The 1,018,425-nt window shown below is 43.7% G+C and overlaps 9 protein-coding genes and 7 long non-coding RNA genes across 40 annotated transcripts in view; 10 read left to right on the top strand and 6 right to left on the bottom strand.

Moving 5' to 3' along the window:
- Nucleotides 1-16,673: 16,673 nt before the first annotated feature.
- LOC128328283 (uncharacterized) lies at nt 16,674-17,635 on the bottom strand. The gene is made up of 2 exons (XR_008309111.1): nt 17,254-17,635; nt 16,674-16,892 (listed from the first exon to the last, which is right to left on the bottom strand). It is a non-coding gene; the product is annotated as an uncharacterized LOC128328283 (long non-coding RNA).
- Nucleotides 17,636-31,685: 14,050 nt separating this feature from the next.
- Nucleotides 31,686-46,924, top strand: CREBL2 (cAMP responsive element binding protein like 2). 4 transcript variants are annotated; one of them, XM_053253035.1, is made up of 5 exons: nt 31,787-31,815; nt 34,403-34,503; nt 38,944-39,141; nt 43,424-43,571; nt 44,783-46,924. In XM_053253035.1, the coding sequence occupies exons 2-5, from the start codon at nt 34,453-34,455 to the stop codon at nt 44,785-44,787; spliced, it is 402 nt and encodes a 133-aa protein (XP_053109010.1). In that variant the 5' UTR covers nt 31,787-31,815; nt 34,403-34,452; the 3' UTR covers nt 44,788-46,924. The 4 variants fall into 4 exon arrangements, with proteins under 4 accessions (XP_053109012.1, XP_053109010.1, XP_053109011.1 ...); XM_053253037.1 differs by lacking the exon at nt 34,403-34,503 and having other exon boundaries at nt 31,686-31,815; XM_053253036.1 differs by lacking the exons at nt 31,787-31,815; nt 34,403-34,503 and adding an exon at nt 31,829-31,913.
- An 11,467-nt stretch (nt 46,925-58,391) lies between these two features.
- GPR19 (G protein-coupled receptor 19) lies at nt 58,392-71,205 on the bottom strand. Of its 3 annotated transcripts, none has more exons than XM_053253032.1 (3): nt 71,049-71,205; nt 70,258-70,437; nt 58,392-60,388 (listed from the first exon to the last, which is right to left on the bottom strand). In XM_053253032.1, the coding sequence occupies exons 2-3, from the start codon at nt 70,296-70,298 to the stop codon at nt 59,125-59,127; spliced, it is 1,305 nt and encodes a 434-aa protein (XP_053109007.1). In that variant the 5' UTR covers nt 70,299-70,437; nt 71,049-71,205; the 3' UTR covers nt 58,392-59,124. The 3 variants fall into 3 exon arrangements, with proteins under 3 accessions (XP_053109007.1, XP_053109009.1, XP_053109008.1); XM_053253034.1 differs by having other exon boundaries at nt 58,392-60,308; XM_053253033.1 differs by lacking the exon at nt 71,049-71,205 and adding an exon at nt 70,826-70,946.
- Nucleotides 71,206-94,610: 23,405 nt separating this feature from the next.
- On the bottom strand, nt 94,611-118,260 carry LOC128328365 (cyclin-dependent kinase inhibitor 1-like). Of its 5 annotated transcripts, XR_008309165.1 has the most exons (4): nt 118,009-118,260; nt 110,298-110,740; nt 103,445-103,853; nt 96,537-96,601 (listed from the first exon to the last, which is right to left on the bottom strand). XR_008309165.1 is itself a non-coding variant. In XM_053258276.1 (3 exons), coding segments are annotated over exons 1-3 (534 nt in total). In that variant the 5' UTR covers nt 118,011-118,260; the 3' UTR covers nt 94,611-96,512. The 5 variants fall into 5 exon arrangements, 4 of the variants coding, with proteins under 4 accessions (XP_053114251.1, XP_053114254.1, XP_053114252.1 ...); XM_053258276.1 differs by lacking the exon at nt 103,445-103,853 and having other exon boundaries at nt 94,611-96,601; XM_053258279.1 differs by lacking the exons at nt 103,445-103,853; nt 118,009-118,260 and adding an exon at nt 115,712-115,799 and having other exon boundaries at nt 94,611-96,601.
- An 84,736-nt stretch (nt 118,261-202,996) lies between these two features.
- Nucleotides 202,997-208,755, top strand: CDKN1B (cyclin dependent kinase inhibitor 1B). Of its 2 annotated transcripts, XM_053258569.1 has the most exons (3): nt 202,997-204,117; nt 205,342-205,475; nt 207,458-208,755. In XM_053258569.1, the coding sequence occupies exons 1-2, from the start codon at nt 203,616-203,618 to the stop codon at nt 205,461-205,463; spliced, it is 624 nt and encodes a 207-aa protein (XP_053114544.1). In that variant the 5' UTR covers nt 202,997-203,615; the 3' UTR covers nt 205,464-205,475; nt 207,458-208,755. The 2 variants fall into 2 exon arrangements, with proteins under 2 accessions (XP_053114544.1, XP_053114545.1); XM_053258570.1 differs by lacking the exon at nt 205,342-205,475.
- Nucleotides 208,756-220,383: 11,628 nt separating this feature from the next.
- LOC128325906 (uncharacterized) lies at nt 220,384-222,592 on the top strand. The gene is made up of 2 exons (XR_008307724.1): nt 220,384-221,187; nt 221,809-222,592. It is a non-coding gene; the product is annotated as an uncharacterized LOC128325906 (long non-coding RNA).
- An 86,099-nt stretch (nt 222,593-308,691) lies between these two features.
- On the bottom strand, nt 308,692-311,522 carry LOC128325954 (uncharacterized). Its single transcript, XR_008307762.1, has 2 exons — nt 310,495-311,522; nt 308,692-308,832 (listed from the first exon to the last, which is right to left on the bottom strand). It is a non-coding gene; the product is annotated as an uncharacterized LOC128325954 (long non-coding RNA).
- A 17,235-nt stretch (nt 311,523-328,757) lies between these two features.
- LOC128327708 (52 kDa repressor of the inhibitor of the protein kinase-like) lies at nt 328,758-343,478 on the top strand. Of its 2 annotated transcripts, XM_053256828.1 has the most exons (4): nt 328,758-328,893; nt 331,267-331,387; nt 340,112-340,177; nt 340,594-343,478. In XM_053256828.1, exon 4 carries the CDS (start codon nt 340,610-340,612, stop codon nt 343,244-343,246), a length of 2,637 nt encoding a protein of 878 aa, XP_053112803.1. In that variant the 5' UTR covers nt 328,758-328,893; nt 331,267-331,387; nt 340,112-340,177; nt 340,594-340,609; the 3' UTR covers nt 343,247-343,478. The 2 variants fall into 2 exon arrangements, with proteins under 2 accessions (XP_053112803.1, XP_053112804.1); XM_053256829.1 differs by lacking the exon at nt 328,758-328,893 and having other exon boundaries at nt 330,758-331,387.
- Nucleotides 343,479-355,795: 12,317 nt separating this feature from the next.
- On the bottom strand, nt 355,796-912,791 carry LOC128327309 (potassium voltage-gated channel subfamily KQT member 1-like). Of its 2 annotated transcripts, XM_053255983.1 has the most exons (18): nt 912,385-912,791; nt 866,459-866,549; nt 856,869-856,995; nt 854,927-855,005; nt 851,173-851,269; nt 842,813-842,953; nt 833,834-833,944; nt 833,573-833,668; nt 829,942-830,067; nt 821,390-821,552; nt 796,261-796,320; nt 791,993-792,001; nt 791,634-791,748; nt 609,240-609,315; nt 600,817-600,911; nt 593,826-593,866; nt 590,746-590,807; nt 355,796-359,907 (listed from the first exon to the last, which is right to left on the bottom strand). In XM_053255983.1, exons 1-18 carry the CDS (start codon nt 912,789-912,791, stop codon nt 359,752-359,754), a joined length of 2,052 nt encoding a protein of 683 aa, XP_053111958.1. In that variant the 3' UTR covers nt 355,796-359,751. The 2 variants fall into 2 exon arrangements, 1 of the variants encoding a protein (XP_053111958.1); XR_008308577.1 differs by lacking the exons at nt 590,746-590,807; nt 593,826-593,866; nt 600,817-600,911; ... (12 more) ...; nt 866,459-866,549; nt 912,385-912,791 and adding an exon at nt 523,265-523,331 and having other exon boundaries at nt 359,771-359,907.
- LOC128327310 (uncharacterized) lies at nt 458,473-502,956 on the top strand. The gene is made up of 5 exons (XR_008308578.1): nt 458,473-458,580; nt 462,170-462,273; nt 468,135-468,163; nt 497,535-497,637; nt 502,660-502,956. It is a non-coding gene; the product is annotated as an uncharacterized LOC128327310 (long non-coding RNA).
- LOC128327312 (uncharacterized) lies at nt 514,870-523,262 on the top strand. The gene is made up of 3 exons (XR_008308580.1): nt 514,870-514,956; nt 516,490-516,842; nt 523,127-523,262. It is a non-coding gene; the product is annotated as an uncharacterized LOC128327312 (long non-coding RNA).
- On the top strand, nt 523,269-562,885 carry LOC128327311 (uncharacterized). Its single transcript, XR_008308579.1, has 4 exons — nt 523,269-523,497; nt 555,616-555,834; nt 556,803-556,949; nt 562,710-562,885. It is a non-coding gene; the product is annotated as an uncharacterized LOC128327311 (long non-coding RNA).
- Nucleotides 684,988-730,054, top strand: LOC128327313 (uncharacterized). Its single transcript, XR_008308581.1, has 4 exons — nt 684,988-685,035; nt 724,857-725,268; nt 726,666-726,874; nt 729,205-730,054. It is a non-coding gene; the product is annotated as an uncharacterized LOC128327313 (long non-coding RNA).
- Nucleotides 912,792-937,144: 24,353 nt separating the features above from the next.
- Nucleotides 937,145-980,922, top strand: MRPS35 (mitochondrial ribosomal protein S35). Its single transcript, XM_053254464.1, has 8 exons — nt 937,145-937,364; nt 939,514-939,566; nt 942,830-942,997; nt 946,609-946,669; nt 947,839-947,978; nt 965,467-965,576; nt 968,996-969,065; nt 977,946-980,922. The coding sequence occupies exons 1-8, from the start codon at nt 937,235-937,237 to the stop codon at nt 978,219-978,221; spliced, it is 1,008 nt and encodes a 335-aa protein (XP_053110439.1). The 5' UTR covers nt 937,145-937,234; the 3' UTR covers nt 978,222-980,922.
- Nucleotides 980,923-981,014: 92 nt separating this feature from the next.
- Nucleotides 981,015-1,001,244, bottom strand: MANSC4 (MANSC domain containing 4). Of its 13 annotated transcripts, XM_053254468.1 has the most exons (7): nt 1,000,688-1,001,093; nt 1,000,359-1,000,393; nt 998,361-998,421; nt 997,412-997,549; nt 995,510-995,882; nt 989,052-989,183; nt 981,015-981,908 (listed from the first exon to the last, which is right to left on the bottom strand). In XM_053254468.1, exons 5-7 carry the CDS (start codon nt 995,736-995,738, stop codon nt 981,214-981,216), a joined length of 1,056 nt encoding a protein of 351 aa, XP_053110443.1. In that variant the 5' UTR covers nt 995,739-995,882; nt 997,412-997,549; nt 998,361-998,421; nt 1,000,359-1,000,393; nt 1,000,688-1,001,093; the 3' UTR covers nt 981,015-981,213. The 13 variants fall into 13 exon arrangements, 11 of the variants coding, with proteins under 11 accessions (XP_053110443.1, XP_053110451.1, XP_053110441.1 ...); XM_053254476.1 differs by lacking the exons at nt 1,000,359-1,000,393; nt 1,000,688-1,001,093 and adding an exon at nt 1,001,128-1,001,244; XM_053254466.1 differs by lacking the exon at nt 997,412-997,549.
- A 6,043-nt stretch (nt 1,001,245-1,007,287) lies between these two features.
- KLHL42 (kelch like family member 42) overlaps nt 1,007,288-1,018,425 on the top strand; it is a 17,236-nt gene continuing 6,098 nt past the window's right edge. The window contains exons 1-2 of the mRNA XM_053251340.1: nt 1,007,288-1,008,382; nt 1,015,197-1,015,390. Coding sequence (XP_053107315.1) covers nt 1,007,508-1,008,382; nt 1,015,197-1,015,390 — 1,069 coding nt within the window. The 5' untranslated portion in view covers nt 1,007,288-1,007,507. The remainder of the gene's footprint in view (nt 1,008,383-1,015,196; nt 1,015,391-1,018,425) is intronic.

The following is a 1,018,425-nucleotide window of genomic DNA, read 5'->3' as shown; positions in this document are numbered from 1 at the left end:
AAGAGCATCCAGAGAGCCCTATATCTACTCAAGACTCACGACTTCATAGTAATCTTTCAGAAAAGACACCTCGTCCCTTCTCAGTCACTTCAGCACCCCAGAGCCCTATTCGACACCAGTGAGGGGATAGTCTCACCAGCTCTAGATCTCAGGGACAAGATATCGGCTTTGGTGCTTCCTCTCCTCAGCAGCTCCTCAGCGGACCTCATGTGCTTGGCCCAACTCCTGGGCTTTATTATATCCTGCCTAGAGTGCACACCCTGGGTGCGTTGGCACTCTTGACCCTACAGTGGTTACTCCTTCCCTTCCAAGATCTAATCATATCTAGAACTCACAGGTCAGTCACTCTAACAACAGAAGCCCTCTGCTCTCTTCACTGGTGGGTCTCACCTGCAATACTACAGGGTCTTCCCCTGCCCCTCTGGACAAGATTGTCATCACCACAGATGCAAGCCTGTCAGGATGGGGAGCACATTGCCTCAATCAGTTTGCACAAGGAACCTGGTCACCTCAAGGAACTTCAAAGAGTATCAACTGGCTTGAACTGAAAGCCATCTGCCTCTTCTTGCTACAATTCCTTCCTCTGATACAGGGTCACCACATCCTGGTTCGCATGGACAACATATCTGCAAAGTCTCATGTCTCAAATCAGGGTGGTACCAGGTCCCGCTCCTTGATGAAGGAAACGGCTGTTCTGTTTACTTGGGCAGAGGAACACCTAGCTTCCATCACAGCCAAACATCTCAGCGGGGTGGCCAACCTGGCAGCAGACTGGCTAAACTGGAAGATAATAGATCCAGCAGAATGGGCATTACACACAGAAGTGTTCTATCAAATCACCACTGAATTCAGTCTCCCAAGTGTGGATCTTTTTGCCTCTCCACTAAACCACCAACTCCAGAGATTCTACACCAGGTTCCACTCCCCCATGGTGGAACCAACAAATGCACTGACAGCTCCTTGGCCCCCAGGCCTCATTTATGCCTTTCCACTGATGGCAATCATAGCCAAGGTTCTTCAAAAGCTCATCCTGTGGGGTGCAAGCATCATCCTCATTGCCCCATGTTGGCCCAGAAAGCCGTGGTTCTTCGACCTGATCTGCCTATCAACCAGGGATCCGTGGCCGCTTCCCCATTGTCATGATCTCCTGTCACAAGGACCCATCCTATACCTGGATCCAGATTGGCTCCAACTTTATGCACGGTTGTTGAGCACCCCTCACTAAAGAATAGTGGCTACATGACCTCAGTACAGAACACCACCCTGGCATCGAGGAGGCCGTCTACCAATTGTATTTATCAGGCCACTTGGACCAACTTTTCAAGGTGGACACGTAGAAAGTGCCTTTCTCCTACCACAGCAGGGATCCCTGAAGTTCTCTCCTTCCTCCAAGATGGTGTAGACATCGGACTTCACCTCAACACTCTGCATAGACATATTTCTGCCCTTTCTTAGGTTTCAGACCTGACCATCCAAGGGTCCTCCCTGCTTCACCCTCACATCAAACGTTTTCTTAGAGGAACCAACAACCTGGCTCCTCCTCCTGTACATAGATTCCCCTCTAGGGAACTCCTGAACTTAGGAACTCTTCAAACTCCTACAATCAGTACCCCTGAAGATCCTCTCATTCCTTGTGGCCATAAACCGAGCTCCCAGGGTATCAGAATTGAGGAAGGAACTCTGCACCTTCTAAGCAAGACACTGTCATCCTCTGCTTAGACCCTACATTCATTCCAAAAATCAGCTTCACCTTCCACAGGTCCCAAGAGGTGTTCTCCCATCCTTTTTTCCTTCTCCTGTCCATCCTAAAGAAAAATTGGTGGCATACCTTGGACGTGCACATAACCTGTGGATCTACTTGAGATGCACCAAACAACTCAGTTGTTCAGATTCCCTTTTCGTTTCCTTCCACCCTACATCCTTGAGAATGAAGATATCCAAGGGCATAGCTAGGGGAGAGGGGGCCTGTGTACACCCCTCTCCCTGGCAGCCCCTTGGAGTGAGAGAGATAATGAAGAAAATATGGAGGGAGGGAGCTGGGGGTCCCTCAGGAGCTGGCCCCCTCCGGGTTCTTTGAACCTATCTGCTCAATTATAGCGACACCCCTGAAGATATCCAAGACTACACTTGCCAAGTGGATCAGGGCCATTATCTTCTTGACATACAAGTCTCTCCAACTACCCATCCCAGGGGGCATCATGGCGCACTCTACCTGTAGCGCCAGCACTTCAGCCGCTTTCTCTGCAAACCCCTCTCTTCAGGTTATTCATCAAGTGGCTACATGGTTCTTTACATCACCGTTCATTAAGCATTACAAGATTGCTTCCTTTCACTCAGCACAGGCTGCTCTTGGCTGTTCAGTTTTACAACAGGTGGTCTAACACATCCACGCTGCTCTCCACACTGCTCTTCTCTTTTTCACAGTGTATGGGGTCATCCGGCCCAACCGCGGATGTTCTACTATTTCTCCATGGAACTGGGGGCCAGTTGTGGGAAGAGGCCGACTCTCAGGGTATCAGCTTTTCATCCTCTTTTACTCTCCCCACTCAACTGATCAGATCAGATCTAGGTTGGGCTTTCCCCCCCAGTCGCTCTCTCTAATTGTTGTACCTGTTTTTACCTAGCTTGACAGTACAAAACTGGGGTTTGGGTGCCTCCTGCCAAACTACCGAAGATTACCAGTGGCTTTGAAATTCTACTTTCTGTCTTCCTGGGGCATGATTGGCACACAACCCATTGTTCAGGATGACCTCAGACACCACGAAAAAGAACCCTTCACAGATAAGACCAATGTTTCTTTCCAGTTATATCATACATTTGCTTCCAAAGCATAATTATACATTTACAAAATTAAAATTAAACTTGCGAACACTTTTCTTATTTGTTTAGTTTTCTGAATGCAGTTTGTATTGTCACAGGAAAATTGTCACTGACACTCTAGTATCCCACCCATACTCTGTAGCCATGCAGCCAGAATGCCTTTGGCTGCAGTCTGCCTGGCAACATACCACATTATCCTTACCTGCCACACCCATCTACATCTGCCCCAACACCCACACTCCTGCCTCTTCAAGCCACAGCACAGCATGCTGGACCCTTTTCAATCTGGACCCTTTTCAATCTGGCTTCTGTCCCGGATATGGGACTGAAACTGCATTGGTTGCTCTAATGGATGTCCTACACTGGGAACTAGACAGGGGAGTGCGTCCCTGTTGGTTCTGCTGGACCTCTTGGCGGCATTCGATGCCATTGACCATGATATCCTTCTGGACCGCCTCTTGAGTATGGGAATCAGAGGTACAGCTTTGGAGTGGCTCAGGTCCTTTCTTGGGGGGAAGGTCCAGAAGGTGGTGCTGGGGGACTGTTGCTCAGGTCCATGGCCATTGGCCTGCGGGGTCCCACCGCGTTCAGTTTTGTCCCCCATGCTGTTTAACAGATATTTAGGAAAGTGCAAAGCATGCACACAAAAGCAAAATAAATTCCTGATGCACAGTCTGACTAAACAAACTGTTCCCTATGCTGGGTTCCTGAAGCTAACAACATCCTGGCTCCCCCTTTCCTTTACTCACCAAACCCATGATGAGAATCAAGCCTCCTACAGATCTCTCACTCTGAGAAATTATCCTGCAGCTCCGCCATGAGGCATTCAACCTTATGGTAGTCTATATTCTCTGCACAGATTTCCTTCTTGTTCCTAGAATTTCCCCTGCAGCTATCATGTCCCACACACCTGTTGGACTGATTGGGTGAGCCCTGGAGTTCACCAGCCTGTCAGTCAAGACAAGCGTTCACTTCCTGTTAACTCTTTAGAGGGAGAGGAGAATGGTCACTACAAAAGTCATGACCCAGGTGATCACCCCATGGCAGGGAAGGTGCTACTGCAGGAACTGCCCTCTTCACAACTCTGGGCAGCATGAGCAACTCCGAAATGCTTCAGAGTGCAGCAGAGTGTATTCAGAGCTGTTGCTGATGCCAGTGTGCTCTGGCATTAGGGCCAATGGGTGTGTGGCTTGTGACATGATGAAGGCTTGCCAGTGTGAGGGCAGGGTGTGAGGGCTGCTAAGATTCTGTCTGGGTCCCTGGAGGCTAATGGCTCCTGCATTCAGCTCTTCTGGAGCCACTGACCAGGATCATGTGGGTACTGCACCACAGCAACCCAGCAGTGATAGTGATCATGTGCCAGGCTCACCCACCAATCCTGGCTAACCTCCAGGGCAGGAATACGATTGTGTGAACATGGCTGTTAGCCTACAAGTATTGGTTTGTAAGTCCTTAGTGAGATTTCACACAGGTTTCCGCTTGCTTGCTTACTTGTACCTCAAGGTCCTAAGCCAGCTGTCAAACTGTATAAAGTACATTATGAAAAAATTATAGAGCAATTGCTAGCTTCACAAAATCTAGCTACAATCATCATCACCTACCAAACACCCATTTAAAAAAAGGTTTTGGTAAAATGAATGTTTTATTGTACTCTTATTTAAACAATTTAACAACTGAAACTGTAACATTATATTAGGGAAAAGGCAGTTGAGGAATTCTGTTGGGACAACCTGATTTGGAGATGGAGTTAGGAGGAGGAGGAAGAAGTTTCAAGAAGGCAGTATTTCAGATACCTGAGCTTAAACGTTTCTGAATGTTCGTATTAATGTTTCTGGATAGTTATATGGTTAATGACTTTATTATTGATTGATTGATTGATTTGATTTGATTTATGAAAATCCAAGACAGAAGCATGAATGAAACACAGACAGATTAGGATAGGACATGGGAACTCTAGCACATGGTTTTTTCCACATGCAGTCTCAGACCCTTTAAAAGTCTGCAAAGAGGAAAAAAGCAGGAGCGGGATGATCTGGAGAGTGGTGTTGTAGTGGGGGCAATCTGTACTTCATATACAATGCTCTGTGGCTGAACACAACCCCACCCTCTTCCCTCCCAGAGGGAATGTCTCAGGCAACTTATCTTTGTGGAGAGCCAAGATGTACTGTGAAAATCTTCCTTCTGTGCCAGTAATGAATTTGATATTTACCTGAAAGGTGAATGTCTTGGATGCCGGGCGAGGTAGGGGAAGTTTAGTGTTAAAACAGGGACATGTTCTCCAGCTTGCAGGACATAGAAGCAAAACCAGGGCACGTGAAGTGATATGATAGCTCACTTGGTGCTGTTTGACCTGTGACAATACTTTTGCTATGTTGAGCTTAATATGGGCACCTGCTTGCCCCAGGTGTAACCTGGACATGGGCATAAAATGGGCATCAACATTCATGCAGCATGAATAATTTTGTTGTTTTTATTATTTGTACACAGCCTAGAAATGACTGTTTGAGGCAGTATAAAAATGTAATGACTTTTCCCCCTTGTTTGAAAGATATGTTTTCATGGTAGCAGATGAAAAGCCAGATGACAGCTTGCTTAGAGACTCAGTGAATGCAGCAGGCCTAGTAGAGTTGCACATTGCAGATCATCAGTGACTCTGTGCTTGCAGCCTAACAAGATTAAGCACATTCAGCCAAATGTGACTCCTCTTCGATTATTGCTAGGAAGAGCAATTATATGTGTGTGACTCTGGCCAGTGAGAACTTGGATGTTCAGCAGCAACACTCACAGCCACTCTTAATGCACCCCAATTTTTTTCAGCTGCCCCTTGCAGAAGGACGGTTGTCAGCCAATGCGTAACTTTTATATTATTGAGTTTAAATTGCATTGATTACTTTTAATGGGTCTACCACCACTATCTTTTTGGCCTTCCTGATGGAAGTCTAAAATTTGACAAAAGAGCCTACATGTTCCTTGATGGCTCTAGCATCTGGAACAGGATATGCATTAAAGCTTGTGGGAGAAAGTCGCTTTAAGAACCAGTCTGAATTTAGAAAGAATTGGACAGAGACAGTGAGAGTCTGGAATTGTGAACTGGCTGAAGGTAGACTGCAAAGCTTTTCTTTGGGAATCTTATGCAGGAATAGTTACTTTGCTGTATGCTTAGGATTGCCTGCTTGCCATATGATCTGATTCTATATTTATAAATAAAGCAAGTATAAGTATTACTTATTGCAAGTAATAAAGCAATAAGTCTCCAGTGTTCTTTCACTGAAAGGAAATTAAACCCTGTAGCTTCTCAACACACAGGGAATTGTGGAGCATATTTAGTTTATCTATCTTATTACATTCTATGTAATCTCCTAGATGATTTTTGTTTATCTGTGTGGTGCTGGATCCTGGGTGGGGGTGGAGATGTGGCATAGAATAATAGAAACAAATAATGCTTGTTCTTGTCATAAAACAATGTTTGATAAGGCACTAATCTCTGATGGCTCATTCAGATGTGCAAGTCATCAAGTGCTGGGAATGCATGTAGAATCTGTACTAAGAGCATAGGTAGTGTATCCATAGAGGAATGTGTGATCTGTCTTGTGGAGTACTGAAGCATCAGGGAACCTACCATGCCTGTCTCACTGCAAATTGTGGTATTTTGTCTAATACCACCATAACCATCTAGTTTAGCTTGCAAGGTTGATTCATGGCAGCATTAGTCATACACCCACTTCCTGACATTTTCAAGTACATCTTTATTTTGTTTGTGGGTTAAAGGATATAAATACTATGGCATTTGCCACCAGCTGATTTGCCATCTGGCTGCTAAAAGCATTAATGTGTGTGGGGGTGGTGGGGTGGTGGTGGTGGTATTCCTCCTAAAGAATTTGGAAATTATCTGAATGACATTTCCAAGATTTCTTAGTGTGTATTGTGGGGAACATTCTATAGTCGTATTGTAGAAGGTATAGCAGTCTGACCTTCCCTATCTTTTGCCTCATGGCTATTTGTCAGAAGTTTAAATGACAAGGGATCACAGTTCAATGGCAGAGCACATACTTTGTACCTATAAACTTCCAAAGGCAATCCCTGGCACCAGTAAAATATCTCAGGTAGCAGGACTAGGTAGGGCCTCTGCCCTAGTCCTAGTCCTCAGAAATTTGCTATCGGTCAGTGTAGAACAGTACTTCTCAAATTCCTGATATATATTTATTTTCAAAATTAAAAGTGGAGGCATGTTTCACTCTAAAAAGGTTTCTTTTAGAGTAATGGTAAGAATTACCAACCCTCCGTAGAATCTTCCCACTATATTTCTGCATGCATCGTGGCATGCTTTATCTAGCCCAGCTGAAGCAGAAGTTCACAGGTAAGAAGAGCACTGCTAATTAATATTGTCAGGAGAAATTGAGTTAAAGTTCCAAATAAAGTAGTTTATTTAGGAAATCCATCAGGGAGATAGATTAAGCCTACATGCCTGCCTGGTTGCTATATACAGCAAGTGGGGAAGGGAGAAGAAGGAAGTCTCTCTCTACAGGTGAGAGAATGAAACTTGATCAGAGGACAGGGAAAGCATGGTCAGAGAGGGAATGCCCTTACTGACTGTCTCTATCCCTTATGCCCCTAGTGGTCAGTAGGGTTGCTGGTGCTAAGAGTCAATGCAATCAGGAACTGCATCTCTAACAAATACAGCCTAAGTGGCTACGCAGCCAACAGTAGTGTAAACAGCAGTGATTATATTCCTCCAGGGCTCTGTTTTCATAATTTGTCATCTTTAAGTGTTCCAAAAATTCTTTTAACCCACTAGGACTGTGAATACAGCAATATGTTAATGGTGCAATAGGTAACTTAGGATAGATATTTTTTCCGATCACTTTACATAACCTTCATTACACCTTTTAAGCATCCAACCCTGCTCTCTTAATTCACTATCTTTATATATAATTCTCTAAAACATACCCGTGGCTAATCCCATGTGTGACAGCTCTCACGAGAGTTTGGAGAGCTGCCGGATAGCCACGGGACAGTCCAGAGAATGAATATGACGGCGGTGGTGGCCAGCCGACCGAAGAGAATGGTGGCTGGTGGCTGCAATTGGCAGCTGGCTGGTCGGCCAGCAGCCAGAAAGTGGGGGTGGGTGGTGCAAAAGGAGATGGGAGTGGGCAGCAGGCGGGGAAGGAGGAGAAGGAGGAGGAGGAGGCAGTTGCAGCAGGCGGGGGGGGAGATGGGCAGGGGTGGGCAGGCAAAAAAGTGATGGCAGGGGGTGGGGTGCGGGGAGAAGGTGGCGGTGGCAAACTAGGGGAGCAGATGCTGTGCGCAGGATCAGCTAGTCATAGTGATTTCAGAAGCAACAAATTCTTACTCACTTCTTATTGCAGGCAAACATGCTTCTTTATTGCTTACTGTGTAAAGAACACAACTAAAACTGAAACTGAAAAGCAAAACAAAGTCCAAGGGTGGAGTCTAACTCTAGCCTATAATAAAATGTTCTAATATTTAACTCCTCAAAGGCCATGTTACTACACAGGGTGTTGTTTTTCCAGGATAACTTGAGTAATTTTAGGGCAATTGTGATCATGAAAAACCCACCCTGTGTCAGGGGAAATCTTAAGTGAGTAGACCTTTGGAGTCCTCCTACTGCAATCTTGGAGCACGAGCACCACTTGCCCTTGTAAAAAAATATAATTGTTCCCATCTGTGTTGCTAGAACTAGGAACAAGGGGCACATGTCCCGAATATTGGCCAGGTGCACTGAACCTCTTACCCATCTGCCTGCCCCCGTGTCCCTACCACTGACCTTGTTTGGACAAAGCAGGAGGGGATGGCAAGGGGGTGCTCTACAGGTTGGAATTAAAAAAATCGAGCCCAGCAGGTTCTTCTGATGGCTACAGCCGCTGTCTTTGAGCCACCATCCTTCCCCCACTGTACACTTGTAATGGAAAGGGGAGGGGGGATGGAGCCAAGTGCCTCCCCCCAATTTCCTATTCCACTTTTTGTCCCTTCCTTTTCCATTACAAGTGTACAGCAAAGTGTACAAAGTGTACAGCAAAGGGGAGGGGAAGACAACCACTCTGGGGAATGACTCTTTCATTGTAGGGGTCCCTGGCCTTGTGCCCAGCAGCAATGCAGCTGTTCGGCTCAATGGAGAGGATGGCAGGTGATCCTCATGCCTGGCAGCCACCCCACTGCTGGGCTCAATGGAAGGTGCAGTGGCAATAGCCCAGGAGAAGGAGGTGGGTAACCCACTAAAGTACTGTTTAACCCCTGTTTAACCCCTGTTTAACCTGTTTACTGTTTAACCCCTGTTTAACCCCTGCAAACTCTGTTGACAATAATTGATGCCGCAGCAGCAGCAAAAAAGGATGAGTAGTAATATTTATTTATTTATTTATTTATTTGATTTATATACTGCCCTTCCAAAAATGGCTCAGGGCGGTTTACAATTAAAACAAACTTGTAAAACAATGAAAAGCTAAAACAAATTAAAAGCAATAACACAACAATTTAAAAACATTTTAAAACAAGAATTAAACATTGTCCCCAGACCCCAGCTCAAGCAGACATGTAGAGTTAATATGGATGAAAAGGGCCACAACTTTATTAACTATTACACAGGCATGGCAGACTGGAACACCAGGTGATTAATCACCCGTAGAGAACAGTGCAGGCCAATAGAAGCAGGTCAGAACTCTGAAGTCCTACCTATCACCCTACTGGGCGACACACCCTGGCTTGGGAATGGGCAGGTACGCCCCACTCAATTCCTTCAAAAGCCAACCCCCGCTTCTGTAAGAGAGGATCTGGATACTTTTAGGCATTCGTCCACCCCGGACCGCACAGCCCAAAGGAGAAGTCCTGAAGCAGGTTTCATGGCAATCATTTTCCCCGTGCCGCACAGGCCACAAAGGAGCGATTAACCAATCGCCCTTTTACATATCCAAGGGTGCTCACCGATATTCTAACTCTCAAATTACCACCCCGCCCGCACTGTTACTGCCATTGTGGCCAACCTAACTCTAACTATGCACCCAGAACACAGAACGGAGTAGGCGAAAAAACCCCTAACAGTGGCCAATGCGTTGGGAGCAAAAAATTCCTACTCGGCCCCTTCAGGCGACCAGTCGCTAGACCCGCTCTGTACCGGGGAGGGAGGGAGGGAGGAAAGAGCTCCTACTCCTGTGACTGCCTGGCCCCAACTGTAAAGAGAATGGGGCGGGGATCGGCCAATCCTGGCCGAAACCCCGCCCCTTGACCAAAAGGGCCAATCGGAACCCTTCTTGGGCCTCGTGCAGAGAAGGCTGGGACAAACTCCCTCCCTCCTGCACAAGGCCAAGGGGGGGGGGAGTTAAGTGATTAAAACCCCTAAATCAAGTTAAAATTTAAAAATTTACAGACCCTGAAAAGCCAGGCCAAACAAATACGTTTTAAGGGCCCTCCTGAAAGCCAACAGGGAACTCAAATTACGGATTTCCGCAGGGAGCGCATTCCATATTAATGCATTATCACCCTCCCCCAAATTTCTTGTGGGAGAAAATTTTCAAATATTTATTTGTTTGTTTGTTTGTTTGTTTGTTTGTTTATTATTTCTCTGTGTAAACCGCCCTGAGTCATTTTTGGAAGGGCAGTATAGAAACTGAATAAATACATACATACATACATACATACATAAATGTGGGGGCAGGGCTGCAACAAGAAGAAATTGCAAAGGTCAAGAGGAATTTGAAAAGAAAAGAAGCACTGTGGGCCAGGGTTCTAGTCCTCACAGGACCCTAGCAACATCCCTTGCTGAAAGATGCCAGATATAACAAGGATGCACTGCTGATTAATGGCTTCAAAACCTGGAAGAGAGTACAGTGTTCCTTTAGAAAGCTTGAAAAGGTTTAATGAACAAAAAGTGGGGAAGGCTGTGAGCCTAGGCCCTGGATCTTTTCAGTACCTGGCAATGCCCCGATTGTTCCTGTTCTTAAAACAAACTGACATTATTTCAATGGAGGCTGTCATTATCATGTCACAAACTGAAAAAACACTTAGGTGAAGTGAAACAGTGTTCTAGGTGGGGTGGTGAAGACCCGGACCACACCCTGGCTACAAGCCTGACTGGCATACTGTTGGATCCTGAGAGAGAGAGAGAGAGAGAGAGAGAGAGAGAGAGAGAGAGAGAGAGAGAAGCTCATAAGAAAAACAGAAATGTTGCTGATGTATAAATATATGAGAAAATTGTAGTAGGTATATATGCCAGCTAATATTTTCTGAGCCAGGGAAATAGGCTGTGTGAACGTGTGTATGCGTGTGCTATCGTTTGAATAGGAGCAAGACAAAGGGTGTGCCAAAAATATCTGGCATGCTCATTTTCACCTTGTTCATCTACAGCAAAGACATGGAGGGTGGGGGAAGGGGAAGAAGGTGGAGAAGGAGAACCCAGGGGCCATTCCAGCCTTGCTACACCACTGCACTGGAGTGACTCAATATAAGGCGGCTTATGTTCATCTGAGGACATTCACAAATCGAATTGATTGGTTATTGTTTCTCAGCTGTGTGTGGTAGGTTGGCACACTGAGCAGGTGCTAGTTTTCTATCAGATGGTTCAAGCTGAAAGGTCAGAAGCCAGTGCTGTAGCTCTATTGCTTCTTGGTTAATGTTTATACACTGGATATTGTAGGAACAAGGTCCTTAGTTAATAAGTAGCTTTGCTGTGTAAAGACTGGGCGCAAGGAGAGATATTTTAGAAAAAGGGAGACCTCCTGTATTTCTTAAATGAAAGTGGGGAAAAATTTCTTCCTGCAGTTAATAGTTTGAGTTGGACATTTTGAATGGTTATTTATGGCTGGGTTCTCACAACCATGGACCTCTCCCCATGTGATCTCATGAACTCATGCATGGTGGCAATCCTAGCTAAGTTCTGCTGAGTTCACCAGGATATATGATCTAAGATCAGGTTTGGGTTACTCATACACTCCTCAATATGCTGACCAGGATTCACTGATTATGTGAACCCATGTTTCTCACCTATCCGGGCTACCTGCATGTGCCTCACCCATACCCTCACCATGTGCCACCCATAGATGCCCGTACCTAGAGCAGCCCGTGCCCCATGGATGCTCCAGCCTCCTGCCTGCACTCAGTGTGCACCCAGCCAGAACATCTTTGGCTTAACTCTGCCTGGCAACACACCACGTCATCCACATCTGCCCCAACACCCACAAACCCTCTAACCCTTTTTAGCTACAGCAGAGCATGCCATGGACAGCAATGCATGGCCAGCAGCCCCACACTCCACTGGCAGATGCAGCTGGGAAACATAGCTGTTGATGCAACGGAGGCCAGGTCCACTGCCAGTGGGCCCAGTGCCATGGGATGCTACTTGCACACTTGGGGGGACGGGGGTGTGTGATTGTGTGTGCTTGTTGTGTGACACATGGACAGGGGGAGATGGGGACTGGAAGAGCTGCACAGATGGCCCCTGGATGCCCCTTCACCAATGGTGCTCATGGTCAGAAGGGACTTCCCTTTGTTGTTTCTGACTTTGACCAGTGGGCCAAAGTCCCCTCCAAAAATTGAGCTTCGATAGGAAGGCATGGATGGGGAACAAACAGTTAATGTGGCTGGGGCGGGGGAACACAAATTAATTGCTATGTTGCTTCCTCCCTGCTAACCTGGCCAAAGAGTTAAGGGGCTTCAGCAAAGCCTCTGGCTGCCTCAGGGGGGCTTCCAGTGACACAGTGGCCCGGTGTGGGTAAAATTCCCTCCCTGCCCTTCCTCTCCCAGGATGCACACCTACCTATCTTGGGCACTAGCAGTCCTCCCACTACAGCAGCAGACAACCATAGATGGTGCAGTCCAGGAATGCCCTGGAGTCCATGGATTTGCCTAATCACCCTGGGGTTCAGGCATAGCTGCTTGATTATACAGCCCACCTCCAAATGGAAATTGGCAATTACAAAAAAATTACTATTATATGGATTCTCTCAAGATGATCTTATTAGATTAGGTTTCGACCAGGCTAGAAGAACAATTGTGCAACGTATCCATGACGTGGAGCTGCAGATGGAACATGCAAAGCTATCAAGTAACATTTACATAGGAAGTCAGAGCTTTGAGCTCAAGCCTGCTACATATTTAAGTAGCATCCTAATTCCAAAGTTTAGATGAGCTCTAACACTTGCCCGTGTAAATGCTCTCCCAACAGCTGTGCTCCATGGGAGATTCCAGGGTATACCATATGTATCAAGATTATGCCCTTGTGGATCTGATAACGTTGAAACAACTGCTCATGTTCTTCTGTATTGTGATTATTACAGAGACAGAAGATGCCAACTAATTGCCCCACTTTTGATTAATTTTCCGGGACGTGGAGATGATTTTTATTTAAATTATTTGCTCACTAATCCTAATTTGGATGTTATTCATATTGTGGCCAAATATTGTTATATAATATGCCAAATGCGTATAAATGTAGTCTGATTTTATATTATTATTATTTTCTTATTTGTTTTATATTGTTGTATTGCTGGTCTACAACCGAAATAAAGTTTTACTTACTTACAGTCCACCTGTCAATCTAATCCTGGGCAGCCCCTTTCCTCCCTGCTTAATCCACCCCGTTCTGCTGGGGTGAAGTGCAGGTCACCTGGATTGTGACCCAGCCAAGCTCCTCATGGCAAGGAAGAGGTTACAGTGCCTGCCACTCATTCAGAGCACTTCCCCGCCTCCATGGGCTTGCTGATCATTTCCTGAACTCTCTGATGATTGCAGAGTGTGTGACCAACCATGGCCAGAGCTTCTTCAGCACCTTCTCCAGCACTGGAGCAAAGCAGAGAGTGGCTGTTGACACACTGAAGGTTTTCCAGGGTGAGGGCAATGTGAGGGGTTGTGTGCAAGCAGCTGTGATGGCATGCAGGTCCCTGGAGGCCCAGGGCTGCCACGATCTGCTCACCTGGAGCTGCTGACTGGGATTGTTGTGGGAGAGGGGAGCTAATGGATCATGTGCTGGGCACGCCTGCCAATCCTGGCAAACCTCTGGGGCCAGAAAAGTGGTTATGTGAACCCAGCCTATGACAAGTAAAATGGCCAGCAAATTTTGGGAATGTGCATGCAAATGTGGCCATAAAAAATTGACTGCATGGGTGGTTGAGAACTGGATGTTGTTCACCTCTGCACACCCATATTCATTCTTGATTATTCATGTCTAAGTCTGCAAAGGATGGCAGTCTTTGCTTCTTTCCTTAATGTTCAGAATTTAGGTGGACTGGCATGGCAAATAGCATGACAATTGTACTAAGTGGCTACTGATGTCACAAATCAGTAGCCACTTGGCTCCATAGAGCAAGAGGGCTCCATAGAGCAAGTGCACCCAGGAACATGGCCCTCTGTTGTGCCTAGGGAGAAGGCACACTTGAGATGCTTTTTCCTCAGACAAAAGGTAACTTGGGTGGGTTGACACAATGCGCTGTAATTAAGGATGGTGGGGAATGTTGGGGAAATGCGGTAACCAGCAGTGCACACTCCTAGTGGGCATGTTGTGCAAACCCACCCAAGCCCAGTTCTTGAGTCCTTCATCCAAAATTATTCCAAGATTCTCCACCTGACTTCAAATCTTGTTTAAGGAAGTTGAGCTGGAGAATATTGGGCAAAGAATCTCACAGACTGGACTTGTGCAGGTTCAAATGACATGCCCGCTGGGAGATTGCCAGTTATGTTTCCCCAGTATCCTTACTTGCAGCAGATTGTGTGAACCCACCCAGTATAAATCCAGTTGAGAATAGACAAGATTGACTGTGAAAACATTATCCAATGCATCCAGGTTTACTTATACTGTATCATGGATTTTCTTGTTAACAGATTATAACAATTAGAAATTTAGAGGAATGGAGAACATGTTTGAAACAATGAACTTAGTTCAACTAAGATTAAGAATGTATAACCCACTGGCTTCAGTAGGAGAATATAGCAAGTGTTGAACTCTTTGCCACCAATTTATTTGAATACAATGGCATCAGAATAATTTCTTTTGCAATTCCCTCATGGTATATTCTGTATATTACCCTGTATATTAGTTATACTAATTAAAATATATGTATGAGATACGCATAAAATATAGGTGACATTTTGAACCCGTAGATGTTCAAAACAAAACATTTTAGGGAGCTGTTTCAACTGATGCTTAACACTGACAATTAACTCAAAATATCCCAATTTTTCACCTAGCACAATTTCCTTGAAATTTTTGGGAGGTTTGCCCCAGTTGACTCAATTTGTTTTTCATTCATCCAAGGTTTCAAAGTAGCTGTCAGCCTTTTATCCTATGTAGAATGACCATGGAAATTTATTATTTTGCCAGTGCTAAATAATATTTGATGGCGGGGAATCTACTGGTTTAAGACTATCTCATTTTGGATCTAGCTCCACAAAACCAGGAAATTGGAACCTAAGACTGATATCTTAGTAGAGGGACCACATGATCAGGAATAATGTTGCACAATGTCTGTGAGCCTCAGTCAAAATGAGATAGCCTTAACTCTGGTCTTAAACCAGCAGGTTTTTTGACCATAGAATTTGTACCCATATTAATTGTGCCCCTATTTATTATTTATTATTATTTCTTGTTTACACAGTCAGACAGGTATTATTGACTGGTTTGTTTTATCCAGATATCGAGTCCTTCCCACGGACCTGGGATGGCTGAATTTTATTATAAATGTTGTTGCTGTTATTATAGATATCATCGCAGAATATAGGCTGTTCCCAGTAAAGTTGCTTTTTGTAATTGGCTGGTTGTGATTTCTGTGGCCCATATGGGGTTGAGGTGCTCTTCAAGTTGTTTTGGGATTGCACCTAGGGTGCCAATTACCACTGGGATTATTTGGGTCTTTGGTGTTTAATAGTTTCTCATTATTGACCATTAATTGTTTTTTATTATTATTGTTGTTGTTGTTGTTGTTGAAATGTCCTGGGTATTGCTATTGACTTGTTGTTTTGCTGCTGCCCTCCTTTTCTTTTTGGTTTTAAAATATAGCCATGAACACATTCCAAGCACTCATTCTGAAAGGACCATTCATGGACCAGTGTGTGTTCGTTGGCCATAATAGGTATGCGTACATAGACATATTTCTCTGTGTAGGCCAAAGAAGTGAAAACATATAATGAAATATCTCTAAAACTGAAAGCGGGTGGCGGGTGGGGGACAAAACACCCTAGCTTTGAAATGGTGCACATGTTTGAGCCCTTCTTGAGTACAAAGCAAGTTACACAAAGTGTATACCACTGAAGAAGTGATTAATATTTCAGCAGTGTGTGCTGAAGTGACTAATGCTACAGCAAGTATTTCATGAATTTCACATGACCCACCCACTTTTTTCTCTGTACCTCAGCAATTACCATAAGAGCAGCAATAATTCTCTGTTTGAGTGCCAGGAACACATATCAGCATGGCTGTGGCACCCCTGAATGAAGTACATTGTACTACTTGGTTTTGTTTGCTGTTCAGCAGTAAGGTTGACTTTATCCCTCTTCTTACTTCATGGCATTTTACACTACCCTTCCTTTGTCAGGTTATTTTGTTTCAGCTTTGTGAGGGGTAGCCATACTAGTCGGTTTTAACAAAAACAACAAAGCAACTTGTGGTACCTTAAAAGCTAACTTTATTGCACCATAAACCTTTGTGGACTGCTTAACTAGGTGTACTGAATGTTATCCTCAGTTCACACACACACACACACACACACACACACACACACACACACACACACAGAAAAATATAAACAGTGAAGTCAAATGGCTGTGAAATGCAAGAGGTATAAGCAAGAGGTATTCACACTCTGTTCAACATTCATACAAGTGTTGTACAGAGGCAGAGATCTGTTCACACATACAGTTATTCACATGTTTTATTGAATGCAGGTATAGCACTATATACAGCCTAATATATAAATCTCTAGGCGGTGTAACACAATTAAAACATAATATAATATATAAAACATTTAAAATTCATAAAAAGATAAAAATCATAATAGATAAAGACACATTAAAATTTAAAAGTTTAGTCTCAGTTGAAAGCCTGGGAAAATAGGTACATCTTCAGGGTCCTCCTAAAAACAAACAGAGAAGAAGATGCTCTTATTTCACCAGGGAGTGTGTTCCAATGCCCTGCGGCAGCCACAGAGAAGGCCTGGTCCCGAGTTGCCACCAAATGAGTTGGCGGCAACCATAACCGGACCTCTCCACATGATCTTAATAGGCGACAGGCTTCACAACAGATAAAGCGCTCTCTTAAGTACCCTGGACCTAAGCCATTAGGGGCTTTATAGGTAACTAGCCGGCCCTCACAGAGCATCTGTGCACTCTTTGGGGCTGGCTGTCCCCCCCTCCTGCCCCACTCTCCCTCCCTCCTGCCCCACTCTCTTGCCCCCTCCCCCTGCCCCACTCTCTCTTGCACACTCCCCCCTCTACCCGCACTTAGCATTTTACAGCAGTGAGTGGCGGGCAACCATTTTCGGCTGGACCTCACCACCACCACAGGCCCTTCTTTCCGGGTGGCTGAAAAGGGCCCCGCCACTGTTCCTCCTCCCGGGCAGCGGACAGGGAAGTCCCACCACCTGTTTCCCTCCTGCCCTGGCCTCCAACGGGCACCTCATCTCTGGTCGGGCCTGCTGCTGCCTGGCCTCCGCGACCAATCCTCCTGGGTGCGCTTCAGCCAATCAGGCACCTCCACCGCCCAGCCAATCAGCTGGGTGCCGGGATGCACATTCCAAGGCACACCCAGGAGAATTTTATATATACTAGCCGACCCCAAACAGAGAATCTGTGCGCTCTTTGGGGCCGGCGGTTACCTCCCCCCCCACCTTCTGCCCCAGTCTCCACTTCCTGACCACGGCCAGCCCATGCTGGGCCCAGCCACCTCTCCTCCCCACCACCACTTCTGCCCCCCCTTTCTCCCTCCCGGGCCTCGCCTCCACAGCCGGGCCAGGCCCACCACCTCTGGCCTGCCACGTCGGCAACTGATCCTCCTGGGTGCACCTCAGCCACTCAGGCGTCTCTGCCGCCCAGCCAATCAGCTGAGCGCTGGGACGCACATTCCAAGGCACACCCAGCAGAATTAAATATATAGATAGATAACCAGGGGCCTGTGTTCAGTTTCACTTTTTAAAATGAATGTGGGTACAGTTCACACACACACACACACACACACACGTAAGTGTGTTCAGACATCTGAATGTAGGTACAACATAATGTCTGAATAGGGCTAATGCACGTGACTTTTTAAAAGTTTCTTTTGCGGTAGAATGGTGACCTTTAGATTAGCAGACTGGTAGACTGAAATGGTCTCTCCCTTTCTGAATGTTGCCTACTCTTTACAATCAACTCTTCCCCACTTCTTTGTTTAGCCCTCCCCCATGTCATTTAAGGCCATGCAGCACCAGAGATAGCCTTTTATTATTTTGCATAGGGACTGACTATTTGTCCTGTATAGATAGTAAAAGAGCACTGTTGGCAGGTGATAACATATAACCCTGAAAAATAAGTAGGTGAATGAATCCCTGTGGTATGGCTGATGTTATTAGATCCTGTAATGGTGTTGCCTTAGTGGATTTGGAGAAAGAGTTAGCATTTGGTTTGTTGCAGGAGATCCAGTCTCTGTGTCTGTGTCTCTCTTATGTGGTCCACTGTTACAGGTGAGTGGCTGTTAAAGATGGGGAGACCTTCTGTAAGCAAAGGCAGGCCTGTAAGAGAGAAGAGTCATTGTCCAGGATGGATTAGCTGTTGGCTAAAATCACTCTGCAGCCACCTAATGGCACAGTGGGAAATGACTTGACTAGCAAGCCAGAGGTTGCCAGTTCGAATCCCCACTGGTGTGTTTCCCAGACTATGGGAAACTCCTATATCAGGCAGCAGCGATATAGGAAGATGCTGAAAGGCATTATCTTATACTGCACGGGAGGAGGCAATGGTAAACCCCTCCTGTTTACCACAGGGCTCTGTGGTTGCCAGGAGTCGACATCGACTCGGCGGCACACTTTACCTTTAAAAACACTCTGACATCATCAATGACCTGTAGCCATCCAGCCTACATACAGCTGGAGGCTGGAGCTATGCCTAATTCATCCTCCCCACTGGGCACATATCAAGGCTGGTCTAGTCCCTGGGACAAGACGTAAAGATGACCTTCTGTCCCCTCACCTTCTTTGCTCCCTCCTGTCTTTTCTGCAGAAGAATTATAAAGTCATCTGGAAAACAAAACATGATTGGCATGCCCTTTCTGTCACTCTTATGCAAATAATATCACACTCTCCACACATGCAGACGCACTTACATCTATGTTCCCTCTAACAGGGATTCCCAGATGTTATTGACTACAATCCCCATAGTCCCCAAGCAAAAACCATTGCAGCCATTCCATCTGGGAATCCCTGTTAGAGGGAACACTGTCTTGCACATATGCATTTATTTGGCTCCAAAGCATTTTTAAACATATATACTTACTACAACCACCTAATATATTCATAACATATCAACTATGCTTCTATCTTTCTTATTTGCTGTTCATTCTGATGCACAGATTCTGATGCACCTCTGGTGAGCCACACATTATCTTCCGCCTCCTCTCTGCTCTTTCTCTCATTCCTTTTCTCCCCCGCCCCTTAAATTTGCCCAATTCACTACTTTTTACACTAAAATATACTCAGGGAAAGATTGGTTTTTTTATTTTTAGAAGAAATTCGGAACATACCTGCTAATACCAGCTTTTTGCATGGAAAATCCTATCACTCTTCCTCTCTCCCTTACAAAGGTGTTGCTAGGTACTTAAAAGATCCAGGGGGTGCAAGATGGGTGGGCGGGGAGTCATGTGACATGCCTATGGGGGCCCCTTGAGGCAGTGGGGCCCCAAGACAACTGTCTCCCCTTGCCTAATGGAAGTTACGCCCCTGATACTGAGTCAGACCGTTGGTCTATCTAGCTCAGTATTGTCTTCACAGACTGGCAGCAGCTTCTCCAAGGTTGCAGGCAGGAATCTCTCTCAGTTCCCCTTCTTGTAATCAGGTTAGTAAACCTATATGTCATTTATGCAATGCTCCTGCATAGGAATCGGGAGGGAAGACGCGACCAAGACATTCACGTGGATGAGACAGTAAACCTCTTCTGGAAAAGTTTGTATGGTTATGTGCAAAAAGACAAGCGTATCTCTTCTAAACAGCAATGGGACAAATTATGGAAATGGATGTTGGACGTAAACCCCCCCCCCCCCGATTACCTGATGTGCCTTATAATCCCCCATCCCCGAGTTACAGTACTGCCTGCATATACTTTATAACCCTGTGGGTCTCCAAATCCTTGTGTGTAAATCTTTGTAGATATATGATGTACAAACAACTACTTTGTATATAATTGTGCTTTGGCAACGTACTGTATGCTTTGGTAGTTTGTTGGTTCAATAAAATAATATTGTCCTATTAAAAATAAATAAATCTTGTCCTATCTTGGAGAAGCCAGGGATGGAACATGATTCTAAGAGGGCTTTTATGTTTTATTTAACTGAACATCTTTTCAGCTTTGACTCAGCTTTGGGAGGGAAGTGGAAGAGGGAATGAGTGTCAAACAGCATCTCTCCCCCTCCTTTCCTCATGAATGATGCTCAGGGACATTTCCGTAGCTGTTGAGCCTTCAGTTAAGCTGAGGGAGGGGTGAACTGAACTGGAACACCGGCCTGCCAGTTAGAAGTAGAGAAGGAAGGAGGGATGCTTCCTGACACTCTTTCCCCCTCTCAGCTTGAAGTCATGACAAATCCTCCAATCAGGATCCAGCAACATACTAGTGAGTTTGAAAGGTGAAAGGGGGGTGGGGGATGAAGAGCTAACTGTCATCTCCTCAATCAGGCTCTCCTTGATCAGGGACCAAGGGAAATCTCCCCACTTTGTTCAATAATAGCTATGCTCCTGCTTCCCAGTGGTCAGAAAACCAGTAGGAGATATTATTTATTTATTTATTTACACAGTCAGACAGGTGTTATTGACTGGTTTGTTTTATCCAGACATCGAGTCCTTCCCAAGGACCTGAGATGGGTGAATTTTATTATCAATGTTGTTGCTGTTATTATAGATATCATAGCAGAATAGTAGGCTGTTCCCAATAAAGTTGCTTTTTGTAATTGGCTGGTTGTGATTTCTGTGGCCCCTATGGTGTTGAGGTGCTTTTCAAGTTGTTTTGGGATTGCACCTAGGGTGCCAATTACCACTGGGATTATTTGGGTCTTTTTCTGCCCCAGCCTTTCAATTTCAATTTGTAGATCTTTGTATTTTGTGATTTTTTTCTATTTCTTTTTCTTCTATTCTGCTATCTCCTGGTATTGCTATGTCGATTATTTTAACTTGTTTTTCTTTCTTCTCAACTACAGTTATATCTGGTGTATTGTGTGGCAGATGATTGTCTGTTTGTAGTTGGAAGTCTCCTAATATTTTTGCATCTTCATTTTCTACAACTTTTTCAATTTGATGGTCCCACCAATGTTTGGCTACAGGTAGCTTGTATTTTTTGCAGATGTTCCAGTGTATCATCCCTGCTACCTTGTCATGCCTTTGTTTGTAGTCAGTCTGTGCAATCTTTTTACAACAGCTGATTAGGTGGTCCATGGTTTCATCTGCTTCTTTACAAAGGCGGCACTTGCTGTTTGTTGTTGACTTTTCTACTTTTGCTCTTATTGCATTTGTTCTTAGTGCCTGTTCTTGTGCAGCCAGTATTAAAACCTCTGTTTCTTTCGTCAAGTTGCCATTCTTAAGCCATTGCCAGGTCTTGGTGATGTCTGATTTTCCACTTATATTGTGCAAGTATTAACCATGCAGTGGCTTATTTTTCAGTTTTGTGCAAATATTGACCATGCAGTGGCTTCTTTTTCCATTTTTCTGCTCAGTTCTTGACTTGTTCTTTCTTGTAGGCCTGCTTTGTTTCATTGGTGTTGAATAGTTTCTCGTTATTGACCATTTTCAGTGAATCTTCTTCACTGTCCTTTATATATTCTTCAAGGCCTCTTTTCTCCTCCTCTACTGTTTGATGGACTTGCAGCATTCCTCTTCCACCTGAGCTGCGAGGGAGGTATAGCCTATCGACATCACTGCGGGGGTGCAGAGCATGATTGATGGTCATTATTTTCCTGGTCTTGTGATCTAGCATTTCTAGCTCTGCCTGGGTCCAGTCTATTATTCCTGCAGTGTATCTGATAACAGGTATAGCCCAGATGTTTATGGTTTGTATGGTGTTGTACATCATTGAGTTTGGACTTTAGGATTGTTCTAACTCTTCTGATGTATTCACTTCCAATTTTTCTTTTAACTTCAGTGTGTGCAATGTTATCAGCCTGGAGAATGCCCAAGTATTTGTAATGTTCTTTGTCTTCCAGGTTCTTGATGTTGCTTCCATTGGGCAGTTCTATTCCTTCTGTTTTTGTTATTTTTCCTCTGTTCATTATTAATGCAGCACACTTGTCTAGTCCAAACTCCATTGCTATATCGCTACTGAATACACGGACAGTGTTTAGCAGTGATTCGATTTCTGACTGGGACTTTCCATACAACTTCAGATCGTCCATATACAGCACATGGTTTATTTTACTTGATGTTTTAGATGTTTGTTTATTTATTATTTATTATTATTATTATTTACATTTTATATCCCGCTCTTCCTCCAAGGAGCCCAGAGCAGTGTACTACATACTTTTCTCCTCACAACAACCCTGTGAAGTAGGTTAGGCTGAGAGAGAAGTGACTGGCCCAGAGTCACCCAGCAAGTCTCATGGCTGAATGGGGATTTGAACCTAGGTCTTCCCGGTCCTAGTCCAGCACTCTAACCACTACACCACACTACAGTCCATAGAAATTAGGCAAAAACACTTGAGTGGCGGAACGTGTTCAGCCCCCTCCTACAGCAGCCCATGCACATGTGACCCAACCCACTATCAGCAGCAGACACTCTGCACATGCCCCGCTCACAGCCGCTGTGCACACCCTGCTCACAGCTCCCAGTCACCCACTCCATGTGCCAGCTGCGTGCCCTACTCATACTCACCCCCAACCACCCTCTTGAACACTTCCTGCTTCCTCCGAATACTTCCTGCTTCTGCCCAGGTGCAGGAAGAGCTGGTCAGCAGCAGGCAGCGGAGCTGACCAGCAAGTAGGTGACCGAGGCGGGGGAGGTGGAAGCAACAAGTGGCGGCTGCAGTGGATGGCAGCAAATAGCAAGCAAGGAGAGGGGAGGGGAGGGGAGGGGAGGGAGGCGAAGGGGCCCCCAGGCGACAGCAGGGCCCATGTTCCAGGGACACTCTGGAATATCAGTACCTCCACCCTTGAGCTAAAGGCATGCTCTTTATGAGGCAATGATTGGTTTCTGGTCTAAGAGAGGATGCCCGTAAGGTCTCTTGCTCTGTAACCAACAATACCTGGGCCCACCTCTGCCTCCTCTGCGCCACCTCCTCACAGCAGCCATTGCCAGCCGCTGCCATCACCTCCTCGCCGCCGCTGGGACCGCCGCCTCTGCCTCCCCGCTGCGGCCGGGCCCACTTCCTCCGCCACTCCAATGTGGCCGAGCCCACCGCCGCCTGCCTCTCTTCGCTGCCATTAGTTTTTAGTCCAGCGAACGTCAGCCAACCAGCATCCAGCCAATCAGGTGCCTCCCTCGCCGGCACGCATAGCCTTGCCACATCCCCACTCATGGCTGGTGGCTGGCTAAGAGAATTAAGTATAATGATGATGGTTGGGCATTATGGTGCGTGAGTGGTGTGCCTCTTGTGGGCAGAGTTCAAACTGGCATTTATTGACAGGAGAAATGAAGCTGAAATTCTTGCACAGTAGCAACAAACATGATGGTGTGTATATACCCAGTCCACTGACCACGGGAAGTCTGACTCAAACAGAGGCTTGTAAACAGCCATGTACTGTTATTTATTTTTTTATTTTATGTATTGAATACAGTAGTTGGCTGCTTCTGGTAAGGATCCCCTCCAGATGACTAGGCAAGTAGTTTGGCTGACTGCTTGTTTATTTTAGCCTCAAATTAATAGCATTGGTCTGAGAGGACTAGTACAAGTATTTTTGTGGGCTGGTAATTTTTATGGACCTAATTGCAAGATTGTTCAAACGATTCTTGATCCTTAGCTGGCATCTTTCCACATTTTTAGCATTTCTAAGGCCACACAAGCTTATCCTCCTCAACTTGCAGTGACTTATCTATTTTTTTAATGTCATGCTGGCAAAAGTAATGAAATTTCCAACTGTTCTACCATCATGGGGTGTTATTTAATTACAAGCCACCTAGTTCCCCAATATTCAGCAAAAAGCAGAACACTGTTTTATATTTAATTTATGTAGGCAGGAGACTGCAGGTCTTGATAATACTAATTGCTTTTGAAATGATTTTCATATGAGATTCATGCAAAATTGTTTTCATTGGATAGGAAATATTACAATGAATAGAGAATCCATCACAGTGTTGCATACAACTATCGTGAAGAGACAATATGCAATTATATTAAAATCATTATTAAAGCATTCTCCAACAAATATTGTTAAACTTGGAGCTAAAATTGTTTTAATGTTTAAATGCTTAGCCAGAACCTTTGCCACAGGAGAGACAACACAGTTCAATTTCATGGGTGTTTACTCAGAATTAACTCCATGTTCAACAGCTTATTTCAAAGAAAGCTTGTATTAGAATCTCAGCTTAAGGCTACAGTCCTGTGCACACTTACATAGGAATATATAATACCGAACTTGGTGGGATTTCTGAGCAAATATGTGCCGGATTGGTTTTGCATCCTTAAAGTCCAAGCCAATGCATATTTACTCTGAGATAAGTCCCACTGAGTTCAGTAGAGCTCTCTTCCATATAAGTATGTATAGGATTGCAGCCTTAGACTGAAATTGTACTTCTTTTGCACACTTAGGGAGCAAGTCCAGCTGAATTCAGTTTTATTGCCTAATTTGCTTTTTGTGACAGCTAGTCCAAAAAGACTAGAAAAATAAGGGAAAGGGAGTTGAGAAAAGGGAGCTGAGGAAAAAATGAGAGGAGTAGAGGGATATCAGTTCGAAAATGTCAGCGTGAAGAGGTGAATTTTCAATAAGCATTTAAACTAGAGATATCTGAGGGGCCCCCCCACCCTCCTCAAAGTGACTCTGAAATTTCCAGTTCACCCTCCCCACAAAATGGGGGATCTGATAATTTTCAAGCCAGTTCAAGACTACTACTACTATTATGACTACTATGAATATTTATATACCGCTCTTCAACCAAAGTTCTCAAAGTGGTTTACATATAAAAATAAATAATACATAAATAAGATGGTCCCCCTGCCCCCCAAGAGCTCACAGTCTATATAAAAAAATAAGGTAGACAACAGCAACCACCACTGGACGGATGCAGTGCTGGAGTTGGATAGGGCCAGTTGCTCTCCCCCTGCTAAATATAAGAGAAATAGCAATAGCACTTAAAGTTATATACCGCTCTATAGCCGAAGCTCTCTAAGCAGTTTACAATGATTTAGCATATTGCCCCCAACATTCTGGGTACTCATTTTACCGACCTCGGAAGGATGGAAGGCTGAGTCAACCTTGAGCCCCTGGTCAGGATCGAACTTGTAACCTTCTGGTTACAGGGCGGCAGTTTTACCACTGCGCCACCAGGGGCTCCAGAAAGAGTTGAAATTTACCTCCAAAAATACCCTCCTCATCCTTCAAAGTAACCCCACTAACTTATAGAAGGACCCAGAAGCAGCTGGTTTCCCTCCCCACTAAACTTAGTTTTCTCCTGTGAAGATTCTTGGGACTAGTAGCTTTTTGAAGGATTACAATGCCTGCAGCTCTTGGGAAGACTACTAATCCCAAAAGCTGCCACAGAAGAAAGCTAAGGTTGAGCCGGGGGGGGGGGGGACACCACCAGTTGCATGGTTTATACAAAACAGAGAACACTGATGCTTCTGCTTCCTGCCCACGTCTGTACTTGTGCATGTATGTACTTTGAAGGTGAGGGCTGGGTTTGGTAAGAAATTTTCTGAGCTGAAAAAATGAGGGTGGGGACTTGAAGGGCTTATCTCTCATTTGAGGCAAGCTTTTTCAAGCTTTCCAAATTATCTCATAAGCACAAACCCTTAGAATTTTGGTGGCACTTGTTGATGGAACTGCCTTGAGGGTGTTTGGTCAGCACCCCCAGTTCGGGTGAATGTGGGGAGTTTAGTTCAAAAGGAGAGACAGTTCCAAGCAGTTTTAATTTGTGCAAGCATCTGAACCCAAGAATATCAGATTGGGATATAGGTTTTAATTAACAAAAGTTGTTTATTGAAAGAAAAATAATAAAAGTAGTAAGACAAAGTCACTAGGTGGTCCTAACGTAAAAGCAATACCAATATGTTAAAAAACAGGCTATTTGTAAGGCACATTTAGCTTAAAGTTCCAGATTATGTGTAAATTCCCAGATGGGCAAGAGAGAGATGCTAAGAGAGTGGGAAGGGGAAAGGAAAGTTTGAGTCAAAGTGATAGATTGGTATCCTGAGAGCTGGACAACCACTATACTGTACCTGACTCTAGGCAACAGGGCAGTGCGAACTCATGTCTTTCAGGGACAGCGAGGTAAAACGCAGGAGGGTTGCAGAGGTTAGTGAAAAGCTAGATGCCCACAAGATAGGTGTCTTGGTGGACTCAACTCCCCACGCCTGCTAGGGATGCTGACTGGAAGGGCACATGGACCAATCCAGGTAGTGATTTCAGGCTCTTTTGAGGTGGCAGCATGAAGACTGTCTTGCTGAAGTCCTTGCTGCAATGGAGTCCCAGGTGTAACACACGAGGAAGCACATGATGGAGTCCCCAGTAGGATGGAAAGGGGAACACACTGGGTCATGGAGTCAGGGATACTTATATCCCAAAACGTGCCTTGGAGGCATATTTATTTTGTCACACTTAGCTGAATTGAAGAGCCTGGGAAGGCTGGCATGAAATGCATTGTGTCTGATTGTCCTTTCTGGGTAGGAAGGGGTGTGAATAACCTATTGTATGCAAGGCTGATTGTAATGAAAACTAGAGTATACAGGTGCATCAAAGAATATCCTGTGTTGGAAAGGACTCTCCCAATAATCTTATCAAGTTTCGATAAGCACACTTTTCAAAGTTACGTTACTGACTCATCCCATTTGTGTTGGAGGCAGCAGCAGCACTTGTCTTATCTGCTTTCCCTTCCAAGCCTAATTGCTTCATTAGCAACAGGTGTTATCTCTCTTGCAAGATGATGAGGGAGTTTTTAGAGTTCATTCAAAATGACCTCAGATGCCAGACAACTCACAATAGTTAGTTCTGGAGTCTGCTTAGCTGGGGCCCCCACATGGTGTTGGTGTTGAAGCTAATCCCCTTTGCAATTTGTGTTACTTGCAGCCCAAATCTAGGGGCAACCTTGTCCCCATGTATAATATAGACTGGGAGCTCACATTGCGGTGTAGCTCCTGAGCACAGCAAAAGTGCAATCTCCAAGCCTGGAGATGTAGCTGTAAACAGGGAGGCTTCTGGGAGCTGGGCAGAATAAGCTCAGCTAGTAACACACTCTAATTTAAACACTTCAATGAAAAGAGCCAAATAAAAGGTCTATGTCAGCAGCTGGCATTGTTGGATAGTTACTGAGAGCCCAGGGCCCTCAGCTGGACTCTCTGCTGATTTGTGGGGATAGGACTGTGTTTTGTGGGGATAGGACTGTGACTACTACTTTGGTGTCCACCAAGGTAATTACATTGTAGCTTCTTTTGTTAATGTTATATGACTGAGGTCATATAATACAATGAATACCATTATATTAATACAGCGATCCCATATCTTTCCTGCAATGCTTACAATATGTTGATTTTATGTTGTTCTTTATTTTCTTATGCAAATTGTACAAATGTTTTTCCCCTTTTTAATAAACGTCTTTAAAATGTTTTTATCCAGATCAACAAAAGAGCCCAAGACTCAAGATGTTTGTAACCTTGAATGAGCCCAACACATTTCAGTCAATGGCCTTCCTTAGAGGCAACTATAAAACATATAAACATAAAACACATTTTATAAAAAGGAACAACCCGTGCATAATATACAAACCTTTCAAAAATAAAACCACTTTATGTATAAAACCACTGATGTTGGTTTATTGTAAGTAATGGAAGTGGTTTTATTTTTGAAAGGTATTGTTTGTACAGGGAATTCATGAAAAAACGTTATTGGGGTTGTTCCTATTTATAAAGTGGTTTTATGTTTGTATGTTTTATAGTTGCCCCTGAGGAAGGTGTTGGCTGAAACGCGTTGGGCTTATTAATGGTTACAAGTATCTTGAGACTTGGTGTCTTTTTTGTTGGTGCATAGTGGATGCTTCCTGTTGTTGTTTTCTGTGTTTTTCTTCATCCAGATGAAGCCATTCATGTTGCTACAGTCTCTTTTTTAAAAATGGCCACAACATGATATTGCTTCCTGCCTTGGTGCATTCTAGGATAAGTTAGTTATAAGTTTATTCGGTCATTGACCAGCAAAACATTCTAGGATAATATTTGATACAATGGAGTATTGCATTGAATCAATTATCAATATCAAGGACATTTTCCCTGGGAATTATTTATGGTAAGGAATGCCCTGATAGGGACTGTATTGAATTGGATATGATTATTGTTCCAACTCGATGCACAGTCCTAATAATTAGAAGCTATTCCCTATTCATCATGAATGGGGATTATGACTTCTAATGAATATATCTGATAGGGCTGTGCATGTTGGATCCAATGTCAGAATTCCCAGCCCCCATCACCAGGAGGCATCAGAACATGGGACAAGTGCCCCGGAGCAGCACACTGCTGGTCGGGGCCCTTTAACTATCCACCCAGCACTGGCACAGGGATGGCTGGGTAGCACAGTGATTCTCAGGCGCGTTGGGGTGGGGCACGGAGTGTCACAGGGTAGCCTGGGAAGCCCATGTGGCTGCTGGGAGGACATGCAGGCCTCAGAGGATTGTAGTCCCACTCAGAACTTCTGAGAACAAGAATAAACTTTCTGGCTTATGATATGGTTTCTACAGACCATCCTGTCAGACCATTCAGCAGTATCAAATATACTGTTACTGTAAAAAAGAGTAAGATGCCACCTTTTTTCCAGGTAAGATTTCTTTTCTTTTAATAACTGCATGGCAGGCAGAAATGCAATTGGTGTTGTTTTCCTACCCTTGCAGGGAAATGTTTCCCTACTTAGTTTCTGCCTATTAACTGTTAGGCATAAGAAGCTTGAGTGATACAGTACAAAGGAGGACAAAGTTTCATGCTACTTTTCTTAGTTGTGTAAAAAACAGGGAATGTTGGCCGCAGCTTGTTACACAGCAGGAAACCAAAAAAAAAAAAAAATTGCATTTGCTGAAAAATTCTTTTCCCCATACTTATTCTTCTTTTGTATCTGGCCACTCTAATAAAGCATAGTTTGTGCTTAACAAAATCTGTAAAATGACAAATGACTGATTCAATACTTTTTCAGGAAGAAAACATACACATTTCCTTCATGCAATGTAGGGTGTTGGGTTTGTTTTAAGAAGAATCATGGAGAGAAACACAGGGCAGTTCCTCGAGCTCCTGGGAAATGTGGTTTCCACTTTGAAATGTCCATAAGACTAATGGCTAGGCTGACTTCTGAGGATCTTTGCTGCCCTACAACAGAAGGGTGAGCTGCCCATAGAATCAGTGGAGAAATCTCTCTCTCAGAACTAAGGAGATCAGCAAAGACAGAAATGATGCTCTGTCTAACTCAGGCCTTATTTAGTGTAACAATTAGATCTGGATTAAAAACCGTTTTAAAGGCATAACAAGTATGCAAGTCAATAGAGCAGAAGGATTCTGAGTGCAACTCAGCTATCGATTTGGTCTGAGAGAGGGCAAGTTAGGTTTATCTTATCTTAGCTGCACTGGGGGAGAGAATTTGGTATGGGGGATTTGGGGCTGGGAATCCAGTCTCATTATTGCTGCTTTTATTTTGAGGAGACACACACCGCTGTACACCTATGCCTAAATTCTGGATTTCACCATTGATTTCTACAGGCAATTCTTATTTCCCAGATATTTAGAAATGGCTTTTCCAATCAAAACCTGGATTTTCAGTCCAGTCAATGAAATATGCCACTCTTATCTTTTTCTGTCTTTGTGAGGATACATCTTTCCTAGCCAGAAATCTATATGTCTCTGTGCCCATGCTGGCCCAATCATAGAGACAGGAAAAGTCCAGAGTGCAGTAAATCATTGTCTGCGTAAAGAATTCCCGAATTCACATTAGAGAATCCATTTTAAAAGTTACTCGACTGGGGGGTCTGAGAGCTGCCCATGGAAATCAATGAGAAAATCCAGGATATATATATTTTAAAACATAATTGGGTGTGGGCAGCAGCGTGTCCTCCTTGCACATCCAAATAAAAGGTACTAGCAAAAGGCTGAGTTCCTGCACGTTCGAATTACATTTTACTCTGTTTGAAAGATGTAATTTGTGTCGCTTTTAAACACATAAAAAATAGCCCTGCCATTGCAAATTCCAATGTCAACACAGCCCACTATCCACATATTTACAGGTCAGGGAGGCTGAGGCTGGGAGACAGCGGAGCTTGCAGCAGCTCTGCAATATAAGCCGCTCTTAACAATACAGGCTAGGAATCTGCCATACTTAGAATCAGACGATCATGGGTCCATCTAGCTCAGTACTGTCTAGTGGGGCGTCTGTTCTTTTAGAGCTGCTTCCCTCACAAACACAAAGTAATCTTATATAGATTTAATTAAGAGTTTATTAAGAAACAACTGGGTTTTCTCCTTCTTATTCCCCTCCCTTTCCCTTTCTGAGTTCCCCCTCCCTACACAAGGTCCCCACTGGGACAAACTTCTAAACAACAAAACATAAAAGATACTGGATAGAATGCAACAGGACTCTCCAAGGTTCAGGCAGGAGTGTCTTTACAGTTTTACCAGCAATATCTGGAGATGCCAGGAAAGAGAAACGGGACCTTCAGCCTGCAAGCAGATGCTCTGCCACTGAGCTAGGGCCTATCTCCTAAAGGAAATAATGCAAACCAGGTCAGGCTCTGCTGACAAAGACGATAACGTCTTTGGTAACTGGGCTTGGTAACGCTGGGCTTGGTAACGCAAGACCAGCTCTCCTTCCCATAGCATTACTATACACAACATTCACTTACTTTGCAGTCAAGAAGCAACACTAAAACAAATATACACAAGGGCTACAGTACGGATACTGGTTTGGATTTCTAGCACAAAATCCTCCATACAAAACATCCCTCCGGTTGCAGCAAAACTCGTCTTGTAACATTGACCCACCAAACCCCTTTCGACTCAGAATCCATTGCTCACTTGCATACACAGCTGTCTTGTGCTCAAGCTGACTTGCATGAAGATGCGTTGCACTTTTAAATGTTCAAAGCCACCACAAAGCGAAACAAAAGGGGAAAATACCACCAACCAACACCCACCCCGAGTTAAAAGAGCACGTTGCTGATACTGTAGAGGTTTGGGGGGGGGGCGGGGGCACCTCTTATTCAATTACATTAGATTAAAATCCTGGCTTTTTCCTTTGATTTTTGTGGGCAGCCCTCACTTCCGTTCTGAGCGGGGGTGGAGAGTGTCCATTCTCTATTGAAATCGAAAATTCAGATACGTGTCACTTTGGCCATTATTATATTTTCTATCAGAGGACCCTATAGACGTATAGATTGTCCTTGGGTATGTCGCTTTAGCTATTTCATACGTCTATGGTGCGTCGCTTTAGTTCCCCTTCCCCACTCTGTTGTAGCTATGTAATCGGACTCTGCCCCATTATGGGGATTGTAGTTCTGGCCTATAAAACGCTTCCTTTGCTTGCCATGGATTGTAAAGTGAAAAACTACAATTCCCAGAATGCACCGAGCTAAACGGCTCTGCTGCTTTTGGGGTGTGCGTAGCAGAGTGGAAGAAGTACAGAACAAGGAAGCAGCAAGCAGCATGTAATGGAGGAGGTAGGAAGATGTCTTGACTGCTCATCGTGGGGTGGGAGTAATTTCACTGATGCTTTTGTAAAGATATATTTGTTTTAATGTTTCTTCTTGGCTTCAGAGTAAGTGAATAATGTGTGTAAGTAATGCGATGATCTTTTATAGAGCTGTCAACTGTGTGGAAGTATTGGATTGTCTTTTATACGGATTTTGACTTTTAAGTAGAGAATCGATTTCTTTTTAAATATGAATATGAGTTGGTATAGTGTAGTGACTAAGACTGGAAAGTAGATCATGATCTACTGGTAGATCTCATAACGTTCTGAAGAAGACTGCTGCTTGAAATAAAGAAAGTTTGGCGGGCAAAACCAGAAGTTTTGTCTTGTGGAAAAGCACTGTGAACTCAGTTCTGGTACTGCAAATAAGTTACTGGGCTGTGTGTGTGCTCAGAGGCACCCTGATCTAATTCTAAGTGTATGTCCCCTGAGCCACTATTTTGTACCTGACTCTCATCCGACTCTTTGGTGGAAGTCTTTGTTTTTTACCAGAACCATGGCAAAAATCTGCATTCTACCTATCTAAGAGATATCAATTAGGAAGACCCTGTTTTGATCTTGGTTCTCTAATATATGGTTTTGAGTAAACCACACATTTTACTTATTTTTATACCACCCAAAACTTGTATCTCCGGGTGGTTTACAACAAAACATAGCTTCCTATCTGTAAGATGTGGAGAATACTGACCTATCTTACAAAGTGATTGTAAAGATTACACAAAGATATATTAAATGGAGTGTTTTGGACAACATAAAAATATTAAATAAATGCTTTATTTGTTGTTTAACAAACAAATTGCTTGTTACTATAATTAAGCAGAGAGGTGGACCTCAAAATAAATATTATGAAACTATTCATTATGTGTAGAAGGCCCTTTAGGGAACTTAAGCATTATAATCATACATAGCATTTATATGGCACCTGTTCAAAGCATTTCACATACTCCATTTCAGCTGTCCTTTCAATAGCCTTGTAAGGTGGGCCACTATTCTTATCCTTCTTTATGCAGAGAGCCAGCGTGGTGTAGTGGTTCGAGTACTGGACTAGGACCGGGGAGACCCGAGTTCAAATCCCCATTCAGCCATGATACTAGCTGGGTGACTCTGAGCCAGTCACTTCTCTCTCAGCCTAACCTACTTCACAGGGGTGTTGTGAAAGAGAAACTCAAGTATGTAGTACACCGCTCTGGGCTCCTTGGAGGAAGAGCGGGATATAAATGTAAAAATCATCATCATCATCTAGCAGTGGATCCTGCCTGTCAAGAGTACTATCTGTCTCTGTTATGCAGAATGGATTTTACGATTTTGCTGTTCCATCTTACTTTTTTTGGAAAATTCTGAGATGCTATTTATGTACAAACCCCCACCACCTCCTAAACTTCGGTATGGGTCCCTCCCATTTAGAGGTATTGTAACATGTCACCTAACCCTTTAATATTATTTGTTTGTATAGTACCATCCATGTAATTGACTATTATTTAGATAAATGACTTTATGGGGTGTTAATTTGTGGCTGTATCCATTATATGCATATTTATTTAGTTATTTTTTTTTAAGACACAAATTTTAATATGAATTTTATTATGGCTTTGGGTTGAAATAAATAGGTTTTGAACTGAACTGGCTATACAGTGCCACCAGTGAAACCAAATGTGTATCCTTAGCCCCAAGAAAGGCTTAGACTGAGTCTGTATTTAGAAGGAGAAGATGACAAAGGGAAGGAGAAGGTGGAGGAGCAAGAGGAAAAGAGCACATTATTTTATAAACTGAAGCAAAGAGCTGGGTCTCAAAAGAAGCATAATAAATGGTTTTGTTATGAAGTTCCATGAGGGGTCCTTGCACATCATCATCATAACATTTAGTGCTCAGAGCACTTTGTCTTGGCAATCTTTAAGACAACCCTGATGGATACATTGATAGTATTTCCCACATATACAGTAGACATTCCAGGGGGTGACGTGGGGGTTGCAATAATAGTGGCTTGCCTCACTCCATCTATGGAGTTTGTGGCTGAAGTGAGATTTGAATGAGGGACTGCCCAACTCTGACTGCATTTCTGCAACTTTGTTTTATGTATTTATTATGGTATTTGGCACCTTGCTCTTCAATCCAGAGGGTTTGCAGAACTGCTTGTAATAAAATTAGAGCCCATGAACAGTAAAACCAACAACAGTGAACAATAAAAGGCACAATTGGGAAGCGTACAACTATTAAACAGTTAAAACTGACAGCTCTAAAAGGCCTGGGGAGATTTGAAACACTTTAACCTGTTACCAAAAAGGGTTTTGGAGAAGGCAAACCTAGTTGGGGAGAGAATTCCAGTCAGGACATTGCCAGTGATAAAAACTTGCCTCTGGCTGCCTCTCGTCCTGTTTCTGATGACAGTGGGACCTGGAGGAGGATCTAATACATAATCAGGTTCATATGAGAAAATACCATCTTGTCTCCGATGCTGTTTAACATCTACGTGAAACTGCTGGGAGAGATCATCAGGGGATTTGGTGCAGGGTGTTATCACTATGCTGAGGACACCCAAATCTTTTTCTCCATGTCAGCATCATCAGGAGAAGGCATAACCTCCCTAAACGCCTGCCTGGAGGCAATAATGGCCTGGATGAGGGATAACAAACTGAGGCTGAATCCAGATAAGACACAGGTATTTATTCTGTGGGGTCGAAACACAGGAGATGATTTTGATCTGCCGGTTCTGGATGGGGTCATGCTTCTCCAGAAGGAACAGGTACGCAGTCTGGGGGTGCTTCTGGATCCGAACCTCTCCCTGGTGTCCCAGGCAGTGGCCAGAGGTGCTTTTTATCAGCTTCGGCTGATACGCCAGCTGAGTCCGTTTGTTGAGACTAACGACCTCAGAAGAGTGGTACATCTGGTAACCTCTAGGCTGGATTATTGCAATGTGCTCTATGTGGGGCTGCCTTTGAAACTTCAGTTGGTTCAGAATGTGGCAGCTAGGTTGGTCTCTGGGTCTTCTAGGAGAAACCATATTACTCCTGTGTTGAAGGAATTGCACTGGCTGCTGATACATTTCTGGGCAAAATAGAAGGTGCTGGTCATTACCTATAAAGCCCTAAACAGCATAGGCCCTGGGTATTTAAGAGAACGACTTCTTTGCCATGAGCCCCACCACCTGCTAAGTTCATCTGAAGAACTTCATCTACGACTGCCGCCAACTGATCTGGTGGAAACTTGGGAACGGGCCTTCTCTGTTGCAGCCCCTGGGCTTTGGAATGTGCTCCCTGTTGAAAATAAGAGCCTCCCCATCTCTGGCAACTTTAAAAAAGGCATTGAAGACACATTTATTCACCCAAGCTTTTAATTAGATTTATAGTTTTAAATAATTTTAATACTGGGTTTAAAATGTTTTTAATCATTTAAATGATTTTAATTGTTAATTGATTTGTTTTAAATGTTTTAATTTAATTAAATTAATTAATTTGATTTCTATACCGCCCTTCCAAAAATGGCTCAGGGCGGTTTACACAGAGTAATAATAAATAAATCAGATGGATCCCTGTCCCCAAAGGGCTCACAATCTAAAAAGAAACATAAGATAGACACCAGCAACAGTCACTGGAAGTACTGTGCTGGGGGTGGATAGCACCCAGTAATTTTAATTGTAAACTGCCCAGAGAAGCAAGTTTTGGGTGGTATAGGGATATTTTAAATAAAATAAATAAATATATGGCTCCTCAAGGACATTATAGCGCAGCATTGCACCATAAGTTATGTGTCCCAGCTGTGAGGCATCTGATGGAAGGTGATAATAATGAGACTGAAGTAGGCTTTAAAGTTAGGAATTATCCAGGTAGCAGTAAGTCCACTGATTTAATAGAGCTTATATCCACATAACTCTGTATAAGCGTGCATAGTATTACAGTTTTACAAGAATGTGGTAAGGAGTCAACGTCTGTAGTAAAAAAAACAGTTGGAAGCCATGGTGTTGTAAATGGAATACAGCAGATTCCCCCACCCCCTTCTATCCAGTTTTTAGTGAATGTTTGGGGCTATTCTAAGAGTCCCAGATGAAGGATCTTGAATTCCAAAATCTGGTTTCATCATGAATCCTGAATAAAAAAAATAAAACTCAGCTTTTCTAAATCCTGTGCACAGAGAGTTTTGGTATCCCAGTGTGGAACATTGCATCTGAGAGAGAGAGACTCATCTATGAAACTAATGCCACAAAAAGGTTTTTTCCCCTTCACTTTTGTAATAAAATTCTTTGGATTTTTAGAATTAATATTAGGCATCCTACTGACAAAAACCCAGGTTTTCCACATTATTGGTGTTGCCCACAGTGTTATATAGTATCTAAGCCTTTAACCACATTTTACACAATATATTTGAGGGGGTGAAGGGCATGTGTTGGAATAAAGTAAAGGTAAAGTGGTGCCGTCGAGTCAGTGTCGACTCCTGGTGCCCACAGAGCCCTGTGGTTTTCTTTGGTAGAATACAGGAGGGGTTTACCATTGCCATCTCCCACACAGTATGAGATGATGCCTTTCAGCATCTTCCTATATTGCTGCTGCCCAATATTGGTGTTTTGAAATATACCAAGGGGGATTTGAACCTGCAGCCTCTTGGTCGTTAGGCAAGTTATTTCCCCCTTGCGCCATTAGGTGGCTGTGTGTGTGAGGGTATTGATCAGCCTTAAACATTAGAATGGGAAAATGGTCAGAAACCATAAAATGAATAGCAGATCACTAGTTAATCTAGATAAAGTCTGAGTTATTAATACTTCAGTTAGACTGATGAAATTAATATCTTTGTAAATACTTACAATGTTGCAGTCACGGTAAAACTGGAATTCACAGTTGGCTAGTAGAAAATGTTGGCTACCAAGCCAGCAAGAATTTAGGGACTTCTGAATATGATGCTGAGGAAGAATGATTATACTTGAAATATGTTAGTTTTCTTTATATAGCCTTTTTGTCTTATCTGTTTCTCTTTGCTGCACAAAAGCGCCAGTTTATTTTGTTCCTAGTCTTTCCCTGGGACCTTTGAATAACTCGAGGCCATCATTTTATGTGAAAATGGTTAGTTACCATATTGAGAGTCCTGATGAGTGAGAATAAACAGGCATCACCTTCAATGCGTCAGCTGGTGATTATCCTGAAACTCCAGGCACTCTTGAATTTTGATTAGATACATCCAATTCAGTCTGTGTTGAGATCTGCTTTCAGCACAGAAATTGCCTTGGTTGCCATGATGGTGACCTATGCTGTTGGATGGACAGGGGAAGTATAATCCAGTTTATTCTCTTGGGGTTCTTGGCAGTTTCTAATCCATTCAGTCATGGTATCCTTCCGGATAGATTTTCAGGATTGGGGGCACTTGCCTTCAGTGATTCTTCTCCTACCTGAATGGCTAATTTCAGAAGCTGGTGCTCAGAGACTGCTGTTTGGCTTATGCTATGGTTTGCCAAGAGGTTCCGTTCTGTCTCCCATGCTGTTTAATATCTACATAAAATCATGGAGTGAGGTAATCCAGAGATTTAGAGTGATGTGCCTTCAGTACTTTGATTGTCACTCAGTTCTGTTTCTCCTTTTCATCCGAGTTGAGTTGAGGCAGTGGAAGTGCTGAATTCACGTCTAGAATCGATAATGGATAAAGGTCAATAAATGGAAATTCAATCCAGATGAGATGGAGGTAGTGTTGATAGGTGGTTTGTTTGACAGGGGAGTCGGTTCTCAACCTGCTCTGGGTGGGGTTGCCCTCCAGCTGAAGGATCAGGTTTTCAGTCTGCGTGTATTGTTTGATCCGACTGCCTCTAGATGAGAGGGCCTCCTCTGCCATTGTACCATCCATATGAACTGCCATCCCCAGAGAAGCTCGCCTGGAACCAACTTTATATTTTTGGTGCTTAGGGGAAACTTTATTTGCACAGGCATTTCAGCATGTTTCATAGGTGATTTTAATGTTTTTTTAAAAATATATTTTTGCTTTTGTGATTTTTTTTTATTGGTTTTGTAAATTGTGTTTTAAATTGAATTGTTTTTGAACTGTACATTGCCCTGGGAATTCTGTTATTGGTGGGGCTTATAATGTTTGAGGGGTAAGTCCGGCTTCCACCCAATTTCATTACTGAAATGACCGGTATGCATACCAATGCATCACTTGCGGTATCAGTCTTTCTCATCCTCTTTTGTAGCAATCTGCCTTCCTTTCTAAAGTTATTGTTTACATACCTTTAATGTTAATGCATTTTTCTGTTCTTTCAGCATCGTGTTTTCACACACACACACACACACACACACACACACACACCCCTCCAAAGAAGATATTCTGGAGTTTAGAAAAAGTGCAAAACTGATCCGGAGATGTGGTTGGGAGAAGGTTTCTTGGTGACACCATGAAGATCCAGCCAGTCAGCAACATGTACAGTCAGATTTTGCTTCAGTGTTGCAGAACCATTCCCCCCGCCCCCTACCCCCAGAGCACAGTCCTCTAGTTCATGTGGTATTTTGCTATTTAAAATAGAAAAGAGAGAAAGAGGACATAATGTATTAAAACTTCCCCTTCTTCCATGAGAATAGAAACTAACATGGGGCAATTCAGAAGGATGAGAAAATTATCCACCCATTCCTCATCTAGGATTAATTGGAGCAATAAAATAGGGTGAATCTGCAAACAGTAACCTTTAATTTGAAGTTGCCAGCGACCTTTGCTGAATGGAATTTACTTGTGATTAGACACAGAAGGATTTTAGCTATGGGGAAAGATAGGATTATTAATTTTTAAATTGCTGTTAGCCACTTTGAGCCTGTAGGAAAGAGTGGGATATAAATCTAACATAAACAAAACTGCTAGTCAATATAGCGCTATATCAAAATGTTGTATGGATCCTCTTTTAAAAAAAAATAAATCTGCTAGTTGGTTTTTCACAATGTCCCAGGCAGTGCTAAAGAGCTGTAGTGTGAAAGCCCCCTAACTAATCACTAGAAGGATATTGGCAAAATAATGATCATTCAAACTCAATTCTTTCTCTATATTTTTCATCTTCTGCTGGGAATGTCATAATGATTGCTTAGAAACCTTGCTTCTAAGCCCCTTGGTGAAGTGACATTTACTATCTTCTTTCCAGGTGGCTGGAGGCAAAGTGAAGAAACCAGGAAAACGGGGTCGTAAACCAGCCAAAATAGATTTGAAAGCCAAACTTGAGCGGAGCCGGCAGAGTGCAAGAGAATGCAGGGCAAGGAAGAAGTTGAGGTACCAGTACCTAGAAGAGCTGGTTTCGAGCAGAGAGAGAGCAATCTGTGCTCTTAGAGAAGAGCTGGAAATGGTAATCTCCCTTTTCTCTTTTTAACCTAACCCTTGTTTTGATGCAGAAAAATTATTTGAAAGAATGGAAAACCCCACCCATGTGCCACTCTTTCACTTGTCTAATAACAGGGAGATGCAGGCAGCCCTTTTATCATTGTCTACACTTGATGTGCGTAGAATTCTTCTCTCCACATGGCGGGATGACACAGGGAACTCATCCAGGTTCCCTGAATGGCCTCAGGGCAGTCTCTCTCATGTAGGGTAGCTTGGTTGACTGTCTTATCTGGTTAAGTATTAAAAGAGAGCTTTACCACATACCAAGTCCAGATGTGTAGTAGAATGTTCGGTGAGGTGTTCATCTGTATGCACTCAAGACAATTGGCTTTTCAAGTGATTACACACACACTGAGGCTATTACGACCGCTGGAAAGCAGCCTAAGGGAGCCCAGCCCGCTTTCCCGTGGTCGTCAGAACCACTGGGCTTGTGGGCGAGCCTGATGCCCAGCCCACCTAATTCCCACTCCCCTTAAACGAGGTTAGTGGAGCAAGCCCCGCTAGCCTGATCGTGAGTTGTTATGGTGCGGCTCCGTGCACCGGGTGCTCCTCAGACTGCCCTACGCACTTGCACGGGGCATTCTGGGTCTTCTGGGGGCCAGTCAGCCCCCGATCTCTGCTGCCCCAACTAGCTCCGTGATGGAGCTGGTAATAGTGTGGGCAGCCGATCCGGCTGCCCAGGGTGGGCTCCATGCTTGTCTGTGGGGAGAGTGGGTCAAGCCCACTCTCTCCACAGAAGCCCTGCAGGCTCTCCACACTGCTTGTGTGGAGAGCCTCATCTTGTGTAGTTATTACTTGGTAAGTGAGTGATCTACATTTATCTTCTGACTAGGAGTCTACACACACCTTCTATTGCTTTATAGAGTAAATGAGATAGCAGAATTGCCATCTGTCCTGTTCCCATTAGGGATGTGCGAACTGGTTTGACATCGAACCTGTTTGGTTCGACCGTTTGGGGTCGAACCAAACCACCACCAGTTTGGTCCGACCCTGGACCAAACGCACCCTGACTATTCGAGGAGTTCGCGAATTTTCCTATTATATTTTACAAAGAAAAAAAAAAAATTAACCTTCTCCCCTTTGGGAGAGTTCCTTGGGGAGGAGGGGGATCCACGGTGGTTCCCCCTCCCCCCGCCAGCCTCCGTTCTCACCCCCTCCAGCTCGTTCGACCAGTTTTAACTTTGGCGCGGTGGCCATTTTGGACGCCGCCGCGCCTGCGCAATTGGCCTCTAAGAGGCCAGCATGCCATCACTAATTTTTAATTTGTGGCCCCTACTCCGTTTCCTCCTCGCAGGGAGAAAGGATGGCGCTGGCACTTACTAAAAGCAACCGGTCCGGCACACACGGACAGAAGAGCCATCTCAATCAGGGTGGAGATTGGCTCTCAGAAGTGGCGTCTGCGATTCCAGTTCATTTTAGCCCATGCGCAGGCAGACGTCTCACCTTTCCACTAGGAGGAAAAGGGTGTCTGCGGAGAGCTGGTGTGCTAACTGGACCAGAGTCTCTCATGTCTGACTCCGAGTACGATTGTGGTAGAAGAGCAAAGAAGGGATGCTGTTTTTGTGCAGGAGACTGGAGTTGCTGTGTGGACTGTGGAGAGGATCCTGAGAGGATGCAGGTAGAAAGAGGTGGTGTGAAACTACAGAAAGATTTCCGCCAACTGCACCCTTCCTTTACCTGCCGGTACACAAACCAGTTACTAGTGCACGCACCTCCACACACAAAATGCCAAACGTAATTACATGTCAAAGTGTAAAGCCTGCCCAGCTGCTGGGAACACGGAGCATTTGAAGGCAACTACAATGGGAAAGCGAGCACCAAACTTTAGATATCCCTCTCCCCACCACCACCACCACCTTGCCCCTGGAGAAGGACTTGGGGATGGTTAACTTTTGCGCTTTCCCAAAGAAAAGGGGGAGGGGGCAGGGAGGGAGGTAGCATATTCACACCAGTTTTTGGCATTTTGGGAGTAATAATGGTTTTGGTTTAACCATCAGTTGCCAGTTCCAGATATTCATTCCAGTTACCAAGAGAGGACCAGGTACAACCTCACAAGCCGCTTCTGACATTTTTATTTTTAAATTGGTGCATTTAGTTAGCCCAGTAGAGTGATTAGAAGCAAGCCGGGTCTCCGCAGACACCCTTTTCCCAGTGGAAAGGTGAGACTTTTGCGCTTTCCCAAAGACAAGGAGTGGGGGAGCAGGGAGGGAGGTAGCACATTCACACCGTTTTTGCTGCATGTATAAGCCACCAGAGTTATCCCTTCACACCCCCAGCATCTCTCTCCCCCCGTCCCTTTCATCACCTCTATCTAAACTGGCCATTCCTCTGCTCAGCTCTAACACTTTTTTGGGGAAAGATTTGGTCCAGTTAGCATGCCAGCTCTCCGCAGACACCCTTTCCCTCCCAGTGGAAAGGTGAGACGTCTGCTTGTGCATGGGCTAAAATGAACTGGAATTGCAGACGCCACTTCTGAGAGCCGATCTCCACCCTGATAGAGGTGGCTGTTCTGTCCGTGTGTGCCGGACCGGTTGCTTTTAGTAAGTGCCAGCGCCATCCTTTTTCCCTGCGAGGAGGAAGCGGAACAAATTAACAATTAGTGATGGCATGCTGGCCTCTCAGAGGCCAATTGCGCAGGCGCGGCGGCGTCCAAAATGATCACCGCGCCAAAGTTAAAACCGGCTGAACGAGCTGGAGGGGGTGAGAATGGAGGCTGGCGGGGGGAGGGGGAACCACCGTGGACCCCCCGCCTCCCCAAGGATCTCCCCCAAAGGGGAGAAGGTAAAATATATATTTTTTCTTTGTAAAATATAATAGAAAAATATAATAGAAAAATTCGCGAACCCCCCTGAACCGAGCCGGGGGGGGGGGGGTTCGAGGTGGTGCCGGACCGAACTGGCCCAGTCTGGTTCGAGTCTGGTCTGGACTTGAACCGAACCAGGCCAGCCGGTACCATGCACATCCCTAGTTCCCATTAGTGGAGCGGAAGGACACAAATATTGTTCAAAGAATGACAATGGAGAATTGTAGGATTGTGCAATTTTTTTTTGCAGAATTATGTAGGTTCTGGAACCAGATCTTCTTGAACTGTTATGCCAGTGTTTCAGGGATTCATGTCCATTGCATACTAATGATTCTGTGCTAGAAGTTTTCAAACAGAGACCTAACAGAGATGAATCTGCACCGAACAAACTAGGTCTCCAGCTCTAAATGCCTATGATTCTGTTTGAAAACACGAGATAAAATTTCTGCACATTGCAGTAAGGTGACTTCACATGATCAGCTGAAAGTCATCAGGAAGTCCGGGAGAGGGAACTGGAGGTGTCCTCAGCGTGCACACTCATGTGCGGCATGTCATCTGAAGTCACCACCATGCCCAGTTACTGACATTCGCCCAAGATTCTATTGACTTTGTCAAGGCAACTTCAGGCCTTAGTGACAGTTGATTCTGCTAATGTCAACCCTTGGTAAAATCTCAGGAGAAGGAGGGTGGGAACTGGACTTGGGCTTCTGTGTGTCTTGTTGGCTTCAGGCAACATGCCACACGGGAGCATGTGCACTGCAGACACCTCAAATTATCTCTCCTGGATTTCTTGCTGAAGTGGTAACTCTTGCTGCACTGTTTAAGTGTGTTGTGGTTTTAATTTATTATTTTGAGCTGCCTTGAATTTGTGTGTGAAAATAAGCAGGCTATATACATTTTAAAAATAAATAGAGATGTGATGGCATTGTGCCTTAATTATACTCCTGTTCAAGGAGTAATTTTTTAAATAGGAGACCAAATATATGCTACTTTAAATTATTATAGTTGAAAAGGAAAATGGGAAATGATACATTTTCCATCACATGCACACACTCCAGCTCAGAGCTGTTCAGAATAGGCTGAACTTGCATTGTGTGTTTGGTTTTGTTTACATCCTGCCTTGCAAGTACAGCAGGTGAAGGCTGTGCATGACTATGAGACTTGTGGTTGTGTTGCCTGCAGTGGCTCCCACTGCATAGTGACTGAAAGTGTGAAGCTCCAGGCACCAAGGAAGGCAGTTGATGATTTGTGTCCAAAGCTTGTCCCCATGTACAACCATGCTGCTCTTTGTATGTTGAAGCAAAACGTCTGTAATAGGAGGAATCTTCTCTGCTGAACTTCTTGGTGAACAGGGTTTGTCTTGCTTCCTTGAGAATGGTGCACTCATTTGTTTGATCACAAAGCAGTCTCATGAGTTAGTGTTCTGCCTATTTGTATGTTTCAGTACAAGCAGTGGTGCATGGCAATGGACCAAGGAAAAATCCCATCTGAAATCAAAGCCCTCCTTAGTGGGGAAGAACAAAGCAAACCCCAGCAAAACATGTCCAAACATAACAAGGCTGTGAAGGCCGATGCAAACAGTCACAATCCCTGTAAGTATCAGTGTCTCTACATACATACCTACATACAAGGAAACCTTGCTATCTATTGATCCAACCTCTGTGGTTTCATGTTTCTACGATCGGCTAATTGACACCTGACAGCCTACGTGGGGGGAAATGGTTTTAAAAGGGTTCATTTTGCATATCCATGGTATTGGGGTGGCCGGAAATGACCTCTGGGGTCATTTCTGGCCACCATTTTGAGAAAAGGAGCCATTTTGTGGCTCATTTAAATAGAAAAATACGTTTTCCTACTATTTTTCACAGAAAAATTGGGGTTGGGGGTGGGCATTCCTGGACAGCTGGAGACCCACAGAGTATGGTAGGGCACTTTATTTCACTATTTTTTGCAGTTTTGGCCTTCCCCTCACATTTTCTACCCTCCAGGAACCTAATCCCCCCCCCCAACCACACACATCCCATTGACTTTAATGCCATGTTATCCATGGTGTTCCATTACCTGCAGTTGTAGGGCAGAAAGGAGCCCCGGTGGATAACGAGATTCAACTGTATATCAATCTTAACTTCATTATGGGTATGACAGTGAGCAAATGTGTAAAGATGTTGAAGAGCAACTATTTGTCAAACGGATTGCAAATATTAATATTGCTACCTCAAAGTGCAATCCTAAGCATGTGGAGGAGGAGCAGTAGTTTTTATTACTACTATTTAAAATATGTATACACTGTACTACTTTTCAACCAAAAAAAATCTCTCTATATGGTTTACACCACAAAAGGCATGAGAAAATTGTTCCTTGTCCCAAAAAGGGCTCACCACTAAATACAAAAAACAAACAAGCAAAACCCAAAAGAGTTGTCTGTCTCTAATCTAGACCTTGGAGTTCTTCTTGCGATCAGTGAGAAGAGCTCCGTAGAGGTCTGAGGGGAGAGCAGGTTTGACTCACCTGTCCCACAGATAATCGGCTCTCAGTCCCTGGGCAGGCGGATTGCTCGCTCTCTTAACCTCATTTAAGAGGGAGGCTTCACAGGCTGGTTTGCTGCCGTGTAGCCACCAGGATTGGGCCCGATCCCGGCAGTTCACACAAGCATGCAAAACCGGGCTGGGCTCCCTTAGTCCAGTTTTGCACGCTCATGTGAATAGCCTCATTATGTCAGATCTTTCAGTCTTTTTGGTTAACAAGCTGAAATTATGAATGGCTGTTAACAATTTGTAACCATTATGTTTGATTTCTCTTTCAGGGTGAAGATAAATCCACTGAGATGGAAGTCCTTTCCCCTCTTTTCTTAAAAAAAAAAAATTGAAATAATAAAAAAAAAGCAGTGATAACGCAGGTTTTGGATAACCTGACACTCCATCATGACATGTCTGTCAGTGATTATGCTGCAAACTGCAAAAATTTGATAGCAACCCAGTGGTAGTGAATATGCAGCTTTTAAGCTGGCTTGTTATATATTGCAACCTACATCATGCATGTAAAAATTCTTGCTGTAAGGGAGGAGGAACTAGCCAGACATGTAACAATTGCTTTTTGGGCTTGTGATTGTGATGTGTATTTATCTTTTCTGTTCATTTTTCATAGTAGTGGTTATTTAAAAAAAAAAGTCCAGTAAAATCTCATTTATTGTTCTTTGGACAGTGAAGTCATCTGTTCTGCATGCCTTTTGTAGCATATGTCAGGATGCTCACCTGTGTGTCCCATCGTAGGCTATGAATATGTGGCTACTCCCTTCTTTTCTATTCTTTCAGAACTGTTGTGGCCTAGTGGCTTAGAACATGACCTGTCAACCAGGAAGTCCCCGTCCCCCCTTCTGTCGTGAGCCCACTAGGTGGCCTGAGGCAAGCCACTCTGCCCTCAACCACCAGATGATAGTAGCATTAAGGAGTTGGGAGGGACTTTGGAGGTCTTCTAGTCTAGCCCCCGGCTCAGAACAGGAAGCTGCTACGGCATCTCAGACAGCTGGCTGTCCAGCCTCAGTTTGAAAAACGCCAGCAAAGCAGTGCCTATGATGGCATGAGGCAGACTGTTCCACTGTCAAATGGCTCTTACAGTTAGGAAATTCTTCCTAATGTCCAGCCTAAATCCGCTTCTTTGAAATTTCAATCCATTGGTTCTAGTCTGGCCCTCAGGAGCAACAGAAAAGAAGTCCATTCCTCCCCTGTGGGGCAGTTATTTGGAAACTGCTATCAGATCTCCATAGAAACATAGGAAGCTGCCATATACTGAGTCAGATCATTGGTCCATCTAGCTCAGTTTTGTCTACACAGACTAGCAGCAGCTTCTCCAACGTTGCATGCAGGAATCTCTCTCAGCCCTGTCTTGGAGAAGCCAGGGAGGGAACATGAAACCTTCTGCTCTTCCCAGAGCGGCTCTATCCCCTAAGGAGAATATCTTACAGTGCTCACACTTCTAGTCTCCCATTCATATGCAACCAGGGCAGACCCTGCTTAGCTAAGGGGACAAGTCATGCTTGCTACCACAAGACCAGCTCTCCTTTGGCCTATTTTTACAGAATTGTTGTCCGGGATGCCTAAGATAATATGCGCAAAGTGCTTTGAATACTCAAAAAGCTTTGTCTACAGCCTTACAAATAAATCCATGGAAGTTACTCACAGCTTGGAAGGGGCAGGGTAAAGTACCTCCTCTTCTTTCAATTTCCAAAAACTCTAGTTGTCTACAAGCACTTCTTTCTTGCATCAGGCAAGTGACTGTCTTCAACCATCCTCTACCATAAAAGCCTTGGGCGTGCGGCCGTGCCGCCCGTGTCTTTTTCGCCCATTCTGGGCATGCGCAGAGCGCATGCCCAGATCGGGCGAAAAAGATACGGCCGCCCAGAGACGGGCGGCCATGTTGGACCAGGCGGTGGCCACGGTGGAGCAACCGGCTCCGATGGCGGCCGCTGGCGTTACGGCGAGAGGGCCGGGAGGAGCAGAAGTGGCGGGCCGCGGAGCCGCGGCCTTGGCCAAAGGCAGCGGTGGCCGCAGCGGGGCGACTGGCCCCGATGGCGGCGGCCGCGACACCGGTGAGAGTCCGGGTGAGGCGGTGGCGGGGCGACTAGCCCCGATGGCAGCTGCGGCCTCAGCAAGAGGTGGCGGTAGCTGCGGCGGCCGAACAGGAAAGGACTGGGCCCGCTTGCGGCCGCACTCGGGGGCGGGGCCATAAATAAATCTCTTTTCCCCTTAAGGCTAGCGCCCGTTATTACAACGGGCTAAAAATTACTAGTAGCTATATAAAGCTTTAATGTGGTTTTTGTGTCCCTAAATCCATTTTTATGCTTAGATTCGCAGTCTTAGAGGTGTGTGTATGTGTGTGTATAAAGGTTTGCATTTGCTTGTTTGTAGAGAACATTAGTCAGAGGCTCAAAATATAATCTGACATCCCCCTTTGAGTCCAGTCTGGTTTATTGGTCGATTGGAACATGAGTGCTACATCTAAGGATGACCCAGTAGACGTTCTGTTGTGCCTGCAAAAGGGCAGAGCTAGAAAGAACCTCTGGTTGAATATAACTAGGACTTAAGGCAGAGCGCAATGTATTCTATGTTATGGAAATTAAAATTCTGTTTCAAGAAAAGCTGAATTGTGTAAACTTGGAAGAATGATGCTCTCTTTCTATAGTTTATTGAGCAGTCCTTACTATTTTGCATCATTCAAGTTTTTTGTAGTATAGCGACGTAGAAAGACAAGGAGCTGCAAATGGCCATGAAGCCCCCTCAGTCCTACAGAGCTCTCCCTGCCACTCTGGCTTTGGCAAGTTTAGTAGGCATTGCTCAGACACTTCAACTATATCTTTACAGCCATTAGGGTTAGAACCTTTTGACAGAAAGGGGAAGTTGGGAGCCTTAGGAAGCTGACTTCTGCACCCAAAGTCACTTTGAGGTCCCTGTGGCCCGGAGGCAGAGGTACAGTTCTAGCTTACGGTAAGCAGCAGTAAGGAGGTGTGCCATGGCAACAGGGAAGGGGAGGCATCCTGATCACTTCTACAACCCTCGCCCAGTGCCAGTGTACAGAGACAATTTGTTCTTTCCAGATAGCTCTAGAACCTCATTGACTGACCTATGAGCTGGCGCTTTGGGGCTGAGGTATGTAGGATTGGTTCTGTAGATACTCTTGGCAACTCAGACTTATTAGGAATCTCTATTGTAACCACCTTTAAGAAACCTGCCTCCCTCTCCCTTTGTGTCTGCATTGCCTTTTCTTTCTAGCCTTCTTTAACGCTTCTTCCAGTAGCTAAGGAAGTTTGGTCAAATACATGTCCTCATTATTCCGCTTGCTCACAGACTGGATGCACTCTAGTTCCTCACATGGCAAACTGTTCTTGGCCAGGACCTGGTTCTGTTGGAACATCTCTCTATTTTCTCTTTCCTATACGCTTCCAAGAATATGATTTACTTAAGTCAGAGGGCTCTAGCTGGAAATTTCCAGTGGAGAGCTTGGTAAAGGTGAAATTGTGCCGCCGAGTCAGTGTCGACCCCTGGCAACCACAGAGCCCTGTGGTTTTCTTTGTTAGAATACAGAAGGGGTTTACCATTGCCATTTCCCATGATGTATGAGATGATGCCTTTCAGCATCTTCCTATATTGCTGCTGCTTGTTACAGGTGTTTCCACATACCAGCGGAGATTCAGAGTAGCAACCTCTTGCTCCCTAGGCAAGTTACGTCCCCACTGTGCCATTAGGTGGCTTATGGAGATCTTAGGTCTGACTAATTCACTAGTCACAAGTCAAGTCCAAAATATGAGATTGTGTCACTAGTATGTACTGCTGTACATACAACTCCCCTCTGGGAGAGAAGTCAGCAGTGTTGCATAAGAGAATAGACTGTGTGTTGGTTTGATCTAGACATATAGCAGAATGAGATGGTAGAGTCCTGAGGATAAAACAGACTGTACCACTTCAGATGGCAGGTGGGAGAGCATACTTTTGGGTGCTCCCCTATGTGAAAAACTCTTTGCAGCTAGAAAATTAGCACAGCCAGGAGTGGAGCTGGGCTAAAATTCTTTTCATTAATCTGCTATTTTCATTTGCAAGAAGGTTTCCCCTGACCCATGGAGGACCATTAAAATCAACAACCATCTACTGTCCAGCGTGTTACACTTCACTCTACCATCTCCTTCTTCTCCTACAAATATTTATATACTATTCTTCAAGTAAAGTTCTTAAAGCCATTTACACTCGCTTTGCAACTGCAGGATGCCTTCATGGCAAGTTACTATTGCTTCTCATGCTCTCTTTGGCACAGTCAGTCAGGAATGGCACCTTCTGATCAGCGGGTTTCCTCCACAGTCATCGGTGCAGGCTGCACCAGGCATTTGGGTGCCTTGCTACTCCCTTGGGATGATGTCACTGCCCATAATATTGGCAGAGAGCATGGGGAGTAGGGCCTGCATAGGGCATTTCTGCTCTGAGGGGCACAGGGTGATGAATACATCTAACACAATGGATTAATTTTTCAAGGCACACTTCAGCCCTTCTCATGGCACACTATTGTGTCCTATCACATAGGCTGAGAATCAGTGTTCCATGCCACAGGTAGGCCCGTCATCCATCCTTTTCATGTCCAGGCATACCATAATCTGCAGGCTGTGCCACTTGAGGATTCTGTACACTAGTTTGGCCATCAATGGATTAATCTGACCAATTGAATGAATTCTATTTTTCAGTACTTAATTCAAAGGGTCATTATTTGTGAAATGGGTTACGGACCCGTACTAGGGCAGGGCAAGCCCCCTTCTAAAATATTCTCTGCCCACCACTCCCCAAATCTTTTGCAAACATAATTTTTAAATAACTGAATGTTGCTTGCACATAGATCCAATGGGGGCCCGATAACTTGACCTCCCTACTGGTGTGTGTGTGTGTGTGTGTGTGTGTGTGCCCCACCACCAAAGTTTAGGCTGGCTATGTGAGATGAGATGGCCAATTTAAACAGTAGTGAATAAACCATTTAAAATGAATTGCTGTGGTAGTTTTTACAAATAGACACCTTTTTGGTATAGTTTTTAAAGCCTGTATAATTGCATGCTGCATTGCCTATGTAAAGCCTGCTTGCTAATGCTGTCGTTGAATTAAAAACGAACGCAGTTTTTCCCCTGCCCAGTGCAATCAAGGATTGGCTTTGGAAGGCGGGGTGGCATTTGTAACCTACCTGGCTGGTTGGGTGAGAGCTGGGGAAAGAGAATCAAGAAGTAGTCCATCTAGTCTTCAGGTACGGGCTTCTCTTGCTGAATTAAGCATGTAGCAGTTCCATACACCAATAAAAGGTGATGGGAGAAAATCTATGTGCAGAGTGATGGTTGGACTTTTATAACTGGTTGATTCAATCCGGAATTTTTGATGCATGGAAGTCCTGCAGACTCTATAACATTGTGCTTCTGAAAAGGAGAGGCTTTGTTGCAACCTGATGCCTTTTTCACAAATTTGGTGTGGAGAAAATACTTTGAATCTATTTATTCCAAGACCCCAGTCTGTCTTTTCTTTTTGTCTTGTTTTGGTCTTTTTATTTTAAAAAAATCTAGTCAAAACCTTACTGTAGTGAGATAGCAGTAGTCCTCTGCCTGATTGGTTTCCCCTCAGACAAGAGCCCTATTCAGACGTGTTAAAATATAAGTGCCCTACACACTTTCAGCTTTCAGACAATCCAGGCTGCCTCTCATAGAAGTGCTGGCCATCGTGGTTATGGCATTTCCCTCTTTGTACAAACGGTGCCTTAACTGTGAGCGGATGAGCTGAAGCGGGTGAGTGACACACTGGGGCGGGGTTTTCGGCCTGTTTCAGAGCTGAAAGCATAGAGGGCACTTATATTTGTATAACGTCTGAATGGGGCCACTGGGCCATTCAGTAAGAGGGGTGAGGGCCGTTTTCCTCCCAATATATTGGTGTCCTTAAGTGCAGCACAGATCTTGAGAGCCACTTAAAGGCAGAGTGTGCCGTTGAGTCGGTGTCGACTCCTGGGGACCACAGAGCCCTGTGGTTGTCTTTAGTAGAATACAGGAGGGGTTTACCATTGCCATCTCCTGTGCAGTATGAGATGATGCCTTTCAGCATGTTCCTATATCACTGCTGCCCAATATAGGTGTCTGGAAACATAGCAGTGGGGATTTGAACTGGCAGCCTCTGGCTTGCTAGTCAATTCATTTCCCTGCTGTACCATTAGGTGGCCTGAGAACCACTTACTTGCATGAAAAAAGTGAATGAGTGTATTCAAGAACTTTGCTGTGGGTGTTTGATGGCTAAACATGCCCTTATTGGCGCATTTTTTTGAGGTAGAAGATTTTGTCCCTCCTTCCCCTTCTCAAATCATGCAGATTGTTGTTCATATTCTTTTAAAAAATGGAGAAGGGGGGAAACAATGGAAAGATTTTTAAAAACTGGAGAGAAAATAATGTAGCAATTCCTGCCAAATAAACCAACCTACCTGCCACACCACCCAGTACACACACTGTGCACAATATAACTCTGACATCCACAGCATCGGACAGAAGATGGAAACTGTGAGTTTATTTTTAATTTTAAAAAAAGGCCAAGAACGCCTCCACTTCTACTTTGTAGACAATACAGCAATAGAGAGACAGAAACCATTAAGTTTGTGGTTTAAAATGAGAGTAATGTACTCTGTATATGCACAGAAGTTCTGTCCTCTGACAGCTCTTTCAATGTAATATTTTGTGTTTGTCTTTCTGTTTGTGATTTTCCAGTTTGTGGTTTTGTTGTAATTGTAACTGGGTAGTGTATGAGGCTAATCCAGACCAGGTTTTTCAGGAGATCCAGAGAAGAAAACTAGGTCTCTGTAGCCTGGCTTGAGTGATTCTAAATAAAACCGGTGTTTTTTTTCAAACTGTTCTAAGTCTTTTCTTCAAGCATAAAGAGCAGCTTGGTATCTCACAGTAGCCTCTTTGTACCTTGTCTCTTACAGGATCTAGTGAACTGAAATGCACTCTTTGTGTGCTCAGAGGCTGTGTCCTCTGCTGTCAGCTTTTAAAATGTACTACTTCATAGATAGTGGGGGGGGGGAGATAGACACCAATAAATGTGATTAAATGTGCCACAATTTTATTAAAATAGCACAAATTTAGCAACCTAATATTAGTGTGGAAGAAATATCTATAATGCCTTTTTAAAAGCTGATAGTGCACACTGGCATTGATGGTTAGCTGCAATGCACGTGGCACTGGTTCTCTGAACCCAGTTTGTATTTTTTGAATGGCTAATCTATTTTTCTTGTAAGGGAGGGGGAGCAATATATGAAACAAGTTTTTAGAATGAAAATAAAATAGAAATTGTATTGATGCTTTAGTGAAAATTATTGTATAAATGCTGGTAGAAATCCCACCCCACCCCCCGCCCGCCCGCTCCTGGTCCTTTAATTTACTCTGAGTACCCATTTGCAAACTTTGGAGAATAAAATGGAGTACATTGCTGGATTATTACAATGCTTTCCCCATTGCATGTCCTCAGTATCTGGTATTGAAAGTAGGGATGTGCACAAATTGATTTATTTTATTCGATTTGTGCCCCAAACAAATCACCCCTGATTTGTTTTGTGCCCAAATCTACCCTGCCCCAAATCACCCCAGATTTGATTTGTATTTGCTTTGATTCAATTTGGATTCGGATCGCTTCAGACCACTTAACAGGGTCCTGGGGCATCAAGTTTGGGTGGTAGGTAGGTCCCCATGGCTGCCACCTACCATACAAATTTCAAGGCAGTGGGACACTTGGTTGATTTTTAATGAATTATTTTAGTTTTTACTGATTTTGAACATTTCCACCATAGGAAATAATGGGGATTTGACATCGCCATATCCTAACCCTACTGGATCTACAGCTTTCATTAAAAAAAATAAAAATCTAAGCTAAGCTTTAAAAAAAAAAAATCTAAGGAGTTATGGAGCAAAATGTGCAGTCATTATTTTTCAAGTGTTCAGATTCGTTGGTGTATAATAACTTTCCTCATAATGAATCCCTATGAGGATTCATTGTACACCTTCATTTCTTCCGTTCATTTGGACTGTCACTAAACAGTGCCAACTGTCAACTGCCATGTGCCAACTACACCCCCCACCACACACACACACACACCTGCAAGGCAGTGGGGTACTCATTTTAATTTTTAGGAATATTGAAATGTTTAGATTCTTTGGTGTCTAGTAACTTTTTCTCATAATGAATCCCTATGAGGATTCATTATATGCCTTCGTTTTTTCTGTTCATTTTGACTATCTTTGGACAGTGCCAACTGCCATGTGTCAACTAAACCCCCTACACACACACACACACACACACACACACACACACACACACACACACACATACACACACACACTGGGATACTCAATTTATTTTTTAGGCATTTTTGAAGTGTTTAGATTCTTTTGTGTCTCCATTACACACCTTCATTTCTTCTGTTCATTTTGACCCCACTGCTTTGCAGGTGCGAGTGGGGAATTAGTGGCATCCCATGTTCCAATTTCCCCCCAAACCACAATCCGCTGAGTACTCAGTTTACATTTTAGGAATTTCTGAGGTGTTTAACTCTGGTGTGTAATGAATCCTCATAAGGATTCATTATGAGGAAAGCTTATTAGACACCAAAGAGCCTAAACATTTGGGAAAAAATCCTAGAACATAAACTGAGTAGTACTCCACTGCCTTGCAGGTAGGAGGGTGGTGAAGTTGGCACATGGCAGTTGACAGTTGGCACTGTCATGGGAGGAGAGCTGGTCTTGTGGTAGCAACCATGACTTGTCCTCTTAGCTAAGCAGGGTCCACCCTGGTTACAAATGAATTGGAGACTAGAAGTGTAAGATATTCCCCTCAGGGCATGGAGCTACTCTGGGAAGAGCATCAGAAGGTTTCAAGTTCCCTTCCTGGCATCTCCAAGATAGGGCTGAGAGAGATTCCTATGAGGATTCACTGAGGGAAAGTTATTGTACAACAAAGAATCCAAACACTTGAAAAATAGTGACCATACATTTTGCTCCATAACTCCACTTCTACAAGGGCTAGATCTTAGCTTTTTTCAAAAAAATGAAAGCTCCAAATCTCGGATCAATTCAAATTGAAACAGCCGTGATTCAATTTGGATCCAAATCTAGCCAATGGACCACAGGAGTGATTTGTTTTGTCTCCAAATCACCGGAATCAGCTAGATTCGGGTACAAATTGATTTGTACCTGAATCAATTTGCACATCCCTAATTGAAAGGTTTATTGATGCTTAGTTATTTAGCTATTTTGCCAACTAGCTCTTGGTGTTCCAGGCATTTATCTAAAAGATCAGTCTCCAGTTTGTAATAGGATAATGGCAGTGGCCAGCTTTAATCTATTATTGTTTAATTATTATTCTTAAACTTGTCTTAAGTTGAAGGACACAATCTTGTGCATGTTTAACAAGGTAACTAGGTGAAGTGGCTTAAACATCATAAAATGCTGTAAATTTTGAAGACACGCATGCATGCACACAGAGTGATATAATTTAGTGCCTTTTCAAAAAAAAAAAGGACATTTAAAATATGAAGAAAAAAGCATGGAAATGGCAAATGTCAATTTCTGTGTCATGTAAGCAGTACAGATTTTGTAGTGTCTTGTATATTATGCTAATTTTACAAATTAGGTCCCATGCATCTACACTTTGCCTTGGTGTTTCAGCTTGACATTGGGCTGAGGAAGGATGTTGTCAGACAGAAATTCAACAGGAGCAACTCCTTCATTTGTTAGAGATGCACATGATGAATTTCTGCCTGATGCATCTCTACAAGGCACAGTGCCGGGGTGGAGCTGAAACTGTGGGCATGGGTTCAAAGAAATGTGCGCAGCTGATGGTAGGACTGCCATGAGGCGCCCCTTCTCCCCTGATGGAGCAGTCCAGGGTAGGCTACCCTTTCCCCTGCCACTCAGCGGGCTGCCACACAAGCAGCGGTGGAGGCAAGGCAGCCTACCCCAGGCTGCTCCGTCAGGGAGGCCGTATGACAGAGATAAAAGGAGGCGGCTGGCCCAAACATAGGCCGCTTATGCGGCTGCCCTCCCAGCGCCACTGCACAGTGTTTCTCCAAAATGCCACCTACTATAGTAAATGTCCAGGCAGCATGACCCGCCCCCTCAGTAAGTTGGTAAGTTTATGAATATTTCATGCTCTCATGCCAGTGCACACATTCTGTAACCATTTCCAGCAATTTGGATGGGAAGCTGCTTGCAGAAGACACCAGCCTATTTAGATTCTGTTTTACAGAGTAAAGTGCCATGTATTGATGGTGCAAGATAAATAACAGTAGAACATATTGTAATGTTCTAAGGGATTTTGTGGTAGTGAATCATCTGGCAGTAATTGCTTGAGCTGCCCTAGTGTCCTGGAGGAGCAAGGCAGACAGAGAAGAAGCGTGTAGAAGCAGCAGGAGACTAGGAAAGGAGCAGGGACATAGGAACCTGACTTACCTGGTCCATCTAGCTCAGTACTGTCTACACAGACTGGCAGTGGTTCCTCCAAGGTCTTTCTCAGAGCTATCTGGGAGATGCCAAGAGGGAGCTTAGGACCTTCTGTGTTCAGATGCTCTTCCCAGAGCGGCCCCGTCCCCTAAGGGGAAGATCTTACAGCATTCACACATGTAGTCTCCCATCCACATGCAAACCAGGGTGGACCCTGCTTGGCAAAGGGGACAAGTCATGCTTGCTACCATGAATCCAGCTTCCTACCACAAGATCAGTAGGCGGAGGCTTGAAATACAGGACCCTGAGTGGGAGGCAAGAGGGCCTGGAGAAGTAGAGTTGAAAGCAGACGTGGCCCAGAGGGATGAGGGGAGGGGAGTCAGAGGTCTGAAAAAATTGCAAGAGCGAACGAGCCAGGTGCTGCAGAAATAAGGAGCATTGGCTCACATAGTGATTTGGGTCCCAGGTTGAAGGGCAGTATAAAAACGTGATAAATAAAAACAGCCAACCAAATTTAGCAGTACGCCTATAGTAATATTACCAGATGGTAAATATACTGTTATATAGAGTATGTATATACCACGTTTGATTGATTGATTGATTGATTGATTGATTTGAAATATTTATACCCCTCCCCTCCAGTGTACTACTACTCAGGGCGGCTCACAACAATAAGATAGACACAAGATACAATAAAAGTAATAAAATTAACTAAATTAAACAAACAAACAGAAGTTGTTAGATTAAAAAGCACAATCATTATTAGGTTCAAATTAAAACTGAAAATTATAAAAAGCTAAAGAACCTACCAGAATGTTTGAATATTTAAATTGGTTTTATCCTGTTTTTATAGTTTTGATTTTAATTGTTAAGTGGTTTTAATTGTTTTTATCCAGTTATAAACTGACCTGAGCCATTTTGGAAGGGCAGTATATAAAGCGAATGAATGAATAAACAAACAAACAAACAAACCAGAAAATAAATAAATAAACAAATAAATAATAATAAACAATAATTTTAAAAAGGGTCAACAAAAGGGTTTCAAAGTGGTTTGCATAGTGGTGGCTGGGGGAAGTGGGGAGGAGACACCAGCACCAACCATTGGAGGGACATTTTGCTGGTGTTGAAGAGGAATAGTTGCTCTCTGCCTGCTAAATATAAGTGTGTCACCATTCTAAAAGGTGACTCCCCCCCATCTTAGTAGGGGTTATAAAAACGTAGACCATACAAAAATATAATTATGTATAATGTAAAGTAAAAAGTTGTGCCGTTGAGTTGGTATCGACTCCTGGCGCCCACAGAGCCCTGCGGTTTTCTTTGGCAGAATACAGGAAGGGTTTACCATTGCCTCCTCCCATGCAGTTTGAGGTGATGCCTGTTTGAGATGCTGCCCAATATAGGTGTACCAGCGGAGATTCGAAACAGCAACCTCTTGCTCCCTAGGCAAGTTACTTCCCCACTGTGCCATTAGGTGGCTCATGTATAATGTACAAAAGGATTATCTGCACTAAAAATCCTTTTGTACATTTATAATGTACAAAATAATGTAGAATGAAGGTTTATAATGTACAAACAGGCTTTTAGTGCAGATAACCCCTGGAATGAAATCTGCAGAATCAATAGGCATAAAATGAATGTGCTTTGCCGGTTCTTAGTTAAAAGGAGCAATTGGCATGAGTCTCACCCAGACCCAAATATGCTTCTTTCCCAAACAATGAGATATTTTTTAATTTTATGGGCTTTTTCATTAACAAGTAGCCCCTTTCACTGTTCTTTTGTTAATAAAATTTTCCTGTGTTTTCCTATATTTCATATCTATCACCAGAAAGATGTAAAATGGCTTTATGATTTATTAGCAAAGCAATCCATAAAATCATCTTAAGAGAGATTTCCTGAATCTGATTTGAGCTAAATTAAGTTATTTTGCAATTACTTCGAATGTTCTAATTTCAGTTCGCAACTGAGGTCATTTGCAAGGTGCATTCTAGGCATTCTTATGGAAGGTCACTAAAATTAACTCTTCAACCATGTGCTACGTTTGTAACTCAATAGGATTACTCAATAACTCTTGCGCCCGCTTTTGGGAACTCATGATTTTATGTGGCTGTTATTGCTCGGTAGAATGGAGGTTTGCATTTGATCAAATGACAGGTGGGATTGGCGTTAACAGCTGGTAAGATCTGCCCAGTGTCTATAGTACCACCTAGTGGGGAGAAAAAGAGAGACATGTCAGTTGCTTGGTGGTTGTGAAGAGCTGGAGATAAAGATTATAAAACAGTGGGCATGAAAACAACAGGATTCCTTGGAGGAAAATTGCTTTTTCCAAGGAACCCTGGGAATTGTAATTTGAAGGTTAGAGTTCTTTTTAGAGATCAGTTCTGTGCATATACGCCTGTGTGTATGTGCAGTGTGTGTGGTTGTGCCTGTTCAACTTGCCCACTCACCATGCCCTACCCTTAGAAGCCCTATGGTGTACACCCCAATGCATGCAAGCTCCTGTGCAGATGGGATATCCAATATGTGGAGGCTGAATGGGGCCAATGGGTACAATCCTGGTGCCCACCCATATATACAGGTATGTACACTTTGTAACTGTCTGCAGTTAGATACCCTCACAGAACTGCAGCTCTCTGAGGTCCCTGAGGACAGGAAATGGCTATTAAATCAATTGAGGTCTGCTGTGTAGACATGTCTACTTCTGTTGAGTGGAGCTACAACCCCAGCTTATCCCCCACCCTACCCATGTCCCTGAATACATCCTTCATTTTCTCCTGTATAAGTGAATACCTTCCATTTATTCCAAAGGAGGAAAATATTTGAGGACACTGTTATAATATGAGCAATCCCTGCTTCTGCCTCTGACACTAGATGTTCCAGCGTCCATTAAAAAGGAAGGACCCCATGAGTTGGTAGCACAGAGACACACTATTCCTGCATGGCGCCTCTCTCTGCCCATCCATCATAATGATAGACATTTAGCTAGTCAGCAATAGTAAGAGTGAACATAAGAACAACCCTACTGGATCAGGCCCAAGGCATCCTGTTTCACACAGTGGCCCACCAGATGCTTCTGGGGAGCCCACATGGAAGAGGTGAGGGCGTGCCCTCTCTCTTGTTGCTCCTCTGCAGCTAGTATTGAAAGGCATTGTGCCTCTGAGACTGGAGGTGGCCTATAGCCACTAGACCTGTCTAGCCATTGTCCTCCATTAATTTGTCTAAGCCCCTTTTCAAGCCATCCAAACTACTGGCCATCACCACATCCCATGGTAAAGAACTCCACAGATTATGTGCTATGTGAAAAAAACACCCCTTCTTGTCAGTCCTAAATTTCCTGACCTTCATTTTCTTGGGATGACCTCTGGTTCCAGTGTTGTGAGAGAGGGAGAAATTTTTTCTCTCACCTGGGCTGTTAAAGTAAATTGATCATAAATATCCTAAGAATGTTTAATCTCAAAATGGACCTGACTGTATTTGCAGAATATTTACATCTCAGATGCATTCATCATCATGATTAACAGCATTAGGTGGTTATGGAGGAGGCTGAAGGAAGAGAAACAGAGCACTGGCATTTTGTGTCCAGGTCTTCATATTTACATGTTTGTGCACTACAGTTGAGCAACATCCATTCCCTGCTCAGCTCTTTAACTTCTAGAGATTCAGGAGAAGGGGCTGAAACCTGAGGAGCTCTAGTGCATGTATCTTTACCCCTCCAACATTTTAAAAGGCATCTGCTCAAAGGTCATAACAGGAATAAAAGCAGAACATTGTTTTACCAGTACTGGAAAATAGGGACAATCGTAACACATGCCTTGCAAAATTTATTTTGCTGTGCTGCAAGGTTCTTGAGTAGATTTATTGTCTTTTAAAAAGAAAGAAAGAAAAAGAAACTGATTTGATCTACAGGAGTAAATCATTTTTAACAAAATATATTTAAAAACAGATCATGAAATATTAAAGTATTATCCATGAATTTAAGACAACTGTTCTAAAGCAGAATGTAATTAATTTTTTTACAGTATACAATGAAATTGATGGTTTTAATAAAACTAACGGTTTCTTTTTCCCTGCCAAATTTTATGCAATATGTAAACAGAATCTGTCAAAAGAGGGAGAAAGTTCTTTAGCCTAGTGGTAAATAATAATTGGTGAAAGAACCCAATTGATCAGACAAATGTATTTGGTGGGTTTGAATTAATAGGCCAGGCAAGCTTTTTCTCTTTTGCTTCTCTGTCAAATGAATCATAAATGGAGTCTTTTGAAACTGTTTTGGTTGGCACTGGGACTTCTGAGATTCCAACATAATTTTTTTTTGCTATCTTTGAACTAGTAGTGATAGTATATGCATTGCTTCGGTAACATTTCATGGAGGACATGCAAAAGGTCTCCTTCATCCCTCTCCTGAAGTTTGCATTATACACATAGTACAAGGTAGGCTTTGAGGCTGAGGAACTAAAAGATATCCATATAATCAACATAAAAACCAAGGAGCTCTTTCTGTAATCCGTTTCAAGAGGGTGCCAAAGTTGAACTACATAAAATGGGAGCCATGAGAGTAGGAAAAATACATTTAGCATGAGGAACATCTTGATAGTTTTCACTTTTGTCCTTGGAACGATATTCATTGTCCTTCGAACTGTTCTACTGTCTGTACCTATTCTCCAAATATATTTGATTATCTTCTGGTAAAAAATAATTATGAGAACAGATGGAATCAAAAAAGCCACCAATAAATGGATGATACTGTAAACTGCACCATCCCAGGAATACGGGGGGAAAAACCTGCAGTGGTTGTCCCATCCTGATCCAAAAAAAAAGAAAGCTGGAGACGCCAGTGCAGCATCAAAGATCCAAGATGCTACAATCATTTTCTTAGCTTTTTCTCGAGACACCTTGAAACTCAGTGGATAGACAATAGTATAGAACCTGTCAACACAGATGGAGAGCAACACGTAGATCTGCACACCAGGTGTGAGATACTGAAAATATCTTACTAGCTTGCACATCATGCTCCCAAGTGTCCATCTGCCAGAAGCTAACTGAAGAAGCACAAATGGTGTGCTCCCCACACTAATGAGTAAGTCTGCACAAGCCATGGAGACCACAAAGTAATTGGTGGTGGATTGGGTCCTCCTGCTCCTGTGGATCACTAGGCAAACGAGGGAGTTTCCAAAGATGGACAATAGCCACAACACCCCCAAAGGCAGGCTGGCTGCTATGATTTCTCTTGGCATCAACTGCAAGACTGTACCATTTTTCTCAAGCATGTGTTCCTTGGGTAACTCAGTCATCTCATGGCTTGACGGAGAGGTAGAGGTTTCAACATGGTGGTTCTTCTGTAGTGGTAACCCTGGTGTTGGGGTGAGAAAAGGAGCAGTGTTTTCATCCATGTCATGGGCAAGCAACATGTTCAGTCTTTGCTTTGGAGGACTGCATGGACAGAGAACCAATTATTAATCAAAAATGAACGAACACACACACACACACCACATTATAGATTAACTTCAGCTAATATATTAGTCTGGTGTGCACACTAGGGAAACAAGGCTGTGTGCAAGTGGCACTTTTAAAGAAGCTGGAACCTTGCTAATCACCCATTCAGCAGAGAGACGGGAGCAGGAGTGACTAAATCTGTCCCCTTCCTTTCCTTTCCAAAGAGGTGGTTGGTGGGATTCCTGCTTTTAAATATGTGCAGCCGCAGCAGCAGCCAGAGGAAACGTACACAAAACACCAATTTCTCTTCAGATCTTCTTAGCCAGCAATGGATGTGCCATGCTTCCATGTGTTGTATAGACCCTAACTGAATTTGGATGAGTGTGTTGGACAGAATTGTGTGGTGGCCCTTAGATGACGATGACAATGACGATTAGTTGTTATGATTACATCATCAGTGTATATGGCACTTGGTCTTAATCCATAATTTTAGATAAATATAACATTGTTGGAAGAGATTTAGATGTGCCACCTCTGCATTAAATCCAAATGTAACTTTCCTCATGAGGGCAGAAGTCTGAAGAAAATGTTTCTGTCAGTTTGGCAGAAGTCAGCTGAGGATGATGACCCCTGTCCCAATTCCTTGAGCAATTTCCTCACTTCCATTAAAAGTGCTTATACACTGGTTTTTCTTTTAAAGAAAAGAGAAGACAGTTCACCTAAAATATGTGTGGCGGGGGGCAGGACTGATTCCATTTGTTGGTGTGTATATATCTCATACAAAATGTGACACTGGGAGGAAGTTGGGTTCATAATGGCTGGGATATGAACCCAGCTTATTTCTAGCTTTGCAAATTGTACAACAGAGATATATGGGGGTGGGGGGTTTGCTGTGGATTCTTTATATGTGTTATGTCTTACTTCACCCAACACTACATGTTCCATTAAAAAAGAAAAACCATGAATACAATTTTTGAACCTATCATTTGTACCAACCTTGGACATGGTTCCTTCCAGCCATGTTAGAACTATAGCACTTATGCGGGGGGGGGGGGGGAGACTTATTTCAGGGGGCTCTGGTGACTTCAAACCTTGACACAAATTTAATTCTTCTATTTTCATTTGCTGTGTTAAGATGGTCCAGGAAGTGGTGATTAAAAAGATAGAAAGGATGAAATGGGGTTGTTTTCATATGGTACAATTTGACCCAACTTGAAAAACAGGCTTTACTGTATGTGATCTAAAGCAGTCATGTGGGTGCTCATCTGCATCTGTCCAGACATTTGTGTCAAGGTTTGAAGTCACCAGAGCCCCCTGAAGTTTACCACCTCAATGAGAATAAGACTAGGGAATTTCTGCAGCCTTGGCTTGTCCTTCTAAGGCTTCCAGGAAGCCATGGAGTTTCTCCAACTGTGTCCCTTTAGGACTTAGCTGAGAACTGATGTCCCTTCGTGTTAATCATAAAAATTCAAGGAGGGATGTTGAACAATAACTGAAAACAGAGATTGCATTCACTCAGCACCACCCCACCACTGTGTGAATAGTTACATCACAGCCCTAGCTAATTACTTATGGGCAAATGAGATGTCCTAAGGGGACATGTGGCTGCCATCAAGAGGAAAGCTGTTCCGTGTTTCCTCAGAAGACATATGGGGGGATATTATTATCCTCCAAGTTTCCCTGCCCCCCTCAACTTCAATGGTTGCTACTTGAAGGGATGGCAAAACTCAAGTTTGGCAACAATCATATCCTACATCTTCTTTCGCTAGATCTTACATCTAGTTAGCCTTAAGGCCAAACCTCTCTGATTGGGGTTCTGTATCAAAGATGTGGTCTCCCCTCAGCAGTAATAGAGGGTCGCTACAGAAAGATCCCGTACGCAGAACGCTTATTTATTTATTTTATTTTATTTATTTAATGAAATTTGTACACTGCCCCAAACTTTCGTCTCTGGGCGGTTTATAATAGCATAAAACCAATTTAAAACATATACAAACAACTTAAAACAATTTAACGATTTAAAAATAATCCAGAGATTATGCCCCTGCGGCTCAGAACAAATTGAAACCACTGAGCATGTCCTTCTGTCCTGCCTGTTCTACAGAGACATTTGTGCCGCCCTTATTTCCCCACTGCTGAACAAGCTTCCAGGTCATACGAGTCACTACTATACTCTATTGCTGCTATCTGACTCTAACTCCCCACCCCCCGCCAAGATCACTGCCAAGTTCTGTGTGGCTGCGATAGGCAAACGGCAAAGGGTGATAGCTGATGGGCTCTCCTAATCTTATTCTTGATAACACTTGCCTCCATACTCTACGTATTATACTAATTGCGCTATGGCAGTGCATAATATTTTATTAGATTAATGTAGTGTAACTTTACCATTTTTAGTAACCATTTTAGTTTTAACTATTCTTAATTTTAATTCTAGCTTTTTACCACATATGTAATCATTTTCAGCTATATTACGGTTTTAAATTCCCCTTTTAATCCTTCCTGTGCATTTTATTATGGAAAGAGTATAAGCAGTTTTAGTTTCTTAGTATTGCAGCTTTTTTCTTTTTATTCTTAATTCTAGCCTTTTCACAATATCTATCATCGTATTTGCAGTCACCTCTATCAACATGTAACTTTTCTCTCGTATTACCTTCATTTAATGTGTAATTTTATGCTGGTCTCTGACCGTAATAAAGTTACTTGGCTTGACTTGTATCAAAGATGCTGTTATATAACTTAATGTATGCCTCTGCATTTTCTTTCTTGGTCTTAGTGGGTTCCATAAAGTGGCCTAAGTCTGTTCTCAGGCTGGCTATCAAGCATTGCTTTATCTCCAACCAAGAGGGAAAACTCCACTTGAGAACAGAAAGAAATTGACATCCAAAAGAACAGAACTCTATTCTTTATGACCCCTCCAGACAACTGCAAAAAACAACAACACCAAAAACAAAACCCCAAACAAGCACCTTGAATTTCTTCCTTTGCATTATATTACATGCTGCTGGTCCTGCCCCAGTACCAGTAGAACACATCAGAACCTCATGCTAATTGATGGAAGTAGTTGTTTTGCAAGGGGATAACAAAATGGTTCTGAAGTTTCTTAATGCATACGTAACTCCCATAGAACAGGTGTAGAGCAAGTGCTTTGCTTATAGAAAGCTCTCGATTCAATCCTTGGCATCACCAGTTAAAAGGATCTCAGGTAGTAGGGCCTCCATGACAAGCAGCTGCCAATCAGAATAGACAGTACTGGTTTAGATGTACTTTGACTCATTGGCTGAATTTGGATGTAACATGAAACTGGAGGTCGCTTCACCTCTGGATTCTGAAGCTGTACATCCAAATATGGGGAATCATAGTTTTGACAAAAATGTAAATTGTACTTCTGTTTGCACAAGGTTTTTGCTTGCACAAGGTTTGCAGTTACACAGTGCCAGCGTTATATCCAAATGCTGTCACTGCAGTTTCACCCCTCTGAAACTTGAGTTGAGGGAGGAAGCTCCCTCCTCACTCCACTTCCTATTGGCTGTGTGGGCTGTCCTTCATGAAAGAAGGAAGCCCGCACAGGCCGTCCCCCCTCCTCTCTGCAGTCAGCAAGACTGCAGAGAGGTAGCTCTCCATTTCATCAGAATGCGGATGGGAGAGCGGGGAAAGCAGGACGCGGAACCACAGGTCCATTGGACCCGCGGTTCCACGTTACATCAGAAGGCGGGCCGTTGTAAGGAAGCCTCATATATTACTGCTTATTATTTTTAGTAATGGGTTTAGAATAAACCACCACCAAAAAGCAGCTCAGTACCATTCAGCTAGGGCAGGGGATAGAGTTACCAAGTGAGTCCTAGCATGTCCTAGGTGGAGGTTCCCAGGCTGACCTAGACCTCTTGTATTAGACCCCTCATATGGGACTATTCCCACAGCATACTTGAAAGCTTGGACCAGATGAATCCTTCTTCTATGAGGTCTCTAGCATGCCAGTGGTATGTAGCACCTACCCCATCTGTACTGTTTGCTGGTAGGCAGTTTGCTAGGCTCTGAGCAGCCTGTGCGGATTTTAGTAGAGGAGCCATGATCAGCAGAAGCACTGACCAGCAGGAGTTGGCCTTGCAGAGCTACTGCTATGGAGTTGTGCGCCAGCGACTGTCTGTCAGGCAGTGGCTGAGTGGCTTGATAGTGGGCTCCCTGAAGCTCCATAATCAGCCCTGCAGCTTCACACCTCAGCAAGTGAGTAGTCACAAGCCCTCAAAGCTTGTTCCTAGGCTGGCAAAAGTTGTTTTCTACACCTAATTGTAAGGTTATCCTTTAAACACATTCCTACAGATGGATATTCTATATATAGATATTCTAAAGACACCAATCATCTACATTTGTGACATCAATACAATGTATGTATACATTAAATGTCAGAATAAGAGACATGCCTTCCTGAGTTCTATTGTAGTCTGAGCTGAATGCATTATATACTGACTCATAAACGGTGTCTAATTTAGCTTTTTGCAAAAACCTTTTTTTTTTTAGAGGCATGAACCTCCTCATTTTTTCAGGGGAATACATAACCAATTTGATTGCATCAACATTGTCACTGATTGCTCACTGTCATTGGTCATAGAGCATGCCTTTTACATAATTTTTTGTTTTGTTTTTGATGCTTACTATGAGCTAAATCCTTATTCTTAGCATAGCATTTTATCTCCCCCATGTAAAATGTGGATATTAGCAATCAAGTATTCTCAATCAGATGATTAAAATAAGTTTGATATTCCTTTGCCTTTTAATCAATTAATTAATCAGTTATATTTAAATACATTTTAACACTATCAAAACCATGACATAAGTGCTTTTTCAGAACTGAATAAACACGAGCATGTAAGAACTCTAGTATATCAAACTAGGATCCACCTTGCCCAGCATCCTGTTTTGATGCTGGATGTTATTATATATTGGTCTGTATCACAGGATCGGAAGGCTTTTAACTCAGGAAGGTGTAATAACACCATAATAACAGGAAGGTGTTATTCCTGCTGTGGTATTCCAAAGCTTGTATCTTTTTGAATCTGGTGATATTTCCATTCCATATACGGAAAATGTTGATGGGGGAAGTGGAGGAATACTTCATGCTAAGCTGGTGTTTAAAGGATACTTCCTTCTCAAAACCCCTAGCACATATAAGTATTTTCAGAAGGGGCTACCAATGCCTCCAAGCATCCAGTAAAGTAAGGATCTAAGCATTTAAGCAAAGCAGAAATGTATGTTTGTGTACGTGTGCATGTGCATGCACATGCGCACACATGTATCTGCTTCTCAGAAACTCTGGTGCCTCTGTATGAAATGGTGGTAGTATCAAACCTTAATAAGAGCCCATTATGAACTCTACCATCCTTGGATGTTTCATCCCATTCTGCCCGACCAAAGACAACCACAGGGCTCTGTGGTCACCAGGAGTCGAAACCGACTCGACGCCACACTTTAACTTTACCTTTATGGCTGAGAAGGCCTGTTTCTATTCAGGTAAATCAAAGAGACATAAGAGAATGGGTTTTTTTCCACTTACAAGAACAAGCTTTGTTGGCAAGAGAGTGGAGGCTTTTGAGCTTCAAGGCACAACTTATTCCAAGAGTTAGTAATCTAACATTCTTACTGAATGTCTGTGCTATTTTGTTGACAAAAAATATCATATCATTTTCTCTCTTTTTAATCCTATGGTAAGTCCAGTTTCAGGTACTACATAGGCGGCAAATCAGATCTGCCATCTATAGAATCATTTGGCCCAAGTCAGGGGATCCTTATGAGTGCAGGAGTTTCTATGCAAATATGGAACTCTCCTCGTGAACAAGAGCTTTCCTATTGACAGTAATATTGGGAGGACATATATAGAGCTGTCCCTAAGGAAGTGGAAAGTCCATTGACACAGGCTACTCCATGTGTGTATTGAAGCTCATAATGAAGTTGCGTCAAAACTAATGTTCTTTATATCTTGGAGAAAATCAATCCATACAGATCCATTAGGGTCATTCTCCCAGATATTTTGTGCTTCAAACATTTTTTCTCAGATCAAGTAGGAGAGAGAAAGCAGAATAAATGACGTTGCCGCAGCAGTAATTTTCTCTTCCAGTCTTGTCAGTTTAAGAGACTAAACTGTAAACCGGAAATTGCCTGGTTTTAATCTCACCTTTGCCATAAACTGACTAGATAGCTCCTGCCTCTGAGCGTCCATCTCCCTCCTCGAAAGCTGCCATATGAAAACAATATGTCCCACCATATACAGAAGTGTAGGAAGGATAACCGCTATGGTGTATGTGAAATGCTTTGAACGCACACCGACTGGTATGCTGCAGTTGCTGGCTGCTTCCCGTATGAAGAAATGGAGGCAAAGAAAAGTCTGGCCAATTGCCCATAGCTTGGAAGGCCACAGTTCCCCCATTCTCCCAATATATGCAGCAAGTTAAAAAGATCTCTAGCTACTTCCATTAGTGGTTGGATGTCTGTGCAATACCATGCTTCTATCATCTTCATGCTTGACTATTCCAGCACTCTCGACATGGGCTTACCAATGAAGAGAATGTGCCAGCCTGGCTGCCGATGAAGGAAGGATGCTGAGATCCCATCATGCAAGTCCTGTGAAAATTGCACTGGCTGCTGTTCAAGTTGCCTATTTGGCACAACTTTTTTATTTATTATTTCTCTGTGTAAACCGCCCTGAGCCATTTTTGGAAGGGCGGTATAGAAATCAAAATAAGTAAGTAAGTAAGTAAATCAAAGTGTTGGGTTTAACTCTAAAAGCCTTTAAGAATCTGCAGCCAGCATCCTTTAGAAAGTGCCTTCCTCCTCCATGAGCCCTCCTCCTGTAGAGAACAGTCAGGAAGACCCTGCTTCAGTCTCCTCTGGGTGTCTGGGTGGTGGTCTCTAGTGATGATGATGATGATGATGATGAACTTCATAATGGGGGTTCAGTATTAAGATGTGGTGTCTTTTGAATACCTATATGTAGAGTGTTTCCTAATGCAAACTAGTATTCCAATCCAGGCCACCCTCCCTCAGCAGTTTTTTTCCTACAGTTCAGATTGTAAACTGAGCCACAGGAGAATTTTACCTTCCCCTGCCACCCACTCACTTACCTGGGTGCAGCTGCAGCAGTGGCCACAGCCACATCAACCTCCCTGACTGAGAAAATGCCCTTTCTATGCATCCCTGGCACCTGGGAAACTGCTGTAGTAGAGTTCCAGGTCCCTAGAACACTATGGAGGGAGGGGCAGGAAAAGGTTGAGGAGGGGGCAAAGAGGAAAGGGGGCTGAACGGGAGAGGAAGAGAGAGACACCTTGATTCTTCCTCCCTGCTGCTATCGCCACCATTGCAGGAGCAGTAGGAACCACTGTCACTGCCAATGCTGGCACAGAAGCAGTCAGGTAAGGGAGCCTGGAGGCTTATTTGGGGGAGGTTGGGGGAAATATTGAAACCTAATTGAATTCCCAGTAATGTCATCAAGAGCACAACAGGGTCTGAACTGGACTTGGATGTGGGTTCAGAATTAACTTAGATATTTTCCAGAGTTTCTGGTAATTAGCTTGGCATGCCAAATCACATTTGAAAGTGAACCATGTGAGTAGTGGTCACCCATCAGTAAGGAGCAGATTTAGGATGAGGCTAGCAGATGTATGGCAGCAATGAATGCATCACTGAGAAACCTTAAAGGCCAAGTTGTCCTGGAGAGAATCTATCTATGTGGTTGCTAAGAGTCGACACCGACTTGACAGCACTTAATCAATCAATCCACAGATTTAGGATGGGGCTTTTATTTTGTGGTCCCAATTTTAAGAATGTCCTTCTCCAGTGAAACCTGCAATTGACCGAGTAGGTTTTTAGGAAACTGGCCGAAACAATTTTATTAAGAAAGACTTTAAATATGCTTTGAATGCCAATGTGCTTTGAAAACCACAGCTTTTAAAAAACGTCTAGTCATATGGTTAAGAACATCCAGCCCAGCATGCTGCACCAGCAGTTGTAGCCCTAAACTCACATGCAATTGGTGGATTTAAACACCTCTCAAGAGATATGGTACCTTTCTCTCCACTTACTGTTGTATACTAAAATCCCTTCAGGAAGCTGTTATGTGGATGGGTACAGTTTGAGCCTTCAGATAAATTGATTGCTGGAAGCTTGGCAAAAATTTTATTAGTCACTGAGTCATAGAGTTGGAGGGAACTGGGTAGGCCATCTAGTCCAACCCTCTTGATGCAGGAAACCCAGAGCTAGCGCTAGAGGCGTAACTGGGGGAGATGGGGCCCGTGTTCACCCCTCTCCCTGGTGGCCCCTTGGAGTGAGGAAGATAATGAAGAAAATAGGGAGGGGTGGAGCTGCGGGGCCCAGGTTCTTTGAACCCACCAGCTCAGTTATAGCTATACCCCTGGCTAGAGCATTCCAAAATGATGGCTTAAAGTCCAGCATCTCCTTGAAGACCTCCAGTGAGGGAGAGCATTCACCCCACCCGCAACTGCAAGCTGCTCTTACTATTAATAACTTTTTCCTAATGTTCAACCATGATCTACACTCCTGGAACTTAAGCAGACTAGGGGCAGCAAAGAACAAATCTTTGCGCTCTTCTGTGTGACAGTCCTTCAGATATTTGAAGAGGCCTATCATGTCCCCACTCAGCCTTTTCTTCTCCAGGTTCAGCATGCTCAGTTCCTTCAATCATTCTTCACAGAGCTTGTTTTCCTCCTCTCTGTTGCCTTCCTCAGAATCAGTTCCACTTTGTCTACGTCCTTCTTAAAATGCAGCGCCCAGAATTGGACACATGTGTCCAGATCATTAGTGTGGAACAAAGTGGAACTGTTACTTCTTCTGACTGGGAAACTGCGAGTTCTGTTGAGGACACCTAAAATGGCATTAGCCATTTCCCCAGCTGCATCGCGTTGCTGACTCATGTCCAACTTGTGATTGGCTGCAAGCCTGAGAGACTTTTCACATGTACGACTGCCAGCCACATAGTGGATCTTCAACCCCATGCCTGCTTTTTTAATTGTTTTTTGTTTTGCCTTCGTGCAGAATTTCACATTTTCTTCGTTTCAGCCTCATTTTTCTTCGTATCAGGGTCACTTTGGATCTTATTCTTCTATGCTGAGCTGTTAGCTCTCCTTCTCATATGGCTTGGATAGCCCCCTGGTTTGCAAATGCTTGTCTCACATACAGGAGACTTCTGCTCATATGCAGCAGTCCTTCCTTAGCACCCAGCTCTGTGCAATAGCATGCCTGCTGCTGATTTAACATATGAAGTTGCCTTGAACTGAGTCAGATGGTTAGTCCATCTAGCCCAGTACTGCCTGCTCTGACTGGCAGTAGCTCTCCAGCAGCAGCCCCCTTTCCAGCATTTGGCGTTCAAGTCCTTTAACTGGAGATGCCAGGGACTGATCCTGGAGCCCATTACATCCCTCTTCTATGAACAGAAGGAAAACAGAGCAGCAACTACAAAGTACAAAAGCATCGTTCTTAGATAATGGCATTAGATAATGGGGGGGGGAGGGGAGGGGTCCACATCACCAAATCAAAGATAAGGGGATTAAGAAATTGTTTTGTTGCCTTCCATTATATTTTGGTTTAAATAACTCTATTTTCAACCATAATTCTACTAGTACAAATATCACTGGGGAAGATGACTTTCCTAAGGCGTTTAAGGCACACATTTCTATTTAAACAGAAGAAATGTTTCATGGCATTTCCCCTTTTAGCTTCCCCTGGATGGATTTTAAAAAGCAGACTTGTAATGCTCAAAGAAAAATACATTTAAATGCAAATCTGATTCTTATCCAAAGGACAAAAGAGTTGTCCTTTAACCACACCATTATCAAACACAAGAAAAACAGAGCTACCGATACCTGTTTCTAAGCATAATCCAAAGTTCAGCTAGGTTTTCCATCCAGAATTCCGGTTGAAAGGGCACTCATCTTTCCAAGCATCAAAATGACCTTCACAGTTGCTCTGAAATCTTCTGCATCTGGTCAGTAATCCAAATGAGGCTTAGATGGGGTTAAAATGTGTTGTGCTTGCCCTTTTTGCTGGAAGGAAAAAAGATAATGCTGTTGTTGGCACCATCACGTATCAAACTCCTGGTACTGGTCACATGGGAAATGGATCATGTGGCTTCTCCCTGGACCTAACAATAACAAGCCCTCCTCTTCCTTTCCCTTTTTGTTTAAACAGATAAACCTGTGACCAAAACCTGCCAATTTACCATGCAGTAGAAACTGCCCACCACAAGAAAAAGTCTTATTTCCAGCCCTCCTTTTAAACTAATAATTATCAGACTCAGAATTATGGCCAATACTACGAACAGCCTTGCTCAGACCCACACACTTCTGTGGAATCTGCTTTTAACAAATCGGGGGGGGGGAGCACCCCCCATCCCTTTTACAAGTCCTTTTTGTCATTTTTAAAGTGCAGTACCATGGACAGCACCAGCAACCCTGGAGGACAGCTAGTTAATGAACCATTTCTCTGCATGTAGTTAGAAGCAATTGCCACACTAGGGAATCAATAATTTTGTTAAGTCTCCATCTCTCCAGCCAATCCTTCCCAGGCACGGCTGGCATCTAAGTTAAAGGGAGAAAAAGGGTGCGGAATATACCATTCCGTCCGCAAAAGGGCAAACACAAAACACACACCATACCTTTGCGGTCACTTTATTGGAGTAGATCTCCCTTCCCACTGTCGTATTTGTCCAAGATTCCAGTTTCCTCCAATACACACGCATTGCTTGCTCACCTCAAATGTTTAAGATCCTAAGGAAGGACAGAAATTCAGATGGAAACCTGCAGCTGTCTCACGCTGACGTCCTGGTTGCTATGGTACCATGTGATTGTTGAAGGGGATTATTTTCTTCAGCAGCGGTCACCATGGGGCTCCTGGGAATTAAAAGAAGCCAAAAAGGAAAGAAAAAGAAGAGGGAAAATGTATAAAGATGTATATGGAGGAAGAAGGAAGCACTTAATTTGTTTCAGTGAAGCAGGATTTCTGGAGCAGATTCCCTTCTGAAATCCTTACTGTGGGTTAAAAGACAGGGCTATGGATTATATCATAAACTCTGCAATCTCGTTCATTAGAATGCATTTGATTCAATCTAGTGTTCTGATCTTGAAAAGCACTTGCTTAATCCATGCTAAGCTGGTGTTTAAAGGAGCAAAGTGTTTGATTCCTCTCTCCATTTAGGTATTCATTACTCTTCTACTCTGCTTTTCCTCAGATTGGCTTGTATTAAATTCCCAGGAAGTCTCCCATCCAAGCAATGCTTAGGGCCAAATGCAGAGGTGCACCTAGGTAATTTTGGAGCCTGGACCTGAAGGCCTTTGGTGCCCGCTCCCACTTCAGAAGCCTCACACACACAGTGACACAGGCAGTACTTTTAACACGTGGGTTCTTGAGGGCACAAACAGCAACTGAACTCACAAGAATGTAAGAATATAAAACAGGTACATTTATGCAAATATGCATTAGCAGAAACATTTCAACACACAACTTAACATACTCCCATCCCACATATTTCTTTCCCAACTCCCTGCTCTGTCTCTGAAGCAGAGGTCATGCTCGGCCGACCTGCACAGTGGCAGGCCAGTGCCACCCAGGACAGACTAAGGAGGATTTGGAGGCCCCCCCAGGGAGTGTGGAGGCCCTGGACTTCGGCCTGGAAGTCCAGGGGTAAGAGTGGCTCTGGCCAAATGTTATTGATTTAAGCACTAGAATTTGTGTTGGGCCTTCTAATCATTCTCTGGGCCACATTGATCTATTTTATTTGTTTGCTTGTTTGTAAAATGCATTATGGGACTTTCTCAATAAAAATGCAGAGAACATCTCTTACAACTGGATTTAAGAGGTTGTGGAGACATCATTTAGGTGGTATGACTCAGCCTTTATGGCATTGCCTCTTTTCTGACCTTCTTGAGGATTGAACTGGATTCTATGGCTGGTGTTTTCAAATTGCCTGGTGATAAGATGGCATCTTTTATTAAGACCTGGGTGAGCTGCTTCTTGAAAAGAATGTATTCTGGGCTGGTTGTGGAGCCCAGGCCATAGAATTACATGTAGACGGAGTACCCCCATCACCATATTGGCACATATGGAGGGTCTCTTTGTTCAGTTATAACTTTTGGAGAGATAATCTAAATAACCTTTTCATGTTATGCTCTCTGGATAACAGCAAAGTCTGTCTCTTCTGAATATAATCCTACATTATTTCACACTAGTAGGTGAGGCCCATTGTTGACTGGGCAAAGTCATTTTGTGTAGATTACATTGATAGGGATGTTCAAGAAAAATATATGTAATATAATGTTTTGTTAATGTGCTGGCAAAAGGGAAGTAAAAGAGCATTTTGAAATGTGTAAGATTTCAACTTCAAACACTATTCATTTTACTTAATAATTACCATATATGGTTAATTGGAACTGTTGTAAATTTGAATATGAGAAAGAGCTGCTTTTCTTGGATATGATGTCATTTTTGAATTATTGATCCGAATATTTGAGTGCTAAATACTGTCTCAACGTTAAAACTGAACACCGATTCCCCACCTAGCCCAACTACTGAAAGGTTGAACCCTAACCCATCTGGTCTGTCTTAGAGACTTTGATGCATAGGAACAACCCTCCTGTTGTGAATTGACCATCCACAAGTGTCTACCAGATAGGTCAAACCTGGATTTCAGAAGGAGTTCTATTCTTGGAGCACCAAAGAACATAATAAGGCTGATAGTTCTAAACATCAACATTTAATAACTGCAAAAACCAATAAGCAGCAAAGCCCCCAATACCAACTCAAAATATATGATATCGAGGGGGCAACCTCCCATCAACTTTCTTGCTCTTAGTAGACCACCCCATGGGACCCTCTGTAACCTGAAAATCTTGACACAGTCCAGAGCCACCAGCAACTTTCTTGAAAAAGGATATGGTTGCCAGCTTTTGAGACAAGGGCCTTACTAAGAGACAGACCTTGCCCTAAGGATCAGAACATTTCTGCTGATGACCTCACTTTCTGAAAGTTCCAGACATCCATTGGCAGGGGCAACTGCTCCAGATCCACCTCTAGCACTGATGCCCTAAACCCATGGAACTGGAAGTGGAAAAGGACATCTGCAATCTCATCAAGACCAGGCATATGAGTAGTATAGGTACATACTTGCTGTCAAAACCATGTGCTTTTGTTTACAAACAAATGCACGTGACTGGAGGATGACATCATAGTGACGTCACGGGGGCCGAGGCATGCAGCTGTCAAAATGCGCTGACGTCATTGGAAATACGTCAACGGATATGCATCAGCAGAAATAAGTCAACAGAAATGGTCAGAGGAGACCCCCCACATGGCCAGAAAGGGTCAGAAGTAGGGGTACACCCTCACCCCAGAAGTATAGCCCCCACACTTCCACTCCTACCCCCAGAATATGTCCAGACATGTCCCAAAGGTGGGCATGTGACCCCTCTATGAACACGCCTAGCCACCCTGGACCAATAGGAACAGGTTTTGGGCCCCGGAAAGGTCCGGGTGTGCAGGCATGATAATGGTTGGGTGGCCATTTTGTGTAACTTTATTGGCTGAAATGGGGTCAAGTGATCCCTCTACAAACAGGACTAGGGGTAGGATGTTTAGAGGGTAACCATTTTACAGCTGTACAGAGATGATGGCTGATGCTAGGACTCCGCTGCGTTCCACTGGTCTATCATTGCCACAGGCACCCACGAAGATTAGGCCTATGCATCCGCAGAGTTTCGCCTTCCCTCCTACTGGTATGAAAACCCACCAGATGGCAGACCTTATTGCTGGTGAAGTTCCAGAAACTAACTTTGCAACAGAGCCAATGGATGAGGATGGTAAACTAGAATGGGATTGCGGCCACTGTGACACCAGTCTTGCAACCCCCATGGAAACTGAAGATGGAGAGCCTCCAGCTACTGCCTCCAAAGTGGGAAACTGGTGTTCATCAGATTCTGAAACAGAAGTGCATGTGAAACAAAAGCGGCGTAGGAAGAAGAAAAAATGGGCGAAGAGCAGACCCCAATATACATGGTGCGACGAGCGTTGTTGTGATAGTTCATGTGGAGAGTATACTTATTCAGATGAGTAAGGGTGTGAATCTTACTTGTCACCCAGGCCAAGGGTATCCTATTGTGAGTATAAGTGCTGCAGGTCGAGCGAAGACTGGTCATCTTGTGATTGTCTGACCCCAAGCCCCAGCAACCCAAGGGCCGCTTACTGTAGGTCTGTGTGCTTTACTTCATAATCTGGAAGTGGGGAGGAGGAGGAAGCCATAGATGGCATTGTGCTTACAAAGCCTGAAGAGCCAGAGCCAGATGCGGAAACTGACAAGCTGATGAGTTTGAGGGGATTTAATCTACCTTGCTTTGTTTGCCTGTGTTTTACCCATCAGTATAATATTCCCCATCTTTTGTTCAGATACGGGCCTTTGAGAACATGCACCTCGGGGATGTCAACGTGTCCTGTATTTCCTGTGTGTGTACTGATGGTGACCAATAAAAGAAATTTGTTTTAAATATGTGTGTTCATACCTGTGTTAAACAGAACCATAGCATGGCCCGAAGAAATTCTAAAGAAAATATATTAAACCCCTGGGAGAGTGGGGAGTTTCGGAGGTGTAAACCCACTATTTCAAGAGGCCAGGCAGCACAGAAAAGAGCTGAATAAAAGGCATGTTGAGGCATGGCTTTCAGAGCAGGATGCTTACATTCTACACAGACCTGCAAGGATTAATTTTAAAAGAAACAAGACTGTTGTTTCAGGGGTGGATGCACAATGACAGGCAGATTTAGTGGACATGCAACAGTATTGTAAATACAACAATGGCTACAAGTACATTTTGACAGTGGTGGATATTCTATCTTGATATGCCTGGGCTGTACCTCTAAAAGTCTAAAAGATAAAACAGGGAGGGAAGTGGCCGGTGCTTTTAAAGCTATTTTCAGAGAAGGCCGAGAGCCTGGCAAGCTCCAGACAGATAGCGGGAGGGAATTTTTAAATAAGCCTGTAGGGGCACTGTTAAAGGAGCAAGGTATTCACCACTTTGTCACCAACAATGATGTCAAAGCAGCCCTTGTGGAGAGACTGAACAAAACCTTAAAAACACATATGTGGAGGTATTTTACTGCTCACAACACATTCCAATACTGTATATTGATGTCCTGCCTCAGCTCCTAAAGAGCTATAACCACAGCTTTCACAGAACCATATAGTGCAGGCCAGTAGATGTCACAACCAGCGATGACCTGTCTATTTGGAGAAGAGTCTATGGCTGCAGTAGCCATAAAAAAACCAAATCTCCAGTGTTAAGAAAAGGAGATCACGTCAGGATTTCTAAAATTAAAGGATTTTTTTGAGAAAGGTTATGAAAAGAACTACACCACAGAATTGTTTATAGTGGACCAAGTCATCAGAAAAGTTGAACGGCTGGTCTATCTGCTAAAAGACTACATGGGTGAGCCAGTTCTCGGGAGCTTCTATCTTGAAGAATTACAGAAAGTTAAAGCAGGTGAGGACAAACTGTACAGGGTTGAAAAAATTCTAGCTACAAAAGGGCGTGGTAAAGTAAAACAACATTTAGTGAAGTGGGCAGGGTGGCCTGACAAGTTCAATAGTTGGGTGCCTGCTTCAGACCTCCGCAATGGGTGAGAGGGGTTTTTATATTACGCTCCCTAGTAATGCCAGCCAGAAGGCATTTCCACAGAACACTAGCTCAGACTTCACCATCCAACTAGCCAGGCTGCTGGATCTTCCCGGGGAGTGGGAAATTGGGCTCTTGGAGATACAGTACCCATGCACTTGGGACACCATCATGGCACCATACCACCTTTCAATATAGCAAGGGGTTAAAGAAATGGACCTTCTACTTATGAAAGGGGTATTACTCCTGCATTGCAGATTTGCTGCACAATATGAATGAAATCACCAGCACCCAGAATGCTCTAGAGGGGGCATCCCTGCTTTATGACCCCGTTACTAGAAATATTCAGTTTATGAGTCCTAACAATGCATTCACTTTTTCTGCAGGGGCAGAATTAGCACACATATTAGGAATCCTTCCTGACACACACCCAAAAGCATTGTCTTACCCATCAAGCATAGCTGGTGGGGTCAAAACTCTGTTTGTTCATGATACAGCAGGCAAAGGATTCCCTTTTCCTGCTGACATAACAGGGGGGTTCAACACTCTATTTGTTTATACAGACATTGTAGAGTATCAGATAGTGGGAGATCACCATGTCCCCCTTTTGCGAAGTATTACCGTGAAGGGGCAGAACGGTGAGTGTGTTAACATTGTTTATGACAAGCCACATTACATCTCTGTGAGCAAGCACCACATTGACACAATCACAGTCCAGATAAAGTCGGACCAGGACAAATGTGTGCCATTCCGTTTTGGCAAGGTGATTGTGAAGCTACACTTTCACCCCAGGAGAGGACTACATCTTTAGGGAAAAGAAAAAAGAAAAATGCCAATTCTGAAAAGTTATGGTGACCCTGCCCTTTACAAGAGCTATTACAGGTCCCAGGCTGGAAGTGCCCTTCCTGGCTTCATGGGAGCTCTGGTCATGTATGGGGCAGGAATTGGTGGTATATTTTGGATCCTTTTCAGGAAAGCTGTCCCTCTTTTGAGACGGGGACTGGAAATAATTAAGCCACACATCAAAACAGCAGTGCAAGACATTGCTAAAGACGTGGTTGGGCATGCCTCCCAGGCTGTTCTGAACAAAATGGATCATGCCTCTTCCTCACAAGGGGGGTCAGGACTGATGTATATCAAAAGAAAATGAAAAGCATCATGTGTGCAGCTATCAGGACCTCCCCAACCTCTTAAGAGAAAAGGGGTGAGCCTGAAAAAGCCTCAGAAGCTACAAAGGTGTCCTAAGGGGAAAAGGAAATGTGCTCCCGGTGACATTTTAAAAGTCATAATGGCTTTTATATACTGCAGCTCCGAAGAATGCATGAAATCGGAGCTGGACCTTTTCCAAATCGCACCAACACAAACAAGTATTGAGAGAAGTGTATATGTTGAGGTGCCACCGCTTACTGCACTAACAGACATGGCACCTCTGGACTTTTTCATTGCTGGGGCTGGAGATTTTTACCTGGATCTGAATAACACGCTTTTATATGTGTGTTGTAAAATTATCAAGGAGGATAGAACCAACTTGGCACAGGATTCTGCTGTGGGGCTAGTGAACTACCCAACTGCTGCCATGTTTTAGCCAGGTGGATGTGACCCTGGGAGACCATCTTGTCAGTCAGAGCAGTAGCACCTACCCCTACTGGGCTTTCATTGAAGCGTTGGTGAATTACAGTGAGGCCACTTTATCTACACAATTTTCAGCTGGCTTATTTTATAAGGACACCCCAGGGTTCCATGAGATAACGGCGTTAGATGGAGCGAACAATGGGTTTGTTGACAGAGTCTCCTTTACATCTGAAAGTCGGAAAGTGGACCTATTGGGACACTTACACACAGATCTTATTTTTCAAGAAAAACTGCTTTTAAAAAGCATAGATGTGAAAATTAAACTAATGCGTAACAAGGACACATTCTGTCTGATGGCAGGTGGAGCTAACCCCGCTACAGGCTGCAAATCTTGTCGGCATCCCTCTTTATCAAGAAATGTTCCCTGAACCCCACTGTGTGGTTAGCACATGCGGAGGCATTGCTCACAGCCAATGCAAAATACCTGGTGGACCATGTGAGTATGAAAGTGTTCAGCATCCCCGCTGGAAGTTGTGTCTGCAATCAGGAAAATTTGTATTTAGGACAGTTGCCAAAAACTGTCATCATCGGTTTTGTGGATAACGATGCATTTAGTGGGTCATATACAGTACCAAAAACCCCTTTAATTTCAAGCATTATGACATTAACATTGCCTGCCTCTATATGGATAGTACCCCAGTCCCCATGAAACCGTACCAGCCAGACTTCACAGCGTGTAATTATGTCCTTGAGTATATGGGGCTGGTACAGGTCACTGGCAAGCACCTAGAAGACAGACCCCTGCTCATTAATAGGGAAGAATATGGGAAAGGCTACACGCTGTTTGCATTTGATCTAACGCCTGACCAAGAATGTGGGGGCCACTATTCCCTGATTAAAACAGGGAATCTGAGGGCTGAAATACGCTTTGCCAGACCACTTCAAGTGGCCATCAATATGATTGTGTATGCAGTATTTGACAACCTCATCGAGATAAACCACAGGAGGGATGTACTGTTTGACTATATGTAATATGGATAGCATACAGCTAACATGTGAGCTGACTGCAAGCCCCTGCACCCAAAAGACTTTCTTTGGAGTTTTTCCTAGTGACTGGCTGCCTAGAAAGAGACTGCTACAAAGACCTATGGGTCTTGTAGTGAACACCCCCCCCAAAAAAACCTCCTGGGAGAGCACTGGCTAGCCATCTACCTGACAGAGGACAATCTGGGAGAGTTTTTTTTATTCGTATGGACACCCCCCAAATCACCCATGGCTTCCCAAATCTGTAATGAATTTTTAAAGAAAAAATGCCTCTAAGACAGTCTTTCAACCCCGACAGCTCCAAGCTACTGATTCTGTGACCTGCGGCTACCACTCTGTGTTCTTTCTACAGCAGAGGTGTAGGGGTTTAACATTTAAGCAGATTCAAGAATTGTATTCAGGGGATTTAGAAAGAAATGACCAAATGGTTGAGCTGTATGTTAAGAAAAAGAAATGCATGCCCAGACATGCCCCAAATTGTAAAATATATTTCAGAGAAAAAAATTTATATATATATAACTTTAAACAGGTTAAACTGAACTGCTTCACTAAGTTCACGACCCTATATAACTTGGACAATTGAGCACCAGAACCACTGCCAAGCTGTCACAACTAAAAGACACCATCTTGTCAGTGAACAAAGATCCCTAAATATGAATAGCCACTAGAAGTGTGTGTGTGTGTGTGTGTGTGTGTGTGTGTGTGTGTGTGTGTGTGTGATTATTAAGTTCAAGTCACAGCCACTCAGGTGGCCAGTGGACAGCACACCACTGGCCCCACCAATGAAGGTCAAATCCAGTAGAGCCAGCCATATCAGACTGAACCTGAAGGCCCTCCTCCTAGCAAACTGCATCTCTCCAAAAGGAGACTCCATTATAACTGAACAAAGAGATGCATATATGGAAGTCCTCCTTGAACTGGCAAACATGGTGATGGAGGTACTCCATCCACATGTAATTCCTATGGCAGAAGGTCCACCTGGGTGTGCCTTTCAGCTTGACAGCTCGGTGTGGAAAGGCTGCCTCATGAGAAGGGGTCTTCTCTAGAGGAGGAAGCAGACCTGGAGCTAGGTGATACAGATAAAACCCTGAGCAGCCAGAGGAAGCACCAGAGGAAGGTAGTGGTCTGCTGCCTACCATTTAAACTCTACCTTTCCTCAGATTAGTTGCTAGTTCAATAGCTCCTCAAGCTGTATCCTCCCAAGTCAGTCCTAGACCTAGCAGTCTAGGTTGTTCCAGACTTTGCTTCTGCAGACCAGCAAGTTCCAGTGTTACCATAACAGAACAGTTACACTGAGAGCTAATGAAATAAAGATGGGAATAGCTCCCTGTAGTCAAAACCTACCAAATGTCAGAAACCTTCAACCAATTTTATTTCTCATCACTGATGGATTGTATATGCTTCTATACTGTCCAGGGTGGTACTCATGGTGGTCTGTAGCACCAAAACCAGCCAAGGGTCTTGTGGTGCCTTAAAGACCAACCTTTTAAAAAAAAAAGCTTTCTGTTGGTCACTTTCCATGTTCGTCAATGTCCTTTTCATTCAGGAATACTTTAAGGAAGCAAAGAGTGTGGGGGAAATGTGTGAAGAGCAAGTGGAGCAGCAGGACAATATTCCCAGGGTGTGTGCACACACTGCGAAGGAGAGCAGGATGGGTTGATGGATGGCCAAGTGCAACAAGGCACCCCTGGATTCTTCAGACAGTCTGGCTGGTTGGCTAGCTGGCATGGGGCACACTCGGCACAGGGTGATGTATGTGCTGGTGGCTGGATGGAAAGGAGCACACTGATTAGATTATCTGTGTGTGAGGATTCGTGAAAGAACAGGCAGACCAAGGAGTTATATGCCCGATAGAGCTCCTCAATAGCTCTTGCCCTCACACCATTGCACAACTCTGTTCTCCTCGGGCACCTCTCAAATGCTTAATCTCTCAGAGTTGTGACCCTGGGATTTCCCCTGACTAACTGTGCACACTTTGCTTGTAAGTAAAACCTCCAGTTAAAATCTGTGGGATTTACTTGGGAGGAAATCTGCTTAGAACAGGGTTCTCTGGCTCCTCACTCACCTCAGGATGCACTTTACAGTTCAGCTCCATTTCTTGAATTCCTCTTCCAGAACCTCTTCACCCCCTCCCAACATTATCCCCATTACATTATTTAAATGCTTCCCTATCCCGCCCCACCCCACCCCCTGCCAATTTCCTTGTGATTTTAATCTTGGATGAATACAATATTAGATGTACACTTTAAAAAAAGAGTCGGACTCCTAAATTTTTGGGGCTGGCTTCTAGATCCAAATAAAATCGTCAAGGCCTCCTGTACACGGTATACACATGTCCTGATTGTATGGTTGCATATGAAAGCTCTGTTCACACATTAGGTTCAACACATATGCAATCTGCATGATGTGTATGCACATACAGATTTGTACACGTAGTTATTCACACTTTATCTTTAATGCATTTACAGCAGTACACTACTGATCTGTACCTGCATTTGAGAGGGTCTGTATTCAGGTTCATTTTAAAAATGATTGTATGTACAATCATTTGCACAAAAACATGTACATGTGTACAGATATCTGTCTGAATGCATGTACAACATAATGTTTGTAGGAGGGGAAGGTGGGCGGGGGGGATTAGTGCTTCTTGTCCTAGATAGGGCCCATTCCTCTTGCTGTGTCCCTGGTTCTGTTTCATTTAAAAAATTGTTATGGAGAGTTCAGTCTGGCTAGATCTCGGAAATGTCTCATGACTGAGTTGACTCAAGCAGTTTTTAGAAATTTACTTTGAATTAAAGCATTTCATTTGCATGATTTTTCAACCAAGTTTGTCCATCAAAAACCAGTCGTACATTTCTTCTTTTGGCAGTGTAGATTCAGTCCAAAGTTCAAGAACATGGCAAAGGAGTGCTTTTAGCTGGTTTGGTGAAAGTTCATTGTGAATTCCTAAACTTATAAGATATCAAAATTCTCATTTTAAGTCAGTCATTTAGGCAAGAACAACACTGACAGCTTGTATCTCTTTGGCAGAATGAAGCTGCCATGGTGGACTCTGCTTGTCAAAGTGAAAATGACTGTCATTGGAGCGAACAGGTTGCAGTAGGATGCTGATGCAGATGACGAATATGATTAATATTTGTGTACTGCTTTTCAACAAAAGTTGCCAAAGCAGTTTACATAGATATAAATAAAATGGCTTCCTGTCCCCAAAGGGCTCACAATTTTTTTTAAAAAGGAACATAAGATAGACACCAGCAACAGCCATCGGAGGGATGCTGTGCTGGGGATGGATAGGGCCAGTTGCTCTTCCCCTGCGAAATAAAGAGACCACTTTAAAAAGGTGCCTCTTTGCTCAGTTAGCAGGGAAAGGGGAAAGGAAGCTGTTGTATCTGTGTCGACATATGCCTGGGTGTGCTTGTGTGTGACATACTATTTTGTGTGCTTACATGTGCTATTCTGCAGCATGTGTGAGAGCATATAGTGTGTTTCTGCATATGTTTGCATATAATTAGCTTCTGTGTGTGTTTGTGCATTTGCTATGATGCATCACCTTTCTGTATTGCTGCATACCATACTGGTGTGTTATACTGCATGTTTGCATGTGGCATACTGCTGTAATCCACATCATGTGTTTTTGTGTTGTGGTTCATGTTTCCGTGTTATTGCATACATAGCATGTTGAGGTGCTCATTTGCATTTGTACCTGACATGTTATGGTACATATGTGCCATGCATTTGCACGTGAAACATGTATTTGCATGTAACTTGTGCACCCAACATGTAGCATGTTTGCAGTCTATGGCTTGCATCTGTGTGCAGTGTGTGTGTTTGACATACTGCAGCACATCTGGATATTGTGGTGTGTATTTGTGGCAACTTACATGCTATGGTGTCTGTTCAGTGTTCTACCGCATCATTCTGTGTTATGAACTTCTAAGCACCTTAACTGAAAGTTTTAAACCTAGAAAATGTATATACTGTATTGTAAAGGTAGACAGATGTATATAGACCCTATGCAAACAAAGAGAGAAAAACCAAAAGCAACATGTAAACTGTTGGGTCAAAGACCATGGAATGTAAGTATTGGTGTGCAGAGCCCAAGATAAGCACAGTCACTTGTTCAGGACAACAGTGATTGGTGCTAATAGTACTACTGTCTTTCTAGTTTTCTCCACTTGCATCACTAGATGTCATCCTTTTCAAAACAATCTTTGGGAAGCTGGCTGCTTGCATGACTAAAGGAAGGACAGGCTATTGAGAATTGTCTGACAAATGCGTCAGTGAAAGATATTGCTGAAAGAATGAAAAAGTGAAGCAGGATGAAGCGGAGCTCAGGATTCTCTGCTGTGTGTCAGACTAACACTGCTGGTAAATTTCTTACATCACTAGTATGATCACTACTAGTTATCATACTTTTGTGAAGAATGAAGTCCACACGAGATGTTTTAATGAAACAAGTTTCTTCAATATCCTGTGGCCAGAGGGCTCAGAGGGAGTTGTGAGCCAGCATGGCTGTGGTTTAATTCTCACATCAGTCATAATCCCATGAAGGGGTGTTCGACACCTGTTATTCTGTCCACTTCAGCCTCTCCTCTGCAATAGTCACTCTGAACACACCCAATTTCATCTGATTTCAGAAGTTAAGCAGGGCCAGGCCTGGTTGGTACTTGGGTGGGAGACTGGGAATACTGGATGCTGTAGACTTGCCTAACCTACCTTACAAGATTGTTGTGTGAGGAAAAACATAACCATGTACACTGCTCTGGGCTCCTTGGAGAAAGAGTGGGGATATAGATATAAAAACCTAGTGGAGATATAAATGTAAAAACCTAGTTTTTACTAGGCAAAGACTAGTAAAGAGATGTTGCCAATGTTTGTAATTACTTAATTGGGAACAATAATTTCCCCTTTTTTGGAGGAGTGTCCAAACTTCCCTTTCAGGGCAGGGTGGTAGAGCATTTGTTATGGTGGCCCAGCTGGAGAGGATCTTGGATGACACACAATATGGCACAGCTCTTAACACACCTGTTTTTTCACACTCAGTTTTTTTTGTTGGTTGCTATACCATCAACTATGCTATCCTTCTGGTCTCCCTCTCTGAAGTGGGTCAGTCTTGTATTGGTTCTGGTCCTACTAGAGAGTTGCGTCCAGGTGTCACTGGGGGATTTTCAGTCGGGTTCCACGGGTTTTATCTTGCCCCCTTGTTGTTTAGCATCTACATGAAACTGCTGGGGGAGATCATTCAGAGATTTTGGGCTGCATGTCAGCAATATGCAGATAGCTCCCAGAGCTATCTCACAATGACATCTCATCCTAGGGAGCCAGAGGAGGTTCTGAGTCAGAGTTTGGAAGCCAGCTAACAAGCTGAAATGTAATCCTGACAAGATGGAGGTGATGGTGGTCAGTAGAAGGCCTGATTGGAATACAGAGTTTCAGACTGTTTTAGATGGGGTTGCTCCCTCTGAAGTTTCGCAGCTTGGGGGTTCTCCTGGATCCAAAGTGGCTTCACCTCTTATGTAGAGAGTAGGCTTCAAACTGAGACACAGGAATGTGGCTCAAAGGAATGTTCTTATGCTCAGAGGCTTGAGGTGCAAGATCACTCTTGAGGAATCTACTGTAGGAGTGCTCTGCTATTCAGCTCAATCTAATGTTCAACCTTTAGTTTTTTAAATAAATGATTATTAATTCGATTTCATTTCATCTTCATAAACTAAGTATTACAAAGACACCATAAGCCTCCAGTGATCTCTCCTCCAAAGGAATCTGAGAAACATTGCAGCCCTCATTCTCCTCACTGCTTGGGGAAATATATGACTTTGTACATCTATTTATCAATTTATCAATCAATAAATCACATTTTTACACCGCTCAAAACTTATGTCTCTGGGCGGTTTACAAGAAGATTAAAAAGTAAAACATTAATTAAAAACAAAAACAAAACAAAACAAAACAAAAATTTAAAAGCAAGAAATGTAAAACACAATTTAAATTTTTAAAAACAATATTCTAAAAATAACATTCAAAACAATCAAAACAATATCAGTTAAAAGCCTGGGTGAAGAAATGTGTCTTTAAGGAAGGTTTAAAGGATGTCAGAGATGGGGAGCCTCTTATTGCACTAGGGAGCGCATTCCAAAGCCTCGGGGCAGCAACAGAGAAGGCACGTCTCTGAGTAGCCACCAGACGAGCCGGTGGCAAATGCAGACGGACCTTTCCTGATGATCTCACCCAGGACAAATTAAAACAGAAGCCCCTTTATTAAATGCCTCCCACATACAAATACCTGGGCCAAGAGACCTGGCCCTCACTTCCCCCCGAGGTGGCTCCCCCAAAGGGGCAACCCCCTTTGGTGTTGCCCCTTCAGTGGCGGGCCTGCTGCCACAGGCAGCGTTCTTATATAGGGCCAGAGAGAGCCCCCGGTCAGCTGACAGGCTGGAACTGCTGACACACTCCTGGCCCCGATCCTGCAAAGCAGCCAGAGGCCACAGTTCAACTGCCAAAGGACACAGTTCTACAGGTTAGGCAGGGGACCAGCAGGTGGACTCGCCTTCCCCCTCTTCCTCTCCTGCAGAGAGATGTTCAAGGCGGCAGCAGCAGCACCAGCCAGCCCACACCAGTCTTTCACCCTGGGGGGTTGTCTGGGAAGCAGGTGGTCTCTCCCAAGGCTGGAGGGCTTTTTTGCATGTACTACTTTGCTATTTGATAATTGGACCAATTTAGACAATACTTTGTCTGCCAGCCACAGCATACCTGGTAAGGATATGCGTGTGCCATGAACATCCAGGTTCTTCTTCCTGTTCCTGGCATGCCAGGATGCCTTTTCCTCATTGCATGGATAACTGCCCCTCTACACTTGCTACAAATGCTAGTTGTATCTATCTATCTATCTATCTATCTATCTATCTATCTATCTATCTATCTATCTATCTATAATTCTCTAAGGCATACCCATGGCTAATCCCATGCATGGCAGCTCTCGCAAGAGTTTGCAAGTAGCTGCTGGGAGAGGAAAAGGAATGCCTGAAAGCTGTGGCTGGCCAGCCGAGATAAAATGGTGGTGGCGGCGGCAGAATTGGTTGAAGGGATGTGTGTGGTGGGGAGAACAAAGTGATTGAAGGGATGGGGAAGAACAGCTGAAAGGATGGAGATGAAATGAAGACGGGGCAGGGGGCTGGATCAGTTGCGGGGGTGAGGGTAGACAGGGAGAACTAGGGGTACAGATGCTCTGCACTGGGTCAGCTAGTACTAGATTAAATTAGTATTTTGTAGCACATACAAAGGAGCAGTTCAGATGAACCACACCCTCCACATGATTAGGGAAAGATGCCCCAGCATGACAAGAGAGGGGATGGATGTGCACATCCATGGCATGCAGACATCCTTGGTATGCAGACATCCGTGCTGGAGCTGGCAGGTGAAGTAGCCCATCATCAGAACCAGCCCTTTGCTAACTTGTAGCTTATTGGTTTGTTGATCATTTTAATTGTGCATGTTCTTGTTGATTTTATTGAAAACCCATTTGAGTGCCAGAAACTATGACTTATTCATTGCCAGGGGTGTGGGGGCAGGCAGAGTAAGAAAACCTGGAACAGTTTTAAATGTAGGTGGGAATCACGTGTTTGAATGTCTTCCCCAATGGAAACCCTGCCTGTAGGCAGCTAGCACATTGGGAAGAAGGAATACAGGTTGTCCTTCCCTTTGCTGTTCTAGTCTTCTGTATTCAGTCATAAGCGAGGCAACGTGTCAAACTACTTCCTGCCAAGCAGCCACTAAAGCCGCAAGACCCATCTTTGGATAAGGCAGGAGCTGGCGGATCCAAAATAGGATATTAGGTTTGGACCTTTGAGACTGGGTTAAAATTAGCTCTATGCTGAACGTTGGTTGGGTTCTCTTTTCAGCTCAGAACTTGTCATTGGAGAGGATGTCTCCCCCCCGCAATTCTCTTAATCCCCCCTTTTTGGTGGTGGTGGGATTTCACTGTGGTTGACAGCCACAGGCGTATCTAGGGAAAATAGCGCCTAGGGCAAGCACTGAAATTGCGCCCCCTGTCCAAGCATCTGACACCCATCTTTCAGATAACTTCACCATAATATCAGCTCAAAATACAAGTCAGGCTCATTAATCTTTTAATATTTCAAAAACTATTTAACAGTGGTCTTAGCCAGAACAAAAAATGCTGGAAAACTACACATTTCAGTATGCTAGGGCTCATGAAATACCCATATACTATATGGAGGTGTACTTGGAAAACTAAACAGAAGTCCCTGTCTAATTCTCTACTATGCATTGTAGCATCACTATTACATAAGTTTTAAAAATAAATGGAGAATTTGACTTTTCCCAGATACTCTGAAAATAATTAAAGCATATGCAGAGTAAACTGTGTCACTGCTTGGAATATATTCTAGTCTTTCAGAAAGACAGTTAAAATGAGAGAAAGAGAGCAAGAAACTCCCAGTGGGCCTTAATACTAAGGATGTCACACTGATTCAAAGACAAACTCACCATTAATAGCCATATTAGCAAGACATCACATTTAACTCACTTCTCACAAGAAGCAAAGTAAGAGCAAATGAATACAATCCTAGCTCTTAAGCGTCAGCTCAGTATTCACAAGCCCTGATTCTCTGTACATAGTGCCAATCTGAATATGTGTACAGTGTCTTATATTATATTAATTTTTATTTTTTTAACCTATAGCCCCTTTGGGGGGCTTCCTAAAGGCTGTGGGGGGGTTGCAGAGGTTCTCCCTCACCCCGTTGGCCTCTAGGGCCTTGCAGGGACCATTTGAGCATGTCCGGTGGCCATTTTAAAAAATAATCTTTTTTTTAAAGGCCACTGAAAACAAAATGGCCACCGCGCATGTTCAAATGGCCTCTGCAAGGCCTGGCATGACCTAGGGCCTCACAGAGGCCATTTTAGCATGCATGGTGGCCATTTTGTTTTTGGCAGCCATTAAAAAAATTTTTTAAAATTTTTTAACAAAATGGCGCCCCTTCAACTGGCGCCCGGGGCACGTGCCCTGCCTGCCCTACCCTAGATACACCCCTGTTGACAGCCATGTTTATATGCCTTGCCTGAGTCACTTCTGTTCAACCAACGGGACTTGTATGCTTACCTTTGACTCAGTTAAGTTCTTCAGTGTTTGTTCTTTAACTCCACTATATTTAATGAATGATGGTCAAATAACAACCAGCCTTTTTACTGTTATTCTGAAGTTATATCTGTTGTGATTTATGTTTGTATATTGTAGGCTCTTTGGGAGTAGAGACCCATTATTTGCTTATGTCACTGTGTAAAGCACCATGGACAATGATGCTATATAAGAGCAGAACTGGGGCTGAGCTGAAAATCTTTCTAAGGGTTCAAAGGGAGAGAAATGAAGCAGGACAAGTGTCAGGGGTAGCAAGACATTCCTGAAATGTTTTGAGGGTGGTGGCTTAATGCTGTTTGGTGGCAGCAACAGCAGGTGCTGTATTTGTTTGTTTGTTTACAGTTTATGTTGCACTTTTGCAAAATAAGCAAAGTTGAAACCACTAATCTGTAGAATCCAAAGGAAAGAGTTGTGGTATGCAAGGACAAGGCAGTGGAATGGAATCAGGAATATTAATAGTTTAAATAAATAGATATGATGTACAGAGAGGCAAATGCAGACTGCTTTTCCGTGCTCTTGCTGCTGGCTGTTTGTTAGCCCTGCCTCTACTCCAGGACTGGAATACAAGTAACTAAAGCCCGTTTCATAATCTGGCCTGGATCCAGGAATGGATTAACCAAAAACAACGCATAATCCTGTTTCTGGTGATTGGCTCGATCTGCCATTTTCATTCCTGGAATGCCCCTGGATGATGCTACCTCAAGATGTAACATCATTCCAAGGGGACTTCTAAAGGGGAAAATTATGATGGATGGAGCTGACCACCAGCAAGAGGTAGTCTAACGCTTCCATTGCTACTTCCACCACCTGCAAAGGCACAGCATAAATGCTAGATATATAAAACATGGACACAGCAGAAAATAGTTTTGTTTGTTTTTTAAGTGAGAAAAGGACACCTGCTGCCAGGACTAATCAGCAGTAAGCTGCCTTCCACAAAATGAAGAATTTGTGCCCACTGCCTGAAAATGCCAAATAGTCCCCATATTTTTGCTGCTCCAGAATGAGGCCTATTAAGATCAGTAGCAGTAATGATAGAGGGCCAGTTCAGATTATCTGAATTAAGAACAGCCCTGCTGGATCAGGCCCAAGGCCTATCTAGTCCAGCATCCTGTTTCACACAGTGGCCCACCAGATGCCGCTGGGAAGCCCACAGGCAAGAGCTGAGGGCCTGTTACTCCCTTGAAGGGAGTAACAGAGGGAGTAACTAATATTCAGAGACATCCTGCCTCCAAGGCTGGAGGTGGCCTATAGCCCTCAGACTAGTGGCCGTTGATAGACCTCTCCACCATGGATTTATCCATACCCTCTTAAAGCCATCCAGGTTGTTGACTGTCACCACATCTTATGGCAGAGAATCCCACAAGCTGATTATGTGTTGTGTAAAAAAGTACTTCCTTTTGTTAGTCTTAAATTTCTTGGCAATCAGTTTCATTGGATGATCCCTGGTTCTAGTGTTATGCGAGAGGGAGAAAGATTTCTCTCTATCCACTTTCTCCACACCATGCATGATTTTATAGACCTCCATCATGTCTCCCCTCAGTCATCTCTTTTCTAAAGTAAAAAGCCCCAGCCTCATAAGGAAGGTGCTCTAGGCCCCTGATCACTTGGTTGCCCTTTTCTGCACCTTTTCCAGTTCTACAATGTCCTTCTTAAGGTATGGTGACCAGAACTGTATGCAGTACTCCATGTGTGGCTGCACGATAGTTTTGTATAAGGGCATTAGGGGCTGGTTTGGACATTTGGCTCTCATGTGATTATGGAGCGCCAGGGACAGCATGCTGGGGGCAAGATGCCAGGCCAACGTGGCATGCTCTCACTTCTCAACATGCTATGAGTCACTGCTCCAACAGTTCATCTGAACCAGGTACAAGATTATTCTAAGGGGGTTCTAGAAAAGCAGTTGTGGTTGCCTGTGAGCTAAACAATTCATCAGAATTTCTCAGCTGCCCCCTCCACAAAAGTTGCATAAATTGGTCCCCTATTTCCTGCAACTTTGGGTCAGTGTGGTGTAGTGAGTAGAGTGTTGGACTAGGACCAGGGAGACCTGAGTTCAAATTCCTATTCAGCTATGAAACTCACTGGGTGACTCTGGGCCAGTCACGTATCTCTCAGCCTAATCTACATCGCAGGGTTGTTGTGAGGATAAACAGAACTATTTACACTGCTCTGGGCTCTTTGGAGGAACAGCGGGATAGAAATGTAAAAATAAATTATAACTGAGAACTTGGTGGAGAAAATAGGAGGGGCATTTCTTAATCCGTTTTAAGCATATCAGAAACATGAGACTGCCTTCGAAATGGCAATCCCGTGTTGATTTCCTTCATTTCCTTCTGTAATATGTGCATTTGCCTCTTGTCCTAATGTCATTTACTTCTCCATATCACTGGCTATTATACGTTGGGGTAGATAAACTTATGTAACAGCAAGATACAAGGCAACTTGCACTGCCTATTTCCATTGGGAGAGCATATCTTGACAGAGAATGCCATTTTTAGATATTTCCTGTAACATTTATTTCTGTCTTAATGGTAGCTAGTGAAAAAAGAACATTTTGTGAAAGGAAATCTTATAAATCTAATCAAGATTTCCTTTTAGGGATTAGTCTTTGGGTGGAGAGCCATTTCCATTATGGCCTTGATTCAAGTCTCTCTCTGAGAATTATTAGATGCAGGAGGTATTAATGAGCTTTATAGAGACAGCTTATGTTCGCCTTTCCATTCAAGTGTCACGTTTACTAACATAGAATAGAAGGTAAATTAGCAAACTGTGGCTGACCACTTCAGAAAAGTAGGTTGCAAAGGCTTCTGAACTCAAGTCACGCTTCATGGAGGCTGGAAAGGTCGTTCTGTTGTAAAGAGTTAATCATTGCCCTGATAAATTGAGATTTAGCACAGATGCTTGGAGGAGGAAGGGAGAGATAAAAAATAATCAAGATGTAGGCTATATTAACATTGGCTGACATGTTGTGCAGTGGAATGTGAGAGATACTGAACTACCCACACTGCTGCAGGTGTGTAGAATTATAATGGTGAATACTTAAATTTACGCAATCACACTTACGTGGCATTACTTACATTGGAAGTGTTCCACTCACTACACATCATGTCAGCCATTGCCATTTACACCTAGTTCTCATTGAGATGGGAAACCTTTGTTATAGCTGCTTCCCTCATAAATACAAAGTAATCTTATGTTCGTTTAACTAAGACTGTCTTCCAGGAACAACTCCATTTTCTTCTTCTCCTTTCCCTCCCTTTTCTTTCTGACTCCACTCCCCACTTTCTCTACAGGATCCTCACTGGGACAAAGTTCTAATCCAGAAAACATAAAGGACTACTAGATAGAATACAACACCATGCCTGTGCTATTTTAGATGCAGGTGGGAGCAACTATGATTTGAATTACCTATATATCAGAAAAATGGCTTCAGCCTGGCCTTCTCCCTGTCATGCTAGTTTTCCACACAGAGGGAGGTTTTTGTACAGGGAAGTATTCAGTCATGTGAACCCCCACTTGCAGTCACATTAGTGGGAACTAGGCGTAATTCTCACTAGAATTTTCACATTAGGCATATTTGATGGGTAAATCTGAATGTTCTTGTTAAGAGAAATATCTGAGGAATCTTCACAGATAAACAAAGGTTTCATTAAAACAGAGAAAATTTATCAGGACAGGGGTGTTCTGTACACTCTTCCTTCCTTTATTGGAGCAGAAGGTGTGGTGTTTCATGCTTTGTGAGGAACATATTAATATACAGCTGGTTCCCCAGTCACCAGTTTCCTAATCTTCGTTCCACATCTACAGACAGAATAGCTACTTGGCATTGCGTTGCGGATGTCTGAAATGTTCACCAGGACATTTTGACAAGATGCCAAGAACTCGGGTGGAGTCAGATGTTAGTAGGTCACCTGGGGTTACTGCTGTTTATGATAACCCAGCTAACAGTCTAAGCTTTGTTTTGGCTGGCTGTTTGTTCTCAAACATTAGCAATTAATTTCTCCTTCCACAAGCTAAATCCTCTGAATGAAATATTCCAAGCAATACATTTTCCATATTTGTATCTATCTAAGATTAAACTCTTGTGTCAGATTTGATTGAGGAAATGAAAACAACAAATCTGTGTTTGGGTTTTTAAAAGCAATGCATTTGGTTTGGGCAGTTTGTTTTCTTGCAGGTACCAATCAAATAGCCACCTCATGATGCAGTGGGGAAATGACTTAATTAGCAAGCCAGAGGTTGCCGGTTTGAATCCCCACTGGTATGTTTCCCAGACTATGGGAAACCCCTATATCAGGCAGCAGCGATATAGGAAGATGCTGAAAGGCATCATTTCATACTGCACAGGAGATGGCAATGGTGAATCCCTCCTGTATTCTGCTATAGACAACCACAAGGCTTTGTGGTAGCCAGGAGTCAACACCGACTCAACGGCACACTCTGCCTTTACTTTACCAATCAAATATTCATCTATAGGTTACTGCCAGTCCATTCATAATATTATTGTCTGGGGACAGTTTTTATTTTAAAAAGCAAGAAGTAAAGAGAGTAAAATGGCAGAAACAGACAATGATAATGATTGCTGCCATAATACAGATCCATTGCATAAAGTGAGATGTCTTGATCCAGGACTGGAGAACTGCATGCACTGCTGATGTTGATTTAGATCTGAATGCAAATGTACATTGAACTGCTTGTCTGGTCCAAATGAAGCTAAAACAGCAAAGTAACACAACTGCAGATTTGTAAAGAACTGCTTGCCTGTGTTGAGTCAGTAAGAATCATTAACCTCTGGGGGATTAGGGTCTGTTTTTGTTTGTTTTAAGATGTTGATGTGCCATAAATTACTAGAACAGTCAATTGTGGGCAAACAGGCTAGTACATTTTGTTATGGGCACCTGTGTTCTGATAGTTTGCAAGCCAGATGTTTGACAACACATTTAGAACATTGAATACAATTATAAAGGATATTGCAGACTGGAAACAGTACTGAAATGGGCACCTACATGAGCACTTTTGAGACTAGGAAAGGCTAAAGCCTCTGGGGATTTTATTCTAAGGGGGGGAAAGACTGAGAGACAATACAAAATGGAGACTGGAGGGAAATAAACTCCTCCCCTCACCCCCATAACAGAAGAGCTTAGGGTCACCTAGAGATGTTGATTGGGGAAGGTTCAGCACAGACAAAAATAAATACTTCACACTACACATAATTTATGGAATCGACTGCCGTATGCAGGGCTATTGCTATTCCACCAAAGGATCTGGGGCTGGATCAAGACCGTCACAATCCTATAGGTGCCACATTTTTTTTAACCCTAAGGATGCTGCTGCTGCCACCCCCACTGCCACCACCTGGATGGTGGCAGCGGACTAAACAGTATACTGCTACCCCGTGTGAAAAGCCAGCCAGGAAGTGGAGCATGCGAATCCACTGCCACTTCCCTGCTCACTTTTCACACACCCAACAGTGCTGGTTAGCTGCTCTGCTGCCACCGCTAAGTTAGAGGAGGGTGCAGAGGAGGTGTGAGGCAGGACTGGGGAGATCCTGCCCCACCAAAAAACTTTAGGGCCCATCCCCCCTGGTCCCCCCTAACTACACCACTGGCCACATGATATGGTGATGATCACTACTGTTGATGGCTTTTTAAAGAGAGTAGACACATTTCTTGGAAGACAGGCCTATCAATGACCATTAGCCATAGTAAACTGAACCTCCATGTATGATGTGGTGAGTTTGGTTAATCCATTCCTTGATCCAGGCCAGCTTTTGAATGGGGCTTTAGTTACTTATATTCCAGTCCTGGGGTAGAGGCGGGGCTAACAAACAGCCTGCAGCAAGTGGATGGTGGAACAGAATGCACTTGTCCTTCTTTATATAATATCTATTTTATTAAACTGTTAATGTTCCTGATTCAACTGCACTGCTTTCTCCTTGCATACCACAACTCTTTCCCTTGGATTCTTCATGTGCTTCTGAATACCAAATGCTGGGGATAAACAGGAGGAAGAGCGGGATATAAAATGTAGATAATAATAATAATACATGGGCCTTTTCTCATGACCTGTGCGGGAGGACGTGTGGGGAGGAAGGCTACAGAAGCTTGGTGCTGACACATGGTCAGTTAAGCAGGGTTAAGGGAGTGCTGACTCCCTTATCCTGGTTTAATAGCAAGGCTTCATAGCCGGGTCTGCCACCAAGGTGCTGCTGGGTGCTGTGTGGCTGCTGGAGGTTCTTACAGACAGCCAAGCCCGGGCTTGGTTGCCTTAGCCCTGTCCTGGCTTTGTGAGAACAGCCTCCATATATTTCACATCTTTCCCCTACAGAACTTAAGGTAGTGTCTATAGGGATTTCATACCATTTCCTATTCAGTCAATGTGAGACCCAAACCTGCTTTGCTTAGCTGTCATGTAGTTTCAGATCATGTCCTGGAACCTGTCTCTGGACTTTGTCTTTGTAGAGCAGAAAATAAGAATACTGAGTCTACAGAAATATTGACTGGCTACCAGGCCTAACCCATATGTGTGAACCTCAAGTGCAAATATTATCGATTGCTGTAAATGACAAATGACAAAACTCAGAATATTAATTGCAGAGGGTGCCATATCCCACGTATTGCTATGTTAATGGAACTGATCATGCAATCATTTTAATGGGATTTATGAAGAACCATGTGCCTAGTAGATTGCTGCCAATATGTTTGAAACAGAACTGAATTAGGGTTAAGGACCAAAATACAAAATATGGACAGAGACTACAAATTAGTTTAAATACAATGTTGCAAAACCAAAAGTAGAAAAACAGATTTTATTGATAATGTTGCAGATATCCACAGTTCATAACCAAATGATATAAAGTACTAAGACTATTGAGTTTGTTTTAGTGTATTATTACAAAACTCCAAGCAAAGCACGGTGAATTCCTGAAATGAAAGCTTCAACTTTAGCACAATAAAGACTCATCTTAATATTAGGATGAAGTTTGCTGACCTCAGTTAGCGGCTACAATGGCTAACTGAACTGTGGAAAAAAACCAGTAGTTTTTTTATATTAGATCATTTCACAAATCCATTAATTTAAAAAAGAAGAAGAAAAGACTACTGGTAATAGGAGATTTCTGCTCTAACAAATGTATAAAGAAATGCAAGTTTGAGATGTGCATACGCTTTTGCAAATATTTTGCTTAAGCAATAATTAAGCAATAGATTATAGTTCTGTACTATCTTGAAGCATTTGGAATATTTTTAGGATAGGTTTACCTCAGGGGCTTGCAGCCAAGGGCCTTAATGGAGTGATCTATATACCTGAGACAATTTTATGTGTTGGCAAGAATACATTGATAAGGCAAAGAGTTAGCCGTGACCTTGTTCTGTTCCACTCTCAGTTATGTGTGGTGTGTGATTAGGTTACATTTCTCTTGAGTGGAAAAGCTTGAGGATCAGATTCTTTCCTCAGTCTGGATGCAAGGTACCCATCAACGTAGCAAGAAAGCTCTGTCAAGAGTTCTCCTCTTATTCATTCTAGTTACCCAATTCAATTTTGCTCATATATCGGCTGCTGCAGAAGAGCCATATAGGTAACTCTGCTGCTGCTACGCTGGGGAAACTGGGGTTACATAGTCCTTTGCCTGTGTTTCAGGTTTCTTCAGAAGAAACTGGCTGAGAGACATAATAGCCCTACTGATGGGCAGTTGGGACATCATTAATGGATTTGGGCCCATTAGGGTGCCATATGTCAATTCCTTACCTTGCACAGGATCTAGGAACAAGTTCTCAAAATTTCAGTAAAAGCAACTTCAAATCTAGCATGCTTAGGATCACAGCATAAATCCAATAAAACCAGCAACACTGGCTGTAATCCCACTGATCACTTACTCCAGAATAAATCCTCTGAAATCATTTTGGCTGCTCCATAGCAAGCAGTTTTAGAATGGCTATTTGATCTTTTAAAACCATTCAAGTAGCATTTTAGTAACGTGAAATTCTTTAGTCTAAATTAAATTCATACTGAGGAGAAAGATTTATACAACTACTTATGCACTTAAAGGGGATTATAGGTCCTCGATACTAGAGCTTGGCCTGTAAACATGTGTTAAATTTTAAACATGTGCTAATGTTCCTCTACTGTCCATCTGAACTACAGAATAAATTGTACATAGTCCCTGAAAATTCCTCCCCTTCCAAGAGTTTGTTTAATCTTAAATCCCTTCCCCTCATGCACGATTAAACAAACAAGGAAAGAAAAACCATGATAACATTATCGATGTCTGTTGGGGCATAGGAAGGCCCATGGTGGCGTCTCCTGCTGCCTACCTTTGCGGCAGGCCCTACATCAACCACACCCCTTGCATTGATGTCTGAAGCATGTTGACATAGGGGTGTGGCCAGCATTGGGTCTGGAAGTGACACCAGAAGTGTTTTCTCCCAGCTGGTAAGGCGAGCACTTTGCTGGTAAAGAGCATCCAACCAGCAAACAATGTGCTTGCCTCACCAGCTGAGAGAGACTGACTGGCAGTGCTTCCATGTCCAATGCCCTGTGCTGATGTGCTTCTCACATCAGTGCAGGGCGCATGGCTAGCATTGGGCCAGGAAGTACCGCCTGTCTTCCCCTTGCAGCTGGTGAATGTATTGCTTGTGGGCTGGGTGTCAGGATGCAGGATCTCTCTGGTGGTCCCTGGACACCCCATCCCCTGCTGTCTAGGGACATTTATCTCCCCACCCCGACCATCTTGTTCCACAGTGGCTGCACGACTGGATGTCTGATAACAAAGGAAGATCAAAGGACACTGAAATAGAAACAGAGTTTACCATTAATGTCAATGAAAGTTGGGTTTTACCCTAGGCAATGTATGTACAATTTATAGCACAATAATTTACATAAAGTTTATCCCCCCCCAAAAAAACCCCCAAAACAAATAGTCGCTTTTGTTTATTATGGAGGAAAGCAGCTTTTAATACCTGGATTAAGTTTCTAAAATGTTCAAAGGCTGTGGCTTACATACCATACAGCGTCCATCTGATCCAAAAGCAGAGTGTGAAGATGTGTTGCTTCAGTGCTGACACAATTTTTAGTCACCACAGAGGCTCTGCAAGTTAGGTAATGGTGTGAATGCCACCTAGAAACAGCCAGAACCAGCAGAAATACCCCACTCTTGGGTTGGCATGGAGCTGCGAGATACAGTGAGGGAAATAAGTATTTGATCCCCTGCTGATTTTGTCCGTTTGCCCTCTGACACAGAAATGACCAGGCTATAATTGGAATGGTAGGTTTATTGTAGCTGTGAGAGACAGAATAACAACAAACAAACCCTCAAAAGCCCAGTGCCCAAAAGTCAGCGATGGATTTGCATTGTAGTGAGGGAAATAAGTATTCGATCCCCTATCAACCAGCAAGATTTCAGGCTCCCAGGTGTCTTTTCACTATATGCAGGTAACGAGCTGAGATGAGGAACACCCTCTGTAAGGGAGTGCTCCTAATCCCAGCTTGTTACAGTACCTGTATAAAAAACACCTGTCCATAGAAGCAAGCAATCACTCAGCTTCCAAACTCACCACCATGCCCAAGACCAAAGAGCCGTCGAAGGATGTCAGGGACAAGGTTGTAGACCTGCACAAGGCGGGACTGGGCTACAAGACTATCGCCAAGCAGCTTGGTGAGAAGGTGACTACAGTTGGCACGATAACTCGCAAATGGAAGAAACACAAAATAACTGTCAATCTCCCTCGGTCTGGGGCTCCATGCAAGATCTCACCTCGTGGAGTTGCAATGATCATGAGAACGGTGACAAAGCAGCCCAGAACTACACGGGGGGAACTCGTCAATGATCTCGGGGCAGCTGGAACCATAGTCACCAAGAAAACAATTGGTAACACACTACGCCATGAAGGACTGAAATCTTGCAGTGCCCGCAAGGTCCCCCTGCTCAAGGCAGCACATGTACAGGCCCGTCTGCAGTTTGCCAATGCACATCTGAATGATCCAGAGGAGAACTGGGCGAAAGTGTTGTGGTCAGATGAGACCAAAATCGAGCTCTTTGGCATCAACTCAACTCGCCGTGTGTGGAGGAGGAGGAATGCTGCCTATGAGCCCAAGAACACCATCCCCACCGTCAAACATGGAGGTGGACACATTATGCTTTGGGGGTGTTTTTCTGCTAAGGGAACAGGACACCTTCACCGCATCGAAGGGACGATGAACGGGACCATGTACCGTCAGATCTTGGGTGAGCACCTCCTTCCCTCAGCCAGGGCATTGAGAATGGGTCGTGGATACGTATTCCAGCATGACAATGACCCAAAACACACAGCCAAGGCAACAAAGGAGTGGCTCAAGAAGAAGCACATGAAGGTCCTGGAGTGGCCCAGCCAGTCTCCAGACCTTAATCCCATAGAAAATCTGTGGAGGGAGCTGAAGGTTCAGGTTGCCAAACATCAACCTCGAAAGCTTTCTGACTTGGAGAGGATCTGCAAAGAGGAGTGTGACAACATCCCTCCTGGTTTGTGTGCAAACCTGGTGGCCAACTACAAGAAACGTCTGACCTCTGTGATTGCCAACAAGGGTTTTGCCACCAAGTACTAAGACATCTTTTGTGAAGGGATCGAATACTTATTTCCCTCACTACAATGCAAATCCATCGCTGACTTTTGGGCACTGGGCTTTTGAGGGTTTGTTTGTTGTTATTCTGTCTCTCACAGCTACAATAAGCCTACCATTCCAATTATAGCCTGGTCATTTCTGTGTCAGAGGGCAAACGGACAAAATCAGCAGGGGATCAAATACTTATTTCCCTCACTGTATGTATGCCTGGATTTCTAAGTAAACTTATTAAGGGGAATAACCTCATTGAGCTCGGTAGTCCTTACTTCTGAGTAAATGTGTATGATCACACTGTAAACAGGGCAATCCTTCCAAACTCATCCATTCCTACATTCGACTCATGCATTTGTAATATTCTAGAATGCCTGTTTTATAAGCTTTGTTTTCAATTTTCCACATCAGTTGCTAAATACAGTTCTGTTTTAATTGTCAACATGTTTTAAAAGCTAATGCAATCAAGAAAACAACAGGGGTAGGGCTTGTTCTGGATTACAAAGTACAAACTAACTGCAGTCACAATACATTTTCTTTATGCAGGACACATTTAGTAAGCTGATACTGACAGAATCTCATTTCCATTGCAATGAAATGGATTCTGACAATATGCAAATGTCTTAGTGCAACATTTCCCCCCTAGCTGTAAATCGTTGAAATGCCTCTCCAACGTCTTCTGGGCAGAGAACCGAAAGTGTTCCGAAATAATTCAAACTTCATCTTAAGAACACAGGGCCAGTGCATGTTTACTCAGAAGCAAACCCCACAGAGTTCAATGGGTGTTACCCCAAATCAAGGGAATAAGGGGCTTATTCTCAAGAATGAAGCTGCACTCCTACACATGCTTAATTGATCGTAACAAACAATGGGATCTATTCCCAGGTAAATGTGTTCAATAGATTCAGTGAACAGAACTCTCTTCTGTATTAGACAAAAAGAAAAAGAAAAAAAAACCTCTTCAGAGCTGGCCTAAACTGAAAGGAGCTAGGCTGAAACTTCAAACCAAGCTTAGGAGAGTTCTCTGGAGCTGTATGACATTACTGCAGGTTCAGCAGTATTCAGAATTATTCCTCACACACTATGAAGAGGTTACAATTTGTTTTCCCTGAAGGAAAATGGAACAGCCAAGTTGCACAATATTCCAAATGTAGCACAACCATATTCTATGCAACTCCAGTTGACTCAGCACATATAATCACTTTTTTGGTATAAAAATCCAAAGGCGCAACAGTAGCAACATTTTTTTAAAGGCAAGCACATACACACAATGTCACGTCAAAAGCACACATTACAAAAATAGTACCATCATGTATTCAAATCCAGTGGCTTCATGAGATTGAAAAGATGAACATTAAAGTAGAACATGTTTCATAGGAGTTATGGTCTAATTTTGAGGTATGCAAGGTTGTTTTTATGGGCAATGGTGGCTCTGGGGGGACACACATTATATCCCCGCAGAAAAGTAGGTGTCCCCCCTTTGTGTTTCAGCCATTTAAAATGTGGAACATAGCTCACCCACCCAGAAATGCACTTTGACCCTTTTGTGCCCCCCAATTCTTTTTCTGGTGCCACCATTGTTTGAGTGCAATTTTATTACGTTAATTTATAACATACATTTACTTGCTCATTCAACTGATTTGGAAACCTGTTTGTCAAGGTAGTCACTCAGGACCAGACTTTATGCCTGCTCTGTTACACATGCTTAAGTCCAGCTGAGGATGGACTTTGAAAGATGGACTTGCATCTTTGATGAAGTAAATTAGCAGAATTCACTGAATTAAATGCTTGTATGAGATGGAAATCTGGTTAGTAAGATAAAATAACTATCAGAGCCACATAACATTCATTATGTCATTGGCCATTGCACGTGCACTTTTTCAAGTGAAAGAGCAGATGTGAGGGAACATAGGTGTTTTTTTTAAAACCTTTGGTCCCAGTGAAAAGGTTTTTAAAAAATCTTTTGTCCCTGAGCTACCATCCCGATGAAAAGGACCACGCCTTGGGAGGCTGCCATGGGCAATAACGGAAGCATTCCTCTTCTGGCAAATATCAGTCAGGGGAAAGGTCATTTTTATCAGGGGGAAAGGGTTAAAAAAATCTCTCCCTCCTTGCTGCAGCCATGATCCTGATCTGCTCTCCCCATGGCTGTGATTTCCACTTGAAAAAACACACATGCAAGGATCAATGACATGATTAATGTCATGCCTAGTTGGGCTTTTGCCTGATGTGACCCATTCAGTGCTTTCAACTCCTATCCCCAAACCCTCTGCCTTTCTAGCTACATATTTTGTGTAGCTCATGCAATACCGTATTTTACGGACTATAAGACGCTACGGACTATAAGACGCACCTTAATTTTAATCCGGTTTTTCAGAGTTTTAACATATTAAACTGTTAAAACATATAAGACGCACCTGAATTTTGGCGGATATTTTTTGAGAAAAAAAGTGAGTCTTATAGTCCATAAAATACGGTAACTCCTAGCATTATCTTGGTTGATGTGGCTATTACATGCAAAGGAACACACCTCAGGTTCATGCTATATCCTCAGAGAATTACAACCTATTAGCAGAACATGCTTGGAGATTGCCATCTATCCTTTGCTATTGAGCTACTAGCATGAAGAAGGAGGCTGTGTGTATGTTTAGGCATCAGTAAACCTAACTACTGAGAGCAGAACGACGCACTTAGCAAAATCGCATAGTGTCACTCCAGCTTGCAAGTAGTGGATCATGTCTGAATGCTCTCCACACGGGAGGGAAAAAGCCCTCCTTTCTGGTCTAGAGAGGTGAGGCAGGGATGCATTTTAGCACCCATTTTGTTTAATATATCTATATAGTGTTAACTATATTAACTCAGTGGTTTCCTGTTTGTCTATCTCCTCTATTCATTCTCCGAAATTAGCAAATAGGAACATACTGATATTACTATATGCAGACGACATGGCTATCATGTCCCAGATGCCCATAGGTTTAAAATGTGCTCTCAGACTCTTTACATCTTTTTGCGCCAATGAATTAATTGAAATAAATTACCGTAAAATGAAGGTAATAGTTTTTGCCAAGTGTCCAAGCAGGGGCATAGCTATAATTGAGCGAAAGGGTTCAAAGAACACGGGCCTCCAGCTCCTGAGGGCCCTCCAGCTCCACCCCTCCCTATTTTCTTCATTATCTCCCTCATTCTGGGGGGCCGCCAGAGAGAGGGATGAACATGGGCCCCCTCTCCCCTAGCTACACCCCTGCACCCAAGGCTACACAACTGGCTAATGCATGGTAATAAAATTGAACAGGTTAATTCTTTTAAATACCTAGGTGTAGTCTTTCATTCATTGGGCTCAAGGAATGCCCATTTCAGCTCAATTAGGCAGACTTCCCAACTTGTCATAAATAAAATTAAATTATATCATTCTACAAGAGGAGCATCATTTATTCCTGCTACAATTAGGCTTTTTGCTGCAAAAGTGTATCCCTTACTACTATATGGAGCTCAATTGGGACCTATCAACAACTTTGCTAAGTTTATTAGACATATTGCAAGTCCCGCGCTGTGTGCCAAATGCAATAATTAGACATGAGGTGGGGCTTATCAGATTAGAGTCATGTTATTGGTGTTGTATTATTTTGTTTTGGTTAAAATTAGTACTTACTCATGGGGGTTTAGCCCCCTTAATAATGATGGATGGCTGTAAACGTAAATGGAAGTCTCTGGTGACAAACTATCCTATTATGGACTTTCCCCAGGAACCAAATTACCAGCCTTAAAGCAGCAGAATATTTAAGTGAGGTATCTCTGCCCAAATTGAGACGTGCCCTTACTCTAGCGCGGATTAACACATTACCTATGGCGGATCTTGATGGTAGGTTTAAAGGGATACCCTTTTCCTCCTGGCTGTGTCTGTGTGGCTCTGGGGCTATACAAACTACTTCACATGTTATTCTAAACTGTGGTTTTAATATGGATATATGCTTAAGATTAATTTCTCCTTTGCTGGAAAACCTCCCTGGATGCCCTGATGACTTTTATCTAAATTTCGTATTGGCAAATACTGATAAAAATATTATTTGCAGAATAGCTAAGTTTTGTTATATTGTCTGTAAAATCTGTTCTGAGCTACTGTAACTGCTTTTTGTACTGCTCTCTGTATTGTTCTATAACCGTCTTTATTTACTGGTCAATGACGGAAATAAAATTTACCTTACCTTACCCTCCTTTCTACATGCAGAACATTTGCATGCAAGAAAGAATGGCAAGCTAGAACCCTCCTCAAGAGCATGCTGGGTTTTGTTTTGTTTTTAATTAATAAGGAGTTGTTTATGTGGAGAAACATACCAACATATGACCCCACCACCTGCAGGACTGAAGTGGTACAAATCCAGCAAGAGCTGCTGCTGATCACATTGGCTGACATTCTGATGAACAAATTGCTGTTGTAACTTTTGTGCTACAGCAAGATCACATTGTTGCACTAAAAGAGGGATTTGCACAATTGTGCAAAGTCCCCATTAAGACAAATTAAGTGTGCTGCAGTTGCATCAGCATAAGCATTCTTGCAATAGTACAACACTAGACTGAAATGCAAGCTCCAGATATAGTGCAAGTAGTTAGCGCAGCAGTTTTCTTCCAGCACAATAGCCTTCCTCAAGCATTTTCCTAGTCAGGATGTCAGCCATTGTTTGGGTGGGTTATGCTGGGATTCCAGTATCAAGAATCTGTGCTTCAACACAGGTGCAAATCTTCAGTCTAAATTGCTTACTCCTCTTCGGCATGCTATTGTGACAGGTCAGCAAGAATAAATCCCAACACAGGTGCTGAGTCCTGATGCAAAGTTTGAGATTGGGTGCATAAGTAACTCGTAGGTGCAAAATGTTTGGTTGGCTTTACACCAACCAGTGAAGGATTTGGCATGCTTATTCAGTTTTTAAAAGTTCCAAACAAACCCAGTTAGCTGATAAACCATTGTTATCACACCAAAATGAAAGCCAATATATTAAATAAGTAGAAAAACATACAACATGCAAGACCATATAATGGTGCTCACTATTTGTTCATACACAGTAATTTGAGCCATTACCCTCGTGCTGAACATTTTCAGGTAAGCAATATCCGTTGAGGTGCTTTTGTTGCTACAATTATCCTGTTTCTTCCTTGAGTATCAGCTTTTGTTAAGGAAACCCTGAGGAAAAGGTATCCTGTTCATTTGACCTAACTGCATTCTAATAAAAGTTTCTTGCTGTTTTAAAAGTTCCCATTTTGCTTTTCTGTCCTTTCATGAGAGTTCCCTCAGTATTTGTTTCCTGGTTTGATATTGATATAATATCAAATAGCTCTGTTTCTCCCCGCTGCTTTCTGGGGTGCAGATCCATCACATGATGCTCCATTCTAGAAGGTCAATCTCTTCACAGGTGTTTTCATATCTGTTTTGATTTGCTTCTTTGCTGTGTAATAATCTACGGCAAAAAACCCAGAAAGGGATACAAACAATCAGATACTACACATACAGCAAGGTTTGCAACAAGGTGTGGAGTTTGGCCGCTCTCAGAGCCAATCTACACAGTATGTGGAATGAGGCAGTTAGAATTCTGGAGTGTCCCAAGTCATACGGCAGATGAGGGTATCATATATTTCAATCAATTCCTCAAAAAACAAAGCAAAACAAAAACCCCAAAATGTCTTGGATGTAGAAAATCAGCACATTACAGTATAGAGCAAGATTTGCATAGCCCCAATGTGTTGGCTGACTACATGCATAAGAGTAGTATTCCATAATATATTACACCCTCTTGTAGAGTGAAGTAAGGCAGTCCAGAATTCTATTGCCTTGGTTTGCCATCTCACTCTGCATGGTGCACGGGATGATTCTCTATTCTTAAATATTTCCCTAATACCCAGGAAGGAATACACCTCCTGAGCAGGGGCGTAACGATAGGGGGGCAGGCAGGGCACGTGCCCTGGGCGCCACTCTGGTGGGCCATGGGGGGGCCAAAAAGTGGCATGCTCCACCCACCCCTGGATCGCGCGGCAGTGGCAGGAGTGAGCGGGCGGCGGCAGATCACCGAGTGCAGCAGAGCGACACCGAGGCCTGCCGTCTGGCCCGGCGTCGCTTCCCAACTGTACAGGCGTGCCTGCGCAGTTGAACTGTGCAGGCGCGCCTCGCAGTTGGGAAGCGACACCAGGCCAGACGGCAGGCCTTGGCGTCGCTCTGCTGCACTCGGCGATCCGCCACCGCCTGCTGCCGCACTCGGCGATCCGCCGCCGCCCGGCCGCCACCACCGCACTCGGCGATCCACCGCCACCCGCCACCACCACGCTCACTCCCGCCGCCGCCCGCCACCGCCACGCTCACTCCCACCACCGCCTGCCACTGTCGCGCTCACTCCCGCTGCCCGCCCGCCACGTGATCTGCCACCGCCGCGCTCACTCCGGCCAGGGGGGCGCAGGTATGTGGGGGATGGCGGGGGGGGGCGCAATTTCAGGGGCAGAGCTTGCCCTGGGCGCCGTTTCCCTCTGTTACGCTTCTGCTCCTGAGTGTTAGGAAGTCTGATATTTTCCACAAACCTGCCAATGTGTGTACAGGTGCTATGTTCAGTATTTCCAGGCCTTCACATGACTAATCTAAGATGATGTGCTTCCGCAGAATTGTAGGATACAACCTACCATAAGGCTTCTTCTCACCTGCCACAGAATAAAATACCTTTGACTCAAGGATGACCTGACATGTTGGTATCTGAGGCAGAAAATCTAAATGGTATCCCCTAGGGCAGTAAAAATTATAATAAATGAAATAATTGTTTGCTATATTTTAGTGGTACCCCAGATCTGCTACCAGACACAGACCCTGCCTAATAGTAGGGCTAGACCAGCTTGGATTTTCTTTGCAAGTGGAATAACTTACCACTTTATGTTCTGAATTTTAAACATAAAACTAGGTTTTATTTCTGTTCATAAAGAGAATTCTTATTTTTTACATTACAGCCCTGACCCAGTGGCTCAGTAGGCCTGCCTCCTCATTCTCTCCTGCAGTGCACTGATCAACCCTGTCCCCTGCACACTCACAGAACTGCCATCCACTGATAATACATGAATGGCACAGGCTATACATCTGTTCTGGAATTGCTTTATGAAGGAATAGAAGTGCTCATGTTAACAATTCTCTTGGGACTTAAAACTAGGGACCTCCATTATTACACAGTGACATTCATACAGCAGTAATGCATTTCTCTACACTGAGATGATGAGGAGGAGGAGGAAGAGGAAGAGGATGTCTATAATGTGTGACTAGTTCTAAGTGCTAAAATAATGTTGATTCTTTTAGTAATCTTTTCAAGTACCTTGAAATGTAGGACCATGTTATTACTCGGTAATGCAAATGGGAGGGGATTGAGGAACTGTTTCATCCTTGCCTGTCTCCCACATAGCTGAAATTCAAATGGTATGCTTCTTGGGGTAGAGGGCTCACTGTTTTGCATATGGGATCTGCCATCTATATTGATTTAACAACAACAATAGCAACTAATAACATGTGACAGATCAACCCCAAGTAAGGGGCAGTAGCACATATAATTATACCTTCAGGTGAACGAAGCCTTGAACAAATAGTGCCCCATATGAACAGTGTTTCTGTGTAGGGCATCTGAGAATAAAATGCTACACTTTTTTGAAATTTAAATGTCTACCCCCCCCCCGCCCCCACCAAATGGAAAGTCCAAAAGGGTTTCCGCTGGCAAGTTGGCAACACATAAATATTGGTTAATATACTGCATGCGATCACTAGCCCCATAGATATAAAGACATTTTCTGTGCAGAATTACAAGGAAAAATTAAAACATCAACTCAGTCAGGGGCCAAGTAGCAAATCAGTGTTCCATGGCATCAGGTTAAGAAGCAGATATTGTGATCATCTGACCTTCAGTATCCCATGTAACCCAACTGGCAATGAATTTAGCCAGCATTCTCCTACCAGCTGAAGCATTTGCATTTGCTCCAAGGAAACACATTATTGGCAAGCTCCCTAGAATTCTGTAGAGTTTGAAAAGCCTCATTTAAGTTACTCCAACATCAATTTGTGATGGGGGATAACATGTACATTGGAGACCCACGTACTGCTGAAGATCATGAGGAACACTTTCAATGGAAAACAAAGCCTGTTTTCACAAACATCCATGGAAAGGCCTTAGGAGGAAGGGCAGAAGGATGGAATAATGAAAAACCAACCAACCAGGATCAATAATAATAATAATAATAATAATAATAATAATAATAATAATAATATATTTTATATCCCGCTCTTCCTCCAAGGAGCCCAGAGAGGTGTACTACATGCTTAAGTTTCTCCTCACAACAAGCCTGTGAAGTAGGTTAGGCTGAGAGAGAAGTGACCGGCCCAGAGTCACCCGGCAAGTATTATGGCTGAATGGGGATTTGAACTCAGGTCTCCCCGGTCCTAGTCCAGCACTCTAACCACTACACCATGCTGGCTCCTGTGGAGAACATGAGGCTGTTCTCATGAGCAGCCTAGCCCAGGCTAGGGTGCTTGTGTGGAGCACTGGGATCATTGCAGATCCCGATGCTCCAGCTCAGTCTAACCCCATTCCTAAGTCTAGCTCTTAGCTGAGGTTAAGGGAGCAAGTGCTCCCTTAACCTGGCTGCTGGACTTGTGTGTCTCCTTGGCTCCACAAAGCCAAGGAGACACAGAGACAGGTGCCTAAAGCACCTGTCTGACAGCGGTATCTCTCCAGAGACCATGCACATCGTGTGGTGCCTTGTGGGATATGTGAAGTCTGGGAAAACATGTCCCGGCCTTTGTTACTCAGCACTTGTGGGATATGTGGTGCCTTGTGGGATATGTGGAGTCTGGGAAAACATGTCCCGGCCTTTGTTGCTCGGCACTGCTTCCAGCAGCACAGGTTGTGTGGGCACGCAGCTTGTGCACCATAAGGATCATTTTGGTTGTCTGGTGGAAGGTAAGCTGAACCCTGCCTTCCCTGCTGCCCACCCTGGGTCATGTGAATAGCCCTTACGTCAATCAATTGTTAATTTGTGAGTCCATAGGAATCAGTCCATGACGACTGATGGCAGCAGGAGGAACATCGATAGCTGAAATGTTAGAGGTTACACTCACAGTAGTATACTTACATTTATGAGTGATGAGGTGAACTCCAAAATATGGGAAGGGGGCAGATTTTTGAAGTCTTCTCCCACCTCCTGATCTATTCTGGAACAGACCCAGACCCTACCAGATGCCTCTAAATACCAGCTGCAGGGGAGCAGCGGTAGAAAAGAGGGCATGCCCTCACCTCTTGCCTGTGGGCTTCTCAGAGGCCACTCTGAGGCCACTATGTGAAACAGGATGCTGGACTAGATAGGCATTGAGCCTGATCCAGCATGGCTGTTCTGATGTACCTGAGTCCAGACCCTATCAAAAAGGGTCTACAGTCTGCAACAGTTCCCTGAAGCTCCCTGCTGTCTTGCCTTTCTGCCATTAAGTGGATAAGTAGCAGAGGACAGTGTGGAGGGCTTCCAGGATTCAGGAACCATTACAGCAAGCCCTGAAGCTCCTAGCCCTGGAGTGTAGTGATGATTTCATCACCACCTGTGCCAAAGCCCAGGGGTCTGGGTGAACACAACCATCATTCATACTTGCTAATCTAGTAGAAGGTGCTGTATTCCATTTTATGTGTAGTTTTATGTGTAGTTTCTATAACCTTTTGACTTTGCTAACCCAACAGCCCACTGATAGCTGGATTAGACAGCAGGCATCCATCCATCCATGTGAGATAAACTGAAACCAGTGGGTAGTGTGACAGTAATGAGATACATCTGTGTTTGTTAATATTATAAAATAATATAATGAATGACAAATAAAATGTGAAAGTCTAGACTCATTTTATAATACTGAATGAAATACTGCAGAACTCACCACCATTTCTTATGCACTGATATTTATTAAATAGACCACAAAATGACTATTAAAGTCTAAACAAAACACATTGTGGGAGCAAATCAGACAGAATTCTACTTAACTGAAGCTTAGTTCTCATCGAAGTGATAAACCAGTATCTGGACTCTATTGCTACAGAAATCAAGTTCCTCCATACAAAACAAAATAAAACAACCTCCCTGACAAAGAAAACGAATGCATCAGGTAGAAAGCTGAGCTAGAACCCTTTCCCCGGCAGCTTAGCTTTCCATATGCATTACATCATGTGAGTCCCACCTGCAGTCTGAAACAGTACAATCCAAATACAATGCACAGTACTACCCCAGTGAGAACCTGATCTTTGTTGGACCATAGCATCTTATATATTCAGAAGCTGTGTTTTAACTCTTGGGGTCGCTGGAGTGAACTACACTGAACTCAGGGTCAAACTGGACATGACATTAAATTGCCACATTAAATTGCAGTCATTGTCTAGTTTGGCTCTCCGTGACTTCTGAGTAAATATGCACAGGAGCAGGCAGCAGGTCTCATAATAACTGTAGACAAAATTAGTTATCTTGAACCCATAATACTAATTTTCTTTATGTACCCCTCCCTCTCAGTAAATAACATATCCTTGAAAGTACAAATATAACTCATTTTCTGTTATTAGAACAAGTATCTGAAAAATTCATAGATTCTGATTCTGAATTTTCACTTTGAGCTTCATAGACCCCAGAAAATGGATGGTTTGCATGAAATCTTCTTCATTCTTTGTCATTTTAGTATGCTCCTTGATTGTATGAGGGTTTTCAAACATTCATCAGTTTATTTCACTTTGATGCAGAAAATGGAGGAATCTAATTCTGAGGCAGGAGCTAAATGCTTGGCTTGGGACACTAAATTTTGTACTAAATACTTTGAACCCTTGTATTCTGCAACATTTGAAACTTTTCCAGCATCAAGTCCTAAAAGTGTTACTTATTTAGTAATCCAGGCAAATGCAGTAGCAACATTCATCACTAAAGCCCCTTTCAGATATTATATGAACCACTGAGGGGAGAAGGGAAACTGGGATTGTTGGAGCTCATCCACAGTAAGGTCTGAGAAGAGCCTCTGCACATATAATAGTGTGGATGTACAGAGGGCTCTCTCTATGTAATTGGAACCCCTGAAAGAGCAGGGGTCATGTTCACAGGGGGGAAGCCTTATGAACATAGAGTACTATAGGCCAGGGTTTCTTAACGTTGGGCCCCCAGATGTTGTTGGACTACAACTCCCATCATCCCCAGACATGGCCATTGTGGCTGAGCGTGATGGGAGTTGTAGTCCAACAACATCTGGGGGTCCAAGGTTAAGAAACCCTGCTATAGGCAATAGTTCTTTTCAGACTTTATTTTGAATGAGTGGAAGTTGGGTGTAGGATCCCATTCCACCTCTTGTGGGCATATAGGGTCTGAAAGGGGCTTGACATTATTGCCTTTGAACCTTGGATCTAGAATGTTTGTAATAGTTATAACTGGCTGTAATGATATTATTTTAAAACCTATTTCATTAATCATTCTGAAAAGAAATATCCCATAAGAGGTTTTCTTCCATTTCCCCCCTCAAAAGTTAATTTTTCCCCTGGAAAAAAAAGTTAGAATTTTCCTTGAGACAACTCCCTTCTCAAACACACTCGACCTATGTTTTTTTTTTCTGGGTTCCCCCTGCCACCTGGACCTTCATATTTCTATGTGAAACCACATACAGACCCACCCACAAGTCACCCTGAAATGGGGAAAAGGCCAGTTTTTGATGTATGAATCTACCTGCAGTTCATGACACAATTGCTACACTGGAGAGTGGAACAGCTGCTGCTGCTGTGTGCTTTCTATATTACCCTTTACTTGGCATATGGCTGGCTACTTCTTTGCTTTGTGTTTTCTTCACATGACTGCAACAAACAAGAGCTTAATTTACAAATTGTACATACCAGTCAAAGACATCTGCCTTCGCTTCTCTCCTTTCAGGTTCTTCTTCCTTGGCATCTTCTTGGCAGGCCTGGGTTTCTCCATCAGTTTCACTTTGCTGATATGGTGAGCTTTGGCATCTTTGGCTATAGCCCGATTCATGGGCTGCAGGGGTTTGCGAACCTCCCCTACCACACATGTGTGGTAAAAGGCAGGGACCTCGTGGTCCTGTAGCTCCTCCCACTGCAGAAGGCCCTCAGCTGGCAGCTCTTGCAAAAAGTCAAAGTTCCACCTCTGCTTGGCCCTTTCCATGCTGGCACACAGTATGTACTGGAAGTCCTGCTGCAAATGATCATGGTCCACGGGACCAAAGAGATTCCTTCGCACGTGGTTTGCTTTTGTGGATCTCAGCTCCATCCTCACTCCTGTCTGCCTTTCGTATATGAGACTACGGAGCAGCGACTCCCTGCCACAAACAGAAATACAATCAGATATCCTTTAAACTCAGCCCAAAGAAAGGTTAAATGTGGTATGTTAGGAGCTATATAACCACAGGATATTTGTTTATTTATTTGTTTGTTTGTTTTTATCAAATTTGTACACCGCCCCAAACTTTTGTCTCTGGGCGGTTAATATGTGGTCTGTGGGGGGCTCAGTCCTCCCTAGGACATTCCAAACTCTTCCCTTCCATTTTCAGCTTTCATGTTTTAAAGTAAGTTTTCAGTTGTTTTCCTTATGGAGACGCATACATAACTCACAAGATGAGACATTATTGTGGCTAAGAACGTGAACGTAAGGAGGTGTGTGTCTAACCTCAGCTGTGACCATTCTAACCAGCCTTAGGCAAACCATTAACAGCCTCAGTCTCTCATCGGCAGTATGGGGATAATGATACTGGCCTGCTTCATCGAGTTGTAGGCGTAAGTGGCTGACATGAGGAGCAAAATTACTCAGAGTGGTCCCATTGAAATTAAAAGGACAAATGAGACATTTCCTTGTTCTTTTAATTTCAATGGAACTACACTGAGTAATTTTGCTCCTCATGTCAGCCAATGTATGCAACAGTACTGTGAACATTCAAAAAGCACTATAGAAATGTCATTATTTTTCTTGCATGCCTGTGTGAAGGCATTTGTAATTAAAAGAAAAATAAGTTTTTCTGAAACTTTCCTGCCTAGTTGCTTGAAAGTGATACAGTATCTACTATCCTAGACAACCAGGCAAGTGAATTATTTTCAAGCCTTGCTGAAACAATTTTTCTCTTCTACTGTCTCTTCCCTCCAACACTAAACTTGTCTAGAAACAAAGTGGACAAGTTTGATGCTTGGAGCTGGAGGAGAGAGAGAGAACACTGGTGCCATCTTCTCTTATCCTCTAGCTTAATAACGTAGGGGCGAAGAGAAGAAGCTGGCACCAGCTCTCTCTCTCCTTGTGGACAAGTTAGATGCTTGGAGGGAAGAGACAATGGGAGACAGAAAGGGAAATGGGTGCAGCAGCAGCCAGCCAGGGCAGCCACACTCCATGCTGCCTCACGGAGGGCGGGCGGGGAATAGCCATAGGCAATGCTATGCCTCAACAGCTGAGGCTGGTGTGAGGGAGGAGAGTGTGAGGTGTGTGGCACCTCGGGTGGTGTGGTGGAGGCTGCTGTGGTGTTAACGCTGGCTCCTGCCCAGGGGTAGAGCCAGTGAGGAGGTGCAGCAGGGTGGCTTGTTGCCATTTGCCTCAAGTGGCAAACAATAAGAAGTCAATGCTGCCTCTTTGCCAGCCACTGCGGATTTCTCCATTGTCCCTCCTTTTCAGTAGGCAAGGGGCATGGAACTGCATGACAGGAAATGTATGTCCACACTTCCTGTAGCTCCGTTCCTGCTCCCTGCAGGCAAGTGAGAAAATTAGCAGTAGCAGCTGGCCAGGAGTAGAGGCTGGACAAATGCCTGAGCAGTGGCAGTTATATAGCTGCCACCAAGTGGGATGAAACCCAGTGAGGAGGTGCTGGCGGGGTGCCCTGGGCCCACCCCCTCCAATCCACCACCTGTGATCTGAGAGGGCTTCCTTGAAGGTCTAGCCCTGAAAAGAGGAGTTAAGCAGTTCCACCTTCTCTCTCTTTCTCACTTCACTTTGTGTGATACTTTGCACCTGTTGAACTCCTCTCTGTCTTGCACAGGAGCCCTAACATGGTGAAAGAACCTAAATTACAAATGTTATAGCAACTGTGTTATTGGCAAGGGCATAGCAAGGATGGAGTGGGTCTTGGGACAAAAAGTGAAGATGAGCCACTTCTTCTTTGGAGGGACTGGAGCGCTAGAGAAGAGCAAGCAGTTACCCAGCTGGCAGGCCGCCCTCCCTCAGGGGCCCAGGGACATTTATTCCCTCCCCCTGTTCAGTTATAGCTACACTCCTAGTTATTGGAAATCAATGTATCTGAAATACATCTTACTTTATTCCGTGAGACTTACTTTCAGATATGTGTATGCACAGGATTTCAGCCTGCAGGTCTGAATTCCCCCTCCCCCCCATAAAAGTACAACACAATCCTAAAGGCATTCATTCAGAAGTCCCACTGAATAGAACTTCCATGTAAATGTGCTCAGGATCATAGCTAAATGGCACAGCAAGTTCTAGCATTTACGTTTGCATGCAAACTATCAGGGCACAGGACCACACCTTTGCCAGTTTTGATCTGGGGCTTCATAGTATGGCGAAAATTTTCAAGCGGTTAATTAATTTAAGCAGGTCCCAGAATTCCCAAGCCTTCAACAGCTGCACACTTATGCTTTAGCTGGAATTGGAAACAAACGTACGAAAGCCGCACCCCGCGTTCTTTTTTCTTTTTGCAGGGAATGAGCGTGCGACGACGTTTATATGCTGATTACAAGGAGGGACTGTTGTCTTTTTCGCGCCTCCAGCTTGACATAGCTGGAGCCGCCGTTGCATCACGTGGGTCGCTTTTCTAAAGGCAGCACAGATTGAATAGGGCGGGTGAGTTCTTTTTAATATCCTGTAGCGGGAAAACCCCTCACCAAGTGATCGCATCTAAGCGGCCGCTGGAGGGGAAGGGATGAAATGCACTTCTTATGGGCTAAATGGCAGCTCCCAATGAGGCACTTGCACCAATGTTTTCGTTTAGCTGCAGAGTTCCACCCTGAGCAAACCGTCTGTTTAACTAATCTGCCGCCCTCCTCCACAGACAGCCGTGCCTTAAGCCTTTTCCAGCAAGAACTAGCCACGTGTAGGCAAAGGGCACCATCTCGCCCGATTTTAAGTCTTATTTCTATGCGAGAGTAAAATACACATATAGCCTCTCCCTCCCACGCCGCCTTTTACACCTCGACCCAAGCTTAAGACCTAAGCTTTGCTTTGGCTGAATCGTGTCTGTTCTTAAAACTGCTGTTAAGGAGAATGACAAGCGAACTCGTGCTTGTGGAGGGCACTTCACAGACACCTTTGCTTTCTCAGAGTAAATCCCACTGAATTCAATAGGACTTGCTCTTAAATTAACGTGCATAGAACGTTATTCCTACATTTACTTCAGTTACAAACTCCTCGTAGATTTCTGCCCTGAAATAGAATACATATTTATAATCTCTCTTCAAAGCAAAGTAGAAAGATCTCTTAATTTGTCATTTTGCCACAGCTTCAACATCTGCTCAAAAACAGACCAGAAGGGAGGCCTTCTTTTAGAGTCACATGAGGCATGATCCAGCAAGTTAAATGCTTTTAAGTGCATTGATTTAAATGGAAGAAAATTAAGTATGTATGTTGATTTCAACTGGAACATGTCTGTGCTTAAATATGCAAAATGTGCCCATGGTACACTTTTTTTAAAAGAGAAAAGAAAAGATTGACAAACAACTGAATACCAAGGGGCAAGAGGAAATTCTAAGAAGGCAAATTATTCTCCCTCAGAGGGAATTTCAGAATTGAGGGGTCATCACTGAAAAGGTCCTATCCCTGATCACCACCAGCTCAACTACTGGCAGATTACAGAGCAGGGCCCCTGCAGTAGATCTTAAATCTGGGTAGGTTGATGAAGGAGCTGGTAGTCCTTCAGGTAGTTCAGTCTCAAAGCATAAAGGGCTTTAAAGGTCAAAACCTTGAAGTGGACCTGGAAATGTATTGATTACCAGTGTAATTGGAATGTTATATGCTCCCAGCAGCATTCTGGAAGTAAGCAGTATGTTGATTATGGCCAAATCCAATTTATCCAGATTTACTAAAGTAAAAGATGCTTCTAGGCGCAGCCATCATCTGAGCATCTCTGGACAATGTGGGGTCAATGTAACCCCAGGTTGCATTTTTGATCTTTCAGGGGAAGTGTAGCTTCTCCAAGACTGGTGGAACTCCTCTACCCAGAGAGGGAGAATTTTCAATCCAGAGCACCCCCCATTTTGCATGGGTTGAAGTTCAGTTTCTTTACTCTCATCCAGACCAAAACTACATCCAGACACTGGTTCAGGCTTTTCACTGCCTCCCTAGGATTAAACAGCTGTAATGAGAAGTAGAGCTAAATATTATCAGCATATTGATGGTACCACACCACATCAAACCTCCAGATGACCTCATTCAATGGTTTCATCTAGATATTAAAATGTATAGGAGACAAGATGAATCCCTGCTGAAGCCCATGTGCAATCAGATGTGGGGAAGAGCTGTAGTCCTCCAGCACGAGCTTCTGTAAGTGCCTCATGCAAAATAGTGCCTCCCAGTCCCGTCCAAGGAGCCACTCCAGAAGGATACCATGGTTAATGACATCAAAGTCACTAAGAGATCCAGGAGAACCAACAATGTTGCACTCTCCCTGATGTAGGTCATCCAGTAGAGTGACCAAGCTCAGAGCTACAGTGGAACCCAGACTGGAGTGGTTCCAAATGATCAGTATCACCCAGAATTGGATGGAACTGGGTTGCCATGATGACACACTTCAGGACCTTGCCCAAGAAATTGAGATTTGGTTATAGTTACTTAAATTCCTTTGATCTAAGGAGATATTTTTCCACAGAAGGGGTGAACTACTGCCTCCTTCAGTGGAGCAGGGACCACCCCCTCTCTAGGAGAGGCCTTCCCTATATCCATGTATCCAGCCCCATGCTGGCCAGTTTAATTAGCCAGGAAGGACCAAGAAGCATCTTTGGATACTCCTCAAGCTGAAACCTCAAGTAAGAGAGCCTCAAGCTCCCAAGTAGCTTGCCGGCATCCTCAATCAATACTGTTTTATGTCCATAACATGAAAAGCTTCCTTTACTGAATTCTGCCAGCGAACCCCTATTAAAGGCACAGCACAGTGTAGTGTTTAGGTTACAGCCAGAATTGTATGGCATAGTGGCCGAGACAGCTCTGAGTCATTAACACCCCGCCCCCATTCAAATCCCCTGCCCTAAACCCAGTAGGTTCAAGTCACCCCCCCCCCGCCCCAGCAATACGGGATAATAATAATCCTTACGGATTACAAGAACAGGAGCGTGTTCTGGACACTCCACCTCGCTATATTGCGAATTATTATTACTGGTCCCAGGGAGACTCAAGTTCAATTCCTCACTCGGTTGAGAAGCTCTGACTGGGTGACCTGGGCTAGTTAACATATCTCAGCCTAAACTACGGCACAGCGTTGTTGAAGGAATAAAACGGGGGAGAGGACTGTGAGGAGAACAATGTTTGCTGCCTTGAACTCTTTGAATGAACCGTGAGATAAAAATGTAACAAAAAATAAACGTTCCCCTGGTCTTGTTGCCTAGCCGCCTGGGCAGCCAAGCCCATCCAGTTGACGACGGTTGCATTTTGCAAGGCCTGTCTGAGGAATCGCTAAGGAAGGCAACGCGCCACTTTTCCCGGGACCTGGCATTGTAGGTGGGTGTGGCTTGATAGGCGTCATTGGCAGCCTATGGGAGCCTCGTACGCTTCTATCACACCAGCTCTGCAACCGCGTAAACACCTCTCAAGCGGCGGACTTTGGCCCCCTCGTCTCGCTTTTCAGTTAACCCATCAGCCTCTGCAAATAGCAATCTAACTCGAACAATTAAAAGAAGAAGACAAGAAAAGCCAATGTGTGTTTACTATTAATTAAACTCCGGAGTCTCAGGGGCTACATTATCCTCAGGGGTAAATAATCTACACGCACCTTTGAGGAAAAGCAAAAACAAAAATCTGTTGCAGTTTGAATAGAATATAAAATTATATGCCCTATGATTAGGATATGTCATTTTTCACCTTGCAAAGCAGTACCGAGACGACCGAAGCCAGTAAAGTAAGGAGGGAGGGAGGACTTATTTGTTATCCTTTTAAGGGAAACTTTACACATGAACCTTGATCTTATGTATGGATATTTGGCAGTAAATTCCACGAGTTCAGCGGGAATAAGGTAAAGTGTGCCGTCGAGTCGATGTCGACTCCTGGCGACTACAGAGCCCTGTGGTTTTGGTAGAATACAGGAGAGGTTCACCATTGCCATCTCCCACGCAGTATGAGAGGATGCCTTTCAGCATCTTCCTATATCGCTGTTATTTCAGCATCTATTTCAGCATCTTCCTATATAGGCGTTTCCCATAGTCTGGGGAACATGCCAGCGGGAATTTGAACAGGCAACCTCTGGCTTGCTAGTCAAGTCATTTTCCTCTGCGCCATTAGGTGGCGGGAATATACCTAAATAAATGGCCATAGGTAGGATTAGAGCTGTGCAATCGAACCTTATGAGTGCAAACTCAGAAATGGGAATAACACACTGATGGGAATAAGAAGCCCCGCATGCGTAGAATGGGGTCCAAATTTGTACATGGGGCATGACACAATCCTCGGAGGTTCCCAGAGATTTGTGCGGCTCTATCCTATTTCATTCTTACTCTGAATCAAGTCCCATTGTGTTTAGTGGGAGTTATGCCCAAGAAAGTGCGCATAGAACTGCCATTCTCGAGAGCGTAGCTTCAGCACTGCATTGCATTGCATTGCAACCACATTACAGGGGCTTGACACTCTCCGCCTGCCTCCCTCCTTTTAGCCGTCCCTCCTCTTTCCACATTGCCATTGGCCAGGGATCCAGCAACGGCATCTCCTAGTTCTAGTCACGCACAGAGCAAAACGCGGAAGAAGGTCTCTCAGCATCCCAACCGGGCTGGCCAATATATGGAGCTTCGGAAATATTAGGACCGAGGAGACCCGAGTTCAAATCCCCATTCAGCCATGAGACTAGCTGGGTTACTCAGGGCCAGTCACTTCTCTCTCAGCCTAACCTACTTCACAGGGTTGTTGTGAAAGAGAAACTCAAGTATGTAGTACACCGCTCTGGGCTCCTTGGAGGAAGAGCGGGATATAAATGTAATAATAATAATAATAATAATAATAATAATAATAATATGAGAGATAACCCAGGGTCTTTTTAAAGACTGAACATATGAAGTTAGCATTAAGGTTGCAAGTCTATAAGAAACACCCCTCCTTGGGAGCACGTCCGGTCCCACTGAAATGAATAGAACTGCTAATCAGAGGGTGACATACAAGGACAATCCCGAAAAACAAAGCGTTACATGGTAAGCCCCACTGAGCGTACTAAAGATTTTGCCTTAGCTGGAAGTTCCCTTAACGGAGAGGAACTTTCGGGTAAACAGGCGCAGGATTGGACTTCAAGTCGCCCTGAATTCAACAGGACTGAGAGGACTTCAGCCTTATTCTGAACAGCAGCTGCAACTGAAAAGTAGCTTGCAACGTTTGTCCTAATTCCATTCGAAAGGGGAGGTACAGATAACTTACATCGGAAGCCTTTCAGTCGCTGTCGGCGCTTCTGTTGGTGAGCGAGAGTCCCTTGCAGCAGTTCTCGAGTGCTTCAGCTGTAGAGCTGGAGTATATGGCTAATAGTCCTTCCTGTCACTTTCAAATTTCGCGGGGCAATTCAGCGGTCATCTAGGGGAAGTTTGACGTCTTCTTCTGAAAACTCTGCCAACTGCTGTCTCGTGCAGACCGCTGGAGAAAAAGTCTGGTCAGATCCTTCCTGCACAGGGGCTGTTCTCATAGTGCGTCCCTTTCACCCCACCGCCTCCTCCTCCTCTTCTACCGCCTCTTCTCCCCCCTCCACCCTCCGCCGTGCAGTTTGCAAATCTGTTGCTTTGCTCCTCGCCTGATTAACTTTCACATTCCGGGCTCTGCTCCAGGCACGTGGATTTGCAACGTGACTTGCTCCCCCCAGGAAGAGTGGGTAAGTGTTGCCAAAGAAACCAAACAGAGAGCCAAAAAAACACAACCCTTTGCAGCCAGTGACACTGGGATGTAGGATGGATCATGGAGGGAAAAAAGTGAAGGAGATTCTTCCCTCTGGAGTGACTCAAGATATACGCCAGTTGTTTTGCTGCTGGGGTGGAATTTAACATCACAATTCCCAAAACAGAAATGCCAACTAGGGGGAATTGGTACAGTTCAGTCCAGGTCAGTTGATTAAATCATAGCAGAACCAAACAGAAATACAAATCCCCCCTTTAAAACAACAACAACAAGGCAGGAACATGGGGAGTTGTGGATGCAGGGGTGTACCTATAATTGAGCGGATCAGTTCAAAGAACCTGGGCCCCCAGCTCCTGAGGGGCCCCCAGATCCACCCTCCCCATTTTCTTCATTATCTCCCTCACTCCAAAGGGCCACTGGGGAGAGGGGTAAACACAAGCCTCCTCTCCCCTAGCTATGCCCCTGTGTGGATGCTTGTGATTAACCTGCTGCCTGAATTAACATAGAGTCTTTGCAGATAGTGATGGTATCTACCAAATAACTACCATGTAACTCAATTAGCTGCTTTTGTACTGTGTTCTGAAAGCTTGCATACTTCCGTGTCACATAATTTAGTTACCAGATCTAATGATGGGGTCCCAAATGAGAAATTAATATGACCGTCGAGTGCTGAATGGGTTATCAATGCAAAGAAGCCTAAAATTGCCCATACGAAAGGAAGGGCAGGATACATTGTACATTGTATAGCATTCATTTCCTAGTTGGGATCTCCTCACACCTTTGAAAGTTTAATCATTTCAGCCATTCCCAGTAAAATTTGCTCTCATTATTTTCCGTGCTTATTCCAGACATGTTGGACTACTTTCAAAAGGTATTCATTGCCCAGAAAAAAACCCACCTCCAAGTTGGTTCATAATGGTTTTGTCTTCAGAACTGGAAGTAAATGCTGGTCATAATGGCTAATCACCCAGGCTTTTAAGTGATACTGTTTTGATTGTTTTTAATGTAGAATATTGTTTTTAAAACATTTAAATTGTTGTGTTTTACGTTTCTTTTTTTGTTTTTAACTAATGTTTTAATGTTGTTTTTATCTTGTTGTAAACCGCCCAGATACGTAGGTTTTGGGCGGTATAAAAATATGTTAAATAAATAAATAAATAAATAAATAATGGCCATTAAGTAAATACTGATTATAGCCCATGCCAGGGAGCCTAAAGTCTTCTTCAGACATTATAGAAAGATGCTGTACATGAGTACAATGTTTAAAACAGGACCAGAAGCCCGACCCCGTCCCCATCAGTGATTTACGGCAGTGCGTTGCTAATGGATAAACTGGTGTTCATCTGAAGAGGTAAATGCTGTATCCGTGATACAGACTATTACTTTTTTAAAAAGCTATTTATTTTATTTTATTTTCAACAAGTACAGCGTATGTGTAAAAACTGTGCAGCAATGGAAAAGAACAAACAATAAAAACTCAAATATAAGCCAGAAATTAAGAGCCATTTGAGGTTCAGTGTTAAGAAGAGATTGTCGGTTGCTGAGCATGCAAGTACAACTTGATAGGAGACAACTGAAAACAAAATTCAAGAAATAACATCATTCCAAAATTTGATTTGAGTGGATGGAGGGTTACAAACTGACCATTCCTTATTGACATAGTCAATAAATGGAAGCCATATTCCAAAAACTTGTCTTGTTTTGTTACTCCTCTAGCTAACCTGACGGGTTAGCTTTTCAGATCATGAGATCTTTCAGACCCTTTGAACCTACTTTCAATGCATAGACCCTTTGAGGATTTCCAGTGTAGCTACCTCTATCTTGGCTGCTGCTAGCAACAGAGTTATTAGATCTTTATGAGGTATATCTTTGTGAGTACTTTTGTAAACTGATAAAAGTGCTAAAACTGGATCAGGCTGAAGATCAAGTTGGACTATTTCAGAGATTATATGGAAAATTTGCTGCCATTCGCCTTTTACATATGGGCAATCCCACCATAAATGAAGGAGAGTGCCTCTGTTTTTACAACTCCACCAACAAAAATAGGGAAGATGTTTTGGTGATATAGTGCATCTTGATTGGAGTCAGATGCTATCTATGTACAACCTTTAATGTTCCCTCCCTTATCTGGGCAGATGTGGTTCTAAATGGTTGTTTCAGCCAAATTGCTTCTCATCCGTTGAGGTGAGTCTCACGATTAGTGAGACTTGCTGGAAGGGGGTTTGCGGCTTAGCCTGCTCTCCCCACAGATGATTGGAAGGCAGCCCTGGGTGGCCTCATCAGCCTCCCACACGACTGCTGGCTCCGTCACAGAGCCAGCGGGGGCTGTGGGGATCGGGGGTTGCGTGGCCCCTGGAAGTTCCAGGATGCCCCGCGTGAGCACATGGGGCATTCTAGAGATACCCCCGGGCCTGGGAGGATGCTTGCGGCCACCCAGTTGGGGGTCTGCTCATGTGTCACCATGCGCCACGGCAACACAAGAGCAAAAAGACATGGTTAACAGAGTGCTCACTCCATTAACCTCATCTTAGGGGAGGGGTATTTTTGAGGGCTTGTTGCTGGAAGCTGCATAGCTCCCATTGCAGCACATGACCACCCAAAAGCGGGCTAGGCTCCCTTAGCCCACTTTTGGGCAATTGTGAGAATCTCCTCATTATCTTCAAGAGAAGTTCCTAAATCAGTTTCCCTTGTTGCCTTTAGCCCTCCTATTTCAATATCCTGGAATTTAGGTTATATTTCAGCTGAAGAAAGTAAAAGATCTATTCTAGATTATGTTTTGTGTCTATTAGAATAAAAGGAGTACTTTCTGATCCCTGTGTTGTGCTCCCTCCAAATATCAAATAAGTCATGCTTCTTAATTGTCTCCTTTAAAGAGGCACATATTTTGTTTGAGAGGCTCGAGCATCCACTTCTGTCTAGTTTAGTGTCTAGAGCATGGTTGAAATCCCCTCCAAGAATCACTGACCCATGTTTAAATCCTTCCAATTTGTCTAAGAAGTCCATGAGAAATGGCTGCTGTTGTTAGAGTGATAGAAATACCCCAAAGTAAGTGGATAATTCCCAAGATTGCCCTTTACCAGTACATACCTGCCCTGTAGGTTGCTGAGTACATCCTGCACCATAAAATGACATTTCTTTTGCTACTTTCACAGCAATCCCTCGTGACTTAGATGAGCCAGCTGCAGAGAATTGTTCTCCAAACCCAGAATATTTTAGGACTCTGCAACCAGATACTCTGGTGCATTTCTTGTAGGAAGTTCAGATCAGGGTGTTGTTTTTTCAACTCTCTTTTAACCTAACCCATTCACATTGTAAGAAACTATTTTAAGTTTATCCAGAGTCCCATATAGGTATTATGATAACAGAACTACCATTGTTAACAGTTGGACTAACTTTAGATACTCTACTTATACTTGGACTTCAATGCAGTTTCTGGCATATAACAGATAACACAAATAGCAATAGCAATAGCACTTACATTTATATACCGCTCTATAGCCGAAGCTCTCTAAGCGGTTTACAATGATTTAGCATATTGCCCCCAACATTCTGGGTACTCATTTTACCGACCTCGGAAGGATGGAAAGCTGAGTCAACCTTGAGCCCCTGGTCAGGATCGAACTTGTAACCTTCTGGTTACAGGGCGGCAGTTTTACCACTGCGCCACCAGGGGCTCCTAAATAATTTGGAACTGAACAAAACTACCCATAAGAGTAAAGCTCTCAACCTGAGCTTCACACAATCAGACCAAACAGGTCTACTTCTGGAGGCAGATTTGGAAAGAGGGCAAAGCCATGTACTTTAGGAGATCATAAGGCTCTACACACAATCCACATGTAGAGCCAAAATGGGATCTGTGAGGAGAGCGAGTTTGACCCGCTCTCCCCGCAGACGTTTAGGCAGCTCTGCCTGGGTGGCCAGATCAGCTTGCCCAGACGATTACTGGCTCTGTCACGGAGCTGGTTGGAGCAGCAGGGTTCCGGGGCCTCCGTGAGTGTGCGGTGCCTTGTGGGGAGCCCCTTGACGCTAGGCGGCTTGTTGTAGCCTCTTGGTTGGGTGGCTACTCATGAGTCGCCGCAGTGACACACAATCTTTTAACCCGGTTTTGGGGCCTGAGAACCCAGGTTAAGCGGCAGGCTTCATAAGCGGGCTTGCCGCTGAGGCACTGCTACTCGTAAGAATAGTCTCTATGTGTCATTACTTGGATTATCGTATGGCCAAGGTAAAATGAGCCATGTATGGCTTCTACTAAACAACTAGCAGGGTGGGGGGAACAGTCATGAATAAAGGTTAGTCTTCATCCTCCAGAAGTAGATAACTTGGTGGAAAGTATTTTAGGAAGTTGTCCCTTTATGGGTCTGGTTTCTGCTTCTTTTCTGCATGCTTGAGTTGCCATTCCAGAGATGGGGCTTTCCCCTGCTTTCTTTCTCCTTCTTCTTTAACACCTGTCAGTTGTGGGATCACAATGTCTAGAGCTTTAAATATTTCAATCGCTTGATCTCTTGTTGTTGCCACAGAGGTTCTTCCTTTGTGAGTTTTTATGAGCTTAAATGGAAAACTCCATCTATAGTTAATTCTAGCTTTTCTGAGCTGCTCTGTAAAAAGCTTGAGCAATTTGCAACTATGGAGAGTCTCCGGACACTGGTGTTGAAATATTTGGATATTATTGCCTATTCCAGTGGATACAAGGTGCTTAATGCTCTGAGAATTTCTTCTTTGTAAGCATATCTTGTGAAACAAATTATTATATCCTTTGGCTGTGAAGAGTTTTTATTTATTTATTTAACATATTTCTATATCACCCAAACTTGCATCTCTGGGTGGTTTATAATTACAATTTGTAGAACCTGGGGCATGGTAAGCTCTTTCAAAGTCGCTCAGGGAGACCTTCAGAGAGGGGCAAACTTCATTCAGCCACAAGAAATTGTCCATATTTTCCCCTTCAGCAGATTCCTCCAGACCCCTAATTCAGAAATTCATCTTGCGACTCCTGACCTGCACGTTTTCCAGTTTAATCTGTCATTCTCTTGTTATAGCAGTGAGTCCCTCAATCTTTTCCTGGTGCTTCAAGTTTAAGTTCATTGCTGAGTTAGCTGTCTCCACTAGATCTGCCAGCTTCTCTGAAATTTCACTGAGTTTAGTTTCAATGGGCTGGAGCACAGCAGCCCAATCTTTTGATAAATCATGTCTTAATTGCCTAATCTTTTAAAGTGGTAATTCTCTTCTATTTAGCAGGAGGAGAGCAATTTGCCCTATCCAACCCCAGCACAGCATCCCTCTTGTGGCTGTTTCTGGTATCAACCTTGAGGCTATATTCACAGCCAGCAAAAATCAGGCTACGAGAGCCGACTTTCGCAGGTGAGCCCGGTGGTTTACAAGTGGCTAACCCGCTTGAGAAGCGCTCCTCTTAGCCCAGGTTAGCGGAGCGAGCACTCCGCTAACTGGGGTTAACGGATCGTGTGCTGCTGTGGGCGTGGCTCCGCGCCACAGCAACTCATGAGGAGACCCCCGACTGGGAGGCCAAAAAGCAACCTCCAAGTTCGGGGGTCTCTCCAGCATGCTCTGCGTGCTTGCGCAGGGTATGCTGGACTCTCCGGGGGCCACGTGGCCCCGAACTTCCAAGCCCCTGCCCGCTTTGTGACGGAGCCAGCAGTCATGTGGGCAGCCAATCTGGCTGCCCAGGCAGGGCTTACTGATCGTCTGCGGGAGAGCGGGCTTAGCCCGTTCTCCCCTCAAACCCTTTCAAAACGGGTCTCACTGATTGTGAGACCCGCCTCCTTATGTTTCTTTTTAGATTGTGAGCCCTTTGGGGACAGGGGTCCATCTTATTTATATATTGTTTATCTTTCTCTGTAAACTGCTTTGAGAATTTTGTTTGAAGAGTGATATATAAAAATTTGTCGTCGCCGTCGTAGTAGTTGTAGTAGTAGTAATCAGCATAGTTAGATCACTGTCTCTGCAGAACTGCTCTCAGCCATTTAGGTGCTTTCGGAGTTCTTTCCAGGACCCTGGGTCATATTGCAACAGTCTTTCCCCTCTGAGACCTCTGAAGAGCTCAGTGGATTTTGCAAAGAAAAATATGATTTAAGATTCCGTTGCCACTTCCGTGAGTGATCAAAGCTAATTCCCACATATTTTGTATACTTTTTGGAGAATATTTTGTCATATTTACTGCTAGTTTTTAGAAGATAGGTGTGATTATATCCAGCACTTTCAGCTTAGGCAGCCATCTTGCTTGGCAGCAAGCCATACCTCCCCTCCCGTACTTACTCTGAGCACAGGCCACGATTAGAGGACAGATTCAGCAAACTAAATGAAAATAGTGGGATTTTATTTTCAAGTGAGGAGGCCCTCCTGGGTTGCCTCTGAAGAACTTCTCAATGTTGGTCACTGTTCCAATACTTCCTGGTCACTGTCTCAATACTTTAACCTACAGTAATCTGGGGAGTTCCCTTGTATCCCCAGCACTGGCAGCAAGCTCTACTTTGACAGATACCATCATGCTGACCTTGCCTCTACCTTCAGTCCGACAATGGTGAGTGCTTCCATGATTGGGAGGCATGGTTGCCTGAGTCTCCTGATCATGGAACCACCCACATTCCTGGATATTGCATGTGGCTCTTCAGAGGAACACCAGCTTAGCTGTGAGTGGCACACTGCCGCAAATGACTGACAGGGCCACGATGGTCAAAATTAGATCAAATCTAATCTAGATATGATCAGAATTAGATCTAGATATTGGAGAATGACATCCTCCAAAGACTAACAGTATAAATCGTAAAAATGATGACAATACTTTGTTCATCATGTTTTGATGAACAAAGATGTTTGCACTGAAGCAAAAAAATTTTCTTTCTAATTTTAGATAACTGTTGGCTAATCTAAGCATTTGAACCTTCTGGAAATTTCGTTTGGCATGCTTGCTGCTCCTTACCAGATTTTCAATGAAACTAATTAGCACTGGCAATATAACTAACATCTACAAGTATATGTCATCATAGGTTTGGTATTAAGCACATGTATGTATACATCTCTTCATGCTTTGCCAAATTCTGAGTCATGAACTGTCATGAACACCCAACTCTTAACCATATAGATACAGTACAATAGTGTCTGTTTAGTAATATGTAAAAACTAGCGCTGTGCATTGAATGCTCCAATGCTGAAGAACTTGCAGCACTCTTCCACCACTGCCACATGCAGGAGCAGGAGGCCACTAGCACGGTGGCCATCTCTGTACAGTTTGTCCCCCACATTTCCATTGCTTCCTTTTCTATGGAAACCAAAGTGCTGGGAGGAATTACAGTTTCTAGATGTCTCTGCATGCCTTCCTGATGGGCCAGTGTCTTGACACTGCCTGCGGGAAGTTAGTCACAGCAGGCCAGGGTGATAAAGTCTAGGCAGTAACAAAAGGTAAAGAAGCTGAGAACAAGATAGACCAACAGAGACTGGAAATTGGGCTAGGAAAGCAGAGTCAGGAAAGATCTATTGCTGCAGCATTGACTGGCTGCCACCGATGTACTTCAACAGGGCTCAGGAAGGCCTCTGCCTAATTCTTGGGGCTACTCAATCTCATCTCCTCATCTGTGTGTCCTGTCTCCTCAGCTTCATGAGAAGACCTCTTCTGTGGACTGCCAGTGAAACTACTCTTCAAGCCTTAGATGATCATTTCAACCCTACTTTGAATGTGAATGCTGAATGTTACGAGTTCTGTTCTAGATTCCAGCCGCCTGGTGAATCTATTGGTCAGTATATCACATCATTGAGTGCCTTAAGTGTAACTTGTGAGTTTGCCAACTTTACTGATGGAATGATCACAGAGATTGTTATGAAAACAAATTGCTATAAACTGTGTGAAAAACTGCTATTGGAGGGGAACTTACCTTGAATACAGTTATAGAGATGGCTAGGAGGGTAGAAAATGCTCTTCACTCTGCCAGATTGCTCTCTTTGGTACCCCAAAAGCTACTTCCCAAAATCCAGGCTGTTCAGTCTAAATCAGGCTTGCTCAACTTAGGCCCCCCAGATGTTTTTGGACTACAACTCCCATAATCCCCAGCCACAGTAGCCAATAGGCAAGGATTATGGGAGTTGTAGGCCAACATCTGCAGGAGGGCTGAAGTTGAGCAGGCCTGGTCTAAATCCTTCCAAACCATATTCCAATCATATGGCACTGCTCCAGAAAGTGGCAGCATAAGAAAGGAGGAGCTACCAATGCTACCGATGTGGAGACCCTGCCCACAAAACCAATTTTGCTCACTATGCTGCATGGAAGGTCACTTGCAACATGTGCAAAATATGGGGGGGGGGCACTTTGCTAAGGTTTGCAACTCTGCTGTCCACTCCATTATTGATACCGTATGATAAGGCAGCTGAACTGCTTCCTTATGACAGAATCAGAGCCTGTGTAGTCCCAGTAGGCTGCCACCATCCACTTTTTAATAGGAGCAGATTCACCCTCCCAAAGGAATATTCTAAGAGAGTATAGTGGAAAACCCCTCCCTACAAGAAAGGCTTGAGCAGTCTTAGGCCTTCAGGAGCATGTGACTAGGGCAGCACCCAATAAGGAGTGACACTCTATAACAACAAGAAGGATCTATATTATTAATTCTCCTGGGTGTGCCTTAGAATGTGCATCCTAGCGCCCAGCTGATTGGCTGGGCGGCGGAGGTGCCTGATTGGCTGAGGCGCACCCAGGAGGCAAGTGGCGGGCCTGGCCCGGATGAGGCAAGCGGCGGCGGCCCAGCCCAGTCGTGGAGACAAGCGGTGGCCAGGCCGGGCCCGGCTACGGAGACAGGCGGCGGTGGTACACCCAGCCGCGGAGGCCAGGCCGTGGCGGGCCTAGCCGTGAAGTTGGGCAGGGGGGAGGGAGGACAAGAGAGAGGAGGAAGGGAGAGAGCGAGGGCAAGAGAGTGGGGCGGGAGGGAGGGACAGAGGGCAAGAGAGTGGGGCGGGAAGGAGGGGAGAACAGCCGGCCCCAAGGACTAGCCCACGTTGGCTAGTTTATTAATAATTAGATAAGAAGGAAAACTGTATATAGAGGCATCAACAATCGCTGCTTCCATTCAAGGTGGAAAAGCCTTCCCCAGGAACTACAAGGACAATGCAGTCAGATCCAAGCACTTAAACAAGAATAAATTCCCTGACGTCTAGCTAAACTGGTCCCTACTATCCTTCCTATTTACATCCAGATAAGGAACTCCCGGTTGATTCCCAGCCCAAGATTCTCTTTGTCCTACAGTAGTTGCTGATCAGATTTCCTTCAGAGGCCTCCAGGGAAGAACAACAAACCCTTCCCCTACTTCTCTATAGGCTGTTGTCCAGTAAACCCTGGCTCTTACTCTGGATTGGGCCACAGGGATTTGATTCTCCCAGATTTTCTTCCTTATTTATATATTTCTCTATGTAAACCGCTTTGGAAACATTTGTTGAAAAGTGGTATATAAATATTTGTTGTTGTTATTTGGAGAGACCAACATTCCAAGCAGTTAGTCTAACTGTGGCCTAGTCCTCCCTCAAGCCTGACTATCACTACTGCCTGCTTCTCCACATTGTCAAGTTAACACATTGCCAAGTTTAAAGGCCAGGATTCTTACTGATTCTGGTTATCTGAACACTATCATTTCCCATCTGCATTATAAGAAACTCCTCACTACATCAGATCTGCACTTGCAGCCTTCAGACATTCACCCATGGGGATATGGAGGTTCCCCTACTGCCAAAAATGGATACTGCTGTCCTGGAATACAAAGGATGTTCTGCAGAAGGGAAAGTGTATGTGTCACAAAAAGAAGTCTCACAATTCATCTGAAAACATCAGAAAGATATACGGATAGTGTTAGACCCAAATAGCACAGAACCCATATTACAGATGATGGAGGATCCATATGCTGATATTATTATTATTATTTATTTACATAGTCAGACAGGTGTTATTGACTGGTTTGTTTTATCCAGACATCGAGTCCTTCCCAAGGACCTGGGATGGCTGAATTTTATTGTCAATGTTGTTGCTGTTGTTATATTATTATTATTATTATCATCATTATTACATTTATATCCCGCTCTTCCTCCAAGGAACCCAGAGCGGTGTACTGCATACTAGAGTTTCTCCTCACAACAACCCTGTGAAGTAGGTTAGCCTGAGAGAGAAGTGACTGGCCCAGAGTCACCCAGCTAGTATCATGGCTCAATGGGGATTTGAACTCGGGTCTCCCCGGTCCTAGTCCAGCACTCTAACCACTACACCACACTGGCTCTCGCTGTGATAAATGATTGCTGATTTATCGGATGTTTTTGTTGATACTCCTGGCACTGCCATACATTTCAAACATAAACATTTTGAATGTTATGTTTGAAAATTATCAAATTATGTATGTTAAAAATTGTCAATTTTTAAATTGACATTTAAAAAAGGTTTTTAAATTGTTTTGTACGGTATTTTGGGGTGGGGTTTGTGTGTGTGTGTGTGTTGTGATTTGATGCATTTTATATGTTTTTATTGGCTGTTTTAATGTGTTGGGAGCCGCCCAGAGAACAATTTATTATGGGGCGGCTAACTAATAAAGTTTATTATTATTATTTTATTATTAAAATTCAGATGAAGACAAATGCAATACCTGTACAACACAAAGTAAGGAATAGACCCATAGCACTGCACCAACCACTTAGGGAAGAGCTCAAGACTACAGCATGCCGACATCATAGAGCCTGTTGATTCATCAGAATGGGTTTCTCCCATTCTTGTGGGGAAATCAAAGGGTACACTTCGAATGTGTGTAGATAAGAGATATGAACTCCAACACTGTAGTGGATTGTCATCCATTACCCAATATTAATGAAATGCCGCTTACTCTGAAAGAGGCCTCAGTGTTCACAAATTTGGACTTGTCTTCGGCTTATCATCAAATTCCTCTACTCAAGATTTCTCGCAAATACACAGCCTTCATTACCCCAGAGAGTCTTTTTCAATACAAAAGACTGCCCCCTGGATTAGCCTTTGCAGTTTCGGTATTGCAATGAATGATGCATGCAATTTTTTGGACTATAGATGTCATCACTTACTTTCAGGATGACATTTTTGTGTATGGCAAAACCATTAAGGAGCATGATGCTAACTTGACAGAGGTCTTAAGAAAACTTTGACAACACAGACTTATTATCTCTGCAGAGAAATGTCAGTTTTGCACACACTTGGTGATGTACTTGGGACACACAATATCCCAAAACAGACTAGTTGAACGCTATTTGGGAAACACCAGAGCCACACAACAAGGATGCACTTCACTCATTTTTACTCTGTATTACTCTAAATTAGTTAAGCAATTTGCCTCAAAAGTTGATCTATTGTGTCTTCTTTTTAAAAAGAATGTAGCATTTAACTGGGATGCATCCCGCAAGGCTAATTTTCAGACTTTCCCATTGGCCCTACTCTCACTTCTTTTGACACCAGCAGGCACACTATTGTAACTAGTGGTGCTTCTGAATATGGTTTGGGTACTGTCTTGGACTAGCAAAAAGGGGACAAGGAAGTTACAGTAGCCTTTGCTTCCAGAGTGCTTACTGCTTCAGAGAAGATATATTATGTCTTTGAAAAAGAAGCTCTAGCATGTTTCTGGGTGGTGAGGCACTTCAGGACTTACTCGTGGGGCAGAAAATTCACTTTATGGTAAGACCATAAACTCCTATCTGCTTTATTTACTACTTGGGGATCAAGTCGAGCAACCCCAAGAATAGCTAAAAGGATCACCAGACTTATGGATTTTGATTTCCAAGTGGAATATCTTCCAGGTCTTCAGAATACAACTGCAGGTGTTTAGTTTGACTTCCAACTTCTGAGCCAAGAGCAGTTCCCAGAAGACTAGGATGAAGGAGTAGTAATTGCGCAAATAGCTTCATCCACTCATAGAGTGATCACATCTTCTGAATCGAAAGTAGCCTTCAGTGCTGATCAGGTGCTTACTGAACAACAACTTCTTCTTCTTCTTCTTCTTCTTCTTCTTCTTATTATTATTATTATTATTATTATTATTATTATTATTATATGATTTCTATACTGCGCTTCCAAAAATGGCTCAGGGCGGTTTACACAGAGCTATAATAAATAAATAAGATGGATCCCTGTCCACAAAGGGCTCACAATCTAAAAAGAAACATAAGATACACACCAGCAACAGTCACTGGAAGTACTGTGCTGGGGAGGGATAGGGCCAGTTACTCTCCCTCTGCTAAATAAAGAGAATCACCACGTTCAAAGGTGCCTCTTTGCCAAGTTAGCAGGGGCTAACTTAAACTTTACATAACTAATGTATGGCCATGCAAAAACAAGGTATGTGAACATCTTCAACCATACATGCATGTAGTGAGTGAGCTGTCTCTTCTCAATTAGCTGGTGCTGAGAACTGATCATTTGGTGGTGCCAGCCTCCTTACAAGCAAAAGTGATCAAAACTGCCCACGAAGTTCACCTTGGCATGAGCTTGCCTAAAAGCTGAATCAGAGAATTTTGGTGGCCAGGTATGGACAAACACAACATGTAATCAGGCACTGTATGGCTTATGCTCTATCTGACATATCACAAAAGACTTTTACTACCCCCTTGACTCCCCAGTAGAGTATCCCAATGGTCCCTGGAGAAAACCTGATCTGGATATAATGGGGCACCTTTTGATAACCAAACCACAAAACAAAGTTTTCTTATAGTGATGGTGGATTAGTATTCCAGGTGACCAGAAGATTCATTTGCTGACAACATTACTACAAACAAGGCGATCCAGTTCATGGCTGCAGTTTTTGCAAGGGAAAGTCTTCCTAAAGAATTAGTGACTGACAATGGAACACAGCTTATCTCATTTGAAATGGAGCAATACTTGCATAACCATGGGATAAAACACAAGACTCTTTCCTTGTACAATCCTCAAGGGAATTGCGTTGTGAAAAGAATGAACAGATTAGTGAAAGAAAGTTTACAACTGACTACTATGCAACAACAACCCTGGAAAGAGGCAATCCATGAAACTCTATTTGCTTATCAAACTACTCTTTATTCTACTACAGGAAAATTACTTTTTGAACTACTGAGAGGATGCAAAGCTACCACCAAACTTACCCAGTGGCAACAGGTCTTTCCATGCCATCTCACCCTGAGGATGCAGAGATTTGTGACTGAGTAAGGAAGATGCAACAAAAATGTTAATTGTATGTAGATCAGAACAGGGGTGTCGCTATAACTGAGCAAAAGAATTCAAAGAACCCAGGGTCCCCAGCTCACACCTCCCTATTTTCTTCATTACCTTCCTTACTCTGAGGGGCTGTCAGAGAGAGGGGTGAACACGGGTCCCCTCTCCCCAGCTATGCCCCTGGATCAGAAATGGGGTGCAAAACAGCAACATTTCAGGTCAGAATTGTTGATTATGGCTGCCTTACAAAGTGAGATAGGGGTGTTCCCAATGTTCTGGACCAAAACAAATAATTGAAATCCAAGGAGATTCTGTCCTATTGGATGATGGAAAGAAATGGAACAGTTTGAGACTTTCCAGCATGCATACTATGAGACAAAAGGGAAGGGAGTCTGATCTCAAGTGAGGAACTAGAATTTGACCTAGCAGATGAGGCTGGTGAAAGTGATGGACAATCCCCAGTACCAGAAGAATAAACAGCTCATGTGCCAGAGAACCCAAGATTCAGGGAAAGTGTGTATGACAGGAGACCATCTAAAAGAATTCAAAACATTGTCACGAGAGTTTTAATCAAGTCAATTCTTGGTTGTTATAAAGGGGAGGGATGTGTTGTATCCTATCCAGTAATCTTTTGCAGTTTGTCTGTTTGGACATTTGTCCCAAGGGGGATCCTGTAGAGAGTGTGGGGGAGGAGTCAAAAAGGAAAAGGGAGGGAAAGCAGAAGGAGTAAATGGAGTTGTTGCTGAACAAACCTTAAATCTACATAAGATTTTCTTGTGTGTATGTGAGGGAAGCAGCTATTAAGCAGGATGCTTTGCAGTGGAGCAGCAGCTATCTAACACAGTGGCAGCACCAGGAAAAAAATGAGGGGAGGGCACAACAGAAGCAAAATGCATTTATGGGTGGGTGGACTGTTTCCCACATATTAGATTTCTGAAACAGAAAGATGGGGGAGGGGCAAGCCATGTCTCATGTGGGGGAGGTGCTTCCCCCCACCCCCAGAGCCACCTCTGGTGTTTTTTGTTAATCCGTTCCTTGATCCAGGCCAGCTTTTGAATGGGGCTCTATCTATCTATCTATCTATCTATCTATCTATCTATCTATCTATCTATCATATTTTTATACTGCCTGATATGTATATCTCTAGGTGGTGTACAAAATTTAAAATATTTAAAAGTCACAAATTAAAATACATGACAATAAAAACAATATAATAAAATTATTAAAACAAGTTTTTTAAATGATTAAAATTAATTCTATTTAAAAGCCTGAGAAACAGAAGGGTCTTGAGGTTCTTCCTGAAAACAAACAGAGAAGGAGATGCTCTTATTTCAGGAGGAAGTTATTTCCAAAGCCCTGGGGCAGCCATAGAGAAAGCTTGGTTATGGGTAGCCACCAGACGAGTTGGTGGCAACCATAACTGGACCTCTCCAGAAGATTGTAACGGGCGTCAGGGATGTGAGAGCAAAGGAGGTGCTCTCTCAAATAGCCTGGACCCAAGCCATTAAGGGCTTTATAGGTAATAACCAACACTTTGTATTTCACCTGGAAACATATTAGCAGCCAATGCAGTTCTTTTACAACCGGTGTTATGTGGTCCCTTTGTGTTGTCCCAGAGACTAATCTGGCTACCGCAATCTGTTCCAATTGTAGTTTGCGGGCTACGTACAAAGGCAGCCCAACATAGAGCGCATCACAGTAGTCAAGCCTGGAGGTTACCAGCATATGTGGTATATATTATGTATACCACTGTTTTAAGGTCATTCACCTCTAGAAATGGATGTAGCTAACGTATCAACCAAAATTGATACAAAGCACTCCTGGTCACCACCTCAACCTGATAAACCAGGGAGAGCTTTGGGTCCAGGAGCACTCCCAAGCAACATACCTGATCTTTCAGGGGAAGTGTAACCCCATCCAGAACAGGAAGATCTAAGCCATCTCTTGGACCCTGCCCCCCCCCAGTCAGTACTTCCGTCTTATTTGGATTCAACTTCAATTTGTTATCCCTCATCCAGCCCATTACTGCCTCCAGGCAGGCATTTAGGGAAGATATGCCATTTCCTGATGAGGTTGGCATGGAAAAGTAGATCTGAGTTTCATCAGCATATTGATAACACCCAGCACTGAACTGCCTGATGATCTCTCCCAGCTCTTTCATGTAGATGTTAAAAAGCATTGGAGACATTATGGAGCCTTGTGGGACTCCACACTTCAGTTCTCGCTTAGCAGAACAACAGTCTTCAAGTGACACCATCTGGAATCTGCCAGAGAGGTAGGAGTGGAACCACTGTAAAACAGTGCCACTCAATCCCACCTCCCTCAGGCAGTCTAGAAGGATTCCATGGTCGATGGTATCGAAAGCCACAGAGAGATCCAAAAGGATCAGCAAAGTCCTACTCCCTCTATTGGAGATCATACATCAGGCTGACCAAGGCAGTCTCAACCCCAAAGCCCACACGAAAGCCAGTTTGAAATGGGTCTAGATAATCTGCATCCTCCAAACCTCCAGGAGCTGAGAGGCCACCACCCGCTCAACCACTTTGCCTAACCATGGAAGATTAGAAACAGGTCTGTAGTTAGCTAATTCTGAGGGATCCAGCATAGCGTTCTTCAAAAGTGGTCTAATAATAGCCTCTTTAAGACAAGGAGGCATCCTGCCCTCCCTCAGAGAAGCATTAATATTAAACAGACCCTCTCTGCTAATATGATTATCAGATTAGATAAGCCAAGTTAGGCAAGGGTCAAGAGAACAGGTTTTAGGGCGCACAGTCCAATGAAGTTTGTCCACTTCCTCAGGAGTCACAAACTGAAAATGATCCAATCTAATCCCATAAGAGGAGTTGCTGGACACCTCCACAGTAGACTCTGCAGTAACTGTGGAATCCACAGCGAGTGACTGATGGTTCCAAGTTTAAATTCAAGGGGGAGGGGGTACTTACTAGCCCCCTCACAGTCCTAGACAACTCAGATGGAAGTGAATTTGCAGATGCAATGTGGGCAGAAAAGAACTGCTTCTTTGCCATCCATACTGCCAGAGCATAGGTCTTCAAATGTGCTCTGTGTTGTTTCCGATCAGACTGCGTCTTCCTCCACTTGCGCTCTAATTGTCTACCTTGCCGCTTCAGCTCCCGTAACTCATCCAAATACCACAGGGCTGTCCTTAAAGCAAGTCGGAGAGGACATTTAGGAGTTATTGTGTCTTTAATTTACTGTATTCCAGTCCTGGAGTGGTGGGGCTAACAAACAGCCAGCAGCAAGAGCATTAAAAAGCAGTCTGCTCTTGCCTCTCTGTACATAATATCTATTTCATTAAACTATTAATACTCCTGATTCCACTGTACTGCCTTGTTCTTGCAAACCACAGCTCTTTCCCTTGTATTCGACACCACCCTAGGTCAAACATTATTTGTTACTAAAGTCCTTGAAATAATAGCCCTCATGTTTGCATTCATAAACCTTAGATATAATACAAGTGAGAAAGCCTAAAATGTATTTGATGCTTAAATTAAAAAAAAAAGTGGAGGATAAATATCAGAAATGAAAATATAACTTTGTATGCAAGGTCTGCTCCTAATGCTAGAGGCCTCTTTCTAGTCAAAACAAGGCAAAGTCACATTTACTTCTTCCAGGGATCTTTATCATTTGTTTCAGCAACCTACAGCCAAAGGACCTGGCCCACTTGAAGTTGTGCTCACTGCAGAACTCAAACTGACTGAAGACGGACATTCCTTTGATGCCTGTTGCTACACTCCCTTCCTTTTCAGCTCAAAAAACATTGGCTCATATGCCACCTGCCCCTTCCTTTCCTATAAGACAACCTTTGTGTGGAAGTATTCACAGTTCCCGCTTTTCTTTGCTTTTCTGCAATGTGACCACTTCCTCACATGTTTGAGTTGTTTATCTTCCTTGCAAGTCTCTGGAAGTCATCTCTGATTAGTCATCTCTGCAAAGCCATGTCTGTTTCTCTCTGTGTGTGTGTGTGTGTGTGTGTGTAGAAAGAGAGGGAGGGAGGGAGGGAGGGAGGGGGTGGGAGGGAGAGATCTTTTTTTTTTTTTAACTAGGCTGTTTTTGCTGAAGAGGTCAGCAGTTTAAATGTGGGATTTGGCAGCAAATGACCTACTGGGATCAGAATGTTCAAAAGAGTCTTATTTGAGTTTTGTGTCAAAATCAAACCACCTGTTATTACAGTAGTTCTTCAACTGTGGAACAAGTTACTCTTGGGAGGTGCAACAGGACATGTGAAGTAGGGCAAAATTCCAGAGAAGGTGAAGAATCCTGAAGCATGTGGAGTTTTCCTCCTCCCACCAATCTGGGAGAGTTGAATGCCTCCTGGCTGAGGAGTGATTGCTACCTCGATGCCCAATCATCCCAACCTGATTTGTGGAGAAGAAAGCTCAGGAAGAGCTGTTACTTGTATTAATGATTGTTTCCTGTGTGTAATTTTAGAAGGAGGTCCTGTCCTGTTTCTCGGATAGGAAGAAAAGGAATTGCTCAAGGCTGCCAAGTAAAATCCATGGCAGAACAAATCCTATAGGTTTCAATAGTCTGTCTAGTGGGCAATATATCCCCCAAAACATAGAAATAATCTCACATGTATGTAGACTTTTCCAAAATGCACCAATTACAGTTAAGAGAAATTACAGCTAGATCAAGAAGAGGAAACACCATATAGAGCAAGCTCCTTGTGGGAGCTGTAATTGTAGGTTCTCATGCAATATCTAAGTCTCTGAATTAATAATTGAGACCTTCTGTGTTAACAGGGTGGTTAAACTTGTCCTTTCTCACAAGAGATGAACATTTCGCTGCTGTTTGGCCTGGGGAAGTATTCTGTCTACCTGTACAGTTGTAAAAGGCAACACTGCTTACATTCATTCATATAGATAAATATTCATCTCATCTTGGAGGTGTGGGGGAGGCAATGAAAAGAAAACAGAACAACGTTTCATCAAATACAACTTCATTGATGACCACCCATTTCCTGACTTAACCATGCTCCTGAATGGCCAGCTCAAACAGATAAGTCTTGCAACACTTTCAAAAAAGACTCACGCTTGGGCTTTGGCGCATCTTCACTGGGGAGGCAGTTCCATGATGGTGGGGGGAGCCACCAAGAATGCACTGCTTTGTGCCCTTATTGTCTGAACTTGTGCATTGCTTTGGAGTAAGCTTGGTTGTAGAATATGGGACTTCTGGAAGAAGATGCATAGGACTGGAGTGCATGAGGGCATCACACCAGATTTCTCAGATTTTCCTGGGTCATGTGGGAGGAGACAGTCTCTAATGTATGGCAGAGACAAGCTCCAAGGACCACTTCACATAATACCACTACCTAGGTTTGCTGCTGTGAAATGTATGAAATAGTGCCAAGGTATCTTTAAAACTTCATAGTTTATAACCAGGACTCCACATATGCCATGGTCTGTGGGACCACAAAAAAGCGGAGAATGTAGTATTACACCGAATACAAGTTCCTGGGAATTTCAACATTTGTTTCAAAAGAAGAAGCAAATGTAAAGTCCTTATTATTATAATAATATGGGTGAAGACATGTTTACAGTTGGGAAATGCCCAAAATATTAAAAAAACTAGAGGATTAAAAAATTTTAAGGAGAAAAGGTACAGAGTTTCCCTATACGAAGTTGTTCCACACTTTACAACAATACAGACATGAATGGATATGTGTCTATGTGTGTATCTCTGTCTGTCTGTCTGTCTGTCTCTGTGTGTACATGTGCATATGTTTGGGTGCATGTGTCTGTAAAAATAATAGACAAGCAGTTTTCTAATAGGGAATATCAGAAAGCTGCCTCCCTCTCTCTCCCCCCACCCCCCTCACAAGACAGACTTTTCTATTCCAGTTTATGCTGCTGGTCTTTTCTTCCTGGCTTAAAAAAAAATCAAATAGTGAATGTAGGTCAGTGATATAATTCAGGCCATACCATTTTAGAAAATGTAGGTCACACAAACTATCAAATGTTTTACAACTGCTTAGAGTGAGTGAGAGAGAGCAAAACCCCGATCCATCATAGGAACTGGGCTTTTGAACGGGATATCCTCTTTTGAACCAGCTGGCCCGCCCTGTAGGAACATCCAAAAAATTTGAAACCAAAAATAACGAGCATCTGAGAATGGAAAGTGGGAAGGGAAGACCAAACTGTGGCCTCACTGCTATGACCTTCCTTCTTTTGCAGAGACTAAAAGAGAGCTCATTTTTTCCTGTGTTTTAATCCCTCCCCCTCCTATGATACTGAGCCAAGAGCTGTCTGGAGAATCTGAGTCACTCAGAAGGACTGCAGCCGGAGAAAAAGTGAGTGAGAGGAGAGATTTGTAGGTGTCCAGCTCCTGCCATTATCTCTGGAAGCAGCAGTACTTAAAAAGAGGGGTAGCATCAGGTGAGAAGTACCAACTTGACGGTTTAGTGGTGATAATATACTATTATTTTGCAATAGTATATTATCAGTCTTTTAAAAAGGTCAAAATTGTTTAAATCTGATTCAACAATTTTCATGTCAGATCAGATCATGTAAGACAAGATCCGACATTTTCTTCTGGTGCAAAGGCCTAACAGTTTCTGCTATGTAACAACTCCCCCCTCTCCCCACCCCCAATTTTCTATAAACTGATTTTCCATTTCAGTCCAGTTTTTTCTCTTCAGACTTTATTTCTAATTCAGATGTATTTCATACTATTACCATATTTTGTAACATAAATATTATAACAACAGAGGTTCCCTGTGGAAACACCTTCCATTTGCCACTTGGCTATGGATATTTCCTTTCTGATTATTTTAGTATGCCTCTACATTGACTTTTGCCAAATACTTCAAATGGAGAGGATGAGAAGGATCTAATATATCATTAAAAACTTATGATTCTGAAAACTGTATGACAAGTATAAAAATAAAATAAATCCACTAATTGCAATCTGAAAATGAAAAATGATGCTGGCAGGCAATTTATCATATTTTATACATTTATCACAAATCAACCATTTTTAAAATGATTTTTAAAACTTGTTTAAAGTGGAATTATGTAACTTTTTACATATCTCAGATTAATATCTAAGGCTAATAACTATTAACTTTAACTAGTTACAGTTTTCCTTAACTTTTCTAATGACTAGTTACAACAAACCAAGATCAGTCATGATGTCCAAACTGATGAATCTCAGTTTATTCTAATCTCTAATCTATCCTAATCTATTTTGATGTAATAAACCAATCTGTAATAAACCGATCCTAAAATCAACTGCAATCAGTAACTCACTTCAAACCTTAGGTACAGGTTGCAGTTTATTTGAAGTAAGAACAAATCAGGATATGTTAGTTTGGATATCATAACCAATCTTGGTTTATTGTAACCTAAATTGGATGTAAATGCTCATATTGGCATGGGGTTGGGAGATCATGCACTCCTGAGCCTTGGAATGTCACACAGAACCAGGCTTAACTGTGGTTCCGTGTTATGTCTGGACCTGCCCATTGTAATAGTTATTGCAATATATCTGATATCTGGTAACTTATCCATAAGAGTTGGTTAGTTCTGTCCATTTGTCATGGCCTTCTGCAGTGCTGAGAGACTTCGAGTTTTGGTCACTGTATCTTAAGAAAGAAATTGTAGAACTGAAAAAGGTGTAGAAGAGGTGAGTCTACTCAGGGGAGTCTATTGCAATAGCAATAACATTTGTCCTAGTACACAGAAAAAGAAGAACAAGGAAGTGGCATGCTGGCCAAAGTACACTCTTGTGCAGAAGAGGGAAGATGTGTTCTTGGGAGTTAACCCTTCCATACATCACCACATCCACCTCCTAAAGTGTGCAGTGGTCCATCTACACCTTTCCTCATCCTGCAAGGTTTTCCTTTAGTGCCTTCTAACTTGTAGATGAGGAGAAACCTGAAATTACAGAGTGGGGGAGAGACAGGTCAGCACCCCTCATCCAGAAGCATGTATTGATGTAAAAATTGGATCCCCTCCTCCCATTGCCCCTGATTTATATCGGGGTGCAGCCACCATTGGGCGAATGGGTTCAAAGAATCCTGGCCACGCCCAATCAGGGGCCATGAGTGCGGCCCCAGACACGCTCCCCTTGCCTGACATCAGGGGAGCAGCAGCAGTGGGGAGGCGGCAGGGACTGCTGCTTGTTGCTTGTAGCAGACATGCCGCCTTGGTGGAGTGGCACCAGAACAGCAGCAGCAGCCCGCAGGGTGGCGATCTCCTTGGGAGAAGCAGGCTGGTGTGGCTCGGAAGTCCACTGAGTGAGTGCTGACGGAGGGATGTTCATGGGGAGGGCAGAGAGAGGCAAGCAGGCTGGGCACCTGTACGGGCAGGCTGGCATGGCTCAGAAGTCCAGTGAGTGGCGGCGGAGGGATGTTCGGGGGGAGGGCAGAGAGAGGCAAGCAGGCTGGGCACCCGCACTGCCGATCTCCTTTTCAAATGGGCCGTGCAGCTCCAGGGAGACCATGCCCCCACATCTGATGTCAGACGCAGGGGCATGGCTAGCTGGGCGCGTCTGACATCAGGCGCGGGGGATGGGGCCAGGGGGCTGCGGCGGTGACCACACACAGACCACCACCAGCCTGGCTCCGCTCCTGATTTATAAGTGAATGGGGCAGACATGTATATAACTATATAAGTCCTCAAGAGAGGAGAAATCAGCTGTAGAACTTTTGCAAATTTCAAACTTCTTAAAGAATCAATGCAAGCAGGATGGTGAAAACTTATTTATCCCTGACTCCATTGAGTTCTCTTTCTTCCTATACTCTGAAGTTTAGAGTGACACCTAGTGTTTACTGTCGGGAAATAACCTATTGTATTTCTAAAGCTTTTACTCAGCCATACAGCCTAAATAGGATTCTTCCTGCTTCAACATTTTGTTTCCATTTCCTTTGAGCTAGATAGAAAAACGTATTGTACAGATCCCCCCCCCGCCTTTACACTCTGTGAGCAGATCTTCACTGAAGGAATTACTAATACAATTTCCCCCTTAGAATTGTATATGGAATGCATTAATGCCCCAGACATATTTCTGTAGTATTATTATGGTGGTTGTTATGATTATTTTGTCTTAGTTTTGTGATCTATCACTAAAAATGGGCTAAAAGAATGGTATAAAGCTGGTCTGAAATTGTTCTGTCATGAGAAGTTCTTGACCTGTCAGAATTCCATTTTTGTGTGTGCGTCTTATCTGAGTAGTCCTTTATCTAAGGCCATATTGTATATATAGTGAGTTTCTGTAAACTTTTTTTGGGGGGGGATTAATTTAATGGGTAGATTAAAAATTGGATACATCAAAAAACTAAAGCATTAGTTGACTAATTAGTGTGTGTCAGTTCTAAATAAGATTGCACCAAATATAACGTGCTTTCAATTTTCAATCATTTTTTCTGTGGCCACTGCAAACACATTCTTGTTTTGATGCAATTAGCTGTGATGACTTGTGTGATTCATTTACAAGTGTCCATGACATCAGCATTAATTGTGATGAGATTGTCAAAATAATTTTTATCACCTTAGTCAATAGGATTAAATAGGCAAAGAGTAAGGAGGAAGATAGGAGAGAGAAGAACATGATCAAAATAATATGAATGTGTTTGGAAGTGTAGAAAAATGCTGAAAATTGACTGTTCTCTTTATTTATTTAACAAAATAAGGCGAGATACAAAGTGATGGTTACTACCTTTAAAGCTCTGAATGGCTTGGGTCCCGTGGGCTATCTTAGAGAGCGCCTTTTTCGGTATGATCCCCATCTATTGTTGAGGTCATCTGGAGAGACCCGTCTCCAGTTACCACCAGTACGTCTGGTGGTGACTCAGAACCGGGCCTTTTCTGTAGCTGCTCCTGGCCTATGGAATGCACTCCCGGCAGATATCCGCAGTTTAGGCTCACTGTCAGCCTTTAAGAGAGACCTAAAAACTTATTTGTTTGGCCTGGCCTTCCAAGGTTTGTAAAGTGTTTTTTTAAGTATTTTAATTGGTTTTAAATGGGTTTAATTATTTTTGAATTGTTTTTATATTGTTTTTAGCACTTTGTTTTGAATTGTGTGTTTTTATGTCTTTTTAAAGTTGTACCGCCGAGAGCCTTTGGATGGGGCAGTTTATAAATGTAAAAAACAAACATACAAACAAATATTTATATACCACCTGTAACCAGGTCTCAAGGTGGTTTACAACTATTTAAAAATATATAAACACTAAAATTACCCATTAAAACAGGTAAAATTTTAAATCAGATTTTAAAAGTCATTGAAAATCCTGACAGAACAGATGTGTCTTCAGTGCTCTTCTGAAGGCCATCAGAGATGGTGCAGCTTTTACTTCAACAGGGAGTGCATTCCACAGTCCCAAGGCAACTACAGAAAAAGCTTGCTACTGAGGCACCACCAGACAAACTAGTGGTAACTGCAAATGAACTTCCTCTGACTACCTTAGGTGGTGGTAGGGTTCATGAGGAAGACAGCATTTTCTTAGATATCCTGAGCCTTAATAGGTAAGGCTCTATAGGTAATAACCAGCACTTTGTATTTTGCACGGAAACATATTGGCAGCCAGTGTCATTATTTAAACCAGGAGTAATATGGTCTTTTGGGGTTACTCTGGAGAACAACCTGACTTCTGCATTTTGCACCACTGCTGCATTCTACTTTCTGGACTATGTATAAAGGTAGCCCACTGTAAAGCTCATTGCATTAGTCAAGCCTGGAGGTTATAAGTTAAGTCCCTGTTAACTGAGCAAAGAGGCACCATTTTCAAGGGGTGCTTTTCTTTATTGAGCAGGGGGAGAGCACTAGGCCCTATCCATCCTCAGCACAGCATCCTTCCAGTGGCTGTTGCTGGTGTCCATCTTATGTTTCTTTTTAGATTGTGAGCCCTTTGGGGACAGGGAGCCATATTTTGTTTATTTATTTTTATTTGTTTATGTAAACCACTTAGGGGACTTTTTTGAAAAGCAGTATATAAGCAGTGGTGGTGGTGGTGGTGGTTCTAAGGTCACTTTCTTCCAGAAAAGGATGCAGTTGACATCAACCTGAGGCATCAGAGAGAAGTTTGGATCCAGGAGAACTTGCCTGCTTAGAGAAGCGCCAAACTGGCTCGGGTGCCTGCAGCCAAACTGATTCAGCGGGGTGGGGAACAGAACCCTTTAAAAGCAGGTAAGCAGGTCCTTACCTGCTCCTGCACTGCCCCATCGCTTTTCCAGGTGCAGTGTTCGCTCTACAAAAAGGTCGTGTGCGGCTGCGGTGCTGCTCCCTGCAGCCTGTGTGTGGCATCAGCACATACATGGCCGCTGCACATGCTTTTTAAGGGAATCACTCCCCACTCCAACTGTAGTTGCCCGAACCCATTTGGGCTTGTCCCTACCATCCCAAACTGGCAAATCTATTCCAACTTGTAGATTATGACATCCTACACTAAGCACCTCTGTCTTATTTGGATTCTGCTTCAGTTTGTTATTCCTCATACAACCTGGATGGGGCCACTCTGGGAAGAGCACCTGCCTACTGGCATGTAGAAGGTTCCAAGTTCCCTCCTTGGCTTCTCCAAGATAGGGCTGAGAGAGATTCCTGAATGCAACCTTGGAGAAGCTGCTGCCAGTCTGTGTAGACAATACTGAGCTAGATGGACCAATGGTCTGACTTGGTATATGGTAGTTTCCTATGTTCCTATGTTCTATTAGTACCTGCAAACAGGTATGTATGTATGTATGTATGTATGTATGTATGTATGTATGTATGTATTTATTTATTTATTTATTTATTGAATTTCTATAATGCCTGATATAGATATCTCTAGGCGGTGTACAAATTAAAACACAGTATAAAATATAAAACATTTAAAATTCATAAAACAGAAAAATCAAAAAAGATAAAAACACTTTAAAATTTAAAATTTAAATTTCTGTTAAAAGCCTGGGAAAACAGGTACATCTTCAGGGTCCTCCTAAAAACAAAGAGAGAATGAGATGCTCTTATTTCAGCAGGGAGTGCATTCCAAAGCCCTGGGGCAGCCACAGAGAAGGCTCAGTCCTGAGTTGCCATCAAATGAGTTGGTGGCAACTGTAATCTGACCTCTCCAGATGATCTTAATAGGCGACAGGGTACATGACAGAGAAGAGTTCATGACAGAGAAGGTACTCTCTTAAGTACCCAGGGCCCACGCTGTTAAGGACTTTATAAGTAATAACAAGCACTTTGTATTTTGTTCAGAAACATATTGACAGTCAGTGCAGTTCTTTTAGAATTGTCTGTGTCTATGGAGCAAAAAATTAATTCCTTAAATAAATAAATAACAATAATTCCTATCAACTTGGGGGTGCCTGGGGGGAGTTGAGGCCAGCCATGCTGTGCCCCCAGACCCTCTGGCACCCCCAAAGGTGGGGAATGGGGCATCCTCAAATCCCAATTATTCCCTATGGGAGGAATACAAAAATTGAAAAACACTTCAACAATTCAGCAATAATCAGAGAAGTGTTTGATTGCCTTGTGGTTTGATGGGTGATAGGCACCCCTGGGTGCCTACCACCCACCCCAGTTTTTTTTCCACCTAGGTACTCCACATAGGGAATAATGGGCAATAATTTTTTTTTATAAATTCATTAAAAATTGTAGGAGTGTCCGATTGCTTTGGGGTTTGGGTGGTAGTTGGCACCATGGGTGCCTACCACCCAACCCAGTTTTGGAAGTTCAAACCAATTCAAACCAGTTCAAATTGGTTTGAATCAAATCAGGCTCAGTTTGGTTTGAATTCGAACTGGCAGGTTGAACCAATGCCTGGTTTGGTTCAAATTCAAATCATCAAACTGAACCAGTTTGAATTAAAACCGGTTCAAATTCAAATGAGTTCAAATTTGAACCGGTTTGCACATCCCTAATGTAAACGTTAAAAAGCATTGGAGACAGTATGGAACCTTGTGGAATATTTTATATTACATGGTCCTCAGTGCCAAAAGGATTGAATGTCCCTGGTTTAGACTAGTGATTTTCAGACATCAGCCTGTTCTACATCAGTTTTTCTGCCATGAAATCCCTGAATGTTGCAGAAAATGCTGAGATGAATTTGGACTTCACTCTTACCCCACAGGAATAGAGATGGTTCCATAGAACTGATTGTATTCATGAACCTCTACTTACTCTTTTTCAGTTCATTTCCCCAGGACCACAGCTTTCACAAATTTATTATGATGTGGGACTGCTCCACTCTAGCTCGCTAATTCCCCCACACAAGCCTGAATACATTTTTTTTTCATTTATTTATTTATTTATTTATTTATTTATTTGACATATTTTTCTACCACCCAAAATGCATGTTCTCTGGGTGGTTTACAAGACAATAAAAACAACCAATAAAATGATTAACACATTTCAACAATTAAATATTAAAACATTAAAACTATTAAAACACAATTAAAATAATATCTAATTAAAAGCCTGGGTGAACAAATGCATTTAGGGGTGTTTTGCCAGTCACCCTGGAGCTGTTCCATTAACACCTCAGTAGGCTGGGCTGGGCTGGCCCAAGATATGTTAGTGCTGATGCAGAAGATCCAAACTGTGTTCTATCCCTCAATTCAGCTGTACGATAAATTAATAATAATAAATTGGATAGCAAATATTTTGCTGTCATCTAATGGCACTGAATGCCATTTAAGATGGCTGCCTCATGGTATAATGGCTGTGAGATTGGGATTGGCTAGCATCTCATGGTCATGAGATCATCATGTATATTTTGAGATAGAAAGGTCCCTACAATATTAATTTTTCTGCTTAACTTTTATATCGTCCAACAATCCTATGCATTTGTCCAACAGTATTGTCCAACAGTATGCATTTATGGTAAAATTCAATTGCTTTAACTGATCCAAGGTAAGAATGAGTTACATAGAAGTTCAGTGCACTTGCCACCATGGTCCACTATCAGGGGTTCCTGTTCCTCAATAACAATACCAGTAATAATTGCAGATAATCTCCTTCAACAGATCTTCCCAGGCGCAGAGCCAGCCAAGCAGCGGCCTGGGTCCAGCCCTGCCTGGTCGCCCCTCTGACAATGTCCCATGCATGTGACATCATGAGCACAGAGCGTGCCTGAGCCCTGAGAGAAATCCCCTCCCCGCCCATAAGCGAGCACTTATGCATCTTTTTCAGGCAGTGTTTGGGGCAGCGTTCAGGGGTTAGGCAGCAGGAGTAAATCCAAAAGGGGCCTGGTCTCATGTAGCCAGCTTCTCATAGCAGCGAGGCATGCTGGGCAGATTGGGCCAGCGAGGAAGGCTGATCTGGAGAATGAGAGCAGGAATGGCAGGATGAGCAAGACACATCCAGATGTCATGGTGAGTGTCTGATCAATCGCCCAAACAGTGGATGGCTCCAAGGTGTAAGAAAGGAAAGGAAACACACTGGTTCATAAAACCAGGGCCAGTTATAGCCCAAAATGTGCCCTGAGGCAAAATGCTGATTCTTCCTCCTTCCTGAGGAGGGGAATTCCTGTGGATCTCAAAAGAAACTATTGTCTTTGTTAGGGGTGTGTTCTTGACCTTTTAACGTCCTTGTGCATAAGCACAATGACATGAAAAGATCAAGAACAACCTTTATGTAAATGCACTGAATGGACATGCAAGGACTTATCTATCAGGTCAGAAGGACCTGGCAAACCAATCAGTATTTTTAATGAGTGCATCTCCTGGGTTCCTATGGCCCATCAACATATTGTGTTGGGGAGGGGAGTAGCATTTTCAGTACCTTCTCTGCTTTCCTGCGGAGATGATTAGTTTAGCTTGTTTGGGCAACCAAGGAGGGGAAGTAACAGGGTCAATCTCTGGACAGAGACACCTTGAAGTTAACTCAGAAGCTAACTTGGGTCTGCTTAAACATTCCCAATAGAGGGAAAGGCATGAGGTGAATCACTTTTCTGTTTGCTTGATAGCTGGTGAACCTGGGGGTGATTGTCGCACTGCCAGGTAAGTGACCTGTCCCCATGTACCACAAGTGATGAGCCCACAATCCTGTGAGACTATGAGCATGTTTAGAATGGGAACAACAAGCTTGTAGTCCCAGACATGAGTAGAGAGGCTTCCGGGAGCCTGCAGAACAGCAGTGCTGGCAACAGAAGACAAATTTTTCAGCTAATCAGAAATAAGGATCTGCCTGTGATCCTTGTGCTGCATCGCCAGTAGTAGTTGCAGTGGTCTGAAACCCAGTGGCATTGCTAGTTTGCTCACTTCCTCCAAATCAGTGCAACCCTGCAAACCAATGCCGAGGATCTCCACTATGCACGGTGCCTCCATTTTACACTCAACAAAGCTGTGTACACTGTCAGCACCATTTTAAATGGTGAGGAGGGCTCGTGGTGCAGGATGGTCAAATGCCACATTGTTTATATTGAAAAAATATTCTGGGTCTTACATACAGGTCTAACTGCAGGTTTTAAGGGGCCTCTAGGCAACATAACATAGGAGGCCCCTTAACAGACAGAGGGGGAATAAAATATAGAAGACTGTGAGGGGCAAAGGGGTGTGCAAATCTCATTCTCAATGCCCCAGAGTCCCCTTCTTCTGTTGCTGTTCACACCAGGGCAAGGAGTGTTTTGCTTCTTGCTTGGTTTGGAGAACAACAAGTGGTTCTGGTACATCATAACCTTTGGACTATTGAATTAACAGAAGTAGTCTGGGGACTAAGAGGTTATGCAGATGGACAGCTGAGAAGCCCCTGGGACCAGATTCAGCCCCATTGGCTAGCAGTTAAATTTTCCTAGATTAGAGAGCCAATTGGTGAGTGCCATGTGTAATAGGTAGGAGATATACACAAAACACACACACACACACACACGTATGTTTTGAAACCCATGCAGCCAAGCTGGGGCTATGACACTGCACCAGATTCCAGATCCGGCAGCTGTCTTCTCTGTCTCAGGTTCTCCAGCAGATAGAATGCACTGCTGTGCCAATCCAGAGCCATACTGCCTGCCAGTTGCAGGGCCTACACAATGCTATACCCTTCTGCACCAAAGCCTGAGACCTCTCAGGCCATAGGGTTTCTAGTTGAAGCCTCATACTGCTGACAAGTACAATATCTCAATGTCCTAAGAAGGCGCAGCTGCAATTCCTTCAGGATTTTCTAGACCTACTATGTGTGTGTAATAAATCCTGATGCCTGGTTGCTGCTGCTGTTTTAAAAGGGGTTTTAAAAAACCCTTTCCCCACTTCACTCCAAATCACTCCTTCATGAAGCTGCTTTTTCTTACCCCCACCCTGCTAAAATACCAGCCATTGAGAGTTTATCACATGCATTTGTGTGTAACATGTAGGTAGACACTCTGTGCAACACATTATTATTATTATTATTCCTCCAAAGGGAAAGTTAAGCTCAAGATTATTATTATTTTTAAAATCTACAAATATAGTAAAATTTGTCCACACTCTGCTCATGCATGATACTTATGCATAAATGAAGTTACTTCCTAAGTTACTGCACAATATTTATCCATAAATGAAAATCAGACAAATATTATTCTAGTGAGAGAAAACAAAAATAAATTAAAAGGTGGGATCAAAAGCTGGAGTGTCTGTGCATTTTCCTTGACGCCGTGTCCTTCACTCACCCTGTTTGCACCAGGTTTGAATTTGCTCCCTTTCCTCACCCCACAGCCTGCAGAATAACAGGTGCACCAATCAGCCAGGGTGGAGGAAATGGGTGTGATGTTCCTTCTCTCCCTACTTCTTTTCATCAAAACAAAAACAAGCCTCAAGGAATTTAAAACCTGCTGTTTTTGTTCTGTTATTGCATACCAACTGCAAACTGGTTTTTCCTGATTTTTTTTTAAAGGTGGGGGAGGAAGGGTGCTGGTGATGGAAATAATAAAAGATAGAAAGTGAGTGATGCTGCTGACCTCTTATTAAAGAGAATCCAAACAAAATATGAGGTGAAATGGCCATTTTAAAAATTATGATTTTTTTTACAGAAGAAAAAAAAAAGCAACCAAAGTTCTTATTAGGAACATTTTTGTTCAAATGGCACAGACAGAAAAAACCACCCAAAAGAACAGTGGAAGCAATAGTTCAGATGGATTTGGAAAAGTTGTAGTGGGGTGGAGAATTGCCTCTTACTGCAGAGGCAGCAATAGCAAAGGAAAGGAAAAAGAACAATATTAGTACTTCCCCCCCCCCTTGGTTCTGTCACTTATTCATCAGGTCAAGAAACCGTTTGTGTTTCTTCTACTATTGTCATTATTGTTTAAAATGCATTTGATGCTGTTCATATTCACTCATTCTCATACAACCTGAGTAAGGGGTTATATGTGTGCAAAGCAGCTTTCATGTGTGTCCCTAACTAGATAAGGAAACACACACACAAAGCGATCATGTGTTCCCTTGCCTGGTTCAATAGTCAAATCTCAATGTGTAGAGCCTTTTGAAAAAGCTAAAATCCCATTAAGTGGCTGTTTGGGAGGGAAACCCGAAACTGAATTTACTCTTCCTCTAGACAACTGATCAGTAGAATGTTGACTTTTCTAACAGGGTTGCATTCACAATTTCTAGCATTGTGTTGGATCAAATCAAATTAAATTAGACATTGCCTATCTTGAATTTCAATGGGGCTACTTTGAGTACATTTTACTGAAGTTTTAAAATATTTAGTTGTCCACTGTTTTGCATGCCCCCTCCCAGTGGACTTTTAGATACTAATCACCACAAGATCTCTGGCTATAGTACTGGCCTGTAGAGCGTCACTGCCTGAGTCTGGCTCGTAAGTCATTGATGTGTTTGTTCGTTAGCCTCAAAATGGCTACCAGCTCCTTTAAGGCTAAAAGAAGTGAAGCAGAGTTGTGTATACACAAAGCTCTGGAACTGACTTCTGCTTAAAAGAGAACAGTGTGGTATGTGCAAAACCAGTCCCATGGTTTCTACTATCTTTTGCTTTTCTGTTCTATGAACTCAGATATCTGCAGAAATTTTATTTAGTTTCTCAGATATCCTTGGTTTTAGGAAGTGTGGGCATAAATTGGACATGCATCCAAATTAGGCTGCTGTCCATTACTTATCAAGGGGTGTGCAGCCAGATATACCTCCAAATACAGCTTTGTCTGATGGGATGTACAAGGCACTTTCAGATAGATGATATCCCCATCTTAAACCCTAGTGAGAACATTATTATTATGTCTTGTTTACACAGCCAGGCAGGTGTTATTGACTGGTTTGTTTTATCCAGACATCGAGTCCTTCCCAAGGACCTGGGATGTCAGAATCTTGTTTTCAGTATTGTTCTTGTTGTTGTTATAGATATCGTCGCAGAATATAGGCTGTTCCCAGTAAAGCTGCTTTTTGTAATTGGCTGATGGTGATTTCTGTGGCCCTTATGGCGTTGAGGTGCTCTTCAAGATCTTTTGGAATTGCACCTAGGGCGCGAATTACTACTGGAATTATTTTGGTCTTTTTCTGCCACAGCCTTTCAATTTCAGTTTGTAGATCTTTGTATTTGGTGATTTTTTCTATTTCTTTTTCTTCTATTCTGCTATCCCCTGGTATTGCTATGTCGATTATTTTGACTTGCTTTTCTGTCTTCTCGACTACAGTTATATCTGGTGTATTGTGTGGCAGATGTTTGTCTGTTTGTAGTCGGAAGTCCCATAATATTTTTGCATCTTCATTTTCTTCAACTTTTTCAATTTTATGGTCCCACCAATTTTTGGCTACAGGTAGCTTGTATTTTTTGCAGATGTTCCAGTGTATCATCCCTGCTACCTTGTCATGCCTTTGATTGTAGTCAGTCTGTGCAATCTTTTTACAACAGCTGATTAGGTGGTCCACGGTTTCATCTGCTTCTTTACAAAGATGGCACTTGCTGTTTGTGGTTGATTTTTTGACTTTTTGCTCTTATTGCATTTGTTCTTAATGCTTGTTCTTGTGCAGCCAGTATTAAACCCTCTGTTTCTTTCTTCAAGTTGCCATTCTTAAGCCATTGCCAGGTCTTGGTGATGTCTGATTTTCCACTTATATTGTGCAAATATTGACCATGCAGTGGCTTGTTTTTCCATTTTTCTGCTTAGTTCTTGACTTGTTCTTTCTTGTAGGCCTGCTTTGTTTCATTGGTCTTGAATAGTTTCTCGTTCTTGACCATTTGAAGTGCATCTTCTTCACTGTCCTTGATATATTCTTCAAGGCCTCTTTTCTCCTCCTCTATTGTTTGATGGACTTGCAGCATTCCTCTTCCACCGGAGCTGCGAGGGAGGTATAGCCTATCGACATCACTGCGGGAGTGCAGAGCATGATTGATGGTCATTATTTTCCTTGTCTTATGATCTAGAGTCTCTAGCTCTGTCTGGGTCCTGTCTATTATCCCTGCAGTGTATCTGATAATAGGTATAGCCCAGGTGTTGATGGCTTGTATGGTGTTCCCACCATTGAGTTTGGACTTCAGGATCAGCCTGGAGAATGCCCAAGTATTTGTAAGCTTCTTTCTCTTCCAGGTTCTTGATGTTGCTTCCATTGGGCAGTTCTATTCCTTCTGTTTTTCTTATTTTTCCTCTGTTCATTATTAATGCAGCACACTTGTCTAGTCCAAACTCCATTGCTATATTGCTACTGAATATACGGACAGTGTTTAGCAAGTGATTCGATTTCTGACTGGGACTTTCCATACAACTTCAGATCGTCCCTGTACAGCAGATGTTTTATTTAACTTGATGTAAAATTTACTTGATGTTTTAGATGTTTGGTATCTGAGGCCTGTTTTGTTTATTATTTGTGAAAGTGGAGTCATGGCGATTACAAACAACAGAGGGGATAGTGAGTCACCTTGGAAAATACCTATTCTAATGCTAACCTGTCCAAGTGTCTCACCATTGATTGTTAACTGTGTACTCCACTTGCTCATTGCTTTTTAAAAAATAAATATCTGAATGTTTTTGCTGACACCAGTTGTTTCTACACATTTTAGTATCCATGTGTGAGGCAATGAGTCGAAGGCTTTCTTGTAGTCAATCCATGCAACACTTAGATTTGTTTTTCTTCTCTTGCAATTTTCTAAAATCATTTTGTCAATCAGCAGCTGGTCTTTTGAGCCTCTGGCGTTTGGGCAATTTCCTTTCTGTTCAACTGGAAGCTGCTTATTAGTTAATAAGTGTTGCATTACTTCATCTGCTATTATTCCAGTTAATAATTTGAACATGGTTGGCAGGCAGGTTTTCGGTCTATAATTACTTGGAACTGCACCTTTTGCTGGGTCTTTCATTATGAGATGAGTTTTCCCAATTGTTAGCCATTGTTCAATATCACCTCCTTGCAAAATGTGATTGAACTGTTTTGATAGTTGTTTATGAAGGCTTGTTAGGTGTTTAAGCCAAAAGCCATGCAGTTCATCGTCGCCTGGTGCAGTCCAATTTTTAATTTTCTTTGCTCTTTCACTTATTAATTCTGGTGTTATTATTAGATCTTGCATTTGTTGGTTACATTTTTTGACCTCTTTCATCCAGCCTGCTTTCTTATTATAATCTATTGGATTGTCCCATAATTTCCTCCAGAATTGCACTGTTTCTTCTTCTTTATTTGGTGTTTCTATGTTTCTTGCAGTTTCTTCTTCTATGCTTTGGTAGAAATGTCTCTGATGCGACTGGAATTGGAGATTCTGCCTGTATTGTGTAATTCTGGCTTTGTATCTGCTAATCTTCTTTGACACTGCTGTTATTTGCTGCTTTATTATTTCCAGGACTTCTCCAATTTTCCTTGAATCTAGGTGGTATTTTTGGATCAGATACTGTTTGGTGTTTTCATTCTTCAGCTTCTTGTCTTTCATATCTTTCAATTTACTAGCATCTGATCTAAGCCTGGCGATTTTATTTTCTAATCTAATCTTCCATTTAGGTGATGTACTACTCTCTTTTTTTACAGGTCCACTGATCTTATATCCGAGCTCTTGTGTTGTTATTGTTGTTGCACTGTATATTAGTTGGTTTGTTTCTTGCAAATTATTGGTTGTTATTTCTGCAAGTGTCTGAGCAAGTTGTTTTTTTGCAACTGTTTTTAGAGTTGGAAGTTGAACCCTGGTGGTTGTTTGGTTCATGTGCTCAGTTATTGTTTGCTTTAGTTCTTGTTGCTTTTTTGTTAAATGGCATTCAGGTTTTTGAGGTGAAGGCAAAGGGGAGGTTGCCTGGTATTGATTTTGAAACAGTTCAGCAACAGTGGCATCTTGGTCTGGCTCCTCTGGTGCCAGTGACTCTTTGTCTGGCTCCTCTGGTGAGACCTTTCCAGTATGGTTAGACCTCTGGCATAGCTCTCACCTTCCTCAGAGCATGCAAACCCCACAACCACACCAAGGTAGTGCCTCACTGGGGGAATAATAATAATAATAATAATAATAATAATAATAATAATAGGAAGAGGAATGCTGCAAGTCCATCAAACTGTAGAGGAGGAGAAAAGAGGCCTTAAAGAATATATCAAGGACAGTGAAGAAGATGCACTTCAAGTGGTCAATAATGCGAAACTATTCAACACCAATGAAACAAAACAGGCCTTCAAGAAAGATCAAGTCAAGAACCGAGCAGAAAAATGGAAAAATAAGCCACTGCATGGTCAATATTTGCACAATATAAGTGGAAAATCAGACACCACTAAGACCTGGCAATGGCTTAAGAATGGCAACTTGAAGAAAGAAACAGAGGGTTTAATACTGGCTGCACAAGAACAAGCATTAAGAACAAATGCAATAAGAGCAAAAGTCGAAAAGTCAACAACAAACAGCAAGTGCCGCCTTTGTAAAGAAGCAGATGAAACCGTGGACCACCTAATCAGCTGTTATAAAAAGATCGCACAGACTGACTACAATCAAAGGCATGACAAGGTAGCAGGGATGATACACTGGAACATCTGCAAAAAATACAAGCTACCTGTAGCCAAAAATTGGTGGGACCATAAAATTGAAAAAGTTGAAGAAAATGAAGATGCAAAAATATTACGGGACTTCCGACTACAAACAGACAAACATCTGCTACACAATACACCAGATATAACTGTAGTCGAGAAGAAAGAAAAACAAGTCAAAATAATCGACATAGCAATACCAGGGGATAGCAGAATAGAAGAAAAAGAAATAGAAAAAATCACCAAATACAAAGATCTACAAATTGAAATTGAAAGGCTGTGGCAGAAAAAGACCAAAATAATCCCAGTGGTAATTGGCGCCCTGGGTACAGTTCCAAAAGATCTTGAAGAGCACCTCAACGCCATAAGGGCCACAGAAATCACCTTCAGCCAATTACAAAAAGCAGCTTTACTGGGAACAGCCTATATTCTGCGATGATATCTATAACAATTGACAATAAAATTCAGCCATCCCAGGTCCTTGGGAAGGACTCGATGTCTGGATAAAACAAACCAGTCAATAACACCTGTCTGACTGTGTAAACAAGAAATAATAATTTGATTTCTATACTGCCCTTCCAAAAGAACAGCCTTGCTGGATCAGGTCCAAGACCCATCTAGACCACCGTCCCATTTCCCTGTGTGATGGCAACATGGTGATGGTCTGACATACTGGCAAACTATTCTACTGATTCCTATGAGGGAACTTTGCATGCCTGTATGTGGACATTTCAGGATTGCATCCCGATAATGTAACAATTTCAGAGCAAAAATAAGGGAAAGTTGTAATGTCTGTGTGTTGGTGGTGGGTGGGGGGAGATGCATACTTATTTCTACCCTCAACACTCCCAAGATCCTTCTCAGATTTAATTCTGAAAAACCCTTCTCCTACCCTCCCAGACTTGAGTTGCCCAGTGCATGAAAAGTGATTGCATTTCTCAATCTTGGGCTGGGCAGCTGGAACCTTGCTTGGGTTCATACCTTAGGCTTTTAAAGCTATTTTTACTTTTATTTTTCTTGTCTGGAAGGTACAAAATGTTATCACCCACAACAGCACCCTTGCATGTCCTGGATGCTCACCAAGAGCAGATTTAAGTTCTTATGGGGGAAATGCAGCTACTCCAGCTGATTTTCCCCCCAGAATATGCTTTTGGTTGTAATAATCTGACAGGGACAGAATGAAAACACTCAGTTAAATACTAAGAGGGCAAATCTTAGCACAAGCTCATCTGAACTTAGTGGGATGTTCACAGGAAGATTGTGCATTGAGTCTCCAAAATTGTGTGCTGAAAAGCAACCCTAGAACTTAAAGTACAGATCTCCATATCTGTCTGCCTATTTAAACAATGATAGTTTGATACTATGATTGATTGATTAAGTGTTGTCAAGTTGGTGTTGACTCTTAGCAACCACATAGATAGATTCTCTCCAGGATGATTGGTCTTCAGCTTGGCCTTTTAGGTGTCTCAGTGGTGCATTTATTTCTGTCGTAATCAAGTCCATCCACCTTGCTCTGGTCATCCTCTTCTTCTCTTTCCTTCAACTTTCCCCAGCATTATGGACTTCTCAAAGGAGCTGGGTCAGGGGCGTAGCTAGGAGAGAGGGGGCCCGTGTTCATCCCTCTCTCTGGAGGCCCCCCAGAGTGAAGGAGATAATGAAGAAAATAGGGAGGGGTGGAGCTGGAGGGCCCTCAGGTGCTGGGGGCCCGTGTTCTTTGAACCCTTTTGCTCAATTATAGCTACGCCCCTGAGCTGGGTCTTCACACAATGAAGCGGGTTTCACGATCAGTGAGACCCGCTTTTGCCAGTTTTGTGGGGAGAGCGGGCTAAGCTCGCTCTCCCCGCAGATGAGCAGGGTGGGAGCCCTGGGTGGCCGGATTGGCCGCCCACAAGACTGCTGGCTCTGTGACGGAGCTGGCAGGAGCTGGGGAGTTCGGGGGCCGCATGGCCCCCGGAAACTCCAGTATACCCTGTGCGAGCGTGCAGGGCATACTGGGGAGACCCCTACGCCAGGAGGCTGCTTTTCAGCCTCCCGCCAGGGGTCTACTTGTAAGTAGCCATGGCACGAAGGCGTGCCATGGCAACTCATGATCCCCAAAAATGGGTTTGTGGAGCGCTCACTCTGCAAACCCGGTTTAAGGGGCGGGCTACTTGAGCGAGTTACCCGCTCAAGAACCACCGGGCTCGCAGCCAAGCCCGGCGGTTCACATGGTTGTAGGAAATTGGGCTAGCAGAGGCTAGCTCAGTTTTCTACAATCGTGTGAGTAGCCTCAATGTGTCCAAAGTATGATAGTTTGAGCCTGGTCATTTGTGCCCCAAGTCAAAATTGTGGGTTGATTTGTTCTATGATCCATTTGTTTGTTTTCCTGGCTGTCCATGGCATCCTCAAAAGTCTTCTCCAGCACCAAAGTGCAAAAGTGATAAATCAATGATAAATCAAAGAATTTATTCTTTTTTAAGAAAAGGAAGTTGATAAGGAAAAAATAATATATTTATATACACCCTTCACAGGCAAACCTTGTACATTTTTATTCAATAATAATTCCATTGAATTCAGCGAGATTTACTCCCAAGAAAGTAAATCAAAGTGTTCAAAGCACTTTACATACATTCTTTCAACAAGTTCACAAAACTGTTGCTGGGATGCTGGGAGCTCCCCCCACCCCCGATATATTAGCAGCTGTGATTCCAAGGTATTATTGGATTTTGGGGGGAGTTGATCAGGCCAGATCTCTCCAAGGGATTATTTAAAACCACAGTAATAGAAGCACAGCTAGAATGTATGCTGCAAACTAGGAAAGATAAGTATAACTTTTCTTTGGCTGCCTAGAAACTTATCTTTGGCCACCCAGAGTCGTAAGTTTGGGTGGGGTGTAAATTTAATAAATAAATAAATAAATAATAACGGGATGCCAGAATGGCTAACAGGTAGAATCAAGAAACTATAAAAAGCAAGAAGGTTTCCTTTAAGAAATGGAGTCTTGCCCAAATGGGTGAGTGAATGAATGAATCCTTCTTTCGATCATCAACCAGAAGCAAAACCATAAACTATAAACAAAGGCAAATGTTAATTTACATACTAATCAACCACCAATACTGAAAACAAAATAACATTTTCAGCAGATTAAAACCCACTCCCATTTCATTCTGTATCTATTCTCGTTAAACACTCATCTTCGGCCAGACTTTATTCACTATTAAGCAACATTTAGCAACTATTAAGCAACTATTAAGGAACATTAAACATTTAGAGAAATAATATAATTCAAATCCACTAAAAGGTAATTTACATACAAGTTGTCTGACTGTCCTGGCAAATATTTTTAAAATTGCAGCAAATCATTATCCTGAATATCTTTATAAAAATTAAAATATAACAATATGTGAGCCATTGTTTCAGTACTTCCTGATTTGCATGGGCATTGATGTTCAGGATACGGGAACTTCTTGAATCCCCCTTCAAGCACATCAGTGTGTAATGCATCACAGCAGGCTAATGAGAATGCTTTGCAATATTTTTGTAAAGTGATCGTACCAAGATAGCTGGCCAGTTTAGTGACAGGAGCCTGATTTGGTAGAGCAACTGATCTACTTACAAGGCTCAGATATATATATTTGACATTCCATATCACACATACGCTACCTGATTATTAATCTGACTTTTGTATACCCCATTGATGCAATAGACTGGTGAAAAATCATAGAAATATAGCCTCTTTTCTAATTAACATCTTCAGCAAGATGTTATCAGAAACTAATCTGATAACTTCAAGGGGACTAAGCTAGAACTTTAATTTCAACCATAGTTCAAAAATACCTAGCCACTGTCCTGTTTCTACATTCATAATACATGCTTCCAGCTGGAGCCTGGCATTTGAAACACAGCGTGGGACCTGAAACAGATTCCTCAATAACTTAGACTGTTGGGCTTCTGATTTTGCTGGGTAAGTATATGATCCAGTTTGTGCACCATACAAAGGTTGTGTGTGGGATTTGGCCAAATATAATTTAACTGCAGCATGAATGAACTGGGGGCCTTTAGATATATGAAATTATAAAATAGCACTTGTGGATCTCTGAGCAATCTGCAGAACATAATTTAAATGTCCTTGTCCTACTACCCAAAGCTTGCAGGAATACGCCAAGATATTTAAAGCAGGTAAACTGCTCTAACTTGCGATTATTTTCCTTTCCTATTTTGGGGCTCTTCCCCAAAACCATTACTTTGGTTTTGTCATAGTTTATTATTAGTGATTGCTGGTTACAGTAAGATGAAAGGCTTGTTGTAGGACTCTCGTCAAACCAATCAGAGTTTGAGAAAGCAGGACAGCATCATCTACATAAAGTAATGTTTATTTGCCAACTTTGGTGGATGAGAACTCAGCTCGTTTAGATGGGAAACGAGGGAGTTTATGTAGAAGTTAAATAATATCGGTGCCAGACAGGGGCGTACCAAGGTTGGAGTGGGCCCAGAGACAAGATTTTAAAATGGGCCCCCCACCCCACTGAAGCTCAGCTCAAAAGTTTTGTAAATTGTGGACGATGCAAGTTCTTTAATGGTACTAGAGAAAGGCCTGCTGTTCTGGTAGCTCCAGGTCTTAACACTCACATCAATTTTGGAGGATGAATACAACTGAAGGAAGCCCAGGCAGGTGCACGGCTGGGGGAGTCAGTCATGTGACTTGCCTCTGGGGGGGCCAAAGCAGTGGGCCTAATGTTGTGAGAGAGGGAGAAAAATTTATTTCTACCCACTTTCTCTATTCCATGCATAATTTTTATAAACCTTTATCATGTCTCTATAATCACACAAATGAAAATGGCATGGACAAAAATGATGGGACCCTTAACCTAATATTTTGTTGCACAACCTTTAGAGGCAATCACTGCAAACAAGCAATTCCTGTAGCTCTCAATGAGACTTCTGCACCTGTCAACAGGTAGTTCCTGAGCACACTGCTCCAGCTGTGTCAGGTATGAAGAGTGCCTTCTCCAGACTGCATGTTTCAGTTCTTTCCCTAGATGTTCAATAGGATTCAAATCAGGGCTCATAGAAGGCCACTTCAGAATAGTCCAGTGTTTTGTCCTTAGCCATTCTTGGGTGCTTTTAGCTGTGTGTTTTGGGTCATTATCCTATTGGAGGATCCCTGACCTGCCACTGAAACAGAGCTCTCTGACACTGGGCAGTATGTTTCACTCCAGAATGTCTTGGTAGTCTTGAGATTTCATTGTTCCCTGCACAGACTCAAGGCAGCCCGTGCCAGACGCAGCAAAGCAGCCCCCAAACATAACGGAGCCTCCTCCATGTTTCACAGTAGGTATGGTGTTCTTTTCTTTGAAAGCTTCATTTTTTTCATCTGTGGACATAGAGCTGATGTGACTTGCCAAAAAGCGCCAGTTTTGTCATTAGAAAGCTAGACTGGAATTTGCTAAAATGCATATTGACAAGCCACAATGCTTCTGGGAGAACGGACAGATGAGACAAAAGAGCTTTTTGTGTGATTTTATTGTTTTTATAATTATGCATGGGAACTGCCCTGCTCATTTTTAAGGGCAGCATATTGTGATGGCCTAAGGAGATCTGGTCTTGTAGTAGCAAGCATGACTTGTCCCCTTAGCTAAGCAGGGTCTGCCCTGGTTGTATTTGAATGGGAGACCACATGTGAGCACTGTAAGATATTCCCCTTAGGGGATGGAGCCACTCTGGGAAGAGCATATAGGTTCCAAGTTCCCTCTCTGGCATCTCCTAGATAGGGCCGAGAGAGATTCCTGCCTGCAACCTTGGAGTCTGTGCAGACAATACTGAGCTAGATGGACCAATGGTCTGACTCAGTATATGGCAGCTTCCTATGTTCCTATGTAATCTCCTGCTGTGTTGAAGATCTAACAGTCTGTTAGGGGCAGAGTTATTAATTATTAAAAGTGAGTTGCTGGCGAAGGCTGTGCCTGATCTGTGCTCTGTATTTGCACTGAGATCTGAGCTACACCACAGTACATATTAAAGTAATTAAATAATTGCAAATAATATTTCTAGCCCTGCAGAGAAAGAGTTAAAATCACAGTTTTAACATATGACAATTAAGATCACCAACAGAATCAAGTCAAGAGGTTAAAAAGGCTTTTCCTAGATAGTATAACTTCATACTGCTAGTGGGGAATCATATGTGTGAATATTCCCACCATCAAAATAGTTCTCTGCACACAGAAATCTAACATGTCAGGGAGAAGGGTTCAGCCTAGCCTCTTCCCTGTTATGCTGTTTTTCTCTGTGCAGGAAAGTGATGATGTCACCCACTAGCCAATAGGCAGGTACAATAATTTATGAACCATATTGAGAGTCTGCAAAGCTGTGCCCCCCCCACCCCGATCTTCCCCCATTTTTTTTAAAAGTATGTTTGCACTGAATGTGGTGAGGGCATTTTCAAATCAGACCCCACTAAACCTGCAAGGTCCCATCTGTCTTCACTTCAAAATAGGGTTTGCTGACAGAAAGAAAGAAAGAAAGAAAGAAAGAAAGAAAGAACTTAAAACTATCTCTTTTTTTCAGAGATACAACAAGAAGCTAAATTGTCCCTTATGTAAAGGCTACTTTTGGAGTTCTGGAAAAAAATATTTACAGGCATCATCTGATTTCATGCACTAAAGACTTTAAACATTTCAGGGAAACATAACATATGACATTGGTGTTTTTATTTAATGAATGGCTCTTAAGAATGGGGCCAGTGTCCCTTTCACAGATGCACAGCTTGTGCCAAAAAGGCATTGCTTTCCAAACATGTCATCACTTGGGAACCTCAAGAATCTTACTTGGGAAAACACTGGCAGAAAATAACAACCCCTTCCCAGAAAGGTTCCAAGTTTGAGCACTGTAGAAAAACAAACGCCGAGTCATCCTGGCTGGATGTAATCTAACCCTTTGAGAAACTTGTTTACCAGGATCGTAGTGCGGGCAACTGTTTAATCTTGTATTGTAGGAAGATTGACCCTTTGTTAGAGTTGCAACACAGCTCTCAACTTATAATAATTTATCCTAAACTCATTTAAATATACAAGTCAATCCTTTCAACACTCCACTGAGACAGGGAAGTTGTAGCAACCTTTCTGTTCACCTCCCAACAGTGGGGATTTGATGGGACATGGTTCATGTTGTCACACCAAGGAAAACGACAGTTGAACAAATATATAACTGCAGCAGATTCTGTGTAGCATAGGATGGACACTCCCCGCATCTGCTGTGGAAATAATCCAGAACAGCCAGGTTAAGCCAATATTTCCCTGGATGTTGTCTGAACAACTGGAAGATTAATCTGAACTCCAAATGGGATCCAGATCAGGCCCCTACATCCTGGCATGTGGCAGTGGTACACTGCCAAATAGGCCCTATTCACACTCTATGTCCAACGCACGTACAGTCTCTGAATCTGTGTGCAGCATATGCATGTACAGATCTGTATGCACACACAATTCTTCACATGTTCTGTTGAATGCATATATAGCAGCACACTTCCTACTTGCAGCTATATGCATTTGAGGAACCTGTGTGCAGGTTCATTTTTAAAAAAGAACGCACATGCCATCATTCCCACAACAACATGTGAGACAGAAACCCGAACACATGTACAGCATAATATCTGAATAGGGCTATAAAAGCACTGCAGGCACAAATGCTGCTTTCCTCTACTTTCCCGTAACTCTTTACACTGCAATTTAAAAGGGTCTGGTGGAGTGGCAGCATACCTCCCTGCTGTCCTGTTGCCTCCTCTGAAGTGACCGGAAGTGACTCGGAAGTGACCAGAGTACTCGGCACGCGTGTGCACATTGCGTGCATGTGCATGCATGTTGTGTTTGCTTGCTCACACATTGGGCACGCAAGTACAACATGCGTGCACAAGTGCTTGATGTTCACATGCATGCCAGGTGCTTGCGGTCACGAGGCGGCAACGGGGCCGATTCTGTCCGAGGCGGCAACGGGGTGGCTGCCACCCCACCGGACCCTTTTAAACTGCAGTGCCAGTGGGGGAAATGCAGTGTGTGTGGGGGAGGGGTAAGAGCACCCTCCCCAGTCCTTAAAGGCATTCCCCTGCCTTCGAACTGGTCGAACCACCGGACTTTTGAACATGTCCTGTTCGTGCACATCCCTACCCAGTAATCCAGTATACTAGACTTTTCAACATAAATATTCATCTGTTAATATAACACACCAGCTATTTGGCTGTGGTGCTTTGTTATGCAAACAGCCATGACTGAAATTAATAATGCTGGCTGTTCTCCAAAAACTATGACAAATTACAGTGGTCATTCATACAAGATTTTAGGAATTGGAGCCCAGGAAAAGTTTTATTACCCCATGAGATTTGTAGAGATACACATTATAAACATTAGGAGGGTTCTGCATTGTCCCTATCTTTCAGAAGATGCTCTGGGCTATAATGCCGAGTATAAAGAAATATGTATAATTCTACTCCTAATAATAATACTTAGGATTTATAATTAGGGATTTGCAAAACTGCTCCCCGCTCCTGCAAGCAATTTCATTCTTACAGAAATTCATTAGGAATTTCCTTGAAAATTCTCAGGTGTTTTGTCTTGGGAGGAACCCTGATATTCACTTCAAGTTCTATTTAAAATACAATATTTGTGCCAGTCCCAATTTACACTACTTTAGAGTTTGTTCAGAGCATGATCTCAGTAATCCCCACAAGAGTCTTGTAAGAAAGCAGCATATTATTCTCTCCTCATTGAAGATGTGGAGCTTGAGGCTGAGAGGTGCTGGCTTTCCTAAAGCCACTTCATAAATTCATGACACAGGCAAGATTTGGACTTCCTGGTTCAAAGTTCAGGCTTGATTTATACATCACAGCCAAAATATGGCTTGGGAAAAAGCATGAAGCTGCCGGCACATTGGGAATGTACTGGCAATTCTCGTGCTGTCTCCCTTTCCATGTCTAAATTCCCCCTTTTACCTTCTGCTTTGAAGCAACCATGGTTTGCCCAGATCAGAAACCCAGGTTTAAAGCTGATTTCTGATCTGTTTGGACAGGAGACAAATTATGGTTAGCACTAACTGTATTGTCTTTTATAACAGAGGAAATAAAGCCTCTATCAACTTCTAAAATTCTATGAACTTTAATTAGTGACTGCAATTCAGCTCTGGCTAGTTCAGTACAGCTTCAGCCAGACTGAGCAACCGGCTCAAACTGGATCCAACAGAGATTACTCCTCTTTCAACCGTGTTTCTTAAAGGGATATACACACTGACTAATTTAACACATATATTACAGCAACCACAGTTTGCCCAATTTCGATGTTATGGCAAATTATGATCCTAAGTTTGAAGCCTACTCTGGGAAGAGCAGACACAACTTCAGGAGGGGAGCAAGCTTTTCTAAAGAGAATATCAAGCCTTTCCCCCCTTCAAACTATCAGGAGGAGGGGAGATTTTGAGGGGCTGGTTTCTTTTAAGGGATAAATCCTAGTCTGTGTTTGCCAGGGCTAGCATTTGCTAGGGCTAGCAAACTCCTGTGGCATCCAGTTTTTGTTTCTCCCTGCCTGGATGGGGTGGAGTCAGCTAGGGATGTGGGATGGGGCAGATTATGTTTTTTGCTGCCCATAGGCAAAAAGGCTTTTGCCGCCCTTTTACCTTAAACAAAAATGGTTTGCCTTTTTAAAAATATAAGGTAAAGGGGGAGACTTTCTCCTCGTCCACTTCACCCTTGCTGCAGCTGCTGTTGCCCACAAAGAGGGGCAGCAAAATTTGAGGAGGGGCAAAATTTGCTGCTCCTCAGATTTTGCCACCATAGGCAAATGCCTACTTTGCCTCTCTGTTAATCCACCACTGGCTGTGGGAGGCCCCACATTCCTTTGAGCCACGTCCTGTGTCTCAGCTCGAAGCCTATTCTCTACATAAGAGGTGAAGGCCTTAGAGCATAGCAAACAGGGCGTTGGAGTTTTGCGGGAGTTTAGCAGGAAGTGTGCGCGGGAGCCTGGAACAAGTCCCTGTGACCACATGGAGCCCAGTGGAGAAGAGAAGGTAAGTACAAATCCCTCCTTCATATTCTTGAGAAAGGCAGTTTGGACAGTTAAATAGTTGACCAATACAGCTGAGATCTATCCTTCTAATAAACTGTCTCTAAATACTGTAAACTGCCAACAAAACCAGTTATGAAGATAGAAAGTCAGCAGGGGAGGAGGCACTTCCCAGTGTATTGCACAGAGTCCCAAATGTATGACTGTTTGCCCCATGGGCAGAAGTCATGGGTGTGTGCTCAGTGCAAGGAGCACCTGGCTCTCAGAGAACAAGTTCGTTTCCTCGAGACCAAGGTGGTGGATCTGGGATGGGAGGTCCTGGAAGCCAAATTTAGGCTGATAGGTAGTGTATTGAAGTCCAGGACCCCCAAGGTAGCATTCTCAGAAATGTTACCTGTTCCACACGAAGGTACAGTGAGATAGGCAGAGCTGAGGGGTTTCAATGTGTGGATGAGACATTGTTGCTGGGAGGAGGGGTTTAGATTTGTTAGGCACTGGAATACATTTTGGGGCAAGCAAGGCCTGTACAAAAGGTACAGGCTGCACTTGAACCAAGATGGAACCAGACTGCCGGCGCTTAAAATAAAAAAGGTTGCAGAGCAGCTTTTAAAATGACGACTGGGGAATAGCCAACAGGAGCTAGACAGTATCCGGTTGGGCAAATGCCATCCTTTAAAGTGTGAGGGTGCAGAGGATTCAGATAAAACAGAAGGGGACAGAGAAGAACCACATAAAGAGCAGACAGAAGGCTGTGCCAGCTGGTCAAAGAGTCCAAAGAAAGATAGCATACACCAGGGAAGAGATTCAGCATATAGGTGCTTACATAGATAGATATAGATAGAAATAGATATAATGCCAGAGCATGGAACATAAAACTAAATGATATGCTGCTTCAAGCAAACTTCAAAAGAAGTGACGTGGATCCCTGCCTGTACACGAGGTGCATAGATGGCAAGTGGACCTACATTTTGGCATATGTTGATGATTTGATGATTTGCCTATGATGATTTGCCTATGAAAATCCAGATGACAGCAAGGAAATAGTGCATCATCTGAACAGAGATGTGGAAGTCAAGCGACTTGGCAACACTGCACACTACTTGGGCATTCAAGTACAAAGAGAGAAAGATGGAAGTTTCCTCATCAACCAAGAACAGAAAATTAAAGAACTGATCAACCTGCTGAGACTGGAAGACGCAAATCCTACACCAGCTCCAATGGAAGTGAACTACATAAAGCAAGAAGATCAAACTGAGCAACTATCTGACAACCATAGATATCATGAAGCATTGGGTAAGCTTCTATACATTAGTACACTCACTAGGCCAGATATTAGTACAGCAGTTGGCTTACTTTGCAGAAAGACTGCATCACCAACAGTCAAGGACTGGAATGCAATTACGAGACTTATTAGGTACCTAAAGGGTACAGCACACTTTAAGCTCAAGCTGCCAGCTAACAGTCAACCCAAACTAGAAGCATACGTAGATGCAGACTGGGGTGGAGACCTAACAGAAAGGAAATTCACCAGTGGTCACATAATTTTCTATGGAGATGGAGCCATAAGCTGGTCAAACACAAAGCAAGACATAGTAGCATCATCAACCACTGAAGTGGAATATGTATCAGCTGCACAGGGCAGTCACGAGATACAATGGCTGTGTCAACTACTGAAGGACCTAGGTACAGATGTACCACAGCCCATACCAGTGTATGAAGACAACCAAAGCTGCACTCAACTCTCCAAACAAGATGTAAAGAGGAGTACCAAACATATTGATGTGAAGTACCATGTAGTGAGAAGTCTGCAAAAGGATGGACTAATCAAGCTGATCTACTGCCCAACAAATGAAATGCTTGCAGACATACTCACTAAGCCACTACCAAAACCCCGCTTTGAAAAGCTGAGAGAGAAGATGAATCTTGTGAACTGAGTCACGAGACATCGAAAAGGGGTGTTGGAAGTTAAGGACTTTGTGCTGTCTCGTCTGACAGACTAGTGAGTCAGAGGGCTAGAGGGTCAAGACATTGGTCATCCCTTCTCCACTGCTCTGACACTATCCCTTTGAAATGTAGACTGGTACTCTTAGGGATTAACTTCCTTCCTCTCTCTCTTCCCTACCTGTCCTTCTACCTTGCAACATGGCAAGCTCCTCTCCCTGCACCATGTGTGCAGAGAAGATGCAAAATCCATCTGCATCCAGCTAGATAGATAGATTAGAGATCCTAACTCCTCACTTTCCTATCTAGAATGGAGTTCCTTAATAAATGCCTTTTATATTGATTTGAAACTATGAATTGGCTCCAAGTTACTTTACTCTCAGCATACACGCATGCCTAACTAAATCCGCTGTGTTGTGCCTCTGTGCACTCTGCTGTAATGAAAAAGGGATTCTCTTACCACAGAGAATTTCCAACAGAACCAGCCTGGCCTGCTTTTGTGCCTTTAACAGACTGATGTGCAGAAATCAATAGGTGAAGCTTTTCACAGCACAGAGATAAGCATTGCCAATAAATGAGAATCATGGACAGCTGTAAACTCACAACAAATGCACAGACAGGACAGCTCCTAGGAGAGGTGTATCCAATCAATGCATTTGTATATGAATCTTTATCAAGGGAATATTCTGTTCCTTTATATGCCAGCTCAATACCGTATTTAACCAAATAGAAGGTGACCCTGAATTTAAAACAATGCCTTAAAAGAGAGGTTAAATACAAATTATACCTGTATTTACCCAAATGAAAGAGGACTCTAAATTTAAGATGACCCCTCCCCCAATATTTGACAGGAAAGATCTGCGGGGGGGGGGAGGGACCTTGTATTGGATTTGGGCAAATACAGTAGTACAACATTGCGCTTATCTCTAACAAACTGATGCTCATGTTGTTTAGAGCTCTCAGCAATGTAGTTTTATTGAGGTGGTATATAAAGGAACGGAGTATTCCCCTTGATAAAGACTCATATTGAAAGTGTTGGGTACACTCGCCCTAGCATCTGTCCTAGATAGGCATGACCACCTGCTAATATCTACAGATCAAGCTGCTATTAAAGGCATGTGGCTAGTTGAAAAGCTGGCAACCCTATCACTGATCAGCAGGGAGTGACTGAAACTGACCCCCAAAATTGGTTTAGAAATTTCCCCCCCACCCAACAACAACCACCTGGATCTGAACTTGAACCTAACATATCTTGGTTGTCTTGAACCTGAATCAAACCCCTAAACATAAAAAGTTATAACCAGTTCAAACCTGGTTCAAGCATTCGGGAGATCCAATCCTTTTGACGGGTGGTGAGGACTCCACTCTGTTCCAGATGTATCTTGAGAAATGATATTTCTCAATAACTAATCTGAAAAGAAGGAGAGATTGGTAGGCAGGGCCTAGGACAGGTAGACCTCCTGAGGGGTCGCTTGCCCATCTGCAGGGTGCGGTCTAGCAACAAGGCCTGTGTCACACAGCCTGTGTGGCAGATTCTTGAACAGAGAAGACTTCAGACTTCTTGGGTTGCCTTGGAGCTGCAGTTCCTCCTTGCTACCATCCTGTTTCATTCTCACCTGAAACAGGATATGTTCTTTTCTCTTTTGCTAAGAATGGGCTGGTTTGGATGATCCTTTTCTGGCCCACATGATTAAAAGGAGTGTGCATCAAGAGCCCACCGTCCTGATGCCTTTCATGGCTATCCAGACACCCCCCCAGAGCTTTCCTTTATTGCATTGGAGTGCTGTTCTTCTGAATGGCTGCTCTACATATGACCCAAATACTAGTTTAAATTAGTATTTGTGTCACATGCAGAGTGGCCATTTGGACAAATAGCCTCCCCCATTGCAAACAAAGAACATGCCAGAAGAATATTGGGATGTCTGCAAGAGATGCCAGGACGGGCACGCTTTCAGAGGGCTGCTTAACTCCTGGCCCTTGACTCATCTTTACAGTTTGACCTTTGGCTCTGTTCCTAACTTCTGGTTCCTGAGTTGTCTGTCCATTTTGATGTTTGGCTCCATTCCTGACCTCTGGCTTGTTGCATTATCCTGGTCAGTTTGTTTGACTTCTGACCCTCAGTGTCACCCTGACTCTTGCCTTATCTCCTGCTCCCTGGTTCTTGGCTGTTTTCCTGACTCTCTCAGTTCTAGCTTTGAGCCCCGTACCACCTCCATGCTGCTCTTCATGGCTCAGCCAGACAGGAAGAAAGGGAACTCAGTTTGAATGTGTGTGTGTGTGTATGTGTAGCAGTTTTAACTCATTTAATAAAATAACATTTTTACTTTGCCTATTCCCTATGTGAATAGTTAAGGAAAGATAGCTGCTGTCAAAATCCACGTGCTTTTGTTTATAAACAAAAGCATGTGGCTGAGTAATTATGTCATGGTGACCACATAGGTGCTGACATCATGGGAGCTGTCAGAAGGTCCTTATGTCACAGGAAATGGTCAAAGGAAGGGTTTATGTTGGAATCAGGGGTACGCCCTTGCCCCAGAAGTTTGTTCCCCCAGCCTTCCACCCCACCTTAGAATATGTCCAGGCATGTCCTGAAGGTGAGCATGTGATCCCTCTACAAACCCACCTTGCCACCCTGGACCAATAGGAACAGGTTTCAGAGCCCGGAAAGGCCCAACGGCATAGGCGTGATAATGGGAGGGTGGCCATTTTGTATCACTTTATTGGTCAAAACGGGGTCAAGTAACCCTTCTATGAACAAGCCTCACCACTCTAGGCCTATGAACAAGTCCCCACCAGCCGAGCATATAAAACTGCCTTATCGTGAATCAGGGCATTGGTCCATCTAGCTTGGTATTGTCTACAAGCACTGACTGGCAGCTTCTCTCTAGGGTTTCAGACAAGGGTCCTTCTTCCCAGCCGTATGCATTTCCTTTTGAGTTTACATGCTTAGAATTGGAGTGCTTGCAGTGAACATCAACACAAATGTGCATATGTTCCATATACCTATATACATGCATTTTATTATGATATCCTGCCCTTTCTCCGAAGAACTCAGATTGGCACACATGATTATTCCTCCCCTCTTTTGTCCTCACAACAATCCTGTGAGGTAGGTTAGGATGAAAAAGAGTGTAAGGCCTATGTGAGTGTCATGGCTGAGTTGGAGAGGATTTGAACCCGGATTTCCCCAATTCCTGTCTATTACACCACCCTGGCTCTCAGTGTGTAGGGCATTGATTGCAGGAGAAAAAAGGGTTCAGATCCTCATTTTAGCTGTGGAGCAAACTCGTGGGTTGATCAAACACTGTCAATATTGCTTGACATAGACTAAAACAATATGCAATATAGATTCATCAGAGTGGGGCTCCCACAAACTATTCTCATCCTGGGCCCAGCAAAAGCTAGAGACAGCCCTGCACACACATATAATTATCTTGCCTTAAGAAAGTAGGCTAAAAAGGAGAAAAAGAGAGATATGGAAGGACTAATGATGCTTCTAGCAGCATATGCATTTTGACCCCAAAAGACCAAGATCCAGGGAATGATCAGTTCCTTAACTTTAGTTCTCTTCATCAGAACAGGGACAGGACGTGCTTTTCTTCCACCCTCAGTACAGTAGAGATGTGCACAGAACTGATTCCGTGCACTCCTGGGAGCGGGTCGGTGGTTCTTCAAGGGGCAGTAGAGGCACTGCCTACATGCCAGACCCACCCCAATGCTTTTCCCCTGCCGACATGCTCGCAACAAGTGGGTGTGCGGGGCTGCAGCATGCTTCCCTGCAGCCCTGGTCACTGTTGCCACGGAAATGGCCACAGTGCGTGTGCATGGCATGCATGTGCACATGCATCAGCCATTTCTGTAGTGATGCTGACTGGGGCTGCAGGAAGGCATGCTGCAGCCCTGCTTGCCCGCTTTTTGCGAAAGCGACAATGGGGGGGGGGAAGTGGTGGGGCAGGGCTGGGCAGTAGGTAGCGCCTCCCCTGCCCCTTAAAGAAACTCCCCCGCCCTCTGATCTGGCTTGAACGCTGGTTGATGGAACCGGTTCAGCACTCCTAGAATGGAGCACTCAAAGGTTCCATGCACATCCCTACAGTACAGTACTGGGTACCCAGTGTGGGCCAGCCACTGCAGTCCTACCCAGATTGCTGCTAGCACACTATACCTTCTCCGTCCTCCTACCTTGATTTTTGCCAGCATATGACAGTTCCTCAGGAGCTTTGTGGCTTGGAGGCTGGCTGGATACACATCCTACTGATCGTGACAACCAGCACAAAGGTTTGGCCAAGTCAGCACTACTTTGTTCAGAGTTTGCCCCCTTCCCAGGCTAAAGAACCTGGCCATTTCTGGGTTACAGTAAGGAGTATTTTTTGTTTAATAATTTTTATTTTGATATTTTCACAATTCAAAAGAACAAAGTTTTCAAAAAAGAATAGTCATTATTATCAGTTGTATCAAGTGGTGAACATTATAGTTTTGTTTGGCTTTTTCATAAACGAGGATAGATTCCAAATGTTCTGGCTTATTGGGTGTTGTTTTATACTTGTTGATATAGAGGGGGAAAATACTCCTTACAGCAGTTAATCATGCAGGGAAAGATTAAAGGAAGAAGAAGTGTCAGAAGACAAAGAACATCCTGGCTGAAAGTTTTGTAGAAATGGTTTGGATGCACATCCTTACAACTGTTTAGAGCAGTGGCATCCAAAGTCAGAATATCCTTAATGATAGGTAACCTCCAGTAGGAGACAGCACTTGAAGAAGAAGATATAGTTCACGAAAAGTATCCAGTGTGGTAAAAAGTTATCTTTAGATTGGGGTTTGAATTTTTTTTTAATTTGTGAAGAGATATTGTCCATGTTTAGCATGTCCAAATAGAATATCAAACCATCATTTTCCAGTGTGAGTCTTTCTGACCTTTTTTCACCCTCAACTAGATGATTGCCATTAATGTCACATAATATTGCATTAATATTTTTGTGAACTGTCTAGAGCCTTTGGAGTCAGGTGGTATATTAAATAAATAGATAGATAGATAGATAGATAGATAGATAGATAGATAGATAGATAGATAAAATATTGGGGGTGGGGTCTAAAAATTGCCCAGCAGCCTCCAGTGGTGATTAAAGTCACCAGTGCAACCAGATGACAATCCCAAATAATTTCTCTTGCTCAAGGAACTTACAACAGAAAGAGGACAACACAAAACAGTGGGATCAAGAGGTCACAGTTGCTTCGGAGAGCACATCCACACTAGAAGCTGATATTGCTTTTATACTGCAAGTCTTTCCTCAAAGAATCCTGGCAACTGTTGTTTAGCAAAGCTTCTAATGAGGATTCTTTTAGTGGCACTCCTACTTCTCTGCCAGAGAACTACCATTCATAAGGATACCTGGGGAAAGGGAATTGCTAGAGGGGATGCCCACAGTGAGTCATCAGGACATATCTACACTGCAAACTGATTGGTTTTGATAGTCATTCCCTCTTCCTAAGGAACCCCAGAAATGTCATTCCCAGGCCCTGGGAAATACATTTCTGTGAGGGATAAGAGAGGATTCCAACAGAGAATCCTCAGTACCCTCAGCATAGCCTAACTACAGTCCCCATGACTCTTTGAGAAGCCATTACAATCAACATGTTCTAGAACTGATATCTGTGTGGCAAAGTTTTACATCTCAGTCTAGAAAATGATTATTATGTTGGAATAACATGCAACTGGGTTCCTGGACTTAAGGTTAGTACCTTCCCCACTCAGTCCTGTTCTTGTTAGAGTTGCCAGCCTTTTTTTTTTTTAAATTAAACCCTGCTCCTCCACCTTTAATGGAACCTTTATCTGCAAACATTAGTATGTGATAATGCTTTATCTCTATATCGTCAATTAATTAACTATAAATAAACAAATTGATGATTTTTTAAAAAATTCAGCTGCTATTAAAGGCACAAAACCAAACAAATTTCTTCTGGTCAGTTGTCTCCTGATTTTCCAGGCTTGGCAATATGTGGTGGCAAAAGCTTTATATGTTGAGTTTCTATATATCAGGCTGTTGTTAAAGGCACAGGAATGCAAACTGTAAAAAATTGTATCCTTGGTCACAAATGCAAACAATCTCAAAGCAGGCCTGATCCAGACCAGAGCACAATCCAACGAGCAGTTCTTTTGCACAAGCCCACTGAAATTAAAAGCAGCAACTTATTTCCATGGGGCTTGTGCAGGAGAACCTCTTCTGGACTGTGCCCAAATCTTCCCTCTCCTCCAAGTGTTAAGTTTCCCTAACTGATCCACCACCCGGTTACACTGACAAACTAGACTTTAGTTTAAGCAGACTTGTAGACTTGCTGAAATTTTATTTATTTATTTTCACATTGTATATCCCACTCTTCCTCCAAGGAGCCCGGAGCGGTGTACTACATACTTAGGTTTCTCCTCACAACAACCCTGTGAAGTAGGTTAGGCTGAGAAGTAGGTTAGGCTGGCCCAGAGTCACCCAGCTAGTCTCATGGCTGAATAGGGATTTGAACTTGGTCTCCCCGGTCCTAGTCCAGCACTCTAGCCACTACACCATGCTGGCTTGTTGGATTGTGCTTGCTTTGATGGGCCTCGACTGGTTTTCTAAATCCAAGCACTTTCACTTTAACAAAGTTGCAGATTGGCTGTTAACCCCCCATTTCCTTCCTTCCATTCATTTTCTCCTTCAAGGAAAGAGAGGTATAAAGGAGAGAGAGAAATAATAGAGGGAGAGACACATCTTTACAAAATGTTTGACTTCCAGGAAACAAAATAGCAAGAGGCAGGCTCAACTGCTGATCATTTCCAGCCAGGGTTTATAACAATGTCAAGCAGGGTTGTAAAAGTACATAGTGTCCCCTTCAAATAGTTTGGCTAAAACGTTGCCTTCTAAATCTTGTTTCGCGGCTATGACTCTGTTTTGCAAGAGGATGGCGCTGTGCTATTTGGAGATCTTCATGCCTGGGCTGTGTAGTATTTTTCTCCCCTCCTATGTCTCATTGCTACTACAGCGGACAACCTCCTCCTCACTCGCTATGTGCTACAGAGATCAGGGGGTTGCTGACAGTAAACAAAGCACTTTAGATCATAGCAAGGTCGCTACAGACACAGCCTTTCCATGCAGTCCCAAACTACTTAAGGTGGAACGGCTAGATAGCTTAATCTTCCTATGGTGAGCGGGGGGCGGGGCGGGGCGGGGAGATACGATATTTTCAATGGAAAAAATAAATCACCAGACTTCAAAGCAAACGGTAATAATAGATTAATCCGGTGCAATACAAATATTATTATTAAACCCAGCTGGACATGTATATTACTTCTTGCTGGAAGAGGATAATAAATCATAATACACTGATGCAATAATAAGTTTATGTGCAAATGGCGTCCAATAGTATTACATTGAATAGGGGGGCTGTTATATTCACTTGCAGATATGCATACAGTAAATGAAAAACATGAAAAGTTGTTCTCCTCTTAAATAATAAAAGTTAAAGGCCAGATTAGACATTCAGCAGAAACATGCCCCCCCCCTCCGCCCGGACTGAACCATTCCGGGTGGAAAGTGGGGGAATTGCATGTTCAAATGTCTGCCATAGAAAAGGTTCCCTGCAAGCAGAAAATCACCACGTTAGAGAGAAGGGTCCAATTTGCAGCCCAGGGGAAGTAACTTGCCTAGGGAGCAAGAGGTTGCTGGTTCAAATCCCTGCTGGGAAACACCTATATTGGGCAGCAGAGCTATAGGAAGATGCTGAAAGGGTGCCAGGAATCAACACTGACTCGACAGCAAAACTTTACTTTACTTTACTTTACATACTGCTAAATGCACTGAGACCCATTCAGTGTGTCTAACTCTGCCCAGAATTGGACAGCGAGCTTTCTCTCAGTCATCTGTTTTTCTATTTGCAGGGAGACTGTTTCGCCATGGAAGAACACTTAATACGCAATTCCTCTTTGACTTTAGTGGTGAGAAGATTTTTATTGCTTTATTTTGGTGATTGCATAAACGTATCCTAAGACATGTTGCAAATATGTTTCACGCCGCACTCCCTCACAGTAGCATATTTGCCACACTTTTCATTGCTAGTTATTTGTTGCCTATAGTGGGTGTGGGGAGGGCCAACTTCTGTAAAGCTTCTCAGATGAATCACTTGGAAGCAAAACTTGATCACCCCCGGCAACCAGGCAAGTGTCTGTCCTCAGTCCTGAGTTAAAATATATACATGATGATAGATCAGTATAAGGAGAGGAGAGCTGGTCTTGTGGTAGCAAGCATGACTTGTCCCCATAGCTAAGCAGGGTCTGCCCTGGTTGCATATGGATGGGAGATGTGTGAGCACTGCAAGATATTCACCTCAGGGGATGAAGCCGCTCTGGGAAGAGCAGAAGGTTTCAAGTTCCCTCTCTGGCTTCTCCAAGATAGGACAAGATTATTTTTTTTTAATAGGACAAGATTTTTTTATTGAACCAACAAACTACCAAAGCATACAGTACGTTGCCAAAGCACAATTATATACAAAGTGGTTGTTTGTACATGATATATCTACAAAGATTTACACACAAGGATTTGGAAACCCACAAGGTTATGAAGTATATGCAGGTAGTACTGTAACTCGGGGGTGGCGGATTTCAAGGCACATCAGGTAATCGGGGGTGGGGGGTTTACGTCCGACGTCCATTTCCACAATTTGTCCCCTTGCTGTTTAGAAGAGATACTCTTGTCTTTTTGCACATAACCATACAAACTTTTCCAGAAGAGATTTACTGTCTCATCTGCGTGAACCTCTTGGTCGCGTCTTCCCTCCCTATTCCTATGCAGGAGCATTGCATAAATGACATACAGGTTTACTAACCTGATTACGAGAAGGGGAACGTTCCAATTCCCTAGTATGAGGGCACCCATTCCATCCCGTTTCCTTGAAGGTTTCTTTCTGGGACCTCGAAAGGAGGTTCTATCGCTCAAACCCGAGGTTAGTTCTTCCCAAGTCTGTTTTTCCAAATCAGGCCACTCTAACAGCTTGCTTACTCCCTGCCACACTCTTTTGGCTACCACACACTCTTTTAAGAAATGTGAGTGGGTTTCCCTGAATGTTTTACCTAGCTTACTAGCTTTCTGTTTGCAAGTGATTTTAGGGCACTCTTGCTGGTCCTCTGGGAGCCATGGCTTAGCCACATTAAGTGGTAGTACTTGATGGTATAAATGGAAAGGGACTTTTTTTTTTCTCCTTAAAGATATGCTGGCCTTGGGCCAAAATAAACAAATAAACAATAAACAAACAATAAACCTTAAAGAGAGCGATGGAGTGATCAGGTTGCAACAAGTACTGTGAAGTGCGGTGTCTGTAACGTTTACGTTCTAAATCAGGTTTTAAGAAACCCACTTCTAGAATCTCTCCATAAATTGTTTTCCTTAGCTGCTTAACTGAGGAGGATCCTTTAAATAGATCCGGTTCAACCGTCCATTTTTTAAGTGTGAATAACAAATCTCTCAAGTAGTCCGGGTGTTCTCTTTTTAATACTTGTGTGATATTACTATTGAAAGATCCTTTTCCCCCACCATGATATGCCCCATACTGATTGCACCAACGCAGAGCGAAAAGCGAGACCCAGGTTTTTTGCAGGAGGTTGGACATATTATGGACATTCACGGAAATCCAGTTTCCAAAATTGTAGGACATGAATTCAGTTACAAAATAGGGTTGCAGGGCAGGTAGGGCTAGGCCTCCCCGCTCAACCTCCTTAAATGCTACTGCACAGGCCAAAGGGAAGGACACTGTGTGCCATACTAGATCTGGCTTTCAACTCTCCGAAGGAGATCGAGCGGGGGAGGATAGACTACCACCAGGTTATGCACCAGGGGTATCAGGTAAGTCCAGATGTAAACCACTTCCTGGTACATGGCAAGGCTCCATTTTTTCCACATGGTGATTTTAAGCATTACTTTTTCTTCCCAATCTGTCCAGTTCTCCCCCCCCCCCAGCTTTTTCCTTAATCCCATATTCAATCCCCAAAATGTTTACTGTATCTACCCACTTCAGTTTGGACTCTGGGGCCCCTTTGCTTTTACATTCAGAGATGGGTAGGCATGAGAGTTGCTGGCGTCCGGGGTCCATTTTAACAAATACACTTTTGTCAGCATTTAATTCTGAGCCCGAGATCTTGCCATATTCCCAGAAGAGGTCTAGTATTACAGAGATTTCATTTTCATTCGATAACAGTAATGTAACATCATCGGCATGAGCTACAAATTTTACCCTAAACTCAGTATGCAGTTCTGAGTGGGCAGGTGGTTCGGCTATCCCATCACTCTCCTTCCTCCTCCCTCCCGGGAAGATCTCGCAGGGCGGAGGGATAGAGACTGAGAGTCCTTACAGATGGGGTTCTCTCTGAATCTTGATCAGGATCAGATCCAGGGCAAAAACATAAAGTAATGGGCTCAGTGGGCATCCTTGGCGGACACCCAAATGCAAAATGATCAGGTCGCCCCGCCATCCATTAATCTGTGGTGTCACCTTTGCATTCGTATAGAGCAGCTGTATCCACGTAACGAATAGGGGTGGTATACCTTTAGCTTTCAACAATGTCCACAGATAATTGTGGTTCACTTTGTCAAAGGCCTTAACTTGATCCAATAAGAGGAGGTGACCTTTCCAACTTTCATTGTGTATAGAGTAAAAAAGTTCTCTCAGCAGACACAATAAGTCTGTCATCTTTCTTCCGAGGTAGCGCTTGTCTGCAAGCTGTGGACCAATTTAGGGGCCACTTTCGCCAATCTATTATTTAGGATTTTGGCAAAGATTCTGTAATTGATATTTGTGAGGGTTATCGGTCTCCAGTTTTGTGGTAAAGTGGTGTCACCTTTCTTGGGGGAAAAAAATTAAGAGGCCATCCCCAAAGGACCTATTTAAATGCCCATTGTCTAGGACAAAATTAAATAATTTTACTAAAACTGGTAGTAGCTGGTCTGCGTAAATCTTATAGAAAGTCCATGTCAGACCATCAGGCCCTGGGGCCGATGTGTTCTTTCCCGCTGAGATAACTGCTCTGACCTCTTCTATCGTTACAGGATGGGTAATAGTTCCCCCCCCCCAGTGAGGGAATAGCCGAGACCATATTCATTTAGACTGCAGAACCTATCTAGATAGGATTGAATGTCCTTTACAGAAATATCCTTCAATGCATACAAGTTTGTATAAAACTGGGCCATGATCTTTAACATATTGTGGGGGTTGGCCATTAGTGGGCTACTTCCATCCGATCGCAGGCCTTGGAATGTCAAACTAGATGCATGCATCTTGTCCTTTGCCCACTCCCCTTTTTCAACTACAGACCCTTTGAAGCGATACCGCTTATTTTCTAAACGCCTGTGCCGCAGCTCATTTTGAAATGTCCTGATTGTCTCTTTGTAGTGGCGGCATGATTCCACGTCGAAGGCTTCTCCCCTGTTCATCTTATCAACAATCCTCAGGTGTTGGGTGATCGCTTTCTGATAATTTTTGACCCCTATCTTATATGTCCGGCTGGTCACTGCCCTTGTACGGCAGCCCACCCTCTTTTTAAGTGTCTCCCAGGTTCCCAAAAGATCATCTTCTGCCTCTAATAGCCGAGGGGTCTGTCGCCTCAGTTCTGATAAAAGGACACCTTTGAGATATTCATCACTTAACATTTTTGGGTGTAATTGCCACAAGGGCTTACCATGTGGAATTACCTCAGAGAGGTTACAAATAAATCTCACAGCCGCATGGTCTGACCATGGGGTAAGTACTAGTTTACACCTGTAGACTTCAAAAGAAAGGGGAGCCCAGAGTCTATCCAGCCGGCTAGCTGATCTCGGATGGTAATATGTAAATTTGACTCTGGTTTTAAATTTATGTCTATACTGCGATTTAAAGTTCTCTTCGTGACAGATTGGGAAAAAATCCAAATCAATATATACTCCCAAGCCTTATCATCTAAACCCAGAGTCTCACTCAGAAAACGCTGGAGAGCTTTTTCCTCATTCGTTAGAGAGGGACTTGAGGGGGAGACTGGGAGGCCTCCCGAAAAGGCTTTCCTGTCGCTCAGTTGGGCTCTGTTATTAAAATCCCCCGCGATCAGGAGGTGGCACTTGGTGTCACATATATCTTTTAGTTTATCCCAAAGAGCCTTCCTAAGGTGATTGTACCGGGGCATATATGGTGCAGAGTCTAAAGGCTCGGTTGAGCCTTAGCGTGGTTGCCGAGCTTGGGTCAACCCTGACAGTAAAATCTACATACATTAGTCTGCCCTGATCAATTTCCAATACCCTCTCGATTTTGAGATCAGATCAATATCGCTACCCCTGCATTGCCGTTCCCATCGTAGGACCAGAAGGATGGGCCCGCTGTCCATTGCTGTTGTGCCGAAAAGCGGTGGCTCTCATTTTCGAAATGGGTGTCTTGCAGAACATAGATGTGATAGTTCCATTTTGTTAAAAAGTGTAGGATCTCTTGCCTATGATTTGTTGACCTTAATCCATTAACATTCCATGTAAGTATATTATAGGAATTGGCTCGACAACCCATGATAGGAGGGTGTTATGTATGAGGCATGGACCCATTCAGACAAAGAGTCACTGTTCGTGTAGAAGTGAGGCAATAGAATAGTAGGCATTTGTTCCTTAGATAGGGCTGAGAGAGATTCCTGCCTGCAGAGGCGTATCTAGGGAAAATAGCGCCTAGGGCAAGCACTGAAATTGCGCCCCCTGTCCAAACATCTGACACCCATCTTTCAGATAACTTTACTATAATATCAGCTGAAAAATATAAGTCAAGCTCATTAATCTTTTAAAATTTCAAAAACTATTTAGCAGTGGACGTAGCCAGACCAAAAAATGCTGGAAAACTACAAATTTCAGTATGCTGGGGCTCATGAAATACCCAAATACTATGTGGAGGTGTACTTGGAAAACTAAACAGAAGTGCCTGTCTAATTCTCTACTATGCATCTACTAGCATCACTATTACATAAGTTTTAAAAATCAATGGAGAATTTGACTTTTCCCAGATACTCTGTAAATAATTAAAGGATATGCAGAGTAAACTGTGTCACTGCTTGGAATTTATTCTAATATTTCAGAAAGACAGTTAAAATGAGAGAAAGAGAACAAGAAACTCCCAGTGGGCCTTAATACTAAGGATTTCACACTGATTCAAAGACAAACTCACCATTAATAACCGTCTTTTTAAGACACCACATTTAACTCACTTATCACAAGAAGCAAAGTAAGAGCAAATGAATACAATTCTAGCTCATAAGCTTCAGCTCAGTATTCACAAAACCTGATTCTCTGTACATAGTGCCAAACTGAATATGTGTACAGTGACTTATATTATATTAAATTAATTTTTTTTTACCTGTAGCCCATTCGGGGCGCTTCCTATAGGCTGTGGGGGGGGGTCTGCAAAGGTTACCCTTCCCACTGTTGGCCTCTAGGGCCTTGCAGAGACCATTTGAGCATGTGCAGTGGCCATTTTTAAAAATAATTTTTTTTAATGGCCACTGAAAACAAAATGGCCACCACACATGCTCAAATGGCCTCTGTGAGGCCTGGCATGTCCTAGGGCCTCACAAAGGCCATTTGAGCATGTGCAGTGGCCATTTTGTTTTTGGTGTTCATTTAAAAAAAATTTGTTTTAAGAATTTGTGTCCCCCTTCAAGTGGTGCCCAGGGCACGTGCCCTGCCTGCCCTACCCTAGATACGCCCCTGCCTGCAACCTTGGAGAAGCCACTCCCAGTCTGTGAAGACAATACTGTGCTAGATAGACCAATGGTCTAACTCAGTATATGGCAGTTTCCTATGTTCCTATGTTCCTAACCAGCTATATAGTGTTGGAGATGTGGATCCTGATGGCATTTACTCTTAGCACCACAGCCCTATTAGGGACATTAGGGACAGAGACAGCCAGTAAGGACATCCCTTCTCTGACCATGCTTTCTCTACTCTGATTCCCCTTTATTAGACTGATAATCTCAGGTTTCATTCTCTCCCCTGGAGAGAGAGACTTCTTTCTTCTCCTTTCCAACTTCCTGTATGTAGCTAGAAGCAAAGCCTGTAAGCCTTATCTAGCTCCCTCTTCTCTCTTCCCTTCTTCCTGTATGCAGCAAGCAGCTAGACAAGTAGGCTTATCTATCTCTCATGTATTTCCTAAATAAACAACTTTATTTATAACTTTAATTCCATGTCTCCAGGCAGTATTACTTAGCAGTGCTCTCCTTGCCTTTGCACTCTGCTGCGCCTGGGGTAGATAAACAAATCTCCTCTCCAAGCTCTCTAACATATAGGCTCTGTGTGTGCAACTGATTAGGGCCCAAACGTTTAGGAGGCCTTTCAGGCCCAGAATCTGCCAAAACGTTAATTTTGAAAAATACCTTTCCTGGCTTCCACCTAGGATTTTCGATTCTGATTGAAACTATTCCTGGAGATTAACAAAACAAAACACCACCCCCACAATATTTGTCATAATTATCAAGCCATTACAATCTTCAGGATTTCTTTCAATAGTAGTCACCAGGAAGTTTTCCCCACCTGGCTTTTATTTCACATCTCCTCTGGAATGGAGGAGTGCATTCACATATTGGCCAAATTTGACCCAAAGTCTCTGTGAGTTATCAGGGAGCACTTCACACACACTTCACACACTTCACAACGCCTGCTAACTGGGCAAAGAGGCACCTTTTACCGTGGTGATTCTCTTTATTTAGCAGGGGGAGAGTAACTGGCCCTATCCACCCCCAGCACAGTACCTCCAGTGACTGCTGCTGGTGTCTATTTTGTGTTTTGTTTTAGAATGTGTGCCCTTTGGGGACAGGGAGCCATCTTATTTATTTATTATTTCTCTGTGTAAACTGCCCTGAGCTATTTTTGGAAGGATGGTATAGAAATCGAAATAATAATAATAATAATAATAATAATAATAATAATAATAATAATAATTATTATTATTATTATTAAATAACCTTTTATTTATTTAATTTATTTATTTTATTATTTAAAATATTATTTTAGAAAAAATCACAAAAATAGAAAAAATCACAAAATACAAAGATCTACAAATTGAAATTGAAAGGCTGTGGCAGAAAAAGACCAAAATAATCCCAGTGGTAATTAGCGCCCTGGGTGCAGTTAAAAAAAAAACGTGAAGAGTACCTCAACACCATAGGGGCCACAGAAATCACCATCAGCCAGTTACAAAAAGCAGCTTTACTGGGAACAGCCTATATTCTGCGACGATATTTATAACAACAGCATCAACATTGACAATAAAATTCTGGCATCCCAGGTCCTTGGGAAGGACTCGATGTCTGGATAAAACAAACCAGTCAATAACACCTGTCTGACTGTGTAAAAATAATAATAATAATTATTATTATTATCTTGATTTCTATACCACCCTTCCAAAAATAGAACATCACGAAATACATCAGGAGAGTTAGAAAAATCCTCAAGTCCAAACTCAATGGCGGGAACACCATATAAGCCATAAACACCTGGGCTATACCTGTTATCAGATACAGTGCAGGAATAATAGACTGGACCCAGGCAGAGCTAGAGACGCTAGATCGTAAGACCAGGAAAATCATGACCATCAATCATGCTCTGAACCCCCGCAGTGATGTCGATAGGCTATACCTCCCTCACAGCTCAGAAGGAAGAGGAATGCTGCAAGTCCATCAAACAGTAGAGGAGGAGAAAAGAGGCCTTGAAGAATATATAAAGGACAGTGAAGAAGATGCACTTCAAATGGTCAAGAACAAGAAACTATTCAACACCAATGAAACAAAGCAGGCCTTCACAGGGGCGTAGCAAGGTTGGAGTGGGCCCAGAGGCAAGATTTTAAAATGGGCCCCCCCTCACTGAAACTCAGCTCATGAAGTAAATAAATCTTAAGTGAGGCTGATTAGTGGTAACAAAAAGCATACACAAACACATATACATACACCTATGTGCGACAATAGATCATCCTAAATTATTTTTTAAAGGTTTTGTAAATTGTGGATGATGCAAGTCATTTAATAGTACTAGAGAAAGACATGCTGTTCTGGTAGCTCCAGGTCTTAACTCTCACATCAATTTCGGAGGATGAATACAACTGAAATAAGTCCGCTTGGGTGCGCAGCTGGGGGAGTCAGTCAAGTGACTTGCCTCTGGGGGTCCCCCAAGGCAGTGGGCCCCCAGACAACTGTCTCCCCTTGCCCTATTATAGTTACGCCCCTGGGCCTACAAGAAAGAACAAGTCAAGAACCAAGCAGAAAAATGGAAAAAGAAGCCCCTGCATGGTCAATATTTGCACAATATAAGTGGAAAATCAGACATCACCAAGACCTGGCAATGGCTTAAGAATGGTTACTTGAAGAAAGAAACAGAGGGTTTAATACTGGCTGCGCAAGAACAGGCACTAAGAACAAATGCAATAAGAGCAAAAGTTGAAAAATCCACAACAAAGAGCAAGTGCCGCCTTTGTAAAGAAGCAGATGAAACAGTGGACCACCTAATCAGCTGTTGTAAAAAGATTGCACAGACTGACTACAAACAAAGGCATGACAAGGTAGCAGGGATGATACACTGGAACATCTGCAAAAAATACAAGCTACCTGTAGCCAAAAATTGGTGGGACCATAAATTTGAAAAAGTTGAAGAAAATGAAGATGTAAAAATATTATGGGACTTCCGACTACAAACAGACAAACATCTGCCACACAATACACCAGATATAACTGTAGTCGAGAAGAAAGAAAAACAAATCAAAATAATCGACATAGCAATACCAGGGGATAGCAGAATAGAAGAAAAAGAAATAGAAAAAATCACAAGTTACAAAGATCTACAAATTGAAATTGAAAGGCTGTGGCAGAAAAAGACCCAAATAATCCCAGTGGTAATTGGCGCCCTGGGTGCAGTTCCAAAAGACCTTGAAGAGTACCTCAACACCATAGGGGCCACAGAAATCACCACCAGCCAATTACAAAAAGCAGCTTTACTGGGAACAGCCTATATTCTGCGACGATATCTATAACAATTGACAATAAAATTCTGGCATCCCAGGTCCTTGGGAAGGACTCAATGTCTGGATAAAACAAACCAGTCAATAACACCTGTCTGACTGTGTAAACAAGAAATAATAATAATAAATAATTTGGGTTGTTCATTATGCCTTAGAGTGTAGCCTGATTTATATCCAGGGTTTTTAAAAAAATCAACTTTTTGCATCACTTTTAGGAGGCAATTTCGAACTTGCAGGAAACCCATGGTAAAGCCTGCTGTCTGGGAAAGTTCCTGGAGATTGATGCTGCTTTCTGAAGACTCCAGGCCGATCTTGTAGGGTTGGCCACCCTCCTTCCACCTCTTGTCCACTCTTTCACAAGCAGACAGATAACACCAGCAGCAGCTGCCCTTTCCTCACAGGCTGGAATACATGTGCCTCTTAACGCTAACTATAAGGTACTTCTGACAGTGAGCATCCCATTGTTCTCTCTCAGCATCCAAAGATCCTGTAAGATTCTGTTCATGAGATACTAGAATAACTAGGGATGGAGAGACAAATGTTGGTAAAGAGTGGCTGCAGTGAATAAAGCGGTGCTGCTGTGTACATGTTTCTGAATCTTTAGCCCCTTTCAGGTGTGTGTGTGTGTGTGTGTGTGTGTACTTATATTTATATATTTATATAGTGAAGGGGTCCCCTGAAAAAAAACCCTGATTTCAGGGTGAAACCTTATCCCAGTTTCACGCCCAAGTTCTAACTATATACAGTTATACTGGCAGGGAATCAATCTTCTTAGCCATGCTATGAACACCTGGGGGCGGAGGGCACAGACTGGGAATCTTTCTCCAGCTTTTGGAATAGAGTACCGGCAGAGTTTAAGAAGTACCAGCCGTAGGAAAGAGAAGAGGGCAGTTTGCATCCAGGTCTGCCATTTTGAACTGGAGAGAGAGTTGAACATTTCCAGCAGGAATTAGCTGAAATGGGGGATGGAGCAGGGGCTGCACAAAGTGGACTCTGGCCATCTGATGCAGGGTTAGCCGCTCTGCTGTCAGCATAGAGGAGTTGTGTAATTGCTGTCACTACGTTCTACCAGCAATCTTTCTTCCAAAGGTAACGGAACCCTGCAGTATTGCCCTGGGAACTTCTTATCATTACTTTTGACAGCTCATATATAAGAACGTAAGAACAGTCCGGCTGGATTGGGCCCAAGGCATCCTGTTTCACACAGTGGCCCACCTGCTGCCTCTGGGGACCCTACAGGCAAGAGGTGAGGGCATCTGCTCTCTCTTGCTGTGTTCCCTTGCCACTGGTCTTGAGAGGCATCATGCCTCTGAGTCTTGAGGTCTATGTAAAGATTGTGCCATGGAGTTGGTGTCAACTCCTAGCAATCACATTCCATGCGATTTTCTTGGTAGAATACAGGAGTGGTTTACCAGTGCCTCCTCCTGTGCAGTATGAGATGATGCCTTTCAGCAGCTCCCGCTATCGATATAGGTGATTACAAATGTATTTACTAGGCACAGTCTGGGAAGCACACCAGTGGGGATTTGAACTCACAGCCTCTTGCACTCTAGGCAAGCTGTTTCCTTGCTGTGCCAGTGCAGCTGATAGAGGTGTGTGTAAGGAAGCAATATTGATTAGTCATCTGAATGGTGGCCCTTTTCCCCCAAGCCTCAAAAAGACAGAATCTAACAAATATTTCAAGGTGGAAAATTAATGATGGGAAAATATGAATTCACTTTTGAAGAAAATTCAGATTACGAAACAAAAGGTAAACACGTCTCAGTCTTGAGTTCTATGGGAAGTAGAGAACTTCTATAGAAACACAACACTCTGTGAAGGCGAGCATGGTGCTTCAGACAAATTCACAGAAGATAAAGAGGGCATGCACATGAGCAGCCATACCTGGGCTTGCACAGCCCTACCTGGGTAGGGCTGCTTGTGTGGAGCACCAAGATCAGGCCATACGCTGCCCTGCCAGATAGCCAGAGTTTTGTGTCTTTTTAATATTGAGGCTAATACTGAAGTAGAAGGGTGCAAGAGGAGAGCTGCTTCTGGCCATGCTGCAAACACAGCGTTGGCTGTCTAACTCCCAAACAAGGCCCCGTGGCCCCATTCAGGAGCTAGATTGGGGCTGGCGTGGCATTTGCAGCTGGCGAGGCATTTGCAGTGCAGCCCCTACCTTAAAGGCAGGGAAGAGCCACTCCTGGCCATGCTGCAAACGCAGCTCCGACCATTTAACTCCTGAATGGGGCCGTGTGGCCCCGCTCGGGAGCTAAACTAGCACCTACTACACCTGACATTAGATGCGGGAGGAGTGTCAGGGCCGCGAGGCGCGACCCCTGAGGGGTGGCAGCCTGGGTTCTTTGAACCCATTCGAACAATGGTGGCTCCGCCCTTGCTCCTGGCTCTGCTGCTCACTGGGGCACCAATTGTGTGCCGCATGAGCAGCAGAGCCTAATGGGGAGGGTTGTTCATGTGCGGGGAGGCAAGTAGGAGCCAGCCTCCCCGCCAACCCTTCCCAGTTAAGTCATGAGAATGACCTTAAAGGAAAAGTGTGTCGTTGAGTTGGTGTTGATTCCTGGTGACCACAGAGGCCTGTGGTTGCCTTTGGTGGAGTACAGGAGGGGTTTCACATTGCCATCTGCCTGAAACATATTCTTCTCATCACTACAGAGGAATTGCATGTTAAGTGTTCCTCTATGGGGGAAAAGTCTCCCTGCAAATAGAAAAACAGATGACTGAGAGAAAGCAAGCTGTCCAATTCTGGTCAGAGTTAGACACACTGAATGGGTCTCAATGCATTTAGGACTATGCAAAGTAAAGTTTTGCCATCGAGTCAGTGTCATCTCTTGGCAGCAACAGAACCCTGTGGTTTTCTTTGGTGGAATACGGTGTGTGTGTGTGTTCCCCATTGCCATCTCCTGTGCAATATGAGATGATGCCTTTCAGCATCGTCCTGTATCACTGCTGCCCAATATAGGTGTTTCCCATACCAGCGGGGATTTGAACCAGCAACCTTTGGCTTGCTAGTCAAGTCATTTCCCTGCTGTGCCATTAGGTGGCTTGAGAACAACCTTATCCTCTATCAAATGTTCACTTCTGCCTAACTGGGCAAAGAGGCACATTTCAAAGTGCCTCTTTAAAGAGGTCAGTGGCAAAGCTCTGCTTTGCATGCCAAAGGCCCCACACTCAATCCCTGGCAGCATCTCCAGGTAAGACTTGGAAAGACTCCTGCCTGAAACATTGGAGAGCTGCTGCCCGTCAGGGTAGACAATGCTGTGCCAAATGGACCAATGGTCTGACTAGTCATATAAGGCAGTTTCCTACGTGAAGTGGTGACCCTTATATCAATCAATCATCTTTATTATGGTCCCAGACCAGCATAAGATAGAACAGTACAGCACGGTTCAAAATAATAAAATAATAAAAACAAATTACAGAACCATAAAACTGTATTACTTTAAAATAGTAGAAAGCTATATTATAATACTATAAAGCTGCTGTCCTTAGAAAAGAGGGTAGCTATGAGATTATTAAACTGCTGTATTAAAAAAATTATGAACATAGAAAATGTGAAATATATAGGATGCAAGAAGTGGCAGCTAAAACAGGGTATATAAAATACGGCATCTAAATAGGAACACTAAAATAGATAAAATAGACAGCAGTTTAAAACTATGCAGATGTGATGCAAGGGAATGGCCTGGCAGTCACGACCTGATGGATCCTACTTGCTACCATGCAGAACTTGGCAGTTTTATTCGTGAAGGCTGGGTCTTCATCTGAAAGCAGCAACTGGGTATAGACATGGTTTGGGCAGCCAGGGTACTTGCGAAGTAGCGGAAATATAAGCTTGGCCCGAATGTCTCTGTAAAGGGGACAAAAGAGGACTACATGTTCTGGGACAAAGTCTCTCTACAATTGAGATCTTTCTGTATTTGCCTTCCAATACAGTAGAGGGAAAGGTATGACAATGGGTGAGCCCTTTTGTGGCTTGGGATTTCTAGCTGTGACAGGTAGGGGGGAGGCAGAATATCTGAGCCTTTTTGAAGACAGGAAGGATGGAACCCTGCCTAGGTCAGCCTGGCGCTCAGTGACCAATATCCTCTGTTTAATGACTGTTTTCGCCTGGTCACAGCCCACAGCAAGTGTGGGGGTGGGTAAAGCCCAGGAGCAACAATTTAGTCCACACCGCCCTTTCCCAGGAAGATTGAAAATTGTCCTGTAGGGTCAGAGGGGCCAAGTCCTGAGGGTTGAGGGATAATTTAAGCCAGAGGTTAAGAAAGGACAACCCACTCTGGCCTCAACCTTTCTCAAGGTGACAATTATATTTATCAGCAACTGTCCTTAACATCTCTTCCAGTGGCTGTTGCTGATGTTTCCTTTCAGATTATGAGCCCTTTAGGGATAGGGAAACATCTTCTCATTCCTTTTGCTAAAGAAACCGCTTTGTGAACTCTGTTGTTGAAAAGCAACAACTTTGTTGTTGAATATATAACTTAGAAATTATACATTCTAAATAATAATAGTGGCTATTAGCCTTGCTAGCTAACTTTCGGATTCAGAAACAGTATGCCCCTAAATATCAGTTGCAGGAGGCCAAACAAGAGAAAAGGCTGTTGCTTTCGTACCCTTGCATTTCTCCTGGAAGCATTTGGCTGGCACTACTGAACAGGATGCTGGGCCAGGTGGGTCCTTAGCCTGATCCAGCAGGGCTCTTAAATTATTCTGTTCACACCACATGAACTCCAACAGGACTTCAGATCAAGCGACGGCCCACCTCCAGTGAGTAACTGTGTACCTCCAGTGTGTATCATTTAATAACAGCACAAAAGTGCTGGAAATAAAGCCTCCCTAGAAGTCCCACTCGAGGCACAAATAACCAGGTTCAAACTATCATACTTTGGACACATTATGTGAAGACCCAGCTCCCTTGAGAAGTCTATAATGCTGGGGAAAGTTGAAGGCAAGAGAAGAAGAGGACGACCAGCAGCAAGGTGGATGGACTCGATTACGACAGCAGTGAATGCACCACTGAGAGACCTTAAAGGCCAAGTTGAAGACAGATCATCCTGGGGAGAATCTATCTATGTGGTCACTAAGAGTCAAAACTGACCTGATGGCACTTAATCAATCAATCAATCAATCAATCAATCAATCAATCAATCAATCAAAAGTCCCACATTCTGTTCCTGGAAGCACTGCCCTCAAGGTCTGTCTTTAATTAATTTACATAAAGCCAACTGGTTTGGACTGGCCCATGCTGACTAGCCCATTTAATCACATGGGAGAGTGCATGTCTAAGTGTGTAAAGTGTGTGAGTGTGCACGTCTCTTCCCCCGCTCCACACCTGGCCTGCCAGCACCTAATTGCACAGGGACAGTTTTAATACTGCTAAGCATGTATTGATGGGGTGGTTCATCTAGATTGCCACCCTGTATGATTAAGTGACAGCATGATGGATATGGGGAAACAGGCACTCACACTCCTCCTCCTTGCAGTTAAAGGAAGCTGGTAGGAGTATAGTTTGAAAAAGCCCTAAATATTATGTTAAGGGAAAATCCCTTATTGCATAAAATGTAAAGAAATATCTCTTAGCTGAGAACACTCATGCATCTAGAGCACGACTCAACTCCTGTTATCCCCAGCCACAATTTATTGTGGCTCGAGAAGATGGGAGTTGTAGTTCAACAATAGCTGGAGGACCAAGTTTGCCCACCCCTGCACTAGATGATTCCATAATGCCCATTATAGCTCTATCATCTTCATTTTTCTAGAGCGGCTTTATTTCCTCAGGCTTATTCACACATATGGTCTGATACCCTAGAAATACTGAGAAACAAATATTACAGTTCCAGTGTGGCTTCACATGAAGGCCAGTTTCATGCCTTCAGTTCAGCTCAGCAGCAACATGTCAACTAATTAGAGAAAAACTGGCCCTGCCAGTTTTTGTGTTACCTCTGAGCCAGTTGTCAGAATTAGTTTATACAATGGCCAGAACTGTGGGCTGGTTGCCAACATTCTTTGAGTAAAGCTGGATTATTTTTTTCTTTAGTAAACATATCAGAAGCATCATTTCCCTTAGTGTGCATGCTTGAACCATGTACTATACACATGCACACTGGGGATCCTTTTTGTTAAACTCATTCCCCAACAAATCCTTTCACATACTGCTTTGTGAGTGACAGTAGGGTGTATTTAATCCTGTATATTTAATCCATGATCCCCATCTCTCAGAGTTCTGTTGAGCCGAGGAACATAAGAAAAGCCCTGCTGGATCATCCCCAAGGCCCATCTAGTGCAGCATCTTGTTTCACACAGTGGCCCACCAGATGCCACTGGAAGCCTACAGGCAGGAGTTGAGGGCATGCCCTCTCTCCTGCTGTTACTCCCCTGTAATTGGTACTCAGAGGCATCTTGCCATTGAGGCTGGAGGTGGCCTATAGCCCTCCGACTAGTAGCCATTGATAGACCTCTCCTCCATGAAGTTATCCAAATTCCTCTTAAAGCGATCCAGGTTGTTGGCTGTCACCACATCTTGTGGCAGATGTGAATTCCACAATTCCACAGCTAGATGTGAATTCCACAATTCCACAGCTAGAATTCCACAAGTTGATTATGTGTTGTATGAAAAAGCACCTCTGTTTGCTGGTCTTAAATTCCCTGGCAATCAATTTCATGGGATGACCCCTCGTTCTAGTGTTATATGTGAGGGAGAAGAATTTCTCTCTATCCACTTTCTCCACACCATGCACAATTTCATAAAGCAAAGTAGGTGGTGACAGAGCAATCTTCTACTACCACTACCACCATGACCACCACTACTGCTACTAATATTTTCCACTTTTCAACTAAAGTTTGCAAAAAGGTTTACAAAGAAAGAAAGAAAGAAAGAAAGAAAGAAAGAAAGAAAGAAAGAAAGAAAGAAAGAAAGAAAGAAAGAAAGATTATCCCCTGTCCCCAAAGTCTCACAGTCTAAAAGGAAACATGAGGCAGACACCAACAACAGCCACTGGAGGGATGCTGTGCTGAGGTTAGAGAGGGCCAGTTTCTCCCCCACCCCCCACTAAATATAAGAGAATCACCACTTTGAAAGGTGCAGTGGTAGTAGTGGTGGCAGTCGTGGCAGCAGTAGTAGTGGCGGTGGAGGTAGTAGCCGTGGTAGTAGTGGTGGTGTTAGCAGTAACAGTGGTGGTGGTAGTAGTATGAATATTTATATACTGCTCGTTGACGAGAATTCTCGAGGCAGTTTACATAGAAAAATAGCAAACAAACAAACAAACAAACAAACATGTTTCCATGTTCCAGAAGGCCTCAAAATGTAAAAAAGAAACAAAAGGTAGAAACCAGCAACAGCCACGGGTGGAATGCTGTGCTGGGGGTGATTTAGGCCAGTTGCTCTCCCCCTGCGAAAAATAAGAGAATTGCCACTATTCCTGCATCCAGTTTCCTATACAGCTCCTCTACTCTCCACAAACATCTAAGCATATGCTCCGCCCACTATATCTGCCATCACCAGCCTTAGGAGCAGTTATACTCCTCTTGACTCTGGACGCACTCCACCCCTATGCCCCACCAAAGTGCCAGCATTTTTCAAATCCAAAATTGATAACCCTGGGAAGAAGTGATAAGGGTTCTCCTGGACTGTACCACTTCAGATAGAGGAATAGCATGTTTGAATACTCCTCCTTATTTAAAACAGCAGTCCTTGCACATACAAAACTAATATGTCAGGAAGGAGGGTACAACCTGGCCTCCTTTCTAATTTTTCTAATGTGCTGCTTCTCCCTGTGCAAGAGATCTTTTGTTTTTGTGGGAGAGCATTCCAATATGCAGTCCCACACCTCCATGTGTACAGACCAGGAAAAGTGGAAAGTGATTCGGCTCATGTTTCGGAGCTGACCCTGAGTTTCCGAAGTCTGCACATATGATAAGACACTAGGAGCACAGGAACATAGGAAGCTGCCATATACTGAGTCAGACGATTGGTCTAGCTCAGTATTGTCTACACAGACTGGCAGCGGCCTTTTCAAAAATGGAGAAAAACTTAAGCCAGCTTTTGAAAACTTAAGCCAGTTTTTGAAAAGCTCCAGCCATTTTTGAAAAGCTTCAGCCAGGGCCGGGCTCCCTGCCTGGCTGGGAATGCATCTGTCTGCTTTTGCAAGCAGGGAGAGACACTCCTGGACACGCTTCGAGCGCGGCCGAAGTTGACTTGCAAACAGGGTGTGCATTCCTGTTTGCTCATGTGGCCGTGCCCCTGCATCTTACGTCAGATGCAGGGGGTGTGGCTGAGGTGCCAGGAGCGCCCCCTGAACCCAGCAACCCAGGCTCTTTGTTGCCTGTTCAGCCATGAAACTCACTGGGTGACTTTGGGCCATTCACTTCTCTCTCCGCCCAACCTACCTCACAAGTTTGTTGTGAGGATAAATGTGACTGCTGTGGCTCCACAGAGGAAGAACGGGATAGAAATGCAGTAACTAAATAAACAAACTCCAAGACGGAGAGGAGGGATGCTATAACACTAGATTTGAGGTGCCTCCATCAAGGTCTATTTGGGACTGGAACCTAAACTGTCTGATCCAAACTGAATCTCCAACACTGCAGCCTTTAGATGCCTCTAGGCCCTGGAACCTGATTATATTGCATCTCTGTATGCCGCAACTGGGAGGCATCTGTGTCTGTTGTGGAGTTCATAGGACAACAGGACCAAAGGACCCTGCCCTACTTTGCACTAGCTACTGGAGGTGGTGGTGGTGGGGATGGCAGGGACAGATCTACACTTAATCCTGCTAACTGAGCAAAGAGGCACCTTTGAATGTGGACAGGTCTATCAATGGCTGCTAGTCTGAGGGCTATAGGCCACCTCCAGCCTCAGCAGCAAGATGCCTCTAAATACCAGTTGCAGGGGAGTGGCAGTAGGAACATAAGAACATAAGAACAGCCCTGCTGGATCAGGCCCAAGGCCCATTTAGTCCAGCATCCTGTTCCACACAGAGTTTGTGTTCCTTTCTTTTCTCTCTGTTTGGACAGGCCTTCCAATTTCAGAAGGAAGTCTTCTTCCCTTTTATGGCTTCCTTGACAGTACCTGTTAGCCATGCTGGCATCCTCCTGGACTTTTGGGTATATCTTTCCTCCTTTTGGGTATACAATCTAACTGGGCTTCTAATATTGTGGTTTTGAGTAAACTCCTTGCATTCTGGAGCAAAGTGACTCTCCTGATTTTCCCTTTCAGCTTTCTTTTCACCATACTCCTCATTTTGGAGAAGTTTCCTCTTCTGAAATTCAAAGTGTCTGTGTTAGACTCCTTTGGTGATTCTCACCCCACATGCTTGCTGAATTTGATTGCACTATGGTCACTGTTTCCTAAAGGGTCGATGACATTGACATCACGCACCAGGTCCTGGGTGCCACTCAGAATTAAGTCCAAGGTCGCCTCCTCTCTGGTTGGTTCCAAGACCAACTGTTCTAGGGCACAGTCATTTAGCTTATCTAGAAATTTGACCTCTTTGTCCTGACCTGACTGTGAATTTACCCAGTCTATGTGTGGATAATTGAAGTCACCCATTATTATAGCCCTGCCTCTCCTTGACTCCTCCCTGATTTCCTGCTGCAAGTCCCAGTCACTGTCAGAAAGGGCATGCCCTCAGCTCTTGCCTTTGGACTTCCCAGAGGCACCTGGTAAGCCTTCGTGTGAAACAGGATGCTGGACGAGATAGACCCTGGGCCTGATCCAGCAGGGCTGTTCTTATGTTCTTAGGCACAGTGTTGTGTGCTTATTAACAACCCTATTCTCACACCAAGGATTCACTGGTCACAGCTCCCCCACTTATATTGTTGCCCTTCGCTAAAGGCTATTCTTTCTCTCCTGTATGTTCCACTCAGTTACTCTGCAATCACATGTCTTGCAATAACATGTCTTAGCCGACTTAAAAACAATGAGACTTTTGATCTCTTGGTTAATGATATAGTGGAAAAACATATTCATCCTGAAATGTATTATTAGTGAATCAAAATTAACTTCACCAGTTGCTGTGTGAAAATTTGATGGTGCCCTAGTGTTGATGTGTGTATATTTAAAGGTAAAGGTAAAGTGTGCCATCAAGTTGAAAGACCAACAGCCTGAGACATTTTATTGATCTTCTGTAATTTGATCCTTTTGATATTGTAAACCGCTTCGGATGCCTTTGTCAAGGCAGAAAGGTGGTATAAAAATGTTGCAAATAAATAAATAAATAGTATTTATATACATCTGTACTACAGCTAAGATACATCTCCTGCCTCAGCATCTACTGTTTGATTTTTCTCAAGTATATTTGACTGGAGCTGAAAGCAATGTTACAGCATGACTGGATCAGAGGTCTCCAATATAACCCAGCACAGATTACTGTTGCCACTAGGAGGCTGTGTATGTGCAAATAACTCCTAGGAGGCCTCCATTTGGGTAAGAAATGCAGCCTACCAGTTGTATAAGAGGGCAGGAAACACATTTAGAGGCTGCCTCAAAAAGTCACACATCAAATAGCTGTTGTTGTGCTATTGCCAAATGTTAAAAGAGGGCAAAATGAGACAAGATGAGCAGAGAGAATTTTAAAAGGTTTTCATACATTATGGACAGACTCTTGTTAGGAAGCCCCATTGAAGTACCTTATTTTGCAGTAAACAGTAAGCACCCCTGAACTCATTGGGACTTGCATCTAACTGAGAGTACATATGACTGGGATGTAAATCACTCATTTTATCTTACAACGTCTTTGTTTCTTGAACAAGGATAATCACAGGGTGAATACATCTTTTTCAAAAGAGACACAAGGTGTCAGTTTTCTTCTTGTCCCTTAGAGCAGAAAAATGAGGGGTGAGGAAGGGCTGTTAATTCAAGTCTCATGGTGGGTTTTAATTTCATGTGCCATTTTACCTGCCTCCAGGACACAAAAATAATACATGTTAAACAGTCTTGGAATGTGTACTATCCATGACAGATTCCAGAACTTCTTCACCATAGTCTTTTCTTTATTTTTCCTATAGAGATGGGGGTGGGTGGGAATTCCCCTGGCTCTCAATCCCTCCAGCAGCTTGCCGATTTTTGCCTGAAGGTGAAGGCAACTGAGTGCTGTTAATCCCACCCCTCCCCCCCGCACACACACAGGCAATCTGTGGGCAACTTCATATTTTTTAGGTGTGTACCTGAGATGTTTTGATTGTGCCACTAAAGTGTAAATGTGACAAACATGTTTGCAAAGATTTATATCATACAGGTGTATTTCTCAAGAGGCCATGACTGGCTGCAGAACTCGGCTGTTTCATCCATATCTGTTCCTCAGCTGGTCACTCATGATGTCAAGTGCTGACGAACGTGACATCACAGATGACATAAATAGTTTCATATATCCTCACACCACTTCAAAGCATTGTGTTTCAGTAGAGTCAGTTTATACCTCATAATCAGAGCTTGGTTAACAAATTTATGTACACCATATCATTTCTCTACATGATTACTCATATCAGTTGTGATGGCAGCTAAATGTATGAACTGACTCCATTGGAAAGCATGATATGTGTCTTAGTTTTGGGAGATATTCAAGTTCAATCTGTGGTGGTCTATTGATATACAAGTCATCACTAAATACTGTGTTCATCAAGTGATGAATATGCATGTGTGAACCATATGTGAGTGTACATTAATCAAGTGATATCTATGCATGTATGTCAGACCTGTACACTTTAAGTGGTACAGCGGGGAAATGCTTGACTAACAAGCAGAAGGTTGCTGGTTGGAATCCCTGCTGGTACTATATCGGGCAGCAGCAATATAGGAAGATGCTGAAAGGCATCACCTCATACTGCATGGGAGGAGGCAATGGTAAACGCCTCCTGTATTATACCAAAGAAAACCACAGGGCTCTGTGGGTGCCAGGAGTCGAAATCGACTTGATGGCACACTTTACCTTGTGTCAGACCTCCTATTTTGGTGGGTAGGCCTACATTTGCCTCTACTGTGTAAAATGACTGTGTGTGTGCTTATTAACATCTAGATCTGTTCCATCCTACCAGCTTTTCCACTTGCCTTTTCACTGAATTCCTGGCCTCTGCTTCCACAAGGCAAGACCTTTCTGCCCAAATTTCACTGCGGCAGTAAGCAAAACCCTCTTTTCTTGTAAGCAGGAGAGTCAACATGTATCAGAGAAACTTCTCCCTGTTTTATTGGGTGGAGATACATTAACAGTGTATATGTGACAATTGCAGTTGGCTTTCTTGTGGCCAGAGGAACTTCTTGAGCACATCGCTGGCTTTCTGATGCATCTCCGGAGAACGTCATGTTCGGGCCTTGCTTCCTTCCACTCACTCTCTCTGTTGAGGAGGGAAGGCAGGTAATTTTGCCACTAGGGCTGTCCTTAGGGCATGGCAAGCAGGGCAACTGCCCCAGGCCCCGCTCTTTTAACCCCCATTAGAATTAACTGGAAGGGGGCCCTGCACTGGCTGATTTGTCCTGGGCCCCGTACCCCACCAGGGCTTTCTAAGGACAGCCCTGTTTGCCACATCTCTGCACTGTGCATGCTTGTGTGCATTCAATCACACCCAATGCAGAGATATAGCAGAATGTCCTGCCTCCAGAGGAGGCTGCCCATTATGTCTCAGCATGAATCACTCCTTCGGGAAACTGTTTTCTCCTTCACATACATTAATCTCCCCTTCCTCTCCAGTTTACTTCAAAGATGCAACATTAGCACTCATATGTTTGTATTCATCAAGTTATTCTTCAGATGTGTAACTGTTTCTCTTCTGGAACACAGTTTGCCTCCCAACATCCTATACGTTATATAAATGCTATATACTGTTTCTCTTCTGGAACACAGTTTCCCTCCAAATGTCTTATATAAGTTCTATAAATATTATATAACATGCCAAAACACAACCCTCTCCACAGATCAAAATCAAGAATAAATGTTCACCCTTCGAGTAGAAATGTCTTTCAGTCCGAGGGAACAGTGCCAAGCACAGCATGCGAGTGAGTGAGTGAGTGAGATGAGGGTCAGGGGAAGCATAATGCATTGTGACTGAAGAATAGCCTTCATTGAGAATACATGTTGAAGCCACTGTGTAGATCAGTGTTTCCGAAACTTCTGATAACTGGCACACTACCTTTCTGAATTAGAACTAGAACACACTTCATTTCATTCTGAAATGAACACACTTCATTTCAGTAAACCTGAAAACGTTTACTTTTAGAGTGTGTATATTAGTTATGTGTCACAGTACACCCCTCACCTAACCAGAAAAGAGCCCCATGTTTCTGTGTGAGTTTCCCTTCAGAATGAAAGGATATGCAGCCTTTTCTTGACGGCAAGTAGTTCTACGACATCTTTGCATTGGCTGTGAAGGTATGTTCCAATCACACCTGATGCAATGATGCAGCAGAATTACACCCATTCCCAGAAGGGGCTGCTTAGAACGAAGCAAGATTAGGAGGCAGCCTCCTCTGTGGAATGAAGCGTTAATTATTTCATTCATGTTTTTCTTAAGGCAGCAGGGCCAGTCCAGCTCATCAGGCAGGTGCCAACAGAATCCTAGGGGCTGCAGTAATCAGGAAATCCTTAAGAGAACACACAATTACTTGCTGCCTGCCTGAAGCTCTTGGGGCAACAATGTCCCTTGCTGTCTCTCACTGGTTACAGGCTGCAGCCCCTTTTCCTTGGCTCCATGAAAGCCAGGGGTAGCCTGCCTGAGGGTCTCCAGCTGTAGTTGGACTACCAGATCCCTCAACCACAACAAATGTAATTTAAATTGCAGCTGGGGATGATGGGAGTTGTAGTCCAGCAATAGCTGGAGATCCTGGTCACTCCTGATATAAGCAATGGAGCAAGTGTCCATTTATTTTATGGAGCCGCGAGGAGGGGCTGCAGTTATGCAAAATGTCTGGGTGAGGAAAGGGACACATTTCTTCCTCTGCCTCAGATCCTGTTGTTCAAAGGATTTGAAGTGGGGGGCAGGTGTCCCCCTTGGGACTGCTTCCCCAGTTTCAGCCCCTCTCCTTTACTCCATTCAGTTGTACGGCATGGGGGTGGGGGAGGAAAGAGGAATATGAAGTTGGGAAACCCTCAAACAGGAAGCTCAGTTGCATTCTATCACATACAACCAGATAGTGAGGGAATGACAACACACATCGTCTTAACCTAGGGCAGCCAAATAGATGGAGTTCACGTGCTGTGACACATAACTAATGCTTTTGTGGTTTCAGTGAGCAGAAGGCAAACCTCTGTTCACTGATGGACCTCTAGGGAATTCCAGGCAGACCAGCTAGTGCCTGTTGCTTGCCGGGATTCATGCAAAGGTTGCTGCCTTTGGTGGACCTTGGTCTGCTCCAGGGAGGCATTTCTCATGTTCCTAAGCAAGGGTGCTCCACTTTAATTATTCATGAGATGTTCCTAAGCAAGCTGCTTCCTAAGCAGGCACTGCTGCTCTCACCCAAAATAACCCAAGCAACACAATCATATGCTTTTCTGTAAAATTTAGAGTCATTTTCTGCCTGTTTTGAAGAAGTTAAGAAAATCTTACAGGAGTTGTGGGCAGAAAAAAAAATTAAGCATTCCCCTTTGACCATATTGAGCATGCTCCATTACACTGGAGCAAGCTCAGTTGCACATAGTAAGAAAACTTCACAGATAAGAAATGTTATCACTACACTGACACAAAAATTATCACTTTCCCTGGGTGAACCAAGGGGATTCCAGTCTAAAATTAACACCGCCACCACAAGTAGGCTAGGCATGACTGAAGTCAGGCCACCTCTGCCTCATAACATACAGGGCACATTCGAACACAACACAGAAACCCGGTTGAATGTGAACATCTCCGGTTTGGTTTTTTGTCCAAGTGCGCCTCTCAGATTCAACCAAGGTTCAGTTTGGCTGAGCAAACTGACCTTTGTGACCATGGTTTGCAGTTGGCTTGTTTGTTTTAACCACACTTCAACTGGTCATTGAATTTTGTCCAAACTGACTGTGGTGGTGTATCCACGACTTGCTGCAAGAGCTCTGCCTCCACCCACAGTGCAGCCGAGAAGCCATTGAGTAGCTGAGCTGTCGAGTTGACTGTTCTAGGCGGCCAACACCTCTTCATGGTTTCTCTTCTGAATGCACTCAGGCAAGACATGCCTAGTGACTACTGACATCACCACTGCCATAAGCTACCTACCATAACCCCTCCACAGCAGCTGCTCTCAACAGTCCCAGATGGAACTGGTTTGGGGATGGGGAGAGTAGGGTGCCCACAGAAGCCAAAAACAAGCTGCAAGTGACCGTCTGTGTTGGAGTGGTGTATGCTGGGGTAGTGATAGTTTTTTCTTATTACTTTTTGCAAGTGAGCTTGCTCAAATGCAGTGGAGCATGTTCAGTATGATCAAAGGAAACTGCTTAATGTTTTCTGCCCAAAACACCTGTAAGATTTTCTTACCTTCTTCAAAACAGGAAAAACTAACTCTAAAGTTTGCAGAAAAACACAAGATTTTGTTGCTTGGGTTATTTTGCACCCAAATGACTCTGAAATACAAAGAGAGAAAGACTACAATGGTATTTATTAAGGCAAATCTGGGCTGCGAAATCCCCAGAGAACTGGCAAGAGAAGAGCATGCTCAATCTCTCCATATGTAGCCAGTGCCTTTACCCTGAAGATACATCTGTGAGAAAATCTTATCCTATTCTATTTTCACGGTTCTGAAATCCAGGCTGCTCCTACTTATATCTTATTTGCAATGCTATTGAATTCCAAGGTGCACAAACATAAAGAAAAAATTCCCCTTCCCTTCCAGTTTCAGTACTATAATCCAGGGTTACTCAGTTTCAGCCCTCCTGCAGATGTTGGCCTACAGTTCCCATTATCCCTGGATATGGGCAACTATGACTGGGAATTATAGTTGTAGTCCAAAAACAGCTGGGGCCCCCTAAATTGAGCAGGCCTGCATGTACTCTTATATTAGAGCAGGGTTGCTCAGCTTTTACCCTCCTGCTGCTGTTGGCCTACAACTCCCATAATCCCTGGCTATGGGCCACTGTGGCTGGGGATTATGGGAGCTGTAGTCCAGAAACAGCTGAAAGGCTGAAGTTGAGCAGCCCTGTATTAGAGGGCTTAAATGAAATCATGCTACACCAGCATCATCCTTTCCTTCTAACCTGCTGCAAAGTAAAGGTTTGAGAAACGCAAGCATCAACATTTCCATCCTAACCTAACTTCTGCCTGGCGAAAAGAGTTGAACTGGCTCCTGCAGTTTTTCCACACCCATGCCAAGAGGGTGACCAATGGTAAGGGAGGGAGTGACAAGATGAAGTATTGCCAGGAGTTTGGCAGACTTGGAACTCTGGGATTGTGTTTGGGAGGATTGGGTGAAAGGAGGGGCCAGACAAATCATTGGCAGCAGGGGCGGAGCCACCATTGGGCGAATGGGTTCAAAGAACCCGGGCCGCGACCATTAAGGGGCTGCGAGTGCGGCCCCAGACATGCCCCCTGTGTCTGACATCAGTTGCGGGGGTGTTATTTTGGTCCCAAATGGGGCCCCGCCCTGTTTGGAGCTGAAATTGGCCTGCGCTGCATTGGCAGCATGGCCAGAGCGACTCTTCCTGCCTTAAAGACAGGGAGAACCGCTCCTGGTCCCACTGCGAGCGCAGCAGGGCTGATCTATCTCCCTCCCAAATGGGGCCACGCGGCCGCATTTAGGAGAGAGATCGGCTCGCACTGCATTGGCAGCATGGCCGCAATGGCTCACCCTGCCTTTAAGGCAGGGAGAGTTGTTCTGGCCTGCTCTGCTCAAAACAGCACGGGCCGATCTCCTTTCCAAACAGTGGCCCCATTTGGAAAGGAGACCATGCCCCAACGTCTGATGTCAGATGCATGGGTATGGCTAGCCGGGCACGCCTGATGTCAGACATGGGGGTGGGGCCAGGGGGCCACAGTGGACACACATGGGCCACTACCAGCCTGGCTCCGCTCCTGATTGGCAGCCAAAACAAATCCAGGGGCATAACTATAATAGGGCAAGGGGAGACAGTTGTCTGGGGGCCCACTGCCTTGAGGGGCCCCCCAGAGGCAAGTCACATAACTGACTCCCCCAGCCGCGCACCCGCCCGGGCTTCCTTCAATTGTATTCATTCTCAGAAATGGATGTGAGTGTTAAGACCTGGAGCTACCAGAACCCGCATGTCTTTCTCTAGTACCATTAATTGACTTGCATTGTCCACAATTTACAAATCCTTTTAAAAAATAACTTAGGATGATGTTCTACTGTGGCACATAGGAGATATATATACACATACATATGCACACACACACAAACACTATGCTTTTTGTTACCACTATTCAGCCTCATTTAAGATTTCTTTACTTCATGAGCTGAGCTTCAGTGAGGGGGATGCATTTTAAAATCTTGTCTCTGGGCCCACTCCAACCTTGCTACGCCCCTGAACAAATCACGTTGTTGTTGATTGTTTGTGGAGCGAATATCTGCTTGTTTTTAGAAGCTCAGTTAAAATCAAACTTGGCTCCACTCTGCATCTGTTGCAGCTCACAGTTTGGAAATAGTGCAGAGATACTGAAACTGAAAGAGATACTGAAACTAGCAAAGCTAGACTGCTCTAAAACATGGCCCTCTTTTCTTTCTTTCTTTTTGGAAACAAAATGTCAATGTAGGAGACAAATCTTTTGTAAAAAAAATAAAATCACATGGTTTTTGAAATAGTTTTCCAGTTGGGGGAACTTGTGGGGGTGGGGGTGGGAATCCTTTTCCACTCCTTCAGGCAACATCCCCCTCCAGCAATGACCAACACTTCTGCACAACACAATCACTCCATCTATTCTTCCGGGGAGGTTTCTCAGACTGGGGTTTTTACTGCAGGAGGAAGAGGTGTAAGTTAGGAGGAGAGTATATAAAATGCATATAAGCATGTACAAATAAGCATTACTTAGAATAAATTCACATTGCTGCTTTTTATTACAGTTGATTATGTTTCATTATGGTTTTTCGTTTGGTGGTTTGTTCACACAGCCAACTCCCTCCTGATCCATCCTGTCCATCTCTGGCCAATAGGGTTGTAGAGAAGGCCCCCCCTCCTGCTTCGGATTGGTGCATTCACTTGTGCCCAGGTAGTGAAGAGAATGAGGGGAGTACATGTGTGTGCACATGTGTGGTGCCTGCAAATCCCCCCTCCATGTAATTTTCTGTCTTAAAATCCGCCCCGCCCCCATGTTCTTGCACAACAATAACTGCATACTAGATCAATGGGAATCTCCAGCTACTGTAATGGAACACTAACTCCAAACCACCTTTTGTGACCTCACTGGGGATGGTCCAGTGGGTGGGAAGCTCTCCTCTGGAATGGAGGCACTTTCAATTCTTACTGTTGCCTGGGAATTAAAAAATAAATAAATCCTGATGGTGTTCTTGTACAAAAACACCAGTATACCAGAGCACTAGGGCAACTGGAAGATCTATCACTCACATCATTACCTCATTTAAAAGGGTATCTCATGGGCCAGCAGGGCACCATCCAAGCCCCCTTCCCCTTCTCCAGACACCACTGGACTGTTATTTCTTTCTCTGTTTATAAAAGGAAATGTTGCTGGGATGCTCTGATGTACTGGAGTTCTTGCACAAGAACACCGTGGAGGTATAGTTTTGTGTTTTTTTTTAAAAGGATAACCAAGTGGAACACTCGCTTCCAATCCCAACCCCCCCTGCAAAGACACCCCCCACTCTGCTTTTTCTATGTAAAGTAAAGTAAAGTTGTGCCATTGAATCAGTGTCAACTCCTGGGCCCTTTCCAGACTAGACCCTACAACGGAGTCAGGACGGATCTCGGAAGTGAGCTTCCACACTTCCTGTGTCATGACACCACAGTCCCTACGTGGACAGCAGGGTGCCATTCACATTTCCAATGCCTTGTTGTGAATTTAATCACTGCGATATAGACCAAGGACGTCGCATATGCAGCGTGAAAAAGTTGCTGTTTTTTGGGGTTGTTAGTTGCTGCGAGACTGCCCCCCCCCCGCTGTTTACGGCCCAAATGTGACTTGCCTGAACAGAGGCATTTTGCTGCTAATGAGCAGCTAGTCTGGAAAGTGCCCTGGTGACTAGGGATGTGCACGAACCTGTTCGGAGGCCCTTTTACGGGCCTCCGAACAGGTTCGAACACTGGGGGCGGGGTTAAAAGTTCAAAGCCGGGAGTGCCACTTTAAGGGCGGGGGAGGGTGCACTTACACCCCCCCCCCACTTTCCCCCTGCTGGTGCTTGTCTTCCATAAAAGCCTTCGGAGAGGCAGTGTACCTCCCTGCTGCCCCTTCCTTCTCTTCGGCTGGAAGTACCAGGTGCATGCGTGATGCGCGCACAAGCACCTGGTACTTCTGGCTACTTCCGGCCAAAGAAGAGGAAGGGGCGGCAGGGAGGTACAATGCCGCCCTGAAGGATTTTATGGAAAACAAGTGCCGGCATATGGAAAGCAAAGGGAGGGGTAAGTGCACCTTCCCCCACCCTTAAAGTGACACCCCCCCCACCCCCATCATGCCACCCCAGCCTGGTTCCGTGCACATAACTACTGGTGACCACAGAGCCCTGTGGTTTTCTTTGGTAGAATACAGGAGCGGTTTACCATTGCTATGCTGGTGTAGTGGTTCGAGTGCTGGACTAGGACCCGGGAGACCTGAGTTCAAATCCCCATTCAGCCATGAAGCTAGCTGGGTGACTCTGGGCCAGTCACTTCTCTCTCAGCCTAACCTACTTCACAGGGTTGTTGTGAAAGAGAAACTCAAGTATGGGCTCCTTGGAGGAAGAGCGGGATATAAATGTAATAATAATCTCCCATTCAGTACCAGGCATATCATCTCCTATATCCCCCCTGCCCACTATAGAATTTGAAACTTGCTGTTGATTTTGCAGTAACTGGACCTTCCCATTGTTCTAATACACTGCTGTTAAGAGTGCTATAACACCAAGATTTTTAAAAAAATCAGTATTAGTTGGAGCTCTGGACCGGAAGTAGACTGCAGGGCGCAGGAAGCCCAGGTGTGGAATTGAGAGGGGTGGCAGGCCAAGCTAACACTCCCCAGTCTCTCCCAGCCAGACAGGTAGCCGCACCTCACACTGTATATATCTCAGGGTTCACTACAGGGCTCCACAAAAATGTCAGAGTATTACACACAACGGTTTTCAACACTCCACCAAAGTGCAACTTTTAAAGACGTGTATATTGCACATGATGATGGGCCAATCCTCATGAAAACAGCCGGATAATGCCGCTGACCGTGTGAACAGCACCTTGCTGTTGCCATATTAAAGTCGGTGCAACCCCCAGCCCCGTCTGAGCTGGCCCCAACGCTGGTGGTGAAGCAGGACAGGAGTAAATCGCCCTTTGGAAAACTTCCGTGCCACCTTTAAAAAGGGTTTGTTTCGCCAGAGTCAGGAGCGTTGTGACGGGGCGGTGCCCAGCGCTTGAACCAATGGCGCGCCTCCTCTATTTAAATAGACGGGCCGTGTCAATCATTTTCTTCTCCGTCAGCCTCCCTTCAATCGCCATATTGGGCAACTGTGTGAAAAGAGGCTCGTCTTCCTCCCCTTGTTTTTCTCCCCTGACTTTTTTTTTAATTATTAAAAAAAACACACACAAAAAAACTCCACTGCAAAGCTTTGACATCGGACGAGGCTTTGCGAAAGCGCAGTTTGCAAAAGCAGGATCCGCACGAGTAGCATCGATCTCCATTTGGATTTGCTAAAAAAGAACACCTATATATCTGGAAAGCTGCGTCTGTTTATATTGCTTCCCTTATCGCGATTCTTCTCTTTCTCTCCCCCACCCCCACCTTGAGTACACTTGATCCGCAATAAGACATCTTCTGCTTGAATATCAGGGTGTTTCTCCCCGTTTCCTTCCCCTCTTTTCCTCCCTCCCTCCCAATCTCTGACTTACGCAAGGATTCGGTGTTTTTATTGTTGGTTTTATGGGGATTTTGTTTTGTTTTGTTTTGAAATTTTTCTCTTAGTTGGGGGGTCGAGCTTAGGGACCTTAAAAAAACAACACCTCCTTTCCTTGCACAAGATCGAGGGGAGGGAAATTTATATCACTATTTTTAAGGACGCCGATTAAACCATCGTGGACAGCAAAGAAGGCTGGGGCGGCTAAGGCGATGTCCAACGTACGCATTTCAAATGGGAGCCCTACCCTGGAAAGGATGGAAGCCAGGCAAGCGGACTACCCCAAACCTTCGGCTTGCAGGAACCTCTTTGGCCCGGTGGATCACGAAGAGTTAGCTCGGGAGTTGCAAAAACACAGCCGGGACCTGGAAGAGGCCAGTCGAAGGAAGTGGAATTTTGACTTCCACAACCACCAGCCCCTGGAAGGCAGGTACGAGTGGCAAGCCGTGGACAAGGATGCCCTGCCCGAGTTCTACAGCAGGCCCCCCAGGCTAAGCAAAGCCCTGGCGAAGGCCAGCAGCCAGCAGCACCACTTCGGGGGCTTGGATGTCAACGGCAACTGCCCGACGGCGGCGGGGTTTGGACGCTCTCAGGGAATCTCGGAGGAGGAGGAGGAGGAGGAGGACACCGCCGCTCCAAAGACGGAGGCAGCTGGGGCTCAAGTGGATTTAGCAGGCCAGAGCACTGGGCAAAGGAAACGACCTGCCTCCGATGGTAAGGAACTTTCTTCGTTCTCTTCCCAATCGCCCCCACCACCCCGCTCAAACAAAATCCACACACTCCCTAGATGTGGTTTACTTGATCAACGATGGGAGACCTTCCTGTTAACCGAATGGTCCTAATTACCAACAGCAGTTTTAATAAAACCACAAGCAACCCCCCACCTCCCAGAACTGCCTATGTGGATTAGATCGGACCAAAGGTCCGTCGAGCCTGACATTCTGTTTCCAACAGCGGCCAGTCAGATGACTCTGGACATTCAGGGCAAGAAGGTAATGGACTTCCCCTGTTGTTTGTCCTCAGTACCTGGTCTGGAGAGTGGTAGTGACTGCCTCTGTACACTGTCGGTTCATCTAGCTATTATTCATGGCCAATCGCTGTTAATATCCCACCTCCCTTTTAAAACCATCTAAGCCAGGAGCCAGTTGAGGAAGGGGAGACCTACACTCTGATTGTAAACATGTCGAAACGAGTCCCATTTATTTTCTCTTCTACAAGTGTATCTTGTTCTTCCTTCAAGGAGTTTAGGGACTGCCCCCTTGGTTGAGGCACTGGCATTTGGTTTTCTTTTTAAAAGGCTGCAGTCCTCAAGATACTTGTGGAGGGACAGTTCATGTAAGGTTGTTCCAAAAGTAAGAACTGACATGAGGATTGTAACTAAGGCTGCCAGGCAAAAATCAGTAGGACTGACTTCCAAAATAAAATGTGTTTTTGGCCTTGGACTGTTAATCTTGGGAGATGTGAAGGCTGCAGGTTTCCTAATGCCACATCTTTTTATCAGGGATAAGTCCAACAGAGACCCGTGAAACTCTTTTAGAATAAGTAGTTTTGAACATTGCTGCCTATGTCATAGGAATGTAAAAGTTTAGTGCCAAAGGCTCCTTCCTCTCCAGTCAAGTTTCTTAACCGACTGACCTGTGGCTCCCCTTTCCTCCAACGACCCAATTTTGATATCCTTTCTGATGTGTCAGATAGTGCACTTCTTATGACCTCTCCAGGATGAGGGAAGAAGACAGAAAGACTTGAGATAATGAAGATACTTCACTGTCCCATCTTTCCTGCAAATTGTGGATGATTCAAGGGTTGCCTTCTCTGATGTGTTCTCTCCCTTCCCATTCACTTGATTGCCCTCATATTGAACACAACATAAGACAGTAGATGTATTTTAATATTAAGCTTCTTTCCCCCTTTTATTTTTTTTAAACTTCCCCCTCCTAGATTCCTCTCCTAGAAACAAAAGAGCCAACACCACAGAAGAGGCTATTTTAGAAGACTCTTCCAATGCCAGCTCAGTGGAACAAACACCCAAGAAATCCAGCCCAAGACGGAATCAAACATAAATTGTTTATTAGGTGGGTTTTCCTTCTTGCTAGTATTTGGTGCAATCTACATAGGTGGCAGAATAGGAGGGGTTCTGAGGCCACCCAGTTACCTGTGTGAATCAAGCTTTTTGGTAGACTTTTGCAATTTGGTCAGTGGCTTTCACTTATGATGTGACTGAGAAGAGAACTTCATAACAGAATTCTCCTGTGACTTATTTTGCAACCACAAGCACATTTGCAGCCTGATCCAAACCATTTTTATTCATAAGTAAATGCTATTGATGTCCATGGGAGTTACCGGCAAGTGGGTAGTATAGCCTAATCTGAAAGTAAAATTCTGCTGAAATCAGTAGAACTTTCCCAAGTAAGGCTGCAGTCCTTTGTGAGCTTCTTTGGAAATAAGCCCCATTCAACTGAATGGAGTTTACTTTTAAGTGAACATGCACTAATCAGGTTGCACATATGTTTTGTACTGAGTGCAGTGCTATTTGCATGCAATAGTGAGAGTTTATTCAAAATATTTTCGTTTAATTAATCAAGGTTTCACTCACTCCTTAACTTGAAGAACAAATGCTTCTCATTTAAGGGCCATTTAGAAAGAAGACCCTTCTACGCCAAAACAACTATCTTGTTTCCCCCCCCCCAAACATTACTCCCCCCCCCCAATAGTCTAACAAAGCAGCTAATTCAGCTTCTGCATGTGGCAAAATTTGTCTGCGATTCTTAAACTGTTTCCAGCCCAACCTCTCTTTGCTCAGAAGTAAGCCCTACCAAGCCCAAAGGGACTCACTTTCTAGTTAAGTGTGTTTAGGACTGCAGCCTTAGTAGTCCCATGAATATTATTAACTGGGCGAAACAGGAGTAAATGATTCAAGGATGGCTGCTCTTCTCTATGATTCACACCAGTTTTATGAATAGTATAAATACCAATACAAACTTGGCAGTCTTATTTTAAACCCAGTCAGGCAATATCGAGTCATGGACATTTTTGTGTTGCTTTTGTGGTGACATGAAGCTGTGTTTCGAGTAGGAACTCTTAAATAAGGGCAAGTGTTTTGGAAATATGGCCTCTGATTGGGGTAGAGTTTTCTAGAGAAGGAGAGTTGTAGGAAAGTTCACAATTTGCAGCTCAGTAGAAGGCATTAAACTTAGAATTAGATATGCAGAACAAACCCATCCTGCTGGGGTGAGCAGGGAGGGACACATCAGAACAGATGTGTGTAAGTTGAACTACTACTGACTGTTTACTTGGGTGTTTGAAAGGAAAATGAAAGCTTCTTGGTGGACCAATCACAGTAGAGAGAGTAAGAGGGCAAGTTTTGCCATCACTTTGTTTCCAATACTTCCCCCACCCTCCAGAAAACAGAAAGGTGCATTGCACCAAATGCAGTGGTGCCTCATTCAAACTCTAGTGTGTTCTACTTTCCATTTTGCTTTTTTATTTCAAAAATATTGCTCCCCTTCCCTGGATGAGATCAGTGGTGGGCCTGGGGCAGACAGAGCCAGGGCAGAGGTCTCCCTTCCTCCCCCCCCCCCCCGTGTCTGTCATTGCCATTGTCAACATTTAGGAACTGTAAGTTTCTAGGAGGCAGGGACTCTTCTGATTTGCTTATGGACCTTTATAAAGTGGCATGTACATTGATGCTACTATACAAATAAATAAAACTTGATGGGTTGTGGTTAGAGCCAGGAGGGAACTGACAGGTTATGGGTGGAGCCTGCCGAATCTGGAGGTTTCTGAAAATCTGGAATCTGATGGAACACAATTTTATTTGATAAAACTGTGTTCCAACCATTTATCTAGTAAAATGCGAGGTGAGTCTAACTATACCTAGTAAAAACTGGTTAGTTGAACACGGATTTTCTGCCACCACACCAAGCAGAATCTCATTCCAGCTCCAGCAACGGTGTTGACCTGCTGTGTTTTGATAGCAGTTTGCACTCTTTGTACCTTAATCATGAAATGAGCTATTGTATTCTTACCAAATTATGCCTCTCTTCCTTAATTTCAGAATTAAGAACATTTGTTTCCTTGTTCTTTGGAGAGGAGTTTATGAAGCAAGGAAGAAGCAGAGTTTATATATGAAAGAAAACATATCGTTGATTCTCCATCGGATGGAGAACTTGTACAAGCACTGAAACAAAACAAACCTGTAATTGAATAACACTAAAGTCAGGCATTCTTAAAAGATCTGCCTCTTAAAGCATTGGATGTAGCATTTTGCAATTAGGTTTTTCCTTATTTGCTTCATTGTACTACCTGTGTATATAGTTTTTACTTCATGTAGCACATAAACCTCTCTCCCTCTTTTTTTTTCCATTTTGGGAAGGGGTGGGGGATGGTGAAAGGTGATGGGTTTAAAATCTGCTTCCAAAAGCCAGCAAGCAGAGATTTGTATGAAGAGATACAGTGTACATTTAATTATTTCTTGAAGATGTATTGTCCCTTTTCATGGTATCTAAGACCATTTGTAAACACAAATTATCAACACTGGCTAGAGCAGATTAATTGTATCTGTTAGTGAAATTTCTACTCATTAAGGGTACAATCCAGTGGGAAGATCTCCTGGGCAAAGCCCCATTAAAATGAACAGGAATTACACAAAAGTGCCTTCATTTCAATTGGGCTTTCACAGGGCCCACAGGACTCTGTCCTAAATTTTATAGTAGGAACTCTGCTTGCATTATGTAGCAGCAAAAAGGGTTTCTTCCCTGGCAGGACCCTTTAAATGCCATTTTCTAATGTGTTTTGCCATCTATATTACTTTAAATTTCAAAATTATGTTAAAAGTCATGCTTTAAACAGAATGGAGGGGGAAATTAATAAAACCCTGAACTTCAGTCTCTCTTCATCTCACTTATCTGATGTTCATGGGTGGGTAAACTAAAAGGAATACTACATCTTTAAACAGTATTTTTACATTGCCTGTATATATTTTTTAAAAAGTTATGAAATGTACCTGTGTACATAACTTTGTAAAGACACTGAGAAATTATACTAACTTATTTATGTTAAAAGATTTTTTTTTAATCTAGAAGATATTTTCCCATAAAGCCAAAGCGGCGTGTGTTTTTGTGCATTTGTAAATGCTCTATTTGGTAGGGGTTTTGTTTAGCTTTTGTTTGGAGGGGGGATTTGTTTTGTTAATTAATATGGCTGTGCTTAAATGATTGCAGACTGAGCCAAGTTTAATATTGTTTTTGTAATGTGTGAAAACAGTTGCCTATTGATATTGTTTTACATCAAGCAATCAATAAAGAAAACTGCCATATATAAAAATATATATAAATATATATATATATAAAATGACTTCTCCACTGTGTGTTTTATAAGTCTTTGCACAATTAGGAAGTTTGGCCCCAGATACATATATTAGAGTTTTTCCTCTTCTGTTTTCAAGGGTGTACATATATGTTTTCCTTTGCAGGATAAATATCAGCTGGTAAAGTGGAGATTTGCAAAGGAAATAGTGCAAGGGAAAGAATTAAATCAATTCTTTCAGCACTGTGGTTCTGATCCAATTCAAGTAACAAATCTTCATTGTCTTGTCTAGTTTGGTCCTTGGTACAACAGGAAAATCCTTCATAGTGAGTCTGTGTGTTCATTGTATCTTCTTTCAGTCCTTTGCTGCTGGGTGTGTGAAAAGTGCTGCCTGAAATCTGAGAGGAGGGGAAGATAGCTTGCAACCTTTCCTGTGGGAGTAAGTAAAGTTAAAGTGTGCTGTCAAGTGACTTGCGCCCACAGAGCCCTGTGGGGTTTTTTTTGGTAGAATATAGGAGGGGTTTACCATTGCCTCCTACCGTGCAGTATGAGATGATGCCTTTCAGCATCTTCCTATATTGCTGCTGCCCAATATAGTAGCAGCGGGGATTCGAACTGGCAACCTTCTGCTTGTTAGTCAAGCATTTCCCTGCTGCACCACTTAAGGTGACCTCACCCCAAATGCACCTCCCTCTGTAGGAACTTCAGATTGCTACTTTCTACTGCTTTAGCAAGTCGTCAGTGCCTTTATGACAGCATTCATTACACCAGTCCTCGCTCTCAGACCTATTTACATGCCTAACATCTAGCTAGTTCACACAAAGGGAAAAGGCAAAGACTTCATGCTTAACATGCTTAAAAGCAAAGTTCCAGGGATGAATGTGTGCATAGTGATGCAATAGTAAATATAGGTGCTGTATACACATTCCCAAAAGACAGGGAGAATAAATAGTCTATTCCAGGGTTTCTTAACCTTGGGTCCCCAGATGTTTTTGGACTACAACTCCCATCATCACAAGACATGGCCTTTGTGGCTGAGGATGATGGGAGTTGTAGTCCAACAACATCTGGGGGCCCAAGGTTAAGAAACCCTGGTCTATTCCTTAGAAACTGCCTAAAGATGTACATATCAGGTGGCATAAAAATATGATTGATGGATGGATAGATAGATAAAGCAGCCTGGGGAGTAATTTACCAAACAGGTATTGCACATATTCTTTATTCATTTCTTTGAGAATTGTGTGAGGGAACTGTATGATGCTGCTGGCTGAGGAAATATCATTAGATCAATTCTTCTCCTTCTTCTCAGATGTTATGGATGTGGCAAGGGACCAGACTGAGTAGAAAAGCTCCCTCACTGTCGCAATAACATATTCATCAGGCTATGGACTATTATAATTTTTTTGGATGTATATGGCACATTCTAATTGTAATGGTTGTAATTTTATTTACGGTTGTTAGACCAAACAGAGAATAAAAACTAGTAAATATAAATAAATAAATAAAATTAAATTTACAATTGGGATGATGTCCGATTATACCTCTTAAAAGCAATATAAATAAACTTAGCTACAGAAATAGAAATTGAAGCATCTTTATCTGAGAGCAGATGTTTAACAAGATTTCCATTGGATTGATCTACCAGTTTACAGATTAAAGGAGCAATAAGACATTCCCTAGGGTATAAATGGAATTTACAGTGAAGAAGAATATGTGCAACAGTTTCTGTATCTCATGACCCACAACGACAGTGTCGTTCTTCTAAAGGCACACCCTGAAACCTCCCAGCTAAAAGTACAGATGGAAAGGAATTAGCCCTTACTCTCGTAAACATCCATCAAAACTTAGAAAAAGTTATAGTCCACAGATATTTTGCGGGGGAAAGGTCCATCTTAGTTCTTATTACTCTATAAAACTCTGGAAGTACAGCCCAGTTCTCTTGGATCTCAATATCAACAAGGTGTTGTCTCACTACTCTTCGCATTCGCTAGACCCAGTTCCAGCTATTGAGCTGGATCTAAACCTAGAGAGGTGAGTTTATTACTTACTGTAACACACCATAGTGACTCAGGACTAGCTGAGAGAAACTCGGGAATTAAACCAACTGGTCGCAGATGTATTTTCAACCATAAATAGATAATTAAAAGCCAACCCTGAGATTCGATTTTTAGCAAATCTAAAAGTCTGAAGTGGGGTCCCCCCCCAATTCTAAAGTCTTTAGAAGCGAAATGCATTCTAAAGTGTTTCACTTACATTAGCCTAGTAATCCTTGCAGCAATCCTGTAAGGCCCATCACTGTTTCAATCTCCAGTCTGTGATGCGGAGAGTGGGAGGTTGTGGCTCTATTATTAGCTCTATTATTTATTTAGCCTATTTTAATACCGCCCAATATGTACATCTCTAGGCAGTGTACAAAGTTTAACACACAATATAAAAGAGTAAAAACAGTTTTAATTCTGGATTCTGTACAGGCAGCCCCACGCAGAGTACATTATAGTAGTCAAGCTTGGAAGTTACCAGTACATGCACTACTGTTTTAAGGTCATTTGTCTCCAGAAATAGATGCAGCTGAAGCTGATAAAAAGCACTCCTGGCCATTGCCACAATCTGAGAAACCAGAGAGTTTTGGATCCAGGAGTACTCTCAAACTACATAAAAAGTAACCTGGGATGTCCTGTTTCACAGCTCAGCCTTAGATCCTACTTTACTCTAACAGCCTAAGAGCTGATTCACACCTTATTGGGCATAAAACTTGGGCATATGAAGTTCCTGAATTTAAATAGCAATGGCACTCATATGTTTGAATGGTGCGCATGTTCCAATGACTTGTTTCCTGGCAACCCACATAGAAGTGGCAGTCTGCAACCTGTTTCTGAGTTTACTGAGTGCAAACCAAGCTGGAGGTGTATACCATTCACCAGTGATGACTCTGCAGTGTGTATTGTGACATTTAAACCTGACCACTTTTTGTACGCTAACTCAAAAAGTGTGGACTGGTCCTCATGTTAGGCTTTATACAGATGATGCAGTTCCAGGCTACAAGGTGCAGCAAAGTATTGCCCAGTCTTGCAGCTTGATCTTATGCATCTTTGCTCAGAAGGAAGTAAATGAATGGGTTGTAACTTACTGGTAAATAAGGGGATATAAGATTGTGCCCATGAAGTGCAGCCTAGGCATACTTACTCAGAAGAAAAGCCCACTGGGCTGGCTGGAATGTACTCCCTAGCAAATGTGCCCAGGATTGCAACCTGGAAGTTAAATCAAAATGGCAAGCACATCATTTTGTGCAAAAATGAAGACTTATGGCAGGAAAATGGTACCAAGTTTGGAATCCATTGCCCCAAGCAACTGCTTTGCAGGTAAGGCCTGTATGTCCCATATCCTGCCATCTTTCTGCTACATGGCTCATGAAGCACAGGGGTACATTTCCACAATTTCCCCCCTGCAGAAACAGGAACGGAGGGTGATATTTACCCTGCTTCCTAACACTATACATACAGTGCATTGCATTGGTTTTGATTTGCATTGGTTTTCATTGCAATATCACAAATGCTCCTCAGGCTGCTGCTGACTCTTTGAAGGGGACAGGACCAGATTTTGGTGCCAAAGAAGCAGAGAGCGGTTGTGTGTGTGTGTGGGATGTGTGTGTGTGTGTCCTGCCTTGCACTGGGGTGGATGTAGCTTTTTGCTGCCAATAGGCATAAAGGCTTTTGCCTCGCTTTAACCTTAAACAAAAAAGGTTTACGTTTCTGCAACCACCACTATCCACAGAGAGGGGGGCAAAATTTGAGGAGGGGCAAAATTTGCTGCCTACTCTGACTCTCCATTAATCCACCACTGGATGTATATGCCCGAATTTAGGCTCCGTTGCGGGGGTACAACTTAGCATAGGATTCAGCTTCAAGACTTTCATTATTTGCCCCTTCCAGTATGTTGTTTTTGTTCCTTTCCATATGTTCAGTTGCCAGGACAGCATTGGCAACAACAACTTAGGCCACGACCCTAATACTGCAAGAAATGATCAGCCAGGGGCCTGTTCCCTCACGCTTGCCATGAATGTACTGCATTACCTCTGTGGCCATTACTGGGAATGGGAGGCCCACACACTTCCTTCCCCTCATCTAACCCACCTCCTTTCCAGGGCTTACTCTAAGTTTAACTTGTGCCCAGGAGAAATGGGATGAGGACCAGTGGTCCCTGTAAGAAGGAATCCCAGATGTTGACTACAGCTCCCAAAATCCCTAGCTGCAGAGGGCTTTGGCTGAGGATGCTGGGAGTTGTAGTCAAGAACATCTGGGATTTTCTGTTAGAGGGAACATTAACAGAAAAGGGGCAGGGTGGTGTACATGAGAGGAGAGCTGGTCTTGTGGTAGCATACATGAATTATCTCATTTGCTTAGCAGGGTCCACCCTGGTTGCATTTGAATGGGATATTACATGTGAGCACTCGAAGACATTCACCTCAGGGGGAATGGGCCCGCTCTGGGAAGAGCACCTGCATGCTTGCATGCAGAAGGTTCCAAGTTCCCTCCCTGGCATCTCCAAGATAGAGCTGAGAGAGAGACTCCTGCCTGCAACCTTGGAGAAGCCGCTGCCACTCTGTGAAGACAATACTGAGTTAGATGGACCTATGGTCTGACTTGGTATATGGCAGCTTCCTATGAACCTCCTGTACCTGATCACAGTCTGGGCGTGGTGATGAGCCTGCAACAGTGTGAGCACATCTGGGAAGGGTGACAACAGTGCCGTATTGTGTGTCATGCTGATCTCCCCATGTGTGAAACTGTGCTAATGCTAGGATGCATGGTGTCCCTTTCAAAGTTGGCAGGCAAATGAGCTAGGGCAATTATTTAGAGCAGGGCTGCACAACTTCAGCCCTCCAGCTGTTGTTGGACTACCACTCCCATCTTCCCTGACTGCTGGCCACTATGGCTGGGGATGATGGAAGTTGCAATCCAACAGCAGCTGGTGGAGGGCCAAAGTTGTGCAGCTCTGGGCAGCCAACTTTGATCTCCTGATCCTACTCTCCAGCTTTTCACAGCAACCTGATTTGCAGAAACTAAGAAGGGAAAGATTCCCTTTCACTTCATCTCCATGCTAGAAAATAGAGGTAGTCAATTCAGGCAGCAAATTTTAGGACCGATTAAGAGAGGCCATGCAGAAGACAAAATGGATCTGGATCGTGCACTGGGAAATTATTCTGTGCAAGCCCCATTCACATGAAGGGCAGTTCCACAACAACTCTGTGTTCACTTCAATGGGGCATGTGCATGAAAAGGTGAGCGAAGTATGCCCCCCATCAAGCACACATACATTGGGGAGGGGGAAAGTTTTTACGATTTTGTAGCTCAAGCACTAAGATGTCTTTGGCCGGTTCTACCAAGAAATGTTTACCCAGCAAGGTTTTCTGCGTGTCTAATGGTAGTTAAAGAAGTATTTCCTAGAATTCTGTTAGTTCAGGGCTGACATCCCTACTAACAAAGCCTGCATGTTTCAAGGGGTTGTGGGCACATGACAGGAGCTCTTGTGCACTGCCCACAGCCCCCTTGCATGCACACTGTTGCCCAAGAGCTCTTAGAGTCCAGAACTCTCCCCATGCTCTGGAGGTCTCTGCAAAGTTGGAAAGGTATTGCTGGCTCTCAGCAGTGTGCTCCAATCCTACAGAGCCCTTCGAGAGCACAGCCAGCACCCTGAACTTTAACATCTCTTGTCTTGTGCAATGGCACATGTGCAGGGGGGTGGGGTTTGCCCAAGAACTCCTGTCATGCCCCCGCAATCCCTCAAAGCAGGTATCAGTTTCTGAATGAAAATTTGACGCCCACCTCACTCTTACACCTCAAGAGCTTTGCTTTTAGAGCGCGCGCGCACACACACACACACACACACACGGACTGTCATCAAAGGAGACTACCGATTGTGCTTCAATGTGTACATCTCTATTCTGGGTGTATCGTCACATTGTTGCATTTTGGCTTCAGATGTGACTGAAGTATCCAATCCAAGCCATTCCAGAGATGTGGCAAGATCGCTTATCCCCAGAGGGCTGGCTAGAAGGCTGCAAGGCCCAAAGAATCAATAACCCAGGGATGCAGCAAATAGCCTTTTTCTGAGGGTGGACCACTGGGCATGCAAGAGTCATAAGAACATAAGAACAGCCCTGCTGGATCAGGCCCAAGGCTCATCTAGTCCAGCATCCTGTTTCTCAGAGTGGCCCACCAGATGCTGCTGGAAGCCACAGGCAGGAGTTGAGGGCGTGCCCTCTCTCCTGCAACTGGTTCTCAGAGCCATCCTGCCATTTGAGACTGGAGGTGGCCCACAGCCCTCCGACTAGTAGCCATTGATGGACCTCTCCTCCATGAAGTTATCCAAACTGTATCCAAGTCGTTTGTGATATATTTCTTGTGGCACTCTAGCAACTCTCTTCTGGCATACAGTTTGGAAAATAAATTACTAGATTAAAGCAGGGCTAGTAAAATCAGAAATCTGGGTCGTTCCCTCTCAAACCAGTAGGCCAGGCCTACATCTCCTGTTAAAGTAATATTAGCTGTGTACAAGTCTGCAGGATTAACACCTCAGTCCTAAACACTATTGAAATAAAGTCACACCCAACCTTTTCAGCCTTGAGTATCCAAGCTGTGCCCAGTTCTCCACAAAGGACAAGAGATCGAGAAGGAAGTGACATTTAGACAGAGACATTTTGAATCTGATTGAAAACCACCTTTATTAAATTAACAGTTTAAAGTTACATGCACTTTTACATGATCTTAGTTAGTCAGGTAAAGTAACTTTTCTGCTTTTTTTTTTTTTTAAATTGACCCCAAACAGAGAAACTTCAATCACCACAGGAAAAGAACAGTGGAGAAAAAACAAAAACCCAAATAGCAACTAATATACAAATAACCAGCCAGGAGGAGTGTGAAGAATTATAACTTCTCCCTCCATTAGCTTTTGCATTGTTGAAGCTATAGCCCACACTCTTCAGACTATTCCATAAACCCAGCAGCACCTCTGCAGAGCAAACCATTCAAACCCTATAAGCAGAATGGTTTCTGCTCAGTGATGACATTCAGCGTCATCGCTTCAAATGCAATGTATTAAGCCTGGGCCACACATGCAGCAGAGTCCTCGGACTGCAACGGGGGGCACATTTTTAAGTGCTCTGCTCAGTAAACAAAATCAGGGAGTATGCTAGGTTAGAATGCTCCTCCTTCATGGGCTAGGGTTTTTTTTTTTAAATTTGGAGGGAGGGGTTTTGGTTGTTATGAAATGTGCATGTGCATTGAAAAATGGACACCTCATTGGCAATCAGAATGCTACGGGTTCATTCTGTCACCTCAAGATTCTGTTATGCACTTACATATATAGACAAGGTCTCAGTGGCCCTGTTCTCAGCCATTTGGGGCTAGCTCACGCACATGCATGCTCAGGGGTGTAGCTAGAGGAGAGGGGGCCCATGTTCGCCCCTCTCCCCAGTGGCCCCTCAGAGGGAGATAATGAAGAACATAGGGAGGGATACTAGGGGGGCCTCAAGAGCTGGGGGCCCCGGGTTCTTTGAACCCATCTGCTCAATTGTAGCTACACCCCTGTACATGCTCATTGCTGAGGACTGCAACCTGCAGGACGACTTTCATAATCCCTTCAAATGCAACCGTTCCAGTGAAGACCGTTCATACAGTCAGCTCTCAGTTGTCAAGCAAGTTACTGGCATGTTCACTAGCCTAAAGCCATCCTTTTACTCACCTGAGTATCCCCATAATGTTATACTTACACAGCAGCCTTTTAATAGATCAGTGGTGGCTTTCTTGAGAAATGTCCTAAGACACTTTGCTGCCTGAGGCAGAAAATCTAGTGCCTCTCCCAAGAGCAGAGTAGGCTAGTTTTCTTCCCTGAATCAGTTACCATACCAAGCCTACTCAACACAGACTAATTAACACGGGGCACCTTAGAAATATGGCGAGACATACAGATGTGATAAAATAATAATCTGCACATGTCCATCATCACTTGATGTGGAGTCATCTCAAGAGATTAACAAATGCAAGTATTAATAGGGCCCTCATGCAAGCCTCTCTCAAAGATCTAGCCTAGTTGATCCTACTTTCATTCTGTACTTCCAAGGATTTTTCAAATATATAAATGTGTAAGCATCAACAAGTGTGACCACCTTCTGAATGCACAGAAGCAGCCGACTGCAGTGTCGACAATCCTGATGCCCACTTTCTTCTGAGTTAGCTCTGTGGTCATTTCCTGACTAAACATGCAGATGAAGGAAGGGGTCACTGTCCGTCTTCTTCAGGAACTCTTACCTGGCTCTGTCCTAAACTACAGTCATCAGCATTGCCTAGATCAGTGTTTCTCAACCAGTGGTCCACGGACCGCTGCTGGTCCGCGAGGCATTGGGTACCAGTCCGTGAGGCATCACTAATAACACCCCCCCCCCAAAAAAAAATTTTGGGCCGGAGGACCACCAGGAGCTCATTTCCAGGCAGCCCTCACTGCTGGATAATGTTCATTTCACTTCCTTGAAATGAACATTATCCAGCAGCAAGGGCTTCCTGGAAATGAGCTCTGGAGAACTGCCCAAAATTGTTCATTGGAAGGTGCCTGGGGGTGGGGTTGGGGTCCAGGAACTGCTGGTCCAGGAACCTGCACATGAATAATGTACCGGTCCATGACTCCAAAAACGTTGAGAAACACTGGCCTAGATAACACATACCTTTTCCAGTCAGAGACAGAATACAGTAGTGAACTTAGCTGAAAAGCTAGCCATTTCTACTACCCAGCCCTCAGGAGCAGAGCTATAATTGAACAAGGGGGACAAATGTCCCTGGGCCCCTGAGGGTGGGTGGGTGGCAACCTGCCAACTGAGTGACAGCTTGCACTTCACTCTCCCACTCCTGCTTCCTTTTTGGTCCCACTCCAACCTTGCTACACCCCTGCCTGCCCCTGTACAATAGGCACTAGGGTGAATTAAAAATGATTGCGGATCTTTTAAGAGTAGTTCTCCTGACATGCCAAGTTCTCCTTGCTCAGATAGCCTTCTCCTGCTGTTGTATATATAAACAACTCCTCCTCCGGGTAGCTGCTGTCTAATCTCACGTGTTTACAATTTTATCTTCCCCCAGCAACAGCATTCAGTGGCTTAATATGTTGTTTTACTGGGCTAGGCTGTGGGCACAAGGACAAGAAGAAGTCGCAGAAAGAGCAGCTGCTGCTCTGCACAACCTTTGCCCCTCAGTATGCCTTTGAGCAAGCAGAGGAGCTTTCAGCCTCCTTGGAAACATCTTTATTCTATACTGGGGGGGGGATTACATGATGTGATATTTTCTAATAAAGAGGAACTCAGGGATGTAGCTAGGGGAAAGGGGGCCTGTGTCCATCCCTCTCCCCGGCAGCCCCTTGGAGTGAGGGAGACAATGAAGAAAATACATTAATGTGGAGCTGGGGGGCCCTCAGGAGCTGAGGGCCCAGGTTTTTTGAACCTATCCACTCAATTATAGCTTCCACCCTGGGTCAACCGATTACATGATCTTTGATGCCCACTTTGCACTCCTGTCCACACTGTGTTCAGTTTAGAACCTCCTCCTCACCCTTCTCAAGCTTCTCAACTAGCAGAGGCTGGCCTTGAAGTCTGGGGTGGGGGGCACAATCCAGATCTCTCCTTCCATATCACTCGATCCAAAAATTATGCGCAATCAGAGAAAACAACCTTGCCTTTTCCTCACCCTTATTTCTTAATTGTGGCAGGCAGCAGCTCGGTACTGCAATCCAGGGCTTCTGGTTCCTCCTTTCCAGTCTGCTTCAGAATTGGGGAAAGGGAGTGGTCAAAAAAAAGGGGGGGGGAATCTTTCGTCTGACTGCGAGGAGTTTGTTTAAAAAAACACACAGTTACTTTCAACATAGTTTTAGGGACATGCATTTCCCAAGACTGAATTTGGTCTTGCAAGCTGTAAATTAAGCTGAATGTGTGATCATAAAAATCCCAAAGGGGCCAACAACGCGCATAAATTCGACAGACCGATAGTGATGCAGTAGTTAACAAGAAAATAACCTCACACACAGCAACCCGCTTCCTCATCCTCAGTCCCACCCCAAGGATGGGATTCAAAAGCTGCACCTCATATCACCAGTGAAAGGGGGCGATCATTTCAGATTACTTAGGGGGATCTATTGATTAAGAAGGAGGAGGGTATCAAGGTCACACTCCCGTTCCTATTAACAGCAACATCAAAGGTCCCATTCTACTAAACGGAACAGAGTTGCAACCTAAGACATGAAGAGCTCTCTGAAGCAACAGTTACTATCAAGAAGGGCGGGAAAAGCAACCCTCTTCTCTATTTCAAAAAGCGGTAGTAGAAAATAATCGAGAAAGTGTAACGTTCCAGACTGATCGTGCAAGTTTTGTATGCTGTTGGTCTGATTTTCTCATCTTCTTCGCTGAAGAGCAGCCGCTATGAGAAAGACTTTGTCCAACACAGTGGGACTTGCTCCCGAGTAAACACTGCACCGCTTCAACTCTCTTCACACGGGAGTAAGTTCTATTAAACTCAACGAGACTTATTTATGAGATAGAGGTATGATAAGATCAGGCTCTAATGCTAAAGAGAGAAAAGGGGCAGGCGGGGCAGCGATCTTAGGCACTTACTTAGGAGAAAGTTCCGTTGAAATCAGTGTTATTTACTTCCGAGTAAACAGGGAAAAGGTATCGGGCTACGCGCGGAGTCGTGTCTTATCGCTTTACTGAAAGCGAAGGATCGTTGTGATTTGGGACCAAATTCTGATATTTTCTTTTACAAGGGGGGGACCTTTTAAATTTAAGTTTCTTTCGGAAAGGGAGGAAGCAAAGCAGAGAGCCCCCTCATACCGATTTGCTGTGTATTGGCTATTAAATCCCAAAATTGGGAAAGGAGAGAAGGGAGGAAAACATCTGAGCAAAAACCGATCCTCTCATTCTTATTCCTGCTCGCTCCCGGAAATGCAAATTCAAAAATGAAGAGGGGTACGAAATACGACGAAGAGGGGCACGACGATGCGAAAGATTGCAACCCCGCCGGGGAGGAAAAGTCGGACAATCATGGCGTTTAGATTGCAGCCAAGTTGCAGCCGCTCCTTTGCCCCGCCATTCACACACCAGCCCGCCCCGTTCACCTCTCTGCATTTGAAACCCGCGGACTTGATCTCGTGGGATTTTAAGCAGTTTCCAGGCCAAGCCACCTTTTGGTCACAAAACCGCTACTGCTGACTTCAATGGGAGGAAACAGCCCCAGCTTGCAATCCTAGAATGCGCACTTGCGTGACTTTGAGTGGATCGGGATCATGTGCTCGGGATCAAGTCACGAGTGCTCCTGTGTTCCCTGAAACTACGCGTGTTCGTATTTAATAGTTTTCTCTCTGGTAGATGCCCATAATGTGGCATCCTTACTCCTAAGTAACTGTGTAGGATTGCAGCCCAAGTTTAAAAAAGGGTTACCCCCCCCCGCTCTCAGTATGTCCTGGAAAATATTATTAAATATATTTTATGAAATTTAATTTTTTTCCCCTGTACATGTTTACTCAGACGTCGCAGTGTATGCAACAGGCCTACCCTCTCTCAGGTGGGAGCTTACAGGCTTGCAGCCATCCTATGGATTTACTTAGAACTGCCACTGAGTTTCGACAGTAGTCGGCCCTAAGGAAGCGTGCCGTGCACAGGATTGCAGTCGACCGCGCGTCAGGCGTCAATCGGCCAGAGCGGCGCCAGCCCGCCCGCCCTCCTTTGCAAAGTGAGCCGCAGAGTCGAGGGTCGCTGCTGCTGCTGCCGCTGCCCGGTTCCTTTTTTAACTCAGAGGGGAGTTCCATGGCGGCGGGACTTACACCTAAGCAACTGCGCCTGCGCCTCAGCCCGATCCGGTGTCTGCTTACTCACGATTAAACCTCACTTAATTCAGCGGGACTGACTGCTGAGTTATCACGCAGGGGCTTATAACCCGATCCTCACTACGTTTGCTCAGGAGTCAGTTCCACCACAACAAGTCCTGCCAAATTTGGCGGCGATGGTGGGTGGCAACGGTTACAAACTGCGTTGGTGCTGGCTAAACCAACGAGCCAGCAAAACGGGGGAACTACAGACCAGAGCGAAGCCGCAGTAGTGGCAGCCGCCATTGGACACGACCATTTATTTTCCCTTAAGGTGGCTCCACCAGCGAGGAGCAGAGGCGGCGCGCGCGCTTCTGCTTGCATGACCTTCCTCGTCGCCCATTGGCTCAGGCGTCCAATTTGAATTTAAGCCACTTACTACCGTACGGTCCTCGCCGAAGCCCCCCACCGCGCCTTTGTTGTGGTGATGCTGTTGCTCATAGAGATAAGAAAGGGGGAAAACAACCCAGTTAATCCATTTCGTGATCTTGATGGGGGTTTCCCGAGTTTACGTTTGAGAACTGAGTTGTAAATGCCTCCCAGGCCGGAAGTAAGAGCGGCTCACAGAAACCAGGATTTAGACGGGTATGTGTCTGCATTGCAGCGTACTGCGGTGTTCTCCCGCCTCGAAACAAAAGGTTTTAGGAAAGAGAGTCTTTTTCTAACTCAAGTCTTGCTTTGTGTGGAAATAAGAGATGTAGAGTTCCTAGACGTTTAAAAATGGCTCTACCAATGCTAATTCAGCCCATATCGCAATGGGGCGGGGTGTGCCGAGCCTGAAAGAAGTATGGCTTATTACAACAGTCCTGTAATCTAGTCCAGTGCTGTTATTGCAGGTTGGGGATAGTAGCATACAATAACTCTGCAGTGTAGTCCACTGTGAATATTGTAGATTAGAGGTGGGATTGAAGCTTGTTTAGGTTTCTCCGATTAAAAACACGCTTCAGATTTCAGGAAAGGTCAGTCTAATCAAGTTGGCCCCTCATCAAACTTTCAAGCCCAACTTGCATGAGCCGCGTTGCACTTTTAAATGTTATAGAACCATTACAGTTTTCATAAGAAATAAAACCCGAATTAAAATGTAGGACTTTGCTACTACCTTTCCCCCTCTTTTTTTTTTTTTTTTTTAGCGGAAGGGGGGCAGGGGCATCTATTACCCCATCATATCTACGCTATCTACATTTCTCAATTGTTTTCCATCGGCAGCGCTCGTTTCCACCCCAAGCAGAAAACGTCTACAGAATCGGAAGCCGGTCCTACATGTCACTCTAGCGATTACAAGTCTATGGCCGAAGAAAAGATCCCGCCTGCCTTTTTCTTTCTCTCTCTGCTACGCTTCTGTTCCGTATACTCCGACTAACCAAAGGGAGAGAAAAGCCAGCTGCGTATAAAATTTCCAGCAACTATTTTTATCTGTTTAGTTCTTACGATCAGTTGCAACATATCGAAAAAGGAATGTCCAAGGGCTACTGATAGACTTCTAGGGAGGGCCTTTGAACTCCAGAACAGTTTCAATTTGTGGCAAGAGTATAAGCAAAAACAGCAAAGAATCTAGTCACACCTTAAATGCAATGTATCGTGATATAAGCTTTCATGGCATAGAGCCCACTGCATCCTGCTTAGGAAGTTTACTCAGAAGCAAGTCCCGATGACTTTAATGGGATCGACACTTCTCTAGCCATGCAGTGTGTTTGCATTTGTGCAACTCAAGTAGGACTTGCTTCCAAGTACAATGGTGTTCACATTTAAGTAAGAATGCATAGGATTGCTGTTGTAGTTAAGTTACAGCTGGTTGTAATTATGTTTACTTAGAAGTAAATATTTGGTCAAGTCTCATCCTATGCACATTCACTTAGGAGTAAGCATGATGAACAGTGCATCGTCCTTCTGAGAGAAAAGGCTGTAATTATATAAATGTATACTTTCCATTGCTTTCCATTTTTACAAAGAGCAGAGAAATAAAAACCTCCCCTTGGGAAATAAACCAGTATCAATGTCCCCTGCTTCTGTACCTCATACAAATATATGAAACTGTCTTGTATTGTGGGCCAAATTAGACAGACTTTAAACATATTGACCCTCCTTTTTTGTAAATAGCAGCTGCAGGGAGGTTGGATGTGGACTGCAACCATAGTATGGGGAAGGAGAGATTTAACTCTGTCCCTACTGGTTGTGATCCATTTGGGGCCCCACAGCTGTCATTTGACGGGGAGGGATTTCCCCTCTAGGGCAAATAGGGCCCCTGCCCCCATCTAGATCAGGACCATGGTGGGGGCAAATAGTAAACCTCCCCATCTTCTATGCTGTGGTCCAGCTCTGGATCAAGACTTCCTGTGGCTGCTCTTTATAATAAACATGCAAAGCCAAATGACATATCAGATGGTCAAAAAACCTGCTGGAGACCTGAGTAGTGGTCCGGTTACAGGTAGGGCAGAGCTAAGACTATCTTATTTTGGCTCAAGCTCTACAAAACCAGGAAACTGGAACATTAACAGACATGCCACATAAGTAATGATGTTATGCAATGTCACAAATTGCACCCTCAGATTACATTTTCTGTCTTTTTCTTTTTTCTTTTTATTTAATGTTTTTTTGACATTTTGTATTTTACATACATCTTTCATGTATGTTTTCCCCATCCCTTCCCTATGCCCCCAAGCCCGGCATTCCCTCCAGCCTTTGCACGCTGTGCTGCCTGGGGGGAGTTGGGAAAAGAAAGGAGAGAGAGGGAAAAAGGGAGAGGGGAAGCAGAGTGGGGGTTGGGGAGGGAGTGAAGAAGAGAAGGAAATACACACTGTTGCACCAAGAGATGAGGGTAAATCAGAAAGGGTTTTTGTTTTCTCTTTCATTCTAAGAATAGTTCAAGAAAGTTATGCCAGATTTCTGACCATTTCTCCAGTTTATTTACTTTTATGAGGGCCCATTTTTCATATGCCGCTAACTCGAGCAGATCATGCACCCATTCCTCACTCCTGGAGGAGTGGGAGGTTTCCATTGCTGCAATATTATTATTATTATTATTATTACATTTACATCCCGCTCTTCCTCCAAGGAGCCCAGAGTGGTGTACTACATACTTGAGTTTCTCTTTCACAACAACCCTGTGAAGTAGGTTAGGCTGAGAGAGAAGTGACTGGCCCAGAGTCACCCAGCTAGTATCATGGCTGAATGGGGATTTGAACTCGGGTCTCCCCGGTCCTAGTCCAGCACTCTAACCTCTACACCATGCTGGCTCTCCTATTATTAATCTCTTGGCTACCAGTAAGCTTCTCCAAAACCATTGTTTAGGATCTGATTTTAGTCCCCACTCAGTTGGGATATATCCCAGTACTGCATTCGCTGGCTCTCCAATATTAATCTCTTGGCTACCAGTAAGCTTCTCCATAACCATTGTTTAGGATCTGATTTTAGTCCCCACTCAGTTGGAATATATCCCAGTACTGCATTCAGATATTTCAGTGCAAGAGATGAATCAATCACTAAATTAATACACGTAATAACCTTCCTCCAGCATCCTCGCACTATGGGACAGTCCCAGAACATATGTATTAAGTTGGCATGAGGATTATTGCATCTCCAGCAATTACTATTTGGGGCCAGTTTTAATTGCTTAAGATGCAGGGTGTGGTGGTGGTCCAATAGGCCCTAAAAATAATCTTCTGTTGGATAAGGCACAATTTACGATCCATTGAGCTACATTTAACACTAACTAAAATACCTTGCCACTGTGCTAGTGACAGTTTATGTGTAAGTTCCAGGTTCCATTTGTCCCTAAGTATATCCAAGCCAAGGTCCTTGTCTCCATGCATGAAGGCATACAGATATTTATTTAGTTTTGAAAAAGGGGGCATCTTAATGGCATGCACTAATACATCTGGAGTTGCTGAGGCCGCCAGGGCATCGGATCGAAATTGAGCAGATATTTCAAAAAGGTTAGATAAATTTCTGGAGGTATGTCTACTTGATAATGAAATGGAACATCTTTGTTCAGAGATAGCATAACACTTCTAAGTATCTGGGGTAAGGGGGATAGACAATAAGGGATGATCAGTCTCCATGCCCTGCTTGGGAGCTCCAAAATACAGCTGGCTGGTTGTTAGGTTATTCATATTCACACACCCACCCATTTAGTAATTTGCTACCTCGCGAACTTGAACCCATGTATCTTACACGTGCACACCTATGCTTTGAGGCTAAAATGGGAGAATGGATCAGAAACAAATTTGTAAGCATAAATAACATGGATCATAGTCCAGAAAGTGCTGAGACACATTAGACTCAGAGACAAAAGACTTTTGAAAAATAAAGTAAGAACGTTTATTTTCACAGAACAGTGGCACAATATGAAAACATGATATTTGCCAACCTTGATAATACGGGAAGTGAAGGCAGCCTCCAGGTAGAGTAAGAGGAGGGGGAAAGGGGAAGTCAGAGGCTCGGATAGCCTAATGGTTGGTAGGCGATCAAAACTGGGTGGAGGAGGAAAGAGGGAAAAGAGTGATAGAGAGAAAGAAAGTGTAAAAAGGAGTTTTTATAACTGTCTTTTAGTCTGCTGTTACATGAGCAAAGCCAAGTGAATAGATCTCACTGGTGAGATCCAAGGATCCTCCTGTGCACAAAGGTGCTGCCAAAGCAGTAGGAAAGGAAGAGTCTGCAGCTAGGTCCATCACCAGGACCAGGAGGCCCAGATGGGCATCTTAGGTCCAAGTCTGGTCAGTGGTAGGCACTGATGCACATACCAATTTCCCATGAGCGGTGTGTGTATGTATGTATGTATGGTTAAATTTATATACCGCTTTTCATTAAAACAATCCCAAGGTGGTTTACAGCAAAATTTAAAAACAAGATTGTAAAATACACAATTAAAATATTAAGGTAAAAATATAAAACAAATCTGATTAAAAATTTAAAAAGCATAAAAGCAATACAAAGTATGAGTATGTATGCTCATAGGAGGAGTGAGGACTACCTGGGCTCTAGGGAAGACAACAACTCATTGTTGCATCAGCCATGTGAGCACTCCTGAGGGGAAGCTTAGGTAGGATAGAGTGCAAAAACAAGGTGGAAGCCAGAGCAGAGGGGCTGAGTGCCTGCCACAATCTCACCACATCTGCTTTTAGCAATACGCTTATAGCAATGTTCTTCATTGCAAGGCCCAGGAGATTCTTCACACAGCAGGCTTTACTGCAAGTTTACTGGGAGGCTTTACTGTGAATGCAGTTATCAAAAAAAACACCAAAAAAAAACCCTGATGCAAAAAGTGGATTTTTTTTTTTTTACCCTGGATATAAATTGGGCTACACTTTAATACGTGATGAAAAACCCAAATTGTGTGTGAAGTGCTCCCTGATAGCTTACAGTGACTTTGGGGTAAATCGGCCTGATATGTGAACATACACCCCCCGTTCTGCAGGAGATAGATTTATTTATTTATTTGTTTGTTTGTTTGTTTGTTTGTTAAATTTGTATACCGCCTTTCATTAAAAACAATCCCAAGGCGGTTTACAAAAGTTAAAAAACATAATAAAAAGGACAGTTAAAAGTATTAAGCTAAAATATGACAACAAATCTGATTTAAAATATATAAAATACAAACATAAAAACTATACACAGATAAAAACACACAAAAGCAACAATAAAACAATCATGTAAAGGCCTGGATAAAAAGCCAAGATTTAACAAGCTTTCTAAAAACTGTGATGGAGTCCAAGGAGCTAATGACCACTGGGAGAGCATTCCAAAGTCTGGGGGCAGCAACAGAGAAGGCCCTGTCCTGCATGCACGACAACCAAGCCCAGGGGAGTAGCAAGGTTGGAGTGGGCCCAGAGACAAGATTTTAAAATGGTCCTCTTCACTGAAGCTCAGCTAATGAAGTAAAGAAATCTTAAATGAGGCTGAATAGTGGTAACAAAACATAGTAAAATTTTTTATATATATGGAACATCATCCTAAATTATTTTTTAAAAGGTTTTGTAAATTGTGGACGATGCAAGTCATTTAATGACATAGAGAAAGACATGCTGTTCTGGTAGCTCCAGGTCTTAACACTCACATCAATTTCGGAGGATGAATACAACTGAAGGAAGTCCGGGCGGGTGCATGGCTGGGAGAGTCAGTCATGTGACTTGCCTCAGGTGGGGGCAGACAACTGTCTCCTCTTGCCCCATTATAGTTATGCCCCTGACCAAGCCTCCCTCATTGTTGGCACCTGGAGCAGAGCCTCCTCAGATGATCTCGTCAAGCTGGCAGCAACCCTAGGGAGTAGGGGGTCTCTCAAGTATCCCGGGCCCAAACTGTTAAGGGCTTTAAAGATCAAAACCAGCTCCTTGAATTGGACCCAGAAACACACTGGTAAGCAGTGCAGGTCTTTCAAAACAGATGTGATATGATCACACCAGGCAGCTCCAGATAGAACCCTAGCTGCCATATTTTGTACAAGCTGCAGTTTCCGGATATTCTTCAAGGGCAGCCCCACGTAGAGTGTGTTACAGTAATCCAGCCATGACGTGACTAAGGCATGGGTAACTGTGGCCACATCTGCCTTCTTGAGAATGGGACACAGCTGGCGCACTAGACGAAGCCGTGCAAAGGCACCCCTGGCCACCACCTCCACCTGAGATTCCAAAAGCAGAGCTGGGTCCAGTAATATCCCCAAGCTGCATACTTGCTCCTTCAAGGGGAGTGCAACCCCATCTAGAACAGGTAGAATCACCTCATCCTGATTGGCTCTCCTACTGACCAACATTACCTCCATCTTGCCTGGAATAAGTCTCAGTTTATTAGCCCACGTCCAACCCATCACGGCCTCCAGTCCTCGATTCAGGACATCCACTACCTCCCTAGGATCAGGTGATCAGTACCTCCAGGATCAGTACCTCCAATTCCCATACTCAAGAGGCGGTCCAGAAGGATACCATGGTCGATGGTATCGAATGCCGCCGAGAGGTCCAGCAGAACCAACAGGGACGCACTCCCCCGTCTAGTTCCCAGTGAAGGTCATCTGTCATCCACCAGAGCGACCAAGGCAGTCTCAATCCCATATCTGGGGTGGAAGCCAGATTGAAAAGGGTCCAGATAATCCGTATCATCCAAGACCCTCTGCAGCTGGGACGCCACCACACGCTCTATCATCTTGCCCAAAAGGGGAAGGTTAGATACAGGTCTATAGTTGTCCAGGTTGGAGGAATCAAGGGAGGGCTTTTTTAACAGTGGTCTTACCACTGCCTCCTTGAGGCACGGTGGCATCCTGCCCTCCCTTAATGAGGCATTAATGATCACCTCCAACTATCTGCCTGTCCCCTCACTGGCAGCTTTTATTAGCCATGAAGGGCAAGGGTCAAGAGCACACGATGTCGCCTGCACACTGCACAGGATCTTGTCCACATCCTCAGGCTGCACCAGCTGAAAAGAATCCAACACAACAGGACCAGATAGTATCAAAGGCACGTCTGCCAGAACTGTCAAAACTCTGGAGTCCAGGTCAGCACGATGCGAGCGACTTTATCTGCAAAGTGACAAGCAAACTGATCACAACGGGCTATAGATCATTCCTCCCCCATTACCTGAGGGCATGTGTGGAGCAATGTTTTTGCCACACGAAACAGCTCTGTTGCTCTGCACTGAGCAAATTATTTTATTATTATTATTGTTGTTGTTATTACATTTATATCCCGCTCTTCCTCCAAGGAGCCCAGAGCGGTGTACTACATACTTGAGTTTCTCTTTCACAACAACCCTGTGAAGTAGGTTAGGCTGAGAGAGAAGTGACTGGCCCAGAGTCACCCAGCTAGTTTCATAGCTGAATGGGGATTTGAACTCAGGTCTCCCCGTCCAGCACTCTAACCACTTCACCATGCTGGCTCTCAAATGCAATGGAGGTAGAGAAAAAACATTTATTCGCTGCTCCCCCCCACCACAGAGTAGTCCCTAAAATGGGCTCTAGCCCACGTTCAGTCAGATTCGGCATGACTCTTCCTCCAGCGTCGTTCCAGCCACCGTCCCAGTTGTCTCAACGCCCTAAGCTCCAAGCAAAACCAAGGAGCCGAACGGGCTCCACCAAACCAGAGAGGGCATTTAGGAGCAACCATGTCAACAGTCCGGGCCGTTTCTCCATTCCAGAGATCAACCAGGGCCTCGACAGGGTCACCAGCTCTGGACACTGGAAACTCCCTGAGGGCCATCTGGAATCCAAAGGGATCCAAAAGCCTCCGAGGGCGGACCATTCTAATTGGTGAGATGCAAGCTAAAGGGCTTTAAAAGGCCTGTGTGAAAAACGCCCTGGAGCCAGTGTTGCTCTCATTGACCTTAAGTGCAGCTCTCTGATGAATTCTTTCTTAGCTCTTTGTGAAACGTTGGCTAAAGCCGAATACTCCGCACAGCCCTCCTGGCACTGTGAGGATGTGTCAGTCCCCACTGTGCAGTGCTGAGCTTTGCCCAGCACCTGTGGGGCTTCTTTGAGGGGAATAGAGTCCTCTTGAGCCCCAGTGCAGTCTTAGAAGGCACACACAGAATGCTGATCAGTGTAATCATGAGCTACAAATGAGCAAGTCTCTGGTTCACATCTCACTGCTGTCATGTGCTTCTTAGGTAGCCTCAGGGAAGCTACATTATCTCACTCTCAGCCTTTTTGTCTAGAAAGTGGAGATGATAATACTGACCCACCAAGACAAGGTAAAAGTATAGAGAGCCCTTCTGAGCACTCATATCCATGCTAAGGATGATCATCTTGTTGTATGCCTACCATGGCGGTAAATGGAAAGCTTACTTGTCTTACAAGTAAGACATTATAATCTTCACATGGCTGGCACAGCAAAATCCTCCATCATCCGCAGATATGCCTCTCTCCTGCCATCTTTCAAAAACTGCATTACAATCAACAGTCAGTCAATGTGGGAGTTCCCTTCAGGCTGACTGAGGTTTTCCCAAGGATGGGGAGTGGTGGGTAACATTTAGCAATGGGACAGAGGATTGCTCTCTATGTAGTAATTAAAGATGCCTCTTTGTCTGCATTACTTTTTTCTGCCTTTGAAATTTATTTCTTTAATCTCGTTCTGATCTCTTTCAGGGTTGAAAGATCAGTATGGTCAAAGTGCCAGACTGAAAAGCAGTAGGAAGAACCAGTTTCCTACAGTTCAGACTTGCCATCTGTCCTCTGGGCATGTTATTTACATTCTGGACAATGCCCTAGTTTTGAATAAGGGCGTTTTCGTCACATGACACCAAAAGAACATTTTGTTTTTCTCACATTCAGAATGCAAAGATTAAAAAACAACAACATTGGCTGGTACATACATTCACATTAAAATTGTTGCCCGAAAGCAATGTTCACATGGGCACAGATAATGTACAGTATAACAAGCCCAGAGGGACTTCTAAGTTGTATCAGACTGAAATTGCTTTAGCAGTTGTTGCCTCTTCCCAGGAAACTCTAGGAACTGAACTACGGGGAGGGAAATGGGGATCTCTAACACAGAATTCTCAGCAGCTTCCTCAAACTGCAGTTCCCAAGATCCTTTGAGGAAGCTGAGGCCCTTTGTTTATTGTTCTAATTTTATCCCGCATTTTTACCTGAAGTGGTATATCCCAATATGTGTAACTTAGATAGGCTTTTTGTATTCTGTATGAAAACATCCTCATATAAATATTTGCAAAATATATTGTATAGAAACCAACAACATCCTTTTGTAAGGCAAAGGCAGCCTTACCATGAGGCAGAGTGATCCATTGCACCCTAAGGAGTAGCAGACTTTGTTATGGGAGGGGGCAGAGAAGGCTAAATCAGGGTGGAGATGTGGTAACATCTTCCCCCTGCTAAATGAGAAGCATGAGAGGCACCTTTTGAAAGTGGTGATTCTCTTTATTGAGCAGGACGAGAGCAACTGGCCCTATCCAACCGCAGCACGGCATTCCTCCAGTGGCTGTTTCTGGTCTCTAGCTTATGTTTCTTTTTAGATTAACATGAGAATAGCCCTGCTGGAAAAGGCCTATCTGTCCAACATCCCGTTTCACACAGTGGCCCACCAGGTGCCTCTGAGAAGCCCACAGGCAAGAGGTGAGGGCATGCCCTCTCTCCTGCTGTTGCACCCCTGCAACTGCTATTTAGAGACATTTTGCCTCCGAGGGTGGAGGTGGCCTATAGCCATCAGATTAATAACCATTGAGGCGAGTCTCAAGATCAGTGAGCCCCTTCCCCTCATCGGCGCTCTGTTTGTAAAGACCCCGTCGGGGTGGCAGCATACCTCCCTCCCGCCCCGTCCCCTCCTTGGCCGGAAGTGCCAGGCGCATGTGCGCACACCGGGCATATGTATACTCAGGTTTCGCTTGCTCACGCGCCTGACGTGTGTGTGAGTGAGCGTGATGTGCGTGCACACAAGCACCCAGCACTTCTGACCAAGGAGGAGATGGGGAGACAGGGAGGCATGCTGCCACCCCGACAGGGTCTTTACAAATGGAGCGCCAGTGGGGGGAAATTGGAGGGAGGGGCAAGTGCACCCTTCCCCACCCTTACAGTTGTCCCCCCCGCCTTCGAGCCTTTGAAAGGCCAGCATTTGAACCTGTTTGGAGGCCCATGAAAGGGTCGCCGAACAGGTTCAAGTACACCCCTAGCTCTCCCCTCCCCCCCCATGTTTCCCCTGCCAGCGCTTTGCTCAAAATCACTAGCGCGGGGCAGCAGCGCCTCTTGCCAGGGCGGTAAGCATCAGACCAGAATTGGCCGGTGTGCATGACCATGTGTTGTTGTTGTTATTGTGCATTTTGTGTTTGTGTATGTGTTGCATGTGTGCGGTGTGTGTATTGACATTTGTGCATGGCATGCTTTCGTGCATAGTATGTGTTTACACGCTTGCATTGCATGCATTTGTGCATTTGTGTGGAGTCTGTTGCATGTGGTTGTGTGGTGCACATGTGTTTGTGTGTTGAGCATATGTCTGTTATATGAGCATGTTTATTTGTGTTCCGTCATTTATGTGTATGTGTTGTGTGTGTGTTGCATTTGTGTGTTTGCATGTGTTTGTCTATTTGTGTTGCATGATGTTTGTGTTGTGTGCATGCATTTGTGTTGCATGTGTGAATTTATGTGTTGTCTGTGTACACATTTGTGCATTGTGTGTGTGGCATGTGTTTGTTTGTGTGTGTTGCACATATTTTTGCTTCATGTGCCTGTGTCTATATGTGCAATTGTGTATTAGTATTTTGTCTATTTGTGTGTGTTGCATACATGTGTTTCTATAATGGGTGTTTGTGTCTTTGTGTTGTGTGCATGTGTTTGTGCATTTCTGTTGCATTTATGTGTTGTGTGTGTTTGTGTATTTGAATTGTGTGGAGTTTGTGATGCATGTGTGCATTTGTCTCTCTGTGTGTGGCATGTGTGCATTTGTATGTTGCGTGTGTGTGTGGTGTGCTTATGATAAGTTGCACGTGTTGCATGTTTGTGCATGCTATGTGTTTGTGTAGTGTCCGTTCATGTGTCTGTGTTGTGTGCATTTGTGTGTTTGTAAGGAGTCTGTTGCATGTGTTTGGGTACTGTGCATATGTTTCTGTGTTTGTGCATGTTGAGCATATGTTTATGAATTTTTATTACTGTATGTTTGTGTTTGTGTGTTTTTGTATTTGTGCATTTGCGTGTCTTTGTGTATTTGTGTTGCATGATGTTTGTGCTATGTGTGTGTTTGTGTGCATTTGTGTATTCTCTGTGGGGCGTGTGCATGTTGGTGTTGTGTGTGTGTTGTACTTTGTGTATGGCATGTGTTTGTGCAAAACATGCACTTGTTTGTTAGTGCATGGCGTGCATGTCTGTGGTTTTGTTTGTGTGTATATGTGTGAAATTGTATATTTGTATTTGTGCACTTGTGTGCACATGTTTGTGTCTTTGTGTTTTATGCATACAGTTGTGTGTTTGTTTCATTCGTTGCATGTTTGTGTCTCTGCACATTTCTGTGTGTTGCACATTTGTGCATTTGTGTTGTGTGCATTTGTGTTGTATGCATTTTTGTGCTGTGTGTGTGTTTTACATTTGTCTCTTGCATGAGTTTGTGTTTTTTTCTTGTGTGTTCGCATTACATGTCTGTACATCTTTTGGTGTTGCATGAAACATTGTATTGCATGTGTTAGTGCGTGTGTGCACATTTTTATATTACATACATGTATTTTTGTTTGTTGCATATGTGTTTGTGTCTTCTGCATGTGTGTGATTGTGTTATGTGCATATGATGCTATTTGTGTGCTCTGTGTCTATATGTGTTTGTGCACATGTTTGTGGGTGTTTGAGATTCATGTGTGTTTGTATATGTGTTGCATGTGTGTGTGAGCATTTGTGTATGTATGTTGTGAGAATGTGTTTGTGTGTTCGTGTTATGTTCATGCCTGCATTTGTGTTGCATTCATTTTTGTGTTGAATGTGTGTTGAATGTGTTTGTATTATATGCATGCATTTGTGTGTTTCTTTTGCATGCTGCATGTGTTTGTGTGTTAAATATTTGCGGTGCATGCCTGTTTCTGTGGCATGAATGTTTATGTGTTTCATCCATGTGTTGTGTTGTGTGTTTGTGAGTTGCATTTCTCTGTGTTTTTCATGCTTATGGTATGTGCACGTATTGTTTGCATTACATACGTGTGTGTTTCTCTGTGTGTTGTGTGTTTGTGGTTTTTGTTTGCATGTGTGTGTTTCCCCCCTCTGTTCAGGCGTTTCCAAAACCATTCCATCCATCTACCAAGCCATCAGTACTTCTCCCCCAGAGTGCTCTTAATTCCTACCTGGCTTCCTCTAGCTTTATGTTCCATGACCCTCCCCCATTCCCTAAGTGTTCACATTCCATAGCCAACAGAAGGCATTGCGCCTGCAATAGAATACAATGGCTGGCTCTCTCTGCCAATCTCAAAGTTCTGGCAAAATGTTTCAGCATTCGGGCTTCATTATCAAAACAGTCATGCTCTGCATAACTTTGCCAGCACTTATTTCCCATAGGCTTTAATGAGGCAGGTTAACTTTTGAATTGATGTGCCAGACTTCTCCAAACCATTAAAGGGCACTCCTTCTAGCCAAGCCTGACACAGCACTTCAGTCATTTTCACTAAAATTTGAAAGAAATGTATGCTACACTGTTCTAAAGACTGGAGAAAAAAAGGACTGGTGTGTCAATTTTCAACACTTTTTAACTTGTTACAGCTGTGGCAGATTTTATAAGATTTCCTTGAAATTAGGCATATTTATAGGTCTTATCAAGTAAATCACACGCACCAAGGTTCACATTATTAGCTCATTAGTTTTCATATTGATAAGCAATAGAATTTTGAAGCGTATAATGGTGGAACTCTCCCCCCCCCCCCGCTCGCCTTAACTAAAGGGGCACTCCTTGCCCCTTTAATAGCATGGGTGTGCTAGTACAGTGGTCCCTCGACTTACAAACTACTCGACATAAGTATTTTTTGAGTTACAAACGGCAGTTTTAGATCCGGTTTTAGATGCGGTTTTTTCGACTTACAAATTTTTAGATGGGGTTTCCTCGACTTACAAATTTTTAGATGGGGTTTCCTAGACTTACGAATTTTACATGCGGTTTCCTTGACTTGCCTGCCTGTTTACTGCCTGTTTATTCTTGAAAAGAAATGTTCCTGTGCAGTTTGCAAGCCTTACTGGGGGTCTGGGTCTTTTTTCTAGGCTCCGGAACGCATTAATCCGTTCCCAATGCATTCCTATGGGAAACCGCTTTTCGACTTACGAATTTTTCGACTTACAAATGTGCATTCGGAACGGATTAATTTCGTAAGTAGAGGGACCACTGTATAGTTAAGATGGGGAGTTGTTTCAACATCTATCTATATTATTATTTCTCCAAGACGGGCCATGCATGGCAACGTGGTAGGAAAGAGGCGATTGGCTGAGTTTGCATGCAGAAGCACCTGATTGGGCAGTGGGGATGTTTGCAAGCAGAAGCACCTGATTGGGCAGTGGGGATTCCCTATGCAGATAAGGAGGAGGGGCCTGTGATGGTTAAGGTTAGTTGGAATTAAGGGTGTGCGTGGCTCGGAGTACCCCCCCCCCCGTCCGGCAGGGGGGGACTGTGACTTTAAGCGGGGTGGTGGTAGTACTTACCCCCCGCCGCGCTTCCCCCTCCGGCGCTGTTCCTTTTTAAAATCTTCTTGGGGCGGCAGAGCTCCTCTCTGCCGCCCCTGCCCCCGTCGTCGTTTGAAAAGCTTTAACAGAGACGAGCGCTAGCAGCGTGCATGCGCCCTGTGCGGCACGCACGCTCGTCTCTGTTAAAGCTTTTCAAACGACGACGGGGGCAGGGGCGGCAGAGAGGAGCTCTGCCGCCCCAAGAAGATTTTAAAAAGGAACAGCGCCGGAGGGGGAAGCGCGGCGGGGGGGGGGGGAAGTACTACCACCGCCCCCCGCTTAAAGTCACAGTCCCCCGCCCAGCCAGACCGCCGGACCTCTGGACCGGTCTGGCAGTCTGGTCTATCATGCCGGACCAAAACCATGCACACTCCTAGTTGGAATGCAGCTGTTACTGGTCAGAAGATGTTCTGGATATAAAAGGATAGCTGGCAGGAGTGTGCAAAAAGACAGGCCGTGAGGGAGGAAAGAGCCCCTTCAGGAGAAGGAGGCTGCCATTGTGTAAATGAACAAAATCTGTTAACTCGGGGAGGAAGGGAGGAAAAACATGTAGGGAGGGGGAAGAAAGAGTGGAGAAGAGTGAGTGGAGGAGAGAGAGAGAGAAAAAAAGAAGGGAGGGGGAAGAGAGACAGAAAGAAGGGCAAGGGACGGGCCTGAGCCTGTCAGCAGCTTGAGGGGGATGAGTGGCCATGGCGGCACTGGCAGCAAGGAAGGGTCCAGGCAACCACTGCTGCTGTTTGGGGCTACCAAGGCCATTGTCAGAGGCAGGCAGGCAGGCAAGGGATGGGCCTGGGCCTGTCAGTGGCCTGAGGGGAACGAGCGGCTATGGTGGCGGCAGCAGCGAGGAACTAACCGGTCAACCACTGCTTCTGCTCCTGAAGGGAGGAGCAGGAGCGGGGCTCGGGTGAGGGTGGGGAGGTCTCTGGGGATAGGGGGCTGCAGTTTGGCCAATAGGCAGCAGCAATGCTGCAGCCATGACCAAGAAGGGTGAGGAGGATGGAAGCAACGGGATGGAGGAGGAGCAAGAGTGCAGACCAGGTGAGGGTGGGGAGATCTCTGAGGTGAGGGGAGCAATCAAATACTAATGCGCAGATGCTCTAGAGCATGCAAGAGTTCCAGCATTGAAGTGAAGAGAAATAATGGCAGTGGTCAGGATGCAGAGGTGGAGGACCGGCAGGCGAAGCCCCTCCGGCCAGAAGAGGTGGGTGGACGGTGGGCGAAGCCCCGCTGGCCAGGAAGAGGAGGCGGTGGTGGGGAGAAATGATGGCGGTGGTGAGGAGGTGGGCAGACGGCGGGCAAAGCCCTACCAGCCGGGAGGAGAAGGTGGGAGGCGGTGGTGGAATGGCCTGACCCTGGCCGGCCCAATGGGGAGAGCTGCGGGGGGTGGGGAGAGCGAGCGAGTGAGTGAGCTGCGGAGGGGGGAGGGCGAGCGAGCTGCGGTGGGAGGGCGAGCGAGCAAGCTGCGGGGGGAGAGCGAGCAAGAGAGCTGTTGGGGGGAGAGCGAGCGAGCGAGCTGTGGGGGAGAGAGTGAGCGAGCTGCAGGGGGATGTCACAGGCTCAGTACACAACTGCACAGATGCTCTATGTGGGGTCAGCTAGTATAATTGATTCTCTTAGCCGGTGCGTGTCCTGAATTTGGCTGCGGAACTCTTGCGACACACTGCGAGAGTTCTGGCCTTGGGCCCAGCGAGAGTTGAGGGGAAAGAAAAAAATGGAGGTGGTGGCGGGCCGCAAAACGGCCAGAGGAGGTAGCCTTGCCTGGCCGCTGGGAGGTGGAGGTGCCAGGCCAGGCCGTCCCAGGTATGGAAGCAGCGACGACTTGGAGGAAGGGGCGGCAGAGAAGTAACCTGCCGCCCCAAAAGCTTTCCAAAATGAACGTGCCAGTGGGGGAAACGTGGTGTGGGGGGGTAAGTACACCCACCCCCGCCCTTAAAGAGCCCCACACACTAGTGCTGGACCGCAGCTCCATGGTTCCGTGCACATCCCTACTCTCCTCTACAATCAAGAACATCTTCCGACCAGTAACAGTTGCATTCCAATCACCATGGTGCCATAGGCTTCTCCTCCCTATCTGCATATGGAATCCCCACAGTGCTTCTGCTTGCAAGCTCTCCCGAGAACTGACACACACGGGGTTATCCACGTGTACACCTTAGAGAATTATATATAGAGATCGTTAAGCTTCTCTTTCCCACAGAGCCCAATCAGTTTTTCTGTTTCAAAAAGCTTGAAAGTTCATGTATTCAAAAGCCTTCGGTTTAAGAGTTCATATGCTTTCAATTTTCACTCCTTTTCACTCATGTTCTAAAAAGCATGGAAATTGCTAGTAATTGTGTCCATCTTAACTTTTGCACCATATAAGTTGTAAAGACTTTGTATAGTCTTGTAAATTATGCTGCTTTAGAAATGAGGTTCATGTACCCACACTTTGCCTTTCAGCTTGAGAGTGTACTGGAGAGAGATGCATTCAGGCCTAAATTAAACAGGTTCAGTTTCCCCAATGACTTGCTAGAGATGTCTCTGATACTCAGCCTGATACTTCTTTACAAGCACAGTGCTTCCCTCAAACGTGTTACCAAAACTGCCCTGGAGCAATTGGCTAAGGCACTCCAGCTCTGCCTTGGCTATAGTGGGAAATTAGCTTGGATTAGGGGAGCAGTTCTGACACAGTATCAATTTAGCATTCTTAGTGTATTGGGAATGATGAGGAGACATTGGTGCAGTTTTAAAGCTTTATTAGGGTAAAAATGGGAGTTACAGAAGGCAAAAAGCATTTTGTTAGGCAATTCAATAATTTGGCTAAGGTTTTAAATGAGAGTCTTGGTTAGAGGCTTGTGATCATTTGGCTAAAGTCCTGAATAAGAGCCTCCTTGCAGTCAAGAGTGCCTGGAGAGTGGGGGAGGGAGCAGAAAGGGAGGCGAGTAAGAGGACTTAGGGAGAGACGAGAAGTTAGTCTTACCGGGCCTTCCTAGGTGTGTTGGTTAGACGATGGTTGGGCAAACGGGCCTCCTTGGGGTAAAGTGTAGGGTAGAAGCGGGGATGAAGAGCGAAGGGGCAGCAGTGTTAATGGAACTGCCCGGGGTGATTGGTCAGCACCCCAATGTTTGGGTTTTCTGGGGGAATTAGTTCTTAAGGGGGCAGCTCCACGTCAATTTTAATTTGTGCAAATGTTTGGACTCAAGAAATGACTGGACTGAGACAAGATTTAAGTTGCAAATTTTTTAAAAGGATATTTATTGTAGGAGAGAGTACAGAAAAGAGAATTATGTAGTTAAGGCACTATTACTATCAAAAATACATTTAACTGCAATGAGACATTTTGGCTTAGAGTCCTAATTGTGTAAGTTTCCAGGTGAGCAAGAGAAAGAGGCTTTTAGAGAAGGAGCGGGGTTGGTTTTAAGAAAGGAATAGAGTGGGCCCAGTTGCAGGGCATGTTGGAGATGGAGTTCCAGTTAATAAACCTTTTGCACCAACTATCCTAATGACCACTAGGGGGCATTGGGAGTAGAGATAGTGAGTAAGGGTCTCCCTAACTGTTCTACCTGTCTCTACTCTATGACCCCTGATCTGACTCTTCCTTACTTCCTGTGCTGAGTCGCAATCCTTCCTTTCCTCCTAGAGAGAAGATGGAAACATCTCTCTCCCTTCTTACCTATTAATTATGTACTCCTTTAGATTAGGTTTAGGTCTTTCCTATCCAAGTGTACTTAACCAATAAATACTTAGTATTTAGTTCTACAAAGATTTCCATGTGCTTTCTCTAAATAGCTGCAACAACTCAACTGTCCTTTGCTACCTACTCAGTAACTGGAGTGTGCGCTCATCCCTTAGTGCTCTGCTGTTTTACCTACTGGGGGTAAAAATTAACAACCCTCTACAGGGCAGACTTGAGATATCACCTGTTCTGGCTCCTGGGATGGCTGCAGAATCTCACTTCTCAGGGACTGCATGGTCAGAAGCATGAAGGTTGCAGGGATTAGTAGAGTAAAAGGTACCCACAAGGCTATCTTTGGCTTCAAGGAAGGCTACATGGATCGGCAAAAGGGCCAGTTTGAAAAGGGGTGCAAAAAGCTGGACACTGCCTGATGTAAAGGCATGTGAGCAGCAGATCGCCCAAGCTGTTGGTGATTCCAAGGTATATGTGGATTGCAAGAGAGCACAAGGAGTACTCAGTGGAGTCCCAAGTAAGAGGCATGAGGGAGTACACTGGATCATGTAACTGGGGTCCTTATACCCAAAAACATATCCTGGGGATAAATTCCAACTGGCCATCTTTGTCTATCATGTGCATTGGGAGGGACCAGCAAGGATCTCATTGTTGCTGATTTCTCTTCCTGAGTGGAACAATGTGGAAATTGCAGAGGAATGCTAAGGCTTTTGTCATGAAAACAGAATGTATAGATGTGAGGTGATTGTATAAATGGAAAAGTCCAGTAATCTACTCAGTACTTTTGATGGGTACATTTCTCAGGTTCATATCGCTTGCTCAACCTCCTTTGTGAGGGGGAAAATTTACCTACTCAGGCCTTATCTGTATTCTTCCTGTTGAGCTCATTGGCACATCAGCTGGCTGCTATCCTTTTTGTGGAAGGCAGGGAAAAACAAGGCGATTAATCCTGAGTGCCGAGTGGCCTTGAAAGAGAGTTAACCTGCTTTTAGTTAACTTCTAGGGTCTACTCCAGATTAAAGAGGGTGTGCATCTGCTCCCCTTTACAATTTGCTTGTTAGGAGCCAAATCTAAGGGTGACTGGCCCACTGTCACTAAGTGATCTGTCCCCATGTGTATAAACGGAGAGCTCATTATGTTGGTGAGGCTCCTGAGCATGTACAGAGTGAGATCTCCAAGCCTGGAGACTCGCACAAACGAGGGGAGCCAACAGAAAAGCTCTGCTAGTAACAGTAGCCACAGCTCACCTGTGAGAATCTGTAAAGTAAAAGTAAAGTTGTACCCTCGAGTCAGTGTTGACCTAGCGATCACAAAGCCCTGTGGTTTTCTTTGGAAGAATACAGGAGGGGTTTACCATTGCCTCCTCCCGTGCAGTGTGAGATGATGCCTTTTAGCACCTTCCTATATCGCTGCCGACTGATATAGGTGTTTTCCATATTCTGGGAAACATACCAATGGGGTTTTGAACCTGCAACCTTTTGCTCGCCAGGGAAGTCATTTCCCTGCTGCACCATTAGGTGGTTGGTGGAATTTAGACAGAATCCAAGGCCATTGTGGCCTGGGTGGGGTATTTATATCCAAAAACATGTCTTTAGGCAATTATTGATCCAATCAGGTGGTTTCTCCCTCTGCGAAGGGTGAGGAGTTCTGTGCAAAACAACAGGGTCCATTGCTAAATGGTCAGTCACTTTCAGGTGAGTCCTTCTGGACAAAAGGCAAGAGCAAGCTTTGCAAATGTGGCTGTGCGATGACAATGAAGAAACATTTGCTTACAATCTCAGGGTGGTGGTATCTCCAGGTGCAAAGATACATGTCTTTTGTTTGTTTATGGGCTTCCTCCCTTATCTTTTGCCCCAGCCAATTTGTCAACTTTAATGGGGTGAGAAACAGCCATTTCTGTGCTACTTCTGAGGTGCATTCCAATGATTATCTCTGAGCGGGGGGGGGGGGTACCTCCTTCTTTAGCCATTAGCTTTTGATGGGGGTCTATTCAGCTAGCTTTTTCCTCCTTAGGGAGCGGGGTCATTGTCCTGCTTTGGTTTGCAGACTCCTTAACCTGAAGGCACACTACCAATCACAGCTTGTGCTTAATGACCAGCTCATGCCAACCCATGAGGTGAAACGTTCATAGGGGACTATGATCCCCATGAAGGGATCATTTTGTGAAGATTAATTACATTTTTAGGAAAGTTCAAGAAATTAAATATATGTAATAGAAATGTTTATTCATGTGCTTGCAAAAGGGAAGTGCTGGTGATTACCTATAAAGCCCTAAACTGCTTGGGCCCAGGGCATTTAAGAGAGTGCCTCCTCCTTCAGGACCCCCGCTGCTTATTAATAGGAATGTGCAAACCGGTTTGAATTCAAACCGGTTTGGTTTGATGACTCGAATTTGAACCGAACCAGCCATTAGGTTTGGGCTGCCGTTTCGAATTAAAACTGAACTGGGGGGGTTTGATTTGAACCGGTTCAAACTGATTTGAACCTCCCAAAATGGGTGGGGTAGTAGTGGGCACCCAAGGGTGCCTACCACCCAACCCCCAAAGCAATCGGAGACTCATACGATATTTTATGAATTTTTGGAAAAAAATTCTCATAGAGTATAATGGGACTTGAACCAGCCCATTATTCCCTATTGTGGAGCACCCATGGGTGCCAACTACCACCCAAACCCCTACATGCACCCTACATGCACTGCACAACCACCCGCTCTGGGACACCCCTGGTGCCCCCAAGTGGACCTATAGGGCTGCTGAGAACTCCATTATTCCCTATGGTGGGAAAGCTTAAAGACTCATAAACTTTAAAAATAAATTAAAAACCAGCCCGTTGCCCAATTCCTTTGAAATAATTCTGGTAACTTCCTTGCCCCCAATGGGCACTACCACCCACCCCACCCTGCTCTGGGACACCCCAGTCCCCCCGATGTGAAGCTCTACATTTGCTGGAATCCTCATTATTTCCTATGAGGAATTAAAAAATACTTTAAAAATTCACCAATAATCAGAGGAGTGTCCAATTGCTTTGAGGTTTGGTGGGTGGTAGGCACCCTGGGGTGCCTACCACCCACCCCACTTTTGTGCCCCTAAGTACTCCACATAGGGGATAATGGTCTGGTTTGAGTCCCATTATACCCTATGAGAAAAATAATTAAAAATATTTCAAAAATTCATTTTTAAAAATCGTAGGAGTGTCTGATTGCTTTGGGGTTTGGGTGGTAGTTGGCACCCATGGGTGCTCCACAGTAGGGAACAATGGGCTGCTTCAAGTCCCATTATACCCTATGAGAAAAATAATTAAAAATATTTCAAAAATTCATTAAAAAAATCGTAGGAGTGTCTGATTGCTTTGGGGTTTGGGTGGTAGTTGGCACCCATGGGTGCTCCACAGTAGGGAACAATGGGCTACTTCAAGTCCCATTATACCCTATGAAAAACATAATTAAAAATATTTCAAAAATTCATAAAAAAATCGTAGGAGTGTCTGATTGCTTTGGGGTTTGGGTGGTAGTTGGCACCCATGGGTGCTCCACAGTAGGGAACAATGGGCTGCTTCAAGTCCCATTATACCCTATGAGAGAAAAAAAATATTTTCAAAAATTTGTTAAAAAATCGTAAGAGTGTCCGATTGCTTTGGAGGTTGGGTGGTAGGCACCTATTGGTGCCCACTACCACCCCACCCACTTTGGGAGGTTTGAACTGATTTGAATTCAAATTCAAATGGGGGGGTTGAGCAAAACCACCACTGAACCTCCCCCTCCTTGTTCAAACCCGGTTCAAATTCAAACTGAACTGGGCAAACCGGTTTTGTGCACATCCCTACTTATTAAGACTGCCCCCAAATTATTTGGTGGTGACTCAGGGCCTGGCCTTTTCTGTACTATCTGTGGCGGTATAGTAATGTAATAATTCAATAGGTAAGTAAAAGTTTGAAATTTGTAGGGTTTCAACTTCAAACATTATTCATTTTATTGTATAATGACCATATATGGTAAATTTGTATCATAGTAAATTTGAATCTGAGAAATAGCTTCTGTTTTTCTTGCGCATGATGTTGTGGAATTATTGATCTGATTACTGAGTGTTTAAAATCTGTTGAGAACAATAACAGTTGCAATATGATTAATTTAAAATTTCTGCTATTTTATTTTAAAATAACATATTCCCAAGCATATTCCTCTGTAAAAAGTAGTACATTCAGCTAATTTCAGTGGCAGGATTGTGTATGCAAGGAAGGATTGTGCATCTGAAAGTATGACTTTATTTCACACAAACAAACAAATTCTTCAAATATATCTAATAGATGTCTAGATCCCCAGTCCAGCCACAGTCACTTCCCACATACATACCTGATGCTTTTCTGTCTGATATCTCTAAGAGACACAGTAGTACCGTGAACTTATATCAGAGTACAAGGCACTGGAGATGTGCAAGTTGTTTTGAGCTTTAAATGGCCTTAAAATAAGGGGCCTGTTTTGAGCTCAAAACTAAACAGCCCCGTTTGATTCGAAACATTTTAAGTGTTTTGAGTGCCATTTCGAGGCCCATTTTTCCAAGGAGAGCTGGTCTACCAATTGGAGTTTGCAGGTAGACCAGACTTCCAAGGCGGGGTGATGCACAAAGTCCAGGGCGGAGGTCTGGGCTACTTGCCTCACGCCATGGGTAGGCCAGTCCTCCACCTTGGACTTGGCATGTTCGCCTGCCTCAGAGGAATGGCCTACCAGGCTGAGGCAGGCCGTTGCACTAAGTCTGAAGTGGAGGGCCGGTCTACGTACTGACCCCAATTGGCAGTCTATATTATTATTATTATTTATTTACACAGTCAGACAGGTGTTATTGACTGGTTTGTTTTATCCAGACATCGAGTCCTTCCCAAGGACCTGGGATGGGTGAATTTTATTGTCAATGTTGTTGCTGTTGTTATAGATATCGTCGCAGAATATAGGCTGTTCCCAGTAAAGCTGCTTTTTGTAATTGGCTGATGGTGATTTCTGTGGTCCCTCTGGTGTTGAGGTGCTCTTCAAGGTCTTTTGGAACTGCACCCAGGGCGCCAGTGACCACTGGGATTATTTGGGTCTTTTTCTGCCACAGCCTTTCAATTTCAATTTGTAGATCTTTGTATTTGGTGATTTTTTTCTATTTCTTTTTCTTCTATTCTGCTATCCCCTGGTATTGCTATGTCGATGATTTTGACTTGTTTTTCTTTCTTCTCGACTACAGTTATATCTGGTGTATTGTGTGGCAGATGTTTGTCTGTTTGTAGTCGGAAGTCCCATAATATTTTTGCATCTTCATTTTCTACCACTTTTTCAATTGGATGGTCCCACCAATCTTTGGCTACAGGTAGCTTGTATTTTTTGCAGATGTTCCAGTGTATCATCCCTGCTACCTTGTCATGCCTTTGTTTGTAGTCAGTCTGTGCGATCTTTTTACAACAGCTGATTAGGTGGTCCACTGTTTCATCTGCTTCTTTACAAAGGTGGCACTTGCTGTTTGTTGTTGACTTTTGCTCTTATTGCATTTGTTCTTAATGCTTGTTCTTGTGCAGCCAGTATTCAACCCTCTGTTTCTTTCTTCAAGTTGCCATTCTTAAGCCAATGCCAGGTCTTGGTGATGTCTGATTTTCCACTTATAGTGTGCAAATATTGACCACGCAGTGGCTTATTTTTCCATTTTTCTGCTCAGTTCTTGACTTATTCTTTCTTGTAGGCCTGCTTTGTTCCATTGGTGTTGAATAATTACTCGTTATTGACCATTTGAAGTGCATCTTCTTCACTGTCCTTGATATATTCTTCAAGGCCTCTTTTCTCCTCTTCTACTGTTTGATGGACTTGCAGCATTCCTCTTCCACCTGAGCTGCAAGGGAGGTATAGCCTATCTACATCACTGTGGGGGTGCAGAGCATGATGGATGGTCATTATTTTCCTGGTCATACGATCTAGCGTCTCTAGCTCTGCCTGGGTCCAGTTTACTATTCCTGCAGTGTTTCTGATAACAGGTATAGCCCAGGTGTTTATGGTGTGTATGGTGTTCCCACCACTGAGTTTGGACTAGAGGATTTTTCTAACTCTCCTGATGTATTCACTTCCAATTTTTCTTTTATCTTCAGCGTATGCGATGTTATCAGCCTGGAGAATGCCCAAGTATTTGTAATGTTCTTTCTCTTCCAGGTTCTTGATGTTGCTTCCATTGGGTAGTTCTGTTCCTTCTGTTTTTGTTATTTTTCCTCTGTTCGTTATTAATGCAGCACACTTGTCTAGTCCAAACTCCATTGCTATATCGCTACTGAATATACGGACAGTGTTTAGCAGTGATTCGATTTCTGAATGGAACTTTCCATACAACTTCAGATCGTCCATGTACAGCAGATGGTTGATTTTACTTAATGTTTTAGATGTTTGGTATCCGAGGCCTGTTTTGTTTAGTATTTGTGAAAGTGGGGTCATGGCGATTACAAACAACAGAGGGGATAGTGAGTCCCCTTGGAAAATGCCTCTTCTAATGCTAACCTGTCCAAGTGTCTCGCCATTGATTGTTAACTGTGTGCTCCACATGCTCATTGCTTTTTAAATAAATATCTGAATGTTTTTGCTGACACCAGTTGTTTCTAAACATTTTAGTAACCATGTGTGAGGCAATGAGTCGAAGGCTTTCTTGTAGTCAATCCATGCAACACTTAAGATTGGTTTTTCTTCTCTTGCAATTTTCTAAAATCATTTTGTCAATCAGCAGCTGGTCTTTTGTGCCTCTGGTGTTTGGACAATTTCCTTTCTGTTCAACTGGAAGCTGTTTGTTAGTTAATAAGTGTTGCATTACTTCATCTGTTATTATTCCAGTTAATAATTTGAACATGGTTGGCAGGCAGGTTATCGGTCTATAATTACTTGGAACTGCACCTTTTGCTGGGTCTTTCATTGAGATGAGTTTTCCCAGTTGTTAGCCATTGTTCAATATCACCTCCTTGTCAATATTATCACGTCTATTTAATAATAATAATAATAATAATAATAATAATAATAATAATAATAATAAAAAATTACATTTATATCCCGCTCTTCCTCCAAGGAGCCCAGAGCGGTGTTCTACATACTTAAGTTTCTCCTCACAACAACCCTGTGAAGTAGGTTAGGCTGAGAGAGAAGTGACTGGCCTAGAGTCACCCAGCAAGTATCATGGCTGAATGGGGATTTGAACTTGGATCTCCCCAGTCCTAGTGCAGCACTCTAACCAGTACACCACGCTGGCTGCTTTACTATATAGTCTTTTTTTCGGTCTTTGACCAGCACAACAGCGAAACAGACAATGGTTCAAACAATCTACACCTACAAAATAAAAGTCTCTATAAAATTACTTAGTGTAGTAAGTAGAAGGTGCTAAAAGTTAAAACTATGAAAATAAAACTATATAGAAAGATTAGTCAAGACTAATGACAGAATGACACTGATTATAAAGGAAGCGAGACAGAAAAATTATATAATTAATAAAGAGTGTTGTTAAATCTCCTAGAATATTAGTTCTTAATGAGCTCTGAATGAATTTTGCTAGCTATGAAGCAGAACCTAGCCACATTATAAGACCTAGAGTCATTCTGATCTGCTAAAAGGAAGTTCAGGTAAAAGGAATCAGTACAGCCTGGATATGGGCTAATATCTAAGGAGATAAACTTATGTCAGACCCCAATTGGTAGACCATCTCTCCCTGGAAATACAGGGCTGATTTTCTGATGTGAACTGGTCTACAATTGGGGTTGGCGGATAGACCAGCCCTCCACTCCAGACTTAGCACATCAGCCTGCCTTGGAGGAATGGTCTGCCTGCCATCTCCAATGGGTAGACCTTCTCTCCCCGGAAAAACAGGCCTCAAAATGGCACTCGAAACACTCAAAACATTTTGAATGCTTCAAGGTTGATTTGTCTTAACAGTCGGCTTTGGCCGCTGTTTTGATGAATTGATTTGAGGATTTTGTGATTTGTTTCAAGCTTGACGCAAATAGCAAATTCCGTTTCGTGCAACAAGGCATAACTGCTATGCACTGTTGCAGGGCTTGGAACTGTTATTTATGAGTAGAACTGACTTTTACTTGTAAGTAGATCTTATGCCCTTATTCTTGAGAACTTTGCATACTTATTTGTGCATTCCTTATGTTGAGCAGGCCTTCCATTATTACTTGCCTTGTGCATGAGTAGACCTGAATGTACTCAACCTTATTTGTGGATAGACACCACGTCCTTACTTGTGTGTAGATCATCAGCCTTACAAGTTAACCCTCAGGCTTTAAACTCACCTTTGTGTATGAGTAGGTCTACTCTTGGGAAAGGATGCAATATTTACTTTTGAGTAAGGTTGCAGGTCTACTCACAAGTAAGGCTGCAGTCTACTCATGAGTGAAGGTGGGGCTTTACTGGTGAGTCAGAGTGTATTTCTACTCATGAGTAGATGTTCAACCTTACTCATGACTAGATGCTGCAAGTGGCAGAATCCCCATTAGAATACCTGTATGCCTCCTTGGCTCCTTTCACCACAGTTCCAAACCCCAGAGGTGTAGCTAGGGGAGAGGGGGCCCATGTTCACTCCTCCCCCTTGTGGCCCCTCAAAGTGAGGGAGATAATGGAGAAAAGAGGGAGGGGTGGAGCTGGGGAGCCCTCAGGACCAGGGGGCCCCATGTTCTTTGAACCCATCTGCTCAATTATATCTACACTCCTACCAACCCTCCAAACTTCCTTTGCCTATTCACCCCTTCCTGCCAAGAGGACACTAGGCCTTGTGAGTGGTTTTATATTCCCCTCAGGGGATGGAGCCACTGGGAAGAGCTCTGGGAAGAGCAGAAGGTTCCAAGTTCCCTGGCTTCTCCAAGATAGGGCTGAGAGAGATTCCTGCCTGCAACCTTGGAGAAGCTGCTGCCAGTCTGCGAAGACAATACTGAGCTAGATAGACCAATGGTCTGACTCAGTATATGGCAGCTTCCTATGTACTTTGTCCTAGAAACCTAAGGGAAGGGGCTGAAACTTGAAGAACAACAACTCTAGTGCCTGTGTGTACACATGAACAATGGTTTCAAAAGGCATATTTTATCTCCCTAAAACGCAATATAAGCACAGTAATTTACCAAAGAGAAGCATAGGAAAATGGCACCTGTCTGTGGTCAGCAGGACAGTTAGCGCTTCTGTTCTTTTAATATGGGAAACACCAGCACCCTAACAGACCCTGCCCACTGTTCCTTTTCTGTGGCTTACTGCAGTCCCATTCAGAAGAGCATGATTGCAAGAATCATGTGTTTTCCAGGATAAAGAGCTTCTCTGGCTGCAGCAAAACAGGTTAGCTGCATTTATGTTTTTAAAGTTATTTGCTAAAATAGATTTTGTTTTAAGTGGAAAAAAATTATTTGGGCCAGTGGAAGAGAGACCTCTACTGGTTGCAGTAGCAGAGCTACAAATATAATAATCTCTTCCACATATTTTGCACTAGTAATCTAGGCCTTTTATACGGTTTCTCGCAGTTTATACAGTTTCTGAAATGCCCTGCTGTTTTACTAGAGAAATTAAAAATACATTTCTTCCTTTAAAAAAAAAATCCCTGTTGTTTTGTTAAGAAAATATTTATGTATTTATTTTATTCATTCATTCCATTTACATACTGCCATTTCTGAAGTGGCTCAAGGCGGTTTACATTAAAACTGCCTGTTTATTTACAGACTAAAACAATTAAAATCAAGAAACATTTAGATGAGATTAAATCTCATTAAAATTTAAGCCTTCAAAATAACCACTCCCGTTTCACAAAAATATCTCTGTTTATAGCTAGCCTGCACTGAGGTGAAAGGGGCATGAATGCCTGAAGCTTGTCATTGATCTGTACAGGGAGGCTGCTGATGGGATAGAAGAGCGTTACAGAACTGGGTTCTGTAGGGTCCCTCTGCATCCTATTTGCAGAGTGCCTGAGGTGCAGGATTGCAGCCATGCTTAAGTCTAATTTATTTCAACAGGAGCGAGGGAAAGAAGGCTGCAGTCAGGCCCAACCTTAGGGCAGGGCGACTGGTGCGATTGCCCCAGACCCCGCGCTTGGACGGGCCCCATGATGGTGCCAGCAGCAGCTTGCTCAGCAGCCTTGCGCTATGTGCCTGCCTTGGCTCCCGGCGGTGGCAGCTAGCCGCAATGTGTGCTGGTAGTGGGAGGAGCAGTGGCAGCACACAGCCCACCAGCAGTGGCTGAGCGAGTGGTGAGCAGCCTGCCTCTTCACTCACTCGGCAGCCTTGCATTGCCGTGCGCCCGCCTCAGCTCCCGGGACTCCCCACAACGACGGGCTGAGGAGCTTGTTGTTGGGGCGGGAGCTGCTGCTGTCCTCCCCCTGCTGATTGGCTGGGCTGGGCATGTGTCCTTGCCCCCCTCCTACAGCCTGCGAGTGAGGCAAGGGGTGGGGGTGAGTGGAGGGGAGGCCCAGAAGCAGCAGCAGCATCTGTGTCGTCCTCCCTGCTTCGTCCTTCCCTCTGCTCAGAGCCGTTCCTCGCCTCCTGCTTCTTCTCCCTCATGGGACCGACAAGGAGGAGGGCAGGGCAGGGAGGCCTGATAAGCAAGCTGCAGAGGGGGGAGCAGCAGGAGGAAGAGGAGGAGGAGGCTGGGTCAGACCCACCTCCAGCAGAGCCCCCCTCGAGGTGGGGAGCAAAGCTGAAGCGGGCAGGTGGGTGGGATGTGCCCCCTGTGGTTAGGAACTGGACTCAGCTAACCCGTCCCACGTAAGTGTTGTGGAAGCCTGCTGCGGCCTGTGAATGTCCTCTGTGGTGAGGGGCCCTCTGGATGATGGCGCAAGGCTCCTTTGCTGTCACCTTTTTAGGAGGAGAAGAATGTCTTTCATATAAAGCGTCTACCCTGGCAAAGAATGTTGGGGGCCAAGGGGGCCAAGGGTGCAGCTCCCAATAAAGAGCACCTTCCTTGTGCACTCCGAGGAGCGCATCCCCAGAGAGGTTCAGCTGTGTGCCCCGTCGGTCGGCGGCCTCCCCTCGCCCTGCTTGTTCTTGGGGACTTGGCTTTGACTGCAGAGAACCCCTGACTTTTTAGGAGCGAGAGGGATGGAGCAGGGTTGTTCCTCCCAAATGTTCCCCATCGTTTCACTGCCCTTCGCTGCTTCGGGCCAGTTTGCAGAACCAATTTGGATCCACCTTTAAATGGACAGTTTAACTGTCCTGTGTCTTTCCCATTAAACGGGTCTCTTGAATCATGGCAAATGTGTGTATGATTGTGTGTGTGTTTTATATATGATATATATTAAATTGAAATGTTAAGGGGGCCCCACACATGCTGATTCGCCCCTAGCCCTGTACCCCGCTAGGGACAGCCCTGGCTGCAGTCTTGCAACTCATATGTTCAGAGAGTGGCTTCCACAGGGAGCCCTTTTAAACTTCCCTCCAACAGCAGGCTCCACAGGCAGTGCATTGCTGCTCTTCCAAACAGAGGTGCACTTAGGTCAATTTGGAGAGCCTGGACCTAAAGGCCTTTAGACCCTCACCCTGCAAGTTAAGCATACGCACACACACTGTGATACACAAAGTATTTTTAACACATGGGTTTTTGAAGAAACAAACAGCAAATGTAAGAATATAAAAACAGGTATATTTATTAAGGACGTGCATGAACCAGCTCGTAGGCCCTTTTACGGGCCTCCGAACCAGTTTGATAGACTGGCGGTTCCGCCGGTTGAACATGGGGGAAGGATAGCTTTAAGGATGGGGGAGGGTGCACTTATCCCCCCTGCTGCGCTCCCCCTTCCGGCGCTCTGTGTAAAAATAGTCCAGTGGGGCAAGAGCATACTTCCTTGCCGCCCCGTTAACCCCCCCCGACTGGAAGTGACTGGTGTGTGTGCTCACATCGCGGGCAGGTGGGCACACATGTGTGCATGCGACATGCACACGTGCCCGCAACGTGCATCCATGAGGGGCACTTCAGGTTGGGGGATCAAAAAGGTGGCAAGGAGGTCTGCTACTGCCCTGCCGGACTATTTTTACCCAGAGCACCAAAGGGGGAGGCATGTGGGGGGGGGGAGTGCACCCTCCCCCATCCTTAAAGCTATCCCTCGGAGGGTGCTGGTTCCATGTACATCCCTAATATTTATGCAAATCTGCATTAGCAGAAACATTTCAACATGCAACTTAACATATCCCAACCCCACATATTTCTTTCCCACTCCCCACTCTGTCTCTAAAGCAGACGTCATGCTCGACTGCCCCGTGCAGGTCACAGTCATGCTCGGCTGCCTGGTGCAGTGTGGGCCAGTGGTGTGGCATGGCAACCAGACCACTACGGACAGACTAAAGATGATTTGGGGGGCACTCAGGGGGTGTGGAGGCCCTGGGCTTTGGCCAGGAGTCCAAGGATAAATGCGCGTCTGCTTCCAAACATTCTGTGGGACTTGGAGAGGGACTAAGACTAACCCAGTGAGGGCTAGCTGTGGTCAGGGATGTGTGTATTCTGTACAAGAACAGAAAAGTAAAGAATGTGGTACTGGACGACACCCACCCAAGAATCTTAGCTTCTTTTTTTTAAGCAAGTGTCTAGCTCTTATGATTGTGAATATAATGGATAATGCCTGGTAAAATGTCAGGTGGAAGAAGTTCCACTGAATAACATTTCCAGGGGATGAGGCCTAAGTTCTGCATAGCTCTATGTCCCTTCCCAGTGACTAGTTGAAAGCAGAATACAGAAAGCAGTAAAACTGGCAAAATTGTGCCAAATTGACTGCTATTATACAGTCTGAAGAATCTGCTTTCCCCTTCCTGGGGAGGGGCCTAGAATGGTAGAGCCCTACTTTGCATGTAGAAAGTCCCAGGTTCAGCCTTTGGTATCTCCAGGTAAAGAGTTAGCAGGTAGCAGGACTGGAAAAGAATCTCTACATGCATCCTTCGAGAGTTACTGCCGATCAGAGCAGACAATACTGATGTGGATGGACAAATGGTCTGATTAAGTGTTCTGCAGCTTCATATGTTCTACTTAGTGCACTTGCAGCCTCTATAAAAGGAGATGAGACACATTCGAGGAGGATATTCTCCCAACAGCTATAAGTCACGATAGCTGAATGGAATTTTCATTTTCAGAGCTGTATTCCTTTGCAACTGCTGGGGAGCAGCAGCAGAGGAGAAGACTATTGCCTTCACGCCCTGCTTATGGCTGCCCAAGGCATTTGATGGGGCTACTGTGGGAAGTGGACCTTTGGGCTGATCTGGCAGAGCACTTCTGATTCTTATTAGGTACCAACAACTCTTCCACACCAGAGCCCTGGTACTGATCACCTGGAGGTTTTTCAAATAGCAGGCTTCACTGCAGGTTTACTGCAAAGCTTTACTGCAAGTTCAAAGTTGCCCCCCGCAAACGCCCCCAAAAGTGGATTTTTCTACCCTGGATATAAATCAGGCAATACTCTTAACACACAATGAAAAACCCGAATTGTGTGTGGAGTGCTCCCTGATAGCTTTTAGGGACTTGGGGGTAAATCTGACTGATATGTGAGACCCTCCGTTCCGAATATGTGAGCAAAAAGCCCTGTGTGAAACATGCCCTGGAGGCAAAGCAAAGGGCAGCACTAGCTCAATTAGGCCATCAGTTTTTGGGAACCCAAACCTACTGGGGCATAAGGCATTTAAAACGGTTTATATTGACAGAGATATGAATCAAGGCTATTGCATTAAATCTCTTTTACTTCCTTCACTGAGTGGGCTGATTACTCTGGCGTAATTCCAAATAGGTAGTAGGTCCCTCGTTTTCGGTTCTTGAAAGTGGCTCGAAATTGCATGCCCCTTCTTTGCTTTCCCACTAGTGTAAGTAGTGGGTCTACTGTGCCTGGAGAAACAAGGCTTGGGCACTTGGTTCCGGAGTCTCAGGGGCAGCAAAACTGATTAATATATTTGTTTTAGAAAAAACAGAATATAAATAATATTTGGCATATGCAAAATTAAAGAAAGCATAAGACATCATTGTAACTAATATACAGTCCGAGCCTTGATGCCAAATGGTACAAGACAGGGTATAAAACTGAGAAATAAAAATCCCTGGCTTCTCTACAATATATCTTATATCTGTTCCATGCCTGCCCTTCAGTGATGCAGAATACTGGATGAGGCCAAGTACTCAAAATCAGCTCTACTTGGTAGAAACCTCTAACTTCTTCTAAGACGCAATCTCCTCTGATCCAGAACAGGCCTGTACAACTTGGGACTTACCAAGTCAAAAAAAGGCCACCAGCTATGTATAGAATCAACCAGGAGGTCAACAAGTCTTCTGTTTTTGCTGCCTGCTTGGGACTGCAGAAATTGAGTGGGTGGTGGTGAAGTACCTGTCGGGTCATAATGCATGGTTGTTGTGTTTTATTGAGCTTGATGGGTCACGTTATTCAGGTCTGATCCAGAGTAATGTCATAACTCCAACTGGGATTTATTTGAACTGAAGCCTGCTAACTCAGAATGCTCTAAAAAGGGATTAGGACATTCAATTTCCCCATTTTCTTGTTAGAGGTTGTTGATTTTTACCCACAATAGGTAAAACAGCAGAGCACTAAGGAATGAGCACACACTCCAGTTACAGAGTAGGTAGCAGAGGATGGTTTGGATATTGCAGCTGTTTAGAGAAAACACATGGAGATCCTTGTATGACTAAACACTAAATATTTATTGGTTAAATACACTTAGATAGGAAAGACCTATCTCTAATCTAAAGGACTACATAGTGGATAGTTAAGGTGAGAGACAGATGTTTCCATCTGCTCTCTAGGAGGAAAGGAAGGATTGTGACTCAGCACAGGAAGTGCTGCAGAGTCAGTTCAGGGGTCATAGAGTAGGGACAGATAGGGAGACCCTGACTCACTGTCTCTACTCCCAATGCCCCTAGTGGTCATTAGGACAGTTGGTGCAAAAGGTCGATGCACTGGAAGTTCATCTCCAACATTTCTCTTTCTAACTTTCTCATTCAAACACTCTATGCTCCTATTAGAAGAATGATAAGAGCATTAGCTCAGAAAATTGTGCTTCTACCTTGCTAGGAGGAGGCTCTTTCCCCCACCCCCCACCCCTCCTGAAGTTCCTCAGACTGATGATGATGATGATTGATTAATTTGATTTCAAATTCTGGCCCTACAGAAGTAGAATGCTGTGTAATCCTAGTATTAAGTCAGTGCAGATCCCCAACACTAGCATATTTTGGGGACTTAGTCAGTATCCTATGTCCTTCCAGCCATTGTAAATGGAGCACAGGATTGCACTGTTTACCAAAAGCACAACTGGATATACAGGTGAAACTCGGAAAATTAGAATATCGTGCAAAAGTCCATTAATTTCAGTAATGCAAATTAAAAGGTGAAACTGATATATGAGACAGACGCATTACATGCAAAGCGAGATAAGTCAAGCCTTCATTTGTTATAATTGTGATGATCATGGCGTACAGCTCATGAAAACCCCAAATCCACAATCCCAGAAAATTAGAATATTACATGGAACCAAGAAGACAAGGATTGTAGAATAGAACAATATCGGACCTCTGAAAAGTATACAGTGTACTGTGCTTGATTGGCCAGCAAACTCGCCGGGGCATCCACGGGGCATCCTGGAGAGACCTCCAAACCTGGGAGGCTGCTTGCAGCCTCCTGGCAGGGGTCTCCTCGTGTGTCGCCAGGGCACGGAGCCACGCCGTGGCGGCTCACCATCAGAAAATCCGGGTTAGCAGAGTGCTTGTTCTGCTAACCTGGGCTAAAGGGAGGGCTACTTTGGCGGGCTAGTAGTAGGGCTAGTTTGGCGGGCTTCTTTAGCCCCGTTTCCCCCCATCAATAGAATAGCCTCATTGAGTGTGTGTGTGTGTGTATGTGTGTGCGTGTTTTCTGTACACAAAGCATCCCAGGCTAGGTGGAAGTAAGGTGTAGAGAGGGGCTTCCTCATATATCAGTTTCACCTTTTAATTTGCATTACTGAAATTAATGGACTTTTGCACGATATTCTAATTTTCCGAGTTTCACCTGTATTTTGAAATTTGTTCCCCATACTTTGATCGCTTTGAGGATGAGAAAGTAGTTCTTCTTCTCTAGGTTCAGGGGCAGTGCATGCCTCTGAATACCAATTGCTAGGAAGCAACAGCGGGAGATGTCTTCCACTTATTGGCTTCCCAAAGACATCTGGTTGTCCACCGTCCATGTAATTTTATTTTGTGACTTTTACAATGATATCCATACAAATTTTATCTCACCAATTTTGAAGAGTATTCCTGGCCATACTGATGACTTTTATCTTGATTTCTTGCTGTCCAATTTTAATGCTATAATTTCTAATTTGGTGGCCAATTTCTGTTATATTATTTGCAAATCTCAAAACATATTCATGTGATGTTATCTTGTCTGGTCGATGACCAAAATAAAGTGATTCTGATTTTGATGCTGAGACATCTGGTTGGACGCTGTGGAGTACAGGATGCTGGTCTAGATGGGCCTTTGGTCTGATCCAGCAGGATCCTTCTAATGTTCTCATCATGCCGCATACCTTGGGCCACCTTTCTTTTTTGTGTTGGTCAATAATGCTTTGAAAGATGCACATGCTAAGAAAACTCATCTGAAGCTTTTGTTCATAAGGATGCTAACTTCCAGGCAGATGTAGTTTGGGATATTCCCCACCATTGGATCAAGGAATGGATTAACCAAAAACACCCATAATGTGGAGACGCTGCTTAAGCTTTTCCCTTGTACTTTTCAACTCAAAATTGCTCTCCTTAAACTGCTTTTCACCCAGGAAGAGATACAGGGACTCTGTAACTTTCCCCATGTCAGTAAAATGCAGCTTGGAGAATAAAAAATGTGGAGGACAGAATAATGGAACTCCATATAATGAAGGGTAAGTTACATGGAGTTCCATAATTCTTTACTCCACTGAGGCACTCCACACGATTGGTGTGAAGCGCTGGAGGGGGTTCTGTGGGAAGAGTGGGCTTAGCCTGCTCTCTCCACAGACGAGCAGCTGCTTGTAGCTGGGCAGCTGCATCGGCTGCCCACATGACTGCCAGCTCTGTCATGGAGCCAACAGACAGCGGGGATCGGGGGCTGTGCAGCACCTAGAAGTTCCAGGATGCCCTGCGTGAGCGCACGGGGCATCCTGGAGAGACCTCCAAACCTGGGAGGCTGCTTGCAGCCTCCTGGCAGGGGTCTCCTCGTGTGTCGCCAGGGCACGGAGCCACGCCGTGGCGGCTCACCATCAGAAAATCCGGGTTAGCAGAGTGCTTGTTCTGCTAACCTGGGCTAAAGGGAGGGCTACTTTGGCGGGCTAGTAGTAGGGCTAGTTTGGCGGGCTTCTTTAGCCCCGTTTCCCCCCATCAATAGAATAGCCTCATTGAGTGTGTGTGTGTGTGTATGTGTGTGCGTGTTTTCTGTACACAAAGCATCCCAGGCTAGGTGGAAGTAAGGTGTAGAGAGGGGCTTCCTAACCTTTTCTCAGGCTAGGATTGGAACCAAAATTTCCCCAAAGTGAAATATTGAGAATTTCAGGGTTCCTGCAACTGAGATTTGAAGAATTCTCCCATGTGAACATTTTCACAGGTGGTGTCTTCACATCCCTCAAAATTATGCTGAATGAGACTGAAATGTGGAATCTGTTGAAATCAGTGACTGCTGCATTGCATCTAGAATGACTAAAAGGGAACAGCTGAGTCTCCAACAGTTCAACACAGCTCATTGGAAGAGAAATTCTGGCAGAGTTTGCCAGGCTGAAGCCCTGAAATGAGCTTTGGGCATTCCTAGAGCTTGCTTCAGGAGAGGTGAGGTGAGCACTGCAAGCATCAGAATTCTTACCTGTCTTGGATTTAAATTAAGCTAGAGAACAACTCCTAATCATCCAAATCTGATCCTCAAGCAAAACACACTTGTCAGAGGTGGCTGTGGCCATAGCAGTGAGAAGGAGGATGTTTTATTTATTCTATGAAAAAATATACCCTGTCTTTCTTCTCCTCCAACATGGAGATGCCCAAGGTAGTTCACAATCAAATTTAAAAACATAAGTAAAACAATTAAAATCACCAGGCACCAAAAGAGAAAAAATGAAAACAGGAAAGTGATCAAAATCTACTCTCCTTCCCCTCCATGGCACTGTAAACAGGAAGAAAGGTTGCAGTGGCTCCTGGGTGATACCGTTTTCTAAGGGCTACCACAGTGGCACATCACTTTATCCCCCAACCACCAGGGGCCTTCTTTCTATGGCACATGCAGCATGATAGAGAGGAGATGAAAACACCCTCTTTCCCATGGCGATTGCCAACCCTACCAACCCCAGACAAGTAAGTTTTGCTTAAGGGGAAAGGAGAGGAAGACATTTGGGGAAATCAGGGGTGAGAGTGAGGTCGAGAGAAGAACTGCTTAAAATAAATAACCATGTGTTTCAGCTCTGTTTCACTTCAGTGTACATGTTTAAAGCTCTCCTGTGTTCCTTGCACTTAGAAAACTAGCATGTCCCAGAGAAAGGCTCAAGATTATGTTTTCCCTCAGGCTTTCTATTTAGAACTGATCTCAGTGATGGCTACCAACCACTTTTAATGAATCTACATTTTATATGCATGACTCTCCTTTGTTAAAAAATGAAGTAGAGGGGAAAGTATATACACCAGAGAGAAATAAGTGTACATACCTGTGGGAGACCTGTTAGGAGGAGTCATAACATGCACGCTTGTGTGGTCCCCTTGGCTAAGACATGTTTGCTACTTGTGAGGTCTGAGTAACATTTGGCCTGGACTACAGAACTTAGTGGGAGGCCTTAAGTAAGCTGCCATCCATTAACTACCCATCTGTAAAACATAACAATTCATACCTCTCAGAGTTGTGACATTTAATGAGACTGCCATGGAAGAGAGACCTATTGTCTACTGTAAGTCAAGGATGGCTAAAGCACTGCATTCCACTCAATGGGCATGATGAGCAATGATAGAAGCATCTCTCTCAATATTTCAGTTGACTAAAGAGGGATAAAAGCGTCACCCACTCATGCTTAAGAGAATTTTTGCTTTTGGTCCTGTCCTTTCAGGAGGCTCACTGTACAGCACACATGGCCTGTTTGGGAATGGCACCAGAGCCATGGAAGAATACCCTCTTGTCAGAAGCCAAGCCTGCAGAAGATCTTGAACTGGTGACAAGATTTATGCTGTCCCTAAACCACTCACCACTGGGACATGGAGAGAACTGAGGGAGACTAGCCACACTGGATAAAGAAGCATGCCTATACAAATAAGCCAGAGTGGGTCAAGTGATAGTCTCTTATTCCTATGAAAGCTTTTTACTCTGACTTGCTAGTGGATCGGCTCTTGCTGGTCACAGACCACCTTTGCCTTGCTCTCCCTTGGCTTTGACCTCAGCTTCACAGGGTCAGGTCTGAACATTCTCCAGGGAGGTTACCAAGAGGTTTCCTTGAGAGGAAGTTCTGGAGACTTGGGTGAAGACATATCTGGTCACCAGGCTTTTTAATATTTCTCCTATTTGTAGTAGCGGATTATTTTTATGTTGGCTGTTGTGACAGAAGAATTTTAATTCCTCTTTTATTAGTTATATAATATTGACTGTCATTTCTATGAATGCCACCTTGAGCACCTCATTGTGAACTGAAATGGCAGATTCTAAATATTTGAGTACAATAAATTAATATTTAATGTTGTACATGGTTCTCAGCAACTATTGGCAGGGGCGTATCTAGGGTAGGGCAGGTAGGGCACATGCCCCGGGCGCCACTTGAAGGGGGGCGCAATTTTTTAAAATGAAGTTTTTCTTTAAAAAATGGCCACTGAAAACAAAATGGCCACTTCGCATGCTCAAATGGCCTCTGCAAGGCCCTAGTATCTGGGAAAAGTCAAATTCTCCATTTATTTTTAAAACTTATGCAATAGTGATGCTACAATGCACAGTAGAGAATTAGACAGGCACTTCTGTTTGGTTTTCCAAGTACACCCCCACATAGTATTTGGGTATTTCATGAGCCCCAGCATACTGAAATTTGTAGTTTTCCAGCATTTTTTGATCTGGCTACATCTGACTTGTATATTTGAGCTAATATTATGGTAAAGTTATCTGAAAGATGGGTGTCAGATGTTTGGACAGATGGCACAATTTCAGTGCTTGCCCTAGGTGCTATTTTTCCTAGATACGCCTCTGACTATTGGCTTAATAATGATAAAAGAATCACAGAAATAAGTGAACTGAAAGGCAACAGGATATTTAGTGGACCTAAATACATCTTATTATTATTATTATTATGCAATACTACAGCCATATTACAAATACCATGATTTGCTGAAGCTATACTTAGGAATCTCCAGATCTGTGCTGTGACTTGTGTTGAGCTACTTCAGTTTGGGACTATAGACTGAAGTTTATGACATCCTTCCAGAATCCAGGACAACATCCCAGGTAGCCCATTGCTTTACCCTGACTTGGTGGGTCTATAACAGTTTTTGGGTCAGGCTTGAGCTTTGCCTAGACAAGAGTCAGCCTTGACCTTGCCAGCCAGTTCCAGGGACTTACATTTCATGTGAGACAGTCTCTTTCCCTCCTCCTCTTTGGGAAACTTTGGCTTCCTATAGAAGCAAATGGAGCATAGACAGGCACTTGGTGCCAGGAGGAGGAGGTTGGCCTCTGCTTGGATCAGGTAGCTGTGTTGTCCAAAGACTTACCTGGTACAAAATTTGCCTAGCAAAAGATGATGCATGCATCATACCCCCACTGAATCCTGTGCTTTCTTAAAAACACCAGATTTCCTGACATAGAAAGGAACTTGAATGTTACAGAGTCTTTTAGGCAAAGGCCTCTGAGCCATCAAAATAACCCATGGTGCATACAGGTTCAAGTGTGACAGCAGTTATGAAGATTCAGCACAATGCTGCCCCTTTGTTCTGCACTTCTTCTGAATAGCCACCACTACATCCACACCCTCTTCAAGTCCAGTCCCTTTGCCCACCTTCTCTATCCTTTTTCCTTCACCTGCCTCTCCCTCTGTCCACATTCAAGGCCTGCTCATTGCTAGGCTTTTAGAGTCTTTACTCCCTCCCCCCTTCTTTTTTTTAGCACTGAGAGCTGCCTTCACTTCCTGCACAACTGCGACAGTATCACGATTGCCAATATACATTATGTCTCTGCTTCATCAATATATTTTACCTTTTTGTTTCAAAAGCCCTGCCTCTGAGTCTGGTTACTTCTCGGGGGTATTTACCAACACTGGCATTTGCCTGTGTCCAGACTATGGCTTGTTAGTTATGCACACTTGTAAATTCATTTTTGAATCAAATACTCTCAAGTCAGTCCAAAGGCACAGATAAACATGTGTGTCATGTACATATGTATGAGCAAGTGTGATAAGACCTGCTTCATGCAATGCTGACTTTTTAGACTGCCTACAGCCATAATCATGACAGCTAGAACCTGAGAATTGGCTAGACTGAGGCAATGAGCATTTGAATGACACTGTTCCCTGTCCCTTCCTTTCTGGTTTTTTGTATCTGCATCTTACAGCCAAAGTCATAGTTTCAAAGAAGAAGCATGTGCTGCTAAGGTCAGGTGCCTTTCAAATATATCTGCTAAATAGCATAGCATAGTCTTTATTTTGGTCTTTGACCAGCACAACAGCAAAATAGACAAAAATGGTTCAAACAATCTACTCCTACAAAATAATAAAAAGTCTCTATAAAATTACTTAGTATAATAACTATATCTACTATATATTTTGAAGGATTTGTTGATTGATTGGTTGGTTGGTGCAAAAAAAAGGCCATACTTTCCGATTACCTACAGAAACCAAATTTTGCATGAACAAGCTTGTCACTTAAATTAGCTGAAAGGTAATTTAAAAAGAACTTAAAAAGAACTATAAGCAAGATGGAGGTACTCATTGTGGGAGGTTGAGACTTAGGAAATGGTTTGGATCTGCCTGTTCTGGATGGGGTTGCATTCCCCCAGAAAGAGCAGGTATGTAGTCTGGGAGTACTTCTAGACCCAAACCCCTCCCTGATTTCTCAGGTTGAGGCAGTGGCCAGGAGTGCTGTCTATCAGCTTCAGCTGATTTGCCAGTTATGTCCATTTCTGGAAGAAAACAACCTTAAAACAGTGGTGCATATGCTAGTAACATCCAGACTCAACTACTACAATGCGCTCTACATTGGGTTGCCTTTGTATGTAGTTCGGAAACTGCGTTTAGTACAGAATGCAACAGCCAGGTCCAGGGGCGTAACTAGGTTGGAGTGGGCCCCGAGACAAGATTCTTAAATGCCCCTCCCCCACCGAGAATTTTTTTTAAAATGACTTCAAAAGGAAGATTGGGTAGGCGCTGGGTGGGGGAAAGCCTCTGAGGGGCCCCCAAAGGGTGGACTTGCGGAGACAAACAACAAGGAAATAGCTGGCAGCGCCAGAACAAGGAGGAGATTTTTTTAAAAAAATGACTTCAAAAGGAAGATCGGGTGGGGGAGAGCCTCTGAGGGCCCCCCCCCCAAGTCGGGGGCCCCAAGACAATGGCCTCCCCCTGCCTAATTGTAGTTATGCCCCTGGCCAGGTCAGTTTCCAGGACTGCCCGAAGAGTTCATATTACGTCCATTTAAAAAGAACTACACTGGCTGCCAATAAGTTTCCAGGCAAAATACAAAGTACTGATTATTACCTATAAAGCCCTAAATCTTGGATCCGAGGTATTTAAGAGAGTGCCTTCTTCGTCATCAACCCCACTGCCTGTTAAGAGCATCTGGGGAGGTCCAGTTGTGGTTGCCATCAGCTTGGTTGGTGGTGACTTGAAAGTGGGCCTTTTCTAGTGTTGCCCCAAGAATCTGGAACGTGCTTCTTCCTAATGAAATTAGAGTTTCCCCTTCCCTGACTGTTTTAAAAGGACCTAAAAGCTTGCCTGTTTAGTCAGGCTTTTAGTTTATAGTTTTGAAGCTTTGGTTTTAGAGTTTTTATTGTTTTTTAAATTGTTTTAATTATATTAATGTTTTAATGGTTTTATATTGTGAACCACCCAGGGACTTTTTTTGTATGGGGCAGTATATAAATGTACTTGATGATGATGATGATGATAATTAATAGTTCTCAACAGATTTTTAACATTCAATAATCAGATCAATAATGCCTAAGAGAAGCAGAAGATCTTTCTCAGATTCAAATGTACTATGATTCAAATTTACCATATACAGAATTATTTTATAAAATGAAAGTTTTAACTTAAAATCTTACAAATTTCCAACTGTTCTTTCACTTCCCTTTTGCAAGCACATGAATGAAAACTTTGATTACATTTATTTAATTTCTTGAACTTTCCTTTAAATGTAATTTATGCAAAATGATTTTGCCCAGTCTACAACGGGCCTCGCCCCATAGTTGAAATATATCTCACCCCTAGAACATCTTTCTGTTCTACTCTTCATAGCTGTGTTGCAGCCTACATTTTGCAGTATACTTAGGGGTACCAAGTGATGGAAATGGGAATGCTGTTCAAATTGTATCAATAAATACACATAAAAGGGAACCATGACTTCAAAAAATGAGGCTATTGGAAGTTGTTTAGCTTTAATTGAGGGCATGATTATTATTTTTAAGCTGTGCTCCCAAAAGTGGGTTAGTTGGCACTTGGCAAGTCTAGTTCTGCTTGCATGCAGAAGGTTCCAAGTTCCCTCCCTGGCAGCTTCAGACAGGGCTGAGAGAGACTCCTGTCTGCAACCTTGAGCCACTGCCAGTCTGTGTAGGCAATACTGACCTAGATGGACCAGTAGTAGAAGGCAGCTTCCTATGCAGCCAAAACAGATGAGTCACCCAAGGCTCCCCTGGCCAGCTAACATTCCCCCCACTACACATTCACTTGGAAATATGATAAAGCTCCCAAGATGGCATGCTTATGTGAACATGGCCTATCACAGCTTACACAAGCTAGTATATGTCAGAGGGAAATATTTATATGTGCTTGTTTTAATCTTATAATTTCTAAAATAAAAAAGAGAGAAAGTACAATTGCGGGAAGACAGCCTCTCATTAATGAAAGAACTGGTTCTCATTGCCAGCTTAAAAATATATATATATTTGTATGTAGGGCACAAGTTTTGATGAAGTCCCATTGAACTAGCAGACCCACTGCTCAGTAAAACTGGTGAAATGTTAACCAATGACAAAGAGAAAGCAGAGCTGCTTGGCCATTTTGCCTCGGTCTTCTCCCAGAAGGGGAACAGCATGCAACCTCACAAAAGCAGTGTGAATAGAGAGGGATCAGGATTGCAATTCTAGATTAAGAAAGAGTTGGTTAGGAAACACCTCATTACCATAAATGAGTTCAGGACCTCAAGAGCTTGATGAATTGCATCCAAAAGTACTAAAAGAACTTGTCAGAATATTTATTTATAATCTTTGAGACATCATAGAGAATTAGTGAGGTGAACAGCTCTTCATCAAAGCAGAAATAGATTTTGAGTGAGATGTTATAGTCTCTGTCCTGGGCCTTTTAGCAATGACTTAGATGAAGTGGGTAGAGGGAATCCTCACCATATTTGTAGGTAACACAAAACTGGAGAGACAGATAACAGTGCAGAAGACATGAATAAAAGTCAATAAAATGACCTCAGTAAAGTGGAAAACTGGACTGAGAAATACCAAAATTGAATTCAACAGAGATAACTGCAAACATCTGTATTTAAGAGCGGGGGAAATCCCATGCCCCAGGATCATGTGCATTGCACAGGTATAGGATGAGGGATACTTAGTCTGGCAGCAGTACATGTGAAAAGGATCTCCAGATTATAGTTGGCCACAGGCTGGACATGAGTCAGCTGTATGAGTCAGCTGCAGAAAGGCTATTGTTATTCTACATGTTATTAACAGAATCATAGTTTCCAGGTTACAAGAAAGAATCATTGCACTTTATTCTGTACTAGTTGGGGTCCTCAGCTGGACTACCATGCCCAGTTCTGAGTGTCACACCTTGAGAAGTATGTGGGGAAATGGGAACAGCTTCTGAGGAGGGCAATAAAGATGGCCAGGAATCTGAAAAAAAAAACAAGGTTGAAAGAATTGGGTGTGTTTAGCCTGGAGAAGAGCAGATGGAAGTGGGTAGGGGTGGGGGCATGACAGCACTCTTCAAATACCTGGAGGCCTATCCATATTTTAAAGGTCAGTGAGGCCATTCTCCTGACCAAAGTGGGGTGGGCTGAGGGGGGGGGGAGGCAGGAACCTACCTGCCATCCCCCAGACAATTGGAGCCTTCTCAGGGCTCCACTGCTCGCACACCCACATGCCCAGCGTGGCAGCAGACTCCTGAAGTGGAATTGAGAGGAGGAAGTTCTCCAGTATCCCACAATGCACTGCAAAAGCAGCAGAGAGGCAGCCTATAGCAGTGCAGCCCTAGCCTCACTGTACAGTGGACTCTATCTGTTTTAACCCTGGCAGTGCTCCAGATGACTAGAAAGTGAGATAGACCAGACTATTTCCCTACTACTCACTTTGTACCCGGGTAGTGGATCAGGGCTACCCAACTCAGGAGCTGACATGAGCTGCCTGGGTCTACTCTTTCCTACCCAGGTTGCTTGTGTTGTAAGAATGGGCTCAACATGTAGTTCTCTGCTCCTCCAAGGGACAGAACTAATGGGCTTACATGACAGGAGGGTAGATTTTGGGTTATTATTTGGAGACACCTATTTATGGTAAGAGCAGTTTGAAACCAGTTACCAAGGTGATGGTGATGATGAGATTTCCTCTCTGAAGGTCTTCAAGCAGAGACTGAACTACCAGCCCTCTGCTGTAGATGCTCTAGCTCTGGATTTCATGTATCAAGGAGGAGTTTGGACTAGATAGCTTATATTCATTCTGTACCTTTTTAATTTGACGCATTAAAACATAATGGGACCTTTCATATGATTGGGCGGGCGGAAGGCAGGGTGAAGCCTACCTTCCCCGCAGATGATCCCCGACTGGCTCCAGCTGAACCGCTGCACACATGATTGTCATGGCGGCGACCGGCGTAGCATCCCAGAGCCCAGGGAACTCCCACAATGCACCATACAACAAGTGTAGTGCATTGGGGGCTTCTCCAGGGGATGGGTGCTCTAGGCACCTATTTTTGTGGCAGTGTGGGTTGCAAACAACCCATGCTGGCACACAATCAAAGAGCCTGGGTTAATGGAACGTCCACTCCATTGGCTAAAAGTTGGGCTTGAAAGCTGGGTTTAGCACAGCAGCAGCGCCAGGATCCACATGGATCCCGGCAGTTCTGAGAGGCAGCATGAGAACAGCCTCACAGTGTGAAGTGGCCCTTAGATTGGAAGATCACTCTTACTGCCTAGAACTTGCTAAGGTGTCAAGCTTGTGGCTGGGTTTTAGTTCCACAGATTACTAGGTGTGTGCACGGAACTGGCTGGTCTGGTCTGGTTCAAGTCCAAACCAGAACAGACCGAGTCAGTTCAGTCCTGCACCCCCTCAATCTCGGTTTGGTCCAGGGGGGGTCCATGGACCTTTTACGATTTTTAAAAAAACTTACCCCTTCCAGGGGGCTTCTCCAAGGTGGCAGCGGGGGGTGTCCATGGTCACCCCGGCCTTCCTTCCTTCAAAAACGGCCCCAAAGAATGGCCAAACAGGGCCATTTTTGAAGGAAGGAAGACCGGCGGGTGAGGGGGAACCCCTGTGGACCCCCCTGCTGCCTCAGAAAAGCCCCCCAGAGGGATTAAATTTTTTAAAAAAATTGTAAAAGGTCTGCAAACCCCCTGAACAGGCCTGGGGTGGGTGGGTTCAATCCGGGTTTGAGCTGAACAGGTTTGAGCGTCTTGACCCCGAGCCTTTGAACCAAACCAGTTTGACTTCAAACCAGTTCGGCTCTGAACCTGCTTGCACATCCCTACAGATTACAGGTGGGTAATCACATGTTTAAATGGTCCTCCTTATCCCTCCCTGCCAAAAAGTGTCCAGGAAAATGTCAGACTAGAAGCCCTTTCCATGACATGCTAGCTTTCTTTGTAGAAGGACTTTTCTTTATGGAGGAGCATTTAGTCATGTGAAACCCTCACCCTTACTCTGTAGACTGAAGTGGCACAGCCCAGGGCATGGAAAAAAGAGCAAATTGAGAGGGTGTCCTATGATACCCTGTTAATATCAGCTTTGCAGGACCGTGGTTATTACGTGACTGAAGTCATAGCCAGCAAACTACAGGACATTCTGTGCAGCTACCACATCAATGTTTCCATAGAAAAATAGAACAGCAGTGAAAAAAAGCAGTATGCTTGCTCCGTGAAGCCACAAAACCAGTGGCTATGAAACTGGGATGGGAATAAGTTCTGCCATTTATAGAGCAGAAACAGTGATTCATTATCTCCATGGGTGCTTGGAATAGCTGGCAGGAGGTGGGGGTTGAGGAGAGAGAGAAAGCTTTCAAAACATTCACATGCTCTTTCTCCGGATCAATGGACCTGTATTCAGCAAGTGGCCCAGAGATAACCTTAAACTGTTGCAAGTGCCCACATCAGGCAGGGGGGAGGTGAAAGAGTGTGATGCTGCAGGAAGGCCTGTCCCAAGAAAACTGTAATTCTGAGAAACCTCTTTTACAAAGATTTCTTCCTATTTGCGCAAATAAGAAACAGAACAGCACAGGAAGGGTTCACTTACGTTTCCTAATCCATGTCTATTTCCTTCCTCATCTAATAATAGGGCTAGCAGTCTCCCATCTTTTGCTTCCTGGCTCAGGTGTTGCCTTGTCAAACACGTGTTCTCAAACCCACATTTGGCAGCATAATGGGAATGTATAGGCAAAGGGGGCTCTGGCAGGCAGGCAAGGGCACCCATCATTTCCTCCCTGCAGACCTTCCCTGGCTGATCCCACCCCCACCCCCCGCTCCTCAGCTGGCCTTCCTTCTGGTTTTGAAGCCTGACTCAAGAAAGCATTGGTCAATCTGCATGGTGGCCATGCAGAGATGGGCCTTCTCTGTTGCTGCCCCAAGACTCTGGAATGCGCTCCCTGTTGAGATAAGAGCCCCTCCATCTCTGACAACTTTTTAAAAGTCCCTGAAGACTGATCTTTTCACCCAAGATTTTTTTAATTTAACTGTGCTTTAAATTGTTTTAAAGTTTTTATTTTTGTGTTTTAACTTGTTTTATGTTGTTGTAAACTGCCCAGAGAAATAAGTTTGGGGAGGTATACAAATTAGATAGATAGACAGATAGATAGATAATAATAAATAAATAAATCTCCTGGGCAGGGCATTTGCAGGGGAGAAGTGTCAGACAAAGAAATAACCAAGCCTTTCCTTCTCACCCACAGATTATAACCTGTAAGTACCCTCAGCCCCTGCTTTAGTATAAGAAGGGAAACATAGGGTTGGGAATCCTGTTCGTTCTCTCTCTCTCTCTCTCTCTCTCTCTCTCTCAACATCTTGTTCCACCCTCTGTGGGTCCTGAGGTCATTGTTTTACTTGCACTACAAAACATGGTACACAGTATAGCACTTGTTTGATTTTGGATGGCTTTTTTAGTTTGGAAAAAAGATGACTCAGTGCACGGAGACATGATAGAGGGTTATAAAATCAGAAACAGCACAGAGAGTGCAGACAGCTGGAAGTTTTCTGTCTCCCTCATGATACTCATCCAGTGCTGTTTATTGGTCATAGGTTCCGGACTCTCCAAAAAGCAGTATTTCCCAAATATCTGAGCCTGAAGCACACTCCCTTCCCCTAAATTAAAAACTGGGGGTATATTCACTTCTTCACCCCAACAGGCTTACTTTTAGGGTCTGCAAGAGTAAGGAACTGCCATCTCTCAAAGGATTCCACCACCTGTGTTACTGTCTGAGTCACTATTCTGCACACGTCTCCTCTGCTATATCTCTGTATTGGCTGAATGATCCAATCACATCCAGTGCACAGACAAAACTATCCACCCCAGGAAGGGTGGATAGGAAGGAGTGCAAAACTATAGCAATGACTCATTCAGAGATGCAGCAGCTAGCCTCCTCTGAGGGTGGATACTTTGAACTCAGAGAAGTATTTCATAATTATTAATGAAAGACACTGGCCAACATGATGACAATATCATGACAACATGGTGAGATCAGTGTAAATGCCATGATGATTGATCCACTCTTTCAATTCAGTGTAATTCAGTGAGAAAATCTATTTTTGTCTCTATCCTTATTTCCTAATTTATATTTTGTTCATTGCTTTATCAGTAAAACAGCAGACATCAAAGCGACACATTCTTCTACCAGTGCTGAATACATCCATCAGAAAAACCACTTTGCACACCTATTCTCTCCCCCACCCCCACATCCCCTTCCTTTTGCCTATGACAGCACGAGGAAAACTATGCGAGTTTGAAGAATGGAGCGAGCAACTCCAATTATGAACCAACGGAAGAATGTTTAGTTGATCAATAATCTGATCATTAGTTGATCATTAATCAATTGCATTTCCAAAAACGTGCATAGAACCAACACAGCTGCCTTCTTGGGATACAATCCTTTCAATACATTTTACTAGTTGCGTTATTGTAGAATCCAGAGGGAAGAGCTGCGGTAGGCAAGACATTGGAGTTTAATCAAGAATATTAGCGGTTTACAGAGAGGCAAGTGTAGTCTGCTTTGCAGTGCTCTTGCTGCTGGCTGTTTGTTAGCTCCACCTCTACTCCAGGACTGGATTAAATATAACTAAAGCACCATTCAAAAGCTGGCCTGGATCAATGAATAGATTAACCAAGAACACCACACTGATTAGTCGATGTAGAAAAAACAGAAAAATGAAACAGTGAACACTGAAGCTTCCATGAGAATATAGGGCAGAGTTCAGCCTCTCCATGTCCATCTCTGTACAAGGGGATTCCCATACTAGTGCCTCCCCCTGCCAGCCCTTCTCTTATATGCACTGTGTGTGTGCCTGTGTGAGAGAGAGATGTGCATGTGACTGCAGGGGAAGGTCTGGATCATGCTGATAGTCAGATGCAGAATCAGACAAATGGAAGGTTATGTGCAAAAGCAGCCTGAGGATGTCCCAGGCACTTCTCCAAATGTGCTAATTATGTTAGCAAAGTTGGAGGCTTCGGAATCCAGTTCTGCTGACATGTTTGGAGCCCTGTCACTCAGACACTGCCGTGATCTGATCAGTGAATTTTGAAGAAACTGAAGGAAGCTGATTGCCTGGAGACAAATAGCAGTCAGCATGGATTTTAAGGCAAGCATGGCCAAGCTGAATAACTGCAACTACCCCCTGTGGAAGTTTAAGATGAAAACGCTCCTTTCCACCCAATTCTGCTGACAAATTAACCTGTCCCCTCGGATTGCTCACTGGACATATTTCCAGAAGCAAACCCTTGTTTTATAAACAGCCATTAGTTGAACAGTAAATACAGAGCTTGCTTTAAAGTCCTGATTGTCCCCACCGTACTCATGATAATTTCCTGGAAACAAAGTTTCACTATGAATGCACATTTAAAGCAAAACATTGTGTTACTCAGAACATTTCAGAAACCCATTTCCCCTAACATGACTCGACGTGGGATGGGAAGAAAGAGGAAGTGTTGTCCTTAGTGTTCTGAAAGAGCAATTTTACAGGAGGTTATTTCAGATAAGATGCCAGTGGCAAGGGCAAATAACATGCATTAAACATTCCAGGATATTTATTATCATTATGAAGTGGTGCACCTAACATGCATTTAGTGTGAAAAACTTCGTATAGCATTATGTTGGCCAAACTAGAAGTGACATGGGAGTTCTGTGACTGGAACTCATGATGTCTTATTATTATTATTATTTCCAAAAAGCAGCTGCCAGCCAGGGGGAGGGAGGCCTGTTTGGATTGGGGCCATGTGTAGGGAGTGAGCATCTCATTCTTTCCCCATGCACTGCAGCCATGATCACTCCTATTAACCATGGAAGGAAAACGTACCAATGTGTAGTGTGGTGTTTTTGGTTAATCCATTCCTTGATCCAGGCCAACTTTTGAAGGGGGCTTTAGATACTTGTATTCCAGTCCTGGTGTAGAGGCGGGCCTAAGAAACAGCCAGCAGCAAGAGCACTGAAAAGGAGATAACCCTTGCCTCTCTGTACATAATATCTATTTCATTGAACTATTAATACTCCGGATTCCACTCCATTGCTTTGTCCTTGCATACCACAACTCTTACCCTTGGATTCTACATGTAACTAATAACTTCATGCTTCATTAATCTTCCTAATGTATCTTCCTCACTGTATGCACACATCAAAAGAACTCTTCTGTATACACAGAACCAATTGTAGGCTTTGAATTTCATGCTGCTGATAAATCCCTTTAAATAATATTTTATGAGATGTCAATAAACACTTGATTGTATAATACACAACTCTAAAAAAGGCCTTGAGAAAAAGACTTTGAGATAAAAAGTGGTTACTTAGACAGCTGTTTCATTCAAAAATTGAATTATCAGCATTTAGCCAGCCATCAATGTTCTGCTAATCATATTCAAATTCCAGTCTTCACTTTAAGTGCTCATGTTCAACAACAAAAGAAATGTTGTGTGCATATATGTGATGATGTGGAAGATGAATGAAATGGGAAGTTGTTAGTGCTACATGTTGCTTTATTATATCTTGCATTGTTCAAATTTGAATAAAATTTTCAGACCATTTTAAATTTGAATTGAACTTTTGGACCAAATTCAAAGTTGATTTGAATTTGAAATGGATTTTCATAATTCATTTTGAAATCAAAATGAATAGAAATATTCATGTTGTGCACATCTCTACCTGATTCTCTCATCCTTTCCCTCCTGAAAGAGACTCCCCAGGTTAATTTCCACAAGTATTGAACTAAAACAGGAGCCTGAGGCTACTGATCACAGAAACAGCAGCCATCACTCAAGATTTTATGTCAAGGTTTTTTTGTTTTTAATGTGTCTTATCCTACATTGGACAGTGTGCATTTACTACCATCCATTGGACCAAGGAAAGGCCTACGGCTGAAATGCCACTTCCTTTCCCAGGATTTTTGGGAATAAAAACCTTTCCAGGCAACTGTTGTCCCCTCATCTCTGCTGGCATCCAGGCACTTCAAGAATGGCTTCTGGTTTCAAGACTTCTAATTTCCTCTTTGACATCTGATCCGGGGAATCTGTGGCTATATTCCCCCATGGGAATAAGAGTCTCCCCATCTCTAGTGGCTTTTAAAAAGTGTCTAAAGACTTATCTTTGTACCCAGGCCTTTTAGCTTTTTAGCTTTTTAAATTTTGGATTGTTTATTATTTGTTTTAAACTGTTTTTAGTATTTGATTGATTTTAATGTTTTGTTTTTGTTGTGAACCATCCTGAGACCTTGGGTTGGGGCGGTATAAAAATGCCCTAAATAAATAAATAAACAAATAAATACATAAATTGGCTTCTGAGTTTGACCTCCACCCAGCAGAACATTGAGTTACTTTCACTGCTCCATCTTTGCTGCCTGGGGTTGCAACAGGGGGCCACATCTGGGTTTCCCTCTACCCACTGCTAAGAAATTGCAGGATGGGGTGAGTCACCTGTTTGTGGAAGTCCACCTTGTTTGTGGAAGAGACATTGCAGACTGCAGTGCTTTATTAGTCATCCCCTTTCCCCGGAGAACCCTGGGAATTGTAATTATGTTAGGAGGGTGGGTTAAAGCTTTCTAACAGTGTATTCTCAGCTCCTCACTAAACTACAATGGCTAAGAGTCTTTGGGTGCAGCCAAGTCATTTAATGTGGTAGAAAGCCAGTATAGGGTTGCAGTGCAGTGCAGTGCAGATCCTTTTGCTATAATCACCTGTTCAGATGGAATCCTTGAGGTAAGGGCTCTGTTTAAATATTGGTAAATCCCATGTAGTGAACCAACTGTATAAGCTAGTTATAGATCAGGTAAGAGCTTGGTAGATATCAGATTTACTTACTTATTTCTCATTGAAATCTTAGCTGGTGAAAGGCACTTAACAGGTGAATGAAACTTGATGCTATAGATGTCACTAGTTGTACCCCATAGCAGGAAAACTGATCTTTATGAGAGAATGTAGCACCATATAGGACAGATGGAATACTACTTCTCCAGTCACATGAACTGCCCAGCAACATCATATCAGGATTGAGCTTCTGTTCATTAGCCCTCACCTGGCCCAATACTGATCCCAGACACTGGATCACAATTCACAGCCTCACCTGAATCTGGTGGAAAGGAGGAATAGAGATTAGTGCCATCAGATATTGATGACACTGCACCCCAGATCCCTGGATGACATTCTCAGTGGTTTCATGTAGATGCTAGACAGCATGCAGAATAAGAGAAGGTCCTGCAGCATACCTTAGCATAAATGCCACAGTGTAGATAAATAGCTCCTCAGCACCACCTTGTGAAGTCAATCTGCCAGCCAGGCAGAAATGGAATCACAGGATGGTGACTAAGGAGAACTGCTTCTTTGCCACCATTACTGCCACAGAGGAGGGCCTAATATGCAAATCGGGCAGTCTCTCATCCATGATCCAATCATGAATAACTGATAAAGGTGATTCACATGAGCAGCCCTACCTGGGTAGGGCTGCTCGTGTGGAGTGCTGGGACAGCCCAGGTCTTGTACCTGGACTAATAATAAGGTAGAAGGGTGTGAGCATGTGGATGTTTGGGCTGCCTGCAGCCCAAGTGTCCACAGAGCTGGGTGGCAAGAGCACCTGGAAGCAGGGAAATCTCCCAATGCACCTGGCACAATGCATTGTGGGATGCTGGAGGACTTTGTCCTTCAGCTCCTAGCTCTGCTACCTATGTGCCATGTGAGCAGCAGAGCCTTCAGGGGAAGGGCAATCGTGTGCAGGGAGGCAGGGAGGAGCTTACCTCCCCACCCCCACCCCTGCCCCCTCACATTGGCCATGTGAATGACCTAATAGTTTATTATGAACTAACTGGGCATTCAACAGCAGATTCAGTGGTGAACTGGCATGGCAATCAGGGTGCTGTGGTATGAGAAGGGTCTTTTTGTATCCCCTGAAAGCAAAAAGATGTGAAGAGAATTGCCTGTATACAGGCTAAGTGCTGGGACAAGGAATGAGAGAGTCAGAGCAAACTGTGACTGAATAATAATAATAATAATAATAATAATAATAATAATAATACAAACAGACAAACATCTGCCACACAATACACCGGATATAACTATAGTCGAGAAGAAAGAAAAACAAGTCAAAATAATCAACATAGCAATATCAGGGGATAGCAGAATAGAAGAAAAAGAAATAGAAAAAATCACCAAATACAAAGATCTACAAATTGAAATTGAAAGGCTGTGGCAGAAAAAGACCAAAGTAACCCCAGTAGTCATTGGCACCCTGGGTGCAGTTCCAAAAGACCTTGAAGAGCACCTCAACACCATAGGGGCCACAGAAATCACCATCAGCCAATTACAAAAAGCAGCTTTACTTGGAACAGCCTATATTCTGCGTCGATATCTATAACAACAGCAACAACATTGACAATAAAATTCAGCCATCCCAGGTTCTTGGGAAGGACTCGATGTCTGGATAAAACAAACCAGTCAATAACACCTGTCTGACTGTGTAAAATAATAAATAATAATAATAATTAATAAGACCAAAATAATCCCAGTGGTAATTGGCACCCTAGGTGCAATTCTAAAACAACTTGAAGAGCACCTCTACACCATAGGGGCCACAGAAATCACCATCAGCCAATTACAAAAAGCAACTTTACGGGGAACAGCCTATATTTTGCGATGGTATCTATAATAACCAACAGTATTGACAATAAAATTCAGGCACCCCAGGTCCTTGGGAAGGACTCAATGTCTGGATAAAACAAACCAGTCAATAACACCTGTCTGACTGTGTAAACAAGAAATAATAATAATAATAATAATAATTGGGACTGTTTTCTGAGCCAAGTTCCAAGTGGAACTCTACTGTGACTTTTCCAGAGTGACTTTTCCAGAGTGTGGCTTTCCCCACCTTATTTCAGGGCTTTGCTGTTTGTACGCCAAAGGGCACAAGGGCTAGAGTCCAAACCAGGGTACAAATGCAGTTGAGAGATGAGACAGCAGGGCTGGTGTGAGGTCAGTTTCCTTTGCCAAGAATTGCTTGTCTGATGCAAATGGGGATGGGATAGAACTGTGTTGTTGATTATGCTGATCATCGTTAGGAGGATGATAAAAACTGAATGCTACAGCATAGAGGGATGAGGGATAGGTTCAACTAAGGATTCACGGCTAGACATGGCAAACTAGAGTTTTCATCCAGCAAGAGTTAATAAATAAGAAAGGGTTGGATTCAAACTGTAACCAGATAGGAAATGAGTGAGGCTTGAGACCTGATCAGCCCATTCAGAATAACCATATGAGACAGCCCAGAAGGAGGAGGGACTGCTTTCGAATGTTTCCTAATTTAAAACTCTCTCTATGTAGCCATTGAGCACCTCAGGGGGAAGGATATGCTAGATCCTCCCCCCTCCCCGATGGTCTAGTTTTTACACAGAATGAAAATAATTAAAATGTGCTCTTTCCTGCCATTTGAAGTGGTTCTGTTCCAAGAGGGCTTTATGTTATGACCACTCAGAACTGTGGAGATGGACTCTGAGGCTGTTCTCACAAGGAGCCAAGACAGGGCTAAGGCAGCCTGTGAGAATGGTCAGGAGCTGTGTGGCTCCTGGTGGTGCCTCAGCAGCAGATCCAGCTATAAAGCCCGGCTGTTAAACGAGGTTAAGGGAGCAAGTACTCCCTTAACCCTGTTTAATTGATTGTATGTCTGCGCCGGCTGCTTTCAGCCAGCACTGAGACATTGAAGGGCACCTGCCCATTGCCAGGGGGATACCCACAATGCACTGTGTACTCACACAGTGCATTGTGGGATTTCCGGAGGCTGGGATGTCACGTCTCAGCCCCCGTAGCCCCATGCTGCCTGGTGCAACAGCAGATAATCCGGGTGTGTGATCTGCACACCCAGCAACTGGGACTAGGTTGTCTGCAGGGGAGGTATGCTTCTGTAGCCTTCCTCCCCACGTGCCCTCCCGCCTGGGTCCCTGATCATGAGAAAGGGCCCTTTGATTTCAGCATGGGGCTGGGCAGCTGAGCACACAAAGGAACTGCAATGTGAAATTGGAGTTGGTGAAAGCTGGGGCAAATCCAGAGGAGAAGTTCCATCCAGAGGCAGAGGCAGTGCAGTGCAGGGCAGAAACTGAGTGAAAAGAATTCTGGGAGCCCAAGACTCTGGTGGTGGACTTTGCCCAGGGAAAAGTACCATTGAAGGGGGGAAAATGGGGGAACAAATGTCTCTGGGCTCCAAGGTGACAACTTGCTCTTTGCTCTTCTCACACCTCCTGAAAGAAGACATTGGGGGAGGGGTAAGGACCCATCTTCACTTTTTTGTCCCAGGGCCCACTCCAATCTTGCTACACCCCTCAGGAAAGTCATGGAATCTACTTGGAAAATATAGAGTGGATAACATTATAACTATTGTGTTAAGCAATGATGGAAGTGAGGTGTAGGTACAACTCACCTACACCTGCATTGGGCTTAACAGTTGTATGGGAGGACTTCCAGAAGCTAAAAAGTTTCAGGGGCTTTAAATTGAGGTAATTTTGTCAGTCAGAGGTTTGGTCTAGATTATTCCTTAGATGGTTTTCAGCACAGTGGTATATTAACTAGTTGGAGGGCTATAGGCCACCTCCAGCCTCAAAGGCAGGATGCCTCTGAGTTCCAGTTGCAGGGGAGTAACAGCAGGAGAGAGGGCATGTTCTCAACTCCTGCCTCAGGCTCCCAGCGGCATCTGTTGGGCCACTGTGTGAAACAGGATGCTGGACTAGATGGGCCTTGGGCCTGATCCAGCAGGGCTGTTCTTATGTTCTTATCTGGCAGTTTTATAGTTTTACTTGGACATCCTTTGCCAACTTTCTCATATGCCTGAAGGGTTTTACTGGCTGTTTAAAATTCCATTGCTTCTGGTGTGACTTCAGCAGCTCTAGACTATAATGTTGCTCAACTCCCGTAGCTCAAAGATAGCTTTTAGCGGGGGGTGTGTGTATGTGACTGCATTCAAGCAAATTTGAGAGGCTAGGGAGGGCAGGAACTGCAATTTAGGTAAGCAGAGTGTAATTACATTGTTTGGCATTTGGAGTTTGGCCAGGATACTAGAGGCAAACACCTGTACTCTTGCGAAACCTGGCATGGGAAAAGAAGCAACTAATGAAGGGAAACTCAAGCTCTAACCCTTTTCTCCGCATTAGGGTTCCAGGTATTTTAAAATGGCTTGGTATGCTAGACCTCCAACTTCAAATTGAATATTCTAAATCCTTTCATTTTGAACTGGATGGGCAGGAGGGGAGTGGGTGGGTGGATTAATTCAAATTAAAATGAGACATATCAAGAGATCACTCCCTGGCATCCCTGCCAATACAAATGCTCCGAGACCTGAGTCAGAGCTAGTTGCTTAAAAGCTTCTGTTTACAAAGAAGCATGGGTTTCCATTTTTAGGGATGTTTGGAGAAGGTTAGTGATTCCGTGCCAAGTGACACAATCAGCAGAAGTGCACAGTGTAACTCTGCACTTCAGAATGGGGGTGGGGGAATCAAGTGTTTCAGTGCTTCCCCATTAAGAAATCTCCTCCCTGCATATAAAAAATTAGCACAGCAGGGAGAAGTCTAAGGTAGAACGCAGCTCGCTGAGACTCCAACTGCACAGTAAGTGGAGTTCTGTGATTCTTTACTTTTAAAATCTGGAGCAGCTTAGGACAGGTTGCAACTGAGTGTTGGGGAAAGGTCTTCCTGTCATTTTCCAGCTCAGAACCATCCTGAAGCTGCTTTTTCACCTGCAGGGGGAAGAGCTGAGGGTGGTTCACACGGTGATTAGGAGACACCTCCTACCCTAGTTCGGGCGCTGTGTGTGCTCCTGGTATTTGATAGTCTGCAAGGGGAAAACAGTTGCTGAATGAGGTAGGAGGAAAATCCCTCCAACCCAGGTGCTGCCTACCATATGGTCATGGAAGGAGCCTCCGACCTTGTTTTCCCCTTGCAGATGATCAAGTACTGGGCATGTGCACAGCTCTCAAACTAGGGTAGGAGGCATCTCCTAGTAATCATGGTGTGAACTGCCCTATGGAGTTCCAGAATCTACACACACACAACTTACAGGTGAAAAGGCAGCTTGGGAAGGATGATTTTGAGCTGAAAAATAACAGAAGGGAAAGGGTTAAGCATGCTACTTGGCTTAAAAAAAAAAATTCACGGAGGAAAGAATCATGGACTCTACTTAATGTGCAGTCTGTTCATATGCCCGTTTTCTATGAGCAGGGAATTTCTCCTCTAAAATTGTATGCCACGTGGTGTACATGGGGGATGCTGTTCTATCCTTACAGCATATGAGCTAGATGAGGCAGATAGAGAGGCTTGCCCAAGGCTATACAGTGACCAATCTGACCGAGAAGGCAGGACATTGTGCAGTGACCTCAAACAACACACGGGCACTCCTGCAGCACTATTTCCAATGAAAACAATGGAAGAAGAATGATGCAAGTGCCTGTGCTCTGTCTGAGATCACAGTCCAGCTTCCCGCCAGTGCAACACCACCAGGGCTGTCTTTCACGTTGTGCAGCAGCCCTGGCTGCTCGCTCAGGCTGGCATTCTATAGCGCAGAATGCCATCCTTCCATGTCGCACAGCAGCCCCAGTGGGTCCCTAATGCTGTGGGTTCCACAATGCAGAATGTCGGTCAGTATTCCAAATGTGGTTACAGTCATAGGTTTCTACAATGGTATTATAATATTGGCAGTTTTTAAAAATCATTTCCAAATGATCCCTAACAGGGAACATGGATTTTTCACTGATGATCCCTAACATGGAACGTGACCTTTTCACATGGAACATGCTGCACATTTAGTCAACATTTTCATCCAGGTATCCACCACAACCCAAAGATCTCTCGTCTAATTAGTCGCCAACAGCTCTGACCCCATCAGTGTATATACAAAGTTGGGATTTTGTTGCCCCAGTCTGCATCACTTCACACTTATTTACATGCAACCATATTTGCATTTTATTGCCCGTCTGCAACCATTGTATTGCCCATTCATCCAATTTGGGGAGATTCTTTTTGAAGCATCTCACAATCAGGTTTGGATTTCATCACCATGGATCATTTGCCAACATCCAGAAATTTATCCACCTTGCTGCTTATCCTGATTTCTAGATTTGTGAACAAATTAAAAAGCACCAGTCCCAGAACAAATTCTGGGAGACCCCACCTTACTTCCGCCCATTGCGAAAATTGTAGATTTATTCCTATTCTCTCTACTTCTTGTTCTTTAACCAGTTACCCAGTCCATAAATAGGCCTGTCCCCTTATCCCATGACTGCTAAGAGCCTTTGATGGGGAACTTTGTCAAAAGCTTTTTGGAAAGCTTTTCAGTATACAGTGTCAACTGGACCCCCCCATCCACTTATTTGCTGGCCCTCTCAAAGAACTCTGTAAGGTTAGTAAGGTAAGATTTGCCATTGCAGAAGCCATGCTAATTCTGTTTTCAGTGAAGCTTATTCTTCTATGTTTAATAATGTTATGCTTTCCATCAATTTATATCAATTATATCAATTTTCTCAGAACAATGTTAAGCTAACCAATCTGTAATTTCCTGGATTCCTTTTTGAAAATGGGTGTTGCATTGGGTACTTTCCAGTTCTCTGGTACAGCACCACTGAAGGAATAACTTATTCCACAGGGGTCAGAGGTATACTGAGACCTTAAATACCGCCCCCCCTCACCCCCCCCCACACAGACTACCTCTCCTGGTGCTCTGCCTCTCAGGCTGGAGACAAAGACCTAAAAGGGGCAGCCTCCTAGCCTGTTGCCAGTGCTGGTGTGCAGGTACCAGGGAGCATAAGGTGCTTGATGAGCAAGGTGCCAGTTCTTCAGAGGTCTTGGGGTCTCAGAGTACCATTTGGGGAGTGTGGGGCTCCTGTTCTGGATTCCCTTCAGGCTCCAGGACTGGGTCCAGTGTCGGTCCAGTCTCCTTAGAATCAGATGTGGAATCACTAGCACATAAGGAGAGACTTGCTGGATCAGGCCCAAGGCCTATCTTGTCCAGCACACAGTTTCTCTCAGTGGCCCACTAGATGCCTTGGGAAGCCACACAAGCAGAAGATGAAGGCATGTCCCCTCTGCTGCCCACTCAGCGCTGCTCAGAGAAAGGGTCACAACACATTTTTGTAAACATTTTGTGGATGTGAATTGCTAGTTTTGTTATTCTTTAGGGCTCAGCTCTCAACCCAAGGCCCCTAGAATTTAAATCTCCGAGTGCAGAATGGATGCACCTTCTCTCTAGTCCCCACACCCCCATACACACCTGTACCAAGCCACAATCCCACGCACAATCTGCTATTTTACACACTGCAGCTGCTGAGGTCTATTATGAACTGTGATAGCATATCGTCAGACAATTTATCTGTAACCAGCAGAACAAATATAACCTTGGCTTTAAATCAATGGCAGGCAAGCTATTGCAGAGTGCCTGAAAACAACAGAGTAGAGCTCTCAGCAATGCGTAACCGGGGCCAGGGGGTGGGGAGCCTGGACAATGCTCTTTGGTATGAAAATGGGAATGTTTTATAAACGTGTGTCCTTATTTCCATCTGCGAAATGCCAAAAAGTCTGAGTTCCTCCCCCTGACCCCAGGCACAGGCGGCAGCAGTATTTCCACTTCGCTCACAGACTTGAACTGCACAGCTGTAAGGTAGCAGAGTCTTGAACTGCACGGCAGTGTCTTCCCTTCTGTGCCAGAGACCCCACTTAGGCAGCACGAGAAGCTGTGCCAACTGACTCAGCACCAGAAGCCAGTGAAGCTTCACCTGAGCATTTCTCACATGTAGCTTTGGAAGCCCTTGAGCTCATATCGCCTCCAGAATTGGGCAGGTTTACCCCTAAGTCCGGGGCCAGACTGGGGGCACTGAGAGGGCAGTGGCATGTGTGTGGGGAGGGCCCTGGGTTTTAAGCAGAATGAGTAATTAAGAGGGCGAGTCTTCACTGCTGCCAAGTGTGATGGGGCACAGGGGCGTCCCACAGGTGGGGCGCACTGGGGATATGCCCTGTTGCCCCGTGAGCTGGTCCAAGCCTGCCTAAGACCCTGCAAGCTATCGGGGAGCACTTGACACACAATTTGAGTTTCCCACTGCTCGTTAGAGTGTAGCCCAGTTTACATCTGGGGTTTAAAAATCCACCTTCTGCGTCGGTTTTTTTTTGACAACTTTGAGTTTGCAGCAAAGCCTCGCAGTAAAGCCTGCTGTCTGGGAAAGCTGCTGGAGCATTTTCAGATGGCAGCTTTACCACGACTTTCCTTTGGGAGGGTGGGTGTACATTCACACATTGGCCAGATGTATTCCGGCTTCTGTGCGATATTTCAGAGACCACTTGACACACGATTCAGGGTTTTCCCTCCAGAATGGAACCTCGCCTGATTTATGTTTGGGGTTTAACCCCCCCCTTTTTGCGTTGGAGTATCTGTTATGCCCCGGACCCACAGTAAAACCTTGCGGTAAACCCACGGTAAAGCCTGCTGTCTGAAAAGCTTCCTGGGATGCAGAAAGCCTCTGCCCTGGGGATGGCTGCTCAGTGTGAAAACTTGTGAAAAGATTCTGCCAGACTAATCGTGCCCCCCCTCCCATTCAGTGGCAGGGGTGGGGGTGGAGAGAAAAGCTGCCATTTCAGCAGCCTGGCTGTTTGCCCACTACCTAGCCAATGCAGCTTGCCCTCTGGCTCACCTGCCTATTGGCTGATGCTTCTGGAACCTGACCTTTTGACTATTACACCACTGGCCTCTGTTCCCTACTTGGTTGCTGGTTTGACTTTGAGGCTCTGATCCTCTTATCACTTGGGATGTTGACCCTCAGCAAACCCTGAGCCTTTTACACACACACACACACACACACACACACACACACACACACACACACCAAGGAACCAGCTTATTGGGATCATCTTTAGTACATATGCTGCAATGTGAGGGACTGCAGAGCATGTGTACATAGTACCATCAACAGGCCACCCTGATGAGGAGCAGGAGGAGGAGGAAGGGTGGTGGCAGCGGCTGGTGCACTGTCACTTGGCGGTGGCAGCAGAAACAACAGGAGGGATCGTTTTACTCATACCCAGTTTCCTTTGCAGCAATTCCACCCTGCACTAGAATCCAAGCACAGGCCAGCCAGCCACAATTGCCAGCACCAGCTACAGGAGCAAGCAGAAAGCTTTTGCCATTTGCTTTTCTGCCCCTTGGATCTACCCAGCCACACCCTGTGGCTTTGCACATGTTTGAAATCAACAGCTGGCAACTTTAGCAAGCCTCCAGAGTCCAGGGCTGCCAATGCCAACCAATCTCGGCTAAGAGTCACACACCATGTTGTTAAATGCATAGTTTGGTCCTGCATGCTTCTTGTTGTTGTTGTTGTTGTTGGTAAGTTAAGTAGCAGTTGGGAAGAGGTGGCTCAATCTGGACAGGACCTTGACATGGGATAACAACCTCCCCCCCCCCCTGATCTCATTCTTGATGTGCCTTTTGGCTTTTAACTATGTAAAGATTTTTATTTCTTTTTTGGTCAAAGACCATAAATAAAGTATGATGATGATGTGCCTTTTGTGACTCTTATTTGCCCTTGTAGGAAAGATACCACTGACACTTCCTGGTGTCAGCAGCCATGGGAGAGGGGGAAGGGCACTCTATGATGGAGGGAAAGCATTAAAGCCTCTCTCCCAATCTCTGTTTTGATCACTACCTCCTTGGCTACTATGCAAGTTACAGAAAGCAAACATGTAAACAAAAACTACGTGCTCAGCATAATGTGTAGTTTGACCCTTTGGCATATTTTGAAGAGGAGCCTGAGCCTCAAACAGAGAAGGCCTTTCCTCAGTACAGAAACCTCATGTTTTTGCTTACTCTTTAACCTATACACTCATGCACACTCATCCCAGACTCTACAGGAATTTGCTGCAATAGGCACTAGATTATTGTAAACCAAAGTTCTTCTTACGATTAATAGAAACCCAGAGTTCTCTTTTTTGCTTCCTCTACTGGCCACAAGCCACGTCATCAGAATGCCCCTTTTTGCCAGGACTACTGCAGACTTGTGTGCATGATTTTGGACAAGACGCAAATGCAACCAGGCTCTTTGAAAAGAGGGAATGTTTGGACACTATTAATAGCTACAAATGTGCAGTGTGTATACTAACAGGAGTGCGCATATATGTGTTCATCTTCATTCCCCCCTTTTTCAAATTTCTCTCCATTGTAAAGTGCTCCTGAAACTTCCACTTTAATTGACTATTATTGCCAATTAGGGTAAGCAATAGGGGAAAAAAGTATTTTGAAAAAGCGATTGCAGTCTGTGGAATCTCTCACCTCACATCCTATCACTTCCCATGTCTACTTCATAACAAGCATACAGTCTTTTGCTAGAACAACAGTGAGAAGATATGCAATTTATCATTATTTGTGCAAAGGTCATGAGTTTTAATCCCTTGCTTTCCTGGAGTAATTCCCTTGTCAAGCTTCAGACAGTTGAGTCTCTACAGCTGAAGACAGCCTTAGCATTTATAGGGTGGAGAAGTCGATTGGTTCTCACTGTGTTCAATTAATGCCTCTCCATTAGGGATGTGCAAACCGGTTGGACCTCGAGTCAGTTAGACATCAAACTTGGCCAGTTCGATGGCTCGCCCTTGAGCTGAACCGGACCCTGTTCGGCTCAAACTTGAGCTGAACACCCCCAACCCCCAGCTGGTCTGAGGTTTCTAATGAAAATTAAAAACAAAAAGAAAAAAATCACCCCACCCCGAGTGGTGGTGTTGGGCGCTGCTGTAGCCGTGAGGGTTTTTTGTTTTTTTGGTTTTTTTGTCTCTGGCGGTCCCCCCTGTTGCAGCTAGGACCCTGGCAGCATCAGCTCTCAGTTGCAATGTCTCATAGTGACCACTGGGGTTTTTTAGGGTCATGGATAAAAGTGCTGGACTCCTCCCCTCCTTGTTCTTTCAGTGTTCGTCTCCATTTTGTCTCCAGAGATGGCGGTTTGTTTTGGTCTCTCTCTTCAGCCATGAAATTAAGCTGCAGGCTTTTCATGTTTGTTTGTAACCTTTTCTTTAAATAAATCCTTATAGTTCTTCAATACCTAAGAACTGCCTCAAGACTTCTTGCTTTGCTGCTTTCTCATCAAACTGGTTTTGCTTTGCTATTTGGGGACTGAACTGCCATTCTTCCCCTACACCCTGTCCCCCTGCCGGCCTCCCGCCATTCTCCAATTGGTGCAGTTCAGGCGGTTTTCTGCCCATTTCCGGCCCATTCTGGGCCTCTTTGCACTGTTGGTGGCCATTTTGGAGGCCGCCGTGCATGCACGCTGACCATTTGTGTGACCCGAGTCTCGAACCAAACTGGGCATACCAGTTTCATGAACATCCCTACTCTCCATTGCTCAGCTCCAAATACACCAGCAACAGAAACGGGCTGTGGATAGTGTTGATTGGCTGGAACTAGTAACAAGTCTCTTCCTCCTACTTTTCAATACTTGGAGATTTCCCACACAACAGGCTTTACCACAAGTTTACTGTGAGGCTTTATTGCAAGTTTGAATTTGCACAAAAAATTGATGCAAAAGGTAGATTTTTTTTTTAAACCCTGGACATAAATAGGACTAGGTTCTAAGCTGCAATGAAAAACCCGACTCATGTGAAGTGCTCCCCACTATCTCCCATGGACTTCGGCATGAATCTGGCCGATGTGTGAATGCACACCCTCATTCTGGTGGAGATGTGAGCTAAAAGCCCCATCTTGGAATGCTCCTAGAACAAAGATAAGTAAAGAGGTTCAAAAGTGGTTTAAATGCAGAGCATGGACATTTCTTTTGTCCTGATATTAACCACTGGTTAAACAGGTTTGGCAGGTTAGAAACACTTAAAAAAGAAAGCCTGCAACCCCTGTTTGGCCAGATACAAAAGTGGAACAAAATGATCACGTATAGCACGAGAAACAATTGTTTGGATCCAACAGCACCTTTCCTCTAGCAGAAAGCCCTTTCTACTCATGAAAAGGCTATTTATGACTTGCTACAAATGGGCTACATGAGCAAAATGCCCCTAAATCCAGAGAAGTTCTTTCCATTGCACAGGCTCTCGCACAAGATTTTGCACTAGCTCTTTTCATAGACAATTAGGAGTTTATATGCTACATCTCGTACTTTCTATCTTCACCATGTCTGCTGTACTGTAACACAATCCCCAGCACTGTGGTCTCCACTGCAAGACACCTTCTGCTTCCATTTGGGCAAGAACGAACAACCCTGTCGTAGTGCCCCACCCTCCTCCCTTTGGGCTCAAAGAGCACTCCAGCCCACCTCCTTGCCCCACTGCTTTCCTGATATGCCCCAGTGCCCAGCACATGTGTGAGAGCACCAGGCGAAACAGCAGCAGAGACCAGAGTGGCCACAAAGGGCTGGGGCTTCCCTTACACAGACAGCCGGGGAGATGTAAATTTCCTCCCACAGGGATGGACACAGAGGGAGCTCCCAGGCCAGCACTGGAACCAAAGCAGCAGCAGCAGAGCAGGGAATGCTGTTGCAGTTCCCTGAATTGAGAGGAGAGCTGGTCTTGTGGTAGCAAGTGTGACGTATCCTCTTAGCTAAGCAGGGTCTGCTCTGGTTGCATAGGAATGGGAGACTAGAAGTGTGAGCACTGTAAGATATTCCCCCAAGGGAACGGAGTGGCTCTGAGAAGAGCATCTAGGTTCCAACTTCCCTCCCTGGCTTCTCCAAGATAGGGCCGAGGAAGATTCCTGCCTGCAACCTTGGAGAAGCCGCTGCCAGTCTGTGAAGACAATACTGAGCTAGAAAGACCAATGGCCTGACAGTATATGGCAGCTTCCTATGTTCCTATGAGCAGGGGGTTGGACTAGATGACCTCCAAGTTCCCTTCCAACTCTAACATTTTGTGATACTATGTGAGTCAGAAAGAGCAAACCAGCTAGCAGCCTCCTTGGGCATTGCAGCCCAAACAACCTGCAGCCTGGTGTTGCAGGACTGGGGAGGCATGCTTGTGTCAGCCTCCCTTCTATGCCCACCCAATCAATCCTGTGCTGCAGATTCAAGCCCCACCACACCGTGAGTCAAGCCACTCCCCATCCCACAGAGGCTAGTTAAGCTCCCCATTTTGCTGTATGAGCCGATGTTCTTTGTTTCGTTGAGGCCCCTCTCTTATTTAAAAAAAAAGGGGGCCAGGCTGGATTAACTCTAGCAGGGTGCTCCTCTTGACTGCTAAGCAGAGGCATGACCCCACAATGTAGCTGCTTCACCCTTGAGACAGCAAAGGTGCCAGCTCTGTTCTCTCTCCCCTCTCTGCTAGGATGAGATGCAGTGGCTACAAGCACGAATGCCTTTCCTCCTTCTGGTCACAGCTCTTTGGATCCAAGCCAGTTCCTTTATCGTGCCACTTTCAGCTCTCTCTGAAAAATCTCCTGCCTAATCTGTGGTTATAGGTAATTCTAAACTGATAACCAACAACCCACCAGCGGGCAACTACAATGTATCACCTGGTTCATGGTTGGAACCCTGGGGGGAAACACATTTTATTTCAGGGATAATTAAGTAAAAATGTAATATCCATGTAAGCCCTCAGGCTCAGTTTCTCAAATACTTGACCTCCTGCAGATTTACTGACTCTACTTCTTTCATCTGAGCAATGGAGAAAGAAAACCTTCCATTGTACACCACTTCAAGGACTTCAGTAAGTTGAGCTGTATAGAATAAATAAATAAACGCAAGCAAATAAAAAAGAGGGACAATTTCTCAACCGATAGCTGCAGCATTTCAGCTTGTGGGAATGAGATGACTTAGATTAGGTTCCTGCTCTATCAGCATTTGGCTATGTCACCTTGAACTTAGGGTTCAAGGTGAGTGCTAACTGAGCAAAGAGGCACCTTTTAAAAGTGGTGATTCTCTTTATTGAGCAGAGGGAAGAGCAACTGGCCCTATCGATCCCAAACACATCATCCCTCCAGTGGCTGATGCTGGTGTCTCTCTTATGGTGTTGTTTTTAGTTTTTAGATTGTGAGCCCTTTGGGGACACGGAGCCATTTTATTTATTTATATTTATGTAAACTGCTTTGGGAACCTTTGTTGAAAAGTGGTATATAAAAATTCATTTCAGATATATATATATAAATCTACTGACAGACTTCTGGATGATTTGCAGAAGATCACAGTGAGGGTTTCTGACTCTAGACAGCAACACCAAAAGGGCTCCTCTACAAATTAGACTGCTGAAACAAAGGATGTGTTGGGGAAAACCAAGAGTGGATTTTTGTGTATCAGGACTGTGAGCATGGTTCTGTAGAGCTGTTGCGCAAAATGGGCTGGCCCAGTTCAGTTTGAGTCTGAACAGGACCCAAACCAGACTGGGCCAGTCAGGGGCATATCTAGGGTGGGGTAGGCAGGGCACGTGCCCCAGGTGCCACTTGAAGGGGGGCACCATTTTTTAAAATTAAAAAAAAAAATTAATGGCCACCGAAAACAAAATGGCCACTGCGCATGCTCAAATGGCCTCTGTGAGGCCCTAGGCCATGCCAGGCCTGGCAGAGGCCATTTGAGCATGCATGGTGGCCATTTTGTTTTCAGCCGCCATTTTTTTAAAAAAACAGTTATTTTAAAAAATGGCCACCACACATGCTCAAATGGTCCCTGCGAGGCCCTAGAGGCCAGCGGGGGGAGGGGGAACCTTTGAAGACCCTCCCACAGCCTTTAGGAAGCCCCCTGAAGGGGCTACAGGTAAAAACATTTTTTTAAAAATTAATATAATATACGTCACTGTACACATATTCAGTTTGGCACTATGTACAGAGAATCAGGGCTTGTGAATACTGAGCTGAAGCTTATGAGCTAGGATTGTATTCATTTGCGCTCTTACTTTGCTTCTTGTGAGAAGTGAGTTAAATGTGATGTCTTAATAATATGGCTATTAATAGTGAGTTTGTCTTTGAATCAGTTTGAAATCCCTAGTATTAAGGCCACTGGGAGTTTCTTGCTCTCTTTCTCTCATTTTAACTGTCTTTCTGAAACACTAGAATATATTCCAAGCAGTGACACAGTTTACTCTGCATATCCTTTAGTTATTTTCAGAGTATCTGGGAAAAGCCAAATTCTCCATTTATTTTTAAAACTTACATAATAGTGATGCTACAATGCATAGTAGAGAATCAGACAGGCACTTCTGTTTAGTTTTCCAAGTACACCTCCACATAGTATTTGGGTATTTCATGAGCCCCAGCATACTGAAATGTGTAGTATTCCAGTATTTTTTGGTCTGGCTAAGTCCACTGCAAAATAGTTCTTGAAATATTAAAAGATTAACAAGCTTGATTTGTATTTTTCAGCTGATATTATGATAAAGTTATCTGAAAGATGGGTGTTAGATGTTTGGACAGGGGGTGCAATTTCAGTGCTTGCCCTAGGCGCTATTTTCCCCAGATATGCCTCTGTGGCCAGTTCAGTTTTGCCCCCCATTGAACTCCCCCCCCGGTTCAGTTCGGGGTATGTGCGTCATGAGCCATTTTGAGTTTTTTAAAAGTTTTTTAGTACTTATCCCCCCCGGGGGCTTCTCCAAGGCCATGTGTGTGTGAGGAGGGGGGGTCCATGGAGGTTCCCCCTCCCCCACCAGCCTTCCTTATGCCAGGGGCCCATTGTGCATGTGTGGCAGCCTCGAAAATGGCTGTCGCAATAGGAGAAAGTCCTGCAGGTCATTGGCTCTGCCCCCAAATCATCATTTTGCATCTCGATCTGCCTCCAAGTGATGGGGGAAAGGCCAGGAACAGGACAAAGAATGCCCGAACTGGGCAGTATTTGGCATAAGGAAGGCTGGTAGGGAGGAACCTCCACGGACCCCCCCCCCCCAATGGCCTCGGAGAAGCCCCCTGGAGGGGATAAGTATTAAATATTTTTTTAAAAAAACAAAATGACTTGTGAACCTCCTGAATGGCTGGGTGTGTGTGTGTGTGTGGGTTGGTCTGGGGTCGAGCTGAACTGGAGTGGGGAAGGGTTCAGCTTGACCCCAAACTTCGAACCAAACCAGTTCAATGTCGAACTGGTTTGCACATCCCTACAGTTCTGGTCCTGAAAAGTAATTTCTGGGCTGAGTATGTCCTCAGGAGCACCCTTCTTTAATTCTACATTATATTCTAAGTGCAATGACACAACTTGCCGATTCTTTAAAAATGCAAGTAGAAATTCCCCTTGTGGTTGTGGCTGGCCTTGCATTAATTGCCTCTCTCTCTCTCTCTTGCTGTCTTTGGTAGAATACAAGAGAGGTTTACTACCACGTAGTATGAGATGATGCCTTTCAGCATCTCCTGATATCACTGCTGCCCGATATAGGTCTTTCCCATAGTCTGGGAAACATGCCAGCAGGGATTCAAACCAGCAACCTCTTGCTCCCTAGGCAAGTTACTTCCCCGCTGCACCATTAGGTGGCTGCTTGGATAAGTAGACAGTGCAAAAGCATATTATATTATTAAAGCAAGTATATATTGCAAGCAAGTACATTTTACAGTCTTTCCTGTGCACAAACTTGTGTGACTCAGAAGAATGATCAAAAAGGGCTTGAGAGGATCAACGAGGCTAATGAATATAATCTCTCTTTTGTTTTGTCTTTGTCCCTGATTATTGTACAAGAGGTGCTTGTTAAAGCAAAAATTGTATTAGAAAAACCTTCAAACTAAAAAAGTTAAAAGCAAACAAAGGATGATTCTTTGTTAAAGAGCCCTAGTCCCTCACAAGGAACGACACTTCTGGGAGATGGACTGTCTTATTAAACCAGTTTAAGTCTATGGTGTAGATGTGTCCTCAGAGGCCTATGGGAATGTCAACAAAAATCAAAAGAGAAAGTGGAGTGTAAAAATAACTAATTTTGCTTTTTCCACAAATCTCTGTTTTCACTGCCATGCCTCATTTTGGGTCTGGTTTCTTTCTCCCCTAATTGGTTTGGACAGCAGAATCCCTTGAGAGGCTGAGCTCTGAGAAGCCACAAGGGTCAGTGGCAAGAAACTGTGCGAAATGGAACATCCCAGGCAGCACCCCCAGGCCTCCTTTACTAGAAAGTCAGATCTAATCAGCTGGAAACATTTCACCTTTGCCCACGAAAACTGCTCTGTCTTGGAATCTCTCCGGTTTTGCTCCCAAAGACACCAGGACCCTTTTGTGTTATTTAGGGTTGTCAGGTCTTCTGAAGCTCAGACCCTGAGACTCAGGGGATGGAGCCTGTTGATTCTAGAGGGAGAAATTCAAAGACATTTGGCGAATTTTAAAAAAATAAACCTCCAGCCTCTCTTTCGGTCTGATCTACAGGGCAGTCTAACCAATTGCCCTCATTCCCATGCATTTTGTACACACTGCCTGTACTTTGCCAAATTAAACAAGGGACATGTTTGTGTGCATGTATGTAACACTCCTATTCTTACACAAAAAAATCCACTTCCCGCTCCACAAGATTATAGGAACCAAAGAGTTCTATGATTGGACACATGAGTCCTATACAGATGTTAAGGGGGGAAAGCTGTGCTCATGAACAGCTGCCAAAAGCTGGTGCAGAAGTAACCCCCCCCCCCCAGTGCATTACTCCCTCACTCTCCCTCCTGTGCTGTTCACACTTATGGTGGGCACCTCTTCAGATGACTGCCATAACTGTGAGCGGGATGGGGAGTGAGGGGGAAAGACTGATACATTGGAGGGGGGGCTGGGATGGGGTGGGACTTCCACACCTGCTTTTAGCAGTTGTATACAAGTACAGCTTTTTTCATAGCATCTGTAGGGAAGCAATTCTGGGAAACCTCAACAGAGAACTGAAACCCAGGGGAACAGCTATTATGAGATCAGTTGTAGTAAGAATTGCAGAATGCTGAGTTTGTTCCACACTTCAGTCTCCTGTGGCATCATTTTGAAAAGTTTGCCGTTGGAAATATTAATTACACTCTACTCCCCCGCCCACCACCACGCACTGCTGAACACTCTTAATTTGAGCCCTAACCAGGTGTTATAAATCCAGGTAAGTTACCCATAGTGAAGGACAATGGGAGCACAATAACCTGCTTCCACTTCCAAGGAGGATAGTGAGGCTCAACAGGAAATACCTGAAGAGTCATATCAGGAGTCACAGAGTAGAGACAGGTAGAACAGTTAGGGAGACCCTTACTCACTATCTCTCCTCCCAGTGTCCCTAGTGGCCATTAGGATAGTTGGTGCAAAAGGTCGATGCACTGGAACTCCATCTCCAACAGGCAGTTTTTAGATTAACCATACATACTATTTTACATAGCTCCATTGAACTGACAATCCTCACTCATATATATAGACTTTTTATGATCAATGGCCACTCCCACCCTCCTCAGCTGAGAAAAGAGAATCCGTAGCAATGGGAACTCATAAAGAATCGCCTCATATTGCCAACATAGCAATAGGCTCCCGATAGCATGATGTACAAGTTGTATTAACAACTTAAATATAACAAATTGAATGCCAGTGAGCTACAGCCCTACAAGAGGGTCTAGTAGGTTTGAAGTGTCTCTGGAACAATGCTACTATTATGAATTATACGCTTACCAGACAGCCACCGAATTCTTTGCTGAAACCGGAGCTCACTGGCAGCATCAACAGGGTTAGCCAGAGAGCAAAGAATTCTTGGCATTGGAACAGCTGTCCCTGGACTGGTACAAAAAAGACCCTGGCAGTGCAAGGTGGAGCTATCAATAGACGGTTTCGCAGTGCAGGCAACAAATGGGATGCTCAGAATAATAAGAATATTTATCTAGCACATTTGAAGTCCAGGATCCAAAGGGCTACTTTTGGCATGGCCAGTCGGAGTTTTGACCATTTCCCTTTGAACAAATTCCCGTGAGGTTGTCATGTTAGTATGTTGCAGTAAAAACAATAAAGAGTCCAGTGGCATCTAAAAGACCAACACATTTAGGCTGTAGTGCTATGCACCCTTACTTGGGAGTAAACCCTAGTTCAACACTTTAGCCACATCACCATGCTGGCTCTCACTTTTGTGGGGCAGAGAAACCAATGGGCTTAAATTTTTTTTTTAAATTTTCTTTGAACAGTAGACTCTCCATTATGCCATCTCACAAAGAGCTATTGAAACTCTTGTCAGTGTAAACCAGGCCTGCTCAATTTTGGACCCCCAGATGTTTTTGGACTACAGCTTCCATAATCCCCAGACACAGTGGCCAATCGCCAGAGATTATGGGAGTTGTAGGCCAACATCTGCAGGAGGGCTGGAGCAGGCCTTGTGTAAACCCACTTTGTCATGAGGCAGGGATGGCCATTGAAGAAGCATAAGACCCAGACTCCCTCCGCTGTACAAATCTAGTTGTGTGGTTCTTTTGATCCTGGCCCATGCATTCACTTGTTAGCAGTTCCTGCCATGATGTTCTAATTGCTTTATATTTTTGGAATAGTAATACTTTGCATATTGAGATGATGTGCCAAGGCCCCAAGGCATTTTCCTCACAACTGGAGGCTGCCATGTGGCAAGGGTTAAATTTATGGGGCTTGATGGGTTGCAGTCCGATCCAAATGGTGCTGCGGTAATAGCTTTTGCCAAGCACCAAGCAGAGTGGCACACTTCTTTAATGGGGGAGAGGTGTGTGGAGAGAAGGAAAACGAGACAGTCAAGGCAGGAGTTCAATCACTCTGTCTAGTGAAGGAACTCCTCTAGCGCTGCTCTGCTTTGGCCCTACTGCAGATGTTGGCCTACTAATGTTGGCCTAATAATCCCTGGCTATTGGCACTGTGGCTGGGGATTATGGGAGTTGTAGTCTAAAAACAGCTGTGGGGGGGCTAAGTTGAGCAGGCCTGATCTAGTGGGATTAACTGGAAAGATATAGATCATTCATGGAAAGGGTGACTCCTACCACACTATGATTCCTCACACATTTATTTCCTTCTTAAGTGTTAGGCAGTGGAACTAGGGGTGTCTCTTTGCCTCACAGTGCCTCACTGTTGCAGCCTCCACAGAACCGGCTTCCTTGTTGGCTGTCAAGGCACTCAGGATTCTCCTCTCTCTCTGGCTGCCCTTCTCTTTCTCTTCTCCCTGACATGGCAAAGGAAGAGGCTTTTCATGATGTCTGACACCTCCTCCTTCCCCTGCTCAGCCCAATGCAACCTGCTATGCCTTTTTCCAGCAGCTGTGCCTCACACACACATCTTGTCGATGCTGTAGGATAGCCTGCTTGCTTAGAGAATAGTCCGTCTGACTGTAGTGATGGTAGGGAGGAACTCTCCTGCACTGTAGGAGACAGCTCTAGCGGCCTGTTGAAGTGTAGAGATGGGAACTGTTTGCTTTGGGATGGGGCACCTGTGGCAAGCAAGCCATATATAGAATGGCAGATTAATTGAATCTATAATGGAATTTGCTGAAAGAATGGGAAATTTTGCATTTCAAGTTTTTTTTTTTAAACCAGGTACTACTTTTTAATTGTCCCCAATTTTAAAAAAATAGCTTTTTCACTCTTGCAAAAAGGCTCTCTGACACAACGCTAAAGCACACTTTGAGACATAGCAATTTATAGACATTCTCAGAACTAAAAGCTAAGTAGGAAGAGCCTCCAGCCAGGCCCCAAATTCTGTGCACACTCCTGAGAACTGGTCATGTGTCAGCAAAAACCGAGGTAGGAGGAGGGGAAAGTGATCGTGTGCTAGCCGCGATTTGGGTAGAATGGTGGTGGCCTGCCAACATTGTTTACCCAGCAGATGTGAGGGTGATCTGGCTGTGACATCTGTCACCCATTGATTGCCAGGGTTGATTTGGCTGATCGTTTACCCAGCGTTGTATTGAAGGTGGAGGAAACATACATTCCACTCTCTCCTACCCAGTTCACAGCTGCATACAGGCCCTTCCTCCATCCCTCCATCTCCACCTCCATCTGCCTTGTTATTTGCCAACATGTAACCTTAGAGTTACATGGTGCTTGGAGCCTGACTGGACACTTCTCCTACCCAGCTTTTGGTCATGAGAACAGGCCCAGTCTTGCAATCATCCTTGCAACAGCCCTGTAGTATCATGATCAGGGTGGCATCTATAATGGTTCACTGGGAGACTACTGACGACTGCCCCTGCACATTCTTGTATGGGGCAGGGGAACCCAGCGTTTGATGGCATCTTGAGGTGGTGGCAGTGGAGACATGGGGCTGCTGTTTCAGCATTGTGATGTCAGTGGCCTGCATTGTGTGCTGCAACCCACTCAGCAGTATCAGTCCCACCACATAAGGATGGATGCTGAGTCTCCCTCTCCTGTGTAGCAGTGCTCAACTGTGGAGGCTGACAGTCTGCCAGTGAACTTCTTCAAGAGCTGGTTGTTATACCTATATTGCAGATTGCAATAAGGAGTTAAGGTGAGCAAATAAAATCTATGGCTGGGCTATTTGAAGCAAGAACTTCCCAGCTCACAATAATCACTGCATCACTCTGGCGGCCACTAGTTTCCACACTAATGGAATCTGGTACATATTTATTTATTTAAAATGTTATACCCCAACCCTCCAGTACATTACTGCTTGGGGCGGCTCACAACATCAAATATGCAGCATGAGGCTAGAGCATCAGTCTTCAGATTGCGTTCCTAGGATGCCAGAGGTTCTTGGATGCTTGTCGGAGGTTCTTCAATCCGCAATGGCAAACAACAATTTCTGAAAGACGATGGCAGCTTGTTCATTGTGATTGACCTCCTGCAACGCATATCCCTTAGGGGCTCACTCACAGTGCGCCCTGGGCAGCAATGCTAGAGGCCTGCCAGCTAGGCCACTAGAACAGCTAGGCCACTGGTTGGCAGCTTGTGCATGCTGTGATTAAGAACATAAGAACAGCCCTGCTGGATCAGGCCCAAGGCCCATCTAGTCCAGCATCCTGTTTCGCACAGTGGCCCACCAGATGCCGCTGGAAGCCACAGACAGGAGCCTTTTAAGGCTTCCTAGAAGCCATTTGCAGCCCAGCTGGGGAAGGGGACGGGGTCGGCAGGGGTGTTCTCCTGCCGACCCCTTGAGTATGGGAAGGGAAGGGGCGCTAGGGGTCTTGGGGCTGCTCAGGGGGCGGCTGCCAGCCGAGCCGGGGGCATTGAAGAGCTGGGCGGCAGGGACTGGGAGATACCCTGCCGCCCGATTGAGATTTCAAAAGGAGGAGGAAGCAGCCGAGCTGCGCCGAGAGGAGGGGGAATGAAGCGGGTGGCAGGGAGGTATGCCGCCCGCTTACTCAAATAAATACGGCCGCATTCTTGAGGGGATAAGTAAAGCCCCCCCATACTCTTTTGGAACCTCCCACCCGAACCAAAACCACCCCGTGTCCGGACCGGTCTGGAGGCCTTTAGAATGGCCTCTGAACCGGTCCGTGCACATGACTACTAACTAAATTCCACTGTGTTGTGCCTCTGTGCTCTCTGCTATAATGAAAAAGGGTTTCCTCTTACCAGAGAGAATTCTCAACAAGGCTAAGGTTTAAACTACACATTCCGTGGAGTTCCATCCCCACCCCTTCACCTTTTTTTAAGCTAGACTGATATGTGTCTGAGCCAGACTTACATTAAGAACCTGTTTGGTCATGATACGTTCCTTTTTTACTTTGCTAAACAGCAGCCACAGGCAGGCTGATCTGGAGTTGCACTGTGGCATGGGAATGAGGAGGGGGCTGAATTCTTTTTGGCTTGCATGGTTCCAGTCCAGATTAGATTCCCTGTAGCTATTTGACCCAGGAGAAAAGCTCCCACTGGAAAACTAATGCATCAACGAAAAACTAAGAAAAACTAAGCGCATCAGTGCTGAAAGTGTTATTAATATAAAATATCCTTTAGCTCTCAGAGTGGAGGAAGGGCTATATGGAGATAGATATTTTCCCAGCCTGATCATTTTTTCAGCTCAATATCACCCTCCCCAAGTTGCTATGTTTCAGACACAGGCAAGATACATTCCATTGCTTTTCTGTGTCTTTCAGGTAAAAAAGCAGTTTGGAAAGCCCTATTTTGTGCTGAAACGATTATTGATTAGGAAAGAGTTAAGCAGCCTCTCCCTACCTTCCCTTTCCCCAATTAGACCCAGCCTGACAAGGGCTGCTTTGGGTTTTAAAAAAACTGCAGAGGAAAGCATCATGGAACTCCACCTAACCAGCAGTTTGGGCCTACGCCAATCTCTTTGCATTGCAATGCACAGATAACACACAGAATAATGGGAAACCACAATGGCATGAAAGGTGTGGTGGGCAGGGTATGATCCCATTGCTGCTTCACAAAAAGGCCTCCTGCAAAAAAACAAATGGCTTCGAAAATCACCCAGTGAGAAAGCTGCCAAATATGGTGGTGTTGGAACAGCTGATACTACAACAAATGTTATCATTGTTTCTGGCCATTTTGGGATATCTTGGTGTTAAGAACAATAGAAAAATAATATTTATGTGCCATTTCAAACTATTCCAGTGTGAAATGAAAACTATTTTGTTTCCTATAGTCAATTTTTAAACATGGTGGTTAGAATGTTAGACTAGGACTGGAAAGACCTGAGTTTGACTCTCCATTTAACCATGAAACTCACTGGGTGACTCTGGGCCAGTCATGAATCTCTCAGCCTAACCTACCTCACAGGGTTGTTGTGAGGATAAACATAACCATGCTCTGAGCTCCTTGGAGGAATAGCAGGAAATAAATGTAAATAAAACAAAAGAACCCCCCCCCAAAAAAACTGTTAAGTATTATCCTTGCATAATTATCTCCATAATTTTCAAAACAGCCCTGCAAGGCATGCCAGGATTGTTATCTTCATAGTGCTTCTGGGTGACTGAGCCTGTGAGAATAGTGTCTTTCCCCAGACTAAACCTTCACAATATGAGGCAACATGGGGTTTCAAAACCTGTCTCTGCCTTGTAATACTAATATGGGGGAGGGTATACTTAACTTTTCCCTGTCCAATGTTTCTCCCACACAACCTCTGCGCTCCCATTTTATCCTCAGCTGGTTCTAACAAAAGAAAAAGCTCAGGGTGGACTGGGGTGGAGAGGAATTACAGGGGAAGACTTGTAGCTGGCTACACTTTGCTAGCTGGATCGCTTTCTTCTCTCTGCGCCTTCCACCAACAGATGTGTGCGCTGTGTTTTCCTCCTGAAATGGAGCTGCTCACCTGCAGTTTAAAGCATCGGTGTGTCCAGAAGGTAAGGCAGCTGGAAGATGGGGAAGGTGTTGGCATTGGGGCTGGGTTAGAACACAAGGTGGGGGGACACAAGAGGGAGGGCAGCAGAGTGCCAGGGAGGTGCTGGTGGTAGTGGCTGTGGCAGCAGGCGGCAGGTGAGTGAGGTGGGCTGCCCATACTTTTGCCCCATGGTGCAGGTGCCACCAGAGGCTGTTATCTCATCTTGCCTCATGGGGGAGATGTCCCGCCCTGCTGCCCCTGTCCTGTCTGCCTTCCTCTGTTACTCACTGCCATAGGAGCAGCTCTTCATCAAATGGTGGCACAACCATCGCTAGAGGTAACCTACAGCTTCTCTGTGGAGACTGCTATTAGCCACAGCAGAAAATACATAAGCATTCAAATTCTGCCTGTTTCATTCATTCAATCAATTTCTATACTGCCCTTCCAAAAATGGCTCAGGGCGGATTCTGATTTCTCATCCAAAGCAAATAGTAGATCATCGGGGTGGGTGATGCAAAGAGATTTGCATGAAGGCAGGGTTTGTTCTAATGTGCAGCTGGATGCGTTTTGTGCAGTGGGGAAAAATTGTGCAGTGGGAACTAGGTTTTTTGTGCTGTTGGGAAGACGGGGATTTAATAAGGAACAGAGCTGTAGAAATAGATGAGTCAAAATAAGATGATGACTGAATCCTTTTAATCTTCATAATTTTATATTGATAGTATATTATTGGAACCAACTGCTAGCTAGGGATGTGCGAACCGCCTCAACCTTGAGTAGGTTTGACATCAAACTGGTCCCGCTCGTGGGCTTGTCCTCGAGCTGGACTAGGACTGGCTCAGCTCGAGGTCGTGCCGAACCCCTGGGCCAGATTGGGGCCAGTTCGAGACTTCTACAGTTTTTTTTAAACAGTGTTTTAACTCACTGCCAGGTTCGGTGGTGGGCTCGAAGGGTGCTGCCACGGCCATGGTGGGGTCTCTGGCAGTTCCCCCTAAACTCGCCAGCCTCCCCCCCCCCATTATCTGAAGGGCCATTTTGGCTCATTTTCAGGCCACAGAGGCCCTTTCTGAGGCGACGGCAGCTGTTTTGGAGTCCGCCGTGCATGTGCCTGGCCATTTGCATGGCCAGATCACCTAGCCACACAAGACAGGGGCCAGGGTGCATGCTTGGTGGCCCAAAGATGGGCTGACATGGCCCTTTGGAGACTGGGGGGAGGCCAACGGGGAGAGGGGGAACCGCTGGAGAACCTATTGTGGCTACGGCAGCACACCTACCACCCTAGGCCACTGCCAAACCCAGCGGTAAGTTGGAAAAAAAACTGTTTTAACTGTAGAACCCCCACACTGTCTCAAATTTGAGCTGAATTGGGCCCCTCATTCGGGGCGACAGAACAGAACACGCCTGGTCCGGTATGTGTCTGGTTCAGACTCGAACCAAACTGGGCAAACAATTTTGTGCACACCCCTACTACTTGGGAAGTCAAAAGCATTTATTAACTTGTTGAATTCTATATATAAACAGCAAGTATGTATACGTAAAGTTTATATATGTAACTATACAACAATTACAGAGCAGCTAAAAATGTTTCCAATGACAGTGCCACACCTCCTCTCACATTACATTGAACATTGTTACGTTTTTCTTTTCTTTTTCAGTTAGAAAAAGTTTGGGGAGCGCTTGTTGATTGGGAGCTACATCAGCTACTTGTGCAGTTGGGGGGAAAGCTTACAATAAACTCTAAACCAAGGAATCAGTGCCAAACGAAAGGGTTCACCCTCCACCCCCACATCACAGCCTAGATTCAGTAGTGGCCAATGAGTGCCGCTCTGGGGGGTGGGTGAGGATTGGGGAATACAATTTTAAATGGTGGCGAACCTATCAGCTGCTGGAACCTGGGATGCTCCATGAGCCCAGTGTCCTGCAGGGAGGCTGCTCCCTCACCTCTGCTGTTCAGTTGGCCTCTGTGCATGTCCGGAGGCCATTTGAGGGGTTAGCACAGCACATCTGAGGAATTGGCACAGGATTCGATCCTGGTCAGCTGCCAGCACCTCTTGGAGCATAACAGGTGCAGGTATGTTTGTTGCCGTTTAAAGTTGTATTATCCCATCCTCACTGTCCCCCCTGAAGTGTCAATCCTCAGGAGCTTTTTCACATGGGGCTTTTACCTCAAATCTCCACCGAAAGACAGTGTGTGCATTTGCACATTGGCCAAATTCTTGCTGAAGTCCATGTAAGATTTTTGGGAGCACTTCACTCACAATTCAAGTTATTCCTTCCGAATTGAAGCTTAGCCTGATTTATGTCCGGGGTAAAAAAATCCTGGATGGTGAGGAACTGCTTTTATAATGTTACAGTTCTTATTCAGAGTGGCTTCACTCATCAGATACACTAAGAGTTTAAAGCCCAGTGTAAAAAAGCTCCAACCGATACTGCCTGTATCCATAGTGGGGGCTCTTCAGTTGCTTTTATAAAAGGAAAAACTGTTGGGTTACAGATTTCCTAACTTCTACATAGTTTGGCCTTGAGATGCCCTCTTTTGGTTCTCTTCTAATGCTAGTGTTGGATAAGTGCCCCAGTTCATAGATCCTGCTTCATATAACAGCGAGCTGCCTTTATACAACTGTTGTGTACAATAGTTTTGTGTGCTTGCATGTCAAAGAGATGATTGAGTGCAGGTTATGGGGCTTGGAAGGTAAATGTAGAAGGGGCTGAGTTCAAAAAGGCTGAGGAACACTGCATTGCAGTGAATATTTGTCAGGGCTTTCCCCTAGCTTGGCTTGGACGAAGAAGAAAAAAGGCAGCATTCTTCCAAGAAGAAACACAAGAAAAGTAGAATGAAAGAAGAGACACTGTGGGTTGGTTACATGAGAAGCAGTCTATCGGATCAAATCAAGGGTTCATCTAGTCCAGCATCCTGCTTCTAACAGTGACCAGCCAGATGCCTCTTGGAAATCCACAAGCAGCAGAGTTGAAGGCCCCACTGTTTGTTCCCAGCACCCGGAATTGAGAGATATGCTGCTTCCGAAAATGGAGGATAGACTTGAAGCATTACACTGAGCTTCATGTGTAAATAAGCTATCACAACTCTTATATCTTTAATAAGTCATCTCAGGTGCAAAACATTCATTTCAGCCTCTTTGCACATTTGGCTGTGACTCATTAAGTGTTGCTTAATCAAGAGTTGTGCATGCCTGTGTGAACTGGCCTAAAGATTGGTAGCTCATTATTATTAAGATGGCTGTGGCAGAAAAAAGGGGTTAGAGATGTTTTATTATAAACTTTCAAGAGACATAACTGATGATAAAGTGGACATGTACAAAAGCCTTATCATTTGTTTTGGGATAACCCAAGCAGTTCACAAAGGACAAGCCGTGGCTGGTACCAGTCAGTATTCTTCCTGGGACAATGACAGTATTCACCAGGCTTCAGCTGCTGAGAAATGTAGAAATTACAGGTTTTAAGTCAGTTAAGTAAGGAAAGAGCTGAGGCAGAGAAAAGTGGAGTGAATGTAATCCAAGTTTGGAGCTTATTAATTGGGGCTTATCACAGTCAGAGATAATTATAGTATTAACCAGAAGATAATTACAGGATTGAGAGAACTTTATTGCCAGTACCAGTAGTAATTGGTGGTACTATTGTGATCTATGGCTATATATATATATTCATATATTCATTTTGGGCAGCCACTTATACTGGATGAAAATCATTACCTTGAATAAATAGGTAGATAAAAATAATCCATATTATCTGGCAAGCTGACTCATATTTCATGCCATAACTTCAGTCCAGCAGTGATGATGATGAGTTAACTATAACCTTTTTAGTCCATTAACATCCTTAAAATAAAGACTGTTTGCAGTCCCCCCACTTCATTCTCCAGCACTGCACGGATTTTAGATGAAGTGTAAATACTATTTCCTTTCACATACAATATGGATTGGAGTTTTCATCATTATTTTCATTATGTTTTAATATGACAGAGTGTATTCCTAGATATTTTTTTTAAAATAAAAGGCAGATCTACCAAATATCACAAAAGGTACCAGAGGCGCCACTACCTCCCAATTATAAATTTGAAACCTCTGCATGCATCCTTCTCAATTTCACCAGAATATAATACCATTTATAGATAGGTGTAAGGAAATTTTCTCTGGGGGCAAGCTCTAATGTAAATCTATGTACATCTCTAAATAACCTTAGCTTTTGGGGGGTTGGCAACGCAACATTCAATGTTCTCTCCCAGTTCTGTTTAACCATTGAGTCACCAACATCTGATTCCATCAAGATTTTATACAGTTTAGGTAAAAATGATTGATAGAATATACAAGTGTCTCGAAGGCAGTCAAGGTTTTAAGCTGACTTATTTATTTATGTATCTGTCTTTATATATAATTCTCTGAGACATACCCATGGCTAATCCCATGCGTGGCAGCTCTCGCGACAGTTTGGAGAGCTGCCTGATAGCCACAGGGCCAGAGAAAGAATATGGTGGTGGTGGCCTGCCAGCCAAAGAAAACAGTGACAGGTAGCTGAACGGCTGTGGCGGGTGGCTGAGCGGCTGCGACCAGCAGCCAGAAAGTTTGGGTGGATGATGAGCAGGCAGCACAAAATAAGGAGATGTGGCGGGTGGCGGGTGGGGAACAAGAAGAAGAAGGTGGCTGCAGGCAGGCAGGGGGAGAAGAAGACAGATGGGGAGAAGATGGGTGCAGGCAGGCAGGCAGGCAAAAAAGCAGTGGGGGGGGAAGAGAAGGCGGCAGCAGTGAACTAGGGGTGCAGATTCTCTGCATCAGATCAGCTAATATATATTTCTCTTAGGTGGCATGCGTGCCCAGGATTTGTTGGCGGAACTCTCATGAGAGTTCCTGGCATTGGGCGAGAGTTCGGGGCAAAACAAGATGGCAGAGGATGGTGGTGGCGGGCCTCAAAAGGGCCTGAGGAGGTGGCAGTGGGACAACCTGGCTTGGCCAGGCCAGGCCATCCCAGGTAAGGTGGAGAAGGCAGCGGCAGCAAAGCCTGGCCTGGCCACCAGGGGTGGGATGCGGCGGTGTGACCGCCGGCGAGACAAGAAAGTGGTAGGGAAGCAGCGGAGAGACTGGAAAGGGGGTGAGCGGGAGTGGGGCAGGAGGGAGGGGTGAGAGAGTGAGGCAGGAGGGAGAGGGATGGGGGCAATAGAGAGTGGGGCAGGAGGGGGGAGGGGGCAAGAGAGTGGGGCAGGAGGGAGGGGGGAACAGCCAGCCCCAAATAGTGCACAGATGCTCTGTGTGGGTCGGCTAGTATATATATAATTCTCTAAGGCGTGCCTGCGGCTAATTCTGTGTGTGGCAGCTCTCATGAGAGTTCACGAGTAGAAGCACCGTGGTGACTGGGCAGTGGAGATTCCATATGCAGATAGGGAGGAGGACCCTGTGATGGTTAAAATTAGTTGGAATGCAACTGTTACTGGTTGAAAGATGTTCTTGATCATAGAGGAGAGGAATCTAGCTATATATAAAAGGATAGTGGGCAGGGGCCTGCAAGGGAGGGGTCGTGAGGGAGGAAAGAGCCCCTTCAGGAGAAGGAGGCTGCTATTGTGTGAATTAAATGGGGAAACAAGATGAACAAGATCTGTTAACTCAGAAAGGGAGAGAAAGGGAGGGAGAGAGAGGGGAAAAAAGAAAGAAAGACAGAGGGGAAGAGATGAAAGAGAAAGAGAGAAAAAGAAGGACGGGGAAGACAGAAAGAAGGAGGGGTGAGGGGTAGGCCTGAGCCTGTTAGCAGCCTGAAGAGAATGAGCAGCCATGGCTGTGCCTACTGGCAGCAACGAAGAGCCCAGTCAACCACTGTTGCTGTTTGGGGCTACCTAGGCCATTGGTGGAGGGAGGCAGGCAGGCAAGGGACAGGCCTGGGCCTGTCAGTGGCCTGAGGGGAATGAGCGGCCATTGTGGTGGTGGCAGTGAGGAAGGGCGCTACTGCTGCTGCTCCTGTGGGGAGCAGCATGAGTGGGGCTCAGGTGAGGGTGGGGAGGTCTCTGGGGATAGGGGGCTGCAGCTTGGGCAATAGGTGCTAGCAAAGTTGCAGCCGTGACCAAGAGGGGTGAGGGGGATGGAGTAAAGGGATGGAGGAGGAGTGCGGCTCAGGTTAGAGTGGAGAGATCTCTGAGGTGAGTTGGGCTGTGCCAGGGGGTGAGCAGAGCAATCAAGTACTAGCGTGCAGATGCTCTGCATGGGTTAAGCTAGTTTATTATATTTGTGAACACCAATAATGATGGAGCTGAAGATATTGAGAAAAAAGGGAAATAAGCCCCTGTATATTTTTGACTTAACTGCTATTCAATAGTCAGTCTGCTGGTTTAAGACCAGAGTTCAGGCTCTCATTCTGGCTCAAGTTCTACAAAGCCAGGAAAATGGAACCTATGGTAGATGCATTAACAGATGTGCCATGTGATCGGTAATAATGTTCCGCAATATCAAAAATAGTGCTTGCTTACAAATTGCACCCCATGCATCCCACTTTCCCTTCATCTTTGAGGCCCAGCTCAAGATGGGGAGGAGGAATGCCTGGCACAGCTATGTTACCTCATAGTGTCCATGTGCGTGCATCAAAGGAAAGTTGTAAATGAGCCCAATTTGTGAGGGTCCACCCTATTTTAGGGTACCTTTGCTGCCATCATTCAGATCTGCTTAGACAGGAACTGAGATGACCTTTCCCTTCTCCCCCCTCTGGTTTGTATAGTAGCATGAGGGTCTCTCTTCAGGTGTTGTGGGAGAGGAAATGAAATGTACTTGATAAAACTAAATAACAGGATTTTTTGTTTAACAAAAGTAATTTAATGGTTACAAGTTCTAGAGGTACATAAGCAGAGAGGTGTCAAAGTGTTATAGCTTACAGAATGTTAACAGTCTTTGAGGTTCAAGTGCACTGCTTGGTTACAGAGTTTCTGCTCAACTTTCCTCCTGAGGACTTTTAGGTCTTTCCCTGAACAGGCACTAGCTTTCCAGTGGAGAATAGATTCACGCCTGCCTCCACCTGAGCTCCACTTCTTTCTTCACCAGAGAAATCTCGCCTGTTCAGAACCCCTTTATCCAAGCCTCTGGCTCACCTTCTCCCCTATTCACCACCCAGGGGCATAGCTAGGGTAGAGGGGGGCTGTGTTCATCCCTCTCTCTGGCAGCACCCCAGAGTGAGGGAGATAATGAAGAAAATAAGAAGGGATGGCGCTGGAGGGCCCTCAGGAGCTGGGGCCTGTGTTCTTTGAACCCTTTCGCTCAATTATAGCTACATCCCTGTCACCACCTGACTATCACCCAACTGACCAACTGATTTCTGTCACCCCTCTCTCACTCTAACTGCCTCCCCTCTCCTGCATTTCAAGCAGGGTTTTCTTATCCTTCCTGCAATGGTCTCACTTCTGTTGCTGCCAACCAGGGGCGTAGCTAGGGGAGAGGGGGCCCTTGTTCATCCCTCTCTCTGGCGGCCCCCCAGAGTGAAGGAGATAATGAAGAAAATAAGGAGGGGTGGAGCTGGAGGGCCCTCAGGAGCTGGAGGCCCGTGTTCTTTGAACCCTTTCACTCAATTATAGCTACGCCCCTGCTGCCAAACAATCTCCTGCACAGACTTAACTGTATTTGTGTAGACTGCAGAGGTGCACCTAGGTAATTTTGGAGCCTGGACCTAAAGGCCCTTGGAGCCCGCCCCCACCCCCCCGCTACAAGTTAGGGAAAATCCCCCTACACACACACACACACACACACACACACACACACACACACACACACAGCCCATGACACATGCAGTATTTTTAACACATGGGTTCTTGAGAGTACAAATAGCAACTGAATTCACAAGAATGTAAGAATATAAAACAGGTATATTGATGCAAATATGCATTAGTGGAAACATTTCAACATGCAACTTAACATTCTCATCCCACATATTTCTTTCCCCACTCCCCGCTCTGTCTCTAAAGCACTCAGCACAGGTCACAATCACACTCAGCCACCTGGCGAAGTGCGGGCCAGTGGCAACCACACCTCCCAGGACAGACTAAAGAGGATTTGGGAGGGTCCAGGGGGTGTGGAGGCCCTGAACTTCAGCCTCTAAGTTCAGGGGTAAGAGCACCACTGACAGCTTGTACACCAAATGGTGTACAGTATATAACCATGTACACCACTGTGGGCTCCTTGGAAGAAGAGCAGGATATAAATGTACACACCCACCCACCCCCTATATATTTAATTATTTTAAACGTAACCATCACTAATCCCATGTGTGGCAGCTCTCATGAGAATTTGGAGAGCTGCCAGATAGCAACGGGGACAGGCAGGGGGAAGAAAATGGCGGCAGCCAGCTGGCGGGCCCAGGAGTCAATGGTGGCAGCCAGCTGATGGTCAGCCAGCTGGGAAAACAACGACAGAACTGGCAGGCGGAGAAGGAAGGGGTGGCTGGTGGCCGGCTGGCAGGAGGGTAGCAGACCAGAAAGCGGAAAGCCCGGTTGGCCAGGTAGGCAGGGAGAAGAAGCGGGCCGGTTGGCTGGCCTGTCAACCAGAAAGCAACATGGTTGGGGGGAGGCAGGCGGGTGGGGTGGGGGGTGGGGAGAGAAGCGGCCATCCGGCTGGCCAGAAAGCCGCGGAATGGAGGTGGGGAGAAAAAGGTAGCATTTGGTGGGAGGGCCATCTGGAGGCGCAGATGCTCTGTGCTCGGTCCAGGTAGTGTATATATATGCACTTTGGCCATAGAACCTTTTGAGAAAGGTGCTGGTGTTTGACAGGGCTCCGTTATTCTTACAGCCCCCCTCCCACTTAGCACTGGGAAAAGCACAGCATAGTGTGAAGGTGGGGAAAATTTTACAACTTCTGTTATGTTATACATATTTTTAGCCTGGCTTTTAATGATATCTAGTTTTAATTTTAATCTCGTTTAAATCTTTATTTTATTTTAATTTTTTAATTATGTGTTTTTAATTTTACTGTATACCACCCTGAGCCACTTCAGGAAGGGTGATATATAAATTGAATATAAACAAATATATAAAAATAAATGGCTCTCACATTGGAGATTATTTTTGCCCAAGTGGCCTCCACTTAAAATAATAATAATGAAGATCACTGATCTGTAGCATTTTACCACTGTAAAAACAAAGACTTTCCCCACTCCGCAAGGTCTAGAAGAGAGGAGAGAGAAATTAGCAAGCTGGGAATTGTGGGATAAGTAGAGCTTTGTGAACAGGTGGTAAACAGGCTTTAATGGGGCAGGAAAACCTCAGTCACTTTTGAACGGCTTCTCCAAACTTGATCAAACCAACAGATGTCTGAACCTTGGGGTTAGGGTGAACTTATTGTCTTGGGGGATTTCAACGTCCATGCTAAGGCCCCCCTAGTGGGTGCAGTGCAGGATTTCATGGCCTCCATGGCAACCATGGGCCTGTCTCAGCTGGTATCAGGCCCTACCCACATGGCAGGACACACTCTGGATCTAGTTTTGGCTGACTGGGGAATAAATGATCTGGAGGTGGGGGAGTTTGAGATAACTCCCTTGTCATGGACAGATCATCATCTGGTGGGGTTTAGTTTGATGCTCCGGCTGCCCTCTGCAGGGGTGGTGGACCAATTAGAATGGTCCGCCCCCGGAGGCTTATGGATCTGCTTGGTTTCCAGAAGGCCCTTGGGGAGTTTCCAGAGTCCAGAGCTGGTGACCCTGTTGAGGCCCTGGTTGATCTCTGAAATGGAGAGATAGCCCAGGCTGTTGACACAGTTGCTCCTAAACACCCTCTCTGGCTTGGTGGAGCCCGATCTGCTCCTTGGTTTTCCTCGGAGCTTAGGGCGATGAAACAACTCAGGCAACGGCTGGAACGACGCTGGAGGAAGAGTCATGATGAATCCGACTGAACACGGGATAGAGCCCATACTCCGTGGCGGTGGGGGTGGCAAAGAAACGTTTTTTCTCCGCCTTCATTGCATCTGCTCAGTGCAGACTGGCGGAGCTGTTTCGTGTAGCAAAGACATTGCTGCACACATCCCCCCAGGTAATGGGGGAGGAGTCATCAACTGCCCATTGTGATCAGTTTGCATATCACTTTGCAGATAAAGTCGCTCGCATCCATGCTGATCTGGACTCCAGAGTTTTGACAGTTCCGGTAGACGTGCCTCTGGTACCAGCTGGTCCTATTGTGTTGGATCCTTTTCAGTTGGTGCAGCCTGAGGATGTGGACAAGATCCTGGGAAGAGTGCGGGCGACATCGTGTGCTCTTGACCCTTGCCCTTCATGGCTAATAAAAGCTGCCAGTGAGGGGACAGGCAGATGGTTGGAGGTGATTATTAATGCCTCATTAAGGGAGGGCAGGATGCCATCGTGCCTCAAGGAGGCGGTGGTAAGACCACTGTTAAGAAAGTCCTCCCTTGATTCCTCCAACCTGGACAACTATAGACCTGTCTCCAACCTGCTCTTTTTGGGCAAGATGATAGAGCGTGTGGTTGCATCCCAGCTGCAGAGGGTATTGGATGATACGGATTATCTGGACCTCTTTCAATCTGGCTTCCGCCCCGGGTACGGGACTAAGACTGCCTTGGTCGGTCTAGTGGATGACCTACACTGGGAACTAGACACGGAGAGTGTGTCCCTGTTGGTTCTACTGGACTTCTCGACGGCTTTCGATACCATCAACCATGGTATCCTTCTGGACTGCCTCTCGAGTGTGGGAATCGGAGGTACGGCATTGGAGTGGCTCTGTTTCTTTCTTGGGGGGAGGGTCCAGAAGGTGGTGCTGGAGGACTACTGCTCGGCCCTGTGGCCATTGGCCTTTGGGGTCCTGCAGGGTTCAGTTTTGTCCCCCATGCTGTTTAACATCTACATGAAACCGCTGGGAGAGGTCATCCAAGGATTTGGACTGAACTGTCAGCAATATGCAGATCACACTCAGCTTTATTTCTCCTTGTCACCTAATCCTTGGGAGGCAGTGGATGTCCTGAAATGGGGGCTGGAGGCCGTGATGGGTTGGATGTGGGCTAATAAACTGAGATTGAATCCAGACAAGACGGAGGTAATGTTGGTCAGTAGGAGAGCCAATTGGGATGAGGAGATTTTACCGGTTCTGGATGGGGTTGCACTCCCCTTGAAGGAGCAAGTACGCAGCTTGGGGGTATAACTGGACCAGGCTCTGCTTTTGGAAGCTCAGGTGGAGGCAGTGGCCAGGGGTGCCTTTGCACGGCTTTGGCTAGTGCACCAGCTGCGTCCCTTTCTTGAGAAGGCACATCTGGCCACAGTTACCCATGCCTTAGTCACATCACGGCTGGATTACTGTAACACGATCTACAGGGGGCTGCCCTTGAAGAATATCTGGAAACTGCAGCTAGTGCAAAATGCGGCAGCCAGGGTTTTGTCTGGAGCTTCCCGGTGGGAGCATATCACTCCCCTTTTGAAAGAGCTGCACTGGCTACCAGTTCGTTTCCGGGTCCAATTCAAGGTGCTGGTTTTGACCTTTAAAGCTCTTAATGGTTTGGACCCGGGATACCTGAGGGACCGCCTGCTCCCAAGGGTTGCTGCCTGCTTGACGAGGTCATCTGAGGGGGCTCTGCTCCGGGTGCCGACAATGAAGGAAGCTTGGTTGTCGTGCATGCAAGACAGGGCCTTTTCTGTTGCTGCCCCCAGACTTTGGAATGCTCTCCCAGTGGCTATTCACTCCTCGGTATCTATCATGGCTTTTAGAAAACATGTGAAGACTTGGCTTTTTTACTCAGGCTTCTATGTGATTGTCTCAACTGCTGCTTCTTTGTATATTGTATGGTATTTTTATGTATGTATTTTACAAATTTTAAAATTAGATCTGTTTTTATTTTTAGCATATTTTAATTGTGTAATTTTTATAGTATTGTTTTAACTTTTCCTATGTGATTTTTTAATGAAAGGCGGTATATAAATTTAACAATGAGTGAATGAATGAATGAATGAATGAATGAACGAACAGATAAAATCAGTCTTTTTCAATTTGGTGCATTTGTAGGCCTCATCAAGTAGATCATGCCCACCAAGTTTCCATTTATTAGCTCAACAGCTGTCATATTTATAAGCAACTAGCTTTGAGTACCTGGCGTTGCTCAGGCTTATGGTGTAAGTTTTTCTTTGTTTTTGCATCAATACGTTTTGTGGCTATACCCATTGTATAGCTGTCTGTCTGTCTGTGCGAGGTGGTTGTTGGGGTTCCCGGGTACCCTATGCTACTCATAGGGTCCTCGGAAGTCACTTTGCAAAATCTGGTGCAAGTTTCTCTTTGTTATTGCATTCATATCTGTTTTGTGGATATACCCATTGAATATCCATCTGTCTGCATGAGGCTGCTGTCGGGGTTCCCAGGTACCCTACGTTACTCATAGGGTCCTAGGAAGTCACTGTGCAAAGTTTGGTGCCAATAGCTCAAAGGGTGTGGGAATGGAGAGCAAACAGACAGACAAACAGATATTCAATTATACTAGCTGGGCCGGGCGCAGAGCATCTGCACCCCAAGTTTTCCTCCACCCCCCTGCCCTTGTTGTCCCCAGCACCACTGGCGCTCCTACCCCCGGCGCTCCTGCCTTGTGGCCAGCAGGCGGGCCTGAGAGGGAGGCTGCCCACCCGCCACCATTCCCCCTGGCGTTCTTGCCTTTTGGCTGGCAGGCAGGCTGGAGAGGGAGGCTGCACCGCCCACTCCACTGGCTGCTGCTGCCATCGCCATTTTCTCCCCCGTCCCTGTGGCTAATCGGCAGCTGCTCACAAACTCTCGTGAGAGCTGCCACACCTGGGTACATCTTAGAGAAATAAAGATAGATAGTGGATCCTTGTGGATCCAGACTATGGACTTATAAAGGTGCTGAGCAAATTGATATTATCTTTATTTTAGGCCTGATGCATTTTGAGCATTGCTCTTCTTCAGAGGCAAATATACTGTATCTTTGTTCACTTGTTGGAAAGTATATCATACACAAGCAGAATCTCTGTGGTCCACATTAGCAAAATCTCTAGTTATAATATACTTTCCAACAAGTGAACAAAGATGCAGTACATTTGCCTCTGAAGAACAGCAATGCTCGAAGTGCATCAGGCCTAAAATAAAGACAATATCAACTTGCTCAGCACCTTTGGGCTTTCTTCCCTCCTTTTTCTGTCTGTTTTTTTGCAGCTGTATCATTTCCCGCCTCCCTCCCTTTTCTATTTTGGTTTTAGCTGGTAATTATTCCAAACAGTGGGGTCAAGAGAGGGCTTTTAATGCAGATGTCTAATTACAACAGTAAGTAGTATTTTTCAGGAAGCATTAATCAAGATTAGAAAGGGTCAATCAAATGATTTGTTTCACCACAAGAATCCTGTTCACATCCTCAGGCTGCACAATCTGAAAAGAATAAAAAATATATAAAGGTCATTCACACAATCAGAAACTGTGTTCTACCCAGGTTTGGGAGCTATGTGTGCTCCCAATTTTCAGTTGTGTGGAAGCAAGGTAAGAGAAAACCTGGGTAGCTTTTCCTCCTACATTGCTTCCACACAATGAGCAGGGTCTCACGATCAGTGAGACCAGTTTCTGCAGCAGAGTGGGAGCCCTGGGTGGCTGGAGCAGCCACCCACAAGACTGCCGGCTCTGTGACGGAGCTGGTGGGGGCTGGGGAGCTCGGGGGCTGCACGGCCCCCAGAAGCTCCAGTATGCCCTGTACGAGTGCGTAGGGCATACTGAGGAGACCCCCGGAGCCGGCTTTTCGCTCCCCTCTGGGGGTCTACTCGTGAGTAGCCATGGCACGGAGCCACGCCACGGCTACTCACAATCGGGAAGCCCACGTTTGCAGAGTGCTCACTCTGCAAACCCGGGCTTAGGGGAGGCCTACAAAAGCGGGCTAGCAGCTTGTAAGCCACCGGGCTCGCCTGGTTTACACGAGCAGCAAAAATCGGGCTAGGCTCTCCTAGCCCGATTTTTGCTGCTCGTGAGAATAGCCCCAATCACTTCTATCCAGGTTTTCCTCTAAGCTTGCTTCCACACAATCTGAAAACTGGGAGCACACACAGCTCCCAAACCTGGGTAGAACACAGTTTTTGATTGTTTGAATGACCTAACTGAATCATATAATTTTAGAGTTGGAAGGAACCTTTGCGATCTTCTAGTTCAGGCCCCTGCTCAGTGCATAAAACTAGTACAGCCAGTAGGGATGTGTGAACCGGCTCGACCTTGAACCGGCTCAGAGCCGGTTCTGGGGTTCTAACATCTTTTTAAAAAAAACAAAAACCACCACCTCTGAGGGGCACTGCCATGGGTGTGTGTGGGTGTGTCCAGCGATCCCCCGTCCCCCTGCCAATCTGCCCCTGGTCTCAAAATGGCCAAGTTTGTGCCGTTTTCAGCCTGTTCTGGGCCTCTTGGCACTGGCAACAGCTATTTTGGAGGCCGCTGCACATGTGCACTGGCCATCTGCATAACCCTGGTCTCCAAAATGGCAATTACCCTGGGCCCCACATATGGAGGACCCCCATCCAAAGTATGGTTCAGTACTTGAAATAAGCAGATCGATCCTTTTAAGACAAGGCAGTAAAAATAATCATATAAAATATAACCCCCAAGTCAAGAGTTATTTCAGTATTTTGAGTTATTACATTGACACAGGATGCTAGTGGTTGACATTCTGTGCAGTGTTACACATGCAGTGGGACATTTTGTTTGTACAGTTGCACAAGCACAAAAATTGCACAAATTGGCTTGTGCGACAGTGGGGCCATAATATAATGGCCACACTGTTGTGCAACTCTATTTGTACAATTTTTGCATTTGTGCAACAGCATTCTTGCACAACTGCTCAAACAGTATGTTCCATCAGCTAAAGTGAAGAAAATGGGGAGGGTTAAAATGAATATTCTGTTCACAGGTGTCTCAGAGTGCAAAAAAGGTCTTAAGTATAGCATGAGAGATGGCTGCCCAGCCCTTGTGTGAAAACTTCCAGAGAAGAAGAGCATGAGGCAGATTGTTCCATTGTTGATCAGCTCCTACAGTTAGGAAATTCTTCCTAATATCTACCTTCAATCTGCTTCCTTGCTTAACAGGTTCCATGTTACCTGGTTGCTTGTGTGGCCCTGTGGAGGCTGGAGAAGGACATGGCATCCCATTGTGGAGGCTGGAGAAGGGCATGGCATCTTGTTCGCTTTAGGGGGCAGTGGGGATGAGAAGGGCCCAGGCTGGTCAGATCTCAGTGGGGTTGAGACTGAGAAAGCAAGGCAGGGAGAGCTGCAGGAGACAGCTAGGTTGGGTGTGGCAGGAAACAGGAAGCAAGGTCAGGAAGGGGGCGGGACTGGAAGCAGGCTTTAAGACCTGTCAGCGCTGCACTGGGGTATTTAAAGACAAGGCCGCTGATGATGAGGGGCTGCTTCTGGGCATGGGAGCCAGGAGTTCTCCAGGAGAGGGAACTGGCTGAATGCAGCAAGCTAGCAGGACAACAACACAGGTAACAAGCTAGTCTCCTCCACTGGCTGTTCCTGAGGCTGACCTTTTTGGGGTTGCTCCAGTCACTCTGGAGTTTAAGAAGAGCTAGGAACCCACCTCATCCCCTGGGAGTCTGACAGGTATTAAGATAACATTACTGCAAAGCATTGTCAGCCATTGCAGGTGATGTTGCGTGTGTGCATGTGCTTGTCTGTGCGTGGAGAAAATCTGGGACATGTGACTCTGGCCAGCTGCTCCTGGCTAGATAAAACATGAGCTGTTTCCCTCCCCCAAGGCTTTCTGAGCAGGAGCAGTCTATCTGAGTAATAAGAGTTGTGAAATATCCTCCTTAGGGAACACCTTCCTGTTTAAGGAGGCTTTTTACTCTGTTACTTATGACAATTTGACTGCAAGACTGCTGCTATTCATTTTTGAATGAGATTACATGCTTTATCTTGTTTGTAAGCTGCTTTGATATTTTAAAATGGAAAGGGATAGAAATGAAATGAAATGAGGGGAGAGATGGAAGTGACATAGACATAGCAAGTTATGTCACTGGAAGATGGGAATTGCCACCTCTTTGTCTGTCTTGGCTCCTCAACCTTTATTAAAAGCTTGACACACGGAAATAATCTTCACCACACTTACTAGCTGCATGCCAGGCTTCTGCTAAAGCCGCAGTGGGGCTTGTTAAAGAGCTGGCAAACCTGTTTGCTTGTGCCCCATGCCCACTACTGGCTGCTAGGAGTTCTGCCAGACTTGTTTGGATTCAAAAAGGGGGCAGTTGCTGCTCTTGTCCACTGGACCTGGTGTGTTTGCATGGTCACCATGGCAATGAGGTTCTGACTGAATGGCGGTTGGAGCTTCTGATGCTGCTCTTGCACTCTCTGGACTCACCCATTGGCAAAGGGGCTTTCAAGTCTCTGGTGGCAAAGAAGAAGTTCAGAGTAAGTGTTCCCAACTATGCCCAAATAGGGGTTTTTTGAGGGGTGGGGATAGGCCATTGGGAGTTGAATTTTGGTCAGTGAAGAGACTTCTAGGATCTGAGTCCATCCTGGCCCCTTTGGCCACCCAATCCGTCTCTCCCCCTGACTCAGATGGATTTCTGCTCCCCTCTCTCCTTTGCCGAATGTGGGAAAGGAAGTCCATTATGCAGTCTGGGCAGACTCAAAGAAGAAATCCCTGTGGCTCCTCTCTGGTATGATATGCTGCTCCCAGTGGCTTATTACAGTTTATGATTTATTTATTTTACTGTTTATTTATTTGTAGCTGTATTGGTTTACTGCCTCCAGCACTGTCAAAAACGTGACACTTCATGGGGTTTCATAAATCAGGAAAGAGTTCTCTGTCTGCAAGGAGCTCCCAGTCTGTATTCTGACTGTTGGAAAGACAGAATTCCCCTTCTTAGCAAAGGGCGCTAAGAGGGAGACAAAAGGATAGAAGGGGATCATTATGAGCAAATGCAGTTACTCCTACTTGGGCTTGGGGTGAGGATCTAGGGGTTAAGCTACAGGAGCAGAGAAGAGTGAGGAGTCTCACATACATTTGTTCATGGGGTGGATGGAGACATCTATTCTGCTCTGTGGTGATGGGGACTGAGAGGCTGTATATGCTGGTGTGCCTTTTCCACAATTTATTTATTTATTTATTCATTTATTTATTAAAATATTTTTATACCGCCCAAAACTTACGTCTCTGGGCGGTTTACAACAGGATAAAAACAAAAGTAAAACATTTGTTAAGACAAAAATGGGGAGGGGGGAAACACACACATTACAACCATTTAAAAATTTAAATACCCAGGGCCCAAACTGTTTAGGGCTTTATAGGTTATAACCAGCACCTTGTAATTTGCCCGGAAACATATCGGCAGCCAGTGTAACTCCTTCAATACCGGAGTCATATGGTCTCTCCGAGATGACCCAGAGACCAGCCTGGCTGCTGCATTCTGGACCAGCTGTAGCTTCCAGACTACGTACAAGGGCAGCCCCACATAGAGTGCATTACAGTAATCCAGTCTGGAGGTTACCAGCAGATGTACCACTGTTTTGAGGTCGTTCACCTCAAGAAACAGATGCAGCTGGTGTATCAGCCATAGCTGATAGAAGGCGCTTCTGGCCACCTCCTCAACCTGGGACACCAGAGAGAGGCTCGGATCCAGAAGCACCCCTATACGGTGTGCCTCTTCCTTCTGGGGAAGTGTGACCCCATCCAGAACAGGCAGATCAAAATCATCTCTCGAGTTCTGACCCCGCACAATGAGTACCTCCGTCTTAGCCGGATTCAGTCTCAGTTTGTTATTCTTCATCCAGCCCATCACCAACTCCAGGCAGGCATTTAGGGAGGTTATGGCCTCTCCCAATGATGCTGACATGGAGAAATAGATTTGGGTGTCATCAGCATACCGATAGCACCCTGCACCAAATCTCCTGATGATCTCTCCCAGCGGTTTCATGTAGATATTAAACAACATTGGAGACAATATGGAGCCCTGGGAAACACCATACAAAAGTTCAGATTTTGAAGAACAGCAGTCTCCAAGGGACACCATCTGGAACCTGCCCAAGAGGTAGGACTGGAACCACTGCAAAGCAGTGCCTCCAAATCCCAACCCCCTCAGACTCTCCAGAAGGATACTATGGTCAATAGTATTGAAAGCCGCCAAGAGGTCCAGAAGGACCAACAGAGTCACACTTCCTCTGTCAATTGCCAATTAGAGATCATCCATCAGGCCGACCAAGGCAGTCTCTACCCCATAGCCAGCCCGAAAGCCAGTTTGAAATGGGTCAGGACAATCAGTTTCATCCAAGACTGTCTGGAGCTGGGAGGCCACCACCCTCTCAATTACCTCGCCCAGCCACGGAAGGTTGGAGACAGGCCTGTAGTTGTTCAAGTCCGAGGGATCCAGGGTAGGCTTCTTCAGAAGCGGTCTAATAATTGCCTCCTTAAGACAAGGAGGCATCCTACCTTCCGTCAGAGACGCATTAATAATCTCTACCAGGCCTTCTACAACAACCCCCTCTGCCAGATAATATAAGCCAGGTCAGACAAGGTTCAAGAGAACAGGTGGTAGGCCGCACCATTCCAATCAGCTTGTCCACATTCTCAGTAAAGCCCGGCCTTTACTCCTTTATGGAGCGCAGCTAGGTATCTATTCCAACCTTGCCAGGCTAGAGGCAATCCAATCAAAGTTCTTGAGAAATGTGTTCCAACTACCCTGGGGTGTCCCCAATGCATTTCTACGATTGGAAGTAGGCTGGATTCTGGTGGAGGCAAGTGTTTGGCTGGTAACATTTGAATATTGGCTGAAGCTGATTTTTCAGCCAGTAGGACTAGCACCCTTAGTGTTGAGTGATACATATAAGTCTAGGTGGAAATATTATGTGGAGAAGGGGTTGAATTACTATGGCTTCTCCAGCGATGCTTTGGTTGTCTTGGGCTATGAGAGAGCAAGATCTTGTCTGCACCAATGCATTATGGATATGGAGAAACAGACGGACAGAAGCCAGATAGGGGCTGACACCTATTTAGGTAATCAAACATCACTGTCTTGCCCAGCAAGATACCTTAATAAAATTTAGTACCTAGTTTCCGGAGGGCTCTGACATTGGCCCAGTGTAATGCCTTAGAATCGGCTGTCCGTGAGGGGAGATACTGCAAGATCCCCTATAAGAAGCGTGTCTGCCCTTGTGCTTCTGGGGAAGTGGAGTCAACGGCCCATGTTATCTTGAACTGTCTGTTTTATCGAACTTTGTGGGAGAGATATATAAGTCCTTTTTTAACAGCATACCCCAGTTGTTCTGAACAGTTCTATCTGGAATTACTTTTGACAGACCGTTGGGGTGTAGTATCTTACAACGTGGTGAAGTATTGTTTCCTGGCTAATAAGACTAGGATAAGAAACGCTGAGAAGCGAGATATGGGGTTGGATTGAATTAAATTTTAGATTATTACAATGCATGGAGCCTTCTGTTTTATGTAATGGATGAACTTGGGTGTTATGGTTCTGTTTTATGTTTCAGCAGCTTATTATTTTATTTGACCAAGTTCATTTTTATGTAAAGCTCGCTTTTATGTAAAGCTTTTGTACTTTGTGTTTTGCTGGTCGAATGACCGTAACAATAAAGATTTGATTTGATTTTGACATCCTCAGGAGTCACAAACTGGAACCGATCCAACCTAATCACACAAGAGGAGTCGCTGGACACCTCCACATCAGACACTGAGGTAATTGTGGAGCTGGAGTCTAAGTTGGCCCGAATACGAGAGATTTCCCCCACAAAGAATTCATTAAACACATCACAGTGAGTAATTGATGGTTCCAGATTCCGATTCAAGGGAGGAGGGGCACATACTAGCCCTCTCACAACCCTGAACAACTCCACTGGACGTGAACTTGCGGATGCAATACGGGCAGAAAAGAATCGCTTCCTTGCCGCACATATGGCCTGAGCATAGGTCTTCAAATGAGCTCTATGTTGCAATCTGTCGGATTCAAGCTGAGTCTTTCTCCACTTGCGCTCCAGTCGTCTACCTCGCCGCTTCAGCCCCCGTAGTTCTTCCGTATACCAAAGGGCCAATTTTGAAGCAGGTTGGAGAGGACGCTTAGGAGGAATCATGTCTATTGCCCCAGTGAGTTTGCTGTTCCAATTCTCCACCAGGGCATCAACAAGATCACCAGCAGAGCCAACAATAAATCCCTCCAAGGCTTCTTGAAATCCTATTGGATCCAATAACCTTCTCGGGTGGATCATCCTAATAGGTCCCTTGCCCCTGTGAAGGTGGGAAGTGATTGTGAGTCCAACCTCAACCAGATGGTGGTCCATCCATGACAATGAGGAAATCACAGGATTCCCCACCCACGGAACACCACCCTGATCAGAGTGAAAGACCAAATCAAATGTGTGACCAGCAATGTGCAAAATGCCCCAAGACCATTTGGGATAGGCCCATAGTCGTCATGGCTGCTATGAACTCCCAAGCTGCCCTGGACAAATTGGTCCCAAAGTGAACATTGAAGTCTCCCAGCACCACAAGCCTGGGGGACTCCAACACCAAGTCCGAGACCAAGTCTGTCAGCTCGGTTAGGGACTCTGTTGAGCAGCGGGGCGATCGGTACACCAACAGAAGTCCCAGTCTATCCCTGGTCCCCAGACTTAAGTACACACATTCGATATGGTCCGACACCTAAACAGGGAGCCTGGTAAGGGAAAGGTTATTCTTATAGACCACAGCCACTCCACCTCCCTGCCCACGGTCCCTCACCCGCTCCTCAACAGAGTAGCCTGGAGGAAGAAGCTGGGACCACACTGGGCCCCCAGCCTCCCCAGACAGGTCTCTGTGATACATACCAGGTTGGCACCTTAATCCAGAATCAAATCATGGATGGTTTCTGATTTGTTCTGGACCGACCTGGCATTGCAGAGGAGCAAGGTGAGGTTCTAAGGATGATTGGCACTGCTCTCCAAGGTCAAAGAGCTGGCAGAACAGCTGGAAGGGGAAACAGCTATTAAATTTCCAAGTCCCCTTCCCCGGTAATGGCCCACTGACCTGCCAACGTTACTTCTTCTGTTCCCCACCACAACCGGAATGGCTGCCCCACAGTCGGTGGACACGCCCCCTGTCTCCCCATCTCCAGTTAAGCCCAGACACATTCTAAAATTGTCTCACCCAGGACAAATTAAAATAGAAGCTCCACTTTTAAATCCCCCCCCATATACAAATACCTAGGTCAAGAGACCTGGCCCTCACCCTCGTTGTCCCCCGAAGTGGCTTCCCCAAAGGGGCGACCCCCTTTGGTGTCACCCCTGCAGTGGCGACCCCACTGGTGGTAGGCCTGCCGCCAGTGGCAGAAGCCTATATAGCCCTGAGCAGGCAGCTCTAGGCAGTTGGAATGCAGGAAACTGCCAAGTCACCCTCCTCTCTGGCCCCAATCCTGCAAGGCCTCACCTCAGCACAGCAGCCAGTCCTGGGGGGCAAATAACAGACAGGGGGGCAGCAGGAGAAGCAAACAGTCAGGCACCCAGTCTCACACCCTGGGGTCTACCTAGGAGCAGATGTAATCTCTCCTCTTCTCTCTCCTGACACAATCTGTCAGTACCTCAATTCCAGGTGAGCCCTGCAGCTGCCCAAAGTGTGACACTTGAGGTTAAATACAGGTTACGCCTGTATTTAATTGAAAGTTAACAAACTCTGAATTTAGGATGATCCCCTGATTTGTAACATCACAGAACTTAGTTTAGCAAAATGAAACCTGCAGGAGAACATTAGGATTTCTTTAAACTGAACACTAAAGAGGAATTTCCCCCCCTGCATCTCTCATAGTATCAACCAAAGCAGTCGATTGGCATTAGGTACAGGATAGAGAAAAGGAATCATTTTTTCACATGCCACATAACTAACTTATGGAATTCACTGCCACAAGATATTGTGATGACCCACTGATTTCAAAAAATGATGAGACATAATGAAGGAATGAGGCCTGAACCTCCTCTTTTTGTGTCGAACCTCTGTATTGCTGTATTTGCTTACCTCCTGTGTTCTTTGTGAAAAAGAAGCTGTGCAGGGGTCAAAAATTCACAGCTCCTGTTCTACAGTTTGGTTTGGGAGGGAGAACTGTTGTACTGGTTAAATTTTGGAGGAAAGAGGGTTTGAGTTGACTGGATATGTTTTAAAATAATGGAGGGAACTTGAGTTGTTTTGATCGGGTTGTTTAGAAAAATTGGGGGGGGGGAGAGAATAAAAGGAGGCTTGCCTGCAGCAGAGAACTAGTGCAAGTTCCTGTTGGAGTCAGAGTAGAAATGAATTGAAAAGTTGGACGGCTGAAGAGTGCAAGTGCAAGTGAGTTAATTGGAGTACAAGTTCCAGTTCGAGTTGAAGCTGGAGAGTCAGGAGAAAAGAGCTGAGAAGGTATTAGGTAAGACTGGATGATTTTTTCTTCTGTTTTATTGGTTCCTTATGCTCATATGGTTGCTGTTTTTTTGCACTAAATTTTCCAAAGCAACTACTGTTTTGAACTGAATTATTTTAAAGTTTTCTTGTTTTGAATTTAAAGAAGTGTAGCTTCAGTCTTTCCCTCCACACCATGCTTAGAAACTTTGGCACCCAACCTAACTTTGAGAGAAACAGAGGCTTGGAAGGCTGTTTCAGTAGACACAGTCAGGAGAAAAAAAATACAAAAAACTACTTGGTGGCAGTGGTGAAGAGCAGGGGCAGAGCCACCATTGGGTGAATGGGTTCAAATAACCCAGGCCGCCACCAATCAGGGGCTTCACCTTGCGCCCCAGGCACACAGCCCACATCTGAGATCAGACACAGGAGGTGTGATTTTGCTTCCCAATGGAGCTGTGCGGCCCCGTTTGGGAGTGAGATTGGCCAGTGCTGCATTCGCAGCATGGCTGGAGCAACTCTCCCTACCTTTTAAAGGCAGGGAGAGCCGCTTCTGGCCACTCTGTGAATGCAGTGCTGCCCAATCTCGCTCCCAAACGGGGTCATGAAACCCCATTTGGGAGTTAGATTGGCCAGTGTTATGTTCACAGCATGGCCAGAAGCGGTTTAAAGGCAGCTCTCCCTGCCTTTAAAAGGAAGAGTCAATTGAGCTCCCCAACGGCCACGCAGCCCCATTTGGGAGCGAAATCACATCCCTGTGTCTGATGTCAGATAAGAGGGAGTGGCTAAATGCTCCCTGTGTCTGACATCAGATGCAGGGGGTGGGGCTGGGTGGGTCACTGCGGAGGCAGCACCTAGACCGCCACTTGGCTCCCTCCGTGACTGGTGAAGAGCATAGGGCTGGTTGAGACTGAGCCGTCACAGATATATTCGTGGAGGATAGGCAAATTGAAGGCTGTTAGCCAAGACAGCCATGGAATCTTCATATCCCTGGATTCACTCAGATGTGAGGATAGAAAACAGGAGAGGGTTGTTTACTTCATGCCCATATTGTGGGCTTCCTGGAGACATCTAGCTGTGCACTGTTAGAAACAGGGTCCTGGACTACATGTACCATTAATCTGATCCATAGTGCTCTTTGTATGCATTGATGTTCTTATGTCAGATCTCATTTCTCCTTTCAGCGTCTGGAAGTCAGAAAGGTGATTCCTGAACACGCTGCTGAACACTTAATCTGTGGAAGAGTCGTCCTTTGCAATAGTCAATAATGAACATCCAGTCCCTCACATGGAAGGATTGTGGGTTCTCTGTGTGTGTATCTTCCAGAATGTGGAATAGATCCAGTCTTAGATGCTACAGAATGGGAGCAGTTTTTCCTCTAACAGGGATTCCCAGATGTTGTTGACTACAACTCCCAGCATCCCCATCTGCAGTAGCCTTTGCTTGAGGGTTATGGGAGTTGTGGCACAGTGGGGAAATGTTTGACTAAGAAGCAGAAGGTTGCTGGTTCGAATTCCCACTGGTACTATTTTGGGCAGCAGCGATATAGGAAGATGCTGAAAGACATCATCTCATACTGCGCGGGAGGAAGCAATGGTAAACCCCTCCTGTATTCTACCAAAGAAAACCACAGGGCTCTGTGGCTGCCAGAAGTCGAAATTGACTTGACAGCACACTTTACTTTACTTAGTCAACAACGTCTGGGAATTCCTGTTAGAGGGAACACTGGGTGGGAGTAATTTTGCTTGGTAGGATGGGAGGAAATTTGGGGTTCTACTGCAGATGGACACATGGAGAGTCCTACTGCAAAGCAGCGTTGGAAGGATCTATTGCTGAGTGATGCTAAGGGATAACTGGTTTTATTGCTTCTCACACCTCCACTTTCCAACTTTAAAAGGCAGGGAGAGTTGCTCCGGCCATGCTGCAAAGCCACGCCCCCTGTGTCATACATATTATGCGGGGGGCATGGCTAAATGTGCCCTGCTTCATAACATCAGATGCAGGGGCTAGGGCTGGGGGGGCACGGTGGCAGCAGAACCCGAGCCACTGCTTGGCTCTCTCTGCACCTGCTGCAGGGCATTCCAGTATGGTGGAAATGAAATTTCCTGAACTCCTATTTGGCCTGATAAATGCACTCCTACATAGGCCTGCCATCAAGGGAATTGGGAACCAAGAGAGCTGCCAACTGCCTCCTGAGTAAGTCATGGCTTTGGGGAAAGCTGGAGGAAAAAGGACCTTCCTCCCTTGCCCCAGCATATCTGGGAGGGCAGGATATTCCCACTTGTCCCATGCTCCACTTTGATGTATCTGTCATGTTGGAGTTACTCTGGCTCCAACATCCCTTCCTTCAGCTTCACAGGAGACTCCCCAAAGCAGTTGCTCATAGAATCCTGTTTGGTGACATGGAGACAGTGGAATTCTCCTCACTCCCAGAATCCATCCTTTCATTGTAAAGGATGGATGTGCATCCCCTTGACTCTGGAGAGAATCTTACTATGTGTCAAAAGTGAGAGAGAAAAATAGCTGTAGGGAAAGTCCTTTTAGTGACCGGAGGTGGAGATAAAGGAAGATATTCTGCACTGGACTGCCAACTTTTCCCTTTAGCTCTCCTCTTGTGTCTTTGCCAGCAGCCTGACAGGAGCAAATTACAAACTTAGATACACATCGATAGGGAAATCTTCACTGCTGGGCCAGCTTTCAGGTCAGGATCGTGGGGCAGCTGACAAAGGCTCAGGGCTGGCCAGAGAACTCACTGCTAGTCCCTGAGACAAGCTCTAACCATAGTAAAGCTGCTGTCCAGGGCCTAAGAGGCCGTTGAGTCCAAAGAAGGTAACCCTCATTCGCTGCTTTGCCTGCTCCTCTGTCCCTCCCCAGAGTCCCTAAACTGTGCTTCTCCCTCTTACTCCTCCCAGCTTCTATTCAAAAGTGATAATGGCAAAGTGCATCTAGCAAATCTTCTTTGATTGATTCATGCTAAGAAGTTTATTTTAATATATATATTGTTTAAATGTTTGCATGTATGTATTTAATAGATGTATTTATTTGTTTATATTTTATCAAGAGTTTACCTTCCCCTGACTCAAATCAGAATATTCTAGGTCTTACAACACAGTGCCCCAGTTCTGCCTCCCCTCATTTTTTAATCTACTGAGGTGACGGCCTCTTTTAGAAGGATTTGTCAGGTTCTCATCTGGACTATGTGAGATGGGGAGACACTTCACCCCTGTCCTTTCTCTTCCATGGTCAAAATCACTCACTTCATTGTCCACTGATTCCACCGTTGACACTGTACAACCCTGTGGGCCTCACCCCTGGGATGGATCAGGAGCCACCTCCTCCTCCTAGGAGGGAAGCTCCACACAATAGGGATTTATTCTAGGTATGGTTTGCATTGGGCCAAGAACAGCAAAACAGGCACAGACAGCAAGTTCTTATTAGGCCACAAGAGGTTTTCTTTTTATTTACTATACAACAGTCTCTGCTCCACTTATCTTCAGACCAGGCTAGCTGGCTTGTTGAGGCCCTTCTTTTCCCCAGGATATCAACAGAGGGCTAGCAATTTCACAAAGTCCATCAAGTCCTTACAGAAAACCAAAACTAGTTACTTCACTTTCTAATCTCACTTCTTTCTCCTTCTCAGGTGCTTTCAGGTTTCCAGCTTCACCAGACTCTAATAAGGACTGTCTCTTCTTGGTCTCCAGGTAAGCCTGGTAGGAACCTCTTCTCCCAACTACAGCAGCTTCCTTTCTTCCCTTGGTTTGCAGAGGCAGTTCCTCCCTATCTCCTCTGACCCCTCCCTGTGGGGCACTCCTTTCTTCTATAGAAGAGCTTGACTCCACCCCCTCCCAGGCCTCCTGCTTTCCAGCCTAATTCTGGGCAGCACTGTAATCAGCTAGCTTTATTAAGGTCTTCAGCAGGCCTTGCTGCTTTTTTCACCCTGGTTCCTGGCAATACTACCTGCCATGCCAGGCATCTGCTGCCTCTAGTCATGACTCTACTCTAGGGATGTGCAGAATGTTCCAAGCTTGGAATGTTCTGACTCAAAATGGGCTATTTCGAGTGTTCTGTCCTGAAATGGAATGCCCTTCAAATGAAAGGCTCATTCCATTGGAACAACCGGCTTGACTTGTTGTTCTGAAGGAATGTTCCAGGTATTTGCATTGCATTCCAAATGCCTGGAACATTCCGTTGGAACAACTAGCCCAGTTTTCTGATGGAGCAAGCCCTTCATTTGAAGGGCATTCCATTTTGGGATGGAACACCTGAAGCGGCCATTTTGAGTCAGAACGTTCTGAGCTTGAAATGTCCTGCCTATCCCTATTCTAATCCACAAACCTCTAGAGGGGATGTCACATCTTTCTTAGTGACAGTGGCCTCATCATCACAGGGAAACATCTCAGATTGTCCACACACTGCTGGAGAGGGTGTAACTGGTGATGAATTTTCTACTATCTTGGTCTCTTCTAGCTACTAGTGATGAGCATGTTTCATCCTCAGAGAGGACCTGGAAGCTCCTTGTGGCTTGGTCCTAATTAATTGTAGTATTATTGTCCAAATGAACAATCTCTTCAGGAATATCAAACAGTATAGAAATCTAAATGATTCGAGATATGAACTATGGAACCACTGTCTAGTATGAATCTTCCATTTTCTTATATCAGGGAAACACTGAAATTCTTATTTGAATCTCTTACTGTAAAGTCAGCTTTCTTTGTCTGATTCTTGAGACAGTTCGCCACCTTTGGCCAAATTGGTTACACAGAAAACATCGGCATTAGTCCCAGTTGGCCTCATTCCAGGAGCAGTCTCCCTGCTGGCAGTCATGTGACTTCTCTCTTTGGACTGAGTTCCATTGGCAATAGAGCCAGACCTCTTTTTATGCAAATGTGGGGGGCCCATGTGGTTTCCTCTTGCAGCATTCCCTCCCTACCTTGGGTTTCCTCTGGAATGGCCAGTTGCCTTAAGAGCAAAGTTATTTGCCAATTCACCTTCATATCGAGAATTCAAAACTTGTCTTCTGCTTGCTTCAGAAGAGATAGTTTCCACAGCTCTCTCAAAGGTTAGAGTGGTGTGGGTTTCCAATTGGCTGATTATTTGCTATAGCTGGGGGGCATGCTTAGCAACAGAGCTTCCAGCTTCTGATTCTCTGTAAGTTGCTCCTTTGCAACTTTAAATTCAAAGAAAAAATCTTGCAGCAATCCTACATGCATGGCAAAACAATCCTCATCTTTATACTGGAGATTCTGCATTTTCTTAAGTTAAAGGTGTATGCCCACCCCTTTTTCGTATGCAAGGAATCTAGCTTGCTTAGCATTTCCTTTGAGGTCTCAAGATCACATATAGTAGAAAGATAATTTTTACTCACAGAAGCAGCTATCAAAGCTTGAGCTTTTGCATCCTTGAGTTGCCATGCCGCAGTTTTCTTTGCAGCTGTGGTTCCATCTTTGGGGGATCTTCTTCAGTGACTTTCTGTAGTCCTTCCACTCACAATGCAATCCTCAGTCACGTTTTCCATTCCAAGTAATTGTCTGGGTTCAGGGTTGTCAGCCTGAGCTTTCCCTCTAGGTAAGTAGCCATCCTCACTGAGCTCCGTAAAAGGGCAGCTGCTGTAGATTAGCAATTCAAAGTGTCCACGGCTAGATCTCACTGGATCTCCTGGAACAGACATAACTCTTTAGTTGCAGTACACGCAGCTCAGAATACTGGGCTCCCAGACTTCCGGTTGGACTGCCAGCGTAGCTGTCTGCTTCTCTGCAAAGAGAAGACCGAGCAGGAGAAATAAGAGGGTTTTGAGGCTTCAAAACCCTCCCACGTCGTCCTGGATTAAAGGATTGACTCAAGATAAACCACAACTTCCCATATGCCGGTCACTTGATACAGGGATTGGGCTGAAGAGCCTGTTTTTTGTCTTAAGTTGATCGGCAGGGATAAGGGTTCCATCTTCGCTCGTCTCCTGCTCAGGGAATCTTTATGACCGAAGCTGCCTGGCAGACAATCTCTACAGCTTGGATATAATTAATGCTTGAAGTTCAAGAAGCTCACTTCTCTAGTGATTGATGATGACAAATTGTGGAAATCCCTCCTGCGTTTCTGGGAATGACGCTACAGATAAGGCTGTAAGTTTTCTTTTGGATTACAATTAAAGAAAGGAATTCTTTCTTTTTTGTTTGCTAAATACTAAAACTTAAGACTTGAATTGCTGATTAAAAATTTTTTAATATTTGGAAAAGATTTTATTAGTGGCGATTATTATTTTTTAAGCTTAAAGAAGAGACGCTTTGCCGTTTCTAATTTGCTATGGACTCTGCCTATCATTCCTTTTAACCAATGGGAACCAACCAACCAACCGTGAGAAAATTCTAACTGCCAGTGATTAGATACAGAAGCTATGCTGCAGAACTGTTTATATTCGAGAAACAGGCACAGGCTTTTACTTTCCGTTTTGAGACTAAGGACAAACTTTGCTGTGCAAGTATCTTTCTTTTCTTAACCCTTTCATGTCATTATGAAAGGCAAAGAGAAACCTCATCAGAGTCAGATACATACACAAGCCAGGAAACTTTCACTTCCAGATTCTGGCGTGGGGGAAACTAAAACACCTGCAGCTATGGACCAAACGCTGTCTGAGATGAAACAGATATTGCAATCGAATGCTGCTGCCCTCCAATCAAACACCACTGCCCTTCAACAAGTCATTTTAGATATGACCCAGATGAAACAGAATATGAATGAAATAAATAACGGAACTTCAAATATTGATGAAACTGTCAAGAAACTAGCACAGGATAATAAAGAATTTAAATTAAGGTTTGAAGCTTTAGAGAAAGATGTGGGATCACTGAAAGAGGATAAAGAAAAATTATTAGATCAAATGGCTTTGTTGGAATTAAGACAAAAAGAGAGATTTTTAAGGTTTAGGGGTATTCCAGAAACTCCTAACCAGAATATTAAGAAATTACTTGGAGAGGAACTTGCATTACTTTTGGGAATCATAGCTGGAGAGATAGAGGCTCAGATTGAGATAGCTTTTCATCTAAACTCGGATTTTGCTATAAGAAGTAAATTAATTAAAGACTGTTTAGTACAGTTCACTACTAAATCAATAGCTGAGCAAATCATCCAGGCTCATTTTACCACAGCGTTAACAATTCAAGCTCACCAGATAAAATTTTTGAAGGAAATTACAGCTAGAATTTTAAGAAAACGCAAGGATTACAAGTTTTTGACTGATGCATTAAATGCCAATGGAATACGTTTCAGATGGGAATTACCAGAGGGACTCTTCTTTTTCTACAAGAGCAAGAAGAACAGATTCACTGAGCTCCTCAAAGCACAAGAATTTTGGTGGAAATACAAAAAAGACTTAGCCTCTGAGCACCCTGCTCCATAAACACATAATTTAAATTAGTTCATATGGATTACAAACATATTTATAGGATTTTTTCTTGGAATGTAAATGGGTTGAATTCGAAAATTAAAAGAAATAAGGTTTTTCACTTTCTTAAAAAACAAAATTTGGACATTGTGTGTCTACAAGAGACTCATATTAGAAAACAAGATAAAAAAATTTCGGTCAATAAGGCCCTGGGACAAGAATTTGTTTCTGTAGACAAGAAAAAAAAAAAGAGGAGTAGTATTTTATGTTAAACAGCAATTTGAACCTAAATTGATTTTTAAAGATGAAGGTAGGGTATTAGCGTTGGAAATTTTAATTCCGGAATCAAAACGGTGATAATTGGAATCTATGCCCCTAATGAAAAGAAAGTTGAATTTTATAGCTATTTGGATCAAAAGATGGCAGATTTATTGAATGTTAATCTGATTGTACTGGGAGATTTTAATGGAGTTGTTTCGACATCTCTGGATAGAAAATCCCATTTATCGGATAGGAACTTACAAGGTAAACTTCCTAAAGCATTCTTTGACTTAGTAGAACATATGGATCTTTATGATTTATGGGAGAATTAAAAATTCTAATGCAAAAGAATATACCTATTTTTCCGAAAGACATCAATCACATTCAAGGATAGATATGGTTTGGATATCTAAAGCTATTATATCTCATATGAAAAGAATGGACATTTTACCTAGGACATTTTCAGATCATAATCCAATTTGTTTTGCATGGAAGAAAGAAGGAGTGACTTCATTTCGGTGGAGACTGAATGAATACCTCTTGAAAAAAGCAGACGTGGTCTAGAAAGCTAAAAAGAAGTTAAAGGACTATTTTGAACTGAATCTAAATCAGGGAATGGATAACAAAATTGTCTGGGATGCAAGTAAAGTGGTTATGAGAGGTTTTTTCATACAGCAAAATGCATATTTTAAAAAGCAAAGGGGATTGAAAAAAGAGGCATTATTGATGCAGATCTCAAAAGAGGAAAGGGAACTGCTATGGGCTAAAGATAAGAAGAAGGTTTCTCAAGCTATCAAGATCTTACAACAACAACTTTCTATGTTAATAGCAAATGAACTTGAACAGAATTTGAAATATGTTAAGCAAAGATCATTTGAGTTTGCAAATAAACCAGGCAAGTTGTTAGCTTGGAAAATTAGATTTGAGAGGAAGAAAAATTTTATATCCAAAATACTTACAAAAAATGGGCTCTCTTATAATGGAAAGGAGATAAGAATGGAATTTTTCAAATATTGCTCAGAATTATATAAAGGTAAAACAGTAGAAAACAAAAAAATAGAGCAGTTTCTTAGAACCAAAAATATTCCAAAACTTTCTCAGCAACAAACAGAAATTATGAATGCTCCAATAACACTTATGGAAGTAACAGAAGCAATAAATCAAGCTAAATCCAACAAGGCCCCTGGGCCTGATGGACTGTCAGCCTTGTACTATAAGCTATTTAAAGATCAAATTTTACAACCTCTTCAATGGACTATGAATGGCATTTTACAAAAAGGGATTATGCCGGATTCGTGGAAGTATGCAAATATTGCAATAATCCCCAAGCCAGATCAAGATCTAACATTAGTTAAAAATTATAGACCAATTTTACTTTTAAATAATGATTATAAACTTTTTGCTGCTGTTTTGGCAAGAAGAATGAAAGTTGTATTAAGAGACTTCATTCATGAAGATCAAGCTGGCTTTTTGCCAAAGAGACAATTGATAGATAATGTTAGAACAGTTTTGAATGTATTGGAGTACTATGAAAAACATAATGATAAACAGATGGCGATGATTTTTTTGGATGCAGAGAAAGCTTTTGATAACATTTCGAGGCAATTTATGTGGGGACTATTAGAGGAAATAACTGCTGGCAATAATTTTATTAGAGCAATTAAAACTATTTACTTGGAACAATATGCTAAGATCATTGTAAATGGGGAATTATCAGATAACTGTGTAATACAAAAAGGGACTAGACAAGGTTGTCCATTTTCCCCATTGCTTTTTATATTGGTTTTAGAAGTGCTTTGTAGAAGTATTAGAGAAGATGATGAACTACATGGTCCCAAAATTGGGAAACAAGGCTATAAGTTGAGAGCCCTTGCAGATGATGATGTGTTATTTTTAGAGAATCCAATGGACAAGATTGAAAGACTTTTGGATAAGATACAACAATTTGGTCAGCTGGCTGGATTTTATATAAATAAGACTAAAACCAAGGTCTTGACTAAAAATATAGATCAGAAAATTAAAGACAGATTCTTTGAAATAAGTGAGTTAAGAGTGGAGAAGAAAGTGAAATATTTGGGAGTTTGGTTATCAAATAATAACTCTTTGTTGTTTGCCAATAATTATGTTAAAACATGGAACTCAGTGAAAAATGATTTGCAAAGATGGTCTAAAATGAATCTATCTTTAATGGGAAGAATCTCAGTGGTGAAGATGAATGTTTTAACTAAAATGTTGTTTCTCTTTCAGACTATCCCTATAATTAATAATTTGACTTGTTTTAGGCAATGGCAGAAGGATATAACTAAGTTTGTTTGGCAGGGGAAAAGACCAAGAATAAACTTTAAGAACTTAACAGATGCAAAGGAAAGAGGTGGTCTTAACTTGCCAGACTTAAGGTTGTATTTTGAAGCTGTTTGTTTGACATGGTTAAAGGAATGGATAACATTGAGAAACCCCAGAGTTCCTGATCTGGAGGGATTCGATAGAAGGTTTGGATGGCATGCTTACTTATGGTATGAAAAAAGTAAAATACATAAAGACTTTTTGAATTATTATGTAAGAAGGAGTTTAATGAGGGTATGGTTAAAATATAAAAATTGGTTAGAACCAAAAACTCCGTTATGGATATCCCCGATTGAAGCTTTTTCACGTAAAGAAGTAAACATACAGATGTGTTGGGGTACTTACAGAGATTTGTTGTATTTTCATGGAAAGGATTGTAAGTTAAAAAACTTAACTGAAATACAAAATTTGGTTAGAGATTGGTTTCAGTACTATCAGTTAAATGAGATTTATAAGAAAGACCTTAAAGTTGGATTTGAAGATCAGATTTCAAATTTCGATAAGGAATTATGCCAAGATGATGAAAAATTGATTTCTAAAATGTATAAAATGTTACTTTTAGAGGAGACAGGAAGTAGTTAAAACAACTACCGGTATGATAAAGTGGGCTCAAGATGTTGGACATAATATAGAAATGGCAGCTTGGGAAAAGTTATGGAAGAGTGATTTAAAATTTACTGCTTGTTATGCTTTGAAGGAAAATTATTATAAAATGATGTACAGATGGTATCTGACACCAAAAAAACTGGCATTAATGTATAAAAATGTTTCAAACAAATGTTGGAAGTGTGGGCACACTGAAGGTACTTTTTTCCATATGTGGTGGACCTGTGGGAAGGCTAAGGCCTATTGGGACATGATATATAATGAATTAAAGAAAATATTTAAAGTGACATTTCCTAAGAAGCCAGAATCCTTCCTGCTAGGAATAACACAAGGAGTAATTTCTACAAATAACTTAATTCTCTTCATGTATGCATCTACGGCGGCCAGAATAATATATGCACAGAAATGGAAGAGTAATGAACTGCCTTCAAAAGAAGATTGGCTGATAAAAACTTTGGAATATGCAGAGATGGCGAAACTTACAACACTGATAAGAGATCAAAGCTTAGAACGTTTCAAGGAAGGTTGGAGACCTTTTTTGTTGTATTTAAAGAATTATTTTCCTACTATTGATCTTACAGCAGGATTTGAATTTTGAAATGCAGGTTGGGTAGATTAATGGTTCTTTTTTTATTTTAAAGGTTTAAATTTGTGTTTTTTATTAATATTATAATAAGGCTAATATTATAATAAGGCTAAACTTTATAGTTGTTATTTCATGAAGGGAGGTGCATGGGAAGTCAATTTGTGTTTATTATGATTGTTAATGGTTATTATTGTTAAAAATTAATAAAAATTGAATTTGGAAAGAAAAAAAAGAATACTGGGCTCCCATAACCTGTTAAGAATCCTCTGGTAAGAGAAACCCTTTTTCATTATAGCAGAGTGCACAGAGGCACATCACAGCGGAATTTAGTTAGGCATGTGTGTATGCTCAGATTAAAGTAACTTGGAGCCAGTTCATAGTTTCAAATCAATATAAGTGGTATTTATTAGAGAACTCCATTCTAGATAGGAAAGTGAGGAGATGGGATCTCTAATCTATCTATCTAGCTGGATGCAGATGGATTCTGCATCTCTGCACACATGGTGCAGGGGAGAGGAGCTTGCATGTTGCAATGTAGAAAGAAAGGAAGAGAAGAGAGGAAGGAAGTGGCTGGAAGGAAGGAAGTATCCCTGAGAGTAGCAATCTACATTCCAAAGTGATAGTGTCAGAGCAGTAGAGAAGGGATGACCAGTGTCTTGACCCTCTAGCCCTCTAACTCACTAGTCTGTCCTCCACTGTCATTGAGACAAGAGACAATGCATAGTCCTTCACTTCCAACAATATGGCCCATCCCTGCCCCTCAAAAGGTCTTTTGGTTTCTCCAAGAGCAACTCCCAGTTCCAGACCCCAGAGTTCACCTTGCTTCACATTATGGGATGGTAAATCAACAGACAGTCCTGCTGTGGCTTTGCCCATCCAGGTCTCTTAGAAATCTTGGAGGGAACTTGGCCTCTCTGCTCTCTTCCATGTTCCCTTCCAAAAGAAGGGGCATTTACTAGGATGGGGCATAGCTTTGCTTCTCCTGCTTGCCTCTTGAAGCAATTGGTTTGCCTTTCCTAAAGGCTTTCTTTCAGCTGTCCTTCAGGCAAAAAGAGGCAATTGAAGCTCAGAAACTTGAATACTCTTATAGGCAGGGCAGATTAAACTTTTTGCCACCCATAGGCAAAAAGGCTTTTGCTGCCCTTTTACCTTTGCTGTTTTAATATAACGAAAAATGGGGGACTTTCTCCTCACTAGGAATGTGCACGGACCGGTTCGGAGGCCATTCTAAAGGCCTCCAGACCGGTCCGGTCACGGGGTGGTTTTGGTTCGGGTGGGGAGTTTGGGGGGGTTCCATTAAGGGGGGGGGCTTTACTTACCCCTCCCGCGCTTTCCACACACTGCCGCCGTAATTATTGAAAAAATTGCTCCTCCGATGGCTGTTCCGATAAAAAAAATGGCTGCCCCCTTGAAGCCCTGGCCCCCTGCTGCTGCCTTGAAGCCCCCTCCCGCCCCCTTAAATCTCACCCCGGGCCCTTAAATATCTCCCCGATAACTCTTGAGAAGCGGGCGGGCGGCGGGGAGATGTCCTCCCGCCCCCTTCCCTGCTAGGCTGCAAAAGACTTTAGGAAGGCCATTTTTTTTTTAATCAGAACAGCCATCGGAGGAGCAATTTTTACAATAATTACAGCGGCAGTGTGTGGAAAGCGCGGGAGGGGTAAGTAAAGCCCCCCCCCGCCCTTAATGGAACCCCCCACCCCAGTGCCGGACTGCAGCTCTGCGGTTCCGTGCACACCCCTACTCCTCACCCACTCCACGCTTGCTGCTGCAGCCACTGCCCACAGAGAGGGGCAGCAAAATTTGAGGAGGGACAAAATTTACTGCTCCTCAAATTTTGCCACTGTAGGCAAATGCCTACTCTGCCTTACCATTAATCCACCACTACTTATAGGGATTTGAGTGCTTTCGATCACTCCAAGATGTTTCTTTGAATCCCTCATAGGTAAATTGTGCCGTCGAGTTGGTGTCAACTCCTGGTGACCACAGAGCCCTGTGGTTGTCTTTGGTAGAATATAGGAGGGGTTCACCATTGCCATCTCCCTCACAGTATGAGATGATGCCTTTCAGCATCTTTCTGTATTGCTGCTGCCCGATATAGATGTTTCCCATAGTCTGGAAAACATACCAATGGGGATTCAAACCAGCAACCTCTGACTTGCTAGTCAAGTCATTTCCCCGTGGAGCCATTAGGTGGCCTTGAATCCCTCATACTCTGAGTCCAATAGAAAACATTTGACAAATGCAGGGTAAAGGGAGGCGTCTCTCTGCAAAAGTATCTCACTTTTTCTGTTCCCTTTTTTTTTTTTTTAAGAGAGCCAGGTGCTGCCTGGGAGACCTTATGGAAACCCTCCCAATTGTACCTGGAGGTTAGCCTTCTGGTGAGGGCCATCTCCAGCTAGGAGGAGATACTCCACAAGATCTGCAAGCATCTGGTAAGAACCCTTTCCTGTCCACCCATCCATGAAGCAGAGACACGAAGGTAGAGCATGGTGAGAACTCTGGATTTGTCTTTGCTTGCTATCCTGGATTTGGCACCATAGCTCCAGGAAGGCTGTGGAGATGAATTTTTGTGGATATTTCAGCTTAAATTTGGCAGAAGGGCTTAGGCAGATCCATTTTGGCCCAAGAAAAACCATTTTGTGCAGTCCTGCTGTGAGATTCTGTTTTTGCTGAGAGAACAGCAGAACAGCAAAAACACCTGCTGTTGTGGAGCACGTTGACCTCTCACCTCCTAGTCAAAACAAGGCTGAGCTTGGAGCATGACAATGAGATCACTGGCTTATGGCTTGTTTTGAATTGGGAGGGAGGAAAGTGCTCATGAGATGCTTAACTAGGGCCTGAAACAGAGTGTTAGAGCAGAAGAGAAAAGACCTGAGTGGATGCTAAAGTGGATTAGAAATATCTAGGACAATGAAGTCAACTTGGAAAGCTGTTTTAGCAGGCCCTTGGGGGTTGAGAGCATTTTATTCTGAAGCTTGTGTATTTGTTTTTGTTCTGTTTGCTGCTAACTACTGTATTTTTGGAACTGAAGACCGCTAGTTATTTATACATACATACATACATACATATGATCAATTGTATACATACATGCATACATACACCCTCCAGTACACTACTGTTTGGGGTAGCTCACAAGATTTATAAAATAGTTACAACATAAAATCAGACAAATAAAATTAAACAAATCAAGTTAAACAAATTAAAAATCCAGGCTAAAATCACAATTAGAATTAAGGATTTTTAAGTTAAGCTAAAACCGAAGAATTATAAAAACTAAAGAACCTACCAGATATAAGCAACAGGTGAAACATTTAAAAGCCTCTTTAAAAGATGTTTTTGGTTGTTTTTTAAAAACACTAAAGGAGGGAGTTCCAAAGCTGAGGGGCCACAACCCAAAAAGCCCTGTTCTACTCAAGTGTGTGCCCTGACTTTATGTCAATGACTGTTTCTGCTTCTGTTATTAGCAATAAAAGAAATATTAAGGGAGACAAGAATCCCTTTTGATGTTCTCCCTATGTCACCATCATGAAGCTGCTCAGCCCTTATTGGCAGCGGCAGCAGCAGCTGAGGCCTACTAGGCAACAGTGTGCACCCTAATTGGACAGTGTCAATGTCTATTTACCTTGCTTCCCTCAACTGGGATAGAGTTATCCAGTTCTGCTGTCTTACACAGTACACTACATTATTGGTCATGTTGTATTGAATATTTCACTGCACTATAAACTATGTATTCTTGCCATATGAATATGTATGAACCTATTGGGGGCTGTAATTTTCTTGCTGACGGGTGCAAATGCAACATCTGTAGCAAGGTAAAAATAAAAAAACCCCGACTGACTCTGCCCCCAATATTCCACACCCCTTGGCAAAAGTTGTCTAGAACCCATTGCCTGGCCTCTCCCTCTGACAGCCCTTGCTTGCTCAATCCTTGGTGTTTAGGCCATCTGGTCCACAAAAATGGCAGCATCTTCACTGATGGAAACCTAGATAACTACCATGCGTGTAACTGAGAATTTCTGAGTGGGACGGAAAAGGCAAAATACACTGCAGGCCAATCACTGGCCAAATGTCTCCTAAAGTGGAAAGTCTTGGGTTGCTCCTGCAGGGATGCTGTGCAGCAGGTTTTCCCATTGTGAATGAGAGACAAGAGTAATGCCTATGTTAGAATCTTCCAAATCTCTGATGCATAGGATGTTTGTAACTGGAAAGAGTTGCAGGAGATCTGCATGTTAAGCAGAATTTTCATTTGAATGTATGTGAATATTGGAATTTTCACTTTGGGTGGGTTATATTAATATGAACAAGTTGCTGTTACAAGCATAAGTCTCGATATTAATAATAATATATTGAGTTGTTATTTCAGTAGATTTTTTGTTGTTGTTGCCCTGATGCTTTTCACTGAGTTGGTGTCATTGGCAGGACTACACACTGTTTGGTTTGAATATTTAACTTTTCGCTGTGAACCCCTGTCATCCTTCAGGTATACTTTCTTTTTTCTTTAATGCCCTGGTTTAAAAGAGCCTTGATCCCCTTTTGTATTGCCAGATTGCAACCCATAATTCTTTGTACATGTGGCTTTGCTCAAGCTATATTGTCCAAATAGTGGCTCACTGGTTAAGGAGAGCTGAGAACACACTGCTTCCTGTCTTCTACCCATCCAGAAGGTTAAGCAGCCAGAGAGACCCATGCAAGGGAAGTGGGGAGGGAGCGGACAGAGAGAGTGGAGGTGGGCGCTTCCTCTCGGGCTCTTCTCCTTTCCCCCCACAGCTGAGGAGAGGTGGCAGCAACAGCAGCAGAGGGAGGTGGGGGCAGGGCAGCATTCCTGTGCTTACCACACCAGGGTATCAGTGCTGCCTGAGGCAGTCACCTCGCCTCACTCAATTGGCAAGCCAGCCCTGAGTGCAGAGTTCTTACTCCACATATCCCTTGCCTGTCCACCTACCACTGAGACTCTGGATCGGGAGGAAAGGAGCACAGCTAAATATGTTTGGTCAGGATCCAAAAATGTGCCAAAGTGGAGCTGAGATTTCTGTTTGCCAAACAGCAGCTCCCTACCCACATCCACTCCAGCTGTGTGGTAGCACACCACACCTGAAACTTAGCAGAGTTTTGAAAGCAATTTGTGATGTGGCAATGAGAGGTGGGGAAAGTCTGTTTAAAGTTCAACAAACTCAACACATCTTACTGACCTTTAAGGGTTTCTCTGAGTGACTCTAGACTCTAGATTTTGTGTGCAAAAGCTTTTGTATCTGTACTAGCCATTTAGCCTTAAACTGCCATCTTTTACTTACTCACCTTTTGTAGATAATCTAGATCAGGGTTTCTTAACCTTGGGCCTAGGGATGTGCACGGTCCAGAGCAGTCTGGACCGGCACCGAAGGGGGGGCCTTACTTTTAGGGCAGGGAGGGCTTACTTACCCCACCCGCCTCTTTGCCCTGTCCAGCGCCCGTATTTAATAGACTAACGGGGCGCTGGAAACCAGCCCCCCCGCTGCCGCCCCCCCCCGCCGCGAGCAGATTTCTCCAAGAAGTACCCATACCCCTGCCGCCGCCGTAGCCCGCCAGCCAGCCAGCCAGCCCTTCCTCCCTCCCTCCCAGCTGCCCGCCCGCCCAAGTCCTCACCAGAATGCTTTGTTAACAAACGAGAGGAGCTCTCAGACAGAGCTCCTCTCGTTATGAAGGCCTGCTGCAGAATGAAGGCGCTTTGCGCGCGCACGCATGCGTGTGCCGCAAAGGACGCCGATCGCCGGAGGCCCGGTCTACCCAGCCGGGAAAAGGCCGGGTAGACCGGGCCTCCGGCGATCGGCGTCCTTTGCGGAATCCAAGTCCTCACCGGAATGCTTTGTTAACAAACGAGAGGAGCTCTCGGACAGAGCTCCTCTCGTTATGAAGGCCTGCTGCAGAATGAAGGTGCTTTGCACGCGCACGCATGCGCGCACCGCAAAGGATGCCGATCGCCGGAGGCCCGGTCTACCCGGCCGGGAAAAGACCGGGCCTCCGGCGATCGGCGTCCTTTGTGGCGCGCGCATGTGCGCGCGCGCAAAGCGCCTTCATTCTGCAGCAGGCCTTCATAACGAGAGGAGCTCTGTCCGAGAGCTCCTCTCGTTTGTTAACAAAGCATTCCGGTGAGGACTCGGGCGGGCGGGCAGCTGGGAGGGAGGGAGGAAGGGCTGGCTGGCTGGCGGGCTACGGCGGCGGCAGGGGTATGGGTACTTCTTGGAGAAATCTGCTCGTGGCGGGGGGGCGGGGGCGGGAGCGGCTGGTTTCCAGTGCCCCGTTAGTGTATTAAATACGGGCGCTGGAGGGGGTAAAGAGGCGGGAGGGGTAAGCAAGCCCTCCCGCCCTTAAAGCAATACCCCCCACCCGGACCCGAACCAGCAAGCGCCGAACCGGTCCGGCAGTTCGGCCATTCTTTAGAATGGCCGCCGGACCGGTTCGGACTCACTCCTACTTGGGCCCCCAGAAGTTGTTGGACTACAACTCCCAGAATCCTCAGCTTCAATAGCTTTTTGCTTGGGGATTCTGGGAGTTGTAGTTCAACAACATCTGGGGGCCAAGGTTAAGAAACCCTGATCTAGATCAGGGATTCTCAACGTTGGATTTCCAGATGTTATTGGACTTCAGCTCTCATAACCCCCCAGCCCCAGTGGCCTTTGGTTGGGGATTATGGGAGTTGAAGTTCAATAACATCTGAGGACCCAACGTTGAGAATCCCTTCTCTAGATGACTTAATTGTATATTTTTTAGATGAACTTACCGAAGCAGACTTCAGACTTAAGAAAAACGCAGTTACAGAATAGCCTGTCCATTGCAGACTGGCATTGAGGCCTTCTCGGGATTACTGTACCTATAATTATAAGCTTTTTTCCTCTGAAAGGAATAGCTTCCTCAGCATCTATTTGCTCACTGTTCAGCATGCCTGGGAAGGAGGACTTTAATTACTGGGTTCCTCTCATTTTTAAATTTCCTTTTCTTATAGTAAAATTGTACTATCTCAAATAAAAGAGAAACAAATAGTGAGAGGTATCTTGTAATTAATGTCCCCTTGGGGAAGAGGAGGTGACTCATTAAGAGGCAATTCATCAGTAATAAAACACTCTCTAATGGAGGAACAGAAATGGATTAATGACTGCAGTTAAGGGCCAATTCATCATCAACGCACTAAACAGGAAGCAATATGAAGCAGAAGCCATCACGAGGAAAGAAAATTCTAATTAAAGTTGCATAGGAACTTTGTTGAATGGTATTTACTTCTGAATAAGCATTAGCGAAGGATCCTGGCTATGACAACAGCATTGCTGTACAAGATGGCATTATATTAAATGCTGTTTAAAACTACCATTTCCAGCTCTCCCTTCTGCAAATGGGCTTCCTCCACAGGCTCCTGTGATAATGCAGGGGCATCTGGAGCAAGCCAGTCTGGGGACAGGGAGGGTGGGAGGAGATGACGACAGATGTAATCACTTAACCAATCAATTCACTCTATTATGGTGAAGTGGCACTGCCATTTCAACCATGTATGGTGGTGTTAAAGGAGAAACTGGTGCTGCTGCCTGGTAAGCCCACCCGATTAGGCCTGGCAGTGGAGAGCAATGGTGGCAGATCCTCCTTCAGTGCTGCCACCATTTTAGAAATTCCCAAATGCTCCGCCTCCTGATGTGTACTGGGGGGCAGGACCTCTGGGGATTTGTAAGCCAACACTGCAGCTTGGCAGTGGTGCTGATAGTGGTGGACCTAGTGCTGCACTGCTACCTGGTAAGCCACCTGCTGCTTGGGTTATTGTGGGGGGAGCAGTGAGCCAGATGCCATTGGAGGGGGAGCAGAGTGACAGCCTGGCACTGGTCCTAGAAGAAGCCATCTAGATGTCATGGGACCCTCATTGTTGCCACCAAAACCAGCATCTCCTCCTCCTTTCTGCCCTGCATTATGTAGTTAGAGAAAATCTCTCATGCATAGCATCATCTTTCTCTACATTTCCTCACTCCCATGATGAAGTGGAGAAAGTTGGGATGGGATTAAGTCACATCATGGCTTTTCTTTTGCTACTGGAAGAGAAAGAGAGAAAGAAAGAGGAGACATGGATTGCTGTTTTCAGCACACATCTCACATACATAGGCGTAACGATAGGGGGGGCAGGGGGGGCACGTGCCCCGGGCGCCATCTTCCCTGGTCACGTGGGGGGGCGCTGCCATGACCCCCGCCTATCCAAAAATTAAAAAATTTTTTTTTTAATTTTTTTTTTGAAAAAATATATATACACAAAGTTCTCCGGCAGGGGAGCGCGTCGGCGCTCCCCCCGGAACGTCCCTTCCACACCCGCGGGCGGCCCCCCCATTGCTTTGCTGGCCACCAGCCTGCCTGCCTGGCTTGGTGGCGGGCGCCGCAGCGGGCGCCTTGCTTACTGCTGTGCTGTGCTTACTGGCGCCGCTGTGGCTGCTGGCTCGCTCTAGATCAGGCGCCAGCCAGAGAGGCCCTCTAGTGGCTCAGCCGCCGGGTCTCTACACGCACGACGCACGCGCGACTCGGCCGGCGGCGTGCCGAGTCGCACTGAGCATGCGTACGTCGCGTCCATCCTCCCAGCTCCATTCGCCTGGCTGGCTGCACGTGGCGCGGTCGTGGACTCGCGCGGAGCCACCAAGGCGAGGAGAGCGTCATTGCTGGGGCTGCCTGGGGGCTGCAGCAGGCGCAGGCAGGGCAGGACACGGAGGCACACACAACAAGAACGCCGGCCGCGCGGGGGAACCAGACCAGACCTCAAGAGAGTCATCATTAATTAAAGAAAAGAAGCCAGCGTGGTGGTGGTCACAACAACAAGGTGTGTGTGTGTTTTTTCTCTCTTCTGGTCTCTGATGCTCTGAATACATTTACTGTTGTGGATGGGGCATGGGGGTGATTGCTCTTCTTGGGATTTGTCTTGAGACTTGCCCACTTCTTAGCTGTACAGCTACGTGTTAGCTGTAATGTGCTCCAACTCCTCCCCCGCCACGTTTAAGGGCCAAAACGGCCCATGAAGATGCCTCCGCGGGTGCGGCTCTCGTCGCCAACCGCCCACCCGTCCACCCAGCTGCGAGTCCTCCCCATACCAGATCTCCTCTTCCCGGCGGGGCCACATCCTGCAATCGATTGTATTTTAGAGAAGGAGAGAGGAGCTTGCATGCAGAGCTCCTCACTCCCTAAAAAGCCTCTTCCCGTAATGGCGCTTAATTATTCCCTTATTCTTATTCTTATTAGTCTTAGTCTTATTAGTCTTAGTTAGTCTTATTAGTCTTAGTCTTATTAGTCTTAGTCTTATTCCCCATCTCTCCCCACCCCACCCCCAGTGCCCTGTGGGTCTCTGAATCTGATGCTACAAAATGATTCCACCATTTGGTAACTTCACCCCTATCTTTGTAATGGCTGCATTTCAATAATACATCAAAGGCAGCTTTCATTAATTGAATTTAAAGCTGGCAGCCACATATGTTCAAAAGTGCATACTTTAACTTCCTTAAGAAGCTGAAAATATTAGAAGGGCAGGAGAAAAAGAGAGAGAGGGAGGTGTGTGTGTGTTCCTTGAGAATTTGGAGTTGTTTTGGAAGGAAGTGCCTCTTTTCTCCTCCCCCCCCTTCCTCGTAGCCTCCATGTGTGCTGCTTCTCCTCATAACTCCTGCCTGCACTTACTGCTAATATTACATTCCAAAAGAAGAAGAAATAATAAAAGTGCTCAGTGAGAATTTTTATTATTTCTTCTTCTTCTGGAATGTAATATTTAAAGGATGGATGGATGGAGAAAGAAAGAAAAAAAAGAAAGGAAAGGAAACAGGAATTGAAAAGAAAAGGAAAGAAAGAACGAAAAAGTGATGGATGGATGGATGGAGAAAGAAAGAATTGTCCCACTTTACTAAGAAACATTCCAGGCCGTTTCAGATGATTTTTTTTTTTTTTAAATTATTATTCTTGTTGACTCTGACATTACAGATAATGTAGCCAAATTTTGTGTGGTGGCCAAGAGAATCAGACAGGCTCTAATAGCTAACCCATATGTTATACTTTAGGATGGATTCTTATTAATGTTTAAAGTTTTAACTTTGTACTGCTGGTCAGAGACCTAGAAAAAACTGAACTGGACATTTTAGTACACCCCCTAGAGTCAGTCTACATGACCATACCTGGTGTCAGCCTAGTGGACTAGGAACCTAGGAAGCTGCCATATACTGAGTCAGACCCTGGGTCCATCTAGCTCAGTGTTGCCTACCCAGACTGGCAGCGGCTTCTCCACGGTTGCAGGCAGGAGTCTCTCCCAGCCCTACCAGGAGACTCTGCCAGGAGCCTTCTACAGCAGCTGCTTGGTAGTATATTTGTGCTAGTTGGAACATGATGTATCTTTATGATTTCCAGTGATTTGCCGTCATTGTTAAAACCATGTATATTCTGTGAATGCAAGCTGAATATGGCAATGGCTACTTTTTTCTTTGTCATGGTGTTGTTTATTTTGTGGTGCTGTTTTTTGAGTTTTGATTAGATGATAGACATTTCATTTTATAGGAAGTAGACCTTAATGAAAGTTAGTAAAAATGAATTGTTTCTTTCAAATAATAGTGGGTCATCTGTCTGAAGACAGGAATTTTTTACAGCTATTTCTCCTTCTGCACTGATAGCAAACATCTGTTCCCAGAGCTCTCAGTATATCTTGAGAGAGGAGACTTTGCCCACTGTTCCTTACAAATTGAATATAATAAATATAGCCAAATTAATCTTTACAAACACTAGGTAAATGTTGATATGTCAACATAAAAACTTATTTCTCTCCCCCTTTAAAACTATCAATATATGGCCATAATAAAGTTAATATTCTGACACAGTAGAGCTTGACTAATGCGTTTTGGGGATAATGAGTGGACCAGTCTTTATCTCTCTTACTAAGGGCTTCCATTAAAGAGAATGTTAGGTGTAAACATTGAACATGTGTGTCATACAACTTATCAGAAAGAGGCTGAAACCTTTTCTGTTGTTTGAGATACAGGCCAACTTCACAGGGTTGCTGCTTGTGAGGAAGAACCTAAGTATGTAGTGCATCACTCTGGGCTACTTGGAGGGAGAGTGGGATATAGAACGTAGGAATAAATAAATTGAAATGCAAAAAATAAATACTATTTTCTCTCAAAAAACAATAATAGCACCTCTGCTGACTGGAACTGCAGGCACACAACCAACTACAAACCAGCGCTCTGAACCAGCCAACTGTAAGTAAAGCAATTGATGGGCGGGGGGGGGGGGGATTCAAAATCTTGTCTCTCTGGGCCCACTACAAACTTGCTACGCCCAGACTTCAATACAGAGACAGTTGTGGGGTGTGCTGGCTCTCAAGAATTCAAGAATACTGGATGATGTCCTGTTTAATATTGCATGACTTCATGTGCTGACCTGCATTGATGGGGGGTGGGGGGGGAATTCAAAATCTTGTCTCTCTGGGCCCACTACAAACTTGCTACGCCCAGACTTCAATACAGAGACAGTTGTGGGGTGTGCTGGCTCTCAAGAATTCAAGAATACTGGAAAGCATTATTGTGTAACCAGGGGTGTCAAATGCAGACATAGGTGTGCATAGGGCTCCTTGGAGGAAGAGTGGGATGTTGAAATAATGAACGAATTCCCTTAGAGATTTGAACATCATCATGCCACCGAAGAAGGCAAGTGGAGCTGCAGGACGGAAGAGGCGGAGGCTGGAGGCAGAGGAAGCCCAGAGGTCGAGCAGGATCCTTGAGTCATTCTTTGCAAGGCCCGGGACAAGTAGCTCCACACCATCTCCCACAGAGTCGCCAGCACAAGTGGAGGAGGAAGTCCAGCCAGATGAAGGTGGATCAAGTGCACATCCGCCACAAGTGGAGGAGGGAGTCCAGCCAGATGAGGAGGCCGAGGCTGCCACAGAGAGTGTGGACGTGACAGGAGGGGAAGCCGGTGGTGATGGGTCTACTGATGAGAGTGAGACTGAACCCAAGGAGGAGGAGGACACTATGTGCAGTGAACTGGATGCTGACCAAGAGCCTCTAACTGTTAGGCCGGAAGTGATTGAGCGGCATGACATCGGACTTCTGCAGTTTGACAAGGCAGCTGGAAGACCGGTTATCCCTGACATGCTTAGAGAAGAAATGATAAGGCTGGGTGCTAAGTATTTCCAGAACTCTGAGGGGCCTTTCCTACCAACTAAAAACCGTGCGATGAACAAGACTTGGTTCAGGAAGAGATTGGGAGGTGGCTGTGGTGCGGAGGTGGATCGCCCATGGATGCTCTATTCCCCTTCTAAGAGGTCGGCATTTTGCTTCTGCTGTCTTCTCTTTTCCCGATCAGAGCATCAGTCCACATTGGAGCAGGAAAGTGGATTCAAAAACTGGAAAAAACCTGAAAGGATTCCTGTTCATGAGAATGCCAAGAATCATCTGGAGTGCTTCGCACAGTGGATAGAAATGGAGAGAAATATAGCTGGAAACAGAGGACTCATTGATGCGGAACTTTGGTCACAGATTGAGAAGGAGAAGCAGAGGTGGCGCGAAATCTTGACAAGAATCCTTAACTGCATCAAATACTTTGCAACTCAGAATCTGCCTTTGCGAGGACATAGGGAGTCACTTCAGCTATATGACACCAATGTAGGAAATTTCCTTGGCTTAGTAAAACTAATGGCTACTTGTGACCCAGTCATGAAAGAACTCCTGACCCATGTGGAAAGTCATCCTGGATCCACCTCTTATCTCTCACCGGCAGTCCAGAATGAATTCATCCATCTGATGGCATCCACTGTTCGCAAGAGTATACTGGGAGGCATTCGCAAAGCAAAATACTATGGCCTCATGTTCGACTTGACTCCTGACCTGGCACACCGTGAGCAGATGTCACAAGTAGTTCGATATGTAGAAATTGATTATGAGAGTCATACAGTCTGTGTGAGAGAGTCCTTCCTTGGTTTTATCGAGCTAAGCCGGAAGGATGCTGAGAGCTTGACTAAAGACATTTTGGAAAAGTTGGAGAAGGACGGAATGGAGCTGCAAGATTGTCGGTCACAGTGCTATGACAATGCTGCTGTGATGGCTGGACACAGAAGTGGTGTTGCTCAACGGATACGTGAGCAAAACAAGCTGGCAGTGTTTGTGAATTGCGACAATCATTCACTCAACTTGGTGGGTGTACATGCAGCCAAAGAGGATGTGGAGATGGAGTCATTTTTCGGAACCATTGATTCCCTCTACGCTTTTTTTTCTCGCTCAACACAGCGCTGGCAAAGACTCAGAGACGCCGTGCCTGTGTCTCTTAAGTCGGAGTCTGAAACCAGGTCAAGTTCAAGGACGGAAGCAGTGAAGCCAGTCAACAACCACCTGGAGAGGATACTTGAAGTTCTTCTGGACATGAGAGACGATGCAGATGAGACCGTTGAAAGCAGAAGGGATGCAAAGCACCTGCGCATCCACTTGTTGAGTTATGAATTTCTGACTCTACTGGGTTTTTGGAATAAGATCCTCGCTCGAATTGACAGTGTTCAAAAGAGGCTGCAGGATCCTAAAATGAACTTCCACAATGCTGCTGTGCATTTGAAAGCCCTCCAGAATTGTTTTCATGGTGAGAGAGAAGTGCTGGTCAGTGAGGCACTCGACGTAGGACATCGTCTCTGTGAAGAATGGGATGTCGACTTTGAAAGACGTCCGAGACGGAAAAAACGAATGCCTGGTGAGAAATCAAGAGACGCTGGGCTAACAGCTAGGGAGGAGATGGAAAGAGTCATGAAGGGAGCACTCGACCGTCTTAACACAGAACTGGGCAAGAGGTTCACTCGCCTGCATGACACTGATGCCAAGTTTGGATTCCTTCTTGATATCGAGGGACTGTGCTACGGTGCTGACACAGAGAACCTAAAGAACAACTGTGAAAATTTCTGCACAATGTACAGCACTGATGTTGATGTGGCGCTATATGACGAGATTTTGGTCTGCAGAATGTTGCTAGCAGCACGGACTGACATGAGAGTAACAAGACCGGAACAGCTTCTCGAATTTATAGTTCAGTATGGATATGACGCCACCTTCCCCAACTTGCGCATTGCTGTACAGATCATGCTGACCATTGCAATTTCCATTGCCAGCTGTGAAAGATCATTCAGCAAGTTAAAGCTGATACTTTCCTGTCTCAGAACTTCCATGGGTCAAGACAGACTCTGTGATCTTGCTCTGCTGAGCATAGAGAGAGAGGAAACAGAAAAAACTAACTTTGATGGCATCATAGACGAATTCGCATCTATGAAAGCAAGGAGGGCCAAGTTATGATTTTTGGACATTTGTTGGATTTTTGGACATTTGTTGGATTTTTGGACATTTGTTGGATTTTTGGACATTTGTTGGATTTTTGGACATTTGTTGGATTTTTGGTTATTTATTGCATTTTTGGTTATTTATTGCATTTTTGGTTATTTATTGCATTTTTGGTTATTTATCGCATTTTGAGATTTTTGGTAATTTTTGAAAATTTTAAAATTTTTAAAATAAAAGTTTTCTTAAACATGTGTGTCAGTCAGATGTATGCTGGGGGGGGGCAGGGGGGGCACAATTTCAGTGCTTGCCCCGGGCGCCGTTTTCCCTAGTTACGCCTCTGCTCACATAATGGCTGTTTCTAGTCTGAGACTACAGACTCCTTGGGAGTAGGATGCCGGTGTTTGTTTGTTATTTACTCTGTTCTGCTATGGTTGATGGTATAGTATTATGAATGCGTGTGAGTGAATAAACAAATACAATTGCTACAAATTCCATATTGAATTGACCAGTACATTTCTCACAGTGCTGTCAATACACTCAACAAGAGAACTAAAAAAATTAGGCAGTCACCCAGCACATTTCAATCATATCTTTCTGCCCTCTTTTACAGGGAGGAAGAGATCATATAGACAGTTAAAACAATAGCTTCATGGCTTGGCTGTTCAAAACTGAACAATTGGGTAAATAATACCCTGCCTCCATTCGCAGTATGTGAAATGTTCACAGCAAGCTATCCCACTGGTGGAGCAGATGTTCAGAGATATAAATAGTGACTAATAGCAGAGATACTGTAACACAGGACGGCTAATTAAAAGCCACTATTGTAGAGAAACTCAACGATAAGCTTTCATTATCATCATGTCATTATTTCCATCAATTATTTTGTTTTGAGACGCCCATGAATCTCTGGGGAGGTCTCAGACAAAATAAAAGGAATGTCTCTTTTCTTCCAGGGATGTGTGGTGGGCATTACAGTAAGCACTGAGTACTCTAACATTGGCAAAACTATAGGGATGATCAGAGGAGAAAATATATTGCTGAAATCACCAGAGCTGTTTAACTCGGACTAGAATGCTTCTTCCTGATATTCTAATTTTCCATGTGCAGGCAATTTTTGTATATGTTAGAGGAGCATTCAGATATGTGAACCCACACAATAGGTTTACCTATTGTTTACTGAACCGGCAACCTCATGCTTGCTAGGCAAGTCATTTCCCTGCTGTGCCAAAAGATCTGACTTCGCAGCTTATGCAGGAGAAGCACTGGGGCAAGATTTATTTATTTATTTATCACATTTATATACCGCCCAAACTTTCATCTATATACTATGGGAGAAACTGGGAAGAACTACCATTGATCAACAACTTTTAGTTTTGATCCAGAGATTTTGTCAAGATATCTCTCTTAGAGTTAGATGTAGCTTGCAGATTACGTCTTCATATCCTGAGGAGTTAGAAAGGGATATATTCCGGCTCCCCTGTTATTTAATTTTTACATACATTCTTTCATTAAGCAGCTTGACAGTCAGGAATTCTCTCCACCCAAAGTTGCTGATAAATTGGTATCAACACTCATATGCTGATGATGTGGCAATTTCTTCGAGAACAATTATTGGTTTGAAGAGAACATTGTGTGCACTCTATGGAGCAGTGAAGATGAGTTGAAGATTAATTATAGTAAAACTAAGGTTTTGTTTTTTGCAAAGAACCACAAGAAATATTGATTGACCATAAATGAAACCAAGATTGAACAAGTCAAATGTTACAAATATTGCACAGTATTAATATTAGTATTACGCTCCTCTTGGAGTTAGAACGCCCAAGTTAAATATGCAGTACAAAATGCCCAGGAAAGCTCCGCTTTTGAAGTGATGACCACTTCATTCCATTGGCAAATGAACTCTTTAAGGCTAAAGTCTTGCTTCAGTTGATGTATGGATCCCAGCTTGGGCAGTATACCAGCTTCTGCCAGTTTGAGGTGGTGCAATCTAAATTTTTGAGATGAATTTTTCAAGTTGCAAAATGTGTACTTAATGTGATTCTAAGGTTTGAAGCTGCAATTTTGAAGGTGGAGGCCAGGATATGGTGAGCTATACTTATGTTTTGGTTAAAACTGAAATTACTTCCTCATGGTATGGCCCTGCTGATGTTGGCTGATTCTTTCCACTATCTTTGGTGCTGTGAGCCCGGCAAGCTGGCTGAGGAAGTGAACAAGTAGCTCATAAAGCAGGATAGAAACCAGAGCTGGTTTCTCATGACTTCTGCCAGGAACAAGCCCTGGAAGACTGAGTTGTGGGGTTGGACCTGCCCCAGGTGAGGCACTTACCATGGAAAACCCCGCCTCTGGAGGAAATGGAAGAGTTCTTAAGTCAGGAAGATGGGAGGAAAAAAGAGGAAGAACAAAAAAAGGAAGAGGAAAACAAAGCACATTTCATCCTTGAAGCAGCAGTGAGCCAGCAACTCCGCTCTGCTTGGAACTCTGGACCCCAGGGATGGACCCGGGAATGACGTGCATCCTGGTGAAGGACACCCCTCCTGTCTGAGATGGCCTACTGAAGGGTCAAAAGAACCTGGCTTAGCTGGAGTTAAGTGGGAGCCAAAGGATATCTGCCCTAAGAAGGGACTGGGCAGCCCCTGAGGTTAACTAGCCCCCCTCTTTTTCAAGGAACCTTGCCAATAAAGGAATTTGAGTTTATCACAGTCCTTTGTTATCCATCTTGTCTGTTGTCTGCACAGTAGCTCCCTGCTCCCTGGAGGTCCCCCAAGCCTGTTTGATGTCACATTGTCCCCTGAGGGGCCCTGTGATGTCACAGGTGCTCACAGCTAGAAACCAAGCTCACTGGTATTGGCTTATTGCCGATCTTTGTGTTGTCCTTAGGTTATGAGAGAGCTAAGGCAATTATTAAATAGATAATTAGTAATTTGGAGCTTCAAAACAATATCAACTTGGTTCCTACCTATTTAAAACTGGAGAGAATCAACTGTAATCTTAAACTGGCAGTTTATTTATCTAGTTTAATGGTTCCCAGTCATAGACAGGCTTTTACTATTGGCAGATGTAGTGTTCTATCTACAACAGTTTTGATTGGTAAGTTTTGGAATATGCCATATCATGAAAGGGTTTGCTCATGTGACTCAAGTACAGTTGAATCAATAGAACATGTATTTGTTCATTGTAAATGAAAATGTATACACTGTGGACAAAGCTTATAAGACTTGGTACTAAAGTTCCTGTGTTTTGGAGGTTCCTGCTTAGAGAAACAGCCAAAGCATTTTGAGGAATCAAAAACGGCTTTGAAAAGAAAAACAACATTTTAAAAGCGGACTCTCTACTTTCCCAATTTTGGAAGTCCCCCCACCCCTCCACCCTGTTTCATCTAGTGGTCCTGGCATGGAATAGAAAGCCCTTCGTGGGGGCAGTCACTACTTTTAAATATACAATGAAGAAAAAGAGCCAAGTCTCATGTAATCTGCTGAAAGATACACTGCAGAAAAAGAGGCCTCCAGAGGAGAAAGGGCTGTTGCACAGGGAGAAAAACACACACCAGAAAGCACCTCATGAATACTAAGGTTCATGAAGGAATGCCATGTGCTGTCAGCTGCTCTTCTCATCTGTTTATTGACTACTCGCCACCTGTTCCGATGCATTTCAGTGCTCTGCTGCAAGCGTGAGATTCCAATGTGCATTGTCCATAGGGGCATGTGGGGAAGTGGTGTGTATGTGTATAGTGGTGGGGGGGGGAGGGGGCTGACCCATGTAGCCAAGGAGAAATGTCCAGGTGCAGGAGGCAGAAACAGAATGTGTGTGCATGGATGCCTGGATACACACGCCTGTAATACACACACACGCACACAAATCAATAAAAAGTGCAATACATCTTTAATTAAACCCTGCTCTTGAATTCAATGGCTGGATCCATTGCATGGTGACCTTTGACCTCCTCCATTTTGTCGCCTGGCACAGCTGTTAGTAAATCACCTGCTGGAGCCGCTCTCTGGAGCTTTAAAGGTCAGCTGTCAGTGGCTGCTGGAGAAAGATAAAGAAGAAAAACAGAGCTGAAATTTTTGAGGGAGTGGGGAGAGAGAAAAACAGTTTGAATTCTGTTTCCAGCCTTCCTGCTCAGCCAGTTGTTTACCTTTCCAAGCACCTGTGGGTGGGTTTTTGTTTTTTTTAACCATTCATTTTCTTTTACCCTTCACATTCCTTTAAATTTTTTTATATTGGCTTTCTAAAGCACTTATTCTTATACTGTTATCAACCATCCTGTTTTGATAACACAGGTAAGAGAGACCATTATCATACACACAGAGGCACTGATATATATCCACCCCACTGATATAATACTATACCATTTGGTGCTTTTTGCTTCTCCAGATCATAGGAGGACCATCTAAGCCAGTGTTACAGAATCAGTTTTCTCGTGAGGAGAATTCTAGGGAACTGTGATAGTTGCAAATATAGCCAAGAGTCCTAAGAGAATGTAGAGACTAACAAATTTACAGTAACATAAGCTTTCATGGACTAGTCTATTCTGTGCATCTGATGATGAACTGAGCTCCAGGATACAAAAATCTTTTTTTTGGTAATCACATTTATATCCCACCTTTCTTTCATCATGGAATGTGGTGGCATACATGGGTTCATCCAACCACTGACCAGACCACAAGCTGCTTTGCTTTAGCAATATGGTTGCATCATGTGCCCTTAGCTTAGCCTGTACACCATAAATCTCTTAGTTGAAATGTCACAGGACACTCTGTTATTCTTATGGAGACATAGTATGGAGATGGGTAGTGTGCTAGTAATAGCCAGCTCCATGGCACTGCAGGAACATATGCAAGCTTGGATCAGTGATCATATTGTAACCGCAACACTGCCCCTCCCCACCTCCACCCTTGATGCTAGAGTAGATCATGTGATCTTTTGGGGACTCTGCCCTGTAGCCAGGGTGGGTCCAGTGTGTGCACTGTCCCACCTAGAGCACTGCTTCGCCCCATGCAGGAATTTGTGTGTGTGAAAATTGGCTTTTTAATTTGTGACATGACAATGACAGCCTCAATTTAAAGAATGACAGCTTGTTTTAAGAATGGGAACAACTGTATTTAAAAAACAAAGAGGAAGGTCTCTGCCTTCCCCTTCCCTCTCACAATCAGCAGTGAGCAGAGGGGAAACTCAGCCAGTGTTATGAGCTGGTGAAGGAACAACAACTTTAAACCCCACCTAAAAATGTGCTGCTCCACCTAGCAAAGAAAGCTGACTACAGCCGTAAGTATTCATAAGTACTCACAACAGGACTGAGAACTGGCATAAAACACAACTTCATCACACAAAGTAACTCAACAACTTTGTACAGTAATTTCAAGCCTTTCTCTGCTTTCTAACAGCCACATATGATCTGTCCATGCATTACTATCTTCTTAGGATGGTTAGTGAACAAATAACATAACATAAGAAAAGCCCTGCTGGATCAGGCCCAAGGCCTATCTAGTCCAGCATCGTGTTTCACACAGTGGCCCACCAGATGCCTCTGGGAAGCCCACAGGTAAGAGCGGAGGGCATGCCTTCTCTCCTGCTGTTGCTCCCTTGCAATTGGTATTTAGAGGCATCATGCCTCAGAGGCTGGAGGTGGCCTATAGCCACCAGACTAGTAGCCATTGATAGACCTGTCCTCCATGAATTTGCCATCCAAGCTAGTGGCCATCACTACATCCTGTGGTAGATAATTCCATAGATTAATTATGCGCTGTGTGAAAAGTACTTCCTTTTGTCGTCCCTAAATTTCCCAGCCTTGAGTTTCATGGGATGGCCCCTGGTTCTAGTGTTGTGAGAGAGGGAGGCAAATGTCTCTCTGTCCACTCTCTCTACTCCACGCATAATTCTATAAACCTCTACCATGTTTCCCTGTAGTCGCCTCTTTTCCAAACTAAAAAGCCCCAGATGCTGTAGTCTTGCCTCAAAAGGAAGGTACTCCCTGTCCCTGAGGGAGTGTCTCTAAATTGTAACAGTCGCTAACGGATGCTTCATAGATTTGAATGTTATGTTGGAAATGTACCACAATCTCCTCAATCTGGATATTGTAAATAGGTGCCTAGGAAAGACAGAAGATAAGTAAAAAGCGTGAAAGAACTGGGTCTCAAATTTATTTTTCTGAAAGGGAAAGCCGGATTAGAGGCCTGTCTTGTCATTTAACTCCTGGGAAGGGAGATTGAGATGGGCAAAACTACATGTCATATTTTCACTGATGTCCTGCACATTCTAGCCATATTCAGACATTATATTGTGTGTGTATATGGGTATCTGTTCACAGGTACATGTTTTTGTGTGAATGACTATATGTGTTCAATTTAAAAGTGAATTTGGGTACAGGCCTCAAATGCAAGGAAGAGATACCACACGTGTATTGAATGCAATGTGTGAATAATGGTATGTGCATACAGAACTGTACATGTGTACACAGTACACAGATTATATGTGCCTTGAATACAATGTGTGCATAAGACTTCTATTGATGGCCATAACAAGCACTGTTGACCTCACTGCAGTCTGTTTGGCCTCTTTTCCCTAACTCTAGTGCTTATCACTTTTCGTCTGTTCTTCAGCCTGCTATAAGAATTACCCCCCACCCCCCCACACACACACCAAATTTGGTCTTAGTTCTGTTCATCAAATCACAAAGCAACTTGATGCAGAGACCATTAAGGCCTTTTTCAAATGTTATAAGAGCTCAACATGAATATATGGAGGGTGGATTGTCCTTACGTGTGTTTATTATAAGCAGCAAAGGCAGAGTTCGTGATCATAAGGACATATATACACTTATAATGGATATATGGAGGAAGGGGGAAAAGCCTGCCACCATATTGCTGTTCCCTACACCCCGTGCCTGCCATGTTCATGTTAAACTCTTATACTGTCTGAAAAGGGCTTAAGAACCCAGGGAATAACTTGTGTCCGTCAGTTCTGACCACAATAACCCAAGCTGCTAATTAGGGTGGCCACCAACCCAGGCACTGGATATAGCTGGGCTCCTTCTGCATATTCCCTCTGTGGTCCTGTTACTGTGAGAAGCTGTCACATCCCGCACTTTGCCATGCAGCACACCTGGACACCTACTTGTCATTGCAGGTGAGAGAGGGGCCAGGTGAGAAAACCAGTGAGAGAACCCATGGTGTCTTTGTTTGCAGCTGTAGTTAAAAGAGTTAAAAGGTGCATCCAGTTCACGAAGCGGCAAATCTGGCTATCGCCTCCCACCTCATCGCAACATGGACCCTTTTCTCATGGAAGTAGTAAACCCATATGTGGATTATACAACTTCAGATTGCAGGTGGGAAGTTCACATGACTGAATGCTCCTCCATAGGAAAAAAAAATCCTGTACATTAAAAAATAAATCGTAACATGTTAGGGAGAGGGGTAGGCTAGAAGTCTCTCTGCTAACATACCGTTTTCTGTGTGCAGTGAGTGGGGCCAGGGCTGTCCTTAGAGAGCCCTGGTGGGGTGGCCAAGCCCAGGGCAAATCAGCCAGTGCAGGGCCCCCTTCCAGTTAATTCTAATGGGGGTTAAAAGAGCAGGGCCCTGGGGCGGTCACCCTGCTTGCCATGCCCTAAGGACAGCCCTGAGTGGGGCTTATGTCTGAAGAGCAGTCAGTTACCTGAACCTATGAACTTGCAGCAGTATCTTGTGGGTTCTAATTCAGCTAGTATTTTTCTTTCAACAGATATAAAGGCTATTCTCATGACCAGCCCTACTCAGGCTAGCACTGCCTTACCTGTGTTTTTTACCTGGGCTAAAAGTGAGGTAGGAGGGCATGCACGCACCCTCCTACCTCACCACCTGGTTGTGTGGAAGCTCACGGTGCCAGCAGCATCAGCTTCCATAGATCCGGGCAGAAGGAGCAGCCCGGCAGTGTGGAACTCTCCCTGTGCACCACACTTCTTGCACGGTGCATTGTGGGATACTGGATGATGCAGACGGGTTTCCCCCATTGCTCTCACTGCTCTGGGAGCACTTGCGTGCAGGTTGTGTGGGGGCACAGTGTGACAGGACCAGGACCAGTGCAGATTGTGTGGGGGAAGACAGGTGAGCCCCCTGCCTTCATCCCAGCCCTACACAGGCCCAGCAGTTGTGGTCATGCAGATCATCTTATTGTTTTTCCAGACCAGAGTCCTAGAAAGACTCTAGACCAGAATCCTGTTTACAAAGCAGACAGCCAGATCCGGCAGAGGGGACATTCCCTGGTTCCTGCAGCAACAAAGAAGCGCAGTCCTAGGCAGTGTCCTTTGCCCTAATGATTGGGGTGTTCTTGTTCCCGTTGGGAGATGCCTGCAGGTGTAGTAAGTGGCTAGCAAATGGCCAGTAAGAAAAGCTTTGTTAAGTTGCTAGGTTTGCCCCTGAACCCTGCAGGGCTAGGGGGCAAGGAACCCTCACTCCTACATTTGCTAACATACAATACTGTAATGAAATGAAAATAAAAGCTGTCAGAGGCAGTTTCTTGAAATATTTTAGAATATTTGTCTGGTCAACTGACTGGTGTGTCAATTCTAGTCTAGACACAGGTTTTCTACCATAGAGAGAACTAGTTGACTTACCTCTGAATTGTCTTCCCTCTGCCGTACTGTGTCAGAGATGATCTGATGCAATACATCATTTTGTTGTTTCTGATTTACTAGTATTATTGGGTGTTTTGTGTATGTAATACTCTTTGAGAATTCATATGAAAGGAACAAGCACTATGCATGGAAATAATCATAGTTACAATAATTTGCCCTCTGCTCCTTCCGCTAAATGTTCATGGTAGATTCATCTTATTTTCTTCAAAATTAATGCTTTATTAAAGAAAAAATGGTTCTAATCTGAACCCTGAATAATACACATATGCTAGATCAACCTCTATACTTAAGATGCAATTGTAAGATGTGATTGTAGGACAGCTATTTTGTTCCATTTGATTTTACTTGAATTTTGTGTGATTACTACAGTGGTACTGTGAAAATACATACAGTACATGAGAATCTGTTGGATTAGTTGTTGTGATATTAAATGCTAGAACTACAAATACATATATTTTGGACCATCAGTTCTATTATGTTGTAAGTAAGTTTTGTGTGGGATAAAACTTCATGTAGAGGAAATGAAATATAAATGCCTGAGACACCGTTTCTTCAAAAGATGATTGCTTCATTTGAAACTGAGAGAAATTCTCAGGGACTTGATTGAAGAGACATTAAAAACAAGGGTTGACATTAATCACAGAGCACAAAATCCTCTTTGCTTTTAAGCATAGATGATGAAGCGGTCTTCCCCCATCAGGCCACTCTCCAAAAGGAGAGATCAAATGGCATCAGAGAATGAGTTAAACTTCACCCTCCCCATAAGACCAAGCCCCCTCAGAAATCTAAGCAGACACACCGTGCTTTTAACAGAGTCACTCAGGAGCCACTGTAAACCATAATAAGGGCCAACATGGTATAATGAGTATTTTGGCAAATGAGCTTGTTTTAAACAAAATGGCAATTTGATTCTTTTATGTCTGACAAAGACTGTTTTTCACATGGATATAAGCACATCACATGAGAGATGACCCAGAGTCCACAACAGAAATGGATCATAGCACTTCAAATAGCAGATCCTACAACATCACAGAATGTTTTCATATGCAATGCTAATCAGATTTGGGTGAACTCTCCCCTGTTCAGCTTAGATTAACTTGGAAATTATACATTTCTTTCCTGCCAAATCATTAAGAGAGACGATTTTTCAGTGATTCCCCTCCTTGCCAGTTGCCACTCCCACAACTCACACTCCACTTGCAGTGAGAAGTGCAGCAGCAGCAATGGTGGTGCCCAAGGAATGGGGAGAAGGCTCCACACAGCATGTGAGGGCAATGAAAGGGGATGGAGGACAACTTTTACCCAGTTTCTGCACACTGCTGTGGCTTTCATCCTAGCATGCTGCTGCTCTAGAGTGTGCCAGGTAACAAGGGTGGGGAGGGGGAAAAAGCTCCCTCCTCCCCATTTCCTCCATGCTGCTGCTGCTCCTGACAGATGAGTAAGTAAAAGGAGGGCACTGAGAGTTCTGGGGGTGAGGAACTGGTGGAGAGCACGTTTTGGTGGTGGGCAGTAGGGGAGGGCTACCAGCAACCTTCTCTGAGCTCAGGCTTGAAGCAAAACTTGGCAGGCTTGTCTCTCTTTTAAAATGGGCTTTCCATGAGCTCCAAACATGCTATATAAATAATGATCAATTCTTTATTCAGCCATGAAACCGCTTGCCTTGCCTTACAATGTTTTGTGACTAAATAAAGAATTGTTTGTAATGTATATTGCCATCTTTGGGACCCCCTCCTTTTTTGTGTGTTCGCTTTTTTGGCATTATGTCATATCTCTTTTCCTACCCACTCCCTCTTTTACAACTCCCACAACTTCTCCACCAAACCTTAACTCTAAAGATTGTTAGTGTCTCTAATGCTATTAAAGTCTATATTTTAATGATGCGGCATATAATGTCCTATTCGACCTGGCTGCATCAGCAGGAGAAGAGCAACACCAGTGTCCACTGCATTGCTTGGCTGGGGTCAACCATTTATTTGTTTGTTTGTTTATTTATTTATTTTTACATTCATATCCTGCTCTTCCTCCAAGGAGCCCTGAGTGCTGTGCATGGTTATATTTATCTTCACAACAACCATGTATGTTAAGTTAGTCCGAGAGATAAGTGATTAGCCCAGAGTCACCTAGGTTTTTCATGGCTGAGCAGGAATTTGAACTTGGATCTCCCTAGTCCTAGTCCAGTACACTAACCATTACACTATGCTGTCTATCTGGTCTGACTCCTCTATTACCATAATACTATGGTTTGACTCCACTTACCATTATGTTATTTTGGTAAAACTGTCTTCTTAGTGGCCATTTCACCTGTTCAATATATACAACAGTTCTGTAACTTCATCTAACAACTGCAACCTGAATTTGGTTGTTTCCCTTTTCCCTCTCTGTCCTTTTTCCCTTTTATATTGCGTCGATTAGATTGTAATGAGGCTTGTGTTGTTTTTTAAATTGTTTGTGCCTAGAAAATCTTAGGTGTTTTGGAAATAACTAAGTAAGTAAGTAGTGCAGGAAACCACCACTTTATTATTATTTCTTGTTTACACAGTCAGACAGGTGTTATTGACTGGTTTGTCAATCCAGACATCGAGTCCTTCCCAAGGACCTGGGATGGCTGAATTTTATCATCAATACTGTTGGTTATTATAGATACCGTCGCAAAATATAGGCTGTTCCCAGTAAAGTTGCTTTTTGTTATTGGCTGATGGCGATTTCTGTGGCCCCTATGGTGTTGAGGTGCTCTTCAAGTTGTTTTGGAATTGCACCTAGGGTGCCAATTACCACTGGGATTATTTTGGTCTTTTTCTGCCACAGCCTTTCCATTTCAATTTGTAGATCTTTGTATTTTGTTATTTTTTCTGTTTCTTTTTCTTCTATTCTGCTCTCCCCTGGTATTGCTATGTCGATTATTTTGACTTGTTTTTCTTTCTTCTCGACTACAGTTGTATCTGGTGTATTGTGTGGTGGATGTTTGTCTGTTTGTAGTTGGAAGTCCCATAATATTTTTGCATCTTCATTTTCTACCACTTTTCCAATGTTTGGCTACAGGTAGCTTGTATTTTTTGCAGATGTTCCAGTGTATCATCCCTGCTACCTTGTCATGCCTTTGTTTATAGTCAGTCTGTGCGAACTTTTTACAACAGCTGATTAGGTGGTCCACTGTTTCATCTGCTTCTTTACAAAGGCGGCACTTGCTGTTTGTGGTTGACTTTTCTACTTTTGCTCTTATTGCAATAACTAAGTAAGTAAGTAGTGCAGGAAACCACCACTTTATTATTATTATTATTATTATTATTATTATTAATAATAATAATAATAATTCAATTTCTATACCGTCCTTCCAAAAATGGCTCAGGGTGGTTTACACAGAGAAATAATACATAAATAAGATGGATCCCTGTCCCCAAAGGGCTCACAATCTAAAAAGAAACATCAGATAGACACCAGCAACAGTCACTGGAGGTACTGTGCTGAGGGTGGATAGGGCCAGTTACTCTCCCCCTGCTAAATAAAGAGAATCAGCACATTAAAAGGTGCCTCTTTGCCAAGTTAGCAGCTTTAATTAAACAACTGGTTGCTAAAAATCTATTAAATCTGAATTATCTAATGTTTTCACACTTAATCCAAAATGCATAGATGTCAGAGAAAAAAGGAGGAGAAAAAGAAAGATCATGAATGAAAAAGAAAGGATGTGACCAAATATGGTGCACGTAGCCTTTTCACAAGGAAAATTCCAGACAGGTTGACACCCCTAATAACTAAATCTCAATAAACAGAATTTTCCTCTCTCCCTGTCCTGTTTCCTCATTTCTGATAAAAGCTTGGTATGGACTTCCAGTTAAATGCTCCTATTCATTTAACCTCCTGGCACACTCTCACATGTAACACTTCATTCAATAATAGTCACCAAGGGATGAACTTAGGTCAACTAGAACCATGACTCCATGAAATAATGTACACCAAAGGAAATTTCTAAAGAGGCTTTAATAAGCAGGAAGTTGTTTTTAATTGAGATATGCTATTTACATATTTATCAATATTGGTGCATTTAAATATTTTTCTGAAGTGCAAGACAAGATATATTTTGTTGTATAGGCAATCGTACAGATCATGGTCATTTCAAGGAAACAGCACTTCAGTCAGCATATACATATTCAACGTACAATCAAAATGAAATTAAAAACAATTTACCATATGTACAGTATTGGTTAATTTAAATAGCAACGAGTGCCTATCTATTGCATATCCATTTACAAAAATAAAAATATTGTTGACTGCAATCTATAGCAGTGCTGCTGCAGATGAGGGAGAGTTAAGCAACAAGACCCGATCCACATGGATTTACACATGCTATTATTATATACAGGTTCTCTACATTTACAGTATGGCAACTGGAGTCAGCTAGTGATGGTGCAAAATTTTGGAATTTGGGTGTGTGTGTCAGAAAACCCTTAGCCATTATGTGCGAAGCCTAAATCCTCTCTGAATTTCGAGCCTGGGCTGCAATGGATTCGCCAGCACATGCCCCCTCCTGACTGCAAGTCCCCCCTTTCCTAAAACTTATTCTTGTGAAATGAAGGGGGATAAACAAGAAGCAGGGAAGGTGAGTAGCAGCACTGGAGGTCTAGTATTTTCTTCCCTTTACTGTACTTCTCTGTCATGCAACTGCAGTAACTTTGGGGAGACTCCTGGGCTTTGCCTGGCTATCTATGTATTAGGGTGACAGAGGAAAAGAGGAAGGGGACACACATCCTCTCTTCACACCACCACCACTGATGCTGCCACTGCCCCTGTTAGAAGGAAGAAAGGAATGCATTGTTTTGGAGTTGGGGGATTGGTGTGGTGGGGAGAACTTTTGGGGATGGAGAGAGACAGGAGCTTTTCTCCAGCTTGGATCAAAATCCAAGCTGGAGATGAATTTGGGATGCTTAAAAGTCAACTTTCATTTGAGCTTGTGTTTCACAGAGCTGGTGGGAAGGGCTTTTGGGGATGGCCAGGGATAGTGAGGATGCGGTATGGGCGTTTTGCTAAGAAAAATGGCTCAGAAAAATGTTCTGAGTTCTTCTGGATCTATTATCGACTCTGGCTGGCAGCAGCTTTTAAAGATTTTCCCAGACCTAGTAACCTGAAATCATGTCAACAGAAAATGCCGAGGCCTCAGCCTGGCACCTGATGTATCCAAAGCATGTGTTTTATGTTTGAGCTATGCTCCCCTCCTCCGCTGCCACTCCAGAAGCCACAACAATAATTGCTCTTGTGTTTTTAGTGTTTGAAAATATTATTGTTGAAAGTGTGAAAAAGTGATGACTTCATTACACAAGTTGCAAGCAAGCCAACTTCACATGGAATATGCAACATGACCCAGACCAGCATTAATTTATGCTGCCAAATGTGATTCTGAATGGAAAACATGATGCACAAATTAGGCTAAATGTGTTTGCAATGCATAAAAATGATTCATATCTGTACCGTTGTCTGAACTTTGGAATGTGGAATGTGATTCACAGTTGTGGCTGATAATACACATGCAATGCACAACAGTTCAGATCCATTCAGATATAAATTAAACTGCTGACTGCTTTTAAATAGGGAACATGATGTGCAGTTGTTTTAAATAGCCGTGAATGCAATATGAAACAATGATTCAAACAGCTCAGTGCGTTCAAATGGGAAATATGGTGCACACATGCAATGTGCAACAATAATTAGGTCTATGCTTTTGCATGGGAAATGACATACACATTTGTTGATAGCAATATGCATGTGAAGTACGACCATGATTTGGATCCGTCTTGCAAAAATTGCATGTGATGCCAGAATACAGAAGGCCAAAATAATAGCAAAAATGTAAACAAGCATCCTTAGTCTCTCTTCTGAATGAATGGGACATTTTCAGCAAGAATCAGTACAGCTGATAGTGATAAAGATGTTCTCACTCAAAGTTCACATTGCATACTATTGCAAACATCTTATCCAGACATATTATTGCAAACATTTTTTCCTGATATTAGCAGACAGGGCCGTTCTTTAGTAGGGTAAATCGGGGCGACTGCCCTGAGCCCCACACCATCCAGAGCCCAGCATCTGGCCCTTCCCCAAGGTGGCCAATTCCCCATCTCTTATGAGGGACATGGTGGGGCCCTGCACACACATTTGCTCGCGGCTCAGCTCCCCACACAGGACAGCCCTGTTAGCAGAGTTTCTTTAACTCCCTTGTGGAACTATGCAGTGGCCAGAAGACTCCACTAAGTACAGCATATTTTGCCTCTCTGACATAGACAATGGTTGGACTGTTAATAATCTGGCCAAAAGACAGAAACTTCAACAGACTCAACACACACCCCTTATTTTTGCTGCCTCACTGCCAATCAGGGTAAGCACCCCTGAAACCTTCTCAAAATTTCTCAGAGCATCTCTTGAAATTGCCACCTCAATTTCTAAGCTGGAAGTTCTGGATGAGAACTTTAAAATCAGCACTAGTAGAAATCTTCATATGAGGGATTCTCCAGTTTACCTCCATGTAGAAAAGAGGAATTTCTAATATACTAGCTGGGCTGGGCACAGAGCATCTGAGCCTCTAGTTTGCTGGCCTGCCGCTGCCTTCTTCAGCCACCCACCTGGAGGCTGAGCCGCTGCCTTCTGCCCTGCCCGCCCACAGCTGCTTTCTTCTTCCCCTGCTCGGAGCTGCCTTCTACTCCCCCCACCCACCCGGAACTGCCTTCTTCCCCCGCCCACCCACAACTGCCTTCTTCCTCTTCCCTGCCTGCCTCCATCTTCTTCATTCCTCCGCCCACCCCGCCACCATTTTATGGCCGTATCCAGCTGCCGGTCATGGCCGGTCACCCACCGGTCGTGGCCCCCTCCCTTCCGTGGTTTTCTTCAGCCGGTGGTTTTCTTTGGCTGCCACCACTGCCTCCATATTCTTCCTCTCACTCATCCCCGTCACTATCAGCAGCTGCTCGCAAACTCTTGTGAGAGCTGCCATGCATGGGATTAGCGACAGGTACATTTAAGAGAATTATATAGATAGGTTATGGTCCTATAATGAAGATAATGGAAAATATTCATTTCAACAAGGCCTTGAGCACTCCAGAACATTGTAGATAGATGGGGCCTTATCTACAAAGACTAGAAAGAGATTTACACAACTTCTTTCTTACTCAGATAGAGTTTTCTGTAGTTGTACCATGTTTGGAATCTTATATGGACTCTGCTTCTGTGAATAGTTCAACACATTGTGTGAAAGCCATAAAAATCAAAACTTCCCAATGACCTGTGGCTGGATATTGTGTTAATCAGTTTAAGATCCACATTAATTTCCTTTGCTTGATAACTGTACACAAGTTACCTTTGTCTAGAAAACAATGTATGTGAATCCAGGACTCTGTGTCAGGACTTAGCTCTAACATCTGTTTTCAACTGCCAAGTCTAATCCTGAAACATATGAGAACAGATGGAAATACCTTTGAGCAGATTCAGAGTGCCTTTCCCTCACCAATGAGTAATGACAGACTTCACACATGTAACATACAATTAAGAGGAAAGCTATCTAGATAAGAAGATGGTGTTTACAGAGAAGACTTGAGCCATGTCATCTTCTTGCCTAGAGATCAGGCAGCAACATGAATCTATCCTAATATACTGGGCTGACTGAAGTTACTACTTGATTGAAGTCTCCAAGCTCATGCACATGTTTCATGTCTCTGGTCCTACTGAGTGTTGCTACAGTCTGTTGATTCCATCTGATGATGTGAATAAAGCAAGTATGAAGGCATCATGCTTACAAGGAGGTGGAGGTGGAGATTTGCCTCATCTCACTCCCTGCGCTCATACATTTCATTAATCAGTGGCAAATCTGGATCTCAATATTAACTATACCTAGAAAAGAGCAAGAAGACGGTGCAATATTGTTCTACTGTGTTCACATCTTACGGCTCATTGGGGGAGAATCTGATGATGATCGTAACCGCCTAGCCCTTGAAGTGACTGAAGCTGATGTTCGATCTGGTGACTTCTTGCCAAATTGAGTCTGTAGAGCATTCAGGATGTCATCCAGCTTTTGATCGATCTGTGTGACCTGTTGTAGAACCAGAGAGTATATAGTTTATCACTTCCTCACATATATATTTGTAGGCTATAGTAACACGATAACATATATTAGTACTGATTTTTTTTTAAAAAAAACATCTTTTTGAGGAATGAGATCATTATTTTATAAGCATCAGAAGTGCTTGGGCAAGACTGATTGCAAGGGACTGATTACCAAGAGTACTGACTGGGTGGGAAAGACTCATGTGATCAGTGGTGGTTGGAGTATTCACACATGACACCATCATGTGGGACAGCACCATAGCAAAATGGTTCCTATATAGCTATGTGTACGTGTGTGTATGTGTGTAGGAGGCATTAATATGAGCCACACATGCCCTATGTACACACAGGATGTGAGTATATGGGACAGTCTTAAAACAGACAGTTTTAAACAGGTCAGTCATGTGAAGTGCCTTATTTGAATGTTTCGTGGATTTTAAATTGGGTCTTGGTTTCTTTTAAAAAGGGAACTGAAGAGTTCCTCAATAGTTCTAAGCTAACCAAGCATAAAAAGAGAAGGCTCAATAATTCTTGAGAACAAAAGCTCACTGGGCAGCATCCAGATTAGTCAGTCATTACTAAATACTATTGAAATCATTGTGAAACTAGTTATGACTAATGTAAATCTCATTAATTTCAACATTTTAGTCTGGATGTTGCCCATTGACTTTTTATCATCTCTTCTTGAAATATGACATGATCTACTTCTGTAATTTATAACATCATTTTTAGAGCAAAGGATGCAGAACAAGATAATATATCACAAGGTTTAGCAAGAGCCTTTGAAAGAAACAATGGCCAAATCTTATGAGTCATGAAATGATACCTATGAGGTGTAATCTGCCAAGGGCTTGAGGCAATGGTAAACCTCTCCTGTATTCTACCAAAGAAAACCACAGGGCTCTATGGGCACCAGGGGTCAAAATCGACTTGATGGCGCACTTTACTTTACTTATACTGCTGCTACTATAGCTGTCATTATTTGGTTACATGGTACCATCTGCATGCATGGAGAGAAGAGAGAGAAGACAGGTCTCTGTCCCTTAGGGCTCACAATCTAAAACTGACACAAGGGAGACAACAGAGGAAGTGAAGCCACTATAACATGGGGGAAAGTATGTGGTCATGTCATGTTTGCAAACACAAACTTGGTTACAATATAGTGTGGGGGTGACGGGTTTGGGCCAAAGACTTCCTAGTTTCTCAGACGCAGCTGGTGTGATGACAGAATTCTGACAGGAGGAGGGCTGATGGAGTTGCCCTCCTCCCTTGCCAATGCCAGTTATAGCTCTTTCTATTATGTCCACTGTTACTACTGATTCTGTCTATCTACACACACACACACACACACACACACACACACGTTTTGCAGTGGCTATAAATAAAGATCAGGTAGCCAAAAACATGGAGGTTTTAAAAAATAGTTTTAAAAAAGGAACTAAAAAGCTAATGGACACCAGGGCCAAAAACAAAGCTTTAGCGTGAACTGATCTATTTATAAAATGTTTGAGGCCACACTGGTCTAGTAGAACAGGGGTTTTCAACCTTTTAAAACAACCCCTTCTGTTTAAAATCTTCAAGTCAGGAGAGAGAGAGAGAGAGAGAGAGAGAGAGAGAGTCTATTCAATCACTGGGTTACATCCATACTACGTTATTAATGAGTACTCCTATTGAAATTAATAGGAGAAGTAAACTTGCCCCACTAGTTTTAAATAGCAAGGAGATGAGGAGGGAGGAGCACTGCCTCCCTTCCTCCCCTCTCCCTTCCTGGAGTCAATCTGAAGCCAAGAAAAGTCCTCTGATCAGGAGGCAATGGAACTGTGTCCTAATCAATAGTCAGTGACAGGGAGGCGGGTGGACTCTGAGTACCTCTACAAGCCTTAAAAGTACTTCCAGGGGTTTGCGTATCCCCGGTTGGAACCCAGTGCATTAGAACAAAATCAAAATCAAAACACCAACTGGATAATACAATTATTAGGAACAAAGAACCAAAAATGATGATGATGATGATGATGATAAATAATAAAAAATGTAAATATAAATAAAACTACTTTGTTAATTCATAACATCCATAACAAATTGTTCTATGGGCGTCAATGTTAAATGTAATTTCAGAATCAAAATGAAATTTTCATGGTTGAGAGAGTGGTGGCCTTTAAGCTCCAGACAGTCTTGGAGGAAACATTATCTGGAACCATTACGAACTGGCTTTCATGCAGACTGTGTGGCTGAGACTGTCTAGATGCGGACAAGCAGAAGACTATTCAAGTTATTAAAATGCTTCAGCAGCAGCTCTCTATGTTGCTATTAAATGAAATTGAACGGAATTTAAAATATGCAAAGCAAAAGTCATTTGAATTTGAAAATAAACCAGGCAAGTTATTGGCTTGGAAAATTAGAAATGAGAAAAAGAATAAGCACATATCCAAGATCTCAACAAAAAATGGGCTTTCTTATGATGAAAGGGAAATAAAAAGGGAATTCTTTAGATACTATTCTGAACTATGTAAAGGAAACAAAGTAGAAGATATAAAAATTGATAAATTTCTGAAGACACAAAATATCCCACAACTTTCCAAGGATCATATAGAAATTATGAATGCACCAATATCAATAAGGGAAATAACGGAAGTAATAAACTCAAGTAAACCCAATAAAGCGCCAGGGCCTGATGGCCTACCAGCTTCATACTACAAATCCTTTAAAGATCAATTATTACAGCCTTTGCAATGGACGATGAATGATATTTTGCAAAGAGGAAATATGCTGGAGTCTTGGAAGTATGCCAACATTGCAGTAATTCCAAAACCGGATCAAGACTTAATGCAAGTTAAGAATTACAGGCCAATTTCACTGTTAAATAATGATTACAAACTTTTTGCTGCCATTTTGGCAAGGAGAATGAAGGTTGTACTAAGAGCTTTTATTCATTAAGATCAACCAGGCTTTTTGCCAAAAAGGCAATTAAGAGACAATGTGAGAACAGTCCTGAATGTATTGGAGTATTATGAAAAACACAATGATAAACAAATAGCTATGACCTTTCTTGATGCAGAGAAAGCATTTGACAATGTTTCCTGGCAGTTTATGTGGAGGCTACTGGATGCAACGGGAGTTCTCAATAATTTCACTAGAGCTGTTAAGACAATATATTCGGAGCAATACGCTAAAATTATTATTTGTTTGGTCTAGGACCGTAAATAAAACTTGACTTGATTATAAATGGGGAACTATCAAATAATTGTAAAATACAAAAAGGAACCAGACAAGGTTGCCCACTTTCCCCATTACTTTTTATATTAGTTCTGGAAGTCCTTTGTAGAAATATTAGAGAAGATGAACAAATACAAGGCTTGAAAATAGGGATGCAGGAGTACAAACTTAGAGCCTTTGCGGATGATGTGGTGTTTTTTCTTGAAAATCCATTAGAGAAGATCGGAAGGCTCTTGGAAAAAATAGAACAATTCGGCCAGTTTGCTGGGTTTTACTAAAACGAAGGTGTTGACAAAGAATATGGACCAGAAATCCAAGGATAGACTCTATGAAATAAGCGAATTGAAAGTGGAGAAGAAAATTAAATATTTGGGTGTCTAGCTGACAAATAAAAATTCTTTGTTGTTTTCAAATAATTACGTCAAAATATGGAATACAGTAAAAATTGATTTGCAAAGATGGACTAGAATGAACTTATCTTTAATGGGAAGAATTTCAGTTGTGAAGATGAATGTTTTACCTAAAATGTTGTTTCTTTTTCAGACTATTCCTATAATTAATACGTTAACTTGTTTTAAGCAATGGCAAAAGGACATAACTAAATTTGTCTGGAGAAGACAAAGAATTAACTTCAAACATTTAACAGATGCTAAAGAAAGAGGTGGTCTTACCCTGCTGGATTTAAGGTTGTATTTTGATGATGTTTGTTTGATGTGGTTAAAGGAATGGATAACTAAGAAATCCCAGAATACTTGATCTGGAAGGATTTGATAGAAGTTTGGATGGCATTCTTATTTGTGGTATGATAAAACTAAAGTGCATAAAGATTTTCTTAATCACTATGTAAGAAGGAGTTTAATGTGAGTGTGGGTAAAATATAAAAAATGGTTGGAACCTAAAACTCCATTATGGGTATCCCCGATTGAAGCTTTAGCACGTAGAGAGATAAATATGCAGTCTGAATGGGGTACCTATAGAGATTTGTTATGTTTTCAAGATAAGGGCTATAAATTAAAAAATCTAACTGAAGTTCAAAATTTGGTTAGTAACTGGTTTCAGTACCATCAGTTAAATGAAATTTATAAGAAGGATCTTAAAGCTGGATTTGAGGATCAGATGTCGAGATTTGAGAAGGAGTTGTGTGAAAATGATGAAAAATTAGTCTCCAAGATGTATAAGTTGTTGCTTTTGGAAGAGACAAGAGACGAAGTGGTTAAAACGACTATGTGGGTCAAGATGTGGCTCATAATATAAAGATGGCAGCTTGGGAAAAATTATGGAAAACTGATTTAAATTTCACTGCATGTTATACTTTAAAAGAAAATTGTTATAAGATGATGTACAGGTGGTATCTGACACCGAAAAAATTAATGTAAATAAATTAATGTATAAAAATGTTTCAAACAAATGTTGGAAATGTGGACAATGTGAAGGAACCTACTTCCATATGTGGTGGTCATGCGGGAAGGCAAAGGACTTTTGGAATATGATATATAATGAGCTGAAGAAAATTTTTAAAATGACATTTCCTAAGAGGCCAGAATCCAAAACTTACAGTACTGATAAGGGATGAAAACTTGGAATCTTTTAAAGAAGATTGGAAACCATTCTTACTATACTTAAAGAACTATTTTTCTAATATGGACCTTTCAGCGGGGTTTGAAATTTAGTAATAATAGCAGGTTGGGTAGAGCAAAATCGAGTTTTTCAATGTGTAGGATATATGTTTTGAATTACTATAGCAATGGTTGACTTGTATAGTTAATGAATCGTGCAGATTGATGAGCGGGAAGTCTATATTTACTTAATTAGATGTAACGGGATTGTTAAGATATTGTAAAAACCAATAAAAAATTTAAAAAGCAAAAAGAGGCCTGAATCCTTGTTGGGAATAACTCAAGGAGAGTTCTCTAGAAGAAATTTAACTTTTTAAATGTATGCAACCACGGCGGATAGAATAGTATATGCGCAGAAATGGAAAGATAATAAAATGCCTTAAAAAGAAGACTGGTTGATAAATATTTTTGGAATATGCGGAGATGGCAAAACATACAACACTTATAAGGGAAGAAAACTTGGAATGTTTTAAAGAAGATTGGGAACCTTTCTTACTTTACTTAAAGAACTATTTTTCTAACATGGACCTTTCAGCAGGGTTTGAAATTTAGTATCACAGCAGGTTGGGGTATGGTAAAATCGAATTGTAAGGCGGAGTATATATGTATTGTAATATTATAGCAATGGCTTATATGTATAGTTAACAAGAACCGCGCAGACTGGTAAGCGGGAAATCATTATTTACTTAATTAAATGTAACTTGATTGCTGAGATATTGTAAAAATCAATAAAAGTTTAAAATGGCAAAAAGAGACTGCCTAGATGCTCTTCAACTAGAAATCGACAGAGGAAGTGTGACTCCATAGGTCATTCTGAATCTCTCAGCAGATCTTTTGATATCATTAATGATGCTATCCTTCTGGATCATCTGAGGGATCTGGGAGTGGGAAGCACTGCTTTGCAGTGGTCTATCTCTCAGGCAGATTCCAGATGGTGTCATTTGGAGACTGTTGCTCTTTGAAGTGAGCTTTTGTATAGAGTCCTGCAGGGCTCCTGTCTCCAAAGCTTTTTAAAATCTACATAAAACTGCGGGGGAGATCATTAGGATATTTGGTTGTTATCTGTATGCAGATCACCCAGATGACATCCATGACAACTTCATCAGGAAATGGCACAACTTCCTTAAATGCCTGCCTGTAGGTAGTAATGAGCTGGATTAGGGATAACAAATTGAGGCTGAATCCAACAAGGCAAAAGTGGTCATGGGGAGAGGGTTGCAACTCAGGAGATGGGCTAGATCTGCCTGTTCTAGATGGGGCTACATTCCCCCAGAAGGAACAGGTATGCTGTCTGGGAGTACTTCTGGACCCAAACCTCTCTGATCTTAGTTTGAAACAGAACCCAGGAGTGATTTTTATCACTTTCAGCTGATATGTCAACCATGTCCATTTCTGGAGGAGAACTACCTTAAGACAGTGATGCACATACTGATAACCTCCAGGCTTGACTACTGCCATGTGCTTTATGTAGGGCTGTTTCTGTATCTAGTCTAGAAAACTGAATTAGTTGAAGTTCAGCAGCCAGGTTGGTCTCTGGGTCAATTTGGAAAGGCCAAATTCTCCTGTTTTAAAAGCATTACACTGGCTGCCGATACGTTTCTGGGAGAAATACAAAGTGCTGGTAAACCTACGAAGCCCTAAACAGCTTAGGCCCAGAGTATTTAAGAGAACACTTTATTTAACATGAGCCCCATTACTTACTAAGATCATCTGGGGAAGTCAACCTACAGTTGCCACCAGTTTGACTGGCTGCAACTCGGCTTTGGGTCTTCTCTGTTACTGCTCCTAAGCAATGGAATGCCCTCCCTGCTGGAGTACGAAGTTCTATATCGCTGACAATTTTCAGGGAGGCTCTGAAAACTCATGGTTTAACCAGGATTTTAATTAGGTAAATTGTTTTAATTAACTATGTAAATGCACCACCTTGAGACCTGGTAATAGGTGTTATAAAAATCTGTTAAATGAATATAAACTGTTTTGTTAGAATTGTTGATTTTTGTTAACTGCCTTGAGGCCCCATGATTTGGCAGTATAGAAATGCAATGAATAAAGAAATAAAAGATATTTGGGCTGATACATGAGCAGCCCTACCCAGGCTTGGACAGCCCTACCTGGGTAGGGCTGCTCGTGAAGAGCCAGGATCAAGGCCAATCCCAGAACTGTTTCCATGGGTAGCCTTGGACCCTTATCCAGCCTTTTACCTGGGTAAAAGGACATGAACGCACTCTTTTACCCAGGTCCAGGGCTGTGTGGCTGCTTAGGCTGTAAGCAGCCCGAGCAGACACAGAGGCCGGTGCCTAGAGTGCCTGGCTTGAGGGGAAATCCCTCAGTGCACTGTGCTCATCACACAATGCATTGTGGGTGTCTGGAAGCCAGGACACATTTTCCCAACCTCCAGAATGCTGTACGGCTCACTGTAGCGCCCGTTGTGGGCACGTAAGCTGCATGGCTGGGATTGCTGCTGGATCATCTGGGGAGAAGTTATCCTGCCTTTCCTCCCACCCTCACCGGCCCAGCAAAAGGTTGTGTAAATGACTTTAATATATGCGTGGGATGATGTGTGGCCCAAACAAATGATGCTTGGGCCCCACTACATTCCTATACGATCAAAGTGCTTCACATACATTAGGGCAGCTCACACAATCATTAGGGCAGCTCACATGATTGGAGGGCTCCCGCCTACACAGCAACTGTACCCAGCCGCTGAATGAGATAGGAGGGAAAGTCCTCTGACTCAGATGCTGCCCAGATGACACCTCCAACCTTGTATTTAGCTGACAGACAATTGGCAAATGGGAGTGTGCCTAGCTTCCAAATTAGGGCAGGAGGCTTCTATTCCCCTATTTATGATTGTGTGAGATGCCCTATTAGCTCAGTAATCTTTGGAAGAGCCTTGTAAGGCAGGCCAATATCCGCATCACCTCCATACTGCATGCTAAGTATGACTGTGCTAGGGATGCGAGATAGTGGCTTGCCTAAGATCATGCAGTGTTTCCTTTTTATACCCACCAGCCATATATATTTCTGCCAGCTGGATCAAGCTTCTCTGCTCGTCATAGCTCCCCACTCCTGCCCAGTTCTGCTCTTAGCAGCTGCATGCACATAAGGACCTAAAGGTCCCAGCGGCACCTGGCAGGGGTCAAGGCTGTGACCTCAGAGCTGCCCATCCTTGATATGGCTGTGGCCTCTGCACAGTAAGGATGCTTACACAGCTGTGTTTGGGGCGAGAACATAAAGCAGGAAGTGGGAGAAGGCAAAGTGTGATATTTCACAAACTTAAGCCAATGTCTCAGGAACTGTGACAAAAGTTATAGCCCTTGTAGACTCAGATTATGAAACAAAGCCCCAGACAAGCTTTTGGCCCTGGACTGAATTCTGGCTGAGGTGAGCTTCAAATAGGCCTCCGAGCCTTGAACATGCAATTCTGACACACACACACACACACACACACACACACACACACACACACACACATATCCCCAATGGCCATTTTTCTGGGGAAAATGGGAGCAGCTCAATATTCTTGTGTTCCTTGCATTCAGGCAACAGCAGTGGAAAGAATTCGAGGTCAGCCTTCTTCATGACAGGCCCTTTTTGTATGTGCAAACAAATTTTATCTATGGGGAATTCTTCAGCCTACAGTTACAGCCACCAATTGTTGTATCTAAAGCAAAATATGAAGCCCCTCCTCAGGCAACCAGACAAATAACATTTTTCAGTGGTGTTATATATGCATTGAGGGGATCACCAGATTCCACCTAAAGGTAAATGTGAAGATGCCTCATTAGGTGAAACATCTGAGGAATTCTGAGGGGCATCAAAAGCATTTTGACAAGACTAGAAAAAACCTTTTGGGATGGTTTCACACATCCCATCTTCAAATATGCAATCCACCACTGGTGGCAAGAAGTGGTACACATTTTATTTATTTATTTATTTATTTATTTATTTATTTATTTCACATATTTTTATACTGCCCAAAACGCAAGTTCTCTGGGCAGTTTACAAGAGAATAAAAACAACCAATAAAGAGATTAAAACATTTCAGCAATTAAAAGTTAAAAGTTAAAACTGTTAAAACACAATTAAAACAGTATCTAATTAAAAGCCTGGGTGAACAAATACATCTTGACTGCCCTTTTAAAAGTTGTAAGAGATGGGGAGGCTTTTATTTCAGCAGGAAGTGTATTCCAAAGCCTCGGGGCAGCAACGGAAAAGGCCTGTCCCTGAGTAGCCACCAGATGAGCTGGTGGCAACTGCAGACGAACCTCTCCAGATGATCTCAACGGGGTAGTGTGTAAGGTGGTGTGTAGGGCTTTGGCTTTTTCCTGTTTTGTTTTTGGCCTGAATCTGAAACACCCCCATTTTGTCCTTTGTTCAAAATCAGCCAATCCGAAACACCCCAATTTTGTTCTTTGTTCAAAATGGCAAAATCCCAATCTGAAATGTTTTGGATTTTAAAAAACGGCCCTGGGGCAAAACTAGTGGTGGTGGTGGTGGTAGCACCCAATGGGTGGAAGCTACCACCCAAATTTCAGAGGAATTGGGCAAAGGGCTGATTTTTGGTGAATTTTTGAAGTTTAGGATTTTCCCCATAGGGAATAATGGAGGTTTTGGCAAAAGTATAGCTTCATGGGGGGAAAGGGGGGTGGCCCAGAGCAGAATAGGGTGGGTGGTAGTGCCCAGTGGGGGCAAGGAAGATGCCAGAATTATTTCAAAGGAATTGGGCAGAGGGCTGATTTTTAAAGATTTAATGGAGTTTATGCGTCTTTAAGGTTCTTCCCCATAGGGAATGATGGAGGTTTCAGAAGCCCCATAATTGTACTTGGGGGGCATCGGGGTGGCCCAGAGCGAGTGGTGGTGCAGAGCACATAGGGTGCCAAACACCCCCATGGGTTGCTAACCCATGGGGTACTGGGTTCTGTTGTTTCTGAGATGTTTTGAGTGTAGATTCTCTGGTAGCATATGAGAGTGGGTTCATGGTTTGTCATTGAAAATCTCATATACTACCAGAGAATCTACAGGCTGGGTTCAGGCTGGCAACAAGGCAGGCATAGGCAACAGCATGGCATCTCTCAAGGGGGTGAAAAAAATTCTTCTGGAACAAAAAAGCAATGCAGCAGATAAATCTATTCCCAGGCTGGCATGCAGTAGACATAGCAGGCTGGCAGGCTGGGCTCAGGCTGGCAACAAGGCAGGCAGGTAGGCATAGGCAATGGCATGGCATCATCATGGCAACTTGAGGCATGCCATGCAACTAGTTCTCTCTCTTTCTCTTCAATGAGGCAGAAAGGCAGAATGGTGAATGAGTAACTAACTTGTTGAATGAACTGAAAACCCCTCCTTGAACTCCTCCACCCTTGGCCCTTCTTCGACCCTTCCCCTAACCAATGTGGGGTCAGTAAAGAGTAGCAAGAGGGAAAAGAGCCAATGGGGAACAAGGAGGGAATCATCAGCATGTCAGCCCATGCTTTAGGTCACCGATCAGAAGGCTGGAAGGACGGGAAATTCAAAGAGATGTCAAACACAAAATGGAGACTGACTCAGAGATCGCCACAAAATGGAGGTCCGAAACAACAAAATGTTTTGTAGGCGAAACAGGGATGTTTTGTTTTGTGTACAAAACTTTTGGATTTGAAAAATGGGAGTTTTGTTTTGTCTACGAAACACCCGAAACGGCCCGTTTCGAGTAGAAAACGTTTTGTACCCGAAACGTTTCGCATATCCCTAGTGGTGTGGTTCATAGCAAAGATGATGTTCAAACCAGGAAAAGCTATACCACCTGTTTCTGCTGAATGTATAATATGGCTCACAGTTTCCATTCTGTATCCCCAACATGCTGAGCTATTGTTGATCAGAGTGCACAGGGGGGAACATACTTAGTCTGAATGTTACTTCCCTGTAATAGCAAAATATACATTTTCTCTGCCTTCTTGATAGAGCTTTCCCACATACTAAAAAACTTTCAGGGAGCATACAGTATACTGGAGCTGGGCTCTTTAACTCTGCAGAAAGGAAACATAATTACAATTGTGGGTCCAGATGGTACTTACTATTGTGCTTTATATTTGTCCTGTAGAGAGGTACAATGAGTGAGTTAAGGTATATGTGAGGGCAGCAGCAGTAGCAGCATACCTTCCCATGACAAACATATATTCCTGTTATTCAGCTGCAGCTGCAGCTTTGAATAGGATTGCAACTACATCCTTTTTTCCTGTTAGAAGTATGCACAAAACTAGAAAACCTGGTTCAGCTCGAATAGAACCAGACTCGAGCCAAACTAGGTCTGTTTCAATTTTGTGCACACTTGAACTGGGCCCAGTTCGAGTAGGCTCAAATCTCTAATGGTAAAGGGGAATCCAGTAAGGATTCCTCTTTACCAGTAAAGGGAGCGGGGGACTTTGCTAAAACTAGTTGGGGTGGGAGGGGAGCAAATTTTTACCTTAAAAATGGCCACACTAATGGCCTCTGAGAATGTGTGGAGGCCATTTGCTTGACCTCCAGGCACACACAGAGGCCTGAACTGGGCCCGGAACTAGCCCTGCCTGCTCCCAGCAGTGGTTAGCAGGGAGGCGGCAGCAGAACTTTTAAGGTAATTCAATTAATTAATTAATTCTCTCTGTAAACCGCTTTGGAAACTTTTGTTGAAAAGAGGGATATACATATTTGTCGTAGTAGTAAAAGTTTTCTCCCCTCCTGCTCCCAACTAGTTTTAGTGAAGCCTCTTGCTCCCCACTTTACTGGTAAAGGGGAATCCTCATCGGATTCCCCTTTACCAGTAAGTTCTGAGCTGGCTTGAACCGAACCAGGCCCAGTGATGACAGTCTTTGAGTTGAACCGGCTCAAACATGAGCCTGGCTTGATTCGAGCCAGCTCACATACTCCTATTTCCTGGCATAATTTGATAACCTGTGCACTGCCCTGTTGTTTTGTAGTAACAGCCACACTTGTGTTGTCATCTTTGGCTGCCTCCTTGTCTTTAGCAGTGGAGAAGTGTGCTCATATTGACTAGTGGAGAGGGAAGATCCAACCTTCCTTCTCCTTCCCTGTCCCATCTGCAACTCTAGAACACTTCTCTGTTGCTGCAGATAAGGGTATGGCCAAGGACCCATGCACAAGATTGGTTCCCGAACAGGCAGGGGGTAAGTGGATGTAAGTGTGTGTGTGCCTGTGTGTGTGTGTACCTGGTCCTATACATGCTTACACAGGAGGAAATTCAGGGAATTCAGTGAGGGCAACAAGATTACAATTGGATTTGTCACCCAGCCCACAATCCAGTTAAATAGAAGTTCCCTTATATTCACCACACTTTGAAAACATTTAAAATGATGACAAAACAATTCAGGCTACAGCATGCAATCTAGGAAAGAAGTGCAAGCCAAATCAATAACGACTTTTCCAAACTACACCAGACAGGTTGATGCTTTAATTATGGTCAAAGGCAGAACAATGGCCACAATTTTTAAAAGCCCACAATAGAACCATATAGCAATCTGCCAAACAAGGGAAGATTTCCAGATGGAGTTTGGAGTTTTTTTGCACGAGCGTCAGTAAACTACTATAAGAATGGCTCCTCAGAGTCATTTTTGGACATCCACACCTAAGCAGTTCCTGCAATAGTTTTTCCTGCATTTTTCCTGGCCACATGGAAGTGAACATTGTAGGTTGTGTTCCCTCCCTTTTCAGATTCCAGTTCCTCCCTCAGTCACTACCACCTAAGGTGCTTCTGCATGCATGCATAGAAAGTTGGGGCATAACTGTTAGGGGTGTGCAAACAGGTTAAACCCCAAAGCTGTTCGCAGTCAAACTGGTTCAGTTTGACCGTTCAGGGTAGAACTGAACCCCCCATTCGGTCCAAACTCGGACCGAACCCCCTTGACAGTTGGGGGGGAGTTGCATGATTTTTTTGAATTTTTTTTTACCCTTAGCCCCTTTGGGGGGCTTCTTATAGGCTGGGGGGGGGGGTTGGTCCATGAAGGTTTACCCTCTCCCCGATGGCCTCAGTCAGCACCACCGCAGCCCGGTTTACAGCTTTTTTCGGCCCATTCGGGCCTGTGTATTTTGGCACGGCAGTAATTTTCTCTGCTGCCGTGCATGCGCAAATGCCCTCTGCAAGGCCTGGCATAGCTCAGGACCTCAAAGAGGCCATTTGCACATGTGCAGCCACTGGCAGAGGGCATTTGCGCATGCACGGCGGTGGAGAAAATGGCCACCACACCGAAATACTCAGGCCCGAATGGGCCGAAAAAAGCTGTAAACTGGGCTGCGGTGGTGCTGACCGAGGCCACCAGGGGGAGGGGAACCTTCACAGACCCCCCACCCCCGTGGCCTAGAAGAAGCCCGCCAAAGGGGCTAAGGAAATTTTAAAAAATCGTGATCCCCCACCCTGGACTGAACCGGACCGTGTGTGGGGGGTGGGTGGATTCTAAGGGGTGCCAGACTGAACTGGTCTGGTCAGGTTCGAGTCTGATCCAGACTTGAACTGAACTGGGCTAGCTGGTTCCATGCACATCCCTAATAACTGTTGCTGTAGCACAGTAACACTGTTTCCGTACACTGAACTTCCTGGGATCTATCCCATTTCCATTTGCTCATTCACTATATTGATGTTCCAGAGGACCTCTCCCCGCAAATTTCTTTAATAGCCTAGACTTTCAATACATTACTGTTCATAAGTGCACAGTTTCCTGGGAGTAAGTCCCATTGCAGTTAGTGGGCATTACTTCCAAGTAAACATGCATCTGTTGTGCTGCTGGCTTAAGTGCAGGCAGGTACAGGATCATTGGCACTGGCACAGGAATGGGAGAGTGGCAAAGCTTGATTTTGACCAAGCTATTGCATTAGTTGAAGAGCTAATCACTTCCTGAAATAATTTCCTCTCACGGAAATTTCCTTTGAATGACTTGGCTGCAAATGTATGCACACTTTTCTGGGAGTAAGTCCCATTGCAGTTAGTGGGGCAGAAGTTAGTGTTACTCCCAGTTGCAGGGGAGTAACAGCAGGAGAGAGGGCATGCCCTCAACTCCTGCCTGTAGGCTTCCAGCGGCACTGTTGTGAAACAGGATGCTGGACTAGATGGGCCTTGGGCCTGATCCAGCAAGCCTGTTCTTATGCTCTTATGTTCTTAAATAATCATGTGTCTATACTCCTCTTGAGAGCACTGCCATGGTTCCTATATCCACTGCCACCATTTGTTTCTAGTATTATTTATCCTATAATAATTATATTAATTATTATATTAATGGTTTTAATGCTATTTTAAAATATTGTTTATAATTTTTTTAGTTGTCATAAGGTTTTAAACTTTTTGTTTTTGGTTTAACTAATGTTTTACTTTCTGTTCTTATTTTGTTGTAAACCACCCAGAGACACAAGTTTGGGGTGATATAAAAATATGTTAAATAAATAAACACATACATAAACAAACTAAATAAATAAATAAATAAATAATAAATTATTGCCCTTGATAGCAGGGAAGGCTTTAGGCATGGGCTGTTAGTCTGGTAGAGAAAGTCCAACTATGTTTAAAATAAAGAGGATGTACTGTTTCACAACAACAACAACAATAAGAATAATAAATTGTTTCCAAGAAACACACAGTTCAAAACACAATCAGGTACAGTTCACTGTCTTATAGTCTGAATCCCTTTCTGCCAGCCTCTCCCTTGGCAGTTAACCCAACGGACTCTTCCTAGATTCTGAGATCCATGGAACTCTCTCCATGTCAATCGCAATACCTAGCAACAGTTGTCATGTTTACCTCACTAACCCCCAGACCAAGCAACATACACAAACATAGACGATTGTTAACCAGTGAATTTTTCATATGCACAATGTTCTCCTTGTTTTGAGGCTCTGCTTTTGACCATTTAAACCTCCCTGTGTTATCTTCCTGATCTCTCAGAGAAGCAAAGAAACAGATTGCAAATGAAAAGCCTACATGGAAATCTGTGTTCCACATGTCAATCAATCAATCAATCAAATATAAAAAACCCTGCTGCCAGTGCTTTTAAAAAAACCAAAAGGTACCTGTTTGGGCAGCCAGGTGTGGGGTTGGGGGCTGAAGCAACGCTATAGCACTAGAATGGCTTTTACTGGTTAATGACTGAAATAAAATTTATCTGTCTATCTGTCTATCTAGAATGGTTGGGGGGGGGTATTTTAAAAGTCAGTGGAAGATAATGAGAGAACATACACTACGCTGTGTAGGGAACCGAAAGATGAGTATGTGCAGATGTGCCCAGGTGTGGAAGTGAGGGGGCATGCGGGGTGATAACCAACAGAGCCAACCCTCACTTGCGTCATCACCCACACAGGTAACTACAGCTCCCCAGCTTGTGCTGTAATCTGTCCACACACTGGCTGTGTTCCACAGGAGGTCAGAGCTGCACCCCTCACAGAGAGGTTGCAGGGGAGCTCAGTCAAAGGCTTGTCCCACAGCCAGGAGCACACGGAGGGAGAGGGAGGGGAATTTTCTGCATAATCCTCAGGGACATGTTCCTGGAAACGTAGAAGTACATTTGGATGGAAGGGAGAGTAGCAAAAATCACTCTCCCTTCCTCCTCCGCATGTGCTCAGCTTCAGGGTAAGCCTTTGGCTGAAGTCTACAGCAGCCTCTTTGCAAGTGCTCAGCTCTTGTTCTGCCCTCCTAATGCTGTGGAACATGTCAGCCACAGTTCCGTCTCCCACAATATTTTTCCCTTTGTGTTAAAACTGGTGAAAAAGTAGTCTTGGAAAAATACAGCCCTCTCATGAATTGGATGGCTAATCATGGACAAATATTTGGGAAGGGCTGTACATCATCAGGCCACCCAGCAACACTGCCTATAGGAATCACTGAGGAAGGTGCAATAAATTGTAATCTGGAAACTCTCATGGTACTGCAACAGACAATTTGCATTGTCCAACAATGGCATTGTCCAACCTCTCCATAAAAAAGACTGGATGAACAATGGCATTGTTGGGCTAAACAGCTAGTGTGCAATTGCCCAAGGTGATATATTTCCTATTTTAGAAAAGAAGAAAGAAAAGCAGGGCTCAAGGACCACAGTGGGATAAGAATGGATGTAATTCCTTGTAGGCTGGGGCTCCAAACTGAAATCATGCAAAGATTTCAGAAAATGGGAGAGAGAATTACATGTCTTGCTAAACAGCAAGTTCACTGGGAGCCTACAACATGCTACAGTTTAACGGGTTAAGCAGCATGAGTGTTTTCTTTTCTTTTCTTTTCTTCTCTTCTGTTTAAAAGAAAGCCACAACCCACTACTTGAAAAGCTTGTTTGGCTGCCGCCAGCCGTGACTCAACACAGTCTTTCAAGAAATGATCACAGAAACCTGAAATTAAAACAGAGCCACTTGTCTAAAGGACACAGTATTAAAAGTGCTAAAAGCAGAGAAATGGGACCAGACAGACAGAAAATAGCTTGAGGCCCTCCCAAATTATTTAGAAAGCTTTTCTCGAGATTGCTCTCAAGTGTACGTTTCAGGTCTTAGGATAGGTTACTCCACACTATTTCTCCTTGAATTTTTTTGGTTGGTGTTTTAATGATTTAATGGAAGTGTGAATTCGTTGAAAATGCTTGTGCTTTTTCTCCTGAATGGAATTGGTTTTTTTAAAAAAAATATTTTTTTTTTAAAATATCAACAAAACTAAAAGCTGTATATGAGAGATGAATATATAATCTCGATTAAACTATTCAGTTAGACCTACATGATATGTACATCTTAGAGCCTTTGCAATATATAGCAGCAAATCTGGATTTGCTACTGAATGAACACTAGACAGGGAGCTATAGCCAGTCCTGTTTAGTGTCTGTGTAATGTTTCCAAACAAGTATTTGTCTTCTTCATGCATCACATTTTAGGTGTTTTTTTTTTTTTTTTAAGAACAAAAACTCAAAACATAGATCCAATGTGTGAATATGAACGGATCCATGCAGGCCCTGGTTCAGACACTACTTCACTATTCAACTCCTATCCAGGAAAAATGCATTTATTTATTTGAAATATTTAATAACTCACCCTTCAGTTTGTCAACTTTCAGGGCAGCTTTAAATCAATATTTTAAAAACAACAACAAAAGATAAAAACAGCAGATAATGCATCAACATATAATTAGAGTTGCAAAACATCAAAGCAAATGAGCAGAATAAAACTAGGGATTTATTGTGAATTTCAGGCACAAGCTTCGTCTCTTGATTTCTTTAGAAAGTAACAAGTGAAACGGGAAATCCTGCATCTACATCTCCGTTTGGGGTTTTCCAGATGTACCTGACTGGCCACTGCATGAAGCAGGATGCTGAACTGGATGGGCCTTTGGCCTGATCCAGCAGGGCTTTTCTTATGTCCAAAGAAACAATGGATCTCTCAGTTCACTTTTAAAAAAACATTTCAGATTAAGTCTCTGTCACACCTCCTGCACTCTTATCTTACAACATTTATAAACTGCAGACTTCGGGGGGTTTATATTATGCCCAGATGTCCCCTCCCCCACCTCCACCCCCGCTTTTGCTTTTCTTAACATCCAGTCAGATCAAGAGTTCTGAAGAACCAGAAAGCCTGTTGCTTACAACTTTGCATCATTTTGATTGGTTCTAGTTAAGTGTTGCCAGAATGTGGTTTTTGGATTTCTTCTAATGGATCAACATGGTTATCGACAATCTTTGTGCCTCAATTTATTTGCTAAATTTTATTTATTTATTACATTTCTATATCAGAAACTAATGTCTCCTGGCAGTATAGAAAATAACACAAAACAATAAACCACAGATTAAAACTAAACAATTAAAACCAGTTAACATTATAGAAAAGCAGCAGCAACAGCAACAGCAACAACAGTAAAACATACCTACAGCTGATCAAAGGCTTTAATAAACAAGTGTGTCTTGAGAGCTCTTTTAAAGGCTGCTAGAGATGGTGAAGCTCTTACAACAACACGGAGTTCATTCCAGAGTCTTGGAAAGCCCCGGCCCTGAATCGCCACCAGACGAGTTGGTGGACCTCCCAGATCTTAAAAAGCAGTGGGAATCCTGAAGACGCTCTCTTGAATTTTACTCACAGATTGAGGGAAAAGGAGAGAACTGAGGTCTGATCCCAGTCTCTCTGTGAGTAGAATTTCTGGGGCTACATATGCATCTCATACTGCACGGGAGATGGCAATGGTAAACCCCTCCTGTATTCTACCAAAGAAAACCACAGGGCTCTGTGGCCACCAGGAGTCAACACCAACTCGACAGCACAACTTTACCTTACCTTACATATGAAATCAATAAAACCTCCAGGTTTGCTTTCAGTAGAGATTGATGCTGACAACTGAGACTCCAGGGCAAATCCTATGGGACTGGCAACCCTACTCCCAGTACACTACTTAACTTCTCCTAACTGAGGAAAATTAGAAGGAAAGTGATTCTCTCCTGCACAATTTGGAGAACAATGCATCAGGGGGGAGAGGATGTATCCATGCATGTCCCTAACTGCATGTGGGCAGAGCTAACTTGTGTACATCACTAACCACCTATGACAGGGGTCGGCTTGGACATATCATTTGAACTGACCCTTAGTGTCATAATCAAGTAGACAAATCTGTTGTCTGATTAACTAGAGTTCCCTAGTTGGCTGGGATCATGTGGTGAATAAAAAACAAGTCATTCTAATGCAGCCTATTTTCCACTTTTTCTAGCATGGTGAATCTTAGCTAGAACCTCATCCTACATGCTATGAATTTGCTTTGTGTCTATCACCACATGAATTGCAAAGGAGTGCTGCCTATATTTTGAGTGGCTGCCATCTTGAAACAACATGGTGGATTGGCAAAAATACAAAAACAAAAGAATACCCTTGTCCCCTGTTCTCATGTATTGTGAATCTGGTTTTATCCAGATGTCAGCACATGGGTTACAAGGGTTGTTGACTATACTTTGAGTGGCCACCACCTTTAAACAAAATGGTAGGTCAGCAAATCAAATACCTCTGTTGGGGTCCAATGACTTCCCTCCCATATGCTGTTAATTTGGTATCAGACTGAAAAAACAAAATTAATTACAGGGGAGGGAGAGGGAGAGGGAGAGGGAGAGAGAGAGAGAGATATGGTCATCTCATATGCCTTCCTCCCTTTCAAAAGCAGGCTAAAAATACCACAAAATTGCACCAAAGCAGCAGGGTTTGGAATGGTCATCTCTCCCCAAAACACCACTATGGGAAGGATTTCTCAAGGGGATTTTGCACCCCCTCAAAGTCCACTTGTCACCTACAAAATACTCAAGTGTGTTAATTCAGCACAGCATTACTTTTGAGGAACCAAACCACCCTGAAATAGTCTTAAAACTCGAATAAAAAGCTCTACATAGTACACAGTTTGGTACTATTTAATTTTTATTTATGACATTTTATATCCCACTCTTCCTCCAAGGAGCCCAGTGTAGTGTACTACATACTTAGGTTTCTCCTCACAACAACCCTGTGAAGTAGGCTAGGCTGAGAGAGAAGTGACTGGCCCAGAGTCATCCAGCAAGTATCATGGCTGAATGGGGATTTGAACTTGGGTCTCCCCGGTCCTAGTCTAGCATTCTAACCACTACACCACACTGGCTTCTCTACACCACTACTGTACTCTTGTATGTAATATACTTTAATACTCATAGAGTGGGCTTCCTTTTTATGGTTGTTTCCTCCATACCCCAATTTTGGCCAGTGACTAAAGACCAATTCATACATTATGCAGCAACAAACCTGGATTTGGCACTGAGTGTACTCTTCGCAGGGCACCTCAGCAAATCATAGCTCCAACACTCTGACTGACTTTACATGTAACAGCGGCAAGTAAGTATGGGAGAGCTGCCAGTTCCCACTGGGCATGCACTTCTGCTACTGCTGCCATTTCCATTACATCTGAAGCTGAAAGTGTTGGGTAGAGAATGTTAGTTACCCACCTCAGTCCAACATTCTTAACCAACATTTGAAGTTGGCTTGACAATGTCCGGCTGAGGTAGGTAAACATTCTCCACTCAACATTTGCCCAACATTTCTGGCTTCAGACACCACGGAACCAGCAGTAGTAGCAACAGGCATGGAGCCTGACTGCTGGCAGCCCCGCTTCCCCCTCCCGTGTCTGACATCAGATGCGGGGGCTAGCCATGCCCCCATTTGATGTCAGATGCGGGGGCATGGTTTGGCTCCTGAACAGAGCCCCATGGTTCTGTTTGGGAGTCAGGCCGGCGCTGCGAATGCAGCTCCAGGCATTTAACTCCCGAAGGGGCCATGCAGGACTGTGTCCACAGCGCAGCCAGGAGCAGCTCTTCCCTGCCTTAAAGCCGCTTCTGGCCACGCTGCTAATTCAGCACCAGCCATTTAACTCCCGAAGGGGCTGCGCAGCCAGGAGCAGTTTTTCCCTGCCTTAAAGGCAGGGAAGAGCCGCTCCTGGCCGCGCCGCAAACACAACAGCCATTTAACTCCCGAATGGGGGCCGCGCGGCCCCCACTCGGGAGCTAAACCAGCACCCCCGCATCTGACGTCAGACTAACGTCACCCCCGCGAGGCACGGCCCCTGATTGGACACGGCCCAGGTTCTTTGAACCCATTTGCTCAATGGTGGCTCCACTCCTGAGTAGCAGCAGGGGTGTGTGTTTGGTGGGAATTGGTGGCTCTCCCATACTAATGGTTACATGTGAAGCCACCATTACTGTATCTGCATAATACATGTGTTTTCAAACACTGGTGTTTGGTTTGTACCTAATAGGCGGAGTTAATGTTCTTAGTTCATTTTTACATGTACAAAGAGACAGAATATAAAGAGCACTTTAAATTAGCATAGACTATATAGTCTATGACCTCACAACTAAGCTTTCAGTCACTTGCCTGAGTGGAGGGTAGCGAAAAAGATACTTTGCAAATGTCTGAGAACTACGATTGCCTTGATTCAGGATAGCATTTATTCCGCTTTGTATATACTGGGTTACCTGAGGAAATTGGTTTTTTTAAATCACAACACGGCTTGGTGTGCAGTGTGAGCCAGTGGCAGAACTGGGTCAGTTTCCTGTCTTGCTCTTGCAGTAAAATCCAGACTGTCCCAGGAATCTGGACACCATTGCAGCTTTGAGGACAAATAGCTCCTTTTGTGCTTCCAAAGTGCATCATTCCCCTCCAGCAGCTAAATCCCCTCAGACAATGACACGTTTAAGATAATATCCAGTTTGGCCCTAAGTATCTTGCTCATTAAGGATCTCTATGAGAACCATTCAAGGGTGAATTAATATTCTGATCACTGTTGGGAAGTAGAAGCCTTTTCTGATTTGATGGACATGCAGGGACAGCTAGATGAATGTGGAATGGGCTGGAAGGTGGGGAAGAGTGGTGATGGGCATCCGGTGCAAGGTTTGAGATTGGGCAGCACCATGATGTCAGTGGCACACTGTTCAATGGGCCAGAACATAAGAACAGCCCTGCTGGATCAGGCCCAAGGCCCATCCAGTCCAGCATTCTGTTTCACACTAGCCCACCAGATGCCTCTGAGAAGTTCTCTTGGTGAGGGCATGCCCCCTCTCTAGCTGTTGCTTTAGAAATAGCCCATTTTCTGGAGAGCGAGCTCTCACAAGAGCTCTCGAGCTCTACTGGAGATAGCAGCATGTAGGATGTGCCAGCCTCCATTTCAGGGCCAGTTTACAGAGGCTGAGGAAGAAACTGGCAGCATGGCATATGGTTGGGGCTCAGATTGCAGACGTCAGTTGAGATATGAAGCAGCATTAAGAGTGGAGGAGGAAAAGAGTGACAACAAACCTCCCTCTCCTGGAGTAGTGATACCACCAGGGCACTTTCCAGATCACTCGCTCAACAGTGGAAAAATGCTTCGGGTGTGGGCAGATCGCATTCAAAACAAACATAAATAGCAAAGCACCCAGCAGGGGGGGCAGTCTCACGAAAACTAACAACCGGAAAATACAACAACCTTACATACAAAATTATAGCAATAAATTGCAGCTATTAAATCTGAAACAAGGCATCGGAAATGTCAACGGCACCCTGCTGTCAGCATAGGGACTGCGGTGTCACAACACAGGAAGTGAGGAAGCACACTTCAGAGACACGTCGTGACCCCATTGCAGGGTCTAATCTGGAAAGTGCCAGGAGTGGGGAGAAAAAGCAGGGTCAGAATAGAAGTTAGGCAGCTGCATCAGAAACGGACAGTAACTAATTCAGGAAGAGAGGTGTAAAGTAAAGATGGCAGCAAATTCCGGAAATTCTGTTTTGCAGTGGGTTCACTACAAGCAAACTCTCCCCATCCCCCTCTTTCCCAAGCAAAGTTACCCTTGTGGAGGATGGAGGGAACAGAGGCTGGGAGGGCTATTCTAGGAAAGGCCATGAAGGCTTTATCTTAAAAACCTTTATGCTACTGAACATGCTCAGAAGTATAAACTGCTGCCAGGGTGCAAAGAATTACAGTTTTTCATGCATTGGAGATCACTCAATTGGACCAAAAGGCACTGCAAGCTATGTATCTCAGTGGAGTGTACTCAGGAATGTGCAGGATTTCAGGATGAAGTCTTGAGGAGCTTTCTTGTTCCAGCCATCCCTATCTGCCACTGGTTTCCCTCCATTTCCGAACGACAAGTTTGCTTGAGAAGGTGGGGGGATATGGAAAGATGACATAGGGTAAGCTCCCCGAGTGTCATCATCTCTGCAATCTCTCTCAGAAAGACTTTGTTTTTCAAAAGTCCTTGAAGACAGCTTGGTAATGTTGAACAAGTTATAGGATGAGCCAGGACCAACTCACCTATCGGTACTGTAAAGTAAGATCTGTGGCTAAGGAATTAACTAAATACAATGCTACTCTCCTGGAAATAACTTGATGGTTGGGCCTTAATTTTCAAAAATATACTGGCTGACATCCAGATTAAATTACTTGTGAGTAGTTCTATTGAAATTAAGTAGTCTTTTAGAATACCTCCTAGAGTATTTATGGAGTAACTTAGTCTGGATGTCAGCCATTAATTTCAGCAGAAGAAAGGTTGAGATATCTGAACAAGAGATATGGTTTTGTGAATGTGTTTCATAATGGGTCAATGGGTTTGTGAAAATGGTTTTTCACAATGGCCAAGGGAGTTGTGAAAACCAGGGAGTCAAGCCACAGAATTTTCAAGGAGACCCAATACTCGTTTTGCAGACTCCATAAAAACAGGTGAGCTTGGCAGCTGTCCACTAGCAAGTGGCAATAAAGCAGCTGCTCCTGCATATCACTGAAATACACAGAATGCAATGCATCCTCTATAGATCACATTTCATACTTTTGTTGGACCTCCCTGTAATTTCTGATGTTATCTTATTTTAGTTTCCCCTTGATTCTTGCTTTCCACCAAATTTATCTATGAAACTCCATCATTTCCCTGCCCTCCCTTCCTTTATTCCAAATATGCCCACCCATTCTTAGGTTAGGTGTTAGAACCTCTGTGACCTAGAACGTGTAAATGTGGACTTGGAAAACAGTTTCATTTGTTCTGGTTTCCATCTACTTTTCCTGTTTAAATTAACACACACAAAAATTCTATTTCCTCCCCACCAGCCTTTGCTGTTTGTGACTGTAGGGCTCTCCTTTGGGGGTAAATAGAGGGAGGAAGAGAGAGAAGACAGTCCAGTGCCTGGTTCTGCATGATTATTTTTCATGATAAACAGGGTGGTTTGTAACTGCAGCGTTTGGAATGATATTGATTGATTGTTCGATTTCTGTACTGCTTTTCATTAAAACAATCCCAAAGCGGTTTACAACATAATTAAAACAACAAACAATTAAAATTCAAGAAGTACGGCTATCAAAAATAAAAATAAAAATAATATATCTCAATTAAAAAGTTTAAAAACCTATATGAAATGTAACACACAAAACACAAAGCATCAGCAGTAAAAACTGCATTCGCATATAAAAGCCTGGGTGAAGAGCCACATTTTAACTTGTTTTCTAAAAACTGTAATGGAGGCTGAGGAGTGGATGCCAGCCAGGAGAGCATTCCAAAGCCTGGGGCAATGAATGAGAAGGCCCTGTCCCGTGTGCTCGGCAGCCGAGCCTCTCTCACCGCCAACACATGGAGCAGAACCCCCTCCAATGATCTTGTGAAGCAGGCAGAAACCCTTGGGAGCAGGTGGTCCTTCAGATATACAGGGCCCAAACCTTTAAAGGCTTTAAAGGTCAAAATCAGCACCTTGAATTTGACCCAGAAACAAACTGGTAGCCAATGCAGCTCTTTTGAAATGGGTGTAATATGATCCCCGCAGGCACCTCTGGAAAAAATCTTAGATGCCGTTTCTGAATTTTCTTCAAGGGCAACCCCATGTAGAGAGTGTTACAGTAATCCAGCCATGCTATCACTAAGGCATGGGTACCTGTGGCCAGATCTGCCTTCCTGAGAAAGGGATGCAGCTGGTGTACTAGCTGAAGCTGTGCAAAAGCACCTTTGTCCACCACCTCCACCTGAGCATCCAAAAGCAGAGTCGGGTCCAGCAGTACTCCCAAGCAGCAAACTTGCTCTTTCAAGGGGAGTGCAAACCCAACCAGAACCGGTAGAATCCCTTCATCCTGATTGGCTCTCCTACTGATCAACAGCACCTCTGTCTTGCCTGGATTCAATCTCAGTTTACTAGCCCACATTCAGCCCATCACGGCATCCAGCCCCCGGATTCAGATCATCCACTGCCTCCCTAGATCAGGTGATAAGGAGAGATAGAGCTGAATGTCATCTGCATATTGCTAGCAACTCAATCCAAGTTCCAAGATGACTTTTCCCAGCATTTTTATGTAGAAGTTGAACAGCATGGGGGACAAAACAGAACCCTACAGGACCGCACAAGTCAACGGCCAAGGAATGGAGCAGTAGTCCCCTTGTACCACATTCTGGACCCTTCCCCCAAGAAAGTACTCAAGCCACTCCAAAGCAGCGCCTCTAGTCCCCATACCTGAGAGGTGGTCCAGAAGGATGCCATGGTCAATGGTATCGAACACTGCTGAGAGGTCCAGCAGAACCAACAGGGATGCACTCCCCCGTCAAGCTCCCAGCGTAGGTCATCTACTGGGGCGCCAAAGGCAGCTTCAGTGTCATATCCAGGATGGAAGTCAGATTGAAAGGGATCTAGATAATCTCTATCATCCAAGACCCTCTGCAGTTGATACACCACCACATGCTCTATCACCTTGCCCAAAAGGGCAGGTTAAAAACAGGTCTGTAATTGTTCAGGTTGGAGGGGTCAAGGGAGGGCTTTTTCAATAGTGGTCTCACCACCACCTCCTTGAGGCATGATGGCATCCTGCCCTCCCTTAATTAAGCACTGATGATAGCCTCCAACCACCTGCCCATACCCTCCCTGACAGATTTTATTAGCCATGAAGGGCAGTTGAACTGCAGCTCTGCCTGGAGTTCTCAGGTCCTTGACTGACTCTGCCCAGCAAGCTGCTCATTGGATCTTTCCACGACAAGAAGAATATATAGATTCCATGCCTGGGTTTGATTTCATGTCAGGCTTTGGCTCAGTTTCAAGGTCTCCTTGGTCCTGGTGTGTTTCTTGATCCTGGTGGCTACTTGGCTTAACACTTGATTTTGTCTCTGCCTTTTGGCTTGTTTTTCACTCATGGTGCTTTCCCAGACAGCAGGTTTTACCATAGGTTGTCTGCAAGGCTTTATGGTGAGTTGGAAGTTGCCCAAAAAACCTGACGCAAAAAGTAGATTTTTTCACCCCAGATATAAATCGGGCCCAATGAAAAACCAGCTTGCAGGGACTTTGAGGTAAATTTGGCTGATATGTGAACACATATCTCCATTCCGGAGGAGATACAAACTAAAAGCGGGGTGTGAAAAAATTCCTAGTTCTTGTTTGTCTGCTTGGCTTTGATTCTTGGCCTTAACTCTGACTCACGGTTTGTCTCCTCACCTTGGTTCCAAATTTGTCTGCTTGTGTTTGACTCTTGTACATGCGCATATGTTTTTGTGTGAATGACTGTACCTACATTCATTTAAAAAGTGTATAGGCCCCTTCAAATGCATGGTACAGATAGGAAGTGTACTGCTGTGAACCTTCATTTCACATACTGAAACATGTGAATACCTTTACTTGTGTATAGAGCTGTACCTGTGTACACTGTACACAAGATTGTACAAGGGTTGAACATAATATCTGAATAGGATTTAGGTTTCCGTGTTGATTCCCAGCTTGCTTCCTGACTCCAGTTCCTGGTCTGTGCCCTCACTCTTGATTCTCTGCTTGGCCCTCCCCGTGCCGATTTAAGGCTCTGACACATCCTACAGTGGCTGATAGCAGAACATATGGGTTTTGTTGAACCAGGCCTGAACACTTGAGTTATCTGTCTCAGTTTGAGCTTACGTCATGCATGGGCTGAGTTCAGTTTTGCATGGCCTCTTTTCCCCTTTTAACCAGAATTTCCATGAGTCACCAATGTGTTTTAAATTGACAAAGAAAAAGGGAACACTTACAGTAGAATATCTTAATAGTAACAGCAGTATGCATTCTTGCTTAAGAAGTGTCTTCTGTGATCAGATCAAGATCTGTACTAGTCCAGTATTCTTTGTGAGAGTACCAGCAACCTGCAGGCCACCCAGTGGTCCACAGTACTGACCACTTTTCCAATGTGGGGCCACTATCTACCATCTTACCATCCCTGCCATACTTGTATGTGAAGTAAAATTATCTCCCACTGTAGGGTTTCTGGTTGCACATGTGCACACACTCTGAAATTGCTCCGAGAACACCGAGTCACACACAGAGCATAGAGGGCTCACAGTAAGAGCGTTGCATGCAGAAAATACTAAACCCTCAGTCCCTGATAGCTCCAGTTAAAGAAGTACCAGGTCTGGATGTGAAGAAATATGTACATGCACAGTGCTGGGTGGAGGGAGGGGAGAGTTGCCATAGCAACCACACATGGAATGTTGGGAGGAGGGTTGGACTAAGAGTCATTTGGTGAGAGCTGGAGAGTTAGGAGTTGGTGAGGTACTGGGGAACAGAAAACTGTAGCTCCTACCTAAGAGATGGAAGTTTTGGGCAGTACAGAAATGTGTTAAACAAACAAACAAAAACAAACAAACACGAGAAATATTTAGAAAGAAGGTCAAGATACTGTATGCTGTGTTGAGTCTAGCAGCTGACTTTTTTTGGCAACATTGTAGTGGAGTTTATGTGACCTGCTTTGCACAGATCCTTATTCCTATCCTTTTCTAAATAATCAACTTGTTCTTATTTGTTTTTGCACTTTAAGCTTTATTTATTATTTGCTTTCTTTTTTGATGCAGTGAACATATATGCCTATCGTGCGCTCGCGAGGCTATGTGATCAAGAGGTTATATTTATTGAGAGCAGGGTAATAGATAATCATACCATGGCACGTTCATGGTTAAATTCCATGAACGTGGTGACACAATTGATATAAAAATCATTAAACAAATCACTTCCCTGGACTTGGGAGGGGCATCAGGGTGGGTTTCTGACACTGGAAAAAATCTCTACTGGAAACTTTGGATAGCTGCTGCCAATTAAATAAGATAAAGCTAGATGGACAGCTTGAAAGGCTTCGTACATGGAATTTTCATATGTGTATAACATATTAGAGTTGTGCAAAGCTTTGAAGGCCTACTTGGTACAAAACAAATAGTCCCAATTCAGCCCAACTGGCCTTAGTTTAATCTGAAGCAAAGCACTGTCTGCTTTGTGTCTAATGGGACCTGACTCAAAGCCAGATTAGGCCAAATCCTTTTGGAGCCAAATAGGCCTCCAAAGCTTTACAAAGCCCTTCCCTCACCAGGCAGGCCTCTCTATCACATGCTGGTAGACAAACACAGGAGCTGTGGAGGTCAGGTGATCTAGATTGGGACTGTGATATGGAAGGAAGAGGTTTTTAAACCTTTGCAGTCACAATCGTCTTTCCACATGTCTTGCAGATGCTCATTGTCCCAAAGGCAGCTTTTCCCCTGAGGCAGATAGCAACCTTGAGGAGCCCAGTTTGGACTGGGACCAGGATCGTGGCAAGGCACCCCATGCCACAGTCCCAGTTGAAATGCCCCCACCCTGGCAGCTCATATTACCAGGGGTGGGGGAGGAAGCATGTTAGCTCTAGTGACATGCTTAACATAATGTGCAGCTCAGTTAACTATGGTTATGTTCATTGACTGCTTAACTTTGTTTTTCCACAAATGGAAAATCAAGATTAGGAAATGGTAAGATAGGGGGTGTGCAGAACCAGTTCTATTCGAATCTGGTTCCTTAAAAATAATCCTAACGGGATGGCGAGAGCGCACTTCATAGTCAGAGGCGGCAGTGTGGCTCCTCCAAACTCTTGGGACCAGGACCACTGACCTGCTCCAGAGAGTTCAGAGGAGCCACCACTGCCTCCTCTTGACTTATGAGATGCTCTCTCGCTGTCCCTATCAGGATTATGTTAAGGTAGGCAGGGTTCCCTCCTTTGCTTGTAAAGGGGAATCCTCACTGGATTCTCCTTTACAAGCATGCCCCCTTAAGCTGAATTGAACTGGTTCTGAACTGGTTCAGTCCGGTTCAACCATCGGACTGAACCAGGGGCTGGTTAAACTCAAACCAGCTTGTGGTCCATTACTCCAGTTTGAGTTCGGCTTGAACTCGAACCGAATTGCAAGAATCGGTTCCAGGCACACCTGTATAGTGAGAGAAGTACAGTTTTCGTAAATAAATACGCAAAATGGGCTTCTCTGTGCAAAGGGAAGGGGATTCAAATGTATTTATATTTCATTTTACAACATAGTATGCTTTGGTGTTTTTGTAATTTTAATGTTTATATTAACAGCCAATGACACTCAAAACGCCTACAAAGAATAGGCCAACCACCACTCAGGAAAAATATGCTTAAGGCAGGAAAAGGGCTCATTTAATCATACTGTTTTCATTAGATTTACAAGTTGTAATAGTTTTACTGGATAGTTGGCACCGAGACTTTTTAAAAATAGTTCTGTTTTTGTTCATATCTGAAAACTATTTTAAAAGGACCTGTCAGATTAAGAGGGCCCCAAAACCCATCTGTTGTCTCTTAGTATCAAAGCTGTGTAATTTCTAATGTAAAAGAGTTGCCTGGAGATGTAGGAAGGCAGCTACTGTGCTATATGGCTGTGTGAAGCTGCCTGTATTTAATTCAGAGAACACTTCAGTACTTTGGAATAGCCTGATTCAATTTAGTGGTTTGGGTAGCTGGGCCCGTTTGATTCAGCCCTGAATCCACAGGTCATTTTGATATGGGACCAAAGCAATAGCCACCTGAAGCTCTGTACCTTATACTTATCACCTTCTACTTATTTCTCTGTAACCCGTTTTTGTCCCCCCTGGTGAGGGAGCAGCAGTTGCTGAGCATGGCTTGTATTTCAAAAGGAGCATCAAAAGCCTTTTTAAAAAAAATCCTCTGCAGTCCTGGGAATGGTACTACTGCTTCCAGGAATTGTAGTCTCCCCAGGATCTGCAGCCATTGCAACAGTTCCTGAAAAGATTATGATTCTCAGGAGCACCCATGCCTTTCCCAGGACTGCTGAGGGCCAAGAAAAAAAGCCCTTCAATAATCTTTTTGAAGTAGAACTTGCAGTCAGCAGCTGATGTCCACCTAAGCCCTTGAAAAAGTAGAACAACAAATAATCATTATTGTTAAATATAATAGTAGAATAGCATCGTTAGATGGAAAGCATCCTCAAGGATAAATTTGTAAAGCACCTAGAAGAACAGGCCCTGCTGGGAGTGAGCCAGCATGGCTTCCGCAAAGGTAAATCTTGCCTCACAAACCTTTTGGACTTCTTTGAGAGTGTCAGCGAGGGTGTGGATCAAGGTGATCCAGTTGACATAGTCTACCTGGACTTCCAAAAAGCTTTTGACAAAGTTCCTCAGCAAAGACTCCTGAGAAAACTTAGCTGTCATGGGATAAAGGGACAAGTACATGTGTGGATTGCTAACTGGTTGAAAGACAGGAAACAGAGGGTAGGTATAAATGGAGAGTTTTCACAATGGAGGGAAGTAAGAAGTGGGGTCCCCCAGGAATCTGTACTGGGACCGGTGCTTTTTAATTTATTCATAAATGATCTAGAAGCAGGGGTAAGCAGTGATGTAGCCAAATTTGCAGATGATACCAAACTCTTCCGAGTAGTCAAATCCCAAACGGATTGTGAGCAGCTCCAAAAGATCTCTCCAAACTGGGGGAATAGGCGACAAAATGGCAAATGCGGTTCAATACTGGCAAGTGTAAAGTGATGCACATTGGGACGAAGAACCCCAACTTCAAGTATACGTTGATGGGATCTGAGCTGTCGGCGACTGACCAGGAGAGGGATCTTGGGGTCATGGTGGACAGCTCGTTGAAAGTGTCGACTCAATGTGCGGCAGCTGTGAAAAAGGTAAATTCAATGCTAGGGATCATTAGAAAGGGGATTGAAAATAAAACGGCTAACATTATAATGCCCTTATACAAAACTATGGTGCAACCACACTTGGAGTACTGCGTACAGTTCTGGTCACCACATCTTAAAAAGGACATTGTTGAACTGGAGAAGGTACAGAAGGGGGCAACCAAGATGATCAGGGGCCTAGAGCACCTTTCTTATGAGGCAAGACTACTACACCTGGGGCTTTTTAGTTTAGAAAAAAGACGACTGCGGGGAGACATGATAGAGGTCTATAAAATCATGCATGGTGTGGAGAAAGTGGAGAGAGAGAGATTCTTTTCCCTCTCACACAACACTAGAACCAGGGGTCATTCCATGAAATTGATTGCCAGGAGGTCTAGGACCAACAAACGGAGGTACTTTTTCACACAACGCGTGATCCACTTGTGGAACTCTCTGCCACAGGATGTGGTGACAGCCAACAACCTGGATGGCTTTAAGAGTGATTTGGATGACTTCATGGAGGAGAGGTCTACCAACCACTACTAGTTGGTGGGCTATAGGCTACCTCTAGCCTCAGAGACAGAATGCCTCTGACTACCAGTTGCAGTGGAGTAACAGCAGGAAAGAGGGCATGCCCTCAACCTTCGCCTGTAGGCTCCCAGTGGCATCTGGTGGGCCACTGTGCGAAACAGGATTTTTTTAATATTATAAAACAGGAAATATTTTTATAATATTTCCATCACAGCTCAATATCCTTCACTACAGCTCTTGTGCAACAGAACCAGTTTCATGGGCCAGAATAATGAACTTGCATTTCCAACACAAGGCAGCTTGCTACATGCTGTGGACACTGAAAAGGAAAAGCACAGCTGGAGTTCATTGCCAGGACACTGGTGGCTCAGAAAATTAAAGAGTCGTGCAAACTCTGTTATGTGGTTTAGTTTCTAAACTGCCCAGATATTTGATATGCGACAATATATAAATGTGATAGATGATAGATAGATAGATACCAAATCATCTCTCTAAGTGCTACTGAACGTCCACTTTGCAGAGCCTGGTACTTAGGGACATGTCTATGGATGCTGGGGTTTTCCAAGCTCTACCAAAAAACGTTTCTTAGTCCCTACACTCAAAACTACTCAAAGGCTTTCCGACTGTGTTCCAAGTGATCCTGTGATTTTGCCAGCTTATTAAGGTTTTTGATTAGAAGATCAGCAGCAGCAGTAGAGAAGCTTTCCCCCAAAAGTCATCTTGCCCACTGCTTCCCATCTAACTTTATAATGTGCAGCCACAGGAGAGTGTGGTTGCAATCTCAAGTGCACTCTCATTTCACTCAGGGCACCCGTGAAGCCAAGGAGGCAACGTGAAATGATTGTGTGCCCTGGAACACACTCCAGAGTCCTCTGCTACATGCAAGGGTGCCATGCTGGATTCCTTCACTGATTAATCAATGTGGAAAGCATACTCTAAAAGTTCGACAGATTCAAAATAACTGCACTAAGTCTATACCTCCAACTGAAATTGGTTTGACAGTCATTCCCTCCTTCCCAGAGAATGTGGGAAGCAGAAAGGTCAGGGGCGTAGCAAGGTTGGAGTGGGCCCAAAGATGAGATTTTAAAATGGGGCCCCCCCACTCAAAGTCCAGGGCCTCCGCACACCCCAGGTCCTCAAGGATTTAAGTCTGATATTTCAAAATAAGTATGCTGCCCGGAAATACATTTCACTGAATACACACACGCACACGTCACAATATATAGTGATATACATTGAGTACTATACATCTGTGCTACTTTTAATGCCTAGAACACACTAGAAAGACAAATTATTAAAATGGCCCCCTCGCTGCAGATTAGCAAAGGAGACTTTCAACCATGCAGTGTGAGCCTATGTTTGTTTTCTCCAAATTCTGAACAAATTCAGTCAAGTTTGATTCCAGGAGGTTTTTCACAGGAGGCTTTTAAAGCCCTTTAACACACCTCTCCTCTGGAATGGAGGTGCTGCATTCACATGGCCAGATTTACCCTGAAGTCCCTGCGAGTTATTGGGGAGCAGTTCACACACAAGAAAAATAAAATAAAATAAAAGCACCACACATGCTTCACAGTTCTCACTCAGACCTTCTGGGTTGCAAAACAACTTGAACATAACTGTATTTATAAATGAATGAATGAATGAATGAATAAAATAAATATAATACTGTTTGTTCCAATAGTTTTTGTAATTTTCTGCCATGAAACAAGCCACTTATAGGACTTTTTAGATAGTTTTTTTTAAGCCAGCAAATTTTCCAAGCTGTTTTAAAATAAATATTCAGAGACTTCTCAGTCCCACCCCCCATATCAAAGCCCTATGGCAAGCAGATCCCTATATATGGGGGGCGGGGAAGGTAACCACAAAAAGGAGTTCACACTCTACCTGGCAAATGCCGGGCTGGGTTGGGCAGGGCAGCAAGGGGTCTTCTGCTGCAGAGAACAGTGGTGGCCACCAGGGGCGTAGCAAGGTTGGAGTGGGCCCAGAGACAAGATTTTAAAATGGCCCCCCCCCTCAAAGTCCAGGGCCTCCGCACACCCCAGGCCCCCAAGGATTTAAGTCTGATATTCCAAAATAAGTATGCTGCCTGCAAATACATTTCACTGAATACACACACACACGTCACAATATATAGTGATATACATTGAGTACTATACATTTGTATTACTTTTAATGCCTAGAACACACTAGAAAGATGAATTATTAAAATGGGCCCCTCGCTGCAGATTAGCAAAGGAGACTTTCAACCATGCAGGGTGAACCTATGTTTGTTTTCCCAGAATTCTGAACAAATTCAGTCAAGTTTGATTGCAGGAGGTTTTTCACAGGAGGCTTTTAAAGCCCTTTAAGACACATCTCCTCTGGAATGGAGGTGCTGCATTCACATGTTGGCCAGATTTACCCTGAAGTCCCTGCAAGTTATTGGAGAGCAGTTCACACACAAGAAAAATAAAATAAAAGCACCACACATGCTTCACAGTTCTCACTCAGACCTTCTGGGTTGCAAAACAACTTGAACATAAGTGCATTTATAAATGAATGAATGAATAAATAAAATTAATAAAATACTGTTCCAGAAGTTTTTGCAATTTTCTGCCATGAAACAAGCCACTTATAGGACTTTTTAGATAGTTTTTTTAAGTCAGCAAATTTTCCAAGCTGTTTCAAAATAAATATTCAGAGACTTCTCTGTCCCTCCCCCCCCCATATCCAAGCCCTATGGCAAGCAGATCCCTATATATGGGGTGGGGGGCGGGAAAGGTAACCACAAAAAGGAGTTCACACTCTACCTGGCAAATGCTGGTCTGGGTTAAGCAGGGCAGCAAGGGGTCTTCTGCTGCAGAGAACACTCTGGCTGCCTCCTCCTTCCTGGCTTGCTTGGGCCCTACTGGAGTTCAGGCTTCACAGAGGCCTACACGAGGCCTCCGTGGAAGCCCCGCCCACCCGCCGATCAGCTGAGAAGTGGGAGAAAAGGAGCTCTTTGCAGCTTGTCTGCTGCTTCCACTGCGGGCCAGGAGAACAAGCAGGAGAGACGTCGAACAGGGCAAGTGGCTGAGGGGCCTTGGGGCTGGGCAGGGGGCAATGGGGAGTCACGTGAGGTGCCTCTGGGGGGCCCCTCCAGGCAGTGGGGCCCCTAGACAACTGTCTCCCCTTGCCCGATGGTTGTTAAGGTTCTATATCTCCTGTCACTTCTTCACTGAAAACTGCCACTTTCCTTTGGAAAGGCTAAAAATGCTGTTGGATTTGCTCTGTTCCTGCTTGTTTTGCTCTCAGTTCCTCTTCCATGTTTCTGGTGGACATACATAGGAACCTGACTAAGCTATGTCAGTGCTTTGATTGTGCAACGGTCCCATTAGACTACTCTGCAAACTTGTAAATGAATATAATACAGCTGCTCGGAAGAAGTAATACTTTCATCACTTACAGATGTATGGGTGTCACAGGAGGTCACCATTGGAGGTCACCCAGAGGCATTCCCTCCTGTGTAACTAGGGGAGTCTTTCCAAGAGGAAAAACAAAGCTGTATGCTGGGGTGATTGGGGGTTGGGAGGGGTAAAAACCTCAATCCTCAATAAGCCATCTTATTTGTTATTTCTCTTTGTAAACCACCCTGAGCCATTTTTGGAAGGGCGGTATAGAAATCGAATAATAATAATAATAATAATAATAATAATAATAATAATAATAATAATAATAATAATTATTATTATTATTATTAATACCCATACATATAACATTGCTGTTTTCCTCCTGGCATGCAGGGAGTAGGGTGAGTTTTTTCTTCCTCATGTCCCTTGTACCTTGGAAAAATGAATAGTGCAAACAAAGCTTAAATAGCTTTGGTAATTTAATAGCTTGAATAGCTTTGGTTATGGGCAACAGCCTCATTTAGCTTCATCTGCCTTCAGTGATGCCTGTAGCCATGAGAAGTATGCCAGGAGGAAAGGCATGGTAGCCTCTGGGATTTGGGAGTCTTCCTATGGGCTGCTTCAACAGCAATGGCAAAAGGAATCCACTACCTCACTTGTAATTATATTCACAGTTTGGATAGCAGTTGTCTAGCCATTGGGGCTATTCACACGATTAGCAAAAATTGGGCTAGGAGAGCCTAGCCTGATTTTTGCTAATCATGAGAACCACCGGGCTTGGCTGTGAGCCCGGTGGTTCTAGAGCAGGTAACCCACTCCTGTAGCCCTCCCCATAGCCCGGATTTGCAGAGCGAGCGCTCCGCAAACCTGGGCTATCTGGTCATGAGTAGCCGCAGTGCAGTTCTGCGCCGCGGCTACTTGTGAGTAGACCCCCAGAGGGGAGGCGAAAAGTCGCCTCCTGGCTCCGGGGGTCTCCCCAGTATGCCCTGCGCGCTCGCGCAGGGCATACTGGGGCTTCCGGGGGCCAAGTGGCCCTTGCTCCCCCCAGCCCCCACTGGCTCTGTCACGGAGCCAGAAATCATGTGGGTGGTCAATCTGACTACCCAGGGCTCCCTCTCCGCTCGTGAGCAGGGATAGCGGGCTTAGCCCACTCTCCCGGCTCACCCTGCAAAACTGGGTCTTACGGATTGTGAGACCCAGCTCATTGTCTTCAAACGGTTCTCCTAAGTTCCTGAATTTAGGGTCTTGTCAACAAAGAGTCCACCAACATGAACAGGAATTAGTCTTCAGTATCATGATTGGTCTATTAGATTATTTCAGTCAAAGCAAACAGTGGTCATTCCCTCAGAAGCACAGACTCCTGTTTCAGTTCAGATGCTGACAGCAGCCTTAACCACAGTCACATAATGCTTTAACATGACAAAGAGAATGTGCACTTTCTAGAAACAGGAGCATGAGTGTATTTGTCATCATAGTGTCTGCTATACTCTTTTGATAGTTCATTGGGTAAATGAGAGTCTTCTAGGAGGGATGTGCATGGAACCGGTTCGAAGAACCGGCGGTTCTGCTGGTTCGAAGGCGGTGGGGGTCTCCCTTTAAGAGTAGGGGAGTGTGCACTCTCCTGCCACTCCCCCCCCCCAGCATCCCCGTTGCCCTTGTCTTCCAGATATGACGGAAGTCGCTGACATGCCTACATGCACCGACACAGGTGTGCGTGCATGCATGCGCCTGTGCCAGCGCACGCAGGCACGTCGGCAACTTCCTCTCATATCTGGAAGACGAGGGCAATGGGGCAGCAGGGAGGTTCGCTGCTTCCCTGATGGGCATTAAGAAACACAGATGCTGGTGCGGGAGGGGGGGGAAGCAGCAGGAGGGATAAGTGTACCCTCCCCTGCTCTTAAGGGGAGACCCCCCCCGCAGCCTTCAAGCCTCCCTGCTGCACTTCCGTGCACATCCCTATCTCTAGTACCTCAGTAGCCAAGACCTCTGAAGTAACTCAAACCAGCTCTAAAGCAGTACTCACTACAGTCTTTCCTTCCCTGAACTATTTCCCAGTGTGGAGAGCACATGGAGGACAGAGGGGGTAGAAGGGAATGCTGAAGATAATGCAAAATGCATTGAAGTAATGGGAGAGGTTGTTCTTATCTGGCTGGAGTATAAGGATCGCAGCATCTCCTGCAGGTTGGGAGGAGTCACTGCAGGCTCCCTAAACCGCAGAGGGGTGATTCTCACAATTGCCCTGGGTGAGCAGGGGAAAGGCTGCTTTCAACTTATCTTCCCCCCAGATGACCAAGCAGGTTATCTTTGTTGCACCTCCCACGTGCCCGCATGGGCAGAGCTGCATGGAGCAGGGCAGAGGGATCCGAGGCCGGAAGGGATCTGAGGCAGAGGGATCGCAGAGGCGATTCCGGCCTCCAGGCATCCCACAATGCAATGTGCAGCACACACATTGCATTGGGAATTCCCCCATCAGATGGGCACTTTATGTGCCTGTCTCTGGGTCTCCACAGCCCAAGAAGACACATGATACCTAGTAACCAGATTAAGGGTGCATGTGTACCCTTAACATTGGCTAACAGCTGAGTTAGTTAAGAGGGTTAGGCAGGTGGAGAGTGGAGGAATCTGTGAGGATCCTGCTGCTTCTCATGACCAGCCTAACCCTGCCTGGGCTGCCCTAGGCTGGGTTAGGCTGGTCTTGAGAACAGCCTCAGAGTCTGCCTTAGTCACATATTAAAGTGCACAGTTCAGGGTTGAGAATCTCACAGAATCCTCCGTTCAGCTGTGGCAGGGTTCATAGATGCCATACCCTAGCTCTAGCACTGAATACTCTCATTTAAAGTATATGGTTAGAATATGCACAATGCTTTTAAGACAGAAGTACACATTTGGAACTCTCCTGCCCACCAGGGAGCATTGCTTACTGGGATCCATATTAAAAATGTGTGTATGTGTGTGGGGGTGTGTGTGTCAGTGTATAAGTGAGCCAAGTTTCATATACTTTTAACCAGGGGCGTAGCAAGGTTGCAGTGGGCCCAGAGACAAGATTTTAAAATGGGGACCCCCTCACTGAAGCTCAGCTCATGAAGTAAAGAAATCTTAAATGAGGCTGAATAGTGGTAACAAAAAGCATAGTTTACACACCCACACACACACCTATGTGCCACAATAGAACATCATCCTAAATTATTTTTCAAAAGGTTTTGTAAATTGTGGACGATGCAAATCATTTAATGGTACTAGATGCTGTTCCGGTAGCTCCAGGTTTTAACACTCACATCAATTTCAGAGGATGAATACAACTGAAGGAAGCCCAGGCGGGTGCACAGCTGGGGGAGTCAGTCATGTGACTTGCCTCTGCCCCCCCACAAGGCAGTGGGCCCTCAGACAATTGTCTCCCCTTGCCCTATTATAGTTACACCCCTGCTTTTAACCCAAAGTGCTCAGTTTTAGGCTTGACCACTATTTGAGCACACAAGAGCTTGTAATTATTTAACTAATTTATTTCATGCAGCATACTAATATGCCCCAACATAGAATACTGGTATAGGAAAACTATTCTCAAGATTAATAGCATTCTTCCCTCATCCCATATTATGTTCCAGTTTGACGTGGACAGTTTGATCGATTTAATGTTCCTGATATCTGATTTTTGCTTTCAGTGGAATAATTTGATCTTTATCTATGTATGACCATTAAGTTAACTCAGTCACTATGCAAAGAAAAAATATATTCCCACCCTGTGGAAAGCAGAATTAATAATTAACATATCAAAATACAATGATAGTTGCAACTTCCTCTTGTATGAAATGACCAAAGCTATTTAATCATTCATTTATTTGCCCTTTCTAGCCCTTCTACACAAAAGGCAGTTGTGCAACTGTAGCACTGTAGATAATCCAGTGGTTACTGTTTGCATCACTGGAAACAGATTTTAGGGCTGTATATAGGCACACAAGACACAGATGTATGCAAAATCAGATGTGAATGAAGCCTTCTTTATGCCAGAAGGAAGCTAAAGGTTATAGTTCTATTAATTCCTATTTCTTTTGCAGCTGCTCCTTACTTATGAATCTGAGATATGTTCAGATTTTCTGGATTGCCTTGTAGATGGATTAGTTCATCCCTGGTTCATTTGTAGCTCAATTATTCTAGCAAACCTGAACTCATAAATGATATCCAAAAACATCAGAATGATTTAGTAGCTCCCTGCAACCCTGCTTTCAGGTTTTAAAGTTACTATTTCCAAAAACAGGATTTGATGTCTGTTGTACTAAGATTTGTTTTCAAATCTTGGTCATTTAAAAAAGGGATGTGCATGAATTGATTTGGTGTGGCCCGCTGAATCATTTCGGCACCTTTAAGCATGCTTTTAAGCAGCAGAAGCTGTGCCCCACCACTTTTCCAGGCACAGCGCTGCGCTGCTTAGAAGTCCGTGCTTGGCTGTGGGGCTTCATCCAGCAGCCTGCACACAGTGGCAGGACGTACATCCCACCAACACGCACAGGCTGCTGGGTGAAGGCCCATGGTCATGCGTGGACTTCTGAGCAGCACAGCGTCACACCTGGAAAAGTGGCAGGGCAGTGGAGAAAGAAGCAGGTAAGGACCTGCTTTACTCATGCTTAAAGGTACCACTCCCCACCCCACTGAAACATTCATACACATCCCTAATTTTTTATACACACACACACACACACACACACACACACACACACACACACTACTAAGGACTTCACAAACAATTGTTCACCAATACCTCATTACCAGGCATGCTTAACATGAATTTAACATGGCTGTTTATAGATACGAAGTTAAGCATCAATCAATTATTGTTGGGAATTTATGAAAATATATAATCTTGTTAAATTCCCTGCTAACTTGGCAAAGAGGCACCTTTTAACGTGGTGATTCTCTTTATTTAGCAGGGGGAGAGTATCTGGCCCTATCCACCCCCAGCACAGTACCTCCAGTGACTGTTGCTGATGTCTGTCTTATGTTTCTTTTTAGATTGTGAGCCCTTTGGGGACAGGGATCAATCTGATTTGTTTATTATTTCTCTGTGTAAACCACCCTAAGCCATTTTTGGAAGGGCAGTATAGAAATTGAATAAATAAATAAATAATAAACAATAACAAACAATAATACAAAATAATGTGATAGACTGCTTTGTATAGAGTAATACTGTTAAGCCAAAATAAAATAATAATGCACATAAGAAATTCTCTATGTCAAGGGGAAATCTTTATCATCATCAATATTGTTATTGTTAGCACCATTAATATACATGGTGCTTTCCAGGGCATTATGAACAAAACAAACAAACATAGATTCTTGTCCCAAAGATCATACAATTTAAATCTGATAGTCGAATGATGATTCATGGAGGTCAGATCTGTCATTAGCCATGAGAGCTAAATGCAGCTTCCATATTCTGGGGCAGCATACCATTGATTAACAGATGCTGGTCTTGTGCGAGTAAGCATAGATTGTCCCCTTTGCTAAGCAGAATCCATCCTGTTTTGCATTTGAATGGGAGACCACATGTAAAATATTCCCCTTAGGGGATGGGGCCGCTCTAGGAAGAGCACCTGCATGCTTGCATATAGAAGGTACCAGGTTCCCTCCGTGGTATCTCCAAGATAGGACTGAGAGAGACTCCTTCCTGCAACCTTGGAGAAGCTGCAGCCAGTCTGTATAGACAGTACTGAGCTAGATGGGCCAATGGTCTGACTCAGTATAAGGCTTCTTCCCATGTTCCTACTTTTAAAAGGATGTAGACAAATTAGAATGGGTTCAGAAGAAGACAACACAGATGGCCAGGAGTCTAGAAAACAAGCTCTCTGGTGAAAGATTTTAAAAGCTGGATATGTTTAGCTTGGGAAAAGAGAAGGATGATAGAATAATATGACAGCACTCTTCAGATACCTAAAGGGCTGTTAGACAGAAGAGGACAAAGACCTGTCATATTGTCATGGTTGGCTACATGATGATCTTACTGTTTCTAGGAAGTAGAAGACTGATTTAGGAAAAAAACACAATGAAACATTCATTCATTCACATTCAAATCTTTCTCTGAGGAGCCCAGCATGGTGTACATGGTTATGTTTAGCCTCACAACCACCCTGTGAAGAAGATTCGGCTGAGAGATAAGTGACTGGCCTAGAGTCACTCAGTGAATTTCATGGCTGAACAGGGATTTGAACTTGGATCTCCCCAGTACCAGGGTGAATAATTTCACCAGCTTTCATTCCTTCCTTCAAAATCAGAGATAGTGAAATGGGAGATTGTATTTCACAACTGGAGAAAATGATCAGGAAACTCAGTGCCCATTTTGGCTCAACAATAATTATTACTGGTCACAATCCAGGCAAAGTTGAATATTTTTTACACCAATTTATTTCAGAGAGAGATCAGAGTGCTTTTATTCACCTACTGAAATCATTGGGATGTAAGTAGGCTTAACTTTGGCTAGATTATGCCCATTGATGATACAAAGAAACATATTTTTAGCTTGGCCCTCAGTGACATTTAAATTGTTTTAATGGGTTATTTATTTTATTTGTGTGAATCACCTAGAGTCATTTGGTATAAAAATGTAATAAACAAACCTCCAGACTTTGCTTTTCTGGAATGTAGATCAGAGCCCCACAAAGTGTTTAGAGGCTAGCATTGGATAGATTTACCAAACTGTATGCCACACAAATGTCTGTGCATATACACTTTACAAAAATACAAGCTTTGGCCTGTTTTTTGGTCTAATTCCATCCATGTGTCTTCTGAATTCTAGAGGGGGGAAATGAGTGAAAGAAGTAGACCCGAGACTTCTGCTTGTCAATGAGAACTTCCACGTGGTGTGAATTCATGATACTGAATCCTGGCCCTACTTCTTTGGTTGCATAGCAACCTTGTCTTTATAGTATATAAATGGTGGCAGGTTATCTAGGCCTTCATAAATCCTCTATCATCGCCCCCCCACTTTCTTATTTTAAAAATCACATACATGGTATGCAACGTAGTGACACAAAAAGTTTCTTTTAAAACAAGGCAAAGTCCAAGAGAGCATTCAATAGAGATGCAAAAGTTGCTACAGCAGTGTACACACAGTGGAGAGGAGTCTCTTTTGAATTCTTCATTTCCTCAGCCTCATTTGTGGAGTGGGAGGGGGAACAAGACCGTGTGTGTGTGTGTGTGTGTGTGTGAAAGCTGGTTTAATTACAAACACTGCCTCTCCAGACACCAAACAAAACAGCAGCCTGGCTCAAGCTGACACCATGGACAGAGACCTATTTTTGCTCACTTCTCTGTGCCAATCTGCTTAAGCTCATCTGGTATGGCTATCCAAGTTGGCTGTCCATGGGCCAAGTTTTGCAGCCTGAAAATATCCCAGCCCTGTATTGTTTCATGTGGTAAACAAGTCAGTTGACGTGCTTCTTGAATGTTCAAGGAATGACAAATTAAGGCAGCATTTCTACGCACACTAACTTGAGAGTAAGCCCTGTTGATCTATGTTCTGAGAAACACACGTAGGATTGGGTTGTACGTAGACACAGACAAAAGAAACACACCTCTCACCAAAAATCAAGTTTAGAACCTTACACTATTAGACTGTATTGTATAATACACAAACTTTAAGAACATCATTCTTTAAAAAGGTGTTTAAAAAACCTGACCATAGCAATGGAAATAACTGATTGTTTGCCACCCTTTCAGGGTACCCAAATCTGCCCAGGGTGGCTGCTTTACTCTGCTTCATAATAAGGCAGGTCGGTCCCGGGCAAATCACTACTTCTCTGCTCCATTTACCACCAGGGTTGGTCAGAAGATAAATTGAGGATGTTGCCTTAGCCCCTTGAAGGAAAGACAGAGGCTGTTCTCACAAGCAGCCAAGACCTGGCTAAAGAAGCCAACCCCGGGCATGGATGTCCATAAGAATTCCTTGTATGGTGATAAATAACATCCTAGGTTGAGGACTAGGATGAACACTTCTTCTTGACATACTGTACTTACTGATCTCTCCTGCCCCCCAGGGTAGGGTATGGCAGAAACATTCAAACATAACAATCCTGCACCTGCAGGGTTGATTTTTCTGTCAAGGAAAAACTATGCCACTTAATTTTGATTCATTTACAAATTTGGCCACTTTCAGAAAGTATTGGATGGAAGTGGGTCAAAATAGTTCCATTCTCTCTTCCTCCTCCCATGCTGCTTCAAAGCATAGAGATACCTTTTAAAGTAGTGATTCTCCTATATTTAGCAGGAGGGAGAGCTGGCCCTATACATCCCCCAGTACAGCATCTCTCCAGTGGTTGTTGCTGGGGTCCTCTATGTTTCTTTTTAGATTCTGAGCCCTCTTGTGACAGGGAATTTTTATTTTTCTATGTAAACCACTTTGAGAACTTTTGCTGGAAAGTGGCATAATCATTCATTGTAATCATAGTAAAGTGTGCTGTCGAGTCGGTGTCAACTCCTGGTGACCACAGAGTCCTGTGGTTGTCTTTGGTAGAATACAGGAGGGTTTTTACCATTGCCATCTCCCACGCAGTATGAGATGATGCCTTTCAGCAATTTCCTATATCGCTGCTGCCCGATATAGTTGTATCCCATAGTCTGGGAAACATGTTAGTGGAGATTCAAACCGGCAACCTCAAGTAGACACTTATGCTATCCGAGACTGACCAGGAGAGGGATCCTGGGGTCATGGTGGTCAGCTCATTGAAAATGTTGACTCAATGAGCCGCATCGCACAATCAGTGAGACCCAGTTTGGGAAGGGAAGTGGGGAGAGCGGGTGAAGCCCACTCTCCCCACACACGAGCAGGGCGGAAGCCCTGGGCAGCTGGATCGGCCGCTCACACGATTGCGCGGCCCCCGGAAGCTCCAGTATGCCCTGCACGAGCGTGCAGGGCATACTGGAGAGACCCCCAGAGGCGAGAGGTGGCTTTTCGCCTCCCCCCGGGGGTCTACTCATGAGTAGCTGTGCTGTGGAGCCATGCCGTGGCTACTCACAATAAAAAAAACCCGGGTTTGTGGAGTGCTCGCTCCGCAAACCCGGTTTAAGGGGAGGGGTACATAGGCGGGTTAACCGCTTGGACGCAACCGGGCTTGGCTGCGAGCCCAGTGGCTCCCACGATCATCCGAAATCGGGCTAGGCTCCCCTAGCCTGATTTTGGCTGATCGTGGGAATAGCCTCAATGTGTGGCAGCTGTGAAAAAGATTAATTCCATGCTAGGGATCATTAGGAAGGGGATTGAAAACAAAACTGCTAATATTATAATGCCCTTATACATTGTTGTAAACCGCCCAGAGACGTAAGTTTTGGGTGGTATAAAAATATGTTGATAGATAAATAAACAAACAAACAAATAAATAAAATACAAAACTATGGTGCGGCCAACACAAGGAGTACTGCGCACAATTCTGGTCACTACATCTAAAGAAGGACATTGTAGAACTGGAAAAGGTGTAGAAGAGGGCAACCAAGATGATCAGGGGCCTAGAGCACCTTCCTTATGAGGCAAGACTACAACACCTGGGGCTTTTTAGTTTAGACGACTGAGGGGAGACATGATAAAGGTCTATAAAATCATGCATGGTGTGGAGAAAGTGGAGAGAGAGAAATTATTCTCTCTCACACACAACACTAGAATCAGGGGTCATCCCATGAAATTGATTGTCACGAAATTTAGGACCAACAAATGGAAGTACTTTTTAACACAACACATAATCAACTTGTGGAATTCTCTGCCAAAAGATGTGGTGACAGCCAACAACCTGGATGGCTTTAAGAGGGGTTTGGATAACTTCATGGAGGAGAGGTCTACCAACCTCTACTAGTTGGTGGGCTATAGGCTACCTCTAGCCTCAGAAGCAGAATGCCTCTGACTACCAGTTGCAGTGGAGTAACAGCAGGAAAGAGGACATGACCTCAACCTTTGCCTGTAGGCTCCCAGTGGCATCTGGTAGGCCACTGTGTGAAACAGGATGCTGGACTAGATGGACCTTGGGCCTGATCCAGCAGGGCTGTTCTTATGTTCTAACTTCTGGCTTGCTAGTCAAGTTATTTCCCTGCTATGCCATTACGTGGCTGTAATCATAGTAGTAATGTGGATTTTCATGAATGAGGTCCCTTTTTTAAAAAGTTACTGCTCCTTCCAAAGCCCCTCAGAGCTGGTCAACTGGAGGACAAGGTAAACACTCTGTGAAGGTCTGAGTTTGATCCTGATCTCACCAGTGTTGACTTCTAAAGTATGCACTGAATCTCCATGTCAAATATTGGCCTCACAAACTGTTTTATCCATAGTAAAAAGAAATATTTTTACTGTTATTGCCCACATTTTATAAATATTGCCATGGATCCATCCCCCCCTTTCCATTTTTCCTGCACTTATTCTTCAAACATATACAAAAAGGTATTAAATACAGGATCTTATATTTTGAATAATTCCACATAAAAGGTCTTAGTTTTTATGAGGTTACTTCTTCACCTCCCCTTAAATGAAAAGGACATGAAAAACAACAGAGTTTCTATTTTAAACTTGACTTGCATGCACTGACCAGAAGAGTACAAAAACTGCAGCAATATCAGTTCTATGGAAAGCATGTATCCTTCTGTTTCCCTCCCCCACTATTTCTTTAAAATGAAACATTGCCCAGTCTCCCAGACTACAGATCTTAGTACCCCCTGCAGACCTTATCACTGCAGCTGAGGGGTCTGTAGAAAGCAGGCATGGGGTGGGGGGGGGGGAGAAGAGAAGCGTGACGTTTAATTTAGTAGCCTCTGATGCGGGGGTGTGGGGTTGTATGCAGAGCCTGACAGAACCTGTTGGCCTGCCCATTTATCACTGCCAGGAATTGGAGGAGGCAGGGTTAATCCTGGCCATGAATAAGAACACCGCCCTGCATTTCACTCTTTGCTGTTTTCTCACTCCTCTGCCTGCCCTCGCACTCATTGACTTTTGGATTTAAGGCAGTGTTCTCTTCAGTCTTGGAGCAATGTGCACATGGAATTATGAGTTATATTGCTTGGAAAACATACTGCATTTATCACCACTTGAATTGCACAGAGAAGGTGGGGAGGAGGCAAAGCCTTCAGATTTTTTGTATGAGCCCCCCCCCCGCCAACAACAAAAGGAAAATGATCTCCCTAGCTCCCCATTCATTCCCATTTTTTCTACTCCACTCCCTAATTCGAAATAGGTTCCATTGAGTCTTGCAGGCCTTTTCTTTTGTATTGTGATTAGCAGGCATTAAAAATAAATTATGATAAAACTAAAATAATGGCATATGGGGAAATACCTAAAATAAGAAAATGGCTGTTGAATAATCGTAGGTTGGAGCAGCTTCAAAGATGCTTGGTGTAGTCATGCAAGCATCGGGCAGTAGGATAGCACATTTAAAATATGTTCTTCAAAATACCCAGAGGTCTACAATGGCTGTTCTAACGTTCTATCAATCCAACAGTGCTCAATTAGCCTCTGCTGCAGTCAAATTATATTTAGCCAAGTCCTGTACAGTGTCCCCTCTAAGCTGTGAGCATGTGCGTGCGGTCACAAGTTTTTTGATGTCCGCTCAGTTAATTTTAGATCCTGCTCAGGTTAAATCAGGAAGGCCCCACTCTGAATGCACGTGCACTTGATACTGCCACCCAGAACAAAACTGATTCTGCACACAGATGAGAAAAATTAGAGAGAACACTGGTCCTGTACATAGCTTTGTATGGCAGGCGAGGGGGTGGGGGGGAGTTGGTCCATACACAAATCCTGCACAATTTGAAGCTCAACAGTCAAAGTTCTTGAGGAGCTTATTGCAGACACCACGTTGTGTCACAAGTGCAGGACTCCACTTGGAAGTGGGTGTCACAAAAGTAAATGTGGGTCAGTGGCTTAGTATTTTTGACTTGTGGTTAAAGTTAAAATTTCATCCTACTGGCCTAGCTCCTTTGGTATTACTAGACAGATTTCCATCTTGCTGGAAATGTTCATTAGAATGTTTCATTTGATGTCATTACAGCTTCTCCTTAGACGTTCTTGTATCAGTGTGCTATGGAAGGGCTAGATTAATGATTAAACAGTAAGTGGATGACATGGAATGGCAAACAGAATTGAGCCATGTGACCAAGTCAGTGGTGCTAGGCACTCATATTTTTAACATCGAGCCTGCCAGGTACCTTGGTCAGATTACTGTTCCCAAATATCATCAAGCTTTGCCAATTTAGATGCACTGTGTACAGCTGCACTTGAGGGAAGATTTCAGAAGGTTCCATATGCAGGATGCCTGTGTCCATATAACACAGGAAGTGTTGAAACAACAGCTTATTTTTTGGTTATACTGCAACTTCTATAATGATATTCATAGTTATTGTTTTCTGCCTTTAAAAGGATTATCCAGGGTGTTCTGATAAGTGTTGTGTAAGTTCTCTTTTATCTGATATGAATGATATGTTATCTTTAAGTGTAGCAAAGTTTTGTTTTACAGCAGGGAAGGTTTGTCAGAAGAGAAGTTGAACAGAATGTTCCTTACTATATTTTAACTTTTGTTATACATAAACTGTTTGATTAGTATTAGATTAGCATTATGTTAGTATTATTTAGTTTTTCTTCCTTTCTCTGGTTTGTGATTGAAATAAAGATTCACTCACTCACTCATTCATTCATTCAAAATAGATTCCCATTGTTGTTTCTTGACTTAGGGAGAGAGGGAGCTGTTATGTACATTTCCAGTTTTGCATACCTTAGCAACAACTTCAAGAAGTAGGATGAGCAATTAGCTTATGTTGTAGAAGCAGAATATGACTAAGACCCCTAGACAGACATTTCTTCAGAAAAAGTGCAGACTTGGCAGAGAAAACAGGAAAGGCATGACAAAGCAATAAGTGAAATAAAAAAATTGCATTATCAAAGTAGGACAAAACAACAGGAAAATCAATTTGCTGGGACTGATGGACTGTAACATATTACAAGCTGGAAGCTGAAAATTCATACACATCTCGTGCCTTTTAGCAAGGAAAAGGACAAGATATGGTGGCAGGAAATGGGGAGAGCAGGAGAAGCAAAGATAATGCTAAATGAGCCTGCCTGGATGATATTTATTTATTTATTATTAAAACTTTTATACTGCCCTTCCAAAAGGCTCAGGGCGGTTTACATTAAAACACCATTAAAATCAGTTAATAATTAAAAGAAAAATTATAAAGCATAAAACAATGATTAACCATTAAAAACATCATAAAACAACAATTTAAATAATCAGAACAATTTAAAAACAAGTATTAAAAAGCTGAGAAAGCCTGGTTGAAGAGATGTGTTTTCAGGTGTTTTCCGAAAATTGCCAGAGATGGGGAGGATCATATCTCAGCAGGGAGCGCATTCCACAATCTCGGGGCAGCAGCTGAGAAGGCCCGTCTCTGTGTAGCCACCAAACGAGTTGGTGGCAACTGGAGACGGACCTCCTCAAGTGACCTCAACGGCCGGTGGGGCTCATAGTGAAGAAGACACTCTCTTAAATACCCAGGGCCTAAGCCGTTTAGGGCTTTATAAGTTATAACTAGCACTTTGTATTTTGCCCAGAAACCTATTGGCAGCCAGTTTAACTCCATCAACAAAGGAGTAATGTGGTCTCTCCAAGATGACCCAGAGACCAACCTGGCTGCCGCATTCTGAACCAACTGAAGTTTCCGGAGGCAACTACGTACAAAGGCAGCCCCACGTAGAGCGCATTACAGAAGTCCAGTCTGGAGGTTACCAACAAATGTACCACTGTTTTGAGGTCATTGATCTCAAGAAATGGGTGCAGCTGGTATATCAGCCGAGCTGATAGAAAGCACTTCTGGCCACCGCCTCAACCTGAGAAACCAAGGAGAGACGTTGATCCAGAAGTACTCCCAGACTGCGAACCTGTTCCTTTTGGGGAAGTGTGACCCCATCTAGAACAGGTAGATCAAAATCGTCTCTAGAGTTCCAACCCTGCACAATAAGTACCTCCGTCTTATCTGGATTCAGCTTCAGTTTATTCTCCCTCATCCAGCCCATTACTGCCTCCAGGCAGGCATTTAGGGAGGATATGCCAACTCCTGAAGAAGTTGACATGGAGAAGTAGATCTGGGTGTCATCAGCATACTGCTAACACCCAGCTCCAAATCCCCTGATGATCTCTCCCAGAGGTTTCATGTAGATGTTAAAAAGCATTGGAGAGAGTATGGAGCCTTGAGGAACACCATACTTAAGCTCAGATTTTGAAGAGCAACAATCTCCAATCGACACCATCTGGAATCTGTCCGAGAGGTAGGAGCGGAACCACTGTAAAACAGTGCCTCCCACCCCCAACCCCCTCAGACGTTCCAGAAGGATACTATGGTCGATAGTATTGAAAGCCGCCGAGAGATCCAAGAGGACCAACAGATTCACACTTCCTCTGTCAATTGCCAATTGGAGATCATCCATCAGGCCGACCAAGGCAGTCTCCACCCCATAGCCCGCCTGAAAACCAGTTTGAAATGAGTCTAGATAATCAGTTTCCTCCAAGACCGCCTGGAGCTGAGAGGCCACCACCCTCTCAATTACCTTGCCCAGCCACAGGAGATTGGAAACTGGCCTATAATTGCTCAACTCTGAGGGATCTTTAGAAGATCTCTGAGGCTTCTTTAGAAGAGGTCTAATAATTGCCTCCTTAAGACAAGGAGGCATCCTGCCCTCCCTCAGAGAAGCATTTATGATTTCTACCAGGCCGCCTACAACAGCCTCCCTGCTAGATAGAACAAGCCATGTTGGACAAAGATCAGGAGGACAAGTGGTAGGCCTCACCGCTCCAAGCAGCTTGTCCACATCATCAGGAGTCACAAACTGAAATTGATCCAGTCGAATCGTATAAGAGGAGTTGTCAGACACCTCCAGTTCAGACATCAAATTAATTGTGGAGTCTCCATCTAGGTCGGCCCGAATCCGAAAGATTTTGTCTGCAAAAAATTTATTAAACACACCACAGCAGGTAACTGATGCCTCCAAATTCTGGTTCAAGGGAGAGGGAACAGATACTAGTCCCCTCACAACCCTGAACAACTCCACCGGACGTGAACTCGCAGAGGCAATATGGGCAGAAAAGAACCGCTTCTTTGCCGCACGTATCGCCTGAGCATAGATCTTTAAATGTGCTCCATGTCGTAATCTGTTGGATTAGAGTCGAGTTTTTCTCCACTTGCGCTCCAGTCACCTACCTTGCCGCTTCAGCCCCCGTAGATCTTCCGTATACCAAGGGGCCAATTTTGAAGCAGGTTGGAGGGGACACTTAGGAGCAATCGTGTCTACTGCCCTGGTGAGCAAGTTGTTCCAGTTCTCAACCAGGGCATCAACAGGATCACCAGCAGAGCCAACATTAAATCCTTGCAAGGCTTCTTGGAATCCTACCGGATCCAGTAACCTCTTCGGGCGGACCATTCTAATAGGCCCCTCGCCCCTGCAAAAGTGGAAAGCGGTTGTAAGTCCAACCTTAACCAGATGGTGGTCCGTCCATGACAACGGGGAGATCGTAGGAGTCCCCACCCACGGAACACCACCCTGATCAGAATAAAAGACCAAATCAAGTGTGTGACCTGCAATATGCGTCGATCCAGAGACAGCTTGGGATAGGCCCGTAGTCGTCATGGCCGCTATGAACTCCTGAGCTGCCCCGGATAAACTGGTCCCAAAATGAACATTGAAGTCCCCCAGCACCAAAAGTCTGGGAGACTCCAACGCAAGTTCCGCGACCAAGTCCGTGAGCTCAGTAAGGAATTCTGCTGGGCAGCGGGGCGATCGGTACACCAACAGAAGTCCCAATCTATCCCTGGTCCCCAAACACAAGTACACACATTCGATATGGTCTGATACCCTAACAGGGACCCTGGTAAGGGAGATGTTATCCTTATAGACCACAGCCACTCCACCTCCCCGCCCACATCCCCTCACCTGCTCCTCTACAGAATATCCTGGCGGGAGAAGCTGGGACCAAACTGGACCACTAGCCTCCCCCAACCAAGTCTCAGTAATACACATCAGGTTGGCCCCTTCATCCATGATGAAATCATGGATGAGTTCTGATTTACTTTGGACCGACCTGGCATTGCAGAGGAGCAAAGTAAGGTTATGTGGGATGTTGGCAGTGCTCCCCAAGGTCAAAGTATTGTAAGTAGGACTGCACTAGAAAGAGCAAAGGGTTTGCGAACATTATTGTCAGTGTCAAAAAGTGCACCTCTTCCGTAATCACTGAGAAAGGAATAGAATTGTTTGCTTGTCCAGGAAGTATTGCCCTTACTTTCATGATTGGTTTGGATTACCCATGTGACCAGCGCAGGAAACATTGTTTTCACTCTGGAATAGCTTTTATTTATCCCGTGATGTCAGCATATAGCCAAATCTCTGATTGTCTAAGTAGCCTTGCGATGTCTTCATGATCATTATAAGGGATGTGCAAAACATTTCGACTCAAAATGGGCAATTTTGAGTGTTTCAAGCTTGAAACAAAATGCCCTTTAAATAAAGGGCCTGTTTTGAGCTCAGAACAAAGCAACCCTGTTTCAAGTTGAAATGTTTCAATGTTTAGAGCACCATTTTGGAGGCCTCTTTGCCCCTTGCTGATTGGTTTTCTGGCACTTGGTTGGCTTGTTATCATACAAATCAATTGTTGTCATGGGCAACTGTGCTGTCATTGGCTGGGTGGAGGGAGGGGAGAACACAAAAGGAGAGAGTTTAAAAATGTATTCAACGGGACTGGGAGGCAGAGAAAGCCCTTATAGTTCTTCTTCTTGTAAAAGTATAGAAGCTTTGTTTGTGGCCAGACCATTGGCCCATCTAGCTCAGTATTGTCTATAGTACACAGAGAGGCTATTCTCACAACCGCTGGAAAGTGGGCTAAGGGAGCCCAGCCTGCTTTCCAGTGGTTGTGAGAACGAACCACCAGGCTTGCGGTCAAGCCCGGTGGTTCAGCGGTGGCTAGCCCGCCTAAATATCCCTCCCCTAAAATGAGGTTAGTGGAGTGAGTGCTCTGCTAACCCCATTTTAGTGATCATGATCATGTACTCGACATACGAGTAGACCCCCAACTGAGAGACTACAACAAGCCTCCTGGTGTTGGGGGTGCCCCCCAGAATGCCCTGTGCACTCTCATGGGGCATGCTGGAACTTCCGGGGGCTGGGCAACCCCCAATCCCCCCCACCCCAACCGGCTCCATGACAGAGCCTGTAATTGTGTGGGTGGCCGGAGTGCTGCAGGAGGGCCGAACATCTGCAGGAAGGCCAAAGCTGAGCAGCCCTGGTGTAGAGTCTGTGTGACCATGGCATAGAATATTGATTTGTATTATTAGATAGTGATATGGATTGTCAGTTCTCCTTGGCAAAACAAGGGGAGCAGAAAAGCGACAGTCACTTTTAAACAAACAGGAGCTGGAGCAGTTGGGGACATCAATATGATTAAAAATGGGTGTTCTAGTTGCAGTGACACACAGTCATATCACAGATGCTGTTCCAGGTTTATTACCCTAACTTGCACGATCTCATGAGGAAACAATATGCTTCCTTCCACCGAGCTCGTGCATTCGTGTCTTGTCCTATTTGCTATTCAGTTCCAATAAGAAGATGGTTTGATTTCCTCTGATTTAGTAATGCTTAAAAAAAGAAAGAAAAAGCCCAGAGGAAATTAAACGACAAACAATATATATCTTTTTAAGAGCTTGGCAAAAACCCAAGAAAGGAAGGAAATTTAAATGAGCTGTCCTTATTTTACCCTGTTGTGGCTGCTGATGACTGAAATATCAAGCAAGCAGCTTGTGTTTACATTTGCCAAAATTTGAGATGCAGAGTTCTGAAATTTCTGAAAAAATAGTATCATGGGCCACACAAATGCATTGTGTTAGTAGACCTCTCTTTCTAAGTTCTTGAGTGGGATGTACAAAAGCTCTCTCCATTTACACGGATATTGTTGATTTCCCACATATTGGCATCACATCTCCAGTAAAGAGACCCACTAAAACAGATATACAAATTGGATCAGAATAATTATTGAGTATCACATACACAGGACCTCGATATCTGCAGACTCTACATCTGTGGATTTGCATATCCATGGTTGTGTAACTGACACTCGACCTCGGCATACGTGGGAAAATCCAGGCAAAAAACACGTTGGCCTCGCATATCTGTGGGTAGTGGGTGACCGGAAATGACCGCAGAGCCATTTCCGACCACCATTTTGTGTTTGGGAGCCTCAAAATGGCTCTTTTTTAAAAAAAATGGGGGGAAACCTCAGAAACTTTCACCCAATTTAGAGGCATTTAGGGGCACAACACAACTCAGGGTGAGTAGCTAAGATGGTAGTCAGCATCCCCCTGCATCCCACCCCCCCCCAAATGTGATTTATTTATCTGGTGGTTTTCTGGTGACTGGGAACCTAACTCCCAATTCCCCATTGCCCTAATGCCTCAATATACATGGTTTCTGTATGCACGGTTGTAGCATAGAATGGCACCCCCATGAATATCGGATCCTCCTGTATTATCTGAAATTGCACATTGTGTTCCCCATTCAAGGAGACAGATAGCAATTGCTCCCGCTCTCCCTGGTCTGCTCCTTCTCCAGACCAAACCCACTGGGCCAGCTGCCTGGTCAAGCTGATGGGGAACAGCAGGGGGAGAGCAACTGTCCCTATTCATTCTAGCACCACATCTTTTCCAGTGGCTGTTGCTTGTCTCTTCTTTGTGCCTTCTGATTTTGTGAGATGGTCCCTTTGGAACATGGAACTACTTTTTTCCTGTGCTATGCAGAGGTATTCTAAATCCCCTGGTAACTGGGCAAAGAGGCACCTTTTACCGTGGTGATTCTCTTTATTTAGCAAGGGGAGAGTAACTGGCCCTATCCACCCCTAGCACAGTACCTCCAGTGACTGTTGCTGGTGTCTATCTTGTGTTTCTTTTTAGAATGTGAGCCCTTTGAGGACAGGGACAGGGAGTCATCTTATTTATTTATTATTTCTCTGTGTAAACCGCCCTGAGCCATTTTTGGAAGTGCGGTACAGAAATCGAATTATTATTAATAATAATAATAATAATAATAATAATAATAATAATAATAATAATTATTATTATTAATTTAAACTAGTAGCTGAGGCCTGATGTTGACTGGGCAAAATCATTTTGCATAGATCACACTTCTAGGCAAGTTCAAGAAATTAAATATGCATAATAGAATGTTTGATAAACAAGCTGGGGAAAGAGAAGTAAAATAACAGTTTGAAATTTGTAGCATTTTAACTTCAAACATTTATTTTATTGACTAATTACCATATGTGGTAAATTTAACTCATAGTAAATTTGAATCCAAGAAAGATCTGAGTCTCTTGAGCATGATGTTCTTTTTGAATTATTGATCTGATTAGAGTGTGAGAAATCTGTTCAGAACAATAAAGTCTGAGGATTATATTCATTATTTCTACTACAAAATTAAAACAAATAAACCATTCCCGCAGCATATTCCAATGTAAAAAGGAATTTCATTCAGCTAATCTCAGTGGCAGGACTGTGTATGTAAAATCTGGTATCTGTAGGTAATTGGGAAGTATAACTTTTTTCACACACACTTCAAAAATATATGATAAATAATCAACCAAGCATACTTATCAGGAGAGCCGGTCTCATAGTAGCAAGCATGAATTGTCTCATTTGCTAAGCAGGGTCCACCCTGGTTTGCATTTGAATGGGAGACTACATGTGTGAGCAATGTAAAATATTCCCCTCAGAGGATGGGGCTGCTCTGGGAAGAGCACCTGCCTGCTTGCATATAGGAAATTGCCAGTTCCCTCCCTGGCATCTCCAAGATAAGGTTGAGAGAGACTCCTGTCTGCAACCTTGGAGAAGCCGCTGCCAGTCTGTGTAGACAAAACCAAGCTAGATGGACTAATGATCTCACTCCATATAAGGCAGATTCCTATGTTCCTATCCTGTGGTAAAACCCTGTGTGAATAGCTACTTCCTTTCCTCCATCCCGAACCTGCTGCTAATCAATTTCATGCGATGACCCCCCAAGAACACTTGCTTTTGTTTACTTCCATTATCCCATTTATAATTTCCTGAATTTCCCACATAGATTTCTCATCTTTCTGAAACTACGAAGACTATCATCTTATTATTAAGGAAGATGCTCCAATCTGCTGGTGAATTACTCTTTTCCCTTTAACCTCCGTTATATCTAAGGCAGCATATACAAGGATGATACCTATCATAGCCTCTCAATATTCTGTGAGGTAGAGCTGGTCTGAGATATAGCAAGTAGCTCAGTGTCACTGGGGAGCTTCATAGGTGAGCCAGGGTCACCCTAAACTACACCCAACACCCGCAGACTATCAAGGCTGCAGCCCTGGGCAGCCAGATCGCCCGCCCACATGACTGCCGCCTCCGTCATGGAGCAGGCGGGGGCTGCAGGGATCAGGGGCTGTGTGGCCCCCAGAGGTTCCAGGATGCCCCACATGAGCACGCGGGGCATGCTAGAGAGACCCCTGAGCCTGAAAGTTTCCTCATGTGTTGCTGCAGTTTCCTCACTGCGGCAATACACGATTTAAAAACACGGTTAACGGAAAGCTCACTCCGTTAACCTTGTTTTAGGTGAGGGCTACTTCATTGGGTTACCCATTTTGAGGAAACTGGGCTCACCTGCGAGCCCGGTGGTTTTCACGCTCACCCAGCAGTGGACTAGGCTCCCTTAGCCTGCTTTTGGCCAACCGTGAGAATAGCCTCATAGTCTGAGAGTTTAGACATGGTAGCTCATCAGTCAGGAGTGTAGCCTTGTGGGAAATGGTGCCTGGAGGGTTAGGGGTCAGTGCTTTAAGGCTCAGGTTGGAACTTGATGAACAAAGAGCAAAAGTTCTGAAGCGAAGCAGGAAGTAGTCTGTCCCCTTGATTCTGACCCCAACCCTAAGATCTAACTCCTTAAGTACATAAAAAAATAAGAAGAGCCATATGCCACTGGAAGCCTACAGGCAGGAGCCAAGGGCATGCCCGCCCTCCTGCTGTTACTTCCCTGCAACTGGTATTCAGAGGCATCCTGCCTCTGACGCTGGAGGTGGCCTATAGCCCTCCAACTAGTAGCCGTTGAAAGACCTCTAGTCCACAAAGTTATCTAAACCCCTCTTAAAGCCATCCAAACTAGTAGCCAACACCACATCTTGTGGCAGAGAATTCCATAAGTTGATTATGTGTTGTTTGAAAAAGTACTTCCTTTTGTTGGACGTAAATTTCTTGGCAACCAATTTTATGGGATGACCTCTGGTTCTAGTGTTATGTGTGTGAGAGAGAAATTCCTCTCTATCCACTTTCTCTACATCATGCATTATTTTATAGACCTCTATCATGTCTCCCTACAGGCCTTCCCCTGAAGATACTAGGAAGAAGGCTAAAAGTTAAACCCTGAAACCTCAGTTCATACCCCGAGACTCAATAACCCTAGGTCTACACATAGTTGGGACGGTCATTCCTTCACCTATTAATAATATAGCTGTATTTTACAATCATAGTCAAAGTCAGAGCAACATGAAGGGCAATCTTGACACAAGGCCAGTTAGTTCAGCAGGGACAAACTGGTGGCCAAAATACCAGCTTCAAGATTAAAACAAATATTTGTCTGGATTCCACTGTTTGCCTACCTCATTGTGACACACTCTGGCTGCCAGCTCTTGGCTCCCAGCTAACCTTAATGACGCACCTGTTGAACTGACATATCCTGGTGGAACAGGTCTGACTGAGCAACAAATTTCTTGCTTTCTTTTTATACTATATTATTAAGCACATGGACACATATAGAGGTTTTTCCATTAGCCTCAGAAAGAGGCATGAAAAATGTTATTCTCATGATTGATTTATATAGCATTGTCCATGCACATGGTGCTTTACAACAGTAGTAGCTGGTGCAGGTGCCGCCAGGGGCAGGTTGGCAAGAGACACCTTTAAGCATAAATTAGTAGGTGCTTACCTCCCCTCTGGCTGCTCCTGCAAGCTGCTCTGAGTTGCATTGTGCCACCCAGCACACCCTGCGGCAGAGATGGCTCCACCAATCAAGTGGCTTCCATATACTTCACCAGTGGCCAGGTGAGTGGCGGAGATGATCCCCGCTGCAGGGAGTGCTGGGTGGCATTCCGCGGCACGGAGCTTGCAGGTGCGGCCGGAGCGGAGGTAAGCACCTACTAATGTATGCTTAAAGGTGCCACTCACCATCTCCCCCAGCGGTGCCCACACAGGCCACAACTGCTTTACAACAGATCAGGACAGGTTCCTTGCCCTGAGGAGCTCACAATCTCGCAAAAGAAACAAGGGAGATTACAAAGAAAGAGGAAGGGAGTGGAGGAAGGACAAATAGGAAAATAATATACCATTTCAGCACATACATTTACTTAGGTTTAGTTGCCATAGGGTATGGGGATTAGGGGCTTTATGGAAATAGTGGACTTTGAGAAGGGAGTTGAGGGAGGAAAGAGGGGAGGAATCACACAAGGAACCTGAAGGGAATTCCCAGCATAAGGGACAGCAAGAGAGTAAGGGCAGAGTTATTGGAGGGAACAGGAGACCTTTGGATCTGAATGTCATGGAGCAGGTAAAATGAAGGTCATGAGCAGGAGTGCAATGGGATCTGAGAGCAGATAGGTTAAAATGGGTAAGGCTGTGAAGGGTTTTGAAGGTAAAGACAACAAGCTCTTGTTGGATGCAGAAGCAGACAGATGAGATGGAGGAAAAGATGAATTAGTAACAGCTGCAGTTATTCAGTTCTGTTGTTCTTCTCCAGCTCCATGAGAACACAAACACAGAAATCTGATGGAGTGAGCTGGGTTGGTGAATAGCTAGTTTACAGAGTGTGGTGGACATGTCAAGAGCTGAGGATAGGCAACAACTGAAGGCACCACCAGCAGAATCTAAGGAGGGGGCAGAGGTGAGCGGGGAGAGAGAAGAGTATGGTGCTTCAGAAAAGGTCACTGGATCAGTGGTCTGCATGTTGGAGCAGGAAGCTTAGTGGAGGGAGGGTGGGCTGTGTGCAGTGTTGAAGGAGATACGACAATGATCAGTATAAGAGTATTTTACCCTCCCCATTCAGAGCCCAGATAGCAGTGTTAATATCTATCTATAACTGGCACTTGTTATTGATTAGGATGATGAATAATTATTTAAAAAAAAAAAACAGTTCTCAAAGCAGTTTACACAGAAAAAGAAATAAGATGGTTCCCTGTCCCCAAAGGACTCACAATCTGTATCTATAATTAGGTTATTGCCCACACAGAGCAAAGGAATGGAAAGGGCTCTTCCCTGGGCATTGCCTCCCTCTTGTTCACCAGCTTCCCTCTCACCATCTCTCTCCTACGAAATCATTGCAATTTCTTCCTCCTCTTCACATCCTCACCTCAGAGGCTTTCAAGCACGGCTATGGAGGGAGAAAGGAAGGCAGAAGCCCCACCCAGCGATTCCTCCGCTAGTCCAGCAACTTTGAGAAAGGAGAGGGACCCCTTGTGCTTTCCTAAAGCCAGTTCCCAGACTTATGTTTTGCTGTCACACCCTAGCATGACAATGCTAGAGTGCAATAAAGAAATGAAATGTTGGAAGTGGCTATTGTCATATACTGTAGATGTCAACCATCCTTTTTTCATGTTATCAAATACAGAGGCTTTAAAAAAAAAAAAGAACCTACACATAAATACTGTGGCAGTGAAATTAGAGATTTTCCAAAGTATTGAGAAAGAAGACGCACAGCTTCTGAATTCATGGCAATAGCATGTGCAGCTGTGTATCTCCATAAAAATATTCCATGCAAACATCTGGTCTTGATGTCCGCTTTCCTAACTCAAAATCCCATTAAATAAATGAGGCCCACATTTATCTGAGCCACCTTCTGCCTTGTAAATTCATTATTTTTGTGGTAGCCCCCTCACGCTAGGCTGGATCATCACCAACCTTTTTTTACAATGCAGAGGAGGGAAAGCCATCAGTCAGCAGCAGAAGTAGAAGCCTTTTACAGAAGCCATTTTAAGGACAAACTATGTTCCCAGGATCTGAAGCACTGTGAGGGCCTAAAACATTTAACTGATTAGAGCAGTGTTACAAACATCTGACAACTGACAACAGAATCACACTTTCTGAATAAAAATGGGAGCACTCTTTATTCTTACATCCCCAAAGGTGAACTTATAAGAGCATGTCACAATAAATATTACTCATCTTCACTGACACCCAGACTCTTAGTCTGATGGCTGACTAGAAAAAGGCAAGCCAGAGCAGTGAAGCCAGCCCAGCAGAGATGCAACAAGCAGCCTTGCTTCTGCAGTTGGGCTGTGCAAAGCTTCAGAGGGCTATTTGGCTTTAGCCTGCTTAGGCCTTCTTGAGTTGGAACCAAAGTACCATCTGGTTGGTTCTGAAATGAAGCATTCAACCCCTCCCACCCAGAGGTGCACCAAGGTAATTTTGGAGCCTAGACCTAAAGGCCTTTGGATGCCTCCCCCCCCCCGCAAATTAAGCATCATCATGCTCAGCTGGGCGACTGCACCACCTGGGACGGATTAAGGAGGCTTGGGGGGGCTTCAGGGACTGTGGAGGCCCTGGACTTCGGCCCCTAAGTCCAGAGGTAAGCACGCCTCTTCTCCCACCCCCACCCCTACCCCTTTCCCTAAAAATACTTCTAGGATCAGGTGTGGGGAGGGAGAGACAAGTTACTGTTGTATTCTATCTAGTAATCTTTTATGTTTTGTTGTTGAGAAGTTTGTTCCAGTAGGTATCTTGTAGAGATTGTGTAGGGGATGGAGTCAGAAAAGAAAAGGGAGGGAAATAAGGGGGAAACTGAGTTGTTTTATTTTATTTATTTATTGTTAAATTTATATACTGCCTTTCATTAAAACAATCCCAAGGTGGTTTCTGAATAAACTGTTAAATCTACATAAGATTACTTTGTGTTTGAGGGAAGCCGCGATAAAACAGTTACTTTCCTTCGTCTTTGTTCCCAGCAGTGAAGGAGCAAGCAGCATCTCCCACGGCTTGCATTTTTAACTCCCACCACCACCCTTTACTTCCCCTGGAGCCCTGGGAATAGTACAGGTGCTCCTGGGAACTGTAGTCTTTTCTGTATAAAGAAAAGTGAAAAGAAAATGTCAGTTAAAAAAACACAAGCCACAGAAGATACTGCCTGCTCCCTTACTACTGAGTGTAAAGATCTAGGAAAGGGGCCAGTCTCCTACCTGGTACCATAAGCACTTCTAAGGTTAGGAGTGGGGGGAGGGGCCAATGCAAAGCATTGGGGAGCAAAATGAAATAGGGGTCCACTTTGAAGCACTGGGGTGGACCCTGAATCAAATGAGGCCTCCTTTGCACAGCCCTAGCCTCTGGTATGTTTCCCAGACTATGGGAAACACCTATGTTGGGCAGCAGCGATATAGGAAGATGCTGAAAGGCATCATCTCATACTGCATGGGAGATGGCAATGGTAAACCCCTCCTGTATTCTACCAAAGAAAACACTGACTCGACGGCACTTTACTTTGCTTTGCTCTGTGGTGAGAATGTGCAAGGAATGGGGCAGAATTACCTGTTCCCAGGAGCTTTCCCACACATAGCTTCCAGAGGGTAAATGTTGAGTGAAGCCACTTCGAATTACACTCGTAGCATGAGGGAAGAAGCCCCTCCCGTCTGCTCTCGGGTTTTCATTTTGGGCAGGTTCACATTGCATGCCTCCATGTTTTCCTTATAGCCAATGGAGAGAGAGGGAGTGCGTCTGTGTGTGTTTGGGAGCTCCATGGGGAGGAACACAATGTTGCCTTCAAAACCTCGTGTCCTAGACTGGGAGCATTTGTATACACTAACAGATTTCTTCCCTTTTTTCCAACATGTGCGTGATGTGACTAATATTGTTCAAAAAAGACAACTTGCGCATACACAGAGGTTTTGTAACTAGAACTTTCAAAGAGCTTGATTTCTGAAAACTGGTTTTTCCACTCTTCACATCTAGGCAAGGCTGCTCTATCTACCTACCTACCTACCTACCTATCTATCTATCATATTTTTATGCTGCCCCAAACGTATGTCTCTGGGTGGTTTACAACAAAAATTTGCATTCCTGAAGAGTGCTTTCCTCTTGTCATGTTAATGATTATGTAAATGCTATAGTCAGTGCCTCTTTTGGCATTTGCTGCAGTGTTTTAAGAAAAACTCTCTTAAAACCAAAAATTTTAAAACCCGGAAATACATCAAGACAAGCTAGAATTTGGAAGACAAAGCCTGATTTGTGCGTGGGATGCTTCCAAAGATCTTGAATGGTCTTTTGGGTAAGTCCGGCCGGTGTGTGAACACACAAACTCTCTTCTGAAGGAGATTCATGGTAACAGTCCTGTGTGGAAACGCTTCAGCAGAGGCAGCTTAGAAGAAGCCAAAACAAGCCAAAAGAAGAAGCCAAAACAAGGCTGCTCTAGGCTCAGAAGAACCTTTAATGTTTGTGTGTTTGTTTTGTAGATATCTATCATCCTTCTTGACCAAAGTCACCAAAGTGACTCACAATATCAATAAATATATTAGTCTTGCACTAAAAACCAAAATAATAAAAACCTCCAGCCAGTCCAGCTGAAGTAGACTTTGGCATGTGATATCTGTCTGACTCCCTCTCCCAGTGTGGGAGAGGCGCAATTCAGCTGAAGCAGGAGCAGGTATCTAATTTCATGAAATGATTTTTTACTGACAGTTCTGTTAGTTTGCACACAGTTTGTACAACATGTGACCAGCTAACCTATGCACTTGGATAGGGATAGATTCAGTGATCTAATCATGCCTTCCTTTCAATATATATATATTTTTGCTTAAACCTTATCTTTTCTTCAAGCCAGCATCAATTATTGCATCAACATTACCCAAGGCTGGAGCCAGAAAATAGTCATCCCCCCCAAAAAAAAATATCTTAAAGTAGAATGCCAGAGCTACCAATGCTCCTGTTCCTCTATATAGTTGTGTGGGGTTTTCCCCTGCTGTCATCTCTGGTCAAAACTTTCAGATTTTTTTTTATTTTTAAAGAAAACAGCAAAACTGGGAAGAAAGGTGATAAGGGGATGGGTGTGTGTGTACCATGGGTAACAGTGCCCTTATTTTACTATCTCCTTCAACACTCTCCAAAATACAGTCATCTTTGGTCTCTGGCCAAACATAACCCAGCCTGATGCAAACAGAAAATGCACATTTCTCAACACACCATCCAGTTGTCAAGATATTTGCAAACTAGTCAATCAGCCCAAGGCACCCAGAAGGTCATTTCCTTATGAGGGAAAGTGAAGGCCTAGACATCTCTCTGCACAAGTGGTAACCCTCCCCTAATACCACAAGCATACAATGAACACCCTCAGCTTTCTTCTTCTGTGCTGCTGTTGAGTCACTAGCAGAATCCTCTGGGGACATGGGGGTTGACTGGTGAAATTGGAATTACACAAGCACAGCTGGTGCCACTTGCTGAAAAAATTGGCCAGGCTGGCTCTTGACTTCTAAAATCTGTTCTAAGAATCCTTTAACTGGAGACTCCTAATCTCCAGACAGTTTCATATCTTTACATTCCTGACAAAACTGTGGGAGGGGAGCGGTTTGACTAACCCCAATTATAACAGAGCCAGCATGAGCAGCCCATTGAAGAGTACCTTAAGATAGTTGTTTGAGATCCAAAAGCAAGTTAGCTTTATTGGGGAACTTACATACAAGACAAAAAGCTTGTATGCCTGAGATTTCTGTCTTTATAGAGTAGAGTCCTCAAGAGATGGGGTCACTCTGGGAAGAGCATCTGAATGCAGAAGGTTCCAAATTCCCTCCCTGGCATCTCCAAGATAGGGCTGAGAGAGACTTCTGCCTGCAAACTTGGAGAGGCCACTGTCAGTCTGTATAGAGAGTATTGAGTTAGATGGACAGATAGTCTGCCTCGGTATAAAGCAGCTTCCTATGTTCCTAGAAATGAGTCTGAAACGCTATTGGAGAAAGGCTATTGGAGTCTGCAGAAGAAAAGAAAGCAAGAAGCAGTCTGGGAGCAAGAAGGGCGGAGCAACAGGCCCTGAGAATATCAGTCTATCAATAAGAGAAAGCCAGATCAGAGAGAGAGAAGAGTGAAATAAAGGGGAAGACCCTTCCTCACTGTCACTACTCCTAATGCCCCTAGTGGTCACTAGGATAAAAAGTGCCAAGAGTCAATGCTCCTTGAATTCCATCTCCAACAAAAACTGGCCAGTGTAGACGCAAAATTGCTGAACTCTCTTAGCCATGATTAAGAGATTGGAAATAGGTTGTTCTCCCCTCCCCTATCTCATCCTCTATCTGAAGTGAATTCTTCCTCTTCCCAGGTTGACCGTAACCAGCATCACATCTGCAGTAGCACTAACTATTTTTAACAGAGGCCAGGCTCCCGGTTAACCAGGATTTGCAAACCTTCTCCAACCGTTTTCAAACTCTGGTAAATAGGAAAACTCATTATCATTCAACGGACCCGCAGTCTGCCTCCAATCCTCCAGCACACTCCCATATGATCATGATCTACTGTCTGGGAGACTGGAAAGCGGGAGGAACTGGCTGTGTGGGCTTCTTTCCTTGCATGAGGGAAAGCCCCAGCAGCCAATAGAGTAGAAAAGAGGGAGGAGCTTCCTACCCTTAACTCTGGTTTGTGCATCTTGCACAAACAGGAAGACACAACATGGCAGCAGTATCTGGATGACACAATGCCACCTTCAAACCTGAGGTTTCACTGGTGAAACTCAATGCAAACCTAAGGTTCAAATTAAGGCTTGGGGTCAAAAACTGAACTGCAGTTTATTATTATTATTATTATTATTATTATTATTACATTTATATCCCGCTCTTCCTCCAAGGAGCCCAGAGCGGTGTACTACATACTTGAGTTTCTCTTTCAGAACAACCCTGTGAAGTAGGCTAGGCTGAGAGAGAAGTGACTGGCCCAGAGTCACCCAGCTAGTATCATGGCTGAATGGGGATTTGAACTCGGGTCTCCCCAGTCCTAGTCCAGCATTCTAACCATTACACCATGCTGGCTCTGCAGTTTCATGTATTTGGACTACCACAATCTTGAAACTCTGGCACGTTTGTCTCTGGTTTGTCATTATATCTGAAGGCAGCCTTAGAGTTGGTGCTGACATAACACTGAAACATAATTGGGGTCAATGAAAGAAGGAAAAGGGGGATTCATGTTAAAGAGCGTTCTATTCTGGACAGTTATCTTTTGCAATTTGTTTGTTTGGACATTTGTCCCAAGGGGATCCTGTAGAGAGTGTGGGAGAGGAGTCAGAAAGAAAAATGGAGGAGAAGGAGAAGGAGAAGGAGAATATGGAGTTGTTGCTGAATAAACCTTTAGTTAAATCCACATAAGATTTTCTTGTGTGTATAAGGGAAGCAACTATAAAACAGAGAGGAAAGGCAGGGAGTGGAGAAGTCAGCCAGTGCTTAAAGATCAGCAGATGTGTTACATCTACAATGGGCCACTATTGTGGGGGAGCCAGATGTTTAAGAGAAGCAACACAGTGACCATGTCCTAATTTGGTCTTGTGGTAACAAGCATTAATTGTTCCCTTTGCTAAGCAGGGTCCACCCTGGTTTGCATTTGAATTAGAGACTACATGTGAGCACTGTAAGATATTCCCCTTAGGGGATGGGGCCACTCTGTGAAGACAGAGCATCTGCATGCTTGCATATAGAAGGTTCCAAGTTCCCTCCCTGGCATCTCTAAGATAGGGCTGAGAGAGACTCCTGCCTGTAGCTTTGGAGAAGCTGCTGCCAGTCTGGGTAGACAATAGTGAGCTAGGTGGATCTATTTTCCTGTGTTCCTAAATGACTATGGCCATCAGAGGGTGGGAGGCAGCAGCCTGACACTCCTACATTGTGCACACATCCAACTGATAACTCGCCTTCCCTCAGCAGCCTTTTATACCATTTCTTAATAGTCGTATGTCTTGATTTTAATTGCTACAAGCTGCTTTGGGAATCAAGTTTTGGCTGAAAAGTGAGATTATAATAAATAAGACGAGCTTGTTTAAAAGATTTGGAGATGACTTCTGAAAGCTTCTACATCAAATCTAGCTAGTGAGCTTAGGAAAATCTAAGTATATAGCAATTAGCATCAGATTACTCCCTGATCTGTTGAGAATCCAGTTCTATTCACTCCTGCCATACATCACTACCATAAAGCAAACAAAAGAAATGTGGCTATTTTTAGAAGCATTTCCCCATATTTTATATTAAACAAACCAGACTTTATTTTATTTTATTTTTTAAAGCCCACGCAAACCTATGTTTAAGATGCTGCAGAATATCACTGTCAGAAGTCTAAGAGCTATATATTTAAAAAACATATTTTTACAGCTGTCAAGGCTCTTGTTTTAGATGTAATCCAGAGTCCAAAGGGACTGTATATTAATATGTTCTTAGAGCAGTACTAATGCTTTCCTTGCTTGGGAAACAAAGGGGGAAAAGACTCTCTTAAAGGAGGAAAGGAGAGTGTCAGCACTTGGCTGCAGTTGTTCAGGGATGAGCATTATGCCTGTACAGCCAAAATATTAATTTGGGTTTCATCTTTCATGTCTGAAATAATCCATATTATACCTTGAGCAAATTGAGAAAGCTGTTACTCCTAAAATCAAGAGCACCCCGCCCCCAACCAGGGACAATGAAATGATCTTTTATGTAAGCACTGCGCATCTGTATATGATATGTGGGTGTTTGCAAGTCCTGGGAGTTCACATAGTTTATGAGAAAAAGTCATATTTAGTTCCATATCTGAAATTCAGAGCATCTATTTTATAGAACAAAAGTGTTCCAAATAAGTTCTATTTCCTTAACCTCTTGCACATGCTAGAAAGTCTTCTTGGAAGCTATGCTATTAGAATGGGATACTCTCTCTCTCTCTCTCTCTCTCTCTCTCTCTCTCTCTCTCACACACACACACACACACACACACACACACACAGAGTGAGTAGTGGGAAACTGGAGCTTACTGAGAGAGAGAGAGAGAGGGAGAAGCTGTATCAACACGTGGAACAGAATAAGGTGGGAATTATATGACAGTCCTGAAGTAGTAAAATGGATTGTATTGCTTCATACTATAGGCAGGGGAAACTGTTTTCAAATGTTCTCCTGGGAGTTATTCACACATGGCTTCATGCTTTGGGGTAAATGTTGAGTGAAGCCACTTCAAACTACATTCATGGCATTGAGGGAAGCAGCCCCTTCCCTCTGCTCTCAGATTTTGTTTTGAAACAAGTTCACATAGCATACTCTGTGTTTTCCTTCTAGCCAATGGCGGGGGTGGGGGGAGTGAGAACTTCCTTTAAAGCGATATCTGCATTTCTAAAGAGAATATCCCTCTTATCATGCTAATGATTCTATGTCAGTGCCTCTCCCTATTTGCTCCATGTTTTCAGAAAAAGCAGTTTTAAACCAGCATTTTAAAAATCTGGAAATATGTTGAGATAAGCTAGAATTCACATCACTAAGCCTGATTTGTGTGTGGAGTGGGTCCAAGAATCTTGAAGGGACTTCGGGGTAAGTTTGGCTGGTGTGTGAATGCACACACTCTCCTCTGAAGTAGATTCAGGGTAGAAGCCCTGTTTGTAAAGCCTCCTGGGTATTTTTTAAAAACTTATTGCAAACAGCAAACTAGCACACTAAAGAGGAAAACTGTAACCACCTGATTCCTGACTTTGCTAGCCTGGTAATGGCAGAAAGTGGTGTGTGTTTTAACTTGTAGGGACAGCATTTTAAAATCCTCCACTTATCATCTTAAGGGGTACTGTTCATTCTGAACCTCACTCCCACCTCACTGTGCTGCATGTGTAGATCTGACTGTTCTGCATTTTATACAGAATGATGGTAGAAGCAGCTTTTATACAAGTAGGTGGTAGAATTCTGGATTGTACCAAAATGCGGAGGGCAGGTGGGATGTTTCATTTTTAGAAATGCTCCCTCACTTAAAAAAACAAACTCCACATGTAGCAAGCTAGCACCTCAGGAAAAAAGTTTAGCATAGCAGCTTCTCACACTCTGCCTCTGCCAGTTTGCCCTGGAAAAATGCTGGCCATGGTTCCCGGCCCTGTGAGATTTATTTATTCAAGTTTTTTGTCTTGATTTTAAATTGAACCCACCCACCCACTTTTTGGTAGTGGGAAACTGCTGGAGCTTACTAAGCAAGCTTTTTTCTGCAATTCTATTTCACATCAGTAATGTGGAAATGACAAGCAGATACACCATTTCTCTCTATCCGGAGCCTTTGGCCTCTTAGAAGGAAATTTGCCATCATCATCTAAATCAGCAGAAAGATTGGGTGACAACATCACAGGTGCTTAATCTCAATCTTTCTTGCCCACACATTTTTCATGCCTCTTAATTTCTCTGACAAAATTTTGGAAGTTATTATTTTGATCCAGTAAAAGCCGCCTGCCAATTATGTACCTAGTTCATCACACACGCCTTTCTTTGTTTGTAGCACTCTGTAAAGCACCATGTATATTAAACAGTTCATACAGTAATTCCCTAGGTAGGTGTCAGAGCACATTAGTATGCTCTGAGATGACTGCTAGTGTGCCATAAAAACAGAATAAGGAAAGACACAGAGGAAGAGTGTCTGCTGCAGTTCTGCAGGATTTACTGAGAGCTGTTGTAGTGCAGTGGCTAAGTGACTGAGTTATGCTGCTTCAGATCTCACCTTTGCTATGAAGCCATCAGGTGACTTTTTGCAAACTACTTTCTGCACCTTTCTAGCTGCAATATTATATTATGGGAATAATAATACTTAGAGGCTATTCACACGAGCGTGCAAAACCGGGCTAAGGAAGCTTAGCCTGGTTTTGCATGCTTGTGTGAACCACTGGGATCGCACCAGATCCTGGTGGCTACATGGTGGCAAACCCACCTATTGAGCCACTTAGTTAAACGAGGTCAAGGGAGTGAGTGTTCCCTTAACCTTGTGTTTATAATCGTGTGTCAGCTGCAGTGGGCACACTTGGGTACATGATCCCAGTAATGCACTGTGCACTCACAGCGTTTTGTTTCAGTGTTTTATTCTAAATTTAATTTTCTCCATTTGTGAGATCAGGATGCAGCTTTGTTTATCCTCGAACATCTCAGTGGGTTTTGGTTCATCTATCTATGTTGTAGTCCGACATTAGCTTGTGCAGCCATGCCACCTCTTGACATGCTTGTGTGGCAGGTACATATTCTGCCTCAGTAGATGAGAGAACAACTATTGATTGCTTGCAGTTACGCCAACCGATTGCTCCACCACCATAAAAGAATACATAACTACTGTTTGACTTCCAGTCTGTTTGATCCTCAGCCCAGTCTGCATCCATATAAACTACTAATTTGGGTCCACTACTAGCAGGCAACTTTAATTTTAGATGGATTGTCTCTTTTAGGTACTTGCCTAGTCTCTTTACTGCAGTCCAGTCATCTTTGCTGGGTGTGCTTACTTTCTTACTCAAGATTCCCAAAGATGCAGCTATATCTGGTCTTGTTATCATAGCTACATATAAAAGTTTTCCAATTGCTGTCCCGTACTCACTGTTGTCTGGCAGAAGTTCACTCTCCTCCTTCTGTTTTAGGTAACTTGTTTCCATAGGGGTACTGGTTTCTTTGGCCTCTGTAAGTCTCAAATACTTTAGTAAATCATTTATTTTGCTGTTTTGAGTTAAGCAAACAGCTTCCTTCTCTCTATGTGTGTGTATCCCAAGATAGTGTGAAACAGGGCCAAGTTCTTTTACTTCTATCTCACTATCCAGGTGCTTTATTATTTCAAGGCTGCCCTCTCTATTTTCATAACAAATTATCAGATCATCAACACAAGTAAGTATATAGGTCCATCTGTTGCCTTTGAGCCTCAAGTACAGGCAAGAGTCAGCCTTTCCTTGGGTAAATCCCTCATTGACCAGCAACTGGTTTAATTTGGCATTCCAGGCTCTTGCAGTCTGCTTTAGTCCATAAATACTTTTCTGCAGCTTACATAGATGTTTTTCTTTACCATGTTCCACAAATCCTGGAGGCTGCTCCATATAAACATCTTCTTTGATGTCTCCATTAAGAAATGCAGTTTTCACATCTTTGTGATCCACTTGCATTTTCTTTGCTGCTGCAATGCTTAGGAGCATCCGTACTGAGGTGTGTTTTACAACGGGAACAGATGTCTCATCATAATCTTCCCCATACATTTGCAAGAATCCTTTTGCCACCAGTTTCACTTTGTAATGCTGGACATCTCCTTCTGCATTTTGCTTAATTTAAAAATCCACTTGCACCTCACAATCTTCCTTCCTTCAGGTAGCTCTGTGAGTGTCCATGTGTTATTTTTGTGCAGTGATTCCATTTCTTCTTTCGCAGCTTCCTTCCAGTTTTGTGCTTCAGTTGCATGTAAGTTATCAGTTTCTTTCCATGTGCTTGGTTCTTGAAACTTTTCTCCCTTTGCAATGAAGGAAAGTTTTTTAGGCAGAACTACTTTATTTTGTTGTGTTGAACACCACACTCTTTGTTTGTTATCAGCATCCTCTTCTGCTCAATCGCTGCAAGGTGTAAAACTTACAGTGGGTCCTTCCTTTTGGTCATATTGCTTTGATTCTTTCTCCGATTGAAAATTGGGCTCTACGTTTAGAAGTTCACTAGTGGTTGATTTTCCATTTTCACTGAAGTATGCTACATTGCATATTTTAATTGTTTCTGTGGCAAGATCTAAAATCCTATATCCTTGACATCCTATTTATGGCTTTTGGTATATACTGTAGGTGTATGCTTTAGATCTAAACACTCATATGACTCAAAGTGGGCTTGTTGCCATGCCATAACTCATGTGGTGTTGTTCCTGTGGCCTTTGTTGGCAATCTGTTTTGCAGGACAGTAGCAGTCATCAATGCCTCTCCCCAAAATTTAGTAGCCAAACTAGCATCTGCAAGCATGCATCTCATCATTTCCATAAGAGAACGGTTCTTTCTTTCTGCCACTCCATTTTGCTCCAGAATATAAGGAATAGTCTTTTGGTGTTCAATGCCCTCCTCCTTTAGAAATCTTATGACATCATTCCCAGTGTATTCATCACCATTGTCAGTGCAGAAGATTTGTGACTTTGTCCCAAACTTGTTGCTCACTCTTGCAACATATTCTTTTAGTCTTCCTAGTGCTTGTCCCTTTTCACTTAACAGGTATATGTGTATCTAAAATAGTCATCAATTAAAATAAGAAGATATTTATTCCCTCCTGATGTATTAACTTGCATGGGTCCACAAACATCACTATGAATCAGATCCCAAACATACTGTATTTCTCTTTATTTGTGTGGAAGAAAAGCAGGCCATGTTGCCTTTGCCCTTATACAGCATGCACACTTTGATTCAGTACTGCAGGGAGCTATTTTTAGACCCTTTACCAAATCCAACTTTTCATTCTGACATATCATTTTGGCATCTCTGTGGCCTAACTTTCTGTGCCACAAATTCAGACATCCTTTGTGTGTGCATTCCTTCACAGTTTTGGCCTTTTCAGACACACATTTTTCTTCAAATAATCCATTCTCTTGTAAAACTGCTTTCATAAGCAATTGTTGTTTGAGTAATGGAACAGTGCCTTCCTTTAAATTTTACTTTATAGCCCCTTTCTGTAGCATATTTTACAGACATCAGACTTGTTTCTAGAGCAGACACATACAAAGCTTATTCAATTGTTAATCCAATGGTTTCTCCTTTCTCCAATTTGCAAAGCAAATTTCTCCATTTCTCTAATCAGGTTGCTTGTAGCACTTGAGCCAATGCAAATGCCACTGCTGCATTTCTCAGACTTAGCTTCCAAAACTTTATCTGTTCTTGCAAGGTATATCCTTTGCTTATTAGCTTTAGTCCCTGATTGCTTTTGAGTGCTGTACTCTATGTTCCCAGATGACTCACTCTCTTTGCAACTTTGTTATGCTTGCCTTTTGTCTGCAAATTCTTTATTATTGGGACACTTATTCTGCAATAGTTTGGGGTTTCCACAAATAAAGCATTTCTTATTTCTTTGCAAGGTTCTAAATGCATTTTCTTCACTTTCCTTTGGTTGTTTATCATACTTTCTGTGCAAATTAAAGTCATCTAGATGGTTAATTACAAATTGTAAGTCTGCATCTTCCTTGACTTCCAAGGCATTTGATAGTCACACTATCAAAGTAATGTGGGAAGCTATTCAACAGCAATCCTATCAAAACTGCATCTGGCATGATTACTTCTTTAGCTTGCAGTTGCCCATATATTTCTAAAATTTCATTTATGTGCTTGGACAGACTTTCTTATTCTCTAAGTCTTGTATTGCTCAGTTTTCTTACTAGATGCACTTTGGAAGCCACAGACTTATATAATCCCTTCAGAGATTCCCACATATTCTTTGTATTTTCTTTGTCTCTTAGATGCACTAAGACTGGGTCACTCACTGCCAAGCAAATAATTCCTGGTGCCTTTTCATCTGCTTTGTACCGTTCTTTCTGCTCCTTTCCTGCATCTGGAGGATGTTGGGTATGCAGAACACTGCCAAGTCCATGACTCTTGAGGAGCATCTCCATCTTGAAAGACCAGAGCTCATACTCAGGGCTTTGCAACTTTACAATCATCTGGAATCCTTGTGCTATCTCCATTTTCAAAACTTTTTTCTTTGCTTTGCTTTCTATTTAACTCTCCAGGCTTTTCTCTTTTATTTACTGGCTTCTTAACCCCTGCTAACTGGACAAAGAGGCACCATTTTAATGTGGTGATTCTCTTTATTTAGCAGGGGCCCTATCCAGCCCCAGCACAGTACCTCAGTGACTGTTTCTGGTTTCTATCTTACATTTCCTTTTAGATTGTGAGCCCTTTGGGGACAGGGAGCCATCTTATTTATTTATTATTTCTCTATTGAAACCACTTTGGAAACTTTTGTTGAAAAGCAGTATATATTTGTTGTTTTTGTTGTTGTTCTGGGCCCATAACCCTTTGTAGGGGAAGATGGCAGTTGAGTCCCCAAACAGTAAAGCAAAACCAGTTTGGTGAGAAAGCAGCAAAGCAAGAGGTCTTGAGGCAGTTCTTTAGTATTGAAGAATTCAATACTTGAATTCTTCAAGTATTGAAGAATACTTCAATTCTTCAATAATAATAAGAATTTATTTAAAGAAAAAGTTATTTTTTAAAGAAAAGGTTATTTTTAAAAAAGGTTACAAACAAATGTGAAAAAGTCTGCAGCTTAATTTCAGCTGTAGCTCATGGATGAAAAGAGAGGCCAAACAGCCATCTCTGGAGAGGCAAAATGGAGACTAACACTGGAAGAACAAAGAGGGGAAGAGTCCAGAATTTTTATCCATGACCCTAACCCCTCCCCCCAGTGGTCACTATGAGACATTGCAGCTGAAAGCTGATGCTGCCAGGGTCCTAGATCCAATTAGGGGTGTGCAAACAGGTTCAATGTTGAACGTGACTTAACCCCTGTGGGGGGTTACTCTGAGGCTATTGGGGCCCATGGAGGTGCCCCCTCCCCTCACTAGCCTTCCTCATGCCAAAAACCACCCAGTTTGGGTGTCCTTCAGCCCTTTCCAGGCCTTTCCTCCTTGCGATGGCCATTTTGGAGACTGCCACACATGCGCAATGGGCCCCTGCATGGACACGTCATGACTCGTGAACCCCTCTGATCCAAACCCAGGTGGGGGTCAATGAGGGGGGAGCAGAACTGGCCTGGTCCTGTTCACAGAGGCATAACTATAGGGGGGGCAGGGGGGGCACGTGCCCCGGGCGCCATCTTTTCTGGTCATGTGGGGGGCGCCACCATGACAAAAAAATTTTTTTTTAATTTTTTTTAAATTTTTTGTTAATACAAATGTTTCCTGCTCAGTGCAGCAGCGCTGCAGCAGTCAAGGGAGCGCGTCGGCGCCCCCTCCACCATGAGCGGTCCCTTCCACGCCACCCGCGGCCCCCCCCCATTGCTTTGCTGGCGCCTGGCAGCCAGTCAGTGGCCTGGGTTGGCAGCGGCGGCGGGCGCTTATGAGGAAAAACCTAAGTATAATGTAGTATGTTGGGGGCGCGGGGGGCATGGGGGGGCTCCATTTCAGTGCTTGCCCCGGGCACCGTTTTCCCTAGTTACGCCTCTGCCTGTTCAGGTCCTGTTCAGACTCAAACTGAACTGGGTCAGCCGGTTTGGTGCACACCCCTAGTTCCAACATGAACAGGGGTAATTTTGACTCTTACTTATCCTTTTGAGGGGGGAAATGAAGTGTGCCTGTAATTCAAAATGTTGAGAAGCGAGATATGGGGTTGGATTGAATTAAATTTTAGATTATTATAATGCATGGAACCCTCAGTTTTATGTAATGGATGAACTCGGGTGTTATGGTTCTGTTTTATGTTTTGACAGTTTATTACTTTATTTGACCAAGTTCGCTTTTATGTAAAGCTTTTGTATTTTGTTTTACTGGTCGAATGACTGTAACAATAAAGATTTGATTTGAATTCAAATAAGAAAACAAGCAGTTCTAAGCAGAACTAAGAAGTACTTTGCACTTCTTTTAACATAGTGACTCTTACGTAGGACCCTCTTCCATTTGCTGTGAATTTGTTTTGTGTCCAATTGTCAGCACCTGGGTTACATAAATGTGTTGTCTAGATGAGCAAAAAGGACCCCATTGGGTTATATCAGATTGTCAGGACATGGGTTACAAATAGGTGTTGCCTATACTTGAGTGGCTGCCATTTTGAAACAAGATGGTGGTTGGGGGGGGGGGAATACAGTCAGAGTCCCCTAGGACCCCTTCCCATGTGCTGTGAATTTCATTTGTATAGAACTGTAAATGTAAGAGTTATTCAGGGGACATAAACACAGAGATGCACACATGGAGACAGCAAACTCATAAGCCTTCCCCCCTCTTTGTTTCATTTCCCTTTGTGCCTCCACTAGCAGAGGTCCAGAAAACAAAGAATAAACAATTTCATCATTATTATGAATAATAATATTTGGGTGCAGATTTCAGGGTTCAGGCATGTTCCTCACAAGAGTTTTGCTTCACTCTACTATATCAGTGCTCTTGTGAAACGGGACAGAACTATACAAACACATGATCACTGGTGCAAACAAATGTGGGAATGGAAGGGGCAGAACCAGTGGGTCAGAGGGGGGTATTTAACTTTTCTCCTGCATACTGATTTCTCCCCTGCAACCCCGCCCCACCGAAAGGCTATTTTTCAGTCAATCAGGCTTATTTCCATTTTAGGGGAAACTGAATGAAGAATGCTGGAGGTGGAGGATATTTCTAGGAGGACTTGGTTTTCAACTGTCAATTTCCCTCTATGCAAACATATCCCAGCCCATGTCAGAATTATGAGGTGAACATGGAACTTTCCTTGTCATTCCATGCTTAGATGCATTTGGAATGAGAGCTTTGTGTAAGGCATGGCCACACACTAAATAAGACTGTTCTCATGAGCAGCCAAGCCCAGGGTTATGCAGCTAAGCCTGGGCTTGGCTGCCCGTGAGAACTGCCAAGATCTACGGGGATCCCAGCAGTGGCACAGTGCTAAACCCAGCGCCAAAGCCAGGCTCTTAGCTGAGGTTAAAGGCAACCTAGCTCCTGGGATCATGTGTCAGTGTGGGCTATTTGTAGCTCACCCTGACACAGAGATAGGGACCTAGAGTTCCCATCTCCTGGGGGAATCCTCCAGTGCACCGCACTCAGTGCACGGTGCACTGTGGGATACCCAGAGGCCGGGATAAGGAGTCTTGGACTCAGAGCACTCCGCCCTACTCCACGCTGCACAGAGCAGCGGGAATCGTGTGGGAGCATGGAGTGCACTCCCACCAAGGTCAGGATGCTCGTCTGGAGGGGAAGACAAGTTCTGCAAAGCCTTTCCCCTGGCCAGCTGCCTGGTGGGTCATGTGAATGGCCCCAATGTTTCATAGTTTCATTTATAATATCCTTCCTCTCTTTGTTTTTTAAAAGTATCATATGGCACATTTGTACCTGCAAAAACCACTCCAGAGCAGAGGGGACATCTGTCAAGAGCACACATGTTGCACATGCCATCAAACAGAACCCAGGCATTTCAAAGACACTGAAATGTTCTTAACGGCTGCTCTGAAGACATTTGTTGCAAGCAGCAGATGTCATCTGGGAAGCCAGAGCAACTGGGATCAACCCATAGGTATGTCAAAGGGTCATCTGTTTAAGGCCATATTCCCTGATGATACCAGCTTCTCAGAAGCCTGTTTTGAGAGGAGGCTTTTTGACTTGTTGCAAAAGCCAGATCAGAAAACAACAGAAGATTCAGCGGCAACCTGCTGATTAAAGAGTTATCAGCAGATTAACTTGTTTGAGAAAAAGGATCAAGGCATGGAGCCAGTGCTTTAAAACTAGCAATTTCTATGTCTGTGGCAGAGTGCCAGTTTTATGTTTCCCCTCTCAGCAAACCAGCACAGGAGTGAGTTAAGAATGGTCATGGACCTTGAAGGCTGCTGAAATGCTGAATTCTCACTGCTTTGAACAAATGCAGTATGTTGTGGAAAACCTTCCTGAGTGCTTCTGTCCAATCACACATATCTCCAGCTTTCTCCACCCTCAGCAGCAGTATTCCGTGGCAGAATGTGCTTTGCTGTGTTAGGCTGCAAGCACAGGACCAATGAGGATCTGTAACACTTCCACTCTGTTTAGCTGAAATCATCCTAATCAGAGCTGGATCATACCCAGAAGGCAACTTCCACTCATAGAAGGGCTGTTTTACACGATGAGGCAGTTCTCCCGAGCAGCCAAGACCCGGCTAAGAAAGCCACGCCCACACTTGGCTACCTTTAAGAACTGTCAGCAGGCACGTGGCTCCCACTGGCACCTTGGCCCGCCACTGCCACGCTCACTCCCGCCACCACGACGCGCGATCCAGGGGGGGTCGGGGGGCATGCCACTTTTTGGTGCCCCCCACGTGACCCACCAGAGTGGCACCAAGGGGACGTGCCCTGCCTGCCCCCCCCATCGTTACGCCCCTGGCTGAGAGAGATTCCTGCCTGCATCTTGGAGAAGCCACTGCCAGTCTGTGAAGACAATACTGAGTGAGATGGCCTATGGTCTGACTCAGTATATGACAGCTTCCTATGTTCCTATATAGAACAACTCTAGCAGCAATGCTTATTTTGCTTCCATCCCACCTACCCCGCTCGATGTGTGTAGAGTATGCCATTCTTCCCATGCAGCCTGGAAGTTTTACACAAGGGGCTTTTAAAGCCCTGTAACTTGCATATCCTCTGGAATGGAGGGGGTGCGTTCACATATCGGCCATTTACCCCGAAGTCCCTGCAAGTTATTGGGAGCAGTTCACACACAATTCAGGTTTTTCATTGCACATTACAAGTGTTGCCTGATTTATGTCCGGGGTAAAAAAAAAATCTACCTTTTGCATCATTTTTGGGGGACAAGTTCACAGTAAAGCCTGTTGTGTGTAAAAGTCTCTGGCTCTTCCCAGCCACCATCCTGGCACACTGCTCTTCCCCCCAACTCATCGTTCAGTACCCCAGCTTGCCCCATCCCCTCAATAGTATATGCATGCCCTAGCACCAGGCCTGTAACCAGCCTCAAAAATCTTTTTTTGGGGGGATTGCAGAAGTCAGGGGAGGCAGGTTATAAAATGTTCAGTGAAAACAGTCAGTGAGGCTGGGGAGGAAAGAGAATTTCTTGGTGTGGCATGTACACACCATGCCACTAGCTGGCTACGGGCCTGCCTAGCACATCGACTCTCTAGCTCACTTTGCTCTCCTCCACACTTCCCTTTCCCTTCTGCTGTCTGAAAATACTTGACCAAGAGGAGGAAAAGCAGCAGGGAAGTTTGACATGGCACCATGGGATATGGGGGGAATTGGGTAGTGCTGAGAGGCCAGCAGAGGAGGCCATATGTGGCAGGTCGGTGAAGGTGGCTGGTAGGGATGTGCATGGAACCAGTTCGGAGGCCCTTTATGGGCCTCCGAACCAGTTCGACGGTGGGAGGTGTTTAGCTTTAAGAGTGGGGGAGGGTGCACTTACCTCTCCTGCCACCTCCCCCCTGCTGGTGTCCATTTTATAAAAAGCCCATCGGGGCGGCAGCATACCTCACTGCCGCTCCATTGTCCCCGTTTTCCAGATATGACCAGTAGTCTCCGACACACCTACACGCGCCAGCACGTTGGAGCCCTCCTGTCAAACAGGGGAAATGGGCCACCAGGGAGGTACGCTGCCACCCCGACGGGCTTTTTAAAAAATGGACACCAGCTAGGGTTAAGTGGAGGGAGTGGTAAGTGCAGCCTCCCCTGCTCTAAAAGCAGCACCCCCACGGCCTTCAAGCCTCCCTGCTGTGGTTCTGTGCACATCCTTAGTGGCTGGCAGAGTGTGAATGGTGCACTCCACAAATTAGTGGAGGTGGCGGATTGGTTTATTTTTTTGCTAGTGAAGAAACATGGAGGTTTTTCTCACAGGGCTTTTAAAGCCCTTTAGCTCACATCTCCTCCAGAACAGAGGGTGCGCGTTCACATATCGGGCATATTTACCCCAAAGTCCCTGCAAGATATTAGGAAGCACTTCACACACAATTTGGATTTTTCACTGCACGTTAGTGTGTGCAGACAATTTATATCCGGGGTAAAAAAAATATCACTTTTTACGTTGGGTTTTTGGGATAACTTTTAGTTCACAGTAAAGTGTTGCAGAAAACTTGTGGAAAGCCTGCTGTGTGGAGAACTCCATGGTGAAAGAAAACATTTTGCCTGCTGAAAGAAACAAGAGTAGCTGATTTGGAGAACTGAGACCAGCAACATGTCCACACACTTTTGCTTCTTATATTTGGATTCAGAACTAGTAAACCAGAGAAACCAGTGAGCATGTGGCAACTGCAAGCATTTGTTTTCACTGGGCTAAAAAACAACAGCCCCACCCTGCTTTGCAATCTTTGGTTTTATTTTCCACTCCTAACAGCTGAGGCTGGTCCTGTGGGATTGTTTGTTAGCCTACTGTGGAAACATCTCAACAGGTGGGAAAAGGCAAGGATGGGAAGGCAGGGAAAGTTGGAAAGACTTGAGACAAATCCTGTTTGTTTTGGTGTTGGTTATGACTTTCCAAAGCAGCAACGGGTTCGCAGATCCCTGAATATTTAAACCTTGAAAACCATTCTGGTTTTTCAAGTGCTCTCTTGGAAAGTTCAAAGAGTCCTGTAGGAGGAGGGGTGGTAAGCAGAACACTCAAATGAATGTATGAAGCCACTTTCACTAGCAAAAAACCTTAACTTTCAAAAGTAGGAACGGTCAACCAGTGGCAAAGAGGGCTCACAGACAGGTGCCTGTCTTAATCTACGCCAAAATTGCTGCCCAGCTTCCAGTGTCTTCACAAACTGAGTTCATTCATGTCATGTTGTGGTTATATCAAGAGTATTTTTGTGTGGTGCTTCACCAATGTGCACATGTGCATCAGTAAACACTGCAGACAATTAATCTTGATATGATTGTAGTATATTTCTGCAGTGCTTTATCAGTGCACATGAGCACAGCAGAAATACAGGGGTGGGGGAGAGATTTAAATGAATGGAAGGAACTGGAAATTGCTGTGAATGACACAGACTCAACTCAAGAACTGATTTTACAAATGTCCCCTTTTAAACTGGAATTCAGAAGCAGTAGAATGTAGGGCAAAGTGAACCCATGAATTGGAACAACAGAAGAATGGAATGCTGGAATCCTTTCATCCCTAGTTCCTTTTTATGAAGTTAAAATCAGTTTAGTAATACAATAAAGCTGGTCAGGCTGTATTATATTCAACACTAAAGCAGGACTATTTGTACCACTTCAGCCCTCCTACAGATGTTGGGACTACAACACTTATCATCCCTATCTACTGGCCACAGTGGCTGGGGATGATGGAGGTTGTATTCCAACAACAGCTGAGGGTCAAAGTTGTGCAGCCCTCCACTAAGGGACCAGAATCCAGTCCAAGTTCAATTCAATTCAATTTAATTCCTTTATTACGCTCACAGACCAGCACAACTAGTCCAAGTTCAGTACTTTGAAGTCCTATTGGTGCAGTGGAAGAGAATTAAGCACTTCATAGAAAAATAATACATGGATTAATGGAAAGATAGCAACTGCACCCCCACAATGATTAACATGTTAATTAGGGTCTTCCCTAAATGTGCTTAACTAATGATTAAGTTCCACTAAAGGCGAGCAATTGAAAACACATATGTATATAGTGCCAAAACTCACTCTCTCTCTTGCTGTCTGTCTGTCTGTCTATCTATCTATCTATCTATCTAGCTAGCTAGCTAGCTACCTACCTACCCCCCCACCCCCCCACACATGCCGAAACTCTTAAAGGTGTTCATACAGTGATTTCCACAAACCCAGTATTAGTGTTAGAGCAAGCAGCAAAAGGAAGCAGGGAAGGTCTTTTTTTACCACTTGTATTCTCCTGCTTCCTTTAGTCAATCATTCAGTGCTGTAAATCCAGCTACAACCGCAATCACAGAGAAGGGAAGACCAACCCACAGAGGACATGCTAGCTGCTGCTTCACCTGGTACAAGTGTAGCACACTTCTTTTCGTTCTGATACTGCTAGTGATGGTGTAACTAGTGATGATGTTAATGTTAACTTTCATATTAAACGGTATAAAGTCGACACAATATGCATGATGGATCTGCGACAATATTCCTTTCCAGACCTTCTTTATTGTGTAAATTATATGATGCAATAAAGGAAGTCTGGAAAGGAGTATTGTCACAGATCTATCATGCGTACTGCGGTGCCTTTATACCGGTGAGCTGAGGCATAACACTGAGGCTGACGTGTTTACGTTGAAACATTTATTCTCTGTTGTAGTTTTTTGCTACAGAAGGTCTGGAAAGGAGTAATGTTAACTTTATTTTCTCTCTGTCTGTGTTGTGTGTTTGGGGACTCAAAAGAAGGGAGGGTTTTGACATCACAACCTGAATGTATTGGGGAGTCAAAGTTCTGGTGGTGGGAGTTTGAGTAGCCAAGTGAGGCGAAGAAAAGTGAGACAACTCAGGGCTCTCTCTGCTTCTGGTCCTTCTCCCATCCAGGGCTCCCATGCTTGCCATGCCAGAAACCTGCTGGGTGTGACTATCTTGCTGCTGAACAGCAGAACAGAAAAACAGCTGCCATCCAGGATACTCTATACTCCTATGCTATACTGTCACACATTTTCTTCTAGGGAAGTGGTGGAAACCCTGAAACATTGGGGCTCCGTCACCGAGCCAGCCGTTGTGTGGCCGGCCGATCCAGCTGCCCAGGGCTGCCGCCCGGCTTGTGTGCGGGGAGAGTGGGCTAAGCTCACCCTCCCCAGGTGAGTCTCTTGGATCGTGAGACCCCACCTCATTGTCTGGTGGCAGTGAGGGATTAAATAAATGTGGGGGAACACACTGAAACCTAATCCAGGTGAAGCAGAAGGGCTGTTGGTTAGGGGATAGGGATAGGGCTTTTTTTAATAGCCTGCATTTCATGGAGTGGCCCTCCCTATTAAAATACAAGTTTGCATTTGTGGATGCTCTTTTTCCAGAACTGCTTTTGAATGCTGAGATGGTGGTGGTGGTGGTGGTGGTGGTGGTGGTGGTGGTGGTGGTGGTGGTGACAAGAAGTGCTTTCCCTCAGCTTTAGCTGGTATATTGGCTGTGTCCAACTAGCTGTGTCTGGAGAAGACAGGCCTGGCCACAGTAATCCCTGCATGAGTAACCTCTAGATTGAACTGTGGTAACACACTCCACATGGGATTGCCCTTAAGGAGCATCCAGAAAGCTCACTAACAAACTGTTGCTAACAGACTGTTGACTGGGGCAGGCCAGATAGGATATATTACTCCAATCTTCCCCCATCTTCATTAGTTACCAGTTTATTTCTGGACACAATTTAAGGTGCTGCTTCTAACCTGTAAAGCCTGTTTTATACAGTTTTAATATTTTTTTGTATTTGTTTTAATTTGTACACCACCTAGATATGCTTATATCAGGCAGTACAGAAATATGATGACTAAATGAATGAATGAATGAATGAATGAATGAATGAATGGTGTAGGACTTGTGTGCCTTAAGATCCACCTTCTTCCATATGTTCTCTCTCACAAACAAACATCAGAAATCTTGTTCCAGGTTTCCCTGACACTGGAGGTGTAGTGGGCAGAACATTTTTGGTTCTGGATTAGAATGATAAAACATCATTTTATCTGGAGAGATACTGTTTTTTCAGGGAATACTTTGTGCACCATAAAACAAGACATTTCCTGCCACCATTCAACATCACAAAATGTTGGTACAGCCCTAGTATGAGGGAATGAAGAAGAAAATCCTAAAGATTCCCCTTCTAATGGTAGTTTATATTTATTAGATTGTGAGTTCTCATATTTCTTTCTGTATATACCATATACTGTATCCGTTTATCAAGAGGAATGATTTCTCCATGGCTTTTACTGGTTCTCATACAAAGGAAAGGCTCCAGCGCAAAAAACTAGCCATGGCTTGGCTTCTGCCAGAGATGTGCAAAGTCATATATCTTCAGCAGTGGATACATGGCTTGAATTTTTTTTTTATTTAAAGAAGGGTTTCTGAATAGTTATTACAGCAGTGTGTGGGGTGGGGGGAGGAAACAAGAAATCTGTGGCTTGCTCAACAAGGTGCTTCACAATTCACAATCGCCGAGCACTAAGGGCAATAGAAAAGAAGTCAGTGTAAAATAATAAAACAAAAATAAAAGCAATAATACAACAAAATAGCATTTGGTCATGCCAAATTCCTTTGAAGCAGGGAGGTTGATAGGCAGGAAACCTATAGTACAACATAAGCAGGCATGAGAGGGAGCTGTAACCTTCCTCCAGCAATGTACTTCTCCCTGAATCTGTTTCTTTGACCAACTTTGACGGGGGGTGGGGGGTGGGGGGTGGGGGGGTTACTTCCTGTCATGGAGCCCCACCAGGAGAAAAACTTCCCAAAATGCTTTGGTGGGGGGAGATTACAGCAGGAAGGAGGGTCCAGCTTCTCTTCCTGTTTGCCCATGTTGTGCTTTCCTCCCACAACCTGCTATGTAGGGATTCAGCAGTAACCCAGATCCACTTTCACCAAATGTAGTTTGGCCCTCGATGTGGAGTTATAGTGGCATTAAGGGGGTGGGTGGGGAGTAATGTTTACGAGGAATATTGCCAGCCTTCTTCTCTCTGATCCATAATTCTATTGGAAAGCTGGAAGCTTAGTAACCACTTGGAAGAGTATCTATAATATAAAGTTGCTTTTTCTCACTCACTCACTGGTATGAAATTCCCAGGCAAAATCATTAAAGAGAGAAACATACCGTATTCGCAGGTGTGTTCCAGACCTCGCTCAGACTACAAAAAAATCCAACCCCTCAGAAAAACCCATAACTTTCCTGGAAAATGTGGGAAAACTCTCCCATTGGACAGCATAGTGAATAAGATCTCATAGAGCTAGAAAACAGACTAGAGTCACAGCAATAAATGAAACTCCCATACCAAACCACAAAAGATAGAAACATGCCACTTTTGCAGGTAGGTTCTGAACCTCACCCAGGCTACCACAAAAATCCAACCCCCCTGGAAACAGTCATTAATCTGGTGGAAAATGTGAGGAGACTCTCCCATTTGACAATGTAACTAGCCACGCTCAGTATGCCATTTTGGGGTACTTCAGTGTACGTCCAAAATTTATTCTTTCGGACATTTTCTTCCCATAGCCTGCTTGGAAGAGAAACACTGGCTGCATTCCATTCAAAAGGTTGTGCTGGTAAGGCATTTCCCTCCTAGGTCCATTTGCAAAAGACTGCAATAGGCCAGAGGAAGTCCCCTCTCTGATTGCATCTGAGCATAGACACACACAGAGAGAGATGCAGGACAGACCTAACTAGAGCTGAGCATAGACAGAAGGGAAAGGAATATGAGCCCTCTTCCTCCCATGTACAACTGCCCTGTCATTATCAGAACCAGCAGGCATAGGCCAGGATGCGTGATGTGCCCCCCCACATCTATTCAGGTTATTGCCCAAGGCAACCAGTCTTTCATGAAACTTTACATAAGAACATAAGAACAGCCCTGCTGGATCAGGCCCAACACCCATCTAGTCCAGCATCCTGTTTCACACAGTGGCCCACCAGATGCCACTGGAAGCCTACAGGCAGGAGTTGAGGGCATGCCCTCCCTCCTGCTGTTACTCCCCTGCAACTGGTACTTAGAGGCATCCTACTTCTGAGGCTGGAGGTGGCCTATAGCCCTCTGACTAGTAGCCGTTGATAGACCTTACCTCCATGAAGTTATCTAAACTCCTCTTAAAGCTATACAGGAGCGTACAGGGGAGCCACCGGACACAACCTAATCAATAACCAATATTCATGCCTTATTTGGAGCAAGAGCTCAAAATGTCATCGGGAATCCCTCAAGGAGACCCTTTAGCCTTCAGTCAATGCCTCTGGGTGTTTTTGCATATAAACACTCCCACCGCCCCACACCCAAACATGGAATTATGCTCCCTTCCTTTTTTGTCACATTCTTGCAAGCTCACACTCTGCCCAGGGTGCCCTTGTATTTACACCTCACCATTAGAAACTGCACCCCAAGCTGCCCAGGTGCACCTCATGAGCTCGGTTCATGCTTGAGCTCCCTGGAGAGAAGGAATTCCCCAACTAGATTCAGGCAGCTATGACAAAAGCTTTGCTCTTTCTCTTTCCTCTCACCCTCAAGCCTCTTTTCCCCTTCCCAGTCCCATAACTTGGTCAATGTGCTGAAAGATCAACCGCCTCTTTTTCATTTCCTGTACCCTCAATTATCCCTTTGTTTTCAAGATCATTCCTCCATTCTCTTTCTTCCTTTCTAGTGCGTCCACGCCACAGCCACAGTCTTGCTGGACTTTGAGTATTTTCTTGCTCTTGATTGGTCTGCTGCACCTGTTTGATGCTAATTTCCTCCAACTTGAGCAAAGCATAGCCACAGACTGGGCTAGCAGATATGTGTCCACACAGATCTCTTAACAACAGCATGGGGAATGACAACTCATAGAGATAGAAAAAGACTAGAGTCACAGCACAATAAGACGTTCATATGCTTGCAAACTGCAAATTATGTTTTACCAATTTTCTATAAAGCTAGCCTTTATTCTTCCTGACTTATTCACACTATGTAATATATTTCCAAAATGGTTAGAAGATTTTTTCTTCATTCAAGAAACATCATCATAAAAGTTTAGCATCAGCTGCAGTGCTACAGGCTCGGCTCTTGTTTACTCTTTTAGAGTCTCATTTGGAACCTGGCAAAAATATATCTCAAGAGTGCTGTAAGAGAGACCACGATTATTCTTCTCATACTGCAGCTGAAGGGGGGGGGGGGTTCAGACGGAGAGAAGGTGGCTGTCTCCTGCTAAGGTCATCCAATGGGCTTCTAGCTGAGGAAAGGCTGGGGCATCCCACCTCATCCTGCTAGCCACAACAATGCACCACCTTCAAAGTGCTATTCTTCCCTCACAACATAAAGCTCAGCAGGTTAATTTTGACAGAGTCACTTCCTAAAAAGAATACGTGTCATTATTTCAATAAATAGTTGTCATTCTCCAGACTTGGGAAATTCCTACTGACTAAGTGGAAGGGAAATTTGCTTTAGATTCTTGCCTGGGCACATACCAGAATGACTGAAAAGGGTTAATTTAGGGCCAAATATCCTCTGACTTTGATATTGACTTTAAAATCAGAATGTTCAAGGCTATCAAACAAATCGGAAAGGAAAAAACCCTCACAGGAAAGAAAAAACCCCTCACTGAATAGTTGCATTGCTTTGATGCTGTTCTGCACCCTTTTGTTCTTCTGGCTTGGCTGCTACTGATTCTTCTTTGCTCTGTTCCCAGCCTCCTTTCCCCTTATTGCTATTTAATCTGATTGGCAGTGGTGACCCTCATGATTTTTGAGCATCAATGACATCACCACATCAGACTTAGCAATGTGACATCAACAAAAAGTCCTCACAGCCCATCAGATGGAGCAGCAGTGATAGCAAATCAGGCTGAATAGAATATTGTGCAAAGCAAAGGAGAAGGTGGGCGGGGGGAGTGGCAGGAATGGGAACATAAGGGTACTAAACAGCATCAATAGAACACAAATATGTTTACAAGTGTCAAAAATGTCTAAAAACTGAAGACACTTTTTGACACTCACAAAAACAAATACAAAAAGGAGGAAAATACTTGAATGTAATCCTTAGTAATAACAATACTTAGCATTTTGCTTTAAGATGTTTGAAGTGAATCACGAGCACTATTTCAGGAATTCTTATAACAGCCCCTTAAGGTAGGCCAATCCCCCATATTGCAGATGGAGTCACAAGAGTGAGAGAAAAGAGTTTGCACAAGGCTAATTACAGAGGGCTCACTGATTTTTTGACCAAGAACATAGGAACATATACTGAGTCGGACCATTGGTCCATTTAGCTCAGTATTGTCTACACAGACTGGCAACGGCTTCTCCAAGGTTGCAGGCAGGAATCTCTCTTAGCTCTATCTTGGAGAAGCCAAGGAGGGAACTTGGAACCTAGATACTCTTCCCAGAGTGACTCCATCCCCTGAGGGGAATATCTTACAATGCTCACACTTCTAGTCTCCCATTCATATGCAACCATGGTAGACCCTGCTTAGCTAAGGGGACAAGTCATGCTTTCTACCACAAGACCAGATCTCCTCTTGACTTTCAATCTTACACTCTTTCCACCTTACACTCTTCCACCTTACACTCTTAGCTACACCATTACACCACCTTCAGACTGCTTTTCCTTTCATATAACATGCAAGCTCAACAGGAATCAACATTTCATTCCTGCTAAGAGTAACTTCCCAAAGAAGTCAAACACATTTAATTTGTTTTGACTGTTTGTCTATCAGCTAGATTATTAGCATTCTCAAGTACATTCTAGAGACAAATTTACATTTCTTATTGTTCTTCAAGATGGCTAAAACTCCTCTTTTGATTTTGTAGAAGAGTGTGTGTAAAACACGAGCCTTTTAACTTTTACTAATGGCTGCTGTACTATTCATTTGAACTTCCTAACATGTCACACTCAGTTTTGACAGACTACAATAGATTGGAAAGTATCCAAAATTGCTTGTTTAGTCCAGGATGTAATTAAAACTTGGTAAACAGGATGCACCTTTAAGTTATAATTTAAATATGATAAATGGAAGAAACCCTCAAAGTGGAGTATTTCTTTTTAAATAAAAAAAATATTATCCCAGGGTATAATCACTGTTGAAGGAAGCACCTGCAAAACATTATTGTTATTAACTGAATGGTATGAAACAAGAAAGGAATCTACAATTTTTTTAAAAAAAAAACTATTTCCAGGGTCAGCTTCAGAGGGTGGGAGGTTGCCAAGGACTAGCAGTCCCTCCCCTGCCCCCGAAGTGTCATCATTCTGTCTTTGCATGGAATAGGGGTCAGGAGCAGCATGCAAAGATTTTCATATGGCACACCAAGTCACTTAAAAGGCAAAGAGGCCTGGTGAGGGTGTGACACCCACGGGTCCTCCAAATCCGGAGTTGTCACTGTTTGAAGTTACTCATCCTAAACTTACTGAGCTCAAACATATAAAATACAACAGGGCCAGTGTCCCAGGATCCCAAACCCTGCGGGACTCCTCTCTGTATTGGCTCCTTTCTCCTAGAGGCCTCAGACTCCACTGTGACACCTGTACTCCTCTTCCAGCGTGCTGATAGAAACGTGCTCCGGGTTGAACCTCTTTCTGGGGGACGTCAACTTTTCCCCTGTGCGGCTGGAGGAGCTGCCTTCATCACTGGCCTGTCCTCCCTAAATAGCCCTGAACAGGCTGGGCAAGGCAGGCCCATCCCCAGAAGTCCTGTCCCCATGGGTACTTCCGATTTCCTCACTTCCAGGTCTGTCAGCCCTGCCTGCAGGACCAGCCCTGTGATGCTTGGGCTCACTGCAGAGCAGCCTGCAGACACCATCTCACAGCATGGTTACCCATGTCCGTGGGCATAGCCACGGCCGCACGGATGGGCCTGAGAAAGAAGGGGGCCTTGACGCTGCCTGGGCCAGCCCAGGGATGGGTGAGTCTCTCATGCCGGGTGTAGTGAGCCCCTGACAAAAAGTATCTACACTGAAAATGAAAACTAGGGTCTTGTATTGCTTTTCAGTAATACATTTTTTAATAACTGCAATATAAAGGCTGATAATATGAAAAAAGGGAGAAATGAAATAATGTTGACATTTTCCAGAATAGCCATTTTTCAATAAACAGCTAAACAAACAACAGGGCACAATTCAGCAGGAAATACTTCAGGATACGTTCAGTTGAAGTCAATGGGACCTATGCAAGAGAATACATAAATTTCAATGAAGTCTTTGTAGGAGGTCTGCCCTGTCCAGTCTAGCCCAACAAAACTGAATCCACAAGGAGGGTTTGGAGAAAGCAGGTCTAGAAGTGGTCTGAACAGCTGGGAGCAGAGATAATGGCGTAGGAGCAGGGTACCTGAAGGATCACCTTCTCCTACATGAATCTGCCCACCCTATAAGATTTGACAGAAAGGGCCTCCTGCACATGCTGGCTCCACCTGAGGTTTGTCTAGCAGCTACTTGGAGCCGGGCTTTCTCTGCTGTGGCCTCTCCCTTTGGAATGCTCTCCCAAAGGAGGCTCCGTTGGCTCCCACCTTCACCTGTTTTAGAAGGCTAGTGATTTTATTTAGGAAAGCTTTTAGATAGGTATTTTGTATTGTACTTTATTGTAAATTTGAACTTTGTAAGCTACCCTGGGACATTTTGTGAATGTTCCAGATATTAATCTTTTATAAATAAATAAAATGCAAGAGCAGGAAACCAATGAGCAGGCCTGTGTATCCACAAGGTTGAGAACTCAGAATAAGCAAAGAAGAATGGCCAGACAGGTCCTTCAGAACCCTGGACAGGTCTCAAGTGAGCAGACAACTTGTCTCTGCTGAGCTCTTCTATATATCCAAGGTTTGACTACCTCTTTTAGGATCTACCCCCTTTCTGTGGAGTGTAGAGCCTTAATGGAAGAACCTTCTGGCCTGGCATCTAGCACTCCATTGCCACAGATTTGTTGCCAAATCACAGAGTGGCAATGCCTGCAGTATAGTGCATTGCCTGCAAAGGCACGTGGGTTTAATACAGCATGAGATCTGTAGGAACATGGAAACTGCTCTATACTGAGTCAGACCATTGGTCTATCTACCTCAGTATTGTCCACTGACTGGAAATACTCCAAGGTTTTAGGCAGGAGTCTTTCCAGCCTGACCTGGAGATACCAGTAATTGAACCTGAGGCCTTCTGTATACAAAGCAGATGCTCCACCACAGCTCCTCTTCAAGCCTACAGTACCCAGATATTCCCTGGTGGTCTCCTATTCGAGCACTAACCAGGCCCAACCCTGCCTAGCTTCTGAGAGTAGATGAGATAGGGTGTGTTCAAGGTGGTGTGGCCATAGGCACTGTGATGGATGCTGGTGCCTAAATAGGATCTGGCTTGAAGGCTTAGCAGGAATGTGGAGAAATCAGAGGAAACACCTGAAAAAATTCTCAGATGTTTCTCCTTGGGAGGAACTCTGAAAGTCCCTTTAAATTTCACTTTTTAAAAATCTTTGCACCAGCCCAAAGCTACAGTCTCTAGGACTCCTGGCTTGGGGCGGGGCCTCAGGCTCAAGGGGCTGCTGATTGTTGGGCTCAAGCTCAATATTAAAGTCCAGGTCCAGTGTCTCCACAGTCTATGCCTCAGGGCCCCTCTGTGCCTGGGACCAAGTCACAGCTGAAAGTTGAGAATGGGATAACAACATCCAGGTAGCTTGCACTCCTAGGCTGCATCTAGGAACCATGTTATACAAGAAACTGGTTTACTGTGTTTGCTTAGAAATGTATGTTTTAAAATAATTTTATTTCTGAAAGATTAGTTAACCCAAATATTCTGTGAATTATGCGTTAAACTAACACACTTAAGGGGTGCACATATACGTACATCTGGGAGAAGTATGGCAGTTAGGAAAGAGTATCAAAGGCAGTCTAAGGGGACACTGAGGGACATTGGTCAAAAATAGTGGGAAATTTTGAGAAATTAAATTACAACTTCATGCTAGAGATCAGCCTGCACACACACACACACACACACACACACACACACACACACACACACACACACACAGCAATCTACTTGCATGAGCAATGTAATGCCACAGCATAAGAAAACTGCTCATGCAAGACTATTCCATCCTGTGAACAATTTTTGACTGCAGTTCTGCCACCATTATATTATGGAAAAACATTATATCTGTATCCTGTATCAAAGACCCTAATATTTATTTATTTATTACACTTTTAAACCACCCCAAACTCATGTCTCTGGGTGGTTCACAATGATAAAACAGTTAAAAACACACATAAAAACACATAAAACAATTAAAAACTAACAATTTAAAAGTCAATCACAGAATTAAAAACCTATTAAAAAGCTGAAAAATCATGAGTAAAAAGATGGGTTTTAAAGTATTTTTAAAAAAATTGTCAGAGATGGGGAGCATCATATCTCAATAGGGAGCGCATTCCATAGTAGGGATGTGCGAATCGATTTGGATACAAATTGATTTGTACTCGAATCTAGCTGATTCGGGTGATTTGGAGACAAAACGAATCACCCCTGTGGTCCATTGGCTAGATTCGGGTACAAATTGAATCATGGCTGATACGATTCAAATTGATTCGGGTTTTGGATCTGTCCTATTAATTTCCCCAGATTCCCAGCTTTCATTTTTTTTAAAAAGCTAAGCTCTAGCCCTTATAGAAGTGGAGTTATGGAGTGTGGTCACTATTTTTCAAGTGTTCGGATTCTTTGGTGTATAATAACTTTCACTCAATGAATCCTTATGAGGATTCATTACACACCTTCATTTCTTCTATTCGTTTTGACTGTCTTTTAGACGGGGCCAATTGTCAACTGCCATGTGCCAACTACACCCCACTCCCACCCACAAGGCACGCTATTCGGATCCAAATCAAATTTGGGGTGATTCGGATGGGTCAGATTTGGATCCAAATCGAATCAGGGTTGTTTCGATTCGGTTACAAATTGAAACACAGAAAATCCGAATTGCACGCCCCTATTCCATACTCTCGGGGCAGCAACAGAGAAGGCCCATCTCCGTGTGGCTACCAGACGAACTGGCGGCAACTGGAGACGGACCTCCATGGACAACCGCAATGGATGGTGGGGCTCATCATGAAGAAGACGTTCTCTCAAATACCCAGGGCTTAAGCCATTTAGGGCTTTATAAGTTATAACTAACACTTTGTATTTTGCCTGGAAACCTATAGGCAGCCAGTGTAATTCCATCAGCAGAGGTGTAACGTGGTCTCTCCGAGATGACCCAGAGACCAACCTGGCTGCTGCATTCTGAACCAACTGAAGTTTCCAGACTATGTACAAAGGCAGCCCCACATAGGGCGCATTACAAAAGTCAAGTCTGGAGGTTACCAACAAATGTACCACTGATTTGAGGTCATTGATCTTGAGAAACGGGCGCAGCTGGTGTATCAGCCGAAGCTAATAGAAAGCACCCCTGGCCACCGCCTCAACCTGAGAAACCAGGGAGAAGTGTGAATCCAGAAGTACTCCCAGGCTGCGAACCTGTTCCTTTTGGGGAAGTGTGACCCCATCTAGAACAGGTAGATCAAAATCATCTCTGGAGTTCTGACCCTGCACAATAAGTACCTCCGTCTTATCTGGATTCAGCTTCAGATTATTCTCCCTCATCCAGCCTATTACTGCTTCCAAGCAGGCATTTAGGGAGGATACGCCACTCCTGAAGAAGTTGACATGGAGAAGTAGATCTGGGTGTCATCAGCATACTGGTAACACCCAGCTCCAAATTCCCTGATGATCTCTCCCAGAGGTTTCATGTAGATGTTAAAAAGCATTGAAGAAAGTACGGAGCCTTGAGGGACACCATACTTAGGGACAAATAGACAGATATGTAAGGTATGAATCAAAATACTTCCAGTTTTATTTTGTTCTAGGAAGACATTTGATACAAATATGAAAGCCAATGTGGAACACTAGCAACAACTATATATTTGGACATGGAAGAACCAGATTCAAACCCCCACTTAGGGGGGAAATAGTCAATTCATGGAAGACAGGAGGACAGGCTCCCAACACATTTTTTAAAAAAACAGAAACACAGCAGCAGGAGGCTATAAATTTCATTGGAACAATGGGTGGCAAGGCTTAATCCTTTCCCTGAGAGGAGTTCTCTTTGTCAAAATCACCCTTCGTGAGTTGCTCCCCTGCCCCTGCCCCCGAAGGAAAAAAAATATGGCATTCCTATATCTTTCCTCCCACAGACATAAAAACAGCTGGGGACATCTATTTTGATCAGGAGATGGCTTAAATACCTCCCCCACCAGCATATCCCAAATTCCACGGAGTCTCCATTGTGAACTGTTGGGAAACAAGCACTCATCCAGTAGTTATATGTAAAAGGACCCAAAATTATAAACCTTCTTTCATATCACTATTATCAAACGATCTGTGAGCTCTTTCTCACCATCAGTGAGAAGGGCTTGAGGGGAGGCGGCAGGGAAGGCTGCTCAACTTATCTTCCACCCCAGACGATCTGTCAGTCCTTGCCTGGTACACTCTCTGCGTGCCCAGATGAGCCTCCGCTGCCTCAGGCAGTGCAGAAGGTCAGGGGCTGGAACATCTGTCCCGGCCCCCGTAAATCCCATAATAAACTGTGTGAGTGCACGGTGCATTGTGGAGATCCCCGCAGCAATGGCAATGCCATCACTGCTCCGGCACTGGCTAAAAGCAGTCGGCGCTACAGACTATTGAAGAAATGGGGTTAGGAAAGTGCTTGCTCCTTTAACCTCATTTGGGAGGCTGGTTCTGCAGGTGGGTTTGCCGCAGAAGCACCGCTGGGATTAAGCATGATCCCTGCGGTCATGATTGGACTTGGCTTCCTTAGCTTGGTCTTGGCAGTGCATGAGAACAGCCTCTATATCTAATTAAGTTCAGATTCTCCACTGATAATTTCAGAAGGATATTTTTCTCCATCTATACTTCTTGCAGAGTCAATATTCTTTGATATTTGGGGTTCAGTTTGTCAGAATGAGGGACATTGTCTACTGTCCAAAGGATAGGGTAAAATAATCAGAATTACTCATTCTCATGGCCAGGCCCAAGGTACAGAAAGCAGAACTCTAGACCTGGAGGATTTGTTCTCCAGTTCAGGGTCCATGAGGTCAGTGGCTTGAACTAGAAGCAAAAGGAATTTCTCAGTGGACCAGGCAAAGGCCTGCAAATCCCAATGACTGATGTTACACATCCCTGTTCTCTTCTTGGGTCAGGGGTGCTCTGGACATATCCAGTCTCCCTAGGCTAAAGCCTAGCCTCGGATCCTGAGGCTCTCACATCCCACTGACACTCATTTAACATTGTCACTGAGGTTAAGAAGCAAGGAATGGCATGGACCAATTACAGCACTTAACAGATCTAATCTGAGTTCAGAGCTGCATATTAGCAAATTCTCCAGTGCTAAGTCCAACCAAAGAAAGAGACAGTATTTTTCTCTATGATTACATGCCTTAATTAACTGATGTAGAGAACTTTTAAACTCAAGCATAAAGCTTGAATAGAACATTTAGTATGGGATAATGAAGGCTTATTAGGTTAATAATGAATCTTTGGGCCCCTTGAATCAGCCTTCCAAGAGCTTATCGGAACAATCTAATAGGCTTGGCAGTATTCTATAGCATCATTTTCTCCTTCTCTATGACAAGAATTTTAATTATCAATATGATCTTAAAATACCTGGGGTATTGTGCTGGACAGTATTTCAGTGCTCATTTTAGAAAACAAAGCCAGTCCTGTGGCCCAGAGCCAAACAACCTACATGTCTATGCAAGACAGAACCATATAACTGTATAACTGGAGCTTTTATAACTTTCCCCCTTGCAGCAGTTCCCACCGCTGAAGAGACTGCCCAGCACTCCATTTACAAAAGAGCATGTTTCTTCAGCTGAGAAGAGTCATCATAGATCTATGTCCTGTTTTTTAGACTATAGCCGAAAACTACAAAAGGAAAATTAAAGGCAATGCAAAGGAGCATTACCTGAATATTATTTTAGCTGCAAAAGACATGTGTTTTCCGCACTGTTTTCTCTAACAGAGATTCCCAGATGTTGTTCACTACAACTCCCAGCATCCCCAGCTGCAGTGGCCTTTGGCTGGGGATTATGGGAGTTGTAGTCAACAACATCTGGGAATCCCTGTTAGAGGGAACACTGGTGTTCAGGCCTTTGATGCAACTACTGAGGGCACCAGCATCCAGAACTGGAGGAGGAGCAATGGAAATGAACTTCCCGCATCAGGAAACTGTGAGTAGCACCCCCAGTTTACCTTCATCTGGAACAGGCACTATTCATATGATCGTCCCTGCTTTTAATTCCAACCAAGCATTCATATGAAGTGCTTGGCTCATACAAGATGTTATCTGCACGGAGAAATGAGGGGGCTTGCACTGCTCCTCTGCCATGCCCGCTGAGTGACAGCCATGGTAAGTGTGCTTTGAGTCACACAAAGATGCATCGTTTGTACAGGGCAGTGCATCTGGCTTTTCTTTCCTGCAGACTTTGGATGAATTCCTTACACACAGAATTCAAATGTGTCTCACACAGCCCCATGGCTACATTCCCATTAGGGGTTATCTAGGGATGACTTCTGATGCTGCTCTTGGTGAGTGTTTTACCAAAGCTTTGCCACCCCAGCTTGCTTGCTGGAGTTTTCTAAAATGAATCTGAAATGGAAACTCTTCTAGGACTGAAAAAAAGAGAGAGTTGTACAAGATTACATAAGACACTGTTGTAAAACCATCTTTAAATGGCTTTTCAGTTTTCATACAGCCCAGTGGAATCTTTTTAGCCTCAGCTCTTCTTCTTGAATATTTCTGGAAAACCCTAATTTTAGTCCTCGGAAACAGCCTGCCACAAGTGACCCACACAGAGGATCTGATGATATGTTACTTCTGCACGATTTTCCAGGATAGCTTTCTTGGTTTGGTCAGAACTGACTCCTGTCATCATCAGCTGGACAAATGCCTCCTGCTTACAATCCTCATGCTAGAGAGTGTGTTGCTTGGGGAAAAAAATGCCACCTCTCAATTACGAATGCAACCACATCCCTATCCCTGGGATGATGTTAAAGGTTTTCTAAGTCAACAGAAATTCTATATTTAATTATGCAGCAAGTCTCTCTCTGCCAAGCATCATATGTTTCAGAGGACCAAAGGAAAGAGCCTGCCCCTTGTTCCTTGTTCCCTTTATTTACCAGGCACAAAAATACAAATCTACAAAGAGGGAAAGGAAAAATCCACAATGTCTCTGTGCTATGTTGTACTGACTGCTCCTCCACTCCCTACCATCTATAAGGAGGCCAGATACTCTTTGGCTTTCTGCTTTGCTACTGTGTGTGTAGGGTACAACCGCATTGTGGTGAAAGATACTTTCACCAGCCTACAGGCATGCATTTGAATGAACGTGGGTGAGTGGGGAGCTGCGGCCATGATACCACCCCCATGAATATCTGTTTAGGCCTTCATAATATCTGAAAAGGTCTTGAGTCAGAATAGAACAAGGAATTTGTATGTATACATTTTCATAAATGATGGCATCAATGCTGCAACATCGAGCCTGTCTGACCATCAGGAAAAACAACTGGTCAATTTTGTGGCAGTGGAGTCTGCTTTCAATCTTTTATTTATACGAGTGTTAAACCCTCTACTGGTTCTTCTCTTTTCTTGCGTTTTCTTGTTGTGAACAGCTTTAAACTAACCTGAAGAGCCAAGGACAAACACAATGTCTGAATCTGCCATCAGCGTCTTTTGGAGAAATACAATATGGGCCGGTTCTCAAGATCCAGTGATCATCATTATGCTGCTGAATGTCAGGTAGCAGAGGGAGGAGGAGATGTGTGTGTGCTCCCGATTCCTGGCTGTTTGTGCTGTGGAAAAGACTGAGAAATGGTCATATGCAATAATCACATGCAATGGTTCGGTCATGGTTGCTTGAAATGGGTAACCAAAACTAACAATATTAGATTTGAAGAAGGGTAGCCAATGTTGGTTGCTGTGCCGAGCAAGCATGATTAAACCCTTGCACACAGGCACTTCCCAGTAGTTTTCAGTGTGCAGATGGCCAGGAACTGGGAATGTACATGCATCTCTTCCTCCCTCTGCCACCTGACATTCAATGGCATAACTACGATTGCTGGATCATGAGAACCAATGTTATATTAAACTAAACTAAAAATCCATAGGAGTCTCTACTAATAGTCTGCGAAAACCAACCAGTTATATTCTAAAATATAATAGAAACAGAGCTGCTGTCTAGGTCATTCTATACGGGCATTCTTGTCCTGTCATATGGAGATCAAGGCACCAGTACATATCCCCCTTTTGTCCCAACTATGAGGCCTGTTTGTTTTCTCCAGGGCTGTGCTGATAGAGAAAAAAGAATCAGATTTCAATTTGTGTACAGCTGCAATTAATGTTCCCTTATTTTGATTTTCTGGTTAAAAGTAATACTTTTGATTGGTCAGAAACATTTCCCCCCAAACCCACTAAATTGTGAGAATCTTCACCTTTTTCTGACCCTGTTTGTTGCACTGATTCTCCTTCTGCTGCTGCTTTTTCTTCTAGACTCTGTTGTACCTGCTTTAATTATCAGTCACATGCGTGATTTCAGCCATTTGGAGATGATATTACAATATTATATTTTGAAAGAGAAGCAAAAGCTGATAAATTGCTTGCATGGTAGATCTTGACTAAAGAAAAAATAATGAAAAATATAAAAGGAAGGAAGGAAGGAAGGAAGGAATCCAGCCAAAGTTGTTGTTGTTGTTGTTGTTGTTGTTGTTATTGTTGTTGTTGTTGTTGTTGTTATTATTATTATTATTATTATTATTTCGATTTCTACACTGCCCTTCCAAAAATAGCTCAGGGCGGTTTACAAAGAGAAACAACAAATAAATAAGATGGCTCCCTGTCCCCAAAGGGCTCACATTCTAAACGAAACATAAGATAGACACCAGCAACAGTCACTGGAAGTACTGTGCTGGGGGTGGATAGGGCCAGTTACTCTCCCCCTGCTAAATAAAGAGAATCACCATGGTAAAAGGTGCCTCTTTGCCCAGTTAGCAGTTAGTTGATGCCTGTATAGATATCATCACAGTATAATAGTATCAAATGTTGGCTGACGTGCTGTGTAGTGAAACATGAGTGGTTATGAACCGTCTGTACAAATGTGAGCACCTAAAAAAGAGTCAGCACTCTTGTGCAAGAATGGTCTTCCACAAATACTTAAACTCCTGCAATTGCACTTTCACAATTTTATACCAGAAATAATGTAAGTATAAGTAGCATTGAGGAAGTGCAAATGCATCAGGTTAAATATTTGTGCAAGAGCTCCGAAAGGTTTTTTGCAGAAGCATGGACAGTTCAGAATTGCCAACGTTTCAATGCACAGCATGTCAGCCAATGTTATTAAGATGACAAGAATCTAGAGAATGGCTGACATAATGTAATGGGCCCACTGTAATGGACCTAGAATACTCTGTGTAAGGTCTGCAGCTGAGCCAGAAGGCAGCCCCAACCCTGAAGAGAACTAGCAGTTGCACAATCATTGTTGTGAATTGGACAAGCTGACTGTGTGACTGCTGGTTCTCTCCAGGGTCTACCAGTTCTCTCCAGTGCCTTCCAGCTCTGCTGTAGTCCTGACAAGGAGTATTCCAGCTACTTTACAGTGCACATTATGTTGGTCAATATATCCTTTAATGGATAACTTCATCAGAAAATATTCCACAAATTTGATAGCGAACATTCCTGCTGTTGACCCATTACATATTCTGAGAGGCAACTGAGTCCACAGATATTGCTTGGTCATGTTGATAAAACCCTTTTCCAGTCAAATGTATAACTCTTTCCAGTCTTTACCTTATCTTTAAAGAGAAGAGCTGAAAAATACATTGGGTTTCTGCATTGAGAATCATATAGGTGAAAGTTTCTCAGAATGTACACAATGCAAGTTTAATTGACCCCCCCCCCAGTTTAGAGATGTTTTATTGGCTAATTATAGGGCTGTGCAAATTGATTCAGGTACAAATCAATTTGTACCTGAATCTGGCTGATTTGGGTGATTTGTAGACAAAACAAATAACCCCTGTGGTCCATTGACTAGATTTGGGTACAAATCTAATCATGTCTGATTCAGTTCGAATCGATTCAAGATTTGCATCTCTCCTATTATTTTCCCCAGATTCAAAGCTTTCATTTAAAAAAGAAAACTAAGCTCTAGCCCTTGTAGAAGTGTAGTTATGGAGCAAAATTTGTGGTTCAAGATTCAGATCCCTCCTATTAATTCCCCCAGATTCGCAGCTTTCATTTAAAAAAGAAAGCTAAGGTGTAGCCCTTGTAGAAGTGGAGTTATGGAGCAAAATGTGTGGTCACTATTTTTAAAGTGTTTGGATTCTTTGGTGTATAATAACTTTCCCTCAATGAATCCCTATGATGATTCATTGCACACCTTCATTTCTTCTATTCATTTTGACTGTCTTTTCGACAGTGCCAACTGTCAACTGCCATGTGCCAACTACACCCCACTCCCACCCGCAAGGCAGTGGGGTACTACTCAGTTTATGTTCTAGGATTTTTTCAAGTGTTTAGGCTCCTTGGGGTCTAATAACCTTTCCTCAAATGGATCCCTATGAAGATTCATTACACACCAAAGATTCTAAACACCTCAAAAATTCCTTAAATATAAACTGAGTACCCAGTGACTTGTGGGGTAGTTAAAACATGGGATGCCACTAATTCCCCACCCTCACCCACAAAACAGTGGGGTCAAAATGAACAGAAGAAATGAAGGTGTGTAATGAAGACACTAAAGAATCTAAATACGTCAAAAATAACTAAAAAATAAACTGAGTACCTCTGTGTGTGTGTGTGTGTGTGTGTGTGTGTGTGTGTGTGGTGTAGTTGACACATGGCATTTGACAGTTGGCACTGTCCAATGACAGTCAAAATGAACAGAAGAAACAAAGGCGTATAATGAATCCTCATAGGGATTCATTATGAGGAAAAGTTATTAGACACGAAAGAATCTAAACATTTCAATATTCCTAAAAATTAAAATGAGCCTTGCAGGGTGTGTGTGTGTGTGTGTGTGTGTGTGTGTGTGTAGCTGGCACATGGCAGTTGACAGTTGGCACTGTTCAGTGACAGTCAAAATGAACAGATGAAGGTGTGCAATGAATGCTCATAGGGATTCATTATGAGGAAAAGTTATTATACACCAAAGAATTCAAACACTTGAAAAATAATGACTGCACATTTTGCTCCATAACTCCACTTCTACAAGGGCTAGAGCTTAGTTGTTTATTTGTTTTTAAATGAAAGCTGGGGATCCATGTTAGGGTTATGAGATGGCAACTTCGAATCCCCATTGTCTCCTATGGTGGAAATGTTCAAAATCAGTAAAAACTAAGAAAATTCATTAAAAATCAACCAAGTGTCCCACTGCCTTGAAATTTGGATGGTAGATGGCACCCATGGGGACCTACCCACCACCCAAATATGGAGCCCCTGGGACCTTGTTAAGTGGTCCGAATTGGTCCAAATCAAAATAGAATCAAAGCAAATACAAATTGAATCTGGGGTGATTTGGAGGGAGCAAATTTGGACACAAAACAAATCAGGGGTGATATTTTAGGGGTACAAATCAAATTTTAAAAATCAATTTGTGCACATCCCTATCTAATTATGTTATGTGATTGTATACATATCGGTTCTGTGTATATTAAATGTTTTATAAAGCTGTAGATGCTGACATCCTGACTAATGAAGCAACAGTGCAACAGCAGAAGCATCAGTGTACCACCAATGTGTCTGGAAAGCTCCAGACTTACCTGAAAAATATGTCTTTGATGGCTGCACAACTCTCAAGGACATATTTTTGGGTAACAAAGAGTGCTTTGTCAGAATGTCAGCCATTGTTCTGTTTCGATTGTAGTTTGGCATTATTTGTATTTTTTGTGGTCAGAATTTTATCAGACTTTTAGACAAGCATTAATTGGAAATATTTAATAAAGCTAAATATTGGTCCTTCAGACATGGACAAAAATGTGAATTATTTAAGCTGTAAAGGAAAATAAAGATATAATTAATTGGGAATTATTTCACTGGCCAATATCCAGACTAATGCTATACTAATGGAACAGCATTTTCTGTAATGCAAGTGGGGTGTGTGTGTGTGTGTGTGTGTGTGTGTGTGTGTGAATCTCCCCCTTCCCTCAGCAGCTGCATGTGGCTCCAGAAAAAAAAAATCCCCTGAAACTCCCAAATCTTAGGGATATCTTTTTGGCAGGCACAGAAGGCTGCAGAGGGAAGAGGGAATAATCCGAAACCACCCATCACATGACAGAAATTCTGTTCTGCTGGTGCAACACTAGTCTGGATGTCAATCAATAACTACAGGTAAGGCAATTTGTATATTCTAAGTTTCATACTCGCCTTAGCAATATATTATTTTGAAATCTTGATTAAAACATGAAGATTTAAAGAAAACAGGAATGCTTTCTGAAGATAAGGTAACAATTTTGCCAATGTGTGCCTGAAAGAAGACTTGATCTGGAAGGATCCATCTTAGGTAGCCTAAGTCAAGATTGACAATTCTGAGGCATTTGCTTTTAAGCCAAGTCAGCAGTTTGATGGAGCAAGAACAATGCTACTTTTTGGATGGTTAACATTGGTGTGTGGACATTTCAATGGAAGCCAACGGGAATACCTTGACTGTCTCATTGCTGCTGTCAAATCAAGGGGAAAGGGAGCAGAGTGTGGTGGGTGGTAGTGCCCAATGGGGGCAAGGAAACTTTCAGAATTATTTCAAAGGAATTGGGCAAAGGGCTGATCTTTTGTGATTTGTTGAAGTTTACGTGTCTTTAAGCTTTCTCCCATAGGGAATAATGGAGGTTTCAACAGCCCCATAATTCCACTTGGGGGCCCCGAGGGGTTGTGTAGTGCACATAGGGTGCCAACCACCCCCATACCCACAAGCCTATGGGGTACTGGGTTTTGTTGTTTCTGAGGTGTTCATTGTAGATTCTCTGGTAGCATATGAGATTTTCAGTGAAAAACAAGAATCCACTCTCATATGCTACCAGAGAATCTACACTCAGAACCCCACAGAAACAGCAGAACCCAGCACCCCATGGGTTAGCAACCCTTCCCCTGCCAATGTGGGGTCAGTAAAAAGTGGGAAGAAGCAAAAGAGCCAATGCGGAACAAGGAGGGAATTGTCAACAGGTCAGCCCATGATTTAGGTCACCGATCAGAAGGCTGGAAGGGTGGGAAATTCAAAGAGATGTCAAACACAAAATGGAGACTGACTCAGAGATCACTACAAAACGGAGGTCCGAAACAACAAAACGTTTTGTAGCCAAAACAGGGGCGTTTTGTTTTGTATACAAAACTTTTGGATCTGGAAAATTGGTGTTTTGTTTTGTCTACAAAACACCCGAAATAGGCTGTTTTGGGTACAAAATGTTTTGTATCCAAAACGTTTCGCACATCCCTAGAATGCAACCATGCAAGCCATTAGCTTATCTATACTAGTGTATAGCCACTACTAGTCTAGTGGCTATAGGCCATCTCCATCTTCGTAGGAACATAGGAACATAGGAAACTGCCATATACTGAGTCAGACCATTGGTCTATCTAGCTCAGTATTGTCTTCACAGACTGGCAGCGGCTTCTCCAAGGTTGCAGGCAGGAATCTCTCTCAGCCCTATCTTGGAGAAGCCAGGGAGGGAACTTGGAACCTTCTGCTCTTCCCAGAGCGGCTTCATTCCCTGAGGGGAATAACTTGCAGTGCTCACACATCAAGTCTCCCATTCATATGCAACCAGGGCAGACCCTGCTTAGCTATGGGGACAAGTCATGCTTGCTACCACAAGACCAGCTCTCCTCTCCTTCAGAGCCTAGATGCCTCTAAATACCAGTTGCAGGGAAGCACTAGCAAGAGAGAGGGCATGCTCTTACCTCTTGCCTGTGGGCTTCTCTGGTGGGCCACTGAAGCAGGATGCTTGACTTGATAGGCCTTGGGCCTGATCCAGCAGGGCTATTCTTATGTATTTAAGAAGGTCTAGAAAGTTGTAGTAATTTGGCTGAGGTATAAAGGCTGGAGGCCTGGTATATTGCAGTGGTGGTTGGTGAGGTGGCGGGGTGGGGGGCAGCGTTGGGATGTACCTTTAAAAAGTAATTTCCAGTAATTTCTGGCACCTGCAAGCCGCCACAAGCAGTGTCCTGCCTGGCTTCCCATGGAGGCCATATGTGTGGTCAGCATCACGCAAATGGGCGGCAGGGGGAGAGCAAGCGAGCGGCGGGGGGAGAGCAAGCGAGCGGCGGGGGAGAGCGAGCGAGCGGTGGGGGGAGAGCGAGCTGCGGGGGATGTCACAGGCTCAGTACACAACTGCGCAGATGCTCTGTGCGGGGTCAGCTAGTTTTTCCTTATTTTCTCTGTAAAACACTTAGTGCCTGCATAAACCGCTTAAATTTGTTTCCGTAAAACCAGTTAGTCAGTATTCTGTGAATTAGTATGCATGCCTTTCGAGCCACATGTTCTCTCATCGGTTAACCTACTGGGGCAAATAAAGGACCTGATTTTCATTTTCTCTAATAAACTGATAATAATCCCCTAATAAATAAATTATTAATTTTATAATTATAAGGATTCATACAGGAGTGTTTGGGGAAAGGATTCAGGATATGTTAACTTGGGGAATTTTTGGATTGACATTATTCTGCCATTCAGTAATCTTCAATGACCTATAATTTGCATGAAGCATAATATAAAATGATTTACAGATAGTTTCTCACTCCAGCTAGGCTTAATAGAATGTTCCGTACTGACAGATTCAAATGCGAGAATGTATTGCTGTTTAGGCAACGTTTATATATTTTTAATGGATATATAATCATGTACAGGTTCTTTGGATGTAGATTTTTAATATTATTAAAGCTAACCCCCAGCTGACCAAAATAGTTGGTTGATTTGGATCCAATGTGTATTTTGCTGACCCATCTTGATGTGAATATTCAATTTCCAGTGACATTGCTTACGGCTAAATGTGTAGATTACTGCTATGATTGTTTATTGTCAGCACTGGAATTCAGCCAATGTATGCACAGTATAAGAATGGTTGGCTAACATGTTAGAAATTCCTGAAATGGATTGTCTGTCAGTTTAACAATTTCTACAGTTTCTAACACTTTTGTCAACCATCCTTGCACTGTATGTGTGTTCACTGATTTCCAATATGGAGCATAAACAATTGTAGCAGCAATTAACCAATTTAACGACAGACAATCTCACAGGTAACTGCATATTCACATCAAGCTGAAACAAAATACTGGGTCCATGTTTGGAAAGGTATTAACAGTGAACATAGTGGAGAAACTGAGCTTCTTTATTCTGTATGTTTTGTGAACTAACAAAGACATTTGTTTTTGAAGAGTTCTAATATATTCTTCTTTTGCGTTATTTGGACTGTTTTCTTTTAAACAATTAAAAAAAACACACCCACGTATTTCAAGTGGCAAGATCACCCCCCCGCCCCCATTTCCTGTCTGAAATTTGGTGTCCTGAAGCTTTTCAGCCACAGCCAAGCCAAACATCCTTGGGATTAGAGAGCAGCAGAGCTGCACGCAGCCTCCTTTTGAAGCACACCACCAGCTTCTCCTCCACTCTCCCTTTTGTGTGACAGCATTTGGTGTTCTTGCTGCTTTTTGAAATGCCCAGGATCTTTGCACAGCTGGAATTCCACAACTCCCAGGAGAGTAAAGGATAAGTTTATTGCAAGTGCAAAGGATAAATATTTACCAGAATTCATCTGTAACAACAGGAAAACCTTTTTTTAAAAAAAAGATAAATACAATGATAGTCAAATACTGGCCAAGGAATAAAAAAGTGGTTACATCTTTAGTTGGAGTGACCCTATTTTTATATTAAAATACAGACTGAATTTAAAAAGGATTTTTGTTTCTCTATTTGCTTGTTTTACCGTAGTGCCTAAGGGGACGATCAGGAACCAGGGGCGGCAAGAAAGTATACAGCTGCCCTGCGCCAGCGATTTTGATGGCAACACCGGCAAGGGAAACGTGGCAGGGGAGGTAAGGACACCCTCCCCATACCTTAAAGCAACTGCTTAGCATAGCACTTAGAAACCAAGTCAAGCTAAACACAGCTTTGGTCTCCCCAAAATATTCAGTGAAAGAGTCATTTTTATTTTTTTATTCTACCCTTAACCAGAGGCTTAATCCCTTCCAACAAATGTTGTGGCTGGGATGTTGTTGCACTGTTGTTACACTGTTAACAACAACAAGTTGTTACACTGTACCCTCCACCTTCCCTCAACCCATCTGCCACCACTTCCTTACAACTGGTAAATGGACTGGGGATGTCAATATGGACTTCAAGCATTCTAGTACCCTGGGCAAAGTGCCTCTATTCATGTGCAGAGTGCTTTCCTTGAGAGGAATTAATGCAATCCCCTCACCTCACAAAGTAACCTAAGGATGCACTATCTTTGACAGTGTAGAACAGTGGTTCCCAACCTGGGTTCCTCCAGATGTTGATGAACTACAACTCCCAGCATCCCCAGCCATAATAAATTGTAGCTGGGGATGCTGGGAGTTGTAGCCTGATTTTTGTTCTCAGAGCACAATGCTCACCCAGTTGCCATCCATCTGGATGGGCAGCACAATCACTTATCTTGGCTCTGGAAACCAAAGCCTGAAAAAGACTATGAGGCTGTTCACACAAGTAGCCCAACCTACGCTTGGGAAGCCCTGCTTGGGTTTGGCTGCCTGTGTGAGGGGCCAGGATCAGGGCCAAGCCTGGTGCTGCCTGCCCACAAGCCTGAATTTGAAACCTGGGCTTTAACTTAGGTTAAAGGGCCCAAGTGTGCACTCTACCCCAGACATGAAGTCTTCAGTTGCGTGCCATGAAGTCGTGAGCCGTAGGTTGGGTGCTCTAGACACCCAACTCAGTGTGTGCCCCGGTTGCATGCAGCCAGAGCACTAGGGATGTGCACAGAAGCAGTTCCGTGCACTCCTGGGAGGGTGGGGGGTTGTTATAAGGCATGGGGAGGGTTCCTTACCCCCCCACGTTTCCCCTGCCGATGCTGCTGTCAAATAACTAGTGTGGGGCGGCTGTATACCCTCTTGCCACCCCAGTCAGCATAATACCAGAAGTGGCCTGCACACGTGCACATGCACAACCAGGGTGGCAAGAAGGTATACAGTAGGGGTGTGCATGAAACTGGCTAACCCAGTTCGGTTTGAGTCTGAACTGGATTCGAACTTGACCAGCCCAGTTTGGTTCTATACCCACCGACCACCCCCCCCCGGTCTAGAGGATTCACATTTTTTTTAACCATTTAGCCCCTTTGGGGGGGCTTCGTCTAGGCTGAAGTGGGTGGTGGTGGTCTGTGAAGGCTCCCCCTCCCCCTGCTGGCCTCGATCATCACCTCTGCGGCCCATCTAGCCATTTTTTCTGGCCTGTTTTGGCTTCCATTTCTTGGTGCGGTGGCCACTTTGGATGTCGCGGCACATATACGCAAATGGCCTCTGTGAGGCCTGGCATTGCCCAGGGTCTCACAGAGGCCATTTGTGAATGTGTGGCAGCTATTTATTTTGGCGGTCATTTTTTTTTTAATGGCTGCTATGCATGCACAAATGACCTCTGCGAGGCCCTAGGCACTGCCCGGCCTCGCAGAGGCCATTTATGCATGCGCGGCATCCACCCCAATTCAAGATGGTGGCCTTGTGATTGTTTGAGGCAGAAGTGGTCTTATTTATGAAGGTGGTAGTTATCAATTAAGATGATCATAAAAGGCAAGTAGGCAGATTACCAGAACAACTTGTTAATGTTGGAATGGTAGCGGTAAACATCTACAGATCTGAGAACTTGCTTTAGGAACCACAAGTTTGCTATCATCCTCCTGCCCCCCAATGAAATAAACAGTTGCAAACTACTTCAGTTTTAATCAGCCCTTTAGAGCAGACATGTTGGACATCAGGGAGATTTTTTGGATCTACAGGTAGAGGACTTTAACACCTTATGGGGTCAATTTGGAGGGCAATTAATGAACCTTAACTCAGTGACCATCTGCAACTCATTTCCACCTATTTACCTGCCACAGAATTCTTTTGCTGCAACATTCTTAACTGTCACAAAGCTCTCACAGTGTGCTGGTTCAGATGAACATCCTTCATCCTCCTTTGTACATGAGGAGGGCAGAGCTGCAGTGAGAATTCATCTACCCCAATGGCACTAAAGGACATGCTGATGCAATCTCGGCATGCCCTTTAATTGCATGTTCAGGGTGTTAATCCAATCACCTCTCTACACAGGGTTTTGAGGTGCATGTAGAGAGATGATTCAGATTATGTTTCACACTCAGTTTTTTTAATGTATGATGGGTTATCCCAATTTCAAGGCTAGATTGGTGTGAAAGCAGTAAACTCGGCTTGTGCAAAAACGTGGCTCCAAATATACAAAGCCAACGAATGCATGAAGTGCTCTGGCATCACGTGACCATTACCACTACTGACCTCTGTGCAATGCTGTGCTTTTCTCAGCACCCAGGGAGCCCTTAGACTGTAAACCTGCCAGGCCTAGCAATTTCTGGGAAGGCAGTGAAAAAGCACAGCATTGAGTGGAGGTGAGTAGTGGAAATAGATGAATCCATGCAGCAGTGAGGGTGGGTCATTGCCTGCATTATTTGCTTTCTGATATTCAGAGCTGAATGTTTTCATAGGCCTAGTAATAATATTTGGAGAGAAATCACTCTGATAATGCCTCTCAATTGTACTGACACAACGAATCCTAGCACATATGTTTATGACATAAATCTATGACTGAAATGAGAAAAGACACTTCAACCCCACATTTGAATATCATATCTGGCTTGAAGATTGAGATATTGGGATGAGCATTGCTTTGCCTTTCGTATTGTAATTCTCTGTTTCAAGTTTGACCACCTGCTCAATTCTTGCACCAGTTTTCAAAGGCAGCAGTGGTGGTGAGGAAATGCAAATGCTCACCCCCTGAGTTTCAGTCTATGTGAGTTACTGAACAGTGTGTGCGCACAACTGAGAGGAAAGCTGGTCTTGTGGCAGCAAGCATGACTTGTCCCCTTAGCTAAGCAGGGTCCACCCTGGTTGCATATGAATGGGAGACTAGAAGTGTGAGCACTGTAAGATATTCCCCGCAGGGGATGGGGCTGTTCTGAGAAGAGCATCTAGGTTCCAAGTTCCCTCCCTGGCTGCTCCAAGATGGGGCTGAGAGAGAGTCCTGCCTGCAACCTTGGAGAAGCTGCTGCCAGTCTGTGAAGGCAATACTGAGCTAGATGGACCTATGGTCTGACTCAGTATATGGCAGCTTCCTATGTTCCTATCATTTGAAAGGAGGAAAGCCCAGAGCAACAATTCACCCAAGAAGGCTATCTGAGGCTGGTAATTGTGCTGCATCTCTATGTAGGTAGGGGATGAATACTCCAATCACACTAGTAGTAGAACTACCTGCTCACAATGGAGACTAACTGAAAGAAGGTAAAGTCAGAGTACGGTATCGATCAAGAAGAAACATAGAAGGCAATGTCCTATGTGGATGGATGCTTTGGATTCACAGGAACCTTTTGTTAGTTTATTTCTCACAGCACACCAGCAGTTCTCTCATGGCACAATGTTTAGGAATCACTGCTGCAGTCCTTAACATGGAGGAGGATGGACAAGAAACAGTGTTAGGATATGCAAAGCTTGCCCCATTGTTTGTATGGATACAGTATGTCTGTCCTCCCACACTCATAAGTGGTTATTCAGTTTTAACTATCTGTATCGTCATTGCTCGTTACTTGAATATTATTTTCACCTTTGTGCTTAATTGTGCATTATATTCCCATCCAAAGTCTTAGATATCAGTATAATGTAGATCTGAAGCACTGTTTTGTGTGCATATCACAAATCCAACAGCCCTCAGAAAGCTCCTCAGAAAGGCTCACCGCTCAGACCATGTCTGTGCTCAAAGCCTTCATGAAGTGATGGCAGAGAGACTCTGCTATGTAGAAGGAAGTCATTAGGGATGTGTGAATCGATTTGGGTACAAATCGATTTGTACCCAAATCCAGCTGATTCAGGGAATTTGGGCCTGAATTACAACTACTCTGTTCAGGGATAGATGATCAATGCAGCGGAGAGGTAGAAAGACAAGGAAACAGAAAACAAGAAATGGAATCTCTTTGGAAAGAGGTTTTCTGAGCTGACTAAAAGAGCTAGAGCATAAAAGATGCTGCTTCTCCATTTAAATGAAGACAACTTTACAAAAACAAAGTACCAGCATCTGTGTGTGTTTATGTGTGTAATTACAATATTTTTTGTCCTTGTTCTAAAGTAATTTTAAACACAAAAAAAGATCGATTTATTTATTCTCCCATTTCTAAAATGAGCAAAACAACCATTTACAACATTAGGTTTCTCATCTTCTCTCCCTCAACCTACTGCCACGCCCGCTACGCCGATCTTAGCCCTTCCCTGGCCAGTACAGGTCCCTTTCTTCTCTCCCTGGGGAGACTCTGGCAAAGAGCCACCGGTGGGGGCTGAGACAGCAAAGCAGTGAGAGTTTGTGTGACTCCTCGGACCCAAAGGAAGAGGTCTCCTGCCCTAATGTGACCTCTTGGAAGCTCCTTTCTCTCAGTTGCCACCCCCAGAATCTAATCCCTGCAGCCAGCTGATCTTTCCAGGGCTCAACTGCTTGACAAAAAGGAGACTCAGACACTGGCATGGCTTGCAACTGGCAGATCTGGGAAAGCCCCATGCTGGCCAGGACTGCAGGCTCTTCTCTAGGCAGCATTCAGTGAGTTGTGAAATGTCTGCAAATGGCAGTGAAAATGGCAAAGATTGGCACGGCAGGGCGGCATTAGGCTTCTGATTCTTTTTTTTAAATGTAGGGGGGGGGCCTCGTGGTGGTGGTGGGCTCATGGCGGAGGGGGGGCTCGGAAGTCCTTCAGGTCCGGGCTCCAAAATTACCTAGGTGCATCACGGACAAATCATTGAGAACTTAGAGCATAGACCATAGAAGTCTATGGGGAAAGTTTTTTTAAAATGCCAAAAAACCCTTAAAATGGAGCTCTGAAAGTTGCCCCACAAGTTGCTAAAGATGGCCAGACTCCATTTTTTAATTACAAGTTACTCTGGCCATCCTTTGATTTTTAATTAATTTTCAAGAATAACCTCAAAATCGTACTCACAGAGAATCACTGAAGAAAAGTTATGAGACATCCAAGAATCATAGGGGAAGTGATGTAACAACCAAAATTCCCAGAGGAAGTGGTGTAACATTAAATAATCTCAGGGGAAACTCCCAAATTGGCCACTTTATTTTTAGAATTGTAAGTAAAAATATAGGCTAAAACATAGAAATGAAAAATTAATGCATGGGCAGACAGAGAGGCGAGGAGATACAGGGCAGAAGATGGGTCCTTCTTTCCAGCTACAATCGTGGGGGGTGGGGATATCCTGCCATGATTTGGAGCTTCAAAATGCTCCAAAATGCCCCGAAAGGTGTCGGAGAAGTCCAAACCATAATAGTCTTCCCTGTTTCAGATAGGGAATATCTCCGGCCTCCTTTGAAGTCTGAAAGGGCAATGTTGGACCATTTCTGAAGCTCCCAATCTGACCTTGCACAGCCCTAGAATTTTGTCTATGAAACACGAGTTCATAAAATCTTACTGTTTTTTGTTTGTTTGTTTTTGCAATCTGCTGCCAACTAGGCTCACGTTTCAGGGTATTTTTTTTACCTTCAGTGACAGCTAAATTAGCCAAATGAAATTCATAGCAACAGACATCAAAAAAGCCCTGATACAATGCAAACATATTCAGCAAACAGACAAACACTCTAAGATCATAGATTTGACTTTGGACACAGGTTTTCCACGAGTAGGTAATGATGCTTCTTAACTCCTTTCCTCTAGATTCAGCTTCTGAGGTCAAGAGATTTTGGGTAAGTCTGAGGCACTATATCACTTTTGCAGATACTGTAGAATGGGCTCTTTTTTTAATGGCCTTGCAGTATTGCCCTGTATGGAAGCAGAATGAAAACAGACTTTTGCTGCCAGCAATGGTAGTGCAGGGAGACAAGGCACATTAGAGGTTTCAGTCCTCACCAAACTTGTATCTAGGAACCAACCCAGATATAGTTATTTTCAACTGAGGCCTGCATGCTTGTTTCTATTCAGTAAATGGCAGCCATGACAGACGGGGCCCAATCTGGATCAGCCCCATGGTGTGGTGTGAAAGGGGTTTAAGAACATAAGAACAGCCCTGCTGGATCATGCTCAAGGCCCATCTAGTCCAGCATCCTGTTTTGCACAATGGCCCACCAGATGCTTCTGGAAGCCTACAGGCAGGAGTTGAGGGCATGCCCTCTCTCCTGCTGATACTCCCCTGCAACTGGTACTCAGAGGCATCCTGCTTTTGAGGCTCGAGGTGGCCTATAGCCCTCCGACTAGTAGCCATTGGTAGACTCTCCTCCATGAAGTTCTCAAAACCCCTCTTAAAGCCATCCAGGTTGTTGGCTGTCACCACATCTCGTGGCAGAGAATTCCACAAGTTGATTATGCATTGTGTGAAAAAGTACCTCTGTTTGCTGGCCCTAAATTTCCTGGCAATCAGTTTCATGGGATGACCCCTGGTTCTTGTATTATGTTTCACCATGGTGTGGATAAAGGGGTTACCCTTTCACTGCTGTGATCCTGATTTGTATCAGCCCGCATTAGAGTGCGCTGCAGTGTGAAAGGACATCTCTCTGCAGAAATACCTACGTATAGAAGAGTGAGGCAATGGTGTATTTTTGCCCCATCTCTATTTAATTTCTATATTAACTCTTTAATCTCCCACCTGAATGATCCAGCCCTTCACCCTCCTAAATTGGTGAGTAGACATGTCCCGATACTACTCTACGCAGACGACATAGTGCTACTTTCACAAACTAAAATAGGGCTAAGGCGTGCCCTAGCATCTCTGAGTTCTTACTGTGCTAAGGAGGCCTTAGAGATAAATTATTCCAAAACAAAGGTCTTGGTGTTTGCAAAGCGCCCAAAGAACTTTAGATGGTCTATAAATGGGCAAAGAATTGAACAGGTGAAGGTGTTTAAATATCTTGGGGTGGCCTTCCACTCTAGTGGGGGTCGTAAAACCCACCTTAATACTGTTTCTCATAGTCGGCAAATGCCATTAAATCTTTTCATTTCTCATGGGGTGCCCTTTTTGTTTCAGCGGCCATTAAATAAACTCTTTATTGCTAAAGTATACCCTCAGATTCTCTATGGTGCACAGCTTGGCCCTCATGGCAACTTTACTCCTTTGGAAGTAATCCAGACAAAGTTTCTAAGGGCTATTCTCCAAGTTCCCTGTGGTGTTACTAATGCTGCTCTCTGAAGAGAGGCTGGGATCACCATGTTAAAGCTGAAAATTTGGCTGTGTATAATCAAATTTTGGTTGAACCTGGTATTTTTTCCTATTGGCCTTGCTCCTCTGGTATTAGCTGATAGCTTTACATCCAAATGGAAAACAGCATTAAAAACAAAGTTGCATCATCTTGGTACATCCCAGGAAGAACGTATAGGGCAGGGATTCAACCAGGCTATTTGATTTATCAAACAACAAGCTCTAGATATAGAGCTGCAAGAAGAATCTGCACACGAGACAAGAGGGCTATATATAGGCCCTCAAGGTTTTAATCTTAAACCCACCGATTATTTAGATATTCTAGTATCCCAGTTTAGGAGAGCATTGACCCTGGCCCGCCTCCATGTACTTCCTACTGTGGTCTTAGAGGGAAAATACAAGCAGGTACCTTATGTAGCGTGCCTTTGTCCCTGTGGTGCAGGTGAAACAGAGACCACTGCTCATGTAAACCTTTATTGTGAATTTTATAGGGATAGTTGTTCTAAGTTTATTTTACCTTTGCTAAAGAATTGTCCGAGCCACACCGATCTACTTGGAGTATCTGCTGTCCAATTATAAACCTGGGATGACTGTTAATGTGGCCAAATTTTGTTTTACTGTATGTAAGCTTTGTAAAGCCTGCATTACTTAATCGGATATTTTGTAAAATGTAAAGATTAATTGGTCTATGACCGTAATAAACTTTATCTATCTATCTATCAGCCCCTCTTCAGTTCTTTGCCCCATGAGATAATCTCCCATTTTTGCTCATATCCACTCTCTCTTGGAGCAAATACCACCTGCACAAGGGTGCGGGGGATTTGGATCAGAACAATGGCAGGAGCAAAGAGTTAAAGCCCCCTTCTCCCCAAGCCATGGTCTTGATCCAGATTAGCCCCCCCCCAGCTAATTACTGAAACCAGCCCCAATCATGTGCTTAATGTATTGTGTAATTAGACCCACAGACTGGCCTTTCTATGGCTTCCTAGTCTTGTCATAGTGGCCACTGCCTGCGTTTTCAGTTCTAATCTATACACCTCCCAAATGGCCCACTGTTAAATCCTACTTGAAAGATTATCCTTCCATACCCTTTCCCAATTCCTGGATTAATGGTATTACTAATTAGTAATAGTAGTTGGGGAGGCAGTTGGAATCCCTTTAGTAGCTGGAATTGGCCCAAGGGTCACCACTTGCTGACCTCAAATTGAGAGGCAAGTTTTGACAGACAATCCAAAAGTGCTCTATACCAGCCAGGTATGAAAAATAAAATCTATTCTCCAGACCAGCCACTTTTGGCACCAATTGCTTCAGCAATGCTTCACAGTTTCATCTGTTTTTCCGACACACAGGAGAGATTCTTGGTCTCAGCTGTGTAAATGTTTTAACTGGGATTTGTGCTTGGCTCTTCATGTCATTGGTTTCCCTTCCAGCCCACATAGGCCAAAAACACATCTCTACAAGCAGAGACCATCCAAAACTAACAAGGGATTCTTCCCCCCAACTTGAACACACCCACGGCACGTGGCTCACTCAAAGTACAGGATATGGTGCCAGGCAATAAAGTTATACATTTGCCTGATATGAACTTCAACTGATGTATTTTATTTTATGTTTTTAAAAAGCAGCAATATCCCTCTTGTGCGGTTTAATATATCCGATTTGGCAGGAACCTTTTCCAAATGAGGAGACCAAGAAAGCTTTCAGGCACACTAAAAGAAAATATCAAATCTAAACCACAAGGGGGAGAGGAGAAAGAGATTTGCATGTATAATTTTTTTTAAAATAAGATAATATGCAGAGGCTAGAATTACCAGTCTACCAGAATAAAAGCATTTGCATCAGTTTAAGACTTTGGATCAGTTGACACTTTTTTTTTTTTTTAGCAAACCAACATTTTTGATGTGATGTCCTCTTGGTGTGCACACCTAAACTATGTAGCCCATCCACACTAGAGCACCAGTGCAGTCTTTTCTCAGAAGGCTGTATGTGGAATTGCATAGTGCAAGGATGTATTTTTTCCATAGCTACCCCACACAGGACAGGTGCTGGCAAACCTTCAAATGTGGCAGTGGCAGCTGTGGGGCCCGCTTTCATGTCAGCATTCCTACTAAGCTCCAAAACCTGATTTGTCACAGACCCCTCCTCAGTTCTAGAAGTTGTAATCCAAAGATGACAACCACAGTAGAAATGTAAACTGGCATCTGTAAGGTGTAAGTTACAACCTTTTACATGAAAGCCTGACTGCTGCTGGAATTATGGTACCGATTTGCTTTGCTTTATAAGTCTAATTTTACATTGCAGGTTTTTGGTTTTTGTTATAATTTTTATATGCTCTGAGCCACATTGAGTATTTTCACAAAGGTGTGTGTGTGTGTGTGTGTATGAAAATCTGATTGTGCTTGGTAACATTTTGTGTTAAGTGGGTGAAAACTAGGGATGTGCAAAATGTTTTGATGTCAAAATGTTTCAGCTTGAAACAGGCCATTTAGAGAGTTTCAAGCTCAAAACAAAACACCTCATTGGCTGGAGAGAGGGAGGAGGAAAGGGGGAACACAAAAGGAGGGAATTTCAAAATGTATTCAAAGGGACTGGGAGGCAGAGAGTGTCTCTCTTGAAGAGAATACATCAGGAGAACAGCAAGGAAGATTTGATTTTGTGGTCCCCCCTGCTCAGCACTGAGTATAATATGCTGCATTATTACAGTGATAACTATCTGGTTTTGCTGGATCTCAGACTGCTTGCGCTCTCTCTCTCTCTCCCTCCCTCCCTCCCTCCTATATTTCTTGGTGAGCTCCATGTCTGGCCTTGAGACTAACTTGTACTTCACTCACTGCTCCGGTCTGCAATCTGCATTGCAAGGTATTCTCAGACAAAATGTGGCTGAAGTTGCTCTAGTTGACATGGCTATGCTTTCTGCTATGTGTGCTGCTGTGGCAGCTGTTGCAATGCTAGGAAGTAAGGATGAAATTGTGTGTGAGAGAGAAACTTGTGCCGATAATGTTACTGTGCAGGCACTGTGGCTGGCAGTAGATTCTGGGTCAGTGATTCTTTCTTGGCCATTTTTGGACTGTGTTTGAAATGTGTGTTCTGTGTTGGGAGGGGCAGATTCTGTTTTACTGTGTGCTTCTGCAGGGTTTTTCAAGGCAGGGTTGCAAAATCCATTTCAAATTGCAATGCAAAACTTGAGTGTGAAGTCTGAGTGCAGCTTGTTTCAGACATAGGCAGCAATGGGAAAATTCAAAATACCCCATTGTTCCCCATGGTTAGTTCCTAGGGACACCAAAGTGGGTTGTGTGGTAGGGCATGATGGGTGCTACATACCACTCAACCCACAAAAGAAATGGGAAAGCGGGCTATTTTAAACAAATTCTTAACCTTTGGTGTTAAAGGATCCCATGGGGGTTTTAGGGAAAGATTAAACATTTGTTAAAAATAGCTCACTTTCCCATTTCTTTTGTGGGCTGGGTGCAGGTGCAGAGCGAGGCTGGCAGCAGCCCATGTTGGCCACCACCGTGGCCCCCTGGCCATGCCCCCTGCATCTGACATCAGATGCAGGGGCATGGTCTCCCTCCCACGGCCCTGTTTGGAAGGGAGATCAGCCCAGGCTGCATTAGACAATGACTCTCCCTGCCTTTAGTGGCAGGGAGAGCCATTCCAGCCATGCTGCCAATGCAGTGTGGGCCGATCTCCCTCCCAAACAGGGCTGTGTGGCCCCGTTTGGGAGAGAGATCAGCCCCACTGCATTGGCAGCGAGGCCAGGAGTGGCTGTCCCTGCCTTTAAAGGCAGAGAGAGTTGCTCCAGCACATGCTGCCAATGCAGCGCATGCTGGTTTTGTTTTGAAATGGGGCCGCATGGCCCCATTTGGGAGAGAAATAACACCCCCCACATCTGACGCCAGATGCAGGGAGGTGTGGCGGGGCTGCGAGGCATGGCCCCTGATTGGTAGCAGCCCGGGTTCTTTGAACCTGTTTGCCCAGTGGTGGCTCCGCCCCTGGCTGGGTGGTAGGTAGCACCCATCATGTCCTACCACCCAACCCACTTTGGAGCTACCAATGGGCAACAACGAAGTGTTTCATGTTTTCAAATTGCTGGAACACTTGAAACGTTTCGAGTTTGTTTCATCAAAACAACTGGGGGCAGCCACTGTTTCTACAAAACGTTCTGGCCATCTACGTTTTGTTTTGAGCTCAAACAAAATGCAAAATTTGTTTCATACACATCCCTAGTGAAAACATCCCTAATTAATGGCAAACTGTTACTAAATTTCTCTGTAACTAAAGCCCTATTCAGACACGAAATAAACAAAGTGGTATACTCAGTTACAGGCACCAAAGTGCGTCAAAAGACCTGTCCTGGTGCATCACTCACCGCCTCTACCTCTCTGCTCATGGTGGCATTTGTGTGATGAGGGAAATGCTGTAACTGTGAGGACAAGCGCTTCTGGAATTGGCAAGCCCTGGAATCCCCTACATTAAGCCCGTAGTCTTTGCCCCACTGCACTGAGAGTATCCACCCTGGATATGTATTACTGTCATAGGGAATTTTAAAAAGAAAAGGAAAAGGAAAAAAAGGGGGAGGAAATAGTCTTCTTTCTAATGATGAGCAGCACTTCTTTGTCTAGTATGTCGTAGGTTAGCTTATGTATTACCTCTGATAACTGCACAGAGGCACTTCTTAAAATGGTGACTCTCTTAAGAACCTCTCTCCTGCCCCGAAAACTTCAATTTTAAACGCAGCGCCGGAGGGGGAAGAGCAGTGGGAGGGGCAAGTTCTACCCCCCCCCGCCATTAAAGGTAGACCCCCCTGTGCCGGTCCAGACCCATGCACATCCCTACCCCCCTCCCAATAATTTTGAGCCAGTGAGGGCTTTCACTGCTGGGAGCTCTCTGAGCTCATTTCTAGGCAGGCAGACCTTGCTTTTTTTAAAAGAAAAAATAAGAATTTTTATTAAGAAGTAAACCAAAGACAAAAAAGACAAAGACAAAAAAAAAAGAGGACAAAGACATAAAAATATTTTAAAACCAATCATTCTTCATGATGAAAAACCATTTTTCTAATTAATTACATCAATAAAGAAAAAGTATCTAGAACAAGATAAAGCAAAAGAAATTCAGACTCTTAAAATTGTAAAATCTAATCTAATCAGCTTCTTGTAAGTTACATATCAAAAACACTTATAAATCAAATCCAGAGAATGGGAACAATGTTTGACCACAACGGATATTGTAATTTATAAAAGGTTCCTAGACAGACATGAATGATTCACTAGACAAGCCATGTACATAAGCCAAGACTTTCGAAATAGAAGCATAATCCCACACTTTCAAAAACTAATCGTTCAAGGAAGGAATTTCCAAAATACGCCAATTAGATGCATATATAATCCTAGCCACTGTAATCATATATAAACACAATTCGTTTGATTTAGCAGGAATATAAGGTTTCATCATACTTAAAGAAAAATTTCTGGAAGAAAGGGAATCTTAACTTCTAAGATTTGTTCAGTTTTCATACGAATTTCTTTCCAAAACTGTTGAGCTTTATTGCAACTCCACCACATATGGTAGAATGAACCTAAATGTGAATTACATTTCCTACATTTCTTGGAGAAAGAATCATCTATTTTGTTAATAGTCAAAGGAGTTATATACCATCTAAAGAACATCTTATACCAATTTTCCCTTAGATTGGTTCACAAAGTAAATTTCACATTCTTTTTCCATCGGTATTCCCAATCAGAGTGATCAATCGATCTATTAAAGTTCTGCATCCATTTTATCATATATTCTTTTATCTGCTCAGTCTCAGTTTCATACTTCAATAATAGCTTATAAATTCTGCCTAATAAATGATCAGTGTTTCAGGTGATTAATTCTTCAAATTCAGTCAAATCTCTAAGTTTCCCACCCTGTAACTGTAACTCTTTCCGAATTATTGAGCTGATCTGAGCTTGTTGCAGCCAGGATGCTTGTTGAGTTGGTTGCCTGGAAGAAACTGATTTGTCCAGAGCTAAATATTGGGCCAAACTTTGTAAGTATAGGCTGCCTCACCAAAAGTTATACTTTGAAGAGAATTCTTCTTCATGGAAATAGACATTCAATATTGAGGCCAAAAGTGATAATCTAGGACTTTTTCTTTTCTGGTATTTATCCCAAACATGAAACAGACTATGTCGAATAGTATGTTGTTGTATCTCCAGATCTTTCCTCAAACCAGAAATCCATAAGTAATTATGCAAACCTCTGGTAAGACCAAATTCCTCCATTTGGGTAAGGCTTCCGTATGGGGATAAAATCCAATTCGAAATCCAAGTCAAGCTACTAGCATGATAATAAAGTTTCAAGTTAGGAACTCCAAGACCACCTCTTTCTTTGGAATCTTGCATCACTTTAAATCAAATCCTGGGTTTTTTATAATTCCAAATAAATGAATTGAGCTGACTCTGCAATTTATTCAATATCTTGTCGTCTATCTTTATAGGGATCATTTGAAAAAGAAAGTTCATCTTAGGTAATACATTCATTTTTACTGCAGAGATTCTCCCAAGCCAAGATAGGGTCAGCTTCTTCCATCTATCTAGATCAGCCATAATTGATTTCCAAATTGGAACATAGTTATTCTTAAACAGATCTTTATTGCTCCTTGAAAGATTAATCCCCAAATATTTTATTGGCTTCTTCGTCACTTGTAATCTTAAAACTTTAGAGAAGTATTTTGTCTCTTCTTCTGAAAGATTCCATGTCATGATTTGAGTTTTATCTCTGTTAATCTTATAGCCAGAAACTTAGCCATACTTATGTATCAGTGTCATTGATGTATCCAGAGTCTTTGACTTGCGTGACAGAAAGCAATACGTCATCAGCATATAGTTTTATTTTATGTTCACAGTCCCCCATTTTAAAACTTGAATCCGCTGTTCTTGTCTAATTTTCTCTGCCAAAGGTTCAAGAGCAAGTATAAACAGCAGCGGAGAAAGCGGACAACCTTGTCTAGTACCTTTATTGATAATGCATTTTGAAGACAAGGATCCATTAACAATAATTTTTGCTGATTGTGGTTAATATATATGCTACGAATCCAGGATAAAAAATGAGGGCCACAATTCATTTTCTCCAACACTGAGAACAGGAAAGGCCATTCCAAATTGTCAAAGGCTTTTTTGGCATCTAGGAAAATCATAGCTGCTTTTGTACGAGTCATGGTTATTCTATCAATTGCATTCATAACATATCGTATACTATCTTTCATAAGTCTTTTCAGGATAATCTTTTCGGATTGGTCAGTATGGAATATTTCAGACAGGAAATTTCTTAACCTCGCCGCCAAGATGGAAGTAAAAATTTTGTAATCCACATTTAAGAGGGATATAAGTCTGTATGATTTTGGTCGTGTTGGGTCTTTCCCTTCTTTATGAATTAATGAAATGAATGCTTCTTGCCAGGAGACCGGTAAAGTGTAGTGAGATAATATCACATTCATTACTTCTGTTAAAGGTCCAACGAATTTGTCCTAGAACGTTTTGTAGTACAATGAAGATAATCCATCCGAACCCGGCGAGTTGTTTTTAAGATTTTTTATTGCCGCCCTGGTTTCATCCCTAGAAATAGGTTTATTTAAGCAGCTCCTCTGTTCTTCTGAGAATGACTTCAATTGTATGTCCTCTAAAAATTGTTTAATTTTCTCAGGATCTTTCTTGTCTTCTTTATATAATTTGGAATAATACTGTACAAATTGTTCAGACATTTCTTGATTTGACATAACAAATTCCTTGCCATTCCAGACTGATGTTATAATTCTCTTTTCCTGTTTTTTTCTTATGCTAACATCTGGCTTAATACCTTTCTCAAAATATCTCTGTTTCACATAAGTCATGTTCCTAAATGTCTCTTTGGATTCTATAAGATCCATTTGCTTACGAAGTTCTCTAATTTTTTGCCAAATATCTTGGGAATGATTGATCTTGTGAAGAGCTTCTAAACGGGATAATTCAGTAACTATCCAATCTTTTTGTATTTGTAATTCTTTCTTCCTTTTGGAAGATTCAGAGATAAAGATTCCTCTCATAAAAGCCTTGCTGGAGTCCCAAACGGGAAAAATAGAAACATCAGGTGTCTTATTTCTTTGGAAGAAGTGTAGCAATTCATCATTGCATTTCAAAAGAATTTCCTTTTGTTGTAAAAGAAAATTATTCAAGCTCCATCTCTTCTATCCAGTGTCCAAATATTGGAATTTTACTATCAGTGAGTTATGGTCAGCATATGTTGAAGGCGCGATTTCAACATCATATATTCTAGATAGCAATGACTTTGAAACCATACACATGTCAATTCTAGAGTGTGTTTGATGAGGTTGAGAAAAAAAAGTAAAATCTCTCTCCAATGGGTGTTTATTTCTCCATGCATCTTCAATTGCTAAATTTCTCATATATTCGAATACATTCTTAGGCAGCTTTCCAGAATTCTTCTTATGTTGACCCAATTTGTCCATGAATGGGGAAAGAAAAGCACTCCAATCACCTGAAATTAACAGTTCACCTTCCACAGGGTCCAACAAAAGCTGAAAAAATGTTTGATAAAATTGGGCTTTATTATCATTTGGAGCATAAATAGAGACTATGGTAATTTTGTTTTGCTGGGTTGTTTGAAATTTTACTATAATAAACTGACCACAATTATCTTGTATTTGTTTCTCTAAAAACCAGTTCAAATTTTTGATGTAAATTGTAGGGATGTGCGAAACATTTCGGATACAAAATGTTTTGTACCCAAAACAGCCTGTTTCGGGTGTTTTGTAGACAAAACAAAACACCCATTTTCCAGATCCAAAAGTTTTGTATACAAAACAAAACGTCCCTGTTTCGGCTACAAAACGTTTTGTTGTTTCATTTTGTGGTGATCTCTGAGTCAGTCTCCATTTTGTGTTTGACATCTCTTTGAATTTCCCACCCTTCCAGCCTTCTGATCAGTGACCTAAATCATGGGCTGACCTGCTGACAATTCCCTCCTTGTAACCCATTGGCTCTTTTGCTTCTTCCACTCTTTACTGACCCCACATTGGCCAGGGGAAGGGTTGCTAACCTATGGGGTGCTGGGTTCTGCTGTTTCTGTGGTGTTCTGAGTGTAGATTCTCTGGTAGCATATGAGAGTGGATTCTTGTTTTTCACTGAAAATCTCATATGCTACCAGAGAATCTACAATCAACACCTCAGAAACAACAAAACCCAGTACCCCACAGGCTTGTGGGTGTAGGGGTGGTTGGCACCCTATGTGCACTACACAACCCCTCGCTCTGGGCAACCCCATTGCCCCCCAAGTGGAATTATGGGGCTGCTGAAACCTCCATTATTCCCTATGGGAGAAATCTTAAAGACACGTAAACTTCAACAAATCACGAAAGATCAGCCCTTCGCCCAATTCCTTTGAAATAATTCTGGAAGTTTCCTTGCCCCCATTGCGCACTACCACCCACCACACACTGCTCTGGGTCATCCCTTTCCCCTTGATTTGAAGCGATACATTTGCTGGAATCCCCATTATTCCCTATGGGAAAATTCTTAAAGATGTGTAAACAAAAATAATTCACACAAAAAATCAGCCCTTTGCCTAATTCCTTTGAAATTTGGGTGGTAGCTTCCACCCATTGGACACTACCACCACCCACTCTTTTTGCCCTGGGACCCTTTTTAAAAATCCAAATCGATTCGGAAAATTTGGCTACAAAACAAAACAGGGCTGATTCGGATTCAGAAAATTTGGGTACAAAACAAAATGGGGATGTTTCGATTCGGATACAAATCGAAACAAGAAAATTCCAAAATGCACACTCCTAGTAAATTGTCATGCCATTTTTCTTCTTAGAATCAGAGGCAACATAAAATTGACCCAATGCTTTGCAAGTCAGTAAATTGGCATTGCTTGTCTCAATATGTGTCTCCTGAAGACAAATTATATCCGCTCTTTCTTTCTGTCATAGGGAATTTTAAAAAGGAAAGGGAAAGGAAAAAAAGGGGGAGGAAATAGTCTTCTTTCTAATGATGAGCAGCACTTCTTTGTCTATTATGTCGTAGGTTAGCTTACATATTACCTCTGATAACTGCACAGAGGCACTTCTTAAAATAGTGGCTCTCTTAAGAACATAAGAAGAGCCCTGCTAGAACAGGCCCAAGGCCCATTTAGTCCAGCATCCTGTTTCACACAGTGGCCCATGAGATGCCTCTGGGAAGCACACAGGCTAGAACTGAGGGCATGACCTCTCTCCTGCTGTTGCTTCCCTGCCAAATTCCTAGATTTGGCTCAATAAAGGTTTGGAGCCTGGCCCCATTATGGTCTTGACATTGTCTGAAGCAGCTATAAATGGAGAATACATGGGTGTTGATATTGCACATTTTTACAGGTTATGAAACCATGACAATTTGCTCAAGCAGTGAAGGCCATCTTTCTTCAGTGGGATTTCATTCATCAACTAGGAAAGGAAAATAGGATAGAAGAAAATGTATAGCTTCAAGTGTCTAGAAACTCATAACAGTGCAGTACTTTATGGAACTGCACCCACCTCCAGGATGTGTTTAAGTCTGTAATTCACATTTTACATTTTTGCTGCAAGAGAGACTAAAATACCCATGACAATCACAACTGCTGTGTAGACTGTGGAGCTGTTCTCATGTCCCATCTTGTTCCCTCCCCAGGATTTTCAATACAATGATAACAAATGGAAATCCTATGTGAGAAATTATCAGAAGTTAGCAGCCTTTTAGGGGCAGGCATCACCTCTTCCTGCCACATAGTAACTTCACCTGGTTGAACACTGCATGATTTATAATAATTTACATGCAAGACAAAATACAAAAATTATGTATTTTAATTAAACTATTTCTATTCTACTTCCTCCAAACATTCAAGGTGGATGACACATAGATCTAAATCATAACAAACAAGTAATCAAAACTAAAACATCAAATAAAACAAACTGAAATAACAGCAGAAAATAATAATCAGAGGGCTTCTTCTTCCTCCCTAAATGCCTGCCCAAATAAAGCTGATTTAACAACATTAAAAAAATACAAGAGTAGGTGTCCAAACTTTCCGGGCAGGATATTTCAAAGCCTGGGTCTCATGACTGACAAGCCCGGTCTTTAGCTTTCACCCACCTAATCTCTCATGGTGGGGGCATCCGGAGCAGAGCCTCCAATTTTAGCAAGTAGGCAGGTTCCTATCAGAGGAACTAATCCTTTGGATAGTCTGTACCCAGACAGTTCAAGGGTTTATAGGTCAACATCCGCACTCAGCATTTCAATAAAGGCTATTGGTTTTTCACACCTCATTTAAGAGGCAGCAAAAACATGTTTTAATGTTACTGAGGGCATTAACATATTTCACACAATATATGACAAGATCAAAATAGATCATGAAAGAATGACTCTCAAAAGAATGACCCTGAGTAGTTTCTAGAAGTCATATACAGTATATTCTGAAATCTAGGTAAAAACCATGTCCCCATCTTTTTCTTCAATGTGGAACTGCAAATTAGACAAAATAGCTCCAGAGTAGTCGGTTTGATGGGGAGATTACATCAGTGGACTAACTCTTGAGCTGGTCCAAGATGTTTTGATGCCTCAGGCAGGAAATCTAAATGGAGTCTGTACCTGTGGCACAGCTTTTTTTCATTTCAGCCAGGCTTCTGTAGGAGACTTTCCTGGTGCATTGGGCCCTACAGGACACATCTGTTAACTTCCCACTGGCACCCTAATTGGCACCTAGAATTTGCTGCCCAAGGCAGCTACCTCAACGTGCTGCTTTTGCATCCAAAACCAACAAAAAGTATGGTGGTTTTAACAAATTTGTTGTGTCATGAACATTTGTGGGCTACAACCCATATGATCAGATGCACAGAGTGTTATTTTCCACGGTAGACATATAGCAACAATGTAAACAGTGAGACAGTCATCCATGAAAAGCAAGTGCTCCAGCAAGAATGTGAGCTTTCTACGAAAAACTCAAGGATTTATATAAAGGATGGGGCATGAATTTGAAGCAAGGGGGCTCAACTATACAAGCATTCCTACTCTGATTGTTGTGAGCAGCATCAAGGGAGGCACAGTCCATCTTTAACAAGCTCCGTGCTCCAACTCTGCTCTCACCTCCACAGATTTTCCTATTTGAATGGTACCACCTGGGGAAAGTGCTGACAAAGTCCATCCAAACAAAGTCAAGAGATAAAAAGCAGAGTCAAAGAAGTCCTAGAAGCAAAAAGGCTTCAAGTAGCATGAACACGGCAAAGTGTATGTTGATAAGACAAGCAAAATAGAATATGAAGAGTAGATTGTTAAAAACAATGAGGAGATTCTCATGATAGGGCAAAAGCAGGCTAAGGGAGCCTAGCCCGCTTTGGCCCGATCGCCTGCTGACACGGGAGCCACGCAGCTCCCAGCAGCAAAACCTCCTAATTCCCCCTCCCCTTAGATGAGGTTAACGGAGCGAGCGCTCGCCTACTCCCGTCTATTTGACCGTGTATTGCCATGGTGCGGCTCCGTGGCATGGCAACACATGAGGAGACCCCCTCCGGGAGGCTGAAACAAGCCTCCCAGCCCTGGGGATCTTGAGAGGGGCATCCTGGAACTTCTGGGGGTAGCGTGGCCCTCGATCCCCTCAGCCCCTGCTGGCTCCATGATGGAGCCAGCAGTTGTGTGGGTGGCCGATCCGGCTGGCCAGGGCTGCCTGAATGATCATCTGTGGGCTAAGCCTGCTCTCCCTGCTAAACCACTGTTAGCGAGTCTCACTGATCATGAGACTTGCCTCAATGACTGACAACAACAATGGTTGACATTCTTATGCAGTGCATGCAAGCACTTCTGCAATCCAGAGTCCCACTGTGTGGGTGGGAGAGGGGGATTTGTTTGGCCAGTCTCTCCTTCCTCCAAAAGTCCTGTTGTATTCTATCTAGTAATTTTTTGTTTTATGATTTTAGAAGTTTGTCCCAGTGGGGATCCTGTAGAAAGTGTGGTGGGTGGAGTCAGAAAGGAAAGGGAGGGAAAGGAGAAGGAGAAAAATGGAGTTGTTTCTGAATAAAGAGTCAAACCAATTTAAAACTACTTTGTGTTTATGAGGGAAGTAGCTATAAAACAGGCCTTTTCTAACACCCTGGAATGAATTGCAGATCTCCATTTTAGCTCAAGAATGCCTGAAACACCCTGAGTGCTCTGATTATGGGACATTCCTCCATTTTGTTACTGAATGAGTTCAATCCTTGCTTCTTGTACTTAGCCATCAAGGGATAATCTTAATCCCTTCTTCACAATAGGGATTAAGACTTTTTCACAATAGATAACCAGCTCAAACCAGACCCATCTTTAGACATGTAAGACCTATTAAGGAGGAGGAATCTCAGGTTTGGAGGGAAAACCTCAATCCTAGATTGGTCTAAGGCCAGCATTACATTGGAGATATACTGGCTCTTTAATTGGATCCCAGAGCTGTCTATCTTTGGAAGAGTGGGGAAGCCTTTCCCCTCTTTGATCACTATAAAATATGGACCAAGACCTCAGCCATTTGGTCACCAGTCATGAGTCACCTGTTACTAGTCAACCAGTCACCATCTGCTACCGGTGTCCAGAAGGGAGACACTGTAGAGATTAATGCTCTCTCAGCAAGGGACCTGACTACTTGCTGAACTAGGGTAAAACTAATTTTAGTTAGTTGGTTAATTTTTTAAAAAATTATTATTTTTTTAATTCCTATGTACCTTTCTTTACTCCCAATTTCTCCTATTTCCCCCAATTCTTATTCTAGGTTAAACTCTCATTTCTTAATACATTTTATAAAATTAGAAGAGACTTCAGTATGGTTTTAAAAGGTTCTGGAATTCTTGTAAAACTCTCCTCCATTTGCCTCATAAGTTCATGAACTACTGATGAGTTGTTTTTAGAATAATATCTTGTTGACTAGAGCTAAGTTCTGTGGACTCTGGCTGTACGGTGCCAGTCAAGTCCCAAGCCAGACAGTTCTAGGGTTGTTGAAGCCGTGACTGAGCCTGCTCCTAAACTGGAATCGAAGCAATCTCTCTACTGGGGATAGATCCAAGGAAAACATCTGAGGGGGGTAACACCCCCCTCAATTCTGCCACACAAACCTCCTAAATATCTCTCTGAGGGTCATGAAGCCCTCATGGACATATTTAGAGATACTAAAGAGTGCTTCTAGGGGAAGGAGAGATTGGTTAAAATTCCACTCCCCCTTACAGCAGAACTCTGTTGAATCACACACTGCAGAGGTGCTTTGTACACAATGCCTTTGCACTGTTCTTAGGGATGTCAACTAATATCTTTAAATACATTAGAAACACAGACTCAGAAACAGGAGATGGTTGGAATGAAAGGATTAATAAAGTGGGAGAGGAAGATTGCAGAGATACTGGATGAATTCTTCATTCTTCTGTACACATGCATAGACTGTTTAACTTCAGGCCCTGCCACACTGGTGACTGCTATCCCCATTAGGGCACACTGCACCAGTGAAACCTCTTCATCAGTGGGGTTACTGGGGTTTTTTTTAAGAGATGCTATAACCACACATGATTTTCTACTCTTGTTAAAAATCAGAATATTATTGTCTGATATGCCAAAAACAAATGAACAGTGACTGGATGCATAAATCAAATACTGCTGATAACACACAATAATTATTTAGACCTGCATAATACTTAAAATAGATGTCTGCACTTTTGAAAATGAAACAGAACATTACATGCAATTAAAGAAATTTAGGATAACAATATTTGTTACTGGCTCTGCATTAGGAAAATGACATAATCACATTTGTGGATAAGTGTCCTTTACACATGATGTGAGCTGAGCAAGAAGGTGAACATATCCACAGAAATAATGAGAGATTTTTGCACATCTGCTTTTAGATGAGCTGGTGGATGAATCAGCACACTCCTGTTTGAACAGTAGTTGGTTCAATAATGCTTTCATACTTCTTTTGTATATCCAGACAGATAACAGGCCACTTAGCGACATATTATAGTTTCTAGGGTTGTCAAACACACAGGAAAATAATTCAAGCCACCTTTTTAAGTCGTAAATCCCTGTCACAACAAAGCAATGTATTTTAATTTCTTTATAACATTTGTTTTGTCTTGGCCCGGAATGTACTTTAGAACTTTTGCTGAGCTCTCTCTCTCTCTCTCTCTCTCGCTCTCTCTCTCTCAAAGGTCCTTTCTTGGCAGCCTTCCTTACTGTTTCAGTAAACAGAAGGGTTTTCTTAGCTTAATTTATAGCCCTGAACACTGGTAGCATTTTCATTCCGTAGTTAATGATGTTGAAAAGCTTGGAGTTAATGGTACCATAAAACAATTAGGGCCCTATTTATTTTTAAACAGCTTGCCAGTGTTCCTTATCCTTTACAGAGAATTCAGTCTGCATTCTCTCAGGCTACCAAGATCCAAGGGCAATTTTGACCCGTGCAGTTGGCTTTTCTGCTGTGTGCTTAAAATCTATTGAATCTTCAAGGGCAGAATTGGGGCTGCCATTCAACTGGCAGGTGTAGCTTGTCAAGCAAGAGTGAGAAAAACGGCACTTGTTCAATCTCCCTCTTTTACATAGTTATTACAGGCACAGGAGCCTTCCCTTCTTTGCCCCTGGTAACCATACCTGAATCCATGCACTCTAGAAAGCTCCAGCAAGGCAGTATCCTGCTCAAGAAACTCCATTAAAGAGTCGACTTGCAAAAATGTATGTTCTTGCCATCAAGGCATTTCCCAGGAAACACAGTTATCTGGGTTTAGGATCTAAATCTGCCACAGACTACTAATTAGAGATGTGCACAAAGCGTTGCGCACATCTGGGGGGGGGGTGTACGGGTGCTTTGAAAGGAGGAAGGCAGCTCTTACTTGCCCCTCTGTCACTCCGCCACCACCCTAACCCCACATGGGGCTGTCTGCATTAAACGCCACTCCGCATGGCTGCAGGGTTGCTCCCAGCAGCCTGCAGGCAGCATTGGCATGTAAATGGCGTCTATGCATGCACAACAACTCCATGTACGTTTAATACCAACAGCACCGTGGTGGGGCGGCAACAAAGTGATGGAGGGTTAGATAAGATGTGCCTTCCTCCTTTCAGAGCACCTGCTCAACCCCCCCCCCCGAAACGATTTGGCTGGGGCAGCTTGAAGCATTTTGGCGCCTCTAATTAGAGGCGCTGAAACACTTCGTGCACATCCCTACTACTAGTTCTCCGCAATACCAGTTCTCTTTTAGAGTCTTGGTGAACCTGAGAGAAAAAAGATCCATTTTTATTTCTGCTAGCCTCCTATCTTAAATGGGAAGGGATCTACCCAAGTGAATAAAAGATGCCGAGGATGTCAATGTTATTAATATGGTCAAAGGGATGGGATTCAGTTGAAGGGACAGGCATGAGGTACGGGTCCAGGGTCTTGGAAAGAAGAAAACAGCTGAGGGCAAGGGAATGAAAGGTCATGAAAGACCGTTACAATAATCTAAGCGGGAGATCACAAGGGCATGGGTCACTGTCATTAATGCCTGCCAATCAAGGTAAGGGTGTAATTGGTGAAACAGATGGAGCTGGGCAAAAGCACTTCTGGCCGCAGCCTCCACCTACTGTTCAAGCAGGAGGCGTGAGTCCAAAAGGACCCCCAAATCACTAACGAGCTCCTTTGGGGGCAGCGCCACCCCATCATGGTGGCGCTGCCACCATGGCCTCCTTCTATTCATTTATCTATCGTATTTCTATACTACCTGATATATATCAATATCAATATCTATCTATCCATCTAGGTGGTGTTCATAATCCAAAACAATAAAAATTGAAGTATGTTATTAAAATGGGGGGAACCCAGTTTAAAACAGTTAACAAAACAAAACATTTTCACAGAGTAAATCAATTAAACAGTTCTAAATTCATTTTAATTAAAAGCCTGAGAAAAGGGGTGTGTTTTACGGGTCTTATAAAAAGCGACAGGGAGTGCATTCCAAAGCCCTGGGGCAGCCCCGAGTCACCAACAGATGAGCCAGTGGACCACCCCATATGATCTTAATAGGCGGCAGGGTTCATGACAAAGGAGACTCTCTCTTAAAGACCCTGGGCCCAAGCCTTCAGGGCTTTATAGGTAATAACTAGCACTTTGTATTTCACTCAGAAACATATTGGCAGCCAGTGCAATACTTTAAAAATAGGTGTTATATGGTCCCTTCAGGTTGTCCCAAAGATTAACCTGGCTGCCGAATTCCGTTTCAGTTGTAGTTTCCAGATTAAGTACAAAGGCAGCCCCAGGTAGAATGCATTACAGTAGCCAAGCCCAGAGGTTACCAGCGTATGTACTACTGTTCTAAGGTCATTTATCTTCAGAAATGGGCATAGCTGCTGTATCAGCTGAAGCTGATAAAAAGCACTCCTGACCACTGCCTCAACCTGAGAATCCAGAGAGAGATTTGGATCCAGGAACACTCCCAAGTTATGTACCTGAGCTTTCAGAGGGTGTAACCCTATCCAGAACAGGCAGATCTAAACCATCTCTTGGATCTTGACCCCCCCCCCCCCTGCCCACAACCAGAACCTCCGTCTTATTTGGATTCAACTTCAGTTTGTTCTCCCTCACCAGCCCATTAGCTCCTCCAGGCAGGCATTTAGGGAAGTTATGCCATTTCCTGATGAAGTTGATGGAGATAAATAGATTTGGATGTTGTCAGCATAGCATCTTGCACCAAATCTCCTGATGATCTCTCCCCACAGTTTCATGTGGATGCTAAAGCGCATTGGAGACAGTATGGAGCCTTGTGGGACTCCATACAGTAACTCTCACTTTGCAAACCAACAGTCTCCAAGTGACACCATCTGGAATCTACCCAAGAGGTAGGAATGGAACCATTGTAAACCAGTGCCACCTAATTCCACCTCCCTCAAGTGACCCAGAAGAATACCATGGTTGATGGTATCGAAAACCACCAAAAGATCCAAAAGGAACAGCAGAGTCACACTCTCTCTATTAGTACCTAATTGGAGATCATCCTTCAGGCCGACCAAGGTAGTCTCAACCCCATAGCCCACCTGAAAGCCAGTTTGAAATGGGTCTAGATAATCAGTTTCTTCCAGGACTATCTGGAGCTGAGAGGCCACCACCCTCTCAATCATGTTGCCCAACCATGGAAGATTAGAGATGGGCCTGTAGTTGCCTAAATCTGAGGAGTCCAATGTAGGCCCCCCCCCCATATGGTCTAATGATAGCCTCTTTAAGACAAGGAGGCATCCTACCCTCCCACAGAGAAGCATTTATGATATTTACCAGACCCTCTCCGATAACCTGATTGTTAGATAAAAGGAGCCAAGTTGGACAGGGGTCAAGAGAGCAGGTGGTATGTTGCAAAGTCAGAAACAGCTTGTCCACATCCAGTCACAAGCTGAAAGTGATTCAGTCTGATCACATAAGAAGAGTTGCTGGATACTTCCAAAACAGACTCTGCCCTAATTGTAGAATCCAGTTCATTCCAAATATGAGAGATCCCCTGCTAACTGGGCAAAGAGGCACCTTTTAAAAGTGGTGATTCTCTTTATATAGCAGGGGGAGAACAGCTTGCCCTATCCACCTACAGCACAGTACCCCACCAGTGACTGTTGCTGGTGCCTGTCATATTTCTTTTTAGATAGTGAGCCCTTTGGGGACAGGGATCCATCTTATTTACTTTTTTACTATTTCTCAATGTAAACCACTTTGGAAACTTTTGTTGGAAAGCAGTATATAAATATTTGCAGTTGTAGTAGTAGATTTTGTCAGTGGAAAAAAAAAAACATTAAAAGTGTCATAGTGGGTAACTGATAGTTCCAAATTTTGATTCAAGGGGGTGGGGGCTCGTATTAGCCCTCTCACAATCTTAAGATAATTCTGCTGAACTTGTGGATGCAATGTGGGCAGAAAGGTATTGTTTATTTTTTGCACATATTCCCAGAGCATCTTCAGATATGCTCTATGTTATAACCTGCCAGATTCAAGTTGTCTACTGTTCTAATGAGTTTGTTATTCCAAGTTTGCACCAGAGCAGCAACAGAATCATCAGCAGAGGCAAACTGAAACCCTTCCAAGGCTTTTTGGAATCTTATTGGACCCAATAACCTTCTTGGGTGGATCAACCTAATTGTTTGTGGTTGCAAATCCTATCTTAACCAGATCTTGGTCTGTCCATGACAATGGGGAAATAACAGGAGTCCTCACCCACAGTAGTAAAAGACCTGAGTAAAAGGTCTAACTGAGTAAAAGACCTAACTGAGCGTGTGACCAGCAACATGCGTCAGTCCAGAGACCATTGGAATAGGCCCATAGTTATCATGATCACTATAAACTCCTGAGCTGCTCCCAACAAACCAGTCCCACAGCGAACACTTAATTCCACCCCCACCAACAGTCTGGGTGACTCCAGTGTCAACCCTGCAACCAGTTCCGTCAGCTCAGTTAGATACTCAGTTGAACAATGGGTTGAGCTGTACACCAACAGTAGTCCCAATCTATCCTTGGTCCCTAGGTACAGACACTCGATATGGGCCGATTCCCCAACAGGGATCCTGGTAAGGGAGACAGTGTTCTTGTACACCACAACCACACCACCTCCTCACCCACATCCTCTCATCTGCTCCTCTTCTCCTGCTGGGAGAAATTGGGATCAGTCTGGACTACTAGCCTCCCATGATATAGCAGCAGGTGCAAGAAGAAAGAGGCATTTTATCTTCTTCACACCCATCTGGATATCAGACACAAAAGGAGAAAACCCAGTGCAGCTGGTTTGAGAGTCAGCTGTTTAAAAATCCAACACTTGCCTATCCGAAGGCAGAGCTGCTGGCCCCTGAAGACCATTAAAGAAACAAAGGCCAGCTGGTTTGCACAAAGTGCAAATGCATGTATAAGGGATTGGTCCAAAAGAGAACATACGCACCACTGATGTATAGTAGACTCTGAGGCTTTTGTCATGGGCAGGCAAAACTGGGATAACAAAGTGAAGCCCAGCATGAGGACTGCCGGGATTGCAAACCCACTGAGCCAGGCACCCTCTTAAATGGGGTTAAGAAAGCGAGCATTCTCTTAACCCCGTTTTGCTGATTGTCTGACAGCCCTGGGTGCTTGAAGCCAGGGCTGGGAGACTACCCAGCACCACACACTGAAGCAGTGCATTATGGGAGTTCCGTGGGGCTCCTGGCCCCCAAACCTCCCAGCTGCCAGTTCATCTGGGTGAGCAGTCTGCTCACCCAGCAAGACCAGGATCGTCTGTGGGGGAGGTAAGTGTTTTAAGGCTTCCTCCCCTGCAGCATGGAGCCCTTTCTCCTTGATCCTGAGAAAGGGCTTGCCGTCTATGTACCACCCTTCTCTTTTGCATTGACCTTGCTGTACATGGAGGCTCTAAAGAGTCACTAGCGAGTAAGACACACATATGAAACCATTTGTTTCATTCTCACAATTCTTCATGAGCTGGAATGTTCATAGCCGTCTTCCACAGGGTCGATAAGGCCAACAACTCACTGAGGAGGTCTGAGAAACTTGGACAGGACAATACCTAGAAACAAAGGCACCTTATCCTGCTATCCTTTTAGTCAAGGCTGTTATTGTCGTCAAAGAAGCAGAAGTAAAATTTGTATGGTTGCTTTTTAAAAATTGCAACACATCATTTAATAAACATTTCTTTATATATTATACAGTAATACAAACTATAAAACATTATTGCAGTGTAGTTACATAACACAAAATATAAATATGATATATGCGTGGAGGAAAGATAAATTTCTAAGTGAAGTCCATCCAACAACAAAAAAGCCACGAACAGATAGCTGGTCTGGAGTTCCACATGACTGAATGCTCCTCCACACAAAACATTTTCTCCACATAGAAAAAGTAGTACACCATGACAAAATCTAGGCTAACAGTTCTCCAGAAGATAAATGTATATATAAAACTTCAGAACAATATTGGGTTAGCATATGGTTTGGTTTGTGTTGCTTATATAAGACATCTGGAAGAGGGTGCTCCTTTAGCTCATGTGTTCATCCTCCTAATTACCTTGTTCATCAATAGTCTTTTCTATGCCCCTTTCCCCAAATCCTAAAGCTATCTATAGGAACACAGGAACATAGGAAGCTGCCTTATACTGAGTCAGACCATTGGTCCATCTAGCTCAGTACTGTTTACCCAGCCTGGCACTGGCTTTTCCAAGGTTGCAGGCAGAAGTCTCTCTCAGCCATATCTTGGAGATGCCAGGGAGGGAACTTGGAACATTCTGCACACAAGCAGGCAGGTGCTCTTCCTAGAGTGGTATACTTGATTATTCTGTAGATCTACTGCCTTCTCTTCTCTCCAAACCTTTCTAATTTATCCTCATGCAATTAGCTTTTTTGAAGGGCTGCTGTCAAACTGGTCTTCTTTTGCTTGAATTTGGGAAATCCATCACTTAAAGATTCAATTTGAACCAGTCCCCAGACCAGGAGCAGCTGGTAAGGGTAGCGTCCCGGGACGGGGGGAAAGGCACCTTTAAGGAATAATAAGCAGGTGCTCACCAGTGTGTAAGCAGTGCCTGGAAGCTGCTACACTCTGCCTGCAATCCTATGCGTGGGTGGCGCTCTGCCTGGCATCCGGCGCAGCAGCAGCGTGGCCCTAGCTTCTGTGTGTGTATGGAGCCTCTGCATATGCGCAGAGAATTAATTACCACAAGAGATAGCTCTGAGCTTAAATAACTTTTTTAAAAGGATTAGACAAAGTTATGGAAGAGGGACCTGTCAATGAATATTAGCTATGGCAACAAATGCAACCTCAATATTCAGAAAGGGTCTCTGCAATCTGACATGCAGGATACTCCTTTCCCATGGTTTCCAGCTTGCCCAGATGTACTATGCATATACAGCAGTGTATAGGTTCTTAATCTCTGTTGCAGTTGTCATTATCCTGGCTGCCTCCCCACGTCTGGTAAGTAATTTGAAGTGTGAGGATGGAGGATGGTGGAGGGAGGATGGGGGAGAGGTGGGTAAAGCGACCACAATATGTGGTGATGATGGCCCCAGCAGGGACAGAAGCTTCCTAGCTATGGCATGTAGTGATGATGTCACTACTGTGCACCAAGGCCTAGAGGTCCCTTAAATGCCCAATCTGGAATCATTTCCCAATAGACCTAGATCTTGATGGTCTGGGTCAGTCGCAGAGAGACATGGCACGCTCGCTAATGGAGCTGTGCGCCCCATTTTCAAGCATATTCTGCCCAGTGCTGCATTTGCAGAGAGGCTGGGAGTGGCTCTCCCTGCTTTAAAAGACTGTGAACCGCATTGCCTGGGAACGCAGTTCCCTGCCTTTTCAAGCAAGGAAAGCCGCTCCCAGCCTCACTGCAAATGCAGCGCTGGGCAGAATATGCTTGAAAATGAGGGGGCGCAGCTCCGTTTTTGAGCATGCCACGCCCCTTGTGTTTGATGTCAGATGCAGGGGGTATTGGGGGGTGCAGCGGCAGCAAGCTGGACTGGGGCTGCCAGCAGCTTCCCTACACTCCTGCACACATACAAACAAGTCATCCCACATAGGAACTATATGTGTTCCAAGTTCTGAACATCCACCTTACAAACAAACTTTTGGAACACAACCCATTTGTAGTTGGGGACTGTGTGTGTCTGTAAGTGTCTTTTTAAACATTTGGTTCAAGATGAGAGAAGGTGCTTACAATTTTAACTTATGATCTAAAAAGTAAGGAAATTACAAGTTTAAGCAGCCGCCATAATTTCTGTGCCATGGAAGCTGTGTATTGCTTTACATATTATGCTGGCTTTACAAATTAGGCTCTATGCACCCACACTTGTGCCTTGGTCTTTCAGCTCAACATTAGGCTGCAAATGTATGTGTCCAAGCAGTGTACTGGGGGTGGCCATGAAAATTCACTAAAAATCTCTTTCCACAGATTGAGCTCAGCATTGGGTGTAACTACAGCTGCAGCAGAAGAAGGAAGGTTTCATCTGAACTAGGATCTTTTGTCTATTTATAGCTCCCAGCTTAAAGAAAAACACCTCCCCCCCTCCCCCGCCAAGTACAGTTGGTTTCTAAAAGACTGATTGCACAGATATACTGGTCATACTGCTGACTCACTGACTAAAAACTGTTTGCTGGACCAGGATTTAAGATTTCATGTTTACAACTGGGTCAACCCATTTGACTGCTTTTCAGAAAAATGCGGTACACACACGCAAGCACAAAGGCTTGAAGCTGCTTAGCTCCAGCTTCCAGCTCCTCCTTTTCTGGCCCACAGCCTCAGTCAGGATGCCATTAACCACTAGGCTAAATAAGCTGTAGAGGAGCAGCACTCTCAGTGAACCTCATGCTGTACTGTGCTTATCTAGGAATTTCTGTTTTCCATATTTCCTTGCTCTGTGTTCTTTTAGAACTGGGTGCTCTTCATAACATAACAGTTGCTCCCTCCTTACGAAATGCAAGCAATAGTTGTGCAGTCAGCAGTAGAAAAATCTAAAGTCAAGCTAACCTAGCCAGCATGAGCAATCCAGGCGAAGGGTTGGATGTGCAGCACCAGATTGCGGCCATCCCAGCGCTGCCTCCCCCACAAGCCTAGGAATTTACCACAGGCTTTAACCTGGGTTAAAGGGTGTGAATGCGCCCTTTACCCCAGGTTTGGGGTCGTGAGTATGCTGGAGCTGCACTGCCTAGAGCGCCCGACTCTTGCGGGAAATCCCCAAATAAGCTGCACTTGTTGCACTGTACACTGTGGGATTCCTGAAGGCCGGGAAAATGAGTGGGCCACGCAGTGTGGGCACAATCCAGGCCCGGACTGGCCCACAGGGCAACAGGGCATATTCCTGGTGCACCCCATCCATGCGGTGCCCCTGCAACCTGCTGCACTCGGCAGCAATGAATACTCCCACCCTTAAATACCCATTCTGCTCAAAGCCCGGCACCCTCCCCACATACATTCCTCAGTGCCCCCAGTCCGGCCCTGGCGTGATCTGCGGATAATAAAGATTGTCTGGAGGGAAGGTAGGTCCGTCCCTGCCCCCCACCGCCTTCCCTGCCCCTATTACGTTTATGAGAATGACTTTATGAAGTTCTAGCTGGGAATGAAGGAAAATATGTGAGGATATGGAGAAATTTCTTCGAAGTGGAAAATCTCTCCAAATTTCACAGTTTTCAGGGCTTCCCCCAAGGAGAAACTGAAATTCTCTCCAAAATTCTCTCTTCATGTCGCCATATTACCAGAAGTCTTGTCCTTTTAATTTCAATGGGACTACTTTTGAGTAATTTTCCTTATTTCCATCATTATCAACGGTGCATTTTTCAATAAAGGTGATACCCTTTCAGTGAAGATTGTTTTAACTAAAGAAAGCTCTCTTCCTCCACTGCCTTTCCATTTCCAAGCCTAATTTAGAACCAGAAATCCTCCATGCCTAGAAGCTTTCCACAGCTGTTTCCAATCCAACTGGGCACCAATTGGAAATATTCACTTTTTCCTCAGCTCAAAGGGTGTGGGGGGAAGGATCCTTTTAAAAAAAAAAAAAAAGAGTGATGCCTTTTTGAAAATCAACATAATTTAATTCTATTTTAAACCTATATTTATTTGAAAACTCACATTAGGATTTTATTTTAAGATTTAATTACAGGTGAAAAGAGCATGAACCTAACCATTGTGTTATCCCCCCCCCCCCTTTTTTTGCCTTTTTAAAAGAAATGTTTCTCTTCAGTCTTATCCCACTTCCAGCTGTATGTTCTGTCTGGGCAGTTCTAGTCTCATACTCTGAGAATCTTCCTTAATTAAAATCACTATTTCCCTCAATTATTCATAACCCCTAAATTAATATATATAAAGCTAAACCCAAGAAATGCAACAATGTGTAGAAATGTTATATCATTCTTCCCCTAGTAGCCAAGATAGGAGTATAGGGAGATTACCTGTGGCTAGAGGATGTCCTGCCAGCGGCTCCCCAGTCTCAAGCCACACACCCTGCGTCAGCTGACTTTGCTGAACCAGGTACAGACAATAGTATAAACTAGCTGATCCGGTGCAGAGCATCTGCGCCCCTAGTTCATTCCCTCCCCTTCAGCCCCAGTCTGTTCTCCTCCCCTCAGGCCACTTTCCCTCTGGTGTTGCCTTCCCTCGCCGGCTGGCGTGGTCAGCGCTTTCCCTCCTTCTCCGCCTGCCGGCAGCGCTTTCTCTCGCCAACCAGTCTGGCCGGTACTCTGCTTCGCTTCCCTTCCCTGCCCACCGGCCTGGCCGGCACTTTCCCTCCCTCCCCGCCCACAGCGCTTTTTCTAGTTAGAGGGCTGGCCGGGCCGGCACTTCCTTCCCCCCCTCCCCACTGGCAGAGCTTTCTCTTGCTAGCTGGCATAGCCGGTGCTTCCCTTCCCCACCTGCCTGCCAGCTTGGGGTTTTCCCTCACAGGCCGGCCAGCACTTTCTCGCCAGCCCATTGGTTGCCACTGCCATTTTCTCCCCCATCCCCATCGCTATCCCCCAGGCAGCTGCTTGCAAACTCTTGCGAGAGCTGCCACACATGGGATTAGCGACTGGTACGTTTAGGAGAATTATATAGATAGAAGATAGATTTGACAGAGAACTGTGATCTACTGAAGCCCAACATTACATACAAAGCTTAACCATTATTTATTTACTTGCTTATTAAGAATTTATAACCCACTTTTCACCTTTCAAACAGGCCCCCAACCTTTCAGACAAGTTGCTAAAATCTGACCTTATACATGATATGAAATCTTCTGACTCCAGCAGGAGCCTTTCTACTGACCAATCATTGTGATATATACTTCAATACACACAGGTGGTCACATGTCAATCAGACTGGAGGCAAAACAGAGCCACCCCACTCAGAAATGGAGAAGTATATAGGTTCGCAACTTTAAAGAAAAGGTAAAGGAAATTCCTCCAAAAAAGAACCTGACAAGTGCTGAGCATGCTCAGTGGCCCTCAGGAGCCATGGAATGTTGGAGATGTCAGAGGGGAAAGCAAACCAACAGCACAACATGGCAGTGGGAGGGACTTGACCTGCTTAAGTCTTTTTGACTTTAAAAAGCCTTGAAACTCTTGATGTGGGTATTATGGTTGGGGAGTTTTACCTGTTTCCTCCATGAGTGTGGACTCAGGTGGTTGGGTGCCTATCAATTTGGTTGTGAAACAGAGGTACCCAAAGACATGGTATTAATTAATTAATTAATTATTAATATAGCGCTTTCCGGGGGGGGACGACTCAATGTGGTTTAAATAGCTAAATGTATGAGGAAATGATTCCTTGCCTCAAAGGGCTCACCATTTTTAAAAAACCACATAGAGAAGACACCAGCAATAGTAACTGGGAGGATTGCTATGCTGCGGTGAATAGGGACAATTGCTCTTTCCCTGCTAAGTATAAGAGAGCCACCACTTTCAAAGGTGCTTCTTTGCCAAGTACAGGGGGGCAGGCAGAGGGATGAGGAGCCACTCCTCACTTGAAAAATGTTGGGGGGGGGATACACTATTTTGTGGGGAGAAAGTCTTGATTTGGGGGTTGGGGATATGGGTTATTAGGCTAGCCAGGGAGGAGTTCAGTAACATGAAAGGGAGGACTCCACAAATGCTTAGTGGAGGATCCACACCCCTGGCCCAGTAAGCAGCAGTGGCGGTTCCTACATATGCAGGAGGTTCTCTCTGTGTGCTGGTACATTTGTAAACTGAAAGAAAGGGGTTTGGATAACTTCATGGAGGAGAGGTCTATCAATGGCTACTAGTCGGAGGGCTGTGGGCCACCTCCAGCCTCAAAGGCAGGGTGCCTCTGAGTACCAGTTGCAGGGGAGTAACAGCAAGAGGGAGGGCATGCCCTCAACTCATGCCTGTAGGCTTCCAGCGGCATCTGGTGGGCTACTGTGTGAAACAGGATGCTGGATTAGATGGGCCTTGGGCCCGATCCAGCAGGGCTGTTCTTATGACACTTTTAGGGATTCCCCAGACATCCTTTTGAGTGTAGGAACTGCGTAAGCTTTCAGGAGCTTTGAAAATGCAGAGATTAAAAATGCTAATCCCATATTTTACAACACATTTTGTTACTGGTTGGACCTGGCTAGTTGTCAATTCTACACATATGGGCATAAACAATGGACAGAACTTAAAAAAAAAACCTACAAACTTTGTCATTCCTTCTTATGGCAGCAAAATCAGAGCTTGGGGGGGAAAAGGCCTGGAAAAACTATTTCTACGAATCAATGATTGCAGAAAGCACAAGAACTTATTGTCACAGAGAAGCCCTCTCTCAAAATAAACAAAAACAGTGGGCTAGCTATTACAAAAGATTTTCTTTTAATGTGGGAGTCTTTTCTAGTTTACATAGAAACTAATAAGGTACTTGCTAGCAAAGCATACAGACATACAGTAGCTTTGTATTACTTATTAAAACCCTTAATTTCATATTAAGCATATTTTAGATTAAAGTATTGTAATAAGTTACTTATTTGTTGTGTTAATTTTGATTATTACTTTAATGCTAAATGTAAAATGTTCTATAAATGAAGAAAAATACTCCTACTAATTTGAAGAAAAGAACGTTCTAGTCTCACACAATAGTGTAATGATTTCATGGTCATTTGCTATAAGCTAATTTTATCTAAGTAGCTATTGTGTTAAATATTAATGCAGAAAAACATTCCCATGACTTCAGGTTTGTAGGGCTGATGTTATCACGAGCTTCACTAACCTCCACCGCAGGCTCTGACAAGATGCAACAAGTGTCTGCAATAAACATATCCTGGGAAAATTCTGCTTAGTTTCATGCAAGACAGCTTTATGAAACCCAGCAGGCTTTTTGTTGATATATTTCTGAAGTACAAATGCTGCAAAAAAAGTGCATTATAATTAGAAAATCCAGATTCTGCTATCACAAAATATGTATTTCAAGGATGCATACATTTAATTTATTCTAGGAATTTAAATGTTTTGGTACAGACTGTGATGATAGGACCTTTCCAAACACCTTGCACAAAACACTTCAGAAAGAGGATGTATACAATGCCCCTGGTAAGGCAGGTGAGTCTTAATGTCCTGTACTGTGGATGAGGAGTTGGAAAAACTTGTCTACAGTTACCAAGTGAATGCCCCTCTAATAGGAAATTACAGTATTTGAGCAGCATGGAACCATGGGTGATGCAAATAGCTCAAGCACTTAATTTCTAGAGAAAGAAATCATGAGACTCGAGATGCTATATCCACTGGAAACAGATGTCAGGGCACAAATTGAGCCCTGGCACAAATTAAGCTCTGGTTATGGTAGCCCCATTCTTTAAGAATGCACTCTTAGTTTTTAGATATGTGGTAACTGAAACAAAATCCAGTTTTCACAGGTAGATTATGAATATAAAATCTACAGTCATGCAAGCAGATCTGGAAACTGGCTAGCAAAAGTCAACAGTGGCAACTGATCACATCCAGAGCTGAAGCATGACTCCAGTAGGGCTGAGATCAGAATCTGATGGAACATTGGGGCTGATCCACAGGAGGGTCAATCCAAGACAGAGTCCAGTGCAAGCAAGCCAGGGCTTAGCTGGAAGTCCGTCTAGAGGGGGAACTGGAACAGGGATGCCAGCAAAAAGTGCAGTCAAACAGATAGAGAAGCTAGCAGACTGAAATAGAAGCAGACACAAAGGGAGATGAATGAGGAACAGGTAAGAAGAGAAAGCTGGAGTAAACTCCGGAGCCTCATGAGCAAGGTCAGAGTTTGTCTGTTGCCCAGGGACAGACCCAGCCCTGATCTATAGTCAGGCCAAGAGGAACCAATGGACTGCCAGGACTGAGGTATGGATGACACCCTACTGGGACCAGGGAGAACATAGATCCTTCTTGCTCTGCTCTGTAGCCATTGGTGACTCACCAAAGGTGAGTGAATATAGTGATGAAGATAGTGTTGCCAGGTCTCCTGAAGCTCAGGCTAAGACAGAGGGGGAGCTTAGGGGCTCGGGGTGGTGCCTTTTGGAGCAGGGCCTATAACCTGGAGATACTTGATAATTTTTAAAAGTTCGCTAGCTTCCCCTTTTGCTGATCTCCGGTTTAGAATAATCATTCTCATGTCCATGCCTTTCCAACATATATTTAATATGCCTATACTGGTGCCACTTCTTAGTCACTTCCTCCTACATAAAGGGAAAGGTAGCAAAACTGGAAGAATGTGATGGGAAAAGGGGGTAGTTTAAAATGGGAAGGGGGGTGGCGAGACAGGATGGGCCCTGTGGATCATAGCCTGTTGACTTGCTTCTGGCTCCCCTCTCTGAGGTTTCATTATTTTCTATGGAGACCCCGGAAAAGGAAGGCAAACCCCTGAAACTTCACATCAAACTTGCATCCAGGCTATCCCAGACAATCATATTTTTGCTTTGAATCCTGGCAATCCTCACAGTGTATATAAAGGAGACATCTGAAGGCCCATGATATAGCAATTGTGCTGCAGCTAAGCAGCCTGACTTTGGTCAGTACTTGGATGCAGGACAGCCTGAGAACCTTCGCTGTGCTTATGGATGGAAGGAATAATAGCTAACACAAGAAAGATAATGCCATAAAGAAAATGCTATTAAAATGCTGTGGGTGGCTCTGGCCTTTAAGAAATGACACGTAGCCTTATTGTGGCTACACCTTTACCTTTGCTACCTTCAGATCAAGCCACTACAAGTAACCTAACAATGTGTGACTAGCTAATTTTTTCCCATCCCTAGTGACCTCATTAAAGAGCTCCTCACCCAGCTACCTGGCAACATGGCCTCAATATGGGAAGCAAACATTTGTGTGACCACATAGGGACGGGGGGTGGGGGGGAGGAAGGCATCCCAACAGAGTCACACTGCTAGAAATAACTATACATTTAGAGTTTGTTTTGAAAATGATGACACACAAAGGAGGGGAAAACTACAGGGGAATGAAACACCTTAATTTTGAAAAAAACCACAATAACCCACCCGATACTTAAATAGCGTTGAGCTCAGAGGCACAAATTAACCCACAAGCAGTATTTTCGAAACTACAGTATACAAGGATGCTTTCTTCTGAACTTAGAAATTAGTACATGTAGAAGCAATATATCCCAAAGAAAGCATGTATAAAATACATTAAAAATATGACACACACTGGAGTTAAACCTAAAGTGGGAGGGTATGCATGGTGCATGTCATCTGTGAATATCTAAACAGTGGTAGATTGTCCAAGACTGGTGTGACTGCTCAACTTGTTTCTGAATGATCTATACTAGGTGCTGATGATTGATTTCTTCTGTAATTATTTCCTCCACAGGATTTTAAAATGCCATATTCTGTAAGAAAATATGGATATTATTGGTCTTACCTGTACAACTACAACCAAATTAAGTTTCTTGACCATATAATCAATTTGTCATTCAGGACTATGGATACTCCATGCTTTTTTTAAAAAAGGAACATTTCACCTAAAAGTTGTGCCATGAAAAGCAGGATCCTGTGATCTGTATAAATTGTTTAAATTTAGCTCATGTACATAATGGCTCTCATTTGGCATAGAATATTCTGCATTTTCCTATTTTACATTTTTATTCTGGTTTTGCTAGTTATGGGTAGAGACAAGGAGCTATATAGGCCCTACACCCAAATACTGAAAATCACGTTCTTCCAAATGAAAATTGTTTAGAAGCTTAACAGTCAAGTCATAAAGAAGCACACACACACACACAAAAAACCTTTACCTAAAACCTACAACACAGTATCCAATTCCATGGTCATCCCTGTTGGTGACAGCTTTACTACAAAATGGGCAATATATCTTTAAAGAGTTATGCAACTAGAGTGGTGTGATTTGTTTTGCAGAGGGTGGAGTAAGAATGAGGGTAAGGCTTGAGGTGTGGTTTTTCTTTCGAACAGTGCATGTAAGGTCATGGACTTGCTGGCTCCAGTCAGATTATTGCCCTCATGTCTGCAGACAAGCCTTTTTAATAACTATTCCAGGGGCCTGTTTTCCAAAAACAGCACACATGGAGAATGGTCCATCTTTAGGAGAATGTGTCAGGTTTGTCCAACTTTTACCACAGAAGAGAAACATTCAGTTCATTCTCGGGCTATTATTAGTCATTATTGAGGTCACAGACATGAGATATATCCCATAATTAAAAGGTGATATCATAGAAAGGTGTATTTTGCGCGCTCTCTCTCAGGTCCATATAATCCAGCATTCTCTTTCCAACAGCAGCCAATGAGATGCTCTAGGAGCTCACAAGCAGGGCAGGAAAGTCACAGCCATTCCCTTTTACAGTGGTTTTCAAACTTACTGCTTTCAGGAAATACTTTCCATATCAGTGTCTGCTGAATAACACCTGAATGCACCAGAAGATTTGGAAGGGATGACTTCAAGGCATAGCAGATGTTCCCCCAGAAATATTTCCCACTCCCCATTTTGCTCCTCCATCCACCATACTACAGTTTTACAGTAAAGTTTCAGACAATACAGTTATAGTACATTATGGTCCTTTAGGCTGAATTAATTATTTTTAAAGGTCCGTGTTAGGGCTGTGCAAGAATCAGAATCTGTGATTTCATTTGAGGTCAAATCAAATCGCAGATCCGTCAAACTGATTCATCAAAAGCAGCTCGCTTGGCCAGCTGCCTTGACAAATCATCCCCAAATCGTGTAGCGGTTAGAGTGCTGGACTAGGGCTGGGGAGACCCGAGTTCAAATCCCCATTCAGCCATGATACTAGCTGGGTGACTCTGGGCCAGTCACTTCTCTCTCAGCCTAACCTACTTCACAGGGTTGTTGTGAGGAGAAACTTAAGTATGTAGTACACCGCTCTGGGCTCCTTGGAGGAAGAGCGGGATATAAATGTAAAAATAAAAATAAAATAAATAAAATAAATTGATTTGGGTGATTTATGTACCATTTTGCTGGGAAAATGGGCCTCAATATGGCACCTTTTTTCCAGAAAGAGCTGGCCTACCAATTGGGATTGGCGGGTAGACCAGCCCTCCGCTTCAGACAATGCATCAGCCCACCTCAGAGGACAAGTCGGATTGATGGGTAGACCAGCCCTCCACTTTAGACAATGCATCAGCCAACCTCAGAGGACAAGTCTACCCAGATAGACTTGTCCTCTGAGGTGGGCTGATGCACTAAGTCTGGATAAAAGGGCTGGTTTCCCCGTCTATCTCAATTGGTAGGCCAGCTCTCCCCGGGAAAATGCTTTCCCAGCAAAACAGGGCTCAGAATGGCATTCGAATTGCCCAAATAGATTTGGGTCGAATAGGGAGCAATTCTTCTTGATCCTGAATAGGGCCCTCTATTTTGAGGGTGATTCAATTTGGGGTTGAATTCCAATTTGGGGTTGAATTCAACCTGAATTGATTTGATGACAAATCTAATTGCACACCTCTAGTCTTTGTTGTTTAAAGAAGCCTCATTCACTAATTCCTCTACCCCAGAACAAGCAGGCGAAGCCAGTGCAGTCAGGTAAGTAGAAGACTTCTCCACCACCACCCCCAGGAGCCAGGCCAACTCCTTAGCTTCCTTCCTGGCCATGTGCACAGGGGGTACAGGGTCATCTTCCTTTCAGCAAGCATGGTACTGACCTATCACCCCAGTTTTTCCTGCCACATGGTCTTGGACAGGAAAACTAGCCTAGAAGATTTGTCTTAATTCAAAGAGACAGTATTTTCTAAGAGGAATCTGACCCATTTTCTAAATAAGTTTGAAAATGTCAAGCCAACTTCCTTAATAAGGTAAATAAACTAACATTAATTTTCACACCTCTTTAAGTATTTAGATTATAGCAAAATCCTTGCTCCCCCAACAACATTCTTTCCAATCCTTTGTTTTCCCAAGCAAATACTAATTATATATATAAAGCTCTGGCCATACATCTTGAGCCTTCTCTAATGCCCTGAATGAATTTAGGGAACTTTCATGCATTACCTTCATAGCCCTCCTTATTATTAAAAAAAAATCTGAAATATGTTTACACAGAAGCCAGCACCTCTAATTTCACTCTTTTGCAGTTCTCCAATTCACCATAGCAGCCTAGAAAATACTCATATCTTAATTTTCAAGATCTTTACACAGATTGTTCCCAGCAGCGTCCAGAGCTACCATGATGTGCACCGTTCTGACCAGGAGTGCAGTGATGGCAGTAACTTCTCATCCAGTGAGGCCGGCACAAGTTGGACCTTCTGGTTCTGCTACTTCCCCCGCCCTGGGTCCCTCGGGGGCATCCACACTTTGGATGGAAAATCTGGAAAAACTAATGCACACTAGGGAAGTGAAATCACACTTACATGCTCTGTTTTAAACTTGCTTCAACCTATTCCAACCTCAGCGCTAGAGAGAGGGATATGTCACAACTTTCTAGGGAATATGTCACAACTGAACTTTAAAAATATATATATTAAAACCCATAATATAAAAGTTGTATGTGTACATGCTTACTGTCTAACATAATTAGATCCCAAACTCATAGGCTTCCTTCTGCCATCCCAGAAGGCACATTATTTTCTCAAAATGCCACTAGGTGACAATTCTTGCACATACTGCACACACACACACACACACACACACACTCCGCCTGCTGCCATTGTCTCCATCAATTGCTGGGTCTGAGTTTTTAAAAAATTTTATTTTTTGCTTGCAAATTTTCGACAACTTTGATCACAGTAGACGATATAGTCTGAGGCAATGCAGAGTCAGCCACCGTTTATAAATTCCCCCCAAGTTGATATCACTAAGTGAAACCAGCATGACGGGCATTGTTAGTCTAACATGGATGCTTCCAACCCAGCTCAAGAAGACTGGTAGGTGTCAGATGTCCATGTTTCCATGACCTTTTTATAAAAGAAGAACCCTGTATACATAATGTATTTGCTTTGGTGACTCTGCAGTCTTGGCAACTTCCCTATTGACAACTGGGTACAGACCCTTAACAAGACTCTGTTACAATTGATTAGAAGCCTGGAAATGTGCTCAGTTATTTCAGCTGACTTGATAACTTCAATATTCCCTGCAGCAAGGCCACTTATTGAAGCCCCATTAGCAAGTAAAGCAAAATATATACACAGAAGGACAGCATGCCTGAATGCCACACAATTGCCTGGTTGATTACAAAAATCAGTCACACAATTAGGTGACATTCAGAAGTTTCATCCCCATATGTAAATGCAGCAAGAGTGGGGACAGTGTGCTGGGTGAGTGAGGAGGAGCTGCATGCACACACTCCTCAGCATGCAGTGGGCCAGACTGATGAGATGCATTGTCTGATCTGGCCCAAATATGAACTCAATCCTGGCTTTTATCCAGTCTATAGCTCCTTGAGGACCAGCTCAGTGGTGTGGGACTGCAGATCTCCAGAGTTTGAAATGTGCTTCACAACTAAAGATTACAGCCCCCACTGTCAACTCTGTTTTGATAGGCGCCTGGCAAATCAAATTGCCAGAAAGAGCTTCAAAGAATTGTTGCAAAATTCCCCAAAGACTTCCAGTATTGTGTGGCCAAAGATAATTAAGGAGTCTGTCCTTTTTAAAGCGATCCAATAAAGCTGATGCGTCTGAGAGAGAAGTCTCTCTGGTCCATGAAAGCTCATGCATCAATAAAAGTATTAGTCATTAAGATGTCACAAAACTCTTTGCTATAAAGCTTGTGACAACTGGTTGACCACAGCCTTGTCATACTTACCGTTACATTTCATTAACATGACATGTTCTAGTATGCGGCTCTAGAGTTACTGCTCAAAAGCAACAAATGGCACACAGTACTATCTACATTATGACAATGAAACTTCTGACTTATGAGCAATAGTTCTGTTTTTAGCTTTTTATTAATAACATTTAACTTAAAATGTTTTTTTAAAATGTGATTTTAAATGTGGTTTTAGCCTAGTCTTAACTTATTTACCTTTATCAATCTTTTACTATACATTGTATATTTTTTATATACAATGTTGTGAGCTGCCCCAAGCAGTAGGGTACTGGAGGGGCTGGGTTTAAATATTCTATAATTAAACAAACAAAAACAAACATTTCCTTTTCTCCCACTCCTGCATGGAGACAGTCATCCACCTCCCTCCCTCTCTCCCCCTTATCCCTAGGATTAGAATTGAAATTTCTCCAAAAGGGTCACTACTATGGAGGTAACTAAGTTGGTAGCCAAACTTAAACCTGGAAAGGCCCCCTGAAATGATAAAATCTGATATTGATTGGTGGGTCCCAGTGCTTGCAAAGGTTTTTACTTGTATAGCTCAAACTGTACCAGTAAAAAGCATCCCCAAAGAGTGGGGTAAAGCCATTGTTGTACTGATCTTTTTAAAAGGCAATCTGACCCAGCTAACTATCAGCTTGTCAACTTGCTGTGTATTATTAACAATCTGTATCCTAGGCACCTTCAGGGGAAACTAGTAGATTGATTGGAGTAAGACAGTATACTGAGGGAGGAACAGGCCGGGTTTAGAGTAGGCAAGTCCACCTTGGACCAGGGGCTGGTATTGCAATATCTGTCTGAGAAATATTCAAATAGTGTCAAGTCATTCCTTTATGCAGCTTTCATTGACTTTAAATCTGCATTTGATTGAATCTCTAGGGACTGGCTCCGGAGGAAGCTTGAGGCTTCCTCCTTTGATTGGCGGCTACTACTACTTATTCGTATGCTTCACAAGAACACCACATTAAGGGTTAAGATGTAACCCACAAGGCCAGCTGTCTGATGCTGTAATAACACAAGAGGGGGGTGAAACAGGGGTGCATCTTTGCATCACTTTTGTTTAATTTCTAAATAAATACACTCGTAAATTACCTTGATAATCTTGATCTCCATCCCCCTAAACTAGCTAACAAACCTGTATAAATTTTATCCTGTCCGTTCTATCAAGATATTAGCATCACTTTTATTGCCCTTCTTTTACTGAATATGTATGCTTCTTCTTGCAGATCAGAATCCATCAACATTTAGTGTGGCCAAATTCTGTGTGTCAACCTAAAGCAAGAGTTGATTCAAGATATTAACTGTAACTAAAAATTTAAGGAGTATAGCATTTCTACTTAGAGTAAGGACCGGGTCTCACGATCAGTGAGACCCGGTTTGGGGCAGTGAGCAGGAAGGGAGCCCTGTGTGGCCGGATTGGCCGCCCACACGATGGCCGGCTCCGTGACGGAGCCGGCAGGGGGTGGGGGGAGCGGGGGCCGTGTGGCCCCCGCAAGTCCCAATATGCCCTGCACGAGCGCGAAGGACATACTGGGGAGACTCCTGGAGCCGGGAGGTGGCTTTTCGCCTCCCGGCCGGGGGTGATTTCGCTCAATAACTGGGTTGCACAGTCCTGTTTTTGAGCTATAAATCAGACAGTGCTGTGTTTGCAGCACGGCCGGAACATCTCTTCCTGCCTTTAAAAGGCAGGGAGAGTCAGTCCAGCTGCAACACGGCTGATTTAACTCCCAAACAGGCCTGCACGGCCCCGTTTAGGAGCTAAATCACGCCCCCACATCTGACATGGGGGGCGTGGCTAAACACTCCCTGCATCTGACATCAAACACAGGGAGCAGGGCTGGGGGGCCGTGGCAGCGGCAGAACCCAGGCTGCTGCTGGCTTCCCTCTGCCCCTGGTCCCAGCCCCTTTCCCCTGTTTCTTACAAGTGGCTGGAATTAAAGGAAGGGTCTGTAGTCGCAAAAATAATAGCAGGTGACATTTGAATCATTCCAAATGAAGGCATTTAGAAGGAGTGGGCTTGTTCTCTGTTGCTCTAGCAGGATTGCTAGAACCAATAGGCTGAAATTACAAGAAAGCAAATTCAAGCTAGACATGAGGAGAAACTTCCTAGCTGAAAGAGCTGTTCAACAGTAGAACAGTCTGCCTCGTGCAGTGGTGGGCTCTCCTTCACTGGAGGCTTTCCAACAAGGGCTGGGCATCCATCCATCAAGCACGTTGTAGCAGTTCCTGCACTGAGCAGGCAGCTAGACAAGGAGATCTCCGAGACCCATTCCAACTCTAAAACTCTATAATTTCATGAGATCCCAAATCATGTTATTCCAAGTCTCTGGATAGGCAAGGCAGAAACTGTGTTCCCTCTAAAGGGTTTTCCCAAGCAGGCAGGGGAACGTGGAATTCTGCTACCCCAGGCAGCCAGCTGAACTCTCTGTTGGGTTTTAGCCAGGACTGCCTCCTGATTAAAGATATTTTAGTTGGTTAATCAAAAGAATTTATCAGTTAAACAATTAATTAATCAGTTAAATCTGCATATGAAAAATAAAGGCAAAAATACTCTCTGTTTTCAGATAATGCATGTCTGTCTTTTAGCAAGCTTCATCCTAGAAGATGCATTCCCTTTCTCTCACACATAGGTTGAAATGTCTCTTAAGGTGGTGCAGGTATATACATACTTGTATTTCAAATAATATAAAAGTGTTTCAAATTTGATTGATTGATGAATAAGGAATGCCTTTTAGTCAAAGTCTTTTTAATTGTCTAATTTAACTACTTAATCAAATAACAGTGCAATCCTATACATGTTTACTTGGCAGTAAGTTGCACTGTGTTCCATGGGACTTACTTCCTAGTAAATCTGTACAGAATTGTGGCCATAACTTTAGTCTTCTGTCAGAATTTAATCAACACTAGTTATGTTTTGTGGTAGATTGTACCAAAATGGAGCTTCAGTTACAGCCCCCTTTGTACCAAATAGCAACAACAAATATTTATGTACTGCTTTTTAACAGAAGTTTCCAAAGCAGTTTACATAGAGAAGTAATACATAAATAAGATGGATCCCTATCCCCAAAGGGCTTACAATCTAAAAAGAAACATAAGATAGACACGAGCAACAGTCACTGGAGGAGTACTGTGCTGGGGCTGAATAGGACCGGTTGCTTTCCCTCTGCTAAATAAAGAGAATCACGACATTTAAAAGGTGCCTCTTTGCCTAGTTAGCTGGGGTTTATTATATAGTTTATTATAGACCTTCCCCCATCAACCTATTGTGGTAGGTGGTCACGCACATACTGTAAGCAGTTAACATCTCTCAGGGTCACCAGTTTGCATTCAAACTTTGAAAATTAGCTGGGTTCATTTATACTTCAATTACTTACATTTGGGGATATAAATTGTATTGTTTGGGATAAAAATTTATGCCCCATTTGTTTGCGACACATTTCTATGCATAATTATTTTATTCACATAAAATAATACACAAGTGGTACCTGGCTATCCTTTTGATATGTTGAGGCTGTTTTCATGTGCAGCCAAGACCAGGCTAAGGCAGCCAAGACTGGTCTTGGCTGCGCATGACAACCACTGGCAGCCGCGTGACTCAGTGGTAGTAAACCTGCTTAGGGAGCCTGCCATTTAGCTAGGGTTAAAGGGGTGTGTGTGTGTGTGTGAGAACTTAACTCGGGCTAAGTGCTCATGTGTTGGTGCCGTGCCAACACAGGCCTCCTGGCCTTCTGGCCAGTGCCAGACAAATCCTGACACTCACACAGTGCATGATGGGGTTTCCCGGGACTGGAATGATACATCCTGAATCTCTGCGCTGCTTGGGCCAGTGGAGGATCGTCTGGGCATGCAGGGACTGCACCCAGCAATGGAGGAGCAGTTGTCTGTGGGGAAGATAAGTTTAAGCAGCTTTCCCCACTGCCCGCCCTCAAGCCCTTCTCACTGATTGTGAGAAAGGGCTCATCAGGAGCACAGATCTTCCCCAGTAGAGTAGACTATGGGATGTTGCAGCCCTACTTTTAACCATCTGTGCCACAATGCAGGAATAACTGTGAAACAAACCCAAAGACTTCAAGGCATGGGTGACATATGGAAAGAGGTCTTCTTTCAGATACCTAGGATTAGGGCAGGTCTTTTATATGGTTTTTGTGAAACTCCTTTAACACTCAGTTTGAAATTTGTTCAGCCTGTTTTATTGATTTTTGCCTATATATTCCAACTGGTAAACTATGTTTTTCATATTCAAACCAATACAAATATTAATTTAAAAAGAATTCACTAATGTGAGAATCATGCTCCCTCTCTCAGGTGCAAAGAACTATATACTCATTTATCTGACAAAATTCTCTGCAAAAAAAACAAAATATCATTTCTGAAATACTTATTTTTAAATTATAACGATTCAGTCTATAGGAACTTTGTTGCACTGATGATCTACATAGCGGGCAAAGAAGGCTGAGTCTTCAATGCAAGCAGTCCTGGCCTCCCCCCCACCCCCGCCCCAATCATTGTTCCTGCATTGTGCTGCATTATGGTTAGAAGATAGTCAAAAGATCAAAGGTTTCCTTTGATGGTTTATATCAAGGATCCCTGCTGTATTAAAAAGGATCTCAGGTCAAGACATTCTTGTTCACACGCAGATCTTAACAAGGGCTGAACAACAGCAATCAAACCGGATGAAGGCTGAACACATCCATCAAAGGGATGGCCACCGTTAAACAGAAGAGGAGGTTCTACTTCCATAACCATAACATTAAGTAGTGACAGATGTCTCCCAGGAATCTCTCCTTTGATGCATCAGCACTAAGAAGGAAGAAGACCTTTGACAAAACATTACAGCAAATTGCTCTAGAATTATAGAAATAGATGTATCTAATCTCTCCTCAGCCTTTTAAAACAACAGCTATTAATAATTTATTTATTGCCTTTCCAAAGGAGCTGCCCAAGAGGAGGCATAGTACAACAGAACACCACCATTACAAACCAAGGCAATATCTTAAGCAGTAGAAAAACAAATACAATGTATTAAAAAAGCTAAACCAACTCACAGACCAGATGATGCCCAAAGAAAGGAATTCTGACCTGCCTCCTAAAAGCAGTTCTGCCCTGAGAAATGGCACCCAATGGGCAGCAAAGATGGTCACACTAAAGATAATATTAACATAAAACAGTGTCAGCCACTGCAGGCAATGGTGTGTGTGTGTGTGTGTGTGTGTGTGTGTGTGTGTGCGTGCAAGAAAGAGAGAGAGAATCTGGGGCATGTGGCTCTGGCCAGCAGCTCCTGACTGGATAAAACACTAATGAGCTATTTTTTGCCCAAGACCTTCTGAGCAAGAGCAGTCTATCTGAATAGCAAGAACAGTTGTGGCACTCCCTCCCTACGGAACACAGGCACTACCTCTCTTTAGATGGATGCTGATGCCCTGCCCTCTGCCATCCCCTTGCTCCTCTTGCCATTGCTTGGCAAAGGGGATGCCACATCCCTGCAATTCCTGCATTTAAAGGGATGGAACTGCACTGGTGAAACCACACTTTAAATTAAAGGAGAATAGGCACATGTGCACGGTGCCCTTTCATAGACCTAACGCTGGATCTAGCCCCATTTGTGGGGCTCTCAGATCTTATCAAGGGAATGGGGTTTCTTTGGCCATAATGTACACAGAGGTCGGGGGCGGGGGGGAACCAGACCAAGAAATATGCCTGAGAATCCAGGGGGAAGACATTGGTTGCCGGATCACAGAAGGGCCAGGGATGCTCACTTGGTACTCCAGAAACAGATCTTACTTCCTAGGAGGGGATATGTATATTAAGGCAGGCAAAGGATCCTGGGGTTTGGTTCAATGTAATCAAGGGTGTCACCAGGCTTGCAAACCCAGGCAAAGCAGTGAGAAAGACACAACATACTCTTGCTCTTGCGCCAGCCTGCCAGCCAGGGAGTTAGCCTTCTTCTCATGAGAGGGCCAGTAGACCAGAGAAAACAGGAACAATAATGTGTTTCAGCTCTCTGTTTGACTGCACTCTCATGAGGTAAACCTGCCAACTACAGGGCCTCCCACTGTTGTGGGGCTCCTGACACCACTGGTTAACAACAGAACTCATACTCTGCACCTTCCCCCTGGCACCCAACCCTTCCAGACTTCAAAGTAATCTGAGCCGCTTTGGGTGTTTGAGTGGTTCTGGGTTGGGTGGGCAGACAAGGAGAGACCAGGGATGAATCCTACATCCCTGGCTAATCAGTGCTGGCTGGGCCTGACACTCTGGCAAATGCAAACCAGCCACCACAGAGCACTCTGGAACAGAACACCTGTGGATTAGAATGGTCTCTGGCTAGCCAGGTGACTGTACGCAGCACAACCAAGCATGGAGATGTGTTGCAGGGATACCAGACTCTTTTAAGGGGCACTTATATTCTCAGTTCTTTGGACCGGGAGGGATGTTGCCAAGGGACCCTTCCCAGGGCTTGAGTGGAACTGTCAACTGGGCCAGGCAGCAAAAGCCCTCCAGCCTGCAATGCGTGTCTCTAAGGCCAGGAACTCTCACGAGAGAGTGGTCCCCTCCAGAGCAGGATCCATCTTCATTGTACAAGAATAAACTCGTGTGACTCTAGATGGATGGTTCTTCTCATGAGATTAGTATGCTTACTAATACTTACCAAGTATGCTTACACCCAGAGGAAGGGGCCAAGCCCCACCCTTCCCCTATCAAACTGTACAAAAAATAGAGCAATACTACCCCAAATCCAAGGGGCAAATCCTAAGTAATCTCACCCTCTTTCTAGCAGTCTCATCCTATCCATCCTTACACAAGCACTCATGCATGGGATAGGGATGGAGGTCTAGGGGGAAGGGAAAAAAATAGAAGTCCCTGGAAAAATGGGGAAAAGGCCATGTGTCTCATGGCATATCTGCTGGAGAATGGACCAGTGTGGGTGTGTCACAAAGGGTCATTGCTGGTAACAAACTCATTCTGCGAACATATGAGAAAAAGTAGAGGGATCGCTTGTACAGTCTGTCTTTAACCAGTACAAGTGGGAAGAAAGGGGACCAATCCTTTCTTCCCATGGGAGGGAAGAGGAATGCCACAAGAACCTTCCTTCCCAACTGTGGAGGACAGCGGTGTAAGCAATGTGAGGAAAGGTTAAAATGTCTTTGCCCTGTCAAGGACGGATGGACACTGTTGAAAAGGCACGATCGCGTTTAGATCATCACTCTAACATTGTTATCGAACACGTTAGATAGTGGCTTAGATCGCCACTGTAACATTGCAGCCAATGGTTGCAGCTTCACTAGCGTGCTGATACTTTGCTCACATTCTGGTAACATGAGTGCAACAGAGCTTCCTGGGATTCAGCCTGGGCAGACTAGGAAGAGGGAGGAGTTCCTCTGCCCAGAAGCTAGAGGCTGCTAAACCATGGTTAGTCAATTGTCTGCAGCATGATTCTTGACTTCACAGATTAACCACAGCTTCATCTACTCAAGGTTTCATGCAGTGTACAAACAGGGCCTGAGACTGCTGCTATTCATTTTTCAATGGGATTATGCGAAGTTTTCCTATTGTTTGTAAACCGCTTTGATACTTTTAAATTAAAAGTGGGATATAAATGAAATAAAATGAGGGATGAGATGTAAGGGGCACAGACATAGCAAATTATGCTAGTGGAGAATGGGAACAGGGATGTTTCCTAAATCTCATATAATATTTTTTAGTAGTACTAATCCATTAAGTAGCTCACCATTAGATAGTGTTGCAATTTTTAATATACTATGTGAAAGTTGGTTTAAAAAAAACCTGTTTAAAGATTCACATTTCAAGAGCAAAAAATGCTCAGAGCAAAAACGCTCTCCCACTGGCTAAAGGGATCGTGACATCTGTGGTGCTCAGCCTCCCTGCAGGCTTCTGATCTGTGTGGGAGAACTGAACTGAGTGGTCTGGATTTGTTTTGATTTTGCCGATTGCTGAAAATGACTGGAAAAGGGTTTGTAAAAGGAAATTTAGGAAATCTGTCATTTGTAGATTTCTGCATGATCACAAATTCTTTGCTGGCAATGAAGATTATGCTGGAGTGGAGATGAAAGGAGTGAAGACTAAAAGGTTAGTATTAGAGCTGGTTCTATAATTAAAAAAGAAGTTCTGGTAAGAACTAATCTGCCTACTTTCCTTTCACTATAATCTTATATAATTACCATCATCACAAGTTAGCCCACTTCCACTTCAAATTTTCATGCATCCACCATCTTGAATTGGGGTGGATGACATCATCACAAGCTGTGCCATTGAGGCAGAGGCGGAGCCACCATTGGGCCAATGAGTTCAAAGAACCCAGGCCGCCAAGGGAAAAGGTCGCCAACACTCCGTGGCTTGGACTCCAGAGTAGCCCAGAGCCAACTCCCCCCATCCACGCCCGGGCTGCCGAGAGCCCGGTGAACTCTGGGCCAGTTATTTCAGGCAACACCGACTGCCTGATAGAATGTTTCCCCCTTCCTCTCCCTCCAGAGAGGGAGAGGAAGGGGAAAACATTCTGTCGGCACTGCCTGAAATAACTGACAGCAGAGTTCGCCCGGGCTCTCGGTGGCCCAGGCATGGGAGGGGGGAGTTGGCTCTGGGCTCCTCCAGAGCCTAATCCACGCCCCTGTGCGCATGACATCATGTGCACGAGCGCATTTGGAGGGGGCCGCCGAGTGGGGCTGGACCCGGGCTGCTGCTCGGCTGGTTCCGCGCCTGCATTGAGGTGTCCCTACAACTGTACCACATTTGCTCCAAATCAGTTAGACAGTTCACAAGTTAGCCCACTTGTACCTCAAACATTCATGCATCTGTCAACTTGAACTGGAGTGGATGACAATTCGACGTGTCCCTACAACTGTACCAAATTTGGCTCAAATTGGTCCAGGCATTGCCAAGGTGACAGGGACACAGAGAGCTTGGTGACCTTAAGCTTACTTTCTTAAGGAAAGTTGGCTAAGAAAATCTCGCCTCCCACGAACATTGCCCTGTTACATGGCATGCCAGTACTGGGGAAAAATATTTTTGATTTTTCTCCCCCTTTAACAAAAGGGGTGTGTGTGACTGTGTTAAAACAGTGGGGGTGAACAGTGCTCGTTTTCTGCTATTTTTGTCTTTTCACGCCAGTAACAATTTAGAATAAGTTCTGTCAGGGCTGGTGAAATCTCTTGAAAATAAAGGGCAAACATTATTACACTTAAATGATGTAACTCAAGACTGAGGTAGACTGGGCCTGTTCCCCTATATCACATGGGCCTCAGCTGCTTAACAGAAGGAATGTTGCTGCGTCTCACACTGCGTCTCTCAGTGGCCCTTTATATAATCTCAGAACTGCTAGCCCTCAGAGCCCCTATCTGGCTTTTATAATCCTCCTCATAAAGGTACATAAGGAGAAGGGGCTGCTTCTAAAGGCCAGAGGGTCCAGGACTTTTAGGCATGACAGGCAGACATCCAACTGGTACATATTTACCATATGAGGATGGAAACAGCACCTGTTGATATTTCCCCTTATGCCATACAAGAGGGTGATTATGAGGGGGAGGTGACTTTCCCCCAAAAAAGTTATAAAACTAGCTCTAATACTAACCTTGTGGTCTTCACTCTTATCTCTATTAAACTGTTCACCGCCCCCACTTCTCCATGCAGTTGCTCCCTTTTTTAAAAAAAGGGTGCAGAAAAAAGCAAATAAAATATAAGTAAAAACTGCAATACTGGAGGATAATAAACATTTTATAATTTATTTATACTAACATCGAAATGGTCCTGACACATAGATTTCATGAACATGGATTTCTCACTGTTTTTTCACTGCATCAACCCAAGCTTTCCATCATTTCTTCTCTTTAAGGACACACAATCCCCCCCCCCGTGTACTTTTTGTTGTGCTCTTGCACAGTAGTATATACACCACATGTACCTTCTGGGTTTTTCAAAATCATTGTTTTGGGTCAGATTACTGCAGGATACTTCACTTTCCATACTCTAAACGACCAGGCCAGGCCTGAAAGGCAAAGAGCATCAATGGTGTCACAGCAGAGCCAACATGGCTGCTGCCTGTTTTGGGGTGTGTGACCAAGTAGGAATAAGATGCCTTGATTTCAGCTGCATATGAGTACATTTCAGCAAAAACAAAAAACCAGGTGACTTATAGTCACTTTTTGGTGGGAACTAAACAATATAAATACATTTAGAAGACATCCCCATTGCCACCTCTTTGTCTGGCTCAGCTCCTCTGCCTTTAACAAAAGTTTGACATACAGAAATAGAGCAGCTGAAGCTTTTCCTAGCTCAAAGAGATGGCAAAATAATCACAAGTTGATATCTGTGCACCAAGCTTCTGCTAAAGTCACAGGAGTGGGGCCAATTAAAGAGTTGGAAACCCTGCCTGCTTGTGCTCTATGCCCACCAATGGGCCCTGGGAGTGCTACCATATTTGTTCTGATTCAAAAAGTGGCAGTTGCTGCTCTGGACCTCTGGGTTGGTGTGTCTACATGGTCACCATGGCAATGAGGTTCTGACTGTTTGTGATGGAAGCTGGAGGTTCCGAAGATGCTCTTGAATTCTCTGGATCCCACCATTGGCAGGAGTCTCTCCTGCTGCTTGCTCCAACTTTTCTCTCTTGCTTGGTTGTGACTAATCATGGTGGCAAATAAGAAGTTCAGAGTAAGTGTTCACCATTATGCTCCAAAAAAGTTCTTGGGGGAAAGTTCTTGGGGAGTTTAATTTTGGTCAGTGCGCAGAATTCTAGGATCTGAGTCCATCCTGGCTCCTTGGGGGTGATGGAGGTGGACACTGACCCACCCAGTCTGTCTGCCTCTGATCCAGGTGGGAAAGCGATGTTGATTATAGAGTTTGGGCAGCCTTTAAAAAGAAGTCTCTATGGTTCTGTATAATATTCTGCTCCCCATGGCTTATTATAGTTGATGGTTTCTTAATTTATTTGTAGTTATATTTGTATACTCCCTCAAATATATATTTTGAATACTGGCACCCTCAAGAAACTTGACACTTTACAGGGTTTCATAAATCATTACCATTTCCTGCCCACAAGGAGCTCCCAGCTTGAATTCTGACTGTTGGAAAGACATAAGGCAAAGGGAGTTAAAAGGGAGACAGAAGGATAGGAGGGGATTGTTCTGAGCAAACGCAGTTACTCCTACTTGGGGTTGGAGTGAGGACCCAGGGGTTAAGTCATGGGAGCCAGGAAGACTGGGGATTCTCCTGATTTGCACAGGGGTGGGTGGGGGTGGATATGTCCTCTAATCTGCTCTGTGGAGATGAGGGTTGAGGGCTACCTTTTCCACAATCTGTCAGTACATTGATTCCAGGTCAGCACTGAAGCTGTCCAAAGTGTGGCACTTGAGCCAGGGCTGGATCCCATAATACTTCCATCAGGGCTTGTGGCGGAAAGAGAGCAGTTGGAATTGGGGGCAGTGAAAGCCCCTTTCAGAGCCAAGGAGGGGGATGTGGCAGCTCTTCTGAAGCTGCCTAAATCAGAACATTGGTTCACTCAGTTTGCTATGATCCACCCTGACCAGCAGCTGCTCTCCCAGGCCCCAAACTAAGGAGCTGAGATCCTTTTCTAAATAGGTATTGAATCTGGGGCCTAGCATGAGCTCTGACCCTGAGCTACAGCCCCCTCCCTTAGCTACACAGTTGTGGCCCAGGAGAGAAGAGGGAACTTTGGCAGTTGCTCCTGGTCATGCCAGAGGGCTCCAGGGTGAGAGAAGCTACACCTCCCAAATCCTACAAATGATACAGGAAGCCTCATCCTTTCATCACTATACTTCCTGGTAGTGAGATTCAAATGTTAATTATGTTGCTGTGAGGAAAACAATAGGAAAAGGTTGGTGCCATCATGCCCCACCTAGAGGCTGTCTACTGCTGGAAATGGGGTGCTGGAATCCAATCCATTTTTGAAGGTGGCTCTTCTGATGCACTCATGCAATTGTGTATGTGCTGCTGAGCACTCCATGACCAGTAGCACCAAATGGTCTCATATTTCAGTGATAAAGGATGAGAATCTCCAGTCCATACATGGAATGGGAGGACTGTGAGGGAGCAGGGGGAGACCCTGTTTTACCTAAGGTACACAGAATGTGAAACAGATCCGGTCTAAGATGGTGCAGGTTGTAGGGAATTTTGGTGGGTGAGATGGGATGTAATTCAGGGTTCAACAACATATTATTCATGCAGGCCATGAGACCGCTCACTATAGAGGAAGCACCATCACAACCTTCCACGGGTGATTTGGGACTGAGAAGTTCTAAGAGGCAAGAGGTGTGTATGTAACTGTGTTCTACTCCTTGCTTTTCCATTTTGCTTTCTTTCCCAAACCCCTTTTATCTTCCAGGGTTCCAGACTTCTATTGTCTTTTCCTGGACCACCCACCAAGAGCTCCACACAGGAAGGAAGCAGTCTAGGAGGAAAATTAGAGTGGGAGAGGTGATAGTTGGAGAAGGATTCTGCCACTTCTTTGTTCCAAATCACCCCCTTTCTGGGTCTGCTTAGCATGTAATGGAGGAATCAGAAGGGTACTCAAAACACTGGTAGGTGATGAGTGGGTGTTTCTAGCAAACATACTGTCTCTTGGTCTTATTTAAAAACATCATCCCTGAATGTGAAACCTAAGGGTCCCATACACCAGGAGGCATGATCCTTACTTTAGATCAGGGCTGCATAACTTCAGCCCTCCAGCTGTTTTTGGACTACAACTCCCATCTTCCCCAGTGAGATGGGAGTTGTAGTCCATATTCAGTGGCCAATAGTCAGGGACATCTGCAGCAGGGCCAAAGTTGTGCAGCCCAGCTTTAGATCCTGTGAGCCCATATCGAACCATACTCCCCAGGGATAACACATAATAATATATCCAAATTCAGTAGATTCATGGGGTTTGGCTCCTCTTGGGGTCAATGACAGGCATGTGTATTTTTTTTGGTGAACAAACAGAAATGGATCAAAATGTGTCCCATTCATATTAGTTTCCATTCATTCTGAAACAAATGCATAGCAGAACAAATAGCAATGAATGGGGGGGTTCAATTTTGGAACTCCCATTCATTGACATTATTTTAGTTCTGGTGGTCCCTGTTATTCGCGGTTCTGGTATTTGGGGCCGGAAAATATATACCCAACCTCAGTATCTGTGGTAGACTAGTATCACGTATCTGTGGTTTTCAGCGCATGGATCTGTCCTGTTACAGTTGCCACCAGCTTGTTTGGTGGCGACCCAGGACCAGGCTTTTTCTGTGGCTGCGCCAAGGCTTTGGAATAAGCTTCCTGCTGAAATAAGAGCATCTCTTTTTCTGTTTGTTTTCAGGAAGAACCTCAAGACCCCCCTGTTCTCTCAGGCTTTTAATTAGAATTAATTTTAATAAATTTTAAAAACTTGTTTTAATAATTTTATTCTATTGTTTTTATTGTCATGTATTTTAATTTGTGACTTTTAAATATTTTAAAATTTGTACACTGCCTAAAGATATACATATCAGGCGGTATAAAAATATGATAGATAGACAGACAGACAGATAGATGGTTGTGTTCTTGCTGCATGCGCTCATGGGTAGTGAGAAGAGTTTGGAGAAGGGCGGAGGAGTGATTTGGTGTGCAGTTTGGAAGTATTTTTTGCTTTTAAAAAGGAGATTTGAGAGCATTTGGGTAGACTTCGGTGTATCACTTCAAGAAACTTATTTTTAATTTTTATGAAATTCTATTTTTTAATTTATAAATTCAAATAAAAATTAATTTTAATCATTGTAATTATACTACTGTACTGTTCTGTATAAACTGTGGTTAATTTAAATAGCAATTAAAATTTTAATTAAACATTAAAATTCAGTTCTAAGTACATACTGTATTTTAAAGTACCCACAAAAATGATTTTAAGTATTCATTGAGAACTGACTTTAAATACTGTACTGTATCCATTCTAAATTGATTTGAATTATCAGTTACAGTACTGTCCTCTCCTTTATCAATTTTGTAAGGGAGGGTTGTCTGGCACAATTATTGTACTGTATACCATTGTACAAATTTTATCTTCACAGTCAAAATGAGCAAGTGCACAGTGTGGAGAGCTCTGCTGAAGGGAGTGGCAAAAGGTCTTGGAAAGACCTTTTCTCTTGCCCTTGAGTGAGAAGGTGAAGTTGCTGAACATGTTGGCTTGTGGAGACAGAGCGATATCCGTTGCATGCCATTACAGCATCAATGAGTCCACTGTCCACACCATCAAGAAAAGCTAAGCCAGTATGCATGCAAGTATAGTGTCCAGTACATCTCAGACTCTCAAGGTGGCATTCTATCCACGCAATCCCCACATGGAACGGATGGAAAAGGCCCTCAGCCTGTGGATAGAGGACCAAGCCCAGAGTAACAGGACACTGAGTGGACCAGTAATCTCTGTGAGAAAGCATTGTGGCTCTACAGTGGTTTGCAGTGGAAGACAGTCAAGCAGCGGGAACATCTGAAAGCTCTGAGTGTGGATTCCAGGCGAACAAGGGCTGGTTTGAAAGATTCAAGCACAGCTACAGCATCAATGGTCAAACTGGCAGGGGAAGTAGCATCAGCAGACCACAAGGTGGCACAAAAATATCCAGTGAAGTTCCAGTGGCTGACTGAGTCCAGAGGGTACAGAGCAGAGCAGGTCTTCAATGCTGATGTGATGGACCTGTTCTAGAAGTTGATACCATCCTGCTCCTTCATCAGCAAAAAAGAAAGAACTGCTCCGGGTTTCAAGGCAGCCTCACTCTGCTGGTGTGCAGCAATGCTGCAGGTGACTGCGTAGCCAAGCCCATGCTCCTATACTGAGCACAGAACCCTCATGCCTGAAAAAGAAGAATAAAAGCCAACTTCCCATATTTTGGACAGCCCACAGGAGAACATGGGTGACTGCAGAGGTTCTCTCTGACTGAGTGAACTACTTTCTGCAGGAGGTGCAGAAATTTCTGGCACCCAAGAACCTGGCCTTCAGAGACCTCCTGCTGCTCGACAATACCCCTGGCCATCCTGAGGCCGTGTAGTTCACAACCTGAACCTGGAGATCACCTACTTGCTGCTCAACACTACCTCCTTGTTCCAACCGATGAACCGAGGTCTGATTGCGACCTCCAAGTCCTACTACACTCGCCACACCTCCAGGAGGATGCTGGATCTCATAGAAGCCAATCCCTCTCTATTGCTAAGCAATTGCTGAAGGAGCTACAGCATCGTGGACTGCATTGAGAGCATCATGACATCCCTTGCAGTGATCAAATTCCACACATGGAACACAGTGTGGATTAAACTGTGGCCTGGGACAGTCACTTCTTCATCTGCTGCAGACATTCCCTCTGTAGCCGATGAGCTGGAGCGGGTCACCAAGCTTGCATGCACTGTTGGTAGAGAAGGCCAGAAAGACATCAAGCCACAGAGGAAGAATTGGAGGAGATCATCCAGGCAGGTCCTGAGGAAGAAGAGGAGAAAGAGGAAGAGATGCTCCCCAAGCCCTTCACTAGGAGCTCTGCAAGATCCTGCAGCTGGGGACTGCCTTGGCGAACGAAGTGTTTGAACTTGATCCCCTGATGGAGTGCAGCATCAAGTTCAAAAGGCAGCTGCAGCCTGCTTTGCAATTCTATAAGGACATCTACCCAGGTCTGCAAAGGAAGAACAAGCAAAGCACCACTGCCAGCTACTTTGCAAAGGTAGCTAGCAACACCCACCACCACAGCTGCAGAGTCGTCATCAGAAAGCAATACTCGCACATTCCACAGCTTTGAGAAAGAAGAGGATAATGACGACGACAGTGGCCTGCTTCTGCTATGAGATCTGTGCTCCAAGCAAAAGACTGGAGATGGAGTGCTGCTAACTCCAGCAGTGGAGTGAAGAAACACCCACATGTGTGTTTACTTGACCTGTAACCAATTCGTGAAACTTCTTTGGCCAACCTACCAACCAGTCAGGCCAGGGGTTTGTACATAAGAACAGCTTTGCTGGATCAGGTTCAAGGACTATCTAGTCCAACATCCTGTTTCACATAGTAGCCCACCAGATGCCTCTGAGAAGTGGGGCGGGAAACTGGGGGGTGGGAAAGTTCACCATTACGCATGACTGGAGGAGCTGGGGACCACTGCTGGCGCACCTGGAGAGTAGCAAAGAGTGGCACCTGGAGAATGACACTGTACAAAGTATAGTGCTGTGCTCCATCCTTCTTTCTTTTTTTCTTGGGTTTTTTGTGATTTTTCAGTCATTTTTTGTGGCTCTGGAACCTAATCCCCCAATTCCTATAGACTCAAGGTCTGGTTATTAGTGGTTTCATTATCTGCTGTTGTAGGCTGGAACAGAACCCCTGCAAATAACAAAGGCCACCTATAATTGTTTTGGGATACATCTAGGGTCCTGCTCAATGTTCCAACCTCCCATGGATCAGCTACTTAAGCCAAAAAGGCCTTTTCTAGTAGCCATCCTGGCCACTGGGTCTATCCACTCCAAAACATATCAGCCAAATATGTAGCTTCCACTACCTACTGAATTAATTAGGAGGACTCCTCTAGTTGTACCTGTCTGAGAACTGTATTAAGGCAAGAACATGGGATGGGACATATCAGAATACACCGAGACCAGAACACAAAACAGCTTTAAAAGATCCAGTCTTGCATATGCCACAATGTGGAAGGAAGTTTGGTTGGTAGGATGAGAGGAAAGTGAGGGCTGCATTGCAGATGGACACATGACTGCAGGAGAAAGTAACAGTTCTTCAAATTCTGAGTACCATGGATAGATTTTTTTCCTCCCTCCATATAATGGAAGGGGAGTTCACCCAAGAAAGCACGTGCAGGGCAGACCAAAGCAAGTCCATACACTTGCTTTAAGTCCTTCACATACTACAGAATTAACTCATGGAATTCACTAACACAAGACATGGGGACGGCCACTAACTATAAAAAAAGTAATTAGACTAGTTCATAGAAGATTGGTCCACAGCACCTAATCTGTGATTCTCCCTCTTAACCCTCCCAACTTCTGTTCAAATGTGAGAATGTCAAAGTGCACCCAACAAATCTTGTTTGCCTGATTCATACTAAAGTTTAGTTTACAAATTTTGTTTAAAAGTCTACAAGTAGAGATTTAATAGATTATTAAATAGATTATTATCTTGATTTTATCAAGAGTTCAACTTCCTATCACTCAAATCAGAATATTCTAGGCCTTACAAGACAGAGCCTCAATACTGCCTCCCTGCATTTTTCAATCTACTGAGGTGAAGGCTTCCTTTTAGAAAGGTGTGTCAGGCTCTGCTCTGGACTAACAGAAAGCTGACTAAGTTTGAAACATTAATATTAGAAACTCCAGAGTCCTCTAAAGGCCTAATTTCAAAATAATATGATATTATAATAAATCAAATAAATAATTCTTTAATTGGCCTTAAGTTGAGCTGGGAAAATGATTTATAGTAGACTATTAGCTATCTGGAATGGAACAAGATATGGAAACAGAAGCCAGTGGCTTCAACCTCAGCCCGTGTTAAAGAGAACTTTATTAAACCTAATCAGCTGTTGTAAAAAGATCGCACAGACTGATTACAAACAAAGGCATGACAAGGTAGCAGGGATGATACACTGGAACATCTGCAAAAAAATACAAGCTACCTGTAGCCAAAGATTGGTGGGACTATAAAATTGAAAAAGTGGTAGAAAATGAAGATGCAAAAATATTATGGGACTTCCGACTACAAACAGACAAACATCTGCCACACAATACACCGGATCTAACTGTAGTTGAGAAGAAAAACAAATTAAAATAATCGACATAGCAATACCAGGGGATAGCAGAATAGAAAAAAAAAGAAATAGAAAAAAATCACCAAATACAAAGATCTACAAATTGCAATTGAAAGGCTGTGGCAGAAAAAGACCAAAATAATCCCAGTGGTAATTGGCGCCCTGGGTGCAGTTCCAAAAGACCTTGAAGAGCACCTCAACACCATAGGGGCCACAGAAATCACCATCAGCCAATTACAAAAAGCAGCTTTACTGTGAACAGCCTATATTCTGCGACGATATCTATAACAGCAACAACACTGACAATAAAATTCAGCCACCCCAGGTCCTTGGGAAGGACTCGATGTCTGGATAAAACAAACCAGTCAATAACACCTGTCTGACTGTGTAAACAGTAATAATAATAATAAAATAATACTTGGAGCAGCTGAGACACCACATGCCAAAAGATCAGGACACTATTAATGGCTGCCCTGGTTACCCAGTGCCGCTCTTTATCTACCATATGAGTACTTGTACACCAGCCCTCCATAGCTGAAACTGACCAATTGCAAACAGATGCTGGCCAGTGACAGAGGCCATTGTCCAGATTCTGATAATAGAGAAAGAATGAGAGTTTTCACTATGAGACTCACACTCTAAGGCAGTCCACACTGTCATTAAGAGGAGGACAAGCATCCTACTCAGCTTCTGGAGTTGTGTGTGCTCCCAATTTTCAATAGTCTGTTATCAAACAACTAAGTACGTAGAGATTGGAGTGATTGTGAGACAGCTGCTGGATGGCACCATCCTACGCAGCACCCATACCCAGCATTTTAATAAGGTAGGATGAAAGGATGTCCTACCCAGTTCCTGTCTCACAGACTATCAATCCCTGCTTCTCCTACCTAGTTGTTGCCAGCACTGAAGCAACAACTAGTGTTGCCAGCACTAGTTGTTGCCTAGTTGTTGCCAGCACTGAAGCAGTGTCCTACCCTCTTAAAGATCATGTGAACTTATGCATGGTGACAGAGGTGAGAAATTGCTCCTTACAAGAAAAAACAAAACAAAACACAAAACCCTTTCTTTCTCCCTTGTAGGAGGCAGCTAAGATCTGAGAGGCAGCCTTGTGTCATCATCTGGATCTTCTGCAGCACCACAGACATCATGAGGCAACCCTCATCACAGTGTTCATGCATGTGTAGAACAAAGCTGAGATAGCAAAAATGAGGACTCACCCATCTCTTCCCATCTCCAGTCAATGCCGTTTACCCACTTCTTCTCTTCTCCACCATCCTCCCCAACTGACTGTCCCCAACTGCCTCCACCCCAACATTCCACATTCCTTGGCAACAGTTGTCTAGAACCCATTGCCTGGCCTCTCCCTATGACAGTCCTTGGTGTTTAGGTCATCTGGTCCACAAAAATGGCAGCATCCTGACTGATGGAAACTTGGACACCTACCATGCATGTAAGTGAGAATTTCTGGGTTGGAAGGAAGAGGCAAAATACCTGTTGGGAGACAGCTGGGTTGGCAATCACAGGCCAATAACTGGTCATATGTTCCCTAAAGTGGAAGGTCTTGGGTTGCTACTGCAGGGATGCTGGGTTTCCCCACAGTGGAGTTGAGACACAATTAATATCTGTTAGAAGATTCCAAATCTCTGATGCATAGGATACTTGTAACCAGAAAGAGTTGCAGGGGATCTGCATGTTAAGCAGGATTTTCATTTTAATGTTTGTGAATATTGGAATTTTCACTTCTGGTGGGTTATATTAATATGCATATGTTGCCATAACAAGCACAAGTCTTTATATTAATAATAATATACTGAGTTGTAAAAAAAAAAAATTTGCCCTGACATTTTTCACTGAGTTGGTGTCATCGGCCAGGACAACACACTGTTTGGTTTGAACGTTTAACTTTTATCCAGACCAGTTCACCATGACCCCGTCATACTGAAACTGAGATGTACCAGTCCTACGGGTGTTCTTTCCTTTTTTCTTTAGTGTCCTGGTTTGAAGGAGCCTTGATCCCTCTTTTGTATTGCCAGATTGCAACCAGATAATTCTTTGTACATGTGGCTCTGCTCAAACGATACCGTCAAAGCAATGGCTCACCAGGTGAGGAAAGCTGAGAACACAGCTTCCTGGCCTCCACCCACCCAGTGTCCCATCCTCATCCCATATAATCACATGGGCAGTAGTGGCCTGTGTGGGCACCACAGGGGTGGAGCGGTGAAAGGCACCTTTAAGTGTAAATTGACAGGTGCTTACCTCCACCACCGCCACACATGGACACTGCTTCTAGCAGCAGCATGCCACCCAGCACCCCCTGCAGCAGGGGATCACCTCCACCTGGCCTCTGCAGAGCCAAAACCCTGCTGGCAGCCAGGTGAGTGGCGGAGGCAAACCTCTGCTGCAAGGGGTCCTAGGTGGTGTGCTGCTGATCAAAGCAGTGTTCAGGTGTGGTGTAGCGGAGGTAAGTACCTATCCATTTACACTTAAAGGTGCCTATTGCTGCCCCCCCCGGTGGTGCCCACACCGGCTGCTACTGCATGTGGGGCTGGTTCAGATATTCCAGCAAACATAATCAGATGGGGTAGGGATAGAACAGTGTGCCCCTAATCCCACACTATTGGACCACACTATTGTCTAAACTGGCCCATTAAACCCCTTCTGGACTGGCAGATATTGCTGATGATACATCTACTGTCTACTTATTGCTCACCGCACCCCCACTCCCAATCAGTTTGCTCTGGGTAAGATAGCAACACTTTTTGCTTTAGCAGGAAAACCAAAAAATTAATGAGAAATGGGGCATGGGGCATGACTATTTTATTATTATTACAAGTAAATTTTAGCCCGTTGAATAACGGGCGCTAGGAAGGGAAGGGGCCGATAACCGCCCTCCCGCCCTCCCAGCTGCCCGACTTACCCTTCCCCGTACCCCCCCCCAAAGGAATAAGGGCCTCCGCGGCCGCCGGAACTGCCCTCCCGCCCTCCCAGCTGCCCGAGCCCTACTCACCCGAGTCAGCCCGCAAGAGCCGGGCGAAGTGCAAGCATGTTTTCAAAAGGTCCAGAGAGGAGCTCGCAAACAGAGCTCCTCTCTGTGCTAAGTCTCTTCCCGAACTGTCGGGAAGAGACTTAGCACAGAGAGGAGCTCTGTCCGCGAGCTCCTCTCTGGACCTTTTGAAAACATGCTTGCACTTCGCCCGGCTCTTGCGGGCTGACTCGGGTGAGTAGGGCTCGGGCAGCTGGGAGGGCGGGAGGGCAGTTCCGGCGGCCGCGGAGGCCCTTATTTCTTTGGGGGGGGTACGGGGAAGGGTAAGTCGGGCAGCTGGGAGGGCGGGAAGGTGGATATCGGCTGTGGCGGCGCTGCCGCCAGCCTCTATGCCGCAGCCGGTCTCCCCGGCCAGGCAAGGGCCCCAAGCCGCCCGGCTGCGGCGCCAGGCCTCGGTGGCGGCTCGGCCGCCACCTCGGCCGGCTTCCCCCGCCGCCTCCTCCCCCCGCCTGGCTTCGGCGGCGTGGCCATGGCTCCACCGCTGCCTTGGCCACGCTGCGTCCTCTGGCCGAGGCGGCAGCTTTGCCGCCGCCTCGGCCAGTGTCCCCCGCCACCGCTTATCCGGCTTCTTCGGGCGGCCACTTCTGGCCGCCCAAGATGGCCGCCGGGTGCTGGCGGTCGTGTCTCCCTTGGACTGTTCTGCGCGTGCGCTCCGCGCACGCGCAGAACAGTCGAGGCACGAACGCACGCTTGGTGTCCGTCCACGGACGGACACCAAGCGTTTTATTAGAGAGGATTATGTCTCTGGGCGGTTTACAACAAGCAAACAAAAAGTTAAAACATTAGTTAAAATAAATGACAACAGAAAACTTAAAACAGTAAAGCAAAGTAAACAACATAGTAAAAGTTAAAACATTACAACAATTTAAATTTTAAAACAACATTTTAAAATGATACTTAAAACTATTAAAACAATATTTAATTAAAAGCCTGGGTGAATAGGTGCATCTTTGAAGACTTTTAAAAAGTTGTCAGAGATGGGAGGCTCTTATTTCTGCAGGGAGTGTGTTCCAAAGCCCTGGGGCAGCAGTGGAGAAGGCCCATCCCCGAGTAACCACCAAACAAGCCAGTAGCAGCTGCAGATGGACCTCTTCTGATGATTCTCAAGTGGGGTTCAATGACAGTGGCCGCTGCTGCATGATTGAGGGCAGGATTGAAAGGTAAAGCAGAATTCTCTGGGTTGCAAGCTAGCAACTCCGTCTGCCCAATCTCAGAGTGAATGAAGCTCGAAGTGCATTTGGCTGCTGTAGTGGAAACTAAAGAGCAGCAGGGTTTTTATAGGCATGTGCTGATCCTGGGAGACCACCATGCAAGATCTGATTCATCCAAGAAAAGGTATTATACTGAAATATTGCCATACCTCCAACCCTCTGAAAGTGCACAAGACTCTCAGTGGGGTAAGGGCTGGTGAGTATGTGAGGACTCCCCTAGACACTGTTGCCTTTTATATCTTCCCCTCATTTGGCTGAATCTTCAGCTTCCTTCTCATCACCCTCCACACATCAACATGTTGATGGCATTTTTCAAAGGCTGCCAGTGCAACCACCCCTACCCATCTGTCGCCTTCCCCCCACTCACCTGCTGCCTCTCACCCTGGCCACCTCTTCCCCATAGCCTCCACAGCAACTCCACTAAACCCGTGACCAGCTTATTGCCAGCCATAGCACAGTATAATTGACATCATGAAGAATATCTGGAAACTGCAGCTAGTACAAAACGCGGCAGCTAGGGTTTTATCTGGAGCTGCCCAGTGGGAGCACATCACACCCATTTTGAAAGAGCTGCACTGGCTACCGGTTTGTTTCCGGGTCCAATTCAAGGTGCTGGTTTTGACCTTTAAAGCCCTTAATGGTTTGAGCCCGGGATACCTGAGGGACCGCCTGCTCCCAAGGGTTGCTGCCCGCTTGGATGAGGTCATCTGAGGGGGCTCTGCTCCAGGTGCCGACAATGAGGGAGGCTCGGTTGTCGTGCACGCGGGACAGGGCCTTCTTTGTTGCTGCCCCCAGACTTTGGAATGCTCTCCCAGTGGCTATTCGCTCCTCGGTTGCCATCACAGCTTTTAGAAAAAGTGTAAAATCTTTGTCTTTTTGCCCAGGCATTTATTTGATTATCTGCTGCTGCTCTTTATAGTCTGTATTGCTTTTATGCTGTTTTAAATTTTTAATCAGATTTGTTTAATATTTTTTTCACTTAATATTTTAATTGTGTCTTTTTACCATCTTGTGTTTAATTTTTTTTGCTGTAAACTGCCTTGGGATTGCTTTAATGAAAGGTGGTACATAAAAGTACCAATAAATAAATAAATAAATACCCTTTTTAACTGCTTGTTTATCATGTTCTCTTATATAATGTAATGACCAGCTAATCTTAGCAAGCCAGTCATGGCTAATGCCAGCTTAGTGGAGCTGCTGCAGAGGCAGCAGCCTGCACGGGGCGAAGTGGCAGGTAAGCTGGGCCAGAGCAGCAGGGAGAAGTGGCAGGTGAGCAACATTAAGCAGCCTCTCTTCCTGGGTGGAATCCAGCTCTGGATGGCTCATGTTCATGGTACACATCTGTAGATCCACCACTGTGGATCTGCCCTCCCCCTTGTTAGTGTGGGAGAGACAGTCGGGATGGGAAGGGCCGAGTAGGAACTTTTAATCCCCACCTTGGATCTGCTTTGGGGTGGGGATGTAGTTTTGCATCCTCCACTCTGGTATCTTTTGTTTCTTGGGCATTCTAATCTTCAGTAGTTGGTTGCTTAAGTGGAGTAGCCCCCAATTACACTCATATTCTAGGTAATCTGATGTTGCAGATATAAGTTGTGGCCTGAGTTTGAATCCATCCAATGCTGTCTCATCCCTTTTTGGGGACCTAGGTTCAACATGTTTATTAATGAATATGTGCTGTTCCTAAGATTTTTATTTCTGTCTCTTAAAGTATGTACTGTTCTGTTCTAGTGGGCAGGACTTCTATGTCATGTAGACCTCCTTGCATCTCTGGACAGAAAATCAAAAATCAGAGGGGCACTCAACATTCAAGGGCCACGGATACCTCAGAAATGGGCCCAGTGGTGGTTTTTGCATGAGTGGCCTGCTTTTTCTTCCTAAGCACTGCTCACTGGGGACAGCCCAGAGAATTAAAACTTAGATTGGTGAAATAACGAGCCCAATGTATCCGAGGACTACCTGTGGTTGCGGGTCCATCTTGGCCTAAGACAGTCCAGCCCCCTGAGGAGATCATCCAGGCCAACAACTCATACTGGCTTCTGCTGAGCTGCCTCATTACAATAGTCTAATCTATCCAAGACACTCAAGATATTGTCAGTGGCAAGATGCCAGTTCATCATTACTGATCTCATCCTTAAGGAACCCTAGTAGAGATGAACTCAAGTGGATCTCAACTGGAAGGAAATTTCAGAGAGTGAGTGTCACAGTGAATGCCCCAGCCCATATCACCATCAGACTGACATCCAGAATAGATAGGGATGTAAACCCAGGCTTCTTCTGCAGCAGAATAATATATGTACTACATACAGTATGCACCTCCATCTCCCATTCCCTGATAAGACCAGCAACAAATAAAATAATTTGTTGATAAAAACAATACAATTTTTGGGGGTAATGTTTAACTGTATTATGTTGTTCTATGTTTTCTTTTATTCTTGTAATCTGCTCTGGCAGCTATTCCTTAGAGCAGTCTAGAAAATGTGGAAGTATGTACATAAAATAAAGTAAGGATTATAACTCTTCAAGCCTGTCATGATCTTGTCTATCAAACTTGGCAGTCCTTTGGTTAGTAGGTAATGACAAGTGGAATTAAGCAAGAGCTGAAGAAAAATATTTCCTTGGTCAAATCTTGGTGACATACTGTAGCCATTTCTCAGTAGTTAGTAAATTTCAGGCACTCTTATCTCACTAATGTTAGCTGCTTTGCTTGACTCACCAGACTGCACTCTCTTATCACCTTACACATTTGCTGATTGGCTGTAAGTGACCTGACCATCAGGGGTTTGCTATCTAACTCACAGCATAAACAACTGGATTTTCTCTTGGTTATCTGCTACATTTAAAACTATTTCAAGAGAAACAGCCTAGTTAAAAAAAATCACACACACATCCCAATGTATGAATTAAATACACTTTGGAATTATTTTATATATTTTAATTTATATGATTGGACATTGTTTTTATACTCCAGGATATATGGCAAATCTATGATTTAAAAATTCAAACCATGAGGAGTTGGGTGCATTTAAAAATGGAAAATAAAAACAGAACAGTAATTATTGACCCACTGCAACTGCAAGACCCATTGATTCCGGAGCTGATGATACCACACAGCTAAATTCAGAGTATATCTACACTGTAGACTTAAACTGATTTAATTCCAGATAAATTTCAGAATTGCACCTTCAGGAGACCCTGCAACAGATAATTCTTACCACTTTGCCAAAGTACAGTTCCCAGGTTTATTTGGGAGATGGCATGACACTTAAACTGGTATAAAACTGACATGTTCGTAGTTTATAGACAGAAAGAGACTTGAGCATTGCCCTTCATGTTTGCACCCATATATCTGTGCAATAGCGTCTATTCCTCGAAGAGGATAACCTCAAAACAGTGGTGCATCAGCTGGTAACCTCCAGGCTTGACTATTGCAATGCGCTCTACGTGGGGCTGCCTTTGTACATAGTTCGGAAACTTCAATTAGTTCAAAATGTGGCAGCCAGACTGGTCTCTGGGGTAACCCAGAGAGACCATATTATGCCTGTTTTAAAATAGTTGCACTTGCTGCCGATATGTTTCCAGGCAAAATACAAAGTGCTGATTATTAACTTTAAAGCCCTGAAAGGCTTAGGTCCGGGTTACCTTAGAGAGTGCCTTCTTCTGTATGATCCCCTCTGTACATTAAGGTCATCTGAGGAGGTCCGTCTCCAGTTACCACTGGTACGTCTGGTGGCGACTCAGAAGTGGGCCTTCTCTGTAGCTGCTCCTGGGCTGTGGAATGCACTCCCAGCAGAAATGCATAGTTTGAGTTCATTGTTGGCTTCCAGGAGAGCCTTTAAAACCTATGTGTTTGGCCTGGACTTCCAGGGTTTTTAAACTGTTTTAAATGTTTTAATTGTTAATGGTTTTATGCTGTTTTTAAATTGTTCTGTAATGATTTTTTTTTAAGGATTGCTTTGTGGGTTTTATTTTTATTGTTGTGCATCACCCAGAGCCATTTGGATGGGGAGGTATATAAAGGAAATAGATAAATAAATAATATCTGGCCCTGTAACTTGTAAGGTTCTCAGGGGACCATCTCCACATTCTAGCTGCTCACAAGTGTATCCCTTTGGCTCAGGGATCTCCCCCATCTGCCATCTTCCCATTTACTCTGGGGGATTACTTGCCTGTTGCTTGTTTCCTTCAGCATCCTTGTTTCCCATAGCATCAGGAACTCTTTTACTTATCCTTTTCTTATCCTGGGTGAAAAACCATATGCCCCAAACTAGTGCCCTCCACACCGGTTCTCCTTCTCACTTCCCCCTCTTCACCAGTGTAAGAAGGACTCTCTGGGGACAAGGAATGGAAGCACCAGGGCAGGCCATTATGACCCTGTCCCAAACTTCCTAAGGGCTTGGGCTTGGCTCATTGTTTTCCAGCCTGGGGAGGTTCATTTCTGCCTGCCCCTCAATTCTGAATTCTGGAGCCACCACTAGTGCCCAACACTTATATCTTAAAACCAGGTACCAAAACTCTTTGCTTCTTCGTCTCTTCCTAAGACTGAAGCTTTGCAAGACCATTACTGCCTGCAATTTTGTGAACTCCTGATCATCATCAGCATATTCCATGTCTGCAAGTGTAATTTCACACAGATGCATGACAGATAGCCAGTATGGTGTAGTGGTTAGTGTTGGACTAGGACTGGGGAGACCCAAGTTCAAATCCCCGTTCAGCTATGAAACTCACTGGGTGACTCTGGACCAGTCACTTCTCTCTCAGCTTAACCTACCTCACAGGGTTGTTTTGAGGACAAACAGAACCATGTATACTGCTCTGGGCTCCTTTTGAGGAAAAGTGGGATATAAATGTAAAAATAAAATATTTCTTTCTTGGGATAAACTATCCTCACTAACAGAGTTGCCACTGAATTTTTATTAAGTAACAGGCCAAATTGGTTCCTAAATTGCCACAGAGTATTGAAATTTCTCCCAGGAATAATGGGAGGCAGGTCCTCTGCAACTCTAAATTGCCACTGCACTGAGTAAAGAAAAAGTTTGAGGTAAATGTGGAAGTTTTTGTTAAGACAAAACAACTTTGTGATTTTGAGGGGGGCATTTTTGATAATACTCATGGACATTCTCAGCAGGCTGCAGTCATCCCTAGTGCCAAACTAAGGCCATCCCTAGCGCCATAATGATAAGTGTATAGCTACTACCAAAAGTGGAAACTGTGCATAAAGTTTGCCTCTCTGCTTCATAATGCCTAGTAGAGCCCTCTTCATGTTATACTCTATGTCATTCTATTTCCCCCACTCCACACACTTCCAATCAATGACAGTGATGACGGCGGGTGGGGGGGTGGGGAATCAAATGCCATTATTTCATTGTGTGAGATAAATTTTGCAACGGGAGGGGGCAATTAGCTTTTCAGCTGCTGTTTTGAGTCAACTGCATATTTACTGTCATCCACTTTGCCCCATGGCCAGGTATTGCTATGAATTTTGAAAACTGAAGGTTTTCTTCAAAGAACACAAAAGGCTTTAGGGACACAGTGGAATGCATATAGGGATTTCTACAAGACAACAGCAGTGTACAGACATTCTGGCATGTACGTACAATGGGGAGAATCAGGCTCTGTATGCACATATCTCACTCTATGCACATTCCATTACATGCCTGTACTTTGCCTACTGCACATAACATACATGCACAGGCACACTGTGCATGCCAAACATGCATGGGGGATATCTATTCATCCCTTCAGTGTGTCACAGTGAACACATGGAGACTCTGGCCACACTTCTGAAAGGGGCTAAGTTGTTCTTCCATTTGATCCATTATTCAGTTTTCACTGCCACAGGCCCAACACTTCCAGTTTGAAGTTTTGAAAGAGATGCATGCACTCTGTGCCCTATTTCATGACTTATCAGCTCCTGTTGAAACCTGAGATAAAGGTGGATACTGAGGACTTCATTTGCCAGTACAGCAGGCCTCAAATGGGATTAGCCTAGCAAAATCCCTTTCAGCAGGTTTGCAGGACGTCAAGAACCGAGGTTTAGGAGAATTCCTCAATGCATGTATATAAGTAGTGGGGCCGAGGATTTCTGCAGTGCTTGCATCAGTAGGATAGAGAAACGACAGTTGATTGGGAACTAAGTCAGAAGTACAAAGGTTATAGTGAACAGCTACAAACTACAAAAAGTTATCACTACAGCAAGACCCAGGATTTAATCTGAGCCCAATAATGACTAGGATCACTAGCAAAATGGATCTGTTTTCAGTGCCAGAGATTAACATTGAATGATAGTGTGTGTGTGCATGTGCACGCACACACACAGAGACACACAGAGTTGTTTAATATTTTTGTAGCACCTATTCTAAATGTACTTCTCTGAGTTATAGCAGCACTTACATTTATATACCGCTTTATAGCCGGAGCTCTCTAAGTGGTTTACAATGATTTAGCATATTGCCCCCAACATTCTGGGTACTCATTTTACCGACCTCGGAAGGATGGAAGGCTGAGTCAACCTTGAGCCCCTGGTCAGGATCAAACTTGTAACCTTCTGGTTACAGGGCAGCAGTTTTTTTACCACTGCGCCACCAGGGGCTCTTTTATCCTTATAACAAACCTGTAAGGTAGACCTATATTCTTACCTCCATATCATAGACTAGAGGACTGGGCCTGAGAGACATTAGCTTACCTAATGCCACCTATTAAGTTAATGGCCAAGGTGAGGTTTGAAGCAGGAACCTCCCAGATCACACCACTTCCTATGAACTGCTATACTGCATTTAATGAAGTTAACTTTAACTAGAAATTATGGGCGTAATTAGCTATTACAAGAGACACAGGGTTATATAAATACTACTGTCTATATACTGATTGATTAAGTGCTGTCAAGTCCTATTAGGATGGTCCACCCGAGAAGGTTATTGGATCCCATAGGATTTCAAGAAGCCTTGGAGAGATTCAGTGTTGGCTCTGCCGGCGATCCTGTTGATGTCCTGGTGGAGAATTGGAACAGCAAACTCACTGGGGTGGTAGACATGATCGCTCCTAAGCGTCCTCTCCGACCCACTTCAAAACTGGTCCCTTGGTATATGGAAGAACTACGGGGGCTGAAGCAGCAAGGTAGATGACTAGAGCACAGGTGGAGAAAGACTCGGCTCGAATCCGACAGATTGCAACATAGAGCTCATTTGAAGATCTCTGCTCAGGTGATACGTTTGGCAAAGAGGCGATTCTTTTCTGCCCGTATTGCATTCGCAAGTTCATGTCCGGCGGAGTTGTTCAGGGTTGTGAGAGGGCTAGTATATGCCCCTCCTCCCTTGAATCAGAATCTGGAACCATCGATTACCCGCTGTGATGTGTTTAATGAATCTTTTGTGGGGGAAATCTCTCGTATTTGGGCCGACTTGGTTTTCGTCTCCACACTTACTTCTGTATCTGATGTGGAGGAATCCAGCGACTCCTCTTATATGGTTAAGTTGGATCAGTTCCAGTTTGTGACTCCTGAGGATGTGGACAAGCTGATTGGAATGGAGTGGCCCACCACCTGTCCTCTTGACCCTTGCCTGACATGGCTTATACTATCTGGCAGGGGGGTTGTTGTAGGAGGCCTGGTAGAGATCATAAATGCATCTCTGAGGGAAATATAGGATGCCCCCTAGTCTTAAGGACGCAATTATTTTACCACTTCTGAAGCAGCCTACCTTGGATCCCTCAGAGCTGAGTAACTACAGGACTGTCTCCAACCTTCCGTGGCTGGGCAAGGTGGTGGTGGCCTCCCAGCTCCAGGGTGGTGGCCTCCCAGCTCCAGACAGAGCTGGCTCCAGACAGAGCTGGCAAGGTGGTGGTGGCCTCCCAGCTCCAGGGTGGTGGCCTCCCAGCTCCAGACAGTCTTGGAGGAAACGGATTATCTAGACCCATTTCAAACTGGCTTCCAGGCTGGCTATGGGGTGGAGACTGCCTTGGTCAGCCTGATGGAAGATCTCCAACTGGGAATTGACAGAGGAAGTGTGACTCTGTTGGTCCTTCTGGACCTCTCGGCGGCTTTCGATACTATCAACCATAGTATCCTGGAGTGTCTGAGGGGGTTGGGGGTGGGAGGCACTGCTCTGCAGTGGTTCCACTCCTACCTCTCAGGCAGGTTCCAGATGGTGTCCTTTGGAGACTGTTGTTCTTCAGAATCTGAACTTTTTGTATGGTGTCCCTCAGGGCTCCGTATTGTTTCCAATGTTATTTAACATCTACATGAAACCGCTGGGAGAGATCATCAGGAGATTTGGTGTAGGGTTCTATCAGTATGCTGATGACACCCAAATCTATTTCTTCATGTCAGCATCATCGGGAGAGGGCATAACTTCCCTAAATGCCTGCCTGGAGTCGGTAATGGGCTGGATGAGGGATAACAAACTGAGACTGAATCCAGATAAGACGGAGGTACTCATTGTGCGGGGTCGGAACTCGAGAGACGATTTTGATCTGCCTGTTCTGGATGGGGTCACACTTCCCCAGAAGGAACAGGTACGCAGTCTAGGGGTGCTTCTGGATCCGAGCCTCTCTCTGGTGTCCCATGCTTCGGCTGATACACCAGCTGTGCCTGTTTCTTGAGATAGACAACCTCAAAACAGTGGTACATCTGCTGGTAACCTCCAGACTGGATTACTACAATGTGCTCTATGTGGGGCTGCCCTTGTATATAGTCTGGAAACTACAGTTGGTCCAGAATGAGGCAGCCAGGCTGGTCTCTGGGTCATCCAGGAGAGACCATATTACTCCTGTATTGAAGGAGTTACACTGGCTGCTGATATGTTTCCGGGCAAAATACAAGGTGTTGGTTATAACCTATAAAGCCCTAAACAGCTTGGGCCCTGGGTATTTAAGAGAACGTCTTCTTCATCATGAACCTCACCGCCCATTGAGATCATATGGAGAGGTCCGTCTGCATTTGCCACCAGCTCATCTGGTGGCTACTCAGAGACGGGCCTTCTCTGTTGCTGCCCCGAGGCTTTGGAATGTGCTCCCTAGCGAAATGAGAGCCTCTCCATCTCTGACAACTTTTTAAAAGTCTTTAAAGATGCATCTGTTCACCCAGGCTTTTAACTGATATTGTTTTGATTGTTTTAATGTTGTTTTCAAACTTTAAATTGTGTTTTAAATTTCTTGCTTTTTTTTTAAAAAAAAATTAATGTTGTACTTTTTAAATCTTGTTGTAATCCACCCAGAGATGTAAGTTTTGGGTGGTATAAAAATATGCTAAATAAAATTTAAAAAATAAAATAAAGTCAGTGTCAACTTAGCAACCACATAGATAGATTCTCTCCAGGATGATCTGTCTTCAACTTGGTCTTTAAGGTCTCTGTGGTGCATTCATTGCTGTCGTAATCAAGTCCATTCACCTTGCCGCTGGTCATCCTCTTCTTCTCTTTCCTTTAACTTTTCCCAGCATTATGGACTGGATCTTCATATAATGTGTTCAAAGTATGATAGTTTGAGCCTGGTCATATATGCCTTGAGTGAAAATTCTGGAATGATTTGTTCTATGATCCATTTGTTTGTTTTCCTGACTTTATATGGTATCCTCAAAAGTCTTCTCCAGCACCAAAGTTCAAAAGTGTCAATACTTCTATCTTGCTTCTTCAAAGTCCAGCTAAATAGTAGTAGTCTATATATCACTGCTATATAAATACATACGGAAACTCTTCTCATGATCCATGAGAAGAGCTCCTGTCAGGACTGGGGGGCAGGGCCGGCTCTTACCAGTAAGCAGAAGATGCACCGCATCGGGGCGCAGTCTGCAGGAGGGCGTCGAGCTGATGATACCTCCTTTAAAAAAAATTAAATTCCAGCCACCGCACGGCTGAGGAGATGGCTGCGGGGGTGCGTGTGTGTCCTACTGCCTACACCTCCCCACCAGCGGCGGGAGCAACTGAACAAGAGAAATGCTGTGGCCTGCTGTTTGGCCCAGTGTCGCTTCCCAGTTGCAAGGCGCACCTGTGCAGTGAAGTCTATTAAGTATCTCACAGTTAGGAAGTGACACCGGGCCAAGCAGCAGGCCACAGCATTGCTCTGATATCTTTTGCCGCTGCCGGGGGCGGGGGTGTAGAAGGACACCCCCCCCCCACAGCCATCCCCTCGGCCATGCGGTGGCTTGAATTGGCGGGAGGCGGTGAGAAGAAAATGGCACCAGACACAGTGATGACGGAAGAGGTGGCCGGTGGCCCCACAAGGGAGCCTTGCAGCGGGCGGGCAAAAATGGCAGGAAGGAGGGAGTCCGGTGGGGTGAGAAAGTGCTGCGGGGGGGGGGGACTGCCTGTGACAGGAGGAGGACTGGGACCTCTGGAACAACTGGGAACGGACTCTCTTTTTTTCGCCAAGACCGCTCCATTCTCTCTCTCTCTCTCTCTCTCCAACCAAGACTGCTCCATTATCTTAAATACCCAGGGCTTAAGCTGTGTAGGGCTTTATAGGTTATAACCAGCACCTTGTATTTTGCCCAGAAGCGTATTGGTAGCCAAATAGCTCTTTAAGTATAGATAGGAGTAATATAATTATAATTATATTATATACATATTATGTACATAATTAAGTAACATTTTGAATACACACTAATTGTATTTATTTTGAATTTTCATTTTTTACTATAGTGGGGGGGGGCGCTCAACAGAATGTTGCATCAGGGCGCCAGATCCCCCAGAGCCGGCCCTGCTGGGGGGAAGTGGGCTTAGCCCACTCTCCATGCAGACGATCCTGCCCAGACCCCTGGGTGGCCAGATTGGCCACCCACATGACTGCCGGCTCCGTCATGGAGCCAGCAGGGGTGGCAGGGACTGGTGGCCAGCCGACCCTCAGAAGTTCCAGGATGCCCTGCATGAGAACCCTGAGGCTGGGAGGCTGCTTGCAGCACACAAGCAACAACATGAGGTTAATGGAGCACTCACTCCATTAACTTCATTTAAGGGGAAGGTGTTTTAGGCCTGCGAGCCTGGTGGTTCCCACGATCAATTGAAAGTAGACTAAGCTCCCTTAGCCTGCTTTCCGTTGATCATGGGAATAGCCTCACTATCTATAGAAATGCAGCATGTTATATGACACTATTGCGCTTGTAGTGCCCTGTCTCACATCATTGGTCAAAGGGATAATGCACAGCGCAACCATGTTACATAGTGGCTGACATCCAGAGCAAGGAAGCACTGATGCAATGAGAGAAGCAGACTAACAGCACTTGCAGACTAATTGCACCAAGGAAGAGACACATTTTTATTATCTCCCCTTCTCCAGGAAGCCCTCTGTGTCATCTGAAAATATGTCCCTGAGAGCTGTGCAGCAGCTACAGGTGGGAACTGTAAGCAGTGATGGCAAATGACCATTAAATACAAGAAGTTCAGTCTGTGTACGTCAGACCAGTTGCAGGAGAGTAACTGCAGGAGAGGGGGCATGCCCTCAGCTCCTACCTGTGGGTTTCTCAGTGGCATCTGGTGGGCCACTGTGTGAAACAGGATGCTGGACTTGATGGGTTTTATGTGACAATTCTGTTCTTATGTCCTTATGTGACAATTCTGTGTAAACCTTAAAAGTATACAGGAAAAGCATATCGACAATTCATAAGAGCAGTGACTGGTGATTAACTTTTACTTTGTAATTCATTTTATTCAGTCCTATGACTTCTAACCTACTCTTTAAAAAGACAAATTTTTAAACTGCAGGTACATAAAACAATGTCACATCAACAAATAACTAGATGTCTGTTTTTTCAAACATGCATTTTTGAGAGAAAAGTTATCACCTGCAAGTTTCTGAATGACCTCCAGGTCAGTATGAACCAAATGGCACACTTGCTATATTTCTGTCGCCTTGAGAATAGTACAAAGCGGCAGGAGACTGTGCCATTTTTGGGACTGTAAACAGACTAAGCTGCTGAAGTAGAGGCTTGATTAACTAATCCAACAAATCTCTCATTTCCTCTGATCTCCCTGTTCCGCCTTCAGCTTTTCATTGCTTTGCTTGGAATATCTCAGCTTTCTCCCAAGATGGATAGCTGAGCTGAACAGCACCTTGCTAATGTATTACCTGATTACACTAAGTACTTTCGCATGTGGAATTTAGCACATTCAATATTCAGTAAGTGATGGTAATAAATAGGCTATTAACTAACACAGTGATTAAAGACTTGCAAATTCCGACACTGGCAATAAAACACTCCTTCAGCAATGGTGGCATTTGGATCAGGAATCTGTAAATCAGGGTATTTGCAAACTGAGCTCTGCTTTCTCTCAACTTTTGGCCATTCTTCCATTTCTAATAAGGTTAACAAGCCAGAGTTGAAGGACTGGAGTCTGAACCCTACTTTTTCTAAGGATCTAATGAATCACAATCACGTCATTCACATCACGTGTTCCTCCTGCCACAGCACAGGGTTCTCAATTAAGCTACTTACCTTTTGTGTATTGTGCAAGAGCCGTGAGACACAAGGACCGATTGTTAACTTGTGTTCAAAATGTTTCTATTTCCCCCTTCAGAATCCAATTTGATTATCTCATTAGGTTTCCAAGACGCTTTGTCTGGCTCGGAGATTTGCTCTGACATTAAGACATTTTTTTTGTTCACCAGAGAAAAAGCAGAGACGGGCCAAATAGGAGCCATTGTTCCAATCAAAACTCCACTCAGAAAAGCTGATTTATAAGCACATTAACATGATGATGATAAACATATTAGCATGACTCCGCCCATTCTCCCTTGCTTGCTGCCTTTTAATGTCTGGAACACAACCCCACTCTTATATTGTTCCACTTTTCTCTTTCCTTCAAATCCTTCCTAAGGGCCCATCTTTTCTAGGAAGCCCTTGGCTTAATTCCTTAGGCTGCAATATTAGACACACAGAGATGCGTGCCATGAAACTTTGTACTTCATGTGATCACTCAGCAGAATAGCCAGTACACTTTCTTGATCTAATGGCTGCACTGGACAGAGATTTTAGAGAGCAATCCTATGCTCCATTTATTCCAGCTAATGGGTTTTAGGGTACTGACTAGTTCTCCTGCATTGGTATATCTCCAGTGCTAGTGTAACTCCACCACCAATGGTCAGTAATGTGCGTAACTCCACCACCAATGGACAGTGACGTGCATGACATGTGTGGCGGTGGGTGCATCCGCCCGTGTTACTTCTGGGTTTGGACAACAAGGGGGCAGGGGCGGCAGGGAGGAATGCTGCTGCCCCGAAGATTTGGCTTAAAACTGGAGTACCAGAGAAGGAAAAACGGCGGGAGGGGTAAGTATAACCCTCCCCGCCCTTAAAGCAACACCCCGCCGGCGGTTCATCGAACTGCCAGACAAGCGAACTGGTTCGCAGGCCTCCAACATGGCCTGCGAACTGGTTCGTGCACATCCCTAATCCAGGAAGAACTAGAAGGACTAGAACCACCATAAAATGATGCTCACAAGTTCTATCCTGCTTCGGCAGTCCAGGGGGAGGCAAGGCCACTGGGAGAACACTTTCTTGGAATCACTCTCCGTCTCTCTCAAGGGGGAAGACCATAATCAATGGTATCAAAAGCGGCTGAGAAGTCCAGCAGAACCATCAGGGGCTCACTTCTGATTCCTCTCTCAATTACTTCCTCGTGTACACCTATTTAGCATCTAGGTAGAGGGACCACTGATTGCAGCTGCTGATCATTACTAGTTTCTGACCCAGTTTCTCTCTTTGCTAGCCACAATTAGCCCTCCAACAGCTCCAGAGGCAAAGATATTCACTCTCCCCCCACACCACACCCCAGACTGCCAGTGCTCTCTCTTTGAGCAAGAGAAAATTATTCCACTTCAGTCATACACAAAAAGTCTGAGTATGCCCAAGCCATAAGAACAGCCCTGCTGGATCAGGCACAAGGCCCATCTAGTCCAGCATTCTGTTTCACACAGTGGCCCACCAGATACCTCTGGGGAGCCCACAGGCAAGAGGTATGTGAATGCCCTTTCTCCTGCTGTTGCTACCCTGCAACTGGTATTGAGAGGCATCGTGCCTCTGAGGCTGGAGATGGCCCACAGCCACCAGACTAGTAGCCATTGATAGACTTGTGCACCATGAATCTGCCTAAGCCCCCTTTAAAGCCATCCAAGCTGGTGGCCATCACCACATCCCATGGCAAATAATTCCATAGATTATTTATGTGCTGTGTGAAAAAGTACTTCCTCTTGTCAGTCCTAAATTTCCCAACCTTCAGTTTCATGGGGTGACCCCTGGTTCTAGTGTTGTGATAGAGGGAGAAAAATTTCTCTCCATCTACCTCTCCACTCTATGCATAATTTTATACACTTTGATCATGTCTCCCCTTAGTCGCCTCTCGCTGAGGTAAAGAGCCCCAGATGCTGTAGCCTAGCCTCATAAGGAAGGTGCCCCAGGCCCCTGATCATTTTGGTTGCCTTCTTCTGCACCTTTTCCAGTTCTACAATATCCTTCTTAAGATACAGTGACCAAAGCTGTACACAGTACTCCAGATGTGGCCACGCCATAGATTTGTATAAGGGCATTATAATATTAGCATTTTTATTTTCAATCCCCTTTCTAATGATTCCTAGCATGGAATTAGCCTTTTTCACAGCTGCTGCGCACTGAGACGACACTTTCAATGAGCTGTCCACCATGACTCCAAGATCTCTCTCCTGGTTAGTCACCGACAGCTCAGATCCCATCAGTGTATATGTGAAGTTGGTGTTTTTTGCCCCAATGTACATCACTTTACACTTGCTTACACTGAACCACATTTGTCATTTTTTTGCCCACTCCCCCAGTTTGGAGATATCTTTTTGGAGTTCCTCATAATTTGTTGTGGAATTTCACTAAGTAGTAGACCCTAAGTAGTTTCGTGTCATCTGAAAATCTGGCCACTTTGCTGGTCACCCCAACTTCTAGATCATTTATGAAGAAAGTTAAAGAGCACCGGTCCCAGTACTGATCCCTGGGGGACCCCACTTCCTACCTACCTCCATTGTGAAAACTGTCCATTTATTCCTACTCTCTGTTTCCTGTCCTTCAACCAGTTACCAATCCACACATGGACCTGTCCCTTTATTCCATGACTGCTAAGTTTATTCAAGAGCCTTTGGTGGGGAACTTTATCAAAAGCTTTTTGGAAGTCCAAGTATACTATGTCAACCAGATCACCTTTATCCACATGCCTGTTGACACTCTCAAAGAACTCAAAAATGTTAGTGAGGCAAGACTTTCCCTCGCAGAAGCCATGCTGGTTCTCCTTCAACAAGGCCTGTTCACAGAATTAAGAATTTTGTCCTTAAGTAGGCTTTCCATCAATTTACAGCTGACTGGCCTGTAATTTCCCAGATCCCCCCTGGATCCCTTCTTGAAAACTGGTTACTTTCCAGTCCTCTGGTACAGAGCCTGATTGTAGGGACAGGTTATATATTTTTGCTAGAAGATCGGCAATTTCACATTTGAGTTCCTTCAGAACTCTTGGGTGGATGCCATCTGGCCCTGGCGATTTGTTAATTTTTAGCTTTTCAAGACAGTTTAGAACATCTTCCCTTGTCACCTCAAATTCGCCCAGTTTGTCAGGTGCTAAACCTGAAAAACTCAATTCTGGAGAGGGTCAGTATCCTCTGCCGTGAAGACATATGCAAAGAACCCATTCAGCTTCTCTGCAGTCTCATCATCTTCCTTAATAATCCCTTTTACACCCTCATCATCTAAGGGTCCAACAGCTTCCCTGGCAGTTTTTCTACTTCTGATATATTTAAAGAAGTTTTTGTTATTCCCCATGACACTTCTAACATTATGCTCCTCAAACTCTCTCTTTGCATCCCTTATTGTGTCCTTTCATTTCTTTTGCCAGAGTTTATGTTCATTCCTGTTCTCTTCATTTGGGCAGGATTTTCATTTTCTGAAGGAAGTCTTCTTCCCTTTTATAGCTTCCCTGACTCTACTTGTTAGCCATGCTGGCATCCTCCTGAACTTAGTGGTAACCTTTCTCCTTCTTGGTATACATTCCAGCTGTGCTTCTAGTACTGTGGTTTTAAATAGGTTCCATGCTTTCTGGAGTGATCTGACCCTCCTGACTTTCCCTTTCAACTTCCTTCTTACCAGTTCTCTCATTTCTGAGAAATTTCCTCTTCTGAAGTCCAACGCATCTGTGTTGGACTTCCTTGACAATTCTTCACTCGCATATATGCTGAATTGGATTACACTGTGGCCACTGCTACCCAATAGTTCTGCAAATCTGACATCTCACATCAGGTCCTGGGCACCACTCAGGATTTAATCCAAAGTTGCCATCCCTCTGGTTGGTTCCGCGACTAACTGTTCTAAGGCACAGCCATTTATTGTGTCTAAAAATTTGGACTCTCTGCAATTACCTGAATTTTATAGGAAGATGCTGAAAGGTATCATCTCATACTGTGTGGGGGGAGGCAATGGTAAAACCCTCCTGTATTCTACCAAAGAAAACCACAGGGCTCTGTGGGCACCAGGAGTCGAAATCCACTCGACAGCACACTTTACCTTTATCTTTATGTGTGGGTAGTTGAAACCACCCATTATTACTGCCCTGTCTCTCTTTGACACCTCTCTTGTTTCTCCAACCCCAGGTCACTCTTAGCGCTTTGATCTGGAGGACGATAGCACGTCCCTAGTAACACATTTACTTTCAGTCCTCGTAATGTTACCTATAATGATTCTGTGGAGGATTCTTGTCCACCTCAGTTTTCTAGCTTATTGAAATCTATCCCTTCTTTGAGATACAGTGCCACTCCTCCCCCAACCCTCCCCTCCCTGACCCTTTGATAGAGTTTATATCCAGGAATAATAATGTCCCACTCGTTCTCACCATTACACCAGGTTTGTGTTACACCCACTATATCTATGTTTTCATTAGTAACCAAGTATTCCAGCTCACCCATCTTGGCCTGGAGGCTTCAGGCGTTGGTATACAGACACCTATACGCCGGGTCCCTCACCTGTTGTTGCCATGTGCTATCCTCTTCACCATCATTTGACCTATTTGGCAAGCTGTCCTGTGTTTCCTTCTGCTCAACTCCTGGCTCTATTCTGTCCCCTTCTTGTTTATCCGAAACATGTTCACCCTGACACCTTAGGGGATTTTGCCAGCTGAAGCAGATACCACTCTGTTCCTGCCAGCAATCCCCCAGGCGTCATTTTAAAAGCTCCTCTGCAACCTTCTTAATTTTTAGCACCAGCAATCTGGTTCCATTTTGTTTCAAGTGGAGCCCGTCCCTTTTGTACAGGCTTCGCTTCCCCCAAAATGTATCCCAGTGCCTAACGAATATAAATCCCTCCTCCCGGCACCACTGTCTCATCCACGCATCAAGACCCCTCAGCAATGCCTGCCTCGCTATCCCTGCACATGGAACAGGTAACACGTCACAGAATGCTACCCTGGGGGTCCTGGACTTCAGTATGCTACCCAGCAGCCTAAATTTGGCTTCCGGGACCTACCAACTGCATTTCCCAACATGGTTGGTGTCAACATGCACCACGACAACGGACTCCTCCCCAGCACTGCCTAACAGCCTACTTAGACACAGTGTGACGTCCACAACCTTCGCACCAGGCAGGCAAGTAACTGTGCAGTCTACACATGGGTCACAGACCCATCTCTCTATGCCCCTAATGATCGAATCACCCACTACTAAGAGGTCCCCACCCCCTGGAGGATTATCCTCTGTGCAAGAGGATATGGGCGTATCACCCAAGGAAGGGGTCCCTGCTAAAGGAGTGTTTCCTTCTTCCTCAGACACATGTCCTCCTTCCCTGAGACGTTCATTCTCCATAACAACAGAAGCGCCATCAGCCTGGGAGTGGGATGCCTCTACCACATCCCTGAGGGTCTCATCCACACAACTCTCTGCCTCCCTGAGCTTCTCCAGGTCAGCCACCTTGGCTTCAAGGGAACGAACTTGTTCCCTGAGAGCCAAGAGCCCTTTCCACCGAGTGCACACCCACGACTTCTGGCCCTCAGGCAGACACTCATACATACGACATGCTGTGCAATACACTGGGAAGCAGCCCCTCCCCTGCTGGCATTCTACCTTCATAACTAGTTTTATTGGCTATTTATATGGGGTTTGAAGCTAGGTACTGGGTACAGCTGTCAGGTAATTAATGGTTTTTACTTTTGTCCTCCTATAACATTACAAAGGTTGGGGAGTACTCACCTTATTCTTGCATTGTGTGTCTCCCCACAGTTTTTTCTTCCAATTTCCTGCTAAACTCCCTCATTATCTGTTTTGCAAACTCCTGTTAGCAAAGTACCTGGAAGCAAAGCTCCTCTGGTCCGAGCCTTGTATTCAACACCAGCAGTCAAATGTGAGGCCTTCCACAAGCTGGGGCCCTTCCCTGGAATGAATCACCCACTCACACTTCTCCTCTGGCAGACACAAACACTGCCAGCCAGCCAGAAATCTAACTCTAGGAGATTTCCAACCCTAGCAGACTTTAGCTTCTCCTTCCTCTCTCCTTTAAAATTTTTTTATTTTATTTTATTTTATTTCCTTGCTGTGGAAATGTTGCTACAAGCTTGTTGCTTCCTCTCTCTTCAAGACCAGCAAGCAACTGCCTCTCAGGAATGCAGCTTCCTCTTTCAAGAATGCCTTTCTGGCATGCCTAAAGCCATTTGATACAGTGATAAGCTGATTTCTCCATCATTGGATTGGAGGGCCTTGGGGCACACAAAGTTTGGTATACCCTGAGACGCCTCAGCTGGTATACCAAAAGCCTCCAAGGTAGGCAAGGGGAAGTAAAGAGGGTCTTGTTTTATTTCAAGAGCTAGCCCAGAAGCACCTCCCTGAAAACAGCAGCCTCTGGGCCAACCATGGAAATGTTGCTGCCTTCACCAGAAGCTGCGGTTTGGTTCCTCCTTGGGTTCCATTGGGGGTGGAACTCCTCCCATCCTGACAGTCAACATTCACCAGCATATTTGTGGATTTCCCAACATTTAACTGGAATTGTTGACATTAACATTAATTTCCACATTCAACAAATTGGTCTCTCTCTCTCTCTCTCTCTCTCTCTCTCTCTCTCTCTCTCACACACACACACACACACACACACACACTTAGAGTGCTTTCTGTTAAACGTATTTTCAGACTGTGGGTTTTCATATTTATAGGGCACAAAATAGCGCAGATATATATAGTTTAAATAAAAGAGTGGAAATAGGCAAGACACCAAAGAAGTGCTAAAGGTCGTTTCAAAATTAAAATTACTGCCATTCTAGTGAGTCTTAAAGTTCTAAAGAGAAAAAGTCTAAAACAGACTGTCAGGCAAATAAAGGAAAAACCTGAGCGCTTGTCAAAGACACTTAATAAAGCTGTGCGTAAAAAGCCAACAACATTTTCCTCCTCCTTGACCACATGAGGAATGCATTTTATTTATTGATCAGTGGCAGCCACTGCCTGTTGGGGCTGAGAGTGAAGGGGAAGGGGGAGCTGGGGGTAACCATAGGTAGGGATAAGAGTAGGCAGGTCCATCCCTGAGACAAGTAAAAAAGAAGAAGTGGAAGGGCAATCGCTAGCCCATGGTTTTCTCCAGTCTGTAACACTGTTTTACTTGTCTCAACCAAAATCTCCATCATTCATACCAGCACTTGGCAGTTGGCTATATTTAGTGCTAAATTTGGCCCTTGGTTGTCTGCAAGTAAAGCAATCATGGCCTAATTAACTGTAGGTGTCAGTGTGGAAAGTAGCAATGTCCTCTCTCTCTCTCCCTCCCACCGAAGTCCCCCTGCCTCTTCTTCACCTAAGTAGCTCCATCCCTTCTTTCAGCACTGCCTCCATTTCTCCCCCTCCTTGCAGCATCAGCCCTCTCCTCCCCATGCAGGATGTTAAGAAACCCACCTGAAATTGAAGGTGTGTGTGGATTCTTGAGCACCTGTTTACAGTTTCACTGCATTTTCAAGTTTCACACTGCTTGAAAATACTACAAGGTATTTGCCCCCACCTGCACGCACAGAGCCCACTAGTTTCCTTTCTCCTCACAAATATGTACTTGCATACTTTTTTTAAAAAAAAAGCAAAAAGCAAGCCTTTTCTCTCTCCCTCTTTCACAATATAAACATTTCTGGGATATGTCCTTAGGCTGCAATCCAATGCACACAACAGTTACTTGAGAGTAAGTCCCCATGCAGGGGAGGAGCCACCACTGAGTGACAAGGTTCAAAAAACCCAGGCTGTCAAAGAAAAGGGCTGTCAGAGGCCCTGCTGCATGTGCAAAGGGGGTGTGGCCCAATCGCCAGAGGGCCCGCCAGTCCTGATCTCATTTCCAGGTTGCCTGGATGCATGTATTTCCCTTCCTCTCCCTCACTGGAGGGAAAGGAAGGGAAGTAAATGCTGGAAATGAACTCAGGAGAGCTCACTCGGACCCAGGCACACCCATGTTCCTGTGACATCAAGCATGGATGTGGGCATGCCCAGGTTCCAGAAAGTCCCAAGCAAGCTCTCCTGAGCTCATTTCCAGACAGCGCTTGCTGTCTGGCAACATTCATTTCCAGGCAGCAAACGCTCCGGGGAGAGCTCGCTCGGGGTTCTCCAGAGCCTGGACACATCCTCGTGCATGTAACACCACGTGCATAGGATGTCACAGGTAGGGCAGCTGGCAGGGCAGGACAAAGGCTGTCCTTCAGGGCTCCCATGAGTTCATTAAGGCTTTACTTGGAAGCTGTACAGAACTGGCCACAATTCTTTGCAACATTTACTTTATCAGATTTGAAAATTAAGCCATATAGATAACAGACCTGACCAAAGAATTTATGCTGAAGATTTCTCCTTTCAATACTAGTACCATGCATCAAAAAGAAATTCAACACACAAAATAACCAACCAACAGCAAACAAAAATTGGTTTAAGGACTATAGAGAGAGGTGCAGCTATTTGACTATTTTGGATTTTCCTGGTTTCCAAGCTGAGCCTGTTAGGTTGCTCATAAATAGAAGGCAATATAGTCTAAGAATTCTTAAAAATTAAACACATGTATTCCACACATTTCAGACAGGGTAAATTTCAAATTGGCCAATTAGTAATTTCAGTTAAAATAATTTTCAGTTATTTGGAAGTGAAAAAACCTCTCCCTTTCTCCAGAAAGGTGAGAGAGTAAGAGAAAGATGAGGTTGCTAGCAACAGGCTTTTCTTAAAGTCCCAGAACAAGGGGAAACAAAGGAGTTGGCTGTTTGTTCATTTGTTATGAAAATAACTCCCCAGAGGAAGTGTCAGCCCACCATATCCCATCCTTTCCCCACCCCATTTTCTAGATCTCTGAATGTGACTAAGATTTACTAGTGGAATTTTAAAATAGGAAAAAAGGAAAAAAGAGAAAAGTTCCCAGCAAATGCTGGCAAAATCCAATGCCTTCTAAGGGCTTAGTTAGGCTCTCACCTTTTCTGAACTCCATTTGCCTACAGTCTGAGTACCCCCATCTTGCACAAACTACTACCATGTTTCACAAAAGATGGAACACAATATGCTCTCCTAAATAAAAATGAGGCTTCCTGCTTCCTTCCAGCCCCATTCAAATACTGTGCTTGCCCCAGGTGCTCCTGATGAATGGTTGGGTAAATCAATCATAGCTGAGCCTTTCTTTATTGGCTGAAGCTTCTGGAAGACCTGGAAGTGGCTCCTGGAGGAATAGCCCACTTTGTGTCAACAAGCAAAAAGCTGATTATTAGCTAGGAGGCTTTTTAATATTTAAATTGGGGAGGGAATTCTTATGCTAATGTTTTCCATCAAAGGCACAGAGCCTTGAGCTCACCAAAGCCACACAAATGGCAGGTCCTGGAACAGTAGTCTTGAGAGACAGAGGATGCATATGTTACTGAATTAAAAATGATGCCTGCACCTTATAGTTACACAGGGGTGTATCTAGGGTAGGGCAGGCAGGGCACCACTTGAAAGGGGGGCGCCATTTTTAAAAATTAATTTTTAAAAAATGGCCTCCGAAAACAAAATGGCCACTGTGCATGCTCAGATGGCCTCTGTGAGGCCCTAGGCCATGCCAGGCCTCGCAGAGGCCATTTGAACATGCGCAGTGGCCATTTTGTTTTCAGCAGCCATTTTAAAATATATATATATTTTTTTAAAATGGCCACTGCATATGCTCAAATGGTCCCTGTGAGGCCCTAGAAGCCAGTGGGGGGAGGGGAAACCTTTGCAGACCCCCCTCCCCACAGCCTTTAGGAAGCCCCCCCAAAGGCCTACAGGTAATTTTTTTAAAAAAAATATTAATATAATATAAGTCACTCTACACATATTCAGTTTGGCACTATGTACAGAGAATCAGGGCTTGTGAATACTGAGTTGAAGCTTATGAGCTAGGGTTGTATTCATTTGCTCTTACTTTGCTTCTTGTGATAAGTGAGTTAAATGTGGTGTCTTAAAAAGACGGTTATTAATGGTGAGTTTGTCTTTGAATCAGTGTGAAATCCTTAGTATTAAGGTCCAATGGGAGTTTCTTGCTCTCTTTCTCTCATTTTAACTGTCTTTCTGAAATACTAGAATATATTCCAAGCAGTGACACAGTTTACTCTGCATATCCTTTAGTTATTTTCAGACTATCTGGGAAAAGTCAAATTCTCCATTTATTTTTAAAACTTATGTAATAGTGATGCTACAATGCATAGTAGAGAATTAGACAGGCACTTCTGTTTCGTTTTCCAAGAACACCTCCACATAGTATTTGGGTATTTCATGAGCCCCAGCATACTGAAATTTGTAGTTTTCCAGCATTTTTTGGTCTGGCTACGTCCACTGCTAAATAGTTTTTGAAATATTAAAAGATTAACGAGCTTGACTTGTATTTTCCAGCTGATATTATGGCAAAGTTATCTGAAAGATGAGTGTCAGATGCCTGGACAGGGGGCGCAATTTCAGTGCTTGCCCTAGGCGCTATTTTCCCTAGATACGCCTCTGTAGTTACATGAGTAACAAAGCAGCTGCAGATCATTACGGGCAGGGGGCTGTGCCCACTTTGCCCTTACGTAGGAGCCACCACGGTTATTGACTCACATTTATATACTGCCAACTAGCCCAAAGGCTTTTATAATGTATTATAAAAAATAAAATAAGAATTCTGTTACAATAAAATACATCTGAATAATTAACAACAAGAAGTCAGCACACACAAGCCAGCTAGCTAGTTACAAACAAATATTAAAACAAACACCCATTGGACGGATAATAGAAAACATCTTCAAAACAAAACAAAAAGTTGACTAACTACCTAAGAGTATCTAGCAAAATAGCCAAGCAGACTTTTCTAGGCAAGGAGTTGCAGGGGGTGTGTGCCACCACTATAAAGGCTGTGGCATCTGTCTCACCTCCAATAATGATGGCACTCAGTAGAGCAGATCCAGGGAAGTGAAAATGAGATAAAGCTCTTCTTTAAGTAACTTGAAACCAAACCATGTAGGGTTTCATATCAACATTTTGTTCATATCAAAGTTCATATCAACATTTTGAACTAAGCCTGGAAAATAATCAGAAACGGGTACAGCTCTCTGAGTACCAATGCTATATGTTGTCTGGTTAATACATTCTGTCCAGCTGAAGTTTCTGAACATTCTTCAAAGGCAGCCCCACATCTGGCAAATTGCAGTGGTTTAACTACAAGTTATTATATCACACGGCCAGACATGGAATTGCATCCTTTCAACAAGAGCGTCTTTTACAAGCCACCTCTCTATTGGCTTCTCCACACACTGGTTTATTGTGTTTCTTTTTAAGGTCCTGCAATACATACTGATGCACTTTCATGCAGGATCGGGACACCTGCCTTGGCTGTTGCAGAATCCTGTTCTCCCTCCTTGCGAGCTTCAGCGTTCTGCCCAAATACAAAGCACTGTTCCAGCGCTATTTGTACAGTGCCACCTGCTAGTCAGCACTTATTTTTCCTTTTCATAACTGCTTGTGGCATTGTAAAAATAGTGGCAGAGGGTGCTCAATGTCTGGCTGGAGCACTGAAAATTACAAGGAGGGAGGAGAGGATTCTGCAACAGTTGTGGCAGGTATCTGGGTCTAGCACAAGAGTCCTTTTTATTGGAAATAACAACCATAGTACACAAGTATGGAGCTTAAAAAGAAACTCAATAGTTCATCATCTGGAAAAGCCCTACATCTGTATAGGGGAGAGATGAAACTCAGCTCATGACACTGACAGGAACAGTTAGTGATATCTAGCACACACACTTTTGGACCATCTTGTTGAGGTCCTTATTCTGACTAATATTGTGTGTATTCCTTTATAGTTATTGTTCCTATACTATTATTACTGAAGCGTAGAAGCTCCTGTTTTTCAATTTAGTGAACATTTTGTACTGTTCACACTTTAAATATGAATCTCTTTATTGTTATGGGCAGTGGACTCTGGGCAGTATACAAAAACATGCAAAGCAAGACAGCATTAAAATTACATTCTAAATTAAAAACTAAAGTTTTACTTTACTAACAAAAAAGGGGGGGAAAGGTAAACTACAGGGCAAAAGCCTGGCGAAAAAGAAAAGTCTTCAATAGAGATTTAAAAATCAATAAGGAAGGAGCTAAATGAATCTGAACAAGAAGGGAGTTCCAGAGAAGTAGGGCAGCAACCAAAAAGACCCTTTCACGGGTCCTAGCACCCCGAACCTCTCGGAAATCAGGGACCGACCGAAGGGCCATCTGAGAAGATCTGACCAGACAGGATGTAACTGGATGGGAGAGGCGGGTCTGTAGGTAGACAGGCGCCAAACCTCGCAAGGCTTTGAAGGTCAGAACCAGGACCAGAATTGAACTCGAGTGCAATGACTGCAGGAGAGGTGTTACCCTGTCATATTTTCTGGTACCCATGAGTAGGCGAGCCGCTGCATTCTAGACTCGTTGTAGCTTTCTAATTGTCCTCAAAGGTAGCCCTAGATAGAGAGCGTTACAATCATCTAAGTGGGAGATCACAAGGGCATTGGTCACTGTCATTAATGCCTGCCGATCAAGGTAAGGGCGTAATTGGCAAACCAGATGAAGCTGGGCAAAAGCACTTCTGGCCGCAGCCTCCACCTGCTGTTCAAGCAGGAGGTGTGGGTCCAAAGAATGGCTCCTAAAGAATAGCTCCTAAAGTTCACCTTCTACAGTTATTTATAATTATCTTTACTCGTCAATAATATGCAAAATGATAAAACCATAATATCTATATTTGCAATGAAACTAGAGACCAGTGATTAAAAACAACAACAGCAGACCATAGGAATTTCTGCCTAATGCTTCAATCCACACAAAGCACAGTGCATCTCTCTGTAATGGCCCTCCTGACAGGAGAGGAGGCTCACCCTAGAACTGCCCCCTTCTTTATGTTGGAAGTTAAAGGACGTCGCACTGTCTCTTTGTCTCAGACAGTGGAGGACAGACTAGTAAGTCAGAGGGCTAGAGGGTCAAGACATTTGTCATCACTTCTCCACTGCTCTGATGCTATCCCTTTGAAATGTAGATTGCTACTCTTAGGGATTCAACTTCCTTCCTCTCTCTCTTCCCTACCTGCCCCTTTCTACCTTGCAACATGGCAAGCCTCTCTCCCTGCACCATATGTGCAGAGAGGATGCAGAATCCATCTGCATCCAGCTAGATCGATATATTAGAGATCCTAACTGGAGTTCCTTAATAAATGCCTTTTATATTGATTTGAAACTATGAATTGGCTCCAAGTTACTTTACTCTCAGCATACACGCATGCCTAACTAAACTACCACTGTGTTGTGCCTCTGTGCACTCTGCTATAATGAGAAAGGGATTCTCTCACCACAGAGAATTTCCAACACTTTACACCCATGTACCCCAAGCAGCTAGGCCATGGGTCGGGGGTTTAAAATTAGGCAAACTAGACAGAGACCAGCAATTATCAAACACAGGGGGGGGGGGTTTGAACAAAAGAATAAGGGCTTGTTTATTACAAGAGTGAAGGGGAAAGAGAGGATAACAACACTACATAACAAACCAAAATATAGTAAAGACATGAAATAGCCTAACCATCCAGCTTCATATGGCTTACTCCAGGAGTAGAAAAATCAATTTTTGATGAGTCTCCTCCTCTCTCTAGGCAGACTGACTCCTCCTGCTTTTTGTAAAACTTCCCTAGGATACAGGTACTCCTTGGGGCAGGGCCCAGCTCTTTGCATTTTAACTCTCGCCCTTCTACCTCAAAATAAGCCCAGGTACAAAACCCAGGTTATCCTGGTGAAGAGCGCCTGGTGAAGAGCAGTCCTGGTGCTCCACATAAGCAGCCCTACCCAGGTAGGACTGTGCAAGGCTTTAAGGCTGCTCGTGTGAATGGCCTTAATGTTTATTCAATACTGGAACAACAGCCCAACCATCTTAACTGTCCTTTTTATTGGAAATAACAACCATAGTACACAATTATGTACCAAGCAATTCCCAGACTATGTGCCAAGACATATTCACATGCTTTGTATTAAGTTCCTGTGGCACACAAACAGTTGAATGAATGAATGAATGAATACATGCCCCTGTGAGCTCAATAATCACCCATGTTGGAGTCTGCCCACTGCATCTCTGCGTGATTAACTGCTCTGGCCATGTCTCCTAACAATCAGCCTCTGGTGGGGCAGGTAATTCTACTGTGTTTGGCACTGGTGGAGGAAGCTAGCTAGTGGCCCATGTTCCTCCCACCGGTTGCCCCACCACGCCCCCTGCTTCTGACATCAAGGAGTGGCTGGGGTGCCAGGCGCAGCCCCTGACTGGCAGCGGCACGGGTTCTTTTAACAAGTCCACTCAATGGTGGCTCTGCCCCTTGTGTCTGTATTGCATGTGACTGGAACATTCAATCACATTTGATGCAGAAGTGCAGCAGAATTTCCAGCCTTCAGAGGAGACTGCCCATATTGTTTATGCATGATTTACTACTCTGAGTATGCCTCCCAATAAGAAGATGCACTCTGATCACTGACTCATGCAGAAGAACAAGTGGCTTTTCTAAGGGTAGATACCTTTTACTCATCTACACTCTAGAAGAAATCTCTTTCAGATGTAAGAGTGCAGTGTGCCTCTGGTTTTGAGTAAAGGGGGAAAAGCATGCCTCAGTTATCAAAAGTGTTGGGAAACACTGATATACGGTCATGCATTTTTAAAAAATCAATAAAAATAATATGGTTTAAGTTGAACTGTTATACTTAAAAAATCCTGGCTTAGAAAATTGAACTGCTTCACACCAAACTCTGTTTGCTGTCTCTATACATCTATATACATCTCTCTCTCTCTCTCTCTCTCTCTCTCTCTCTCTCTCTCTCTCTCTCTCTCTCTCTCACACACACACACACACACACACACACACACACACACACACACAACACAAATCTATTTAGTTACAGCTTTGGAACAGGGCCCTTTGGAAAGACTAGTGCTCCACTGTACCCCTGACTTTGATTTATAGGTATATTTTTCACAGCATGACATACATTGTTGGTGAACTGTGATCGGCAATAAAATCTCAGGAGGTGTTAAGTTTCACCGGCTGGATGGCAAAGAGTGGAGTCGGGAGGGAGCGTAACACGAGTCGGAGTGCCGCACTCCAAATGAATGAACTTGCATTGTGGGTCTGGTTACAGCCGGCACACTGCCCTAATCCATCAACAGCAAGTTCCCTTACAAACCAGCCTTTGTTTTTAATCCACAGGCCTTTGGGGATTCACCATAATCAAATGGCCAACCAGAAAGAACCCCGAAGGATAAACCACATCACTGCTATGAAGTTCACTCTTCACCAAACGATCCATTTAAAAGCAGCCCCCCCCGCTTTTTTTTTTTTTTAAGTAATGCAGATAACATTTCTCTGGATACCAGCAATTTTATGGCCTGAATATCTAAACATCCATGCTATTTACTTCTGGCAACTATCAATTGTGTTTAGAGTTATCACTGTGTGCCAGGTGTGCTCCCCAAGTGAATTTTGATTAGCAATAGATGTCAGCCATGGGGCTTGGATTCCAACAGCTCACTCAAAAGTGGGGTTACTGCTTTCCCCTCTCCTTGACACAGAGAGCCACCTGGATCTTGCTGTCAAAATACGAGAAGCAAAGAATATGTCAAGTGCTTAGCCAAGAATGCAACACTGAGACCATCCACGTGCTCTATAATGTACGTGTGATATACCCTATCAGGTGGCTTTTTACTCTGGATTGAAATTGGCCAGTAGAGATATAATGGAAAATTAGCCGGCATGGTGCTGCCAAAAGTGCCATTAAATCATAAGCACTGACATCTCAAGGCTGCAACTGGAACAGCTGCCAAAATGTATCCTATTTTGAAGAACCTTCTGTTAAATCAGTTTACTGTATGCCAGTAGATTTACTTCAGAAACTAGAACCCCCATTATCTGAACTCAAGCAGCCTCAACCTCTTGATTAATTGGAACTCACTATGTCTTGGTTCTTAATTTATCACATTTGTATCCTGCTTTTCCTCTGTGGAACTCATGGTGTAAGGTGGGTGAGGGTGGATTCTCAAAACTATCTTGTAAAATAGATCTGACTGAGAGACAGTGAGCGGGCCCAAGGCCCTCCAGGGAGTTTCATGGTCTCCTCAATCTAAGTCCAACTCCATTCTACTGGCTCTCATGTTCTGGAGTGGAATCTTCCTCTACTTTTCAGAATTCTAAGGATGTTTGGAACATTCTAGCAGGAACTAGACACTACTGCAGAGCATAGTGATTGTCAAAAGCCACAGCCTCACTTCTCTTCTTTTCTATCCTATAATTTCTAGTGATAAAAAAAATCTTGACACAATGTCTTTACGCTGAAATTCCTCCCCGTATCACTCCACTGTATTGGCTACAGTTTGTGAGGCAGGGAAATCCATGGGATGGGGAGAAGGGGAGAACAACGTATGGGGCTACTATGAGTACTCCAAGCTGTTATGATGTGGAAAAAGATGACTTGTTACTGGCAGGATCTCAAAGCATGCCACTATCCAGGAGTGCTACAAATATGCACTGTTGTGTGACTTATGCCTCCTATGCAACAGATTAGCAAGCAAGTGTGGTATAGGGGTTAGAGTGTTGGACCAGGACCGGGGAGACCTGAGTTCAAATCACCATTCAGTCATGCAACTTACTGGGTGACTCAGCCAGTTATATATCTTTCAGCCTAACCTATCTCACAGGGTTGTTGTGAGGATAAAAATAACCATGCACACCACACTGGACTCCTTGGAGGAAGAGTGGGATATACATGTAAAATCAAATCAACACACACACACACACACACACACAGCCTTTTGAATGAGGGAGGTGAATTCCTACAGCTTCTGAAGTTAACCATTTCACATTTTCCTCATGGTAGAGAGGATGCAATGGGATTTCGTGCTAAAGGATATGGAAAAATTAACCCCAAAGATGACCCAATGCATGCAGAAGAAATGATTTCCTGATAACCGAACGAGAGACCTTTGAAAGGAAAGCTATCTAGAAGAAGCTCCACAGCGTGTGCCGAAAGGTTTACTAGAAATATGAGCTACAGGGATCTAGACAAAAGCAAACCCTTGCTATGCTGAATAGTCAGGTACATAGTTTCTCAGCACACCCATTTTTCCAGAATGCTCCAAAGCCTTCAACAACACTATGGCCGCATCAGCTGTTTATGTGCCATTATATGCATAAACAGCATTTGACATGGGGTTTATCCATATTACTACCTTAAACTGGTTCAATAGTTAGTCTGTCTCTTAAGGGGACTCTGGGAATTCTAATTCTGTCTCTTACAAACATTTCTCAGCCCCTCACCCAACTATTAGGGATGTGCATGGATCATGATTCGTGTGCACTGATTCTAAGGGTCAGTTTGGCAACCTTTAGGGATGAGGAGAGCAGGTCTGTACCTGCTCCTCCACTGCTTGCGGCAGCTTCCTGCTGCAGTGTCAGGCTCCCTAGCATCCCTCTCATTGCAGCAGCACACACATGACCTCCGCGCATGCTCAGCGGCCATTTGTGTGGTCAGCAACCATGCTGACCACACTCTTAAAGGTTGCCGAACTGACGCATTGAATAGCATGAACTGTGATTTGTACACATATCTACAAACTCTGATTCTCAGGATCCTTTGCAAAAAGTCATGGAAGAGAAACTGCTAGAAAACTGATATTAGTGTATAATGTATATATGCCCTTGATTTTCCTTGCACATCAGGAAAGTAATCAGAAGGAAATTGAGGCAGTTTCCCCTATGCCCTTTATGAGTCAGTGTGGCAACTTTACACTTTGAACTAATGCAACCTGGAAGTAAATCCCACTGGTTTTAAGGGAACCCCTCCCTAGTACTGTAGTTTTGATGTGGCAAGAAAGAATAAAGAGAACTCTTAAGGAATGGCAAACATTTACTTGTATGGATGAGTAAAGGAGGTCACTCAGGGAGACTGCTGGGGTGGGAGGTAAAACTGGACAGCCGTCCCTAGTGACCACAGTCGGGGTGAAGGTTAGATTTTGTCCTTTCTCGGCACTGCCTGAGATTGCGCTATTTATTTTGTGCCCATAGAGCTCAATGGGAGCCACTGAGAACAAAGCCAGCCCCTATCTGCACATCCCAGCCTTGGATTCTGTTTCTTGGAGAGACAACAGAATGTGACAGAATGCCAAGTCCCCGTATGAAAGGAGATGGGGAATCAAGATGTTACTTTTCAAGGTTAGAATTCTACACCAAAGTTTAAACAATGGTACTGTGCGCAAATTCTGAAAATTCTGAAAAATCTCCTGCCTGACCCCTAATTCAATCATTAAACTAATGTTATTAGCTAAATTAGATTTAGCTAATTTAGCCAGCAGTCTGTTGCACTAACCCACAAACTGTTTGTTATGGATTTGGACAATTCATGTTAGGGTTGGTTGGTTTTTCTTTCCCCACTCTATGTATTTAATCCACCATTCCAGTTTGGGGTTATGTTACTCACTACTGAAACATATGCAAAGAGGAAAGCCTGTTACTAACAATCACCCAGCAATTTCACAGCAAATCAGAGCTGACTATAGGTAAGCAGATTATAAATTCCATTTGTGGATTCTGGTCAAGATATGGCAGCAACCAAGCAGCCTGTCAGAAATATAACTTGGGTAGATGTGTTTCCCCCTTCTCTTCCCACCACACCACTTATAAGTAACGCGGGGGGGGGGGGACAAATCCAGCGTTATAAGTACCAAGTACTGACACAGAGGGAACAGCACCACCTGCTGAAATGCTACTAGTTAGCATCCTCTGTTTGTCCATGTTTTGCCCCTGTAACAGCTAATACTGCCAACCCTGGAATAAATTGTATCATAGCATATACCTGGCAGAGGGAAGGACAAGCTATGCCTGCTTAAATCATTTTTCGTAGGGTGAGGGGTACACATAGTAAAGGCACACAGAAGCCCTGTCCCCACTCACATCTGGCATAGCCTGTTACCCACCAGGCTGAATGTGGCTCACTGGACAGTGATGATATCGCAGCAGGGTCCCAGTGAAGCTGCTGTGTTTGCTGTCTGCCTGGGTCTGCAAAAACTGGGTGGGGTTGCAAGAAGCTGGCTTGCCAGAGTACATGACTGCTGGCCTAAATTGAGCTTGGTTGGTCACAAAATGTGCCAGTCTGCCCTGAGGCCTGATAGTTTAGTCATCACTCCCCAAGTCTGCTGCAGCTGAGAAGAGCTCAAAGGTGTTAATCTTTAAAGCCCTTTAGGGCTTAGGGCCAAGGTTCTTGAAGAGTCACCTATGCAGGTACGAACTTGCCTCAGTCTTAAGATCTACCTCTTAAGCCCTCTCTGGCCTGCCAGTTTCTTTGGTCTTCATGGCAGTAACCAGACACAGGGCTTTCTCTGTTGTGATGCTATGTTATGGGGAGATTCATCAGGCTGTGTCCCTGGTTATTTTAAAAAGAAATTTAGCCCAGGTTTCCAAGAAATAAGTGCCACAAACATGGTGCTCCTCAACAGGTCAGTTGAAATAGGCCCTGGGACAGGTGTCCTGAGTTTGTGAAAGGTAACAAGTGTTCCAACTGCCTTATCTCAAGTCAGCCAGAACCTTCCCAAGCTGATGGAGGAAACTCACTGTAAGGACACCACCTCCTTAGCATCATTGTTTTCATTGTGGGGTAGATTTTAGGCCTGTGCACAAACGTAATAGTTGGGATATAGTCCGACCTGATCTGACCCACAAATGTCGGTTCAGGTTCCTTTGGACCCTTCCAAATGTCAGGGTCAGAGACAGGATTGGGATTGGGGTCGGACAAACCTGGAATAAAGTTAATTAACTGTGGGTACTAACTGTGGACCCGGAAGAAAAGTAACATAACACCAGAGAATTGCAGGGGAAGAGATGTTAAATCAGAGAATCCAAGGGGAAGTGATATAACATCAAGAATCGCAGGAGAAACCTGGAAATCAGCCACTTGTGAGTCACAAGGGCAAAAATCTTTATAAAACTGTTTTAAAAGGGGAGGATTCACACAGGCAGGTGGGCAGATAGAGCGCAGGAGATGGCTCAGCTGATATTGATCTTTTATTTCATTCTGGATGCCCCACCCCCCCGCGAGCCACAATCACAAGAAAGAAAGAAAGAAAGAAAGAAAGAAAGAAAGAAAGAAAGAAAGAAAGAAAGAAAGAAAGAAAAGTAGACTTGACACTGCTTGGAGCTCTGGAAAGCTCCCGTTTTTTCAGAAAGGGGTTGGAAAAGTAAGAGCCTAACTTGCCTGTGCAAGTACAGGTTGAGACTCTCTCTGAACCCCTCCAATTTCAGTAAATTTGGACTATGTCCCATTTTACTGATCTGACTTTGCACAGGTCTAGTAGATTTACAGGAGAAGCAGTTATGCTGAGAAGTGAGGCAATGCCACCTAATCAGAGCAATCAATCTTTGGTTAGATGGCCCAGTAGGTTCACTACAAGGCAGTCCCATCTGTTCATATATGCTCTTTCCAGAAGGAAAGAGGAAACTTTGTTTCCTCTAACTGTGCTCTTTGGCCCCTTAGAAGTGACTTGGATCAAGAAAAGAAGCTAGCTATTTAGTGACCATGTGACTGTTTCTATATTTTCCTTCTTCTTTCAGAATAAAGAGGAACAGGGATCCATGTAAGACTAGTGAATGCCAGGCATGACAATGTGCAGGGGGAGGTAGGAGGGAGATAAAAGCAATATTCTTTGATTCAAAGGATTCTGGGTACAAAGCAATGCAGAGCCAGTGTGGTGTAGTGGTTAGAGTGTTGGACTAGGACCAGGGAACCCTGAGTTCAAATCCACATTCAACTCCGGGCCAATCACGTATTTCTTCAGCCTAACCTACCTCACATGGTTGGTGTGAGGCTAAACATAACCGTGTCTTTATTTATTTGATTGATTGATTGATTTCTATACCACCCTTCCAAAAATGGCTCAGGGTGGTTTACACAGAGAAATAACAAATAAATAAGATGGCTCCCTGTCCCTAAGGGGCTCACAATCTAAAAAGAAACATAAGATAGACAACAGCAACAGTCACTGGAGGTACTGTGCTGTGGGTTGAGAGGGCCAGTTACTCTCCCCCTGCTAAATAAAGAGAATCACCACATTAAATAGGTGCCTCTTTGCCCAGTTAGCATGTTTATGGGTCCTTGGGGGAAGAGCAGAATATATATATATATAAAAATGAATGAATGAATGAATGAATGAATATTTCTGTACAGAGACATATGATACTCCCATCAGTAGAATACAGGCCACCCAGATTTACCCCTTTTGCAATAGTGGCCCCTGGTGTAGCCCTTTACTTTCCCCATAGGACTAAACTGGCAGCCAATTACTTACATGGGAGAAAGTAAAGAGATGCATTCAGAGATACCACTGGAGTGTGGGATAAGCCTGACATCTGGCCCTGTTGCCCCCAGAGTCTGGGCTGAGAGTCAGGTTTGTGATCTTCCAACAATATTCCAAGCCAGGCACTCTCTGCATACCCTACCCAGGACTTCACTTCACTTCTCGGTCATGCAGGTGTGGGATGCTAGGATGTAACAACTGAACCCATGAGCGGTCTCATATACAATCTAGGACTGTTGTTACCTACCCCAAACCTATATGAGCTAAAATTAAAACAAACCACCTCAAAATGTAGCAACATAAACACAAGTCCCCTGAAATGTCCCATAATTCCCTGAGCGATCATGTTAGCTAGCAGCATGCTATATAGCAAGCAACAGGGGTTAGATGATCCACTGCATTCCTTCCAGCTCTGCAGGTGTCCCATTATACTCCAGAGGCAGTCGCTTACATGTCTAGAGTGAGGCACTGCAGTCTGGTGTCCATTCTCTAACAACCTCATAGGCCTGATTTGTTAAGGTCATCAAAAAGGCATGGTGTCATATTAGCTCGAAGTAGAGTATCAATGCACATAAGCAAGGTTTACCAGCAGGATTATTAATAGTAGTTGAAGCAGTAATAAACAACTAGAAATAATTTACAAATCAAGATATCTTAAATGGCTTTCAGAGCAGAATTCAGATCTCTCCTGATACCACATCTGCTAGAATGTCAGTAAATTCAGCACTGAAAAAAGCAGTGTTTTATGTCATATCATGTTGTGTTTGGGTCTTTCTAAAACCCAGCTGCTACACTGCTGTTATTATTGGCTATTGCTTTGGCACTGGAGATGGTACAAGTGTTGTGTATCTTTTAGATTTGATGTGCATGACAGACTTGAGGCTGAGCTCTGAGCACAGGTCAAATGTTTCACTGACAACAGAAGACTCCCATTTTGTTAAAACATGCCTATGGAGTATGCTGCATTGAATTTTCTCAGGATTCAAATGTCAGGACCCAAAAGAGGGTTTGGGGCATGGTTGGGGTTTTTGTTGTTGTTGTTGAAGAATGAGATCACCATATAGCTAACATGATGACCTCGCCTTTTCTATAAAAAAGGCCATGTTACTTTTAAACAGCACTGAACAAATTGTGGTTGCAAGCAAGCTAAATAAGGTTCCAGGATGGGGAGAACTGAAGCAAGGGGGTACACAATCACTTTTGCTCGAGTTAGTGCTCCCATCCTAAAAATTCAGCAAAGGTTACAGTTCATTACGAGATATCATTTTGTGAAATATGCCCTCCCCACTTTTTGACTCAGCACTGCTATGGAAGATCATAAAAGTCTTGGTTTTACAATGCAAAACAAGTTATACAGAATTGAGAACTAGGGACAGATAATTTTGAAAAAGATATCAAAGTGGTATGGTAAAAGTTATTGTCTAGAGACCATGGTGTAAATTCCACACCCTCCCCAAGATTCTGCATAACTTTGATGCACTACAAAAACCTAGGAGGCCATAAACAGAGCTGCAGTGCATATCGGGGCAATAATGCCATTAAGGTCACATCCACACATGCTGCTAGTGGAGCGGGAGCCACATTGCATGGGAAGATGCCATGTCAATGTCATGTATGTGTGTGTGTGTGTATGATACTGATGACCACTTAGGTAAGGCCACTCATGTGGCTCTTCCTGCCCAATCATTGCCCTTCCTCCTGGCTAGGCAACTATCAGGTAGGATCTCCCGTGAGATTTGACCCATCTACATGTTTCTGACATTCACAATGCATTCCTATGCATGTTTACCTAAGTTCCAGGGTGTTTGGCGGAGTTTACTCCCAATATGGAAGTAAATCCTTTTGGAAGGGAGCGACATTGTCAGCCCAGTCCATAACTCTGTAGGCATTTTGATTCACAAATAGAATTCTAATGTGTGGAAAGGTTTCATTTTTACATTCAACATCAGGATTAACGTTTGTGCACCCAAATCCTCATTGCATATATACAATCTTTCTTTCTTCTGAACAGTTTGCTATTGCACACAGTACCAGATTTTTTGCATCCTTTCCTATTATGTTCACCTGGTTTAGCGTGTAACATCTTACACAACAAAACCATTTCCCCATCCTCCAATAGAGCTACACTAAAAACTAGTTTTAAAAGACACTTCTTCATAGCTATGAATGTGTAGTTTTTGGTTTGGAAAAAAAACATGAATAGTCGTAATCTTAATTGAATTAAGAAGCAGATATATAAACAGCAATTCTGGATGGATTACCTCCTGTTGTCATGCCTAAGAGACACAGGATTTTTGAAAAGTTAGAAATCATTCTGTGATAGTCATTCTTAGTCAGTGATTGCAGGTGTAACATTTATATCAAGCTTAACAACTAAAATACAGTTCACATAATAAAAAAAGCCAATTATTTTGAGAATACACATTGGCCAAAGGCATATTTGAACAAAGGTGTTTCCTTATATCCTACAAATTTCCTATCTGCATGGTTTTGTAGCTGCTTCCCATCCTTATTAATACTCAGTTAAGTACAGAGTTTTAACACCATTTCACCTGAGTGCTCGCTGATTCACATGCTGAGTTTTTTAAACCAAGCTATTGAATTCACTTCCTTTCTGTGTCCTCAGTGCTCAATCACCTATAGAAAAATGCAGACAAACAAGGCCACAGGTGCAGAAAATTGGACCCTTCCTGCTGTTTATTACAATGTTGACCTTGGGGATTTCTCAAGGGAGGGGAGAGAAGAAAAGAAAAGAAATACATGCATGGCAATAGGATTCAGTTGAAATCTTGCCTTCTTTCTCTTGCTATGTAAGAAGGCCACATGTCTGCCAACAAATAAAGCAGTTAATTCAATATATTTGCTTCTACTTCTGTGTAAAGCAGGGGTAGGCAGAAGGTAGATCAGAATCTACTAGTAGATTTCTGGATGAACTGCAATGGATCAGCAAGGGTTTCTGAGAAAGAGAGAGGTGGGGTGAATAAGAAAGAGAATTATTGCTGATGTATTAATACATGAGGTGATTGTAATTGGTACATATATTAAAAATGAATATATGAGGTGATTGAAGCAGGTACATATGTTAAAAAATGTTTCTGAACCAGTAGAATGCACACATGCAAGTCTGTGTGATTATTATAAGCATCTTTTGACTAAACATTCTATGTAATTGCCATGATTGATTATACAGCCAACATATAATTGAATTATTTTGAGGGAATTGTTTTGCCAAGTCTGATTTTACTAGTCTGGCTGTCAGCACTGGAGAACGTGTCAGAGCCTGAAGTCGGGACCAAGAAGGCCCAGCAAGTGGGAGTGAAGGAGCAGACCTGGAGCTGGAGTCAGAAAGCAAGTTAGGCGTCAACACCAAAATCATGGTTCAAAGCTGACCAAACAAACATCAGAGTTGGAAGCCAAGGGTCAAAGCAAACCAGGATCAGGACTAACCAGGATCAGGATGCAAGCTGCAAGTCAGAACTGAAACCAAAGGTCAAAACCAAGTAGACTAACAAGAACCAGGATTGAAAGACAAGCTGAAAGTCAGAGCCAAAACCAGGAATCAAGCCCAGTAGGAACCAGAAACAAGAAACACAACATACCCAAGAGCAAAGCCCTATTCAGATGTTTTTAAAGTGTCACTGTAACCATGACCAATTCAGCCTCCAACCCATCACTCACCGTTGCACTGCACAGCTCACGCTTACAGTAGTGTTTGTCTGAACAAGGAAGCTCTGTAGCTGTTATGGTAGGTGCTTCCATGATTATGAGGCTATACATGGTTTGTGCCACTGTAAACAGCTACAGTAGCACTTTTAAAATGTTTGAAAAGGACTCAAGAAGACCTTGAAACTGAGAAAATGCCTAAGCAAGCCTTTCTATCCTCCCTGTTCCCTTCCAGTGAACTACCTGGCTGGCTGGGGTTAGTCCAGGACCTGGGAACTCCATGTCTGCCAAGGCTGCTGTAGTTCAGCTGGCTGTTGCATGGGGCAGCAGGATTCAAAGTCTTAAGATTCCTAGCCTTAAATACAAGCAGCACCTGACAGTGGCCTTAAATCTTACTCTTTCTTTAGGCAAAAGCTATAATAAAAAATGGGGATAAGTGATAAGGCTAGCCACCACCAGTGTTCACCATTGAACACTCCAGTTGTTCATACAACTGGAGTGTATGAACAGACCAGTTCAAGATCACATCGGATTTCAGAAAGTACATGGGATATGGGGGGTATTGGAAAATGGCTGAAAATGTGCCATGGGCATGAGAGAGAGAGCTTCTCCTGTGGTTTATTGTGTAAGATGGGAGAAAGGATTGTGAACATTAGAATTTGCCAGTCAGATTGCTGGTTGCAGGCCTCTAGTATTTTAAGAATGTGCCATTTTCCCCAGGTGTTTATCACTTGCAAAGATGGGAGAACTGATAAACACAGGCCAGGTCACACTGCAGTGCCCTGTGTCTCCTCCTTCTTTGTCATTTGCCAAAAACAAAAACAAAACAAAAACTGGATGTTGTATGAATAATGGCTTCAGAAATTCCCAGTTTGTACTAACCTCTTTAGAAGCATGGGAGTTTCCCATCATTTCCTCCCACTTTTTCTACTGCATTCTTGCTATGCTGGATTTGTGCTGTTCTTTGAAGAGAGTGGCTACAAACTGTTTTTAATTTACTAGGAATGCCAATCTCTCAAAAATATTTTTACATGAAACACATAGTGCTTGTCCCAGAAGGGAAAACATTTGTAGATGCCACCAACTCTCAGTGTAATTAATTAGATCTGTGGGGATTCATGTCATCATGAGATTTAAACTCTGTGAATGTTATAGCAAAGCATCTTGGATATGACTGTTTTCAAAGAAGGCTAATATTATTCCAGGAATACTGCTATTTTCTATTACCCCTTGTACCATTTCAAACATCTCATGGGTGATATTGGTTTTGAATCCCTCCCCCCTTTTTAATGATCTGCAAGAAGAAGCCTAGTTTTGCAGATAAGAGACTGGGCTTGAACTGAACCTCTGTCTCTAGTTTGCTATTTTTTCCCTTGTGAGGAACTTTTGATGTTCAAAAATGTATCTCCCACATGCAGCTTGAAGTGGTACACTCCATTCTACAACCTCAGGACTACCGCAGCCATGCAAATAAATGCACAGAAGAGTCCACAGAACTTTTTACTAGCCTGCCTGCACACGTCTATAGGCAGCCTTACACAAAGCACTTAAAATCCCCCCTCCCAAAACCTGTAATATCTTAGAACCATGGGATGATGCAATTGTCCTAGAATAAAGCTGAGCTGAATTTTTATTAGTCTTCATTGTTCAGTTATTCAACATACTTTATGTTGAAATATGCATGCTCAGTGACTGAGAATCTTTTGCTGAACAGCTAAGCAAATCACATGAATGAATATTAGAAGGAATTTTTCTGATTTTTATCCAAGCCCTAGAGAAACCCCTAAAGGATTATTTTTAAGGCTTCAGAAAACTGTGCAGTGCTTGAAACAGACCAGAGAAGGCTTATAAAGAATACTGTATACAAAGAGACTCAGTCTCAGTTTTGCCTTTAGCAAGCTGACAGACCTGCAGATTGCACAGCTCCAGGTTCAGGGGCTTCCAAAAGCTGCACCCTGAACAGTTTCTTGGAGTCTTATAAAACAGTCTTCAGGAACGCGCCCCCCCCCGCCCCCACTTCCTTTTGTGGCCGGGTGTCAGGGCTGGGTCATAGGCAGCTAACTCTGGGGTGTTGGAATGAATGTCAGGGCTAGGAGAGCTGGCTCAACAATGAAAAACAAAGCAGGAGGGAGCACCCGTCAGAAGTTGGAGACGGGAACTAGGATCAAGCAGCAAGCCAGCCCCGAACCAAGCCAAGCCTCCTCAAAAGCCTAAATTTGTCCAAGCCTTGCCCAAACTGACACCTATTTATATTTATAACAAAGCACTGTTCACTTCAGGATTTTGTAGCTGGGGTAAACATCCCCTGCCTTTACTTCCAGGGATTCGTGTCTGCTAGTCTTGCTAGGGTTCAGTTGCAGGAACATGATGTTGTCAGTGTTAGGACAGCACACAAGATGTAACAGCATCTCATACTCACTAAGGACAAACAGCTCCCTAACACATCTAAAAAGTGAACCATTGTAAAGCCTTCAAACACATTACCTATGAAAAGAGTTTCCTGCTGGTTTTGTCCTAAAACTGAATGAGGCCATTCTCACAACTGCAGGAAAGCGGGCTAAGCGAGCCGAACCTGCTTTCCCACAGTCGTGTGCTGCCACAGGAGCCACATGGGCTCCCGGCAGCAAACCTCAGTATGTACCCCCCCCACACTTTAAATGAGTTCAGCGGAGCAAGCACTCCGCTAACCCCATCTAGTTGACTGTGTGCCACCACAGTGCGGCTCTGAGATGTGGCAACACACAAGTAGACCCCCAACTGGGAGGCTACAACAAGCCTCCTGGCCTCAGGGGTCTCCCCGGCATGTCCCGTGCACTCACGCGGGGCATCCTGGGACCGGCTCTGTGACGGAGCTGGTAATAGTTTGGGTGGCCAATCCGGCCGCCCAGGGACGACTCCCTGCTCCTGTGTGGGGAGAGCGGGCTAAGCCCACTCTGCCTACTCACCACCTTGTGTGAAGTGCCTCAATGGCTGTCACCTCTTCTTGAACAAAAGACAATAAAAAGCTAATGACTAATCTTTAGCATTTCACTTCACACCAGTTCTAAATTATTCAGGCCTGGGTCATGAAGATTCTTAATTAGGTAGGAGTGACAATAGCAAAGTAGAAGTGGCTGTTTGTGAAACAGAGAGGAGGTTTCTGGTGCAAGTTTCTGGTGCAAGTTTCTGGTGACAGGATTCTGGTTTCTGGTGCAAGTTTCTGGTGACAGGATTCACTGCTGCACCAAGCGTGTATGCTCCACTTTTAAAACTAGAAAAAGTGGGAAGACAACCCAAATCAGTCTGAAGTCTAGCTCCCACTGAGGTGTTAAATCTGTGCCTTCTGAATGATTGCTGATGGATTAATAGCATGATTGAATTTTTATTTTTTATATAACACCCAAAACTCATGTCTCTGGGTGGTTTACAATAAAATAGCAGTTTACAATGAAACAGCACTTCCACTCAGGCGCGTAACAATGATAGGGCAAGGGGAGACAGTTGTCTGGGGGCCCCACTGCCTGGAGGGGCACCCCAGAGACACCTCATGTGACTCCCCATTGCCCCCTGCCCAGCCCCATAACCTCTCAGCCACTTGCCCTCTTCGCCATCTCTCCTGCTTGTTCTGCTGGCCCGCAATGGAAGCAGCAGGCAAGCTGCAAAGAGCTCCTTTTCTCCCGCCTCTCAGCTGATCGGCGGGTGGGCGGGGCTTCCACGGAGGCCTCCGTGTAGGCCGCAGTGAAGCCTGAACTCGAGTAGGGCCCAAGCAAGCCAGGAAGGAGGAGGCAGCCAGAGTGTTCTCTGCAGCAGAAGATCCCTTGCTGCACTGCTTAACCCAGACAAGCATTTGCCAGGTAGAGTGTGAACTCCTTTTTGTGGTTACCTTTCCCGCCCCCCCACCATATATAGGGATCTGCTTGCCATAGGGCTTGGATATGGTGGGGGGGAGGAGGGACCGAGAAGTCTCTGAATATTTATTTTGAAACAGCTTGGAAAATTTGCTGACTTAAAAAAAACTATCTAAAAAGTCCTATAAGTGGCTTGTTTCATGGCAGAAAATTGCAAAAACTTCTGGAACAGTATTTTATTAATTTTATTTATTCATTCATTCATTCATAAATGCACTTATGTTCAAGTTGTTTTGCAACCCAGAAGGTCTGAGTGAGAACTGTGAAGCATGTGTGGTGCTTTTATTTTATTTTTCTTGTGTGTGAACTGCTCCCCAATAACTTGCAGGGACTTCAGGGTCAATCTGGCCAACATGTGAATGCAGCACCTCCATTCCAGAGGAGATGTGTCTTAAAGGGCTTTAAAAGCCTCCTGTGAAAAACCTCCTGCAATCAAACTTGACTGAATTTGTTCAGAATTCTGAGAAAACAAACATAGGCTCACCCTGCATGGTTGAAAGTCTCCTTTGCTAATCTGCAGCGAGGGGCCCATTTTAATAATTCATCTTTCTAGTGTGTTCTAGGCATTAAAAGTAATACAAATGTATAGTACTCAATGTATATCACTATATATTGTGATGTGTGTGTGTGTATTCAGTGAAATGTATTTGCAGGCAGCATACTTATTTTGGAATATCAGACTTAAATCCTTGGGGGCCTGGGGTGTGCGGAGGCCCTGGACTTTGGGGGGGGGGCCCATTTTAAAATCTTGTCTCTGGGCCCACTCCAACCTTGCTACGCCCCTGCTTCCACTGAAAAAATAAATAAATCCCTAGGGTTAGGTGCTTAAAATGTATAATAAAGAAGGTAACTTACATTGACCTGGGAGATATATACCTTAAGTTACTCTTTTAAAATATCCACTATTCTCACAATCATAGTGCCTAATTCCCCTCCCCCCCCCCGGAGCACTTAATTATAGTGAAGGATGAAAGAAGAGCCCTAGAGGAAGAGAAATACTGCTGTGAACACTACAGGTAATAGCTGGCCACCTAGGCTGTACTCAGCCCAGGCCTTCAAGCACCCCAGGGTTGCACCACTTGCCCTATGATTTCTGATTTTCCCCTGAATGTGTACACAAAGGCATGAGGCCTTTTCAGCATTTCAGGGCAGAAAAATCTACCCAGCAATCAGTAAAAAATCCCAATTGCTCTCCACAATTAATTTTGAACTTCTGAGTTAGTCCTTTACATGGCAACCAAATAAAAGGTTTACCTGATTGTCCGACAAAAGGAAAACATGCCAATAATTTAATTCCTGGTGTTCATCATGAATTTTCTGTTAACTTTTGCACTGCCTGTCATGCTAGTTAATTTTCTCTCTGCATGGAGAAAGAATGAGGGGGGAAGGTTGTTGCTTTTCCCTTCTCCCTTGCATCCTCCTCTGGCAGTGGGAGGGGAAATAATTCTGAGATAATGGAAAGAGAGTATTTTACCTTTCCCCTGTATTGCAGTCCTGATGAATTATCTTTCCCAGCTCTCATTAGCTTTGGGAGGGAAGATGCCATTGGCACCAATAGGAGCTGCCCTCCTGGGGCTAATAGCAGCTTAAAGGTAACGCATGTCATCATCGAGTCGGTGTCAGCTCCTGGCGATCGCAGAGCCCTGTGGTTGTTTTTGGTAGAATACAAGAGGGGCTTACCATTGTTGCCATCTCCCGTGCAGCATGAGATGATGCCTCTCAGCATCTTCCTATATTGCTGCTGCTCGATATAGGTACCAGCGGGGATTCGAACCGGCAACCTCTGGCTTGTTAATCAAGTCATTTCCCCACTGCACCATTAGGTGGCTATGATTTTTACTAGCACCATGGCATGAAGTGAAAGTGATAAATATATCTTCCTGTGCACCAGGGTCATGATTCTAATCACTTCCATGGCTGTAATTGATTGGTGGGTTTTGTTGTTGTTTTTTTTGCGGGTGTGTGTGTGTGTTAAGGACAAAAGAAGTTGTAATGATGCTTCTAATGCCATGACTGGCTGACCTTCAAAGAGATAACTGATTGTGTGATGACCAAAGAGATTTGCAGAGATAGCCCAAGTTAGTGGAAATATACAGACTTGCATAGTTGAAAACATTAACTACAATCTCTAACACAGAGAAATAGCATTTCATCATGCACTTGGGCAGAAAGGCAGAGATGCAATAAATGTTTGTTTTCTCTCTCTTCTAATGACTCCCTTGTTCTACAGCTTGCAGAAAATGCCACCACTAACGCGATAATATCAGTTTGCTTGAGAGCAGGCTGACCCTGCTGTTTTAAAGCAGCTTCAACTTCGACAGTCAGGAGCCGGCCTAATGTTCTGTGGCTGCCTCTGGTGACACAGCCTTATCTCCCCCTGTGGGAGGAATGTCACTGCCAAAACCACGGCTACTAGACTGAGAAAGAAGGCAGCCTATAATGATCAGAGAGAGCGGCTGGAGCCAAACCATGCTCCTAACAGCCAGCCTTAAATAGTTTCACTCTGAAAGTATTTTTCATTTTCTCTGCATACCATATAGAGCCTTAGCTCTTAGTATGATATGAGGGGTGATGGATTCTTTGAGCTGAAAAACCATTCATTGGGATATTTTTATCTGATGTTTGTTCCAGAATGCCAGTCTGTTTTACACAGCTCATCATGGGGGATACAAATTGCCCTGCCACAAAGCAGAGCATGGGCTCCATGACTGCTCATCATAATTCCTCATTCAAAGAAAATACCAGGTAGCTATTGTACATCTATCTGATCTAATGAAGGCTCTTCACAGTTCCCCTTTCAACTGTTTACCACTTTGCATTTGCAAATCTTCCCTATCCAGTGCGATTGGCTTAATTATACAACGTTTTCTCTACAAGGCACTGCTGATGATGCACCCCTGCCCATGGGTAACTGTATGGAAATCTGTTGCTCTATTCAGGGCACCTATCGACAGCTGAGAATATAAAAATGCCATTCCCAGAAAAAAATAATTAAAGATATCCATTGCATCCATTAACATTCTTAAGAATCATTGTGGGTGATTAATAGGTACTCAAGGAAAGGTGTTTCCATTTAAACATTATTGCCAGCAAAACAGAAAAAGAATGGGGCCCAAATAAACTCCTTTAAATATGCCCATAAATGATTGTGACATTTTACAGAGTTCCATAAATAAACAGACAGGTCCCCACCCAAGGAGTTTACACTCTACATTTCAATAGGTGACAAGCATTATAAGGAAGGGAGGAATGGGATGGGCAAGCATAGGAAGAGATAAATGTGAACAAATAGAGTAAGGTATATATAGGCTTATTTCATTTGGTGACAAGAACTAACTGCCCTGAGCCTTTTCGGAAGGGCGGTATAAGAATCGAATAAATAAATAATAAATAAATATTGATGGCACCCTAGTTTAAAATTGAGGGCTAGTTAACACAAACTTAAGAGTTTATTCCTAGCAACTTATTACAAGCTAAGCCCAACCTCCACTGAAATTCAGACCAAGCTCATATAGCTCACCCTAGTACCATCACTCTCTACTACTGCTTTCCCCCAAACTTACCCGGCAGTGATTGCAGCAAGAAGAAAACTGGAATGACAGTGTCTTAGGCATCAGGAACTCTGGGACATGTAGTTTTCTAGAATGCCTGAACACTTTTAAGAGATGTCAAGTACTCTGGAAACTATGTGACCCAGAGCTCCTTGCTGTGTTATTTACATTGTTTTTAGTGATTAAAATAATTTAATGCATTTTCCACCCTACTGAACATGGCGATGGGGGGATGTTTGTGCCACCTGTGCTACTGGGCGGGACCTGAGTTGGTGTCCTTTTAAGATAAAGTTGTGGAGGCAGGTGTAGGTGGGCATTAAAATAATGGATGAAGTGGTGTGTTGCCAGACAGTGCAGCCAAAGGCATCTGGCTGCATGACCATGGAGTGTGGGAGGAAGTCTAGAGCATTGGCGGGCATGCTCTGCTCTGGATGCAGGCATCTATATGTGGGGTATAGGTGAGGGAGTGGTGCATTCAGATAGCCAGAACTGACATGGGGTGAGGGTTCTCACAATCAAGGGATCTTGGTCATGGTGTCCAGCCAGTTGACTAACCCACATCGAATTCTAGATTAAACATCCTGGATAACGCTGTGGAACTTAGCCAGGATTCCCACTTTATGGGGATTCTTACAGTCACACTAACGTTGGTCAACCCCATTTAATCAGGATTAACACAGTTGTGAGAAAGTGGCTTATGTTACACCAGCTCAAAGTGAAAGTGTGTGTGTGTGTGTGTGTGTGTGTGTGTAAGGTGGATTGGAGAGAAACATGCTGCAATTTTCTTTCCAGAAAGCATTGGGGAAGGACACAATGTTGTAATGGCATGGTACAACATCACAATGCTGTGTCTTTTCCCAGTGCATTCTGGGAAATAAATGGCAGCCAAGAGGCAAGTGCCAGCTGACAAGTGGCTCTTCTGCTGCCGCTGTCCACATAGACAATGCTTTTTCGAGTGTCAAGAAAGATATAAACTGATATATTTAGCCAATATCCTGAAATATATTTAGCCAATATCCTGACCAAAGCTGTGCTTGCACAATGAACGAAGTTGTGCTAGGGCAAGAAGATTACATAGTTGCATGATGTCACAAGGATTTTTGAAACTGTCTGTTCTTGCACAAAAGTAAGAGGTTTAAAACATATGAGGTATGCCCCAGGTTGTGCATCTGTTGTGCAGCAACAACAGTCTGAAATGTAAGCTCCAGACTTAATGCAACAAGCTGGAGCAGCAGCCTTGCTCTAGGGCAATGTCCTTGCTCAAATAGCAAGTTAGCCAAGATGCCGGTCACTGTGCTGCCGTACCAGGTAAATCCACCTCCTGCTTGAAAATTGGACAATCTTTTCCAGGGTCCCCACGAAAGTGTTGTAACTACTTCCCTGCCCCTGCCATTTTCACTACCCCCCCAAATAAAGGCAAATAGAGGAAGTCCTCCCCACAACCTTGGAAATATTTGTTCCCCTGCAAAAGGTGACAAGGATTTCTAACCTCCATCGAATATTAAAAAAATTTCGGGTGAAATGCTGGGAGTAAATACTTCAGTCTCAGACTTAACTTTAAGTGTCTCATGAGCTATCACCTGATAGGGGTGTTCACGGACCGCATCTGACAGTTCCGTCCTAATTTGGAGTGAACCGCTGCTTCACGAATTGGTTCGTCAGACCAGCTGGCTGGGTTGGTCAAACCGACTCAAACCAGTTCAGAGCGGCTCACTATCAAACTGTTCGAACAGCCTGGATTGTGGTATACAGGTTTGACTGTGAACCAGTCTGGGCACATCCCTGTCACTTATACATAAGTTAACTGCAAAATGCATAAAACACTGGATGAACAAATGTTAACTAGCAACAAGAAAACTTGCATCTTTTATTAGGTAATTGACTGACCACTTGAATGAAAAGCTTATTTACATGAAGGTTTACTTTAGAAATCTAAGATCTAAGATGTATAAACATTACTTAAAGCATTCAATTTGGATCAATATAAAGGGATGGAATTCAGTTTGGCACTCCTTTATAACACAGTCTCTTTTTTAAAAAGCTATGATTACTGATGCTCTTGATAAGGCTGTTCTCACAAGCAGCCTAACCCAGGCCAGAGCAGCCCAGCCTGGGTTAGGCTGCTTGTCTGGAGGGCTAGAATCCACACAGATCCCGGCACTCCTGCCCAGCCTAACCTTACTGTTAAACCCAACTCTTAGCTGAGGTTAAAAGTGTAAGCACACCGTTAACCCGGCTGCCAGGATCATGTCCATCCACAGGCTGCGCACACACTGAGGGGCCACGGAGACAGATGCCTAGAGTGCCTGTCTGATGTGGGAATCTCCCAATGCACCATGCTCACACACAGTGAATTGTGGGATTCCCGGAGGCCAGGGAGTATTTCTCCAGCCTCTAGAAACAATGCCAGTCGCCGTGGCGGCAATCATGTGTGCGATAGCACAGCACTGCTCAGGTCATCCCAGAACATCTGCAAGGAAGGTAGGTTAAACACACTGCTTTCCCCTTGCCCACCCTCCCAAGCCCAACGATGGTAGTGTGAATGACCTTGATGTCTACTTAAGAAACTCTGACAGAATAAACAAGAAGTCTTGTGGCATCTTAAATACTTAGTAACAGATTTATTGTAGCATACATTTTCATGGACATAAAAATGGCAGTCACCTGCCGGTCACCACCAGGAGGACGACTACCATCAATACTGCTGTGAAACAGATGGCTGCAGCAAAACAATGCAAAGACAGCCACTTTTGCCTTCCCTCCAGCACCCCCAGCTAAAAGTTCTCAACTGGGAATGTTTGGTTTAACCTTACCTATGCCACAATACATCTGTAATTATTTGTAAGTAGGAACGTAGCAAGGTTGGAGTGGGCCTGGAGACGAGATTTTAAAATGGGCCCCTCATATCTGATCAGCAAAGGAGACTTTCAACCATGCAATGTGATCCTATGTATGTTTTCTCATAAATCCTAACAAATTCAGTACAGTTTGCTTCCAGGTAAGTATGTAGAGAATTGCAGCCTCAGGCAGCAAATCTAGCCACATTTAACTGGAAGTACATTTCACTGAAACCTAAAGGACTTTGTAATTTTTTGTCACGAAACAAGCTACTTATAGGACTTTTTTGATGGTTTCTTAATTCAAAAAAATATTAAAAACAAACGATTTGTCCAATCCAATTCAATTTAAATATAAACATTCCTCCCACATCTCTCTGCTCAAAACCAAAGCCCTATGCCCAGTCATTCCAGGTGATTTAAAGGCTGGGGCTGAAATAGGGTTGTTGTTTTTACGAAGGCAAAGGGCACATTCTTCCAAATTGGGGTGGAATAATGGTCTAGAAGGGGGCTTCAGTTCCAGACAATTTTGGAATGTTCTGCCATTAAATAAGCCACTTATAGCACTTTTTTGATGGTTTTTTAATTTAAAAAAATATTAAAAACCAACAATTTGCCCAAAGCCCTATGCCCAGTCATTCCAGGTGATCTAAAGGCTGGGGCTGAAATAGGGTGGTGGTTGTTTTTATGAAGGCAAAGGGCTGGTTCTTCCATATCAGGGTGGAACTACTATTTTAAAAAGAGTTTTTAAAAATTTATTTATTTATTAAACCAGCAAATTCCTCAATTACATATTCAGAGTCATTTCAATCTGCCCTATATCCTCCCCACCTTATATTAAACCTCTATGGCAAGCAATCCCTAAATATTCAAGGAGGGGGGGAATAACCACAAAAAGGAAATCACATCCTACCTCCATTACTAAGCCTGAGGAGTCACAGCTGGGCAGAGCTGTGGTGGGCAAGAGCAGCCAGCGCCGGCCACTCACCCTCCCTCCCTTCCTCCCTCCCTCCCTCCCTCCCTTCCTCCCTCCCTCCCTGCCCTCAAATTCAGACTTCAGGGAGGCCTGCACGGAGGCCTCTCTGTTAGCCCCACCCACACGCCAAACAGCTGAGAGGTGGAGACTGAAGGGGCTGAAGCCGCTGGCAGGCTGCTTTGCTCCCCTGGCCAGAGCAGGAGGGCTAGCAGGAAATGGGACCAGCAGGCAAGGTAAGGGGGACTGGCTAAGGGGCCTTGGGGGCTCTGTGGGCCTAGAGACATTTGTCTCCCCTTGCCCAATGGAATGTATGCCCTTATTTGAAAGGCTCTTTGCTGTTTTTGCTGCAAACAGGTAAACACAGCTTCCTCTCTAGAATCTGAAAGTGCGGAAATTGCTTGTAGCTTTCTAGCTTGGTCCTAATTATGTTGGCTGTGCCTGCCAAATCATATTCCTAAAATGCTCAGCTTCTATCAAACCAGCTGTACATTTAGCATTCCCCAGCACTTAAAACACTTAAAAGCCGTTGTCTCAATATCTGGCACAACAAGTAAATAAGGCAGATTGGTGTTGTTATCCCCATATTACAAGGGGCAGGAGCTGGGGCAAAGAAGCTTGCTTAAGATCATCAGACATGTAGATCCCTCCTAAGCATTTGAGGATTCCCTCCCTCCAGTTTACTCTGCGCCCCCTCACCAAGCCAAATAACTCATCTCTCACCATCAAAAGCAACTTTCCTCCCCTGCATTTTTTTTTTTAAAGCCAGGAGTTGCTTTCTGTCTGTACCTCTGCCATCCAGTGAATTCATGGCTGAATTAGCTTTGAAACAGGGACCTTCCAGCTCATAGCTCTCTGCCATAATGCTGCACTAGCTATTTCAATCTAATTAATACTCTTTTTATTGAAAGGAACTGGCAAAATTTGTAGAGAATATGTTTGCTTTACGTGAGACACCTAAAAGCTACGTGTCAGTTAATCAACTCCTCTGAGGATTAAGCAACACCAAAAAGGGAATAACTATAATTAGTTTTTCCATAATTAGTTCTCACAAGGAAAAGAGACTAAATACATTTCAAAAGTCAATATTACCCATTAAAAGGAGGCTTATAAAAAGGTGTTTACTTTGCACAGGCAAACATTCCTGCATATAATGTGAAAAGCTATATTTAGAAATGGAACTTGACCAGGAAATTAACTGAGTTGCAGGACTAACAGAGTATATGTGCATACATACACCCATGCATCACCAGAACTAAATATTGCCTTCCCCAAAATACAGGGCCAATGAGACTGCATCTTTACCCCGCCACCCCACCCACACTCAATAAGGGTAAAACTGGACCTGGAATTTTTCTCCCCACTAACATCTTGATTCAAGTCTTCACTACTCAGATTAGAGAGCTGTTAGAAACTGAGAATGAAGCCATAAGTTACGCGGGTAATTCAGAAAAGGACTGACATTTATCAGGATAAAATGCTATACAAGCAGTGGTAAACCTCAATGGTTTGGGCCTCAGACGACAGAAAATCCTTTTGACAAGTAGCAAACACACTAAATATAGGAGTATGGTGATTTGTTAAAACCAACTGAAGATAGTCCTCTCCTCTTAATTATGAGGTACTCTACAATTTTGAAATGATTTCTACAAACAAGGGTTTTTTCAGTGGTCCGTGCAAAGACAGAGCTTAAGAGTTAAGGAGGCTGATGCTGATCTATGCTGGCTAGCTATGAATTAAAAAGTAAGTTAGAAGGAGCAAAATGCCCATCATTCAGAAACAAAGGTGCATCGTGCAGCCCAGGGGAGAGACTGTGAGGTTTCAGCTTGAGAAACCCACCCAGAAAGAAATCCTTGCTTGGCCATCAGAGGTAGCGTTTCAGATATTCATAAGGTGAAGCGAAGAGACTTTTTGTATCTTATCATAAGTACAGCAATGTAACGAGTGCACATTGAAGAGTTACTCCCTTTTAAAAAAACAAAACACACACACAAAGGGATTGGTGTCTTTGGCAAGCAAACCTAATCCAAAGACCCATTTAATAGCTTGGGACAATTGCCACTCAGTGTGCAGTACCAGCAAAAAGGCCAGAAATACAAGTGCTATATTTAGAAGTGAAACTTGACCAGGAAATTAACCAGAGTCCTATGTGGTCAGACCCTTTTTAAAACTCTGGGAGGCCTAGGGGCTGGATGCTCACTTGAGATCCCACCCCCCTTCTCATTGTAACCTGTGTCAATGATGTTTCTGTCTCAGTTGTAGTGTACTGTGCACCAGTTTTAATGTAGCTCCTTCCCTGTGGGAAGGCCTGGGGCTATTGCCCCCCAAAAGGGCCTGCATGTTGTCTGAAACACATCCTCCTCCCCAATAAAAAGCATACTACTCAGCCATTTTGTTCAATGTTTGTCAGCCACATCCCCACTCACCTACATTAACAAGGGGTCCGTCCCCCCAATTCTTCCAGCCCAGAAACCTCATTGGATATGAGGAATGGAACAGATTTCTTCATTTTGTACTTGATTGTGTTTGCATTTAGTTGTAAATGGCTGCGTCAACAGTGTTGTTGAGAATTAAGTGCCTTATTAGAGAGCTACTGATTATTCACTACAATGTTCCTAATGATATATGGAATGGTTAATATGACTGTCCATGAGCCCTTTTCAGGCATTAGGGATACTAGGGATACTATACTCACATATAGCATTTCCAAGAACATGTGTGAAAACCCTGACCCTGCTGTTGCACATGTGAAAACCCCACCCCACTACAAGGGTGGCTTCATATGGGGGCATGTGCCCCCCAGACAAGCAGTTTGGTGTCCCCCAGACATGCAGTTTGCCACCCCCCACATTCCCCCATTTCTGTTTCAGAAATTGAATATGTGGATACAGCTTGACCACCCAAATATGCACTTTGCCCCTTCTGAGCCCTCCCTCAATCTCCCCCCCCCCGGTGCCATCACACACACACACACACACACACACACACACACACACACACACACACACCACTTACAGCAATGCCTGCAGAGACAAATGCTGTGTTCATGGAATGACCCTCCTTGTGATGTGGAACAGTGGGACACCCCAGATGTCTGATCACAGGGAATAAAGTGTTTATCTCTGCAAATACTGTAAGTGTGAAAAGCAGGGAGTAGGGTTTTCACATGCATCATTGTGAGGGCAAGGCCTTCAAGCACTTTCTTAGGGATGATTGCATCCTCAGTTTGCAGAACACCTAAACAGGGCTATGCAGGTCCTGCATTCGGGTAATACCATAGCAAAATGGGATCTTGCCTTGGGAAAGTGGTTCCACGCTGCTAGGAGGATGTGTGAATAGGGCCTAATAAAGTATATTACTACTTTTTTGTGTCAGACACATGTTTTGAGAAATCAGATTGCCTCTAGCTAGGATCCAAAAGTGGTGCATCGAGTTCCCTTTATGTAGAAGGATGGCTGTGGTCTCCTGTTCAGAACAAATACATCTGAGAAGCTATACTCAAAAACTCAGAGGAATTACAGAGAAGCCTCCAATTCAGCATGAAGAGCAATGAGGTATGTGGGGGGGGGCTCACCTCTAGGAAATCCTTTGTGCATATATGCCTAGGGGGCTCTTTGGACTTGAGCATTTTTATTTATTTATGTATTTATTTTAAAAAAACCTAATTCGTTCCCCCCTCTAATTTGCTTTATCCTTTGAAAGTTTTTCCATTATGTTCTGTAGCTTGGACAAAATTTTCATTTGACTTAATAGGCATTTGCCACCACAACATAGGCTTCTGTGATAGCAATCGTACTGTTTAATTGTACTGGCACTTTGTTGCTGTCTTTCTGATATTTCTTTCTCATACATCTAATTAATTTGAATCTAAAATTGCATGGTGTGTTTTAGCTTGCAGTTCATTAGAGTTCACTTAAACTCTTCTACTTAAGTAAAAGAACTTTCTTTGTATTTGCAAAAGACCAGCAACTCAAGAGGCAGGAGTAGTCCTGGATACTGTGAATGATACACCCATAACTACACACTTGTGTTGTTTTTTTTAAAAGAAGGAACATACTGCTTTGACTGCAAAAGTAAACAAGCGACCTATAAATATAATGCTGCCTATTCCAATGCCAATCTGGAAAAAATGCTGGGAACACCAAAATTATATTGTACAAAGAGCTAATCATATAGTTCAAGCCCCGATCAGCAACTAATTTTAGCCATATTTTGTGCTGAGTAAGGATTGAAAAAAGGCAAACAACATTGGTTCCATCAAATGACTCACTCCCATGCAAGACTATATACATGGGCAAAAGGTTGTTTAATCCCATCCTCTGTTGTAAATTGTGGTGTATTCTGTCTAGCGATCTTTTATGCTTTGTTATATAGGAATGTGTTCCAGTGGGGATCCTGGGGGTGGGGTGGGGGTGGAGTTAGAAAGAAAAGGAAGTGAAAGGAGAAGGAGAAAAATGGAGCTGTTTCTGAACAACGCTTAGTTAAACAAATATAAGATTGCTTTGCGTTTATAAAACAAAAGGCAGCTTGACAGAGTTCTCCTCCTGAGCTGAGACATAGATAAAACTGAGTGGGCAGCTAAGTTCTTTAAGAGAGAATTCTGCTGAAGCCCTTGTTGCTGGGGAAGAGGGCTAAAAAGCCCAATGCCTGCATCAGGGGTGGGGAACCTGAGGTAGCTAAAGAGGGGGTCATTACTGAGAGAGAGAGAGTTATGCCAAGGGTCAGATGGGACGCCCCTGGGGTGACATACCTCCCAACGTTTCAACAGAGGAAACAGGGACAAGCTTGTAACATGCTAAGGACCACTTCACGAGCCACACCCCCTCCACCATTACATACTGGGCAGCATCCTGGCTAGTGCTTCCATGAGTGGAGATATTCTGCTCACACAAGGGAAGAGGGGTGATTCTTGCTGATTCTACCCCATTACTCCATTGTACTTTGAACCCCCCAACTTCTGCCCTTGGGGGTGCCCCCTAATCCTCAGGGACATATTTTCAGGCGGCTGCAGAGATAAGTGGGAATTGGTGAAAATTGCCCCTTGTGCAAGTGGAACATCTTCCATTCACAGCACTAGTAGTCAGGATGCTGTCCATAGTTGACAACTCTTCATTGCTTGCTGTATGATTGATTTGATTACTCTGAGCAGCCTGTCCTGAACTGCCTTTAATGCTGAGGGAGTGACTGTTCTTTTGGTAGACATACTATCAAAAAAATCTACCCCACAATATATTATCAAATTCTATACATATGCCACATAACCAAGCTATTCACATGAGCAGCCCTACCCAGCCTTGTGCAGGGGTAGGAGTGCTCATGTGAAACGTGGCACTACCCCCCTGGGTAACCCAAGGTTTTATCTTGGGCTATTACCTAGGTAGAAGGGTGCAAGCAAGCCCTTCTACCCAGGTAGCTGGTCTTGTGTGTGCCTGGGCTGCAGGCAGCCCAAGCACACACAGAGCCAGGCGACAAGAGCATCCAGCTGCGGGGGAAACCCTCAATGCACCATGCTCCTGACATAGCTGGAGGACTTCCTCCTCTGGCTCCATGCTCTGCCACTTGCTTTGGGGCAGCTCATGTGCCACACAATTGGCAGCATCTTCAGAATGATTTTGATCATGGAGAGGCAGGTAGGAGCCTTCCTCCTGCTAGCCCTCTCTCCCACCAGCATTTTTGATCGTGTGAATGACCTTAACTTCTGCAGTCTGTGAAATGTCAGGCTGTGCACATGCACGTGTTATTTACTTCCATGTGTGACTTATACAAACAGCATTTTAAAAAGGCATTCTCCAAAATGCAAAAATGGGGCAGTGGTTTTACCAGAGACAGTTACCAGGAAGAGGGACTGTTGCTGGTAAATAGGGACAGCTGTTGGAAGTGGCGTTGATATTGAGGACCTAAACAGTTAGTTGCTTATCCCTAGTTTAAGCAGATAACACCCCAATGTAAACTAAAGATCTATGTATCTTTGTAGACTACTTGGTGATGATATACATTATTACAAAATAAACATTTCTTAATTATGTAATTAATTAAGTAACTTAAATAATGTAAATCACAATGTTTATAATCAAGAGCAGGTGAGTGTTAGGATAAAATATGTTTTATTGGTTTTAATTGATTGTTATCCCCTTTTTCATTTATTGTAAACTGCCCAGAGCTAACAGATAGGGCAGTATTAAAAATACAATCAATCAGTTAATTCAGATCTCTATATTCCATCTTATTATTTATTCTCTTCTGTGTAAACCATCTTGAGAACTTCGGGGGAAAGCAGTATATAAATATTTGTAGTAATATTTCATTTTTAATGCAGTTCAATAATATCTTTATTATGCTAATACTTGCAATGTGGTAGGCAAGCTTTCAAGTTACACAGGATTCTTCCTCAGGTTGGAAGTTTAAAAGGGGGGGGGGCAGCGTGGAAGCATGAAAACAATGAAAGATTCCAGCTATTGACCTCTCACAGCTCCAATGGAGAACTTGAAATGTCATCTACACAACTCACACAAGGAAAGGTTCAGGAAGTGTTCAGTCAAGGGCACCCAATTCCAAAAGGATGCTTGTTACTAGGAAGTGAACCAGTGTGTTATAACCTAGCCTTCTTCCTGACATGCATGTATTCTGAATGCAGGAAGTTATATGGAGGAGACTCTTTCCCTGCATGTGAGGGAAGGAGCCAAGGAAGAGGGGATATTGCAGTCTCCCTTGAACTTCCTGACAGGTGATAAGGTGTTGAACATCGGCACTACAGTCTACCGGAGTTCTCTATTTCTTAATCAGAAATTTCTGGGACGTGCAAAATATCTTCTCTATTTTAGCTACATGCTCCTATGGTGTGGGGTATGACATGTTAGATTCTAGGGGTGAATTGGTTTTTTTTAAGGAGGAAACAAAAGCACCACTATTGCAGAAATCATCTTTGCATCGCCATCTATCTGCATGTTATGCTTGTGGATTTTTGGTCTAACCCACAAGTTTGCACTTCAGCCGTTAAACTAAGAACTGCACCTTATTTACCAACATTGGCTTAAAAACCTCTACTAACTGGATATTCTCCAAGAGTGAAATGAAGGCCAGATATTGTAAGTTTAATTTAAGGAATTGAATTGCTGTACCTTAAAATAGTCTCTTTTAAGGTGCCTACATGTTTTTCATAAAAAATAAAGTAGATATTTCTCAAATGTTTTCAAGTTATAACTGCCAACTTTAACTTTACATTAACCTATGAGCAATCATTTAACAGGAAAGTGGAAGAAAGGAGGAGACATTCATCTCACATAATGGGAATGGCCAGGCATGTAGGAAGCCATGGGCCGCGTGGGTACAGCCCACTACCGCTGGCCCCTAGGCGCCCTAGCCACACACCATGCATCGACATCAGACATGGGGGTGTGGCCATATGTGGAAACAGGGTCGTGTGGCTTCGTTCACAAGGCGCTACAGTCATCACTGGGTTTCCAGCCTGATTGGGAGTGCCTTTCCTTGCCTCAAAAGGCAGAGAGACACATCCCCAACCAGGCTAGGAACCCAGTACTGGCTTTAGCTTCTCACAAATTGGTCTATGTGGTAAGAAAGTTCTTGTGTCACCTTCTAAAGAATCTGAAGTAAACTCTGAAGATTCAGAACAGAACCCAAGGCAGGCAGGCAGTCCCAAGCCAAAATCTGGGTGGGAGGGTTCTATCTACATACAGGAGGGCCTAAACACGCATGAATTCGCATATCCATGCTCGGGTAAAGGAGACCCGACCTCGGCATACGCGGAACAAAGGAGGTGGGGGGACACATCTAACTCGCATATCTGCAGGTCATGGGTGGCCCAAAATGACCATGGAGGTCATTTTGGGCTGCCATTTTGTGTTTCAGAGCCTCAAAAAGGCTCCTTTTTTTAAGAAGAAAAGAAAAAATGGCAATTTTCGGCCAATTTGGGGGCATTCTGGGACACAGTGAGGGGGAGCAGCAAAGCATGGTAGGGAGCTTCCCACTGCACCCCCCCCATGTGGCCGATTTTCTGAAATTTTTGGTTATTTTCCCAGTGACCGGGAACCTAACCTCCATGCTCCCATAGCCCCCAGTGACTCGATATTACAGTTTCTGTATCTGCAGTTGCAGCCGGGAACGAAACACCTGCGAATATCAAAATCCTCCTGTAATCTCCCATGTACATCTCCTACGTAGATTAGATATAAAACTGCATCTGTGGGTTTAATGATATCATGGGTTAGAGTATAATGGTCCCATCTTTTGGCCCAGCTTGAACCCTTGGACCCATGTGTGGCTGATCAACTCCATATGTGATGAGCAGCTCAAGTGAAAAGAACAGATATGATTGGAAAATCACAATTGTACCATCCTGACCCATCAAATGGTCTCTGCACATGTGCAGAAGCCAGCTGAGTGGTGGGGACAGGGGCATCCTATTCACCGGATGATAGGTCAGCCGCCACTGTGGCATATAGCATTCTGGTACTGGCAGCAGGTAAATTCGCCAAGTTGTATTTCCCCACCCTCATTGTCCCCCCTCCCTTTTCCAGTGGACAAAGCCTCTGGTTAATCTTATCTTTTGGTGATTCAGCTATTTAAAAATGGCGGGGGTGGGTGGGGGTGGAACGCGGAAGCATTAAAGCAATGAAAGATTCCAGATATTTTAAACAAAACAAAACAAAACATTTGCAAGTTTTTACAACAGGGGACAAGCATTTACAATATTAAAGGATCATCTTCATGTACAGATTTTTCCTAATCACTTCAGTAATCAATCAGCATTCAAAAAGTATATAAATTCTTCAAGAAGAAAAGCAATGCAGGTATCAAAGGCGTCCCTTTAGGACATGGATCTTTGCTATTTATATGCAAGAGGTTTAAATGTCTGGAGGCTGAAACAGGGGCTGAGGTCCTTCACCACAGAGCCAAAAGGACTCCAATGGCCATCAATGCATACAGATGCTGTTGCAAAGACACAGAGTACCAATTACATGGGAGTTTTATTTTCCTACCTGGTTTACCAACTACAGTCAGCAATCTGTTTAACAAAAAATGCAGCATTGATATTTTCAGAACAACAAATATCAGAAGGCCCCACCTCAGCACACACCTCTTCAAAATGCTAACAAGCCACCTGTGTTGGAGAACTTCTCTCTCCATTTCTGTGTGCATGGCACACAGGTTTTGTGCAGGGGTGGTTCTTCCACGAGGTGAGGTGAGATGGTAGCATAGAGCAGCAGATTTTTGGGGTGCCACCAGGGTGGCAAAATACCACCTCAGCACCTAACCTGCCTCCAACTGTTGCCTACCACCATGACTGCGGCTCTTTACCAAGCAATACCACACCGCTTAGCAAACAGTCACTCCAGAATGTCCCTTCTCTTTCTTCTCCTCTGCCTCAACTCCCATTATGTGAAAAGGCAGAGGTAGGTGAAGGGGCCATAACAAAATGAACTGAAGCCAGCAGAGTTGAGATACTCTACGCCAGAACTCTATTCCTCCAGCTCAAAACATTTCCTTACCTGCCTTTTCATAACCCAATATGGAAGTGGAGGAGTGAAGTAAGTGGGATGAGGGGGGGCATGATGAGCTGGGTGTGAGAAAAGAGGGTGAGTAAGAGAGAAGAAAGGACATGACAGGCTAGCTAAGGAGGGGTGGCAGGAGCAGAGGCGCTCTTCCCCCTGGACTTCGGGATCAAAGTCCAGGGCCTCCACAGCCCCTGAGAGACCCCCCCCCCTCCGCAATCCTCTTTAGTCTGTCCTGGGTGGTGTGGACACCAAGCAGAACATGATGATGCTTAATTTGCAGGGGAGGGGGGCCTCCAAAGGCCTTTAGGTCCAGGCTCCAAAATTACCTAGGTGCACCTCTGGGCAGGAGAAAGGGAGAGAGAAGGAAGTTTTACATGCTTTCCCCACAGTCAGGGTGGGGAAAGCATATAAAACAAAGTGTGTATTAAAAAACTGGAGTGGGGGAAACTTTGGCTGGTGCTTTGTGCACTGTGGGAGAGAGTGGCATATTACTCACCCCACCTCTGGCAACACATGGGATTGGGCTGCTGTTGAGTCTATGAATCTACCTCAGACCAGATCAAGTGGAAGACCAAACTACCATACAAAAGGATGAACTTTGTTTAATTTCTAAAGTGCTCAAGCCTAACTAGAATATATATGTTTTGATTCAGAATCCTCCATCCGTAATATCAGATGTGTATGAAAAGAGGCTGTGGCTTCACAGCAAAGAGGAAAATGTACTTCAGAGGCTCCATCTATTATTATATGAATGATCAAAATTGTCTAAGACTGGGCCCTTGGGTTCTGGAGTTGCAATCCAGCTCAAGTTAATCCTGCACATGATTATCAGAGCATAGTCACACTGCTAAGAGGGCCCATGAAAGTCCTTGGCCAAAGACCCCATACAGACCTGTGATACTCAAATCCTTATTTTAAAAATGTACTGTTCAGGCCATTGACCCGAGATCCAGTTGATGGAGCTTAAAGTGCTGTGAGCCGAATCCTCTTCTATATTAGCCAGGCAAAAGTAGAAGGCCTGATTCTTTGTATTTATATCAGAACAGGCCAATCCAGAGGCTTCATAGTGCCTGCTAGTTACAGGGAATGAAGTTACACATCCCTGTCCTCCTCTGTATAGGGAGGGCTCTAGGGCATGAGTACTCACAGAAATCTACTAGCCTATAGGGGTGTGCATGTTACCAGCTGGTCCAGTTTGATTAGAGTCCGAACTGGACCCGGACTGAACCAATTTGGTCTGGCACCCCCTTGAAACCCCGCCCCCCGGGGTCCAGTTCGGGGGGGTATGTGAAATTTTTTTAAACTTATCCACTTTGGGGGTGTTCTCCAAGGCAGCGGGGGTGGTAGTGTCAGTGGAGGTTCCCCTCCCCCCCGCCAGCCTCCCTTCAGTCCAAAACTGGCCCATTCGGCCGCTCTTCAGCCTGTTTGGGCCTCCCCTCCGCATGGTAGCCATTTTAGAGGCTGCTGCACCTGCTCAATGGGCCTCTGCATGGCCTGGCATGACCCAAAAGAGTTTGCACATCCCTACTAGCCTAGATCTGTGCCTCAGTTCACAGAGTTACAGTTCAGATCCTGGACTCCTATGCATCTTTGCTCAGAAAGAAGAAAATCCCAGTGAATTTAATGAGACCAACTCTTAAGGAAGTGTGCAAAGGATTGTGGCCTGTAGAGATATTACCGATGGTAGATCCATTCCATTCATAATTATATGGCAAACTCAGTGTTTAAGCACCCACCAGGTATGCACTAGTGAAAGTGATGTCTGTTGTGCAGACACTGAGTATGAATAATACATACCTATCTTACAGGAGTACAAATGGCTCTACTGTGACACACAAAGCTTTAATTGATTTAATCAGAGGAGAGCTGGTCTTGTGGTAGCAAGCATGACTTGTCGCCTTAGCTATGCAGAGTCCACCCTGGTTACTTGTGAATGGGAGACGACATGATTGAGCACTGTAAGATATTCTCCTTAGGGGATGGAGCTGCTCTGGGAAGAGCAGAAGGTTCCAAGTTCCCTCCCTGGCATTTCCAAGATAGGGCTGAGAGAGATTCCTGCCTGCAACCTTGGAGAAGCCACTGCCAGTCTGGGTGGACAATACTGAGCTAGATGGACCAATGGTCTGACTCAGTATATGGCAGCTTCCTATGTTCCCATGATTGCACGCATAACATAAGAGATGTTTTCTAATGGACATACGAGAAAATACTCAACTATTTACTCAACCATTTATTTCTTAAAGTCACTGGAAAGACCTAGGGCAGAAAGAGACTGGAAAAATAAATACAACTTAACAGAACTGTCTGGTTACATGTCCATCTGGGCTTAGCACTGTTCAAGCTGCTGAGGAGATCATACATGCTCTCTGCTTCAAAAGTGCAACTGTTTCCTTTAGTTCATTCACTTGGTTTCTCTCTTCCTAAGGTCCTCTAGGCTCACCTCTTAAACAGGCAGTACACAAGATTTTGCTCCTCTTGGACACCAACGTAGATCTGCCCTATACATGAAGCAGAATGAGGAGGGAGCATCATGAAGACTGTACAACTTCACACTGCAGGGTGGGTTGCTCCACCATGTAAAAAAGTCTTGCTAATGAATAAGTTAACACACTAAATAAAAGATTCTAGATCAGTCTGCTCCTCTCTACGCTAGTTTTCTTCTCGCAAGGAGTTTTGTACATGGGGAAACATTCAAAACTGTTATTCCTCACTTGCTGCCTGAAATAGTACAGTGCATTCTACCACAACAGGACAATCACTTCATTCCTGCTGAATCCTGTTCCATGTGTAGGTTTAGTTCACTCTCTTTACCTATTCTCATTACAGGCACATGTCAACATATAAGAAGTTATTTCAGTCTGTAACATTTCATTGCTGAGCTAAACCAAATGAACACCAAAACGACTACAGAGCACCAGCCAAGGAAAATGAACTTCTCTCCTCACTCCTACTCTGGCATTTTTGGAAACAGCCACTTAAATATAAAATTCATGAATGAGCAATGTAATTCCTGAGCTATTACTTAAAGCGAAGTATTTCTTTAAATACTGAATTAAAATAACCTGGACATTTTCAATAATTGTTCGTGGGTTTGTATTCATGTATACATGAATTCATTATATTCATTATAGGTATATGTATACAGGACATAAAATAGGCCACATTAAACTCTCCCCACTAGTAAAATTGCTCCTGTTATGAATGTTATTATTTATATGGGGTTCCATATGTGTATACAAAGAGAACATGGCTATTTGTTGAATGTGCAGGTCACATTTGGTATGGATTAAAGGAATAATCAATTGCCCAGATTTCTGAGAGCATTCCACAAAGACCACATATTATTTATTTTTTAAAAAGCTATATCCCCAATACTGAGTTCTCAAAGCAACTACCCCATTTCCCATGTTGAACATTTCTTAGTCTGAAAAAGCATTATTAACAAGAACAAGATCTCACTTTTAACAATACCTCCAAATCAGATTTTTCTGCCTATATTCATATATGGAAATGCAATTGCTTGAGAGCTGTTACTAATTTTGAAAAATTAGTTATAGATAAAAATGTTTTTAAAATGTATTAATTGTATTAAACATGTACTAAACATTTTCAAATGTTTTTAAAATGCATTAATTATTCAAAATATTTGTATCCTAACTTTCCATCAGCATAAATCAATGCAGCTAACATCATAAATAAAAGCATTCAAAATAAAAATCACCGGAAGCCCAAAACATACAGCAAGAGACATACATATGTTAAAAACAACAAAGCCCATCACAATACAACAGCAAATTCCACCTCAAATAAAAGCTCCTTTTTCCTCACTTTCCAAAAGCCTGCCCAAATAAAGATGATTTTACATGGTATCTGAAAGACAGAAGAGAGGCACCTTTTAAAATGGCAGCTCTCTTATATTTACTGGAGGAACACCAATTGTACTTACTCAGCCCAGCATAGCATCCTATGCTGGGCTGAGTACACCAGCAATGGCTGTTGCTCGTGTCTCACCATGACCACTGTGCACTCAGCATAGGTGAAACACCAAAATTTTAAATTATGCCCAGAAACAAAGCGGAAGTCCATGCAGATAATTAAGCATTCATTATAATCTGCCTGGAGCAGTGAGTTTCACTCAAAGAGGCTCGGCTGTAACATTCTGCAGCATAAGAGGATTCAAAACACTTTTCAAAGGTAATGTCATGTGGACCATATTACACTTCCCTTTTTCCTTCCTTTTTTTTTTTAAAGGAAAAGACCCATTATTTTTATTTAAAAAATAATTTTTCCATTGAAGGTAAAATAGTATCAGAACAATACTAAAGTCTATTCAAACCAGCAGCAACACTAAAATAACAGGCTTTGACCTAAAGGATATTAGGGGAGAGGACAAGGCACAAAGTTACAAAACAAATAAACATGAAAAGTCATAACCAGGAATTACCATCAATATCAATAAAGAGCTATACTTTTATATTGTTTGAGATCCTCCCCCCACTTTAGCATCTCAGTGTAAGCAAAGAATGAAAACCAAGTGATAAGAAATGATTCTGGTATAAGAAGAATCTCACCAAAGAATATTATATTTGCAAGTGGTTATTTATACAGGCATGATAGTGCTTGCATGGTTTAGGTAAGGCGTAAAAACTGCATCCCAGCATTATAAGTCTTGAGCATTTTATTTGTCATAAAATCCAAACCAGTTTTTCGATCTGCCTGAAATATGACAAGGTCTAAGTACATGACAAGCACCACAATCTCTCAAAGTTTCTTTCTGATTAATTGAGAAAAGATGAAATACAACAGTTTGAAAACTGATTCAGAAACTGCTTTTCAAACGTATACAACCTGTTTTCAGCTAAGGGTAATATACCCTTTTTGCTTGTCCCTTTAAAAAAGCAAGATGCACTATGTAATTTTAAAAAGATCTGCTGAGTATTTCTGGTGTTATTAGCCTTTGAAGTCCCGATCAAGATAAAGTAATCAAGTCCTGGCACAGATTGCAATGCATGACTGAAGCAAGATCTGAAAATTTACGATAGATTATTTTCCATAAAAATAATGGCAGCTGCCTGCATAGCTGAATGGAGAGGCGGCAACTTGAGCTGATCATTCATTTGTTTGTAAAATTGAAACTATTTGTCCAATCTGCCTGAAATTTGCCACAGAGTAACTAGTAGAAATATTGGCAAAGTCTTCAAGTTTTGGGGGCTTGATTTTGCCCCACAAAGGAGGTCATGCTCCCTAAACTGTGCTTCTGAGCCAGAGTTTGGGGAAGTTCAACCCCACCTTGCCAATCCTCCCAATCATATGAGAAAGAGAAAGAGAAAGAGAACATCATCTTTTACCTCTGCTGCTTTGCTCGCCCAATTAATATTAAACAGTTGCCTTCTACAATGTTTATGATGTTCTGCTCTTCATTTTCAGGGGTCTGATGCTAGAATCCTGGACCAGTAGTAACTCAGATGTGGATTTGTACATGTGTATGAAGCTATCACAGTCTATGGTTCATGGGACAAGGTAGGTAGCTGATTCCATCCTCCCCATGAACCATCATTGTGTGTCTAGTTTACTAGGGGTTCTAGTAAATCAAAGTGGATCATGGAAGCCTAAAGTTTGTCCTCCCCTGTTCTTCTATCACGACACTTTCAGCAATCTTGAAAAGAAAAATATGTAAGTCTCCTCATCAGCTTTCATCGAATAATGCCAGCATTCTCTCAGCTTCTTATTCAGTAATAGTTCAGCACCACTATCTTGATTTGCCCTATCAACTAAACACAACACTCTCTTCTGTATATAAACATCGAGTCTCACAATAACATCCCCAACAAAATCTGACAGCTAACTACCACAGATTAGAATTCATCACCCAGGAGCAAAATATATTAATGAGGCTCCTTCATTGTTTCCTGTTTTGACAAAATAGTTTTCCATGTGGTCCAGGTTCAAAGTGCAAACATTCCTGCTCTGAGCCAAGGTTAAAAAAAAAAAGGTTCAGATCCACATCTGAATGGATTTGAACTGCCATGATGCTACTGGCAGTTAAATGGTTAGCTATATAACACAATCCATATACACTTTGTCAAATCTCTCTCACATATTAGGATATTCTTTCCTTATTTTGGTGTTTCAGAGTTCTAAAGTAAATGATGCCGAGATCTAATCTTTAAGTCACATAGATCAGATGTCATTAGGGGTGAGGGAGTGGCACAGGGAGGCTTAAAAAAAAAACAACTTACCTTATCCTCCAGCCGGATCAGTCTGGCTCCTACAGTATAGTATCCTTTGTCTACCCCCTTTTCTAAATAAATAAAAAATGGGCACTCAATTATAAGACTGAAACAAATGCAACCAATATTTATTTACAGTAACTGGGTTTTAGTCAGAAGCTAAAAGAAAGTTCACCAGCAACATGCAACTAGAAAAATATATCCATGACAGATATTATTTGTGAAAGAGATGGATACAATGATTGATACATATATTTACTGGAGCCATAATTCAGAGGTAGAGTGCATGTTTTGCATATTTAAGATCCAGATTCAGACCCTGACATCTGCAGCTAAAAAGAGCTCAGCAGGGCAGGGAAAGGCCTTGGAGTGCAGCTATGCCATCAGAGTAGAAAGTGTTGGGCGGGATAGATCAATGGCATGACTCAAATCCTGGCTACAAGTTACCCTCATTGCGTGAAAAGCATCCACATGGCAGCCAAGATCTCCTCTGATGTGTTTGGTGAATATGTGAGGGGCAAAATAGTATTCTGTCTAGTAGCCACATTGCCAGTGTGCCTGCTGACTATGCCCCCTGACGACTGTGCAATCTGCAATTGTCTGAAAGAAGCTGAGCTGTACATGTGGAGGGGTCTTCCATGCAATTTCTAACCCTGATCAGCCGAGGGGTCCAAATTCCTCTACACATAGATCAGCTCCTTTCAGACAAATGCCAAGCACATGGCCAGTGGATATGGCTGTGGGGGGGGGGATACAGTTAAAGAGCACAGTCCCTCTTCCCCTTCACATATTCACTGAACATGTGGTGGATTATGAAAAGGGCTTTGAGGTGAGAATTCAGAAGGCTCCTCCAAAGACACATATCCAATCAAGGACAGAAAAGATGAACATAGTCTGTGGCTCTGTAATATCCTTGATTTGATATTTTTTCTTGGGGGGTTGTGAGAGCTACAGGGATAATCAGGCTCAGGAGTGATAAGCAGAGATAAACACCAGACAGAGAAAAGTGCCCAAAGGCTTTACAATCTACTCCATCTTTCTCAGACTCTGAGGGAGCCCTCAGAAAGAATTCTCAAGACCCTGAAATACACATGGCTGCTTGATATGTAATGAATAGAACATATAGCCAGAACAAGAGCATAAGACAGCTTCACATGATTGTATGTCTGTATCACTGGCTGTTGCTGACATCCTGTGCAGACTAATGCAGGTGGTTCTCAAGCACCCACTCCACTGCAGCAACTAAAGCAAAGCCTGTGGCAACAGCACTCTTGTGGGAATACCTTAAATTGCACAATCACCGTTGCACAATGCTATGTCCATAATAATGGAAATAATGGACTTAATGTTGTGACACTGCAATTGCACTATTTTAGGTATTAGTGCAAGAGTGCTCTTGCATCATGAGCATTACTTTAGACACCAGCAGGAGCATAAACATTAGCTGACTGTTTTACCCTGTATGAGATGCAAAATCCTCATCAATTTTGATAAATGTTGAGGTCACACATGTAATCATCTGAGGTGGTTTTGGGGGAGGGAAGAGCCCACAATTAGTTCCCAACACATGAGCAGAGGCTCCACGTGTCCCTATTAACTCATGCTCTAGACCAGGGATTCTCAACATTGGGTCCTCAGCTGTTATTGGACTTCCATAATCCCCAGCCTCAGTGGCCTTTGGTTGGGGATTATGGGAGCTGAAGTCCAATAACCTCTGGAGATCCAATGTTGAGAATCCCTGTTCTAGACAACTCAGGTTCCGGGTGTTCCAGGAAGAGAAAACAAAACTGGGTCTGCCAGTGGCCACCTTTGTCATAGAGTCCCTCAGGACAACAGCATATCTCCTCTTCTTGGCCTCTCTAGACTCGGGACTCTATGACAAAGATGGTTGCTGGCTCCTGGGAATTGGCTTCACAGAGTGATTTCAACACACAGTCAAACTCTGAGGTAGGACAGTTGCTATTTCCGCCCCACCTTCGTAAAAATCTAGGTTAAAAAGTCAGTGGGTTGAGTTGAAGGGCTTCCCATGAGTTATCACAAGCAAAAAAAACCTGGGTTTGTTGCCTCCTACTTTGGTCTTGCTGATCATGACCATGAGACATTATATGCCTGTTTTTTAATCTAGCTCACCCAATGACTTTGATGTTGGGTGAGATAGATAAACATCCTTTATAATTCCCACCCAACAGCAAAGTTTCCAAATTTCTATACAGGAGGCTGACCTCCTGATTAAATTTACTCAATGACCTTTTAATTTCAATGAGACTTCCATAAATAAATTTAGTCAGGATGTCAGCAATTATGAGTTGTCAAACCGTTTGTTATGTAATTCCACAACAACAGATTTTGCAGAGAGAGAGAGAGAGAGAGAGAGAGAGAGAGAGAGAGAGAGAGAGAGAGAGAGCACCTCAGGATTTCTTTGAATCAGTTCTATACATACAAGAACTTTATTTTTACCCACAAACTTGTGTCAATAATTTGACAGAAAATATACACATTTCTTTCAACCACGGCAAAACTATGTTCAGTACCATAATTTATCCTAGCTGCTGCTATTTCAGTGTTTTTTCACCTCCAAGTTCTTTCTCCTTTCTGGGTTAGTCACAAGGGCCACTCCAGGCTATCATGGATTATACAGTAGATATCACAATACTATGTAGCCAGTCCAATTTGGTGATGTACTGATGTCATTAAGGGCAAATGAAGTCCATTCCAAAAAGGGAAATTATGTAAATGCACTGGAATACACTTTTTGAAAGAGGGTGCTGTTTTTCACCTGTGACAAAAATGTTTCAGAAAAACAGAAAGTGCTTTCTGCTCAGTTTGTGCAACTAATCCCCGAAGTCCTATAACTGTAGATCTACAATTGCTTCCTATGAAATGGCAGTTCTTCTGATATTTGCTATGGTTACATACATGGTAAGAATCCATATGAATCTGTTAGAAATATTCAACAGAGATATCTTCTACAACCTGCTGTGAGCTTATTGATTGCATCTGGCAATTAAGTTAAATATTCAGTGAAGTCAAGGCTGATGCAATTTCCTCTGGCTGATGCAATTAGTAATTCCATAGAAAATTTACTGTACCTGGAAGAAAAAGTCCAGGCTTTCCTAGGGAATGATCCAGCCTAAAAAAGAGAATTAAATAGTATATTCAGTAGGTTTCAAATATACTTCAGATGATAGCGATAATGCCAATTATGGCTATGTAATTTTACTTCTCAGATAAGGTAGGGAGGAAGGTAGAGAGGAAAACCCTCTCGAGAGCATGGATGAAACATTTCTGTGTACATTGGAGATTTTTATTTTTTGTTATTAGAAATTAAAATATTTGTAATTTTTGCACACGAATTGAATTTTCTCTAAATTTGTGAAACTTATAAGGATTATTCCTTTAGGCTGAGGATTAAAGTCCTTTCCCCCTTTTGGTTCAGAGGTAACAAGATTTATCCATAGAAAGGTTATGAAACCACTTAACAGAGTCTCATTCAGAAGGTATGTTGCCGCAGAGAGATTCATTTCACCTCAAGTTGCTCAAGGATCTTTGAATCTGCTCTAACATTTCCAGTGTTTAAGGATTCAGCTGCCTACCCGAAGCTGCCTGTGAGAGCAGCTAAGCCAATGGAAGCCACAAGAGTTGTAGCAACACAGCATCTTAAGCACCTACTGTAACATCATAGCAAATCAGCCTTGTTTCTTTGCAAATCTGTCAAGAAGCATAGGGCACTGTGGTCCCTGACTAACCTTGGTTCCCACCCACTTGACTTCAGTGTCATTATTGCTTGTGTATGAGATTGGGCACCAGTTGAGATAATGCCCATGATGTCACACAACCATGTTTCAAGCTGATTTATAACTGTTCTCACTCCCACAGGACGTGGTGAAGGCCACAAGTTTAAATATCTTTCTAAGAGAAAAAGACAACATAATTAAAGAGAGAGCTATCAATGGCCATTAGTCCCTATAGCTGAATGCCATGTTTATGTGCAGTGGCTGTATATTTCTGAATGCCAGATAATGGGGGAAATAACTAGGGAGAGCTGTTAGTTTTTGTGTGGGGATGGCTGCTAGTCCTGTTCACTGTCACTGAAGAATGATGGGGCTGGATCCATTGGTCAAAAAGCAGGAGGACACACCACAACGAGCAGGAGGAAAAGCTGGGATGATGGCCAGGCTTTCCCTCATGGCCCCTGGGTTGCATGAAGTAGAGAATATTGCCTCCGTAGTCTGGATAATGGAGGTTAGCTCCTTTAAGTTGCCAAAGGCAAAAGCAAAGCAGCATGGAGCAGTCCTGGAGTGTCCTCCTGCTTTTTGACCAATGGATCCAGTCCCATCATTCTTCAGTGACAGTGAACTGTGATGAAAGGGGAAACAACAACAAAAAATCTTGTAGCACCTTAAAGACTAGCATATGTATTTTAACATAAGCTTTTATTGACTACAGTCCATTTCATTGGATCTAGGAAGTGTCAGATCTGGTTGCGGAGTTAGCATTGGAGACACCCAGGTTGATGGCGGTGTGTGACTTCAATGTTCACTTTGGGACTGAATTGTCAGGAGCAGCTTGGCAGTTCATAGCGGCCATGACAACTATGGGCCTTTCCCAAGTGGCCTCAGGTCCGACACATGTTGCTGGTACCACACTTGATTTCATATTTTGATCTGATCAAGGAGGTGTTTTGTGGGTGGGTATGCCGGTTATTTCCCCATTGTCATGGACGGACCACCACCTGATGAATTCAGTTTGCAGCCACTAGTCACCTCTGTTGGGGTGAAGGGCCTATTAGGGTGGTCCACCGAAAGAGGCTATTGGGTCCAATCGGATTCCAAGAAACCTTGGAGGGCTTTAATACTGGCTCTGCCAGTGGTCTTGTTGACACCCTGGTGGAAAATTGGAGTAATGAGCTCAATAGGGTGATATACTCAATCACTCCTAAGCGTCCTCTCCAACCCACTTCTAAATTAATTCCTTGGTATACAGAAGAACTACAGGAGCTGAAGCAGAAGGACTGCAGAAGGACTAGACTTGAATCTGACAGATTACAGCACAGAGCACAACTGAAGACCTATGCTCGGGCAATACATCCAGCAAAGAAGTGATTTTTTGCTGTGCATATTGCGCTCGCAGGTTTGCATCCAGCGGAATTGTGGTGAGGGAACTTATACAGGCCACTTCCACTCCAGCTTTGGAATAATCAGTTAGCTGCTGTGAAGCTTTTAATGACTTTTTTGTAGACAAAAACCCCTGTATTCAAGCCAACCTGGATTTCACTGTTGATGCAGAATCTTTAGAAGGGGTATCCAGTAACACCTCTTGTGCAGTTATATTGGATCAGTTTCAGTTTGTGAATCCTGAGGATGTGAACAAGCTGCTTGGAACTGTGTGTCCTACCACCTGTTATCTTGACCCTTGTCCAACATGGCTTATATTATCAAGTAGGGAGATTGTTGGAGAGGGCCTAATTGAGATAGTAAATGCTTCTCTGAGGGAAGGTAGGATGCCTCCTTGTTTAAAGGAGGTAATCATTAGACCTATTTTAAAGAAGCCTACACTGGATCCCTCAATGTTAGGCAATTATAGGCCTGTCTCCAATCTCCCATGGTTGGCCAAGGTGATTGAGAGGGTGGTCACCTCACAAATCCAGGCAGGCTTGATTGAAGCAGCTTATCTAGACTAATTTCAAACTGGCTTTGGTCAGGTTATGGGGTGGAGATTGCTTTGGTTGGCCTGATGGATGATCACCAAAGGGGAATTGACAGAGGGAGTGTGACTCTGTTGGTCCTTTTGGATCTCTCAGCAGCTTTCAGTACCATCGACCGTGGTATCCTTCTGGATCACCTGCAGATACTGGGTGTAGGGGGAACTGCTTTGCAGTGGTTCCGCTCATACCTCTTGGGCAGATTTCAGAAGGTGTTACTTGGGGACTGCTGCTCTACAAAGTGAGAGCTTTTGTGTGGTGTCCTTCAGGGCTCCATTTTGTCTCCAGTACTGTTTAACATCTATATGAAACTGCTGTGAGAGATCATCAGGGGATTTGGTGCAGGGTATTATCAGTATGCTGATGACACCAAAATCTACTTCTCCATGTCAGCTTCATCAGGCAATGGCTTAACTTCCCTAAATGCCTGCCTTGAGGCAGTAATGGGCTGGATGAGGGATAACAAACTGACTGGATCCAAACAAGACAGAAATGCTCACTGTAGGAAGCTGCAGTTCGGGAAATGGGATAGATCTGCCTGTTCTGGATGGCGTTACACTCCCCCAGAAGGAACAGGTTCACAGTTTGGGAGTACTTCTGGATCCAACCCTCTCTGATACCTCAAGTGGAGGTGGTGGCCAGGAGTGCTTTTTATCAGCTTCAACTGGTCCACCAACTGTGCCCTTTCCTGGAAGTAAGTGACCTTAAGATAGTGGTGCACATGCTGGTAACCTCCAAGCTTGATTACTGCAATGCACTCTACCTGAGGCTGCCTTTGTATGTAGTCTGGAAGCTGCAATTGGTGCAGAATGCTGCTGCCAGATTGGTCTCCAGGAAGTCCCATAGAGACCATATTAGTCCGGTTCTAAAAGATCTACACTGGCTACCAATAGGTTTCTGGACAAAATACAAAGTGCTGGTTATCTATATATATAATTCTCCTGGGTGTGCCCAGGAGAAATGCGTCCCGGCAGCCCAGCTGATTGGCTGGGCTGCAGGGGGCGCCCGATTGGTTGGCAGCACACCCAGGAGAATTCGCTTGCTGGGCGGCTGTGGAGGCAAGGTGGCGGGCCCAGGGCCGCGGCGGCGGAGCCCAGCAAAATGGCGGCGGCGGCCCCGGCCGTGAGGCGGGGTGAGGCGGCGGGCCCAGAGCGATGGCGGCGGGCCAGGCCGTGGTGGCGGGGCCCAGCGAGCGGCGGGCCCAGCGAGGCGGCGGGGCCGGGCCCGGCCGCGGAAGTGAGGCGGCGGGACTGGCCAGGCTGGGCCCAACCGCGGAGGCAAGGCGGCGGGCCTGATGGCGGCACTCTGGGGCCGGCCGCGGCATTGGCGGCGGCACTCTGGGGCTGGCCAGGTCCGCTGGCGGCGGCGGCCGCACTCTGCCCCGCCGGAGACGGGGGGTGGGAGGAGAGAGAGAGGTAGCCTGGCCTGGCCGGGCCCGGCCGCGGAAGCGAGGCGGCGGGACTGGCCGGGCCGCGGAGGTGAGGCGGCGGGACTGGCCGGGCCCAGCCGCGGAGGTGGCGGCGGCTGCACTCGGCCCCCGCAGGGCGGCGGCGGCGGCCGCACGGGTCAGCTAGTTACCTATAAAGCCCTTAATGGCTTGGGCCCAGAGTATTTAATAGAATGCCTTCTCCATTATGAACCCCACCACCTATTAAATTCTTCAGGGATTCATCTGAGGGTGCCGCCAGCTTGTCTGGTGGCAACTCAAAGGAGTGCCTTCTCTGTAGTTGACCCAGGACTATGGAATGCACTTCGTGCTGAGATTAGAGCTGCTCCATCCCTGTTGGCTTTTAGGAAAAAACTTTTTCAGCCAAGCATTTTAGTTAATTGGTGCGTTTTAATGGATATTTTAATCTGATTTTATATGTTTTAATTGTTAAATTCTTGGTTTGTTTTGTGCTGTAAACCATCTAGAGACTTCAGTAGTGGGCAGTAAACAAATTTATTGAATGAATAAATAAATAAATATCCTCAACTGCAGACACACACTTATAAAATGTAAAGCTGGAATCAAAGATGGAAGAGGTATAATAAGTAATCATTATTAAGTAAAGTTCAAATATAAGTCCAGAGATTATACACAACAGCATGAATAGCAGATAAAGCAGCTAAGTTCACTAACATATTGAGATAGGAAGAATAGTTTCCTATTAGATCCTGAATGGGTGGACCCGGACCTGTGGAAAATGGGGTGAAATGGTGATGAGGACATTATCCCTTGCCTCTGCACAACTGGAGGGGATGCATCACCAAAAGGGATGGAGCAGAAGGTTCCAAGTTCCCTCCCTGGCATCTCCAAGATAGAGCTGAGACAGATTCCTGCCTGCAACCCTGGAGAAGCCACTGCCAGTCTGTGTAGACAATACTGAGCAAGATGGACCAATGGTCTGACTCAGTATATGGCAGCTTCCTATGTTCCTAGGCTAGTTGAGAGCCACTCACTGACTGACTGAAAACATGGAGAAGAACTGGTTAAGATGAAAAGCCTTCAACAGAGTAACTGGAGAGGAGCTCAAGGAGAAAGAGGTCAGGGTGGTGGTGGTGGTGGTAAAACACTTTCCCTTCAGCTGGAGCCACTGGACATCTAGGTAAGAGCCTTGTGTTTCCTTTGGATGTTCATGCCTTGCTTGTTAACGTCCTAAGGCATCTGACTGGTCAGTGTTGGGAAACAAATGCTGGACCAGCTGAACATTTGGTCTGGTCCCGCAAAGTTATATAAAAAGAAAGTTTAGGCATTTATCTACAGTCCTTTAAAAAAGAAAAGAAAAGAACAATGCTAAGTTACCATTCTTTCTCAGTGAGACCCACATATTTTTTCTTTCTGGTTCCTTTAAAACTGAAACTGACTAGACCAGACAGCTTGTGATCAATTTTACCATTCTTGTCAATTTCACCACTACTGACAGAAATGGAGCCAAAGACTTGCATTTAGGCACTAGGCCAAAGGGGGGGGGGAGCAAATAGGCATTTCCCTCTGCAGCAAGGCTTCCCTCCCTTGTCTATTATGTTTGCCAAACCAACCTTCTAATGCTAGATCAGTGCCAAGGAAACACTAAAAGGGACCAAATGAAGTGGGTTCTGGCTCACAGCTCATATATTTTTTAGTCTTTATTGTATTTATTTATTAGTTAATTGCTTTTATACCCCACTTTTCATCCTATATAAGTACCTTAGAATTAATATGTACACAAGGTCCAGTTCAAACAGAGATACGTTTATGTGTTCTGGTTCCTGGTATTTGATGACACAGTCCAGGTTCCAGGTTCTTCCCTCCAGATGGAGGGACAGAAGGAGTTGCAGATGGAATTGGGGACTGCTGGTAATAAAGATGCCAACTCCAAAAAGCAACCCCTCTGTTGATCTGCACAGCCTCTTCTGGTTTTTAAGGTGCCACAAGGCTTTACACAGAAACAAGGTTATTATTTTTACTAAAGAAGAGAAATTGTTTCCATTGCATTCTGTTGAAAGCTGGTACATCATAGTGGCTAGGAGAAATACAAACCAGGAAGGTCCCTGTTTGAATTTTTCTCTACCATGAGCTCACTAGACGGCCTTAGGCAAGTTAGTCAGCCAGTCAGTCTCTGGCCACATTCACACCTAACACGGATCTGGAGTTTAAGGGGCCAGAGGTTGCCAAAACCTGCACGTCCAAATGCAGGAAACTGGTTCCATGAGGCAACCAACCAGAGGTTTTTTCCTTGGACTTTCAATCTGCACCCTTGGGTTGTAGTGAGTTTTGTTGCTTCAACCCGAGGTTAAACGCAGCCTGTGTTACGCCCGAATTCAGAACCACAGGCTGTGTTCCCTGTGACCAGAGTTGAGGGAGGAAGCTCCTCCCTTCCTGCGGCTTTGATTGGCTGTGCAGGCTGTCCTGCATGAAAGAAGGAAGCCTGCACAGTTCCTCCTCCTCTGTAGTATCATTGATTGCAGGCTCCCTGCTCTCCATAACATCCAAATCTGGACAGGAGAGTGGGGTGGGGGTGGGGAGTGGAACCCGCATTTCTGCGTTATGTGCAAATGTTCTCTCTCTCTCTCACTCACTCACTCACTCATTCTCTCCTCCTCAAGCTTCCATCTGCAATGTGGAGACAATAATACTAACCTGCTTTATCAGGTTTTTGTAAGGGCTACCAAAAATAAAGTATCTGCTTTGAATACTCAAAAGGGCTATACAAAGACTAATTATTATTCTAGTTATCTACAGAAACAATAATCTGTACACAACCGAACACTTTTTATACAGTGCATTAAACTTATAAAACTGTGCATAAAGTTTTCAAAGCCAGTTATTTATAAAATGGGCATCCCTAATTCCTAGCCCACATAGGTCTTGAAGCAGCAGATAAGTTATAGCTTTTGATCTAATAGGTGGACTGTACCTTCTCTGAAGTTCTTTTATCCGAACCATCATATTAAGGTGCCCTTGAGAATATTGTTCTATTACATCACGCACGTCATAGGGCTTCCGAGCTTGCTGTGAAGAGAGACGGGGGGGAAAATTGAAAAGCTGAGAGAATCCCTCTTTTGTCTCACTTACCTCAACCTTACAGATATTGTTATGACTAATATTGAGCATGTGAAAAGTACATTAAAGTGTTCAAAGTGTTTTGCATACATTGTCTTATGGCAACTCTGGAAGGTGAGTCATTATCACCACCACCCCATATTGCAGATAGGGATAGGGAAAGGCAGGCTAGGAATGAGAGAGAGAGCGCAGCTTGCCTAAGGCCATCTGTTCAATTCAATTTTGTTGAAAGGCAAAATTCCAGACAGGGATTTCCTGATTCATAGCTCAGTCTCTTCGTCACTACTGACTAAATTATTCATAAATTATGAATCCTCTTCCATACATCTTTTAAAACATTATAGATGTTATGGAACCTTTATGCAAGTCATGTGCCTTTTTGCTGTACATTTCAGGATTTTTTTTAGGACATTGGCCTTGATTACAGAAAGCGAAAAAGCTGCCTTGTGGAGCCTTTGGGGCAGAAAGGCAGCACACAAGTTTTCATATAAAAGGTGGGAGGAGAGGAGATTCATGTGTCTAGAAGGTTGCTCCAGCCAGCACCCTGTGAGTACCCAGCACATCCTGGACAACTGGACATTTTTGGACTGTCTTCAAGGGCAGCCCCACATAAAATGCATCACAATGAAACCACTGGAAGTGTTACTAATGAGAAGATATAACAATATGCTGCTGCTGCTGATGATGATGATGATATTGTGAGCTCTTTGGAACAGAGATTCATGTTCTTATTTCTTTTGCAATGTAAAACTCTTTGAGAATTTTGTTGTTGAAAAGCAATAGATAAATATATTCTAAAGGAGAAGGAGGAGTGTTTACCAAAGCATCTAGAGACTGAAATGGCACATATGAACAATCTCAGATGATGATGTTCTTTTGTGGACAAAAAAAACAGTTCCCACAATGAAATCTTTTTGTGCTGACCACTTCAGAATGAAGCAAGTCTTGTAATGCTGGATGTGAATTATGGCTAGGACCCCACTCCCACAAAAAAGGTGTGTGGTGCATTCCTATGCATGTTTACTTAGAAAGAAGTTACTGTATTCAGTGGTGTTTACTCCCGGGTAAGTTCACATATTTGCACGTGCAAATATAAGTCAAGCTAAAAAGGAAAACATTTTTGTAAAAACTCTTCTAGTTTTCATTTGCTATCATGCTACGCTTTGCTGCTAAACACTGAGAGACCAGCTGCAGTTGGCTGAGACTGAGGACTAAAAAGGGAGGAAAAAGTAAACCTGAATAATTTACATAACAATGTGATTATTAATGGAGTAAACACAGAAAGTGGGAGTGAAGACTTTACTAGCTTTGGCTTTTGCTGGTTTGGAATCCACATAAGCTCAGTGGGGAATCAGGGGGCAAGATGGTTGTCCCTTTTGGCTGTTGCTCAAGGGAGTGGGAAGGTGGGGGGAAGGTACACTGAAAAATCTAGTAACTGAAAAATAACTGACAACAGCTCATTAGTCTGGTTGTCTGTTTCCACTCTGCCACAGCCTCAGCCGGAGTCATTAGCATGCATTGAACACCTCCAGTGTGTGATGGAGTCATGCTTGGAGAGCAGCCATGGGATCCTAGAAATTGCAGATAAAAGCAGACGGGGAAAACGAATCTTGCAAAAAATAAACAGCAAAAATAACCAGAAAACCACCCAGACAAAACTGTTTTGGTCCACCTTCAGCAGTCTGGGCCTACCTGGGTGCTGGCTTTGGAGAACACAAATTTATTGTTTTCTTGGCACGTGTGAATGCCTGCATGGCAGGGACGGGAAGAGTGTTATACTTTCAGTTTTTAAAGGCTTCAAGTTTATTGCTTTTTTCTCTTCCAAGCTTCATTGCTTACAGACGCTGACACATCACTATTTCTGGCCAAAAAAACCCCCAGCCATTGTCTTTCTCACAGGTCAACTGTGCCAGTATCACTCTTTGGATTGACTGGCAGGGGTGCTTTGAGAGTAGTTTGGCTAAATCCAACCTCCCCCCACCCCCCACAATCTATTTTTTGGGCTCTCTCTATTGAATCATAATGGCTCAAAGCCTAGATGTACTATAAAGGTTTTGAAAGGAAAAAGAAGCAAGCTACCAAATGCATAATTAATTTTCTTTCTTCCCAATAAAGTTTATTTTTCCAAACCTTCCTTTGTTCATATAGAATCAACCGTGCTAAAGATTTATGTTGTTAAGCAATGTAAGATGGAAGCTCTCTGAGTATGCTCCAAGGTTTAGAGTGACTCAACCCATAAATATCTAGAATGAAAGCAAAAAAGTGCCCACTAACCTGGCATCTTTCCTCTCATCCATTTCAGAAGAGCACTTTTAAAGTGTAATCACCAGAAAAATCAAGAATGACAACAAAATCTGATTGTGATCTAATTCATTGACCCAACTTACTCAGTCAAAGTGAAAAGTAGCCATGTGTAAGCCAGACTCTGACTGTTGAAAATTCTTTCTGAAGGCTGCAGGAGAAAGCTGGAGGGGAATATGGAGCTGCTGACACCTTTCTCCATCCATCTTTTATCTTTGTTTAATTTATCTCTCCTAGTGACTCATTTTCCTTAGGGACAATTAGCTGCCAAGGAAAGATAAGAAGAGATAAACAAGAGAGACAGGTGATCACCTCTCTCTGGTTTCAAGGTTCTCAGCAGTCAGAACGTTGTTTACATGTGGCTATTTTTCATGTGATAAATGTAATGTGTAACCAGGATCTGAACAGGAATTGCCTAATTAAGGGGAGGGGCTACAGTTCAGTGGTAGAGCACATGCTTTGCACTCAGAAGACTTAAAATCCCAGTCACTCAGTGGTACAGCTAGGTTATTGCAGAATCTGGACCTCATGGCCTTATGGACCGCCCCCCCACCCGCCCGTATACAGGTTTTTTTGCAAGGGAGGGAGGGAGGGAAAAAATAAAAGAAAGATGACTGAAAGGAATGGGGGAAAGAGACAGACAAATCGAAGGAAGCAAGGAAGGAAGGAGTGAGAGAAAGACAAGTTAAAGAAAGAAAAAGTGGAAGGAGAGAGGCAGAAAGAAAGGCAGAGAGAAAGAAAGAATCTGTACATCAGAGGCTTGAGAATCCTTGGAGGTACGTGAGGAGCACACTCACTCTCTCCCACCCACCCACCCATCCACACACCACACACCCATATTCATTCATTCATTCAATTTCTATACCACCCTTCTCAAAAATGGCCCATATGCACCCCACCCCACCCATGTTGGACTGGAGGAGCTTGCATGCTGGACAGGCCTTTTCAGGAGCAGCTAGAAAAGAGGCTAGAATAGGGCCAGAGCACACTTAGCTATCTTTGGCTCCTTCTATCAAACCTTCTCTCCAGGCTCCTGCACTCCCTTTCAGTTCTTAGCACAGACTAGATGCCCAAAGAACTCAGCCTGAAAAAGCTGAAGATACCTGAGCATGCTTCGCTCTAGCACTGAAAAGACCAGTGTGCCAGATCCTCCAATCAGCTGGAATGCTGTTGGAGAGAGGAAGAGATACCTGGTGGCACTGTCAGGGACCCTCACATATGAAGGAAGAGTGTAGGGCTCTGGACTTGGGCCCAAAGGTATGTACAAAAAGGCATCACAGCTGACACTTGCAGGTAAGAAACTAGGGGGGAAACCCTGTATGAAATCTGGGAAAGCAGCTGCCAGTCAATGTAGACAATCTTGAGTGAGATGAACCAATTATCTAACCCTGTATAAGCCAAATTCATCTATTCACCTATGCTAGATAATAAGGCTGTGCAGCCAAATTTCAGATTGGATCGGGTCACAATGAAGTTGTGATGGAAACACCATTTAACATCAGACTTCTTATACTTGGAGCTTGGAATTAGAATTTCATATTCATATATAAAAAGCTGTTTGGGCCTCACTAACTGACTGACTCACGCACTATGGTCGTTCACATGACCTTTGGGACTTGCCAGGGAGGGCTGGAAGGGGAAAGGCAGGATAGCACCTACCTTCCACCCAGACCATCTGGCATGGTCCCTGGATGCATGGGTCATGAACCCACATGACTAGTGCTTTTGTGAGCTGCACGGTGTTCTGGAGGCTGGGATAATGCAGCCCAGACCCAGATATCCCACAATGCTCATCACCACAACAAGCACTGTGCATTGAGGTATTCCACCATGAATCAGGTATTCTAGGCACCCAGCTCGGTGTCTGTTCAGGCTGAGTGCAGCTCAAGCATACACATGTCCCTGTATCTGGGTAAAAGGGTGCACCCATGCTCTTTTACCAGGTAAACGGGTAAAAATCCTGGGCTACCCAGGAGGGCACCACCTGATGGTGCATCGGGAAATGACTTGACTAGCAAGCCAGAGGTTGCCGGTTCAAATCTCCGCTAGTATGTCCCCAGACTATGGGAAACACCTATATTGGGCAGCAGTGATATAGGAAGATGCTGAAAAGGCATCATCTCATACTGTGCAGGAGATGGCAATGGAAAACCCCTCCTCTGTTCTACCAAAGACAACCACAGGGCTCTGTGGTTGCCAGGGGTTGACACCAACTCGACGGCATACTTTACCGAGGAGGGCAGCACCGGGATCAGCCTCAATCCCAGTGCTTCACATGAGCAGCCCTGCTCAGGTAGGACTGCCCAAGCCTGGTAGGGCTGCTTGTGTGGACACCCTCAATGGCTCACATGAAACTCCCAGGCCACACCACGAAATATATAAACATGCCATTTTAATGGGTAGGTTCCAGACCACACCCAGACTACCTCCCCTGCCCCCCCCAACCAAACAAGCAAACAAACCACAAACCCCTGGAAAAATGCATTAATGTCATGGAAAATTAGAAGAAAACTCATCCATTGGAAAGCATGGGGAATGAAACCTCATAGAGCTAGCAAAAGACTGGAGTCACAGTGAAATAAGATGTTAATATGCTTGCAAACTGCAAGCCATTTTACTAGTATGTATGTGTGTATGTGTGTATATATATATGTGTGTGTATGTGTGTGTGTATACACACACACACACACACACACACACACACCTGCCTGGGTATCATTCACCCAGAGGCGCTCTTACCCCTGGACTTCGGGTCCAAAGTCCAGGGCCTCCACAGCCCCAGGGCCCCCCAAATCCTATTTAGTCTGTACCAGATGTTGTGGTCACCCGGTGGATCATGATTATGCTTAATTTCTAGGGGAGGGGGACCTCCAAAGGCCTTTAGATCCAGGCTCCAAAATTACCTAGGTGCCTCTCTGCATTCATTCATTCATTCATTTCCCAGAAAAAGCATAAAAATTCTCCCATTGGAAAAACATGGGAAATGTTGCCTTCTGACAAACTTTGGCAGTTTTCTTGGGTACTTTTACAGACAGGAAGTCCTGACTTTCACAGAATGATGAAGAAACAAACAAGCTATATTGTTTAAGTTAACTGGATTTCTATCTGTGTCGGATTTCCATGAAACTCGCTTAAGACATTGAAAAACACGGAAAAACATTGCACTAGATATCTTCATTCATCTATCTCATTCAGTCTCCTATAATTTGTCTTTTTAGGGGTTCTTACCAACAAGTTACATGCTCAAAACAAAGCAGCTCTTCTGGTCATCAACTAGCATGGAGTGAAGGGAGAGTATATTGTCATTTTGTGGTACAGGAGGAATGCAAGCCTCTGTGTGTGTGTGTGTGTGTGTGTGTGTGTGTGTGTGTGTGTGTGAGAGAGAGAGAGAGAGAGAGAGAGAGAGAGAGAGAGAGAGAGAGAGAGTGACTCACAACCATGAAAGAGAGAAACATGCCATTTTCGCAGGTAGGTTCCAGACCTCGCCAAACTACAATAGAACACAAAAATCTTGGAAGAATGGATTTGCTGGAAAATGCAGAAAAACACTTCCCTTGGGAAAGCTTAAGTGATGGAGATATAAATAAATTATTCTAAATACATACACTCTTCTGAATATCAACTAGCAACAAGTGACAGGAGAGTGTATGATCATTTTGTGGTGCAGGAGGAATGCTTGCAAATGCTAGCCTGTTTTACTAGTATATGTGCATGCGCATGCACACACACTCAGGATTCTATTTTTGAACAAGTACACAACTTTATACATATTTTCTCTTTCTCTAAAATGCAAAGTTTACTTTAAAAAATAAACCACATTTTAAAAAGAACAAGAGAGGAAGGAGACAGAAAAGTAGATTACTTGGGACAAAAGGAGGGAGGGGCAATCAGACATAGGGCAAGAATTTCAGGGCAACCATGACTAGGAAAGTATAAGATGGGGACAGGATGAATGGAAGGTGTACCACATGTATGATTCTAGTTGATCGTACAATTGCTGTGTTTGTTTAAGGCTGAAAAGCTAAACTTGGATCTGAATGCCATAATTTTGTAGAATGCACCATTGACCATCACAGCTGCTGCAGTTGCAGCCCAGCTCGTCCTGGCTCGGGAGATATCTCTGGGAAAGGAAGCTCCATTCAGAATCAGATTAAGGGCAAAACTAAATGATACACAGTATGTGAGATGGGGGCCTGTATTTTTAAATGGAAAGAGCAGTCATGTAGAGGCCTAGTCAGAATCAGAATGTAATAGGGGAAGGGAACTTTAACCTTTTGCCCCTGCCATGATCCCAGTCCAGATCAGGCCCTTTCACAGCTGCTCTTTGCCCCATGAGGAAAGCTTCCATTCATGCCTATGGGGACTTCCCTCCTGTGCCAGAGGAGTGCCAAGGGACACTCTGGTCCAGAATTGGGACTCTGCAGAGAGAAGAGTTAAAACCACTGTGGAGTCTCCGAATAGTGAGGCGTGCCCTTTAATATTAAGCAAAGGCTGACTGTGAGGAAAGTAGAGGATATAATGACAAAGCTGGAAACCGTTCCCCTCCCCACTGTAGAGAAGGGGGATTCTAGATGAAGGGCTTGCCTTTTGCTAGTTTATGGGTTGTACTGATCTGCAAAGTGTGTTTTTTAAAATTTAAAAAACTACATTGGTGATTGGGTTTTAGTTGTAAAAAGAGAGGCAGCATATAAGTAAGGTAACAATATCTCACTGCTTATCCTCAACTTTCAGGGTTTCATCCTGGAAATCATCTTCTCAAGATTTCCAAGGGAATGACTAAAATCCTGGGCTGAGGGGAGTGGAAACAAAAGGTATTAAGGTATTTTCTGCTTGGCTTGATGAGAACTTTTGCTACTAGATCTGCTCCTATCTTCATCAGGCAACACATAGCGCCTTCAGGAATGACCAATTTCTGCTGCCAACCAGGGGTCATTCCTTGCCCCACCAGGCTTTATTGGGCTCCACCCTTTAGACCTCAAGCTCCATCTCTTGAGTTCCAGTGGACTGGGGAAGTTTATATGTAAGTGTAAGCAGAAAAAAGGACATTGTGTGCCAGTTGCACTAGTATACATAGTGTTCATCACAGCAATTTGCAACTTAAGACCTCTGATCTTGTAGGAATAAACATAAGCTTTACAAATGGTCCAGATCTTTAAATGTTCAGTAATGCCAGAAGTTCTGGGTAACCAATCAAGGTATTGTATGCACAATCTAGAGCTATTTGCTGTTCAGATAGCGTGGTGTGTGGACAGGGTTTTTTGTGGGGGTGGGGGTATGAGGTGGCAGATTTCTCCTCAAGTTTTTTTCTGTTACGTATGATATGAAGCATACGCATATCATACGCAGAATGCGGCAGCCAGATTGGTCTCTGGGGCAACCCAGAGAGACCATATTATGCCTGTTTTGAAACAGTTACACTGGCTGCCGATATGTTTCTGGGCAAAATACAAAGTGCTGGTTATTACCTTTAAAGCCCTGAACGGCTTAGGTTTGAGTTATCTAAGAGAGCACCTTCTTCTACATGATCCCCACCACACGTTAAGGTCATCTGAGGAGGTCCGTCTCCAGTTGCCACTGGTTCATCTGGTGGTGACGCAGGGGCAGGCCTTCTCTGTAGCTGCTCCTGGGCTGTGGAATGCACTCCCGGCAGAAATTTGTAATTTGAGATCAATGCTGTCCTTCAGGAGAGCCCTAAAACATATCCGTTTGGCCTGGCCTTCCAGGGTTTTAAATGATTGTCTAATTGTTTTAAATTATTTTAAATCATTGCCCTGATTTCCAGGGTTTTTAGCTGTTTAATTGGTTTTATTGTGTTTTAATAGTTTGATTTTAATTGTTAAATTGTTTTAATTGTTTTTATCATGTTGTAAACTGCCCTGAGCCATTTTGGGAAGGGTGGTATACAAATCAAATCAAACCAAATCAATAAATAAATGATATAATCTAATTGGCTGTGTTGCTATGGACATACATTACCTGGAATTTCTTCCGGGCAACAAAATACTGCATTCTCCTTATGACTTTGACAGCTGTTTGGTGAGCTTCTGTTAGCCTGTAAAATGAACCAAGCATGTATATTTAAAAAAAATTACAGAGCATACTTTCCTTTTATTGATTTATTGATGATTTATTTGTTACATTCCTATACCACCCCAAACAAAAAAGTCCCTGGGCAGTTCACAATCTAAAAACCATCAAAACATTGACACAATTTAAACAATTAAAAAAAATACAAATAAAAATGCTAAAACCCAAAGCTTTAAAACTATAAATGAAAAGCCTGGCTAAACAGGTATGTTTTCAGGTCCTTCTTAAAAACATTCAGAAAAGGGGAAACTCTAATTTCGTTAGGAAGCATGTTCCAGAGTCCTGGGGCATCTCTAGAAAAAGCCTGGTTTCGAGTCGCCACCAGCCAAGCCAGTGGCAACCGTAACCGGTCCTCCTTAGGTGATCTTAATAGGTGGCAGGGTTGATTAAGAAGAAGGCATTGAGGCTGTTCTCAGGAATGGGGGCAACCGGGCTAAGGGAGCACAGCCTGGTTTTCCACCATCATGATAACTACTGGGCTCACAGGCGGGTCCAGTGGTTCCCCGGCGGCTAGCTCACCTACCAACCCCTCCCCTTAAACGAGATTAATGGAGTGAGTGCTCCATCAACCTTGTTTTGTTGTTCGTATGTCACGGTCGTACACCTCCGCATCACAGCAACACATGAGTAGACCCCCCTTCTGACCTTGGGGGTCTCGCCAGAATGCCCCATGCACTCGCACGGGGCATCCTGGGACTTCTGGGGGCTGGGCAACCCCCGATCCCCGCCACTCCTACAAGTTCCATGATAAGAGCCAGTGGTCATGTGGGCGGCCGATCTGGAGAAGAGGCAGTGATCGTCTGCAGGGAGGTAAGTGTTTTCGGGCTTCCTCTCCACAGAAGGGGTCGTCTCCTGCAAGGATCGTGAGGATCACTTCATTCTCTTAAATACCTTGGCTCCAAGCCATTTAGGGCTTTATAGGTAATGGATCCAAGCCATTTAGGGCTTTATAGGTTATTTATTTAATATATCTCTGTGTAAACCACCCTGAGCCATTTTTGGAAGGGTGGTATAGAAATCAAATACATACATACATACATACATACCAGCACTTTGTATTTCACCCAGAAACTTATTGGCAGCCAGTGTAGTTCTTTTTAAATGGGCATAATATGATCTCTTTGGGCAACCCTGGAGACCAACCAGGCTGCTGCATTCTGTACTAACTGCAATTTCTGAACTACATACAAAGGCAGCACAATGTAGAGCACATTGCAGTAGTCAAGTTTGGATGTCACCAGCATATGCACCACTGTTTTAAGGTCATTTATCTCCAGAAATGCACGGAGCTGGTGAATCAGCTGAAGCTGATAGAAAGTACTCCTGGCCACTGCCTCAACCTGAGAAATCAGGGAGAGGTTTGGGTCCAGAAGTACTCCCAGACTACTTACCTGCTTTTTCCAGGGGAGTGCAACTTCTCCCAGAACAAGCAGATCTAACCCACTTCCTAAGTCTTGACCTTCCACAATAAGTACCTTTGTCTTGCTTGATTCAGTCTCAAATTGTTCTCCCTCATCCAGCCCATTACCACCTCCAAACAGGCATTTAGGGAAGTTAGGCCATTTCCTGATAGTTGACATGGAGAAATAGATTTGGGTGTCATCAGCATATTGATAACACCCTGCACCAAATCTCCTCATGATCTCTCACAGCGGTTTCATGTAGATGTTAAAAAGCATTGCAGACAGTATGGAGCCTTTTGGGACTCCACACCAGAGCTCTTATTTTGAAGAGCAACAGTCTCCAAGTGACACCATCTGGAACCTATCTGAGAGATAGGAGCAGAATCACTGCAAAGCTGTGCCTCCCACTCCCAACTCTTTCAGGCACCCCAGAAGGATACCACGGTTGATAGTATCGAAAGCCACCAAGAGATCCAAAAGGATAAACAGAGTCACACTCCTCTTGTCAATTCCTAATGGGAGATCATCCAACAGACCGACCAAAACTGTTTCAACCGCATTCTTCACTACAAATTGACAATAGTGTATTAGGCATGTGTGTCCTTTTGGATATTGGTGCGTTGCCTTCTTATACCAGTTTAGTAAAGTACTCCCAAAATTTCTGATATATTGATAAAGTTTTATTTACAGCTAATATAAGCCAAAAATAAACAGAACTGAGCATCCCGTACGTACAGCAGGACAGACAAGCTCAAGTACATGTAACTGAAACAACAGCCTGCTCTTCCTCTGTCTATGCTTGCCTCCATTTCCCTCCCTTTCACTATTGTCTCTAAGGCTGATCCAAAACACCTCACCCATTTTCTCATATCTGAAATGTACTAGGAACAAAGATCACAGCATAAACTTTCTAGGATGCTGCGCAGTACATCTAGCCCTCAAAGTGCTTTTCTTAAAGCTCCTTTACAAGAACCTCCTGATTTGCACAGAAATCATCAGTACCAAGACTTACATAAATGGAGGGAGGGAGAAATTTATCTTAGCTTCTCGGGGAAGCTGTCTCCCTGCTTTGATGAGTGGAGACCAGTGGAGTAACGGGGGGAAACGGCGCCCAGGGCAAGCTCTGCCCCTGCAATTGCACCCTCCCCGGCCCCCCCAGGCCCCCACATACCTGCGCCGCTGCCCCCTGAGCGCGGCGTTGGCAGGCGGCAGCAGATTGCGCAGCATTGGCGGGCTGCGGCGGATCACCGAGCGCGGTGGCGGTGGCGGCGGATCGCAGAGTGCGGCGGTGGTGGGCGGCGATCCCGCCGAGTGCGGCGGCGGATCGCCGAGTGCAGCAGAGCAACGCTGAGGCCTGCTGTCTAGTTGGGAAGAGACGCCAGGCCAGACGGCAGGCCTCGGCGTCGCTCTGCTGCACTCGGCGATTCGGCGATCCGCCGCCACCGCCGCGCTCGGCGATCCGCCACCACCGCCGCGCTCGGCAATCTGCCACTGCCGTGTGATCCGGGGGGGGGGGTCGGGGAGGGCATGCCACTTTTTGGCACCCCCCCACGTGACCCACCAGAGTGGCGCCCAGGGCACGTGCCCTGCCTGCCCCCCTATTGTTACGCCCCTGGTGCAGACTCATCATGTTGTCCTAACGACTGAGCATTGTAAGGGGGAGCTAAGCACCCAGGTGATTGTATAAGCTGACAGTCTTAGAACTAGCTGGAGTGGACTCCAGTGACCTGAATGAGTTTTGTAGAAACATCCTGCAGTTCAGAGTCCACTCCAGCTAGTTCTAAGACTGTCAGCTGATACAATCACCTGGGTGGATACAATCACCTGGGTGAGTTCTGGTGAATGCAACTCCTATTCTCTCCACCATATGTTCAGGTGGTGAACATGGGGGTCAATTTCAGCAATTTCTTAGGCAGGCCTGAAAAACTCTTAAGAAATGTCTGTCTACTGGCAGCCTCCATATATTTTCCAAATCTCCCTGAGACTGACACTAAATCATAACCAGTGTGATCACGGTCACTTTTGGAGGCACAGAATAAACCATATGCTTTAATTAATATGCATAAATACTATTTATTTATTTATTTATTTATTCACACAGTCAGACAGGTGTTATTGACTGGTTTGTTTTATCCAGACATTGAGTCCTTCCCAAGGACCTGGGGTGGCTGAATTTTATTATCAATGTTGTTGCTGTTATTATAGATATCGTCGCAGAATATAGGCTGTTCCCAGTAAAGTTGCTTTTTGTAATTGGCCGATGGTGATTTCTGTGGCCGCTATGGTGTTGAGGTGCTCTTCAAGGTGTTTTGGAATTGCACCTAGGGCGCCAATTACCGCTGGGATTATTTGGGTCTTTTTCTGCCACAGCCTTTCAGTTTCAATTTGTAGATCTTTGTATTTGGTGATTTTTTCCATTTCTTTTTCTTCTATTCTGCTATCCCCTGGTATTGCTATGTCGATTATTCTGACTTGTTTTTCTTTCTTCTCAACTACAGTTATCTCTGGTGTATTGTGTGGCAGATGTTTGTCTGTTTGTAGTCGGAAGTCCCATAATATTTTTGCATCTTCATTTTCTTCCACTTTTTCAATTTTATGGTCCCACCAATTTTTGGCTACAGGTAGCTTGTATTTTTTGCAGATGTTCCAGTGTATCATCCCTGCTACCTTGTCATGGCTTTGTTTGTAGTCAGTCTGTGTGATCTTTTTACAACAGCTGATTAGGTGGTCCACTGTTTCATCTGCTTCTTTACAAAGGCGGCACTTGCTGTTTGTTGTGGATTTTTCGACTTTTGCTCTTATTGCATTTGTTCTTAGTGCCTGTTCTTGTGCAGCCAGTATTAAACCCTCTGTTTCTTTCTTCAAGTTGCCATTCTTAAGCCATTGCCAGGTCTTGGTGATGTCTGATTTTCCGCTTATATTGTGCAAATATTGACCATGCAAGTGGCTTATTTTTCCATTTTTCTACTCGGTTCTTGACTTGTTCTTTCTTGTAGGCCTGCTTTGTTCCATTGGTGTTGAATAATTACTCGTTATTGACCATTTGAAGTGCATCTTCTTCACTGTCCTTGATATATTCTTCAAGGCCTCTTTTCTCCTCCTCTACTGTTTGATGGACTTGCAGCATTCCTCTTCCACCTGAGCTGCGAGGGAGGTATAGCCTATCTATATCACTGCGGGGGTGCAGAACATGATTGATGGTCATTATTTTCCTGGTCTTACGATCTAGCGTCTCTAGCTCTGCCTGGGTCCAGTCTATTATTCTTGCAGTGTATCTGATAACAGGTATAGCCCAGGTGTTTATGGCTTGTATGGTGTTCCCACCATTGAGTTTGGACTTTAGATTTTTTCTAACTCTCCTGATCTATTCACTTCCAATTTTTCTTTTAACTTCAGTGTGTGCAATGTTATCAGCCTGGAGAATGCCCAAGTATTTGTAATGTTCTTTCTCTTCCAGGTTCTTGATGTTGCTTCCATTGGGCAGTTCTATTCCTTCTGTTTTTGTTATTTTTCCTCTGTTCATTATTAATCCAGCACACTTGTCTAGTCCAAACTCCATTGCTATATTGCTACTGAATATACGGACAGTGTTTAGTAGTGATTCGATTTCTGACTGGGACTTTCCATACAACTTCAGATCATCCATGTACAGCAGATGGTTGATTTTACTGGATGTTTTAGATGTTTGGTATCCGAGGCCTGTTTTGTTTAGTATTTGTGAAAGTGGAGTCATGGCGATTACAAACAACAGAGAGGATAGTGAGTCCCCTTGGAAAATACCTCTTCTAATGCTAACCTGTCCAAGTACTCCATATGCTCATTGTTTTTTATAAATATCTGAATGTTTTTGCTGACACCAGTTGTTTCTAAACATTTTAGTATCCATTTGTGAGGCAATGAGTCGAAGGCTCTCTTGTAGTCAATCCATGCAACACTTAGATTTGTTTTTCTTCTCTTGCAATTTTCTAAAATCATTTTGTCAATCAGCAGCTGGTCTTTTGTGCCTCTGGTGTTCGGGCAATTTCCTTTCTGTTCAACTGGAAGCTGTTTGTTAGTTAATAAGTGTTGCATCACTTCATCTGCTATTATTCCAGTTAATAATTTGAACATGGTTGGCAGGCAGGTTATTGGTCTATAATTACTTGGAACTGCACCTTTTGCTAGGTCTTTCATGATGAGATGAGTTTTCCCAGTTGTTAGCCATTGTTCAATATCACCTCGCCAAAGTAGTGTCTCGCTGGGGTTTGTTGTTGTTATTTTATATGCATATAAATATGCATATGCATAATTTTCTTTTTAAAAAGACAACCCCTAGCTACCACCATTGAACAGTGATGAGCTCCCCCAAAGAACTTTACAATACCCCCCCCCCAGTTTAGCACCTTCAAACTCTTTAGCACCTTCAGATTTGATTGTGCTGTTGTAAACTGTGCTGTTTGGCCTGTTTTGGGAGTACAGTCCCCCCACAAACATTTGAGAGGTTCCTCTCATCTTTTCCTGAACTCCCTCTTGCCATCCCTATAACCCATATGCTATTCCACCCTCCATAATCAATATGTAACCCATTGAATCCCACCCCCAAATCATTTTCTCCCCCTCAAGAATGTTCTTCCCTCCGACTAAGTTTTAAGTAAAGAATTGCTCCTCAGGCTTTCTCTCTGTCTGCACTCTTGACCTGTTTCATCCCCAAATCCTTCAACAACCTGATATGATGTGATGTATTTATTGCCTAACTAAAGGTAAGGCCTTTGCAAATCAGAATCAACAACAGAGCCACACGCCACAACAGCCAATCAATCTAATTAAATGTTAGGTTGTAGACAACAAAAAGGCATTAATAAAATTGCAAGAAATAAAACTACATTCCATTTGACATTATTTAAAACTCATTTTTCTGGGTCTCAGTATACTTAATGCCTTAGCAAATAAAGAGTCCCTATATGTAACTTATAGATTATGATCTGATAATAGAAAACATTCCATCTTTGCTGAAGATACAAATTTCTTATGCATAGAACATTCCAACAAACATTTCTCATGGGGTTCAATATATAGGGAGCAAAGAAGATCTTCTATTTAGTGAATAAGATTTTCTGTTTGGTTCAAGCCACAAACACACATATGCCATTCCAGGGGAATACTTCTATACCAACTCTGCACTGTGGCAGAAGGCACTGTATGCATTTGCATTTCTGTGAAAGCTTTTCTTTGTGGTCTCAAAAGTTGGCAGATCTCAGATTATCTCCTTTAAAACATGGGAACATCATCGCCAGTCTTGAAAAGTGTATGGTGACTGTACCATGATTAGCATTTTGTGTATACATTTTGGTTCTAATCTGCCATTTGTCCACAATGTTCAGTGCTTTCATGATTATTTCAATGCTGATCAATAAATTCTGTATATAGTATCCTCACATCTCAATAGTTAATTTTTTGAAAAGCTTTCTGTAAATGGATCCCTGGTGTTCCTGGATGAAGAGTCAAGATGTATATTAAGAACTTATTTTGTCTATTTTCATATTCCTGAATGATGACATTGTCAGTACCCCATAATTCCACTCCTTATACAAAACTAGATGGCACCTTTGCCAGGAATAATTTAAGCACCACTTCAACTAATTGGCCACCTTTGCCAAAAATAAAGTTTTAATATTACACCTACAGATCTCAGGGCCATAGATAGAGGAGTTTCCTCCTGCACTGCTTAATTAGGATTAACTGAAAGAAATAAACCCAAATACTGGCATGTTTTAACTTGAGTCAGTTTATATCTCCTGGTTCTTTCCCCAAATATTAACATTTTAGTTTTGCTGTAGTTTATCTTAAGATTTTCCATTTGGCATTGGGTGGCTAGTAGGGATATGCAAACCTGTTCAGGAGTTAGCAGTTTTGGTTCAGGGGTTCAATAGTTCTGGAGTCGAACCAACCACCCCCCAAGTATGGGGGGTTCATGGACTGAAAATGCTTGTAATTTTTTTTAACCTTGTACTCCCCTGGAGTTCCTGGAGGTGGCAGCGGGGTCTGTGGAGGTTCCCCCTCCCCCACCAGCCTTTTAAATCACCCCCTCACCCCCATCAGGCAGTCTTCAGCCGGTTTTTGGGCTTCACCCAGGCAGAGGCCATGTGCACAGGCACCCAGCCCCCAACATGGCCACCGGGCTGCTGGGTGAAGGCCAAAAGCTGGCCGAAGAGCACCCAAATGGGGGAAGGGGGTGATTTAGAAGGCTGGTGGGGGGAGAGGAAACCTCTGCGGACCCCCCCCCCAACACCGGTTCCAGGAATTCCCCCAAGGGGAGTACAAGGTAAAAAAAATATTTTTTTCCAATTTTCAGCCACACACTCCACCCCCAACCAAACCAAATGGGGGGGGGGGTTCGAGGGGGTGCCTGACCGAACTGGCCCAGTTGGGTTCAAGGCTGGTTCGGCCTCGAACCGAATCGGGCCAGCCGGTTTAGTGCACATCACTAGTGGCTAGGCAATGTAAAAGGGTTTTAAGGCTTCTATGCAGCAATGACATCAACACCATATCATCCACGTACATAAGAACAATTAAGGAAGTATTAGTGGTGGCAGCTGCTTCTCAGGGCTGGGGGCGGGGGCTCAGGGAAGGGAAGGAAGTTAGTGGTAACCATAGACAAGGCAGGTCTAACCCTAAGTGGAAGGCCATGGTTGTCTCCAATCTGTAAAGTAGTTTATTTGTCTCAACCAAAATCTCCATTATTCAAACCAGCACTTGGCAGCTGGCTATTTAGTGCTAATTTAGTGCTAAATCTGTCATTTAAATCTAATTTAGTGCTAAATCTGCCTCTTGGTTGGCTGTGAGTAAAGGAATCATGCCCTTTGACTGGTTAATTGTAGGTGTCAGTGTGGAAAGTAGCAATGCCCCCCGCTCTCAGGTCCCCATGCCTCTTCTTCCCCTCAGTAGCTCCATCCCTTCTTCTTTCAGCATTGCCACCATTTCTACCCCTCCTTACAATCTCAGCCCTCTCCTCCCCTCTCCATGCAGGGCCAGGCTGAGAAAACCAACTGAAATGAGGGTTGGAGTCTTGAGGACCTATTTGCAGGTAACATCTGCATACATATAAGTTTCACAGCACTTGAAAATATCACAGTGTATTTGCCCACACTTAGGACCCACTACTTTCCTTTCTTCTTATAAAGACGCACATACATACTTTTAAAAAGCAAGCCTTATTTCTCCCTTTTTCACAATATAAACATTTCTGGGATATGCCCTTGGTCTGCACACAACCCTATGCACACAAGCCCCAATGAATTCATTAAGGGTTTACTTGGAATTTCCTGAAGTTCTAGGCAACATTTACTTGAGGGTATCCTTTATCAGATTTCAAAATTAATTTTCTGAGATTAAGCCTTATAAATCCAAAGAATTTATGCTGAGAACCTCTCCTTTGAATACTACTATCACTCACCCTACTACACACACACACAAAGGTAAAACACAAAATAACCAACCAACCAGGGGCGTAGCTATAATTGAGCGAAAGGGTTCAAAGAACACGGGCCCCCAGCTCCTGAGGGCCCTCCTGCTTCACCGCTCCCTATTTTCTTCACTATCTCCCTCATTTTGGGGGCCTGCCAGAGAGAGGGATGAACTCAGGCCCTCTCTACCCTAGCTACGCCTCTGCAACCAACACACAAAACCTGGCATAAGAACTATAGAGTGGTGGAGCAACTTGACTATTTTGGACTGGACTGGCTTTCAAGCTGTGCCTGTTAGGTTGTCCCTAAACAGAAGGCATACTCAGAATTCGTAAAAAAATAAACACAAATATTTCTGCTTTAAAGACACACATTTCAGGAAGGATAACTTTCAACTTGTCCAATTTGTAATTTCAATTAAAATGCCTTGTTTTATATGGAAACAAGAAAAAGAAACGGGGTCCACAGAATGAGGAAGCGAGAACAACAACAAAAACCTGTGGACAAAGAAAATGATAAATATAAACTGGAATATATATATATATATATATATATATATATATATATATATATATCCTCTCTAATAAAACGCTTGGTGTCCGTCCGTGGACGGACACCAAGCGTGCGTTCGTGCCTCGACTGTTCTGCGCGTGCGCGGAGCGCACACGCAGAACAGAGCAAGGGACAAACGCACGAAAGCACCCGGCAGGACCCGGCGACCATCTTGGGCGGCCAGAAGCGGCCGCCCCAACGAAGCCGGGAAAGCGGGGGAGGCGGAGACTGACGGCATTACTGGCGGCAAAGGACCGAGTGGCAGGAGCCGCCATACATCGAGAGTGGCCAGAAAGGGCCGCCCCAGGAAGCCGGGAATGCGGGGAAGGAGGAGAGCATTAGCGGCGGCAGGACAATCCAGCCAGAAGCGCCCACCCCGAAATAGTACAGCGGCCAGCACACACAACAGAGAACGGGGCGGCAGAACGAGGCGGCGGCGAAGCCGCCAACGAGGACTGCCGCGCCACCCGAAACCCGCCAAAAAGCCACATGCCAACTTCCCCGCATTCCCCCCCCCAAAAGCCACCTAAAACACCCTACCACATTGCGCCGCCCCCACCTATCACACTCCCACCCAACCAGCTGACCAAACCCAACTTACCCACTGCAGCCCACGGCAATCATCCAAAAAAAACCACAAAAAAACGGAGCTCAGCAAAACAGCTCCTCCCAGTGGAAAGCCTCTGCTCAGACTGCCAGCATGGACGTGAGGAACGCCTATTGCGTCACTTGAGTCCATTACAGCAGTCTGGGAAGCAGCCTAGCATAGAGAGGAGCTCCTTTCGCAAGCTCCTCTCTTCTAAAGAATCCCCCTCACAAACAACCAACACAAAAGTTGCATTAAGCACTACACCAACACACAGTTACACAAAGCACAACATACAGCCCAAACACAACAATAAAGAAATAAAAATACAGCAACGGCTGTAAAAAAAAACCAGAAAGAAAAAGAGAGAAAGAGAAAAGGGGGGGGGGGAAGGAACACACAGAAACACACACACATACACACACACACACACACACACACATACACAAAGTCAAGGGAAAGCTAGCGCCCGTTATTATAACGGGCTTAAAAATACTAGTATATATATAAAAGATAACCAGCTATCAGCACACATAACAACAAGTGAACACATCTGGCATCAGCAACATCTTCTTGAGCACATCAGCTCTTCCTTCTGGATTTGAGAATTTGTCATTCATTTTGTATGTACTTTTTTCATTCCCATATTTGAAGACATCTTGAACCTCGTTTGGGCATCTGCACATTTTGTTTTTGTATTTTTCATTTGCATGTCACAATTTCATATGGTATTATGTTAATGTATGCTTATATATGTGTTACAGATTTGTTCACTTGTTATGTGTGCTGATAGCTGATTATCTATCTATCTATCTATCTATCTATCTATCTATCTATCTATCTATCTAATTCCAGTTTATTTTTATCATTTTCTTTGTCCACAGGTTTTTGTTGTTGTTCTAGCTTCTTGTTTTATATGGAAGTACTCCTTCTCTTTCACTCTCAAGAGACAAGAGTAAGAGAAAGAAAAGGGAATTGGCAACAGGCTTTGCTTAAAGTCCCATAAGAAGTTGTGTGTGTGTGTTCATTTGCTTAACTATCCAGGGGAATTGCCAGCCCACCATTGCGCACCCACCCCCACACTAATTCTCTAGATCTCTGAGTGTTGCCAAGATTTGCGAGTGGTATTATTTAAAAGAAAAGGCAAGAACTCCCAGCAAATGCTGTAGAAATCCAATGCCTTCTGAAGGCTTGGTTGGGGTGGTGAGTGAGGAGAAAAGGGCTGGCTTCCCTCTGGAGAAGAGGAGGCTGGAGAAAGGTAGCACAGGCCCCTACCTTTTCTGAAGTCCATTTGCTTGTAGACTGAATGTTCCCATTTTGCACAAAGATCTCCAAAAGGTCTACTCAGCCAACCTAGAAGGATCCTGGGAAATCAGATGACTGGGCAGGCCTGGTTTATGGCTACTGGTCAGAATAGGTGCCTGTAAACTATTCTGACTTCAGATTGGTTGGGGACAGGGCTAGCCCCTGCCCGCTCTTCGGGGAAAAGAAATCAAGGCACATTCTGATTGATACTGAGGCACTATATGTGTAATTTGGGTAGTGACAAAGTATGGTAATTACTTCATTGGGGGGAAAGGGATCCCAATGAACACCCTAAGAGGGAGGAAATGGTTTTACAAATAATTTAGAAAAAAAACCCAAGAGCCAGCACCATCTCCTGGCATGCAGTGGAAATGCAAGAGCAACGTTCAAGCAAGAGAGAGACATGGAGAGTAGGGATGTGCAATTCAGATTTTTGGTGTTTCAGCTCGGACCTGAGCCAAAACACCCCCGTTCTGTTCTGTGGCCGAATATGGCCCTCCGGAATCACCCCCCGATTCGGTTCGGACCCAAATTTATTTGGGTCTGAATCCAAATTTATTTGGGGCAAAAAAGCAGGTCCCAGGGGCAAAATAGTGGGGTGGGGTGGTAGTGCCCAATGGGTGGAGGCTACCACCCAAATTTGAGGGGGAGTGGTCAAAGGGCTGATTTTTGGTGAATATTTGAAGTTTTAGTGTCTTTGGGGCAGATAGGGGGCATAATGTGGGATCTGGGTCAAAAGAGTGGGGTGGGGTGGTAGTGCCTAATGGGTGGAGGTTACCACCCCAATTGCAGAGGGATTGGGCAAAGGGCTGATTTTTGGTGAATTTCTGAAGTTTACGCGTCTTTAAGGTTTTCCCCAATGAAGGGTGTATTGCTTCATGTCGGGGGGAAAGGGGTGTCCTAGTGCCGGGTGGGGTTGGTGGTAGTGCCGGGTAGGGGCAAGGAAGCTACCTGAATTTTTTCAAAGGATTTGGGCAGAGGGCTGATTTTTGGCGAATTGTTGAAGTTCATGCGTCTTTAAGGTTTTCCCTCATAAGTTATAATGGAGCTTTCAGCAGCCCCATAAGTGTACTTGGGGGGTGCTGGGGTGGCCCAAAGAGAGTGGTGGTGTAGTGCACATAGGGTGCCAACCACCCCCATGGGTTTCTAACCCATGGGGTACAGGGTTCTGTTGTTTCAGAGGTTTTCTGAGTGTGGATTCTATGATAGCAAATTAGAGTGGATTCATGGTGTCTCATTGAAAATCTCATAAACTTCAGAAATTCACCAAAATTCAGCCCTCTGCCCAATCCCTCTGCAATTGGGGTGGTAACCTCCACCCATTAGGCACTACCACCCCACCCCACTATTTTGCCCCTGGCACCCGAAATTCGAGCAGACGTCACATCCAACCTTTTTGCATTGAAGTCAATGGGATGCAAAAAGGCGGGAAATTCAAATAGACGTCATAGCTCAAAACGGGTGGGGGGGGGGAGAAGGCAAAAAATGGAGGTCCAAATCACCCGAATTTTCGGGCCCGAAATTTGGGTGATTCGGCTCGTGCCTGAAATTTCTCGGATCTTTTCGTGGGTGATTCGGTTCAGCCCCGAATCACCTGAAATTTGCTGTTTCGGGCACAGATCGTTCTGTGCCCGAAACGTTTTGCACATCCCTAATGGAGAGAGGAAGAGATGGTATGTTTGATGAGAGAATAGGCCTCCTCTGGAAGTAAATAAGTACATAAGGAATCTTATTATTTCCTACTACTGGGGAACATGTAGTAGCTGGACCATGATATTCTACCAAATAATTGACAACGAGGTTGAAAAGTATTGGTGCTAAAAAGCACCCAGCTTCAATACTATGATGTTGAACTCTCCTCTGACAATAGACTCTTACTCCCTATTCTTATCTAACGATCCTAGTACAATCTCTGAATTACAGATACCAAGCCTGATTAAACATTTAAAGTGTTCTATAAAGGCCATGTATAAATGCTTGGAGTGAGTTTTCGTATATTTAGTGACCAGGTGATATATAGTATAACAATGAGCAATAATTGAGTAGCTGCTCCTAAAACCTGCTTGTTCTTCATTCAAAATTTGATTTGTAGAAAGCTAATCATTTAGTTTTTTCAGGAGTAGGCCAGCATAAACTTAAATGGGATATCCAATATCTAGATTATAGTTTGTTATTTTTTTAATAAATAGATTAGATCACACTAATGTATTTATATACATTAACAACTTAGCTAAAACAGAGGACCTTTCGTTTATAGAGTCTTTACTTATTTGTGGTTGTAATGTCTTTACTTATTTATTAGCCTTTTTATCTGGTCAACTTTAGCTTATTTCCATAAGGATAGCACAATGCCTCCATGTGAGAGGAATCTTAGACCTCCAAATATCTTATTAAAGTCGTACATCCACTCCTTATTTGGAATTTGGGTTTCAACATTGGCCGTCATCTCTGCCATAGATGAAAGCAACTCCCAACATTTCTTTTCATCTCTATCTGAATAGGGCTACATTAGTTAAATAAAAACATGTACTTGTGTACATAACTCTGTATACTCGTACAACATAATGAGGCGCTTCACACGACATTCTGTGGACTTAGCCCGCTCTCCCTGCAGACGAGCAGCCACTCGTAGCTGGGCGGCCAGATCGGCTGCCCACATGGCTGCCAGCTCTATCACAGAGCCAGCGGGGGGCTACGGGGATCAGAGGCCACGTGGCTCCTGGGAGTCCTAAGACACCCCACGCGTGCATGTGGAGCATCCTGGAGAGACCCCTGGGCCCGGGAGTCTCCTCATGTCTTGCTGTGGCGTGGAGCTGTGCGGCGGCAGCACACAAGCAACCAAACGGGGTCAGTGGAGCCCTAGCTCTGCTAACCTCATTTAAGAGGAGGGGTATTTTAGGTGGTTTGCTGCCGGGATTTCCGTGGCAGCAGATGACCAGGAGAAATCGGGCTAGGCCCCCTTAGCCTGATTTCTCCTGGTCGTGTGAATAGCTTCAATATCTGAATAGGGCTATTGACCAAAACTGATACCTTAAACCTAAATGCCTTGTTAGTACCAAAAAACCTCTTCAGACTTCTATAAGGAAATATATATTAGCTTTTAGCAAATTTATCCCAAATTTTTGCGAGGGCCTTCCCAGCTCAATTTATTTGTCACTCAACTAAAGTACTGAAACAGCTGTTGGCTACTGTTCCCACAAAATAGTCATAGAATCCTCTACTATGTTGTTGGGTACAAGCTTATAAAATAAATTTATAAATACAAATAATAAATGAATCTGTATTTCACTTCAAAAACATTTTTAAGCCATCTTTAACATCACGTACCAGTGAAGTACATCATGAATTATAGACAAAAAAGCCTATTAACCAGTCAGCTTTTTAAGCATGCAAGCTAATTAAACCTGTCAGCTTAAAAATCTACAGTGCACAGAGAGCAAGTACATTTCCACAGAGAACCAATATAGGCAGATTATGTAGTATCTTCCTTAATGGTCACTCTGTGTTATTTACTAACAGTAATTATTCTAGGCAACTGTTCTCAGGCGCAGCCTAACCCAGGCTAAGGATGCCCAGCCTGGGTTAGGCTGTGCATGAGAACTGCTGGGATAGGGCCTGATCCTGGCGGGCCAGTGTCATCTAGTCCGGCTTCTTCGCCTGGCTGCAAGCCGAGGTTTAGGGAGCAAGCACTCCCTAAACACAGGCTGCTTGCTCATGTGTGAGCCGGACTGCTTCCAGACCAGCTGCACACAGAGATGGGTGCCTAGAGCGCTCATCTCTTGGGGGAATCCCCCAATTCATCATGTGTGTTGCATGGTGCATCGTGGGATTCGTGGAGGCCATGATAACGAGTCCTGGCCTCTGTTTACCTGCGCTGCTGGAGCAGCATGGAGATTGATCCACGTTGCTCCCAGCAGTGCTGGTCATCTGGAAGCGTGGTCCATGCTCCCACAAGCAAGCCATTGCTTGATCTGGGGGGAAGGTAAGCTTCGCCTCCACCCACCTGCACATTCATGTGAACGACCGCTAGGGCTTTTTAAAAAGGAACATTTGCAATTGCATAGTGGCATGTAATTGTAATTCATGTGCATAGCATGCACCATTACAATACCCCTTGCTTTTTCCTAGTGTGTGCACACGTGCTTTGCTGCTTAGAGTCTCATTCCATTCTATTGAGAGGCTTACATAGCAGGGCTGTGCAAAGCTTTGGAGGATTATTTGGTTTTGGCCCAAAGCAAAGTGCTGCCTGGTTGGAGCCAAAGCCAAGCCAACTGGACAGCACCCTCTGACCCTCCAAAGTTTTGCTTTATTCCCGACCAACATCTTACTATAGACATTCTATATACAGGATCAGGCAGGTGGAAGACAGGCTGTTTTCCTGTCTCTTCACTCCCAGTGACAAGGGAACAGACAGCATCCTACATTATTTATATTTAAAATGACCCCTCCCCCACCTTAATTTTTCTTGTAGGTCTGGGAATGGCACAGGTGCTTCTGGGAAACATAGTTTTTTCTGAGGCTGCGGCCATTACTCCAGGGAGCCTGTATTTCTGTATGAGTTACTGATCTGGGCATGCCTTGTAATTGGAAGGAAGCAAGGCTAACCTGCAGTGTATGCAAATATGTGATGGACACCCTCATTTAGGAACACAGGAACATAGGCAGCTGCCATATACTGAGTCAGACCATTGGTCCATCTAGCTCAGTATTGTCCACCCAGACTGGCAGCAGCTTCTCCAAGGTTGCAGGCAGGAATCTCTCTCAGCCCTATCTTGGAAATGCCAGGGAGGGAACTTGATGCTTTGATTCACATTCCAGTCACACCTGATGCACAGATGCAGTAGAATTATCTATCCTTAGAGCAGACTGATTGGAAGGAAGGAAGCAAGGCCTGAGAAGAGAATCATGCAGAGATACAGTATGCTTCCCATGTAGGTGAGTACTTTGAGCTCACAGGACCTTACATTAATTTAGCCCTCTTAGCACCCCAGCAGTTGTCTCATGGTAGATGATTTGTGAATTACTACCCTATACCATACAGGGATGTGGGACTATACTATATATTTACTGTATAAAATATTTTTAACTTGTCTGAGACCATTTCTATAAATTTTAGTCTATGTAATTACATGATAGGCTTTGAAATCTATGCCATACATTTGTACAGTAGACTTTGAAACCTAAGCCATGCACTTGTGTTAAACACTCAAAAATATTTAAGGCAAAAAAATTCATAGCAAAGTATTTTATTGTACAGATCAGACAAAAAAGTTGTCACATCATTATCTACCTAAAAATATGCATGTAATAAAAATGAATTCCAGCTCTGAATTAGAAGAGGCAAAAACTTTCATCTTGATCTGATTAATCCCAATTTGGCAGAACTCTCCACCCACCCGCCCCCGCCCACCCCCATATTGAGGTTAAAATTGCAATGAATTCAAGATGTAGACAATTTTCCCCCTTACAAGACAAAATTAGATTTTTATTTCGGAGCAACATTTGTTAGGGGCAAAGTCAATTCAGTATTTCATTTGACATACAAGATTAGATCACAACTGATAGTAACATGACCAGGATTATAACACCCAATGAAGATTAGAGCTTGCAAACAAATAAATGCTATCCCTTCCTAAGTATTAAGAAGATCAGTGGATGGATCAGAAGCACTTGTGATAACCAGGATATTTAAAATATCTTCTTTGAGGCGGCCCTTCTCCTTAGCCAGAATACTTTTTCAAGGCTACAGGCTACACACTAAGAACTCATAGTAGCACTTGTAGGTGGCTCACAGCTTTACTCAACATCAGTATCTTCTTGCACAAAATCATTTTGATACCAACAGAAAAGAGACTATGAAGTAGCTAAGTGTGTGCATGCACATGCACGCACACGCACACACACACACAGGCTGTTCTCACAAGTAGCCTAACCCAGCCTAGGGCAGCCCAGCTGTGTACAGAGCTGGCATCTAAATGGATCCTGGCTCTGCCTGCCTGCCCGCATAGCCCCACTTTGAAGTCCAGCCTTTAGCCGAGGTTAAGGGCACAAGCCTTAACCCTAGCACCAGGATCGTGTGGGTGCTTGGGCTGCTTGCAGCCCAAGCACACACAGAGATGGGCACTTAGAGTGCCTGCCTCATGGGGGTAACCCCCAATGCACCACACTCTTCATGCAGTGCATTGTGGGATATCCAGAGGCCAGAACGCATTATCCTGGCCTATGAAGATCCTGCTTGGAGCAATCTGTATTGTCTGGGATTATGAGCCACACTTCCAGCAGCATTTGTTGGTTGTCTAGGGGGAAGGTAAATTGGACCGTGCCTCCCACCGCCAGCCATCTGCCCACATGATTGTGTGAATAGCTTCACAGAGTACATAATAATACAACAGCCAAGAACCCACCCTTGGAAGGGGTTTGAACTGTAGCTTCCCTCAGTGATTTGCTGGGATGCTTGCTACTGAAATGGCCTAATCTTCCACTTTTCTGCTTACCCAGATAGGTATCAGGCTAAACACTATGGCTTACTGTCCACGGTGGTACTTTGGGGTGGCTAATAATTTGACTTAACAGCACTACTTTCCCATATATACTCAATACCAACAATGGGCCAGTTTAGATATGTCTGGTATCCTAATAGATCTCCTCCTCACCCAATATGTTTTTCCCCCTGTCGTGCTTAATTGCATGGGGATGTTTATCTGAACCACCCCTTAATGCACGGATCCAATCGCACTTTAAAGTAGTGTTATTTTCTCAGTCCTTTTGCCATGTAAACTGCTTTGTGAACCTTTTGTTGAAAAGTGGTATAACAGCGGCAGTAACAACTGTAACACACTCTTGGTGTGGGGCTACCCTTGAAATGTATCTGGAAATGTCACCTAGTGCAGAATACTGTAGCTATCTGCTGAACTTTTGGACCATATAACACTGATTCAGCACCACTGGCTTCCGAGTCATTTCCTGAACCAATTCAAGGTGTCACTCATTATCTTTAGAGTCCTAAATGATACAGGCCCAAAGCATTCGGAAGTCTGCCACCTCCCACATGAGCCTGCTCACTCTCAGGGGCCATCTGGGGAGGCTCTCTTGTGTGCTCTGCCTCTGTTGGAAGGATGACTAGCAGGCAGGTGCAAAAGGGCTTTCTCCTTAGTGGTGGCCAGATTGTGCAATTCCTGCCCCTGGAGATTTCAGCCCTTTGAATGGTGGTCCCAACCTCACTTTAGAATGGCCTTTAACTTGTCTTAATTCAGCTCTCATGTTATGTGCCTTGTTATATTTTATATGTGCTGTCTATAGCCACTCTAAAGACTATTTCTTGGATTGTGTTTTAGGATTTTATTGTTTTATCTAATTGCTATTAGCTGTCATATGTTCATCAGAAAGGTGGAATATAAATATAACACACACACAAATTAATGCACAAGTAACATGACCTACATCTGTAAATGGTCATCAGGACAACATTCTAGCGACAGTAGCCCGGGATATCATTTCAGATGTTTGTGGTAGAGCAAAGACAGTTTCATTGAGCAACAAGGGAGACCAGATTCTCAGCAAGGGTCAAAGGTTCGCTCTTAGATATATTCAAGGTAAAGCTGCAAAAAAGCAGTGATGTTCCTGAGGAAGAATCACTTGTGGCTGAAGTGGGGGGAAGCAGCAAAATCCTCCATTGCCCTCGTGGCAGTAGAGAGAGAGCCAGAGTGATTGCTGGACAAATGTCTCCAGACAAGAGGGAAGGAATTAAAAGAAAACAGCCATTTGAGACATTGTGGACAAGACTGTACAGTGATGGAAACAGTCATTGGCTTGAAGGCAAAGATCAGAGTTCTCATAGCTTAAGAGTGCAAAAGCATTGTTGATGTTAGCTTATTGTGTCTGAACCATCTCAGTTCCAATGACATCAACAGCACACTCAAGACATTAGTGCTGGAAAAGCACCATTTTTGCCTTCAAAGTCCATTGGGACTATTCCAGTGTAAGTGGTCCTAGAAATGCGTACTTAAGAAGGTCAAAGATCAAGGCTGTGAAGAAAATATAGACACAAAGGTTACATTCTTCTTTAGCAGTTGACATGCTATTTCCGCCTTGGGTACTCTTTAAGAATGTGCAAATTTTAGCATTACTGCAGACAGGAGAGGGTAATGCAAGTGGTCATATGGAATGCAGCATATCTAACATCTAACACCATATGCAATTTATCTATTTACAGCGTCAGCATACCTTCAGATTAAAATAGCTACAGTGCAGAGGAAGTGAGGTCTGGAATTCTCTAGAGACACTTGAATAATCTCCTGTGGCAGTTTATGACCCTTTGCTATGTTAAAGCAAGAACTCTTTTAACTCTTTTAACTCTTTTCTAGGAGTCCAATAGGGAAGTCCTTTGCTTTGTTCAGTTTTAGCCTCTTCACATCTTGCTACTTGTTTTACACATAGTTTCAAAACTCAGTTTTGTCTTATGTGCAGTTCTTGTCCATGCACCTTTTGGATTACAATGCAAAAGTGCAGAAATGCATCCTGAAGATGAGGTGGGCTCCACTATCTCCTCACTAATTGTCTAATTGGGGATTTCCATCCACAAAAGATTGTTCCACTGAGTGTTCAACTCAAATCACTAAGTAAAATGCCAAGGGCTTCTTTCTGCCTTGTTTTTAAAGAGAAGTATGCATTCCCCCATCTTTTGAATGCTCACGTCAAATGCATCATCATGAAATTTTAATTTTCAAATCTTGCGTGTATTTATCTTTAAGATAAATGCACACAACTCTGCTTCCATCTTACATTTCTAGAATAATATATGCCTGAAGGAGCATGTGACGGTCCGGAATGCCATTTCATTTTAAATCAAACAAGAGAAGTGTTCAGGAGAAAATACTTTCAGGAGGAAAGGTCCGTTCCAAGCACTTAATGCTGATCCTAAGGCAATGACTAGGGATTGTGTTCTTAAGCATTACCAATCTGCTTTTGAGATGAAAATCCAGCGAGGAAAGAAAATCACACTGTACTACTCCACTCCAGCACTAAGCTCATTTTAACATGGAGTGCCTGGTTGTTGTTTTTTTTAAGATGATAAAGGAACCTATTATCTATAGATTTGATACTCAGGAATAATTCAGATCCTCAGTAGCAACTGGCATTTAAAAATGTAAGCTGCTCACAGACACCTTGCCAAAGTGGGTAGGAGTACTTTTTTCTCCCTCTCCAAGGTGTTGAAAGGAGTTGGCCCATTTCTTTTCTCCCTTGATTTTAGCATGTTGGAGTTGTGTTCTTCTCTTTCTAATTTTCCTTTTCAGGGCTTTCAAGAACACCATTCTACAATATCTTTGAATAAGTGAAGTTTGTTCTGAAAGATATGTGGTGGTTGTAATAAAAAGAATGGATGCAGAACATATGCAGAGTGTTTTCCCATAACCACTGAGGCATTACCACCAGCAGCCAGCCATGGGGGAAAGGCTCCCAAGTTCCCTGAGGCTGAGTCTCTGTTTACCACAGCCTGATGTGGTGACTTGTACTGCAGCGGCTTTCAAGTCTCCTGGCCTCTAAAAGCAGGGTTTCGACTCAAAGATCCCAAAATTCCATTACTATTGTAGTTAAGTTCTGTATAGTGCTAAGCTCTTCAAAGAGCATCAAAGACATGGATAGTAATACTTAGCATATATATAACATCTTAGGGAGTTCAGAGCTGTTCACATACATTCTTAGTCCTACAGCAGTGCTGTAAGGTAGGTCAGATTTATCATCCCTCTGTTGCAGACTGGGAACTGGATGCTGAGGTGGAAAAAAAGTGGCTTGCCCAAGGCTGGCTAGTTATTTCACAGCAGGACAATATTAAAACTGGATACTTCCTGTTTAACTGCTCCAGTTTCTTAGCCAAGACACTGCACTAGTTGTAGCCTAGCTCAAAATGTAAGTTTCAATAAGATACCAAGGGATGGGGACAGGGAGGAGAAAAATTAAAAGTATGTATTATTGACAGTGTAATATGAGCCTTTAACTTGCCTGTTTTGTATTCCATGGGTAAATTTGTAATGTGATAATGCCTTTGTATCTTGTGCTATCCAAATTAAACATGGGGCACACATTCACAATACTATTTTACTTTTTCAAGTTGAAAACTCATCTCAAACCCCACACCCATTTCCAAGGGGGGCAGAAAGGATGCCTACCAGACTGATCTAAGGCATCTCAAACACTGCTTTTATTCAATCAAAGTTTTCTACTCAGTTTTAGCTAAGCCCCAAATCTGAATAAATCTGTGAAGAAGTTGCTTTCTAAGTACATTATGTGAAAGTGGAATTAGTCCCACTTTAGCACATGTACATAACTGTATGCACTTTGTTGTAAGTATTAGCAGCACAGAAGACTGTCCACAATTTCTGTCTGTTTTTTTAGCTATTACTTCAAGTCCCAAGAGGCACTAAGCCCAGACTGCTTAGTCAGTTGTCTGCACTGCAGACTCAGTGGAGTCTATTAGGGTTGAGAGAGCGGGGGAGGGATTTAACAGACACTGGAAGACCCTATTAGTCTAACATGACCAATGTAAAGATGTTCTTAACATCTTTTTATTTGTTCATTTTAATATACTTTTGTTTTGTATGGAGCATGGTTTTAAGAGTAGATTTTTTAAAAAGTAGAGCAGATTGACTGCAAGAGTTGGAACATTGCTTATATTCATAGCAAGCTGCCTTGTACTGAGTCAGATCAGTACTGCCTCCTTTGACTTGCAGTGGTTCTCCATGTTCCAGGAAGAGTTCTCTTCTAGGCCTGCTACCTGAGATCTTTTAACTAGACATGTCAGTGATTTAACCTGGAACCTTCTATGTGTAAATAATGTACTCTACTACTGAGGTATATGGCCCCTCGTATTTTCTCTTTTGGACTCAATTTAGCATTAACAGATGGAATTGGAAACTTATGCCAACTGCAGGCAACTCATGTACATCCTAATCTCTTCAGCCTTGGGGGCTGGTTAAGTGTGTGTGTGTGTACACACACACACACACACACACACACACACACACACACACACACACACAATATGATCTATGGGCCTGTCAGCTGTAATACATTTTGATTGGTTTATATGCTAAGAGAAAGAGAAAGAACATTTCTGACTCGTATGCCCTCACCTCATTCTTCCAAGAAGAAAGTAATGTCTAACATAGTACAATAGTAATTTCATCTGCAGCCAGGTGTGGCATTTGCAACAACACAGTTATTGAGAAGATACAAATAGCCAAGATAAAAGAATGCTAGTTGAACCCAGTTTATATACATATTTTCCCACTTATTTATTCTACATCTACTTATGTAAGGGAATTAACTGATGTGAAGCTTAGAACAGCTTTTTCTAATGCCCAATTGAACATTCTTCCTCTTGCAGAATGTACAAAGACCTCCATGCTAAGTATATCCATTCATTATTAGCTTAAAAGATGGGATATCCTCCCCAAGATATGTTCTTGTTGTTTTAGGATATGTAAATTATGCCACAATTAGGAAAGCAAAATTTCTTGTTCAAGCACTGGTTATTGTGTTCTAAGGCTGAAGAAAATGCTATGGATATCTGTGGACCATCATCGCTATTTTTGTATTTCTCTGGTGTTCTGATCTTTGTAATAATGATAGATAGATAAAGTTTTTTACGGTCATAGACCAGTTAATCTTTACATTTTACACATTGTAATAATGTGTAATGCTTCTTAATGTACAAGGTGTAAGGCTTTTCCTGTTTTATGTTGGATTTTGTATAATGGCAAGTTACTGTTTTACATAAATAGATTATGATCTCTCATCAAAAATGCTATTCACACGGGCATGTGTGAATAGTGGGAAGGGTGGGAGGAAGGCACAAACCAGATTACCTTCCCCTGAGACTATTGTGGGTGTCCAATGGCATGCTCTCCATGGTGTGCTGCCACCCGCCCACACAATCCGCACTGCTCCCAGCAGCGTAGATCAGCAGAGGTCAGGACTCGTTTCCCCATCCTCTGAATATCCCACAAGGCACCGCATGATGAATGCAGTGTTTTGGGGGATCCCCCTATTAGACAGGTGTTCTAGGTGCCCAACTCTGCAAGCAGCCAGAGCACATGCACGATCCTGGCTGCCGGGTTAAGGGCGTGCTTTTGCCCTTAACCCTGGCTAAAGGCTAGGCTACTAAATGGGGTTAGGCGGACAGGCAGCAACAGGATCTGTGTGGATACTGGCTCTGCACATGAGCAGCTGAGCTCAGACTGGGCTGCCCTAGCCTGGGTTAGGCTGCTCAAGAGAACAGCCTTATAATTTCATCTTCATCCAGAATGCACCTGGGACTACTAATCATGCCCATTTTCAGTCTGGGGATAGACAACAGTTTCATGGAGTCTTTAAACCAATGAGCCTTTAAAGTGTATCTTTGGTTGGATCATACCCATGATATAAACATAATTGACTACTTGCTGCCTTTCAGTGATGTCCAAAATCTGTTTTTTAAAGTGGCCTACCTCACTTTGTATAATGGCAGGGCTGTTCAAAATGTGCCAGGGATATTTTACATTATATAATGTAAAATAATATGTGTATGATACAATAAATAATGTATTATGTAAAATATAATGCATCTCAAAAATACTATTGTAGAGTGGTAAAAAGTGCAGAAAAGGCATCCAAAATGATCAGAGGTTTGGAGCGCCTTCCCTACAAGGAAGTGGAATTGTCCTCCTGGAGAAAGGAACCCACAGCATGCAGACAAATTTTCTAGCTCTGATAATACTAATTAAAAATGGGATACAAGATAAATTAACTCTTCCTTATCTTTGTACAGTATATATCCTTTTAGAAAGAAAAATCAAGACACAAATGTCCAAACCAAAGTTTTTAGGGGATATAAATGCATAGCTTAGTAATATGTATGTATGTATGTATGTATGTATGTATTAGTTAGTTGTTTATTTACGATCTTAGATCAAACATCAACAATCCAACAATATCCCTGGCGGTTGCTAAATTTTGTTATACATTGACCAAACTAAGAGAAGCTAGAGCACAGCAATCGGTTACTGTCAAAGATTCCTAATTTTATATATTTGATGACATTATAGACTTTGTTTCCATTATTGTTTTCTCTTTTTACTGTGTATATTCTGTGTATATTGATGTTTGATCTAAGATCGTAAATAAACAACTAACTAACTGTATGTATGTATGTTATTTGTACACCGGGCGGTTTACAGCAACATAAACAAATTAAAACAGAAATTAAAACCTTAAAACAATTAAAAACCACAAGTCTAGTTAAAAAGCTTGGGTGAATAAATGTGTCTTTAAAGGCTTTTTTTTAAATATTAGAGATGGGGAGGCTCTTATTTCAGCAGGAAGCACACTCCAGAATCTTGGGGCAGCAACAGAGAAGGCGATGGGACTCATAGTGAAGAAGACATTCTCTTAAATACCCTGGGCCTAAACTGTTTAGGGCTGTATAGGTTATAACTAGCACCTTGTACTTTGCCCGGAAACTTATTGGTAGCTAGTGTAGTTCTTTTAATATAGGAGTAATAGTGTCTTTTTGAGGTGACCCAGAGACCAACTTGACTGCCGCATTCTGTACCAACTGCAGACTACATACAAAGGCATGCATAAATAAATAAATACATAAATAAATAAAGGCAGTATTGCAGTAGTCAGGTCTGCAGGTCACCAGCCTATGTACTTCTGTTCTGAGGTCATTTATCACAAGAAATGGACACAGCTGGCATATCAGCTGAAGCTGATAGAAAGCACCACTGGCCACTGGCTCAACCGGAGACACCAGGGAGAGGTTTAGATCCAGAAGCACTCCCAGACTGCATTCTTGTTCCATCTGTGGAAGTGTGACCGGCAGATCAAGTGTGACCAGCAGAACCGGCAGATCAAAATAATCTCCTGAGTTCTGACTCTACACAATAAGTACCTTTATCTTATTGGGATTCAGTCTCAGTTTGTTATCTTTCATCCAGCGCATCATGCAACTAGGCAGGCATTTAGGAGGTTATGCCTTTTCCTGATGATGCTGACATGAAGAAATAGATTTGGGTGTCATCAGCATATTGATAACACCGAATATTCTGATGATATCTCCCAGAGGTATCATGCTGATGTTAAAAAGCATTGGAGAAAGTATGGAGCCCTAGGGGATGCCAGATAAAAGTTCATGATTGAAGTCTTCAAGCGACACCATCTGGAATCTGCCCAAGAGGTAGGAGCAGAGCCATTGCAAAGCTATGCCTCTCACACCCAACCCCCTCAGATGCTCCAGAAGGATACTATGGTTGGTAGTATCGTATAGTATTTATAGCAACCTATGAGGTGGGATGGGGTAGAACTAATGTAGGATCTGGTTTAAGCTAGTCCAATCCTCTTTTTCTTCTTCTGAACAAGAGCACAGAAAGAGAATAAACTCTACCACATATAATTGAGTGGGGATGGGGGAAGGAACAGTTGCACAGTCAGTTATGTGACTGAAAATAAAAGTATTGCGTTGTGTTTTAAACAATGTAACACTATGGGACAAAGAGGTGTTGAAGAAGGATTTATAGTTCAATGAGTATTTGAGTTTTGTACGGTTTGGCAGGATTAGGCATGTTGAACTGGGGGAAACTCTTTTTCCCCCCAGTCTGACAACCCATAGTGATAGATAGATTAATAGATCTTTATTACAGTACTTGACCAGATACAATTAACAGCAACTACAGTTCATAAAAGCCTACAGTCAGTACAATCAATCTATCACATTAACCCCATTTAGATAAACAAAGTTCACCTAGTAAGGTTAACATCATTACCTAACTGAATGAGGGAGCCTTAACTAGGAGTGTGCACGAACCCAAAAATGAGGTTCAGTTTGAATTCAAATAGAATTTGAACCAAACCGCATTCCATTGAACCAGTTCGGTTGAACCAACTGGCCATCGAACTGGTTCGGGTAGTAATACTTATAAAGGGGAATCTGGTGAGGATTCTCCTTTACAAGAGAATGGGTGGGGGAGTGGCTTGCTGCCACTCACTGCCCCCCAGTGCAGCCAAATCACCAGTTGGATCACTCTTTAAACAGGCCACCCATGCAGGGGCGGTGCAGTTCTAGTCTCTGTGCATCTGTAGGCTAGAACTGTGCTGCCGCTGCACGGGGACAGCCTGTTTAAAGAGCGATCCAGCCGGCAATCCGGCTGTACTAGGGGGTGGTGAGTGGTGAGCAGCAGCAAGCTGATAAGAACCTTCAACAACCTTTCTCACCACTCCCCCACTGCCAGTCCTCTCCCCTTTGATGTTAAACCAATTTGCATCAAACTGGGCTTGGTTCGGTTTGATCACAGACTGAACTGGCCCCAGTTCTGTTTTTGATCAAGCTGCTGAACCAGTTTGGCATTGAACAGTTCATGCACACCCCTAGCCTTAGCTATTACTTACTGGATTGTATTCTCAATAGCACAAAATTTGGCAACACAGGAAGTAGCAAATGCATTCTTATCTGCAAAAAAAAAGTTTCAACCCATTAAAAAGGTTCAGTCAATTTACTGTGTGGCGTACTGTAAAAAGCACAGTGAAGTAGAATATGCGCCACATTTTCTACTTCCCCTGAATCACAGGGGTACCTGCGCAGAAGATAAGGTATCTTTTTATATCTGCCCTCCAACCATGCCGATGGAAAAAATATTGAAATGAGCCAAAGTAAAAGCTATCTGATGTGTTGGGCATGTCACATTACAAAGATAACTTGCTGAGGATTGAGGAAGGGTACCCCACCCGTTCTTAATACAGTTGAGAAGTTTACTTCTCTCCTCCTGCATTTCAACATCCAAGATATGCTGCTCTCGGTTATTAGTTTAACCAATTTATAGGATTACTCAGTAGTTGAGGACTTGTACTCTTCCTACCTGTACTGTGCCACAGGAATGACAATACTTCAATAATTCAACTTTTCCTTCTCACCCTTTCATAAATTGCAGCACCTGACCTAAAAAGGCCTGCCAACAGGTCAGCAAAGGGCAGGCACAGAAACCAATTAAAGAATTCTCCTATTAGACACCTGACCTTTGTGACCCAAATCCTCCAGCTCTTTGTACAGCAGCCTACTGTGTAGCTTACTGTTTGGTTTCAGCAGCTTTTTAGTAAATCACCAGTTCTGTTTTCTGAAAAGATGCAAGATGGTGAAAATAGGATTGAAACGTCTCATGGGAAGAGGTTCAAAAATGGGGGTGGGGGGAGGTTTTCTTTCGCTTTAAAAAAATGTAAATTATGCAAAACATGCTTTTTTAAACGTTAAAAATACTGTATGCTTTCTTGCCTTATTTACTTATGTACTTACACTTCCTGACTTCCTGACTACATCATACATGTACACTCCACTCATCTTCGAAGGAGCCCAGAGTGGTGTACATGGTTATGTTTATCTTCAGAACTATCCTGTGAGGTAGGTAAGACAGAGATAAGTGACTGGCCCAGAGTCACCCAGTGAAATTCATGGCTGAACAGGGATCTGAACTTGGGTCTTCCCAGTTCTAGTCCAACACCCTAGCCACGACATAACATTGGCCTTTTGTTCTTTGTCTGCACAAGCTTTGTAGACTGTCCAGCTAAAACAGCCCTTCAAACTACAGCATTTGTTCCTTTGACAAAAATGAAAATAGAGCTAAGTAGCTATGAAAACTGAGCACTTTGGTGTCTTCACTCTTGGCATGCAGTTGAAGAAAAAGGTTGAAGGAAAAAATGCCACCAAGCAGCAGACTGGAAGGACAAAGCAGCTGCGATCAAGTAGTAAAGAGGAAGTGAACAGGGAGAGCAACAGAAACATCTCATGAAACATTTCACCACTCCCCACAACCTGCTTCATCAAATATGTTCATTGAGAATGTTAATTTGAGTACACATTCTGTGCAGCACTACTAGGGACTATTTGCTGCAGGTGTATGCTTTGCAGCCAGAAGACTCCCAGACTTTGGACAAACGATGATGGTGGATGTGAATTGTTCCCCTCAGTCCCCCCACCCCTGGAGAGGGCAGAGAGAAGGTGATACACAGTGGGACATAGTGTGAACCCACAGGTTGACAAATTCTTGAACCTGGGAATCACCCTGCAGACAATCTTCCGGCCTGGATCAGGCAACCACTGGTTTCAGGGCAGAGGAGCCCCTCCCTCTTCCTGGTCTGCCAACATCACATTCCAGCAAGCTCCATTTCATGCTGTGTCCAAAAGGGCCCACTGTATGTCACCTTCTCTCTGCCCTCCCCATAGAGGGAACTGAGGGGAACAATTCACATCCCCCATCCTCTTTCATACTTGATCACAGCTGCTTTGTCCTTCCAATTTGCTGCTTATTGCAATTTTTTGCCTTCAACTACATGACAAGAGTGAAGACAGGAAGTATTACCCTCATTCTGATTTGTCTTCTTGATAGCATCACAAAGCTAAATCAGAGTTGAGGGCAATGCTTCCTATCTCAGTCAAACAGTATGCAGCATGTAGCAAAAGAGAAAAATGTTCCTGAGCATCAGCAAGGAACACAAATTGCTGTCACTAGGATAAGACTGGAGAACAATTTGCCACTGTTCTCAGGAGCCAATGAAATAATCACCAAAAAGGGGTGGCTTTGCCAGCCTATGAATATGGATGCAAAGTCAGGGAGCCATTTTGACTCAGCCTTAATATGTGCAATGCCCACACATACAGATATAGTGCAACCTTAGCAAAGTAGAAATACAGTGCACCATCAGAACCAGCAAATATGTTGCCCTTTCTGAAATTGACAGATGAGATTGTCTGGGGATTTGGGCTGAAGTTTCATCACTATGCCAATGATAGCTCTACCTCTCATTTTCATCCGCTTTCAGGAAGGCAAAGGAGGTTCTGAACTGGTGCTTGAGGTCAGTGATGTACAGCATACGGATGAACAAGCTGAAGCTTAATCCAGATAAGATGGTGATATGGTCGTTTGTTGGGTGTTTCACTGATCTGGGTTTTTGTATTGCTGTCCTGGGTAGGGCTACATTCTATCATAAAACTGAAGTATGCAGCTTGGGAGTGCTTCTGGGTCTAGCAATAGTCCTGGTAGCCCAGGTAGCAGCAGTGGCCAGAAGCTCTTTTCAGCCATTTTGGCTGATGCACTAGCTGCATCTAGAGAAAGTGGACCTGACCATAGTAATTTGTACCTTAGTTAAGACCAAATTGGATTATAATGCAAACTATATGGGGCTGCCTTTGAAAAATATACAGAAGCTTCCACTGATTCAGGATATGGCAGACCTTCAGATAATCTTACTTCATTGCTACTCTAACTGCATTGGCTGCTAATCTGAGCTCAGTTCAAAGTACTAGTCTTAACTGTTAAGGCCCCCACAAGTCTCTGTCCAGGACAACTCAAGGACCACATGTTTCTGTATAAGCCCGCTTGGGTGCTCCATTTCACATCTGCAGAGTTGTTGATTGAAGTTGGGTGAGTGGGGACATGAGCAGGGACATGAGGCCTCTCTATTATGGGATTCCTTTCGCAAGGGTCCCACTTATTTACCAAGTTGTTCCACTTTCAGCAAGCAGCAAAACCAGGTTTCTTTAAGAGAGTTTTGGCTTGATTCCATTGCTTTGATTGGTGTTTCTGACTTTCATTCTTCCTTTAAAACTTTAACTGTGAGCTTCCATGAGTCTTGAATAAGGCAGGACATAATGTTTTGATAAATAATACCTAGAAGAGAATCTGTCTTTTTAGTAAGCTAAAGGTCTCAAGTGGGCTGAAAATAAATGAAATAGCTAACCATGCTAATCACTGCATGACAGAATAATCCACTAGGAATTGGTTATTAGCACAAAGCAACCAAATGACAGCAGGGATCAGTAATCTTACAAAATGGGTCATTAGCAGCAGTTTGGTAGTTGAATATAAACACATTCTTAGTTAAACTATAACAATAAATTATTCCTATAACCAAATAATAAAGAGTTACAAATACATTGTCAGTTGGTGTAGCAATCAATAGCTAATTCATAAAACAGATAAAATATTTTCAACTAAAACATGAAAGAATGACATATTCTCTCCCTGATTCAAACACATGTATGTCTAAAAATCCAAAGTCTTCCAACTGGTGTCTAAAGATTCCCAAAGGGGTGTCTAAAGCTGGAACTAAGGATTGCAAGAAATGGTAGTTGTATCTGGTATTTCTTCCCATGTCTAATATAACAATAATATACTAGACATTTGTATAGTACATACCAGGCATTAGTATAGTACTTTTGAGTGTTCAAAGCACTTCACATGCATTACATGGCTGTAATCTTTACAGTAATCCTGTAAGGTATGTGAATATTATCCCCATATTGCACATAAGAGAGGCTGAGCCTGAGAGAGGGCGGCTTGCCTAAATCCATCTAGTGAGCTATAGTAGAGGGGAGATTCAAATAGAGACTACCTGATTTGTACCTCAGTTGCTTAGCCACTCCATTGCACCAGCTGCAGTATACCATACATATAACATAATGAGGCTATTCTCATGACTGCGCAGAAGCAGGCTGAGGCCAGCCTGGTTCCACACAGTCATGTGCTGCAACGGGAGCCGTGCGTCTCCCAGCAGCAAACCTTCAAGAATACCCCTCCCCTTAAACCAGGCGAACAGAGCGGGCACTCTGTTAACCTGGTTTTTCCAATCATGAGATGCCATGGTGCGGCTCCACAGTGTGGCGACTCATGAGGAGACCCCCAACCAGGAGGCTCCAACAAGCCTCCTGGCCTCAGGGGTCTCCCCAGAATGCCCTGTGCACTCATGTGGGGCAATCTGAGACTTCTAGGGGCCAGACGGCCCCTGATCCCCACTGCCCCTACCAGCTCTGTGACAGAGCCAGTAATCATGTGGGCAGGCGATCTGGCTGCCCAGGGACAGCTCCCTGAGCCCGGCAAGGCTCTACACACCAATTGGGTGTAGAGCCTCAATAGGTTTATGCTTGTATTAGAGGAGCACAGGAGTGCCCCTTTTTGTTAAGGCAAGTAGCAAAAAAATGTTCCACCATTATAAGTCTCAAAATTGTCTTGCTTATAAAAATGACCTTTTTTTGAAGTAATAACTTGAAACATTGCATGTATGCTCTACTAGATAATGTCCACAAATGTGCCTAATTTCAAAGCAATTTGATTTAAAAAATGGTCACAAGTATAAGCAAGTTAAAATGTGCTAAAAATTAGGAGTGTGCACGGTTCGGTCCAGGCACAATAAAAAAGACCTCTGGACCGGTTTGGAAGTCCGGCGGTCCGGAAGTTCGGGAGGGCGGGGGCATGTAGCTTTAAGGGGGGTGGTGGTAGTACTTCCCCCCACCGCCGCTCTTCTCCCTCCGGCACTGGAGCGTTTTAAAATCTTCCTGGGGCGGCAGAGTTCCCCTCTGCCGACCCTGCCCCCGTCATTGTCTTTCAAACCTTCAAAGGAGTACAGCTAGCGGCGCGCATGCACCCTGCGCGGTGTGCACACTCATCTCCACTGCTGGCGCGTGCGCGCCGTATATGTCACGGCGCGTGCACCAGCGGCGGAAACGAGCGTTCGCGCCATGCAGGGCGCATGCACACCACTAGCTGTACTCCTTTGAAAGCTTTGAAAGACAATGACGGGGGCAGGGGCAGCAGAGGGGAACTCTGCTGCCCCAGGAAGATTTTAAAATGCACCAGCACCTGAGGGGGAGGAGCGGCGGGGGGGGGGTAAGTACTACCACCCCCCCTTAAAGCTACATGCCCCCCAGTGCCAGACCACGCCTCTGTGGTTCCATGCACATCCCTACTAAAAATGAACACATTGATGCTTTTTGTCCAATCTTTAGACAAGTGTATCATATATTTGGTGAAAATGGCTGATGTACTTTATTTATTCATTTATTTAAAATATTTGTACCCCGTTCCTCCAGTACACTACTGCTTGAGGAGGCTCACAACAATAAAATAGATACAATGTAAAACACAAGTAATATAATTAACCAAATTATGTAAAAAAGTTAAAAGTCAGACTAAAAACTACAATCAGTATTAAATTTCAAATTAAAAGTTCTTTTAAAAGCTAAAAATTGAGAGAGAGAGAGAGAGAGAGAGAGAGAGAGAGAGAGAGAGAGAGAGAATATATATGTGTGTGTGTGTGTGTGTGTGTGTGTGTGTGTGTGTGTGTGTGTATTTCATGCTTGTCTAGGAGGGTGCCTTTCAGTTTAGTGAAGTTTTGAGAAGAAGTTTTTAAGTTTTCCTGCCCCATTAAGTCTTAATGTTAGCAAGTTCTGGCAAAGCTATACAAAGCATGGCCAGTTTGACAATGAGGCCACAATGGGGACACAATTGCCAATACTCTTGACATTGGCAGAGGGAGCAAACAAGTAGATTCTAATGCAAGTGCAATATCTATTCCATTAGTAATGGAATGTGAGCTCTCAGGGAAGTGGGGGAGGGGGAGACATGAAATATAGAGGTGGGGAAAGCCAGCTGGGTAATTAGAATGGGGGTGGGAAGAGGCAATAACAGTCTGAGGGTGTATGGAATGAATTTGAAGGTACATCCTTCCCCACTCCCCACATCCTCTCGTTTGTCAGGCAGAGAGTGACTCCCTCATGCTTCTTCAAAAATTACCTCACACTTCTGTGTGACCATCCGGATTGGAGTTGAGGGAGGAAGCTCCTCCCTTTCTCCCTCCCTGATTGGCTGTTTGGGCTATCTTCAAGCAAGAAGGAAGCCTGCACAGCCAGCTTAGCTACTCTGCCTCTCTACTGTCTCGATGACTGCAGAGAGGACACAGTCTCCTGAATGTCTGAATGCGGACAGGAGAGTGGGGGAATTTGGCCAGTGTTACATGTGAATTTGGCCAGCCTTAACTCTGGTCTTAAAGTGGCAGGGTTTTATTTTTATTTTTTTAAATTATCTAATAACTTACTCTCTGTCCTGACATATTATGCTGTGCATATTATGGGGAGGGTCATAGCTGGCAGAGTACATGCATGGCATGCAGGAGGTCCCAGGTACAATCCCAGGTATCAACATGTTGGGCTGGGAAAGAGTCCCTCCTGAAACCCCAGAGAGGCACTGCCACTCAGTGTAGACAACATTGAGTTAGATGGAGCAGTGATCTTACTCAGCATAAGATAGTTTAATATATTCATTTCCCTGCATCCACCAGGGCAACTCCAAGAGTAAACCATTTTGCAACCTTTTCTATTACTATAGCCAAGAGCAAGTTTTAATTCATAAAATGGATAAAATATTTTCATCTGCAGCATTTTTATCCATGACTGGCACATTCTCTCCCTGATTCAAACACAACTGCATCTAAAAATCCAAAAAACTTCCCATCTACCATATACAAGTGCATCAACAAATGTGGACTATATATTATATTTAACCAAATAACAGATGGCTCTAAATTTAAGATGACCCCCCCTTTAAAAAGGGAGGTTGAATACAGGTTATACCTGTATTTACTGAAAAGGAACAGGATTCTGAATTTAAGTTGACCTCCAATTTCTAATTTCAAAGAACATGGAAAAAACCTAGTCTTGGATTCAGATAAATATGGTAATATCATTTACCAAAAGCCCATCCACCATTTATATAGGACAAACTATTAATGGTCTGAGTGGGACTTCAATTTCTGCATGTTTCATAAAGTTCTGCCATGAAACAAAGCAGGTAGGGCACCTTTAATGTTTTTAAAGAAGTCTTTTTTTAAAAAAAAAAAACCCCAACTTCTGGACCAATCTCCTTCAACACCCTGCCCCCAGAGAATGTTATAGTCAAATACTACCATCATGAGAAGTTTGGAAACTTTCTGCCAAATCTTTCCAGAGCTATTAATTTTTTTATTTTTCTAATTGATCCCTATAGGAAATCTATTTCTAACTAAAATCTGACATGATCTGACAATCTGACAGTCTGAGGCATAATACCAAGCCCAATAATTTTACTGTTGGATCAAATTGCTTTGGATCAGATCTGCCCTTTTCTCCCATGCACATATTTACTACTGGTAGTTACTCTTTTTAATAACTTTTAGCACTTTTTATGGTCATAGTATCACTATTAATGATTTATGGTATACATCATGCTCACCAGCCCTTGTTCATTTTTTCAAAACTTGCTAACTGGAGAAATAAATAAAGCCTTAAGACCCTCTTTGGGATATATCATACATAATTGATATAACTTACTCTCTACTATCCATATTTTAATATTTTTAACACTGCATTTTTGTGAGACATTTCAGACTTCCTGGCCAATAATATGGTCAATACATGTGTTAAACATGCATGAATGATTGATCTTCAAGCATTTCTGTTGGAAATGACACCAACCTTGGTCAGTTTACACAATCTATCTATATATTTAATTCTCTAAGACATACCTGTGGCTAATCCCATGTGTGGCAGCTCTCACGAGTGTTCGTGAGGGATAGTGACGGCATGGGTGGGAGGAGGAAAAATGGCAGCAGTGGAGGCAGCAACCGGACCAGTGGGGAAAAAGATGGCGGCCAGCGGGTGGCTGGCGGGGGCAGAGAAAATGGTGGGCCAGGAAGAAAACATTGGCTGTTGGGCCATCGGACAAGTGGTGATGGCAAAGAAGGATGGCCTGCACTGGGGCTGCAGACCATCCATTCTTCAAACAGCCGAGCAGGCAGCAGAGAGGGCGGTGCAGCCTCCCTCTCTGGCCTGCCTGCCAGCCCAAAGGAAGGCACTGGGGCTGCTGAAGAACAGCTGAGCAGGCAGTGGAGAGGGCAGCGCAGCCTCCCTCTCTGGGCCCGCCTACCGGCCATATGGCCAGGGAGCAGGGGATGGGGAGGCAGAAAGCTGGGGAGGGGACAGAAAGCAGGGGGCGGGGGGAAACAGAAAGCAGGAGAACTAGAGGCACAGATGCTCTGCGCCCGGTTCAGCTAGTTTTTAATGTTATCCCTGTTTTCATGGAATTGATCATTAGCATCATTCCTCCACCCCCTCCAGTCAGCAGCCATCGTGTGGCATGGCAATGTTAGTGCTGGGTATTAGAAAGCTACCAAATAAAGAAGAAGACGCATTAAAACTTTTGTTGTCCAGGTAAAAGGCCCAACCTGCCCTGAGAACCTTTATCGGTTTCCTGGGCAGGGGAGAACTGGGAGTTGCCTGGGTGGGCAGAAGCACTACAGATCCTAAAACACATCATAGCTTGGAGAACCCTCAGACTCACAGCCCTGGTGGTTCACCACACGGAGCAGCAGTGGCACACAGATACAAGGGTTCTTCATTCTAGCCGAACCATTCTTCACAGGGTGAAGATAACCTGGTGAGGTAGTAACCTGGTAAAGATAACCTAGTGAGGTAGTGCTGCTATGCTGGTGTCACTGTGCACTTATAGATCACTGGCTGCTGATTTTACAGAGGAGGAAGGGGGTTTAGACACCGAGCTTCCAATTTTGGTGGCAGCCCCCCTTTTTTAAAATGTGTAGTTCCACCCTAATTCAGTCTTGTTACATTGATTATAACAAACCCCAGTTTTCAGAGTTAGCTCAAGAGCTCCATCTAGGGTGTCTGGGATTTTATCCTCCTGCCAAGAACTCTGAATAAGACCATCTCCTGCCTTGCCTACCAGGTGGATTCAGCCATCCAGGAACAACCATAATCCCTCTTTCACAAAGGAAGACCAGTTCAGTTTACATAAACCTTTAGTCATGTAAGCCAAAAGTCTAAAGTTCATTTATATGTTGATGTCTCAAATATGCTGAACTAACGTCCCCTCTTCAATTTTACTTTGGTTCTTTGTTCTGTAATACTAATTCTAAGTGATCTCCGTAGCTTTACCTACATAGAGCTGGCTAAATTTCCAACACATGTACTTAATTGTTGCTATTGTAATTGGTAATATGTCTAAATATATTTGGTGGTGATACAGGAATGGGCATGAGTCTTATTGGGATTTTTTTTTTTAACATAAAATTACAGCATTTTAGAATTGGAAGGGACTTAAGGATTCTTTTAGTCCAACCCCCTATTAAGTGCAAGAAACTGCTACAGCATCCTTGATCAATGGCTGTCCAGCCTCTGTCTAAAAACCTGCAGCGAAGGAGAGCAGTGGTGGATTTAAGGAGAGGAAAAGTAGGCACTTGCCTACTGTGGCAAAATTTGATGAGTGGCAAATTTTGCCATTCCTCAAATGTTGCTGCCACTTCTGGGGGTGGCGGCTGATGCAGCGAGGGGGGGGCGAGGGGAAGGTTCCCCATTCACCTTTAAAATGCCTCTGTGCAGCAGTTTGGGGCAGCCATGGCTGCAGCGGGGAGGGTGGTGGTGGGGCAAGGGGAAAGTTCCCCCTTTTAGCAACGCCCACTGTGCAGCAGGATGGGGCGGTGAGGGCAGCAAGAGAGAGCGCCTTCCAGCTCTGCTCCTCTCTCCAAAATGACATAGACTGCAGACAGGGGCATGCAGTCATTTCAGAGGTTGCAGGGGAGCTGGAAGGAGCTCTCTCTCACCACACTCACCACCCCATCCCACCACATAGTGGGCGTTGCTAAAGGGGAAACTTTCTCCTCACACACCCCCTGCTGCAGCCACCCCATCCTGCTGTACAGCAGCATTTTAAAGGTAAATGGGGGGACCTTCCCCTCTCTCCCCCACCCTCTCTGCAGTCGCCACTGCGGCCTGCGTTTTCCCCATCCCGCTGCACAACAGCAGTTTTCAGAAGGAAAAGGTTCCCCTTGCCCCCTCCCTCTATCCTCCATGTGGTGGCCACCCAGAAAGGTAAATCCTTGGCTGCCTACAGGTGGCAAAAGGCTTAATCCATCCCTGAAGGAAAGGGGAGGCAGTATTATATCCTCTGTTGCTTGGGAGATGGGAATATCAGGAAACAATCCCTAAAAAATCTTTAGGGGCTGCTCTTTACCACAGTCCTCTTGCACTTTCACACAGTATTTCCTGCAGATAATAAAGCATAACAATTGGTAAAGACTGTGGAACAGTAGTATCTTTCTTTTACTAACACAATCAAGGAAGGAAAGACAGGAAATGGCCCAAAGGATGAATGCAAAATGGTTCACATTTAGTTCTGCCTAGATAACACAGCTTTTATTTTTATTAGTGCCACTGGCCTACATGGATTAGCACTGATAGAAACATGTCAAAATACATGTTTTTTTAAAATGTTAGAAAAGTAGTGGTTCAGTACTGATATCTGTCAAGTTTTATTTTTTTCAAAGTAGTATGCACTGCAAAATGGTATTTGCGGGGGAAGGAACTTGGATGAGTGTAGCCTGCATAGCGATGAGAAGGAACTATTAAGGTTAGGAAAAATATTTACATCTCATCAAGGTGGTAATCTCTGTCTGGACTGCACTGTGTCAGGCTGCAGGTAGGGGCTAATATGACTGAATGGTTCTTCAATTTAAAAAATATCATTCCAAATAAGGCTGGTGTCAGGAATCGGGCAGGTTTGGATCTGGCAAGGGCTGATGCCAACCCCTGTGGCCCGAGAGCCCATATTGTGGGTGATGAGGAGAAGCAGCAATGCCACAAGTCTCTTAAGCCTATGATGTAATTAATGGCCCCTGTTACCCCTTTTCATAGGAGTCTGAAAGGGGTTACAGCCCAACAAAGTCAGCCAGATTGGACAGACTGAAATTATGTACACCAACAGATGCTGCTTGTTTCATCCATGTACCTTATGACAGAATTAATGGCCCCAAAAAGGTATTTTTGGGGGGCAGCCATGCCCCAAACTCCCCACCAGCTGTTCATAAGACTGGGCATTTTGGAAATGCCAGAACTGGTTAAACAACTATAGATGGCCAGACCCTTTGTACCTTATGTCGTAAGCATTTTGACACAGGCTCTTGAGAATGGGAAAATCATCCAAACAAGCTGGGGCATGACTGATGATCAAGCTTCCTGCCTCCAACTTTGTTTTTATCTAACACATGACTGAAAACTGGGAGTCTGCCTGAATTAGGATAGAAGGCTTCTTCTACTCTAATGACAATTGTGTGAAGTGCCCTAATGTTTAGTTTGAGTCCCAGTGACTACTCTATATTCACTAAATATTATTGTGTTAAACAACGGTGGTAAGTGGGGATCCCAATCCATCTGCAGCCCCAAGTGATTAAGTCTGGATAAACAATTATAATTTGTAAATTCAGACATTCTACCTTTAGAAAGCAGGGGCCCTTGTTTGTCTGACTGAATTCCCCCTACCTCCTGCACACACCAATTAGTAATTATCTTCTAGTTTACTTCTCAATTGTCAGCGGAGTGTCTGTATGCAGTGATGGTTTCCGCTGTTTCTAACTAGAGAGTGTAATACAATGTAGCAGAGCCAAGAAGATTAAGAGACGGAAAAATTTGAGACCTCTAAAAAGCAAGGCCTTGGAGACTGCTATTATGGCATAATTACAGACGTCATACAGCTTGATAAGATCTTTGAAATACAGGATTTCCTAATGAGTACAACTGAACATAAGGGAACTGTTCAAAGTAAGTCATCTTTATGTGGCATCATTATTAAAAGTAGAGCCCACAAATCTTTAACACAGCACTGAGAATGAGGTTATTAAACAAAACCAAACTGAAGTGGTTACATTTCAAAGGGCGTATGGCTCTTAGATTTTCTATTTAAAATGTAAACATGCTTTTTAAAAATCTGCACCATATACTAGCGATCATACATCAAGCCTGTATACTGAATTGTGCCAGACATCTTCAATTTTTTTTTAAAAAAAGAATTAGACTGTAGAGATAAAGTAGAACAATCACTAATGGTACTGCAATGACAATTATAGAGATGGAAATATACACAGAAATAAATTGGTTCAGCCTGCTAGCTACTCGGTCAGTTTTAAGGTGCCAAGAGGCTCTTTGTTATATTTGCTTCAGCTGACCAATATGGCTATCTTTACCACACTTTTCACCTATTACAGTGAACACTCAGTTACTGGGAAAAAGTCCTATTTGATTCTTTTAATTAACTAAAAAGTAAAGAGATCAGGAAAACATGGGCTAGTAGAACAGCTAGCTGAGGAAAGCTTGAATTATTATATTGTTATTTAAATTAATTGCTTACATTAATTTAATTACATTTATATACCACTTCATACCAATATCTCATGGTGGTTTGCAAACTAAGCTGAGCAAAGGAAGCTCTGCAGAGCTTAGTAAATCAAGTTCCAGGGCTGCACAGCTTCTTCCAGCCCCCAAGCGTGGGAGCATTACTGGACTTTCTTACAGACCCCTGGAGTCTTAAAAATTCCCTTGGGGGCAAGGTGTTTCCTTAGCTCTGAATGAGCCCTCACCAGTTTCTAGAATTTGGGCTAAGATGGAAGACCATTCTCTGGGCATTCGCAGAAACTTGTTTTCTATTCTGAGCTGGAGGAGAACTTTTGGGGTTGGAATGTTTGCCTTGTATTTTAGGTGAGCATTACAAGCTGTTGTGATTTGTATTTCCAAACCAAAAACCTGAAAATTTCCGTGACATCTTTAGTTGTTTTGGTCGGAAAATATAATGAAAGGCGGGTTAACTGAGGGTAAAAAATTAACCTAGACTGCTCAGAAGTCTAAAGGATTATCATTAGGGATGTACTGATATTCTGCCATTTGTCTTGCATTGGCCGCAACATGATCTGCCTCCTTCCAAAAAAAAGCTTTGTTATTCAAGCTTTGTTTTTTTTTTTTATAAAAAAGCTTTGTTATTCAAAGCTCAGCAAATATTTCTTCTACCAGTTCTCCTCACCAGCCTTTCAGTCCCACATCACTGCCTTAGCCAGCCACAGCAAGGAGGGGAACTCCACCCTTCCTTCCTTACCTCCCTTCTTTCTTTACAGAGCAAAATGTGCTGCAGGCAATAGGGTTTTTCCCTCCTTCCGTGTCCCTTCTGCTCTGCTGATTGAGAAGAAAGAAAGGTACATGATCTGATGAAATGGGCATGTCAGCCAGCATTCAGGGGTATGGTGACAGGAGGGCAAATATGGGCAGTGTCCCCCAAATGAGAATTCTGTCCCCATAAAAATGTTTTACCAGAAACCTACATCATGGCGACTTGTTCTGCAGCCTCTCCTGCCCCTCCAAGGTTTGTTTGTGCTCCCACACTGAAAAATATATTGATACACTCTTGGCAGTATTACCAGAAACAGAAGTAGATGTTCTGAACCCTTTTTCCTGTTGGCCATTTTTCTACTCCACATTGCCCCCTACTCCACCCCCAGGGTTCTAAATAAGAACTTTGTATAAGGAAAAGCAGCTGGGGAGCAATTTGGAGCAGAGGAACAGTCACTGTGCAAAGAGTTAAGCACCTCCCAATCCATGGTCCTCCTTCACTCAAAACTGTGAACTCTTAGGACTGCACTTCATTTTAAACAGACCTGTCATGGTTTCATTATGCATGTTTGCATGTAACATCTACTTTGCTAATGATCAGTGCAGGCCTTGCATTTATCAGTGAAATCCCAGATAACAAGAGAATTTTGAAATGTGTCAATGTTTATACAAACAGTCCTCAGGAGAACCATTGGGGAACTACTCAGGTATCAGGACAGTTTTGTTCCCTTTTTTTTGAACAGTCAAATTTTTGAAACTCATCCAAAGAGTCAGAGACAGAGCTGTAACTGTACACATAGGTTCCAATAACTCATGTGCAGCTGCTGCCAGGGCCACCACGCTTACCTGACAGGCATCTGGCAGCAGCCCCCCTCCTGGTAGCTCTTCTCTCTCTGCCATGCATGGGGCACCCCTTTTCACCCAGCCACATGTGGCAGGAACAGCAGTAGCCTCCCAGAGAAGCAGCCGAGGGTCAGCTTCCCTGTCTCTGCCGCTCAGCTGCCCACCGCGCATGCATGACATCTAGCTGAGTGGTAGGCACACATGAACGGGAGAAAAACTGCACCCTATGCACGGTGGGGAGAGAAGAAATGCCATGGTGGGGGCCACCGGGCAGGTGTGTGTGGACAGATCGATCCCACCTATGCCCTCCCTACCCCGCTGTAAAGAGTTGGGACTTAATAGGCTCTTCAAGCCAACATGAAAATCCAGCATAGTTGCTCACTGGGATCATTATCCAATACATCCTCTTAACTGTGAAGCACTCAATTCTTTCAGTATGTACACAGCCTGTCTTTTGTCTCTAGTCTCTCCCTTTAACTCATGGCAATTTACATAAATCACCTGGCAAAGCCGTAATAAATTACCTTGGCATGGGTTCACACAATGGCCACTTTCAGACGTAACGAGGAACCTTGGGTATGATGGACCCACGGTTCTGCTCCCCCTTTCCCCACTGACTCTCCCATTTGAATTTGGACGTTTATGAGAGCTCCCTCTCTGCAGTCTTGCTGACTGCAGAGAGGAGGGGAAACTGGCTGCCTGGGCTTCCTTCTTTACTGAAGGACAGCCCCGGCAGCCAAAACAGTCAGAGCTTCAGGCAATGGACCTCACTACAAACTGAAGGTACACATCTCTGTCCGGGGATGCCAGCCGTGGTTCCATTTTGCAGCGAAACTGCAGTTACCCACATTCAGATGTTCTATGAATGAAACCAGAGGTCCCTTCACCTCTAGATTCATTTGAAGTGTGAATGCAGCCAATCATGCTAATATCAGTAACCCACATTAAACCAAGATCCAAAAGATTGTGTGAACCAGGCCATACTCAAACAAATTCAAAACTTTACTTGGAATACTTGAATACTAGAATACTTGAAAATATCTGCAGACATGACAGCTCAATAGCATGCACTTCCCTTAAATTATTTCTCTGTGTATGTGGGAGGGGGGTGGATAAAGGAACTGAAAACTGTTAACATACTAATAATGCATTTGTGTACATGAGTGTATGTATTTTCCAGGGATAGTCCTTTGGGGGGGGGGAAATTCCAACTCACGTTGCTACTAATTAACTTCTTGAAACAATTCATGTTTAGAAAAAGAACATTTTATATGGAAAAATACAGAAGTGGGGAAAAATTCCATTATAGAAAAATTTCCACCCCACATCACATCTTATTCATTGTATTCGAGTGATATATTTACTCAAAGGAGTGGTTTAAGTCATGGACAGTGTAATAAGCGAGCTGAGAACTCACAGATCTGGCATGCAAAATTTGTATTAGGCTTCGTAAATTCCTATGGCAAAGATTAGGGATGTATGACACTTTTCTTTTAATATCTGTGTCCCAAATATAACAAGAAGTTACCAAGCCAGTACTGTAGATCTGCCGGGGGGAAAAGGGTGGTGAGCCTTGTATTAAGATATCGTACAACTATTTCACAGAATGGAGGATTTCTCAAAAGCTTGGCACTGTGTACAATCAGTTGTGTGCATGTGCTCTGCCACTGAACTGTAGTCCCTCCAATAGGATACAACAGTGTTACAATACAAATACTTTACTCACAATAACTGCATATTTGCTTTTACGGTTTAATGACCCAAACATGAGATGTCAATTTTCAGAAAAGATATTCACAGAAATAAGGGAAGTTTCACACATCTAAATTATGCTATACAAAAACAAAGTGGCATTTAATTAGTCTAGTAATGAAGAAAGGAATGCTGAATGTATAATTAATTATCACATACAAGTGCAAATCTGCTGCACTTTCTGGTAGAAGCAATGTAACGATCTAAGTTGGGGAAAGGAGGGAGTAGTTTATTGGATTATATTATTTCTAAGGCTACAATCCTATGCATACTTCTTGGGAATAAGGTACATTGAACATACTGGGACTTACTTCTGAGTAAACCCCTGCTTACTGAGTGAAGAAGCACTTTTTAAAATGGTGGCTCTCTTTTATTAAGCAGGGAGAAAATAGCTGGCCCTATTCAACCAAGTATAGCGTCCTTCTCAGCAGCTATTGCTGCTGTTTCGTTTGTGTTTCTTTTTAGATCATAAGCCCTTTTGGGAGAGGGAATCATATTCCCATTCCTTTTGCTATGTAAACTGCCATGGGAACCTTTTTTCTTGTAGTAATAATAATGATAATAATGATTCTGTTCTAACAGAAATACTACACAAGCTAAAATGTCACAAGACATTTTATCGAGCAGGGAAAGGAGCAGAAAGCAATGCAAGTCAACTGATTAAACTTCACATCTTGCTTTCTGCAGACACGTGCACAAGCTTAATCAATCCGACGCCAGCCGTCTCCACTTTTGCGTTGCCTGCTGGCTTTCTGGCTGACAGCTTCCACCTACTGTACATCTTTGTAGGCAGAATAAAGATGTAAGATAAAGGAAGTGAAGTGAGCCAGCAGAGCAGACTGCAATAAATTGCATGCCGCTTGTCTGAGTTGCCTGGGGTTCTAGGATTCTGAGGCTGGTTCCATCTCAGCTACCCTGCAGTGCAAAATAGAGTGTTTTGTGAATGGTGGGAGTCTGGCTCTCAAAAACTCTATTGGCAGAAAAGTGGATTGACTTGGAATTTTCAGTTTGGAAATATAATGATTTCAACATTACAGAGCATCCAACATTTAAACCTTTGGTTGTTCATCTGAATGTGCTGTGTGTAATAATAAAGATTCAAGGAAGTTATATTAGCATACAAGTGAATTACAGCAACTCTCACCATCCAATTTGTATTTATAAGAATACCAGAAGAATCTTCACATAGTCCTAAATATGGTTTAATGGAAATGTCATTTATGTCGCTTCAAAGGCAGGCTACAAGACTGGGGAAATGGGGTGAAAGGTGAAACTTAACAGCTCTGCCACTTGGTACATAGTAACAACAACATCGACAGGATAACACTATTTTTATATTGCCAGTAGTAACATTTTTCAATAGGTAACTTGTGCCCCATACTTTTGTCCGGGTACTATCCCCCAGTTGAACTTGAATTAAGAGTCACTTAGGACAGAACTGTATGTTACCTTCACATAATACTCATATTTGCCAAGTTAAATGGCAAGTTAATAGAGGGGAGGATTTGTAGGGGAGAACTGGCAAGTGGGAGTGGTCACTTACCAGTGTCCCCTGTAACAAGGATTCTCAGATTCTCAGACTATATCTCCTAGCATCCCCAGTTGCAATGGCCTTTTGCTGGGGATTATCGGAGTTGTAGTCAACAATGTCTGGGAATCCTTGTTACAGGGGACACTGGTGATTACCTTCCTGCCCATACCTATTCTTGCCTGCAAATGCCACCATGGGCAAGTTTTTCCACAGTGTGCCTTATTTCTTGTCTCTGGGCCTGGCTGGGAAAGAAATAAGTTAAAAACAGCTTGGATGGTCATCAATGAGAGTTGATTACCTTCTCCTGCCCAGTAATTATCCCTCCAAAGTGCCCCTGAAAATTGCATTTTGAGAGCAATATAGAGCCCTCTTTACATCTTGTTCCACACTTCACGCCCCTGAGATCATTGTTCTACTTCCACCATGAAACATGTTACACTGTGAGGCTATTCTCATGAGCAGCCTAACCCGGGCTAGGCTGCTTGTTTGGAGCTCTGGGATCCATGAGGATCCCGGTGCTCCTGCCCAGCCTAACCCCATTCCTAACCCCAGCGCTTAGCCATGGTTAAGGGAGAAAGCGCTCCCTTAACCCAGCTGGCAGCATCGTGTGACTCCTCGGGCAGCACATAGAGAAAGGCGCCTAGAGTGCCTTTCTGATGTGAGATCTCGTCAATGCACCATGCTTGTGGTATGGTGCATTGTGGGATATCTGGATGTATCATCCCACCACCAAAGCTCCATACTACGTGACATAGCACAGATCATCTGGAACTCAGCCCGCTGTCGTAAATCTGTCAGGCTAGCCAGACAAAGTCTAACAGAGACAGAAGCAGAACAGCAAAGTTTAACAGGAATAATTTCTCCAAACCAGGTCCAGTCCGAGTCAATCCAATTAATGCAACAGAGTCCAAAGCGAAATCCACAGGCAAGGTCAACACAGTCCAGGATCCAAACACGGTCAAAGTAATGCACTACAGCCGATTAGCTCATAAGGGGGTTTTCTTTTAACGAAAGGCGGTATAAAAATGTAAAAATAAATAAAATAAATAAATAAGAAATTGATGTTGCTATCAGCAGGGTAGCTATGTTACAGGTGTCTTAAATAGGCTGACCCCTGGTGCTGTTAATTAAGAGTTGCCGAGTCAGCAGCTTTGCCTGTTGCTCTACGCATGCAGCTCCTTAACCCTTGCTGTCTCTTGGACCAGCGCCTCTCCACAGCTGAGACCAGTCACGCCTCCTCCACAAGACCTGCCTCACCCGGCTCTAACTCATCTTCGACTCCTTGTGCGTCGGACCCACTCTCCTTTGCAACTTCTGGTCCTTGCCCACCCTCCTCTGCTGTCAGCTCTGTCTCCGCTTCCAACTCCTCCTTGGAGTCTTCCAGCATGCCCATGACACCTGCGCTCCCAGCAGCATTTCTGTGATTGTCTGGCACCTGTATATAGCACTTGCTTAGGCTTTGGGCAGCTTTTTTAGTTTCAAAGAAAGCTGACTCACTGTGTGGAAGTGTAGCAGATAAAAGCCTTTGTCTCAGAGCAAGCTCACATGAGGGAAAGCTGCAAATCTGCCTGGCTAGGCTTCTCCTAAAGCAATTCTGTATTATCAGTAGGTTCAAAATGCTGCTGCCACCACCTCTTTTGTCTACAGAAACTCTCTGGGCTTGTGGTGGGATAACCCAGAAAAAACTCTCTTAATTTGGCTTTTGGACAAGTACAAAAATCTTCAACATGCAAGCCTACATGTGGTGAGAAAACTGATAGCTGCCAAACATTTGAGGATGTGTTTGCACCAGAGAAATCCCCCTTCACCTCCCCATCTTTTTCCTAAGTTAAAAACCAACTTGGAGAGGCTTGTAAAAAGAAAAGAACAAAAAACAGTTCTATCCAGTTCCTACAGACTGCTTCTGTCTGAGGCATTCTCAGCTTTTAGATACAGTTAAGAATACTTAGTAAGGTTACAAAAGTAGGTTGTCTTAATGCACACTTAAATGTGTATAGAGTCTTTTGCAACTCCCTAGGTAGGGTGGGTGTAGGCTAGTGTTTCTTATTTTAATTATGTTACAGGTAAACAATAATAGAACTGTATCAGGAATATGCAAAAGCAAACACACCAAATAAATATAACACCCCTGACACAAAGTCTGACTAAAAAAATTTTTCCTAGACTAAACCTCCCTTTTCCTTGAACTCACCAAACTCCTGATGAGACTTCAAGCCTCCTGTAATCCTCTCTTCCCAGGCTTTATAGTTATCCTCCTGCAGCCAACCTCCATCGTGGAGGTTTATAAAATCAGTAAAAGTTTTATACAATTAGGAACAGTTTGGAGTTCAGAGAGAGGGAATGTTTTCTGTCTCCATCATGATACTAGATCATGTGATCATCCAATGATATGTCATAAGTTCAAAAAGCAGCATTTCACAAACATTTGATACCTGAGCACACTTTCACCCTAAATTGAAAACTGGAGGCACAACCACTCCTTCACCCCAAAAGGCTTACTTTTAAGGTCTATATAAATACCGTGTTTCCCCCAAAATAAGACAGTGTCTTATATTAATTTTAGCCCCAAAAAATGCACTAGGGCAATTAGTGGTACATCAGAAATTACTGCTAGGTCTTACTTTTGGGGTAGGTCTTACTTTCGGGGAAACAGGAAACAGGAGAGCAACTCCCCACTCACCCTGCATTAGTATTATGAGGCAATACAGGGCTGAAAACTCCATGTTTGCCTTGTAACATGTAGTTCTGTCTAAGAAATTAGTAACTTTAAAAACAGTTTCCTACTCCTAGGAATATGGAGAACTCACTTTGGTTCGGTGTTCATGGGAATAATTTGTTTATGTCTGTGAGTGAGAAGTACTGAGGAGAGTTTACAGGTTTGGATAAGGTAGGCCAAAGTCTTGAGGTGGATGAATTTGTATGGACCTGTTACTCAATCTAAGGATTAGGTAATTATCTGGTAGAAACCCAGCTTGATTGAGAAATTCTCTCAAGACCTATAAATGAAGGACTGAAATTATCAAAAAGTGATTGGATAGATGTGACTAAATGTTTATCAGCTGGAAAGTGTCCTTAACGGTCAAGACAGAAGCCTTGGTTGAAGTCCAGTATAAAGGGGGCCTGAGGTGACAATTTCCCCAATCAGCTGAAAAAGGCTTTGGGCCAGTGTCAGGAGAGCTTCTAGAATAGCAACTAAAGGAGCTGATATCATTTGAGGAGACAGGAGGCAGGGATAAGTTGATAAAGGAACAAGGAATGGTCTTCAGAGCCAGGGTTGCAGGAAGTGGTGCCTGTCAGTAGCAGAGAGCAGGAAAGAGAGAGGAGAGGGAGGGAGGGGCATGGAGGAGTGCTGGTCTTTTAATACAAGCATGAAATGTCCCCTTTGCTAAGCAGGGTCCACCTTGGTTTGCATTTGAATGGGAGACCACATGAGAGCACTGTAAGATATTCCCCTTAGGGGATGGGGCTGCTCTGGGAGGAGCATCTGCATGCTTGCATGCAAAAGGTTCCAGGTTCCCTCCCTGGCATCCCCAAGCCAGGGACAGGAGAGACTCCTGCCTGCAACATTGGAAAAACCGCTGCCAGTCTGTGTAGACAAAACTGAGCTAGAGGGACCAATGGTGTGACTTGGTGCAAGGTATCTTCCTGTGTTCCTGTGAGGGAAGAAGATGGTTCCTCAGTTAAGCAGCTGTTCAGCTAAGCTGTCCCCTCATGCTCACATTTCAAAGCTACCAGGATTTTCTAGGGTTTAGAGGTGCTGTCCCAGGAAAGATAGATGATGGTGGTAGATTAAGCATGGAAAGGAAATTGTGGGGCCTGGGGGACTAGGTTTGGGGCCTGGTAGAAGCAATCCACATCTGTACACACAAACATACATGCACGTGCATGCACGCACACACACACTTGTCCTACATCAAGATTACTTTTAACATGGGATCTCTTTCTGCAAATAGTTTCATATTGGATTATTCATATTGCTATAGCACATAATTTGATAGTCTAAGGCAAAAGCAATTTGGATCATGCCAGCCCAAATTCCTTTGGACTCCAAAGGCTGAAGGCCAGAGTTATGCCAAAGTACCAGTGCTCAGCATTTATTTACAGTAAACCAGTAGTCCTAGGTGGAAAAAAATATATTATAGCAAGCAGGCTTCAACAGTTGCATGGACCAACCCTGTCTCATTGCAGTCAGTGAGAACTGTGATTGAAACATCTTTCTCATGAAGATAAAACTATTGGCAGCTATAAATGCTGATATTTCATCAGCTGTACAAGTGCCAAATTTTACTTTCCCACCAAGCAAATGGCAATCTCAATTTTTGGCAGAGTAAAAGCCAAACAACTGTTTGATGGTGTCATGCCAGGACATGAACATGATTGAAGAGAACTCCTAACATCAGAAATATTTAAAGCTTACTGTACTTGTAGGCCTGTGAATGAGGGCACGAAATCAGTTTAGAGGCTGATTCAGTGCTTCAGAGGGGGCCCAAATTTAACTGGTGCTTCACAAGGCCATTGTGGCTTGATTCAGTCCCTTCATAGTGATGCTTCTGAATTGGTCTCATTGCTCAAAGGAACACTGAGCACACCCCTGGCAGGAGATGTTCACTTTCTTTGCTATATTTTGCTCCCAACTGGCAAAAGAGCAGTGGCTTGAGTTTCAAAAAGACTCCCTGAAGAGGTGATTTTGATTCCTTCTAGACCAGGGGAAAATGTGCAGTCTTTTGGAAAATCCAGTCTTCTCAGGGTCTGTGGCCATTGCAGGAACCCCTTAAAAGACTACAATTCCCATAGCATTTGCACCTTTCTCAGAACTACAGAGAACAATAGTAGTGATAAGTACTTTATGGCTGGATAACCAGAGTACCTGCGGCTGAGTGGGAGGTACCGGCAGACTTGAGGTGACTCCCAGAAATCTGAAGGAAAAAAAGCTGGAAGAAAAATCCTAAGGGGGGGGGGCAAAACAACAACAACAACCTCAGCTTCCCCATGTAAGTCAATAGAATGGAATGTTTGTGGGCTCAGACAAGCAGGTGTGTGGAGCGAATGGAACTCAGCGATAGCGGTGGGAGGTGGGGGGGGGGGTGGGAGGAAGGAGAGCTGAACAAAAAGAGTGGGGCATTTCTCAGCTTGAAGAATAGTTCCTCCAGACAGTCACAACCCCTTCTGCTTCTGAGGGGGAAAGGTGTATTAAAACGCTTCTGTTTTCCCACTAGCCATTTCACACTCTTGTTTCTGAGGGGCAAGGCATTTTACACATTTAAACTCTTGGTGAGGGGAATAACAACCCCTCCCCAATAATATAAAAATAACTGTATGTGTCTGAATTCTCCACACAATAAACATTCACCTTTAGATATAACCTATTCCACAGTCCCTTTCCAACCCTACAACCTCAGCAAATACTGATAAAAACATTAAGTTGACCCTCACCATCCATTAACTCTTGAAACTGGATGGGAAAGGATGAAAAGGAGCTGGGAGTGAGCATCAGTGCCACCCCCAATCAACCAACCCCTAGAAAATTTAAAAAATAACATCTGCATATGAAGTAAGACCCAAAGTAGAGTAGAGACTCCTGTCTCCATTGCTAGATTTTGTTTTTTCACCATGCTCAGGCACAGGCTGAAGTAACACATGCACATTTATTTGTGGGTCCATACTTGCCCTTAATATTATGCACTTGCTTGGTAACAGTTTCAGTGCTAACATATATACTCCATTAATTTTACACAAGTGGCCACTTCAGCCCCCATCCTCCTCCAAGCGAGGAGGATAGGGGCACAGCAAGAATGTGCCCAACCCACTATCACTAACAATGTGGTTTAGTGGCTAGAGTGCTGGACTAGGACCGGGGAGACCCGAGTTCAAATCCCCATTAAGCCATGAAACTAGCTGGGTGACTCTGGGCCAGTCACTTCTCTCTCAGAATAACCTACTTCACAGGGTTGTTGTAAGGAGAAACTTAAAGATGTAGTACACCGCTCTGGGCTCCTTGGAGGAAGAGCGGGATATAAAATGTAAAATAAATAAAATAACAGATGTACCAATGCAGTCTTGGCATGTGCTATAAGTGTGTGTGTGTGTGTGTGTGTGTGTGTGTGTGTGTGTAGGGGGTATTCATCTGAATCGCCTCCCTACACATGCTTTCAAACTGTATTTAAACAGAGGTGTGTAGCATGTATAGAGTGGTGGTTCAGATGAACACTCCTCACATGCAATCAAAGGACGTGTTGAGATTGCATTAACATGCCCTTTAGTAATGTTGAGGCAGGGACATTCTTGCCACCACCCCATCTTCTACACATGTAGAGGAGAGTGTTCATATGAAACGGCCCTGAGATTCTAAGGTTTGGCCCTAAAGGATCATCTTCCTTGGAAGTCTTCAGAAGAGCCTTAAAGACCCATCTTTTAAACCTAGCTTTTTATGACATCCGGTTTAATTCCCCCCCCCATTGTTTCATTAAGTGTTTCTGATTTTAATGTAAACCACCCTGAGCCTCTTTAGGTATATAAATTGAATGAATGAATGAATGAATGAATGAATATCAGTGGCTGTATCATTTAGCCCTATATCAGTGTTCTTCATTGTAAGTCCTGGGAGCCAGCAGTGGTTCCCATTAACCCTAAGCGTGGTTTCCTAACTGTTTATTAGGCCCGTATGTTTTATAATATGCATTGGTTTTAGCTCAACTTTACTTCTTGGCATGTTGCATTTCTTCTTTTATGTTATGACCTGTGGTCACAACAATAAACTTATTACTTACTATTAGGCCTGTGCAAAGCTCTGGTTGGAGTTGAAAATTCTGCACAGTCCTCCTGACACCACACATTCTGACTGCACAGTGCTCTGTTTGCTCAGTGCTGCTGCAGCCCCCTTAAGAGAAACAGAGCCCTCATGGGAGCCCCAGCACCATCTTGAAAGGTGTCCACCACAGAGTACTAAGAAGTGCAGTCCTTTCCTGTGCTCCCGCCCTCCCGAGTTCTATGGAGAAAATGCTGGGAAGCACAACACTTCCCTGTACCCTGTGCAAGCCTTCCAAGGTGCCATTGTGTCTTAAGAGGGCCCCATTTCTCCTAAATGCCCCCCCACTGGCACTGGAGAAAGGGTAGCACTCTTACATTGTGGCTCTCACATTAAAGATGGTTTGTCAAAGTGACCCCTGCTTAAAAAAATAGTGTAGATCAGTGCCCTACATCATTAACTGTCAGAGTCTCCTGCACTGGAGCACAACACCAGAATAATTTGCATGATGTCTGGGGCAGTGATTATCCCAAAGCAATGAGACGAGCCGTTTAATCTTTCCTTGGAATCGTGGAGCCTCTTAACTACTATCTGGGTGCATTCTCCCTTTGACCTAGTGTTGGCTGAACTTGGGGGCTTTCCAGAGTGGTTTCTGTTTAGATGAAAAACTGGTGACACAGAGTCTGGTCTATGCTTCTTGTAAATTGTTTATTTACAAAAAAGCGTCCCCTTCCTTTTTCTGAAGAGCACAAAGAATAAATTAAATACACACATTCTCTTCTGCAGTCATCATGATCCTCTGTATTCTCAGAAGAAGCTATGTTGCATACAGCACAATTAAAGTACACAGCACTTAGACTAACAAGCAAAAAAAAAAAAAAGACAGTTCTTGACAATCTGATTTTCCTTCTTGATTGAAATTTATATTTTAAGTGCTTGCAATCTCAATTTCAGGCATGAAGGGAAACAAAGAGGATAGCAAATGAGAGTGAAAACGAAGGCAACCTTAACACAGATGGCAAAATGCAGTGCGTCTGCCTTTAATGACTGATTCAGGTGCCATTAAGGGCAACAGAGCAGGAGATAAACAGATTTAATTCATGATGAAAAATATACCAGGGAAATCTACTGCATCAGGGTAAATAACATGAATATGGACTAGGCCTGTGCCCACTGGACAAAGGGGGATTCCAGCATCAGAATTCCCAGCCCTCAACACAAGGAGCATCATCGTGTGCGGCAAGTGCCTCAGGAAACACACTGGTGGTGGAGGCCCTTCAACTGTCCGCCCAGCACTGGTGTAGGATGGCTGGGCAGCACAATGATGTTCAGGAGCATGGGGCGGGGACAGGCAGGGAGTGATGCTGGGCAGCCTGGGAACCCTGCACGGCTGCAGAGAGGACATGCTGGCTTCTGGGGATTTTAGTCTCACTCAGAACTTCTCAAATGGTCCTTGGTGGAGATGTCAAGGGGGCAGGTTTTGTCCCCACCATAATATCCCCAAATGTGATACTCTATCCCCCCGCCCTCATATGAATGCATGGCAATATTTTGCTTGGATGGGGGGGGGGAGTAAGGTGTGTAGCCAAGGACATAATTAGAATGGAGCTGAACTTCTGCCTGGTTAACACATTTTCTTGGAGCAGGAGTGAAATATTTGCCCCTTCTCCAACAGGATTATGGAGTGCATCTTCTTTACTTTGCTATATAAGACTCAATGGGAGCTATTAAAATCCCTCCTCACATAGACTGCACTGGTTTTGGTTTCTCGGTCATAAAAGAGTGGGGCAGAATGTTGGGAACTATCTTTTATAATGACAGATTATTCTGAATGTACTTACAAAAATATGAAGCTCAAAAGATCAGTTATTGCTTCCCAACAGCCTTTTCAATGTCTGGCTCCACATGAGCCACACAAATTATTTTTTGCAGCTGCAATGACATGCCAAGTCCCTAACAATACCTTTCACCGACTTTATCTGGACCATTATGAGGTGGTTCATATTACTGTTAATCTCAGAGTTATGATGTAGAGAAATGCCATGTATTTGGATTAAACGTTTAACAGCTCAATCTTTCACAATTGACTGTTTTGTTAACTGAGACACAATTGGGTTTAACACTACTGCACACTTAATGAGAAATTCTGTTTAAGCCAGTTCAGCTGCCTGCAGACCATGACCATGGCTGATTCCATTGTTTGGTTTAAGAATCTCTCTCTCTCTCTCTCTCTCTCTCTCTCTCTCTCTCTCTCTCTCACACACACACACTTTCAAAAGAGTTATACAAAACTGACAACTCTAATTTCATAAGCTATACAGTTATCCCTGTAAAATTCTAATAGTAAGTCAAAAGTTGAGATTAAAATACAAAGTTATGGCAAAAATCATGTATTAAAAATTCTCTCTTAACAGTTACAATAAGACTTTCTTACAAAGAATGAAGATTCCATATCTTTCAGACTTGGAGAACAATCATGTGAATGTTCAGGGGGCACCCTTACCTTATTGAGACCCCAAGATGCAAGAGTGGGATCTGACAGAGGGAGAACAGAGAGAGAGAGGAGTCATGTAGGAAGCAACATCTCTGCAATGGAGATAGTGGTTGCTGCTTTCCCTCATCAGCTGGTTCACTTGACTCAGAGAGAAACCTCTTGTGATTAAGAGTATATTTGCAAATAAAGCCATGAGACGAGTGTTCCTGGACAGCCACATATAAACAGCAGAAGAAGGAGGAAGCCAAGAAAGGAGAAGAAGCACCATGGCTCTCCAGTTAGAGAGAGGGGGAGCCTGGTCATGTGAAAGAGCTCTGAGCCTCTATATATTCTGCAGCTCAGAGATACAGCAATTGCTTTTGTCCTTCACAATTGGGTTTGCAGCCATGGATACGATACAGTTCAACCAAAGTAAGAGATGTTTAACCCAAAGACTTGCATGCTTCTTTATTAACAAGTGTGTTGGCCTATTAATCTAGTGGTGTCCATGGAACTTGCAGAAACCTCAGTCTAATCCAGTCCAGCTCTTCATTCACTCTGGAGGAAGGATTTTGCAGCAAAAAGAAGTAGTAGTTATGGGGAGACTATTTGAAAGCCAAATACCAATCTATGCAGGTTACATAATAATGCCACCAAAGCCAATGTTATCTTAGAAATGTAATAAATTAGTATTCATGTATGTGTGGTATACTTGGGATCATCAGAGGGGGCTCTGCTCTGCATTCCTATGGTGAAAGAGGCTCGGCTGTTGAGCATGTGGGACAGGGCCTTCTCAGTCATTGCCCCCAGCTTTGGAATGCGCTCCCAGCTGGCATCCACTCCTCAGTCTCCATGACATTTTTGAGGAAACAAGTAAAGACATGGCTGTTCACCCAGGCTTTTAAATGAAATATTGTTTTTTCACTGCTGCTTCTTTGTGTTTTGTGTATTACTGTTTTATATAGGTTTTTAAATTTTAAATAAAGATACTTCTATATTTATATTTAATGCCTGTACTTCTGTATTTTAATTGTGCATTGTTTTAGTTATACTGTGAAATTATTTTAATGAAAAGCGGTATAGAAATCAAACAACAACATGAATGAATGAATGAATGGAATATGTACAGTGAGGGAAATAAGTATTTGATCCCCTGCTGATTTTGTCCGTTTGCCCTCTGACACAGAAATGACCAGGCTATAACTGGAATGGTAGGTTTATTGTAGCTGTGAGAGACAGAATAACAACAAACAAACACTCAGAAGCCCAGTGCCCAAAAGTCAGCGATGGATTTGCATTGTAGTGAGGGAAATAAGTATTCGATCCCCTATCAACCAGCAAGATTTCAGGCTCCCAGGTGTCTTTTCACTATGTGCAGGTAACGAGCTGAGATGAGGAACACCCTCTGTAAGGGAGTGCTCCTAATCCCAGCTTGTTACAGTACCTGTATAAAAGACACCTGTCCATAGAAGCAAGCAATCACTCAGCTTCCAAACTCACCACCATGCCCAAGACCAAAGAGCTGTCGAAGGATGTCAGGGACAAGGTTGTAGACCTGCACAAGGCTGGACTGGGCTACAAGACTATCGCCAAGCAGCTTGGTGAGAAGGTGACTACAGTTGGCACGATAATTCGCAAATGGAAGAAACACAAAACAATTGTCAATCTCCCTCGGTCTGGGGCTCCATGCAAGATCTCACCTCGTGGAGTTGCAATGATCATGAGAACGGTGACAAAGCAGCCCAGAACTACACGGGGGGAACTTGTCAATGAGCTCAGGGCAGCTGGAACCATAGTCACCAAGAAAACAATTGGTAACACACTACGCCGTGAAGGACTGAAATCTTGCAGTGCCCGCAAGGTCCCCCTGCTCAAATCAGCACATGTACAGGCCCGTCTGCAGTTTGCCAATGCACATCTGAATGATCCAGAGGAGAACTGGGCAAAAGTGTTGTGGTCAGATGAGACCAAAATCGAGCTCTTTGGCATCAACTCAACTCGCCGTGTGTGGAGGAGGAGGAATGCTGCCTATGAGCCCAAGAACACCATCCCCACCGTCAAACATGGAGGTGGACACATTATGCTTTGGGGGTGGTTTTCTGCTAAGGGGACAAGACACCTTCACCGCATCGAAGGGACGATGGACGGGACTATGTACCATCAGATCTTGGGTGAGCACCTCCTTCCCTCAGCCAGGGCATTGAGAATGGGTCGTGGATACGTATTCCAGCATGACAATGACCCAAAACACACAGCCAAGGCAACAAAGGAGTGGCTCAAGAAGAAGCACATGAAGGTCCTGGAGTGGCCCAGCCAGTCTCCAGACCGTAATCCCATAGAAAATCTGTGGAGGGAGCTAAAGGTTTGGGTTGCCTCGAAACCTTTCTGACTTGGAGAGGATCTGCAAAGAGGAGTGGGACAACATCCCTCCTGGGTTGTGTGCAAACCTGGTGGCCAACTACAAGAAACGTCTGACCTCTGTGATTGCCAACAAGGGTTTTGCCACCAAGTACTAAGACATCTTTTGTGAAGGGATTGAATACTTATTTCCCTCACTACAATGCAAATCCATCGCTGACTTTTGGGCACTGGGCTTTTGAGGGTTTGTTTGTTGTTATTCCGTCTCTCACAGCTACAATAAACCTACCATTCCAATTATAGCCTGGTCATTTCTGTGTCAGGGGGAAACGGACAAAATCAGCAGGGGATCAAATACTTATTTCCCTCATTGTATTTGGCCCTGCTCTCTGGGGCAGCAAAGATCTATTTGAAAAATGCGATCATGTCCCCCGCAGTTTCCCACCACCACCAGCAGGCTGAACATACTAAGTTTCTTCAACTGTTTCTTGTAGGGTTTTTTGTCCAGTCCCCTGGCCATTTTCATTGCCCACCTCTGAACACATTCCAATTTGTCTACATCCTTTTAAAAGTGTGGCTCCCAGAGCTGGACACAAGAGTTGTGCTTTTCATAACTTTGAAACTGGTTCTGTTAGTTCGGCCTAAAATCACATTAAGTATTTTTGCTGACTCATGTTCAAGCTGTGATTGTGATTGACTAGAATCCAGAGATCCTTTTCACATAATAAAGTTGCCATTTTCATAAATAACATTTCAATAAATACATATGGAGGTCATTCACTCAACCGAAAAATGGGTAAGTTACCTACCTTTGGGAGATGTATGTGTTCCCAATTTTCAGTTGTGTGGGAGCAAACAGCTAAGTAGGCGGAGGGAGGACTGACTGTGCAGAAGCAAGGTAGGAGAGCATAAGGACAGCACTGCTGGATCAGGCCCAAGGCCCATCTAGTCCAGCATCGTGTTTCACAAAGTGGCCAACCAGATGCCTCTGGGGAGCCCACAGGCAAGAGGTATGTGCATGCCCTCTCTCCTGATGTTGCTCCTCTGCAACTGGTATCGAGAGGCATCATGCCTCTGAGGCTGGAGATGGCCCACAGCCATCAGACTAGACTAGTAGCCACTGATAGACCTGTCTTCCATGAATCTGTCTAAGCCCCTTTTAAAGCCATCCAAGCTGGTGGCCATCACCACATCCCATGGCAAGGAATTCCATAGATTAAATTCCATAGATTAGAGAAAAAGTTGGGTAGGACAGCATTTCCTCCTTCCTCTACTCCAGGGTTTCTCAACGTGTGGGTCCCCAGATGTAATTAGACTTCAACTCCCTTAATTCCCAACCAAAGGCCACTGGGGCTCAGGATTATGGGAGTTGAAGTCCAATAACATCTGGGGACCCACACGTTGAGAAACCCCGCTCTACTCTGAACTCCTTGGAGGAAGAGTGGGATATAAATGTAATAAATAAATAAAATGTTGGGCATGAAAGCTGGGTAAGACAGCACTGCCCTACCCATCTTTTTCTCCTACTTTGCTTCCATACAATCACTCCTCCCGCCTCCTACCTAGTTGTTTGTTCCCATACAACTAAAAATTAGGAGCACACAGAGCTCTCAAACCAGGGTAGTACACTTGTTCCACCCAGTTTTCAGTTGTGTGAATGACCGCAATGCCTGTGGTAGTCACAGTAGGGGTGTGTGGGTGTGTGCATTTTTAAATGGAGGCCATGTGAACCCAGGGATTTATGGACTGCACATATGACTTTTAATTATTAATGTTACAACTAAAAGAAGAATGCTGGAAAGGCATGATAATTAAAAAGCATCTGTTACAGAAAATTTGTATGTTCTTAGAATAAACAGACAGAAAATCTCACTTTGAGGTCATTTACACAATCAAAAACTATGTTCTAGTTTTTTGCTCCCAATTTTTGGTTCTGTGAAAGCAAAGTAGGAGGAAAACCTGGGTTGCTTTTTCTCCTACCTTGCTTCTACACAGTCACTTCTACCCAGATTTTCCTCCTACCTTGCTTCCACACAACCAAAAATTGAGAGCACACACAGCTCTCAAATCTGTGTATAAAACACAGTTTTTGATTGTGTGAATGACCTAATAGAAGCCCAGGCATTAAGCTGCTCATAAGAACTTCCGGGATCTGCCCAATCCCAGCAGGGCAGTGTTACCTAGCCCCGCTTTTAAACCCATCTTTTAGCCAGGATTAAGGGCTCGAGCGAGCCCTTAACCCAGGCACTGGGATTGCGTGTTCACTGAGGTTATGTTCAGCCCCAGTTGACACAGAGGCAGGCACTTAAAGCCCCCGTTTCCTGGGGGAATCTCCCAGTGCATCATGTATGTCACGCAGTGCATTGTGGGATATCCAGAGGCTGGGATGTGTGGTCCTGGCCTCCAGAACTCCACACTGTGGCATGCAGTGCTGATTGTCTGGGAGTGCAGTCGGTACTCCTAGAAAAAGACCAACACTCATCTGAGGGGAAGGTGAGTTCCATCAGCCTTGCCCACCGACCTGCCCAACCAGTCATGTGAATGACTGGCCCCTTTGTCAATTGGTGCATTTTGGGTGAACTGCATTTCAGAACTCTGAACTGTTTTACTTAATTAGTTTTACTTAATTAGTTTATTCTTATTATTGATAAAATCATGAGGGCAAACAATATTGGAATAGATTATTTGCAAGAGAAACAAACATTCTCTCCAGTTTATCTTTTGCACAACTAATAAACTGGATCTTGCATAAATTAATGTCAGATGGAAGCTTATAGTGACCTGCATGTTGTATTTGGGAATTGTTCTCCATGTTTGTATTCTTTTTCATGTGAGAAACTAATGAGACATCTGGTATATGAGTCTGAAAAAGATAATGGTGAGGGATTATTGGTTGCAGGGTGGTTTATAATGTATTAAAATAATGTGTATGAAGCACTCTGAGAACGCAGAAATGAGAAGTTTGCTACAGTGAGGGAAATAAGTATTTGATCCCCTGCTGATTTTGTCCGTTTGCCCTCTGACACAGAAATGACCAGGCTATAATTGGAATGGTAGGTTTATTGTAGCTGTGAGAGACAGAATAACAACAAACAAACTGTATAAAAGGCTTAAGTTACAGGAGGGTATATTTCAGATGAACATTAATGGTAAGAGCAGTTTGACAATGGAACCAGCTATTTTGGAGGGGAGAGTCTCTCCCTCGCTGGATGTCTTCAAGCAGAGGCTGGATTTCAAATAATCTGTTGGACTCTAGCTCTATATTTTCTGCTATGAGCAGCAGATTGGACTAGATAGTTTATAAAGTCCCCTCAACTCTATGGTTCTGTGATAACCCTAATAAAGCATAATACCATCTATTTACAGTTGGATGTTTTCTAGTGCACACTGCATACTGCTTTAAAATGCTTTGTAGCATACTGCTTTAAAATGCAACTGCAATAGCAGTTTCAAAATGTATATCCCACCTCATCCCATGCTGAAGGTGTCTTACAACCCTAATAAAATCTCAACAAATCCCATTAACAAAAAGCAACAGAACTGTTAGAAAAGTAAACATATTCAAAACCAACAGCATATTTAGTCTGAACTGACCACAGCACTAAAATGCCTTTCTGAATCATAAGATTTTTTCAGCTCCTTCTGGAAGCCATAAGCCGGGATGTGCTTCAGTAAACCTCCTCTGGAGGCCATTCCCCAGCCTTTGGGCTAGCAGCAGCAACAGCAGCAGCAAACACCACCAACCATGCTTCTTGCTGGGGTTGACAATCTTACACTATGATGTATCATGGAACAAAGCATCTGATATAGCTGTTAGAAATATCTATCCATCTATCTGTCTGTTTATAATATTTATATCCCATCCCTCCAGTAGAATACTACTCAGGCTGGCTTACAACAGTAAAAGTAATATAAATTTTAAAACAAAACAAATAAAACACAGCATAGTATAAAATCAATTAAAACAAACCCAATAAAAAAATAAAAACTCAATTACCTCCCCCCCCCCCAATAATAATTCAATTTATAGTTAAAAGATTTTAAAAGCCTCTCTAAACAGGCGGGTTTTGAGATCTTTTTAAAAAATCCCTAAGGGGAGAGCATGGCAAAGATCTTCTGTGAGGGCATTCTAGAGCCAAGGGGCCACAACAGAAAAGGCCCTGTCTTTAGTCCCCGCCAACCAAATCGCAGTCAATGGTGGGGCCATAAGCAGAAAACATCCCCTTGTCAAGATCTCTTCCTCCCTTATTGCCCCGGTCCTGCCATTCTTCCTGAGGCCCACTGAGAGTCCACTTGCCAGCTCCACTGAGGATCAGCCTCTACAAGTGGGTAGATGCCAACCAGTCTAAAGGGGACTGAAATGAAATGGTGTGTGTGTACACACAAGCCATTCATAATGTATTCATGTTTGGAGGTTTTCTGGGGAGTTCTCTGAAATGAAGCAAACATTTTTACCCATTCAAAGACATGGCAGAAGACAGTGCCAATACTCTGATTTGGCTTCATGATCTCATTACTGCTAATTGACTAATTTACTACATAACAATGTGACATCATCATATTGCACCCTGATGGCATCACAGTACCATAAATAATTAAGAAATAAAAACATAAAGAGATCCCTGCCCATGGTCTACCAAGTCCAGCATCCTGTTTCCAACAACAGACAATCAGATGTCCCTGAGAGGCTCACAAGCAGGACAGGACTTAATCTCCATTTCCTGCTGTTGCTTCACAGCAAGGTACCTCCCAGGAGGTGGCATTTTGCCATCATCACTACTAGCCATTGATAGATTTGTCCCCCATGAATTTTCTAATCCACTTTTGAAGCCATCTAAGATAGTAACCATCCTGAGGCATAGATTAATTATGTGAACAAATACTTTCTTTTGGCTGTAATTAATTTCCTATTATTCAATATCATTGGATGACCCTGAGATGCAGTGTTATGGGCGAGGGAGAAAAACCTCTACTTTCATATCATACTCAATTTTATAAATCTCTATCAATTTTATATAATCTCTATATTCGTTGTCCTTTTTTCCCTCAACTAAAAAGCCAAACTATGAAGTCTTTCCTCGTAGGGAAGGTGCTGTATTCTCCTGATCATTTTGGAAGCACCTTTTCCAGCTCTATAATTTCATTTGTGCAATGTGGTAACAAAACCTACACACATGGTCATTCTCATGAGTAGCTCTACCTGGGCTAGAGCAGCCCTAGAGATGCTCATGTGAACTGCTGGGAACAGGACTGATCTCGGTAGTTCTCAGCCAGGTTCTCTGGGTTTTTAACCGGGGCTAATAGTGAGGCACCACACTCCTACCCTACTCCCTGGTCATATGAATGCTTGGGCTGGGCATCAAGAACCAGGCAGCAAAAGCGCCTAGCAGCAGAAAATCTTCCAATGCACCATACTCCTAGCATGGGGCATTGTGGGATGCTGGAAGACTTCCAGCACATTATGGAGAACTTCCAGGACATTGTGAGTCAGGTAGGAGCCAGACTCCCTGACCGCACTCCCCACCACATGTTACATTGGTTTTGTAAACGGCCTTTCAGTGTTCCATATGCATGATAGATTTTAATGCATGCCTGAAAACCTTTGGATGTTGGGTGGAGGACAGCAACCCACCTCTGAAGACCCTCTTGCTCCAAGGATATCATTCAGCTGGTTGCAATTCACCTCGCAACAGTTGTTTTTGGGCATGCAGGGTTTTATAAGGGTTTATTGGGATTTTTATCTTACACGAATTCCAATTGAGCACTGTCTCTCTCACTCACTCTCTTTTCATTGGAATCAGTGGGGGGGAAAGAACATGTATGTTTAAAAATGCCCAGTAGGGGACAAACAAGACCCCCATTCAGAACACCACTAAAGAGTTCCAACTTAGTTCCAAATGAAAGAAATCAATTGCATGCACAAATCACAACCAAGACTTATTTGGAGACCTCTGACATTTATTTTATTAATTGGTAATGACTGGAATGAATAGGTTCAATTCATTTGAATTTGTCATTTATTACAAAATGAATGTTCCACTATCTGTCATAGCACTGTAACATATTACGAACTTTTGAAAAACAAGTCTTGAAACTTTGAAAAGATTATCACCATTATTATCTTGGTTATCTGCAAATATAAGTTTTAGGGGTGATCCGTTTAGAAGTGTAATGATAGATAGCTTTGCCAGTCTGGATAATGATTAATAGGCAGCAGCTGAGCTAGTTCCCTTTTTGCTTTATATATGCAGGAATGGAACTACTCCAGAGTTGATGTGGAAGGATAAGAGACCAGGTATCCCAGTTTACCCCAAATCAGATGACTATTCTCAGGGTAAGTGCAAAGCGTTTTTGTTTACATTTAAATATGGTTAAATATGGCACTAATTATCAATATCTAATTAGAATTTTGCTTACTTGCATTTTCAGGTTTAGCCTTGAAAGCATGCAGCCAGATCCATATGTATCCAGATTATAGAAAGTTCAACAAGCAGACGATCTGCTACATGACCTTTCACATTTTCTACCTACAAAACCTTTTTTAAAATTTGAAATATAAGATGATGCACCTTGGCTTAGAAAGTGATGTCACAGGATTGAGGGGCATGACTTGTATGTAAATTAATTTAAAATTTACATATTTTCCCTTAAGGAGCCTCACTGTGAATGAATGTGAATCCTCCGACTTACATTTTTGTTTTTTGTTTTTTTGCATCTCTTTGCCATTGTGGAAGACTGTGTACTGAAAACACATGGGACAAGCTGGATATTTTTTTAATCCGCAATCTTTACACTTTACTTCTGGTAGCTTTATTGTGAACGGTAGGATGGTTTTTCAAATTATGCTCAAATTATCAATTTTAAAACGAGCTGTTGTACAAAAAACCTCCCATTAAACTTGCAGTCTCTGTTTGATTAAAGACTTAAATATTAATCAACATTCTAATCAAATATGGTTATTAGCACTGATTTTTAAAACACTTCTCTGTTGTGGCTATGTGAATCTCTCTCTCTCACTCACTCTTTTTGTGTCACCCTATTGTCTACATGCTGCCTGACTTGCTGGAATTGCTTCTGGAAGAAGTTATTTGGTTTCAAAATTCCACCGAGGTTACAGCTCGGGGGGGAAAGCAGCAGGCAGAGGATGGAGTGTTGTGAAAGTGGTTGCCTCTTCAGATCTTCCCTGAACTAGTATCAAACTTTCATGGGCAAGATTTGGTGCACACTACTTTAAAATGTTGAGGAAAACCTTCAAATGCCACATTTGAACACAATAGCAACATTCAAAAAATTGGCAACGATTGACTATTTTCAGCTCTAGTTTTGACAAAGAGTTTTCTTCTGTATGAAGAACGTGCACATAAATACAAGTTTACCCAGGAGCTCTCTCAGATGGGCAGCTTTACTGCGACAGGAAGTGCCTAAAGTTAAGCCATTTTGAGCACTCTACCAAAGTGCTACTTTTAAAGGATGCATATAATGCACAGTAACCATGAATCATCAGGCACAAAGCTCAATAATGCCATTGGCTGTATGAACGGCACCTTCTGTCGTTGTCTTGATGTTGCTGTAAATTGTTCCCTCGTATGAAGCACCCCCCACTCCCAGCCTAAGTGTAGTGAAGCTGCGTTCAATCGCTGTTTGGAAAAGCTCCAGGTAGATTGAAATAAAAAATAAAATAAGAGGACAAAGAAAGTATAAAAGATGGGGAGAAATGAAAGCTTAATGACTGATCAATTCGTTACTGTTCATTGTGCTATTTAAATGCTAAATTAGAACTGTGTTTAAAAAATATTACTCATTAAACCACAAGTCTGGTCTGGTGCCAAATCATCATCAGTTTAGTGCAAATAATGTTCTATGAACAATATTCCACATTACTTTATAAGTCTGTGTCTTGTAATGTTCTTCCCCACCACACACTGGTCAAAAAGAGCTAATGTAACATTCCCATGGGAAAGTTTGAACTCCTGTAACAAATGTTTACATTGCCTGTGCGAAATTGCAGATTAAATTATGTTAACCAAGTGCAATTTAGAATCCACATTATTGTTGTGATTTTCTTAAAATGCGGAACGGTGTTTAAAAACAGAATATGTCTGAAGGCAATGGCTGAGACTTCATTGCAGCAGAGTTATTTTTGTGGTGGTTAAATGTTTAAACAAATAACTTTGGGAAGTATTACAAAGTTTTAATTTCTGGATGTTTTTGCTTTCTCTTTACTAGTGTTTCCATTTTTTTCCAGATCCACTAAGCAGAAGGTTTGTCCTATTCTGTGATATTCGTTATCCACAGGAACTTATTTCATTTATGGAAGAATTATAGAAAACAATACAATATTGGAAGCTCATTATCAGAACATATGTGATCTTTGAGCACTAATCTTCTAATAATCTTGTTAAGTGTGATGGGATCACTCCACTTATTATAAGGTTATATATTATAGTATATTATATTATATGAGCTGTTTTCTCATTATATGGGATGGACATCTAGCTCTGTCTGAATCGCTAATAAAAATTCCTAGCCATTGCTGAAATGGTGAAATGATGGAGACAAATTTACACATGTACTGGAGGACTCGGGAGATGGGCGGGAGAATTATTTATTTATTTTTGGGACACACATCACAAAGGAATAATACTGTTACAATATTTGTGCTGTTCACTGAAATATTTGTTACATTGTTAAAAGTATTTTTCTGTCATTCTATCCTTGATGGTTGCAAAGAGAGACCATCCAAAAAGCAACAGCAGCAGTAAAATATCTTTATCAGGGCCAACTAAAGTATCAAGGTAGCCTGCAAGCTTTTGAGTTCACTAGAACTTCAGGCTGGATGCAAAGCAAAGGAAAATTAAAAATGTTGCTAAGTATGATGAAAAGGTCAAGTCTACAGTTTATAAGTTGCAAGATACAATGGAGGAGGTGTTAAGAAATTGCCTGTTAGTTGAGGTCATCTACAGAGGGCATGGTCTGGGTGCCCCGGCCCCCACCTTCAGGAGATAAGGTGGGTGACTAGCACAGAAAGAGTTTGTTATTCCTTACTAAGGTGTCACATTTATGGAATGTCTCCCATATGTGTCTTTGCTTGAGAGAAGAAAGAAATTATGAATTTCCAAAACTCACTGAGAAGTCTTACTGTTCTAATTCAACTATGTTCAGCTCCCCTTTTTTAGAGAAAGGTTGGCAACCTATTTCGTGTAAACTTCTCATGGGGAATTTTTTCTCTCCATCTAATATATGTTCCACTGACAGCTCTCTATAGGAAGAGTTCTTCCTGAAAAAATTCAATTGAGAGAGAAGTGGGAGTCATAGTATTCCCTTAATGATTAAAAGAACACTAGGATTCTGACTTCTCTCTGAAGCCAATTTAGCCAGAGGCATAATTGTTCAAAAAATCAGGTTGGGAAATGCCAACCCTGTATTTTCCTCCCCTCTGCTAACAGTGAATTCTAAATATAGCACTAATTGATTGTCCATAATAAATGAGAAAGGCAGGAAGTTGGCTTTAACACCAGTCTGGCTTGCCTGCCTAATTCACTATCACTGGAGAGTCAAGTTTATAATTAACAGGAAGTCTTCCACTGTTATGGCTGCAGCAGAAAAAACAAAGATTTACCTAAATGAACATTGGCTAAGGGACCAATCATACAGTGCTCAGCAACTTAATTAGGTAATCTCCATGCTATGTTCATTGCTTTGTCCATCCTGGGACCGGTATTTTACCTCAGCAGACACCACTGTGAAAAAAATTAAGCCTGTGGCAATACAGTTACCATACAAAATTGTAACTTATGCAGGTCTTCTGTTGACAAAGGTTACTGTACGGCTTATGCTCAAGGACAGAAGGTTAGAACAACAAATTAAAACAGCCTAGACACAGACTGAATTGATGTTATAGCCAAGTCCTGGCAAAGAACGTTTAGCAGAGTAATTCCCAATCTGCGTGTTGTGTGAGAGAACTGCTAATATCTATGTGAAAAACCACATTTTTAATGATTAAAGGTTCCTTTGAAACCAAAGTATTAACCCACGTAAGAGGATGCCCACTGAGTCTCTGAATAATTGACTGCTCTGGCCTCACCTCCTTCAATCAGTTTTCACTGAGGATGGGCAATTCTGCAAGATCTCTGCATCAGATGCAACTGATTATCAATCACAGAGATGCACCAGAATTACTTACCCTGCATTTGATCTCTGCTTTGCATCCCAATGTGCTTCATGTCCTTGCCTTGCCATCCTCTCATAGTAGGTTCTGGCAGGAGTCAGACCCCAAGTGGTTGGATTTCAGAGTTATGAGGGGGAGAAGGCTATCAGTCTAATGGGCCTAGAGACAGGTAGTCCTGGGCAGGAAAACGATAAGTTCCATAAGCAGCCTCCAAAGGTCAGAAAGACTAAAAGCAGGTAACCTAAGCCCTCCTCAGACATTATTAAATTAGATTACTCTCTCAAAACCTTCCAGAAGTCCCACCCCGGTGCATCACTCATTTTCCCTCCTCTTCTGCTCATCGTCAAAACAGCATTTGTCTGAAGAGGTGAATGTGGTAACTGTGATAACAGATGTTTCCCTGATTGGAAGGGTAATCTACCCACCAGGAAACTTTAAAAGGCCAGCAATGTTAAAATGCCAGCTTTCCATCTAAAGCTAGACAGTAGTCACCAGTGGTGGCTTGAGGCAGGCACCGCTTGAAACCACCAATCCTTGCCACCTCACTGGCCCTGCCCCAAATCAGCCAGGTGCTGATGCTGCCCCAGTCCCATGTCAGTGGCCATGCCCCAACTGCCAGATTTACTGCCAGGCCGGAAGCCCTGCACTGATCGCTGCCGCTCTTCTTCTCAGTGATGTTCAGTATTGTTCTCCAGCCAGCATTAAGCATCAATGGCTGGTCTCTCTGCTCACCCTTTCTGTCCTTCAGAAAAGTAAATGGTTATGAGGGCCAGCCAAATGGGTTGGTAATCCATCAAGATAACAAAGGCCACCACCATCCCAAAACCGAGTTGGAGGCCAGATTGAAATGAATCCAGATCATCGGTGTAAATTTGATTGCAATTGTATTTAGTTATAAAATGGATCCCTGTGTATTTTTCTTTAAATAATAAAAAGTTAGTCAATTGCAACCAAAGGTTAAACAGTCAGCCAAGGAACAGAAACTCAAAGTTTGTGTACTACTGAAACTTATGAGTAGTTGAAACCCAGGGGACGAGGATAAATGAAACCAATATTGCCCTCTTGATTGGCTTAAGGGTTGGAGTGGGAAGCAAGTTTTAAGGTATAAAACCAGGGGCAGAGAACAAGTCAGACAAGGTGGGGGAGAGAAGGGGGCCAGATTCAGATGCAACACAAAACTGGAGTTAAACAGGGCAGAGATTGGAACTCCAGTACGTACCAATTCAGGAAACCATGGTTTTGCGGCAAAAGTGACTTCTGGTTTGCCTTGCCAAACTACAAATTGAACCTTGGGTTTGCACAAAGGTTTGTCACTGAGACCTCCAGTTTGGATGCTGGAGGGTTACATCTGAACCCAGATGACACCATAACTGTGGTTTTTTGCAGATTTTGAAACCACAATAATAAAGGTGGTAGTGCAGATGTACCTTGGATTGCACCTGCTCCAAGCCTGTGGTTTCTTGCTGGCCACCTCTCCAAGCAGCAGCCCACCCCTCCTGTCTCCAATCCAGCAATGTAGTTGTCCAGCAACAGGCTTGTCATGTCCCACTCCAGGCTTGATTGATTGATTGATTGATTGATTGATTGATTTTTACACTTGTATCCCTCTTCCTCCAAGAGCTCAGAGGTTACATGGTTATTTTTATCCTCACAACAACCCTGTGAGCTAGGCTAGGCTAAGAGATACTTGACTGGCCCAGAGTCACCCAGTGAGTTTCATGGCTGAATGGGAATTCAAAATCGGGCCTTCCCGGTCCTAGTCCAACACTCTAACCACTATTCTATGCTGCCTCATATGCTATTCTGGCTTGTCAGCCTGCCAAGTGTTAGAGTCACACAGGGACATCCCCTCTTCCCACTTTGTCCCTTGCTCCCCCCTCCTGGTAAGCATGAGGGAAAGAGGATGGGATGACAGGACAGGCACTAAGTGCTTTGCTCCCCGAGAAGGAAACAGCAATGATGTATGTTTACAAGCACTGCAGGTGGCTACATCAGCAGGACACCCCATCACAGCATCGGGAGCAGAACATTTGGCAGGCGAGCGTGCCTGGGGTTGGGTTTAAAAGGCAGTCCCAAGCAGGGAACAGCCAAGTTTGATTTTTTTTCACAGAAGGTTGGGGAAGGAGGGCTCAGCCCCTTCCCCTTAGGGATTTGCGCTCCCTAGGCTTACTCATGAGCAGAGCTGGTCACCAGGGTCAGCAGTACTCTAGTCGGAGTGCCAATAAGTGCTCATGACCCGACCACGCAGAGGCCCATTGGGCATGCACAACAGCCTCCAAAATGGCTATTGCTACCAGAAAAAGGGCCAAAATGACTGGAAATGGGCCAAACTGTTCCTTTTTAGAGCGGGAGAAGGCCAGCAGGGGAGGGGGAGATGACAGAGACATCCCCCCGCCCCACGGTTGCAGACGCCAACCTGGACCCAGCAGTGAGTCTGGGAAATTTTTTTTTTAAACTTAGAACTCCCAAACCAGCTCTAATTCAAGCCTTGCCAGGGGTATGTTTGGGGGGCACGTTTGGGGGGCACAAGACTGAACATGCCCAGTTCAGTTTGAGTCCAGTCTCAAACAAAACCAGGCAAACCACTTTTGTGCACCCGTAGAGGTCACAGGAAGAAAGAAGTAAAAAGATGGCTTTGCTCATCTCCTCTCCCACTCATGGTGCAGCCAGTGCCAGACTGTGATGATTGATAACATTCAGGAATCCCTGGCATTGCATTTTAAAAAGCAGCATTTGTGGAAAGATAGAAACTACTGTGCATCATGCATAGTGTCAGCCATACTGATCTATTAAATGTTATAGTGCTGCCATTTGAAAGATTTTGGTTCAAGATTATGGAGTGATATTCACCTAAACGCCAGTCTACAAAATAAAGTGTTTTTTAAATGTCAGATTAAATACTCTATGCTCCCCTAACAGATGTTCTGCCAGTCCAGACAAGTGTGCTCATTTCTTTGTTCACCTGTTATTATTGAGTAGTTTTTCACAAAGAATGATTGCCATATAAAGTACACACACCAGGAAGCAACGATAGGCCTACCAGATGCTCTGGGGTCCCATCCCAGTAATCAGACACTAGCCAGGCTCAAACTGTTGGTAAGGAATCTTTCCCACAATGACACAAGCTTCATTGAAAGACTGACAGACATGTTTACAATTCTGATTTTAAAAAATACTATTTCAGAACTACAAAAGTATTAGATGAATATCTAGTTCACCTTAAAGTGGGCTCACTTTAAATATTTATCAGTTTCCTCCTCCTCAGAAAGTAAAGTAAAGAAGCATCCATTTCTAAGATTGAGTTACATGACTGATAATTTATAGTGTTCTGCTTAAAATAGTTAATTTGTCTCTGGGTACTACTCCCCCAGTATCTGAGTAATGTTCTTCATGTTACATTAAAAATGGAAAAGATTAATTGTCCAGATGTTTCCTTGGGTTTGTTCTCTCTTTCTCACATAATAAAAATCTTTCAGCACTTTCCCCATTCCCCTTTAATAAATATACATTTGATATGTTATGCTTTGTTCAAGACATAAACCAGTACATGTCTGTTAGAAGTAGTAGTTTAAAACTTTAAAAAAACCTAACTTTTTAAACTAGCTTGCCTATATATATATATATATATATATATATATATATATATATATATATGCCATCAACATCAGCTTTTGCCCTCCATTTTCCCCACCACTAATTGGTAGGGATGTGTCCAAATCTTGCTACAACAAGACCTGCTCTCCCTGCTTGCCTCTACTCTTTGACCCCTGCTTTGACTCCTCAGGTACTTCCTGTGGTGAGTCAGTCCTCTTCCTTTCCTCCTAGAGATAAGATGGAAACATCTCCCTCCCTATCCACCTATCATTATGTAGCCTTTAGACATGATTAGGGCTTTCCTATCTATCTATATAATTCTCTAAGGTGTACCCATGGCTAATTCCATATGTGGCAGCTCTCGCAAGAGTTCACGAGCAGAAGCACCATGGTGATTACATATGCAGATAGGGAGGAGGAGCCTGTGATTGTTAAGGTCAGTTGGAATGCAACCGTTACCGGTCAGAAGATTTTTAGTTTTATTTATTTACGGCCATTGACCAGAATAAACCAGCAATTACAATTGCAATAGAAAGAAACAGATGTCAAGCGGATGTACAAATAACACAATAGCAATTAGTGTGATACCAGATCATTATTGCAGCAGTCTCATAAACAGTCCGGGCTCCCCTTTGAATCAATCAAGGAGCTACACACTCTAATGGCTATATAAGAAAATTTCACCACGATAGAAGAGATTGAAGAGTCATTATCTGCAAGTAAAAATTTAGCTAAAAAATCATCAGAATGTCCAGGGAATCTGGTCAGTAACGGTAAAATCAGATGGTGCCTAAAATCCCAATAAAAACTACAGTATAATAAAAGATGAGCAATGGTTTCGGTTTCGCCCGAATTGCAGGGGCAAAGTCGAGTCTCCATGGGTAGGTGTTGAAACCTCCCAGTAAGCAGAGCTGATGTAAAAGCATTAAAACGGGCTCTCAAGAAGGCCCAGAGAAATTTGGGAAAAGTGATAAATGCCAGGTATGGTGCAGGAGAAAAATCCGACCTGGTCTTTAATGATCTATAGAATGCAGACAGATAAGCCACCTCATTCTGCAGTTCAATATCCTCCAGTCTCTGATACACTGTGTTTTTTGCTCTCACAAAGCCCATTTCAAGTAAGGAATCTGGGGTTAATCTGAGGAGAAGGCGTTTGTTGACTATCTTTAGACACCAAGAGGGCTGAGGCATAGCCGATTAAAAATGTGGGTATGAGCCCTACTGGCAGGAGATGAAGTTTCAGCCAGTAATGAATGATTAAGAGCCAAGCCCTAGTTTCTACCTTTAATAAACTAGCCTCTTGGCGAATCACCAGGTTAGCTGTGCACCTAGGCACAGATAAAGGGGCTCTTAGGAAGCCTGACTGGATCCTTTCTAGAGTGACAAAATGGGTATAAGGACCTAATTCAGCGCCATATAAAAATTGGGTCATAGATTTGGCTAGATATAGTTTGATAGTGGCAGGGAAATAGCCACTGTCCTGTGTACGGTGGAACCGCTGTATAGCTGCTGCACTTCTTTGTGTCATGTCAGAGACCAATATGACATGTGTGGATTTCCTACCATTGTATCGGAAAACCACTCCAAGATATTTGATACGTTCCACTTGTTCAGTTCGATGACCATCAACAGACCAAGTGAAGTTCTTAACTCTGTTATTACAACAGACAGTTTTGGTTTTGGAGTAGTTGATAACAACTGCTCCTCCTGGCAATAGAGTCAAGGCCCCCAGGGCTCTCTTAAGGCCAATTCTGGTCTGTGAAAGGATCACAGCATTGCCGGCATACAAGAGTATTGGTAACCTTTTGTCAGCTAATTTTGGAGCATGGATGTCTAAACTCTGCAGCCGTTCAATTAACGCATTAATGTAGATGTTAAATAGAAAAGGTGCCAATATACAGCCCCACCTCACTCCTTTTGAGATTGAGACTGAGTTAGATAATTGGCCCTCTAGACTAAATCTGAAACGGAGAGTGGTATTCTCTCTCTTTTTTAAAACTTAATTTTTATTAGTTTTCTATATACCAATGTGACTTCCAATTCATCCTTCAACATAGTTATACTAAAACATCCATATTTGCTCTCCTATAAATATTTTCTTCATATTTATATACCTAGTTGTTATGTCCTAGTCCTTATTTTCCTCACTATAGTAATCCTTTAGTTTCATTACTAAAATAAATTCCCCAACTGTTATTTTTACATTTCAAGCCCTGTTAATAAATCCAAATTCAAATTGTTTTTCATATACCACAGAAAGGGTTTCCAACCTTCTACAAAACTTTCTATATGACTGTCTCTTACTAAATACAGTAAATTTTGCCATTTCTGCATGTTCATATGCCTTCATCAACCATTCTTCTCTTGCTAGAATTTCCGCAGATCTCCATTTCTGAACAAGAACCATTCTAGCCGCCATCGTAAGATATAAGAATAAATTTCTGTTTTCTTTTGGGATTTCTTCATTAATTATGCCCAACAAGAAGAATTCAGGTCTCTTATGAAATACACATAAGAGTGGTATTCTCGTGTAGTTTGTAAATTAGTAGTAACAGCCACTTATAGATTGATGAGTTTGAAAGTTTTGACCATAGAAGGTCTCTAGAGATAGAATCAAAGGGGCTTTAAAGTCAACAAATGCTGCAAAAAGTAAGCCTTTGTTGGAATTATTTGTCAATTAAATACTGCAGAATTAGACAATGATCTATGACTGATCTATCATACCTAAAGCCAGCTAGTTCTTCCACCAAAAGGCCTTCTTGTTCTAACCAGTTGCATAATTTTCGACAGAGATGTTTGGTGGATAATTTAAGGATGATATTAAGATGGCTTAATTGGCCTATAGTTAGCTGGATCCACTCTGCTTCCTTTTTTGAAGATGGGAACTATAATGGTGAGATCCCAGGCATATGGAATTTGGGCTGTCTGATCAATATATGTAAATAGAGAGGCCAAACCAGGGCCGGCCAGTCAGTGTTAGATTTCAATAGATTGGGAGGGATTAAATCACTGCCAGGGGCCTTTCCATTCTTTAATTGAAGAATCAGTTGTTTAGTTTCTTGGGATGTAACAGGGGGCCACAGGGGAGTGGAGTGAGTCAGCTGGTAAATCCAGCTGAGTGTGTGTACACTGGTCACTGTAAAGAGAAAAAAAGTGAGATTCCCAAGACTCCGCTCGAATTGAACTAACCATGTGCCTGGGGGAGGAGTTAGCACAGACAAGTCAGCTTCCAAAAACCTGCAGAATCCTTATTCCTGACAGTTCTAATAAGGGTTGTCCAGTTTCATGTACTGCAGCTCTTTTCTTGTTTCTCAAGAGAGCCTTATAAGCCCTCTTTCTCTTCATCATTTCTAATTTCATCGGCGTAGATGGGTAGGCTTTAAACCAGGCAAATAGCAAGACAAGATCTCTCTTGGCAATCACACGCTCCTGATCAAACCACTTCTTTGTGCAACTAGTCTTAGATTTAGAGTGGGTGAGAAAAGGTCTAGACAAAAGTAGTTTTAGGGTCTGAAGAAGTGCATCGTAAGCACTGAGAATGGATGAAGAGTTCCCTAGCTCACCTAAGAGCTTAGAGCGGATCTCATCACCATGCTCTGATATGGTCCATTCAGTAACCACTTGGTTTAGCTGCCAGTTCCACTTAACTTTAAGCAGCTCAGGTACGATAGTTGCATTCAAATGTGTGCACATGGGGTGTTTAAGGGAATGGTCTTCAAAGTTGCAGAACAAAGTGAGAAGGAGATGGTCACTATCTGGTCTTGGTACAATTTTGAAGTCCATTACCCTCGTGACCAAGTCATGTGAGACCATTAGATAATCAATAGTAGAGAGCTTAACCCCAGACCAAAAACAAATCGTCCAGGGCAATCCCCAGGGGCAGCTCCATTCAGGATAAATAGATCTAATTTATTGGTCATCTGGGCCAAACATAGCCCAGCTAAATTGCTAATAGGGTCTAAGGAAATGCGAGAAGGGAAACAGAAGTTAGCATCAGAAACAGGGGGCCAAAAGGAGAACTTGTCATATAATGAGGTGTCGTTATGGCCCATCCTTGCATTGCAGTCACTGCCAATTATCGGTAAAGCAGTTGGGTAAGCAGAAATTAATTGGAGTATATAGCACTCCACTTCCTTCTATTGTAACTTGATCTGGGAATGTAGACGCTGCAGAGGCAAATGCAGGTTAACACAGAGTAACTTAAACTTCTAAAAGATAGCAATGCTGCCACAACCCATCTGGCATAAAAAGGCAATTTTCTGACTTGGACTTTTAACTGTATAGAAACAAATAACCCGAGGCCACCCTTAAGACTTGGGGTTGCCATTGTCACAACTGGATGATAGTTGGGTATATCAAATTCAGAAAACATCCAAGTCCCCTGGATAAATAATACATCAAATAAAGAGATAAATTTTAAAAAGTCACGGTACAAACTTTTCAGAGACCACCTGAATACATTCCAAGAAATCAAGGAAAATTGAGAGTTGGATGATAATAGTCAATCAATAGCAGTGTTCTCCTTGTTGATGTGGGCTATTGTGGGCTGGTTTGGGGATGACGAGCCAGCAAGGGAGAGAAGTTCAATATCCTTCTTGAATATCTTGTTTAGCAATTGGGTTATCCTGTTTTCCAGAATGCTCTGGCAGTATTTCCATTTGGCCTGTCTGGGCTGTTGGATTACTTGTGGATATTGCCAAACCCACATCCGGCAAAGCGAGTGTCTGGATGTGGGCCTGCAGGCAGTCTTGTTGGAATGAGCATGCCTGTGAGATGACTTCCTGGTAGCAAGCCTCCCAAATTTCTTGAGCCACAGATTTGGAATGATCAGAATCCTGCAGTCTGTGGCCAAAGGATGTACTATATAAAGCCCAGGTTTCTATTTCATAATCTTGGCAGACACTAAGCAGTTGTCTTGATGAAATTGGAGGGGCTCAGCGGGGATCCTCATAGCAATAGCAATAGCAATAGCACTTACATTTATATACTGCTCTATAGCCAGAGCTCTCTAAGCAGTTTACAATGATGTAGCATATTGCCCCCAACATTCTGAGTACTCATTTTACCGACCTCGGAAGGATGGAAGGCTGAGTCAACCTTGAGCCCCTGGTCAGGATCGAACTTGTAACCTTCTGGTTACAGGGCGGCAGTTTTACCACTGCGCCACCAGGGGCTCATGGGGTGTATCTTCAGATATTGAGGGCTGAGGGATCAATTCATCTGCATTTCACTGGGAGACAGGAGTGCATTCCAAATCAGATCTCAGTGGGTGCAAAGAAATTGCCACTGGAGCTGGCTCAGATGAAGAGAGATTTTGGGGAGGTTCATCTGTTAATTGTGTTTTATGAGCAGACTTAGAAGCAAGGGGTGTATAACTTTGAGCTAGAGTTGATTCAGTAGAGGCCAAGAGTACGTCCAGTTGCTTTATTGGCAGATTGTCCTTAATTGGGGAACAGCAAGTTGGAGTCTTAGGGTCATTTGCTGCACCAATAATGCATGGAATGTCAGCTGTTTCACCCATAGTAGACTCAAGGAGTGTCATAGAATCAAGATGGAAGAATGTCAGATTAATAACTGTTGGATCATTTTGTGGAAGAATTTCCATGAACATGGTAGGCTCAGAGGATGAGACAGAGACCAGAGAAGAGGGTTAAAATTAGTCGCTGTTGATTCCTTCTGAGGAAGAGTCACTATATTTGTCAGATGGGCCATAAGTCTTTCATTTAACTGTGCCAGCACAGGTACTGAATTTGCGAAGTCCTGCATCTGTGCCCAGGAATCCAATTCCATTTGGCCTGTCTGGGTTGTTGGATTACTTGTGGATATTGCCAAACCCGCATCCGGCAAAGCGAGTGTCTGGATGTGGGACTGCAGGATTTCCTTAAACACCTGGATAATCTCAGGTAGATTCTCCAAGTTCCACACTGATGTTAGATCTATTTCACTTTGTGCAGTAGAGAAATGTGTCACAGATTCAAGAGTTGAACTTTGGCAAGGCTTGCTGTTACTGGCTGCATGCCCAGACAGTGTTGTTGTTTCAGGCCTTATCTCAAGGTCAAACTTGGCAGCTGATCAAGAGTTGGGTAGCCTTTAAACCCTTTCACCACATAAAGCAGAGGTGAAGCTGTCCTGGAAGACTCTAGTGATAAAAATGTGGTAAGTTGCTAAATAATTGTGTACATGTAGTTTAGATGGGACTTCGTTGCAGTGGAATGTGATAACTAGTCTTTTGTAGAAATTAGCATTCGGCAGCCAATGGATAAATTTGATATCAATTGGGGGGTGGGGTGAAAGAGAGGAATTGATCTAGAGATATAAGAACTGCTGTTTTACTGGACCAGCGGTTGTAATTACTCTGTGAGTAGTCTATAAATAGGGCAATCTGATTCCTCTGAAGGGTGATTCCTCTGAAGAGTTTCTAGGATTTTTAGTATTTGTTCCAGCTAATGAGCATTTCGAGTGGCAAGCTAAGGTATGGGCTGTTGTTGCTTTTGCTTGAATACTTCCTTTACAGCTTGTACTGAGCTGGAACTGATGTAAATCCTTAACTAAAGTCTCCATTATTGTCTTCACCCCCCGCATCTTCAAGTCCAGTTGATTTATTTTTCACATAGATTTAAGAGTGTTTCTGAAATAAGAAAGGTCTGCTGCGTATGAATCTCTAAAGTACCTGCTGTCTGAGGCTCCTCCGGACACCGAGACAGCTCTTGGAATGGCTCTGTTGTTGAGGGGGATGCTGCTGTAGTTGTTATTTGTCTTGGCTCACCATCCAATTTGGAAGACTCATAGTCCAAAGAAGAAAGTTTGTTGGTAGTAGGGAATGTCACCATAATGCTTTCAAGGTCCTTGCCCATTAAAAACTGATCCAATCTTAATTGTTTTCCAGGCTTTCCCGTTTGTTCTGGGGATGTACGTGGGCGATTCTTCGAGCCCATCTTCCCTGTATTTAAAAACAGAAGTTCCAGCTGCAGGATGAGCAGCAAATAAAATATAAAAGCAGCATATAAAATATGTAGTGTATTTCTAGAGCTCCAAAGCAGAGAAAGGATGGAGAGAAAAAGAGGATAAAAATTATCTGGCTGAGGAGCTCAGGACAGAGACTGCTGTTGCTTCGCCATCTTGGCTCCTCCCCCCGCCCTCAGTTGGAAAACGTTATTGATTGTAGAGGAGAGGAATCTATCTATACACACATACAAGGATAGTGGGCAGGGGTCTGCAAAGAGAGGGGTTGAGAGGGAGGAAAGAGCCCCTTCAGGAGAAGGAGGCTGCCGTTGTGTGAATTAGATGAGGAAACAAGATCTGTTAACTCAGGGAGGGAGGGAGGGGAGGGGGAGAGAGAGATAGAGAAGGGAGGGGAGGAAAGACAGGATGAGGATGAAGAGGTTTCTGGGGATAGGGAGGCAACTAAGAGGAGTGAGGGGGATGGAAGCAACGGGATGGAGAAGGAGGAGCAGGAGTGCAGCTCAGGTGAGGGTGGAGAGGTCTCAGAGGTGAGGGGGCTGTGGTAGGGGGTGAGGGGAGTAATCAAGTACTAGAATGCTGATGCTCTGCGCAGGCTAAGCTAGCCCTAATGTATTTCACCAATAAACTAAGTTATTCAGCAATAACTTAGACTCTACGATGATCTCCATGCATGTTTTATAAATAGCTGCAACAACTAAACTCCACACTCTGTAACTGGAGTAGTAGCTTCCTTGACATTCCACTAAATAATCACAAACCCCAACAATACAAAGAGACAAGCATAGTTCTTAAACCACTGAAACAAAATTACAGCCCTGAAATGCAAAAAAGATAATGACATGATTTAGGCTTGAGTCAGAAAGTAGGTTTTTCAAAAGGAGCTGATGAGAGTGACATCATCAAAGCCTGTGGTGTTTGTACTCCTCCCTCTATTGTCTCCGCTTCTAGCTGGAGTTGAATACAAGCCAAATGAAGAAAGAATACTTTTTATAATCTTTGGGTCCACCAGAAGGCAGATCACAATTACAATCATTAAAATTGCACACAAACAGAACAACCTTGAAACAATATGAAATGTCATCAAGTCTAAAAGGGGTATGAACACTTAAGGCCTAATCCTCACTCAGATGGTAAACTGCCAGTGAAGGCTCAGTCCCGAACTAAGCTGATGGACTTGGTCTCGGACTTGGTGTTGCATTCCCCAGGCTTGTGGTGCTGCAGGACTTCAATGTTCATTTCTGGACCAATTTGTCCGGGGCAGCTCAGGAGTTCATAGCAGCCATGACAACTATGGGCCTATCTCAAGTGGTCTTGGGACCGAATTATGGGGGCTAAAGCAGCGAAGTAGATGACTGGAGCACAAGTGGATAAAGACTCCGCTTGAATCCGACGGATTGCAACAGAGAGCTCATTTGAAGACCAATGCTCAGGCAATGTGTGTGGCAAATAAGTGATTCTTTTCTGCCCATATTGCATCTGCAAGTTCATGTCCGGAAGAGTTGTTCAGGGTTGTGAAAGGGCTAGTATGTGTCCTTCCTCCCTTGAATTAGAATCTGGAACCATTGATTACCTGCTGTGATGAGTTTAACAAATTCTGAGAGATCATCAGGAGATTTGGTGCGGGGTGCTATCAGTATGCTGATGACACCCAAATCTATTTCATGTCAGCATCAGCAGGAGAGGGCATAACCTCCCGGCTTTCTGTGTGTATGCCCATGTGTCCATCCACTACACTCACCATCAACTTCACGACACTGGGACCAATATGAACCAAATCGGGTACAATTGTAGGGACACCTCAATGGCACAGTTGGTGATGATGTCATCTACCCTGATCCAAGATGGCAGATGCATAAACTTTTGAGGTGCAAGTAGCCTACCGTGTGAACTGCTTAATCAATTTGAACCAAATTTGCTACAGCTGTAGGGACACATAGGGATGGCCTAATGGTGTAGTGTGTGATGATGTCATTCACTCCAATTCAAGATGGAGGCCACGTGAATTTCTGAGATGCAAGCGGGCTAATTTGTGGACTGCCTAACGTATTTGAACCAAATTGGGTATAGTTGCAATGAGTGACACACACGGACACCTCGATGGCATAGCTTGTGATGATGTCATCCATGCCGATTCAAGGTGGCAGATGCATAAACATTTGAGGCGCAAGTGGGCTAACTTGTGAACCACTGAATTGATTTGAACCAAATTTGCGGCAGCTGTAGGGACACCTCAGTGGCGTAGATTGTGATGAAGTCATCCAACCCAATTCAAGATGGTGGACACATAAACCTTTGAGGCACATGTGCACTAACTTGTTGACAGTCTAATTGATTTGAACCAAATTTGCTACAGCTGTATGGACACATAGTGATGCCCCAATGGTGTAGTTTGTGATGATGCCATCTACTCCGATCTAAGATGGTGGACGTGTGAACTTTTGAGGTGCAAGTGCACTAACTTGAGGACAATATAATCAATTTGAACCAAATTTGGTACATCTGTAGTGAGTGACACACAGGGACACCTCAGTGGTGTAGTAATGATGTTATCCACCCTGATCCAAAATGGTGGATGCATGAACATTTGAGGCACAAGAGATCTAACTTGTGAAACTTGATTTGAACCAGATTTAGTCCAGTTGTAGAGGCAGTGAAAGGAAAGTAGGCTGATTAGTTCCTACTAGAACAACTTTTTAAAACCAGTTATTCTCCTCATTTGACACCTTCCATTTTCAAAGGCAGAATCTGCTGTACATTCCATTAAAAAAGGTCTGATAAAGTGATGGATCTTTTAAAACACCACCTAGGCAGTGCAACTGTGATGCAGGGATCCAGCATGGCCTTGGATATTCCTGCGCTGTATTAGACCCCCCAACCCACCTTGCATGCTTCAAAGCCTCCAAGGTATGGTGGTGAGACTAAGATACCTCTTCCTCCCTGCACCAAAAACCACTGTTTATTGCCAGTGTGGCCCCAGGCCAGAACTCACTGGAAAACAGTGGGTCCAGGGTCTGCTCCAGAAATGCTTCTGCCCTCTAGAGAAGCCATAATTCCAGCCCATATAAAATTGGGGACAGAACTCTGCCCCCGCTTCTTAGTTCTAATTCATAGAAGCATTTTCTTTCACTCTTGAGTAACAGATGTAACCCTCTGTGAGCATTCACCAAAATCGTCAATTAGCACTGATGATGCAGTATGAACTCCACTTCACAGCAGTCTAATATCACTCTGACTGTGGGTAAATACAGAGGACCGACCTGTCATGTGGGACATGTGGGGAAATTTCTTAGTTACTGATTAGTTCTGTGGCTATGGAAAGAATACTTTAGTTCTGTTTACTCCATACATTGTTGTCACTACTTCCTATTGTCTGTTTATGACAAGAGGATGTTTCTTCTTTTTATTTTGTGTACTCACACTTGTAATGGAGCCATTTGCATTGGTTTCCAAATATTCTATGCAACAATAATATTATATGCAATAATAATAATAATAATAATAATAATAATAATAATAATAATAATTATTAATAGAGTCCTTCCCAAGGACCTGGGATGGCTGAATTCCTTTGTTTTTATCCAGACATCGAGTCCTTTCCAAGGAATTCAGCCATCCCAGGTCCTTGGGAAGGACTCGATGTCTGGATAAAACAAATCAGTCAATAACACCTGTCTGACTGTGTAAACAAGAAATAATAATAATAACAATACCACCCCTATCGATTTTTAAACATGCCTCTGTTGTGCCATATACCTTTGGTCCACCTAGCTCAGTACTGTCTACACAGACTGGCAGCGGCTTCTCCAAGATTGCAAGCAGGAATCTCTCTCATCCCTATCTTGGAGATGCCAGGGAGGGAACGTGGAACTTTCTGCATGCAGGCATGCAGATGCTCTTCCTTAGCAAAGGGGACAATTAATGCTTGCTACCACAAGAACAGGTCTCCTCCCTTTTCTACTATTAAAGTAGAAAAAAATATGATTATACAAAAGACAATATGCAAATCAGATATGAATGCATTATAAATTTATTGCTACCACTGATCAACGGACAAGAGCAATGGACAAACCACAGTCTATTCATAATATATTCCAAATGGTCCCCCCCGCCCACTGCTGGAGCATTTGTTGTTCTAAAACATCAAAAATTTCTTCCTCCATGTCCTGTACAAAGACATTGCACCATCCCAATCTGCCTGTACATTTAAAACTACTGATAGTTTCTCCATAATCATTACATGCCAGATTTTCCTTGAAGGCAGTGTTGGATTTTTCAAATATTTTGTGATTAGCATTTGAGTTGCTGCCAAGGACGTCTTCAGCAAGATTCCTTGGATATTATACCCTGTAATTACCAAGATTATTTCTAGCATTTTCTCCTAAAATTGTTGGATTGCCTTGCAATACCACCAGATTTGCATGAAGTCTGCACCTGGAGCATGACAACACTGGGGCCTTTCCCTGACAGCAGGCTTCACTGCTGGATTAAAAGGGGTGAAATACTGCAAGTTATTGGGCATATTGGATATTTTGAATTTGGCCAAAAACCCAATGCAAAATGTGGAATCTTTTTACCCCGGACAGGGTTAAATAAATCAGGCTGAGCTTCAATGTGCAAAGGAAAACCCAAATTGTGTATGGTGTGTTCCCTGATAGCTCACAGGGACTTCGATGTAAATCTGGACAATATGTGAATGCACACCTGCCCTTCCAAGTAAAATTGCCGACTTGCAGGGTTCCAGCAATGACTGAATGCCGTGTGTGTGTGTGTATGTGTGTGTGTGTGTGTGTGTGTGTGTGTGTGTGTGTGTGTATAACTGGATGCTGTATGGCGCTCTCTCTCGCTCTCTCCACACACACACACACACACACACACACACACACACACACACACACACACAGACTATGCAGATTTTTCTTCAATAAGATATTGAAACATGACTCTTTGGATCTCTTTTCCAAAGCCTACAAACGTATTTTTTTGGCAGTGAGCAGTTCATCAACAGTTTATATTCCCCCCCCCCCCCGAAGACTCTTGTAGATGGCCATGGTTGCCAACAAATATTCAAAAGGTGAGTTAATATATATAGTCTCAAACTCTTTGCATCAGGCTCTGAATTTGGAAATAAAGAAACCATGGTGGTGGGTGGTCTTATATGGCATCTTTAATGTCCATACATTACATTAATCTACAACAAATAAATCACAGAACCTGGTCTTATTAGCCCATTTCCACTTAGTAAAACTTGAAACCTCTTTTGCCACCTTGAAATTATTATGGCATGTCACTGATGATATAGGAGATACATTCAACTTGTTTTGTAACTTATCCCAGACGTTTATAATAGCACACTTGGCTTGATTAGACAAGATATATCCTTCTCTTCTTTTGCTTTTACCTAAGAGCATTTAGGTGTTCAGCAGAATTTTATCACTAGAAAAGAGCAACAAATATACTATAGTTGCATAGTAATCAGCAGTAAATGTCAACATAGGCGCATCTAAGTAATTTTGTAGCCTGGACCTAAAGTCCTTTGGTCTCCCTATCCTGCTTCCACCATCCCCCTATACACACATCATCCCCCTACATGCACACACCATTACACATGCAGCATTCTTAACACCTGGGTTATTGAGGGCACAAACAGCAACTGAACATTTCCACGGACTTAAAGTAGCCGATGCGCTACTTTTTAAACCAGAACATGCTCAGGGAAAGACGGGGTGGGGTTTTTTGTTTTTTGTTTTGTATTTTTAAAATACACTCAGAATCAGATACTTCCCACAGACCTACACATTTTGCATGGAGGCAGTCCTTCCAGGCTTCCGCTCTCCACTCTTTCGCCCTCACCTCCACTCCAGCAAAGGAAGGGGAGCAGGGAGAAACACTTATACAGTGAAGAAACTTTGGAAAGCAAAAGGAAAGGTGGAGAAATGTGCAGGTGGCGGTGGGAACCAACTTACTAGCAGATCTCCTTCCAAGTCCCATCCCTGTCCCCAGCCCCAGCAACTGCAGCTTTTCAGCCCCTGCTGGCTGCTGCTGCCACCATGGCATTTTTTCTCCCCACCCACACTGTCGATGCCCTCCTCCTCCCCCTTCTGGTATGCAGCAGAGCCTGCTGGCTTGATTTGACCACAGCTCCTGTGCCAGCCTGTTGGTTGTTGCTGCCTCAACCCGCGCTCATCTTCTCTCCTTGCCTGAGCCTTACACAGTGTGTTTTCCAGTCACAGCTCGATGACACTGATGCAATGACACAACATTGTCACGATTCAGGTGCATCTGAATGGCCTGGCGGAAGCAGAACGGCTGTCTGGCAGCCTTTTTATCTGGCCCAGCGCCACATGTGCCAAGCCTGGCTGGATCGGGCAAGCCAGCAGGCAGCACTGCAGCAGTCAGCCAGCCCTCACTGCCTCTCTGGCCATCACTTGTGTGAGCCGCGCCAGCGCGCTTGGCCACACAGGCAGGCCAGCAGTGGTGTGGCAGTGACTGCCAATCTCAGGCTCAGCATTTGGGGGTCCTGCAGGGTACCTGACTTCTGCCCAGAGGTCCGGTGCAAAGGTTGCCACTGATTGGCAATGCCAAGCCCCACTCACTTTCCACTGTAGTTACTGGATCAATGTCCACTCCCAGAAGTTCAGATTTGGTTTTATTTAATTCTGTGTCCTCCTCTCGGTGCACCATCCCACAACTTCATGATCATGTGGATAGCAGTTTGAACATTTCTGAAGTTATGAGAATGATGGACAGCAGGATGTGCACATTTGCATGCCACACTGTATCGTGAGCATGGCCTGTTGGATTATCATCCCAACAAGTACCAACTGTGTTTGGTGCTTTAGGCTCAAAATAACATATAATCCTTGGATGAGTGTATTTCCTTCCCCTTTACCCAATACAACTGTCTTGAACATGGGACTGTTGGTGGGGAGGGGAGAGAGAGAAGCTGATTCACTCTGGCCATTACCCACTCAGAATACTCTCCAGTTCCAATGGTGGTACTTATATCTTTTCCTACAGAAGGAAACACTGATATGGTTGAGCAGAAAAATAACTGCTGGAGGTGTAAGGGTTAAGCAACCTCCCCCCCCCCCCCGCTAGTCTTCTGTTCAGGATTGTAGTCTATGTGTCTGTTATTTATTAAAAGAAAAAAAGTTAAGTGGTGGGGGGCGGGGTGGTGATGCACACTCATCTGAGTGTCACATTCCTGTTAGTGTAATTTCCATTTTGATCATTGTCTCCACCATAAAGCATACCTACATGGGATTTTATTGTATGGTGTTTTAAAATGACCCAGACAGGAGCTGAAAAGCTGGATGCTACTGTCTATGTAATCGAACTCCCAAGTTGGCAGACAGGAAAGGATGTTGTAACATTAGCTTTTTAATAACATGTAGCAACATCTATGAAATGGTGGGTGCCATATGTAGGAGCAGTGTGAGAGCTTTCTATAACACAACCAACCATATGGTGTCCCAATGAATGTAGTATTGATAGACACATCCTGCCAAAGCCTGTCAACTTGCATTTTGGTGCTCAAGTTTTAAATTACACTTTTGTTTCCCAGTCATTTGCCTGCAGGAGTTAACAATCCATTCACCTCCCCACTACCTCATTCACAGCTATCACATTCTCAAGCTGTTACCTCTACCCAAGTGGTTACTTTCATCCTCCCAAAACATTCTCTGCTACTCAAGGCATCACCTAGTTAGAGTTATTAAAAGCCCATTGATTTCAACTGAAAAGATTAACTTTCCCATTGAAATCAATGGGATTTTTAAAGTACTGAAGTTTAGCAAGATTGTGACTATGTACTCATTCGGATTTCTGTAAAGTTTCCCCCCTCAAGGAGAGAGAACTTCTGAAAGAAAGCACTTATATGTGGGAAAGCTGACCAATGCGGGTCCTCCCCATGCCAGAGTTGCCCTGCCTAATATTGTTGTTGATGACAATAACTACATTAGATGGCTCATGTGGTAGCTTCCCTTCAAATGTTACTGGAGGAGCAAGAAAAGCAACATGCTGCAGAGGCTCCTACAGAGTTCAGATACTGTATGAATCAAGACACTAAGGTCACCCAGTGCCCCCTCCCCATGTACCCTTTTGCTTTTTCCAGCAGAAGTGAATGACTTCATCACTCAACGTCTTCTTTGCTATGAACCACACTGCCCATTGAAATCATCTGGAGAGGTTCGTCTGCAGTTGCCACCAGCTCATCTGGTGGCTATTCGGGGACGGGCCTTCTCCATTGTTGCCCCGAGGCTTTGGAACACACTTCTTGCTAAAATAAGAGCCTCCCCATCTCAGCTTTTAAAAAAGCAGTCAAGACTTTTTACCCAGGGTTTTAATTAGATATTGTTTTAATTGTGTTTTAATAGTTTTAAAGTTTTAAATTTTAAATGTTGGAACATTATCTTTTTATTGGTTGTTTTTATTGTTTTGTTGTACACCGCCCAGAGAACTTGCATTTTGGGTGGTACAAAAATGTGTTAAATAAATGAATAAATAAATAAATTCATTTGGCTAGGAGAAAAATAAAATGCCCATGTGGGGGACAATGTTGCATTGGTGACAACGCCATATACAGCATCCCACCACTTATAATGAAAGGCATTTCACTAATTTAGTAAATGAGACAACAGACAATAGAGCTGCAATAAATTCTCAAAATATTCTACATGTACTGAAATTTCTAATTTTGCCACAGAAATTCTGAATGCAGAATTTCAAATTCATACTCATATACAAGACATTCAAAATTCAAATTTGCTTATTTTTAGGCATCTCTTTATTAGATTAGTAGGCATTAAATAGTAAATTTCATAAACTTTTAACTGTCAGTCCTAAATAGCATTACACGTCAAATATCAAATACAAAATATCACTCAATCATTTTCACTGTCAGAGGAGAAGTATAACTTACATAAGAACAGCCCTGCTGGATCAGGCCCAAGGCCCATCTAGTCCAGCATCCTGTTTCACACAGTGGCCTACCAGATGCTGCTGGTGCCATAGGCAGGAGTTGAGGGCATGCCCTCTCTCCTGCTGTTACTCCCCTGCAACTGGAACTCAGAAGCATGCTGCCTTTGAGGCTGGAGCCCTTTGAGGCTTAAAGCCCTCCAGCTAGTAGCCAACAATAGACCTCTCCTCCATGAAGTTATCCAAACCCCTCTTAAAGCCATCCAGGTTGTTGGCTGTCACCACATCTTGTGGCAGAGAATTCCACAAGTTGATTATGCATTGTGTGAAAATGTACTTCCATTTGTTGGTAGTAGATTTCCTAGCATTCAATTTCATGAGATGACCCCTGGTTCTAGTATTATGTGAGAGGGGGAAGAATTTCTCTCTATCCACTTTCTCCACACCATGCATGATTTTATAGACCTCTATCATGCCTCCCCACAGTCTTCTTTCTTCTATACTAAATAGCCCCAGGTGTTGTAGCCTTGCCTCATAAGAAAGGTGCTCTAGGCTCCTGATCATCTTGATTGCCCTCTTCTGCATCTTTTCCAGTTCTACAATGTCCTTTTTTAGATGTGGTGACCAGAATGGTATGCAGTACTCCAGGTGTTGCCACACAATAGTTTTATATAAGGGCACAATAATATTAGCAGTTTTATTTTCAACCCCCTTCCTAATGATCCCTAGCACAGAATTGGCCTTTTCCACATCTGCCGCACACTGAGTGGACACTTTCCACGAGCTGTTGAAAGACCCCAGGATCCCTCTCCTGGTCAGTCACCAACAGCTCAGATCCTATCAACATATACTTGAAGTTGTGGTTTTTCATCCCAATGTGCTTCACTTTACATTTGCCAACACTGAACCGCATTTGCCATTTTGTCACCCACTCACCCAGTTTGGAGAAATCCTCACAATTCGTTTTGGACTTCACTACCCAAAAGAGTTTGGTATCATCTGCAAATTTGGCCACTTCGCTGCTTACCCCTACTTCTAGATCATTTATGAATAAATTAAAAAGCACCAGTCCCAGTACAGATCCCTGGGGGACCCCACTTCTTAATTCCCTCCATTGTGAAAACTCTCCATTTATACCTAACCTCTGTCCATTTCCTGTTAGCAATCCACACATGTACTTGTCCACTTATCCCATGACTGTTAAGTTTCCTCAGGAGTCTTTAATGAGGAACTTTGTCAAAAGCTTTTTGGACGTTCAGGTACACTATGTCAATAGGATCACCTTGATCTACACACTTGTTGACACTCTCAAAGAACTCCAAAAGGTTGGTGAGGCAAGATTTACTTTTGCAGAAGCTATGCTGGTTCTCTCCCAGCAGGGTCTGTTCTTCTATGTGCTTTACAATTTTATCCTTGAGGATGCTTTCCATCAATTTGCCTAGAATGGACGTTAAACTGGCCTGTAGTTTCCTGGATCGCCCTGGATCTCGTTTTGAAAATCGGTGTTACATTTGCTACTTTCCAGTCCTCCGGTACAGAGCCTGATTGCAAGGATAAGTTATATATTTTAGCAAGGAGGTTGGCAATTTCACATGTGAGTTCTTTGAGGATTCTTAGATGGATGCCATCCGGCCCTGGTGATTTTCTTGTTTTCAGTTTTTCCAGACAGTTTAGAACATAATCTCTTGTCACGTCTATCTGACTCAGTTCTTTGCAATCCACATTGCAATCCCCAGTGTTCCCAATATGGTCCTCAGCTGAGAAGCAGGGGCAAAGAGCTGAGACGCAGCTCTGGCTATGTGTCTTTGCTTATTGGTGAAGATTATTATTTTGTCCAGTAGGGTTAGCTTCCTTGACCTTAACTGACAACTTTGAATCAAAGTAGAAAAGGTCTTTGGAGCAGAAATTATTTTCTTATGGTTTCTCACAGGAAGATCTTATTAAACTGGGCTCTGATCAGGCCAAAAGAGTATTTAAGCAGATAGTACTGGATACTGAAGGGCAATGAGACCTAGCCAGCCTTCCAAAGGGTATATTCTTGTCCAACCAGCTCGTCCCTCTGAGACCTGCAAACTATCTAAACCATGTAACATCAGGAGAGCACTGACCCTTGCTCATTTCAATACTCTCCTTACTGCAGTACTGGAAACGAAATTTAAGAAAATACCCTATACTGCTTGGCTACGCCCTTGCGGCACAGGTGCCATAGAAACAACCATGCATGTCTTTTTCTATTGCTCATTTTATAAAGACATTCTGATCAGTTTTATTTTACAATTTTTTGTAAATTTCGCCGGCCATACTGATATGTTTTATATGCACCACCTTCTATCTGACCATGATGATTTCATTTCTTTAAATGTGACATTTTGCTATATAGCTTGTAAAATATGCAAAGAGATGTTTACTTTGATGTAGCTTTTATTGTCTGCCGTAAACCGTATTATGATTGTCTATCTGGTCAATGACCATAATAAAGGAATCTATCTAAGTATAACTTGCAACCAACACCAACTGCTTTGGGCAAACAGAGAAAGTTATGGTTCCTTACAAAAAGAACTGGTACAAAACTATTTAGGCTAAACAACAATTGTTCAATTTCTCAGTTTCTCTTGCATTTAACTCCAGCAGGCTGCGGTTTGCATACTTGGGTCAGCAGTATTTCTGCTGCATGCCTATTTATCAGTGCCAACTAGGAACTATGTTTTTGGTCTGATGGAGTATTTGGACCAATATATATTCCTCCCTTCCTCAGAACTATAACCCATCAGTGAGAGAGCCTGGGATGCTTGCCCCTGAGCTTGTCAAAGTGAGCTCCTAGAAAAATAAAAAACCCAGAGAAAGAGTGTCATAAATCACTGAAAGAAAACATTTGTATTAAACTGGGAGCCCACTAGCACTGGTAAGCTTAAGGATCTGGCAGGATTTCTATCATAACAGAATCCAAGAGCCAGCAAATTTCAGTCAATTGGAACTTGGCAGGAAACAGTCATCAGTGATCCATTCTTGATCCTCAACAGAATGTCTTTGGCAGAGCCAGGCAGGGTGATGGAACCTGCAGCAATTACTGTCCTTTTCAACAGCATACGGGTACTCTACTATTGCAGGCCCAAGCATAATGCCAAAACACAAGATCTTTTCAGTTGTGCTAAGCAGAGAAAATCTATATAAGGAGAACAGATACTTGCCAGCAAAATAAAATTGCATATTTAGTAGGCCTGTACATGGCCCAAAATGCCAATTTCTAATCCGACCTGATAGAACTCAACAGTGCGACTATCGGGGGGTGTATTTCAACTTGTTGGAGACTCCTTGCTGTCATGACAGATCTCCTGCCAACAACACCTAATGGAGGGCATTGTGGTTATAAGAACAGCCCTGCTGGATGAGGCCCAAGGACTATCTAGTACAGAATCCTGTTTCATAGAGTGGCCCACCAGATGCCTCTAAGAAGCCCACAGAGTACATGCCCTCTGCTGCTGAGTGCATGTCCTCTCTCTTGCTCTTGCTCCCCTGAAACAGGTATTTAGAGGCATGTTGCCTCTGAGACTGGCCTATAGCCATTGATAAACTTGTCCCCCATAAATTTGTCTAAGCCCCTTCTAAAGCCATCCAAGCAAGTGGCCATCACCATATCCCATAGACAGTGGAAGAATCCCATAGATTAATTATGTGTTGTGTGAAAGAGTACTTTTGTCGGCCCTAAATTTCCTGGCCTTCAGTTTCATAGGATGACCTCTGGTTTAGTGTTGTGAGAGAGGGAGAATTTTTTTTCCTGTCCACTCTCTCTACTCCATACATAATTTTATACACCTCTATAATGTCTTCCAGTAGTAGGGATGTGCATGAATTTATTTTTGCAATTCAATTCGCGTTGACATTGAATCAGCCTGATATGATTTGAACTCAAACCTGCTGCCCTCGGATCTGCGTCTATTCGATTTGAATTCAAGTGGTTACAGTGTTGGAATAGGACTGGGAAGACCCGAGTTCAAATCCCTATTCAACCATGAAAGTCACTGGGTGACTCTGGGTCAGTCATGTATCTCTCAGCCTAACCTGCCTCACAGGGTTGTTGTGAGGATAAAAATAACCATGTACACCGCTCTGAGCTCCTTGGAGGAAGAGTGAGATATAAATGTTAATAAAATAGACAAATAGATAAATAAATCAAGCCAATTTTTAAAGGGCTAGGGGGAACAAAAGCAGGTTGGGTAGCAGGACCCCATGGGTGCTAACTGCTACCCAACCCCCAAAAGAATCAGGCAAACAGGTGAATTTTTAGGAATTTTTATGTGTTGTGGATTTTCAGTTGTGAAATGACTTCTTCATAGGGATTCTCTATGAAGTCATTTCACAACCAAAAATCCACATAGAAAAATTCCTAAAAATTCACCCTGGCAGTGATGGCAGAAGCTCAGAGGAGACAAAAATGGAGATTAAAATGGAGACAAAATGGTCCATCTAGTTCAGTATTGTCTGCACAGACTGGCAGTGGCTTCTCCAAGGTTGCGGGCAGGAATCTCTCTTAGCCCTATCTTGGAGATGCCAGGGACGATTGGAACCTTCTGCTCTTCCCAGAGCGGCTCCATCCCCTAAAGGGAATATCTTACCGTGCTCACACACGTGGTCTCCCATTAATATGCAACCAGGGTAGACCTTGCTCAGCTAAGGGGATACGTCATGCTTGCTACCACAAGACCAGCTCTCCTCTCCAAGTTTGGTGTATAATAAATACCAAAATAAACACCAAAATAGTTTGGTGTCATCTGCAAGTTTGGCCACTTTGCTTTTACCTCAATTTCTAGATCATTTATGAACAAGTTAAAGAGCACTGGTCCCAGTAGGTGACCCCACTTCCTTCCATTATGAAAACTGTCCATGTATTACCCTTGTGGCACAGGTGCCATTGAAACAACTGTGCATGTTTTTTTAGAGCTGTTCATTTTATAAGGCTACCTAAAAATAATTTTATCTCACTTTTTTAGTAAGTAAGTAAAACTTTATTTCAGTCGTAGACCAGCAATACAACAATATTAAAATAAAATAATAATAATAATAATAATATGATAATATAAAATCAGACTACATTTATACGCATTTGGCATATTATATAACAATATTTGGCCACGATATGAATAACATCCAAATTAGGATTAGTGAGCAAATAGTTTAAATAAAAATCTTCTCCACGACCCGGAAAATTAATCAAAAGTGGGGCAATTTGTTGGCGTCTTATTTCTCTCTCACCTTTTAAAGAAAATTATCCCGGCCATACTGATATGTTTTATCTACAACACCTTTTGTCTGATTATGATAAGTTCATTCCTCTAAGTGTAGCTAAATTCTGCGTTATAGCTTGTAAAATATACAAAGAGATGCTTACTTTGATGTAGGCTCTCACTGTCTGCCACAAACTGTATGATTATTGTCTATTTGGTCGATGACCGTAATAAAGGATATCTATCTATCTATCTGTCCATTTATTCTTACCCTATGTTTCCTGTCCTCTAACCAGTTACCAATCTACACATGAACTAGTCCCCTTATCCCATGACTGCTACATTTACTCCAGAGCATTTAGTGGGGAACTTTGCCAAAAGCTTTTTGGAAGTCTACAAGGCTACTACCAAGTATACTATGTCAACTGGATCACCTTTATCCACATGTCTGTTGACACATTCAAAGAACTCCAAAAGATTAACTAGGCAAGACTTGCCCTGCTGGTTCTCCTTTAGCAGGGCCTGTTCTTGTATATGTTTAACAATTTTGAAGAACAAAATTGCTTCCCATCAATATGCTTTCCATCAATTTGTTGGAATTCTCTCTGGTAAGAGAATTCCAACAGGTTATGGGAGCCCAGTATTCTGAGCTGCGTGTACTGCAACTAAACTTAAGTCTGTTCCAGGAGATCCAGTGAGATCCAGCCATGGACACTCTGAATTGCTAATCTACAGCAGCTGCCCTTTTACAGAGCTACGTGAGGATGGCTACTTACCTAGAGGAAAGCTCAGGCTGACTATGCTGAACCCAGACAATTACTTGGAATGGAAAACTCGACTGAGGATTGCATTGCGACCTGAAGGACTACAGAAAGTCACTGAAAAAGATCCCCCCGCAGATGGAACCAAAGGTGCTGAGAAAACTGCTAAAGAGGCATAAACTCAAAGATGCAAAAGCTCAAGCTTTGATCGCTGCTTCTGTGAGTAAAAATTACCTTTCTACCATATGTGATCTTGAAACCTCAAAGGAAATGCTAAGCAAGTTAGATTCCTTGCATGTGAAAAAGGGGTGGGCATACACCTTTAACTTGAGAAAGAAAATGCAGAATCTCCAGTATAAAGACGGGGACTGTTTTGCCAGCCATGTGGGATTGCTGCAAGATTTTTTCTTTGAATTTAAAGCTGCAAAGGAGCAATTTACAGAAAATCAGAAGCTGGAAGCTCTGTTGCTAAGCATGCCCCCAGCTATAGCAAATAATCAGCCAATTGGAAACCCACACCACTCTAACCTTTGAGAGAGCTGTGGAAACTATCTCTGCTGAAGCAAGCAGAAGACAAGTTTTGAATTCTTGATATGAAATTGAATTGGCAAATAACTTGGCTCTTAAGGCAACAATTGGCCATTCCAAAGGAAACCCAAGGTGGGGAGGAAATGCTGCAAGAGGAAACAGCATGGGCCCTCCATATTTGCATACAAAGAGGTCTGGCTCCATTGCCAAAGGAACTCAGTCCAGAGAGAGGTCACATGATCACCAGCAGGGAGACTGCTCCTGGAATGAGGCCAACTGGGACTAATGCCTTTAGATGTTTTCTGTGTAACCAGTTTGGCCACAAGGTGGTGAACTGTCCCCAGAATCTGACAAGGAAAGCTGACTTTACAGAAAGAGATTCAAATAAGAATTTCAGTGCGTGCCTGATGCAAATCAATGAAAAATTTATTCTGGACACAGGTTCCATGGTCCATATTTCAAATCATTTAGATTTCTATACTGAACTGTTTGATATCCCTGAAGAGATTGTTCATTTGGGCAATAATACTACAATTAAAGCAAAGAAGAAAGGCGAAGGAATTTTGTATTGCAAGTTATTAGATGGATCAATTAAACAATCTTTTGTGAAGGATTTTTGTATATCCCTGACTTCTCAAGCTCCTTGCTTTCAATATCCAAGCTAGAGAAACAAGGCTGTGAACTGTATATTCGAAATGGACAATGTGTTGTTACCCAGAATGGAGAAGTTTGCCTTGTAGGGTCTGAATGCAAAGGCCTGTACAGCATGCAGGAGCAACCTGTGTCAAAGACAGACAGAGAAAGACCAACCTGGTCCAAACCTGAAGCATACCAGCCCAATGAAGTGAACCTTGCTCAGTCATGCTTGCATGAAAACTGCTTGCAACTGTGGCATAGACGCATAGGACACAGGAACTATAAGTCAATCCAGAACATGAAGGAAAGGGGATTAGCTGATGGCATTGATTTTGTACCATTTGACATTGTGACTAACTGTGTTTGTTGTCTTGAGTCCAAAGCAGTTAACCAGCCATTTCCTAGGCAGAGTGAAAGGAAGACCAGAAGACCCCTGGAGCTGATCCACAGCGATATATCTGGACTACTACCAGCAACCATAGGTAATTTCAGATATTTTCTCACATTCATCAACGATTACCATGATACACAGTTGTCTTTCTACTAAAGGAGAAATCACAGATGTTCAAGAAACTCCAGGACTACGTGGCCATGGCAAGCAACAAATTTGAGCGGAAGCCAAAGATCCTGTGCACAGACAATGGAGGAGAAGATATGTCCAGCCACACAGCAGTTCCTGAGAGAACATGGAGTCGTGCATCAAACCACGGTAGCTTACAATCCATCACAAAATGGACTCTCAGAAAGAAAAAAATAGAAGCCTCCTGGATATGGTAAGATGCATGCTTGCTGATGCACACATCCCACAGAAACTCTATGGAGAAGGCATCATGACTGCTAAATACATACAAAACAGAATGCACACAAAGCCTGTAGGAACAACACAATATGAACTTTGACATAGTCATAAACCATCCATGATGCATTTGTGTGTCTTTAGAAGCACGGCTTACTCATACATCCCAAAGGGGGGAAAGGCTAAGTTAGGAGCTAGGGCCACAAAAGGGATTTTTGTAGCCTACTCAGCACAATCCAAAGGCTACAGAATTCTGGATCCTGACACCAACAAGATAACCATAAGCAGATTGGTGTATTTTGATGAGAATGAAAGAGCTATGTCTTCAGAGGGGGCCTACACCGAAGCAAACAACCAGACCAAACACCCTGATGATTGGATTATGCTTCCTGATCTCAGCGGAATTGAGGAGGAGGAGACAGCAGATCCAGATCCAACCACGCTCGACACAGAGACCCCCAGCGATCCACCAGACGCACCTGAGATAATGGAAGGGACCACAGAGGGTGAGGTGAGGCGATCAACATGCTCAACCAGAGGTGTTCCAGCCCCGAGACTGTCCTACCTCGCAAGAACGGCAGAACAACCAGAACCCTCATCATGGGAGGAAATATCCCAGCTACCACAACCAGAAGCGGAAACAAGCTGCAATTGAAGAGCTTGAGGCTCTACAGAAAAACAAAATCTGGACTCTTACTAAGTTACCTCACGTAAGGAAAGTTATAGGCTGCAAATGGGTTTTCAAATTCAAACATGATGCTGATGGTGAGATTCAGAACTACAAAGCCAGATTACTAGCGAAATGATATTCACAGAAATATGGAGAAGATTATGATGAAACATTTGCACCAGTGGTCAAACATACCACAGTAAGGACTCTGTTAAGTATTGCTGCTAGCAAAGGAATGCATGTTGAACACCTAGACGTGAAAACTGCATTCTTGCATGGCGAACTAGAAGAGGACATTTACACGCAACAACCACCAGGTTTCTTGTAGAAAGGCAAAGAGAACCTTGTATGCAAACTGCAAAAGAGTATTTATGGTTTAAAACAGGCTGCCAGTGCATGGAACACAAAACTGAATGATATGCTGCTTCAAGCAAACTTCAAAAGAAGTGAAGCCGATCCCTGCCTGTACACGAAATGCAGAGATGGCAAATGGACTTACATTTTGGCGTATGTTGATGATTTGATTCTTGCCTATGAAAATCCAGATGACAGCAAGGAAATAATGCATCATCTGAACAGAGATGTGGAAGTCAAGCAACTTGGCAACATTGCACACTACTTGGGCATTCAAGTACAAAGGGAGAAAGACGGAAGTTTCCTCATCAACCAAGAACAGAAAATTAAAGACTTGATAAACCTGCTCAGACTGGAAGATGAGAATCCTACACCAACTCCAATGGAAGTGAACTACACAAAGCAAGAAGATCAAACTGAGCCACTATCTGACAACCATAGATATCGTATAGCATTGGGTAAGCTGCTATACATTAGTACACTCACTAGGCCAGATACTAGTACAGCAGTTGGCTTACTTTGCAGAAAGACTGCATCACCAACAGTCAAGGACTGGAATGCAATTAAGAGACTTGTTAAGTATCTAAAGGGTACTGCACACTTTAAGTTCAAGCTGCCAGCTAACAGTCAACCCAAACTAGAAGCATATGTAGATGCAGACTGGGGTGGAGACCTAACAGAAAGGAAATCCACCAGTGGTCACATAATTTTCTATGGAGATGGAGCCATAAGCTGGTCAAGGACCAAGCAAGACATAACAGCATCATCAACCACTGAAGCAGGTATCAGCTGCACAGGGCTGTCATGAGATACAATGGCTGTGTCAATTACTTAAAGATCTAGGTATAGATGTGCCACAGCCCATACTATTGTATGAAGACAACCAAAGCTGCATTCAACTCTCCAAACAGGAAGATATAAAGAGGCGTACCAAGGATATTGATGTGAGGTACCATGTAGTGAGAAGTCTGCAAAAAGATGGACTAATCAAGCTGATCTACTGCCCAACAAATGAAATGCTTGCAGATATACTCACTAAGCCACTACCAAGACCCTGCTTTGAAAAGCTGAGGGAGAAAATGAATCTTGTGAACTGAGTCATCGAGAGGGGGTGTTGGAAGTGAAGGACTATGCACTGTCTCTTGTCTCAATGATATAGGAGGACAGACTAGTGAGTCAGAGGGCTAGAGGGTCAAGACATTGGTCATCCCTTCTCTACTGCTCTGACACTATTCCTTTGATATGTAGATTACTAATCTTAGGGACTTCCTTCCTTCCAGCCACTTCCTTCCTCTCTCCCTTCTCTTCCCTTCCTTCTACTTTGAAACATGCAAGCTCCTCTCCCCTGCACCATGTGTGCAGAGATGCAGAATCCATCTGCATCCAGCTAGATAGATAGATTAGAGATCCCATCTTTTCACTTTCCTATCTAGAATGGATGGAGATCTCTAATAAATACCACTTATATTGATTTGAAACTATGAACTGGCTCCAAGTTACTTTACTCTCAGCATACATGCATGCCTAACCAAATTCCGCTGTGTTGTGCCTCTGTCCATTCTGCTATAATGAAAAAGGGTTTCTCTTACCAGAGAGAATTTTCAACACAATTTACCTGGCACAGATGTTAAGCTTACCGGCTTGTAGTTTCCCGGATCCCTTTTCGAAAATCGGAATTGCATTAGCTACTTTCCAGTCCTCTGATACAGAGCCTGATTGTAGACAAAAGTTAAATATTTTTGCTAGGAGATCAGCAATTTCACATTTGAGTTCCTTCAGAACTATTGGGTAGATGCCAGCTGGTCCTGACCATTAGTTAATTTTTAGTTTTTCAAGACAGTTTAGAACATCCTCTCTCGTCACCTCATATTGACCTGGAGCAGGTATTGTATTTTATTTATTTATTTATTTAAAATATTTATACCCCGCCCCTCCAGTGCACTACTGCTCGGGGTGGCTCACAACAATAAGATAGGCACAAGATACAATAAAAGTAATAAAATTAACTAAATTAAACAAAAGGTTGTCAGATTAAAAACCACAATCAGTATTAGGTTCAAATTAAAACTGGAAATTATAAAAAGCGAAAGAAACTACCAGATATAACAAAATAAATAATAAATAAACAAACAAACAAACAAGGGAGCATTAAAAAGCCTCCTTAAAAAGGTGCATTTTAAGATGTTTTTTAAAAACAATGAGGGAGGGAGCATGGCAAAGTACTTCAGGGAGGTTGTTCCAAAACCATGAGGCCACAAGTGAAAAGGCCCTGTCTTTAGTCCCCGCCAACTGGATCTCTTTTAGTATTTGGTCAGTATCCTTCGCCATGAAGACAGATGCAAAGAACCCACTCAGCTTCTCTGCAATCTCCTTATCCTCCTTAATAATTCTTTTCAAACCCTCATCATTTAAGGGTCCAACCAACTCCCTGGCAGGTTTTCTCTTTATGATATATTTAAAGAAGCATTTCTTATTCCCCTTGACACTTCTAGCTATATGATCCTCAAACTCTTTTTGCATCCCTTATTGTCTCCTTGCATTTCTTTTGCCAGAATTTATGTTCCTTTTTGTTCTCTTCATTTGGGCAGGACTTCCATTTTCTGAAGGAAGTCTTCTTTCCTTTTATAGCTTCCCTGACTCTACTTGTTAACCACATTGGCATCCTCCTGAGCTTGGTGGTACCTTTTCTTCTTCTTAGTATACTTTCCAACTGAGTTTCTATTATTGTGGTTTTAAATAAGCTCCATGCTTTCTGGAGTGATTTGACCCTCCTGACTTTCCCTTTCAGCTTTTGAGAAGTTTCCTCTTCAGAAGTCCAACACATCTTCCTTGGCAGTGCTCCACTTGCATATAAGCTGAGTTGGATCACACTATGTTCACTGTTCCCCAATGGTTCTACAACTCTGACATCTCATACCAAGTCCTGGGCACCACTCATGCTTACGTCCAAGGTCACCTTCTCTCTGGTTGGTTCTGCGACCAACTTTTCTAAGGCACAGTCATTTGGCATGTCCAGAAATCTGGCCTCTAGAACTCCCTTAATGCTGCAGTGTGTTGGACACTACTGGTAAGCAGTTGGGGGAGGGGTAGTGGTGATGTGTGGTTACAGGGAGTCCTGCTTACCCCCAGCCCTAAACATGGAACACATCCTATCCCCTCACTTGCTCTAAGGACACAAGGATCCCCCCCCCAGCCCTCCCCAAAGCAGTGGGCATGGGGGTGTAAAAGGTACAGGAAAAGGAAGCAGCAAGACAAAGGAGGATGTGGGAAACAGCTGGGAGCATGCTTTAAAATTTATTTTTAACAAGAGCCGCTCAAAACAGGTGTGGGCACTTGCCGTGTTCAGGTTCTTGGTGTGAAAATACTGTGAACCCCTCCTCCCGGCACCACTGCCTTATCCAAGCATTGAAACTCCTCAGCTCCACCTGTCTCACTGGTCCTGCACATGGAACAAGTAGCACTTTAGAGAACACTACCCTGGGGGTCCTGGACTTCAATATGCTACCTAGAGGCCTATATTTGGCTTCCAGGACCACCCAACTGCATTTTCCAATATTGTTGGTGCCAACGTGCACCATGACAGTTGACTCCTCCCCAGGACTGCCTAACAGCCTATCTAGACACTGTGTGATATCCACAACCTTAGCACCAGGCAGGCATGTCACTGTGTGGTCTACACGTGGCTCACAAACCCATCTCTCGATGCCTCTAATGACCGAATCACCACTACTAGGAGGCCTCCAGTGCCTGGGGAAGTATCCTCTGTGTGTGGATATGGGAGCATCACCCAAGGAAGGGGTCGCTTCTAAGGGAGCATTCCCCTCTGATGTCCTCCTTCCCCGAGACCTTGATTCTCCATAAAAGCAGAGGAGCTGTCAGCCTGGGAGTGAGATGCCTCTATTACATCCCTGAGGGTCTCATCCACTTACCTCACGGCCTCCCTGAGCTTCTCCAAGTCAGCCACCTTGGCTTCAAGGGAATGAACCTGTTCTCTGAGAGCCAGGAGCTTTTTGCACTGAGTGCACAGCCACAACTTCTGCCTCTCAGGCAGATTGTCACAGTCATACATGCAACACACAGTGTAATACACTGAGAAGCACCTCTCCCCTGCTAGCATTCTACCGTCATAACTGGTTTTATTGGTGATTTAGAATATATGGAACTCATTTATTTGAAAGCTAGGTCTTCGTTGAAGTTGTCAGCTAATTAAAGGTTGCAAGCAATGTCCTCCAAGAAAATAAATTTAAAAAATGTGTTAGTACTCACCTTCTCCCAGTGCTGGGTGTATCTTTTGTAATAAAGAAGAACCACTTGTGTGCCTACCTGCACACTTCTCCACTACAAGCCACACAAAACTCCTTTGATCTGTTAGTAAACTCCTGTTTGCAAAGCTCTGAGTAGCAAATCTCCTCTGTTCTAAGCCTTGTCTCTCAAGAGCTGCTTTCAAACTGAGCCACCTCAGGAATGTGGTCCCTCCCACAGGCTATGTGACTCACCTGAAGCTAATCCCCACCCAACTTTCTCTCTAGGCACAACTGAAATTGCCCTTCAAAAACAAACCCCATGTCAGATAGAAATCAAACCCTAGAAAAGACTAACCCTAGCAAACTTACCTTTTTCTTTCCCCCTTGTTTGTTTAGCATTTTGTGATGTTCTGCTCCAAATCACATATATCTCAAGCTGCTTTCCCCTTAGGAGGGTTCCAAATGTATATTTTCTTTGTAAACATGTGTGGAACCTTGGGCAGCAGCAGAAAGTGACTTGGTGAAGTAGCTGCCTGGAAAGTAGCTGCCAGGAAAAGGCTAAACATCTCTCACCACCCCTCCATTGCACACGCCTTCCCCTGAAACTGCTTTAGGAAAGAAAACAAATTTGCTGCCTTCCCTAGCCTGAGTCTTCTCTTCTCAAGAGCTGCTTCCAAACAGGAACCACCTCAGGAATGTGTCCAATATGTCTGTTGGATCAACCAACAGAACTGCACAGCCGTAGTATTTACGTAACAAGAAAGCTAAAGTGCTGCACTTGTTGCTGGGGCAGAAAAAACCTGATTCGCATATACACACCCCTATACATTCTGTAATATTGTTCTGACTATCTCACTCATCATGATAAAGATTTTGCTAGTGAGATATAATATATTAAAGAAATGAAGGGGAACATCACACTTTAAACATTATTATTCATATTGCACCCCCAATGTACATAATGCTGCACCAAGTAATGTAAGCAAAAATAAGAAAGTAACAGATCCTTGCCTCAAGGAGCTTGCAATCTAAATTTCAACAGCAAAGGAAGTTAGCTAAAGAAGTTGGGGAAGGGAGGGAAGGAAAATAACAGGTGGCAAGTGATAAATGTAAGCATAAGCAAATGCAGTTGCACATACTTAGGCTTCATTACAATTGGGAATGAGAACTGCATGCAAACATATGAAAATGAGGCTGTTATTCCACCACTAATCCTTTCAGGAGTTTCAGGAGAGGGAGTGTGCAGTGGAGGGGTGGTGAGAGGTGCTTAGTAGGGTTGTGCGTTTTGTATTTTTTCTGTTTCGATTTGTACCAAATCCGAATCAACCCCAGTTTGTATTTTGTCTGAAATTAAGCCTTACGAATCACCCCAGTTTTGTTTTGTATCCAAATTAATCCAAATCCGAATTTGAATTAATTCAGATTAAAAAATGGGTCATGTGGCCAAAAGAGTGGGTGGGAGTTATAGTGCCCAATGAGTGGAAGCTACCACAAAAATTTCAAAGGAATTGGGCAAACTGCTGATTTTTGGTTAATTTTTGAAGTTTGCAGATTTTCAGATTTTTCAGATAGGGTATGATGTTGGTTTCAGGAAAAGTATAGCTTCACACGGGGTGGGGGGAGAGGGTGGCCCAGAGTGGAGTGTGGTTGGTGGTAGTGCCCAGTTGGTGCAAGGAAGCTACCACAATTTTTTCAGAATAATTGGGCAAAGGGCTGATTTTTAAAGAATTAATGAAGTTACGTGTCTTTCAGATTTTCCTTGTAGGGTATAATGGAGTTTTCTGCAGTCCCATAACTCCACTTGAGGGGCACTGGGGTGGCCCAGAGCAAGTGGCGGTGTAGTGCACATAGGGTGCCACTGCCAACCACCCACATGGGTTGCCAATCCATGAAGTACAGAGTTTTGTTCTAGAGGTGTTCTGAGAGTAGATTATCTGGTATCATAAGAGAGTGGATTCATGGTTTTTCATTAAAAATCTCATTTGCTACCAGAGAATCTAAACTCAACACCTCAGAAACAACAAAGCCCAGTACCACAATGGATTAGCAATCCAGGGGGTTGGTTGGCACCCTCTGTGCACTACACCACCACTCGCCTCGGGCCACCCCAGTCCCCCCCAGGTGGAGTTATGGGGCTGCTGAAACCTCCATTATTCCCTATGGGTAAAAATCTTAAAGATGCGTAAACCTCAAAAATTCCTAAGAAATCAGCCCTTTGCCCTCTTTGTAATCTGGATGCACCACCCTTGGGGCACTGCCACCCAACTCACTGTTTTGCCTCTGAAGCCCCACACAAACAAGTTGAATGAGTGAAGAGAATGGCCAATGAGCCAGTGTGGTGTAGTGGTTAGAGTTCTGGACTAGGACCGGGGAGACCCGAGTTCAAATCCCATTCAGCCATGATACTAGCTGGGTGACTCTGGGCCATTCACTTCTCTCAGCCTAACCTACTTCACAGGGTTGTTGTGAGGAGAAACCTAAGTATGTAGTACACTGCTCTGGTCTCCGTGGAGGAAGAGCGGGATATACAATGTAAAAAAATAATATAAAACTGCCTTGGTACTATGGAACAGCTTCAAATGTTCATTTAACTGAACTGGAGTGAGCCGTAGCCCAAACAAATCAGCCTACTGTTCAGAATTGTTGAGATTTATCATCACTGCATTTAAGAAAGTGCAAAAACATGGATCATGGATTCCTGGGGATGTCAATAGATTGACAGGTGTGTTCCCCACCCCCCCTCCTTTTGTCTCCTCTAGTCCCATGTGGATGACCTGTCCCTGCAGTGGCAAAATTTGTGAACCCCTGGCTTAGACATCATGTCCCACCAAATTACATTGTGGCCTAAATTACATTAGACTGCTCAACTTGGGTATCTAAACTTAGACACCATTATAACTCATAAAAATCAGAAAAAACAAAATAGCTCTTCAAATGAGCCCTGAACAAGTCAAGAGATTCTTTCTAAACCTTTGGAAAGAAACACCTGTGTAATTTCAGAACTTTCCTAACCAGCTTCTCAAAAAGCTTCTCCACACAATTTATACCATGGCTTTTAGCAAGAGCTTTGGAATTGCATTGAGCTCCCAAAGATATTTGGGTATTTCTGTCTCAAAATGCTGTCTTCCAAATCCCTTTGCAAGGTCAGTTTGCATTTCAATCACACTGAATACAACACTTAACTAAACTATTCATGCTCAACAGTTTTTGCATATCTTATCTTCTGCTAATCACTCAGTGCCTCAGCTGGAGTGGAGAGAGTCAGAGAAGTCAATTTGAATTGCAATACTTTTCTGAAGAACAAAGCATTCTGTCCGAAACACAGTCATTTCTATTTGGAAACAAAAATCTCTGTTTTTTAATTCTTGATTTTGTTTTGGTTACAAAACCTCCGAAATTGACATTTTCGGGCACAAAACATTTTGTACTCGAATCGAAATGCACAAGCCTACTTCATTGCTTTAAGACACCCAAGCCATTTTCTGCTGCTATCCAAGGTTCCATACATGTTTACAAAGACAATATACATTTGGAACCCTCATTAGGGGGAAAACAGCTTGATGTGATTTGGAGCAGCAAATCAGTTGCTAAAGAAAGTGCTAAGCACATCCTGTTACTTCTTTGCCTCAAAATCCCCCCTTTGTTTTTCCTGCTTTAAAAAGCTATATCGGTAAATACATGTAATGGAGTATGTAATGGAGTTTACTCTCTAAGGGCTTAAGCCAAAGGTGGTAAAACTTGCAATTTAGTATTACAGGGTTAAAGCCTCATGGGCTGTAGTTTCTCCACACAAAGAATAATAAAATAATAGTTTTTAAAAATCATATAGGATAGGTGTTTGTTCCAGAAGCTGAACAACTAGCATTCATGCCATCTTTTGACACAGTTAGCTGCACTTTGACAGATGAGGGGTGAAAAAGGGTTCAGAGATGTTTTCTACGTTCCCTTCCCATTAGACACACCCTGGAGTGACTTTGAAATTGAAACCACAGACCCCTTTTCTGGGTCATTCTGACCAGATTCTCCTGAGAATTTATTTGGTAGCAATTTAAGAATTAAGGATTACAAGAGAAAGAACCAGTGTCAAGTAAGGCCACCCAGAAATCCTAATACTGCTGGGTGGTCTAGCTCTGCTGTATTAAGTTAGCATTAATGCTGATGTGCTACTCCATGTGTGGAGTCTTACAGATCCAAAATACATAAATACAAACCCAAAGTTTATGTGTGTGTGTGTGTGTGTGTGTATATATATATATATGTATATATATATATATATATATATATATATATATATATATATATATTCACTGATGATAGTAAAAACGGTTTTTGTCTCCCAATTTCACAAAGGATATCTTCGTACTAGAAAAGGCAAGCAAAAGACTTGTGGTGTAGGAGCACCTTTTCTGTGAGGAAAGGCTAAAGTGTTTGGGGCTGCTAAAGAAAGAAAGAAAGAAAGAAAAGCTTATACAATTATGAATGACAGAGAGAATAGAGAGGGGGTTTTTTTCTTCCTGCCCTCCTCTTATAACACTTATAACTCTTATAACTCAGGATCATGCAGTGGTTTGTATCAGACAACACAAACTACTATACTGCAAAATGCATGTTTTCTTTATGGAATTCAGTGTCACAGGATGTAGTGATTAATGGTAGCCAAAACTCTACCAGTGCCTGAGGCATCATGGTTTGCTGCAGTCTCTCTCTGCCCTGTTTCCCATACTACAAGGTATGCAAAAAAGACAGAATAACTATTTCCCCCCACTCAGCCCAGTTCATTGCCCACTTCCCCTCCCTTTCTTGAGGCCTATCTGACTTTCTCTAGCAGAGGCACAAAACATCCCCTCCTTTCGCTCCTGCTCTGTGCCCACCTCTGATGCTCTCAATACATACAGTTCCTTCCACTGGGAATTGGCAGGGAGAACTTCAGTTGCTTACCTGTAAATGTGGTTCTTCTGGTGGTCATCTGTCCATTCACACAGATGGGCTTCAGCTGGAGTGCGAAGGCCTAGTCGGGAGTTTTACAAGCTTCCTCTTTCTCTCTCCTGATTGGCCATCCCTCTCCTCCAGTACCTATAAGGTCAGACGACCACCCTAACCTCCTCAGTTAAGGAGTCTGCCACAGAAGGTATGCTCTGCAGCAGGGAGGATGGGTGTGTGAGCGAATGGGCAGATGACCACCAGAAGAACCACAGTTACAGTTAAGCAACCCAAGTTCTCCTGAGTGGTCTCTGTACATCACACAGATGGGTGCACTGCAAGCTTTCATCACTGGAGGCTGGGCAGCAGAGACACTCAAAATTGAGGTAGGTGATGGCAATCAGGAGAAGTTAGACTGCAAGACTGTACAACGCCGAAGGCAGCATTCATTACATGTGTATAAACACAGAATTATCTCAATTGTGTAAAAAGGTGTGTGTGCGTGGGGATCTTTTTCAAAGCAAAAAGTGGTACATGGGTAAGGGGTGTTAATTCCTCCCTATTTCCAAAATGTTATTCCCCTAGCCTCCAGTGGTTTTTCTGCCAGTCCAGAATCACTTTGGGGGCCAAGTTCCAACTTGAAGGAATATGTCAAGAAAAACAAGGCACAGGGAGGTCAAGCTGTGATCAGAGGCAGGGGCTCTGTACTCCTGAGTTATATATTCCTCTTCTTTAAAATGTTATTTCTATGAGACTGGAACACTTCTGAGTTTTAGCACCCAGAACTGCACCCGTTATCTCGTTTAGCTTTGAAAGTTGGCTCTAGGGGTGTGCACGGTACCGGCTGGCCCAGTTCAGTTTGAATCTGAACTGGACTCAAACCAGACCGGGCCAGTTTAGTCTGGCAGTCCTTCTAACCCCCCCCCCCCCGAGTTTGGTCCAGGGTGGTGGTTCGCAGACCTTTTAAATGCAAAATGTGGTATGTGCAGGTCTGTGGGAAGTAATATATATATTAACCTTACCCCCTTTGGGGGAGTTGTTGGAGGTGGCGGAGGGGGGGTCTGCAGAGGTTTCGCCTCCCCCCTCCGGCCTTCCTTGCAGTCCAAACTGGCTCATTCAGCCGGCTCTTCAGCCCGTTTGGGCCTCCCTCTCTGGCACGGTGGCCATTTTGGAGGCCGCCACGCCTGCACAATTGGCCTCTGTGTGGCCGATGCATGGATTGAAGCACAAGAGCTAGAGCACTGGTGCCCCTTGGACTGGCCTTATGGGCAGACATCTGTTCCCCCGCAGGCCTGGGGGGCAACCAAATGCTGAGCCTGAGATTGTCAGTCACTGCTGTGCCACCGTTGGTCCACCCGGGCAGCCGAGCACACTGGCAAGACTAGTGAGGGCTGGCTGAGTGCTGCAGTACTGCCTGCTGGCCTGCCTGATCCAGCCAAGTTTGGTGCACGCACGGTTGTGGTGGTTCTGGTTTCTTTTAAAAATAAAAAAAGTTTCCATCTTTCCTGGAGCATGTTCTGGTGTAAAAGGTAGTGCATTCAGCTAATTTAAGTGGCAAGATTGTCCATGCAAAATGTGGTATGTGCAGGTCTGTGGGAAGTTTCTTATTCATAATTCCTTCTAAACATACCCACACCCACACTCACACCCACTTCCTCCTTTCCCTGAGCATATTCTAGTGTAAAAAGTAGTGCATTCAGCTAGTTTAAGTGGCAGGACTGTCCATACAAATGTTCAGTTGCTGTTTGTCCCCTCAAGAACTATGTTAAAATATTGTTTGTGTCACCGTGTATGTGTAGGGAGGATGATGCTTATCATGCGGCAGGGGGTGTGGGGAGGCCCTTAGGTCCAGGTTCCAAAATTACCTAGGTGCATATAAGAACAGCCCTGCTGGATCAGGCCCAAGGCCTATCTAGTCCAGCATCCTGTCTCACACAGTGGCCCACCACATGCCTCTGCGAGCCCACAGACAAGAGGTGAGGGCATGCCCTCTCTCTTGCTGTTGCTCTGCAACTGGTATTAAAAGGCATCATGTCTCTGAGGCTGGACCTCTGACCTAGAGCTGTGATCTGCTCCACAGACATCTTATTTGCTCCTGGGATTATGTTGGAAGCAGACTCAGAGCATAGAAAAACATAGTTTTATCTGGATTGGAAGACTGTGATACAAACCAGAAGTTTTGGCACACAAATATCCAGCACAGAAAATAGTTTATGTCCAAACTTGTGTGGAAACCTTGAAACATTGTGTTTTTAAGTGGGAAGAAATGTCAAAGCCTCCATATTTAATATCTCATTGTTCTTAAAAGCTTTCTTTCTACAGCAAACGATATTCTTCTTGGAGGTGGGCAAAGCACCAGCAAATTGTTTTTGTTTAGGTGAAATGAAAATGTATGTTTTAATCACCCTTGTCTCCCTCCTCTAACAAGTATAAAATACTGTCTGGCAGCTCTTATGGCTCTTAAAGGCAAAATGGGATGCTTGCTCCACACACAGAGAATGTCAGAACAGTATGGTATACTGGATAGTAAGAGTGTGTAAGAAAGTTTGTTAGTTTCATTATTCCATTCATTTTTGTTATTAAAACCTCATTCATTTGGTCATTCATTTGTTCCATTATTTCACTACCTCCTCTAGCAGAAGCTGAGCACTCCATTAGGTTATGTTGCATGTTGTCCTTCAAGGGAATAACTTGTCCAAGGGTGGTAGTGGTAGTGGAAATACTAACACCTTTGGTGATGTCCCAGGAACAAGGTGATAGCCGCAATGCTACCTCATGAAGGGCCTTGCCCTTTTGCTGCTCCACCAGACTCGTAGAAGGCAGCTTCCTATGCTCCTATGAGCTTTAAGAGGTAGTTAGAACTGTCTTTCAAAGAACAGACTAACACAAAGGAATCTGCAAATGCTCAGTCTCCAAAAAGATAAATATCTCTCTCTCTACACACACACACACACACACACACACACACACACACACACACACACACACACACATTTATAGACTTCCAAGTCCCTCCCCTTGCCAATGAGATTGGAGAGTTCTGTGTGGAAAGAAGACCTCTCATGATGTTGGACATGTTTGCTGAAACATATTTGAGTTGAGGATTCAAGAGTGTCGATCTCTCTTTCTCTCATTCCCTTCCCCTGACCCCACCCAGTAACGCTGTCCGATTCTGGCTGCTAGGAGAACAAATGAAATATAATATTTGGAACACATTTGTGGCTATAACAGTCCTTCCTTTACTAGAAAGAAATGATTTGCCCCATTTGTTTCATTTTTTCGTTAGTCACAAAACAAATGCACACCCCTAGTGGATATGAGTGTTGTACTTTGACCACAAGGCTTCGGATAGGATCCCTTGGGCAAGTCACAGCTTGTCAGCCTAGCTCACTTCAAAGTTGCTTGCAGTGAGGATAAAATGGGATGACTCACAAATGCCATGCCGAGCTCCTTGGAGGAAACATAACACAGCAGCCCAGTTGTTGGCTGGGACAAAACACAGGGATTATAATATCCATAAATCAAGATACCTTCCCTGGTTAAAAATTAGTATCTGAGGTCAATTAGTATCACTCTACATGGGGCTGCCTTTGTACATAGTTTGGAAACTACAATTGTTACTGAATGTGGCAGCCAGATTGGTTTCTGGGTCAACTCGAAGGGACCATATAACACCAATTTTGAAAGAATTGCACTGGCTGCCAATGTGTTTCTGAACAGAATACAAAGTCCTGGTTATTACCTATAAAGCCCAATACCCTAGTTTGGGTCCAGGTTACTTAATTGAGTGCCTTCTCTGTCACAAACCCTGTCGCCTATTAACATCATCTGTAGAAGTCCAGTTACTGTTACCACTGGCTCCTTTGGGGGTGACTCAGGACTGGGCCCTCTCTGTGGTTGCTCTGGAATATGCTCTCTGCTGAAATAAGAGCATCTCCTCTGTTTGCTTTTAGGAAGAACCTCAAGACATACCTGCTTTCCCAGGCTTTTAACTGAAATTCCATTTTAATATATTTTTACTTACTGAGACTGTTTTTAGCTGTTTTATGAATTTTTAACTGTTTTAACTTGCACACCTGCCTGGAAATTTCTATATCAGGCACTGTAGAAATACGATAAATAAATAATAATAAATAAATAATAATAAATAAATTTCACACACACACACACCATTGAAAAAATGTTACATTGAACAAAGTGTCCAGGTAAGCTCTGCCATTAATTTGCAGGCACTTTTCTCCCCACTTCAGACTTCCAATAGTGGGAGCTTAATTTCACATGAACTTTCCCACCTGATTGAGACCATCAACTGGAGCTCTCCTGTGAGAGCCTCTGCCTCTGAGGGCACAACGGCAGTTTACAGAGAGCAGAGCTTACTTTGTTGCAGTACCCATTCTACAGAACTCCTTTCCTAACATGCCCCAACAAATTAGCTTCCTTCATAGATAGTTCTATAATTATTGTATTGGAACCAAAACAAAATCTTTGTCAACAATGTCATAAGAAGCACCTTATCTTTATATTATTCCATTCCAGTGCACTACGAATAAAGTCCAAGTATCGTAGCATTTATTTTTGCCATTATCCTTCTCTAACATTCAGTCATAGAGATTATATCTTTGCAGCTGTCACCAAACACATGCAGTCTACATATCACTCAACTATGAATACAACACAAGGCTCTAAAAACTTTTGGTTTAAGGTTAGATTTAAGGTAATTCATGGCACAGTGGGAAATGACTTGACTAGCAAGCCAGAGGTTGTTGCTTTGACTCCCCCACGGGTATGTTTCCCAGACTATGGGAAACACCTATATCGGGCAGCAGCGATATAGGAAGATGCTGAAAGGCATAATCTCATACTGCACGGGAGATGGCAATGGTAAACCCCTCCTGTATTCTGCTATCCAGATCCTCTCTTACAGAAGGGGGGGGTTGGCTTTGAAGGAATTGAGTGGGGTGTACCTGCCCATTCCCGAGCCAGGGTGTGTCGCCCAGTAGGGTGATGGGTAGGACTTCAGAGTTCTGACCTGCTTCTATTGGCCCGCACTGTTCTCTAAGGGTGATTAATCACCTGGTGTTCCAGTCTGCCATGCCTGTGTAATAGTTAATAAAGTTGTGGCCCTTTTCATCCATATTAAGTCTGCGTGTCTTCTTGAGCTGGGGTCTGGGGACAATGTTTAATTCTTGTTTTAAAATGTTTTTAAATTGTTAATTGTTGTTTTATTGTTTTTAATTTGTTTTAGCTTTTCATTGTTTTACAACTTTGTTTTAATTGTAAACCGCCCTGAGCCATTTTTGGAAGGGCGGTATATAAATCAAATAAATAAATAAATGACAGCCACAGAGCTCTGTCGACTCAATGGCACACTTTACCTTTAATTCATTTGGACTCATAGTATTAAAAGTAAAAATCACAATGGTATTTTTGTTGAGGTGAAACAGGAACATGAAGTCCGTCTACATACTGTAGAGGCTAATCTATAAAGACATGATTACATAGCAGTGTCTGAACTGTTTCATGATTATATCAACTGAATGTCAAGGTGAACAAACTGTGAATTTCCATACCTTTATACTATTTCAGTGGGACTACTCATGAATAATTTAGTCTTATGTAAGCCAGTGACAGAGTAGCCTATCTTATAACTGTAACATTTAATTGTGTGTACACACAATTTCTATGGGGTATCTGAGCTGAAGATTTGCAACAGAGTACACTTGTTTTAAAAAAAAGTTGGGAACCCCTGTTTTAGGTTATTATCAATGCATGGCAGCACCTCTGTACTTAAGGTGAGGACAAACATCAGTTTTTCCCCCATGAAAATTTTCCTGAATTTTTTCACATTCTATTGGTCATAAATATCTATGCTGCTCATCCAATTTTGTTCATGGTTGCAGCATGGGAATTATGTAAGGTGTACTATCATGTCTGAGTGAAGTCCAGAAATCAAAATGAAAGAATCGTAATTGCCTGTCATGCCACTCCAGAACAGGACCAGATAATTCAATCACAAACTTCGAGGAGAAGTTCAAATGGGAGAATTACATTAAGTATCTCTGTCATTATTTTTAAACTTGTATGCTGCTCTTTTTATTGTTGAAGCTCGATCTACATATTGCATTTATCCCATATCCACACTGAGAACCAAGCTGGATCACAATATTATGTGAACCACAATAAATCACTCTTTGATATCAACTCTTGCTACTTCATAATATGGTACACAGTCTAGATTCTTTTCATGCCCTGTAAATGACCTTTCATGCATCAGTGTTTCTGCAACATGTAGCTGTTGTGGTTCACAGTTTTGTCCTTCCCTGACCCAGGTTCCATGCTGTTATCTAGCAAGAAATTAATTGTAGTCAGTTTTTTAAAAATGGTTTGCTTTCTGTTTTTCAGTTATGTCAAGATTCCTAATGTCAAGATTACTAATTTCCTGGCCCTTGATTAAGACATTGACATCAAGGGGGATGACTTCTGCATGGGAAGATAGAAATATTGTCCACAAAAATATATTTGCTTTATATTTAATTTGAATCAAAATATTTGAATATCCTTTATTCCATTAGGAAACATATGGTTTCAGAAACAAACAAACAAAATCACTTATTTCAGAAGATAACTGGGGAGATGGGAGTAGGATGAAGCATCTGAAACAAATCTTATGGGTGGGAAGAAATATCCCCTTATCCCTAGATATGAGGCTTCTAATTCCCATAATTCAACCAATGAACTAATGAAGACATTAGTTCCAGAAATCCACATTATGTTTGCTGCACAGTTTCTGTAAAAATTGCAACACTACAATTTAAATAACTGAACTGAATGTCTCTTTGGGGGAGGGTGCAGTTCCTATTGCCATAAAAGAGGAGGTGGTGTGTCCGCTCCTGAAAACACTTACCCTAGATTTGGGAAATGTAAAGAATTCCAGATAATTTTAAATCTGCCATTCTTGGGCAAAAGGTTAGTGCAGAGGCACCATTAAGCCTGGACCCCAGGGCACAAATCTGAGGCCCTGGCAGCCCCGCTCTCCTGGAGGGCCCCAGCAGCCTGCCTGCCAATGGCCAGTGCTGGGAATCTCCTACTTGGGCGCTTTCCAGTCTAGCTGCTCAACAGCAGCAAAATGCCTCCATTCAGGCAAGTCACATTCGAAATGTAAACAGCAGAGGGAGCAGTCTCGTGGAAATTAAAAACCCGAAAAAACAGCAACTTTTTTACTCTAGATATACAACATCCTAACTCTATATCGCAGCGATTAAATTCAAAATAAGGCAGTGGAAATGTGAAAGGCACCCTGCTGTCTGTGTAGGGACTGCGGTGTCATGACACAGGAAGTGTGGAAGCACACTTCCCAGATACGACGTGACCCCGTTGCAGGATCTAATGAGAAAAGCGCCCTGCATGACAGCTGGCCTGGGCTCTGTGATGCATCCTTCGCGCTGCCTGGCCAAGGGAGGTTCTCCCCCTGTGCTGAAGAGGCAGGTTGCTGCTGCTCCCCCACACCCAACCATCAGCAGTTTGGCAGGTGGATGGGGCTTGTATGGAGGCCTCTGCCTACCTCATAGTTTTCCAATAGCACAGGCTGGAAGGCTGCCCAGCAGCAGAGGGCTGAGCTTGGGAGGCAAGCTCTCTGCCCTGCCTCCCCCAACACTGTTATTCCCCCCATACAAGTATTATAAGTGGCTTGTTTCATGGCAGAACATTACAAAAACTTCTGGAACTGAAGTGCCCCCTTGGACCATCATTCTTCCCCTATGTGGAATCAATCCTGTGGTTTTTAATGGATTTTCCCTTCTACAGTAAACCTGCCAGAACTGTTAGCATCCAAACTTCTAAAAAAATATATATAAATGGACTATGCTCAAGTTGATCTGTGATCCAGAAGGTCTGCATGAAAACTGTGGTTTTAATCTTTTTCCTTACAAATGCACTATTTGTCCAAGCTGGTTTGTGAACCAGGTGTGTATCTGAACTGTGCAGCAAGGAACATATGTGGTATCCCAGTTGGCCCAGACCTGTGAGTTTGTGATAAATGATAACCAAGGTGGGTGAATTGGGGGGGGCGGGGCTCAACCAGGTCTCAAACTGTGGTTCAAGCACACTCCTAGAAACCATGAGGCTAGTGTGTGTGGGGATGCGGGTGGGAGAGGATGCTTATTTTGCAGGAGTGGGGGTGGTAAGCCCTCTAGGTACAGGCTCCAAAATTACCTAGCTGCATGCTTGGGTTAAAGCATGCCAAGACATCTCAACTTCAGATATTTCTGGATGGAATCAATTATTTAGAACCCTTCCAATTTGGATTCCAGTCTGGTTTGGGAACTGAAACTGCATTGGTCTCCCTGTTTGATAATCTGTGTCAGGAGTAAATGATCTCATTCTCTCTTAAATCTTGGGAATAGCCTACAGAGATCCTGCCCCTGTTTTTATGATTTGTTGATTACACCACATATGAATCTACATGCAACAAGAATGTTTGTGATTAATCTGCATGAGTTTTCAAACTTTGTTCCAAAGAACCATTGTTGGGTTCCTGGGAGGCTTTATCAGGGCTTTCACGATGAGAAGATCAGTAACAGCAGAGAACTTTCCTTGAAAGGCAACTTGCCCATCACTTCCAACACTTCTCCACCATGCACGTGTGCAGGACACTGCTGAGTGTTCCAGGGTGCACTTTCCATTCAAGTGGAGTGCTGTGCTCCACAAGAACCACAAGATTGCCCTCGAATCATGTCCTAGAACCCTTTCTCACAACCAGTGAGAAAGGGCTAGACAGAGGCTTCAGCAGAGAGGAAGCCTCAAAAAGCTTACCTCCCCTCAAACGAGCAGGTCCTTCCCTCTAGGAGAGCAGGCTGCTGCTGGTTGCTTCAAGGGTCAGGGTGCCAGATGCTTTGCCCCACGTTGCCCTGCCCCCAGAACTCTGATAATGCATAGTGGTTCCCCCCTCCCCTCCCTGGAGCACCACAGGGAGCCAGCTGCGGCTGCAAGCAACCACAGGTGGCAGATAATAGAAAAAATTGGGTTAGGAGAGTGCTAGCAATCCTAACCGCATTTTAGAGAGAGGCTCTGTAGGTGCCGCCAGGATCAGGCCCAATCTTGTTGGTGTGTGTGTGTGTGTGCAAAAACTGGGCTGGGCTTCCTTAGCTTGGTTTTGCATGCCCGTGAGAATAGTTTCCTAGGAACATAGGAAGCTGCCATATACTGAGTCAGACCATTGGTCCATCTAGCTCAGTATTGTCTTCACAGACTGGCAGCGGCTTCTCCAAGGTTGTAGGCAGGAATCTCTCTCAGTCCTATTTTGGAGATGCCAGGGAAGGAACTTGGAACCTAGATACTCTTCCCAGAGTGGCTCCATCCCCTGAGGGGAATAACTTAACAGTGCTCACACTTCTAGTCTCCCATTCATATGCAACCAGGGTGGACCCTGCTTAGCTAAGGGGACAAGTCATGCTTGCTACTACCTGGGCGCTTTCCAGACTAGATCCTATAACGGGGTCAGGACATATCTCGTAAGTGTGCTTCCACACTTCCTGCGTCGTGACACCACAGTCCCTACGGGGACGGCAGGATGCTGTTTACATTTCCAATGACTTGTTGTGAATTTAAGAGCTGTGATATAGAGCAAGTACGTCGTACATCCTGTGTGGAAAAGCTGCTGCTTTTTCGGGTTGTTAGTTGCTGCGAGACTGCTCCCCCTGCTGCTTAAGTTCCAAATGAAACTTGCCCGAACGGAGGCATTTTGCTGCTGTTCCAGCAGCTAGTCTGGAAAGCGCCAAGACCAGCTCTCCTCTCTTAAGCAACACAATAGAGTGCATAGCAGATAGCAATTCCTTAGCAGACAAATAATGTGGAAAGTATTTCTTCGAGGGTAGAAAATTAGAAAACTACTGCTCTTGCCCATGGAGTTTTATGTGAATTAGAACACTTAACATTATATTGAAATTTCTGCAATTTCTACTGTTTGGATCTTTTCTTTGCTACTTACTGTGCTGTGGCTAGTGATTTGTCAAAGTAAACCAGAACAGCCTCTATAAGAATTGGCAGGTCTCTCTGCAAAGCAAAACACTCATAAATTTTCTAAAGCTGTGATTTTGAAATACAAAATGGACTTGGAATATTAAACATCCATTGTGATTTTGCCCTGGTGAAAAGACTTCACACTATTTTGTAATTACTACCATCCTCCACACACAACCCAGCTCCATGGGATGAAAAAAGGCATAAGACATTGTCCCCTTTATGCAATCAACTTCAAACAAACATCAAAGTCTTTTGAATTTTGAATCCCCTACATCAAAGCTGTGGAAGTCATTTATGGTTTTAGGATCAGATGAAGGCAGCAACCGAGACAGCTGTGATCTGAAGGATAAATCACTCCTGGACATAAAGTTGATGAACACTCTTTATTGCATGATATTTAAGATTAGGTTTACAAATCTAGCCTCCTTTTCTGGTCTACCTTTCCCAAGATTAAACCAGGCCGTCAACCCCCACTTCTATCTGTCTGCCTGTGTCAACACAGGTGAAATAAATATTCAAAGCCTATGGTCTTTTTAGGGGGGGAAACATGCTATGGTCTTTTAAGGGGGAAAACATTTTACTATTAAAGCTAGTTCTGACGCTTCTCACAAAGATCACTCAGCTTATAATTAAAACCAGTTTAAGAGAAAATCCATTTTGGGGCTTTGGGCATCTGAGTTTTTGGGCATCTGTCCTGGGCATGAGAGTTTTTCCACCTAATTATTCTAAAATTTAGATTCAACAAGATCTATAAACTGATGTTTGTATTTTGTTGTTGTTTGGGTTGAAACAACTGAAACAATTATACTGTTTTGCAATAATAAATCTGTTCAAACAAATCTATGATGAAGGCAGCAACCAAACAATTCATGCCATATAATGCAAATCTTCATCAAACCAACATTACAGCCCCCCTAACTTTGCACTAAGTTTTCAAAAGGCTGAAAATGAATTTCCCCTCGACTGTGCTCTTTCCATACTACCCAGGAAAAAAATGATATTTGCATGTTGAAACACATTATTATGTTTCAGAGGCCCATTGGCTTTCAATAGGCTTAAGTTATGCAACTCTCCTGGTTAGTAGCCAATATGTATAAAGACACGCCCTTAAAAGGCTACTGCTATTGCTGTAAGAACTTTTTAGTTTCAGTATCATTATTTATCAACATCCTATGTTTTAGGGTATTTATAGGACAAGATGAACCTCCCAGGTACTTTTGTACATAATGCACAAAATTAGTATTTTACCTGTCTGTACCACTAGTAGTGTGCACGGATCGGTTCGGAGGCCATTCTACTGGCCTCCGAACCGGTCCGGACAAGGGGTGGTTTTGGTTCGGGAGGGTTAGGGTGGGGGGGTCCATTAAGGGCGGCGGGGGCTTTACTCACCCCTCCCGCGCTTTGCTGCTTCGGCGCCATAATTAGTTTAAAAAATGCGCCGCAGAATCCCTCGCCGCTCCGGGGCTCCTTCTTGACTTCAAAATCGGGCGGCAGGATACTTCCCTGCCGCCCCCAAAGCCCCCTCAAGCCATTTGCGCTCTTTAAATCTCGCCCCGGACCGAGTGCTAAAGCGCTCGGGCGGGCGGCGGGGAGATGTCCTTCTGTCCGCCCGCCCCCTTCCCTGCCTTCTGCGAAGTGACCCCCATGTGACCAGAAAAGATGGCGCCCGGGGCACATGCCCCCCCTGCCCCCCCTATAGTTACGCCTCTGTTTGTACATAAACAAAATATTACAAAAATGTCGTAAGTCTCCAGAGATCTCATCTCCAAAGGAAGCCAAACCCAGTTAGCAGTGCCTCTGGAATGTCTCACCACTTGGAGAAGTGGGGAGCACATCACCTGTTTAGGGGCCATGGCAGCCTGAGGTAATCAAGGGTAATCTAACCTGCTACATTTGATTTAATAATTTTTAATTATCTTAATTATTTTTAATTAATTTGATTTATAGATTTAATAAGAAAATCAAGGATATGGAAGCATCTTCCAGGAGCTTTTTCACATGGTGTTTTTACCTCGAATCTCCGCTGGAAGAGAGTGTGTGTGTTCACAGATTGGCCAGATTCTCGCCAAAGTCCATGAGAGATCTTTGGGAGCACTTCACACACAACTGTTCCAAAACTAAAATTGTGGTATTTGCAAGACGCCCTATTTTACATCGCTGGTTTTTTAATGGAGTCCAACTTGAACAAGTGAAACAATTCAAATATCTCGGGATTGTTTTCTCTGCTACTGGATCACGACTACTGCACAGAGATTATGTTATCCAGAGTGGAAGAAGAAGTGCTAATTTGATCCAGTCCTTTTTCCGCTCTAGAGGTGCTCAGTATGTCCCAGCAGCCATCAAACTATTTAATGCAAAGGTAAGGGCTCAACTACTGTATGGTGTTCAGTTGGGGCTATACTCCAATTTCGAGAAAGTTGAGGCAATACAATCAACCTTTCTGAAAAACATCTTTCAAGTACCTGGCTGTGTGCCCAGAGTAGTGCTGCGCCTTGAGGCAGGATTGATTAAAGTTGAAGCCTGGGCATGGCTTTTCATTTTGAGCTATTGGCTCAAATTGATGTTTAGGCCTATTGGTATTGTCTCATTGATTTTTCAAGATTCTTATCGCTCAGCCTGGTTGGAAGCTATTGAAGTGAGATTGCAGTACTATGGATTTTCACCTGCAGCCATTCTTAGTTTGCCTTATGAGGAGGCTAGGGGCAGACTTAAAGAAAGGATTCTTGATATGGAATCTCAGATTGACAGGAGTTTAATTCCTAGGGGTGTTTTCCTGAATATCGAAACCGTAAGCTATTCCCCAGCCAGATATGTATCTCTTCTTACAGTACCTAAATTTCGTAGGGCTTTAACTTTGGCCCGTTGTAATGCCTTGAATACAGCTGTGCTGCAGGGGAGATTCCAAAATATTCCTTATCATTGCCGTGTTTGTCCATGTGGATCGGGAGAGGTTGAGACGACGGCTCATGTTCTTTTGTATTGCCAATTTTACAGTGATATTAGGAAGAAATACATTTCACCTCAACTTATCCTGTTTCCAGGATTAACTGAAACTGACTATTTAAATTTAATTTTAAAGGACTGTAAAGAGGAGAACTTACTCAATGTTGCTAAATTCTGTTATATTTGCGGTGTTATTCGGAATGAAGTTGTTAATTCTAAATGATTTTATTTTTGTAATTCTGGCCATTGGCTGTATTAATAAAGACTGACTAATCTCACAACTTGGGTTTTTCCTTCTGAATTTAAGCTTAACCTGATTTATGTTCAGGGTTAAAAAAAACACCCTGTCTTTCAGTTATTATTTCTGGATAAAGCGAGAGCAGCTGCCAGTCAAGCTTTTGAGATGCAAATAGGAAGCTGCCTTCTACAGATGCAAATCGTGGAAAAACCAGTTTTCAGGCAGCAAGCTATGTTTTGTCAGCTGGCTCTAGGAAGCTATTGGACAGAAGGAAAACCCAGAAGCAAGCAGTGCGAACATACACAAAATAAAACTCAGAGAGGAGAGGGGAGGGGAGGAACTGCGTCTATAATGCTGTGGTTCCTATTCGAAGTGGCTTCACTTGTACACTGAGAGCGGCAAGCACTGTCTGAAAAAGCTCCAGGGAGTTATTCACACATGGCTTCATGCTGCAGGGTAAATGTTGAGCGAAGCCACTTACACTTGTGGCATCTGAGGGAAGCAGCCCCCCCCCCTGCTCTCGGGTTTGCTTTTGATGCAAGTTCACATTTCATGCCTCTGTGTTTTTCTTCTAGCCAATAGGGAGAGAGCAAGCAAGAGACTGCTCCTTGGATAGAACACAATGATTCTACGTCAGTGCCTCTACCTATTTGCTCCAGCATTTTCAGAAAACCTCTCTTGAAACCAGCATTTTAAAAACCTGGAAATACACTGAGATAAGCTGGAATTCGAAAGACAAAGCCCGATTTGTGTGTGGAGTGCTTCCAAGGATCTCGAATTTGGGGTAAGTTTGGCTGATGTGTGAACGCACACACTCTGTTTCGGGGGAGATTTGGGATAACAGCCCTGTCTGTAAAAGCTCCAGGTTACGAAAATGTCCAATAAATGAAAACTGGGGATCTTGGTGACACATGTACTCTCATGGCGCATGTAGCGTGTACCCATTTATTTTTTTTTGCCAATCTCAGATTTACATCACAGAAACCCCATATTAAGCTGACACTGAAAACCAGAGTTCAAATCTAAGATTAACGATCTTGATTTAAACATATGTTGCACCACCATATGTGTTCATTTTTTGTTTATCAGATATTGCCATAATTATGTGAACTGGCCCTCTTCATACTTCTGCACCTGAGGGCACCAAGGCCTGATCACATACAGTCCCAGATAGTTGGCTAAGTAGACTAAATTCCAGTGATAGGCCATGAGATTCCTCATTCAAACCCTGGATTCACTGACAAGACTCCAGCACACCAATGTTGCAGAAATAGCAGCAATGCTCACTTCAGGAATTAATGTGATAAATTCAAACTACATGTAAAAGAACATGCATGCTATTTAGCTGAAAACATATTTGACAGAAAGCACTGACTAGTTATGGAATTAATTTTCTATGTTATGTCATAAAAATAGTTACTAGAACATTTCATATTAGTCCAGAATAGACACACACACACACACACACACACACACACACACACACACAGACACACCAAACATGTTTGTGAGTTATGATTTGATTTAATTAGTCAAGACACATCTGTTCACCCAGGCTTTTACTTATATTTACAGTATTAATAGTTAACACTTTTAACATGTTTTAAATTGTTTTAATGTTTTCATTTTGTTTTACTGGTATTTTTACTGTAAACTGCCCAGAGACACGCAGGATAGAAATTTATTAAATAGATAGACAGATAGACAGATAGATAAAATTAGGCCACATTTACACAATCATGATGATCCAAAAAGATAAATCATGCTGACCAGAGATGTACCTAGGTAATTTTGGAGCCTGGACTTAAAGACCTTTGGAGGCCACAGCACAACAATTTAAGCATCACCCCACCCCCAACACACACACACACACCGTGACACACACGGAAAGTTTTTTTTTAACACGTGGGTTCTTGAGGGCACAAACAGCAACTGAACTCACAAGAATGTAAGGATATAAAAAGGGGGAAATTATGCAAATATACGTTAGCAGAAACATTTCAACATGCAACTTAATATATTCCCATCCCTCATATTCCTCCCCACCCCACCTCCGTTTTTAAAGCACAGGTCACAATCACACTTGGCTGCCTGGCACAGTACCGGCCAGCTGCAACCATACTACCCAGGACAGACTAAAGATGATTTGGGGGGCCCCAGGGGGCACAGAGGCCCTGGACTTCAGCCCCAAAGTCGACTGACTGACTGACAGCCCCAAAGTCCAGGAGTAAGAGCCCCACTGATGCTGAACTGGACTAGTTTATTAGACAAGCGATATTAGGGATTGCTGTCTTCACTAAAGCAGAGAAACATGGACATCAGCATAGCAACCCAGATATATTATGGTCCCCTTATCATTTTGAAAGAATGTGAGATGGACTGTCTTAAAGTGAAGTACTTTTTACAATACACCATATCTGTTGTCTCTCTTCCATATCCCCAGACTATAGCTGGACTTCCAATACATTTCTTTCATTCTCCCCATTTCATCTAATACACCAAGCATTGTGTCCCGCTTCTAAGGATTGCCACATGGTCCCTGGCTATGAAGCATAGTGGTCCCTTCTGAAATGGCTGCACCTTTGACATAGCTTTTGTATTTTTTTAAACTGACACTGTACAAACATTCTCAAATCCTTTTTGTCACAAGAAAAGGATCATTCAAACATAGCCATGCTTTCTAGAACAAAGTTGAAGAAAGCACGTGTCAGAACAAAATATGCATGCTACTTGAGGTCCACATGCCTATCCCAAGGCTGAATAAAAGTGAGGGAAGAGCAGATATGCTCCATTCCATCCTGTGACTGCTCCATGGGCTCACTTGGCCCTAGATTCTGCTCCACTATCTTCCAAATTCAAGAATTTCTAACATTAATTCTGGAAGTGGTACATGTTTGTCAGTTTTTCAGTTCACAAATCTCTCTTCCTCAGGCTGGATATTAAACAAAAAGGGATTGGTGAAAGAATAGAAAGATGTTGCTGTGCTGAATACTCTTCAGTTTTGATTCTGAGACAGAAATAAAGTAGGGGAGATTATGAGATTAAATAAAGTAGTGGCATGAGGTTGAAATTCTTTTTTAAAAAGAATACTTAATTGTGATTTTTCCTGATTAGATTGTACCCAGTGCAAAACATCTCCGAGCACAGAGAAAAAGGAAGAACCTATGGTTGCCGTCTGGATTTTTTCCGAATGGACCAATGCAGCTGCCTGCAGTTTCTAGGACTCAGACAGTGATGCCTGTGACTGACAGGATGGATATGAGATTTTTATATGGATCAACAGCAGGAGAGAGGGGATGCCCTCAGGTCTTGCCTATGGGTTTCCCAGAGGAATCGGGTGGGCCACTATGCTGGACTAGATAGGCCTTGGGCTTGATCCAGCAGGATTGTTCTTATGGGGTTAACAAAGTACTTGTGGAATCTTTAAAAAATAGTGTTTCTAAAGGGGTGGAAAGATACAGATGAAACCCCCCCCCAAAGACTTTCATCTTTTCTTCTCTCCATGATCCTTGCCTCATGTTTGAAATTATTTTTTTTGCCTGTATTATTATTATTATTATTATTAATTTTTACATTTATATCCCGCTCTTCCTCCAAGGAGCCCAGAGCAGTGCACTACATACTTGAGTTTCTCTTTCACAACAACCCTGTGAAGTAGGTTAGGCTGAGAGAGAAGTGACTGGCCCATAGTCACCCAGCTAGTTTTATGGCTGAATGGGGATTTGAACTCGGGTCTCCCCGGTCCTAGTCCAGCACTCTAACCACTACACCACACTGGATCTCATACTTATTCCACTCCACCCCCGTGGGTAAATATCACATACATGTTATAGAGTAGACTCTGGTCCACATGATGCTCAAGGCAACACTGGCACTCCTGACTGGGTAGCATTGCCGCCTATATGGAAGTCAGCCCTAGCAGTGTTGTACAAGAGCACAGTTACGCAGCTACCTAAAGCAGTGCACCCAGACTTGCACAATGGAACTTACATTGTTTCCAATGTAAGCGGTGCTGCTCAAGTGAGGGAGCACTGTTTTAAGCCATGGCATAACTGGGCTTTTGCGCAGCACCACTAGGCCTGGCTTCCATTTGTGCAGCAGTGCCGGCTGATCAAGAATGTCAGCGTTACCTTGCATGTCATGTTGGCCTCTATTTATATAAGTGACTCTATAATAGCTTGTCCACAGAATATCCTCAGGGAAATGTGGAACAGAAAACACTATTAGCTAAGCCTCAGAGATGGGTGACAGGTGAATGAGGTTATTAGCCAATTTGCTGACCTTACGCAAGATGAAACACCAAGAATCAGAGACCAGTGTAGGGATTTTGAATTGCCATTCTGGGCCCCCAAAAGCTTCAGGAAAAGAGAGCAGAAGCTACTTCACTCTGCCCCTTCTGAGCTTGTAACCACAGCTTTCAAGGCCAGTAGCTGAATCTTTCTCCTCTTCTTCAACCAGCTCCACAGACAGCCTTTACATCCATAGCCATGATCTCCATCCTCACCCACCCCCCACCCTCTGAAGTCAAGAGATTACTCAGGCTCCCCCTGGGTTTTAACACCCTTCCTCCATATCCATCCTCCTCTGCCAACTGGCTCCTGGTTAGTAGACAGTTGTTCATTGCCCCATAAAGGTAAAGTGTGCTGTCAAGTTGATTTCGACACCTGGCGCCCAAAGAGTCCTGTGGTTTTCTTTTGGTAGAATACAGGAGGGGTTTACCATTGCCTTCTCCCATGCAGTATGAGATGATGCCTTTCAGCATCTTCCTATATCGCTGGTGCCCGATATAGCAGGGATTCGAACCAGCAACCTTCTGCTTATTAATCAAGCATTTCCCCTCTGCCCCATACCATGTTAAAAAACCAAAAACCTAGTATGACATTTCTGTTTCGACCAAAAGCAAACAAAAACCCCAACCATTAAGAGACAATCAGCTTCCTAGTTGTAAAATGCGTACGCAATCAATCAGAATATTGTGTGTGTGAGGGAATAAACTTTTATGAATAGAACTCTGATTAGTATTTGAGGTATTTACTGGGGACATGAGAGTCCCAGTGCAGTTTTCAGCAATGCTTCTCCTGTGTTACTTCTATAGTCCTGTGAGGTTTCTCATATTCTTTGAATTAAAACAGGGGAAAGTCTCGTGTTTATGTGGGCGAGTAGCATGCAGTTTTAGTACGAGTCATTGAGCCAAGGATTTGTGACAAAGCACAGTAGTTGACATAACTTCAAAATGTGATTGTGTTCCTCACACCACACCCCCCAAATAAGCGAACACACATGCAGCTTGTACTGTTTAATGGATTTCAGAGCTGGGCAAATTAATAGGCTCCATACTGCCTTCTGATGCTCACACACATTAAAAAAAAATAAAAATAAAAATACTGAGCATTTTAACAAAGTGTATATGAATTCATTTATCTGGCATAAAAACACTTCTACTGTAGGCCAAGGTACACGTTACACTAACCAAGCAGTTTAGCTCTTCCATGCTTCATTTCTTTTTGCTAAATATTAGGGGCTGGGGTGGGCGGATGGGGGGAGAAGAGCAATCCAGCTTTAACCTTTTCTGACCATGGTCCTGATCTGGATTGGGTCTCACTCAGCAGCTATTTCTCCCAAAGAGGAAGCTCTCTTGAGCTCTGCCTCAAAGGAAATAGAAGCCACAGTGGGTCCCAATCCAGACTGGAATTACAGCAGAAAAAAAGGTATCAGCTGGAGCTTCTCTCCCAGGGAAATAATGGGTGTGTTTCTGTGATCGGGATGCCTCCCTCTACTCTTGCCACTGACCTGATCCAGATACCCTGCAACAGCTGATATTTAACAAAAAGGAACCGAATGGGGCAAACTACATGGCTAAGATGATAATTAGTTTGAACATAAGAACAGCCCTGCTGGATCAGGCCCAAGGCCCATCTAGTCCAGCATCCTGTTTCTCACAGTGGCCCACCAGATGCTGCTGGAAGCCACAGGCAGGAGTTGAGGGCGTGCCCTCTCTCCTGCCATTACTCCCCTGCAACTGGTTCTCAGAGCCATCTTGCCTTTGAGACTGGAGGTGGCCCACAGCCCTCCGACTAGTAGCCATTGATGGACCTCTCCTCCATGAAGTTATCCAAACCCCTCTTAAGGCCATCCAGGTTGTTGGCTGTCACCACGTCCTGTGGCAGAGATTTCCACAAATGGATCACGTGTTGTGTGAAAAAGTACTTCTATTGTTGGTCCTAGACCTCCTGGCAATCAATTTCATGGAGTGACCCCTGGTTCTAGTGTTGTGTGAGAGGGAAAAGAATTTCTCTCTCTCCAATTTCTCCAAACCATGCATGATTTTATAGACCTCTATCAGGTTTCCCCCCCAGTCGTCTTTTTTCTAATCTAAAAAGTCCCAGGTGCTGTAGGCTTGCCTCATAAGAAAGGTGCTCCAGGCCCCTGATCATCTTGGTTACCCTCTTCTGCACCTTTCCCAGTTCAACAATGTCCTTTTTAAGATGTGGTGACCATAACTGTATGCAGTACTCCAAGTGTGGTCACACCATAGTTTTGTATAAGGGCATTAAAATATTAGCCGTTTGATTTTCAATCCCCTTTCTAATGATCCCTAGCATTGAATTTGCCTTTTTCACTGCTGCCGCACATTGAGTCGACACTTTCAACGAGCTGTCCACCATGACCCCAAGATCCCTCTCCTGGTCAGTCACCCAGAAAGCCAACTGTCCCAGAAAGGCAACTAAATGTTAAGTAGGACTATGAATCTAACTATAACAGCACGTGGGATAATCCTTCAAAGAATAGTTCCAAGTATTTAGCACATAGCATAAACATGTAATAGCACCTTAAATATGAGAAGAAAGACTATTGCTATTACTTATACAGTGGTCCCTCGACTTACGTATTTAATCCATTCCGAACGCACGTTTGGAGGTCGAAATTTTCGTAAGTCGAAGTGCGCACCACGGAAGTCTGGAAACATTCGTAAGTCGAGGAAACCGCATCTAAAAATTCGTAGGTCGAGTAAGCTGAATCTAAACCGGCAACTACTTCCGGTCTTTTTTGTCGCTCGTAACTTGAAAACATCAGATGTCAAGTAGTTCGTAGGTCGAGGGATTACTGTACACAGCTTTTTGAAGTGGTTTACATAGAAAATAATAATAATGAGGCATAGGGTCAATTCACATAAAAGCCTATGAACAAATCTCCTCATAATGGGAAGATTCCAAGGAACTGTAACACTTGTTGATTAGGACAGTTGCTGCAGCCACTTGGGGAGCATTCCCTTCTGCTCTCTCAGGGCACAGCAACTGCTCACCTTTTCATTAAGGATGTGCCCAAAACATTTTGGAGGCCATTATAGAGACATCCAAAACGTTTTGACCACCAGGGCCATTTCAGCTTTCAGAGGCTGTGGGGGTGTTCCCTTAAGGGTGAGGAAGGGAGCACTTACCCCTCCCGCTGCATTTTCCCCACTGGTGCTCTGTTGTATCAAAGCCCCTTGGGGCGGCAGTGTACCTCCCTGCCGCCCCGTTGCCATCCTCAGCCGGAAGTATCGGGCGCACGTGTGCCTGTTGCATGTGCGCGCATGCACAGCAGACGGGGGCACAAGCGCACAACGGGCACACGTGTGCCCGGTACTTCTGACCACTTCCAGCTGAGGACAGCTATGGGATGGCAGGGAGGTACGCTGCTGCCCCAAGGGGCTTTGATACAACAGAGCACCAGCAGGGGAAATGCGGCGGGAGGGGTAAGTGCACCCTCGCCCACCCTTAAGGGAACACCCCTGCTGCCTCCGGAACGGTTCTGGGCACATCCCTACTGTTAATCCTTCAGTAATGCCATCTCCTTATGCAGAGAAGAATAAGAATGTCATTACAACCACTGCTACTTCCCAGCTCCTTTCTGCTGCTACACTCAGTGTCAGGTTTAGGCACATGCTGAGTAAGCTTAAGGCCTCACATTATGAGGGGCAAAAATATCTTCTGTAGCTACACAATTATTTATTAATATTGAGTTTATAAATCTATGCAGAAATATTTATTTCTATTTTCATTAGAATGATGGTGTTGTTTTTAATGCTCTGGGGCCTTTTAAGCTTGGCATAGCTTTGGGTCTCCGCCTGTCATAATCTGGCCCTGGGTGCACTGCTGGAGGGTAGTAAATGGCTGAGCAGATGGCAGCAGTCCAGTCCAGGCTGGAAAGAGTGGCAGCAGCAGTTGTTAGAACAATGGCTAATGCATTTCATCACAGGGAATTCTTCATGAAGTTGTCCATAGGAGAAAAGTTTCACTAACTGCCCTGCTTCAGATGCACATACTGGCAAGAGCCACTTAGATGGTGGCAGTGCTGGCTCAGGAGCTTCCGCCTCTTCGGGCAGTGTCATGGGACTGATCTCCCAAGGGATGACCTCTTGTCAATTATGTGGTATGTTAACAGCACCAGGACTAAGCAACACTAGTGGCAGTCTTCGCACATTACCTGGATCAGCAGTGGGAGAAAACACTTCAACATGGGAGAAGCTGCATAAGCAGTAGCATCTATCCTAGTTAAAGTTCACATCAAGGCGGTCTAAGAACCCCAATGAGGAGGCATGTGATTCTGGGAATAATATTATTTTATTATTTTGTTATATTCAAAATACAAACAAGAACTATTTACAAAAATTTTATATATAAAGGCTTATATACTGTGCAGAGAAATGGGGATGGTCACATATGTGCCCACGCTGCATCAAGGATTGTTTTTTGTTTTTGTTTTTTAAACAAAAACCATATCTGTGCTACTGTGGAGTTCCACTCCTACTAACTCTGAGTCCTGAACAATCGCACACTGCGAAAATACTTCCATTGGGAATACTGGAAGTATTGTTACAGTGCATGATTGCACAGGAGTTAGTAAAAATGGAACAGACCCATCCTCACACCAGCATGGGTGTGGTTTTTAAATCCCCACAGTAGCACAGGCAGATCAGTTACCGTTACTGTTTTTCTGTGTGACATGTAAGCCAATCACTTTAAAGCATTCTCCACAGGTATTTTCAGAGACATGATTTCAACTATCCATTATATATGTTAAACAAATCATTTAAGACATCTACTGCTATTCCAATACTGGAAAAATCAGTGTCAGGACTTCAGTGTCAGGACTCCCCTCCATGAGGACCCTGCGGAGTCATCCAACAAGGAATCATTAGCCAGCTCCTTTGCCTCTGTTGAGCCAGAAGACACTCTGGAACCCAGTGCCTAGAATCCCTTTCATGAAGACTTCAAGGAGTCTTCTAAGGAGTCTTCTATCCAGTCCCTGGCCCTCCACTGAGCCAGAGGTCCCTCTGAAACCCAGCACCATCCCTTGCTCCTCTGCAGACCAACAGGAGGACATAGCCCCCATGAAGGATGCTGATGGGAAGGTTGCAGACCAAGTTAGATCAATACTAACTTCCTTTCCTCATGAAGCCACAGGAGGATTATTAGCTCTAAGTCCAATCTTACGTCACTAAGATCACAGCAGCCATCAACAAATGAAAAACTCTTAAATGTTTCAAGTACCCCTACAAAATCCAATGGTATTAAACTACCTGTGATTAATCTTCTTGTTCAACATAAGTTCCCAAAGGCTTGAGGGCATATTCACTAAATATGCAACAGGTGCATAATTGTTAAAACACCAATACCTTGAATAAACTGTCGGAAATACTTGCTTTATCCACCAAAGATGTTGGGTGCCATTGACTAAGGGTGTCTGCAAATCCCTCTCTTGCTGAAATTCAAGCACAGAATGCATGGTTCTAGACCTCTCAGCTTTCAAATAGATCAAGTTTTATATGGTATTGTCTACCGATTCCGTGTATTCTGCAACATACATATTTAAATTTGTATTTCACAATGTATTTTAGAAGGACATAAGAAGAACCTTGCTGGATCAGGGCAAGGCCCATCCAGTCCAGCCTGCTGCCTCATGCAGCAGCCAATCACATGCATATGGGAAGTCCACAAGCAGAAAAAAGAAGGCAACTGCCTTCTCCCTTGATGTTCCCTAATATCTGGTGTTCAGGGACATGCCACCTCTGTTCCTGATGGAAGTATATCCATCCTCAGCACAGCATCCCTCCAGTGGCTGTTGCTGGTGTCTATCTTATTTCTTTTTTAGATTGTGAAACCTTTGGGGACAGGGAGCCATTTTATTTATTTATTTATATCTATGTAAACTGCTGTGGAACTTTTTGTTGAAAAGCAGTTTATAAATATTCATCGTATTTGGTGACAGAAAAAAAAATTCATGGAATTTTGAAGAAAGGGAGAGAAACTGAAATTAAGGAGAAAATGGTAAAATTTAAACAGAACAGAAATAGAGATCTCAGTATTGCTCTATTTGTTGTGTTATAATCTTATAGATATTAGTGATATGCAAATTGATTTGGGTACAAATCGATTTGTATCTGAATCTAGCCGATTTGTGCAATTTGGAGACAGAACAAGTCACCCCTGTGGTTCATTGGTTAAATTCGGGTCCAAATCAGATTGTGCTAGATTTGATTTGAATCAATTTGAGATTTTGATTCCTCCTATTAATTCCCCCCAGATTCCGAGCTTTCAATTAAAAAACAAAGCTCAGTGCTATCCCTTGTAGTGTCATGGCTCAGACTTCTGACTCAGAAGAGTCAGAGCAGGAACAGGAGGATTCGCCTGCTAGTGAGGGCTCAGAGGCACAGCAAAAGGATTTGGCAGGGAAACCAGACTCTGGAGCTGAGGATTCGGAACAGCTGCCAGACATGATTTCTGATGAGGAGGAGGCGGCTGAGATTTCACCTGTCTTGAGAAGACATCTCAAGAGGGTAGCTCAGTAAGAGTCACGCAGGTGCAGGAGATCACAAGAGAGGAAGCAGACATGCTGACTCAGGGAAGCCTGATTGGCTGCTGGTTCTCTTGAGCCATATATATTTAGCAGTCTGTCAATTGCTCAGATGCTGTTAGCAACTTTCGCAGACCGCAGACCGTGTGCTATTTTGAATTCCCAACTTTTCCAAGTTCCAGTTTGCCCTTGTTTGTGCTTTCCTGCTTTGTTCTGTTAGTTCCTTGTTCTGGTGTCCTTCATTCTTTTTTCATTCCTTGCTCTGTGTTTTCTTTTCAGTTATTATTCAGTTATTGTTAGAGGAGAGGGATACCTAGTTCAGTTCAGGGGACTTAATTCATTTACTAATTTCTTTGTGAGTCTTATTTTCCTTCATGTAGCTTCGTTGCTACTTTCTGTTAACTCACAGGGGGAGTACTGAAGGAGGTTGTAAATCCTGTTGGGTTAGCTGAGCTAACAGATTTATGACATGTAGAAGTGGTGTTATTGAGCAAAATGTGTGTCACTGTTTTTCAAGTGTTTGAATTCTTTGGTGCATAACTTTTCCTCAATGAATCCCTATGAGGATTCTGCCATGTCAACTGCCATGTGCCAACTACACTACACTCCCACCCACAAGGCAGTGGGGTACTACTCAGTTTATGTTCTAGGAATTTTTTCAAGTGTTTAGACTCTTTGGTGTCTAATAACCTTTCCTCATAATGAATCCCTATGAGGATTCATTACACACCAAAGAGTCTAAACACACACAAAAATTCCTAAAATATAAACTGAATACCGAGTGGCTTGTGGGATAGTTGGCACATGGGATGCCACTAATTCCCCACCCCCACCCGCAAAATAGTGGAGTCAAAATGAACAGAAGAAATTAAGGTGTGTAATGAAGACACCAAAGAATATAAAGATTTCAAAAATTCCTAAAAAATAAACTGAGTACCCCTCTGTGTGTGTGTGTGTGTGTGTGTGTGTGTGTGTGTGTGTGTTCGGAGGTGGGCAGGGTGTAGTGGACACATGGCAGTCGACAATTGGCACTGTTCAATGACAGTCAAAATGAACAGAAGAAATGAAGGTGTGCAATGAATCCTCATAGGGATTGATTATGAGGAAAAGCTATTATACACCGAAGAATCCAAACACTTGAAAAATAGTGACCACACATTTTGCCCCATAACTTCACTTCTACAAGGGCTAGAGCTTAGATTTTTTTTAAAAAAATTAAAGCTGGAGAAACATGTTACGGCTAGGATAGGGCGACTTCAAATCTCCATTATTTCCTATGGTGTAAATATACAAAATCAGTAAAAACTAAAGAAAACCATTATAAATCAACCAAGTGCCCCCACTGCCTTGAAACCTGAGTGGTATGTGGCACCCATGGGAACCTACTCACCACCCAAACATGGTGCCCCTAGGACCTTTATAAGTGGTTGATACAAATCCAAATCAAATCTTGGTGATTTGAGGGGGACAGATTCGGACACAGAACAAATCAGGGGTGATTCAATTCAGCACAAATCAAATCGAAAAAATTGATGCATGCACATCCCTAATAGATATTAGGAGGCTGTTCTCACAAGCCACCAAGACTGGGCTAGGGCAGCTAAGCCCGGGCTTGCTGCCCGTGAGAACCGCCAGGAACTGAGTGGCTCCCACTGGTGCTGCAATGGCAAACCTGCCTAAGGAGCCCACTGGTTAACCAAGGGTAAGGGTGCGAGTTCACTCTTAACTTGGGCTAAATGCTTGTGTGTGAGAATTGATTGATCCTAGCTGATGCTGGCACAGGAGCGGGCTCCCAGCCATCGCTGGGGGTATCCCCACAATGCACTGCATACTTGTACGGTGCATTGTGGGATTTCTGGGGGCTCGGACCACATGTCCTGACCCCTCTACCTTAGTGCTGCATGGGGCAGCAGCGGGCCATCTGGGCATGCAATCAGCATGCCCTGACCCGCCCAGACCCAGCAGTCTACCCTCAAGCCCTCTAACGCAATTGTGAGAAAGGGCTCTACTGTAAATATAAGGTTAACAATAGGAGGCAATTTCATCTTTTTCTCCCCTAGGAAGGTTCAAATAAATTTCACTATATTTTAGTTTTAAAAGATTGCAAATGACATCTGATTACCTCTGCTTAGAACATTACCTTTGCATGAAACATTCAAGAGAGATGAAACCAAATCATTTTGTATTAAGTTTCAGAAAGTGAAGACATTCTCCTTGGATTCTGAGTTGATAAATGAAGCCACATTTAACAAACACACACAATGTGCATACAAAGGGCAATACTAAATTGTCCAGTGTGATCAAGACTGTAAATGGAAGCTTGCAAAGTATTTTTACTAAAAAATTCAAATTCTGGTGGATGAATTCCAGTTTCTCTCTCATTCTGTTCTGATGACACATAATGTCACATTGTGTCATTCCTTTTGCCCATAATTGAGAATGTCCCTCTGACTCAAATTGCTCTCAAGATTTAGAGTTGCAAAAGGTTGGGAGCTGTGCTTGTGAATAAACTACATCCATCTTCATCCTGAGAATGCTCTCTTAGGACATAAACAATGGCCATAAACAAGAATTAGCAGTCGGTCTGAAAAAGTAGCGCAGCATAAGCACTGCATGCACAATTCAGTGAGTAAGCATTTGTTAGCAGAGAGTCAAACAAGATGCAACGCTGGAGATATATGATGAGATATCTTGACAGCTTTTTTTAGCCTTAGAAATAGTTCTGGAGTTACTCTGGACAGGAGCCATGGCACTGACAGAGAGGGGATTTAAACCTCCCTCCACACCAGCTCTCTAATGGAAATCAAAACACACATACCCACACAGAGCTACTATTAGTTTCAGAGGGAAGAAAAAAATGAGTGTACTATAGGTGGTCGACTTTTTCCACCACTGGAGCTAATAGCAAGGGGCAGGCAATTTTTTGTCAAGGAAATGGTATGAGGGGATGCCCCCAAAGGCCCTGATCAAAATCGGGGACTCCTGCAGCTGCTTGTAAGGCTAAAAAACAGTATTGGGAGATTCATTCATTCATTCGATTTCTATACCGCCTTCCAAAAATGGCTCAGGGCGGTTTACACAGAGAAATAATAAATAAGTAAGATGGATCCCTGTCCCCAACGGGCTCACAATCTAAAAAGAAACAGAAGATATACACCAGCAACAGTCACTGGAAGTACTGTGCTGAGGGTGGATAGGGCCAGTTACTCTCCCCTTGCTTAATAAAGAGAAGCACCACGTTAAAAAGGTGCCTCTTTGCCAAGTTAGCAAGTGGCAGCAGTGGTGGCCACCTTGGGGTGTGGGACACTTCACATCTTGTCCTGGGGCCAATCCCCCAATGTCACTATGGCCCTGACTAGGAAAGAAGGTGGCATGGATCCCGTATGTAATAATAGGCAAAAAAGAATAATTTTTAACCAATTTAGCATATGTATATAGATTAGCTTTACATAAACTGTACATAGATAATGTACATTGATAAACTAATTTATCCCACCCACCCACCCCACCACCTTCTCCAACATATTTCCACAATTGTACTTTTTTGCCCTTTGTAAAGAAATGTACACGCTAAGTGCTGGAGAGAGCGGGGACAAGAGTTGCCATAGCAACCACACATGGAATGTTGGGAGAAGAGTTTGACTATGAATCAGCTGGTGACAGTTAGAGAGTTAGTTAGGAGTTGGTGAGGAACTGAGTACAACTAGGGGACAGAAAACTCTAGCTCATACCTGAGAGATATATTTAGAAAGGTCAAGATACACTCTGTTGAGTCTAGCAGCTGACTTATTTGGCAACATAAGTCCCTTGGCCCTTAGATGATGAGAGCATGAAAGGGAAAGGAGATTGCAGATAAGCTGTATGAGTTCTTTGAATCTGTCTTCATGGCAAAGGATACTGACCATATAGCCTCTCCAGAACTGAGCTTTTCAGGCTTGAAGGCTGAAGAACTGGGCCAATTTGAGGTGATGAGAGAGGATGTTCTAAACTCTCTCAAAAAACTAACAATTAACTAATGGCCAGGGCCAGATGGCATTCACTCAAGAGTTCTGAAGGAACTCAAATGTGAAATGCTGATCTCCTAGCAAAAATATGTAACTATGTAAATATGTAACATAGCCTGCAATCAGGCTATGTACCAGAGCACTGGAAAGTAGCCAATGTAACTCCAGTTTTCAAGAAGGGATCCGGGGGAATCTGGGAAATTACAGGCCAGTCAGCTTAACTTCGGTGTGGGGTAAACTGATGGAAAGCATACTTAAAGACAAAATTGTTAAACATATAGAAGAAAAGGCCTTGCTGAAGGAGAACCAGCACGGCTTCTTCAAGGGAAAGTCTTGCCTCACTAACCTTTTGGAGTTCTTTGAGAGTGTCAACAGGAATGTGGATATAGGTGTTCCAGTTGACATAGTATACTTGGACTTCCAAAAGGCTTTTGACAAAGTTCCCCACCAAAGTCTCTTGAGCAAACTTAGCAGTCATGAGATAAGGGGACAGGTTAATGTGTAGATCGGTAACTGGTTGAAGGACAGGAAACAGAGAGTAGGAGTAAACAGACAGAATTCACAATGGAGGTAGGTAGGAAGTGGGGTCCCCCAGGGATCAGTACTGGGACCAGTGCTCTTTAACGTCTTCATAAATGTTTTAGAAGTTGGGGTAAGCAGCAAAGTGGTCAAATTTACAGATGGCACTAAACTATTTAGGGTAGTGAAATAGGGATGTGCGAAGTGGTTCAGATCCGAACCGGTTCGAATCCGAACAGGTTCCGGCTGGGATCTGAACCACCCCCGGTTCGGTTCGAATCCGAACCAAACTGGGGGTGGTTCGGTTCGGACCGGTTTGGACCGGTTCAGAGACCTGAAAATTGGTAGGATGGTAGCTGGCACCCAGGGGTACCTGTCGCACGAACCCCAAAGCAATCGGACACTCTTGCGATTTTTTATGAATTTTTGAAAATTAATTTTATTTTTTCCTCATAGGATATAATGGGACTCGAACCAGGCCATTATTCCTTATTGTGGAGCACCCATGGGTGCCAACAACCATGCAAACCTGAAGCAATCAGACACCCCTATGATTTTTTATGAATATTTGAAATATTTTTAATTATTTTTCTCATAGAGAATAATGGGACCCGAACCAGTCCATATCCCCTATTGTGGAGCACCTAGGGGCACAAAAGTGGGGTGGGTGGTAGACAGACGGGGTGCCTACCACCCAAAATATCCCAAGGCAATTGGACACTCCTCTGATTATTGGTGAATTGTTAAAGTATTTTTGAATTCCTCATAGAGAATAATTAGGATTGCAGCAAATGTATAGCTTCACGTTGGGGGGAAAGGGGTGTCGTAGAGTTCAGTGTGGTGGGTGGTAGTTCCTAGGGTGGGCAAGGAAGCTATCAGAATTATTTGAAAGGAATTCGGCAAAGGGGTGATTTTTAAGTGATTTTTGAAGTTTACGCATCTTTAAGGTTTTTCTCCATAAAGAAGCATGGAGGTGTCAGCAAATGTATAGCTTCACGTCGGGGGGAAAGGGGTGGCCTAGAGCAGTGTGGGGTTGGTGGTAGTGCCAGGTAGGGGCAAGGAAGCTATCAGAATTATTTGAAAGGAATTGGGCAAAGGGGTGATTTTTAAGTGATTTTTGAAGTTTACATGTCTTTAAGGTTTTTCTCCATAAAGAAGCATGGAGGTGTCAGCAAATGTACAGCTTCACGTCGGCGGGAAGGGGTGGCCTATAGTGGTGTGGGGTTGGTGGTAGTGCCGGATAGGGGCAGGGAAGCTACCTGAATTTTTTCAAAGGATTTGGCCAGAGGGCTGATTTTTGGTTAATTGTTGAAGTTTACGCGTCTTTAAGGTTTTTCCTCATAATAAGTTATAATGGAGCTTTCAGCAGCCCCATAAGTGCACATGGGGGGTGCTGGGGAGGCCCAGAGCGAGTGGTAGTGTAGTGCACATAGGGTGCCAACCACCCCCATGGGTTTCTAACCCATGGGGTACAGGGTTCTCTTGTTTCTGAGGTATTAAGTGCGGATTCTATGATAGCATATTAGAGTGGATTCATGGTGTCTCATTGAAAATCTCATTTGCTATCATAGAATCCACACTCAATACCTCAGAAACAACAGAACCCTGTACCCCATGGTTAGAAACCCATGGGGGTGGTTGGAACCCTATGTGCACTACACCACCACTCGCTCTGGGCCTCCCCAGCACCCCCCATGTGCACTTATGGGGCTGCTGAAAGTTCCATTATAACTTATTATGAGGAAAAACCTTAAAGACGCGTAAACTTCAACAATTAACCAAAAATCAGCCCTCTGGCCAAATCCTTTGAAAAAATTCAGGTAGCTTCCCTGCCCCTACCCGGCACTACCACCAACCCCACACCACTATAGGCCACCCCTTCCCCCCGACGTGAAGCTATACATTTGCTGACACCTCCTTTATTGAGAAAAACCTTAAAGACGCATAAACTTCAAAAATCACTTAAAAATCACCCCTTTGCCCAATTCCTTTCAAGTAATTCTGATAGCTTCCTTGCCCACCCTAGGAACTACCACCCACCACACTGAACTCTACGACACCCCTTCCTCCCCCCTGACGTGAAGCTATACATTTGCTGCAATCCTAATTATTCTCTATGAGGAATTCAAAATACTTTAACAATTCACCAATAATCAGAGGAGTGTCCAATTGCCTTGGGATCTTTTGGGTGGTAGGCACCCCTGTCTGTCTACCACCCACCCTGCTTTTGTGCCCCTAGGTGCTCCACAATAGGGGATATGGACTGGTTCGGGTCCCATTATACTCTATGAGAAAAATAATTAAAAATGTTTCAAATATTCATAAAAAATCATAGGGGTGTCTGATTGCTTCAGTGTTTGCATGGTTGTTGGCACCCATGGGTGCTCCACAATAAGGAATAATGGCCTGGTTCGAGTCCCATTATATCCTATGAGGAAAAAATAAAATTAATTTTCAAAAATTCATAAAAAATCGTACAAGTGTCCGATTGCTTTGGGGTTTGTGTGACAGGTACCCCTGGGTGCCAGCTACCATCCTACCAATTTTCACGTGTCTGAACCGATCTGAACCGGTCCGAACCAGTTTGGATCCAAACCGAACCAGGGGGTGGTTCGGACAAAACCAAAACCGAACCACCCCCTCCTGGTTCGGACCCGGTTCATATACGAACCGGGCGAACCGGTTTTGTGCACATCCCTATAGTGAAATCAAAAACAGATTGTGAGGAGCTGCAAAAAGATATCTCCAAACTGGGGAAGTGGGTGACAAAATGGCAGATGCGGTTCAATGTAAGCAAGTGTAAGGTGATGCATATTGGGGCAAAAATCCTCAGCTTCACACACTGATGGGATCTGAGCTGTCAGTGACTGACCAGGAGAGAGATCTTGCTGGATCAGACCACCTGGAACATCTGGAGCATTTTACCTTGGAAAAGAGGTGACTAAGTGGAGACATGATCAAGGAGGTGTATAAAATTATGCATGGAGTGGAGAGGGTGAACAGAAATAAATTTCTCTCACACACAACACTAGAACCAGGGGCCATAACATGAAACTGAGGATCAACAAGAAGTACTATTTCACACATAATAAATGTGTCCATAATTAATCTATATAATTCTTTGCGATGGGATGTGGTAGTGGCCACCAGCTTGGATTACTTTAAATGGGGCTTAGACAAATTCATAGAGTACAGGTCTATCAATAACTACTAGCTGGTGGCTGTGGGCCATCTCCAGCCTCAGAAGCATGACGCCTCTCAATACCAGTTGCAGGGAACAACAGCAGGAGAGAGTGCGTGCTTATACCTCTTGCCTGTGGGCTCCCCAGTAGGGATGTGCAGGGAACCGGTTGGCCCGACCCCCCGCCCCGGTTTGATTCAGTCTGGGGGGGGGGGTTCATGAATTATTTTTTTAATTATTTTTTTCTACCTTTAGCCCCTTTGGGGGGATTCCTCTAGGCCATGAGGGGGTCTGTGAAGGTTCCGCCTCCAACCGCTGGCCTTGGTCATCACCACCGCAGCCCATTCGGTCACTTTTTCAGGCCTATTCAGGCCTCCATAGACTCGCATAGTGGCCATTTTGTCTGCCGCTGCACATGCGCAACTGGCCTCTGCGAAAAGGCAACTGAACGGGCCGCGGCTGTGATAACCGAGACTGGTGGGGGGAGGAAGAACCTTCACTGACCCCCCCCAGCCTAGAGAAAGCCCCCCGAAGGGGCAAAAGGTAGAAAAAAAATTAAAAATCGTGAACCCCCCAAACTGTTGGGGGGGCCCTCGGTTTGAGGTCAGACCGAACAGGGCTTCGGTCCAGGGTTGGACCAAACAGCGTGGTTTGGTTCGACTCCAGAGCCATTGAACCGAACCGGTTCAACGCATAACCGGAACCACCTCCGAACTGTTCACACATCCCTACTCCCCGGAGGCATCTGGTGAGCTGCTGTGTGAAACAGGATGCTGGACTCGATAGGCCTTGGGCCTGATCAAGTAGGGCTTTTCTTATGTTCTTATGATGTTTACAAGTAAATTTTAGCCTGTTGAATAACGGGCGCTAGGAAGGGAAGGGGCCCAAATTCGCCCTTCCTCCCGGCTCTGGCGGCATTGCCGCTAGGCCTCGGCGGTGGCTCTGCCGCCACCTTGGCCAGCTTCCCCCCCCGCCTCTTCCCCCCTCAATCAGCGGCCGGGCGGACTCTGGGGGCGCCACTGCCGGTCCGGTCCGGGCCGCCCCCACCTCACACTCCCGGACGGTCTGCCCGGCCGGGCAAGGGCCCCAAGAACTCCCAGATGCCCGGCTTCGGCGGCGGCTCCGCCGCCTCCCCCCCGCCCGGCTTTGGTGGCGCGGCCAGGCCACGGCCATGGCTCTGCCGCCGCCTCGGCCGCGCCACATCCTCTGGTGTCCCCCGCTTACCCGGCGTCTTCAGGGCGGCCGCTTCTGGCCGCCCAAGATGGCCGCCGGGTCCTGTTGTTCGTGCCTCCCTTGCTCTGTTCTGGGCATGCGCATGCCCAGAACAGATGAGGTACGAATGCACGCTTGGTGTCCGTCCACGGACGGACACCAAGCGTTTTATTAGAGAGGATATGCCCTACTTTGCAGAGATCCTTATTTCCATCTTTTGTAAATAATACACTAGTTCTTATTTGTTTTAACACCTTAAGCTTTCTTTCTTTTTTGAGGCACTGAACATATATGCCTATCGGAAGGGCGGTATATAAATCTAATAATTAATAAATAAATAAATATCTTTCACTCATGAGGCTATGTGACCAAGAGGTTATTTATTGAGAGCAGGGTAATAGACAATCATATGGTGGCAGTGAAATAAGGTAATAACATTAAATTCCATGATCATGGTGACACAATTGATATAAAAATCATTTTAAAAATCACCGACTTGGGAGGGGGATCTGGGTGGGTTCCTGACACCCTTTCTTTCTTTTTAATTTCCCCCGTTGCTTCTTTATTGCAATAAAGAATAACAGGGTGTGAATCAGGACTTCTTATGCATCACTGAGCAAAGCTTTTAAGTATCCAACAACCTCCAGTAAATAGGAAAATTTACTATGAGGCCAATCCATAAGTTGTATTGCAATTATGAATATATTTATCTGATACATAATGCATACACATCTTTTTGTTAATATTTCATATTTAATAAATGCTTTATTATGCTTCCTTGAAGCACTTGGGAAGCTGTGGGAAACAAAATCCTGAACTAGATGTGAAGTATGGGATGTGTGGTCTGATCCAGCAATGCAAGTAATATACTTTTGATGTAGGAGAGGGGAACTGAGGACAGCAGTAATAGTTCACCATTACACACGTTAACCATATGTACATCTTGGCAAAGCCTGTGGTTTCATCCTACATATGCTATTAAATACATTTTCCTTCTTTGCCTGCTTGTTCTCAGAAGTGAATCCAAATGTACTATACATGAAATGAAAACGTCAAAAGCTGCACACAATGAAAAGCCACTTCCAAACAGTACTTCAGAAATGAATGAGAACTTGTTGTGCAAAACAGAGAGCTGATTTCAGCACCACATGCATGTAATAAAAATGGCAAAACTTATATTGCTTTTGCTTAGTGTGTGAAGAATATGTTGTATCACCCTTGTTCTCAACTAGCTACCCTGTAAACACATTTCTCATGTCATAGTAAATATACTGTTTCATGCTTCCCTACATACCCAAACATTAGGCAGTCCCAGGTACATTTTTAGCCTACTTTCTAAAGTGAAGGCTTATGAGATCACCATGTCTGCATGTTTGTTCATGCATGTATTCATGCATGTCCTCTAATAACTTTTTCATTTACAGCCACATATAAACCAAATTCACAGCACATGTGTGTCCAAAGGGATACTGTACGTCTTCCCAATCCACCATCTTATTTCAAGATGGCAGCCACTCAACACCTAGACTAGGGATGTGCAGAATGTTTTGATCTCAGAATATTCTGCCCCAAAACGGGCTGTTTTGAGTGTTCCAAAATCAGAACAGAATACCCTTCAAATGAAGGGCCTGTTCCAAGCTCAGGACGGAATGATCTCATTCCGAGTTGGAACATTCTGAGTGTTCCAAGAGCCATTTTGGTCTCCAAAATGGTGCTCTTCTGGCATCTGTGCATGTACGGCAGCCATGAATGGCTGCCACATGTGCATAGAGGCCAGAAGAGTGCCATTTTGGAGTCGAAAATGGTGCTCAGAACATTGCAACTTGGAACAGGGTCATTCCATTGGAACAACTACTTCAAGCAGTTGTTCCAATGGAACAATCTGGGCCATTTGTGTTCCATTCCGAGCTCAGAAGAACAGAATGCAAACAGCATGCCGTGCACATTTCTAGTCTAGACCCATGTTCTGACAATCGGATACAAATCAAATTCACAACAAACTGGAGGGGCTCCAGGTAAGAGTCACTATGTTAAAAGAAGCACAAAATAAGTTCCATTAGTTCTACTTCTTTGAATGACTTGTAACAAGTCAGCTTCCTTGTGAGGCGAGTAGACTTTACAGTTTACATTGGTTTTTAGTGATATCTTTATTTACAGGTTTAAAGTGGAAACAGGTGGGCACCTGGATAGACCGACCTGGTGTTGGTAGTGGTACCACCTACCTAGTGATGGTAGTGGTGCATGGTCCTCCTGATCTGAAGCAGGCACCTTAGCAAACCCACTGAAAGAGAAATCTTGAGCATCCAAACAGGCACTTTGCCTCTGGTGCTGGAGCTCAGCCCAGGTTCAGGATCACCTCTGCTCTTGGGGTACAAAGGGCAAAGGAGGGATATCCACGATGGGATATGATGAGAACTCATTGGGGGTACTGGCTTCTTGGAGTTCCAGTATTCCTCTGAAGGGGCAGCTGCAGAAGGGGCAAAATTTCTAGTTGCCTGGGGTGAATTGGATCCAGGGGGCTTTTGTCAGGGCTTGGCTTCTTGGTTGGGACTTGCTTCTGCTGCTCCTCCTCTGGGTAGGTCTCGACACCCATGCAGCCCTTTTGATGTGCAAAAACAGACCAATACCCTACTTTATATATGAACAGGGCAGATACATGAACAACAAATAGTCAGATCTAGACTAGACCATAATGGCACCCTCAGGCCTAAAAGCCAATAGCATTCTTTTTTTAATCTAAACCACATTGAGAATTGTGTTGGAAAGTGACATGTAAATATTCATAAAATCAGAAACACTACAGCATTACCTGAACCACAAGAAGAGGTAGAAAGCTTCAAGAACAGCACCTCAGTAGGGAAGCCTTGGTTGGGACAGTGACATCTGGTCTGCCTGGAACAGCCTTTTCCAGGGTATTTCTCTGAGGTCACTTGTGGCCCCAAGAAACAAGCTACAGCAACAGCTCTGAGGTTCTAACCAAATGACCTCTGGTACACCTGCCACTCAAAAGAAAAGGACCCAGGGAGTGGCAAACACCACCACGCAGTAATGAAACCCACCCTGGGTGGATAGTGACATCTAGCCACTTCCAAGAGTAGGGGGTATTTCCTTGAGGTTGCTTAAGTCCCCAGGAAATAAACTACAGCAACAGCAGAATTCATCAACCAAGAGTTCTCTAACCACTGACCCGTAGTACACCTGCCAGCCAGAGGGAAAGGAATGAAGGAGCTCAAAAAACTGTTTATACTTCTAGAACACCATGTTGAGTACAAACGTAGAAAAGCAGTTCATAAATGTAAACAAACATCATCTGGGAATTCACTATTCTTTAGCATCCTCTCTCAAAATTCAGACATCACCCATACTGACCTGCAATTTGGAGAAGTCACATTATCAGGTACTATCACAAAACTACTTTTACCTCTAGCAGCAGGGGGAATCTCAAAGGGACAGAATTGACAAAATGTATAAAACAGTGCTACACATTACTTATAAAGTATCATGTAATTGCAATATGTGAATGAATAAATGAATGCACCCATCCATTCATTCATACATAAACAAGTACTTCAACAAAACAGAGAACAATCTCTATTCTGAGGACCTACTGAACACATACTACATTGGCTGTTGAGGGCTCCATTCATGGTTGGGTAGTGAATATGAATACAGTTGTACAATTTGAAGATGTGGCTCTACTATGAGCTGCAGTGGCTCACAGTATGGCTTATATGTAATTTGGTGGCAGATTCCTGTGATGGACACAAAGTAATCAGTTGCTTTGTGTTCCACTGGAACATATGTTGGAACATAGTTCCAACAGTGCTCAAGTGATAGGCTAGGGAAGATGCCAAGAAGTTATCAATGCCATTATCATAATTTTGGAACAAGGATGCCCACACTTAAATGTGCCAGTACTTATGAACTGTACATAATGTTCTCTAGCCACAGAGAGAACATTGAAGAAGACTTCATGGTGCCAAGAAACAGGTTCATGTCTCTCTTTAATTAGCTCTGTTGAATAACCAATACTATATCCATTGCCAGTTGCTATAATATATGTTTACTGCAATAGCATGTGCACAAAGCACCCAACATCTGAAATGGCACAGCATTCTTCAAAGTACAGTGCTCTATCCCTAAATGGTCTTTATACTCTTGCGTCTTTTTATGATGGCCAAAGGGCTTAATCATCCATATGGGTTTACACAAGGTGACAGAATCTACTTTGAAATATTACTCATTTGTTGAGTGTTAGACATGTAGCATGAATGAACTTGTTTAATAAGCAATATGAGTGTATTAACAGTTCATAACTTCAGGCAAGCTGCTATTCTCTAAGAGCATTTCCACCCCACACAAGGCTTAAAGCAGCTTTCGTTTCAGACCTCAAGGTAAAGGAGTCAGAATGGTCACTTATTGTTTCTCTCTTTACCATCTCTTGTATACTACAAATGATAAGTTACTACAGTAAATAGCACCACTGGCTCAATGGAGATGGAAGCCTCATGGATAAAAACAACTTCTGTTTCCCACCACTGCATTATGGGAATAATACAGGTATACCTTAGCTGGTTATTGCAAACATGACCCATGGTAAAAGTAGGCAGCCCAAGACAAAGATCAGGGATCTGAAGCCATGAAGCAGTCCACTTAGCTAATCATCTGGCCATTCTCATTTAGAAGGGGCTGCCTTCAGGGTCAGAGGTAGCCTTCCATGCCAACTCTGACTTTCCTCACTGCCTTGCACATCCTTTCCCAGAAGTCCTAGGTACATCACACAAGACTTAGAAAAGGGAGCAGCGTTCTCTATTTGCACTGGGCAGCTGCAAAGACCACAGCAATGCATCAGGCTCACACTGGTCTTAACTCACTCTGCACTGAGTTCCAGGAAGGTATATGGATTGCTGTCCCCACGCTTCTGTGACACACAAGGGAGAGGGAGGCAAGGTTTCTTTGTACCAGGCTTCTGGCTAGGTCCACAATGAATGGAGATGATGCAATGTTGGAGCAGCACTCTGTGAAGCAAAGAAGGATCAGGAGGAAAGAAAACATTTTCTACTTTGTGCAGGGCTCCCAGGAAGATAATTGAGCAAAGAGGCACCTTTTTAACGTGGTGATTATCTTTATTTAACAGGGGGAGAGCAATTGGCCCCATCCATCCCCAGCACAGCATCCCTCCAGTGGTTGTTGCTGGTGTCCAGTGTTCCCTCTAACAGGTATTTCCAGCTGACTACAACTCCCATAATCCCCAGCCAAAGGCCAATGCAGCTGGGGATGCTGAGAGTTGTGGTGAACAACATCTGAGAATCTCTGTGAGATGGAACACTGCTGGTGTCTATCTTATTTTCCTTTTTTAGTTTGTGAGCCTTTGGGGGACAGGGAGTGATTTTATTTATATCTATATAAACCGCTTTGGGAACTTTCTGTCAAAAAGCGGTATATAAATATTTGTCGTATTCGTACAAGATAAGAACTTCTGGTCTCACTAGATCTGCAGCAATAAGTTAAGACTCTGAGGAAGTGAGAGGACACGGAGTAACAGGTTTATGACATGACAATGGGTGGGAAGTGGTCCAGGTGAGCAGGATGTGTAAGGGAAGGGTAGTTAGAGGAAGAGAAGGGCCATGTGAGCACCTAAAGTGGAAAACATTCCTTAGTTTTTGCCCTTTTACCCATTGTCAGGCAAGGTGGCTTGTGACTGAACTTTTAGGCCCAAACTAAGACCTAAGCTACATGTGATCATCTCTTCCTGAGCTTGTTTTTAAATGTAGAAAGATCAGTCACAGGAGGCCCAGTTCTCAAGATCACTGTGTGCTTACAGTGTAGCTTCCATGTATCCACATTTTCCCTTGGTCTTTTGGCCCCAATCCTCTTCTTCTACAGGCTGAGGAAATACTTCACACATATTCTCAGTAATCTTTTCATTAGCCTGCTAAAGTAGGCCATTTGTACTCATAGTTTGTCCAGAAGTTCAAAAAATTAATCAGCCATACAATGCAGTCCTTTCTTACTTAGCTTGAGGGGGGAGGAGAGAGGATACAGAGTGGCTTACAACTTTGGAATGTATTATATTTGGATTATTTTTTATTACAGACTGCAGGGCCGGATTAAGCTAGTGCGGGGCCTATAGCATATGTTATGAAGGGGCCCCAAATTTTAAAAAATGAACATAAATATTAAAACATAAATTATTTACTTACATAGTAAAGTAATTCAATTTTTTCATTTGCTATACAGCCAGATAATACAGCAAATGTCTTACACTTCAGTAATACTATTATTTACATTTACATGTTGTAGGTATCAATTTCAAATGTCAAAAGTAAGAAAACTACAATTTAGAAGTTACATTTTCTAGATTTAGCATGAGCACATTTCTTGATGATATCTGAAATGTCTATTTCATGCAGAAGTTCATGTTCAATGTTCATTAGAGTGAGATTGTTCAATCTGTTTTTACCCAATATTTGGAAATCCCTGTTAGAGGGAACACTGGGGGTGGCTATGTAGTTATAGGTTGTTAATTATTAGGCCAAGTTTACTGTTTATTGGCAGGCATTTAACCAATTAAGCAACCACAACAACAATTTACAGCAAAAGTTTTTATCCTAACCCACCTCACAGGACTGTAGTAAGAATAAAAGTAGGAAGAAAGAATCATGCACACTGAGCCTCTTAAAGGAAGGGCAGGATGCAAGTGTCATGACAAAACACATATATGCATGATGTGCATACAACATATTCATATTTATGCTGACGTTTAGCCACATGTCTCCAATAAATGCATCCCATTCAATGCCATTTATGCCAAACAGAAAGAGAAGTTGCCTACTAGCCTTAGCCAATATATATGCAACCACGAAAGCCATTTCAAACTAGACAACAGGATGGTATATATGGAGTCATCCCAACTTCTTACTAGGATTTAATAATATAAACAAAGCAAACATCAGTCACAGCCACCAGCAGAATCACAGACACACAGAGTGATTTTATGCCAGATATCTCCCCATTTCACAAAACATCCCCCATATGCATCCCCCTCCATTTTTGCTCACTTTTTGAAATATGAATGAATGATTGGAAAACGATGCTTAGTTCGCTTTGAAATGAGATTGTTTGCTCAGCAGACTGAGCAGAACAGCAGCATCCACAGCAGACAGAGAGCAGGGAGAAAGGAGGAAACTTGAAAGGGAAGGGAGCTTCCTGTATAAACTCACTGATTTTCAGCTTCTGCAACTGTAGCGTTGTTTCAATGCCTGCTCAGGAAGCCCCACATCCCCGCCCCCTCCACTAATGATTAGCTCAATCTATTAGCTCTTGCAGGGCCAGATAACTGAGATAAGATAACAAGCTGTGTGGGGCCCTAAAAAACGCGGGGCCCGTAGCATTTGCTACTTTTGCTACTACGTTAATTCGGCCCTGACAGACTGCAAATCAAGTAAGTATAGTGGGGATATCAAAAGAAATGCAAAGCAGATCACTAGAGGAAGTCAGTCAAGCGGGAGGCTGCATATGCAATGAAGTTTTGGCAACTCCTCTCTCTCTCTCTCTCTCTCTCTCTCTCTCTCTCTCACACACACACACACACACACACACACACAATCAGCAACATGCAGCAGCATGCCAGATGCAAACATGGACAACAGCAGTAGTAAGCTGCATGCAGAAACAGGTGAAGCAGCACATCATATGTAAACATACACAAAAACACGCAGTAGCACATCACAGGCAAACACACATAGTGACATGCCACCTGCATATGCACATATTGTAGCACATCACACACAAATGCAGCAGCTCCCTTTCTCCATCTACAAATACACAACATTGAAGACTGTTCACTCCAGTGATGGCCATTTTCGTTATGAGAAGCAAGTTCTATCCGGAAAGCTTCAATCTGTTGAAGTAGGAACCCTGAAATCTCATCACTTTAGAAATACATAATAAATTTTTACTAAACTAGCTAAAGACACATCCTTAAAATGCTTAAATCTTTTTCAGAATCTAACCTGCCAGAAAGAGAAAGTTAAAATATGTTTTGGGTGTACATAAAAGTCATACAGCATGAAGACAATCATTCATAGCAAATGTGTAAAGCTGCTATAAGCAAGCTGATCACAGCCACTCTAGGCTGCGCGGCCCGTTTGCCTCAGCCCCCTAGAAGGAGCACGTGATGCTGGGAGCTGACTCCCATTGGTCAGACGTCCTCCTGGGGGTGGGGCCGGAGCAGGCCTATGGCCTGCTTGCAGGCACCCACCCAGTCCGTCTCTCGGAGCTGCAGAGAGCAGACGAGTGTGGGTGATTCTCCCAGGCTGGCTACGAGCACATGGCCAGGCCTGCGGAGAACCCAGCTGCGCCGGGGGCTGTGGAGGGGGATTGGGCTTTTAAGCCCTCCCGCCCCACAGTTAGGCGGCAGAGGGGGAGATTTGGGCTTTTAAGCTCTCCCACTCCACCGTAGGCATCCTAGGCCGCTGCACTTTGGCTGTAGCAGCAAGTCCTGGGCTCTTAAGCCTGCTGCTTTTTAGCGGTGGGACCGCTGCGCATGCACCCAGAAAGCCAGGCCGGCAGCCACCGCCGCCATCTTGGGTGAGCACGTGGCCTGGGTTCCGAGGCCGGGGCTTGCCTCTCCCCCGCACACAGCAGAGCAGAGGGCACAGCTTTGCCTGCTCCCCCTCAGGGGAGCGGAGCAGCGGCGGCGGCATCGACTAGGCCGGGTTTTATCCCGGCTTCAGGTTTGGAGGATTGTCTGGGGGGTGGACTGCCACGGGCCGGGATAAGGCCGGGTGGGGGGCAGCTTGGCAGAGGGAGGTGAGCGAAGCATCCTTTGGCGCCAGGTCCCCAGGCCCGATTGCTAGCAACTGCTTGTAGCTGGGGGAGAGAGGTGGGCTAAGTAGAAGGCTGTTGAGTGCTGCGTGCGCGTGCATGAGGCACGGAGGTCCGGGTTCACACTCGTTGGTGTTACTCAGTGAGTTTAAGGCACTGCGTGCACGCGCGTAAGCATAGAAGCTTAGGTTTAACACACACTCCCTCCCTGTGTTTTATTCAGTGGGCTTAAGGCACGGTGTGCGCATGCACGCGTAAGGCACGGAGGTTTAGTTTCATGCACTCTCCCTCCCTGGGCTTTAATCAGTGGACCCTCTGTGCATAGGGCATGGAAGCTGGGGTTTAGCACACACACCCTCCTTGTGTTTTTACTCAGCGAATTCAAGGCGCTGTGTGTGCGTGTGCAGGGGTTTGGATTCCACACACACTCCCTCCCTGTGTGTTTTTTACTCCGTCAAGGCACTGCGTGTGTGTGTGTAAAGCGTGTGTAAAGCGCAGAAAGGGGAAGAAGCCATCCCATCCCCCTAGGAGGCCCCCAGCTTTCCCAGACTCCTCTTCAGAGGATGAGTAAGATCAGGAGCTGGGGGCCATCAGGGCACTTATCACTCGCCTGGAAGCGTTGTAGAAGGAATGGGCAGCGCCAGGAGGGGACGATGGGGGAGGTGGCCCATCTGGGGTGCCCGCTCAAATACAGAGGGTGTCCAGGGCTGCGAAGAGAGCTAAATTAATGCAGGGCTTTGCTGATCGCCTAGCAGTGCTCGAGGCTAACGCATTGCCATCACCCAGTCCGAGAGGACATCACCCACGCCAGGAGGCGGCACAGAGGAACCTGACGGGCGAGGGTCTGGATCAGGTGAGTCACCCCAAGGGGTCTGGCCATGGGGTTTGCCTTGCAGCCCCCCTGCTGGGCATTGTGGGTGGTACCCAGGCCCGATGAATTGGGCATCACCTCATGCGACCTGTAACCAGGTCTGGCAAGGGGGGGCTGGGCAGGGGGGGGGAGTTCCACCCCTGAGCAGGCCGGGGCGAGCTCTGCTGCTATGCAGGCTGCCACGGCAAACACAAGCAGCAGCGCTGATGATGGGCCAGTCCCTTTAGGGGACCACCTATTGCCCCATGTCAAGGAGCGCATATGGAAGAGCAAGTACATAGATGTCTTCCAATTGCTTTTTAAGAAACCAGAACCCGTGGGCAAGGAGGGGGAGCGAGAAAAGGACAAGGAGTGGACCAGGCGGAAGCCTGTAGAACGTAATTGGAATAACTGGGATTCTGGGTTCACCATATACATGGGAGTGGTCACTCAGAAGTACCCCGACAAGGGCACTGCTCTCATTAAGTATTTTGACACCTTTCATAGAGCATTCATGGACTTTGCAGGCAATGCGTGGGAGGCGTATGATACCTCTTTTCGCGAACGGGTGTCGAGCAACCCAGGGCTGTCATGGGAAAAGCAGCATTCTGAGCTGTGGCTCCATATCAGGACACCATCCAGGCCCTTGACTGGGGAGCGTGCGGAAAGCGGCCACTTAATTCCCAAAACTCCAGCGATGTCAGTGGCTTCGTCTGTGGGCGCCCAGGGGGTTCAAAGTCCCCTGGTTTGCTGGGAGTTTAACAGGAGCGGGAAGTGCTCCCACTCCCCATGCAAGTACAGACATGAATGTGGCTTTTGTGGAGGCCGGCACGCAAGCCTCCACTGCCCCCGGACGATGAATGTGGCTTTTGTGGAGGCCGGCACGCAGGCCTTCACTGCCCCTGGATGAAGGGTTTTAGAGGGGGAGGTGGGGGAAAGGGGCCTGCAGCCGCCCACGGAGGCGGTGCGGGAAAAGGGCCCCACCCCAATTAAGATGCCGGCGCTTCGGCGGCTCCTGCGCGACTACCCAGACAGGGAGCGCACACACGACCTGGAGGCTGGTTTTTCTGAGGGCTTTAGGATTCCATGCCAGTTTCCATGTAAGCATAGTTTTGCACACAATTTGAAATCAGTGCGAGGGATGGAGCAGGTATTAGCTAGGAAAATTAGCAAGGAGGTAGCCTTGGGACGAGTACTCGGCCCTTTCACTGAGGGATGCTGATCTGCAGCGCCTTTCCTGCAAATTTAATCTTTCCGGGAGTTGTAGGTGCCCAGAGTGGGACCTGAGTTCAAATCCCCACTTAGCCATGGTGCTTATTGGGTGAATGCGGGCCAGTCTCTTTGCAGTTCAAATCCCCATTCGGCCATGGTTCTTATTGGGTGAATGCGGGCCAGTCTCTTCTCTGGGTGCAACTCGCCCGCAGGGTTGTTGTGTGGCTGGCCCTGGGTTGCAGGGCTGCAACGCTGTTTTTTGCAATTTAGTCTTGGCATCAGTTAAATGCACACAGACCTGCCATCAGTTAAATGTACACAGACTGAGACCCGGGTTCAGATCCCCATTCAGCCATGTATTCTTACTGGGTGACTGCAGGCCAGTCTTTCTCTGGGTGCAACCCGCTCCGCAGGGCTGTTGTGTGCTGGCCCAGGGAGGCCGGGCTGCAACACTGTTCTTCCCGCAACACCTTTCTTGTGATTTAGTCCTAGCATCTGTAAAATGTACCAGGACTGAGACCTGAGTTCAATTCCCCACTTAGCCATGGTTCTTACTGGATGACTGCGGGCCAGTCATTTTTCTTACCGGCTCCTCAGGGCTGCTGGGTGGCTTGCCCCTTGGCTGGCAGGGTCTCCCCTGGTTGCATGCAGGTGGGGGGACCTGATGGACGTGGCCTGAGTTGGACTCCTCATTCAGCCATGATTCTGGCTTGGTGACGCCTGTCCAGTCACCCCTCTCGCAGCCTAACCTGCCCCACAGGGTTGTTGGGAGGAAGAACTAAGTTGTGTAGTGGACCCTTTGGGCACCCGGGGGGAAGGGCAGAACACAACAGGTTAAGCCAATAATAAATAAATAAATAAATAAATAAATATTGGGGAGTAACAGCTGCAATTCTTGCTGGGTCACTCCTCTCGCAGCCTAAACCCGCCCCACAGGGCAGCTGGGAGGAGGAACCAAGTAGTGTAGTGCACCCTTCGGGGCTCCCAGGAGGAAAAACAGGATATAACATGTTAAGACAATAATAATAATAATACATAAACAAGGATTGAGGATAATAATAATTCAATATGATGCAGTTGCACAGGTTAATATTTTTCAGATCCCCACTCTACGGGCTCGACCCTCCATTGCCAGGCATCTCAGCAACGTGGCACGTAACACTGAATGGCCCAGAGTGCGGGTCTCAGCAACATGCTGGAGAATGCACAGTGGTCTGGGACGCGGGTCTCAGCCACGTGGCTTTGAATGTGGAATGGAACACCAAATGGCCTGAGACGCGGGTCTCAGCAATACAGTGGAGAGCGCACAGTGGTCAGGACGCGGGTCTCACCCATGTGGCTTTGAACATGGAACACCAAAAGGCCTGGGACGCGGGTCTCAGCATGTGGTGGGGAGCGCACAGCAGTCTGGGGTGCGGATCTCAGCCAGGTGGCTCGGAACGTGGGATGGAACACCAAATGGCCTGGGACGCGTGTCTCGGCAATATTGTGGGGAGCGCACAGTGGTCTGAACGTGGGTCTCAGCCACGTGGCTTGGAACGTAGAATGGAACACCAATGGCTGGGATGCGGGTCTCAGCAATATTGGTGGTGAGCGCACAGAGGTCTGGGGTGCGGATCTCAGCCATGTGGCTTGGAGCGTGGAATGGAACACCAAATGGCCTGGGATGTGTGTCTCAGCAATATGGTGGAGAGCGCACAGAGGTCTGGACGCGGGTCTCAGCCGCATGGCTTGGGACGTACAGTGGAATACCAATGGCTGGGTCTCAGCAATATGGTGGAGAGCACACGGTGGTCTGGGATGTGGGTCTCAGTCACGTGATGTCTCCAACGGAGCGGGCCAGAGTCCTTGTCTGGGGCCACGCTTTTGTTCGGGATGTTCAAATGGGTGCAGGGCGTCGAACCCGGAATGCAGGTGGGCCTGGGGCAGTGGGCCTCAGTGGAATGGCTTGGAGGAAAGGGCATACAGAGGGCCTAATTTCTGCCAATGCTGCGCGAATTCCTGCCGCTGCATTGCGGGAGCAATGACCTAGCAGCCAGCCGGGATTATCGCTGTCTCAGCAGACCATACCGGACCTGGAGGAGGTGCTGGCATGGTGCCCAGAGAGGGTTATACTCTCGTCTGACATCATGCAGTGTAGAGTATGGAGGGGGGCATGTAAGCAGAACAAGATCGATAGGGCTAGACGGAGAGTTAACGCGGCAATGACACGAGGGGCGGTTGCACACCGCACAATGACACACTCTTGTCGCAGCCCGCACTCTACAGGGGTGATGGGGTACACCTTTCACCTGAGGGGATGCAGCTACTCATTGATGACTGAGGCTGGGATTGGCAATGGTCCTGAAGGGCCTGTGGGGTGTGGGGCATTAAGCTAGGCTAACGCCCGCTGTGGCAGGTACAGTGCTGGTAAAAACTGGGAAATAACTGGTGCAGCACCTTAGGTAAGCTTTTGGGCTTCAACTAGGAGGCGCTGATCCCCTGAGGCTTGACAGATCGGGGCTGCAGCTCAACTCCTACCCCGCTCTAGGCAGCTTCCTTCCGTATGGCTGTGCAGTGTCGGAGGAATAGTGCCGACAGCAGGGACCTGACATTAGGTCGGCTGAGAAGGGCGTTCCCGCTTGTCAGCGGTCAAATTGCCTCGAGCCAAGGTGCCAGCGCCCTAGGCCTTAGAGTAAGGCGGCCACACATGTGGCCGACCTGTGAGTGCCCGCACTGAGGAGGTGGAATGCCAGCTGAATGCCTTAACAAGTCCACTGCAATTGGAATGTTAATAAAGAGGCCAGTTTCACCAAATGTAACTGTGTCCGTGTCTCCTTGCGTCTGGGTGCAATTCAGTCATTCTTCATCAAAAGGTTTCTGAAATTTAGTCAGATGATACCCTTCACAAGACAGGTTATCTATACTAAATTCCGTGCTGATGAGATGAATTGTTTTTATTTTATGATGAACAGAATTTCCCAGCTGTATAATAGAATGCTGAAAAAGCCACTCACTTTAACTACAGAGCCACATAAGGAGCTCTATAATCCAATACCAAACTTGCCCAGCTCATCCTGAAAGGTTCTCAGTCACAAAGCCCAATTCTAATGCCACCCATTGTCAGGAATATATCCACAACTGTCCCTTGCTCTGGAGGACAGGGCAGGCCAACTTGAGGCCACTTGAGTTTCTCTGCTTTCTTTGGCTCCACCTCCTATTAGTCCCTGTTAAATGAAACAGGAAGAGGCTGTGCCCAGTACCTGCTTTCTGTCTCGTTTGTTCTATCCTAACTATCCTTAAAGCTTGCCTGGTATGTTCATCCATTCCCTGCCCGCTTAACCTGAGCCTTCCCCACTGATCTTGCTATACCATCAACATCCTGGCTGACATATGCATGAAACCACAAATACTTTGCATATTCTCTGCATGTCGAAAAACTGAATATTGGAACAGTATCTGATTGGGAAGGTAGGGAAAGACTAAATCTGCTTGAATGGTTGCTACCTAAAACCAATCAGCTCAATCCTTGCAGCATAGCTATTCATAGAAATCAGCCATCGATTAGCCAACAACACAATGTTCTTTAAATGTAGCTTGCTATTTTACATTTAATAGGAACGTTAAATACAGGTAATAAAGAGCTAAATGCAAGAGAGGTAGGGGCTTCAACAATCTGTTTTCAGTTATGACAGTTCATCTTCCACTCAAATGGATTCCTGCATTACCCCTTACAACTAGATTATAAAAGCCAAATGTCAAGACCATGCTGTGCACAGTTGGTCCCATGATGGCACACACACACTGACTCCAGGGCAAGATGATTTCTCATTGGTCTAAGCTAACGGCAACACTGACATGCAGAGGCGTAACTATAGGGGGGGCAGGGGGGGCACGTGCCCCGGGCGCCATCTTTTCTGGTCACGTGGGGGGCGCCGCCATGACCAAATTTTTAAATTTTTTAAAAAATTTTTTGGTTAATACAAATGTTTCCTGCTCAGTGCAGCAGCGCTGCAGCAGTCAAGGGAGCATGTCGGTGCCCCCTTCCCCACGAGCGGTCCCTTCCACGCCTCCTGCGCCCCCCCCCCATTGCTTTGCTGGCACCTGGCAGCCAGTCATTGGCCTCGCTTGGCGGCGGCAGCGGGCGCTTGTGAGGAAAAACCTAAGTATAATGTAGTATGTTGGAGGGGGTGCGGCGGGGGGCACGGTGGGGGGGGCGCCATTTCAGTGCTTGCCCCGGGCGCCATTTTCCCTAGTTACGCCTCTGCTGACATGCAGAAAGCATAGTCATTCCAAGGCAATGGGGGAATGAGGAATATTTCTCCTATTCCATTTGTTTGCCATCCCAAATGAAATGGCTGCATTGAAATCTCACCTGTTCTATTTCTGCCTGGCTTCAAAGAAGCTCGCAAGCAGAAACTTTACATTGGGCAGAACTGACACATAACCAGTTCTAGGTACTGGATATCAAAGAACCATTCTCACAGAAAGAGTCTTCTATGGAGATGCAACAAATATGTTTTTTGGACTACAACTACCAGCATCCCTAGTCACAATTTATTGTGGATGGGGAAGATGAGAGTTGTAGTTCAGCAACAGGTGGCGGGCCAAGTTTGCCCACTCTTGCTCTATTGGCACCAGCTAATAGCTGTTCATTACACTTACACAGCAGTATCTTATGAAGCTGTTCAAAATGACAATAGACAATAGTTGGAGAAGGGCAAGGGTGCCTTTTGCTAGTGTCAAATTAATCCAGCTTCTTTTCAACAAAGGTGATGCTCTGGGGAAAATGTCTGTATCTCCCAGTACCCAGAATAACTACTATTAAATATAAATTAAATGATCAATTAAGCACCATCATGTGCTGGTAGGAGTGGATGTGCTAAAGCAAGTACACAAGCAATGAGGTGCCCTTTTATGTTTCAGCATGGGAGAGGAAGCCAGGATTCAGCCACTGGTGTATAACAATCGTGCATAGGACAGAGATCCAGGTACTAGAAATCTAATCTAAAATTGTGCTTTCAAATGTTTTAACTTCAAGAACTCTTGCCGTATTTACTTGCTTGCTGAGGAACCTCTGCGTTATCTCTCTTTGCCTAACCTAAAAGGCAACCTAGACACCTACTCCCTGAAATTATGTGGCTCAACATCCACATTCAAAGATCTTCCATGATGCCATTCCCTCCTCCTTTTGACTCCATTCCCTCCACCCTTGCATTTTTTAAAAAGTTAGCAATGACATATAGAGGTTGTTCTCTTGAGCAGCCAGGGCAGCTAAGCCAGGGCTTGTGTCATGCCTTTGCTTAAGGACTCGGAAGAGGAATGGGAGGCAGTGAGTTTACCTGAGGGCCCGCTCAGTGATTGGAGGGAGGAGGCACTTGGGATGGGCCAGGAGGAAGGCTTGGTGCAGGAGGAAGCAGAGCAGAGTAATGAATCCCAGGAGGAACACTCACCGCCAGTGTTATCTCCCGATAAGGCGATAGGGCAAGAAGCGGCATGACCAGGTCAGGGAGTTGAGATGCAGCAGCTGCTTGCAGCAGGGTGGCTGACTGGGTGGAGTGCTGATTGATGGCAGCTGGCAATCAGCTATAAATTCTGCAGCTTCACTCTGGACGGGTTGCTAGAGACAACTCGTCAACAGCCTCAATACCTCTTTGTGTGACAGCAGTGGCATACACCTTGGAATCTCAGACTCTGAACCCTTGGCATCTGATGCTGGACCGAGCCTCTTTCCATCTTGGATGAACTGTAGAACCAGAGACATCTCTTCACCTGCTACTGCATCGTAAATTATGGATGGCTCATTGAGTGTGGTGGGTTTACGACAGCTTGGTTGCCATTGAGAACTGCTGGGAGGCCCGGGGCTCCCAGCGGTGCCTTGGTGGCAAACCTGCCTACAAAACCCACTGATTAGCCAAGGTTAAGGGTGCAAGCTCAACTTTAATGCAGGCTAATGGCTCATGTGTTGGTGCATCTGATCCCAGCCAGTGCTGACACAGGAGCAGGCTTCTGGCCATCACTGGGGGTGTGTCCCCTCAATGCGCTGTGCGGTGGGATTTCCTGGGGCCGGGACAACACATCCCGGCCCCTGAACCTCCGTGTTGTTTGGGCAGCAGTTGCTCATCTGGACACACAACTCAACAAAAACGTCTGTGGGGAAGGTAAGCTGCTCTAGCCTTCCCTGTCGCTTGCCTCCAAGCCCGCTCATGGGATCGTGAGAAAGGGCTCGCAGTCTTTAACTAGCTGTGTTTAATGAGAATTTGTGATGACATACTTCAATCCCACCTCCTCCCCCCCCCCCTTATTTGTTTTCTTCAGGGGAATTCCATTATTGTACTTTTATTTTATCTTTAGTCTCCCTGAAACATTCCGGGTTCATTTGTTAGTTCTGCATTTTATCAGTCTCTTGCACACTCGTGAAATCTTGCCTCACAGCCGATTTCATTTATCTATCCCTCAGAGGAAAACAAACAGCTAAAAATAACTCATTCAGGACTTCTGCTGTATTTGCACGAAAAGAGCCTCAACACACTCAATTCTAGCTCTTTGTTTTAATATTTTCAGTTCATCTCTCAGAGGATTTTGGATTTAACCAGCAACATATTCGCAAAAAGGGGGGGGGGGCAGAACAGCAGAAGCTTTTGTAAGCAGGAAAAAAAATTGCACTTATAAAACAGAACAGGCATTTATCCAGAGCCAATTCACACCAGTGTGTGTGTGTTTTGACCCTTTTATTCCTAACTGCATTATGAACGCGGTAAACAAGCTCTCCAAATTGTTAAATATGGAATATGAATCATGGTTATGCAGTCAGCACATGGCAAAAGTCACTTGTGGAGTGTAAGTCACCATTTATGTTTTAACACACAATTCAGATTACCCACCAGTCTTATTACTTAAGTAATATTGTAATAATTATTACTTATACTTATTGAGAACCAGCAAAGTGCAGTGGAGAGAAATTTGGCCTGGGACAAAGGTGACCTGGGCTTGATTCACCACTCAGCTATGAAACTCACTATGTGACCACCTCCCAGTCAGTCACCACCTCCCAACAGGGTTTCTTAGAAGATAAAATGGGATAGCTTCAGGTACGCTGCCATGAAATCTTTGGATAAAGAACAGGCACAGTTCTGGCAGTGGAAAAAAATGACAACCCATTCTGAAGAACTACCCATTACATATAACAGGAAGAAACATTACTGAGTTGTCCATGTACAATTTGACTGCCACTCCCTTCACACAGACCCAGAGTTGTACAAGAGCCACTATATGGTATGGAGCTGAACACCAGATGTTGTTGACAATAAACCCATTGGGTCTTCCCACCCGTTTGACATCCTACCAGAAAGGAGGGTGATTATCAGATGGGAAATAGTCATGCTGTTAGAGGAGTCTCCACACAATTTTCTTATTATTTTGGTACCTTAGCTGTCCTACTTACAACTTACAAGGCTCGGTCTCACAGTTCTAATTAGGGTAGGAGATGCAAGTTTGGGAGCTGTCCATTTTCCAATCTACTGTGTGTAAGAAGCACAGTAGGAAGTGGAGGAAATGATTATCTGCTCAGCAGCAGCTAGGGTTCCCTCCTGCCCAGCAGCTGTACCCAGCTCTATAATGAGGCAGCACAAAAAGCCCTCCAACCCAGCTGCTGCTTAGCAGACACTGAGGCTATTCCCACGATCAGCCGAAATTGGGCTAGGGGAGCCTAGTCTGATTTTGGCTGATCGTGGGAGCCACCGGGCTCACTGGCGAGCCCGGTTGCCTCCCGGCAGTTAACCCACCTAAGTACCCCTCCCCTTAAACCAGGTTTGCGGAGCAAGCGCTCTGCAAACCCGGTATTTTTTATCGTGAGTAGTTGCGTCGCAGCTCCACATCATGGCTACTCACAAGTAGACCCCCAGATGGGAGGCGAAAAGCCACCTCCCAGCCCCGGGGGTCTCTCCAGCATATCCTGCGTGCTCACGCAGGGCATGCTGGAGCTTCGAAGGGCCGATCAGCCCCCAGTCCCCCCAGCATCCGCCAACTCTGTTATGGAGCCAGCAATCGTGTGGGCGGCCGGTTCGGCCGCCCAGAGCAGACTATCTGCTCGTGTGCAAGGAGAGTGGGCTAAGCCAGCTCTCCCTGCTCACCCTTAGAAATCGGGTCTCACTGATCGTGAGACCCGGCTCAGTCACTTCTTCCCCATCCTAGCTTAAGAATATACATAAGAACAACCCTGCTGGATCAGGCTCAAGGCCTATCTAGTCCAGCATCATGTTTCACACAGTGGCCTACCAGATGCCTCTGGGGAAACCACAGGCATGAGGTGAGGGCATGGTATCTCTCTTGCAGTTGCTCCCCTGCAACTGGTATTGAGAGGCATCATGCCTCTGAGGATGGAGGTGGCCCATATCCACCAGACTAGTAGCTATTGATAGATCTGTCCTCCATGAATTTGTCTAACCCCCTTTTAAAGCAATCCAAACTAGTGGCCATCACCACATCCCGTGGCAAACAATTCAATAGATTAATTATGCACTGTGTGAAAATGTACTTCCTCTTGTCAGTCCTAAATTTCCCAACCTTCAGTTTCAAAAATCTTGTTTTTCACTCACAGACGGCCAGAAAACAGGAGCTCATACAGCTCCTGAACTTGGGTAGGACAAATCCCCTAGCCTAATTAGAATTGTGAGAAAAGTCCTACTGTAATACTTGCCTTGCTGGATTAGTCTTAAAAGCTAGAACTACCTGCACCAATGGTCATACAGATAAACCCGGGAAGCAGATAAGAAGGGCATGAAGGTAGCCCCCGGTAAGCGCATCTTTGGGTTACTGGTCCTTCAAGGAAGAGACAACAATTATGTGCATGTATCTGTATTTCCATGATGGAAACCTTAGTGTGGGGCAATGCACAATCCTAGCTTTATATGAGCTAGGAACATAGGAAACTGCCATATACTGAGTCAGACCATTGGTCTATCTAGCTCAGTATTGTCTTCGCAGACTGGCAGCGGCTTCTCCAAGGTTGCAGGCAGGAATCTCTCTCAGTCCTATCTTGGAGAAGCCAGGGAGGGAACTTGAAACCTTCTGCTCTTCCCAGAGCGGCTCCATCCCCTGAGGGGAATATCTTGCAATGCTCACACATCAAGTCTCCCATTCAGATGCAATCAGGGCAGACCCTGCTTAGCTATGGGGACAAGTCATGCTTGCTACCACAAGACCAGCTCTCCAGCTAGACAGGTTATCACAAATATGGAGGGAGCAAACAATTGGAAGAGGACGGGACGTTTTTGAAAAATAACCTGCAGAGCGGAACAAAGGTCACATTAGATTAGAATATCACAGTTCATATAAAGGTCAGTTGCTCAGTGTCAATAGGTGCACAGAAGTGCACCTTGGTAATTTTGGAGCCTGGACCAAACACACTCACTCACTCACCATTACCTGTTGCTGTTCTCTGGACAGGACTAGTCTGGTGGTAGTTCTCTGTTGGTCTGGTTGTACACAGCGGCAAGCAAGGGAGGCATGTGCAGGCTGGCTTGCTGCAGGCGCTTGCCTGGCACTATTGTTTGCTTCTGCCTCTCCACTCGCGCCTGTAGTCACCACTTGGGGGACGGAGTCCCCCCCCCCCATCTCTCTCTCAGGAGATGCTGCTAGTGCTACTCACTTTGAGCTTCCTTGGAGTTCCCTTGCAGAGCTCCCTCGCACTGCCTTGCCATGTGCTGTGTGCGACACATATGCCATGTGTCACGTCATGTGCATCACATCATGCGTGTCACTGTGACTGCACTCGGCTCACAGCACCCCCCTGCCGCACAACAAGAGATCAGGTGAGTGGGTTGCATTGGTGGGCAGGCTGCTGTGGGACACCTGGTGGCGGCAGAGCACACACCAGCATGCCGGTGATGCGGCCACCTCTCAGGTCCCCAGCAGGACACTTGGGCCGCTCCCCATGGTGGAGGGCCAGACTTCAGACCAGAAGTCTGGTCCAAAGGGCGCCACTGTAGGTACATCTACAGTACATTGCACATTTTTATTAGTTTGATACCGTAAGAGTTTAACTCTTATGGTTCCCCCTTCAAAATTCTGAGAATCACGGGCATAGTGACATTGGCAATACCTTGAGGAAATTGGGGGGGGGGCTCCCCCTGCCATCACTGCTGCTAGTGCTCACCCATCACTTTGTCACTGGGCCTCGAACCTCAGAACTGCTGGCCTCTACCCCCTGGTTTCCTCACCAAACTTACCCTAGGCGCTACCCACTGGCCCAGCAGGCCCTATTCTCAGATTCTACCCAGGAACCAGAATGTATTATTTCAGCTTTGTGAACACTACAGTCATTCTACCTTTGCATCTACTAAATATATTTTACATTTTAAAAAGACAACCCACCCCCCGTTTAATCAGAGGAGATAGTGAGACAAAGAAAATATGTGTACACACCATGGAGAACAAAAACTCTCTCAAAATATTTTCAGCTCTCTTAAAGCCTATTGTACATTTTCAACCTTAGTTTATTTTTCTTGAACACAAAAAATGCAATATCAAAGAATGTTCACATCCAAAGCTCTGATGTCTATGAATAAGAAGCACCAAGTAATAGGACCTCTCTCTCTCTCTCTCTCTCTCTCTCTCTCTCACACACACACACACACACACACACACAAATAAAAACATTCCAGCACAAGGAAGAAACACTGTATGTCACTTGGCATAATCATCCATGATATCATCACATTCCTTGCCTCTTACACAGTGCAAAAAAACGCTGGAAGTGTTTTAGTTTGTGATCTCAGAGACTCTAATTAGACGCTTCTTGTACAGTTATTTTAACCAGGGCCACAATGTACTTTTCAGAAATGTTCCAACCCCAGAGATAAAAAAAAATGAATTTCTATTCATGACCAGCTAGCCTGTGCTCCAAGTTCATTGTTACTCTTTGATTTAGAAGTTACAGTAAATGAAGCAGCAGCACTATTATAATCCTCAGAAAACAACTCCCATGCCCATTAAAAAGGTCTTTTATCTTTGAGACACAAAGGGGGCTAGATTAATCATTGCGCTAAGTATTCAGCGGGGTGGGGCCACAGCCAAATAGTGGGGCCCTGCTCAAGTCAGTGGTTTTCAAACTGCGTTCCAGAAAACCCAGGGGTTCTTTGGATGCGGATCAAGGGTCCCTCAATTAGAAAATGATCTGCAATGGCAGACAGGTTTCCCTGATGCTACCGATGTTCTCAGCATTTACAAGTTGCATGCAAGTGTTAGGTGCATTCTGACTTGCATTCTCAGTTTATGCAGGGCAACACTGAGGCCCAACAGGCCTGGTCAGTGGTGCTCCTTGTAAACTGAGTGTAAACCTTACAAAATGCTGCAAAATGCTTTGCAATTGATGGTTTCTGTAGTAGACATGATGAATGGGTTCCTCAGCAAAGGAACAATTTCCTAAAGGTAGAAAATCTGAAAACCACTGCTCTTGCTAGCCTAATAGTCTGAACGCTGGTGGTGCAGAAACTGCTATTAACAGGTGCCCACAAAGGTTCAGAAGTCTCCACAGCTCTGAACAGGTCTGTTGTATTACAAAAAGAAATAGTAGATGTATTCTTAGCTGTGAAGCATAGTTATCTTCTATCTGTCAAGAGGAGCAAAATGGTTGAGTCAACTCTTGAATGAGTGGAAAACATTCAGGTTCTACTCTGGGTTTGCTGGTTCACTCATACAGTGAGCTAAATACCACACACACATACACACACACACATACACGGAGAATACAGTCCTACCAAAGGTGACCAGCAAAATGGTATCCCTGCCTTTTCCATTTTCACATTAAAGACTGGAGCTCCAACCCAGCACACATGCATTAGTATTAACCACACAGAGCTTTGAAAGTGCATACATGCAGAGGAGGCTCTTCATTTGGGAAGAGGGGGCACTGCCCTCCTTCTTGCCAGCTTCAAATTCTTGCCCCCAGTTCTCTCACTAGATATAACATCTCTTCCTCTTCCTCTCTGTGTGGCCTCATTCGCATGTAATGTGGAACTGGAGGTTGCCAGACTCATGGTTAATTTTCCCAACCATGAATCACATTGAAGACATTCATCGAGCAACCTCAGCTTTCAGGGCAGGAGAGCAGACCCTCTTCCTGGTCTGCCAAGGCTGCATCCCAGCAAGCTCCATAGAGCTCGTGTCACCAGACTGTAGGCAAGGTGTCAGCATATCTCCAGGGTGGTAGCCACTGGCCATGATCTTCAAGGGGGTGTGCTGAATGCAATCGCAATTGTATTTAAGAGGTTTTCTTAAATACCCAAGGCCCAAGTTGTTTAGGGCCTTATAGGTTATAACCAACACCTTGTATTTTGCCTGGAAACATATCAGCAGCCAGTGCAGCTCCTTCAATAAGGGAGTAATATGTTCTCTCTGAGATGACTCAGAGACCAACTTGGCTGCTGCATTCTGGACCAACTGTTGTTTCCTGACTATATACAAGGGTAGCCCCACATACAGCGCATTGCAGTAATCCAGTCTGGAGGCTACCAGCAGATGTACCACTGTTTTGAAGTTGTTCATCTCAAGAAACGGATGAAGCTGGCGTATCAGCCGAAGCTGATAGAAGGCACTTCTATCAAAGCAGTGCTTCCCACTCTCAACGGCCTCAGATGCTACAGAAGGATACTATGGTTGATAGTATTGAAAGCTGCCGAGAGGTCCAAAAGGACCAACAGAGTCACACTTCCTCTGTCAATTCCTAATTGGAGATCATCCATCAGGCCGACCAAGGCAGTCTCCACCCCATAGCCAGCTCGAAAGCCAGTTTGAAATGGGTCAAGATAATGTTTCCTCCAGGACTGTCTGGAGCTGGGAGGCCACCACCCTCTCAATTACCTTGCCCAGCCATGGAAGGTTGGAGACAGGCTTGTAGTTGTTCAACTCTGAGGGATCCAAGGTAGGCTTCTTCAGAAGCAGTCTAATAATTGCCTCCTAAAGACAAGGAGGCATCCTGCCCTCCTTCAGAGATGCATTTATAATCTCTACCAGGCCTTCTACAACAACCCCCATGCCAGATAGCATAAGCCATGTCGGGCAAGGGTCAAGAGAACAGGTGGTAGGCCTCACCGTTCCAATCAGCTTGTCCGCATCCTCAGGAGTCACAATATGGAAATGATCCAACCTAATCACATAAGAGGAGTTGCTGGACACCTCCACATCAGACAGTGAAGTAATTGTGGAGATGGAGTCTAAGTTGGCCCGAATACGAGATATTTTTTCCACAAAGAATTCGTTAAATACATCACAGTGGGTAGCTGATGGTTTCAGATTCTGATTCAAGGGAGGAGGGGCACATACTAGCCCTCTCACAACCCTGAACAACTCCACTGGACGTGAACTTGCGGATGCAATACGTGCAGAAAAGAATCGCTTCCTTGCCGCACATATTGCCTGAGCATAGGTCTTCAAATGAGCTCTATGTTGCAATCTGTCGGATTCAAGCCAAGTCTTTCTCCACTTGCGCTCCAGTTGTCTACCTTGCTGCTTCAGTCCCGTAGTTGAGTTCAAATCCTCATTCAGCCATAATACTTGCTGGGTGACTCTGGGCCAGTCACTTCTCTCTCAGCCTAACTTACTTCACAGGGTTGTTGTGAGGAGAAACTTAAGTATGTACTACACAGCTCTGGGCTCCTTGGAGGAAGAGCAGGATATAAAATGTAAATGTATACCAAGGGGCCAGTTTTGAAACTGGTTGGAGAGGATGCTTAGGAGCAATCATGCCTACTGCCCTGGTGAGTTTGCTGTTCCAATTCTCCACCAAGTGATTGTGAGTCCAACCTTAACCAGATGGTGGTCCGTCCACGACAATGGGGAAATAACAGGATTCCCCACCCACAGAACACCACCCTGATCAGAGTGAACAACCAAATCAAGTATGTGACCAGCAATGTGTGTTGGTCCCAAGACCACTTGAGATAGGCCCATAGTTGTCATGGCCGCTATGAACTCCTGAGCTGCCCTGGACAAATTGATCCCAGAATGAACATTGAAGACCCCCAGCACCACAAGCCTGGGGGACTCCAACACCAAGCCTGAGACCAAGTCTGTCAGCTCAGTTAGGGACTCTGTTGAGCAGTGGGGCGATCAGTACACCAACAGAAACCCCAGTCAATCCCCAATCTCCAAACTTAAGTGCACACATTCAATATGGTCTGACACTTTAAAAGGGATCCTGGTAAGGGAAAGCTTATTCTTATAGACCACAATCACTCCACCTCCCTGCCCACGGTCCCTCATCCGTTTCTCAACAGAGAACCCTGGAGGGAGAAGCTGGAATCAGCTTCCCTCATCCAGTCTCTGTAATACATACCAGGTTGGTGCCTTCATCCAGAATCAAATCATGGATGGTTTCTTATTTGTTCTGGACTGACCTGGCATTACAAAGGAGCAAGGTGAGGTTCCAAGGTTGGTTGGCACTGCTCCCCAAGGTCAAGGAGCTGGCAAGATAGCCGGAAGGGGAAACAGCTATTAAGTTTCCAAGTCCCCTTCCTCTGTAATGGCCCACTGACCTGCTAACGTTACTTCTTCTGTTTCCCACCACCACCGGAATTGCTGCCCCATGATCAGTGGATACGCTCCCTGTCTCCCCATCTCCAGATAAGCCCAGACACATTTATAAACAGGATTAAAACAAAATCACCTAGGGCTAATTAAAACAGAAGCCACATTAAATACCCATCCACATGTGAATTCTTGGTTTAGGAAACCTGGCCCTCGCCGACACTGTCCCCCGAAGTGACTCCCCCAAAGGGGTGATCCCCTTTGGTGACACTCCTTCGGTGGTGACCCCACCGCCACAAGCAGAGTCCCATTATAGGCCCAGAGATTACCACCCTGGTCAGATGGAAAGCAGGGACTGCTGAGTCACTCCTAGGACCCAATCCTGCCAAGCAGCCACTGCCAAAGTCTCACAGGTCAGGCAGGGGGCTGGCAGATGGTCTCACCCTCTCCCTCTCCCTCAGGCAGGTATTCAACAGCAGCAGCAGCAACAACAGACAGCCAACACCACTCTCTCACCCTAGAGGCTGTTGGGAAGCTGGTGGTCTCTCCCTGTGCTGCAGGGCTTCTTGCAGGCTGAGGCAGGAGGCAACGTCCCTTTATAGGCCCAGAGATGACCACCCTGGTCAGATGGAAAGCAGGCACTGCTGAGTCACTCCTGCAGCCGCGCGGCCCCATTTGGTAGGGAGACCACGTCCCCACGTCTGATGTCAGATGCAGAGGCGTGGATAGCCGGGCCCCTGCATCTGACATCAGACGTGGGGGTGGGGCCAGGGGACCGCAGCAGCTGCACACAGGCTGCCACCAGCCTCCCTACACTCTGGTTAACAGCACTAGCAGAAGTTTATAATTCAAAAATTAAAACAAAATAACCATTTCCCCTTTAAAATAAGCTATAGGTGCGCAAATCCACTTTCCCCAACTTAAGTGCTAAGGTAAGGTAAAGATAACTAATTCCAAAACAAGCATGTGAGCATGAACTTAATAGGGAATCCTAAAATTAACTCCGGATTGTGTTTGTGCAGGACATTAAATTTTCAGAAAATGCTAACAGTTGAGTGCTGCTTCATAATTCTAATCTCTCTTTCATTAGGCCATACCAGAACTATCCTGTCGTGCATTCTATGCAATCTTGCTAATATGCTATTGCAGTCTCAAAAAAGCATGAACATTAAAAGTTTCACAAGCACCAGTGCACTTCCAAGAGTATAACTACATGGTAAATGTAACTCTGATTAAATGTCATCAAGAATCCTGGGAATTGTAAGTTGGTGAGGGTGTTGAGAACTCTCTGTTAGAGACCCCCAGATCACAGAGTGGACCTATTTTTTTAAAAAGGCTTTTCAATCACATGCTGTCTCTATGGCACCTGAAGCTGTATTTAAATATCCATAATAAAAATGTTAACAAAACCTATACATAATTACATAAAATAGCAACCAACTGATTAAGATATACACAATGGATAGAACAGTTTAACATCACAGACAATTCCATCTCAGAAAATATCTAAACTTGTTTTTAAAAAGCCTTTAGTGAAGAAGCTGGTTGCAGTTTAGTGGACAGGTTTTCCATTATTTGGGTACCACGTTTGAGAAGGCCCACCTCATTTCTTTACCAACCTTACCATGGAATGTGGAGCAATGTCTCTCCAATGGATCTGGCAGTCAGAATTCCCAGGGATTCCAGGATCAAAGAAGTGGTCATTAAAACAATTTATACCTATAGTATAGGTTTGCCCTTTAAATTCATTATAGTTCACTAATGAAGGTGTTAGAGGTTGTTGATTTTTACCCACAATAGGTAAATCAGCAGAGCACTAAGGAATGAGCACACACTCCAGTTACAGAGTAGGTAGCAGAGGATGGTTTGGATATTGCAGCTATTTAGAGAAAACACATGGAGATCCTTGTGTGACTAAACACTAAATATTTATTGGTTAAATACACTTAGATAGGAAAGACCTATCTCTAATCAAAGGACTACATAGTGGATAGGTAAGGAGAGAGAGAGATGTTTCCATCTGCTCTCTAGGAGGAAAGGAAGGATTGTGACTCAGCACAGGAAGTGCTGCAGAGTCAGTTCAGGGGTCATAGAGTAGGGACAGACAGGGAGACCCTTACTCACTGTCTCTACTCCCAATGCCCCTAGTGGTCATTAGGACAGTTGGTGCAAAAGGTCGATGCACTGGAAGTTCATCTCCAACAGAAGGCATATGACAGGATAGATCAACTTTGGTCTACACTGATCAAAATACTTTAGATTTCCAAAACCACTTCAGAAAAGGTTCAGGACCCTGAGGTTTGAAGATGATACAAAAGTCATCTCTCCCGGAAGTGGCCCCTCAACTGGAAAGCTCAACTTTAGATACTCCTGCATGACTGCCCTCTAATGTTGACAGATACACACCATTTGGACCTTTATCAATTTATTTTAAAAAACCAGTTTCTAGATTTTCAAGTTGCCACAGTGAAAGGCCTTCAAATTTTTTGAAAGCTTACGTTTCAATGACCCCATGGTCATTTAATTTAACCATTGTGTTTCGTAGGGGCAGGGGGTGCATTCTTGATTACCATCTTTACCCAAGTCTAGACTTTAATATATAGAATTTTTTATATTCTAGCTCACATTTTAATTGTATAATTTTTGTACTCTTGTTTTAACTTTTGCATGAACTGCGTTGAGATTTAGTGAAAGGTGGTATAGAAATTTAACAAGAAATATAAATAAATAAAATACAGGCACACTTTGAAAATCTGTAACATTAATACTAATCTGCTATGCATAAGAGAAGTAAAAGCTTTACATTTAATGTTAGAATATTCCTTGTTTTCACAGCAATGAGCCTGTTGAGTGATGGGTAAATATCCTGTGGATGGTCAAGCATAGGTTCCTGTTGAGAAGGGCAGATTTCTTCACCTCCAATGTAGATAACTGCCTTGAGATGGTTTAACAGATTTTATTTGTTTATATGCCCCCTGATATGTGTATCTCTAGGCAGTGTACACAATTTAAAACACAAGTATAAAACAAAGTAAAAACAAAACTATTTCACAGAATAAAACCAGCTAAAACAATTTCACTGAATACAATCAATTAAACAATTTAAAATTAATTTCAGTTAAGAGCCTGAGAAAACAGGTGTGTCTTGAGGGTCTTTTTAAAGGCAACAGAGATGGAGATGCTCTTATTTTGTCAGGGAGCATATTCCAAAGCCCTGGGGTAGCCAAAGAGAAGGCCCAGTCCTGAGTCGCCACCAAATGAGCCAGTCATGATATTTGATATTATCATGAGATTTTATAATAGTTGATGTATTGAATAACAACAAATATGCAAGCATATCAAACATAAGAAGCTCCTTCAGAAGTGCTTTAGAGCAAGACAAATGCTCTAACAAGTGTATGACTCTTACAACAGACAAAAATGCCAAAGGGATGGAGATAATTTGGAGCAAACTGCAGGTGTTTGGTGTCGCTGCAGGACCACAAACCCATTCAAGAGAACACCAATGTGATAAGAAAATTTAAGATAGAAAGTCAAAACACAATTTTATCATCTCTGAGCATTCAAGAAGCATTTCAGGATGCTTTATTCCGAGTGTAGTTGTGGAGGAAGTGGAGGTTGTGGAAGTGGCAAAACACAGTAATTCAAATTCTGATTTTGACTTATAAAGCTGTAAATACTTTGGGTCATACATACCTAAATAAAAGAATAATTGTATAGATGGCAGTTGATGAGCTAAGGGAGACCAAAGAGATGTAATGATTCAACACCTGAGTTCCAGGTGGTTCGTACAATGAGGTACTGCTTTCCCTACTATACTTCTTCACACAATAATGTTTGTTTTGTTTTGTTTTTGTTTTTGCAGATTTTAATGATTCCTCATATGTGTCTCAGGAAGGCCACCCTACAGCCTTTCTCCTCCACATTCTAATTTCTGATGTACAGGAAGTAATTTTCAGTAGGGAGCAGCCTGAAGTGGCAAAGCCTAGCAAGAACAGCACCATATAATTCTGCTGCACATGTAGAACCCTTTAGCGTCTTATCACAGAAGGACAGGTGGTGCTTTATAGAATAGCTCATGTGGAGTTCCTGCTTCAGTGTAGCCATTTAGATGATTAACCCTAACCCTTTCTATGCAGAATCAAGAGCGGAGGGAGGCCAGCAACGGCCTGAGTTCTGCCGCCGCTACAGCCGCCCTAGCCCCACCCCTTGCATCTGATGTCAGACGCAGGGAGCGTTTAGCCATGACCCCCGTGTCTGACATCAGATGCTCCCAAACATAGATGGGCCTTTTCAAGGGCCCGTATGAGTGCCCTCCCTTCAGAATTCTTGTCTGGTACAAACAACAGAATCATAACTGAAAAGAGATATTGCCCCTGTAACTCTCATGAAATTGAATCAGTTGTACATGTGCTCCTGCAGTGTGTCGTTTATGTAGACCTTAGGCGAAGGTTAACTGACCCTCTTTTACATAATTAGCCAGGTCGATCAGATGAATTCTACAGCAAATATCTGCTAATAGATGTGAATTCATCTATCACACACAGTGGCAAAATTCTGTTATTCTGCAATACGAGTTTGTTGCATTCTGCTCACTAATGGTTAGATCCAATGTACAGTTATGTTATTAATATGGCTATGTTTAAAATTTCATATTGTTTTAGATGTTGTGTGATTGGTCAAAGACCGTAATAAAAACCGACTGACATCAGATGCGGGGGCGTGTCTGGGGCGCGATGTATGGCCACTCAGGGGTGGCGGTCCGGGTTCTTTGAACCCATCCGCTTAATGGTGGCTGCACCCCTGTGCAGAATGGATTTCTCTCTCACTAGACCTTGTCTTACGTTCTGTTCAGGCATTGACTGAACACATGAAGAGGGACTGTGCCTGCTGACCCTAACCCAACATATACAATGAAAGCTAAGAATTGTCTCTACACATGTACAATGGAATGTGCATAATGCATGCTAAGTAGGGGTGTGCAGGGAACTGCACAGTTGCGGTCCGGCACTGTGGAGGGGGTCCCTTTAAGGGCGGGGAGGGTTTACTTACCCCTCCCGCCGCTTTGCCCCCTCCAGAGCCCGTATTTTCTGTAGAAATTGGGGCGGCAGGATACCTCCCCACCGCCCCTTCTGCCTCCTCATTGCAAAAGGCTGCAACAAGCCTTCTGCGCACGCGGCATGGCATACAAGCTTCACGTCTACCCGTCGCGTCGGGTAAACGTGAAGTTTGCGCGCCGCGCCGCATGCGCGTGCGCAGAAGGCTTGTTGCAGCCTTTTGCAATGAGGAGGCAGAAGGGGCAGCGGGGAGGTATCCTGCCGCCCCAATTTCTACAGAAAATACGGGCGCTGGAGGGGGCAAAGCGGCGGGAGGGGTAAGTAAAACCTCCCCACCCTTAAAGGGACCCCCTCCACCCAGACTGGACCGGCCAGGTCCGAACCGGTCCGGACGGTCCGGAGGCCTTTACAATGGCCTCCGGACCGGTCCGGACCCACCCCTAATGCTAAGGGTTTCTGACTGCATGTGGAGATTCTTGGTGCATATAGCTGTACATGCACAGAACCCCATTTTCACCTTCCACTGAACATATGGATGCATGAAGGTCAGGCTGCAACCAGCAGACATGATTCTCCTCTACTCCCCATGTGTTCAATCAACACAAGGATGGAACATGGGAATAATGCTTTTGTGTGCAAAAAGCCTTTGAGATATTCTTCAGGACAGAACACTGAATGTTCTATCACACAGCAACAAAACACCAAACACATTCCCAGTCTAGTAACCTGCCTAGCAAGGCAAGTGTATCTTATTTGCATACCTAATAGCTAAATAATGAAAATGGAAAGCTAGAACATGCTTGCAGTGATGGCTGGTCATTACTAGCTATGAAAACACCCTGAATGTGTCTGCCTGGATGTGTGCTGGACAGTTCATGCAAGCTGCTTTACAGACTAGCACTGTGCATCTGAGTGCTTGTCTGTTCAATGAATATATTTATAAATATATTACAAAAACACACCATAAGTCATCATTGCCCTCTTCTCACACGGAAGTTGACTTTGTAAAATGCTGCTCCCCTGAAACTACCTACCACTTGGGGAAACGAGAAGCGCAAAATCATATATGGCTGACAGCGAGCTGACTAAGTAGACGCCATCACAATTATCTAGACTCACTGCTATCTGGCCATTCACACTCCTGCTAAAGTAAACCAGGAGGAGATAAGTATCAGTAACTTATGAAAAATGCTATTGCAGCACACTGCAAAGTCAAACAGTCACATGGAATGAAAGGCACAGGACCCAATATAGCGTGCAATGACTATCAGCTTGAGTGGACATACACTAAGCTTTTTGTACTGTAATGGTCTGATACATTCATTTTGATCTAGAGACCAGAGATAAATTGCCTTAGCAATACAAACAAGCAGCTAAGCAATTAGGGAGAGGTTTTTCTGGACAGCACAGTGATAGCATCTCTAAAGGCATTGTTTAGTGATGGGGTGGGGGAGAAAGGGTCCCTAAAACTGATGTTTTATCTGAAAAGCATAATAATTGCTCTGTGTAATTATAACACACTATGAAAGAAGAACAAACTGTATTTGTGATTTGTTTGACCAAGCAACCTGAAGAAAGCAACTTTTCTGCCCTACTTTGGATGGCAAACCCCTAAATGTGTAAATCAAGCACACTTCAAGGCATTACTGCATAAACACTGTGATGCATTCACACACTTTGAGGGTAAAGTCGCTCGCATTCATCATGATTTGGACTCTACAATTAATACAGTATCATTGGGGGAGATGTCCAGAGTACAGTCTGGATGAGTTTTAATTATTGGTGTCTGAGGATATAGACAACGTGATTGAGTTGAGTTTGACTAACCATGTGCTTGCTTTACTCTTGTCTTTCATGGCTTATTAAATCTAGCAGGAAGGGGATCTTCAGCTGGGTCCAAAAGGTTGTAAATGCTACATGAGAAAGGAAGTGGCCCCAGCTTTGCTGAAGAAACTTATTATTTTGACCACTCCTATGGAAACCTAGTCTGGACCCAGAGGTTGTTAACAACTATAGGCCTGTGGCTAATACACACGTGGACAAATGTGTTGGTACCCCTCCACGAAAAAAGAAGAACCCACATAGAGCTGATGTGACTTGCCAAAAAGCTCCAGTTTTGTCTCATCTGTCCAAAGGACATTCTCCCAGAAGCACTGAGGTTTGTCAATAATGCATTTTAGCAAATTCCACTCTGGTTTTTTTTAATGACAAAACTGGAGCTTTTTGGCAAGTCATCTTTTCCACAGATGAAAAAATGAAGCTTTCAAAGAAAAGAACACCATAGCTACTGTGAAACATGGAGGAGGCTTGGTTATGTTTGGGGGCTACTTTGCTGTGTCTGGCATGGGGTGCCTTGAGTCTGTACAGGAAACAATGAAATCTCAGGACTATCAAGACATTCTGGAGTGAAACGTACTGCCCAGTGTCAGAAAACTCTGTCTCAGTCGCAGGTCATGGATCCTCCAACAGGATAATGACCCAAAACACACAGCTAAAAGCACCCAAGAATGGCTAAGGACAAAACATTGGACTATTCTGAAGTGGCCTTCTATGAGCCCTGATTTGAATCCTATCGAACATCTGTGGAAATAACTGAAACATGCAGTCTGCAGAAGGCACCCTTCAAACCTGACACAGCTGGAGCAGTTTGCTCAAGAAGAGTGGACCAAACCTGTTGACAGGTGCAGAAGTCTCATTGAGAGCTACAGGAATTGCTTGTTTGCAGTAATTGCCTCTAAAGGTTGTGCAACAAAATATTAGGTTAAGGGTCCCATCATTTTTGTTCATGCCATTTTCATTTGTGTTATTATTTGAAATATTCTGTTGCATCAAAACTCTAAAGCAAAGTCTGATTTTTGTTAAATGTGGAATGAACAATGATGGGTGCCAATTACATTTGACAGTTTCAAGTTATTTCAGAGACAATCGTGGGTTCTTTTTTCGTGGAGGGGTACCAACACATTTGTCCAAGTGTATATCCCCTTCCTGGGCAAGGTGCTGAAGTGTGTGTTGGCTGACCAGCTCCAGACACGCTTGGAAGAAATAAACAATCTAGATAAATTTCAATCAGGTTTCATTCTTGATTATGGAACAGAAACTGCTTTGTCTCCCTGTGGGATGACCTGTGTAGAGAGGGGGGAGTGCAACCCTGGTAATTCTCTTGGACCTCTCAGCCACTTTCAGTACTATTAAACATGGTCAGTGGCACACCTAGGCAAACTGGGCACCCAGATCGCCCCTGCCACGAGGCCCCCCGCTGCCATGAGCCCTCCTCCCCAATATTCCAGCCACCCATATGCACGGCCTGCTCACCTCACCCCTGCTCGTGGCAGCAGCAGCACAGTGGCAGCAGGCAGAGCAGGAACCTCTGAGAAGTGGCCTCGGAGAACTGCGAGGCGCTTCGGTGTACCTGTGCAGTTAGAATACAGTGTTGCACTGTATTCTAACTGCACAGGCACACCAGAGCATCTTGCAGTTCTCAGAGGCCTCTCAGCTGGCTGGTCAGGCTCAGCAGCCGTTCCTGCTCCAACCGCCCCTGCGCCGCCGCCACCACGGGTGGTGGGGGAGACCTGCTCGCCTAACCCTCCACTCCCTGGCTGTACACATGGGCGGCTGGAATATAGGAGGGGAGGGCTTGCGGTGGTGGGGAGGAGGGCTAGCGGTGGTGGGGGGATTGCAATGTGCATGCACTGAACATAACATGTGAATAACCGTATGTGTTATACACTGCTCCATGTGATATGCAAGCCAACCCTGGAGTTCCCAGTCAGCTGGTGCTGCTGCATAAATGGAAATCAACCCCAGCAGTGCTCTGCAAGAGCACAGTTGTGCAAGTACTTAAAACAGCATGCCCATTCTTGTGCATCGCTACTTACGTTGTTTCCTCCTGTGTAACTGTTAGGTCAATATGTAAATACAGGTTCTATCCTAAGAGGTATACCACTTCCAGCATGTCTTTCCAGTGTGTGTGTGTGTGTGTGTGTGTGTGTGTATATTTGGGGCAAAAGCATTTTGCACAGAAGACAACTATGTTTATATTACATTGTAACCTCTCTACTATATTCATATATATTTAATTTCTTTAGTCTTATATACCATCGATTGGCAATTTTATACTGATATTCCTTTAAATCTGTATTAAAATGTACTTGCTGTATCAAAAATATAACCTAATTTCTGTTGTGTTATCCATCACCTTTTGAAAAGCTCTTCATTACTTTCCCCTTTTCTATTTAATACATCATATATCTTAGACAATCCTTTTTTCTCAGAAGGTTATTAATAAGCATCCTTTCCAGTTCTGTCCATTGGCCAGCTAATACTAACTTACAAGTGATGTAATATCTGATCTATACTGATATTGATTATTCTTCTGCATTTTGGATCACTTCATTGTATGACATTATTTTTTCATTTATCTTACTTTCATAAGTATGCAGATTAGACATTTCCCACATCCTAAGCAGACCAAGCTTAAGTGTCATCAAGTCAGTATTGACTCTTAGCGATCACATGGATAGATTCTCTCCAGGATGATCTGGCTTCAACTTGGCCTTTAAGATCTCTCAGTGGTGCATTCTTTGCTGTCGAGTCCATCCACCTTGCTGCTGGTCACCCTCTTCTTCTCTTTCCTTCAACTATTCCCAGCATTATGGGATTCTCAGGGGAGCTGGGTTTTCGCATAAAGTGTCCGAAGTATGATAGTTTGGCCTGGTCATTTGTGCCTCGAGTGAAAATTCTGGATTGATTTGTTCTATGATCCATTTGTTTGTTTTCCTGGCTGTCCATTAGGGATGTGTGGAACTGGCTCAACATTCAAAGGTTCGACGTCGAGCCTGTTCGGTTCTAAGGCTTGAAGACAGACTGAACCACCCCCTGTTTGGTCCAGCCTTGAGCCAACCCCCCGCAACTGTTTGGGGGGTTCGCAATTTTTTAAAAAATAAATAAATTACCTTTAAATTTACCTTTAGCCCCTTCAGGGGGCTTCCTCTAGGTCACGGGGGTGGGGTGTCCACAAAGTTTCCCCTCCCCCGCTGGCCTCAGTCATCACCGCTGCAGCCTGTTCAGCCACTTTTTTCGGTCCGTTTAGGCCTCTGTATTTTGGTGCGATGGCCATTTTGTCCACCACCGTGCAGGCACAAATGGCCTCTGCAAGGCCCTGGGCCATGCATTTGTGCATGTGCAGCAGACGACAAAATGGCCACCGTGCCAAAACATGGAGGCCTGAACAGGCTGAAAAAAGCAGCCGAATGGGCCGTGGTGGTGATGACTGAGGCTGGTGGGGAGAAGGGGAACCTTCATGGACACCCCCCCGCTGCCTAGAGGAAGCCTCCTGAAGGGGCTAAAGGTTAAAAAAAAATCACAAACCCCCCTGGCTGGACTGGACGGGTTTTGAAGGGGAGCCGGACCAAACTGGTCTGGTCAGGTTTGAGGCTGGTCCAGACTTGAACCAAACTGGTCCAGCCGGTTCCGTGCACATCCTTACTGTCCATGGTCTACTCAAAAGTCTTCTCCAGCACCAAAGTTCAAAAGCGTCAATATTTTATCTATCTTGCTTCTTTAGAGTCCAGCTTTCACATCCATAGTGTGTCACGGGAAAAAGCATTGTCCAAACAATTCTAATCTTTGTAGATATAGACTCATCATGGCATCTAAATATCCTTTCTAAGGCCTTCATTGCAACCCTATCAAGTGCTAGTCTGCGGCTTATTTCTTGACTGCTGGATCCTTTACTGTTGATGGTCGATCCTAAAAGGCAGAAGCTATCCACCTCTTCAATGTCTTCATTGTCAATTCTGAGGCTGGTTTCTGTACCCGTTGTCATTAGTTTAGTCTTCTTTACATTTAGTTGTATTCCCATTTTTTCACTGTGCTCCTTGACTTTTATTACTAGAGCTTGCAGATCATCTTTATTCTCAGCTATCAGAGTGGTGTCATCAGCATAGTGCAAGTTATAAAATCCTCATAATTTATTACTTGACTTAAGAGATACTATTTCTGGACTCACTATTCAATGCTTTCCCCAAAAGACTAATGCTTTGGCATTAGTTTGCCGCTTTCAGTTGCTTACTGTCTTTCCTACTGATCTACTCTAATATTTTAATGGCATAGGAATTCCTTGCTGTTCTGTGTCATACCATATCAAGTCTTGTCCTATCTTAAATGAATCCATAACTCAAGCTAGTTGTGTAGCCAGAGGCGCTATAACCCCCAACCTTGGGGACCTGGCCCATTGCCTCCAAGGTCTGGGGGGCCTCCAATGGATGGGAGGCCTCCGGAGGGTCTCATGCCACTACCCCACATCCACCCTGCTGCTGCCCCACCACCCTGCCACACAAAAAGTTACTTCCCTTTAGCCATCAATGTGCGCAGCTTGGGGGTGGAGGGGGAGCTGTGACACAGGCGGTGGTGGCCAGAGTGGCTGCTGGGCAGGCCTGTCTGGCCCAGTGGTCCTTGCTAACTGTGAAGCACTCCAGCACATCTGCGTCTTGCAGTTTGCAAGGACCGCTGGGCCAGACAGTCAGGCCCGGTGGCCGCTCTGGCCACCATGGGGGGGGGCTGCTCAGCTCACCCCCACCATGCACATTGGCAGCTAAAGGAAGGTAACTTTTCAGGGTGTGGCACAGTGGGGTGAACATAAGAACACAGAACAACCCAAGGCCTATCAGGCCCAAGGCCTATCTAGTCCAGCATCCTGTTTCACATAGTGGCCCACTAGATGGGTGGGCACAGGATGGCGGCGGGAGGCCCCTCCAAATTCAGGGGGGCCTCGCTGTGGGGTGGTCTGGGCACCACTTTTAGCTAAGTATGCCCCTGTGTGTAGCCTCAAAGCAGAGTGTTAAATTTAGCAATGTGATCTCTCCATCTTTTTCTTCTTCTGCAATATCGTAAGCCTAACCCTTGCTGGCTTGTTAACCCAATCACAAATTTTTTTTTGCCAATTATTTAATATTGATTCTGGGACTGTCAATAGCAAAGCATTAAGAAACAACAGTTTAGAAATCCTACTTATCTTCACACTATATATGTGGCCAAATTAAGACAATTTCAGGTTTTCCTGCAGCTTAAGTCTTACTCAGTCTGTGTATTTGATCCATAGACCTTTTCATCATAAGAACATAAGAACTGCCTTGACAGACCAGGCCCAAAACCTATCTATTCCAGCACCCTGTTTCACAGAGTGGCTCACCAGATGCATTAGGAAGCCATAACCCAGAGATAAAGACATCATCTATAGATCTTTTCATCATAAAAACATAAGAACAGCCTTGACAGATCAGACCTAAGGCCTATCTAGTGTAGCATCCTGTTTCACACAGTAGCCCACCAGATGCCTTGGGAAGCTACAACCAGGAGATAAAGACATGTTCCCACTCCAGATCCTCCTCCTCAGCAATTGGTGTTAGGAGGCACCCTGCCTCTGAACATGGAGGTAGCCTATAGTCATCAGGATTTGTAGCCACTGATAGACTTGTCCTCCATGAAGTGGTCTATCAGCTTAAGTCCTTTTTCTATTAATGGGCTCAATATAGCAAACAATTATGGAATATTTTGTGATAACCATATTCCTAAAAATATTCCACCAGACTACTCAATAGATGTTATTCAGCATTTTCTGTACAATTAATTGCCTTTCAGGTTCATTAAAGCTCAACTCTAATCAAAATGATTTATCCATCTTGATTTTGTATCCAGGATGCAATGATATTTTTCTATAATCTTCAGACTACAGAAAAATATTCTCCAATGGTATTGTGTCACATTGGAGAGATTATCCAATGGTATTGGGTCACGATGTCCCCATACAGCAAAATCTTTTATCTTTTTGCCTTTAGCTGCTATTTTCTGCATGCATCATTCTTGTACAAATTCTGTTCACATATGCCAAGTAAACAGAAGCGGTGGGGGAAGAGGGCATTCTTGCCTAATTCTCTTTGTCAGTACAAAACCAGATTAAAACATTTAATATATTTTGTCTTAGATTCTTATATATTGCTTACATCCATGTTATTAAATGTCCCATCCCCAAAGTCTTCACTATTAACTTTAACAAGCAACTCTACTCCACTACATTACTCAGTCTTGATAAGGTATCAGATGACTACAATTCCATTATGGAAAGACGGAATGCAGATAATAGATATGAATAAATAATAAAGTTAACAGATTATTAGATACCCCTACATTATTAATAATAAAGCAATCAGATTTGTAGGTGTTTCTGCATTATTATTAATATAGATAGCACACCCACTGTGGTGGATGCAGTGGCAAAGCAGCAGGTTCAGTTTCCAGTACTGATACTGTAGTTGTGCTGGTACTTTCTTTCTGCCCAGTTCTATCTAACTTACTTTCCATCTAGAAAAATGTAGTGCGGCTGGATGTAGATACAAATGCAAGCAAGCTAGCCGAGGAGTTGGATATACAACCTGTTAGCAATGGGCAACAGCCATCCTTCAACGCACATTTGATTTGCTCATTTTCCCTAAAAGCAGAGATATTGGAGACAATTCACACTTTCTGTGGTTATTGAAGACGATGAGCAGAAGGGTGCGAAACTTAATGGAACTAAATTTTGATAAAAAGGAAAGAAGGTATTTTATTTTAAAAGAACAAGCTTGTTAGGAAACAACAAGCAAGTAGGAGTAGAGTTTTGCCAACTTAAAATTAGGGGCACTTAGAGTAGTGGTTTCAAAATGTATTCTGAGTGAAGTTACTTGCCAGGCACAAGGCATTCACTCCCCTTCAATCACAGACGCAGGCCATGCCCAGGTGCTGCTCAACTCAGGCAATGACATACTTCTTCTAGAAGGAAGAGCAAGTACATTAATTGTTTACAACCTAGGGGAGGGTTGCACTGGTAATTTGATATGCTTATTTTGAAGTTTTAGTATAGAAAACTTGCTTCAGAAACCAAAACCTGGCCTTGGCAGAGGTTAGTGCATATATGTGTGTCTATTATAGCACTGGAGAAGAGCTCTGGCAGCAAATGGCAGCATTTAGGGACTAGTTTTAGGTCCACAAGAAAAGTCTGTTTTCACTTTTGAGTCTGAGTCAGCCCACTTGCCAGTTCTCTGTGCATGTGGCTGGAGAGTGAAATCGGACTTCTAGGTTGTGCATCCCCAGAATCAAGTATGTCCACACACACACAAGATTGTTCCAGCAGTGGTGTATCTAGGGTGGGGCAGGCAGGGCACATGCCCCGGGCACCACTTGAAGGGGGGGGGCGCCATTTTCTAAAATTAAAATTTTTCTTTAAATGGCCACCGAAAACATAATGGCCACTGCACATGCTCAAATGGCCTCTGTGAGGCCCTAGGCCAGGCCAGGCCTCGCAGAGGCCATTTGAGCATGCACAGCAGCCATTTTGTTTTTAGTGGCCATTTTAAAAAAAAAATATTTTACAAAATGGCCAGGACGCATGCTCAAATGGTCCCTGTGAGGCCCTAGAGGCCAGCACGGAGAGAGGGAACCTTTGCAGACCACCCACAGCCTTTAGGAAGCCCCCCGAAGGGGCTACAAGTAAAAAAAATTAAAAAATAAATATAATATAAGTCACTGTAAACATATTTAGTTTGGAACTATGTACAGAGAATCAGGGCTTGTGAATACTGAGCTGAAGCTTATGAGCTAGGATTGTATTCATTTGCTTCTTGTGATAAGTGAGTTAAATGTGATGCCTTAATAATATGGCTATTTAATGGAGAGTTTGTATTTGAATCTGTGTGAAATCCTTAGTATTAAGGCCCACTGGGAGTTTCTTGCTCTCTTTCTCTCATTTTAACTGTCTTTCTGAAATACTAGAATATATTCCAAGCAGTGACACAGTTTACTCTTCATATCCTTTAATTATTTTCAGAGTATCTGGGAAAAGCCAAATTCTCCATTTATTTTTAAAACTTACGTAATAGTGATGCTACAATGCATAGTAGAGAATTAGACAGGCACTTCTGTTTAGTTTTCCAAGAACAACTCCACATAGTATTTGGGTATTTCATGAGCCCCGGCATACTGAAATTTGTAGTTTTGCAGCATTTTTTGGTCTGGCTACATCCACTGCTAAATAGTTTTTGAAATATTAAAAGATTAACGAGCTTGACTTGTATTTTTGAGCTGATATTATGGTAACGTTATCTGAAAGATGGGTGTCAGATGTTTGGACAGGGGGCACAATTTCAGTGCTTGCCCTAGGCGCTATTTTCCCTAGATATGCCTCTGTCCAGCAGCAAGAGCAGTATCACCCCTCTTTTGCAACCAAAAAAGATCCTGCCAGGGGAGGAACTGGACTTCAAGGATGCTCCACCGCCCCACCCACATACATGCAAAGCTCCTTTCCCCACCAAAATGATCAGGGGGTGGGGTAGTGGTTCATAGGGGTATGTGAGCCAGCTCAAGCTGGCTCAGATCAAAGGCTCATGCTCGGATCAAACCAGCCCCATAGAGAGGGGAGCCAGACCGAGTTCGAGTCAACTCAAGCCTGGCTCAAAAACCCACTGCACGAGCCGGCTCAAGGAGTAGAATGTTGTAAAGGGAAAGCCGGCAAGGATTCCGCTTTACAAGTAAAGGGCTTTTCTGATAGAAAGTGAAGTGGCGGGGGAGGGGGGAGTAGTCTTTAGATAGTCTTTACCTTTAAAAACAAGCCAACAGTGGGGGTGGGGGCAGAAGCTCCTCCCACCCCCACCACTGGCCTCCCAAATGACAGGCTGGGCAGGCTGTGGCCTATTTCGCACCTCTGTGCATGCACGACTGCCATTAAAGTGACCCCCGCATATGTGCAGAGGCCATTTGTGTCACCACACAACCTGTGTGGTGATGCAGATGGCCTCTGTGCATGTACGGAGGTCATTCTAATGGCTGGTGGGAGCGGGTGGGAGGCTGCTACATTTGGGAGGCTGGTGGAAACAGGTGGGAGGAGCCCTGGCTGCTGCCTTCACCATCCCCACTGCTGCGGCCATCACCACCACTGCTGGCTTGTTTTTTAAAATAAAGACTACCTAAAGGTTACCTTTTTCTTCCCCCTCCCCACATTTATTATCAGAAAATCCCTTTACTTGTAAAGGGAAATCCTTGCTGTATTCCCCTTTACAAGTATACCCATCAATCCGGCTTGTGAGGCAGCTTGACGGCCGGACTGGCCAGGCTCAATTGAGTCTGAGCCTCCTGGGGCAGCTTGGATCCAGTCTGGATTCGAGCTGAACGAGGAAAACTGGTTCTGTGCACATCCCTAGTGGTTAAGAATCATGAAGATATCTCTGCTGCAAAATCACGGCATGAAAGGCACTAACCCCACTCTTAACTGCCACACTCTCATCAGTTCAGCTCTGCCACAAAAACAATAGCTACTTTGAAGCTAACTTTTGTCTAGGGTTGGAACTAAAATTTCTCCAATGTGAAATTCAAAAGCAAATTCATGGCTCCTCTTAAGGAACATAGGAGCATAGGAAGCTGCCATATACTGAGTCAGACCATTGGTCCATCTAACTCAGTATTGTCTAGCAGACTGGCAGCAGCTTCTCCAAGGTTGCAGGCAGGAATCTCTCTCATCCCTATCTTGGAGATGCCAGTGGGGGAACTTGGAACCTTCTGCTCTTCGCGGAGAGGCTCCATCCCCTAAGGGGATATCTTACAGCACTCACACATTCATAGGCAACAAGGGTGGACCCTGCTTAGTTAAGGGGACAAGTCATGCTTGCTACCACAAGACCAGCTCTCCTTTGGAAACTTTGGAGAATTTTCTCAGATAGTTTCTTCACATTTCCACTTTGTTCCCATTTTGGACAGCTTAATTCTATTAAATAAGGGCAAAGGATGTATACAATAAGACACAACACAACACAATTAAAAAATACACCTGTGCTGCCATAGAGCATGATGCAACCAAGTGAAACCTCAGCATCAAATCAGACTGCTGGTATAGGCCAACGTGTTCATTCTATGAGTTACTGTTTCAAAATACACATTCATCACAGGTATTTTATCAGTTAATATTATACACACTTTTGCTTAAAGGTAAAAAAACACTGTACATGAGGGAAAATTTTCCCACCATTTCATTATGATAGAGTGCCCTCTAATGTCCAAAAGGTGTCATCTAGAAATAGCAATGCTTTTGCCAGTAACTACAGAGAAGTATAATAGGTGAGGATGTAAAATACGTTTTCAGTAATTTTCACAGATACTTCTGCATGGTCAAAAACTGTTCTGGAAATTTATTTGCAAAACATGAATAAGCAATTTTCATGAGAAGAATTTTCTGGTTTGCTAGTTCAAATATTAGCATTAGTATGCTTTGTAATCCACAGATTTATTTATTTTAATTCCATACACAAGTGCATATGTGCAAATTCTCCCTCTTGCTTTTTTTAAAAAGAAGACAATACTATTCTGATTGAAGAGAGAACAGTATTTTTGAGTTCTGAATTACCTGGTCTTGTTATACCACTTTTCAATGACGATGACAACAAAAAGCTCTCAAATCATTTTACATAGGAAATAAAGTAAAATAAAATCATGGCCCCTGTCCAAAGGTGCTCACAATCTAAAAATAAAATATATATACAGGGCAGACACTGCAACAGCCACTTGAAAATACACTAGGCTGGTTCACAAAACCATCAAAAGCAGGTTAAAAGCTGGGCTACCCACATTTTAATGCTTGTGTGAACTCACAAAAACCCCTCCAGTCCAGGTTCCTCAAACAATGGTAACCCATATTCTCTACCCTTCTCCTAACCAAGGAAAGGATAGCCTTCCTACCTTGCTCTTCTAATTGTGTGAACCCACACACCTTTAATACCCTGGAAACAATAGAGAGCTGTGGCTATAGGGGCTGCCGACCATAGATGTGCCATTCTATGTAGCAATTTCAGTCTATGCAGCAGCTTCAGCAGGGCTGGGTCTACCTTCTGCTCCTCATGGCCAATCAGAGGGCAGTTGCTGATTTCATGAGGCTTTCCAATCTTCTGGCAGCACAGGGCATGCTGGGAAGGCCTTCAGAGGACCTTCTATGTTTCCAGCTCCCAATTTCATCAATGGAAGCGTCGTCTGGCTTACTTGTGTGTTTCTTGGGTTTGCAGACCCAAATAGAGGTGCTGCACCTAGGGTAGGCACTCCCTGACCCTCCAACCCATCCCCAAATGGTCATGTAAACAGGTCTACTGTGTTGGGATGAATTGCTCACTTCTGCTACATACAAAATAACTACCACTTAAAAGGTGTTTATTGCCCAGTTAGCAGGGATGCACTAGAAAAAGAAACAATGCATTCAGAATTCTCCATTGTTCTGTTGTTTTACTTCCAAATTTTGTAAAGAGCACTGTTCATGCACAGTTGATCATTAACTTTCAGTTCCCTCCATTTATTCATGTCTTTTTCTCCCCTCTTCATCACCAATGCACATGAACACGTGATATAATTATACACATAATTACGTCAAAATTCTTTTATGCATGGAGTTTTACCATGACACACATGCAGTTGTTTGCATTAATAAAATAGCACCCAATATGATTTTGCAGATAGTTACATCAATATTCTGTTGTTCAATAAAGCACTGCACAAAGTTAATCTTGATGCAGTATAAGTCACATCAAGATAGTTTTTTTGCAGTATTTCATCAATGCACATTGATAATATAGAAGGGAAAATATATAATGAACTGAAGGAACTGAAAGTGATAGAAATTGTGCATGATCCTATTCCAGAATTAATTTCAGAAAACCTTCTAGTCAAATCTGAGTTCAAGGGTAAAAGAATGCATGAAAGACCAAAGTAGCGAAGTAACAAAGAAACAATTGATTTGATTGATTGATTTTTACATTTATATCCCGCTCTTCCTCCAAGGAGCCCAGAGCAGTGTACTACATACTTGAGTTTCTCCTCACAACAACCCTGTGAAGTAGGTTAGGCTGAGAGGGAAGTGACTGGCCCAGAGTCACCCAGCTAGTATCATGGCTGAATAGGGATTTGAACTCGGGTCTCCCCGGTCCTAGTCCAGCACTCTATTTAAAACCCTTCCTTCAGGGAACTCTTTCCACATTGTTTTGTTGGCTGAAGAACGCCTGTGCATTGCACAGGATCTGAGGACTTTTCATTTCCCCTGTTCATTCTGGGCACTGAGTAAGCCTGTTGAGTCTCACCATCTGTATGCACAAACTGAGAGCACAACGTAGAATATAACTATCCCCCTGAGACTGTGCATTGAAGAGGAAAATAGGGATATGCACGCTGTTTACCTGGAAGCAACATTCAGTCCTCTCACAGGGGCAACCTTGATATAATTTTGAGGAACCCCAGGATTGCATGGCACACAGTTTGAAAACATTGGTTCAAACCATTAATTTCATACATTTGGGCCAAAAGAGAGGCACACAGATATTATATATACCCAGTTTAGTTCGCTATGATAAAACAAAATTAAATTCTGAACTGCAATTTCATTCTTTATAGCTAACAAATATAAAAAATGTGAACAATTAAAAAAGAGATTGATCAATTGTTGTTGTTTATCCTAGAACCTGAGGAACAACCTGCTCTGGTGCAAATTTGGTTTAAGATGCGGGGGGAGGGGACACCCACAATAAATTATAGAAAACCAAAACATGAAATTTTAAAATGTGGTGATATGATTGTGCAAAACAGAGGGTACTTGCTCCTAAATGAGAAATGTTTTAACGTACATTTGGGGTGTGCACATATATGTTTCAGTCCCCCGTTTGTTTCCAGGGCCCCTATTACTGTTCATTTCAGGCCCTTCTCTGCTCACTATAAGACTCATTTAGTTCTTTTTTGTTTTATTTTGTTTTTGTTTTTTTTAAATCTTGCTTTTACTTTGTTTTTTGCTGTGTCTGTGGTAGAAGAAGCTCCTGTGCACTGTCTCCTGGCAGAAGACATCTTGAATACTTATAACTTCCATGCACATAAATGTCTTCTCTGCTTTATTTAATATGCCAGGACTTCTTCTTCCCAACTCTGCCTTCAAATCCTTTTGAAGGATTTGCCTTTATTTAATATGTTAAATAAAAATAAATTAAATAAATGAATCCCTCTATAGCTGGTACGTACAATATTTCAGGATCTGAAATGGATGGATGGATGGATACTGTAGATTTGATGAGTGATACAATGTCCAGGGCTTGTAATGCTGTTTTTACCCCTCATGGGTACTACCATTCCTGTGTAGACTACAATCAAATAATGCAGGGTTAGTTCAATGGCCAACAAATAATACTTAACGGTCAATTGACTGATATCCCAACTCTGCATTCAGAGTAATGTTGCTCAGTATTCTTTATCACCATTTGCAGATATTACAAAGCCATCATAATTGTTACACTTACTGTGACACATCAGACACAGCAGGCAGCGCTGCCTCTTCAGAAATGAGGTCCATGTCTTCAGTGAAACTGTTGGCTCTTGACATTTCACCGCTATTCCCTTCCAAACGCTTTTTTACTAAACAAAAAAAAAATTAAAGATGCAATTCACTAAATGGACAGAACATACTTACTTACATTGCCCATGTCCTTCCATTAAAACTGAAAAAGTTATCTTTTAAGACTTATGCCCTGCAACTAATTTGCTGGAACAAGCTTGTTACACAGCTTCCTCCTAGTTACTGTGTATGTCACAGTATGTCACACTGTCACAGCCCCTGCTCACAGTAATGACTCCAAGTCAGATGCAGAGGAGGCAAGACCAGGACCAGCTCTGAATCTTGGTAACACACCAGAACCTGAGAAGGTCCTGGAGCTGGAATTCCCCAAGGTAGCTCCCGCAATGTCTGAGCTCCCTGGGGCAGCAGCCCTAGGACTCAAACTGACTTCAGAGTTGGCTTGTCCCATATCATTACACCAACCCCACCCCCACACACAAATATCTGTATGCCAGCATTGGCAACAAGCTTAGCAGAAGCAGATAGAGTGGCAGAAGTGTACCAGACTCCTGAAGGAGAGAGCTAATTGATTCAGCACCAGTCAGAAGCAGACTTCACCTTTAAGTATCTCTGAGCGCAGACTATCTGGGCTCTGCCTCCCTGCCTGGTACCAAGTCAGCCTGGTCCTTAGTTTGGACTATTCTGAGGTCCTGCAGACTGGTCTTGCTTCATCTCTGCCTTGTACACACACTGATTGCCATAATGATGGGGTTTTGTTTGTATTAATATGAACATGTCCTCTGTCATTATTTCCATTATTTCTCTGCACTCCTTGCTCATGCAATGGTATAAAATATAGAATGAGCTCATGCAATGGTATACAAAATAAAGGAAGGTGGGGGAAGAAAATGTGCATTAGGAAGGTCTGCATATTTCAGACAACAAGGGGTGGGGACTGAAGAGTAGATCTGAGCATTTGACACAGTGGCCCGGGTCATACGTAATGCAGAACCACTGGTCCAGTGGCCCTGCAGTTCTGCACCCCACCCCACTTTCCCGTATGCATTCAGGAGAGGGGCCTCTCTGCACTCAATGAGACTGCAGAGAGGTGGGGGAGCTGGCTGTGCCGGCTTCCTTCTTTCCTGAAGGAGAGCCTACACAGCCAAACAGCCAATAGGAGCTGGAGCAAGGGAGAAGATTCCTCCCTTTTAGAGCAATGAAACTGCATCCCAGCATTTGTATGTCATGCTGGCACAGGCAAACTGGAGGCTGAGTAGATGAAACCTGGAGAGAAATGAAGGTGATAAAACACACTTTTGGGAGGGAAATGTGAGATTTTGGTTTTGGTTTTTTGTGACTGTAATTCCCCAGTTCATCTGTTCAGGTTTGGGAACTGGAGGTAAAGGGACCTCTAGTTTCCTGTTATGTTTGAACGGGGCCACAGAGTCACATTGCCCCACTATAGGTGAGTAATGTTTAAAATGGAAAAGATAAAAACCAGCCTGCAGATCTTGATACACAGCTAGATTTGACAATTAGAAAAAGAGGCTAACCACCCTGAAAGCCACAATAATATCCTAGTTTAAAAATAAATCCCATTTCAGAACCAAGGAAGTATCCAGCAATTTGAGTTTTCTCCCTATGCATGAATATAAAGGCCAAACTACACTTTACGTTGTAACTCCATAACTGAAACTTATAATGTAATTTTCTTCTTGTAAAAGCAGTCGTAGGAGTGAGGGTGGTCTAATCCTTTCCCTCTGTGCTGGGGCCCTGATCCAAATCTCACTCCCAATCATAACTTAGGAGCATTTAAAATGTTCCTTAAGTTTTTCCCTTCACAGTTTATCATAGGTGGTGAAATTTAGATCAGGGCTGAGGTGCAGAGGCAAGGATTGCTCCATCCAACCCTCACTTAGTGGCCCCAATCCAAATCAGTGGTGGTGGTGGGACTTCATGGCTGTTTTAACAAGAACAAAATTACAGTGAGAGTTCCAGTCAAGGAACACCAATGTAAAATGTCATTTGTCCCTAAGATTTAATACAATCTCAGAGTAAATGGGTGCTTTGAGATAACTAGTAACCATGGTGCAATGCTAACAACTGTGTGAGCGTAAGCAAACATTTAAAAGTGGTGCTTGGACATTGATTGTATCTGAGGGGTATCCCTTTCTGGCTTGATGCAGCTGCTGTATAATGAAATATCTCCTACTGCCTGCACCAAAATGCAGCAAGCTCAGCTGTTATCCTATCTGCCAGGTGTTCTGGACAGCTTGCCATATCGCAATGAAATGTTAAACCACTGAACATTTTATCAGCATGATATCTTATTCCTTCGTATTATTGACTTGTTATGTATAATGGCTGTTTGTCCAGTTTTTGTGGCCACAAGAAGAATATATTAAATAGGTCAGTAATATTGTAATAACAGTCAAAGAATATGCGTATCTTAACAAGATTTCATGATACTGCAGACGCTGGCAAATTTCTCTCTCACACACACACACATTTGCACAAACACTGAGCATCTGTATGCATATTCAACAGATACAAATCTCCAGGCTAAACTTTATGTTTGGCACTGCCAATAACAAATAAAAGATTCTGGAAGCACACAATACCCACCCATCCCAATAATAAACATTCGGGCAAGACAATTTCAAAATGTTTATCCTGCAAGTCTTAACTCTCATTGTCTTGAACAGATTAGAGGTGAATAGATAGAATCTTCCAGCTTTAAATTTAGGGAATGTTTTATGTTTTTCATTAGTAAGAGGGTGAGGTTTGTAACTGGGAAGTTTGGAAACCAACTTCCAAGCCCAGAACCACTCCCAAGCCAATTCTGTATTGGGGCCAAATGCCTGTCTAAGCAAACTATATTTCCCATGTCTCCTGGAGGTTACAATCCTTTATGGCAGTGCCAGGTTTATTTCATTTAAAATCCTAGACCTCACTTTACAGCCCAAAGGAACTTTCAAAGATCTTCACAATTACATCATACTGAAGTCCAATTTCAGAAACAATGTGGTTCCACATTGCACCAGAATTATGCAGGCAGAATTTCCAACCCTTGACCTTGGTCCTCCCTGATCACCAGTGGGTGTCACATTCCATGTCTTCCAAAGCCTTACAGCAGCTTTAGAAGGCATGGCATGAATTCTCTCCTCTCCTGCTGACCATGCTGCCATGCCTAACAGGCAGCCTAAAGGAGGTCTCATAATGATCTTTCCCTGCTGCCAGGTTTATTTAATCATATTTTTGTACCGCTTGATATGTACATCTCTAGGCAGTGTAAAAAGTAAAGGTAAAGTTGTGCCCTTGAGTCGGGACTCGGTGTCGATTCCTGGTGACCACAGAGCCCTTTGGTTTTCTTTGGTAGAAAACAGGAGGGGTTTACCATTGCCTCCTCCCACACCTTTTAGCACCTTCCTATATTGCTGCTGCCCAATATAGGTGTTTCCCATAGTCTGGGAAACATATCAGCGGGCATTTGAACCAGCAACCTCTTGCTTCCTAGGCAAGTCATTTCCCCCTCTGCGCCATTACGTGGCCCCCTATGTGGTGCACAAAATTTAAAATAATATTTAAAAATCAGCACAGATTAAAATACATGAAACAATTAAAACAATAGCATAAAACAGAAATAAAACCAGTAGCATAAAACAATTATTCAAACAAATTATTAAAAATTAATACAATTATGGGAAAGGAAGACAGGCAGTAGGTGGCACCCTGAAGTCAGTAAGAAGGTAGGGAGACCACTTGGCTCTATCATGCTCCTAATTATATCATCAGGGGCATGACAGAGCATCAACTTCAGAATGAGCTCTTGTTAAACATGATTTACTTTGAAAGTAAATAGTTATACCTAAGCACGTTTTGATCTGAACTCTGAGAGAGTTCACCCATTTTTAGTTTGCATTTAAATTAACAACCTGCCAAGAAACTCATGTCACATGATATTAAGGGAAGTGTTCTATAAATGTGATTGCCTTTGGCGGGACTGTGCCCGTAATATTTTAACTTCTTTTTTAAAAGTTTAACAATAAGAAATAATCACAAGTAAAAGTAGGATAATTAAAGGATCATCAGTCTTAGTCTTTGATAATGTGTCAGTCACATGGTTCAACTTATCACTGAGTCCTTGGATACCTTGGAATGGAACGTAAAGTCTCAAGACACTTCCAGCTTGTCTCTTTACAAATGTGCTGGACTCAAACTCCAAAGCAAGCATTTATTATAATAGCTGAGCCACAACATTAAAATGCCTAACAAGCATTTTAAGTATATGGTTGGCTCAACCTGTGCTCTAAACATACTAACTAAATACATGGTACACTGGTCAACATAAGCAGTTGGAATGAATGAATGAATGAATGAATGATTACGAACCAAGACCAGAAAAGAAAAGAAAAAGATAAAAGGAAGTCGTTTGAATGCGTTCTGACAGAAATGCATCTAAAAACAACGCTGGCCAAAGCGACTAAAAAGACAATATTGAAACTTCAGTTCAATTATCAAATTATCAAATAATATTTTACTATAAATACCAACATGGAGATATATCAGAATGTGTTTCTAATGCCATGTACCTTGTGCAGCAGGACAAGTTGCAGCACAGATAGAGAAAGATGACCAGGAAAGCTGTCGGCCTGCATGCAAAGACCCAGAGGAAAGCAGAAGGAAAGCAAAGGATAAAATCAGTAGGAGAACAGAGGTGGCTAGAGCACTGCAAACAGATCCTTTTGCACCCAAAAGAGAAAGTCACACATTCTCAGAAATTCATTAAAGGTAAAGGTAAAGTATGCCGTCAGTCAGTGTTGACTCCTGGTGACCAGAGAACCCTGTGGTTTTCTTTGGTAGAATACAGGAGGGGTTTACCATTGCCTCCTCCCGTGCAATATGAGATGATGCCTTTCAGTATCTTCTTTTATCACTGCTGCCCAGTATAGGTCTGAGAAACATACCAGCAGAGATTCGAACTGGCAACCTCATGGTTGCTAGGCAAGTCGTTTCCTGAATTCATTACAATACTCAAATCCAAGAGAGCATCAAACTATTTTTATGTCTTTTTATCCTTTTCCATTACAGACAAATATATTAAATTATTATCTTCAAAAGCCAAGCAACACATCTCATCTGTAACATTTTTTATAAAAACAGCAAACCGCCCTGAGACCTTGGGTTAGGGTGGTATAAAAATGTCCTAAATAAATAAATAATTAATAATAAATACTAGCAATTTAGCATACAATCCTGCCATGCATACGGTATACTGAGGTGCACCTAGGTAATTTTGGAGCCTGGACCTAAAGGCCTTTTGAGCCCTCCCCCCCACCCCGCCGCAGGTTAAGTATCATTTTTTAACACATAGGTTCTTGAAGGCACAAACCACACCATCCAGGACAAACCAAAGAGAATTTGGGGGCCCCAGGGGGTGTGGAGGCCCTGGACTTTGGCTCCAAAGTCCAGAGGCAAGAGCGCCTCTGACAGGATATGGCATTTTTGGAACCCAAAGGTTCTGCTCACTATGGCTAAGAATAGTTTGTATGTAGGGAGAGCAACTTGGATCAAGGCCGAGGCACAGAGGGAAAGATTGACCCCTCTTTCCTCCATGTCACAGTCTCAATCCAAATTAGGGTCTCCTGCAATAACTTTTACAATACGAAAATTATTTTACATATTGGAATCCCACACAGAAAAACAATGTAGTTAAGAATATAAGAACAATGCTGCTGGATCAGGCCCAAGGTGTCTATCTAGTCCACCATCCTGTTTCACACAGTGACTCACCAGATGCCTCTGAGAAGCCCGCAGGCAAGAGGTGAGGGCATTCTCTCTCTCTTGCTGTTGCTCCCCTGCATCTGGTATTTAAAGGCATCATGCCTCTGAGGCTGGAGGTGCCTATAGCCACCAGACTAGTAGCCATTGATAGATCTATCCTCCATGAATTTTGCTAAGGGCCTTTTTAGCCATCCAAGGTAATGGCCATCACCACATGCCATGGCAGAGAATTCCATAGATTAATTATGTGCTGTGTGAAAAAAAGTACTTCCTTTTGTTGGTCCTAAATATCCTGGCCCTCAGTTTCATGGGATGGCCTGTGCCTTGTTCTAGTGTTGTGAGAGAGGGAGAAAAATTTCTCTCTGTCCACTCTCTCTACTCCATGCATAATTTTATACATATCAATCATGTCTCCTTGTAATTGCCTCTTTTCCAAACTAAAAAGCCCCAGATGCTTTAGCCTTGCTTTATAAGGAAGGTTCTCCAGGACCCTGATAATTTTGGTTGCCCTCTTCTTCACCTTTTCCTTCCAGTTCTACAATGTCCTTCTTAAGATATGGTGACCAGAACTGTATGCAGTATTCCAAATATGGCTGCACCATAGATCTGTATAAGGTTATTATAATATTAGCATTTTTATTTTCAGTCCCCTTCCTAATGATCCCTAGCATGGAATTTCAACGACCTGTCCATTATGAACCCAAGATCTCTCTCCTGGTCAGTCACCGACAGCTCATATGTCAGGTAGGGTTTTTTGCCCCAATATGCATCACTTTACATTGCTTGAACCACATTTGCTATTTTGTCACCCACTCACTCAGTTTGGACAGATCCTTTTGGAGTTCATCACAATCTGTTTTGGATTTCACCACCCTAAATAATGTAGTTTCATCTGCCCCTGAAACCATTGCCCTAGAGACTGGGCAGGCTGAACCACCTGGGCAAGGCCTAGGGGCTCACCCCATGGACCATTACTCCCAAGAGAAAAATCAGCCAGCGCCATGTTCACAGCGTGACCTGAGCTGTTCTCCTTGCCTTTAAAAGCAGGGAGAGCCGCTCCTGGCCACACTGTGAACGTGGCCCCACATCAGACGTCCCACATAGACACATCAGATTAAAGGCAGGGAGAGCTTTTTAAAGGCATGGAGAGCTGCTCCAGCCACACTGCAAATGAGACACTGGTCAATTTTGCTCCCAAACAGCCCCATTTGTTAGCTCTACTACTCCCCCTGTGTCTGACATCAGATGCAGGGGGCATGGCTAACCTTCACTCCCTGCGTCGGATGCTGACACTGGACGCAGGGACAGGGCTAGGGGGCCACAGCAGCAGGCTGAATCCAGGCCGCCCTTGGCCTCCCTCTGTGCCTGAGGCAGTGTGTGCACATGTGCATTCAGAATGGGGCCTTGATTCAACCTGAGCGGGATCTAAAATTAACTGAGTGGGCATTTGGTCAAACCATGTTCGGTCCAACCCCAGACCAAACACCCCCTGACTGTTAGGGGGTTCATGATTTTTTATTTTTTTAATGAATTTTTTTTTTAACCTTCTTCCCTTCCGGGGAGTTACTTGGAGCAATGGGTGGGGGGGACCACAAAGGTTTCCCTCTCCTGCCGCTGGCCTTGGTTCTCACCCCCTCCGGCCCATTTGGCCGGTTTTTCGGCTTGTTCAAGGCTCCATATTTCTGTATAGCAGCCATTTTGGATGCTACCACACATGCACAAATGGCCTCTGTGAGGCCTGGCATGACCCAGGGCCACGCAGAAATATGGAGGCCCAAATGGGCTGAAAAACTGGCCAAATGGGCCAGAGGGGGTGAGAACTGAGGCCAGCGGAGGGAGGGGGAACCTCCGCAGACCCCAAGGAACTCCCTCAAAAGGGAGAAGGTTGAAAAAAATTCAATTCATTTTTTTAAAAAATTGCGGAACCCCCCCCCCCCGACCAGACTGGGCGGGGTTTGAGGGGGTAATAGTCATAGCATAGATTTAAAATAAATGTCAAGTGCTTTCTAACCAATTGTGATTGGCATAATTTAATTGGGATTCAAGAGGGCTCCCCTTTATAAATGTACTTAAAATCCCAAAGTTTTTTTCCACCTACCTGTTTGCTTGAACATCCTTGTAAGACCTAGTGGGGAAGAAGGGTGCAATGCATTCAGAAAGGTTATAATCTCAATTAAGTTTGGCATTAAAAATGTCATTCCTAAATTGACATTTTAGGGTTGGGTAGGTGGGGGGGAAGCTGCTTTCACACTGCTCCCAAAGTAACCCAGGCTCTGACTTTGTGAGCTACCTATATGGAATCCTCCAGAAAAGGCTTCAGCAGACACTGTTCATGTTCCACAGAAAGAATGACATTCACATGGATACAAGACACAAAAGTGTCCACCTTCATCCTCCTCCCTGTTTTTTACTCAAATGTTTTGCACTTGGACCACCCTTATTCTATCTTCCATACACAACCTAATGCCAACCAGCTCCATTCTCCAACATGTCAACGTAGCCTGCTGCAGTTTGCAAAATATTGGTGGTTTGGGGCACAAATCCAGTTGTGGCATTAGAAAGGGGAACAGAGCAAGTCATCTCTGTTCTCACATCTTAAACTCACACACAGGAATACACCATTAATACAAAACAGCAATTCTTCTCAAATCACATTGAGCTAATGGGGCATGTGGAGTAGGGATGTGCCAAAACGTGATTCAGCTGTCCGAATCGCGGGCACCTCCCTTTAAAATCAAGGGTTTACACAGCCCCCTTTAAAGCTTCCCAGAAACCTGATGGAGGAGAGCAGGTCTGTAACTGCTGCTCCACTCACTGCCATTGCCATCATCCTGGTGCTCCCATCCAGCTATACCCGCGTGCTGGCGGGGCATGTACAAAGTGTCTGTGCATGGGCTCTGTGTGCCTCTGACCACACAAATGGCCACCACGAATGCACAGAGGCCATGCATGCACAGGGGCAGCTGGGAGATGCCTCGCTGGAACATGGACATAGCTGGGGGGAGCATCGGGATGGCGGAAAGTGGAGGAGGAACAGGTAAGGGCCTGTTCTCCTTCACTTTAAAGGGGCTGTGTAAGCCCTCAATTTTAAAGGGACATGCCCGTGGTTTGGGCAGCTGAATAGTCTTTCGGCACATCCCTAATGTGAAGCAACAATCACACCCACAAATCTGATGTGAATCAGAGAGAGTTCTCTGCTAGTGGGCATTCAGTCTATTCATGTCTAGGCTGGTGAGGAGAGGAAAATTCCTCCTGCATCAGGATCCTATACCTCCCTGGCCTTTGTATACCTTGCTAAGTGTTCTATGCCCTTGTCATGGACAGATCATAATGGGTAGGGTTTAGTATGACTGCTCCATCTACCCTCTGCAGGGCTGGTTGACCAATTAGAATGGTCTGCCCCTGGAGGCTTATTGATCGACTTGGTTTCCAGACAGCCCACAGGGAGTTTCCAGTGTCCAGAGCTGGCAATTCTGTGGAGGCCCTGGTAAATCTCTGGAACATGGGAACAGCTTGGGCTATTAACATGGTTGTTACTAAACACCCTCTCCGGCTTGTTGGAGCCCGTTTTGCTCCTTGGTTTTCTGAGGAGCTTAGGGAATTTATATTGGACTCTTCCCCAAGAGGTCTGCAGATAACAGCCTATTTGTTTTGTACCATGAACTAACTTGGAGCCACTAGTAATTGTGCCTGCTCCTACATACAGAATCCTAGCCCTTCATGTGCATAGCCATGTACTATGTTCTGTTGTGTGGCATAAGCAGAACACGGGAACTAGCCTTTTCAGCTTGATTGCAATCAATGTCCTTGACGAAGTTTCAAGGCCCTATAAGTCCTTGTAATGATGGCAGAGTTTCTAGCAAATTACAGTCTAACAAGATGAGTTTACTTGATTCCAGCAAAATGTAAATACATTTGTCTTTGCATGTTTATCATGTCTCCACAGGAAGAATATGTTTGTTTTTTAGGTAATTTAACACAAGGAATACTATACATCACAGCGGTGGAACTATCACTGAATAAGTGGGAGGAACAAATGTCCCTTGGCCCCTGATGTAGAGGGCCCCCCAGCAGCTGAGCAACTGCTTGCTCTTTGCCCTCCCCTTCCGCCATCTCTGAAGAAGAAAGGCCCATCTTCACTTTTTGTCCCAGGGCTCATTCCAACCATGCTATACTCTTGATTCATCAAAAACTATCTTGCCACCACTAAGGGATAGGTTCCAGAGCAACATAGCCAATAGTTGAGAGGGAGGGGACCAAAAACCCAATTACCACTTTAAATGAAAATACAGATAAAGGCAACTTAGATGATCCATGGATTAGAGCATCTTCCCTACAAGGAAATAGTATCAGAACCCAGATGTGTTACATTGAACACAAAGGTTATTAACATGGGACATGATGAAGGTTTTGCATACATACTGAGAGTGCAAAAAGAACATTATCTCTAGTGACACCAGAATTCATCCAGTGAAGTTGAATTACAGTAGATTTGAGGCAACAAAAAGCAAGTACTTTTTCACACAACACAGGATTATCAATATTAATATACCACCTTTCTACAAAAAAGATCTCAAAGTGGTTAACATAGCAAAAAAATGTGACAACTTACATAATTTGCTGCTACACGACCACTAGATCAGATGACTTTAAAAAAAGAATTAAATTCCTGGAAAATAGACCTATCCTGAGCTATTAGCCTTTGCAGTGAGGTGGAATGTCCATGGACAGAGGTTATATACTCAAACAGATGCTAGCAACAAAAGTGGGGGGGCATTCACCTTCACAACTTGCCCGTGAGCTTCCAGAGGTTACTACTGGAAACACTAACACAATGTTGTGGCTGTTGATTATGAATGTACACAACTGTGTTATGGCCATTATGCTAGTTAAGAGAGAGTTTAAAATAATGGTAGCCTCCTCCATATGACCACAGGAGAGACAGAAGTGCCTACACTCATTATATCACTACATGAGATCAGCAGGTTAGGGTAATGGTATCTATGAGAGTGCCCCTCCACACTTGTATGGAATCAGGATGTAAAGCAAATACTGCACACAAGGCAGACTCTCATGTGGGAACACCAGTTATGATTCAATGTAACACTTCTGAAATGTTTTACTTCAGTGACACTTATCACATAGGCCAGGTTTGAGACAAATTCATTGACATGGATTTTACTTCTGGCCATGGAATGTAAAGGAGAAATTCACAGTATTTGCAATGTTTATTCATCTGTTTTAAACCAGGAACTCAAGCATCAGGACTAGGGATATGCAGAATGTTCTGAGGTTGCACCTGGCTTGTTCCACCTTGAAACAGGCCTTTGCAAGTGTTCCAAGCTCAGAAAAGAACACCCCTAAAAAAGTAGCATAAACAGCAGTCAGAAGATAGCCATTTGGGAATCCAAAATGGCATTTGGAACAGGGTTGGATCGTTCTGGTGGAACACAATCATTCCACCGGAACAACTAGCTTGACTAGTTGTTCCAACACAACATTTCACACATTGCATTCCATTCCAAGCCCAGAATGTAACACAAAATGCCTTTCGTGCACACCCATAACCAGAACACAGGCATGTTATTTTCTGCACTACTGTGGTAGCTTGCCAGAGGAGGAAAGTGCTCTCCTACTTTCCACTGAACTACAGAACCAATGCTGCAGAAAGCCATAGAATTAATTCAATATAGTCAGTGGCACAAGGAGCCAATGAAGTTCCATGGGCTAAAGGTAGTCCTGGGGCGAGGTCTGAGGTGGTAGCCCCCACCCCCAGTGCCTGATCCCACTGCTACCCACTGCCACCAGCTTGCTACCAGTTTGCCTTTGCTTGGAAGCACCTACCCAACTCTGTGCTGATTACACTGTGATCTGATGATGCCATCATGCTGCTTTAAAGGAGTTGCCTGTTCTTGCTCAGATAGGGCAACTCCACACTGGCTCAGTGACATGGTCGGCACTGGACAAATGGCAGCCCCTGGAGAACCGCAGCCCAGGGATTTGTCCCTCCTAGTTCAATGGTACTTTGGTGCTGGAGAAGACTTTTGAGGATACCATGGACAGCCAGGAAAACAAACAAATGGATCATAGAACAAATCAATCCAGAATTTTCACTCAAGGCACAAATTACCAGGCTCAAACTATCATACTTTGGATACATTATGTGAAGATCCAGGTCCCTTGGAAAGTCCATAATGCTGGGGGAAATTGAAGGAAGGAGAAGAAGAGGACAACCAGCAGCAAGGTGGATGGATGTGATTACAACAGCAACGAATGCACCACTGAGAGACCTTATAGGCCAAGTTGAAGACAGATCATCCTGGAGAGAATCTATCTATGTGGTCGCTAACAGTCAACACCGACTTGACGGCGCTTAATCAATCAATCAATCAATCAATCAATCAGTTCAATGGTGGTTACTCCACTAACCTGGTCCTATCAAGCTTTTGACTATGGCCTAAATTTTCAGTCTTAGCAACTTGTTGGTGCTGAACAACTATCCTTGGCTACATGCTTCTTGGTCCATCTACCTGCTTCCTTATAAACTAACAGGTTTCTCTTTAGGGGGAAAAGTCTGTGTGTGTGTGTGTGTGTGTGTGTGTGTGTGTGTGTGTGTGTGTGTGTGTGTGTGTGTTTTGCTAGGGTTTAGTTTGGTGGTTGATGATGGCTTTCAGTCTCAGTTTTTGCCTAGAGAGAGACAGTGGGTGAATCACACCTGGTGGGAGGGGCCACATTTCTGTTGAGCCCTGGTTGCTTTAGTTTGAAACCTATTCTGGGAAGAAGAGAAGCAGGCCCGAGAAGGCAGCAAAATGGAGAAGAGTGTTGCTGTATGACTATCTACTTAATGGGCAGAAGTTGTAGGTGTGTGCTCGGTGCAAAGAGTTCCGGGCTCTCAGTGAACAAGTCTGCTTCCTTGAAGTCAAGGTGGATGATCTGGAGAATCTCAGAGAGTCAGAGGTACATGGATGAGACCTTCAGGGATGTGATAGAGGCATCCCACTCCCGGGCTGATGACTCTTCTGCTGTTATGAAGAACTGAGGTCTCAGGGAAGCAGGACATCATTCCAAGGAAGAGGTAAATGCTCCCTTAGAAGGGATCCCTTCCATGGATGATGGTTGCCAAAAGGATTATCATACAACACAGGAAGGACAAATTTACTCCTGAATTGCAGTTTTGGATTATGACATGTGTTCTTTGTCTGCATTTGAACTGGATTTTTTTCATTGTAAAGGTGAAGAAGAAGAATCCTTTGTGATTTGGTCAAATTTCAATGAACAGTTTCTGCTTTGAAACATAAGTCAAATAGGGGAGGAGTTTAACATGGCCACGGACAGCAGTCTTTTAGCTAAGCTCCCAGCATCTTTCTTGTTTTAGCTTTTTATTTTTACTTTAGCTCCTATCTTATCTCATTTTTTACTAACTTAAACAAGGCTGAACAACTCTACTTCAAATATTTGAGTCTTGGGGTGACTTTAAGCCCCTAATTGGTTTAGAACGACTGAATATAATTTCGCCTGTGAGCTGAGGATGGGGAAAAAGAAACGACTGAGAACAAGTCCTCCTACAGAAGTGGACCAGCAGAAATTACCCAAACAATCTAGAATTGACTCATTTATCATGGGAAAAGTAAGTCATTTATCTCCTATCCCCCTTCAAAACAGATTCACTCCCCTCGAGGAGGCAAGCTCCCCGTCGGTGTCTTTCTCTAAGAAAATGACTAAAATGCCAGATTGCTCACAAGAGGAACACAACCCTCCCTTGCCTTCGGGCAAAGAATTGGGCGACTTATTTAGCAATAGCAAGCAATAGCAATAGCACTTACATTTATATACCGCTCTATAGCCAAAGCTCTCTAAGCGGTTTACAGTGATTTAGCATATTGCCCCCAACATTCTGGGTACTCATTTTACTGACCTCGGAAGGATGGAAGGCTGAGTCAACCTTGAGCCCCTGGTCAGGATCGAACTTGTAACCTTCTGGTTACAGGGCAGCAGTTTTTACCACTGCGCCACCAGGGGCTATACATTTATACAGCAATGCTCTTTAATAGCCTGTTCCTTTGATCATCTCACAAAGGTTCTCTACTGACTGGAAAATAAACTTGACTCTATTAAACCAATGTTTCTGGAAAAGACCCCTGCATGTCCTTCTGTTTCCCATAAGGCTAACCTAACTGAAGGTGATCAAAATGAAACCTTGCAGCTTGCTGGTTCCTTTGCTTTCCCCTCGATTGCTGAAACAGTTAAGCTCCAGTTACAGCCTTGCAAAATTCACCTCCAGATAGTGGACTCACCATTAAATTGGGGCAAATGGTCAAGTAAAACAAAGATCCTGAACTCTTTGAAGCAATTAACCAGACAGAATGTTCACTAAAGAGACATTGTTTCCTACTATTTCTTGCCCAAGGTAAACAATTCTCGAAGACTGATGCTTATCTGTAAATCATCTTGGCTGCCGAAACTGCTTCTTCGCGTCCAGAGCTTCTTGAACCAGTTCGGTATAAGACCTCTGAGATGCTTCGAAACTTCCAATGTGCTGCCCCTGGCTGTGAAGAGGTTAAAAACACAGCCTGCCAAAAGGCATTTTTCAAAGCCTTTATCTCAGCCTATAAGGAAAACACTGCAAACTAATGGGGCTAAGTGTCAAGGACATTTCTCCTGCAAAGACTCAACTTGTATTTTAAATTCCTCACTGCAACCAGCAGCTCTGAATATCCCTTCCCATCAAGAACCTCTAAAAGCTATGGATACACAGCAACGTCTGACTCCTTTTACAAATTAGCTTATGAATCTTCATGACACCCTTACAACTATTGCAGATGATCTTATAATTTTAAATGAGAGTTTAGAATCCTCCTTCACTATGACTCCTGAGATGCCTGAGAAAGTAAACAGCCCAGAGCACTTTAATGGGGGAAGTACTCAAACGGACTCTCAGCCTCCTAGTGAACTGCTGAAGGACTCTGACTTTGTGAAGCAAGCTACTTTGGCTTTACAAGAAGCCGGCCAAATTTCTTCTGATACCCTTGCTGGTCTTTCCTTTGATCCTCACTTCAACTCGATTTTGACTCTCCTAGATCCATCTGCCCCAATTCTCTCTACATTAAATTTAAAGACCCCTAATTCAAGATCATTTCTAGCTCATGATGAACTGCCTTCCACACCAGTAGCCATTTATCCTTCCCTTATTCGGGAAGATGCCTCTAAAAGCAGGAAGATACCACCCAATTGATCCAACAGAACGAGGTTCCTTCTAGTAACCTTGCTGGTTCCTCCCAGGCTTGACTCTCAGCACCAAAGGATGTAATTCATTTTTGTAGTTTGAATTTGGCCGGATGGCAGGCTAAATCACGGGACCCTGACTTGTGCCAATTTATAAGTGAATTTGATGTGATTTTCATTCAAGAGACCTGGTCACAAACAGACCCATATTTACCGGGTTATAAATCTTTGTCCTTGGGGGCGGTTCCAGGTACATCAAGAGGCAGGCCTCGTGGTGGATTGACAATTTTTATTTCCACTGCCTTACAATTTAAATTTAACTCTTTGGAGAATTTGGACCATTTTGCCATGGTGATCCGAGTCAACTTTGGTAATATATTTTTCATCTTAGTGAATGTTTATATCCCTCCTATTAGAATATATGCTGAAATTAGGTCAGTCTAGCAAAAATTAGAATCCTATATATAAATCCTATATATATAATCCTATATAAATAAGATCCAACTAGCCAAGAGTGATGCGTACGTAATTGTGGCAGAGGATTTCAATGCGAGGGTGGCTGAAAACGACCATGGTCTTTTTCACAAATTTTATCAGCACCCCCTGCCTTATGACGCTCCTTCCCCTCTCCTTTTTAGGAAATCTAAAGATGCCATGGGAAACTACTCGGGCCTAAATCTTATTCAGACTTTTAGAAGAGCAGATCTTCATTTACTTAATGGGGCCATAGCTCCAGATTACCCGGCAGAATATTCTTATTGGGCAGGTTCCAAACCGTCCCTCATAGACTATATGGCGGTATCTAGAAATTTATTACCTTATTTGAGGGATTTTCGGCTGATTACACGCACTGAAAGTGATCATTCACCTCTAATTTTGACTTTGGAACTAAATGAAACACTTTATTTAGAGTTCCGCCAGCCCCCTGTAAGTGAGGAGGAATTGGTCTGAATCAGAGCCAGATGGACACCAGCTCTTCAGCAACGTATTGAAAAAATACTGTACTCCCCTGTGGTGTCCGGCCTCCAGGCAGATATAGTCAATGGCTTGTGTAATAGTATGGATAGTGGCTTGTATAATGGCATGGAACCATCCCCAGTTGACTTATATAATCGACTGACCGCTTCTCTTACTTCAGCCCTAACAAGCTCGACCTCTGCACCTCCCAAGAAATTTAATCACACTTTGCATACCTGGTTTGACCAGGAATGCCTCGAGGCCAAGAGGAAATTAATTTATCACTTCAAATTGTATGCCAAAGGCACCCCCAATGTTACACCACAAACTTTGGTAACCCTTAAGAAGCAATATAAGAACCTTCTAAGAGATAAGAAACTCCAGGCCAAAAAAGAGGAATGGGCTGACCTCATTGCCGCTTCTAAACTTAAAAATCAGACCAGATTCTGGCAGCTAATTGCATGCCCTTTAGGGAGGGCCCCTTCTGTTTCAAATTTGGCAATTCCAGCTGGGATATGGGAACATCATTTCTCAATATTATACCAAAAAGAGGGCTCCCACATGGCTATAATTGATTATAAGCCGGACCAACTTCCAAGCTGCAGCCCAGTCACTGTCTCGGAAGTTGAAGCTCTGGTTTAAAAATGTAAGACGGGTAAGGCTGCTGGAATAGACTGTATCACAATTGAAATTATTCGCAACAACCTTGATTGGTGGGCTCCTCTTCTTGCTTCCTTATTTACCTTCATAGATGCGACTGCAAAAATGCTTGAGGATTAGGGTGTCTCAATAATAGTCCCAATTTACAAGAAAGGATCAAGGGAGGATCCTAATAACTATCGCCCAATTAGTCTCCTTAGCATTATTAGTAAACTCTGTGCTAGACATCTTCTGGGGAAATTACAGGAATGGCTGGATACTCAGGACATATTATCTGCCAAACAAGTGGGATTTCGAAAAGGGCTTTCTACAACACAGCAAGTATTTATTTTACAATACTTAGCTGAGAAATATTCCTCATCGCCTAAGTCCTCCCTGTATGCTGCGTTTATAGATTTTAAAGCAGCTTTCGATTCTATTTCCCGAGATAGACTTTGGATGAAGTTAAAGGAAACAGCAATAGATTCACGTTTACTTTTATTAATCTACAATCTTCATCAGAACACCCACCTCAGAGTGTGGTGTAGCAGGAAAGGGCATCTCTCGGCCGAGATACCTACTTACAGAGGAGTACAACAAGGTTGTATTCTTGCCCCTGTTTTATTTAATTTTTAGATAAATTCAATAGTTTTACATATGAATGACCTTGCTCTTCATCCCCCTAAACTTGCGAATAGACATGTTTCATTACTGCTTTATGCGGATGACATTGTCCTATTATCTCAAACCAAGATAGGGCTAAGCCGTGCCATAACTTCCCTGAGTTCCTATACTGTGAAGGAGGCCTTGGAGGTAAACTATACCAAGAATAAGGTGATAGTTTTTGCAAAATGCCCCCAAACCCATAAATGGTCCATAAATGGACAGAACATTGAGCAGGTCAAGGTTTTTAAGTATTTAGGGGTTATATTTCATTCCAGTGGATCCCGGAAAGCTGATCTTAGCTTTGTTTCTCACAGTGCCCAGCAGACGGCAAATGTGATTAAATCTTTATACTTCTCGAGAGGTGCTCTTTTTGTCCCAGCGGCTGTCAAATTATTGAAGGCTAAAATATACCCCCAAATTCTTTATGGTGCACAAATTGGGCCTTTTGATAACTTTACAATCTTAGAAGCAGTCCAAACTAAATTCTTAAGGGCTATCCTTCAAGCCCCTAGAGGCACAGTTAACATGGCTCTCCATAGAGAGGTTGGGGTTACCACCTTGAAAATGAAAATATGGCTTTGCATAATCAAATTCTGGCTGCATTTGGTTTTCTTCCCAGTCGGTTTAGCGCCTTTAGTGTTAACTGGCAGCTTTACATCTAAATGGGAAATTGCTCTAAAAACGAAATTACATCAACTGGGCACGTCCCAAAAATACCTTATAGCGAGGGGTTTAGATCAGGCGATATGTTTTGTTAGGCAACGACTATTAGATTTAGATCTACAGGAGGAGTGTGCTCGATTACCAAGGGGAATTTATATAGGTTCTTAAAATTTCAGCCACAAACCGGCTGAATACTTAGATCACATGTTTTTACCCAAGTTTAGGAGAGCATTGACCCTTGCTCGTTTGAATGCCCTTCCCTCCATACTCCTAGACGGGAAATATAAACGAGTCCCATATGCACTGTGTCATTGTCCTTGTGGCTCAGGGGATATAGAGTCAGTTCTTCATATTATTCTGTATTGTCAATTTTATAGGGATGCTCGTAGTAAGTTTATTGCTTCTCTCTTAAAGAACTATCCTGGTCATACAGATCAATTTTACTTGGATGTTTTTATTGTCAAATTTTAAACTTGTTACTTCTATAAACATGGCCAAGTTCTGTTCTGTTGCATCCAAACTTCGTAGAGCTTGTATTGGCAATCTGAATATTTTGTAAATTATAATTGTATTACTTTAAATGTTAAGCTGGTCTAAGGACCGTAATAAATTTACTACTACTACACCCATGGATGATGAACCCATATCCTCTCACATAAAGGATACTCCTCCAGGGGTGGGGGGCCTCCTAGTAATGGGAGATTTGATCGTTAGGGATATAGAGAGATGGGTCTGTGACCAACATGTAGCCTGCATGGTGACTTGCCTGCCTGGTGTGAAGGTTGCGGACATCACGTGACATCTAGATAGCCTGTTAGGCAGTGCTGGGGAGGAGTCATCTGTCGTGGTGCACTTTGGCACCAACAATGTTGGGAAATGTAGTCAGGAAGTCCTGGAAGCCAAATTGAGGCTGCTAGGTAGCATACTTAAGTCCAAGAGCCCCAAGGTAGCATTATCAGAAATGCTACCTGTTCCACGTGCCGGGCAAGTGAGACAGATGGAGCTGAGGGGTTTCAATGTGTGGATGAGATGGTGGTGCCTGGAGGAGTAGTTCAGATTTGTTAGGCACTAGCATACATTTTAGGACAAGACAAGCCTGTACAAAAGGGGTGGGCTCCACTTTAACCAAGACAGAACCAGACTGCTGGCACTTAAGATAAAAAAGGCCACAGAGTAACTTTTAAAATGACACCTGGGGGATAGCTGACAGACACAGCAGGTAAGAGATTCAGCGTATAGGTGTGTATATGCCAATGCCAGAAGCCTCTGAGCCAAGATGGACAAGTTGGAGTGCTTGGTTACTAATGAAAACATAGATATAGTGAGCACAATGGAAACATGGTGGAAAAGTGAAAAATGGTGGGACAGTGTTATTCCTGGATATAAAGTCTATGGAAAGGACAGGGAGGGGTGAACTGGGGATGGAGTAGCACTATAAGTTAAAGAAAGGATAGAATCTAACAAGCTAGGGATGTGCAGAATTCAATTTTTTTTATTCAATTTGTGCCCCAAACAAATCACCTCTGATTTGTTTTGTATCCAAATCTACCCCCTCCAAATCACCCCAGATTCGATTTTATTTATTTGTTTGTTTATTTATTCGATTTCTATACCGCCCTTCCAAAAATGGCTCAGGGCGGTTTACACAGAGAAATCAACAAATTGGTTTGTATTTGCTTTGATTCAATTCAGTTTCAGACTGATTCGGACCACTTAACAAGGCCCCAGGGGCACCCAATTTGGGTGATAGGTGGGTCCCCATGAGTGCCACCTAACAGCCAAATTTCAAGGCAGTGGCACACTTGGTTGAATTTTAATGAATTTTTAAAATGGATTTTGAACATTTCCGCCATAGAAAAAAAATGCGGATTCGAAGTTGCCATATCCTAACCCTAAAATGGATCCCCAACTTTCATTAAAAGCTCTAGCCCTTATCGAAGTGGAATTGTAGAGCACAATGTGCAGTCATTATTTTTCAAGTGTTTGGATTCTTTGGTGTATAATAACTTTTCCTCATAATGAATCCCTATGAGGATTCATTGCACACCTTCATTTCTTCTGTTCATTTTGACTGTCACTGGACAGTGCCAACTGTCAACTGCCATGTGCCAACTATACCCCCTCCCCACCTGCAAGGCAGTGGGGTACAAATCTTAATTTTTAGGAATATTGAAATGTTTAGATTCCTTGGTGTCTAATAACTTTTCCTCATAATGAATCCCTATGCGGATTCATTATACCCCTTCGTTTCTTCTGTTCATTTTGACTATCATTGGACAGTGCCAACTGTCAACTGCCATGTGTCAACTACACCACCACCACCACCACACACAGGGGTACTCAGTTTATTTTTTAGGTATTTTTGATGTGTTTAGATTCTTTGGTGTCTTCGTTACACACCTTCATTTCTTCTGTTCATTTTGACCCCACTGCTTTGCAGATGGGGGTGGGGAATTAGTGCCATCCCATGTGCCAACTACCCCCCAACCCTCAAGCCATTGGGTACTCAGTTTATATTTTAGGATTTTTTGAGGTGTTTAGACTCTTTGGTGTGTAATGAAGCCTCATAGGGATTAATTATGAGGAAAGGTTATTAGACACCAAAGAGCCTAAACACTTGAAAAAAATCCTAGAACATAAACTGAGTAGTACCCCACTGCCTTGCAGGTGGGAGTGGGGTGCAGTTGGCACATGGCAGTTGACAGTTAGCACTGTCAAAAAGACAGTCAAAATGAATAGAAGAAATGAAGGTGTGTAATGAATCTTCATAGGGATTCATTGAGGGGAAGTTATTATATACCAAAGAATCCAAACACTTGGAAAATAGTGAACACACATTTGCTCGATAACTCCACCTCCACAAGGGCTATAGCTTAGCTTTTTAAAAAGAAAAGAAAAGAAAGAAAGCTGGGAATCTGGGGAAATTAATAGGATCTGAATTGTGAATCAATTCGAAACGAATCAGGAGCTATTCAGTCTGTACACGGATCTAGCCAATAGACCACAGAGATTATTTGTTTTGTCTCCAGATCTCCTGAATCAGCTATATTTGGGCACAAATAGATTTGTACCCAAATCAATTTGCACATCCCTAACTAGAAACCCTAGGAAGATTGTCACACACAGTCAGAAACTCTGTGGGTGACAATACAAGGACTGAAAAGAAATGTGCTACTAGGAATGTGCCATCGCCATCCTGATCAAAATGCTGACAGTGACTGGGAGCTGTAGAAGGAAACCATGGTGGGATCAAACAGAGACAGAGCTGTAATAATGAGTGACTTGAATTACCCACACACAGACTGGGTACATTCACATTCAAGGAATGACAAAGCAGCCAAATGTCTAGATATGCTGAATGACTGTGCCCTAGAACAGTTAGTCATGTAACCAACCAAAGAGAAGGCAACCTTGGATTTAATCCTGAGTGGTGCACAGGACCTGGTGTGAGATGTCAGTGTCATGGAACCTTTAGGGAACAGTGACTCTAGTGTGATCAAATTCAGCATATATGTGAGGAGAGAATCACCAAGGAAGTCTAACATAGAAACTTTGAATTTTAGAAGAGGAAACTTCTCTAAAATGAGGAATTTGGAGAAAAGAAAACTGAAAGGGGAAATCAAGACAGTCACTTCACTCCAGAATGCATGGAGATAATTTAAATCCACAATTTAGAATGAAAAGGAGGAAAGGTACCATCAAGTCCAGAAGGATGCCAGCATGTCTAACAAGTAAAGTCAAGGAAAGCTATAGAGTGGAAGAAGAATTCTTTCAGAAATTGGAAAGTCTGCCCAAATGAAGAGAACAGAAAGGAACACAAACTCTAGCAAAAGAAATGCAAAGACACAATAAAGGAGGCAAAAAGAGCTAAAAGGATCAAGGGGAATAACAAAAACTTCCTTAAATACATCAAAACAGAAAACCTGCCAGGGAGGTGGTTGGTCCTTTAGATGATGAGGGAAGAAAAGGGATTATTAAGGAGGATATGGAGATTGCAGAGAAGTAAAATGAGTTCTTTGCATTTGTCTTCACAGCAGAGGATATTGAGTGCATACCTGTGCCTGAACTAAGCTTCTCAGCAACAAAGTCAGATAGAAGAGACAAGAGATGACGTTCTAAACTAACTGTAAAACTTAAAAATTAACAAATCACCAGAGCCAGATTCATCCACCTGAGAGAGCTCAAATGTGAAGTTTGGCTTCCTTGCAAAAATATGTAACTTATCCCTACAATCTGGCTCTGTACCACAGGACTGGAAAGTAGCCAATGTAACTACAATTTCCAAAAAGGGATCCAGGGGGGAGCCAGGAAACTACAAGCAGGTTAGCTTGATGTTTGCGCTGGGCAATTGATGAAAAGCATTCTCAAAGCAATTGTTAAGCATATTATAGAATAACAAGTCCTTCTGAGGGAGAAGTAGCTTAGCTTCTGCAAAGGTTGGCCTCACCAACATTTACAGTTCTTTGAGAGTGTCAATAAATGTGTGGATAAAGGTCATGGAACACCATGACCATGGAACATGGTTAACATAGTAAACCTGGACTTCCAAAAAGCTTTCAACAAAGTTCTTAATCAAAGACTCCTGGGAAAACCTAGCACTCATGTGATAAGGGGACAAGTTCATATCTGAATTGGTAACTGGTTGAAGGACAGGAAACAGAGGGTAGGAATACGTGGAGACTTTTCACAATGGAGGGAAGTAAGAAGTGGGGTCCCCCAGGAATCTGTACTGGGACCAGTGCTCTTTAACTTGTTCATAAATGATCTAGAAGTGGCAAATTTGTAGATGACACTAAACTCTTTCGGGTAGTGAAATCCAAAAGAGATTGTGAGGAGCTCCAAAAGGATCTCTTCAAACTGGGGGAGTGGGCAACAAAATGGCAACTGTGGTTCAATGATAGTAAGTGCCAAGTTGCAAAAAGAAAGAAAAACACCCCCAAACCCCCAATTTCACATATATGCTGATGGGGTCTGAGGTGTTGGTGACTTACCAGGAGAGAGATCTTGTGGTTGTGCTGGACAGCTCATTGTATGTGTCAACACATTGTGCGGCAGCTGTGAAAAAGGCCAATTCCATGTTTGGAATCATTAGGAAGGGAATTGAAAATAAAATTGCATGTATTATAATGCCCATATACAAATCGATGTGTGGCCACATTTGGAGTACTGTGTACAGTTCTGGTCACCATGCCTCAAAAAGAACATTACAGAACTGGAGAATGTGCAGAAGAGGGCACCCCAAATTATAAGGGGCCTAGAGCACCTCCCTTACAAGGCAAGGCTACAACACCTGGGGCATTGTAGATAAGAAAAAAGATGACTGAGGGGCGACATGATAGTGGTCTGTACAATTATGCATGGTGTGAAAGGAATGGAGAGAGAAGAAATTCTCTCCCTCTCACATAACCCTAGAACCAGGGGACATCCCATGAAATTGATTGTCAAGAAATTTAGGACCAACAGAAGGAAGTAGTTTTTCACACAACACATAACTAACCTATGGAATTCTCTGCCACAAGATGTGTTGACAGTAACCAGTCTGGATGGCTTTAAGAAGGAATTAGATAAATTCATGGAGGACAGGTCTATCAATGGCTACAAATCTGAGGGCTATAGGCCACCTCCAGCCTCAGAGGTCTATGTAAACTGCTTTGAGAACTTTGGTTGAAGAGAGGTATATAAATATTTATCGTCATCTTTGTTGTTGTTGTTGTCATCATCATCATCATCATAGTAGTAGGCCTCTAAATACCAGTTACTACAGCGGGAGCTACAGCAGGAGAGAGGACATGCCCTCGGCTCTTGCCTGTGGGCTTCCTAGAGGCATCTGGTGGGCCACTGTGTGAAACCGGATGCTGGACTAGATAGTCCTTGGGCCTGATCCAGTAGGGTTGTTCTTATGTACCAACCTTTGCTCCATTATCTGTAACCTTGGACTGGGAGGAGGGGAGGATTCATGCTTATGATGTCCATAAGAAGAAGCCCCTGAAGATTAGTCTTTAAAGAAAAGCTATGTATGCAAGCACAATACGGAACAACCCTAAGACCTTAACACAAAATCATGAATTCCTGTTCTGTTCCCAGAAGACATTATTCATTCTGATATTCTTGGCAATTCTGATAAATGTAGCAGTAATTGCCAGAACACGAGAGCTTTAAGAGGCAAGCAGTGATTAATATGTTCCATCTGCTAGGTGAATCTCTGGAGGCATTAATCTTCTTAGCATAAGACTACATCTATTATTTCTCTAAAGCACAAAGAAGTGTTAAATTCTACCAAGTTATGTTCACTATGTATTATAATGGCAGTTTATGAACACCTGCAAATCACATTAATAGAAAAAGTTTCCTAGCATCATGTCATTTACATTTACATTATTCTTCCATCATCTCAATTCTCCTAGCTCTTTCAGATGTCTTATCCAGGCCCTGTCGTAGATGCCTGATTAAGTAAACAGCTGTACAGGGACACTAGAAAATGCTCACACAACACAAGGACCCCACCTAGAGCTGGTGTTAGGGATCAGCATCCTCAAGCAGCCACCATGCCCCAGTGCCCTGCTGTATCAGCTACTTTTCCTCATTGCCTCTGTCGCTACTCACTAATTTCCCCTCCCACTCAGACAAACCAAGTGGCAGTAACCAAAGCAGTGAGAAGAAGCCACCACAGTCTGCTTGCTGCTCACCAGACAGCTCTCTCAGTGCAGGAATGGATGGCAGCGATGAGATGCCACCACTATAATGGAAGGAGCGCCTACCAATAATGTCTCGCCAAAAACCTAAGGCCAGCCCTAACCTCAGTAATGTGTTGACCTAGCTCTGGAATGTTGAGGCAATAGTTAAAAATGTAACACTTATTTCCCACCTTCCTTCCACCATGGAACTCAAGATAGCTTACATGGAGTTCCCATGCAGTCTACTCCTGTGTGATCTAGACCAGAAATGGCGACCTTGGCTCTCCAGCTGTTGTTGACAACAGTTTATTGTGGCTGGGAGTGATGGGAGTTGTAGTTCAACAACAACTGGAGAGCTAATGTTGCCTACTGCTGGTCTAGACACTGACCACACCAAGACCTGTTAAACTTCAGCAATGTCCCCTCAGACTTTGCCCAGGGATAGCAGGGGTGTGCAAGACCTGTTCATGGGTGTGCCACTGCCTGCTGCGCTGCCTCTCCCTTTACTACATCCACAACCTGCCCCAAAACTCCATTCCCAGTCTAGTACTCATGGTGAACATGAACACATTCACAGACACAAGACAAGCACGATGTGAATGTTTAAAATTCCCACCCCTTCGGTTCGGTGAAGCACGCTAAGTAAAGCCTGTGGGCTTTCCAGAGGCATCTGATGGGCCACTATGTGAAACAGGATGCTGGACCTGATAGGCCGTGGGCCTGATCCAGAAGGGCTGTTCTTATGTTCTTAAGTATGTATGTGTGTAACAGACATACCCACACACTCTCAAATGCAAATACACAAATTGCAATATGTAAGGAACAGTCAGTCACAGAAATCAGACTTTGGTGGTCACTTTGCTTCTGAAGACACTTGGCCTGATTCTATTACTGAATTTTTGATTCAGATTTAAACCAGAGATCACCAGATTAGGCCGAATGGAAGAAACCCAGCTTGAACTGGCCCAAAGCACTTTGGGCACTGGTTATCTATCCTGGTTAAATACTGTTTATAACTGGAACAGTTTGACCAGAATTGCCCTGAAATTCTTCATTCACACAATCGGCTCTGTTGGGCTTACTAATCCTGATTAACCTTTTAACCAGGGTCCTTACGTTTATGCAAATGCAACCTTAGTTTGCATTCTCTTTATTGCAAAAAAGATATTGCAATTATATCTTTATTGCAAAAAAGTCAACATGCATTTTAGAAATTCAGATTGTAGTCACTAAAACAAATGCCCTAGGAAAGCATTTTATGAACATGCATATAGAAGTCCAAATACAGTAAGAATAAGATTAAATTGTACTTGGATATACAAAATTTTTATCTTGGGAGATCTTGCCTCTATCAACATCTTCTTCACAATTAAACATTCCATTAGTACAGTTTTGTAGTCAGCCTACGTAACTGCTAATGCAGCCTGATCTAATAGATATGGATACTGATCTATTAATAGCCCTCCGGTGAGTGCTTTCAAAACTAATCTGCCAGAAGCTTCTTAAGCAGATATACCAACAACAAGACAATGCACTCAAACACAATGGCTGGCTGTAAGACTGCTGATAGATGACAGTGAGTTTAAAGGAGGTAGGAGGCTCACATCCTAGAAGCAGAGGGCCCACATCAGTCAGATATTTGAAGATTGCTATCATATACATTCTTAGTCTTCTCTTCTCCATGCTAAACACCCAGCTCTTTCAACCATTCCTCATAGGACTTTCCAGACCCCTCACCATCTTGGTTGTCCTCCTCTGAACCTGTGCCATTTTCTCAACTTTCTCAACATGTGGTGCCCAGAACTTTGTCTTACTAGACACTCAGGAAAGGTATTCTACTACATAACAAGCACATACTGAAAAACATGCATAAATATATGAACACGGTCTATCACTAATGTAAGAGAGCATGCAGTATGCAGCTGTGGGAAGTTTTCAGTACAAATATTCAACACCCTAGAACCACTACAAAGTGTTAGGAAATGATCATCCCTTTCTCTTACACACACACAAAAATGGATGTATTATATAAAGATATATTGTGTTTGTGCTTCTGTACTATATCTGAAGGCCAATTTTCATTTTTTATCCTGTGATACATATAATCAAGTATGTATGTATGCACGTATACACACACACACACTTATATATTATATATTTCAGCACATCTGATAGGTGCATGATTTGTGCATGAGACAAATCATACCAGTTTAAAATATTGGACACTGAAGATCAGTGGCAGAGCCAGGGAATGGAGGCCTGGGTTCTGTTTTGTCCCTGGTGGCCCCGTTGTGTATGCACTGCAGCGCCAGTGACACTCATTGCATGTGAAATCACACGCACATAGGCCGGAGGGCTCACATGAATCCTCCAGAGCTCATTCCCAGTCAGCATTTGCTGGCTAGGTGCATTCATATCCTTTCCTCTCCCTCCAGCGAGGGACTCCAGAGGGCTTGAACGGCCCTTCTGTGGCTCGGGGCCGGGTTCTTTGAACCCATCCGCTCAATGGTGCAGATCATCAGTAAATTACTTGGAATCTTTCATATATAATTTAGCATTGGTTTCTAAGCATCTCAGATTTTTTGAAATAATTTTTCTTAAACAGTTTAACTAATTTAATAAAGCTACATACTTTTTCCAGCCACTTAGTCTTTGTAGATATTGTCATCGCTTTCCAGTTCTGCTGCTAGAGATATAAGCAGCAAGATGGAGGCCTTAGCGGCACTGATCCTGGCTAACGTGAGGCATGGTGTAAGATGCAAAAGACTGTCATTTCAAAGCAGCAGAGTGATAAAGTGCAGAGTGGCTGCTGCATGCCCTCTTAATTTGCATTGCCACAGCTGCTGTATGCATGGAATGCCTTATGGTGGAGAACACACCCTTCTCCGTGAGAGGATGGATCTTACCAATACTGAACACCTTTTGGCTTTTGGACATGGTTCATCAGCAGTGGGACAACTGGTAATTTGGGAATACTTTTGGATATTGGGGGAGGCCTTTGCCTGCAGCAGCACAACACAGAAATGTGCCATGCCATGTTTATGTAGAAAAGACTTGTCTTCAACCTTTTAAGAAGTTGGCCTTTGATGAATTTTGCTTAATCTGCAGCAACTGGTCTATTGTAGGAGTTTACACCACTTGTGAAATCTTCCAAGAGATTGTCTGTCTTCTAATGTCCATCAAGGTGGGCAATGAAGATAAAGTGGTAAAGGGGATTTGAGAGTTGGGATTTCTGCGGGGGGGGGGGGACTCTGCAGATAAAAAATGCAGCAACAGGCCATTCCTGTTTCCTGTGATTGAAGCAACAGTCCAATCCATGGACTTCTATGCAGCCATCTTTCTGACTTCATCCTGGCTGTCAAACTTGAGTCAAGAATATTTCCCTCCTGGGAGTATATCAATGATGAACAATGTAGTACTGATGAAGCCAGTCATAATCACCAACCAGTCATATGCTCTGCAACCTTGGTTCATGACTCTTAACCAGCACTTTGAATTGTGCTTGAAAATGGTCTGGCAACCTAATTAATTGTTCAAGAACTAGCCATATGTCAGTCAGTTGGATCTTTATTACGGTCATTGACCAATACATCAGAATTAAACCCATCACCATTCATCCACCATCAATCTGAAACTGTCAATCTAATAAATCAATCTGGAACAAAAGAAACTTACATAACCTCTATAACATAAACACTTAATTTACTTAACTATTACCATTTGCCATAACAGGGGGAACTTTCACTATTTCTTGGTGCACTTTGTGTGGAATGGCACAAAATTTAGCAATACATGAGGTTGCTAAATATACATTTTTCATATACATATACATTTTTGCCGGAAAGAAGATAAGAAAAATAAAATTCATCTGACCTACCTGGTATATGAGATTAAAAGGGACTATTAATTTATTGCATAAATTGCAATACAACACACAGTTGAATAAAATATGCCCCATAGTTTCTACTTCCCCCGAGCCACACAGGCATTTACATAAATAATATGGAGTTCTTTTATATCTGCTCTTCAGCCACGCTGATGGAAAAGCGTTAAATTGAGCTAAGGTAAATGCTGTTTGTTGTTTAAGGATTGTCAGAGTAGATAGGTAATCAGCTGGTTTTAAAGCAGGCGATACCCACCAATTTGTAACAGAATTGTGGAGCTTTCCTGTCTCATTCTGAAATCCCATATCCAAAACCCTCTGGTTGAGCATCATTTTGGCCCCTTCAAAGCCTCAGGGAAGTAAAAACTCAGTGGAAAACCCATAAAACAATTTCCCCCCTTTTCTCGACTGGCTCCATTCATACTGAAACTCATCAATTAATACCAGTGACGCTAAACCATTAGGATAAAATTCTAATTTCAGAACTGGCCAAATGTACAGAAATTCTAATTGGGAGGTTACCAGAGAATGGATAACTGTGGCTGTCTTGATTTCATTTTAGGCTGGGGTTCTAGGAGCCAAGGGAGTGAGTGAGGGGAGAGTTCTAGGTACTGAGGAGTGTATATCACTGAAGGCTTATGTACATTTTCCCCAGTCACTGCTGATCAGTAATAAATGGGGGAACCAAGACACCTAGAGGGATTTCTTGATGACTACTGTGAAAGGGAGATGGGGAGGGCATGAGTGCATGAGGAATGTTCTGTCCCTTATCACAAGTAGCTAAAGATCTCCAAAGATTCAAGCATTTGACTTTCCAACCCCATTTCTGCTGTTGGCCAAGGGTAAGGTTAGTGCTGATTAGAGTCAATGCTTCAGCAGTAGTCACACTACTGGTTTTGGAATAACATAGGATATTCCCAGGAAGGCAAGGGGAGAGGGAAAGTTGAACAAACCATGGTTTGTCTGATAATCTATGACACAATAATGGTTTGTTGAACTACCTATGGTTTAAACAAACAACCATTTCACATTACATCTGGCCATAGGAAGCTAGTTTGTAAAGGAGAAGACTAAACTAAAAGCTAACATCTAATTTTCTATATGCATGGAATTTGATTGCATGAAAGATCATCATGTAAGCCACTACTGCAGTGATGGGAACTAGGCCAATGACTTACAGAAGAAACTATGGCTGATCTAAACATGAAGAGACAGTACAGAGTAGTAGATTACCTCCAGGTTCATCAAAGTAGAAACTCATCTCTTTCTTGTCTTCTCTTTCACCAATGTGGTCATAAGTAATTTGTGGAATGGACAAAGCTGCCTCCCCCGAGTTTATTATAGGTGTGGAACCATTATCACGCCCAGGTTTTCCTTTCCTCTTATATTTTCTACTCTGTAACAAGGAATAGAAGGCATTTTTTCTTTAAAATATATGACCTACAGATATTTTAGTCTCTAAGCAGCAATGTATTGACAAGATCAGACTTACAAAAATCTTTCTAAAAAGATTTTATTAAAATAGTTAGCATGTTTATTCAGCTGAGATAATTAGGAAGTGGACAATCAACAGGATATATAAAAATGCACCAAATATACTATTTGGATTCAATGGTTTAAAACACCTGCCAGTTTAAGACCAGAGTTAAGACTACTTTAATCTGGCTCAAGTCCCACAAAGCCAGGAAATTAGAATTTAAGGCTGATGCCTTAACTGACGTGCCACATGATCAATATAAGGATGATGTGCAATGTCACAAGTTGTGCTTGCTTACAACTTGCCCTCCATGCACCCACACTTCTTGATCTTTGAAGTCAAAATCAAGATGCAGAGGTTGGAGTGCCTGACATAAGCAAATGTCTCACATTGTCCTGGTCCACATCTTTGTGTGTGGACTTGTGTTGCATGTCTCTGTATTTGTGTTTCTATGTGAGTACATATGTGCATAGTGTGTGATGTGCTCATGTGTGGGTGTGCTTGTTTGTCTACATGTTTCTGCACTTCTGTGTTTGTATCCATTCATTTGTGTTGTGTGCATGTGCTTCTAGGTGTACATGTGTCTGCATGTGTTGGTGTTTGTGCTGCGTGAGTATGTATTTGTTTCCGTGGTGTGCAGTGTATATATAGTGTGTGTGTCATGCCCTTGAGCTCCGACAGCGAGGAGGAAGAGGAGGCTGGCAGCTTTCTGGCCGAGTCAGGAGTATCTGAGGGGCAGAGCCCAGCTGTCAGCATTCCTGAGACAGCTGTGATAGATCCAGCTGATGGTTTAGAACAGGCACAGCAGCCTGAGTCAGCAGAAAGTGTGAGAGACCAATTGGAGGGAGAACTAGGCATTGAAACACCATTGACACCACAACAACGCAGGTGTTCTAAATGCAGGACGCAATTAGAAGCTGTTCAGAGGAGCTAACGCCTATCGCTGAGGGCTGACAAGTCGTAAATTCCTACCAGCTGGGAGCTCTCGGCTTGCTCCATAAATTACAGCACCAGACGCCTACTCATTGCTGAGATTCAACGCACATCATTCAGTCGACAGCGTCCAGCCAAGCCGTGAACTTTCCTGGCCGTGGGCCAGACCTTGACAGTGTGTCTGTTTGAGTGGCTGTGTGTGCAGCATGCATCCATGCTTGGTCAGCACATCTGTATGGAGCCATGGCATCTGTGTTTTGTCTGTGTTTGTGTGTTGCATCTGTGTGGTGTGCCTGTTCTTGTGTTGTGTGTGTCTGTGCATTTGCACTGCAAGTATGGATTTCTGTCTTTATGTTGCATGCATGTGTTGTCTTTGTGCATTTCCAGTTTGCATTCACTTGTGTGTTGTGTGCATACCTTCTGTGGTATTCATGTTTGTGTGTTGCATGAATGTGTTTGTGTGTTGCATGCATATCTTTGTGTCTTTGTGGACATTTTTGTTGTGTGCATGCATTTGTATCTGCTGCATGTGTTTGTGTTTTCGTGTTGCATTTGTGCTATTTGCATACATATTTGTGTATGTTGCATGTGTTGCATATTTATGTGTTTGTACGTGTTGCATATTTGCGCATTTGTGCTACAAGCATGTGTTTCTCTGTGTGTGTTTGAAGTGTGAGAATGCATTGCTTGTTTTGCATGTTTGTGCATCTGTTGGTGTTGTGTTGAACTTGTTGTTTGTTTGTGTTGTATGTGTGTGCCCATGTTTCTATGTTGCATGCATGTATTATTATTTCTGTGTTGTGCCTGCATATGGATGGATGTTGCATGTGTGTGATTGTATTTCTGTGCTGCATGTGTGTTTGTGCAAATGTTCATTTTGCTGTTGCATGTGTGTTTGTGGCATATATGTGTTTGTGTTGTAACTGTAATTTTATTTACAGTCATTAAACCAAACAGTGTGTTTGTGTTGTATGTGTGATTTTGTTTGCATACATGAACATTTTTGTGTGACATGCATGTTTGTTTTTCTGTGTGACTATTGTGTTGCATGTGTTTGTGTGCATATATGTTTTAATGCATCTCTGCATACTTGCGTGTGTTTGTGCATTTGTGCTACATGTGCATATGTTTGTGGTGTGTGTGTGCATCTATGTGCATGCATTTGTGATGTGCATGTGCTTATGTTTTGTAAGCATGTTGGTGCATTTGTGTGTTTGTGTTGCATGAGTGTGCTTGTTTCTGCATTGTGTACATGTGTTTGTGTTTCTGCATGTATGTTTCTGTGTTGCTTTCACGTGTTTGTGTTTCTCTCTGTGAGTTTGCAATGTGTGAATGTATTGCTTGTGTTGTGTTGCATGTGTGTGTTTCCGTTTATGTTGAAACTGTCCCTGTGTAACTGGAGTAGGTTACCACACATATTCCAAAGAATGAGCCAATAGTCAAAAGTTGGTGATAGGAAACTGTGACAGCTAATGAAATCCTCAAGATCACCAAGAATTAATCTGCATGTATCATTCAACTGTTCAACAGCACACGATTGTATTTCCGTATCGGAAAAGCAAGTGCTGACAAGCCTAGCTTGCTCACAGATATCCCTTACATCATGCCTATAATGCCTATAGTCACAAATGCATGCCAGAGGAGATGGAACAGTTTCAAATACAGCTGCAAAGGCTCTTATTGCCTTGTTTACTGCTTTTCTTTTCAATATGGACAAGGCATATCACATACAAGTTCAAATGAGCCTTGTCCAAGGGCTTCTGCATTTCATTAGCTGCTGCAGTTTCCTTTCATCATCTTTTGACTATTGGCTTAGTCATACATGGCAGAATTTGTGAGAATATGAAAAAGTTGTCAACTAAAACAATAATCCCATGACATTTCCAGAACTATCATTAACAGATGAAGAATTCCAGTTCAGAATATCATAAGCCTGAACATCTCTGGTTCATTTTTTTGTGCCTAGCAAGCAATCATATACTGTCTTGTCATATGTAAGAATAGATGTGCATTGTCCAACGGCTTTTGTATGTTATTTACTGCTAACTATCAACTCACAACAGGGATGTCAACTAAAAAAAATTATTGTTCAGTCCCCACCAAAAAGTGATTACAAGTCACCTGTTTTCTTTTTTCTGTTTTGCTTTTGCTGAAGCCTGTTCATATGCAGCTGAAATCAAGCCTGAAATTTGGCCACATCCCCCAAAACAGGCAGCAGCCATGTTGGCTCTGATATGACAGAATTGCTGCTGTCTTTCTTTGAGGACTGGTCATTCCGAGAATAGAGAGTGGAATTTTCTGTAAGAATCTGGCCCGAAGCAACTATGATTTTGAAAAATCCAGAAGGTACAGGTGGTATGTGTAAGAACACAACAAAAAGCTCACTTTGGGCGGGCGGGGGGCGTGATATCTGTGCATGTACCTGCAGAAATGAAGCAATGGAAAGCTTAGGTAAATGGAGCGAGAAGAGAAACGGTGTTTAGTGAGAAATACATGTTGTTGATGTGTCAGGGCCATTTCAGTGTTAGTACAGATACATTATAAAATGTTTATTATTCTCCAATATTGTATTTTTATTTGATTTTTTCCTGCCAAAAGAAAAGGTAATTACTGTGTGAAGAAGGGGCGGGGGCAGTGAAGTTTCATAGGAGTGCAGATGAGGGAAGTAAGGACCACAAGGTTACTGTCACAGCTAGTTTTATAATTCAAAGAAATCTCCCTCCCCCCCCCCCAAATCATCCTCTTATATGGCATGCCAATATAAGGGGATATTACTTTTATTCAGTTTTTCTCAGCATTAAAAAAAAGGAGGGAAGAAAATGTGAGGAGAATGGGGAGTGAACAGTGCTAGTTCCCTGCTCTTTTTGCCTTTTGCCTTAATAACAGCTGAGCAGAATTTCTGTCAGGGCTGGTGAAATCTGCCTCCCCACCCCGCACCAGGAAAGAGAAATCTCTTGAAAATAAAGGGCAACCATTATTACATTTGAATGGTTTAACTCATGTTTCTGAGGGAGATTGGGCCTGTATTATCACATAGGCTTCAAATGCTTATCATTGTTAGCGTTGCTGCTTCTATACGGCAGTGACCTATTCATTTTCTTTCATTTAACCATCTTCATATAGTAAGTAAGGTTGCACCTGTTGGATGTCTGCCTGTCCGGCATAGACAGGTGGGCCCACCAGGTACAGCCTCCTTCCTTCATGTGGTGGCAGTGGTGGTAACAGTAGCAGTGAGTTAGCTAACTAACTTTACTCAATTAGCAACTATCCCTGGTAACTGAGTAAAAAGACACCTTTTAAAGTAGTGAAACTCTTCTATTTATCATGGGGAGAACAATTGGCCCTCTCTAAGCCCAGCACAGCATTCCTTCAGTGGTTGATGCTGGTGTTACCTTGTGTTTCTTTTTAGATTGTGAGCCCTTTAGGGACAGGGGAGCATCATTATTTATTTTTCTTTGAAAACCACTGTGAAACCTTTTGTTGAAAAGCAGTCTATACACATTTGTTGTCGTAGAGAAAAGCAAGTGAGCAGGAGACTGTGCACACGCCACTCTGCTAGCTGGCGACCCTGCCTCGAGCCAAGAGGTGAAGTTTCTTGCTGGGGAGAGCAGGCTTGGTGACTCGTGGGATGGAGGACAAGGGACTGTGTGTGTGGTAAACCTAACCAGGAGGTGAATTTATGGTAAAGAAGCAGGAGCCTTGGGAATTCAGCAACTAAACAGTGGACACACCGCTGACCCCGTCATCAGCTTCACAGGGATGAACTGTATTTATTATCAAATTATCCAATTTTTAAATCAAAATATTCATATATTAGACCCATAAACTCATGCAGATTTTATGCAAAGTGGAGATTTTGGAGACTTTTTGGTAAGATTTTGGAGACTTTGGTGAAAAGTGTCCTCCATTTCTACTTTCTTGGTGATGGATATCGACTTTTCCCACCATCTAGACCAGGCAAGCTCTAGAGTGAGAGACTGCACGTCACAGAGAAAGGCAATGCTTTCTGGGAGGTGGGGAGTTGAACCCCTTTAAATGGCAGTTTTGACTGTAAAAACAAACTGCACAAAAAGCCCTATGTTCTCATAAGAACATAAAAACAGCCCTGCTGGATCAGACCCAAGGCCACTCTAGTCCAACATAGGGATGTGCACAAACTGGCATTCAGGCTGGTTTGGCAGTGGAGGGGTTACCTTAAGGAGCAGGGAAGGTGCCCTTGCCATGTCGCATTTCCCTCAATGGCGGTGGCGCCAAAATCACTGGCATGGGGCGGCAGCATACTTCCTTGCTGCCCCGGTGAGCGTCATACCGGAAGTGGCGAGGGCGGCAAGGAGGTACGCTGCCGCCCTGCACCTGCACTTTTGGCGACAGCACCTGCAGGGGAAATGTGGTTGTGGGGTGGGGGTAAGGGCACCCTCCCTGCTCCTTAAGTTAACCCAATGCCACTGAACTGGCCCAAACACCGAACCAGTTCATGCACATCCCTAGTCCAGCATCCTGTTTCACACAGTGACCCACCAGATGCCTCTGGGAAGCCCACAGGCAAGAGCTGAGGGTATGCCCTCTCTCCTGCTGCTCCCCTGCAACTGATATTTAGAGGCATCTTGCCTCTGAGGCTGGACGTGGCCTAAAGCCCTCACACTGGTAGCCATAGATAGACTTGTCCTCTGTTAATTTATCTAAGACCTTCTTAAAGCCATCCAGACTGGTGACGTCTTGTGTCAGAGAATTCCATAGGTTAATTGTGTGTTGTGTGAAAAAGTATTTCCTTTTGTCAGTCCTAAATTTCATGGCAATCAGTTTCATGGGATGACCCCTGGTTATGAGAGAGGGAGAAAAAAATTCTCTCTCTCCACTCTCTCCGCACCATCATAATTTTATAGACCTCCATCAAGGGCATCTTAAAATTATATGTGCCCTTAGGGACAAAATATTATACCTATTAAATCTTTGTTTACAGTATGAATTGTCCATAACCAACAACCCATCTCTGGATAATTCGGGGCTATCTTCACACATGCATGTACAGCACTTGATATGCTGGTAAGAAAGTGTGAGCATTCATTCAAATATTGTCATCAAGTGATAAACATGCATGTGGAACTCTTGTGTTTAAAAGTTAGTGCCTGAATAGGAGCATTGGATCTCCCCTTATAAGTTCATTCTTTTCAATTAATTGGTGGTATCCTTGACTGTTTTACATCCCACATATGCCACAAGGCAGGGAAAGTCCCTTCCACTTCCATGACATAATGAATGCCAACTGTAAATTACTGGAAACAGCAACAATGAGCCAAAAATATTGCAACTGTACCACATTCTAGAACCCATAAAAACTTAGAGGAAGAAGCAGGAGAGGAAACAAGCTCATCTCCAGGAATGAAATTATATTAACTGTACATCCTGAGAGTCTGGATGCACAGTCCTCAACAGAAAAAAGACCACATCTTGGTTGGACAGGATACTGTCCATCCACAAAAGAGAATGAACTCAGGGTAACTCAATGTTCCTTCAGTGGAGAAGGGTTCCCTGACTGGCATGTTTAGAAGTGTCCCGGGGGGAGGGCTCCTTACTGCCTACTGATCTACCCTTGAATGACCAGTGGGAGGCTACCACTGACCATTCAAGGCTAGATCAGTAGGCAGTAACCTCCCACTGGGAGCACACATGCCTCCAAAATGGAGCTTTACCAGAGGGTAAATGTGTTCAACTTATAATGGCAAACAAAAGAAAAGCTGCAATACAAGGTTTAAAATGTTCTATTATCCATAATATAACCTAAGCAAACAGAGAAGTAAGTAATACAGTAAATGTTTGATCTTTATATAACTGGTGAATCCAACACACATATACATATCAAAATAATTAATTAACTACAATACTGTAGTGAATTATTGTGTGCTCATATGTATATGTTTGATTCTTCTGTTATATAAAGATCAAAAATTTCTTCTTTACCCTTCTGTTTGCTAAGCTGAAACCAAAGATGTAATCAGTATTCATGTGGCTACCCTACATATGTCAGCTATGGGGGCATTAATACTGAGTGCTGCCGAAGGAGCTGAACTGTATGTAGAATGTCTAGCTTTGCCCATATTTTGGATGTGAATTATTCATAGGCCACTGAAATAAAAGTTCTGGCCCATCTGGAAAGAGTAACCTTAGAGACCTCTCTAAAGTGGCTAGATGGAAATATACAAAAAGTGAATCCATCATGCAAAAGTGTACCATTCCTCCTCTTTAAGATGGCTTAGAATGTGGACAGAAAAGGAAGAAAATCTGCTCCAGAACACCAATGGAAGATAAAATCAACCTTAGGCACAGGCACTACTCATGAATCACCAGAGAGCCTTTCTGACTGAAAGAATCCCTAGGTTCAAAATCTGTCATGCTGACATCAAGGCAGTAAAAAACCCAGCATTTTCCAGGGCAGCATCTTCAGAGTAAGATATCTATGAACGATTGGAGATTTGAGGAGGGAAGCTCCTCTCAGGAACTCTTTGGTGTATGGGTGAAAAGATATGGAATCAAAGTAGCCTTTTTTCAGGATTGTGGCTAGAGTAGCCTCCAGCTTCTTGAAGGTATGTGACCAGAAATGTTGGCTCAACCACAGCTGAAGAATAGCTAGGACTGCTTTATGTCCACTGACAGATGAGACATCCTTTTCCTCTTGCAACACCTGGAAAAATCCTCTATACAGTGTCATATCTTTAGACCTTATAGCACTAAGGAAACACTGCTCAGTTTCCATGCAAAGAGTGCCAGTCCCAACCCTGGGTGCCAGTAGCAGGTGAAACACCTCATAACATCAGGCTATCATCTTCCAGCCAGGATGAATACATCGCCACCTCAGAAATATCACCTGAAAAACACTGTCAGCAGATTTAGATTTATAGCAGTTGGTGCTTGTAGCTGCACATAAGGCTCCCCCATTCCTATTTTTTAAGCTCCTGACTCCCTTCCTCCCCATAACTATGTGAGCTGAGGAGGAGGGGAAACAAAATCTGCTTCAAGATTGACAGGGCTCCATCAATGCCCTGTGTCTTAGAGCAAGGCAGGACCAGAACTGAGAGAGGAGTTCTCCCATAGAATAGTGTAGACAAATCTAAATTGCACAGCCCTACCTACTGGAACACATAAGACATACAACCCTGTCAAGAAAATTGCTTGTTTTCCTCATCCCATCCTGACCCTGATTTCCTTTTGTATTATGTATATCAGATTGCAAGCCATTATTTTATATTGTAAATCACCTGTTAAATGCATGGCAGGAAGACAGTATATAAACATAGGAAACAACATACATTCTGTACAGTGCCCCAAACCAGAAAGGGACCAAGACATTCTTGACCAAGAACAGTGTGTTTTTTCTGACCTGTTTCCTAAGAATAGGGCTAGGTGGTGCTGGTGTTTTCTTTGCATTTTTAGTTGGTGTAACATAGATCTTCCATGTTGCTGTGGAGCTATATGATTTCTCTGCTGCATAACACCTCCACAGAGTCTACAGGACATAAAAAAGACAGTTCTTGCTGAAAATCTACTATAGGATTCTGCCCCAAACTTGTATAATATAGGCAAACAAGATTATTTGTCCTATAAAAGCAGGGGAAAGGATTTCTCCTACAAGCACAGTGAAAAAAGGCTTACATAAAATGCACTACTCCAACCTCCACTCACAAATTTAAAGGAGCAGGTGTATTTCAGAGATTGTATTCTTTCTATTCAGTAATAGCAAACACTTTCTGAAAAAATAGTCCAATGGTAACCAGGCTGTTTGGCAAGTATACTACAACATGGGACACACTAGGTTGCACTACAATTATGTGGCTTTGATTCTAGTCTACAGGGAACAGACAACAGCACAATGCAGGAGATGTAGCCAGAAGTGAATGCCTGACTAGTCTATACTCAGGTCTGCAGGCCTTCCTCCTCCAGTACAGACTAGGGATGTGTGAGCCAGCTTGAGGTTGAGCCGGCTCACACTCGAACTGGCCTGGCTCAAGGGCTTGCCAAATCCGTTTGGGGTTTTGTTTCACACACACAAAAATGGTGGACTTATTGTCTTTACAGTATGCAGTTGGGTTTCCCACATTTGGGGAAATTATGCAGTCAAGTTTCCCACATTTGGGGACATGGCAGGGGTCAGCACACTCAAAGTAAAATGTATGAACTTCACCCTGGGAAAGCGACCTTCATGATCATGGTAGACTTACTGCCATTGCTGTCAAGAAGTGTTTGCTTTGAGGGGTGCTGTCAGGGCCACGGTAGGGGTCTCCCGATGTTCCTCCCACCAGCATCCCTCCGGTTGTTTTTGGCCCCTTTGGGGCCATTTTTGGCCCATTACGGGCCTCTCTGTGATGGTGGCAGCCATTTTGGATGTCACCACACATGACCACTGGCCATCTGCGTGACCGGACCTGGCCAAACAGATGGCCAGTGGTCATGTGCGACAGCTTCCAAAATGGCCACTGTCACCACAGAGAGGCCCATAACAGGCCAAAAATGGCCTGAAATGGGCTGAAAACAGCTGGGGGAGGCTGGCGTTGGGAGTCCCCCTGCATGGCCATGGCAGCACCCCCCACAAGCCCTGAAATGTGTGTGTGTGCATTGAAGCAATCTTCAAAATGGCAATCTTCATGTGTTCATATGTATGACTGCATCGGGATTCTTTTTGAGCGGAAACAAGTATCTATTTTTTGTGTGGTGTTTTTATCAATGTCTATGAGTATTTGTGTGTACTGATAAAACACAACTAACATGAAAAGTGACTATGCATAGAGTAATAGCAAGATTCTTTAATGTAGAGGGGTGGGGGAAAGTTCCAAAATAAACAAATTTGCTGAAAGCTGGGGGAAATTGGGAATAATCCAATTCCAGAACTAATTTCAGAAATTCTCCTAGCTAAACTGGAGTTCAGAAAGAGTGGGAAATTAGGCAGACCAAACTGGACCGGGGCGGTGTGTGTGTGAAATGGTAAAGAAATATTATCATTCCTATATCATCAACAGCTGCATTAGAGTATTCCTCTTTGTATTTTGATTAGATTTATAAAATTCTTGTCTTCTTCTGAAATGTTAATCTAAGGAAGACTGAGAATAGACCTAATATGGACAGCTGTTTTACCTCATCGGAACAGCTTAATGCTTCTGTGAGGCAAGAAAGTACATCAAAAGCTGCTCACTTTATGAGCACCATCTTCCCCATCACTTCCCACTTTTAAAAAAGCAGCAAGCAGAAAGACATCTTGCCCAGGGGCGTAACTATAATAGGGCAAGAGGAGACACTCTGCTGCCTCCTCACCTCACCTCATGGAAGAGCCTCACCCTGCACCTTATAAAAGCCCACTGCTGATCCAATAAAGAGTTATTTCTAGAAAGCTAAAGAGAACATGTGGGCTCAGTGAGGCAGCAGTTCTCCTTGTGTATATTTGGTTACAGTTTAATAAATGAAGGGTGCCCGCATCCACAGCTTGAAACTGCAGCTGCACGTGACAAAAGAAGCACCAATTTGGATGAAAAATTTAAAAACATTCATGCTATTTGTTTTCAGTAGTTTTGAACCTTTCCCCAACTCAAACAAACTTTTATGAAAATTCATTTTAAAAACCACATCACCCCCAAATTGGAAGGAGAGGAAAATTATCATTTTGGGGGAAATCCAACATCTTTTCTAGGATTGATATTCACTTGATATTAATGCCGGCTAAAATATGCCACACCATCACATGAGGAAGTGCTATATGTGTATATGGGGGAAGGGGTATCATTTGACCCTTAGAATGAAAACCTTTTCCATCTTTTTAAGATAAATTTCAAATTTTATCATTTCTTGTTATGTCAACAACAGAAATATAAACTAAGTGAATATATAGTAATATGACGCTGAAAAGCAACTATAATTTGATTTCCTTTATTGGATAAATGTACACCATGCATTTACTAAGTTGTCTTCTTTCTCCAACAATTTATGCTAACTTTGATATTTGTGTGAAATATCAGGTTTAAACTTCTTTAAGTAAGTTTGAAAAGTTTCATTTTCCTAGCTAGTGTGGAATATAGGTAGCATATTGCTAGACCTGGCTCTGCTTTTGGAAGCTCAGGTAGAGGCGGTGTCCAGGGGTGCCTTTGAACAGCTTTGGCTAGTGCGCCAGCTGCGTCCCTTTCTTGAGAAGGCAGATCTGGCCACAGTTACCCACACCTTAGTCACGTCACAGATGGATTACTGTAATGTGCTCTATGTGGGGCTGCCCTTGAAGAATATTTGGAAACTGCAGCTAGTGAAAAATGTGGCAGCTAGGATTTTATCTGGAACTGCCTGCTGGGATCGCATCACACCCATTTTGAAAGAGCTGCACTGGCTGCCAGTTTGTTTCCGAGTCCAATTCAAGGTGCTGGTTTTGACCTTTAAGGCCCTTAACGGTTTGGACCCGGGATACCTGAGGGACCGCCTGCTCCCAAGGGTTGCTGCCCGCTTGATGAGGTCATCTGAGGGGGCTCTGCTCTGGGTGCAGACAATGAGGGAGGCTCGCTGTCATGCACAACAGACTCTGTAGCCTTTCAGACTCTGGAATGCTCTACCGGTGGCTATTCACTCCTCGGTCTCCATCATAGTTTTTGGAAAGCTTGTGAAATCCAAGTTTTTTACCCAGGCTTTTATATGATTCACTCTACTGCTGCTGCTTTGTATTTTTGAATTGTTATGTTGTGCTTGTATTTTAAATATTTTTAGTCAGATCTATGTTTTTATATTTTTAGCTTAATATTTTAATTGTGTGATTTTTATAGTCTTTTTAATTTTTTGGTGTGAACCACCTTGGGATTGTTTTAATGAAAGGTGGTATACAAATTCAACAATCAATCAATCAATCAATCAATCAATCGATATGATAAATAAATAAATATAGTTTTAGGTAGGTCTTCCAGAAACACTGCAAAAATATTTACTAAAGATGGTGAGCTGTTGCTCTCTTTAATTTTCTTTATTTTTGTTCATGATTAAGTACTTACCTGAATTAGAGATGCTGCTGCAGGAATCTGCCTGTTGAAATGCTTTTGACGTTGTTTCTGTTGTACCTTTAGTGCAAAACCAGAACCCAGGATCCCCTAAAAGCCAATGAGTAGTCATTTGTTAAAAGAAAAATTCCTTTAATATGCATGAAAGAAAAAGTTTGAATGTATAATTAGTTTATAAGAAATATCAACTAGTTTCGTTAAGATATACATAATGCCTACAAAATGGTCTGAGGATTGTTTAAGAATTTTACTCACCGCTGGAAGAGCAAAGAAAGAGATGGCAAATACAGAGAAACATGATGCTATTGTCTTGCCAATCCATGTCTGTGGCACCTTATCACCATAGCCAATAGTTGTGACTGTTACCTATACGACAAATAAGAAACTTTTACAGAAAGGTTGTAAAGCTACTAGAATGATTCACATTTTGATCCTTTCTCAGCAGATTTCAAATTACGTGGCTATGTTCTTGAAGCACACTCACCACGTTCTTATCACATGTACCTAATTCTGTTCAACCTCTAGCTCTGGGAAACCCAGGTCTATTAGTGTGGAGCACAAGCCAACTGTATACAGTTCTGATGTCAAACCCCTCCACCTGGTACAATTTTGCAACATTTATTCCAGGGAGTGTTTTTTTCAAAATAAGTGATAAATTAAGAACATAAGACCAGCCCTTCAGGATCAGGCCCAAGGCCTATCTAGTCCAGCATCCTGTTCCCCACTGCAGCCTACCAGATGCCTCTTGGGAGCCCACAGGCAGAAGTTGAAGGGATACCCTCTCTCCTGCTGTTGCTCCCCTTCAACTGGTATTTAGAGGCATCTTGCCTCTGAGGCTGGAAGTGGCCTACAGTCCTCAGACTAGTAGCAATTGATAGACTGCTCTACATGAATTTTTCTAAGCCCCCTTTAAAGCCATCCAAACTGGTGGCCATCACCACATTCCGTCGCAGATAATTCCATAGATTAACTATGCGCTGTGTGAAAAAGTACTTCCTTTTCTTGGTCTTAAATTTCTTGGCAATCAGTTTCATGGGATGACACCTGGTTTTAGTGTTGTGAGAGAGGGAGAAAATTTTATATCTATCCACTCCATGCATAATTTTATAAACCTCTACCATGTCTCCCTGTAGTCACCTCTTTTCCAAACTTAGAAGCCCCAGATGCTGTAGCCTTGCCTCATAAGGAAGGTGCTCCAGACCCCTGATCTTGGTTGCCCTCTTCACCTTTTCCTTCCAGTTCTACAATGTCCTTCTTAAGATACGGTGACCAGAACCATGCACAGTACTCCAAATGTGGCTGCACCATAGATTTGTATACGGGCATTATAATAGCATTTTAATTTTCAGTTTCCTTCCTAAAGATCCCTAGCATGAAATTTGCCTTTTTCACAGCTGCCCTGCACTGGGTCAGCACTTTCAACAAGCTGTCCACCACAACCCCAAGATCTCTCTCCTGGTCCATCACCGATAGCTAAGACCCCATCAGTGTACATGTGAAGTTGGGGGTTTTTTTGCCCCAATATGCCTCACTACATTTGCTAACACTGAACTGCATTTGCCATTTTGTCACCCACTCCCCCAGTTTCGAGATATCCTTTTGGAGCTCCTCACAATCTCTTTTGGGTTTCACTACCCTAAATAGTTTAGTGTCATCTAATAGTTTAGTGTCAAACTTGACCACTTGGCTGGTTACCCCAACTTCTATATCATTTATGAATAAGTTAAAGAGTACTGGTCCCATTACAGATCCCAGGGGGACCACACTTCCCTCCATTGTGAAAACTATCCATTTATTCCTACCCTGTTTCCTGTCCTTCAACCAGTTACCAATCTACATCCCCATCAAAAGCTCTTGAATAAACTTAGCAGTCATGGGATAAGGGGACAGATTCATGTGTGTGTCCAAGAATAAAATACAGATCACCTATTTCCACATACCTGTTGACACTCTCAAAAAACTCCAAAAGGTTAATTAGGCAAGACTTGCCTTTGCAGAAGCCATGCTGGTTCTCCTTCAGCAAGGCCTGCTCTTATGCTTAACAATTTTGTCCTTAAGTATGTTTTCCATCAATTTACCAAGCACAGACCAAACTAGCTGGTCTGAGGTTTTCTTAGATCCCACCTGAATCCTTTTTTGAAAATTGGAGAAACAACTGGCCCTGGACTAAATGTTTTGGTAACACATTGGAAGAGGATTGTTTACCAGCTTAAACAATCCAGAGCCAGCGTGGTGTAGTGGTTCGAGTGCTGGACTAGGACCAGGGAGACCTGAGTTCAAATCCCCATTCAGCCATGAAACTAGCTGGGTGACTCTGGGCCAGTCACTTCTCTCTCAGCCTAACCTACTTCACAGGGTTGTTCTGAAAGAGAAACTCAAGTATGTAGTACACCGCTCTGGGCTCCTTGGAGGAAGAGCGGGATATAAATGTTGTAATAATAATAATAATAATAATAATAATCCACAACAAACAGCAAGTGCCACCTTTGTAAAGAAGCAGATGAAACAGTGGACCACCTAATCAGCTGTTATAAAAAGATCGCACAGACTGACTACAGACAAAGGCATAACAAGGTAGCAGGGATGATACACTTGGACATTTGCAAAAAATACAAGCTACCTTTAGCCAAAAATTGGTGGGACCATAAAATTGAAAAAGTGGTAGAAAATGAAGATGTAAAAATATGATGGGACTTCCGACTACAAACAGACAAACATCTGCCACACAATACACCAGATATAACTGTAGTCGAGAAGAAAGAAAAACAAGTGAAAAGAATAGACATAGCAATACCAGGGGATAGCAGAATAGAAGAAAAAGAAATAGAAAAAAATCACCAAATACAAAGATCTACAAATTGAAATTGAAAGGCTGTGGCTGAAAAAGACCAAAATAATCCCAGTGGTAATTGGCGCCCTGGGTGCAGTTCCAAAAGACCCTGAAGAGCACCTCAACACCATAGGGGCCACAGAAATCACCATCAGCCAATTACAAAAAGCAACTTTACTGGGAACAGCCTATATTCTGTGACGATATCTATAACAATTGACAATAAAATTCTGGCATCCCAGGTCCTTGAGAAGGACTCGATGTCTGGATAAAACAAACCAGTCAATAACACCTGTCTGACTGTGTAAACAAGAAATAATAATAATAATAAAAACATCACCTAAATGGAAGATTAGATTAGAAAATAAAATCTCCAGGCTTAGATCAGATGCTAGTAAATTGAAAGATATGAAAGACAAGAAGCTGAAGAATGAAAACAACAAACAGAACCTGATCCAAAAATACCACCTAGATTCAAGGAGAATTAGAGAAGTCCGGGAAATAATAAAGCAGCAAATAACAGCAGTTTCAAAGAAGATTAGCAGATATGAAGCCAGAATTACACAACACAGGCAGAAACTCCAATTCCAGTCGAATCAGAGACATTTCTACCAAAGCAAAGAAGGAGAAACTGCAAGAAACATAGAAACACCAAATAAAAAAGAAATAGTGCAATTCTGGGGGAAATTCTGGAACAATCTAATAGATTATAATAAAAAAGCAGGCTGGATGAAAGAGGTCAAAAAATGTAACCAACAAATGCAAGATCTAATAATAACACCAGAATTAATAAGTGAAAGAGCAAAGAAAATTAAAAATTGGACTGCACCAGGCGGCGATGAACTGCATGGCTTTTGGCTTAAACACCTAACAAGCCTTCATAAACAACTATCAAAACAGTTCAATCACATTTTGCAAGGAGGTGATATTGAACAATGGCTAACAACAGGGAAAACTCATCTCATCATGAAAGACCCAGCAAAAGGTGCAGTTCCAAGTAATTATAGACCAATAACCTGCCTGCCAACCATGTTCAAATTATTAACTGGAATAATAGCAGATGAAGTGATGCAACACTTATTAACTAACAAACAGCTTCCAGTTGAACAGAAAGGAAATTGCCCAAACACCAGAGGCACAAAAGACCAGCTGCTGATTGACAAAATGATTTTAGAAAACTGCAAGAGAAGAAAAACAAATCTGTGTTGCATGGATTGACTACAAGAAAGCCTTCGATTCATTGCCTCACACATGGATACTAAAATGTTTAGAAACAACTGGTGTCAGCAAAAACATTCAGATATTTATTTAAAAAAGCAATGAGCATGTGGAGTACACAGTTAAGAATCAATGGTGAGACACTTGGACAGGTTAGCATTAGAAGAGGCATTTTCCAAGGGGACTCACTATCCCCTCTGTTGTTTGTAATTGCCATGACCCCACTTTCACAAATACTAAACAAAACAGGCCTCGGATACCAAACATCTAAAACATGAGGAAAAATAACAAAAACAGAAGGAATAGAACTGCCCAATGGAAGCAACATCAAGAACCTGGAAGAGAAAGAACATTACAAATACTTGGGCATTCTCGAGGCTGATAACATTGCACACATTGAAGTTAAAAGAAAGATTGGAAGTGAATATATCAGGAGAGTTAGAAGAATCCTCAAGTCCAAACTCAATGGCGGAAACACCATACAAGCCATCAACACCTGGGCTATACCTGTTATCAGATACACTGCAGGAATAATAGACTGGACCCAGGCAGAGCTAGAGACGCTAGATCGTAAGACCAGGAAAATCATGACCATCAATCATGTTCTGCACCCCCGCAGTGATATAGATAGGCTCTACCTCCCTCGCAGCTCAGGTGGAAGAGGAATGCTGCAAGTCCATCAAACAGTAGAGGAGAAGAAAAGAGGCCTTGAAGAATATATCAAGGACAGTTAAGAAGATGCACTTCAAATCATCAATAACGAGAAACTATTCAAAACCAATGAAACAAAGCAGGCCTACAAGAAATAACAAGTCAAGAACCGAGCAGAAAAATGGAGAAATAAGCCACTGCATGGTTAATATTTGTACAATATAAGTGGGAAATCATAAATCACCAAGACCTGGCAATGGCTTAAGAATGGCAACTTGAAGAAAGAAACAGAGGTTTAATACTGGCTGCACAAGAACAGGCACTAAGAACAAATGCAATAAGAGCAAAAGTCAAAAAATCCACAACAAACAGCAAGTGCCACCTTTGTAAAGAAGCAGATGAAACAGTGGACCACCTAATCAGCTGTTGTAAAAAGATCGCACAGACTGACTACAAACAAAGGCATAACAAGGTAGCAGGGATGATACACTGGAACATCTGCAAAAAATACAAGCTACCTGTAGCCAAAAATTGGTGGGACCATAAAATTGAAAAAGTTGTATAAAATGAAGATGTAAAAATATTATGGGACTTCTGACTACAAACAGACAAACATCTGTCACACAATACACCAGATATCACTGTAGTCGAGAAGAAAGAAAAACAAGTTAAAATAATTCACATAGCAATACCAGGGGATAGCAGAATAGAAGAAAAAGAAATAGAAAAAAATCACCAAATACAAAGATCTAGAAATTGAAATTGACAGGCTGTGGCAGAAAAAGACCAAAATAATCCCAGTGGTAATTGGCGCCCTGGGTGCAGTTCCAAAAGACCTTGAAGAGCACCTCAACACCATAGGGGCCACAGAAATCACTATCAGCCAATCACAAAAAGCAGCTTTACTGGGAACAGCCTATATTTTGTGACAGTATCTATAATAAGCAACAGTATTGATGATAAAATTCAGCCATCCCAGGTCCTTGGGAAGGACTTGATGTCTGGATAAAACAAACCAGTCAATAACACCTGTCTGACTGTGTAAACAAGAAATAATAAATACTTAGTAGTAGTTTCAGACAGCTACTTATCTGTAACTAACATTTTTTGAGTGGTGTTCTGTGCCTGCACAGAGCAACATCTTGAAAGCTTCTAGAGTGATAGAAAGCAGGAACTGACATTTGCCTGCCCCTTGAGTTGGCAGTCACTGTGGCCAAACCCTACAAGAGCCTGCAGCATAATAGGAGTGCAGGCTGCATGACTGCACAGAACACTACTTAAGGAATATTAGTTACCAGTCAGCAACCTGCTTTCTTCTTCATGACCTCTGTGAGCGTACGCGCGTGCGCACACACACACACACCGTCTCTGACAGCATACAAAGAGGTGTGCATCAAGTCTTAAGGACACTTTCTGATCCAGATTGAACACCCATGTCCTGCAAACCTCCAAGGTGTACAGTGTGCATTCTGCATAACTAGGGGTGTAGCTAGCCCGCTGGTGGCCCATGTGCGGCCGCGGCGGGCGCCCCGATAGCCCCCCCTGCGTCTGACGTCAGGGGCAGGGGATAGCCACGCCCCCCGTGTCTGATGTCAGACGCAGGGGGTGTGATCTGGCTCTCAAATGGAGACTTGAGGCTCTGTTCGGGAGAAACAGCTTAACTGCTGAAGGCGCTGCGCGGCCCCTTCGGCAGTTAGACAAAGGCTGGTGCTACGTTCGCAGCGCAGCCCAGGAGCGGCTCTTGCCTGCAGGGAAGAGCCGCTTCTGGGCTGCGTTGCGAACGCAGCACCAGTCTTAGCTCCTGAAGGGGCCACGCGGCCCCTTCAGGATTAGTTAGGCTGGCGCTGCATTCACAGCACCAGCCAGGAGCAACTTTCCCCTGCCTTTGCAGGGAAGAGCTGCTCCTGGCTGGCGCTGCGAATGCAGCGCCAGCCTTTGTTTAGCTCCCGAAAGGGCTGTGCGGCCCCCGCTCGGGAGCTAAACTACCTCCCCCGCGTCTGACGTCAGACACGGGGGGCGTGTCAGGGCCGCAAATGGCGGCTCCTGATTGGGCACGGCTCGGGTTCTTTGAACCCGTTTGCCCAATTATAGCTACGCCCCTGTGCATAACCCTGGAGATCAGAAAAGAAGTCAAGCAGGTCAAGTCTAGATTCAAATGGAAATCAGATACTAGCTAAGTCAAAGAGGAAGCAGACATCTTGTCCTGTGGGTGCATAATAAAGATGAGTCTGCCTGAAGAGATCTTCTCCTGTTGTTCCACCCTTCCGTCAGCATCTGTTATTCTGAAAGGCAGTACGCTGCCTCTGAACATGGAGTTTCCATTTAGTAATGGTGGATAATAGACACTGATGGACCTGTCTGCCACATGGGCATCTGTAGGACTTTTCCCCTGGAGGGGAGGGAATCCTCCCTTTCTGGACACCCAAGGTCTGCCATAAATTTGCCTGAACTTTTAAACTAATTTAAGCCAGTGGCCATCACCACATCCAATGGCAGCAAATTCCCAAGGTGAATTAAGCATCATATGCTCAATTTTTTTTTTGTTTCTCCTGAATCTACTGCTAAGTGGAGTAACCCTCATTCCAACATTGAAAAGGAGGAAAAGGTTATCTCTTGTCTACTTTCTCCACACTGAGCATAATATTAAATTTCACATATGCAAAATCAAGGGTACCAGCACCACAGCCACATCATGTCTGCAGAGTAAGATTTATGGCTGATTTTTGGACACCTTGTTATACCCATTACATTAGTCTATATTTTATATACATGGCTATTCTCCCATCACAGAGTACTAAGGATGTGCAAATTGATTCAGGTACAAATCAATTTGTAAGCAAATCTACTGTAGCTGATTCAGCAGATTTGGAGACAGAACAAATCACCCCTGTGGTCCATTGGCTAGATTCGGGTCCAAATCGAATCATTACAGATTTGATTTGAATCGAATCGAGATTTGGATCCCCCCATCAATTTCCCCAGATTCCTAGCTTTCATTTAAAAAACAAAGCTAAGCTCTGGCCCTTGTAGAAGTGACGTTATGGAACAAAATGTGTGGTCACTATTTTTCAAGTGTTTGGATTCTTTGGTATATAATAACTTTTCCTCAATGAATCCCTATGAGGATTCATTATACATACATATATAATATTTATTCGGTCATTTGACCAGCAATTTTAGAAATACAAACATTTCAAACATGAACAAAACATTAGAACATGTTTTGCAGAGAATATAACAATATTTTGCCACAGTTCTAATTTTAACTTCATCGCATAAAGAAAATAAAAACCTCAATAAGACATCATCTTTTCTTCCATTAAGATTTATCAAGAGAGGAGAAAGTAACTTTCCTCTGGCTTCATCATAAAAACTACAATGTAAAAAGGCATGTGCTATTGTTTCAACACAGCCCAAACACAGCCCTTGTTTCAACACAAGGACAAACACGATTTGCCAAAGGAATTCCTGCATATCTGCCAAACAGGACTGCAGACGGAAGAACATCATTATACATCAAAGAGTACAAATACCTCAAAAATTCTTAAAATATAAACTGAGTACCCAGTGCCTTGCTGGTTCGGGGGAGGCGGTAGTTGGAACATGGGATGCCACTAATTGCCCACCCCCACCTGCAAAGTAGTGGGGTCAAAATGAGCAGATGAAATGAAGGTGTGTAATGAAGACACCAAAGAATCCAAACACTTCAAAAATTCCCAAAAAATAAACTGAGAACCCCAGTATGTGGGTGTGTGTAACTGACACATGGCAGTTGACAATTGGCACTGTCCAATGACAGTCAAAATGAACAGAAGAAATGAAAGTGTGAAAATAAACTGAGTACCCCACTGCCTTGCTGGGGGAGTGGGTAGTTGGCACATGGCAGTTGACAGTTGGCACTGTCCAGTGACAGTCAAAATGAACAGAAGAAATGAAGGTGTGCAATTAATCCTCATAGAGATTCATTATGAAGAATAGTTATTATATACCAAAGAATCCAAACACTTGAAAAATAGTGACTGCACATTTTGCTCCATGACTCCACTTCTACAAGGGCTAGAGCTTAGCTTAAAAAAAAAAAAGCTGAGGATCCATGTTAGGGTTAAGATAGGGCAACTTTGAATCCCCATTATTTCCTGTAGTGGAAATATACAATACCAGTAAAAACTTTTTTAAAAATCATTAAAAATCAACCAAACTCTATTATGAAATTTGAGTGGTAGGTGGCACCCATGGGGACCTACCCACCACCCAAATTTGGTGCCCCTATGACCTTTATAAGTGGTCTGAATTGATCCAAATCCAAATAGAAACTGGGGTGATTTGGGGGGACAGATCTGGACACAAAACAAATCAGGGGTGATTTAATTCAGGCACAAATCAAATTAAAAAAATCAATTTGTGCACATCCCTATTCAGTACTATACAGTGTAGTGCTAATTTCTCATTAATCATTTGAAAACCAATTACATTCCTGTTTCTCAGTATTTTATTAAAAGAAAATTTGCAGGATATAAAGCAAGAGATACACTTACCACTCCCCACCATAAAGCATCAGCATAGCTGGAGAATCCTGTTTGTCCTTCCTCATCCACAGCATCTTTCTCAGCGAGGTAGACAAAATATGACGAGAAGATCAGTCCCAAGAATCCAATATATAGTGTGGTTATTAGTTCCTAATAGAAACAAAACTGAATTATTAGCTGGAAGGTTACACTGTTGCAATAAAGTACAAATATTGTTGCACAAGCACTATTTTTGTTTTTAAATGCTAGTATTTTTTTCATAAGCAATGTAAACAGATCAGGTCATTATGCTGGTCTACTTTACCACTACTGGTTGCCATTACCTTAACAATGATTGTACATTTACACATGTCTGTGCATGTGAGTATATCAAAGGCATGGTAGGGGAAGCCTTTGGAGTCAGGTGGTATATAAATTAAATAAATAAATAAAATAATAATAAATAAGAGTAGTTGGCAGCATTTAGCCATGCTACCCTCTGGACATGCCTTTCCTTCATGAGCTGATATATGCAGCATAAAGGGAACATATACACATTTGTTCCAATGTGCATGAATGGCATACATGCCATTTTTATAAACACTTCACATCTGAAAAAGCAAGGATCACTATTTCCAAAGTAGGTGCTTTAGAATGAATGTACATGTTTCATTTCTATAATATGTAGGGAGGTGGAAATTCTTAGGAATGTGCAAACTGATTCAGGTACAAATCGACTTGTACCCAAATCTAGCTGACTCAGGTGATTTGGAGACAAAACAAATCATCCCAGTGATCCATTGGATAGATTTGGGTCCAAATCGAATCACGCCTGATTTGATTCAAATCAATTAGAGATTTGGGTCCCTCCTATTAATTCCCCTAGATTCGCAGCTTTCATTAAAAAAAAAAAGCTATGCTCTAGCCCTTGTAGAAGTGGAGTTATGGAGCAAAATGTGTGGTCACTATTTTTTAAGTGTTTGGATTCTTTGGTATATAATAACTTTCCCTCAATGAATCCCTATGAGGATTCATTACACACCTTCATTTCTTCATTCATTTTGACTGTCTTTTGGACAGTGGAACATAGGAACATAGGAAGCTGCCATATACTGAGTCAGACCATTGTTCTATCTAGCTCAGTATTGTCTTCACAGACTGGCACTGGCTTCTCCAAGGTTGCAGGTAGGAATCTCTCTCTCAGTCCTATCTTGCAGATGCCAGGGAGGGATGCCAGGGAGATGCCAAGGAGATGCTCTGGGAAGAGAGGAAGGTTCCAAGTTCCCTCCCTGTCATCTCCAAGATGGGGCTGAGAGAGATTCCTGCCTGCACGCTTGGAGAAGCTGCTTGCCAATCTATGAAGACAATACTGAGCTAGATAGACCAATGGTCTGACTCAGTATATGGCAGCTTCCTATGTTCCTATCCTGGAACCTTCTGATGCTCTTCCCAGAGCATCTCCATACCTGCTCCGGGTGCCGACAATGAGGGAGGCCTGGCTGTCGTGCACTCGGGACAGGGCCTTCTCTGTTGCTGCTCCTAGACTCTGGAATGCTCTCCCAGTGGCCATTCGTTCCTCAGACTCCATCATGGCTTTTAGAACGCTTTTAAAGACTTGGCTTTTTACCCAGGCTTTTACATAATCGTTTTTACTGCTGCTTCTGTGTGTTTTTATCTGTTGTCTTGTTTTTTATGCTTGTTTGATATGTTTTTAGCTTGGTGTTTTTATTGCTTGGTGTTTTTATTGCTTTTATTGTATGTTTTAATTTTTGTAAACCGCCTTGGGGTTTTCTTTTAACGAAAGGTGGTATAGAAATGTAAAAATAAATAAATAAATAAATAAATACCCTGAGGGGAATATCTTACAGTGCTCACACTTCTAGTCTTGCATTCATATGCAACCAGGGTGGACTCTTCTTAGCTAAGGGGACAAGTCATGTTCGCTACCACAAGACCAGCTCTCCTCCCATGACAGTGCCAACTGTCAACTGCCATGTGCCAACTACACCCCCCTCCCATCTGCAAGGTAGTGGGGAATTATTCAGTTTATGTTCTAGGATTTTTTCCCCAAGTATTTAGGCTCTTTGGTGTTTAATAACCTTTCCTCATAATGAATCCCTATGGGGATTCATTACAACACCAAAGAGCCTAAAAATGAATCTCTATGAAAATTCATTACACACCAAAGAGTCCAAACACCTCAAAAATTCCTAAAATATAAACTCAGTGTTTTGTGGGTGGGGGTAGTTGAAACATGGGATTCCACTAATTCCCAACCCCCACCTGCAAAGCAGGGTCAAAATGAATAGAAGAGAAGGTGTGTAATGAAGACACCAAAGAATCTAAGCCCTTCAGAATTACCTAAAAAATAAATTGAGTGCATGTGTGTGTTTGTGTGTGTGTAGTTGACACATGGCAGTTGACAGTTGGCACTGTCCAGTGATAGTCAAAATGAACAGAAGAAATGAAGGGGTATAATGAATCCGCATAGGGATTCATTATGAGGAAAAGTTATTGGACACCAAAGAGTCTAAACATTTCAATATTCCTAAAAATTAAAATGTGTACCCCACTGCCTTGCAGGTGGGGTAGGGGGGGTGTAGTTGTCACATGGCAGTTGACAGTTGGCACTGTCCAGTGACAGTCAAAATGAACAGAAGAAATGAAGGTATGGAATGAATCCTCATAAAGATTCATTATGAGGAAAAGTTATTATACATCAAAGAATCCAAACACTTGAAAAATAATGACTGCACATTTTGCTCCATAACTCCACTTCTACAAGGGCTAGCTTATCTTTTTTTAAAAAAAATGAAAGCTGGAGATCCATGTTAGGGTTAGAATATGCAACCTCAAATCCCCATTATTTCCTATGGCGGAAATGTTCAAAATTAGTAAAAACTAAAATAAATTCATTAAAAATCAACCAAATGTCCCACTGCCTTGAAATTTGGGTGGCAGGTGGCACCCATGGGGACCTACCTAACACCCATATTTGGTGCCTCTAGGACCTTGTTAAGCGGTCTAAATCAATCTGGATCCAAATCAAAGCAAAGCAAATACAAATCAAATTGGGAGTGATTTGTGGGAGTAGATTTGGACACAAAACAAATTGGGGTTTGTGGCACAAATTGAATCAAAAAAATCAATTTGTGCACATCCCTAAAAATTGTCTTCCATGTCACATAAGAACATACATTTACAGTGCAAGTAGACCCCAACAACGACACATTCTGTAACTGGCTTATAACATACTGGGTCTCATGTAGCGTGCTGAACTTGTCTTGTCTATATATTGGCTACCCTGGTCCAGTCCGCTTCTGAATTCTTAGGGGCCACTCTATCTCCACAGCATGATCTGGAAGCATATTTTGCCACTCAAGTCAATCTCCTCACAAGTTTGGTGCCATCTAGCAATTTAGAGCTTCAGAATCATGGTGTCATATTCACATAAAAATCTAAATGAGAGATGCTACAACAACTCAAGTGTGGAGCACCTGTTTCTTAAAACTTAGAGACGTGTGTTGGGGTTTCCTCCCCTCCTCCCTGAGACAGGGAGGTGTGCCCAACCAGCTGGTAGAGTGCCGAGAGAAGTTGGGGGCTCCAGACGTCAGGACAGCCCAGACAATTACCTCTCAGAAGCCAGAGAGGATTCAGAGAGACATGCCACAGCTGCCAGGGGATGGACAGGAGTTGCCCAAGAAGCAGCAGATTGGTGGAAAGGGATTTGTCAAGTTTCTCTGGGGAAACAGTTCTATAATACAGAGTGTCCCTGCTAAAGAGACCCTTAATATTTTAACGCAAAATATGTTATAATTTGGTAGGGTTACCAGAAGGAGCCTAATAGAGATACTATGGCATTGAGAATGGCCCTTTTGCTGTCAGTTGGTAAGCATGGGAGTAGATCGTAGGACAACAGTTAGCCCAATATCATTGCTGGTAGTTCACATGCAAGTACTGTAAGTGCAGGCAAAGATGATACTGGCTGTCCCATTTGGACATTGAAAACTTGAGCTCAGAACAAATGATGTAAATTCTTACAAGTTTGTGAGGTACTTTTCAAATGGCAGAGGAGTGTTTTGTAGCTATTAGTTCACTTATCCTCCATTAAAAGAGTCATTAGCTTTGTCTCATGGAAACAGCACACAAGAATCTAACCATGCAGTGAAGTGCAACAAAACTGAGCCAGTGTGATGCTGTGGTTAGGATGTTGGACGCAGTGGTTAGGATGCTGGAGGATAGTGAGGCGACCAGGCTCAAATCTTCCCTCAGTCACACTCTCTCAACCTAACCTAACTCTTAGTGCTGATGTGATAAAATAATAGGATAAAACAGGAAAGGAAGAATATAAGAATTTTCTTCTGCAGCAAGCTTTGCTTCAGTCCCAAGGTCACTTGATTCTATCCAGACTCTAGCTTTGGCTCTAATTCCTACTTTCCTACTCAGAATTCTAGATCCCAATTTTAGGTCCTACATCCTCCAAAGGTAGCTGCCTATAACCCAGTCCTGACAGTATCAAAACTAAATTGCTGGAATGAACTAAACTAACAGTAAACTAAATTGCTGGGGCCATAGCTCAGTGCCATAGTACATGATTTGAATGCAAAGGTTGCAAGCTCAGTCCCTGGCATCTCAAGTAGCAGGGTAGGGAAAGATCCTTCTGTCTGAGGTCCCACAGAATCAAATCACAAGTGTAGGTCTATATTCCACTCACCAGGTTTGAATGATTATTACTCAAAATAATTTTAAAACAGGGGGAGGGGAAGCAGACTCATAGCAACAAGAGGTGGGCAAAAATTGGTGCCCTTTAAGCATTCAAGAAAAACATGATTTGGTGAAAAGAGAAGAGGAACTGAGGGGAGAACACGGAATGCCAAAGAGGAGTTTATGTATGAGGCTGAGAGCTATGGAACAATAACAAGGATACAGTATTAGGAAAGAGATAGCTACGCTAATGGTAAGTGTTAGGGTTGTGCGTTTTGTATTTTTTCTTTTTTGATTTGTACCAAATCTGAATCAACCCCATTTTGTATTTTGTCTGAAATTAAGCCTTCCGAATCACCCCAGTTTTGTTTTGTAACCAAATTAATCCAAATCTGAATCCAAATTAATTCAGATTTAAAAATGGGTCATGTGGTCAAAAGAGTGGGTGGGGGTTATAGTGCCCAATGAGTGGACGCTACCACAAAAATTTCAAAGGAATTGGGCAAACTGCTGATTTTTGGTTAATTTTTGAAGTTTGCGCGTCTTTCAGATTTTCTCCATAGGGTATGATGGAGGTTTCAGGAAAAGTATAGCTTCACGTGGGGTGGGGGGAAGGGGTGGCCCAGAGTGGAGTGTGGTTGGTGGTAGTGCCCAGTTGGTGCAAGGAAGCTACCACAATTTTATCAGAAGAATTTGGCAAAGGGCTGATTTTTAAAGAATTAATGAAGTTACGTATCTTTCAGATTTTCCTTGTAGGGTATAATGGAGGTTTCTGCAGGCCCATAACTCCACATGAGGGGCACTGGGGTGGCCCAGAGCAAGTGGCGGTGTAGTGCACATAGGGTGCCAACCACCCACATGGGTTGCCAACCCATGAAGTACAGGGTTTTGTTGTTCTAGAGGTGTTCTGAGAGTAGATTATCTGGTATCATAAGAGAGTGGATTCATGGTTTTTCATTTAAAAATCTCATTTGCTACCAGAGAATCTAAACTCAACACCTCAGAAACAACAAAGCCCAGTACCCCAATGGATTAGCAATCCAGGGGGTTGGTTGGCACCCATTGTGCACTACACCACCACTCGCTTTGGGCCATCCCAGTGCCCCCCAGGTGGAGTTATGGGGCTGCTAAAACCTCCATTATTCCCTATGGGGAAAAAAATCTTAAAATGCGTAAACCTCAAAAATTCCTAAGAAATCAGCCCTTTGCCCTATTTGTAATCTGGGTGCACCACCTTTGGGGCACTGCCACCCAACCCACTATTTTGCTCCTGAAGCCCCACATAAACAAGTTGAAAGAGTGAAGAGAATGATAAACAACAACAACACTTAATTTCTTGGCACATTTATTTGAGAATTTTTCAGCGGTTGGGAGCCTGTCCCTGTGGCACTAGCACAGCAGCACAACCCATTTGTGGATTCAAGCAATCTTTCAATAAAAACACTCCCTCCCCATGGAACAGTGACCACAGGTCATTTGAGATAGCAAGATAGACCAATGAGCCAGTGTGGTGTAGTGGTTAGAGTGCTGGACTAGGACCGTGGAGACCCAAGTTCAAATCCCCATTCAGCCATGATACTAGCTGGGTGACTCTGGGCCAGTCACTTCACTTAGCCTAACCTACTTCACAGGGTTGTTGTGAGGAGAAACCTAAGTATGTAGTACACTGCTCTGGGCTCCTTGGAGGAAGAGCGGGATATACACTGTAAAAAAATAAAATAAAACTGCCTTGGTACTGTGGAACAGCTTCAAATGTTCATTTAACTGAACTGGAGTGAGCCATAGCCCAAACAAATCAGCCTACTGTTCAGAATTGTTGAGATTTGTCATCACTGCATTGAAGAAAGTGCAAAACCATGGATCATGGTTACAAGAAAGAGAGAAGCAACTAAGATTCCTGGGGATGTCAACAGATTGACAGGTGTATTCCCCACCCCCTCCTTTTGTCTCCTCTAGTCCCATGTGGATGACATGTCCCTGCAATGGCAAAAGTTGTTAACCCCTGGCTTAGACATCATGTCCCACCAAATTACATTGTGGCCTAAATTACATTAGACTGCTCAACTTGGGTATCTAAACTTAGACACCACTATAACTCATAAAAATCAGAAGAAAAACAAAATAGCTCTTCAAATGAGCCCTGAACAAGTCAAGAGATTCTTTCTAAACCTTTGGAAAGAAACACCTGTGTAATTTCAGAACTTTCCTAACCAGCTTCTCCACACAATTTATACCATGGCTTTTAGCAAGAGCTTTGGAATTGCATTGAGTTCCCAAAGATATTTGGGTATTTCTGTCTCAAAATGCTGTCTTCCAAATCCCTTTGCAAGGTCAGTTTGCATTTCAATCACACTGAATACAACACTTAACTAAACTATTCATGCTCAACAGTTTTTGCATATCATCTTCTGCTAATCACTCAGTGCCTTAGCTGGAGTGGAGAGAGTCAGATAAGTCAATTTGAATTGCAATGCTTTTCCGGAAGAACAAAGTATTCTGTCCGAAACACAGTCATTTCGATTTGGAAACAAAAATCTCTGTTTTTTAATTCTTGATTTTGTTTTGGTTACAAAACCTCCGAAATTGCCATTTTCAGGCACAAAACATTTTGTACCTGAATCAAAATGCGCAAGCCTAGTAAGTGTGTGTCCACATACTGTGGAAATTTACAATTAGATTTAGGGAGCAGGTCTAGTAGGAGTAAGTTTTACATGTATAGAATATGTGGGGAACGATATAAATGATCTAGTCAGGAAATAGCAATTGTGAGGACTTGCCTCTGGGGAGGCATTATACTGGCAATATAATGAACAATATCCACTGTGGTTCTCACCTACTTCACTTTCCCATACCTGTTTACTGTCACTGTCTCTCTAGCTCCCATCCTATATTGCTATGCTTTTCACTACATAATTGTTGTGTTATCTTGATATAGTCTTGTTATGTCCTTGTACAATTTTTAATTGTGTAAATGACTGGGACAAAAAAAAAAAACACCCTCAAGATTTATAAAAATCCATAGAGTACTGCTGTTCTGAATGTGCTGATTATGTGTTTATGCAAAATGCATTCTCTATATCTGATTGCCACGTTTCTGCTCAAATGCAATGAGATCATCCATTGGTCAAAAAACAAATGGCTTCTTGTGGTTTGGTAGTTCTAGTGCCGGCCTTTAGAGGCTGCTGTAAATCCACCATGATAATTATGGTGAAATTATTAGTGGAATAGTTCTACTGCCATAAATGATTCAAAAAAGTGTAAGTCATTAAATCAAATCTGTTAATTACAATCTCACTGATTTCTGAAGTTGTATTATAAAATGTTTACTTTATTATGTTTACATGTAACATACTTAAAACCTGTAAGTGAAACACCCCCCAAACGGATTAAATTTAAATACTGAGTGCACTGTCAGCTTCTTCTTCAGTACATTTGAGACAGTCCCCTAAAGTAAAGAACAACTCTGGCCAATATCTTGCAGACGGGAAAGGAAAGATATGCAGATTTAGGCTGCCATCCCATACAGCGAACCCTAGCTCAGACACTCAGTTTTCAGATGAATACCTCCCTTTCCACCTAGTTCTTACAGACAGTCTTTCCAGTCCATATTTAATGTCTGGATAAGAGTTTTAAAAGTGTCAAAAGAACTCATAACATGTATCAAGTAATCTTGCCATAAACAGTACCTGACGATGTATGAATACGACAGATCCCAAGAGCCTCCAGGTGCCACCCTGTCGATCTACATGGAGCATGCGGAGTATCTGTAGAAACCGGATTCCCCTTGAAACAAGAGTTGTGAATAATTATAGAATTAAATAGGAACCCACAGAAACCCTGGTCTTGCAAATTTAAATACACATTATTCAGAATACTGTCATATAATTGGAGAGCACTTTAATGCTATCAGCTAAATAAAAGAATATGTGTCAGAGATGGCCAGCTGGTAGGCTGTGGAATGGATCTGGCCCCTGAGATCAAATGCCTTGGCACATTTAATCATAGTGCATTTTAAAAAAAGTTCTAGTAAGAATTAATCAGTCTACTTTCCTTTCACTGTCTCTACAACTGGACTAAATTTGGTTCAAATCAAGGTCCACAAGTTAAATCTCTTGCACCTCAAATGTTCATGCATCCACCATCTTGGATCGGGGTAGATGACACCATGACATAATCAGAAATTGTGCCATTGAGGTGTCCTTGTGTGTCACGCACTGCCACTGAACGTAATTTGGTTTAAGTTGGTTAGACAATCCACAAACTAGCCCACTTGCACCATAGATATTCACATGGCCGCCATCTTGAATTGGATGACTTCATTACTCACTACGCCATTTGGGCATCCTTATGTGTCCCTGCAGCTGTGGAAAATTTGGTTCAAATCGGTTAGACAGTCCACAAGTTAGCCTGCATGCCTCCAAAGTTTACGTATTTTTCATCTTGAATTGGTATGGATGACATTATCACAAACTATGCCATTGAGGGGTCCCTGTATGTCACTCAGTGCAACTGTACATAATTTGGTTCAAATGGGTTAGACAGTCCACAAATTAGCCCGCTTGTGCCTCAGATGGTCATGCGGCCACCATCTTGAATTGGAGTGGACAACATCACCACATAGCACACCATTTCGGCATCCCTATGTGTCCCTGCAGCTGTAGCAAATTTGGTTCAAATCATTTAAGTGGTTCACAAGTTAGCCCACTTGCACCTCCAAAGTTTACACATCCATCTCTTGAATCGGTGTGGATTACATCATCACAAACTATGCCATTGAGGTGTCCCTGTGTGTCACTCACTGCCACTGTATGTAATTTGGTTTAAATTGATTAGGCAATCCACAAATTAGCCCACTTGTGCCTCAGATGTTCATGCGGCCGCCAACTTGAATTGGAGTGGATGGCATCATCAAACACCATGCCATTTGGGCATCCCTATTGTTTTGAACCCCATATATCAGAACCAGAGGTACCAACTCCGAAGTATGTGAAACATAGGCCTGTGTCTGATTTCATTTCTTTATATTAAGAGTTCAATTAGACCTGCCAGGGCAATGCTTGGTAATTGATTTGTAGAGGCAGGGTTAATCTAGCATTGTTTATCAGGGTTTGCGGAAACTCACTGAGACAATGGGTCAGGCTTAATTACCAGTCTCACACTGCTGAAATTAACCTGTTGTCCAGTAACAGGATGCTTCTGCCTTAAGTCAAATGTGTTGATTAACTTGCCTCACTCATGCTTACCCTTTTGATGATACTTTGAATATTCTTTTGTTGCAAATACACACTAGATAGAGGTATACAAGAAATAATGTCTCACACAAATAGAACTAACTCCCTCTCACTAATTGCTAACTTTTAACACCTTCTGGGACCAGGCTAGCACATCTGGGATGCAGATTTGCTTTTGGACTTTGTCCCCTCCTCAAGATAACAGCTAACAGGAGATGAGAGTGAGATCTCTCTGGACTGATCAAATATCCTGAGCTAAGTTTGGTAATTAAAAGACAATATTCCAAGGATAGCAGGAATAAATGCCTTTTGTGATCCAGAAGACTAAAAAGGGACATCAAAGGATGGAACCACTATAAGAATGAGTCTCTGGACATGGCAGTTTAGCAGTTCTGTGCCTACGGGCATTCTGCTCACACGCTAGCTATCTTGTGCCTACAGCAAGATTTGCTCAGGAACTCTGCTTATGAACAGGAACTGTCTGTGACTTCTACTGCGCAGTGAGAAGTCAAGACTTTTCCCCAGCCATGGCACCTTCACTCTCTGCCTCGCTCTGAGCAAACTGTCTGCTTGACCACCAGAAGCCAGACCATCGCTCTGTTGCTGCTCCCAGCTACAGTCTCTCCTCTTCAGCTGAAAGATCCACCATTCTCAAGCCTGGGTAAATATGCGGCTCATACAAACCTGGAATTCCCTCATCCCTTCCCCTTCTCCTACACCCTTCACCTCTCCCCACTACTAATTTCTGACCCCCCCAAAACCATACCAGCCCTGAGCCTTCCTTCCTTCCTCCCCCTTTTTCCGCCTGTATCTAAACTGTACTAGGCTCTAGGAAGATTTAATTGCACGCACATATGTCAGTTAGGCACACTGGGTGGAATATATTAGTACTGGTTAGGATGTTCTGTTTAAATACTGTTGCTAATATTAATAGAGTGTTCTGCTTTGCTAGATTATGTTGTTAGTCTTTATACTCAATAAAGCACATTGAACCTCTTTGAGGACTGGTTCGACCTCCTTCCTTCTCTGCAATCCAGATCACACATGGTCACTAATATAAAAGAACAAGGTCACGTTGGTGACATTATGGTCCAGACCTATTTTATATACTGGCTAATGAGCATGTTTAGTATATAGATCAGGCCTGGTCTGTAACACTATGTGTCCCTGAAGCTGTAGCAAATTTGGTTCAAATTGGTTAAGTGTGGTTCACAAGTTAGACCACTTGCACCTCAAAAGTTTACACGTCATTCATCTTGGATCAGGATGGATAACATCATCACAAACTAGGCCATTGGGGTGTCCCTATGTGTCCCTACAACTGTACCCAATTTGGTTCATATTGGTCTAGGCATTGCGAAGTTGATAGTGGGGGGCACATGGACACACAAAGAGAATGCTGGGTGATCTCATAGGCCTACTGGAAAGTAGGCTAAAAAGGGTGGGTGGCTGGGGCCAAGTTTCACATGCAAGGAAAAGAAAAATGTATTCAAGTTTGATTTTGATTTTGTACACAATTGGAAGGAGAAAGCAGCTATTCTATTGTTCCTGGGCAGTTCCCCATGACTACAGATGTAGGGAAGAGGGTTGGCAAGCTCCCTTTGTCTCCTCCTTGGGTCTCTTCAGATCAGCATACAGTTGCAGGGAGATCCTTTGTGGCTTCTCCTTTCTTCTACCTTTTATCAGTGGTTCCCATGCCATGCCAACTTTCTATAACTTCTTCACAAGTTGTCCACGCATTGCAATTGCTTTTGGAGATCACAGAGCCATCCCCTTCTGCTTGTATGCGTTAGTTGCACTGGCATGAACCTCTCATGAGCCCAATGACTCCTGCTCCTCTCCCAGATTTTCCGTCACAGCAGGGCCTACATTCCACAGTAACATTTATGTGAAATATATATTTGTATGATGATTGTGCTCCATAACTAGAAAGCTGACCCTACTAAATGAATGGAACCTGCCCACACAATTGGAAAGGGTCATTTTGGTAGAGCAAAACTACTTCTGACTCCTAGCTGCCTAGAACTACTGTATTCTCCATACAGAATAGAGTCCTTGCTGTAGGCTGCAAAAGAATAGAAAGTAAAATGATGTAGAAAAATGTGGATTGTATGTAGATACTAATAACTGCCTTTGCAGAATTTAACACAAAAGGTTTAGCATTATCAGATTTCTTCATTGGCAACAAATGTTGAATTGTATTACATACCTTATCGCAGATGTGGCAAACACCTGCCCATTTGATCCCACACTCAGAACAATAATTGAAGCTATCACAACAATGAGATCTGTTGACAAATGGAAAATGGAGCTATTAATACATTTTAACAACATCCAAGGAAAGGTGGAAAAACTCTAGGCAATTCAAGTTTGCTGTTTCATCTTCTCAGTGTTGAAAAACCATCAGAGTCCAGAGCTAACTTTTTTCAGATTTAAAACAGGAGTACATACATTTTGTGGAAAACTGAAAAAACTGAATTGGGCTCATTTGTTTCAAATAAAGAAATGAATATCAGAGTCACAAATAAGGTTCATCTTATTTGTTGCTGTTTCGTTTTTGTTTCTTCCAGCAGGCAGAATAGGCCAGACAAAGAGGAAAGGGAAAGAGAAAGAGAAAGTAATGAAAATTGACTGAACAGGTTACATGCCCTGAATGTCCAACATTCTGAAAGCTCTTCTTTCCATACAAAGCCCTTCAATCACAGTTGCAAAGGGAGGGCCTTGGAGGTCTCTCTCTCTCTTTTTTAAGGCAGGCCAAGGCTAATTTAGCTTTGACAATTTAGCTATGTCAAAGTTTTCTACTTGGAGTCAGAAAGTTTTGGAGTACCCGACAAAAACACTTCCCAGACTAATCATTTTAAATTAATACCATTCCAAACTGTTTCCCTACCATTATCATTTCTTTTGCTTTGTATTTGTAGTGTAAAGAGATAAATTAATGACTTTAAGTTTGTAATTTAGAGATATTAGTTCATACAGTTACTAGTTTGATGTTTGCGAGTGAAAGAGGCTCTCTGCATTCTATATGAAACTTTAGTCAAAACTACTACTACTACTACCACAAATATATACTGCTTTTCAACAAAAGTTCTCAAATTAGTTTATACAGAAAAATAAATAGATAAAATAACAGATAATGTTCCCATTTGCTTGTTTTTGTTTGGTAAAATAACAGCTGCCAAAAGGTGATAAGGATTGGGACTGTGGAAATTTTAAGTACAGTATGAGCTGGTACAAGGGGAAGCTGAATCCTCTCCTCAGTCACATTTCCTTAACCTCCAACCACCTTATTTTAAAGCTTTTTCTTTTTCTTTCAATGATTTCCCAAGACAGTACCTCATCATGGGGAAAACAGCTACAAAATCCTATTTCTGATGGGAAAGCATAGACAAGGAAAGAGGGCTCAGCTTCTACCACCACCACCCCTATACTGCACTTAACATCCTCTTGCTGCACTTATTTATAAGAAAATGACAAAACTCTGTTTAGGTCCTGGTATGGATTTCAACTGGATTTACTCCCAAGCAAATGCCAATGACTACAGCCTCAAGTGCTTTTGTTGAGTCCTGCCTCATACTAGCATGATGTACAGACAATGTTCTTTAAACTATTTTAGATTATTTTCATATTCTATAAGCTCTCAGTTTTAGTCTGTACATTCTTATGCTCTAGCATATTCAGCTATCACATTTAATTCTGTTCAGCTCAGCTGTTTATAATTCAATGCTTTCAGTTCCTACAACAACTTATAAAATTGCCTTGGACTGGATAGAGCTTTAATACCTGGTATTTGAGTGTGCAAATAGCTCTTCATGTCCCAAAAATGCTTACAATAGCCCTGACGGCAAGTAGGTATACAATTATCTGCATATTGCAGCAGTAAGGGCTAAGGATGAGAGAACAGTGCCTCTCCTAAAACCACCTACTATGATCAAGAAAAAAGATGAACTAGGGACTTCTCAGCTCATCTTTTTAGCCATTTCATCAAACCAGCTTCCAACGAGACTAAAGAAAACATCATTCTAGAAGCAGTAATCAAACTCAAGTGTTAACAGAGTCACTGTATTCACTCTGATAACTGAAAAAGCTAAAGATTCAATGTCAAAATATACATTTTATAATTTAGAAAAATTATATATATATATATATACCTATTATTGATATAGGCTTCCTAGCAAAACGTATTCTTCCCTTAATACCAACATATTTGCTCCTGCAACCTGCAGACCAGAGTCTCACCACATATTCAGCACCAAAAAACACCACCAAGACGATCTCCTGAAATTAAAAATGAGATTCAAGACTTATTTATATATATTACATTTTTATTGTTTTATTGTATGTAAATTGCTTTGAAATATTGGTATTAAAAGTAAAATGTGGTAAATAAAACGTATAGAAATGTGATAAATGCAGCTAATAAAATAAATAAATACAAATTTCTTTCAGCATTCTCCACCCCAAGACTTTAACAGTCTTCTGCCTCAAAGTGACAAAGATTTAAACATGGGCCTACACAAATCTATCTTCTCCACCATGTACAGAAAAAGCACACAACCCAGGCTCAATTCAACATGTTTGAGAAACACCACAGGAGATGCAAAGCTTCTTTAGTGGAGATGTTCTGCATTTATGCACAGCAAGTAGCTTATAGGATCCTACAGCATTGTGTCAGGAAACTGAAGTTGGTACATTAAGAAAACCATTCTCAGCAGCTTAAGTAAACAAGAGTCTATCAGGCTAGATGTGCAAAAGTGAGGCAGCTCCTTCAAGTATTGAGGTGCAGCATGGTAAACCCCTCCTGTATTCTACCGAAGAAAACCACAGGGCTCTGTGGGCGCCAGGAGTCGAAATCGACTTGACGGCACACTTTACCTTTACCATGTACCTGAGATACAAATGATGTGAGATATATTAAACCTTTAGTCAGTCTATACTGAATACCCAGGGCAAAGGGTGGGATCATGGCAGCAGACGCCAACTCCAACCAATGCACATTCATTTGGAAGGTTGGAATCCTGAAAAAGCAGGATTTCCAGTCACATGGAGAGAACCCTACACACACACACATTGTTGCACTGACCTTCAGCTGAATGTGTGCAATCCTAGGTGGTGACAGGGTGTGCAATCCTGCCCCTGCCCCCCACCAATGCACATTCAGAATACAATCAAGGTCTGAAAAGGGCTATAGAAAGCTTGATTTATCTTTTACACAAGCCTCTCATGTAAGTATAATTCTGTGGGAGAGGGGAGATGTGTCCAAAACTAGAGGATTATAAGTATGCTTTTATTAAGCTGTTATTTGTCTAGCACCAAATACACTTCTGCACTGGTAGACGATAAAGACTGAGGTGTCAAAGGGTCACTTCTGCCATGTTCCTTCATCCCCTCTGAACCAAGGAGCCCTGATCAAACTTTCCCTTCCATTGAGTCCAATTTTCCAATTTGCCTTTTATAGCATTTTAATGTATGATCTTAACTGAAGCAAACCAAGCCTTGAAATGCCAGTGGTATAAATGACCTAATTCTGACATGACAGATGGCACTGAAACTGCTCTAAGGTCTTAAACACATCAAGATGTTTCCCCTTAGCTTGCCAACTTGATTTACATCATCTCATAACTTTACATGACACTCTAGCTTCAAATCCCAAAAGGTTTTCAAGAGGATGCATCCAAAGGAATAATTCCAGGAGCAATCACATAGATGCATTATGAATAGGGGTTGAACCATTTGATGCCAAACCAGTTCACCTCAAACTGGGCCGGTTCGGCGGCTCGATCGTGAACAGAACAGGAGGTGGTTCGGTCTGTGATCAAACCAAACCAAGCCTAGTTTGAGTGTACTGATTCAGTATTGAGCTGGCGGTCAGTGGGGGCAGGGGCAAGAGAAGTAGGTGAAAGGTCTTACCCGCCTGGTGCGGCTGCTGGCACTGCCACTCCCCCCACCAGGCGCAGCCCAAGCAGGCATGATCCATTTTTAGAAAGCTGTTCGCACAACGTCAGCACGGTTCTGGCCTCCATGCATCTGTGGATTCTCCCTTACAAAAGTATAGCCGTTCAAACAGCCAAACCAGTTCGGTCAGACAGACTGGACCAGCCAGTCAGTTTGACCAAACTGGTTCAGGAACACGCGGTTTGGTTCAAATTCAATCTGAATTTGAACTGAACTGCGATTTTTGGTTCATGCACACCCCTAATTATGAACACTACAATTTGTGACAGAAGATAAACTTTAGTTGTGCTGCTTGAGTGCTCTAACATTAACTTAGCTGTAATTTAAACAAAAGGAACAGGTTTTCAATTGAAATGAGGCTTCATCTGAAAACCCCAAAACTATGGAGGAGGAGTAGGGGCAGCAATGACTGTTTTTAATGACTGCTACACACAGGAACATAGGAAACTGCCATATACTGAGGCAGACCATTGGCCTATCTAGCTCAGTATTGTCTTTACAGACTGGCAGCAGCTTCTCCAAGGTTGCAGGCAGGAGTCTCTCTCAGCTCTATCTTGAAGAAAACAGGAAGGGAACTTGAAACCTTCTACTCTTCCCAGAGCAGCTTCATCCCCTGAGGGGAATATCTGAATACACAAGACACTGGAAAGGTTTCATTGCATGATTATGCTTATGCATACCTTTTATTTTGCCTTTGGATTGGCAATGGGGGGGGGGCATATGGCACCATTAAGGGGAGCTCACCTTGCCCAAAGACTACAAATAGTGGTCTTCTAGGCAACATAAGAAAGTTAACACACTGGCCCGGTTCATACATAATAGGGGTGTGCAATTCGGATTTTCTGTGTTTCGATTTGTAACCAAATCGAAACAGCCCTGATTCGATTTGGATCCGAATCTGACCCATCCGAATCACCCAAAATTCAATTTGGATCCGAATCGCGGCTGATCCGAATCGAATCGATTTGGATTTCGGATCTGTCCTATTAATTTCCCCAGATTCCCAGCTTTCATTTTTAAAAAAAGCTAAGCTCTAGACTTATAGAAGTGGAGTTTTGGAGCAAAATGTGTGGTCACTATTTTTTAAGTGTTCAGATTCTTTGGTGTATAATAAATTTCACTCAATGAATCCTTATGAGGATTCATTACACACCTTCATTTCTTCTATTCATTTTGACTGCCTTTTAGACAGTGCCAATCGTCAACTGCCATGTGCCAACTACACCCCACTCCCACCCACAAGGCAGTGAGGTACTACTCAGTTTAAGTTAAGTGCCTAATGGGTGGAGGCTACCATCCAAATTGCAGCCGAATTGGACAAAGGGCTGATTTTTCGTGAATTGTTGAAGGTTTAGTGTCTTTGAGGCAGATTTGAGGCATAAAGTGGGATCTGAGGTGGAAGAGTGTGGTGAGGTGATAGTGCCTAATGGGTGGAGGCTACCACCCAAATTATTATTTTATTATTATTATTATTATTATTATTATTATTATTATTATTATTTCTTGTTTACACAGTCAGACAGGTGTTATTGACTGGTTTGTTTTATCCAGACATCGAGTCCTTCCCAAGTGCCTGGGATGGCTGAATTTTATTGTCAATGTTGTTGCTGTTGTTATAGATATCGTCGCAGAATATAGGCTGTTCCCAGTAAAGCTGCTTTTTGTAATTGGCTGATGGTGATTTCTGTGACCCCTATGGTGTTGTTGTTGTTGTTGTTGTTGTTGTTGTTTTTACATTTATATCCCACTCTTCCTCCACGGAGCCCAGAGCGGTGTACTACATACTTGAGTTTCCCTTTCACAACAACCCTGTGAAGTAGGTTAGGCTGAGGGAGAAGTGACTGGCCCAGAGTCACCCAGCTACTTTCATGGCTGAATGGGGATTTGAACTCGGGTCTCCCTGGTCCTAGTCCAGCACTCTAACCACTGCACCACGCTGGCTCTCTAATTGCAGAGGGATTGGGCAAAGGGCTAGTTTTTGGTGAATAGTTGAAGGTTTAGTGTCTTTGAGGAAGATTTGGGGCAAAAAGTGGGATCTGGGGTGGAAGAGTGTGGTGAGGTGATAGTGCCTAATGGGTGGAGGCTACCACCCAAATTGCAGAGGGATTGGGCAAAGGGCTGGTTTTTGGTGAGTAGTTGAAGTTTACTCATCTTTAAGGTTTTCCCCGATAAGGTATAATGGAGGTTTCAGCAGCCCCATAAGTGCACTTCGAGGGTGCTGGGGTGGCCCAGAGTGAGTGGTGGTGTAGTTCACATAGGGTGCCAGCCACTCCCATGGGGTTGCTAACCCATGGGGTACAGGGTTCTGTTGTTTCTAAGGTGGTCTGAGTGTAGATTCTATGGTAGCAAATGAGAATGGATTCATGGTTTGTATTGAAAATCTCATTTGCTACCAGAGAATCTACACTCAGAACACCTCAGAAACAACAGAACCCTGAAACCCATGGGGGTGACTGGCACCCTCTGTTCACTACACTACCACTCACTCTGGGCCACCCCAGCACCCCCCCCCCCCCACCAAGTGCAGTTATGGGGCTGCTGAAACCTACATGATTTCCTATGGAAAACTTCAACAATTCACCAAAAACCAGCCCTTTGCCCAATCCCTCTGCAATTTGGGTGGTAGCCTCTACCCATTAGGAACTTAACTTAAACTGAGTAGTACCTCACTGCTTTGTGGATGGGAGCGGGGTGTAGTTGGCACATGGCAGCTGACAACTGGCACTGTCTAAAAGACAGTCAAAATGAATAGAAGAAATGAAGGTGTGTAATGAATCCTCATAAGGATTCATTGAGTGAAAGTTATTATACACCAAAGAATCCGAACACTTAAAAAATAGTGACCACACATTTTGCTCCATAACTCAAATTCTATAAGGGCTAGAGCTTAGCTTCTTTTTTAAAATGAAAGCTGGGAATCTGGGGGAATTAATAGGACAGATCCGAAACCCGAATCGATTTGAATCGAATCAGCCGCAATTTGATTTGTACCCGAATCTAGCCAATGGACCACAGGGGTGATTCGTTTTGTCTCCGAATCACCCGAATCAGCTAGATTTGGCTACAAATCGATTTGTATCTGAATCGATTCGCACATCCCTAATACATAATGCAAAGCTGGAGTTAAACGTGACAAATATTGCAACTCCAGTACATCCGAACGCATGAAACTGCAGTTTCCCAGCAAAAGTGAACTCCGATTTGCCTCGCCAAACTCCAATTTGAACCTTCAGTTTGCACAAAGGTTCACCGCCAAGACCTGAGGTTTGGCCACCGGAATCAGAAGGTGCCATAACCGCAGTTTTGTGCCGATTTCCAAACTGCAATCATAGAAGTGGCAGCGCAGAACTGCCCAGGGACTCAGCTGCTCTATACCAGCAGCACTTTTAGCTGGCCGCCTACTGGGGAACCAGCCCTGCCCCCGTCACCTATGCTGCTACGGAGTTGCCCAGCAACAGGGATGCCACAATGCCCCATTGCATCCTTGCCATGCTTCTTCTTATCCGTCCAGTCATGTCTGACTCTTGGTCACTCTATGGATCAATGCATTCCATGCCATCCTATCTCGTACAGCTTCCTTTAATTCCAGCTTGGTCATGCCATGCTCTCAACGGGAATTCCCTATTCCAACTCTGTCCACTGCAACCCACACCTGGCAAGCAGGAGGGAAAAGGGACAGGATGACAGTAGGGGCACCAAGTGCTTAGCTCCCTGAGAAGCAAACAGCAGTGATGTATCTCCACAAGCACAAGTATTCCAGGTTGCCACATCAGAAGGGCACCCCATCATAGTGCCGGGAGGGGGACAATTAGCAGGGGTGGGTGTCCAGGCTCAGGTCCAAAGGGCAGCCCCAAGCAGGGATCCTGGAGCAGTCAGGTTTTATCTTTTCATTGAAAGGCTGGGGAAGAGGGGCCCAGCCCCTTCCCCTGGGAGGTTAATGGTCCCCAAGCTTTATCATGAGAACAACTGTCTGTGAGGAATAGGCAGAAATGTACCCGGTATTATTTGTGTTGTATGAGGTGGTACTCTCGTTCCATGATGCAGAATTCACCCATTTCCCACAGACGGCTCTCTCACAAGAGCAAAAGACTACTGGGTGGAAGAGATCAAGCCTGACGACCACCACCAAGTAGCTGTTGGAGCATGCCTCCTGTCAGCCCATCCACCCATGTGGAAATGTGCACCCTTGCACGTGCCCCTGAAGGGCTACCCCATTGTCTAGGGTCAGTGGGAAATCAGGACTACCCTCTGCCGCGAATCCAGATCTGCATATGGTGCAACACCGGGCTGGACCAGACCTTGGCAAGTGCTGTCCCGGTAGTTGCCGCCAAGTAAGTATCAGAGCATGCTCCCTGACAGCCCATCCACCCATGTGGAAATGTGCACCCTTGCCCATGCCCCTAAAGGGCTACCCCATTGTTCAGGGGCAGTGGGGAATGAGGACTCCCCTCTGCCGTGAATCCACATGCCGGCAGATCTGCATATGGTGCAACGCTGGACTGGAACTGGGAATTTTGAATGGGTTTAAAGGTCCATCCCAAAACCCAGTGTCTCCCCCATTAGCGTAAATTCTTGGGGGGGGGGTAGCTCTAGGTCGGGTATAAGTGTGCACCAAGCAGGGATCCTGGGACAGCCAAGTTCTATTTTTCTTACTGAAAGGTTGGGGAAGGGGGGCCCAGCCCCTTTGCTGGTATGCGCTCCCTAGGCTTACTCATGAGCAAGGCTGGTTGCTTGGGTCAGTAGTGCTCCAGTAAGTGGGAAGTGCACTACTGCTGTGGATAGAGTCACCTGACTCAGGGTGCACTGCTCAATAATGAGAGTGTAACGCCATGGGGACACACTCTTACAACTCATGAGAAGAACCATCAGATGGGAGAAGCGAGAACTGCCAAACAAATTCAGTCATGATGCCAGAGAGCAAAACATCCCCTTCTCCCACCAAGCAATCCCTCACTAGAATGACAGGCCACTGCGGCTCCAAAATCGAACAAGGATGCTCTGTGAAAGAAAGTTGTGGGGAGGGGTGTCCTGGAGACAGCTTTCCTTGTCTTGGCAACTACTGCTGAGTAGCTATCAGAGCGCGTCCCCGTGCCAGCCCACACACCCATGTGGACATGTGCACCCTTGCCAGCACCCCAAAATGGCAACCCCACTGCCCCAGGGTCACTTGAAAACAGGGGCTACCCTCTCCTGTGATTCCCCATGCTGGCAGCTCTGCATATGGCGTGCTGTCAGACCAGACCCTTGAATTCCGAATGGGTTTAAAGATCTGTCCCAGTGTCTTCCTGTCCATGCATGCGGTCAGTGTATGGCATATAGAGCGTCTAGATCTCCTTTGGGTGCGTGAAAGTCTTCACGTGGAATGGGGGTGGGAAGGTTGTGGAGAGTATGTTCTATCTTTTGTTGGGATATGCAACAGCTGCAGCCTAACTTACTGTGTATAGTTTTCATGTAATTTGCTATGAAGCCAGAGGGGGCACTGTAGCTTCCTCAGTACTGGTTGGGCTAGCTAGGAGTTTCTATTCTCCTTTCTGTTCCTGTTTGTTCCTGTTCCTGTGTGTGAGTCAGCAAGTTCTATACTGATCTCAAAGTGCCTCTTCTGTTTGTCTCACAACTAAAGTTATCTTAAACCTTTCTCCAATGTTTGTTCTGAAAGCATGCAGACAGCTCACATTCTGCAACAACTTTTACCATAGAGAGGCTCCCATGGGTGGGTGGGTGGACTGGCTCAACTCGTGAGCTCACAGTCCGTGGGTTGACCAGCACCCACATAGCCTCCCCCAGAAGACTGGAGCTCTCATGAAAGGGTAAGCCCACTCAGCAGCAAGCTGCCGGTAAGAAGGATATCACTTGGGTCTGCATGGACTGCTCTGCCAGGGTTACCCTTTGCAACATTATCCCAGGTTATGGTGGGACAGACCCCCCACCCCCCACCCAACATCCTTTGTTCTCCTCGGAAGTCTCCATGCTTCACTCCCCTACCAGAGTAACAGGAAAATACCCCCTCCCTCCCCTACACACTACCAGAGTAACAGGAAAATACCCCCTCCCCCCCGGACCCCTCCATCCCCGATTTTGTGCTTGTGTGGGAATATCAGAGGGCCACCTCTGCCATCACTGCCAGAAGAAGCGCTACCAATGTAGCATGGCATTGCAAGGCATTTAAAGGGATTTAAATGTCCTTTCTATGTCGAGGGTGGGTGGCTCGCTACGAAAATGCACGATTGCACTTGGCATGGCCCCTTCAAGATCGTGGCCAATTGCGGCCACTCCACTGACAGGCCGACGCAGCCTGACCATGGAACCTGCTGGGACTGGCCTCAGCTGCTGAGCAGCAGGGATGGGCTACCCTCTCCTGCAACTGGAGTTTGAGTGGCTGCATTTAAGAAACGTTTGTGGTGCATTTTACAGTTCCAGATTGAAACTGTGAGTTTGCCAGCTTCTGGTTTCGTGTTATATATGACCTGGACTCTAGTGAATGTGGAACTGTTATATCTGAATCAGTGGTGCACCTAGGCATTTTGGAAGCCCTGACTTAAAGGACTTTGGAGGCCCCCCTCCCCCCATGAGCCCCCACTTTAGGGAAAACTGGAAAGTTTTTTGTTTGTTTTTTGTGAGGGGGGACCTGCATTTTGCTTTTTTGTAGGAATATCCTAGGAATGTGGAGACACTGAGCCCATTCTCATGATTGGTGCGAAAGGGCTTGAGGGAGAGTGGGGAGGAAGGCTGCTTGCACCTACCTCCCCATAGATGATCCCTCTTTTCTCTCTGGGTGATGTCACGCCCTCAATCTCAGACAGCGAGGAGGAAGGGGAAGCTGTCAACTTTTCAGCCGATGCCGGGGTGTCTGAGGGGCAGAGCCCGGCTGTCAGTTTCCAAGAAACGGCTGAGGCAGATGATTCAGAGCAGGCACAACAACCTGAGACAGCAGAAACCGTGACGGACCAATCAGAAGAGGAGCTATGCAAGCAACCTCCACTGACTCCACAACAGAGGCGTATTACAAGGCGAAGAACTCAGCTTGAAACTATCAGGAGGAGTAAACGCCTCTTGCAGAGGGCTGATAAGCCTTGAATTCCTGCCAGCTGGGAGCTCTCGGCTTGTACTATAAATTATGTCACCAGCTTTCTATTCACTGCTGGAAAGCAACGTTTGTCAACTTTCGTGTCGACAGCTTGCAGCCAAGCCTGATAAAGAAGAACTGTGTCCGAGCTGTATCTTGTTTCTGCAGCTCCGTCTGGTACTGTGAACTTCCCTGCCAGGTGGCCAGATACTGACAGGTGAGTGGATCACCTGTCCACATGATTGCTGGCAGCTGCTGGCAGCGTGGAAGGTCAGGGAATGGGACACTTCGTCCCAGCCCCCAAAACTCCCATAATGCACAGCGTGAGTGAGAGGTGCATTATGGGGATTCCCCTGACGCCAGCCGGGAGACCCGCAGACAATTTAAAAATGGGGTTAAGAGAGCGCTATCTCTCTTAGCCCTCACTTAGCGGGTTTGCTGCTGAGGTGCTGCCAGGATCAGGTGTGACCCCAGGGGTTCTCACACGCAGGAAAGACTGGGCTTGGCTTTGTTAGCCCATTTTTGCTTGCACCTAAGAACAGCCTCGCTGTCTAAGAACTTTATTTGATGTTTCTCCTCGGGTGGGTAAGTGGGGGAACTGAACCTCTTTTTTGAATTCTAGTTCCTTTTTGGAAGAACTCTGAATTTTTTTTGATCCAGCCCTAATTCCAACAGATCTACAGTACAGACATTTCGCACAATATTTTAAATTAGATAACTTACCATCCAAAAGAGTGTTCCAGTGGCAAATTCAGAGTAGTGTTCTATAGTGGACAGAACACTGAAAATTAAGCAAACCAGCACCAATAGAAATCTGTAGAAACAAAAAAGTGATATGGTCAAAAAGCTGTAATTTACGACAAAATTGTATTCATCTATAATCTTGTATTTCATCTATAATCATAGATTCCTGTTGCTAAAGTTTAAAGTCTGCCCAACTGATATTGAGGGTGTTTCCTCTCCACTTGTTACACTACATTTAAAGACAAGGTTGGAAATTATGCAGGCTTATGTTTAGCACAAGCTACAACAGGATTAGATATACATTTATTAAATGCTGCAGTCCATGATGATTTTCCAGGAGAATTTACATACTGGTTTGGGTCCAAAATGTCAACTGTTGATTATCTTATGGTCTCAAGGAATTTATTAACCTTTTTGAAGCAATTTAAAATTGTGAGTCACCTGGATAGTGATCACTTACCACGAGTTCTACATTTAAATTCATTTGAAAGGCAATCTTTTTTGGAATTAGTGTAGAATGTTGATGCCATAGCTGAGATTTAGCCGTCTTGGGTTAGATGATCTGAGACAGTTAGAAGTCAGGTTGCTCCAGGGGCGTAACGATAGGGGGGGCAGGCAGGGCACGTGCCCTGGGCGCCACTTTGTTGGGTCACGTGGGGGGCGCCAAAAGTGCCACGGCCCCCCCATCCCCCATGGATCGCATGGCGGTGGCGGGCGGCGGCGGATCGCGCGATGGCGGATCGTGTGCCCCATGGCTTGTGGAGCACAGTGGTGGCGTGGGAGTGACTGAGTGAGCACGGCGGTGGCGGGCGGCGGCAGGAGTGAGCGCGGCGGTGGCGGGAATGAGCGCGGCGGTGGCGGGAGTGAGTGTGGCGGCGGTGGGCGGGGTGGCGGCAGATCGCCGAGTGCGCAGAGCGACGCCGAGGCCTGCCGTCTGGGCCAGCGTCACTTCCCAACTGCACAGGCGCACCTGCGCAGTTTATAGAATGAACTGCGCAGGCGTGCCTCGCAGTTGGGAAGTGACGCCGGGCCAGACGGCAGGCCTCGGTGTCACTCTGCGCACTCCGCAATCCGCCGCCACCCACCGCCGCGCTCACTCCCACCGCCGCCTGCCACCGCCGTGCAATCTGCCACCGCCCGCCACCGCCGCGCTCACTCGGTCACTCCCACACTGACACTGTGCGCCACAAGCCATGGGGCACACGATCCGCCGCTGCCCGCCACCGCCGCACGATCTGCTGCCGCCCGCCACCGCCGCGGAGTCCGGCCAGGGCGCAGGTATGGGGGGGGGCAGGGGGCACAATTTCAGGGGCAGAGCTTGCCCTGGGCGCCGTTTCCCCCTGTTACCCCTCTGAGTTGCTCTGGCCCTCGAGTCTGAACCATTTCAAAATGCTCATTCTGCAATTGTGACTAATAATATAAAAGCTAAAAAGATGAGAGCTACAGAATCATCATGGCAGCAAAGGATTGTAGTTGTGCATTTTAAAAATTCCATGACTTTTTGGTGGCTAATTAAAATGCAGCCTACATAGGGACCATCTTGTCCTGCCTTTCATATCCCATCTAAAGTGCAGGAGGACTATTTCCATGGCTGACGAGCCCGGCAATTTTACTTTGGAACTGAGTGAAGAATTCATACCTAAATGGTCTCCAGTAACAGTTTCTGAGGTCCCTTCATTGGTACACCAGTTTAAAGTAGGCAACCCCCCTGATCTATTTATTTGCTTGTTTGTTTGTTTAGTCTATTTATATACCACCCCATACAAAATGTCCCTGGGCAGTTTACAATATAAAACCAATTAAAACATTAACATAATTAAAACAATTTAAAATACTATAAAAACACTAAAACTGAAGCTTTCAAACTATAACCTAAAAGTCTGACTAAACAGGCATGTCTTTAGGTCCTTCTTTAAAACATTCAGAGAAGGGGAAACTCTAATTTTGTTAGAAAGCGTGTTCCAGAGTCCTGGCACAACTCTAGAAAAGGCCTGGTTTCAAGTCGCCACCAACTGAGCCAGTGGCAACCAAAACCGGACCTCCACAGATGATCTTAACGGGTGGTGGAGTTGATAAAGAAGAAGGCGCTCTCTTAAATACCTTGGACCCAAGAAGTTTAGGACTTTATAAGAAAAAACCAGACTTTGTATTTCACCTAGAAACCTATTGGCAGCCAGTGTAATTCTTTTAAAATGGTTGTAACATGATATTTATTTATTTATTTATTCATTCATTCATTCATTCATTCATTCATTCCATTCCATTTCATTTCATTTCTATACCACCCGAAACGCAAGTTCTCGGGGTGGTTTACAAAACAATAAAAACAGCCAATACAAGATTAAAACATTTCAACAATTAAAATTAAAAAGTTAAAACTATTAAAACACAATTAAAACAGTATCTAATTAAAATCCTGGGTGAACAAATGCGTCTTGATTGCCCTTTTAAAAGTTGTAAGAGATGGGGAAGCTCTTATTTCAGCAGGAAGTGTGTTCCAAAGCCTCGGGGCAGCAATGGAGAAGGCTTATCCCTGAGTAGCCACCGGACGAGCCGGTGGCAACTGCAGACGAACCTCTCCAGATGATCTCAATGGGTGGTGTGGTTCATAGCGAAGAAGACGTTCTTTGAAATAGGGATGTGCACAAAACCGGTTTGCCTGGTTCGGTTTGAATTTGAACCAGGTTCGAACCAGGAGGGGATGGTTCGGTTTTGGTTTTGCTCGAACCCCCACCCCCGGTTGGTTTCGAACCAGTTCAAACCATTTAGAACTGGTTCGAACCTCCAAAAGTGGGTTGGGTGGTAGGCACCCAGGGGTTCCTACCACCCACAAAACCCCAAGGCAATTGGACACTCCTCCAATTATTGGTGAATTTAAAAAGTATTTTTGAATTCCTCATAGGGAATAATGAGGATTGCAGCAAATGTATAGCTTCACATCGGGAGGAAAGGGGTGTCCTAGAGTGGAGTGTGGTGGGTGGTAGTAAATACTTTTTAAATTCACCAATAATCGGATGAGTGTCCGATTGCCTTGGGGTTTTGTGGGTGGTAGGAACCCCTGGGTGCCTACCACCCACCCCACTTTTGTGCCCCTAGGTGCTCCACAATAGGGGATAATGGGCTGGTTCAGGTCCCATTATACCCTATGAGAAAAATAATTAAAATATTTCAAATATTCATTAAAAATTGTAGGGGTGTCTGATTGCTTCGGGGTTTGGGTAGTTGTTGGCACCCATGGGTGCTCCACAAAAGGGAATAATGGGCTGGTTCGAGTCCCATTATACCCTATGAGAGAAAAATAAAAACACATTTCAAAAATTCATTTTAAAAATCGTATGAGTGTCTGATTGCTTTGGGGTTTGGGTGGTAGGTACCCATAGGTGCCAGCTACCACCCCACCCACTTTTGGAGGTTCAAACCAGTTTGAACCGGTTTGAATCGAACCACCCCCAGTGTCAGGGGTCTGGCCAACTGCCAGGGAAGATCACGAGACAAAACTGAGCTGCTGAAACTGGATGCGGCTCGGGAAGTTCGTCTTGACCGGACTTGGCTGCACACTGTCGACACAGACGTTGACGAATGTTGCTTTTCAGCAGTGAGTAGAAGGCTGGTGACGTGATTTATAGTACAAGCCGAGAGCTCCTGGCTGGCAGGAATTCAAGGCTTATCAGCCCTCTGCAAGAGGCATTTGCTTCTCCTAATAGTCTCCAATTGAGCCCTGTGTCTCGTGACACGCCGCTGTTGTGGGGTCAGCGGGGGTTGGTTGCATAGCTCCTCTTGGGATTGGTCCTGCACGATTTCTGCTGCCTCAGGTTGTTGTGCCTGCTCTGAATCATTAGCCACAGCTGTTTCATGAACACTGACAGCCGGGCTCTGCCCCTCAGACACTCCTGCATTGCCTGGAAAGTTGACAGCTTCCCCTTCCTCCTCGCTGTCTGAGATCGAGGGCGTGACACCCAGTCTGGTTCATATTCAAACCTGCAGCTCAAACCTGATGGCTGGTTTGGTTCGAATTCAAACCATCAAACCACCCTGGTTCAAATTCGTACCCGTTTGGGTTCGAACCAGTTCCCACATCCCTACTCTGAAATACTCAGGGCCCAAGCTGTTTAGGGCAGTATAGGTTATAACCAAAACCTTGTACTCTGCCCAGAAATGTACCGGCAGCCAGTGTAGATCTTTTAAGACAGGAGTGTTATGGTCTCTACAAGATGACCCAGAGACCAATCTGGCCACCGCATTCTGGACTAACAGCAGTTTCTGAACTACGTACAAAGGCAGCCCCACATAGAGTGCATTGCAGTAGTCAAGTCTGTATTAGTCAAGTAGCCTTGACTATGCAGTAGTCAAGTCTGTGTGCATTGCAGTAGCCAAGATATCTTCGGGCAACCCCCAGAGAACAACGCTGGCTACTGCATTCTGTACTAATAGCAGTTTCCAAACTACATACAAAGGCAGCCCAACATAGAGCACATTGCAGTAGTTGAGGCTGGATGTTACCAGCATATACACCACTGTTTTAAGGTCATTTATCTCCAGAAATAGAGGTAGCTGGCAAATCAGCTGAAGCTGAAAGAAAGCACTCCCACTGCCTCAACCTGAGAAATCAGGGAGAGGTTTGGGTCCAGAAGTACTCCCAGACTACTTACCTGCTGTTTCCAAGGGAGTGCAACCCCATCCAGAACTGGCAGATCTAACCCACTTCCTAAGTTTTGATTTCCCACAATGAGTATTCTGTCTTGCTTGGATTCAGCCTCAGTTTGTTCTCCCTCATCCAGCCCATTACTGCCTCCAGGCAGGCATATAGGGAAGTTAGGCTATTTCCTGATGATGTTGACATGGAGAAATAGATTTGGGTGTCATCAGCATACTGGTAACAGCCTGCACCAAATCCCAATTATTTCTCCCAGCAGTTTCATGTAGATGTTAAAAAGCATTGGAGACAGTATGGAGCCTTGCGGGACTCTATACTGGAGCTCTTTTTCTGAAAAGCAACAGTCCCCAAGCAACACCATCTGGAACCTACCCGAGAGGTAGGAGCAGAACCACTGCAAAGCTGTGCCTCCCACACCCAACCCCTTCAGGCTCCCCAGAAGGATACCGTGGTCAATGGTATCGAAATCCACCAAGAGATAAAAAACGATCAACAGAGTCACACTCCCCGTGACAATTCCTAATTGGAGATAATCCAACAGGCTGACTAAGGCTGTCTCAACCCCATATAGCCTGCCCAAAATCCATTTTGAAATGGGTCCAGATAATCTGCTTCCTCCCAGACAGCATGGAGCTGAGAAACCACCACCCTCTCAATCACCTTGCCTAACTATGGGAGGTTGGAGACAGGCCTATAATTGCCCAACTCTGAGGGATCCAATGCAGGCCATTTCAAGAGTGGTCTAATAATTGCCTCCTTGAGACAAAGAGGTATCCTGCTCTCCCTTAGAGAAGCACGAATTATCTTAACAAGGTCCACTCCAATAACCTCACTGCTAGATCGTATAAGCCAGGTTGGGAAAGGGCCAAGAGAACAGTTGGTGAGGTTCAGTGTCCCAATATCCTCAGGAGTCACAAATTGAAATTGATCCATTTTAGGCACACAAGAGGAGCTGCTGGACACCACCACAACAGACTCTGTAGTAACTGTAGAGTTCTCTTTTTCTAGTTCACAATAGACTGTGTAGTAACTGTAGAGTCGAATACGAGAGATTTTATCTGCAAAAACTCATTAAAAATGTCACAATGGGTAAATGATGGATCCAAATACTCATTCAGGGGAGGAGGGGCATGTGCTAGTCCTCTCACAACCCTAGACAACTCTGCTGGACATGAGCTTGCAGAAGCAATGTGGGCAGAAAAGAACAATTTCTTTGCTGCATGCATTGCCAGAGAAAAGATCTTCAAATGCGCTCTGTGTTATAATCTGTTGGATTCGAGCAGAGTCTTTCTCCACTTGTGCTTGAGCTGTCTACCTTGCTGCTTCAGCCCCCATAGCTTTAAATTTAATTTCAATTGAATTAATTAAGGAAAATCTTGAATGCTGGGCGCTAGTGCTTCTCTCACTCTTTTCTGCTATTGACTGTACTGCTTATGTACCTAGAGATAGGGGTACTGTAATAATAATTCCTCTCTATAATTAAGGCAAGCATGATCTGCCTGCAAATTATTGACCTATAAGTCTGTTATGTGTTGTGAGTAAAATTTATGCTAAGCATTTATATGACAAATTAAGCATTTATATAACTGGATTGATACTGATAACATTTTGGCAGATGAACAGGTCGGCTTTAGAGCCAGTAGCTCAACAGTGGAAAAAGCACAGATATTACCACATTTGGCTGGAAAATATTCCACAAAACCAAAAAAGGTATTGTATGTTGCTTTTATAGATCTAAAAAATGTGCTTGATTTAATATCAAGAGAAATGTGGCACAAATTACTGGATTCCTCAATAGAGCATTGTCTTCTTCTTCAAATATACAAAGTTTATGGGGGTTCCTGTTTAAAAGTGTGGTGCTGTACAGCAGGTCATCTTTCTAAAGAAGTGCCAACAAAAGGATGGGTGAGGCAAGGCTGTATTCTGTCCCCAATTTTATTCAATTTTGTATCAATTCTCTTTTATCTTATTTGGCAGACTTCAGTCATCATCCACCAAGATTAGCGGATAGGCATTCATCTATTTCACTTTATGCTGATGATGGCATTCTCCTCTCTCTAACTTCAGTTGGCTTGAGGGGAGCCTTGTGTGCCCTAACTTCTTATTGTAAAAATCAGGCACTAAAACTGAATTATGATAAAACAAAAATAATGTTTAAGAAGCAAACTGAACTAAGAAATTGGTGGCTAAACAGTCACAAGTTAGGGTAAGCCTACTTAAGCGATGTGCTTTTGAATGCACAGAGGTCTGCAATGGTCATTCTTTCTGTTTATTGGGCCAACTAGGGAGCTTAATTTATCCCAGCTGTGATTAAATTATATTCAGTTAAGTCTCATATGCAACTTCTGTAGGGGACACACATTGGGCCTTACATTAAACCTGCAAAACTAGAAGCCCATCAAATAAAATTTCTAAGGAGTTTATCCCATGTTGTGTACCAAGTGCTGCACTTTGATTGGAGGTGGGTTTATTAAAGGCTGAAACAGGGCAATAGCTTAGCATTTTTGAGCTATGGTTAAAAATAAATTTTCCAATTTCTGGCCGGGCATCTTTGGTCCTTTTGGATAAATTTTCATCTTGTACTCTGGAGAGGAAATTATGTTGTTATGGGTTGTCTCCTGATTTGTTAGTTTCATTGGGATATGTAAAAGCCAGATTAGTTATTAGACAATGAATGCTACAATGAAATCAAACTACAAATATCAAACTTGCTAGGTATCTCAGCATGATAACTGTGCCAAAATATCAGAGTGTCCCAACAGTCTGTGCACACCTTCCAAGATGGTACAGGGGCTCAAAAGAGCTCAATTTTCATTAAAGGAGTCCCCTGGCAAGGCATAAAGTAGAACACTTCATGGTGGGAATGATAGTTTCGGCACAGTGCCAAGGGGATTGTGCAGAGTATTCATTTTGGCCAAAGCTTCACACAGGGCCAATAAACAATTAATCAGGAGGCTGTACTTAGGGTTGTTGGAGACCACCACTGGCCCCCAGGCCTTACAATGAAGAATACTGTTATAGATACCGATATAAAGAATTTCCAGCAACCCAACCCTGTCACTCAAAGCCAGGCATCTCCACATAGTGCACTGCTGTAATTAAGTTCCAGATTATTGAAGAATAATTACAGTCAGCTATCCCAACGAATTGTAACAATGTCTTATGTTTCAGAAACAAGTGTGGAACAAAATTGTACAAAACCCTTCTCTCAGATTTGTTCAATGCAATAACTGGGTGATCGAAGAGAAGGTTGGGATAGAGTTTTTAAAAAGGAGTAAGGTGAGGCTGTATACTTTCTTCTAACATTCAGTTTATAGGCTGAACATATACTGAGAGAAGCTGGTATGGAAGAAGATGAGCATGGATTCAAAGGAGGAAGAAATATCAATAACTTGTGCTATGCTGATGACACCACTCTGATAGCTGAGAATGCAGATGATCTGCAAGCTCTAGTAATGAAAGTCAAGGAGCACTGTTAAAAAATGGGATTAAATGTAAAGAAGACTGAACGAATGACAACGGGTTCAGCAACCAGCCTCAGAATTGATAATGAGGACACTGAAGTGGTGGATAACTTCTGCCTTTTATGATCAACCATCAACAGTAAAGGATCCAGCAGTCAAGAAATACGCCACAGACAAAGCACTTGGTAGGGTTGCAATGAAGGCCTTGGAAAAGATATTTAGATGCCGTGACGTGTCTATACCTACAAAGATTAGAATCATTTGGACAATGGTTTTTCCCCGTGACACTCTATGGATGTGAAAGCTGGACTTTGAAGAAGCAAGATAGAAAACTTTTGGATGCTGATGCTGGAGAAGACTTTTAAGGATACCATGGACAGCCAGGAAAACAAATAAATGGATCATAGAACAAATCAATCCAGAATTTTCACTCAAGGCACAAATGACCAGGCTCAAACTATCATACTTCAGATACATTATGTGAAGACCTAGCTCCCTTGAGAAGTCCATAATGCTTGGGAAAAGTTGAAGGAAAGAGAAGAAGAGGATGACCAGCAGCAAGGTGGATGGACTCAACAACAATGAATGCACCACTGAGAGACCTTAAAGGCCAAGTTGAAGACAGATTATCCTGGAGAGAAGCTATCTATGTGGTTGCCAAGAGTTGACACCGACTTGATGGCACTTAATCAATCAATCAATCAAATCCCAACTCAACAGGAGTAAACATAAGCACAAATGGGTGCAACATAAGCATTTCCCTGACTGATCTACAAGTCTGAATGCAGAATGTGCAGACTCCATCACCTTGTGTTCTGTAATACTGAGCAGGTGTGTGTGGGAGTGGAAGAGGTCTGAATCTAGCCCTCCATTTGTCCTTTCCTTCCAAACAGATTAAGTATCTGTTAATTTGCATTTGCAGATTTGCAGATTGATCTGCAATTTAATTGCAGATTAATTATCTGTTAATTTGCATTTAACATGGAGGCTTTCTAGAAGAATGGTTTTTATCTTACTATGAACTACAAAGATCAAGAAAAGTGCAAACAGAAAGCATATAAAGGGCTTCTGCATAAACTTGAGGTTACATATGTTGGGGTTGAGGTTTTATTTGATCTAAGTAGTCAGAAATGAGTTGGGATTGCACAGCTCCTTGTTCCTAAGGCTAGATAACTTGCCTGTCCTTTTGCCCACATTTATCTGGAGATTTAAGAACCGTTTTTGAGGTGTTTGCACAGCACTGCCTGAAGCTGTAATGAGTATGAACATCTTGATCCCCCCAAATAGATAAAGTGTTGAGAAACCGTTTTAAAATACTGTAAGCCACTATAAGATTCAACCAACATTACAGGTCAACTTAGGAAAAAAGCAGAAAATCAAACCAAACCCGAATCTGAACCTAACACTAACACACAATTCCGAGAATTTTTTTTTGCATGGACTAGAACAGAACCTAAACCTAAAAGCTCATGAACCTGAACCTGAACCTGAACCAAGCCCCTAAACAAAACAAAAAAGCAGTAACTAGTTCAAAACAAATTCAATAATCAGGCACCCAGGAGAGGAGTAGTGAGAGTTCCTCTCTGCTCTGGGTGTATTGAGGCAGGACGCGAACTATGAGCCTTCTGGTACTCTGTGGCTTGATCACCTATAGGCTGTTGTCCAGCAACTAGACTTCAGTATGGGAAATTCGTGAACTGAGATGGGACACTTTTTGTATTTCTTTGGCAATGCAGGACCTCCTTGCTGCCATTCTACCATTCATCCTAAATAGGGTAAGTTCATTTTAGCCTGCTTTCCAAACAGAAGAAGGCTTATGAGATACCCATGTCTATGTCCCCTTGAATGACTTCTGCATTTACTATCAGATAGATGTCCAGTCTCTTCCCACAGCACAGAGCCCACAAGGGTTGGTGGCTCATAAGGCAGCAAGCTGAATTCTTTGTTGTTGATAAAAACAACAATAAATTTGTATACCACCCAAAATGCAAATATGGGTGGTTTACAAGAAAACAATACAAATAACAAATAAAAAGGTTAAAATATTACAACAATCTAATAAAATATTGTAATAACCGCACGTTAAGGCAATCTGAGGAGGTCCATCTCCAGCTACCATCAGTGCGTCTGGTGGCGACTCAGATGCAGGCCTTCTCTGTACCTGCTCCTGGGTTTGTGGTATACACTCCCTGCAGAAATCCATAATCTGAATTCTTTATTGGCCTTCAAGAGATCCCTCAAAACCTATCTGTTTGGCCTGGCCTTCCAGGGTTTTTAAACTGTTGTAAATGGTTTTAACGTTGTAACCTGGTTTTTCAAGGTTTTAAAACTATTTTGAATGTTTTAACCATTATTGTTAAAATTAGTTTGTGACTCATGAGGATATGGACAAGCTGCTTGGAGCGATGTGGCCTACCACCTGTTCTCTTGACCCTTGCCTGACATGGCTAATACTATCTGGCAAAGAGGTTGTTGTATAAGGCCTAGTAGAGATCATAAATGCTTCTCTGAGGGAGGGCAGGATACCTCCTTGTCTTAAGGAGGCAATTATTAGACCACTTCTGAAGAAGCCTGCCATGGGTTCCCCAGAGTTGAGCAACTATAGGCCTGTCTCCAACCTTCCATGGCTGGGCAAGGTAACTGATGGCCTCCCAACTCCAGGCAGTCTTGGATTAAACTGATTACTCTAGACCTGTTTCAGACCAGCTTTCGTGTAGGCTATGGGGTGGAGACTGCCTTGGTCAGCCTGATGGATGATCTCCAATTGGGAATTGACACAGGAAGTGTGACTCTGTTGGTCCTTTTGGACCTCTCAGCGGCTTTCAATACTATCGTCTAAGGGGGTTGGGGGTGGAAGGCACTGCTTTGCAGTGGCTCTACTCTTACCTCTCGGGCAGATTCCAGATGGTGTCTCTCGGGGACTGTTGTTCTTCAAAAACTGAACTTTGCTATGGTGTCCCTCAGGGCTCCATATTGTCTCCGATGTTGTTTAACATCTACATGAAACTGCTAGGAGAGATCATCAGGAGATTTGGTGCAAGATGTTATCAGTTTGCTGATGACACCCAAATCTTTTTCTCCGTGTCAACATCATCAGGAGAAGGCATAACCTCCCTAAATGCCTGCCTGGAGGCAGTGATGGGCTGGATGAGAGGTAACAGGCTGAGGCTGAATCCAGATAAGATGGAAGTACTTATTATTGTGCAGTGTCGGAACTCGAGAGATGATTTTGATCTGCCAGTTCTGCATGGGGTCACACTTCCCCAGAAGGAACAGGTACGCAGTCTGGTGGTGCTTCTGGACACAAAACTCTCCCTGGTGTCCCAGGCTGAGACAGTGGCCATAGGTGCCTTTTATGAGCAACGGCTGATATGCCAGGTGCATCCATTGCTTGAGATAATTGACCTCAGAACAGTAGTACATCTGCTGGTCACCTCCAGACTTGACTACTGCAATGCACTCTATGTGGGGCTGCCTTTGTACATAGTCCGGAAACTGCAGTTAGTCCAGAATGCGCCAGCCAGACCCAGGTCTCTGGGTCATCTCGGAGAGACCATATAACTCCTATCTTAAAAGATCTACACTGGCTGCTGATAAGTTTCCCGGCAAAGTACAAGGTTTTGGTTATAACTCATAAAGCCCTAAACAGCTTGGGCCCTGGGTATTTAAGAGAAGGTCTTCTTTGCTATGAACCACACTGCCCATTGAGATAATCTGGAGAGGTTCATCTTCAGTTGCCACCAGCTCGCCTGGTGGCTACTCGGGGACGGGCCTTCTTCATTGCTGCCCCGAGGCTTTGGAACATGCTTCCTGCTGAAATAAGAGCCTCCCCATCTCTTACAACTTTTAAAAAGGCAGTCAAGACATTTGTTCACCCAGGCTTTTAATCAGATATTGTTTTAATTGTGTTTTAATAGTTTTAACATTTTAAATTTTAATAGTTGAAATGTTTTAATTTTTTTATTGGTTATTTTTATTGTTTTGTTGTAAATCGCCCAAAGAACTTGTGTTCTGGGAGGTATAAAAATGTGTTAAATAAATAAATAAATAGTTTTATGGTGTTTTACAACCTCTGTTTTTAACTGCTAATAGATTTTAATTTTTTTGTTTTAATGTAAACCGTCCTGAGCCATTTTGGAATGGCGGTATATAAATCGGATAGATAGATAGATAGATAGATAGATAGATAGATAGATAATCTGAAATGTAAAACAATGTTAAAACTATTAAAACAAACAACAAACTATTAAAATAGTATCTAATTAAAAGCCTGGGAGAACAAATGTGTCTTGACTGCCTTTTTTAAAGTTGTAAGAGATGGGGTGGCTTTTATTTCAGCAGGGATCACATTCCAAAGCCTTGGGGCAGCAATGGAGAAGGCTCATCCCTGAGTAGCTACCAGACAACCTGGTGGCAACTGCAGACGGACCTCTCCTGATGATCTCAATGGGTGGTGGGGCTCAAAGCGAAGAAGACGTTCTCTTAAATACCCAGATTGAACTGAAGAGTTAAAAAATACTGCTGAACTGGAACTCAACCCCAAAACTTGTAATGGTTCAATCTGGCAAAGAAACCTATATCCATGAAGTTGCTGATCCATTTCCAGATTCAGTTGAGGGAAGTCTACCCATCACTATAATAAGCATCAGTAGTAGTAAATGGTGGAAGAAAAATCTTGCTCTTCTACTGGGCATGCATTATGAAGGTACCTGTTAAATGCCAGACATATGGCTCACTAATAAAATATATCACTTACTAAAGCTTTTAGTACTAAAATTATTGGGCCAAGGATTTATTTATTAAAAATATATCTAGTCATCCTTTCTACCAAATTGAGGTTTCCATGGCTCCTAATCAATTTTTAAAAACCCTGAGTTGCTTTAAATTAAGGCTTTGTATGGCAAATATATTTTAGATTGACTATCAGCAGTACAAAGGCAATCTGTCATCAGTATGACCAACTGTACAATTATAAATTAGGGTCAAGAAAAAGAGGACAGCTGGTTTTAATCTGGGAATCACAGCTGGTTTGCAAAAACAAACAAACAAACAAACAAACAAACAAACAAACAAACAAACCAGATTTGAGTAAATCCTAGGCCACACAAACTCAGATCCACGAATTTCGCATGGGATAATATTCAAAGTATGTCTCTGCTTAGTAGATGCAAATTTATATCTTGCAAATACTTGTTTCTTACAGCTTATGTCTTGCAGCTGAACCCTGGCATGTGTGAAATTGTCAAATCTGCAAAGCATTTATAGGAAACATAACACTTACTCCTATTATTACACTTTCATGGCTCAGTTCTGGTTCTTATTAAAGTCTGATCAAGATTTGACCATGTATTAGTAAATCCTGGATACTCAGAGGTTTTATAAACCTTAAAAAGAATAAAGATAAAACCTTTCAAAACAGAATTAAAATTGGAATCGTCTCCTTCAGAAAAACAATGGTGATCAGCAGCAGTTGCTTTCCTGCTCCCAAAGTTACATACAAGGCAGGGCATGACAAACTCTCAATCACTCTTTTCTTTTCTTCATGATGTTTTTTCAGGAATGCTACAGTCTTCTACTAACTCTCCGGCCTAAATTCTTTGGATGAAATAATCCACCCCCTTCACAGAACCGGATGAGTTGCCTGAAAAAGCTCTAATTTTGAGATCAGTTGCATTTTTAGTATTATTTACTAAATACAGGAATTTCTCTAGTAACGTGTACCAACTATTTCTTCCCAGTTCTCTATGGCCTCTCAATCCTTTACTAGTCCTATAAGATAAGACAAGGTATTCAACATGGTTTGTGCCTCTGAATCTGCCTCTGCTTTTGAAATACATGCTCTCTCTGTATACTGAAAGAGAGGGGCTTTACTAGCAAATATATGGTAGTACACTAGAATCTGCAGGAATAATTTCCTATTTTTGTTCTTTCTGGTCCCCCAAATCCCTTCATATATGCATTACAGAAAATAGATCCTGTTCAGATCACATCATTTTGTTTCACTTTTACAGAACTGCTCTCCTTATTTCAGCAATACCATCAAGAGTGTGTAGCCACCTAATGGTGCAGTGGGAAAATGACTTGACTAGCAAGCCAGAGATTGCCGGTTCAAATCCCTGCTGTATGTTTCCCAGATTATGGGAAACACCTATATCGGGCAGCAGCAGAAAGGCATCATCTCATACTGTGCAGGAGATGGCAATGGTAAACCACTCCTGTATTCTACCAGAGAAAACCACAGGGCTCTGTGGTCACCAGGAGTCGACACCAACTTGATGGCACACTACTTTACCATCAAGAGAAGACACATCATTAACCAAAATGGTTCTATACAGATCAAGTCCTAGCTTTTTACACACTTCAATTACAGACTGGAATGGAGTAGTATTATTCTACTGATTTGCCTATTATCAATTCCAAGTCCCTAAGTGTTCAAGTGCCAATTCTGCAACCTTCTCTTATTTCTCAGAGTCGGCAATCGGGAGACAAAGAGTCAGCTAAGAAATCATATGCTGTTAAATATTAGGAGTGTGCAAAGAGGTTCAAATCCATACTAGTTTGATATTGAACTGGTTTGGTTTGAAGGTTTGGGGTCGAGCTGAACCACCCCCGGTTCGGCTCAACCCTGGATCGAGTTCAGGGGTTTGTTGAGTCTTTTTTAAAAATTACCCTACCCCCTCCAGGGGGCTTCCCCAAGGTCACCACCATGGTCCATGGTCCCCTCTCCCCCACCAGCCCTCCTTTATGCAAAAATTGTCAGGTTCAGGTGGTCTTCAGCCCTTTTCTGACCTATTCCTTGGCATGGCAGCCATTTTGGAGGCTGCTGTGCATGTGCGGGGGGGTATGTTAAAAAAAGAAAGATTTTTTTTTAAAAAAAGATTGACAAACCTCCACAAACCATACCAAACCAGGGGGAGGGGTTCAATGGGGGGGGGACCAAACTGGCCCGGTCCGGTCCGAACTTGAACCAAACCAGGAGGTTTTGTGCACACCCCTATTAAATCTCTCTCTCTCTCTCTCTCTCTCTCTCTCTCTCTCTCTCTCTCTCTCTCTCTCTCTCACACACACACACACACACACACACACACAACCACACAACCACAGTTCCCTCAAAAGGCATTCCACAAAAATGGATAATAAAGCAGCACCCCAGGTTTGTCTGTGACTTCAGGCTTCAGTTAGGCATGTGCACGAACATATTCGGGGGCCCTTTTATGGGCCTCCGAACAGATTTGAAAGACCGGTGGTTTGACCAGTTCAAAGGCGGGGGGATACCTTTAAGGGTGGAGGAGGGTCCTCTTACCCCTCCCACCATGTTTCCCTCACTAGCGCTGTACTTTAAAAGGTTCCGGTGGGTAGCAGTGTACCTCCCTGCCACCTCATTGGACTGGAAGTGACCGGAAGTACCCAGCATGCGTGCACACATCGGGCACATGCACATTGAGAGGCACGCACATTGGGCATGTGAGCGCACACATCACATGTGTGCTGGGTACTTCCAGATGACAAGGCAACGGGGCAGCAGGGAGGTATGATGCCGCCCCGCTGGACCCTTTTAAAGTGCAGCACTGGCAGGGGGAATGTGGCAGGGGGAGTAAGAGTACCTTCCCCTGCCCTTAAACGTATCCCTCCCTTCGAGCTGCCCCGCCACCATTTCTGTGCAGATCCCTAGCCTCAGTCCCCTAATGCTGGCCCTGCAACTGCTTGGCAGTTGAAACTGCCACCATCTTCTCCTTCCAGTCTCCTAGTCTCTGTCCCTTCTCAGATCTCCCTGTCTCAATCGCTTCATAAATTTCTCTTCTCCAACATCCAACTTCTTCTTAATATCTTCTTTCTCTCCTGCACAAAGAGAAAGTCTTTTAAAATTATTTTCCCTAGTCTCCCACCTATAGCAAGCCCTTGGGCCAAACACACACACACACGCCAGGGAGTAGAGTTGGTCTTGTGGTAGCAAGCATGACTTATCCCCTTAGCTAAGCAGGGTTCACCCTGGTTGCTTGTGAATGGGAGACCACATGTGTGAGCACAGTAAGATATTCCCCTCAGGGGATGGAGCTGCTCTGGGAAGAGCAGAAGGTTCCAAGTTCCCTCCCTGGCAGCATCTCCAAGATAGGGCTGAGAGAGATTCCTGCCTGCAACTTTGGAGAAGCCACTGCCAGTCTGTGTAGCCAATACTGAGCTAGATGGACCAATGGTCTGACTCAGTATATGGCAGCTGCCTAGGTTCCTATGCACCACACTCCCCCATCAAACAGAGGGCTACACAAACACACAGGGTTACTGTAGCTTAAAGCAAAATCGTAACAATTATTTTAGTCCCATAGGCAAAAACAGATTGTGCATCAAACCTCATACAATGTGGTACTCTCAGGATGTGCCTAGGCCTGGACTGAAATTCCAAATACTGTTATCCCTTGTAGCAGCTTACAATACTTCAGCAAGGCTCTCAGCCTCCAGGCCCTGGGCATAAAGGCACACACTTGCTCTCTGCAAAACCAAAAGAGCATAAGAAGCTTCCTGTCTAAGACAGGTACTGCTGTTTGATTAACTTCACGGCTGTGTATTGTGGCTCCAACTTTAGAGGCTGCCTTTCAGAGCAGAAAGGTAGTAGATGGTGGTTACAGGGCCTTTACCTGGTCTTGCTATGCTATAATCCACCAATAGAAGAAGAACCAGCAGTGGATATGCCTCAGTTTCAAAGGTTCATTGATTCTGGTGTATATTTGTATTTTGGGCTATTTGGCTTCCTAACCTCTTGCTTGTTGTTTAACCCCAGACTTATCTTCATACTTTGACCCGTAGTTTTGTTCTTGATTTCTAGCTTGCTGTTTGAACCCTGGCTCCTGATTTATCTGCTTGAATTGACCCTAAGCTTGTTTCTAACTACTGGCTTGCTGATTCTCCTGACTTCAATTTTGCACCCTGTACCACATTTAGCTGCCCATGGTTCAGCCTAACAAGTACATAATGATGTGCAATGGTTTGACTATATTATACATTTATTATTCTGTTTGGAATCTGAATTATGCCACTTTGTCATCCTTGGGAAAACTGTTATATTCAAGATAGTATTTAGATACTCATTGTATCTACCAAACAGAAAAAATAATCTGCTATGTCCCTACAAGAATTAAGACAACAGTTGTATTTTGTCTAAAAGTAGGGTTTGGAGTTCAAGGAGACCATTTTTGCAACTTCCTCATGTATGTGGGAAAAGTAAGTTGAATTATGAATACATTGGTAGTAGTACTATTTGTTTTAGACTATCACTCTCTGTTGCCTTATCTTGGAAATATGATTTGTTTGCTGCCTGGTAAAAACGTTTGGCAGAATACAAGAGCTTTGAGAATAGCGGCTGGAGACATTTTGCAGGACAGTGATGGATGTTAACTGCTATGACATTCTGACATCAGCACTGGATAAAGAAGTACTAGTAGGACATAAAAATATGGATTGACCTTGGATAGCAAAATATAGACAACATAAGTCATCAGGACTTATGCTGATACATTTTGTGAGAGCAGAAAGAAAGGCCCTTGTATTGAACTGTTCAAGAGAATTTCTTACCTTCTGTGGCTGGACACTGGCATTATCCTAGTTATGCATGGTATTATTGGAGAACAGAAATACTGTCTACATTAATGGAAGGAGGGGATATGTAATGGTTGGACATGTTAACTGAAGCAGCATTTATGCAGTACAGACATATTCCTGAGGTGTAGTATTTTATTTTATTTTATTTTATTTTATTTCTATACCGCCCTTCCAAAAATGGCTCAGGGCAGTTTACACAGAGAAATAATAAATAAACAAGCAGACCCAGCGCAGAGTGTCTGCGCCCTCTTCCCGCGAGCATCTCTGATGCCCACCCGGCCTGCTTCTCCCCCCCACTGTGGTTTTTGGCCTGGTGGCTGGGCCCGCCGCCTCCTCACCCTGGCGACTGGGCCCGCCGCCTCCTGGGCCCGCCGCCACCTCCTTGCTGCTGCTGCCTCCCCACCGCGGCCGGGCCCGCTGCCATGCCTGCCTCTCCTCACCTCAGCCACACCTGCCTCTCCTCACTGCAACCAGGCCCACCGCTGCCTCCACCTCCCCGCCGCATCCGGGCCCACCGCCACCTCTGCCTCCCCAACACGGCCGCTGCTTCACATGCCTCCCCACCACCACCTCCCCACCACGGCCGCCGCCACCTCACCTGCCTCTCCTCACCACCATTAGCTTCACAGAGGCCAACCGGCACCCAGCCAATCAGGTGCGTCTCTCACCGGCACGCATAGCCTTGCGCTAAATCCCCACGCATTACTGGCGGCTGGCTAAGAGAATTCAGTATAATGATAAGATGGATCCCTGTCCCCAAAGTACTCACAATCTAAAAGAAACATAAGATATACAACAGCAACAGTCACTGGAGGTACTGTGCTGGGGATGGATAGGGCCAGTTACTCTCTCCCTCCTAATAAAGAGAATTACCACATTAAAAGGTGCCTCTTTGTTAGTGTAACATTAAACCATTGTCAGAAACGGTAAGTGTGTCTTTGCACATAGTTATATTTGACATGCAGGATGAAAATGCAGGTCCTAACAAGAATGTCAAAACAAACAAAGAGAAATCACTCGCTTCCATTCAGTATGACAGAAAACATTCTATAGAGACTGGCAGCCCTTGACCCCATCAATGCTACTGATCATCCCTCATTGCCCAGAGCCTTTGGATGGATAATGTAATAAAATAAATAAATATAATAAACAGTCTCTGGAAAATACATCAAGAAAAAGAATAAAGGATGCAAGGGCAAGGGGGTAGGGAGCAATATTATAAAAGTAACTGGACCGAAGGCGTCAATTAACTAACTAGAATAATCACAATGATGAAAATGTGACTAGGATTTTTAAAGAATTTAGCACCATCCATGAATGAGGACAGTTTCCTATCCTGAGGGGCCTGCAGTCTAGAAAATAGATACATGGAAAATTCAGGAAGGGGAAGAAAATGGAGGCAGGGATAATCAGAAGAGCAATGCAATTATTTCAGTTACACAGACTTGGGCTTCAGGGGACTAGGGGGTTGTGCCAAAAACTTCATGGAAACATGCAAAGCACAGTTAATGTGTTAAGTGCTTCAGTACTGAGCTAACTTACTCCAGGCTATATGTTCCATAACAACATGTTAGATGAGCCTCCAGAACACTTTTACAAATGAGTTGGCACCGATACCAACATCATTGGCTAATGGCAACTGTGATATAATTACAACAACCAAGTGAATGTTAAAAAAAAATTCTCACTGAACATTTAGCTTGAATGTTACCAAATTCACAAGTTACTGACATTGATGGATGTGTGGTTCTTTGGATTATCCATGGGTCCTCACAAGGTGACAAATTTATAACTCATAGCTTATTAGAATTTTGGCCAAATGTGAAATCTTCCTTGTATTCAAAAGATAAATTATAATTAAAGTATTGAGAGTGCCACCAGGAGACATCAGTAAGTACCTGAGACTAACTACACAAAACCCTCTTCCTTCTCAGAAGGTTGTATTTACAACTTCAGAAAAAGGCCAGTCTATACAACTTCTAGTCAAGGTACAACAATTAAAAAGAGCAGTGACTGCCCTCTACACCGTTATATTAATGGGATTTGATACTGTCTTGAAAGAGTTTGACATGAGTTGTCCAGGAAGTGTCAAATGTTGGTAATAGAGAAGATATTATTTTTGTTAAGGTTATCTACAAGGATACGGACATTTTCATTATGGAAGCAGATGTTCACTGTTTTGACAGCAAGCATTAGTGCAATAAGAGCAGTTATTGATATGGGTATCAACAATGAAGAACAAAGCAAATGTGCCCGCTCATACTTTACTTGGTGGCAATTCTGATAGATCATTAAAAGTACTAAATAAAAGTGTGGAACTTTTCACCATTAAGGAGACGAATGCTAATTTGTTAAATATAACTGGTAAATCACAGCTTTTGCATGCTGTGGAAGCTAAAGTAATGTTTAATTCCTAATTCAGAGGTCTTAGTTTTGCAACTGACTCAAAAAAGCAGAACACTCAAAAAAAGACTAAAAAAAGCAGACTCAAAAAAGCAGAACCCAGCTAACATGACAAAGAGGCACCTTTTAACATGGTGATTCTCTTTATTTAACATGGGGAGAGTAACTGGCCCTATCCACCCCCAGCACAGTATCTCCAGTGACTGTTGCTGGTGTGTATCTTATGTTTCTTTTTCGATTGTGAGCCCTTTGGGGACAGGGATCCATCTTATTTATTTATTATTTCTCTGTGTAAACCGCCCTGAGCCATTTTTGGAAGGGTGGTATACAAACTGAATAAATAACAACAACAACAACAACAACAACACAGACTGCTGTACTAATGACCACAAATCTCTGGATGCTTGCCTGCAGAGCACACTGTAAATCTCCAGTTTTCTATACTGACAAAGGTAACAGGCCCTGAAAAAGCTATACCTCGGGGCAGAGCTATAACAGAGAGCACGGGTCCCAAGAACCCGTGCCCTCCTGCCTCCAGGGCTGCCTCACTCTTTCTTTCTGGGGCTGCCTCACTCACCTCCCCCACTCGCTGGCTAGCCACTCCTGGGTCTGCTGCGCCGGCCACATGTGCAACGCAGGGAGGCTGTGCAAGAGAAAGAGAGGGCATGCCCTGAAGGAAGTGGTGGGGGAGTGGAAGAGTGCAGCTGTGGGGTTGTCCTTCTCCCTGCACATGCTACCCATCCCCACCACCATGCTCCTGCAGCCCACTGCCACAGCCTGCAGCGTGGAGCACACTTTCGCTGGGGTGGAAGCTGCCACTGCTGCCACAACCATCTGGAAAGGGAACACACCACTGCCATTGTAAGGAGTGTGCCATCGTCATGGGGTGGGGCTGCCTGTGAGAACACTGGCTACTTATGCCTCCCTATGCCACTGTTACACCTTGAAGCTTCTTATCACTCAAATAAAGTGGGGTACAAAATAATATTTTGAAGAGTTAATATGCTTCTACTCTTCAGCAGATATTATAGTCAAAGAAATAATGGATTTTTCCAAGCAGCTATCTACTTGTCAGCCTCATATCAGTGTTACCCGCTGCAGCTTCTTTAACACAGTATACCTAAAATAGAATAGCCCCACAGGAGAGCTACTGCTTTTCTAATATAGTAGTACATCATGCAACTGTTTTAACAGATCTCAGTGAAAGTGTGATCTTCTAAATGTGTATTATTGTGATTTGTGATTTGTGAGAAAGGGCCTAGAAAATTTCATTTGATCCGTTTGCCTATGGCAGTATGATTAACAACTCCAAAATGCAAGCTATTAAGGCACTTTTTGTTGTTGTTAAAAAAGTTAAACACCCTAACACCAGACCCCATACTAGATCTACTAAACATCTGTGCAGAACAACTGCGAATGAGAAGAAATCATTACCTCTCCAACTTCAAATTGTACATCTTTGGAAATAGAACTTAGCAGCCACATGAGCCAATTATGAGAGCATGTGGAATGATCTAGACCGGGTAACAGATCAGCAAAAATCAGCCAAAGCTAACCTAGACTATGCTAGCAATGTAGTTACCTGCTATGGGAGACAGGTTTTTTGGGAGACTTGGCTTCAGTGGTAACTCTACCTCTTCTTATACTTCAACACCACAAAACATCAGACCCCACCCTCTATACAGTATATATAGTTTAGCTATATGCAATACTTTAACTTTTTAATCAATGGTATACAATTATATTATAGCATCACCAATGTAAAGGTAAAGTTGTGCCGTCAAGTCGGTGTCGACTCCAGGCGACCACAGAGCCATGTGGTTTTCAGGAGGGGTTTTCCATTGCCATCTCCCACGCAGTATGAGATGATGCCTTTCAGCATCTTCCTATATCACTGCTGCCCGATAGAGGTGTTTCCCATAGTCTGGAAACATAACAGCGGGGATTTGAACCAGCAACCTCTTGCTCCCTAGGCAAGTTACTACATTATATTTAATAGAGCAAGCCTAGTTTTGTTGTTTAGTGATTTTGTTTTTTGTAAATGACAGCACCATTTGAGCATAGTGCAGATGCCTGAACAGTGCACTCTCCACATGCTGACTAAAGAGAGAGGCTAAACTGGTCTCATGGAATTCCAGCATAAGAATCTCCAGGGTATATGCAGCTGCTTCCTTCAGAGCTAACTCTCCATTCATTTTGGAATTATGGAATGTTAGACTAGGAAGGGATCTGGGATGTTTTCTAGACCAACCCCCTACTCATTGCAAGAATCCAGCCTCTGTCTGAACACCTCCAAGAGGCAGACTGAGACTGGAGCTCCTACAGTTTAGAAGTTCATCCCAATGTCTAGCCTAAATCTGCTTTCTTGTAATTTCAACCCATTGGTTCCACTTCTGACCTCAGGTCAGAAGCAACAGAAAACAAGTCTGTTTCTTCTTCTGTGACCAACCATGGAAGGCACAATCAGTGTAGGAATTGTTCTGATCCCTAGTTTCCTGCATACCTCCTTCACCCAGGGCCGTATTAAGACATGATGAGGCCCTAAATTGTATCAAGGTTAAAAGGCCCCATAGCATTACAAAAAATATGTATTTTAACAAAATGGACAATGCAAATAGAAAGAATAAAGCTTCTTTTTGCTTGGCAAAGATGCAGTGAAAGCTAATAATCTAATAAAAACAGTTATCTTGCAATAAGCTTCTTTGCATTAGAAAGAAACACCTTTAAGTTAAAATACATTAAACTTGAAATTTAGTCATTTAAAAAAAAATATTCAGAAGTCCCTCATAATGTAAGAACTTAAGCTATAGCTTATGTAGCTTGTGCCTAAATCCGGTGCTGCCTTCACCCCACACTAGAATCCAAGCAAAGCTCAACCCACAGTACCGGCCAGCACTAATCACATGCTTAGAAAGAAGCTGTTGCTATTATAGCTCTGTTCCTGCCTAATCTCCTCTTGATCTGTCTTGGCATCTCTAACAGAGCCCAATCCTGTACTGTACTGGGATCCTGAACACAAGCACTATTAATTTCAACCTGTAGCTTGATAGCCACCAGTCAAAGAATGCAAGACAGGTCTAATTTGACAGTTTAAACCCATTAATAACTGTGCTGCTGATCTGTAAACAACCCTCAAGTCTCATGTTGGAATGAATGGAATAAACTTTAGGGATCAGATCTATCGAAGGTTTTTTTCCATTTCAAATGCGTATCCTATGAACCTGCATGTAACTCAGTGCTCTTAATTGCATGTCTTGTTCACTTTTAAACAGCATGTTTAGGATCAAGTTCCAGTCTGAAAATAGCATTTCTAAGTATTCAAGTCACAATTTAAAAATATCTTCTGCCAAACAGATAAAAATTGTAAGGAAGTTCCAATTTGAGCCCGTGATAACACTGAAAGCAATACTGTGCCAGTTTGCTTGCTGAATGCTTTTAGTATCACTAACTAAGATAGCCATTACATCAAACAGGCAGTATAAAACCCCCAAGTTCAGACTTTATAGATGTGCTTAAAACAGTCCTCCTAATAAGTATAGCTATATTAAAAGCTAAGCATTACCCTATATTTAGTGTTTCTAATGTATTCCATCTATATGCAAAGAAAGTATGGAAAACATCAGGTTTAAAGTACAGTGGTCCCTCGACTTACGTAAATAATCCATTCTGAACGCACGTTCGGAGGTCGAAATTTTCGTAAGTCGAGGAGCGCACCACGGAAGTCTGAAAACATTCGTAATTCGAGGAAGCCGCATCTAAAAATTCGTAGGTCGAGTAAGCTGAATCTAGACCGGCAACTACTTCCGGTCTTTTTTGTCGCTCGTAACTCGAAAACAACGTAAGTCGAGTAGTTCGTAGGTCGAGGGATTACTGTAGGTACTTCCACTTCAGTACTTTTGCTGACACCATGAGGCCATAGTACAGTGCAGGGATGGCCAGCATCTGTGATCTCAAGGGCCACTTTGTTCTCATGTCAATGGTCTAAGATGGGATTCTTAACCATTTTATGCCTATAGGCCCTCCAGATCCTCAAGTACTCCAATCCATGTATGTGTATGTGTATGTGTATGTATTCATTTATATATTTTTTCATAAAATCCAGAGGAAAAACATAAATAGGATAGTTCTTTTCAAGAACTCTGCAGCTGGCTCACCAGAAAGCAAATTAAATTCAGTGCAGTAAGGTTTTTCCACAGATTACCTGGACCTATTCCATGGACCCCCCACAGACTCCAGTTAAGAACCCCTGGAATCAGGAACAGTAAGCTTGCCATCTGACAGTAAAGTCTTCACAGTTATAAGCCACATGGGCTTAGACATATCATTCAGCTATGTACATTTATATTTTACATACAGAATCCAAAAAAGAGATGAAAGTATGGAATCTCTGTCTTACACACTTGAAAAGCTTTTGATAAAGCCATCAGGGGGCAGAAGAATTGATTCAATGACAACCATTTGGTCATTCCTAGTATACTGTACAGTGTTGGACTAGACAGAATTATTCTGGGTTCAAACTCCTGCTCAACCACGAAGCTCACCAAGTGGTCTTGGATAAGCCTAATCTGCCTCATGGCGTTGTTGCAAATATAACAATGGGTGGAACTGTATACACTGCCCTGAAAGTGGGGAGTGGGCAGAAGGTAAATCAGGACCTTCTGGTAGATCTCTGGTGATTTGTAGGCAGTCGTCGACAAAAGATTCAGATCGTGTGTGTGTGTGTGTGTGTGTGTGTGTGTGTGTGTGTGTGTGTGGCCTAATGTTAATCATACTCTCATTCTCCTCTTCTATTAAATGAGAATGAATAGATTGCTTTGGCCCAGTCTTTGTGCAGTTCTGCTGGACAAATTTAGTTTTGTGTTAGAACTCCTAATGTATAGTAACTCAGATATAGATTGCAGGCTATCCTAGTGTATGACTCAAAGTGCTGGAGGTACTGTAACTCTGCCCTCTTAGCCATCAGTTTGTGTCTCACTCCCTGTGCTGGTTTAAACGCTGGCGCTGCCTGAGGTGGTGCCACACTCCTTTGTAGGTGGTGCCACTACCCCAATGTAGGGCCACCTACATCGCTCCCCCCATAGCTGTTTACCTCCTAGGCATGCAGGGAGGGATGGGATTTTAACCCTGTCATGGCATGCCTAGAAGGTAAAGAGTGGGGCCAAAGGAGAAGGAGGTACATGAGGATGAGGGAGATGGAGCTGGCCTGGCTGACCCAGCCCTCACTTTTGCATGCTGCCTTTCCCTTCTCCCAGGTGCTTGCCTCAGTGTGAACACATGGAGTGGCAGCTTGGTTTCTGTCTCACCACTTCGCTAGTTGGCTGTCTCAGCCATTCAGCTAGCGAAGGCAAGACAGCAGCCAAGTGCCAGTCCATGCTAGAACCACCACCCACACTGTGGCCTCTGTGGTAAGCAGCTGTGGGAAGGGGAAGGCAGCTCCTGAGGGCAAGGGAGCAGCAAACAGGTAAGGCAATCAACAAGAGATTACCTGTGGTCAGTGAGAGCGGGGCAGGATGGCCACACTCACCGCCCCAGGCCAGGCACCACTTCAGGCTGTCACCTCACTTTTCCTCGTTAATGAGCCATCCCTGCTAGCTCCATGCTCCAACTGCTCTTTTGCACTTGGCTCCAGTTGGTGGGCCTTTGGGATTCTAGTAAAAAAAAATAAAAAATGAAGACCCCATAAGCCAGAAGTCTGATCACCCTTGTTTTAAGAAGTAGTATATCTAAATATAATAGATACATATCCAAGTCAGATGACCAACAATTTATTTAAAACATTTTTACTCCACCTTTCTGTTGCAGCAGGCCCTAAAGGCAGGTTACAAACAGTCCACAATAGAATTTTGAACACCTCAAAACAGCAATACAAAAATCAAGACATCAGCAATCAAGTTCTCATCAATGTTAGGGGCAAATAAAAGCGTTTGGGGCAAATAAAATAAAATTAACAAAAGTTTAATTTGTTTTCTAAAGAGAGGGTGCTAAACAAATTTCTTGGGAAGGCATTCTACAATCAGAGGAGGAGACACCCCTCCCACTATCAGCCACCTTCAGGAATATCTATTCCTCTGGATTGACCTCCACGTGCCAGATGAGTGATACCTGCAGACTTCCTCACTGATCAACTCTAGTGCCTCCAGCAATTTCATAAACATCACATGTGCAAAGCTCCAGAAGATCCAGATCCCACTGAAAGCTCTGGAAGAGGCTTATCATTAGGTCCCATGACCTGGGAGACCTTCTCCTCAGTGGGATTTGAGCAGGGGCGTAACAAGGCTGGAGTGGGCCCAGAGACAAAATTTTAAAATGGGCCCCTCGCTGATGCACACACACACTTCACAATATATAGTCATGTGACTTGCCTCTGGGGGGGGGGCTAGAGGCGTGGGGGCCCCCAGGCAGCCACCTCCCCTTGCCTAATGGTAGTTACGCCCCTGGATTTGAGGAAAGAGTAGGCAGAGAGAAATTTTTCTCTCTCACACACAACACTAGAAGCAGAGGTCATCTCATGAAACTGAAGGTCGGGAAATTTAGGATAGACAAGAGGAAGTACTTTTTCACACTCTATGGAGATCTTTGCCATGGGATGTAGTGATGGCCACTAGCTTGGATGGCTTTAACAGGGGCTTAGGCAAATTCATGGAGGACAGGTCTATCAATGGCTACTAGTCTGGTGGCTATGGGCCACCTCTAGCCTCAGAGAGGCAAGATGCCTCTCAATACCAGTTGCAGGGGAGCAACAGCAGGAGAGATGGCATGCCCTCACCTCTTGCCTGTGGGCTTCTCAGAGGCATCTGGTGGGCCACTGTGCAAAACAGGATATGCCTTGAGGCTGATCCAATAGGGCTCTTCTTATGTTCTTAACTCAAAATTGCTGCATCACCATGTTTTTACCCCTGATCTTGGGAATGTCCTGGTGGTCATTAATGATTGATATTTTCTGAAAAGGCCACAAGCTCAAATACTAACTGGAATTCTACCTACATCATTGTCTGTCCCAGAACATTTGTTCATCCACCTTTTCCCTCTATTTGCTTGTACCTTTGTTTGTCACACATCACTTTCAAAGGGATTATGAACATCATATATTCTCTTGATTAGTTGCTAATGAAGCAGTATATTCTGATCTGATCAGTAAAATTGTTTTCTATTATATAATCAGTACTGAGGTTAAAAATCCAATAAGTTCCACATCCTATCAGGCTCCTTTACCTGTCTCAGGTCTCTAACCGATAAGAGTCTCACTTCATTCTTTGCTTACCCTTCAGATTCCCTGACTCACTAGATCCATCCAGATTCCATCCCTAACTTGCCATATTTCTGATTTGGTTTGGTTCTGCTCCCCGGCCTGCCCAGTGTTTTTGAAATTCAAACTTTTTGAAAACCAAAGCCGAGGGGCAGGGGAAAGCCTAGTATATTCCCATCCCGATCTGATCTTCCTGTGCAGACCAAAGCATGATCTAACACAAGAAGCAGAATGAGGTGGAAGAGTTCTGAGGTGGTAAAGTGGATTGTACCACTTCAGGCTATGGGTGAATGATGGCAGCTTTGAATATTAAATATATTCCACAAGAACAAAAAGTCACACACTGGAAAATTCTAGCCCCCTCCAATGTGAGAAGGAACATGTTTATTTAAGAGAACATGCTATTTCACTTATATGCAGCGTAAAGGAGGGCAGTCTAAAACTACCACCTCATCCCCACGCGCAGACCAGTTTTTAATGATATGGCTCTGTATGAGCCATCCCTTCTCCTCATTTAGTCTGCAATTCTAGTGTGGAGCATGCTACAGCTGAGTGTCTAATGAAGTGGCAACAGAAAGCTGTACATGACTGGAAAGTTAATTGTCCAGAGCATGCAGGAACTATTGTCTCATTGTCTTGAGGTCACTTCAGTCTATGGGCATTCCATCTTCTCCACCTGCTAAAACATACCTGCTGCCAACTGTCCCAATTTACCTGAGACAGCCACAAATTCCCACCACATTTCCTGGTACATAAACATCCATCTCAGTATAATGATTTCCCAAAGTCCCCTTCCCCCTCCCTCCATCAAAGTCCCTCTGGCCTGCCTCCCGGACAATTAGAGGGCACCGTGCTACAAGGGAAGCCCTCTTCCCCCAACCCAACCATCAGTGTTCAGCAGGGGTAAGTGGTGTGCACATGGTGCACACTGTCTCTTGCAGCTTTCCTTCCTCCATGTCTGCCAATCAAAAGTGTTCCCGCATGGGGCAAGCATGCAAGGAAGTAGCAGCAGCTTGCAGCTGCTGCTGCTGCTAGGCCACCTTACTCTCAGCTCTCCTGGAGGGCCTCAGCAGGAGTGGTGCTTACCAGAGCCTGCCAGCACCACTCCTCCATGCAGCGTGAGCTCTGTGCTACAATGCTTCTTGTCCTGAAAGCCTCTTAGAGTACTTTAGACCTAATTAAAGTAGAACTATTACAATTCCAATAAGTTTAAAAAAAATAAATGTACAATGCTCAGGTTGGTTTGTGAACCAGAAAGTCTGTGTGAGAACTATGAAGCAAGGGGCATGTGTTTTGTTTGTTTGAACCCTTAAAAACCCATTCTATGTTCAAGCTGATTTGTGATCCAGGTGTGTGCTTGAACTGTGGAACAAGGGACATGTGTTGTGTCCCAGTTGGTTTGTGAATGGTCAAGAAGGTATGTGGATTCTTTGCAAGTTGCATAATCTTTTCTTTTCTCAAAAACACTCGGTCCCAGACATGTGGGTTTGTGGTGAATGATCAAGAAAGAGTGTGGATCCTTCAGCTTTTCAGCGGGTAGGAGGAGCTGGCTGAGGCAGAGAACCAGCCCTGGATTAACCATAAGGCAAAACAAGCACATGCTTAGGGCATCAAAGGAAGGGGGGGCACCACAGAGTTTCCCCCCTACCTATCATGCCTTTAACTTTTTCACTGAACATAAGAACAGCCCTGCTGGATCAGGCCCAAGGCCCATCTAGTCCAGTATCCTGTTTCAAACAGTGGCCCACCAGATGCCGCTGCCTGGGAGCCACAGGCAGGAGTTGAGGGCATACCCTCTCTCCTGCTGTTACTCCCCTGCAACTGGTACTCAGAGGCATCCTGCCTTTGAGGCTGGAGGTGGCCTAAAGCCCTCCAACTAGTAGCCGATGATAGACTTCTCCTCCATGAAGTTATCCAAACCGCTCTTAAAGCCATTCAGGTTGTTGGCTGTCACCACATCCTGTGGCAGAGAATTCCACAAGTTGATTATGCATTGTGTGAAAAAGTACTTCCATCTGTTGGTCCTAGATCTCCTGGCAATCAATTTCATGGGATGACCCCTGGTTCTAGTGTTATGTGAGAGGGAGAAGAATTTCACTCTCTCCACTTTGTCCACTCCATGCATGATTTTATAGACCTCTATCATGTCTCCCCGCAGTCGTCTTTTTTTCTAAACTAAAAAGCCCCAGGTGTTGTAGCCTTGCCTCATAAGAAAGGTGCTCTAGGCTCATGATCATCTTGGTTGCCCTCTTCTGTACCTTTTCCAGTTCTACAATGTCCTTTTTTAGATGTGGTGACCAGAATTGTACATAGTACTCAGGTGTGGCCGCACCATCATTTTGTATAAGAGCATTATAATATTAGTTTTATTTTCAATCCCCTTCCTAATGATCCCTAGCATGGAATTGGCCTTTTCACAGCTGCTGCACATTGAGTCGATACTTTCAACGAGCTGTCCACCACAACCCCCAAATCCCTCTCCTGGTCAGTCACCGACAGCTCAGATCCCATCAGCTTATACTTGAAGTTGGGGTTTTTCGTCTCAATGTGCATCACTTTACACATGCCAACATTGAAGCGCATTTGCCATTTGGTTGCCCACTCACCCAGGTTGGAGAGATCCTTTTGGAGCTCTTCACAATCCGTTTTAGATTTCACTACCTGAAAGTGTTTGGTATCATCTGCAAATCTGGCTACCTCTCTGCTTACCCCAACTTCTAGATCATTTATGAATAAATTAATAAGCACTGGTCCCAGTACAGATCCCTAGGGGACCCCACTTCTTACTTCCCTCCATTGTGAAAATTCTCTATTTATATCCACTCTCTGTTTCCTGACTTTCAACTAGTTAGCAATCCACACACGTGCTTGTCCCCTTATCCCATGACTGCTAAGTTTCCTCGGGAGACTTTGATGAGGAACTTTGTTGAAAGCTTTTTGGAAGTCCAGGTATACTGTGTCAACTGGATCACCTTGATCCACACACTTGTTGACACTCCCAGAGAACTCCAAAAGGTTGATGAGGCAAGATTTACCTTTGCAGAAGCAATGCTGGTTCTCCCCGAGCACGGCCTGTTCTTCTATGTGCTTTACAATTTTATCCTTGAGGATGCTTTCCAATCAATTTGCCTGGAACAGATGTTAAGCTAAGCGGCCTATAATTTCCCGGATCACCCTTGGATCCCTTTTTGAAAATCTGTGTTACGTTCACTACCTTCCAGTCCTCCAGTACAGAGCCTGATTGCAGGGATAAGTTATATATTTTGGCAAGGAGGTTGGCAATTTCACATTTGAGTTCTTTGAGGACTCTTGGATGGATGCTATCTGGCCCTGGTGACTGGTTAGTTTTCAGTTTTTCCAGACATTTTAGAACATCATATCTTGTCACTTATATCTGACTCCATTCTTTAGCCTCCATCCCTGAAAAGTCTGGTTCAGGAACAGGTATATGCTCTGTATCCTCTGCTGTGAAGATGGACACAAAGAACTTATTTAGCTTCTCCATATCCCCCCTAATAATCCCTTTCACTCCCTCATTGTCTAATGGTCCAACTGCCTCACTGGCAGGTTTCCTGCTTCTGATGTATTTAAATAAGTTTCTATTATTCCCCTTGATACTTTTAGCTAAATGTTCCTCAAACTCTCTTTTTGCCTCCCTTATTGTCACCTTGCATTTCTTTTGCCACCTTGCATTTCACTACCACACTCAACTTTAGTCGATTTTTTGTAATTGTTTTTATCTGCCGTGTTTGACTTTACTCTGCATTGTCAAACATTTTCTTTGGCTCGGTGAGTGACTAAAGTTTCAAGAAACTACTAAACTATGTGTCTGAAGTAAAAAGTCATTACTGTAAAGAGCAGTACAAAATATTGATAAAACTTCACATAAAAGATGGTCATATGTTATTATTTCTGACCTTGAAGATGAAATATTTGTATCAATCATTCCTTCTGTTGTGGCTATTCATAAGAAATTATAGGCAGTGGAACTGTTTTGTTTTACCTTGAACAATCTAGAAGAAAACTTTTAAAAATTTAAATAAATATTAAGGTATAAGTAAATAATTTGCTTGAGTTTTAATGTCTTGTCAGTTAAGCAATGGAGGGGGCTGGGGGGGCACCATTGTTGGGCTGTGCTTAGGGCATCAGTTGCTCTTAATCTGGCCCTGGGCAGAACACTCTGTCCCAGTGGGAGTCTGTGATCCAGAGAATGTTGGTGTCTGTGATCCAGGGAAGGCTGGTGACTGTGGAGAAAGGGGTGTGTGGTGGCATGTGGTGATGGCCCTGCTACTTGCTGTTGGATGAACTTGTAGGCAAAAAAAATTTCTTTCTTAAGTTGGACTGGTCAGTGACAAGCTCTGCTTAAGCCCCAATTAGCTGTCACCCATTACTTAGATGTATTTTTGTTTGGGCCTATAAAATGGCTATTCTTACAGTTACAAACACTGCTTTGGTTCCATTCTTTAGAGGTCTTGTTTAGATGGACCTATCTGAAGATTACCCTTTAGAGCTAGAATAATAGAATTTAATGGTTTGAAGGGAGCACAGAGATCAAGTCCAACCTCTTGGTCAGTGCAGGAATCTACAAGCCAACAGCACCCTGGTATTCTTAGATGGTATCCCATCCAAGTTATAATCAGGTCTCACCCTCCTTAGCTTCTGAGATCAGGTGGTTGCTTTGGCTTATTACCAACTACTAGCCATGCACAGAATGCCTGCCCAGCAGGCTGTGTTTGTGTTTGTGTAAAAAAATTACATACTGCGCTTTGCATGGTTCGTTGTCCCTATTTCTCATTCCGAAACGTTGGGAGATATGGCTAAAACGATCGCCATTTTGACAGCTAACTGCCTTTATTTGAGCTTGGAACACAGATGGTTTACTCAAAACTGCTTGGTTATCTGAGACTAGGATGGAAAACAGAGACGCATGCTGGCCAATTAACTTCTAGTATGCAAGGAAAATCTTATCTATAGCTGGGCTCCAGCTCTATCACTCACACAGTACTGTTAAGATTACAGGTTATGCAAACTTCCAACAATAATTGATATGCCCTCCAGAAAAAGAACTGTTGACTTCAAGTCAAAAGCTTGTCCTGGGTCAGCCAACCTTCAGAGAAACCCCTTTGTCTGTGCAAATTCCAACTGTATTTAAGTCCTGCTACAACTTGGTTAGTTTAGATTAGGCCAACACCACTGTTCCCTCAAAGGGGTGTGCATGTGCGTGCACTCACACATTTTCTGATGTCTGCTCAGTTAATTTTAGATCCCACTCAAGTTGAACCAGGAAGGCCCCACTCTGAATGCATGTGTGCGCACACTGCCTTGATACTGCCGCCCAGAGCAAAACTCATTCCTCACACAGATGAAAAAAAATCAGAGAGAACACTGGCCAACACTATTTTATTTTGATTTAGGATTCACTTGACTTTTGAGTGAGGAACTCCAGGTTTTTTGCTAGTGTAACAAGCTGGAAGTAGGCAGGAATCTGAGTCCACTCTCTGGTACTTAAATACTACATGAGACCGAATTGTTATGGTAATTTTAAGTGACCAGGACAGTTATCTCTGCTGTTTTTCAAAGCAGGGGCCACTTTAGCAAAAAGCATTCAATGTGAGAGCCAATATGTTTCCAAGCAAAATACAAAGTGCTGGTTATTACCTATAAAGCCCTCAATGGCTTGGGTCCAGGGTACTTAAGAGAGTGCCTTCTTCGTCTTGAACCCTGCCACCTATTAAGATCATCTGGGGAGAATGGTCATGGTTGCCACCAGCTCATTTAGCCTTCTCTATGGCTAATGGTATTAGAAATACCATTGGACAGGGAGCATATTGGAATAGTCTCCCTGTTAAATAAGAGCATCTTCATCTCTGACTGCTTTTAGGAAGACCCTCAAGACACACTGGTTATCTCAGGCTTTTAACTGAAATTAATTTTAAACTATGTAATTGTTTTTATTCTATAAAATTGTTTAAATTTTTTCATTCTGTGAAATTGTTTTGCTTTTATTTTGTTTTAAATTGTGCACACCACCTAGAGATATTTCTATATCGCGATATATAAATATGATAGATAGATAGATAGATAGATAGATAGATAGATAGATAGATAGATAGATAGATGAAATTTCCCACCATGCTGACTTCCGCACTGTGTTGCACTTTCCCCAGTGCTTGCAGGAGAAGGTGTCTTTAAGATAAACTAAGCCCTCTTAAGCTTCAGTGTCATCTTGAGCACAGAGCTCTTTGGTGAAAGTGCCCAGGAGAAAGTGCCAAGAAGGACTTGGTGTCAAACGGAGCCACCATTGACTTGCAGGCCTTGCAACAAAGAACACTGAGCTGGGGTATCCAACTTCTTGACAGCTTGCTTTGTCTAGCAATGTATCTCTCGTAGATGGATTTTAATTCCACATGCCATTCCAATTTGAAGACCAACTGTTTATTGGTTTACAGCTGATTGGTCATGTTCCACTTCACTGTAAAGGAATTCATGGAACAATACTTATTTTTTTATTCAAACTACACAGTTTTTTTGTTATTATGGACCCTCACCTCACCCCACTTCATATACAATAAGGACAAACACATGTTTAACTTATGCCGGGTTGCCCCACATATTTTTTAATTCCAGCTGGGAGTACTTCCTACAACTTGTTAATTTCTATGCAATAATTTGATGTTATATACTGTAATACCTCGATATCTACAGACTCTATATCTGCGGATTCGTGTATCTGCAGTTAGGTAATAAACACCCAACCTTGGCATATGCGGGAAACCCCAGGTGGGGGAGCTGTCGACCTCACATATCTGCACATTGGGGTGGCTGGAAATGATCACGGAGGTCATTTCTGGCTGCCATGTTGTGTTTTGGAGCCTCAAAATGAATCAGTTTGTTTAAAAATGCGGGGGAGGAGATTTTTGGCTGATTTGGAGGCATCTGGGGGCACAGCACAACTGAGGGGGAGCAGTTAAGATGGTAGGCATATCTCTCTCTCTCTCTCTCTCTCTCTCTCACACACACACACACACACACACACACACCCTGAAATTCGATGTTTTTTGGAGATTTTCCTCAAACCAGGAACCTAACCCCCAATTCCCCATTGCCCTAATGCCTCAATATTCACAGTTTCTGTATCCATGGTTGTAGCGTGGTATGAAACCCCCGTGAATATTGAGGTCCTCCTTTACCTGCAAGTACTACTTCCAATAAACTTAAGTTTTTAGTTTTAAGTCACAATGGAAGAAATATGCTAGCCACCATGTCACCTTCATAACCTCAAATACTTTTGTAGATCTAGAGACTTTCCGAACAGAGATTTACTCCTGCTAGGGAAGCAGGGAGTTCATACAAGGGAGGGATTTACAGCAACCAAATACAGTATGGTAACAGAAAAGTGGCATTCATATGGCCAACAGCTTTTTTCATGATGATTCATGATGATTGGTCCTTACTACGTAATGTAAGTGTGTTAAAACAGTTGCACTTCGGAAGAGTGTTGAAAAACTGCAATGCTGAATATGCCAACATTTTCACTGCACCATCTGTAGAGACCCCTCAGATAAAGTGGGAGGTGGAGGTGTGGCTACCTGCCTGAGAGTGAGTTTGGGGAGTGTTGGCTGTGCCTGCCACTCCTCTCAATTCATAACCTGGCAGATTTGTTTCCTGTGCCATGCAGTCAACTTCCAGTAAACAAACAAACAAACAAATATTGGTGGTGCTCTTGCATACTGCCAGCTGTGCATTAAAACAATGGACAGACACACTTCACAGGCAAATTCAAAATCTATAGCAGCTTTCCTGCTCTGTACTGTACTCAGAAGTCTATATCGGATTGGATATAATCTAGAAATATCATTAACATTATTGTTTAAATTATAAGAAAATTTAATTTCAAGTAAATGGCTCCATCCATTGAGTTTTATTTGTTGTTGTTTTTAATTCAGTGATTCTCAGATGTAAAGTTATTTTTTGTCATGATTCTATGATGTAAGTGCAATTTCAGTTTAATTCTTTTTTTAAAGCATTAAAAATAAATGGATTGACCTATTTATTTGAATTAAATACAAACTGTCCTACTGTTCTCCACTATCTGGGGAGACAATTTCAGAGTTCTCTGCCCAGTGATTACCACACTCTGAATTGTCTCTCTTTTCCCCCATTAGACAGCTGTGAATTTTTGTTTTGAGAAGGTGCTCTTGTGCAACTGTGCTGCTTCAAAATGGTTTCTGTATTGTTTTCTTCCTTTTGCAATAGTGCAGGCATGTAAGAGCACCAAACAAATAATTAAAAAAAATAATTAAAGTAGAGAAAAACCTGAGATGTACACATGTGCAGAACTTGGTGCCTGGGCTTCTTGCCCCCCCGCAAGAGTGAGAAAGCAGTTTTGATTTGGGTCCCAGTCGCTTGTGACACTCCAGAATGGAGCCTTGATTCTGCACTATATGTCAGTTACACAGGCATCCACATGACCCGGCAGAATGGTGTTCTTGCACAAAAACACCGAAAAAAGGCTTTCTTTTTCTAAAAGAAGTGATTAAATCCCCAAGACATATGCAAGTTCAGAACCTGGTACCTGGGCTTTCCACCCCTTCCCAGTGAGATCCCAAAAAATGAACCAGCACTTAATGACAGTATAAAATTAGATTGTGTTCCCATGCAGATGTGCAAGAGCACCAGGAGGAAAAAAGTGTTTTTTAAAAATAGGAAAAATAACTGGAAACCATGCATGCGCACACACTCACTTCTTGCTGACTTGGAGTAGGAGAACGCACCAATATGGAGGCAGAGCGCCCCCTCTGCAACTGTATTGGCCAGATATTGGTGGGATGGATAGGGAGAAGCCTGCTATATTAGCTGCCCAGATTGACTCTGATCTATGCTTATTACGCTTACACATGCTTATATGCGCTTTATATGCCTTTGTCCTAACTTGTCCTAGCTTACACTGCTTCCTCGAATAATAAAGCCCCCTGCCTGGGAAGCCTTCTAGATTAAGTTCAAGTTTCCCCCTTTATAATATCAATACACATTTGGGGCTACATTTAATCAAATACATAAAGTCTTGAATTATCAGCTCTCAGTCTCACGTGAATATCCCTGGGAAATGTCTGTGCTGTAAACTCAGAAAAGGAAGGTCAAGCTGTTTGCTCTCATCACCAGTATTTCATATTTCAAATGCTTTTTAAGCAAAACAGCTAAGTCCTAGCTCCAAATAGGCTTAGCAAAGACTATTCACATATTTAAATCAACAGAAATGAAATCTGTTTAAGCTTTAGACATGATTATATGCTATAAGCATAGTCCTTGAAATGATGCCCTGTCCTTTTAACTTGGCAAGCTCTCGTTCCTCACCAACATCCTCTTTAAAAATACATATATAAAAAATCTAAATATAATTTTGTATGGAGGGAGAGGAAAAGCAATAAGAGGAAAAATTATTGATAGTATCTGTTATGACATACAGCCATAGTGCATTCTCATCTTAAACCACTAATTTGGGATAGAGGAGTTGTTCAGACTCTCCCTCCCCACCGCCCCTACACTCTCAATCCTTGGATACCCAGAGCTGCATTAAAATTAGCCAATTGTTTAACAGAATCTGAAGTTCAACATTTTTTCCTCCGCACCCCATGTACTTAGATCATACAAAAAACAAGCAGCAATCTGGCAAGGGTTGTATTACTTGGTGCCAATTATCACCATTATTAGTTGTCGTGCAATGCAGTCATGACCACATCTAGGCGTTGGCCAGGTTCAGCACCTGCCTGGGGCCCAGGGCTATGAAAGGGCCGTTGTCCAACCCGTGAGACCCATACGGAGGGTGCCAGGAGAAGACAGAAGCAGTGGTATGAGTCTATGCTACCAGCTTCTTCCAGTACCCTCCTCATCCATAAATGTCAGTTCTCATCGCCACTTGCAGAAGGAGAAGTGCTGGAAGCACACAGTGGTGATATAGGTTTCTCAACTGAGAGTCATGTCACCACTGCCTTCTCCCTCCTCTTCATTGGCCAATGGATTTCCTCCCTGAAGTCCTTAGAATAATTCATTGGTCTCTGAAGGAAGCTGTGGAAGGCAAAGAAGGAGTCACAGTTGCCAAGTGCCTCTGCAACAGCTCCTCCCACTCAGCAAATTCAAGGCATGTGGTAGCTGTAGTGGCAGCAGTTTGCTGCAGTCGCATCCATTGCACCTCCTTCTAGGGAGAAGGAGGAGCCTGATGACATAGCAGGGGGAGGGGACTCCATCTGCGCTGCTTCTGACTTACCCCTCACACACACCTGCTCAGGTAAATTACACCTACACTCACATGCCTGAGGGCCACCAACAGTGTTTCCTGTAAGGCATGTGCACACATGCACAAGTTTTTTTTTAATGTCCTCTCAGTTAATTTTAGATCCCACTCAGTTTGAATCGAAAAGGCCCCACTCTGAATGCAAGTGCATGCACACTGCCTTGATAATTCTGCCCAGAACAAAACTAATTGCATGGACAGATTAAAAAATGTAGAAGGAACACTGCCCCCCCTTGACCTGCAGCCAGCCCTCAATTTAATCCTGTGAATTTTTACCTGGAAGCAAGTACTGAATGGGTTACATCTTAGGAAAGTGTACATAAGATTGCAGCCTTTGGTGGGGTCAGCAGAAGAAAAGTTTGGTTAAGTTTTAATTTTTCTATTTTTATTTATTCATTGCTAATTAGAGTCTCATTACAGAGTCTAATTTTACTCACTATTTTCACAGACAAGAAAAAGCCAGGAATGTGTGCACAAAATAGAAAATACGTTTTGTTCTTTCTGTACTGATGGACAATATTTTTAAATCAAAGTTTAAAGCTAAACTTCAAAACTATTTTTCTAACTTTATCAGTTCTGAGGAGAAATTGTGTTCTTCTGAATTGTACTAGCTGGAAGACTCCTTTTATTTTTTGGTTTAAAACAAAACAAAACAAAAAAGAATGTGGAATTGTAGCTTTCCATGTTCATGCTAGTGATCCCACTTCATGCAGCCTTTGTAGATCCAAAGTATCTTGATTCCATCCCTCGGGAAAGGTTATGGAAGAAACTATTGCTAACTAATATTGATAAATGACTCTTACTGCTTAGTAACACCAAATGGAGAGTTAGAGGTGGCATTCAAGGTCAATTAACTAATTCAATCCCTACTATACAAGGAGTCAAACAAGGGTATGTGCTTGCCCCATTACTATTTAATTATTATATCAACTCCATAGTACAACGTCTTGATACAAAAGAGTTCCACCTGCCTAAATTAGTACATAGGCAGGTCTCACTACTTTTGTACACCAATGATATGGTTATTCTTTCACCAACTGTGAAAAAGAAGACCCCTAAAATCTTTTGTGCAATTCTGTGAGGATTAAAAGCTGCTGATAAACTATCAAAAGACAAAAATAATGACCTTTGTCAGGAGAGTTAAGGACAATAGTTGGTATATTAATGGCAACAAAGTAGACCAGGTACATTGTTTTAGCTATCTAAGAATAACCTTCCATTCATCTGGTCAGAGAGATGCACACTTAGATTGTACTTCACATGTAGCACAGAGGAGTACCTCAGCTATTCTATCCTATTATCATACCAAAGGAAAGTGCTATGTTCCTGCAGTCCTGAAATTATTTGAGGCAAAAGTAGTGGTGCTGCTACTATATGGTGCACAGCTGGGCCGTGACTTTAACTTTGCCAGGAGAGAGACAGTACAATCTAAGTTTCTAAGATCAATTATGCAAGTCCCTAGTTGTGTCTCTAATACAGCATTAAGATTGGTATTGGGAGTCATGAGAGTGGAAACTCGAGTGTGGATTACCATCCTTAACTATTGGCTGAAGGTGGTATTCTCACCAGTGGGCTGGCCCCACTGATGCTTGAAGATAGTTCCCAATCACAGTGGAAGTCAAAGAAAAGCTCACTTTTTATGGCTTTTCAACAGCATCTAATGAGTAATGGAGTAATTTACTACGCTACTGTATACTTGTAAAGTTATATTGTTGTATGGGCCTGAATTTATGTTTTTCTTTTTCTTGCTGGTCAAAGACTGGTCAAAGACTGTAATAAGGTTTATCTATCTATCTAGTGCTGGCTTTGTATGGTGTCTTCATGTCCTATGCAGTACAATTTTATGCACATTTACTGGGGGGAAAATCCCACTAAATTCAATGGGACTTACTCTTCAGTAAGGGTGCATAAATAATATTGCACAGACTAACACTTTTCACAATTTGCAGAGGATGAATTGGCTGCTTTTATCCTAATTACCAGATTCTGTCCAAGTCATTCTTTTGGTCTCAGTTTTTGTGTTTGCAGTTTGCTATTTGTATTGAAAAACAAAATGTAAGATGATAGGACACAGAGTGAAAAAAAATTACAGATGAGAAATTGAGATATCATTCAGTGATTTCCACTTTTAATGGAAAAGTCTGACAGCAAGCTTTCATCAGAGTTTAGTCTTTCCAAATGAAATCACCATTAATTTCATTGGGACTACTCATGAGTAATTTAATCTGGATGTCAGCCAGTGATGTGTGCTGTTAGAAATTAAATAAACCTATCTAACTCCATTTATCCGAAATGAAAAAAGTGTGTAAATCTTCTATGGGACTTCTCTGCTGTTATTTATGTGCTGTGCAGCTCGTGTGATTTTCAGAGTTAAAATTATGCTCATCTTTCCAACCTGTCACTGCTGTCTTTTCACTGGGCTGATCAACAGTGCCAGGAATTTTAAGTTTTGCTTTTGGGTATCAAAAACTGGAGTTGCTAGACCCAAATGCCTTCTGTATTTTCCCAACATTGTAACAAAGTAGCGTGGATGGATGTTGTCCATCTGTATATATTTTAAAAATACTGCACATCCAGTATTCCCTGGGTTTGACTAGCAAAAAACAAATCTTGCATTTTTCAACACACAATGAGATAATGTACAGTTCAATTATGTCCACCAAACACTACAGCATTATAGGTAATATAAGCTGTCCATTGCATTCTTTTTAGTAACTACAGCCAAGAGTGGGACTGGGGATATGATTATTTACTTTATTCAATAAAAGTTACTTCTGTTAGTTGCTTTAGCATTTCCATCCATATAGCACAATCATTTTCCTATATCCACAGTTCCCCAGATCATTCTTGCCATCAGAAAGGTTAATCAGGCTGCAGTTAAAGGTATGTGAGTCTGACAGAAAGAGCTGAGCAGACTTTCCTGACAATTATATAGCAGAACTGACCCTTCCATGCAATGAAACTCTTCCTCTCCCTGTTCTGACTTTATTAAGTAGTCCTGAGCTGCAGGGACAAGCATACAGCAATTTCTAGCTGCCTTGAGGTGGAATAATTGTTTTCTAATTAGCAACTTTATTATATTGTGAGCCTCATCTAACCCTACCACCTGACTTCCCAGGACACATTTCCAAGGAAGACCAGAAATATGCAAGTTTTAGGCCCCTGGCAGATTCTTCAAAGCAACCACTGAAATCATGCCGATACTCAGGTCTACTTTCTGTCAGATGCCTAAGCCCAGTTTTGTCCCACAATCTTTCAAGGAGCACAAAACTGACATTTGTTGAAATATAGGTCAATCCATAATATAATTCAATGATACAAAAGTGGTTTCAATACAGTCGACTCAGGGCTCAATCCTATCAAAACACATTGGCTAGAGTGCTTTAGGATTTGGCATAAATTCCCTACACCAGTATAGTAAGAGATCCACCACCAGCAGCAGCACTATACTGGTGTAACATCACCAGCATATCCCATTGGCACTACTCCATCATCGGAAAGGACAAAGTGGGTAGAGGTGGAATGGCCTTACACAAAATCCTACCTTGCCCCATACTAATATCCCATCTTCTTTGCTAGCATAACATTATACCACAGAAGTGGTGTCAGTTAAAACTGTTGAGGGATATGAGGAGAAACATTAAAAACCCTCACATAGTGTATATTCTGGTGGTAAAGAGATTATCTGGAAACAGTAGGTTGAGTTAAAAAAAATTAAAAAAAAGAAAGGTAAGTCCACCATTAAAACAAAAACAAAAACCAGCCCTGGGGGTTCAGCTAGACCTTCTGGCTCTATGGTGAACCGGCTCAAGATTGAGTCGGTTTGTACATCCCTACACCAGGGTTTCTCAATGTGTGGGTCCCCAGATGTTATTGGACTTCAACTCCCATAATCCCCAGCCCCAGGGGCCTTTGGTTGGGAATTATGGGAGTTGAAGTCCAATTACATCTGGGGACCCACACGTTGAGAAACCCTGCCCTAGACTATAGCCTTAAATGACCAAGAGAGACATATTAACATAACTCCTCATGCCTCTAGTGGCCAGAAGAGGTTACTGCAGTGCTGAGAGCAAAGCTTTAGAATTCTCACTTCTAGCAAAAACTCCCCATTAAACTTAGCGGAAGAACAAATTACACTCTCCACCTGCTCTCTGCAATGGAGTAGAGTCAGATGTGCAGCCATCACACTGGTATAAAACCCTGACAGAGGCCTGTAATTCCGTTAAGACTTACAGCATGGAGCTATATCTGACCTTGTGCCATACACTTTTACAGCACACAAGAGAGAACTTTTGAGAGAGAAACTGTGGAGAAAGGACATTTTGCACAAACAACTTGGCCTTGTGACAAATATAGGAGGGGCACGTTGCTAACATTTGCCTCCTTGGAAGGAATCCTTGCAAGTACTCTGCCTCATAACTAGTTACCCAACAGCATTCCTGCTCCATTTCTACAATGGGAGGTGCTGGAACAAAGCACTATACACAGGTAATCAAAAAAGAGAAATATTCTTCTGGGTATGACTGCAGCAAATGTCTCCCCACTCTCCACCTGACTTGAATATAATAATAATTGTGTCCTGGCTAACACCCCTTCCTTTCTTCACAACTCTCCTTCACAGGTGACAGGTGGGGATGCTGATGGCCATAATCCTCCACATACATGTAAACTCCCTGTGGGTGAATGCCAGGCACTTTACTCTAACCACTGCTACTGCTGGCCAGACAATCACTACCCATTTGCCTTGCAGGATCAGACTGGCCATATGGGGAAAATAGTCAATGCACACAAATAGTGCCACTGCAACTTCCTACCAGGAAAAGGGTAGGTTTTGTCTCAATCACTTCAGTCTACCCCCTAATAAGGGGAAGGAGGCTGAGGCAAAGGCACTGGAAGAGCACCCACCGCCCAGACAGCCCCACAAACACCTCCTGAGCAGCTCAGTCCAGAGTGGTGAGGAGCCATGAGAACACGGACCCTGCTGCACAGCTGTCTTGTAATGCAACTGTTAAAGGCACAGGGGGCCTTGATGAGGAGAGAAGATTGGCAATCTGCTTTTCCTTCCGAATCCTCTCCATCTTTAATTCTGCTCAATAAAAGGTTTTGCTTTCTCACAGCTCTTTCTTTTTTGCTGCAAGTTAGCAGATAGGGAGCTCCTCTCCCACCCCTGAGTTCTTTCTTACCTCAAGTGGCCTCAGTTTGAGGTTCTGAAGAGGAGGGGAGTCCAGGGATGTCTTGGCTAGCAGAGTTCAAGGTCTGCAACTTCTCTGTCCTGTGGCCAATTGAGCTGAGCTCCAGTGAGGGTGAGGGGGCAGAAGCCTCAGAGTTCACAGGTGACCTAGTCATTATTGTGTGATGAATGCGGCAGTTGGTTGGCAGCAGGGATGGGGAACTGGCAGATACTGAGATCTACTGAAACAATAACCAGCAGGCCCAGGGAAATAGACACAGGGGAGCAGAGCAGAATGGCTTGACTACCAAGCCAGAGGCTGCCACTTCAAATCCCCACTGGTATGTTTCCCAGAATATGGGAAACACCTATATTGGGCAGCAGCAATATAGGAAGATGCTGAAAGGCATCATCTCACACTGTGTGGGAGATGGCAATGGTAAACCCCTCCTGTATTCTATCAAAGACAACCACAGGGCTCTGTGGTCGCCAGGAGTCAACACCGACTTGACGGCACACTTTACCTTTACCTTTGGATGTGGCTAAATGCAAAAGACATCTCATGTCACGTGGGAGTAAGGCATTTGGTACATGAATTGTCTCCTCTGACTCTGGCACTCTACTCTCTCAGGTTTGCTGAGGGGAAACCCTCTCAACTCCTTCCAGTGGAAACTCAAATTCAGGGTTTGATCCTGGCACTTAATGCATATAAAACCTTTTCTGGCTCATGGGGCTTGGGCTTCTCATGCAGCCCTCTTGTCCCAACACAAAAAACCAGGCTTGTGGGCTTATAGCTGGAGGAGCACAAATGCTGCATAATATGCCCTTAAGGATGCTGCTGGATTCTTCTTTTGCCAGAATTTGTGATGTGATGCATGCTTCCAGACCCGTCCCACTTTCCTGCAGATCAGGTTTTATAAGATACAGTAATGTCTAAAGATTCTATGCACCCCCTATGTTTGTGGGAAACATAATTGCATTCTTCGCAACATTTTATTTCCCCGACTGTTTGGATAGGAAATACTTAGAAACACAGAGATTTTCCAATGACTTGGGGAGGGGGGATCCAGGAATTTTAGCAGAAGAGATTAGAACAGAAATCAAGGCAAACTGAAGAAAAATCAGATGAACAGAAACTGAGAGATCTGCCCATTTGTCTGTGTACGTCTGTTGCTGTGAATGAGTGGTTAAAGAACTGCTCTATGACATTTGAGAGACAGGTTCCTCCACTTCTGCTTCTGCCATGACTGTTGCATGTCACTGGCAGGGCTTGAGCCTGACTCACTGGCTTCCCACCTGAGTGCTCTAGCTACTGATCTAACAGACAGCTCCTGTAAGAGTGCAGTTGTTGCTTCCTCTGTTGCTTGTCCTAGTTCCTCCCTTTTCTTGCCTGGCAAAGGCTCCTGCTCCCCCTCAGATGGGTTTTGCTTTCCTAGTAAGCCTTGAACCTTTGTCCCAGGAAGGTCTGTGTACTTGTGCAGGCCTTCTCCCAAGAAAGAGAGCCATCTGTGTGATTCTGATCTATTGTCTATTTTTATTTATTTATTTATTTTTGTTTTTAAATTTATTGTTACATTTATATACCGCCTTTTGTTAAAAACAATCCCAAGGCGGTCTATCTTTCCTTCCCTTTGTGTTGTGCAGTCAAAAGGGCACAAAAGGGCCTCCAGTAATTCCTGTGTGCTGAAATTACTGAAGGCTCCAAGATCCTGGGCTCTTGCATAATGGCTCATGCACTAGAGGGGGCTGTGGCATCCCTGTGTCTGGCGGGTGATACGTTGGATGATGTCACAGAGGAGTTTCTCATTGCTGTGTATGTATTAACTCATCCTGTGCCTGACTAACTTGGGTTCATTGTTAGCATGCCACTCCATGACTGTTTTGTATCGCTATATTTGGTTTATAACACAAGCTGCTTTGAGTGGAGGCAGAAAGGTGGGAAACATAGGAACAACCTTAAGTTCTTTCTGAGTTTCACTATACTGCACACTGGGGAAGACCAGCAGATCACCCAAAAACAATGTGGAGCTGTCTTATACCAAGTCAAATAATTGGTTGATCTATCCCAATGTTGTCTACTCCAATGGTTCTAGCTCTCTGATGCACAATTCTCTTCCAGCCCTGCACCAGAGATCCTTTTAACTGGTGATGAAACTAGGATCTTCTGTGCACTTCTGAACCACTTCAGTCACCCAACTGGTAATCAGTTCTCATTAAAATAAATCAGTTCTCATTAAAATGAAGCTACTTGCTTCCATATATGTTTAAGACTCAGATGATACCTGTTCTAGTACACAGGTGTGCAATGCCAAAACTGTTAGAAACACAACTTCTATAAAAGAACAAAACCTTTTTTCTTATAATACACCGAATACCATTTATATAGAAGGGCTCAACCATGTTTAAAGAAAAGGCAAGCTACCAGTACAGGTTCTCAGGTGAACATACCAATATTTAGCATGTAATGTGATGCTTTTTTAAAAGCATAAAAGTGCTTCATGTACATTTCTCCAATAATCCTTAAAACTTCATGAAATCCTGTTCATGAAGTCACTATTCTCTTTGTATTACAGATGGAGGGTAGCTTGTAAGCATTGAGCCTAAAAGAATAGCGGTTTGCTTAAGACCACTTAATAAGTTCATGGCAGAAGTGAATTTGAACTGGAACCATTCCAGGTCATAGCTCACACTCTTAGCCACTCCACTTCACCAGTTCTCACCAGATTAAATGAATGCTTAAGTTAATGTCTTCTACAGTTGCCACCAAAATTTTGCCTAAAGCCAAGTTCAAAGTGGTTTGAATTCAAAGTGATTTGGGGGATTCATCCTCAGGAAAAACATCTGAGGATTTCTGAGAGAATCCAGAATTTTCAATTAGACTGTTAACATTTTAAGGAGAATGGTTTCATGTCTTTAACATGATCTGGTGCTGGCATCTTATTTTGATCCACATTCAGAAGCAAAGGATTTGAAGGTCAAAATCAATGTATAACTTTCTGTACAATCCAACAAATGCAGATTCAAAACACATCTAACACCATCAATCTTACCAAAAAAAAAAAAAAAAAAAGGTAGGTACTTACACTGTAAAGTGGTAAATGAAGCACTTCCATCCACTAGGCCGTTCCAGAAAATTGTACACATCTCCCTGCATACTAGTTTTGGTTAAGTATGGGCCGTAAAAGCATTTAGCAGCATAGGCACGGCGTACCTCACTCCCTGTAATGGATTCGCTGTTTATCTGGAAAGCAGCATCCTGTGAATTTTTTTCTTCGGAGTTTGGGGGAATTCTTGATCCATTAGTTACTAAAGAATCAGGTTCAAGTGCCACAGCAGAGTAATGCATATTGCTTAAGTCAGTTTGCACTTCCAACAGGGTTTCAGACTTTCTGTGTCCATTCAGGCTCCCCACTTGGGGTTCGGGACACTGAACTCTACTGCAGAGGTTATACATAGGATGCCCACCAGTTTCACCATTACCGTAAGACATCCTGTAATGAAGCAGCGGTATTGCTCACCTTGATCAATATTTAAAATCATAAAAGGTATTGTATGTCTTTTCTGCCTGTTGAGCTCTCCGGTCATCCAGTAAAAGGTCGAGCATTATCATGGAACTCTACTGCAGCAGAACTGTGTGCAGCCAGTCTGTCACCTGTTACCTGCATTCTGAAATTAAATCACATGAACATATTTAGATAATGGAAGTTTCAAATAATAGGCACTAGAAAGAAGGGGGTGAAGGCTTTGATGGGAGAGAACAATTAAAATGGAATCACTATACCATAAAAGCAAAGCAAGTTAAGGGTATGAACTGAGTGTGCTTTATACACTACCACATGCCAGAGGCACTTCTCATAAACACATTGCTTAAGGTTTTAAAATATTTAAGGTGGCCCAATAAGCTGCTTTAGATATCATCTCTGGCAACCACATTATTTCTAAATTCATCAGAGAGCTGGTCGCTATCCCTTAATCGTTACAAGATTACGCTCTAAAGTTGATATAAACGTATATGGCAATTTGGGCATGTTGTAAGCAATTTTTTCAGGTAACTATGATATCTATCTATTTATTTTTAGTTATTCATTTTCAAATTTGTAGACCACCCCAAACTTCTGTCTCTGGGAGGTTATATACATATCTGAATGGCTAAGCTTCTAGTAGCTTGCAATCTATATCTATTACATGTAACCAGTAAGACTTTACTATAAACTCCATAGTAGGAAGCCCGCACAGATATAATACAAAGAGGGCATTTTAATCTTTTCCAGTTCAATAAAAGATTAGACTTATGTCAAATGTTAACACATTCACTGTCTCTGCATTTGGTTTGTAGAACTACAAAAAAAACTTAGAGGACTAACTTTTGTTGTTAAAGAAAATTACTTTGCCTTAGAGATTCAGATCAACTTAATTGTTGCACATATTACAAAAAAGACCAAGACACTTCACATCAAAACACAAGGAAACAGTCATTAATGCTGACATGGTAATCAAATTAGTCTTCATAACAGTTGCTTTCAACAGCCCCTCTAAATAAATACCATACAATCTGTCCTTCCCTCAGCAAGACAGGATAATTTCAAGATGGAATTTCAGACTTAATCTCTTGTCAAAACATGCTCATCTCCAGAATTTCTCACATAGTAATCAGAATAAATTGCTATTTTGGAAAGTTCTAAACTGTGCAATTGTCTGAACAGCTTTCCTATTTGTTTGTTTCTATAAACTTTTAGTATAGTATGCATCTTAAATACATCCCAGCTATGCTGCTTATGTATCAAAGTTTCCTCAATTATCTACTGATAAACCATGGAAGCAATTAACTTTTCTGCCCTTATGTTTAAGATTTCAGGATTAAGGCAGCAAATAGACATGGTTATTTAAATTCTTAAGAGAATAACATTAGCAAGAACATCCAGGCAAATATCAGATAGTATGCAAGGGATCTTTGCACAGGAAAGCTACTGCTAATACATGCTCCTGATTTGATAGATGCACACAGAAGACAAAATCTGAAACCATCTGGAAAGCAGTACATACCCTCTCCTGTTGCATAGTGCTTTTTGCCTTCTTCCCTCCGCTCCATATGGCATGATCCAAGGATAGGTGTAACACAAGAGGATTGTCTGGCTCTGCCTCCTGGCCGATCAAGTCCCACCCTTACCCATCCAGAGGTCCTCCCCTACATCTCTCTTGTTAGTTTTCATTTGGCAGAAAAGCTGAAGGGCATCATTTTGATAGTGCTGATCATTTTGTGACTGGCAAATGTGGCTTTTTTCCCTTTCCTTTGCTGCTCTTAATGTTTGGTTTTTATCAGGCAGATATCCCTTCTTCCCTCATGCTCCAACGCACCTCAAATTCAGAACAAGTGGATTGTGTGGCTTTTTAAAATCACCTCAGAATTCAGACTTTGGATTGGATTGGCAAACCCTGGTTTATGGAATCTGCAGAAGTAGTAAACTTGAGCAACTCATGGTCAAAAATGCTTGTGAAGATTTACTGAAACCATGCAGGACAGTTCCTGTATGCTTTGCACCTTAACTGGATACCATCAACACAGCTACTATCTTGGTACTTTGTTGTTGAGGAAAAAAGCATCCAGAATATTCAAGAGCAAGTTTGATAATTCTTCACCATATTTATGTTATTGACCCCGTGTGCATGCATTGCAGGGGTAAGTACAAAATCCCTTTCCCCCTTTCTCCTGAATAAAATGCACTTGTAAGAGAAGCCCGAGTACCTTGAGCCTGAGTGTTCACAATACATACTGGTTGCTTCAAAATATTAGCATCCCTGTGTTTTTAGAGAAGCTGCTGTCTCTTAACTTTGAGCTCCGTCCTTTCTGTGAAGGTAAAGTTGTGCTGTCAAGTCAGTTTCGACTCATGGTGACCACTCATGTCTTTTGTAGAATACAGGAGGGGTTTACCATTGCCTTCTCAGCGGGGATTTGAACCGGCAACTACTTCCTAGGCAAGTTACTTCCCCGCTGCACCATTAGGTGGCAAGTTAGGTTTTATGTGGAGTTTACTCAGTAGCAGCACAGCAAGCCTCCTCAGAAGAGGTCTGCCAACCCCAACCCCACATATAAAGGTAAAGTGTGCAGTTGAGTTGGTGTTGACTCCTGGTGACCACAGAGCCCTGTGGTTGTATACTTTGTACTAATTTAGGCATCAAATGAAAGCCTTTCTGTTACTGTTCTATAACTAATCTATATCCATGCTCAGGATAGCTCACAAAGGCTAACAGCAGCATTAAAACAAACAAAAAACCTGTCAATTACAATGCAGAATTAAAAAATGTCCCCCAAATAAATTTGTGTTTGCCTAAAGCAGGCACTGAAGGGGCCAGATATACCTCTCTTGGGAAGCTATTCCACAATCTTGGTGTCACCACTAAAAAAAGCTCTATACCTCAAAGCCACCTGCCAGTAGGGAAATAGAAAGAAAGGCCTCTGGTACTGAGTAAGGTTCCGGGGCAGATTTGTATGGGGAGAGGGGTTCCTAAGATACTTTGGTCCCAGTGCTCTAAAGATAAAATCCAACCCAGAAACAAATTGTAATCCAGTGTTGACAACGGGCTGACCTTTCTGTCCAAAAAGGTTTTTCAGATTTAAAACCTACTGTTCAGTCTTGAACTGTTATCACTTTAATTGATAATTGGTTTTTCAATATTATTAATATTAATATTAACTGTGAATTGTTCTGCATTCATTAGTACAAAGGCAGTTTGTAAATGGCAAAAACAAAATAGATCTTCAAAGATGCAGAATCTCTGTCCATAAAATTGATGTTCCATAAGGGCACAGTCATGTTGAGGAGCTACCTGCTCAGAGCAACTTGATCCCTCCTCTGAACCTCCAGCTGGAGGAAGAGGGGACATCAGGCTGCCTTTGTCCACCTGTCAGATACTTCAGTGACCATAAGGTACTGATTCAACACAACTCCACTACCCCAAAGAAATCCATCTTATAGGACTAGAGCTTCATGGACTGATCCCTCCAGGAACCAGATTTTTGCAGAGTGTTTGGGGTAAGATGCTTTTCATTTATCTGCTGCAATTATCCTGTGGCATTAATTAATTAATAGTGATTGAGCTTCTTTTGTAGCTTTTGTGATAAGCTATGAGGCATGAGACATTCTAATGAACTTGGTAAGAATGGAATGGTAGAACTCTGGAAATCCCAAAATTAAGGGATTTTAACTCTAGGGGATAAATACTTGATATAACATACTGTTATGCTCTCCATTTCTCTGAGAGGTTCCAGGGGTGCAGTGCTTCCCAGATCCTGGCTTTCACTGGATAAGAGATCACTGAAGGTGCATGATGCTTTCTAATCTTCCATTTATTTACAAGTTGAGTATTAAAATGGAGCTGAACTAGCAAAACACTCCTACAGAGTTAACATCCATTCCCAGAGAGTGAGCCTTGCATCCCAAAGTGCTTCAGTTCCCTGACTGACTTTTCCAGATTCTACAAAATCCTGTCTGGGTCTCACATCTTTCTTTTCAGTCACCCCTGGCTATAACAGTGGAAGTGAAACGCCTTACATTCTCACATCATACACTCCCATTAGGTGAAAGTGAATACTGAAGATTTTCCAAATAGTGATTTACTCCTGCCCCACTACACTGAGGGTTGTGGGATGGGGTGAGTTCCTGCTGGGGAGTGGATTTACAATGATGTCAATACAGTGTCGTTCACACAGCCAGCTGCATTATTCTGGTTTCTTTTTTATTACTAGAACTTATTGCCACTAAGGACACATACTATGGTATGTGTCCTTAAGTTGCACTTTGGGGGAGTGTTGGAAATGATTGCATGGGATTAGCAAATCTCTGTCCCAGAGAATGAGCGATGTAGCCAATCCCAGGCGAGCACCAATTTGTGGTGCGTGCGAGTTGCCTTTTTGACTGCTTAACCCAAAGACACTTTGTCCTTTGACTGTGACTGCTTAAGTTAGCCACCAAAGAGCTGCCCTCCTCCACTGCTGCCACTGCCTGCACCTTCTTCTCGCCGTCCTCCTGCTACTGCAAGAACAAGAAGCACAAGCACTGGAGCAGCGGAGGCAGCACCAGCAGTGGGAACAAGCAACGGAGAAGAGCTGGGGTGAGCAGAGCAGCCAGCAGAGCAGTGGAGGCAAGGCGGCCACCACCTCTTCCTCATGGAGTAGCTGTGCTAGTGTCAGTTCTGGCGAGCAGGAAGTGACAGCCCGCGGGGGGGGGGCAGGAAGTGGCAGCCAAGGCAGGCTGACTAGGAGAAGCACAAGGGATATGAAGAGCCACCCAGAGTTCAGATTGGAGAGGGGATCCAAAATGAACCAATGTGAACAGCCCGAACTTTCCTCCTATTTATGCTTATTTAGACTTATATGCACGTAAAGGCGCTTTATATACGCTCATCCTAACTCATGGTAACGTAAGCCACTGTCTCCTGCAGTAAGGCTCGTAGTCTGAAAAACATCCCGTTTATCTTACATTATTTTACCAAAGAAAACCACATAGCTCTCTGGTTGCCAGGAGTGCACACCAACTTGAGGGTGCAACCTTCCCTTTAACTTTACTTGTGATGGTTTCAATTTAGAGACATTAACACTACATTCAGGAGCATCTTCTGGCGTATCAGCTGGTTATCTGCCTAACAAAAGAGGAGGCCAACTGTAAAGGAATCACTCCTTCCCATTATGTTTTTGGGTTTGTTTAGTTTGTTCTGTGTCCCCTCGAGGCTCTGCAGGGGCTAAAAGGTTGCAACCTCTTACAGCCAAGTCTGGGGTGAAAGTTGTCTGCTGCAGTATTTTGGAGGGAAAGTTACAATGTGTTGTGATTGGTTGTCTCCAGGCAGAGACAGAACTGGCTGTCTGAAGGAAGAAACTCCTTGAGGCTATTCCCACGATCACCCAAAAGCGGGCTAAGGGAGCCCAGCCCACTTTGGGGCAATCGTGTGCTGCAATGGGAGCCGTGCAGCTGCCAGCAGCTAACCTCCATAACCACGCCTCCCCTTAAACAAGGTTAGTGGAGTGTGCACTTTGCTAACCCCGTCTACCTGATCGTGAGATGCCCAGGGCTACAGGCTCAATTGTCATACCCGACAGAAACTCTTCTCACGGATTGTGAGAAGAGCTTCCCTGACTGGTTAATGTATCCCTTTGGAACTGGATAAAAGTTGAACAGCCAGGAGGAGGAGGGCTGTGGGAGAAGAGTTCTGTGTATGAGAGAGTGATCTGTGCGTGTGTGCATGTGCTAGTGTGTTTTTGTGTGTGCGTGCTGCTGAGTGTTGTGTGAGCTGGAAGGCTAGAACATCAGCAAGGTAGGGTCAGGCTGAAACTTTAGGGAAGGTAGCAGTGAAGGAGCTGGTTGTACCAGAATTTGCTAGGCCTTGGGAGAGAAGGCTGGCAATCTTGTTCTTTTATATTTAGTACTTTGTACTATTTTCAGCATTTGTTCCTGTACTTTTTTTTTTTGAAGCCTTTTATTAAAGTAAACATGTTGTTGTTTTTACACTATTTTACTATTGTCTCTGTCTGTTACATTAGTTCCACCTCACACCTACCTGCCCATTTTATTTATCACACTAATGAGTTTTGATATTGTTTTTGAAAGACAGAGGGTGGTTCAGTGACTGGGAGTGGAACCAATCACACAAGCTAAAGGTCTTATTTTAGTGGCAGTGGATGGTTAGGCTGAGGGCCAGCTGCTCCAAGCCCTCACACCAATTAACATTCTTAATAACTTCAGCTTCAGTATAATACATTATACAGCCAACCATCAATATATACACCAAGTTCTTGTGAGAAGTGACAGAAGTGACCTTTGAAGTGGCCAATTTGGGGTTGGTTTTTCCCCCCAGTACAGTGAGCACAAGAGATTCCCCCCCACCCCACCCCTGGTCTGGTCAGTGCAATAGAGACCAGAAAACATGGTGGAGTACATGTCCATGAACAAAGCAGCTTTGCTGGAAAGATGCCAGACCAAAGGACTGTCCTGGGAAGGAAAGAGTGTGGATGAGATGAGAGTTCTCATCCAATCTGATACAGCACCCAGCCAGGCTTCTAGAAACCTTGATCCAAAGGAGTAGCAGAGTCCAGAATGGATCAAGTTTAAGGACAAAGAACTGGAGGTGTTGCAACAACAGTGAGAGGAAGATTGTCAACTGTGAGAGGCAGAGCTTCACCTGGAGGAGCAGTGTCTTCGTGAGCAGGAGGAAGGTCATTGCCTAGAGGAACAGCGCCTTCGCTTGCAAGAGGTACAGATTTGGCAGCAAAAAGAACAGCGCAAGAATGGCCAAGGCTGGGCATAAAAGCAAAGCTCCCTTGCGGCCTTTACCCACTATTGGTGAAGCCTTTTTCAGGGTAGGTATGGACATAGTGGGTCCTTTTAGCAAATCCACTACAAGAGGGGGGAAAGTATATACTGACTGTGGTGGACTTTGCAACCAGATAGCCTGAAGCAGTGGTTTTAGCCTCAGTAGAAGCTCCTGTAGTAGCAGAGGCTTTGCTTAATCTTTTCTTTCGCTTGGGATTCCCTTCTGAAATTTTGACAGATGGAGGTACAAACTTCCTTTCTGAGGTCGTGGAATGTCTCTCTGGAAGTGCTGTGGCATCAAGCACTTAAAAACTATAGCATACCATATCCAAAGTAACTGGTCTGGTGGAAAGGTTCATTGAAGGCGATGATTGAAACATATGTGGATGCACACCCAAGTGACACACCAATCCAGCACACTTTTTGTTTGCATATAGGGAAGTTCCCAAATAATCCACAAGATTCTCCCCATTTGAGTTAAGGAGAGTCAGAGGACCTCTGGATCTGCTTAAAGCTAGGGATGTGCAGAACATTTCACCGTTTGAATGTTTTGACTCGAAACAGGCCATTTTGAGTGTTTCAAGCTTGAAACAGAACACTCTTCAAATAAAAGGCCTGTTTCAAGCTCAAAGCAGAACAACTTCATTTTGATCAGAACATTATGACGTTCTGAGAGCCATTTTGGAGAACAGTTTTTACCTTGCTGGTTGGTTTTGGCATTGACTTCCGATTAGCTTGCAATCTCCTGGCATTGACTTCTGATTGGCTTGCAATCTCCTTGCTTCTTGGTTGGCTTGTTATTATACAAATCAAGTGTTGTCAAGGGCAACTGTGCCTCCATTGGCTGGAGGAAGGAGGGGTAAAACAAAAAGAGGGAATTTCAAATTCAACGTGTATTCAAAGGGAATGGGAGGCAGAGAGAGCCCTTATAGTATGCCTGAAGAGGATACATCAGGAGAGGAGGAAGAAATAAAGGAAGGTTTGATTTTGTGGTTTTATTTTCTCAGCACGGAGTATATTGTGCTGTATATTGCTGCTATAACTATCTGGTTTTGCTGGATCTCAGATTAACAAAGGCAGAACTTGGGTGCCTTCCTTCCTTGAGTTGTGGTTTGTTTTGTTTTTGAGATAGTGTTGTGGAAAGAAATGGATAGTGGCAGCTCTCTCTCTGTTTAACAATAATATTTCTTGGTGATTGCTGTGATGAGCTCCATGTCTGGCCTTGAGACTAACTTGTGTTTCACTCACTGCTCTGGTCTTCTGTGCAGTACACATTCCAAGTCTGCATTCCAAGGTCAAAATGTGGCTGAAGTTGCTCTTGTTGAGCTTATGGCTAAGCTTTCAGCTAAGTAAGGGTGCTGCAGTGACAGCTGTTGCAATGCTAGGAGGCAATGTAAGGAGTCATAATTGTGCATGAGAAAGCAACTTTTGCCAGTGATGTTACTGCAGAGCAGGCACTGTGACTGGCAATGGATTCTGGGTTAATTATTCTTTTTTGGCCACTTTTGGACTGTGTTTTAAATGTGTGTTCTATGTTGGTGGGGACAGCTTCCCTTTCGCTGTATGCTTATGTTCTGCTCTGCAGTGTTTCTCAAGGTAAGTTTGCAAAATGCATTGCAAATTGCTGTGCAAAACTTGTGTGTGCACTCTGGGAGTGCAGCTTTTTCTGGCCATAGGGAACAATGTGGAACTCATTGTGGAACTACCCATTGTTTCCCATGGGTAGCTCCTGGGGACACCAAAGTGGGTTGGGTGGTAGGGTATGATGGGTGCTACCAACCACCCAATCCACAAAAGAAATGGGCAAGTAGGTGATTTTAATATGTTTTTAACCTTTCCCTAAAACCTGCATAGGATACTATGGGGAGTTTGGGGAAAGGTTAAAATTTTGTTTGAAATCACCTGCTTGGTGTCCCTAGGAGCTACTCATGGGGAACAATTGGGTGTTTTGAGTTCCCCATTGTGCCCTATGGCCAGAACACACAAAACGTTTCAAGTTTGTTCCATCAAAACACCCAGCTCAATTGCTCTTTTGACAGAATGTTTCAGTCATTTCAGTCAAAACAAACCAGGCAGGACCACCTTAACTCCACACAAGATTGATACAGGCAACCAATTACCTTTGAGGTTACCACCCTACAGAGTTAATGACAAAGTGTTGGGAGACCATAGAAAGGAGGTGGAAGATATGTTAAAACTGGATGTAATTAAACCTTCCTGAAGCCTGTGGGCATCTCCTGTGGTTCTAGTGCCCAAGCCAGATGGTACTATAAGGTTCTATGTAGATTACCAAAGGTTAAATTCAATCACAAAACCTCATACATTCACTATGCCTGTACTGAAAGCATCTGATTACAGCCAAACCTACAAGTTAAGCGTTGTGCCCTTATCCCTTGTGAGGATAAGTGTTCCACTTTAAAAGAAGTGTCGGAGGGGAGAGGGTTCCATGACAGGGAGTAGAACCAGTCACACAAGCAAAATATCTTATTTTGGTGGCAGCAGATGGTTAGACTGAGGGCTAACTGCGGCCAAGCCCTCACACCAATTAACACTGATAATAACTTCTGCTTCATTGCAATGATTATACAGCCAACCATCAATATACACCAAGTTCTTCAAGTAGTGAATTTCACACATCGGGAGGAACTTGTGGCACCAAACTAAGACAATAGTTAACACAACGGGTTGTCACTACCAGTTTTAAGAATTTCTTGCATTTCAAATTTGTGTGTTTCAGAGTCTAAAGCAATGGAATTCCAAAAGTACAGGTCAGGATGCAAAGAACACCAGTTCCACATATTCAAAATGACTTTGGGCTCATGTTTCTTGAACACAGTTGTGCCCCTTACACCACATAGTAAAACTTACGAAAACTGAGAGGAGTTCCAGTCTGTAAAGTGAAAGAATGTTTAGTGTTCAAACAAAAAAGAGACACCAGCAAACATTCCTGTCTATGCATGAGGTTGGAGATGGAGCCAGCAGGCATAATCCCAGGCCCTTCTCCACACATTCATTTCAACACAAAAATGAATAAGCATATGGCTTATATGACAACCCCCCACTATACAAGACAGCTGTTGGGGAGTGCTACTTTTAATACTTGACCTAACTGCCAACATATGCACAGGGTCAAGAAAACTGGCTCAGGTTCACCAGCCAGACAAAATATTTTACTCATCAGATGGTTCCTTGAGCTATATTGGTACACTACTCGTCAGGATATTTTTCACTCATTAGGCATCATTTTCCACTTGTGACAGATTAGTGGATTTCCTGCACCCTGCATATGCATAACAGTTTTTAAAAAAGAAAAAAGAACCCCCTTGCAGACTAGTAAAATTTGTAATGATGAAGCCTACAGGGAGTTTGGCAAAGAGGGCAGTGGTCCTGAGTGGGCGATAGATTTTTTTAAAAAAGATTGCAGAGATTGTCTCTGTTCACCAAATCAAAGGCCACTGATTACTGCTGGCTATTTATTTTTTATTTATCTATTGCATTTTTATACTGCCCCTCCTGATTTGGCCCAGGGTGGTATAAATTGCACACACAAAACTCAAACTGCCAGACATGAGGATAGCACAGAACCCTCTAGTGTTAACCACTGTGATACAGGCAGCTGAGACCCCTTCAATAAGAAAAGGTCTAAAAATTACAAACAATAATTCTTCCCTTCTCTGATTTAGTTCAATGGGGAACACTGCTCTGCAGGATCCTAAAGCTCAGCAACCAAAACGTTTTAGTCCTCTTCTAAGATGTCATCATTGCCTACAACATTTCAAGCACACCATCACTGCCATAAGGACTAGACACTTGTTTATTTCTATTAAATTCTTGCTGAGGCTCTCAGAAAGAATAATTCACATTCTGCAATCTCACAGAATCACCCTGGAAATCTATTTGATCTTCAGAGTTCAATTTAAGGGCTCACATACAGATAGCACACACTTTAAATAGCTAGTCTAATCTAACTTTTTAAATATTACCATGTCTACCTATCTCATGAATGGCCTATTTTGAACCAGTCTTCAGCAACCATTATTAAGCTTGTACATTATAAGTCAATGAAATGAGATTATTTTCTAATTTTATTGTTTACTATGACCATCACCTGCAAGTTCTCAGAATGAGATGGACTGGTAATTTAAAACTAAGGCTATGACTATTTTTATCAATGTAATAAATTACAAAATCTATATTTCATCATTCTATCAATATAGATGACTGGAAAGAATGAATAAGTTGGTGTATAGAAGACACTGTACACTTGTAATACTCAACGTTCCCCATTGAGCTAAATAAAAGAAGGCAAGAATTACTGCTTGCAATATTAGGCTTATTCTTATTGAAGAGGTATCAGATAGCAGCAGAAAGCTTTCAAATAATGAGACAATATAAATTCTTGTACACTGAGCTTCAACTGTTACTTGATTCCTTGCTCCAATTATATTAAGTGTCCTAGCATTGTTTTAGTGGGCTTGTTTCAATCATTAGTAATGCACTGGAAAAGAATCCCCCCCCCTCACACAAACACAAACACACACACACACACACTGATAGCTTGAAGGTAACAAAACATTATCAAAAGTTGTACAACTATAAGCACATTTGAAGTGAAATAATGATCCTGCAATAATCAAGTGAAATGAGTACTTTAGAAGGCATACAGTATACAAAAGTTCTAATATTCAAGAGTTAACGAAAAAAGGTTATAACTTCTTTACCAGCTAACTTAAGAACCATTTTGTGTGCATTTACCTCTCATCGCAACCAAGGCTGCCAGTGCCACAGGTTAAAGGAATCTGAGATCACATTATTTTAATTAAATTAGCATATGGTGTGGGAAAGGAGGAAGAGCTCACGCTGGGAGAACCATATGAGGTTTGAACGAAAACCTTAGAACTCTTTGAGGAAGATTTGGAAAACCCTTGAGATGGCCTTTACACTGATAGTGGCCTTCACACTGAGAGCAAAAGTTGCTCCCATACTAGCTTTGTTTTTTCTGGAACTGACACAGTTGTTCGTTCAGCTATTATGGGGGATCCAGATATGTTTCATGCTATCGTCATCCTCCTGTCTTGTACAGTTTTTCTGCATTTGAACACAATTGCAGTGCCAGTCTGTCCAGAACAGTATTGAGACACCTGTTGTTGTTACCATGTTTGCTTAGATGTATATTTGTTGCCATATTCTGTGAGTGACTCTGCTTTTTTATTTGTTTGTTTATTTATTTATTTCTATAAAGATTCAATATACTGCCCAATCCACAGACTCAGGGTGGTGTACAAACAAGAACAGCATCTGAGATTTTTAAAAATAAAATAAAATAAAATATTAAAGGGCAAGCACCTGGCGGAAAAGAAAAGTTTCCAATAAGGTTTTAAAGGCTGAAAGTGAGGAGGCAGACTGAATCTGGGGCGGAGAGAAAATTCCAAAGTAAAGGGGCAGCAACAGAGAAAGCCCTTTCACAGGCCCTAGTACTATGGGCCTCTCTGAGACCAGGGACTGAAAGAAGGGCAACCTGAGAAGATCTCACAGGACGGGACTGATGTGGGAGAATTAAGTGCAAATGTGGGAGAATTAAGTGCAAATGTGCATACAGCAGGCCTGCATAACATAATGCCCGGGGGCCGGATCCAGCCCACGGGGACTTTTTCCCCGGCCCCAGGACTGGCCCAAAGTATTGTGGTGCTTGAGGTAAGGTGCAAAATGCTGCCTTGCCCCAGGGACCTGGTCGGGGTCAGCCCCTTTTCAAAACTGACCTTTGAAGGCATTGAAAGTACATGGGGGACAAGGAAGAGGAAAAGTTGCAGGAGCCTCCTCTTCCCACCTCATGTTGTGGGTCACTAATACTTGCTTTCATTAATATTTTTAATAATTTTAATGTAATCATTAATGTGCTGAAAATTTACCTCAGCCCCTGCCTACCAAGTCTGGTTGGTTCTGGCCCACCAGGGTATTTGGCTTGTGCACCCCTGGCATACAGCAATGTTGTTTTATAAGACAGCCAGAAAGCTGGTGGTGAGTAAAGGCAATGTCAGAGTACCCAAAAGGGACTAGCAGAGTCAAGACAGATCTCTTTCAAAACAAGGGTTAGGTTTATTAAAGAAAGATGCACACAAGATTAAAGTAGTTGGCAACTTCTCAGTGAGCTGGGCAGAAGTGGCTGACTACAAGATACTGAATCTTATATGATAACATAGAGTGGGGGTGTCAAACTGTGGCCCTCCAGGTGCTGCTGGCCTACAACTCCCATCATCCCCAGTCACAGTGGCCAGTAGCCAGGAATGACGGGAGTTGCAGGCAACAACAGCTGGAGGGCTGCAGTTTGACACCTGGGGTGGAGCCACCATCACGCGGACAGGTGCCAAGAACCCAGCTGCCACTCCCTGTGGAGCTGCCCCATCCATCCTACCCATGTACCCTGTGTCTGACATCTGATGGAGGGGGTGTAGCCATAGGCGGAAACAGGGCTGCGCGGCCCTCTTCACAAGGCTCTGGGTTACCAGGCTGGCTGGGAACCCAGCACTGGCTGAAACGTCTCACAAACAGGGCCATATGGAATGCATTAGACCCCCAAGCTTCTAATGCAAAATAACTGATATTTATTGACTAACAATCAAAATATACATTCTCCTTTGGGGAATCAGTGCAATAGGTACCAAACTGTAATGCTAGCAAATCCAATTTTAAATTATTGTAATTGTTCATTGATTTAATGCGTTAAGTGATTTTAATTGTAAACTGCCCAATCTGGTTACTGTTTGGGGCGGTATAGAAATATTCTAGATAGATAGATAGGTAACATGGGGAATTTCAATAAACTAAACTAAGTTTCAAGTATAATGGTGCAGAAAAGCAATCCATTCAATTACTCTTATAGGTTACTGAGATAACCTATTAAGTTACTGAGATCAGGGCTCCTAGTAAGTGTTAGACAAGCCTATTAACATAGGCACACTATGCTGCGGAGGGTTAATTGACACAGGGAATAATGAATAAGAGGAACAGAGGGTTGAGAAATGGAGGGGATAGGCAAAATACATTAATACACTGCACCTGTATTCCAGATGAACCTGGCAAATTACATTGGCAGCAACTACATGCAGTGTGGAAAGAGTAGGAGTAGGATGGGCCTTGTCAAGGAGGAGCGCAGAAGGGCTAGTTTCACTGTGAATTAAGCTGAGCACAAAAGAAGTCTGGACAAGAGTTTTGGGCATGAGGGAGAAAGCACATGTATAGCCTTTGGCTCCCATGGACACAATGGCTAATATGGCCAAATAAGTCCACACCACTGACCATCAACATGCTGGTCAGAGATAAGTGAGCAAAGGTCTTCCAGGAAGGTCTTGAGGTCCCACCTTACTTGATAAAAGTAGAAAGGAGAACTAAGAGGGAAATCAAAGAATCTGGCCTAGAGTGGGAAACTAAGGGGCTTTATATCTGGCTGGCTACTTCTTCCTGGTATTGGTATTGGAACACTGAAACGGGAAACTGTCCTAGAGAAGAAAGACTCCGTGGCTAGTTCTTGGCTTGCAAGGAACTGAGGAGCCCAAAGTAATGATTTCAGATAATAATTCAGCTCAAAGAGTCTCAGCTGGATAACCTCTAAGACGCATCCACGGAATGTGCCCTTTCTCTGAGCTTCAGTTGGGTGGATGTCTAGTTGGCAAGAGGTGGGCAAGCTCAGTCCTTGGGATCAGCGTGATGAGCAATGTGAAGGCTGAAATTGCTTGCTAAATGCTGCTTTATGCTTAAAAACAGTTAGCTCTGTGTGCAGTGAAGCCGGTTGTCCTTACCACCGAGGACAGAGTGGTGAGAGGGCCCAAGGCGACAGGGACAGGTGGCAGCTGATGTCACACGCAAAGGGGGCGTGGCCTGGGCTGCCGAGAGCCTGAAGAGCTCTCAGCACGTCATTTCAGGCAGTGTCGGCTGCCTGATAGGACGTTTTCCCCTTTCTCTCTCTCCAGAGAAAAACGTTCTATCGGGCAGTCTGCGCTGCCTGAAATAACTAGCAGATAGTTCACCGGGGCTCTTGGCGGCCCAGGCGTAGGAGGGGGGAGTTCGCTCTGAGCTCCTCTGGAGCCCAAGCCACGGGGCTTTGGTGGCCTTTTCCATTGGCAGCCCGGGTTCTTTGAACACGTTCGCCCAATGGTGGCTCCACCTGATTGCTCCCTTCTTTGGGCTGCTTTGTTGACAGTGGGCAGGAGTTCTCCCGCATGAATCATCAGGGACTTTTGCACACAGCAGGCTTTACCATGAATTTTCTGGGAGGCTTTACTGCGAAATCAAAGTTGTCCCCCAAACCCGACACAAATAGTGGATTTTTTTACTCTGGATATCTATCGAACTATACTCTAAGGTGTTGTGAAAAACCCGAATTGTGTGTGAACTGCTCCCCGATAACCCGCAGGGACTTCGGGGTAAATCTGGCTGATATGTGAATGCACCCCCTCCATTCCAGAGATGCAAGCTAAAGGGCTTTAAAAGCCCTGTGTGAAAAACTTCCAGGTGTTGCTTTGATACAATTATCAAGAGAGGCTCAGACTGGCCTTGAATGCTCTTGGGGTTTCTCCTCCTGCCAGATCACTGTAACTTCTTTAGGCTGGGGAAGAAGCCAAGTCTGTACTAATATGCTTATCAATCTTATCAGCAGTTGGTCCTTCCTTCAGGCTACTGTAGTACCGGAATGGTTCTTTACTGGCCCATTCCAGTTCTTTGTTATGTCTAAGCCATCAAGAATGCACAAAACTAGGAAGACTGAATGCATTCCCATATCTTGGAGCCAGATTCTACAAATAATGGAGGATGTCAGAAGAGAGAGGGTATGTGGCTACAGGGGTGTAGCCATCTATGCCAACAATAGGAGGGACTAGTGAGGCAGGAGGAGAGAACAGTGAGGGGGTGACAATGGCACACTTATCTGGATTTCTTGGCTTGATTGCCCATTACTAGGGTGGGTACTTAAGGGTGGGAATACTCACTGCTGCCGAGTGAAGCAGGACACAGGGGCGCCCTGCAAGTGGGGCACACCAGGAATATGCCCTGTTGCCCTGTGGGCCAGTCTGAGCCTGGCAACACCCCACCACCACCACCACCACCACCTTACTGGATAGTGCTCTCCAGTGGAGAAGCCGGAGGTGAGATTGCACAGCACTAGAATTAGTGTAAAATGTCACATGATCTGCCTGCTGCTGTGTTCCCACTCTTGGTCCTTGTGGCAGCAGCCAGCAGGAGAAGGCACATAACAGGCTGTGAGGAGGCAGCATGTAGGGCTCGGTATGCCCTGAACCAGGCCCTGTACTTAGAGGTCCCACAGTGTGCCATCCTGCTCCCATATGTCTTTCCCTTGCTAAGAGAGTCCACTCCACCAGCCCACAAAGAGAAGCTAGACTGGGGAACAAGGAAGGAGGTCTGCTTCCCACTTCCCCCCGCATTTCTCGTAACCCACGCCGGTGGCAACCACTGTCATGACCCGCTTCCCTCTCACTTGTATGTGCCCAGTCTGTAGGGATGTGCAAACTGGCGCGAAGTTAAGCCAGTTCACCATCGAACCGGGCCAGCTTGAGAGCTCACCCTCAAGCCATGCTGGGCCCAGTTTGGCTCAAGGTCAAGCCAAACCCGCTGGGCTGGCTCATGGTTAGTTTGGGGTTCTAAAGAGTAAAAAATAAAATAAAATAAAATAAAATTTTAATCTTACCACCGGATTCAGTGGCCTCAGAGTGTGCTGCTGTGGCTGAGGAGGATCTCCAGCAGTCCCTCCTCACCCCACCAGCTTCCCCCAGTCTTCTATGGGCCATTTTGGGGCCATTTCAGCCCTTTCCGTGGTTGTGGTGGCCATTTTGGAGGCCGCCACACATGCACCTGGACATTTGCATGGCCGGGTCATGACCCAGGGACTGCCAAACCCAGCTGTAAGTTTTAATTTTTTTTTTAAAGCCACCCAAACTTTAGAACCCCAAACCAGCTCAAATTGGAGCCTAGCCGGGGTTCTAGTTCGGGGTGTCAGAACTGAACATGCCAATCTGGTGCAAGTCCGGTTCAGACTCAAACCAAAGCGGGCAAACTGGTTTTGTGCACACCCCTACCAGGCTGCAAGGGAGCCTGGAGGCTGCCCACTTGTGCAGCATCAGGAGCAAAAGCTACACTTGCTTGGCTGAATCACCACTTTAACAACTGGCTCAGGCAAGTAGCAAATATAACACCGATTTTCAAAAAGGGATCCAGGGGCAGTCCGGGAAATTATAGGCTGGTTAGCTTAACATCCATTCCAGGCAACTTGATGGAAAGCATCCTCAAGGATAAAATTGTAAAGCACCTAGAAGAACAGGCCCTGCTGTGAGAGAACCAGCAGGGCTTCTGCAAAGGTAAATCTTGCCTCACCAACCTTTTGGAGTTCTTTGAGAGTGTCAATAAGTGTGTGGGTCAAGGTGATCCAGTTGACATAGTATACCTAGACTTCCAAAAAGCTTTTGACAAAGTTCCTAATCAAAGACTCTTGAGGGAACTTAGCAGTCATGGGATAAGGGGACAAGTACATGTCCCCTTTACATGGGTTGCTAACTGGTTGAAGGACAGGAAACAGAGGGTAGGTATAAATGGAGAGTTTCACAATGGAGGAAGAAGTGGGGTCCCCCAGGCATCTGTACTAGGACTGGTGCTTTTTAATTTATTCTATACCTCTAGAAGTAGGGATAAGCAGCGAGGTGGCCAAATTTGCAGATGATACCAAACTCTTTTGGGTAGTGAAATTCAAAACAGATTGTGAGGAACTCCAAAAGGATCTCTCCAAACTGGGTGAGTGGGCAACAAAACAGCAAATGCGGTTCAGTGTTGGCAAGTGTAAAGTGATGCACGTCTATATATATAATTCTCCTGGGTGTGCCTTGGAATGTTGATTGGCTGGGCGGTGGAGGCACCTGATTGGCTGAGGTGCACCCAGGAGGATTAGTAGCTGGTGGCCCGGCCGTGGAGGCCAGGCAGCGGCCACAGGCCCAACTGGAGGCGAGGCAACCATTGGAGGCCTGGGCGGGGAGGGAAACGGGCGACGGGACTTCCCTGTTCGCTGCCCGGGAGGAGGAATGGCGGGGCCCTTTTTGGCCGCCTGCCACCCAGTAAGGAGGGCCTGTGGAGGCGGTGAAGTCTGGCCGAAAATGGCCGCCCACCACAGTAGAATGCTCAGTGTGGGTGGAGGGAGAGGGAGCGCAAGAGAGAATGGGGCAGGAGGGAAGGGGGCAAGAGAGAGGGGGCAGGAGGGGGAGGGCAAGAGAGAGAGGGGCAGGAGGGGGCAGGAGGGTGAGAGAGAGGGATGGGGGGAGGGAGGGCAAGAGAGAGTGGGCCAGGAGGGAGGGGGAGGGGGCAAGAGAGAGTGGGGCAAGGCGGCAAGAGTGGGGGGCAGGAGGGAGGGAGAGGGAGGGTGGGGCAGGAGGGAGAGGGGAACAGCCAGCCCCAAAGAGCACACAGCTGTTCTGTGCGGGCCGGCTAGTTGGTACAAAAAACCCCAACTTCAAGTATACGTTGATGGGATCTGAGCTGTTGGTGACTGACCAGGAGAGGGATCGTGGGGCTCATTGAAAGTGTCGACTCAATGTGCGGCAGCTGTGAATAAGGCCAACTCCATGTTAGGGATCATTAGGAAGGGGATTGAAAATAGAACTGTTAATATTATAATGCCCTTGTGGTGCGGCCACACCTGGAGTACTGCGTACAATTCTGGTCACCATATCTAAACCGGACATTGTAGAACTGGAAAAGGTGCAGAAGAGGGCAACCAAGATGATCAAGGGCCTAGAGCACCTTTCTTATGAAACAAGGCTACAACACATGGGGCTATTTAGTTTAGAAAAAAGACGACTGTGGGGAGACATGATAGAAGTCTATAAAATCATGCATGGTGTAGAGAAAGTGGACAGAGAGAAATTCTTCTCCCTCCCACAAAACACTAGAACCAGGGGTCATCCCATGAAATTGATTGCCAGGAAATTTAGGACCAGCAAATTGAGGTACTTTTTCACACAAAGCATAATCCACTTGTGGAATTCTCTGCCACAAGATGTGGTGACAGCCAACAACTTGGATGGCTTTAAGAGGCGTTTGGATGGCTTCCTGGAGGAGGGGTCTATTGTGGTTTAGTGGCTAGAGTGATGGACTAGGACCGGAGAGACCCCAGTTCAAATCCCCAATCAGCCATTATACTTGCTGGGTGACTCTGGGCCAGTCACTTCTCTCTCAGCCTAACCTGTAGTACACTGCTCTGGGCTCCTTGGAGGAAGCGTGGGATATAAAATGTAATAAATAAATAAATAATAACAATAATAATAATTGTTATTATTATTATTTGGAGGAAGAGCGGGATATAAAATGTAAATAAATAAATAAATAAATAAATAAATAAATAAGTCGGAGGGCTATAGGCCACCTCCAGCCTCAAAGGCAGGATGCCTTTGGGTTGGGATGCAATGTATGTCCTCTAGTCCTCTTTTGCTGATATGTACCTGCCCACCCTAGGGTCTCCGCTTCCCATAAAGGAGTCTCCTACCCTTGAAGCTCACAGTACTGCATCGAGATGGACATGCTGGGAATGGCCATCCCCACACAGTTCCAAATTGCTTTGAATGCTCCAAAGCACAGTCCTGCCAATGTCAATGACCATGTCTTTATATGTGGTACCTTTTTGCCCACAGCCAGAACTTTGCCTTTGTGAAACCCACAGGCAAGAGATGGCATGCAGCCCTCTCCTGCTGTTGCTCCCCTGAAGATGGTTTTTAGAGGCATCTTACCTCTGAAGCTGGTGGCCTATAGCCCTCAGACTAGTAGCCATTGATTCATGGAGCCTGTCCTCCATGAATTTATCTAAACCCCTTTTAAAGCCATCCAAGGTTCTAAACCACCCTGAGCCATTTTAGAAGGGCGGTATATAAATCATACAAACAAACAAATATCTTGTAGCAGAGAATTCCATAGGTTAAGTATGCATTGTGTGAGAAAGTTCTACTTTAGAAAGTACTTTCTACTTTAGAAAGTGGTCCTAAATTTCTTGGCTATCAGTTTCATGGGATGACCTCTGGCTCTAGTATTATGCAAGAGGGAGAAAAATTTCTCTCGTATCAACTTTCGCCACACCATGCATGATTTTATAGACCTTTTTCATGTCTCCCCTCAGTCGTCTTTTTTCTAAACTAAAAAGCTCCAGGTGGTGTAGCCTTGCCTTGTAAGGAAGGTGCTCCAGGCCTGTGATCATCTTGGTTGCCCTCTTCTGAACCTTTTCCATTTCTACAGTGTCCATCTTAAGGTATGGTGCCCATAACTGTACGCACAGTACTCCAACTATGACTGCACCATAGTTTTGTATAAGGGCTTTATAATATTAGCCATTTCCTAAACTAGATTGAGTAGAAACTGTTCAGAAAATGATGAGGGATATGTAGCAAGGAAAAACAGAAGCTTCTTTAAACCACACTGATTCAAGCCTGAAATACTGAACACACTGAGGCTCCCCACACAAGCAGAGTGGAGAGCCTGCAGGCCTGGTGCGGGGAGAGCGGAATGAGCCCACTCTCCCCACACATGATCAAACATCTAGCCCTGGGCGGCCGGATCAGCCACCCACACTCTGTCATGGAGCTGTTAGGGGCTCCTGGAAGTCCCGCGCAAGTGCACAGGGCATCCTGGGGAGAGCCCTGAAACCAAGACACTTGTTTTAGCCTCTCAGTGGGGGTATCCTTGTGAGTTGCCGTGGCGAGGAGCCGCACCATGGCGTCTTACAATTGCCAAAATGAGGTTAACGGAGCACTCACTCCGCTAACCTCATTTAAGGGGAGGGCTACTTTGGCAGGCTAGCCACCAGAGAATCACCAGGCTCCCCTGTGAGTTCTCTGGTGGTTCTCACGATGGTGGGAAAGCTGGTTTCCCCCCATTGTGAGAATAGCCTCACTTTCTAGGGAATAAGTCCCATTGGACCAAATGGGACTTACTTCTTGAAAACATGTTTTAGATCTTGCCCTTGGAGATTTGAATTACAGAACTGTGCCATGTGGAAATACAGTTCTGATTCAATTTCCAGCTGAATGCAGAAAAGCAGTGCATCATCAGTGTACTGGTGGTACATCACCTTCCCTTCTGATTTCATATTTTTAAAAGCAAGGGGGACAAGAAAAAATCCTGCAGGACCCTGTAGCATAAATTCCACGCAGTCAGACAGTATTCCCCTAGCACCATCTTCTGGAAATAGCCTTCTAAGTAGGAGTGAAACCACATACGGTCCATGAGTCAGGCCCATGAATTTTGGTCCTCAGTACCATTTCAGGGAATGACTGCTCATGATTTTTTGCAACATCTCTAGAGATGGAAAATAGGTGATAGCACCGTTGCAGTTATGGCTTTCTGTTTGTTATCGCCTTTTTTTATCCCTACCTCCAAACTATTATGGTAAAATGGCAGTCATTTTTGCACAGAGGAAAGGGTTAGGGTAACAATCAACAAACTGTTTTACTTTCTCCATGGAGTATTCTTTTGAGGACATTCCTGCCAATTTCCATTCCTCTGACAACATTGATGGAATTTTATACAATAGTAGTTTTGAAATTAAAAACAACAACAACTCTTCAAAGGTTTTATTACTCCATTGCACATTTGGCCACTTCAGGCCTGATGGTCAGGACCATAAAAGCATGATAACAGCTTAAAACTGAAAATATTGCAATGCTATCACCTATTTTATATCCCTAGGGGTATAGACCTTGTCAAGAATCACAATGAGCATTTGTTGCCCCAGATGGTACTGACCACCCCAGCTGCCTCCTTCATGTATTAACATTTCCTCTAACTCCCAAACCAGAGTCTATGCAAAAGATTACTATTCATGGTCAATGGTACTAAAAGCAGTTGAGACTGGGCCCAGGAGAATTAACAGGGTCACACTTCCCTTGTCCCTTGGCATATGTCATCATCAAGGAGACTAAGGCAGTTTACATGCCAAAAGACTGTTTGAAATCAGATTCAAATAGAGTCAGATAATTTATCTCATCCAGGACTGCTTGGAATTGCATAGGCACAACTGGTTGAATACTCTCCCAAGAAGGGGATATCTGTAAATAGCCAATATTGATTATTCTGGGTGCTGAGAGGGTTTGTTAAGCAGTCTCAATCAGTTCTATAAAGGTGACTCCTCCCCTCATAATGAGGCATTTAAAACAAATAACTCTGGTCTCATTCTCGCTGAGGTGATAAACGTGTCTGGGCTTTAGTACCAGTTCAGATGACAAGAAGGGGATTGCATGGCTGTGTGCTTTTGCCTACACAAAGAATATTAGCATAATAGGGAGAAGGCTGTGACTGTGAATATCGAGAAGACCTGATATTCAGTTATGTGAACTCCTATTTATATGCAGCTTTACAATTAGGGGTGTGCATTTTGGAATTTTCTTGTTTCAATTTGTATCCGAATCGAAACATCCCCGTTTTGTTTTGTACCCAAATTTTCTGAATCCGAATCAGCCCTGTTTTGTTTTGTAGCCAAATTTTCCGAATCCGAATCTATTTGGATTTTTAAAAAGGGTCCCAGGGCAAAAAGAGTGGGTGGTGGTGGTAGTGTCCAATGGGTGGAAGCTACCACCCAAATTTCAAAGGAATTGGGCAAAGGGCTGATTTTTTTGTGATTTTTTTTAAAGTTTACACATCTTTAAGAATTTTCCCATAGGGAATAATGGGGATTCCAGCAAATGTATTGCTTCAAATCAAGGGGAAAGGGATGACCCAGAGCAGAGTGTGGTGGGTGGTAGTGCCCAATGGGGGCAAGGAAACTTCCAGAATTATTTCAAAGGAATTGGGCAAAGGGCTGATCTTTTGCGATTTGTTGAAGTTTACGTGTCTTAAAGATTTCTCCCATGGGGAATAATGGAGGTTTCAGCAGCCCCATAATTCCACTTGGGGGGCACTGGGGTTGCCCAGAGCGAGGGGTTGTGTAGTGCACATAGGGTGCCAACCACCCCCACACCCACAAGCCTGTGGGGTACTGGGTTTTGTTGTTTCTGAGGTGTTCATTGTAGATTCTCTGGTAGCATATGAGATTTTCAGTGAAAAACAAGAATCCACTCTCATATGCTACCGTACCAGAGAATCTACACTCAGAACCCCACAGAAACAGCAGAACCCAGCACCCCATGGGTTAGCAACCCTTCCCCTGGCCAATGTGGGGTCAGTAAAGAGTGGGAAGAAGCAAAAGAGCCAATGGGGAACAAGGAGGGAATTGTCAGCAGGTCAGCCCATGAGTCAGGTCACTGATCAGAAGGCTGGAAGGGTGGGAAATTCAAAGAGATGTCAAACACAAAATGGAGACTGACTCAGAGATCACCACAAAATTGAGGTCCAAAACAACAAAACGTTTTGTAGCCGAAACAGGGACGTTTTGTTTTGTATACAAAACTTTTGGATCTGGAAAATGGGTGTTTTGTTTTGTCTACAAAACACCCGAAACAGGCTGTTTTGGGTACAAAACGTTTTGTATCAGAAACGTTTCGCACATCCCTATTTACAATCTCAGTGAGAACTGGGCCTGGGTCAGTGTCATTACATAATGTGGTGGAATGTTGGATTGTATCCCCACCCCCCCTTATGATGTTGAGAACAGCTGAGGGCTGGTTTTCTGAGTTTAATATTTTTCTAGGGTTTTTAAAAATTATTACATATAGTATGTAGTATTGCATTTAAAACAGGAAGACCGGTATTCAGATTCCTACCCATCCTTGATGTTCCCTGGATTGCCCTGGGCCACTCATATTTTTTTCATCCTAACCTAGTATTAAAATGGGGTGTAACCTCTTGTTGATGCCCTGAGCACCTTGAAAGCATGGGATATAAATGTGAGAAATAAATAAGCTGCAGGAAGAGCCCTGTGGATTGCAGTCAAAGGGACCTCCCCTCCTCCAGTATTATGGGCCCATTTGTAAATGCTAAACTTTCATTCATAAACTACCATTAAGTCCCTCTAACCTTTTTATTTGGGGATATATTAGGGGAAATGTGCAGGTAACATCAAAGCTGATTAGAAAGGCGGCAACCTGCTCCCGCTTTCAGGGTAGCAATGGAATAACTGACAAGCACTAGGCACTTATTTTTAAAGTCCATAGAATTAAACTGTCTGTATTAAAAATTTTAATAATATCAATAGACTTTAAACGTATCAGGCGACGTGTATGTAGATTCTGGCTTTTCTGCACTGATTTTCCTTCTTCTATCTTCCTCTTAGGCCCTCTTGAGTCCTCGCCACAAGATTTCTGGCTATGGCCTGGGCTCAGCGTCGTCGTGCTAAACTTTAGAAAGAACGGTGAACGATTAATTGATTAAGTGCTGTTAAGTCGGTGTCGACTCTTAGCGACTACATAGATAGATTCTCTCCAGGATGAAGAAAGAAGGGTAGGAGAGGAAAAATAAGATGATCGGAATCAATTCTCGCTCTCAGGCGACACAGAACCCTCTTCGCCTAGGAAGAGAACTTTGCTGACCTGAGCTCGTCTGAACTCACACACGCATGCGCCGTTTGCTCCCTTCCAGACTGACCCTGGGAGAAGCGCGGTGGCCTCCACTAGCTCGCCTCCCCCATGTGGCGCTTACGGCAACGTCACTGCTCTGCGACGGAATGATCATGGCTGCTGCCGGGGGAAGCAGCTCTGCTCTCGGTACTTTGCTGCGGCGGCGGCGGCTCTGGCCGCATCGGAGCTCAGCTTATTACGCGACGGCTCTGCAGGTGGACAGTAGCCGGCAGAAAGGTACGGAGCATAACGCCGCCCTCTCCCCTTCGTGGGGCGCGTCCCATGTGTTTCAGTAGGACGTTCTCTTCTCTCTCATAGTCGTACCGTAGTATTTCGGAGCAACGCGTAAGCCCATGCCTATTTTCCACGGGAGCAAGTACTGTTGATTGCCATGGGCCAAACCTTCATAGGATTGCATTCTTAGGAGCTCCATCCTTACGGGTGGCGCCCTGCTTCAGCTCGAGATTAGGATACGGCCGTATACACGCGCTGGCTTGAGGGTGAACCCTATAGAAGAGCCACGCTTTGGAGTCCAGATGATTTAGCAAACCCTCTTTATTTCAGTGCTTGCTTTCAAGGTGGTATGCCTAGGTGTGCAGTACGATCGTGAGCATTTGGCTGAGGAAAGCCACACACCCCTCATTTCAGTGAGACTTATTTCCTAGTAAATGTAAAGAGGGTTGTAGCCTTAGACGCTTAATCCTGTGTACGCTGAAAAGGGAGTAAATCTTATTATAAAATCAGTGGGGTGTATTTGAAAGTAGATCTTTAGGATTTTACTGTTTACTGATCCTTCCCTAGGGTTTTTTTTTACCCCCTTTAAAAACCTACAATAGCAAAGTCGTACAGGCTTGCATCACCCAGAAACCTCAGTGCAGGTTTTGCCAGTGGTAATGCCTCCACTAATGTGCATTTTTTAAATTTTATTTTGCAGTTGTTGACTCAGACTGGCATTATGCACAGCCTGCTATCTCTGTAACACTCTGCCTTGAGACTGCTGTGGACTCTTAAGCAGTCACAATGTGAACTAGCAGTTGCACAAACAGTTCTTCTGCAGCTCTTCCCATTTGCCATGACTGGGAAAATCTATGGCAGTGCTGCTTGAGGAAGCATTGGTTCTGATTATGAATCTGCAGCACCCTTGGAGCTGAGTGACAGTAGAAAAGGCAATCAGTTCCAAGCAAAAATGTGATTTACACAGACTTGGCACAGATTTGCCACATCTTAGGTGTTGTAGATTCTGCTGTGTACCTCTATTATGGCATAAGGGAATAAAAACATACTTAGATCAGGATCTAGCATTGTGTTTGTGCAATGCTTTTGCATAGTGTTGGGAACCATGGAGCAGAGGTTCATTTTTCTGTGCAAACTAGTTCATCTACTAGTGGAAGTTTTTATGCAAACTCTAGTAGAACGGGGCAAACTAGGTGCATATGGAACATAAGATCACACTAAGTGCACAATCACAATTCTCAAAGTTGACCTGCCCCATGAAATATGCTTGTGCTAAACACAGAGACTTTGCAGTGATCTTGTGCAACATCTATTAGACCTGTGGTCGCTGTTTGTGCTCTTCTGCCAGCGGTAGCCATACAAAACTGCAAAGCAGCACAAGCCGCTTAGAGGTATTAATTTTTTGTCTTACACTAATGAACCACTGGATTAGCTCCTGCTCTTGATTAGAAATGGCTCTGCCCCACCCCTGCAGTACTTCTTTGGTATTTGACTCTCTTTAACTGACTGTAACTGGCTGCTATTATGAGTGATGCCAGAAGTTTTATCAGATGGATGCTTTGAATGTATTGCCAAGTGGTGGACTGTCTGCTGCTAAGTCCCCCTGCCCCCCGTGCCTCAGGCCACTGACAGATTTATATATTAGCTATGCCTTTAATTTATTTCTAGAATTATTTATTATTATTATTATTATTATTATTATTACTATTACTACTACTACTACATTTTATATCCCGCTCTTCCTCCAAGCAGCCCAGAGCAGTGTACTACATACTTAGGTTTCTCCTCACAACAACTCTGTGAAGTAGGTTAGGCTGAGAGAGAAGTGACTGGCCCAGAGTCACTCAGCTAGTATAATGGCTGAATGGGGATTTGAACTGGGGTCTCCCCGGTCCTAGTCCAGCACTCTAGCCACTACACTACGCTGGCTCAGTTCCTGAGGGCTAGTCTCTTGAGATTCAAGTTTCTAAATGAGAGTATGAGGTCTGAGTAGCTGTGCTCTCTCCAGTCGGAAGCACAAATGAAAAGACTCCATTTCCATTGTAACAGGCGCTGAATCGGCAGTATTCTTCTGGCATGCTTTTTGTAGAGGCACCCATGCAGCAGTGTTAAATAAGGGCATATGTTAATAAAATGTGTTTATACATTATAGGTCCGTTTGTACGTGGTGGGAAATCATCACAAAATGGAAGGTCCCGGAGAGAGGTAAGCAGCATGTGGGGCACATAATCTGTCATTCAACTTGAGTTTGTCTACTCTGCAAATTGTGCAGCACAACCCAATACATGTTTCCTCTGAGTAAATGATATTGTGTTCAATGGGGCTTACTCTTAGTAAGTGTTCTTAGGACTGTAGTCTAAATCTGTTACCAGCCTGTTTACTTGTTATGCATCTAAAGCAAGAAACTCAAGAAACTGCAATTCTGAAAATGAATTGTCAGAATCCAAAAATGAACTGTCAGTACTCTCACCAGCTACCTAAGTTGCTTTGGTGGGGGGACAGGGTTGTCAATGGCTAAACTGATTTGAAACTATGTTAAACCTATATTGTGTCTGACCCCATAGTTGGCTTCCAGCTAACAAAGATGTACCAACATATACGCAATGGCAGCTCAGGGGCGTATCTAGGGAAAGTAGCGCCTAGGTAAGCACTGAAATTGTGCCCCTGTCCAAACAGGGATGATGGGACTTGTAGTCAACAATATCTGGAAATCCCTGTTAAAAGGAACACTGTACCATCTAGACATGGTTGTTGATCAAAACCTGAAAACATGAGCCATCTCTGTTAAAGACTTAGAACAACAGTCAGGAGTTATGTGAGGATTCTAAGTGTCTCTTTCTCTGTCTCATCTCATGCTTTTTTAAAAAACATGACTTCGTCCTAGAGGATCACCTGCCCAAATAGCCACTAGCAAAATAAGGGAAGTAGAAGGTGGGGGGGGGGGTCTATAAACCAATGAATGATTCCTGCCAGCCTTTGTCTTGTGATGACTGTTGGCTCATGATGGAGTGTATGTGCATTCACCACACAAGTGCTTACTTTGACACCAGGAGGGAGGAGGATACATTAGTTTGCCACACTAGACAGAGGAATTTGCAACAGGAGCAGACAGCCAAGTTCTGCAAGAGCCAAAAGCAGCCCCTGCCAGACTACAATTAATCATTGTAATTTGCCCCTTCATGTCACAAGCAGTGTGCTGTTCTTTTATTATTGACTCTAACTCTCAGATATCCCAGTCATGGATGGAAAATTCAGGGTCAGTTTACAAGAGACACATTTTCTACATGGAACTTTCTTCTGTGCAGGTGTTGTGCAGAAACCCATGTGTAGTGATCAATACATAAGTATCTATTCCGCCAGGGGCATAGCAAGGTTAGAATGGGCCAAGATGAGATTTTAAAATGGGCCCCCAGCCCCTCAAAGTCCAGGGCCTCCACACACCCCAGGCCCCCAAGGATTTAAGTCTGATATTTCAAAATAAGTATGCTGCCTGGAAATATATTTCACTGAATACACACATGTACACTTCACGATATATAGTGATAGACATTGAATTCTATATATTTGTGCTACTTTTAATGCCTAGAACACTCTAGAAACACTAATTTTTAAAATGGGCCCCTCGCTGCAGATTAGCAAAGGAGACTTTCAACCATGCAGTGTAAGCCTATGTATCTTTTCTCAGAATTCTGAACAAATTCAGTAAAATTTGATTCCAGGAGGTTTTTCACACGAGGCTTTTAAAGCTTTTTAAGCCCTTTAACAAACATCTCCTCTGGAATGGAGGTGCTGCATTCACATGTTGGCTAGATTTACTCTGAAGAGTCCCTGCGAGTTATTGGAGAGCAGTTCACACACAAGAAAAATAAAATAAAAGCATAATACATGCTTCACAGTTCTCACTCAGATCTTTTGGATTGCAAAACAACTTGAACATAAGTGCATTTATGAATGAATGAATGAATATTTGTTCCAGAAGTTTTTGTAATTTCCTGCCATGAAACAAGCCATTTACAGGTCTTTTTAGATAGTTTTTGTTTTTAAAGCCAGCAAATTTTCCAATCTGTTTAAATATTCAGAGACTTCTCAGTCTCCCCCCATCCCATATCAAAATTCTATGGCAAGCAGATCCCTATATATGGGGTGGGGGAAACCACAAAAAGGAATTCATATTCTACCTGGCAAAAGCTGTGCTGGATGGTCTGGGCAGAGGGTCTGCTGCAGAGAACTCTGCCTGCCTGCTTGCTTGCTTGCTTGCTTGCTTGCTTGGGGCCTGCCGAGTTCAGGCTTCAGGGAGGCCTGGAGGCCTCCCTGGAAGTCCCACCCACCCGCCAGTCAGCTTAGAGGCGGGGAGAGAAGAGTTCTGCAGTTTGCAGGCCGCTCGGATCCTAGGTCAGAGGGCAAGGCAAGCAGGAGAAGTGGCTGAGGGGCCTTAGGGCTAGGCAGGTGGGCAATGGGGTGGGGGTGGCAGGCAGTGGTGTGGTCCCCCCCCCCAGTGGCGCCTAGGGCACTGCCCTGGCTGCCCCCCCCAGTTACGTCCATGCGGCAGCTCAAGACATCTGTGCACCTGAGGCAATGTGTCAAATGCTTCCCGCCACGCTGGATGTGCATCTTCCTCACCCTCTTTTCCTTTTTTTAAAGAGGGGGCAGAAGGACAGCTTGTTGTACACCCAATAATCTGCTGCCTGGAATGACATAAGAACAGATGACCAGCCCTGCTGGATCAGGCCCAAGGCCCATCTAGTCCAGCATCCAGTGGCCCACCAGATGCCACTGGAAGCCACAGGCAGGAGTTGAGGGCATGCCCTCTCTCCTGCTGATACTCTCTGCAACTGGTACTCAGAGGCATCCTGCCTTTGAGGCTGGAGATGGCCTTTTCATCTTGTCTCATGGAATATTGACCATATAGGATAAATTTATCTGTACTCAAAATACTTACCATCCTAAATGATGTGATGTCAATATCAGATTAATATCTTAAAATGTGGCATGTTGACATTGAAGCCAAGTAAATCAGTGCAAAGGCATCAAATAACAGGGCATTAACAGAATATTGATATACCAGTTTTATATATGTGTATTGTACTACAGAACTTCCGATCTATGTGATATACCAAGATCACAAAATTAACCTTTGAAGCCAGTCCTCGGTTACTTTGGTGTCTGTACTGATAGGTTAGGCCAAGTGACAGTAACTGGCCCAAGGCCATGCTGCTATTACCTACTACTAGTATTTATATACTACTTTTCAACCAAAAAAAAAGTCTTAAATTGGCTGTGAACTTCATGACTGAGCAGGGATTTGAACTAAGCCTGATTAGGTCTGAATTCATAATTCAGATATAATTTTATAATTTAAGGGATTTTTCTGTCTCCATGCATTGATCTCTCCCAAGAAATATGCTTTCACATAAATATATAATTCTATTGTGTTTTAAATGTTGATTTCTCTATACAACTTTAATTAGCCTGGAATTCCCAGGACTGAGAAGATGGATTTTGATCAGGATTGGACTAGTGTGTACCCAGCTGCAGCTGCTTTTAAGCCTTCCGCTGTTCCTCTCCCTATTCGAATGGGCTATCCAGTGAAAAGAGGAGTACCTCCAGTTAAAGAAGGCAACTTAGAACTTTTAAAGGTAAGGCTGCTTTGTGTTATGTAACTTTTGCACAATCTAATTGAATGTTGTAACAGGTAAATTATGTGAAAGTCAAACTATTATACTTAGCTACACAAATTACAAAAGTAAAATGATTAACTGTCCTACTTCTCAGAATCTTTTCGTCCCAATACCCTGTCAGCTTCTGGACTGGGGCAGGGGCTTGAGTGCCTAGACAAACAAGCTATGGTTTGGATCCAGAGAATCATTAGAGGTGTGCTACTGGCTGAATGGGGCCTTCCACCACCATGAGTGTCTTTCTGCTCCCAACACCCCTGAGGAGCTAATCCTGAGGGTCTGGAGAGCTTCAGTGGTAGTGTAGACTAGAGTGTGGCACAGTGGCCTGCTGATGAAACAGCAGAAATTGTCCGCAAGTGGAAGTGACATTCCATTTATGCATATACTAGTCAGAAATCAGCCCTGTTATAAAGAACACTCTCTTCTACATGCATTAACATAACTACAAAAAGAAGATCTGGATAGTATGGTGGCTGTTTGTGTATGGTCAGGTGATACTAAAGCACCAATCTTTTGTGAATTGCATGACTTGTGGTAATTCTAGGGGGCAGGGAAGATGGGACACATTTTTTGCCCAAATTCTGAAAGGATACTGAACTAAGTGGATGCAGACAAACCCCATTGAGAGTGGATGCACCTGATAGAAAATAACTATGTAAACAAATACTTCAAAGTGATGATAAAGCTTCAATTTGGTATTGTTTTAACTGTAGTAAACAGAAAACTCTATTCAGACATCATGCCAGTTCTCCTAATTATAGTTTAGAACTCAAGCCATTGTTTTAGAACTGTTTGTTTTGGTTTTCCATTTGGTCAGGACTCCTGTCTCCAGATGCACTTATCTCCAGAGCTGGAGCAGTGGCCATAACTATGGTTTCTCAATTCAGACATCATGCCAAACTATATTTAAGCTTCCTTAACCATAGTTTAACCACACTCAAGTCCAGTCTGAAATTGACAGAACATGCAAGTGAGATGTGCTGGTGGTGGCTGGAGACTGGATGGCCTAAGTTGGAAATGGTAAGGAGGAAAACACAGTCGGACTGTATGGCCTAGGAAACAGAAATGAAGCAGGAGAACAACTTACTAGTTTCTGCCAATCCAATGATCTCTTCATTGCTAAAATTCTTCAAACAACCAAAGTGGCGCCTATACACATGGAAATCACCAGATGGAGAACACAGAAATCAAAATGATTTCATTATTGATGCAAGGAGGTGGAAGAGCTCAGTTATAACAGCAAAGACATGGCCGGGGGCCAATTGTGGGACAGCTCACAAACTGTTCATGTGCAAGTTCCAAGTCAAAGCAGAAAAACAAAACTATCCAGCTTCCACAATATGATCTTAAGAATGTATCCACCATTTTCAAGGAGGACAGCAGGAACTGCTTTGAAGTTCTGAACCTCGTTGATAGGGAACCAGAGGAACTGTGGAATGAAATCAAGTTGTTAAGGACAAATGCAAAAAGTGACTGCCAAAGACCAAGAAACAGAAGAAAGCAAAATGGAAGTCAGAACAGACGGTGGAAATTGCCTAGAAGAAGAGAGAAAACAAGGCAAGTTTTCCAAAAGATCTCTGAACTCAGAGGGAGGTTCCAACCTCGAAACTGGTATGTTAAGGGATGCCAAAGGAAGGACAGATAGTAACTGACTCAGAGAAGATCAAACAGAGATGGAAGGAGTATACTGAAAATCTGTACAGCAGGGACATCAGCATCCAAGATACTCTAGAAGATATTCCTTACTTACAAGAACCTTTAGTACGTTAAGATGAAGTTAGATCAGCACTCTGGTCATTAACAAGTCGGAATGCTACAGAAATTGATGGAATAGCTATAGAAATATGGCAGGCAACAGAAGGAGAATTAGTCAAGGCTCTGACCAAACTATGCCAGTAAATATGGAGAATCACACGGTGGCCAACAGATTGGAGGTCAGTCTCTATACCCGTACCAAAGAAAGGAGACTTAACAGATTGTACAAACTATTGCACAGTATCCTTAATTTCACATGCTAGCAAAATAATCATCCAACACAGATTAGAGCCCTATGTGGAATGGGAAATGGATGTTCAAGGAGGTTTCAGAAAAGGCCGAGGAACAAGAGACGTTATTGCTGATGCATGCTGGATAATTGAGAGAGCCAAAAAAATACCAAAAAGAAGTCAATGTGTGCTTTATTGGCTATAAAAAAGCCTTCAATTGTGTCAACCATGTCACATTGTGGAAAATGGGCATCCCAGAACATCTCATTGTTCTCATGAGAAACCTATACACAGGACAGGAAGCCACAGTTCAGATGGAACATGATGAAACAGACTAGTTCCAGATTGACAAAGTAGTATGAGAAGGCTGTATACTTTCTCCTTATTTATTCAACTTTTATGCTGAACATATACTGAGAGAAGCTGGATTGGAAGAAGACAAGTGTGGTTTTAAAGTTGGAGGAAGAAACATCAATATCCTATGCTACGCGGATGACACCACTCTGATAGCTGAGAATGTGAATGATCTGCAAGCTCTAGTAATGAAAATCAAGGCACACTGAAAAAAAATGGGACTACGACTAAATATAAGAAGACTACTAAACTAATGACAACAGGTACCACAACCAGCCTCAGATTGATAATGATAATTGATAACATTGAAGTGGTGGATAGCTTCTGTCTTTTAGGATCGACCATCAACAGTAAAGAATCCAGCAGCCAAAAAATACACTGCAGACTAGCACTTGGTAGGGTTGCTATGAAGGCCTTGGAAAGGATATCTAGATGCCGTGATATGTCTATAACAAAGATTAGAATCATTCGGACAATGTTTTTCCCCCATGGCACTCTATGGATGCGAAAGCTGGACTCTGAAGAGGCAAGATAGAAAAAGTATTGATGCTTTTGAACTCTGGTGCTGGAGAAGACCTTTGAGGATATCATGTACAGCCAGGAAAACAAACAAATGGATAATAGAACAAATCAATCCAGAATTTTCACTTGAGGCACAAATGACCAGGCTCAAACTATTATACTTCATACACATTATGGGAAAACCCAGCACCCTTGAGAAGTCCATAATGTTGGGAAACGCTGAAGGAAAGGAAAGAAGACAACTAGCAGCAAGGTGGATGAACTCGATTACAACAGCAATGAATACACCACTGAGAAATATTAAAGGCCAAGATGAAGACAGATCATCCTGGCGAGAATCTATCTATGTGGTTACTAAGAGTCAACACCAACTTGACGGCTTTTAATTGATCAACCAGTCAGTCATGGTTTGGTGTGATCCCTGAACTGAGCCTTAGGTAGCTTTACTAATTGTAAGAAACTGGATTGCATTATCTTCTCCGTGAACTTTGCCTCTTATATAGTTCAAATAATGCTGCAGGAAGCAAGTCAACGTAAGAAATAGTCATTATGAGTGTTGGTGTCATGTCTGCTAAATGACACATGGGTGAGCACAAAGCATTTTTTGTAGGCTACTAAATATTGCTTTACAAATACTAAATATAACCATTGTCATTCAGATATCAAAATAAACTTGTCTGTATAATAAAATAAGATGTAACTCTCTTTCAGATTCCCAATTTCTTGCATCTGACACCAGTTGCCATCAAGAACCACTGTGCTGCTCTTAAAGGTGAGTTTCAGAGCGTGTGCCTGATAGCAAGTAATGTGAAAGTCCTAGAAAACCAGTATCGGTCAGAGTAAACAATACTGATGGGTCAATGATCTGACTTGGTGTAAAGCTGCTTCCTATGATGCATAAGCTATGGAAGTGTAATTAGACCCACCTGAAACTGGAAAGCTGTTCAGTGTTCTTTGTACTTGAGTACTGTTAAAAGAACAAATGAATGAAAGGACTTTGTAAGCACTACACCTTGAGAACTATAAGGAAGCCTTGAAAGGCTAATGATGATAGCTTATATTTAGCTGACTGTTGCTTGCCGTAAGATGCATTAAGACCAATACTGATTTCCTAATTTGTGTCTAGAATAGAGTTTGTGGACATTCCCTCATATGTAGCTGCTGCAGTGTGGAAATCCCCATGGTATGTTCCAGTATATGTGTGTACTTCCAGTGCACATTTGAATGATGTGAAATGGTGGCTTGTTCCTGCCTGATCAGTATCTTGGAATGCAGGTTTCTCTAACATGAGAAAGATCAATTGGCCCTGCCTATGTGATTCTGACATTCACAAACATCTAAATGGGATCACACTATGGGAAACTGCCCCCCCCCACCCTTGCTATAGTTATCTGTTAAGGGGTCCTGGAATTCATACTGTATTGGTAGAAGCAGCTGGGCAAGTTGACAAAGGTTAGCCGTGCAGTCCTGCCTGCTCTGTAACAGCTCTTACAATCTACAGTCAAAGCTGCTACACCTCCTCTTATGCCCTTTCTTTTTTTAGCCCTCTTTCATTTCTGTAATAATTGGTTGTCCCAGTTTCATGCAGTGAGTTCCTTGACACTTCATGTAGTGATAGGGAGCTGCAGTGTTCACTCTGTGTTCATAAGTTTACTCTGCAGGTGCTGTATGGTTATGGGTTAGGAAACAGATAAAAAGTCTGGGGAGATAATATGTAAATTACAGCCTTTATAAACAGAGGGATTGTGAAGGCCTATGAAGCAGATTTGTCTTATCCTCCTTGTGGAGGCAGACACTATGTACTTGTCACAGTCAGCACATTCAAGTGGCATTTCCCCCTATTATCTGGGAAAGGGTGAAGGGTGGGGGGATTATATTGCTACAAGAGATGGTCATTTCACTAAAATGAGTGTGTGCTTATTCCAAATATTGCCTCTTCAGACTTCTGCACAGAGTGGCCAGCTGTCCTGGATAATGATGAGAAATGTATGCAACACTTTCCCATTGAAGTCGATACAGTAGATTTTGTTTCAGCAGGCCCATCTGTTCGTAATCCCAAAGCAAGAGTGGTGACCTTAAGAGTAAGTAAAGTGCAGAAAGAGCTTGATTTTTAACATTGGATTTTGAAAATGCAGTGTTTCCAAGGCAAGCAGTCATAAAACTTACTACTAAAAAAGACTCTATTTTACAGGAAGTATTAGGATTGATGAGGCAACCAGAAGTTAAGAGCTGCCTGTCATAATTCAAATAACTTCTTGACACAAACATCAGATAAGATCGAGTGCCATTTGCTTTGAGTGATATATGATGCACTTAATTTTTTCTGCTAACTGGGCAGATTTGAAATAGTGGCTCTGTTCTGTTTAGCAGCGTAGTGTCCTCCCAGTGGCTGTTGCTGGCATCTTCCTTGTGTTTTCTTTTAAATTGTGAGCCCCTTTGGGACATAATCTTGTCAGTCCTTCTGCTGTGTAAACTGCTTTAAGAACATTTTTGTTAAAAAGTGTTATATAAGTATTCTAAGTAATAAACAATGCAGCAGTTCTAGTAGCAAACAAGGAACAATATTTGCAGTTACAAACCTTATGTGTGACAGTCTAGACTTCTGGGAGATCATTAACTTATTACAATACCCCTGGTATCTATGGCACTCTTCAATACAAGCCAAAAAGGAGACACATCACATCTAAGAATCTTGAAATCTGAACTGTGACAGTGGGAGGAGTTCGCTGGCAATGAGGAATGGGCAAAGCAAGGGTTCATCCATCTGAGAAGCCACCTTGTTCTTCTGTAAACAGTCATGCTTAGCATTTATAAACTGCTTCATGAGTGTTCAGAACGCTTCATTGCATTCTCAGCAGTCCTTAAAATCACCCTATAAGGCAAACAACTCTTTATCACTGGGGAAAATACACAAAATGAAATGATGTCCTACATTCCAAAGAACCCAGCTTGCCAATGTACTCCTTTACACAGATGTCTGAATCTACAAAGCCATGTGCCACCTTTTTCAGATGGGTCCTTTTTAAAGAGGCTGCATATAAGATGACCTGTTGATTATTTAAAAATGAAACAGCCAACCATATGGCCTTTCCTAGCACTAATGATCAGATCAGACATGATTGATAATCCTGTCTTGTGGTGGTGTCCTGTTAATCCTCTGACAACATAATCTGCTGGAAGGAGTGGGGCAGGGAGAGATTTGAAGGTGAAAAGCAGATGGCTGTGAGGCTGCTTTGAGCAAGAACTGGTCTAGTTTTCGTTGGTGGTAAACCTGTGTATGGGCTATATCTCTTCAGACTGCAGGTGGGAGACTCACATGGTGAAGTGTTCTTGCATAAATAAATGCATCTTCCTGCACATAGAAGACAAGCATGTCGGGGAGGAGAGGTCTAGTTTAGCCTTACCCTTGATGAGCTTGTCTTCTGTGTATGGGGAATCTTTGTATGTAGGAGCATTATTATTTGAGCCTCAACTGTAGTCTGAAGTGATACAATCCAGAGTTCAGGACTCAAGGTTACTACTTCCATGAGGCCCAAGTTTGTTTGTTTGTTAAACTTCTATACTACCCAAACTTTCATCTCTGGGCAGTTGATGAACTGTGAAGAACTGTTGTACTCATCTAGTCTGGTATGTAACATTCTGATCTTCAGCTGTAGCTGTCTTTGGAATAACTTCAGATTTTCAGAATATTTTTACTTCAGTCATGCTTTTTTAGGTCCAAAAGACTATCTGTCAGATCCTAAATCTACATTCAATAAATATCAATATTCAATAAATATCAAATTAATAATATCAATAAATAACCAATTATATTCAACAGCAATAAGTAAAAAAAGAAAAGCAAGAGGAAAACTTGGTGAAGCAGAGGAAGGAGTTCCTTCAAAAACACAGAACCCAAAATATTTTGGGTGGGGTGGAGGCGGAGTATAATCTTTGTCTGATGCTGAAACACCAGAACAAGATGAAAAACACAGATGGGGGAAGAAAAAATTGAGAGAACACTACACCCCACCCCACATAAATTTCAACTGATGAGGTGACCTGAAGCAAGGAATATTGAAAAATATTAATAGTCCTGTATGGACAAAGGCAACTGTTTAGGTATCTCAGATCCAGATCATTTAGGATTTTAAATGCCAGTTAACACTAGCTCCTTGAATTGGAAAGGGAAACCACTGGAATCCATTGAAGTTGTCTTAAGATTGACATCATTCGTTGTTGAATATTAATGTACCACTTTTCAACAACAGCTACAAAGTTCTCAGCAGTTTGCATAGTTAAAAGAATACCCAATGTGGACTACAGTCTTCAAAGTAATGCAAGGGAGATACCAGCAACAACTTCTAGGAGAGACCCTATGCTGTGCTGAATAGGAAGAGCCACCACTTGAAAGAGTGCCTCTTTGCCCAGTTAGCAGGGGGTCAATCATGTGTTCACTATGCCCACTCCAGTCAAAAATTTCAAAGATCTCATTTTGAGTCAGTCATAGTCTTGGAACTTTTCAAAGGCAGCCTCACACAAAGCATGTTACAATAACTTCGTCTGCAAGTGACTAAAACATGAATGGCCGTGACTAGTTCATTCCTGTTTATGGAAGGGCACAGCTGATATGTCAGCCCAAGCTGGTAAATTGCACTCCTGGACACTGCCATTGCCTTGAAAGGCTGTACGCCCTCTCCAGAATTTTTTTTTTTTTTTTTTACAACCAAGGGTATTTCTGTCTCTTCTGTATTAATATTCAGCTTATTTACTCTCATCCACTTTGTCACTCAACCGAGAATCAGAAGAGTCCACATATGGATGCAAAGGCACCCCAAATCTCCAGATGAACTCACCCTGTAGTTTCATGTAGTTGTTAAATAGCATAGAAGATAAAATGAATCCTTGCAGCACCGAGCAAGCCTATGGTCAAAGACTGGAGTAGCAGCTTTCTAGTGCCACCTTGTTGGATCTAGCCTCAGGAAGGAGTGGAACCACTTCAAAACAGTGTCCCCTAGACCCGTCCTCACAAGGGGACTTGAAGGATACATTAGCTGATGGCATAGGAAATAGTTGAGAGATCTAGAAGAACCAACCATGAAGTGCTCCCCAATCCATCTCCCAGCAAATACCATTTACTAAATCAAATCATCTATTAACAGTCCAAGACCAGCATAAGATGGAGCATGATTAAAAGCAAATTATGGAACCATAAAACTATTACTTTAAAATTACTCCTCTAATACTATAAAACAATAATATAATATTAAAAGACTGCTACCCTTAAAAGAAGATGGTAGCTATGAAATTATTAAAACTATAAGCATATAAATGTGGAATATATAAAATGCAAAAACGGGCTAAAACAGAGTATATAAAATAAAACATCTAAATAGGAACACTGAAAATGATAGAATCAACAGTTTAAAAACTATGCAAAGCTGATGCAAGGCAATGGCCTAGCAGTTACGGCCCAGCAGAACCTACGTGCTGCCATGCAGAACTTGGCGGTGTTATATGTGAGGGCCAGGTCTTCATCTGAAAGCAGCAGCCTGGTATAGGCATGGCAGGGTACTTGTAAAGTAGTGGAGATATAAGCTTGGCCCAAATGTCTCTGTAAAAGAGGCCAAAGAGGAGTACATGTTCTGTGGTTTCTACCTACCCAGTGTCACAGGGACAAAGTCTTTCTGCAATTGGAATATTTCTGTATTTGCCTTCCAGTATAGTGGAGGGAAGGGCATGGCAACGGGTGAGGGTGTAAGCCCTTCTGTGGCTTGGAATGTCTAGCTGTGGCAGGGGAGGCAGAGTATCTGATCCTTTCCAAGGACAGAAAGGCTGGAACCCGGCCTAGGTCAGCCTGGCACTCAGTGTCCATTATCCTCTGTTTGACTGTTTTCACCTGGTCACGGTCCACAGCAAGTGTGTGTGTGCGGGGGTGGGGGTAGGGGTCCCAGAAGAGATAATTTAGTCCACACGGCCCTTTTCCAGGAAGATTGAAGATGGTTCTGTAGGGTCAGAGGGGCCAGGTCCTGAGGGTTGAGGGATAATTTTAAGCCAGAGGTTAAGAATGGACGACGACACTCCTGCCCATTTCCAAGCATAGGGTGGTATTTGAGACACAGCGAGGCACTTGGAGGGCCGCTCTTAGAAATTTGGACTGCACCCACTCCAAAGGGGGAAGATTGGAGGGGGGCTGGTGATTGGGCTCCATAGAGGAGTTGCACCAACTTCTTGGCCTCAAATAAGGCGGGTACGTATTGTGCCCCTCTTGTCCGTAGGAATTTTAGAATGGCAGTGGAGCTCCTCTTAGCGGTGAGGGTGACATGGTCTCAGTGGGCCTTTCTTGAGCCAGAGGCATGTAGGACCACTCCCAGATACTTGAAACCAGTGACCTGTTTGGCATTGTAGCCATTTATTCTCCAGGTACGGATCTTGGGTCTTTTGGCGAAAGCCATAACTTTGGTTTTTTGATAATTAATTTCTAGTTGGTCATTCCTGCAGTACTGAGCCAGAGTTGCCAACACTCTTCTGAGGCCTGTTGGGTTCATAGAGAGGATTGCAGCCTCATCGGCGTAGAGCAGGGAGGAAATGCTTCTGTCCACCACCTTGGGGGTGTGAAAGTCTGCACTACTAAGATGTCTCACCATATCATTGATGTAAAAGTTGAAAAGGAGCGGGGCCAGGATACATCCTTATTTGACTCCCTTCTGTGTCGGGACAGAGTTCACGAGGTGCCCTTGTGGGTTGCACCTTACCTTGAGGGACATGTCTACATGAAGAATATGGATCAGATAGAGCAGGTGTTGATTGATCAAGGAGGCTTCCCGCTTCTCCCATAGCTTGACTTGGGAGATGGAGTCAAAAGTGGCCTTAAGGTCAATGAAGGCAGTATAAAGGGAGGCAGAGTTGTTAGAAGAATATTTTTCAATGAGGTGCTAAAGCACCAGGCATTGGCCAGTTGTGGATCTGCCCTCCCTAAAGGTCTTCCAGTACCATTTACTAGGATGACTGAGTTTCCATCCCAAATCCAGATCAAAAGCCAGATTGAAAAGGAAATAGATAGTCACTATTGCCAAAGAAATCTGGGAGCTAGATTCCTCAGCACATTATACCATTGTCCCTAAATTGCTAAATAGGGCTACTGATCTAGTCGTCCAACTTAGCTGGGTCAAGTGAGAGTTTCTTTAGGCTGCAAATGCTGGAAGTTATCTAGGGGAAATAGGACAAGTGGAAAATCTTAGTTGAACCCAGACTTATATCAGTAATTAATGTGGTATTCAAGTTGGAATGGATGTGTGTTTTATGCACAAAGCAAACTGGTCACAGTTAGAGATGGGTGAGAATGTTCTGGCTTGCAATGGATAGATTTGTAAATGAACCATTTTTTCTTTCTTTCTGATAATACCTTGTTTCATTTTCCAAGCCATTCTGAGGCTTTGCAAATAAACCACGCTCCCCATTGGCCATTTTAAATCGACCACCCACAATAGGCCCTTGGGAAAGCAAGGGAAAATCATCTCTTTTGTTTCCCCAGGAGGCTGCTTTTAGAGCTTCTCCTGGGAAAACTGGGGGGAAAGGGGGAGCCTGCCCCCCATGGGGAAAGAACGTTCCCTGTAGAGGAGTGAAGTTTCCCCCCATCACCATTGCTTTGCTAGGAGAACATTTTGAAGGGCTGTTCCTAGCCAAGTTGAGAGGCAAGGAGGTGGGCAGGGGGAACACTCGTGCAGCAAACATTCTTCATGGAGATCGGTCTTCCCCTGACCTGTTTTCCCAGCAACTGCTGTAAAAGTAGTCAAGGAGCTGAGCAGGCTCTAATCGGCAGAAGAGGGTGCCTAGGAGCAATTGCTCAAGGCATCCCAGAAATTATCTAGGGCCTCAGCAGGAGCCAGGGGCGTAACTACAATTAAGCAAGGGGAGGCGGCTGCCTGGGGCCCCTCACGCCGTGAGGGGCCCCCCAGAGGCAAGTCATATGACTATATTGTGAATGTGTGTATGTATCAGCGAGGGGCCCATTTTAAAATTTTGTCTCTGGGCCCACTCCAGCCTTGTTATGCCCCTGACAGGAGCACCAATAACACCTGCAGAAAAATTCCTTTAGACATCAGAAAATCACTTGGATCCATCAGCCTCTGAGGGTGGACAGTCTTAATCAGACACCCACTCAGAAGAGCTTCAGAAGTCCATGTGGTTCTAAACCTCAAAAGGCAATTATCTGGCTATGACAAAGAGCTATATATGTCTCCCCACCCCCATAAGTGTCATCCTAGCTGGAACACAACATATCAAAACTGCTTTTTCACTGATTATTATTCTGTAAGTAGTCACTGTGCTGGAGAACTTGGAGTTGCCCAATATTATTGATCAGCCACCTAATGGTGCATTTGGGAAATGCTTGACTAACAAGCAGAAGGTTGCCGGTTTGAATCCCTGCTGGTATGTTTCCCAGACTATGGGAAAGACAGACTATCGGGCAGCAGTGCTATAGGAAGATGCTGAAAGGCATCATCTCACACACTGCGCAGGAGGAAGAAATGGTAAACCTCTCCTGTATCCTACCAAAGAAAAACACAGGGCTCTGTGGGCACCAGGAGTCGACACCGACTCCTCGGCACACTTTACCTTTTACCATAGAGTAGTATTAGAATATTTTGATAGAATAAGTTTGCAGCTGATATGTTCTACACATCCAAGGATCTTAGGATCACATACATTCCTCCTTTCTCTTCACAACTATTCTATGAGGTAGCTTAGGCCCAGAAATAGTGACATGCCCAAGTTGGTTTCATGTCTGAGTAGGGTTTGAACCTAGGTCTCCCTGGTGAAAGTCCATCAGTCTAACTAATTTTAAATTGTTTTGTTTTAATGTAAACTGCCCTGAGCCATTTTTGGAAGGGCGGTATAGAAATCGAATGAATGAATAATGCATCACTTGGATTCTTCATCTATCTATCTATCTATCTATCTATCTATCTATCTATCTATCTATCTATCTATCTATCTAATTCTTTTAGATGTATCCATCGCTAATTGAATGTGTGACAGCTCTCGCAATAGTTAGCGAGGGGAGGGGGAGAGGAAAGTGACAGTGGCGGGGAACATAAGGCCAACGGGCAGGTAGGGAGAGAAAGCGGCGGCAGGAGGAGAGAAAGCAGTGGCCGGCCAGGCAGCTGGCCAGAGAGAGAAAACATTGGAGGGGGGAAGAGGAGGGGGAAAGGGCTGAGAACAAGGGAGGGGGCCAAGAATGAGGGAGACCTAGAAGCACAGATGCTCTGGGCCTGGGCCAGCTACCTTTGTAATAATTTAAATCCACTACGCAGTATGAAAAATTGAGCCAATCCTGTGAGTCTGAATACAGAATGAGGTGGTAGAATTCTAGACTGGGGATTCTTAAGGTTGGGTCCCCAGATGTTATTGGACTTCAGCTCCCATAATCCCCAACCAAAGGCCACTGGGGCTGGGGATTATGGGAGCTGAAGTTCAATAACATCTGGGGACCCAACGTTGAGAATCTCTGTTCTAGACTATACCACTTCAGAATGCAGGTGGGTGTGTCAGCCATTTTTGAATGTTTCCCAGTATAAAAGATGACCTATATGTAATAAAGTAGTACATCAGGGAGTGGTTTTACCCCAGCCTTGTCCATGATGTGCTGGCTAGTACATGCAGTGAGGTTTTTTAAATCCCCTCCCCATTCCCGTGAGCATTCAAAAATGGCTGACCTGCCCACCTGCAGTCAGATGTGACACCTCATTCTGTGTAACTTATTAAACAGCTTTAAGTACAGTTTATTTTACTGTACTGTGTTAAGAGTGCTCCTGAGCACTACTTTGAGCTTTTGATACTTAGTTCTCTAAATCAGTGTTTCTCAAACACTGGTCCATGGACCGGTGCCAGTCCATTAAGAGTTGAGTGCCAGTCTCTGCCTTGGGGAATTAACCCACAAACAATTTTGATTTGGTGGGGGCTGCTGCTGCCGGGAGCTCTCCTGATCTCATTTCTAAGCAAGCAGCCCTCATTGTAGGGCTTACGTTCATTTTGAGGAAGCGAAATGAATGTTATCCCTGCAGTGTAGGCTGCCTACTTAGAAATGAGCTCAGGAGAGCTCCATGGTTGCTGGGCCCTGCTCCTTTATGTCAGAGATCTTTGAGAGATCTCTGTGTTCTCAGTGGGGAGTGGGAAGAAGGATGTGCCTTCGGAGCGGCTTGACACACAAGGCATTGATAAACCCAACTGCCTCTCCCAGCTGCTGAAGAATAATTCTTCACAGAGATCCAGGGCCCCACATGAGGATGGAAAGAAAACAAAATAAATTAGTTTGCTTATCACATGCTTCATAAAGACCAGTACCTGCTTTTCCTTTTCAATCAATTCAATCTGAGTTCTCCATTTTAATGCAAAGTGTTTCTGGCTTGCATGCCTAAAGCAGAAGGAGAGCTGGAGGTCTTTCCACCTAAACCTTGCTTGAGTCCTATCCTTGACTACTGCTCAGGACAGAAGCACTGCCCTAGTACCTTCGGAGCCCAGCTCTCGCCACTAACCCCACTGTGCATTGACAGTGGGTGGAAGAGAAGCACCCAGAAGTTTGCATGGTCTTCTCCCATGTCATGAGACTGCGAACCTGACGACAAATTTTCCCAGCTCAGTTTCCCACGCTGCCGCTCATTTGAAAATTGACTTTCAATAGTGAAACTAGAGGAAGGGCGGGAATAAGAAGAAACCTCGTTGGATTGTCTGAGGTTCTTGTCATATGTTATGTTGTTATGTTCTCTTACTGCTGATTGGTTTTTGTGTGAAAGGCTATTTATTGCTAACTTAGAGGGGGAAATCCACAGTCCAGAAGGGTGATACTTGATTAGGACCATCAAAACAGCCACAAAGCATTAAACCGCAAGCTTTCCAAATCTATAGAACTCTTTATCAGATGGTAAGCAAAAGTAGAGTGGGGGCACTTAGCCCTCCCATGTATGACAAAAACTTCTTCTGAATCTGCAATCCCATGCATGCTTACATGTGAAGATAAATGGGATCTGCCAAAAAATTGCTTTTCATTATATTCACCTTCTCTTAGGAAGTACCGTAAATCGGCAGAACAGAACTTGCACTCCCTAGCATTCAGTTCCATGCGCTTCTCTCTTGTTCTGTGCTGGAATTTTGGCAGCGTAAAATTCAAGCCATAAATTTTGATTTTTTGGAATCTGGAGAGTAGAAGTGGCAAAATAAACTTGTGTTGCAGCAGATTCTCTGTCGCTCACACGTGACTAACACCCTCCTCCCACCTCCCCAACAAAATCTATTCAGATTTGGTACTGGCACCACTCTGCCGCTAGCTAGCTAGCTAGCATCATTCACGTGTACCACGTGCTTGGTTATTATTAGTTTTGTTTAATTTTTGCCAAGTGTTTTTGTTTTGCCAATATTATGAGTTCCAAACAGAATAAGCAAACCAGTTTGTTCCAAGTTTTTGAATAAAAGATCAAGACCATCGAACCAAGATTTGTCTATGGAAAATGAAGATAATGCTTCTCCAAGCACAAGCTGTTTGGCTACAATCTCAAATGATGACCACATTTCTGCAGGGACAAGCATACACAGAGCCAGTTCTGATTCAGATTCACAGTCTATAAATGAAAATGTCCACCCTATCAAAAAAGCAAGAGGTATTTTTATTCGTAAATACAATGCAGATTATCTTCAGTATGGATTTATTTGCAGCCCTGGTTCTGAAAAGGTACCAAAACCTCAGTGTGTGGTATGTTCCACTGTATTATTCAATGAAGCTATGAAACCGGCAAAACTTCGTCATTTAGAAACAAAGCACAAACAATTTGTGAACAAACCTAAGACTTTTTAAATAAGAAAAAAGAAAGAGTTGTCAATTCAAAAGCAAGTATTAGTTCGATCATCTACTGTGGATCATTCATTGATGAAAGCTTCTTATTTGGTTGCATTGCATATTGCAAAGTCTAAAAAACCTTACAACATTGGTAAGACTTTGATAAAGCCATGTCTGATCAGCATTTGTAATGAGCTTCCAGGATCTTCTGAGTCTAAGAAAATGAAAGATTTACCTTTATCGAATGACACAATGACCAGGAGAATTAACGAACTTTCATCTGGTATTGAAGAATAAGTCACTGAAAAAGTTAAATTGTCAAAATGAAATTGATTGCCAGGAGGTCTAGGACCAACAAATGGAAGTACTTTTTCACACGACGCGTAATCCACTTGTGGAACTTTCTGCCACAGGATGTAGTGACAGCCAACAACCTGCATGGCTTTAAGAGGGGTTTGGATAACTTCATGGAGGAGAGGTCTATCAATGGCTACTAGTCGGAGGGCTATAGGCCACCTCCAGCCTCAAAGGCAGGATGCCTCTGAGTACCAGTTGCAGAAGAGTAATGGCAGGAGAGAGGGCACACCCTCAACTCCTGCCTGTGGCTTCCAGCGGCATCTGGTGGGCCATTGTGCGAAACAGGATCCTGGACTAGATGGGCCTTGGGCCTGATCCAGCAGGGCTGTTCTTATGTTCAAGGGTATTTTCATTGCAGCTGCATGAATTGAAAGACATTTCAAACAAAGCCATATTATTGTGTTGTGTGTGTTACGTTAACTGTGAAATTAATGATATGTCAGAAGCCGTGTTGCTGTGAATAACCATCACATACAAGGGGAACTGAAGTATTCAAAGCATTGAATGAGTACATGGAACAATTACAACTTGACTGGAAAAACTGTGTTGCTATATGCACAGATGGTGCTGCAAGTATGATTGGCAAGTATTCTGGTGTTTTGGCAAAAATTAGTTCAGTCACTTCTGAAAACATGGTGCACATTCACTGTTTTATTCATCACCAGCACTTAGCAAAGAAAATATCACCAGATTTGCATGAAGTATTGGCATAGTCAAAGTCATTAATTTCATCAAGTGTAATGCTTTGAATTCAAAGTTCACAATTTTGTGTTGTTGTTGTTATCATTATCATTATATTTATATCCCACTCTTCCTCCAAGGAGCCCAGAGTGGTGTACTACATACTTGAGTTTCTCTTTCACAACAACCCTGTGAAGTAGGTTAGGCTGAGAGAGAAGTGACTGGCCGAGAGTCACCCAGCTAGTTTCATGGCTGAATGAGGATTTGAACTCTGGTCTCCCTGGTCCTAGTCCAGCACTCTAACCACTACACCACGCTGGCTCTTGAGATGGGATGAGATGGGGTCTGAGAATTCTCGTTTATTATTGCATGCAGAAGTACTCTGGCTATCTCGATGAAAAGTTTTGATGCGCTTCTTTAAATTAAGGAAATATATCTAAATGTGTTTGATTAAAAAAGATTGCAATAACAATTACATCACATGCATAACAAATATAGAATGGATTGCAAAAGTTGCATACTTATCCGATATTTTTAATTCGATAAATTCTCTTAATTTAAGCTTACAAGGCCCACTGATAACAATTTTTACTATGGCTTAATAAAATTAATGCATTTTTAAAAAAATAGAATTGTGGATACATTCGTCTGAAGGAGGAAACTATGACATGTTTGAGACATTTTCCTCTCTAATTTCTTCTGATGAGGGTCTTGAATTTGATCATAACAGCATCAAGATTTTGGTACAAAATCACCTCAAATCATTACAGCAAAAGTTTGAGGACTATTATCCACCAGGTGAGGATCAGCGAAAGGGAAATCTATGGGTACAAGATCCATTTCTGACACATAGCCAAAATAATTTGACCATTCACGAAGAAGAAATGTTGTTGGAGCTGTCATCAGATGCTGGTCTCCAATTTGCTTTTCAATCAATGTCCATAGCACAGTTTTGGATAAAACTCAAGGATGACTATGAGATTCTCCACAAAAAGGCAACAAAAATACTCCTCCCATTTTCATCAACATATTTATGTGAGACTAGATTTTCGAGTAAGGGACTTATTAAAACTAAAACATGAACTGAATTGATGTTAATCATTATTTATGCTTGGCCCTGACAAAGACTGAACAGAGTGGCTGGTGAAAACGAAACAAAAACAATGTTCACATTAATTTAATTGTGTGTGTGTGTGTGTGTGTTATGTGTATGTAAACAAAATACAGTTTTTTGTTAAATTTTCTTATTAACTGAAGACATATTTGTTCACCCAGGCTTTTAATTAGATTTATAGTTTTAATGTTTAATGTTTTCTTTTAAATGATTTTAATTTTAATGATTTTAATGCTTATAATATGATTTTAATTGTAAACTGCCCACAGATGCAAGTTTTATGTGGTATAGAAATCTGTTAAATAAATAAACTTAAACTTGAAACCCTTTTACTAACTGCTGGTCTGGGAAACTGCACACGAAGAATGTACCGGTCCTTGACTCGGAATACATTGAGGAACACTGCTCTAAATCCTTTGCTTGACAGTTCTCACACTGAGCAGCTCAAGTCTGTTTTGAGTCACAACATTAATTTGCTGCTTTATTTATTTTCCAGTTAGGATTTTCTGCCTATCACGGCTTCCAATGGTTTTGTAAAAGCCTCTTAGTTTTCTTCCTGAGACTTGTCCTGCTTAGCTTTTCTTCCTTAAATATATTCTTCGCTTTCCCCTATTAAGATTCTTTAGTGCCCTTGTTTCAAATTACTCCTGTTGCTTGAGGAAATGGTATGAGTAGATCCAGCTTTTTAGTAGCTCATTACTAGAGTCCCATATAGCAACACTTGCCAGGGGTGTATCTAGGAGTAGGGCAGGCAGGGCACGTGCCCCAGGCGCCACTTGAAGAGGGGCGCCATTTTTCTAAAATTAAAAAAAAATTAAAATGGCTGCTGAAAACAAAATGGCCACCGCGCATGCTCAAATGGCCTCTGTGAGGCCCTAGGCCATGCCAGGCCTCGCAGAGGGCATTTGAGCATGCGCAGTCGCCATTTTGTTTTCAGTGGCCATTTTTTAAAAAAATGTTGTTTTTTAAAAAATGGCCACCACACATGTTGAAATGGTCCCTGCGAGGCCCTAGAGGCCAGAGGGGGAGGGGAAACCTTTGCAGCCCCCCCCCACAGCCTTTAGGAAGCCCCCCGAAGGGGCTACAGGTAATTTAAAAAAATTTTTTAGAAATTAATATAAGTCACTGTACACATATTCAGTTTGGCACTATGTACAGAGAATCAGATGGGTGTCAGATGTTTGGACAGGGGGCGCAATTTCAGTGCTTGCCCTAGGCACTATTTTCCCTAGATACGCCTCTGACAGTTGCCTTATAGCCATAGCACCTGGGAAGTGCAGTGGGTACAGAATAGTGGCGCCTAATCCTGTGCCCCTAGCCATGGTGCTGGCCACTTGTTTGCATTAATGTAGAGCTCTCCCAAGAGTTCATGGAATTCCTGGCTGAAAATGCATAAGCAGAGAATAGTATTAGTGTGTTTCAAAGGTTTGGTTACATCCTGTTTTCTAAACTGTCCTGTGAGAACCAAGTTTCTTTAGATACATTTTAGTGGAGAGAGATAATGTAACCAAATAAGGAGTGATCACCAGATGAACAATGAATCATTCGCATGCATACTAGATACTTAGTCCACCATTTTGTTGCCACATATACAATGTCTAGGGTATCAGCATCATTCAGATTGTTTGTATAAATGTAAGATGCACCTATAACCAATTTGTATTCAATGCAGAGCAATAGCCCATTGAATTACCTTGCTATCTGCAGTAGCAATTAAATACCTCTAATTGATTCCCACTGAGTCTGTTTGATTGGTTTAAGGTGGGCCCAGGGACGAACCAAATTCACATCAAATTCAATATTTAAACTGCTGAAATCTTATTTATTTGTTTAACTATTAACATGGTCAGCTTTGATTTAAACCCCCCCACCCCCCCAAAAAAACCCCTCAACTCTCTCAATTAGGGAAAAGCTCATCTGTTGCCCCCAATTGCAAATAAATAAAAAGTTGAAATCTTGAAGGCTGAAAAATGAGCCTGGTTTCTAAATATTTGGGCTAACTTTATTGAGGTCTGCCTTATGGCATGTATTGTAGCAGAAGAGCAGAATTCCTGAGAATATCAAATTTGATTTTAAATAGACAAGCACGTTTCAGGCCTTAAGGACTGCAAATAGATACTTGAACGTGTGGGCAATTCCTGTTGAAGCCTTAGAAGCCTAACTGGTAGCTGATTATGATTTCTAGTAACTAGGGGTGAGGCTTCAGTACACTGCTATGTGACTCTTTACCCCTCCTGAGAACTAGAAAACTCAGAATAAATTATGGAAAAATAAACTCTGCACATTTTGATTTTTATAATTTATGCAGGTTGCAGAATTTAGCTTCTGTAGGTGCCGAACTCTAACTCTTCTAGTACAGGTTTACACAACACTCTACATATTACCAGACATTTATTTTTTCAATTTTATACTGCCTTTCATATGACATCCCAAGGTGTTTTCAAACTTTTAAATACAATAAAACTCCATAAAAATCACATTTTTAAAACCATGAAATCAGTTAAATAGTAAAAAACACAAAAAAACAAAACAAACCATAAACAAGACACAAAAGCTGAGAGACCTGGCAGCCCCTATGGGGTAAAAGCCTGAACAAAAATGGTCTTTAGTTGTTTTTTAAAGGCTGCCATAGATGTCAAAGAGCAGTCACTGGGAGAGCATTCCAGAGGCTGGGGGCAACAATAGAGAAGGCCTTGTCCCATGTGTGTGACAATTTAAGCTCTCACAACATTGGTGCGAGGATCAGAGGCCCCTCTGGCAACCTTGTTGGGTGGGCAAAAACCCTTGGGAACAGGCGGTCCTTCAGGTATCCAGGACCAAACCATTAATATGTGTTTATTAATAACATTAATAGATTTACACAGATATAACTTTGTGTAAAGCACCAATGTTTTAATAATAATAAAATAATAATTAATAATTTTTATTTGTTAGCCTCCTCATAACATATTGTTCTTATGCAGAAGGTTCCAAATTCAGTTTCTAGGTAGGGCTGGGAAAGATCTCTGTCTGAAACCCCAGAGAGCACTGTCACTGTGTAGACAAAACCCAGATGAACTAGTGTGATTTGGTATAAGGCAGCATCGTATGGATATCCAGAATCTACCGAAGAGCAGTCTTGGAGACTGTAAAGTAAATTCCTTTTACCCCTTAGATAAGTAGATGACTTTAGCTCATAGCTGTATCTCCTAGTTCATTATTCAGCTTTTGAAACAACTAGAGTCTAGGTGAGCCTGAATCAAGAGACCTCTGTGTGTGGATCCAAGTATCCATCATATTGATGTGAATTCGGTTCGTCCCTGGGTCCGCTTTTTAGCCAATCAAACAGACACAGTGGGAATCTCTTTTGAGGCAATTTATTGCACTGCAGTTGCAACAGGTAATCAGAGGGCTTTACGCTCTCAAACTGATTACAAATTGGTTATAGGTGCATCTTACATTTATACAAACAATCTGAATGATGCTGATACCCTAGACATAGTATACGTAGCAACAAAATAGTGGACTAAGTATCTAGTACGCATGCGAATGATTCATTGTTCATCTGGTGATCACTCCTTATTTGGTTACATCCTGTTTTCTTAACTGTCAGCAAAAGAACAATGAGAATCTTGTGAGAACCAAGTTTCATAGATACAATTTAGTGGAGAGAGATAATGACGTTGATCATGTGAGGCTGTGATGTCCCTGAGCTGGGCTGGGGTTACTTTAAGTTAGAGTGAGGTATTCTAAGTAAAATGGAGCTACTTTGGTTTTCTAAAACACATCAATATGGGTTGCCATAGTTGTCTGTCCAAACTTGCAACTACATTAGGCCCACAAACCTTGTGGCCTACTAAGCTAAATGCAGCCTATTAGCAATGTATAGCAGATCACTGGGAATCTGATCAACTTTTTATATATGTTCTGCCTGCCCTGGCCTAGCCCCGAAGCACTTGGTAGGCTACTGGATGTGTTGGACTTAACAGGTCATGAAGGCTTTGTAGAAAGGTTGATGCTTCAAAAGACCTCTCTGCTCCACTAAAAGGCAATTTATTTCTCACTTTTAAAAGAAAAGAGAGAGAGAGAAACTTACTAAGCAATGCAGCATATCTGATATATTGGGGAGTTTGATTGTGGATTTGTTTGTGCAAAATAGTCATACTTGCCAGTTACCTACAGATGCCAAATTTTCCTATACAATCCTGCCACTTAAATTAGCTGAATGCATTACTTTTTACACTGGAATATGCTGGGGAAAAGGTTTAAATAATGTTTTTATATATCTTTAGAACAAATTCTGAACATAATGCTCATATTTAAACTGTTGTTCTCAACACATTTTTAACACTTAATCAGATCAATCTTTAAACTACATCATGCTCAAGAGAGCAGATCTTTCTCAGATTCAGATTTACTATGATTCAAATTTACTATGTATGGTAATGATTCAGTAAAATGAATAATGTTTGAAGTTGAAATCCTACAAATGTCAAAACAGTTCTTTGACTTCCCTTTTGCAAGCACATTAGTAAAAAAGATTCTATGATATATTTTTAATTTCTTGACCTTTCCTTTAAGTACAGTCTATGGCAAATGACTTTGCCTGGTGACAGGCCTCACCTCCTGGGCGAGTGTGGCAATTTTGAACTTGACAATTTTGACCTCTACTTCATAGGAGGAGATTCATGGCTGAGGAAGAATTTTAACCTAAGCTCAAATGTCTACTTATATATCAAAAAGCTAATAATAATAATTTTAATGCCTTTAATATTTGATCAGTGAATGTTTTCTAACCTATTTGGAAGATTCCCCCTCCCCCCCTATAAAATTTGTTTTGTTGGGAAATAACACCTCAGCAAGAGATTTTCTCTGGAATTGAGAGATCTCCCATTGAGGATCCTCTAATATGACATCCAAAATTATTTTAAAACTCCTAATTGACAACTGAAAGTATGAGCATCAAAAACTTGAGAATTTCTACTTTTACAGCCTTATAGAGGGGCGTGATAAACATTACTTACAAGGTAACCTTAGATCAGGAGAACATGGGGCCCTTTTAGACTCTTGGACATTGGGGAACTTCCACAATCCACTGCTGCTCCATGCCCGGCCTTCTGCCACTCCTTTCCTTCTTTCTGCTCCTCCCGTCTCAACTCTAGACATTTGTCAAGGTCACATCCTCTTTCCCCTTAGCCCCTCCACTGTGTTGCTAGGCATTGCAAGATTTATCTTTCTTCGTAATGCATTATGGAATATATGCTCAACCCTTTTTTCTTTCTCCCGTGTTTTCTATATTACAACCCCTGTCCCCTTGTGCTGAACTGCTCTCCTTCACCCATCTGCCCTCCATTTACTATAATTAAATATGTAGTAGGGTCTAGAAACCTCAGTCATCCTAATTACTATGCCTGGGAAAGTCTCTATTTCTTTGAGATCCCATTGTATGATTCTACCAGCAGCTCTATCCTTTATATGCTCTAATGCCATAACTCTTTGGCCAGGTTTAAAAGAAAGTAGCTTAATTTCTATTCTGAGCTATCACACTTGCTGTAAGTCTGATTTATCATCAGATGCAAATCTTGCCTATTGATGTTTCTTTCCTTTTTGTTTTTCCCCTTTCCAGGTTAAGCTTTCAAGCCTCAACTTAGATGACCATGCAAAGAAGAAGCTCATTAAACTTGCAGGAGATAGGTTCTGCAAGGGCACAGATACCCTTACCATTACAACAGACAGGTATCGTAACATGAGAAAATTGTCTAATGTGGGCCCTATGTAAGGCAGTCAAGATCTTAGCCGCTAACTTCCATTTCTGTACTACTCAGAAACTTCTAGGATTTGAAAACAAAAACTGAGCAGAATTGCAAAAAAATTGACTTGCTTAGAAGAATTATTGGATTCTGACATAGCAAAGGCCTTGATTGAGCCTGTTCTAGTTAGTCCTCATTTTCCCACTGATCTTGTACAAAATTCAAATACATTAAAACGATTGCAGTATCTTGGTAGCAATATAATGGAGAAGCCAGTGTGGTTTTGCAAAGAATAAATCCTTTAAGACACATCACTTTTTTTCAGTAGCTTATTAGCTTAGTGTAGGGATGTATAACTTAGGCCCTTCAACTGTTTTTGGACAACAACTCCCATAATCCCCAGCCCCAGTGGCCCTTTGATGGGAGGTATAGTCCAGAAGGAGAGGAGAGCTGGTCTTGTGGTAGCAAGCATGACTTGTCCCCTTAGCTAAGCAGGGCCTGCCCTGGTTGCAGATGAAAGGGAGACTAGAAGTGTGAGCACTGTAAGATATTCCCTTCAGGGGATGGAGCCGCTCTGGGAACAGCATCTAGGCTCCAAGTTCCCTCCCTGGCATCTCCAAGATAGGACTGAGAGAGATTCCTGCCTGCAACCTTGGAGAAGCGGCTGCCAGTCTGTGAAGACAATACTGAGCTAGATAGACCTATGCTATAACTCGGTATATGGCAGCTTCCTATGTTCCTATCTGCAGGAGGGCCAAAGTTGTTCAGCCCTGGCTTAGTAATTGTGGAAATGTGGATGTAATATGTCTGGATTTTGGCAAAAGCTTGCTGTCACAGGCCTGCTGCCACAGGAAAAGCTAAGGTTAGGGGTGAGGAATGAGATGAGCCTGCCGATGCAGTGCCGCTGGCCACTGATGTGCCACAAAGCAGCCAAGCAGAGGCAGAGTCTTGGCTGCCAGTCAAAGACAGCATGCCCAGTTGGGTGTGTGTGTGTGTGTGTGTGTGGAGCTGAAAAGGGAGGATAGAAGGACAGCCATCTGGGCAAGCACTTGTGAGTCCAGATGGTGTTCTTAGGGACAGCCAGAAGGCCTCCCTGAGATTGTGAGGGAAAGGGGAGTAGGGAGAGGACTGAGGAGACAAGAACGGGGGCACATGAGTGGGCTGGCTTGTGGGAGGGACAGCCCATTAGGAAGAATGGGATCACGGTGACCCCATTTATCTGAGTTTCTGACATGGGGAGAGAAAAAGGAAAGAGACGAGGCATTAAAAAAGGACTGGCTTATGGCACCAGTGGAAGCATTCCCTGTGATATTTTGGTTAGCAAAGGTCACATGCAGGTTAGATATACCATTGAGTGGATTCACTACTGGATGGAAAATTGTACTCGGAGCACTCATCAATGTCTTTATCTCAAACTGAAGGGAGGTGTCAAATAGGATGCTGCAGGATTCTCTCCTTTGCCCAGTACTCTTCAACATTTTTGTCAATGACTTGGATGTAAGAATAGAGGAAATCCTCTCAAAAGACAAAAATAAAATTCAAAATATACCTTGATTTTGAGAGCAAGACAGTGGCCAGTGATGCTGCAGCAGACTCTCGAAATAAGGGGGTTCAACTAGCAGACCTCCAGGGTCCCAGCTCCAACATTATGTTCTGTGGTAGAATGAAGAACTGGGCTAAAACTAACAAAATGAAATTCAGCAAACACAAAAAAGCATGCAGTTGGGCAACCCCCTCACGTGCATATACAAGTTCAGAGGTTCTCTTGTATTTAGCAGGGGGAGAGCAACAGCTCCAGCACAGCATCCTTCCAGTGGTTGTTGCTGGTATCTGCCTCATGTTTATTTTTAGATTGTGAGCCTTTTGAGGACAGGGGACCATCTTATTTATGTATTATTTATTTTTCTATGTAAACTGCTTTGAGAACTTTGGTTGAAGTGCGGTATATAAATATTTGTAGTAGTAGTATAGGGTGTGGGATATGTGAGTTGGCAATAATATATGTGACAGATCTCAGCATTCCCATCATGAATAAGCTGTGTGATGCTTAGGCTGCAATAATAGATACATAGATTTGAAATCTTGAGAAGCAATATTTCCACTTTACTCTGCACCAATCAGAACTTTTCTGGAGTCCTTTGTCCAGTCCTGGATGCCACATTATGAGAAGGATGTAGACAAAATTGAATGGGTTTGTGAGGAGAAGATGAAAATGGTTAGGGGTCTGGAAAACAAGCCCTCCGGGGAAAGGTTGAAGAAACTGGGTATGTTTAGCCTATGGAAGAGAAGACTAAGGGGGGACATGATAGCAGTCTTCAAATACCTGAGGAAGAGGGTGAAGATGTGAGAGGACAAAGATTTATTCTCTGTCCTCCCAGAGGTCAGCGTTACTTCTAATAGGCTTAATTTACAAGAGGATTGTTTTGGTTGAATATTAGGAGACATTTTTCAGCATTAAGCAGTTCAATGAGTGTGTGTTTGTGTTTGCCTCACTATTGGGGATGCTCTCTCTGGATTCTGCACTGAGGAGTGGGTTGGACTAGTTGGCCTACAAGACCCCACCCAAATCTATAATTCTGTGATATGCTATTCCGTGTGCTGGAATTAAAACCAAAACTAAACACGATCTGAGATGAAATAAGAATTTTTGATTTATTGTTGAGTTGATTTGTACAGACAAGGAGGTGAATTCATAACTTGATTTTTAGTTTGGATTATTCTGTGTATTTTGATTTTCTTCTCCACATTTACAAATCAGTAAGGGTGTGCTTGTGTGTATGTGTCACCCACTCTCACCTCCTTAGAATAATAACCTGGGGGATGGAGCTGTGGGGGGCATAATTAATTACATCCAGTTTGCATGGAATGTATTTGTATCTATTTGTTCCAGAAAATTAATAAGTGGATTTTTTCTATGGAAAAAAAATTTGGCACTGGAAAACTTACTGTTTCAGAAAAAATTTCCACCCCACTTCACTGATCATGCCTTGGAATAAAAAAAACCTCTTAGAAGCCTATTTATGATTATTATTAATAATAACAATAATAATAATTCTTGGCAAGGGTGGATTTGCATTTGTGGGTGTTTTTTGGAAGGTGGAGAATCGAGGGCTGTTGGACTTCCCAATTGATGTATGTAATTTTGAGATGTCTAAGAACTGCTAATTGTAAAATTACTTTTACCTTTCTTTTATCTATTTTCTTCCATGTCTCTTTTCTATTTCTGTTATTTTGTTGAAAAACAATAAGGTGGGGGGGAAGAAGCCTATTTATTAAATACACTAAAATGCAGTTTAATCGATTGAGCTCCAATTTATTGAATCTATAGTCTGAATTGTCTTCAAAATAACAGATTTTTAAACTGCTAAATATTAGTGCATAAACTAAGCTTTTCTTGCCTTTTAGGTGCCCTTTGAGGAGACAAAACTATGACTATGGAGCATACCTTCTGACAGTTTTGTTCCATGAATCGTGGGTAAGAATGCAAAGCATGACAATTGTGACAGCAAAACCTGACTAAACTGTATAACATTTGTTTGTTTAAATATTGCTTTTGCTTATTTGCAGTAAGAGGGGGAATCCATTGAATAGCTGGACTGTCTGCTACTGACAGGCTTGTATTAGAGTCAAAACTACTGTTCCCAGATGGAACTGTAATGAGCTGATAGTATGGGGAAATTAGGGGAAAGCTTTTTTGTCCATATATTGTATGGACCATGAGTGTTATGTACTCAGTGCTCTATCATTACTCAAACCTATTTTTAGAAAAGTGCAGTAATTAGTACAGATCTGCATTGCTGACCATTTAAATAATGTAACTGTCAAAAGGCAGAGGTAGCCTTATTAGGACTTTGTATTATATTTAATATTTATTTAGTGCGCATGATGGATCTGCTACAATACTTCTCTCCAGACCTTTTTTATTGCGTATATTAAAACATAAAAAGAGGGAATTGCAACAAAGAACAGATGTTTCAATGTATATCTCAGCTTCAGTGTTCTATATCCCACTGTTTGAAATCCACACTTATATCCAAGACTTCCCCCAATCTAATTAAACATTTGGGTAACAAACGGGGAGGGGAGAGGAGGAGAAGGTTGATGACTCACAGCTATACCTGGTTATCACTGACACTGAGAGAGAGAAAACCTGGAAGAGGGAGGGTATGACACAAAAATGTTATTTGCACCCTTTAATAGCCTATGTACTTTAAGATTTCCCTCATTTCTTCTTTGCCATTAACCTCTGATCATAGTTTATACAAATATAATGCTTCCCTTATCTTCCTTTTAAGTGTACAATGCTCAAGGTTAAACGTGGTTAATGTAGGCATACCAAAGAATTACACTGGCCTTGAGATTCTTGCAGTTTAAATGTATGCCTTACACCAGCAAAACTAAGACCTCTGATATGTTGGTGCTGTTGGGCTACATAATTGTGGTCTTGTGTGTACATCTGAGTTTTCTGTAATTATGTTTTGTGTGTGCCTAGAATACCCCTACACAAGTGTTTTAAAACATTAACTTATAAAATTAGGTAAAAGGAGAAATGTCCACATTGTCAGTATGGGCATCTAATTATTTGTAACAATTCAGACACTGATTCTCAGTACAATGGAGACTCAATTCTTGGACTTAGTAGTTCCAGATAAGCACATCTGTCCTTGGCTCTAGCGTTACTCAGTGATGGAAGCCTTAGCCATATGATATTGCTTGTGTGAGTGCTTGGTGTGTATTGAATACACACAAGTCGCATGCCCTTTTATTACCTTTCAACTTCCACATAAATACTTAATGGCCTCATCAGTTGTAATTGTCTTTGATTTCAATGAAAGATTTATGACTTGCTGTGACACATTGGATTTTTCTCTCTCCCCATGATCAGGGTAGTCCTTCAGATGAAAGCTAGTTTGATACATTTTTGGCAATTCTAAACAAATATATGTTCTTAATACCTGTGAAGTTAAACAGGAAGTGGGGAAATGACCCTTGGTAATGATGCCAAGATTCTCAGCTCAGCCACGGAGTAGGCTTAAAGGTCAGAAAGCCAATTGTTCTAGTAGGTAGTGCTGGATAGGAGCAGAGAGATTTGGATCCAAACCCTTCTTCAACCATGAAGCCCATTGTGTGGGCCTGGGATAAGTCAGGGTCAAACTAGATGAGACCGTGGAAGATCGGTGATTAGTTCTTCTGCAGGTTGCTTTTAAAGCTTAAAAGTAGCAACTGAAGAGCCATGCAAATAGGGTCGCCGTGGCACTGGAGGATGGTAGCTGGACAGCTCTTTCCTCTTGCCCTGTTTTCCTGTTTTATATCACAAATGAAACTATTTATCCTGTGGAGTAAAGCATGTAAGTTAACATACATGTACCTGTGTGAGTTTCCCCTGTGATGCAAAAAGTGGGGGAAATGGCAGGAAAAAGTTAAATCCACCCCTTCTCACACCACTATGACCATCACCTGGTTTTTTCTTTCTTTCTCTCATTCACTCACCCATCCACCAGCTACTTTTCAGATTGTTGGTGGGGGGGACTGTTAGGGGAACTAATGGCAGATTTTCTGCTGTCTCATCTAGTCTGGTCTTCACTCAGGCCTTGTTCTTGCGAAGATTGTAAATTGTGCCCTGGCTATGCCACTTGAGGCTAGAGATGAAACTTCACATGATGGAACAATCCTCCATGCACTTTAAAAATTAGCTTGTCAGAGAAAAGTCTTAACTGGACCTCTTCTCTCCATCCTGGCCTTCTATGCTGTGGTGAATGGCTTTGTACAGAAGTGCATTCAGGCATGTCAGCCCCCACCTGTTGTCTGAAATGGCATAAAGCCTTCACATACATCATGGTGGCTATAGGCCACCTCCAGCTTCAGAGGCAAGATGCCTCTCAATACCAGTTGCCAGGGAGCAACAGCAGGAGAGAGGGCATGCCTTCACCTCTTGCCTGTGGCTTCTCAGAGGCATCTGGTATGCCATTGTGTGAAAACCCTCTATGGTTTTTAAATTGTTTAAAAGTATTTTATTTGGTTTTAAAACTTATAATTTTTTAAGCAGTGTGTTTTAAGTGGTGTTTGTTTTTGTTTTTTAAACCTCTTGTGTACCGCCCAGAGCCTTTGGATGGGACAGTCTAAAAATGTAATAAATACAAGTAAACAGGAGGCTGGACTAGATAGGCCTTGGGCCTGATCCAGCAGGGCTGCTCTTATGTCAATAATATTTACAGCTATCCCGTAAGGCAGGCCTCTGTTCTCCCCATATTGCCAGTAGGAGACCGAGGCAGAGAGCAGCTTGTGTAAGGCCACCTAGTGAGTTCCTGGCAGGGGTACAAGATCTGAAGTGGGGGCTGAATCTCTTATCCAGTAATTTAGAGTAGAGGAAGGGCATCTGATACTATTTACCCAGGTGAAGAAAAGCCCCTGCCCTCTTTGTACACTAACATCTTGGGTTAATGGGGCCAGATAAGGCAGTACCACACTTCCAGGGCAGGGGAGCTATTCTGTGGTCATGTAGGACTGGCAAGGCAATGATGATGTGCATGTTTATTAGCAAAGTCATTGGCACTTTATTTTCATGCAGATCGTACTCAAAGCAGTTTACATCTAAGAATGGCAAGGCAACAATAGTAATAAGGGCACCATACTGTGTTACCATCCACAGTATGGAACATTTCAAGACAAATGCATAATAAAGTAATACTGTGTAATGAATATCAATATCAACAATTCAGAAACAAATGTATTACACAAATTCCATCAAAATGTATTTTCATTTCCAATTTTAGTTAACCAATTTCCAAGAAGTTAACTATTTTCACTACAATATTTCAATGTACAGAGCAATGCAATTAACCAACGGCTATATTTAATAATTAAGACAAACCTGAACAGATAAGATTGAAAGCAGCTAATATCTAAATCGTCCTCAACAGTGGCCACCAGGATGCACCTCAACATGCCAGACACCGACTCAACAGCACTTTACCTTTACCCCTTGGTGTTACTTGCTGCAGAAGCAACCTGCTGCAGGCCTTGGGAAAATACCTTCTACTTGGAAGTGACCACTGAAGTGGTTTGGATGTTTCTAGTCCCTATGGGGCTAGGTTTCCTCACTGGACTAGCAACATTTTCAACCTCCTTAAATGCTAGGGATTGAACCTGGGTAGAGCATCTACCCAGATGCTCTAGAGAGCATTGTCTTGTGGTAGCAAGCATGACTTGTCCCCTTAGCTAAGCAGAGTCTGCCCTGGCTGCAAATGAAAGGGAGACTAGAAGTGTGAGCACTGTAAGATATTCCCCTTAGGGGATGGAGCCACTCTGGGAAGAGCATCTAGGTTCCACGTTCCCTCCAAGATAGGGCTGAGAGAGACTCCTTCCTGCAACCTTGGTGAAGCCGCTGCCAGTCTTTGTAGACAATACTGAGTTAGATGGACCTATGGTCTGACTCAGTATATGGCAGCTTCCTATGTTCCTATCTGCTTTGTATGCAGAAGGTCCCAAGTTGACTCCCTGGTATCTCCAGGTAGTGCTGGGAGAGACTCCTGCCTGAAAATTTAAAGAAGCCAAGGCCGTCAGTGTAGACAATACTGAGCTAAATGGACCAGTGGTCTGACTAGGTATAAGGCAGCTTCCTATGCCTCTATGTCACGCTGCCTCTCCAAATAATGTACTGGGAAGGAGGCACCCTCTTCCCAATACATAAAGGAGTTGGTATCCTACAAAAACCAAGAGTTTAAACTCTTGTCTTTCAGCTGACTCACTCCTTTATGCTTGGGAAGGGGGTGCCTCTTTCCCTGTACATTATGGGTTGAGTCAATTCCAAACTCAATGAGTTTCAGCTCCCACTTTTGCAGTTGCCTTGCTTCTTTAAAAAGAAAAAAGAGTGGTCTCTTGTGTGAGGGGCACTGTGCCCCTTTCTCCCCCCTCCCCTTAATCTTAGGCAGGGGAGAAAAGGTTGGGAAATACTGTTCTAAATAAATTAGTTTTCTGTGTGGTTGGTGCATTAGATGATCAAATATATATTTGAGAGGCAACATACTAAGGACATTGGTTTTGAAGTTTAAAAATAAAACTGTCCTTATTCTATACTGCCCCCTAGTGCTCAGCTCAAAAATAGTCATAATTGAAATAACTAAAGCAATACGTTTTAAGATATAAAAAAATGTTGCTTGGCTAGAGTTGAGCAGGTCTGAATCCTTTGTCAAATGCATGCTGGTTATACTTTTGTCTAAGCCTTGCTGTGTTCACGCATCCTTGCCAGCCCTCAAATTAAGAGTTCCAAATCTGTGTGGAGCTTTTCTCAGTTGATTCTAGTATTACAGCCACAAGCTTACCTTTAGTGTTTTCGATCCATCCTATGTCCCATATTTGTGGTTGTATTTGAACTTTACCCACTTCTGCATGTGAGTACTACTGCTCACATGGTCAGTTAATCGTGTGAGAAAAGAATGAGATTCTGCATAGCAACAAATGCATGGATTCTTAAAAACAGAGTCTTCAGCCTTACCCATAATCCTTACTAGATAAAAACTGCAAAGAGTGTTCAGATGTTACTGTAGCAGTTGCATATATCTATATTATATCTCTATATATAGATATGCATAAAGAGAATACCCGAGCCCACTTTTGGCCCTGTTGGGGTCTCAAATAGAGTTTGCAATATAAAAATAGTCAGATATAAAAAGACACAATGCAAGCACAGCAAAAGAATGAGCCATTCAAATTTACAACCAAAACCAAAAGTGTCATTGGCACATGCAGAATTTCAACCCTTATTCACCTAGAAAGGCTTGGGAGAATACAGACGTTTTGAATTGGCATTGAAAATTTAATAATGTGGGCCTATCTCAAATTACTGGAGATGGAAGTCCGAAGTCTAGGTGCCACAGCAGAACAGACCCTGTTTCAGGTAAATATCCACATAGATTCTCAAGATTAGGGCAGGGTACCTTTTAAACCAATGTCCTTAGTATATTCCTGTTAATACACAGGAAGATTTATATGGGAGCAGGCCATGGAGGACTTTAAAGGTCAAAATCAAAACTGAATTAGCACTGATCTGAAACCAATTTTCAGCCACTGAAAATAGATTGGGGGCAGTTTTTCAGAGGGCCCAGAGAAATTCCTCAGTCCACTGGAAGTTGTCATTCTTTCTCAGAAGCCCCATGGAATGACACTACATTGCAACTAGTGAGGATATGCCAGTAGCTTGAGCCTCCGTTACTTGCACTACCTTTTCCTTTGTGACTATCCACCTGACTGACAATGTCTGCTTGGAAGGGCCTTTCTCCTTGTGCCAATTCCTGTTGAGGCTCAGCTGTTGTGAATGCAGGACAGGGCCTTCTTTGTGACTACTCTCAGGCTGTGGAACTCCCTCCCAGAGGAGCTTAATTTCTTATGCCCTCTCTCCCAGAATTCTGGAAGCAGTCAAATACCACCCTATTTTTTCATGCTTTTGGCCAAAAAGACTCACTGATCCATCAGTGAGAGTCTCGTTCTGCACTCATTTTGTTTGTTTGTTAATATGTTTGTGGCAGCTATGTTGAATTGTTTTGTTGTTTTTTAACTGGATTTCCGTGGTATTTAAATTTTGTGCATCACCCCTGTGATCATTGACAAAGGATGGTTTAGAAATATAAAAATAAATATCAACAGGCCCCATTCTTACAGTGAAAATGGCGTGGTGGGTTTTTGGAGGTGTGAAACTCTTCAGGTTTTGTGGGGGTGGCTTACTGGTGTCAGCAGATGTCCTTTCTTCCTTCCTCTTAAAAAATAAATAAATTATGCTGCACCTCTGCTCCTCCATTGAACCTTCAGAGGTTGTCAACATCTAGGAGATGTTTCAGATCGGCTCTGCTTTGAATTAAGCTTGGAAACAAGTTAGTAGCAAGTGCAGGTTTTTAAGCTCTATCCCTACTAACTGGACAAAGAGGGACTTTTAAGCGGTTGTTTGTTTCTATATAGCAGGATGAATAGGGACAATTGCTATCTCCCACTAGCAAAAGAACTGCCACTTAAAAAGATCTCTCTTTGCCTTTGTGTCTTTTTGTTATCAGAATTATGAGTCCCTTTGGGCTGAATTTTTCAGTATGTCAGAATTAGATTTACTGCCACCCATTGGCAAAACACGGACATCTTTTGTTCACAGAGTTTACTAAATATGCTATGTGCTCCGAATGAAAGGTGGATGGGTGCAGAAGAATGGAGATGCTCCTGAACAGTTGCTAGATCAGTGTCCTACCTATAAAGTATAAACCCCTGCTAACTTGGCAAAGAGGCACCTTTTAACATGGTGATTCTCTTTATTTTGCAGGGGGAGAGTAACTGGCCCTATTCACCCCCAGCACAGTACCTCCAGTGATTGTTGCTGGTGTCTGTTTTATGTTTCTTTTTAGACTGTAAGCCCTTTGAGGACAGGGAGCCATCTTATTTATTTATTTCTTTGTATAAACCACCCTGAGCCATTTTTGAAAGGGCGGTATAGAAATAGAAATGATGATGATGATGATGATGATGAAGTAGCATACTCGTGTACAAAGAACTAGATGGATGTTACATGTATAAGCACAGCTCAAGGGTTTGATTTATGTATAGTGGGAATAATAGCTCCTTGGCAACTACTTTATTTGAAAGTAGAACTGTAAGCTTTAACTAGTGGTAATTAACTAAAGGCCTAGTTTTTTTGATAGAAATCTGTTGTTAGAACATCATTAGGAGTCTGTCTAATCAGTAGAGCTGTAAGCTGACATTACACTTTGTGGTTTTGTGGCTGTTTTGGTTCTAGTGTGTTCATGTACTCCGGAATGAAAATAGTAGAGCTAATTCATTTTTCTAGCTTGTTAGCTTGAAGACAAGCATATGTTTCCTAGACTGAGTAATTCTAATTTTTTTTTTTAAATGCAGCTTAGGACCAGCATACCTTGAGTGCCGTCTCATTTCTCCACCAAGGATGCGTCCAGTCCCATCATGCATCAGGTTCAGAAGGGAGCATGAGAAGGAGCATTCTCCACTTTCTCTCCTCAGTTTTTCTTTAGGAAAACATTCTTACTAGAAGACTCATGTAATGCTCAGCATACCATGTGTGTGCACACGTGTGTGCATACCCTACCTAGACCAGTAACTTACTGATTCCCTAGACCAGGGGTTCTCAGTGTTGGGTCTCCAGATGTTATTGGACTTCAACTCCCGTAATTCCCTGCCCCAGTGGCCTGGGGCACTTTGGTTGGGGATAATGATGATGATTTATTTATTATTTATTCGATTTCTATACTACCCTTCCGAAAATGGTTCAGGGCAGCTTATATAGAGAAATAATAAATAAATAAGATAGGATGAGAGTAAGTAAGTAAAATAAATAAATAAATAAAAATAATTGTGGGAAGTCCAATAATTTCTGGGGACCCAACATTGAGAATCCCTGCCCTAGACAAGAGATGTGCACAGAACCGCGGAGCTGCGCTCAGGCACTGGGGTGGGGGTTCCTTTAAGGGCAGGGGGAGGGTGTACTTACCTCTCCCGCCGCTTTCCCCCCACTGGTGCGCCTTTTGTGTTAGCAATTGGGGCAGCAGGATACCTCCCTGCCGCCCCTTCCCCCTCTCGGCTGCAAAAGGCTTCAGGAAGCCTTCTGCATGTGCGTGTCACATCTCCATGACGTACGCATGACACGGAGACATAGCGTGCATGTCGTGGAGACGTGGCACACACAAAAGGCTTCCTAAAGCCTTTTGCAGCCGAGAGGGGGAAGGGTTGGCAGGGAGGTATCCTGCCGCCCTAATTGCTAACAAAAAAAGGCATGCCGGCGGGGGGGAAGTGGCGGGAGAGGTAAGTAAACCCTCCCCCTGCCCTTAAAGGAACCCCACCCCAAGCCGCTTGAACCGCGAACCGCCCATGCTCGGACCACTCTGGAGTCCTGTAGAATGGCCTCCGTACCGGTCCGTGCACATCACTACCCTAGACCAGTAACTTGGAATCTTTTGACCTTCAAGGAATACACTGAATTGTCAACTGAGGCTTCTAAGTTTCTTCCATGGAACCTCTGTACATTTCAGAGGAATTTGAGGCATACCTTCAATTCATGCAGAGCTTGACCAACAACTCTGGGTCTCACTGTCACTGCATGAGTTGATTGTGCACCCTACAACACACTATACAATGTGCAGCCAGAGGGGAAGATTGGTAGCAGTGGCCAAGTTGACATGTATCCTGTTCCTGACCACATTGCTAAAGAACTGCTGATAAGCTTCTAAGGAACACTGGGGTTCTTGGCAACGTGGCTGGAAAGTAATATGGAGTAATATGGTTATAATGTTTATCTTGCTGTATAATTAACATTGATCTTTTCCCCCCTAAAATATGTTCTTCCTTTCAGAAAACAGAACAATGGGAAGAAGAAAAGACTGAGGCTGATATGGAGGAATACATCTGGGAGAACAGTACCTCTAAAAAGAATGTTTTGGACACACTGCTTCGAATGAGAGCAGCTGAAAAAATGGAAGAATCCAGCAGAGAGGAACTTTTTGCTACAGAGATAATTCAAGACTACAGAAAGTCAGTGATTGCACTCAAAAATGAAGGAGAAACAGAGCAGAACCTTTCTGATTATAAGCAGTCTGTCAAGAAACTGCTAAACATGAATGCCTTGTAGTGAAAAATACCTTTCCATGCTTGGCTGCATATGCACATACAAAGATGGTATACATCATAAAACTAACCATGATATCCACTTAACACTTAAGTAAGTGTCAGCCTTCATACTGTTGGTTGTTGTAGCAACCTATGTTCCTTCTGAATAAAAATGTATTTTCCCAGGAAACCCACCAACTTGAATATAGCTGCCCAACCTTCTGCCCTCCAGTAGTTGACTGTCCTAGCGATCAGTAGCATTGCATCCATTCTGCAGACATTCCTCTGCACAGTTGAGTAACTTTTATGGTAGTCTAACTTCAGTTGTTTTATCCAGCACGTTTCTAATCTATAACTGCAGAAGAGGGCAACCAAGATGATCGGGGGCCTAGAGCACCTTCCTTATGAGGCAAGACTACAACACCTGGGGCTTTTTAGTTTAGAAAAAAAGATGACTTTGGGGAGACATGATAGAGGTCTATAAAATCATGCATGGTGTAGAGAAAGTGGATAGAGAGAAATTCTCACATAAGACTAGAACCAGGGGTTATCTCATGAAATTGGTTGTGAAGAAAATTAGGAGCAACACACAGAAGTACTTTTTCACACAACACATAATCAGCTTGTGGAATTCTCTGCCACAAGATGTGTTGGCTACTAGTTTGGATGGCTTTAAGAGGGATTTGGGTAACTTCATGGAAGAGAGGTCTATCAATGGCTACTAGTCGGTGGGCTATAGGCCTCCTCCAACCTCAGAGGCAGGATGCCTCTGAATACCAGTTGCAGGGGAGTAACAGCATGAGAGAGGGCATGCCCTCAACTCCTGCCTGTAGGCTTCCAGTGAGCCACTGTTTGAAACAGGATGCTGGGCTGGATGAGCATCCTTGGGCCTGATCCAGCAGGGCTGTTCTTATGTTAATGAAATACCTTATGCAAATGATTAAAATCAAGATTTGTGGGGCTGGAGGTGGGGCTTTCGGTGTTCACTGTGGGCTCACATTACCTTATGTGTTCCAATATCCTCAATCACCTGTTGCCATTATTGTTCTATGTATCCCTGTTCTGTTGGCCTGGTTTGCATCAGCACATGAGAACATGGTTGGCCGTGCCAGAGAAGCTACGAGCTGAGTCTCAGCTGTGCATCTCCTGACTGTCATATCAACAATGCTTCAAGTCTAACTGTATTGCTAAGTACCAGAGCAGTTAATGATAAGACACTTGCCATGCAGGATTTGCTTCTGGATGAGAATGCTGAGGTGGCAAGACCTGGGTGGGCAAGGGTGGCTTGGTTAGCTCCTCTAGTTCTACCTGCCTGGTTCCTTAGTGAATGAATGAATGAATCAATTTATTACAGCCATAGGCCATACAGAGGTTCCTTAGTGCTGCAGCAGCCCAGGTGTGATAGCCTGGCGGAGGTGGTCACATCATCTGTTGAGATTCATCTGCCTTTGTTTCTGTTGATATACCAGCCATCCTTCTGCCTGAGCTGGGAGAAGATATCTCAGTATGAACGCCCCTAGGCTTGTTATATTGGGGAATTGATGGACAGGACTTGTCTGGGGCAACTCAAGAATTCATGGCTGCCTATGACAACCAAGGGCTTGTTGCTTTTATCAGTTCTGATCTAGTGGCCACCTTGGATGTGTATATGCTGCTTTCATGTTCATAAGGATATTTTAAACTTTGTACATATCGAGGATGTAGATAAGGACTTGGAGTGAATGAGCTTGATCCCTGCTCTTCCTGGCTTATGAAATCTAACAGAATGGCACTGACTTTTGGGATACTGGACTTTGTTAATTACTCTGAGGCAGGCAGGACTATGGCTTTTGTGAAAGAAGCCCACCTTGAATCCCTCAGAGCTGAATAGTTATTCACCAGTCCAACATTCCATATTTGAGCAAGTTATTCAAAACTCTGGTGGTGGTAGCCAAATTTTAGGTTTTCCTGGAATAATATTTAAAATTACCTTGATAGCATGGAAAGCTTGGGCTGAAACTACCAACATAAAAGAGTGAGCACAGAGAAATGCAAAGGTAAGAACAGCCTTGCTGGATCAGGCACAAGGCCCATCTAGTCCAGCATCCTGTTTCACACAGTGGCCCACCAGATGCCTCTGGGGAGCCCACAGGCAAGAAGTATGTGCATGCCCTCTCTCCTGGTGTTGCTCCCCTGCAACTAGTATTGAGAGGCATCATGCCTCTGAGGCTGGAGATAGCCCACAGCCACATAGTAGTAGCCACTGATAGACCTGTGCATCATGAATCTGTCTAAGCCCCTTTTAAAGCCATCCAAGCTGGTGGCCATCATCACATCCCATGGCAAAGAATTCCACAGATAAATTATGCGCTGTGTGAAAAAGTACTTCCTCTTGTCGGTCCTAAGCTTCCTAACCTTCAGTTTCATGGGGTGACCCTTGGTTCTAGTGTTGTGAGAAATGGAGAAAAATGTCTGTCCACCTTCTCCCCTTCATGCATAATTTTATGCACCTTGATCATGTCTCCCCTTAGTTGCCTCGATTTCAAGGTATAGAGCCCCAGATGCTGTAGCCTGCATTTAGGCAACCCATGAATTATTTTTTTAAGCCAAATGCACAGGAATAGAATGGACACATCTTCAGTTCACAAAGTGCTATATAAATAAGAGCAACTTGTGAGAGATTCGTATTTGTATTTAATTGTACGTATTTAATTTGGGGCTAATTAAACTATTGTTGCTGTCCACCTGATCTAGCATAATGTATGGAGTGTGGTGATGGATAAAGATATGATCTTATTCAAGAGAGGTTTCTAAAAACCTTTTTTCAAACAGAACATGAACTGAAAAAATCTGAACATATTTAATGACAAAATATTCAGAAACGCATAAGTAGTTCAAATTTGACTAAATACTTGATTTTCTAAAGAAAATAACCTTTTCTACCTTGCCCTCTTCTAAGCCCCTCATCACTATTCCAACCACTCATTTGGAATGTGAGCTAATCGGCTCTTCATTGTTTTTTGAATATGTGCCACTTAAGAATTGTGTTTAACCATGGTGTATCTTATGAACTGCCTGGATGTAGATACTCCTCTCCGTCTTGGTTTATAACGACCACTCCTTTTTCGACAGCATCCTGTTCCAAGAATGGTGCAGCAACAAATCAAAATGATTGAAGAACTAAGTACCAGTGGAAACAACCAGCTCCCCCTTTCCATCCCCTCCCAAGCTGGCTTCTGGCCTTCATTATCTGAAGTGTAATTCCTTCCATTATACCCTTTTGTTTCATTCAGGTGGTGCTTGCTGCTATTCAAATGAGCTGGGCTGGGCATATGGGATAACATCTTGATGAGTGTGAATTGAGAAGTAGGAAGTGCAGACACATTGTTTGAACTGGCTGTTGAATCCTTCCATTCTGAAATAATGCCAGTCACTTTAGTAAAACGATCCTTTGGTGATGGGGATGTAGGTTCTAAATGTGTGATGGATGGAGTCCTGTGGATGGAGTCAACTTCAGTACTAGTGTTGCTGCTGTTGGCTACTAATTCTTGGAGCACTGTAGAAGATGAGGCATCAGCTGGAAGGCACCGTGAATTGGTTGTGTCATTTTGGCATTTTTCTGAATCGGCAACCCTGGCACTTCCATGCCTTTCCCATTTATTAAAAGAGGATCTGGTATTCAGGTCTTTAAAAGACAGCTTCTCAAAAACAAGAAGATCCGGATCAATCCCTGTCAAAGCAGAGTTCAAGCACAAAGTTTATTATCTTACTGAAACAAAACTTAGTTGGTTCCCTAAAAATGACAACCTTCTTAAATAAGTAGTTACACTTTTGTGAAAAATCTGGCATTTGACCTCTCCTCTTGCCTCACAGAGCTCTGGCTTCACTGTCATTAGTTTTGAAATGCAGTAATCAGGTAAAATGCTGCTCAAGGCCCCATGAAACAAAAACAAAGCACAATTAAAACAGTATTAACATGTTGAATCCTCCCTGGCACTCATACCTTCTAGTGGGAAAACCAGATCTTCCAGTGCAAAGCTCAAAGCACTAAAGTTTACTTGCCAGCCCCAACCTTGCGTGGAGGAGCTGAAGTAAGATTCTCCAGAGAGGACATTTCAGAGGGTAGGCAACATAACCAAACTAGGGTTCCTTGCCGCCCAACCTTGCCGCCCAACCGAACACCCAGCCCACCTTCAGATCTCACCATACAGCAAGGCAAAGGTGCTCCTGAGGATAGAGACATACTGAGCTTCTCACAATTACTGAGAAGGGCTCCAGTGCAGGCTGCAGGGAGAGTGGGTTAAACTTACCTTCCACACAGACAATCTCTCTGGCGGTGCTGGGCACACTCCCCGCATGCTCAGACTATTCCTTTCATGCCTAGGCAGTGGGGAGGGCTGAGATGTGTCATGCCACTGTGCAATGCATCATGGGGATCCCCCCTCCACAGGCTCCCCACAGTCTGGCAGCCATAGCTGCCACACGATCCAAAATATGAGGTTAAGGGAGCACTTGTTCAACCTTGTTTTAGAGGGTGGCTATTTAGGCAGGTTGCTGCTGTGGAGCTGCTGGGATCAGCCCAATCCCGGTGGTTCACATGCGCGTGCAAAATGGCTTGGCTCCCTTAGCCTGGTTTTGCATGCTCGTGTGAATAGCCTCAGTGTTTTTTTAAATGCACACAGAACTATGGGTGTGGGATATTGCAGTAGCAGTTCTGCAGTGACAGCTCCTCACAGTTCAGACAGTACCCCTAAGCACTCCTTGGAGAATACTTCCCAGTCTGAACCAAGAACCTTGGGCGAGGAGAACAGAGAGGCTTGCTTCCTTAAGCAAGTATGCTCCTTATCATTGGTATGGAAACTGCGATCTATTTGGTGGCACTGATCTATACTGAAGCTGAATTTTGTCCCAGTAAAAAGGGTAGGAAGGACCTTTATATAGGAGTTCCTTCAGTGTAGCAGGGCACCAGGTTCAGCCATGAGGAAAGAGGTGGGTTGCTTTACTTCTTCCTACTTACTGTGGGTGACTTGTCCTTCCCCTCTGCAGCCTGCCTCTCCTCTGTATTCCTCCCTTTTCTCAAAGATGGAGACAGGACAAGTGCTACAGAGGAGTGAGAAGTTACAAGATCCAGATTTTGAACTGTGGTATTTCAAAAAGGAAGATGCTCCTTAAAAGCCACGGAATCAGCAGAGTCTTACACACAGAGCACCCTGTCAGAGAAGGAGAAGAAAGGCAAGCCTGGGACAGTGGAGATGATAAAGCTACTGGGATAATTTTATTTTGTATTGATGCATTTAAGAAATAAACAACATGCAAAGGACATGTGGGAGACTGAAGAAATTCTATGAAAAAAGTCATCTGTCTCCAAGGTGCATCACATTACTGATGAGTAATAAGAAACTAAAGGAGGAAGAGGATCTGTCTAAGCATGTGAATGTTGGAACCTTCACTACAGCTGCAAGCACAGGGAGTAATTTTGCCTGATACAGTTCATACTGGATTGTTATTGAACAGTTTTTCTGAATATGTTGAGCCTATATTAAGTGTATTGGACACCAAAGATGATTTGAGTTTGGAATTTGTAATAAACCGCTTGGAAGACTTCAATTTGCACAGAGGCAATGGGCAACAACTAAAATAAAGTTAAGAAAATGCTTTTAAAATGTATCAAGAGAACAAAAAGTGTTTTGTCTGTGGGAGTCACAGACATATGAAGGCTCAATGTTCTCAGAACAAAGAATTTGCAACTAAAAAGGAGGTGAAACCTGAGCATATAAAGAAAAATGCATGGAAGCAAGGAGAGAAGATGTTTGACAAACATAAAACATAGGTTGCTAAGAGAGAAGAATTTAAGAGCTAATTTTTTACAAAATGTAATGCTTGAATTTGTATTTATTCAGGCACAACCAGCAATTTGGTTAAAGAAAAAGGAAGATAGGGACATACTGACATACTGTGTCAGACCCTTGGTCCATCTATGCAGACTGGCAGCGGCTTTACCAAGGTTGCAGGCAGGAATCTCTCTCAGCCCTCTCTTAGAGATGCTGCCTGGGAGGGAACCTGCAGATGCTCTTCCCAGACCAGCCCCATTATCCTCTAAGGGGAATACCTGACTCTGCTCACACATCAAGTCTCCCATCCATATGCAAGCAGGGCGGACCCTGCTTAGCAAAGAGGACCATTCATACTCACTACCACAAGACAAGCTTTCCCTGACCTGCTGACTATGGCGACAGGTTTGCTTTTAGAAGCGCCAGCAAAAGCTCTTGTCAGTTGACAAAAACAGGGCAGGGCAGAAGAGGCCCCCACAAGAGGCCTTATTTAAAGATTCCGTCAAGCTATAGCAAGGGCTGCTCACCTGCACAAGTCCAGCCCCCTGCCCCACTGCCAATAAAGCAGCTTCTGGATGGAACACAGCTCCCTCCAAGACTCCAGAGGTCTCATCTTCCGTGTGGCATCTTCAGACTTTGCCACCCCCATGCAGACAGAATCAGGTCGAGGCAGCAGCTCTGCCAAGACCTCTGGGGGCATGTGGTAATATCCAGGGGCAGAGACGGCAATCCAGAAAGCAAATAAGCAAGCCAAACCTGGGCATCATAATTCAGATCTGCAGCCAACCTGCTGCCACCAGATTGGTCAGACAGCCCAGAGATCTGCAGGTTGGGTGGTATAGAAATATGCCAAATACATTTTATTTGTCATATTTTTTATACAGCCTGATATGTACATCTCTAAGCACTGCTCAACATCCAACACAATATAAAAGGGCACAGATTAAAATCCACAAAACATAATAAAAACAATCGCACAGTTATTAAAACAAATTAGTAACATTCCAATTAAAAGCCTGCGAGAACAGATGAGACTTGAGGATCTTCCTGAAAACAAACAGAGAAGGAGATGCTCTTATTTCAACGGGAGCATCTTCCAAAGCCCGGGTGGCCACCAGACCAGCCGGGCAATCTTCACCAGACCTCTCCAGAAGATAGTAACAGGTGGCAGAGTTCACAACAAAGGAGGCGGCGCTCTCTTTAAAAACCTGAGTCCAAGCCCTTACCGGCTTTATGGGTCATAACCAGCACTTTTAACTTCACTCATTGGCAGCCAGTGCAGTCCTTTTAGAACTGGTGTTCTATGGTCCAGTTTGAGCTGTCCCGAAGACCAAACTGGCTGCTGCCTTCCCCGCGGAGCGCAGGGGGGCAGAGGAGAGGACCTCTTCCCCAGAGTGGGGTGAACACCCCCTCTCCCTGCCTAGCAGCAGTTGGCCACACGGGCCTGGACCTCTGGGAGGAGCAAGCTAGAAGGCAAAGCAGGGATCACGGTTGGATGCTCTTTGGAGGGCCCACCCCAGCCCTTTACAACAGAGAAACAGGACATGATGGCAAGCGGGGGGAGGGAGAAGCAGCTTCTAGCCAGCTGGAAGGGCCCCCGCCCGCCCCTCGCAGGACCCATTCTGGCCCAGCCACCTGCCCCTCCCTTCCTCTCTCCCTCCCAGGAAGGTCCCCTCCCTGGCAGCATCTCCCAGTCTGGCTGGGAGAAACCGCCTGCCTGCCTGCCTGCCTGCCACCGGGGAGAAATCGCTGCTGCTGCTAGCCTGTGACACCCAGGCTGAAGAGTGTCCAGAGCGGGATGGACCCGGGCCACCTGGTTCCTAGGAGAGAGCGCGCAGGGGGGCTGCTTTCCTTGTGGCTCTCCTCCTCGGCTGCCTGCACTTGGAGATGGGATCGAGGGTACAGCAGCAGCCTCTGCCCTTGATGCCCCCTCACAGCACCCCACCAGCCCCTCCCTCCTCCCAGCACTAAGGCCTACCGTGGCTTTGCACCTGGTGCTGCCGGGGCAGCTCCTACAGCTGCTCCCTACTTGCTTCTTCTTCCTGCTGCTGCTACTGCCCCGCGTCGTAGGGGTGCCACTCGGGCCACCAGCACCGGCACCGGCACCAGCTGCTTCTCCTCCTCATGCAGCACAATGGGAGCTACCTGCATGCAAGGCCTGCTGTTGCCTCCACCAAGGGGCCTGCTGCTACTGCTCGGGGCTCCAGAGTGGCCCTCCACCATCGCCAGCGCACTGCCTTCTGTGGGGCAGATGCAGCACCCAGCAGCCTCTGCCTTTCTCCTCCTCCTGCAGCACAACAGGAGCTACGCACATGCAAAGCCTGTGGATGCTGCTGCTTCCATCAAGGGGGCTGCCGCTCCTGCTGAGGGCAGCAGAGCGGCCCGCTGCCACCCCCAGCCCGCTGCCTCCTGTGGGGCAGTGGCGGCATCCATAAGCCTCTTCCTCCTCCTCCTCCTACTGCAGCACGACAGGAGCTACGTACTTGCAAAGCCTGTGGTTTGACACAAGTTTGTCACAAATTATAAGGTTCCCATTTTTCTAGCAGATGAGAAGCAGATGTTGGCTGAAGGCAAAGGTTCTGCAAGACTTATTTTAATGTAAATCGCCCTGAGCCATTTTTGGAAGGGCGATATATAAATCAAATGAATGAATGAATATACTGCAAACTGTAAAAAGGAGAAGCAGTGAAACCTACTGTTGAAGATGTGGTGTTTGTGCCCACACTTGAGTCTGCCTAATGTCAGTTGAGTATGCTACAGAGAAAGGTTATGAGGTGAAATTCAAAAGAAAACACTGTTTTATTGCAAACAAAGGTGAGCTACTTATGAAAGGGACTTTGCAAGAGAGTGCCTATTTGAAGTAAATTGTATACATGAAGAGGCCAAAATTACAAAGCAATGTTTATATTAAACATGTTTGAATTTATGGCATAAAAGAATGGGACACAGAGATCCCACAGAGAACACTTCAACTGGAGAAGGAGAATGTAGCCAGACACCTAAATAATAAGTCACTGTAATGTAGAGTCCAAGTAATGGACTCTATGTAAGGGCAAAGTGAACTAAACCCACATTTCCTCAATGCAGAGAAAGAGAGAGACAGCAACCTCTTGCGCTGATGCACAGTGATATTTATGGGCCCATGCAGATTAATTAATCAAGAGGAAACAATTATTTAATTTTCATAAATGATTACTCAAGATACACATTTGGTTAGTGAAAAGAACCAAGTATTTGAAAATTGAAGAAGTATGTTGCAAGAGTTTGCAATAGGAAAGCCTCAATTCTGAGATCAAACAATGGAAGAGAATATACAGGAAATAACTGAATATCTAAAAAAGGAGGGCACTGAATATCAAATGACAGTGTCATGTGCTCCAAAACAAAATGGTGTGGCAGAAAGGAAGAATCAATCATTTAACAGAAATGGCCAGATGCATGCTGCTGGATGCATAGGCTACACAGTATGTTTTGGGGAGAGGCAATTATGACCTACTTATTTAAAAAACAGACTGCCTACTTAAGTTAGAAGTACGACTCCATTTGAATTGTGGCACGGAAAGAAGCCTAAAATTGTGCATATTAGAGTGTTTGGCTCAAAAGTATATTTTATTTTATTTAACATATTTGTATACTGCCCAAAACATATGTCTCTGGGTGTTGTGTCTCTTTTATGTCTCTTTGACTATGTTCCAAACTCTAAAAGAACCAAACTGAACTGCAGGTGTGAGGAAGGGATATTTGTTGGCTATGCACCAGGATGTAAAGTTCACAGATCTTGCCACAGAAACCATAAAAATGTGTAAAAGTGAACCCTGTTATCCATGGGTGTTCTGTTCTCCGCTACTGCCATGGATAATGGAACTGCAGATAGTGGGGGATTAAGATAAATGGGATGGGGGGGGGGTTAGGTTCCTGGAGGTTGGGAAATGGGCAAAAAATTGGGAAAATATGAGCAGGAAAGCCAAATAAAGTGCCCTACCATGCTCCGTGGGTGTCCACTGTCCAGGAATGCCCTGAAGTTAAATAGTCAGAACTGTTCAGTTGTTGAAAGCTAGTGCCTGTCTGAGTGTGTTGTTCAATGTCTCTTTCAATATGTGATGTTTTAATTTCTTAATAAATCTTTGTTTTTCGGACTCAACCTACTGTTTCCAGATAATCTCTTAGGGTAAGCGTCTTTTCCACCAGAGCATACTCTGCTGTGTGAGGACTTTAATGTTTCTCCTCACACTCCTAAACATAAAGCCCCCTTTCAGTATAACTCTCTGTAAATATTGTTGGAGATCAAAATTGTAGCTATTCCATGTGTTCTGGAATGGGTCTGAATACTTAAGCAATCACTTCATATGCCATTTAAGAGCCATTAAACCTTGTGGTGCATTTGAGTGTATGACAAGTTCTTCCAAATGAAGGTGGGGTGGGGTTAAGGCATCGTAATTTAAGATACATCGCAAAGGATTCTGGCATGTTCCCAAAAAATACTTTTGTACTTTTGATGCTGTTCTTTAAGAACCACCTTGACACTGTTCTTTAAGAAGAAAAACAGCTTCAAGAGGTGGGAACATAAGGACAAAGTACATGTTATTTTATGCAAGTGCTATGCAGTTGCATACATGTTTCCCCCCCCTCCTTTGTCAAAGAGCATACATGGCAGAGGGGCTTACTCCAGACTGGAACCGTGATGGTAAGACTCTAGCCCTTTGTTCCTGCCATTGTCCCCATCCAGACTGGGACCATGGTTGGGCAAAAAGTTAAAGCTGCCACCACCACCTCACAGCCACACTCTACACATGCTACTGACCAAAGAAAAGCAAGCATGCAGTGGCATAAGGGACATGAAGAAATGCTTTGTTTGACCCTTAGAACGGAGAAGCAAGAGAACAGGTTATCTGGAGAAGTACTGGGCAGGGAAATGGTAGACAGCACTTCATCACCATTTCTCTGCTCTAAATTTACCTTTCTCAATGTTGCTTTTATGTTTTTGTGGCGGGGGTGGTGGTTAAACTGTGCTGGTGGTTTCTGTGTGCATTATAATGACTTACCTAATGTGATGTTGTATAACACAACATTCATGCTGGGCCTCAGTATACAGCTCTCCAGTGCTGGACAATAAACATGCAAACAGTTAAGGGTCTTGTTGGTTTCATAGTAGAAAACAGCCAAGTTACAGGAAACTAAAAGTAAGAGGAGAAGAAAAGTTATAAAAGCAAGGGCCTTGATCCTACTCACATTTTATTATCATAGCTCATACTGTGATGGGTAAAGGGGCCCTTTAAAAACTGCAAATAAAAAGGAACTGATTGGAAATGGAAACTAATGTGTGAATCATTCCATACCTGAGGCACTGCATTGCCTTGCCAGCTGTCTATTTTCTTTAAAGAGACATATTTAAAGATTTACACATTTTATTTAAATATACACCTAAACATGTACTGTGTGAATGAAAAAAAAACACACCATGTAGTTGGAAATACTGTATTGTATTTGGCAGAAATTGGCAGTTTGGCTGCAGCTCTCTGTTGAGCACACACTTGGTCACAAGCCAAGTTTCGCTGCCAGGAAGGTTGAAAAAAGCTGTTAGTTATTCTGGTAGACTAAATTCCATCTTCCATAGCAGGATGTTTTAGCTTCCTTTTAGATCTAACACAACATTGTAATTCCTAGCAAACAGATTTAAATATAAGCCCCCCTTCAGTACTTTACAATTACTTTGCATCCCCACTTTCCTTCAAGGAGCTCCAGGTGACATACATAGGTGTTATCCCTTTTAATTAAGACTGAGCTGAAAGTTTCCTGTTGACAACTTTCAACTTGAAACAGGGAGGATTCAAAGACAAAAAGGTTCCCTAAAACTGTTCCCAGCTCACCTTCTGCTGCCACTACCTGCTTCACAGCAGTGATGCCCTCCTGTCAGTGGCACCAATGCCCTTCCCAGTAGCTGACACATCCCATTTTTTCTTACCAAGATAGTTCATTGGAACTATACTACATGATGATAGTGAAGTTCAGGAAGACCTCTGGGTCAGAGAAAAATGGTGCAGCCAACCACTGGGAGGAGTGGCACCACAATGACAGTTTCGCTAACTTGCGTCCCCTACACCGTCCCGTTGTGGTTAATTACTAAAGTCACGCGGGCTCCTTGGGACTTCCTGGGGGTGGGGTGGCACATGGTGGCACATCCCCACCCCTGGAGCTGCCAGGCAAGCTGCCGCTCATCTGGGCGGGCGATCTGCCCACCCAGGGACTTCGATCCAACCATCTGCAGGGAAAGTAGGCTAAACCCTCCTTCCCCACAGACAGCCTGCGAGCTCTTCTCACTGATTGTGAGAAGAGCTCTATAGTATTTTTAACACATGGGTGCTTGAGGGACCTGAAGTCCAGGGGTAAGAGCACCACTGGGAACACCAGCAATTTGAGTGCGAGAAATCGTTGTGGTTTGTTGGGCTGCAGCTTTCAGAGGAGTCCCTCAGAGGGTATCATGCCAGAATGCCTTTTCAATCTACAGTTTGCAATAGGATGTGAAGGACTGTGATGGTTGGCGGCAGCACCAGAGCTGTCAATCACCCTTTGAAGCCCAAAGAACCACCCTCTGGGAGGGATTCTGAAGGGAGGGGCCTTTGGAATGGAGCGGAGCGGGGCTGTTTAAATGGGAAAACGGTCAAAACGGATGTTCAGATAGCGTCTGCACTGGTACTAGAGAGGTTCCATGGAGGGACTGGGTAGGACAGGATCTGAGTGTTTAGGTGTGAGACGATCAAACTGTGGTTACCTCAGTCATATTATTAACTTATCTGCTCCAAATACACTAAGAGGCTATTCCCACGACTGGGAGAAATCGGGCTAAATGAGCCTAGCCTGGTTTCTCCCGGTCGTGTGCTTCAACAGGAGCCATGCGGCTCCCAGCAGCAAACCTCCAAAAATACACCTCCCCTTAAACGAGGTTAGTGCGTGCTCTCCTAACCCCATTTACCCGATTGTGAGATGTTGCGGCATGGCTCCGCACCACACAAGCCCCCAGCTTCGGGGGTACCCCCAGGATGCCCTGTGCACTCACATGGGGCATCCTGGGACTAACCGGGACCAGGCGGCCCCCGATCCCTGCCGCCCCTACTGGCTCCATGATGGAGCCGGTAATCGTGTGAGCAGCCGATCCAGCCACCCAGGGATGGCTCCCTGCTCATCTGCAGGGAGAGCGGATCAAGCCCGCTCTCCCTGTGAAATCCCTTACGGCTCTCCACACCGCTCATTTGGCGAATCTCACTGTGTAGAACTTCTGCCAGTGATTGAAGGCTCTCTGTCACGACCATATATACACTTAGCCAAGCCTTGCTGTCTTTGCTAGATAGACCATTATAACTGTGAAGCCCTGCCTTGGCAAAGAGAGAAGTTATTAAGCTGCTTGTACACACACAAACTTTGTTTTTGTTTTTAATTGAAAGTTAATTTTGTGTCAAGTGCAATGTAATTTCTTCTCACATGACCCTCAGCTACTCTCCTGGGATAATTCAGGGTATAAACCTAGCCAGGAAGAGGTTGGTGGGGGCAGTGAAATCAAGTAAAAGGGAAAGAGAGATAGGAGCATATTCCTCCACAATGGCCCAAATGGTTATAAGTGTATTAACCCTACTTGATAGAAATAAATTTATATCTATGTAAACTGCTTTGGGAACTTTTTGTTGAAAAGTGGTATATAAATATTCATCATAATCACATTTTAGTACAGACCTCCTCACAGGTAGTGTCCAGGCTGGGGATTGGGCTGGGGATCATGACAAGGATTCTTTTCATCCTTGACTGTAAAGTGTTCCCATTACTATGTTGTCTCTTCAGCCATGCCTTATATCAAGGAATCCTCTCAAGTGTCTCCTAAATAGGATGCCACAAGGAAGGGGCGTCAACTCCTCTAATCACAATGTCCACTTCCTCCTGCATCTGTTGTGGCAGTATTGGTTGCTGCTCTTCTGGGCAGAGCTCTATTTCAGCACCAGTTACTGTAGCTCAGACTGTACTGCAGTTACACTGGGATACCAGAACCCTGCTGGTGCCAGCCCCACATAAATTCCAGACCAGTCATGATTACATTGCTGTTATTTGTCAGCAGTGCTCATGCAGCTCACAACATGCTTATTAAAAAAAGCCACAACAAAATATTGTTATGCCTGAATTTCATATGCGTCTACACTTTTCCCTTTATTGGAGAGTAAGTAATTATATTTAGTAATTGTTATTTTTATCCCACTCTTCTCCAAGGAGCCCAGGGCAATTTACATAGTTCCCCCTCCCCTATTTTATCCTCACAGAAGGCTTGTAAGATAGGTTAGATTGAGGCTTCTTCCAGACTGAGGCCATCACGCTCTAAATTTGTTGGAGTTCTAGTGCATCGACCTCTGGCACCAACTATCCTAATGATCACTAGGGGCAGTGGGAGTAGAGACAGTAAGGGTCTCTATGCTGGCCTTGGGCCGAAATAAACAAATAAACAAGCAATAAGTAAGGGTCTCCCTAGCTGTTCTACCTGTCTCTACTCTATGACCCCTGATATGACTCTTCGGGGCGCTTTCCAGATTAGACCCTGCAACGGAATCAAGTTGTATCTCATAAGTGTGCTTCCACATTTCCTGCATTGTGACACCACAGTCCCTATGTGGCCAGGAGGTTGCTGTTCGGATTCCCAGTGCCTTGTTTCAAATTTAATCGCTGCAATATAGAGCTAGGACGTCATATATCTGGCGTTGAAAAGTTGCTCTTTTTCCGGGTTGTTAGTTTCTGTGAGACTGCTCCCCCTGCTGTTTACATTTTGAATGCAACTTGCCTCAATGGAGGCATTTTGCTGCTGTTGAACAGCTAGGCTGGAAAGCGCCCAGGTATTTCCTGTGAGAGTCAGAATCCTTTCATTTTTCTTCTCTAAATAGCAGCAACAACTAAACTCTGCAAACTACTCTGTAACTGGAGTGGGTAGCTTCTTTAGTGCTCTGCTAATTAACAGGAGGATAAAAATTACAAAAAAACAACAACCCCATTTTTTAAAAAGGGATTCAAACAATCCTCATCCTAGTTTGGAGGGTAAAAATCTGGTTTTTCAGCAAGCTCACCTGCTGGTTGAGTGGAGGAGCAGTGTATTGCAGTAGTCAATCAATCACCACCACCACAACAAATTAAAAAGAATGGTCAGGTAGTGGAGACACAAAACTCAAGACTATCATGCATTCTGAGAACCAGAAAGGAAATATGCTAGGAACAAGGGTCCATGGTGTGTGCACACGCATGCACGCATGTGCGTGCACAGGGGTGGACCCACAGGAGCCAACCCTCTTGCAAATCCCCATCCACATGGCTGCCAAGTATCAGCTTCTCTCACAATTGCCATCCACACCTTTGCATCTTCCTCTTGCAACATTTTACCTTTCAATTTGAAGTCAGCAGAAAAGAAGTGTTCAAAAACCACTGATTATCTACAGATATGGGGTAACATAGTGTAGAAAAATATGCAAGGGGCTGTGCATCATCTGGAAGACCATCAACAGCCATGGAAGGAAACAGTAAGAAGATGGGCTATATCACCATTTGGAAGTAGCTTGTGAAAGAGTGTTTACAAGTAGCTTGTAAACCAGTGAGGTTTACAGGAAACCAGATATTCGAACCCGGGTTTCCCTGGTCCAACACTCTGGCCACTACCCTGTGCCGGCTAAATGCTGAACAAAGATCTGCCCCAGTATCTTGCTTACAAAAATTCTGCTATCAGGGTGAGGTCAAGCGGTGGAGTCCAGTTGGTCAGGATGGGCACTAATAACAAAAGATTTCTATTTTACTACTGTGGCTGGTGCTGGCGGGGTACAGAGGCCTAAACATACGAGTGTGGGAGAGAGAGATAATGGGCATGCACACTGCAATCTCCCTCTGAACACAATGAACTGACACTTAAATGCATGGGATACAAAACTCTGCATGCACAGTAAATAAATGCTGCTACTGACCTTTAAAAAAAACTTAAATCCAGCTTTATTAAAAGACATTCTGGCAATCAAGCAAAATTTCTGGCCTTTACACAAAGTTCTGGCAATGGGCCCAGAGGTCAACTGAGTATGGATATTTTTCCAGTTTGTTGGCAGTCAGTCTTAGCTCTGTGTGTTCATATTTGTAACTGACAAGCATTAGGGTCATCCATATTTCTCTGACAAGCGTGTTCTAAGCTAAACATAAACTGCCCAGGTATGCAAGGCAGAATTTGGTAAGTTGGCAGTGTTGCCTATCCGGATAGCTAAGCATCTTTAAGAGTGAGTTTTGTTGTCCCACTTCAGTGCATTAGTAATGGCTGAACTTGCTCCATAAGCTTTGATTTCAATCAGTCCTTTTATCTTACCAGCTCACATCTTGCTCAAGCCTGAGATGCAACCGTGTAACAAATAATTGTTCTTTCTTTGAAACCTCCGTTCTGAAAAGACAAACTATTAACTAGAGAAATGGATGAGTGGTCCTGGAACACTATGAAGCTGTTCTCACAAGCAGCTAAGACAAGGCTAAGGTGGCCAGGGCCAGGCTTCGCTGACCATGAGAACAGCCAGGATTGGGAAAAATGCAGGAAGAACAGAGAATGAAGTGCAGGAAGAATGTTTTGTGCATTTCCCCCCTATAGCATTCCATGCACAGGAGAGGGTTGGGAGCATTTCACCTCAATAAACACAATCAAATATGGCAGTAACACAAGTGCAGGTGAGAAATGAAAGAAATCTGTATTACATGTGTAATAATAGTTTATAAAATGACGGTTGTTTAAATATAATTGGACTAGAAAAAAAAGTTTCTGTCCATATACTTCACAGTTAAACTCAGAGGCCTGCTACCATCCTCACCAACTCTAGAGAAGATCCAGAAAGGAAGGGAAGGGGTTTACTGAGCCATAGAGAGAGAGACAACCTAGCCAGTCAGCAGCACTGGTGAGGGAAAGGGTAAGAATAGGAGGCTTTGAAATATTGACACCATGTAGCTACAGTGCCTGTAGAGAAGCACCAGAAAAATGGGCCAAGTGTGTTAAAACAATGTTCTCATTAAATCCCTGGACATGTTGTGTCCAGGATGACCCTTTTCCTCTGTCTTGGACAGGACGTTTCCTGGACTGTCCAGGCCAATCCTAGACAGACTGAACACCATCAAATGCTCCCATACAAAAAGTCTCCTTGAACATAGAAAAGTAATGTCAGGGAGAAGAATCGTCACCTTATCTTTCTCCCTGGCATGCTACTCTTGTATATGCAGGCTGGGTTTGTTTGTTTGTTTGTTTGTTTGTTTAACAGAGAAGCATTCAGTGATAAATATGGGGAAGGGTGGCACCATTCGGGTGGGGATTAAACTTGTTCCATGTTCCTGATTGGGCAGTGGTTTCATGCATGCATGCATACATAGTACTTTACATTTTCCTCAGCTAAACAGTTGGTACTTTGTTTAGGATATGGAGGGACTACTTTGGTTCATTATCGAGCTGAGGAAGAAAATGAATTCTTACCATTCTTCAGGAGGCAGCATGTCCGACTGCACTGCTCGGCTGTGGCTTCTGGGTATGCTTTGAGGACTTGGCCCCCTCTCCTCTGCGAATGCCCCACATCAATTGAAAGGCCCGGGAATCGTCGGATCCAACAGTTTTTGTAAAATGTAGTGGGTGAGCAGAGGCAGTCTGATTTCCACACCCAGCCCAGAAGTAGAAACACTTCTGACAGAGCCATCAGCAGAAACATCTCAGGGGAATGATCTTAGTAGAAGTCTTTTTTCCAAAACAGAAGCATAGTCCACTGAATCAAACCTGATACAATATGTCAGCACTGCCAGGCTAAGCTGCCGTCTCACCACTTGTGGTCATGACCTTTCAGGATAAAACATTGCTGGAAAGATAAAACAATTTTCCAATATATTTTGCAACTTTTAAGAATCTCTGAATAGCAGTTTATAGGCAAACAAAAGATATTCTGAAGTTCTGAAGCAAACCATAATGTTTTGCTATCATTGTTCTACATACCAGAGCTGGGCTCTTGATGCTGAGCCGTATGCACGGGAACATAGGAACATAGGAAACTGCCATATACTGAGTCAGACCATTGGTCTATCTAGCTCAGTATTGTCTTGGTTGTGTTTAGTGCAGTTAGACTTGCTAGAATATTAGGAACATAAGAAGCGGCCTTATACCAAGACAGGCCATTGTTGGTCCATCTCTACACTGACTGGCAGTGGCCTCCAAGGTTTCAGGCAGGAGACCTTGCCAGACAGTTTCAGCCTTTAGCACCACTGTGCTAGAAACAAAACAGTTAATTTTCTCTCCTGAAATGGACTGATAACTGTACTAGTGTTTTTAGTTGTACTTCTTGTGAATCCTCTTAATTAGAACTCAATTATTTAACTTATCTTATTAACCAAGCATTGCTGCCCTTACTTATGTGAACTGCAATTTTCTAAATATACTTCCCAGAGACTAAGCTCCACTCAGTTCAATGGAATTTTCTTTCAAGTACAGAAACACCCTGCACTTCTTACTGAACTCTATGGAACTTGTGTGTGCATGTGTGCATGTGTTTGAATATGGCATATGCCGTGTGCACATAGGAGTGCAGCCTCAGGATGTTTTCACATGTGAGGCTTAAAGCTCCTCTGAATATCTCTGGAGCCATTTATTTTTATTATTATTATTATTATTATTATTACATTTATATCCCGCTCTTCCTCCAAGGAGCCCAGAGCAGTGTACTACATTCTTGAGTTTCTCTTTCACAACAACCCTGTAAAGTAGGTTAGGCTGAGAGAGAAGTGACTGGCCCAGAGTCACCCAGCAAGTCTTGTGGCTGAATGGGGATTTGAACTCGGGTCTCCCTGGTCCTAGTCCAGCACTCTAACCACTACACCACGTTGGCTCTTAACATATGATCATTAATGCAGAAAGAAATGATAGGCATTATTATTATTATTGTTATATTTATTTTATTATTATTTCCTACTACTACTACAAGTGAGGGCTTACAACAAAATGTTGCTTTATATCCCAACCCTTAACAAGAGTGTTCGTAGTATTATTCAGGGCTGTCAGGGGGAATATTTTAAGAGAGTGGAAGGAAAAGGACACTCTATTGAAACCTTCCCCCAGTATGCTATCTAATGCTAAAGTGTTCAGGTTCTCTTTGCCCCTGCTGTGGTCCCAGTTAGAACCTTTCCCCACCATCCCTGCTATTTTCCTCAAAGCTGCCAATGGGAGCTTCCCTTTTGAGGCAAAGACAGCCACAAAGGTCTCACTCCCAATCAGGACAATGGTGTAGCAATCTGCCACAATCCCAATTTGGATCAGTCATGTTCCCCTGCCCCCATAGCTGCTATTTAGCAAAACAAACACCAAGCATTACAGGGCCAGTTACATGTTTAACGTTACCTGTACTTGGGCCCAGGGCTGCACTATCAGGAACAGAGTATCTGGTAATAGACCAACGTGTTGCAGCTGATGTAAACGAAGGCCTTGATTTTTATTTATTTTTAAAGTTAGGTAGTATAACTCGAAAACCTGCATAACCTTAATATGAAAAGAAATGAATTAAACAAACATAGATAAAATTCTGGGGCTATTTTTTCCTCTTTCAAACAAAGAAGAAAAGGGGGAGGGGGAGCAGGGTATGTGTGTGGCCCAAGCAATTGGTTCCAGTATCTGCACAAATTGAGTGGTAACTTAAAAGTCACAACAGTACAGATAACTCTCATTATTTAAAAGAAAGAGTTTAGTACAAAGTCATATGATTGATCTTTTTTAAAAATCTATAATCTGAATTTCAGTTATAGTAATTGCTTATAATGCAATTATAATGCCTGCTGGGGTCTTAAATGAGGATAACCATGATTCTATCAGAAATTATGAGTATGAAGTTACTAAAATAGTGGTCTTGATAGCAACTTCAATTTTAATTTTCACTTTTAATTACTGCAGGGTAAGATGTGCATTTAGTAACTTGGTTTCCTAGTTGCATCTTCCTTCTATGGTTCACGCTTATCGTATTACCTCTTATAAGAAGATTTGCAACCAGCTTTTCACATACAGCAGCAGCAAAGCTTTGGCTCATAACTCTTTCCGCTTCTCTCCAGCTCTTTAGTTCACAAGCGGCACAAAACAATAAAACCCCTATAACAGAAATCAATCCTCCATCTGAGGAAGGTTTCAACAAAGTTTGAGATTTGCCTGAAATTTGATCTTTTATATCCAGCTCTACTATTGCACAGTAGGTTGTGAATGAAGGGGATAAAAAAAGAAAATATGAAAAGGGAAAAAAGAAAAATACAAACACGACTATTGCAGAACTAACCAGAAGTAAGCACTGTATCAGTTGTCTTACCTGAATTCTGTGGAGGTGGCTATTCCTTGTCCTCCAGCAGGCAACAGCAGAGGGATATTTTCTGTTGGCAAAAAGACAGGCTGGCTAGTTAAGATTATGCTAACATGTAACAAAAAAGGACTTATCTGCAAATCCATGCGTAATTTTACATCCTCCAATCTGCGACTTGCTTTAGTGCAGGTTATGAATATATATTAAAAATCTGCTCTAGAGTGGCAGGTAGATTGTCCATTATTAGCAATATCTGCGGTGAATGGTGAAAGAGCTCTCCTTGAATGCTCTCCCTGCATGCAGGGAAAATGGCACAATTCCTCTCCCTGGAGATCTAGTGCCTTGTTGTTAACTCCTTTCCTGCCAAGCAGCCAAAGACAGCTGGAAGCAGTCAGCCTCTTTTTTTTTGGAATAAAAGTTTGTTCATTCAACTATAATTTACAGCAGAGGATGCACATAAATAATAACAGAAAATGCAAAGTAACAACCATACACTCTGATCATTTTCAGTATATGGACTTTGTATGTCTTGATAACAAGTTATAGAATTCTGGAAATGCTTTCACCAATTTTCATCAAAATTATAAATGTTTCAATTTCCTTTTCTATTACGTCTATGCAAGTTAATATTTCCACCTTTATTATTTCCTCCTATCCTCAGAGACCTCCCCCCCGTCACCCAAGCCTTGCTCCTGTTCCTCCTCACAGGATTTTTCACATCCATTCTTTCCAATCCGCTACATTCTGGTCCCCTGACTATGTCTGCCTTGTTAACAGGTATTCAAAGTGCAATTACCAATTCACTTGACCTTAAGATATCCTGAAAGTGTCAATGTGGTTAATCCAGTTAGTACTTGAAGCTGAAAGCCTGAGTTCAAATTTTTGCTCAGCAGTAGATTCACAGCGCAGTTCAGACATAAAAGGAAACCATGGTTTCCCACTACATGAGTGAGCCTTTGTAAGCCATAAGTTCATGTGCTTTCTCCTTTCTCTTACCTCCTCTTTCAAACATAGGAAGAGGAAAGCAATTATTTATTTTTTTTGGCTCTGACATAAACCACAGTTCCACATTACATGCAAACTCTTGGAACCATGATTTACTTCAAACCACAGTTAGCTAACAAACCTGGATCTGAAATAATGGTTTGATCCTGGTTTGTTTATGTAACTGTGCTCTGAGGTAAACCACAGTTCCCTGAGTTTGTATGTAACATGGAGCTGTGATTTACTTCATAGTGAAAGGAAATGCTTTCCCTCTCCTCTAGTGCAAAAGAGAGGGGGAAGCATATAAGCCTGTAGCTCACAAGGAAGCTATTATTATGAGCAGCAGGAACTGGGCTAAGGGAGCCCAGCCCAGTTTCTGCAGCTCGTGAGAAGCAATGGGCTCGAGGACAAGCCTAGTGGCTCCATGGCGGCAAACCTGCTTGTATAGCCACACTGTCAAATGAGGAATAGAGCGAGTGCTCTGTTAACCTTGTTTTTTTGGTCATGTGTCTGGCGGACACACACGGGGAGGGAGTGAGGGGGGACCCCAGGAATGTACTGCACACTCATGCAGAACATTACTGGGGCTCCAGGGGGCACAGTGTGATGGCACTTTCCGTCACCCGACCCCTGGAGCTGCTGGGAGAGGAGTGGTGAGGCATGGCGAGGTGCGGGTGCACTGGAGTCCAGTTGCTGCTCGTCTGGGCAGATAATCCACCTGCCCAGCAATGGGTACGTGATCATCTGTGGAGAGAGCAGGTCAAAGCTGGTCTCCCCGCAAACCTCCTCCAAGCACTTCACACTGTTCGTGTGAAGCACCTCCGTCTCTTTCTGTCATATTCCTGGATCTAGGGCACATACACTCAATTTGGGGGTGAGATAGACAGTTCAGGAGGCAAGAATGGTTGTGAAAAATCTATTACCCAGACCCCTGGGTGACTCCATGCCCCTGGGGCTCCCCCATACCAGAACCAGAGGTACACAAGCCAGCATTACCACCACAATACAATGACACAGCCCTACCTTTGTCTTTTGACTTGGAAGGGCTCCCTGAGGTCCTACAAGTAGAGTATAGAACATTCATACAGGATTTCCTAAAAAATACTGCCACCATCAACCAGTAAATCTCATTGATTTTAATTGACTTTAGATTGTGCTTAGGAGTCTAACCTTAAAATGTGGTCAGTAGCTAAAATGCTTTGGGGTGGGTGCATTGGTGTGCATTCACCAAAAGACAATGCAACTAGGCACCCCCACCCCCCATGGACTAGTTATGAGTGACAGCTGTGAGTCAGGGAGTCTCCAGTTCAAATATCACCTCAGCAATTCTATCTATTTATTACTTTTTTTACCTTGCCCTTTGTACAATGAACTCAGAGCAGGAAACGTGGTCCCCTCTGCTCCTGCCCATTTTGAATTCACGTGATGACTTTAGGGAAGCTATTATTCTCTCACCTATTGGCCAAGCTGCAGCCTCCTATCCTCAGAGACCTTCCCCCCCCTCACCCAAGCCTTGCTCCTGTTCCTCCTCACAGGATCAGTGGCGGCGGCGGTTGTCCAGGCCGTTCCTCACTGCTGCCACCACCATGGCCACTCGTTCCCCTCAGACCGCTGACAGGCCTGGGCCCATCCCTTGCCTGCCTGCCTGCCTCTGACAATGGCCTTGGTAGCCCCAAACAGCAGCAGTGGTTGACTGGGCCCTTCCTTGCTGCCAGTGCTGCCATGGCCACTCATTCCTTTCAGGCTGCTGACAGAATATCTTCCGACCAGTAACAGTTGCATTCCAACTGACCTTAACCATCACAGGCTCCTCCTCCTTATCTGCATATGGAGTCACCACTGCCCAATCACCATGGTGCCACAGGTTCCTCCTCCCTATCTGCATATGGATTCCCCACTGCCCAATCACCATGGTGCTTCTGCTCTCACAGGCTCCTTCTCTCTATCTGCATATGGAATCCCCACTCCCCAGTCTGGAATCCCCGCTGCCCAATCACCACGGTACCAAAGGCTCCTCCTCCCTATCTGCATATGGAATCCCCACTGCCCAATCAGGTGCTTCAGCAGGGTGTGGCTTACCACATCCCCATGCATCCCCCTGGTCCATCTACAGCAGGCCTGCTCAACTTAGGCCCCCCAGCTGTTTTTGGACTACAACTCCCATAATTCCCAGCCACAGTGGCCAATAGCCAAGGATTATGGGAGTTGTAGGCCAACATCTGCCGGAGGGCCGAAGTTGAACAGCCCTGATCTACAGGAATTAATAATATAGATGTAAGTAACCCACAATAATGTATTTGAAGTGCTTTGAACAATGTAAAGTACCATAATGCTAAGTATAAAGAAAATTATAAATTGCCATGAAGTCCAAGGTTATTCATCCAGTATGATGATTGCCAAAGGCTCATAGGAAACACCTGAGCTAGGTTTCTAGCATTTCAAACACAGCTGCCTCAGTGTTTAGGTGGGAAAGACCATAATTTGAGTTTGGAGAGAGCCAAGCACAAGCACTTTGTGGTGGAAACTGATTTACTGATTTGGAGATATTAATGATACAGGAATAATATACAATGATGAAGAATATCTATATACCACTTATCAACAGAAGTTCCCAAAGCAGTTTACATAGATAGATAGATAGATAGATAGATAGATAGATAGATAGATAGATAGATAGGAGAGGCAGGCTCCCTGACCCCAAAAGGGTTCACAACACTGTTCCCTCTAAGCTGTGAGCATGTGTGTGCACTCACAAGTTTTTGGATGTCCTCTCAGTTAATTTTAGATCCCGCTCAGGTTGAATCAGGAAGCCCCCACTCTGAATGCATGTGTGCACACACTGCCTTGATGCAGCAGCCCAGAACAAAACTCATTCTGTACAGAGATGAAAAAAGTTAGAAGGACCACTGGTTCACACTCTAAAAAAGAAACATAAGATAGACATCAGCAACAGCCACGGAAGGATGGTGTGCTGGAGTAGGGCCAGTTGCTCTCTCTCCCTGCTAAATAAAGAAAATAATATGTTCTAGGGCAGACAGAGCACAGAAATTTAAAGATTTATTTATCATCACATTTTTATACCACCTCAAACAATTGTCTCTAGTCATAGTCTGTTCAACTGTGATCTACTTCCTAGTTTCATTTATGGTAAAAGGCTGCCTGGTGGCCTTAAAGAAACCATTTCCTTCTCATTCAAGTATCTAGAGGAGATGTCTTTGTACACATTTAGAACTAAATATGAGCAGCAAGATCTAGTAGTTCAGTATCAACATTACTGGCAGTATGTTCAGGACAGAGTAAAGGAAGATCTTAGCTCAGTGCATGATTAGTTTATGGGACTAGTTACCACAAGATGTAATGATAGCCCTCACCCTAGGTTATTTTAAAAAGGAATGGACAAATTTTTTATTATTGTGTATCAGCCATGGATGACCTGACCCCCCACCCAACCCCGACCCCCAGAACTGCCGGGCTAGCCACAGGTGAGCCACCGCTTGTCTGGGCAGGTGATCCGCTTGCCCAGAGATGAGCAGGAGACTGTCTGCAGGAAAGGTAGGCTAAACCCGTCTTCCCCGCAGATAGCCTGCGAGCTCTTTTCACTGATCACGTGAAGACTTCTAGTTTCTATCATATTTAAGGATTGTTTAAAATATGGCTCTATAGTAGATGTTCTCTTGCCAGAGGGTATAACTTAAAAAATTAATATTAACTTGAACATTTGCTTAGGGCTACAGGGTTTGAAAAAGTGGTAGCATGCCTGATTCCACCACTCTTGGAACTGCCCTATTGTTAAAAGCTATAAGCCATGAAAGTTAAATGGAATGTCCATATATGGCGCCAGCATATCTCTGAACAGCAGATACTGGGAAGAAACAATGGGGTTAGGGGGAAAAGGTTATCTTCACGCTCTGCTAGAAGCATCTCACTAGCTACTCTTAAAAAGAGAATGCTGAACTAGATAGAATTTGGTCTGATCCACCAAGGCAATTCTTATATTCTTATTAAGATCACGCTGTATACGACGACTCATTTTGGCAGCCCAATAACATAACGCAGAGTGTAGAGAGATCCATACTAAGCAATATAATACCATTCTGTGCTTCACAGAACAAAAAGCCCTCACAACTGCATGACTCCAAAGGAATGAACCAGTACAGAGGACATTTTCTACTCTGCCTGGCCAGGGGCTTAGAGTGTTTGGGAGCCCTCTTCACCTGAGGCAAGCACAAAGAGATTCCAGTCTGGTGCCTTTTGCCTGCTACACGAAACAGATTGAGTGTCAGAGCTGTGATCTGAGAACACATGCTTCCTTTCTGTTCCTTGGTGATTGTGGGGCTCCGTGATCCATGGAGAATACCTCCAGTGAAAAGAAACTAGCTTAGCTTTTGCCTCCTTGAAATACCTGAGAACAGGCACCTGTGAACCTTTTGAAGCTGAATCATGAGACACAAATAAGGACCAAGACATAGGTAGGTTAAGTGCTCTGTAATAATATTTGTGGTTATTTGTGGCTCCCATTTCCCAGATATCTGCTGCTGTATTGCATTTGAAAAGGCTACAAATGATTATTGAGCACATTCTCCCAAAAGCAAACACAATTGCACTGCCCAGCTGATTAAATATTGTATTTGATCAATAATTTGCCTTTTAATCAATTTGTAAATCAAATTTAAATTGGCAAATTCCTCGGAGAGATTTTACTTAGTATATGACAATGTATTTTGCATCTCCCTACATTGCTTAAAAACAGAGGCGCAGGGGTCAAGCTTAAAATAAAGAATTATGTCAGAAATGTGCACACCATGTTTGAGTATAGTATTTCATACTTATGGTATTGAGTAGGGTGTTTCGTACTATCTTAACAAAGATATAACATCAGTGCATTTTATAGCTTTCCTGCTGCCCTGAAAAACAGGTGTGTGGAAAGGAAAGGAAACCAGACTCTGTGGGTTCATGCTCCTTGGATTCTGTGGGCACCATCTCTCACACCTCTGATGGCAGAGGGATCTGGAGAAAGGGCCTTGAGGGCAGTCTCGGTTCCTGTGGAATATGGAATATGGTCTGATTTGGTTCATGTGGGATAATAGACAATGCTCTGGTGTTGAGTTTTGCTGATTCTGTTCGATCACAAGACTGAAATTATCATTAATGGTATAACATTCTATTGAGTGTCTAGGGTTGCACATACATAGGTTTCCCAAACTACCAGTATTTTACAGGTCCAAATAATAAAACCAAATTTGCTAAGATGGTGAGGCTATTCACACGATGGAGGAAAACTGGGCTAAGGGAGCCCAGCCCAGTTTTCCTCCACCGTGAGAACCACTGGGCTCGTAAGTCTCCGCAGCATGGCTCCGTGCCACAGCGCCACATGAGGAGACCCCCGACTGGGGGGCTCCAACAAGCCTCCCGGCCTCGCCCCCCCGAATGCTTGGGGTGGCCCCAGATCTCTGCCACCCCAACCAGCTTGGTGACAGAGCTGGTTATCATGTGGGTGGCTGATCCAGCTGCCCAAGGTGGGCTAGCTGCTCGTGTGTGGGGAGAGCATGCTTGACCTGCCAAACCCCTCCCGGCTCTACATCCAATCATGTGTAGAACCTCAATGTGTACTGGGGACTGAAAAGCCAGTCATTTGACACAGATATTTGCCAGGTTCTTCCCATGACCCACCAGATTCTGCCAGAAACCATTCATAGAAGACTAGATTCTGCCCGTTCTGAGTACCACAGTCCTGGCTCTGCAACTAAGCCCACGTGGAGGCGGGATTCTTAGAAATCAAAAATTTATTTGATTTGTTTGATTTATATACCGGCCATCAAAAAATGTTCCCCAAACTTCAAAAAATGTTGGCACTCATGTCTATCAGCATCCTAGGATGAGCACAATTAGAGTCAGATCCCAATAACTCAAACTTGTATGATTTTTTTCTTCATTACCTTAACATTTTTTTACACTGTACCTCTGTGGGCAGTGGTGGTTTCAGCAGAATTTAAAGTACTGATCATATTCGTCACGGCCAGGAAACAGTTTATAGAACATATTTTGCCAGTTTTAGAACTCCAGTGTTTCCCAGTCCATTTCTGACTGGACCCAATTTAAGATGCTAGTTCTTACTTTAAAGCTCTAAATTGCTTGAGACTAAGGTCCTAAGAAGGACCTCCTTCTCCCACATGAAATGGTCCAGTGAGTAAGACTGTGCTCACAGACCCTGATAGAGGTTCTGCTGCTTTCCAAGTCCTGCTAGTCACATTTTTTTAAATTTCTAGAATATGTTGGGTTACTTACTGTGCATTCTGGATAAAAAAAAATAGCAGCTGGAAGAAGCCAGTCACTGGAAACATTATCAGTATTTCAATGACTGCTGAAGCTGAATTCCTCTCTCTTTGGACCCCCAAACACAGAATTGTAAAGAAGCCCTTGACCCCAAGAGAATTTTGCTGAATTTTAGCAATTCTGTTCTGTGCAGCCTAGTAAAACATCTTGCAGGCTAGTAACTTTTATGGGTTTAATTATAAGCCTGAAATAAATGTTGGTTGTTATATTTTTCAAAAAGGGAGAAAACCATGTTTCTTTGCAGTCTTTGGTACAGCCTGAAGTTTTTTGTTTTTTGCATCAAACGTGGCCTACCCTAATACAGTTTGTGCAACTCCCCCCCCCCCCAATTCCATTCTATAACTATGACAGGAATAGTTTGGACAATACTTTTGCAGTCTTCACAATTAAAATGGGGAAGTTCTGAAAAAACACATTTTATGACATATTTAATGGATATCTTCAGGCCATCCCAGTGCATACATTTATTGCATGGTGCGCTTATTTGTTTGAACATGTGCTCCAAATACAAGTTTCAACAAGGTATTTGAAGAGATTGTAAAACTGCCATTCAGACAAACACTCCCCTCCCCCCCAATGCTGGCCAAATTGAGTTTTTTGAAATTTATTTTATAAATATATTCATGTTCTAAATTTGCAAGGTTTTTCTTGATTTACCTCTGGGTCTGTTTCAATATTAATTCCCTAGAGTGTGGATTCTGGACATAAGCATAGGAACACAGGAACAAAGAAAGCTGCCATATACTGTTAGACCATAGGTCCATCTAGTCCAGTATTGTCTACACAGACTGGGAGTGGCTTTTCCAAGGTTGCAGGCAGGAATCTCTCTCAGCCTTATCTTGGAGCTGCCAGGGAGGGAACTTAGGACCTAGGTGCAGATCCTGCTTAACTAAGGGGACAAGTCATGCTTGTTATCACAAGACCAGCTCTCATCCCAAGCAGTTAGGACAAGCACTAAATAAATGAGTAGTGTTGTAAGTACTAGGAACAAATTTCAAGAATCATATCTGTGGCTTTGAAATCTTTCCTTGATGACATCCTGCTGCCCTGCTGTGAAACCCCTAATTCCAGATGTGTGCAGGTTGGATGTAGGTGTGCCTATCATATATGCATATTCTTCATTTGACCTCATCTAACGGCTCTTGATTATTTACAACTGAACGTGTGAATACTATTGTGTTCCAAGTGATGGAGAAGTCTGAGCAGTGGTGTTTAATTTGTGATGGCGTATTGATACCAATTGCTATCAAGTCATGAACTGTCAATCAGTCCTCACTGCAGCGAGAAGTACATGCTCAAAGCCACCCTCAATCCCATGTTTGTATGGCTAAATTTTGGCATTAAAAGTAGAGGCGTGTGTGTGTGGGGGTGTGTGTGTCCGACAGAGACTGAGAAGAGGCGTCGGAGAGGAATCTCATCTTGCAGCGAAGTGATCGTGTTTCTCTACCATAACGAACGCTCTTCCTGGCTAGTCTCCAGTGCTTTGTAGAGGGAGCGGTGTGTTTTACATTAGGTTTCCCAGCAGCAGCAGAAACGGGAGAACCGCTTTCCACAAAAGGAAGGGAGGAAAACCGACTCAGAAAGAAAAGCAGTAACAGCCACGACTGCACTGCGCGCTCCCAGCCTTGCCTTTTTAGGGCTTTTTCTTGGCTCTGAGAGAAGTTGCAAAGCACAGCTGGGATCACTCTGACTCCATCCGCACACCCTCGCCTAGTCCCTGCGTGTTCCCTCCCAGCTTCCTCTTCCCTACCGGGCTGTGGGAGGGGAAAGGAAGGAGGACCGAGGAGGGGGAGGAGCGTGGCGCTTTCAGCTGCGGCTGCGGGGGAGCAGCGGTGGGTGATGTCCCGGACGCAGCAGCAAGAACAGGATGGATCTCGTGGGGGACTGGAGGAAGACAAGGAAGAGGAGGAGGAGGAGGAAGAAGTCGTGCAGATCCGGCTGGGCGACAGGTGCTTCCCGGTGTGCAAGAGGAAGCTGATCGAGCAGAGCGACTACTTCCGAGCCCTGTACCGCTCCGGGATGCAGGAGGCACAAGGGCAAGGCCCGGAAGTGCAGCAGCTGCGCGGGGGACTCAGCGCCCTGGGCTTGGAGCTGGTGTTGGACTTCATCAACACTTCCTGCCTGGCTAGGCTGGAACGAGAGGCGGAGCCCCCCCTGCTGGAGGAGCTGATCGAGGCAGCTTCTTATTTGCAGGTCACTCCCCTCCTGCGCCTGCTCCTCTCCCAGGTAAAGTTGGCAAATTGCCTAGAGCTCCACCACCTGGCTCAGATCTATGGCCTTCAGGACCTGCAGGATGCGTGTCTCGCCTTCATGGCTGGCAACTACCACCAGGTGCTTCGCAGGCCCGAGGCCCGGCCTCATCTCCTCCTGCCCAGTGCCCTACGACAGCAACTGATGGAGAGGCGCATGAAAGGTGTTGCAGCCTTGGTGGCCATTGGGAACTTTATAGGGCCCTGTTCCCTGGGCTGGCACCCCCAGGAGGACTCACCCTGCTCTATGTTGCGGTATGATGAGGTTGCCCAGAGGTGGCGGCCACTGCTGAACAACCTGCCTCCCGACCTGGTGAATGTCCAAGGTTATGGGTCAGTGGTGTTGGATAACTACTTGTTCATTGTTGGGGGCTACCGCATCACTAGCCAGGAGATATCAGCTGCCCACTGCTACAATCCATGCCTGAATGAGTGGAGTCAGATGGCTTCAATGAACCAGAAAAGGTAAAGCCTTGAAGTAGTGCTTATTGAAAGCATACGTATACTGTTTCAATAGTGCAACTGCTTTGCAGGCAATAACATGGACCGCAGAGATCACATAATGGCTGGCATCCAGACTAATGAAACGTGTGCAGTAAAGAAAGAGTGCACATAGTGTGATGTATTCTAGATTGAAGCAGTGCAGGTGCTTGTATGGGCTATTTCACTGTTCTCCCCTTCCTTCTGAAGTGCTCAGTCCCACTCAAAAATGTGTCCCTGTGATTCACACAGCCCTCGGGTACATATTTTCAGATATGTACTGAGCATTTATTCAGATATGTCCTGAGAGGGAAGGGGAAATCAGCAATAATCCTGTCCCTCCGGGGAATGCTCATGCTGTTTCAGTTTGGAACATGCTGTGCCATGCATGTTCTTTGTTAACCTGGATGCCAGCCAATATGTTTTTATCTATTAATATTTCCAGTTTGGTGTAATTGGATATATTTTCAAGATGGCAGATGGAAAAGCCAGATATTTACTTACTGGGAGGCTTAGTGAGGGTAACCGGCAATTGGAGTGGTACTTTTGCATTTGTTCCTCATGGATTCCATTTTTGTCAGCTAATACAGTAAAGCACATAAGCCCTAATTTTTTGTTAACACAAAAAACCACTGTTCATGGTTACAGCACCTAAGCAGAAGTCCCGCTCTGGCACATCGCTCACTCTGTTGATCTTGCCACTCACAGTTACAGCGGCGTTTGTGTGAAGAGGGAAGTACTGTAACCATGAAGGCAGATGCTTCTGTGATTGACAGCCTGGATCACCCCAGGTTGTTAGTCATGGAAGCGTCTGCCTTCATGAACCCTATTCAGACGTATTACCAAAAAGCTGTATGCAGTCAAAAGCAGGAGTGGAAGTACTGCTTGGCTCATCACTTTCCACCTTCTTCGTTGCTCATGGATATGGCAGTGTTTGTCTGACGAGAATGCCATATCCGTGATGGTGCTGATAATCTGTCATGGATATGGCGTTCACCTATTCAGAGGAATCTGAATTCCCATATCTGTAAGCAGAGCAAAAGAGGTGGTGAGTGACATACCAGGATGGGACTTCTGCTCCTGCTGGACTGCTGTATGCAAATACAGCTTCTTTTGTGACACCTCTGAATAGGCCTATTGTCTGTCCTTGATGTAGAAACAGCTAGTTACTGAACAGGCATTGTCCTGTTCAGTCTTAAATGGTCTGCATTTAGAACCAAAAGCACTGGATGATGACTGCCGTGCAGTATTTTCTCATTGGTTCATTTGTGGTCTTTGAAAACCTATAAGATTTGTTTCATTGGTATACTGGGCCTTTCAAATTCAGCACCCTTGAGTGCAGTGTGTTCTTAAGATTTTTCTTCTTCTAAGATGTTCATATTTACTATGCAATGATGCCTATTCTGGGCAAAAACTGGTAACAGATCCTAAGATCAAGGGGAAAGGAGTTCCAGGGAGCTGGGGCCACCACTAAGAAGGCTCTCCTGTATTCTGCCTCAGTTCTCCCCCGCATATTACTGAACAACTCCCACTAGACCCTTCAACAAAAGTGTATGTCCTCCTGCCTCAAAAAAAAAAATATTTTGTTAAAGTGAGGTGTTGCTCCTCAAGCTTTCCTTCAGTTCTGAACCCTAGCTTTGCAGACTCCAGGAAAGTAGCCAGCTCATCATTGCTTGTAATGGCTATTAGTTGAACTAGTAACTAATAGTAATAGTAACTATTAGTTACTTGAATTGGATGAAACAAGAGAGCACCGTTGCTTTCATGCCCTCCTTGTAACCTCCTACAGCATCTGTTGGAAGCTAAATGCTGGTGGACTAATTTGACCTTTGGTATGACTGAGGGGAAAAAGCAGGGCAGCAGGAACTGACATGGCACCAAAAAACAGAAAAAAGAGGGGGTGAGACCCCCCCCATTGATGCTTTATAAATAATTAGCAATAATTTATTTATAAAGCAAATTATAAATAATTTATTTATAAAGCATTTATTTATAAAGCTTTATTCACCCATGAAACTTCTTGCCTTGCCTGAGATATTTTGAGCTTGAAAAAGCTGATCAGAGGCAGTCATATAGTATAGTACCTTTCTCCGGGGATTATGTCTCACATCAACTCAAAATGCATCAGACAAGGCAAGAGCTTTCAGGAGCGAATAAAGAACTGTTCATTATTTATACCGTATCTTTGGGGGTCTCTCTCCTGCTGCCACCCATGTTTCTGGACATTTGGTATGACCCAGCATGCAGTGTTCCCTCTAACTTTTTTCATCTGTGCCCAGAGTAAGTTTTGTTCTGGGCAGCAGCATCAAGACGTGTGTGCACGTGTATTCAGAATGGGGCCTTCCTGATTTAACCTGTGCGGGAATTCAAGTTAAGTGAGTGGACATTAAAAAACGTGCAGACACCTTAGAGGGAACACTGTCAGCAAAGATCTTCTTAGGCACTTGAAAAGTTTCTCCCAATGCAGTGGGTGCCAGATTCAGTCCCTGGTATCTCCAAGTAAGTAAGTGTGCCAGATTCAGTCCCTGGTATCTCCAAGTAAGTAAGTGTGCCGTCAAGTCGATTTCTACTCCTGGTGCCCACAGAGCCCTGTGGTTTTCTTTGGTAGAATACAGGAGGGTATGAGATTATGCCCTCTCACGCAGTATGAGATTATGCCTTTCAGCACCTTCCTATATCGCTGCTGCCTGATATAGTACCAGCGGAGATTCGAACCGGCAACCTTCTGCTTGTTAGTCAAGCATTTCCCTGCTGCTGGGGAAAAGCCCTTTCTGAAATTCTGGAGAGTTGCTACTACTTTGTGTGGAGTGCAGACAGTACTGTGCTTAATGGACAAATGGTCTGACTCGGTGCAAGGCAGCTTTGTTTATGTTGTATGTAAGGTATGGGAAGCCAACCTGCACCACAGCTGCCACATGTGGCATGAACAAGTAGCAAGGGGTTGGGCACTCTTGCACAAGGCCAGACCTACTTCTGTCTCCAGTGCTGTGCTGTGCTGCACTGGGCTGCATTGCAGGTAGACTGATGGCAAAATGGTTCCTGTGGGAAGGACTTCGCAAAAGTACACTTGAGTGCACTAGCCTGGCATTATCTCAGGCTTCTGGTACACGTGCCAAAAAGACTGCCTGCCTCTGGTTTCGGAGATGTCTGTTCTGCTAGAATTCAACATTAATATACGTAACAAGTTATTAGAATGGTATAATTTTATGAGGGCCACCATGGTTTAGTGGTTAGAGTGCTGGACTAGGACCTAGGAGACCTGGGTTCAAATCCCCATTCAGCCGTGAGACTAGCTGGGTGACTCTAGGCCAGTCACTTCTTTCTCAGCCTAACCTACTTCACAGGGTTGTTGTGAGGAGAAACCTCTGGGCTGCTTGGAGGAAGAGTGGGATAGAAATGTAACAAATACAATAAACAAATAAAGAAAATGTGCAGAGACTTTTTTTATATAGACAAACATGCAAGTGCTTATCGGTTGATTATTTACCTCATATTGTTTCATGTACTTGCAGCAGCTGAAAACTCAGAAAGTATAATACTAGGAAACAAAGCAGTAAAATTGACTATCATACACGCCAAAGGCCTGGCAAAACAAAAAAGAGTTCAAGCGATTGGTGGAGTGTCTTCTCGGAGGGAACCAGGTGCTCTTGAAGGAGTTCCAGAGAATGGGTGCCCTTGGACTGCCATCTTTGGATAATGGAACTTTGCTCTGCCCCATAGGAATTTTCATCTAGACCCACAGAGAAAAATGTTTAGGCATGAACTTCTGGTGTTTGCTGTTTGCCAGTTAAGATTAAAATTTTAAAGTTGTGTCAACAGTCACTTTTGGCTGATCTGTGCCAAAATTATTTTTCATGCAATATGCTTTAACAAACCAGGCTTGCAGCTGAAAGTGTTTATTTGATAGGAAATCTCAAACAATACTGAGTCCCTAATGAATATATGCTGGAAAATAGCAATGTGGCCATGTAAAGCAGCGTTTGCAAATTGAAACGTGTTGGCTGTTGATGTGCTTCAAATGAGTAACTGGTATATGTGGGCAGGTAGGATTAAAAATAAAATTGTGGCTTTGTAATTTTCTGTGACAATTTCAAACTTGTAGTGCAAGGGCCATTTCTCTCAATTGGGAATATAATGCACACTTATGGCTGATTCGTGTATACAAATTCCTCACTTGATGACTGCGTCAAGTGGTGATTTGCATGTATGAATGAGTCATCACAAATATATATTTCTTATTACTCACACATTCCACCTTTATTTCATTATGGAACTCAAGGTGGCATTCATAACATATCTGGGTAGTCTCCTGCCTGAGCACTGATCAGATCTAGACTTCATTATAACTTCAGTAAATTTGCTTGGAATGCTTCTCCTGTATATTTCTTCTTGTGTGCTCACTAGGCTGTGCTCTAGGTGCCTCTACCAAGTAAAATTTGGCAGCAGTCTACCAGAGCAGGTCTTTCTCAGCAGTGGTGCCAATGTGGTAGAATATCTTTTGTTGGGAGGTATGCCAAGACCCCTCTCTACCTTAGACATCAGGCCAAGGCTTGGCTTTTCCACAAAGCCTTTGGGCTAACCTGACCCATCTGGTCTTAGATTTCTGCTTAAATTGATAGTGGCTTTTTATTTCAGTGGGAGTTCCTTGAGTAGATTTAGTCGGATGTCAGCCACTATGTCTTTATGCCTGCTGCACTGTGTTTTGCTATGATGATAATAATAATTATTTAATAAACTTTTTGTTAGCCGTTCCATAACAAATTGTTCCCATAATTATATTGCTTCTGGGTTTTTTTCTTTTGTTTTTAATTGCTCTTGCTTAACTGCTCTGAAATTTTAAAAATAAGGTAAAATGGAATGTAACTTTCAAAAATAATATAGAAACCTAGCCTCCACTTACCAGCAAGATCTGTTAGTAGGATTTGTCTTTATTTATAATCTTGGAATAACAGTTTACTTATATTTGGGATGACAACACCAACTAATTGACAATAAAACAGGCAGAAAAACAAAGATGTATAAATGTCCCCACATTAAATGGTAACTTCTCCCCTACCTAGCTGTCTGTGACAAGAAAACTATATCTAAGAGATTTCTCCTTTCTGAATATATGTTTTCCATCAATCTTGAATTGCTTTTCTATAACGTACATCTCTGTGTGTTTTAACACTGTTTAAGACAGGTGTACTGGTTTCAAAAGCAGAAATTGAAGTAATTGCTCTGTCTGCACATGTGTTACCTGCTCAGATGCTTTCAGCTGGAAAATATTACTGGTGGGTGGAGATGTTTGGGGTGACCTAATTGTAAATGTCAAGCTCTAGAACCATTGACTCTTTCCTAAATATCCATTCTGCTCGCTCTATCTATCTATCTGTCTATCTGCTTTATAGAGTTGCATCACTGTTGCAAGAACATAACTACAGGTGAAACTCGGAAAATTAGAATATCGTGCAAAAGTCCATTAATTTCAGTAATGCAAATTAAAAGGTGAAACTGATATATGAGACAGATGCATTACATGCAAAGCGAGATAAGTCAAGCCTTAATTTGTTATAATTGTGATGATCATGGCGTACAGCTCATGAAAACCCCTATTCCACAGTCTCAGAAAATTAGAATATTACATGGAACCAAGAAGACAAGGATTGAAGAATAGAACAATATCGGACCTCTGAAAAGTATAAGCATGCATATGTATTCAGTACTTGGTTTGGGCCCCTTTTGCAGCAATTACTGCCTCAATGCGGCGTGGCATGGATGCTATCAGCCTGTGGCACTGATGAGGTATTATGGAAGACCAGGATGCTTCATTAGCGGCCTTCAGCAGTTCTGCATTGTTTGGTCTCATGTCTCTCATCCTTCTCTTGGCAGTGCCCCATAGATTCTCTATGGGGTCAGGTCAGGCGAGTTTGCTGGCCAGTCAAGCACAATACACTGTATACTTTTCAGAGGTCCGATATTGTTCTGTTCTTCAATCCTTGTCTTCTTGGTTCCATGTAATATTCTAATTTTCTGAGATTGTGGATTTGGGGTTTTCATGAGCTGTACGCCATGATCATCACAATTATAACAAATTAAGGCTTGACTTATCTCGCTTTGCATGTAATGCGTCTGTCTCATATCAGTTTCACCTTTTAATTTGCATTACTGAAATTAATGGACTTTTGCACGATATTCTAATTTTCCGAATTTCACCTGTATGTCTAGAAATCTTTTTTTAAAAAATCACATGCACACAAAATGGGATAAATATTCAAATGCCACTTATTCATTTAGTTTTCTAACTCTGATGAGATCTAAGATTGCACACACTGACAATGTAATTTTTAAAGTCTTGAGTGGAAATGGTGGCTTTCTTCATTGATGAGAATAGATTGCTTGTATAAGTGATGTACAGCTGTGTAGGAGCTTGTGAATTCTGGATGCAGTGGCTTCTACTCTCTCCAAAATTGTGAAGCTTATCTCCGTTTGAAATTGCTGCAGGCTGAAGTCCATAGACTCTTGGTTCACTTGTTACTTTTCTCAGTTCCAGTGGGTAAAGGCAGGCAAAAGGCTTTCACCATCTGCAATCCTATATACACTTACTTAGAAGCAAGCCCCATCTAAATCAATAGGGTTTACAAGGATTGCCCTTCAAGTTTCCCAGGAGGAATAACCTTTTTCTTGTAAGAAAGCAAAGTACATGATCTGCACTGCTTGAATCTGTTGGTTAATGGCATTGATTAAGTGAGAGGAAATAACATGATGGAGATAGTCAAGCAAATGAAAATTTAACCACCACCCCCATCTTTCTTTGCAGGTCAAATTTTAAGCTTCTGGCTGTCAGTGGAAAACTCTATGCCATTGGTGGGCAATCCCTCTCCAATGTTGAGTGCTACAACCCAGAGCATGACTGGTGGAACTTCGTGGCATCTTTACCAAGCCCCCTTGCAGAATTCTCAGCATGCGAGTGCAAGGGTAAGATTTATGTCATGGGAGGCTACACAACAAGAGGTAAGCCAGGCTCTCAAAAATAATCTTGTTTTTTTACAACAAGCTTTTGGACGTGTTAAGATTCAATTGAAAAAGTAAGCACTTGTGGTTACTATCTCATAACTGTTGCAGTACAGGAGAACCTCATATGTGGATTCTATATCTGCAGTTTTGTGTATTCTTGGGTGTCTAATTGGCACCCGGTTTCATTATCTGTAGATACAAAAGGGTTAATACCCACATATCCGTGGTTCCTAGAGGGCCAGAAGTGACCGTGGAAGCCATTTTGTCAGTGGGAGCTATTTTGTGGCTCATTTCCACCCCCCCCCCATTTTTATTTTTAAAATCCATGATTTTGGGGGGTATTGCTGGATGTCAGGAGACCTGTGAAGCATGGTAGGGCACTTTATTTGGCCCATTTTGGTATGTTTTGGGTATTTTGGGGTGGGCCTTTTTTGAGTCTGAGAACCTAACCCCTGCATTCCCAAATATGTGGGTATGGAACCCCTGCGAATAATGAGGTCCACCTGTATTAACATACTTCAAAGCATCCCCATTTCAACTGTGCACACAATGAATGGTGGAAAAACCCACTTTTAACTACCTTGCTTGAGAATTTGACATACCATCTATAAGGAAATTATGTTATAACTAATTCATGTTAAGGCAATATATACATGGTAGGGTGTTACCCGGTTAAAAATCTGTTGATCTAAGGTACCAAGGTTTCTAACTTTATTTTTAGCACCTTAATTTATGAAGTTAGTGTAGAAAACACACCCACTCTCTTACAGAACCTCAAGACTGTCCAGCTTACAACCCCAGTGTCATTTCTTTGTGAAAGGCAGGCAGATTTCAAATGGTACCAAAAAATTTGTCAGTTTATTCAGAAGACTTCATGCAGAGTAATAGAAGATGTAAATATTGACCATTTCTTGCAGACACATACATTCCACAATATGGCAACATCACCCAAGTCAGCTTTAAGGTTGCATGTTAAAAGAACACACATCATCTTGCAGGAAGCAAAATGATTGATTAACGTACAGATTATTGTTCCAGCTGGCAGATCACACCCCGACCTGAGAGCGACTTGTGCTGTCTTTGGGCAGGGGGAAATGGAAGTGTGGTCATCAGAGCATAGACAAGGAAAGTTCAGTAGGGACACCACAGATGACAGATTGTACCTCCTTTGTGTTTGATCACTTTAGAAGGAAGTGAGAAAATACAGAAAAACAATTACAAGTAGGTCCTATGCTGTAGCAACTTTGAATTGAAGGTAGGTCCCTGGGTCTGAAACAGTTGAAGACTGCTGGCATAGACTAAGCATGCTCTGTCAATGGATAGATGCCATAAAATTAATCTAACTCATTTAATCTAATTCAGACATCACCTAGCAGACTTTTTCTTACAAAGTTCAGCAAACAATTTGTCAAATAAGAAGCACCTCTGATGTCCTTGAGCAGTAAGCCTGAACAACTGTTTCTGCTGACCAGCATTGTGATATGTTAATTTTAAGAGGTAGTAGAAAAACCACTGCTCTTTACAGTTCTAACTGAATAATCCTGTTCTGTATTTCTTTAAATACAATTGATATATTAGGTATACTAAATCAATACATATGCTTTTTGAATTCATTGCATGAATTAAGGAAACCTTTTGGTTTCTGTAAGAATAGGTAGAACCATCTCTCTTTTTGGAGAATGGTAAAGGTAAAGTTGTGCTGTCAAATCGGTGTCGACTCCTGGTGACCACAGAGCCATGTGGTTTTCTTTGGTAGAATACAGGAGGGGTTTACCTTTGCCATCTCCCACACAGTATGAGATTATGCCTTTCAGCATCATCCTTTATCACTGCTGCCCGATATAGGTGTTTCCCATAGTCTGGGAAACATACCAGCAGGGATTTGAATCGGCAATCTCAGCTAAAATAAACTTTGATTACTCTGGCAATAGGTCTTGTGTGCTTCAGAAAAAAACCTCCAAATCTAGCATCCTGTAAGCATTTTCTGACAAGCTAAAACTTCTGGCTTTCATTCAAACAGAAGTCAGGAGCTCACAAACCTTGGATCTGAAATTAAATATGAATGCATGACAGATACAGAAGTGCAGAGCAATATTTCTACAGTTAACAGTATGTAGTTTTACTCAGCATGTCAATTGTATTTTCAGCTCTGGTGTCTGTTTCTCATCAAGGGTGAGGGCATGGCACTTTAAAAACACTGTGGCACGAGAGAGCTCCAATGAACCTGCCAGAGTTTTCCCTTCAGTGCTGCATTCTGCTACTTGGTCTGAGACAGCCTTGCATCCTGGTCTAACTAGGATAGAGCAGCACCAGAGCAACCTTATACTGACAGAAAAGTGTGTATACACAGAGTCCATCTCAGTCAGTCAGTCAAATCTTTATTGCAGTCATTGACCAGTATGCATACAGTTAAAAAAAACACACCCACAGTAAATACAACAGCCTGAGAAATTTAACATTTCCCCCCCAAAGAACTTCCCCTTTAGGGGAGAGCTACAATTGCCTGGTGTGATTTAGAAGCTAAAATACAAAATTTGGCTGCATTATAAGAAATATGAATATCTTTATCTGCTTTTTGAAAAAATGTAAAATTTGTCAGGGCAACCTAGAAAGTCCTAGTTTATGGCACAAGTCATAATAAAAACTACAATACAGTAGAACATGGCCAGCTGATTCAATCTGGGAACAGGGATATTTTTTAATCTGCCTTCTAATAGGGCTAATGGGAGGGCATTGAAATGGGCCCTAGAGAAGGCCCACTGATATCTGGCCACAGTCAGTGTACCCAAATATGGTGCCGACTGAAAGTTGAGCATCTGCCTAAGGGCCCTGTAGGCTCTAGGCACCTTACTTAAATCACTTTGGTGTTCAGTGTCCAAAATTCATTGTTTAATGGTTTCCTTGGCCCTCTCAAAACCCAGGGATATCAAAAGATCCAATGAAAAGCTACATAGAGATGATTTTCTGGTGACAATCTTCACCCGTTTTGAGTGAAAATTAATAGTAGTATTAAAGGAGCCAGTCCTGGGGGG

Source organism: Hemicordylus capensis, chromosome 5 (genome assembly GCF_027244095.1).
Source record: "Hemicordylus capensis ecotype Gifberg chromosome 5, rHemCap1.1.pri, whole genome shotgun sequence".
Lineage (NCBI taxonomy): Eukaryota > Metazoa > Chordata > Lepidosauria > Squamata > Cordylidae > Hemicordylus > Hemicordylus capensis.
This window is presented reverse-complemented; position numbering and strand designations above follow the sequence as displayed.

Excerpts from the sequence above, each read along its gene's own strand:
- LOC128327309 (XM_053255983.1), bottom strand. The coding sequence starts at position 912,791 with ATGTCTTACGGTAATGGTGAAACTGGTGGGCATCCTATGTATAACCTC. Across the intron at positions 851,270-854,926 it reads TTTGCCACATCTGCGATAAG|GGGAATCCGGTTTCTACAGA; the intron begins GTATGTAATACA and ends TCTTGTTTCAAG. Across the intron at positions 833,669-833,833 it reads CTTTCTTTGCTCTTCCAGCG|GGGATCCTGGGTTCTGGTTT; the intron begins GTGAGTAAAATT and ends ATTGGCTTTTAG.
- MANSC4 (XM_053254476.1), bottom strand. The coding sequence starts at position 995,738 with ATGTTTCTGCTGATGGCTCTGTCAGAAGTGTTTCTACTTCTGGGCTGG. Across the intron at positions 989,184-995,509 it reads ATGCTGCCTCCTGAAGAATG|TTTCCTGTAACTTGGCTGTT; the intron begins GTAAGAATTCAT and ends TCTTACTTTTAG. Across the intron at positions 981,909-989,051 it reads GTTATACAACATCACATTAG|GGATTGATCCGGATCTTCTT; the intron begins GTAAGTCATTAT and ends CTGCTTTGACAG.
- LOC128327708 (XM_053256828.1), top strand. The coding sequence starts at position 340,610 with ATGCCACCGAAGAAGGCAAGTGGAGCTGCAGGACGGAAGAGGCGGAGG.
- CREBL2 (XM_053253035.1), top strand. The coding sequence starts at position 34,453 with ATGGCCTGGATGAGGGATAACAAACTGAGGCTGAATCCAGATAAGACA. Across the intron at positions 34,504-38,943 it reads TGAATCCAGATAAGACACAG|GTGGCTGGAGGCAAAGTGAA; the intron begins GTATTTATTCTG and ends TCTTCTTTCCAG. Across the intron at positions 39,142-43,423 it reads TTAGAGAAGAGCTGGAAATG|TACAAGCAGTGGTGCATGGC; the intron begins GTAATCTCCCTT and ends TGTATGTTTCAG.
- LOC128328365 (XM_053258276.1), bottom strand. Across the intron at positions 96,602-110,297 it reads AAGGCAGATGTCTTTGACTG|TGTCCTTTGATCTTCCTTTG; the intron begins GTATGTACAATT and ends TTTCTATTTCAG.
- GPR19 (XM_053253032.1), bottom strand. The coding sequence starts at position 70,298 with ATGGAAAACCTAGCTGAACTTTGGATTATGCTTAGAAACAG. Across the intron at positions 60,389-70,257 it reads TGGATTATGCTTAGAAACAG|TCCTCCAAAGCAAAGACTGA; the intron begins GTATCGGTAGCT and ends CTGTCCATGCAG.
- MRPS35 (XM_053254464.1), top strand. The coding sequence starts at position 937,235 with ATGATCATGGCTGCTGCCGGGGGAAGCAGCTCTGCTCTCGGTACTTTG. Across the intron at positions 937,365-939,513 it reads GGACAGTAGCCGGCAGAAAG|GTCCGTTTGTACGTGGTGGG; the intron begins GTACGGAGCATA and ends TATACATTATAG. Across the intron at positions 946,670-947,838 it reads CCACTGTGCTGCTCTTAAAG|ACTTCTGCACAGAGTGGCCA; the intron begins GTGAGTTTCAGA and ends TTGCCTCTTCAG.
- CDKN1B (XM_053258569.1), top strand. The coding sequence starts at position 203,616 with ATGTCCAACGTACGCATTTCAAATGGGAGCCCTACCCTGGAAAGGATG. Across the intron at positions 204,118-205,341 it reads GAAACGACCTGCCTCCGATG|ATTCCTCTCCTAGAAACAAA; the intron begins GTAAGGAACTTT and ends TCCCCCTCCTAG.